We start from the raw sequence: 1,153,433 nt of genomic DNA on the forward strand, positions 1-1,153,433 counted from the left end.
CCTTGAAGAGATCGGTACCAAGAAGCAAAGCGTATTTCCTAGAAGCATAGACAGACTTGGATGTGAACACTACACCACCACAGAAGAAATCATCACTACAAGCCGTTCTCTCAAGAATGGAAAAGCTCCTAGTCAAAACAGCCTGATTGCAGAAGTGTTTACGACAGACCCTAAAACAGTAAGGGCCAGATGTAGGTACATAAAAATTAGCGACTCGCAATTTGCGAGCAGGTGCGACTCGCAAATTGCGTGTCGCTAATAGGAATGCAGGTACAATGTCCGTGTACAATTTGCGACTCGCACCTGGAGTCACAGCGCAGATAGCGAGTCCGCTGTCTGCGAGGTCGCTGTTTGCGACTGCGCAAAAAACGGACTCGCAATTTGCCAACAGTAGCATGTAAATTGATTGCAGGTGCTGCAGAACACTCCAGAAACCACTCCAGAACACTCTGGAAACACTTCCTGGCACATGATGATGACATCACAGCCAGGAAGTTTACTAATACACCTGGGAGGAGGGAGGACCACACCCATTTTAAACTGCTGAACAGCCAACAGGAGGAACAGCAGCTACAATGGCAGAAACACCCAGAAAGAGAAAACTTTAATTTTCTGAGAAGGAGCTGGAGGTGCTGACAGAAGAATGCTGTCAGCACTATGATGATCTTTTTGGAAAGGCAGCCCTCAATGTGCCAGACTCAACAAAAAAACAACTCTGGCTGGAAATACAAGAAAAAGTGAACTCCCTGGGGGTCAGCCACAGGAGTGTGGATGAGATCAAAAAGAGGTGGTATGACCTCCGCTCCCGGACCAAGGAGAGGGTGGCAGAAAGGCTCCGGGAGATGAGAGGCACAGGAGGGGGACCATCATCCGTACCACCACCCACACCCCTGGAGGAAAGGGTGGAGGAGACCCTGGAGCAGGAGGCAGTGACAGGATTTGGAGATCTGGACACCTCTGAGCCCACTACATCAACCGGTGAGTACCATGTGATATGCCTGTACCCCCATCAATGCCATACCCCCACCCACCATGTACACAGGGGCATGCACAACCAAGATAGCTCCATTTCAGGGTAGCAAACACCAGAATGATGTATTATGGGCAATGTAGCCAAGTAGGCAGTCAATAGGCAAATGTTTATTAGGAAGTGTGCAACAGATAGTAGACACTGACAGTCTGTTCCCCATGTCCCACAGGTCTCCCACAAGACACCACCACAAGCCACAGCAGCCAGCCCCATGAGGAAAGCACAGGAGCTGCCACCACTCCCACCTGCACCACCAACACCATCCCCTTGACAACAACACCTGCTGCAACAGTGGATCTGGAGGCTGCGCCAGCAACAGCCAGGAGTGCCACGGTACAGCTCACAGGGGATCCACCGCTGCGCAGGCGACGCAGGTTGAGGAGAGCAGGGCTGCAGGCTGAGTCCGGGCGTCCATCGTCCACCATCACCGAGGCACAACTGCTCCTTGGTCAGCGCCTGTAGAACAATATGTTAGGAAGAATTAGTGGGGTTCTGCACCGCTTTGTGAGGAGCAATGAGGCCAGCATGCAGCAGCTCCATGCCCAATTGGACGTCATTGGCACAAACACTGGGGACCTAGCCCTGTCCATGCGGGAACTGGTGGCAGGACTACTGTAACAGAGCGAGGGTGGGCAGCGCAGGGACCGCCAGCTGCTCCAGAGGCTGGACAGGATGGCCTCATCAATTGGCAGACTGGCAGTCAAAACCACTGGCCTGTCAAGAAGGACAGTTGGCCTCCAAGTGGAAATGGGCCACTTTGCAGGGGCTGTGGCAAGAGGCCTGGGCCGGATTACACAGGTGATCGATGTAATGGAGGCACGCCATGTGTCCAGGGGGACAGGGGACACCCCCCAGGACAGCGAAGAGGGCTCCACTGTGAGCAGTGTCTCTGCCAATGACACTAGGGTGCTCCGGAGTGGGAGTACCAGGCAGAGCACTGCAGAACAACCTGGGACCAGCCAGGCTGGCCGTAGGTCACAGACAAAACCCTGTCCCTGATGATGGGGCACATGACAGCAATGTGCGCCATGCATGGTTTGCTTTTTGATGTACTTGAACAGTTAGTCATTGTAAATAGTTCAATTTCTGCACATATTAAATAGTTTTTTGTTCCACTTAACAAATGGAGTTTTCGGTCAATAGGTGAGTATGGTTGAAGTTGACATGTACCTTCCAAAGTATTGGGTTGTGATGTGTTCCCGTCTCAGTCTGCCTTGATTTGCGAAGCTCCGATCCCCATGATGGCGATGTGGTTGCTCCTGCTCTTCATCCTCAGAATCAGGGTCTGCAGGGGTGAGAGGTAGCCCACGTCGGGTGGCAATATTGTGCAGGATGGCGCATGCAACAACAATTTTGAAAGCTGTAATGGGGGTATACTGGAGGGCACCTCCACTGCGGTGGAGGCATCTGTACCTTGCTTTCAGCAATCCGAAGGTGCGTTCAATCATGTTCCTGGTCCTCTTATGTGCACTGTTGTATCGCCTCTCTGAATCATTGCTGGGTGTTAAGAACGGAGTCATTATCCATGGCGTAGTGCATATGCACTGTCACCTGTTGGGCACAAACATTACACTGTTAGATTGATCCGTGTGTATGTCTACAAGGTGTATGCAGCTCTACCTAGGAGGTATCCGTCTCCAAACTCCCCACGTTCCAGGCGTTGGTGTATCCCACTGTGCCTAAAAATGTATGAGTCATGGGTACTGCCTGGAAATTTTGCAACAATGTCAGTGATGACATAATGAGCGTCACAAACAACCTGAATATTCAGTGAGTGGGTAAACTTTCTGTTGCGGAACAGATATTCCAGGTTAGCAGGGGAGCATATTTGAATATGTGTCTCATCTACACACCCTATGACATGGGGAAAGTTGGCAATCCGGTAAAATTCCAACTTGGTGCTGTTAATTTCTGCCTCATTCCTGGGTAGGTATATGAAGTGAGACATGTGTGTGAGTATGGCATCTAGGAATGCCCTGAGGAACCTTGATAGTGCACTTTGAGATACCCCACCTGCCACAGCAATGACCCCCTGATAGCTCCCTGAGGCCAAGAGGTGCAGTGAGCATAGCACTTGCACATGCGTAGGGATGGCGCAGCCACGCAGAGTCTGGCGTTCTAGCTGTGGTTTTAGTAATTCAATTAATTCTAATATGGCTGCGCTGCTAAGGCGGTATTTGTCATATATCTCTTCCTCAGTTTGCTGAAAAAGAGTCTGCCTTGTTCTGTAAATCTTCTCCTGTCTCTGGCTCCTCCTCCTCCTCTGCTGGGCTGCGTGGACTCTCCTCCTCACTGCTATCAGGTATATCTCCGCCATCTTGATTAACCCTGATGCCTTCTGGGTCTCCTTTTATACTTTGGTAGTGGTTACCACCTGCTCTGAGTTAGTGGTAAATGGGACATGCAAACTGGGCTTTTTGCGACTAGTCGCAATTTGCGAGTTGCAATTGCATATGGTTTGCGACTCGCAAATTGCGACTTCCTATTTGCGGGTCGCAAAATGGGGTTGCAATTTTTGCAAGTCGGTAACGGCTCGCATCGCTTTTTGCGAGTCGGAAATGGGATTTTTGCATCCCATTTCCGATTTTGCACAGTCGCAAATAGCGATTCGGGCCATTTGCGACTCGCGAAACTTTGCTACATCTGGCCCTAAGATCCTTTACTGTTGTTTACATCGATTTGGGAGGGAAAGAAGTACTCAGGCAACTGGAAACCTAGCATCATCATCAAGATTCCTAAGAGGGGAGCAATAACCAACTGTTACAACTGGTATGAAATCAACCATCTGTAAATTGCAAGTAAAATCTTGGAGAAAATTATTATACAATGCATTTCTGATTCTGTGGACAAGCAGTAAAAAAAAAGAATAGGCTGGGTCCTGCAAGGATAGAGGGTGAGTTGATGAGATGCTATCCTGCACAACATCACAGAGCAACTATAAATCTACTTAGTTGATTTTGAGAAAGCCTCTCACTTTATGCAAAATGACAGTCTCTGGTGTATACTGAGATCCTATGGCATACTGCAGCAGATACATCTCATTAAGAGCTTTGACTCTTTACTCTCTATTTCCGACCTTACAGGTAAAATTAACATCAAAGTCTAGATCGGTGTGAGGCAGGGATGTGTCATGTCAACAGTGCTCTTCAACCTAATCATGGATTGGGTGATGCAACACACAACAGAAGACCAAGCCAGAAGCATTAGCTTGACCATATTGAAGTATCTTGACTATGTGGGTGACCTAGCCTTGCTCTTTCACATGCATCAGCATATGCAGGAAAAGACACATCACCTCAACATCTATGCACAGTAAGTAGGACTGAAGATTAACATGAAGAAATCAAATGTCATGCCACTCAACTTCCCAAAATGTTCACCAATCAAAGTGGGTAGAGAAGATGTAGCCATGACTGAATCGGCCATCTACCTTGGCAGTATCATCAGGTATGATGGAAGGACATGTAGTGACATCAAGAGCAGACTGAACAAGGCCAGGAAAGCTTTCAGGAAGCTGAACAATGTGTGGAGGTCATCTCAATATAACACCAACACTAAGCTCAAGTTTTACCAGAGTTGCATTTTGCCCAAGCTGTTGTATGGCTCAGAATGCTAACAGATGATGAAAAGCAATGTCACCAAACTGTCAGACTTCCACACCAGTAACCTGAGAAGAATCTTGAACATTTTCTGACGGCAATCAATCTGCTAACCAGGAACTCTTTTCAAGATGCAAGAAAGAGACGTCATCATCATGAGAAGATTGTTATGGATTGGACATACCATCAGAAGAGACTCTATCACTGGAACAGCTCTCCATTGGACCCCAGAAGGCAAACAGAGGAAAAGCAGGCTAAAGGACACTTGGAGGTGAACTGTGGAAACAGAAATGTCCTGAACCACAGATGGGGCACCATATAGATACTTGCTCCAGACAAACCGAAGTCGAGGTCCTTTTTTGCTGCACTACATACATAAATGGGAAATATTAGATAAAGGGTACTCATCTCTTTGTCATTTTACAGCCTGCAACCCATACATTATGGTGTTGTTTTACATTCTTCACAGTCTACCACGTAATCACTGGTGGAGACCACCTGAAGTTCACAGATGTCAACACTTTACTAAGGAAACATATGTAGGGAATTATTTTCAAAATATCATGAAATATAAATATGGAAAATATGAAGTAACAGACAGTAGCATGCTACAAACACGCAGAGAGACTTAAATCACTTATTTTGTTGTGTCTCAAGACACAGGGATTGGTAAGCATTCACTAACATTTCAGAAGCAAATCTGAATGAAGGGCAGAGTCAGACAAAGAACTCTGGAGTACAACTATGACAGAAATATTGAAGACCTGCAATCCTCCTGTGTCAGCATATGTGGAACAGTAGGCAACCCTGGGAAGATCTATGATATATTTTAAAGGTTTAGTTAAAAAAGCAGCATTTTACCACAAGAAATGAGGGTTGTTAACCCTGCCTAAGTGTTTGCATGTATCCAACTTTATTTAGCTTTATCTCGTGTTTAGATTTTTAATGTGCAGCATTTGAATAAACTCTTTATTCTCCTAACCTAATTTCAGTATATCCAGTTCAATGACTGCATCATTATAATTGTTTCACTTTCACAAAATCTGCACTATCTTAGCAATCCTGTGCTGGCTGCTAGGATTGACATCTTCCTGCAGTACCTTGTACTGGCTACTGCACTTTTTTAATCCATGTGTAGTGACATATGCCAATGGGTCCCACTGGATTTAGCTTTTCATTCCCCAGCAGTCTGATAGTTTGGAAAGAGAGACCTTAGCAACATAGGATGTCACAGAGAAATGAAGAAGACTGTCCAATGCAGTGCTGGTTCAACCACAAGCCCAAAAAACACCACAGAGAAGAATATTGTCATAAAGAAAACCTCAACCTTTTTTATGCTAGAATTCAATATGCTGTAGACGGTCACACCCAAAGGATGAGCAAGACACAGGATCTATGTTTACAATAACTGAAAGAGATACTGAGAAGATAAAATCCTTGCTCAGAACTCAAGCAGTACAAGTAGAAAACAAATATGCTGAAACATATATATGAAATAACAGAGTAGAAAAGACAAAAATGTTTTGGATGAAATGGCCTTCCAAACTATGGTGCTAGGGTCCAGAACAGAACATGAGCAGCAAAAGGACTTAGAGCTTACTCACCTCTTCAACACGTAGAATAAATGAAACAGATGACTGCGGAAACCAGTGCTCTGCATATCTGTGGACCGTCAGACAAATGCACTTCTTAGAAGCCTAAATGGAGCACAACTAAAATGGAAAATACAATGGTTATTAGGAGTGCATTAGCTCAGCTGTAGGAGCCTTTCATCTTACAAAAAATCAGATACTTTTGTCACATTATGGCAGGAGTTGGTACACACACCAGCCATAAAATTAGCCTCAACAGAGCCCTGGGAAATGAAGAAGAGTATTATTAAGAGAAGTAATATATATGCTAGTTCAGCTACACCACAATGAAGTGATGGTAGGCATCTTTGAAGTGGCATTGGAATTTTGATACAGAAGTAAACAAGCAAATTGTTGATCAAATTCAAGGTCCAATGGACAAGTTGTCACTGGAAGTATCGTAAGCCCACAGAAGGTCTAAAACGTGACCTTTGTTAGACTTAAGGATGCTCTGGGCTCAGATAATCTAACCTAATTATTCGACCAAACAATGAGGTCCTAAATAATAGGAGGCATTTCATAAGAATTAATAACTGAAGGCATCAAGGAATTGAAAGTCAAGGATAGGTGGGTGATAAGTTAGAAGAACTGTGAGAGTGAATGAAAGGTGAAGTTATATCTTTACTTGAAGGGATTCCACCCTGAAAGTTTGGAATTAGATTTACTGGAGGTAGAATAAGATGATTTAACAATGAGTGCCTTTTATACAGAGTGGTTTGACAGGATAAAATAGAGACAAACAGGTTTATTATATCAAGATGATCATCCAAAATAGTGTAGCAGAGGTCAAGTTCATGACTATTAACTAGGTGTTTGTTTATCCTACATTAAGGTCTCCCTTTCCACGCAGGGCAGTTGGATGGAAAGTTCCATGATGGGAAAAGATACCTAAGAAAAGTAATGAATGTATGAGGAAATATGACACTTTATGTATCGCTTTATACTATTGATATTCCTAAATAGCAAAAACCACAAATGGGTAGTTTGTATTTCCCTAGTTTGGCATTTCACATGTGATGATGCTATCTATGGGGTAACAGAAGAGTCAGAAATGGTAGGTCTGTGCAGTCTGATGTGTGGAAGATAGGCCTTACCCTTCCCTGATGCTTCTCCCTAAAGGGCAGTGACACAAAAGTTTCAAGGTGTCTACTTTAATGAAGAATTTCAAATCCAGACAAATGCCTTTATTGCAAAGATGTAAAAGAAGGAAATAATTCATGCCCAATAAAAATCAAAAAGGGGATCCTTACATACTTATGAATTCCACTTAGGGTTCTCAGAACACAACCAAAGTCAGCCTATGCAGACTCACTCATACTTGGGTCTTAGCAGGCCTTTTGTTAGCTTGATGGCTGTTGACTAGGACTAGAGGCTTTCGAATAGATGAGAAGCCTTTACATTTCTACAATACAAGCACTCTCTTAATTTGATTCCAAGGCCCGTATTTATACTCCGTTTGCGCCGAATTAGCGTTGTTTTTTTCGACGCAAATTCGGCGCAAAACTAACGCCATATTTATACTTTGGCGTTAGACGCGTCTAGCGCCAAAGTATGGCCAAATAGCGTCATTTTTTAGCGTGAACGCCTTCCTTGCGTTAATGAGATGCAAGGAAGGCGTTCCCGTCTAAAAAAATGACGGCGACGCAAATGCGTCGTATTTATACTCCCGGGCAAAAATCACGCCCGGGAGGTGGCGGGTCAAAAAACCCCGCATTTGCGCCACTATTTAACGCCTGGGTCAGGGTAGGCGTTAAGGAGCCTGTGGGCTCAAAATGAGCCCACAGGTGCCCTCCCCTGCCCCCAGGGACCCCCCCTGCCACCCCTGCCCACCCCAGGAGGACACCCAAGGATGGAGGGACCCACCCCAGGGACATTCAGGTAAGTTCAGGTAAGTATAATTTTTTATATTTTTTAATTTATTTTGGGTGGCATAGGGGGGCCTTATTTGTGCCCCCCTACATGCCACTATGCCCAATGACCATGCCCAGGGGACACAAGTCCCCTGGGCATGGCCATTGGGCAAGGGGGCATGACTCCTATCTTTACTAAGACAGGAGTCATGAAATGGCGTCTGGGCGTCGTAAAAAAATGGCGCAAATCGGGTTGAGGCGATTCTTTTGCCTCAACCTGACTTGCCCCATTTTAAGACGCCCTAACGTCATTTTTTCCCAACGCCGGCGCTGCCTGGTCTACGTGTTTTTTTTTCAACGCACACCAGGCAGCGCCGGTCTGCTAGCGCCGGCTAACGCCATTCCATAAATACGGCGGCCGCATGGCGCTTCAGAATGGCGTTAGACGGCGCTAAATTTTTTTACGCTAAACTGCGTTAGCGCAGTTTAGCGTCAAAAAGTATAAATATGGGCCCAAATTCCTAAGGTGTGCAACCTCAACTATGGCTATTTCATTCTTAGGGTGAGAGGGCAGCATTAATAGTTAGATTTTTGCCCTATGGGTTCCCTGCAGGTAAATCCAAACTTTTACCTGTATTTGCTTGAGGTTTCTAGTAAAAGGGCTGTTCTGGGTCTCTCCGTTTTCTGCCAGCCAATCTCAGGACTAGTAGTCATCTTGAACAGAGTGGATGCTTAAATGACCTGCAACACCTGGAGCGTGGTTGGCCCTACATGTTGGCCTAAACAGATTGACCACATACAGTTTCACTTCCAAGCCCTTGGAGCAACGTTTCCTATATATGTTTAAAATATCTTTTCATTACTTTTTTCCTGTTATTGGTAAATGATTGTCTGTAAAGTCAAAATTGTCTTAAACATCTCACCACAAAAAATAAGGCCTCCTTGAAACCAGGCCTGGCCCTACTAAGCTCCAAGCCTCCAAAGTCCATATTTATTTGAATTTGGGAAATAGCTCTATATGTCCTCCACAGACATCCAAACATTTGCTGGTAGTTATGAGCTGTACAAAACACTTACACTGTAGCCCTGGTCCTCGTGCTTTTGCTAGTGGCCACTGTTTCCTATTTATGAGTAACTGACGCTGGCCAGCCTCCTGCCCCATTCTAAAACACTGCTCAAATATGCACTATTCAAGACACTACTATAAATATAAATATGTAATTGAATTGCTGCTCATCGTATTTTTAAGCCAGATCCAGCACAAGACCCTTAACCACAATTCCTCTGAAGTGGTGTTACCACACATCCAAACATTTTCCCATACTCCAACTTTCACTGCTAAATATGTTGACTTATACAACTTAACCATGAAATGGGTGTGTGGCCAAGGAGCTGTGGCAAGATGGCTCGTTGATTCAACGATCCACTTGAGAAAGGTGAAACCAACAAAGATCTAAACACATCTAGGATTGTTAACACCTCCAAATATCCAGGGATAACAGGAGTAAGCACCAATACTATATCTAAGGTTACAGTGCTGTCTGACAGCTGTGGGGAAGCGAGCACCATGGCACTCCCCTCCAGACACAAAGTGAGTAGATGGCGCCACAGTGTAGTAGTAAAGGCTAGAAACATCTCCAGTCTGGCGGATGTGCTGTGAGATATGCAATGGAGTGGCTCAGTGCCTCTGTGGAGAAAGAGTAGGCAAGAAGGAAGAGTGGAACAGTCTGGGATCTGTGCTGACGTTGCTTGAGGTAGGACAGATCCAAAGCTATCAGCACAGCATAGGGAGACCAGGGACATGTAAGGGTCCACTGGGCCTAATTAATGCTTATGTCAGCAGGGTCTACACTTACTGCGACTGCAGCATCAAGATTGTAAGAAGCATGGAACTGAAGGAGGCAGGGAAGTCATCCTCCCACCCCTCAAACTGGGGATAATTCAGCAACCAGTAGCCCTTCTCCAATCTCACCCCCCCCCCCAGTCCTTACTATTTGAAAGCAGCTGGAGAATGAAATGAATAAATCCTGCATATCTACTTTTAAATGGGTGACTGATTTTAGTCATATCTGCTAGTGCAAGGGAGGAGCAGAAACAGCTCTGGAGATACTGGGCACCTGTGGAGGCCCGTTGTACCACTGCTCACTGTGGGACATCTCACTCACACTACCTCTCAAAAAATGTTCTGTGACAAGGGCCAGAAAATCATCCCGTCCGAAAAATTAGAGGAATATGCATTTAGGAGTGGCTCACCTACAGATGATGCTTCACATACACCAAAACCCCTGCAAAACAAATAATAATAGCCAGGACCCTTCACTCAGGGAACTAACAATGGTGGTTAGAAAGACCAGACCTGCCGTGGAACCCAAAACGTGAATGGGAAAGGAGACCCTGCAGATAAGCCTCATGTGTGCAAACTTCAAACAATGCCAGCTAAAAAGGACTTGAAGGAACTCACTTTGGAAGCCCACAAGGAATTAAAGTCCGCAAAACAGGGGTCTGTCACATCTGACAGACAATCCAACATCCTCATTCCAGGACAAATATTTCAGAAGAAAGATGTAGATGGAACAATATCCGTCTGTTGGGCTTTCCTGAAAATATGAAGAAGAAAACTACAGCAAAATTATTGGGTCCCTTCTTTAAAACAAATATGAAATTGGAAGAGTTGTTTAATCATTTTGTAGTTGAATGTGTGCAGCGGGTCCCAGGAATACCACCAAAATGAGGAACAAGACCAAGATCAATGAGCACTAGAGCCCTCCGCTTCAGAGATTGCAATGCAGTCCTCAGGATGGCTGGCTAAAATGGTTCTTCAAATTTGAAACACATACCATTATGATATTCACAGACTATACTTAAGAAGTTCAAGCCACAATTATGCAAATGCAATATGCAATATATTATGTTTTCCCAGAAAACCTGGAAGTACAATCTGACAGCAGATCATGTTTCTTTATGTCACCAGAGGACATTTGATTGAAAGTTGGTGCCAAGTGGAACATAAACAGAAAGGGACATGAATGCTCCGTCGAGGCACCGAACGACAGACAATGCTACTAGGAATGATGATGGTGGAGATAATGTGGCATTTGCAAGAGGAAGAAGACACAAATCTCCCCAGATTGATCCATGCTCAAGCTATTGTTGACTCCGGAAGAAACTGTGATGAATGACTGGAAGGAGCTGGAGACAGAATAAAGCTCATTTTGTCACATTAAAGACCCACTACAGGAGGAGAAAGGAGATTGCCAACACTGAAAAGTCCAAATCAACAAAGGTTTGATGTTAACTCTGGGGGTGGGGCAGGAGATCCAAGTATTGAAACAGCAAGTTTTCTAGACCTGCGGTATAACGCAGTAGAGGAGGTTTGCAGTTCGGATCGGTGTGGTATGGCATCTCCAGGTACAATAGATTGTGAGGGTGGCAAGAAAGTGGTGATGAGTCACTCGGAAAACACAGAACTGACACAAGGTACCGTTTATGTTGGGCCTTAAAATACTAACATTAAGTGTTAATGAATTGGGTTCCAAGCATAGGAAAAGGTGGTACTAAAATTCTTATGCACACAGGACCCTGACTTAATACTAATACAGGAACCCCACTTAGGGGCTAATTGTTGACTCCTGGGTAAGGGGGATAAAAAGCCCTGGTGCACTCAAGGTTCACATCCAGCTCCAGAGTGGTTCATATTCTAGCACAGAGATCACTGCCTCAACAACTACATAAACACAGCCAGACCATGGGAACTACTATGCAACTGTATGTGGGGAATAGAATCGGAAAAGAATCATGGGGGTATCCTTGTATTCCCCCAGTCCTCCCAGAGAGCGTAAGATGATTGAAAGAATAGGGAAATCGATAATACATTCTTGAAATATACTTTTGTTTATTGGTGAGAATTTAAACCTCACATTGCAGACAGAAATGGACAGTCACAGCAGCTAACCAACCAGGGAAGGAGGGTATGAGACTATATAACTTTATGAATTCCCTAGGGCTATTGAATCTTGAAAGGGAGGCATATTCCGGTTCACAGCAATACACCCATGTGTCTGCCAGATTGTGCTTCATCTCCAGAGTAGATTGCTTTCTGATGCCACTATCACTGGGGGAGGGACAAGTATGAAAATAACCACTTTTTCTCAAAAGGTATATTGATCAGTCCCGATTGTGCCTTGTTAACTAAGATGGGACAGAATAGAGGCTCAATCCCTGGGAGCTGGAACTTGGGACACAAAGAAACACCTGACACAAGTGATGGAATTTTACTGAAAATACTGGGACGGTTCTGTATCAATGGTTATTAGAGGGTAACCCATAGATACCAGTGCTAGAACACATAAAGTCCACAAAGCAGTGCTCGATCTAGAGCAAATTCTCTGCCAATGGGAGACATAGTTCTCACAAGATAAAATGGCTGAATTATGTCACAGAGTTGCAATAGCCAAGGTGGAGTATGGACAGATGGTGGAGGGGGATGCAAGTGCACCATACAGGGCAAAGAAACGAAAAAAATATTTGAAGCAGGTAATGAAGCAGGTAAGCCACTGGTCTGGTTGCACATTGAGAGGATGACCAAAAGTTGGTTTGAAATATCAGAATGAGTAGAAACGAGGTGGTTGAATCCCAGAATGAGATTGTGTAAGCCTTCTCGAAACTACAACAATCATCCCACTTAAATGTGGGCACTCCATTGATGGGCTGGTAGGTGATTTCTTGACCCTTAATCTGTATAGAGTTGATATGATACTATTGGATTAGAAAACAAAGGCCACATGAGTAATAGATGCTAGCCTGCAACTCAGAGGTGAAAGAACATCGGGTCCTAATGGACTGCCATCCGAAATTCTTTAAATGCCTAGACGGAAGTCAAAAATTGAGTGAACCCCTTACACATGTGCTTCATGAGGCATGACAAGAGGGAAGCCTGTCTCAGGTCCTCAGATTGGCGAATATAATACGCATTCGTAAAAAGGCAAGCCTGCAGTGGAATGCATCTCCTTACAAATCATTTTCTTTCATCAGTGTAGATGCTGAAAAGTGTTTAGTTCACTTAAATGGCAATCCCTAATGGCAGTCCTGTGGAAAATGGGTTTCAGCCCGGAATTCATGGCTTGGATTTAACTATTATATACCAATCCTAAAGAGATAACACAGATAAATGATACAGGCTGGTGCTATACAAAATGATTACCTGCAGCAGGGTCTTGGATGGCTCTGGGTGCCTTTCCAGGGTCCATAGGACGGAGGTCAATGGCGGCCTCCGTCTTATTTGTGTCTTAGAGTGTGGTGCCTTCACCAGTCCCCTCCTGATGTCTCTTCACATTGAAGGTCCTGATGTGGTCTTGGTTGCTATGACCACGGATCACAACGGTGACATCACATAAATGAAAACATCACAATGCCTCTCAGTCCAGATCCTTATTCACTGTGTAAATTTCTATCCCTAGTGTAGCATGAACGTACTGATAAAAGGCTCAGGAGAAATGAAATATAACCAGCACAGTGTCACCATGTATTTTTCTGTGTCAAAATACTGTTCTTTGAAATAATATTTTCAAAGACGTTTTAACATTTTTTCTATTTAAGCTGTGGATTATTTCAATTCCAAAATAACCAAAAATGTCACATTTTGTTGCATTTTTCAAAACTGAAATTATGTTTTTGCAAGTGTATGAAACGTCTATTTGTTTTTTTTTTACATTGTATCACTTAAAAATAACATATTTCGGGATTTGGCCTGTTCTGCGTAGAAAAATAATGTTCCACCATTTTAGGTATAAATAATCTAAAAACGGTTATCTAGCAGGAAAACAGGTAAACGGCACTAGGTGAAAATATATATTACTACATAATATAATTTACTGCTTTAAACAAAGTCACATCTATAGTTTCAGAAATTTCAGAGTTATGACGGGTGGCATTCGAGCGTAGCGATCCATGAAACAGCAAATAGATAATATATGTTTCGGAATACAATACTATATTAAGACATTAGTATGTTGGAGGCTCCCTTGGAAGACTATTGTTTCAGAGGTATAATAGTGAATAAGCGTGGGACTTTTATGACGGTTTAAACCATTTGCTGTCTATAACCAGACGGAACAAACCTGCATTGAGAAAAAAATGTAATGTGCATCTAAACGGCAGGTAGGGGAGGAGAGAGCAGTAGAGGCAATGGGGCAATAGTGAAGAATAGGTAGAATTCCTGGTGGGGCAGAGTGACAGATGGCATTAGAGGGCTTGACAAGAAAGTAGCAGTCACGGTATGGAAAAGGATTAGGAGAGGCCAGGGAGATGTTGAACGACTTCAATTTCATACTTTCCGGATTCTAAACAATGTTTTTTCTCATACTACTGATATACAGAACCCAAATCTGCTACCACTCGCTTACCCTCTCCAAATACTGATTCCTTTACTATACTCAGCACGTCCGTTTTATGCCAGATTACTTTTATGGCACAATCGTGCTTTTGAGATATGGGTGGTGCTCATTTACAACGTAGGTCTGTATCCATTTGTAATGAGTACAATCTGGATTGTGCAGAAGGCCCCTCTTGTCTCCTATCTTGTTAGCAGGAAAGTTCTGCATGGCTTTGGAAGCCTCTGCAGGATACAGAGGGGGCAGGCCAATGGGGACCTCTATATTATTTGTCTTTGAAAGCATAAAGCTTTCACCAGCCTGGCTCTGATGTCCCCTCACACTGAATGTTCTAATGTGATCTTGGTTGCTGTGGCCAAGGATCTGAGCTGCAGTGATAACACAGGGGCCCTCATAATGACCCTGGCGATCGGTGATAAAATGGCGGTAATATCGCCAACAGGCTGGCAGTAACTACTGCCAAGTTATGACCATGGCGTGATATCTCCGATAGACAGCCAATGTACCACACCGACCCCCAGGGCGGAAACAACAGTCACCACAGTAGTAGCCGCCTACAGCCAGAGGGAAGAAAAAGTTCAGCCCACCATATTATGACATGCCAAACCGCCACCTTTTCAGTGGTGGTACCAACCCCATAATAAGCCTGGCGGATCAGAGCTCAGACATGAAAGGACTCACCAATAGAGACACAAGGAAGAACCAGGCCGTCATGGAACCAGAAGTCTTTCCGATGACCATCTACGTTATGCTCCACTGCAAACACCAACGCCGGCGAAGACGATGACAGTGAGTACAGCCACATAGCAAACAAGGGAGGGTGGGAGGAAAACGATAGTGACACACACACCCGCACAACACACACCCAACATAAACACACCATACATACAACCAGCTGCACCAAAAAAATAATTGATCCCCGTAAATCGGCTGAATAATGCAAGGACAACAGGAATTGACTAAAGTGATTGTAATAAGATCAACATCAAAAATAATAAGTCGCTGTGGCAATGCAACAGATATGTACAAATGTACAAAAAAGGGACACTGCCCAGTCCACAGTTGACAGGGGCCACATGGCCAAAGTGCAAATTCCAAGGCCCCACTCGATCCCTGACCCAGTATGTAGAGAACACTGCAGGGGCATCAGTTGGCAAATAGGCAGGTACTTCATGTGGTGGTGGGGGGCACCTCAGCTGGATGCGGCAACAAGACCACTGGTTCTGGAGGGGGCAACATGCCCCTTACTCTGTCCTGGGGAGTGCAAGGCCACAGTTTCTGGAGTGGGTGACTTGCCTACTGGTTCTGGAGGGGGCAACATGCCCGGTGTTTGGCCTGAGGAGTGCAAGGCCACAGTCTCTCAAGTGGGTGACTTGCCCACTGGTTCTGGAGGGGGCAACATGCCCTGTGCTTGGTCCTGGGGAGTGCAAGGCCACAGTCTCTTGAGTGGGTGACTTGTCCACTGGTTCTGGAGGGGGCAACATGCCCATTACTCTGTCCTGGAGAGTGCAAGGCCACAGTCTCTCATGTGGGTGACTTGTCTATTGGTTCTGGAGATGGCAACATGCCCTGTGGTTGGTCCTGGGAGGGGTGGGCCACAGTTTCTGGAGTGGGTGACTTACCCACTGGTTCTGGAGGGGGCAATATGCCCTGTGCTTAGTCCTGGGGAGTGCAAGACCAGAGTCTCTCAGGTGGGTGACTTGCCCACTGGTTCTGGAGGGGGCAACATGACCTGTGGTTGGTCCTGGGTAGTGATGGGCCACAGTTTCTGGAGTGGGTGACTTGCCCACTGGTCCTGGAAAGGGAAACATACCTTGTGCTTGGACCTGGGGAGTGCAAGGCCACAGTCTCTCAGGTGGGTTACTTGCCCACTGGTTCTGGAGGGGGCAACATGCCCATTACTCTGTCCTGGGGAGTGCAAGGCCACAGTTTCTGGATTGGGTGACTTGCCCACTGGTTCTGGAGGGGGCAACATGCCCTGTGCTTGGTCCTGGGGAGTGCAAGGCCACAGTCTCTCAGGTGGGTGACTTGCCCCTTGGTTCTGGAGGGGCCAAAATGCCCATTACTCTGTCCTGGGGAGTGCAAGGCCACAGGTTCTGGATTGGGTGACTTGCCCACTGGTTCTGGAGGGGTCAACATGCCCTGTGCTTGGTCCTGGGGAGTGCAAGGCCACATTCTCTCAGATGGGTGACTTGCCCACTGGTTCTGGAGGGGACAACATGCCCTGTGCTTGGTCCTGGGGAGTGCAAGGCCACAGTCTCTCAGGTGGACGACTTGCCCACTGGTTCTGGAGGGGGTAACATGCCCTGTGCTTGGTCCTGGAGAGTGATGGGCACAGTTCATGGAGTGGGTGACTTGCCCACTGGTTCTGGTGGGGGCAGGCTGCACAGCAGCCCATGGAGGCTGGATCATATGGCATCCGCCGTCGGTGACGGCTGCACTGTGGTGGTGGTGGTAGTGGGAGGCTCCTGCCCAGCCCCTGCACCCTCCGATGGCTGCACTGTGGTGGTTGTGGGAGGCTCCTGCTCAGGCCCTGCACTCACTGATGGCTGCACAACCACGGCTGGCGATGGGGGGTCTGTAACAGCTGCTAGTGCAGGCTCCTTCCCCTTCTTGCTGGGTGGTGCAGGCTCCTTCCCCTTCTTGCTGGCTGGTGCGGGCTCCTTCCCCTTTTTGCTGGCTGGTGCAGGCTCAATCCCCTTTTTTCAGGCTGGTGCAGGCTCCTTCCCTTTTTGCTGGCTAGTGCAGGCTCCTTCCCCATTTTGCTGGCTGGTGCAGGCTCCTTCCCCTTTTTGCTGGCTAGTGCAGGCTCCTTCCCCTTTAGTACTTGTGGGCTGGAATCCTTTCCACCACAAGTAGGTGCTGATGAAACTCGGCCCGTGGGCTGTTTGGCTGAGGTGCTTGGCTGGGTTCTTGATACCCTGGCCATGCGTGCAGGACAGGAAGGAGGGGTAGAGAAGAAGTCAATGGTGGAAAGGAAAAGCTTTTAGGGACATTGGGGTGGGAAGAGGGAGAGGTAATGGGAGTGGAGGATGAGGGAGTGGATGTTGCAGGTCTGCTGGATTTGGGTGTAGGGGCATGGGTTGTATGCTGTTGTGAGGTGGATGTGTTTGTGTACTTTAGGAGGGGGGGACAGACATGGTGGGAGAGAACACAGGGGACGTGTGCATGGATGTTGTGGAGGTGTCTGCCAGTGAGGTGTGTGTTCTGCTTGCTGTGGTGATGATGCAGGTAGTGGATGATGATGTAGTGCATGCAGGTGTGAGTGTAGACATAACTGGGTGGGAGGTGGAGGGGGGGAGGGAGAGGGGAGATAGTGGAAATAGTGGATGTTGTTGTGTCTGCAACTGGATGGTGTTTGTGTGAGTGCCTGTGGGTTGAAGTGTGGTGCTTATGTTTGCCTGTGACACTCTTGGGTGTTGGCTTGTGTGCATGCTCGTTTGGCTGTGTGCTTGGGATGGGTTGGGGTTGAGGAGAATGGGACTGGGAAGTGGTAGTTGGAGGGAGGACGGTTGAAAAAGGGACGATGGCTGCATCAGAGAGGAAGCCAGAGCCTGGATCGATCTCTGTTGGGCCGCCAATCCACTGTGGATGCCCTCCAGAAATGCATTAGATTGCTGCATCTGGGCTGCCAGCCCCTGAATGGCATTCACAATGGTTTATTGCCCTACAGAGATGGATCTCAGGAGGTCAATAGCCTCCTCACTCAGGGCAGTAGACTCTCTGGAGCAGGGCCTAAGGTGCCTGTGACGAAGGAGATGCCCACCTTCCTGGGTGAGTGGGCACGGGCAACTCGCTGAGGGACTGCTGGGAGGGCGGTGCTGGTAAGGGGGGGCTGTACCTCTAGCTGGGGTGGTCACAGAGTTGTCCGCCACCACCAGGCAGCTCCCATCGGAGGAGGTATAAGAGTCTGTATTGTCCCCTCCAGTCTCTGCCTTGGTGCTCCCCTCACCCTCAGCCCTGGTGCCCTCTGCGTCGGTGTACTCTGCCTCCAGGGTCCTGTGGGATGCAGCTCCCTCCGTTGCTGGTGCCTCTGCTCATCCGCCAGATGATGCTAATGCACATAAGGACAGGATGACAAAACAAGAAAGGGGGAGAGAGACACAGGAATACACTGGGTCAATGACTGCACCAACACCACCATTGGGGTACACAGCACCCTCACACACAGAGGACAGGTCTACGCACTATGCATTGCACTACCAGTGATATTGCTACCCACCAAGGCATGAGGAGGAGCACACACCGCCAACTGCAGCACACCTGGGACCCACGCAGCCCTGACCAGTAGTGGATGCTAACAAGCTAGGTAGGCAGTATTTACCCTTCAGACCCTTAGCCACCAGAGGACCTACCCTGCCCTGTCTGGCCTGGCCTAAGGGCACCCATGACACCCACGCACCACCCAGATACCACCCCTCCAGCCGTGAGCTTCAATGATGGCCACTGTACTCACCCCTTGTGGCTCCTGTGATGCCCTCAAGCACCCATACAGCTCTGGATAGGCCACCACCAGTATGCAGGCCATCGGGGGGTCAGGGTTCGACGGGCACCTCTTCCTCGTTGGGAGGCCATCCCCAGCTGGGCCTCCACAGTCTTCCGTGCCCAGCGTCTCAGGTCATCCCACCGTTTCCGACAGTGCCTGCCATAGACCCCCAGGGTCCACACTTCCTTGGAGATGGCGCCCCATATACCCTTCTTTTGATGGGCACTGACCTGCAGAGGCAATACAGACAGGAGAACACCATTAGCCAAACAGTCCAACCTGTACCTCGAATGACCCACCATACCCGTTTTCAACACTATTGGCACACACATAGCCCAACACTCAATGTGTACCCAGCCAAGAGGACGTCCCTCCCCCCTACACAATGCCTTCACATACACCTCCATACATTCATGCCACATGCATTGTGCCCACAGTGTACTCACCTGTTGGTCTGGAGGCCCATACAGCAGTCCGTACTGGGGTAGTACCCCATCCTCCAGTCTCTCCAATTCCTCTGAAGTGAAGCCTGGGGCCCTTTCCCCGGTCACACGGGCCATGGTAGGTTCCAGACACAGGTCACAGCAGCACATGCAGTGTAGGTCCTCTCCTATGGAAGGTCAGGAAACAAGTGAGGAATCAGATAGAAAATGGCGGTCACGTCTGCGGTGGTGCATACCGTCACCACCGGCGTAGATTACCATTGACCACTGTTCCCCATAGGGCCCAATATTGACCAATGAGGAATTGCATGGCGGTTCCCGACCGCCTGCCGCCACGTTGCACAACATCAGCGGCATTACCTAACTTCCAATAGTCCCTCCACACAGGACAGGCAGATGCCATTTCAGGGGGGGCAGGCCTATGGAATAATGCTGCGTCACAGGATAAATAGGCACATTCTTGACAAATCACAGTGTTCCATAACATGATTACAGATTGCAGACTACTGTTGTGGCTCCATTGTTCAGGTTGCGACAGCCTCCTCACTCTTTTGTCCCTTAGATTCCTACCGCTGCAGTTGAATAGGAGATGGAGACATACCCCCATGTACAGACCCCTGGTGGACTTGGCTACACTGGAGAACAACTTTAGCAACACAAAAGGATGATGGATGGAGTGCTGAAACTTTTCAACCACTCACCCCCAGTCACAGATCTGGGTTTAATCCATCGTTCTTTTGCTCACCATGCCACCCCAGTTTGGACCCAGACATATGCAAATCAGTCTTGACCCTGTTCCCCATGGGAACAGTACAGCCCGAACTGCCAGGCCAGGTCCTCCCTGGACTGGAAACAAGCATCCTGGGACCGGTTTCAGGGTATCACCCTTCATCAGCCAGGCTAGCTTGAATTCAGTGGCACAGTGAGCAAGGGACCCACGTCTGGGCATACCCTTCCCACTTAGGGCAACTTCAGCAACACAAAAGGATGATGGACGGAGTGCTGAAACTTTTCAACCACTCACCCCAGTCAAAGATCTGTGTTTAATCCATTGTTCCTTTGCTCACCAGGCCACCCCAGTTTGGACCCAGCCACATGCAAATCAGTCTTGACCCTATTCCTCATGGGAAAAGTCCAGCCCGAACTGCCAGGCCAGGTCCTCCACTGGAAGACAGGCACATTATCCTCACCTATATACTGGGGAGGGCCACAATCACAGAGTTGTGTGCCCAATTGGAGCCTGACCTGATATCTGCTATCCGTCATCCCACTGGGATCCCCCCTCCTGTGCAAGTGCCATCAGTTCTCCATTTCATGTCAACTGGTTCTTTCCAAGTGACAGTGGGCTTGGCAGCAGGAATGTCACAGCCAATGTTCTCAGTAGTGCTGACAAGAGTGTTGTCTGCCCTGAAAAAACACATATGCAGCTACATTGCATTCCCCAGGTTGAGGATTTGGCCACTGTGAAGGCTGAGTTTTATACAATGGGACATATCCCCAATATAATTAGGGCGATTGATGGAACACATATTGCATTTGTCCCCCCCGCTAGAATGAACAGGTGTTCAGGAATCGCCAGAGTTTCCACTCTATGACTGTGCAGATGGTGTGCTTGGCGGACCAGTATATCTACCACGTCAATGCTAAGTATCCTGGGTCGGTGCATGATGCCTTTGTCCTAAGGATTAGCACCATCCCAAATGTGACGGCCCAACTGCAGAGGCACAGGGTGTGGCTAATAGGTGAGCCTTGGTTCCCACCCAGTATATGTTTGTGTATGGCTATGGTGTTGGCCATATGGGATAGTGCGTGGCTAAATGTTGTCCCTCAATATTTGCAGGTGACTCTGGTTACCGAAACCTATCATGGCTGCTGACCCCCGTGAGGAATGCCAGGACAAAGGGAGAGGAACGGTATAATGAGATATATGGGCGAACCAGAAGAATCATTGAAAGGACCTTTGGCCTCCTGAAGGCCAGGTTCCGGTGTCTCCATCTAACAGGTGGATTCCCGTGCTACTCACCCAAGAAGGTCTGCCAGATAGTGGTGGCATGCTGCATGTTGCACAACCTGGACCTCAGACACCATGGCCCGTATTTATACTTTTTTTAGCGCCGCATTTGCGCTGCTTTTTGACGCAAAACGGCACAAACCTACAAAATACAATGGCATTTTGCAAGTTTGCGCTGTTTTTGCGTCAAAAAACGACGCAAATGTGGCACAAAAAAAGTATAAATACGGGCCCATGTCTCTTTTCTGCAGGAGGAGGAGACTGGAGATGCCACTGTGGTAGAAGTGGACCATGTGGACAGTGAGGATAAGGAGGCAGAGGATGAGGTTGTGGACAACAGAGCATCTGTAGTCCATCAGTACTTCCAATGACACACAGATGAGACAGTACAACTTTACATTTCAATGACATTGGTTGTATTCTCTGTGGCATTGGCATGCTGGTATTTCCCACTTCGATGTCCACTTACTGTTACCTCTGGATATTCATTTTGCAGGTGTTGGTGATTTGACAAATACTCCTGGTGTGATCACAACAGCCAGCTACAGGTCATTAATTCTATCCTCATTCTCTGTACAGTTCATTTGCAACGGTTGTACCTGTTTCAATCAATACATATTTGAAATACATGACATGCTCCAAATCGATTTTTATCAAAGGGTGTTTATTATCGTGCTGATATGAAGAGGGGAAAGTGCAATGGAATGGGGTGATGATGGAGGAAAGTCCAGGGTTTTGTTCCAGTCTGTTTGTAGCACAGGTGCATTGTCCATGGGGACATAGGAAGGGGAGCAATGGCAGTTCAAAGTGGACAGTGTGATTGAGTGGGACAGGAGGAGGACAATCAGGAGAGTCTCATTTCCTGGCAGGGGTCTTGGCAAGTGTCTTTAACCTCTGTCTGGGTCTCAGGGAACGTTTGCAGGATGGTTCACCTTCTGGAGGGGGAGGGGGAGGGGTGCTGGTGGCCTGTGAGTCCTGTGGTGGGGCCTCCTGGCCACTAGCGACAGCGGAAATGGAGGGCTGTTTAGATTACTGGCTAGTGGCAGGGGCCCGCTGGTGTGACACTGCCTCTCTCATAATGTTGGCCATGTCTGCCAGCACCCCTGTTATGGAGATCAGGGTGTTGTTGATGGCCTGCAAGTCCTCCTTGATCCACTGGTACTGTCCCTCCTGGAGCTGCCGGTTCTCCTGCACGTTGTCTAGGATCTGGCCCATCATGTCCTGGGAATGTTGATAGGCTCCCAGGATCTCTTAGAGTGCCTCCTGGAGAGTCGGTTCTCTGGTCCTGTCCCCCCCCTGGCGCACAGCAGTCCTCCCAGTTTCCCTGTTGGCTGGTGCCTCGGTCCCCTGAATGGTGTGCCCACTGCCACTGACCCCAGGTCCTTGACTGTCTTGTGTGTGACGTGTTTGGCCTGGGGTACCTCTACAGGTGGGCACACTGCTGATTGACGTGTCCTGGGGTCAGATGGTTTGGGTACACTGGGTGGGTGGTGTGGTGTTGTTTCCTGATGGGTGATGCTCTGTGGTGGTCTGTGACTGGGCTTGGGTAACCGGCTGGCCAGTGGTCCCTGATAGGCCAGGTAGATCGTCCAGATCCTGAAGACTAGAGTTACTGTCATCACTGTGGGCCTCTTCAGTTGGGGGTCTGGATAGTGCTGGCACCTCCTCTCCGGTGATATTGGCTGGGGTACCTGTGGGGATATGAATGATGTGTTATGGTTAATGTGTATGACATATTGTACATCCCTGGCTTCCCCTCTATGGTTGGTGTTGCCCTGCAGCTTTTACTTGTATATGTTGGTGTATGGTGGGATTGTTAGTTTCCCTAAGCTGTGCATGCTTTAGTGATGAGTGTCCATGCAGGGCTGTGAGGGGTGTCCATACATTGGTACAGCATGCAGGGCTTGGCATTGGGATTAAAGAGATGTGATGGTAGAGTGTGTGGGATGTACTGGAGTGATGGGAATGAGGGTGAGGGTATGTGATGGCATGCCTGTAGGGAGGTGATAATAGTAGAGAGTTGACTTACCAGAATCCAGTCCTCCTCTTACTCCAGCCAGGTTGCAGTATTGTCAAGACTTGCTCCTCCCATGCTGTGAGTTGTTGGGGAGGAGGTGGGGTCCACCGCCAGTCTTCTGTATAGGGAGCTGGTGTCTTGCTGCTACGGAACGTATCTTTCCCCGTTGGTAATTCCACCTTGTTAGAAATGGGGTCTTTGGTTGACAGTCAGGTTACCCCCTGTTCAAGCAAGGACCCTCACTCTAGTTAGGATAAAAGAGAATCACCCTCAGCTAACCCCTGCTTACCCCCTTGGTAGCTTGGCAGAGCAGTAGGCTTAACCTCAGAGTGCTGGGCGTAAAGTATTTGTACCAACACACACAGTAACTTAATGAAAACACTACAAAATGACACAACACCAGTTTAGAAAAATAGGAAATATTTATCTAGACAAAACAAGACCAAAACGACAAAAATCCAACATACACAAGTCAAGTTATGATTTTTTAAAGGTTTAAAATAAAAAGAGTCTTTAGGTAGTTGTAACAACACACTAGCGCTGCTAGCGTGAAAATGTACCTGGTTTGCGGCAAAAAAATAACCCCGCACGGGCGGTGTGCGTCGAAAATAACCCTGCACAGGTATATGCGTCGAAAACAGCTCGGCTCGGCGAGGCGCGTCGAAAAAGCCAGCCACGCGACGGTCCGAAGTCCCGCGGCGCTGGTTGCGATCTCTCAGCCTTCGTCAGCGATGCTGCGCGTCGTTTCTCCTGCTCCGGGCGTCGATTCTCCGGTCGCGTTTCCAGCGGCGTCGTTTCTCAGCTGCGGAGACGGCGTCGCGTCGTTTTCTCAGCCGCGATCGGATTCGCGTCGATCTTTTCTCCGCACGGCGCTCGGTGCGTGTATTTTTGTCCTTAGGCTGCCAGCCTCTCCTTTCAGGGTCCCAGGAACTGGAAGGGCACCACAGAGCAGAGTAGGGGTCTCTCCAGAGACTCCAGGTGCTGGCAGGAAGAAGTCTTTGCTATCCCTGAGACTTCAATAACAGGAGGCAAGCTCTACATCAAGCCCTTGGAGATTTCTTCTTCAAGATGGAAGGCACACAAAGTCCAGTCTTTGCCCTCTTACTCTGGCAGAAGCAGCACTGCAGGAAAGCTCCACAAAGCACAGTCACAGGCAGGGCAGCACTTGTTCCTCAGCGATCAGCTCTTCTCCAGGCAGAGGTTCCTCTTGATTCCAGAAGTGTTTTTCTAGTTTGTAAGTTTGGGTGCCCTTCTTATACCCATTTTAGTCTTTGAAGTCACCTTCCTTCAAAGGGGACTCACACCTTCTTGTGAAATCCTGCCTTGCCCAGGCAAGGCATCAGACACACACCAGGGGGTTGGAGACAGCATTGTCAGAGGCAGGCACAGTCCTTTCAGATGAGAGTGACCACTCCACCCCTCCCTCCTAGCAGAGATGGCTAATCAGGAAATGCAGATTACACCCCAGCTCCCTTTGTGTCACTGTCTGGTGTGAGGTGAAAAACAACCCAACTGTCAAACTGACCCAGACAGGGAATCCACAAACAAGGCAGAGTCACAGAATGGTTTAAGCAAGAAAATGCTCACTTTCTAAAAGTGGCATTTTCAAACTCACAATCTTAAAATCAACTTTACTAAAAGATGTATTTTTAAATTGTGAGTTCAGGGATCCCAAACTCCACATGTCCATCTACTCTCTAGGGGAATCTACACTTTAATCATATTTAAAGGTAGCCCCCATATTATCCTATGAGAGAGAGACAGACCTTGCAACAGTGAAAACGAAATTGGCAGTATTTCACTGTCAGGACATATAAACCACATTACTATATGTCCTACCTTATCCATACACTGCACCCTGCCCTTGGGGCTACCTAGGGCCTACCTTAGGGGTGCCTTACATGTAAGAAAAGGGAAGGTTTAGGCCTGGCAAGTGGGTACACTTGCCAAGTCGAATTTACAGTGTAAGAATACACACACAGACACTGCAGTGGCAGGTCTGAGACATGATTACAGAGCTACTTATGTGGGTGGCACAACCAGTGCTGCAGGCCCACTAGTAGCATTTGATTTACAGGCCCTGGCACCTCTAGTGCACCTTACTAGGGACTTACTAGTAAATCAAATATGCCAATCATGGATAAACCACTTACATACAATTTAAACAGGAGAGCATATGCACTTTAGCACTGGTTAGCAGTGGTAAAGTGCTCAGAGTTGAAAAGCCAACAGCAACATGTCAGAAAAATATAGGAGGCAGGAGGCAAAAAAGTCTGGGGATGACCCTGCATAAGCAAAAGTCCAACACGACCCCCTACCAGCCTAAAGCCAGGGGAGAACAATCAATACCTTGATGTACTTCCCTGATTGGGGCGATAGAACAGGGACCCAGGCCCACAACAGCAGGGGCATGTTCCAGTTCTACGCCTTCCTGACTCCAGTTGGATCCCTCTGTCCATACTCTCAGGGCCCACTAAGCTAACCCATGGGGAATCCTTCTCCACATCTACAGACACCATCTGTGCAACACCTAACTTTACTTTGCTCACAGATGTATTGCAATGGGCAGATAGTACCACCAGGGCCAACACAGTGGTGTTGCCCACTCCACCCCCGGGGTGTGACTCTCGTCCTCCCCCCCCAGGGGCAACTCTGTCCACCAGGACAGCAAGCCACAGTGGCCCCAGACAACTGTCAGGGATGAGAGCCCGACCTCAGGCCTCTCTAACCACTGTGACTGTGGAGAGTGGGGGGTGGTAGCCCCAGGTGCCTGGCACCCTTTGGCCACTCTCTCTCCCACCAGGTCAGGGATGACAACCTGACCCTGGTCCTCCCCTCTGGGGCTCTGTACCCTCCCTGCAGAAGCGGCACCCCCAGAGTCAAAAACTGTCAGGGTGCTTGTAGAAGCAGTCCTGCACAATTCTTCCCTCAGTGCAGGGATGTTAACCTGCAACTGATCCTCCAACCTGGGGTCTGTACCTTCAGGTTGGACCAGGGCTAGGGGTGAGGCTTCCCTCCCCCTGCCCTCTCTTCTGGGGTCCTGAACCACCCAACTAGGAGTGGCCCCCCCAGAAGACAACATGGTAGGGGCACTGTTAGCAGTAGCCCCTTCCTCCAGGTCAGGGGGGACACCCTTAACCTGGCCTCCCAATCCAGGGTCTGTACCCACAGACTGGATCACTGCCTGGCAACCCAGGACTTCCTGGGGGGCATACCTACCCCCTACCAGGTCAGAGTTTACCCTCTGAACCTGGTCATCCAACCCAGGGTCACCACCCTGCGGTTGAACCACTGCCTGGCACACCAGGACTTCCTTGGGAGCACATTTACCCCCCATCAGGTCAGAGTTTACCCCCTGAACCTGATCATTCAACCCAGAGTCACCACCCTGCGGTTGAACCATTGCCTGGCGCACCAGGACTTCCTGGGGGGCACACCTACCCCCCACAAGGGAAACACTTTCCCCAAGGGCCATACAGGAGTCTGGCTGGCGCAGGTCTCCTGACCTCTGCCCATCTGACAGAGTCTGGATTCCCCCCAGCCCAGAAATGGTCTCACCAAGGTCATTCCTGGGGGGCTCTGCACTCAGAGCTGACCCCTGACCCTCCAGGTTCTCCACTGGGGTCCGCAACCCCCTCTCAACCCTCTGTCTGGACTTCTGCAACCCCTCACTAGGAGTGGTACTGCCAGACACCAGAACTGGTGGGACGCTGGCTACAGCCGCCCCCCCAAGTTCTCCTGACACTGTGGGGTCTCCCTCAACAGATGGCCCGATGGTACAGGCTAGGCTCCCCTCCTGGGGTTCCCGCAGGGAACCCTCCAGGACCTGGGACCGGATCTCGGGCACCTTGGGCCTCAACCCATCCCCATTCCCTCTCCTCTGAGACTGGACATGGGGTCCCTCACCCATCCCACTACACTGGGACCTACCTGGGACACTACAATCCTTCCCTACCTCACCTGGTTGGGAACTACCTAGACCACTCCTCTCAGGAGCACCCCCAAATGCCTCTTCAGACTCTCTGGTACTCACCCAGAAGTCTGCCTCCAGTGTAAGCTCCCTGGGGTCAGAGAACTCACACTCCACCTGGTGTTGGCATAGCTCTGGAAAATAAGGACTAGACATATGCTCTCCAGCAATTACATCACTCAGCCCCTCATGAATTAACCAAAGTACCCTTCACCCAACCATCCAGTGACTCTGCTTTGAAAAAGCACCCCACATCACCCTCCTGAGACTGGTGGGACAGTACCTGACTGTCCCTGACACTCAACCCACACTCTTCTGGGATGTTTTCACACTCCATAACCAGGACTTCTACCTGGGGGGAACCCCTCTCCCTGTCACTCTCACCTAGAGTCAGTAGAGTGTCCCTCCCACCAGTAGGAATATGACTCCCCATGCCAGTTCCCCAATCCACCTCAGGGACCCTGTGCATCACTGGAGCTACCTCATACCCCTGAACCTCCTGGCGTGTGTTAACTCCCTCCTTCAAGTAGGGCACCACCTCTCTGGGCATGTGCACTTCTGCAGCATCACTGGATATACAATTGTTGCTGCCACCATTCCAGCTGGACTCAGCCCTCATGACTTCCAGCTCTTTCAATTTAAGCTCGTAAGCATAAATCATTTTTTTAATCTCTAAGTTTCTCCTCCTTTCTTCCAACTCCCAATTGAGCTTTTTCATCTCCCATTGGAACTCCCTCTCTGCCTGTCTGTCCTGTAACTCTTCAGGAGTCAGACCCTTGGGTGACACCCTGCCATCCCTCCTGGGGACCCTCCCCCCAGGCGTAACAGGTTCCTCCACTACACCACTGTGTATCCTCTGCACTTCCCCCCCCATATTCTCCTCCTCTGTGTGCCTTCCAGCCTTCTTGATTGTCACCCAGGCCCTCTGTGCCTGTTGCAGCTCCCCCTCCCTGGTGGAGCTCTCAGTGGGACAGTCAAGATCTTTAAGGAACTGTTTCAATTGAGCAACTGAGTACTCCTTCAGTTTCTCCGTTTCAAACACAGCTCCAGCTGTTGCATCTCCAGATTGAGACATGATGGTCACAAGTGCAAAGTTCCAAAAGGCAGAAAAAAATAATTTCCCAATGAAGTAAAAAGAATCAGTCAAGGGATCAGCAAAATCATGGAAGTAGAATAAAAAGAGTCCTTAAGAGAAAAATCAAAAGATCACCAAACAAGTAGTATGTGGTCACGTAGTGGTCTGAGATCAAAACAGTAGTGTACACTTAATTACTGTATGTCAAGTACAAATACAAGTCCAATCCCGACCGCTGGTCACCAATGTTAGAAATGGGGTCTTTGGTTGACAGTCAGGTTACCCCCTGTTCAAGCAAGGACCCTCACTCTAGTTAGGATAAAAGAGAATCACCCTCAGCTAACCCCTGCTTACCCCCTTGGTAGCTTGGCAGAGCAGTAGGCTTAACCTCAGAGTGCTGGGCGTAAAGTATTTGTACCAACACACACAGTAACTTAATGAAAACACTACAAAATGACACAACACCAGTTTAGAAAAATAGGAAATATTTATCTAGACAAAACAAGACCAAAACGACAAAAATCCAACATACACAAGTCAAGTTATGATTTTTTAAAGGTTTAAAATAAAAAGAGTCTTTAGGTAGTTGTAACAACACACTAGCGCTGCTAGCGTGAAAATGTACCTGGTTTGCGGCAAAAAAATAACCCCGCACGGGCGGTGTGCGTCGAAAATAACCCTGCACAGGTATATGCGTCGAAAACAGCTCGGCTCGGCGAGGCGCGTCGAAAAAGCCAGCCACGCGACGGTCCGAAGTCCCGCAGCGCTGGTTGCGATCTCTCAGCCTTCGTCAGCGATGCTGCGCGTCGTTTCTCCTGCTCCGGGCGTCGATTCTCCGGTCGCGTTTCCAGCGGCGTCGTTTCTCAGCTGCGGAGCCGGCGTCGCGTCGTTTTCTCAGCCGCGATCGGATTCGCGTCGATCTTTTCTCCGCACGGCGCTCGGTGCGTGTATTTTTGTCCTTAGGCTGCCAGCCTCTCCTTTCAGGGTCCCAGGAACTGGAAGGGCACCACAGAGCAGAGTAGGGGTCTCTCCAGAGACTCCAGGTGCTGGCAGGAAGAAGTCTTTGCTATCCCTGAGACTTCAATAACAGGAGGCAAGCTCTACATCAAGCCCTTGGAGATTTCTTCTTCAAGATGGAAGGCACACAAAGTCCAGTCTTTGCCCTCTTACTCTGGCAGAAGCAGCACTGCAGGAAAGCTCCACAAAGCACAGTCACAGGCAGGGCAGCACTTGTTCCTCAGCGATCAGCTCTTCTCCAGGCAGAGGTTCCTCTTGATTCCAGAAGTGTTTTTCTAGTTTGTAAGTTTGGGTGCCCTTCTTATACCCATTTTAGTCTTTGAAGTCACCTTCCTTCAAAGGGGACTCACACCTTCTTGTGAAATCCTGCCTTGCCCAGGCAAGGCATCAGACACACACCAGGGGGTTGGAGACAGCATTGTCAGAGGCAGGCACAGTCCTTTCAGATGAGAGTGACCACTCCACCCCTCCCTCCTAGCAGAGATGGCTAATCAGGAAATGCAGATTACACCCCAGCTCCCTTTGTGTCACTGTCTGGTGTGAGGTGAAAAACAACCCAACTGTCAAACTGACCCAGACAGGGAATCCACAAACAAGGCAGAGTCACAGAATGGTTTAAGCAAGAAAATGCTCACTTTCTAAAAGTGGCATTTTCAAACTCACAATCTTAAAATCAACTTTACTAAAAGATGTATTTTTAAATTGTGAGTTCAGGGATCCCAAACTCCACATGTCCATCTACTCTCTAGGGGAATCTACACTTTAATCATATTTAAAGGTAGCCCCCATATTATCCTATGAGAGAGAGACAGACCTTGCAACAGTGAAAACGAAATTGGCAGTATTTCACTGTCAGGACATATAAACCACATTACTATATGTCCTACCTTATCCATACACTGCACCCTGCCCTTGGGGCTACCTAGGGCCTACCTTAGGGGTGCCTTACATGTAAGAAAAGGGAAGGTTTAGGCCTGGCAAGTGGGTACACTTGCCAAGTCGAATTTACAGTGTAAGAATACACACACAGACACTGCAGTGGCAGGTCTGAGACATGATTACAGAGCTACTTATGTGGGTGGCACAACCAGTGCTGCAGGCCCACTAGTAGCATTTGATTTACAGGCCCTGGCACCTCTAGTGCACCTTACTAGGGACTTACTAGTAAATCAAATATGCCAATCATGGATAAACCACTTACATACAATTTAAACAGGAGAGCATATGCACTTTAGCACTGGTTAGCAGTGGTAAAGTGCTCAGAGTTGAAAAGCCAACAGCAACATGTCAGAAAAATATAGGAGGCAGGAGGCAAAAAAGTCTGGGGATGACCCTGCATAAGCAAAAGTCCAACACACCTCTTCTTGATGTCGTCCCTTGTTCTGGGGTGCAGTCTCCAAAGAGCTGTGGCAACACCCTGACGATTTCCTCCACCATGACCTTTAACTACTCCTCAGTGAAACGGGGATGCCTTTGTGGTGCCATGGGTGTTATGTGATATGTGTTGGTGAGGGTGTGTTGGGTAATGTGTTGGGGTGTGTGAAGTGGGGTGCGTGAGGGATGTATGGGTGTATGTGGTGTGTGTATGTAGTTGTGTCAGTGGTCTTGGTGTTAGTATGGTGGCAATGATTTTTAATCGTAAAGGGTTGTGGGTAATGTGGGTGTGTGTTTTATAGTGGTGTGGGTGTGTGGGTGTGGTGTGTGTTTGGGTGTCAAGTGTGTGTTGTTTGAATTGTCCAATGTAGTGTTGGTTTGTCTGTGGGTGTCCATTGTGAGCGCAGCGGTATGTACCGCCAATGGTTTATTGCCATTTTATGGCCACCGTGGTGATTCGTGGGTCATAATGTGGTGGGCGTTGTTCTGTCGGTGTAACGGTGTGGGTTTTGATATCTCCAGTTTATCACTGACCTTTGGTCTGGCGGATTTGTGAATGTGGCAGTATTCTGTCAGAATGGTGTGTGTGTGTGTCATAATATGGTGAACGGATATCCGCCACCACAACAGTAAGTTGGCGGCCGTCAGCGTGGAGGTGAGCGGTATTTACCGCCAGGGCCCTAATGAAGGCCACAGTTACTAGAATCACTGTGCATGTCAGCTCAGAGCCTTGTGGCACAGGGATAATAACTACATACTATTATTGAAGAGGGAGTGTAGTCCAAGGTAGTTAGTAAGAGGGATAGATGGGTGGAGTTAGAGGTCCCAAAGTGAAGTCGAGAGCCCTACTCTGCTTTGGTCAGAACTACCTGAGAGTGCCCTCCCCTCTGAAAAATATTGCTATTGTGAATCAGACCCTAAAATGGGGGATGAAATTCACAAAACTGTTTGTTTGACGGTATTTTTTTCATGTGACTATTTAGGTGGAAGAATAAAACATGCATACATGAAGGATATTTTTTTTTTATGATAAGCTTCGCTTGCAACATTGTTGTCCCACTGAAAAACATTGAAACAAATGCCTGGCTTCAAAGGTCACGTAATGGATACTATAGAAGGGGTGACACTGATTTTATTCACAACATATATTGTTCGTTAGTTGTAAAATACAGATTTTAGGAATTGTGCTGAGTTCTAAGCTGAATTTGCCATGTAAAAATTGCTGATCCCCTGCTGAGATTTGATGGATCAAGTTTCAGACAATACAGCTTTGTTGCATTACTTTCTCATAAAATATGGAAGATGCTCCAGAGGCTAAAATGAGGACACATTTTTGTATAAATTCACTTTTGTCTTACATTCTCAGCTGTGTGAAAAAAAAGTCTGTGCTGAGTAAATCACACACATACTTTCTCTAGCAAAAAGTCTGTCAGTTGATCCACCAGGTATCTACTGCAGCTAAAACACAGAGTTCCAATCAATAATTAAAGTGGTAATGTTCTACTTTGGTGACCAAGTGAGGTACTCCTGAATACCGGGTTGTTGGAATATAGTCTGTAGCGTTAACATGATTTCCTAGGGATGAGACTACAATAAATTAACAAAATGCGGGTTCAATTTTGTAATGGGAACTATTGTTAGTGCTTTCTAAACTAAAACAATGATACTTTTTGATTGATAAATTCACACCCATGGCAGAAAAAACACTGGCATTCTTAATAAAATGCAAACACCCGGAGCAGTTACAGTGTTGAGGTGAGAAATTGGATTGTTGGTTGACTGGGCTCTGAGCCCTGGTCAAGCAGCAACCACAGTCCTTGTCAGGATAAGGAATAAGCAAACTCCAAATTAACCTGTGCTCAACCCTCTGGTAGCTTAGCACAGAGCAGTCAGGCTTAACTTAGAGGCAATGTGGGAAGTAGGTGTACAACACTTTAAACAGTAAATCAATGCAGATACCACACAAAAAGGGTCCCACACCAAGTTAGAATACAGCTGAATTTATTGAATGAAAAGGAATGAAAACAGCAAACATCTGCTCAGAAAAACTGGAGATATGAATTTTGGAAGAATTTAGTGAAAATAGTGCCAAAAAGTGGCAACTCAGAATATCTGGTCACACTAGACCAAGTCAAAGTCACAATTTCAGGCCCACCTCAATGAAGTGCAGGTTAGATACAGTCACTAAATTATACCTAGCTGAAGTTTTACCTTCTCAAAACACCACCAAGAGTCCCACTCCCATTGGAGAGGGTGGCGAGGAGCAAGGAAAGCGTTGCTGGAGGCTGTTGATGTAGTGAGAAAAGCTGTTTGGACTTTGCAAACGGGCAAGCTGGAGCTTCTTGTTGGCGGTCTCCTGCGAGCAGTCAATGCTGTAGTGCGAAGACTCGGGCTGGCAGTGCTTTTTCGTAGAAACACAGTCAACTCTCAGTGCAAGCTGGCCCATTCGTTGTTGTGAAGAGCCCAAAAGCTTAATTTAAGCTTGCTGAGTCACACTACGGGTCAAGAACCTAAGCGGCACCACTTGAGGTTCAGGAACTTGCTGTAGCTGGGTCCAGGGCCTGGCACAGGGTGCTAGGGAGCCTTTTGTGTCCCTCAGGCTCAGATCAGGAGGCCAGCAGACAAGCCCTTGGAGTCATTCTGGTGCCTTGGGTCCAGGATGAAGTTGCAGGTGCAGTTTTCCTTCCATGGGAAACAGGGCATCAGGTCAACACAGCAGGGAAGCAGTTTCTTCAGAGTAGCAGTCCACCAGAGTGCCAGTTCATTCAGCTGCACAGCAGTACTTCTTCCTGTGGAGTATCCACAGGTCCACACGTGTACTGCAGTGTTGCTGTCTGAGGTCCACTATTTATACTCAGTATAGCCTCTGAAGTGGGGAGAAGCTTCTATAGGCATGCCTTTGAAGTGTACAGATGGCTTTCCTTCCTGACCTTGGCTCCAGACTAACTACAGGGAATGTGCAGTTCTGTGTGTGGAGGTAGGACACGGCCTATTCAAGTGTAAATGCGGCTAGTCCCAGTTCCTCCCTCCCATCCTGCCAATGATAGCCTATCCGGTCACACCTAAGCTCACAATTGTATGTAGCTGGCTAATAGGAATACACAAATCCCAAGTGTCAGCTACACTCACTCGCAAGACCCAGAGACAGGCTACAGGCACCAAATGGCAAAGGCAAGGAAATGCCAACATTCTAAAAGTGGCATATTCAGAACTGGAATTGAAATTCCAACTTCGTCAAAAGTTAGGATTTTAAATTGTTATTCCAGGATCAGCATATGTTAGACCACTGATGCCCAGTGCTTCTTGTGTAAATTGTATGTGTTTCCATGATTATCATATTTGATTTATTAGTAACTCCCTAGTAACGTGCACTAGAGATGCCCAGTGCCTGTAAATCAAATACTCCCACTGCAGTGTCTGTGTGTGCAGTTTTAAAATGCCAACTTGACCTTGAAAGTGTACCCACTTTCCATGCCCAAACCTACCCTTTTTAAACATGCAAGGCACTCCTAAGGTAGGCCCTAGGTAGCCCATGGCAAGGTGCAGTGTATGTTAAATATAGGACAGGTACTGATGTGTTTTACATCATCCTGACAGTGAAATATTGACAAATTCATTTTTCACTGTTGCATGGCTTATCTCTCTCATAGGTTAACATCAGGGCTGCCTTTAGATATCTTTTAAGTGCAGTTTCCTTTTGGGAGCAGATGGAGATCAGGAGTTTGGGGTCTCTGAACTCACAATTTAAAAACACATGTTTTGGTCCAGTTGGTTTTTAAATTGTCAGTTTGAAAACACCACTTTTAGAAAGGGGGCATTTCCTTGCTTAAACCATTCTGTGACTCTCTCTGCTTGTGTATTCCCTGTCTGGGTCAGACTGACAGTTGGGCTGTGTGTGAATCTCCACTAGACACTGACGCAAAGGCAGCTGGGTTGTAGCCTGCATATCCTGATGGACCATCTGGGCTAGAGTGGCGGGAGGAGTGGTCACTTACACCTGAATGGGCTGTGCCTGCCCTCATACAATGCAATCTCCAACCTCCTGGTGTGTGACAGGGGCCAGGCCTGGGCAAGGCAGGATTGTGAACAGCAGAGACATTCCTTTGAAGTTTGCCTACTTCAAAGGTAGAAAGGGGTATTTGTAGTGGTCCGAAAACCCCAGATTTTCAGATTATTTCTGGAACCAAGAGGAACCTCTGCCAAGGAGAACAGCTGAAGAACTGGAGGAGGAGTACAGGCCCTTTGCCTGTGACTGTTCTTTGCTACGTAGGCCTGCAGTTACTGCTTCAGTCTGAAAGAGGACAAAGACTGGACTTTGTGATATATTCTTGCTTGTGAAGTGTCTCCAAGGGCTTGGACTGAGCTTGCCTTTTGTTTTGAAGTCTCAGGGCCATCAAAGACTTCCTCTGCCAGCATCTGGACTCTCTGCTGAGACTCCTGCCCTGCCAAGTGGTGCCCTATCCAGTTCCTGGGCCCTTGAAAGGTGAAGCTGGTAGAACAAGGACTGAAATCCACGCACAGGAAGCCAAGTTGCAAAAATTTGGATGCACCACCTGCAACGCAGCTGTGTAAAAACGAAGCTCCACCCACCTTGTGGCTGAAATCGATGCACCACCTGCATCGCAGCTGGGAAATCAACGCATCACCTGCACCGCGGATGGAGAAACGATACAATACCCACTTGCGACTGCTGAAAATGAGACAAACTCCGTGCATGGGGTTTTCCATCGGTGTGCAGCTGGATTTCACAAGCATCATCGCTGGGTGTCAAAATCAACATCAACCTGCGTGGAACCGAGGTGCCCCATCCGTAAATCAACACATCTCTCCCTTGCCGGAGAGAAAAACAACGCTTCTCTGACTTTTTCGAGGCACGCTCACCTGTGTGGCTTTATTTTTGATGCAACCCAGGTACTCTGTGTAACAACAACATTTTCATTGTTTTCTATGGAGTAAGAATTCATTATATTAAAAATTCAGAACCTGACTTGCGTATGTTGGATTTTTGTTGTTTTATTCTTGCTGGATTTAGATAAACATTGGCTATTTTTCTAAAATGATGTGGTGTTCCTGCTGTAGTGTTTTCCCTCTACTACTGTGTGTTTTGATATAAAGACTTTGCACATTGCCTCTGAGATAAGCCTGACTGCTTGTGCCAAGCTACCAAGCGGGGGCAACAGGGTTTTTTCTAGGTCTGTATCTTCTTTACCCTGACTAGAGTGAGGTCCCTGCTTGGACTGAGTGCAAACTGACTGTCAACCAGAGACCCTATTTCTAACACCATACATGAACTGGTTACATCTTCTCATTTGGAAATTACACTTATAAAATGTCATAAGATAACTCCAATGTTATCCTACAAAAGGGATAGTATTCAAGAGTTTTTCACTACCAGGACATGTAAAACTTTAAAAAGTAGAGCATGTACTTTTCATACATTGTATGCTAGCATCTGGGCTGTCTAGGGCCTTCCCTAGGAGTGAAGTGTATGTTTTAAAAAGGAAGGTGTGGACCTGGCAAAAGGTTCATTTTTCCAGGTCAAAATGGCAGTTTAAAAACTGCACACACACAGGTTGAAATGGCAGACCAGAGACAGTTTTAAGGTGCTACATAAGTGGGTTGGCACAATCAGTGCTGCAGACCCACTAGTAGCATTTAATTAACAGGCCCTGATCACATCTATAGCCTCTTTACTAGAACGTTATGTCTTTAAATGATGCCAATTGGGTATGAGCCAATGTTACTGTGTTTTAACCAGATAGCACAAGCACTTTAGCACTGATTAGCAATGGTAAATTGCACATATTCCTAAGTCCAACTAATTGAGCAGAAAATAGTAGGAGGAAGGTAAAATGTCTGGGAATGACCCTGCAGGAAGAGCCAAGCTAGCATTTTATGTTCAAAACAAAAGTAGGCTCTCCTGAAGGCTGCTTTTTTTAATTATGAGTTATTGAATTTGAAGCCTTTCCTATGAAGCAGGCTGGCGTAAATGAACATGGGGTGTTAATGCTGATATAAAACCTGCTGGTGTAAAAAATGTGAGGGGAACAATGGGTTTTTAGTTATTTATTGCATAATTCATTTAAAAGAACTGAAATAGATAACGGTGAGATCATTTCCTGAGACAAGCATTCCCTTTCCAAATCTGTTTGCTCAGATAACCCTCCCTCTGTGTCGCTTATCCCCTTAATTTTAAAATAGTAACATTTTGTAGACATCAAAGGATTTTTAAAATACTCCATTCAAAATAATGGGAGTACATTTTTTAGAGTTTGTGCTGCTGGAAACTACTTACAGACAGATCTTATATTTCAACCAACTAGATTCCTTCTCCTAAGGGTAGTGAGACCCTCCAAATGAGTATCTGTTTGAACATTTAATATTTTATTTTTAGTTTTTCCTACTTCATCTTGTCAGTAGTTGAATCTTCCTGCATGAATGTGCGTTGGTTTCAAAATACTAATAATAATCATATTAATATTTTTTAATATGAGCTAAATGTAGGTAAATATATAAATCCATGCACAAATAAATATTTGATGTCTATAAAAGTGTTGTTCTTTATATTGTATAAACCGCTGCAGTTAATGGCAATTAATTAAAATAAACTTGAAAATAAGCAACATTGTAAATCAGAAAGAACAATGACCCTGCTGTTTTAAGATACAGTGAAAATTGCCCTGGGCTACATAATTTTCAGAGACTTGGAGCAATTTAAATATGCACCACAAACAAATGCAATTGGATTTTTTTAGGCAACTTGTCCTATTAGATGAGTTAGCTTTGATCATGGTTTCCCTTCACTGTCCATGGGAAGAAGTCCCTCAAGAGCAAGAAAATAAAATTGCAAATCAACTCTTACATGTAGCTCATTATTCTTATACGTTTGACTCACACAGTTCCATGTCAGAAAACAGGTGGAGCAGGAACTGCACAAATTGGATGATCTTGGGATTACTGATATGTAAAGGATTCTGCCTACTGGGGCTTCCAATGTTTGTTACCAGAAAGCCCAGTCAGCATGATCAGGTGCATACTCGTATGGACATTCACCTACCAAATATGATCTTGAAGCATGAACGAAAGGCCCCTGGCATCCATTATACATGGCAGAGAAGCTGATTTTGAATAGGGTGAGATTATGCCTAACTCTTAGCTTGATCTGAATGCGGACACACCCAGCAGATACTGGTTTACTTTCTGGTCATAATCGTGATGATTTGATGATTTATTGTCAGTGTTGTGTCAGGTGGCTGTGGGTGGGAGCCACTGACACTTATTTATGTGGACCAGCAATTTTCTTTCGGCATCAGACATCTATCAAGCAAAAAGAGAGAAAATACAGTTCAGAAAGGCAGAGGAAGATAAGGATAACAAAACCATCACAAAGGAAGAAAGCACAAACCTGCAATAGTGAGATAAGGGAAGGGAGCCTCTGATAATGGATCAAAGAGGCATAAAGTGGATTTGAGACTACCAGCCTTGGTATACGGCACACAAATGTTTAATGACACTGTCCTCTGGCTTCTGAGCAATGATTCAGCCACTGACTTTCTTTCTTTTGAACATTAAGCACTGCGGATTGCATCTGCCGCAACAAATAGCAACGTGATGGATGAAATCATTAAATTAACATCAGCCAGCTCAACTACAAACAACGTAAATGGACACTATGGCTGCTTGTTTTAGTGTGACCGGCACCCTCCAGATCATTAGGGACCATGGTCGCAGTCCTGGAGTTTTGTGTAATAATCTAATGTGTTCTGGGAATGTTATCTGTGTGTTGCTCCCTTTGAACTAATTTGACTAACACGCTTGAAAACCACGATTTGTACAAGAAAAACGCCATGACTTGAGACAGTGGGCCTGCTTTAGTGTTTTGCGGATGGGCTACTCTGTCACAAATATGATGGATATTTTGTCCGTCTTACCGCAGGTGCCATTGGATTTAATGCACTTCTAATAGGGCGGATGGGATATCTGTCACATTTGTGACAGAGTAACCCATCCTCCAAACTCTAAATCATGCCCAGTGTCTGTAATGACCTGGATTGAAGGGTTTATCCTAGCTTGTTGACTGTTAAAATACAGGCGTAATCAGGATTCAGGGGGTTATTCTGACCCTGGCGGTAATTACCGCCATGGCGGAGGTCGGCGGTAGCACCGCCAACAGGCTGGCGGTGCACCGCTGGGCATTCTGACCGCGGAAGTTCAGCCGCGGCCAGAAACGGAAAGTCGGCGGTGTACCGCCGACTTTCCGCTGCCCTTGAGAATCCTCCTCCGCCGCCATGGGGATTCTGACACCCCCTACCGCCATCCAGTTCCTGGCGGTTCTCCCGCCGGGAACAGGATGGCGGTAGGGGGTGCCGCGGGGCCCCTGGGGGCCCCTGCAGTGCCCATGCCAATGGCATGGGCACTGCAGGGGCCCCTGTAAGAGGGCCCCAAAAAGAATTTCAGTGTCTGCCTAGCAGACACTGAAATTCGCGACGGGTGCAACTGCACCCGTCGCACCTTCCACACCGCCGGCTCAATTCTGAGCCGGCGTCCTCGTGGGAAGGGTGTTTCCCGCTGGGCTGGCGGGCGGACTTTCGGCGGTCGCCCGCCAGCCCAGTGGGAAAGCCAGAATGACCGCTGCGGTCTTTTGACCGCGGAGCGGTCTTTCGGCGGGAACCGCGTGGCGGGCGGCGACCGCCGTCCGCCGCGGTCAGAATCACCCCCTAAGTGTAAAATGAGGTGATATACAGGGTTAAGATGGCCTCTTAGGTTCCTCGGCCTTGCTGCCATTGCATCTGTTGCGCCGTTGATTCACTTTCCAAGGCCTACTGCCAAGAGAGCTTTCCCCAGGACATGACAGCAGTTATGCCAGTCCACTACAGTAAAATTATATATATATATATATATATGTATATATGTATATATATATATTTATGTATGCTTATAAGTGGTCGTGTGTACTCACAATGTCAAAACACTAGGCGCAGTAATGAATAAAGAAAATCAGTTAGGGCCTGATTTAGAACTTGGTAGACGGCGTACTCTGTCACAGTGGTGACGGATAGCCCATCTGCCGAAATATAAATTCCATTATATCCTATGGGATTTAGATTTTGGTGGGCGGGATATCCTTTACCCTGGTGATGGAGTAACCCCTCGTCCAAACTCTAAATCAGACCCTTAGTACTGAATTTGCTGACCTGTTGGATTTGAAATGACACCACAAGAGAACAGTCAAGCATGCTGTTGCAATGAGAGTCCAAGCATAAAGCTAAACAAATTGCCTAATACTGTAAAAAGAGAAGTGATTGAATTTGGATACAGTTCTTTCTACCTTCTGTACACTTTGGAGTCGGGTGATAGCGCGTCAGAGCCTTGATAAGTAAACTTACAAGGAGACACGCCTAGGTCAATGAACCTTTTGGACCACGTTCGGGGACTTCCCAGTAGGAGATATCTTTTGGCATCACAAATCAATAGATCAATACCTCAACAACAATCGCAATAACTAATCATCAAGCTAATCAATAACTTTTAATGAGAGTGAACACACCATGACCTTTCAGTCATGAATAACCACACCAATTTAGTCAAGTGTTAGGATATTTATTTTCCTATTGGTTACAATCTAAAGTCATTTCCGTTAATCTCATTAGCAATTCATCTCATTAGTAACTCTTCAGATTTGCAATTTGAAACGCAATTAATCAATGCATAGAGAATATTCATTCAGCATTAACACATCATTAATACGAAGCAACTTAGCAAAGTCTCAGTAGTGCATGATTCAACAAAGCAAGAACTCAGTCATTTGTCTATTTGCGTCAGATATTAGTGAACCCCTTAACTAACCTCAAATTAGCATCAGCATGTTGGGCTTCATGCAAAACAATTTGGCAAACACAAATTTGGAAAACATCTAACTACGGCCTCTATCAAAAGAGCAGTTGGTACCTAGAAAGAAAATGCAAACAGACAATTACAATTTTCATTAGATAGTTACCCATCCAACGGGTGAGCAAACAGAGTCAGTCTTCGTCCTCAGGATATCAGTCGTTTTCATCATCAGCAAGGATAGGACACAGCAAAGTCTCAGTATGGCATAGCTAAGGAACAAGAACTTCCCTCATATGGAGGAGAAGTAAGTATCAGGCAAAGAATAAGTAAAGGATGACTTAGAGTATCAGGACGAACAAACGGCAAAGTCTCAAAGGAAATGGCCTAAATGGCTTAATAGAACGGCAAAAAATGGCTTGGAGTGGAATGTCCAATAATGGCTGATTTCTCCTCGGGTCATGCAGTTAAATCAAAACTGCCTAATTTACTCCTAATTCCTCATTGGATAATAATTGGTGCATCGTTATCTCTGTCCAATAATTCTTCACACACTTCACCAGAATTTTCCACAAACCACAGTTCTCATGTCGTTGATTGGCCCATGTTATTGACGTCTTCATCGGGTGGAATGTCAGGTAAGAAAAGTTACACTTTACGCTCCAGTCAGTATCTCTATTGTTTTCTCCTACTCCAGGCAGCCTTACACCTGTTACAAATTACACTGTTGCATTCAGCAAGAATGTCTCCTTGAGCAAGTCGGGTCTCATGAGAAAGAATTTACTACGGCTACACACATATTTAGTTCTGGAAAAGTACAGTGTTGTGTCCTTCAGGAAAACAGCACATTCCTCGCTAAACTAAGGCCTAATGCTTAATGAGCAAACTCCTAATACATAACTCTAATTTTGATATGTTAATGCAAATTCAAAATATTAGTACATAATTAATTCAGCATTAATAACTTTCACTAGTCTTCGTATACATTGGTAGCCACTGCCCGTGGGCACATTTCAAAAGTGTGCATAATTTTCTACGTTAACACATTTTCTATGCAGCTTCATTACACAATATATTGCAAGCTTTTCATGTTTATATTGCTTTCAAAAGACACACTCCAACATGGGCTCTGAGCTGATTAAGTTGTAGTGAATCTGCTACTTCAGTTACGTCCAGTGTTACCTAAAGGTATGCATTTTCAAGAGAAAACAACTAATTCATTAAATGACAACCCCAGTTTTGATTTTAAATGCAGTTGCTTTAGCAGATACACTATGCCCAGCTGTATTAAACAGCATGCACTAAGGGGTGTATACTGCGAATTTATCATCTAAAGAAAATTTAAAATAATGTGAAAATAAATGAAACTTTGAGCAGATGGAGGCTCGTAATTGTTCGTGTTTATAAATCAAAGTTAGGTTTGAAAATCATCACAAACCTTTAGAATATAATAACTTCCTCACAATAGAAAAAGATTTACTCTTCAGTGCGAAGACATGCTAGTATATATCATTGCATCAGGAAAGTACTGTGACATTTAAAACTGGCTTGTGATCGTCCTCCAAAACGTCACCGACAAGCTAGTCGACACACACGTTTACCTGTTTTGACAAAGTTATTTGCATAATTCTGTTCCTTGGTTGTTTTTGGCCTACTGTCTGCGTATGTTCATTGTCATCACTATTTCTCTTTGACTGTAAGTCCAAGGAAAGGTGCAGTCGCTAAACATCCGTCACCCAGCTGACGGATAGTAGAGAGAATCTAGAGAAATCCTTTATGCCACCTAGAACATGGCTGAAATTAAGCACTATTCTCAGCTCAACCTTTTTCTCTGAGTTGACTTTTTCAGTGCATGCCGAGTTCTTCTGATCATACAACAAATTGTACTCAATAACAACAAAAATGTAATTCCCCAAATTTATGCTAGGGCAATCAAAGATAACAAAGGCAAGGTTCAACTCTGTTGGATGGTTTCAGTAAAAATAGAGCATGCACTATTCCAGCTGCGCCCTACTTGGCAACGGAATTTGAACTTTCAATGAATGTTTGAAACATGAAACCGATGAAGAGGAGGAAACAGAAATGTAATGCAATTATAAATGCATTAAGTGAAGACACAAACAACTTCAAAGATAATGTAAGCACTTTAAAGAGAAAGGGATACCCTAGCACTTTAATGAGAGAAAATATTGTTTTAGTTTCATACTTCTGAAAGGCTACACCAATTAAATTTGATTTTTCGGTACTTTAAAGAGAGACTTTGATATTCTGAAAGTTAACATCAAGAAATAAATGAGAGCATACACCTGTTTACTAGGATAATGCAACACTGTAAAATAAGGATTCAGCCATTTTTTTATCCAAGGGGGGTACATATTTATCTGTCTTTTTACTTGGCAAGTATGCGAGGTATGAAAAAGTGGTTTATCAGTTGGGGAAATAAGGTCCACCACAAGCGATAAAAACATTATCTTTTTAGGTCTAGTAAAAGGGTTCAGTAATTTGTCTGATTTTAATCCTTCGTAGCTGTGGCACAGAGCAAACAGGCTTAACTTAGAGAGAATGTGTAAAGCATTTAGAAATACCAAAACAGTTAAAAAGTCAAAAACATAACAATAACAATCTCACTCCAATTTATAAAAAATAAAGAATTGTTTAGTGGACAAAATGACAGCAAAACAAAAAAAATCCAAAAAGGGTAACTAGAGATGGGAATTTTTAGACATTTAAGTAAAATCACTAAGCCTCAATCTAGGTCAACTGGTCACAGTACACCAGCACCTATGCATGATATCCAACCAACTGAAATGGAGCACGGGTCTGCTACACCAACTAGGTTCAACCACCTTAGTTCTCCAATATAAAACCTCTGTCATTTTTCTGGAAGTTCAAATGGTTTGTCAGGACAAGGCAGCAAGCTGTATCTGAGTTGAGCTTCATAATATTGGATAGGCCTTGAACAATGTCCTGGTGAAGCCATTGTTTTTGTCAGAAAAGGCTTAGAGCAGAAAAATGTGAATTTTGTGCCTAGTGAAGTCCTGTCATGGGTCAGATACTTTTAGCACCTTCACCCAGCCAAGAATTTTGCCTTTGGACTTACGGCCTCATTACGAGATTGGCGGTTGGACAAGCCGACCATCAAAAGCAGGGGGAGAATGCCACCATGGTGGTAGAATCACCCCCAAAGCCTATTACAATGTTACCACCGGGCTGACCAGCAGGAACATTGTATTCCACATTTTCTGCCGGCCTGACCAGTGGGAACAGTGCTATGGTATTGGTCTTGGCTTTCTTGTAAATCAGACGGTACACATTGTGATAGAGCTGGGGAGGGAGGACTTCCCCTGTAGCCCCCGGCACTGGCTTTCCCCCAGCCTTTCCATGGCGGGGTGACCACCATGGAAAGGCTGGAGAAAAGCTGAGGTGCCATTAGGCACCGCTGTTGCTAAGTACAGCTCAGACCATCGTCAGCCAGCCAGGAACGATGTTACTGGCGGTGACAGTGATCCACTGGCAGATCCACCCACCAGGGTTGTAATGTGGCAGTCAGACTGCCTGGAGTAGGGCGGTCCAACCATCACTTCAAGTGTGGCGGTCCTAGAACCACCACACTTGTAATGAAGCCCTATGAGCTTTTTATGAGCTCAGAATCCTCCAGCATGTCAAGCCTGCAGGCTGTGCCTGACAAGGGATTCACGAGGCCTGATACCTTTTCTCTAAGGTCCAGCAGAAATGGATTTACCAATGCAGAGGAGCTCTGAGTGGGTGAAACCTGTTTCTTTAGCCCAGTGAGGTCATGCTTTAGGCAGAACAGCTTGGTAGATTTGTCCCAGGTCTCTAGAGGTCTTGAAGTCCAAAGAGGTCCCAGGGTTTCAGGGTTGTTAGGAGAAGTTCAGTTAGACACAGCCAAGGGTACCAGGACCTCAATAACAGTACTTGAGGGTGAAGGCTCACCCCAGCAGAGGCCACCAGCAAGATCTAGGTCAATCCAGTTTGTGTTGGTCAGCTGGCCACTGCAATGTTGCCCCTCCCCCGCAGTTATCATTGCCCTGGGGATCGTACAATTGATTGTTGAATCTAGGGGCACCAGACGGGGATGGACAGAGTCTTCTTGTAGTAGAGCCCCTCTCTCATTTCCTCTACTTCTGCAAGGTGTGCAGGACTGGTCACTGTGGCATCCGAGATTGAACGCGTACGCTAGTGGCCAGCAGTGAGGTGAGACCTGCTGAGGGGTGAGAACTGGGTATGAACCCTGGACCCCACGTAGCTCCAGATGCTGTCCCAGATTATCTGCGTATGCGTGCTATGTATCTGAACTGCACAGATGGTCAGCGGTAAGTCCTTTTTTTCTACTGCCCCTGGGGGTTGAGTGACTGCTAAATGACAGACACTATCAGTCACAACTAGCTGGTTGTGTCTGGAACTTGGGAAAGTCTCAGGCACCCCAGGCCAGATACCACACGTCATGGAGCTGCATGTTGATAGAGCCCAAAATGAGTAAACCCTCACACCGTCTGTTCTAAAGACATTATGGACTACTCATCCTCAATATCCCACTAGGGAGAGCCCTTTAGCCACCTCGCAATTAGACAGAATTTTACAAGCAGTTCTTCACACAAAAACCACACTGGGAGCTAAAATAGACTCAGTATCATTAGATGTGAATCTACTCCGCACTGATCAGAGAAAATTGACAGAACAGGTGTCAATGACAAAGAATCTGCTCTTACCTCCATGCACCCCACATTGAAGGAAGTCTAGGCCCAGTTGCCGACAGCCGAGCTAATATACTGTCCTTGCATTGAGAGCAGAAGACTCTGTGGGGTGCTCAAGGCACAATAATGTTTGTTTCATAGGCTTACCTGAATGCGCAGAAGGCCGAATGTGGAACTGTTTCTCAAGCAGTGGTTGCTGTCCACAGTCCTGGAGGGCAGGGTTTCAAAATTCTTCTCAATTGAAAGGGCCCATTGTATTCTTGGGCTCCCACACACCACCTGGAGCCCCACCCGCCAAGTGATTGGCCAGCTACTTAATTCTTAATTACAAGCATGGAGGCTTACCCCTGCAGTTGTTTAGAACAAAAGGCCTATGGCACTGTGAAGACAGGGTCATCTCGGCTTACCCAGATAATACAGTGGAGATAGAACATCGTTATAGCTCCTATAGAGAGATCAAGCAACAACTGCATCTGTTGGGCTTGAAATATGTTCTTCTTTTCCCTGACAAATTGAGAGTAGTAGAAAGGGACAAAATATACTTTTTCCAAATGTACGAGGAGGCACTGGCCTGGCTGCACTTGAAGGGAGTGGGTGCGTCAGCACCTCTAGCTTGACAGCAACTGAATGGTAGACCCCAAGATCATATCAGTGGAGGACCTGCACTCCCCCCGCATATGAACAGGAGGAAAATGAGAACGTGCAGGTGGTCGCTGAGGTGCTCCTACATGGCAGGACCACATTTGTAGGACTATGATTTGATCATGGTGCAGATTCAGAAGTGAATAATACCAGTTTTGGTGCTTCTGGGGAACCAGACCAGAAGGCTCTGGTTTTGACACCTAGACTTTCAGATGATTTAATGTGAAGGATAGACACTGTGGCCTGTGGCTACATGCGTGCATAGGGGCTTGTTGCTTTTTCCCCCAGCGGGCGGCTGCAGGGGGTAGAGAGGTGAGGGCAAAATAGAGGATCTCTACTGCGAATATGGGCTAATTGCTCAGGCTGCTTAATGGGCCCCATTATTCCCCCCTTGTTTTCCAAACTGGACATCAGTAGTTAGGTCAAGGCTGCTGCAGCCTGCATGACTGTGCTGTTCTTACTTAGCTGGGTGCATGAAAAGTGCCCTGACTAGGGTGAGGAATTGGGTATGTTGGTGTTCTTACATTTGTTTTTGAGCTGCTGGGGTAGTTATTATTTGCTATTCCATCAACTTGCTTCACCATCAGGCAACAACAGGGGAACTGGACACAAACAAGGGGACCTACACTTTGTTCATCAGGAGGGAAGATGATAGGTAACCTGGACATACCCAATGGGTGTCAGGGAGTCTGGATCCTCGGGGTTTGCGCCTGTTCCCAATATGTCCACCTCTTGGCAGCTCCAAACTCTACTAGCCGTTATAGCACAGAGTTAAAGAATGGCCAAATGGGGAAGGGGTTTTAGGTTGGGAACAGCGTTGAAGGAGACCTGTGGAAGGAAAAGTTAAGAACACAATAATCAGATTATACACTTTGACTTTCATAAGCTTTGTTCAGGATAGCTATGGACTGATAACAAGAATGATCAAGAGCCTTTATATCTCATAACCTTATTAGCTCTGAGTACCTGGAAAATAAATAAGGATTATGCAAGCTTTCATATGAGCATTTCTTTAGAATACAATCTGAGACTCTGAATCTTGAACTAACTCAAGTTATTCTTTGAATTTTGAATAGAAACTACTTAATAACAGTGATCAATAAACACCTTAGTTTTCAGGAATAATATGCGTTAGGTTCATGAATGATACTGCAAAGGCACACTATAACAGTAATCAATGAACACATTGGTTTTTAGAAATAAACTTTGATAAGCTCATGAATGATACTACCAGGACACACTTTGTCTAGATATTCAAGATTCAATTGCTTAAGAATTATTATACACTTTAAATATCAAAACTGTGCATCAAGATTTCAATGTCTAGAAATGATCGGACTTTCTGCCGATCTGAAACACGAGGGTTAAATGCCAAGAATGACTTTCACACTCTGCCATTGATTCAACCATCAGCATCCAAATGTCAAAATACGATTGCGCACTCTGCCGATCTGAGTTGCAAGTTTTAATTGCCAAAAAATGAATTGCGCACACTGCTACCGATTCAACCACCAAGGTTTCAATGCCAGGATACGATCGCACACTCTGCCGATCCGAACTGTGAAAGTTAAATGCCCAGAATGAATCGTGCACACTGCTGCCGATTCAACCACCAAGGTTTCAATGTCAGGATACGATCGCGCACTCTGCCGATCCGAACTGTGAAACTTAAATGCCAAGAATGAATTGTGCACACTGCTGCCGATTCAACCACCACGGTTTAAATGCCAGAATACGATCGCTCACACTGCCGATCCAAACTGTGAAAGTTAAATGCCAAGAATGAATCGTGCACACTGTTGACAATTCAACATCAAGGTTTAAATGCCAAAATACGATTGCGCACACTGCCAATCCGAACTGTGATAGTTAAATGCCAAGAATGAATTGTGCACACTGTTGCTGATTCAACCATCAAGGTTTAAATGCAAAAAATACAATCACGCACACTGCCGATCCGAACTGTGAAAGTTAAATGCCAAGAACGAATCGTGCACACTGTTGCCGATTCAACCATCAAGGTTTAAATGCCAAAATACGATTGCGCACACTGCCGATCCGAACTGCAAGAGTTATATGCCAAGAATGAATCAAGCACTCTGTTGCAGATTCAACCATCAAGAGTTAAATGCCAAGATACGAACGTGCACACTGCTGATCCAAACTGCATGAGTTAAATGCCAAGAAAACCATCACACATGCTATGTAACCAAAAGGCCCAAAACTCGAGTATTTCTGAAAATAGAGTCGGCAGCCTAACCCGACATCCGCTTTACCACCCTCCTTGAAGATCACCAAAGGAAATGAAGACAGGGCCTGGAAATCCTAGGTAGGCCTTCGGAACAGTAGCTCAGGAAAATGCTGCTGCTCTGCACCGGGACCTCTGAATAGTGAGCACGTGGAGCTGGGCTGGGTCTCTTAAATAGACACAGGCCCCGCCCACGCGCCACACCCAGCCAGGCTACAGGAAGGGATTCTAGAAAGACTTAGAATTGGGACCACACCCTAACCACACCCTGTAATACTGCAGGAAAGCCTAAATAGACCCAGGCCCTCCCCACACGCCACACCCAGGCAGGCTGCAGGAAGGGATTCAAGAAAGGCTTAGAATTGGGACCACACCCTAACCACACCCTGTAATACTGCAGGAAAGCCTTGAAAATGAGCAATACATTGCAAACAGCATTAATGATGTTTCAACATGAATCTCTGCAATGCAAAAGGTTAACATACTGCATTAATACATAATGCATGAATTATTACATTTCATAAGAGTTAGTTTATTGCATTACGTCCCCCGTAGAGCGCGCACTGTCCTGATGTTGACAATGGGAACTAGCAATGACCCTTTACCACTCACTTATTATATCCTGGCATGGAATGTACAGGGCATGTCAACCCCTAAAAAGACAGACCGAGTGCATGCATGCCTCTGTCAACACCACATACATATATCTTACTTACAAGAGACCCACCTTGTACAGTCTGAGTTGCAGAAAATGCAGGATAGCTGGAGGGGGGCAGGTGTACAGCATCACCTTCCTAGCTTTTGCACAGGTTGTATTGATCTGGATCTCTCCAGGGGTGCCATTTATTCATGAAGTCACTAAGGCTGATACAGATGGCAGATATGTGTTGGCTGAGGGCCATCTAGATGGCCCTCCACTGACATTTATAGTGGCATATGCACCAAACATACAACATTCCACCTTCCTGGATAGATTACCTCCAGCCCTTATGCTAATCTGCAGTTCCCTGTCTCGGGGATGAGGGGGAGGCGGGGGGGATAGGGGACTTTAGCTATGTCTCAAACATAAACAAAGTCAGATCAGTCAGGCAAGGGCTACTTTACCGACTTGGAGGCTTAACGTGGCTGCGCTGCAAGACACTGTTACGCAATGCTATACTTGCACACATTGCCCAGTACCTTGAGGTCAATGCAGAGACCACAATCTCCAGAGCGCTTGAGTGGGAGGCCCACAAAGGGGTGATGCTTGGACACTGCATTGCCACTACGTGGGGTATTAGACAACCACTGCGTGCAGACCTGTTGACAGCAGAGCGAGACTTCTGTCACCTTGTAGGAGATTGAGCCGATTGGGCTACTCTTGAGCCTCAAATTCGAGATCTTCAACATTCCTACACTGCCTTGAAAGCACACCTTAGAAAATTATATTACTTGGAATACCTGACCAGACAACACAGAGAGGGCAAGTGCACAGGCAGACTATTGTCAGGGCTATTACGGGGCAACTCAACCTTTACCCCAGTAGGAGGTATCAGGTCCTCTGCAGCACCATACAGAACACTCAAACAGCCATTAATGCTGCATTTGTGTAATATGACCATCCCATTGTACACAGTGGATGCTCACTCAACAGTGGCCCAAATACCAGGTTACCTGTCAACCATCCCTCTTCCTCAATTAGACCCACTGCAGCACAAAGAGCTGGATGGCCCCCTCCAGATTGAAGAATTGCACCTGGCCAACACCCACATAGCATGAATCAAAACTCTGGACACTGATGACTTCCCCATCGACTATTATGCTACGTATGCTACACTTCTCCCAAAATTACTGAAAGTATATAATTAGGAACTAGAGGTGGGTAGGCTACCAGAATCCCTAAGGAAGGCTTTGATGGTGACACTCTCCAAACCAGGGCGGGACCCAACTGTTGTGAAATCATACAGACCACTGTCACTTCCTAAGCTGAATTATAAAATCTTGGGCAAAATACAGAGCCTACAGATTGATATCTAATGTCAATACGTTAGTCCATACAGACCAGAATGGATTTATACCAGAGCGTTATACTTTTCTAGATCCAGCATTTACTGGGGTTGATGAGAGCTAGGTTGGAGAGAGAGGGGGATCACTTGGTGGTATCTCTGGACATAGAGAAAGCATTTGTTATCCTTGGGTGAGATTACTTATTGACGGTGTTGACAAGGAGGGGGTTTAGGGCCGAACTTTGTCAGAAAGGGTGAGACCATTATATAGTCATTCCACTGTGAGAGTTAAGACTGGCCATGTGATTACGGATTGTTTTGACATAAATAGCGGTACTAGGCAGGGGTGCCCGCTGTCACCACTGATATTTGCCCATACAATGAAGCCATTGGCCATGAAGGCCCAACATTGGGGCATGCAGACTTTAGGTGAGTAACATGGCGTGCCCATGTATTCAGATGGCACCCTGATTTATTTACTCAGTTTAGCCTACCCCTTCCCAGCCTTGATAGAGACTTTGGACAGATTTAGGTATATATATATCAGGCCTCAGAATTAATTGAAATAAATCTGGCATATTTCCTCTAACCCCAGTATCTGAACACCATCAGGAGTCCATGGTGCAGGCCAGACTTGCATGGCATTTAAATATTTTAGAGCATGTCTATACCATACAGACACTGCACTGGTAGAGGGTAACTTGCATAAGGCGTTCCTCTCACTGCACGGATCCCTCACTTTCTGGACATCAAAGCCTCTATCCCCTCTGCCGTATGGCCATAGACAAAATCATTGTATTGCCACACTTGTTATACTTCTTTGGCCCTCTGCTGGTACTCCTTCCTGCACAATATTTCAGATACCTTCATGTAGTCCTATCAGATTTGATATGGGGGGAAGTAGACGAAGGATGGTGCTACATAAACTGCAATGTCTGCTGACTGAGGGGGTACTCAGGGCTCCTAATAACAAATTCTATTAAGTGGCAGCACAGCTGCAATGGCTGCTGCACTGGCTGAGTATGGTGCCTTGCGTGGAAAGACTTGAGATCCTGCATATGCTAGGGGGTTTACATATTCTCACCTGGCTGATTACTGCCTGTGACGTGACAGTTAACTCATCAGATGCACATAGCGCATAAGTGCTGGCTTAAGTATTGTTATAGAGTTGGGCTCTCTGCCCCCTACAAACCTCTTATCCCCCTCTGGACCTTTCCTAACATACACATGATTACACTGCAGTACAATGTGTCCCTATAAAAGGAAGCAGACATAACCTTGTCAGGAGACTTATATGTTGAGGGCTCCCTGCACTCCTTTTAGGAGATGAGGGAAGCACTTGAGTTACCAACGGACCAATTTATAACATATAATGCACTGCTGTGGAGCGTGGCTCAGCAGGTGGGACATGTGCAGGATGAACCACTTCTTCTGGCCCCCCCTACACACAATACTCTCCCATGGGGGAGCATGTTGAGCCATAACACTGTTGTACGCCCCCCTCCTCACACAATACCAGAAGATATCATCAGATATCAGGGATCGCTGGGATACTGACTTCGGACTGAAACTTTCTGATAAACAGTGGACGGTTGCCATGCAACAGGTTAAAGACATCTCATGGAACACAAGGTTCGGGTTAACACTATTCTGTTTTTTACATTAGGCATCCCTTACACCTGCTCATATTAAGAGCATGTTCCCTTAAGCATCATCAGAATACCCGAAGTGCAGAACGCCTGACGCAGGATTTTATCACATGGTGTGGGACTGCACAGTGATACACGAGCTTGGGGGAAGTCATCTTCAAAAGTTTATTGATCTGGCCCTGGTAGTGTACAAAATGACAAATATATATAGCATTGAAATCTTGTGTATCATCTGCCAGAATAGCCAGCTTAAAACTCTACTATGGTGGGCAAGGGCGGAGGTGGCAGTTATGGCCACAAATAGAACATGTGTGGGTACTGATCAGAATGGTCTGTTATGAGATATGTACATTAGAAACCTGGTGGCCAAGAATGATGTTCGCCCACCTTCAACCTCACAGGGTTACTGCAGTGGGCTGACTACGACATTGCATGCTACATGTCCCCCCTTGCAGATGAACAGGTAGCCTCCTTACAATTAGCCTAGATAAACAGACTCTACGTTTCACTGACATCACTCTAGAGATCCTCTTGACCTTTGGTAGAACTGACCAGAACATAAATCATGAGACATTCCAAACGCATGGGCCCATTTACATAGACTTCCAAGGAGAAAACTAGTTATGTTATATGTCCCTCCTTTTTGACACATAGAATGTGAACTAACTGTGCGCTGGGAGCCATTGTGTCACTGCTATTTATGTATATAACAATCAGGAATTTGTTATGCATAGAACGGCATGGTGCTTGTAAATTGACTGGAATCTTGTTTCAAATATTTTGCCAATACATTGCTCAGTTTATATTACTGACCAGGCATGCATGCTTTAGTTCGCGTGTAGTGGCCTAAATGTTCTGTTTTTCAACTTGATATAACCTTAATGAAGAAATACAAACAAAAATTGTTTGGACTAGCTAGTGGGTGAGGTGCGTCCTCTAACCAAAAGATTTCCTGGGGTAACTAGGGACACTTTTGAAAACGTCCCAGTGTGCCCTACTGCAAACAACCCCGGGGTGTCCGTCACTTACGAAGTCCAAGATTGAGAAACCCTTCTCCCCTTGTGCAGAGCCTGGATGCCCTATGGGTCATTCTTAGAAACTAGTCTGCAGCCATTAATACGTGATAGCCGCATAGATCAGAGGAGCTTGGGATGCTGGTACCAAGGGATGAAGCTTGCACTTGATTTGCAGGCCCCTTTTAGGAACCCTGGTGCTCTGTTACCTAAAATTCCGGCCAGGGTCTATGGTACTGAGACAGTTGTCACAGACCGAAGATTCCATTTCAGTTGTCATTGATTCACAGTTCTCAAAAAGCTGCCACGGATACTGTGACTCAAATAAGATTTGTATACTCTATGCAGGGCCCTTTTAGGGTCCTCACTTTAGCATTAGGTTTGGGTGTGACTATCCAGCCCCCTTCTAGGTCTCTTTCATTTTTTAACCAGGATGCAGGGACTGTGCCCTGCATCCTGAAATGGCCACTGAAAACCAATCAAATCATTCTGATCAACGATTCCTACTGTGGAATTGTGGTTCTGAAATAGATGGCGGAAAAAAGGCTCTCTTTCAAATCACATTCCTTTGTTTTTAAGTCGAGCGTTAGCGTTCGGCCTGCAGTATACTAAAGTATACAATAGAGTGAGTTCCAGCATTTTGATTTGTTAGTTGCAGTGTCCTTCAAAAATCCTTGCTTGCTAGTGGTCAGTTCTGCCTCTTTGTCCTGCCTTTTTTCACTTTGGGAGCAGCACAAAGTACTGTGTAATTATGCTATGTCCTGCTTATCTCTTCTGTAAGGGACTTTTTTTGGGCATTTGCCTGTTTCACCTCAACAGTGTGGGTGCTTGTTCAGTCCCTCCTCCCCACCAGCTCCCTCTGCAAACATAATAAAAACAGAAGGGGGCTTTTCCAGGGACAGCTCACCCTTGCTCTCTTCCTCTTGTTATTTTCAGTCTGTGTGGCAATAAAAGTCCAGTCAGTAATTTACAACGCTATTAGCTCTAACTCGAGCAAACACGAGACTATTGAATTCCAAATGCTTGTTTCCTGGTTGTTGGGGAAAAGCGACTGTTCTCTTTTGTATCAGATGAGTGAACTTGGAAACGGCTGCTATTGTATTGAACTGAAAAAAGTCATACATTATGTTAGCCACTGTAAAATGGAATTGAAACTTTCCTTCTGGACAACAAGCAAAACTGACATTTTGTGACACCAGTTCAAATACGTTACGCAGACTACATTTAACCCGGATATAGAAGCTACCGGGTTCACGAGGACTGTTTTGAAGGCCGTGCTTCGTGGGTGCAGAGTTTATAGACTATGGCACAGTAGTTCACAATGTGCAGTTTTGTACAAGGAAAAAAACGAACCATGGCTCTCTCATGCTGCTGTGTTATTTAAGGTTCAGATTTCAGCTTCCTCAGGCAACTCCAAGAGTATTTGTTTCTTTATTCCAATCCGGTTCTCACCCTACAGGACGCCAAAATGGTTTTGTCCAAGCGAAACAGGTCAACTCGGAGCTCTGCCCCAACTCCCATTTGTGAAAACAATAACACAACAGTAGTCAGCGGCAGCTTTGTAGCCCAGTTAAGGCAAGCGTGAGACAGTTTTAATCACGGAGCGTGCGAGACACAGGCCCCTCGCAAGAGGCTTGTCACCAGAGAGTGCGCAAGACCACCGGTCCCCACCACGCAAGGCGTCACTTAGCGCTGCGCGAGGCCCCACTCTTCCCCGCGTGCCCCACAGAGAAGCCGAAACATGTATGAGCCATAGAGAGGTGCAGGGAGAGTGCAAGAGCCCCTGCGAGGTCCCGGGCACGGCGCTGGCACCGACCCCCGTGCCGCCACCTGAGCCCGCCATGGACCAGTGCGTGACGGTGGAGTGGGAGCTGGAGAAGGTGCGGCACAAGTTTTCGGGCTACGGACAGCACAGCGAGCGGAGCCTGGAGGAGCTCATTGACTACACGAGCGGTCTCTGCCGGGAGATCCTGCAAACAGCCAGTGAGAGCTGCCTGCGCGCCGCCGCAGCGACCCCACCATCTCCCCTCCCGGAGCACCGAGAACCCGGGGCCCTTAAGGCCCAAGTCTCGAGCTCGGAAATCTGCACTGCAAGAGCCTCATAACTACAACTGACTTACTTAAAGCCTGGGGTCTCCCGTGTCTTACAACCATTAATATTGAGGTTTAAAACGCCTAAACATAAATCAGTGAGACAGGAGTCAACTTAAATTGATGAGACGTCCAACTTTAAAGATCCTCCCTAAGAGACTTTCTGTTTCTAAAGTTGTTAGCCTACCCGAGTTATAGCCCACTTGATTCCTCGCATATAAAAACTGAATATTTTGATGAGGCTTTAAGCCGTGAAACTAAAGTCCTATAAAAACAAGAGACTTCCGCCTTTTGTACCAGTAGATGACGCGTTCTCTAACTTCATAGTCGTACGGCTGAATGATTGTTCCCTGAACTGTTTAGTAATAAAGCACTTGGTTAACTCCAAGACTTGACAGCCATGAATCACCCAGGAGTGTGGAAGTTAATAAAAAAGCTCCTTTACGGTGGGACAGGTTTCTTCATAAATCTCGCCTGTGATGCTTTGCAGGGAATTACTTTTACTAAACATTTTTGCTCATAACTCAGCTTGTGGTAGTCCTAGGACAATGGGACCACCTTCAAAACACTCCTTCTGTCTACATCATCTCTGGCTCCCCACACTTGGTTAAAGGGGACCCCAAAATAACCACTCCTCCCATCATTCAGTATCTTTTAAGCTTTCTCATGGCTAAGACTTTTGTTTTACAGCTGTGAGAAGTTTTGATTTAAAGGCCTTGTTTGTAATATCATTGCAATAGGCCTGCTAGCCCTAAAAACACCCTCTAGGGGCTAAGTATATAGTTACACTGCATTACTGTTTTTTTCATGGGGCTATCCCCTCTTAAGGGCTAACAATATGGTTACATGACCATGTTTCTTACAAATTATATTTTTGTTATGGTGGCCTCTAGGGGCTGTTTTGGGCATTGTAGTCTAATGCCAAAAGTTTATTTCTGATAAAGGTTTATAAGATAAATGTATATGTTTTAATAATCTCTCCTTATTCAAATTATGACCATAATTCATGCTAACTTAACATCCTTATTACACTCTGACTGTTTGAAAATTCTTGATATGTTTGGGTAACCCTCTTGTTTATTTCTGCTCTATGGCTTTCCTGTCTTTTATTTAGGAATTGTGTTATCCAGACAGCAACTCTGATGGTGGGGTGGTGAAAATGGTATTCTATTAGAAATAGCATGGCAGATTTAAATTAGGATGCTAAATGGCAACATATTTATTTTGTGCTGCAGATAGAGGAAGAAGGTAAATGGAAGTGCTTTAGTTATATGCAGGACCACTGGAATTATCTGGCAGGAAAAGACAAAATTACGAGGCAGGGTTGACCAATTTATGGAGCAAGAAAAATATAGTTATGAATTTACAATGCCAATAGCTCTAACTCAAGCAAATGAGAGACCTATTGCATTGCAAATGCTTGTTTTAATTTATGGGCTCACAGAGGCTCTTTGAATCCTATATACTGTATAGCACAGATATACAAAGTGTTAACTCTTTAAAACCTACTTTGCAGCTTTTTTAATGTTTATGTCTCAAAACCTACTGAACAAATTTACATCAAACTAGCAAAAGCACATTTTCAGAGTAACGTTTTACTCTAATGCCAATTTTGCTGGTTCATTTCGGCTGGAGGTCGAGCAAAAATGTCTGTAGGATCTAAAAGGGAAAATACATCTTTTTCTCACTCCTCTTACGTTTCTGTCTCCTATACTGATCTGCACTAAACTGTACATGCTGGCCTTTAGCTGCCTACTGTGCACAGGGTAAAACGTTAGCAGGAAATCACAAATGTATTTTCAATGGAAAGTGCATCTGAATCATATCTATGCTCATGTATAGTGGTCACATTTAGGTATTTAGGTGCCAGCATGTTTTTGTTTATTTTCTTTTTTAGCCCAAACCATTTGATTTTACCAAAAGAAAAATAACAGTGTTACAGGGTTTTTCAGACAGCCCTTATCATCCACGTGTCTGCTTTAATGCCATTCTAAGTTAAAGTCCACCCCCATTGCTTTTCTGAGCATTCTATGAAACAGATTTAGGAGGCCTTTGTGTTGTCCTTGCTTTGCACAAGGCGATGCAAGGACAATGCAAAGACTTCAGTAAGATTTAGAAAGCCGCGCAAAGAGAGGTTGCGCTGCCTTGCTCTGCTTTGTAAATTAATGTAATGCAACACAGCTGCTTGCGCGGTGTTAAGTTACATTTCAACTTGGGAGGCATTCCATGAGTGGGCCTAGGTGTTCTCATGCAAACACCAATAGATTTTGGCACATCCCAGATTTACTACAGCTGGTAAACCTGGGAATGCATTAATATAACACACCGTCCCAAGTGAAGCCTAGAAGGGGAAATAGCTTTATTTCTGCTTCTTATTTCTTCTTTCGTCGTGTGCTGTATTCTACAAATAAAAAGAGGAAAATGCCTTGAAGGATTGTTTTTGTGCACAAAGGTTCTACTTTCTGTAACAAAAGCAGTCCTGATTGTAACCCAGGCATTCTTGCCTGCACAAAGTGATCCCGCCAAGGTAGAGCAGAAATGCTCCATGTTTGTAAATATGGAGCATTTCAGCTCTCTCCCTTTCCTACAACACAGGAAGCAAACTTTTCTTGCTGCCCTGCATTGGGTGAAAGATTAGTGAATATGCCCTGACTCAGCATGTTTTTAAAATGCACTTGCATATAGTTGTGAACTGGTCCCGTGTAAATAAGATCTTCCTCATCATCATGGCGTGTTTTCTTTTAGCTAAAAGCAATCAGCAAGAGAGACATAACTTTTAACTGCAGTAAGAGTACAAGCCCTAAAATGTAACATGCAAAATGATTTCTGGTACAAATCCAGAACTTGCAAGAGTGATCTTTTTGACCTGGGCAGCGATACTGGGATAAAACGTAGTTAATTTGTTTATTACACATGCCTCCTCACACCTAACCCTTTTTCAGCAAATCTTAGCAAACCGGACCCATAGAGTTAACAGTACTGCAATAGTAAAACAAACTGACATTGTCAATGACGTGTTACTAGTCATTCCTTATCAGTGGATTTATTTCTTATCCAAAGCCCTCAATTTGCCCTTATGAACACCTGCCTACTGCCGGTGTTAACTCTTAGTAGTTTTCTCCTTGCCAGCGCTGAATACACGATAATCCCGCCAAATAAATCACTAAAGGTTTTCTTCTTTCACTTTGGCCTCTGGTTTAGGCAATAGATGCCATTATGGTACTTGGCATGCAGTACATAAACCTTGACTTAGCCCCTTCATTTTTCAACTTTATGCCTTAATTCAAAGAAGTTAGGTGCATTTCCCCTTGTGCTATAGTTGCTGGATTTTGAAACAACTGCTATTTTAACACACATCCTTTTTCTTTGGAAAGAAAAACTAATATTTGTTACTGCTTCGGGCAGACCTGCGGCCGAGTGCCGCTGAAATGAAACTGCATTACCTAGTCGGAGTCTCTCAGGCAGTGGTGAACAGAAATGTTTACCCAGTCCATGGCAAGTTCTGCCCGGATTCATCCCACTCCCCACTATTAGCTTGTCATCAAACAGGTAGAAAGCACTAACATTCCATTTAAGGTAAGAAACCAGCCTTTTATTTAACGTTTTCACCAGAAGTCATGCCGCAGCGTGCATTCCCGAACACCAAATCTGATAGAATGCATCGACTGACGTTGTAATTTGCAGATCTTCAGAGAAGGTTAATTGACACCTATTTCTCTTTTCAGGATTGAGGGCATTGGCCGTTGGAAAAGTAGAACAGGGTGTGCGTTGTTTTTGGTTTATTCATTGGAATGTTAGCTCGGGTATGTGTGTATGTGATATTTCTGCAGCGCAAACCTATCCAGAAGGCAGAAAAGTGCTGTACATGGTCAAAGACAATCAGAAAGGGAACGAGTAATAGGAGAGGGAGGTGGGTCATGGATGGTTAGTGCATTGTGATATATTTGTAATGCTCTTTAAAGAGGTTAGTCTTCAACTCTTTCTTAAACATCTGAAGTATTGGAGTGGGTCTTACAGATCCATATTCCTGTGTTGCTGTTCCAGCTCCTGGGTGCATAGATATGAAAGGCCTGATTCATTATGTCGTTTTTTCCGTTTTACACTTCTTAGTCTGCAGTCTGCCGGCATTATGGCTGCAGGTATGCTGTGAACTATCAGAAATAGGGAGTTTGTCTGCAGGATAAGCCGAGGTGCTGTTTATGATGACATTGTAAATGATGCGCCTGTTTTTGAAGTTTGTGCAGTCTAAAAAGGGGAGCCAATAGAGCTCCACCAGGATGAGGGTAATGTGATCACACTTCTGCAGGCCCAGGATGAGACGTGCTGCATGTGTAGGATTCCCTAAAGGTGCTAGTGTGAAGTTTCACCGGCCTTGAAACAGGCCCTTACCACCATCCAGATGTGAGAGTGTGAAAGTTTGAACAACAGTTATGAAATCGCTTTGTGGAAGAAATAGTTTGATTTTCTTTAAAGGAGAGAGCTAGTGCCAGGCTTTCCTTGTTTTTTGTCAAATGTGTTCCTTGTGGGTGAAGTTGGTGTCCATAGTAAATCCCAATGACTTGGCATTCGGTGAAAGTTGGAGTTCAAAGCCATCAAGATTCATGTCATTGAGCTAGACTAGTACTGTTTTTTGTTGTGCTTGTTCCAATTACAGGAATTGTATCTTGATTGGGTCGCCCTTCAGGTAAGCACTAGACATGGAGGTCTGGATAATGTGCAAGCAGTGTTTGAACCATTGGATGTCTGAGGAAGAGAGACTTTCAAGCAGAGTTTTCTATCATTGGCATAGTGTGAATCATGATGCTGGTATTGAACCATGGGGTACTTTACAGGATCTAGGGATCTTTTGCGGACTGAAGGTGCCTAGTGAAAAAAACTGGTGTTCACTGGAAAGGTAGGAGGAGAACCAGTGAAGGATGTTGCTGATTAGTCTCTTTTGAGCCTTCAGGATGCATATGAGGGTGGATTTATCAACTATGTTAAAGGCAACTGAGAGTTCTAGCAGTATCAAGAGGCAGGGGCCATCTTCATCTGTAGTCAAAAGGGCATATTCTATGATGTGTAAGGTAGCAAGCAGCCTCTATGTTGCAGCATGATCTGAAGCCAGACTGGTAGTCATGTGGGGAATGGTTAGCACTAATGTGATCTTGGAGGTGACCATACACTGCTTTTTCAATGATCTTGTCTGTGAATAGTAGGGGAGTGATGGACCGGTAGTTGGCAAGGTCATCAGGGTCTAGAGTAGGTTTCTTTAGGAGTGGGAGGGTCTGACTTCTCGGAAAATGCCTTCATTGAGGGAAGCATTGATAATGGTGAGTAGGGATAACAGCATGCCAAGAGGGAGCTTTGATGAAGGACAATGGTAAGACATGATCTTCATAAGAATTGACTTTTGAGGGGGTTGACTTTGTAGTCAAAATCTGGGAGTGATATGGCTTTGAAAGCTGACATTTGCAACATTTTACTCAACCTTACCTGCAATGATGAAGCATGCTTGGTTGTATTGATGTGCTTTTGAATGTTCTGTATTTTTTTTACTGAAGAAAAGGTTGATGGAATTGCATTTTTCTGTGGCACGAGGAAAAGGTGTGTCTGGCAGGACGTCGATGCAATGCTTGCTTGTCTTGAAAGTGGTCTGCTTCTGTTGGTAACTTCATTGATGATTTTGGTATAGTACTTTGCATTGGCCAATCAGATGTGATGAGCTGTCTGTGTGTTTCATAGAGGGACTTCAGTATGAAGTGATCCTTTGGAGTTTTGTTTTTGTTGCGTTTTCTTTCCTGTTCATAGATGGATCACTTATTGTCAGCAAGGTCGCTAGAATACCAGGATACTGAGGGCTTTGGCTTGCACTTGAGTGTTGCAATTGGGGCTTGGGCGTGCAGACATGTTTATGGCTGTATACATAGTTTTCTAAAAAAATCTGCTGAAGGTATTTAGAAGGATGCTGCTATAGGACATAGGTTGCGCCACAGTCGGACTGCCAGCACCGCCTCTTTCCCTCCAAAGGAGGGATTGGCAGTGCTGGTGGTCTGAATCCTCCAGGGCAGCACTGCAAGCAGTGCTGTCCTGGGGATTACGACTCCCCTCTCTGCCAGCTTTTACATAACAGTAGCACCGCCATGTAAAGGTTTGTGGAGAAGGGGTGCAGGGGGTGCACTTGGCATTGGCAGTGCAGGGACCCCATAACCAGCCCTGTCATGCAGTTTACTGTCTGCTTTGCAGGCAGTGAACAGCGCAACGGGTACTGGTGCACCCTATGCACTGCAGCATTGCCCCCGGCTCATTATTGATGGTGTGGGCTGTTTCCTGCTGGCCCAGCGGGAAATTCCTAATGGGGCCCACGGGAAGGCAGCCACTCTGGCAGCAATCTGCAAACAGGAGTTTGGCAGACAGCCTTTTCCGTCCACCAAACTCGTAATGACCCCCATATTGTTGATAGGTGAGAGATGAACTTAGGAATATGGAACTGTATGCCATCACAGAGAGTATGTAATGTTGTTAAGTATCAACATTCCATATTGTCAGTTGCTGTCAGCCGGAGGAGCATGCCAGTTATTCACAAATATGCATTTTCAATGAGCCCTAAATGACTTACATTCTTTTCAGAAGCTTGAAAGAAAACTGAAATGATGTATATATCCAGATGCTACTAAGTGACGGTCAGATCCAAGTGAGAAGGTGTTTCCTTGTGTCTTCCTGTGGCTGTTGGATCGCCAGTGTCTCGATTTCAGACATTCAGTTTTCCGTTCAGTTTTCAGTGGCTAATGCTCTCACCATGGGGCTAAACAGGAAACTTATGTGGCCTGCTTTTCGTGCAGTTCATTCTCCAAGCTTCATTCTGTATGAGGATGACAAAATAAAAGTAAAGGAAGGCTGGCCAGATGCTTGTGCTCATGGCACCTGCGTGATGTAATGAATTGGCCTAATGTTACGAATTACAGCGCTTGGTTTTACATAGCGCGATCGCACTAGTTTTTTTTCATTCAATTTATGTGGCAAGAAAAGTCCGGTTAGGAGTTTTCAACGCTAATAGGTCTAACTTGCGCAAATGCGAGACCCGTTCCATTGCAAATGCTTGTTTTGTCAGGCACCCAAACCAAGGCTGTACAATAATTGTGCTGCACTCTGTACCAAGGAACCTACATTGAGTCTCCCGACATTTCTTAGTGTAACAGAGGTCTTTGTCTTCTGAACAGTTTCTTTTCACCTGCAATGCACTTGTGTAAAAAAAAAAATCATCATAATTTGTGTTTTGCAAAACCTGCTATGCACAAAATTGTGACAGGAAAATATTATGGAAAGGAAACGTTTGCACTTACGCAGTACTCGCCAGTGTGGTTAGTGTCACACAAATCTGAATATCAATAGCGTTATTGAAAGGTTCATTTATAATATGCATTTAATGTAATGGTGATGATTCGGAGTACACCTATGTTCTCTGATATTAGGGATATTTTCATGTATAAGAGAGGGTGTTCGCTTTTAGCTGAGATATAGTGTGGGTTTGTGCTTGGTGCTCTTATTTCTGTTCATATATTTGGTGTTTTGTTTTCGGGATTGTTGATGTCTTTCACATTGATGTGATGTGTTATATGGGCATGTTGAGTGTATATTTGAGAGATATAAAATAGAATGATGATAGTTTTCACTTCGATGTACAGAGATGTTTATGTGGAAATTGATCTGAATTGTGGGAGTTGTGTTTGTGAATATTGTGCTTTGTTGCAAAGGTAGTGACTCACAAATGTTTGTTTTCTTGTTTTTTTGGTTTATGTTTTGATATTAGGTTTTAGAGCTTCATTGTTATCATTGTTATCGAAGGTGAAGTTTGCAATGTTTTCTTTGACTGTTGAGTTTAATCCCCCGTGTGTCCTTTGCCTTGGCTGTGTGTTCTAGTCAAGTGGTTCCCAACCTTCTTCCTCCTGAGGACCCCCACTGTATCATTAAAGGAAGCTGGGGACCCCCAAGCAACTTGTACGATTTAAATTTCAAACATTAAAACAGTAATTTGCAAAAAAATACACAAACAAGTACACACCAAACATTCGAATTATTAGCAACATAATTATTTTATATTGCAAAAATATACAAAATTGAAATATTTTAATGGGAAGGTTGGTGCTGCATCTCGACGACTAACTTCTCAATGTTTAGTTTTATTTAGGAAGGCTGAATCCTCAGGTCAGATTCTACATTTCCCAAGTGATTTCTGTTTTTGTTTTTTAGGTACATAAGATCTGAGAAAATTGTTTCACATAAATATGTGGTGGGGAAAGGAAGTAAAACCATAAGGGCCTCTCTTATCGCCATAGCCTCCCTATCACATGTAATTCATTTGTTTTATAGCACCTCTCATACCAGTGTAGGGTGTCAGAGCACTTTACATGGGGAAAACAAGGTGTACGGTTCACGTTATCCACACTGGTAGGCATTTTCTAAGAGTGCATTGACTTTACTAATAAGAATGTAATTTCTATGCAAGCAAACCTTTTTTAGCAGCACAAGGAAAATGAAAGTCTAGGGAAAAAATAACTTTCTAATTTGTGCCTTGCAGTTTGCATGCATCTCCTTAATGGCAGTTCATAGCTCATTGCGCTAGATTATGATTGTAACTTATGTACTGCACCGTAACAAAAGAAACAAAAGCAGTAACCCACTATGTTATGCACATAAAATACTGTTCTTTGCCTGATGCAGGTTCTTTGCAGCAGGCATATTAACAATCTGTGCTACCTTTGAGTCAAAACTGCCACTAGACAAAACTCCCATCTCTCTTCAGCAGGGACATTAATCACTAGAGTAATCTTGACGCTTTTATTTTTATCCGAAAGCTGCTGGCTGGATGTACGAGGAAGTTTGCAGTGCTTTTAAAACTGCTCACAAATATGAAAAAAATGCAAGTGTTTGTCAGAGGAGAATTGCCTGCTTCCTGGCCCAGGCCTGCGGACCCCGTAGAAATGTGTCACAGACCCCTGGGGGTCCGTGGACCATAGGTTGGGAACCACTGTTCTAGTGCATGGAATGATGTCTGTGTGGAATGTTTCCCTTCCATGATTCCACTTGTGTCTTATGTAATAGTGAGAGATGAGGTGGAGTCTGAGCTGTGAAAATCAATAGCTCCTTGTGGCATTTAGTGAAGTGCTTGAAACATACGTGCACATTGTAACTAAAAAATAACCCTCACTAAATTGTACCTGAAGGTGCAAAAAAGACTTAGGGCCTCAATGAGTCTGGCGGTCCTTGGACCAGTGGCGGGCGGACTCAGGCAGCGCTGCCCTGCGGATTATGAGTCCCATTCCGCCAGCCTTTTCTGGGAGGTTCACACCGACAGGGAAAGGCTGGCAGAATGGATGACTCTGGCCCCCATGCACAGCCTCGTCGTGCATTTCACTGCCCGAATTATGGGCAGTGAAATGAGTGAAGGGTGCAGCTGCACCCTCCGCACTGCCAAGTTTCCCACCCGCCGGCCCAGCAGGACAATTATAATGGGGCCTGTGGGGGCTCCACCACACTGGCGGTGAAGTGGGGGATATGAGTTCCGCCCGCCTAACTCATAATGACCCCCTTATTTCTACCAATGTGATTCCTAACCACCTCCCAGATGAAGCAGCCACACTTCGTTTTTTGTTGCACTTAGAAGTCTGCTTTTAGAGTGTGATGTTGATGGTGCTCAGTTAATTTGAAAATAAATAGTTATAAAATGCAACATTTTATCTATATGCAAAAGTACATCACAGTTCTGGCCTGTCCTGGTCATTCCAACTGGAATTTGTAAAACAACATTGATCTATCGTTGATCAACGAAATCAAATGGCTGCTGGGTGAAGAACAAGCCCCTTATCTTATCCTCTTGAGGGGACATTAATCTACACCTACTGGGCACAATGGAATAAACATTTACAGCAGTTCAGTCATCACAATGGGATATCACACATCACGGGAAGAACATTACGGGTAAACTGACCAAAACAGGCAAGCAACGGCTGAGAGAGCTAGAGTTTCTTTGCCTCCGGGCCCTAAATGGTCGCTTCACGGAGGATAACCCTCCTGCAACAATGTTCCACTCCACAAGGGCTACTTCAACATTAGATTACACTTTCACCACCATGGCATTGTCCCATAAAGTCCTCTTGTATCAACTAGCAGAGGAGGAATCCAGTGACCATCTTCCACAGGTGTTCATGCTCAATACAAGGCTTGCAGCTGCCTGTACCTCGACTGAAATTCCATGCTCAGTATATACCATCAATAACAAAATAATTAAATATATTATCTTGTCCATAGACAGCCTTTTGGCTTCTGCGAAGAGAATCCTACAAGGACAGCAAGACAAGCCCCAAATTCGTTTGTTGCATGGGAGGCCTTCACCAAAGAACTTCCAGACACATTTGCTACTACAGTGATGGGGCGGAGCAAGGAAGGGGCTATTTCACTCTCTCACAATCAAAGCAAATAAAGTCACACAAGAGAATAATAAATCTAACCATCAGGAAACTTCGTTGGCACCCATGTGACAATGTTCTGCATCATGAACTGAGGCGGAACAAGACAGCACTAAAAAAAGATAATTTGGACATTTAAAAGAGGAGGAGAATAAATCCTCTGAGTACAGCTCCTCTGTTCTAGCTTTGATGTGTTGATTGTGGGGTCTGGTGTAATACCCTTTTATGTCACAGAGCAGCTGTAGCGGTCACCTCAGGATTGGTCTTTGGACACTGTTATAGTAACAAGACAGTTAATAGAGAAACAGATCAGCAAAGGTAGTTGGGAGGGGACCTTGGGCCCCATCAGTATACCTCCAGCACGCTTCAAGCAGGAGTCAGCTATTGGTCAGAGAACCTGAGGCCGTTATTTCTGCAGATTCTAGAGGGTGTAATTCCAGCCTCATGGAGAGGGTCCATCATCTCCCAGATTCATAAGCACGGCGATAAGAATAGCAGAAGAAATTGTCAGCTTTTAGTGCTGATCGATAACAAGGCTAAATGTTTTGATGACATTATTCTGGAGGAGCTAACAGTTTGCGCCTCAGCCAAGCATATCATCCTGATAAATCAGTCCAGCTTTAGTAAGAATGTGGGAACTACAACCAACATAATGGCTTTGTCCCTGTTAATAGACAGAGCCGTAGAAGCCAAGTCTCCCCTATACCTGTGCTTCATTGGCTTCCAGTCCGCCTTTGATCACATTGACTGCAGCAAGTTATGGAGGAAACTGGCCAGGCAGAATATCCCACCAACCCTCTTGAAGCTACTAATCACATTACATACAGACAAATGGGTGCAAGTTAAGCTGGGGTAAGGACACATCTCTCAAGATGCATACCACCTGCCAAAGTCCTGAGGCAGGGATGCATCCTCAATCCCATGCTCTTTAACCTCTTTCTTGCCGACCTAATGGAGAACCTGGATTGCTGCAATTCTCACACCATGTAGCAGGGCAGGCTAACCCTTTAAAATCTCCTCTATGCAAATGACCTGGTGTTAATAAGTCGCACCCCGGTTGGGCTGCAGTGCCTTCTTAACATCACCCATACTTTATTCGATAGCAAATGGTCTAACAATTAATTTTGATAAAACAAAAGCAGTGTCTGTAAATAGCCTAAAAGAAAGATACCAAGCTGGTGTATCACTGCCCAACCTCTAGAGACTGTGGTGGTCATTCTGTCCGCGGCGGGCGGCGGTCTCCGCCCGCCATGCGGTTACCGCCGAATGGCCGCTCTGCGGTCAGGAGACCGCGGCGGCCATTCTGGCTTTCCAGCTGGGCCGGCGGGCGACCGCCAAAAGGCCGCCCGCCGGCCCAGCGGGAAAGGCCCTGCAATGAGGAAGCCGGCTCCGAATGTAGCCGGCGGAGTGGCAGGGGTGCGACGGGTGCAGTGGCACCCGTCGCGGTTTTCACTGTCTGCAAAGCAGACAGTGAAAATCTGTATGGGGCCCTGTTAGGGGGCCCCTGCACTGCCCATGCCAATGGCATGGGCAGTGCAGGGGCCCCCAGGGGCCCCACGACACCCGTTCCCGCCATCCTGGTTCTGGCGGTGAGAACGGCCAGAAACAGGCTGGCGGGAAGGGGGTCGGAATCCCCATGGCGGAGGATTCCCTGGGCCAGGGGAAAACCGTCGGGAAACCGCCGGTTCCCCTTTTCTGACCGCGGCGGTCAGAATAGCCCAGGAAGCACCGCCAGCCTGTTGGCGGTGCTTCCGCTGCCCTCCGCCCTGGCGGTCAGAGACCGCCAGGGTTGGAATGAGGGCCTGTGTCTGACTACAAGTATCTAGGAATCATTGTTGACAAAAAGGATCATTCATATTGCAGAATGATGCCCCGAAAAGAAAGGGCATTGCCCTAGCTCTGGCTCTAAAGAATTTAAAAAGGAAGGTGTCCAGCCACAATTTAACACCATTGCTTCGTGTAATTGTGCAATTAAGTATGATTTTAAAATTATTGATCTGTGTATGTTTATGGTTTTAATTAGCTAATAAACTAAACTCATTGTCATTGTCCATCTCTGAGTGGATCCTTTGTTTGCTTAATACCCTCAGATATCTGTAACTATTTTAGCCAGCAGCACTTTACATTCTGGAACATAGACCTGCATTGACTCTTCCGTTTTCCGAGTGTTTGTTTTAAGTAACTTACATTTTTTACATTTTACAATGTTGTAAGTACTTTACTTTGGCCGTAATTGGTACGATCTAATTAAATTAAGTAATTTACTTTTTCTTTAGCTGTTTTGGATTATTTGGGATTACCTTTATTGTATTCACCAAATCTGTTCCCTCATTTGTTTTAAAATCAATCATTTTTATTTTAATTAAATAATCTTGATGTTACGTTCAAGTATTTGGTTATTATACTTACACATGCCTAACATTTTATATATTTAAACTATGTTTTAACTACCTACAATAAATTAAAAAAACACAATACCAACCTTTCCATAAGTTTAACTAATTCATAATTTAATTAATTTAATAAACTAACATTAACATAGAAATAGAATTCCAACATTTAATTTATTTACTAAATATTTACATAATTATCACATCTTAAGCCCCTTTATTTATTTAATCACATATGTATTAAGTTGGCTCAATTTATGAATATTGAGATATAATGCATGAAACATGACATTCAACTGAAAAAGGCATAGCAGTCCTTTCCAAAAATAGGTGTATTGGTAAACTGAGGACATGGCTCCACAGAGCTGTTGAGAAGATTGTGGGATCTGATGGGCTCGATGGCCTCAGTAACCCAGGTAGGTGGCCCTGGGAATGTAGGAGAATAGAAGGATGGTAAACACAAGGGGAACGGGCTAACTGCAATTTCTAGAGGACCCATATTAGCAGTTTACCACATCACATCCCATCTTACCCTAGGTTTGAGCAGTAAACCACCATTTAATATCCCCACTCCATGAGCCTGAACCCAGCCATATTGACATCTTCATTTTCACCTTACAACTTATCCTGGATGCCCTCTACCCTACTGCATTTTACTTTTACTGGTGCCTCTTGCTGCTGATATTTTGAGGCAACCACGCATCTATGGGCAGCTTTTCTGGGCAGCACAATTGGGCTGAATACAGTGTGCCCAGCAATGCTCCAGAAATGGAAGCAAAGGGCCAATGTAAGCCGAAACTCCTGCAGCATCTGTCTCCCCATGGGACCTCCTTACAACAACTCTCCATCTCTAATATTTACTAGCATGTCACAGCATACATAAAACTGTTGTAAACAATTTGCCAGAAATGGCAGAAGATGACACATTTTATGTGGGCCCACTTGGCAGTGATGTCAGCGAAATAAATTGTTATGGAGCATTAAGTGCTGCCTTTACCTGGGTCCATAAGATTGGCTAATTTTACTATCATATTTGATGTCTTCTTTACAAGTTAACTTCTCCTTTCAGGGATATTGGAAAAAATGTCACAAGCAATGTCATGCAGGTGGATTTTTTTATACTCAATCCCCTATCATTCTTTACCTGCTCCTAAAAGTTCTGCTACTGCTACCACTACTCAATATACTTTTAGTGATACTGGCACTATGGATATACAAACACAAACAGTAGTACTACAACACAACATAGAACTGATCATATAAATACTACCAGTAACATCTTAACTACTATCACTACACCAGGTGCTTTTACTCCCTCTACCTAGGTCAGTGTTTTGTTTACTTCTCTTATGTCTTAATGTTCTTATGTCTTAGTCCACTTGTTAGATGGCACCCGGGCAAAAGACCACCAGCTGGTTGCCTGTAATCCATTGGAGGGTCTATAGTTCCTAGATCTGAATGATGCAGCATTGGTGTGATGGCTGTGGAAAGTCATAATGAAGGTATAGCAGGCACCAAAGGCTCACATAACTGTAACAGCAGTCTGTATGGTTGGCTGTGCATTGACTGTGAACTCTTCATATATGTGCTTTTGACAGGATGACAAATGACTAGCTACATTGGATACATACGCCTGCATGGGAAACAAGAGGTTTATGAAGTGTGGGATACATTAGTCAGTTTTTCTGCACATTATCTAAATGTATGGTTTGAAAACCCTTACATTGCTGTACAGTTTTACTTTGTCATGTTAGTCTTATTTGAATGGCGTCTTTTTGAATTTTACACTGTATATACATCCTTTGACTGTATTTATTTGTGTTAATCAGACTCTAGCTGCATGTGAAACTCATCGGGACCAGACTCTTTCATCCAGTTGTGTATAATAACTTTGTTTGACTACATTTGAATGAAACCTTTACCTGTGGGGTGTCATCCAGATCAGTACAGCTTCACTCTGCATGTTAAAATCCACTATACCTCACATTCACACAAAGTAAGTCCCTATCTTAACTTTGCCGTTGACGACATCTCACGACGAACACAATCACTAAGCAGACAATTTAATATGGTGTCTGCTGCACCTTTTAATACTAATCGGGGATCTTATGAAACGTCGGACCAGATAACTACTTAAACTTCTTTATAAAACACCACACACACACAGGCGCGACCTGCCCTTTAGAGCGGAGAGGCCGCATCTCCCCACCTTTTGCCCCTCATGAAGAGCGGCTGTCAGACTGAACAAAGGTCAGACAGACACTCTTCATGTTCAGCTCAGGCAGCTAGGAGTGAGACATGCGCGATTTGTGCAGACTCCTAGCTGCCTGAGCGGAACTTTGCTGGGCTGAAGAGGTCACAGCTCCTATGGGCGTGACCTCCTCAGCTCAGCTCCTCAGTGACGAGGGGAAGCGTCACCCATTGACTTCTAGCTGGGTGCTTCAGGTTTAAGCCCTGAAGCACCCAGGGTGTCAATCAGTGACACCTCTTCACAGAGTGGGGAGGGGTCAGCAGTCTCACTAATCCCATCCCACTCTGTGACGAAGTTGGGACTGCTGCCTTCCCTCACTGGCTGGCATAAGGTCCCAACCCTCCTGGAACCTCTGAGCTGAAGGTAAGTGTGTGAGTGTTATCTTTTTAAATGAATGTTTGGTGCATGCGTGTATGTTTGAATGTTGATGAGTGTTGTTAATGGATGTGCGTGAATGTGTGTGTGAATGAATGAGTGTGATTGTGCTTCCCGCCCTCCCACCTCCCTCCTAAAACTGCCGGCCGCCACTGCACACACATACACACACACACATACACACACACACATACACACACACACACACACCATACAAAACATCCCTACATACCTCTGCCTCCAGCTCGACTCTCTCCCAGGTCTCAGCGATTTCACTGATCCTCAAAATCTGGATTTGGACAGTAAGGACTGGACTTTGGGGACTAACTGCTCTAAAATATGGTTCCAGTTCTCCTAATTTCGGAAAGAGAACCATCCTCAACGCTACCATTTGATCCAGCGGTTGTCTCTGATTTTAAATTCTTGGGCCTGATTAATCTTTTCTGAGTTCTGAGGGGTAAGGAGACACATATCAAATTATTCAAAGTTAATTTGAATGCAAAACTATTTGGCCACACATTCAATTTTGGAGACCAATTTGAAGTTTAAAAGGATTTTATTACAGAGTCAAAATCAAACTTACACAAACGAGTCTCAAAAACATCCCATAAATGTAAAGAATCACCAAAGCAGAATCATAGTGAAGCACAACATTAAACTTTATCAGCATATAAAGGACCAACAGTTTAATAGCAACAACACGGATTAAGTGGATAGGCAGGAGAGCTTATATCCTGAATTCAAGGTATCATACAATTTTCCTTATTTTCTACATTTCAGACTATTCTATTGCTTATACAAATTTCAGAGGAAAAGTCAGCACTACAGATTCTGTCAAGAGAGATGAGCAGCAAAAAGCCACTTAGAGATCTCTCTGACTTTACCAGACTATCTGCGGTCCGCTCCAATCAAGGGGTAAAAGGAATCTGAATCTGCAACTGACTAAAAACACTTAAATCTTCAATCTTCCGGGAGCTGACATCACAGCCAAACTCTCTTTTGAAACAACAATGTTATAAAGCACACATCTAATTTACATTTGAATCCTTTACAGCTGCATCAGTACCTTTGACCTCTCCTCTGCTCAGGAGCGTGGAGGGGAGTTCAGGTATCAGCTCCAAGTTCATCATTCCGACCTTGGTAACACATCTTCTAAGGTTGCCTTTTCTAGTACCAACAGTAGACCTCTTCATTGGTACCATCTCATTTGCAGCTTAGGAAAATATGCAATAAAACAAGCTTCACATTGAATGTTAAAACACAGAAAACCCAGTCCTTCACTCTGGTAAAGCTAGCATAGACATACCTGCACATTTGATTGAAATGACTCTCTGCACATTTCTCATAAACACAATGAATATAAAACGGTTATGAAAATAGCATTTCTAAAATACTATAGCATAAACATACTGGCAAAATGATTGGTAAATGCGGTTTACATGAAACATTCACAGGATTTTACTCATATGTGCACTTTACTGGTATGCGTTTCAGTGCACCACGTTTATATGAGAGCCATTAACACATGTTACATAGGAAGCTGACTACTTCTTTATTTCACATTCTAGAAAGCATAATGGTACAGCCGAATTATGCTCTCTCAAAGGAAACATATTGAAATAGTGTTGGGCAGCTGTGATAATTCAAGATTTTTTGGGGAATATCTTTAGTGTCTGTTTTGGGTCAATGCCTTGTGGCTTTGCAATCTTTCCACCAGTTGGTTAACGCCCAACATGGATTAGACAATTGTGTGGCTAAAATATACATTCTGCCTTCCAAATACACCCACTTCCACACACGGCAACCAAATCCACTTCAAATGCATTCCGACAGCCGTGATTCCAGATAGGACCCCTCCATAGACTGAACTAAGTGGTGGTACTCAAGTCCACTGGCAAAAGTTCAGGAAAGCAATCCAAGGTAATGAGTTCTGCAATTTGCCATCTATTTTGTGTACTCCATTGGAAGCTTTGAGCTGCCTATTGGCTTCACCAGGGTTGCTAACATTTGTAAAGTGTTGGGCATTTCCCAGTAATAAAAGAGAATACATCACCAACACTTACATTGTCTTAGCCACAAAAATGTTATATCTTTTTACTACCAAATCTAAAAAAGACAAACCAAATTATATTTTCATGCCAATTTACTTATAACCTATATTATTCGTGTTAATAATCACCAGAAGAGCTATGAGAAATCAGTGCTTCTGTTAATACTAGATAACATTTACAATGAATTGGAGGACAATATCATGCTTAGGAATTTATTAACTTGCCACCTCAAAGACTGATGGTCCACACGTTTTTTTTTGCCATAAAATGAGTATCTCATTTTTCTTAGGGTGTCAACCTGGACCCATGACTGACAGCCACACTCATTCCATAGTTATAGGGACTGCACTGGGAGAATGATGACACATTGTTTTGGCAAGATCAGACTTTCAGAAATCCACAATAACAAAGGTATAAGCACACTATGCAGATTGCAAAACCTGAATTAGGGTAATGTTTTTCTTTTTTCGGGGGAGGAAGGGTGGGGTGCTTCCTATTTTGTTGATGAGGCCATTTTCTAGTAGCTTATATTTTGGTAATATATCAGAAACCGACCTATGTTTGAGTTTAATTGTTGTAGATCCAATGTGGCATGCAGTTTCGTGGGATAGAGACACGGAAGATGATGTATTTGACTTTTGGTTTAATTATACTCTTGAAACAGTACGATTCACCTTACAAGGATATTTGTTCAGCCAAAGGCAGCCCTTGCCATGGCCCATTATATCACGCATGGGAGAGGCAAGTGCTTTTTTCCTAATTAATCTCAATAGACTGTTTATTAAACCTCTCACTAATTGAAAACTTTACCTCTATATCGGCATTGATTGTCTCAGGTACAATTTGCCCCAATAGGGATCCTAAACAGGAGAGCATTTAGTATGTCAAAAATGTTTCCTGATCTCTCAGGATTTGTACATAACAAACCTGCAGGACCCTCAGAAACCCTAACGGTGTGTGTGGACAGTAAACTTGGAGTAGATATGTGAAGGGAGGACTGGCCCCTTCCATAGATTATGGGGAGTGACACTAATTGTTAGAACTGACATCATTAGCATCGTATTCCCCCAGAGTTTTTGCCTTCACAACTCATTTTAGCTGAACCCGCTTTTGTTGGCTTTTTGGAATCTACACTTATTCTTTGCTAAAGAGTGGTAAAGTGCTTGTGCGCCTCCCCTCAAACATGGTAAACTTGCCATGACTCTACATGTGAATTAAACTGAGACATTAAATTTGCACATTAATGTCTCACACATGTCTCAGGCCTGCTACTGCAGCCTGTTGTGCAGTTTTAATGTGATAAACCTTTTAACATGCTTAACCCTTCTATTTTAAATCCTTAGAAGTCACTCCTTAAATAATCCCTAAATGTCACTGGGCAGGGTGCATGGTATTTAAAAAGTAGGACATGTGTATTTAAGTTTTATATGTCCTGACAGTGAAACACTCCTAAAGTTGTTTTCACTGTAGCAAGGCTAACTCTCTCATATACCGGTAATCGGTTATCCTATTACACGTAATAGGTGATAACTTCAGTTTAGAAACAGATAGAGAAATACTTCTTTCACTCATTTGAATTTGAATTTAAAATCCTACTTAATGGTAAAGTCAGACTGAAGTTACTATTTAGAAACAAAATGTGCCTTTTATGTCAGAGTCCAGGGTCACATGACAATAATGGCTCTCCTGTGGTGTGATATGTATTTCTCACAGATGGGAAACAAAAGGACCTTGGGTGGGGGAAAGGGTGCTCATCTCTTTAGAAGGGTGGCCTGGGAGGTAGTGCTCAGTCCTTTCTGTGTTTCAAATTGTAGCCCGAGGGTTGTGTCCATACCATTCCTAACTTCTGAACCTGCCTGCTCTGTCTCTGGCAAATGTGGCTAACACCTGGCATATCTGCTTTTGGTTACAGATTGGACCCAAACCCAGGGAAAGGGGCAAACTGACCAGAACCAGTTTAAGGGCAGACAACAAGCGGAGCCCCACACACAGGCTTTGGGTATAGAATTAGCACCCTCAGAACCTCTCAGCAGAACACTCCTGGACTTGTGGAAGATTGAGAAGAAGGACTACCCAGCTGACTGAAGAAGGAAGACTGGACCTGATTGCCTTGAACCCAGGATCTCCAGAAGTGACTCCAAAGTGACTCAAAAGGTAGTTAACAGATCTCCTGTGTGAGCTATATGGACACAACACACTTCCACAAGCCTTTCTTGGAACTACCCAGCTGACCAGTTCCAACTGGACCTGCCTGAGTCCTGCTTTTGGCCTCTGATGGAGGAGTCCTGATCCCCAAGAGGTTAACCCCCAGGTTCCGGACACTTGGATAGCGGTATCAGAATGCAGCCCTCCTGCTTCCAACCTGCACAGACTAAGCTACATGTATACTATTCTGGGCACAAGAGTACTCTTAAAGTCAGTCTGCATCTCCCACCAATGCAAAGCTCTAGTGATGACATACTCTTTGCCCCAACAACAATCTTTTTGTGGCTCCCATCAACGCAGAGCTCTAGCTGTAGCTCCTCCTAATGAACTGGTTTGTAAGAAGCTGAACTCCTCACTGGGATGAACCTGGCCCCTATATCTGACCAGTGCTCCAGCGCCGCCAACCTGAACTTGCAACTGAGTGGCGATTTGTCCTTTTTTATGCTATTTTCACATGAAACTTTCAAAATAATAGCTCCAGTTCTACTGATTGGATGTTTGTCATTTTGGTGTGTTAGACTTTTCATCCTTGGCGTGGTCTCCCTTAACTTTTTGCCTCTGTTCCCCAGGTTGTTGATGCGTGCTGGACTCTGATTTTGCTGTTTTTGTTACTCTGGGCACTTTACAGCTGTTAACCAGTGCTAAAGTGCAAGTGCTCCTTTACAAAATGTGTATGTAATTGGCTTATCCATGATTGGAATATTTGATTTACTAGTAAGTCCCTAGTAAAGTGCACTAGAGGTGCCAGGGCCTGTACATCAAATGCTACTAGTGGGCCTGCAGCACTGGTTGTGCCACCCACATGAGTAGCTCTGTAATCATGTGTCAGACCTGCCACTGCAGTGTCTGTGTGTGCAGTTTTAACTGTAAATTCGACTTGGCAAGTGTACCCACTTGCCAGACTCGAACCTTCCCTTTTCTTAAATGTAAGGCACCCCTAAGGTAGGCCCTAGGTAGCCCCAAGGGCAGGGTGCAGTCTATGGTTAAGGTAGGACATATAGGGGGTCAATACAACATTGGCAGTATAAGGCGCTTACCGCCGTGCAGAAGACCGCCAACACACCGCCGCGGCTGCGGTAGACCGCCACAGCTATTATGACACACATCATGGAATCCGCCGAAATTCAGACACCCACACAACACCGCCACACCAAAGGTCAGCGATAAACTGGCGGAAACAAATCCTCCACCTCCACGCCAACAGAAACACGCCCATGCTATTACGACCCACGAATCCACGCGGCGGTCTTTCAACCGCGGTATTCCATTGGCGGTACACACCGCCAAGCTCAAAATACACACACATCTCCAAAACACCGCCACATTGGACAATTCCAAATACACACACCTGATACCCATACACACACCACTCCCACACACCCAACACAATATAAAACACACACCCACATCACACACAAACCCCTACAACCAGAAATTCGGAGAGAAGGCCAGAGAGACAGCACAGCTATTGACAACCACATCACACAGAGGCACACAACACCATCACCTACACAACATCCACGCACAAAACACCACATACCACTACACTCACCACACTCATCAACACATACACCACCCCACACATCACACATAACACCCCATGTCACGCCAAAGACACCCCCGCTTCTCCGAGGAGGAGCTCAGGGTCATGGTGGAGGAAATCGTACGGGTAGAGCCGCAGCTATTTGGCTCACAGGTACAGCACACATCAATAGCCAGGAAGATGGAGCTATGGCGCAGAATAGTGGACAGGGTCAACGCCGTGGGACAGCACTCAAGAAATAGGGACGACATCAGGAAGAGGTGGAACGACCTACGGGGGAAGGTGCGTTCAACGGTCTCTAGGCACAACATCGCGGTGCAGCGGACTGGCGGCAGACCCCCACCTCCTCCCCCACAACTAACAACATGGGAGGAGCAAGTCCTGATCATCTTGCATCCTGAGGGCCTCGGAGGAGTTGGTGGAGGATGGGACACTGGTAAGTCAAATCTTAACTATCACATCCCCCACCCTACCTGCATGCTATCACACACCCCCACCCTCACACCCTCCCCTATCACCCCATATCCTCACCAATCTACACAGGACACCAAGCACCCATCCCAACACCAAGCCCTGCATGACACAACTAAGCATGGGCACCCCTCACCAAAGCATGCCCACTGCACATACCCAGAACACCCCCCCAACCATCATCACACAAGCCCCCACACAGGAATGCCTGCACTGGGGATCACGCACACCCAACCATTGCACACCATTACACACACAGATGCAATAATCATGTGCTTATACCCCTGCAGGAACCCGAAGGAACGTCACCACACCAGAGGGTCCAGACAACACCACTCCACCCCCAGAAGAGGCCCACAGTGACAACAGCAGCTCTGGCCCACTGGATCCGGATGACCAGCCCGGACCATTGTGGGCCTCAGGACAGTCGGTTCCCCTTGCCCAGCCACAGCCCAACACCGAGCTGCCACCCTCTGGTAACACCAGCACAGCACCCACCCAGCGGGCCCAAACCTCCCTACCCAGGACAGGTCAATCAGCGGTGTGTCCACCACTACAGGGCACCCAGGATAACCCACCACCCCAACAATAACAGGGACCTGGGGGCAGTGGTAGTGGGCACACGGTCCAGGGGACGGAGGCACAGGAACACTGGGGAACTGTGAGGGCTGCTGTGCGACAGAGGGAGGACAGGCCAAGGGAACCAACACTCCACGAGGCCCTATCCTCCATCATGGGAGCATACCACCACTCCCAGGAGACGATGGCCACGGTCTTGGACAAGTTGCAGGAGACCCTGCGTCTGCAGGACGAACTGTATTTGGGGTTCAGGAAGGAGCTCAGGACCATCAGCTCCGCCCTGGGCACCATCGTAGGGGTGCTGACGGACATTCAAAAGACCTTGAGGGACACCGTGGCACTCCAAGGTGCCCCTGACACTAGCCAGGACGACGAACTGCCCACCACATCCGCCGGCGCTAGTGGACAGGACGCCCCGCCACAGGACCAACACACCAGCACCCCATCCCCTGCAGACGGACAACCACCACGCAAGCGGTCCCTGAGATCCAGGAACAGGACAGAGAAAGATGGCAAGACCCCGCCAGGAAATAAGACCACCCTGATTGTCCCCCCACTGTCCCACTTTGTCACCCTGTCCAGATTGGAACTGCCCCAGCTCCACTTCCAATGCCCAGATGGGCAGTGCACCTGTGAGACGAATAGACTGGACTCTGCCATGGACATTCCTCCACCATCACCCATCACCATTTTACAACCTTCCTTGATTTTTTTAGCACTTAAATAAACACCCTTGAAAGCCAAAAAAATCTTGAGTCAGTCTATGATTTGGAACTTTGTATTATGAATTACAGTGTCATAATGGGTTACCCATTGTAAGGCTAACATACCAATGTCACACACCACAAGCCCTTGAAGGATGCAAGCAGTTGACACGTAGGTTACCACACTTGTGAAACTGAAATGGAAGGGTACAACTCAATTAACAAATAGTTAGTGAAATGTAGGTACAGGATAGAGGTAGACGTGTGAAAGTTAATGTAATTTTAAAACAGAAAATGTTCTCCCCTGTGTGTCACTGGAAATATTGCTGTATGACTGACTCCCTGTTGTCGTTTTCTTCTTCCTCAGCTTCATCCTCATCACTGTCCACTGGCTCCACAGGCTCCACAGCTGCCACAACACCGTCATCTGGATCATCCTACGGCAGAAAAGGCACCTGCCGTCGCAATGCCAAATTATGGAGCATGGAGCAGGCGATGATGATGTCGCACACCTTCTTCGGTGAGTAGAATATGGATCCACCTGTCATATGGAGGCACCTGAACCTGGCCTTAAGAAGGCCGAAGGTGAGTTCGATTACCCTCCTAGTCCGCCCATGGGCATCATTGTACCGTTCCTCTGCCCTGGTCCTGGGATTCCTCACTGGGGTCAATAGCCACGAAAGGTTGGGGTAACCAGAGTCCCCCAATAGCCATACACAGTGCCTCTGGAGTTCGCCCATCATATCAGGGATGCTGCTATTCTTCAGGATGTATGCGTCATGCACAGAGCCAGGGAACATAGCATTTACCTGCGAGATGTACTGGTCTGCCAAACAGACCATCTGGACATTCATGGAATGATAACTCTTCCGGTTTCTGTACACCTGTTGACTCCTGCGGGGGGGACCAGAGCTACATGGGTCCCATCAATGGCACCTATGACGTTGGGGATATGTCCAAGGGCATAGAAGTCACCTTTCACTGTAGGCAAATCCTCCACCTCAGGGAAAATGATGTATCTCCTTACGTGTTTCAGCAGGGCAGACAACACTCTGGACAGCACGTTGGAAAACATAGGCTGGGACATCCCTGATGCCATGGCCACTGTTGTCTGAAATGACCCACTTGCAAGGAAATGGATCACTGACAGAACCTGCAAGTCAGGGGGAATTCCAGTCGGATGGCGGATTGGTGACATCAGGTCTGGCTCCAACGAGGTACATAGTTCCTGGATTGTGGCACGGTCAAACCGGTAGGTGACGATGATGTATCTTTCTTCCATTGTCAACAGGTCCACCAGCGGTCGGTACACCGGAGGATTCCACCATCTTCTCATATGTCCCAGGTGACGGTGCCTAAGAAGGACAACAGCGAAGAACGAGTCACTATTCCTCCAGGTATGCACCCACAGTTACACACAAGACTACACCAGACAAAAAACCCTTCCTGTATGTGTGTTGAGTATAGGCCTAGCTATGTGTGACGCAGTAGTAAATGAAGCCAGGTGGGCCCCTGAAATGGCGGCTGCCTGACCTCTAAACTGGGACAATGGGATTGTGGGGTAACTGCGCTGGCGTTGCACACGGTCGCGGTAGGCGGTCGTAGACCGCGGCGCAATGCTGCATTGGTTAATATTGGACCCTATGGGTCCCAGGAGCCAATGAGCAGGTGCGCCGGCAGTGATGATGGGCACCGCCGCGGACGTCACCGCTATTTTCTATCTGTTCAATCACTAGATACCTGACCTTCGACAGGAGAGGACCTACACTGCTAGTGCTGCTGTGACCTCGGTCTGGAAGAGACGATGGCTGCTGCGTCTGGGGAAAGGGCGTCTGCCTGCACTGCACAGGAGTTGGAGAAACTTGTGGATGGGGTCCTCCCCCAGTACACGCTACTCTACGGTCCTCCAGACCAACAGGTTAGTACCAAGGGAGCACGTTGTATGGGCTAGGCCTGGGTGGAGAGGGCTGTGTGGAAGAGGGAAGGAGGCAGAGTACATAGAACAGTCATGCATGGGAATGAATGGGCCACATGGCCAGAGTAGGGAGGGGGCCACTCACATTGACGGTGCAGTTGGTAATGACTCTTCCTCTTTCCTTGTGCATATCATGTAGGTCAGCGCCCACCAGAAGAGGAACATTTGGCGTGCCATCGCCAAGGAGGTCCGGACCCTGGGGGCCCACCAGAGACGGGGCCCCCACTGCCGTAAGAGATGGGAGGACATCCGCCGCTGCAGCAAGAAGACGGTGGAGGCTCAGCTGGGGATGGCCTCCCAACGTGGGAGGGGTTCCCGTCGCACCATGACCCCCCTGATGTTCCGGATCCTGGCGGTGGCCTACCCGGAGTTGGATGGGCGCTTGAGGACATCACAGCAGACACAAGGGGGTGAGTACAACCTCATTCAGCGGAGTTTGCGTGCAGTATAGGTTTCTGGGTGGAGGAGGTGGGCTGTGGGTGTCCCTAGGCCAGGGCGAGTTAGGTAGGCAAGGCCCCTCCGTTATGTAGGCCATGTGGCACTCAACCCCACCTCAGCAGAGTGCCAAGTTGAGGTATAGTTGCCCCTGTGGCATCAATGTGCGCAGATTCCCACCATTGCCATGTAGGCCATGTCCCAGAAATTGCATGTGCAGAGGGCAGGAGAACGGCGTAATGCAGGGGGCTGCTGCGTCTGTCTTGTCCGCCAACGGTAGCGGTATGCCATGCACTAAAAGTCTTGTTGTTCTGTCTCCCCCCCTTTTCCTGCTCTCCCTGTCCTTTTGTACATCAGCATCATCAGGCGGAGGTACAGTGGCACAGGAGCACGAGGGAGCTGCATCCCACATGGCCATGGAGGGCCACACCACAGACTCTGAATGCACCAGTGGGACGGAGGGCGAGGGGAGCTTCACGTCGGCCACCGGATCACAAACCAGCGACACGGACTAGTCTGCCGATGGGCGCTCCCCTGTGGTGGCGGCACCACCTGTGCGCCCCACTTCTACAGGTACAGCCGCCACCCCCTCTACCAGCACCGCCCTCCCAGGAGCCCCTCAGCCTTCGCCCTGTGCCCGCTCACCCAGGAGGGTGGGCATCACCTTCGCCCCAGGCACCTCAGGCCCTGCCCCAGTCACCCCTGCTGCCCTCAGTGAGGAGGCCATTGACCTCCTCAGGTCACTCACTGTTGGGCAGTCTACCATTGTGAATGCAATCCAAGGTGTAGAAAGGGAGTTGCAATACGGTAATGCATTGCTGGAGGGCATTCATTCTGGTCAGGCTGTCCTTCAGCGAACCCTGCAATCTCTGGCCTCAGCACTGATGGCAGCCATTGTCCCTGTGTCAAGCCTCCCCCCTCCAACTTCCTCCACCCAGACCCAATCTCCTGTACCCCAGCTCATCCCAAGCACACCTACAGACCAGCATGCAGACAAGTCAACACACACAAGTAGCTCAAGCAAACATAGGCACCACACACACCACAGGCACTCACGCAAGCCTCACCCACATACAGACACAGCAACATCCACTGTCTCCACTGTGTCCCCCTCCTCCTCTTCTCCCTCCTCCCGCCCACTCTCGTCTACACACACACCTGCATGCACCACATCTACAGGCACTAGGACTCGCACCAGGACACCCAGCACCACAAGCCGCTCACCTGCACTCACCACCTCCACTGCCATTTACACGTCCCCTGTGTCCTCTCCCAATGTGTCTGTGACACCCCCTCCCAAAGTACCCAAATGCCGGCAATCACTCACCCAACATCCATCCACCTCACGACAGCCTCCAGTACCTGCACCTGCACCCAAAACACCGAAAGTGACACCTCCTACAACCACCTCCTCTTCTTCCACTCCCAGACCCCCTCCAGCTACCCATCCCAGTGTTCGTCAGAAACTGTCCCTCTGTCAAATTGACCTTTTTGCCCCCCCCTCCCACTCATCAGTCCCGTCGTAGCGCCTCAGCCAAAAAGCCTCCAGTACCAGTGGTGCGTGTTCCAGGTTTTTGGAGTGCACCGTCCACTAGGGCAGGAGTAGGACCCGGAGCCAAGGAAGTGGCAGCCCACCCCCTGTAAAGGCATGGGATCGGTGGCGATTGGTGAGTCAGCTGTAACTCCAACAAAGGTGTGGAAGGTCCAGAGGAAGTCTGCCCAGCCTGTTGTGAGTGTCACGGCGGAGAAGTGCGCCATCATATCCGGCGGTCCAGACACAACTGCCAGCACCGTCGTCACTGGTCCAGAGACCACCGCCAGTGTCACAGCCCAGGAGGGCCCAAGTATCGTCACTGGTCCAGAGACCACCGCCAGAGTCACAGCCCAGGAGGGCACAAGTATTGTCACTGGTCCAGGGACCACCTCCAGTGTCACAGCCCAGGAGGGCCCAAGTATCGTCACTGGTCCAGAGACCACCGCCAGAGTCACAGCCCAGGAGGGCCCAAGTATCGTCACTGGTCAAGGGACCACCTCCAGTGTCACAGCCCAGGAGGGCCCAAGTATTGTCACTGGTCCAGAGACCACCGCCAGAGTCACAGCCCAGGAGGGCCCAAGTATCGTCACTGGTCCAGAGACCACCGCCAGAGTCACAGCCCAGGAGGGCCCAAGTATCGTCACTGGTCCAGAGACCACCGCCAGAGTCACAGCCCAGGAGGGCCCAAGTATCGTCACTGGTCCAGAGACCACCGCCAGTGTCACAGCCCAGGAGGGCCCAAGTATCGTCACTGGTCCAGAGACCACCGCCAGAGTCACAGCCCAGGAGGGCCCAAGTATCGTCACTGGTCCAGAGACCACCGCCAGTGTCACAGCCCAGGAGGGGCCAGGATGCCACAGCCCCGCTGGGCAAGGATGGAACGTCATGCCACACACCAATGCCCATTGTAGAGATCGTCATGCCACACACCAATGCCCATTGTAGAGATCGTCATGCCACACACCAATGCCAAAGCACCGCTGAACAGGGCAAAGACCCCCATGGCAAAGCACCGCTGAACAGTCCTAAAACGCCATGGCAAAGCACCGCTGAACAGGGCAAAGACCGCCATGGCAAAGCACCGCTGAACAGTCCTGAAACGCCATGGCAAAGCACCGCTGAACAGGGCAAAGACCGCCATGGCTAAGCACCGCTGAACAGGGCAAAGACCGCCATTGCAAAGCACCGCAGAACAGGGCAAAGACCGCCATGGCAAAGCACCGCTGAACAGTCCTGAAACGCCATGGCAAAGCACCGCTGAACAGGGCAAAGACCGCCATTGCAAAGCACAGCTGAACAGTCCTGAAACGCCATGGCAAAGCACCGCTGAACAGGGCAAAGACCACCATGGCAAAGCAGCGCTGAACAGTCCTGAAACGCCATGGCAAAGCACCGCTGAACAGGGCAAAGACCGCCATGGCTAAGCACCGCTGAACAGGGAAAAGACCGCCATGGCAATGCACCGCTGAACAGGGCAAAGACCGCCATGGCAAAGCACCGCTGAACAGGGCAAAGACCGCCATGGCAAAGCACCGCTGAACAGTCCTGAAACGCCATGGCAAAGCACTGCTGAACAGGGCAAAGACCGCCATGGCAAAGCACCGCTGACCATTCTGAAATGCCATGGCAAAGCACAGCTGAACAGGGAAAAGACCGCCATGGCAATGCACAGCTGAACAGGGCAAAGACCGCCATGGCAAAGCACCGCTGAACAGGGCAAAGACCGCCATGGCAAAGCAAGGCTGAACAGGGCAAAGACCGCCATGGCTAAGCACCGCTGAACAGGGCAAAGACCGCCATGGCAAAGCACCGCTGAACAGGGCAAAGACCACCATTGCAAAGCACTGCTGAACAGTCCTGAAACGCCATGGCAAAGCACCGCTGAACAGGGCAAAGACCGCCATGGCAAAGCACCACTGAACAGTCCTGAAACGCCATGGCAAAGCACCGCTGAACAGGGCAAAGACCGCCATGGCTAAGCACCGCTGAACAGGGCAAAGACCGCCATGGCAATGCACCGCTTAACAGGGCAAAGACCGTCCTGGCAAAGCACCGCTGAACAGTCCTGAAACGCCATGGCAAAGCACCGCTGAACAGGGCAAAGACCGCCATGGCTAAGCACCGCTGAACAGGGCAAAGACCGCCATGGCAAAGCACTGCTGAACAGGGCAAATACCGCCATGGCAAAGCACCGCTGAACAGTCCTGAAACGCCATGGCAAAGCACCGCTGAACAGTCCTGAAACACCATGGCAAAGCACCGCTGAACAGGGCAAAGACCGCCATGGCTAAGCACCGCTGAACAGGGAAAAGACCGCCATGGCAAAGCACCGCTGAACAGGGCAAAGACCGCCATTGCAAAGCACCACTGAACAGTCCTGAAACGCCATGGCAAAGCACCGCTGAACAGGGCAAAGACCGCCATGGCAAAGCACCGCTGAACAGTCCTGAAATGCCATGGCAAAGCACCGCTGAACAGGGCAAAGACCGCCATGGCAAAGCACCGCTGAACAGGGCAAAGACCGCCATGGCAAAGCACCGCTGAACAGTCCTGAAACGCCATGGCAAAGCACCGCTGAACAGGGCAAAGACCGCCATGGCAAAGCACCGCTGAACAGTCCTGAAACGCCATGGCAAAGCACCGCTGAACTGGGCAAAGACCGCCATGGCTAAGCACCGCTGAACAGGGCAAAGACCGGCATGGCAAAGCACAGCTGAACAGGGCAAAGACCGCCATGGCAAAGCACCGCTGAACAGGGCAAAGACCGCCATGGCTAAGCACCGCTGAACAGGGCAAAGACCGCCATGGCAAAGCACCGCTGAACAGTCCTGAAACGCCATGGCAAAGCACAGCTGAACAGGGCAAAGACCGCCATGGCTAAGCACCGCTGAACAGGGCAAAGACCGCCATGGCAAAGCACCGCTGAACAGGGCAAAGGCCGCCATGGCAAAGCACCGCTGAACAGTCCTGAAACGCCATGGCAAAGCATTGCTGAACAGGGCAAAGACCGCCATGGCTAAGCACCGCTGAACAGGGCAAAGACCGCATGACAAAGCACCGCTGAACAGGGCAAAGACTGCCATGGCAAAGCACCGCTGAACAGTCCTGAAACGCCATGGCAAAGCACCGCTGAACAGGGCAAAGACCGCCATGGCAAAGCACCGCTGAACAGTCCTGAAACGCCATGGCAGAGCACCGCTGAACAGGGCAAAGATCGCCATGGCTAAGCACTGCTGAACAGGGCAAAGACCGCCATGGCAAAGCACCGCTGAACAGGGCAAAGACCGCCATGGCAAAGCACCGCTGAACAGTCCTGAAACGCCATGGCAAAGCACCGCTGAACAGGACAAAGACCGCCATGGCAAAGCACCGCTGAACAGGGCAAAGACCGCCATGGCAAAGCACCGCTGAACAGGGCATGCACCGTCTAGGAATGAATGGACCGCCACATCAGGCATCCTTATCCCATGTGCAGCTGGGACAGTGACAGGACAGGTACTTTCACGTGGAGACTCATCCAGTCTGGGCATCAGTCCCCCTCCTGAACCAGTGGAGACCTGCATCTGCTTGAGAGACTGTGGCTTTGCACTCCCCAGGATGGCACAGTGGGAAAACCACCCACTGTAGTGACTTGAGAGACTGTGGCTTTGCACTCCCCAGGATGGCACAGTGGGAAAACCACCCACTGTAGTGACTTGTGAGACTGTGGCTTTGCACTCCCCAGGATGGCACAGTGGGCAAACCACCCACTGTAGTGACTTGTGAGACTGTGGCTTTGCACTCCCCAGGATACATCAATGGGCATGGAGCCCCGTCGTGGATCTGGCTTCTCATTCACCTGGCTGAGGTGCCCCCCCTTCCCTTCCCCCTGAGGTGCCTGCAGTTTTTCTATCTGATGCCCCGGCAGTGTTCTCTCCGATTTTGGTCAGGTATCTATTGTGGGCCTCGCCCATGCTTTTTTGGACTGTTGGTGCACGGACATTGTTGTGTACATATCTGCACTACTTCTCGGATTGTATGTGTAAATAAGAGTGATTTTGAGATCTGTATATCTGTATATTTTTGTATGACATGTATATTGGCACATTAGAATGTTTGCCCGATTTTCGCATTGTCTTTGCATTCTTCTGGGGGGATTGTGGGTTGTTACTGTGATTTTTGTGACTGCATTGGTGTGTATGTTGTGATATGCGAGGGTGGGGGTGTTTGGTGGGTGTCCCCCTAACTTTTGCCTCATCCCTCCCCCGTGTCGTAGGTGCAGTACTCACCGGTATCTTCTGCGCCTACGTAGCTGTTGGTCGTAAAGGAGCAGAAAAACAAGGGCAGGTAGGATTTGTAATTCGGGCTCCATGGTGTCCTCCTTCCTCGTGGGATGTGTTGAGGTGAACGTTTTCCCATTGCAAAAGCTGTTTCCGCCGTGTTTTTGTCCACGGTGCGTCTGCCCCGGAAAAGGTGGGGGATTGGAGGGTTCTAATAGTGTGGGCAGTACATTGTCTCACGCCTGTCTGTTGGCGGTAACCGCTGCGCTGCTTGTCTGTACCACCGTGGCGGTCGGAGTGTTAAAGTGGCTGTCTTTGTTGGCGGTTTCCGCCAGGGTCATGATTCCCTTTTTTTTGTCCGCCGGCCTGTTTGCGGTATTACAGCACCTTTAACACCGTCCGCCAGGGTTGTAATGACCACCATAGTAATGTTTTTTTATATGTCCTGACAAAAATCCGACATACACAAGTCAAGTTATGAATTTTTAAAGATTAAACTAAAAAATAGAGCTTAGAAACACAAAATGCTTCGATGGGCTGTTAACACGGCGTCGTGACAGAGTCATTCTCAACAAGCTGACACAAGCGGCGCCGGACACGGAGACGCATAGACCCCCAAGTACAGTACCTTTGGTGAAGAGTGAAAAAAAGTCGATGTGCGAAGTCGGGGATCGCGGCGTCTGTGCGAAATGTTGAATCCACGCACTTCAAGTGGCGTCGGTCACAACGTGGTGCGGTGACTTCCACGGAGTCGCGGACTTCAGTGGGGCTGCAGTGGCATCGGGCCTGCGAAGGTCGTCGTGTTCCAGCGAAGATCACGGAGTCAGTTGCAGGCGGCGTCACCAGATTCGGCAGCAGCATTGGTCCGAAGTCGTCCAAAGTCGATTTCCTTGGATTTCCAACAGCTTTCCTTTCGAGGGCCCAGGGACTGCATAGGGCACCACTTGTCAGAGCAGGAGTCTCTCCAGATACCCTGAGACTTCAAACAACAGGAGGCAAGCTCTAAATCAAGCCCTTGGAGATTTCCTCACAAGATGGAAGGCACACAAAGTCCAGTCTTTGCCCTCCTACTCTGGCATAAGCAGCAACTGCAGGATAGCTCTACAAAGCACAGTCGTAGGCAGGGCAGCACTTCTCCTCAGCTCTTCAGCTCTTCTCCAGGCAGAGATTCCTCTTGGTTTCCAGAAGTGTTCTAAAGTCTGTGGTTTTGGGTGCCCTTCTTATACCCAATTTCTCCTTTGAAGTAGGCCTACTTCAAAGTAAAGTCTCTTTTGAATGTGAAATCCTGCCTTGCCAAGGCCAGGCCCCAGACACTCACCAGGGGGTTGGAGACTGCATTGTGTGAGGTCAGGCACAGCCCTTTCAGGTGTGAGTGACCACTCCTTCCCTCCCTCCTAGCACAGATGGCTCATCAGGAAATGCATAATACACCTCAGCTCCCTTTGTGTCACTGTCTAGTTAGAGGTGCAACCAGCCCAACTGTCAAACTGACCCAGACAGGGAATCCACAAACAGGCAGAGTCACAGACATGGTTTAAGCAAGAAAATGCTCACTTTCTAAAAGTGGCATTTTCAAACACACAATCTTAAAATCAGCTTTACTAAAAGATGTGCTTTTAAATTGTGAGCTCAGAGACCCCCAACTCCACATGTCTATTCGCTCCCAAAGGGAATCTACACTTTAATCATATTTAAAGGTAGCCCCCAGGTTAACCTATGAGAGGGGCAGGCCTTGCAACAGTGAAAAACAAATTTAGCAATATTTCACTCTCAGGACATAAAAAACACATTACTATATGTTCTACCTTAACCATAGACTGCACCCTGCCCTTAGGGCTATCTAGGGCGTACCTTAGGGATATCTTACATGTAAGAAAAGGGAAGGTTTAGGCTGGAAAGTGGGTACACTTACCAAGTCGAATTTACAGTTTAAAACTGCACACACAGACACTACAAATCAAATCATTAACATTTATAAAGCGCGCTACTCACCCGTGCGGGTCTCAAGACGCTAGGGGAAGGGGGGGTTACTGCAGCTCGAATAGCCAGGTTTTTAGGAGTCTCCGGAAAGCGGAGTGGTCCTGGGTGGTCCTGAGGCTGGTGGGGAGGGAGTTCCAGGTCTTGGCCGCCAGGAAGGAGAAAGATCTCCCACCTGCTGTGGAGCGGCGGATGCGAGGGACGGCAGCGAGTGCGAGACCAGAGGAACGGAGGAGGCGGGTGGGGACGTAGAAGCTGAGGCGTCGGTTGAGGTATTCCGGTCCCTTGTTGTGGAGGGCTTTGTGTGCGTGGGTGAGAAGTCGAAAGGTGATCCTTTTGCTGACTGGGAGCCAATGCAGGTGTCTCAGGTGTGCGGAGATGTGGCTGTTGCGGGGTACGTCGAGGATGAGGCGTGCCGATGCGTTTTGAATGCGTTGCAGGCGATTTTGGAGTTTGGCTGTGGTCCCGGCGTAGAGGGTGTTGCCGTAGTCCAGGCGGCTCGTGACGAGGGCGTGGGTCACGGTTTTTCTAGTGTCGGCGGGGAACCAGCGGAAGATCTTGCGGAGCATGCAGAGGGTGAGGAAGCAGGCGGAGGACACGGCGTTGACTTGCTTGGTCATGGTGAGAAGAGGGTCCAAGATGAAGCCGAGGTTGCGGGCGTGGTCTGTGGGGGTCGGTGCGGTGCCGAGGGCCGTGGGCCACCAGGAGTCGTCCCAGGCGGACGGGGTGTTGCAGAGGATGAGGACTTCCGTTTTTTCAGAGTTCAGCTTTAGGCGGCTGAGCCTCATCTAATCTGAGACGTCCTTCATACCCTCTTGTAGGTTGGTCTTGGCGCTGGCGGGGTCCTTGGTGAGGGAGAGTATAAGTTGGGTGTCGTCGGCTTAGGAGGTGATGATGATGTCGAGGGCCTGGCCTTGGATCCCGGTGGAGCGGAGGCGGGTGATTAGGGTGCGGTGACAGACGGTGTCGAAGGCAGCCGAGAGGTCGAGGAGAATGAGGGCGACTGTTTCACCGTTTTCCATTAGGGTTCTGATGTCGTCAGTGACTGAGATGAGGGCGGTTTCCGTGCTGTGGTTGGTTCGGAATCCGGTTTGTGAAGGGTCGAGCAGGTTGTTGTTTTCCAGGAAGGTGGTCAGCTGTTTGTTGACGGTCTTCTCTATTACCTTGGCTGGGAAAGGCAGAAGAGAGATGGGGCGGAAGTTTTTCAGGTCGCTCGGGTCAGCCGTAGGTTTCTTTAGTAGGGCGTTGACTTCGGCGTGTTTCCAGCATTCGGGGAAGGTAGCAGAAGAAAAAGAAGAGTTGATGACGGTCTGGAGGTGCGGGCGATGATGTAGTCGGCTTTGTTAAAGATGAAGTGAGGGCAGGGGTCCGAAGGGGCGCCGGAGTGGATAGAGTTCATGATGGATTTGGTTTCTTCAGTGTTGATGTGGGTCCAGTTGTTGAGGGTAATGGCCGGGGGTGCGGGTTCGGTGGTGTTATGTTGGGTCTGGTGTCCGAAGCTGTTGTGGAGGTCGCTGATCTTGCGATGGAAGAAAGTGGCGAGGGATTCGCACAAATCCTGTGAGGGCGTGACGGCGTTGGCGTTGGGGTTGGAGAACTCCTTGACGATGCTGAAGAGTTCTTTGCTGTTGTGGCTGTTTTTGTCCAGTCTGTCGGTGAAAAAGGTCTTTTTAGCAGCGCGGATCAGGCGGTGGTGTTCGCGGGTAGCGTTCTTGAGGGCGGTCATGTTGTCAGCGGTGTGGTCCTTGAGCCAGGCCTTCTCGAGGGCGCGACAAGTTTTCTTTGATTCTTTGAGGGTGTCAGAGAACCAGAGAGGTTTTTTGGTGTTGGTCTGTCGATGCGTGCGTTTGAGGGGAGCAAGGTTGTCTGCTCAGTAGGAGATCCAGTTTGTGAGGCTGAGGGCTGCGTCGTTGGGGTCGGTGGTGAGGGTGGGTTGGTTGGCGGCGAGTGCTGAGAAGAGTTGCTCTTCGGGGATCTTGTTCCACTGTCGACGAGGGATGGGTTGAGTGCGGAGGTGGCGGGTCTCGCGTCGGAATGTGAAGTGGACACAGCTGTGGTCGGTCCAGTGTAGAGCGGAGGTGTGGCTGAAGAAGACGTGTTTGCTGGCGGAGAAGATAGGGTCAAGCGTGTGTCCGGCGATGTGGCAGGTCTGAGCCATGATTACAGAGTGACTTATGTGGGTGGCACAACCAGTGCTGCAGGCCCATTAGGAGCATTTCATTTACAGGCCCTGGGAACCTCTGGTGCACTGTAATAGGGACATACTAGTAAATTAAGTATGCCAATCATGCATAAGCCAATTACATACACATTTTGTAAAGGAGCACTTGCACTTTAGCACTGGTTAGCAGTGGTAAAGTGCCCAGAGTAATAAAAACAGCAAAATCAGAGTCCAGCACACATCAACAACCTGGGGAACAGAGGCAAAAAGTTAAGGGAGACCACTCCAAGGATGAAAAGTCTAACACGTGTCCCCCCCAGCTAAAAGTGCGGAGCAACTACCCAACCTCATGGGAGTTCTCATCACTAAGGTGGAAGAATCTGGACAGACCATCAGCATTGGCGTGTTCTGTACCAGGACGATGTTCCACCGTAAAGTCCATCCCCTGTAGGGAAATGGACCACCTCAACAGTTTTGGATTCTCACCCCTCATCTGCATTAACCATCTGAGGGGCCTGTGGTTGGTCTGAACTCGGAAGTGAGTCCCAAACAAGTAGGGTCTTAGCTTCTTCAGTGCCCAGACCACAGCAAACGCTTTGCGTTCTATGGCACTCCACCTATGTTCCCTGGGTAGTAACCTCCTGCTAATGAAGGCTACGGGTTGATCTAGGCCCTCTTCATTTAGCTGTGAGAGTACTGCTCCAATACCATGCTCTGAGGCGTCTGTTTGCACAACAAACTCCTTGGAGTAGCCAGGTGCCTTCAGCACAGGTGCTGTGCACATGGCAGCCTTCAGGGCATCAATAGCGTTCTGGCAAGCCTCTGTCCAGATCACTTTCTTGGGTTGCTTCTTCGAAGTCAACTCAGTCAAGGGGGTAACAATGGTACCATACCCCTTAACAAACCTCCTGTAATATCCTGTGAGACCTAAAAAGGCTCTCACTTCAGTCTGGGTCTTGGGAGGCTCCCAAGCCAGAATCGTGTCAATCTTAGGCTGTAGGGGTGCCACCTGGCCACTCCCCACCTGGTGTCCTAAGTACACCACAGAACCCTGCCCTATTTGGCACTTGCTCGCCTTAATAGTGAGGCCTGCCTTCTGCAGGGCCTCTAACACTCTCCAGAGGTGTTGCAGGTGTTCCTCCCATGTGGAACTAAACACAGCAATGTCATCCAGGTAGGCAGCACTGAACTCATCCAGTCCTGCCAACACCTGGTTGACCAACCTCTGAAAGGTGGCAGGGGCATTCTTCATCCCAAAGGGCATCACGTTGAAGTGGAAGTGCCCATCTGGGGTAGAGAATGCTGACCTCTCCTTTGCCCCTTCAGTTAAGGCAATCTGCCAGTACCCAGATGTTAAATCAAAGATACTGAGGTACTTGGCAGCTCCTAACCGATCAATGAGCTCATCAGCTCGGGGGATGGGGTGTGCGCCAGTCTTGCTGACTGCATTGAGACCCCGGTAGTCCACACAGAACCTAAGTTCCGGAGTGGCACCAGCTGCAGCAGCCTTTGGGACCAATACCACTGGGCTGGCCCAAGGACTGCTGGAGTGTTCAATAACTCCTATGGTAAGCATTTTGGATACTTCATCCTTAATGCATGTCCTGACACTGTCAGTCACCCTGTAAACTTTTTGTTTAATAGGTGTACTGTCCCCAGTGTCCACCTCATGTGTGCACAATTGTGTGACTCCTGGGATCAGGGAAAACAGCGAGGCGAAATGTCTCAACATGTGGCAACAGTCACTCTGCTGCTCTTCAGTCAGGGAGGGGGAGAGGATCACTCCCTCCACAGGCCCATCTTTTTCTCCTGCAAGCAGGAGGTCAGGAAGAGGCTCACTCTCCTCCTCCACCCCATCATCTGTCGCAAGGAGCATGGACAGTTCAGTCCCCTCAAAGTGAGGTTTGAGGCGGTTGACATGCAGGACCCTTAAAGGGTTTCTTGGAAACTGCAAGTCCACCAGGTAGGTGACTTCACTCTTGCACTCCACCACCTCAAAAGGCCCAGTCCACTTATCTTGGAGAGCCCTAGGCTCCACTGGTGCCATGACCCACACTTTTTGTCCAGGCTGAAACTCAACCAGAGTGGCATTCTGGTCGTACCACCGTTTCATATCCTCCTGGCTTGCTTCCAGGTTCTCCTGAGCGAGACTCCTGAAGCGGGCAGTCTGGTTTCTTAGTGCCAGCATGTAGCTAAATACATCCTGGGGTGGTTTACTAGGAGCTTTCTCCAAAGGCTCCTTCACCAGACTGAGCGGTACCCTCACAGGGTGGCCATAGATGAGCTCAAAGGGGCTAAAGCCAAGTCCCTTTTGAGGCACCTCCCTGTAAGCGAACAGAAGGCATGGCAAGAGGATGTCCCACTTACGCCTCAAGGGCTCTGACAGGCCCTGAATCATGTCTTTCAAGGTGCGGTTGAATCTCTCAACCAGACCATTACTTTGGGGGTGGTAAGGTGTGGTGAACTTGTAGGTTACACCACACACCTTCCACAGAGACTTCATATAAGTGGATATGAAGTTTGTACCTCTATCAGATACCACTTCCTTGGGGAACCCCATGCGGGTAAAAACTCCCATCAAGGCACGTCCCACCACGGGGGCAGTGACCGTCCTTAGAGGAATGGCTTCTGGGTACCTTGTGGCATGGTCCACCAAGACCAGGATGAACCTGTTGCCCATGGCTGTCTTGGGGTCCAGAGGCCCCACAATGTCAATTCCTACCCGTTCAAAGGGGGTACTGACTATAGGTAAAGGTTGGAGGGGAGCTTTGCATTTCCCCCCACTCTTGCCACTTGCCTGACAAGTCTGACAAGACCTACAATAAGCAGCTGACTGCTTGTGCATCAAGGGCCAGTAAAAGTGGGAGACAAGCCTCTTATAGGTCTTGTCCTGCCCTAGATGTCCTGCCAAAGACACATCATGAGCCAAACCCAGTAGGAAGGCCCGGAAGCACTGGGGTACCACCAGCATACGAGCTGACCCAGGCTCAGGAACCTTAGGCTCACTATACAGGAGGGCATCCTCCCAATATATCAGGTGAGTACCTGGCGCCTCGCCAGCCGCCTGGGCTGCAGCCTGCTGCCACAGCCCCTCAAGAGTAGGGCACTCCTGCTGCGCTGTGCAGAATGCTTCCCTGGTGGGTCCCCCTTCCTGCTGCCACTGTGAAAGCTCAGGGACCTCCCTCAGTTCAGCCACCTGCTCCCCTGTAGGTTCCGGGGCGTCACCCTCAGGCTCCGCCTCCTCCCGGACCGTGGGAACCTCTGGTGCCGGTTTCCCGCGCCCCCTGCCCTTTCTCTTCTTGGCGGTCCCCCGGGCCACTGTTTTAGGCTCCAGGGACTCTTGACTTCCCTGATTGGCTGCCATAGACCAGGTGGATACGCATACCCACCCAGGCAGACCCAACATCTCCAAGTGAGACCTGTGTTCCACCTCCTTCCAAGGGGAATCCTCCAGGTCGTTGCCTAGTAAACAATCAACAGGCATGGTTGGACTCACAGCTACTTTCCAGGAACCTGAGACCCCCCCATTCAAAGGGAACCTGCGCCACTCTGCAGAGGCGCTCAAGTTGTCTACCGCAACTACTTGGTGAAGTACCCGGGGATCAATCTGCTCTTCAGACACCAGGTGACTCCTCAATGTAGTCACACTGGCTCCTGTGTCTCTCAGAGCCTCCACCCTCTGTCCATTGATGGTCACCCATTGCCTGTACTTCTTAGTGTTATCAGGCACTAGGTTTCTCTGGACCATCTCACTGTCCCCTAGTGAGACAAGGGTCATTTCTGCTGGCTCCCACCCACCTGGAACCAACTCCTCCCCAAGCGCTACGCTGGCCAAACCCTGGGATTGCACACCAGTGGGTGCTGGTATATATTTGGGGCATTTGGGGTCCCCCCTCACATGACCAATCTGGTCACATGAATTGCTCTCACGTGGGGGACCACCTACCGGTGGCTTCCCTTTGGAGAACCACAGCTTCTTTTCACTGGGAGGTTGGGAATCCTTTCCCTGGGGATCAGTTTGGGGCCCTTTAGAGAACTCCCCCTGTTTACCCTTACCCCCCCTTTCTTCTGAGAGGGACCCTGCCCACCCTTGGCGTGGTCTCCCCGTACCTCTTTTGGACCCTGGTGCTCTCCCAGCGGTCCGCTTCCTGGGGTCAGTCAGCTTGCTGTCAATGAGGTGCTGGCGCAGCTCTGGAAAACATAAACTGTACAAGTGCCTCCCAAGCAATTAAATTTTAAAGCCCCTCATACGTGTTTACCTTACTGCACTTCACCCAACCAGCCAGTGACCTGCAAAAAGAATCAACACATTCCAACCATGTTTGGGATTCCTTTCTCTTGTAGGATCTAAACTTCTCCTTGTACTGCTCAGGGGTGAGACCATACCTGGTGAGTAAGGCCTCCTTCATGACAGGGTAGGTGAGACTCTGAGCATCCCCTAAGGCTGTCAGTGTGTCCCTCCCCTCTGCCTCAAAATGCTTCCACAGGGCTGCCCCCCAATGAGCTTCAGGGACCAGGTTCATGTGGAGAGCTGACTCATAACCCTTGAACCACAAGTAGATATCATCCTCCCTCTTATAATCCCTCACAAGGTCTTTTGGGATGTGTACCTTTCTCTCAGGCTGCACTGTAGGATTGCTGCCACCATCCCTACTGGACTGGCTCCTCTGATCTAACTCCTTTAAGTTAAGCTCATGAGCCAGCTGCATCTTCCTTTCCTCAAAGGCTGCTCTTCTCTCATCTCTTTCTTTCTCCAGATTGAGCTTCTGCAGCTCCAATTGGTATGCCCTCTCTGCCTGTCTGTCCTGCAATTCTTCAGGCGTCAGACCTTTGGAGGATACACTGCTACCTGCCCTAGAGACTCTTTCCCTGGGAATAACAGGTCCCCCACTATACCATTATGTACTGATTGCCCTCCCTCCTCATCCTCATCCTCAGTGTGCCCTCCAGTGCTTCTGGTTGTCACCCAGGCCCTCAGCACCTTTTTCAGCTCATCCTTCTTGGAAGAGCTCTTAATGGGACAACCCAAATTTTACAAAACTGCTTTAGCTGAGCCTTGTTATAACTATCCAATTGCTTCAGGTCAAAAACAGCTTCAACTGATGCATCTCCAAGTTGAGACATGATGAAAGGTTGAAAGAGTACAAAGTTCCAAATGCAGAAACAAGTTCCCAAATGAAGTTCAAAGTCAATCAAAGATCAACGAAGAAAAACAAAGTGGACGTAGGGAAAAATCCACAAAAAGAGAAAAAGCAAAAATCTCAAGACAAGCAGTATGTGGTCACGTAGTGGTCTGCACTCAAAATAATAGTGTACACTTAATCACTGTATGTCAAGTACAAATACAAGTCCAAATCCCACCCGCTGATCACCAATGTTAGAAATGGGGTCTTTGGTTGACAGTCAGGTTACCCCCTGTTCAAGCAAGGACCCTCACTCTAGTCAGGGTAAAAGAGAATCACCCTCACCTAACCCCTGCCTACCCCCTTGGTAGCTTGGCAGAGCAGTAGGCTTAACTTCAGAGTGCTAGGTGTAAAGTATTTGTACCAACACACACAGTAACTTAATGAAAACACTACAAGATGACACAGCACCAGTTTAGAAAAATAGGAAATATTTATCTAAACAAAACAAGATCAAAACGACAAAAATCCAACATACACAAGTCAAGTTATGAATATTTAAAGATTAAACTCAAAAATAGCACTTAGAAACAAAAATGCTTCGATGAGGTGTTAACACGGCGTCGTGACGGAGTCGTTCCCAACAAGCCGACACCAGCGGTGCCGGACCCCCAAGTACAGTACCTTTGGTGAAGAGTGAAAACAAGCCGACGCGCGAAGTCGGGGATCGCGGCGTCTGTTGAATCCGTGCACTTCGAGTGACGTCGGTCACGACATGGTGCAGCGACTTCCACGGAGTCGCGGACCTCAGCGAGGCTGCAGCGGCGTTGGGCCTGCGAAGAGCGTCGTGTTCCAGTGAAGGTCACGGCGTCGGGTGCAGGCGGTGTCACCGGATTCAGCAGCGGCGTCGGTCCGAAGTCGATTTCCTTGGATTTCCACCAGCTTTCCTTTCAAGGGCCCATGGACTGGATAGGGCACCACTTGTCAGAGCAGGAGTCTCTCCAGAGACTCCAGGTGCTGGCAGAGAGAAGTCTTTGCTGTCCCTGAGACTTCAAACAGGAGGCAAGCTCTACATCAAGCCCTTGGAAATTTCTTCACAAGATGGAAGGCACACAAAGTCCAGTCTTTGCCCTCTTACTCTGGCAGAAGCAGCACTGCAGGAAAGCTCCACAAAGCACAGTCACAGGCAGGGCAGCACTTCTTCCTCAGCTATTCAGCTCTTCTCCAGGCAGAGGTTCCTCTTGGTTCCAGAAGTGTTTCTAAAGTCTGTGGTTTTTGGTGCCCTTCTTATACCCAATGTTTCCTTTGAAGTAGGCCTACTTCAAAGTAAAGTCTCTTTTGAGTGTGAAATCCTGCCTTGCCCAGGCCAGGCCCCAGACACTCACCAGGGGGTCGGAGACTGCATTGTGTGAGGACAGGCACAGCCCTTTCTGGTGTAAGTGACCACTCCTCCCCTCCCTCCTAGCACAGATGGCTCGTCAGGAAATGCAGACTACACCCCAGCTCCTTTTGTGTCACTGTCTAGTGTGAGATGCAACCAGCCCAACTGTCAAACTGACCCAGACAAGGAATCCACAAACAGGCAGAGTCACAGAAATGGTATAAGCAAGAAAATGCTCACTTTCTAAAAGTGGCATTTTCAAACGCACAATCTTAAAATCAACTTTACTAAAAGATGTATTTTTAAATTGTGAGCTCAGAGACCCCAAACTCTACATGTCCATCCGCTCCCAAAGGGAATCTACACTTTAATCAGATTTAAAGGGAGACCCCATGTTAACCTATGAGAGGGACAGGCCTTGCAACAGTGAAAAACGAATTTTGCAATATTTCACTGTCAGGACATATAAAACACATTACTATGGCCCTCATTATGACTCCGGCGGGCGGCGGAGGCCGCCCGCCAGTATTCCGCCCTCCGTAATACCGCTCCGCGGTTAGAAGACCGCGGAGGGTATTATGAGTTTTTCCCTGGGCTGGCGGGCGGTCTCCAAAAGACCGCCCGCCAGCCCAGGGAAAAACTCCCTTCCCACGAGGATGCCGGCTCGTAATAGAGCCGGCGGAGTGGGAAGGTGCGACGGGTGCTGTTGCACCCGTCGCGTATTTCACTGTCTGCAAGGCAGACAGTGAAATACATTTTGGGGCCCTCTTACGGGGGCCCCTGCAGTGCCCATGCCGTTGGCATGGCCACTGCAGGGGCCCCCAGGGGCCCCACGGCTCCCCCTCCCGCCATCCGGTTCCCGGCGGGAGAACCGCCAGGAACTGGATGGCGGGAGGGGGAGTCGGAATCCCCAAGCCGGCGCAGCAAGCTGCGCCGGCTTGGAGGATTCCTTGGGGGCAGCGGGAAACCGGCGGGAGACCGCCGGTTTCCCTTCTCTGACTGCGGCTAAGCCGCCGCGGTCAGAATGCTCCGCGGGGCAACGCCGGCCTGTCGGCGGTGCCTCCGCGTCCAGCGGCCCTGGCGGTTACAAACCGCCAGGGTCGTAATGAGGGCCTATATGTCCTACCTTAACCATACACTGCACCCTGCCCTTGGGGCTACCTAGGGCCTACCTTAGGGGTGCCTTACATGTAAGAAAAGGGAAGGTTTAGGCCTGGCAAGTAGGTACACTTGCCAAGTCGAATTTACAGTGAACATTTACACACACAGACACTGTAGTGGCAGGTCTGAGCCATGATTACAGGGTTACGTGTGTGGGTGGCACAACCAGTGCTGCAGGCCCACTAGTGACATTTGCTTTACAGGCCCTGGGCACCTCTAGTGCACTTTACTAGGGACTTAACCATAAAACAAATATGCCAATCATGGAGAACCAATTACATACACATTTTAAACAGGAGCACTTGTACTTTAGCACTGGTTAGGAGTGGTAAAGTGCCCAGAGTAATAAAAACAGCAAAATAAGAGTCCAGCACACATCAATAACCTGGGGAACAGAGGCAAAAAGTTAAGGGAGACCACGCCAAGGATGAAAAGTCTAACAACCAGACTCAAGGGTCACCTCACAGGGTGGCCATAGATGAGCTCAAAGGGACTAAACCCAAGTCCCTTTTGAGGCACCTCCCAGTAAGCGAACAGAAGGCATGGCAAGAGGACGTCCCACTTTCGCCTCAAGGGCTCTGACAGGCCCTGAATCATGCCTTTCAAGGTGCCGTTCAATCTCTCAACCAGACCATTACATTGGGGGTGGTACGGTTTGGTGAACTTGTAGGTCACCCCACACACTTTCCACAGAGACTTCATATACGTGGATATGAAGCTGGTACCCCTATCAGATACCACTTCCTTGGGGAACCCCATGCAGGTAAAAACCCACATCAGTGCACGACCCACCACAGGGGAAGCAACTGACCTCAAAGGAATGGCTTCTGGATACCGGGTGGCATGGTCCACCAAGACCAGGATGAACCTGTTGCCCAAGGCTGCCTTGAGGTCCAGAGGCCCCACAATGTCAATACCTACCCTCTCAAAGGGAGAACTAACCATAGGTAAAGGTTGGAGGGGAGCCTTACATTGCTCCCCCACTCTTGCCACTTGCCTGACAAGTTGGGCAAGACCTACAGTGTGCAGCAGAATGCTTGCTCATCTGGGGCCAATAGAAGTGGGAGACAAGCCTCTTATAGGTCTTGTCCTGCCGACGACACATCATCGGCCAACCCCAGTAGGAGGGCCCTGAAGCACTGGGGTACCACCAGCATACGAGCTGGCCCAGGCTCAGGAACCTTAGGCTCACTATACAGGAGGCCATCCTCCCAATAGATCAGGTGAGTATTGGGCTCCTTGCCAGCCGCCTGGGCTGCAGCCTGCTGCTGCAGTCCCTCCAGAGTAGGGCAAGTTTTCTGTGCTTCACAGAATGCCTCCCTGCTGGGTCCCCCTTCCTGCTGCCACTGCGACAGCTCAGGGACCTCCCCCAGTTCAGCCACCTGTTCCACTGTAGGCTCTGGGCCGTCACCCTCAGGCTCTGCCGCCTCCCAGACCGTGGGAACTTCTGCGGCCGGTTTCCCACGCCCCCTGCCTTCTTCTTCTTGTCGGTCCCCGGGGCCACTGTTTCAGGCTCCAGGGGCTTTTGACTACCCTGATAGGCTGCCATTGACCAGGTCGATACGCATACCCACCCATGCAGACCCAACATCTCCAAGTGAGACCTGTGTTCCACCTCCTTCCAATCCAATCCAATCTGCTCTTCAGACACCAGGTGACTCCTCACTTTAGTCACACTGGCTCCTGTGTCTCTCAGAGCCTCCACCCACTGTCCATTGATGATCACCTACTGCCTGTACTTCTTAGTGTTCTCAGGAATGAGGGTTCTCTGGACCATCTCACTGTCCCCTAGTGAGACAAGGGTAATCTCAGCTGGATCCCACCCACCTGGAACCAACTCCTCCCCAAGTACTTCACTAGCCAAACCCTGGGACGGTGCACCAGTGGGTGCTGGTGTACTTCTGGGGCATTTGCGGTCCCCCCTCACATGACCCACCTGGTCACATCCATAGCACTTACATGGGGGACCACCTACCACTGGCTTCCCTTTGAAGAAACATGGCTTCTTCTCACTTGGGGGTTGTCAGTTTGTGTGGCCCTTTAGAGAACTCCCCCTGTTTACCCTTACCCCTCCTTTCTTCTGAGAGTGACCCTGCCCACCCTTGGCGTGGTCTCCCCAAACCTCTTTTGGACCCTGGTGCTCTCCCAGCTGTCCGCTTCCTGCACAAATGTCCTGGGATCAGTCAGCTTGCTGTCAATCAGGAGCTGGCACAGCTCTGGAAAACATAAACTGTACAAGTGCTCCCAAGCAATCAGATTGTAAAGCCCCTCATTCGTAGTTACCTTACTACCCTTCACCCAACCATCCAGTGACCTGCAATAAGAATCAACACATTCAAATCAGGTTTGGGATTCCTTCTCCTTAGAGGTCCTAAACTTGTCCTTAAATTGCTCAGGGGTGAGACCATATCTTGTGAGTAGGGCATCCTTCATGATAGTGTAGGTGAGACTGAGCATCCCCTAAGGCTGTCGGTGTACCCTCCCCTCTACTTCAAAGTGCTTCCACAGAGCTGCCCCCCAATGAGCTTCAGAGACCGATTCATGTGGAGAGCAGACTCATACCCCTTGAACCACAGGTATATGTCATCCTCCCTCTTGTAATCCTTGACTAAGTCTTTTGGGATGTGTACCCTCCCTTCAGGCTACACTGCGCTGTTGCTGCCACCATCTCTACTAGACTGGCTCCTCTCATCTAACTCCTTTAAGCTAAGTTCATGAGCCAGTAGTATCTTCCTTTCTTCAATGGCCAACTACTGTCCTCCCTTTCCCTCTCCATCTTGAGCCTTTCCAGCTCCAATTGGCACTCTCTCTCTGCCTGTCTGTCCTGTAACTCTTCAGTTGTCAGACCCTTAGAAGAGATATTGCTACCTGCCCTGGAGACCTTCTCCCTGGACATAACAGGCCCACCCACAATACCATTGTGTATGGAACAATCTTCCTCCTCCTCCTCATCTCCCTCATCCTCTGTGTGCCCTTCAGTACTCTTGGCTGTCACCCAGTCCCTCAGCGCCTTTTGCAGCTCTTCCTTCTTGGATGAGCTCCTAATAGGACAGTCAAACCTTTTACAGAACTGCTTCAACTGAGCCTTGGTATAACTGTCCAATTTCTCTAGGTCAAAATTTGCTCCAACTGATGCATCTCCAGCTTGGGACATGATGAAGATTCAAAAACAAGTGCGAAGTTCCAAAGGCAGAAAAACAAGTTCTCAAATTAAGTTTTAAAAAAAAGTCAGCCAACGGATCAGCGAGAAATAGAACAAAGAGAAGTCCCAAAGAGAAAATCAAAAATCACAAGACAAGTAATATGTGGTCAGGTAGTGGTCTGAACTCAAAAATTAATTACTGTATGTCAAGGACAAATACAAGTCGAGTCCCATCTGCTGATCACCAATGTTAGAAATAGGGTCTTTGGTTGGCAGTCAGGTTACCCCCTGTCCAAGCAAGGACCCTCACTCTAGTTAGGGAAAAAGAGAATCACCCTCAGCTAACCCCTGCTTACCCCATTGGTAGCTTGGCATGAGCAGTAGCATTAACTTCAGAGTGTTAGGTGTAAAATATGTGTACCAACACACACATTAACTTAATGAAAACACTACAAAATGACAACACAGGTTTAGAAAACTAGAAAATATTTATCTAAACAAAACAAGACCAAAACGACAAAAAACAACAATACACAAGTCAAGTTATCAATAAAAATGTATTTTGTAGCGTGAAAATATACAATGGGTGCGTCAAAAATAACCCCGCATGGGCGAGTGTGCGTCAAAAAGGGCGTGCGATGCTTCGATTTCACTCACGACGGAGACCTTGCGTTGTTTCTCCTTTTGTCGTCGGTGTGCGTCGTTTCTTCTCTCCGCAGGAGAACGATGCGTCAATCCGGTCAGCACTCTCGGGTCTGGGCAGGCCTTGCATTGTTTTTAAACACCCGGCGGTGTTTGCGTCAGAAATCCAGCCGCACGATGATCTGAAAACCACGCAGTGCGGGTTGCGATCTCACCAGTCTCCTTCAGCGATGCTGTGCATCATTTCTCCAGCTCCATGCGTGGATTCTTCGATCGCGTTGCAGGCGAGCGTTGATCTTCAGCCGCGAAGCCGGCGGCGCGTCGATTTTTCAGTCGCAGATCGGAGTTGCGTTGATCTTTTCCCCGCACGGCATTCTGTGCGTGGATTTCTTCCTCTTTGGCTGCCAGCTTCTCCTTTCAGGGTCCCAGGAACTGGATGGGCATCACAGGGCAGAGTAGGAGTCTCTCCAGAGACTCCAGGTGCTGGCAGAGAGAAGTCTTTGCTGTCCCTGATACTTCAAACAACAGGAGGCAAGCTCTAAATCAAGCCCTTGGAGATCTTCACAAGATGGAAGGCAGACAAAGTCCAGTCTTTGGCCTCGTACTCTGGCAGAAGCAGCAACTGCAGGACAGCTCCACAAAGCAGAGTCACAGGCAGGGCAGCTCTTCTTCCTCAGCTCTTCTCCAGACAGAGGTTCCTCTTGGTTTCCAGAAGTGATCTAAAGTCTGAGTTTTTGGGTGCCCTTTTTATACCCATTTTCCCCTTTGAAGTAGGCCTACGCCAGCTCCCTTTGTGTCACTGTCTAGTAAGTGGTGCAACCAGCCCAACTGTCAAACTGACCCAGACAGGGAATCCACAAACAGGCAGAGTCACAAAAATGGTTTAAGCAAGAAAATGCTTACTTTCTAAAAGTGGCATTTTCAAACACACAATCTTAAAATCAACTTTACTAAAAGATGTATTTTTAAATTGTGAGCTCAGAGACCCCAAACTCCACATGTCCACCCACTCCCAAAGGGAATCTACACTTTAATCATATTTAAAGGTGGCCCCCAGGTTAACCTATGAGAGGGACAGTGAAAAACTAATTTAGCAATATTTCACTGTCAGGACATATAAAACACATTACTATATGTCCTACCTTAACCATACACTGCACCATGCCCTTAGGGCTACCCAGGGCCTACCTTAGGGATGTCTTACATTTAAGAAAAGGGACGGTTTAGGCAAGGCAAGTGGGTAAACTTGCCAAGTCGAATTTACAGTTTAAAACTGCACACACAGAGACTGCAGTGGCAGGTCTGAGACGTCATTACAGAGCTACTTATGTGGGTGGCACAATCAGTGCTGCAGCCCCACTAGTAGCATTTGATTTACAGGCCCTGGGCACCTCTAGTGCACTGTACTAGGGACTTACTAATAAATCAAATATGCCAATCATGGATAAGCCAATTACATACACATTTTGTAAAGGAGCACTTGCACTTGAGCACTGGTTAGCAGTGGTAAAGTGCCCAGAGTAACAAAAACAGCAAAATCAGAGTCCAGCACACATCAACAACCGGGGAAACAGAGGCAAAAAGTTAAGGGAGACCACACCAAGGATGAAAAGTCTATCAGTTATCAGCCCGGTAACTAACCCCTTCACTTGACACTGCAGGTGCAGGGCACAGTGGGCAACCTGCATTCAACATCTGCAATCCAGCCCCAGCTGAGCTTTTGCATTTCCTTGCCAGCATCATTGTTCCAGTAGTAAAATCAGCAACAGCACAAGTCCCGTTCAGAACCACAGACAGCCAGGACAACATTGCAACCAGCCCCCACAGACCTTGTAGGAATTAACTGAATGTTGTGGCCTTGTCTGAGGGCCGCATTACCTTACCCCTGCAAGGGTTCCCCACAGCATGACCTCCAAGTGGTTGTCTTCCGCCAGTGGCATCCCAACAATTGACTTCACGAGTCCCATTCCGCACCACAGACAGCCAGGACAGCTCTGCACCCAGACTCCACAGGCCAAGAAAATCTGCTCTGACTGTTGTGATGTGATCTGGACCCAGGGCCTGCACTAGCTTAACCCCCCCCCCCCCAAGGGTTCCATGCAACTCATCCTATAAGTGCATTTTTGCTACATATGGCATTTTCCCCTTGACTTCAATGTAATGGATAAATGCCGTTTCTGCAGTGATTTTCTATTGCTTCTAAAATTGATATCTTCAGTTCTTTTATATTTATATAAATTTAGACACCAAAATGAATAGTATTGGTTCAAGCTCTATTTTTATAAATTGGTGTTGGATTTCTTTATAGTCATGTCAGTTACTTATCGTCCATGTTTGTGCTTTGAAATACTTAACACGTTCATCTAGGTAAAGCTTGACTGCTCTTTGTTGCACTACCAGGACTGAGCAAAGCATTTACTAGTGTGAATCCAAGAACCATCTTTGGGATATTGTGAAAGTATTACATGGCGAGGGCTAACTCCCAAACCACATAATACTCCACTTTCCTACATTAGTGTTTCATCTGTGGGACCTTGTACTTGTGTGTCACAGTACCACTCGTTCATCAGTGTATTTTCAATGTGAAATCCACTAAATTGACTTCAGCTTCAAAATTTATTTTTGCAAAGTGTTTTATCAATTTTTCTAATTGGCTAGTAAGGGCTCAGAAAAAAACCCTATTCCATTTGACAATCAAATAGGCCTACTGATTTAGGAATTTTACATTAGGACAAAAAGCACAATGGATGCCAAGAGTGTCAATTTGTCCATCCTGCAGCCCTCAGGATCAGTAACCTGAGAGCTTTGTACAAAGTTAGAGGAATTGGCTATGAGCTACAGCCAAAAGGGAGGAGCTTGAAAAGGTGCTCAGCCTCTATGAAAAAGAGATGATAGAGAAGGAGGCTTCTTCCTCAGTAGGTGAACCTGTAGAGGTGGAGGAAGATGCTCTCGACCCAGAAAATGAAGGGGAAAGTGGTGAGGACCATGACTCTGCACCCTTCCCCAGATCCCGTCCACCAGTGGGAAGTGACCGAAGTCACTCTAGCAGACCCCCCAAAGGTAAGAGGGTAGGACTCCTTGAGAATGAGTTGGACTTAATCTCCCTGGAGGAGAGAAAACTCAAACCTGAGGAAAGAAGACTAGCCCTAGAAGAAGGGATGGCTAAATTGTGCCTTAGGCCCAAACCTGGCGGCAGCAATACTAAAATGTAAAAGGAGGAATCATTTGACCCAAAAATCCCCAAAGGTATTGCCCCTAGGTTTAGTGATGGAGATGACATTGATAAATGAATTGTGGCCTTTGAGAGAGCTTGCAGAATGAGGAAGGTACCATCTCACTACCGGGGCTCTCTACTTTGGGAGTTATTCCCACTTCAGGGAGACAGAGGCGGTCATTCTGACCCTGGCGGTCAAAGACCGCCAGGGCGGAGGACCGCGGGAGCACCGCCGACAGGCCGGCGGTGCTCCAATGGGGATTCCGACCGCGGCGGTAAAGCCGCGGTCGGACCGGCACCACTGGCGGGCTCCCGCCAGTGTACCGCCGCCCCATTAAATCCTCCAAGGCGGCGCAGCTTGCTGCGCCGCCGAGGGGATTCCGACCCCCCCTACCGCCATCCAGATCCCGGCGGTCCGACCGCCGGGATCCGGATGGCGGTAGGGGGGGTCGTGGGGCCCCTGGGGGCCCCTGCAGTGCCCATGCCACTGGCATGGGCATTGCAGGGGCCCCCGTAAGAGGGCCCCTACATGTATTTCACTGTCTGCTGCGCAGACAGTGAAATACGCGACGGGTGCAACTGCACCCGTCGCACAGCTTCCACTCCGCCGGCTCGATTCCGAGCCGGCTTCATCGTGGAAGCCTCTTTCCCGCTGGGCTGGCGGGCGGCCTGAAGGCGACCGCCCGCCAGCCCAGCGGGAAAGTCAGAATTACCGCCGCGGTCTTTCGACCGCGGAACGGTAACCTGACGGCGGGACTTTGGCGGGCGGCCTCCGCCGCCCGCCAAGGTCAGAATGAGGGCCAGAGTTTTGACCATTCTTGAGGAAGTGGCTGAGCCCTACCCACATATGAAGGAGACACACATAGAAGGGTTTGAGCTCGCCGCAGAGGAGTACCGACTGAAGTTTAGAGACATCCAGAAAGGTCAGAAGGAGACCTGGGTGGACTTTGTGGACTGTTCAGTCAAATCACTAGAAGGCTGGATTAAGGGCAAAAAGGTGGACACTTGAGGGGTTGTACAATTTGATCATGAAAGAGCACATCCTAACTAATTATACCATAGAGAAATTACATCAGCATCTGGTGGATTCTGAGTTGTCTTCTCCTATAAGATGGCTGAAAAATGGGTCAGATCCAGGGTTCCTAAAAAGACCCAAGTTGGATGTGACCATAAGAAGGGTTCACAGCAGGGGAAAGAGGTGAGCATGGAGAAAGATACAAATAAGGATTTCTCTTAAGAGCTACAAAAGACTGCTCAGAAGGGTTGACCCCAAGACTTCCCACAATCTAAAGGAAAAGGGTATCACGGTAGATACTGGGACCCAGAGAAGGCTCTTGTGGGGCCAGAGGTTACAATTGAAGCTATCTTAGCATCCATGGATGGGTCGGATTTTGAGACTCTGGCTGTCTTACCTCTAAGCAAAGCATGGAGAAGTACAGACAATGCCTGAAGATCAATGGGACTGATGTAGAGGCTCTGAGGGATACAGGTGGCAGTGTCACTGTGGTGGCTGCTAGATTGGTTTCCCCAGACCAAATGTTGCCTGATGTCAGACACCAAGTAACCAATGCTGACAATTAAACTAAGCAACTTCCCATGGCTTTGGTGAATTTAGAATAGGGGGGGTAATGGCCCAAAGAAGGCCATTGTATCCCCTGCCATCCCAGTAAAGTATATGTTAGGAAATGATCTGGAGACTTCTGCTTGGGCAGAGGCTTATGCAGAGATGCTGGACCTTCCTGATTGGGTTTGTGTCTCCACGAGAGCACAGTTGGCTTATCAGGGTAAGGAGTAGATCCTAAAAGAGAAGACTTAGTCACCCCTAATAAAAGAAAGGGAAAGAAGTCTACTAGGGCAGCTTCAGAGAGGTCACAGGACCTGGGGGAGACATCTCCATATGGAGATTCCCTGGTGCCTGAGGAGGGACCTGCTGTTGAGGGTGCTTGGCCTGACCTTGCGGACCGTCTCAGTGTAGGGGGACCTTCCAGAGAGGACCTATGCGGATGGCAAAGAGGATGCCCTACTCTTGAGGATCTCAGGCTGCAATCTGCCAGGCAAGAGGTGGGTGATGTCAGTAGTACCCACAGGGTCTACTGGAAAGATGGGCTTCTGTACACTGAGGCCAGGGACCCCAAACCAGGGGCATCCAGGAGAGTGGTGGTCCCCCAAAAATACAGAGAGTTTATCCTCACATTGGCTCATGTCATTCCCTTAGCTGGATATCTAGGACAAACCAAAACCTGGGAAAGGTTAGTTGCCCATTTCTATTGGTCCCAGATGTCTGAGAAAGTAAAGTAGTTGTGTTGCTCTTGTGTGACCTGCGAAGCCAGTGACAAGACAGACACACATCCATAGACTCCCTTAATTACACTACCTGTTGTTGGGACCCCTTTTGAGAGGGCAGGGATTGGACATTGTTGTCCAGATGGACCCTCAAACTGCATCTGGAAATAATTTTATTGTAGTGGTAGTGGACCATGCCACTAAATATCCAGAGGGAATTCCTCTTAGAATGCAACTGCGCCCGCAATGGCAAAGGCCCTACTTCGCATCTTAATCAGGATGGAGTTTCCTAAGGAAGCATTGTCAGATAATCGAGGGACTAATTTTGTATCTGTCTGTCTGAAAGTAAAGTGGGATAAATGTGGGGTGAGTTACAAGTCTACTACCCCCATCAACCCCAGACAAATGGTGTCACAGATAGACTGCTTTTACAGAACTGTGCCTTGGGATAACAGAACATCAGAATGCAGGGTCTGTGCCACTTCTGCCAAATCGGTTCTGTCATGCGAAAATACCTGACTAGCTCACGTGACTTAGGTGTCCTCCTAACCTTACAGAGTGGCAAGTGATTGTGATAACCCAAAAGGCACGACACTCTAGCCCCCTTTCTCAGGGAACAGTGGACACACGTCAGTCCTTTTCATACAATATCTCAGTCATACATATCCATGGCAACAATAAAAACAAAAAAACACAAGTACACAATATCTTTATTGCAGCTAACATAGGCCCTCATTACAACATTGGCGGCCTGAAATCTGCTGGCATAATTTGACATCCCCGCTGGGCGGAAACAGAGTTTCCGCCCACCGGCCCAGCGGGGAGTACGGCCATAACATTCCTAATGGAGCCGGCGGCAATGTGACTGTGCGGCGGGTGCAGCAGCACCCGTCGCGCAATCCACTGCCCGTAATTCGGGCAGTGGATTGCGCGATGGGGCTGTGCATGGGGGTCCCCCGAGTCACCCATTCTGCCAGCTGTTCCATGGCGGTATTTACTGCCATGGAACGGCTGGCGGATGGGGACTCGTAATCCTCAGGGCAGCGATGCTTGCAGCGCTGCCCTGGCAGATTCCAACCGCCGGGACTGCCAGGCTGCAGGCTGGCGGCAGCCTGGCGGTGTCGGCAGTATGACTGTGGCGTCTCCACCACGGTCATAATATGGCAGTCGCACCGCCAGCCTGTTGGCTTTGTGACTGCCAGCGCAAGTATAATAAAAATCAGAATAGCAGTTGAAAAACTGCATAACACAAATAGTGCCACCATAGTGCAAATCTAGTGACCTGAGCCTACCCTATAATTGCATGCCCAATAAGGCTTATATTATTATTTATGACCTCTGGGAGTGGAGAACCTAATACCTCTGTTTGCATAGTCAAGTGGTCCTTATAGGTAATTGTAAACCCAGGTTACACAGGCCGCATTCCCAGGAAGGCATCTGTTCCCAGACGGGTAGGCTCTGCTAGAATTCTTCTCTCTAAAGACACACTACAGAACCTAATTTATAATGTTAGCTTGATACAGTGAAAAGATACTGTGTTATGTCTATAGAAGCCTGAGAACGATTGCTGGACAGACAGAAAACAACATCTGGCACTTGCTGTGTGCACTGCACAGTCGGAGAATGTACAGACAGAATCCCAGGAAAGTGGCTGCACAGCAAGTGAAATTAAAGTATGTTTCAAAACAATGGCACATTGTGATTCCAAGAGTGCTGAGAAATTAAGCATAACTATAGTTAGTCCATGCACAGGCCTCATAGCAATGGGTTAGTTGAAAGATTCAGCAATACCCTAAAAGGCATGATAATGGGACTCCCTGACAAAATCAGAAGGAGGTGGGATGTCCTGTTACCTTTCCTGTTATACAGAGAGATACTACAAAGGGGGTTTGGGGGTTCAGCCCTTTTGAACTTTTGTTTGGTTATCCTGTAAGGGGTCAACTGAGTCTTATAAGGTAAGGATGGGAGAGGCCTCTCAAAGAGGCCATCAGGGCATTATGGATTTATTGGTGGGCCTACGCTCTTGTATATCAGAGTACATGAAAAAGCTAAACAAAAACCTTGAGGCCAACCAGGAGCTTGTCAGCACCAACTAGGTCCGCTGGTGTGGGTGTTGGAGCCAGTGGCTCCCAGGCCCATCCAAGACAAGTGGAATGGGTCCTATCCATCTTGGAGAAAAATAGGGAAGTCATCTACTTGGTAGATGTAGGCACCCCCGGGAACCCTCACAGGGTCCTGCATGTAAATCACCTAAAACCCCACCAGGACAGGGCTCACATGACCATGCTGATGGTCACTGATGAAGGGCAGGTGGCAGAAAGTGAAGGCCCCCCTTACCTTCTGTCAAACAATTCACAAGATAGGTCAGTTGAAGGTGTGGTCTTATCTGACTTCCTCACTGCCCAGCAGCAGACTGACTGTGGGCATTTCCTCAAACAGCTTGCTAAGCTCTTTTTTTAACTCCTGGACTGACAACATGATGTACCCATGATGTGGACACTGGTGAACTCCTCCCTGTCAAAAATAAAATTTACAGACTGTCAGACCAAGTTAATGCTTGCATAAAGACTGAGGCCTGCAAGATGTTAGAGCTTGGGGGTCATTGAACTCTCTGACAGCCCCTGGGCTAGTCCAGTGTTGCTGGTCGCCAAACCCCACTCCAAAGGTGAAAAACCTGAGATGAGGTTCTGTGTGGATTACAGAGGCCTCAATGCAGTTACTAAAACTGATGCTCATCCTACCCCTAGGGCAGATGAGCTGATTGATGAATTGGGTGCATCCAAATTACTAAGTACATTTGACTTGACCTCAAGGTATTTGCAAATTGGTGTCACCCAGGAAGCAAAAGAGAGGTCTGCATATTCCACCCCAGAGGGCCATTATCAGTTCACTGTGATGCCCTTTGGATTAAAGAACGCACCTGCTACCTTTTAAACGTTGGTGAATCGAGTTCTTTCATTTCTGGAAGATCTTAATGCAGCATATCTGGATGGCATTGCTGCCTATAGCTCCAACTGATAGGATCGCCTGGTCTACCTGAAGGAGGTGTTACAGGCCCTGCAGCAGGCAGGCCTTACTATTAAGGCCAGTAAGTGCTAGATAGCGCAGAGTTATGTTGTGTACCTTGGCTTGTAGGTGGAGGCCAAGTACAACTTTTCCAACCCAAGATCCAGACTAGTCAGGACTTGGAGCCTCCCAAGACCCAGACTTAGGTCAGGGCTTTCCTTGGCTTGACTGGATATTATGGAAGATTTGTGAAGAATTATGGGACCAATGTAGCTCCATTAACTAAAGCAACCTCTAAGAAACAGCCTAAGAAAATAATTTGGACTGCAGGATGTCAAAAGGCTTTTGATACCCTGAAAGTGGCTATGGCCTCAGCACCTGTACTCAAAGCACCTAACTATACAGAGGAGTTCATTGTCCAAACAGATACCTCTGAACCTGGGATTGGGTCAATGTCAGCACAAACAAATGATGAGGGCTAGGATCAACCATTTGCCTATATCACCAGGTGACTCCTCCCTAGAGAGCAGTGTTGGAGTTCCATTGAGAGGAAAGCCTTTGCTGTGGTTTGGTCCCTGAAGAAGCTGGACCATACTTGTTTGGGACTCACTTCAAAGTTCAAACTGACCACAGGCCTCTCAGATAGCTGATGCAGTTAAGAGGGGAAAACCCCAAAATGTTGAGGTGGTCCATTTCCTTTACAGTGGAACACAGTCCAGGGACTGACTATGCCAGCGCAGATGGCCTTTCCATGTTCTTTTACTCAGGTGATGAAAACTACTAGGGAATAGGTCGGTTGCTCATCCCCTTTTATCTGGGGAGGGCATCTAAGAAAGAGCCCTTTTATATATGGTCACCCCCACTTTCTGCCGCCAATGCCGATGTGTATGGCTCTGTTAGTACAATGGAGGCCTGCTATCCAGGTCCCAGTGACAGTGCTGTCTCCCTAAATTGCCATGTCAACTTGGTGGTTACCATAATTGGAAAGACTTTACCCCCTTATAAGGCTTTGTAGATGGTACACAGGGCATAGATGGTAATGGGTTCCAGGGCTGCAGCACAAGTTTGGGCCATTCTGGGTGACCCTTTCAAAGAAAGTATTGGTGGCAGGCCTGCCATTGCAGACTGGCAGAGCAGTGCAAAATGTGTGAGTTTGACTGTGACCTCACCAAGGGCCAGATGTAGTAAGCGTTTTGCATGGCGCAAACTGTGAAAATCGCAGTTTGCGCCATGCAAAACGCGCATCGCGATGCACATTCCCATTTTGCGAGTCGGTACGACTCACAAAATGGGAATGCGACTCGCAAATAGGAATGGGTGTTCCCTGCCTTTCTGCGACTCGCACCGCAATGCAGAATTGCTTTGTGACCGTGAACGCGGTCGCAAAGCAATTCGCAGTTACCACCAGTGTCACACTGGTGGTAACCCATTCGCAAAAGGGAAGGGGTCCTTAAGGGACCCCTTCCCTTTTGTGAATGTTGCCGTCAATGGACCACTGCCTACTCTGAAAAACCGAAACCAAATGGTTTCGTAATTTTTTTGTATTGCAAATTGTTTTCCTTTAAGGAAAACGGGCTGCAATACAAAAAAAAAACTGCTTTATTTAAAAAGCAGTCACAGACATGGAGGTCTGCTGTCTCCAGCAGGCCACCATCCCTGTGAGTGCAGGGAATCTCAATGGGGTCGCAAAATGCAACCCACCTCATTAATATTAATGAGGTGGGTCTTTGCGACCCCATTGAGATTCGCAAACGGTGTCTGAGACACCGTTCTGCATCCGATTTTGCAATTCGGAAATTGCGAGTCGCACCGACTCGCAATTTCCGATTCGCAAAATCTGAGTTTCCTATATCTGGCCCTAAGGGTGGTACAGTCCCATGCATTGCCTTATATGTATATCAGACATCCCTAGGGCAGGCCTCTGCAACCCACAAGGCAGGGTGCATTACATTTAGGGTGCAGACATAAAGGCACAAGCTTCTATGTCTCTATAGCAGCCTTTATATTAAGGTACGCTTTAAGTGCAGGCCGGTCCATAGGATAACATGGTAATTAAGCCCTGATTGCCCAGGGCTGCTAATGCCATTATGGTACCGCCAACAACTTGCCTTCCCTCCCCTAACATGAATTTCATGTCAAGGGACAGCTGGCATGCACCCAAATGGCTCACTAGAGGTTGCGCATCTGTTTGCCACATTCCTTAGTGCTCTGGTGACCAACCCGCACTTTTTCCTGGGCTTGCTGCCACCAAGACAGAGTTCTGACCTTCTGCAAGGCAGCCTGGGTGCTCCTAGAGGTCAAAACAAAGGGCTGAGGCAGGCAGGAGGTCACACCTTCTGTCCCTCAACTGGGCTAGTAAATAGAGCCATCAGGGCAGTGAGCTTTAAAGGCTTTACTGCCCTTGATAGCCATCAGCACTGTCCTCCAGTGAGGAAACAGTCCGCTCTCTGCCCACCAAGGCACATTTGCTTGTGGACAGGTGGAAAATGAGGTATGCAGGACTGTGCTGACCCCCAGCAGGCTAACCACACCTCCAGGGTGAGCATCTCGGTCTGTGCACTAAAATTTGATATTCCCCATCTTAGGAGTGGACGAATAGAGGGTTCTGGGTAGCTAAAAGTGACCTGTCCCACTGGATGTGGTCACCTCAGGGGCGGAACTAGCTGTAGGAGTTAGCTGCCCATTGGCCACTAGTCTCCACAACCCTAACTCCCCTAAATCCAGGATTTAAGGGACACCCCTGACACCAGAACCTCAGATCTGGTCAACAACTTCAAAGAAGGACTAGAAGAAGCTCTGTATCACTGACAACCGGACTCTGCACACTGCTTCAAAGTCAAAGAGGAAAACTCTGTCCCTGAAGCAACAAACCAGTCACTGCGTGATCAACCTTCATTCTTGACTGAAACTAGTCACTCCTGACCAGAGGAACACCTTTGGAAGCTAGAAGCACCTCCAATTGCCCCTGGACTGGTGGCACCAGTCCCCTGCAAACTGCAGGTAAAAACGACACAGGGTCCAAAGTCCCAGCATCCATGGGGCCTGCCTTGGGATTTTCACAAACCAGGTGATCCAGTGTCTTCTGGGAGTTATAGTCCAGCCTGCTTTTAAGTTTCAGGCCACTAACTCTCTCCCTCGGACCCAGATAACTTCTGATAGGATTTCTGCAACTTTGCTGCTACCAAGGCCTGTTGTTTGCCAGCCCACTAACTAACCCCTTCACTCAATGCTACAGGTGCAGGGCACATCATGCAACTTGCATCTAACATCTGAAACCCAGCCCCAGTTGAGCTTTTGCATCTCCGTGCCAGTAGCTTTGTGCCAGTAGTAAAATAAGGGCAAGCCCTGTTCAAAACCACGGACTTTGAAGGCAACTCTGAAACCAACCCCCACAAACCTGGTGGGAGTGAACTAACTGTTGTTGCCAGGTCCCAGGGCCTGCAAAACCTTACCCCTGCAAGAGTTATTCGCAGCTCGACCTTCAAGTGGTTGTCTTCCACCTGCCAACCTGAGTCCCATTCAGCACCACAAACAGCCCGGACAACTCTGCACCCAGACTTCAAAGGCCAGGTAAAACTTGATCTGGTCCCAGGGTTTGCACTAGCCTAACCTTCCAAGAGCTCCATGCAACTCCATTTTTGCAGCACATGTCATTTTCACTTTGACTTAAATTCAACATTTGATGTCGTTTTCCCAGTGATTTCTTATTGCTTATAAAATCAATATCTCCAGTTCTCCTGAACCTATAATGTCCATTTTGATGTCTAAATTTATATAAAATTATTATGTTATATTATAAATTGGTGTCAGATTTCTTTCAAGTTGTGTCAATTACTTATTGTCTATGTTTGTGCTGTGAAATACATAACACGTTCCTCTAAGTAAAGCCTGACTGCTCTTTACGAGGCTTCCAGGATGTAACGTAGGATTTACTACTTTGAATCCAAGGACCATCTCCTGTGTATTGTGAGAGTATTACATGGTGAGGACTAACCCCCACACCACATAATATTCCACTTTCCTACAGTACTTATCAGAAAGAGCCTACCCATGCAACTCCGGTATGAGAACAGCTTTTAAGTTATGAGAATGGTGCCCAAGGAAATGGCACTCTACCTGAACTTCCTGTGGTGAATAGACCCCTTAGTGCAAAGGAAATATATGGTTGGGTGAAAGCTTTTAATGAAAGTACTCCATCTAGAGAAATCATAAGTACAGAGGTGAGTCAAGGAACACTTCAATCATCTCTGAAAGCAAGAGCTGTGGATGTGATGAAACTTAAAACAGAATTGGATGAAACGATTGTTGGAAGTCTTGGATTGAAACAAATAGAGACCTATGATGAAGATGAACTCAAAGGAGAAGGGCAAGTTTATGATAAGTTGGCAGAATTGGATCAAAAATATGAAGTAGATTTAAATCAAACTAAAGCTTTCCAGAGGAGCTAATATGTGTGTTCCAGTGAGAGGGATATTAATGACATGAGAATACCAGGAATGAAAAGCCAGATTAAGGAACAAATTCATCATATCAGGAAATGGAAAGAATTAGACAAGTGGGAGACTAAATGGACAAAAAGAAAGAGGTAAAGAAACCTTTGGGTAAACTGCTTCAGGGAGCAGCAGAGGGGGGTTACAACATTTCCCTTGAGAGAAGTGACTGGTGGAGGTTATGTACATGTGCCATGGAGCAGAAGTGAACTTGGATCATTTACCAATGACTTCCCAAAGTTAACAGGGAAGCCGGTGGAATAATACACAGGTCAAAAGATTTGTAAAAATATTACAGGTGTTGTGGGTTGATTTCAATACATTGTTTGACATCGTTGCTCAGACTGGTTTGTGGACGCAGTGTAAGATAGCTCTCCAGTGGCCTGAGACAGAACCAAATAGAAATTCAATAACAAAGGGCCCTTCCCCAGTGGTGATGAAAAGGTATCAGCAGCTCATGACGTTCCTGAAAGGGAACGTTACTCTCTAAGATGTTGACTGGGTAACAACTGACAGAAAACTCAAGAACCAAAGGAGTTGATCCATGCTTACTATGAAAGGTTGTTTTAGGCATTTCAACAGTTCAGTGGTATGGAGCCATTGGAGGCTAAGGATGTGAGACATTTTTTGTTGAGGTTTGTGACAGGACTGAGACCAAAATCAGTATGATGATCAAGCAACATTTGATTTGTTGGCAGAATATGTCAATTGACAAGATTTTGCAGTATGCTAAGTACTGCCATGATGAGATTGAGATGAAGCAGAAAATGTTAAAAGAAAAGGTGATGGTTGCTCAGATAAAAGCAGTTCAAAGAACTAGCCAGATGTCATCAGCTGTAAATTATGTAGATACAATGCAGGGTGTATATCAGCATACACCAAATCCAATGCAGGGTAGAGATCAAGGAGTCCCTACTGATCCCTGTACAGGAATAGATATGAATAATCTAAAAAAGTCAACTCTATGTCACAACTGCAATAAGCTGCGACATTAGAAGTGGGAATGTCACGTTCAGGTAATAAGATCCAAAATGCAGGATTCCTTCCCTCTCAGAATAATACTTCTAACCAGATGCAGGGTGTGCAAAGACCCAGAAGTAAAAATTTCAATGTGCCCCAAGCTCCATTGATGCAAGTCCCACAACCGCTGATGCCACAGCAGCATGCTGTGGGTTGCGTCAGATTATGAATCAGGGTTTGAGGATGAATGAGAATGTGAAACAAAATGTTAACTGTTTCCTGTGTTTGAATCAAAGAAGAGAAATGGCTCTGATCAGTCAGCCTGATGGTGCTTGAGAGGGGAGGAAGACTGTGTACTTGGTGCAGCCTTGGAGATAGACCAGAGCAGACCATTCATAGATAGTGAAGTGGATGGCCATCCTGTGTCATCCTTAATCGACACTGGTGCTACCCATTTTACTCTGAAAACAGCAGAATTCCTAAACCTACCCCTCTCAGGAAAAACAGTCCAAGTCATTGGTGTAAATATTAAACAAATGACAACTCAAGAAACCATCCCAGTCACATGGAAAATAGGGTTGTTTGAGGATAAACAAAAGTTCATAATATGTGGCTGCAGTCCAGTGAATTCCTTTGGGAAGGGATTTGCTGTCCAAGTTGAACTGTGTTATCTTTTGTGTGCCAGCAGGAATTGAGATACAAACCCAAGACGGGTGTGCTGTCTCTAAGTTCTCCAGAAATTAATCACATTTTGCTTTGCTGACTTTGCTAATAGTTGATGATGTACCTCCAGATTTGAGAGAGACAGTCAAACATGAAGTGTGGGATTTTTCAGGCAAAGGATATCGGATTGATAAAAGGTGTTGAACTTGGCTGAATTACAGTCAAACCAAATGCTAAATTCCTAACAGAACCACATAACAATCTGACTCCCAAAATGATTGCTGGGATAACTCTTGTAATCGAGTCGATGATACTGCAAGGAATTTTGAGTAAAATAATGAGCAGCACTTATAACTCTCTCATTTTGAGTCATCAAAAGCTGATTTGCTAAAACCAGGATTGTACAAGATCTTCAAAAAAATGAACCACATTGTTGTTCCATATTGCCCCATGGTACCAAATCCAGCTGTGATATTGTTTCAGATTCCATGTGAGACTGAGTGGTTCTCTGTCATTGATTTGTGTCAGGCCTTTTTTTCAATACTGTTTCATGACAATAGTCAGTTTGTTTTTGCATTTCGGTCTGGAAACAGGGTTTTGGCATGGTGCCGAGTCCCACAAGGATATAGTGAGAGTCCTTCTATTTTCAACCAACTTTTAGAGAAAAATCAGGACCTTTTGGTTATGCACTGTAACTCAGTTATCATTCAGTACATTGATTACCTAATGGTAGCGTTGAATACTCAGGAAGTTTGCTAACAGGACACTATTGTGTTACTGAACCACCTGGCTAAGAATGGACATAAAATATCCCCAGGAAATTTACAATATTGTCAAAAAGAAGCCCAATATCTTGGATATTACATCGAGAAGGGAGTGAAAAAGTATGACAAGAGAGAATTTCAGCGATACTGAGAATGAATCCGCAAACATGCAGAGAGAAGTGAGGATGTTTTTGGGAATGGAGGGCTACTGTAGACAGTGGATACCCAACTGTTCCCTGTAAGCCAATCCTTTGCAGAGGCTGACACACGAAGATGTGTCTGATGCTGTACCATGGGATAACGGTTGCCTCATTGTGTTCCTAGAGCTGGCAGAATGTCTACGTTGTGCCATAGCTCTAGGGATACCTGATTATAACAAATCTTTCTCACTTTTTTCTGAGAAGGAGAGCTGGGCTCTCTAAGTGCTTACACAAACACATGGAAAGGTTAAGAGACCTGTGGCTTGCTTTTCAGATGCTTTAGAGCCTGTAGCTTCAGCAGTGCTTGGTTGCCTTGAAGCCGTGGCAGGGATCACCACTAACATTAAGAGCTGTGAAATTATTATTATGGGCCCCCCATTAACAGTGTATGTACCACACTCTGCTGAATTGTTGTGGACTAAGACTGGGACTTAGCACCTCACAAGCAGCCGGCTCACTAAGTATAAGCAGGTCATTTTGGCTGCAGAAAATGTGAATGTCAAATGCTGTGGTATTTTGAATACTTCTACTCTATTGCCAATATTGGGTCAAGGAAGTAATGTTGATTGCGAAGGTCCCCATGCCAAGATCAGAAATACAGGATGAACCATTACTTCAATCTGATTTTGTCTTTTATGTCAAAGGTTCATGTTTGAGAGACAGTGGAGGAAGACAGAGAGCAACCTATGCTGTTTGTACTCTTTCTGGAGTTGTTGAAGTTTCCTGGCTTCAAGAAATACTTTTCGCTCAAGTGGCTGAATTGATTGCTCTTACTTGAGCTTGCTGTGTCTTTGATCAACTGAAGGTGACAATCTTTACCAATAGTCAGTACGGCTTTGGTGTCGTTCATGACTTCAGACAACTGTGATCCCAGAGGAAAGTCCTTTGGATCTCCAATCGGGAATGACAAACAAGTGAGAAACCTTCTCAATGTATTACAATTGGCTGAGCTTGTTGCAGTGGTCAGGTGTACTGCACATTGTTCTGGAGATGATCATGTGACTTTGGGCAATAGCTACGCCTATGTGTTTGTAAAATACTGCACTCATAATGTTTGTGCATCTAATGGTGAATTTACAAATGAGGGAATGGATGAGGCTAACTTTAACCTTTCGTTGACAATATCTGATACCTGGGATGAAGTAAAGAGGCTTCAAGAGTTAGTGTCCGAGGAGGAACAACAGAGTTGGGTCAGAGCAGGTTATATCAAAAGAGATGTTGACACTTGAGTTTCGGTGGATGGAATATGCGTGTTGCCAAATAGTTTGTTACCTCCCATGGGTAGACATTTCCATGGTCCAGTTCATGTTGGTAGATATGCTATGGTGAGGCTGTTCGGACAGGCTTGGTTCAATCCAGAATTCAGAATGATGGCTCAAGTGTTGTGTCACAGGTGCATTGTGTGTCAACAGAACAATGTTTGGAAGAGAACTGCAGTTACGTTGAGTCACTTAGAAAGGTCAGGAGGGCCTTTTAACTTTAACAGGATGCAGTTAGGTTGCAATTTGCGACCCCCTTGGCAATGGTGGCCTGCTGGAGACAGCAGACCACCATGTCTGTGACTGCTTTTCAATAAAGCATTTTTTTTTTTTTGTAATGCAGCCCATTTTCCTTAGAGGAAAACGAGATGCATTACAAAAACAAAAAATTAAACGTTTTTGTTGCATTTTTTCAGAGCAGGCAGTGGTCCGTATGACCACTGCCTGCTCTGAAAAAATGTTTTCAGTGACATTCACAAAGGGGAAGTTGTCCCAGGGGGACCCCTTCCCGTTTGCGAATGTGTTACCACCAGTGTGACACTGGTGGTAACTGCGATTGCTTTGCGGCCGGGTTCACAAAACAATCCTACATCACACTGCGAGTCACAATTAGGAAGGGAACACCCCTTCCTAATTGCGAGTCGCAAACCTGTTTTGCGATTCGGTAACAATGTTACTGATTCGCAAAACTGGGTTTGTGCATTGGGAAGTGCTTTTTGCACATCGCAAACAGCCAGATTCGCTGTTTGCGAGGTGCAAAAAGCATTGTACATGTGGCTCTAAATGAGGAGCTAGTGCTGCAGAAATAGTGGGAGATATTTTTTTTAAATTGATCCCATTGTCAGGAGTGATTCTGAACAACCTGGAGATTAGAAGGTTGTCTACAATAGTGGATACGTTAGCTACCAGCACAGCAAATTCATTGTTGGTAAACACAGAGATGGTGGCGATAAGATCAATGGTTTTATAAAATCGACTTGCACTAAATTTGTTGCTCGTGAAAGATGATGGAGATGCCTAATGCTGAAGGTTCAGCAATGTTGTACTCACATTCCAGATAAGAGTAAAGATTTGCACAAGTATATCCTGAATATTTCAGGGTTGATGAATAATTTGAAGGAGGTAAAAGCAAGCGGTGCCTGGGAAGCCAATGGAGATAGATTTTCTGCTATGGCAAATGGTTTGGGAACTTGGGAAGTGGAGTTGTAGGGTTTATTTTGAAGCCATTTTTGGTTATTGCGATAGTGACAATAGTTCTGTTGGTTGGATATAAGGTTTTCCAGGGAATGAAGATGCAGAAGGGAAGAAAGAGGAAGAGAGCGGAGCTTGAGATGGAAGACAATCAATGTAAATATTACGGTAATATGAAACGTCTGGAGGAGTTAGACTAAAGCTGATGAAGAAGACAGGGTTTTATAGAGTCTAATTCAAGAGGGAAGTAGGTTTGTGATGACTTAATAGGTTATCAGAGGGGGGTTAAAAGAACATAACTTGGCTGTCCCTTTATGCTTTCTAGAACATGAAATAAAGGCGTAATCAGCTCCCTATGTAACATGTGTAAATGTCTTTCATATAAAAGTGGTGCACTGAAATGCATACTAGGAAAGTGCATGTATGAGTAAAATCCTGTGAATGATTGATAAATGCAGTTTACATGAATAATTTTGCAATTATGTTTATGCTATAGTATTTTAGAAATGTTATTTTCATAATCATTTTTATTTATTGTGTTTCTGAGAAAGGTGCCGGAGAGTCATTTAGATAAAATGTGAATTTATGTCAGTTAGCTTGGACATAGTGAAGGCCTGCATTTCTTTCTGTGTTATAACCTTCAACGTGAAGCTTGTTTAATTGCGTATTTTCCTAAACTGCAGATGCGATGGTACCAAAGAACAAGTCCCATTGTTAGTGTTAGATAAGGGGGCCTGAAAAGGCATGTTACCAAGGTCAGAAGGAGTAACGTGGAGCCCATAGCTAAATTCCCCTCTGAATTCCTGAGCAAGGGAGAGATCCAAGGTCGTACTGATGCAGTTTTAAAGGATTCAAATGTCAATTAGATGTGCAATATAAAACACTGTTGTTTCAAAGGAGAGTTTTTGCTGTGATGTCAGCCCCTAGAAGATTTAAGGGGGTCATTACAACCCTGGCGGTCGGTGTTAAAGCGGCGGTAAGACCGCCAACAGGCCGGTGGCAAAAAAAATGGAATCTCGACCGTGGCGGAAACCGCCAACATAGACAGCCACTTTAACACTCCGACCGCCACGGCGGTACAAACAAACAGCATGGCGGTCACCGCCAACAGACAGGCAGAGGATAATGTACCGCCCACAGTATCACAACCTACCAATCCGCCACCTTTTCCGGGGCGGATTCACCGCGAACAAAAACACGGCGGAAACTGGACTTCAAAGGGAAAACGCTCACCTCTACACACCCCACGAGGAATCAGGAGGCCATGGAACCCGAGCTCCAGATCCTGCCAGCCCTTATCTTCTTGCTCCTCTACCAGGAGCACGAACGCCAGCGGTGAAGACCACGGTGAGTACTGCACCTACGACACAGGGGAGGGAAAAATCAGGGACACACACACACAACACCCCCACCCCCACCCTCACCCACTACAACACACACACTAATACAGCATGATACATTACAGTTACACCCCCCAAACCCCCCAGAAGAATGCAAGGACAAAAGGAAATGAGTGTAATCATTGTAATATATTAAAATCCAGTACGCAAAAAATATATATACACCATAAACAAATATATACACCAAGAATAGTAGTCCAGGTAGTGCTCCATTGAAGTCCGTGGAACACTGAGCCCACACGGCATGGGCGAGGCCCACACTCAATCCCCGAACATGACGGAGAGAACACTGAAGGGCATCAGACAGCAATAAAACAGGCACCTCAGGGGGAAGGGAAAGGTGGGGCACCTCAGCCGGTTGAGTGCACAACGGCAAATACACAAGGGGGCCACATGCCCACTGTTCAATCCTGGGGAGTGTAAAGTCACAGTCTCTCAAGTCTCTACAGTGGGTGGGTTGCCCACTGTTCCATCCTGGGGAGTGCAAAGCCACAGTCTCACAAGTCTCTACAGTGGGTGGGTTGCCCACTGTTCAATCCTGGGGAGTGCAAAGCCACAGTCTCTCAAGTCTCTACAGTGGGTGGGTTGACCACTATTCAGTCTTGGGGAGTGCAAAGCCACAGTCTCTCAAGTCTCTACAGTGGGTGGGTTGTCCACTGTTCCATCCTGGGGAGTGCAAAGCCACAGTCTCACAAGTCTCTACAGTGGGTGGGTTGCACACTGTTCCATCCTGGGGAGTGCAAAGCCACAGTCTCTCAAGTGGATAACAGTTTCCACTGGTTCTGGAGGGGGCCTGGTGCCCAGAGTGCTTCATCCTGCCAAGGACTGAGGTAGTGGATGAGATACTCCACTGGTTCTGGAGGGGGCCTTGTGCCCAGAGTGCTTCATCCTGCCAAGGACTGAGGTAGTGGATGTATCTCGCCACTGCTTCTGGAGGGGGCCTTGTGCCCAGAGTGCTTCATCCTGCCAAGGACTGAGGTAGTGGATGTATCTCTCCACTGCTTCTGGAGGGGGCCCTTGTGCCCAGAGTGCTTCATCCTGCTCGTGACGGACTCAGTAGCGTCAGTGCCCTTGGCGCTCATGGGCCAGCAGGGCTTGTGGCGGCAGTGTCCTGTTCAGCGGTGCTTGTGGCGGCGGTGTCCTTGGCAGTGGTGCTTGTGGCGGCAGTGTCCTGTTCAACGGTGCGTGTGGCGGCGGGGTCCTTGGCAGTGACTCAGCTGCTGCGGTCCTGTCTGGCCCAGCGGGGCTGGTGCTGGCGGTCCTTTATGGCCCAGCGGGGCTGGTAGTCCTTTATGGCCCAGCGGGGCTGGTACTGGCGGTCCTTTATGGCCCAGCGAGGCTGGTGCTGGCGGTCCTGTCCTGGGCAGCTGGGCAGGTTCTGACGGTTCTGTCCTGGCAGCTGGGCTGGTGCTGGCGGTCCAGTCCTGGGCAGCTGGGCTGGTGCTGGCAGTGGCCTCCTGGGAAGCTGGGCTGGCGATGGGCTCCTGGGCAGCGGGGATGATGGAGGTGGCTTCCTGGGCAGCGGGGATGATGGCGGTGGCCTCCTGGGCAGCAGGGCTGGTGCTGGCGGCGGCCTCCTGGGCAGCGGGGATGATGGCGGAGGCCTCCTGGGCAGCAGGGATGATGGCGGTCTTCTCCGCTGTGCTGCTCTTCCCAGACTTGCTGAGTTTCTATGTGCCCCTTCCCCACCTTGGAAGGTGTCGCAGCTGACTCCACACTCCCACCTGTACCCCTGGGAGCGGCTTTGGTGGCTGGAGTCTTCCCCCTCTCCCGCCGGGCACTGGCCAACTTTTGATGCTTGGCAGGTGGGGGACTGTCCGTGCTGTGGCTCCGTGCCACACTGGCTGCCCTGCTACCCGGTGCACTCCAGATTCCGGTGACTACAGGCACCACTGGTCCCGGAGATGTTGTGGCTGAGGTGCTAGGTTGGGACCTGGAGAGTCGGGCCCTAGGAGACTGATGGGGTGGGGGAGGTGAGGGAAAGAGGTCAAGGGTGGACAGGAAAAGTTTCTTGGGAACACTGGGACGGTAGCTGGAGGGGGTTTGGGAGTGGAGGAAGAGGTTGTGGCTGTAGGAGGTGTTCGTTTGGTGACTTTGGGTGAAGGTGCATGCGCTGGAGGCTGTTGTGAGATGGATGGCTGTTGGGTGGGTGTGTGGCTGTGTTTGTGTATCTTGGGAGGTGGCATCACAGACACACTGGTAGAGGACACAGTGGACGTGTGAATGGTAGTGGGGGTGGTGACTGCACGTGAGCGGGGTGTGGTGGTGGGTGTGCTGGTGAAGGAAGTAGTGGCTGTAGATGTAGTGCATGCAGGTGTGAGTGTAGACGAGACTGGGAGGGAGGAGGGAGACGAAGAGGAAGGGGACACAGTGGATGTTGGTGTGTCTGCATCTGTGTGATGTTTGCATGAGTGCCTGTGGGATGTGTGGTGCTTATGTTTGCCAGAGCTTCCCTTGTGTTTTGACGTGTGTGCATGCTGGTCTGAAGGTGTGCTTGGGATAGGCTGAGGGTCAGGGGATTGGGTCTGGGTGGAGGAAGTTGGAGGAGGGAGGCTAGACACAGGGACAATAGCTGCCATCAGTGCTGAGGCCAGAGTCTGAAAAGCTCGCTGAAGGGCCGCCGGACCAGAATGAATGCCCTCCAGGAATGCATTTGTCTGTTGCAACTGCCTTTCTACACCCTGGATGGCATTCAAAATGGTAGACTGCCCAACAGTGAGGGACCTGAGGAGGTCAATGGCCTCCTCACTGAGGGCAGCAGGGGTGACTGGGGCAGGGCCTGAGGTGCCTGGGGCGAAGGTGATGCCTACCCTCCCGGGTGAGCGGGCACGGGGCAAAGGCTGAGGGGCTGCTGGAAGGGCGGTGCTGGTAGGGGGGTGGCGGCTGCACCTGTAGATGCGGGGTGCACAAATGTGGCCGCCAACACAAGGGAGCTCCCATCAGAGGACGGGTCCGTATCACTTGTGTCAGCTCCTGTCCCCGCCGTGGAGCTCCCCTCGCCCTCCGTCCCACTGGTGAATTCTGAGTCCATAGTCTCACCCTCCAGGGCCATGTGGGATGCAGCTCCCTCCTGCTCCGGTGCCACTGCTCCTCCGCCTGATGATGCTAATGCACACAAGAACAGGGAGACCACAAAAAGGGGGTGACGACAGAAGAAAGACATGTTGTGTGCATGCATTACCGCTACCGTTGGCGGACACGACAGATACAGTAGCCCCCTACACTACGCTGCGCACTTGGGGTCCACTGTTCAATCCCTGGGACATGGCCTACAAGGCTATGGCCGACATCTGCACACATGGATGTCACAGGAGCCTGACTAGGTGTAGTTGGCACTGTACACAGGTGGGGTGGGGTGCCACAGGGTCTGCCAGAACAAGGGGACCTAACTAGCACACTCCCCTGGCCTAGGGAAACCCACAGCCCACCTCCCCCATCCAGACACCTCAACTGCGCGCAAAATCAGCAGAATGAGAGTGTACTCACCCCCTTGTGGCTGCTGTGATGCCCTCAAGCGCCCATCCAACTCCGGGTACGCCACCGCCAGGATCCTGAACATCAGGGGGGTCATGGTGCGACGGGCAGCCCTCCCACGTTGGGAGGCCATCCCCAGCTGTGCCTCTGCCGTCTTCTTGCTCCAGCGGCGAATGTCCTCCCATCTTTTACGGCAGTGGGTGCTCCGTCTGTGGTAGACCCCCAGGGTCCAGACTTCCTTGGCAATGGCATGCCAAATATCCTTCTTCTGGTGGGCGCTGACCTACAGGAATAGTACAGGGGAAAAGGAGAAGATATAACCGTCCGCACTGTCACAGTCATTGGCCCCCTTCCCTAACCTTGCCATGTGGCACATGCACTCACTGTCGTTTCATGCATGCCTCAGTCCCCACCCCATCTTTCATCCACCCCACTCCACACAGGCATAGCCCATACAGCATGCTCCGAGTGTACTTACCTGTTTGTCTGGAGGACCGTAGAGTAGCGTGTACTGGGGGAGGACCCCATCCACGACTTTCTCCAACTCCTCCGATGTGAAGGTAGGGGCCCTTTCCCCAGACGCACGAGCCATTGTCTCTTCTAGATCGAGGTCACAGCAGCACTTGCAGTGTAGGTCCTCTCCTGTCAAAGATCAGGTATCGAGTGATTGAACGGATAGAAAATGGCGGTCACGTCCGCGGCAGTGCGTACCGTCACCACCAGCGCACATCGTCATTGGCTCCTGGGACCCATAGGGTCCAAAGTTAACCGCGACGGTGTACAACGCCAGCGCAGTTACCTCACATCCCATTGTCCCACTTTACAGGTCAAGCAGCCACCATTTCAGGGGCCCAAATGGCTTAATTTTTCACTGCGTCACACATACCTAGGCCTTGCCTCAACACTCATACAGGCCAAATTTCAGAATATGATTTGTGTTCTGTGTAAGCTGTGGGTACGTACCTCTGAGTTGGTTGACTCTTTGCTCACTGTTGTCCTTCATAGGCACCGTCCGCTGGGACATGTGAGGAGATGGCGACATCCTCCGGTGTACAGACCGCTGGTGGACCTGTCGACAATGGAGGAAAGACATGTGATCATCACCTACAGGCTTGATCGTGCCACAATCCTGAAACTGTGTGCCCAGCTGGAGCCACACCTGATGTCAGCTATCCGCCATCCCACAGGAATCCCCCCTCTAGTGCAGGTGCTGTCAGTACTCCATTTTCTTGCAAGTGGGTCATCTCAAGCAACAGTGGCCATAGGATCAGGGATGTCCCAGCCTATGTTTTCCAACGTGTTGTCCAGAGTGTTGTCTGGCCTGCTGAAACACATGCGGAGCTACATCGTTTTCCCTCAGGTGGAGGATTTGCCTACAGTGAAAGGTGACTTCTATGGCCTGGGACATATCCCTAACATCATAGGTGCCATTGATGGGACACATGTGGCTTTGGTCCCCCCCCCCGCAGGAGTGAACAGGTGTACAGAAACCGGAAGAGTTATCATTCCATGAATGTGCAGATGGTGTGTTTGGCAGACCAGTACATCTCCCATGTAAATGCTAAGTTCCCTGGCTCAGTGGATGACGCTTACAGCATGTGGAATAGCAGCATCCCTTATGTGATGGGTCAACTCCAGAGGGACCGTGTAGGGCTATTAGGTGAGCACCTGGAAGCAAGTCAGTGGGAATGGTTGTCTGGGTCTGGGTATGTCCCTACAGGTTAGTGTGTGTCTAACAGTTGCCCTCGCCATTTGCAGGTGACTCTGGTTACCCCAACCTGTCATGGCTACTGACGCCAGTGAGGAATCCCAGGACAAGGGCAGAGGAATGCTACAATGAGGCCCATGGGCGAACTCGGCGGATTATAGAGCGGACCTTCGACCTCCTGAAGGCCAGGTTCAGGTGCCTCCATATGACAGGTGGATCCCTATTCTACTCACCAAAGAAGGTGTGCCAGATCATCGTGGCCTGCTGTATGCTTCACAACTTAGCTTTGCGACAACAGGTGCCTTTTCTGCAGGAGGATGGTCCAGATGGCGGTGTTGTGGCAGCTGTGAAGCCTGTGGACAGTGAAGACGAGGAAGCAGAAGAAGAGGACATCGACAACAGGAACTCAGTTATCCTGCAATATTTCCAGTGAGACACAGGTAAGAATACAAACCTGCCTATTACATGTACTTTAACACTACTTCCTCTCTACTGTCTGTCCTTTTCACCCAGTGTATGGTCACTGAGTTTTCACATTCCCTTACAATTTCACGGATGTGGGTCCCACTGTGTGACATCTGCTTTGTTTCCTCATGGACTAGAGCTGTGTGACATAGGTATGTTGACATTACATTTGAAAGAGCATTTTGTCACTGTAATTGCTAATACACTATTTCGAAATCACAGACAGACTCCAGATTGTTTTGTGCTTTAAGGGTGTTTATTTATGTGCTCAAGATTGGAGGGGGTTGTATAATGGTGAGGGCTGATGGTGGAGGAATGTCCATGGCAGAGTCCAGTCTATTAGTCTCACAGGTGCATTGCACAAACGGGAATAGGAAGTGGAGCTGGGGCAGTTTGAGGATGGACATGGTGACAAAGTGGGACAGAAGGATAACATTCAGGGTGGTCTCATTTCTTGGCGGGGGTCTTGGCATCGTTCTCTGTCTTTGTCCTGGATCTCAGGGACCGTTTGCGGGGTGGTTCTCCCTCTGCAGGGGGTGGGGTGCTGGTGTGGTGGTCCTGTGGCGGTGCCTCCTGTCCACTAGCGCCGGCAGAGGTGGTGGGCAGTTCATCGTCCAGGCAAGTGTCAGGGGCCCCTTGTTGTGCCACAGTGTCCCTCCTAGTGTTGAGGACTTTCTTCAGCACCCCTACGATGGTGCCCAGGGTGGAATTGATGGATATGAGTTCCTCCCTGAAGCCCAAATACTGTTCCTCCTACAGGCGCTGGCTCTCCTGAAACTTAGCCAGTACCGTTGCCATTGTCTCCTGGGAATGGTGGTAGGCTCCCATGATGATGGTGAGGGCCTCGTGGAGAGTGGATTCCCTTGGCCTGTCCTCCCCCTGTCGCACAGCAGCCCTCCCAGTTCCCCTGTGCTCCTGGGCCTCCGTCCTCTGGACAGTGTGCCCACTGCCACTGCCCCCAGGTCCCTGTTGTTGCGGTGGTGGGTTAGCCTGGGTTCCCTGTAGTGGTGGACACACTGCTTCTTGACGTGTCCTGGGGACAGAGGTAGGGGCCCGATGGGTGGGTGCTGTGCTCGTGTTTCCATTTAGGTACTTTGCGTAATTTAACATCAGAGTAAGTTTATTAACGTGGAACAAAAAAAATACCCGCATGTGAGATCAAGGGTTGCAAAAGATGAGTAATTCTGCTCCACACTATATAACTTGATGTTCTTCTCTGACAATGTCTAGCAATCGACAAATGCTATTCTATGATCTGGCAAGATAAATGTGCATTGGAGAGGAAATGAATTAATTGTCTCTGATACATAGCGGGGGCTTACAACCCCGCTGGGGTGAAGAACAGCACCATACAATAAAACAAGACTATCGAAGACAAATAAAAAACATGATTAATACAATTTGCACATAGTGAGCATTCATTGCGATTTTTGTTCCACATACCATGAATGGTGAGCATCTCTTTTTGAAAGAATTTACTGATTATTGTTAGTGGAAGAGGCTGGCTTTTAATGCTAGGCAGACCAATATCATAATGGTTGGCAGAAGGTATGCCACATCTGAAGGTGTTGCTTTTGATAGAGGGTGTAACGTGCACCCCTGCAGTGCACAGGAGCCTCCAACCATTCAGGGTTCCCTCAAAACTTCAAGGGGTACCCATTTATCCCAAGATTAATGTGTATCTCTAAGATATGGGGGACTAAGGCGTCCCTCTTCACATTCTGCAAGGGAGCCCCATCATTTTGCTTTGTGCCACTGCTTTGATAGTTTTTATTAACTGGGTGTCCTGCTCAGTACAAAAGGCTCCTGCACATTGCCAAGGGTAATAAGGCGTATGTTCCAAGTTGAAGGGAACATGTGAGATTGTGAAATAGGTTCAGAAACCTCCCATGCTCTGCATCTCACCAACCATGTAGGGCTTAGCAGGTTTCAGTTGCCACTCGATCACTGAATGCTGCCCTAGTATTATTTAACGCCTTCGCGCTCTGCTCAATATGACGTTATGGACTGTTTAATATGAATCACAGTGGGATACAACGCCAAAAGACCATGCTGACTCCGGTTAACAAGTACTCCAGAAACGCAAAAAGGTCCAGACCCTGAAAGCAGAGCATTTTAGGACCATACAAATGGTAGTTACCCCTACAGAAAGTATTCATCGTAGATATGCAACATCTTCTGTCAGACATCTTCTTTCTCTCAAGTGTATGAATAATACATGTTTCTGTACATTCTTTGCACAAACGCCCATAGGTTACAAGTCCATATGCATGTAAAGTCCCAGGTTCTCTCTCCCTCTCAGCCACTTTGAATAGTGCTCCAGAAATAGCTCTGACGTGTGCATCAGAGCTCTAAAGTCTCAGGTGAGCAACTTATCCTTAATGCAGTATTTGCCTAGGAGGTGTGGACTTTGCTACACGCTAGTTTACATGCAAAATGGAAAGTGTCTTCGTGCTGCTTGCTTTTCTTCTCTCTCATATTGCTCCACACTGCAAGTTATCTGTTTAATTTTCCAGTAGCTCTTAGGAGAAACAGCTCACTCGGATGTAAAAAGTCTGCTTTCATTTATGCCCGTGAGTAAATATTTTCTCAGTGATTCAGAGCTGGGATTTGGCTAAGGAAGGTCCAGGTTTCTCTGCACTGCTGCAGCTTACTTAAAAACACACACAGGTTCTGGTGGTGAAAGCTACTGACCACAGTTCCTGGTTTAATGATGATGGAAGTAAGGGTCCTGTTTACCATAAGCAGAGACTAATAGGTAAGGGAATTTGAAAAGGTAGCCTTCTGCAAGTGAATCCAGCATGGCCTATGTGGAACTGACATAGTTCATTCTTGTTAAACATTCACATTTCTTGATGTTCGTCACACTGATTTTAGGACAATGCGGAAACAACAGACACATCTCAAAACCACTGCGTATTTCATTTTTCAGAAGAAGCAAGAAAACACGGAAATAAGTGGTCAAATTCTACACAATATATAATACCTACAGAATAATTTAGAAATACAAACACTGTGTCGTGAATATTTAACTGCTCTGCGTGACCAACTTTATAAACACTTGTGAATCTAGCCCTTTTTAAAGCAAATATCGTATATTTGTATCTGAAAACATGTTTAGTGCCTTTTCTTTGATATTTTGGATGTAATATTTAAGGAATTTGGGGCCAGATGTAGCAACGTAAAAATTTGCGAGGTGCAAAGTGCGAGTCCATGCGACTCGCAATTTGCACCTCGCAAATTGGTATGCAGTACGGTGTCTCAGACACCGACTGCAACTCGCTATGGGGTCGCAATGACCAACCTCATGAATATTCATGAGGTGGGTCGCAAATTGCGGCCCCATAGCGAGTATAAGCACTCGCAAACATGGAGGCCTGCTGTAGTCAGCAGACCTCCGTGTTCGTGACTGCTTTAAATAAAGCAGTTTTTTTTTTTTAAAGTGTAGCCCGTTTTCCTTAAAGGAAAACGAGCTGCACTTAAAAAAAAAAACGAAACCTTTAGTTTTGGGTTTTTTTCAGGGCAGGGAGTGGTCCCTGGGACCACTCCCTGCCCTGAAAAAATATTTGTGGGTCCATTCACAAAGTGGAAGGGGTCCCATGGGGACCCCTTCCAATTTGCGAGTGGGTTACCATCCACTTGAAGTGGATGGTAACTGCGATACGATTTGCGACCGCGTACGCGGTCGCAAATGGTATTGCATACCACTCAGACTCGCAAATAGGAAGGGAACACCCCTTCCTATTTGCGAATCGGAAATGCATTTTGCGAGTCGGTTCCGACTCGCAAAATGCATTTCTGCATAGCAAAGAGGCATTTGCGCCTCGCAAACGGCGATTTTCGCCGTTTGCGAGGCGCAAATCCTTTGCTACATCTGGCCCTTGGACTCATATTGTTCTTTGCAATTCAATTAATATATTTGTTTTTACAAATTCCTTTGATTTAAGATGACTTCCCATAGGTTGACCATGTGATGCTTGTATTGTTTTATTTTGGCTAATATTTACACATAATGCAAATAACTGTCTTGTGAAGATGGCATACTGCTTCCAGACATCACATCCTCTGGTGGAAAGTAGAAGTTACACAGTTATTTTGTGGTTTTCTGGATGTCCCCATTCCTTATATTTCTGAGGTAGTATATGGAATGCTGAGAGTGAATGATGTAATAGAAAGTTGGTGTATGGTGTGAAGTTGAAGCTAGGAGGTAGGAACCATTGGAGGAAAGATGGAGCCCTGACAGGATCTACCTTCTGTTGCTGTAGCCTAACAGATTACTATGAAGTAAAGAACTTGGGGCCAGATGTAGCAAAAAAATATTTTGCGACTTGCAAATTGCGAGTCACAGCGACTCGCAATTTGCAACTCGCAAAATATTATGCAGAAAGGTGTCTCAGACACCTTCTGCGACTCGCTATGGGGTCGCAAAGACCCACCTCATGAATATTAATGAGGTGGGTCGCAGTTTGCGACCCCATAGCGAGTCAATGCACTCACAGGGATGGTGGCCTGCTGGAGACAGCAGACCACCATGTCTGTAACTGCTTTTAAATAAAGCAGTTATTTATTTTTCTTTTTGCAGCCCGTTTTCCTTGAAGGAAAACGAGCTGCAAAATGAAAAACTTCCGAAACCATTTGGTTTCGTTTTTTTCAGAGTAGGCAGTGGTCCATAGGACCACTGCCTGTTCTGAAACAATATTTGTTTTGCCATTCGTAAAGGGGAAGGGGTCCCATGGGGACCCCTTCCCTTTTACGAATGTGTTACCATCCACTTCAAGTGGATGGTAACTGCGAGTTGGTTTACGACTGCATTCGCGGTCACAAACCAACTCAGCATGGCGATGCGGTCGCAAATAGGAAGGGAACACCAAAACCTGAGCACTCTGCAATAGTTCTTTAAAAATGCACCTTCATTCCAGCTGACCTCAAGTGTTCAAAATCTTTTGCCTCAAATTCTAATCTGTAGCTTCTCTTCAAATGCTTCGTTTTCACAATTTCCACACCACGCTTCTCTGCCAAATCTGCTAATCTCTGATGTACTTTGCTCACCTCTCTTGTAATTCTCGGGCATGAGTATCTTAACTCTGCCTCTGTGTAGGACTCTAATCTATTCACCCCAATTGTTCCCTCAATTAGTTCACCTGCTTCCATGCTCAATATGACACAATTTATCTGCTCCTCACTTTTGGAAGTATTCTGTGAGGTATTGAGTTTGTCTAGCCAGTCCCTCAGCTGCTGAGCTGTCAGTCGCTGTAATGATGTGTTACTCGTGTTCACCAGTGGCACCAGTGGCACCTGTTGCACCACTTCATTTGATGACTCTGGTGTCAGTAACGTCAAGCTCTGACCTGCACTAAGTCCATTCATAGCATCTGGAAGTTCAACAAGTGGACTGAGATCTAACAATGATCTTGACCCATCAAAGGTCTGGCCCATAGAAGAGACTACCTGAACTTGCTCATTTGGTCCCCTTCTCACTAGACTCTGGAACATCTCTCCTTGGTCACTCACACCTGGTTTCTTCAGCGCAAATAACAGTACCACTGGAACAACAGTAATCAGCAGTGGTATTGCATCTGGGGCTGCTCTAGCACCTGAACATTGTGGCAGAGTAACTCCCATGCTCTGATTCATAACTGGGGTCAAGTCTGACTGTGTCCCTGTCATTGGCGTAAACCTCGGCATCCCCTGCGAGAGTACCTGGGGCAAAAGAATTGGAGTCCGCTCAGTCTGAACCAACAGTGGTCTTGGAAACACTTGCTCCGTAGGCACCAATAAGTTGTGAAGTCGTCTCTAAGACAGGCACGTCAGGATAGATTCTTTGTATGGGTGTCGGATGCAGTGGTGCCTGAACTACTGGAGTAGTCAACTCATTAGGTCCTTGCACCACACCCTGTGTCTGGCTAGTATTAACCTGTATCGGACTCACTGTCCCCATTGCCTGTGCTTGGGCTGTTGCACCAACACTAGTACTCGGACTATCATCATGCACAGCATACGGTGGTGGTCGATCTCTCAGTATCTGTGTAACAAGATATTCAGCATCAGAGTCCTTCTCCACTCTGGAAGGCTTTCTTGCTTCCTTACTCTCAGATGAACCATTATTAGACTTTCTTGTTGCTTTCTTTCCTTCCGTCTCGTCTTCCTGCGTAATTGCTGGAAACAACTTTACATCCTGCAATGTCACTGATCCGCATTTCTTCTGTTCCTAATCCAATCTTGCTTCCGCTAATGACTTCTCTACCTTTCTTCCTCTCCTTTCGAATTTCAATTGCTGTTGCTGTCTAGCTACCAGCTCCCAAACTGCTAACACCTCAAACTGTGCTGGTCTCGGAAGGGGCTTCGATTCATATAGCACCATCCGCAATTGCTCTAAAATTCTCGAATTGAACGTCCCATTCTCGGGATACACTAAGCTCCCATTTTTCTCTATGAACTTGCACCACTGCTTTATAAGCCAGAGTACCCTCTAGCGGTGTAGGCTCTCCTACAATTATCCTAACGTATGCATCTCCCTTTAGGTTACTCTTCAATGCCTTGAAAAACTTCATCTTTTCTACTTTTTATTTATTCAAAATCAGATCAGGAAATGACTTTTACTTCCAAGATTCCTTTCACCCACGTTCTCAACCAATTGCCTCTCATGAACTGCTGCCAATCCATGCGCGACCCTTCTCACTAACTGGCCTATCCCAGCGTGGCTCCAATGACGTCACACTCATACACACTGCGGCTGACAAAGTCTTGTGGCTCGTCCTCCCAAACTTCAATTCACACTAAACTAATGCAAAATATTGCGAGCACTAATCAATAGCCAAAAACAAATCTGCTGATTTACTACAGGAAGGTAACACAATCACTTCTGAAACCTTACGGATTTTCCCTGATGGCCCTTTTGCTCATACAGCTATTCCTCTTTCTCGGTCTCCCATATTCACAAGCAATATTCGACCCTCAAATTTTACTCTCAACTGATCAATGGGTCTGTCCTGGTGCACATAGGACTCACCAAATCTCAGTCGAAATTTCCTCTCGCCCACTTAACAGCAAAATACACTGAACTATGTTGTCCATTTGCATTGTTCTACATTTATGTTTTACAGGTGGACCTGCCCCTTACACCATCAGAGAGGTGGCGAGATTTGAAGACCCTGATGCATCCAGAAAGTGCCATATTGTGGCTCCTGTTAACTACTCCAGGGTTTTGTGTGAGTCAGTAAGAAGAGTGGAATACAATTAGTGATGAAGTGTTCTGGACCAATGATAAGAAACATAAGAGTATGGATGGTGATATCATGGGGCATGTGTAAGAGGCCCAAGCACCTCTGGAGCCTCTATATTTGAGAGGCTCCAGGGACGCTATGTCCTGCACCGCTGTGCTTAGTACACATTTTGTGGCTTTACATCAACTTGTCAATATGGCCCCTTCACATGCGGTACTTTGCGTGGAGGGAGCGTGCAATGGGTGTTGCAGTGGCTGTGCCATAGCAACACCCATACCAATTAGACGATGTCCCAGATCTACACATTTCCTTACACTAGAGGCTGTAGAAAATCCTGCAAACACACCAAGGTGCGGCTTTAGCAGCCACAACAGCCTAACATATATGTTGCTGTGCCTTCCATACTTTCCCCTTTCAATGGGTGCTACATGGGGCAGCACACATCAAAAGTGCAGAGTCCCGTTGTAGCTTTTGTTTGTAATGGAAGGTGTCCCTCCATGCATAAAGACTTTCTCCCCTCAATGCAGCCAGCTAAGCACCATGGGGAAAGGGTGGCTGGGTAGAGTACTGGAAGCAAGATTATCGACGGCATAGGTGACAACACAGTGATGTGCCCTCTCCTATTCAATATGGCGCATCCCTGCGCTGTGAATTTATTGCTAGTGCTACACTGCCAATTGTCCATCAGTATGGTGCTCCGTCACATTCCCATCATGTATGTTGTGGGGTTGTGCAATGAGAATGGCTTGCATGTAGTTCTAAGGGAAACGTGCTGGCATGGAATTGTGTGTAAAAGGATTAGTAATGGCTGACCACAAATTTATGGATGTCTGCCATCATAGGTCACAGGCCAGCTGTATATGTACATGCCTGTTGTTAACAACCTTGTCAGAGCAGCATAATCTGCAATGTGCGTCACACATAGCTCACACTTGATGACAAGATGCCACAGATTTTGGGTTCCAATTGCATTACTCTCTAGGGGGATTCTATGGGAGACATACACACAATACAGGTGCCACAGTACCCTCCAAAGATGATGAGGTAGCAAGGAGGCATAATGTCCTGAACTGCAGTAATATGTGTACACACTGTGTGGACAACTCCACTGAAGATGTTTCAGGTCAAAGTCTATTAATCTCCTAACACCAGATGTCAGCAGTGTAACCAATATAGTGCAGCCACCATGTACATTGTGACTGATGTAGTTCACATCACAGATGCATCGGAAAGCAATGCTGTGTGTGTAGCTGGTGCTGTGAGGATATCTGAAATGCATCTGCTGATGATGTGAGACGCTCCTGGATACAGTTGCAGCACACAAAGCTGTGACACGATTGCTGTGGCCTTTAGGGCATCCATACAACCACCATGTGAGTGCAATTGAACACACATAGCAATACATGGCACAGGGTAGAGGGCTCAAGTGCTGTAATGTCTTGAAAACAGTGATTGTGCAGGTCAGGGTTTGCACAACCTTTCTCATATCAAGGTAGCATCAGTAGTACATGTGGCCATAGCATGGGAAATGCATCTGGACCCCAGTTATGTAGGCTCAGGCCAGTTTTCACAACTGGACAAATGAATGTAGATGTACTACAACATAGAATACCAGCTTTGTAGTTGGCAGCCCCCCTAACTATTGGCCCACTCCTACACTCCATGATGAGTGCTCACCAGGGCTGTTGAGCTGATGGATTGCATGCCTGATCCCCCTTCAACTCATTTTATGACTAATCTGATTCTGTGGAGCAAAGTATGTTTGACTGCTGTTGATATGCTATTTTACTATTGACGTTAAGCCTCAATTCAAGACAAATATCCATCCATGCAGCTGGTATCTGAATTTCCAGCAAGGCTTTCCATGGTGCAAACCCCATGCCCAGCTCCATCACAAATAAGTATCACATGGGCACACCATCACATACAATTAACCTTTGAGTAAGCAATCTTCTACTGTCTGCACATGATAACTTCATGCACAGTCTTGTCACAAAAATGTGTTTTCCTACAGGCAATAACTATTACTCTTATCCCAAACTCTCAAAATCTCTTATTCAGATAATGATCCAAGCAACACAGTAAAACGTCACTTAGAGGTTTCAAAGAAGAGCATTTCACAAAGACAAAAATGGACGTGGGAAGATTACCAGTTGTGCAAGTCACACGTTGGTTGCACATCTATTTTTGTTTTAAGTTTTGCCCATACAAAACTAAGAAGGCAAAAGAGAGATTGTGTATGGGCGTGCATTTATATGTGTGTGTTTGTATGTGTATGTGTACGAGTGTGTGTGTTCAGAATTTGCTGATGTGGGACTATGTGTGTGACTCTAGAAAAGCATCGGAGTGTACGTACATGTCTCTGTTGGTCTCAGTAACTATATGTCCATGCATGTGCATATGACTGAATGTACATGTGTGAGAATGTGCGTCTGTATGTGTATTTCTGTGTACTGCAAGACTGAGTATATCTGCATGGGTATGAGAGACTACATGTATATCTAAATGTGTGTATGACTGTATGTGTGAGACTTCATGTCTTATCGTGTGTGTTCATGTGTTGCTGTGTGGGTGTCTATATGAGTGTGTGTAAGACTATCTGAGTGTGTGAATATATCTGTAGATGGTTTGGATTGTGTATATTTGTTTGTATGATTGTGCAGTGCCAGAATTAGGGCAGTGCAACAGCTGTCACTACACCTGGCGCCAAGCTCAGGGGCACTGCATTCTAAAATATCTTAGCACCAGCTTCAAAGTTCTTTGTGTGCTCCTCAATTTTGAAGCTATAATAAGCATGTCATGATGAATCAGATGATTAATGTACCTGCTAGAGAGATCTGATTTTTGTCTGATAACAGCTTTGATTCATCATAAGGTAGTGCAGAATGTTAATGTGCCAGCTACAAAGTGTTGGCAAGTGCCCTTTTTGGATGGTTATCTCCACACATTTTGCTCTAGATGCTGTTGGTTATGACTCTGAAAGAGCACTGAAGCCTGCTAACCAAGCACCAGTGCTTTCTCCCTAAATTGGTATATGTGAACCTAGTTTTCAAGGATGTTAACTGTCCTTATAAGTCCCTAGCATATTGTACCAGTGGAACCCACGGCATGTGTATTACAGGAGTCACCAGGACCTGAAGCATTGTTTGTGCCACACTGATTGACCCAAGTAAACAACTAACAACAGGCCTGCCATTGCAGAATGCAGGGGCAGTGTAAACTGTTCAAACTCATCCATGTCCACACCATGTGTGGCACATTCAAAGCACTATCTTTAATATATGTCAGTCACCCCTAAGGAAGGCCACCTGAGCTCATAAGACGGGACCTATATTAACCCCTTGGAGGATGTAACTGTTACATCCTGCTATGGGTCCTTGGGGGAAGTGCTAGTGACCCCTCTCAATGACCTGGCACCACCCTCCCATGGGCAGGGATGGAAGGGGAATCCGAGCCGACGAGCTTCCAGCATGTATCGAAAGAGAAATGCAAAAGCATTTCTCTTCTGATCATGTGCTTGGGACGGGAGAGGCATCAAAGGAAAGGAAAGGCCTTTCTTTTCCTTTGATGTCTCTCTGAGCATTTCTGCAGCCTGATGGTGAAGTGATCGGGCTGGGCCACAGAAATACCCACTAGGCACCAGGGATGAGTGTTTTTTGTTATTTATGCATGAGGGGAGTGGCCGCTTTAACAGGGACCGCTCTCCAGTGAGGTTTGGGGGAGATTTTTAATTAGGCCTTTCCTGTCCCCCCGGGGGCAGATTGGACTACTGTAATTAGGCTAATCTGCCGGGGGGTGGCAGAAACCCCTAGACACTGGTATTTTTTTTGTTGTTTCTTTTATTGTTTACATATGGGGAGCGACCCCTTAGCCAAGGGGAGCTCCCCTGGGGGAGGGGAATTGTATTTTGGCCATTTCTGCCCCCCTTGGACTAGACTACAGGGAATTATTTTAGGTCAGTTTCACGCAAAGGGAGCAACCCCTTAGGCAAGGGTCGCGCCCCTGCAGGGGGGCATTTATTTTAAGCCATTTCTTACCCCCTTAGGGGCAGAACGGCCGATTTTAATAAGGGATTTATTTATTTTTAACAGATGGGGAGCGACCCCTTAGGCAAGGGTTGCTCCCCTGGGGGGTGATTTTATTTTAGGCCATTTCTGCCCCCCTTGCGGAGGACAGAAATGGCCTATTTTTATTAGGCTGATCTGCCCCCAAGGGGGTTAGAAACCACTGGACACCAGGGATTTTTATTTTTTTCCAACAATTTCACGGAAGGGGAGCAACCCCTTTGCCAAGGGTCGCTCCTCTGGGGTGCAAATTTATTTCAGGCCATTTCTGCCCCTTGGGGGCAGATCAGCCTATTTTTATTTTGCCAATCTGCCCCCAAGGTGGGCAGAAACGAGTGATTTTTTGTTGCACCAATTTCACGCAAGGGGAGAGTCCCCTTAGGCAAGAGTCGTTTGCCTGGGCGGGGCAAATTTATTTTAGGCCATTTGTGAGACCCAAGGGGGGGGGCAAAAAGCCCACCAGAGACCAGAAAAGATTATTTTAAAAAAAAGAAGGTGAAAGTATGGCCATACCCCCACTCCAAATAAATGGGGACAAAGTTGTACTGCCCACTGGTGGACAGATGGGGCAATTACCCTAAATCCACTGCCTGGGGGGCAGAAAACCTAATAGATGCCAGGGAATTATTTAAAAAAATAAAGAATAGTGGGGTGGTGGCTACCAACCAGTATGGGCATGGTTATGCCTCCACCCCAGCTGAAGGGGCGAACAGTCTTTCAGCTCGCCCCCGCACACTAAAACATCTTGGGCCAGATGTAGGTAAGTATGGTTTTGCGAGTTGCAATTTGCGAGTCATAGAGACTCGCAAATTGCAACTCGCAAAACCACATGCAGAAAGGTGTCTCAGACACCTTCTGCGAGTCGGTATGGGGTCGCAATGACCCACCTCATTAATATTAATGAGGTGGGTCGCAAATTGCGGCCCCATACCGACTATGGGCACTCGCAAACATGGAGGCCTGCTGTCGTCAGCAGACCTCCATGTTTGCGACTGCTTTTCAATAAAGCAGGTTTTTTTTTTCAAAGTGCAACCCGTTTTCCTTAAAGGAAAACGAGCTGCACTTTGAAAAATAAACCGAAACCTTTTGTTTCGGTATTTTTCAGGGCAGGTAGTGGTCCATTGGACCACTGCCTGCTCTGAAAAATTATTTTTGTGATCATTCACAAAGGGGAAGGGGTCCCATGGGGACCCCTTCCCGTTTGCGAATGAGTTACCATCCACTTCAAGTGGATGGTAACTGCGAGTTGATTTGTGACCGCTTTTGCGGTCACAAATCAACTTACATCGCGGTGCGAGTTGCAAATAGGAAGGGAACACCCCTTCCTATTTGCAAGTCGGAAACACATTTTGCGAGTCGGTTCCGACTCGCAAAATGTGTTTCTGCATCGCGCACAGGCATTAGCGCCTCGCAAACGGCGTTTTTCGCCGTTTGCGAGGCGCTAATGCCTTGCTACATCTGGCCCCTTATCCCATAACAAGCAAGAGGACATTTGGTTATATTTTGATTTGGTTTTACATTTGGGCAATGAGAGCTTGTCTAACTCTCAAAATTGTCCCACTTAAATTGTGAGGGCTGCACTTTTTGGACTTTGGGACGCTGCCATGTCGAAAAATCTATGAGACCTAAACACATCTGAAAACTAAACATCTGGATGACTCCAGGGTGGTGTGCTTCACATGCACCCCTCCCCATTTTCATACCCACAATGCCCTGCAAACCTCCAACTTTGCTGCAAATCACACATTTTTCCCACATTTTTGTGATGACACCTACCGTAATTCTCAAAATCCTACCACCCAGCATTGTCACATGTATATCGATAAAAAGTCTGCCCCTCTTGTCAGCCTAAAAACATTTTATTTCAAACTGCCCTTTTGAACCTGCTTTGATCCCCCCTCAATTTTGACATGTTTTTGGCTCTTCCCTGTCACAGGCACTTGGCCCACCTACAAAAGTGAGGTATAATGTTTACTGGGAGACTGAGGGGAATGTTGTGTGGTAGGAAATCTGTGCCGGTGTGATCACCCCACACAGAAATGTGGGAAAAATTTGATTTTTAAGCTAAATTTGAGGTTTGCTGAGAATTCTGGGTAAGAATACACTGGGGGATCCACACAAGTCACACCTCCCTGGACTCCCTCTGGAGTCTAGTTTTCACAAATGTTTGGGTTTGGTAGGTTTCCATAGATGATTGCTGAGCCCAGGACTTAAAACGCAGGTGCCCCCCCCACACTAAAACAGGTTGTTTTGTATTTGATAATTTTGATGTGTCCACGTAGTGTTTTTGGGGCATTTCCTGTCGCGGGCACTAGGCCTACCCACAAGTGAGGTACCATTTTTATCGGGAGACTTGGGGGAATGCTAGGTGGAAGGAAATTTGTGGCTACTCCCAGATTCCAGAACTTTCTGTCACCGAAATGTGAGGAAAAAGTTTTTTTTTACCAAGTTTTGAGGTTTGTAAAGGATTCTGGGTAACATAACCTGGTGAGGGCCCCATAAGTCACCTCAACTTAGATTCCTCTAGGTGTCTAGTTTTCAAAAATGCACTGATTTGTTAGGTTTCTCTAGGTGCCAGCTGAGCTAGAGGCCAAACTCCACATCTAGGCACTTTGCAAAAAACAGGTCTGTTTTCTTCGGGAAAATGTGATGTGTCCATGTTGTGTTTTGGGGCATTTCCTGTCACGGGCACTAGGCCTACCCACACATGTGAGGTACAATTTGTATCGGGAAACTTGGGGGAATGCTGGGTGGAAGGAAATTTGTGGCTCCTCTCAGATTCCAGAACTTTCTATCACCTAAATGTGAGGAAAAAGTTTTGTTTTTTTGCCAAATTTTGAGGTTTGAAAAGGAGTCTGGGTAACAGAACCTGGTGAGAGCCCAACAAGTCACCCCATCCTGGATTCTCCTAGGTGTCTTGTTTTAAAAGATGCACAAGTTTGGTAGGTTTCCATAGATGCCGGCTGAGCTAGAGCCCGAAATCCACAGCTAGCACTTTCCAAATGACACGTCAGATTTCTATGTAAAAATGTGATATGTCCCTGTTGCGTTTCCTGTTGTGGGCATTAGGCCTACCCACACAAGGGAGGTACAATTTCTATTGGGAGACTTGGTGGAACACAGAATAGCAGAATAAGTGTTATTGCCCCTTTTCTTTCTCTACATTTTTTCCTTCCAAATTTAAGACACTGTGTGAAAAAGACGTCTATTTGAGAAATGCCCTATAAGTCACATGCTAGTGTGGGGACCACAGAATTCAGAGATGTGCAAATAACCACTGCTTCTCAACACCTTATCTTGTGCCCATTTTGGAAATATAAAGGTTTCCTTGATACCTATTTTTCACTCTTTATATTTCAGCAAATTAATTGCTTTATACTCAGTATACAATGAAAACCCATTATTGGCTCTGGGTACCTAGAGTTCTTAATGAACCTACAAGCCCTATATATCCCTGCAACCTGAGGAGTCCAGCAGACATAATTTTATATTGCATTTGAAAATCTGACATTGCAGAAAAGAGTTACAGAGTAAAACGTAGAGAAAAAGTGCAGGTTTTTTCACCTGAATTTCAATATTTTTTTTTTATTTCGGTTTTTATTTTCTGTAGGAAAACCTTGTAGGATCTACACAAATGACCCTTTGCTGAATTCAGAATTGTGTCTACTTTTTAGAAATGTTCAGCTGTCCGGGATCCAGAGTTGGTTTCATGCCCATTTCTGTCACTAACTGGAAGGAAGCCTAGAGTGCAAAACATAGTAAAAATGGGGTATGTCCCAGTAAAATACCAAAATTGTGTTGAAAATGTGGTTTTGTGATTCAAGTGTGCCTGTTCCTGAAAGCTGGGAAGATAGTGATTTTAGCACTGCAAACCCTTTGTTGGTGCCATTTTCAGGGAAAAAACACAAGCCTGCTTCAGCAGCCCTTTTTTCCTATTCTTTTTTTTTTAATGAAATCTTTGCCGTATTTTGGCTAATTTCTTGGTCTCCTTCAGGGGAACCCACAAACCCTGGGTATATCTAGAATCCCTAGGATATTGGGAAAAAAAGGACGCAAATGTGGTGTGGGTAGCTTATGTGGACAAAAAGTTATGAGTGCATAAGCTCAAACTGCTCCAAATAGCCAAAAAAAGGCCTTCCACCTGAGGGGAAAAGGCCTGGCAGCGAAGGGGTTAAAGGTGTGAACATATAAGTGCAAAGTTCCCCTTTGTGACATGTTCACCGCTGCGTTTTGCCTGGTAATTGATGCGATTTTGCACTAGATTCCTGCTAATCGGGTCCTCAGTGCCAGATCTCTTTGCCTAAAACTGTGCAATTGTTTCCCAATTGGCAATACCTTTGGCACCCTTGGAAGTCCCTAGTAAACAGTACCCTAGGTGCCTAGGGCCTGGGTACCAAAGAGGGTCCCCAAGGGATACAGCATGTATTGTGCCACCCTCAGACACCACTGATATGGGGTGCAGCTAAAAGTGAAAACATAGCATGGCACACAGTGTGCCATGTCCCCTAACACAGCATGCAATATATGCAAGTCACCCCTACAGCAGGCCTTACACCCCTAAGGCAGGGCACATTATTTACACATGAGGACAAATTGGCAAGAGCAGGGGCCTTCAAAGAAGCCCACCGCCATTGGTTTGTAGATCTGGCTTCCCTCAAAGTAGAGCATGTTGTCCCCCTTACCCAGGGCCCATTTGACACATGCACAGATGGGAAAATTGGTAGTCAGAGAGGTGTGTCCACCCCTCAGGTTAGTCCTACCCCTTACATGAGCTGCCTGATGTGGACACAACTTTTGAGAGTCTGTCATCTTGGTAACAGCAGAACTAGGAACTCTGGGACAGGGTTATTCCCACTTCCCACAGAAAGTGGTCATATATGGGTTATAGTGCCCCCAGGGGTAAGTAGCCCACTGGCTACTATCCTACACTTCCATAAATGCCTCTACATTCAGTAGTTAGGGGAGCCCCTGGCCCAGGAAATCAGATTTCTGCTGACCTACCAAGAAGGACACTCAAGAGCTGTGAAAGCAAGGACTGAGGAAGAAGCTCCTGACTTGGCCTCAACCCTGCCGACCTGTCTGCTGCTCCTGCTATATTGCACCAACCTGTTGCCTCAAAATACCTGGGAGGGCTGCCTTTCTTCAACAAGACACACTCCTGTGGAGCAGAGAAGCTGCTTCCCTGCATCCTGCAGGCATTCAGAGAAACCTGAGAGGACTCCGGACTACAAAAACCTGACCCCGGAAAGCACCACTGTAGTCGTACTGCCTAGCCCGAGTAAAAGTGGGCCAATGGTGCCAGCATAGTCCACCGGCCCTCCCAACACAAAGCCCACCTTGGACTTGCAAACTGTGGACTCATGAATTCCGCCTGCAGCCTCTGTTCACAGGCCCCCTCAACCGCAAATGGTCCAGGTGGAGAGAACCCAACACGTCATGACACCATTGCACCTGTTGCCCCTGGCCCATGAAGAAGAGGACCTAAGGTGTCCCTACGTCTCTGACTATCCTGAGAGCTGAGCCCACTTACTGGTTCAGCCCGACTGGCCTCACAGTACAAACCTGCAGCCTCTCCTTAACTCGACTGATTCCCATGGACTAGAATTGTACTCCTGACTCTGTACTACACCTGTGCACCCGGCCACACTAGTTCCACCTGTCGGTGTCGCCTTGGACATTTCCCCATACTTACCTGAAGTCCAGGAGATTAGGCCTGTAAGTTGCTGTACCATACCAATATTCAGTATTTGTTTTTCCTCTATAGGATAACATTGCTGCCTCTGAAAATTCACTGTGCCAACTTTTAAAACCTGAAAGTATTTCTCTTGCAAAACATACTTACCTGATCGTATTGATTCTAGTGCCTAAACTTTATAAAGATACTTGTTATTTATGTAAATTGGTGTGCCTATGTTAAATGTCTAAATACTCCTCTCTGATAAGCCTAAGGCTGCTCGACCACAATACCCCTCAAAAGAGCACCTTGCGGTTGCTAGAGCAATTCCCTGTCCACTGGTAAGGGAACCCCCTGGACTCTTTGTACAGTATATCTCATTTTTATATACTATATATAGAGCCAGCTTCCTACATTGGTTGCGCAGCGGTGGGGTACAAGATTTGACATTTGCTGTATCACTCGGTTTATAAGTGATACCACTAAGGAACTGTCTTTAGTTTGGAAAAGTTTTTTTAAATTTTAGATTTTTTTTAAATTGCTTAAAATTTACTACTAGGGCCTCATGTTAAGTCCCCCAGTACAAACTGTTTAGAATTTAAAATACTTTAGATAGTTAGGTCCTTTAAACGTATACTTAGGATTTTTTTTAGGTTTCTAAAAAGGGCCCAGCTACTTTGAAAACCATGACTTAGGCAGCAGGTTCATTCCAGGATCTCAACCTGGGCCCTTACCAAAACCTTAAGTTGCCCCAATTTAGGGCCTCATTACGACCCTGGCGGCCGGCGGTAAGCTGGCGATAACACCACCAACAGGCTGGCGGTGTTCCGCCAGCTATTATGACCGTGGCGCAATAGCCACGGCCATACCGCGGCCCCTCCAACATACCACCAGGCTTCTGCCTGGCGGTCATAATCCCCAGGGCAGTGGTGAAAGCACCGCTGCCCTGGGGATTATGAGTCCCCAACCGCCAGCCTGGCCACGGCGGTAAACACTGCCATGGAAAAGGGGGACTTGGGGTGCCCCTGGGGGCCCCTGCACTGCCCATGCACTTGGCATCGGCAGTGCAGGGGCCCCCAGGCATAGCCCCGTCACGCATATCACTGTCCGAATTTCGGGCAGTGAAATGCGTGGCCGGCGCTACTGCACCCGCTGCACATCAGCATTGCTGCTGGCTTTATTACGAGCCGGCAGCAATGTTGATGTGACTTTTCCGCTGCGCCAGCGGAAGGTACCACTGTTACCATCTGGTGGGCCAGTGGAAAAGTCATAATAGGGAGCCAGGAACACCGCCGCCACTGGCGGTATTCTGGCTCCCGCAGCCTCAGCGGTCTTTTTAAAAGACCGCTGAGGTTGTAATGAGGGCCTAAAGGCCTTCTGCCAAGCATGGAAACTTGCCATCGGGTCTAAACCCACAAAAACCCATCTGCAGCAGCTGCTTACAGGTAATGATACAGCTATGGCAAGCAAAGAAGCCCATTGCGAGGATGAGGATGAGAAGGATGTGGAAGAGGATGATGAATCCCTCCAGTACTCGTCTGAGAGTAACACCACTTGAATGAAGCACTTCTGATAGTACCCCAGGAGATGGACACACTGAAGATGCTGATCTCTAGAAGCTAGCTAATAGGATAGAATTAGAGTCAAAACTCTTAGCTACAAAAAAGAAAGAGCCAAGATGGGCCTAGAACCCATTTCCAATTGCATCAACATTTTAAATAGGGAGAAGGAAGAAGCTTTTGATCCTAAGATCCCCAAAGGGATTCTCTTCAAATATGTAAAAGGTGTCACCAAGTGATTTACAGGCTTTGAGGGGGCTTGTAAAATTAGGAAACTCAGTCAAAAGTATTGGGGCTCTCTACTCTGGGAGCTGTTTTCAGGAAAGCGTAGGGATACACTCCTGGCACTGAATGAGACGTATGCTGAGTCCAATGACCCAATGAAAGATGCTCTGATTGAGGGATTTGGACTAACAATTGAGTAGGACAGGGCAAGGATAATGGAGACTAGGAAAACCTCTAGTCAATCTTGTGTAGATTTTGGTGATTTCTCTGTCAAACACTGGGTGGCTGGTTAGAAGGGAACCAGGTGCAAAACTATGATGGGATCAATAATCTTATTATGAAAGAGTATCTGTTAAGTAACTGTGATTCTGAAAAAATGCATCAGTTCATGGTAGACATAGGTCCAATTTCTCCCCAAGACTTGGGAAAGAACGCAGACCACTGGGTCAAGACTAGGGTATCCAAGACACTTTATTATGGGGGTGATCAAAAGAAAGGGATTGCTAACTCCCCCTCACTCTGGAAACAATAGTGAGCAGTCTAAAGATAAATACAAAGAGTTTTCTAAAAACCTGTTCAGGAGGGTGGTCTCTGAGACAAGACACAGAGCAAGGGTGTATACCAGGGTAAGAACTGGGGTCCCAAGAAGACTTGGTGTTTCAATTGCAAAGCCAATGGGCACCAAACTGGAGAACCTACCTGTCTCAACAAGAATCCCTCTATTGCACCGGCAGCTCTTGCTGCAATAGTAAGTCACCAGATGGGTTCCCAGGTGGGCCTGTCCATGTCAGAGAACTCACAAAAGCAATGTTTGTCTCTGAGGTGGGGTGGATGTATCTTCCATGGCTGTCCCATATAAATGGGACAAGAGTTGAAGCACTGAGGGATAAAGGTGCAAGTGTCACTATGGTGACTAAAAAACATATATCCCCAGATCAATATCTACCTGTCTCAACAAGAATCCCTCTATTGCACCTGTAGCTCTTGCTGCAATAGTAAGTCACCAGATGGGTTCCCAGGTGGGCCCTGACCATGTCAGAGAGCTCACAGAAGCAACGTTAGTCTCTGAGGTGGGGTGGATGTATCTGCCATGGCTGTCCCATATAAATGGGACCAGAGTTGAAGCACTGAGGGATAAAGGTGCAAGTGTCACTATGGTGACTAAAAAACTGATATCCCCAGATCAATATCTAGCTGGTGAAACTTCCACAGTCATTAATGCTGACAACCAAGCTAAGGTCCAACCCATGGCAATGGTGTAATTAAAGTTGGGAAGGGTTACTGGCCAGAAAAATGTGGTGGTATCCTCTGCAATTCATGTGGCCTCTCTGCTAAGAAATGATCTGTAGTCCTCAGCATGGGCTGGTGTCAAAAGAAAGACCCATGGAGCTAAGCTGGGTATATCTGAATGGGTGTATGTAAAACCAAGAGTACAACGCAAAGCACAGGGAAAAAAAGACCTTCTGGAGCTTGGAATAATGGTCCAGTCCTCCAAAAGAAAATGCAGGAAGTCTGGTAAGCCAGCTTCTGAGCTGCCACAAGCTCAAGTCTCCTCTCCTCAGGGAGAAGTCCTGTCAGCTCTTGAGGGAACTGAGCCTCAGGAACTAGGGCCTTACACGGCAGAGCTCCTGTGCTCAGGGTCCTCTCTAGGGAAGAGCTATGCCAAGGATGGAGAACCTACCCCACTCTTGAGAACCTGAGACAGCAAGCTGCTGACCAGGAAATGGAAGATGTCAGTGGCTCCCACAGAATCTACTGGGAGTAGGGGCTCAGTTATACTGATGCCAGAGACCCCAAAACCAGTGCCATTAGGAGAGTGGTAGTGCTTCAAAAATATAGAGTTGCTCATCGCCTTAGTACATGACATCACCCTAGCTGGGCATCTTGGCCAGATCAAAACTTAGAGCAGGTTAGTCCCTCATTTCTACTGGCTAGGCATATCCCAGAAGGTGAAGGAGTTTTGCAGCTCCTGTGTCACCTGCTAAGACAGTGGTAAGACATGTGGCCACTCAAAGCCCCCCTTAATTCCACTTCGTTTGGTTAGGGTTTCCTTTTCAAAGGGCAGGGGTTGATGTTGTTGGAACCCTAGACTCTCCAATAGCCCCAGTAAACAGAGTCATACTGGTGATGGTGGATCATGCCACCAGGGTACCCTGAAGCTATACCCCTGAGGACTACCACAGCTCCTGCAGTTGCTAGAGCCCCAATTAGTATTTTTACTAGAGTGGGCTTCCCTAAGGAGGTGGTATCAGACCGACATATTGACTTCATGTCTGCATACCTCAAGGCAATGTGGAATCAATGTGGAGTGACTTAAGTTCACTACTGAATTTGTTGTGATCCCCCTGGTCAGGAGCAGCATTCCCTGTGTACACTCTGCTGAAGAGGGTCAATCTTGGTACAACAGATTGTCCTTGTTTCTTAAATAATTAATCCAATGTATAATACATTCTTTACACTAAAAAGTTCAGTTTATTCTTGTAATTTAATACATAACACTCCACTTTCAATGATATATAATGTTAGAATGTCATATTATCTAATCAAATAATTTTATATAGCTTCTTAGTTCATTCCAATGCATTTTGAGACTAGCTCTTCATCAGAGGAAAACGTTCCTAAACAATAGGGAAAAGGACCAAATAACCGCACAGTTTCTCAGGAATTTGAGCTTGCATCACAAACAGAATGTAATCCATGAACATTAGGTAGTTTAAAAACTACACGTGCGGCTGAGTGTGTTTCTCAGATTCCTCATGAAAATCAAATTAAGTGTGAAGGATGTGAATTACCTGTAAAGCTAACCTCCTTCATCACTACAACCTTGATCTAAACCAGTGACTCTTGACTCCCGAAAGTGCACAATGGAAAATAGTTAACCATTACCGCAAATTGAATGTCACCTTGATATATGAATGAGACCGACCACCAGCACAAATAGTCACAACACAACACAGTTCTGATCTAAAATCTCCTAATAGAACATAGCTCAAAAGGGTGAGCATGCTTAACAATTTCAGTGCAATTAGTGACAATGCAACATGCCTCTCAACTAAAATCTCCTAGTGGAACATAGCTCCGAAGGGTGAAGCATGCTTAACAATTTCAGTGCAGTTAGTAACATACTTACAATAGGCGTATCTACTATTGTGCATATAGTGTGAAATCATAAATTATCTTACCTGCCCAATGCATAAATCAATGCAAATAAGGTTATTTGTGAAGTTTAAGGTTACCACCATCTAGTTTGTTTTTTAACCCATTACTATGCATAGACAACGAAAAACCGCAAGCAGTAATTACAACGCAGTGTGTGCCATATTGGAACAGAACATACCATTATTGATTCTTAATACATTATGGCCCTCATTCTGACCTTGGCGGTCTTTTCGCAAGACCGCTGAGTTACCGCCGCGGTGAAGACCGCCGACCGCGGCGGTGTGCCACTGTGCGCATTCTGACCGCTGGGAGCGTTCCGCCGGAAAACCGCCAGCAGCCACACTGGCGGTCGGCGGGAAAGTGGAGACTGGTCAACCTCCACCGCCACGCCAGCAGAACACCGCCCACAGAATTACGACCCACATTTCCGTGTGGCGGTCTTCTGTTGGCGGTCTTCTGTTGGCGGTCACGTCCCTATGGCTCCCGTCGCCTCCTGGAGGACCAACGCACAAGGTAAGTTGATCGTCCGTGAGGGGAGGGGGTGGGGGGGTGTTGTGTGATGTGGGCGTGCATGGGGGTGTGCGTGTGAGTGTGTAGAGGGGGTGTGTGAGTGCGTGTATGCGGGCGGGGGGTGCTGCTGTGTCTATGGGTAATGTGTGCTGTTCGGCAGGTGCGCATGTCGGCATGTATGTGTGCGGGTATGTGTCCCCGTTGTGTATGTGTGTGTAGGGGGTGTGTATATGTGCATGTTGGGGGTGTGTGCATGTCGGGGTACATGTATGTGCATGTCGGGGTGGGGGTGGGGAGGGGGTTCGTACCACCTCTGGGGGGTGGCAGGGGGGTGGAGGGTGTGGGGGGAGGACTCGGGTGGGTAGTGGGGGGTGGGGGAGACCCCTATCAGTGCCAGGGAAGGAATTCCCTGGCCCCGATAGTGCTTACCGCCATGGTTCGCACGGCGGTTCCCGCCCGCAAGAAACCGCGGCGGTAGGCAGGGTCATAATACCCTTGGCGGTCTTGGGACGACCGCCGGGCCGGAGTGCGCAAACTCCAGCCCCGCGGTCATGACCGCCGTGGCGGTCGGAGTGGAGAAGTAGCGGTCGGTCGCGGCGGGGACCGCCGCGGTCAGAATGCCATTTTTAATACTGCCGGTCTGTTCGCGGTCCGACCGCCGTCTCTCCGCCGACCGCCAGGGTCAGAATGAGGGCCTATATTTTTCTACCATCTAAAACATGTAAGTAAAACATGACTCCAAAACTTATAACCACATATGTGAGGCATGCTTAACAAATTTCAGTGAAGATAGTAACATGCTTACCATAGGTGTGTCAACTATCTCGCACGTGATATGAAACCATAGACTGTCTTACCTGCCCAAAGAATGTGTTAATTCAGATATTGTTACTCATGGTGTTTGAAGATACTGCCATCTAGTTGATTTTTAACCCATTGGTATACGTGGAAAACGGACAACCATAAGACGCAGAGCAGACCATGTTGGAACAGTAATATAAATTCTTAACCTATTGAATATATGCGAACAGCGTGTGACACTTTATGTAGGGTTTAAAATTGTCATCTCATGCTTTGTCCAAAAGTCATTCAGATACACAAAAATTGAAAAAGAAATACAGCAAAGAAACTGTGTGTGGCTCAACTAAAAAGTCTAAATACCAGACCAGTCCGGTTCAACATTATGTGCAGCATGTAATCTAAACCACAATGTAGCTGAGCTTTACCTAAACCCACAGTATGTTCCTATTAAAACAAGGCCCCTTACCATGAACATATAAACCCTAATTCAACTAATGACCTCTTAAAAAGAAACTCAATAATGGAAATTAATAAGTTAACATTACAATACATTACAACATCAATGAAATATTAAGTATTTAAAGATAGTAACATTAATTAGAGATCATCAAAGATAACAACTAAATTCCATAGGGTCATTTAATCCTTTTGGGATGACCGTGTCCAGTTTTTTAATCCAATACAGTTCCCTCTGAAGTAAATTCTTTCTGTTATCAATGCCTTCTTTATAAGTATAATTTTTAGTACCAAAAATCTCAATTGACTGATGTTCTGCCATAAGAGTTAAAGTGAGTGGTTACTGTAGACTTCTCATGTCTTGTGCAGATGTTACTTTTGTGCTCAGTTAGTCTGATGTTTATTTTTGATTCAGTCTTGCCCATGTAGACCAACCCACATGGGAATTTTAGTAAATAAATGATATTCTTGGAGTCCCATGTGGCAGTGGTGTATAACTTGATATTACTTCTTTGAGACAGATGAGTTATCGTAGTACCTTTGATGATGTTACTGCAACTGCCACAGTTAAGACAAGCTGTAGTTCCTTTGTATAAAGTTTTATTCTTTTGGTCCTCTTTTCTATCAAGGGTTCTTTAAGGTTGAAAATCAACTAGATGGCAGTAACTTTAAATGCCATGAGTAACATTATCTGAATTGACATATGCTTTGGGCAGGCAAGGCAATCTATGGTTTCACACCACATGTGTGATAGTTGACATGACTATGGTAAGCACGTTACTAACTTCACTGACATTTTTTAAGCATGCCACATGTATGTCATTGTAACTTTTGGAGTCATGTTTCACTTAGATGTTTTAGAAGGCAGATAAATTCATGTGTTAAGAATTGATAATGGTATGTACTGTCCCAATATGGCGCGTACTGCATTGTAATTACGTCTTAAGGTTGTCCGTTGTCTATTCATACTAATGGGGGTTAAAAACAAACAAGATGGCAGTAACCTTTAACACCACAAATAACCTTATTCACATTGATTTACAAATTGGGCAGGTAAGCTAATTTATGGTTTCACACCATAGGTGTGCTAGTAGATATGCCTATCGTAAGCATGTTGCTAAATGCACTGGAATTGTTAAGCATGCTTCACCCTCTGAACTATGTTCCACTAGGAGATTTTAGATGAGATGTGTGTTGCATTGTGACTATTTGTGCTGACTGTCAGTCTCATTCATACATGATGGTGACATTTGAGGAGCATGATTAAATTCTGTTTGTGGTGCAAGGTGAAAGTCCTGAGAAACTCTTTAGTTATTTGGTCCTTTTCTCTATTTTTTAGTAAACTTTTCCCCTGATGAAGGGCTAGTCCTGAAATGCATTGGGATGAATTAAGAAGCTATATGAAGTGCTTTGATTAAAAAATGATTTAATGACATAATGCAAATTCATAGCATTATATATCCTGGAGGAGGAGTATTATGCTTTAAATTACAAGAACAAACAAACCTTTAGGTGGAACTCAGATGTAAAGAATTTATTATGCATTGGATGAATTATTTAAGAAACAGGGACAATCTGTTGCACGAAGATTGACCCTCTTTTGACAGCGTGCACACAGGGGAGGCTGCTCCCGACCAGTTGGAGCACAAAAATTCAGTTCTGATTTATTCCCATGATCAAAGGGTGATACCATGGTGCATCCAAATAACTGCTACTAGGTGATTACTACTAGTATTACCTCAGGATTACAAGGGAGTGCAGTGCTCCACTTCTCAGTATCTCTACTTTTATAAGTTCACTACCCCGCATCACCCACAAGCAAATGGTTTAGTTGAGAGATTCAACAAAACCATGAAGGGCATGATTGCAGGACACCCTGAAAAACTCAGAAGGAGATGGGATATTTTGCTATCTTGGCTGCTTTTTGCATACAGAGACATGCTATAGAACTGAGTAGGTTTTGCCCCCTCTGAACTACTTTTTGGACATCCTATAAGGGGACCACTGTGTCTAGTGAGGGACGGCTGGGAGAGAACCTGATCAATACAGTGTGGACTATGTGCTTGGCCTATGTTCTAGGATGGCTGAGTACATAGAGAAAGCATCCAAAAAAGCTCTGGTATGACTCAAAGGCTGCCATGGTGGAGTACCAACCAGGAAAGAATGTGTGGGTATTTGAGCCTGTGGCTCCCAGGCCACTGCAGGACACATGGAGTGGCCCTACTCTATCTTTGAGATGAAGACTGAAGTCACCTATTTGGTCGACCTAGGAACTCCCAGGAACCCTGAGAAGGTTCTCGAGGTAAACTGCCTAAAACTCTTCCATGACAGGACTGATGTGGCCATGCTGATGGTCACTGAGGAGGATCAGAAAGAAGAGAGTAAATCTCTCCCTGACCTCATCTCCCACAGCCCTAAAGATGGGTCAGTTGATGGAGTAGTCTTTTCAGGCAGCCTCACTGCCCAGCAGCAAGCATACTGCAAGCAGGTCCTTCAGCAGTATGCTGAGCTCTTTTCTGTCACCCCTGGTCAGACTAACTCTATGATACTGACACCATATACCTGTCAAAAGCAAAATATACAGACAGTCTGACCAAGTGAAGGATAGCATTGTAGCTAAAGTAAGCAAGATGCTGGAGTTAGGGGTAATTGAGCCCTCCTCTGACAGTCCCTGGGCCAGTCCAGTGGTCCTAGTACCCAAACCTCATTCTAAGGAAGACAAACCAGAGCTGAGGTTTTGCGTGGACTATAGAGGTCTCAGTGCTGTCACAGAGACAGATGGACACCGCATTCCAAGAGCAGATTAACTTATTGACAGGTCATGGGCAGCCAAGTTTCTCAGTATTTTTGATTTGACATCAGGGTACTGGTAGATTGTTCTGACCCCTGGAGCAAAAGAAAGATCACCATTCTCGACTCCAGATGGGCACTATGAGTTCACTGTTATGCCTTCTGGATTAGAGAATGCCCCTGCCACCATCCAAAGTTTGGTGAATAAAGTCCTGGCTGGGTTGGAAACCTTTAGCCCAGCATATCTTGATGATATTGCTGTCTTTAGCTCCACTTAGCAGGTTCACCTGATCTACCTTGGCAAGGCTCTTGAAGCTCTGTGAAGTACAAGCATCACTTTCAAGGCACGCTAGTGCCAGATAAGGTGGGGCAAGGTTGTATACTTGGGTCACCTTGTAGGTGGAGGCCAAATTCAACCACTTCAACCCAAGATTCAGATAAGTTTGGACCAGGAAGCTCCAACCGCCCAGACCCAAGTCAGGGAATTTCTTCGCTTGTCTGGGTACAAAAGGAGGTTTGTGAAGGGGTATGGTACCATTGTGGCACTACTCACAGAACTGACCTCCAAAAAGTTGCCAAAGAAAGTAAACTGGACATTGAGCTTTCAAAAGGCTTTTGAGATTCGTAAGGAAGCAATGTACGCAGCCTGCATCCTAAAAGCTACAAATTATTCAAAGAAGTTTATAGGGGCAGACCAATGCCTCTGAACATGGAATAGGAGCAGTCCTATCCCATACCAATGATGATGGCCATGACCAGCCTGTTGCTTTCATTAGCAGTAGGTTACTCCCAAGAGAGCAGCATTGCAGCGCCATTGAGAGGGAAGCCTTTGCTGTGGTTTGTTACCTGAAGAAGTTGAGACCATATCTGTTTGGTTCTCACTTCCTTGTTCAAACTGATCAGAGGCCCCTCAGATGGCTGATACAAATGAAAGGTGAAAAACCCAAAGTGTTGAGGTGATCCATCTCCCTACAAGGAATGGACTTTACATTGGAACACAGACCTGGGACTGACCATGTCAATGCAGATGCCCTTTCCAGGTTTTTCCACTTACAGAATGAGACTAACCTTTCTTAAGAGAGTCTTTATTGTCTTTCATTAGGGACAGGTATAGGAAAGTACCCCTTTTTGACATGGTCACCCACTCTTTTTGCCTGATAATTGATGCAATTATGACTGAAAGTGCACTAAGTTTCTGCTAACCAGGTCCCCAGTTCCAGATCTCTTTCCCTAAAACTGTGCGATTGTTCCCCAACTGGCAATACCTTTGGCACCCCTGTAAGTCCCTAATAAATGGTACCCTTGGTACCCAGTGCCTGGGTGCCAAAGAGGGTCCCCAGGGGCTGCAGCATCTATTGTGCCACCCTCAGGGACCCCTCACCTAGCAAATGCAGACTGCCATTGCCACTGCACGTCTTGGTGCAGCTAAAAGTGAAAACACAACATAGCACACAGCCTGTGTGCCATGCCTCCTACCACTGCTTGCAATATATTTAAGTAACCCCCTAAGGCAGGGTACATTATATTACATGTGAGGACATACCTGCAAGAGCAGATATGCCCCTGCTATGTCTTTGTCAATTCTTAGACATAGGCCCTCATTACAACCCTGGCGGTAAATGCCGCCTACCGCCGTGCTGACAGCCGCCAACATACCGTGACCGCAGCAGTAATCCGCCACGGGTATTATGACCCACACATAGAATCCCACCACTATACAGACACCCACACAAGTCCGCCATGCCAAAGGTCTGTGATAAACTGGCGATAGCAAAACCCACACCGTTACACCAACAGGAATACGCCCACAGTATCACGACCCACGAATCACTGCAGCGGTCTTTCAAACGTGGTAAACCATTGGCGATACACACCGCGGCACTCAAAATACACACCTGATACACACACACACCACACTCACACATCCAAACCACTATAAAACACACACCCACAATACCCACAATACCCACAACCCCTTACAGCGAAATCAGAGGCACAGACCACCATCACCCATAGACCATTCACGCACATCACAGCATACACCACAACACATCACCCCACATTTTACCCCCCACACATCCTCACACACATCACTCACATCCATTGCACCCCAAAGACACCCCAGGTTTTCAGAGGAGGACCTAAGGTTCATGGTGGAGGAAATCATCCAGGTAGAGCCACAGCTTTTCGGATCACAGGTGCAGCAGACATCCATTGCAAGGAAGATGGAGCTATGGTGGAGAATAGTGGACAGGGTCAATGCCGTGGGACAGCACCCAAGAACAAGGGATGACATCTGGAAGAGGTGGAACGACCTACGGGGGAAGGTGCGTTCTGTGGTATCAAGACACCAGATTGCTGTACAGATGACTGGCGGTGGACCCCCACCTCCTCCCCACAACTAACAACATGGGAGGAGCAGGTCTTGGTGATCATGCTTCCTGAGGGCCTCGCAGGATTAGCAGGAGGACTGGACTCTGGTAAGTCAAATTTATACTACTATATCCCCCACCCTAACTGCATGCCATCACAAACTCCTACCCCTACCCTCACCCCCATCACACCACCAACTCACAAATACCCCACTATCACAACCCACCCATCCCAATACCAAGCCCTTCATGCAACACCTCTGCATTGACACCCATCACAGACCTGTATGGACACTCATCAGCACAGCATGCCCAGTAGAGAGACTCACCCAGCCCACAAAATCACCACTCACACAAGGCAAAGTTGACAGGGAAATCACAATCAGAGATGGAAACACACCCATTCACAATATGGCCCACGCAGATACATTAACAATACATATGCATCCCAACAGGACCCCTACTCAACGTCACCAGAGAGGAGGTGCCAGCTACATCCATTCCCCCCTGAAGAGGCCCACAGTGACGACAGCAGCTCTGCCCGCCTGGATCACGATGACCAACCTGGCCCATCAGGGACCTCTGGACAGTCGGTTACCCTGCCACAGTCCCAAACCACCACAGAGCCTCCCCCATCAGGAAACACCAGCACAGCACCCATCCAGCGGGACTGTGTCACACGTCAATCAGCAGTGTGTCCACTGCTACAGGGACCCCAGGCAACCCCACAAACCCAGGACGATCAGGGACCTGGGGTCAGTGGCAGTGGGCACACAGTTCAGGGGACAGAGGCACAGGACAACAGGGAAGCTGGGAGGACAGCTGTGCAACAGGGGGAACACAGGCCCTGGGAACCCACTCTTCATGAGGCACTCTCAAACATCCTGGGAGCATACCACCATTCTCAGGAGACCATGGGCCAGATACTGGCCAAGTTGCAGGAGAACCAGCGGCTGCAGGAGGAACAGTACTTGGGGATAAGGGATGACCTAACAAAAATCTACACCATCCTGGTCACCATTGCAGGGGTGCTGGCTGACATGGGCAAAACCACGAGGGAGGCAGTGGCACAACAAAGGGCACCTGACACTAGCCAAACAGAGGAACAGCCTTCCACCTCCGCTGGCACTAGTGGACAGGAGGCCCTGCCACACGACCAACAGGGCACCAGCACCCCACCCCCTGCAGAAGGAGAACCACCCCGCAAACAGTCCCTGCGATCCAGGCAGAAGACAGAGAACATTGCCAAGAACCCCACCAGGAAATAGGACTCTCCTTATTGTCACCCTTCTGTCCCACTCTATTACCCTGTCCACCGTGAACTGCCATTGCTCCCCTTCCCATGCCCCCTTGGGACAATGCACCTGTGATACCAAGAGACTGGACTCTACCATAGACTTTCCTCCACCATCACCCCAGCCCCTTGCACATACCCCTATACTTATTAGCACCTAAATAAACACCCTTGAAACAAATAACAATCTGGAGTCAGTCTAATGATTCACAAATGTATTAGTACAACATTATCAAAGCATTGCAATGTATGTGTACAGTGAATTATAGTACAGGATGAACGTTGGTGGGCAGCAGTACATATAGCAGGAGCCAGAATGGGGCACAGTGATCTGAAAATAGAGATTCCAAAGGGAACAGTCAGTGGCCATAGACATAGGGAAACAAGACTGCCATGTACAATGTCCAACAGAAAACTGAAATGTAAAGTGAACTTACAGTGTCTTACCTGTGTGTCACTGGAAGGACTGCTGTGATATGTTTGTTCTGTTGTCAACATCTTCTTCCTCTGCCTCCTCGTCCTCACTGTCCACAGGCTCCACCTCTGCCACAAGACCCTCTCCAGGCACATCCTCCTGCAGAAAAGGCACCTGGCGTCTCAAGGCCAAGTTGTGCAACATACAGCATGCCACGATGATTTGGCACACCTTCTTGGGTGAGTAGTACAGGGATCCACCTGTCAGATGGAGGCACCGGAACCTGGCCTTCAGGAGGCCGAAGGACCTTTCTATAATCCTCCTTGTACACCCATGCGCCTCATTGTAACATTCCTCTGCCCTTGTCCTGGCATTCCTCACTGGGGTCAGTAGCCATGAGAGGTTGGGGTAACCAGAGTCACCTGCAGATTTCGAGGGCCAACTGTTAGACACACACTAACCCTTAGGGGCAGTCCCATACCCAGACATCAACATATACTCAGATGGGGACCTTTGGCTCACCTATTAGCCACACCCGGTGCCTCTGGAGTTGGCCCATCACATATGGGATGCTGCTATTCCCCAATATATAGAAGTCATGCACAGAGCCAGGATATTTGGCATTCACATGGGAGATGTACTGGCCCGCCAAACACACCATCTGCACATTCATCAAGTGATAGCTTTTTCTATTCCTGTAAACCTGTTCATTTCTCCGGGAGGGGGGTAACAAATGCTACATGTGTACCATCAGTGGCACCAATGATGTTGGGGATTTATCCCAGGGCATAAAAATCAGCTTTCACTGTGGCCAGATCCTCCACCTGGGGGAATACAATGTAGCTGTGCATGTGTTTCAGCAGGGCTGATAACACTCTGGTCAACACGTTGGAGAGCATTGGCTGAGATATCCCTGATGCCACGGCCACTGTTGTTTGAAAGGAACCACTTGCCAGGAAATGGAGCACTGACCGGACCTGCACTAGAGGAGGGATTCCTGTGGGCTTGAGGATAGCTGACATCAGGTCTGGTTCCAGTTGGGCACACAGTTCTAGGAATGTGGCACGATCAAGTCTGCATGTGATGTTAATGAGTCTGCCGCCATTGTCGCAAGGTCCACCAGGGGTCTGTACACGGGAGGATGCCGCAATCTCATATGCTGCCTCAGCGGTTGAAGCCTATGGAAGAGAACGGTGAGCAGAGGGTCATCATTCCACATCTTTTGCACTAATGTCGATTTTTTTTACTTCACAGAAGCAGTATGTGAACTCTAGAGTCAGTTGATGTGCCAGTGTCTGCTGTGACGCAGTTAGGTGCCATGCCCTGTGCTCCCCCTTAAATGGCAGCTGCGTGACCTGTGAGGAGGTACAGGTGGAAATGAGGTAATTACGCTGGCGCTGTGCGCTGGCGCGGTAGGCGGTCGATGACTGCTGCGCAACTTTGCATTAGTTGTTATTGGGCCCAATGGGTTCCAGGAGCCAATGGCAATGTACGCCTGCAGTAACGGTACGCACCGCCGCGGACGTGAGCGCCATTTTCAAACTATTTACTCACTTGCTAACTGACTTTCAAAAGGAGAGGACCTACACTGCAAGTGCTGCTGTGACCTGTGTCTGGAAGCGACAATGGCTCATGTGTTTAGGGAAAGGGCCCCTGCCTTCACTGCGGAGGAGTTGGAGAAACTGGTGGATGGGGTCCTACCCCAGTACACATTACTCTACGGTCCTACAGACAAACAGGTAAGTACACTGTGAGCATGATGCGTGGCCCATGAATGTATGGACTGCCTTGTGTGTAGGCCACATGTAGGGGGGGGCAGAGGGGTCCTGGGCAGAGTGCTGCAGGTATGGTGGACAATGTATGTGCTTAAGGGGATGGGAGGGATATGGTGGGCCTTGAGAATGACAGTCCGGATGGTATGACTGACCCTTTTTTCTGCTGTCTTTTCCCTGCAGGGCCCACGAGAAGAAGGGTATTTGGCATGCCATCGCCAAGGAGGTCCGGACCCTGGGGGTCTTTCACAGGCGGAGCACCCACTGTCACAAGAGATAGGAGAACCTGCGCCGCTGGTCAAAGAAGACGGCGGAGGCCCAGCTGGGGCTGGCCTCCCAACGTGGAAGGGGTGCCGGTCGCACCATGACACCCCTAATGTTCTGCATCCTGGTGGTGGCCTATCCAGAGTTGGATGGGCGCTTCAGGGCATCACTGCAGCCACAAGGGGGTGAGTACAGATTCCGAGTCATGACTTTGCACGCGTTAAGGTGTTACCTGGGAGGGGGATATGGGCTGTGGGTGCCCCTGGTGTGCAAATGCTGGCTTTAGGCAATGTACCCTATGGGCTGGTGACTAGCTGTGTAACTGGTAGTGCATGGCCTAGTGCATAGGGCTGATCCCTGTGTGTAGTGTACGCCAACGATGGTGTTGTTGCTGACATTGACCAAGTGTATCCTCTGTCTCTTCCCTCCGCTTTTTGTTTTGTCACCCTGTCCTTGGGTGCATTAGCATCATCTGTCGGAGGAGCAGAGGCACCGGCGATGGAGGGAGCTGCATCCCACATGGACCTGGAGGCTGAATCCACTGAGGGTGAAGGCACCAGTGGGATGTAGGGTGAGGGGAGCACCACGACAGGGACAGGAGGGGAGACCACAGACAGCGACTCCTCCTCCAATGGAAGCTCCCTGGCGGGGGCGGACACCTCTGTGCCAACCCCAACAACAGGTACAGCCGCCACCCTCCCAACCAGCACCGCCCTCCCAGCAGCCCCTCAGCCTGTTCCCCGTGCCCGCTCACCCAGGAGGGTGGGCATCTGCTTCGCCCCAGGCACCTCATGCCCTGCCTCAGTCCGCCCTGCTGCCCTCAGTGAGGAGGCTATTGACCTCCTGAGATCCCTCTCTGTTGGGCAGTCAACCATTTTGAATGCCATCCAGGGTGTCGAGAGGCATTTGCAACAAACAAATGCATACCTGGAGGGCATTCACTCTGGTGTGGCAGCCCAACAGAGAGCATTTCAGGCTCTGGCCTCAGCACTGATGGCAGCCATTGTCCCTGGGTCTAGCCTCCCCCTCCAGCTTCCTCTACCCAGTTCCAATCCCCTCAACCTCAGCCTATCCCAAGCACACCTTCAGACCAGCATTCACCCAAAACAACACACAAAAGTGGCTCAGGCAAACGTAAACACCACACCTCATCTCACAGACACTCATACAAGCACCATGCCCATGCAGACACCGCAACATCCACTGCCTCCACTGTGTCCCCCTCCTCCTCTTCGTCCACCTCCCTCCCAGTCTCTTCTCCACTCACACCTGCAAGTACTACATCCTCATCCACTACCTCCATCACCAGTACGCCCATCACAACACACCCCTTAATGGAAGTCACCACCCCCCAGAACCATGCACACGTTCCCTGTGTCCTATCCCAGTGTGTCTGTCACCCCTTCTCCCAAAGTGCACAAACGCAAGCACCCACCCACCCAACAGTCATCCACCTCACAACAGCATCCAGCCCATGCACCTTTACCCAAACTCAGCAGACATACACCTCCTACAACCACTCCCTCTTCCTCCACTCCCAAACCCTCTCCATCTTCCCGTCCCAGTGTGTCTAAAAAACCTTTCCTGGCTAACGTTGACCTCTTCCTTACCCTTCCCCTGTCCTTCCCCTCGGGCCAGGGTGTCCAGATCCCAGGCGAGCACCTCAGCCACCAAGTCGGCGTCTGCTGTGCTCACTGCAACTCCCAGAGGATCAAAGGGGCCCATCAGGCAGTGTGCCACTGACCCCTGCAAAAGAGCAACCCATTCTGCCACCTGCCAACGTGAAGAAGGGGCCAGCATGCATCACGGCAAAGGAGCACGCCCCACCCAGCAAGGCCTCCTCCAAAACTCAAGCTGCTGGTGCCAAGGTCCCAGTGGCATCTGCCAAGGTGAGGAAGGGGCAGAAAAGCCAAGGCAAGGCACTTCAGGCCTCGGCAGCACCAGGAGAGGGCCTGGTGCCCACCATCAGAACCGACAGGCCTGCCACCTGTACTGCTGCAAGCACTGGGGCAAGCACCGCCACCTGCACCGCCACCTGCCTGACCGCTGCCACAACAAATGTCAGCAGCAGCATCCCCAGTGGGCAGCCGTTCGAGGCTGCAGAAGACAGCCTGGAGCCTCCCACCGCCACTGGAAGCACCCCCACCAGCACCGGCACTACCACCAGAATGCAGCCTTGGTCGCCGTAGGATGGAGTTAGGCCCTGCCTCCATGGAGTATCATGCTACCAGTTCCCTGCTAATCTCGTGCCTCAGACACAGGGAATGTGAACTGTGACACCCCAAGTGCAGTATCACTGGGCACCAAGCCCCCTCCAGAACCAGTGGAGAAATACATCCACTCCCCCTATCCTTGGCCGGATGAAGCAGACTGGGCTCCAAGCCCCCTCCGGAACCAGTGGAGATGCCACCCCCTTGAGAGACTGTGGTTTTGCACTCCCCAGGACCAGGCAGTGGGCAACCCACCACTTGAGAGACTGTGGCTTTGCACTCCCCAGGACCAGGAAGTGGGCAACCCAACCACTTGGGAGACTGTGGCTTTGCACTCCCCAGGACCAAGCAGTGGGCATGGAGCCACCTCGATGAGCAGTGGAGTAGTACCATCTTCCGGCTGAGGTGCCCTCCCCTTCCCCGTCCCCCTGAGGTCCCCCTGTGCATTTTCTACCTGATGCCCCTGCAGTGTTCTCTCCGTATTGAGGGAGGAGTCAAGTGTGGGCTTTCCCCATGATTTTTGGCCCAGTGGGCCACGGACATTTACGGCCCTCTGTACATATTGTAAATAATTGTATATACTGTTTTTGGAATCGTTAAGTATATCTGCCTATTTCTAACATATCACAGATTTGACTCAATTCCTTTTGTCCTTGCGTTCTTCCAGTGGGTTACGGGGTGTAAATGTAATGTTGATGCATGTTTTTGTGTGTATGGTTTTGTCGGTGAGGGTGGGGGTGCTGTGTTTTGCGTGTGTGTGTCACTCTCTTTTTCCTCCCCTCCTCCCCTGTGTGCTAGGTGCAGTACTCACCGTCACCTCCTGTGATATTCCTCGTGTATGAGGAGGTAGACAAGCATGGGTAGGACGTGCAGCTCGGGCTCCATGGCGTCCTGGTTCTTCGTTGATTGTCGGAAGGTGAGTGGTTTCCCTTTCAAGTCCTGTTTCCGCTGTGCTTTTGATGGTGTTGGTACCGCCCCGGAAAAGCTGGCGGATTGGCGGGTTTCGATGTGGTGGGCGGTACATTTTCTTCCGCTTGTCTGTTGGCGGTGACCACCGCTGTGCTTGTTGCTACTGCCGTGCAGTCGGTGTGTTAAAGTGGCTGTCTGTGTTGCCGGTTTCTGCTGTGGTCGTGATTCCAATTTTGTTATTGCTGGCCTGTTGGGAACAGGGAAGCCATTTTAAGTACATGTGCTGGACACAGGTCAAAATGGGTTTCCCAGCAACATGATGGCTTCACTGAAAATAGGGATGTTTGGTATCAAACATCTCATATTAATAAACCCTCACTGATGCCAGTGATTAATTTATTAACCCCTTCTGTGCCAGGGACGTAGTGGTTACGTCCCGCGGCACAGTGCTGCTGTGCCGAGGACGTAACCACTACGTCCTCGGCACACAGCCCAGAGGGAGCGCTCTCGCTCCCTCTGTGTGCTTCCCTCCCACCCCCCAAAGTCGGGGATGGAAGGGGAAGCCCTTCCCCTTCCACCCCCGACCCCCCCACCCCACCATAATGACGTCAGCGCGCGCGCTGACTTCATTATGGGATCCTCGCCGCACAGGAAGCCATTTGCTTCCTGTGCGGCGACTAGAGAAGAGGTAAGAATCTCTTCCCGGTGGGTGGGGGGTTGGGGCTAAAGAGGCACCGGGGAAAAGGAAAGGCTTTTCCTTTTCCCCGGTGTCTCTTTGAGCATTCCTGCTGCCCGATCACATTGCGATCGGGCAGCAGGAATGCCCACTAGACACCAGGGATTTGTTTTCTTTATTGTTTTTTACTGTTTTTGGCACGCGGGGAGCGGCCCCTTGGGCAAGGGTCGCTCCCCTTTAGGGGGGCAATTACTATGGCCATTTCTGCCCCCCTTGGGGGCAGATTGGCTACTTTTCAGCCAGATCTGCCCCCAAGGGGGGCAGAAAACACTAGATCACCAGGGATTATTATTTTTTTTTGCATTTATGTGTTGGGGGTGCCCCCTTGGGCAAGGGGCGCCCCCCCCAAGGGGGCAGAGAACTGTTGGCCTTTTCTGCCCCCCTTGGGGGCAGATCGGCCTATTTTTTTTAGGTCTATCTGCCCCCAAGGGGGGCAGAAGCCACTTAGGCACCAGGGATTGTGTGTGTAGTGGATGGGGGGGCGCCCCCTTGGGCAAGGGTCGCTCCCCTTTGGGGGGCATGTCTTTTCGGGCCATTTCTGCCCCCCTTGAGGGCAGATTGGCTACTTTTTAGCCAGATCTGCCCCCATGGGGGGCAGAAAACCCTAGATCACCAGGGTTTTTTATTTTTATGTGTATTTATGTGGGGGGGGTGCCCCCTTGGGCAAGGGGCGCCCCCCCAAGGGGGCATGTCTTTTAGGGCCATTTCTGCCCCCCTTGAGGGCAGATCAGCCTATTATTTTTAGGCCGGTCTGCCCCCAAGGGGGGCAGAAACTACTAGAACGCCAGGGATTTTTTTTTATTTGTTTATTTTTGTGGGGGGCATTGACCTGTTGCCCATTTCTACACCCCCTGGGGGCAGATGGGCCTATTTTCTTAGGCCCACCTGCCCCCAAGGGGGGCAGAAGCCACTTAGACACCAGGGATAGTGTGTGTGTGTGTGTGTGTTAGTGGATGGGTGGGGCCTTGGGCAAGGGTCGCCCCCCACTTTGGGGGCACATGTACCCAGGCCATTTCTGCACCCCTTGGAGACAGATCAGCCTATTATTTTTAGGCTGGTCTGCCCCCAAGGGGGGCAGAAACTACTAGAACGGCAGGGATTTTTTTTTATTTGTTTATTTTTGTGGGGGGGCGTCCCCTTGGTCACGGGGCGCCCCCCCAAGGGGGGCATTGACCTGTTGCCCATTTCTACACCCCCTGGGGGCAGATGGGGCTATTTTCTTAGGCCCACCTGCCCCCAAGGGGGGCAGAAGCCACTTAGACACCAGGGATAGTGTGTGTGTGTGTGTGTGTGTGTGTGTGTGTGTTAGTGGATGGGTGGGGCCTTGGGCAAGGGTCGCCCCCCACTTTGGGGGCACATGTACCCAGGCCATTTCTGCACCCCTTGGAGACAGATCAGCCTATTATTTTTAGGCTGGTCTGCCCCCAAGGGGGGCAGAAACGACTAGAACGCCAGGGATTTTTTTAAATTTGTTTATTTTTGTGGGGGGGCGTCCCCTTGGTCACGGGGCGCCCCCCCAAGGGGGGCATTGACCTGTTGCCCATTTCTACACCCCCTGGGGGCAGATGGGCTTATTTTCTTAGGCCCACCTGCCCCCAAGGGGGGCAGAAGCCACTTAGACACCAGGGATGGTGTGTGTGTGTGTGTGTGTGTGTGTTAGTGGATGGGTGGGGCCTTGGGCAAGGGTCGTCCCCCACTTTGGGGGCACATGTACCCAGGCCATTTCTGCACCCCTTGGAGACAGATCAGCCTATTATTTTTAGGCTGGTCTGCCCCCAAGGGGGGCAGAAACTACTAGAACGCCAGGGATTTTGTTTTATTTGTTTATTTTTGTGGGGGGGCGTCCCCTTGGTCACGGGGCGCCCCCCCAAGGCGGGCATTGACCTGTTGCCCATTTCTACACCCCCTGGGGGCAGATGGGCCTATTTTCTTAGGCCCACCTGCCCCCAAGGGGGGCAGAAGCCACTTAGGCACCAGGGATAGTGTTGTGTGTTTTTTTTTTTTTGTTGTTGCTTTTTTTTTTTAGGGCTGTCCCCTTTGGCAAGGGTCGCTCTCCATGGGGACACACTACTAAAGGTATTTTCTGGCTTCCTTGGGGTAGACAGGTCTATTTTATTAGTAGGCCCATCTGCCCCATGGCAGAATCCACTTAGGCACCAATTTCTAAATGTTTGATGGTGGGGTGTTTGTCAACTGAAGAAGTCTTTGCATTTGTGATAAAAAATGTTTTCCTCCTTTTTGTTCTAGTTCAAAGCTTTTGCTTTATTTGCTGTGGCTCCTTGCGGTTTTGGCGGTGGTTGACCTGCAGTTTGCACAGTTGCATGTTTTAGGTAAGTAAAAACAATTTACTCCAAAGGAGTATTGTTGCCATGCATGAATGACATGTTTGTAGGGGGTGTACTAAATGCAGGATTGTTGTGTGAAATTGTCCTTAGGTTTGTGCACAATGATATTTGTTTTGTCTTATTTCTAATTTGCCTTTCTTTCTTTATTTTTAGTGGGATATCATTGGTGATTGCTGTGTAGTTGCTGGTGAATCAAGCTTTTTCAGGCAAGTGAGCGGTATAGTTTTTGAGTTTATAACTCTTACTAACAAAGCTACACTTTGTCAGTTGTCTTACACAGTGCTGGTTGTTGGTGGTGAATTTGTCCAGTTAATTTTAGCAGGAGATATCATGGCTAGCCGCAGGATGACCGCTCAGCAGGTGGTTGGTATGCTTTTTGAGTCACAGTCTGATCATGACTATGAGACAGACTCTGCATCTGAGGCAGAGGAGGAAGTCAGAGATTCTGGCAGTGATGTTTCTCTTGGAGGGGAATCTTCTGATGATGAAGCCACACTGCAGATGAAGGGCCTGTTGTAGAGGAGGACATTGATGTGCCAATAGTGCAGCAACCTGGGGCTGAAAGGTTTCCCGTTATAAGACCTGATGTCTGGGTTGCAAACATGCAGCAGCCAGAGTTGCCTGCCTTTACTGGTCTCCCGGGGTGTAACGCCAATACAGAGAACTTTATGCCTATCAATTTCTTTGAGTTATTCATGGATGATGTGTTTTTGGAAGAGATTGTTGAGCAGACTAATTTGTATGCGGAGCAGCATTTGAGGGACAACGGTGCTAGACTTAGGCCACACTCTAGAGCTGCCCAGTGGATTCCCACTAATTTGGAGGAGTTAAAAAAGTTTTTGGGTTTGACTTTTTTGATGGGGTTGATAAGGAAGCCGTCACTGGCTTCTTATTGGTCTACTAGTCCCTTGATGGCAACAGCTATATTTCCAGCGACCATGAGTCGTAATCGGTATTTGCTTCTTCTTAGGATGCTGCATTTTGTTGACAATGCATTAGCCTTGCCACGAGATCACCCAGATTCTGACCGTCTTTTTAAGATTAGGCCTGTCCTTGATCATTTTGTAGATCGGTTTTCGGAGGTCTATGTTCCAGGCAAAGAGTTAAGTGTGGACGAGTCTTTGGTCCTCTTCAAGGGTCGTTTGGTTTTTAGGCAGTACATTCCTAGCAAAAGGGCACGATATGGAATTAAATTGTATATGCTGTCTGAAAGTAGGACAGGATATGTGTATAGTTTCCGTGTGTACACTGGTAGGGATTCCAATATTGACCCCCCTGGTTGTCCTCCCACTTTTGGAGTTACTGAGAAAATTGTGTGGGATCTTGGTAGACGACTGTTCAACAAAGGTCACCATTTGTATGTAGATAACTTCTACACTGGTGTGCAATTGTTCAAGGAATTGTTTAGAGTGGACACAGTTGCTTGTGGCACAATCCGTTCTAACCGGAAAGGCTATCCAAGGGAGCTTGTCTGTAAAAAACTTGAGAGAGGACAGTGCTGTGCCTTGCGGAACGAGGAGCTGCTAGCTTTGAAATTTTCAGATAAGAGGGATGTCTACATGCTAAGTACCATCCATGATGAGAGTACTTCCCCTGTGACTGTTTGGGGCCAGGTTGCTGAAGTGCGCAAACCTGTGTGCATTTTAGATTATAATAAGCACATGGGAGGTGTAGATAGAGTTGACCAGAGGTTGGAACCTTATACTGCTATTCGTAAGTCTTACGTTTGGTATAAGAAGTTAGCACTTCACCTCTTCCACTTAGCAACCTTCAATGCTTTTATTGTGTTTAGGGATAGGTCTCCAGAGTCAAAGATGACATTTGTGAAATTTCAGGAGTCAGTGATAGAGAGCCTTATTGTGGTGGAACAGGCCAGAGTTCCTAGAGAAGCAGTGGTGGAGGATGTGGCTAGATTGAAAGATCGCCACTTTGCTGAGCACATTCCTCCCACACCCAAAAAAGACTTTCCAGCTAAGAAATGTAGAGTGTGTTTTCGAAGAGGTATCCGGAGGGAGTCTCGAATGTACTGCCCGGATTGTCCTTCAAAGCCTGGGCTGTGTGTCGGTGCTTGTTTTAAGAATTACCACACCCAGAAGAATTTCTGGGAACAACCATGAGTGTAAACTCATGTCTGTTTTGTATTTTCATGTGTTTAGTTTCATGGTTAGCATTTCTGTCATGTTCTTAGTTAGAGCTTTTGTGTTTGTAGTTTTGTAATTCTTTCTACTTAGTTAGGGGTTCCTCTGTTAAAAAAAAAAAAAAAAAAAAAATGATGCCATTGTGGGTGGAGTGGGGCTTGGCTGAGAGTGTACATATTGACTTGCTGTTGGCTACTGCAACACACTGCCAGCCAAACACCAGTCCACACACTCCCATCAGCTGGTGTGATTGTTGTATCAGGCACGTCGGCGTATGTAAGTGATGGGCCCTTGAGTGGCGCTGTCTGTCGTTGTGAGTGTTGTAATGTGCTGGGCCCGTGGCTGGCGGTGTGAATGGCCTTGTGTGTGTCATGTATGAAAGTTGTGTGAATGGACTGTAAAGCGGTTGGTGCTTTGTCGCGGCTTTACAGCTCACGAGCTGTGAGTCATTGGTTCAGTTTTTTGCCTTTCAGTTACTAACAGTGCATTTCATTTTTGTGAAAGCTCTTGTTAGTAAAATTTGATCTACTGAACCATCACTCACCCTCGTGCCAAATCCAACCAGTATGTGTGGTAAAAATGACAAAACCTGCGCCGCTGTAATCAGGCGTCGCAGCACACCTGTGACACACTAGGTGCCTCAGGTGGGACCCCGATGATGAAGCATGCCACCAACTTGGTTGGTGGGTGAGGGGTCTTTTTCACATAACCTAACTGTGTTTCTTTTCAAAATTTTAGTGTTTGCCACATCACGGACGTATGTGGGCACATCAAAACGATATATTACAAAACTACCTGTGTTTGGGGGGGAGAGGGCACCTATGTTTTTGGTCCTGTGTGCGGCCTTCATCTAGGGAAACCTACCAAACCCAGACATTTTATAAAACTAGACACCCCAAGGAGTCCAGGGAGGTGTGGCTTGCGTGGATCCCCCAACATTTTCTTACCCAGACTCCTCTGTAAACCTCAATGTGCTTAAAAAAAGCATATTTTCCTGACTTTTCTTCGTAGGATCACCACTCCAGCACAAAATTCCTACTCCCCAGTGTTCCCCTCAGCCTCCCAAGTAAAATGACACCTCACTTATGTGGGTCCCCAAAGCAGAGTCAGTCTAAAGATGTATAAAAGAATATGTCCTTATAAACTTGCTGTGCTATCCCCTCTATCTCTACAAGTTTTGGGCCTTGGCACCTGGCCCACCCACACAAGTGAGGTATCATTTTTATCGGGAGACTTGGGGGAACGCTGGGTGGAAGGAAATTTGTGGCTCCACTCAGATTCCAGAACTTTCTGTCACCGAAATGTGTGGAGAATGTGTTTTTTTAGACAGAATTTGAGCTTTGCAAAGGATTCTGGGTAACATAACCTGGTCCGAGCCACACAAGTCACCCCATCTTGGATTCCCCTAGGTCTCTAGTTTTCAGAAATGCACAGGTTTGGTAGGTTACCCTAGGTGCCGGCTGAGCTAGAGGCCAAAATCTACAGGTAGGCACTGTTTTCAATGAAAAAATGTGATGTGTCCACGTTGCGCTTTGGGGCGTTTCCTGTCGCGGGCGCTAGGCCTACCCACACAAGTGAGGTATCATTTTTATCGGGAGACGTGGGGGAACGCTGGGTGGAAGGAAATTCGTGGCTCCTCTCAGATTCCAGAACTTTCTGCCACAGAAATGTGAGAACATGTGTTTTTTTAGCCACATTTTGAGGTTTGCAAAGGATTCTGGGTAACAGAACCTGGTCCGAGCCACACAAGTCACCCCATCTTGGATTCCCCTAGGTCTCTAGTTTTCAGAAATGCACAGGTTTGGTAGGTTTCCCTAGGTGGCGGCTGAGCTACAGGCCAAAATCTACAGGTAGGCACTTTGCAAAAAACACCTCTGTTTTCCTTCACCAATTTGGCTGTGTCCACGTTGCGCTTTGGGGCGTTTCCTGTCGCGGGCGCTAGGCCTACCCACACAAGTGAGGTATCATTTTTTTCGGGAGACATGGGGGAACGCTGGGTGGAAGGAAATTCGTGGCTCCTCTCAGATTCCAGAACTTTCTGCCACAGAAATGTGAGGAACATGTGTTTTTTTAGCCACATTTTGAGGTTTGCAAAGGATTCTGGGTAACAGAACCTGGTCCGAGCCACACAAGTCACCCCATCTTGGATTCCCCTAGGTCTCTAGTTTTCAGAAATGCACAGGTTTGGTAGGTTTCCCTAGGTGGCGGCTGAGCTACAGGCCAAAATCTACAGGTAGGCACTTTGCAAAAAACACCTCTGTTTTCCTTCACCAATTTGGCTGTGTCCACGTTGCGCTTTGGGGCGTTTCCTGTCGCGGGCGCTAGGCCTACCCACACAAGTGAGGTATCATTTTTATCGGGAGACGTGGGGGAACGCTGGGTGGAAGGAAATTCGTGGCTCCTCTCAGATTCCAGAACTTTCTGCCACAGAAATGTGAGGAACATGTGTTTTTTTAGCCACATTTTGAGGTTTGCAAAGGATTCTGGGTAACAGAACCTGGTCCGAGCCACACAAGTCACCCCATCTTGGATTCCCCTAGGTCTCTAGTTTTCAGAAAGGCACAGATTTGGTAGGTTTCCCTAGGTGGCGGCTGAGCTACAGGCCAAAATCTACAGGTAGGCACTTTGCAAAAAACACCTCTGTTTTCCTTCACCAATTTGGCTGTGTCCACGTTGCGCTTTGGGGCGTTTCCTGTCGCGGGCGCTAGGCCTACCCACACAAGTGAGGTATCATTTTTATCGGGAAACGTGGGGGAACGCTGGGTGGAAGGAAATTCGTGGCTCCTCTCAGATTCCAGAACTTTCTGCCACAGAAATGTGAGGAACATGTGTTTTTTTAGCCACATTTTGAGGTTTGCAAAGTATTCTGGGTAACAGAACCTGGTCCGAGCCACACAAGTCACCCCATCTTGGATTCCCCTAGGTCTCTAGTTTTCAGAAATGCACAGGTTTGGTAGGTTTCCCTAGGTGCCGGCTGAGCTACAGGCCAAAATCTACAGGTAGGCACTTTGCAAAAAACACCTCTGTTTTCCTTCACCAATTTGGCTGTGTCCACGTTGAGCTTTGGGGCGTTTCCTGTCGCGGGCGCTAGGCCTACCCACACAAGTGAGGTATCATTTTTATCGGGAGACGTGGGGGAACGCTGGGTGGAAGGAAATTCGTGGCTCCTCTCAGATTCCAGAACTTTCTGCCACAGAAATGTGAGGAACATGTGTTTTTTTAGCCAAATTTTGAGGTTTGCAAAGGATTCTGGGTAACAGAACCTGGTCCGAGCCACACAAGTCACCCCATCTTGGATTCCCCTAGGTCTCTAGTTTTCAGAAATGCACAGGTTTGGTAGGTTTCCCTAGGTGGCGGCTGAGCTACAGGCCAAAATCTACAGGTAGGCACTTTGCAAAAAACACCTCTGTTTTCCTTCACCAATTTGGCTGTGTCCACGTTGCGCTTTGGGGCGTTTCCTGTCGCGGGCGCTAGGCCTACCCACACAAGTGAGGTATCATTTTTATCGGGAGACGTGGGGGAACGCTGGGTGGAAGGAAATTCGTGGCTCCTCTCAGATTCCAGAACTTTCTGCCACAGAAATGTGAGGAACATGTGTTTTTTTAGCCACATTTTGAGGTTTCAAAGGATTCTGGGTAACAGAACCTGGTCCGAGCCACACAAGTCACCCCATCTTGGATTCCCCTAGGTCTCTAGTTTTCAGAAATGCACAGGTTTGGTAGGTTTCCCTAGGTGGCGGCTGAGCTACAGGCCAAAATCTACAGGTAGGCACTTTGCAAAAAACACCTCTGTTTTCATTCACCAATTTGGCTGTGTCCACGTTGCGCTTTGGGGCGTTTCCTGTCGCGGGCGCTAGGCCTACCCACACAAGTGAGGTATCATTTTTATCGGGAGACGTGGGGGAACGCTGGGTGGAAGGAAATTCGTGGCTCCTCTCAGATTCCAGAACTTTCTGCCACAGAAATGTGAGGAACATGTGTTTTTTTAGCCAAATTTTGAGGTTTGCAAAGGATTCTGGGTAACAGAACCTGGTCCGAGCCACACAAGTCACCCCATCTTGGATTCCCCTACGTCTCTAGTTTTCAGAAATGCACAGGTTTGGTAGGTTTCCCTAGGTGGCGGCTGAGCTACAGGCCAAAATCTACAGGTAGGCACTTTGCAAAAAACACCTCTGTTTTCCTTCACCAATTTGGCTGTGTCCACGTTGCGCTTTGGGGCGTTTCCTGTCGCGGGCGCTAGGCCTACCCACACAAGTGAGGTATAATTTTTATCGGGAGATGTGGGGGAACGCTGGGTGGAAGGAAATTCGTGGCTCCTCTCAGATTCCAGAACTTTCTGCCACAGAAATGTGAGGAACATGTGTTTTTTTAGCCACATTTGGAGGTTTGCAAAGGATTCTGGGTAACAGAACCTGGTCCGAGCCACACAAGTCACCCCATCTTGGATTCCCCTAGGTCTCTAGTTTTCAGAAATGCAAAGGTTTGGTAGGTTTCCCTAGGTGGCGGCTGAGCTACACGCCAAAATCTACAGGTAGGCACTTTGCAAAAAACACCTCTGTTTTCTGTGATGTGTCCACGTTGTGTTTTGGGGCATATCCTGTCGCGGGCGCTAGGGCTACCCACACAAGTGAGGTATCATTTTTATCGGGAGACTTGGGGGAACATAGAATAGCAAAACAAGTGTTATTGCCCCTTGTCTTTCTCTACATTTTTTCCTTCCAAATGTAAGACAGTGTGTAAAAAAGACGTCTATTTGAGAAATGCCCTGTAATTCACATGCCAGTATGGGCACCCCGGAATTCAGAGATGTGCAAATAACCACTGCTTCTCAACACCTTATCTTGTGCCCATTTTGGAAATACAAAGGTTTTCTTGATAGCTATTTTTTACTCTTTATATTTCAGCAAATGAATTGCTGTATACCCGGCATAGATTGAAAACCCACTGCAGGGTGCAGGTCATTTATTGGCTCTGGGTAGCTAGAGTTCTTGATGAACCTATAAGCCCTATATATCCCCGCAACCAGAAGAGTCCAGCAGACGTAACGGTATATTGCTTTTTCGAAAATCTGACATTGCTGGAAAAAGTTACAGAGTAAAACGTAGAAAAAAATTGATGTTTTTTTCACCTCAATTTCAATATTTTTCTTTTTCAGTTGTTATTTTCTGTAGGAAACCCTTGTAGGATCTACACAAATGACCCCTTGCTGAATTCAGATTTTTGTCTACTTTTCAAAAATGTTGCGGTTTCTGGGATCCAGAGTTGGTTTCATGCCCATTTCTGTCACTGACTGGAAGGAGGCTGAAAGCACAAAAAATCGTAAAAATGGGGTATGTCCCATTAAAATGCCAAAATTGTGTTGAAAAATTGGGTTTTCTGATTCAAGGCTGCCTGTTCCTGAAAGCTGGGAAGCTGGTGATTTTATCACCGCAAACCCTTTGTTAATGCCCTTTTCAGGGAAAAAACCACAAGCCTTCTTCTGCAGCCCATTTTCCCATTTTTTTTGAAAAAAACGAAATTTTCACTGTTTTTTGGCTAATTTCTTGGCCTCCTTCTGGGGAACCCACAAAGTCTGGGTACCTCTAGAATTCCTAGGATGTTGGGAAAAAAGGACGCAAATTTGGCGTGGGTAGCTTATGTGAACAAAAAGTTATGAGGGCCTAAGCGCGAACTGCTCCAAATAGCCAAAAAAAGGCTCGGCACAGGAGGGGGAAAAGGCCTGGCAGCGAAGGGGTTAATACATGTACCCAGAAGGCACCTTAGACGTGCCTTCCGAAAAACCTATAATTTACCCGTGTGCTGGCTGACTAGTTCTAACTAGCCTGTCACCACCAGACAGGTTTCTGAACCCCGAAAGGTAAACCATTGCTCTCGGGTGGACAGGAACAAAGCCTGCTCTGGTAGGGCTGTTAACACACCCCTACCAACAGGATGACCCGACCCCCCCCTTCCCTAAAGCCCATTTGGTACCTGGTCATGTGAGGAAATCAGTAGTCAGAGAGGTGTGCCACCCCTCAGGTCAGTCCTGCCTCAAAAAGCCTGGCAGGACTACATGTCTTCAACAAAAACCCAGGCACTCCTGTGGAGCAGTGGGGATGCTTTCCTGCATTCTGGAGGCATCGCAAGAAACCTGAGAGGACTCTGGAACGCAAAAACCTGACACCAGAAAGCACCACTGCACCTGTGCGACCTAGCCCGAGTTGAAGTGGGCCACTGGTGCCAGCATGGTCCCACAGCCCTATAGAGACAAAGCCCACCTTGGACTTGCTCACTGTAGACTCACTGATGCCACCTGCAGCCTCTGTTCACAGGCCCCCTCAACCGCGAGTGTTCCAGATGGAGAAAGACAGATGCCTCAAAACACCTCTGCACCCGTCACCCCTGGCCCATGGGGAAGAGGACCTAGAGTGTCCCCACGACCCAGAGAGCCCACTTGCTGGTTCAGCCTGACTGGCCTCTCAGTCCAAGCCTGCAGACTCTCCTTAACCGGGCTGATCCCTATAGACTGACATCGGGCACCCAAGGCTGTCCTGCACCTCTTCACTGTGCCCCAAGTGTGACCTGTTGGTGTAGCCTTGGACTTTGCCCCATACTTACCTTAAGTCCAAGAGTTTGGTCCCATACGTTGCTGTACTGTACATGTATGCAGTATTTGTTTTTTCTCCTTTGATAACATTGCTGCCTCTGAAAAAATACACTGTGTTGACTTTTAAAACCTAAAAGGGTTTGTCTTGCAAAACGTACTTGCCTTAACTTGCTGATTCTGGTGCCTCAAAAATTAATTGGTGTGGATCTCCTTATTGAGTCATGTGTCTCCTTCATTGACCATGTGCATTTGGTATATGTCTGACACTCCTCTCTGATAACCCTAAGGCTGCTTGACCATACTACCCCCTAATAGAGCACCTTGGGACTGCTAGAGCAAGCCCTGGCCCACTAGTAAGGGGGCCCCTGACTCTTTGCACAGTATATCTCATTTTGATATACTATACAAACAGACAGCTTCCTACAGTTGCCTTTTTCATTAAAGGCTACTCTAAGTGATAGGCGCTCCATAGGATAAAATGGTCTGGCACCCAGGAAATCCGAGGTTGCCAGCTCCATTATGGTACTGCTGAAATAGGTAATGTTTGGCATCAAACAGCATGCTTTCTCACCCCCCGAAACGAATTTCATGTTGATGGCGACCTGGCATGCATCCAGGTGGTGATCTTAGAGGTTGCCCACTTAGCTGTCCCAGCTTTCCTGTGCTCTGGCTGCCAGCTTGCAGCTACTGCCACCAAGACAGGATTCTGACCCCCTGGACAGAAGTGTGAACACTCTCAGCAGTCACACCTCCCTCTCACACATGAAGGCTAGTAAAACAGCATATCAAGGTGGTGAGCTTCAAAGGGCACACCAACCCTCTTGTGCAAGCAGGCTGTCCCCCGATGGAGGACAAAACTGTCCCCCTGCTCCCAGGCACATTTGCACCTGGGCATGAGAGAAAATTAGTTAGGAGACGTACACCCTCAGAAGGCTAGCCATTCCCCTAGGTTGGGCAGCCTGGTCTGTACCGCCAAGAAAGATATCTGCCATCTTGAAAAGTGGCAAAATAGAGAATTCTGGGCAGAAAAGATACCACAGCTCACTGGATGTGGTCACTTAAGGAGGTGGGTTAGCCTCTGAGGCTAGTAGCCCATTGGCTACTTCCACCCACTGCCCTAACGCCCCTAAACCTAGGACTTAAGGGGCACTTCTGGCACCTGGACCTCAAATTTGTACAAACTTGTGAAGAAAAGACAGAAGAAGACCCACATCATCAACAACAGAATCCTACACAAACCAAAGGCATGATATTTTGGACCTGTTGCAACCTTTCTGCAACTGCTTGACTGCTGCTCGTTCTAGACCAAAGTCCATTCCCCCAGCATGACAGAACCCTTTATGAGCCAAAGGCCACCCAAGGCTCCCTTGGACTATAGGCACAAGTCCCCTGCATTTAAAAAGCACTAACCAGAATTGAAGAAGTGCTAGTCATAGAGCCCTCCGAGGGATCATCCAAAAGCAAATGGTCCAGTGCATTATGGGAAGTGTAGTCCAGCTTTCCACCAAGTAAAAGCCGGCTACCATTCTCCCCAGGACCTCTGGAAGGAAAGATAGCTTCTTCTCCACCTTACCACTTATCACCTTACCACTGCCAAGGCTTGTTGGTGGCCAGTCCACTCTTCACCACGTTTACTCAACGCTGAAACCCGAGGGTGCACTGCCACACCTGTACCCGACGTCAACAGTGGCTCGTTGTTGAGTTTTTCCATCTGCTTCCTCACCATCACAATCACAGTGGTAACATCAGCAACCGCAGCTTCCGTTCAGCACCAAGGATAGCCAAGCACACCTCTATATCTGAGATGCCCAAGCTAGATCGAGTTGTTCTGCCTGCTGAAATCTGGTCCAGGAGCCCACATAGGCTTAACCCCCAGTGGGCTCTCCGGAACATGACCTGCACATGACAGAGTGTTGCAAGTTTCATTTTTCAGCACCCTGCCTTTGAAGCTTGGTCCTGGGACCAGCACAACCTTAACTACCAGTTGGTTCCTCTGAGCTCACCCTGCAAGTGGCTGAGTGTCACCAGCAATTTCCCCCATTGACTGCAATGGTAAAAGTTTGATCGCTTGAAAACATTTTCACTTGAAAATCCATAACTCTAGTTATACATATCTGATTTACTTTGTTTTGGTTTTTAAAATATTATAAAAATCTGCTTTATTTTTATAAATCGGTGTTGGATTTCTTTCAAGTCGTGTCAAATACTTATTGTCCATGTGGATACTCTGAAATGCTTAACATGTGTTCCTTTAGTAAAGGCTGACTGCTCTTTGCCACACTACCAGGATTGAGATAAGGATTTATGATTGTGAATCCAAGGACCATCTTTGGGGTATTACGTAGTGAAGCCAGACCAGCATCCCGTCATAATATTCCACTTTCCAACACAAAGCCTGTGTAACATGTACATCACAGAATTGTACTTGATGTGGTTAGCTTGGTTACTGCTTTTGCCACAGAGATACATTGGTTAGTTACAGTTCATAAGTTACACACCTTGTAATATAACACACTGAGTTAGAACTGGCATCAAAGTGCTGCATGAAAATCGCACAGCATAGGTTTAGAACCTGATGTTTTTCCCCCAGTCTTTTGTTTTCCTAAGGTTGCTAAAAACAGTTTCTTTGGGTGGAAGCACAATATTATTAGTAAAGCCAATCCCAACCTTTATATTATGTTTTAAATCCTGAGTTTGTACTTCTCCAGATGAAGCATTCTTAAATATATACTGCTTACCAGTATGGATGACATGTGACACATACACCTTGTAGTCCTCATTGTCTTATGTAACATTTCCTAAACATTGATTTACACATTTGTATGATTAATTGTCTCTGTGTAATGTATGTGTGATGTAAAGTGATCTGACACCCTATACTGGTTTGATTAGCGCTATAAAAGAAATTGAATACATGTGCAGGCATTGAAAAACATACTCCACCACTCACTATGCCAGTCGTTTTTTATCAGGTCAAGCTATTTTTAGGACCTCCTCGTCAGCCAACGGATCAGCGAGAAATAGAACAAAGAGAAGTCCCAAAGAGAAAATCAAAAATCACAAGACAAGTAATATGTGGTCAGGTAGTGGTCTGAACTCAAAAATTAATTACTGTATGTCAAGGACAAATACAAGTCGAGTCCCATCTGCTGATCACCAATGTTAGAAATAGGGTCTTTGGTTGACAATCAGGTTACCCCCTGTTCAAGCAAGGACCCTCACTCTAGTCAGGGTAAAAGAGAATCACCCTCAGCTAACCCCTGCTTACCCCCTTGGTAGCTTGGCAGAGCAGTAGGCTTAACTTCAGAGTGCTAGTACAGTATTTGTACCAACACACACAGTAACTTAATGAAAACACTACAAAATGACACAACACCAGTTTAGAAAAATAGGAAATATTTATCTAAACAAAACAAGACCAAAACGACAAAAATGCACAATACACAAGTCAAGTAATCAATTAAAAATCAAAAAGAGTCTTTAAGCAGTTTTAAACACACACTAGCGCTGCTAGTGTGAAAATGTACCTGGTTCGCGTCAAAAATAACCCCGCAGTGTGCGTCAAAAAAGGGCTTGCGAGGCGTTGATTTCACTCACGAGCGGGACCGTGCGTCATTTCTCCTTTCGCCGGGTCAGGGCGCATTGTTTCTTCTCTCTGCATTGTGTCGATCCTGTCAGCACTCTCGGGTCCGGGCAGGCCTTGCGTTGTTTTTCCATGCACGGCGGTACTTGAGTCGGAAATCCAGCTGCACGATGATCCAAAAACCCGCAGCGCAGGTTGTGATCTCCCAGCCTCCATCAGCGATGCTGCGCATCGTTTCTCCTGCTCCGTGCATCAATTCTTCGGTCACGTTTCCTGCGAGCGTCGTTTCTCAGCTGCGGAGCCGGCGGCGCACCGTTTTTTTCAGCCACAGATCGGAGTCGCGTCAATCTTTTCCCCGCACAGCGCTCTGTGCATGGATTTCCTTGTCTTTAGGCTGCCAGCTTCTCCTTTCAGGGTTCCAGGAACTGGATGGGCACCACAGGGCAGAGTAGGAGTCTCTCCAGAGACTCCAGGTGCTGACAGAGAGAAGTCTTTGCTGTCCCTGAGACTTCAACAACAGGAGGCAAGCTCTAAATCAAGCCCTTGGAGATTTCTTCACAAGATGGAAGGCACACAAAGTCCAGTCTTTGCCCTCTTACTCTGACAGAAGCAGCAACTGCAGGATAGCTCCACAAAGCACAGTCACAGGAAGGGAAGCTCTTCTTCCTCAGCTATTCAGCTCTTCTCCAGGCAGAGGTTCCTCTTTTTTCCAGAAGTGTTTCTAGAGTCTGGGTTTTTGGGTGCCCTTCTTATACCCAATTTCCCATTTGAAGTAGGCCTACTTCAAAGTAAAGTCTCTTTTGAATGTGAAATCCTGCCTTGCCCAGGCCAGGCCCCAGACACTCACCAGGGGGTTGGAGACTGCATTGTGTGAGGGCAGGCACAGCCCTTTCAGGTGTGAGTGACCACTCCTTCCCTCCCTCCTAGCACAGATGGCTCATCAAGATATGCAGGCTACACCCCAGCTCCCTTTGTGTCACTGTCTAGTGTGAGGTGCAACCAGCCCAACTGTCAAACTGACCCAGACAGGGAATCCACAAACAGGCAGAGTCACAGAAATGGTATAAGCAAGAAAATGCTCACTTTCTAAAAGTGGCATTTTCAAACACACAATCTTAAAATCAACTTTAGTAAAATATGTATTTTTAAATTGTGAGCTCAGAGACCCCACATGTCCATCTGCTCCCAAAGGGAATCTACACTCTAATCAGATTTAAAGGTAGCCCCCATGTTAACCTATGAGAGGGACAGGCCTTGCAACAGTGAAAAATGAATTTAGCAATATTTCACTGTCAGGACATATAAACCACATAACTATCGGGCTGATTCTAAGCTTGGCGGGCGGCAGGAGCCGCCCGCCAAGCGGGAACCGCCAGAAGACCGTACCGCGGTCAAAAGACCGCGGCGGTCATTCTGGGTTTCCCACTGGGCTGGCGGGCGACCGCCAAAAGGCCGCCCGCCAGCCCAGTGGGAAATACCCTTCCCACGAGGAAGCCGGCTCCGAATGGAGCCGGCGGAGTGGGAAGGTGCGACGGGTGCAGTTGCACCCGTCGCGAATATCAGTGTCTGCAAAGCAGACACTGAAATTCTTTGTGGGGCCCTCTTACGGGGGCCCCTGCAGTGCCCATGCCATTGGCATGGGCACTGCAGGGGCCCCCAGGGGCCCCACGACACCCCATACCGCCATCCTGTTCCTGGCGGGCGAACCGCCAGGAACAGGATGGCGGTATGGGGTGTCAGAATCCCCATGGCGGCGCATGGCGGATTCCCATGGGCAGCGGAAAGTCGGCGGTACACCGCCGGCTTTCCGCTTCTGGCCGCGGCTGTACCGCTGCGGTCAGAATGCCCGGCGGAGCACCGCCGGCCTGTTGGCGGTGCTACCGCCGACCCCGGCCCTGGCGGTATTTACCGCCAGGGTCGGAATGACCCCCTATATGTCCTACCTTAACCATACACCGCACCCTGCCCTTAGGGCTATCTAGGGCCTACCTTAGGGGTATCTGACATGTAAGAAAAGGGAAGGTTTAGGCCTGGCAAGTGGGTACACTTGCCAAGTCGTATTTGCAGTTAAAACTGCACACACAGACACTGCAGTGGCAGGTCTGAGACATGATTACAGAGCTACTTGTGTGGGAGGCACAACCAGTGCTGCAGGCCCACTAGTAGCATTTGATTTACAAGCCCTGGGCACCTCTAGTGCACTGTACTAGGGACTTACTAATAAATCAAATAGGCCAATCATGGATAAGCCAATTACATACACATTTTGTAAAGGAACACTTGCACTTTAGCACTGGTTAGCAGTGGTAAAGTGCCCAGAGTAACAAAAACAGTAAAATCAGAGTCCAGCACACATGAACAACCTGGGGAACAGAGGCAAAAAGTTAAGGGAGACCATGCCAAGGCCGAAAAGTCTAACACGTGTCCCCCCCAGCTGAAAGTGAGGAGCAACTACCCAACCTCATAGGAGTTCTCATCACTAAGGCGGAAGAACCTGGACAGACCATCAGTATTGGCGTGCTCTGTACCAGGACCGTGTTCCACCGTAAAGTCCATCCCCTGTAGGGAAATGGACCACCTCAACAGTTTTGGATTCTCACCCCTTATCTGCATTAACCATCTGAGGGGCCTGTGGTCGGTCTGAACTCGGAAGTGAGTCCCAAACAAGTAGGGTCTTAGCTTCTTCAGTGCCCAAACCACAGCAAACGCTTCACGGACTATGGAACTCCACCTATGTTCCCTGGGTAGTAACCTCCTGCTAATGAAGACTACAGGTTGATCTAGGCCCTCTTCATTCATCTGTGAGAGTACTGCTCCAATACCATGCTCTGAGGCGTCTGTTTGCACAACAAACTCCTTGGAGTAGTCAGGTGCCTTCAGCACAGGTGCTGTGCACATGGCAGCCTTCAGGGCATCAAAAGCGTTTTGGCAAGCCTCAGTCCAGATCACTTTCCTGGGTTGCTTCTTAGAAGTCAACTCAGTTAAGGGGGTAACAATGGTACCATATCCCTTAACAAACCTCCTGTAGTATCCTGTGAGACCTAAAAAGGCTCTCACTTTAGTCTGGGTCTTGGGAGGCTCCCAAGCCAGAATTGTGTCAATCTTAGGCTGTAGGGGTGCCACCTGGCCACTCCCCACGTGGTGTCCTAAGTACAACACCGAACCCTGCCCTATTTGGCACTTGCTCGCCTTAATAGTGAGGCCTGTCTTCTGCAGGGTCTCAAACACTCTCCAGAGGTGTTGCAGGTGTTCCTCCCATGTGGAACTAAACACAGCAATGTCATCCAGGTAGGAGGCACTGAACTCATCCAGTCCTGCCAACACCTGGTTGACCAACCTCTGAAAGGTGGCAGGGGATTCTTCATCCCAAATGGCATCACTTTAAATTGAAAGTGGCTATCTGGTGTAGAGAATGATGACCTCTTCTTGGCCCCCTCAGTTAAGGCAATCTGCCAGTACCCAGATGTTAAATCAAACTTACTGAGGTACTTGGCAGCTCCCAACTGGTCAATGAGCTCATCAGCTCAGGGGATGGGGTGTGCGTCAGTCTTGCTGACCGCATTGAGTCCCCGGTAGTCCACACAGAATCTGAGTTCTGGAGTGGCACCAGGGGCAGCAGCCTTTGGGACCAATACCACTGGGCTGGCCCAAGAACTGCTGGAGTGCTCAATAACCCCTATGGTAATCATTTTGGATACCTCATCCTTAATGCATGCCCTGACCCTGTCAGTCACCCTGTAAACTTTCTGTTTAATAGGTGTTCTGACCCCAGTGTCCACATCATGTGCGCACAAGTGTGTGACTCCTGGGATCAGGCAAAACAGTGAGGAAAACTGCCCCAACACGTGGCGACAGTCACCTTGCTGCTCTTCAGTCAGGGAGGGGGAGAGGATCACTCCCTCTTTTTCTCCTGCAGACAGGAGGTCATGAAGAGGCTGACTCTCCTCCTCCACCCCATCATCTGTCTCAAGGAGCATTGACAGGTCAGTCCGCTCAAAGTGTGGCTTGAGGCGGTTGACATGCAGGACCATTAAAGGGTTCCTTGGAGACCGGAAGTCCACCAGGTAGGTGACTTCGCTCTTGCGCTCCACCACCTCAAATGGCCCAGTCCACTTATCCTGGAGTGCCCTAGGCTCCACTAGTGCCATCACCCACACTTTCTGACCAGGTTGAAACTCAACCAGAGTGGCATTCTGGTCATACCACGTTTCATATCCTCCTGGCTTGCTTCTAGGTTCTCCTGAGCGAGACTCCTGAAGCGGGCAGTCTGGTTTCTCAAAGCCAGCATGTAACTGAAATCATCCTGGGGGGGGTTTACTAGGAGCGTTCTCCAAAGCTTCTTAACCAGACTCAAGGGTCCCCTCACTGGGTGGCCATAAATCAGCTCAAAGGGACTAAACCAAAGTCCCTTTTGAGGCACCTCCCTGTAGGCGAACAGAAGGCATGACAAGAGGACGTCCCACTTCCGCCAGAAGGGCTCTGACAGGCCCATTATCATGCCTTTTAAGGCGCAGTTGAATCTCTCAACCAGACCATTACTTTGGGGGTGGTAAGGGGTGGTGAACTTGTAGGTTACCCCACACTCCTTCCACAGAGACTTCATATACGTGGAACTTAAGTTGGTACCCCTATCAGATACAACTTCCTTGGGGAAGCCCATGCGGGTAAAAAAAACCATCAATGCACGACCCACCACAGGGGAAGTGATTGATCTCAAAGGAATGGCTTCTGGGTACTGGGTGGCGTGGTCGACCAAGACCAGGATAAACCTGTTGCCCATGGCTGTCTTGGGATCCACAGGCCCCCCAATGTCAATGCCTACCCTCTCAAAGGGAGTACTGACAACAGGCAAAGGCTGGAGGGGAGCTTTACGTTTCCTCCCACTCTTGCCACTTGCCTGACAAGTCTGACAAGACCTGCGATGTGCATCTGAGTGCCTGCGCATCAGGGGCCAGTAAAAGTGGGGGACAAACCTCTCAAAGGTCTTGTCCTGCCCCAAATGTCCAGCTAAAGGCACATCATGAGCCAACCCCAGTAGGAAGGCCTTGAAGCACTGGGGTACCACCAGCACACGGGCTGACCCAGGCTCAGGAACCTTAGGCTTGCTATACAGGAGGTCATCCTCCCAATAAATCAGGTGTGATCCTGGCTCCTTGTCAGTCGCCTGGTCTGCAGCCTGCTGCCGCAAACCCTCCAAAGTAGGGCATGACTTCTGTGCTGCACAGAATGCTTCCCTGGTGGGCCCCCCTTCCTGCTGCCACTGCAACAGCTCAGGGACCTCCCCCAGTTCAGCCACCTGTTCCCCTGTAGGCTCAGGGGCGTCACCCTCAGGCTCCGCCTCCTCCCAGACCGTGGGAACTTCTGGGGCAGGTTTCCCACGCCCCCTGCCCTTCCTCTTCTTGGCGGTCCCCTGGGCCACTGTTTCAGGCTCCAGGGGCTCTTGATTACCCTGACGGGCTGCCATAGACCGGGTGGATACACATACCCACTCAGGCAGACCCAACATCTCCAAGTGAGACCTGTGTTCCACCTCCTCCCAAGGGGAATCCGCCAGGTCATTGCCTAGCAAACAATCAACAGGCATGGTTGGACTCACAGCATCCTTCAAGGAACCTGAGACCTCCCCCCCATTCAAAGAGAACCTGCACCACTCTGCACAGGCGCTCTGACTTGTCCACTGCAACTACTTGGTGAAGTACCCGGGGATCTATCTGCTCTTCAGACACCAGCTGACTCCTCACTGTAGTCACACTGGCTCCTGTGTCTCTTAGAGCCTCTACCCTCTGTCCATTAATGGTCACTCACTGCCTGTACTTCTTAGTATTTTCAGGCACTAGGGTTCTGTGGACCATCTCACTGTCTCCTAGTGAGACAAGGGTCATCTCAGCTGGTTCCCACCCACCTGAAACCAACTCCTCCCCAAGCGCTACACTGGCCAAACCCTGGGACGTCGCAGCAGTGGGTGCCAGTGTACTTTGGGGCATTTGGGGTCCCCCCTCACATGACCCACCTGGTCACATGCATAGCACTTACGTGGAGGACCACCTGCCACTGGCTTCCCTTTGGAGAACCATGGCTTCTTTTCACTGGGGGGTTGGGAATCTTTACCCTGGGAATCAGTTTGCGGCCCTTTAGAGAACTCCCCCTGTTTACCCTTACTCCCCTTTCTTCTGAGAGGGACCCTGCCCACCCTTGGCCTGGTTACCCACATACCTCTTCTGGACCCTGGTGCTCTCCCAGCGGTCCGCTTCCTGCGCAAGCTTCCTGGGGTCAGTCAGCTCTCTGTCAATCAGGTGCTGGCGCAGCTCTGGAAAACATAAACTGTACAAGTGCTCCCAAGCAATCAGATTGTAAAGCCCCTCATACGTAGTTATCTTACTGCCCTTCACCCAACCATCCAGTGACCTGCAATAAGAATCAACACATTCAAACCATGTTTGGTATTCCTTCTCCTTAGAGGACCTAAACTTATCCTTGTATTGCTCATGGGTGAGACCATACCTTGTAAGCAAGGCATCCTTCATGTTAGAGTAGGTGAGATTCTGAGCATCCCCTAAGGCTGTCAGTGTATCCCTCCCGTCTACCTCAAAATGCTTCCACCGACCCGCTCCCCAATGAGCTTCAGGTACCAGATTCATGTGGAGAGCAGACTCATAAGCCTTGTACCACAAGTATATGTAATCCTCCCTCTTGTAATCTTTCACAAGGTATTTCAGAATGTGCACCCTCCTCTCAGGCTGCACTGTAGGGTTGCTGCCACCATCTCTACCGGACTGGCTTCTATGATCTATCTCTCTCAAGCTAAGCTCATGAGCCATCGCTAACTTCCTCTCCTCAAGGGCTAGCCTTCTCTGCTCCAATTGGTACTCCCTTTCTGCCTGTTTGTGTGTCCTGTAACTCTTCAGATGTCAGACCCTTAGATGAGACACTGCTGCCTGCCCTGGAAACCTTCTCCCTGGACATAACAGGCCCACCCACAATACCATTGAGTACAGAATACTCTTTCTCCTCCTCCTCATCTCTCTCATCCTCTGTGTGCAAAGGCCCTTAGTGCCTTTTGCAGTTCCTCCTTCCTGGATGAGCTCTTAACGGGACAGTCAAAACTTTTACAGAACTGCTTCAACTGAACTTTGGTTTAACTTTGCAATTTCTCAAGGTCAAAGTCAGCTCCAACTGATGCATCTCCAGCTTGGGACATGATGAAGATTTAAAAACAAGTGCAAAGTTCCAAAGGCAGAAAAACAAGTTCACTAATGAAGTTCAAAAGAAAGTCAATCAAGGAATCAGTGAAAAAATTGAAGTAGAACAAAAACAGTTCCCAAGAGCAAAAATCTAAAGATCACCAAACAAGTAGTATGTGGTCACGTAGTGGTCTGCACTCAAAATAGTAGTGTACACTTAATCACTGTATGTCAAGTATAAAATACAAGTCCAAATCCCAACCGCTGATCACCAATGTTAGAAATGGGGTCTTTGGTTGACAGTCAGGTTACCCCCTGTTCAAGCAAGGACCCTCACTCTAGTCAGGGTAAAAGAGAATCACCCTTAGCTAACCCCTACTTACCCCCTTGGTAGCTTGGCAGAGCAGTAGGCTTAACTTCAGAGTGCTAGGTGTAAAGTATTTGTACCAACACACACAATACCTTAATGAAAACACTTCAAAATGACACAACACCAGTTTTGAAAAATAGGAAATATTTATCTAAACAAAACAAGACCAAAACAACAAAAATCCACAATACACAAGTCAAGTAATCAATTAAAAATCAAAAAGAGTCTTTAAGTAGTTTTAAACACACACTAGCGCTGCTAGCGTGAAAATATACCTGGTGTGCGTCAAAAATAACCCCGCACGGGCGAGTGTGCGTCAAAAGAGGGCTTGCGGGGCATTGATTCCACTCACGAGCGGGACCGTGCGTCGTTTCTCCTTTTGCCGGGTCTGGGCGCGTCGTTTCTTCTCTCCGCAGGAAAGCGATGCGTTGATCCGGTCAGAACTCTCGGGTCCGGGCAGGCCTTGCACTGTTTTTCCATGTAGGGCGGTACTTGAGTTGGAAATCCAGCCGCACGATGATCCGAAAACCCTGCAGCGCGGGTTGTGATCTCCCATCCTCCGTCAGCGATGCTGCGCATCATTTCTCCTGCTCCGTGCGTCAATTCTTCGGTCGCGTTTCCTGCGAGCGTCGTTTCTCAGCTGTGGAGCCGGTGGTGCGTCGTTTTTTTCAGCCGCAGATCGAAATCACGTCAATCTTTTCCCCGCATGCCGCTCTGTGCGTGGATTTCCTTGTCTTTAGACTGCCAGCTTCTCCTTTCAGGGGTCCAGGAACTGGATGGGCACCACAGGGCAGAGTAAGAGTCTCTCCAGAGACTCCAGGTGTTGGCAGAGAGAAGTCTTTGCTGTCCCTGAGACTTCAACAACAGGAGGCAAGCTCTAAATCAAGCCGTTGGAGATTTCTTCACAAGATGGAAGGCACACAAAGTCCAGTCTTTGCCCTCTTACTCTGGCAGAAGCAGCAACTGCAGGACAGCTCCACAAAGCACAGTCACAGGCAGGGCAGCTCTTCTTCCTCAGCTATTCAGCTCTTCTCCAGGCAGAGGTTCCTCTAGGTTCCAGAAGTGTTTCTAAAGTCTGTGGTTTTGGGTGCCCTTCTTATACCCAATTTCCTCTTTGAAGTAGGCCTACTTCAAAGTAAAGTCTCTTTTGAATGTGAAATCCTGCCTTGCCCAGGCCAGGCCCAAGACACTCACCAGGGGGTTGGAGACTGCATTGTGTGCGGGCAGGCACAGCCCTTTCTGGTGTGAGTGACCAGTCCTTCCCTCCCTCCTAGCACAGATGGCTCATCAGGATATGCAGGCTACACCCCAGCTCCCTTTTTGTCATTGTCTAGTGTGAGGTGCAACCAGCCCAACTGTCAAACTGACCCAGACAGGGAATCCACAAACAGGCAGAGTCACAGAAATGGTATAAGCAAAAAAATGCCCACTTTTTAAAAGTGGCATTTTCAAACTCACAATCTTAAAATCAACTTTACTAAAAGGTGTATTTTTAAATTGTGAGCTCAGAGACCCCAAAGTCCACATGTCCATCCGCTCCCAAAGGGAATCTACACTTTAATCAGATTTAAAGATAGCCCCCATGTTAACCTATGAGTGGGACAGGCCTTGCAACAGTGAAAAATGAATTTAGCAATATTTCACTGTGAGGACATATAAACCACATTACTATATGTCCTACCTTAACCATACACCGCACCCTGCCCTTGGGGCTACCTAGGGCCTACCTTAGGGGTTTCTGACATGTAAGAAAAGGGAAGATTTAGGCTTGGCAAGTGGGTACACTTGCCAAGTCGAATTTACAGTTAAACCTGCACACACAGACACTGCAGTGGCAGGTCTGAGACATGATTACAGAGCTACTTGTGTGGGAGGCACAACCAGTGCCGCAGGTCCACTAGTAGCATTTGATTTACAGGCCCTGGGCACCTCTCGTGCACTGCACTATGGACTTACTAATAAATCAAATAGGCCAATCATGGATAAGCCAATTACATACACATTTTTTAAAGGAGCACTTGCACGTTAGCACTGGTTAGCAGTGGTAAAGGGCCCAGAGTAACAAAAACAGTAAAATCAGAGTCCAGCACACATCAACAACCTGGGGAACAGAGGCAAAAAATTAAGGGAGACCACGCCAAGGATGAAAAGTCTAACAACAATGAACAAGTGTCCTGTTCAGTCAGAAAGTAAAAGAGCAATAAGACCCCTTTAAACTTGTTAAGTTGTCAAATTTCCTCTATTTTGAGAGACAAGGGTCAAAAGTCAGATTGTCTTGAAATTAATTTCCCTTTTTCACTGCAGAGTTCCTGGATTTTGTAATGTGAACTTCTCTGACCTGCTGTAAAAAGAGTTATTTAAATGTTGTTTATTAGGAAAAACCGGACACCATAGTTTCAAAATATATTTCAGTAGTTGTGAAAGCCAATTTTTGTGCTTATATTGGATGAAAAAAGCAATTTAAAAGATGCAAAAAAAATCAGAGCTCTTTACTTAGTGATGTGCAAAAGATAAATATGTTTTCTGAAACCCGATTTTCAGAGATTAATGTTAATACTCTATATAGCTTTATCCGTAAAGCTGCAAGTTAGTGGGAAGGCTTTTGGACATTTTTTGGAAATGTACTGTCTGTAAATGACAGTATGCAACCACATCTTGCTTCAGTAATATATTTATAAAAATGTGAGTTTTTTAAACATAAACTTAGAAAAACTCCTGCCTTGAGAGCATTGCTACTAGTAAATTAAGAGACAAGTCACGGACCATTTGTCCCCTATATGTGGGATAGATTCTTATTATACATGGAGCAAACATTTTGTCTATTTAATCAAACAAAAGGTTTTTTTTGGTGCAGCAAAAATTCCCAGCTCACATATTAGAAGGTGCACTTGTATGTGAGACTGATGAAAAAGGCGACTCTGTAAACTAATTGCCTAGGATCACACAAATTGAGACCCGTTTACGGGTCAAGTACATTACAGTTAGGTCGAGTAGATTATTCAAGTTATTTGAACTGCAGCTCTAGTAACCATTTTATAATTTTTCGAGGCCTGGTGTGAGAGAGAGGCTAGGGAGAGATGAGGGGCACCTTTGGAGGGTGGTGGTGGGGGGATCCGTGGTGAAGCAGGTCACTGGGGGGCAGCAACAAAGACTGTCACACAGGGCACCACCATCGCTCAAGCCTACTTTTTGAATATGTGTATGACTGAGTGTGTGTGTGTGTCTACGCTCAGCAGGCAGAGGGTGATAAAAAGGTTCCTTGTGGTCAGCCGAGATGCGTCTGAGTGTGTGGCCTGCCTGCAGGTGTTGCCTACTGTATTTGAAACCCTACACGCTTCTCTTGTCTTAACCAGTGTTAAGTGCTCTGTGGGGGAGGTATCCCTTCAAGTGCCACCCATAAGGACCAGTGTAAATAGGTATGGTGTGGGTTATGCCTTAACTACCAGTGTAAAATGCTGTGTGATGAGGAAATCCCAAAGTGTAGGCCATATCTCCAGTGTAAGGTGCTGTGTGATGGAGACATCCGTTCAAAGTGTTGCTCATAACTACCAGTATAAAGTGCTGTACGTGAGGATATTCATTATAAGTGCAGAGCTGAACATCCAATATAAAGTACTATTGGGGGGAATATGAATGGCTGTTACTGTTTGAAGTATGAATTAAAAGTGTGCTGTGCCACTTGTATCTTTTATTGTGAGGTAGTAGCAACGTGAAGGGCAGCTGGAATGCCTTTGTGTACAGATCTCTGCTGCACTTTACCCTTATTGTGTCTGAGCACATTGTAACTAAAGTGCCTCTGGTGTGTGGATTTAAAGTGCAGTGCTAACGGATGGGCATAAATTGGCAGTGTGCATGAGTTTAAATTGCAAATCAAATGAACAATATTCATTTTAAGTGCCATATGATTGCACGTTTAAATTCTGATGGTTATTTCTAATAAAACATGCAGCTGGGATATATGCGCTTAAAGTGTCGAAGGATGTATTGGTTTAAATGTATGTAATTTTCCTACTTTAGAATTATGAATCACTTTCTACAGCACTTTAAACTGTAGCAGTGGTGGTTGGGGGAAAGTGCTGCTGGCATGTTCATTTAAATTGCAGTGTGCAAGGATGGTTTTCAAATGCAGCAGTTGTGTGTACAATTAGTATGCAGCTGAGAGATATTAGAGTGGATTCGATAAGTGTAGTGACGGGTGTATAGAACAGTGAGAGTTTACATGAGTGCAGTGTGCCACTTTAGAGCGCTGTGAGCGTGCACATTAAATGTGCAGCTACTGAGGGCTTCTTTTGTATCACCCCACCCTCAGTGGCAAACACCCATACGTGGACTCTGCAGCTGTTTTACTGCAAAAACCAATGCATTGATGCTGTTGCATGGATTGGAGCTGCCACATCCTCCCTCGATGTATCACAACTGCCACTGAAATTCAGAACTCCACATTACCGACTGCACAGCTCAGAACCGACACATCTCTACCAACTCTGGCGCACCACCTTTGTTGCATGGCTCAATGACAACACATGTACCCCATCTCAGAGGGTTCAACGGTGCCCTTCAAAGACTTGGATTTGACAACTGCATGGATCGACAAAGACACATCCCCCGGACTGCGCAGATCAGAACCGACACATTGCCTTCATGACATTGATGCTGCCCTCTAGCCAAGGTACATATCATCGGGCCCCGCATGGATCCTGCAGCTGGCCTGTTCTCCATAGCAGTCAGCCTGAGCTTTGGATTGATCCTGATCTAGGGCCAACTAAACTAACCTTTTAGGGCTATTTATTTCTAACCATTATATTACAGTTTATTTTTTTGTAATCATATCTCAACTTCTACTTATTAAATCCATAAATCTATCAGTATTTCTGGAGTATGGCTTATCACCCTGAGGGGTATCATGTGCTAGGGGGTGGCATTGCGTGCTGGCGGCCTCTCGTCCAAAAGCCAGGTCTTGAGCTTCTTCCTGAAGTTGGGGAGGGAGTGAGTGGTTCACAGGTGGAAGTCATTCCAGGCCTTGGCGGAGTGATAGAAGAATGAGTGGCTGTGGCTTCGGCGGACTCATGGGACGTGTGCAAGGATAAGGGCAAGGGAGGCTGACCAGAGTTCTCTGATGGGTTGGTGGAAAGTCAGACAGTAGCTGATGTGTTTGTGTCTTATGTTGTGAAGGGCTTTAAAGACGAAGATGAGGACCTTGAATTTGCATCTCTTTTGCATGGGCAGCCACTGTAGGCTTCTGAGGTGTGGGGTGATGCCGGTGCATTTGGGAAGATTTAGGATGAGTCTTGCTGTGAAGTTCTGTATAGTTTGGAGGAGGTTGAGGAGTTGGGTGGTGACTCCTATGGAGAGTGTGTTTCCATAGTCCAGTCTGCTGGTAATGAGGGTCTGGGTGACTGTTCTTCTGGTGTATACCGGGATCCATTCATCTTCTGTTGCATGCAGAGAAGGAGGAAGCAGTGGGTGGCAACTGTATTTATCTGAATGCTTGAAAGTGAGTCTGCTGTTGATGATGATGCTGAGGTTGCGGGTGTGGGCTGTTGGGGTCAGGGCTTGCCTAAGAATGATGAGCCCACCAGGTGTCATCCCAGGGGGATGCATTGTTTCCGTCCAGTAGATTATGTTCTCCTAGGTGTTTGGAGAACTGATGGTTGATGATTTTTTCTAGGAATTTGGCGGGGAACAGTAACAACGAGATAGGGCAGTCGTTTTTGAGTTCCCTGGATGTTTTTTCCAGGCACGGTTTTACATATGCATGCTTTCAGGTGTCTTGAATGGTGACTGTCGTGATGGAGGCTTCGAGGATGGGAGTGAGGGCGCTACTGATCTCTCTCTGTCCCAGGTTGAAGATGTAGTGGGGGGCACAGGTCGTTGGGAGATCAAGAGTAGGTTGGGCTCATAATGGCTGATGTTTCCTGAGTTGTTTGTGGCTTCCAGTTGGTGATCAGGTGGCTGTGGCTTGCGCCTGTCGGAGTTAGAAGGAGGTCGAGGCTGGTGGTATGAGGAGCAAAGTTACTATAGATCATAGCTATTTTGTTGTGAAAGTAGTCTGTCGGAGTCGCAGAGGGACTGTGAGGGTTGGATTGTGTTCTCCGTGGCTGCAGGGCAGGCAAATTCTTTCACAATGCTGAAAAGCTCCTTGGAGCCGTTGGTGCTACTATCGATGTGGTTGATCAGGGCATCCTTTTTGCTTCCTTGAGGTGGTGATGATATTTGTTGAGAGCAGCTTTTAATGTGGCACGTTCTGATGGATTCTTGCTAGTGTGCCATCAATTTTCTAATTCTTTGCATTCTCTCTTCAGTGTTGTGAACCAGCCGGAAAGTTTGATCTTCTGGTGCTGGAGTTTCTTGTGGGGGTGATTTTGTCAGCACAGTTGTGGATCCAGTAGGAGAAGTTGGGGGCATCTTGCTCAATGCTGCTGGTGGGTTTGGGTCTGTTGGTGTTGAGGGTGGAGGTCCATTAGGTCTCAGTGATTTTCCCTCAGCTGCAGTGTTAGAGGGCGGGTGGTATGGAGGGGGGTTCAGGTGTGCTTATTACAATGAAGTGTACGATGAGGTGTTCGGTTCATGTTAGCTTCGTTGTGTGGGAGAATTTAATCTTGCCTCTGGCAGTGAAAATAGGGTCCAGGGTGTGACCTGCATTGTGCGTGGGGTCAGTTGCCTGAGCCCGATGTTATCGAGGAGATTGCTGGAGTTGTATTAATTGGGTCATTGAAATGGAAATTGAGGTACCCCATGAAGACCTAGTGTCTGGAGTTGATGGGTAGGGGGGAGATACACCTGGCGATCATTTTGCAGAAGGCAGGGCAGGGGCCCAGGGGCCTGTATGCTAGGGTTCCTCCGACAGTGGTTTTGGTATCAGTTCGAATTTGGAAATTAAAGTGTTCCATGGGGGATGTATTGTCCTCAGCATTGGGGCATAGGAGGCTGTCCTTTGGAGGTTGCGCAGGTGATGTCTGGAGGTGATGCGGAGGTGAGCCAGGTTTCTGTGATGAACATCAAATCAGGTTGGAAAGTGGTTATTGATTTTTGTTGTTTAGGTCTTGTTTTACTCAGATAAATATTCTGTATTTTTCTAAAGTAGTTTGGAGTCTTTTTTTGGTATTTTCACTGTGTTACTGTAATCTACGCGTTGCACAAATAATTTACACATTGCCCCTTGAGTTAAGCCTGACTGCTCTGTGCCAAGCTACCAGACGATGAACAGAGATTAATTTAGGGGGTGTATCTGACTTACCCTGACTAGGATTATGGTCACTACTTGTGCAGAGTGCATACCTCTGCCAACTAGAGACCCAATTTCTAACATCTGGCATAGCCAAGATCTTTTTGTTTTTATTGAAATGTATACATAAAATATACTTACTTTTAAGGACTTTCAGGCAACCAGTTAAACCCATTGGTTTGTTGTTGTGTCATTCACATTGTTAGGTTCGCCATATTAGATAGCGTAGGGGCTGTCTGTTGTGAAGCATAGTGTGGCTTACCAAGAATTGAAAGGTACTTGGAGCTCGTGCACTGCTTGCTATTGGTTGGCTTTACTTCTCACTCTCATTTGCCTTCCTATTTATAACCCAGCCTGTCAGTATTGTGTTTGTCCCTCCCATGAAGCGTTGCGTCTTTTACAATCTCTTTGATTGGCTGATGTCACTGCTTCCATTCCTTTTCAAGCACTATGGGGCATATTTACGTGAAGTGGCGCAGCACCGAGTTCAGCGCCACTTTCCTTGTGCACCTTAGTGCTCTCCTACCGCCACAATGTGTGCGCCTTATCAAAGATACGGCACAGGGTCGGGGGCAGTAGTGTCATTTTTATGGATGCTATTGATGTACTCCACAGAAGTGGTGCGAAAATACTGGTGCTACTCCTGCAGAGTACATAGGGGCCCACTATAAATAATGGAAGCCCACTTTTAACGCCTACTCGGAGCAGGCATTAAAAGTGCAGTAAAAAATGATGCAAGGAAATCTGTTAGATTTCCTTGTGCCATTTTTTCGGCCCACCTAACAGGGGAACGCCCCCTTTGCATACATTATGCCTGGTGCAGGCATAATGTAGCGCAAAGGGTTACAAAGTGGTGCAATGCATGCATTGCGCCACTTTGTAAATATGGTGTGATGATTTTGGCCTCGTTGGGCCACATTAGCATCAAAACAATGACGCTAATGTGGTGCAAGGTGGCGCTAGGGGCTTATAAATATGCCCCCGTTTTTTTTCCTTATCGTGCACATGCCATGAGAGTCATGTGTTTTCAAGTGGTCTCAATTGTGTACTTTGCTCCATTTCCCTCTGTCAGTCACCCCCACCCCATGTTGCACTTGCTCGTGTGTTTTTCCCCTTTGCCTCACTGTACCCTCTGTGTTGCTCCCCTTCCCTCTATTGTGTTCCTTTCCTGACAATCCCTTACCCCTCATTCCCCATTGTGTTGCTCACCCCGTTGCTTCCACTCTAGCCCACTTAAAAAAATGTTTTCCCATATTTTACTTCTTTTTAGCTACCAATCCTGCTCGAATCGGTAACTAAAAAACATAAAAAAGCATTTGCGTCTTTTTGTAGTTGCATGGATAAGTTGTATGCATGCTTATAAAATGACTCTGGCAGGCACGTCAATTGATTTTTTTCTTTTTATTTAACTAGCCACATTCCACAGCATTGGAGATGTTGTGCAGCGTTGCTAAAACCATTGGCAATGTCAATAGATCTCACAAGCAAGACCTATTGGCCTTGCAATTGTTTGTTCAATAAAGAAGTTACTTCCTCATATGGTGAATTCGTTCATTTGCCACACAGCCTAAATAAATAAATAACAGAAATGGTGCTTTCATCAGGGATGTAATTTGCAACCATTCAATGTGTCTTTTTTGCAACTCGTGATTTTGCTTTCATAATGGGAACAAGAACAGGAGCAACAGGGAATCCATAATTTACATAGGTGTATGAGCCAAGACACATAATATCCTATTTTTTCAATCTGTAGCCGCTGTGACAGAGGGACCCCAACAATGCTTACTTTATATAAAAGAAATTAGTTCAGGAGCCCATAGTTTTGCTCAGAAGCCCATTGAGGGCACTGTCAAACGTCCTTGTGTTAGAATCGACTACACAGCTTTAGTGTTCATCTACTGCCTCTTTAATCCACCGCCAGACACTCCCTGACCCTTTACCTCACTCATACAAGTTCCTGCTTTCTCCCTTTAACCCAGTGTGAGAAAGAAAGCCACCCAAAGAGGAAAGAAGGACATAAACAAAAATGAAAAAAGTGACAAAATCTGATGAGGGAAAATAAATGCTGCATCCAAAAATGAGTGTCAATGGACCCCAGCTGCAACCACTGGCTCAAATTAAGCACTGGTACCTTGGCTGGTTCTGCAATACCAACCAGTAATTCCTGCAGGGTCTGTAGTTTTGATAATACTGCAATTTGTGTTGTTTAGCTCTTTGGCATTGCTGTTTGCCTTCATTAATCCCATAATGTAGGCCATAATGCACCTTGTTATGCGCACATGGCCTAGAAGCAGATGCATTTACGCTGCTGATGTGATTGATCTTATTGGGCACATGAAAGGTTTCAAGGGTACAACATACTGATATGGTGAACTAATAACATTTACATAATACAATTTATCGGTAGTCATTCTCTGGAACAGCACAACTGAAAGTGCAAAAGGCTGAAGGCGCTGAGTTCTATCATTGAATACACACAAAAACAATTCCGGTTGAACTTAGGTGACAGTCTACAAAAGGAGGAAAGTACCAAACCAGCCAAGGAAACATTCTTGGAATTCGGATTGCAGCCCCGTGGGTCTTACTCCTCTTCTAGCAATGACCTTCTGCGATGTAGGCTCTTCCGTGACTCCTTCTCCGATGCGATCTTGTTACACCGGCTGCTTCAGTAAACAGAACCGAGCCACGTGTCTGCGCAGGAACAGGTTTTTCCGTCTACCTCGTGGGCAGGGATTATGAAAATGCTCGCGGACATTAGGCAAATTGCTCTTTTTTGGCTGACGTAATGACTGCGTGACATTCACTTGAATCTGGTTAGTCACAGCACCCCGAGGAGTGGAGGGACAGCTGTGGCACACTGACCTAAAAACTTGACTGCTGCGAAAATTGCCTGCTTCCAATCTCTTTTGTTTTGGCTGTTTCTGCGACTCTCCACCGGGTGATTTTCAGTGGGTAAGGCAAACTTGTTTATTTTACTTTAACCAGTGTTAGTGTACTTCTTATTGTTTCAAATACACGTTTTGATCAATTCGGGGGTGTGAGTGCATGTGTGGTCTTAGACAGCAGAATTACGTGTTGCATGGAGGAAAATGTAAATGCTCTACTTTCTCTCTGATTGCATGAAGAAATCCAGCGAGCCTAGCTACAGTTTTATGGACTTTCCCAAGCCACCGTCGCGCACCCACTTATGTGTACAAGAGCAGTGCTTTAAATGGGCCGGTACTGTCTGGAGTACCGGCACTTTTTAATTTTGAGAGGGAGAGTACCTGCACTTCTCAAGAAACACGTAATGCTTTTAATTTGAGAGTACCGGCACTTTTCAGAAACAAGCAGGTACTCAGGTACAGAGTACCTGCACTTCTGTTTTTCCATTTCAAACACTGTACAAGGGCAGTCCTCTAAAAACATGACGCTGGTGTATTGGTTTCTGACAGATCCCCTGAACCCCCAGGTCCACGTGTATAATTCTTCCAATGTTTTTTTTTATTTTCTTCCCAGGGTTTGACACCCGAAGTTATAATAGCATGTACTTACTGAACCACACGTACCAGAATGCAAAGAAAAAAAATCGTAGGGATGGATACATGAACCAGGACAAGTTCAGAGTCAGGGCCTTACTTTGCCACTGGCTTGCTTTCATTTAACAAATCAATGCATTTTGGGAGTTATAGTCTTTGGTCGGTTCAGTTGAATCATTTGCAGTAACACTCTTCCAAAAACTTTTAACATGAAAGCCCGCGAGTGGATATATATTGCCTTGGTGACGCTAGTTTCCGTGAAAATACTTGTTATTGTGTAAAATGTGATTTAATACGCTACGTGTACGAGTATCCAATGAAATCGTTGGTGGTTTAAAGAACTGGTGGGTAAGGGTCATTCTTGTCACAGTTTGCTGTCATGGCGTTAGTTTGTCAACTCAGTTTCTGTGCTTGATATGTTGAAAGCGAGCAGCATTTTGTTACCCCTTCGGTTTTTACTTGCATGTAGTTTAGGGATAGCATGCAAACTCCGCAAAAAGTCATCACTGGCTGGACAGCCAAGCTTTCACAGATAGTACATACACTTAAGCTGTCAACTCGGAACGTGAGGATGAAGGAACGTTGTGTGCCAACTTCCTGCTTCCAGTGGTGCTTAAATAAATGAGCATTTAGGTGCAGTAATCTTAACGAAGGACTGCACTTCAGGAACGCTTGATGTCTGTACCCGAGGGAAAGGAAGTGCTAAAGTACTGTAGAGTCCACTGTTACTGCCTGAGCTGACCTGCACGCATTTTCTGGAGCGTTCCTGCTTGCCAAGGCCACCTGATTCGTTGCAGTGTGAATGCCCTGCATGAGTGTCTGACTAACGAGCCATCAGCTTCCGCGGGAGCAACGCATCCTGAATGTCGAACCGCGGGACCCTTCATTTTTTGTTCTTTTACATTGTTTGCAATGCAAATGAACGAGCGTGGACGTCTCAGCGTCGTATCTATGGGAACCGGAAGATTAAATCGTGCGTTATTGGCGGAGGGAGGTTGGGTTTTGCTCTCCATGTGTTAGTAAAAGTGAGTTATGCAACACAGGAATAATGATAGTGTATTTGAAGAAAGGAGGTCACACGGAACTGTTCAACCTCACTGTGCCCTCCCTCCTCCGTTTTTCCACTCTCCCATCATTCACATAATCTAAAGTACTCTTTACCTAGATGTGTAAACAAATGCAAACTAATTCGCCTGCTGTCGCCGCCAGCTCTGACGTCTCAAGTTTCAAACGGACTTTTATTGCATAGTTTCGCTCTTAGCTTCTTCCCGGGCATTGAGATAGGGGAGTCCAGTCTTCTAACCAGTGATGAGCGGGACATATTCTAGCCTTCCGGCCACCTGTTCTGTGGCCCAGCATGGTGTGACATCCAGCAGACAGGTCTGTTATTATTGCTTTTGATCTGAGAGTTCTCACAAGCCAGTTAGGTTTCATTTCAGTGATGCTTTGTACAGTTTTTAGTTTTGCTGATACCTGATCCTGCACCGAAATACACACACCAGTTCATTGAAAGTAACTTCGGAGTTAATTTGGAAAGCTCTAGTTTGATAGTTTTTATCCTGAGTTAATTATGATGCGTTGTCCTGTCCTGTAAGGTGTACTGGTGTAAACCCTAATGCTACTGTTGCTGGTTTTGCTGTGAGCAAGACTTGGAAGTAGAAATGCGCCGGTTGTGGTTAAAGTGGAGAAATAATACTGGAATAAATATATAAAGACACTTTCCCGGAGTGCAGCAATTTTTCAGCCTTTGTTGAAATATATATATATATAAGTATATATATATATATATATATATTTCAAAATGTTCATGCTGGTGAACCTTCAATGTCCATGCCTTAAATGTATATGTGAAAAATACACAGTTTCATCTAGCAGGTGTGTTGGCTCGGTGGGCAGTCACATCCGTTAACAGCGAACAGTCTTTTGTCTCCTGGTCACGGGTTGGAATTCTGGTGGGTTTATTAGACCTTCCTTCTCCAGAAGACAATAAAATGAGAACCCTTCAGTTGGTTAACACTAGCCATGTTGATCAGCGGTAAGAAACCCACGATGAACGTGATCTTTACAATGCATACATTATGCTTCGTTTGTGTTTCTCTGCGTAAATATTTTTACTCTGAATATTATTGTTTTTGTTGGCATGGTCATAGATACACGTTCATTTGCATGAATAAAAAATGAGGCGGAAGAGTTCATTTCCAGTACAGATCATATTTAGGTAGAATATTCTGCGTTGAGAAAAATATGCTACAATATGTTGTTGAGCATTTCTTCTTTTTAACCAACTGTATTCTGTATGTATAATCATAATTTTGCTTTGATTAGGTGTTACTTGTAAAAGTCCTGGGGCCAGAAGTACAAGCTTTTTTTCTTGTCGCAAACGGCCCAGTTTACAGAATCGACCCGATTTGCGACAAGAAAAAAGTATTTCCCAATGTACAGACCCAATTTTGCGATTCAGTAATCTAAAAGGGTTTGTGAGTCGCAATTGTGAAGGGGCGTGCCAAGGGCGTCCCTTCCTAACTGCGAGCCGCAGTGGTATGTATGATTGGTTTGTGACCGTGAGTGCAGTCGCAAAACAATTGCAGTTAACACCAGTTTCTAATTGGTGCTAACCCATGCGCAGATGGAAAGGGGTCCTCAAGGGATCCCTTCTCCTCTGTGAATGGAAGCAAAAATATATTTTTTTTAGGGCAGGTAGTGGTCCCACGGACCACTGCCTACTTTGAAAAAATGAAACAAAAACTTAATTTTTTGTTGTTGTTTGAAATCCAGCCCATTTTCTGTTAATGAAAATTGGCTGCATAAAAAAACTGAGTTATTTCAAAAACAGTCACAGACATGATGGTCCCTAGCAGGCCACCATCCTTGTGAGTGTGGCCATTCCCAATGGGGTCACAAATTGCGACCTACCTCATGAATATTGATGAGGTAGGTCATTTGCGACCCCATTGGAGATCACAGTGTACTTAACAAAGTTGTACATTTTGTTTTGCGATTCGCAATTTGCCATTCCCAAATGGATTGCAAATTGCGAGTCGCAAAACAAGAGGTCGTACATCTAGGCCCTGGTTACTGCTGGAATTCATGAGTAAGCCTGGATTGTCCAGAAGTACTACAAGAGTAAGTCTTATCAAATTCTTTGTAAATCAGTTGTTTAACTTTGACAGGATCCTCAGAGTAAACCTGCCCACGTATCTTGAGTAAATTGACCTCCTTTATAGTTGAAACATTAAAAATGCTTATATTTTTCACGGCACAGTCATATTCGGATTTGTTCTCAGTTACTTAGCGGCTATTTTCTTTGGCAGGATTCTGTAGAGAGTCCAGATGGAAGTCAAATATTTCCCAATCAAGCAAGTGCACTTCAGTATCAATCACCAGTTAGGGTATTCATCTGCCAGACAAATACCTATGTTATGAAGAATAAATGGTTCCAATTCTTGCATTTTGGAGGAGGCTTATTTGTAGTTGAATTTGAAATATTTAATTATGTTTTTATTATTTAGCTGTGTGAGAAATGTAAGTAATTTTTGCTGCATGAAATCGCCACCACATATCCCTTGAGCCCACTGTGGACTGTGTCAAATAAAGGTTGAAAGGGAATGATTAGAAGCATAACATCCTTCATATTAAGTGCCAAACACTTTTTGTGATATAATGAAGAAGTCAATGTGGTAGTAGCTTTTGTGGACCAAGAAATAATAAAGGTACTGACAAATGTTTCTACTATGTGGTGATGCTGAAGGGGTGGGTATTAGTGCTGATGCCCCATCTGTAATTGTCTTGGCACCCACCTTGTGCCCCACTACCGGGTCACAGCTGCAGCCAGCAAAAAGACATTGACCTTGCAGTCTGGAAACAGCAATGTTGTTCCTGTTTACAATACACTTTTTACTTACTCTTGAATTTCCTAAGAGCCTTTGAGTTTTTTTAGGATGTTGTTTTTCTGTAGTTTTTTTCATACAAAATATTACTCATGTGTAATGTGTACTGTAAAAATAACTACCTCTATACAACAATGTGAGCTCAGGTTGTGGGAGGGTGTTTACAATGGGCCACAATTAAGAGCTGTGAAGCTCAGGCCAAATGCATAGTAAATTTCCCACATTGTCCGTCAGTGGGTCATAAATGGTTGTAGAATTCATGTCTATTGAACTCTGAGCCGCTCTTCAAAGTGCATAATGCAGGGGGTCTCCAACATTTTCTTTAATAGGAGCTACTTATATTCAGTGTAAATCATCCCGAGCTACCAATAATATAGGTTTTATAATCATGACCACCTCAAACAAGATTTCATAATAGGCCACTGTATGCAAGATTACCATCACAACTATAGCTTTGATGTCCTAGGCACCTAGAAAATACCAAAACATCACATGATGTACTCAACTATAAGCTTTAAATATAGTTTGAAAGTCAACTATTTTACTCCCAACATAAATGTTAAAAATTGGGTTTCTGGTTAGCAGAGATATATGCCCTGTCTGAGCAGGAAACGCAATACAAGTCAAGGTAAGTCAGATACACACCATAAATTAACCTGTGCTCACCCTCAGGTAGCTTGCCACAGAGTAGGCAGGCTTAACTTAAGAGGCAATGTGTAAAGTATTCATGCAACACTTCAAACAGTAACACAGAAAAATCACCACAAAATACTCCACACCTGGTTAGGACAATAGAGTATCTTTTTATGAATAAAACAAGACCAAAACAATAAAAATCCAATAAGCAGAACTTGAACTATGAATTTTTAAAGATAACATTAAATAGTAGTTCTTAAAAGCATAAAGCGCCAACCAAGGCTATCTGTTCACACTAGACTGGGGTAAATCCAAAAGTTCAGGCTGATCGCGATGGAGTGGGCATCGGATACAGGGACCAGCCTTGGCCCACTGAAAAAATACCTTGGTTCTTCCTTGTGCCGACGTCGAAGCCAAGATGCGAGGAGCAGAGGAGGCGACGCGTCATCATCGATCCTTCGGATGCATGCAATGCATTGGGTCTGAGCTGCGCTGTCGGAGATGCATCGGAAGCTGGAGATGATGGGCTGTGCAGTCTTGTGCCAGCAGGGATGCATTGATGTTGAGGGAGATGCACTGGCTCTGATCAGTGTAACAGCATTGATACACAGGTTCTGGTAATTGCAGCACTTTATATACGCTTCCAAGGGACCCCAGGCAGAGGGCGTGGGACCGAGAATGAGGACCTCTATCTTGTCCGAGTTCAGTTTTAGGCGACTGTTCTCCATCCAGTTGGCGGCGGCTTTCATACCTTCGTGGAGGTTGGTTTTGGTGGTGGCGGGTCCTTATTGAGGGAGAGGATCAGCTGGGTGTCGTCGGCATATGAGACGATGTTGAGGTTGTGAGATCGGATGATGTTGGCGAGCTGTGCCATGTAGATGTTGAAGAGGGTCGGGCTGAGGGAAGAGCCTTGTGGTACACCACAGATGGCTTCAGATCGGAATGGAGGGAGGCGGACTCTCTCGGTTCTGCTGGTGAGGAAGGAGGTGATCCAGTCCAGGGCTTTGTTGCAGATCCCTGCGTCATGGAGGCGTGTGCGCAGGGTGTGGTGGCAGACGGTGTCAAAGCCGGCTGAGAGGTCAAGGAGGATGAGGGCTGCGGTTTTGCCTTTGTCCAGGAAGGTCCTGATGTCGTCAGTGTCAGCGATGAGGGCAGTCTTGGTGCTGTGGTTGCTGCGAAAATCGGATTGGAACGGGTCCAGAGTGTTGTTTTCCTCAAGGTGGTGGGTCAGTTGCCTGTTGATGATCTTCTTGAAGACTTTCGCCAGGAGCGGGAGTAGGGAGATGGGCTGGTAGTTTTTGAGGTCATTTGGGTCCGCCTTGGGTTTCTTGAGTAAGGCGTTGATCTTGGCATGCTTCCAGTTTTCCGGGAAGGTGGTGGTCTCGAAGGAGCTGTTGATGATCATCCGGAGTTGGGCGATGATGGAGCTCGCTTTGTTGAAGATGTGGTGCGGGCAGGGGTCAGATGGTGAACCGGAGTGAATGATGTTCATTACTTTGGTGGTGTCATCGTCACTGACGTGGGTCCAGCGGAACAGGAGGTGGGTGTGGCTGGGGGCGATGAGTCGGAGGCGTTGGCGACTGCCAGTGGGGTCTTGGTGTTGAAGCTGTTGTGGATGTCTGTGATCTTGTGGTGAAAGAAGGTGGCGAGGGAGTCGCAGAGGTCTTGTGAAGGTTGGATGTCATTGGTGCTGGAGCTAGGGTTGGAGAGTTCCTTCACGATGTTGAAGAGCTCTTTGCTGTCGTGCACGTTGTTGTTGATTCGTTCCTTGAAGGAGGATCTCTTGGTGGTCCGGATGAGCTGTGGTGCTTGCGGACGGCATGCTTGAGGGCCGTGTGGGTGTCTGGTGTCTGTTCTTGGCGCCACTTCTTCTCGAGTTTTCGGCAAGTCTGTTTGGAGGTCCGGAGGTCGGTGGTTAACCAGGTGGCCATTCTGACGGTGTGGTTGTAGGAGGGTTTCTTGATCGGGATGAGAGCGTTGGTGCAATCGTCGATCCATTGCCTGAGTTCGCGGCAGCTGTGTCGGTGGTGTCGGCTGGTGGGGCTCGGGCGAGGGCAGAGATCAGCTGGTCGTTGGTGACTTTGTTCCAGCTGTGGCGGCGGATCAGTTACGGGTGGTGGTGTGTGGTGGATTTCTCGAAGGTGAAGTGGATGCAGCAGTGGTCGGTCCAGTGGAGTTCCGTGGTGTGGCTGAAGGCGATGTGACTGCTGGAGGAGAAGATGGGGTTGAGCGTATGTCTGGCGGAATGGGTGGGTGATGTGACGAGCTGTTTGAGTCCGAGGTTGGCAAGGTTTTCGAGCAGGGCGGTGGAGTTGCTGTCATTAGTGTTTTCGAGGTGGAAGTTCAGGTCTCTGAGGAGGATGTAGTCTGTAGAAGCAAGGGCTTGATTGCTGACAACGTCGGCGATGGAGTCACTGAACTGTGGTGGAGGTCTAGGGGGTCTGTAGATGAGGGTACCTCTGAGATTGGTCTTGGGATCAATGTGGATTTGGAAGTGCATGTGTTTGGCGGTGCTGAGGGTGTATTCGGTGTTGGTCGAGAACCTCTTCTCATTTGGGAATTACAGCCTATTGAAGGCAATAAGGAATCCCCAGTGTTAGTCTATGAGAGGGGTAGGCTTCACAGTAATGATACACGAATTTGGGAGTTTTTTACTACCAGGACATGAAAAACTTCAAAGTATATATCCTGCCTTTTAATTACATAGCACCCTGCGCTATAGGCTACCTAGGGCCTACCTTAGGGGTGATATGTCATAAAAATGGAGTTTAAGGCTTGTCAAGAGGTTTTAAATGTCAAGATAACATGGCAGTGTAACTGCACATACAGGTAATGCCAGGCAGGCCTGAGATGTGTTTAAGGGCTACTTGAGTGGGTGGCAAAAGCACTGCTGCAGTGCCACTACTAGCACTTGATATACAAGCCCTGGGCACATAAAGTGCACTTTACTAGGGACGTATAGGTAAATTAAGTATGCTGATTGTGGATATACCAATCAAACCATGTTTAGGGGAGAGAACACATGTACTTTGAGCACCTTACCACGTCTGACCAGTGCTAGAGTCCTAAGGCCAACAAAATGAAATCAGCAAATTATAAGGCAAACAGGCAAGACATTTGGGAAAAGACCACCCTAAGGCTGTCAGGTCTAACAATAAGCTTTTGAGTTCTGAAAATACACACATTTTCATCTTGCCTATACACTTTTTCAATTTTGACATACAAATATTAATTCAATGAAACAAAACCTTCTAATTGAGTAAACTGGGCTGCACACAGGAGAGCTATTTCCATGTCACTGAAGAACTATCAGTGGTTCACAAGCTACTCTATAGAGGAGCCTGTCATAGAGCAATGGTCAGGTGTGCCAGTTGTCAGTGTGTTTCTATGCGGAAGTGTGTGAAGGAGATACACAACTGTTGAACTATCGCCAGGACAAAAGATAAAGAAAAGGCAGTGCTCCCCGGGGAGATTGTGTGGTTATGTTGGTTATTTGAGGGGAAGAAGATGCAAGGAAGTATGTGCAGGAGATTGTGAAAAGAGGGTCATAGAAAGATATGAGATATGTAGAGGGAGGGTTTAAGAAATATATCAGGAGAGAAAGGGCATAACAATCTAACTGAGAGACTGCAGAAAAAAGTGCTGTGTCAAAGAGAACTGGAATGATTGAGACACTCTGAAGACCACCACCCCTTACACAGATCTTAGTAATGATTACATTTATTTACTTAAAATATTTGTATTAACTTTGTGTGTGCGTAAGTATATACTATGTGAGCACACATTTCATGATGGAGTGTTGTAAGTAGGTCCACCACTTTTTCCTGTGGCTCCTTGTGTGCCTCCATTAAAATCACATCTAAATACATACCTGTTTCTAATAAGTGTGGTTGTGAATACATTTCACCACATTTGAGAGTGGTGAGGTGAGTGAGATGATCTGTCATGTGTGGGGTCCAAGGCACAATTGAAATCACCACCATATAATGTTTCATTTGATAATCTTTTGAAGAGTGGCTGATAATGAAAGACAGGTAATTTGCTATTAGGCAAAATGTATTCAGTAAACAAACTCCCATGCCATAAAATCCTTCCATACTAAGTAAATAGCAGCTCATGTATCACTGTGAGCAGATCCCATTATAAACAGAACATTTCTGTGGATGATTTACATAATATTCCGGAACCAGATTTGGAGGAAAAATGGCAGTCATGCCGCTGCCACTTTGTAAGCTAGATAAATTCTGGTCATACAAGGTTGACTTCTTTTGCGGACAATACTCAAACATTCTGCCTCTGTAGAAAGCATCAATTTGTTGCCTTTTGGTCAAAGTATTGGTGCCTCAGATAAAATGTTACAAATTTAGGCCCATATTTACAAGTGGCCTGCGCCTGCAGTGTGTCACTTTTTGTGGTGCACTGGTGGTGCAGGCTGCTGACCCACATCTGCAAGGCCACGCAGAGCCACTTTCCGTGGTTTTTCATGGCCTAGTAGATATGGAGTAAGCAATGTAGTGCAACTCACTGCACTGCCTTACTTTACATCAGGGGGGTGTTTCCATGGGTGTTCCCAGACAACGTCTATATATTTTGACGCATTACCCGATTACAAGATGTTTTAAACCTGGGAATGCGTCAAATGCCTGGACCACCCTAGGGGTGGTGTATGAGTGAAGCAACAGAGAGAAATATCTTTATTTCTTGATGTTTTTCCTCTTTCTATGTGTGCTGCATTCTACAGTACACAAGGAAGGAGAAAATCACCTCCATTGAATGTTTTTGTGCAGAAAAGTGTCCCTTCCTGCACAAAAAACAATTACCCCCACAACATAGGCACCCTTGCGCTTGCTGCACTGCCCTGCGACATGGATCCTGTAAATATGGCCCTTGATTTGATACTTAGTGAAGATTCCCGATAAGTATGCCTAGGACAAGTAAGACGAGTAGAGGACCCCATGAAAATCATTTCAGCGTTAACTATAGATTTGTTATGAAGGGTGATGTCAGGCTGTTCCTCCATTTTATGCACTAAACATTCTATTTAAATTGACATTAATCAGACAGACACCATTACCTAAGTAAAACTGTAGTGGGAAGTTCAAGACATAGTCAAGGAAGGTAAACGCAGTAGGGATAATAGAAGCAAAAAAAACCTCTTTAGGAAAAAATACATTTGCATCTCCCTGGTCCTTGGATGAGAGAGTGTCCACAAGCAATGGCTAGAGGAGGAACCTAGGAAGACACCCATCTGTAATGAATGTCAAACTTTTCTAGCATGGTTGAACTGAAGTCCATGTATAAGATGAAGATGATCAGGCAGACTCTAGTTGCCCTTTTCAGTAAATGTGTGATCTGAAGCAGAATCAGGGAAAGAAGAGAAACCAAATTAAAATGTACTTCACATCATTTACATGTTGCTAACTGTAGGCATTTAAAACGATAAAATAAATGTACACACGTTTTTTTCCCCTGTAAAATACAAAACTTCTGTGAAATAGTTTTCATCTGCCTGGTTGTATGGTCTCTGTACTTTTCCATAGCTAATAAGATGCAAACTTTCAAGGGGAAGGCTGCTGCCTGTTGATAGAACTGAAAGTTTTGATTGTCTATTATGTGAGGCTCCTCTCAGTATGATACATGAATGAAGAAACAATTTGCATGCAAATGAATTTATGCACTGTGTTTTAAAGTTGTTATTGTACTTTTTGTTCAATGATTACATAAAGGTGAATGCTTGTAGAATATTAAAGTATGTGTATTGTAAAAATAAATGTGTCTGGAAGGAAGCAAAAGAAACATTTTTATTTTTGTTTAGCATCTCGTTTCCTAAATCGGTTGTTGATTTAATGTTATGTATTTACAAATGTCACAATTTGTTCTGTATAAAGCTTATTTTGAAAAATAGTATAAATGGACTTGAATTATTGTCCTTTGCTCTCTGCCATCTTTATTTTCAGAGCTCTTTTTGCTAAGGCACTTCATGTGGGCTCTTTCAGATCATTTTGCACATTTGCTCTTTTGTTCCCGGAGCATTTTCCAGTTGCACTTTCAGCCTATTTTCAATTATTATCAGGCTGGCACAGTTGCACTGCTGGTTTATTTTAAATTATTATCAGGCTTGCTTGACGTATGCCCATTTTTACTTGCTTTTTTGTGCAGAGTATTTTGTTACTTATTCTGAATACCTTGACTATTTGATTAGGTCTTTAGGTCTTTTTAATCTGGCTTGGCTATTGTTTCTTTAGGCAATTCACGTGCCACATCCGTACAACACATTTTCTGTTTTGCCCTATTCTTGTTGGCTACATTTACTGAATAAATCTAACAATAAAAAGACTAATTAAGAGTGTTTTGCTAAATTATTTTTGCCCCAATTTTTAAATCCACTTTGCTTCCTACTGAGCCATCGTATCAATCCCTTTTTGATAGAAGGAAAGCGTTTACAAAAAATATTGCAGACCCAGCTTAGACCTTTAGAGCAGCAGGAAACGACATGGCAATTTAGCACTCCATTTCCTAAGCTCTGCTTTCCTTGTCATTAAAGTGCAATGCCTATTTGTATGTACTAGCTACAGTCTGGGGAAAAGTAAGATTATGGACAAGTTAGAGAAAACATATTTTGGATCCTTCTAACTTTAAGCATGTTTTCTCCGCAGAAACCTACAAGCTGTAGCATCCGCTTTAGGCTGACCAGTATGCACTCCTGGGACTAATGGATGCTGGAAACAGTAACTGACCTATAAAAACATTTGAAGAAACAGATCATGATGTCCATTACGTATCTAGTTTCTCTCTTATCAGCGAGGCAAGTGATGTGGACATTATCACATTGTGTTTGTCAGTTTAGCACTATTGGTTTTTCATAAGCTTTTTATATTACATCAATGATTAGAAGTTCCACTCTATTCTTATTGGTCATATATATAGCTCATAAATTGGGCAATGACATAGGTCAGCATTGGCCCTTCAAGTGGGTCTATGGGCAACATAGAATATAGTACATTAAATCATTGTAATTTTGACACTACCATTGAAGGCAACGGAGTAGCAGCCAGCTATAATTATAGGTATAGACCCCCTGCTGTCAGCTTTTAAATGTCTAAGCTAGGGCCTCTGACTGTCCTTTTCCCTGCCTCTCTACGGACAATGTAGATCGTGCAAAGGAAACAGAGAGGCTGTGAATGAGAACGCATGGCGAGTCTTCCCCTCCTCCCAAAGTTCACAATGTCGTCAAATCTGCAGAAGTAGGAAGGGGGAATTTCTCCTTAGCTCCTGGATATTTCTAAGCTTTACCAAATGAACAAGAGCAGTTTGACAAAGCAAAGGGAGAATCAGTTCCTGAATTCAGCCTCCTTTCATAGTTCTTGTTGTGTTCATGCGATAGCAACTCTCAGGCACTCACAGTAGAAGCTGTGAAGGGAACTGAAGCTTTGGAGGCACAAGGTGGTTTTAAACCCCTTTCCCTCTCCTGTGTGTTTGTATTCTTTTATTAGGACATTTTGCCCTCATGGGGCAGACTGTTCGAAATAGAATAGAATAGAACAGAACAGAAGATCATGAAATCTTGTATACTATATTCGACCTCAATGGCTGCAAGCAAAGGACAACTGTCTGAAAATTATAGAGGAGTGGCTCTACTAAGCCCAAACAATGGTTTGTCTTTTAAAGTCAGTGGCTTCTTTTTTCTCTCATATCCACCCATAGTACAATATAGAAGGTGATGATTGTAATAGAACATCAGTCATAGTGAAGTGCATATTCCTATAGAATTGCATAATCAAGAACATGTTACACAAGAAACAATGACAATGTATTGATACTAGATCAACACTAGAAAGAAAAGTGCAAACAAGTGAAATATAGCATGCCATCCATCTCCATACTATATTTCCCTGGATGTGATAATTTTTGTTGCCCTGTCTCCCTAGACCTCAATTTACTAACGATTCACACAATGTAACACACCAAGGCAACTTTCTGCGCTGCGTTGCATGTAGGAAAAGGGCAGAAATGTGTCATATCCATCAAGATATAGTGCACTTCTGCCCCCTCATTGTGCTGGTGCACTTCATGTAGCCTAGGGCCAATGCAAAACCATATTGCAAGGGTATCTGCGTGACAGGCAGAAATGCAGCACACAGAGAAGCAAGAAATAATGAGGAGAAATTAAGCCATTTCTCCTTGTTACACCTTTCTTAGGTAGGAGCACTATTTTGGCACAGCCCAGATTTACTGGGAATGCCCTTGCTCCCCCCATGTAACATCTAATTGATGCAGTGTAATGTAATGCAGCAAAGTCTTTCCTTTGCTTTGCTTTTTTTACAAAGCCATGGACACTGCCCCAGTTTGGCCATTGTGTGGCTTGTTAAATCTCAATCCACCAATGAAGTCCCCATTCACCATAAGCTCTTGTCACTGGCGAATCACTTGATAAATGGTGAGCATTCCTTGATCACAGATGCTTGTGACACTTCAGGGTATATTTACTACACAGCGAAAAGGCCCACAAGTTCAGCACAAAATTGTGCTGAGAGATCAACTGCCCACCCAAATGTTAGTAAATATACCCCTTGGTCTTTGGAATAGGAGTTGTTGATTGACAGTGATGATTGGTTGAGAACGTAATGACCAAAAACAACATTAGAATGTACAATGTTCTTGAAGTCATCACAGTTTGCAATTAGCACACATTCAGTCCTTCTGGATGGAAATACGTGTGTTTGTCTGAGAGGAGGTTTAGTTTGAGGAAATTAAAGATTTTAATGAAGAGGAGCTTTCTCAGAAATTAGCTGTTTGAGATTGACTTGTTGTTTGCTAGGCCTGATTGATCAGTTCTTGTTTCTTCAGTTGTAGCTTAGCATGGAATGGTTTTAGTTCAGTGTGGAGCTCTCCATCTGAGAGTGAATCAAAACAAATCTCTCCAGAAGCTATGGCAGCAGGTGATTCTAGGAGGATTAAAACAAAAATTGGGGGCTGTGGGTTATCTGATGATATTGCAATGCAGACAGCCTTGATCAATGCAGTAGTTTAAGCTGCATAGGATAGTGGGTTTTCAGTGATTGCCTTTATATGTAAGTGAGTCTTAGCTGAATCTGTAATGTGGTCTGCTAGCTAGTTGTACAGATCCTGGGAGTTTTGCACAGTTTGAGTTACAGTTTGTCACAGAGTTCAGAGATTCACTATGCATTGTCTGTAGTGAAAAGGTTTGGCTTTATACATAGTTGCTTATGGATTCTAGCCACTGGAGAAGTTTTTCCATGGTCCCGTCATGCATTATTGTTCCCAATCTTCCTTTTGTTATGATTTTCATCCATTTGGCATCACTATTGTGAGCAGTGAATGTACATTATTTAAAGAAATATGAAAGGTTTGCTAGTAAAAATGTAATTATGTAGGAGAAGAAACCGAAATTGGCGGCATTCCTATTTTGGCCAGCCAGTTAAAAGGTCATAATCCAGTCAGCAAGTATATTTTTATTATCCACACCCCTGTGTTTCTACAAAGGCTACTGCTATGTATATTAATTAAAGTAATGAACATCAGTACATGAACGTTAAATTTGCTGCCCTATCCATGCCAGGTGGCACCTAAAAATCTGATTTTTAGACATAGTGACAAACAGAATGAGTTAATTTCTCTCTTACATTTTAGGAAATGCTTTCTAAAAAACTGAGCATATAAGTTATTTATATACATAAAACCTGAAAGTCTACAGTTTGAAGGGTGTTTTCTGACAGGAACACGAAAAGAGTTTTTATACTATCAGACAATTAAATTGAGCAGCATGGTTGTGTTTACCCTAATGTGAGTAAGACAGTTAGAGCCTCATCTGCGGGACCGCCAAACTCAGGAGGAGGATGCCACCACCATGGCAGTGGCATCCCTCCCCTGCTCTATTACAATGTTACCCCCAGTCTGGCCTGCGGGAACATTGCATAGAGCATTTCCACCGGCCAGACTGACAGTAACAGTGCTACAAGGTAGCACTGGGTTCCCTTAAAGGAGCCGAGTGCTATCTCGTAGCACAGAGGGGGCTTACATGCACATACAAGTGCGCCAGTGCGCATTCTGATGGTGCTGGGCAGTGGGGTCCACACCACACCCTCAGCGCCAGCCTTTCTATGATGGTCAGACCACCATGGAAAGGCTGGTGGCGAGCAGAGTTGTAATCAGCCAGGCAGCGCTGAGTTTAGCGCCACCCTGGCTGAGTACATCTCTGACTGCCATCATGCCTTCGGGAACCATGTTCCCGGTGTGGACAGCGGTCCCCTGGCGGGTCCGCCTGCCAGGGTTCTAATTGGGCAGTCGGCCCACCTGAAGTGCAGCAGTCTGACCGTCAACACAAGTGTGGTGGTCCTTGGACTGCCACACTCAAAATGAGGCCCTTAGTCTTAGGTTGCTTCTTTGTGTTTTTAAATTAAGGCTGACAATACGAAAAGTATGTTACTACTTGATCCGTCTTTTTCAGCATTATTTTTAGTTCATGTGGAGAAACAGAAGACCACCTCATGTGCCTAACTGAACACAGATATTAGGCCGTCCTCTTTCCCTAAGGTCATTTATACGTAGTATTCTACTCCAAAATCCCTGCATATCTGTTTGTGTTTTAGTCAGGTGTCTGATATTGCTATGATAGACTGAATTATACAAGTGCGCCAGTGCGCATTCTGATGGTGCTGGGCAGTGGGGTCCACACCACACCCTCATCGCCAGCCTTTCTATGCTCGTCAGACCACCATGGAAAGGCTGGTGGCGAGCAGAGTTGTAATCAGCCAGGCAGCGCTGAGTTTGGCGCCGCCCTGGCTGAGTACATCTCTGACTGCCATCATGTCTTTGGGAACCATGTTTCCGGTGTGGACAGCGGTCCCCTGGCGGGTCCGTCCGCCAGGAATCTAATTGGGCAGTCGGCCCACCTGGAAAGCAGCGGTCTGACTGTCAACACAAGTGTGGTAATCCTTGGACTGCCACACTCAAAATGAGGCCCTTAGTCTTGGGTTGCTTCTTTGTGTTTTTAAATTAAGGCTGACAATACGAAAAGTATGTTACTACTTGATCCGTCTTTTTCAGCATTATTTTTAGTTCATGTGGAGAAACAGAAGACCACCTCATGTGCCTAACTGAACACAGATATTAGGCCGTCCTCTTTCCCTAAGGTCATTTATACGTAGTATTCTACTCCAAAATCCCTGCATATCTGTTTGTGTTTTAGTCAGGTGTCTGATATTGCTATGATAGACTGAATTATAGAAGGCCCAAATATTGCATAGGGCCGGCTTCCATCAGTTTCATAAAACATACCCATTATTCCCTTTTAGTTATGTGGTCACAGTCTAAGGCTTACCTTTTGGAAAGGATTGAGAGGGCCTAAATGTTATTCAGAAATGTAGAATTAGAAATAACATTGACAGTTATAGAGCAAAGAGTTTAAAGATCCAAACTATTTTACAACAGAGAGTTCATGTTGAGAAACAGAAGACCACCACGTGTGCCTAACTGAACACAGATATTAGGCCATCCTCTTTCCCTAAGGGCATTTATACAAAGTATTCTACTTCAAAATCCCTGCATATCTCTTTGTGTTTTAGTCAGGTGTTTGATATTGCTATGATAGACTGAATTATAGAAGGCCCAAATATTGCATAGGGCCGGCTTCCACCGGTTTCATAAAACATACCCATTATTCCCTTTTAGTTATGTGGTCACAGTCTAAGCCTTACCTTTTGGAAAGGATTGAGAGGGCTCAAATGTTATTCAGAAATGTAGAATTAGAAATAACATTGACAGTTATAGAGCAAAGAGTTTAAAGATCCAAACTATTATAAAAAATAAAAATATTTATAAAAGTAATAGTATGTTCTAATACTTTATGGTGTTTCCAAGAAGTAATTCAAGAGATTAAAAGTTGAGTCTTTGCATATAGCACCAACGTTGTAACAATATTGATGGATTTATCCAAGGGTACTGGTCTTAATCTGCTAGCAACACAAAGCTTATTCCAGATCAGGTCTTGTTTCAGAAAGGGTAGTCACTTTTTACTTCAACTAGGAGTCCAATCTTAATTTGATTCCTACGCTTCTTAACGTGTCTTTTCATACCAACTTTTTCTACTAAAAGGTGAGCAAGACAGGATAAAAAGTATGATTGCTATTTATTTGATTTTATTCTATCATCTTTGATTATAATTATATTATTGGCTGGAAGCTTCTGCTGTATGTCCATATACTGAATTGTCTTGTCTGCAATAACATCTTGTTTGTTTATTGCTTTATTTGTTCCACTTTTCACTACTTCGGAAGTAAGTGTGATAGTGTTTCATGGGCAGGATGCAGTGCATTTAAAAGGTGGGACATGTACTGGTTTATTTTACATGTCCTGATAGTGAAATACTGCTAAATTTAATTTTCACTATTGTATGGCCTACCTGTCCCATAGGGTAACATGGACATTGCTTTGAAATATCTTTTAAGTGAAGTTTCCCATTGAGAGCATAGAGATACGTAGTGTGGGGTCTCTGAACTCACAATTTAAAAATACATCGGGGGTTATTCCAACTTTGGAGGAAGTGGTAATCCGTCCCAAAAGTGACGGTAAAGTGACGGATATACCACCAGCCGTATTACGAGTCCATTATATCCTATGGAACTCGTAATACGGCTGGTGGTAAATCCGTCACATTTGGGACGGATTACCACCTCCTCCAAAGTTGGAATAACCCCCATCGTTTGGTAATGTTGGTTTTTAGATCTTCAAAATGCCACTTTTAGAAAGTGGGCATTTTTTTTGCTTAACCATTCCCTGCCTCTGGTTGGCTGCTGAATACACGTCTGGGTCAGACTGACAGCTGGGCTGTTTGTGAATCCACTCTAGCCAGTCACACAAAGGGAGCTGAGGTGTGTCCTGCATATCCTGATGGGTCTTCCTAGGCTACAGTGAAGGGAGGAGTTGACACTTGCACCTGATTAGGGCTGTGCCTGTTCTTACACAAAGCAGTCTCCAATCCCCTAGAGTGTGTCTGGGGCCAGGACAGGGAGAGGCAGGGTCTTGTGCACTACAAAGACTTTCCCTTGAAGTTTGCCCACTTCAAAGGCAGAAATAAGAATAAATATTGGATTGCTGACCCCAAAAATGCAGAACACTTCTGGATTGAGGACATTCTGCCAGGAAACATAGCTGGATGCTGTAGAAGGAACTGCAACTTTGCCTGTTGCTTTCCTGTGCTGGCCTGCTGCTTGCTGCTTCTGTCCTGGGAGTGAAGGGACTGGACTTTGCTTTCTAAATCCTGCTTTCCAAGGTTCACCAAGGGCTTGAACTGAGCTTGCCTCCTGAGGTGAAGTCTCAGGGACATAAACAACTTTATCTGCCAGTGCCTGGGCCCTTTTGCTGAGAATCCTGACTTGCTAAGTGGCGCCAAGTCCAGTCCCTGGGCCCTTAGAAATAGAAGCTGGTGACCTGAGTGAAAATCCATACACCAAGGCCGTTGCACAGAAAAAACGACACAGCTCTTGCACTGCAGCTGAGAAATCAACTCAGCGTGTCTTGTGGCTGTTAAATCGACTTATTGCCTGCTTCAGCATGGATCCATCGTTGCCGTGCATCTGGATTTTCCACTCATCATCTCGGGGTGTCATTTTCGGCACCCAGGAATCAACGCATTGCTAGCCCGGCGGGAAAGGAATCTACGCATTGCCAGCTGGGCGGGAAAAGAATCAATGCATCACCAGCCATGTGGGAAGAGAATCCACACTTCGCCTGTCCTGCGTTAAAATAATCAACACATCGCTTGCTTTTTCGACGCATAACCTCCTTTGCGGTCTGCATCATTTCTGTTTTGGAGCATCCAAGGTACTGTTATAATATGATACAACCACTGATGCTTCAGGATAAAGACTCTTTTAAATCTTAAGAAAATTATACCATTTCTTCTTTATGTTGGATTATTGTTGTTTTGGTCTTGTTTGATTTAGATTAATATTGGCTATTTTTCTAAACTGATGTGGAATCCTTTTGTGGTGTTTTCCCTGTGTTACTGTGTGTGTATGTTCAGACACTTTGCACAGTGCCTCTGAGATAAGCCTGACTGCTTGTGATAAGCTACCAAGGGGATGAACATGGGTTATCTTAGGTGTGTGACTCCTTTACCTTGACTAGGGTGAGGGTCCCTACTTGGACAGGGTGTAAACTGGCTGCCAGCTAGAGACCCCATTTCTGGTGACCAGCGCTGAGGATAGTATTTGTATTTGTACTTTGCTTAAAGTGAATGGTGTACACTACTGTCTAATCGCAGACCATTTCACAGCCAAATACTATTTGTTTTTCCTTTTTGGATTTCTCTTGCCTTTTTAGAACTTCACAACTTTTGAGCCTTTTATCTACAACCATGTCTCAGTCTAGGGAGCCATATGTAGTGTTTGAGCAGGAAAAGTTGGAGTGCCCTTCCTCCGGACGTTTTGCAAAGAACTCCAGAGTCCAATTAAAGGCCTCAATAAAAAAAGAGGAGCTGCGAAAGGTGCTGAAGGCCTGGTTGGCAAAGAGGCTGGTGGCCCACAGAGGAGGAGGAGAATGTTGTTTTGGAGGGAGAGGAGGACAACCTGTTGGATGTGGTGGATAACCAGGATCTGCTTAGGATGGAGGCACACTCCAGGTCAAGTAGTATTGTTTCCTCCAGAGGTTTGACCCCAGAGAAGCTGATGGACAGGCAAGAAACCTAGAGGCATCAGATGGAGCTGGAAAATCTTAAGTTGCAGTATGAAAGGGAACTTCAGCTGGAGCTCAACAGGGAGGCAGAAAAAGAGAAACATGCCACAGAGTAGAAAAAATTGCTTTTAGCTCAGGAGCTGAACTTGAAGGAGCTGGATCTAAGGAGCAGGCCCAGCACAGATGGTGGCAAAATTTCATCAGTGCAGTCTGAAAGAAGAGTGTGCCTTCCAAGGAATCTAGGGAAAGGGTACACTAAAGAGGATAACATCCACAGGTGGTTTCAGAGCTATGAGGTAGCACTCCACATGCATGGGATCCCTGAGAGAGATGGGTGGGGGCAGGCCTCTGGAACTACTTCATAGCAGAGGGGAAGGACACCTTTTGGTGCTAGGGCTAGCTAGTGAGCTCACTTACACCAGGATGAACGGTGCCCTCATAAATAGGTATGGCCTGATACCAGAGATGTACAGGAGGAAGAGTAGGACATTTGATTCTCAGACCTGGCTTGAGTGTGTGGATTCTTTCTGCAGAGTACTGGATGGTTGGATGAAGGGCAGTGAGGTGACGGATTATCAGGGGCTGTACAATTTGTATGGGAGCGTTTTCTGTGTTTTCCAGAGGTGTGCCAGCACTTGATTGACAGCAGGCTTACTGACCCCAGGAAGCTTGCTCACGAAGCGGACTGCCTGTATGAGTACCAGGGCCAAAAGAAGTTGTATGTGGGAGACTCAGGGAAGGGTGGACAGGGCCCCTAACAACAAGGATGAAAGTAAGGAGTTCTCCAAAGGGCCCCAAAATAGTGGTCAGGGTAAGTATTCCAAACCCCCTGTTGAAAAGAAGAATGGTTTGTTCCCTTCAGGAAAGCCTACAGGGAAGGGGCCCCTCAAGTGCTTTGCCTGTAATCAGGAAAGGCATTTCAGAGGGTGTCCCAAATGTCCCAAGTGGACACAGCCTCCACCGGTGGGCAGTCAGTTGGGGTGGCCAGGTTAGCACTTGGGGAGGAGTTGGCCCCAGTTGAGGGGGGAGCAAGCTGGGATAACCCTAGTCTCCCTGTGAGAATGTGAGTTGGTCCAGAGATCCCACATGCCAGACAATACTAAAAAGTATAGGCGGTGGGTGGCCATCAATAGGAGGCGGGTGGAGGCTCTTAAATACACAGGAGCCAGTATGACAACATTCTGCTGTCATCTGGTGTCTCAAGAGCAGGTAATCCTTAATGTGGTCCACCAGAATGTAGCAGTAGACAACAGTGAGCACCAGTGCTTGGTAGCTCAGGTTCCTTTTGAATGGGGGAGGTCTCAGGTTCCTTGAGGGTAGCTGTAAGTCCATCCATGCCTGTTGACTATCTACTACGGAATGACCTGGAGCATACCGACTGGAAGGAGGTGGAGCTCAGATCACATTTGGAAATGTTGGACTTGCCAGAGTGGGTGTGCATGACCACACGGTCCATGGCTGCCAGAGAGGGTGAACAGAAGGACCTGGAGCCTGAAACAGTGGCCCAGGTGCCTGCCAGGAGAAGGAGGGGCAAGGGGCATGGGAAACCTGTTCCTGAGATTCCCATGGTCCGGGAGGAGGCTGAACCTGAGCGGGATGCCTTGGAACCTACAGGGTAAGAAGTGGCCGAACTGAGAGGCCTACTTGGGCTGATCCATTGGCAGCAGAAAGGAGGGCTTTGCTTTCTACATCCTGCTTTCCAAGGTTCCCAAAGGGCTTGAACTGAGCTTGCCTCCTGTTGTGAAGTCTCAGGGACATCAACAACGTCATCTGCCAGTGTCTGGGCTCTTCTGCTGAGAGTCCTGACTTGCTATGTGGTGCCAAATCCAGTCCCTGGGCTCTTAGAAGAGGAAGCTGGTGACCTGAGTGAAAATCCACGCACAGGCGTTGTGGAAGAACAATTGATGCAGTACCTACACCACGGCTGAGAAATCGGTGCAGCACCCATCCCGCAGCTGCAAAACCGATGCATCGCCTATTTCAGCGTGGATCCATTGTTGCAGTACATCTGGATTTTTCATGCAAGTTCCTCATCAATATTGCTCCACAACCAGGAACTGATGCATCCTTAGTCCAATTGAATGCCAACTGGAGACCCCCTTTCTAAAACAACTAGATAGGTTTTTTTCACACCTGATATCTCTTGAAGGCTCCTCCTTGACATTGAAACCTTTGTTTTGGTATGGTGAGGAGAGTCTTTGAGGACTACCAACTATGGTCTTCCTTAGTGTTGGAAAATGGGTTATTGATAGGGCAGGTAGGTACCTACACCTAGCAACAAGCCACAAACCTCCACAAAAGTACAGTTAGGTCTCAGTAAATTAATCCCAGCTCTACCCTTGGTAGCTTAGCATCGAGCGTCAAGGCTTAACTTAGGAGACAAAGTGTAAAGCATTCAAATATCACAAAACAGTAATTAAATAAAACACAGGAAACAGTTTAAAAATCCAAAACCAATTTATAAAAATAGCTTATATTTTTATCTTTAAAATGACACAAAAACGATTAAAATCGGTTCAGGGGAACCGGAGATATGAATTTTTAAAGTATTATTATTTTCTAGCGCTCAGAAACAAAAAGCGCCAATCGGGTCATCTGGTTGCACCAGGACCGGGGCAAAGTCAAACTTTCAGGCCGACCGCGATGGAGCCCTGCTCGGCTACAAGTCGCGGGAGGCCTCGGTCAAAAAGTTACCTTCTGACTTAGTCTCTTTTTCGATGTTTTTCTTCCCCGGGACGAACCTGCCAGTTGGATCCGACCTCCTGGAGCCCTTGTCCGGATACGCGAAGTCGGTTTCCTCGGTGGTGATTTTTACCTTCGGACTTAGTCGTTTTTTCGAGACGAAAATCCTTCGACCGGGGTAAACCTGGATCTTGATCCGACGTCCGTGGAGCCCTTCTCGGATACGATGGCTGGAAGGTCCCGGTCAACTTTTTACGTTCGGACTTAGTCTTTTTTTCGGATGTTTTTCTTGACCGGGACGAACCACGAAGTCAGGCCGGGTCGCGGTTGAGGCAAGCCGGCTAGAATTTCCGCGTCGAGTCGGTCACTTTATGGAGCTTTTTTCTAAAATTTCTCCAATCTTTTCCAAACTTCTGGGGCTTCACCCAGATGTTCTTTTAAGGTTCTTTTGGGGTCCACAGCTCACCCCAAGGGTCCAGAAGTTCTGTGATGGTCCTTGGGAAGTGCGGACTTCAACTCCCAGAGTGCACCTGGCGCAAACTCCTTTTTGGCCACTGGACAGTGGTCAGCTGGTCACTTTTTCAGGAGTTGGTGCAGGGGACTCTGGTTAGCAATTTTTCACCTGTAGCAAACAGGGAGTCCCTCCTTGAACCAGTGGAAGCCAGGCAAAGTCCTTCTTGTGGTGAAGCCCAAGTGTGCAGCTGGTGCAGTCTTTCTGAGTGCAGGGTCCAGGTGCAGGCCAGGGGTCCAGCAGGGCAGTCCTTCTTCTCCTTGTAGTTCTTTCTTCTTGAAATTTGGTGGGGATCTGAGGCGTGGGTGCAGGTCTGCCAGTTTTATCCTTGCTCCTGGGTGAAAAGCAGGGGGGCCCTGGTCCTCCAATCAGGGACAGGGTCGTCCCCCTGTGATGACCACTTCCTGGGAAGTGTGGCAAAAATCCATCCCAGAAGGCACCAGTCTCTAAAAATCCAAAATGGATGAATCTGATTTTTAGAGGAGAGATCTGGCTGAGCCCACCCACTGGTGTGGCTAAAAATCATAAACACACCCCTCTCCTGCCCTCTCCTAATCTAATCAAGGGGGCACCTAGCTGTCTGGGGTTGCAGGATGTGGGGGTGTTGCTGGGTGCTCCAGATGTTCTTCTCTGCCTTTGAAGACCAGTTTGGCAGCCCTCCCCCTTCCAGCTTCCCCATCTGCTGAGGGGAGATTCTCTCCCCCAAGCACATTCCTTTGTGTAAAGCCAGGCCACTTCACACCTCATAAAAGTGGCCTGGCAGAAGCTGCTGCAGGCTGGCCAATCAGAGCACAGCAGCAAAAACAATGCAGAGCTGAAATTGGCAACTTTTTAGGTAAAGTCTAAACTTTTTACCTGCACTAGTTATATTAAATCCAACAACTGGAAGTTGTGGGATTTATTATAACAATCAATTTGATACCAAATTCTTGGTATGTAACATTTAAGGAGACTTTAAAATTTAAAATAAAGTCTGCCCATTCTAGCCTATGAAGGCCATTTACTTCAATGAGGGAAAAACGAATTTGGCTGTTTTTACCTCACCAGGGCTTATAAATCTATTTTTATAAAGTCCCTGCTTATAGTTACATGGCACCCAGCCCTAGGGGCACATAGGGCACACCTTAGGGGTGACTTATATGTAAAAATAAGGTAGTTTAAAACTTTGGAAGTACCTTTAATTCCAAAGTCGAATTTGCATATAACTTTAATTTAAAAGCAGCCAGCAAGGCAGGCTGGCTTTTAAAATGACACTGGGCACCTCAGCAATGCACCTAGGTGTGCACCACCTATGCTGTGGTCCCTAAACCTACATGCCCTACCATATACTAGGGACTTATAGGTAGGTTAACTTAGCCAATTATAATTAGCCTAATTTGCATATCCATTTTACACAGAGCACTGGCCCTGGGACTGGTAAGCAGTACCCAGGGCACAGCCAAGAGTCAGTAACCACCAGTACCTATCCAGAAAGAGTGGGGGTGATCAGGCAAAAAAAAGGACTTTCCTACACTGCCCCCCCCCAGATGAAAGGTGATGGGTACTAACCTACACCCTGGTAGTCCTCATCAGCTAAGTGGAAAAACCTGGAAAGGCCATCTGCATTGGCATGAGCAGTCCCAGGTCTGTGCTCCACTGTGAAGTCCATCCCCTGTAGGGAAATGGACCACCTTAACAGTTTTGGGTTCTCCCCCCTCATCTGCATCAACCATCTGAGAGGTCTGTGGTCAGTTTGTACACGGAAGTGAGTGCCAAACAAGTAAGGCCTCAACTTCTTCAGGGACCAAACCACAGCAAAGGCCTCCCTCTCAATGGCACTCCATTTCTTCTCTCTGGGGAGTAGTCGCCTGCTGATGAAGGCAACTGGGTGATCATGGCCCTCTTCATTAACTTGTGCTAACACTGCCCCAATCCCTTCCTCTGAAGCATCTGTTTGCACTACAAACTCCTTGCTATAGTCAGGGGCCAGTAACACTGGTGCTGAACACATAGCCTGTTTTAGGGTGTCAAAAGCTTTTTGACACTCTGGGGTCCAAATGACCTTCTTGGGTTGTTTCTTGGAGGTAAGCTCAGTCAGAGGGGCCACTATGGTCCCAAAATTCTGAACAAACCTCCTGTAATACCCAGTCAGGCCAAGAAAGGCCCTGACCTGAGTCTGGGTTTTTGGAGCCTCCCAATCCAGGATAGTCTGGATTTTGGGCTGGAGAGGTTGTACATGGCCTCCACCAACAAGGTGGCCCAGGTACACAACAGAACTTTGCCCTATCTGGCACTTGCTTGCCTTGATAGTCAGGCCTGCTTGAAGCAGGGCCTGAAGCACTTCCTTCAGGTGGACCAGGTGGTCCCTCCAGGTGGAACTAAATACAGCTATATCATCTAGATAAGCTGCACTAAAAGATTCCAACCCAGATAGGACTCTATTCACCAACCGTTGGAAGGTGGCAGGAGCATTTTTCATCCCAAAGGGCATCACCTTGAACTGAAAGTGGCCCTCTGGTGTGGAAAATGCTGACCTCTCCTTGGCTCTTGGACTTAAGGCAATCTGCCAATATCCTGAGGTCAGATCAAATGTGCTCAGGAATTTGGCAGCCCCCAACCTGTCAATGAGCTCATCAGCTCTAGGTATGGGGTGAGCATCAGTCCTAGTGACTGCATTTAGACCTCTGTAGTCCACACAGAATCTTAATTCTTTCTTCCCACCTTGGGGACTAGCTTTGGGCACCAGTACCACTGGACTGGACCAAGGACTATCAGAGTGCTCAATTACCTTCAGATCCAACATCTTAGCCACTTCAGCTTTGATGTTGGCCTTGACCTGGTCAGACAGCCTGTACAGCTTGTTCTTGACAGGCAAGCTGTCACCAGTGTCAACATCATGGACACACCAATTGGTGAGTCCAGGGGTCAGGGAGAACAGACTAGCAAACTGTCCCAAGACTTGCTTACAGTCTTGTTGTTGCTGATCTGTCAGTTTGGGAGAGAGTACCACTCCCTCCACTGACCCATCTTTTTCCTTTGAGGACAGGAGGTCTGGCAGAGGTTCACCCTCCTCCTCCTTCCCTTCATCAGTGACCATCAGCATGGTCATGTCTGCCCTGTCCTGGTGGGGTTTCATCCTATTAACATGCAGGATCCTGTGAGGATTCCTGGGGGTGCCAAGGTCCACCAAGTAGGTGACCTCACCTTTTTTCTCTAGGATTGGATAGGGCCCAGTCCATTTGGCCTGTAGTGCCCTAGGAGCCATGGGCTCCAAAACCCACACCAGCTGTCCTGGGTGATACTCAGGCATGGTAGCCTTTTGATCATGCCAGAGCTTCATGAGCTCCTGACTGGCCTCCAGGTTCCTGCTTGCCTTCTTCATATACTCAGCCATGCGAGACCGCAGGCCTAGTACATAATCTAGCACATTCTCCTTGGCTTCCTTGAGAGGCTTTTCCCAAGACTCTCTCACCAAGCACAATGGGCCTCTTACAGGGTGCCCAAACAGTAACTCAAAGGGGCTGAATCCAACCCCCTTATGTGGCACCTCCCTGTAGGCAAACAGCAGGCATGGGAGGAGGACATCCCATCTCCTCCTGAGTTTGTCAGACAAACCCATGATCATGCCCTTCAGGGTCTTATTGAATCTTTCCACTAGACCATTGGTCTGTGGATGGTAGTGTGTGCTGAACTTATAAGTAACACCACACTCCTCCCACATGGCTTTCAGATAGGCTGACATAAAGTTTGTGCCCCTATCTGAGACCACCTCCTTTGGGAATCCCACTCTGGTGAACACACCAAGTAGGGCCCTAGCCACTGTGGGTGCAGTGATTGTCCGGAGGGGTATTGCCTCAGGGTACCTGGTGGCATGGTCCACTACCACCACAATGTACCTGTTACCTGAAGCAGTTGGTGGGTCTAGGGGACCAACAATGTCAATCCCCACCCTCTCAAAGGGAGTCCCAACCACTGGCAGTGGAATTAAGGGAGCCTTTGGCTTGCCCCCTGTCTTGCCACTGGCTTGACAGGTGACACAGGAGCTGCAAAACTCCCTGACTTTTTCTGACATTTCTGGCCAAAAAAAATGGTTGACCAGCCTGTTCCAGGTCTTGGTCTGTCCCAAATGACCAGCTAAGGGGATATCATGGCTTAAGGTAAGGAGGAATTCTCTATACTTTTGGGGGACCACTACTCTCCTAGTAGCCCCTTCTTTAAGGGTCCTAGCCTCAGTGTAGAGAACTCCATCCTCCCAGTAAACCTTGTGGGTACCACTGGTATCCCCTTGTTCTTGCCTGGCAGCAGTCTGCCTCAGGCCCTCAAGAGTGGGACACTCTCTTTGTCCCTGGCACAAATCTTCTCTGGTGGGCCCACCTGCCCCTTGCAGTTCTGCCAAGTCAGGCAGAGTTTGCAGGGAAGGTGTCCCTCCCTCAGAGTTCAGATCCTCCCCCTCAGGGTTGGATTCTTCCTGACCCTCTGTACTTGTTGGGGCTGGCAAGCCAGACCCAGTGCTCTTTCTCTTTTTCTTGGAGGCTTGGCCCATTGTTCCAGGGTCCAAGTGTCCAGCATTTCCCTGTTGTGCTGCCTGTGACCTGGTCAGAGCACACACCCATTCAGGGAGATCCAGCATCTTTGCATGGACCCTTCTCTCCACTTCTGACCATTCAGATGCTTCAAGATCATTTCCCAGTAGACACTCTACTGGGAGGGCAGGAGCTACAGCTACTTTTTTAGGGCCAGTCACACCTCCCCATTCCAGACTCACCATAGCCATGGGATGGAGTTTGGTTCTGCTATCTGCATAAGTCACCTGGTGGAAGACACCAGGTAAGACCTGCTCTGGAGAAACCAGCTTTTCTGTGACCATTGTCACACTGGCTCCTGTATCTCTCAGAGCTTCCACTTCAGTCCCATTGACTTTAGGCCTCTGCCTATACCTCTGCATGATAGGAGGTAAGGTGGCCATAGTTGCAATGTCCACCCCACCCACGGATACTAAGGTGACTTCAGTGTACCCTGATTCCACCCCTGGGCCAACTTCCACCCCCAACCCTACACTAGCAATCCCCTGGGATTGCCCACCAGTGGGGGGCTTCTTGGTGCAGATAGCATCTCCTCTTTTATGTCCTGGCTGATAACAGTCAAAACACTTGCCGGCCTTAGCAAGCTCCTGAAACCTTCCTGCTTTAGCAGGATCAAAATTCTTTCCCTGATACCCTTTCCCTTTAGAAGTGAATTGGCTCGGGGCTCCCCCTCCCTGAGAAGTTTTTGGGGACTCTTGTGAGGACTCTTTGGGTTTTTTGTCATCTTTCCCCTGGTTCTTCCCCTGAGAAGAACCATGTCCTCCCTTTTTCTGATCACCCCCTGGGGGTCTCTGGTTAACCCTAGTTCTTAACCAGTCATCTGCTGCCTCCCCCAGCTCTCTGGGGTTGGTCAACCTAGAGTCTACTAGATACTGGCGGAGCCTCTCCTGGACACAATTAGTTAGAAGGTGCTCCCTCATAATCAAATTGTACAGCCCCTCAAAGGTACTTACCCTGTTGCCCTGTATCCAGCCCTCCAGTGCTTTCACTGAAATGTCCACAAAGTCCACCCAGGACTGGGTGCTTGTCTTTTGGGTGTCCCTAAACTTAAGCCTATACTGCTCTGGGGTTAGACCAAACTTTTTAGTCAAGCATCTCTTCATACTGGGGTATGAGTCTGCATCCTCCCCACTCATGGTTAGGAGCCTATCCCTCCCAGAGTTGGGAACTAACTCCCAAAGGAGTGAACCCCAGTACTGAGGCTTGACTTTCCTCATCTGGAGGGCCCTCTCAAAGGCCCCCAGCCACTTATCGATGTCATCCCCCTCTACATAGGCAGGAACCACCCCTTTGGGTAATCTGGGGGCAAAACCCCCACCCAGGGACACCTCAGTTTCTTTCTCGCTGCTTCCATCTTTTTTTTCTTTGCTTGCCCACTTCTTTTTTTCTAGGGCAAGCTTATCTGCCTCCAAAGCTATGTAGGCTAGCTGGGCTTCCAGCTCTCTCTCCCTGATGGATGGATTCTCTCCTCCTGAAAGGACCCTCTTCCTACCACTAGCTTTGGGTCTACCCCTAGTGACTGTGTCCAGTGAGGACCGTTCCTCCTCTTCCTCACTTGGGGTCTGATGCCTTTCCTCCCCTGAATGGTTAGAGTTAGCATCATCTTCTTTTGGTTCCTCCTCTGGAGCTTCCTCTGTCTCTACCTCTTGGGCCTCAGCCCATGCTGTCAGGGATTTAATCAGGATTTCTTTCCTGAGATTAGTGGTTGCAGGCAACCCCCTCTCAATACAGAACCCCCTAAACTGGACTACTGTCAGTGTGGGTAGGCTAGCCAGATCAAGCTCCATGGTTCCCTAGTTTTGTGTCAACAAAAACTTTTTGCAAAAATTGGTAACAAGAATTTAGAAAAATTACAAAAATTCAATAATTGAAATTAATCCAAATTAATTTAAAAAAAAAAAAAATTAAAAATTAAAAAAATTTTTTGCACTAGGACAATTTAAAGGATTTTTAATTTGTTTTATCTAAAACTGTAACGTGATATTGAACACAAGTACAGGATCCCGTCGCTGCTTCCAATTATGTTGGAAAATGGGTTATTGATAGGGCAGGTAGGTACCTACACCTAGCAACAAGCCACAAACCTCCACAAAAGTACAGTTAGGTCTCAGTAAATTAATCCCAGCTCTACCCTTGGTAGCTTAGCATCGAGCGTCAAGGCTTAACTTAGGAGACAAAGTGTAAAGCATTCAAATATCACAAAACAGTAATTAAATAAAACACAGGAAACAGTTTAAAAATCCAAAACCAATTTATAAAAATAGCTTATATTTTTATCTTTAAAATGACACAAAAACGATTAAAATCGGTTCAGGGGAACCGGAGATATGAATTTTTAAAGTATTATTATTTTCTAGCGCTCAGAAACAAAAAGCGCCAATCGGGTCATCTGGTTGCACCAGGACCGGGGCAAAGTCAAACTTTCAGGCCGACCGCGATGGAGCCCTGCTCGGCTACAAGTCGCGGGAGGCCTCGGTCAAAAAGTTACCTTCTGACTTAGTCTCTTTTTCGATGTTTTTCTTCCCCGGGACGAACCTGTCAGTTGGATCCGACCTCCTGGAGCCCTTGTCCGGATACGCGAAGTCGGTTTCCTCGGTGGTGATTTTTACCTTCGGACTTAGTCGTTTTTTCGAGACGAAAATCCTTCGACCGGGGTAAACCTGGATCTTGATCCGACGTCCGTGGAGCCCTTCTCGGATACGATGGCTGGAAGGTCCCGGTCAACTTTTTACGTTCGGACTTAGTCTTTTTTTCGGATGTTTTTCTTGACCGGGACGAACCACGAAGTCAGGCCGGGTCGCGGTTGAGGCAAGCCGGCTAGAATTTCCGCGTCGAGTCGGTCACTTTATGGAGCTTTTTTCTAAAATTTCTCCAATCTTTTCCAAACTTCTGGGGCTTCACCCAGATGTTCTTTTAAGGTTCTTTTGGGGTCCACAGCTCACCCCAAGGGTCCAGAAGTTCTGTGATGGTCCTTGGGAAGTGCGGACTTCAACTCCCAGAGTGCACCTGGCGCAAACTCCTTTTTGGCCACTGGACAGTGGTCAGCTGGTCACTTTTTCAGGAGTTGGTGCAGGGGACTCTGGTTAGCAATTTTTCACCTGTAGCAAACAGGGAGTCCCTCCTTGAACCAGTGGAAGCCAGGCAAAGTCCTTCTTGTGGTGAAGCCCAAGTGTGCAGCTGGTGCAGTCTTTCTGAGTGCAGGGTCCAGGTGCAGGCCAGGGGTCCAGCAGGGCAGTCCTTCTTCTCCTTGTAGTTCTTTCTTCTTGAAATTTGGTGGGGATCTGAGGCGTGGGTGCAGGTCTGCCAGTTTTATCCTTGCTCCTGGGTGAAAAGCAGGGGGGCCCTGGTCCTCCAATCAGGGACAGGGTCGTCCCCCTGTGATGACCACTTCCTGGGAAGTGTGGCAAAAATCCATCCCAGAAGGCAACAGTCTCTAAAAATCCAAAATGGATGAATCTGATTTTTAGAGGAGAGATCTGGCTGAGCCCACCCACTGGTGTAGCTAAAAATCATAAACACACCCCTCTCCTGCCCTCTCCTAATCTAATCAAGGGGGCACCTAGCTGTCTGGGGTTGCAGGATGTGGGGGTGTTGCTGGGTGCTCCAGATGTCCTTCTCTGCCTTTGAAGACCAGTTTGGCAGCCCTCCCCCTTCCTGCTTCCCCATCTGCTGAGGGGAGATTCTCTCCCCCAAGCACATTCCTTTGTGTAAAGCCAGGCCACTTCACACCTCATAAAAGTGGCCTGGCAGAAGCTGCTGCAGGCTGGCCAATCAGAGCACAGCAGCAAAAACAATGCAGAGCTGAAATTGGCAACTTTTTAGGTAAAGTCTAAACTTTTTACCTGCACTAGTTATATTAAATCCAACAACTGGAAGTTGTGGGATTTATTATAACAATCAATTTGATACCAAATTCTTGGTATGTAACATTTAAGGAGACTTTAAAATTTAAAATAAAGTCTGCCCATTCTAGCCTATGAAGGCCATTTACTTCAATGAGGGAAAAACGAATTTGGCTGTTTTTACCTCACCAGGGCTTATAAATCTATTTTTATAAAGTCCCTGCTTATAGTTACATGGCACCCAGCCCTAGGGGCACATAGGGCACACCTTAGGGGTGACTTATATGTAAAAATAAGGTAGTTTAAAACTTTGGAAGTACCTTTAATTCCAAAGTCGAATTTGCATATAACTTTAATTTAAAAGCAGCCAGCAAGGCAGGCTGGCTTTTAAAATGACACTGGGCACCTCAGCAATGCACCTAGGTGTGCACCACCTATGCTGTGGTCCCTAAACCTACATGCCCTACCATATACTAGGGACTTATAGGTAGGTTAACTTAGCCAATTATAATTAGCCTAATTTGCATATCCATTTTACACAGAGCACTGGCCCTGGGACTGGTAAGCAGTACCCAGGGCACAGCCAAGAGTCAGTAACCACCAGTACCTATCCAGAAAGAGTGGGGGTGATCAGGCAAAAAAAAGGACTTTCCTACACTTAGTTACAATCATTGCTGCACTGGTCTTGCCTTTCAAACCGTTGAAGGTTTTATATTCTTCTCTGGGTAGTTTTACTGACAATTAATTTGTTTCGCCCTCACTTATAGTTGGCTTTTGGAGACACCCTTGAGTGAGTATAATTTCACTTTCCACATCCCAACCTTTGCCCTCCAGGAGGCATTACTGGGTTTACGTTCATTAAATTATTGCACAGGATGTTCTGTATTCCTGCACTAGCAGGTCTTATTTTGGTATGGCCTCTTTTACTAAATACAGTGGCAAGGATTAAAAAGTAGTGACTCATTCACTTTCCAGAAGCTGCCACAATTGTGAAACCTAATCTTTTTTGTTGCAGGCTTTGCCACCCTCCATTATTCCATGCCTCTGATTCGACCATCTACTCAATCATTAATTCTACCTTTATGGACAATGTTAAGGTCATCAGGGCATGGTCTGGAGAGTTTAAAAAACAATTATTTACATAGATATGTTAGTGTAAAGACAAGAAGGGCTCCTCTCTCTAGGAAGTCAATTTGTCTCACAGTGTAAAAAAGGTCATGAGAAATACTAGGCTTCTGTTTGATGGAAGCTACTTGCAAATACGAAATTGATGATAACAAATAATATCAAATGGCAAAATTATAGCGTTTAACTTAGAGTGCTTCAGCAAGACTTGCAAAAGAAGGGACCTTAAAAAAAATTAGGGACATATTTAAGAACCCCTAGCGCCAATGGAGAGTCACTTTTAGTGACTCTCCAGTTGCGCTATGCACTTCACCATATTTATAAGGTGGCGTTAAGCCACTTCATGTGGCTTAACGCCACCTTGTAAATACGGCCCTTTCACACACAGCACCTTGCCTGTAAGGGGCTTGCAATGGGTGTTGGTGTGGGCGTGTCACAGCAACACCCATTGCATTTTGGTGCTGCTTCAGGTTTCCGAGTTTTTGTAAACCTGAGGCAGTGCCAAAATCTAGCGCCACCCCAGGGATGGGGTTAGAGTGGCACAACAAGGAGAAATTTGCTCTTTCTATGTGTACTGCATTTTGCAGCACATATAGGAGGAGCAAATCGTCATTGAAGATTGTTTTTGTGCAGGAAGGGACACCTTCCTCAACAAAAACAATCTCCCCTTCAATGCAGCCATCCTTGCACTATTGTGAAAGGGTGGCTGCATTGGTACACAACAGCAAATTTTGCATTGGTGCGGGTGGCAACACGGGTGCTTTTTGAAAATGATGGTGCATGACGCTGCTAAATTTGGCACAGAGACGTGCACTGTGATTTTCACTTGAATCTGTCCCTTAATTTACAAAACTTCTCACCTTACTGTCACATGCCATGGGCACTTGGTATGTATCAAATGGTGTGTTGGTTGTGTGGCTGGGTGGAGTGTGATCTTGATAGTCCATGAAGAAAGACAGAAATTATTTATATTGAATAATACCATTTGTATGGCCCTAAGCTTTGTGGCAATGTCATGAATGTTCATCTGTCATATAACGAAAATGAAACACCTGGGAATATAAAAACAAATCATGCAGATTAAATGTGTTGAAATAGGAAATGAGGTAGGGTCAATGTAATCTGCTGGTCATTCACTCAGTCCTGTTGAATGTGATAGCTACAGTCATTTGCTGAGGGCAGAGATTTACACATTTAGTAAGGACCACTTAACACAACTTGATAATGCACACTCTAGCATTACACATTTTTCTTCTTTGTTTGTGTGAGGGAGAGGAGATCACATCAAAGCTTCATCTGGATAGATTTGAGAGAACCAAGCACAGGTATGTTTTGTAACATTGCTTAAAGTGGTGTTTGTCATCCTCAAGGTTGAGAAAATAGAGTGTAAAGTCCCTTTTCAATCTTATGGGGGAATAGCCCTGACTTTAATTTATATTTGGGATTGAGAGGAGAGAGCATTTTTTAAGTTCAGTACCCAGTATCCTGATATCCGGCTAGAGGAGCAATGAAAGATTCTAAGCCAATCCTCTTATCAAACAGTAAGAATTAAATATCAGATGAGGTTGGGAAATAGGGCATATACCTCCAGATGAGATGTGTCATGCATGAGCCATCTAGTATTGGATTACAGCTACAAAGATGGGAATTTTATCTTGAAATTAGAAAGGGAATGGAAAAGATAGGATAATGTGTGTGCTTGAAATCAAAAGAGGAGATAAAGGCACTAAGTGAAGGGAGGTGACATAGTGAGAGGCAAGGTACACAGGAAAAGTGGTAGATGTGGATTGATCTGAATTCCTGGATACAAAGAAGGAGTGCTGTGGTGGATTGGGAAAGAACAATTCCACATCAGTACCAAAATACTGTGTGATGGAACTGTGTTCATTCGGACCCTGTGACCAATAGTGTTGAAAGCGACAGGCAGATCATGGAAGGAGGACAGATGATAGGCAATTGTGTATGGTGACATGATGAAGTTAGAAATATCAGTGGCTGTAGTTTGTGGGACATAGGCTGGTTTAAAGGGGTAAGATACGTTTTATAAACCTATATATTGACTGCTTCAATCACTGCAGAGACGAGGGGCATGGAGGTGAAAGGGGCATTTCCAATTGTTTGAGTTAAAAAAATAATCTTGGATTACTGAGCTTTCAGCGAGAACATTTTTAAGTAGATATTTATGTCAAATGCTATGATGTTGATGGAGACAGCAAAGGTGGGGGTGTAGCTGGAGAAAGAGGGAAGATGTGGATTGAAGGGGTGGTGTTCGTGCGTGTATCCGCTCAAGTAGGTTAACTTTCTTGATTGTATTCAGTTTGATACTCTTACTGCAGCCTGCCTTTCAGAAGGCTAAGCATTGGTGGATATTCACAAACTGGCCTTGTAAATCACATACCTGACAGTATTCTTGACTAACGTATTCGTAGGAGTGGAAGGGGAAGACAAGTCTCCTTATGCTCGAGGAGAAGCATGAGAACGAGTAACATATCTCTAGGAATCTGCTGGTGATATTCAGGGAAATGGAGAGAAGATCAGTGTTTGAGATGAATATTACCTACCACAAAGAAATTATGTACATGTTTTGAAGGTTGTTTTGGTGGAACTAGGACTCAACTTTAGATTTTGTCAGTAGCATTTGCTGGCAGCCCAAGATAAATGTAGAGGAGAGAACAATTTAAATGAAGATGGTCATGCAGTCAGTAGAGCAAGGATAAGGATGGTATCACAGATGTCATGGATTTAGGATGAGATAGCCTTCCAAACATTGTATACGTTTGGGCTGAATATTTTACTTGGACTTTCAAGGACCAGTGGTGACCAGCTATCAGGGTGTAATTCCTGATCAATGCAAGGTGTAGAGACATTCATTTAGGATAATTTGGTGTACACACTGCTTAAATTGTATGAATATAGAGGTTTTTAGAGAATGAGATCATGATGTTCACTGGTGTGGATGTTAAGTTGGTTTTGTCTTTGGCTGGTGGTTGGAAAGGCAGCACCTGTGAACTGTAGGCCAATGAAATGGAGAGGGATGGGCCTGGATGGGTTAACGATGGGGGCACTGAACTTTGGGTTGTTGTGATATAGGGCACAGTTGTTGTGCAGTAGTGTAGGAATTTCTGAGTAAAATAATATTATCCTTCAGTGATAATGTTCATAAAGTGATTGGAGAAGAGTTTTTGTTTGGGTCAGAAATGTTTTCAATTTGCTTCCTTGCTTACTTGAGAGGCACTGTTGCTGGAGAATGTATCCATCTCTGTTATGGAGATGGAATCAGTGAGGTTTACAGTCATATATGAAAAGGATAGGTAAACACTGTGATATTTTAGGTTGGGGGAAATTATTTATTTAGCAATTTTTGACCAAAGAATGGAGATTTAATTGTTTACACCACTCAGAATCAGAATTTAGTCCGTGCTACGGACCCAAATGTCTGAAAGTCATTAAAAGGGATAGCTAATGCTTGGTGTGCCCAGATGCCCAACTGCACAGGATGATTTTAAGATAGATCTGGATGATATGAGGATTTTCACAGTCAGTGTTTTTTAATTGAACATAGAAATATATGGAGGGTTAGAAATCACTTTCATTGGATTGCTTTTGTTGATATATATTTATTGTCGTCAAGGCAGTATTGTACGCAGTACTTGGAAATCATCAATTGTTGGATTGCTCGGTTGTTATCTGGTATGAGCCAAGTCTTGATTAGGAATAAACACTTGATTTGGTGATTGGAAAGGAAGTAGTAGGTGAAACATGTGTGGAATTTGTTTCTATATACTCTTCAAAGAGCACTTTTGATGCATATCTGTGTGGTTGGAAGTGAGTAAAAGTCTGTGTAAGAGCTACGGGTTGTAGGTGGGGTTGGAAGAGTGGATCAGTTGATGGTAGGAGCGTATGGATGATATGGAGTAATTGTGGCTCATTCAAGTGCAGAGATTGACCCATAGTGAGTTTTTAACTACCAGAGACAAAAGCATGCCTTTGTAGATATACATGGAATGGGCAGATTTACCCACCTGGAAAGAGGGGCATTACAATGAGTACACTATGTTCAGTCCTATTTTTTCACTCGTTTTACTCCCCCTTTGTATATCACAGTACCACGTCTTTGCAAGCATGGCAGACAACCTTAATTATTGCTAGCACCAGTAATTGGCATTCCTTTCATTTCCTGACTTGGTTGGCAAACAAGCACAGGGCAACCTGCTCGTTTAATGTTCATCTAACTCGTGGGACCCAGATGGTGATTTATTCCAATTGTTGTTTGAAGCAAATTAGTGAGTGGCTCTATCTCACTACAGTTTATTGTGTATGTCTTAGATGAAATCAGCTCTCTTTAAGGTATTGTGATTTGTATCTTATTTATCAAATTTTGAGGATATGACGAAAGTCACCTGTACTGCCACTAATTGTTTTAGGCTGTTTGTCTCCCACTAACCTCAAAGAACAGTTACTACACTTTAATAACTATTTGTTTTTGAGGAGGTGATGGGATTTTCTTCTTCCAACTGCACTCCCCAGTTAATAGCAGGCACCATTTTCCTCAATTCACTGCAAATATGTTCCCCCTTTTGTGTAGAATAGTCTGGATCTTCTTTAGGTTCTTCAAATGTAAGGAAGACTTTATACCTCCCCTTTTAAATGAATGTAGCCTCCCCCTGCTTGCAATGCTTTTATTCTCATCTTTGCCCTTGTCCTTAATTTCGCATCTTGCTCATGTTCCAACTTACCATGTCTTGATGATGACTTTAAACTGCTTTATGTTGAAACACCTCAGTAGATATTTGGGGAATGATATGAGAGGAATATGTGTATTTTTGTTTATAGAAATGTGAGGTATTGGCATAACTGCCGCAGAAAGTGTATATTATTTTTTTAGGATAAGCTGTTGGAGGTACTGTGAATTTGAGGTGGGGACATGGGTCAGAAATTAATGGCAAAAATATTGATTCCAAGATATGATGTGACATGAATATTGTGTAAAAAATATCATCTCTACAGAAGTATCAAGTGACAAAGTGAAGACAGTACAAATATATTTTTTGTGTATATAATATTGTTTTAAAAAATATTGAATATAATATAATTTACTTGATGATAGTTGCATTAAATATTATTTTATAAATAATTAGATTAGTTATTACATTAATTTTATGTGTTTATATTTAAAAAATATATAAAACCATTATACTTATAATATTGTTTCAAATTTTTAATGTGTTACATGTTTTGTAAATAATTGGTATTTGATAACTTAGCAGATTGAAGTGTTTGTAGGGTAATAGGATCGGGTGTTATTTAAACTATAAAGCATTGATTTTTAGTTTAAATTCATTTCAAGTGTTGTATAAATAGTTAATTGGTGAATAATTGTATACAGTGATTAATTGATACCTTGTTATTTCAATTAAATGTATTGATATTGTAATATATATTTTTGTATCAATAAATTAGTAATGTATCTTTTAGTTGCTGGTTGTTGGATTTGTAGGGTAATAGTGTAAGAAGGTATTCAAATTATAACATTTTAAAATTAAATTTATATTGCAATTTAATATTTAATTGTTAATTATGAAAATGTTTTAGTTCTAAGTTATGTAAATGTCTTGTTTTTGTTTAATATATTGTTAATATTATAATGAGTGTACATACTAATAAAATTGGCACTGTTTTTTACATTTAGTTTTGTTTTTAATTATGTTTTATTTGCTTAATAATTTCATGTTAATGTTTTATATAAAACTTCGATAATCTTCCCTTTTTAATGTTTTTCTGTTCCACAGTATTTTAGACAAAATATTTTTGTAGTTTACAAAGTATGTAACCTCAGTACTTTTGTAGAGTTAATTTTTGATACAATATTCTTTTTCACAATATTGTTGTTCACAATATTTTGCTATACAACTAGGTCGCAGGGGCTGGCAGAAACTGTAAGGCCCATATTTATACTTTTACACGCAAAACTGCGTTAGTGCAGTTTTGCGTGTAAAAGCATACCGCTGGCTAGCATCATTCCTGGGCGCAGGCCGAACGCCATATTTATAGAATGGTGGTAGGCGGTGGTAATGCCTGGTTAGCGTCATTGTAAATGACACTAACCATTGGGGGAGGCGTAGGGGGAACCTGAGGTTGTGCGCTGAATTATGGTGCTAGACTGTTTAGAGGCTAAAAAACTTGCCTTTAAGCAGAGTAATGCCATTTTCTGGTGCACAACCCCCATGGACATGGCTTCTGTCTTAGTAAATACAGGAGTCATGCCCACCACCCCAATGGCCATGCAAGGGGTCCCACGTTGGGGCCCGAGGTGGAAAATAAATAAATTAAATACTTACCAGGACTTACGTGGGATGGTCTCCCATCCTGTGGTGTCCCTCTGGTGTGGTGGGGGTGGCCCTGGGGCCAGGGAAGGGCACCTGTGGGCTCTTTCTGTGGTCTGTGACCATGGAGACATGCCCACAGGTCCCCTAACAACTGCCCATACCCAGGTGTTAAATGATGCGGTAAGCAAGCTTAGCACCATTATTTAAGGCCCCAATCCCCGTGCTTGATTTTAGCATGAGGGGATAAATATGGCGTTAAGGCCATATTGTCATTTTCTGCACAGGAATGCCTACCCTGCATCTCATTGATGGTAGGTTTCCACGTCAGGACAATGTGTCAAAGTGGATTAAATCATAATAATTATTGCTTTCAAAATCAACTTCCTAGAACTGCACTGCTTAATTCTTTTCATCCGGCACATGCAACGCTAGTAAGTTACTCCAGTATAAAGAAAGAACGATGTAATTTCACCACAGATTGGTCAACTCTCACCAGGCTCGAATCAATCATAAAGCTCATAAAACCTGAGGATGGTCTCATGGACTGTTCTATCTTTGGGAGACCAAAACGTCAACCTTATACTCTCCATGACGCAATTATTAGCATGAGCTGTTGGAGTCCCTTAGGGGTTATTTTCTGATTGTTTGAAAGACCGCATATAGCAGTAGCACGATCAGCTAGGCCCGGTTAGCACTTTATGGTTTTAAGCACTACATTTCAGTTTATTCTTCTAAAAATTCACATCTCAACTTCTATTTATTTAATTTTTGTTGCTTTGGGTTTTTTTACTCATAAAGTTAAGCTCTATTTTTCTAACCTGGCGTGAATTATTGTTGTGGTGCTTTCACAGTGTTATGTTTTAAATTGTTACACAACTACTTTACACATTGCATCTTAGGTTAAGCCTGCCTGCTCTGTGCCAAAGTACCAGAGGCTGATCACCTGTTCCCATTTGGAAGCTACAGTTTTTTAAATTTAATAGAGTAACCCCAATGGTATCCTATGAGAGAAGTAAGCCTTGCAGAAGTGAAAAATAAATGTAAATGTTGTTCTATCCCAGGATATGTACAACTTAAAAGTGCATGCCCAACTTTTTAAATACAGTGCACCCTGCCATATGGGCTGCCCAGGCCTACCATAGGGATGACATATACATTTTTAAGATTTTAGGTTGTTGGATGAATGAGGGTGTGAACCCTGGTCAAGCAACAACTACAATCTAATGCAGGGTGAGGCACAAGACAATCATCAATAAAGCTGTGCTCAGTCCTCTGGTAGCTTGGCACACCGCAGTGAGGCTCAACTTAGAGGCAATGTTAAGCATATTTGTACAACACTTCAAACATTATTAAAATGAAAACACCACACTAAACTAGAAGAATAGACCTTTCTTTAATGAATAAAACTAGACCCAAACAACAAAAATCCAATCAGTAGAATTGAAGATATTGAATTTTAAAGATTTTAGTGAAAATAGCACCAAAAATCACAAAGCGCCAGTTGTGGATATCTTTTCACATGGGACTGGGACACAAGTTTCAGGCTGTCCATGATGGAGTGCAGACTGGCTATAGGGACCCAGTTAGGCCTGCTTTGCAGAGTAATTCAAATACTGGTTAGCAGGGCTTTTGTGAGGATCTGCATGGAAGACACGTTGAATAGCTGAACTGATGCATCAGTTCCAAGATTCAGGGGGACTATGATGTGAGGACCTGCATCTTCATCGAGGATCCTGACGACAGAGCTTGCAATGTGAAGTCCTGTGTCAAGGATGCAGCTCGCAGTTGGGGTGATGCATCAGTTCCAAAGAGCTGTGATGCAGAGCCAGGTGTAATTGTCAAAGGATGTGAGCACCAGCGGTGAGGATGCGTCACACAGTGACAGTTCCAATGGCACATGGCAGCAGTGCGGCTCTCTGCGACAACTTCAGCCCATGCAATAACAGAAATGCATCATTTCTGCTTAGGGTTGCTCCCTGCAGCAGACGAAATGCATTGCTTCCACTGGATTCACAGGGATGGCAGAGTACCATGAGCCCACTTCCAAGGATCCAGGACTGAGGTGGGACCACTTGGCAGGGTACACTCACAGATGGCAGAGTCCAGGTGCATGTACAAAGGTTGTTTGAGGGTGTTGTGTCCCCAAGGCTTCAGATCAGAAGCCCAGCCAACTAGCCCTTGGAGTCATTCTGTGTTCTGGGTTCAAGTGGTGCAGGTCCAGTCCTTCTTACCCAGGTAAGAGGGCAGCAGGCAGCAGATCAGCACAGCAGGCCAGCAGTCCTTCAGAGTCTCAGTCCAGCAGACTGGCATTACTTTCAGCTGCACAGCAGTCCTTCTTCCTGGCAGAGTATCCACAGGTCCAAAATTGTACTGAAGTAGTGGTGTTTGATGTCCAGTATATATATACCCAGTAGTGCTGCTGAAGTGGGAAGAAGCTTCAAGAGGCATGCCTTTGAAGTACACAGATGTCCTGTCTTCCTGGCCTGGCTCCAGACTAACTACAGAGGTATGCATCCCTTTGTGTGGGGACAGGACACAGCCTATTCAAGTGTAAATAGGGTTGGGGCCTTCTCCTCCCTCCCGTCCTGCCAGTGATGGTTCAACCTGTCACACCTAAGCTCCGTATGGTGCGTGGCTGTCTAGGAGGAATACACAAAGCCCAACTGTCAACTACACCCGGTCATGTGACCCAGAGACAGGCACCAAATTGCTAAGCCATTTTCAAAATTGTAATTAAAAATCCAACTTCACCATGAGGTAGGATTTTTCATAACAATTCCAGAGACACCAAACATGAAGGGGTTACCTCTTCTCATTTAGAAATTGCACTTATAAAATTTAATAACGTTAGCCTGTGGGAGAGGTAGGCCTTGTAGTGTTGGAAAACAAGTTAAGAGATTTTCACTACCAGCACAAGTAAAACTTAAAAGTGCATGTCCTACTTTTTGAATATATTGCACCTTGCCCTAAGGGCTGTCCAGGGCTTTCCTTAGGGGTGACATATCTATTGAAATGGAAGGTTTGGGCCTTGCAAAAGGTTTACATTGCCAGTTTGAAATGGCAGCTTAACACTGCACACACACAGGCTGCAATGGCAGGCCTGGGACATGTTTAAAGTGCTTCTTAAGTGGGTGGCACAATCAGTGCTGCTGACCCACTATTAACATTTAATTTACAGGCCCTGAGCAGAGGTAGTGCCACTCTTCTAGGGATGAAGCTAATGTTACCATGTTTTAAGGAGTGAGTAAAAGCACATTAGCACTATTTAGCAGTGCTAAACTTTGCAGTCTTTAGGACAACGAAAATGAAATCAGCAAAAATGGTGGAGGAAGCAGTGGCATAACCAAACCTGAGGGGGCATGGAGGGCCCCCCTCCTGACTATCTACAGGGGCCCTCAAGCCAGGGCACCGTGGGGGCTTTGAGGGCCTTTGTTACGCCACTGGATGGAAGGCAAAGTTTGGGGGAAGGCCACCCTAAGGCTGACAGGACTAACAAGCCACAACTATTGCTCTGGTGTACCGCCTTGTGTCCCACTCCAATAAAATAAAAAGCCTCAAATATTAGGGGACACATACAAGGGTTGGAGTTTGATGGGGTTTAACATTTTCTACACTAGGTGAGATATTAATAATTCTAGTTTCCTTACTGGGGCATAATAGTGACTATAATACGAAATGGATGGCGGGATTCCATCAGAAAACCAGAGATGAATAAAATTAACCAGCCCACTTCAGCGCTGACATATTTGGACAAAAGGATTTCAAGTCTATACAAGCCTTTTCTCCCGATCGAAAGTAAAAAGCTAAATAATACAATAGCAGCTTGGACCGCAGATGTAGGAGAAGAAATAAGTGATCAACTATAATTGAATATGTAAAGTACACATGACTCCCCAGCTAATGCATAGCATATACTAATTGAAAATAAAGCTTTTCCTGTAGGATTAATATAGGCATACATATACACATGTGGTGGCGAGGGTGGTGTCCAGGGCATCTGAAAAGGAATGGTGCAGAAACTGAACACCCATGCTGCTATAATAACACAAACAACCACACATGTATGATTCCTGGTTTTTTTTTAACGAATAAAAGCAAGAGAACAATGTCTAAAGTAGTGGATCTGGAACTCACCCTGGATAGGAGGAGAATAGCATTACAGTTACAATGTAATAGATATGTAGTCCTGAGATATAAAGCACAGGAATCATATATGATTACATTGGTAACTTCTAAATAAGGAAGAAATGGGAATACCACATGTGGGAGTTCAGTGGAGTCCCATCCTGAAGACGATGCTGATTGACCTAGATCGTTAGGATGAGGAAGTAGAGGACACAGACCAGAATTCAGACTCAAATGAAGAACACAATACACTGATAAACTGGTATGACAGACGGAGAGTGCTATGAATACAAAATAAATGTGAGAAGGCAGTAATTAAAAACTTAAACAAGATTAAGTCTTTATGGAAATGAAAGTGGCTCCCCCTGGGGTGGTGGGAGAGAAGGGGGAAATTACATATTATGTAAGAAAAAAGGCAAGAAGATCACTAAAAATAAATACAAAAATATAGATGCAAAATTTCTCATTCCCATCTAACACTGGCATTGTTGCCATGGTCTCTCCGGGTAGAAACCTCTTATTTCTAACCAGCCACTGATTGTTACAGTGAGTGCACTTCTATTTTGATGCATCGCTATTTCTTTCTGTTATGATTGGTGCACCTACTGACAAAATGATGTAAATTAATCACTCTTTATTGTGTGTGCTCAAAGCCATACAGTAGTTTTAAGTACAGTAAATACTTAAGGGACAAGTACATACAACTTCAATTTATAAGTTAATGTACTCAATTTAAGCATGTTCTCCTCTGCTTGAACTCAAGTGCTTGCATTTCGGGTTCTTGTTCTTTGCAGCGCTGTCCTTGTCAATTAACTCAACAGAATCAATGTAGTCTTTTTTATTTATGGTTCATATTGAATTGAATATATTTTATTTTATTAAATGAAGTCATTACAAGTAGTAAAATCAACAATTTAAGCAAGTTCTCCTCTGCTTGAGCTCACATGCTTGCATTTCTGGTTCTTTTTCTTTGCAGTGCTGTCCTTGTCAATTAACTCAACAGAATCAATGTAGTCTTTTTTATTTATGGTTCATATTGAATTAATTGAATAGATGTTATTCTATTATTAGTTAAAATCATTACAAATAATAAAAACAACAACATTAACATTAATATAACTATTGAGATATGATCGACTGCCTAAAGTAGTTTACTCTTAAGTAAAATGATCGTCTAAAATGTTTTTAAAACAATCAACATGTACTTAATTAAGCAACGAGTTAACTGTGGATCTGACCCTTTTAAACAAACTAAAAGTGCATCTTGACATTTTCTCATTTTCAGTTTTACAAACATTGCCTGATCTGAGCAAAATTCTTCTTAACGGAGTTAACAGAACAAACTCTGTGGATGAGTTTCTCCTTTGTCGTAGCACAAAACTGGTAACTCGGTTCGACCGCTCCCTTGAGTGTGCCATAGCGATCTCTTCCTTTTCAGGGTTAGCCGTAGATCTAGATATTTTTGTTTTTTCGTTGTCATTTCATGTTTTTCCTACCATCCAAATATGACTGTTTTTTTCAGTGCTCTTCATGTCATCTTTAAATGAAGACAACTATGCTCTTTATCAGTTTTGTTGTCTTGTAGTTCAGTAGCTGCTTATTGCAGATCTCCTCAAATTGCAAAAAGTTCAGGGCTGCCAACAAATGAACGCTTCAGGGATTCTACTCACTGACGATAGTTGCCACAGTATTGCTTTAGTGGAATTTGGGGAGGCATTTCCCTGTTTTGCACAGTAGATCACAAATGCAGCTGGAAGTGAGTATGCTTGTTTTATTTGATTAAATTCTAGTTGAATTTATGCCTGGGTTGTACTATCGGGCTGGTGAAATAATATTTGATATGCTCGACATTTCGTTATCACAAGCCATTAGGTTAGTTTCCCAGTTCAAGCTATCATACCATAGGCAAGTGTAAGAATTAACTTACTGACAACAAGCAATTTTGGCCCTATGTTCAGCCCTGTCACTTTATTAAACATCCACATAAAAAAACTCAAAAGAGTCAAAGATATCGACTTTAATACCACCACTTGAGTCACACATCCCCTCTTCTTCAAATCATATACCTAGATGCTTGTAGCTAATAACCCGCTCCAGGTGATCTCCTCCAACTTTCAGGAGGCTCTCTTACCTGATGACCAAAAATTACAATTATTGTTTTGCCTTTATTAATTGTTTTCCCAGCAGTAAGTGTTTAATGCTGTTAGGGTTTCTGTGAGCCACCAAGAGTCGTATCCTTTGTTACGGTGTCATCCTCATAATTGCAGAAGGTTCAAATTCGGGCCTCTCATCCTTGACAGAAAGGAATTAAAGTTTGAGCGCCAGACTCAAATCAGAAAGATATATGTTGAATAGTAAAGGCTGTTGAACATAGGTCTGGTTAAGCCCTTTCTTCATGGTTATTTTCTCCAATATGGTTAAAGTTGGAGATAATATTATTTATACCCACATATCAGAGTGTAAGTTCCTGATTGCTTGCACCAGAGACAAATGAATGTCCCAGTTTTAAACTTTCCCCATAGGTTTCCCCTATCTATGCAGTCAAATACTGTTGTGAAATCTTTAAAGCCAGCGGATAACAGATTATCCTTCATCTTGACTGCAGAGTGTATTAGGAGTGAAATATCTAGTAAGTTGCCTTCAGTGCTTCATCCTTTTTGGGATCCTGATGGGTACAAGGGTACTAAAAGCTGGCCAATCTTCCAATTCTTTAAGCGGATGTTTAGCAAAGCATTTGCCCTCTACATCGAGCAGTTTCCTTGGTATGAAAACTGGACTTCACTGTGGCTTGGAATACATAATGAAGTTTTCAATATTCTGACCACTTTGGTGGCGATGCAGGTCCTATGCAAGGCAGAAGAGAATCTATGACCATAAGGGGATGCTTGCTTTATAGACTGCCATAGGGATTCCATGTGGACTAGGTCCACCATCACTGTGAATGCATTTCAATATCTTGTGCACCTCTGTTGTTGCCTCAATTTTTTAAACCTAGATTGAGCTGTATACTTCTTTCAGATCCCATACGTAGAAATAATTAATCACATATACTTTTCTTTAAGCAGACTATTCGGAAGAAGGTGCACTGTTTATCGCTCCACTCTTGCCTCCAGCTATTGCTTTGTTGCTAGTTTCTATAATGTTTGTGAGTCTTGTGTTTTTGTGGCCTCATAAAGATTGACCCAACTTAGTTCCACCTTTTTTATCTTGCTTTCCAAAGTTTTTTATTTAACTCTGATCTAGTTGTTATTACTTCATTTTTCCAATTGAGGTAAAGTTTGTTTTTCTGTTGTTCTGCACCATTTTATTGAGTATATTTTTTAATATTGTTATTTTTTCCTGATGTATTAACTTATTCCCCTATATCCTTCAAGTGGTACTATGTTCTCGGGTTGTTAACTGCTACACCAGGATCAAAACTATATTTTCCCAAGAGCAGGTGGAGTGTAACTGAGTGAGAATGAGTGAGTCAGATTGAGAATAATAGACACTGATTAACAATGTGAGACTAAGAGGGAGCACAAGTGAGTGCGAGTGAATGTGTGGGAGAAGGAGTGTGTAGGAATTTGAGTGTGTGAGTGAGAATGAGTCTGAATGAGTGAGTACAAGTGAGCATTAGTGAGTGTGAGTCCATTATGTTTAGGAGTCTGCCATTAGCCCTAACATACTAGAGGGATTTCATGACTCACAGAGGCACTTATGGCAAAATATTGACACATGCCTACAAGAGGTAATGCTTGGAATATGGAACAACTGTGGCAATATTCTGGTGCTGGAATACTGGAAGACATTCTTGGCATTGAGACACCCAAGACAAAATGCTTGATCTAGCACATTGATAGTTATTCTTGGCATACAGGGCACCCATGGAAAATGCTGGTACTGGCACACCAGAGTGTATTCTTGGAATATATGGTACCCATGGAAAATGCTGGCACTGGTACAGCAGAGTGTATACTTGGAATATATGGTACCCATGGAAAATGCTGGCACTGGCACACCAGAGTGTATTCTTGGAATATATGGTACCCTTGGAAAATGCTGGCACACCAGAGTGTATTCTTGGAATATATGGTACCCTTGGAAAATGCTGGCGCTGGCACACCAGAGGAAATTCTTGGAATATAGGGTACCCTTGGAAAATGCTGGCACTGGCACACCAGAGTGTATTCTTGGAATATATGGTACCCATGGAAAATGCTGGCACTGGCACACCAGACTGTATTCTTGGAATATATGGTACCCTTGGAAAATGCTGGCACTGGCTCACCAGAGTGTATTCCTGGAATATACGGTACCCTTGGAAAATGCTGGCACTGGCACACCAGAGTGTATTCTTGGAATATATGGTACCCTTGGAAAATGCTGGCACTGGCACACCAGAGTGTATTCTTGGAGTATATGGTACCCTTGGAAAATGCTGGCACACCAGAGGAAATTCTTGGCATATAGGGTAGAGCAGTGGCAGAATTCTGGTGCTAGCATATTGGAGGTATTCTAGGCACTTGGAACACCTGTGATATAATACTGGCACTGGCATACTGAAGGTGATTTTTGTCGTAAGTAAGAAAAACCATGGCAATTGGGGAGGGGAGAGCAGTTGGGACAAAGCACTGCCCCTGCATATTAGAAGTATTTATTGACAGGAATGGCAAAATTCTGGAACTGGCATAGTGTATGTAATTCTTGTCATTAGGAGTAGCCATGGCAAAATGTGCTTGGCACAATGGAGGTAGTTATTGACAAATGGGGGACACCTACAGCACATTTTGAAAAAACAAATGGGCCAATACTTGGGAAGCATAGGACTTCATTCTTCTGGAGCACCATCAATGCACTTGAATTTATAAAGTGTCCTTTCACTGTGTATAGCTTTTAAAAATTGTATATGTAAATTGTGCTTTAAAGGGTATTATTTGACCCAATTTTATCAAACTTTTTGTCTCGGGAGAACTCCCCAAAACCTTCTACAAAAAGATGGGGTAACTCACTTTGCTCGCACACCGGAATTCAGGGCAATTATAATGCCCTGACACTTTAAAGATCACCAGCTACCACTGGAATAAGTAGTAGTAGTTGCTATTGAGGGCAAATTAGCTTTGAGCATGTTGAGTCTTTTCAGGTTGACATTCTTTACTATGATTCGTGTTGCAATGTATACTGTTTACAGATGCAGAAGTTTTAATATGTTTTTTCTAAATGATTGCTATACCAATTTGCCTCACTCATCTTTATGTGCACTATTTTATTTCTATTATCGATGTTGCTAGATTCAATAGATGATTTGTTCTCGTTGCAATACAATTTGCGGTGTTCTTTTTTTGTGTTCCAAAAGACATTTATGGCGTTTGTGATCTGGTATGGTGTGTTGGTGTGGTCGATTATAATGTGCGTCTTACAGATGCTATAGCTGATTTTCTGTCTTGCAAAATGATGTACGCCGCCCACTGACGCTCTTTTCTGATATGATTTTGACGTTGGTGCTTTTTTCTGTTGCATATCCTAATTGAGATTTTATTTCCTCTGCTGTTTTTATTGTGAGTCCATTCTGAGTCCATCCAATATGACTTGTCGGTCTCTTATTTTAAGACTAAACCTTTTCTTTTTCTCCTTGATTGTGTATTTTATAGTTAAGTTTAGAAAACAACTGTTAAATTCACGGTCTTCATTTATTTTGCTTTCAACTGGGTTGAAAAATATACCCGTTTTCCAGAATCTTTACAGTGTGAATCTTTGTGTGAGTAGATTTGTGGCTGCCAGATTTGGTGTTGATTAGTTCAGATGTTTCCGTGAGGTTAAAACGTGACATTGTTTCTCATTTACTTACCTAGAGCACGAGTGCATAAATAGAGCCTTCCTGGTTTCACAGGTTGTAGGATCACATTATGTCGAATGTCCTTTTACTGAATTATTGCACGTGTATGCATTCAATACTGAGAAAACCTGTTACCTGTGCTACATTTTTCAAAAGTGTGATAGCGCTTTACGTTATTGCTACTTGTTTCATAAAAAATATTTGTCGAAAATATACCCACTATCCAATTAACTCCAGCTACCAAAGTGTTCACCCCTAATGTGTTCCAGAATCACAAGCTGGTTTACAGTCTTCACCTGGAATTAGAACTCGTATCTGATTCTTCCAAACATTTGCAGCTAACCAATTCATTTCAACAGCCCATAGGGAATGCCTTCACAAGATACGTCATCTTAAACAGTTTCTAATTTAAGTTCAAGTTAATTTTAACTTTCATTTGTTTTTTTGTGTTTTTATACCCATGTTAGTGACACTCAGGCTAGTCACTTCAATTATACTGTGAACATATTTGTGTGTATTCCCTGTTTCGGAAAGTTACGGAAACTTACAGGACAAGCATTGGCAATGCCAGTGGGTCTGGCTTATGAGGGAAAGTGCCTTTTGTGTCATTGATGGATTAAGGCACTCAATAAGTCATCATACTGTACTCTCTCACTCATCTTTGCACTTCTGTATCAATCCACTGACTCATTCTTGCATTCGCTTTCTGACACAACTGTAATAGAACACACAAACTCAACAACATTTTCAAGCTGAATTAAAAGAATAGAAGTCGAAAAAAAAATATGCTGCCATTTAAACATGCTGGGCCTATGCATGCAATAATTAAACTAAAAATAGTATCTGGTGTCCTTGCTGTATTGTAAATAGTCTATTGTTATTTTACAGTTCCAACATTCAGAACCAACATGTTGGCTATCCTGAAATGGTAAAACAATGATACACTATGACCAACAGCCTTCCCATAATGGCCATCTAGTTTAGAGGAAGTGGTCACATGAGGTGCGGCACACTGCAGGAAAATAAGCGGCAAGTATGCGGCCTGTTAGCACTGCCTGGAGAGCTATAGTTTTCTCTTACGAAATATTAAAATAATCAAAGGAAAAGCAAAGAAATGAAAAGGAAAATATGAAACACAATACAATTGAAAACTAATGATCCTGCCATCAAGCTCTCACATTAATGTGTACTCATTTTCAGGTGGATGTGCATGTGTGATCAGAAAATGCCATCATTCACAGGCCAAGTGAAGAGGACAGTGATGTGGACTGAACTAGTATCCCATCAAGTATGCTACCATGGATGGAAGTAGGGTGTAAATGACTGACAGAGCAGTGTAAATCGGAACTGACCCAATGGCACTCTATTTGGTTATCTATATAGACATACGTTTAGAGATTGATAATGCATTACAAGATCCTGCAGACAGCCAATAAGAGATTCTAGCAAGAAATATTACAATGCAATTCTTCTCCCCATAGGGAGTGTCGGAAGCAGTAACCAACACCAAAATCTTTTACAACAAAGGGAATTGTGAGATTTCATGTACCAAAATACCTATCATTAGCCTTTAGTGCATAGAAAAAATAATCCACCCTTAAATGCCTATTGACTTTAACATATGCATTTCACAATCAACATTGGGGATCTACTGTGTTTATCATAGCTTTTCATAAAAAACAAATCAGCCCTATGGAACTGTAAATATAATTTCCTAGAAAATCAATAAGACCTCTAGTTGTGATCATTGGATTGTTACCATAATCAATTGAGGCCCCCTGTACACTTTCTCACTCAGCACCCATCAGGGATACAGTCCTAAAATTGCACAGTAGGCAAAATAACAGTTGACAAAACAAAATTGTTAGAAATGGGGTTTTTGGTTGGCAGTCAGGACACCCCCTGTCCAAGCAAAAGCCCTCACTCTAGTCAGGGTAAGTCACACACAATCCAAGATTATCCTGTGCCCACCCTCTGGTAGCTTGGCACGAGCAGTCTGGCTTAACTTAGAAGGAAATGTGTAAAGTATTTGTGCAATAAATCATACAATACCACCGTATAGCACCACAAAAATACACCACACAGTGTTTAGAAAAATATATAATATTTATCAGGATAATTGTAGGTCAAAAAGAATAAAGTTGCAATGGGAAATTGTAGAGATATCACTGAAAAGTGATATAAAGTGTCTTAAGTCTTTAGAATATAAACAAAGTCTCTTTCAAGCACAAGTACCTGGTTTAGAGTGGTAAAATCTCCTCAGAGGGCCACAGAGGAAGAGGTGCGTGGAAAAAGGGTGTGTGCGTCGATTTCTCCCCAGCACACGGGACTTGCGTCGTTATTTTTCACGCAGGGAAGTCGTGCATCGTTTTTCGGCGCGCGGACAGTCTCTTTCTGTGGATCACGGGGATTACCAGATGTCCCGGGTCTGTGCGTGGATTTTCCTGCTTGTTCTCAGGCTGCGCGTCGGTCTGCGGGGCTGCGCGTTGAAATTACGATCTCACGGCAGGCGTCGCGTCGAGTTCTCCTCTAGACGTCGGTCTGCGGGGCTGCGCGTTGAAATTACGATCTCACGGCAGGCGTCGTGTTGATTTCTCCTCTAGAGGTCGGGCGGCGTTGTCCTTGGGAAGCCGTGCGTCGGATTTTCGGTCGTCCCAAGAGCGTCGATCAGCGTCGGTGTGCGGCGTTTTTCTCGTCGCGGAACAAGTTGTGCATCGAACTTTTCGGCGCACGGAGCGTCCAAGTGAAAAAGAGAAGTCTTTTTGGTCCTGAGACTTCAGGGAACAGGAGGCAAGCTCTATCCAAGCCCTTGGAGAGCACTTTCACAGCCAGACAAGAGTTCAGCAAGGCAGCAGGGCAACAGCAAGGCAGCAGTCCTTTGTAGAAAGCAGACAGGTGAGTCCTTTGAGCAGCCAGGCAGTTCTTCTTGGCAGGGTGTAGTTTCTGGTTCAGGTTTCTTCTCCAGCAAGTGTCTGATGAGGTAGGGCAGAGGCCCTGTTTTATACCCAAATGTGCCTTTGAAGTGGGGGAGACTTCAAAGAGTGGATAAGAAGTGCACCAGGTCCCCTTTCAGTTCAATCCTGTCTGCCAGGGTCCCAGTAGGGGGTGTGGCAGTCCTTTGTGTGAGAGCAGGCCCTCCACCCTCCCAGCCCAGGAAGACCCATTCAAAATGCAGATGTATGCAAGTGAGGCTGAGTACCCTGTGTTTGGGGTGTGTCTGAGTGAATGCACAAGGAGCTGTCAACCAAGCCCAGCCAGACGTGGATTGTAAGGCACAGAAAGATTTAAGTGCAAAGAAATGCTCACTTTCTAAAAGTGGCATTTCTAGAATAGTAATATTAAATCCGACTTCACCAGTCAGCAGGATTTTGTATTACCATTCTGGCCATACTAAATATGACCTCCCTGCTCCTTTCAGATCAGCAGCTGCCACTTCAACAGTGTATGAGGTCAGCCCCAATGTTAGCCTATGAAGGGAGCAGGCCTCACAGTAGTGTAAAAACGAATTTAGGAGCTTTACACTACCAGGACATATAACTACCCAGGTACATGTCCTGCCTTTTACCTACACAGCACCCTGCCCTAGGGGTTACCTAGGGCACACATTTAGGGTGACTTATATGTAGAAAAAGGGGAGTTCTAGGCTTGGCAAGTACTTTTAAATGCCAAGTCGAGGTGGCAGTGAAACTGCACACACAGGCCTTGCAATGGCAAGCCTGAGACAAGGTTAAGGGGGCTACTTAAGTGGGTGGCACAACCAGTGCTGCAGGTCCACTAGTAGCATTTAATCTACAGGCCCTAGGCACATGTAGTGCACATTACTAGGGACTTATAAGTAGATTAAATAGTCCAATCAGGTATGATCCAGAGTTACCATGTTTAAAAAGGAAGAGAGCATATGCACTTTAGCACTGGTTAGCGGTGGTAAAGTGCGCAGAGTCTAAAAGCCAGCAAAACAGGGTCCAAAAAGTGGAGGGAGGCAGGCAAAAAGTTAGGGGTGACCACCCTAAGTCATGTCAGGTCTAACATGTGTCCCCCCCAGCTGAAAGTGGGGAGAGCTACCCGACCTCCTGGGAGCTCTCATCGCTAAGGCGGAAGTATCTGGAGAGACCATCAGCATTGGTGTGGTCAACCCCTGGGCGATGCTCCACCGTAAAGTCCATCCCCTGTAGGGAAATGGACCATCTCAAGAGTTTTGGATTCTCACCCCTCATCTGCATGAGCCATCTGAGGGGCCTGTGGTCTGTCTGAACCCGGAAGTGAGTCCCAAACAGGTAGGGTCTTAGCTTCTTCAGTGCCCAGACCACAGCAAATGCTTCTCTCTCAATAGCACTCCACCTTTGTTCCCGTGGTAATAGTCTTCTGCTAATAAAGACTACTGGTAGGTCTGAGCCCTCCTCATTCAGCTGTGCTAGAACAGCCCCTATGCCATGCTCTGAAGCGTCTGTCTGAACAATAAATTCCTGGGAGTTGTCAGGGGCCTTGAGCACGGGGGCCGTGCACATGGCTTCCTTCAGAGAATCAAAGGCCTTCTGACAGGCCTCTGTCCAATTCACCAACCTAGGTTGTTTCTTGGAAGTGAGTTCAGTCAAGGAGGACACAATGGTACCATAGCCCTTGACGAACCTGCGGTAGTATCCAGTGAGGCCCAAAAAGGCTCTCACCTCAGTCTGTGTTCTAGGTGGTTGCCAGGCCTTGATAGTTTCAATCTTGGCCTGGAGCGGCTGCACCCTTCCACCACCTACGAGGTGTCCCACCACGGAACCCTGCCCAATCTGGCACTTACTAGCCTTGATAGTCAGGCCTGCCTGTTGCAGGGTCTGAAGCACCTCATGAGGTGGAGCAGGTGTTCCTCCCAGCTGGAACTGTAGACAGCTATGTCGTCTAGGTAAGCTGCACAGAAGGCATCTTTACCAGCTAGGACCCCGTTAACCAACCGTTGGAAGGTAGCAGGGGCATTTTTCAGCCCAAATGGCATCACCCGGAATTGGTAATGGCCATCAGGGGTGGAAAAAGCAGATCTTTCTTTAGCCCCCTCAGTCAGGCCAATCTGCCAGTACCCGGAAGTAAGATCGAATGTACTCAGGGACTTGGCAGCGCCTAGCCTGTCAACGAGCTCATCAGCTCGGGGGATGGGGTGAGCATCAGTCCGGGTGACTGAATTGAGACCCCGGTAGTCCACACAGAACCGGAGTTCTGGTTTCGCACCTGGGGCAGTAGCCTTGGGAACCAATACCACAGGGCTGGCCCAGGGACTACTGGATTTCTCAATCACCCCCAAAGTCAACATCTTGGAGACCTCCTCCTTGATGCTGGCCTTCACTTTATCTGACAACCTGTAAATTTTGTTCTTTACAGGAGCACTGTCACCTGTGTCAATGTCATGCACACAGAGGTGGGTTAGTCCAGGTGTAAGGGAGAACAGGGGGGAGAACTGCTCTAGCAGCTCATAGCAGTCCCCTCTCTGTGTTGGAGTCAGGGAGTCAGAGAGAATGACACCACCTACTGACCCGTCCCCTTCTTTGACAGCGAGGAGGTCGGGGAGAGGTTCAATCTCCTCTTCCATGCCCTCATCGGTGACTAGGAGCATACTGACCTCAGACCTCTCAAAGTGAGGTTTGAGCCGGTTGTGATGTAGGACCCTTAGGGGTTGCCTAGGGGTCTTGAGGTCCACTAAGTAAGTGGCCTCCCCTTTACGCTCCTCGATCTCAAAGGGGCCAGTCCAGCGGTCCTGGAGAGCCCTGGGCTCTACTGGCTCCATCACCCAAACTTTGTCTCCAGGTGAGAACTCAACTAGAGTGGCCTTTTGGTCGTACCACTCCTTCATCACCTCTTGACTGGCCTCGAGGTTACTCTGGGCCTCCTTCCAGAAGCATTGGGTTTGTTTGCGGAGGGCCAGCATGTAGCTGACCACATCCTGGGGAGGGGCCTGGGGAGCTCTCTCCCAGCCCTCCTTAACGATGCTTAGGGGTCCCCTGACAGGGTGACCATAGAGAAGCTCAAAGGGGCTGAACCCCACCCCTTTCTGGGGCACCTCTCTATAAGCAAACAACAGGCAGGGTAAGAGGACGTCCCACTTACGCCTCATGGCCTCAGTCAGGCCACCAATCATGCCTTTCAGGGTCTGGTTGAATCTCTCAACCAGCCCATTGGTTTGAGGATGATAAGGGGTGGTAAACCGGTAGGTCACCCCACACTCATCCCACAGGGTCTTCATGTATGCAGACATGAAGTTTGTGCCCCTGTCAGACACGACCTCCTTAGGGAATCCCACACGGGTAAATATTCCCATCAGGGCTCTGGTCACCACCTTTGCAGTCACTGTTCTCAGAGGGATTGCCTCTGGATAGCGGGTGGCATGGTCCACCAAAACCAGGATAAACCTGTTGCCCAGGGCAGTTTTGGGGTCCAAGGGACCAACAATGTCGATGCCCACCCTCTCAAAGGGGGTGCCAACGACTGGGAGTGGGATCAGGGGAGCTTTAAGCCGTTTCCCTGCCTTCCCACTAGCCTGGCAGGTGGGGTAAGCTCTGCAGAAGTTATCTGAGGCTTTCCTCATTCTGGGCCAATGAAAGTGGGTGTTAAGCCTGTCAAAGGCCTTGTCTTGGCCCAGGTGTCCTGCCAACGGAATGTCGTGAGCCAGGCCTAGTAGGAATTTCCGGTAACACTGGGGGACCACCAGCACACAGTGTGGCCCAGGACCTGGAATTCTACGCTCACTGTAAAGGAGATCATTCTCCCAGTAAATATGGTGAGCGCCAGAGGCGTCACCTGCTGCGTGGTCTGTGGCCTGCTTCCTCAGACCCTCAAGGGTGGGGCATTCTCTCTGCGCCTTGCAGAATGCTTCCCTGGTTGGCCCCCCCTCTACTTGCCAGCCAGCAAGTTCAGGTAGGTTACCCAGGGCAGCTATGTCCTCCCCGGTTGGCTCGGGGGCCTCCTCTTCCTCAGGGACCTCGTCTACCACTGTGGGAACATTGGAGGCGGGTTTCCCGCGACCCTGGCCCCCCTCTTGGGTGGCTGTCTGGGCCATTTTTCCAGGCTCCAGACGACCTTGACTCCCTTCCCGGGCAGACATGGACCTGGTGGTCATGCAGACCCACTCAGGTAACCCTAACATCTCCAGGTGAGATCTGAGCTCTACTTCTTTCCAAGCAGTGTGCTCAAGATCATTGCCTAACAGACAATCTACAGGCATGGCAGGACTCACAGCTACTTTCAGAGTACCAGAGACCCCCCCCACTCAAAGGGAACCAGAGCCACCGGTAGGTGACTCTCACGATTGTGAGCGACTATGACCTGGTGGAATGTATTAGGGACTATCTGCTCTGGGGACACCAGCTGACTCTGGATAGTAGTCATACTGGCTCCTGTGTCACGCAGAGCCTCCACCTTCTGCCCATTAATGGTGACCCACTGCCTGTACTTGGAAGTATTTCGGGGCATGTGGGCTTTGGGCACCATTTCTCTTTCTCCCAGGGATACTAGGGAAATCTCTACTTGCTCCCCAAAGCTATCTGGGTCCATCTCCCCTCCAAGCTAGTTATCCCACACTAGTTATCCCAGGTGTCTGTCCGGTAGTGGACGGTGCCCTTTTGGAGCACTGGGGGTCGCCTTTATAGTGACCATACTGGTAACACTCCATACATTTGGGGTTGGATTTCCCTGACTTATCAAATGTCCCTGGCTTCTTCCCAAATCTAGAGAAGGAATGGTTGCCACCCCCTCCCTGGGAATTCTTTTGGGGGCCTTTTGAGAGTTCCTTATCTGTAAGTTTATCTCCCCCCTCTTTCTTCTGTTGGGAACCCTGACCACCTTTGTGTGAGTCCCCCCCAGGTACCTTTTTGGACACTCTGGTGCTAACCCAGAGGTCTGCCTCCTCAGCAAGCTTCCTGGGATCAGTCAGCTTACTATCTACCAAGTGCTGGCGCAACTCTGTAAAAGTAGTATTAAGCATATGCTCTCTCAGAATCAAGTCATATAACCTTTTATAGTCATTTACTTTGTTGCCCCGCACCCATCCATTCAGTGCCTTACTGGAAAAGTCAAAGAAATCTACCCATGTTTGTGTGTGTTGTTTGGTGCTGTCGCTGAACCTCTGACGGTATCCCTCAGGGGTCAGCCCAAACTTGGCAAGTAAAGTGGCTTTCTGAAGTGGGTATGTGTTTTGATCAGGTTGATCCAATCTGAGAAGTGTGTCCCTCCCCAATGGCGGCACATAACCCCACATAGCTACCCCCCATTGCCCTTCAGGAACCTCATGAGCCCTTAGTGCAACTTCATAAGCAGCTAACCATTTATCTATGTCATCTCCCACCACAAAACTGGGCACCACATTTTTGGGTATACGAACCTTCTTTTCTCCAGCAGGTCCTGTCTGTATGCTGCCACCATTATTGCTGGATTCAGACTGTCTCGCCTTGATCTCCAGCTCCTTGAGACTCAGTTCATGAGCCTACAATAGTTTCTTTTCAGCCAAAGCTCTTTGGCTGCTCTTTCAGCTTCTGCTTGTTTGGCTGTTCTTTCAGCTTCAATCTGTTTGGCTGCTCTTTCAGCCTCAGTTTGTTTGGCTTCTCTCTCTGCCCTTCTCTCCTCCTGTTGAGCCTCAATTTTCAGTTTTGCCATTTGCAATTGGAACTCCCTTTCTTCTCTCCTTTCCTCTGCGGTCAGGCTTTGCACAGAGACACTGCTCCCTGGTCTGGAAGGGGGCACAATTGCAGTGGTAACACCGTCCACAGATAGTGAAAATCCCTCTGAGGGGCCATTTTCCGGCTCCTCTTCCTCATCATCCTCTAAATGGGCTTCTGCCCAGGCCCTCAGCGCCACTTGAAAGTCCTCCTTTCTGGAGGCCCCTTGGGTGGGTACCCTCAATGACCTGCAGAATCCTCTTAGTTGTTTGACCGTATATGTATCCAACTGGACTAGGTCAAAGTCCCCTGTCTGAGACCCAGTCAGAGACATGTTGAGTGAGGATTTATTTTTTGAAAATTGTCAGGAAAAAAAACGGATTTGCAAAAAGAGAAAAAAAACAAAGTTGACCTTCAACTGTGGGTAGGTAGTGAGATACTTAGCTACTGTATGTCACTGCACAAATACAAGTCCTATCCTCACCGCTGATCACCAATGTTAGAAATGGGTTTTTTGGTTGGCAGTCAGGTTACCCCCTGTCCAAGCAAAAGCCCTCACTCTAGTCAGGGTAAGTCACACACAATCCAAGATTATCCTGTGCCCACCCTCTGGTAGCTTGGCACGAGCAGTCAGGCTTAACTTAGAAAGCAATGTGTAAATTATTTGTGCAATAAATCATACAATACCACCGTATAGCACCACAAAAATACACCACACAGTGTTTAGAAAAATATATAATATTTATCAGGATAATTGTAGGTCAAAAAGAATAAAGTTGCAATGGGAAATTGTAGAGATATCACTGAAAAGTGATATAAAGTGTCTTAAGTCTTTAGAATATAAACAAAGTCTCTTTCAAGCACAAGTACCTGGTTTAGAGTGGTAAAATCTCCTCAGAGGGCCACAGAGGAAGAGGTGCGTGGAAAAAGGGTGTGTGCGTCGATTTCTCCCCAGCACACGGGACTTGCGTCGTTATTTTTCACGCGGGGAAGTCGTGCGTCGTTTTTCGGCGCGCGGACAGTCTCTTTCTGTGGATCGCGGGGATTACCAGATGTCCCAGGTATGTGCGTGGATTTTCCTGCTTGTTCTCCGGCTGCGCGTCGGTCTGCGGGGCTGTGCGTCGAAATTACGATCTCACGGCAGGCGTTGCGTCGATTTCTCCTCTAGACGTCGGTCTGCGGGGCTGCGCGTTGAAATTACGATCTCACGGCAGGCGTCGCGTCGATTTCTCCTCTAGAGGTCGGGCGGCGTTGTCCTTGCGAAGCCGTGCGTCGGATTTTCGGTCGTCCCAAGAGCGTCGCGTCGATCAGCGTCGGTGTGCGGCGTTTTTCTCGCCGCGGAACAAGTTGTGCAGCCAGACTAGAGTTCAGCAAGGCAGCAGGGCAACAGCAAGGCAGCAGTCCTTTGTAGAAAGCAGACAGGTGAGTCCTTTGAGCAGCCAGGCAGTTCTTCTTGGCAGGGTGTAGTTTCTGGTTCAGGTTTCTTCTCCAGCAAGTGTCTGATGAGGTAGGGCAGAGGCCCTGTTTTATACCCAAATGTGCCTTTGAAGTGGGGGAGACTTCAAAGAGTGGCTAAGAAGTGCACCAGGTCCCCTTTCAGTTCAATCCTGTCTGCCAGGGTCCCAGTAGGGGGTGTGGCAGTCCTTTGTGTGAGAACAGGCCCTCCACCCTCCCAGCCCAGGAAGACCCATTCAAAATGCAGATGTATGCAAGTGAGGCTGAGTACCCTGTGTTTGGGGTGTGTCTGAGTGAATGCACAAGGAGCTGTCAACCAAGCCCAGCCAGACGCGGATTGTAAGGCACAGAAAGATTTAAGTGCAAAGAAATGCTCACTTTCTAAAAGTGGCATTTCTAGAATAGTAATATTAAATCCGACTTCACCAGTCAGCAGGATTTTGTATTACCATTTTGGCCATACTAAATATGACCTCCCTTCTCCTTTCAGATCAGCAGCTGCCACTTCAACAGTGTATGAGGGCAGCCCCAATGTTAGCCTATGAAGGGAGCAGGCCTCACAGTAGTGTAAAAACGAATTTAGGAGCTTTACACTACCAGGACATATAACTACCCAGGTACATGTCCTGCCTTTTACCTACACAGCACCCTGCCCTAGGGGTTACCTAGGGCACACATTAAGGGTGACTTATATGTAGAAAAAGGGGAGTTCTAGGCTTAGCAAGTACTTTTAAATGCCAAGTCGAGGTGGCAGTGAAACTGCACACACAGGCCTTGCAATGGCAAGCCTGAGACAAGGTTAAGGGGGCTACTTAAGTGGGTGGCACAACCAGTGCTGCAGGTCCACTAGTAGCACATTACTAGGGACTTATAAGTAGATTAAATAGTCCAATCAGGTATGATCCAGAGTTACCATGTTTAAAAAGGAAGAGAGCATATGCACTTTAGCACTGGTTAGCAGTGGTAAAGTGCGCAGAGTCTAAAAGCCAGCAAAACAGGGTCCAAAAAGTGGAGGGAGGCAGGCAAAAAGTTAGGGGTGACCACCCTAAGGCATGTCAGGTCTAACAAAAATACTATCTCTTTTAAAGGGACCTAACAAGGATTCTGACAGAGCAAAACTTCTATACCAACAGTTTGGCAGTGGGGGTAACAAGCACCAAAAACCTTGAAATCCATGAGATTCCATCTAGCACAATACCTATCTGTAGGCTTTAATACAGAGTAATAATATTCTACTCCTAAATGCCTATTGACTTTAAATATATGCATTTTACAATCGTTATGTGAGGCCTACTACCTTTATTGTAACTTTTAATAATAAGCAACAAGACCTATAACCTTTACATTGGCTTATCGCTGTAATCAAAACAGACGTAACTGTGTTAATTAAAAGCCCTCACACAAGACAACACATGTTTTTCACAATAAATAAGTTAGTCCTACTTGCTTTGTCATAGCTTTTCCTTATAAACAGATCACACCTAAGGAATCTGACATAACCTTTCCTTGTGAACCAATACTAATCCTTTACCCTTTACGATTGGCTTTACATCTTACTCAACACCAGTCTATTCAAACGCACATAAACTGCCAACCATTGTGCATACAGTTATAAACTTACAAATATGCACAACATTTCAGCCAGCAAAACAATATGCAACCCATTTCAATAGGGCCTTACAAAAACAATCACAGTGAACCCCCCTCACCCAGGGTTTGTCAGAGTAGATGGCCAATACCAAAACCCTTCTACGTACATGTGAGATTACATGTAACAAAATACCTGTCTATAGCCTGTAACACAACTCGATAACAAGCAACTGTTAAGAGCTCTCTGTTTTTTATTTCACATTAATAAGGTTACTCCGTTCGCACACCATAGGTCATGCAATTTCGTTAACAATCGGACTCGGATCCCTTCTGCAGCCTTGTGCAGGTGAAAAATAGAATCACGCTCCTGTACTCATAGAAATGCTTGGCCCCTTTTCATGTGCTTGGTACCCTGTTTTCAGCCTTATATAGAGCTTGCCATTATCTTCGCTTAGCAAACATCCACACAAGGAAACTGGGCTCTTTCCTTTTAAATCCACATATCTTCTAAACCTACATTGTGTAGTTTTAACTGCATTCTTAACAGCCCTCCTGAATAACAGAACTGAGCCTTCACTCCCAGTTTACCCATATGCATTACCCTGGCAGTTCTGCAGCATGGTTATCCCTAAAGCAGAAGGATTGTGCTGTAACTTAAATGCTGTAACTTCCCCATGCCTCCCAGCTTCAATCTGAAACACTAGGCACATCAAACTCTCTCACTCATTAGAAGTGATTCTTTTAGGATGATGCAGACTTTGATTCCATACAAGCCCACTTCTTGCCAGGAGGTACAAAAATAGCTGAGCAGGTACTACTGATTATATCATTTGTACCTTCATTGATCACACCTTATAATTTTGATTATTATACCATCTTGTAAGTGCAGCTTTGCCTAAGACAAGTACAAGCTTTAACACTGAAATTTAATAGAATTAATTAAGGAAGAAATCACAACCGTAGAATGAAATCACAAATAACCTAAAGGAAGGGTGAATGATCAAAAACATTGTAAAACAAATGATTAAATAAGAAATTTCAGATAATAAAAATAAATTGAGCAGGAATAAATCTAAAAAGATCATGTTTTAGCTTTTTAGAAGTAGAGAGAATCTGGTGAAAATGTGATTTCAGAGGAATGCAGAGAAGCATTGCCTAATTAAGGACTTTGTTGGAAAGTAATTAAAAGCTGGGCACATACACATTAATGAAGGTTTTTAATTCTGGGCTGACCCTAACCTACATAAATATGAAGTGTGACAGATGTGTTTTGAGTTTAAAGGAGGACAAGCATTTAATTACCCAATTGATGGGGTAGGAGCAGAAAATGCATTTTAAACGATTAGATGTAGAAACTGCCAAACCACACAGTGATATGTTACCACTTTTGTTCATATTAAAAGAGAGGTATTATTACTATGGGGGATTACGGTGTGCACCTTGCTAGATGACATAACAAGAGGATGGTAAACACACTTTCTGTCTAGGTCTGCTGATAAAAACAGAAATCTTACCGTGCGTGTTGTAAATTGAAATAAGCAAAGAAGTATACATTTTATATTTCCTGATTGGTATTAGCATCAATGTCACTGGTGATATCATATGCGTAACCATCACTTATGTCACTGACTACGTCAACTATGATGGCATTATTATATTGTTTTTATAGGAAACTTAAATGACATTGCTCCCTACAGCCTTTTTTTGTCTCTTGTAAGATTAGCTTGAGGTCATAATGCCACTTTGGTGTATATTTTTTCAAATGAACACTTTTAGATTTTGTGAATTTACACTTACCTCACCAGCAAAGCAGTAGGATTCAATCAAACCGTGCTATGCCAGAGCCAGGGTTAGGCTGTGGAATGTTGTCTCACAATCACAACAACACATAAACAGTATGTCAGAGGAGAGGAAGAGGAACGAAAATACATTTGGGTGCTGGGGTTCCCTGTAATGAAGTTAATTGTTTGTAGTTTAAAATAGCCTATATTCTGTACTTTTTCAGAGTCAGATTCAGATTAGCAGCCATATAGGAAACTTGTGCACCCTAGGAGTACTTTATTCTGTCTTGTCAACGTTAAATGTTTTGCTACAAATTGACATGAGGTGGTCATTGATGAAGAATAGTGTCTGGCTCCCAAACATTTACTCCCTCTTCATTCTACAGATAGGTACACTGAATTACCCTTAGGGTATATATATGCACTGACTTGCTGGAAGTTTTGCTGGTTGACCCATTTTAATCAAGTTAAAATTAAGACTCCATAGCAATGCCTAAGCACTGATAAAGTTTGCAGTTGAACAGCATGTTATGTGGATTCCTAAAGAACATCTTTGCTCAATTAGTTATGTGGATCTGTCAAACACATTGTTCCTCAAGTAGTAAGTATTTAAAAAAGTGATAAGCAATCAGAATTTAACTTCTTTGGAGACTATGGTGAATCACCTTTTTCCTCCAGATGTAATCTAAAACTTTTTACAGTCTTCAAGCATTGTTCTGTTCTGTAAAAATTAAAAAACAAAATAAGATTCATAATAAGTTGTTTGCTTACTTAGGGGGTCATTCTGACCCCGGCAGGCGGCGGGAGCCGCCCGCCTGGAGGGAACCGCCAGAATACCGCTGCGCGGTCAAAAGACCGCCGCGGGTATTCTGGGTTTCCCACTGGGCTGGCGGCCGACCGCCAAAAGGCCGCCAGCCCAGTGGGAAACACCCCTCCATGAGGATGCCGGCTCCAAATGGAGGCGGCGGAGTGGAGGATGTGCGACGGGTGCAGTAGCACCTGTCGCGAATTTCAGTGTCTGCTAAGCAGACACTGAAATTCAGGGTGGGGCCCTCTTACGGGGGCCCCTGCAGTGCCCATGCCATTGGCATGGGCACTGCAGGGGCCCCCACGACACCTCATACCACCATCCTGTTCCTGGCGGCTGAAGCCGCCAGGAACAGGATGGCGGTATGGGGGTCAGAATCCCCATGGCGGCGCAGCAAGCTGCGCCGCCATGGAGGATTCTACAGGGCAGCGGAAAACCGGCGGGAGACCGCCGGTTTTCCCTTTCTGGCCGCGGCTGAACCGCCGCGGTCAGAATACCCTGGGGAGCACCGCCAGCCTGTTGACGGTGCTCCCGCCGACCCCGGCCCCGGCGGTCCTTGACCGCCGGGGTCGGAATGACCCCCTTAATCTTGTGTTATGGCTGGAGGGGAACCTTCTTTTGCACCTTTGTCAAGAATTTGATGCCATCATCACATTCTCCTATCATTTTGAGTGAAATATCATCAAGACATCTCTCTACAAAACAGCTGTGACTGCCATTGCATTTTCCTGTTCCATGCCCTGAAATAACACTTGACAGGGTTCTTCAAGATGTGCTCACTGTAGTGGCAACTCCTAATATTTTGAATAGGCACTTCACCGAGGACAGTGTCAGAACATTAGCCAGGCCTGGGTATCACCCTTTCAAGGTCATAGTTTTGTTGCTCTATAAGTGGCATATTCTAATACAATACAATACGAAAAAACTAAAAAATCACACAAATTCCAGCATTTATTAAAGTTACCTCACACAATACGTTGCTTAGTTTTTCAAAATAAATATCCATTTTAGTCATGTTTCATACATACATCATTCATTTATTGATTCAAGTCCATAGATTTGCTCAAGGCTTGTCGCACAGCCATCACGAGTAGGGCCTCTAATCACTCTTCATGCATTGTGGAACTTAGTTTTCATCAATACAAGCTTAGAAAATCATCCTTCACTGCTTGAAAAAATGGAAGGAATTTAGGAAACATAAGCAACACTGTTCCCAAGATGCTCTATACTGCAGAATAAGGTTTCTTTAACCAGGCAATACATTAATCAACTGACTTTTGAGTTCTTTCATGGATACACAATCACTCTTCACTAATCATTTCGATAGGTAGTTCATCATGAGAAACATCACAAAACTCTGCAACCAACTGGATATCCTCTGGTGAAGCAGATACTGAGACGTATATTTGCAAATCATTGTACAAGAGAGACAGTACCTTGTGTGAACCTACTACTGAGATCTGACAGAGTATTGTGGAACACTTCATTAATCATCTTCTTTGTGTTCCTTTACATTAGAACGGGAATGTTAATTTCTTGGGTTACTGTGATTCCTAACACTCACATTTTTGTTGCTAGACAAACCATCATAACTATCCTCTGTATTCAAGATAAATGACTTTAGGATGATTTGAAGAATGACGATTCTGCCTGGCCATCTGTAACTGCTAGCTTCCTTTATTAATGACACTAAGGAGAGGTCTTAACGTGGGAAGCCAGATGAGAAAATGAAAAGACTGCAGTGCTTTCAGCTCACCTGATTCTTAAACATACACATTACTGCAGAATGAGGTTTCTTTGATCGGTGTCAGAGTAACTCCGCTTCCCTTAATATCGTTTGCCACTGTATTGATGGCCTTTGCTTTACAAGACAACCATTGTCAGACAGCTTTTTTAGTGACCAGACAGGTTTTCTAAGGGATTTCAGAACATTTTTTGGAAATAGTAAGGTGAGTACTACTGCCTTCTATGAAAGCTCACAAGGCCTCATGATGTCCACAGAAACAGACTGCACCCTTTTACACTTCTTTGAACCCGCTTTCACAAAGCTGAAGAAGTGGGTATAGCAGCTTACATAGGGAACATCTTGTTGGCACCATTCCTTTCCAAGAGTCTGGACTCCCTTGTGTTGGGGCTTCAGCAGTGAAATGAGTACACAAGAATGCAGATTATCTTGACTACTGCGGTCTGACCCTTTTACCGTACAGCCATCAAAGATGCAGAATCATGCCTTTCAGTCTGCTGCATAGAGATAAGTGTCTCATGGATTTTCTAAGATTGGTCTCATTATCTGATAAGTAATGCATCTGGTTTGTGATGTGAATAATGAAAAGTCATTTCCAGCGTGACACTGACCCTGTACACCATACTGAATCTATCCTTTAAATTGTTTTCAATAGCAGAGTGCAATTGCTGAATAAGTTAATTTTGGATGTTTTTTGAGGTGTACCTGTTATGAGAATGAACCGCTGTTTTATGGTTTAAATCTTATGAATTCAAACAATAGGGTACAATAACTGGCCCACTTACATCCACTGGCCGGTGGGGAAGCAGTGGAGAAAGAACATGGGAGGTAACCAGGAAGATACGTAAAGAAGGACATTGGGGGGGCGGTGTATAGGGTGTACCGACACACTAGGAGAAGCTGGACCCAAGTCTCAAATCGGGAAAAAAGGGGTGGAAGAAAGAGAGGCGTAGGACAGTACGCCATCTATTGGTTCAGGTAGGTATGCGGTTAGGATGTGTCAGGTGGAGGATCCGCAGGTATGTCAGGCAAGTCAGTTCTCAAAATTTGTCTGACAGGTACCGCATAACATTGCAACAGAGGCCCAGCTAAAAGAACTACCACAGGATAGATAGGAAAAAGGATTTTCCTGTTAAAAAACCCTCACCCACCAGGGTTACCCCTATGCTTCATCATTAGGTTTCTTCCCGTTCCGCTACAGAGCGGGGCGTGCTACGACCTACGGGATATGTGGGAGCACTGATGTAGTCTTGTCAATGTGAATCACAGGAGGGATAGGAGTGGTGGGGTCTTGTGTGAGTTAAAAATACCTGTCTCTGAGTAATTCCAATGATTTAATGGATCTCTTGGAGGCGGTATGATTAAAAAGGGGGCTGCGGAAGTGGGGGATGTAATGTACCTGACTTCCTAATCTACATGAGCCTTACCCCTAGGTTCCTCTTCAGGACCAATGTGGACTCCCTGGTGCACCTCCTTGTTTGACTACCTCTAATGAAAGTATAAATAATACATGCTCAATGATAAGGTGCAATTCACCTAACTAATGTGGTGTCATAAGATGATACCTATCGTTTATGGTGTCTGTCATTGATACATGTGGAAATACGAGAGAGGCATACTTCTCATAGCCCCCATTTGTAATGAGCAGCTATATATGTTGTTTGTGGGTGTGGTGCCACATATTTGCAAACTGCACCCCACTCATGGAAAATGACACTCATGAATATCAGGAATGAGAGACAAAATGAGACGTTACATTTTGACAATTTCCTGTGGTGGGGGGGAGTGACAGAGTTTGCATGATGTAGAGAATGTTCGGTAAAAGTGTCATCTCAATGGCCGTGAAACGTCCCAACCAAAAGAGGCCATATCCCCTCCACTTAGATAAGTTCTAATATGCGGTCTTCAAGATCATCACATAGTTGTTCTCAATCATGCAGCCAGGTGTAGAGTGTATGCAGACCCAGGTGCCCTATCCCTTGTGCAGCCCAGATAAACGGGAATCCACTCTCCATTTGGCCCTGATCAGCCTTTGGAATAGTGAGGTTTAGTGCAGAGGATTTCTGGAGGTTGTTCTTAAAGCCCGAGGCCAACACAAAGGCTGCCAGTTCTCTCATCACTGCAGGCAGAGAATCATATGGGTTCGACAGAACCAGTAGCGCATCGTCCGCACACAGTCCTGCCTTGGGGTCCCTACCTCCCATGGGCATACCGGTGATGGCAGGATTGTTATGAATCTTTTTAGCAAAGGGTTCCATATGGAAGGCAAATAGCAAGGGTGACAGGGGCAGCCCTGATGGGTGCCTCTGGATATATTATAGGGTAAACTCTCACCATTGCTTTAGGTGAGGTGTAACTACACCGGATCCACCAGCAGAACCGTGGCCAAAGGCAAAACCGAGTCAACACTGCCTAGAGATACGGCCAATATACCCAGTCAAAGATCTTCTCTGCATCTATAGAGAGGAGAAGGGCTGAAATACGGGAACGCTGTGTCTTGTCTAAGAGATGACAAATACACTTTGTTGTGTTGCTACAACCCCTCTTGGGTAGAAACCGAGTCTGGTGGGGGTCCACTAGGCTTTGCATATAGGAGGCAAGCCTGTGAGCTAAAACACCTGTACAAATCTTGGTGTCCATGTTAAGTAATGAGATGGGACGATAGGAGGAGCAGTACTTAGGATTCTTACCGTAATCATGGCAAGTTGCATTGTCTGTCAGGGTGCCAGTAGTACTAAAGGCATTGTACTGGCATGTCAGTGTGTGGGCTAGCAATGGCCCAAATGTTTTGTAGAAGACCGAATTATACCCATCTTGCCCAGGGGCTTTCTCAGATTTTAGGCAGTGGATGGCCATTCATTAAGGGTGATATCTCTAAGGTGCAGGTGTCCCTTTGAGGGATGAAAGCTAGGGGGACTTGGTAAAAATAAGAACCAATGTCCCTGGTGTCTAATTCCTGCACTGTATAGAGAGCAGCATAGAAACTTTGAAATTCCTGTATGATCAGCTCATCCTGATGTATAGTGGTTCCATCAAAACTCACAGGCTCGTCCGCCCTCATCAACAGCTTGGGCATGGAGGCAGTGAGCCAGTAAACGTCCTGCCTTGCTCCCCCCTATATAATAGTACTGTTTCAGATGTAATAGGGCATATTCTACCCTATCCATGTCTAGGGCCTTAAGTCGTTTGTGAGCCGCCATAAGTTGACGCTGTATTGCAGATAAGCCCCTATGCTTGTGTGGCCCGAGTGTTGCATCTGTCTTTATTGAGACAAACTGCTATTGCTATAAATTGACCCTGTATCAGGGCCTTCATCGTGTCCCACAGCAATGTTACTTGTGTATCTGGTGTGTCGTCAGTAACGAGGAAGAAGTTGATAGTTACCATGATATCAGTGATAGTTTTGTCTTAGGTGAGGAGCTTACTGTTTAAGCTCCACATGTGGGTGGATGGTATGAAGCTAGGAAGGGCATATCTAAGGATGACAGGGGAATTATCATAAAGAGCAGTCACTCCAATATCCACCAACACAGTCCTGCTGGTAATGTGGGGAGAAGTGAGGAATAAGTCAATGCTGGCATAGGTCTGGGGTGTCATGGAGAAGAAGGTGTATTCCTTTGTGTCCGGATGTTCTTGATGCCACACGTCCATCAGCCCTACGTCTGCCAGCCACTGTTTACAAGTCAGTGTAATGGCTCCCCTCTGCCCTGTCCTTCTGACGGATCTATCCAGTTATACATTAAGTACTATGTTAAAGTCCCCCTCTGTGATAATGTCCATGTCTGGGCCTAATGGGCCCTTAAGGAAAGTTTCTTAGCAGTCATTTAGGTCATAGACGTTTGTCAATGTGAATGTTTGACCCTTCAGATCGGTGCCTAGTAGATAAGAGTCTACCCGGTAGTTCAGCCTGTGTTTTTGCCACCCTCTCTGGGAAGTGAGTAGCTAGGAGGATTGCCACCAGATTGCCACTCCTGCCTTCTTCCCTTTCCCCGAGGGGAAGAATTGGCAGTCAAACCACCTGGAGTGTAGGCATTTCCAGTTGAGGCAGATGATGCATTTAACATTCCTGAAAAAGGAAAGAGGTGCAAGGCATTTCACTAGGGCATTAAGACCTCTGACATTTTGGCTGAATACATTGATCATTGTAAAGTGAGTCTGAGGAAGCCAACAAGGGCAGAGAGGGCCAGCAGGCATACTTATACCCCTTGTAGGTTGGGCTGTTGTGCGGTGTCTAAAGTGTTTAGGAAAAGACATAGGTTGCTGGGTGGGAAGGGGAGGGACACAAGAAACAGTCCAGCAAATAAGTTCCCTGCCTGGGAACACATATAACCAAAATCAGAAGGTCCATGTCATCCCAACTATTTATAACATTACTCCAATGTGGTGTAACCAGGGAGCTCCATGGCCAGGAAATAGCAACAGTTATGGGAGGAACATGTCACTGGGCCCATGCTAGTCACAGACCATGGGAGGCCAGGGCCTCAAAGAGTAGGGTGCCCAGCACTCATCTGTTTGACGGGATTTTAAACTGCTGCTGAGCTTCTGGCCTGTTAATGCTCACTACCCAGATCCGACACACTGTCTCAATTGGTGTAGCAGCACCACGCTTTCCTTGCGCTTTCTGATTTGGAGGCTTTGCAAATGTTTTTCTTCTTTGGTATTTAGAACGGTACAGCTCTGGAGGAGGGGGTGCAGAACACCGTGAAAGGGAGTGAGCAGGGGGTTTTCCTTTGAGAACCACCATATCCAGCAGCGAACTGGCTTCCTCTAAAGTTTGAATTTTCTGTGTTTTATTGTTCCACACAAATTGAAGCTGGAATGGGTGTCCCAACTTGTATTTAATCCCTTTTTCACACAGGAAGTCTGTCAATGGCTGCAGGACCATACAACGCTGTAGTGTGATTGGGGAAAGATCCTGGTAAAGCCATATTCTTATGCAATCAAAGTAAATTTCATTTATGTTGCGTATCGCAGACATGATGGTCTTTTTCTGCCGATAATAGTGTAGGTAGGTGAGTATTTTTTTGTGCCTGTCCTGTGGAATGACCTGAGCAGACCACTCTATGGGTCTGGTAAAAAATGATATCCTGATCTGCAAGTTCCGGGTCCACATGGCAAAACAAGTGAATAACATAGTCCTCCAACTTTCCAGATGCTCCCTGTCAGGTCACCCCTTTTAAGTAGATTACTGTGTCAGGACCTATTCTTGAGATCTTCTAACTGGTATGAAGCTCCATGTTTTTGTCTCGTAGCTCAAGACGTTCCTGATGGTGCCTGTCCAGCTCCTCCTCACAGGAATCGTTGCTTTGTTCCAAAGTGTCTACTCGTTTCCCCAAGTCACCGAGGTCCCACCTGATTTCCTTCATGTCAGTCGTTATGTCTTGATTGAGTGCCGCAATATCCTCCTTGAGGGTCCCAAAAATGTTTTCAAAAAATTCCTTTGTTACCAGTGCATCGTGCCCATGGGGGCACTCCATCACCTTTCTGCTGGAATAGACATGATTAGGGATGCTTCTTCGCTCTGACTTCTTCTCTTATGTTTTAGCTAACACGTCTTTATGGGTGGTATCCCTTTTTGTGGTGCATTGTGAGGTGATGGCAATAATGTGAGTGGAGCCCCTGTTGCAGGAGTGAGGAGGCTCAACCCACTGGTATCAAATAGGGAGCCAGTCACTCAGTAGTCCTCACCTTGCCAAAGTCTTATGGAGCAAGGTATGTTGTAGTCAATGGAAGGCCCAAGGCAGCATCACAGGCGCAAGAGGGGCCATCACTGCGTAAGTTGCACTTTCCAGGTCATCTGCTTCGAGCATTGAAGAGATGTATGCAGCAAGACTGGAGGTCTAGTAGTGCCTTGGGATGAGCTTTTCAGGAGGTGTTAGCCTGCCCACGTTAGTGCGAAAGGGAGTACACTGTCTGTAAGATTAAACACACAGGGTCCCAAGTATCTCACTATGAGCCATGGTGGCACCGTCCAGACCAAGGAAGTAGGGACCCTTCATGTCAAAGTGTAGCCTTAAATGAGGAGGTAGAGTCCCCATTTCAGTCTCGCTCACCCGGGCTGATCCCCAGGTCCTCTACCATAATGCCTATTGGCAGCCAGCTCCCTGGGCCACTCTCCCTGCCTGTGGGGGACCAAGCTACATAGGCACTCCTTCAAGTGAGGGGGCACAGGACTCAGAATAGATCTCCTATGGTGATGGATGGTGCAGGTGGCAGTGCAAAGGGGGGGTAGGTCGCTGTAGGTGGCATCAGGCCCGCCACATACCTCGCTGCCCATATGCCCATAGTCTTCTGTTTCAGTAGTCAAGGGGCACATCTGCTGCTCCTGGATCCCAGCATCAGTGGAATCAGCTTGAGGGATGGCGGGGGTGGCAAAATGGATTTGTCCACGTCATGCCATGCAGGAGTTTCTCAGGCCATGCCACAGCCAAGGAAATGTGGCCGCTTTCATCATGAGGCACGTGGCCATAGAGGATGGCTCCATGCCGGCACTGCCTTCTGGCCACCGGGATTTGTAGGGCTACAGGCGTGTAGGGTGGTACCTCGAAGAACGCTCTCCCTACAAGCGGGTGTGCCTTTCCTTGTGGAGTCCTGACATGAAGGGATGACACCAGCTGCCGACTGGTGCTGCCAGAGAAGTTCAGGCCCAAACCCTTGTGGCTGTCACCATCTTAGCTGCATGGCTGCCCGAGCCGCTCCAAGCTTGAGCTTCATAATGAGATCTCAACATGCTCAATCAATACCCCCTGTGTTCTGGAACTGCTCCAATCATGATATCAGCTGGGAAGAGTCCAGGAGGAGCACAGCATCTGCCCCGAATCAGAATGCGGGCAGCAGAGCTGGGAGGCATGAAGTTTCTTCTAGGCTTCTATTGGATTTACCCAGTATTTACATCCAGCACTTGTAAAGCAGATCTCATTGGGAGTGGCTTGCTTTACAGTCAAACATTTGTGAAGGAAAGCAGTACATGTATTAGTTCCTCACTGAGTACTCCAGCCATGTATTTTCCCTATAAAATATTCTTAGGATGCCTCTACACTTGGTGACTATTTTATTTTCAGGAAAAGGCTCAGATACCTGTTGTGGCCAATGTAGAATTACAAGCTAGTGTTCTTCAGTCCTTGGAACTGACCTCGATGAATCCTAGGGACTGACAAATGCTGCCTTGAAATTCATCAGCCCTTTCTTAGGACTTTCGGCCCCTTCAAAGTCCTTCAGCTTTAAATCCACTGTTAGTTCAGTATCTTCTGAACAAAATGTTCATTTACACCTCCATGACCATTGCTATCACTCATTTTGACATGTTCGTTTTTCAGCACAGTTGTTCTCCTCAGTGATGGAGCCCACTTGAATCCTTTGTCAGCTGGGGAAAAAAGAGTTGATTACTTCCTGAGCTCACTCCATTTTCCTCCTGGCACAAATACTGAAGGTTGAAAATCGTGTTAAATCCCCTTGAAGCTCCACTGCCCTTTATTTAAAAAATATTAAGTAACAAATTAATTATTCTCTAAAAGTGTGCCTTATATATGTTTGGAATAAATATGCAAACCATGCCTATCAAAGTTCTAGCATAAATTGTGAAGGAAGTTACACGCTGTGCGGGTGTAGACGCTGTGAAGTTGTCAAAAGAGAGGGCCTCTTCTTGGATACATATCAGGAAAGAAGAAACAGCGTTTAATAGCAAACTAATTTTCTGATACAATGTGCCTTACCTATGTGTAAAATAAATGTAGTTGTCAGGCTGAGTAGCAGCAATTGAAAACACACACTGCAAGTGTAGAGACTCAGACGTTGTCAGAAGAGAATGCCACTTCTTGAAGACAAATCAGCACAAAAACCTATTCAGCAAAAACATCATCTCTCACGGAAGAAGAAAGAGCTTGGTTTATGTTTAAAATTAATGTGGTGGAGGGGGAGGATCCAGCAAGCTGGCTGCCTAGTACCACTTTCCGAGAGCTCTGTCACTTTACGACAAATCCTGCATGAATCCTGTTCCTGACCAGCCATCCGATCCCACAAGTGCACCAATGACCCCCCGAAAGCCTCCCAAACAAGGGAAAAAGGATTGCTACACGAAGACATTAAACCAACCAGTGAGCCCTGAAGACAGTGCTCCAACCATGCCGGATAATGCAGCACTTCTGATGCCAATCCAATCCTCGAGGAAGGCGTTATAGGAGAGAATCGGGCAGTACACTCTGAGGTGTCCTTGCTCCTACAGGACCTCTGAAATGTCTCGGAAAGGGTCATGGCAGCAGAATATCAGAAGTGGAAGATACAACCCAGGGCCTATGCAAGGAGGGGACAGAACTTAGTGCCACTATGAGGGAGGTGGTCTGGAGAGTGGACAATGCCATAAATTGCTCAAGAAGGAACAATCTGCGCTTTGTGGATTTTCCTGAGGAGGTGGAGGAGGCAGACATGGGGGCTTTTTTGTACAACTGACTGAAGGCCTCCCTCCCCCAGAAACAGTTTTCATCCTGCTTCATAATAGAAAGAGCCCCTCGAGGAATAAGTGCCAGGCCACCTCTGGGCATCCCCAAGACCCGTAATCACCAAGTTTCTGAACTTTCAAGATAGAGATATGATATTTAGGAAGGTACGCCGAGTGGGAGAGATTCAACATGACAACTCTAGGATTATGGTATTCCGGTACTACGCTCATGAGGTGCAGAGGCAGAGGCGCACATTCGACACAGTCAAAGCCAAACTAAGGACTCTCCAGCTACAATATCTGTTGCTATTCCCCATTATATTAAAGGTCCTCTTTGAAGGTAAAGCAGTCTTCTTCCACTCACCAGGAGAGGCATGGACATGGCTGGAGAATAGTCCACCCCAAAAGGGAGTGAAAGAGAGCCAATTGAGTCAGTGGGGTGCCTTACACGAGGGAGCGAGGTCAAAGAATAATGGATCGGGGAGGAGACGGTGAAGCAGCACTTTGAAAGCTAGCTATAGGGGGACTCCACTGCCAGCCCGTCAGCAGCAACACAGATCCAGTCTCTTCTCTGATACAGAGGAGGATGAGGCCATTTGGACACAACAAAAAAAGACAAAACCCCGCAGGCCACGGAGGGTAAACACACTGAGAGGAATCGGCTATCAGACTCAAAGGATAACCATCCGTTTCTGGTGGAAATTGTAAACATGGAACAGAGTGCACTTGACAAAACAACTCCAGAGCCAAGTGAACAAACAAAGCCGGATGGCCAGGGCAGCTGAACTGAGATGATGTGCCTAGATGGAGCAAAGGGAGGTGGTGCGATTTACACTCCCACTCTCACAGGAGACCCTGAGTTAATTGAAAGTGAACCTGTCTTTCTTTCTTTCTTCTTCCTCTTCCTTTTCCTTGTTCTTTTCTTCCAGGACATATTCTTGGTGTGTGAATAACTATTGGGGGTTCTTGAGTTATTAAATTTGAAGATGGGCTACAGACCTCTCATTCGCTCTTCAAGCTTGATTTGGTCTGGTTGCCCCGGTTCGATGCTGGGGGGAGATGTTAGGGGTTGTGGACTAGAGGTGGTTGGGGACGAGGGGTTAATCTTCATTATCATTAACCTTGTTGATTTTGAAGGCACACGGTCACAATATCCAGATCACAGACGCATGTGCACTCACACAGAGACACAGTTACGATATCAAATCAGATGGTGCAGGCCAATCCAGCAGTAGATATTCCCTTAAAGATGACCTGGAATGTCAATGGTCTTGACAATAAAATTAAAAGGAGCCTAGTGGCGTAGCACATCAAGCGATTGCACCCCGACATAGTTCTCCTTCAGAAGACCCCTTTGCTGGGGGCACAATGTAGATTTCTGGGCAGAGGAGCTTATACCACACTCGCAAATGCAGGATTCACTAGAGGGGCGGGAGGGATAGCTATATTGATGAGGAAGAGCCTCCCTTTCGAAGTCACAAGGATGTGGGTGGATCCCCAAGGTCGTTATGTAGGAGTACAGGGACACCTAGGGTGAACAGAGATGATGCTGCTCTGTATATATGTCTCTTTGAGACTCCAGGCACCCACCATGGCTACAACCAATATTCTTTTGGACTCTACCTCCGCATTGCACATTATGGGGGGTGACTTTAATGATGTGTCGGATGGTAATCTTTGCCACTCCAGGGCACAAAGTGCAGCCCCCAATGTAACTGCACTGGCACAATTCACCAACAGGCTGGGTCTGGTTGACTTGTGGCACAACCTTCATCCTGATGATAGGATACACTCATTTTTCTCGGGAGCCCAAAGGGTCTATTCAAGGCTAGATTAGGTTCTTGTGCCACAGGGAGAAGTAAGGGATGTATGGTGTGCAGATTATCTGATGAGAGGTCTATCGGACTACTAATCCCTACTGGTGCAGATGGAACATTTTAGGGAGAAGCAGGACACAAAGTGAATACTAAATGCCTGGGATTTGAAAAACTGAGTAGTAGTGCGGGAACGCAGAGTAGACATCAACTATACTTTTCTGAAAATAAGGAGTCTGGGGAGTCTAAGGCCATGTTATGGGAAGAGTTCAAGACAGTACTCCGGGTTTGGGCCCAGAACTTGATTGCTTAGCTAAAGAGGAATGAGGCAGCAGAGTTGGGGGAGCTAGAAAGCCAGATTTTGCAGCTTGTCAGGAAAGGAGACAAATCCCCTTATCCTCAGAGAGATTGTGACCCTACAAACAGAGTATAGGGACTTGGAGCAAGATAGAGACAAAAAACAGATGATGGCTACATTGCACTGTCTCTATGAGACAGGTGACAAAGCCAGCAAACTCCTGACTTGGCTTGGTAGAAGAGAGCGGGTGGCATGCTGGGTACATAGTATCTGTGATTCTGCCAGGGTAATAAATAACACAACTGCCCTCATTGTCAGCGAGTTTGCTCAATATTATGCGGACTCTACAAATCCTGATTGCTCTGTGATTCGGATGCCAACGGTGAATATTTGGCCATGATATTCACCCCTCAACTAGAAGCAGCGGCCTGGGATCTTCTAGAGAATGACTTAATGTTAAATGAGGTACAGGCTGCTTAGTGAAACTGAGGCCAGGTAATTTCCCGGGGCCCAATGGCCTCCCGGCACAATTTTACAAGTAATATGTGGGCCTCCTTGGGCCCCACCTGCTGCACCTGTTCCACGGGGTGGGAGAAGCAGGTGAACTTTCCCCGGATTTATGCAGAGCCATCATTTTAGTACTCCCTAAAAAAGGAAAACCTAAGGACAGATGTGACTTCTAACACCCAATTTCATTGCATAATGTAGAAATGAAATTATTGGCCACCATCCTAACTACGTGGTTATTACAGGTCATTACCCCCTTGATACACCACAATCAAACGGGCTTTATATAATTAGCTTAACACGGTGTGGACTCGTCAGGCACCACACGTCTTCCTTTCCCTAGACACCAAAAAAGCATTTGATGCCATTCACCAGCCCTTCCTTGAACAAACACTGGTGAAGTTTGATTGTGGGCCCAAATTCAGGAACTGGGTGGCAGTGCTTTATTGCAACCCGGTCGCAACGGTGAGAGTCAATGGAATGTCGTCGTCCGAATTCCCGGTAGGCAGAGGGACAAGACAAGGTTGTCTTTTATCCTCACTATTATTTGCCCTCACACTGGAGTCCCTAGCATGCAAGGTAAGACTACATCACAGGATACAAGGATGACACTACCACTTCCGCAAGGGCTAAGAGAAGCGCTAAAGGGCTTTAAATACCTTCAGATATTTGTAACCTCACAAAAAGAGCTACACTTACAGCAAAATCTAAGGAGGGTTTTGTCAAAGTTCCATGCTCATGTAGCAAGGTGGCGGTATCGGCAGCCCGCTTCAAAATGATCATGTTCCCCAAACTACTGTAAGTGCTGCAGAATACATATTATCTGATTCCTCGGAATGTATATTCACTCTTGTTAATGGGGAGCTAAGGACCCTGCTATGGGATGAGGATCACCTGACAATATCACTCAGAACACTGCAGAGTTCTCAGTATAATGGGGGGGACTTGCACTTCCATATACAGAGGGTCAATACTGGGAGGTACACTTAATAAACATCAACAACTGGATCTATGTCCTGCAGGACCGCCCAACATTCAGGCTGGAACGTGCCATGATAGAACGCAGGATGCACCTACACTATTTATACAGGAGGGGGGTCTCAGGTGTTACTGCCAGTGACGCGGGTTGCACTGATAGTTTGGGAAAAGGTCACAAGGTTGGGCCTGCAAGATCACATGGGAAGCACACCTTTGGAAGGGGACATGGCTGTGGGAGTTTTTGAAGCTGCAGGTATTTGGGACATGGGACACTATAGGGATCTCCAAGATGAGAGATTTCCTAGAAGCGGGGACCTTTTCCTTGCTACAGAGGGAATCCCAAATGCACACAACCCAATTCTTAAAGTACACCCAACTTAGAAATGCGTGAGAGTCTGGAGGAGTCTGAGATACCTGATTATGCCCCCCTGGAGGGCTGTATTGTGATGGATGAGCTGGAAAGAGGTGCAGTCTCTGCCATATATCGAACGATTAATAACAACATGCCGGACACTCTGGGCACACTATGAGTGCTCTGGCAAAGAGATGTGGGTGACATGTAGGATATAGATTGGGAGGCGGCATATATTCAAACCCAGGAGGTCACCATTAAGTCCCACTTACAACTAATACAGTTCAAAATATTGCATAGGGGGCACTATGACCGCCATAGGCTACCCACTTTGAGGAAAGCTTCTAACCCAGACTGCTTACAATGCATAGATACCATGGGTTCCTTTCTATTGTTAGAAATGGGGTCTTTGGTTGGCAGTCAGGTTACCCCCTGTCCAAGCAAGGACCCTCACTCTAGTCAGGGTAAGTCACACACAATCCAAATTATCCTGTGCCCACCCTCTGGCAGCTTGGCACTGAGCAGTCAGGCTTAACTTAGAAGGCAATGTGTAAAGTATTTGTGCAATAAATCATACAATACCACCGTATAGCACCACAAAAATACACCACACAGTGTTTAGAAAAATATATAATATTTATCTGAATAAATGCAGGTCAAAACGATCAAAGATGCAATAAGTAAATGTAGAGATATCACTGAAAAGTGATATAAAGTGTCTTAAGTCTTTTTAAAAGCAAACAAAGGGGGTCATTCAGACCCCGGCGGGCGGCGGGAGCCGCCCGCCTAGCGGGAACCGCCGAATGACCGCACCGCGGTCAAAAGACCGTGGCGGCCATTCTGTGTTTCCCGCTGGGCTGGCGGGCGACCGCCAGAAGGCCGCCCGCCAGCCCAGCGGGAAACCCCTTCCCACGAGGAAGCCGGCTCCGAATGGAGCCGGCGGAGTGGGAAGGGTGCGACGGGTGCAGTAGCACCCGTCGCGACTTTCAGTGTCTGCTATGCAGACACTGAAATTCAAAGTGGGGCCCACTTACGGGGGCCCCTGCAGTGCCCATGCCATTGGCATGGGCACTGTAGGGGCCCCCAGGGGCCCCACGACACCCCTCACCGCCATCCTGTTCCTGGCGGTCGGAACCGCCAGGAACAGGATGGCGGTGAGGGGGTCGGAATCCCCCATGGTGGCGCAGCAAGCTGCGCCGCCATGGGGGATTCCTCAGGGCAGCAGAAAACCGGCGAGAGACCGCCGGTTTTCCTGTTCTGACCGCGGCCAAACCGCCGCGGTCAGAATGCCCTGCGGGGCACCGCCAGCCTGTTGGCGGTGCTCCCGCCGACCCCGGCCGTCGGAATGACCCCCAAAGTCTCTATCAAGCACAAAGTAACTGGTTCGTGTGAAAGATCTTCGCAAAGGGCCGCAGAGGAGGAGAAGCATGGAAACAAAGGGGGTGGGAGTCGATTTCTCGGGCCTCATACAACGATGTGTCATTTAGTTTCCACTCAGGGACAGCTGTGCATCGATTTCCGGTGCTCGGTCATGGATCCTCTTCGGGCTGCGGGGTTTTCAGACACCCCGGAGATGGTGCGTGGATTTCCTACGATGGCAGGATGAAGTCACAGGAGCTGCGTCGATCCGGTGGGCGTTGCATCGCATTTTCTACTGTACGGCAGGCGCTTCGTCAATTCCTCTTTGGAAGTCAGGCTGCGTCATTCCGGCTCGGCTATGCGTCGATCCAGTGGCCCGTGCGTCTAATTTCTGGTCGCTAAGTTGGCATTGCGTCAATCTTCTCGTTGCGAAGTCGGGCTGCGTCGTTCCAGTTCGGCATTCGGTGAAATTTTCACCGCGGTGCAGGCTGTGCGTTGTTTCTGCAGGCTGTGCATCGGATTTCGGAGTCCTTCTTGAACAGAGGAAGTCTTTTTGGTCCTGAGACTTCAGGGAACAGGAGGTAAGCTCTATCCAAGCCCTTGGAGAGCACTTCTTCACCTCAGCCAGAGAGCAGCAATGCAGCAGGACAACATCAAGGCAACAGTCCTTCACAGAAAGAAGTCAGGTGAGTCCTTTGGGCAGCCAGGCAGTTCTTCTTGGCAGGATGCAGGTTTGGTTACAAGGTTCTTCTCCAGGAAGTGTCTGAGTTGGAAGGGGCAGAGGCCCTGTTTATATACCCAACTGTGCCTTTGAAGTGGGGGAGACTTCAAAGAGTGGCTTAGAAGTGCACCAGGTCCCCTTTCAGTTCAATCCTGTCTGCCAGGGTCCCAGTAGGGGGTGCGGCAGTCCTTTGTGTGAGAGCAGGCCTTCCACCATCCCAGCCCAGGAAGACCCATTCAAAATGCAGATGTATGCAAGTGAGGCTGAGTATCCTGTGTTTGGGGTGTGTCTGAGTGAATGCACAAAGACCTGTCAACTAAACCCAGTCAGACGTGGATTGTAAGGCACAGAAAGATTTAAGTGCAGAGAAGTGCTCATTTTCTAAAAGTGGCATTTCTAAAATAGTAATATTAAATCCAACTTCACCATTCAGCAGGATTTTATATCACCATTCTGGCTATACTAAATATGACCTTTCTACTCCTTTCAGATCAGCAGCTACCACTGAAACAATGTATGAGGGCAGCCCCAATGTTAGCCTATGAAGGGAGCAGGCCTCGCAGCAGTGTAAAAACGAATTTAGGAGTTTTACACTACCAGGACATGTAAGCTACATAGGTACATGTCCTGCCATTTGCCTACACAGCACCCTGCCCTACGGATCAGCTAGGGCATACCTTAGGGGTTTCTTATATGTAGAAAAAGGGGAGTTTTAGGCTTGGCAAGTACTTTTAAATGCCAAGTCGAATTGACAATGAAACTGCACCCACAGGCCTTACAAATGGCAGGCCTGAGACAAGGTTAAGGGGCTTCTGAAGTGGGTGGCACAATCAGTGCTGCAGGCCCACTAGTAGCATTTAATCTACAGGCCCTGGGCACATATAGTGCACTTTACTAGAGACTTATAAGTAACTTAAATAGTCCAATTGGGTATGATCCATGTTTAAAGGGAGAGAGAATATGCACTTTAGCACTGGTTAGCAGTGGTAAAGTGCGCAGAGTCTTAAAACCAGCAAAAACAGTATCTAAAAAGTGGAGGGAGGCAGGCAAAAAGTTAGGGGTGACCACCCTAAGGATGTCAGGTTGTAACACACACCCTTTGGGAATGTCCCCATTTACAAACCTACTGGAGGGCGATCATTCAGGAGCTCTCTGACGTTCTTGAGGTGCCACTCCAACTCTCACGATTTGTTCTGTTGGTGATCCCAAATGATGTTGATATTCCATGCTTTGTACTGGTCTTCAGTGTCTTGGCCTTAGTGGTATCTAAGAGAGATGTGGCACAACACTGAGTTGCACCTGGGGTACCCACCTTACAGGAATAGAGACGTGGACTGGATCTTTATATGGCAGCAGAAAAAGTGACATATTGTAGCAGAGGTTACCCTTGCACGTTTCACAAAAGCATGAGGTGATGAAGAGTATATTATGGGTTGGAGCCAGCAGGAGATGGTCATGAGGCACTGTCCGGTCTCTCTGTTAGCCAGCATGAGGTGTCTTAAGATGAATACCATCCTGTCTAAGGTGTAGTTTTCACTGAACAGGTTTAGACATCAAATGTAAGACATGTAGAATATATAGCAAAAAAACTGAATAATTAAAAAAAAGAAAAAGTACTCTTACTTCAGAGCGCAATTGATTCACAATAGTACATCATCCACCCTATTCCTAATGTACAAGTGTATCCTAGCAGAAACCTTTCTACCTTCTCTTTGTGATTTACTTTTACAAGATATTGGAGAAAAGAATACAAATACTAATTGTTTCAAATCATATAATCCATTATATCCTTCCTTCCCCACCTCTACCTACTTGGAAAATTTCAATAAACATGTCTTAAATGCAGAATTGGAAATAGTGCTAGTGCTTGAGTCGACATTAAGATTAAAATTGAAACATCTAATATACAGCTAAACATATATCCGCTTCTCATTGTACTCAGATACAATTTCATGGATACAAGAGGAAGAGGCTAGAGATGGAAATTTATCTGTAACGTACGTACGATCCAGCATATCCTCACTCCCCCAGCTCAGTATACTTGCCAGTTTTCACAGCACCTCATGTTCCAGAGGTTCCAAAGTACTGCCAAATATCTGTATACCTCCTCACACTCCCTGCTCTCTTTGCATATGCTTCTTCAAAATGTTTAGTTCTTAACATTTTAGTCCACAAGCTTTGGAGCGTTGGGGTAAGGTGTGTCACCCAATTTGGCAATATTAAGGAACTAGCTATCATAACTGAGATTGAAATAAAATACTGTTCGTCTTTCCTTAATTCTTGTGCCTTTTTAGAAGTCCTAAATAACACTACACTTGCTTCTATTTCAATATCAGACTTTAGACTTTTATTTATAACAGTAATTAATTCATCCCAAAATTTAGCCACTTTTGGGCAGTCAAAAAATGTCTGAAGCCACTTCACCTCCCCTCCTGATGACAACGAAAGCGTTGATCCAGTACTGAGGGGAACATTTTATGTAGGGCCTTTGGAGTGTAGTACATCGGGACAAAAATTATATTGCTGCAGAGCCACGGAATCCTAGCTATTATTTACACAGAATAGTGGATCCTGCGCTAGAGGACGATGGATCGAAGTGACATAGGTTTGAGGGGATGTCATCAATGGACAATGTTAACATCAACAATAATCAACACAATCAGTAATATAAAACCTCACTCAATAACCACACCAGTTTATTACGAAGAATTATAAAATGTATTTCCCTAAATTAACAATGCTAAGGTCACAAAAATAACTCTCAAACACAAATGATAAGCATATAAGGTCAATAGCGGTTGATTAGAACATCTTATATATCTCAATTTAATTAAGACAACCAAACAAATTATCTCCAAAATAATCACACTTATTAATAATACTAAAATCTGTAACAATGGCAAGGTATACATTAGTTCAGCATACAAATGATCTCAATATATGTCATGTCCATTTCGAATTAGTTCCCTCACTAATCACAAATTAGCATCAACATGTTGGGCTTCATGTGAAAAGAATTTAGTAACACAAATTTAGAAAAACTCTTTAACTCAGTTAATAAAAAATATTAGTAATGTGCAGCAATTTGAATCATTAGTTGCAGCTGGTACCGGAAAAGCAAAAGAGACACATTATACATTACAATGACATACTTTACCAATAATAAACAGCAAATAGCCTGCTTCAGCCGGGGGACACCATCAGTTATGTCATTAGAAGATTTGGGCCTAACGACAGCTAAACCCACTCAGCGAATAATTCTCAAGTCTCTAATATCAAAACTCTGAACATCATCAGCTCTGGACAAAAAGCTTTTTTCTCTCCTTCTCCCACTCTAGTGAAATCCTACTCTGTTATACTAAATCCTAAAAAGCTTATGATTGGTCAATCTATGGGGTGGTTATGCTTCAGCCAATCAACAACTAAATTGATGACCAAAAATACGACAATTCAACACTAACTAGAACATTTTCTTCAAAAGTATAATTTTCTCTTCCGTCTCTACTGTAGCTCTGTTGTTTCATCGCTTCTCAAACACCTCGTCTCAGGAAGAAACTTTTACAGTTTCTCTTTACCTCCATCCTCGAGGGAAGACCAAGTATTAGTAACATTCTCAAACAATAGGACATTCAACTTTTGCAATGCTCAGTTAAAACATGACCTTGTAGGACATAATGCAGCAACCCATTAGCGGTAGCTGTGGGCACATCTACTTACACTTCGAAAATACTCTTATATAAGCTTTGGATTATGAAAAATAACCACACATTATATTAGAGTTTTGCTCAGTTAGGAACAGAAAACGAACATTGATGATCATTTTCAAAAGTTACTTGTTTTACACGTTAATTCATTACACCTCTTTAGTATGCAAATCATTAATAAACATATTAGAAAATTCACACTCTCACAATATCCTTTCGAAGTTAGGCGCTCTTAAGGATTTATACCTCATTTCAGCAATTAGCTGTCAATCTTCTTTCAAGAGCATACATTGTGTTTTCTCAAAGATTTTTCCCTTGACATCAGTAGTCAATTCCTGAGCTGAGTGAATTCCGAGCAACCTAAACCATTTACCAGTACCTGTTAGCTTACACCTTATTGGAGCACGCCAAACTGGATGTTCTTCTAAACATGTTCTTTGTACATCAGTATTTAGAAAGTGAATAATATGTCTAAAACTCAAGAACAGCTGACTACACTGTCCCTCAAACCTTAATAGGATCTCATCCCAATGTAATATAGATCTCTCTCACTATGATGTCATTCTGCTCTTAAAAGCCTTTGGTATTGTATTCCATAATCCTATCACTGTCCTAGAAAGCTTTAATCCAAAAAAGTTACACTCCTGTAATTTAAGAAAGCTATAAACTGATGTCATCTGACAGGTTCTGAAATGAAGCTCCATCCTATACCTCAGCTCATGAATAAACTATACCGAGTTTTTTTTTTTTTTGGCATTTACATTGTTTTTATAAAAGCTGGGAGATTTATTGCTGATTCCTGGATCACATTATTTAACAAAAATGTTTCCAGTGCTTATTTGCCATCGACCAGACATGCTAACAAGTCCAGCAGTGCTGCCTGATAATATGTTTGAAAATTGGGGAGTGCGAAACCTCCTTGAGTTTTATCAAGTTGTAAATTTGAATATTTCAACCTAGGGGGTTTATTCCTCCAAATACAACTTCTCACCAAAGAGTCTTGCTTCTGAAAATAAGAGCTATTAAACAAAAAAAGAAATAATGGTAGTATGGACATCTTAATTAAGGAGACCCTCCCTATCAGAGATCCTGGAAGAACCAACCACCTTTCCAAAAGTGCTTGTCCTTTTTTTAACATCCTTCCTTAATTTAATTGAAAAAGCTGACCATAGTTTTTTGCCACAAATATTCCCAAATATCAAATAGGTCGCAGTGAACTGGCTTGCTTCTGTAAACTGGTAGGCAGATTCCCCACTAAAACATAAAATAAAAGAATATTTGTCTTATTTTCATTTATCTTGTACCCCCGTATGTTGGTGTTAGCCTTATTCAAGTCAACCGCTCTTTGTATGTTGACTTCTACTGGTTTTAAATACAAAATAATTTCATCTCCAAATAGTGTTTTTTTAGGCATGTCTGCTATAGGCGGATGAATTTCCTTCATGCTTTGAATTTTTCGGGCCAGTGGCTCAATAAAAAGAGTAAATAAAATAGGAGAGAGAAGGCATCATTGCCAAGTCCCTCTCCTAATTGTAATCAACGATCTCACTTTTGAGTTAGTAACTATTCTGGCCTGTGCTCCCTGTTACAGTGCCTTGATCATTGTTACGAACTGCAAAGGCAATCCAAATTGGTGTAAACTGTAGCAGTGCATCCCAATTAACTAAATCAAAAGCTTTCTCAGTGTCCAACATTACCATTGCTGCAGCGGTTTTGTTAGACGAGAAGAAATCAGCTGCCTGAATTAAGAAGTTAGTATTTGACATCCTTCATCTATTGGCCATAAATCCACCCTGGTCTTTATGTATTAATAGCTAAGCAGCGGGGGTAATCCTAAGTGCCCAGAATTTAGTTAATATTTTGTAATCTGAGTTTAGCAGACTAATTGAGCAATATGAGTTGGCTTTATCGAGCACTTATCCTTTTTACAAAACAACTATTGTAGATTCTTTAACGTCGAGGGTATCTCTTCTCTTTCCAGTATCACATTAAATAATTCCACTAAAAAAGGCACTAATTCCTCTGCAGAAAGTCTTATAAAACTCTGAAGCAAAGCTAAAAATTCCCACAGCCCTTCACAGTTGGCATTTTTTTCAAAGCTTCTTTTGTCTCAGAGGCAGTTATCTTAGTCATGCTTGCCTCCTGATCAGTTGGCGACAACCTAGGTAGGTGAATGGAACTATACTATTTCTCCATCTCAGAAGGTGTAGGTAAATAATTATTCTCATATATTCAACTATAGTGATGCATGAATACCTGTGCAACAGCCTGTTTCTGGGAAACTAGAGAGTTAGTCTTTGGATCCTCAATTTGCCTGATTACTTGTTTATCTTGAGTTAGTCAAGTGGCCCAGGCAAGATGTTTTCCACTTTGCTGATATTCTTCATACATTTGCTGTTGATATTCCCTAGAGCTATTTACTTCCTCCAGTATGAAAAAATCCTTAAGATTTTGTTTAGCCCTTTCTAACTCTTGTCTAGTGAGATCGAGGCCCCCTACCTTATTTCAGGCGTCTGTGGCTAGATTGACCTCCAGTTGTAATTCCTCTATTCGTGCCTCACATTGCTTATTCTGGCTAGCCTCAAAAGAAATAATATATCCACTTGCCATGACTTTAAAAGCCTCCCATACTGCAAAGAGAGAAAGGCTGTGTTGCAGTTCACCTGAAAAAATTATTTTATACATTCCTTCATATTTAGAACCCACTCCTCGTTAGTAAGCAGAGAGCTCTCAAGCTGACATGTGGGCCTCTCCTTAATACCAGTATCCAGCTCAATTGTTACAGAAATTTCTGAATGGTCTGAAAAGGCGTTAGCCCAGATATCAGAGCCCCCCTCCTCTTCAATGCACGAAACACCAAAACAAAATCTAATCGGGATGATGTTTTGAAGAGCTGGGAATAACAACTGTATTGAGGTACCCCAGGGTGGTCTCCCACCACAAATCTATTTATGAAAATCTGATTCTATATGTTAAGGATAGTTTTAGGTTTGAGTTGTTTTTTTGAACAATTTGATGTATCAATGGAGAGGTTCTGGATGTAATAAGGTCTCTTCTAAAATAAAGGACCCCACTTCACTCATAGTAATATTATGTAGCTGTACTAATGGATCTATATCATCACTGATAGTAAACTTGGTTAACTACCCTGGACCTGAGATTCCATGGGCCAGTGCTTTTATGCAAAGCCACCTACCTTTGGATCTCTAATCACCTCTTTAATGTCCCAATTAACTCTGTTGCTCAAATATATTGCAACCCCTGCCCTCATCACCAGCCCAGAAGGTGCAAATAGTGCTAGGGAGTACTGCTTTGGAATATAGACGTTAGGGTTTTTGCTTTTCAAGTGAGTCTCTGGATGAAAAATCACGTCAGGGCTGAATGATATCAGCCATCTTATCATGTCCCCATTTTTCCGACGACTTACAATTCCATTCGCATTGCAGGATATAACCTTTAACTTTAACATTTAATAAACTGATTTTGTTTTCTGTCAAACTTCCTCCTTCCTCATCTGAACCTTGAAAGCCAAGCTAGCGGGATTAAACTTGCAGTAGAGCTAGGACTAAGAAGGATTCAGCTAGCAGCACAGCTCTTGAGTTTATACCTGTTCCTTTTTAATACTGGTGCTCTCCCTAGCCCTCCCCCAAAAACCCCTAATACTTCCCTCTCAAACCAGCCTCCCCTCCACCCGACTCCATCTGTAGAAGACAAAGGTCCAGTTCCCTCTCTCTCAGCCTACCATTTGCAATGTGGTGCCCTGGCATGGTCCCTGGTCACACTCTCTCTCACTTGCACACCCGAGATTTTGTCCCTTAAATTGCTGTAGAATAAACTTCAATAAAGTGCTTTGTGCAAAGTAATATGTGCAAGATTCAATTGCCACTCTCAAGTAGTAATACAAGAAATATATATATTTATAAATGTTTACTGTTTTCTCTCTCCTCTTTTCTCATTCTTTCCTTTCCTGCTTACTTCTTCCTTCCTCTCCTTTACCTCTTCCTTTTCTCTTCCCTTCTCCTTTTTCCTTCCATTAGCTGTAAAGAATATTATACCATTAAGAACTTTACACTTACCCCACCTTATCATCCTTTAACTTACTAACTATTGCAGCAAAGGGGGAAATCAGCTACTCTAAAATACATCCTATACAACTTTGATTTATTTTCTCTCATTTTAGCACTATCCATGTACAGAGAGCTATTCTAACAAAGTGACATGTGCTAACAGCAAATACTAGTGAATAAAGCAAGGAAAAGTGAATAATGTAAGACGTTTTGCAAAAAATACAGGGACTACAGTACAATAACTCAGTTCATATTCTCCAAATGCCCCTAAAATAAATACCTAGCAATACCTAACAATTTCCTTCATTCAGCACTTTCTGCAGAACCTCTTGGGCTTCCTCCAGGGTAACACAAAGACAAAATTGCCTCTTAAATCATTTTTTGAGCTTAGATTGTAGGACAATAGATGCCTTTGCCCCAGCATTTTTAAACTGCCCACTTAGATCTTGAAATTCCCAATGTCGGCGAGCTGCTAATGCCGACATATCTGAGAAAACTCTAACTTGTGACCCATCAGTTAATACAAATGATTTTTTCTGTATGACTTTGGATAGAATGGCATCCTTTATACAATAATCTACAAATGTTACAATTATTCTTCGTGGGTACTTAGCGTTAGATGAGCATTGTGTAGGAACCCAATGAGCCTGCATTATGTTCACTTCCTGAGGGTCTTTCTCCAGTAAATGTTCTTGTATCATTGGTTCCATGTACTATAATAAATTTGCGTGCCCATTAATAAGTTATTTTCCCTCTGGAATTCCAGTAAAGTACAAATGTGATCTTCTTGCATAGTTTTCCATGTCATCCAGCTTGATTTGCGAGGTTTGCAGTTTTTTTCTGAAGAGCACTGTTGGACTTTTGGCCATACGCATGGTCATCCCTAGTCTTTTTGCCTCCTTCCTCCTGGTTTTTCTGACCTCTCGCTGTTGGCTCTAGGACTCTGAGCACTTTATCACTGCTGACCAGTGCTAAAGTGCAGGTGCTCTCCCATCTAAAGTTGGTATGATTGGCTTATACCTAATTGGCATATTTAATTTACCTATAAGTCCCTTGTACAGTGGTATCTCTATACCCAGGGCCTGTAAATTAAATACTACTAGTGGGCCTGCAGCGCTGCTTGCGCCACCCACTGAAGTAGACTTTCAAACCTGTCTCAGGCCTGCTAGCGCAGGGCCTGTGTGCGCAGTTTTCTGCCACAGGGACCTGGCATCTAAATTTACTTGCCAGGCCTAGAACTCCCCTTTTATTACATGTAAGTCACCCCTAAGGTACGCCGTAGCTAGCCCTATGGGCAGGGTGCCATGTATGTAGAAAGGCAGGACATGTGCCATATTGCATGGCCTGTCCTAGTAGTGACAAACAGCCTAACTTGGTGTCTCACTGCTGTGAGTGCTGCCTTCTCATAGGATTGCATTAGAAATGCCCTGCCTTATGTGTAAGGGGTATTGTCTGATTTATGAGGGGTAGCGTAGGCGTGTTTGGTATGGTTGTGATGGTGATAATTAATACTGCTTACTGGTGTGGGTGTATTTTTTATTACTGTCACAGAAATGCCACTTCTAGAAAGTGTGCATTTATCTGTGCTTATGATTCTGGTGTTTTGCAGCTTGACTCCAATCCACGTCTGGGCAGAGTGACAGAGTGACAGTTGGGGCTTTGTGCATACTTTTCAGACAGCCTGTACACAGGGAGGCTGGAGGTGTCACCGAGGTGCATCTACATACTGAATAGTCTTCCTGGGCTGAGAGAAGGGAGAGGCGGGGCACACCTACATTTGTAAAGGCTGTGCCCTGGCCTCACACAATAGGGTCGTTAACCCCCCACTGATGTTTGGAGCCTGTGCTGAAAGGAGAGAGGGGGCACTCCCAGAACCAGTTGTAACTGGCTGGAACCTCCTCTCCCTATCATTGTAAAACACTGTAAAACAGGACTATAAGTACAGGGGAATTTTCCCCACAATTTGAACATTCTTGGAACTTGAAACTGGACACAGGACGCTGATGAATGGACTCACCAGGAAACCGCCATGGACTGCTGCTGCTGTGCTGACCTGTGACCTTCCTGGTCACTAGGAGGAACTGCCACCATCTGCACCCCTTGTGCTGGCCTGTAGCTGGGCCCACCAGCCCTATGTTCCTTCTTGTGTAGTTGTTCCCAGGGGCAGGGTGCCGTGGCCCCTGACCCCTGCACCGATCTTCTTTAAATATTGCCTCAGCGCTTGGGGGAATTCTTTAAATATTGCCTTAGCGCTTGGGGGAAAAGAGCTCTGGTGGATACCTGCTGCAGAAGATCACCGCCGCAACCCGGGCGTAAAGGAGGTCCTAGCGCTTTGAAAGCGCTTTTCTTTTGCGAAGGAAATCACAGCTGCAACCGGGCATTCCTTGTTCTGCTGCACGTGGTGAGCGTCGTGGCCTCTAATCCCGGGAGGAAGGCAGCGGATCGCCTGGATCCTTGGATCGCCCCCCTCAAGGGTACCGGCATTGCCAGGGACCGGCTGGGCAGCTGCAGCCTCGGGGAGCTCCGTCGGGCCCCACCGGAGGAATCCTGTGGGCGTGGCCCAACTGGTCGTGCCTCCCGAGCCATGGAGGCTCGGCCAGAGAAGTACCGTAATGCTCCTAGTAACGGAGCTGAGGGCCAGTGATTCCCAACGCCGGGAGACGGAGCACGGTCCCCCTTTTGTGGCCCAGTGGTGACGGCCCGCTCCAGCCTCCCCTCTCCGAAGGATTCCGCCTCGGGCAGCCTGCAGAGTGGGAAGGGAACCCCACCGAGGGCCCCGTCTCCGCCGAGCCCCCCTTTAAAGAGATCGGACGAGGAAGGAGCGAGTGAGCTCCTTCATTAACCCCTTCGCTGCCAGGCCTTTTCCCCCTCCTGTGCCAGGCCTTTTTTTGCCTATTTGGGGCAGTTCGCGCTTAGGCCCTCATAACTTTTTGTCCACATAAGCTAACCAAGCCAAATTTGCGTCCTTTTTTTCCAACATCCTAGGGATTCTAGAGGTACCCAGACTTTGTGGGTTCCCCTGAAGGAGGCCAAGAAATTGGCCAAAATACAGTGAAAATTTCGTTTTTTTCAAAAAAATTGGAAAAAGTGGCTGCAGAAGAAGGCTTGTGGTTTTTCCCCTGAAAATGGCATCAACAAAGGGTTTGCGGTGCTAAACTCAGCAGCTTCCCAGCTTTCAGGAACAGGCAGACTTGAATCAGAAAACCCAATTTTTCAACACAATTTTGGCATTTTACTGGGGCATACCCCATTTGTGCAATTTTTTGTGCTTTCAGCCTCCTTCCAGTCAGTGACAGGAATGGTCATGAAACCAATGCTGGATCCCAGAAACCTAAACATTTCTGAAAAGTAGACAAAATTCTGAATTCAGCAAGGGGTCATTTGTGTAGATCCTACAAGGGTTTCCTACAGAAAATAACAGCTGAAAAAGAAAAATATTGAAATTGAGGGGAAAAAACCATCAATTTTTCTCTACGTTTTACTCTGTAACTTTTCCCTGCAATGTCAGATTATCGAAAGCAATATACCGTTACGTCTGCTGGACTCCTCTGGTTGCGGGGATATATAGGGTTTGTAGGTTCATCAAGAACCCGAGGAACCCAGAGCCAATAAATGAGCTGCACCCTGCAGTGCGTTTTCATTCTATACCGGGTATACAGCAATTCATTTGCTGAAATATAAGGAGTAAAAAATTGCTATAAAGAAAACCTTTGCATTTCCAAAAAGGGCACAAGATAAGGTGTTGAGGAGCAGTGGTTATTTGCACATCTCTGAATTCCGGGGTGACCATAGTAGCACGTGAATTACAGGGAATTTCTCAAATAGATGTCTTTTTTACACACACTCCTATATTTGGAAGGAAAAAATGTAGAGAAAGACAAGGGGCAATAGTACTTGTTTTGCTAATCTATGTTCCCCCAAGTCTCCCGATAAAAATGGTACCTCACTTGTGTGGGTAGGCCTAGCACCCGCGACAGGATATGCCCCAAAACACAACGTGGACACATCACAGAAAACAGAGCTGTTTTTAGCAAAGTGACTACCTGTAGATTTTGGCCTCTAGCTCAGCCGCCACCTAGGGAAACCTACCAAACCTGTGCATTTCTGAAAACTAGAGACCTAGGGGAATCCAAGGAGGGGTGACTTGTGTGGCTCGGACCAGGTTCTGTTACCCAGAATCCTTTGCAAACCTCAAAATTTGGCTAAAAAAGCACATGTTCCTCACATTTCTGTGGCAGAAAGTTCTGGAATCTGAGAGGAGCCACAAATTTCCTTCCACCCAGCGTTTCCCCACGTCTCCCGATAAAAATGATACCTCACTTGTGTGGGTAGGCCTAGCACCCGCGACAGGATATGCCCCAAAACACAACGTGGACACATCACAGAAAACAGAGCTGTTTTTAGCAAAGTGACTACCTGTAGATTTTGGCCTCTAGCTCAGCCTCCACCTAGGGAAAACTACCAAACCTGTGCATTTCTGAAAACTAGAGACCTAGGGGAATCCAAGGAGGGGTGACTTGTGTGGCTCGGACCAGGTTCTGTTACCCAGAATCCTTTGCAAACCTCAAAATTTGGCTAAAAAAACACATGTTCCTCACATTTCTGTGGCAGAAAGTTCTGGAATCTGAGAGGAGCCACAAATTTCCTTCCACCCAGCGTTCCCCCACGTCTCCCGATAAAAATGATACCTCACTTGTGTGGGTAGGCCTAGCGCCCGCGACAGGATATGCCCCAAAACACAACGTGGACATATCACAGAAAACAGAGCTGTTTTTAGCAAAGTGACTACCTGTAGATTTTGGCCTCTAGCTCAGCCGCCACCTAGGGAAACCTACCAAACCTGTGCATTTCTGAAAACTAGAGACCTAGGGGAATCCAAGGAGGGGTGACTTGCGGGGCTCGGACCAGGTTCTGTTACCCAGAATCCTTTGCAAACCTCAAAATTTGGCTAAAAAAACACATGTTCCTCACATTTCTGTGGCAGAAAGTTCTGGAATCTGAGAGGAGCCACAAATTTCCTTCCACCCAGCGTTCCCCCACGTCTCCCGATAAAAATGATACCTCACTTGTGTGGGTAGGCCTAGCGCCCGCGACAGGATATGCCCCAAAACACAACGTGGACATATCACAGAAAACAGAGCTGTTTTTAGCAAAGTGACTACCTGTAGATTTTGGCCTCTAGCTCAGCCGCCACCTAGGGAAACCTACCAAACCTGTGCATTTCTGAAAACTAGAGACCTAGGGGAATCCAAGGAGGGGTGACTTGCGGGGCTCGGACCAGGTTCTGTTACCCAGAATCCTTTGCAAATCTCAAAATTTGGCTAAAAAAACACATGTTCCTCACATTTCTGTGGCAGAAAGTTCTGGAATCTGAGAGGAGCCACAAATTTCCTTCCACCCAGCGTTCCCCCACGTCTCCCGATAAAAATGATACCTCACTTGTGTGGCTAGGCCTAGCGCCCGCGACAGGATATGCCCCAAAACACAACGTGGACATATCACAGAAAACAGAGCTGTTTTTAGCAAAGTGACTACCTGTAGATTTTGGCCTCTAGCTCAGCCGCCACCTAGGGAAACCTACCAAACCTGTGCATTTCTGAAAACTAGAGACCTAGGGGAATCCAAGGAGGGGTGACTTGCGGGGCTCGGACCAGGTTCTGTTACCCAGAATCCTTTGCAAACCTCAAAATTTGGCTAAAAAAACACATGTTCCTCACATTTCTGTGGCAGAAAGTTCTGGAATCTGAGAGGAGCCACAAATTTCCTTCCACCCAGCGTTCCCCCACGTCTCCCGATAAAAATGATACCTCACTTGTGTGGGTAGGCCTAGCGCCCGCGACAGGATATGCCCCAAAACACAACGTGGACATATCACAGAAAACAGAGCTGTTTTTAGCAAAGTGACTACCTGTAGATTTTGGCCTCTAGCTCAGCCGCCACCTAGGGAAACCTACCAAACCTGTGCATTTCTGAAAACTAGAGACCTAGGGGAATCCAAGGAGGGGTGACTTGCGGGGCTCGGACCAGGTTCTGTTACCCAGAATCCTTTGCAAATCTCAAAATTTGGCTAAAAAAACACATGTTCCTCACATTTCTGTGGCAGAAAGTTCTGGAATCTGAGAGGAGCCACAAATTTCCTTCCACCCAGCGTTCCCCCACGTCTCCCGATAAAAATGATACCTCACTTGTGTGGGTAGGCCTAGCGCCCGCGACAGGATATGCCCCAAAACACAACGTGGACATATCACAGAAAACAGAGCTGTTTTTAGCAAAGTGACTACCTGTAGATTTTGGCCTCTAGCTCAGCCGCCACCTAGGGAAACCTACCAAACCTGTGCATTTCTGAAAACTAGAGACCTAGGGGAATCCAAGGAGGGGTGACTTGCGGGGCTCGGACCAGGTTCTGTTACCCAGAATCCTTTGCAAATCTCAAAATTTGGCTAAAAAAACACATGTTCCTCACATTTCTGTGGCAGAAAGTTCTGGAATCTGAGAGGAGCCACAAATTTCCTTCCACCCAGCGTTCCCCCACGTCTCCCGATAAAAATGATACCTCACTTGTGTGGGTAGGCCTAGCGCCCGCGACAGGATATGCCCCAAAACACAACGTGGACATATCACAGAAAACAGAGCTGTTTTTAGCAAAGTGACTACCTGTAGATTTTGGCCTCTAGCTCAGCCGGCACCTAGGGAAATCTACCAAACCTGTGCATTTCTGAAAACTAGAGACCTAGGGAAATCCAAGGAGGGGTGACTTGTGTGGCTCGGACCAGGTTCTGTTACCCAGAATCCTTTGCAAACCTCAAAATTTGGCTAAAAAAACACATGTTCCTCACATTTCTGTGGCAGAAAGTTCTGGAATCTGAGAGGAGCCACAAATTTCCTTCCACCCAGCGTTCCCCCACGTCTCCCGATAAAAATGATACCTCACTTGTGTGGGTAGGCCTAGCGCCCGCGACAGGATATGCCCCAAAACACAACGTGGACACATCACAGAAAACAGAGCTGTTTTTAGCAAAGTGACTACCTGGAGATTTTGGCCTCTAGCTCAGCCGCCACCTAGGGAAACCTACCAAACCTGTACATTTCTGAAAACTAGAGACCTAGGGGAATCCAAGGAGGGGTGACTTGTGTGGCTCGGACCAGGTTCTGTTACCCAGAATCCTTTGCAAACCTCAAAATTTGGCTAAAAAAACACATGTCCCTCACATTTCTGTGGCAGAAAGTTCTGGAATCTGAGAGGAGCTACAAATTTCCTTCCACCCAGCGTTCCCCCAAGTCTCCCGATAAAAATGATACCTCACTTGCGTGGGTAGGCCTAGCGCCGGCGACAGGAAACACCCCAAAGCGCAACGTGGACACATCCTAAATTTTGGAAAAAAACAGAGGTGTTTTTTGCGAAGTGCCTACCTGTAGATTTTGGCCTGTAGCTCAGCCGGCACCTAGGGAAACCTACCAAACCTGTACATTTCTGAAAACTAGAGACCTAGGGGAATCCAAGGAGGGGTGACTTGCGGGGCTCGGACCAGGTTCTGTTACCCAGAATCCTTTGCAAACCTCAAAATTTGGCTAAAAATACACATGTTACTCACATTTCTGTGGCAGAAAGTTCTGGAATCTGAGAGGAGCCACAAATTTCCTTCTACCCAGCGTTCCCCCAAGTCTCCCGATAAAAATGATACCTCACTTGCGTGGGTAGGCCTAGCGCCGGCGACAGGAAACACCCCAAAGCGCAACGTGGACACATCCTAAATTTTGGAAAAAAACAGAGGTGTTTTTTGCGAAGTGCCTACCTGTAGATTTTGGCCTCTAGCTCAGCCGGCACCTAGGGAAACCTACCAAACCTGTGCATTTCTGAAAACTAGAGACCTAGGGGAATCCAAGGAGGTGTGACTTGCGGGGCTCGGACCAGGTTCTGTTACCCAGAATCCTTTGCAAACCTCAAAATTTGGCTAAAAAAACACATGTCCCTCACATTTCTGTGGCAGAAAGTTCTGGAATCTGAGAGGAGCTACAAATTTCCTTCCACCCAGCGTTTCCCCAAGTCTCCCGATAAAAATGATACCTCACTTGCGTGGGTAGGCCTAGCGCCGGCGACAGGAAACACTCCAAAGCGCAACGTGGACACATCCTAAATTTTGGAAAAAAACAGAGGTGTTTTTTTCCGAAGTGCCTACCTGTAGATTTTGGCCTCTAGCTCAGCCGGCACCTAGGGAAACCTACCAGACCTGTGCATTTCTGAAAACTAGAGACCTAGGGGAATCCAAGGAGGGGTGACTTGCAGGGCTCGGACCAGGTTCTGTTACCCAGAATCCTTTGCAAACCTCAAAATTTGGCTAAAAATACACATGTTACTCACATTTCTGTGGCAGAAAGTTCTGGAATCTGAGAGGAGCCACAAATTTCCTTCTACCCAGCGTTCCCCCAAGTCTCCCGATAAAAATGATACCTCACTTGTGTGGGTAGGACTAGCGCCCACGAAAGGAAAGGGCCCAAAACACAACGTGGACATATCACATTTTTTTATAAAAAGCAGTGCCTACCTGTGGATTTTGGCCTGTAGCTCAGCCGACACCTGAGGAAACCTAGCAAACCAGTGCATTTTTGAAAACTAGAAACCCAGGGGAATCCAAGATGGGGTGACTTGCGGGGCTCTGACCAGGTTATGTTACCCAGAATCCTTTGCAAACATCAAAATTTGGCCCAAAAAACACTTTTTCCTCTCATTTCGGTGACAGAAAGTTCTGGAATCTGAGAGGAGCCACAAATTTCCTTCCACCCAGCGTTCCCCTAAGTCTCTCGATAAAAATGGTACATCACTTCTGTGGGTAGGCCTAGCGCCCACAAAAGGAAATGGCCCAAAACACAACGTGGACACAACATATTTTTTCACAGAAAACAGAGGTGTTTTTTGCAAGGTGCCTACCTGTGGTGTTTGGCCTGTAGCTCAGCCGGCCCCAGGGGGGGGGGGGGGGGCAGAAATGCCCTAAAATAAATTTGCCCCCCCAACCCCCACCCTCCCCCGCCGGGAGCGACCCTTGCCTACGGGGTCGCTCCCCCTGCGTGACATTGGCACCAAAGAACAAATCCCCGGTGCCTAGTGGTTTCTGCCCCCTTGGGGGCAGGTTGACCTAAACTCAGCCAATCTGCCCCCAAGGGGGGCAGAAATGGCCTAAATACAATTTGTCCCCCAGGGGAGCGACTTTTGCCTGATGGGTCGCTCCCCATCTCTAAAAAAAAAAAACAAAGAAAAAAAAGAAAAATTCCCCTGGCGCCTAGAGGTTTCTGCCCCCCCCCCCCGGGGAAGATCGGCCTAATAATAGGCCGATCTGCCCCCCGGGGGGGCACAAATGGCCTAAAATAAATTTGCCCCCCCAACACCCAACCCCCCCCCCCGGGAGCGACCCTTGCCTACGGGGTCGCTCCCCCTGCGTGACATTGGCGCCAAAAAACAAATCCCCGGTGCCTAGTGGTTTCTGCCCCCTTGGTGGCAGATTGACCTAAAATTGGCCAATCTGCCCCCAGGGGGGCAGAAATGGTCTAAATACAATTTGCCCCCCCAGGGGAGCGACCCTTGCCTGATGGGTCGCTCCCCATCTCTAAAAAAAGAAACAAAAAAAAAAAAAAACACAAAAAAAAATTGCCCTGGTGCCTAGAGTGTTCTGCCCCCCCCCCCCCCGGGGGCAGTTCGGCCTAATAATAGGCCAATCTGTCCCCCGGGGGGGCAGAAATGGCCTAAAATAAATTTGTCCCCTCCAACCCCCACCCCCCCCCGGGAGCGACCCTTGCCTACGGGGTCGCTCCCCCTGCGTGACATTGGCGCCAAAAAACAAATCCCCGGTGCCTAGTGGTTTCTGCCCCCTTGGGGTCAGATTGACCTAAAATTGGCCAATCTGCCCCCAGGGGGGCAGAAATGGTCTAAATACAATTTGCCCCCCCAGGGGAGCGACCCTTGCCTGATGGGTCGCTCCCCATCTCTAAAAAAAGAAACAACAAAAAAAAAAAAACACAAAAAAAAAATTGCCCTGGTGCCTAGAGTGTTCTGCCCCCCCCCGGGGGCAGTTCGGCCTAATAATAGGCCGATCTGTCCCCCGGGGGGGCAGAAATGGCCTAAAATAAATTTGCCCCGCCAACCTCCACCCCCCCCTGGAGCGACCCTTGCCTACGGGGTCGCTCCCCCTCGTGACATTGGCGCCAAAAAACAAATCCCCGGTGCCTAGTGGTTTCTGCCCCCTTGGGGGCAGATTGACCTAAAATTGGCCAATCTGCCCCCAGGGGGGCAGAAATGGTCTAAATACAATTTGCCCCCCCAGGGGAGCGACCCTTGCCTGATGGGTCGCTCCCCATCTCTAAAAAAAGAAACAACAAAAAAAAAACACACAAAAAAAAAATTGCCCTGGCGCCTAGAGTGTTCTCGGCCTAATAATAGGCCGATCTGTCCCCCGGGGGGGCAGAAATGGCCTAAAATAAATTTGCCCCCCCAACCCCCACCCCCCCCCCGGGAGCGACCCTTGCCTACGGGGTCACTCCCCCTGCGTGACATTGGTGCCAAAAAACAAATCCCCGGTGCCTAGTGGTTTCTGCCCCCTTGGGGGCAGATTGACCTAAAATTGGCCAATCTGCCCCCAGGGGGGTAGAAATGGTCTAAATACAATTTGCCCCCGCAGGGGAGCGACCCTTGCCTGATGGGTCGCTCCCCATCTCTAAAAAAAGAAACAACAAAAAAAAAAAACACAAAAAAAAAATTGCCCTGGCGCCTAGAGTGTTCTGCCCCCCCCCGGGGGCAGTTCGGCCTAATAATAGGCCGATCTGTCCCCCGGGGGGCAGAAATGGCCTAAAATAAATTTGCCCCCCCAACCCCCACCCCCCCCGGGAGCGACCCTTGCCTACGGGGTCGCTCCCCCTGCGTGACATTGGCGCCAAAAAACAAATCCCCGGTGCCTAGTGGTTTCTGCCCCCTTGGGGGCAGATTGACCTAAAATTGGCCAATCTGCCCCCAGGGGGGCAGAAATGGTCTAAATACAATTTGCCCCCCCAGGGGAGTGACCCTTGCCTGATGGGTCGCTCCCCATCTCTAAAAAAAGAAACAACAAAAAAAAAAACACAAAAAAAAAATTGCCCTGGCGCCTAGAGTGTTCTGCCCCCCCCCCCGGGGGCAGTTCGGCCTAATAATAGGCCGATCTGTCCCCCGGGGGGGCAGAAATGGCCTAAAATAAATTTGCCCCCCCAGCCCCCACCCCCCCCCGGGAGCGACCCTTGCCTACGGGGTCGCTCCCCCTGCGTGACATTGGCGCCAAAAAACAAATCCCCGGTGCCTAGTGGTTTCTGCCCCCTTGGGGGCAGATTGACCTAAAATTGGCCAATCTGCCCCCAGGGGGGCAGAAATGGTCTAAATACAATTTGCCCCCCCAGGGGAGCGACCCTTGCCTGATGGGTCACTCCCCATCTCTAAAAAAAGAAACAACAAAAAAAAAAACACAAAAAAAAAATTGCCCTGGCTCCTAGAGTGTTCTGCCCCCCCCCCGGGGGCAGTTCGGCCTAATAATAGGCCGATCTGTCCCCCGGGGGGGCAGAAATGGCCTAAAATAAATTTGCCCCCCAACCCCCACCCCCCCCCGGGAGCGACCCTTGCCTACGGGGTCGCTCCCCCTGCGTGACATTGGCGCCAAAAAACAAATCCCCGGTGCCTAGTGGTTTCTGCCCCCTTGGGGGCAGATTGACCTAAAATCGGCCAATCTGCCCCCAGGGGGGCAGAAATGGTCTAAATACAATTTGCCCCCCTTGGGAGCGACCCTTGCCTGATGGGTCGCTCCCCATCTCTAAAAAAAAAAAAAGAACAAAAAAAAAAAACACAAAAAAAAATTTGCCCTGGCGCCTAGAGGTTTCTTCCCCCCCTGGGGGCAGATCGGCCTAATAATAGGCCGATCTGCCCCCAGGGGGGGCAGAAATGGCCTAAAATAAATTCCCCTCCCCCCCCAGGGAGCGACCCTTGCCTAAGTGGTCGCTCCCTTTGCGTGAAATTCACGCAAAGAAAAAACTCCCTGGTGTCTAGTGGTTTCTACCCCCCTTGGGGGCAGATTGGCCTCATCAAAATAGGCCAGTCTGCCCCCAAGGGGGGCAGAAATGGGCAAAATATAATTTTCCCCCATTTGGAGCGACCCTTGCCTAAGGGGTCGCTCCCCACCAAAAAAAAAAAAAATGAAAAAAAAAAAAAAAAATGGTCCCTGGTGCCTAGAGGTTTCTGCCCCCCCTGGGGGCAGATCGGCCTAATAGTAGGCCGATCTGCCCCCAGGGGGGGCAGAAAAGGCCTTCCCGAAAATATGCCCCCCTGGGAGCGACCCTTGCCCAAGGGGTCGCTCCCTTTTGTCAATAACAATAAAAAAATAAAAAAATCCCTGGTGTCTAGTGGTTTCTCCCCCACTTGGGGGCAGATTGGCCTCATCAAAATAGGCCAATCTGCCCCCAAGGGGGGCAGAAATGGCCAAAATATAATTTTCCCCCAAGGGGAACGACCCTTGCCTAAGGGGTCGCTCCCCACCTCAAAAAAAAAAAATGAAACAAAAAAAAAAAAATGGTCCCTGGTGCCTAGAGGTTTCTGCCCCCCCTGGGGGCAGATCGGCCTAATAAGGCCGATCTGCCCCCAGGGGGGGCAGAAAAGGCCTTTTCAAAAAAATGCCCCCCCTGGGAGCGACCCTTGCCCAAGGGGTCGCTCCCTTTTGTCAATTTCTAAGAAAAAAAAAAAAATCCCTGGTGTCTAGTGGGGTTTCAAAAGCCGGATTGCAAGCAATCCGGCTTTTGAAACCCTCGGAGGGACTTCAAAGGGAAGGAAATACTTTTCCTTCCCTTTGAAGCCCCTCCGGGCCTCCCAAGTGATTGAAAAAGAAATGCTTTTGCATTTCTTTTTCAATCGATCAGCGCGCGCGCGCACGCTGATGTCACAGGGGGGGGGGTCAAGGGTGGAAGGGGAAGGTCTTCCTCTTCCATCCCCGACTTGGGGGGGGAAGGGGGGTGCACGGGGGGCGCGCTAGCGCGCCCCCAAGTTCCCCTGTGCCATGGACGAGATGATCTCGTCCAAGGCACAGGGGAACTGTAGCCTTGGACGAGATCATCTCGTCCAAGGCACAGAAGAGGTTAAATCTGCGGTGCTCCTAGAAGCACCATCCTGCCGGACAGCTCGCAGGACGGGAAAGGAGCCCTCACCGGAGGCCCCGATCCTGCCGAGCTCCCTATTTTCGCCGGAGATACACCCGGTATACGAGTGCTCCTCGGAGTACCGTATTTCTCCAAAGAGGAGCTCCTGCGCTTCTCGTACTGGAAATTACCACCCCATGTATAAAATAAGCGCTGGTGCTTATCAGGTGGTGGTTGTGGCACTCCTAATAGGATACTACTGATAATATGGGCATCTGATAATGTTCTATGCCCTGCATAACCTCAGTGATAACGTTGTTAAGGTTCCTGGTTGGGCCTACTGGAAATGTTATGCTAACCTATCCACTTGGATGAAGTGTCTTTTCTACATATATGTGCAAATGTTCCTTCTATGGGCATAACTTGCTAATATGTTTCCCTAACTTGCCATAGATTTTCTAATGTTCCTACTATGGGCGTTTTATGATATTCTTATGACAAGTGTCCTAATGTGATAACGTGTTTCCTGACTACTGCTTATGTTGCAGAATACTGAGTAACCTGTGTGTTATGTGTGACTACTGCTAGTTTGCAGAGTAACTAATGTGTAACGTTCTGACAACTGCTAAGGTAGCAGGATAGTACTGTTATGTGATGTTGGTCTAATAATTACGTTGTGTACAATACAGTATATTTTCATATAATCTGGTGTTGTGTTTCCTTTGTGGTGGGGATATTGCGTCACATGTGTGTGTGTTGTGCAAACGCTTTACACATTGCCTCCGGGTTAAGCCTGACTGCTCGTGCCAAGCTACCAAGGGGGTGAGCAGGGGTTATCTTGGACGTGTAACTCCCTTGCCCTGACTAGAGTGGGTAAGTTCTGCCTGGCTGAGGTGCATACCCTAGCCAACAAGAAACCCCATTTCTAACAGCACCAATACCCTTATCCACGCTGAGTGAGCGGGCCTCCAAATCTGACACCCTCTGTTCTTTGATGCGCTCTGGAACTTATTGCACAATTTCCTCGATCTTATCCAACCTTTAATTCATGATTTGTAAGTGGTAGAGAGACTGATCAGGAGGGTGAGAATGACCGGCTGGGGACGCCAGTTGACAGGGAAGGCCCCAGTGATAGGGAGTCCCTTGCTGGGTTCAGTGTAAGAAGCAGGGCTACCTCTCATTCCTTGACGCCTGATGAGCTAAGAGATAGGCGGGAAGAGAGGGACCTGAAGTTGCAGTTAGCGCGCCTAGCTGTTGAGGAGAGAAGGGCTGAGGTAGAGAAGGCCTTAGTACAGGAGAGAATGGCAGAGGCAGAGAGGGCCTTTGCCAGAGAAAGACTCGCTCTAGAGCGCAGTCTGAAGGTTCTGGACTCACCAGCGCTGCAGGTGGAGTCCAGTGGTGGCAGCAATGTACAGTGCTGTAGCAAAGATGTTCCTCACATACCCATAGATCTGGTACCTAGGTTCCAAGAGGGGGGTGACATACGTCAGTGGTTAAAGGAATATGAGAAGGCTCTGGTAGAGCGCAGGATCCCTGAGAAGGATTGGGGAACTGGCCTAGGGAGTTTTATTCCTGAGGAGGGGAGGGATGCCCTACTGACTCTAGAAGAGAGTGACAGGGAGGGGTACTCCGCTGTGAAGAACGCACTGATTGTGAAGTATGGTTTTTCCCCTGAGGAATACAGAAAAAGGTTTAGGGGTGGTAAGAAACTGTCCCACCAGTCTTGGGAGGAGTTTGTGGAGGATTGCTGCATTGTACTAGATGGATGGGTGAAGGGTAGCACAGTAAACAATTTTGAAGGGCTGTTTAATCTGATTCTCAGAGAGCACCTGTTTTGTTGTTGTTTTTCAGAGTTACGCCAACACTTGTCAGTGTGTGAGCTCTCTGACCCCAGGGAGCTCGCAAAGGAGGCAGACTTCTGGTTGCGTACCAGAGGGTCTGGTGTGGCATTAGGGGGTGTTCCTAATGAGAGTGGTCTAGGTGTTTCCCAACAAGGTGTGGTGGGAAAGGAATGGAGTGTCCCAGGTAGGTCCCAGTGGACTGGGATGGGTGAGGGACCCCATGTCCCGTCTCTGAGGAGAGGGAATGGGGCTGGGCTGAGGCCCAAGGTGCCCAAGATACCGCCCCAGGCCCCTGAAGGTTCCATGAGTGAACGCCAGGAGGTGAGCCTAACCTGTGCCGTAGGGCCAGCTGTTCAAAAGGATCCCATTTTGTCATTAGGACTTAGGCGGGTGGCTGGTGATAGCGTTCCGCCGGTCCTGGTGTCTGGTAGTCTCGCTCTACAGCAGAGGAGGCGGAAATTCAGGCATAGGGTTGAGAGGGGGCTGCGGGCCCCAGTGGAGAACCTGGAGGGTCAGGGGTCAGCTCTGAGAGCAGAGCCCCCCAGGAATGACCTTGGTGAGACCATTTCTGGGCTGGGGGGAATCCAGACTCTGTCAGATGGGCAGAGGTCAGGAGACCTGCGCCAGCCAGACTCTTGTGTGGCCCTTGGGGAAAGTGTTTCCCTGGTGGGGGGTAGGTGTGCCCCCCAGGAAGTCCTGGTGCGCCAGGCAAGGATTCAACCGCAGGGTGGTGACTCTGGGTTGGATGATCAGGTTCAGGGGGTAAACTCTGACCTGATGGGGAGTACGTGTGCTCCCAAGGAAGTCCTGGTGCGCCAGGCAGTGGTTCAACCGCAGGGTAGTGACTCTGGGTTGGATTGCCAGATTCAGGGGGTAAGCTCTGATCTGGTAGGGGGTAGGTGTGCTCCCAAGGAAGTCCTGGTTCGCTGGGCAATGGTCCAATCTAAGGGTGTCGTCCCTGGACTAGATAGACAGGTTCAGGGGGTAAACTCTGATCTGGTTGGGGGGGCGGTTAGTGTGCTCACCCCCCGTGTGAAACTTCTGGTGGCTTCTCCCGAGGTGGGGAGACGCAGGACTCTGGAAGTGGGGTTCAGGGAGGGGGAAGCCCACCCCGGACCCCGGTGCAACCCAAGGGTGTCGTCCCTAGGTTGGGTGGTCAGTCGCCAGGTAGTGATCCTGGGCTGGCAAAAAAGTTGTGCAGGGCTGCTGTACCCAGCACCCTGGCAAGTGTGGATTCTGTTGATACCCCTCCTAGGAGAGGAGGGCGGGATCCTAGAAGGAGGGGTAGAGGGAGGAGAGCCTCGCCTCTAGCCCCTGTAGAACCTATGGGTGCGGACCCTAGGTTGGTGGATCAGTGGCAGGGTAGAGCCCCTGAACTGATCGGAAATGGAGTGGAGACAGGTTGCTTTGCACCTGGGGCTACCGCCCCCCACTCATTATGGTTTCAGAGACCAGAGGCTCCTAGATGGCCTGGGGCCTGGTTCTGGCCATTGGCAGCTTGAGAATCCCCGTGGGTTGGTCTAGGCTGCCTGGGACGCATTGACAGAGAGATCCCAGTGGAGTCAGGAAGGCGTAGAACTGGAACATGCCCCTGCTGTTGTGGGCCTCGGTCCTTGTTCTATCGCCCCAATCAGGAAAGTACATCAAGGTATTGATTGTTCTCCCCTGGATTTTAGCTGGTAGGGGGTTGTGTTGGACTTTTGGCCATACGCATGGTCATCCCTAGTCTTTTTGCCTCCTTCCTCCTGGTTTTTCTGACCTCTCGCTGTTGGCTCTAGGACTCTGAGCACTTTATCACTGCTGACCAGTGCTAAAGTGCAGGTGCTCTCCCATCTAAAGTTGGTATGATTGGCTTATACCTAATTGGCATATTTAATGTACCTATAAGTCCCTTGTACAGTGGTATCTCTATACCCAGGGCCTGTAAATTAAATACTACTAGTGGGCCTGCAGCGCTGCTTGCGCCACCCACTGAAGTAGACTTTCAAACCTGTCTCAGGCCTGCTAGCGCAGGGCCTGTGTGCGCAGTTTTCTGCCACAGGGACCTGGCATCTAAATTTACTTGCCAGGCCCAGACCTCCCCTTTTACTACATGTAAGTCACCCCTAAGGTACGCCGTAGATAGCCCTATGGGCAGGGTGCCATGTATGTAGAAAGGCAGGACATGTGCCATATTGCATGGCCTGTCCTAGTAGTGACAAACAGCCTAACTTGGTGTCTCACTGCTGTGAGTGCTGCCTTCTCATAGGATTGCATTAGAAATGCCCTGCCTTATGTGTAAGGGGTATTGTCTGATTTATGAGGGGTAGCGTAGGCGTGTTTGGTATGGTTGTGATGGTGATAATAAATACTGCTTACTGGTGTGGGTGTATTTTTTATTACTGTCACAGAAATGCCACTTCTAGAAAGTGTGCATTTATCTGTGCTTATGATTCTGGTGTTTTGCAGCTTGACTCCAATCCACGTCTGGGCAGAGTGACAGTTGGGGCTTTGTGCATACTTTTCAGACAGCCTGTACACAGGGAGGGTGGAGGTGTCACCGAGGTGCATCTACATACTGAATAGTCTTCCTGGGCTGAGAGAAGGGAGAGGCGGGGCACACCTACATTTGTAAAGGCTGTGCCCTGGCCTCACACAATAGGGTCGTTAACCCCCCACTGATGTTTGGAGCCTGTGCTGAAAGGAGAGAGGGGGCACTCCCAGAACCAGTTGTAACTGGCTGGAACCTCCTCTCCCTATCATTGTAAAACACTGTAAAACAGGACTATAAGTACAGGGGAATTTTCCCCACAATTTGAACATTCTTGGAACATGAAACTGGACACAGGACGCTGATGAATGGACTCACCAGGAAACCGCCATGGACTGCTGCTGCTGTGCTGACCTGTGACCTGCCTGGTTACTAGGAGGAACTGCCACCATCTGCACCCCTTGTGCTGGCCTGTAGCTGGGCCCACCAGCCCTATGCTCCTTCTTGTGTAGTTGTTTCCAGGGGCAGGGTGCCGTGGCCTCTGACCCCTGCACCGATCTTCTTTAAATATTGCCTCAGCGCTTGGGGGAATTCTTTAAATATTGCCTTAGCGCTTGGGGGAAAAGAGCTCTGGTGGATACCTGCTGCAGAAGATCACCGCCGCAACCTGGGCGTAAAGGAGGTCCTAGCGCTTTGAAAGCGCTTTTCTTTTGCGAAGGAAGTCACCGCCGCAACCGGGCATTCCTTGTTCTGCTGCACGTGGTGAGCGTCGTGGCCTCTAATCCCGGGAGGAAGGCAGCGGATCGCCTGGATCCTTGGATCGCCCCCCTCAAGGGTACCGGCATTGCCAGGGACCGGCTGGGCAGCTGCGGCCTCGGGGAGCTCCGTCGGGCCCCACCGGAGGAATCCTGTGGGCGTGGCCCAACTGGTCGTGCCTCCCGAGCCATGGAGGCTCGGCCAGAGAAGTACCGTAATGCTCCTAGTAACGGAGCTGAGGGCCAGTGATTCCCAACGCCGGGAGACGGAGCACGGTCCCCCTTTTGTGGCCCAGTGGTGAGGGCCCGCTCCAGCCTCCCCTCTCCGAAGGATTCCGCCTCGGGCAGCCTGCAGAGTGGGAAGGGAACCCCACCGAGGGCCCCGTCTCCGCCGAGCCCCCCTTTAAAGAGATCGGACGAGGAAGGAGCGAGTGAGCTCCTTCCTTAAATCTGCGGTGCTCCTAGAAGCGCCATCCTGCCGGACAGCTCGCAGGATGGGAAAGGAGCCCTCACCGGAGGCCCCGATCCTGCCGAGCTCCCTATTTTCGCCGGAGATACACCCGGTATACGAGTGCTCCTCGGAGTACCGTATTTCTCCAAAGAGGAGCTCCTGCGCTTCTCGTACTGGAAATTACCACCCCATGTATAAAATAAGCGCTGGTGCTTATCAGGTGGTGGTTGTGGCACTCCTAATAGGATACTACTGATAATATGGGCATCTGATAATGTTCTATGCCCTGCATATCCTCAGTGATAACGTTGTTAAGGTTCCTGGTTGGGCCTACTGGAAATGTTATGCTAACCTATCCACTTGGATGAAGTGTCTTTTCTACATATATGTGCAAATGTTCCTTCTATGGGCATAACTTGCTAATATGTTTCCCTAACTTGCCATAGATTTTCTAATGTTCCTACTATGGGCGTTTTATGATATTCTTATGACAAGTGTCCTAATGTGATAACGTGTTTCCTGACTACTGCTTATGTTGCAGAATACTGAGTAACCTGTGTGTTATGTGTGACTACTGCTAGTTTGCAGAGTAACTAATGTGTAACGTTCTGACAACTGCTAAGGTAGCAGGATAGTACTGTTATGTGATGTTGGTCTAATAATTACGTTGTGTACAATACAGTATATTTTCATATAATCTGGTGTTGTGTTTCCTTTGTGGTGGGGATATTGCGTCACATGTGTGTGTGTTGTGCAAACGCTTTACACATTGCCTCCGGGTTAAGCCTGACTGCTCGTGCCAAGCTACCAAGGGGGTGAGCAGGGGTTATCTCGGACGTGTAACTCCCTTGCCCTGACTAGAGTGGGTAAGTTCTGCCTGGCTGAGGTGCATACCCTAGCCAACAAGAAACCCCATTTCTAACAGCACCAATACCCTTATCCACGCTGAGTGAGCGGGCCTCCAAATCTGACACCCTCTGTTCTTTGATGCGCTCTGGAACTTATTGCACAATTTCCTCGATCTTATCCAACCTTTAATTCATGATTTGTAAGGAGGTGAGGGAGCTGCCCACTTGACCCACTGCTGTTTGCTCTCGGGCTCCACCCCCTTGCCTGACGCTGCCTCTCTCTCTCGAGTTCTGGGTCAGAATGTGAAAGTCAGAGCGCACCCGTGGGATGAGGAGACACGGCCAAGGAGCGCTGTAGCCTTTTGGTAGCAGGTTAGAGAGGAAGTGCAAGCAGATCCACATTTCTCCCCCCTTTTCAGGATGCAGCATCAGCAACTGTGGAGACGAACCCATGCTTAGATTCGACAAGCACTCCTGCGTGAAGCTGGAAAGACTGGGCGGCGTCTGAGACCGTGCTTGTGAGGACTCGTGAAGACTCCATTTGGGATGGCATACCTCAGATTTCAGGGATAATGTGGGGACCACAGGTGCCTCACTAAGGTAAGGAGCGGCCTTTTGTATCGAGGAGTCATTGTGGCAGGCTAGCTCTTCCCAGTAAAGTGTCCCTGTATTGTCTTGTTGCCGTCCCTGATTTTTCTGTGTTAATACAGTAGATGTCATAACATTAATGCTCCTGATCTAACAGACATGAAGCTCAGCCCCTGCTGAAAGAGAGATCTCCATAACTCAGCAAGAAGGGCATGTGGCAGATGAGTTTGCACAGAGCAGGAGCTCTAGCCCTAAATGCCACGCCACTAAGTCATATGGCAACTAGGAAAGCAGCACAAATACATGTTCTAGCGGCAAGAAGAGAAAAAAATCCTTAAATTAAAGCAACTTAGTAGGCAAAGCTATGAAGTTAGTATCTTCAATATCTCAAGTTATACCAGCCACCTCCGGGGTTACTGCAGCTCTTATTGGAACTGCGGATTCTGGCGCTGCTGGTGCTGAGAATATAGAGATGTATAGTACTTTTAACTCCGCGCTACAGTATACTGGTGGTTTTGAGGAAGCAAACAGTCAGCATTATCCAACTAGGGTTGGCGGAGAAAAATAAAAGGAAAATGTAATAATGGAGGTTGGGAAAGACTCTAAGGACTGCCCCATCTTCTCAGAAAATCGAAAAGCGGGATTAGAGAGCATGATTTGATGATGAGAAGGTCATGTTGAAGCAAGACCATCACTGATGCTCGATCCAAGCATAATAGCAGCTGCAGTGGATTGGTCATTATCAAAAGGTGCATTGGTTTGTAGTGATAGAATAGTAGACACCCCGGGGTCTTCGATACCCCTGCCTCAAATTTAAGACAAGTTAATTCCTGGCCAGGAACTGTCTACTAATTTTGAAATGTCACAGCTCGAAAACCATGATTCCATCTTAGTGTCTCAAAGGTCATTACAAGACACTGCTCTAGTTGAACCGACACATCTTACAATCCAATAAATTTCAGCACTTTTTTTAAACCATTCTAGCCGAAATCCGAGAATGTAAAGCCTCTCAGGTGCATGAAATTGCTTCAATACACCAAAGGTTGGATAAGATCGAGGACATCAAACTTGTACTTGATGAAAAACTGTCTACCCATTTTAAATGCATGTGGACACTGGTTCATATTACATGTGACCTTAATGCCTATGTTGGTTTGTGCATTAAAATGAAAATTAAAACATTTTTAAAAAATGTGGCTACCTAGAGTACCCTAAGTGTAGCAGCAATGTAGCTGGAATTCAATTGGAATCCAAGCTTACAGCAGCGGATTATTCCTTATCAAATGGTGCATTGGTTTGTAGTTATTGAATATTGGACACCCCGGGGTCTTCGATACCCCCGCCTCAAATTTCAGACAAGTTAATTTCTGGCCAGGAACTATCTACTAGTTTTGAAATGTCACAGTTCGAAAACCAGCAGACCATTTTAGCGTCTCAGGGGTCACTACAAGTCAGTGCTCTACACAACCTACAATCCATCAATTTCAGCGCTTTTTCGAAACCATTCCAGCGAAATCCGAGAATCTAAGACCTCTCAGGCGCATGAAATCACTTCAATAGACCAAAGGTTGGATTAGATCGAGGAAATTAATCTTGTCCTTGATGTGAAACTGTCTACCCATTTTAAATGTATGTGGACACTGGTTCATATTGCACGTGACCATAATGCCTTTGCTGGTTTGTGCGTTCAAATGAAAATAAAAACATTTTAAAAAGTTCATAAAGAATGTGGTGACCCAGAGCACCCTAAGTGTAGCAGCAGTGTAGCTGGAATTCGACCAGGAGTTACAAACAAAGAGACTGGACTGACTATGGAGGCGTCTGAAGATTGGTCACTTTTTTAACACAACCCTGTACTCATTCTGTACCAAAATATGCCTTACAAAAATGTGAAATAAATGTAGCGACCAAGCCTACTTAAGCAGAAGCACTGTAAAGGTAGCCACTCTTATGTCATCTGAAGATACACAATCTTTTGAAAACAAATCTGTATGCGATAAAAAAAAAATGAAAAAGTATTATTAGTGCAAGATTTCTTACTCATTTCTTAAATAAGTACTTTGATATGAGAAGAAGACTGTCTTGAAACCTGAACACAATGAAAACCCTGACGGCATCATGTCTGTTACCAAAAAGGATAATTTAATAACACATTACCTTAAATCTTCTCAGTCAGTTAGCATATCCAGTTAAATCGTCTGGAAATTTGAAGAGGAAAATTATGCATCTGTCGTTGACAGTCCAAGATGGCCAACATGTTGCTTCTACGTGTGTGAGCTGTTTCGAAACTGTAAAGCAGTGAAGCACTATGCACAGCACCATTCCAAGATGGCAGCTTGGTTTAAAAGTGGTGGCCAGGTAGAATGTGGCTCAGTGCAGATGAAATGAGCCACAAACAAGCGTCTTCTCTCCGCAGCACAGGTTGAGTAGCTGTTGGATTCTCTCAAATGATAAAGAAAAAAAGAAAGTAAAGGGAACCTTTGAAAGGAGAAAAGATGAAAACTAACAGATTGAATCATCAGTCCAGGCATAGAAGTGCACTAATTGTCAGGCAGATATGTACATGCGATCAGCGTTATGTTGCCACTACCAATATTTATCCTACACATACAGTCAAAGGGCATCAGTAATACCAGAACCTTTGCCTACCATCATAATATTTTAGCTTCTATGTAACCAAATGCCTGGATAGAGGTGTAACAATACACCCTTAGAGCCATACTGACTTAACATAGACTTAGCACACACAAAACTCAGGCCTACTGCCTTTGTTGTAACTTTTCAACAGATCATGCATATAGTGCTTGATATAACTTTTTCTATTAAAATATTCATGCCTGTAACTTTTATCACTGGCTTCTCACCACACCCAATGCAGACCTACTGTACTATTCTTTCCCACAAAGCAGCTATTAGGAACCCAGTCATAAAACTAGAACTATGTACACAATTATGCTTGGCAAAACAAATTACAACCCCTTACTAATAGTGCCTAACAAAGATAATCACTATGCGAATCGTCTACCTCCTGTGTTTGTCAGAGGAGGCAACCAACGCAAAACCTTGCCCAATACAGTAATCTATGACATTCCATTTAATGTAATACTTGCCAATAATCAATATGGTCATCTGTGAGTGGACTCCAAGTACTTTTCAATAGCCTTTAATCCAGTGTGATATGAATCCATGTGTTAAACCATATCGGCTATGCATGTGTTATTCACAAAAAGTATGTCAGCCCTGCTGCCTTTGTCACAAACTTTCATAATAAACTGATTGTATCTAACGTACCTTTTCCCAAAGAACCAGTGAAAAGTATATCCTTGATCATTTTCATTTCACTATAACTAATTCAGGCGTACTGTGAGGAATATAAGTTTTCCAACAAAGCAACCATTAGGCTACCGTCATAAAATTAAAAATAATTAACCCAGTGGAAATCTTGTACCTCCAGGGTTTGTCAGAGGGGATAACAAGGTAAAAACCCTTGCCTACTAGGGTTTTCTGTGAGCTTCCACATTAAAAAACGATATCAATCTATATTAAGTCCCGTGTTTACCACTTTACTTAAATGTCCTTTAATAAAAACTGCATTACAAAATGTTGACAGAGGCCCCCAACTCAGTGCCATGTACGGAGGAGGGCAGTCCCTTGGCCTCACCATCACAATCACCTAAAGGTCTGCTGTGGTCTAGTGGGAACTTGGAAACCAGGAGGCATTGTATTTAATCCTGACCACCCCATTTGGCCAGATTGTGTGTTCTTGGGCAGTGGTTTCTTTTGCTTTATTCCTCTGTCCCATGTTATGCAAAGATTGGGAGTTTTTTGCATCAGGCTAATATCTGCTGGTAAACGTTAGATTAGAAATCTGGAATGAAACACAACACATTGGATGTTATCCCGGGGAGAGAGTGCCAAATCTAAAACTCTGATAACAAAATATAATGTAGTGGGAACGCTGCAGACCATTGAAATAAGCAGTGGGGCTCTGCACTCTTGAATCTCCTGTACCAAACTGCAAGAACTTGGGCAATCACGACTCCCTACCCGTTGCTCTGCGCCTGAAGGCAAACCGTGCAGCTGTCTCTGCGCCTACCCTCAGAACCTCAATAAACCCATGGAATCCCCCCACCACCCCATCAGTCTCACGAGTGCTTCCACGGGCATAGCTCCCGATGACAAGGGTAGCCCCAGACTCTGGCCGTTTCCTGGGAAACACTGCATTCTGTCAGCATGGCCTCTCTGGCCTCAGAGGCCCAGTGCACGGCATAGACACAAAAGTCAAACTGCATCATTGCCAAGGATTGGTTAGAGCAAAACCGAAGAGATACAGATGGACACACACACGGCCAGGTCATACATGCACCTGGGCTGATGTTGGGAATCACATACTTCAATTATTCGGAAAACACATGGACATCAAAGGCTTAGACGAGCTACATGCCTGGAAATGCTGCCTTGGCTGGACTGCGCCAGATGTAACTCAGGCTCACTCCTTCATCCCGCTGCTGAGGCTCACTTGGACACAAAAATGATCACATCCTTGAAGAAGTTGAAGGAAGTGAAATTAATGTTCTTTCTGTCAGCCTGTTTAAGGTTACATTAGGACCCACCTGAGAGAGCCCCTCTGCTCCTTATTCCTATCTCGTCTGCCACTTTGAAAAGCTAATGCTTAAGGAGTGGAAAAAAGGGAGGGTTAGGAGCATTGCCAGTACTGGAAGTCAGCCTAAACTGTGGCACAATTGCACATGCCACATCCACAGACCCTCCGAGACCTGCATGTTGCTCTGATCAGGTCGAGCACAGGCTGAAAGCTGCTCCCCACCATGGCCACCAGCGGCTCAGTGAGTTAAGTAATCGCTGTTGATAGCTGGTGTGATCGGTAGGTTCATGAGTTTAAATCACAGAAAGGCTTGCTGAGTGTGTCATCCTTCTGAGGTCGAGTACTGTTAAAGCCAGATTATAAGTGGCGTGCTGCCCTGGTCGGGGTACTAGTCTGCCAAAATGAAGCTCTGTCAATCAATCATAATACTTGTAAAGCGCGACTAGTCACCCGCTAGGGTCTCAAGTAAGTGAGAGACGGTCGATGAACGGTGGGGATCAGGCCTGCTATCCTCGCTGAAATATTCCCGGCTGGCAGAAACATCTCACCCAATTTCTTGGGTCGGAAAATCTGACTGGTGAAATCACATGAGCCTCAGGCTGCAAACGTAATCTGGCCTTGGCGCCCAGCTTCTGCCAGGCTATCTTCCGAGGCACAGGGAGAGTATGGAACACCCCCCCTCTCAGCACACATACTCTGCTGTGCCCTGACGTCATGCCCTCCTGTATCCTCCACCAAGTCTGCATCAGCCACCTGCTTCCGTCACCACCTGCTGCCATTTACCAGCTGTTCAATGCAGGTAATAAACGGAAGCATGTATTTCCTGGAATGGGGGACACCTCACGTAGACTTTGACACAGTAAGTCTGAGTCTGCATGTTATTGCACATACTGGGGACAGCATCCCCACATTACGTTTGGGTAGACGGGCCAGAAACATTCTTTCTGGTCAGCTGGAATGCCCACATATAAATACAGCCACCTTGTAATCAAGCCCAAAATTTGATAAAATGAACACCTGTTATTTACAGTTCTTAGAAAACACAAAGCATCTGGTTTTTAGCACTAAATGTAAAAACAAGCTTTCTAATGGAGGGTAGTAGATTTAATGAAGCTAGGGAAATATATGTCTTCTATCAAACTATAGTGAGACAAACATTCAAATAAATTCATGCTGCTGGATTTAAGGTATCAGGCTGATTTTGTTTTAACAAATGAATTAACAAGTATTGGCAAAACCAATAGGTCTGTTGATGGCTGCCAGTTTTGGGATTTGTCTCTACTTGTTTTGTTTTGTCATGATTTTTGCAGAACTTTATGGCTGGGGAAGTTGCCGGTGCCCACACCGACTTAATGGGAATCTTTGTGCGGGGTGTGCTGAATGCGATCACACACAGTAAAGGTAGCCACTGGCTAAAGGGGGCTTACCTTTGCCCCATCTTCCATGCTGCAGTTGACAAAGGGAAAGTATGAATAACACAATAACAGACCAACAGATGAAAAAGTCTTATCGTTAATAGTTATGTCATGTTTTTATATCATGCCCCCCGCGGAAGCATCCTGGAAAAGATACTAAACACATCTGTTTCTAGTATTTTTTTTTATTTATTTGCTGTCAGTCGAATACGCAATAAATGGGACAACACCCACGGCATTTGCTGCATGTAAGAGTTAGGGAAAGCTCGCAGCTCATAATACATAAAACACGTTTTCGATGTGACTTCCACTGGAATGCGGAAACATTAGCAGGTTTATAACTCACACTGAAATATTAGGCATAATGGTAATGAGTGCGAGGTATAGAAAATATTTTGCATGTGCCTGCAATATCTGCTGTCCCTTTGGCGCAAAAAATGGCTATGTGCATGTTACATATAAGCACAGCTCCTTAAAAGGTATCCCTAAGAATGATCGAGTGCGTCACTGCTGCGAAATAGTATGTGTAGCCACTTTGAATTCTGTAAAATTAAATTTATGTATTGAAGCTTTCAAGTAAAAAGTTGCAATTTTTTTAAATTAGGTTTACTTTATTTTTAAACGCAGCATCATTTTCGGTGTATAATTATTTTTATTTCACTTTTTACATTGACAGATTTATAGCATCCAATTTAAAATCTTTTGTAATAAACCGAAATAAAAATATATAAAATATACACAATCCATTATTATGTCACCATATATAAGAAAACTTGTTTATGTAGCATATTGATGTACTTGGCGCGTTCTGCGAACAAAATTCTTTCTATGCCCCAAAGAGAAAAATGAATAAAAAGCAACAATATATAAACGAATACCTTATCTAGGTAAGATGCTTGAAGAAAACAGGCAACGACATTTATATTTTTTGTCAACTATATATTTCCTTTTGGCCTATTTCTAGGAGCAAGAATGGAAATATTGGTTTATTTAAGTGAAAGACACAAATCATTCACAGTTGAAACTCAGTAAGGAAAGAATACTGTTGTGCGTTCACTGGAAACAATTTCCCTTCTGCAAAACCATTGCCTCATGTCTCAGCTGCTGGTACACAGTGTGCTAGAACATGCTCTGTTGACTGAAATAGGGAGACATCGATGGAAACAAATGGTACAGTATCGTGAATACAAACGTTATATCAAATTTCCAAACTTTGCGTCAGTAAGGAGATTGTAGGTAATTATTATATACTTTTCCAATGAAGATTAAAAAGAGAGCTTTTGTGATCATTTACAAGTGCGTTGCACATTGATAACCATTTAATTGAGTTTTGAGAACAAGAGTATAAACGGCCTAGTCGTACATTTAATCAAGAGAACGCAGTTTTACACCCTTTGTATACTCCTATGTTTGGAATACATTTACAGTTTCTAATGTAAATTAGAAAAAAATCCGGAGGTACTCCAGGAAAACTGTGACGTTGCCGCTTCCAGGCGTGCGCACGTGTGGAAGCATTTTCGATTGCGTGATTGGAATGCATTCGCACCTGAAAATCCTTAACAAAAGTGCACCATTGCCACGTTTATTGGAGGGGAGAGGGTGTTTGCAGTGTTATCCCCTTCTTGTTACTAGCTAGGAACCTACTCCAATCGAGGACAAGAATGAAAGTCCAGTCGTATATAGACTGGCAACGTGCATCACAAACGTTTGTGAAGACCTACAAACTTGTACATTTGAGGGTTTCCACTAGCTCATCAAGGCATCAGGGCTAGAGTGCCCAATACCAAACCATACGAGGTGTCTCCCACGTAAACTTACACTTATCTGATGCCATTCATTTCACCTGGAAGTAAATCCATTTGCAAGTACAAATTCATTTTTTGTGAGTACAGTATGCGAGTTTGTACTGCTGTAATAGCCGTTTGTCATCTAAGCACTACATACTTCGGCGTGCAGTGCTCATGGTTTTGAGAATGGGATTCAAAGTTATTTACCGAAGTTTGCCAAGTGGTAGATTTGGTTTTAAATTGTAATCTGCATCCCACTGCCAGCGCACTTCTTCCTTTGAGTCACGTTCATTGTGTGCTTTTAATCCTCCTTTTCACATGTCAAGATGGGACCTTTTAAATAATGAAAATAAGTCACCACCTATAGGAGCATTTTTCTTCTGAAATGAAATCAATAGACTTTTCATTTGATGTTTTTTTCTCCGTGCTGGGTAGGTTTATTTCTGCACACCACTTATTTTTCAATCAGATGGTAACGTTATTTAGTTCATCTTAATTGGAGTGCTGGGATAATGCTGGCATTACTTGTAATCTACTGGGAAGAGAGCATTTTTCAGAATCACCACCGTTTTAATCTGGCTGTCTGACTCAGACCCAACATGTTAATTTTGTTTAATCAATACGCTCCTTTCTCATTCATGTTCTAAGAATGGATTTATCTTTGGATGGTTGTCTTTCCATTCTTGATAAAATCATGAGGGCGGAAGAGGACGCCATTGATGCCACACGTTTCCACACAAGTGACTCTGCAGTTCAGGTAGCAAACACGCTATTTCCGTCCGCACATACAACATGTAGCCTGTTAGGCTGTATTTTCAGTAATTTGCCATCTCGTTTAGAACGAAGGGCTATTAGCTAACACAATGCCGTTTGCCACTCCGGGGTCAGTAACACTAAAGAGTGTCAAGGTGGTTCACAAATTAGTATCAGTTTCAGTTTTCGACGAGTACCTCTAGACGTGCCCTTTTGCATCGGTGTGGTTAGTCAGAAAGTTACAGTATGTTTAAGGGCATCCACTGCAGTGCACGACGCTACAGGTCTCATTAGTGTAGCACTCGCCCACTCATCCTTCTTTGAGGAAATTGACGCATGAGCAATGTGGGGAAAAGACCGTACTTGCTCACTGCAGCAGGAACTGCGTCAGTTCTCCCAGTGTAGTAATTGGTCTATCTCATTAATGGGTTGCACACAGAAGCCGCTATCTGTGGAGGAGCTATGCCTCCGCAAGTGCAACCCTCTTAACTCATTTATCACTGCATCCTGCTTTGGTTATACATTTATGAAAATTAAAGTGGACAAACGTTAAACTCCACGCACACAAGGATCATGCTTTGCTCTGGTGGGTTAAAGTCCACAGCCTTATCTTCACAGAGTTAGAGGGCAGCAGTAAATTGTATGACTGGCTTCTGATCCCTCGCGCCCTCCCTCAAAAGAATAGTAGGAATAGGGTCTCTAGTTGGCAGTCAGTTTACACCCCGTCCAACTAGGGTCCCTCACTTTAGTCAGGGTAAGGAAGTCACACTCCTAAGATATGCCCTGCTCAACCCTTTGGTAGCTTGGCACGAGCAGTCAGGCCTATTTCAGAGGCAATGCGTTAAGTGTTTGTATCCACACACTGTAAGAAACACAGTGAAGACACTACAAATGGATGCCACAACAGTTTAGAAAAATAGCCAATATTTATCTAACTAAAACAAGACCAAAATAACAAAAAGTCAGCATACACGAGCAAAGATATTAATTTTACAAGATTAAATCTCGATAAAGCACTTAGAAACACAATAGCTACCACTGATGCTATCAAGGTGTTGTGCCGGATTTGTTCCCAACAGTCTGACACCACTTGTGAGGGAGAGTCATGGAGTTGCACAGACCCCTGTGATGCTATCTTAGAAATGAGACAGAGTGAAAGACGTGGCACAGAAGTGAGGCGTTGCTGGAGCCGGGGTGGCATTGGTTCTAGACTGCTGCACAGGAGGTGAGGCATCGGTTCCTTACAGATGCAGCAAAGGTGAAGTGGTATTGGGAGCGAGGTGTTGGTTCCTTACAATCCGGTGACGGCGATGAGTCCAGCGGGTCAAGATGCGATGGGGTGACCTCTAGTGGTCGCCTGTCTCACCACAGGGCCACAGGTGCCACAGACATTCATGACACGGCACTCGGGACTCACAATGTTGTGTGATTTCAGAGACGCTGCAGCAGCTCTGGGCCAGTGATGTTAGCTCTGGGCCAGTGATGTCGCACTTCAGCGTGGACCACAGCTTCGGGTGCAGACAGCAGGGCAGAGTTAAGCAGCGGCGCCGGTTCTGGAACTGTCCAGAGTCAGTGTGCCTGTTTCTTCTTGTTTTATGCCAGATTTCACTCCCACGGGCCAAGGTACTGGAGTGGGCACCTCTTGGCAAGCCAGGGCCCTCTGCAAGAGGACCCAGGGGTTGGCAGGTGAAATCTTTGATGTCCCAGACACTTCTTAATATGAAGCAAGCTCAGTCCAAGCCCTTGGAGAAAGTTCACAAGCAGGATACACAGCAAAGTCCAGTCTTTGTCCTCTCCAAAACAGAAGTAGCAACTGCAGGCCAACCTAGCAAAGCACACACAGCAAAGTGGCAATACTCCTTCTCACAGCTCTTCAGCACTTCTCCTTGGCACAGTCTCCTCTTCATCCAGAAGTGTTCCAAAAGTCAACGGTTTGGGGTCCAATATTTATACTCACTTCTGCCTTTGAAGTAGGCAAACTTCAAAGGAAAGTCTTTGTAGTGCATAAGACCCTGCCTTTCCTGCCCTGGTCCCAGACATGCTCTAGAGGGTTGAAGACTGCATTGTGTAAGGACAGGCACAGCCCTATTCAGGTGTAAGTGTCAGCTCCTCCCACCACTCTAGCCCAGGAATACCCAGCAGGATAGGCAGGGCACACCTCAGCTCCCTTTGTGTGACTGTCTAGAGTGAATTCACAACCAGCCCAACTGTCATCCTGACCCGGACATGTATTCTACAGCCAGCCAGAGGCACAGAATAGTTAAGCAAGATAATGCTCACTTCCTAGAAGTGGCATTCTCAAATACGCAATTTTAAAACCACTTTTACTAAAAGATGTATTTTTAAATTGTGAGTTCAGAGACCCCAAACTCCAGATCCCTATCTACTCTCTATGGTAAATTACACATAAAAGATATTTCAAGGCAATCCCCATGCTAACATGTGGGAGGGATAGGCCTTGCAAAAGTGAAAAACGAATTTTGTAGTATTTCACTATCAGGACATGTAAACCACACCAGTACATGTCCTACTTTTCAAATACACTGTACCGTGCCCAGGGGGCTCACTTAGGCCTAACTTAGGGTTGCCTTACATGTACTAAAAGGGAAGGTTTGGTCTGGCAAGTGGGTGCACTTGCCAGGGCGACATGGCCGTTTAAAACTGCACACACAGACACTACAATGGCAGGTCTGAGACATGTTTACAGGCTACACCTATGGGTGGCACAATTAGTGCTGCAGGCCAACTAGTAGCATTTGATTTTCAGGCCCTGGGCACACATGGTGCACTATACTAGGGACTTACTAGTAAATCAAATATGCCAATCAAATATGACAATCATGGATAACAAATCATAATAACAATTTACGCAGGGAGCACTTTCATTTTAGCACTGATCAGCAGTAGTAAAGTGCCCAGAGTACCAAAACCAGTTAAAACAAAATCCAGCACTGTTAGGCTTGGCAATCTTGGCGTGGTCTCCCCTAATTTTTTGCCTTGGTTTCCCAGGTTGTTGATGTGTGCTGGAGTCTGTTTTTGCTGTTTTTGATGCTCTGGGCACATTACCACTGCTACCCAGTGCTAGAGTGCAAGTACTCCTATGTAAAATGTATGTGTAGTTGGCTTGCCATGATTGGCATATTTGATTTACTAGGAAGTCCCTAGTACAGTGCACTAGAGGTGCCCAGGCCTGTAAATTAAATGCTACTAGTGGGCCTGCAGCACTGGTTGTGCCTCCCACATTAGTAGCCCTGTAAACATGTCTCAGATCTGTCACTGCAGTGTCTGTGTGTGAAGTTTTAACTGTAAATTCGACTTGGCAAGTGTACCCACTTGCCAGGCCTAAACCTCCCTGTGGGAGTGGATGGACATGTGGAGTTTGGGGTCTCTGAGCTCACTATTTAAAAATACATCTTTTAGTAAAGTTGATTTTGAGATTGTGTGTTTGAAAATGTCACTTTCAGAAAGTGAGCATTTTCTTGCCTATACCATTTCTGCCTGTTTGTGGATTCCCTGTCTGGGTCAGTTTGACAGTTGGGCTGGTTGCACCTCACACTAGACAGTGACACAAAGGGAGCTGGGGTGTAGTCTGCATTTCCTGATGAGCTAGCTGTGCTAGAAGGGAGGGGGGGAGTGATCACTTACACCTGAAAGGGCTGTGCCTGTCCTCACACAATGCAGTCTCCAACCCCCTGGTGAATGTCTGGGGCCTGGCCTGGGCAAGGCAGGATTTCACAATCAAGAGAGACTTTACTTTGAAGTAAGCCTACTTCAAAGGAGAAAATAGGTATAAGAAAGGCACCACAACCCCCAGACTTTGGAACACTTCTGGAAACCAAGAGGAACCTCTGCCTGGAGAAGAGCTGAGGAAGAAGAGCTGCCCTGCCTGTGACTGAGCTTTGTGGAGCTATCCTGCAGTTGCTGGTCTGCCAGAGTAAGAGGGCAAAGACTGGACTCTGTGAGCCTTCCAACTTGTGAAGATCTCCAAGTGCTTGATTTAGAGCTTGCCTCCTGTTGTTTGAAGTCTCAGGGACAGCAAAGTCTTCTCTCTGCCAGCACCTGGAGTCTCTGGAGAGACTCCTACTCTGCCCTGTGGTGCCTATCCAAATCCTGGGACCCTGAAAGGAGAAGCTGGCAGCATAAGAGGAAGAAATCCATGCACAGAACGCCGTGCAGGGAAAAGATCGACGTGACTCCGCTCGCCTGCAACGCAACTGAAGAATCAACTTACAGAGCTGGAGAAACAACGTGCAGCGTCGCTGACGGAGGCTGGGGAGATCGCAACCCGCGCTGCGTGGTTTTCGGATCATCGTGCGGCTGGATTTCTGACACAAACACTGCTGGGCATGTAAAAACAACGCAAGGCTTGCCCGGACCCGAGAGTGCTGACCGGATCGACGCATCGCTCTCCTGCGGAGAGAAGAAACAACGCGCCCGACCCAACAAAAGTAGAAACAACGCAAGGTCTCGCTCATGAGTGAAATCAATGCATCGCAAGCCCTTTTTGAAGCACACTCGCATGTGCAGGGTTCTTTTTGACTCACCCAAGGTACACTTTCATGCTAACATTGTTAGTGTGTGTTTAAAACTACATGAAGACTCTTTTTGCTTTTTAATTGATAACTTGACTTGTGTATTGTGGATTTTTGTCATTTTGGTCTTGTTTGGTTTAGATAAATATTTTCTATTTTTCTAAACCGGTGTTGTGTCATTTTGTAGTGTTTTCATTGTTACTGTGTGTGTTGGTACAAATACTTTACACTTAGCACTCTGAAGTTAAGCCTACTGCTTGTGCCAAGCTACCAAGGGGGTAAGTAGGGATTAGCTAAGGGTGATTCTCTTTTACCCTGACTAGAGTGAGGGTCCTTGCTTGGAGAGGGGGGTAACCTGACTGCCAACCAAAACCCCATTTCTAACATTGGTGATCAGCGGTTGGAATTGGACTTGTATTTGTACTTTACATACAGTAATTAAGTGTACATTACCGTTTTGAGTGCAGACTACTACGTGACCACATACTGCTTGTCTTGTGATCTTTGATTTTTTCTCTTTTGCTTGGATTTGTCCCTACATCCATTTTTGTGGTAATCTTTGATTGACTTCTGAACTTCATTTGGGAACTTGTTTTCTGCTTTTTGGAACTTTGCACTTTTGTTTACTTTTCATCATGTCCCAATCTGGAGATTCATCAGTTGGAGCTGCTTTTGACCTGGAGAAATTGGAAAGCTATACCAAGGCTCAGTTAAAGCAGTTTGTAAAAGTTTTGGCTGTCCCATTAAGAGCTCATCCAAGAAGGAGGAGCTGCAAAAGGCGCTGATGGCCTGGGTGACAGACAAGAGCACTGAAGGGCACACAAAATATGAGGAGGATGAAGAGGAGGAAGGGCAGTCCATACACATTGGTATTGTGGGTAGGCCTGTTATGTCCAGGGAGAGGGTCTCCAGGCCAGGTAGCAGTGTCTCATCTAACGCTCTGACCCCTGAAGAATTGCAGGACAGGCAGGCAGAGAGAGAGCACCAGAGGGAGTTGGAGAAAATGAGGATGGCCATTGAAGAGAAAATGTTGTTGTTGGCTCATGAGCTCAGCTTGAGTGACCTGGATCAGAGGAGCCAGTCTATTTGGGATGGTGGAAGCCACATCACAGTGCAGCCTGAAAGGAGGGTGCACATTCCTAAAGATCTTGTGAAGGATTATAAAAGGGAGGACAACATATACTTGTGGTTTAAGGGGTATGAGTCTGCTCTCCATATAAATCTGGTCACTAAAGCTTATTGGGGGGGGGGGGGGGTCTGTGGAAGCACTTTGAGGTAGAGAGGAGGGATACACTGACAGCCCTCGGGGATGCTTGAAATCTCACATAATCTAGCATGAAGGATGCCCTACTCACAAGGTATGGTCTCACCCCTGAGCAGTACAAGGATAAGTTTAGGCCCTACAAGAAGAAGGAATCCCAAACATGGTTGGAATGTGTTGATTCTTATTGCAGGTCACTGGATGGTTGGGTGAAGGGCAGTAAGGTAAGTACGTATGAGGGGCTTTACAATCTGATTGCTTGGGAGCACTTGTACAGTTTATGTTTTCCAGAGCTGCGCCAGCACCTGATTGACAGCAAGCTGACTGATCCCAGGAAGCTTGCGCAGGAAGCAGACCGCTGGGAGAGCACCAGGGTCCACAAGAGGTATGGGGGAGACCACGCCAAGGGTGGGCAGAGTCCCTCTCAGAAGAAAGGGGGGTAAGGGTAAACAGGGGGAGTTCTCTAAAGGGCCCCAAACTGATTACCAGGGATAAGGATTCCCAACCCCCCAGTGAGAAGAAGCCATGGTTCTCCAAAGGGAAGCCAGTGGCAGGTGGTCCCCCACGTAAGTGCTGTGCATGTGACCAGGTGGGTCATGTGAGGGGGGACCCCAAATGCCAGAAATGTACACCGGCACCCACTGGTGCACCGTTCCAGGGTTTGGCCAGTGTAGCGCTTGGGGAGGAGTTGGTTCCAGGGGGGTGGGAGCCAGCTGAGATGACCCTTGTCTCACTAGGGGACAGTGAGATGGTCCAGAGAACCCTCGTGCCTGAGAACACTAAGACGTACAGGCAGTGGTTGACCATCAATGGACGGCAGAGGGTGGAGGCTCTGAGAGACACAGGAGCCAGCTGACTACAGTGAGGAGTCAGCTGGTGTCTGAAGAGCAGATTGATCCCCGGGTACTTCACCAAGTAGTTGCAGTGGACAACTCAGGGCTCCTGTGCAGAGTGGCGCAGGCTTCCTTTGAATGGGGGGGGGGGGAGTTCAGGTTCCTTGAAGGTAGCTGTGAGTCCAACCATGCCTGTTGATTGTTCGATAGGCAATGACCTGGAGGATTCCCCTTGGAAGGAGGTGGAACACAGGTCTCACTTGGAGATGTTGGGTCTGCCTGGGTGGGAATGCATATCCACCCGGTCAATGGCAGCCCGTCAGGGTAGTCAAGAGCCCCTGGAGCCTGAAACAGTGGCCCAGGGGACCGCCAAGAAGAGGAAGGGCAGGGGTGCGGGAAACCAGCCCCAGAAGTTCCTGATGTCTGGGAGGAGGCGGAGCCTGTGGGTGACGCCCCGAGCCTACAGGGGAACAAGTGGCTGAACTGGGGGAGGTCCCTGAGCTGTCGCAGTGGCAGCAGGAAGGGGGGGGGCACCAGGGAAGCATTCTGTGCAGCACAGAAGACATGCTCTGCTCTGGAGGGTTTGAGGCAGCAGACTGCAGACCAGGTGGCTGGCAAGGAGCCAGGATCACACCTGATTTATTGGGAGGATGACCTCCTGTATAGCGGGCCTAAGGTTCCTGAGCCTGGGTCAGCCTGTGTGCTGGTGGTACCCCAGTGCTTCAGGGCCTTCCTACTGGGGTTGGCTCATGATGTGCCTTTAGCTGGACATTTGGGGCAGGACAAGACCTTTGGGAGGCTTGTCACCCACTTTTACTGGCCCCTAATGCGCAGGCACTCAGATGCACGTTGCAGGTCTTGTCAGACTTGCCAGGCAAGTGGCAAGAGGGGGGGAAATGTAAGGCTCCCCTCCAACCTTTAGCTGTGATTAGTATTCCCTTTCAAGAGGGTAGATATTGACATTGTGGGGCCTCTGGACCCCAAGACAGCCTTGGGCAACAGGTTCATCCTGGTCTTGGTGGACCATGCCAACCAGTACCCAGAAGCCATTCCTATGAGGTCAGTTGCTTCCCCTGTGGTTGGTCGTGCACTGATGGGGGGTTTCACCTGCATGGGGTTCCCTAAGGAAGTGGTATCTGATAGGGGTACTGTTAGATATGGGGTTTTTGGTTTCAGGTTACCCTCTGTCCAAGCAAGAACCCTCACTCTAGTCAGGGTAAGTCACACACAATCCAAATTATCATGTGCCCACCCTCTGGTAGCTTGGCACAAGCAGTCAGGCTTAACTTAGAAGGCAATGTGTAAAGCATTTGTGCAATAAATCTTACAATAACATAATATAGCACCACAAAAATACACCACACAGTGTTTAGAAAAATATATAATATTTATCTGGGTATTTGCAGGTCAAAACGATCAAAGATGCAATATGAATTTGTAAAGATATCACAAAAAAGTGATATACAGTGTCTAAAGTCTTTAAAAGGGGCGTGTCCAAGATGGCGGCGCGCTAGGACGTCACCGTCCGAGCTCTGCCGCCCTGGCCCGAAAAACCGCTGTTTGGCCCGGCGGGGGGACGCCTGGAGGCCCCCCCCCAAAGTGAGGAGTGCCCCTGTGGGCTTTGTGCTGCCCGGCGAGGGCTCTGAGGTGAGCCACGCTGCTCCCGTAGCGCGAGGAGAGGCCGGCCCGACACTCGATCGGGGCCGCAGAGCGGCGTGGGCGGCGGGCCCCTCTCCGACGGCATCCTGAGCTCAGCCCCGGGGGGGGCTGACGGCCTGGGGGGCTCGTTTCCGGCCCCAATAGCAGTGGGACCGCGACAGGGGTTCTGACCCCAAGACACTCGAGCGTTTTGGGCACGGGGGACGCCCCTGCATATAGGACACGATCAGGGGCTGGAGATTGGTGCCTCTCGCCCCGGTGCCCATACGCGGGGCAGATTAGAAGACTTTGGCCCCGTGTGAAGACGGGGGCTCCGCCGCTTTGCTCTAATATTGTTTCATTTACTCACCTGGGGGTCAAGTAAGTGTGGGCCCATACATACGGAGGTAGAGGCTGTACAAGTGGCGCTCCGCAGGCGTTGGCTGCCGGGTGTTGGGCCCAGGCACGATCTCTGACACGGCGGCATCTGGTGATCTGTCTAATACAGAGCTGGAACGATCTGAAGGCATTTACTCTGCCCTCTCTTGCCAGGTTCAATCAGGGCATCACGCTGGCAATGGACTCATTAGTGCCGGCGAGGGTTTCTGCTCCACGCACTAGGAAAAAACCCAGTCAACCGTGGTTCTCTCAGGACCACAAACTTTTACTGAGGATTTACCGACAGAAGGAGCTGTGTTGGAAATTGAACCCTAGGGAAAATGAGAGAGCGGATTTAAAATTTGCCCTAAACACTTACAAAAAAGCCTGTTTGGCAGCCAAATCGGATTATTTCACACTTAAAATTAGGGAGGCAGCTAACTCCTCTAGAGAGCTATTTAGGGCCATTAATGCTCTCACTACTCCCTTAGGCAATCCTAAAGTAGAGAACTCCCAAGATTTCTGTAATAAAATCGCACATTTTTTTGAATGTAAAATTCTTAACATTTACTCTTTTTTCATCTCGGATAAGGAACAAGTGAATTCTCCTCCCTGGACAGCTATGCCTCTGCTCCCTGAGGTGGCACCTAATGGGGCTTTAGATAAGCCTCATCTACTTTTTAGGTTTAAAATGCCATCTCAAGAGACCATTTGCAAGCTGCTTTTGGAGTGCAAATCAGGCTCTCCTTTGGATCCCTGTCCCCCGCCATCCTTCATTTAGTAACGGAGCTGGTGGCATCCATGCTGGCCCCCATTTTTCAGGAGGTCCTTACGACTGGTTTATATCCTAAGGCATGGAAAGAAACCATTATTATTCCCTTATAAAAGAAGGAAACGGGTAAACCTGATGATCTGACTATCTTACGCCCAATAGCCCTGCTCCCCTATGCGGCCAAAATTCTGGAAAAATGTATCAATAAAGAACTAGTTGATTTCCTGTTAGTCTCAGGAGGCCTAGACAGCTCGCAACATGGCTTTCGGAAATCCCATAGCACTGAATCAGCTCTCATTGCATCCTCCGATACTATACGCAAGCTGGTTGATGAAGGGCAGGGGGTCTTCTTGGTTTTATTAGATCTATCAGCAGCATTCAACACTATTGCCCCACACACCCTGCTAGAACGTTTACATCAGGCAGGCATTAGAGATCAAGCTCTCAAGCTGATTGAATCCTTTCTATCAGATAGATGGGCCTCGGTCAGCAGTGGTAATTTCAGATCCCCTGCCTACCTCCTGCCGTGCGGGGTCCCTCAGGGCTCCTCTCTCAGCCCGACACTATTTAACGTGTACGTGGCACCGCTGGCAGAACTAATCCGCTCCTTCGGCTTTATCCCAACTTCCTATGCAGATGATACTTAGATTATCATCCCGATAAACAAAGACATGGAGGAAGTGGCGACTCGCTTTAATGCTTGCATGACAGCGGTGAACAGCGGGATGAAGGCCAATTGGCTAAAACTGAATTGTGAAAAAATGGAGATCCTGTGCTTTGGGATCAAGAGGGAACACTGGTCCTCCATTTGGTGGCCCAAAGAGTGCGTCACTCTTCCTGTGCCAGGGTCCACCTCCAGGAACCTAGGTCTACTGTTCGACGATCAACTATCCTTTAAACCTCAGGTTAATCAGACAATCAAAACCTGCATGTGGACTTTGAAGAAACTAAAAAAAGTATTTCCTTTTATTCCACAGCCTTGTAGAATTACTGCCACTTTAGCTCTGGTCATTTCCAGACTCTACTACGGGAATGCGCTCCTGCTCAACCTGGATAAAGTATCACTGAATAAGCTGCAGTTGATGCAGAACACGGCTGCTAGGCTTCTACTGAAACTGCCCGTGCCGCCTCAGCTAAGAAGTGCCTTAAAAATCTACATTGGCTTCCGGTGGCCCAACGAATTTCTTTCAAGTCCCTCTGCATTACTCATAAGGCCGTCCATGGGATTGGACCTAAGGCACTAACCACTAAGCTGCAATGGTACAGACCTAAAAGGTTGTTGCGCTCTGTCACCGCCTATCAAATTCAAACTCCTCGTACCAAAAAGGCGAAGTGGGGCAACAGAGCGTTTACTTTCGCAGCTGCCAAAATCTGGAACTCACTTCCACTGGAATTAAGGCAGGAACATAATTATCTGACTTTTAGGAGACTGGTTAAGACCTGGCTCTTCCCGCGATAAGATTTGGAATTTCCCCTCTAGCGGACATAGCCTCACCCAGTTAGCGCTTCGATGCCCTCGGGCCGGAACGCGCTTTATAAATACTTAATACATACATACATAAGGAGATTCTGGAGAGACCTGAGGGGCTGATCCGTTGAACCGAGACCAGGCCATGGTGACATCTAAATCCAAGCGAGAGCGCTCAGTGAGAGAAATGCTGACAGGGGCCCGCCTGACACCAGGGGCTATGGCTGAGGACTCACCTGCGGCGAAACCCCTGGAGGGTTGGGTGGAGACGGACCCAGATGAGGGTTCACCAGTTACGAAGGACTTTTTGATCTCCCTGTTTGATTCGCTTCGGAGCGACATCCAAGAGCTACGTAGGGACATATCTCAGGAGGTGAAGGAGTTGCGCCTGCGAGGAGACGTTACCTCCTTGGGAGAGCGAGTCTCGCAGCTGGAAGATGGTGAGATCCCCCGTGGTGAAGAAGTGGTGGGCCTGCAACAGGAGGTAGTCCACCTCCGAGAGCAGCAGGATCTCCTCCAGATAGCGGTTGAGGATTTGGAAAACCGCTTGAGGAGACAAAATATTCGCATCAGAGGGGCTCCGGTAGGTGCTGAAAAGGAGGACATTGGGGACTATGTGGTGGGCCTGTTTCGCTCTCTGCTGGGCCCGGATGAGACACAAGAGGTAGTCCTGGATAGAGTTCATCGGGCTGGCCGCGCTGGTGGCCCTGGAGATCGCCCTCCGGACATCCTAGCCTGTCTCCATAACTTTGTTCTTAAAGAAAAGATCCTACAGCGGGCTCGCATTCTTCAGCAGGTACTTTTTTGAGGGCATGAACTCCAGCTATTTCATGACCTCTCTGTGCGGACCCTGCAGAGGCGGAGAGAATTTAGACCAATCACGGATCACTTGCGAGCGCACAATGAGTCCTATTCCTGGGGCCACCTGTTCCGCCTGGTCTTCCGCTGGGAGGAGCAGCTCCGGCAGGTGAAATCCGTTTCGGAGGCAAGCCGTATCCTGGGACTGGAGGATATAGGCCAAGAGGCAAGCGAGAAGGCGACCCTGCCTGTGGGGGCTCCTCCGCGCTGGCGGCGGAAGGAGAAAAGAAGGAAGCTGCAACGCCCAACGGCCTCGGAGCTGAGGTCAGAGAGGGAATGTGTTTTGAACAGCGTGGCCGCCGGAACCTCAGCTTAGAGAAAAGGGACGGGGTGCCCCGGATTGCTTTTGGCCTTCCTGCTAACGACATGTTGAACGTCGAAGAGGGTTGGGGCGGCGGGGGCGAGGGACCTGGTTACTAAACATGGTTGGATATACTGCCCCGTGGAGACTATACCTCGTGAAGATGGATGTTCGAGGACTTCTGTGTTCTATGCACCTGTTGTGCGTATTAGTTGAATGCTGTTGGGTTTCCCTGCAATACTGGCTTTTTGTAGAGATATTCTCAGGCCCTAGTGTTATAGGTGGTCTAGATTTTGATACAGGGGGTGGTCCTCTTGCGTGCTCCCTTCCTTCTTGCATGCTGCCCTCAATATAGGATATGATTATTAAATATGTACAAGCTTGAATGTCCGGGGGCTCAATAACCCTACCAAGAGGCTAGCCATCCTGTCTACCCTGGAGAGATCGGGGAGTCATATATGCCTTCTGCAGGAGACACACCTTGTTTCGAAAGATACTTATCTCATGCGCTCTAAGTGGTTCCCCGGGCAGTTCTGGTCTTCATCACCATCAAAGCATGCAGGGGTGGCAATACTTTTAGCGCGCTCATTCCCTGGGGAAGTGATATCAAAACTGCATGAGGTTCTAGAGAGGCTTCTAGCTATGAGACTGAGGCTGGGGGGGGGGGTTTCCTTCACTATTGCTTCACTATACGCGCCTAACTCCCAGCAGGAAATCTTCCTAAAACAGGCTTTGACCCCTCTGCTGCAATCCCCTGATGGTGCCGTTCTGGTGGGGGGCGATTTTAATCTGGTGATGGACGGGGACCTGGACCGTTCGGGTCACCGGTACTGGCAGACAGGGTCTATGACGGTGGCTGGTCGTCAGTGGCCTGGTGGATGTGTGGAGGAGTGCGCACCCAACGTTAAGAGATTATTCCTTTTATTCGGCAGCGACTCAAACATACGCTAGGTTGGACCTTTTCTTGGCCTCACAGGAGCTTCTTCCCCGGGTTAGGGAATCAGTGATTGAGCCGCGATCCCTGTCAGATCATGCCCCGGTTACAGTTGAGATTCACATGAATATGGAGCGTGTAGGCGCATCAGGGTGGCGATTTAGGGACTCAATGCTTCAGAATGGTGCAACGTTAGTGGCGATTCGAAGGGCAATAATAGACTATCTTAGTTTTAATGACGATGGGACAACAAGCATTGCGACGCTGTGGGAGGCACTGAAGGCTGTATTGAGGGGTGAGGTAATGTCGCTCTCTGCTAGGGACAATAAGTCAAGGCGACGACTCAGAGAAGATTTAGAGCAGCGAGTGAAGGTGTTGGAGCGTTCACATAAGCACACCGGGGCACCGAGAATATGGCGAGAGCTCGACAAAAGTGAGGAAGCAGCTGAGGAGGTTGGACTGGGACAGGGCAGAGTACGCGGTAGTCTGCCTTAAACATAAGTACTATGCGGGAAGTAATAAGTGTGGGAAGTTACTGGCACATAGGTTGAGAGCACAGCGTGTGGCGTCAATGATAAAATTAGTTCGCTCTCCCTCGGGAGCGGAAGCGCGAACGCGCGATCAAATAGCGGAGGCCTTCGCAGAATTCTATTGGGGACTATACGGGGCTGAGGAGCCCGGTAATTCAACTCTGGAGTCCTTCTTAGAGGGTATAGCAATTACTCCCTTGACTGAGAGGGAGGCGATGTCGTTAGATCAACCTATAAGGGCAGATGAGGTTATATCAGCAATTGCGCGGTTGCAGACCGGGAAGTCACCTGGCCCCGATGGTTTCTCAGCGCTTTTTTATAAGTCCTTCTGTATGGAACTTGTACCCGTTTTAGTGCGACTCTTTAACTCCTTTCGATATACGGGGGCTCTCACGCCTAGCATGTTAGATGCTACTATCGTGGTTATCTCGAAGCCGGGGAAGAACCCAGAGGAATGTGCTTCGTACAGGCCGATCTCTCTCTTGAACATTGATGCCAAATTGTTCACTGCATCTTGGCACATCGTCTCAACTATTATATGCCGGGACTTGTGGATCTCGACCAAGCGGGATTTATACCACATAGGCAGTGTAGTGATAATACCAAGCAACTGCTTCATCTACTGGATAAAACTGAACGCTCGCGTAGGGAGGCGCTCTTCCTCTCTATCGATGCTGAAAAGGCGTTCAATAGGGTTCATTGGCCATACCTGTTTAAGGTACTAGAGCGCTTTGGGCTGGTCCTGGGTTTTATGGCATGGATTCGCTGCATCTATCAGGCGCCTCAGGCGGCGGTCCGAGTTAACTGGACGCTTTCTTTACCATTCTCAGTTCAAAGAGGGACCCGGCAGGGGTGTCCGCTTTCGCCCCTCTTGTTTGCGCTTTATATGGAGCCTATGGCGCAGAAGCTCCGGGATAACCCTCAGATTACGGGGGTGAGGTTTGGGGGAGATGAGCATATCATATCGTTATATGCGGATGACGTTATTCTTACTTTGGCGGAGCCTGCGACCTCACTCCCGGTACTAATGGGTGTATTAGAGGAATTTGGACGGGTCTCTTCCAGTAGAGTCCCCGCCGCGAACGTTAGCAACCCTCCAAACAGCGGTTCTAAGATTTATATGGGAAGGGAAAGCGACGCGGCTACCGCGACGGGTGCTGTACCGTCCTAAGCAGGAGGGTGGGCTGGCGGTCCCCTGCCTTCTGCGATACTTTAAAGCAGCACAATTGCGTTTCGTCCAGGAATGGAGCCGCCCGTCTTCCGAGAAGCATTGGTGCTTCATGGACCAGGCAGTGGTTGGTTCCCACATATGGAAGGAGCCCTGGCTTTGGCGTTGTCATAGAGTGCGGGGGTTATATGTATCCCCAGTCACAGAGGTGTCGATGGGGGTGTGGGATCGGGTGTCCTGCAGGGCGGACTTGACAACCTTCCTGTCCCCAATGACTCCCTTGGGTGCGAACCCTGATTTTGGTCCGGGTCTTCAGTCGGAGTCATTATGTTGATGGCATGAGGGGGGCTGTAAAAGAGTAGGATACCTATTCGATGAGCAGGGGGTGATCCCCTTTGACCAACTGGGGAAGACATACTGCCTAACTGAGGCTGACAGGATGATGTATTATCAAATACGACACTGGGCTTTGCTACCAGCCAATAGGGCACTAATAGATAGGCCGTTAACACCTTTTGAAAAATGGATTCTAATGAAAAAGGGTGATAAGGGGGTGATCTCGGAGCTTTACGCTCTCCTGCGGGGGGAGGCCCGTCCGTCTAAGACGAAGGGCCAATTGAGGTGTGAGAGGGAACTGGAGAGAGAGCTCACAGACGAGGAGTGGGAGAGCATTTTCTATAGGGCTCCCCACACAGCTTACAATGCAGCAGGTACAGAGACAGCCTATAAAGTGGCCTCCTCTTAGTATTACACCCCAGCAAGGATTCACACTTGGGATCCCGCTAAGTCTAGCCTCTGTTGGAGGAGGTGCAGGGGGCGGTCGCTTGTCCATCTACTATGGCACTGCCCTAAACTTCATCAGTACTGGGAGAACATAATAGACATTATCGACACAGCGTTTGATACTCAGATTCCTAGATTTCCTGCGTACATTTTGCTCGGCCTTCCCAACCCTCTCACTTTCCCCCTGAGATCATTGAAGGGAAGGCAGATGGCCTTAGCCTTAAATGCGGCACTACAGCTGTTGTTAACTATGTGGGGGACTGACCAGATCCCGACAGTAATTTCATGGCTACATAAGCTCTGGTTTATCCTCGCTATGGAAAAGCTTACTTTGACTTCACAGCAGCGGGGTGGGGACTTTAAGGAACTTTGGCAACCATTCTTACAAATACTGTCTGGGGAGTTTGCAGAATTGACATGTCCGACCTATTTGAGGGTTCTGAATTTGAATTGAGTGATTGGGAGCGCACCTGTATTAGAGATATAAATGCAGGGCCAGTATAGCACTGTAATTGGGCCTGGGACCATTTGATTTTCATTTTGTATGCCAGCCGCAGGGAAACAAAGTTGAATTTTGTATTAAGGTTTCTATCGCTGTGCAAGGAGTAAGCTTTCTATCAATGTAATTGTATTATTCTGCTGCGTTGTGTGTGCGATGTTTTTATAATTGAAAAGCCAATAAACAGATTTGATCCATAAAGTCTTTAAAAAGTAAACACAGTCTCTTTCAAGCACAAAGTACCTGGTTTGGAGTGGAAAATCTCTGCAGAGGGCCGCAGAAGAGGAGATGCGTGGAAAAATGGTGTGTGCGTCGGTTACGCCCCTTCACACACTGACTTGCATCGTTATTTTTCCCTCGGGGAAGACGTGCGTCATTTTCCAGCACGCGGACCGTCTCCTTCTATGGATCGTGGGATTACCAGATGTCCCAGGGTCTGTGCGTGGATTCTTTGGCTTGTTTTCCGGCTGCTCGTCGTTCCGGGAGGCTGTGCGTGGAATTTTCTTTCTCACAGCAGACGTTGCGTCGATTTCTTCTCTGGAAGTCGGGCGGCGTTGTCCATGCGAGGCCGTGCATCGAAGTTTCGGTCGCCCCGTAGGCATCACATCGAGCAGCGTCGGTGTTTGGCGATTTTCTCGCCGCGGAGCAATCTGTGCGTCGAAGAGTCCAAATGAAAAAGAGAAGTCTTTTTGGTCCTGAGACTTCAGGGAACAGGAGGCAAGCTCTATCCAAGCCCTTGGAGAGCACTTTTACAGCCAGACAAGAGTTCAGCAAGGCAGCAGGCCAACAGCAAGGCAGCAGTCCCTTGTAGAAAGCAGACAGGTGAGTCCTTTGAGCAGCCAGGCAGTTCTTCTTGGCAGGATGTAGTTTCTGGTTCAGGTTTCTTCTCCAGCAAGTGTCTGATGAGGTAGGGCAGAGGCCCTGTTTTATACTAAATTGTGCCTTTGAAGTGGGGGTGACTAAAAAGAGTGGCTAAGAAATGCACCAGGTCCCCTTTCAGTTCAATCCTGTCTGCCAGGGTCCCAGTAGGGGGTGTGGCAGTCCTTTGTGTGAGGGCAGGCCCTCCACCCTCCCAGCCCAGGAAGACCCATTCAAAATGCAGATGTATGCAAGTGAGGATGAGTACCCTGTGTTTGGGGTGTGTCTGAGTGAATGTACAAGGAGCTGTCAACTAAACCTAGCCAGACGTGGATTGAAAGGCACAGAAAGATTTAAGTGCAAAGATATGCTCACTTTCTAAAAGTGGCATTTCTAGAATAGTAATATTAAATCCGACTTCACCAGTCAGCAGGATTTTGTATTACCATTGTGGCCAGACTAAATATGACCTTCCTGCTCCTTTCAGATCAGCAGCTGCCACTTCAACAATGTATGAGGGCAGCTCCAATGTTAGCCTATGAAGGGAGCAGGCCTCACAGTAGTATAAAAACGAATTTAGGAGTTTTACACTACCAGGATATATAAACTAAACAGGTACATGTCCTGCCTTTTACCCACACAGCACCCTGCTCTAGGGGTTACCTAGGGCACACATTAGGGGTGACTTATATGTAGAAGAAGGGGAGTTCTAGGCTTGGCAAGTACTTTTAAATGCCAAGTCGAAGTGGCAGTGAAACTGCACACACAGGCCTTGCAATGGCAGGCCTGAGACAAGGTTAAGGGGCTACTGAAGTGGGTGGCACATATAGTGCACTCTACTAGGGACTTACAAGTAAATTAAATAGCCAATCATGGATCAACCAATCAATAGTACAATTTACACAGAGAGCATATGCACTTTTAGCACTGGTTAGCAGTGGTAAAGTGCCCAGAGGTCAAAAGCCAACAACAACAGGTCAGAAAAAATAGGAGGAAGGAGGCAAAAAGTTTGGGGATGACCCTATCAAAAAGCCAGGTCCAACAGGTACTAACTTCATATCCATGTATATAAAGTATCTGTGAAAGTGTGTGGGGTGACCTACAAGTTCACCACACCTTACCACCCACAAAGTAATGGTCTGGTTGAGAGATTCAACAGCACCTTGAAAGGCATGATTCAGGCCCTGTCAGAGCCCTTGAGGCGGAAGTGGGACGTCCTCTTGCCATGCCTTCTGTTCGCTTACAGAGAGGTGCCTTAAAAGGGGCTTGGGTTTCATCCCTTTGAGCTCATCTATGGCCACCCCGTGAGGGGACCCTTGAGTCTGGTGAAGGAGGCTTTGGAGAAAGCTCCTAGTAAACCCCCCCAGGATGTACTTAGCTACATGCTGGCTTTAAGAAACCAGACTGCACGCTTCAGGAGTCTCGCACAGGAGAACCTGGAAGTAAGCCAGGAGGATATGAAACGGTGGTACGACTGGAATGCCACTCTGGTCGAGTTTCAACCTGGTCAGAAAGTGTGGGTGATGGCGCCAGTGGATCCTAGGGCGCTCCAGGATAAGTGGACTGCGCCATTTGAGGTGCTGGAGCGCAAGAGTGGAATCACTCCTGGTGGACTTGCAGTCTCCAAGGAACCCTCTAAGAGTGCTGCATGTCAACCGCCTCAAACCTCACTTTGAGCGGACTGAACAGAAGAAACGACACGCCCCAACCCAACGAAAGGAAAAATGATGCAAGGTCTCACTCGTGAGTGAAATTGACACATCGCAAGGCCTTTTGATGTACACTCGCCCGTGCAGGGTTATTTTTGCGGCACCCAAGGTACATTTTCACGCTAACAGTGTTAGTGTGTGTTTAACACTACATGAAGACTCATTTTGCTTTTTAATTGATCACTTGACTTGTGTATTGTGGATTTTTGTCGTTTTGGTCTTGTTTTGTTTAGATAAATATTTTCTGTTTTTCTAAACCGGTGTTGTGTCATTTTGTAGTGTTTTCATTAAGTTACTGTGTGTGTTGGTACAAATACTTTACACCTAGCACTCTGAAGTTAAGCCTACTGCTCGTGCCAAGCTACCAAGGGGGTAAGCTGGGATTAGCTGAGGATGATTCTCTTTTACCCGGACTAGAGTGAGGGTCCTTGCTTGGACAGGGGGTAACCTGAGTGCCAACCAAAGACCCCATTTCTAACACTTGCCATATTCGATATGCTTCTACCCTTGATAAGGATCTCTTATTTATTGCTGAAGACCTGCTTTCCCCCACCTGTTCAGAACCTAAAATTCTGTCATTATGTATCTTTTATGGGTTTTTATTGCAAATGTGGACATCATTTCTGCTAGTAGTATGATGACTGAACTTGGACATTAATTTGTTCACCAAGTTTGGCATAAGTTCTGAATTGCCTTTCCTTCTGAACTGCAACCTGCCTCTTTAACCCTTGTTTCTTTTACTGATATTTTTTAAGTGTCTGACTCTTTACTTTGACCACTGATGTGAATCCCCTTTACAACTATCTCACTTTGAAAAGTAATGAAATCTTCACCACTACTGCAGCTTGCTGCTTCGCTCAGATCTTATCCTGTCTTTAAAGACAAATGTGGTTCCTTGTGACTTCAAGAAAGTTATAGCTATGACTGTCTTGAAGTAATCTGCTCTAGAACAGAATATTTTATTAAACTATCATTCAATGTTGCTGTTGGCTACCCCACCAACATTTTTATGAAGGCTATCACAGAACACCATATAGTTCACCCAATTAAACGTTCACTCCTGGCATCTTCGTTCACCTGAAGGTCATGGGTCCAAATCCAGCTAAGGACAGGCCAGTGTTGCATCACACCAACATTTATAAATTGACTGCTATTACATTGGGTAATGCTATTAGTGTTACCAAGTGTCATGTAAAAAGATGTTGGTGGTATAAATCCTCAGTATGATGGACTTAGCTACAGTGTTCAACATCTCTAACTACTTCACTGTTATTATTGGACTTTCTTTAGTGGGCAATCAGGTCACAGGATTTGTCTTGAGTACAACTTTTTTGCATTAGGTCTTGCTAGTCTATTTGCCTCATTTAACCTCGTCACTCTTCTCTTTGACATGCAGAGCTCTCCTTCTTTTCAGACATTTGCAGTTAAACCGAAGACACCCAAATCATTATCAGGCCAAGAATGTAAAGGTTGTTACTTTTTACTTTTATTTGCGTGCTATTGGGTATTGAATGAGTGCCAACTCAGTAGAAAGTATTTCCAACAAAGCCTTCATACTCAGAATCTCACTTTCATTTGCTCTTGGAAACCTGTGGCATGCCTTGATGGAATCACTTCCTCTAAATGTGCCAGTGGTAATGAATTGAGCAGAAAGACTAAGGGCTATATGTACTAATTACTAGTCACTAGTTGAGACAAGAAAAGATTTTTAAGAGCCGACTTATGGACTGATAGGTCAGTCCTTAAAAACCCAAATCATAGTAGTTTAGTATCTAACCTAACTCATGCATACTAATGACGACCTAAGGGAGACTGGTCCAGCTTACATGACTAGGACTCATGGGACTTCATGACGCTTGAAGACTGATATACCATTGGCCAGTTACAAACTTTCTGTCACCAGATGAGTACATGCTCCCTCCGTGAGGCTTCTTGCCATATGTCGCAGCAGCATCGACCTTATGACGGGCTTGGGGATGTGGCGATTTAGAACCTCCCGAACACCGAATGTCTGAAACGTATTTTCACTACACCCGGCCACATGTGCACAATAACAATTCTTTATAGAATGCTGCTTTCCCAAGCCTGGGGTGAGTTTATTGGCCTTTATGAGCACTGGACAGCCGACGTGAGTATGGTGATCTCAAATCAGACGTCCAACATTTTGAAATCTACCCCAGGTTTTCTGCAATGCTCACTTCTAGTTGATCCAGCACTTCTCTTTACACAGAGTGTATTTGACTCCCAAACATATCAATCTCATGTTCCCTCTGGCTCATATGGCCTGGCCATGTTGTCAACTGGAGGGGCCCAACTTTTATAATATAGTGTGGGGCTGCCCAACAATTAAGCTCTATTGGGGCACCGTACTATACCTTATCTAGCATTCTGTCTGTTGTCACAATGAAGCGTGCTCTGCAGTATGCCTCCTGGGATTGTTCCCCAGGCCCAAGGCAAAGCTAAACAATGCCAGGTTTGTGGACCTGGCACTTGTCCTCGTTAGGTGACAACTATCCATTTCTTGGACTTCTCCCATAGGCCCCTCCCTACTGGCATGAAGGCACAAATTACTTAAATGGGCTACATGTGAAAGAGCAGTATTGAAGCTGGAAACACAGAAGGGCCGGCATAGTCCCAAATGCGGGCAGGCATGGGACTTGATCCTTCAGAATTGCCCTGACATTGACACTGAAGGACAGTTCCTGCCCCCTCCAGAAGAGGACTCCCCCGGTGAGTGAAGGATTCAAATGCTCTTCCTAGAGAACCTGGGTGGTTGGAGGATAGAGTATTATCTGATGGAGCTGGTAGAGATTGTGATAGTTAGAAATTGTGAGGGAGTAGGACAAGATGGTTTGGATAGTCTCCTCCTCACTGAGGGGCTCCACTTCCAATCCCCCTGATTAAGCATATGTTCCCCAGTGGCAGTTTGTATTGGTTTTCCACCTATCACTTGGGGTTTTCCTACTTTTGCTTCCCTCTCCTCCCATTTTACTTTAATTCCTGATTGCTCACTATACTGTATAAATATCCTTTATTAGCTATCCTATCTTTTCTCTGTAGACAGCTTAATCTGTTAGCAGACTATTACTTTGTACTGTAATTGCACTGGCTTTTATTCCACATTGTTAGGAACGCATGACAGATAATACTCCGTATTATTTACTGTATATTCTATCATTATTATATATCATACACACCTAATTAAATGTTTAAAAAACAGGTATTCATGACATAGGATACAAATTGAGACTACGTTTTATTGTCATCACAGAGGTGGTAGTCTGCTTGTATCAGCAAACCACCATGGTTGTAATTGATTTTAAATAAAGCAATATATTTTTTTTATCCTTTTAAAGAAAAAAAAAATTCTGAAAACTTCAGTAAACGTAGGCAGTGGTCCAATGGACCCTCTACTACTCTTATTTTTTTTTCTTTTTTTTTACCATTCACAAAGAAGAAGGAGTCTCTTGAAAACCCCTTCACGTTGGAGAATGTGTATTTGCAACGGATTTTGGTTGGAAAACATTATAACATCTCATAAGGAATCAATATTTGGAAAAGACGCTCTAAACACGCCCCTTCCAAATACTGATTTGCTATTGTTTCCTGAACTAATTTAGTGATTCAGTAACCTGTTTCCGGATCTCTGCGTGAGTTTAGTATATTCAAAAACACACGTCTCCTTGTCGCACACTATTTTCCGAATCGCAGGTTTTGGGACCAGTAAATGCATTCATTCCCTAAATGCATTCATCTCCTAAAAGCGACCTCTGGCTTGTTTTTCAAATCTGTGTTGGAAAGTATTACTTCGTTGCGCTATGACCTCTCTTGTCAACTCCATCATGTTCTTGAGGTTTGACTTCAGCAGTTCCTTTGTCAAGGCATCTAGCCCACATAGATAAATGCGTGCATCTGATACAGAATGCTGTTGCATGGCTTTAGTTGTGTCTCAAACAGTAGGCTCTAGTCCTGACCACTTCCTGGGCTCATACTTCAAACGTGTGTTAGCTTTCTTGAACTGTGTCTGACTCTGGAGGCTTGGGCTGGCATCGGTTCAACCTTCCTTGCTTATTATTCTATTGAAGTGCTGCTCTTTTTAAATCAGACCCTACCTTGCACCAACAGGATCAGCTGTAAGGGATTTAGTGGTCAATCATCTTTTGCCAAACTTGCTGTATCCTCTTCTCAATTGCAGTATGAATATTATTTTTGGAAAACAGTTTAGACCCGGCTCTCACCATCCTCTTAATGCTGCCTTTCTTCATAGTTGCATTAGCAGGCTAATTTGCATAGTATCTCAATGCCCTCTTTTTACAAACTCAGAAGTGCGCCTACCACGTGAGAGAATGAAGAATTATAGCTAACAAGTTATTATCACTCCCCCAAGCCTCCTGAATGAAGTACTGGCACATCAGATCTCAGCCTGCTCCAAAAGCCTGCACCCCTATTGTCCATGTTCTACCCCAACAGTCTGCAATGAGGGTGCAGGCACAGGAACTGTTACTGCATGCACTTTGCTGGGGAGGGAGGGGTTTGAGGACAGAGAGAGAGAGAGATAAATAGATAAATAAATAAATAAAGTGTTGGATTTTGCTGTCTGTGGAGATACTGTTCAGGGTGAGGGAAGTTTGCGCTGTTGACCACACAGTTCCTGGTCCGTGTTAGCAGAATTTAATTTGAGCTGGAGTTTGCTGCCAGGCCGCACTTGCGCTTATTTTGGGTGACCGGGATAGTTCATGTTTTTCCCACGGACTTTAATTGTCAAACATAACCAGTGAACAGAACTAATAAATATGGTTATGTTACTCCAGCTTCACCTCCTGGTGGTGGAACTGCAAGCCAGTAGTGCCAAAGACAAAGCATTAACCATTCACCATTCATAGGATACTTAATTTTTTGTGACCAATATTTTGTTGTGGCTGATCGTATCAATTATACTGAAGTGACCGAACAACAATCCAATCATAACATTGTGTTAAGTATCTGCAGTCAGCCAAAATCACGTTGTTGTTAGTTTTATTATCTAACCATTTGTAGAGTGCACGATTCACCTGAAAGATATCATGGCGCTACTAACTGGAAACCGTGAGAAGTTGACGTTACACGTCCACTAAAAAATACAGCCGACAAACAGATTATTGGGGGGAAAGCCTGTCTTCAGTGCCTTCCTAAAGGATATTAAATCTTCCATAATTCGGAGGGAGTCTGTTAGTTGGTTCGAAAGCTGTGCCACAAGGACTGAGAATGCTGGTCCACCCGCTTTAGATTTCCTGGTCTTAGGGACACAGACAGGAGCAGCCGTTGAGGAGTGGAGAATCCTTATCGGAACATATCTAGAGAAACAATTCTGCAACGGGACAGGTCGCAGGCAATGTAGTACCTTAAAGATCAAAACATAGTGATTTACAAACAATTCTCTGTTTGGTCAGGAGTCAATTAAGCTCCTTAAAAGCAGCTGATGCAGACCACCTCCTGGGGCGGATGAATGCCAGTTTCGCCGCCGCGACTGTACTCTATAAAGTCTCAGTAGCAAATAGTCGGGGGGCCCCCAACAACACTGAATTACAATAGTCCCACCTACTAAGGATCACACTGCAAATAACAAGAGGTTTAGCACTGGCAGGTAGCAAGGGAAGCAGTTTCTGGAAGCCTTGCAATAATGAGTAACAGGTCCCCGTCACTTCACTTATAATATATGATTTACCATCCCAGAGTAGTGGTGGGAGTGGGTACGTGGACGCTAAAGAAAATTTTGGGACACTTACACTTTTTTCTTTTTTGTTTTTTACAAACTGATCAACGAGGATACATATTCACTACACAAAGCTCCAAATGATTTGCCTTCTTTATATGTCTTCCTCTCGATAATTTCATGGTGTGCGGAATGACAAAAATTCACATCTTTATAAACTCTTCCTTTAAACAAAATTAATAGAATTATAAATATAGGCAGAAACTATATGCTGTTTTGACAAAACTATATATTGTTTTTACATATTGTTTTCCTTCTTACCAGAAAAGAAATAAATGTAATTTCTAAAATGTATCCTAAATGTCATTGGCACCTAGCTCCTTTGAGATGCCCTGAGACAAGCTAGCAGAACTTTCTAAGCAGACGTTACGTTTGGCCTAAAGGCTGCCTAACACACTTGCTCTCTGGTTAGAGGTGGGAAAGGACATCCTGCCGGGCCCCTTCTGTTATCTCCACACCCATCTTTAGCAGCGAATCACAGACTACCTTCAGAGTCTCCACATTTAAGGCAGGGGAACCCCACAGTTGAATTGGGTTGTCAAGGGAATAGAAGTCTTCCTTCCCCAGACCTAGTGAACACTTCAGCTTCCAAGAGACCCAGATAGTAAGAACATGAGTGCCCTTCACAGAGAAAAGTAGGGGTGCTGACTGAGTCACATACATGTGGTGACCTAAGTCTGGTGATATCCCAGGGGGTATCCAGTGTTAAGACTGCCTTTAAGCCTGGGATATTTTCAGCCAGTCCTCATGCTTACCGGGCTTAGGAAATCCTAAGAAATAACCCTGCCTTTTATGATGTTTTGCCTTTGGAGCTTAGTAGAGTTTCTATGGATGCACTAAGCAGAGTGTGCTGCATGCAACTTGGCACCATATGCTGGTGACCATATCCGAACTGCACTGATGGTATGGACCTACACCCAGTATAAACTGGCTTTCCACAAAAGCTCATGAGGGATTCTAGTGCTGTGACAATTAATTAAATGTATTTTTATTGGATTTATTCAACAGTGTTTTACCATGCTTTGAAGCAATGATTATCTTATGAGAGGCTATAATATATAGCAAATTGGTACTGTCATTTTACAACTTACAGAGTCCATTTCCCAGGTGAACGTGAACATGTGTGTAAAAGGTTGGCTATGGTTCACACGATATTTGCATGTCTCAACTTCTAGCGTGCCAAATGTTTGCAGTATTTTTCATGAGTTCTAGCAGTCATACTGATTGTCAAATTGTCACAAGCTGAAAGGGATTTTGTCCCACTCGTTAGAGTTCCCGTGCCTCTCCCACCTGTGTGGATAGTTTGGAGAGCTGGCAAAGAGACACAAGATCTCACTGAACCTCTGTGGGTTCGGTGCTAGAAAACATGCCAGTACTGAATATGCGCTATATCTTTCAGTGTAAATTATCAATGGAAAGTGAGGGACTTTGGTGCAGAGATGTAAATGGCTACCACATTTATATAGCTAGAATACTTTATTATACTTTGATCTACTAAATGATGTAACTATGGTGAAATAGGTAAAGTCATAACACAGGCTGGTATCAGAAGTGTGGACATGAACAAAGATCCAAACATTTTTAGTAAGATTTATTAGGATCTGTATTATAATCTCTGCAGATACGTGCAGGTGTCCCTAAATCCTATTGAGATGTGTGCAGCTTCATAGATCTAAAATCTCGTCCTCTAACAATCAGTGACCTCCCAGTTGGCTTTAGATCAGGCCCGCTTGGGAAAAATCTTATTTTCATTTCATGAAAATCTTCACACAGTCATCATGATGACAAATGTGGAATAGCAGTTGGCATCCATTTGCACCTATCCGGTTCGATAAACATGGTAGAGTCCTACCATGAGGAGAGGGGTCACGTGTTGAAACTCAGATCCTATGTGTAGGAAGGTAGCCTCTTCCAAGCCTTGTTACCCCCGATTTTTGGCATGTTTGTGAGTGTATGTCAGGGTTTTTTCACTGTCTCACTGGGATCCTGCTAGCCAGGGCCCAGTGCTCATAGTGAAAACCCTATGTTGTCAGTGTGTTTGATATGTGTCACTGGGATCCTGCTAGCCAGGACCCCAGTGCTCATAGGTTTGTGGCCTATCTGTGTTCCCTGTGCGGTGCCTAACTGTATCACTGAGGCTCTGCTAACCAGAACCTCAGTGTTTATGCTCTCTCTCTGCTTTTAAGATTGTCACTGCAGGCTAGTGACTAATGTTACCAATTCTCATTGGCACACTGGAACACCCTTATAATTCCCTTGTTCATGGCCAAGGAATTTACAGAATTTTATAGAATTTTAGAGATGTTTTATCTTTAAACATGTTGTATTACGAGATGATTGTTATGGTTTTTATTAACTAAACAATAAAGATTATTATGTATTCACTTGTATATGGTACCTAGGTACCCAGGGTATTGGGGTTCCAGGAGATCCATATGGGCTGCAGCATTTCTTTTGCCAACCATAGGGAGCTCAGACAATTCTTACACAGGACTGCCACTGCAGCCTGAGTGAAATAACATCCACGTTATTTCACAGCCATTTTCACTGCACATAAATAACTTATAAGTCACGGATGTGTCTAACCCTCACTTAGTCACGTTTAAGTGCCAAGTTACTTAGTGTGTGGGCACTCTGGCTTTAGCCAAGGTGCTCTCACATTGTTCAGGGCAAATTCCCCGGACTTTGTGAGTGAGGGACACCATTACACGTGTGTACTACATATAGGTCAATACCTATATGTAGCGTCATCATGGTAACTCCGAACATGGCCATGTAACATGTCTAGGATCATGGAATTGTCCCCCCAATACCATTCTGATATTGAGGAGACAATTCCATGCATCCCCGGGTCTCTAGCACAGAACCCAGGTACTGACAAACCTGCTTTCCGGGGTCTCCACTGCAGCTGCTGCTGCTGCCAACCCCTCAGACAGGTTTCTGCCCCCCCGGGGCCTGGGCAGCCTGGTCCCAGGAAGCCAGAACAAAGGATTTCCTCTGAGAGAGGGTGTTACACCCTCTCCCTTTGGAAATAGGTGTGAAGGGCAGGGGAGGAGTAGCCTCCCCCAGCCTCTGGAAATGCTTTGATGGGCACAGAGATGGTGCCCATCTCTCCATAAGCCAGTTTACACCGGTTCAGGGATCCCCCAGCCCTGCTTTGGCACGAAACTTGACAAAGGAAAGGGGAGTGACCACTCCCCTGGCCAACACCTCCCAGGGGAGTTGCCCAGAGCTCCTCCAGTGTGTCCCAGACCTCTGCCATCTTGGATTCAGAGGTGGTGGGGCACAATGGACAGCTCTGAGTGGCCAGTGCCAGCAGGTGATGTCAGAGACCCCTTCTGATAGGTGCTTACCTCTCTCAGTAGCCAAGCCTCCTGTCTCAGTAGCCAAACCTCCTTTTTGGGCTATTTAGGGTCTCTCCTCTGGGCTATTCCTCAGATAACGAATGCAAGAGCTCACCAGAGTTCCTCTGCACTTCCCTCTTCGACTTCTGCCAAGGATCGACCGCTGACTGCTCGAGGACGCATGCAAAACCGCAACAAAGTAGCAAGACGACTACCAGCAACATTGTAGCGCCTCATTGTGCCGGCTTTCTCAACTGTTTCCTGGTGGTGCATGCTCTGAGGGCTGTCTGCCTTCACCCTGCACTGGACGCCAAGAAGAAATCTCCCGTGGGTCGACGGAATCTTCCCCCTGCCAACACAGGCACCAAACTTCTGCATTACCGGTCCTCTGGGTCCCCTCTCATCCTGGCGAGCTTGGTCTCTGGAACACAGGAGCTGGGTCCAAGTGTCTCCCACAGTCCAGTGGCCCTTCTGTCCAAATTTGGTGGAGTTAAGTCCTTGCCTTCCCACGCCAGACAGTAATCCTGTTTACTGCATGATCTGCATCTGCTCGGGCTTCTGTGCACTTTTACAAGACTTCCTTTGTGCACAGCCTAGCCTGGGTCCCCAGCATTCTGTCCTGCATTGCCCAACTCGCTGAGTTGGACTCCGACGTCGTGGGACCCTCCTTTGTGGCTCTGAGTTGACTGCTGTCCTCAGATCTTCTAAGTGCCTGTTCCGGTACTTCTGTGGGTGCTGCCTGCTTCTGTGGGGGCCCTCTGAGTTGTTGAGTGCCCCCTCTGTCTCCCCCTCCAAGGGGCGACATCCTGATCCTTCCTGGGCCCAAGCAGCACCCAAAATCCTCAACTATGACTCTTGTAGCTAGCAAGGCTTGTTTGCAGTATTTCTGCATGGAAACACTCCTGCATTATCCAGCACACCGTGGGACATCTTCTGACCAAAGGAAAAGTTCCTGGCACCTTCCGTTGTTGCAGAATCTTTGGCTTCTTCCACCCAGAGGCAGCCCTTTTGCACCTTCATCTGTGGTTTAGTGGGCTCCTGCCCCCCCCGGACACTTGCGTGACTCTTGGACTTGGTCCCCTTCTTTTACAGGTCCTCAGGCCCAGGAATCCTTCTTCAGTGCTTTGGTAGCAGTTGCGGTTCTTGCAGAATCCCCTATCTCGACTATCCTGTCTTTCTGGGGTAGTAGGGTAACTTTACTCCTACTTTTCAGGGTCTAGGGGTGGGGTATTTTGGACACCCTTACTGTTTTCTTACAGTCCCAGCGACCCTATACAACCTACCATAGGTCTGGGGTCCATAAGTGATTCGCATTCCACTTTTGGAGTATATGGTTTGTGTTGCCCCTAGACCTATGTCTACCTATTGCATCCTATTGTGATTCTACATTGTTTGCACTACTTTTCTTACTGTTACTTACCTGTTTTGGGTTTGTATACATATAATTTGTGTATACTACTTACCTCCTGAGTGAGGGTATCCTCTCAGATACTTTTGGCATATTGTCACTAAAATAAAGTACCTTTATTTTTAGTAACTCTGAGTATTGTGTTTTCTTATGATATTGTGCTATATGATATAAGTGGTGTTGTAGGAGCTTTGCATGTCTCCTAGTTCAGCCTAAGCTGATTTGCCATAGCTACCTCTAACAGCCTAAGCTGCTAGAAACACCTCTATTCTACTAATAAGGGACAACTGGACCTGGCACAAGGTGTAAGTACCAGAAGTACCCACTGTAAGCCAGGCCAGCCTCCTACACTATGTGCTTAATGCCTAATCGTACAGAAGAGGCCGAAATGCAGCCACAGGATTAGGAGTGAATATTTTGAGAAGAATCATCAAGAAGGATTCTCCCCCTTGCACCCCTTTTTACCTACTCTGCTGTTGGTATTCAGGTAAATGTTGTGAGAAGGTGGCTTCTCCATCAGGAGATAACTGCGTGTCATCACACCCAAATTTGGCTTGTCAGTGTTCTAAAGGACATCTTTTCAAGAAAGAAATAGGAGAGTGATCCAGCATGTATTCAAAGCAGCACTGAACTGGGAATCATTGGCTCGCTATACTTTACATTGAGGCATCATTGTGTGTGGCTGATGGCATCATCATTGAAAGCTTTTTTCTCCCATCACTAGCACAATGGGAAAACGTGATTTGTAAAGTGAGTGTCAGTGTGACTGAGTGAAAATATGAAACACTGCATTTAAAAGAACATAGCATCCAGTCTGGCTAGTGGGCTCACTTAAACCAGGATGTTCTTGTGTCAGAAAACTACCTCGGCAATTACAATAAACACTCAAGATCGTGTGTGTAAATGTTTCTCATCTGACCTGGCCTGACGTCTATGCTGGTAAGAAGGAGGGATTTTGACAAAAATGTGTCTTTCCCTTCTTTTTCTGGAGCGGGAACTTCGCACCTGGGTTTGTCGACATGAGTGCGCTGAAAAGTTGGTCCATAAATACTTTCAGTTTGATTTTGACTAGTCGTGCATCCAAGTGCATTGCAAAGTACTGCAACATCCTGCAATAAATGGGACCGTCTGTGTGGCTGGACATTCGAATGATGCATGTTTTGGTGTGCACAGTTCGCTTTTCTTTACACTACACTTTGCAGAGTTAAAAGCATTTACCATTACTTTCCATTGTAAATTACAATGTGTTTAAGTTGGACATGGCATTCCCTGTGTGGTTTAAAAGCGCTTTCTAATCTTACACAATACAAGAAGGGTTTAAAGATTACGCCTTTATTTGTAAAATCAAGGTGTAACTGTCAAGAAGAATAAACTAGATGTTATTCCCTGATCTATTGTATAGGACATTCTTGTCACACTATATCACATTAACCAGCAGCGTGTGAGGTAATTTGGAATGTATAATATGCTCCATAGCATAATTAAGACTTTTATTTTGAGTCAATTATTCTGTATCTGAGACAGCACTCAAAGTATCCGTCTGCAAATCTCAACATGCATTTTATTGATTGCATTGTGTTTAACATCTGAACATTTACTAAGGAATCCTGATCTATGGGCCAATTTCCAATGTACACTAACAATTACTGAATGAATAAATCTGAACATACATCATGGTGGTAATACTGGATTTATCGTTGGCATCCGTGGCGCGATGGTGTCCTGTTATGGTGTAATGTTTGCATTGACAGAACATCAGTAACAGTTGTGATTTGTATAACTTTATCTCTAGTGGTGTTTAAGGCCCCAGTCTGTAGCCTTGGTGTAATCTGTCAGCGTCCATTCTGGTGCTCACTCACCCATTCATCCATTCATGCTGTCACCTATTCATCCTCGTAATAACTATTCATCCCTGCACTCACTCATTCATTAATTATCTTTGTGCACTCAATCACTCATTCATCCATCACTGCACTCACTCATTCATCCAGCCCACCACACACAGCCTCACCAACCTATGAAGGAGCACTTTCATATGAAACATAGGTAAAGTTATTGGTGCAGTTCTTGTTTTCATCTGTGGATTGAATTTAAAGACATTTCTAGAATTAATATTGCCCATGGGAAATAGTGTGCCATTTGTTTAAAGATACTTTATCTGAAAGCTGTTTTTCTTATAGAAATGTATGCAAACTTCATAGGCCATCAAAAACACAATGAACAAATGTTAGACCTGTCATACTAGGGGTGGTCGTCCTCCACATTTCTTTTGCTTTCCCCCTCCAATTTTTCTGATCATGTTTTTTTGGTCTTAAGACTCTTAAATTCATTTTCACTGCTGCCCTACCTCTCTCTTAGGAAAACACTGATGTTACCTTATTACATTTTATAAGCTGTAATTTCCAAGTGATAAGAGATACTAGTTCAAGTTTGGCGTCTTTGGAATTGTAATGAAAATCTTCTCTTATGTGAAAGTCAGATTTTATATTACAATTATGAAAATGCCACTTTTAGAAAGTTGTAATTTTCCTGCCTTAGCCCTTTAGTACCTCCAGCCTATCTCTGGGTCACACGACTGGATATAACTGACATTTAGGTGTTGCATCTTCCTCCTACACAACCACACACAATAGAGATTATAGGTGTCCCTGAATGGACCATCACAGGCAAGTTTGGAGGGCGAAGCTGGGCATAGCCCTATTTACACTTGAATGGACTGTGTCCTACCTCCACGAACAGGGCTGCATGCCCCATGTAGTTAGCTTGGTGCCAGGGCTAGGGAGTCAGGAAATCTCTGCACTTCAAAGGGAATCCTCTAAAAGCTCCTCCCACTTCAAAGGAGGAACTTTGTATAAATATTGGATCTCAGTTACCAACTCTTCAGTATACTTCTGGACCTGTGGAGGGAGACACTGCCAGGAGGAAGGACTGCTATGCTGTTGAAAGAACTGCCACTTTGCTGGACTCCTGTTTAGCTAGACTACTGTCTTGCTAAATTGCCTCCTTGCTGGACTGTTGCCATGCTGGGCTGCTGCCTTACTGGATTCCTGCCCTGCTGCCCTCCTGTCTGAGTCAGAGGGATTGGACGGCATCTGATCCCAGGACTTCCAGCGTGATCCAAAGGGCTAGTCTGCTGGTCGTCTGTTCAGAGCCACAGGAACACAACAGTCTCCTAACCACCTGAACCAGCACCCAGATACAGCTGGAGCAAGCCCCTGGCCCCCAAGTGGTGCCCCTCAGGTCTTGGAGTCTTGGTAGGGCCTGAGAGGCTGAATTTAAATCTTTAGGCTCTTTGCAACTAGGAACGGGCCAGTTGGCACCAAAACTCTGTCACTCTCACTACCCACCAATGCAAAGTTCTGTCAGTCCCACCTTTTGCTGTACAGCATTGATTACCATCTCAACCATGAACAGGACTTTTTACACTGGACTGAGAAGATAACTCTTCAGCAGGACTAACCTGGTCCCCAAATCCGTACTATGCTCAATTGCAGTCAGACTGAACTTGCAACTTTCTTCCGGTCTCACACAACCAGTATTTTATCGTTTTGGTTTTTTATTTCATACATTCTGCTCTATTCACCTAATTTGGTATGGGTTGCTTTTTGTGCAGTGTTTTCATTTTATTATGGTTTGACGTGTTGCACAAATATGTTGCACATTGCCTCCAAGCTAAGTCTGACTGCTCTATGTCAAGCTACAAGAGAGTAGAGCTCAGGTTTATTTGGGGTTTCCTGGTGACTTTAACCTGACAACAGTCAGACAAGCTGTGCTTCCTCACAGTAAAACTATTGAAAATAAAATCATAAAATTAAATTTAACAGTGGGCCCTCATTTCCTAATCCTGATGGAACTTATTAAACATTTGGCAACATTAAAACATACAAATTCATTAGGCAGCATCTGTAGAAATGCAGGCCTTGCTTGGGTGAATTGTTTTTCTTTTAATAAGGATAAGATGAATTGATAAGGGGGAAGGACTTCAAAATTAGCAAATAAAATACAAATTGGACAGTATCTTGAGAAGAAAAATGATCACAGCCACATGGTGCCAGATTCTCGACTTTGTTCCAACCTATGGGATCAGCCAACAACCAGTGCATTAAATTCAGCTTGAACCTAGTCAGCAGGAAACAATGTTGAAAATGTGTGGTACACATAAGGTAAGGATATAGAACCCACAAATTTTGTTGATAGTGTGTGCATGGACATATATCTGGCTAGCTCTTTACTTTCCCTTGATGCTTGTGTAGCCAAACCCAATACCCAACAAGATCCCCTTTAACAATTCCATCAGGCTGGTCATATAATTTGGGGCAGCCCAAAACCCTAAAAGAAGATCTAAACTGGTTTAACAATGGAATAGATTTAGCCCTGTCAAAGTGCAGACAATCTTTTATAATTGCCCTGTTTAACTCCAGTTCAGGGTTTAACCACAATGAAATCCATCTTGTTAGAGGGGGAAGTGTTAGCAGATTCTAGATATAGCCCACCCCTCACTCCTCATGCACCACAAAAGAGGCCAAAGATTGAGGGGCAGCGAGTAATTGTCTCAAAAACGTATTCTCAGTTGCCTGTATATCAGGGGCCTCTTTGTAACCCCAGATATCAAAGCCATTTGGGAACGGGGCAATGCATTTTGATTGATAAGTTCGGATCAGTGCCTTAATGGGCTTAGCCTCCAGACATCTAGCAAAATCAGCTACTGAGGCCACTGCCCCTGCCATAACGTTTCTCTTCGCGTTTAAAAGGGGTGCCATGAGCCCTTCTCATCAAAACAGACCCCAAGGTATGGGAAAGCTTTTACTCTAGAAATACCCTCCCTCCCAAACAGTGTGTATATTTCGACCACCCCTACTGCCTCTCCCCACCATTATAAAATGCAATTTACTAAAATGTGGACGTGAATCCAGTTTGTTCATGAAGCTAACGAATGAATTAAGCCTGTGATGAGCTCCAACTGCCGTTCTGGATATTAAAATAGCGTCGCCCATGTACAGAAGTGTGGGGATGTGATATGAGCCCGCACGAGGGATAGCTAGTCTCCCGCAGGTCGTTAATGTAAAGTGTAACTAAAAGTGGGGCCCATATACAACCCTGTCTGCGGCCACAGTGAACCTTGAATGGTAAGGTCGTATTCCCATCTTTATTAGCCTAATACCTGCATCCAGATTCTTAAACGGCATCCAGAACCAAAGAATACCATACATACTAAACATACAAGAGGGGCTTCTGATTAGCAGACTTCATCAATTGTCTTTTATATTTGTCATTTGTCATTTGCATTTTGCGTCTACCCAGTACATCATACAGCTTTTGGTGATGGCTCAACCAACTGTGTCGATTGATCCCATTCACTTTGAGTGAAAAAGTCTATGCACGTTATTCACACACACTTAAAAGTAGTTTCTTTCTTTTCAGACAAAGTTGGTTCAAAGTGTGCATATTTATTTTATTTATTGCTCATGTAAACTTTAAATACTAAGTATAGAAATATATACTGGTTATTTATTTTGTCCGCTCTCCTTTTTTTAAATTATGTTATAAAGTGTTTAAATGCAATTGTAACATTGCAGCTGCATGTACTGCTTACATTTATTCTTAAATACTTCAGAAAATAATCATAATAAAATTCATGGCGCATCTGAAAGGCTTGTTGTCTAAATAACATCAGAAGCACAACAGCTGCATTGGCGAATTATTTTTCAATTTAAGATTTTTATTGCAGTCATACGGTGACGATATTTAAATGGCTGCTTGTTTTTTGTTTTCTTCAATTTTTTTGGCATATGCTTTTACGGAAAAAAGGAATAGCCAGGACACCAGCCCTCCATGGCTATACCTTTTGGCTTTGCCAATAGTTTTTTTAATTAGCCTTGTGGTAAGTTCCAACAGCATTCTAATACCATATGGTTCAACCAGTGTGTAAGCAATACACTATAAAGATACATTTATGATCAATTTATCAGTTAAGAGAAGACATTTTTTGAGACCATCTAATTGAATAAAAAATACATCTCTTTCTAATAAACATAATTCAAGAATAACACTCTCATCTTGCATTGTATGCCTGGGTAGAATGTGGATTGCACCAGACTGATTGAAGTAATATGTGTAATTCTGCATTATTCCTTGTTGAGGAATTGCAGTTAATTATGGGATTACTCCTGCACACATAATTAAGAGGAATTTGGGGAAAAAAATTGTACCGTGAGAACACATTTAGCATTTGCAAGCAGATAATAAGAATTGGTGAACTAAATGCGGGTCGTAGGTTGGGGGAAAACCCTTCCTCAAGAGCATATTTAGCGAGCGGCTGCTTGTGGTTGCTATTAATGTTCTGATGCATTCAGCGCTATTTCCTAGTGCAAAATACATTATTGCATCCATTTTGGACATGAAAGGGTAAATTTGCGCTAAGAAATAGTGCTAAAGCCATAACCAGCCTTCTTGCATAATTCATGTGTTATCTCGCAGAATTCTTAGGTAATTCCATGTGATTAAGCTACACAGAGTTATGCGAGTTATGCCTACCCCTTCTTGAAATACTTTCTCACATACCTTTTATCTAAAGCTGAATTGTTTCCTTGTCAGCTTCCTAAAGTCCCTGGGCTAATTCTAAATAACACAACAATAAAGGACAGTTTTAGTTTTACTTCTTTACTTGTTAAAATATTCTAGTTTATTTAAGAGGTTTGCTATTAATTTGATTGTAACTCATAGACAACTGGTCTATATAGACAGCTTTAACACTGTATAATCAGTTTTTCGTTCAGTTGTACCCACGTTGATGATGTATTTTATTCACTTTAAGATAGCTCTCTGAATGCTTCCGAGGTTCTCATTCTGTATGATCCTGAGAGGTGTCACCACAGTGGATACCACTCGGAGACATTCCAGCTTGCTCACTGAGGTTGAGCCCTGAATCAGTGGGTCCACAAATTCTGAACCCAGAAATCCCAGGCCTAGAGCCTCTTGTGCTAGAGGGTTTGAGGTAGTTACTGCACCTCGCCCCTTCCATCCTCCTCCTTCAGAAGAGTCGGAGCTCTTCTGTCCCGGCTTCCCAAACAACCACTGTTGGTCCACAACCCTCATTACCACCAGTCCTTCTGCTGACATCTCCCACCTGCTCTGAGCAGGCAGAAATTCAGTGGAGTATTTCCCAGAAATGGGGAAAAAGCCAGCTGTTTATTTCCCATTTTGGGAACAAAACAAGTAATTGCAATATTTTGTTGTATGGACACCACCAGGAATTTAAGATTTAGTCCTCCCCTAGTACCACTGTAAACAACACACCAAAATCCAGCAAACGTAATGAGGGCCAAAGTTTTCTCAAGTGTTGTTGTTTTTTATACTTAGTAGGGGTGTGGGTAACTCGCGTAATTGGTGTAGTGTAATCACATTACGCGGAATTACAAGAGAAGAGTAGTTCTGTGTATAGAGCTATTTCTTAGGGCAACAATGCACGGTCGCGTCCAAAATGGACGTGCGGATGCATTTTTTGTGCTAGTAAATGGCGATAAACACAGCATAACGCAATTAGCGAGCTGCTCACTAAAAGTGTTCATGCAGTAAGATGTTTTCCCCCAAATTATGCAAGCTGGAGTAATCGCATAATTATAGGTAATTCTGTGTCAAAGAGTTTTGCGGAAATGACTAAAGTACTGTTATTACTCTCGCGTAATTGAAATTTCACCTAGGCCTAATATTTACTTCAGTAAGAGATTGTATGATTGCGTGTAACACCGGCAATTAATTTCATTAGTATCTATAGTCCAGTCGCGTAGACCAGCTACAATGAAGGCTGAAATAGACATGAGATATTTATTAAATATACTTCGTGTCAGTGCAAAGACCTGATGCCAGGAACCCTGTTATTTCTGTTAAAGTAGGAAAATATAACACCCTTTCTATTAATACTATTTTTCCATTAACTGTATTTACCTGGAAATACGGGCCCGCCAGGCGTGTAAATGGCATGCATATCTACAACTGCAAACAAGATTGCTGTCTCACCAAGGAGGTAGTTTAATCGCAAGCGATGGACGTAGTTGACGCGTTTAAAGAAGGAATAGGAGAATCTGCTTAATATTCCCAAGATCTGGGTCACCTTCATCGATCACCTTCATCGATCGATGTTTATACCGTGAGATGATTTATTATACTACTATATTTACATGCCAGCATGTGCCTTTCATAGCTGTCTGGTACGAGTTTGAAACCTCGAGGGAATGTTGCATATCTGCTGTGCAGTACTTTATTTCATCGTATTCGATCACAACACATGAAGGTGTCGAGTCTGTGGTTGTCGCGTGAGGACTACCAATGGTGTAGCGCCACACAGGTTTCGTGATTTCTACATTTGTTTCCTTCACGAAAGAAACTGCGTGTATTTCACTCTCCAGAAGGAATGCTGCTGTTTTTGCAAGTAGCAACAGTTATAATTTTTTACTACCTCGTTTTATGACTTAATTTCCAAGATATTGTTTGAGTGCAGATTCATTTTCGGTTGAGTCACTCCAGAACATTTCACTCAATGTAAGTAGTGTATTTATTCAGATTGTATCAATCTACATTTGTTGAGGGGGAATTATGGTTTATTTATTTTTTAACATGTATGCACTGTAGTAATGTCTCTGTACTAATCATGGAACTGCGACTGTCAAATTGCTCACTTATTTTCTCTGTCTGTGCATCTTAATTTTTATTTTTTTTCCTATTGACCAATATAACGACAAATGTAATTTACAAATACAAACAATAGTCAATGAATTTGCTGATCATTTGTGTATATCTTTATTTTACTTATTTGCACTATGTTTCCAGAGCAAAAATGGCTAGATTATGGTAATGTTTAAGCCATTAACAGGATCTGGAATTCACATCGTGCAATCAATTTTGCACACTATTCCAATTTTTGCTCGCTGTGCAAAATCTGAACTACAGAGGTACTAACTTTCATGATAACAGTTCTTAATGAAAATTAAATTTTCTCAGGAACTTGTAAATTCCTGGCATTAAATGTCTTATACTATATAATTTATAGTTCCTTGTGATAAACTGTATAATTAGTAGTCAGTATAAGTGTTTTTAGTCTACCCAAGAAGACTGTACACATGTCATTGACGGTGAGTAACCAAAATACCAAGGGTAGTGGAGATCAAGACATTCACACTACGTCCTTTGATATCATCACAGTGTTGGTCTGTACTGCTATCACTAGCATCTCCACAGCCTCCTCTAAGCCGTCAGCTTAAAATAGAAGGGTATGGTGTGGAACTATAGAAAGTAAGCAATACTCCTACATACTTTCTCTTCTCGCCTCCCCTCGCCGTTCATGCACACTGAGATCAAGGATAGTAGGAGAAGTGTCAAAAGGCCTTCATTTTGCTTACATTCACCAATTTGCAGTCTGGAAAAGTGAATTTTTCCCACCAAACCATTAGCCTTGACCAACAGTCACAGGTAAAGATCTGCATTTCGCACATGCATTTTTCAAGAGATTATGGAGGGTTGCTTGAAAACATTTCTGCATGCTGCAGTCTTTGTAAGAGGAATGTAGGCATGTCAGGGAGTTTACTTCCAAACATTAAAGGTGAACCAATTGCATGTGCAGTGTTCATTGACAAGGATGGCTTTTTGTCAAAGATGACAGAAAACCACCATAGTTTAAGGTATAGGTCCTGCCCTCAGAAAGATTTCACCTTCTTATGTGTGGGGGAGCATCCTCTCTTCTTTTGTGCTCTTGCAGCATCTGTTTACCATGAGTCTGACCTTCCCGGTCTGGTTGAGGTTTTGAACACAAGTTGTCATCATCTAATGAGAAATGCTTAAACTTATAGTGCATCTGAACAACTTGAAAACCAATCAATCAATCAATCAAATTTTGTAAAGTGTGGCTACTCACCTGTGAGGGTCTCAAGGCACTATGGGGGAGGGGATGAGCCTCATCCGAAGAGCCATGTCTTGTGGTTCTACCTGAAGATGGTGAACGATGGGCTTTGTCTGAGGTTGTTCCAGCTTTTTGCTGCAATGTAGGTGAAGGATCGTCCTACGGGGGTGGTTTTGCGGATGCGAGGATGGTGGCCAGGGCCATCTGGGTGGAATGAAGGGATCTGGCGGGGGTGTGGAAGGAGATGCAGGGGTTCAGGTATGCTGTTCCTGTGTTGTGTATGGCCTTGTATGTGTGGGTGAATAGCTTGAAGGTGATTCGTTTCTCGACGGGGAGCCATTGGAGGGTCCTCAGGCATTGGGAGATGTGTTCTCGGCGTACGAGGTCCAGAATGAGTCTGGAGGCGGAGATCTGTATGAGTTGTAGTTTTTTAATGTTTCTAGTCAAGGTGCCGACATAGAGGGCGTTGCAGTAGTTGAGCTTGCTTGTGACTAAGGCGTAGGTGACTATCCTGCGACAGTCTGCTGGGACCCATCTGAATATAATATCTTTCAAAGTTTACAGAGAGTGTGCCAGCAGGAGGAGGCGACTGAGTTTACCTGACGGGTCATGGATAGGAAGGAGTCGAGGATGATGCCTAGGTTGCATGAGTGCTCAGTTGGTGAATCTGGCTTTATGTTCTCTAAGAATTGCTGAGTCCTCCACTGATGGACTCAGCCAAGCCAGACATAAGAGTGGGTATTCAATGACACAAAATCAAAACACACAACATTGATATACAATAATCTTGGAAATTAAATATTGTTAACAAAAATATTGCTTTCCTATACTCAACTAATAAACCAACAAATTTCAAGAGCATTAATATTGCTTTTAAAAATATTGTTTTTTACCTATATTGTAAACAAAAACTATGAAACCAAAAATAGTGTCACCTTTAAATAATCATATGATTAATCAAAAATATCACCTCACACAATATCGCTGACAACAGTCTCGCCAACATAATGGCATTATCATTAATAAACATGAAAATAACGACATTTGACATTTATCAAAACATGAAAATAAACATGAAAGAACAAATACAACAAATACACGTTTCAACAACTAAAATATATTACATCACCAATATAATTATATATCACCCTAAATAAAAATACAACTAAATACATAACAACATGATTTAAAAATATATACATAAAGTACAAAGATTTTAATATGTTTAGAACCATATATATATACATATATATATATATATATATATATATATGTATGTATATATATATATATATAATTAAAAGGTATCAAACTAAATATTAAATGAAACATTATAAACTAAGCAATAAAATCAATCAATAAACAAACGTACCCAATCAAATGACACAATTAAATCAACAATATAAAAGACATTCAAAATTTATCAACTTTATACTCCAAAAATTACAAAAGCTGCAAGAAGAGGGATCTCTGACCAGAACAACATACTTTTAATTAAAATTGTACAATAAAACATAATTAACAAAACAATATTAATCTCTTTACATGTAGTTACTAAAAAGAAAATACTACAACCTAGGGAAAGTGTCAAGCTATGGAACAACAGCACCGATCTCAAACCAGAAAAAATACATTATAAAGTAAGTATATATAAATTAATAATATAAAAAAGAAACTCACCCTAAAACAGAAAAAAAATTAAAGTTAACAACCTAAACCCTTACAAACTACCATCAAATAAGCATGTAAAATTAAAAAGATGCTGTTTTTGTTTTTTAGAAACAGAAAAGGAAGCACCTTCTCGACATGAAAACACCCCGATGGAAAAACTACAAAAAAAAACTGTGAAACATCTAAGAAGTGCATACAAAGAAGTATAAATAAGAAAACTAGTTGCATTATTTTGTATGTAAATAGGAAATGTATAAACATTTTAAAATTGTAGTTCTTTATACAATTACACTATTTTCAGACAAAAATACCAGAAAGAGCAAAATATATCACATAACAGAAAGGAAAGCAATTTAAAACTCACTTGGGCTACACCTACATCCGAGAAAGTACATCAATGGGAATTGTGAATGGGAAATGTACTAAATATTACTCTAATGCATGCTATTGGAGGGCCATTACAGAAGTTGATATTGTAATTAATGTAAGGGAAAACAATCACCCCCCCAAATGTCACAGAAATAAAAGTAAGGGAGGTGTTCCAGGATATAACAGAGGCAAGCACTAGCTCACAGGAGCTCACAAAAAAATCCTAAAAGATTTGCCCACTAAAGTCCCCAAACACATCACAGATCAACTGCCACCTATAACCGTTTTAAAACATTTGTTTTTTTAGTGTGTGCAACTAACCATTGATATACCTCCTGCCCCAAAAGTTGCCAAGATGTCAAAATACCTGAACACTAAAAAATCACACATTATGAGGAACCATTCCTGTTATATGAGAACCGAAACAATGATGGATGAATTCTAATATTTTCTACATCCAATAAGTTACTAAAACAATGCAATTGTCAAACCTGGATGATGGATCGGGCTTTCACATTGTGCCCTAAAGGGCATACTATACTCGGATCCACCTGTTCCGTGTGATTAGGGCAATAGATGAACAATGCCAGATGGTCTGTCCAATGAAGGACACCCTAATGCATACACTGAGGGACTGTCCAGAAATTGGGGCCTACTGGAAACGGGTGGGTGATAGAAAATCAGACGTTTTGGTTTATGAAGTGAGGCTCACATCCCAGCTCGTTTTACTAGGCAGCTAGAGCGAACAAACCCTGGACTGCTATGCCCTATTATTTTGCAACATGGCCCTGATGTGGCTTGTAGAGCTATACTGAAGAGGGACTGCCCACGCAAATTTGAGAAGATCTGGAGTCCCTGGAGAGTAGTGAGGGAGAATGAGGAAAGGCGGGAGATACATGGTTGATGGAGAGTGGAGCGAGCTTGAACCACAAGTTAAACTGTTGTACTGGTGATGCTGATGCGACCAATGAAAGGAAAAAGACTCTGTTGTGTTGGTGCCATGTTCTGGCCCAGGCCTTGGGAAGTCCTATGTAATAATTGCTGTATATTTTGCTCACATGTTCTTGACAGTTGGGGGAGTATATTATACTGTTTATTTTACTATGCGAAAACTGAATAAAGAGATATTAAAAAAATGTGCCCCAAACTATTTGCTCAGATATACACCACACTCAACTCAAACACCCGTTTTATATATGCCCTACTACCAAATAAAAAATATTAGCACTTACTATGAACTTTGAAAGAAATGTAATCATAAAACAAATAACTACTACCCACAAAAAAAATCATAGACTTTGAACAATCCATGATTCAAACCATTTTAGATGTTTACCCACACACAGCCATACAAGTCTATTACTACCATTTCAATAACTGACCTGGAAGTTAGGAGCGTATTGGGTTAGAGGCAAGTGTGAGCTGCAGTGGTGAAAATGGTGGGCCAAGGATTAACCACTCTGCTAGATGAAGACCCTATGACACACATAAGAGGGGCCATTTGTGACATTCAGGTGATGCATCCTGTGTGTCAGAGATAGACAATCAAAGACCTGAATCAGACAGCTCCATGCATGGCGCTGACAGAGTGTGCCACCCAGGTGCTAAAGGAATGAGTGTGCTTGCAGGTTGAGGCTGTTATCTTCCACCTTTAGAGTAGCAGTAGGCTTGAGAGGCCTAAGGAAATTCTTAGTTTAGATTTTATGGGCAGGAAAGGTTTTCCATAGATGGGGGGAGGTGACAAAAGTTGCCTTCATGTCCCTAAGGTAGTTCTGAGGACTCGAAGGGGCTAGCCAGCTCAGTGATAGGTAAACTAAGCCCTATTCCATGACAGAAGAGACAGACAGTATGCCAGGAGTAGGTACTTTAGGGGTTGACAGCAAGGGCTACGCTTTGAGAAGATCTGTCCCTCCTTATGCCGCTGCAGTTATGTAATGAATCTTTGCTTGAGGGACTCAGGCACTGGGCCGAGAGTACACAGAAAAATCTTCAGTGGTATAAAAGATGTCAAATGTGTAATTTGTAATCTCACAGTAAATTCATCTTCTGAAGTAGTCGGTGATCCTAATATTGGTAACTCTGTGCCGTTTAGTTGCAGTTTAGGGCCTTCCACACCCACTGGGGTGGGCAGTAGCATGCAGGTGAACGTGTGCTGCTCATTCTAAATTGTGTCGGCGACCACGTGCGCTAGACGCAAGCTTCCTTGTTAATGAGGCACATGACTCCTGTGTGGGTTACACCAAGTGTGCACATGTAAAACAGGAGGCCATGCGCTCATTTTATAACACAGCCCCTTCCTTTGTTTTTGCGCGTTTTATAAGAAATGTAGCACATAGTAATTGACTCTGGTTTCTCACATAATTTTAGCAGAAGGCTTTGCTGCTATCCATCAAAGTATGCAAGGTTAGCTGCAAACTCGGTACACTGAAGGAGGGTGTATTTAATGTGTCTAAAGGTACATGAAGCAATGTTGAAATTAGGAAGTATGTGAAACAAATATATTTGTTGTTTTTGCCTAACATTCTTCCTTTAATAAATAATAATGAAGTAGTCGGATTCCAGAGTACTAATTTGGATTTGGGTTAGAGTAATTTACAGACATTTTGTTTTTAGATTCTGCATGGATCCATCCAATATTTCATACATTCTAATAAAGAAGTTTGAAGTGACAATAACTAGGAGCACTGCACGTACTTTTAGTGATTGGTACATTTACATTCACACCAGAATCATCACGGAGCCCTGCTGTTCTCTTAACAACCCTTCTCCGGGGGTTTTCGAGGAGCAACCTCCAAAACAGGAGACGATCCAGATTCACATATGTAGTGCTTTTGTTGAATTACTACCAGAGGGTCTTGGATGTCACTAGAATTATGTGGTGAGGATTTTTAGATGTCTGGAACCACTGAAGTAGAGTAGAACGGAATGAAAACTTTGCAGCAATCACCAAGCAATCAGAGATAACGTAACCCAAAAAGATAATCCCACCAACCATGGATCAAAGATTTACATGCAGCTTCAAGTGTACAGTAGATGAATACAAACTTTGGCATGCAGTCCCGGTTCGTTTAGAAATTGAAGTCAAGGTATTTTCTTCCTAATACTACAGAGAGAATCTGCAACACCCAACAAAAGGATTTATGCAACTATTCGCAAATCCGCAAATCAAGTCGCATCAAAGCCTTCAGGGGAGTCTTTCCTTTTTGGTATGTTTAGTGCTTACAGAGAGAGCTCCTTGTGTGAGGGCCTTAATGCTATGTAGGTCCTTCAGTACAGAGAAAGGTAAATATTGAGCCTCTGCAAATAAATAGTATTTACCCAGGACAAAAGCCACACCAAACAGATGCTGTTATGAGGAAGGCAACACATTTTATTCTTTTACCACTGGATCTGGGTACCGTTTATCTGAAGCCATAAAAGTGAGTAAATGGTACAGACATCGCTGGTTGTTCATTACTAATCAATATTTCTACAGCTATAGGTGACACGTGAACCATGATATGTATCTCAATGTGAGGGAAGGTGCAACGCTTTAAAATGCCACACGAATAAAGTCGTTCAGATTCCAAGATATTTGTGTATAATGCTTGCTCTTCTGCAGAACCTCAACCCCAAACTCCAACATCAGTATAATTGGTTATCACAGGCTAAAGCTTGACAGCTCAATGTTCTAAACCTGGATCTGTCATGGGCTATACTGCAGTTCAGTAACAAGTAGAAATACCATGCACATTTACTGACCTATGTAATAGACATATGCAGCACATTCCTGTTCACATGATAAATTATTTATTGTTCATAATACTAACTGGTAATCTTCATTACGTGTAGGTCTGCTCACCTTTGTCACAGTCATTAACCCTGAAGTTGAAGCAGGACAAAAACTCATAAGTATATTGTAATGTAAGTCCTGCACAAACTGCTCAGCTCTATAAGGCCTAGCAAACCCGGCAACAAACTAGGAGAGTGACCAGGTCGTATTGGACTGGCAATGTTTCCCAAGCCTGTTTCTATCAGGCTGATGAACTCTATGTGGCCAGTATAAATGAAGGCTTCTATTAATCAAAAGATGATTGAACCTAAGATGTAAAGAGGTTTTATCTAAATTCAGGCATCCAAACTTTTTTAAAAATAGTTTTTGGGTTACTGAAAAATTGCAACGTGTCTGTAGCTCCATAAGCTGGACATTGAAAGTTCCAAAGTGATTCCAAGTTTTATGTACTTACACTCATGTGGTCAAATTAAATGTGAGGGCTATGCTGTTTGGTGTGACACCCAATCGCAATCTTGTTGGTCTAGATCTGATCATGTTACTTGTGCAACACGTGAATGTCAAGAGAAGGAAAGAGTATCCTCCCTAGATTTCGCTTTATAGCACTATGACGTGAAAAACAGTAGCAAAACTCAAACTTTGTTATCATCAAAGAATGAGAGTGTCCGAAATGTTTGAAAGAATTGGAGGATGACTGCTGGCAACTATTGAAGATCCTTTTTCCTACTGATTTATTTTTAGTGCCCAGGATATTTGACTGGACATTCTGAAAGCGTATTCCATTTATTTAATGGCCATAACAGATACTGTTTCCTGTTATATTTAATGGACTATTTGTACGCTGTATAATATTTATGTTTATAATAATGATAGTACTTTTAATTAGCTTATATAATGTTTAACTATCTGACCAAACAGGTATGGACTATTTACTGCTTTATCCTGAATTATTATAAGGTGGGGAGCGAAGTATGTACCCCCACCAAAGCAGTGATCCAGAGCCTTGTAAAGGAAAGCATGATCCAGTGAAAATTTCTCAGCTTAACTCTTGTAGTTTTGGCACAAAGCGACCGGCCTTTATCATACCTGTTAAGTGTTTACAATATTTCCTATATTTAATGTAGCACCAGACAATATTAATGGCAAGAAATCAAATAATAAAATTAGCAAATCAATTAAGTAAATATGATAAACTTCATTATTTAAAACACTGCCAAAGCAGCGGAAAATCGGATAAGGAGTTCAGATATGAATTTATTCATATCTAAAATGCCAAAAAATGTCAGGAAGCAACAAGACATCAATGGTAGTCCATAGGTGCAGATGACTAGGCTTGAGGTACTTTTTTCAGGCCAACCCTGTTGGAATGTAGGTCAGGTAAGCTTGGCCTTGGTAACGTAATCGTGTCCTGGTAAATGACTTTAACCTTACAAAGTGCCGGACAACAGCCACCCTAATGCTTAAATGCATTTGCGTCTCATGGGTGCTAGGAGGAGGGGGTTAGCGCATGGGGCCGAGGGGGAAATAATACAATTAAATAAAAATAATTAATAAAAAAACATTTACCACCGTGCCGCTGATCCTCCTCATAGTCTGAGCAGGCAGGATCAGTCTTACAGCCAGGGCGCTCCCAGGCAGACTGGGGGCCCGTGCCAGCTCTCTCCAGCCCGGCAGCACAGTGGAGCACGTCCCTGAAAGACCTCTATGCTTCAATGACATAGAGCATAAAAATAGGCAAAGGTCTTAACTCAGGTGAATAGCTCTAAGCAGACGAGAGACTGTCCAGGTTAAAATGGAAAGGGGTATGCAACATGAATATTCCATAACTACAGGGCAAGCAACGGTATGTGTGCAGCAGATGTATTTTCTGTAATGCAGCCCGATTACCTTTTGCCAATTTGCAAACAGTCCTATCAGTAAGCCTGATATCCTATTTTAGCTCCTCTTTCTTTGCTGCTGAGGAGTAAGATAGATCACCTTTTTTGTTTTCTCTCCCTTATTTATCATACTTACAGTGATTGTGTCAGTGTCTTTAGGGATATTTGATCTTTTATGTGGCAATTCATGATTGCTCAGATTTGTATAGATTGCTTTTTTTAAATTATTTTATTTATTTATTTTTATTAGTGTTTTTTTACCAGGATGAAGAAACACCAAAACAAAACAAGATACATTGTCACTTTCAGAAAATGAAACAAAACAAAATCAGCCAAATTTATCTAAGAAATAATCCCCCCAGATCAGAGAGAACTTTTTAACACTGCCTACTCTGCCAGCGTATCTCATCTGAAGTCTGACCTGCGCCATCTTACAATACCATTCTTGACTAGTAGGAGACAGCTCGGAACGCCAATTTCTCAGCATAAGCGATCTAGCAACCGCAGTGGCTATGAATATGAGCTTCTCCCATCTAGAAGAGAGCCTTGCCTCGGGACCGTAGCCCAAGCTCATTAAGAGAATGCTGGGAGATATGGATACCAACGCCATAGTTGTTAAGACTGCAGAAACTCCCTCCCAATATCCCTGTATACATTGGCATGTCGTAATCATATGGATCCAACCTGCCACTCCTACTTCCTTGCAGCAAAAACACATATCAGGATAGCCAGTCCCCATGCGAGATATGGCCTGCGGGGTTCGATGCAATAACCATTTCCTGAAAAATATCATTCTGTGCCAGTTAGCCCCTCGAAGCACGGAGAAATTCAGACAATTAATGGTCTCCCAGTAATCACTTGAAACCTCAAGGCCCTCCTGACGGGCCCATTTCGTCTGGGCTTTTGCCCCAAGATCTACTTCTGCCAGAAGCCTTCTCCACGACCCTGCATTCCTTATCCCAGGAGGGTCAACCAATTCTGTTACCAATGACTGGACGTTGACAATAGAATTGACGTCTTAATCCCTAAGAGTATGTAACAAAATGTTATGAGATCCAACCAACAAAAAATAATTTTTAACAGTAATCAGAATATTTAATGGAGTTTCCCAATTATCCTTAGCCCGAAAATCTCCGATCTTACTGAATCCAACGAGCTCCCACCTCTTTACTAAATCTTCATTAAGCTGAGCACCAGAGTGCAGAAACATCTGTGAAAGTGGAGTGTCAAAATGTAAAAAAGGGATTGAATATTTTCTAAAGAAGTCTGATCTTCTCTTAAAAAACCATTTAAAAATCTTATAACAAACTTTTTTAGGTGATTTCGCCAAGAGTGCAGGGTTCCGGATATTATGCTCCCTATATATTAATACCCGAAAATCAATAAAAAACCTGAAGCCAGCCAAATGATCCATAAGAAAGCTGGCATAATGCACAAAAAATGAATAATAATAATAATCTTTGAAACTTGGCAAGGCCAAACCCCCCTTTTCTTTATCGGCATACAGTATACTTAAAGCAGCTCGTGACTTTTGGTTTGCCAAATAAATGGGCGAAATAGGGATTCCAGTTTTCCAAAGATTTTTTGCGTTAAAACGCACAGAATAGCTGCAAAAAAAAATTGAAAAGTGGTAAAATTGACATTTTAATTAACGCAATTCGGCCTAATATAGAGAGGGGGAGAGACCCCAAATGAGCCAGCAGAGCCTGAGTTTTCTGAAGTAAGGGAGCAAAATTTAAATCGTAAAGATCTCCTATATTGGCTGAAAAATAAATCCCTAAATATCTCTTTGGATTGGCATTTACACAGCTTTGTAATTCAGGAAGGAGATAGTTAGGAGAAGTGCCACAGAGAATAATATCAGTCTTACTCATGTTGATCTTGTAACCACCAATTTGCTCAAATTCATTAAATAGATTAAAGACCGCTTCCTGAGAAGAACGTTCTGTATCTAAAAACAAAATTATATAGTCTGCGCAAAGTTTAATCTTTCCCATTGACTTTAACGGAGGTTGGATAGAATATGTTGTCTGATTTGAATAGCGAGAGGCTCAATAAAAAGGGCAAATAAAATGGGGGATAAAGGACATCCCTGTCTAGTCCCTTGTTGTATTTGAAGTTGTCCGACAGACTTTGAATTTATAATGATATTGGCTGCTGTGTTTGAGTACAACCTTTGAATTAGTGCAGTGACCTGAGAAGGTACCTTGTAGCTAGACAAGACTGAGAAAAGCGTGTCCCAAACAACCAAGTCAAATGCTTTTTCCACATCCAGCAAAAGAATAATGGCAGGGAATTTATTAGTAGCAAAATAATCAAGAGCCTCAGCTAAATAATGTGTGTTTGTAGCCAGTTGTCGGGCAGCTATAAACCCATTTTGATCGGGATGTACCAGTTTATTAACTACCCTATTGAGCCTATTGGCCAATAGTTTTGTGATTATTTTATGATCTGAGTTTAACAGCGAAATTGGACGATATGCATTTGGATCCTCCCTGTCCTTGTTTTTCTTAGGAAAGCTAACCACGTTTCCTGAATGCCAGGTCTTAGGAATCTGTTCGCCCGCAGCAGACCATTGATTAAAGCCAAAAAATCCTCGGCGAATGCATTTATAAAAGTCTTATAGAACTCAGCAGGGAAGCTATCCGGTCCACAGGCTTTCCCTGTGGGAAGGTTCTTAACAACGTCTAGAAGTTCTGGCTTCGTAAGTGGCTGTGACAGTGCCACAGAGTCTTCCTCTAAGAGGCAGGGAATGTCCAGGTCCCTCAAGAACTTTCAATAGTCCTAGGATCTATAACTGGGGCATAACTATAAATTTGTCTATAATGTACCAGCATAATTTTGTCAAGATCTCCGGGGTCAGTACGTCTAGCCCCGGTGACCGGACATCTTAGAGCGTGTATGACATTATCAGCAATACGATATCGAGCTTGCCATGCCAAAAATGTTCCTGTAAAGTTTCTCTCTTCGTACGCCTTTTGTTTATAGGTCCGATATTCTATATCCACCTTCTTAAAAAAAATTCCACCAACGCTTTCTTGGTAGCTCCGAAGGCCTGCCTATTAATGTCCGAGGGGGCATGTAGATAGGCAATTAAACACTTTTGAACTACATCTTCCAATACACCAATTTGTTGTCTCAAGAGCTGTTTATCCGCTGCCTCTTTGGCGATTACCCAGCCCCTAAAAAAAGCCTTAAATGAATCCCAGACTACCGCTGGATTTGAGGATCCCTTATTGCGTTTGAAAAAAATCCCTTATTTCAGCCTGAGAAGCCTGTATCCACCCCTCGTCTAAAAGGAGCCAAAGGTTGAAAATCCACCTTTGGTCCGGGTTGTATAAGCTGTGGAAAAGAGAGACACTTCCAGCAGCAAAGAGGCATAGTCTGAAAGACAAGAGTGCTGAACCGACTGAGATCTATAGCACAATGTGTCTGACATCAGGAAAAAATCTATGCGTGAGGAGCTTTTAAACAGAGCGGAAATACAAGTATATTCCCTTGCATCGGGGGTGTTCGTTCTCCAAGGATAGCACAGCGTCAGAACCTTAGCGAAATCTCTGAAGATTTTCGCTACTTTAGGTTTGTGCTGTCTCTTACCTCTTACCGTAATATCTAAAACTGGGTCCTGAAGGAAATTGAAATCCCCTCCAATAATAATTTTGCCTGTCAATTGCAAGAGGGAGTGAAACAGGCCTATATAAGGGGCTGGGTCATCTATCAGACGAGCATAAAAACTAACAAAAATGAATCTCTCCTTGGCGATTAAACACTGAACCCAGCACCAACGCCCATCAGGGTCAGAAAAAAGATCCAATGGTTGTGCATTGAGGGCTCTGGCTAAAAAGACTGCCACACCTCTATGAGCCGCTGAAACCACAGCAACTACTTTAAAATCAGCCATTTTTTTAAACATGCAAAAATCCGTGACTTTATTAACCGGAATATGAGTCTCCTGCAGAAGTATAACTGACGGATTGAAAGCAGATACCCTTTCCTCGATAGCGGATCTATTCCTATGGTTATTTAATCCATTAACATTCCAGGAAAGTATTCTTAATGGAAGAAAAGATTTTATCATTGATTTATACCTAGAGTTAGTCTGCATATGGCCTCTCCTAATCTGGAGTAAAATACACTATCCAAGACATAACAGTCCTCCAAAGTGACAAAGCCAGATCCTGGTGTCCATACCTCTCCCCCAAACGCCACCCCTTTCCTTGCCCCCCCATCCCTCACCCTCAGTGGCCCACACCTGGAGCCCTCCCGCCCAGACAATCCAAGGCCACACCCCTCCCCCACCCCCTGCCCGCATCCTTCCCTAGCGGGCTGCCTTGTCATAGCACCTCAAGCTATAGACTAGAGAGGCAGCAAATAGAATAGCCTGAGCATGCGCTGTGGGAAAAAAAAAAGGGTCCGTATTTTCTTACAATATCATTATCCTCATTATCCTCATAGTCCAATATGTCACCCTGATAGTTTCTTATTATCTTATTACGTTTTTTCTGCTCCGGCCTCACCACCCCTTACTCGTCCTAGCTGCTCAGAGTTCTGCATTACATGAAGCAAAGACTTAGCAGCATCGACTGTATGAATAAAATTCGAGCGACCCTGAAAAAAAACGTTAAGTTTAGATTGTTGCACAAGTCCAGCCTGAGCTCCTGCTTTTTGAAATGCCGGAATCATCCCTTTCAGTTCTCTTCTCGGGTGCGCATCCACCACCGACATGTCTGAAAAAATCTTGAACGCATAGTCGCCGGGAATCTGGAAGGTTTTAGTCTTAATTGCTTTCTGGAAAATCTGATCCTTGATACGAAAGTCACCAAAGTTCACTAGAATAGTGCGATGATATTTAGGGTTTGGCGGCTGGACTGCGGGTACCCGATGGGCCCGTATAATGGTGAGATCTGGATGCTTGTCCATTAGTCCTACCAAAACATGACTTTTAATAAGATCAGTTACCAAATCTATGACTGTCTGGCCATTTTCACGTCCTTCAGGGTCTCCCGTGAATCGCAGATTGGATCTACGTGATCGATTTTCAGCGTTGTCGAGTCGAATCTGTAGATCTAACAAATCAGCTTGACATTTTGCGAGAGATGGTTCTACAGTTACCCGGATGTCTTCAAGGTCGGAAACCCGTTGCTCAATATCTGTAATTCGCGAGTTAAGTTGCTGGATATTACTACAGATCAAGTTCAATTGTGATTCTGTTCTCTGATTTGCGTCGTCCTGGGAAACTTTCAGCGTTTTTAACTCGCTTAATATCTGCAGAAGTAAGTTTTCCGGGGGAGCGCTAGTGCTTGCCGTATCTTTCGGCTCCTGAGAAAGAGCCTCATTTTGGCCATTTTGGCCATTAAATCCGGAAGGCACAGCAGGAAAAGCAACGTGGAGAGAAGATCCCGCTGCTGTGTCTGTCCCACTCCTGCTGATTAACTCGAGCACTGATAGAGAGGTAGAGCTGTCTTCCTGAGGGGCAGGAGTGCAGCTACTACATGGTGCAGAGGTACCCTCCTTGTGGCTTTTCCCTCCCCCTAACAAGGGATAGAGGGGTCTGGGCGCAGAGTCCATATTCGTCGCCTGATTGCAAGCGGTCTCAGAGTTCCAGCCGTGGGTCGACTGAGTAGGCAATGGAGAGCCTTCGAATGACCACGGGCTAGGATCCAAATCGGCTGGCAGAGCCCTAGACTCATCAGATGGGCAGTCCGAGCTGGGGGGGGGGGCTTGACAAGTTAGTCCCGGAGGGTGGTAGATTAAGAGGTAGGGGCGAAGTAGGGTTAGAGACTGATTCTATGGCGGATGGTAGGAGAGGTACGGAAGCTGGAGCCTTGTACAAATGATTATCTGAAGGTACAGGGTGTTTCTGTTTGGCAGTGCGTGTTGCTCTAGGAGCTCTGGCGGAAGGGCGACCTGCACCCAATGCATAATGTGGTGAGCGCCGCATCTTCCCAAAAATCACTGAGTAGCCGTGTGACGATGAGAGAGAGAAGAAAAAAGGGCTCCTGTCCTGCCCCCCTCAGGTGTGATTAAATTGAGTTATATCAGGATATAGCTGAGCTCACAGATTTCACAGGGGGAAAAATTAACTGCCCCAATTTTTTTTTAACTCTTCCAATACTTCAAATACAATCCCCCCAGACCCTATTCGACTGGGGCGGCAACATACAAGTTCCCTCCAAATACAAAAAAAAAGAGAAAAAATAAATAAGGTGTGTAGCAGTCTTTTTTCAGTTCAATCTTTCCCTATTCTCTCTCCTTGAGCTGCTCTCGAAAAAGCCCCTACCTCTGTGTACTGGGCTGGGCGAGGACGGCGGCTTCGTGATCGGCAGAGGTCAAAAATTGAAAAAATTTAGTATTTACAGACACCACACCCCCCCGGACGTGAAAATCCTGGTGTCCCACTTGCCCTTATACTGCTCCGTCAATCTGTGAAATACCTTGCCCGGTTACGCGCCCTGGAGACCGCTGTTTGACCGCTGTTTGACACCTCCTCGGCGTCCTGGAGATCCGTAGACACGGCGTCCTAGATACTGCCTGGAGACCTCCTCAGCTTCAGTTTCAGCTTCCGCATACCGCGTCTTGATTCAGCGTCCTAGTAACCGCCTGGAAACTGCTTCAGTTTCGGAGCCCTGGAAATCACTTCCGCATTCCGCTCAGCAAGCCGTTCGGAGCCTCACAGCGCGTCTGAGTCTGGCGTGCTCGCTCTCTCTCTGTCTGTGGCTCAGCCGCAGAGCATGACGGGAGCTCCTGCTGCCATCCCCCATATAGATTGCTTTTTAATTGCAATACTGTTTGAATCTTCTGTCCTTGTCCCTGGATCTGGCGCTTGGTGATTAAATTGGCTACTGAGGGGCCCGGCGTACTTGCCATGTTATCTGTTGGGCCATGTCCAGTTTATTACCATGACTGCTGCCCTCTCTTGCTTCCCTCTCAACCTGAGGTTGGTGAGGATTGCTGGAGCACTGGAGAAGTTGTGTGTGTGATAGTAGGACCTTTGGCTTACGCACATGTGTTAGACTCGCACATGCTAATACGTTCAGGCTTCCCATGTCTACAAACCCTTCTGTAATCTCTGCCTTACTACGTGCCTGTGCTCCCGTCTGGAGGGTGATTTAGATAAAAAGTACATCTTTGAGTGCAGCAAGTGCATGCTACTACAAACTACCATTGGGCCTGATTTAGCAACAATTTACAGACAAAGTCGTTTTTACACTGTCTTTTAAGCACAGAAAGATGGCTCTAACTTATGAAGGAGGTGTTCTTACTTACATTGTCTCTAAACTATCCTTTTTTGCTTACAAAAGTCTTAGGACTGCATGTCCTGCCTTAAGATAGTCTTAAAACTACTTTAACCCAGGGAACATCCTGAGCACACCAGGTGCATGTTTCTGGAATTACAAAAGTCTCATTACGGACTCAGGCCTGAAGAAATTAGATAAATGAGGCCCTCAGATTCTGATAACTCCTACTGATGGATGTCTGTAGAGTTGGAGCACGGGAATCACATATAATGCAAATTTCGACAGAGTCAGTATTCAAGGATCTGTCTGGTCTCCCAGGGATACTGTGGTCATGTGATTACTTGATCTGACTCTGTCATCATATACTGCCAAAGTCAAGCGACAGATTGTCAATTATCGATGCCTTGTTCAGAGTTTCAGTAAGACCCACTTTACCTTAATGTATGTGACATTCCTCCACCAGCGCCTGAGAAAAATTTATCTCATCAGAGGAAAGATACACTATCTACTTTAATAGTTTACCCTGAGAACCAGCCTAGAGGAAATACTTTATTCAATCACCAACCAGGTTGGACACATGCCAGTGGGTAATGCCACCAAATGAAATTTGGTCACCAGCCTGAAATGAAAACATGAAAGGATCAGGGATGTTTTCAACAGATATGGCGGAAAAAGCAGAGGTTTCAGGTGAACCTGTGCATCTCCTCAAGATGGGCACCATGGGACACCTTCCTTTGAAGGAATGTCTGCTGCCCCACCTCAGCAAATGGTGCAGAGTATTACTACCTAAAATTAGCCCTTTTAGCAGTGACCTATCCTCGTCGGACTTCACTTCAGTAACCTCTTTATCTGTGCATGGGGAAGTGTGTGGGCATGATGGTTGGACACACAGCTCCTACTCAAGCTTACTATCAGACAACTGTTTTGGATCATTTCACTTTAGAGGATAAAAAGTACCTAGCAAGATCAGATCAGCAAAATATGTTTTTTTCTATTCCTATTATACCTACTATGCAACGTGTTATGTTTTGATGTATTTCAATATCATATACGTATAGGTAATGCAAGAACCACATTCACAAAAGGTTAAGCCATACATCAGCCTTATAATGTAGCACCTAGATGGGCTTAACAAGTGGTGGACGTACTTTCAAATATTTTCTCTTCTGCATTGTTGATTCAAGTACTTATTGATATTTGAAATAAAATCCCAATCACTAATACTCATTTTTCCAAAACAATGTGTCAAGATATGTCAATCACTAATAGGAAATATCCACTTTTACACAACAATTCGATCCATGTATTTCACTTGCAAAAAAACTGGGAAGAATGAATCACTTAGTGTTAGAGATTCGTTTGGATTTTGTGTTCTAGCTCTTGTTGGGTATCGATATCCATTTTTTTTTCACTTCTGTATTGCATCTTAAATTTTCTGCGAAAATGGGCAATGCATAACAAAGCATAAATGATGGTAAGCAACTACTTGTCATGTCTTTGGATCACAGGTAAATAAAGGTGCCCCTGTGGGTGAGCATCCTCTGTTACGTTGACTTTGGAATGGGGCTTATTAGGATAAACCTTCTGGCACCAAATACTTTCATCTCTGGGACATTAATGTGGTGCTGCAGATGTTTCCTATAAGTTCCTGCTAATGATAACCTAATTCCGAGGGCTATGCCAGGTAAAGAAAGTTAATATGCCTGCTTTCCTTCAAAACAATCTACTATGTTAGCACACTGTGTTTATTGGATAGGCTGTAAATGCCAAATCAAGAGTACATTTAAAGTTATTACCACAAAGTCTGTGAGAAAAGCATGAAGGAGCTGATGTCACATATGTAACGGCTAATGCAGGCCTCATGGAGGAGACGTCATAATGTCCCTTGCCTTGACTAAGTGGGTAGGGAGATTTGGGTCAGTCTTATTTTAGGGCCAACGCTACTAGTGTCTTTTAGCCTGATCTAGGGAATTCGTTTAAATAAAAGCCACACACTAGTATGGTAAATTGTTTTCACAGAATTCTACATTAAGTGATTGACTAAGCAACTCAGCTGTGACAAATAAGCTTCAAACTAGCATGGTAGGACCTATCTGATTTTGTGAGTAACAGGCTTTGCAGTCACAAAATGCAATGATACTCTCGGCTACTAGAATAATCTAAACAATGTGCAATAAAGTCTAAATCCAGTTAGAGACATAGAGCTTGATGTAGGGTTTGGTGATAACCAAAACTCCTTCAATTTCTATGTGAAACTCTAAATTGGAGTAAAATTGCTGCGAGTTTCCTTCACCATAACACTGGGGAGCTCATGTGGTGAAAACTCGGACTTCTATGTCTTGTGTGAATTTCCATAACTACTTCCAGAGATTGTTGTGAATCCCATAAAACTCAGAAATATACTCAAATCTCAAGATGAACCCTAAATGAATAGGATTGCAACCTTTTACTGTGGAAATAGGCCTGTGAATCGGCCCTTGCGTGCCTCTAGAAGATCAGGTGAGATCTCAGGCCATTTCCTGATTCTGGAAATGGTGCCAACTTCTGTCTGAGCCATCCGTCGTTTCCAGGCAGTCGTGTGGACGTGTGTATTCATGTGTATTGTTCCACGTTAAGAGAAATTACACCGTATAACAAATATCTATGCACATTTTAATGAATGCAGACTTGGGTGAGGATGTATGTACAGGTAGTCAAACTTATTTTAACACTCCACTTTTGTCTATGTTGTTTTATTTGGTTTGTACATTTTGCATACTAATACTACAATCTTGCATCTGTGCCCACGGGCATTGCCATCACGTTGCATTGTGGATATGGGTTCGTAAGTCTCCCACAATGTTTCAGAAAGTCTGGGTTGTCTCAGCTGTAAAGCTCACATCTAAATATGGAGCTGTTTTGAGACGAAAACTGTTTGATTAACAACATGCTGTTCAAAGGTATACAAAGTAGCAGAAGCATTGCGCGATGAAAATGTATTTAGCCAGACACTGAAAGTTATTGAGCTAGGCGTTCCGCACTGTAAACATCCATGTCAGAAGCCCAAGAGAAACTTAATTTTGTTTTAAGGGGCAAACTAAGGTGTTCTGCAGCAGCTGTTGTAATTGTTTCATAAAAGGTGATGAGCCTGCAGAGTATCTTTTCAAGGCAAAGGGCCTCGTCCGTTTTTACACGTGGTGCTAACTTGCGTGTAATGTTCTTAAAATTAACAAAAAAAAAGCACTCGCATAATTTTCCTACCTTGCAAGCAGTTTTCACATTTAAAAACGGGAATGTGTTCATATGCCCTAACAGAGGGGAATGCCTCTGTAACTGGTTAGTTAACAATTGTTTTGTGGATGTAGCATGAGTCATGATGGCACGAGTCACTGAAATTGCTGTTTATACAGCACTGCATATAATCCCAGGATGCTGTACAAAAGGTGGGGTGTGATAATTGTTGCAGTTGAGAGCAAAAATCAATATTGTTTGTTGTGAATGGCTTTCAAGCACGGACCTGCTGTGGATAGTCACCGAGTGCCTCAAAATGGCAACGAAGACGATATATTAATTGCCTCTTTGTAAACGTTTAGCACTATTTCAGGCAGTATAAGTTGAACCCTTTATTGGAGTATTTCGCAAGAATAAATCTTTCTAGGTATCAGAATATTTTACCTGACCGCGTGGAAGTCCAGTTTTAAATGTGAAACTCTGGAATACAAGCACTTTTGACTGAAGGAGAACTGTTTGGGTAATATGTGGGGTCTTCTGTGTTTCTCCACCCCGCCCCCCCCCCATTTCTTCGCCTAAGCAAGGCCATAGCAAACAGCAGATTCGAATGAAAGGCTGGCGCCTTTTTCCAAAATATGTATATTTTTACCACAACCTTAACGACCGTTAGCAGTGCCTATATGTCTTTGTTTAATGTGATATCGCGACAACGCAAACACGTCACATGTTGGTTGCATAACTAAAATAAAATCTACTGTCTTTGTCAATGCATGTTTTATTGCTGATCATAATCACATAATGTCTGTCACACACACATGCCCATATTTCCCTTTTTTTTTCACAAATGGTCTTACGTGCACACAAACATATTGGTAATGTTGGTTATGGTGGTTGTTAGAAATGGGGTTTTTGGTTGGCAGTCAGGTTACCCCCTGTCCAAGCAAAAGCCCTCCCTCTAGTCAGGGTAAATCACACACAATCCAAGATTATCCTGTGCCCACCCTCTGGTAGATTGGCACGAGCAGTCAGGCTTAACTAAGAAGGCAATGTGTAAGGTATTTGTGCAATAAATCATACAATACCCCCATATATCGCCACAAAAATACACCACACAGTGTTTAGAAAAATATATAATATTTATCAGGATAATTGTAGGTCAAAACGAATAAAGTTGCAATGTTAATTTGTAGAGATATCACTGAAAAGTGATATAAAGTATCTTAAGTCTTTGAAAAGCAAACAAAGTCTCTTTCAAGCACAAAGTACCTGGTTTGGAGTGGAAAATCTTCTCAGAGGGCCACAGAAGAAGAGATGCGTGGAAAAAGGGTGCGTGGTCGATTTCTCCCCAGCACACACGGACTTGCGTCGTTATTTTTCACGCGGGAAATTCGTGCGTCGTTTTCCGGCGCGCGGACAGTCTCTTTCTGTGGATCGCGGGGATTACCAGATGTCCCGGGTCTGTGCGTGGATTTTCCTGCTTGTTTTCCGGCTGCGCGTCGTTCTGCGGGGCTGCGCTTCGAAATTTCGATCTCACGGCAGGCGTCGCGTCGATTTCTCCTCTGGAGGTCGGGCGGCGTTGTCCTTGCGAAGCCATGCGTCGAAGTTCCGGTCGTCCCGAAGGCGTCGCGTCGATCAGCGTCGGTGTGCAGCGTTTTTCTCACCGCGGAACAAGCTGTGCGTCGAAAATTTCGGCGCACGGAGCATCCAAGTGAAAAAGAGAAGTCTTTTTGGTCCTGAGACTTCAGGGAACAGGAGGCAAGCTCTATCCAAGCCCTTGGAGAGCACTTTCACAGCCAGACAAGAGTTCAGCAAGGCAGCAGGCCAACAGCAAGGCAGCAGTCCTTTGTAGAAAGCAGACAGGTGAGTCCTTTGAGCAGCCAGGCAGTTCTTCTTGGCAGGATGTAGTTTCTGGTCCAGGTTTCTTCTCCAGCAAGTGTCTGATGAGGTAGGGCAGAGGCCCTGTTTTATACCCAAATGTGCCTTTGAAGTGGGGGAGACTTCAAAGAGTGGCTAAGAAGTGCACCAGGTCCCCTTTCAGTTCAATCCTGTCTGCCAGGGTCCCAGTAGGGGGTGTGGCAGTCCTTTGTGTGAGAGCAGGCCCTCCACCCTCCCAGCCCAGGAAGACCCATTCAAAATGCAGATGTATGCAAGTGAGGCTGAGTACCCTGTGTTTGGGGTGTGTCTGAGTGAATGCACAAGAAGCTGTCAACTAAGCCCAGCCAGACGTGGATTGTAAGGCACAGAAAGATTTAAGTGCAAAGAAATGCTCACTTTCTAAAAGTGGCATTTCTAGAATAGTAATATTAAATCCAACTTCACCAGTCAGCAGGATTTTATATTACCATTCTGGCCATACTAAATATGACCTTCCTACTCCTTTCAGATCAGCAGCTACCACTTCAATACTGTATGAGGGCAGCCCCAATGTTAGCCTATGAAGGGAGCAGGGCTCACAGTAGTGCAAAAACGAATTTAGGAGTTTTACACTACCAGGACATGTAAACTACACAGGTACATGTCCTGCCTTTTACACACACAGCACCCTGCTCTAGGGGTTACCTAGGGCACACATTAGAGGTGACTTATATGTGGAGAAAGGGGAGGTTTAGGCTTGGCAAGTACTTTTAAATGCCAAGTCGAGGTGACAGTGAAACTGCACACACAGGCCTTGCAGTGGCAGGCCTGAGACAAGGAAAAGGGGCTACTTAAGTGGTTGGCACAACCAGTGCTGCAGGCCCACTAGTAGCATTTAATCTACAGGCCCTAGGCACAGAGAGTGCACATTACTAGGGACTTATAAGTAAATTAAATAGTCCAATCAGGTATGATTCAAGGTTACCTTGTTTTAAGGGAGAGAGCATATGCACTTTAGCACTGGTTAGCAGTGGTAAAGTGCGCAGAGTCTAAAAGCCAGCAAAAACAGTGTCCAAAAAGTGGAGGAGGCAGGCAAAAAGTTAGGGGTGACCACCCTAAGGCTGTCAGGTCTAACAGTGGTGGTAGTATTGCTGTTACCCGTAATTGTTGTGGCAGTTATGGCAAGGTAACTGTGGTGGGGATAATGGTGGTCATGGTAATGTTGGGGTGCTGGTGGTGATTCTCATGATAACATAGGTAGTGATAATGGTGGTGGTCGAAATGCTGGAATAATAATGGTGGTAGTGATGCAGGTGGTAATGGTGATAATGGTCATAGTGGTAATGTTGGGGTGCTAACGGTGGTAGTGGCGGTGGTGATAGTATTGGTAATTATGGTGATGATGCTGTTGGTAAGGGTGGTGGTAATAGAGGGGATGGTAATGGGGTGGTAGCAGTAGTTGTAGTAAAGCACTACTGTTAAGATCTCAAAATGTGATACACTGGCACAGTATAAATATCTGAAAACGTTTACTCTGCAGAATGGCCGCTTGGCACTGTCCATACCAAATGAGTGGCTGGGCAAGTGCATAAGAGTAGCTGCCAGGAACTCAGCATTGTAAAGAAATACGCAGCCTGACAAGTATATCTAAGAAGCTGCTGTGTGCCAAATGTTGAAAATAACAGTGTCACCCAGCAAGCATTTCAGAAGAGATGGCAGGCACTGGAGGTGCAGAGCAGAAGCTGAGACTGATGCGATCTGCAGTGATGTGCTCTCAAGGTGAGTGGGGAAGAGCGGAAGCCAGCACTGCCATGAAGAATGGTAAGAAGAAGAGTTTGGTAAGGCATGACCTGGGATTTTTGGGCCTCAGTGACATGGCGTGCTGAGCAGAGAAGCTGGTACAGCCATGAGTCTTGGTAACAAGGAGGGCGGGTAGCGAAAGAGCCAGAATCTCAAGATATCTGAGTGGCTTTTTGGGATGAAGGAGCCCTGATGTGAAAGTACACAAAAGCAACTCGTTTACCATGTTAAAGTCAGGTTAGTGCTTGAGTCCTGACAAAACGTTAACAGATTGCCTTTGCAGATTTTTTCACTGCTGCTGATAAAACAATGTATTTACGATCCTTGGGTGATATGAAGGATTGAATGTGACCGAAAGTGTGATGATGCTCTCTAGTTTTGAGATATAAGATCGTCTCTTGAGCATTCTTAATGTTTCAATTCCAAAGGAGGTGGAACATCAAACAGCCAATAGCATGTTCCTCTGGAGCCTAATGTATGTACTTTTTTAAAGAATTAGTAATAAAAAGTCTATTTGACAGACATATAAAGCTATCTTTAGCCAGGCGTTAAAAGGGGCAGGAGTTTGAATGTATCAGGGTGAATACATTTTGACAAACTAGATGAAGGATCAACCGAAAGACAGTAATTTACTCAGGAAAGTTGTGCCTGGTGGCGTTGATATATGACATTCTGCACACTTTAAAAACCTTTCAGGCCTATAAAGTAGCAGGGAACACAGGAGACACCAGTTTCCCTTTGAGGAAGAAGTAAAGTAGCCCCTAACAAATTTATTTTGTCCCCCATCTTCTTCAACCTGGGGAAACTCTGTATATGATTAATGGAATTATAATGTTTGCACATAATTCCACAACTGAAAGATTGTCAGCTGATATAGGTGTACCCTCGTCCAACAGCACTGGAATGATCCTGGAACACGTTAGATGTAGGTTAATTTTTGTAGAATGTTAGTTATTTTAATATTAAAGATGATTATATTTTATTTCTATTAGCTGGCTTCCCATCCGGGTTAGTAGTGGAGACGTTCTTTGATCCATAGTTGTTTAAGGAGTTCTCACAGAATCCAGGGCTGTGGGTATTGAAAAGTTGTGTTACTCCCTTCCCTACTGCTACACTTCAAATGTTACCCTGCTTAAACATAGGGCATGTGGGAGCAGGGAGACAGGGCATGATGGTGATGATGAAGGACTATGTGTTTACTCAGATGACATTTTAAGTGTATTGAAGAAGTCAAAATATTCAGTTTTATATCTACATTTTATTTAAAGACAGCAAATAATTTTTACAGCCAGAAGAAAACCACAGACGCCAGTGTCTGAGCACAAAAATTATTTATTTTGCGAGTTAATTTTACATGATAGACAGGATCAATATCCATTCTCTGTAATTCAGTAGGACCTTTTTTATGGAATGAATCTGTCTTGGACTTTTTAGAGAAGCCGCTTTGTGCTTATGCAAGCTATAAAATGGCCTCCTTTTGTTGCTTACATCTGTTTGCCACTAGGTTAGCCTGCTGCAGATTTGAAATCACAAGTAGACCTGAGGGCGTCAGCAAACTTACATTCCATGTCACATGGGATTCAGCTTAAAAGGATGCACCCTTTTAGTAGCATCCGTATTGCAATAATTATATTTTTTAATACCCTTGTAAGAAATAGGGTTACTAATTGAGTGTGGTAAAACCTTTCGTAAGGAGCAACCACAGTTCTTGTCAGGGTTAAATCACAAGCAAACTCGAAATTAACCTGTGCTCAACCCTCAGGTAGCTTGGCACAGAGCAGTCAGGTTTATCTCAGAGGCAATGTGTAAAGTATTTGTGCAACACTTCAAACCGTAACACAGTGAAAACACAACACAAAAGGATATCCCATTAGTAGGCCAATTTTTAATAGATAAAACAAGACCAAAACAACAAAACTCCAATCAGTAGAGCCGGAGATAAGCAATTTAAAAGATTTTAGTGTAAATAGCGCTGAAAAGCCCAAAGTGCCATTTGTGACTTTCTCTCGGTCTGGCACGACCAGATAGCTGCAGGCTCAGGCCAACCACAGTGGAGTGCAAGTCGGATATAGGTTAGTGCTGCTGGAAAGTTGCCTTTGCCATCCAGGGCAAAGAGTCTCATTTGCTGTGTAGGGGGCCAAGAGGAGCAAGAAAGGCGGATATCTGCAGATGTAGCGCAAATAGAAGGCCTGGTGTCATGAGCAGCACTGATGCAGTGCGAAGATCTTGATGTCATTGCGAGTAGTCAAGCCGGCCCTTCACAATGGCAGTCCCTGCGAAGGGTCAATGCTGTAGCACGAAGGGTCAGGTTGACTGAACTTCACATTGGCGGTCTGTACGGGCAACAAGGTTTCTGCACCAATGGGCCTGTTCATAGTCACAAAGAGCCTGAAAACTTAATTTCAGCCTCAACAGGGTCACAACAAGGGTCCAGAACCTGAGGGGCACCAATTGGGGGTCAGGGGTTTGCTCCAGCTAGATCTGGATACTGGTTCAAGTGCTTGTGAGCCTGTTATGTCCCTGTAGCTCTGAACGCTAGGAGGCCAGCAGACTAGCCCTTGGAGTCATTTTGAGAGTCCTGAGTTCAGATGCAGGTCTAATCCCTCACAACCTGCATGAGGGCAGCAAAGCAGCAGGACAGAAAGGCAGTAGTCCAGCAGATTGGCAGTCCTTCCAGCAGCACAGCAGTCCTTCTTCCTGGCAGAATAGCCACATGTCCTGAAGTGTACTGAAGAGCTGGTGTCAGAGGTCCCGTATTTATACTCAGTTGTGCTTTAAAGTGGATGAGAAGCCTCTGGAGGTTTCCCTTTAAACTAAGTCCCAAGGCATTCTGCCTTCCCTTTTCTGGCTCCAGACAGGAGATATGCAGCCCTTTATGTGGAGGCAAGACTCAGCCTATTCCAGTGTAAATGGGGTTGTGCCCAGCACCTCCTTTCCATCCTTCCAGTGATGGCCCATCCAGACACACCAAAGATCACTATTGTGTGTGGCTGTCTAGAAGGAATACACAAAGTCCATGAGTCAGCTATACCCAGTCATGTGACCGTAAAAGGGAGAGACAGATGACCTTTTGAATACCTTCCTTTCCTTCCCTCTATATTTTCTTTGCAAATAAGACTTCTTTAGGCAGTTAGCTTCTGGTATTGCACTGTTTGTTTTGTGTCTTTACCTGGCTATATTTTGGGTCGTATGGATTCGTTTGCATTTATTATGAGCTAGAATCCAGCTACCCTCCATGTTTAGACTTCATTGTTTTTTCTAGGAGCCTCCCATTTGTTTGACATCTTCTATACTTGTATTTGTTTGCTTCTTGATGCTTCCTGCTTTTAAAACTGTTGATTTTCTACACCATTATCCGTGGATTTCCATCTGGTCTTCCAGATAACTTTTGGTCTTCTCTTGATGTTTAGCATTTTTTTTATCTACACTGCCTTTATCTAGCAATTCACTTCTATAAAGGGATTAAGGTCTATATATGATCGTGGTTCTATAGGCCTATGTTAAAACTTGCATGTCGGATAGTGCCAAGACCTAGTTTCTGGTAAAGCATGTATATTTGCATAGTTACATACAATTGGTAGATATGTTAAATTGGTTGGGAAACTTGAAGGTACACAGGTGCTTCTGTGGAGCGTGTATGCAAGTAATGTGGAGGATGGGGGCTTATTCCTAGAGCTTTATAGCAGTTCACCTGAGCGACTTGATGATAAGGGTGGGGGTTTTTAATTGCATGCTTCATGAAGTTTCAGGTAGACACTCTTCCGTGGAGCATTGAGCATCAGTGAAAGGGAGAACGCTTAAAAGGGTGTAGTGTGATATGTATATTACAGACGTTTGGTTTACACAGCAATAGAATGAGAAAACATTCATATTCTCAGTGCAAAGAGTTTACTGTAGGTTATACACAATAGGGGTTCTTCACTAACATTTTACACATTCTATCATGTGGCATGAAGCAACATAAATCATTGAGTTAATTGCGTACCTTTATAGAAACATGCTGGTGCAGCTAACAACTGTGCAGTGCCACATGAGAGCCTTTGCAACTCTAAATACATTTCATATATACATATTTTATATAGATATATTTGATGTGACTGACTATGTAAACAAAATCTTGTCCTACTGTCACCATTTGTCACAGCATCCACCACAGTTAGTATCAGACATAGTGCTCCGACATGGAGATTCTCCCCTCTGTGCTTCAGGATATTACATTCTACAGCATTCTGTGCACAGATCCACACAATTATTTTGAAATACATGCAGGTATTAGTTTATACAGAGGGAACAAATATGAAGCAGTAAAAGTGGTTGTAAGAGGGTTTGTCCTAAGAAGAGTTGTGGCTATTAAAAAGATATGAGAATAAGAAATCATCCGGTGTGAGGATAGAATGTTGAGACTTGAGAAATATTGTGTGGAGGACAACTCTACATTAAACACAATTGATAAAAAAAAAAATGGAATTGATGCATTTGGAACTGAACCTTCAAGAGTTTCAGGCAACGGCTTCATAGAGAAGGAAACAAGCCGGTTAGGCTGCTGTCATAGTTAACTGGGGACACATAATTGGGGCGTGGCCAAGATGGCAGCTGAGGCAGAAATTCCTGTCTGAGCTCTGATAGAGCCTGGCATCATGCTGCACAATCCTGAGTCCTCCAGACACTCCAACAACGGCAAAGGGGAACCCAATCTCCCCCTGCAGTGTGTTGTGACATTTGCAGCCAATGACGCCTTGCACAAAATGAGAACCGGCCCACAGTGATCTCTCCAAGTAGCCATAAGGCCTGCATCTAGCTTGCAGCCGTGATGGCGAACAAACGATAGGCCTCCAGATACCCCAGCAATGACAAGGGGCACCAGAACGTCCCCCACTGTGCCTAGTAACAAATCTGGCTGCCTTCGCCACAAGCAGAATGAAAGCCGGCCCGCGTTGACCCCTAGGCATGGCCACGAGGCCTGCATCCCACTTATGGCCGTGACGGTGCATTAACGAGTGGAGCCGAGCCTCAAAGATGCGCAGCGGATGGTCGGGTCCCCCATCACATTGGGGACCCAGAGAGAATGGCCACCCAGCAGATTCCTGCACTGCATATGGGCACCTACTTGTGCCTCCCCTAGACAGCAGGCTGAGCTTCCCAGTGCATGGGCAGCCCTGCAGAGAGAAAGAAGGCCCTGATACCTGCCTCATTTGCACAAGTCCCTGCACGCTGAAGTGGATGTACACCATTGTGTGTGACCACAACACAGGTCCCAACTTGGACCAGTCAGAGGCGTGGGGCAGTCTGGGATGGGGTTTCTGCATAGCATTATAGAGGAGGTACTGTATATGGCCGCTGATACCTCAGTCGGGCCACTGGAGAGAGACTGTGCACCAACAGCAGTGAGCCCAACATAGGCCCCATTACTAGAGTGAACATATCCTACTATGGGTTCCCGGGTACATCTCCTATTGTTGATGTGGCCCCACAGCGAGCCCCCTGCTACTAACTACTTGCAGCCCTCGTGCAGCAGGCATCTCACCCTAGCACATTGGCCTGGCTCCCCTAGCTGGTATCCAAGGGGGTCCAGATGGGCTCCTGATCACTGAGTACTGTTACCTGGAAGGGCAGGAAGGTGACGACCTGAGCTCCTCCCCTCCTGAGTCCTGCAGCTGGAGTGCATGGAAGAGGGCCCTTCACCCCAACAAACCGTGACTGTTGGAGGTGGTCCATACCAAACTGCTCTCACCTGCTGCCTTTGAACTTCTCTTGGCAGGGCACAACTAGATTTTACACCCAGGTGGTCCTTCCTGGCGCTGCCTACTTGCCCGCAGATGTGTATATGGCCACCCTCTATGGCGGGGGTATTTTGATGACTTGAAGCCTGAGTCTCCAGGCCTCTGCCCACTACAGTGAAACCCAAAACAAGCAAGAATCCCACCCCAATATGGGTTAGAAAAGACCTCTGCGCCACCTCAAGGCTACGCTTGCTCACCACTCCATCCTGTTTGAGCACATTCTACAGGCCATACTTAAAACTAAAACAACTCTGTAGTCCAAGATTGACACTGTATCCTCAGATGTCAGACTGCTCTAGGATGACCCCTGCAAACTGGTGGACCCTGTAGATGAAGCAGAATCCACACTAACTGCTTTGCGTTCCACAGTACAAGACCTACAGGTCCAGGTAAAGGAGATGACAACTGATATCCTATCCCTGCAATGCCAAGTGGACGAAGCAGAGAGACGATTTATCCATAACAATGTGTGTTCCGTAGGTCTCCCATAACGTGCTGAAGGCCCTAATATTGAACTCTTCCTTCAACAGTGCTGGCTGGCAGAATGCCAAAGTTCTTCACCACTGAATGAGTCCACCGTCTGCCAGGTTGACCTCTGCCACCGGGAGCATCTCCACACCCCTGTTGGGTCCTCAACTACAGGGACAATGACTTGATCTTTCTGCTCTTCTGGGAAAAAGGCCTATGGCTGCAGGAAAACAGTGAGATCACAACATACACGGACTACACTTCAGAGGTACAGCATCTGCGTGCTTCCTACACAGCTGTGAAAACCCAATTGCGAGCACTGGGATTTAAATACACTCTCGTGTTTCCCGCAAAAACTTGAGGTGTGGATGGAGACCACACTCATTGCCTTTCAACCCTGGATGACACTTGAACATGGTTGCATGCCAAAGGCCTGGCAGAGTGACCGACTCTGCTTCCTGACTCCGAGGATGGCTCACTCTATGACGGCGATGACCCCTGGAAGCCCCGATGTATACCATCATCAGAACAGGCAGCCCAAGGATAGGCTCAGGCAGTACCGAAGGTACAGCAACATGTCTGCAATCCTTTTGCGGTCTTAAGATCGGAAGGTGCATCGGACTCCACGTCATACTCTGATGGCACAGTGATCTCCACTGATGGTGAAGCCTGGGGCCCGTTGCTGACACCCCGTAGCGCTGATGACCTGTAACATTGGCCTGCTGTTCCTCTCGGGGTGGTAAGGCATCACAGTTCGAATCAGCTGTGGCTGCTTGTGGGGCAGGGAGCAGGTGGTCAGTCATAACTTGGAGGAGTACTTACTGGAGACCCTACAAACTGGGCTATCTGTTCTGCCTGGTGCCCACACCCCAGCTTACCATAAAGGACCGGTTGATTATACTGTTTAGTTTCCTAATTTGCTTTTATTTACTAACTTGAAGTATGGCGGAAAGGGTGTTCTCCCTGAGAGAAGTGTGGTGGGTAGGGCTGGTCATATCATTGTAGTTAACCTTGGAGCTCTAGTCCTTAAGAAAATGCTCACTCAATGGCTTCACTATTTACAAAGTGTCGCACAGACACTCAGACACTGGAAGGGACCGGGAGGCAATTTTACCTCAAGCATCTGGACACCCTGTACATTAGCTTGCCACTTCTTACCCCACCCCACTATTCACACACCTACCCCTTACATGCATATGATCCCAGAACACGTTTTCATGACCTGCAACTTTTACAGCAAAACCAGAACTGCCAAGTGCCACTGCGTCCATGCCTATCTCAAACAATGGCATACCCATGTTGCATGCCTTCAAAAGACACACCTCACACAAGCAGAGCTCCTTCAACTATGCTTGTAGTGTAGGGGCCAAGTATACAGCACCACAGTTTCGGCCTACGATATAGGTGTCCTCATAGGTGTCATCACCTGGGTGGCCCTGTGGGTCCCCTTTGTCTCAGACATGGACACGATTGACTCAGATGGTAGATATGTTGCGGTTGAAGAGGGAGTGGATGGCAGGCCCCTGATGATGATCGTGGTGTTGTATGCATCCACCTTACCTTGACAAACTCACCCTGGCGCTGTTGCATGACCCTCACACTCCTGTTGCTTATGGTGGTGATCTCAACTGCATCCTTGATGTGGATAACGATTGCTCAATGCCCCCTTATGGGGCAACCTGTTGCGACTTAACAAGCATCTTGGGGACTGACTGACCCAACATGGGATATGTGAATTATGGCATCTCCAACATCTGGAGAAATCACAACTATTCTTTTTACTCACCTGTCCATGGCATTCACACATGCATAGCCTTGTTTCTTTGTAGTACACTACAGGTCTCTTCAATCTCTAATCTGTATCTCGTATGCACTCTTTCTGACCACTGCCCTCTCCTATTTACTCTGAGATGTAGCCAGTCTCTCCCCTGCATTCCAATGTGGAAGTTGCAGGTCGACTCACTCATTACGCCTCCTTTTTTAGAAGGCCTCACCAAAGGGGTAATGGAATAATTTGAGTTAAATGCTACCTTGGTCTCGGGTGACCAAATGGGATACCTACAAGGTATGAGAGCATAGTGCATTGTCACTGCATGGGGGGGAGGGGCAGCAGTCAGTGTGTAGATATTTACTGTCCAAGGAACGATACATGCGTAGTCTGGAAACAGCCCAACCTCAATCCCCCACAAGTCTAAACACACTCCTACAATTGATATGGGAATACAAAGATCTAGAGTGAAGACTGGGGTGGCTCTACTAAAATCACTATATTACCAGGCTACATGAAGAGGAGGACCAGGCAGGTACGATGTTGGCATGGCTCTTTCATGACAACCATTGACACCAACCATTGGGCTTGATTTGAGCAGTGGAAGGCAGGGTTCTTAACACACATGATGACATCAACACAGCCTTTGCCGCTTATTATAGTTCCCTTTGTGCATACGTACTGGGCCCATCTGGCTCTGCCCTATATGACTATCCTTGGGAGCTTGCCACTCCCTGAGGTCAATGTAGTACAAATAGCTGAAATGAATGCTCCTCTCCAACTCAACAAGATGCGCCTAGCTGTCTCGCAGACTACTTTCAGTAAAACTCCAGTAACAAATGGCCTCCTGAAAGAATATTACTCTGCTTACAGAGCCCTCCTGATGCACAAGCTCTCAGAGGTTGATAATGATGCTTCAGATGCTGGACACCTCCCTGACACACTCCATGAGACTCTCATAGTAGGTCTCTCGAAACCAGAGCATAACCCTTTAGACTTGAAATCTTGCAGGCAACTCCTGATGCTGAACCTAGATTACAAAATCTTGGTGAAAGCCCTGACAAAGAGACTGCTCCCCCTACTCAGCACCTTAGTGCACAATGACTGAACTGATTTTATACCAGGCTGAAGCACCTTTCTCAACATTTGCCGCTACTGTGAATACTGTAAGTGGACTTGCATGCCACTGGTGTTCCTGTGTCAATTTTGCTCCACATTGCAAACAGGTCATAGGCCTTTTCAACACTTGAGGTGATGCGGGTAGGATTGGACTATCTGAAGTGGCCTAAAACCCTCTATAGGTGTCCTTGCGCAATACTCATAACTGGACAGTACAACTCTGATAAATTTGACATCTGTTGAGGCACCTGGCAGGGCTACCCACTATCCCCTCTTCTCTTTGCGCTGGCTATGGGGCCTTTGGCTTGTTAGTTGCACATGTGAGCTGAAGACTGGGGGATAGAGGTTTGGGGAGGCCCATCATGTAGTCTGCAGATGATGCGTTATTCTACTTGAAGGACCCAGAAGCTGCATTACCAGAGGTGATGACACTACTGGGAGATTTTGGGGTAATGTCAGGTTTACGGATGATCTGGGAGATATCCTGTTTATTCTCCCTACATCCCACTCCTGAACCGGAAAGATGCAGTCTTCCTAGGGCATGCCTACAATGGCAGTGCAACACCTTTAAATATCTAGGTATACGGGTATATCACTCGGTCGGTCGATTTACTGGAGGGTAACTTCAACAGGGCCGGTAACTCAGTTTGCGACTCACTGCGCCTTTTGGACATCTCTTTGGCTCTCACCTATGGGCCAGGTACTAAAAATGCTGGTACTTCCACTGCTTCTGTATTATTTCTCTGCTCTTGTGCATGTGCCCCGAGGCACTTCTTCTCTGAGCTACAATCGTTATCGGTTGAATTGATCTGGAACAAAGGTCAGCAAAGAGTCACACTTGTTACACAATACAATCCCTTGCAGGAAGGAGGGTCTGGTGCCCTAATTTAAACTCAACTTTTGAGTGGCCTCTACGATGGCTGGAGATGGCCTTTTGTGCTGAAAGACCAGATCTCATGAATCTGCTTGCAGGGAACCCCACATATACCTGGCTTTCATCCCGCGGCATTTGGCTGCTGGGAGACTCATCTCAGATGACAGTGGCTATGTATTGCTGGCAGAATCATGTTCAGGGATGCAGTCCTCCCCCACTCACCATTGATACTGCTGTGGCAGTTGCCAGGTCTACAAAATTTTCTTTTGGTCTATGACACAAATAGTTGGAAAGAGGCAGGAGTGATTTGGATAGAGTATCTGTGCACAGATGGGGCACTAGGCACTTTCCCAGAACTAAGGGAAAAGTCCCAGGTACCATCTGGGTAGTTCCTGACCTATGGATCTATCTGTCACATGCAGGCTTCCACATGGGGATGCGACCTAATGGAACCTGATACAGCGCCTCCACTCAACACCATGTTGGCATATGAGGATACACACAGGATTATCACAGCCTTATATGCAGCTCTCCTGGAACAGGGATTGGAGTCAGGGAGCACTGGACAGCTGACCACCACCTCCCATTGATGGACAAACAATGGACTCAAGTCCTGCAACACATCAAAGATGTCTCTCGGAACACATACTTCCTATTTACCAAATTCAATTACTTACACCAAGCATACCTTACACCCCACCGTATATCACGCATGTTCTCCATGACTAACCCAGGTTGCCCAAGATGCTAGGTCATTGATGCAGGATTCCTCCACATGGTATAGGACTACCCGGTTGTACAATGGGCCTGGGAAGAAGTGGTGAGGATTACGTCGTCCCTAGTTGACACCCTAGTCCAGCCTACCCATGAGTCCGGCTTACTTGGTATTTGGCCAAGAGCCAAGGGAGATAAATACCTCCATAGATTCGTCGATCTGGCATTTGCACTATGCAAGCACCAGATTGTGATGGCATGGAAATCGCCAGTCGCTCCAGACATGATGACCTGGCTTCACACCATGTTGAGATGGGCAAAGGTAGAATCAACAGCACTCACAGAGGCCTGTCAAAGGGTTGGGACACACTGGGGGATCAAGTATGTGGCACATACATGAAAAAACTGAAGGCGAGAGTGCTAGGGGTGAAAGGTGATACAAGACCATCATAGACTGGACAGATCACACAAATGTATGACCCATTGACATTAATGACGACCCGCGACACACCCACTAGAGAGGCAGGTGAGAAACCCACTACATGTTTTGAAGCTCGCACTGAATTTTAACATACGCTTTAATGCTACCAACATACATTTTACAACTTAGATATACTGACTCAGAGGCCCCCTAGGAGAACAAGTCACCTAAGATGGCAAAAATTGTAATGTTTTACTATTACACAACTTTTACTGTACTGATAAGGCGAGTAGACTGTATGAGCTCCCACAGTGTCTTTATTTTGTTTTTGTTCTTATGCATAAAAAAGAAATGTAAAAAAAGGAAAAACTGGGGACACATAATATCCAGTACTGTAAATGACCCAGGTTGTCATACCTACACACCTCACTTTGGTGCGAGGCTCAACACTGTGTTATTATGGGCAAATCACTTAATCTCACTGTGCCTAAACATGTGGAAATTGTATTTGTGTAATCCCACTCCTGATGTACATGATCGTCTCCCAAACCCTCATGTAATAAACAGCATTTCGTTGCTTCACAGCTGAGTTTGCAGTACATAAATAACACTACATACATAGATAGTAATTGTCTAGGCTACTACCAAGTACACAAGGCCTGATGGTCATTATCCATGCTTTATAACAACATGTTGCGAAGTTGTCTGAGAGTAATGGTTTCAGATCTGATTCAGACTGACCAGTGTGCATATATGCCACATAGAAATAGAGGCCCGACTAGCACAAGTAATGCATGAAGTAAGCACAGAGAAAGGGGACAGTAAACTGACATGAACAGATGCTGACAGAGCATTCAGCACCGCAGGTTGGGAAAACATATATGAAATACTGTCAGTCATGATTTTTTGGCCACATATTATGGGACGGGTGAAGTTATTGTATAAACTAACTTGGTGGTGTCGGACCACTCAAGCCTCACAGGGATGTCCTCTGTTGCTGTTTTTTTTCATTACTTTGCAATAAAATCACTTGCTATGAGACAAGGTCAGGGGTCAAGAGATACTGTTAGGTTTCAAAGAACACATTATATCCTTATACGCAGATGGTATGCTGATATTCTAATGAAACCTTGCTTCTTTGTTGGATATACTTCTCTACTGGGTCAGAAACTTCTCGGTCTAAAACTGAATATAAATAAATTGGTGTTGTTCCCTCTGGTGAGCTAGCCTGTCCCATTGAATCTGTGCTGCCGCTTCCTACTTGAGATAGAAGATAGTTTCTGATACATGGGATGATCTGTAATTCTGTGGACCACATGTGCTGGATGAATATGGATTGAGTGTTGTTAGGACTGCAAAAGTCAATCACCTTGTGGCTAATGTTGCCTTTACATTGATGGGCATGCTAGCTGAAATTACTATAAACCCTGTTTGTGTATATTTTCCCAGCAGTACTTTTGACGCCTTATATATATTGCTGAGAAGTCTTATGTTAGTTGAGTGTGGTGGCTCAGGGGACCATTACATCAAATACAGGGGCCTGTGCATGATGTCATAGTTACAGGGCCAAATTCTGGCAGGCCCACTAAGACTTTCATTCTTCTGAGGTCGATACAAGGAATACTAATGAGGTGGATAATAATAAACAGCTGTTATTCCGCACCAAGGGGATAACATGTGCTTTACAAATACACAGGTTGTTTTAATGTTGGTTGTAAAATGGAATGGACTGAGTCTTACACTACAAGGTACGGAGGAAGGTAGGATGCAGCTTGCAGATATGGAAAAATATCACCTGGCTGCTCAACTCCATTACATGCAGGTTTATGGGCGGACATGCCTATAGGACAGTCTGGCAGTGTCAGATGAGCTGCTTTGACAGCTCAGTGTGTGGGGCGTTTTTTGCCTGTTTGATGTCCTCTTTTGTGGTCTGGTGAGCCAGTTTTTTTTTTCTGTTGGTTTCCTGATACTACCACAAACATTTCCTGCCGCAAGCTCAAACGAATTTAGTTATATTTTGCAAAATATCAATACAGTGTGTGGTTACAACTTCTAAACTGCCTGAATTTACATGTGGGTCACTTGTCTACCTATTGAATTTGATTTTTGGAAGGAGGAACTTTTATTTTCGTACCTAGGCCTATTTTCTGTACCAGCCAAACCCTGTGGCAGGCTGTTTTGGGGACAATGGTGGCAGGATTACCTGGAAGGAGGAGATGGAATTAAGATAACACTCTATGAGATTTGTAATTTAAGGAAGACTTTTGGTCACCAAATTGCCATGCCTGATCGTAATGCTGCAGCAAGAGTAGAGGTTTTACCCAAAAAACAAAAAGATAAATGCATCTAATACTAGCATGAAACAATTGTAGGGCCAGCCTAACTGAGCAGAGCACACAGGGACATAATTTTCAGACAATGGAGGCCAAGAAAACTCAGCAGGATGGGATATTTGTTCCACAGCAGCGTTTTTCAATTTTTTTTGAAGGGACACACATTCTCGCATAGGTCTGACACATTTTCTATAGTATAGTAGACCTCTAATGATACTAAAGTCACCTGTGGTACATTCCCAGATGAACCAATAAGGTGGACACAAGACTATGGGACATAGAAGGTGGGACATTGGTGATTTCTACCTTACAAAAATCTATCAGATCATCTGTCCCGAAAGTGACTTTAAAGATTAAGGGCCTGATTTCGATATTGGAGGACGAGTTACTCCATCACAACCGTGACGGATATTCCGTTCACCGAAATCTAAATCCTGTTATATCCTATGGGATTTAGATTTCGGCCAAGGGGATGTCCGTCACCGTTCTGATGGAGTAACTCGTATGTCAATATCTCAATAAGGCCCTGAGCCTCGATGGAAAACGGATTGTAGAACAAACATATCGGAGGGAGAATGCTCAAAGGCATGTGAACATATTTTTCAGTGGCAGGGTCAAAGTGGCGCATTTTATACAACACATTCATGACACTGATACTTTTAAATTGGTATTTTTTACCCGGATTTCTAAAGTATGTGCACTTTTCCTTCAACGTTTTTATAGATTTCTTAAGTGACTTTCTTCCCGACTTGAGACCTGCTTTGGAAAAGGTATATTGATTTGTAGGTGGTGTTTACATTGTAATTTGGACAGTGCACCCACGTTTATTGCATGCCTTTCACTGTGGGCTCTGTGATATAATGAAGAGAGTGTCCCCTCTATTTACCAGGACAAAACAAATACCCATAGCAATCAATAATGAATGTGAACACGATTCTTTGTAGTTACTTCAAAGGAAGGCTTGTCGAAAAAAAGCCCCTATGTCTCACACAAGGTGAAAACGTCTGGTAATGAACAGCGAAGGTGTGTTCTAGCAATAGTACAAGGGGTTTTATTGGCACCACATTTCACCGTGAGAAACAGGTTTCCAAAGTGCTCTTGTGTGTGCTCTAGATTTGCATACACTTACTTCTGAACAAGGAACTGTTGGCGCAGTTTAGCATCAGAGTCTTTGTCTGGTAAACAATCTCTGAAATAATTCTGAAGAAACAGGAAGAAACCCGCTCTGGGTGTAAATGGCGACTGGCAGTCACTGGGGATATTATTTAATGTTACAGTCAGGTGAGCCACAAAGCTTTACCAGGCCTCTCACAGTCCCAGAAAGAAAATAATTTATACATGTTTAAAAAAGGTCCAAGGCGAAGATTGTTAAAGTGGTTACGTCGGGGTGACCACGCCTCTTGTTCTCTCTCGGGTAATTCAATCACTCATCATGCTACCCTCCTGCCCGCTCTTCTTTTTTTATTGTAGTCCCAGGCTGTGCTCCATCCATATTTTTTTTTAGTTTACCTTTCTGGCGTGGAGATCGGCCGTATTGGAATGGTAAAGTAAAACAAAGAGCACCTAAAGTCGCAAATTGAACAAAGACTGCCAAAATAATTGGCACTCCCCTTCCAATGGAGAAACCTATTGGCTTTGCCAATGACTATTTTCTTGTGGCCATCACCTCTGATTAAGTGAATTGCTGCCCCATTTCACTCTAAATCAGAGTTCTCAGCCATTACTTTGGTTCTCAGCTGTGAGTTGCTCCCTTCCCTTCTGCCAGCTTTCATACTTCATAGGAAGATATGCTTGCAGAATTCTGTTCTGAACTTGAAGACTTAGGGAGAAAATGTATCTCCAGTCTCTTGATGCCATTGTGTGAGAGTTTACATTGGCCTAATTTACCTTTTCACATCTTTGACAGTCTATAATACCATTTTGTCTACCATGGCATGGTCACAACATTTTTGGCAAATTGGAGCAGAATAATTGGGGAGCTGCTCCATGTGGCACATAACTTGTCAAACTGTTTATTGCTAGGAGGGGTGCAGAGATACTCCATAAGAGAGGCGTTCCTAAAAGAGGCAGATCCACAAAAAGCACCATATCACAGAATTCGTGTGGAAAATTCAGTGCAAATGTACTTTCAGCTTTGCTTCTCCGGCCAGGTTTGAACCCAGGTTCTGCTGTCACTATGAATCGTATGTGTGCTTAACATTTCATGTTTTGACCTGTGGATTTTGCTGAAGTATAGAAGTTAGGGATTTATAACTTGATACTGCACGGGTTGCTTACTCAAACGAGACAGTGGTAATATGACTGGCAAGAACAAGTAGAATGGCAAGAGTTTATCCAATTAGTGCACACAAGCGAACGAACATTACAAAAGAAAATAAAGAGCATTTGGAAATGAATGTTGATCTGTGGTTTAACATTTTAATTCCCTCCTTAAAGACAAGTGTACTGTAAGGATCTAGCGAGCCTTGGAACCAAATGATTACGATAGGGATCACTTTGTTGACTAGCCCAAATTAGAAATACAGCACCTTGAAAAATACTCAACATAAAACTGTTCTGGGCTAATACAGGAACGCCAAGACTGAAGAGAAGGTTAGTAAAGCAAAAGCTAAGCACTAAAACAAAAAAAGCTAACACTGTAGAAAGAAATAAGACAGAATTTGCCGTACAGTTTTGGTGGGCGATTCTTTCATTAACGCAAAGCCTGTGTCACTCTTGTGGCACAGGTAAAAGAGCTGATTATGCTCAGTGGAATGTAGCACGTTACTGCTCTCATTCCCACGTAGGTGAGTGACACTGAAAAGGGAAAACTGGCAAGGCATCCTTCCCTGACCATATGCTAGCAGGAGTTTGTACCTCTTCTCTTATTATCTATCACAACAAGAATATTTAACATAATTACTGTTCTCTTATCTTCTCTTATGGCTATTCTGTTATCTTCAGTGTGGGAATGCTCAATGTTTTTTGATCTGCTGGGTGGCTGCTGAGATCCTGTTTTGAGTGGCTCCACCCTGTTTTCCAAATTGTTGCTAATCTCTGTGATCTCCAGTACACTGCTTCATTAAGTACACACTCACTGCTCCGATAGTTGTGACTGCTGTCCAATCTTTTGAGTGTTACTTCTCTGCTCTACTCTGGATGGCTTTCTTCTATTCCAACATGTATAGCGACTTATTAATTTACCACACAGTGGCTGACCGCCTCTTTGGTGTTGCTCTTGGGCATTCACTGTGTGTGTTCTTTGATGCTTTGGGAACTCCTGTGTGAGGCTGCTCTCCTATTTCATGTGTGTGATTACCCTCCTCTCCTTCATGTGAATTCTTTCTAATCCACCGTGTGCAAGTGCTCCCTGACCTTGTATGTGCTTCCACCCTTTTATCTCCTGACTATGACTGGTCTCCAGTTCTCTTTGTGTGGTTGCTTTCGGAACGATTGTGTCTAGTTGTCCTTTGTGTTTGGTTGCTCTCCATTCTGTCATGAGGAGTCAATTGTCAATTTTTAAAGACTTCCACACTTTCTTCCCTCTTCCATTTGCTTTCCCTAGTTGTACTTGCGGTTCAAATAGTCTTGGTCACACCACTGGCTCCAGGTTCTTCTGGCACCCATGTGACCGCAGTAAAGTAAAGGTTTGAAGTTGCTGTGGTCACTTATATGCAGTATACAGCGTGGACTCTACAAGCATCTTTACCTATTTAGGTTGAGATAATTACATGCTAGCATGCTTATAGCTAATCAGCAAATATATCTGTTTACATGTTAGCACTGATAAGCAGAGACACGCAGTTACCACTGTTCATAAATGTACAGAGATCTTGAGATCGGATGCCTGATGTCGATGAGCCAATGTATTTGTGACTGCCTTGTTCTGTCATACAAGTACAGGACCTTGCCAGTGTGCTATAGAACTGGTGTACTTGGACTATTTGTTTACCATTTTTGAGTAGCCTCGCTAATCGCCTACGGCTTTGGATGAATCTGGACTTGGTCCAGCTGCCTCTGCTAGGGTCACCACAGGTTCTTTGCTGCTTTGCATATTTGGCGTGTGTGTAATTTGGCTCACACTTCCTTCCTCATTCCTTTAATCATAACGAATCCACATTCAGCACACAACATATTGGACATTTATGTTTGGTTTGCTAATTCCCACAGCTTGACTGCTCCAACATCAAGTAGGTGGAATAGAAATTATGAGAAGTGGTGGACTGTTTGAACCCAGCAATGTCTCCTACCTTACCTTTTTAGACCCCGGCACTAAAAAAGAGGATATCTAGCCTTATACTTTCCCATAGAGCCACAAAAATATTTACTTCATGGTGCCGGCTAGTCATCAACAGAATCAGTTTATGATAGCAATTTTGGATGAGTGCGATCGGTGTGGCATCCCTCATACTGTTCAAGTTCTTATTTTGCTGAACAGAAACATAGGTACATGACATTAAGTGGTGTTTCTAGTCCTTAACCTCTTATGTAGGGGTAACACTGTAATATCATATGTAGATACCCCTTGATATTTCATGCCGTTGCAGCTCTGTGATTTCCTGTTTGTGAATAAATATCACTCTCCTCTAATATGGTATCAGACCTTATTATTCACTTACCAGCCACCACTTCAAATCCTCCACATTTGCCTTCATCCAAAAACAACATCAGCAAAGGCATTTCACCCATGCACCACAAACAAACCTCATACACATTTCTGTGTCTCAACAACCACTACAAAACCCCATAAACCACACCTATACACAATTCTACCCCAACAACAACACAATGGCACCTTCATTTTCACTCAAAACACAACTCTATCCTATACCATTAACACATCCACACATCACCAACACAACACAAAGCCACATTATACATACATTTAATGCATCCAGACACAGACTTTCTGTTCATACAAAACACCAGCTCTTTCTTTCTTTCTACTTGCTCCTAACAGACCCATTTTTATCACGATGTAACATATACTCAGCCTTCCATTACACCATCCACCAACACCTTCCTACTCCTATTACCAATTACACACAACCATACAATCCTTACACTCCATTCCACCACACATATTACCTCTTCCAGTGATCAAATTTAACACATCACTCATAACTATTGTCCATCCCCTCTTACACACCACGTACACTCTTCTCCAAAACACACAACCACCCCTGAACTATTCAAATACCACTCACCATCAGTACTTCTCATACACATCCTTCACAGAGAACCACTACATTAATATCTCCTCTCATTACTCCACAAAAGCAAAAAAAAACACATACCAGCACATCAATATCGCACACACTTTCATAATACTTTCCGTCACCCCACCCCACCCTCATGACTACACAAATTATACAAATCCTGAACCAACTTTACTCCAAAATCCTCTATCTTCACCAACACCTCCCACAAACAACCGAACACAGCAACATTAATTCACCCGCCTCTCATCCATTGCACAATTTAGAACCTTATAATATGACCCACATGCACCACCACCACCCCAACCCATACTCCTTCCACCCTAAACAGACGCAAAAAAAATAAAAAACATGCCACTCTTCACAATTTCCCATACCCACGTCTTTTACACAACAAGGCTACTCTACAAATAGAACACAACTCACCATGCCACTCAACCACATCTCTACCACCGGCACACACAGACCCAACAAAATACCTTCTAAGCTTGCAGGAAGAGGAACACAATATAGAAAACAACACTGTTCTGACCCTCATAAAGTTACTGTCAGCACTAATGAAACACTAGTTCAAAATATACTGCTCCCTCTTCTACAAAACAAAATCACACCACCACCAAAACACAATCTCCAAACTGCCTACTCATAAATCCTTGATCACTCTCTAAAAACAAGCACCACATCTACGACCTACTCACTGACACACAACCTGAATTACTCTTCATAACTGAATCATGATTGAAAGATGCTATGACCCCAGTCTTGCATGAACCATCACGCAAAACCAAATAGACAAAAGAGGACATGGGCTAGCTGTTATATGCAAACAAACAGTAAATCTCAGCAAAATGGACAACATTTCCATACGAGCTTGTGAGACCCTCATCACCAGATGCAAACTTACACCAACTTCCTCCTGTAACTTCCTTCTCCTTTACAAACCACACCACCTAGCGATTCAACCTTCCCAGACACATTTCTAGACACATTTTCAAACCTTATAGTACTGTACTCCAACCTATGCATTCTTGGGGACCTAAACATTTGGTTTGACAAACCCAGTATGCCCCATCCAAAAGCTACCATCAATGGCGTAGTCATATTGAATCTACATCAGATTGTACACAATTCCACATACATAGCTGGACACATCCTAGATGTAATTTTTGCAAACTCAGAACTAGTTACTGTTCAAAGCATGACAATGTCAGACCACCATTTGGTAGCTTTCCAACATAAAACATAAACACACCCAAGACCACCCTGCATGCATCCACCTATCAACCATGGAACAAACTCAATTATGAATATTTAGAAACACAACTAACAGCCAGTACAGATCTAGACACAATAAATTATATTAAAAAACATTGAGTGGCTATATGAAGCTTTCAATATGCTAATACTACTCAGAAAAAACAGAACAGGACAAAAGAAAACAAGCACCTTGGAGAAATACAGAACTAAAAAATATAAACAACAAATCATAAGGCTGGAACAAACCTGGCTCAAAACAAACAGCATTCAAGGCAAACTTCACCTACGCAAACTTAACAAAATATACCAATCATCATTTAATAAAGCTAAAAAATGTACTACTTAGACATAATTCAAAATGTGATATCTCCAAATAAAGAATTAAAAAAATTCTCAGAGAACTGCGAAAACCTAAATGCATGGAAGGAACTCATTCCATTGTTCAAGAATTCACAGAAAAAGTGGCAAATCACTACACAACTAAGACAGACACACTGGACTCCTATTTAAAACAAAGTAAAACCACCAGCACCAGACCACTTGCAAAAATCCCCTCTAAGAGTAATCTAACCCATCCACTGGACTCCTTCAAACAAATATCACAAAGTGAATTTATGGATCCGGTCAAAGGAAGCAGGCCTTTTTGATGCCCTTCTGACCCTTGTCCACCACACATCTTCAGGAACATTCTTTTATCTACCTCTGCTGCCACACCAGTAAGAAGAATCATAAATAATTCTTTAATTGAAGATAACTCCATAGTTTCAGACTACCAAACTGCATTCTGCCCAGGAAGAGGCACTGAATCTGCACTCATCACCATCTGGAATGATCTTAAAAGCACAGTAGACTGCAATGGAGATGCTACACTACTTCTGTTGCACCTCTCAGTAGCCTTTGACACAGTGGACCATGGCACCCTAATACACAGAAACTATGAAGCCAACATAGAGGGGACTGCTCTCGACCGGATCACATCCTACCTTCAAAACAGAACAATGTCATACATACTTCCTCTTTCTCATCCAACCCTATTTCACAAAATGCAGGGGTCCCTCAAGGCTCAATCATCTCACCCATGCTTTTCAACATATACATGAAGTCCTTACCAGCAATGATCAATAAATTTCAACTCACATGCTACAACTATGCCGGTGACACCAAAATATTCCTTAAATTAGAATACCCTAAAGGCATTGGAAACTCACAAATCTTCAGTTGCCTCAGAGTCGTTGATCAGAGGATGACATGAAAGCCATCTCAAACTGAATGCTTCCAAATTGGAAATACTCACCTGTGGCAATTGGACAAATTATGACACACTCTGCTTCTGGCCTGATGATCTCGGACCACCTCCTAAGGTTTCTAAGGAAGTTAGAAAATTTGGAATTACAATGGACTCCAGGGTAACAATGAATGCCCAAGCAAGATCATACCTCATTACCTTGAAAACTCTGTGATGTATCTTCCCCAACCTCAGAATGTCCACACAACGTCCATGATACTAACTATCTTGTACTGTCTAAACTGGATTACCCCATTTTCTACCATGGATTATCTCTATCTACTATGAAAAAACTACAACACATTCAGAACAAGGTTGCCAGACTAATATCACATGTAAAACCACAAACCCACATCTTCCCTCCCTTGAGGGCCCTACATTGGTTACTGTTTGCCAGAATATCCACCTTCAAACTGCTTTGTATCACCCACAAAGCAATACATGGAACATGGCAGCTTTCCATCAGATATAAAATCACCAAATACATTCAACAAAGAAACCTTTGCTCAAGATTGGAACCTTGCCTCAAAACCCCACCATTCATGAAAAAGACAATAGATCATACATGTTTTTTTGGTCAAGCGGCCAAACTATGGAATTCATTACCCCAGATAAAAGATCTATGGATAACGATCTTATCTGCAGAACGCTACTCAATAGTTGTCTCTTTCCAACATAACCACTGTACTCAAACAGCAATGGACTGCATATCCCGGTGTATTTATTCATTTATAAATTGATTATATGTTTATATCTAGATATTTATATTTCTTTGTAAAATATGTATAATTATTTTAACTTAAAATATATACATACTCGTTAGGCCTGTTTAACAAATGTATATATTACTTACGGTTAAATGTATGTGTATGTGTGTGTGTGTGTGTGTGTGTGTGTGAATATATATATATATATAGTCCAACAAACAGGTCCTCATTGCGGTGTACATTTCATGCTGGTGCAAGCGTGAGGAATGGACCTCTCCTCTTAAATCTATTACAAACAAACAGTTGAAAACAATTGTACAGCTGCACTCCAGGAGAGTTCATAAGCTTGTTTAATTCAGTCGTGTAAACCACCAACCATCAGTGGCGACTTATAATGTTTTAAAGTTAACCTATTGGTCTTATGTTAAGGATAACTACATAACCCACAAATCCCATGGTCGCTTAATTAATTCCTTCATTGATATTAAATGGTCCCCAAAGTTTGAATCCTATCTGGATATTATACCGGATTTGCAGGGCAAGAGCTTATATGCAAGGTTTCGTTTTGGCTCTTTGCCCTTGATGTCATTGATCCATAGGTGGGGGTCGATTAATCTTCCCGATATATGCCCTGCTTGTGGCAGTACTTTCGAAACCATTGAGCACTTCATGTTCTTCTGCCCAGCTTATGCGATTCCGCGATTAAAATGGATTCGCAATATTTGCATGGCTATGGAATTTAAGAACTGCTCTTTGGCTCTACGGGTTCTAAAAAGCCATAATTCAGCCGACGTAATTCTTTCAGTAAGCAAGTATTTAGTAACAGCTTGGCGCATACGATGCCATCTTCAAAAAGTAATTTAAGGTCTCATTTCTTTTATAGATAAGTTTTAGAGTCATATGTGTAATTCAAGTTATTGTTTTAATGTTTTTATACCAATTTATAGATGTGTATTTATTTATTTACTTAAGAATTACTTCTTATCTTGTTTTTATGTGCTTTTATGGTCATTGATCGAATAAAGCTGATGATGATGATGAAAAAAAAAAACAAGCTTATAAACTCTCCTGGAGTGCAGCTGTACAATTGTTTTCAACTGTTTGTTTGTAATAGATTTAAGAGGAGAGGTCCATTCCTCTCAGTTTACACGACTGAATTAAACAAGCTTATGAACTCTCCTGAAGTGCAGCGGTACAATTGTTTTCAATTGTTTGTTTGTAATAAATAAATATATATATATATATATATATATATATATATATATATATATATATATATATATATATATATGTGTGTGTATATATATATGTGTGTATAAAATAAAAACAGAGACTCATAAGCATCTAATCAAACACACACCCATATATATATATATGGGTGTGTGTTTGATTAGATGCTTATGAGTCTCTGTTTTTATTTAATCTATCACAATAGGTAAATATCATCTTAACTATTTATCTACAAGCATTTCACTATTGAACTATTGAGGAAAGGTAAAATAATTATATAAAAGTACACAAATAAACTTTAAATACTGAAACCCTTGAAAGTCTGTGTTTATATAACAACTTAAACCTTAATATATTATATTCCTTAAACATATATTCCCTTACTATATAATTATGTATCTATTTATTTATTACTTTAGTCCTACTGTACAAGAGAAAAAAAAAGAAAGAAAAAAGGAAAAAAATACTCTCTCGAAAGCTTTACTCTGTCTCACCATCACCCTATACATCTATAAAGCTATCCTCTTTCTCCACTCTCTGACTCATCCCAAACCCATTCTACAACTATGGTCTCCAAAAGAACTCTTCCCTCCTGCACCCCTCCAGGCTCACCCCAAACCTCAGTTTACTACTATGATCGCCTAAACAGCCCTACTAAATTATCCCTCCTATATCTCTCCTTTGACTCATCCCAATCCTCATTATACTACTATGATCTCCCTAATCCCTTTCTACAGACTCCCTTTCTCCCAATCAACACTTCTGGATTCTTCCTTCTTCTATCTCTCCATTATTCTATTCAATACAAATAACAGACTCACATGTCCTTCGGTCAAAATAACTCATGCTTCCCTATACTAATACTATAGTCATATTTAGCTAAACTAATCCACCACTAATCCTTTTGCATTCCGGAGTAGCATAATTCTTGCAGAGAAGGGCTTCAACGTATTGTCAGGCATTGTCAGGTGTAGTAAGCGATATATACGTACAATTAAAATTACAATATATGTAGCTGCTTTCTGATCCCCAGCATATGCAAGTGTTTCTTTCCAGCCCCCTTTCTTTTACAGAATAATAGCTTAAGGGGATAATGTGCCCTCTGCAGAGATCCGTGTTTGGCTTGTAAGTTCATGTATTCAGTTTCTGGGATCAACTGGGCTTTTGAAACAACTGTGCCATTATAATAGGTGTTATTAGATAGTAGAAACAGTTTGCATTTACAGGCAAGAAAAATCTGGAGGTTCAAGTGTTCTCCAGTTGGATAACACATTCTGTTATCTATTAGCCATTGTCCTGATGTGGCTTCTGTATGATCTCATACGCAAGGCTCCACAACTGCTAACAGCCGATTCCTTGTAATCTGTAATTCACTAATGTACTGCATAAACATCGCTATATTTGCTTCTCTATGCATACATTGTGACACTTCCTTTGAAATCTTCTTTAATGTTCAATAATGTGTGCGTCTGCAACTTCATTTTGAAAACGTGCACATTTTTAGAATACTAACATAAATTATCACAAACAATGAGATATCCATGACTATTTTTCAGGTATGCATGAAAAACATATCTTTGCTTGCAAAAGTTTCAGCAATCTGTGTTATGTTGTCAGAATGGGAGTCTTGGACTTTTTCCCAATCATTGTCGTCCAAGGGGAATGAAGAAATATTAAAGGTGAGATTTTGCCCACTATATTAGTGTGCATCTTTTTGCATTGTCCCCCATATGTTTTCTAATTTGGTTATCATATTTGCCTTTGCGACTGGGGGTCCACTCTGACATCTAAAATGGTTGGTTAACACCAATTGCTATATCTGACCTTTAGGTAAGGCCAAGAGGAAGGAGCGCTGAAACTTCACAAGTGGTATGCAATCTTATAGCAAGCCAGAGTTATTAATTTGTAAAAGGAACAAACAGAACTTTCTGAACACTGTCAGAAACATAACGATTTGTGCAGTAAAAACCGTAACCAAATAATGTATTTAAAATACATTGAAAAATTATCAAAAATAAAATGCAGTTGCATCACTGAAAATCCTCATTACACATATCATATACTGATCACAAACACTGTGCTGTCTTTATACACATTTAAGCACATAGAATTGTGATCCTCCCACCAGAACGGTAAACTCCATAATGCTTGGTCAGAAATATCAATGGACTGCAATCTAAAGGGAAACACACACAATATACCTTCAACATGAAGGGAAGTTGTAATGATGAGCTGTACATCGCAACATTAATAAAATAATGTTTATTGAAAATGCATCTGACCCCGACAGCAAACAACACACTGTAGTGCTGCCTTCCCTCGAACTCCCCCAACTTTCTATATTCCCTCAATAAATATACATCCTAGAATTACATCATAATTCATTTCAACACAACATATCTTCCTCCTCAACAAATTGATCTGCTAATAATATATTAGCTAATAAGATAATAAGTAGCATCCTATTTACTTTAGTCGCGCTTAGTATAAACTGATGCTAAAGCTGAATACAGATAAGAGGTGAACATGATGCATTACATGCATACGTAATCATTGAATTTAGAAGGTTTGTGAATGATTCTGCCAAATCTTCCATTTTTAACACTTCCAGGGATTTGGACTTCTCTTCCAGACTAATCGGCAGTAGGATTTGGGTTAACCTCCCTGGATACATTAGTCGTACCATCATCCTGATTGTTATGTGGTTGATTATTATCATTATCCCTGTACAACCAATTATTACTGCTATGTACCGTGCCCTCATGTGTCAACTGTTTCACTAGAGAGCCCCTGCCTTTGTAAAGAGACACTTTGCTTAAATGCCAGACCTTGCCATTTTCTAATAAAACCAAATTACAAATCACTTCTGCAACTCTTACCGGATCGTAAAACCTGTCTTCCCATTTTTTTTTATATCCCATTTTTTTATTTTTTATTCTTACTAAGTTTCCTACCTTCACAGGAGTTAATTTACAGCTATATCTTTGGTCATAATATTTTTTATACTTCTCTTTTGCTTTATCTAAATTGTGTTTTACTGTATTGGGAGTCCAATCACTCAACTTGGCTTTACTCATCCATCCTACATTGTCCTTCTTTAACTGAAGTCTTCCCCTCTTGAGTTCAAAGGGACTGAAACCTGTATACAAATAGGGCGTAACTCTATATGCCCACACAGTTTTCCATAGTACTTTCTCCTAACACTTCCCAGCACATTTGGCCAATTGGATACGTTTTTTTATGACACTGTTGAAATGCTCCACTGTGCCATTCCCAGCAGGATGATAAACAGATGTTTTGTTGTGAACAATGGCATTTCAATGCAAACACTTTTCAAAAATTCACCTACAAACTGTGGAGCATTGTCTGATATAATACATTTTGGTATTCCTTCCCTTAAGAATATACGATTTACAAAACTCACTACGTTGTTTGTATCAGCCTTGCAAACTATTTCAATCTCTGGTCACTTGGCAAAATTATCATAGCATAACAGTATATATTTTTCCTTGGAGTGGTTTGATATAGGTCCAACTATATCCAACCCCAACAGCTCCAAATGTATATTAGGTGACTTAATGGGTACCAGAGGTGACTTGTGAGTATTCAGAGTTTTTTTAGAATCAATAAACAATGCACACTCTCTTACTTTCTTTTCCACTTCCACATCAATGCCGGGCCACCAATAACACTCTTTTACTCTACTTTTAGTTTTCGCAATACCCAAGTGACCCTCATGGCAAATCTCCAGTATTCTCTCTCTTAGGGATATTGGTGGAATCATTTTCCCAATACACAATACAACATCCTCCTCTACAGAGAGTTAATTTCTCAATTCCCAGAATGCATGTGTGCCATCATCCATTTTACTTTTGTTGGGCCATCCACATCTTACACATTCACATATCCTTTGTAAAACTACATTTTTTTCTATGGCTTCTTCCCCCTCACACTTTGTCACACCACTAACCTCTTCACATGTCTGCTAAGCAGAAGTTTTCAGATTTCTCATCATTATCTATTTCCTTGTCACAAGGTTGTTCTGTTACAGGCATGCGACTGAGAAAATCTGCTGTTTTGTTTTTAACCCCGGGAAAATATTTGACAACATAATTGTAATCTAGCATTTTTATGGACATTTGTGCAAGATGAGGAGAAGCATTATACAGACCCGTTGCAGGTAAGTACCTTCATAAGTGGCTGGTGTTCACTGCGTAACTCCACTGGTGACCCCCAGATGAAGGATCTGAAATGCTGTAGGCCCCACACAGAAGCTAATGCTTCTCGTTCTATCACAGACTACTTCTGTTCAGATGGAGACAAAGAATGTGAAGCAAACATAATGACAAACTCCCTGCCTTATAAATGAATCTGAGTGAATACACCGCCAAGACCTTTGCTACTAACATTTGTGGTAACTATGGCCCTCATTACGAACATGGCTGTCCGTTCCGCTCTGCTGGCGCCAAAAGAGGAGTGGGCCGGACCGCCAAATAATGAACCAAACGAAAGTCAGGCATCCCGCGAACCTCCCACCGCCAGCAGAGGAGCGCCGACGACGATGGCAGAGACCGCCCACAGGCTGTCGGAAAGGCCCAACCTGCCCATCAAATTATGAACCACCATTCCGCCGCCAGTTCCGGGGCGAGAACCACCGCCACACAAACCCAGGTGGAAATGAACCAAATAGAAGGAAACACTCACCGGTGTCCCGCAGAACGTGCTGTGGCAGACATGGAAAGAGAGCTGCAGATCATGCCAGCCCTGCTCCTTGCCATATACCGCCAAGACCGAGACCGCCGACGAAGATGACAACGGTAAGTACTGCAAGCTTCTGAACAAGGGAAGAAAGGGCACAGTCACATACCCACCCACACCACCCACCCTGCAACGCCCCACCAACCCTTCACAGCAGCACAACCCATACCCCCACAGCAAGAGGTACTTACCCGACACAAGGCTAATCCAAAATGACCATAGTACATACAAATGTCCCACACCCATAACAAATGAAACAAAAGACCAGGGTTCAACGGCATGCAGCCCAAACACAGGCCACACAGAAACTTTAATATGAAGCTGACTGAGCCAAACAGTCTAAACAGGGCCAATGGCCAGTCCATATGGCAACAATTGCCATGGGCCACAACGGGCCCAACCTGACTCCCACAAATGCATGGTACTCCACGTCATGGGGCATCATATGGGCATCCAGGCACCTCACAGAAGGGGGGCAGGGGGTGGTGGGGGTGGGGATTTTCGAAGGGGGTGGGCCTTTGACTTTCGTTTGGAAGGTCGAGGGGGTGGGCTTGTCCTTTGAAGGGGGTGGGGGCTGTTTGGATCGGGTGGAGCTGGATGGCCTAGGCTGAGTCCGGGCCTTTTTCTTATCTGGGGAAGGGGCACAGGAGTGTGAAGGGCGGACAGGGGTGGGCTGTGATGTGGAAGGAGCGGAAAGGGCAAGGAGGAGAGCACGTATGGGGACAAGATGGGGTGGGCCAGTGGGTTGGAAGAGGTCCGCACGGGAGAGGAAATGTTTCTTGGGAGCAATTGGGGTTCTTGTGGGTGCAGGTGTCTGTTGGCTGTGTGAATGCTTGTGGTGGGAGGTGTGGTGCTTGTGTTTTGAACTGTGTTTCTTGTGTGTTGATGTGCTTGACTGGGTGTCTGAATGTGTGCCTTAGACGGGTGAAGGGAGTGGGGTGCTGGAAGGGGTAGAGGAGGTTGGAGGGGGGACAGAATGGCCAGGGAAACTGGCTGCCATCCGAGAGGAGGCCAGAGCCTGAAACGATCTCTGTAGGGCAGATGACACAGTGATAGGCCAGATATGCCAGATAGGCATTAGTCTGCTGCACCGCTGATGCCAGCCCCTGGATGGCATTGACAATGGTTGTCTGCCCTACAGAGATGGTTCTCAGGAGGTCAGTAGCCTCCTCTGTGAGGGCAGCAGGGCTGGCTGGGGCAGGGGAGGAGGTGCCTGGGGTGAAGGAGACGCCCAACTTTCTGGGAGGGTGGGCACTGGCAACTTGGTGGGGAGCAGAAGGGAAGGCGGTGATGGAATGGGGGTGGGGGAAGATATCACGGTAGTGGTGTGTGCACTAGGACCTGCCACCGCCGGGGAGCCCCCATCGGAGGAGGTCTCGGAGTCACTACCTCCTGTGGTAGTAGCCTCCCCCATGGAACTCCCCTCGCCCTCCCACCCATTGGTCCCCTGGGCGTCGGTTGACTCTGCCTTGGAGGTTCCGTGGGCTGCTGCCTCCACACTTGCTGGTGCCTCAGCTCCCTCACCTGATGTTGATGCTGTATCAAATCAACACAAGAGAACAGGGATGGGGAGACAAAACAGGAAAGACACTTGTAAATATCTGAATGCAGGTACATAATGGCCAGACTTACACCCACCCAGAAGACACACCCTACAGGCAGCACTGTTCACTATGCCCATGGCCATGCCCCTGACTACTGACCACAATACTGCTCTACACTCATCCCCTGGACTACCTAAGGAGGCGATACAGGGGAGACCTGACAAAGACACCCCTATACCCTTTGGGGGGCATAAAGTAGATGGACACCAGTCAAAGTCCCTGCCTCTAAGCAGCATGAACCCTAATGCACACCCAGACATCCTTCCAGACTGAAGTATGTGAAATGAGTACTCACCCCCTTGTGACTGCTGTGCTGCCTTCAAGCGCCCATTCAGGTCTGGGTACGCCACCGCCAGGATCCGTCACATGAGGGGGGTCAGTGCCCGACAGGCACCCCTTCCACGTTGGGAGGACTTCCCCAGCTGGGCTTCACTGATATTGGCGCCCAGCGCCGCAGGTCCTCCCACCTCTTTCTACAGTGGGTGCTCCGCCGCACCTCCTTGGCGATGGCATGCCAATGTGCCCTCTTCTGGTGGGCTCTGACCTAAAAGGGCGACACAGAAATGGAACACAGAGGTCAGGCACTTCCACGATAGGAACAGCTGGCTAAAACGTCCACTATGGGACGGACAGTACTCTCAGATTTACAGAACAGTCGCAAGCAGCATGCCATGCAACATGGCCCATGCAGGCTCAGAGGTGCACACATATGGCCAATCAACACCATCCATTGCACACACACAGTGCCCCCCAACCCAGACTCACCTGTACCTCTGGCCGTCAGTACAGTTTCAGATACAGGGGCAGAACCGCGTCAACTAGCTTCTCCAGTTCCTCCTGGGTGAAAGCTGGGGCCCTTTCCCCTGCAACACGTGGCACAGCCATAGCCAGAGGCAGGCCACAGCACTACACAGAGTGGAGTACCTGTCCGCACGAGATCAGGGAGTCAAGTGATCAAACGATGACGAATGCACGTACGTTCCGCGGCGGTATGCACCGTCGCCGCCGGCGGCGATCATGATACGCCAGGATTCCCCATTGGCATCCATGTTAGCCAATGAGGGTGTGAACAGCGGTAAACACCGCCTTACACTGTGACGTCAACCACTAACGGTGTGAGGTCACTTCCACAATGAAAGGGCAGATCTACAGTGGGCAGACATTTTGCCATCACCTACACATCTCGAATTAATTACTACTCACAATGCAGGCCCTACTAGCCATATGAAGCACCTAGGCCCCTGTCCATTCAGTATTGTAGCACAAATGAAATACTCTGTACCCTCCTTGTGATGTACATGTATATCTGTCAGGTAGCAGTTATTGTAGAGACACTACAATGAACAATGCTGTGCACAAATGATGACAAGTGTGCCTATGTATGTGTCTTAACCACTCCTTTTTGTAACCCCTCGTAGGTACCGACCCTTGTGGCGAGGAAGGGCACCATCGGTGTACAGACCACTTGTGGATATGGGGACCATGGTGGAGCATCAGATCATAATCACTTACAGACTCACACGTGCAACTATTCAGGACCTTTGTGCATTACTGGATCCTGCACTAACTCTGGGAAATCGTAATCAGCATGCCATTCCAACTGAAGTTCAGGTGCTCTCCGCACTCCATTTCCTGGCCACGGGCTCATTTCAAGTGACAGTGGGCATGGGTGTTGGTTTTTCACAGCCAATGTTCAGCCAGGTACTGACAAGATTTTTGAATATATTTGTCCGACATCTGCAGTCCGTCCTATGTGAGGTTTCCCAAAAGTACTGTCCTACCTGCCATCAAGTCAGAATTCTATGCCTTTGCCAACATACCCCATGTCATAGGTGCCATAGATGGCACCCACATAGCTATCATCCCCCCAAGATTGAGTGAACAGGTGTACAGAAACAGAAAGAACTTTCACTCCATGAACATCCAACTGGTATGTACTGCAGGCCTGTATATTTCACATGTGAAGGCCATGTTTCCAGTTTCAGTCCATGATTCCTTTGTGTTGAGGAACAGTAGTGTGCCACAGAAGATGGAACAACTACAAGAGGACAGAGGGTGGATCATAGGTAAGTGGGCCTGTCAGTAACTGACACATTGCAGAAAACCAGCCTGTCTGTCTAAAGGTCATACCAATGATGAGTCTGTATTGCACCATTTTCTAGGTGATTCTGGCTATCCAAACTTGCGTTGGCTCCTGACAACAGTGAGGAATTCCAGGACGGATGCAGAGAGGAATTACAATGAGGCCCATGTGAGTACTAGGAGGGTAATAGAGCGAACTATAGGTCTCTTGAAGGCTAGATTTCGTTGTATACATATCTCTGGGGGTTCCCTGGCCTATGGGCCTAATAAGGTGTGTTGAAGAGTGGTGGCCTGCTGCATGCTGCACAATGTGGCAGTGAAACATTCTACCCCCCTCTTGGAGGTGGAGGGTGCTATAGGTCCTGATCAGCTACCTCAGAGAGGTGAGGAGAGTGATGGTGATGATGAGGAAGGGGAAGATGTCAATTCCAGGAACCAACTGACACAACTGTACTTCCAGTAACTGTGTGGGACTTAGGCCTGTCATTGGGATTAGTGACTAATACTGTCAGTGTGCTCTGTCATATGGGGGGGTCGGTAATGATAGGCGAAACATGGCCCACTTCTGCATGGTACTGACTGAAATTATACGCATTTCCTCCTTGCCACCATTTGGGCACACAGGACTCCCATCATGCACAGATTTGACAATAAAGTTCTCTGCCAGTTGCATCCATACTCCACTTTGTTCACAATTTAACACAGGGGACAGTGTTAGAGGTGTGAAAAGTGTTTTATTGGTTGAAGTGAGTGAATTGTGCAATTTACAGTGATGGGAAGTAGTAAGGGTGGGGGAGTCCTCAAGACCAACATGGTGGCAGCTTTGTTGGTAGTATTGATGGGTCCATCTTGTCTAACAGTACTTCATATTGCCTCCCTCTTAGCAATGTGTGGTTGGTGATTGGGTGGAATGGTTGCTTTGCATTTGTTGCAAAGTTAATTGTTGGAGGGGGCCTTGTTCTTAGCTGGGATTCCAGTGCCATATCTTGGCCTGAGGGTCCGTTTGGGCGCCTGCTGTTGAGCTTCATGGGATGACATGGTAGGCCCTTGTGTTTCCTGTGAGGGTAGTTCCTGGAATATTTCTGCTGCTGGGGTCATCTGATGCTGGTTGTCCGGTGCTGTTGTGGGAGCCCCTTGTCCGGGGTGGGTGTCAGACTGGTTTTTGACCAGCTGCAGCAGTGCTCCTACTATGGTGGCCATTGTGGCATTGTGCTCTTTCCACTGCTCCATGGTCTGTTGGTGGTGTTCCTGTTGCATCCTCTGACTGTGCTCCAGGGTGGACACAATCTGTGCCAACCTGTCATGGGTATGTTGGTAGGGCCCCAATACCTCTGATATCAAGTCCTGGGCTGCTGCATCCATCCTGTGGCCTCCCCTGGCCCACTGCGACCCTTGGACTTTCCCCATCCCCCTGTGCCTGTGTCCCCTGCCCAGGTCTGGCAGTACCACTTGTACTGGGATCCTCGCCATCTTGCATGTTGGGAGTGGCAGAGTGTGGCCTCTGTACCTGTGTTCCACCAGTCTGTGCCCTGGGTACACTGGTGTGGGGATGCCTGCCCTGGGCTGCTGGTCTTGACTGGGTGGTCGGGGTGACAGTGGTTTCCGGGGAGGGGCTGCTGCATGGTGAGAGTCCAGGACTGTGTGAGGGGCCTGTCTGCTCATCAGTGTCCAGGGATCCTTCACCACTGTCCTGTGAGGTGCCTCTGTCTCCCTGGTGGGCACTGGCACTCCTTGTCCCCTCTGTTAGGGTTGCATGGGTGGTGGTGCCTGTTGGGGTACATAGACATGTCTGTTACATCTGCATGAATGTTTGAGGTGAACAGGACTGGGCTATTTTGTGCTGGTGTTATTTTCTGTGGCCTTCCAGGGTGCCTTTGTGAGGTTGACATTGCATTTTGCACTAGTGTGGGGTTGCATTGTGGTGGGGGTGTCGATCCATTGTGGGTACATGCAGGGGTGGGTGACTGTGCACAGCGGGAGGGATGTGGGCCTGTTAGTGGGTTTGTGGTCATGCAGGGGGGTGGATGTAGTGGCTGATGCCTGGGTGGGGTGTAGGTCCAGGTGGGTGTGGGTGGGGTGGGGTGGTGCATGCATTACAGGTGTGTTGTATATGGGGTAATTGTAGATCACTTATCCAAGTCCATTCCTCCAGTGAGTCCAGTGAGTTCCTCTGGGTGCAGGATGGCCAGTACCTTTTCCTCCCAGTCAGTGTAGTCGGGTGGTGTTGGTGGCGGTCCTCCCCCAGTCTTCTGCACAGCGATGTGGTGCCTTGATGCCATGCCCGGACCTTCCCCCACAGGTCATTCCATCTCTTCCGGATGTCGTCCCTGGTACGTGGATGGTGTCCCACTGCATTGACTGTGTTCACAATGGTCTGCCACAGCTCCATTTTCCTTGCAATGGCTGTGTGCTGCACCTCGACCCAAATATTTGTGGCCCCACCTTCAAGATTTTGTCCACCATTTTCCTTAACTCCCTTTCGGTGAAGCGTGGATGTTTGGTGGGGGACATGGTGAGTGTGGGGAGTGGTGTCGGAGCTGGGCACGAGGTAAGAGTGCTCTTCTGTGGGTAGGTGTGCGTGTCTTGTATGGTGGCGTTCGCTGTCTGCCTCTGGTGCTCTCCGTCTTCTTGTCCTGCTTTCTTTGCAGGGGATTGTGGGGTGTGTCTGGGGATATTTTATAGGATTCTGGATGTGTGTCAGGTGTGTGGGTCATACGCCTATCCAATGTGTGCACTCCTTGCTGTTGAGTCCACTTGCCGCCTGTGGCGGTCGCAGCCGCCAGTGGTCGTCCAGCCTCCACTGTCCGCCGAGGTGATTTGTGCATCATTATTTGGAGGGCGGGATGTGGGTGTGCTTGGCGGTGGCGGGGTGGGGAGGTCCAGGATTCCCACCGACAGAGGCAAGGCGGGGAGTGGTGGTCTGGTGACTTTTGGCGGGGTTGGGATTTTCGTTCATTATATGGCGAGTTTCCATTCACCGCCAACGGCGGGATTCTGTTCACCGCCACCACGGCAGTCGGCGGTCTTTCCCGCCATGTTCATAATGACCACCTATATTTCGCACATTCATTTGACCACACAAATTCACACTTATCTTTGAGTAATTATCTGATGGGATGTTTTAATTGAAAAATCTCTGATGTATTTACAGTAAAACTCAGTTAAACCGAGGAAAGCTCTGACATCTTCCTTGCTAGCAGGGGCAGGGGCATCTTATAATGCCCTAACCAGGGAATCCTTAGGCACAATTCCTCTACTTCTGATTTCATGCCCTAAATATGATACCTCAGTCCTGGTCAACTTTCACTTGCTATATTCCACAGTCAACCCACGTTCCTTCAGTTTGTCTGTCACTGCAAACAAATTAGCATCATGGTGTTCCTTCTCTCTTCCCATTATCAAAATGTCATCTTGGAAGAACAATACATTTTTTAAGTCCTTAAATATTAAGTACATTACGCATTGAAACATAACAGCAGCGGAAGCTAATCCAAAGGGACCCTTGTTAAATTGAAAACATCCGAATGGCATAATAAAAGCAGTAAGTCTGCGACTGCTCTCATGAAGTGGGACTTGAAGATAGGTAGATTTTGGATCTAAGGTAGTGAACCACTTTATTCCCTTCATTTCTTACAACAATTCTTGAATCTTAGGAAGGGGAAATTGGTCTACTAAAATATTTCTGTTCTGATCTCTCAAATCCACGTACAGGCGTAATTTTCTACTAGCCCGTCAAACTACGACAAACGGTGCCACGCAGTCAGAAGACTCTATAGACTTAAGGATTTCTGCACTTAGCAGTTTGTCCAGTTCGGATTTCACTTCATCTCTAATGTTTAAGGGAATCTGTCTGACCTTATGCACACACAGTACTGCTTTCTCCTTCAATATGATTTTATGTTGGAATCCCTTTAAGCACCCTACCTTATCAGAAAATACTTCAGGATAAGTTAACTTCAAATTGTCATTAATTTGCTTCTTTAGGTCACATATAGTCAGAACAGGTTCAGAACTGTTGGGATCTAGTACTATCCCAAGTTCACCCTGATCCCACCATCCCAGGACAGATGGTGGGATCAGGAAAGCGTACAGCAGACAACACACCGCCATGCTGCCTTCCCTCGAACTTCCCCTAAGGTTCTAGATCCCCTTAATAAATATACATTCTAGAGTGACATCACAATTCATATCAACATGACAGAAGCAAAACAAGATATTTCCCTTGCCTCTTGATGCCACATCTCCAGCAGTTTGATTCCAGGCTTACTTGGGATTGATGCAGTCTGTGGCAGAACCAGTGCTACTCGCATAGCATTTTGAAATAGCTGAACATATCTTAATTCTAGCCTTTCTAATAGCATTCAGCAATAAAAGGTAAGCCCAGGCTTCACTCATAAATCGCACGATCAGTATTTCCTGCACTTAGCCATAAGAGGGTTCTCAAAAAAAGCACCATGTAAACCTTACCACCACTTGAAATTGACTCTGGATCATGAAATATTTCCTGACTTGGAACATGGCGAGATAGATCGGGTGAGACCGTAGCCTGGCTTTCAAACAATGGGATCAATTAATACATTCCCAAGCCTGGAAGAAAGGTAGCACATATTCTGAGAATATGCCCTCAAATTACTTCACTTGACCATAATCTAGCAACTTGCCAAGAGTATGGATGCCTGTCGCCCCCCAATCAACCCAATTGACTATATGTCCACCTATCTGAATTCCTATATTTTCTTAAAGAGGTGCATCATCATGGATGTAGCAATCAGTTTTACCAGCTTGTGTATAGGGCTCAAGCCCAGGAGGATGACATGCAGAAGAGAGTTACATTAGTTACATAACTATGCCAACTTCAACAAGTTGCTATACACTGGTTCATGGTCATCCAGTCTTGGCCAGCAGCCTTTTTGTTGATATGCATCCAGAAAGACTTGGTCTGATATCCTGGCTGCAAGCAGGACATATTTTCTAGCTGATGTGCCAGACAATACACTCAGATGTGCAGCTGACATAAATTACTGCGCACCATTATTACATGGAGCTTACACCTAGGTCATGACAATCCTACACAAATTTACTAATAGCTGAGTCTATTTCTGACAAAATGTCATTTGGCAGGTGTAGTGAGTGCATTGAAAAGGACATAGGGCCTGGTTTAGGTGTTGTGGGAGGGAATACTCCATAACAGATGTGACGGGTATCCCGTTTACCATATTACGATTATATTGTTGGATTGTAAATCAGGCCCATTAGCTGGATGTTACAGTCATTTAATGTCATTGATCCTTTCCCATAAGGCAAAACTCAACCATCGGGCACAGTCAGCATCCATCCTCTCCATCAGTGGTCCAATGTTGTCCTGCACGTACTCCTAAGGCCAGAATTGACCAGTGTACGCAAGTACTGTAGCCAGAAAGTAACCCCCTTCCAGACCATGTGCGTACTGGTTTGTCATTTGGTTTGGACACTGGGAGTGCCTCACTGCTTGTCCAGTAAACCCGATATGTGAAAAAAAGATAAGTAATTTATCATCGGCATGTGATAGGGCCTCAGCATCAATCGATTGTAGATGTATATATATATATATATAGATATAGATCTATAGCAGTCGCCAGTAGGCAGTTATAGTTAGGTCCATGTTTTCATAGAAAAAGTTTTTTCTTGACTTGCCTATATCTTTGGCACCATTTGTCGAATCTTCACCAAATTTCCCAAAAAAGGGGCCTGGTGATTCTTGTTGCACACAGGAAGTTTCGGAGTGATCTGTCAAGTGGGGGCCTCCATACCACTGGCTGCCGCTGACGTGGAGGGCTGTGATGGGATGTGGCCAGCGGTAGGGGCCTGCTGGTGTTTGGTGGACTTATGCATGACACTGGTCAGGTCCTTGAGCCCCCCTACCATGGAGGGCATGATGGTATTGTGGGCCTGCCACTGCTGCATGGCCTCCTGATGGTATTGCTGCTGCAGCCGCTGGGTCTCCTGCACGGTGGCGATGATCTGGGCCACTGTGTCCTGGGGGGGGTGGTATACACCTCACCCAGGACTTGGTTGAGGCCCTCCTGGGCAGTCAGTTGGTGTGGCTGTACCGACCCTTGGGTCACGATTCCCCTCCCACTACCTCTGGCCCCATGTGCCCCTAGCACAGTGTGCCCACTCCCAGTATTAGCAGGGCCGTCATTGTCTGGGGTGGGTGCCCTTGACCCTGGCCGCTGTACTATGGGGCACACCTCTGATTGTTGGGTCCCTTGGTCACAGGTATGGGGTTGAGGTCCTTGCTGTGGTGTTGTTGCCACATGGGTAGGGTCCACCAGTGTGTCCAGGGTGGGTGTGCCATTGGTGGACTGCCCAGTGGCCCCAGATGGCCCAAGCAAGTCCTCCTCATCCAAACATCCAGTGGGGCCTTCATCCTGGTGAGGGCTGTCTGAGCCTGGCATACTCTGCAGGGTGTCAGTGGTAGGGGTACCTGTGGATGGATATGTTAGATGTCAGTTGTGTGACTGTTGTTGTTGTGTCCCTTTTATGATGCATGCAGTGGCTCGACTTGTTACCCAGTGATAGCAATGACAGCTGCTGCACTGTAGACATTGGTTTGGATTGAATTGTGGGAGCTGTAGTTCTTCCACATTGTATTTGACATCCATGCATTCAGGGTGTGTGAGTAAGGATAGTGGGAGTGGAATGGTGTGGCATGCAGAGGAGGGGTTTGGGGTGTTTGCATGGGGACAGTGGGGTGCGTTGCAGTGGTTTGGAGAGTGGTGGGGAGGTCTTTCTGATGTCCTCCCTTGTGCTTGGGTATTGTCGTAGTTTGGACTCTTGCTCTGAGCAAGACTGCTGGTCTCAGGATGACAGTACTTTCGTTTGTAGAAGACTTAGGGCCAGATGTAGGAAGGAAGCAATTTGTCCTTCCGACTCGCAATTTGCAACTCGCAAATTGCTATGCAGTACGGTGTCTCAGACACCGACTGCAACTCGCTATGGGGTCGCAATGACCCACCTCATGAATATTCATGAGGTGGGTCGCAAATTGCGGCCCCATAGCGAGTATAGGCACTCGCTAACATGGAGGCCTGCTGTAGTCAGCAGGCCTCCATGTTAGCGACCTGCTTTTCAATAAAGCAGTTTTTTTTTTTTTTTTAAATGTAGCCCGTTCCCTAAGGGAAAACGAGCTGCATTTCAAAAAATCCGAAACCTTTTGTTTCGGTTTTTTCAGGGCAGGGAGTGGTCCCTTGGACCACTCCCTGCCCTGAAATATATTTTGGGGTCCATTCACAAAGGGGAAGGGGTCCCATGGGTACCCCTTCCCGTTTGCGAATGGGTTACCATCCACTTCAAGTGGATGGTAACTGCGACTCCATTTGCGACCGCATAAGCGGTCACAAATGGAATTGCATACCATTGCGAATCGCAAATAGGAAGGGAACACCCCTTCCTATTTGCAATTCGGAAATGCATTTTGCGAGTCGGTAACGACTCGCAAAATGCATTTCTGCATAGGAAACACGCATTTGCGAGTCGCAAACGGCAAATTTTGCCGTTTGCGACTCGCAAAGTGCTTCCTACATCTGGCCCTAAGTCTCTTCCTACAACTATTTGTAACTGTTGTCCAAACCTTACCGGCTTACTAGCAGTACCTCACCAAAAACACAATAGTAAAAGGTGATTTGTAGCAGTCGCTTACGCATGGACTCAAAATACAATATCTCAGGGTTGTCGTGGTTAAACGGAAATTACCCTTTTCTCACAGATTTATTATGTCTCATACAAACAAAGGCAATAACACAGATGCAGTAAAGTTATAATAGTTTTTATTCAACATAACTGCAATTTGTGATAAGTTGCATGAACTGCAATGATTAGGATAATGAATATACCAAGCAACATTATTGTAAAGAGGAGAGTCATTGTTATAAAGATCCCCACCATTATGCAATATATGAAAGAAATATATGTATATGTAAAAGATGGAGTAAGCCCTAATACCCTAAGGAGAGTAGGTCTAACCTCCTACCTAAAAAAGAAGAGCTGGGTTCGTTAAACCTAATCTGCCAAAACCGTGTCCATGAGAGGAACCCCCAACCCTCGTTACCTTGGAATGAGGTCTCTATCTCAGACTCCGCAGGGACACGAAGACTGGATCAGTGTCAAGATGACTGCAGCATCAGTATCAGCGATGGTGGCGATGCCCTCTGGTCGGAATCCCTCTGATTATCTGTCTAAAAGTGTGTTGTATTTATACAGATCTACAAGGTCCCCTGACATAAGTGTTATTCATAACAATAGATAACAGGCATGCTTGGGAAGGCAATTAATATCAACAATCCCTCGAAAGTATAGAGAGGGAAAATCCCTAAGTGTGAATGCCTACTGTATGTTTGTCTTTCGTGCTTGATCTTGACACCTTGGCGCAGTGACACTGATAATAGAACCCATAACAAGTGGCATAACTATAAACAAGGCCGCCATTTTAAAGGAAATAAATAATTAAATGGACTAAGCCAGAGCAAGCTAAGTAGGTTAAAAGTCACTGGGTGACGGTGGCACGAGTTTACAAGCCTACGGCTAAGCTAACTCCTGTTAACCCGTTAAAACAAACTAGGATTCACTACACCCTCCCCATTGCCGTAACAGGTATGATGAAGGTAAAGAAAAACCTAATCGTTAAAAAGCTGCTACTGAACTAAAAAGCACAAAAACGTAACGAAAAAAATAAATGCTGTGTTATAAAATTCGTTTAAAAACATTTCAGAGACTTTAATATCAACCATGACAAGTATAGCAAACTTTTAGTATAATTGCTTCTTTGATTTAGAATCGGGAACTGGCAAGCGAATTCCTCAAATTATGTGCTATATGCAGGATCATGAAGAATGTCATCGAAGTCACCATTCAAGGATCTCAAAAATGAGTCAACATCGTCAGAAGTGAAATCGAGAGCTGGACGGACAAACGGATCCACAGAGCAGAAGTGAGCCATAGTCATCGGTGTATCGACACTCGCTGTAGCGTCCTCATCCATGTTAGATCGAATAACAGAAGGCTCATAGGTGGCCTCGCGGAGCAACCTCAGTCTCAAGGGGCATGACCGTGTATGAACCCTCATCGGGGACATCAGCAGTTCTTGGTCCACAGGAGATGTCGGTGCAACAGCAAGACAGACCATAGGCAGATGTTCAAAGAGACACCATATGCAGCGGAACACCGGTTGTACGCACCACAGTAGAGGCCGGAATGACAATGACCAGTCAAATTCCAATTCCACCAGCAAAGGTGTACCGAACATCCGAACCATGCGTTCACGGCACAGCGGCGTTGACGGGAGCGGCTCCATTGCTCTGTGTCGCTGGAAAAAAACAACCACCGCGAATCAGAAAGAATAGCAGTAGTAGTCCGCCAATTAAAGCCAAAATAATTGGAAAGCCACCAAACACACTGGAAAAGAGTGAATGGATGGCTGATGGGATGACCCCGAAGACAGTCTGGAATATGGACACGAAACCAGACCCGACAGCCTTAAAGAAATGAACAATCCCAGTTGTGCTTGAAGCATTGAATATTCTGGACACCAACTCTCCAAAGTGTTTGGGGAAATCAGTATTTAAAAGGGATTGTATCTCGGCTGATGATCTCGCAACCTGGAGATCATACGTCTCTTTTGCGGATGTCAAGGCGACCTGTTTTTGAAACAATAGCGCCTTCAGTCTACTCAACTTGTCATAGTTCACATTAATAGTATCAATGTGGGGCCACATTTCAGATACTTGTATCTCTCGTGTGGGGGGAAACAAAACATGGCCACAACACGTAACGACCTTCGTGACTGAGATTGCGTAGGCAATTCCAGGTCGCAAGCCGCAACAGCTGTCATCGCTCAGAAGAACATAACTCCCATTAGAAAGAACATGAAACACTGAACGAATCAAGGGGACGGGAGTACCCTTCAGAAAACAGGCCAAATTCGCGACCCCCGCATTGCAAAGACCGTGAAGAGACACCTGTTTGCATATCATGGAATGACGAACAGTAGTCTCACATTCACTTCCGCTAAGAAAGACCTCTTGTTCGCCGTTCAGACATCGATACTCAAAGGGCAACTCCCACTCTTCCTTAATAAAGCTATCTCCTAGCCGTTCATATCGTCCCACTGCAAGATGTTTCAGGCAGCTTGAGAAACGAAACGTTGAAAACGGTAAATTAATAATGCCGTGTAAGAGCCAGATAGTTGAAGGACTCTCTGCTACCGTGAAGGGCAACTTATCTAATTTTTCCACTTGAAGCAAGGTGAAACGAGCCTCTCTCTTTTAGCCATTGTCACTTGTTCCCTGGAAAAATTAAAAGCAGAGAATAGTTCACTCCCATTAAGGTATTTCCATGGAATGTGGCCACTTTTCAGCGTCTGTAATGCCCAACTCAGCTGCATGATGGAACGCAGCTGTGTTTGCCCATGATATAACCGAGACAAATCAGTCTGAGTGATATCAACAGCAGATGACACTATATTTGACAGGGAATAAATCGTGTTGGATAGCGTGTTCATGCCATTGTCGACAACAGCCAATGTTTTTTCCAAATTTTCTTTATCAAGTTGCCGTAAACGTGCAGCAGCCTCAATTTGAGAAAGTTTCCAAATTTCATTATACATGGCATATAAAAACCGTTTCGAGCGTTGCTTTCTAGGACCTAATAGGAAATATTGTAGGTCTATACTGTCAGAAAGAGTATTCAGGTGTTGTTTCACCGCTATTAAGGTGTTCGTTTGTACCCATTGTTGGCACAGCTTGCCCACACTGTAAGTTGTAATTATACCAGCATGCTGACCTGACAAAAAGCGAGGGTCTGGTCTATGAATGGAAAAACACCCTGAAGAGTTCAAAAACCGCCTTTGACACTCATCAGTATCGGTGGGCCATACCAACCATCCCTCGGGACTGGAAAGTGAAGAATTATAGTCACCAGCCTTAACCAATGCATCCAGCCTTTCCTCAGAAACATTTAGAAAGTGTTGCCAATCTTTAAACTTTATCGGTGTAGGGATACTGTGTGTGTTTAGATCCTTTATTTTAGCTAATCCCAGACATGATGTCTGCTCAACAGTGTCATTTAAAAAAATCATTTGCACAGGAATTAAGCAAGCTCGAAACAAAGCCTCCCTACCCTGTACCTGCCAATCTTGCGTCCCCCATACACTCTTCAAATCGATAGTGTTCTTCCAATATTCATAACCCTCAATCGAAAGTCGGGAAACAAAGGGATCTGAATAAATCAGTTTTGTATCTGTTAGCAACAGTTTTCTAATGTGTGTCTTAGGTAATTTAAAATAATAAGATTCAGCTTTCGTTGTATCATGCCCAGAAAAGTATGTGAATTTGTCAATGTAATACTCTGGACTCCCCACCCGTGGTGTTGAACAATGTTCCCATTGTGTGTAGTTAAAAAGAGGCCTATATCTAGTTGCACGGTGCAGGTAGTGATGTCCCCAATTATTATAGCAGAACATTTCACCATAATTCATTGTATAATCATATACATCATCACTTCCAAAAGCGGAGTAGTCCTTCATTTCAGTTAGCATGGAATCCACTGTTTGGACATCCCAATCATCAGAGACAACATTAGGTGTAATAACATCAGACATAGAAATTTTGAACACGTATGGTATTTGAATTATCTCTGTAGGCCCGTATATATCGAACGGAACTTTGTCCCAAACAATCCCATCAGAAATTGGAATAGCAGTAATATTGACAGGGGACAAATCACGTCGGACCTTATGTGATGAATGATGCGGTGTTAAAATTACATCAACAGGCTCCACTGAGGAGCGATGAGCAATATAGTGACCATTAATTAGTCAAAAGAAAACAGTCACAAAACCAATCCATAAAAACAATGCAATAAATGTCAAACAGAACCAGAGATAGTTCCATGGATATATCAAATAGCTCTTTTTAAGCCATTGATAGAACTTGCTACCTCTGGAAAGTTTGTCAGCCCCAGTTGAGGATGAATCTGAAGAAAAATCATCAATGTCCACAAAATAGCCAGAGGAAGTCTCTGCAAACACAGGACTCATCGAATTCCCATCCACTGTTCGTAGAGGTTCATGATAGATGACGTTACCAGTCGTGGAAGTGTTCGTGTAAAATACAGCCAAATCCTGTAGCGGTGTATTCTCCGAAGTTGTTACAGGAACCAACAAAAGTTCTTTTTCCGCCCTCCCCATGGTCGAGGAAGTGTCTGGAACGGCAGCTGACATAGTTGCATAGTCAGTAGTAGCGTTGGTCATCCTACTATGTAGAGGGATGTCCTGTTGGGTAGTGAGAGTGGATCGGGAACCACCCAAGGGACCTCCTGGACTACTGTGAAGAATCGGCCACATGGTGTAATTTGATGTCATCAATGGAGATGAATCTGTTCGATTTGGAACCAGACAATGGCGGAAGGATGACAGTCCTGGTGCCTTTTATCCCCAAGACCGGTACAGGTGCTCTGTATGCTGGACCAAACTCTTTTTTCACAGCGATCTTCTCACGAACCAGATCCCCAACGTTAGGAATCCAGCCAGTCGAAGTTTTCGCCAAATCCCTTATTCCCAAGGTGGCAGCGCTCGCAGATGATTTATCATCACGGAATTGTTGAAGCCCCTGTAAAACAGCGAGACGTTCTTTTATGTCAAATGGTGTTTCTGCTGCCACCATACCAGGGGCATCAAGATCGGGAACATACATAGTTGTCCCAAAGAGAACCTCATATGGAGACTTTCCCCTCAAGGACCGTCTTGGCAGATTATTCAGTGCTCTCTGGACCCCATATAGGTGATGTAACCAACTGCGGCCTGAACCTAATACTCGAGCTGTTAAGGACTGCTTTAGATCACGATTCCGCCTCTCCATGACCGAATTTCCCTCGGGATGGTATGGTGAGGAGTAATGGAGTTCAACACCCATCGTCCTCATGATGTCCCTGAAAGCCTTAGAGGCAAATGCAGGGCCCTGGTCCGAATGGAATGCTGCAACCGCATATGTACCGATAAAGATCAGCAAATCTTTTATAACAGTCCGGGCGTCAGCCGACCGCTGTGGCCATACCCACAGGAATCTAGAACAGGAATCTACAGCCACTAAAATGTACTTGTATGCACCATCAGGTTGCAAAGGACCACAATGGTCCAGATACACACAATGGAGTGGTTTGTCTGACACTAAGAGAGATGTCTGCGGAGGGCGTCTGATATTCGAGCCCTTAATCTGCTGACAAATGTCACAGCAAAGGACATACTGCTTAGTCCGTCTGCATAGACCAGGCCACCAGTACCGTTGTTGTAGAATGGTGATAGTGGCCTGTATACCTGCATGTGCAGAAGCGACACCCTCATGTGCAGCTGTAATCAGTTCCAATCTTTGATCTTCATTTGGGATCACTCAATCACCAACATCAGGAATTGTTGCAAAAGCAACATTCTGTGCACTGATATGATATGTATAGTTCGTAGGGTATCCTTTCGGAAGGGGCTTGCCTGCAGCCGAGGCTTTAACGGCAATTAGTATTTCATTATCCAACCTCGTCCGAGAACGAGTCACTGCAGCCACAGAAGCCGTAGCTACTGAAGCTTTGGCTGCTTCGTCAGCCAATGTATTACCGGCAACATGTATTCCTACACGTTGGTGCCCCAATGTATGAACTACATGGACACATGGCAGCTTATCCTTAAGATCAGCCACCCTTCCCCACAATATTTTGTGTTTAATGGTGTTCCCTTTAGAATCTCTAAACCCGTTCACTATCCAATGATTAAGATATTCATTGTATGACTGGACGCAGTAATACGAATCACAGACGATCAAAGTCTGTGTTCGTGGCTCTGAATGTTTGAGCGCTAGATTAAGAGCCTTAAGCTCGGCCAACTGGGCTGTGCAGTCCCCTAAGGTCTGAGTGTACGTATTATGAGGATGAAAAACTCCGTCTTCCATTATCCCGCACACGGCTGCGCAAGCTGCCGAGTATTGATGTTTAGTACCCACAGCCGGTTGTGCCGATCCGTCAGTGTAAATGATGGTATCATAACTGTCTATTGGCAACATGTGTAAGGGAGCGGGGTACTCCTGTTCATACTGGAGAAATTCCTGTGTCTGAAGTCTTGGGTCAAACACATAATCAACATCAGTGGTGGTCAGAGATGTTGCCCATTGAATCCAGCGTGGATGCAATGCCTTAGCGTTAGGAATGCTCGCTTTAGTGACAGCCTCTAAGGCCGGAACCGGGGAGACAACAACAATGCGTTTCCCCTGGGCAAGCGGTCTCTCTTTTATGACGGCAATCTGAACTGCCGTCAGAATTTTTTCAGTAGGAGCAAAACGTTTCTCTGCATTGGAGTACATATGTGATTTGTATGCTATTGGCACCGTGTCACCCTCATTAAAGGTGACATAGGTAAATCCTAGGGCACCAGCTATTATTCTGATGACCAAATTCGTTTTATTGTCCCGTGTGTACAAGTGTCTAGCTTCTAGCATGTCTCGTTGTATGTCCCTTAGGATGTGTGTGTGTTCAATTTTCCATCGCCTGCTAGAATAATTGGGCTGAATTAAGTCATATAGTGGCTTTACGGGTTCAGCATAATCTGGAATATATGTTCTGCCAAAATTAAAGAAACCCAGTAATGACTGTAATTTCTTAAGCGTGTTCGGAGGCTGTAGCTGAGCACACTTCTCTAGGAAGTGCGTGCCAGGCTCTTCCCCTCGTTCGATAGTTCATATCCTAGGAACAATACACTAAGAAAGGCTATCTTGCTTTTCTTAAAATTAAATTTATATCCGAAGGCGGCAAATCCCAAAATTATCCGATCGACCCTGGCAAGATGAATGTCAAGGGTGTCATCAGTGAGATAGATATCATCCACATATGATAATGCCTCGGAATCAAGCTCCTGTAAGATTGATGTGACACGGGCCGAAAACAGTCCTGGGCTGTTTTTATAGCCTTGTGGTAAACGACAAAAGCGTTTCTGAGAACCATAGGAAAATGCACTTAGGTCTCTACTTTCATGTGCTAAATTCTGGCAGAAAAAAACATTAGATATATCCAAGGTAGTTTTGTATTTTTTACGCACTATATTATTGATTAGCGCTGTGCTGTGTGAATTTTGTATAGCATAAGTGCGTGCATAACTATTCAAGTGCCTATAATCAACCACTATTCTATATGAATGATCAGGTTTCGCAACGGGAAATAGCGGATTATTCATTGCCGATGTACAGGGCTCAATTACTCCCTGGTATTCAAGTTGTGACAGTATCTCTGTCACTGGAGCTTTTGCTTCATGTTTAACAGGGTATTGTGGCTGCGGGTGTGGTGTAGACCGAACGGGAATAATATGACAAGTAGAGTCCTTGTCCCATCCTACATGATTACTGTATAATGCAGGTGCCTGTGCTAAAGCCCATTCAGCAGCATAGGCTTGTTTGTCTGCCTCCGGAACAAGATCGGAGAAAGAAGGCAAAATGACATCTTCCTCATGTGGGAGCACGCGGACATGTTCAGGTGGCCAATCTCTCTCGGCCAACAGGATATCACTAGTAAGTTCATCCCAAAATATTACACTAATAATGCGTTCCAAGTCTCCCTCTATCTGAATTGTTAAATCAAAAACCCGATCGGGTGGGAGTATGCGGCCATCCGCTGTTTCAACTGCGATGTAATCGCTAGTTGCTGTCGCATCCAGATGATCTTTCAGACTCTGGCGACATATCGTGACCTCTGCCGCGCTGTCCAACAGAGTCACTGCCCACCTCTTGTTCCTCAACAGTGTTCTCAATACTACCGGCATTTTTAATGGTCAGTGCAGCCACTTTCTTCTTTTTAAATTGTGGCTTTTGTTGAGGAGTCTTTTCTTCTTTTTTAACAGTAGACTGTGGCGAGTCTTTCTTTTCTTTCACGTATTCCGGACGTCGATCTTGACGGTCCCCTCTCTCGCTACGTCTATTCGGTGCATCCTGAAAGGAACGAGAAGGACGTGAATCAGTATATCTGTCTGGAGTTCTAATGTTATCCCTATTTCTGAGATTATACCTCCTTTCGGAGTACTCCGGATGAGGAGAATCAGCTCTTTTGTTTCTCCTATCCTTGAAATCTTTTTGTTTTTCCCAGCGCTTCTTAGAGCCCTCTTGTGCCTGCTTCGTACCTTCCTTATGGGTGGTATTTAGTAATTCAAATTTTTTAGGTTTGGCTCCCAAACCATCCCGTCCAATACTAGTATAGGTATCGGATATTATTCTTGGCAGCTGTCTCTCTTGTTCCATATCTGGAGTTTCCCGGAGACGCTGGCGTATTGCCAGTGCCACCGCTTCCCCTTTAATATTACTTAGTATTGTCGAAGAGATGGCCTCAAAGTTACGCATCAATTTCATCCCCAGATCCAGGGCCGGCGCGGCCCCATGTTCATTTTGTATTTGTTTTACCACTTCCGGTAAATTGGCAAGTGTAGGGGTACCATGTGTGATAGTATAAACGGCAGCGAAGACTGTACCCCATGTGGCACATTCATCCACCGAGGGAACCATCCCAAACGGCAAGCACATAGTGAGCAATCTATGTTTGTCCTGCGGCCCCGTATGGGGGAACACAGCTTCCAGCTGATTTGTTTTCTGGGCAATCCAGAACGATATTTTTTCCCGTTCCGTCGGCACTTTACCCATAATGGTATGTACTGATTGTGGATTAATCCCGGTAGCTAATTGATATCCACCAGCTACTGGTGGTGCTGGACGCGCTGGGGTAGTATTCAATGTTCGCATCACGAACTGAACCAATTGTCTATAAAATGCCACTAATTCATTATATAATATTCGCAAATCTGCGATCGGCATATTCTGGATGCCTGGGTGAGGTGTATATGTGGCAAACATAGGCCATGTAGGTCCCTCATTTCCTAAAGGACCTAGCCTCACCCATCTTAGTACATGTGGTAGGGCGCCTTCAAACCAGTTCTGGTGTTCTTGATATGTGAGCGATATTTAATGGTACTGGTATGCTTCGTATCTTACGGGCACGTCCGCAATGTCATATGTGTGAAATGTGTGCGTCCGTTGGTCAGCCTCAGGAAAAGCAACCCAACAGTAAAATGTTTCTGTTTGGTATGCTTCACTCGCTTCTACAATTAGAGTAACATCCCCGCCCTCTGCCGTTAGGCCGTGTGCTATTAAATATTGTGTAAGTGCATTTCTAGCATTTGCAGGAATGTCTATGGTATCGGCCATATTTGTTTTAGAGAAACGGAACACCAAAATAGGGGAAGTTTTTCCTTTTGTGAGTTCGAGCTCGAACAACCTACAGCCTAAGCAGGTGTTACCTGTTTGGCTGAGGAGGATTCTCCCAAAGACCACGGACGTCTCTGTATAATGGTACTGAGGGTACCTGTTGTCTGTGAGACTGTGATAGTCAGGGTATCCGTAAATTAGTGCCTAAAACACCATCGTTGGTGGCGCCATGTCGTAGTTTGGACTCTTGCTCTGAGCAAGACTGCTGGCCTCAGGATGACAGTACTTTCGTTTGTAGAAGACTAAGGGGGTCATTCTGACCCCGGCGGTCATGGACCGCCGGGGCCAGGGTTGGCGGGAGCACCGCCAACAGGCTGGCGGTGCCCCGCAGGGCATTCTGACCGCAGCGCTTTGGCCGCGGTCAGAAGAGGAAAACCGGCGGTCTCCCGCCGGTTTTCCGCTGCCCATAAGAATCCTCCATGGCGGCGCAGCTCGCTGCGCCGCCATGGGGATTCTGACACCCCATACCACCATCCTGTTCCTGCCGGCTCTGCCGCCAGGAACAGGATGGCGGTATGGGGTGTCGTGGGGCCCCTGGGGGCCCCACTTTGTATTTCAGTGTCTGCTTTGCAGACACTGAAATACGCGACGGGTGCAACAGCACCCGTCGCACCTTCCCACTCCGCCGGCTCCATTCAGAGCCGGCGTCCTCGTGGGAAGGTTGATTTCCACTGGGCTGCGGGCGGCCTTTTGGCGGTCGCCTGCCAGCCCAGTGGAAATCCCAGAATCACCGCAGCGGTCTGACGACCGTGGTGCGGTGTTCTGGCAGGGGTACTTTGGCGGGTGGCCTCCGCCGCCCGCCAAGGTAAGAATCAGGGCCTAAGTCTCTTCCTACAACTATTTGTAACTGTTGTCCAAATCTTACCGGCTTACTAGCAGTACCTCACCAAAAACACAATAGTAAAAGGTGATTTGTAGCAGTCGCTTACGCATGGACTCAAAATACAATATCTCACGGTTGTCGTGGTTAAACGGAAATTACCCTTTTCTCACAGATTTATTATGTCTCATACAAACAAAGGCAATAACACAGATGCAGTAAAGTTATAATAGTTTTTATTCAACATAACTGCAATTTGTGATAAGTTGCATGAACTGCAATAATTAGGATAATGAATATACCAAGCAACATTACTGTAAAGAGGAGAGTCATTGTTATAAAGACCCCCACCATTATGCAATATATGAAAGAAATATATGTATATGTAAAAGATGGAATAAGCCCTAATACCCTAAGGAGAGTAGGTCTAACCTCCTACCTAAAAAGGAAGAGCTGGGTTCGTTAAACCTAATCTGCCAAAACCGTGTCCATGAGAGGAGCCCCCAACCCTCGTTACCTTGGAATGAGGTCTCTATCTCAGACTCCGCAGGGACACGAAGACTGGATCAGTGTCAAGATGACTGCAGCATCGGTATCAGCGATGGTAGCGATGCCCTCTGGTCGGAATCCCTCTGATTATCTGTCTAAAAGTGTGTTGTATTTATACAGATCTACAAGGTCCCCTGACATAAGTGTTATTCATAACAATAGATAACAGGCATGCTTGGGACGGCAATTATTATCAACAATCCCTCGAAAGTATAGAGAGGGAAAATCCCTAAGTGTGAATGCCTACTGTATGTTTGTCTTTCGTGCTTGATCTTGACGCCTTGGCGCAGTGACACTGATAATAGAACCCATAACAAGTGGCATAACTATAAACAAGGCCGCCATTTTAAAGGAAATAAATAATTAAATGGACTAAGCCAGAGCAAGCTAAGTAGGTTAAAAGTCACTGGGTGACTGGGGCACGAGTTTACAAGCCTACGGCTAAGCTAACTCCTGTTAACCCGTTAAAACAAACTAGGATTCACTACAGTATGTGCTGACTGCATTGACCCTGTCGAGGATCCTCTGCCATAGCTTTGTCTTTTTGGCTATTGATGTTTGTTGAACCTGGACTACCAAAAGCTATGGCTCTACTCTGATGATCTTGTCCACCATGACCTGCAACTCATTGCTCATTGTCAGTGAACCGTGGGTGCTTCTGGCGTTACATGTTGTGGGGTGGGTATGTGTAGTGCATGTTGGGTGCAGTTCAGGGTGTGTGGTGATGTGGGAGTAGTTTGGTTGTGTGTGCTGGTGGGCTGCGGTGTTGATTTGTGCAATGTGTGATGTTTGTTAGCTATGTTTGGGGGATGCTTCTTCTCGACTTTGGCTGTGGCGGCTCGGATCTGACGCAACGGATTGTAGGTGGGTGGGAGGGAGTCATATTGTGGGGGGTGTTAGGTGTCCGTGGTGTGTGTATTTTTTATCAGGTGTGGGTTATTTGAACTAGTCAATGTGGCATTGGGTACTTTCCGCTGTGCCTTTTTGTTCCACTGCGGTGCAAACCGCCAATGTTTTCTGCTGTGCATGTTCTGCTGGAGGTTGCCTCATAATATGACGGTCGGAATGATGTTGGCGTGAAGGGGCCAGCAGTTGTACAGTCACTCTTTCACCGTGGGTGGACCTGGCGGTGTTTGCTTTGTGTCTGGGTTTGGGCGGTTTGTGTTTTGTGACTCGTAATATGGGAGTCGCTTTACTGCCACTACTGGCGGTATGGTAGCGGCATTTCGCATGGCGGTCTTGCCAGGAGACCACCAGACTCGTAATGAGGGCCTTAATATTTTTTTAGGTGAATGGCGGCAGCGTAGCTTCCCCCTCCCCAGGCTGATCTCTGACCCCATCCCCCAGGGCTCTGCCTAAAGATGAATTTTTTTGGGGGGGAGGAAGGCTGTGCCACCCCCCTCCCCAGGCCAATCTCAGGCATGGTGACCCCCTATGCCCTGAGGCCTGGCCTAGATTTTTGGGGGGCATGGGGGTGCACAGCCCCCCTCACTAAGCCGATCATGGCCCCAGGGACCCTATCTCCCAGTGTCCGGCCTAATTATTTTTTATTTTTTGGGGAGGGGGCTGTTTGGCCCCTCTTTCCAGGGCTGATCTCAGCCCCAGATTCCCCATCCCCTAGGGCCCGGCCATGTGACCTGGGTATCCCTAGGGCACCCAGTGACAATGTTAGGGACTGCAGGAGGTGCCTAAAGGCCCCTCTGGTACCAGCTGGCTCCCCACCTCCTGTGTTTGCTGTGACTTGGTGGCAGCTGTCAAAGCTGCTGCCAAGTCCCACAGCAAACAGCTGTGTTCCATGGGTGGGTAACCCAGGACATAGCAGGATGCAGCCCTGTGGGGTGGCGGTCCCCAGGGGCATCATTGGCTCCTTGAGAGGGGCTGCACAGCCCGCTCCAACATACAAAGTGCCCAGGGAAGGTGGTGGTCCCCAGGACTCAGGGGGGCACACCGCTCGCACTGAATTTAAAGAGCTCTGGGGAGTTGGCGGTTCCCGGGATTGCGTGGGGGGCATGTGTCCCCCTGCACTGAATTTGCAAAGTTCACTGATGAGGTGGCAGTACCTTCAGCTGCCGGGGGTGGCGGGCACACCCTGCATCCATTTTAACAAATGCCCTGGGGAGGTGGAGGTCCCTAGGGCTGTGGGGGGGGGTCAGGCAGCCCTCCTGTTTCAAAATATGAATGCCCCCGGGACGTGACCCACCGGGGGGCTTGTAAAAAACAAGTGCAGGAGCACATGCTTGTTTTTTTTTTTAAAAATCCACAAATTTGCGATGTCATGAAATACCTGGCATTTTTTTTAAAGTGTTTTTTAGCCCTGGGAAAGTCCCTCTGGGACCCCAGCACAAGAGCTAAGGGGTCAGGATTAATCTACCTCGGCTCCTTGTCTTCTTTTAACTTTTTTTGTGAGACTCTGCTGAGTCCCAAGATGGATACCAACACTTTGTGGTTTGAAGTGTTGGCAGCCAACCAGAGCTGTGCATTTCCCTGAACGAGCCTGTCAATATTCGAGAATACATCACGAAGGATCAGAGTCCCTAGATATACAAATTTATTTTCCCTTTATTAGCTCTAAAACTACTGAACGGATTTACACCAATTAAGCGAAAGCACAATATGCAAACCAAAAACTAGCTTTCTGCCTAATCTGTTGTAATTCCATCCAGTGATTCGGGCTGCAGTCATGTTCAAAGGCCTTAACGGAATTAACATGGGAAACGCAACTTTTTTGATCCCCCTTTTTTCGGACCCCACTTGACAGATCACCCTGACACTTTCCATGTGCAACAAGAATCACTAGGGCACTTTTTAAAGAAAATTTCATGAAGATTCATCAATTGATGCCAAAGATATAGGCAAGTCAAAGAATGCTTTTTCTATGGAAACAAGGTCCTAACTATAACTACCTACTGGTAATGTGGCCTAGATACAATGTCTTAGTGAAAAAAACTGCTATACATTATAAGAAGCGTGTTTTAACTGTAATCATAATCAATATTTATGTACTAGATCCATTAGAAAATCATTATTTATCAATGTAGTTTATTCACAAAAATGTAAACCTAAAGATGCTTCACAGCTCCAGCATAAAGGCCTTTGAGTCTTCGCTCCATATTTTCCCATTCATTGAATTCCCTCTTTTTAGGAGCATGGTGGCTGGTTTCAGTATGCAACAGCGAATGTCACATTTCTTGAGGTGTGGTTGTAGAGCTAAAACCTTTTCTGCTTCATATTAGCTTTCTGGGAGAAAACTGCCAATATGTAGGCCTGGGTCTTGAAAAGTAATGGTTCATTCTTACACTTTGCAATCTCAAATAGCTATCTAGCCTGTTGATAACTTTAGGCCAGGTTTGCCCACAGAGTCCCAGCCTTTGACATATGTCTTGAGTAGACCTCCTTGACCCTCTTGAATTCCAGCAACAGAAAGAAGGTGAAGTACAACATTTCTGAATGGTAGGTGCCTAAGACGGACAGCGTGTATTTGCTTCTGGCCGTCTCCAGGACACCTAAGATCCTTATATGATTCCACCTACCTCTGTATTCCAAGCCCACTGTTTTTGTGAAGGTTACAGCACTCATAGTCTTATTCTGGGATTCTGGTAATGTGACCCAGCTGACCCTTCACAGCAGCAATGCATTGTTCCATTGAATCTCACCTGGTCTTGAAAGAGAATGTCTGCACCTATGGATTCAATTTCAGGGTTCCTGTCAACTCTCCTTTCCTGAAATGTTGTTATTGAGCCCTTAGTGGAGCTAAGGTCTTGCATGATCAACTCCAGCATGACCACCACCATTTTGTCAGGTTATTGGGTCCCTTACTCTCTTTTAAATTGGCCTTAGAAGCCTTCTGTGAAAAGCAGCTACCTTTGGTACTTTTATGAGAACATTCAGTCATCCAGTGAATTAAAAGTGAGCTATCCATGCTAGGAATCCGGGGAGAGTGAAGGATACATAATACCTTACAGAGGGCCTACCCTTGATAGTTGACCCTGGTGGTAAACTGAGGGTGCGCAGTGGCTCTGAGAATATGTTCCACGGTTGAGCCACCACACAGCGAGCAATATGAAGCACCAAAGAATAGATTGTTGCAGCTTGGTTGGAACAGAAAACAATGCAGTAAATTCAGTTATCAGACTGAGCTTCAGGGAGATATACCAGTCAGTGGAAAAAGCAGACTCTAAATCAACAGCCATTAAATTTAGGTTTTAATCACAGGAGACAACTGTACTAATGCTAGGTCTCAAAGGACAGGCTTTGGGTCATACCAAAAGCAGTCACCTCAATTCTGCTTAAGCCCAGAGACAGGCTGGACTCCTTATGCCATCTGACGAAAATGTTCTATGTGCTGGGTTGCTATGGGACTTCACTGCAAATAGGACACAGCCTTGGACACTCGCCTTCCCCACTGCTCTGTCTTCCCCCTTCTGCTGAATCATTGGCCATGCTCCTCCAAATGCAGTACAGAGCACTGCATAGGCAGTTAGAGCCGAAGTTCAGTGCCCAGGGCTCTCCACACGAGGAACCACCTGTTCTGCTTTGTTTCAAACTAAGAGGAGAAGGATGCAAAGGAATGCAGCACTAATAGTTTGAGTGATGAATTTATCAAGATATCAAAGCTAAGTACAAGAAAATATGAACATGAGCATGTAACTTGAATGCAGTAAAACGTGTAAATGCTAAACTACTCACAACAGTTAAATAATGTCAGACATAAAAAGTACAATGCATCAACAATGAATATGTATGCTGTGACTATATAGTCCGGTGAATGCTAAAATTAGATAAGGCCTCCTCATGCCCCTAGATCCTGAAACAATGCTGCAAGGCATATAACTATGGAGTGGTACACCTCAACAACTCTGTTCGATTAAATGTGCATTTCAAACCGGGAGCCACGAGATAAAAACGGATATTTTCAAGAACTTGAAGAAATGGCTCATTCACCCACTACATGTGACTGAACAAGACTACCTACTGTTTCATAATTACACAGTTAACACATATCCCCAACTATGACACAACGGCGGCCCACGCGGTCCGTTAGAATGATTGCTATACATGTAGCTGGTTGGAGAAAAACAAGAGTTCTCTTAAACCCTCAGACCCAGGTGGAGAAAACCACACAGAACCACATTTATTGGAAAAAATTGCCTGCTCCTGCAGAAAAATGTACAGCTTCAGAGAGATATTTAGCAATGAGTGCGTGGTTTTTAGCATGGGATTCGTGCTAGACGCACACCCTTTCAATAAAAATGTTTATTTTTCTTGAGAAACTCTGAAACACCACCCGCATTGAATGTGTACTGCTGCACACATGAAACGTATGAGTTCTTTGGAGAAAATGAAAGCATTTGCTCTTTTTAGTGCCTGCTTCAAGGAGTTGTTATTGTTTGACCCAAAGTCCTCTCTGCCTATTTTACCAGATCAGGTTTTGCGTCAAAAACTATAAGTGCTTGCAGTTATCCACCCAAGTCATACTCCAGCATCTTACCCTTGGTGCAAAGTTACTCGTGGTAGCACGGTGTGCTATGTGCACTCAGAAATATCTCAACCTTGTGAGACTTTGTGTGTCTTTCTGCCATTTTGCAGCAGCGGAAATATAATGAATAATAACTGAGCCACAGAGTTATTTATCATAGATTTGGTAAAATGATGCTATTGCTGGCTAAGGAAGCAGTATTCTTTCTATAGAGCTGACTTACATTACTTTTCCTTTCTTTGATAGGCGAGTGGTCAGATAAAAGAAGTAACGATCTGCACATCAAACGGACAGTCAGTCACAATCTTTTGTTGCTCTTAAATGGTGCTTCCCTTTCTTTTGAGACTATATGATAATGAATTGCCATTGTTCTGCTCATGTCACATCACACACAGACCAGAACATTCTTTAAAAAGTGGTATTGGTTAGAAAGTCAATAAAGGCTCAGTCTGCTACGCACAACACGCTAGCCACAACATGCACATGAAGGCACGGTGGCCTAGGGGCTTCTGATAGTCAAAATCAGAAGCATGGTGATTTTTAAAGGAATGATACCTTAGAGTACAGTTTCTGACCGACACAGACATAAACAAAGACAAAAATCAATGGTTGTAATGTCGCCAAACATTATAGATGGCTCTGAATGCAGGACAAATTAAAAGCTCTGCAGTAAACAGGCAACAACACATTCCAAAGAACAGTTTAGTCTTGCTAAGTGGCCCCATGTCATGTGTGGCAGCTGCAGACATTCCTGGCTTTTCGGCCAACAGCAAGATTCCTGCTGGGACTTGTAGTCTTGCTTTTTTTCATCTGCCTGAATTAGAGCATACTTCTGCCAGGCACAGGTGTTGGATTATTAATGAGGTTAATCATATTTAAAACAAATCTCGTCTGAAATTACTATTCCCTATGTTTTTTTGCAGTGTTATCATTTTTACGTTTACAATATATGCTTAGAATTTTCAAAGTGTGTATTTAAAACACATTTTTTCTTCTACATCTTTGTCTTATTGCTTCTCCTTTTTTCATCTTTCCTGGTGGAATGATAATGTTGATTACTGTATACACTGTGAAATCTATTTTTTATTCATATTTATTTGTCCATACTTATACATTTATTTCTCATTTGATGTAGTTTTAGAGCTACTATGGAAAACGATATGCAGTTGGGCTTTTTAATTAGAATTAGAACATTGGAATTTTGGGATCTCCATTGCAGACAATGCAGTCCTCTGGGCTTTTTCTGGCTAGTAAAAGCCCAGAGCGTCAACATTCCAATGTCCTCTTTGTTTACAGAAACAGCTGCGAATAAAGGCCTCACGGAACCCGAGGGGATTTTAACCTGTTCTGTGCATTGGACGAGGTGACCTCGTCCAAGGCTACAGTTCCCCTGTGCCTTGGACGAGGTCACCTCGTCCAAGGCACAGGGGAACTTGGGGGAACGCTAGCGCGCCCCCCGTGCACCCCCGTCCCCCCCAAGGCGGGGATGGAAGGGGAACACCTTCCCCTTCCACCCCCGCCCCCCGCCTCTCCCACCCCCCCTGTGATGTCAGCGCACGAGCGCGCGCTGATTTGTCACAGGGGCCTCCCCCATCGCGCTGGAAGCTCTGCTTCCAGCGCGATTGAAAGAGAAATGCAAAAGCATTTCTCTTTCAATCACTGGGGGAGGCCCGGAGGGGCTTCAAAGGGAAGGAAAAGTAAACCTCTAGGCGCCAGGGCAAATTTTTTTTTTTCTTTTTTTTTTTGTTTGTTTGTTTTTTTAGAGATGGGGAGCAACCCATCAGGCAAGGGTCGCTGCCCTGGGGGGCAAATTGTATTTAGGCCATTTTTGCCCCCCAGGGGGGCAGATTGGCCGATTTGAGGTCAATCTGCCCCCAAGGGGGCAGAAACCACTAGGCACCTGGGATTTGTTTTTTGGCGCCAATGTCACGCAGGGGGAGCGACCCCGTAGGCAAGGGTCCCTCCCGGGGAGAGGGGTGGGTGTTAGGGGGGCAAATTTATTTCAGGCCATTTCTACCCCCCCTGGGGGCAGAAACCTCTAGGCGCCAGGGGAATTTTTTTTTTTTGTTTGTTTGTTTGTTTTTTTAGAGATGGGGAGCGACCCATCAGGCAAGGGTCGCTCCCCTGTGGGGCAAATTGTATTTAGGCCATTTCTGCCCCCTTTGGGGACAGATTGGCCGATTTTAGGTCAATCTGCCCCCAAGGGGGCAGAAACCGCTAGGCACCGGGGATTTGTTTTTTGGCGCCAATGTCACGCAGGGGGAGCGACCCCGTAGGCAAGGGTCGCTCCCGGGGGGGGTGGGGGTTGGTGGGGAAATTTATTTTAGGCCATTTCTGCCCCCCCTTGGTGCAGATCGGCCTATTATTAGGCCAATCTGCCCCGGGGGGTGGGCAGAAACCTCTAGGCGCCAGGGCAAATTGTTTTTTTGTGTTTTTATTTTTTTTGTTTGTTAGTTTTTTTAGAGATGGGGAGCGACCCATCAGGCAAGGGTCGCTGCCCTGGGGGGCAAATTGTATTTAGGCCATTTCTGCCCCCCTTGGGGGCAGATTGGCCGATTTTAGGCCAACCTGCCCCCAAGGGGGCAGAAATGACTAGGCACCTGGGATTTGTTTTTCGGCGCCAATGTCACGCAGGGGGAGCGACCCCGTAGGCAAGGGTCGCTCCCGGGTAGGGGGGTGGGTGTTAGGGGGGCACATTTATTTCAGGCCATTTCTGCCCCCAGTGGGGGCAGAAACCTCTAGGCGCCAGGGGAATTATTTTTTTTTTTTTTTTTTAGAGATGGGGAGCGACCCATCAGGCAAGGGTCGCTCCCCTGGGGGGCAAATTGTATTTAGGCCATTTCTGCCCCCCTTGGGGGCAGATTGGCCGATTTTAGGTCAATCTGCCCCCAAGGGGGCAGAAACCGCTAGGCACCGGGGACTTGTTTTTTGGCGCCAATGTCACGCAGGGGGAGCGACCCCGTAGGCAAGGGTCGCTCCGGGGGGGGTGGGGGTTGGGGGTGTGAAATTTATTTTAGGCCATTTCTTGCCCCCCTGGGGGCAGATCGGCCCATTATCAGGCCGAAACCTCTAGGCGCCAGGGGAATTTTCTTTTTTTTGTTTTTTTTTTTGTTTTTTTAGAGATGGGGAGCGACCCATCAGGCAAGGGTCGCTCCCCTGGGGGGCAAATTGTATTTAGGCCATTTCTGCCTTGGGGGCAGATTGGCCGATTTTAGGTCACTCTGCCCCCAAGGGGGCAGAAACCGCTAGGCACCGGGGATTTGTTTTTTGGTGCCAATTCACACAGGGGGAGCGACCCCGTAGGCAAGGGTCGCTCCCGGGGGGGGGGTTTGGGGGGTGAAAGTTATTTTAGGCCATTTCTTGCCCCCCCCGGGGCCGGCTGAGCTACAGGCCAAACTCCACAGGTAGGCACCTTGCAAAAAACACCTCTGTTTTCTGTGAAAAAATATGTTGTGTCCACGTTGTGTTTTGGGCCATTTCCTTTCGTGGGCGCTAGGCCTACCCTCAGAAGTGAGGTACCATTTTTACCGAGAGACTTAGGGGAACGCTGGGTGGAAGGAAATTTGTGGCTCCTCTCAGATTCCAGAAATTTCTGTCACCGAAATGAGAGGAAAAAGTGTTTTTTTGGCCAAATTTTGATGTTTGCAAAGGATTCTGGGTAACATAACCTGGTCAGAGCCCCGCAAGTCACCCCATCTTGGATTCCCCTGGGTTTCTAGTTTTCAAAAATGCACTGGTTTGCTAGGTTTCCCCAGGTGCCGGCTGAGCTACAGGCCAAAATCCACAGGTTGGCACTGCTTTTTATAAAAAAATGTGATGTGTCCACGTTGTGTTTTGGGCCCTTTCCTTTCGTGGGCGCTAGTCCTACCCACACAAGTGAGGTATCATTTTTATCGGGAGACTTGGGGGAACGCTTGGTGGAAGGACATTTGTGGCTCCTCTCAGATTCCAGAACTTTCTGCCACAGAAATGTGAGGAACATGTGTTTTTTTAGCCACATTTTGAGGTTTGCAAAGGATTCTGGGTAACAGAACCTGGTCCGAGCCCCGCAAGTCACCCCATCTTGGATTCCCCTAGGTCTCTAGTTTTCAGAAATGCACAGGTTTGGTAGGTTTCCCTAGGTGCCGGCTGAGCTAGAGGCCAAAATCTACAGGTAGGCACTTCGCAAAAAACACCTCTGTTTTCTTCCAAAAATTTGGATGTGTCCACGTTGCGCTTTGGGGCGTTTCCTGTCGCGTGCGCTAGGCCTACCCACACAAGTGAGGTATCATTTTTATCGGGAGACTTGGGGGAACGCTGGGTGGAAGGAAATTTGTGGCTCCTCTCAGATTCCAGAACTTTCTGCCACAGAAATGTGAGGAACATGTGTTTTTTTAGCCAAATTTTGAGGTTTGCAAAGGATTCTGGGTAACAGAACCTGGTCCGAGCCCGCAAGTCACCCCACCTTGGATTCCCCTAGGTCTCTAGTTTTCAGAAATGCACAGGTTTGGTAGGTTTCCTTAGGTGCCGGCTGAGCTAGAGGCCAAAATCTACAGGTAGGCACTTCGCAAAAAACACCTCTGTTATCTTTCAAAAATGTGGATGTGTCCACGTTGCGCTTTGGGGCGTTTCCTGTCGCGGGCGCTAGGCCTACCCACACAAGTGAGGTATCATTTTTATCGGGAGACTTGGGGGAACGCTGGGTGGAAGGAAATTTGTGGCTCCTCTCAGATCCAGAACTTTCTGCCACAGACATTTGAGGAACATGTGTTTTTTTAGCCAAATTTTGAGGTTTGCAAAGGATTCTGCGTAACAGAACCTGGTCCGAGCCCCGCAAGTCACCCCATCTTGGATTCCCCTAAGTCTCTAGTTTCAGAAATGCACAGGTTTGGTAGGTTTCCCTAGGTGCCGGCTGAGCTAGAGGTCAAAATCTACAGGTAGGCACTTGGCAAAAAACACCTCTGTTTTCTTCCAAAAATTTGGATGTGTCCACGTTGCGCTTTGGGGCGTTTCCTGTCGCGGGCGCTAGGCCTACCCACACAAGTGAGGTATCATTTTTATCGGGAGACTTGGGGGAACAGCTGGGTGGAAGGAAATTTGTGGCTCCTCTCAGATTCCAGAACTTTCTGCCAAAGAAATGTGAGGAACATGTGTTTTTTTAGCCAAATTTTGAGGTTTGCAAAGGATTCTGGGTAACAGAACCTGGTCCGAGCCCCGCAAGTCACCCCTCCTTGGATTCCCCTAGGTGTCTAGTTTCCAGAAATGCACAGGTTTGGTAGGTTTCTCTAGGTGCCGGCTGAGCTAGAGGCCAAAATCTACAGGTAGGCACTTCGCAAAAAACACCTCTGTTTTCTTTCAAAAATTTGGATGTGTCCACGTTGCGCTTTGGGGCGTTTCCTGTCGCGGGCGCTAGGCCTACCCACACAAGTGAGGTATCATTTTTATCGGGAGACTTGGGGGAACATAGATTAGCAAAACAAGTGTTATTGCCCCTTGTCTTTCTCTACATTTATTCCTTCCAAATATAGGAGAGTGTGTAAAAAAGCCATCTATTTGAGAAATGCCCTGTAATTCACATGCTAGTATGGTCACCCCAGAATTCAGAGATGTGCAAATAACCACTGCTCCTCAACACCTTATCTTGTGCCCTTTTTGGAAATACAAAGGTTTTCTTGATAGCAATTTTTTACTCTTTATATTTCAGCAAATGAATTGCTGTATACCCGGTATAGAATGAAAACGCACTGCAGGGTGCAGCTCATTTATTGTCTCTGGGTTCCTCGGGTTCTTGATGAACCTACAAGCCCTATATATCCCTGCAACCAGAGGAGTCCAGCAGAAGTAACGGTATATTGCTTTCGATAATCTGACATTGCAGGGAAAAGTTACAGAGTAAAACGTAGAGGAAAATTGATGTTTTTTTCACCTCAATTTCAATATTTTTCATTTTCAGTTGTTGTTTTCTGTAGGAAACCCTTGTAGGATCTACACAAATGACCCCTTGCTGAATTCAGCATTTTGTCTACTTTTCAGAAATGTTTAGGTTTCTGGGATCCAGCATTGGTTTCATGCCAATTTCTGTCACTGACTGGAAGGAGGCTGAAAGCACAAAAAATTGCAAAAATGGGGTATGTCCCAGTAAAATGCCCAAATTATGTTGAAAACCTCGGTTTTCTGATTCAAGTCTGCCTGTTCCTGAAAGCTGGGAAGCTGCTGAGTTTAGCACCGCAAACCCTTTGTTGATGCCATTTTCAGGGGAAAAACCACAAGCCTTCTTCTGCAGCCACTTTTTCCAATTTTTTTGAAAAAAAACAAAATTTTCACTGTATTTTGGCTAATTTCTTGGCCTCCTTCAGGGGAACGCACAAAGTCTGGGTACCTCTAGAATCCCAAGGATGTTGGAAAAAAAGGACGCAAATTTGGCTTGGTTAGCTTATGTGGACAAAAAGTTATGAGGGCCTAAGCGCGAACTGCTCCAAATAGGCAAAAAAAGGCCTGGCACAGGAGGGGGAAAAGGCCTGGCAGCGAAGGGGTTAATCCATGAAGACTTTGTTTTATTTATTAGAACATTCTTCCCTCTAGTGGCAGAATGTTCTAATAGCCTTAGAGCAGGGCATAGTGAGTTGTACTGGCTTGGGACTTTAACACTGGAGCAGGCCTTTAATGGCCAGCAGAGCCCGCTATGACGGGCTCTAAGGCTATAAAGGGGTAGGTGGGCCAGTGCTAGCTCCCAAATGGATGAATGGAATGTAGTTAGCGTTATATTGTACAGTCAACATATTTTCTGACCCTTGGATATAGACACACACTGACACTCACAATACTTTACATTTGTACCCAGTTAAGAAGATGTGGTAGGGTGTCCAGTCGATTTTTGGAAAGAAAAAATGTTTTGTGGTTTATTACTCTTCATTTAAAATACATCCTCCCCTCCCTCTTACACGCACGCACCCACCCACACACTCACACCACAGCCCTCCAATCATTTTATAACTTTAGCTCTGTCGCTTTGTGGATCAGTCTAAGAACCCTGAACTATAAGGAATAAAACAGTGCCTATGGTGTGTGCTCTGTATACCCACATACACAAACAGCATTTTCTTGTGTCGCATACTTTTTACACCTGTCTATTGTTAAACAGATATAGTAGGGTAGGAGGTTGGATTAAGTTTGAGAAATCAAAGACGTGGTCTCAAGCCCTACAACTAATAAATTACACGCTCACACACAGATAAAATGTTTTCATAAGCTTTAAACCTGTGCACAAGCTCCGCTGCTGTGCACTGGCCCTTACCGACTTAAAGACCTTGGTGCGTTTCTGGTACACTTTGAACTGTTACTCGATATGTGCCAATGGGCCGACTAAGCAATACTTAACGTTTTTGCAACAGATGTACATATAGTACAGTACCTGTAATGCTTGCCAAGTCTTCCTCTGTCATCCACCTTTTGCCTTCTAGTGCTTTTACTACCTTATTTGCACCATTTCAACTGCAAGGCCTGTCTTGTCTTGGGCAACATGAGGTGTTTCCCAGATTGTAAAAGTGACCATCCACATCCCACCATCGACCAAAAAGCCATTGACCAAAATGCACCTGAAAGCACTGACATCATTGGCTCTGCTGTCAGCAGTCTATTAAAGCCTTAGAGCCCGGTGTGGCCACTAAAGGCCCGCTCCAACGTTAAACAAGGGAGCGGGCTTTTAATGGCCGGTAGAGCCCGCTGTGGCAGGCTCTAAGGCTATTAGAATATTCTGCCCCTAGAGGGCAGAATGTTCTAATAAATAAAACAAAGTCCTCATGGAGCCCGACGGGATTAGAATCTCTTTGGGCACCATGATGCCTTTGTTCACATCTTTTTCTGTGAACAAAGAGAACATTGGAATGTTGACGCTTCAGGCTTTTACCAGCCAGTAAAAGCCCAGACCACTCCATTGTCTGAAATGGAAATCCCAACATTCCAATGTTTAATTTCAGTTTAATCCACCCTCCCACTTGGCACCTATAGACATTGCATTACTGAACATGCTTAGGGAATCAAACTTGCAGGTAAAACCATGAGCATGTTCATATGGCTCGAAGTAAAATACTAATAAGCTTGGTAAGTAAGTTTATATCTTTCTAGTATTGAAGTGTCACATTTACCATGGAAAACTAAACAACACATAGGGGAAGATTCAAGCAACAAGGTTGTGGCAAACCAACCGTCCATTTGTGTCAAAAGCTTGTGAATATGAACAGACGTGTGTGTGGGTACCTTTCATAAAACCTTGCTGACTGTGTGTGTGTTAGACCTGGAATCTTTGGCGTGGTTTCCTCAGTCTTTTTGCCTATGCTTCCTGTATTTTTGACTGTGTGCTAGATTTTGTTTCTGCTGGTTTTGGTACTCTGGGCACTTTACCACTGCTGACCAGTGCTAAAGTGCAAGTGCTCTGTGTAAACCATATGTTTAATTGGCTTTTTCATGATTGGCATATTTGATGTACTAGTAAGTCCCTAATAAAGTGCACAAGAGGTGCCCATGGCCTGTAAATCAAATGCTACTACTGGGCCTGCAGAACTGATTGTGCCACTCACACGAGTAGCCCTGTAAACATGTCTAAGACCTGCCACTGCAGTGTCTGTGGGTGCAGTTTTAAACTGTCAATTCTACCTGGCAAGTGTACCCTCTTGCCAGGTCCAAACCTTCCCTTTTTGTACTTGTAAGGCACCCCAGGGAAGGCCCTAGGTAGCCCATTGGGTAGGGTGCAGTGTATGTTAAAGGTAGGACATGTACTGATGTGCTTTACATGTCCTGATATTGAAATACTGCTAAATTTGTTTGTCACTATTGCCAGGGCTATCCCTCTCATAGGTTAACATGGGGACTGCCTTGAAATATCTTGCAAGTGCATTTTCCCACTGGGAGCATTTAGAGATATGGAGTTTGGGATCTCTGAACTCACACTTTAAAAATACATCCTTTGGTAAAGTTGGTTTTAGATTGTTAGTTTAAAATGCCATTTTTAGAAAGTGGGCATTTTCTTGCTTAGCCGTTCTGTGCCTCTGCCTGCCTGTGGAATTCACGTCTGGGTCAGACTGACATTTGGGCTGTTTGTGAATTCCCTGTAGACAGTGACACAAAGGGAACTGGGGTGTAGCCTGCATATTCTAATGAGTCTCCTGAGCTAGAGTGGAGAGGCAGGAGCTGACAATTTCACCTGAAAGGGCTTTACCTGTTCTCACACAATGCAGTCTCCAACCACCTTGTGTGTGTCTGGGCCAGGCTTGGGCAAGGCAGGATCTTGTCAACAACAGAGACTTTCCTTTGAAGTGTGCCTCCTTCAAAGGCAGAACTGGGTATAAGTAGTGGACCCAAATCCCCAGAGTTTTAGATTAGTTCTGGATCAAGAGGAACCTCTGCCAAGGAGAAGAGCTGAAGAGCTGGAGGAGGAGTACTGTCCCTTTGCCTGTGAATGTCCTTTGCTGGGTTGGCCTACAGTTGCTGCTTCTGCCTTTAAGAGGACAAAGACTGGACTTTGCTGTGTTTTCCTGCTTGCAAAGTATATCCAAGTTCTTGGACTGAACTTGCCCCCTGTTCTGAAGTCTCTGGGCCATCAAAGACTTCCTCTGCCAGCACCTGGACTCTCCTGCTGTGACTTCCACCCTGCCAAGTGGTGCCCAATCCAGTCGCTGGGCCCTGGAGAGGAGAAGCTGGTGGAACCAAGACTGAAATCCAGGCACAGGAGCCGTGCAAGAAAAAATAAAAGACTCAACACCTTCTTTGCGGCTGAAAGATCGATGCACCACATGCTTTGCAGCTGGAAAATCAACGCCACACCTGCTGGTGGCTGACAAAATTAATGCATCACCCATGCAGCATGGCTGTTCACCACCGCGCACCAGGATTTTTCAAGCATCATCGCTGGGTGTCAAATGCACGGTGAACCTGCATGGACCTGAAGCTGCCTGTCTGGAAATTGATGCACCGCTCTTCTGCGGGAGAGAAAAACAATGCCCGCCTACCCGACCAGGAAAGAAACGATGCGCAGCCTCACTTGCGAGTCAGCAATCAACGAATCGCTTACTTTTCCGATGTATGCTGACCCGTGCAGCTTTATTTTTGATGCAAACCAGGTACTGTGTGTAAAAACAATGCATCCATTGATTTCTATGGATTAAAACTCTTTTTAGTTAAAAAATTCATAACTTTGCCTGTGTATGCTGGATTCTTGTCATTTTGGTCTTCTTTGATTTAGATACATATTGGCTAAATATTTTAACTGGTTTTGTGTCCCTTTTGTAATGTTTCACTGTATTACTGTGTGTGTTGGTAGAAATACTTTACACATTGCCTTTAAGATAAGCCTGGCTGTTTGTGGCAAGCTACGAAGGGGTGAGCAGGGGTTGTCTTAGGAGTCTATCTCCCTTACCCTGACTACAGTGAGGTCCCTGCTTGGAGAGAGTGGAAAATGACAGCCAACCAGAGACCCCGTTTCTAACAGTGTGCAAAATATTTAACCTGTAAAACCTTATTTATTGTAAGTTTTGGCATTCCATTTGGAGATATTTATCAGGCTATATCATTTGCAACATATTAGGGCTCTTCTCTTTTGAGGAAAGATCACAATAGCAGACTGAGGGGGTCATTCCGACCCCGGCGGGCGGCAGAAGCCGCCCACCTGGCGGGAACCGCCAAAAGACTGTACCGCGGTCAAATGACGGCGGCGGTCATTCTGACTTTCCCGCTGGGCCGGCGGGCGACCGCCAGAAGGCCGCCCCAGCGGGAAAGCCCCTTCAACAATGAAGCCGGCTCCGAATGGAGCCGGCGGAGTTGAAGGGGTGCGACGGGTGCAGTGGCACCCTTTGCGATTTTCAGTGTCTGCACAGCAGACAATGAAAATCTTTATGGGGCCCCCAGGGGCCCCACGACACCGTTCCCGCCATCCTGTTCCTGGCGGGAAGGGGGTCGGAATCCCCTTGCCGGTGCTGCAAGCAGCGCCGCCATGGTGGATTCCTTGGGCCAGGGGTAAACCAGGGGTTGGTTGCCCTTTTTTGACCGCGGCTTTACTGCCTGAAAGTAAACCGAAGTTTTGTAGCTAAAGCGTTGCTAAGGTTGACCAGGTAATAACAAGGCTTGTAATATCCTGCTCACATAATTACCTCACACACCTAAAGGGTAAGGAGTTTCTTTCAAGGGACATAAGGCATCAGAGGTAGCCATAAGTGCTTATGTTAAAACTTTCAGAAATGCTTTCACTTCATGCTGTGGTTGTGTAGTTAGAATGTATTTCAGATCAAAATGCAGTTTTCCCCGGTAGTCTAGAACTTTGGCAGTTACACATTTGCATCATAGTGATTCTATTTGATACACTTTTGACAACGTTTTCTGAAAAAAAAAAGTGTCTGTAGATACTCACGCAATTTCCATTATTATAGATATAATTCAACTCCAAAGTTACCACATGTAGGTCACATTTTCATTGTTCACATCTTTTGGGCGATACTTAGACTCTGGGCACTGCGAGAATGCCAATCAGACTTAGAGGGCATGTCTTCTAGCCATAGCACATAGCGAATATTGGCTTAACGCCAACTGGCTTATTTATTTTTTGGTAGGACCACAGTACTTTGGTGCAGGAAATCCATCAGAAAAAGTAAGTTAAATATCATATTTTTGCTTCAGTGTACACTTATGCCGCCCAAATGCATGACTGTATTGTGCCAGATTCAGGCCAACTACTGTGGCCTCAGTAACTGAAGTCTGAACACTGCTGTAGCAGATGTCAAAAACATGTTGGTGTGCAGAACACCCACCCCTAGCCTTACATATGAGCTAGGTCACCCCAAGTGCGCCTAATGCACAAAGCTGGGTGCTTAATATATCAAAATGCATAAGCTAAATTTTAAGAATAGTATGTTACATCAGTGATTAGCTACAAAATGCTATGTTCGCTACATAGGCCACTGTAGCTTTTCTTATTCAGAATTATAGTTTGCGAATAAAAGTCAGTTTTTCAGTGGTGTAAGCAAGATTTGTTTCTAAATATAGCAGGAAGGTAACTTTTGAAGAAACTATTTTCTGCCTTAAATGTTTAGTAATAACTAACTCCACAAAACAGGGGCACAAAACATGTCTCTGATGAAAGCAAAAAGAGCTGACTCTGAGAAAAGAAAGGCTTGGAGGAATAATCACTCCACATTTATCCTTGAATTTTGGAGCTGGGAGTACTGAAAGGAACAGGTGATACGGAATATTTCCATGCTGAGGCTTGGCTTAAGACATGTGTGTGCCAACTAGGGGCCTATTGTAGCAGAGGCCTTTGAAGTTGATTCGTTTACAGACTTCTTAATTCTTCTCCCAGTTAAGAGGAAATCACTTTCAACAACGGCCAGGGGAAGTTTGCAGTAATGTGTCCTCACTTCTACAAGGCAGGCCCTAGGTAGAGTTTGGGAGTTGTGGACTTCAGAGCAGGTATCATATTATCTTTAACAAAGGCTTTCAGGATACATTGCAGCAGGATAAACAGGACCTGCTTCTAAGGTGGCATAGTTGAGCTGTGGAAGTCTATGGTTCAGGAGTTATCACCAAACACCATCTAGTTTGCATGATATAAATTGCTCCCCACCACCAGCTAATGAGAGCACAACTGGACGTGGGAAGATAATTCCGTTTGCTTGTTATCTGCTTGTAGGAGGACTGAGGCCTGCACATAGTTGTCCCTGCATCCAGGGCTCAGGGAGTGTTCTCACAGTTCACAAAAACTGGTCTCCTTTATCCCTAAGAGACGAGAAAACATGAAGAAGAGGTCCTAAGCAGAAGAAACAACTGCCTTTTTGGCAGTAGATTGTATTGGACCTTACTGAGTGTTGTGTTTGAAATATGTAATTGAGGCAGGCATTCATTGATGAACTGTGACCTGGACCCCATAACTCTCCCCCAGCTGTTTAGAGATAACAGGAGTGAGCAAGAAGAAGATTCTAGCATCTCCTGGAAGTGGGGATGTTGAATATTTTGACCTCTGAAGGGTCCAAGGTGCCAAGGCTCCAAAAATGCAGGTGACCCAGGCAGCAAAGAATTACCAGTTTGACCGGATCTGAGATTTGTCAGGCAAAGTTCAAGACTACTGTGGGACTACCCAGAAAAACCATCCGACCTTGTGGTGCTCTCTGCGATAATAGCATCCTGCCTTGCCTTACTGGAGGGGTTTCGGACCTACAAAAAGGTGTATATGATAAGGCAAAAATCTTGACTCGGACAAATGACTAATGCCTTAGACTTGAAATTACACAATTGACTTATATTGGTGCTCTTTATTTTCTTTGCACTTTTTGGGTTACAAACTTTGAAATGTTAAATTGCCACGTTTGTTAATCCAATTTTGACAATTTTTTTTTCATTTTGTTGATTGTATATTTTTTTCTTTTTACTAAATTAACTTGGGAACGTTAATGTTTTGTTTTCCGACCTTAATTCTGTTTTGGTGTTGCTTTAGTACTTTAGATGAGTTTCACTGTGGAAAAGTCTTCAGTTTAAAGCCATGTCTAGGAGGCCCCATTCCAGAGTTTCTTTTGAAGAGGCAATATGACTTCAAGGAAGAGCACTGAAAGTGCGCCACAAAAATGTGGCACACTTTCAGTGTACCTCCTTAAGGCAGCCCTTTTGGGGGGGTGGGAGGGTGAGGGAAGGGTGCCTCATATATCCTCCAACCATCCCCCTGCAGGCTGATGCAGTCACTCACTGCACCCACCTGCAAGAGGATCTCTCTCTCCTCTTGAAAGAGCAGGCAGGTTGCCACTTGCACTGTGAAGTATGGAGCAGCTTTCAAGCAGCTGCTCTGTATATCACTTGAATGGCTGCCCTGGGGCAGTGCATTCTTTGTAATGTGGTGCACTTTCCCTGTTTGTGCCATGACCTAAACAGGGCATGTGTGCTGCATTCATAATACAGCCACTGGAAGCTCACTGTAATTAACAATGTGCATTTTGTCCTTGGTACATTGTTGTACCATTCTTAATCATGTTCTTGTTCTTATTCTTATTCTTTTTTCTTATTTCCATTCTTATTCTTATGCTTATCTATTACAGTTATTAATTCTACTGCATTTATAGCTACTTAAACAAAACCACATCTGCCAAGCAATCTTACTTCATTTCAAAACCAATGCCAGTATGCTGACCTCCAAGCAGACTGCAACTTACAACATACTTTAAAAGACATCCTACAAATGGCAAGTCTAGAGAGACAGAACGTTCTGGTCATTAGGAAAATGGAGTCATTTCTTTACAAATGTGCTTAGAAGGGTGGTCCAAACATCCGTGATCAGTAAGAATACAGGCGGATTTCCAGGGTTGCCCATCACGTTAGTTGAGGGAAGAGATTTATTGACCCATTAAATCACATTGAAAGGAGTCAGCCAAGTGAGAGCGAAGATGGGTCTGTCTTTGAGGCTGCCGGAACCTTGCAGTCAAAGACACATCTCTTAGATTGCATATATCGCGCTGTTTATACACTGACGCCACTCCCATCCCAATTGATGACCAATTGACTCAGGCCAGCAAAGTAAAAAAAAAAATGGCTGTTAATCCCTGGGCAATGCGTGTTGTTCATAGCACACTTCGTAGTAAGCAGGCACTTTTGCACCTTCTGTCAATGTGGTATTGCAGACATCAGTTTCCTCTTTCCTTTTAGCTATATTTGCAACTTTTCCAAACATTTCAGACTTGTTTCAGGCAACCTAGGCACTGTGTGGCCTATGACTTCACTGTTTTGCTCACCATATATTTCTTGCATCTTTTATTTTACTGAGTGACATTTGCAAGTTTTTTCGGAAATATCTTTGATCTATTTCGTACAATGTTGCCTTATAATATATTATCTTGGTTCTTTTTCATGAGAATTGGGTAGTTCTTGTTTCTATTCATGTGTTTACCTGCATATACCACTGAAAACTAGGTCCACTAAACAAAAGTGCTATGCATTCCGAAGAGATAACCAATCCCCCAACAACTAAATTTTTTAATATTGATCACTGCTTTTGGGCAGAATAGGCAAAATCAGACAACATAAGACTTTGACTTCATTGAATAACAAAACAATATTTTGTCAAAGTAAATATTTTCAGGTTTGTCAAAACATAAAAATAGATGTGTCAATTATATTATTTAAAGTGCTGATTATTTTTTTTTCCCTGTAGATACTGGAATGGGCTCATTGATTCGTTGCCATGTGACACCTATCATATTTGACCAGCCCAAGCAACATGTCACTCAGCAGATAAATAATGGACTCACATGCTCAAGAGTTGCTCGGTGGAAAACTTGCTACTGAAAGAGGACGGGGGTGAGAAAATGTTTCTTTCAATAATTGAGGCAGAATTCAATGAATCATCAATTTTAGGTTTGATTTTTGTCTACTTTTTCAAAACAGATCTTACCCTGGTCTAATGCAATAAATAATACATCCGTCCCTCAACTCTTCGAGATTATTTGGAGTTGAGGACAGTTGGGAAGACGTTTTAGGTAGCTCATGTGAATTTAGTAGCTATTTAGGTGTGTCATAAAATATAAAATATATTTAGAAATGTCATAAGAGAGTGCGTCTGCCACAAGAGGGAGGACAATTGGCAGCTGCAGTGTAATATTTGCAGCAAGATAGCACGTTCTAATAGTATGTAAAATATACAATGTTGCAGTCACCATGCCTTTGATGCTACCACTGATGCACCAGTTTAATTTTCCTATGATAAATTGCTTTCTGTTCCGCACGGTCTACTCTCAGCAAAGCATATAGTATTGTGTGAGGGAAACTAAAAGGCAAACCCATTATGCTTTCAGGAAATTAACTATCTCATCCATTTATTTTTTAATGTTTTTCCTGGGAACAGTAAGACTCTATGGATATAGGTGGTCATTACAACCCTGGCGGTCGGTGTTAAAGCGGCGGTAAGACCGCCAACAGGCCGGTGGTAAAAATTTTGCAATTACGACCGAGGCGGAAACCGCCAACAAAGACAGCCACTTTAACACTCCGACCGCCACGGCGGTACAAACAAACAGCGCGGTGGTCACCGCCAACAGACAGGCGGGAGACAATGTACCGCCCACACTATTATGACAGGCCAATCCGCCACCTTTTCCTGGGCGGATTCACTGCGGATAAAAACACGGCGGAAACAGGAATCACTCACCTCTACACACCCCACGAGGAATGAGGACGCCATGGACCCGGAACTCCAAATCCTCCCTGCAATAGTCTTCCTGCTCCTCTACCAGGAGCACGAATGCCAGCGGCGAAGACCACGGTGAGTACTGCACCTACGACACAGGGGAGGGGGGAGGAAAAAAACAGGGACACACACACGCAACACCCCCACCCCCACCCTCACCCACTACAACACACACACACTAATGCATATCAATACATCACAGTTACACCCCCCAAACCCCCTAGAAGAATGCAAAGACAATAGAAAATGAGTGTAAACATTGTAATATATTAAAAGCAAGTAGGCAGAAATATATATGTACACCATGTACATAATATATACCAAGCATAGTAGTCTAGGTAGTGCACTAAGAAAGTCTGTGGAACACTGGGACCACACGGTATGGGCGAGGCCCACACAAGATCCCCGACCATGACGGAGAGAACACTGCAGGGGCATCAGAGAGCAACTAAACAGGCACCTCAGGGGGAGGGAAAGGGGGGTCACCCCAGCCGCTTGAGTGCACGACGCCAAATCCACGAGGGGGCCACATGCCCACTGTTCAAGCCTGGGGAGTGCAAAGCCACAGTCTCTCAAGTCTATACAGTGGGTGGGTTGCCCACTGCCATATCCTGGGGAGTGCAAAGCCACAGTCTCTCAAGTCTCTACAGTGGGTGGTTTGCCCACTGCTTTATCCTGGGGAGTGCAAAGCCACAGTCTCTCAAGTCTCTACAGTGGGTGGGTTGCCCACTGCCATATCCTGGGGAGTGCAAAGCCACAGTCTCTCAAGTATCTACAGTGGGTGGTTTGCCCACTGCCATATGCTGGGGAGTGCAAAGCCACAGTCTCTCAAATCTCTACAGTGGGTAGTTTGCCCACTGCCATATCCTGGGGAGTGCAAAGCCACAGTCTCTCAAGTCTCTACAGTGGGTGGGTTGCCCACTGCCATATCCTGGGGAGTGCAAAGCCACAGTCTCTCAAGTCTCTACAGTGGGTGGGTTGCCCAGTGCCATATCCTGGGGAGTGCAATGCCACAGTCTCACAAGTGGATGACAGTCTCCACTGGGTCTGGAGGGGGCATGGTGCCCAGAGTGCTTCATCTTGCCAAGGATTGGGGTAGTGGATGCTTTTCTCCACTGGTTCTGGAGGGGGCTTGGTGCCCACAGTGCTTCATCCTGCCAAGGATTGGGGTAGTGGATGCTTTTCTCCACTGGTTCTGGAGGGGGCATGGTGCCCAGAGTGCTTCATCCTGCCAAGGATTGGGGTAGTGGATGCTTTTCTCCACTGGTTCTGGAGGGGGCTTGGTGTCCAGAGTGCATCATTCACCCTTTGACGGACTCAGTTGTGTCAGTGCCCTTGCTGCTCATGGACCAGCGGTGCTTGAGACGGCGGTGCCCTGTTCAGCGGTGCTTGAGATGGCGGTGCCCTGTGCAGCGGTGCTTGAGACGGTGGTGCCCTGTTCAGCGGTGCTTGAGATGGTGGTGCCCTGTGCAGCGGTGCTTGAGACGGCGGTGCCCTCTTCAACGGTGCTTGAGATGGCGGTGCCCTCTTCAGCTGTGCTTGAGACGGCGGTGCCCTCTTCAGCGGTGCTTGAGACGGCGGTGCCCTGTGCAGCGGTGTTTGAGACGGCGGTGCCCTCTTCAGCGGTGCTTGAGACGGCGGTGCCCTGTTCAGCGGTGCTTGAGACGGCGGTGCCCTGTTCAGCGGTGCTTGAGATGGCGGTGCCCTGTTCAGCGGTGCTTGAGATGTAGGTCTCCATTGTAGGGTCTAAGCTGCTAGCGGTCCTTCATGGCCCAGTGGGGCTTTTGCTGGCAGTCCTTCATGGCCCAGCGGGGCTTTTGCTGGCCGTCCTTCATGGCCCAGCGGGGCTTTTGCTGGCGGTCCTTCATGGCCCAGCGGGGCTTTTGCTGGCGATACTTCAAGGCCCAGCAGGGCTAGTGCTGGCGGGGGCCTCCTGGGCAGGTGGGCTGGTGCTGGCGGTGGCCTCCTGGGCAGCTGGGCTGGTGCTGCCGGGGGCCTCCTGGGCAGCTGGGCTGGTGCTGGTGGTGGCCTCCCGGGCAGCTGGGATGGTGCTGGCAGTGGCCTCCTGGGCAGCTGGCCTGGTCCTGGCGGTGGCCTCCTGGGCAGGTGGGCTGGCGCTGGCCTCCTGGGCAGCTGGCCTGGTGCTGGTGGTGGGCTCCTGGGCAGCTGGGCTAGTGCTGGCGGTCCTGTCCTGGGTAGCTGGGATGTTGCTGGAGGTGGACTCCTGGGCATCGGGATGATGGCGGTCTTCTCCGCTGTGCTGCTCTTCCCAGACTTGCTGGGTTTCTTGTGGCCCTTCCCCACCTTGGAAGGTGTCACAGCTGACTCCACACTCCCACCAGGACCCCTGGGAGCGGCTTTGGTGGCTATAGTCTTCCCCCTCTCCCACCGGGCACTGGCCAACTTCTGATGCTTCACAGGTGGGGGACTGTCTGTGCTGTGGCTCCGTGCCACACTGGCTGCCCTGGTAGCCGGTGCACTCCAGATTCCGGTGACTACAGGCACCACTGGTCCTGGAGATGTTGTGTCTGAGGTGCTAGTTCGGGACCTATGAGACGGACGGGGTGGGGAGGTGTGGGAAAGAGGTCAAAGTTGGACAGGAAAAGTTTTTTGGACACACTGGGACGGGTAGCTGGAGGGGGTTCGGGAGTGGAGGAAGAGGTGGTGGTTGTTGGAGGTGTACGTTTGGTGACTCTGGGTGAAGGTGCATGCGCTGGAGGCTGTCGTGAGGTGGATGGCTGTTGGGTGGGTGTGTGCCTGCGTTTGTGTATCTTGGGAGGGGGCGTCACAGACACACTGGGAGAGGACACAGGGGACGTGTGAATGGTAGTGGGGGTGGTGACTGCACGTGAGTGGGGTGTGGTGGTGGGTGTGCTGGAGAGGGACGTAGTGGCTGTAGAGGTAGTGCATGCAGGTGTGAGTGTAGACGAGACTGGGAGGGAGGAGGGAGACGAGGAGGAGGGGGACACAGTGGAGGCAGTGGATGTTGTTGTGTCTGCATGTGTGTGATGCTTGCGTGAGTGCCTGTGAGATGTGTGGTGCTTATGTGTGCCTGAGCTTCCCTTGTGTGTTGACGTGTGTGCATGTTGGTCTGTAGGTGTGCTTGGGATAGGCTGAGGTACAGGGGATTGGGTTGTGGTGGAGGAAGTTGGAGGGTGAGGTTAGAGACGGGGACAATGGCTGCCATCAGTGCTGAGGCCAGAGTCTGAAAAGCTCGCTGAAGGGCCGCCTGACCAGAATGAATGCCCTCCATTGCATTGGTTTGTTGCAACTGCCTCTCTACACCCTGGATGGCATTCAGAATGGTAGACTGGCCAACAGTGAGGGACCTGAGGAGGTCAATGGCCTCCTCACTGAGGGCAGCAGGGGTGACTGGGGCAGGGCCTGAGGTACCTGGGGCGAAGGTGATGCCCACCCTCATGGGTGAGCGGGTACGGGGCAAAGGCTGAGGGGCTGCTGGGAGGGCGGTGCTGGTAGGGGGGGTGGCGGCTGTACCTGTAGATGTGGGGGGCACAGATGTTGCCGCAACCACAAGGGAGCTCCCATCAGAGGACGAATCAGTGTAGCTGGTGTCAGCTCCTGTCCCTGCTGTGGAGCTCCCCTCGCCCTCTGTCCCACTGGTGATCTCTGAGTCTGTTGTCTCGCCCTCCAGGGCCATGTGGGATGCAGCTCCTCGTGCTCCGGTGCCACTGCTCCTCCGCCTGATGATGCTAATGCACACAAGAACAGGGAGACTACAAAAAGGGGGGAAGACAGAAGAAAGACATGTTGAGTGCATGCATTACCGCTACCGTTGGCGGACACGACAGACACAGAAGCCCCCTGCACTAAGCCGCGCTCTTGGGCTCCACTGTTCATTTCCTGGGAAATGGCCTACAAGGCTATGGACGACATCTGCACACATAGATGACACAGGGGCATGACTGGGTGTACTTGGCACTCTACAGAGGTGGGGTGGGGTGCCACATGGCCTGCTTTACGGAGGGGCCTTGCCTACGGAACTCACCCTGGCCTAGGGAAACCCACAGCCCACCTCCCCCACCCAGACACCTCCACTTCGCGCAAAGTCACCAGAATGAGAGTAAACTCACCCCCTTGTGGCTGTTGTGATGCCCTCAAGCGCACATCCAACTCCGGGTAGGCCACCGCCAGGATCCTGAACATCAGGGGGGTCATGGTGCGACGGGCACCCCTCCCACGGTGGGAGGCCATCCCCAGCTGAGCCTCCGCCGTCTTCTTGCTCCAGCGGCGAATGTCCTCCCATCTTTTCTGGCAGTGGGTGCTCCGTCTGTGGTAGACCCCCAGGGTCCGGACGTCCTTGGCGATGGCACACCAAATATCTTTTTTCTGGTGGGCGCTGACCTACATGAAATGTACAGGGGAAAAAGAGAAGTTATTACCAGCTGCACCATCAAAGTGATTGGCCCCCATCCCTACCCTTGGCATGTGGCACACGCATTCACCGTCTTTCATGCACGCAACACTCTCCCCCCTTCCTTCTTACATCCAGCCCTCTCCACACAGGCATAGCCCATACAACATGCTCCCTGTCTACTTACCTGTTTGTCTGGAGGACTGTAGAGTAGCGTGTACTGGGGGAGGACCCCATCCACAAGCTTCTCCAACTCCTCCGATGTGAAGGCAGGGGCCCTTTCCCCAGACAATCAAGTCATTGTCTCTTCCAGACTGAAGTCACAGCAGCACTTGCAGTGTAGGTCCTCTCCTGTCGATGATCAGGTATCGAGTGATTGAACCGATAGAAAATGGCGGTCACGTCCGCGGCGGTGCGTACCGTCACCGCCGGCATATATCGTCATTGGCTCCTGGGACCCATAGGTTCCAATGTTAACCAATGCAGCATTGCGCCGCGGTCTTCGACCGCCTACCGCGACTGTGTAGAACACCAGCGCAGTTACCTCACATCCCATTGTCCCACTTTGCAGGTCAGGCAGCCGCCATTTCAGGGGCCCACATGGCTTAATTTCCAACTGCGTCACACATACCTAGGCCTAGACTCAACACACATACAGGCCACCTTTTGTGTATGATTGGTGTTCTGGGTAAACTGTGGGTACGTACCTCTGAGTTGTTTGACTCTGTGCTCGCTGTTGTCCTTCATAGGCACCGTCCGCTGGGACATGTGAGGAGATGGCGGCATCCTCCGGTGTACCGACCGTTGGTGGACCTGTCGACAATAGAGGAGCGGCATGTGATTATCACATACCGGCTTGACCGTGCCACAATCCAGGAACTGTGTACCCAGTTGGAGCCAGACCTGTTGTCAGCAATCCGCCATCCCACAGGAATCCCCCCCTCAAGTGCAGGTGCTGTCAGTGCTCCATTTCCTTGCAAGTGGGTCATTTCAAACAACAGTGGCCATAGCATCAGGGATGTCCCAGCCTATGTTTTCCAACGTATTGTCAAGAGTGTTGTCTGCCCTTCTGAAACACATGCGGAGCTACATCGTTTTCCCTCAGGTGGAGGATTTGCCTACAGTGAAAGGTGATTTCTATGCCCTGGGACACATCCCCAACATCATAGGTGCCATTGATGGGACTCATGTGGCTTTGGTCCCCCCCCACAGGAGTGAACAGGTGTACAGAAACCGGAAGAGTTATCCTTCTATGAATGTACAGATGGTATGTTTGGCAGACCAGTACATCTCCCATGTGAATGCCAAGTTCCCTGGCTCAGTGCATGACGCCTACATCCTGTGGAATAGCAGCATCCCTTATGTGATGGGTCAACTCTAGAGGCACCGTGTGTGGCTATTAGGTGAGCACCTGGAGGCAAGTCAGTGGGAATGGTTGTCTGGGTCTGGGGATATCCCTCCAGGTTAGTGCGTGTCTAACAGTTGTCCCTCACCATTTGCAGGTGACTCTGGTTACCCCAACCTGTCATGGCTACTGACCCCAGTGAGGAATCCCAGGACAAGGGAAGAGAAACACTACAAAGAGGCCCGTGGGCGAACTAGGAGGGTGATAGAGCGGACCTTCGGCCTCCTGAAGACCAGGTTCAGGTGCCTCCATATGACAGGTGGATCCCTATTCTACTAACCAAAGAAGGTGTGCCAGATCATCATGGCCTGCTGTATGCTTCACAACTTGGCTTTGCGACGACAGGTGCCTTTTCTGCAGGAGGATGATCCAGATGGCGGTGTTGTTGCAGCTGTGGAGCCTGTGGACAGTGAAGACGAGGAAGCAGAGGAAGAAGACATGAACAACAGGGACTCAGTGATCCAGCAATATTTCCAATGAGACACAGGTAAGAGTACACACCTGCCTACTGCATGTACTTTAACACTATTACCTCTCTACTGTCTGTCGTTTTCACCCAGTGTATGGTCACTGAGCTGTCACTTTCCCTTACGATTTCACAGATGTGGGTCCCACTGTGTGACATCTGCTTAGATTCCTCATGGACTATAGGTGTGTGACATAGGTGTGTTGACATTATAATTGAAAGAGCATTTTGTCACTGCAATTGATAATACGCTATTTCGAAATAACAGACAGACTCCAGATTGTTTTGTGCTTTAAGTGTGTTTATTTTAGTGCTCAATATTGGAGGGGGTAGTGAAATGGTGAGGGGTGATGGCGGAGGAATGTCCATGGCAGAGTCCAGTCTATTAGTCTCACAGGTGCATTGCCCAAATGGGCATAGGAAGTGGAGCTGGGGCAGTTTAAGGATGGACAGGGTGACAAAGTGGGACAGTAGGATGACAATCAGGGTGGTCTCATTTCTTGGCGGGGGTCTTGGCATCGTGCTCTGTCTTTGTCCTGGATCTCAGGGGCCGTTTGCGGGGTGGTTCTCCCTCTGCAGGGGGTGGGGTGCTGGTGTGGTGGTCCTGTGGAGGGGGCGTCCTGTCCACTAGCGCCGGCGGAGGTGGTGGGCAGTTCATCGTCCATGCTAGTGTCAGGGGCCCCTTGTAGTGCCACAGTGTCCCTCCTGGTGTTGAGTACTTCCTTCAGCACCCCTACGATGGTGCCCAGGGTGGAGCTGATTGTTCTGAGTTCCTCCCTGATGCCCAAATACTGTTCCTCCTGCAGGCGCTGGGTCTCCTGAAACTTGGCCAGTACCGATGCCATCGTCTCCTGGGAGTGGTTGTAGGCTCCCATGATGGAGGAGAGGGCCTTGTGGAGAGTGGGTTCCCTTGGCCTGTCCGCCCCCTGTCGCACAGCAGCCCTCCCAGTTCCCCTGTGTTCCTGGGCCTCCGTCCCCTGGACCGTGTGCCCACTACCACTGCCCCCAGGTCCCTGTTGTTGGGGTGGTGGGTTATTCTGGGTTCCTTGTAGTGGTGGACACACAGCTGATTGACGTGTCCTGGGGATGGAGGTATAAGCCCGCTGGGTGGGTGCTGTGCTGGTGTTTCCAGAGGGGGGAAGGTCTGTGGTGGCCTGTGCCAGAGTGAGGGGAACCGACTGTCCTGAGGTCCCCTATGGGCTGGGCTGGTCATCTAGATCCAGTTGGACAGAGGTGCTGTCATCCCTGTGGGCCTCTTCTGTTGGTGGTGTGGACATGTGTGGACTCTCCTTTCCGGTGACGTTGGGTAGGGGTCCTGCAGGGGTATAAAAGGATGGTTATTACATCTTTGTGTGTCATGGTGTGCAATGGGTGGGTGACCGTGTACCCCAGTGCTTGCATTCCTGTGTGGGACCTTGTGTGATGATGGTTTAGGGGGTTGTATGGGTATGTGCAGTGGGCATGCTTTAGTGATAGGTGTCCATGCTTTGTTGTTGCATGTAGGGCTTGGTGTTGGGATGGGTGGTTTGTGATGTTGGGACATATGTGAGGAGTTGGGGTGCTGGGGGTGAGGGTGAGGGTGGGGGTATGTGATAGCATGTAGATAGGGTGGGGGATGTAATAATTAAGATTTGTCTTACCAGAGTCCATTCCTCCAACTACTCCTGCGAGGCCCTCAGGATGCAGAATCGCCAAGACCTGCAACTCCCATGTTGTTAGTTGTGGGGGAGGAGGTGGGGGTCCGCCGCCAGTCCGCTGAACCACCTGGTGGTGTCTTGAGACCACGGAACACACCTTCCCCCGTAGGTCGTTCCACCTCTTCCTGATGTCCTCCTGATTTCTTGGGTGCTGTCCCACTGCGTTGACCCTGTCCACTATTCTTCGCCATAGCTCCATCTTCCTTGCAATTGAGGTGTGTTGCACCTGTGCTCCGAATAGCTGTGGCTCTACCCGGACGAGTTCCTCCACCATGACCCTGAGCTCCTCCTCCGAGAACCTGGGGTTTCTTTGCCGTGCCATGGGGTGGTGTAGGTGATGTGTGTGGTGATAAGTGTGCTGATATGTAGTGGTGTGTTATGTGAGGTGTGTGGACGTTCTGTGGATGATGGTGTTGTGTGCCTGTGGATGCTGTTGTTCTTGCTGGTGGTGTCTCTCGCTGGCCTTCTTTCTGAATTTGTGGTCTTGGGGGGTTTGTGGGTGATGTGGGTGTGTGTTTTATATTGTAATGGGTGTGTGGGAGTGTTGTGTGTATGTGTATCAGGTGTGTGTATTTCGAATTGTCCAATGTGGAAGTGTTTTGCAAGAGTGTGTGTATTTTGAGCGCGGCGTTGTGTACCGCCAATGGAATACCGCGGTAGAAAGACCGCCGCGTGGATTCATGTGTCGTGATAGTGTGGGCGTATTTCTGTTGGCGTGACGGTGGAGGATTTGTTATCGCCAGTTTATCACTGACCTTTGGTGTGGCGGACTTATGTAGGTGTCTGTATTTTGGCGGATTCCGAAATGTGGGTCATGATAGCTGTGGCGGAATTCTGCGGCCACGGCGGTGTGTTGGCGGTCTTCTGCACGGCGGTAAGCGGCTTTTACCGCCAATGTTGTAATGACCGCCATAGTCTCTTGGTACTTTTAGGAAATTCCCTCATGTATCAGGTTAATTAATTCCATGCACAGGCAAACCTCTACTGCTGTAGGAAAGGAGCTTAAGAGAGTAAACCACTTTCTAAGTTAATCATTACTGTATCCAGTAGTTTTGTGTTACTATAGGGCTGTAGCACTGTTAGAAGTGGGGCCTCTAGTTGGCAGTAGTTTGAGCCCTGTCCAAGTAGGGACCCTCACTCTATTCAGAATAAAGGAGTCACACAGCTAAGATGACCCCTGCTCGCCCCGTTGGTAGCTTGGCACGAGTAATCCGGCTTATCTCAGACGCAATGTATACATTATTTGTACACACACACACACACACAGTAACACAGTGACAACACTACAAAAGGACTTCACACCAGTTTAGAAAAATACCCAGAGTCTGAGTAAAAGAAGACCAACATGGCAAAAATCCAACACAAACAAGTCAAGATATCACTTTTAAAAGTTTAAGCATGTTTGTGCTATTTTGGTCTACAGTGGTACAGCCAGCGTTGCATCCAGCAGCGGTGCTAGCACTGCAACAGATCGTTCCAGCGATGTATCGATTTACAGTGGTGCTGGGAGTCAGTGCATCAATTTTCTCCTCACGATCACCAGAACTCACTTCCAAGGGACCATGGACTGGATTTGGCACCACTTGGCAGGTCAGGACTCTCAGCAAGAGAGCACAGATATTGGCAGGTGAAGTCCTTGATGGCCCTGAGACTTCTTAACAGGGGCAAGCTCAACTCAAGCCCTTGGAGAACCTTGGAAGCAGGGTGTAGAAAGCAACGTCCAGTCCTTTCACTCCCAGGACAGACGCAGCAAACAGCAGGCCAGCACAACAAAGCAACAGGCAGAGTGGCAGTCCCTTCTACAGCATTCAGCTCTTCTTCCTGGTAGAATGTCCTCAGTGCAGAAGTATTCTAATTATGTGGTGTCAGAGGTCCATTACTTATAACCATTTCTGTCTTTAAGATAGGGAAACTTCAAAGAGAAGTATTTGTAGTGCACAAGACCCTGCCTTTCCCTGCCCTGGCCCAGACACATTCCAGGGGGTTGGATACTGCTTTGTGTGAGGATAGGCACAACCCTATTTAGGTTCAAGTGTTAGCTCCTCCGACCACTCTAGCTCTGGAAGACCCATTAGCCTGCTAATGGGCCATCAGGATATGCATGGCCCACCACAGCTCCCTTTGTGTGACTGTCTAGAGAAATGCACAACAGCCCAACTGTCATCCCGACCCAGATGTGTATTCAGCCGACAGGCAGAGGCACAGAATGGTTATGCAAGAAAATGCCCACTTTCTAAAAGTGGCATTTTCAAACTTACAATTCAAAAACCAACTTCACCAAAAGATGCATTTTTAAATTGTGAGTTCAGAGACCCCAAACTTCATTTCTCTATCTGCTCCCATTGGGATATTACACTTTAAAGATATTTCAAGGCAATCCCATGTTACCCTATAGGCGAGATAGGTCTTTGAATAGTGAAAAACTAAATTAGATGTATTTCACTATCAGGACATCCAAAACACCCCAGTACATGTCCTACCTTTTAAATACCCTGCACCCTGCCCATGGGCCTGCCTTGGGCCTTCTATATGGGTGGAGTCCAAGTAATAAAAGTGAAGGTTTGGGCCTGGCAAGTGGGTGCACATAGGAAGTCAGCATGACACTTTAAAACTGCACACACAGGCACTGCAATGGCAGGCCTGAGACATGTTTGCGGGGCTACTCATGTGGGTGGCACAATCAGTGCTATAGGCCACTAGTAGCATTTGACATAAAGGCCCTGAGCACACCTGGTGCACCATACTAGTGACTTACTAGTAAATCAAATATGCTAATCCCAATCACCAATACAATTTAGACAGGGAGCACTTGCACTCCAGCACTTTTTAGCACTGGTAGAGTGGCGGTAGTCCTAGTCCCAAAACCAGCAAAAATTTAATTCAGCACAGAATCAAAAACAGAAGGTCAGAAGTGAGAAGACAGGGGAAACCAAGCCAAGAACTACCAGGTCTAAAAAGCACCTTGTGTGTAATCCACTGGGAGACTAGCATACGCATCATAACAGTTTTACTAACACCCCAATATATATTTACCCTGTACAAGGAGGCTCAAATGCCATGAAAAGGAGCTGAGGTACGGCAACTGTGTCTTTTTAAAAGATAATTTGTTCACCTTATTATTCAAGTAAGCCATATTGGGTTGTGGCAACTAAACTCATGCTGTTCTAGCTATACGGTGTAATCAGACTTTTCTGTTCTGTCATAAGAAAGTCCCAAGTAGGTGGCAGACTAAATAAAACTACAAAATAAATATTATGAGGAGTAGAAAAGGAGTGTGTAAGCAAGCCTTCACTGCCAAACTGTGCTTGGTTCTGGAATATACTCCAACCATTACCCCGAATATACTTCAACCTCCATTTCTCATAGAAACAGATCTCACTCACAATGTAGAATTTTTGAAACATTGTAATTGCAAAGTCACGGTCTGTACACATATATGCATCACGTACCACAATGGTGATACAAATAAATCGTATAAATCGGAACAGCTATGTCAGTGCACTAAGGGCCTGCACAATGCTATTGCTCTGGTGGATTCGGCTCCATATTTAGAGTTTTCTCCAGAACCTGGATGATTTTTGGATCTCTCAAAACTCTACACGAGGCCTTTATTCTGCCTACAACATGTCAAACATCATAAATTCATACATCCAAGGCAGACATTTTGTTTATTATCAGAAAACATATTCCGAAACTGAGGATCTGTTCTCAGAAAATAATAATATAAAATGAATGTCAATTAAGCTGTTCACGTTTTCTTCCAGTAAGTGTATCACGTCTGCAAAATTGGTAACAGGACCAATGGTCTTTTACAGAACTGTTTATATATTGGCGATGATACCTGTAATTTGATTTTTTAGACTGCTGTGGTGAAGTATGTTATTTGTAATTTATCATCATACCAATTTACCAATATTAAGATAGTATGTTAAGATATTGTTCAATATGTGTATGTGTGGTGGGATTCTGTCTAGTTCTATGTAGACGTTTAATTTGCATTTTGTGTAAAAAAAAAAAAAAAAAAATGTCCAAATACATGTATCTATATCAATTTCTTTGTCTATATCTATATGAACGTTGACGGAGTATTCTGATGTTGCTTAGATCACTGCCCTATTGAAATAGGTGCTCTGATAGCATGGACAAGGAAAGCATTTCAACTAAAAGATAGCCTTTTGTTATTAAGAGATGAGTATATACTCTCAGTCGCGGAGTCAACCCATTTTGACTCCGCGTTCGAGTTTTGGTCATGGCTGTGCGCTCCGATCTGGATGCGGAAATGCAGTGTGGTCCAACTGGGATGCCGTATGTGATGCAAACTTTCACAAGTGAACATTTTAAGAAGCTGAATTGCATGCCCGGGACTTGTCTCCCAAGTACAGGACTCATTTTTGAAATATAAAAAATATAAATAAATAAATGTGTTTGTATATATGTTTATATATATAGATAGATATATATAGATATATATAGATATATATAGATATATATATATAAACGATTCCACACAGAAAACCACAGTTGTGGTGCAGCTGCACAGGGGTGTCATGCAGTGCAGGGGGCAGAGCCCGGTGAAGAACAAATCCAAATTACCTGGAGAACGAAACAGGAGGAATGTTAGAAGACTTTTATTACAGTGCTCGTAGCCCCTACGACACGTTTGGTCCTAAGGCCTTGATCACGCATGGGGAAGGGGTGTAATAAATACAACCATTTAAATGTAAATGTTTGTGATGAAAACAATAATGGCAACATCGTGAACAAAAGAGTGATAGACAACTGGCTGCATAGGTATTCTTTTACAAATATCTAAAAAACGTGTCAGCCATCGTTTCATGTTGCTTTACCAATGCAACGCATATAGAGACAATTAACTTACATCCAATGTGCATCATTCAGTAAAACAAATGACAAATTATTCAGTATCATATATTTTATACACTGAACAGAATTACAAGTAATGTGGCACAAAGCTAGATCTTTATTCAGTATGTGTGCTTTTTGTAATATGTTGTAAATCGGTTCAGCCACTTCTGAGAAATTAGGCTTCAAAAATAGATATCTGGATGGTTGGTCTCACAGGAGTATTGCAAATTCATTCTGATTAGCCTAGAGGGATTTTTTCTCTTAAGCCGGGTTTTGGCTGATCGCAACATCAACAGAAATGATGCTGTTGCCTTTACAAGACACAGGATTCAGTCTTCATATTCTGAATAAAAAAAAAAACAGATGGGACTGCATAAGGGTACCTTGACGCCCTGGCCCTGGTGGGGAGTGGGTCCCAGATGGAGTCCCCCCTGGGGCCAAATTGATAAAAATTGTGCTGGAGGCTCCATGGTACTGCTATGGAACATAGCAAACCCCCCCCCCCCCCCCACCACCCCCTGTGAGGTACCAGAGGAGTCTTGCAGGACCAATCACTGCCCTCTCCTGTACTCCTACAGGAGTACCATGAAAATTGTTTTAATGAGGGGTAGGTACAATGTGAGGATGCGCAATTATGGGGGTATTGGTTAGCAGCAGTCTGTTGACTGCCAAGGGACGGTTGGCCATCTGCTGGGGTTGGGACCATGGCCTTCCTGAGGACCAGGTCCTAAGAACAACCCGATGCCGGACCCAGCTTTGGCAGTGTGCAGTTGTGGGTTGGCTACCTGAGGGGATTATGCTCAGGGCCTGGCCACAAGCCAGGCCCTGTTGCCAACCTTCTATTGCTGGCGGTCAAAAGATATGCTCAGTGAGGAAGATAGGAGATTAGGATAAAAAGAAAACTGAAATTCACTGAAAAAACAAGAGTTAAAGTAGGGTAATAAGATCGTATTCTACGGTAAAGAAAAACTTTATAAATTTACTGAAACAAAATCAAAGATTAAAGTAACTGTATGGTTAGGTATGTTAACAATATCTAACTTCACATTAAAAAACCCTTGTAATGATATTGTTTTTTTAAAACACTGAAATTCACCAGTTATAGTTTACTGAGCTACTGAATTTACCGAGCTAGATATAACTTATGCACATGCCATGCGCTGCACTCATCTTTGATGACATCGCTAATGGCACCTTAAATGACAAGGACAAGGGATGCTCAGGCCAGTTCAGTTACCTGTTCTCTCTAAAGTCCTGGCTACAAGAGATACCCTTCATCAAGCAATCCACTTCAGGTCTAGCGATCTCCCTCTCAACATTCATGTATTCTGGAGCTCTTATGGGGTTGAAGGAGTTTTTGGATGGCCTGGTTGTTTATTTTGCAGTTTGGCCTGTACAATTTTACCATGACTATTCCAAAGTGGGAAACTTGATTGGTTCCTTGACCAGTGCAGCTCTAGCCCGGGCAACTCCTCTTGTTGTCACTGAAGATTCTTGTGGGAATAATAATTCCTAATTTTTGGCAAAGCTCAAGATGTGTGCAAGACCAGATTGTAAAGCTTTTGCCGAGGACCTGGGTGAGAACTCTCAAGGAAATTCCAAAGTACTCACCCATTGTATTCAGTTTTGCAAACTTACTGCTGAGACCACCAGGGCGGAGCACACTCAAATGACTTTATTCTGGAGTGCTTAGGATAGAGTGAAAGTATGCACAGGCAAGAGTTCCCTGAGCTTCCTTGTGTTTTTTTGAACTTCTGGATGAGTTTTTCCTGATTGAACACTGACTAAAGGAAAGGCGAATGGAAAAATGAAGAAAGCATAGGTTCACTTCTACTTCTTCTTCCTTGTTTTTAGACGGACTGAGCAGTTGTTTCTTCTTTTGAGGTGCCAGATTTGCCAATGCAGCTTGTATCTGCTAGAGGTCCTCTGTCAATGTCGAAGTGAACAAAGACTTAGGGATGGTTTGTGTCTCTATTGTGAAAGTCCTAACTACCTGCTGAAGAATTGTAGTATTCAATCCTCCAGGCCACAGGAAAACACCAGGTTCTGTTCTTTGTAAAGTAGAAGGGACTTCAACTCTCCCTAAAGTTGATAGTTCCTAAATTGGACAGATTTCACACCTGTTTATGTTAGAGTTGACCTTCAAGTCCATCCCTGTCAGTCCATCTCTGTTCCTGCCCAGTTAGATTTTGATACCTCCAAAATGTCTATGAACTTGAATCATGCCCAGAGGCTCCAAACTGAATAAGGAAGAATTCACTTTCAGATTACGTACAAACAATTAATGGATCTCCTTTGACTTCTGGTCTTGTGACCTCTAATACAGTTCCAATCTCAGTATCCTTAGGCAACCACAAGGAGATGGTTGCTTTTAATCTACACATATGTTCTATCTATGCCATAGCGGTTGCGATATGCTTGCTGGAACAACACAATCCTTACATCAATTGGGAGACCAGATTTGTATCTGTCATTGCAGTTCTGCAGAGATAACTGTTACTCAGACAGGAACAACTAGGCTCTTGTGGTAAAATAACTTTCTAAAGACAAGTCTCAAGCTACAAGTCTTGGACAGCAGAAGACCCATGTCTGTATTACGAGTAAGCAGCCAGCTCTCCACAGCTCCTCACAATCTTCTACAGCAAATACTGCTCAGATTGAAATTTTCAAAACACGGATCCCACAATTCTTCTGTATAGAACTAAGGAGGCCCACTACAGCCACTCTCATCGATTTCTATACAAGATACCACAAGATGCACCTCACACGCTCACAAGAAGAATCTTCCTCGATCTTGGATTGAACGCTATCTGTTCTACAACCATAGAACCTGTAGTAACTGCAGACTCCAACTGTGCTGTTATACATGCTGGATTGACTTCTCCATTATTGTTTGGAGAGTCTGTATGGAACACCATTGCGACTTGTGAGGTTAGGGAATGTTTAAAGGAGGGAAGCATTAAGCTACAAGCATTCATGCATCTCCTGCCTGCATCTCAATTGTTCCCTATTTGTTCCTTTAAACAGCCCTCTGGGAGGTAACCGCCTGCAACCTGCGGTAAGTACTTAAGCGCATGACACACTAAGTAGCAAATATACAAAAACGTGACAAAAGCACCAAAGAAACCAAAGATTCTCTGCTGCACTGTGTCAAAGTGAGAGTGAAAAACAGTGGCATATATTTTAAGATATGGTACTGTTTGTATCTGCCCCAGGGCTGGCACACTTTAAGCTGCCATGTGCCAAGACACACACCCTTGCACAGTAATGCATAGGTTTAGTACTGAAATGGTAGCCTTCCAGTGCAAAAGCTATGCTTCAGTATTTTCCCACTTTGCATGCCCAATGTGCAATGCAGCACATGTGCAAAGGATGAAAAGTATAAAGAAGTGAAAACATTTCTCTTCCATTACACCTACCTCGAGAAGGCATAAGGTTTTGACTCAAATCCCGTTCTACAGTTGTTAGTACCACCCATGTAATGCCCTCTTAAGGCAACTTAGCGCATAGTGCTACTTTGCATTACTTTGGCCTACTTTCCAACTCAAATCCTGATTTGTATTGGAAAGTAAGTTAATGCCACCACAATGCTTTGGTCAGCGTTTGTCTTACAAAACTAACAAATACTCAGAGCAAATTGTTTCGAACCCTTGGAAGTGTGGCCTGAGAGTTACTGCGTATATGAAAAACCCAACTATTCCCAAAGCGACATGCTCACACTTCTTTTAGCAGTATGTAAAGTAGTTCTTTGTTACTCTCTGTACTTTTACATGCCTTTGTAACTTGGTCCCAGACTTTCTAAAATTGGAATGTTCAGGGAATATTAATATACACTTAGTACAAATAGAAACTACTGTGCCGTCTTTGCACTTTTACTAATCTGGAGTTGACCGTGTCCAGGCCGAGTCATAAAGGCCCCTACTCGCAAATGCTTTTGTGAATTGGCAAAAATGTTTCCCCATTCATACCATATCACGTTCACCTCTTGAGAGAAAGTTGCATTTCAAGGAGAAAAAACATGAACTGTTTGCCTAAGGGGATATCGTGAATTACTCGTGTCCGGCTTCTATTGCTTCTGCATGTCTGTTTTTTTAGAATAGGGATTTTCCACAAAACGTCTTCCATGCGGGTTATTACATTAAGGCCCTCATTCTAACTCTGCGGGAAGCGCCATTTGGCTGCCACGTGGCCAAAATACCGCTTCCCGCATTCTGATATTCCCGCTGGGCCGGCGGGCGCTAAGCAAGTTAGCGCCTGCCGGCCCAGCGGGAATGAGGGCCGCAACACAGGAGCCGGCTCCGAATGTTGCGGCGGTGCGACGGGTGCGACGGGTGCTAAGCAGACAGTGACAAGCCGCCCTGGGCCCTGTTAGGGGACCCCTGCACTGGCATGGGCAGTGCAGGGGCCCCCAGGGGCCCCAGGACACCCGTTCCCGCCATCCTCTTCCTGGCAGTGAAAACTGGCAGAAACAGGCTGGCGGGAAGGGGGTCAGAATCCCCAAGGCAGCGCTGCTTGCAGCGCTGCCCTGGCGGATTCGCCCAGCCGGGGGTAAACCGGCGGGAAACCGCCGGCCCCGGTTTTCTGACCGCGGTCAGAATGGGCTAGGAAGCACCGCCAGCCTGTTGGCGGTGCTTCCGTCATTCGCGGCCCTGGCGGACTTTGACCGCCAGGGTCGGAATGACCCCCTATGTTTCCTTGTTAACGTGCTTTTTAATTTTCTTTGAAATTGTGCAAACTCCTTTTGCAGAACATTGTTTATGTAAGAGATCGTAGAGTTTGAAGCTTACCTCCGCTGACTGTGAGATGTAACTCGTACAGAGAACACTTGCAATTGAAAGATGTGATGTACACCTGTGATACTTTTCAAAGTATCACTTAGTGAAACAGGAACAGGGAGAAAATCTAAATAGATTTATATTGTCCGAACCTATGCTGCATTCAGTTCAGGTTAGTTCAAGGAAAGTGCAAGGATGTTCATTGTTCCAGGAAACAATGTATTTTATGTTTGGAGTGCTCCAAGGCCACTAAAACAATTTTCAGGCCTTTCTTGTCCTTTGTGGCTACTTTCACTTACCTAAGCACCACCCCTTGTTAGGCACCCATTTGTGACCCCTCTAATGTATCTGGCTCTAAATCGAGCAGTGCACCAGATTTCAGTTGTACATTTCACAGTTGAAAAGGGTGTGCACTAATGTTATTGTTGGGGCTGATTTCACTGACCCACTTTCTTTCCTTTTTTAACTGCCAACATTTATAGATGTAGGATGGTCTTAAAATAGCATGTTCCTGGTTGTTCTATCCCCCTCTCAGTGTCTATAACACTTTGCAGTTCTCATAACATTACCTGAGCTATGATAACTACATTTTCTACCCTACAGAAAGGTATGTTTACCTATCGTAGCAACAGCAAATTCTTGCACAGTTGTTCAAGCTGATTTATGTAGTAAGGATGGAAACATATTTCACTTTACTTTTTCTCTTCGCAGCTTGTCTAGAAATTAAGAACTGGCACCAGGTGTAAAACAAACAGGTAAAATAATAAGCCCTGAGCTTTATTCCATAATTTTTTTTTAACCTTAATCTCAGTATTAAAACAAGATAGCTTTGGGTGCAGCTCTGACTCTGTTACTACCTGAATAGCTCCATGTAAGAAATTGGGTCCTTGTCAGGGTACGGCACAAGCAAACTCCAACTTAATCTGTGTTCAGGCCCCTGATAGATTGGCACAGAGCAGTCAGGCCCAACTGTGTAAAGTATTTCTGCAACACTTCAAGCAGTGAAACTTGAAAATATCACACAAAAATGATCCCACACCAGATTAGACAAATATAGCTTAATTTAAGAAATAAAACAAGACCAAAATAACAAAAATCCAATCAGTAGAACCACAGTTATGAAGTTTCAAAGAAGAAAATGCTGTTTAGCACCTTAAAGCATAAAGCACCAATCACAACTATCTAGACGCGCTGGACCAGGTCAAAGCCAAAAGATCAGGCCAATTACGATTCAGAGTAGGTTAAATACAAAAGCAGGTCGAATACAGTCTCCTGAAAGCTGTGTATGGTGCTGTTCTCAGAGACGGGCTGGCAGCAGTACACACTTAAGTTCAGTGTGAGAGGCGATGTTCTTGTGCGAATGGGCCCATTCACGGTCATGGAGAGCCCAAAAGGACCTGAGAGGCACCACTTGGGGCCAGAAAATGACTGAAGATGGGACCAGGGGCTGCTGGGGTGCCTTTTATGGCCCTACGGCTCAGATCAGGAGGCCAACAAACTAGCCCTTTGAGTCACTCTGGGTCCTGGGTTCAAGATAAAGTTGGAAATCCAGTTCTTTCGCAGGCAAGAAGGCAGCAGGTCAGCACAGCACAATAGCAGTTTCTTTAGAGCTGCAGTTCAGCAGAGTGGAAGTCCCTGTAGCAGCACAACAGCCCTTCTTCCTGGCAGACTGACACTCCAAACCCTGAATGGCTGTCTTTTGGACTGAGTAAAAAAAACATGAATTACGCTGGTAACAGAGCCAGGGGCTGTAAAAGGCTGACCTACTTTCAGCTGTTTGTATATGCTGTTCTGTGATCCAATATGTGAGTGGCGCTTCAAAAGAGCAATGGCTGAAGGGGGCTGACCCACAGTCCCTCTCTGTGCATGTAAAACTGTATTATTATTTTTCATTGGTTACAGAAGCCTGGTGAGGCAGTAAACATTTTCCCAATACCTAGATTAAATTAGCAGAGGAGAGCTAGTATCTCATTTAGAGGATTATGGTTCTTGGACATATTCCTGAAATTGACACATGTCCTGTCTGCCATCCTTTCTGCTCCTGTACATCTTCAAGAGGATGGGAGAGTAGTCACGAGGTAGCCATCTCAGATTCCTACGATTGGCATGCTTGGATTTCACCAGCTACTAGTTATGAATTTGTGAATTATCATGACTGTGGTTAAATGGATTTGCATTAATGATAACACAGTTTCTATGGGCGGTAAATAACAAGTGTTACTATTACCCAGTCAAAGGAGAATACATAAGGATGGGATAGTTAAGTCTTAACCCCTTTCTTCCAAAATTATTCATAAGGATTTTAATTTCTTCATGAGGAGATACATTCGCTGTGGACCATTTCCTCACCTTCAAAGTGCAGCTGGATTTGTGAAAGCCATGTGTCTATGTCTTCGCATTGTCATAGATGGGACTCTATAAACATTTTCCAGGAATAATCCTTGAAACGTGACTTTCACAGCTTCCTTGCTGAAAGTGCGGAAACCACTATAAATTCCGAAATAAATCTAAAAAGGACTTCAAACGGAGGAGGAAGCCCACAAGGAATGAGTTCTTGTTTTTCTTTTTGTTACCCGGCTCTTAGTTCACAATTTAAATTTCAAAACCTATTCGGGCCTGTTTGTTTAAGTTACAAGTATTCTAAATACTGCTCCATAGTGTTACATAATACGTCTCTTCTACTGGTTCCACGCACTTGCATTGACTCATCTCTTTTGCTTTCTTAATCTCACACCACATTTTCGAATCACCCATTCAGGTAGTTTCTTGTGATCCATTTGATTCAAATAAAAAACAAAAACACTTGGCATTCTCATACTAAAACTCATAACTACTTTTCATTTACTGATAATCATTTACTTTTATTCAATATCACCCTTGGAGCTAGTATGCAGGAACTAAAATGTCTTTGGCTATTAAATAAAATGTTCTTTAACTAAAAAAGAATGTCTTAAGCAGTGGCAGCTCCTCCGCTAAGGTGGAGGAGTGTTGCCCCACTGCTTTATGCAGTGGACGAAAGGGAAAAATAAAATGATAATAACGCAACGTTATTATCATTTTATTTTCCCTCTGGAGCAGGGTTAGGATGGGGCTGGGCTGGGCTGGAGGAGAGCTATGTGCACATAAACGCGCATGACTATTTGGCCGGCCGTGAGGGGCTGGCCAAAAGGTCATGCACACTTTGCATTTCTCCACCAGGCTATAGTGAACAGCCAGGAGGAGAAAGTGCACACGGCCCTGCTCTCTGTCTGAGTTCAAAAGCGGGTGCTCAGACCAATCACAATGCTGCTGTCATGCTGTTGACAGCAGCGTCGTGAGTGGAGATGAGTCTGGAAGCCTTGTGCTTCCAAGAGTCCGAGGAGGAAGGAGAGGCGGAACCGTCTCTATCAACATAAAGGTATGTTTATTTTGTTATTTATCTCTTTTTTAATACCCCCTTGCCCCACCACCCCCATTGACAAGTAACCGCCACTAGTATTAAGTCCTTTATTGTCATTAGTTCCTCTCCCCACAGAGCAGGCTGAAACATCAGTAATTGGACACCTGAAGTTCGTAACTTTAAGTCCGTTCTAGAGAGGTCTGAGCTACTAATATGACCTCAAATCACATCTCAACTCTAGCAAAATTAATTCTCCCGCCCCCATGCCTCTTATGTTTGATTAATAGTGATCCTCGTGCATTAATTAATAGTGAAAACAATTCCAGTAGCTCCAGACTCAGTTCAAATGCAAGACATCTTAAGTAAAGTATATAAATTATTAGGTGGAGGATATTTTAATATAGTTCATTAAAGTGGCATGAAATACTCAGTTTAGCAGTTAATTTCCCCTTTCTTTTCTTGTTTAATGGCCAGAGCCCTGTTCAGAATGAATACATGGATTTAGTGTGTAGTATCCTGAATTTCCCCCATTTCTTCACATGATTTTGGCCTATGTAATACAATATTTCCTGATGCATTACACTATTCATTTTATGTAGATAGTTTAGGGTTTAATTCTCACATACAGATTTTTACATCTGGTAATGAACCCAGGCCCATCTGTAGTAAGATAACTATTACACTTTCTGATCCCTGTTACCCAGGATTAATGATTGTTTATTCTGTTAAATTTGATCCCAGAAAATGGTAAGTAGGTGAATATATTTGTAGCCTCATCTTCTAGCAGTCTAGAATGATAAGAACCTCAAACCACATGTGACAATATTGTATTTGGAGGTGGACAATAACTTTATTGGAGGCTTGTGCATCATTTTTGTGATTTTGGTTGCAGGTGAATAACTTTACAAGGTTTCTCCCTGGTTGGTGCCTCTTTACTAGTTATGTATCACTGTGGCATGGAGTTTCATTTGACCAAACTCAACAGTGTTTAAAGGCATCACAGAAAACGGTTTTATATGTAGGGTTTTCTTTGCTCATAATTGTAAAATTCTTATAAGTCAATGTATAGATGTGTCTCTTTCTTTGGATTTTTGCGTCCTTTCAAAACTTCTGCTAAAACGAAAGATATACCCTCAAAATTCCTTGCAATTCAAAAATGTGTATTTCATGTTTTTTAGCTCCCTTGTATAAAGATGAAATGGAGCAGCTAACTGTAACCGACTACATGAGGTTGGTCCCAATAATTATTTGTTCAATAAGTAGTGTGATTGTTGGTGAAGTGTAATTTTCACTATTAACTTAAAATCCTTCTCAAGTACTGTGAGTGGTCAGAAAAGTATACAGACAAAAAATCTTATTGTGGCAGAAAGTAGTAGTGATGATCTAAGAATGGCTAAATAAATGACATGGTGTGGTGTAGGTCAACTGATAGGTAAACATTCAATAGGAAATTGAAAACCTAAAGACAGCTATGACAGCGGTATAACATAACTTATACTTGTATAGTGCATGTTCTCCCTTTGGTCTCTTGGTGTTTAAATAGGGTGCAAATTGTTACTGATATCAATGGGACTCATTTTATTGACTCTGGAATGATGAAAGACTGTGTGGACCCACTGAAATTCAATCTGTGACCTTGAGGTAATACTCAGATTCCTGGAACTGATGCTATCAATTATGTAATAACTGTAAATGCTAGAGTAACTTAGAGATGTTATTTCTGCATCAGTAGCAAGATAATGATAAAACCTGTATGGTATTATGCCGCTTGCTAATAAGAAGAGAGTTTAGATTAGGGCACACAAGCTGGTTATCCTAACTTGTGTGGTGGGAGTACCTCTCTATGGAAGAGCTCCGAAAATATCCACAAATCGTTTGGTACATGACCCATGGGAGCCCATGAGAGCATTATTCCACCAGTGAATCATATAGTAAAAGCACCAAATGTTTGGTGTTTTTACTAACTGGCCCTAAAGTAAGATCATGGGTGGGATGTATGTGATCTCCTTGTGTTTCATGAGCCACATTGAATATTGCCCTCATTGTTCCATCGCAAACATGATGAGTAGGCTTGGGTATGAGGTAGTGTTGGAATTTGCTCATTTTGCAGGGTCATTCCCAATCTTTTTGCCTCCTTCCTCCTATTTTTCTGACCTGTTTTTGTTGGCTTTTGAACTCTGAGCACTTTACCACTGCTAACCAGTGCTAAGGTGCATATGCTCTCTGTGTAAATTGTATGGTTAATTGGTTTATCCATGATTGGCGTATTTGATTTACTAGTAAGTCCCTAGTAAAGTGCACTAGAGATGCCCAGGGCCTGTAAATCAAATGCTACTAGTGGGCCTGCAGCACTGGTTGTGCCACCCACATTAGTAGCTCTGTAAACATGGCTCAGGCCTGCCACTGCAGTGTCTGTGTGTGCAGTTTTAAACTGGAAATTCGACTCGGCAAAGGTACCCACTTGCCAGGCCTAAACCTTCCGTTTTCTTACATGTACGACACCCCTAAGGTAGACCCTAGGTAGACCCAAGGGCAGAGTGCAGTGTATGGTTAAGGTCGGACATATAGTAATGTGTTTTATATGTCCTGACAGTGAAATCCTGCTAAATTCGTTTTTCACTGTTGCAAGGCCTGTCCCTCTCATAGGTTAACATGGGGGCTACCTCTAAATATGATTAAAGTGTAGATTCTCTTTGGGAGCAGACAGACATATTTAGTTTGGGGTCTCTGAGCTCACAATTTTAAAATACATCTTTTAGTAAAGTAGATTTTAAGACTGTGTGTTTGAAAATGCCACTTTTAGAAAGTGAGCATTTTCTTGCCTAGACCATTTCTGTGACTCTGCCTGTTTGTGGATTCCCTGTGTGGGTCAGTTTGACAGTTGAGCTGGTAGCACTTCTCACTAGACAGTCACACAAAGGGAGCTGGGGTGTAGTCTGTATTTCCTGATGAGCCATCCCTGCTAGGAGGGAGGGGAGGAGTGGTCATTCACACCTGAAAGGGCTGTGCCTGCCCTCACACAATGCAGTCTCCAACCCCCTGGTGTGTGTCTGGGGCCTGGCCTGGGCAAGGCAGGATTTCACAAACAAGAGAGACTTTTCTGTGAAGTAAGCCTACTTCAAACAGCAAAATGGGTATAAGAAGGGCACCCAAAACCACAGACTTTAGAACACTTCTGGAAACCAAGAGGAACCTCTGCCTGGAGAAGAGCTGAGGAAGAAGAGCTGCCCAGCCTGTGACTGTACTTCGTGGAGACCTCCTGCAGTTGCTGCTTCTGCCTGTGCTAGAGGACAAAGACTGGACTTTGTGTTGCCTTCCTTCTTGTGAAGAACTCTCCAAGGGCTTGATTTAGAGCTTGCCTCCTGTTGGTTGAAGTCTCAGGGACAGCAAAGACTTCTCTCTGCCAGCACCTGGAGCCTCTGCTGAGACTCCTACTCTGCCAAGTGGTGCCCATCCAGTTCCTGGGGCCCTGAAGAGAGAAGCTGGCAGCCCAAGAGTGAGAAATCCACACACCGACCGCCATGCGGGGAAAAGATCGATGTGACTCCAATCTGCAGCTGAAAAATCAACGTGCCGCCAGCTTCGCGGCTGAAAATCAACACTCGCCTGCAACGTGACTGGAAGATCGATGCCCGCGGCTGGAGAAATACCACGCAGCATCACTGACAGAGACCGGTGAGATCGCAACCTGCGCTGCGTGGTTTTAGGATCATCGTGCAGCAGGATTTCTGACACAAACATCGCTGGGTGTGCAAAAATGACGCAAGGCCTGCCCGGACTCAAGAGTGTGGATCAAATCGACGCATCGCTTTCCTGTGGAGAGAAGAAACAACGCACGCCGACTCGACTGAAGGAGAAACGACGCACAGTCTCGCTTGTCAGTGATATCGACACATCGCAAGCCCTTTTTGACACACACTCACCCGTGCTGGTTTTTTTTTTACTCGCCCTGGTACATTTCGTGCGTTGTGTTTAAAACTTTTTAATTGATAATTTGCCTTATGTTTGTGGATTTTTGTCTTTTTGGTCTTGTTTTGTTTAGATAAATATTCTCTATTTTTCTAAACCTGTGTTGTGTCATTTTGTAGTGTTTTCATTAAGTTACTGTGTGTGTTGGTACAAATACTTTACACCTAGTGCTCTGAAGTTAAGCCTGCTGCTCGTGCCACGCTACCAAGGAGGTGAGCGGAGGTTAGGTGAGGGTGATTCTCTTTTACACTGACTTGAGTGAGAGCCCTTGCTTGGACAGGGGGTGGCCTGACTGCTAACCAAAGACCCCTTTGAAATAGGGAATGTAAAGTGTAATTACACCTGCCCCAGTGACAGATGGCAATGTTGTTAGGGATGGAGTCCACACAGAAGGAAGAATTTAATAACATTTGGAGTTTTAACATGATTGTATATGTCCTTAAAAATCACAGTGGGCCTTGTTTAACAACACGATTCAGGAACTGATTTGATAGTCAGGCGGGTCTGCAGAGAGCGAGCAGATGTTGAAGAGATGTTGGAGGTTCCTCTTCAATGCATAAACAAGAATTCATTTCAGCCAAATGCATGGGAGGTAGACAGAGGGGCGAGGACTGCATGCACATTAATGGGAGTCTGGAGGGCAAAGACCAGGCAAATGTGATGTAGAACTGTACTGTAAGAAAGCTGGTGATCGTTATAGACTGTAAAAAGGAAACCAACACGATGCACAGTTCGAACAGATATTTCTAATTGCATTTTACTCCTTGCATTACTGTTTAACTGTGTATATCTTGTGGTGCGTGTCACCCCTCAACATTGACTGAGGGGGTTAGGTGTTAACACTTTAAACTGTCCTATGTGCAGTATTTTGTTCTTTTGTGAAGCATAATAAAAATGAGTGCCCTTGTCTGTGGAGGTGTTCGCAAGAGAGTGAAGAAATAAAATACATATTTAGTCGTATGCCAGAGACAAATGTAAAGTATGGGATGGTGAGGTGTGGCAGAAAAATCCAACTTTCTCTAGGAAATGAATCGAGTGGAAAAAGGGTACTAAGAGTGATTTGGGACTAGACTTTATCGGAATTACCATTTGTAAAAATGCAACTTGTGGAAGACAACTCCAAGGCGGCATTTGGATGGAAGAAGTATGTCGAGCCCCAGAACGAATATGTTAATATTTCTATCTCACTGCCATTTGTGATTATGAATCAGGCTGATGTTTGTCAGACTTAATGAACAGAAGCACTCGTGTAATATTTTAGTCACCCACGGGTTCCTTTATGTAAACTGCAATTCCACTGAAATGTTTTTTTTTAAAAAAAACAATGTTTCCTCCTGCTTTCCATCACTTGTGCCATCTCCCTTTGTCCCATCCTTCTTTCTCTGAGGCCCACACACGCAGTGCAATGTTCCATCTATTTACTTCCCACTACTCATGAGAGATCTTTGCCAGCACAGACCATGTGTCACGATTTATAAACCTATGACAAGAAACAGTAACTTGAATTATGCAGCAGGGGAGCACCAAATTACGCGGCAGCGTTAACTAAATATGTGTCAAGGAAAGGCAAATTATGCAACATAATGTGGCTCATTTTTTTACTTCGTTTTTTCGTAATTTTTACGTATGGTAACACTGTCTGGGCAAAGACTCCGCCTTATTAGTACCAATTAAAAAACAAATATAGAAATAATCAACTGAACGATGACCAGTTAACCTCTGTGAAGGGTCTCCCAAAACGTGCAAACACATATCGCCATGGTTTTTCATAACTTTTGATCCGTTTTATCTAGAAACACTTTTTGTTCAAATCTGCAGATTATGCAGCAGATGATGAATTATGTGGCAAATTTGACAAATCCTTAAATAGGCGAAAAGAGCTACGGATGTAGATTTGCATTATCACAGTGGCCCTGATTATCGTTACGCCATTTCACCTGTGGGTCTAATTTACAGCAAAAAGGGTAGCTTTAAATTTGCAGGTTTACATCTACTGTTTACATGTAGGTCCGCTTTTATGAGTTGTACAAAAATCCCTAAATCCACGCACCTATATCTGCTAAAAATTGTCAATTTCTGTGTGTGTGCATTATGCTAACCCGTGGATCTGCCATCAATTCTTGTTTAGGGTTAAGGCTCTGTGTGACCAGAACCTTCCATTTTTTCTATTCATTTGCTTCTGCTGTACTGTGCAAAATTCCACCAAAAAAGAGAAATTAATCAAAATGCAAAACTTGAATTTAGCACTATATTTTCGCACAAAATGCTTCAGCGCTATCCTATTTTGGATGCAAGGATGCATTTCCCACTAAACAAACATAGGATGATCAACAGCTGCTTGTGTTCTGGTCATTCATGTTGTTCCCGTTCTCCTGCGCTAAACTTTTGAAGTGGAATTACCCCACATGGCAATTTTAAGAAAGGCACCTTGTGCTTGGATAGGGTACCGGGGCAGGGCAAACACTCAAGAAACACCCCCACTCCCTTCTTCCCAATAATTTTTTAGTTCATGAAAGTCTAGACAGTTATTAAAGATTCAGAGAAACTTATTCCATACAAAACTATTTTATTCATCTTTCTAATTAATTTCATATTCCAACCTTTTACACAGATTTCCACTCTGTTTATGAAAATTCTTAACCTAATATAATAGAGAAATAATCTTAATCTTCATAATCCGAGAACAATAAATTGCAGAACACACAGCCAGAGAATAGCTCCTGTGAAGAACGCATAAATCCACTCACTTAGCTTCATTCCACAAACATAATCACGGTCCCATGCATTATTTCCTTTCCATATAAAATCTTTAGCATATTCCATGAAAACTATTTCTCTGATTACTTAATTCACTCTCCTATAGCCACAGTATTGGTTTGTTATTTTATCACAATAAGTTACTATACTCTTTATAACTGATTGATTTTCATGATAGTTACAAATGCATCAATTTACGTCTATTTGAGTGGCTACACAGGTAACTCTTGTTTAATCGCAATGTGTAAATATATTCTTCTATAACAGATTACTTATCATGATTACTTCAGATACATCAGTTCATTCCTTCATGTAAGTGGCTACACAGATCCATCTACGCGTGTTTCGGCCTGAACCGCATTCATCAGGATAACCACTATTCATTAAAACCATACCACCTCCAACCGACTTCCAAAAACACAATATTGAGCCCTTCTGAGCCATTCTATACATTATTCTAATATGTACAGCATTTCTTCAAGTGACCCTTCACCACTTAAAAATATGTTTTATGCTGGTCATGCAACACCCTAGAGCTTGTGTAGTCGGCAGCATATACTGTACTGACATATAAATATCTATAAATATATGTATGTTTGGTGGCATGTGTAGCTGCAGATACACATGCTATGCATAGTCCTGCCATCTTATGTTGGGCTCGGAGTGTTAAGAGTTGTTTTTCATCGAAGAAGTCTTTTTTTTCCGAGTCTCGGGATCGAATGACTCTTCCCTTTGGTGATAGTGCGCATGGGCATCGACTCCTTTGTTAGATTGTTTTCTTTCCGCTGTCGAGTTTGGACATGTGTCCTCTCGCTCTGAGAATTTCGATTCAGAAACTTTATAATAACTCTATTTCACCGTCGGTATTGTTTCGATCGCGTTTCCATCTGTAATCGAGCCGATAGTACTGTCGGAAAACAGAAAATGCCCCTTTGGGCACGTGCACCCACCTCGGGCCTGTTCATGCTTACCACTCCTAAGCTTGATGGATCGGACTCCATTCCGATTCTGTCCTCGATGCCACGCCAAATTCCCATATACAGATCAACATGTGGTATGTAATCTCTGTCTCTCTCCCGAGCATCGAGAAGAAGACTGTGAAGCTTGACGGTCGTTCCGGTCAAAAAAGACACTGCGTGACCAGAGAGCGAAGAGAATTGAAATGGTGTCAAAACATATAGAGTACACTGACACTGTGAAAGAAGAACAGGCACAGATGGCAGTTTCCATCCAGGACACCGACTCTGAAGCAGACTCAGACGAAGACATCCAACTGATCACTGTGGCTCAGCATGTGAGTACAACTGCCCCATAGCCCACTTCCAAGAGACCTATTAAGGCCTTGGGTGCACCACTGCCAGAGAGCCATGGTTCCACCCGAAAGAAAATCATTGGCGACCGACCTTCGGGTTCAGCGCCGAAAAAGGCCATACCCGTTTCGATGCCAGAGTAGAGTAAATCTATTAAAAGCTCCACATCCGAGCCGAGCCAACATCCACACTCTTCGAAGTCAGAAGTTAGATGTCCATCTTCGGAGCCGAAACAACAGGATGTATCTTCGGGACCAAAAAAGTTGTCCACTTTGGAGCCAAAAACATCTTTTTATACAGAGGAACAAGGACTTTCGAGCCGATTAAAACACAGCTCAAAGACATTTCCTTTAAATTGCCTACAACATCAGAATATACATCAGAATATATTTCTGAAAAATCAGATATTTAACCTATACTTGAAATCATGGACCCCACACAAACAAGGATACATATCAAAAAAGAGACTGGGAGGATCATTGCTTCACCTCCTCCATAAACCAAAAGAAAGTTGGTGTTTCAAGAAAATCTTGATACTGCTCGACCACCAGCAAAAATCTTTAAAAGGAAGGAGAAACCATTACTTTTACAAATTTGTCCACCGCATTCACCACAACTTTCTTTCTCACCACCACCTCCTACCCCACCACAATTGCCTTCACCAACACACTCCAATACATATTCGCATGGTGATACAGTTGACCCCTGGAATTTGTATGATCGTGATCCCATACCACTAAATGACCCAGACCTCTATTCTTCCAAACCTCCGCCACCAGAGGATATCACAGCATATGCACAGGTCATTTCCAGAGCAGCTGCATACCATGGGGTACAAATGCATGCTGAGCCTTTGGAGGAGGATTTTCTTTTCAATGCATTGCCCTTCACCCCATCACAATACCAGTGCTTGCCAATGATGCCTGGCATCCTCTGACATGCAGATGACATATTTAAAGAACCTGTTAAGGCTAGAATTTTAACACCATGAATAGACAAAAAATACAAGCCTGCACCAACAGACCCTGCTTACATCAAGCAACAGGTACCACCAGACTCTGTTGTCATCAGTGCTTCTAGGAAAAGGACCAATAGCCAATCTTCAGGGGATACCCCTCCCGCTGTCAAAGAAAACAGGAAGTTTGATGCTGCTGCTAAGAGGGTAGCTACACAGACAGCTAACCAATGGAGCATTGGCAATTCACAAGCCCTAATAGCAAGATATGACAGGGCACACTGGGACGAAATGCAGGAATTCTTACAACACCTGCCAAAATAACATCAAAAAAGGGCTCAACTAATTGTAGAAGAAGGTCAGGCAATTAGCAACAACCAGATAAGATCTGCTCTTGATGCTGCCAATACAGCAGCTGGAAGCATAAATACTGCCATAACCATACGTAGGTATGCATCGTTAAGATCTTCTGATTTCAAACCAGAAACCCAACAAGCAGTGCTCCATATTCCATTTGATAAAAACACCTATTTGGTCCTCAGGTTGACACAACAATTGATAAGCTCAGGAAAGACTCTGACACTGCAAAGGCTGTGGGAGCTCTATACACTACACTTTATAGAGGCTCCTTTCGTAAACAACAATTCAGGGGAGGTTTCAAGCCCCAATCTGCAGATGCTTCCACCTCGCAACCTAAACAAGGTCAACTGCAATACCAAAGAGGTGCATTTAGAGGCTCCAATAGAGGTCAACACTTCAGAGCTAGAGGCAAATGTCAAGCCTCAAAGAGTGTCACCACCCCATCACAACAGTGACTTTGTCAGTATACCACAACCCCACACATCTCCTGTGGGGGGCAGGCTGCAGCAATTCCACTCCCAATGGCAAAATATCACCAGAGACCAATGGGTACTTTCAATTATCCGCAATGGTTACTGCCTAGAACTCATTTCTACTCCTCCAAACATTCCCCCTCATTATGACAGGTTGTCCCCAGAACGCAGCGTTCTGTTACAACAAGAGGTACAATCGCTACTGCTAAAAGAAGCAATATAATTGGTTCCAAAATCTCAACACGGAACAGGGGTATATTCACTATACTTCCTCATTCCCAAAAAGGATGGTACTCTCAGACCCATTCTGGAATTTCAGACCACTAAATTCATATATCCTGTCAGAACACTTTCACATGGTAACTCTGCAGGACGTCATTCCACTACTGCAAAAACAAGATTACATAACTAAATTGGATCTCAAAGATGCATATTTTCATATCCCCATACATCCAGCTCATCGAAAATATCTAAGGTTTGTAATAGCGGGAAACCACTACCAATTCAAAGTTCTTCCATTCGGCATAACAACAGCTCCAAGGGTTTTCACAAAATGTCTAGAGGTAGTAGCAGCTTACCTAATAAGACAACACATACATGTCTTTCCTTATCTAGACGACTAGCTAATAAAATCAAGCAATATAATACAATGTCAGCAACACACTCAATACACAATAGAAACCCTACACACATTAAGGTTCACAATCAATTACCAAAAAACTCCTCTTCAACTAGCACAGGTTCAACCTTACCTAGGTGCTATTCTCAATACCCAGAAAGCCTTAGCCCATCCAAATACACAAAGGATACAATCTTTTCAAAATCTCATAGCACAAATACAGCCAAATCAACATTGCACTGTAAGGTTTATCATGAAACTATTGGGAATTATGGCATTCTGCATAGTAATAGTACGGCATGAAAGATTTAACATGAGAACACTACAAAAGTGCCTCTCACAGCAATGGTCTCAAGCACAGGGTCAATTGCAGAATCTATTGCTGTGAGACCTCCAAACACACAAATCTCTTCAATGGTGGAATCACAACAGTTTAATAAAGGGGCAGCCATTTCATGATCCTGTGCCTCAGACCACAATAACAACAGATGCATCAATGATAGGTTGGGGAGTTCACCTCAACAACCTTACCATACAAGGGGAATGGAATTTAATACAGCAAACTTATCGCATAAACCATTTAGAATTGTTAGCTGTGTTCCTTGCCCTAGAAGCTTTTCAACCCCTTCTCAAGCACAAAACTGTCTTGATAAAAACAGACAATATGACAACAATGTATTATCTGAAGAAACAAGGAGGAACACATTAATCTCGACTGCCCCTTCTAGCCCAAACAATTTGGAAATAGGCAATTCACAATCAAATTTACTTGCTATCAGAATACATCCCAGGGATAAATAATCAGCTAGCGGACCTGCTAAGCAGGACACACCAATAGAAACACAAATGTGAGATTCACTCTGAGGTACTTCAACAGTACTTTTAAATGTGGGGAACAGCAGAAATAGACCTATTCGCAAAAAGCAAAAACGCAAAATGCCAAAACTTTGCATCCAGGCACCCACACCCTCTGTCCAAGGGCTGTGCTCTATGGATCAACTGGTCAGGGATATTTGCTTACGCTTTTCCCCCTCTCCCGCTAATTCTATTTCTGGTCAACAAACTGTGTCACACTGCTTTCATCATGCTACTCATAGCCCCCACGTGGGCACAGCAACATTGGTACACAACACTCCCAGATCTGTCAGTAGTACTTCATTGCAAACTTCCAAGCAGACCGGATATGTTAACACAAAACAAAGGTCAAATCAGGCATCCCAATCTCAGTGTTCTCAACTTAGAAATTTGGCTCCTGAAGTCATAGAATTTGGATACTTACAACTTCCATAAGAATGTATGGAAGTTCTTAAACAAGCACGCACACCTACAACTAGACAATGCTATGCTAACAAGTGGAAACGTTTTGTTTACTACTGTAAACCTAAAAATATAGACCCACTTAAAGCATCAATACAAGATATTGTATGCTACCTGCTTCATTTATAAAGAGCAAATTTAGCTTTCTCCTCTATTAAAATTAATCTCACTGCCATATCAGCATACTTACAAACTACACAACATGCCTCTCTCTTTAGAGTTCCTGTTATTAAAACCTTTATGGAAGGACTTAAACATATTATTCCACCAAGAACCCCACCAGTTCCTGCTTGGAATCTGAATATTGTACTCTCAAGGCTAATGGGACCACCATTCGAGCCCATGCATTATTGTAATATTCAATTTCTGACTTGGAAAGTTGCTTTCTTAGTAGCAGTTACTTCATTATGAAGAGTTAGTGAAATACAAACATTCACTCTGGAGTAACCTTTTTTTCCAAGTACACAAACATAAAGTAGTACTTAGGACTAATCAAAACGTTTTTCCAAAAGTAGTTTCTCCTTTTCACATTAACCAAACAGTGGAACTGCCAGTCTACTTCACACAGCCAGACCCAACTGCTGAAAGAGCCCTTCATATCCTTGACCTTAAAAGAGCTCTAATGTATTATGTTGATAGAACAAAAGAGTTTAGAAAAACTAAACAGTTTTTCCTTGCTTTTCAGCAACCACATAAAGGAAATCCTATCTCTAAACAAGGATTATCTAGATGGATTGTTAAATGCATCCAAACATGTTACATTAAAGCAAAAAGCCAACTTTTAATAACATCTAAGGCACATTCCACTAGGAAAAAAGGTGCTTCCATGGCTTTTTTAGGTAACATACCAATGGCAGACATATGTAAAGCTGCCACATGGTCCACTCCACATACATTTACTAAACATTACTGTTTGGATGTATTTTCAAAACAACAGGCTAATGTTGGTCAAGCTGTACTTAAAACTTTATTTCAAACTACTACAGTCCTACAGGCTAGCCACTGCTGTTTTGGAAGAAGGACTGCTTTTTAGTCTATGCGTAGCATGTGTATCTGCAGCTACACATGCCACTGAATGGAAAATGTCACTTACCCAGTGTACATCTGCTCCTGGCATGTAGTGCTGCAGATTCACATGCACCCTCCCTCCTCCCCGGAGGCCTGTAGTCGTTGCAGTATTTATGTGCACACACATATATATATGCGTTTTTTACACTTACATGTACATCCGATCTACTTACTACATTTACTTGTACATTTATAATCATTCACTCTATCACTCCTTCCTACACCCTTCTGCGGGAAAACAATCTAACAAAGGATCGATGCCTATGCGTACTATCACCGAAGGGAAGAGTCATTCGATCCCGTGACTCAAAAAAAAAAAAGACTTCTTCGAGGAAAAACAACTTGTAACACTCCGAGCCCAACACTAGATGGCGGGACTATGCATAGCATGTGAATCTGCAGCACTACATGCCACGAACAGATGTACACTGGGTAAGTGACATATTCGATATATATATATATATATATTATATTTATATATTACTTACTGTCAGTCGCCAGTAGGCAGCTATAGTTAGGACCTAGCTCCCATAGAAAAAGCATTTGCTGACTTGTCTATATCTTTGGCACCATTTGTCAAATCTTCATGAAAGTTTTTTAAAAAGTGCCCTCTAGGCTGTGTATAGAAAGTTTCAGGATGATCCCTCAAGCTGCTGCCGCGAAAAAGGGTGTGGTCAAAAAAAGTGTGTTTTCCCATGTTAATGCCCATAGACTCTTTAGATATAAGTCAAAATTTTCAGAAAGGTAGATTTTGGTCCGCAGATGACCTTTCTTTAATGTGGTGTAAATCCGTTCAGTAGTTTAGGGGAAATTAAAGGAAACCCAAATTTGTATGTATAAGGTTGCTGCGACTTTGCAAATACTGCTGATATAGTTCAGAGATCTGATTGGCTGCAAACACTTCAACCAGGAAGTGTTGACAGCTATTTTGAGACTCAGCTTCAGCCGAGTCTAAAAATGAAAAAAATAAAAAAATGAAAAAAATAAAACAGGGCAGTGTACCATTCCCCTAATCCACTAACTTTGGTCCAAGGGTCCCCCAGGAGCCCCAAGGCTAAAACACATTTTTTTTATTCACAGCATAAATTACGAATATGCACAAATTTCACTGTGGATTAATAAAAAAAAAAAAGCAAGCTGCCATGGGGGCCACCATCTCCCCAGGGCAAGCAATAGAAAATGAATGGGGGGGCAGGCACCAGGAACCACCACCTCCCCAAGGTGACAATTATTTTATGTGCAGGAGTTGTGCGAAACCCCTGGACCCTGGGGACCACCACCTCCCTGAGGCCAAATTTAGTGGATGATGTGGGGTTGCTCTTGGATCCCTCCAAACCTGGAGGCTGCCACCTGGGGCTACAGTGTGTAATCAGGAGGGGGTCCATCGGGGACCCCTAAACTCAGAAACTTCTACCTCCCCTGGTCCCAATTGAAACAAAGGAGCCCCCCCCCCCTCTTCGAGCCATAGATGGCCACCCTCCAGAGCCAGTTCCTGCTACCTCCCAAGGTGCTCACCTTCGGGCGGTAGCTGTTTGCTTTTGCTTGGCAGGAGCTGGCAACTCCCACCTAGCAAAAGTAAACATAACTCAGCTTTCAGCAAGTAGGAGCTATCAAACAGCTCCAGCTGGCTGAAAGCAAAGTTTTAATATTACTCCTGCAAGCAGGGAGCTGTTATTCAAAGCAATTCCCTGTGTGCGGGAACAAAGCTGGCTCCCGCAAGACACTGGAGCTGGCTGGGACTGTGGGGGCCTTGAGGCTCCCCCCATGGTCCCTGAGATGAAAACCAAAAAAGAAAGATATTTTCAAGGTAGAGCTGCTGATCTGTAGTTCTACCTTGAAAAGTTATCCGATAATGACCCTCATGGAGCAATAACATGGCAAAGTTGCAGTCACTTAAGGTCTGTGGGGACATTATTATTGCATCCTTTAACAGTAATGTAGGAGATGCAATATACAAATATCCAACAAGGTAACACTTACTAATTAGCCAGAAAAAAGTACTCCAGTTGGGTAAAGATTCTGCACAATATGGTGGACTCTTCTTGGATAAATACTGTCTTGATGCTCATTTGACAGAAATCAAACCTCAATGGCAAGCACTTACAGATATAATCAAAGCAGGTGCCCACGTTCAAGATCTACTTCTGTAAGGTACTAAACATCCTAATGTCTTGTGCATGGTCAAGGTTTATTCTCTACATTTCCACCTTAAAAAGTTATCTGTTATCCTTGATGGAGGTTTTTGCATCCTTGCTTTTCTTGAGCGTTATATTTCATGTAGTGACTATGATGAGTGGGTTCTTTCTTCTCAACTGCTACTGAGACCCAGCCCCGCCACCCGTGGCATGGGTTGGGTGGTTATAGGGGGTTGTCCGCCAGGCCCTGCGGCCAAATCCCTCCGCGCACAGCCAAAGGCCATGCGTGGTAGCGGTTCCATTAACGTATAGTAAGTAAATTTACTTTACGTTACAAAGACCATAGAAATCACTGAAACAACCAAAAGTTACAGAGATGTTGTAGTTAGGAAATAGAATTTAAAAGAAACATAGAAACTCACTTAAAAAATCTAAGGTTATAGGAACGTTACAGTTAGGCTCACATTTTGAACACACAAAACTGTAGAAATTCACCTATTATGGTTAGAGTTATATCAAGTAACTGTTGCCTAAGGTAACTATAACTCGCACCCTCGCCATCCACTGCTGTTTACCCCAGATATTAAAGCACTCATTACATCTTTTATAACATCATTGATAATATCACTGTAAGATTTGCTATACAATTAGTCATAAAAAAAAGTTCAGCGCGAGTACGGAAGTTATAGTTAACTTAGGGCATGGGTTATAGTTACTTGAAATACCCCCTAGTATAACAGGTGAATTTCTATGGTTTTGTATTTTAAAATGTGAGCCTAACTATCACGACCCTGAAACCTTTAGATTATAAAGTTGATATATGTATCTATATACATATATATATACAGTATACATATATATACATATATATATATATATATATATATCCACACTAAACCAAATATATGTATATACATCACCAAATTGACACCCTCAGTGCCTGCCAATTGTGTCTAACTTATATTTTGTCATTACTTCTGTTGCATGCGATAACATACCAAAATTGAATGGGCTTGATCATCAAAACTCCTATTTAGTCTTCCCTTGCATCACGTTTATTTTAGCTTCTATGGGCCCCCAGTGACCACATCGAATGTGCTGCTTAATAACAAACACACAATACATGTGTCAGGTAAATTATGCATTCCGTCCTATGGCCAGCAGGTCTATAGAGACCTCAAAAGGTTAGCTCACTGCCTGTTCTACACACAGTTCTTGTAAAGGAATTGTCCTTATATATAGCCAACGGGCTTGCGAGTTAATTATTTCTCCTGGTGTGTATATATATATATATATTACCTAGTGGTGGTTGCCACTAGGTAGCTATAGTTAGGACCATATTTCTATTGAAAAAGCGTTTTTTGAATTGCGTATATATTTATTCACAGTTTGACGAATGAATGTTCACGAAAGTTTCCTGAAAAAACGTGTGCCAGTGATTCTTGTTGTGCACTGAAGGTTTGGGGATAATCCATCAAGCAAGAACTGAGAAAAAAGGTGGTGGGGGGGGTCAGAAAAGTCCCATGTTGATTCCCATAGGACCTTTGACCAAGACTATGGCCTGAAATGCTGGATGGAATTACACCAAATTTGGCAGAAAGCTAGCTGTCATTATGCAGATTGTGCTTTTGGTTAATTGGTGTAAATCTGTTCAGTAGTTTTTGAGACATTTAAGGAAATTCAAATTTGTTTATCTCTGGCTACAAAGTATTCGCAAACAAAGACGAGATCGTGTAGGGAAATGCACAGCTCTGATTGGCCGCCAACACTTCAAACCAGGAAGTGTTGGCAGCCATCTTAGGACTCAGCTTCAGCGTACATGAACATTTTATAGCTAACTTTTAAAAAAGTTTAAAAAAGAATGAAAAGGAGCCAGGGTAGAGACACCCTGACCCCTTAGCACCGAGTGAAAACTATTTTTTTAATGTTTTTTTGCAGCAAAATCGCAATATTTGTGAATTTGCAGCAGAAAAACAAAAACAAGTGCAGGTTCCCACGCTTGTGTTTTTTACCGGTCCTTGGGTAAGCCAGGTTCCGGGGACATTAAAAATGTTGTGTAGGGCTCCTCACATCCTCCCCACAACCCTGGGGTCCACCAACTCCCGGGGCTTTCATTTTTTAATATTTGCAGGGGGGCCCGCGGCACCCACCACTTCCCTGGGGCTTTCGTTTTTGTTTATGCTGGGGGGACCACGACGCCCTGGGCTGTGTTAATAAGCAGTGGGCCAACCGGCCCCCTCCCACTGGCCCAGGGACCACAACCCCAGGGCAAATATTTAAAGAAATGAAACACTGTCCTTTTGGGACCCCGAAGGCCCGAGGACCACCGCCTTCCGGGACTATGTCCTTGTAGAACGGGGGGGGGCACGTGGCTCCCCTCATGAAGCCACTGCTGGCCCTGGGGACTGCCACTCCCACGGCCAGCTCCTGCTATTTCTTGGGATGCCAACCCCCAGGGCACAGGTGTTTGCCATGGCTTGGCTGCCATTACAGAGCTGTAAAGAAGGTCCTGCTGTCAAAATCCAAAGACAGAGATGAAATGTTTCAACAGTTCAACAGAGTACTCCCTGCTTGCAGAAGCAATGATGCTGTGAGGGAAGCCTTAAGTCTTCCCCTGCAGTGCCACGTAGCCCGTAAGGGCATTTTAAGAAAAAAAAAATATCTAAATAATAAATAAACAAATCACTCCCTCGCAGTCCCAGAAAGTCCAAAAATTTTTTAAAAATCATTTGTTTAAAAAACACCATAGCTCACTGTGAAGGTCACAGACCTTCACCCTGAGCTTTGGGGGTTTGAGTCCGGCTGGACACATTTCAAATTATTTTTTTATTTATAAAAAAAAAAAAACATTTTTAAAAAAAACACCTCTTTCAATCACTTCTCACACACCCACTCAGGCACTTACGCACCCACTCAAGGCCCAGTCAGACACTCATGCACCCACTCAGGCAGTTACACACCTACTCAGACGGACACACATCCACTCACAGACTACCTGACACCCTGATGCACCCACTCACAGACCGGCACACATACTGACGCACCCACTAAAACACTAATGTGTGCACTCTCACACCCAGACAGACACTGTGACAGCCACTCTTATCCCCAGATACAACATCTCACACCTATTCTCATACCCAGGGAGGCCATGGCCAACTTCTGCTGTGCATGCACAATGGGCAGTGAGCAGCATTGGGTTTGGTGATTAGGAGAGTTGGCTGCAGGGAATGGCCCTTGTGGACAACCTCCACTGCGCACAGGAGAAGGCCGTGCACTGTGCAAGGTTTGGTGGTTATAAGCGGTTGGCTGCAGGACCTGGCCGCCAACTGCGGCGGTGATTGGATTCACATATAGCAATGAAAATTCCATATGTTAAAAAAAACATAGAAATTCACTGAAAAAGGGATATTATAGTTAGGTTCTGAAATTACTCATACAAAACCATTCAAATTCAGCAATCAGTTACCTTAGGAAGCAAATTTTAGTTACTTGAAAAAACTCTAACTCGTGCTTCGACATGCACACCTAATTACTCCACATATTATATAAGTAATGACATATTCTATGACATCTTTCATACTCTCACTGCAACATTTGCAATAAAATTATTGAAGAGACAACTGTGCATGGCGAGGGCACGAGTTACCTTAGTGTGCAAGTTTTAGTTACTTGAAAGAACTCTAACTATAGCTGCTGAATTTCTATGGTTTTGTTCCATTCTCAATGTCTGGCGAATCTTTTGAAATGTGTAATATCTGTGGTTGCACGTTCTCCTAAATTGTTGCCTGGTTATGGGACAACCTACCATTTATATTGACATGCATCTGGCTTCATGTAAGGTTCGGGTATCGTGACTTGGTGCTAGACCACTTAGAGCATTAAGTCACTTTAATATCACATGAATAATTGTGAAGATGAGCATATTGCAGGACCACTGCTCAAAAGTGCTATAATGTTATAATGCAACATGTTTGCCCTGTCACCAAGCACACCACTATGTCCTCATGGAAGGTGAGAAGGCTGAAAGTACCTGTATTCTATCACCTATGAGAAACAAAACACATCACCTGAGCACAGCTTAAGGTGTATTAAACAATCTTATTCTGTCACCAACTCCTGTGCCTCCAAACCGAAATGCATGAATCAGAGCGGCCACAGGACACATTTAGATCTTCTGGAGAGTCCTGGTACACTGTGTGCCTATCACAGGGTACTAATATACATTTGTTGAACCTGCCCCTCTCTGCAGAGTCCCAGACAAAGTTTTAGTCTCTACCCTACACTTTTAGCTGAAATCGTTTTTGTGGGCCTTTGTGCACTTAACAACTGTTAGCCAGGGCTAGACTCCTAAGTGCTAGTGCTCTCTCCTTGAACATGGTAACATTGGTTTAACCCCAACTGGCATATTGAATTTACTTATAAATCCCTAGTAAAGTGACATTATATGTGCCCAGCACCTGTGAATTAAATACTGCTAGTGGGTCTGCAGCACTGATTGTGCCACCCACCTAAATAGCCCTTAAACATGTCTCCTGCCTGCCATTGCGGCCTGTGTGTGTGCAGTTTTAAATTGCCATTTCGACTTGGCAAAATAAACCTGTCGCCAGACCCAAACCTTTCTTTTTATTACATATAAATCACCCGTAGGCTAGGCCCTGGACGTTTTCTACCAAATGGCCCTGGTATCCCTGGAGTGGGGTGGGGAGCTGACCCAAAAGAAGGTCATAGTTAGTTCCCAGATGACCCTAGGCTGCATACTGGGCACCATGATAGTTCAGTTTTCTGGAGGGTACCCCTCTGAAATGGAGGGTAAGAGAGCCCAGATGGAGGAGCATGATGAGGAAGAACTCACCCTTGTCCTCTGCTCAGCTTTAGGGTGCACACCCTGGGCTGAAGAGCTAGTTTTAGGAAACCACTCCTGAACTGGTGAGAGATATGGTGGAAGGAGGGTGCCTAACACCTGGGGCTGTTGCCCCCCCACTCTGAAAAACCTCAAATGTCAGAAAACACCCAGAAGCCCATTGGGAACTCCTTGCCAGCCCCAAGGCTGACAAAGTGGTCTTCCCAATGCCCCCACTTAGAGCCTCCACCTGGCAATGAGTGGTCCGGGTCCTGGGTCCTGACAAAGACAGCTGTCAGTGGCCTCTGTTGGTTGGTGCCCAGAATTTTACTTGGTTTGGGTACAGAAGTCTCATCGATGGAGTGGAAATGGCCACATCACTTTGTTGGCTATGCTGCCTACTGGGATGCATCTGTGAGCAAATTAAGATTAGGTGCTGTACAGGTGGGGTCCACGGGTAAGGAAAAAGGCACCCCATGGATTAGTTCAGTGGCTCAGGAGAATGTAGATAGGGGGAGCCAACTGAATTCCGAAGGGAGTAGAACAGACAAGTGACTCTGCAGTAGAGCGCCATTATCCACATTCTATTGCCTAAGCAGGGAAGTCCATCAAGTCCATCCGCTGGCCTCAGGCTGGGATGGGGGATATGTTGGTCTTGGCCCTCTTTGCCAGTTAACCTCCAAATGTTTTGCCTCTACCCTCCACTTTTTGCTGAACTAGTTTTTGCTGGCCTTAGGACTCGGTGCACTTTACCACGGCTACCCAGTGCCAAACTGGTTGTGCTCTGTCCTCTAAACATAGTAACAGTAGCTTTTACACAAATGCCATTTGTATGCAGTTTTAAACTGCCATTTTGACCTGGCAAAATAAACCTTTTGCCAGGCCTAGTCCTCCCTTTCTAATACATATACTCAGTGCTTAATTTGTAAATAAAAACGTACCGGTGCTGAAAGCCCTCTTTTTAAATACGCGGCTGCTGCAATGAAATGTGGGAACATAGAGTACTGAGGCAGCGTAATCCTGAAGCCATCTCGGGCCTCTTCAATCCATTTAAAGCAACTCATTGTCCCTTCAGCTCACTACAGCAGCTTTCTACTTTTTACCTTTGTGACGCTTTTTCGTTTTTCTCTTCCTCCGTCTTTCCCAAATGTGTCTTTTGCTCGCAGCAAATGCTTGAGACAGAAGACTAAGCACCAGCCCTCAAAAATAAGTGCCGATGCTCAGCACCGGCAACAACAAGCACAAATTAAGCACTGCATATACTTCACCCCTAAGGTAGGCCCTGGACACCCCAGAGCGCGGGGTGCAATGAATTTAAACGGTTGGAGATGTACTTTTAAATTTGACATATTAGTAGTAGTGAAAGCTCTTAAATTCATTTTTTACTACTGCATGGCCTACCTCACCCATAGGATACCATTGGAATCACCTTGTTACATTTTGTAAGTGTAATTTTGAAACGGGAAAAAGTAGCAGGTTCATGTTTGATGTCTCTAGAATCCTAATTTAAAATCTTAACTCATGGTAAAGTCGGATTTAAAGTTAATATTCTGAAAAAGCTACTTTTAAAAAATTAGCATTTTCCTGTCTTAGCCATTTATTGCCTGTAGATTGTCTCTGGTCACAGGACTGGGTGTAGCTGACCATTGGGCTTTGTGTATTCCTTATAGACAGACACACACAATGGGGAGCTTATGTGTGTCTTGATAGTATATCACCTGCAGGGTAGGAGGGAGGAGCTGGGCACAGCCCCACTTACACTTGAATAGGCTGTGTGCTCCATGTAGCAAGTCTGGAGCCAGGACAGGGAAGGCGGGATGCCCGGGGACATCAAAGGGAAACCTCTAGAAGCCTCTCCCTCACTTCAAAAGGCACAATTTAGAATAAGTATTAGTCCTTAGACACCAACTCTTTAGAACACCTTCTGGACCTGTAGATACTCTGCCAGCAAGAATGACTGCTGTGATGCTACAAGGAATGCCACTCTGGCAGACTGCTGCTCTAAAGGAACTGCTGCCATGCTGTGCTGGCATGCTCCCTGCTGCTCTCTTGATTGGGGAAGAAGAACTGGAACTGCAAATTTATCTTGAACCCAGAACCCCAGAATGACTCCAAGGCCTAGCCTGCTGGCTTCATGATCTGAGCCTCAGAGACATATAAGGCTCCCCAACCAGCTCCTGGACCCCCAAGTGGTGGCTCTCATGTCCTGAACCCGTGTTGTGGCTCACAGGCTCTTAAATCAAGATTTTGGGCTCTTAATGACCATGAATGGGCCGGTCACACCGTGACTGTGCCACTCACACTGAAATCCAGAGCAAGCCATGAACAGTCTGTGGAAGATTGCCAATGCAAAGCTCCAGCCTGTCATCCGCAACACCCGTCGAGCTCTCAGCGGCACTCTGACAAGACTCTGTCCTTGCTCATTACGGCTCTCTCCAATGCAAAAAGGACTCGTGGCACAACATTTGAGAAGGTAAACCTTCAGTTGGACTAATCTGAGACTGTATTTGACCCATGATCCATCACAGTTGGCTTAAACTTTTAACTTTGACCCAGTCCAGCATGACCAGATAGCTGTGGTTGCTGCTTTCTGCTTTTAGGCACTATTTTTCGCTTTATTCCCTAAAAATTCATAACTCCATTTCTACTGATTAGATTTTTGTTGTTTTGTTTTTGTTTTGTTTATTACATTCAGCTCTGTTTTTTTCTAACCTGATGTAGGATTCTTTTCATGCGGTCTTTTCACTGCGTAATTGCCTGAAGTATTGCACAAATAGTTACACATTGCCTCTAAGTTAGGCCCAACTGCTCTGTGCCAAGCTACCAGGGCATTGAGCAACAGGCTCATTTATGGTTTGCTTGTCTCATACCATGACAAGGATTGTAGTTGTTCCTTGACCAGAGCTCACACCCCAGTCATCCAACAATCTAGTTTCTAACAACAGCACACTGTACCTGGCGTGTTTTTTTTTTATTATTGAGACGTACGCTTTAGAGTCCTGTGAAGAAACACATTGGAAGTGAACTGAGCATACCCATGGGAGCAGGCCCAACACTAAAGACTAATTGGTATGAATCACTTAAACACTATTTACTTTACTAAGTAAACGTACAAGTGGCTATGATCCGCCTGGCAGCTGTCTGTGCCAGCCCACAGCTTTCTTTAAAACAAAAATTGAAAACCCGAAGAATAAAATGCAAACTAAACTATAATTTTCGCTATTATGTTTTTTTATTTCCTATACATCATTGATTAATTCCTGTGTCAAATCATATATTTTAAAGAGACAAAAGCAGCAAAAACATGCCTCATTTTAAAGTGTGAATCAGATTGCTACATGCCGTAGTGCATTATGGTGTAATGCTGGACAGTGCTTTGCACCTGTCGAAGGTAAGCAATTGTATATTAACTGGTTCAGGGCTCTGTCTATTTGTGATGGAGGGTAGATGGTGAAATGGGGGCGAACACAGAAAGGGAAGTCACTTGGCAACGGACTTGATATACCATGTGTTTCCGATCATTTATCCAATTTAAAAAGGGATGTCTTCACTTTTATAAGAAATATTAGCACATTTATAGGACTGTTCTGAGGGGGCAACCTAACAGGATACTTAAGATTCAGTGGCTAACTAAACTTACTGGCCTTTAGATGAAACTCTCTTACAGTAGAGTTAGGGAGGAAAGGGGTGACAACACTGGCACTTTCTCGTGATAAGAGCAGTATCATCTTTGGAGAATAACACCAATTACTGTCGTCCTTGTTCAGATTGACATGCAACTTCACAGGGAACAAACTTTGGCAAAACTAACTGCTTGTTTGGAGAAGCTTTTGGAACAACACACTGAACTATTACCAAAGTGCCCGTGAATGAAAAACCCATAATGAAGCAAGGTCTAGCTACAATGATATTGATGCTCGTATAGGGGGCCCTTTGTTGCATTAGAAGTGTTAAACACTATCATCAAAGTAGAGAGTTATGAAAAGGAGTCATATGTTATTAAGTGGTGAGTTTAAAAGGCAACTTAAACCAAGGAGAGGAGCAAGAGAATTACGTTTTTAGAGATCTAGCATACGACCTCCCTTCAACTGTGATGAGAATGCCACCTCACTAAGGGCCAGAAGTAGCAAAGGTTTTTCTCCATTCTGTGTCTAAGGGAAAAAGTGTTTGTACATATGGCCCTAATTGAGGATTTTGCGTGCTTAAAATATTGTTTTTTTGCATTTTACTACCAATAAGTAATAATAATAATAATAATACAGGAATTTGATTCATGCCAAGACTATCATATTTTGTGTTCAGTAAAGTGTAAAAGACATAGGCCCTCGTTACGTCCCTGGCGGTCCGAAGACCAAATTACGAATTTGGCGGTTTGACCGAAGCCAAACCGTTGATACTGTGCCCGTCCCACCTCTTTTCCGCAGTCCGCCGGGCTGGAGGTGAGCACCTCCAGCATGGCGGACACCGTAATACCGCTGGCGGTATTATGATGTGGGAGACCTCCAGCATTTTTCTAGCGGTCGCCCCTCCTGAAAAAGCTGTCAGTCTTACACCCTGGTGACAGGAATAAGCATTCCTGTCACCAGGATACACTCACACACACGTCCATGTACCTACACACATGCACCCACATACTCCCACACACAAACACACCCCCATTTACCCAAGCACTCGTGTCACACACCCCCATTCACACTAACATACATACACAAACACCGCAATCACGCACGCATTCACTCCCCCTCCAGTGCATTCAAACATTCACACCCCCTCCAACCCTCCAGCGCATACATACATTCGCAGCCCCCCACCCCCTTCACTGCATACACGCACTCACCCGCTCTCCCCGTCCACTCACACAAACACGCCTCACCTGCCAACTCACACATACACGCACTCACCCGCTCTCCCCGTCCACTCACACAAACACAATTCACCTGCCAACTCACACAGACACTCACTCCCTCACCTATCCACTTACAAACACATGCATACACGCACTCACCCCTTCCATCCGCTCAATCGCACTCACACACTCAAACGCTCACACCTGCACACATGCACTCACGCACTCACCCCCTCCCCCATCCACACTCACCCCCACACCATCCACAACCACTCACACACCCCTCACCCTGTCCACAATCACTCACACATGCAGACATGCACCCACAAACACCCACTGCATTCGCGACATTCACACACACACTCAGACAAGCACTCACACACACACACACATTCCCACTCTCCTGTCGCACGATACTCTTACCTCGTCCATCGAGGAAGTCGTCCAGGTGGGGAAGGGTCCTGGCGCTTCCACTGCCGACAGCGCCCCACCATCAGGACACTGCCACACCGTATTACAGGTCAAAATACGGCGTGTGGCGTCCTTTTGCCGTGGCGGTGCCGGCAGTGGAACCACCTCTTCACCGCCAACTGCCAGCACGACTGGTGTCAGAATTCCACCCAGTTTTGGGTGGAATTCAGAAATCAGTTGTAATAGGGTGGTTTTAAGACCGCCAGCACTGGCAGTCTTTCGGCACTCGCGGTTTCGGCGTTCTTACGAAAAGACCTCCAAAGTGGTAATGAGGGCCATACACAGCAAAAAAATTCATAGCAGGTACTTTTAACAAAGATCCAGACTTTTTTCTGAATCTCTAAAAAGGCTAAATATGCCTGTGTCTTTAATTTGTGAGAAAGCTACAATCCTACAACATATTATCATGGCAGCAAAGTGAAACAACTGAAAGCACCTGGGCAATAGTGAATGGTACCGTATCTTTAGGAAAGGCTAAGGAATCCAAACTGCAAACGTTTCCAAAATAAACGCTGTAAATCACCAATGAACATGTCACATCAGGAAAGTAGATAAAAGGCATACATGTCAAATCTGCAGCCTAGCAAAAGAGCTTCTTTATGTTCTATCACCAGAACCTAACAAGAATACAAATAGGACAACGAAACCATCTGCAAAATCTCATGGTTTTGATGAATGCCACGTCTAAGCAATGGCAAACCTTGAAAAATGGCTGAAGGTGGCTGTCCCAAAGCCTACTATTTCTCTGTAATATTATTATTATACTTTTGTGAACAAATGATAGCAAGAGGTTTGTAATGACATTAACTGTCCGTAGCAGATCTAATAATACCACAAATGAAAAAAGACTCAACAGTTCCTCTCCCATTACTTGAACTTATCTTACCACTTTATGTCTTGAGGTACATAATAGACCAGTGGTTCTCAACCTTTTGCTTTCTGTGGACCCCCTCTTTATCATTACTGGAACCCGGGAACCCCAACTGAATCATTATTGGGGACCCACCCACTGAGTCATTACTGAAAGCTGGGGACCTAACTTGTTAATATTATTTAATTTACAAAGCAGTCACAGAACCCCTGAGGAGGCTTTACGGACCCCCAACGGTCCCCGGACTACAAGCTGGGAACCACTGTAATAGACTATAGATTTCACTGCAGTCAAGTAAAAATGAATAAAAAATACGGATGTTATAGAATGTCCAATAATGTTTGTGATTCAGCTGCATCTTAATCTCTGCAGACAGTGAGAGAGATCCAAAATCTAGTGACCATTTTCTTGAAAGCCGACCCTTCAAGTGAGAAATAAAATAACTACTAGAAATAGGCACACAAAACTGTGGGAATTAGGAGTTATTGCAAGGGAATTGCTTATGCTACGGACCGAAATAAAGGTGAGATGTTTAAGAGGGTACAGAGAAGCTAAAGGCAGTACACATTCTCACCAGTAGCTTCTACAGATGCTGGTATTGGTAACAGTAGGTTTGTAGTGGGCAACATTAAACAGTTCTTCAACAATGATCTGTTAAACGGCTACTTCAACCTCAACCTCCTGGTTGTGGTTAGGGTAGCCATTATGCGGCATTTTAATCAGTCACTCCCTTCTACATTTGTAAGTGAACCTGCTCTTTTTAATGATGATTGTGATATTTTTAGGACTGTTTTAATTGCTTGACACGTTTGGAGTTGTATTTTAAAATGATAGATCCCACAGGTAGAGGGATTATGCATAAAATATTGTATTTTTATTTGCATTTACTCATACATACCACCAGAGTGTTTTACAAAAGGACGCTATAACCTTTGTACCTATTTTAACTCCATTCTTTGCATTGTTGTTTGTAGTTGCTCGATTTTGCAGCACACCACTACCTTCAGGGTACTACTGCACCTCAGTAGTTTAGCCTCTCTGAAGCTGTGTCAGCCGACCCACCGGAATTTAAGCTACACCATGGCATGGACACGAGCAGTGGGTGGATAGTGTGCCCAGGGACGGACTGGGAACACAAAGCAGCCCTGGCAATTTTGTCAGACCAGCCCTTGCACGGAGGCTGGAAATGAGAGTTGGTGGATTGTGCTAAATTTGCTGCATTTGTTACTGGGGGCCGATACAGCAGCATCATTGCAAAACTGGCCCCAATAAGAAAACCGGCCCCAACCCTTCCAGCTTCCTGGGGAACCGCCTGATGCCCGCTATGGTCAGTCCGGCCCTGGGTGTGCCAAATGGAAGCCTATTTGCTCCCGTCCATCCCAAAACGTCACCTGCTGCCCATCATGCTGCTTTACTGGAACCAATGTAAACGAGTAAAAAGCATAAATATGAAATTAGACCACATACTTTGAACACAGCCACCGGCCTTATGGTTGAGGAGCAGTTCATGTATAGCAAGGAGGATTTGTTGGCGTTATGTAATATTGGCAAGGGACTTGACCCTCAGATTGCAACCAGACTTACATTAAGGACGGATTATTGTCCAGGTTGAACATCCTTTCTGATGCAGTATATTTATGTCAATCCACGAGGTTCAACTATAGGACGTGCAGGCTGACAAGACTATATTAAACACTGCCAACTGAGCCGTAGCTCATAGAGCAACATTTTTTAGTTCATGACATGTTTTAAAAATGATATAATTTTCATTACGGATCCATGGCTTTTTACTGCAACAAATCCAATGACAGATGAATTAGTACCTGAGGGTACTTTATTCTCAGAGATGGCCATAAGAGAGGTGGAGTCATAGCGACTATTCACAAGGGTAGTTTTACGTGAAAATGATGGCCTCCTTGAAGGTGCATGTTGACTGGGATAATATTGTAATGTAATTAAAATCCACAGACAGCCCGGTTTGCTATGTTTTAATCTATTGTCCCCACAATCCACTCCTTGCGATTTAAACAACAGGCTGGCGGTGCTTCTGGGGCTATTCTGACCGCGGCGGTAAAGCCGCGGTCAGAAAAGGGAAGCCGGCGGTTTCCCGCCGGCTTCCCGCTGCCCCTGTGAATCCTCCACGGCGGCGCTGGGGGATTCCGACCCCCTTCACCGCCAGAACCTGGCTGGTGGGAACGGGTGTCGTGGGGCCCATGCCACTGGCATGGGCACTGCAGGGGCCCCCTAACAGGGCTCCACATTGATTTTCAGTGTCTGCTTGGCAGACACTGAAAATCGCGACGGGTGCAACTGCACCCGTCGCACACCAGAAACTCCACCGGCTCCATTCGGAGCCGGCTTCCTCGTTGCTGGTGCTTTCCCGCTGGGCGGGCGGGCGGCCTTTTGGCGGTCGCCCGCCAGCCCAGCGGGAAAGTCAGAATGACCGCCGCGGTCTTTTGACCGCGGTACGGTCTTCTGGCGGTTCCCGCCAGGCGGGCGGCGACCGCCGCCCGCCAAGGTAGGAATGACCGCCTATGTCTGCATTAAAAATCAGTGATCCTGTTGGGTGACCTCATCTTATGGTTCAAGGCCCCTAAAAGAGAAGCCCTTAAAGTAATTGAGCCTGTTAAGTTATTTCGCTTTCATTTTATGTATGAGCAGGCTACACAAAGGCTGTCTCCCTCCTTAACCTAATCTTTTCCTCACGTAATTAGGTGTTTATGGAAGAATCAATACCAGTCATCTGCTCTGACTCTTGACTTGTACCTTTCGCTCTGAACTTATCCAGGGGCAAATGTACAGCAGTCATAACCACATTTGAGCCACTCATGAAAGTATTTAGATTTTATTAGCGAATGGGGGGGGGTGTCAAATACTGTTTAAAAGAACACTTGATCTCTTCAGATAATTCAGATGCAATTGTAGATCCCATGTGAAATTTGTCTAATCTCAAATATGTATTGACTAAATGAATCCATGACCTTCTAACTTTAAAACAAATAAGAAAGACATCAAAAAGAAAAGGAAAACATTGGTTTCCCATTGAAATATCAAAGGCAAAACTACCACTGTCAACTGGAGCTAATTGGTGCATGACATATGAGAGCAACCTCAAACCTCAAAATTAAATGTAAATTCATACCAATGCAACCAAATATTATTTGAAGATTAAGCAAGCTAAAAAAAAGTTTCTTATTGACCATGTTTAAAAATACAACAGACTTTGCCAAATATTATCATACTAAATAATTAATATTGATAAATAGCTACAAACACCTTAGGCACTGGTATCAGTAATTGTCTAATCTTCTAAGCTTACAATAATTTAGTCCAACTTTTTGTTACAAAATTGAGAAAATCAAGTGCTAGAGGCTACTCCTTTACAATCCTCCCATACCTTAGATCTTAACTGCATGGTTGCAATTCATCATATGTTTGTAGAATTTGCTTCACTTACAGAAGAATTGTTTTTGGAGATCATCTCAAGCATACAGCCACCACTATCTCCCTTGGCTATCTGTCCCTCAAGATATATGAAGGAACTGATGCAACATCATTCCTAAAAAATAGCAACAATGTTTAACAGCTGACTGAAATTGAGCACAATTCTTGGTCTTTGGAAGGAAGGTGCAGTCAAATGTCTTTTGACAACAACACCTTTAGATGCATTAGGTCATAATAAATGTAGGCTTTAATCCCTCCATCCCTTGCTGTGTAAATTGCTGGAAAAGATAGTCTTTTTACAACTTCAAGACTATGTAAAGCATCCATGGATACAAAACAGGTAGGTTTCTGTCCCAGCAGTAGTAAGGAACTAGTGGTGCTGATGATCTCAGGTGGATGATGGATGAGAGAGAGGCCCAGGAGCCTTTGCACTCCTGGCCCTCTCAGCAGTCTTTGGTACTATCAGCCATGACATCCTTATGAGCCAACTGAATCAAATAGGTGTCAACAGTGTTGTCCTAAAACATTTTCTCGCTAATCAGATTCAAACACAGCTTGAGAGGAGTAAGGATGGATCAACTTTAACTCTGAACTGCAGTATGCCATAATGGCCAATTTTACCACCCTTATTTTTCCATAGCTATATTGCACCACTCACTCACTACACCAGAAGAATACAAGCATCTACATGTATTCTGACAGCACTCAGCTTATCTTTAGAATTTCTCTTCAAGGCGTTAGCTTCCTGACTTTTTCCCCTCAAACTATATGGTGGCCACTAGATGGTTGATGCTGCCCAATAATCTCAGATTGAATGGCAGTCAAACTGAGATCCTTCTTACTAAACCTAACCACCAAATTATGGAATGGACATTGCCTGCCATAATGGGCACTCCTCCTACGACTTTGGTGTGTGTTCGAAACCCACGTATCTTCATTGGGGTGAACCTAGGTGTACAATCCCTTGTCGTGCACTCTATTAAATCTTGTTGCTTTCATATGCACATACTGTGAAACATTTTGCCTCATATTGACAAAGAGTTAAAAATCCATGTGGTTAATGGCCTGATCTTATCTAGGTTGGACTATGCAAATGTGGTTTTGATGGCTTCCCCTAACTATTTTATTTCACAAAATTAAATGAATCAAAATATAGAGGCTCAATTGCTCAGTGAAGGCAAAACATGTGCCTTGTTTCACCTATATTTGAATGTCTACACTGGCTACCCATTGACTGAAGGATAGACTTTAAGTAGTTAATGATTAAGCCAAAGCTTGATCCTCTGAACCTGATTTTATCAAGCATACATTTTCTTTATACTTGCCTGCCAGGCCTTTATACAAATATTATAAATTATTGTTGCAGGTCCTTAAACAGTGACACTGCATTCTCCATTGCTGCATCAGAACTGTGGAACTTATTGCCACTCACTCTCTGCACTATTTCTGATTTGGGACAATTTAGAAAAAAATAGAAAATGTATTTATTTTGACTGTTTTACATTTCGCTCCCATTTTCTTCCAAGATAGCACAAAGAAACTGATCTAGTGGATGTTTGTTCTTTATAAGTACCCTAACCATGATCCTAGTCCTTAAGTCACCCTTCTGACTTGGACCAGTGTACATAAGACATTTCACTACTTCAAGCATGTTGACGCAATGAAATGAAACCCGACTTTTATTGTTGTTGGCAACATAAACAACAGTAGTCAACAACGCTATGAGGCTGAAATGCTCACAACATTCTTAAAGAAAATATACTGTGTACAGTGAGGATTTACATTGCTCTCTGTAATCTGTATGGACTAATTTCACTTCACCATAGATGACCAACTAGTAATATCAAAGACAATGCAGATTGAGAGAAGAACACAATTCCTACTTGTTAGAAATGGGGTCTCTAGTTGGCAGACGTATGCACCCTTGTCCAAATAGGGACCACAACCCTAGTCAGGGTAAGTCACACAGAATCCAAATTATCCTGTGCCCACCCTCTGGTAGCTTGGCACCGAGCAGTCAGGCTTACCTTAGAAGGCAATGTGTAAACTATTTGTGTAGTAAATCATAGAGTAACACAGTGAAAAAACACTACAAAATACACCACACAGGTTTAGAAAAATATAAGATATTTATCTGGTTTAATTAAGGTCAAAGCGATATCAATTAAACAATCACAAGTTGAGATATCACTTTTGCAACATTAAAAAGAGTGTTAAATCTTAGAAATCAACATTTGTCTCTTGTTTGCACAAAGTACCTGGTTTGCTTCAAAAATAACATGCACAGAGACCGCAGAGGAGGAGATGCGTGGAAAAATAGGATGTGCGTTGGATTTTCTGACGCAACATAGATGTTGCGCTGTTTCCTTCCACGCTCCCAGGGGCTTTGCGTCAATTTCTGCCATGCAGTCTGGGTTCCTCACTACGATGCGCGCAGTCTTGGTGCCTCACTGTGATGCGGGGATCTTTTTGATGTCCAAGGACGATGCGGGAAAATCCTGGGCGTGCGTGATGAAGTCGCAGGCGTTGCGTCCATCTGGTAAGGCGACGTGTCAAATTTCTGGCCGCAAGGCATGCGCTGTGTTGATTCTTCACTCAGGAAGTCGGGCTGCGTTGTCCTGGTTCAGCTGTGAGGCGATGTCTCTGTAGCACCACAACTGTGCGTGGTTTCCGGTAGGCTGTACATTGATTTTCGGCACACAAGGAGTTTCCTGAAGAGATTAAGGGGGTTATTACAACTTTGGAGGAGGTGTTAATCTGTCCCAAAAGTGACTGTAAAGTGACGGATATACCACCAGCCGTATTACGAGTCCATTATATCCTATGGAACTCGTAATACGGCTGGTGGTATATCTGTCACTTTTGGGACGGATTAACACCTCCTCCAAAGTTGTAATAACCCCTCAAGTCTTTTTGACCCTGAGACTTCAGAAAACAGGAGGCAAGCTCAATCCAAGCCATTGGAGGGCACTTCTCAGCAAAGTCAGAGGGCAGCAAAGCAGCAGGGCAACAGCAGGGCAGCAGTCCTCCTCAGCAAAGCAAAAGCAGTCCAGATGAGTCCTTTGGGTAGCCAGGCAGTTCCTCTTGACAGGTTGCAGGTTCAGGTCTGGAAGTGTCTCGGTTGGTGGGGTCAGGGAACCAGTTTATATACCCAAAAATGCCTTTGAAGTGAGGGAGACTTCAAAGAGTGGTTTTGAAGTGCACAAGGTCCCCTTTCAGTACAGATCTGTCTGCCAGGGTCCCAGTAGGGGGTTTGGCAGTCCATTGAGTGAGGGCAGGCCACTAGCCCTTGAAATGTAAGTGTCAGGCCCTCCATCCTTCCAGCCCAGGAAGACCCATTCAATATGCAGATGAGTGCAGGTGTGACTGATTGTCCTGTGTTTGGGGGTGTCTGGGTGGAATGCACAACACAGCTGTCAACCAGCCCAGCCCAGACGTTGATTGGAGACAGGCTGTAAGGATTTAAGGGCAGATGGATTTAAGTGGAGAGGAATGCTCACTTTCTGAAAGTGGCATTTCTAAACTAGTAACAGAAAGTCCAACCTCACCAATAAGCAGGATTTTCTACTACCGTTCTGGCCATACTAAATATGACCTTGTTACCTCTTTCTGATCAGAATCTACCACTCAAACAGCATATGAGGTTAGCCTGAATGCTCTCCTATGAAAGGAGCAGGCCTCACAGTAGTGGAAATTTAGGAGTTTTCCACTACCTCGACATATAAAACACAGATACATGTCCTGCCTTTTACCTACATAGCACCCTGCCCTTTAGGGTTTCCTAGGGCCTACCTTGAGGGTGACTTATATATAGACAAAGTGTGGTTTAAGGCTTGGCAAGTACTTTTAAATGCCAATTCGAAGAGGCAGTGAAACTGCACACACAGGCCTTGAAATGGCAGACCTGAGACATGGTTAAGAGGATACTTATGTGGGTGCCACGATCAGTGCTGCAGGCCCACTAGTACCATTTAATTTATAGGCCCTTGGCACATGTAGTGCACTTTACCAGGGACTTACAAGTAAACTGAATATGCCAATTGGTTATGAGCCAATGTTACTGTTGGACCTGACAGCCTTAGGGTGGTCACCCCCAACCTTTTGCCTGCCTCCCTCCACTTTTCGAAACTGTTTTTGCTGGTTTTAGGATTCTGCGCACTTTACCACTGCTAACCAGTGCTAAAGTGCATATGCTCTCTCCCTTAAAACATGGTGAAATTGGCTCATTTCCAATTGGCATATTTGATTTATTTGTAAGCCCCTAGTAAAGAGCACTGCTTGAGCCCACGGCCTGTGAATTAAATGCTACTAGTTAGCTTTCCCCCAATTATAGGCTGCGCCTACTACATTTTAAATATCTGCATCGCTTGTACTATACACTGAGACACCTTATGAGAATGGTTGTCCGGCCGGACGCTAGATGCAATAGGTGTTCAGCGCCGGAGGTGGATTTCCTGGATCTGGCGTGGGGCTGCGGGGCATTGCAGGGATACTGGATGAATGTGGTGAGTGCGCTAGAAGAAATGATTGAGCTTGAGCTCCTGCGGTCCCCCAGGTTTGCTCTCCCAGGACATGTCAAGGAGATTCCTCCCGAACACAGGAGATTGGTGGGGCTGATGGTGCTGGCAAAGTGCAGAGTGGCGATGTGTTGGGGTAGGGAGAGACACCCCGCTGTCAGGATTTGTTGCGTGATGCTGCTTACTGCCAGGACCAACTAGTGGCCTACTGGGAATTGATGCCACCTAACTCTCGGCCACAAGATATATGAACTCCCCTGTGGGCCTACCTTGAATCTTGACTGTAGAGGTGTGCAACAGCTGTAGATGCTTAAAGCCAGATGTGACCGCGTTGGCCCCCCCGATGAGCTGAGCCAATGCCTTACACTGTCACGCTGGCTGCTACAGATGCGAGGACTTCCTATTCCCTTCCTTTTCCTTCGCTTCCTTCTTCTTCTGCTATTTCTTCCTTTTCACTGTTTCCTGGTGCAGGTGGTAGCATGCACAACTGGGCTACTTGCCTCCTCACTACTTATATTTAATCTACATGGACATGTATCAGATGTGAAATCACCAACAATAGGAACGGGTTGGATATCTGTAATGTATGGACATGAGCTGTGTTTATCATAATTTGTTCATTGGGCGTTCTTCCTGCTGTGCCGGGACTGTTTTGTTGTTTTCTACTTCACCTTAATGAAAGCAATAAAAATAAAAAATAAATAAAAAAAAGACTTGAAAAGAAACTAAGCCCTTCAAACAATGCAGCAAAACATAAAAATCACTAATAATACTATCTCTTACTCAAACACTTGTAACATCAGTTTCTTCTTGGACTAAAGATACACACAGTTTTGCGACCCATTGGAAACTGCTTCCAAAAACAGCCACCATTCAGGGAAAAGAGTGTTATGCTTGGAAAATTAAAAGTCTTCAAGTGGCAAAATCTTGTTACTCAGAGAATTCGTTGATAATAACCCAAAAATATGTTTTTCGGCAGATGGTTAGCTTTCTAAGCCAAGCATGTCAGGCTTACCAAAGATGTGGCCTTCTAAGAAAACCAGTGAAGCGAAGGCAGCATCAGGGTAAATTTATATATTGGTGGTACTGCTGTACCTTTTCAGACAGAAGAATCCATATGCTGAGTTACTTCCATCGTTTTTGGCCTGTCTGAATATGAACATCGTTGAGATGAACTGTGTGCTAAAAGAGGTGTTGGTGGATATCACTGATGCCCACTAATCTAATTCAGTGCCTGTATTGGGCTTCATCTGGATATGTTGATCTACGCCCTCATTTGCAAATCGAAGAACTTGGTAAAATTATTAGACTCTTTCAATGTGGAATGACCTGTTGAGCTAGCCATGCATAGCATCCACTATAGGCCAACAGGCATGGATTCCACATCTGCTCAGTAACAGCTTATACCAGCAACACGAAGGTACCTGCATGGACCATAGTTGCTCTTGTGTCCTCAATTCTGCAGCTTGATCACATGTGCAAACTTGAATGCTTGCCTTGCAGCCAGTTTTTAGGATTTGAGTGAGAGTACAGAATTTAGAGAGTGACACTCAATGTTTCTTCCTCTGCAGTTACTGCCCACCATTGAGCTCACAGGAGTGTATTTGAGGTGTTGACTTGTGTAAGCACATACCACCTCCTTGAAAGGGCAGAGAGCTAAATATAAGGAAGATATAACCCCATTCTTGTTTCATGATAGCTTATGTTTCTTTTGTGCTCTTTTATGTGAACTTAAAATGTGCTCCTGAAAATGTAGTGTCAAGCACACATTTTATACTGTGTTTTATATTCAGGACAGCAAAAAATGTACAGATGGAAATATAACAATCAATACAAATGAATCATGTTAACCATTCATGTAAGAAATGGGGTTGTTGCTTCACTGGGGTGTGACCCTGTTCAAGGAGCAACCACATTACTTATCAGGATAAGACACAAGTAAACCCCTAATTATCCTGTGCTCATCCCCAGTTAGCTTGGCACAGAGTAGTCAGGCTTAACTTAGAGACAGTGTGTAAAGTATTTGGGCTACACTTCAAACAGTAAAAACACAACCAAGACCACAAAAAAGTTAGAAAACTTGAGTTGATTTTAATAAATATAGCTAGACCAAAATGACAGAAATCCAATTAGTAGAATGGGAGATATTGAATTTCAGATTGTTAAGTAAAATTAGAGCCAAAAGTGCAATTGGAGATACTTGGCCATGCCAGACAGGGACAGGGTCACAAGTTCAGACTGACCACAATGGAATTTGGGCCGGCTACAGGGACCCAGTTAGGTCCAGTAAACAAAGTACCTTAAATCCTTGTTGCGGAGAGTTGCGTGGATAAGTATGGAAGACGTGTAGCATAGCCGAGCCGGTCCGTCCATTCAAAGATGTGGCGAGGCTGCGATGCAAGGCCCTGTTACATCAACCTTAAGGATCTCGTCAACGGGGCTTGCAAAGTGAAAGCCGGTGTTGGGGATGCATAGAGCAGTCCAGACGATGTGTCTGTTCTGATGAGCGGTGAAGATGCGATGCAAAGTTTCTGCTAGGGAATGTGCCGAACTGTAAAGGAGATGCACTGGTTCTGCTCAAGGACCCTTCCCTCAGCAGAGGCGATGCATCAGTACCACTGGCAAGCACCCTAGGCCCACTTCCAAGGGTCCAAGACTGTGGTGGCACCACTTGGCAGGACAGACTCACAGATTCAGAGTCCTGGTGCAGAAACAGTATGGTTGGAAGTCTGTCATGTTTCTGAGACTTCAGATCAGGAGGCAAACTAAATAGCCCTTGGTATCGTTCTGGGTTGAAGAGTTGCAGGTCCAGTCCTTCTCAGCCTGGCAGGGGGGAAACAGGCAAGAAGGTCAGCATAGCAAAGTAGGTGTCCAGCAGAGTGCAGTCCAGCAGCGTGGCAGTCCTTCAGCAGCAGAACAGGTCTTCTTCCTGGTAAAGTATCCACAAGTCCAGACGTGCACTGAAGTTGTGGTTTCTGAGGTCCTGTATTTATACCTTGGTGCCCTGATTCTGGAATGTGGGAGAAACCTCCTGACAGTGGCTTTGAAGTGCAAAGGATTCCTTGCCGCCCCTTCCCTGGTTCCAAGCTGTCTGGAGTGACAATACAGGGTCTTTAAGCTCTTTGTGTGTGGACAGGACACAGCCTATTCAGGTGTAAGTGAGGCTGTGTCCATCTTCTCCCTCCCATCCTGCCTTTGACAGCCCATCAAGTCACACTTAAGCTCTCATTGTGTGTGGCTATCTAGTGAAAATACACAAAGCCTATCTGCCACAAATTGCAATTTAAAATCCCACTTGACACCCCCTATTAGACTTCCAGTCACACACTATCAGGACTGTCACACACCTTAAATACAAGAAGTCACACACAACTGGAAACACTCTCACACTCCTCATAATGTAGCTGCAAAACCAGTAACTTAAATGCACCTCTTCATTTATTGGTCTGTTTGTGTACGTTATTGTGGATGGTTGAGTGTGTGACAGCATGAATGCGTTAATAGGTTCATGAATAGATGCATGAGGGCACACATATGTGATGAGAGCATAAATTATAAGTGCATGGATGGATGATTTCATGGATGGAAGCATCTAAGTTTTCTTTGGCAATGGTTTGTTAGATCTAGCTGCAAAGAGCTTTAACTGTCTGGCAAGACTTCGTGTCAATTCATCACTCAATAGATGCAGAAAGTGGCTTTCGGGTCAGCTCTCTTGCATGTTTTGATATGCCAACGTCAAGTCAATACTCAATATTTTTGATCAGCCCAATGCATTTTACAGACGTTACATATTTTCTGTGCCAATATGGCAAGTTGAGGAGGGCACAAAAGGGGTCTGGTTCAACAAGGTCTGCCTTTTACTTAGGCAGCTCAAGCTGGGCATCCCCTACAGCCATGGTTTATTTTATTTTCCTCTTCTGTTGACCCTCACTCGTTTTCCAAGTACAGTGGCAATGTTATTTATTTATTTATTTTTTTTCTTTTTTAACCAAACACTTTATTCAGATGTTTTATCCTTAAGAATTATTTCCATTGCAGAAATACTCTGTTTGCAAACAGATTTAGTTTCAAATATATATCTTTATTCTGTTCGCGTCTCCTGCTATTTTTCATTTGCGATTGAAATGCACTACCTAATCCAATAGTTTCATTTTCAATCTCTGTTGTGCCTTTTAAAGCTTTAAAAATGGTCTAATTCACTGGAAACTGTGCCTCCTTCTGGCCACAGTCATTCTATTCCAAACACGCTCCAGAGCTATTCGATGGTTTTCCCTTTCTGTATTTAACTATACTTAACTCTTTGTTGTCCGCTGACCTTTTAAACGTGTTTCCCACATTTAGCGTTTAGCGTGTGTGTTTCAAAGAGATTAAAGAAGAGGTCAACAAAGATAAACAAAAACGCGATTTCTGTGGGATTAAAGGGCTTCTTCTGCACCAAACATCGAAATCTGATATATCCCGGGCAGTAGGACAAAAGGTGCATAGCACAGCAAAACACGAAGAGCACTTGGTTTCTCGCTGTTATTGTATTGTTGCGGTGGTTTTTACATAGTGTTTTCTGCCCCTGATGAGGCGCCGAAGCACTTTGCAGACAGGTAGCATACTGCTTCGTGGAAAGCATAAAACATATTATTGGACATGAAGTTACCAGTTGTCATGCTGTTTATCACATGGTTGTCACGAGAATCAGGTGTTGGCAAAGCATGATTGCTTGGTGTGTTTTGCTGTTGTTTGCTAAGTCTGTCAACTCTGATCAAAGCTGCGGATTGTCCAGGGTCATTTGTGACACTACTATCCAGTCCCAGCACGATAGGCATTAACACTTCACTTGTTTGAAATATTAATCCCATCCTTCAAACGCTAAACATGAGACTGTCTGAAAACATGAAACTGCACGTCCCAAAATCAGGACTGGTTCAAGAAATTCTTCATGACACACCCCAAGGCCACAACAGCTATACTCCCAGTGTCATCTTACTCGCCACATCACCCAGAAATGTTTTCCACTCTCTCCTTCTCTATTCCATAGCACAGTGCATATTTATTTCTGTCCATTCTAATACTTTGAGCCCCACTGACGTCCCCCATTCATTTTTCACAAGCTCCAACGTACTGCGGGTACCTGAAATGGTGAGGTGCAAAGCTAGGGCGTCTGGTTTATAATAAAAAATCCCAGCAAGGCCTATTGGCATTACCAATGTTAGTTAAAGTGTCATGTTAACTTTGGAATTGAAAAGTATATTCTGGATACTTGGAGGAGTGTACGATGCATACCAATGCCACACTGTAATGTGTAGTCCTAATCAAACTGCTGCGAAGATTCTGATGAGTGTAGAATAATTATACACAAGAAGAATAGAAAACAGGACATGATTTGCATAAATAGATGTTGGCTTGTTGATGTATTCTGATTTTCTCCTTTTAGGACACTACAGGCGATGTTGGAGTCTCCTTCAGCCTCCACACAGGGGGACTCTTCAGAGGTAGTTTCTGTTCAACCTACAAGGTTTGTGATTTTCAACCATTTTTCAAATATATTCAGAAGCTCTACTTTTTATCCATACTGTTTCTTCTCAAAGTCGTTTTTCGTACAATAATTCATATAATGTGAGGTAGAAAAATTTATTGTACCAATCTAGAATTACAGATGATGCACAGAATTTGGCTGACCTGTATGGGTTTGAAGAGTTGTTTAATCAACTTAGATCACTGTACTGTGGACATTAAGGCATTGGTGTAAGGAAACATGTTGCATCTAAACGGAAAGTAGAAATCCTGATACTAGGTATCACATAGCATTTGAAATCCACACAAAGCAGTACCACCTCTACGAGACCAAGTTATCATGCCGCCTAACAACGTGGTTAAAAATACATGTGTCCAAATTGATTCCTGCTGTTCCGCGAGAGTTTAAGTGAAAGCGGCATTTTCTTCTTACAGCTTTCACTCGGCAAAGTTAGGCATCTAACTCCTCAAACCAGTTATTGGTGTTTAGTGGTGGTTTCAATAGTGTTCTGCTTTCCTACTTATCTCATATCAGAGCTTACAGAACCTCTCTGGAATGCACTTCTGAGTTCAAAGAAGACCTTTATTGTTGTTAATTCTTCCCCACCCACAAGTTCTTGAGAGACGAATTAATAGATTTCAAGCACAAAGTAGTCACAGCAAGAAAACAAAATATATCACAGTACTTCTCAGTTGCAATGTACACAGCAGATATATATATTATATGATTATATTAGCAAAGCATAAAAGTCAAGTTGATGACTCTGGTCAACTGCGAGAAAGAGATTATCTACCCACACGGGAGACTGGCAACTGACGCCTAGTTCCAGCCTGAAGTCAAGCAGATTCGAATCTAACTCACTGTAGACCAGAGTCATCCTTACAAAAGCGTGCCTCCTCCTCTCAGACTCGGGAAAACTACGCAAGCCTTTGGAGACTGGCCAGATCTCCTAGACTTCTCCTATTCCCAAGGGTGAGCAGAAAGGAAAACACCGAATGTACTCTCTCTTATCAGGTCTAGTCTGGTGTGAAGAAAACAGCTTGGTTCATCTTGTGGAAAAACACAGCTTGGAAGAATACAGACATCTGCGATGTTTCAACTGCAATGTCTAACTCCACGTTAAAGCAAATAGGCAGCTAACCTAAATATCAAATGTAATGTCTAATATGTCAAAGCCAATAGCCAGCTGAGCTGAATACAAAATGTAATGTCTAATATCATGTCAAAGCCAATAGGCAGCTAAGCTGAATACAGACTGTAATGTCTAATATCATGTCAAAGCCAATAGGCAGCTAAGCTTAATACAGAATGTAATGTCTAATATCATGTCAAAGCCAATAGGCAGCTGAACTAAATACAGCATGTCAAAGCCAAAAGGCAGAATACAGAATGTAATGGCTAATGCAAATTCAAAGCCAATAGGCGGCTAAACTGAATACAGAAAGTAATGGCTAATGCCATGTCAAAGCCAATTGGCGGCTAGGCTGAACAAAACATACAATGTGCTACTAGTGAGCACTGAGCAACTAATATGCGCAGTAGTGAAACACAAAGTCATTGGTCAAATACAATTAATAGCATCACATTCCACCCTATGACCAATGAATTTTTGTTTCACATATCTCTTGTTTAAAAAAAAAAAAAAAAAAACATCAGCACAAAAAAACATTATCAGCAAGTCAGATTTGAATGATCAAAGCAATCACTGTAAAGCAATGGAAGTGGATTAACATATTGAACTCATAACCTTTCACATCAGATACATCTACACAGAAAAGACTGAAACTTTTATACTCTGAATGAGATGATACGCAAGCCTTTGGAGACTGGCCAGATCTCCTAGACTTCTCCTATTCCCAAGGCTGAGCAGAAAGGAAAACACCAAGGGGGTTATTCTAACTTTGGAGGAGTGTTAATCCGTCCCAAAAGTGACGGTAAAGTGACGGATATACCACCAGCCGTATTACGAGTTCCATAGGATATAATGAACTCGTAATACGGCTGGTGGTAAATCCGTCACTTTTCCGTCACTTTTGGGACGGATTAACACCTCCTCCAAAGTTAGAATAACCCCCCAAATGTACTCTCTCTTATCAGGTCTAGTCTGGTGTGAAGATAACAGCTTGGTTCATCTTGTGGAAAAACACAGCTTGGAAGAATACAGACATCTGCGATGTTTCAACTGCAATGTCTAACTCCACGTTAAAGCCAATAGGCAGCTAACCTAAATATCAAATGTAATGTCTAATATGTCAAAGCCAATAGCCAGCTGAGCTGAATACAAAATGTAATGTCTAATATCATGTCAAAGCCAATAGGCAGCTAAGCTGAATACAGACTGTAATGTCTAATATCATGTCAAAGCCAATAGGCAGCTAAGCTTAATACAGAATGTAATGTCTAATATCATGTCAAAGCCAATAGGCAGCTGAACTGAATACAGCATGTCAAAGCCAAAAGGCAGAATACAGAATGTAATGGCTAATGCAATGTCAAAGCCAATAGGCGGCTAAACTGAATACAGAAAGTAATGGCTAATGCCATGTCAAAGCCAATAGGCGGCTAGGCTGAACAAAACATACAGGGGCTCATTCTGAGCCCTGCGGATGGCGGGCGCCGCCCGCCTGGAGGGAGCCGCCAAATGACCGCACCGCGGTCATAAGACCGCGGCGGCTATTCAGACATTTCCTCTGGGCCGGCGGGCGCTCTCCAAAAGAGCGCCCGCCGGCCCAGAGGAAATGCCCCTGCAACGAGGACGCCGGCTCAGAATTGAGCCGGCGTAGTTGCAGGGGTGCGACGGGTGCAGTTTGCACCCGTCGCGTATTTCAGTGTCTGCATTGCAGACACTGAAATACACAGTGGGGCCCTCTTACGGGGGCCCCTGCAGTGCCCATGCCATTGGCATGGGCACTGCAGGGGCCCCCAGGGGCCCCGTGGCACCCCCTACCGCCATCCTGTTCCTGGCGAACAGGATGGCGGTAGGGGGTGTCAGAATCCCCGTGGCTGCGGAGCGCGCTCCGCAGCCATGGAGGATTCCCCCGAGCAGCGGGAAGTCGGCGGGAGACCGCCGACTTTCCGCTTCTGACAGCGGCTGAACCGCCGCGGTCAGAATGCTCGTGGGAGCACCGCCAGCCTGTTGGCGGTGCTCCCGTGGTCGGTGGCCCTGGCGGCCACCGGCCGCCAGGGTCAGAATGACCCCCACAATGTGCTACTAGTGAGCACTGAGCAACTAATATGCGCAGTAGTGAAACACAAAGTCATTGGTCAAATACAATTAATAGCATCACATTCCACCCTATGACCAATGAATTTTTGTTTCACATATCTCTTGTTTCAAACAAAAAAAAAAAAAAAAACATCAGCACAAAAAAACATTATCAGCAAGTCAGATTTGAATGATCAAAGCAATCACTGTAAAGCAATGGAAGTGGATTAACATATTGAACTCATAACCTTTCACATCAGATACATCTACACAGAAAAGACTGAAACTTTTATACTCTGAATGAGATGATAGTGTCTCTAAAATAGCAATTTGATGTAGCATGAGTACTACTCATGTAAAGGTGCACGGTCCACCTGAAAGGTTTGCTGGAAGGTAAGTGAAAGTCAGAGTTCCACACGAAAAAACACAGACAGTTAACTGTTAAGGTTGCTTAGTTCCAGTGGAAGAATGCAATCAAACAAGTTGAACTTGAACTGAAGGCGCCATTTGCGCAAAGTGGATCCATGGTGCTTGCCCTTTACTCAGTCAGGTTCAGGTTGGGGGTTCGGTCCCTTCCCCGACCCCACACGCACACACCCGAAGGGGGACCACACAGCACACTCAGGGACAGTGGCGAAACGTGGTAGGATCTGCAAAAGAAAAAAGCATGACTTTTCTTGCAAATAACATTTGTCATTTGAAATGTACCCTTCCTCTTCCTTTCCCTGTTTTATAATCAGTAGGACGTTTTTGGGGCCCTTTATTATAATTTCTGCAGGTTCTGGAGGGTCATTTGGGGATTCAACCCACTCCTCAGCACTGAGGTTTTTATCTGCTGCGCCACAGCTTCCCTTTTCTTGCACTGTCAGAAGGGCTGGGGCAGAATCATTCTTTACCAAACCTCCATTCACTGCACTTTTGACAAGTTGGGCCATTCTGTCTTCAATTTGTATGAATAAATCAGATTCTTTTCTAGTTATCAGCATAATTTTGATTTCTCCTTGGTAATCTGCAGCAATCACTCCCCCTAAAACCTGATCAATTTGCCATACCTGTCCTGGTAACTTTCCTCTCCCCAACTGCTCTGTGACTGCTTGTGGGACAGATTGCTCTTGTGCGTGCTGCACAGTTTTTATCAAATCTAGGGGAATGTGCATCTCTCTCATCTCTGCCCACCTGTAAGTGGCTTTTTCTCCTAGCTGTTCACATTTCTGGTGCACCCACTTAGCCATCCCCACTAAGTCAGAATTCTGGGTGGACACTTCAGACTCTGAATTTTTCTCATTAACATCTGCAAGGGAATTGAACCAGTTATGTACAAGCCATGTGGAAAACCAAACGGCTAAACCATTGGCAGTGAACCAAGAATCAGTGTAAAAATGACACATCTCAAGCAGCTCTTGCTTTAAAGTCTGACACACATTGTACAACACTGTTCCTTCTCCTGTGCTAGAAAACAACATTTCAGTCAATGAATCATTAGTCAAACAAACATGCTTTTTATCTTCAGGGGACACAAATTCAAATGGTGCACTCAATTTCACTGGTGACTCTTTTACCTGTCGTACTCTCTGCACCCTCTCCACATCCTGAAATGGGGCTTGTGGCACCTGTTCATTCTTCCCCTGTTCCTGATTTACATGCAAATCAGTGTTTCCCTCTTGCACTGCGCAGAAACCTAAAGTCTGAATTATTTCATTTGCCAAATCACAAGCGCGCAGCTGCATATAATTTTTCCTAGTGACCATATACCAAAGTGTTAGGATTTCACTCGGATGAGGGCTATTCTGTTTCCAAAAATCAAACAAGCTAATGAAACTCGGTGTCTCGTGCTTAGTGCAAACAGTAAGAAACTCTAAAATCTTTCATTTTACTTGTGCATTTTGCGATGGTAACTCGTAAATCACATTCTGAGCTCTGTTCTCCATGTTATCAGTTAAGGAATGCACTTCGACTGCCAAAAAACCTGGCTCACACGGAGGCTCAGACTGGCTCACAGCTGTCTTAACCCCCTCATTACTGGAATGGGAAAAGACAGATTCTTCTAAAACAGCAGTTTTATAACTTTCAGCATTATCTTGCATTAATGTATTCTGGCTAATTTGCTCACGTAAATTATTATTTTCATGTTCCAACTGCCTACATTTCTCCTGCATTTTTCTGTAAGCAGATAAAAGTATCCAAACCCTTCTGTCAAAAACAAAAGGATCATCATTGCTTCCAAAAGGCACATTTTCTAAATATGCTTTATCACAGAAAGAAAACATGTTTCTCACAGCACCATCAGGCAGTTTAACTACACATGCATTTTCAAACATGGTCTGCTGTGCTTCTGTAATTCTCCAAACAACAAAAAACAATTACACTTTTTAAATTGTGCACGTAGAAATCTATAATTCGACTTTCAAGACTGCTGACTACGTCAAAATGTTCTGCTTTCCTACTTATCTCATATCAGAGCTTACAGAACCTCTCTGGAATGCACTTCTGAGTTCAAAGAAGACCTTTATTGTTGTTAATTCCTCCCCACCCACAAGTTCTTGAGAGACGAATTAATAGATTTCAAGCACAAAGTAGTCGCAGCAAGAAAACAAAATATATCACAGTACTTCTCAGTTGCAATGTACACAGCAGATATATATATATTATTTGATTATATTAGCAAAGCATAAAAGTCTAAATTCATCACCATATGAGCAAGTAGAACCTATCTTCAGCTCCATCTTTCTGGGGTCTGCAAGTTGATGACTCCGGTCAACTGCGAGAAAGAGATTATCTACCCACACGGGAGACTGGCACCTGACGCCTAGTTCCAGCCTGAAGTCAAGCAGTTTCGAATCTAACTCACTGTAGCCCAGAGTCATCCTTACAAAAGCGTGCCCCCTCCTCTCAGACTCGGGAAAACTACGCAAGCCTTTGGAGACTGGCCAGATCTCCTAGACTTCTCCTATTCCCAAGGCTGAGCAGAAAGGAAAACACCAAATGTACTCTCTCTTATCAGGTCTAGTCTGGTGTGAAGAAAACAGCATGGTTCATCTTGTGGAAAATCACAGCTTGGAAGAATACAGACATCTGCGATGTTTCAACTGCAATGTCTAACTCCACGTTAAAGCCAATAGGCAGCTAACCTAAATATCAAATGTAATGTCTAATATCATGTCAAAGCCAATAGACAGCTGAGCTGAATACAAAATGTAATGTCTAATGTCATGTCAAAGCCAATAGGCAGCTAAGCTGAATACAGAGTGTAATGTCTAATATCATGTCAAAGCCAATAGGCAGCTAAACTGAATACAGCATGTCAGAGCCAATAGGCAGCTAAGCTGAATACAGAATGTAATGTCTAATATCATGTCAAAGCCAATAGGCAGCTGAACTGAATACAGCATGTCAAAGCCAAAAGGCAGAATACAGAAAGTAATGGCTAATGCAATGTCAAAGCCAATAGGCGGCTAAACTGAATACAGAAAGTAATGGCTAATGCCATGTCAAAGCCAATAGGCGGCTAGGCTGAACAAAACATACAATGTGCTACTAGTGATCACTGAGCAACTAATATGCGCAGTAGTGAAACACAAAGTCATTGGTCAAATACAAATAATAGCATCACAAATAGTCAGCCCTTAAAAACCGATACAGAAATTGGCACAGAACACTGGGGTTAGAGTTGTTTTGACATCCAAAGTTGAGGACAAGGTAAACTTTGTGTCACTGTGCTCTCTGTCGCTGTATAAATGTGACTGCTGTGCAGTAACCATGTGATAAAATACAACCACCCAAGGCCAACAGGTTGTTTTGGTCCTCCTACAGGCTGAAAAAAATGGCCACCCCTAGGGGTGATAGGCTGTTTTCTCATTGCCGAAAACGTACACTGTGTGAATTCATCATTAGAACTTCTCTCCTGAAGTTGAAGTACAACTAAATAAACATATCTATTTACGAAACGTTCATATCATTGTTATAGCCACCTTAACACTGGTAACTAACTCCAAGTTGAACAGTGCCTGGAGACATGCAGTAAGAGAGCATTATACAAAGGGCCTAATGTCAATGCAACATAAGGTGTACTCGGTGACGTTCCATGGAGAGGCCATTACGTTAGTCTTAGTTTATTTCTGATTGTAGAACTATGCAAAAAAGCAGCTTCATACTGAATATACAAATTAATTTTATACTAACAGCAAGACCGCCAGGCTTTATCATGGGAGAATCTGTTAAATGCTATAAGATCTTGAAAATTATGAATTAATGCCATACTCTTCATGCCAGCTCATTCTCAGACAATTCTGAATTTAAAAAATATGCTTTGAGACACCCCTTTACTAATCTTCTAAAAAACCCTTAATTTTAATATTGGCAAAACTGGGATAAAATTTATGATTTTTCACTTTAGGAAAATGGAAATTACAGAACACCCCTATTTTGCAGAAAACAGATCATGCAAAATGTTATACTGCATTTTTTACAGCGATATTACTAGAAAATTAGCTATTTCACATCACCTGCTGAAAAAATATTTTAAATGGCAATCTAAAATTAGGATATTGGATTTAGTGATCAGAGAGGCATTAAGACCTGGGTAGGTGGCCCATTGCCCTTCGGGGTCAAGGAATGCCCTTGTCAATGCCACCTGGGGGTGGAAAACCCACCTTTCGATAGCTGCCCCAGCCTCTTGGGGTTCTCTGTGATGATTAAGTCAATTCTTCTCTGAAGTGCAAAAAGAATAGAAGAAAACCGATATGAGGATGCATGGTATTTCAGATCTTCAGTATGCAGCTGCAAGAGGTTTGTCTGCTTGTTTTTCATTTTTTTAAGTTGCTGACATGGACAGATCTATCCATACTACTTCTCTTTCAGGGGCTGTCCAAGATGGCAGGTTTTTCTATTAGATAATGCAGTGCTCTGGTCATTACAACTATAGAGGGAATTCATTCTAAATCACATTAGGAATTAACAAATGCAAATAATGACACCATGGGGATCATTTTTGAGTTTGGCGGATGGAAAAGGCGGTCTGCCAAATTCCTGCGGTCAGGTTGCCGCCAGTGCGGCCACCTTCCCGCAGGCCCCATTACGAGTTTCTGCCCACTGGCCCAGTGGGGAATAGCATAAATAATTGAGCCGGCGGTATTGTTGCGCTACATAGGGTGCACCAGCACCCGTCACGCTGTTCACTGTCTAAAATTGTGCAACGGGGCTGGCCATGGGGGCCCCGGCATGGGCAAGTGCATGGGCAGTGCAGGCGTCCTGCACTCCATCTCCGTCAGCCTTTACATGATGGTGCTCCCACCATGTAAAAGCTGACAGAGAGAGGGGTCGTTATCCCCAGGGCGGCACTGCATGTAGTGCTGCCTGGTGGATTAGGACTGCCAGCACTGCCAGCCCCTCCTGTGGAGGGAAACTGTCAGTACTGGTGGTCCGACTGTGGCGCAACCGCCACGGTCATAATGTGGCAGTCAGACTGCTGCCAAAGCGGTTGGTCCACCGCTTTGGCAGCAGTCAGACCATCACCACAACAGACCTCTAGGGTCGTAATCACCCCCATGTGTCTTTATATTTATTTACAAAAAAAAGTTGAAAAGTATAACTATGCCTTGGAACAGGCATTTATCATTGTACATGAAGTGCTCATACAAAATAACAATCGTTTGAAAACAGAAAAAAACAATTCATAGACATCCACAAACATGGACTGAGAAGATAGTTTGCCGAATCCAATACATATTCATTTTGAAATATGTATAAACTCACATAAGTACATGAACTGAGGGGAGAAACTACAAGTTATTTTGGGATAGTTGTGCACACATATAAACAAACTATCTTTCTCTATTGCTGATCGAAATGTGTCTTTCATTTCTTGGCAGCTCAATTTAATTATGGCAAATTGAAGTTAAATGAAAATGTTATTGATTTTATTATTTAAACTTATTGGACTACATCAATTAGCAGATGAACAAATCAGCCAAAAATTGTGAGTTAATCATCAATGTAACAAGTTAATGGCCTGCATGACCAAAGTCACAGGCTGGATGAAGACCAACTGTTTCAAACTAAACACTGATAAAACAGAAGTTGTGATCTTTGGCAAAAGCATCTCACCATGGGACTCTGCCTGGTGGCCAGCTGAACTAGGACTCACTATGCCAAGAAACTCTGCATCATCATCCATATGAATCATATGTGAATCATATCCACATGACCACCTAAATCAATGGCATGACAATCTCTTGCTTCCACAATCTGAAGATGCCAATGAAAATTTTTAAATGTCTCCTGACCAATACCCACAAAATCATCACACATGTCCTTGTCACAAGCAAGCTAGAATGCGTGGACACTCTATATGCTGAATCAGCAACCAACTTACCAGACGGCTGCAGACTCTGTCTCCAAGGGCCACGCAGCAACAACCAAAAATCTCCTGCAGCTGGAGGGGCAATTTAATTACACTGCCGCTGACAGACACCAACCCATTTGGGCATTACTGTTGCCAGCCGCCACTGACACTAACATGCTAATGACGTTACAGATCTGAGGTTTAACACAGAAAACCAACTGATTTAGCTCTAGACTCTGTTTGCATCCTGTTGGTGCTTGCACGCTGCCGAATGCCAGGGTGGGACTACAAACCCTAGCAGGCTCCTGAGGAGGGAAGAGAAAGAGGCACCCATTCGCTATAAAAGCATTTTGCTTGGCCCGCAGCGTGGGATGCGCTGGACTCTGTTTACACCCTGTTGGTGCCTGCATGCTGCCGCCTGATGTGCTGGGACTACATCCCCCTGCACGCTCCTGAGGAGGAAGGAGAAAGAGGTACCCATGCGCTATAAAAGTGTTTTGCTTGGCCCACAGCATGGGACGTGCCTGGGCCAAGACCAGGCCTGTCTACGCCCATCACCAGCTTGAGGAGGCCAGGCTGGGCCACCCTCTTTTTTGCCTATTTTTTAAGGTACAGATTAAGCTTGCTGGGCGGTTTTGGTGGGAGCCTAAAAGTGCCAAGGGACATAATGGTGAAAAAGATAACAATATTGTCACTGCCAGAACCTATAGTGGGCCCCATTAGTTCGAACCCTCGTTCTACTCTTGATGGATTCCTCCAGTGGGCGGTGGGGTATTAAATAAAGAAATAGAACTAATGGAAAGAAGACTATTGCTGTCCTCACTACCAGCCGCTGCAGGTACATTTGTGGAGGGAGCGCAGTCCTTTATAGAAGAGAGTAGAGAAACCCAAGTACAGTCACATGCGCTGGATGAGTCAGTTAATTTAATATTGTTAGAAGGCCAAGTAAGACCCCTCCTCTGCTTCAGAATCCGGAATGGCACACTCTGAAACTCCTAAACCAAAATGCAGAAAAAGAAAAGGGATGGAGTGTGACCTGAAAGCAAACTAATCTTGTTTCGCTCCCCTGAACCGCCCGCAGGCTTCTTGTCCAGACTTGCCACAAGCTGTGAAACCTGACATCACTAGATAGACTCTGTTAATAGAGGCCACTTGTACTGCTTTTACAACCATCCTTAACAAAGCCTTAGCCCCCATAATATTATGTCTGAGTCAGATTGAGGAGCATCTTCTTGCCCTGCAAAATGACACAAGCAAGGCAAATTCTACTCCTGGCCACAGTGCTCACAGCACTACCCTTAACAACAGGGAGTGATCCGGTCCAGGACCATGAGGTCACGGATGTCCCAGTTTAAATACTTTCCAGTAACTATCCTGGTAGACAAGGAAATTATGAAAGGCCATTAGGATTGAGCATTAGGAAGGCCCCAAACCCTTTCAGTCTTCAGGATGGTGCACAGAATATCATAGTACACTAGTTGGCCCAAAGTGAAATTGCAAGGCCCGCCAGAGACTTACCAACTTTTGCAAAGAGCGCTGCTGAGGTCAAATACCTTCCAGTTACCTCCTTAATCCTCCCCTTATGTTGTGATAATGAAAGGCTTCCTGCTCTTAAAAGATGGATTAAGCAAAGATCATGACTAATTAAAAAATAAGGTGGTCCACTGGCTAAACAAAAATTAGTTGAATCTGAGACACAACCACATAAATCATGTGCAGAGGGTCGATTGGGTGGGACTACCCCAACAGAAGATACCGCTGACACGGTTGTGGTCAATATTAGGAGCAAAGAGATGGCAAGACAGACTTAAGATAACATAAAACATAGGCATTCATCAACCCATATTGAAGCCTTTCTGCTAGCCTTCTTCTATAGACCGATCAACATAACCTAACACCCGACCCCTCCTAGGCTTCCTACTACTTTTGCAGTGCCTACTTCAAACAAAATTTATGCTATTGCTAATTTAGACCAAATTGATTGACTCAAACCAGCTCCCAAGTGATGCCGAAGCCCTGCCTCCTCACACTATCAGGGTTAATGATTGTGCTGCACCACGGACTGCAACTGGAGCTGGGGTTGCACACTGATTTCTTGGAATGTAGCTGGGCAGTTGACTATGTTAGACAATCCTAATTGGCCCAGTTTTATAAAAAAAGAAATGGGAGACATCATGTGTTTGCAGGAAACCTGGATGCAAGACATTGCCCACATAAACGGGTTTCATGTCTTTTGGGAGCCAGCTCGACACTCCACAGCTGATAGAGCAAAGAGGGGCCTGGCAATCCTGGCATCAGTCTTGCTTCCCGCTTCTAGTGGTCCGGGGTGTGTCTTCTCCTTTGTCTTTAGTTTTTTTATTGCCTGGTTGGGGTGACTTTGATATCTTGGTGGTCAATTTTTATTATAACAATTTAAAGAATATTAATTATTGACAATTTTGTGATGTCTTTTCTATCAAAATCGAAATGTAAAACAATGCGTGCTCTGGGCTATGGATTCTTAACATAAGTGGTGCAAGGTAAAATGCAAAACAGGCTTGTGGTCTATCGAACGAGGGTGGATGAAACTCCTACCCATTTCATACACTCCCCATATGTGAATGACCTAAATAGTCTCATCTTAAAACTTGCTTTAGAACAGTGAGTGATTTAATATCTGATGCGAGGGAAGGAAACTTATTCCACACTTTTACGGGCTGCAATGCTGGTAGCACCATTGATTTTATTCTCATGTCTTATGATTTGGTCCCCCTTATTCAGGACTTTACAGTTAAAACACATTGCTTGACCGACTATAACCCATTTGTCTTATCTTTGAATCTTGAGGTAAAAGTTGCAAACATGGCAAGCAAAGCAGCAAGATAGTCGCAAATAGAAGGAGCCCAAAATGAAATGGGGAATGTTTTGATGTTAAAAAGCACACCAGGGAAAGCCTCAGGTCCAGATGGGGTCCCTATAGATGTTTAAAAGTCAAATATAGAGCTGTGGGCCCCTTTAGTAACAACAATTTTAAGGAATGTGGCAGAGGGATATATCCCCGCACCACAGAAACTTGCCATAATTGTCCCGATTTATTAAAAAAGGTGATAGGTCCCCTCTGACATTTTATAGACTTAACTCATTAATTGATTCAAGCATGAAGGTTCTGGGAAGAGTGTTATTAGACCACTTGGAACAATGGGCATCAGAAAATAAAATAATGTCAAATGCGCAATTTGGGTTTATGCCGGGGGTCAGTACAATTGACTAGTGCTTTAATTTGTAATTTTTATCTGGTAAATATGTTTTAGCTAAAAAAGGGTCGCTCCACATGGCCTTTATTGATTTATTGACCACATTCAGTCTAGTAAATTATCATAAACTTTGGGCCCTGATGGAGGAGATGGGAGTAGAGCCAGAACTTCTAGCGTTATTAAAGCATTTACACCAGGATCTGATGTTCAAAGTGCACTTTGGGCCTCAAGGTGAACTGGCTCCTCCTATAAAAGTCACACATGGAGCAAGTCAGGGATGCATCCTTGCACCTTTCCTATTTTTGCTGTACATAAATGGAATTGCCAAACACCATTTGGGAAAGACATCCCCAGGATGAAGGGCCTTCAGTTTCTGATTTTGTTGTACGTGGATGACGCCGTGCTAGTTGCTTGCACAGGCAATGGTCTACAAACTGTATCAGATGGTTTTTCAAATTACATGACCATGCTGGACCTTAAAATAAATTATGGTAAATCTTTTGTCATGATGTGTGGGCCCCGTAACACAAAGACCAAAACTTTCAAGATGGGAAGTACAGTACTGAAGAAGGTACATCATTTTAATTACTTAATTTAGTTTAGTTCCTCCTTGGCTTGGATGTACCTCTTAACAAATTACTTCTAAAGCAATATTTAAGCAATTTTCAGATTCTCCCAGAAATTAGGTCAAAAACCTGTTGAAGAGCTCATTTACTAGCATTAAATTAAATGTATTTCAGCAGGCTCCTACAGGGCTGGCAAATGGGGTTATACAAATATAGAATGCCTACAAAAAGTTCAAAATTAATTCCTTAGGAGATTACTGCGGTTTCCCCAGAGTTCGGCTACTTTGATTTGCCATGAAGAACTTGGGCTTCCTTATTTAGCAGACTCCCTAAGACTCGCTCCTTTATTGTATTGAGTTAAGGAATGTTTAAATCCTGAGGCCTCTTCAGTTTGTGCCTCTAAATCCAACTGCCTAAGCCTTACAAGGGTAGCTGATATTCCCTGGTTGTCTTACCTTAAGAAGACTTTCAAAGTGATAGGTTTAAAAGAGATGTATGATAATACAACTACCATCACTATAGAGACAAAGAAATAGGAAAAAAAAACTATATCAACTTATTACTCAAATATTAGGCTCAAAGCATGCCAGCATTGGTAAGCTAAGCCCCACTGTCAACAACAGAGGGCATGGAACCTTACCTCTCCTGGGTGACAAATTCTCTCTATTGCTGGTATCTCTCACTTTTAGGATTCTCCATGATTCATTTGGCTGTGGCCTTCCGAACTCAAAACTATTAGACCCATAACTTACCATCATGCAGGTGCGACCAATCTTCGGTTCAAAACACATGCCATTTTTTGCTCTTCTGCTCTTTATATGAGTTCAAAGGCGTTAGTTTTTAATACCTATACTGCAGAGAGCAAACATTAGACCTCATGGTTTATGTTACCCGCAGAGCTTGGGGAATGAAGATGCTTGGTGAGCAGTCCTGAATGTTTTAAGAAAATCTGTGTTACTTTGAAAGCGATACAGACAGGTTTCTCTGGGTCAATATACGAGGGAGGCGTAAAAATCAGTAAGTTGGGGAACTGAGGAGTGGATTGTCCCATGTGCTAATTTTCTTTGTTTTCATAAGCAGTAGTTAATGAATGTAACTTTCATAATATACATCGAAATGCCAATAATTTGCCCTCAAGTGTTTCTAGTTGAGCATGATTTTAATTATTTATTAATATCATCTATTTATTTATCACATTCATGCAGTATTGTTGATGAAATGTGATTCTGTTTTAATGATATGCTTTTATGGATTCTCGCAGATCCGAATAAAGGTTTTGTGACTACTGACTGCAAACCCTTTAGCACTAACTAGTCAAAATTACTATGTACCTTTCATGCCACACACATCACACCACACCTCAAGGGATGCCACTGGCTCCTTATACACAAACAAGCAAAGTTTACACTCTTCATTCACACCTACAAAGCACTACACAACATTAGCCCCAGCTACCTCAATTACCATATATCATTTCACAAACCCACCAGACACTTCGGCTGGATTTTTACTTGCACACATCCCATGCATATGCAGATCTGGCAGTCAGGCCTTCTCCTACCTCTCTCCTAAGGCATGAAATGACCTGCCAATACACATCAGAGCCTCCTCCTCAATTTTTAAGTTTGGCAAGAAGCTATAGACCTAGCCCCTCCCACCTATCCTAGGCTGGGCTAGTCCACAACTGCTCAGCACGAGGATGCCCTCTCGACTGACATTGCTTGTGACAAATCCTCATGACGGCCCAACTCAGAAAGTATTTTTGTGCACCTAAGTTCAGCTGTGTGAAATAGAGATAAAGTTGGTGGAATTTTTCCGTGAAGAGCACTTGTGAATGCTGATTTGTGAAGTTCAGTTGTTATAAAACACATACTTTGTCATTTTTCGTTACTAGATTATTTTAAATATCCCCACTGATGAAGGGATACATTTTTCTTAGGGACACTAAAATGGGGAAATATTGAAATTGAATGCTTTATACCATAGCAGAATGAACTGATGACAATCATAAGTCTGGTGCTTCTTATGTATTTAGTTCAAAGAACACAAATTAGAAATGAATTGTTTATGGACTGTTGCGATAAGGCCCTGAAAAATACAAACATTTTTGGATTAGCAAATTTACACGAGGAACGATAGATACATTTATATTTTAGAACACCATTCCATCTTCCCTATCATCTCTCCTGTGGCCTTGATAGTTTCCTGAGGTTCTGTGTATTGTTCAATGCAGTGTGTGCACTTCATTGTTTTAAAAGTATCTCAACCCCCAAAACACCACTGGAATCCCATTCATTGTTTGAAACAGCAGTGCATATATACTCAATAGTGACCAAAAATAGATGCAACTTTTATTGCTGTTCAGTGACTTAAACAAATGATATATTTTCTTCAATCCATACTAATTTTCCTATTTTCATCTCCATAATGCTACTCACAATGTTGTTTGAATTTATCTCTTTCAAAGTAAATGTGTGCTGTTATAGTTTCTTCGTCATTTTGATTGACATTAGCAATTGAAGTTATATATGTTTAGCAAAATGCCAAAATGTGTCGTGTGACATTGATTTTACTTAACTAATATGAAACTAATGATTTTAATGATTTGTTTGTCATTGACACAGCATCCCTGAGCTTATGAAGCACTGGGAAGCGGACCCAGTGGAACTGCTCCTAGACTTAGGGTTTGGTAAAGAGGAACCGGACATCACTACTAGAATTCCATCTCGATTTATCAACAGTACTTCCTCGTCCAAAGGAATCAACATCCGTGTCTTACTAGAAGCCCAAAAGCAGCGTATGTCAATTGAGAACCCTAATCTATATGGTGAGCAATAATACAGAAATATCATATAGTATGGCCATAGAAAGACAAGATTTTCTTTATTGTTTTGTATCAGTGAGAAGAGTGTCTGGACATGCCCAGGATTGTGTTATGTCTTCTCATAAGGGCTACTAGAATACTGCAATTTCTAATTCAGTTTCATCCATGTTTGTCATGTGCTCTCTCAGTTATTTGGTCTCTCAATGCTTTTGTGCAGCGGTACCATCTGGCTACAGCCATGGGTTTGGCAGGTGTGGATGGCTTAAAGGGGAAAGAGGGTGCCTGAACATGCCCTGACCACTAAACGACACAGAATGACTGTAGGTCTTTCCCTGCATATGGGGTCTACAGAGTGGTAGACCTTGTTACCTGCCATCCAAATCCATGTGGAGTATGTATATGATTGATTTGTGTTTGTGGGGTGTAATGCAGTTGCTTTATAGGTTTTTGGATCCTCCGCTCAACCCACACCAGATTTGAAAAAGTAGTCTGCTTGATTTCTTAAATTACTCCATGTTGCGTAGGGGGGGATTATTGCCCTTCTTAAGTGTTGGTGGGTGATTTTGCTGATGGACTTTGCTAATAGCTTTTATGTAGTTGTTCTTCATCTGAGTTTAGGACAGGCATACGTGTAGCTTAGCCTTACTTTGTCATTAGGCACGGTATTAGCTGTGTCGTCTAGTTCAGCTCTAGTAATACAATTTATCTTGATTAGTTCAACATCACTTATATCCTTAGTTTCCATGTTTTGCTGTACCTATGTTCAATCTCAGTATTCTGGAAGCTTGGCTCTCTTTCTTGTAAAGACCTGCTCTGTGGTGTGGTGTAATATTCGATAGTTCATGGGATGGTGGATCAAGGGCTGTTGTAAGGGGTCAGTTTGGTGTGGTGAAGGTTGAATAGTCAGCACAATGGAAAGGAAGATGAAAGGTAAGTAGTCATTCCTGTGGGAGAGAAGCAAGGTAAGCACGGCAGCAGACAGACTGTAACATTCAGAATAAAACACAGTCAGAACAGATAAAGAAATACAACACAACTCAAAAATGACAATGCATTCTCTAATGATTGCATTTGGTCTGACAGAGATGTTCTGTATCAAAGCTCTACGAAAGCCATATTGTGCTTTAGGAAAATTACAGGGACAAATTTAGGAATCCAACCACAGTCAGTCATTTGATTAGTCTCAATACATGCATAAATATTGAGCCAAGTATAACTATAAGAAACTGGGGGCCAGATGTAGCAAAAATCCAATTTGCGAGTTGCAAATTGCGAGTCCTTCCGACTTGCAATTTGCAACTCGCAAATTTGTATGCAGAACGGTGTCTCAGACACCGTCTGCGAGTCGCTATGGGGTCGCAAAGACCCACCTCATTAATATTAATGAGGTGGGTCGCAATTTGCGGCCCCATAGCAACTATGGGTACTCGCAAACATGGAGGCCTGCTGTAGTCAGCAGACCTCCATGTTTGTGACTGCTTTTAAATAAAGCAGTTATTTTTTTTTAAGTGTAGCCCGTTTTCCTTAAAGGAAAACGAGCTGCACTTAAAAAAAATCCGAAACCTTTAGGTTTGGTATTTTTTCAGAGCAGGTAGTGGTCCCTTGGACCACTACCTGCCCTGAAAAAATAATTTGTGGTCCAATCCCATGGGGACCCCTTCCAATTTGCGAGTGGGTTACCATCCACTTCAAGTGGATGGTAACTGCGACACCATTTGCGACCGCATGTGCGGTCGCAAATGGTATTGCATACCACTGCGAATCGCAAATAGGAAGGGAACACCCCTTCCTATTTGCGATTCGGAAATGCATTTTGCAAGTCGGTCCCGACTCGCAAAATGCATTTCTGCATAGGAAACACGCATTTGCGAGTCGCAAACGGCAAATTTTGCCGTTTGCGAGTCGCAAAGTGTTTCCTGCATCTGGCCCTGGGTTCTTACTTGAGGGGTTGGAAACCTACTCAGGCAACAACCACATTGCTTTTCAAGGTGGGCAACAAAAAGTAATTAAATTAACCTTTGGCACAAAGCAGTCAGGCTTAACTTAGAGGCAATGTGTAAATTATTTATGCTGCACACAAAGAGTAATAAAGTGAAAACACAGCACAAGAAACATCCCAAACCAATTGAGAAAAATTTAGTACATTTTATTGGATCTGACAGTCTTAGGGTGGTCTTCCTTCAACTTTCTGCCTGCCTAGCTCCAGTTCTGATCTCATTTTTGCTGATTTTAAGACTCTGCACAGTTTCCCACTGTTAGTCAGTGCTAAAGTGCTCGTGCTCTCTCCCCTAAACATGGTAACATTGGCTCCTACCCCATTGGAATATTTAATGTACCTATTACGCCATAGGAAAGTGTTCAATATGTGCCCAGGGCCTGTAAATTAAATGTTACTTGTGGGCCTGCAGCACTGATTGTGCCACCCACATACGTAGCCCCTTAAACATGTCACTGGCCTGTCATTGCAAGGCCTGTGTGTGCAGTTTTATTGCCACCTCAACTTGACATTTAAAACCATTTGCCAAGCCTTAAACTCTCCTTTTATTGCATATAAGTCACTCCTACGGTAGGCCTTATGTGACCCACAGGCAACGGTGCAGTGTATTTGAAAGGCAGGGCATACACTCTAAAAGTTTTACATGTCTTGGTGGTGAAAAACTCCTAAAGTCATTTTCCACTGTACGAAAGCCTGCTCCTCTCATAGGCCAACACTGAGAATTCCTTAATGTAGTTTTAAGCTGTAATTCCTCATCAGAAAGGAGTAGCTACATAATGTTTCATATCTTTGAATGGTAATGATAAATCCTCTTTACTGGTAAAGTCAGATTTATCATTACTATTTTAGATATGTCACTTTTAGAAATTAGGACTTTGTCTTAGTGCTCTATGTGCCTTACAGCCTGTCTCCAATCCAAAGGATTGGTCCGTGTTGGGTGACAGCTCCCCTTGTGCTTTCCATCAAGACAGCCATAAAAACAGGACACTCAAATGCATCTGCATTCATCTGCATAATGATGTATGTTCCTGAGCAGGAAGAGTGGTGGGGCTCTCACTTATACTTCAAAGGGTAGTGGCCTCACACCACACAAAGGACTGATTACCACTTGCAGATCTCCTAGCAGTCAGGACTTGGCTAAAAAATGGTGCACTTCAAAACCACTCTTTGAAGTCTTCCCCACTTCAAAGGTACATTTGGGTATAAGTACTGGGTCTCTAACCTCATCAAATCAGAAACGTCTGGACCTAGAACTGACCCTCTGTCAGAAGTACTGCTGTGCTGCCAAAGAACTCAACTGGACTACCTTTCCGCACGGACTGCTTTTCTGCATGTTACCCTGCTGCCTGCTGCTCTCTGACCCTGCTGGAAGGACTCTGCAAACCCACCAGAGTGATATCAAAGGGCTTGCTGGCTTGGGCTTGCCCCCTGTTCTCCTGCAGTCTCTGGGAGATCAAAGACGGCCCACAAATCTCCTGATGTGCCCGTCTCTCCTCTGTGAGTCTCACATTTGCCTGAGGTGCCTCCTCCAAGATTGGGTCTCAGACATGGGTTCTAGCAGCTGAATTCTGCCAAAATCAGCACATTGCCCCAAATGCGGAAAGAGAATCAATGCTTTGCCCTGAGCGCAGCAGAAAAATTGGTGTATCACATCTCTGGCAATGACACTGTGGCTGCCGGACAATGTCGTATCACATTTACCTCAACAGAGCCTGCCAACGATACAGGGACCCAACTGTGTGGAAAATATTGATGCATTGTGCCCCCAGCATTGCCAAATTGCTCCACCAAAGGTACTATTTCAGCAGGCCATGCATGGGTTTTGTAGCCGGCCTACCCTCCATCGCATTTGGCTTGGATTTAGGATTTGCACCAGTCTCTCGTGCCCTCAAGTAACCTTTTGACAGCTAGTAACTTCTAAGCACAGTTTTCACATTTAGGGGGTTATTCCAACTTTGGAGGAGGTGGTAATCCGTCCCAAATGTGACGGATTTACCACCAGCCGTATTACGAGTTCCATAGGATATAATGGACTCGTAATACAGCTGGTGGTATATCCGTCACTTTACCGTCACTTTTGGGACGGATTACCACTTCCTCCAAAGTTGGAATAACCCCCTTAATCTTTCAGAATTCATATCTCAAATTCCATTGGATTGATTTTTGTAATTTTGGTCTTCTTTTAATCAGATAAATATTCTCTATTTACCTAACGTGGTGTGGGGTCTTTTTGTGCTGTTTTCACTGTGTTATGTAGGGGTTATTGCACAAATATTTTACACATTGCCTTCTAAGTTAAGCCTGCCTTCTCTGGCCAAGATACCCGAGGGTGAGCACAGAATTTGTTAGGTTGTGTTGTGATTTGACCTGACTAGAATTGTGGCCCCTGCTTAGGTTGCATACCTCTGCCAAATAGAGACTCAATTACTAACATTGGCGATCAGTGGTGAGGATAGGACTTCTGTTTGTGCAGTGCTGTACAATAGCTATGTGTACACTACCTATCCACATTTAAAGACCATTTTAAATGTTTTTTCTTCTGCAATTTTCCCATCATAATACATCCTATACATCATGTCTCTGACTGGGTCTACAAGTGGAGCCATGGAGTTTGAGATGGCTAAGCTGGAGTAGTACACAGTTAAGCAGTTGAAAAGCATTTGCAAAGTGATGGTGGTACCTGCCTGAGGAGCCATCAAGAAGGTTGACTTTCAAATGGCGCTGAGGGCCTGGGCAGATACCTGCTCCCAATAGGATGATGAATTGGGGGAGCCTGGGAATGGCTCTTCCGAGGAGCTACCTGCAGCAGTTGAGGGGAACACCCTTGGATTTGTGCTACCTGTGAGGACAGGAAGCAGTGTCTCTAGCCATGGCCTGACCCCAGAGTAAAGGAGAGAAGAGAGAGAATTCCAGCTGCAGTTGGCAAAATTAAAAATGGAGGTAGAGGAGAAGAAGGCTGAGGCTGAAAGAGCCAGAGAAGAAACTTTTGTTGGCTCATGTACTGAGTTTGAAAGAGGTGGAACACAAGGCGAGGCAGGTGGATTCCAGCAGTGAGGTTGACAGTATACATGCAGTACCTTATGGAGATAAGAAAGTTCGTATACCAAAGGACTTTGTGCCCAGTTATGTGGTCGCAGATGAAATTGATAGATGGTTTACTGCTTACGAAGTTGCACCTAAGGTACACAGGGTTCCTGAAGAGCACTACAGGGGTGGGCTTGTGGAAACACATGCCAACACTTGGGAGGGACGCACATTTAATATTAGAGGTTGGGGACCAGACCAAGTACACTCCTATGAAAGTAATTTTGATTGGCAAATTTGGACTGACCCCGGAGAAGTATTGCCAAAGATTCAGGGACAGTCAGAAGCTACCCAACCAATCCTGGGTAGATTTCATTGATTTCTCCAGTAAGTTACGGAATGGCTGGAAGCAGGCAGCAAAGTCAATGATTATGGTGGGTTGTACAATTTAATCTTGAGGGAGCACATGCTCGGTATTTGTTTTGCAGAGTTGTGCCAGCACGAGTTGACAGCTGACTGATCACAGGAAGCTTGCTGAGCAGGCGGGCCTCTGGGCTAGCACCAGAGTGTCTAAAAAGGTATCTGGGGGGACACCCACAAAGGTGGTCAGGGTTCCCACCAGAAGAAAGAGGGGGAGAAAAGGCCCCCAAAATATTTCCCAAGAGAGTAGTGGTAACCAGTCCCAGTCTGAGTGGGCAGACACCTGGGTTAGCTAGTGTATCACTCGGGGAGGAGACAGTTCCAGCTAGTTTTGGGGAACCGACAGATGTAACTCTAGTATCTGTCACAGTGCCCTTTCCTCGGGATCTGCACGCTGCTGAACAAAAGGCCCACCTCCAGGCGTCACCAACTCAGAAGGCTATTATAGCACAGAGTTATGATGAAACCAGGCGGGGGGAAGGGAATTAGGGTAGGGAACTGCAGGGGGAGAACAAATATGCATACATTAATTCATAACAGTATAACTCACCAATAGACTCTTGAATAAAGGCATCTCCGTGATATCAGATTGAGACCCTTTGTGATTTGGACGTAGCCCCTTCTTTGAATCATGGAACAAGAACAAACTGCAACCTCTAAACCTAGAGATGGCAAGAGCTTTGGACTATGGTCATACTCTAAATATCAATCATGTAACAATTATGCATTCATAAGATAAACGTTTGATCTCAGCCTAGAAATTCTCAAAGACTTAAATATATAACTCACATATTATGCTTCCCAAAAAACAATGAAACTATAATTTGCTTATCTCTGAAACGTTTTCACATTTACTAACTAGGCCTGAAAGTTTACTCTTTGAACTTGCATTGTTTTTTGTTCATTAGGCAGAAGCGCCTTGCTTGTTGTTCATGAAGCGCTTTGATCATCATACATGAATCGCTTTGTTCATTATACCAAAGAGCGCTTCTACTTGCTTTGTCTGAAGCGCTACGCTCGTTATGCCAAGGGGCGCTTTACTCATGTGGCCTGAAGCATTTTGATACTCGTGCCCACATCGTTTTACTCATGTAGCCTGAAAAGCTTTGATTGCCGTACCAAGGGCGCTTAACTCTTGTGCCTTGAAGCTCTTTGCTTGTTGTGCTAAGGGGGTGCTTTTACTCATGTGGACTAAAGCGTTTTGATCCTCGTGCCAAGACCGCTTTACTCATATGGCCTGAAACGCTTTGATTGTTGTGCCAAGGACACTTCACTCATGTGGACTGAAACGCTTTCATTGTCGTGCCAAGGGTGCTTTCCTCATGTGGACTGAAACGCTTTCATTGTTGTGCCAAGGGCGCTTTACTCATGTGGACAGAAACGCTTTAATTATCGTGCCAAGTGCGCTTTACTCATGTGGACTGAAACACTTTGATTATCGTGCCAAGGGCGCTTTACTCATGTGGACTGAAATGCTTTGATTATCGTGCCAAGGGCGCTTTACATGTGGCCTGAAGCGCTTTGCTCGTTATGCTAAGGGGCGCTTTACTCCTGTGATCCGAAGCGCTTTGATCGTCACGCCAAGGCCGCTTCACTCTTAGAACTGGAAATGCTTTGCTTGTTGTGCTAAGGGGTGCTGTACTTTTGGAAGTAACAACTTCCTTCAAGATTGGCCTCATCAAGACCTTACCGCTTTGAGTACGACCTACTCGTATCTGAATTCACCATGGAAACAAGGATACTCCAACTTGCTGTCAATCTGCCATACAGGAAATCTGCTATTCTTCAGAGGAACCCCCACAAGGTCTGACTGCATCAAAGTCTTCAGAATAGTGAGCAATGTGCTTGGGTGTGGCTGGGCTTTATAGGCCTGCCACACCCCAAGGATGCTGCCTCTAAAAACCTGGGAATTGTAGTCCCTTCATAGAATAGCACTGATAAGTGCATCTTGTCCACCAATGCCCTGTCCCTGCAGCTATATGAGCTTTACCACAGGGCAGGTGAGGCTGATGACCACTTTTAGAACAGGAAGGGATGACAAGCTCACAGCCTTATTCCTGACAGTATTCCTGGGGTATGTATATATGGCACCAAATGCCCACATGCCTGCCAATGCTTCCAATAATAGGCAGTGGGTCACAATTATTGGGCAACAGGTGGAGGCTCTGCGTGACACAGGACCCAGCATGACAACTGTCAAGTGTCAGCTGGTGTCAGCAGAGCAGGTCCTACCATCCCACCAAGTCATAGTCGCTGACAATCCACCAGTGTCTCTGGTTCCCTTTGAGTGGGGGAGGTCTCTGGTACTCTGAAAGTTGCTCTGAGACCTGCCAGGCCTGTAAATTGTCTGTTAAGAAATGACCTGGAGCACAATACCTGGAGGGATGTAAAACACAGGTGTCAATTGGAGATGATGGGATTGCCTGAGTGGGTCTGTATGACCACACAGTCCATGGCTGACTGGGAAGGGAGTCAAGGGCATCTTGTGCCTGGAACAATGGCCATGACAGCTGCCAAGGACAGGGTCAAGTGCCACAGGAAACTGACCCCTGAAGTTCCCTCTGTGGAGTTTGGTGGGGTCCCTGAACATGAGGCCCCTGAGCCAACCTTGGAGGACATCATCGCCCTAGGTGACCTATCTGAGCTTGCTGGGTGGCAAGTTGAGGGTGGGCCCACCAGGGAGGAATTCTGTAAAGCTCAGAGAGCGTGTCCCAATCTTGAGAGCTTGAGGCAACAGGGGTCAGCCCATGTAGAAGGTGAAGCCTCTGGGGATCACCTAATCTACTGGGAGAACGATCTCTCCAGTGAGGCTAGGGCTCTGGGTACAGGGGCAACCCACATGCTGGTGATCCCCCAGTGTAACCAGGCCTTCCTACTGGGCTTGGCTCATGACATAACCCCTGGCAGGACATGTAGGGCAAGACAAGACCTTTGTCAGTCTTGCAAACAACTTTTTTGGCCAAGAATGAGGACAGCCTCAGATACTATGTTCTGCAGGTCCCACCTGCCTGGCCAGTGGAAAGTCAGGCAAAAAGCTGAAAGCTCCCCTGATCCCACTCCCCATCATTGGCACTCCCTTTGAAAGGATAGCAATCAACGTCATTGGTCCCTTGGAACTCAAGACAGCCCTAGGCAACACGCTACCCAGAGGCAATCCCTTGGACGACAGTGACTGCACCTGAGGTAACCAGAACTCTGTGAGCTTTACACGTATTGGTTTCCCCAAAGAAATAGTGTCTGACCGAGGCACTAAATTCAAGTCTGCGTACATGAAGTCCATGTGGGATGCGTGTGGTGTAACTTACAAGTTCCCCACACCCTATCACCCCAAGCCAGTGGCCTAGTTGAGAGATTGAGACATTCAACAAGCCCTTGAAGGGCATGATTGCAAGCCTACCTGAGGCCTTGAGTCATAAGTGGGACGTCCTCTTGCCTTACCTTCTCTTTGCTTATAGGGAGGTTCCACAGAAAAGATTTGGGGTTCGCCCCTTCAAACTTCTTTATGGACACACTGTCAGAGAACCTCTGTACATTGTCAAGGAGGGGTGGGAGAAAGCTCCCAGGACCCCCAACAGGATATGGTCAACTACATGTTAGCCCTCCGAACCCAGATGCACCGCTTGTGGAAAAAGGCTAAGAGCAACCTCAAGGCCAGCCAGGCTATAATGAAATGCTGGTATGACCTGAAGAACATGCTGGTAAAGTTTTAACCTGGCCAGAAAGTATGGGTCATGGAGCCAGTAGAGCCCAGAGCTCTCTAGGTCTGCTGGCTTAGCCCATATGAATTCAAGGAGCGTAAGGTGGCGACCACTTACTTAGTGGACCTCCAGATCCCTAGAAACACCCTAAGGGTGCTCCATGTCAACAGACTCAAGCCTCACTTTGAGAGGTCTGAAGAGAGCATGCTCCTTGTGACAGATGAGGGTGTGGAGGAGGAGAAAGAACCTCTCCCTGACCGCCTCTATTCACAGGAACAAAATGAGTCAGTGGAGGGTGTCAACCTCTCTGCCACCCTGACCCCAGAGCAGTAAGGTGACTGTTACCGGTTTCTGGGACAGTTTGCCTCACTGTTCTCACTCACTACTGGGCTCATACTTCTGTGTGTCAATGATATTGCCAGACAGGGGAGACAGCCCCACATTTACAGGTTATCAGATAGGGTGAGAGACAGTATCAAGGAGAAGGTCTCCAAGGTGTAGCTGTAGGGGTGGTTGAGCCATCTAACAGTCCCTGGAACAGCCCGTGGTGTTGGAACCAAAGGCAGCCCCACCGGGCTCCAAACCAGAACTTCCATTCTGCCTGGATTACAGAGGCCTCAATTCCATCACCAAGACTAACACACACCCCAACCCCAGAGCTGATGAGCTCATTGACAGGCTAGGCATTGCCAAATTCCTCAGTACTTTTGATTTGACATCAGGGTACTGGCAGATCACCTTGACTGAGGGAGCAAAAGAGAGGTCAGCATTCTCAAACCCTGAGGGCCATTACCAATTCCGGGTGATGCCCTTTGTTATGACGAATGCCCTTGTTACCTTACAATGGTTGGTTAACAGGGTCCTGTCTGGTAAGGAGGCTTTATATGCCACCTATTTAGATGATATTGTCCTCTATAGTTCCAGCTGGGAGGAACATCTGCATCACCTCCAAGAGGTGCTTCAGGGCCTGCAACAGGTAGGCCTGAGAATGAAGGCCTGCAAGGGCAAGATTAGGCAGGGTTTGATGGTGTACTATGGACACCAGGTAGGTGGTGGCAAGGAGCGGCCCCTCCAGGCCAAAGTTGAAACCATCATGGCCTGGCAACCACCTAAAACCCAAACAGAAGAGAGAGTCTTCTGAGGCCTATTGTCTACTACAGGAGATTTGTTAAGGGTTATGGCACCATTCTTCCACCATTTACTTAGCTGACTTCTAAGAAGCAGCCCAGGTAGGTGATCTGGACAGAGGGTTGTGAGAAAGCCTTTGATTCTCTCAAGGAAGCCATGTGCACAGCACCTCTGTTCAGGGCCCCTTATTGCTCTAAAGAAGTCATTGTGCAGACGGGCGCTTCAGAGCATGGCATAGGGGAGCCTTAGCACAGATGAATGAGGAGGGCTTAGACCAACCGGTAGCCTTCATAAGCAGGAGGTTACTTCCACGGAAACAGAGGTGGAGTGCCTTTGAAACAGAAGCTTTTTCTGTGGTCTAGGCACTGAAGAAGATGAGACCATACCTGTTTGGGACTCACTTCCGGGTTCAGACAGACCACAGGCCCCTCAGATGGCTCATGCATATGAGGGGTGAAAATCCTAAACTCTTAAGGTGGTCCATCTCCCTATAGGGAATGGACTTTATGGTGGAACATTGCCTGGGGACTGGCCACTCCAGTGCTGATGGTCTCTCCATATTCCTCCACCTTAGTGAATTGAGCTCCCAAGGGGGTGGGAGGCTCCCCCCACTTTCAGCTAGGGGGAACACATGTTAGACCTGATAGACTTAGGGTGATCTTCCCCCAACTTTTTGCCTGTCTCACTCTATTTTTCTGATCTCTTTTTTGCTGGTTTTAGGACTCTGCGTACTTCACCTCTGCTGACCAGTGCTAAAGTGCCTGTGCTCGCTCCCCTAAACATGGTAACATTGGGTCCTAACCAATTGCCATATTTAATTTACCTATAAGAGAGTGAGCACAGGATAATTTAGGCTTTGTTGTAACGCATACTGACTAGGATTGTGGTCCCTACTTTGACAGGGTGTATACCTCTGCCAACTAAAGAACCAATTTCTAACAGATTTTAATAAAGGAAATGATACCAGAAAGAAAGTGAAGATGGCACCTAAAAGCACAAAGTGGCACTTGCGCTGTTAGAATAAGGGAAAGTCACAAGTTCTAGCTGACTGCAATGGAGTGCTGGTTGAATATAGGGACCAGGTTAGTCCCGTAGAAGGACTTCTTTTTTAAGTCTGGCACAAAGAGTTACCTTTACATTGGGGAAGGCTGCGAGGAGGAGACTGAGAGTTGTAGACAGTCAGTGATATTGTGCAAAGAGCAGGTCACGTGTTGTGGACAGTCACCACTGTGGAGAGATGAGCCGGTAAAGCATTGTGGACAGTCATTGCTGTAGCTTTGCATTGGCTATTATACCGGGTTGTTGGTGCTGGTCTTTCATTCCAGATCATCACTAGAAGGTGCTGTTGGCATAAAGAGCAGTTCCTGTCGGAACCTCGCATTAGCAGTCATTATGAACGGCAAAGTCTTTGCATGCATGGGCCTGTTGTTGGTCAGGAGGAGCTCAAACTTCAGAATCTTTACCTTTTCTCTAGGAGGAGTACACTCTGATGCTAGCCAAGGGTCTATGATTTGGGGAGGCACCTCTTGGGGATCAGGACTTATCCAGCAGAGGTCAGCAGGGCTCAGGCACGTCCAGTTGCAGGTCCACGCAGGTCTAGTTGCAGCATATCAGCTGGCAGTTGCAGGGATGTCTCTTCTCATAAAGAATGCAGTAAGCTGGAGGTGACCAAGAAAATAATGCTGTCTAAACCTCTATCCCCTGTATCTGTTGCTGCTGATAGCTTCTCAAATCACTCTTCCCAGTTACAGTGTGTCCAAAGAGACTGAGAGTAGTATGGCCACTCCTGGATGGGTTTGTGTCTCCACAAGCTATTCCTGTAAGGCTCTTTATCTACCTTATGCATTTGCACAGAAACCTCATAAACGGCAAACAATAAATAGCCAATTTCTTAGGGCACAGCCCCTCTGGGTATGTGAGTATCTGGACAGCGAAGAAGTTTTTTTTAAACAGGATGAAGACTAAACTGCACAGGTTAATGCTATATATATATATATATGTATATATATATATATATGTTTGATGGCATGTGTAGCTGCAGATACACATGCTTTGCATAAGTCTGGCATCTAGTGTTGGGCTCGGAGTATTACAAGTTGTTTTTCTTTGAAGAAGCTTTTTTGAGTCACGCGATCAAGTTACTCCTCCTCTTGGTGATAGTGGGCATGGGCATCTACTCCTTTGTTAGATTGTGTTCTTTCCGCCATTGGGTTCGGACATGTTCCCTCTTGCTTCGGTAGATCTCAGTTTGGTACTATCTGAACTTCTCCATCTTTTCTCTAAATGTTGGTATCGTTTTTCGATCACGTGTTTTTGACTATACTCAATCCGATTGTATCATCGGATCGATTAAATACTGTTTCAGGTGACCGCGCCCTTCTCTGACCTACTTTGACACAGGCTGATGGATCGGACTCCGTTTCGCTTTTGCACTCTGTGCCACACCAAGTTTCCCTACACCGACCAACACTCAGTGTGCAACCTCTGCCTCTCTCCCGATCACAAGGAGGAAACCTGTGAGGCGTGTCGATCCTTCTGCTAAAAGAAAACTCTGTGGGACCGAAGAGAGCATCGGTTAGAGATGGCATCCAAGTCGACCTAACAAACAACCAACATTTTCCGTGAGGAACAAGCGCAGACTGCAGTTTCCATTGCAGATTCTGATTCCGATCGTGACTCCGATGGGGACAGCCAAGTGATTCCAGCGGCACAGTATGTCAGTACGCCAGCCCCTTCCCATCACCAAGAACAAGCCAAAAAGTCATCACAACTGGTCTTGGGTCCATCACTGCTTGCTTGCCATGGCCAGACCCAAAAGATAAATCTTGATGACCAGCCCTCGGGTTTGGCATCGAAAAAGACCAAAATGCATTCAGCGTCGACCGAACAGTGTTCCACACCTGTTTCGGGATCAACTCAAAGAGTGGAGGCCTCCACCTCAGAGCCGAAACATCCATCTTCCACCTCAGAGCCAAACTACCCAACATCCATTTTAGAGCCGAAAAAGCTTCCATGAGTTTCAGAGCCGACATTCTCGGCCTGATTAAAACAATCGATCTCCAAGTTTTGGGAGCTCAAACCTGTGGGGAAAAAATATGCTCCAACTGCAGAAGAATCATCAGACATTAGGCCCATACTTGAAGTGATGGATGATAAACAGCGCAAAATCTAAATCCATAAGGATACTGGAAGGATTATTGCTTCTCCTCCTTCTACAATTAAAAGGAAACTATCTTTCCAAGAGACTTTGGAAGCTGAGCCTTCACCTGCCAAGGTTTTCAAACACAAGGAGAAACCAAAGGCAGTACATCAGCCTTCACCACCACATTCTCCTTTGCTTCCCACTTCTCCACCACTTGATACTCCACCACCACCGCCTTCACCTACACAGTTTTCTCCGCAATCCCCTGTTTCTTCGCATGGGGATGACTTGGGTGACAATCCATACAATGTATACCCGTGGGATTTCTATGACCCAGACCCTATTCCATCTAATGATCCTGATGTATACCCCACTAGGCCATCTCCACCTGAAGACACCACGGCCTATAATCAGGCCATTGCTAGGGCAGCTGCATATCACAATGTGCAGTTGCACTCAGAACCCATAGTGGATAATTTTTTATTTAACGCACTATCCTCTACACACAAAGAGTACCAATGCCTACCAATGCTCCCAGGCATACTTAAACATGAGGATGGCATTTTGAAAGAGCCAGTAAAGGCTAGGATACTTACACCAAGGGTGGACAAGAAATACAGAGCTGCACCATCACACAACAATTGCCACCTGATTCTATTGTTGTTAGTGCAGCAAGAAAAAAGGCAAATGGTCAGTCCACCGGGGATGCTCCTCCCCATAAATTTGATGCAGCAGGTAACTCAAGCTGCAAATCATTGGACAATTGCCAACTCCCAGGCTCTTTTAGCCAGATACGATAGAGCCCATTGGGATGAAATGGAGTATCTCCCACGGAACAGGTAGTTGCAGAGGGACAGGCTATCTCCAACAACCAAATTAGATCTGCCCTAGATGCAGCAGACACCGCAGCTAGGGTTATTAACACTAGTATAATCAGAAGGCATGCTTGGTTGTAATCTTCAGGGTTCAGACCTGAGATACAACAAGCTGTACTTAATATGCCTTTTAACAAACAGCAGTTATTTGGACCAGAGGTGGATACCACCATAGAGAAATTAGAAAAGGACTCTGACACAGCTAAGGGCATGGATGCCCTTTATACAACATTTGTTCGGGGTACTTTTCGCAGGTCCCACTTCAGAGGGGGTTTTAAACCATCGACATCCGAGCCCTCTACGTCCCAACAAAAGCAGGGACAACAATATTACTCCAGAGGGTCTTTTAGAGGATCCTACAGAGGAAACAGCTTTTGAGGTAGAGGGAAATCCACTGCCACAAGAAATACCTCCACCTCATCAAAACAGTGACTTTCCCCACATCCCCCCACAGTATACATCTCCTGTGGCAGGAAGCCTGGAACATTTCTACCATCAATGGCACAACATTACATCAGATCAATGGGTGCTGTCAATTATCCACAATGGTTAATGCCTAAAACTCATCTCTACTCCATCAAACATCCCCCCTTGCTCCCACAGGCTTTCTCTGGAACACCTCATTTTGTTAAAACAAGAAGTACTATCACTTCTACTCAAAGGCACAATAGAGATCGTACCTAGCCCTAAACAAGGGACAGATGTATATTCTCTATACTTCCTCATACCACAAAAGGATGTTATTCTCAGACCAATCCTGGATATCAGACCCCTCAATCAGTACATTCTCTCAGAGCATTTCCACATGGTCACTCTTCAGGATGTCAATCCGTTACTACAATAACAGAACTACCTGACAGCATTAGATCTAAAAGATGCTTACTTTCATATTCCCATACATCCAGCACATCGCAAATACTTAAAATTTATGATAGGAGACAAGCACTACCAATTCAAAGTGCTACTTTTTGGGATAACAACAGCACCAAGGGTATTCACCAAATGCCTAGCAGTGTTTGCAGCATACCTCAGAAGGCAACATATACATGTATTTCCCTATCTGGACGACTGGCTCATAAAAGCCAGCACCATTCAAACTTGTCAACAGCACACACAATACACAATCGATACCCTACACAGTCTAGGGATCACAATCAATTACCAAAAATCTCATCATCAACCAGCACAAACGCGACCATATCTGGGAGCAATTCTAAACACTCAGTCAGCATTAGCTTACCCAAACCAACAGAGAATTCAAGCTTTCCACAATCTCATATCTCAGCTATAATACAATCAAACTTACACAGTAAGGTTTATCAAGAAACTGTTGGGAATGATGGCATTGTGCATAGTAATAGTACCCCATGCACATTTAAACATGAGACCCCTACAACAGTGTCTCTAGCAGCAATGGTCTCAGGCACAGGGTCAACTTCACGATCTAGTGTGGCTGGACTGCCAAATTTACAACTCTTCGCAATGGTGAAATCACACCAACTTATCAAAAGGGCAGCCATTTCAGGACCCTGGGCAACAAACCATAATCACCACTGATGAGTCAATGACAGGTTGGGGAGCCCATCTCAACAATCTTACTATATAGGGAGAATGGGACTCAATCCAACAAATTTACCACATAAACCACTTGGAATTGCTAGCAGTTTTCTTAGCACTCAAAGCATTCCAGCCACAGATCACACACAAAACAGTGTTAATAAGGACAGACAACAATATATGATCTGCAAAAACAGGGGGGTACACACTCATCTCAATTGTCCCTTCTAGCACAGGCAATTTGGAAGTGGGCAATTCACAATCGCATTCAACTACTAGCAGAGTATATCCCAGGGATCCACAACTAACGAGTGGACCTCTTAAGCAGGACGCAGCAACAAATAAACAAATAAACAAACAAACAAAACAAGTAATTCAACAGTACTTTCGTTTGTGGGGAACACCACACGTAGACCTCTTTGCAACAAGCGGAAACACGAAATTCCCAAACTTCGCATCAAGGTACCCACACCATTGATCCAAGAGCAATGCTCTATGGATCAATTGGTCAGGGATATTTTCTTACGCTTTTCCCCCTCTCTCACTAACTACATTTCTGGTCAACAAGATCCGTCACACCTCCCTCACTATGATATTCATAGCTCCCTCATGGGCATGTCAACACTGGTACATAACACTTTTGGATCTATCTGTAGACCCACATCACAAGCTCCCAAACAGACCAGACCTATTTACTCAAAACAAAGGAAAAATCAGGCATCCCAATCCCAGTATGTTCAGCCTAGCGATTTGGCTCCTGAGGACATAGAGTTTGGATATCTACAGCTTCCATCAGAACATATGGACATTCTAAAAGAAGCACGTAGACCTACAACTGGACAGTACTATGCAGCTAAATGGAAATGTTTTGTATATTACTGTCAACCCAAAAACAATGATCCAATTAAAGCAGCATCAGTACAGGATATTGTGTGATACTTGCTGTACTTAAAAAAGCAAATCTTGCATATTTATCTATTAAAATTAATTTAACAGAAATATCAGCCTACCTCCAAAACAGACAGCATACTTCTCTGTTTAGAATTCCTGTCATAAAAAGCTTTTATGGAAGACCTTAAAAGAGTTATTGTACCTAGAGCTCCACCTGCTCCTGCCTGGAATCTTAACATTGTGCTCACAAGGCTTATGGGACCACCATTTGAACCCATGCATTATTGCACTCTTCAATTTCTCTAATGGAAAGTTGATTTCCTAGTAGCAATAGCGTCCTTAAAGAGAGTTAGTAAAATTCAAGCAATCACTTTAGAAGAACCTTTCTTCCAAATTCACCGACACAAAATAGTACTTAGGACAAATCCAAAATTCCTACCCAAAGTAATTTCAGCATTTCACATCAGTCAGGCAGTGGAATTGCCAGTCTTCTTTCCACAACCAGATTCAGTTGCTGAAAGAGCTCTTCACATTCTTGATGTCAAAAGAGCTCTCATGTATTATATAGACAGAACAAAAGATTTCAGAAAATCTAAACAACTTTGTGTTGCTTTTCAGCGGCCTCATAAGGGTAATCTCATTTCTAAACAGGGATTAGCCAGATGGATTAGTAAAATGTATTCAAACTTGCTATCTGAAAGCTAAAAGGCAACTATTAGTAACTCCTAAAGCACATTCTACTACAAAGAAAGGTGCTTCAATGGCATTCTCAGGAAATATACCAATATCAGACATATGCAAAGCAGCCACTTGGTCCACACCACACACATTTACTTAACACTACTGTGTGGATGTGCTATCTCGCCAACAAGCAAATTATGGTCAAGCAGTGCTTAAAACACTATTTCAAACTACTGCAACTCCTACAGACTAGCTACCGCTTATTTTAGGAGACGACTGCTTTTCAGTCTATGCAGACCATGTGTATCTGCAACTACACATGCCATTGAACAGAAGGTGTCACTTATCCAGTAAACGTCTGTTCGTGGCATGTAATGCTGCACATTCACATGAGCCTTTCCTCCTTTCCGGAAGTCTGTAGCCGTTGCAGTACTTTCTTTATGTAAATATGTATATACATTCCATGGACATCTTCTTTTTTTGCTATATATATATGTACATATGCATTTCTTCACTCCTTGCTTCACCCTCCTGTGGGAAAACAATCTAACAAAGGATTCGATGGCCAAGTGCACTATCACTGAGAGGAGGAGTCACTCGATCTTGTGACTCGAAAAAGCTTCTTTGAAGAAAAACAACTTGTAACACTCCAAACCCAACACTAGATGGCGGACTTATGCAAAGCATGTGAATCTGCAGCACTACATGCCATGAACAGATATCTACTGTGAAAGTGACATTTTCCATATATATACACACACACACACACACACACATATATATATATATATATATATATATATATATTTATATATATATATAATATACTGTATATATGTCAAATAATAATGCAGATTGACATAGTTTATTTGAGCTTTCTGATTTTACTTTGCTCTTATGTGCTGTCAGACCCAGGAGGAATTGAAGATAGAAACTATGTACATCTCACAAAATGTTGCTGTATCCCACCAATGTGCCTGGAGCTCTCTGGTAATTGGCAGATATCTCACATACCTAGCCAATGGCAGAACGGTTTTTCACAGCAATGGAGTAGGATCATGCTACAATTGATGCACAATGGTGGCATATTCTGTTACAGTGATTGTACTTTCTGTATAGTTCAGACAGAGTGATGTCTGACACAATGCGCCACTAAAATCATCAACGGGTTGCCTATGCTGATGAAATGGGGCATGGCGAGACCTTCATAGACTGTGAAGCATATTTACGCATTCCCTAAAATATTGAATAGAAAAATGACAGGACCCAGACCATGCACTGGTTAGCAAGAGCAGCATTATGGACCCACAGTAAAATACAGGGCTTAGAAGAATATGCGTCTAGAAATTTAAGAGGTACTTCCAGAAGGTGTAGAGCAGACTCGGTTTTGGGATATTAAATGTACTTACTACAAAAGATTTTATAGTCCATAATTGTACAGTATATAGAATACCTAATAATAAATACCTGAAGTCATAAATGTTTCCAATGTTTTCATGTCACCATCACCATACCCCGTAACCAACTGCTGATGCCTTTTTTCTGAACCACTAGTTCCTATATATGGATAATGTTTTTGTTGCATCTTTTCTGCCTGCGTACTCTTCTCATTGCTGTTAAGTTATTCTGGTTCTTGAGGTTGTGTACACCATGTTTATTACAGTGTTTTGATTTATATATGTATAGATGGGCTGATTTTCCGTGTGACACCTTTATCCTCAAGCCTTGTCAAGTTTATATCGGGTACTACCAGGTAGGAAACATACCCGACAATACTAATCCAACCGAAATGTGGGTCTATGCCCTCTAACCTTTAACCTTGGGACTCCTGATGATGTTCATCTACTCTCAGTTTCTCAGCTCAGTGGTTCTATAAGCAGAGCATGAAAATCAGATTCTTGAAAAATACCCGGACGTCTAGTATACATCGAACGCCTGTGCCCACCACGAAGCTGCAATCGCAGTCTAAGGCACCACAGATATGTTTGTTACATACAATGGTGCGAAATCAAATGTTAGAACATTGCCAAATTGGATTATTTGCACAGTATGCTTCACAACGCTGACAGTGAAGTAACCGGGCCTGAAACATCTTCAGTGACAATTTAGCTAACTAGTGAGAATAGCAGATGAGCAACCATAGGAAATGGCATATTGCATTCTGTCGTACACCTTACCACTACTAACATGTCTAAACCAACGCATCTAAACCATCAAGGCAACCTACTTCCTTTCACCTGTTTCCTAAAATTCCTCCTGGTGTGTCTTCAAGGCGCTGCTGGCAAATTTGTCTGTAGAAGATTCTTCTGTGCCAGTCTTCCGAAACTGTGTATGACTATTGTCAAACAAGCTTTAATACAAATATGTTAACAATGCACAACAATGTCTAACAGTAGAAATGCATTGTCTCTCGGTAAATAACAATGGAATCTGTCAAAGGTGTAATCTGTGAAAAAAATCATCTGTACGTGCAATTTGCAGACCTGATCAGGGGATCAGATCTCTGGACACTATACACAGAGATGCAACTTACCAGTGTGAGGAATGTGTAAGTACAGAAGGTTTTCCACAGGTGTGCCAATGTTCTTTTTTTTCTTCTTTTTACAATGGGGTTGGGTTGCAAAGTTCATGGTGATTGGTCGTCAAGCATTTCAAAGGGATTCCGAGCTTCACTTCCTCTGTACCTAGGGCTGAGACAAGGGGTGCTGTGTTAGGAAATATCATATTCGTTTAAAAGTCCCTGCTGCAGAGTTCCTTGCATGTCCAGCAGTTTTCAGGTAACAATAAAAATGTTAAGATAACTGTGGTTATTAATGTTCTTGCTGGAGAGAGATTGGAGATTTGCCTAGTGGCAGTTTAGACTCATCATAAAGTAGCGCAGATGGTTAATATACGTGCTGTGAAGAACATGTACCACACATCACAGATCTGTATTTATGAGAATAGCTCAGTAGGCCACTGTTATTGTCACAGAGATCCTTTTGTTAATTGTAGTTCATAAGTTACAATCCCAATAGAGCACCTATGCACTGTCATTAGAGAGCGGCATTCAAACTGCATGGTTTTGGTTAGGGAGTTATGTTTTCCCCCACTTTTTTAGTATCCTAAAGTTGCTTAAAATAGGGTTGTTTTGGAGAAAAATGCTTTCCCATTAGTGAAGCCAACCCCCAACCACTATAGTATGCTTTAAATCCCACATTTGTGCTTCTCCAGACCAACAATCTTAAAATATACTGCCTACGCAAATGAATGACATGTGATTCCTACACCCTATAATCCTCGTTGTTTTATGTAACATTTCCTATATTCTCATTTACACACGTATGATTCGATGTCTCTGTACATTTTATGAGTGATGTAAAGTGCTCTGACATACACTGGTATGAACAGCGCTATAAAACAAATGAAATCCATTTGCAAGAGGGCTCTTGAGAGAAGAAGGGCACTGTTAGATGTGGAAGTGAGGGAATCTGTGGAGAATTATGACATTGGGGATGGAGGAGGCACCAAAAACATTGTTGTACCATGCTCCATCAGCGCTAAAGCCAGCCCTGCCTGCACCTAAGCATTGCAATTGGACATCTCCCAAATAGGAAAACTACTTTTCATTTCAGTTCATCATCTACTGTTCTCAAAATGCGTAGACTGTAAATTGATGATCAGGGTTCCCTACATGCTTGTTTCCCTTGAGAGAATTTTCCTCAACACTTGTGAGGGAAGAGTGTCAAATTACACTTGTGTACAAACTGCTTTCAATATCACATACCTGCCATTTTCCTCAGAGTCTTAGTTTGCAATCAAAAGTCAACTCTGATGTAACATTGGATATTTTTCTTCGTTTTGCGAGAAATGTTTGATAGTCCAGAGAAAAAAAAGGTTGCATTCTAGCACACCCATGCTCATGACAGCTGTTTTAGCCAGCCATCCGTTCAATAATTGATGTTGTTTTTGTGCCTCAAGTTGCATTAAATGTGCCCGGCTGCAGTAGTCTGCTATGTATGGCATTTTCCCATCTGAGAGAAACCACCTCAATAATGAATACATTTGTTATGTAAAGGGCTGAAAAGCACACAAAAAAATGGATGTCCAACATAGTTTTGGACAAGACAATGAATTGCGTCACGATAATTTTAGAAACCCAAGCAGACATCATCAAAAAAAAGAACATTCCAGAATTCCTCAAATTGGTGATGGCAAGTAAAGCAATATTGGGTAGACAACCCTGTTTTTATTTCCTCTGCGCTTAGAAAGACCTTTCTCTTGGATGCAAAATTAGGTATTGATCCCTAAAGGGTTGATTAAGAAAATGGTAAATTCACGGAAATGTCACCACCTCCCATACTATATGTTGGTGACAATTCTGCCAGTGGATTCTACAAATTGACCTTCTCTGTAACAAATCAGCAGACTTTCAATTTTATTTACACCACCTACCTCTAAATGAAATTCAAAATTTCTGACGAAGGATTGGTGAAAAAACTATTTTTAAATTTAATACTTACAGTTGTTAGAAATTGGGTCTTTGGTTGGCTTTCAGGTTACCTCCTGTCCAAGCAAGAACCCCCACTCTAGTCAGGGTAAAAGAGAATCACCCTCAGCTAACCCCTGCTTACCACCTTGGTAGCTTTGCACGAGCAGTAGGCTTAACTTTAGAGAGTTGGGTGTAAAGTATTTGTACCAACACACACAGTAACTTAATGAAAACACTACAAAATGACACAACACAGGTTTAGAAAAACAAAGAATATTAATCCAAAAAAAAAAAAAAAAAAAAAAAAAAAATCCACAATACACAAGTCAAGTTATCACTAAAAATGCAAAAAGAGTCTTCATGTAATTTTAAACACAACGATAATGCTGTTCGCGTGAAAATGTACCTTGGGTGCGTCAAAAATAACCCTGCACGGGCGAGTCTCAAAAAAGGCGTGCGATGCATCGATTTCACTCACAAGAGAGACCTTGCATTGTTTCTCCTTTAGTCAGGCCGGCTTGCGTTGTTTCTTCTCTCTGCAGGAGAGTGATGCGTCGATCCGGTCAGCACTCTCAGGTCCGGGCAAGCCTTGCATCATTTTTACACGCCCAGTGGTGTTTGTGTCGAAAATCCAGCCACAGGATGATCCAAAAACCATGCAGCGTGGGCTGCGATCTCACCAGCCTCCGTCAGCGATGCTGTGCGTTGTTTCTCCAGCGTCGATCTTCGGGTCGCATTGCAGACGAGCATCGATTGCGGATAGACATGTAGAGTTTGGGTTTTCTGAGCTCACAATTTAAAAATACATCTTTTAGTAAAGTTGATTTTAAGATTGTGTGTTTAAAAATGCCACTTCTAGAAAGTGGACTTTTTCTTGCTTAAACCATTTCTGTGACTCTGCCTGTTTGTGGATTCCCTGTCTGGGTCAGTTTGACAGTTGGGCTGGTTGCACCTCTCACTAGACAGTGACAAAAAGGGAGCTGGGGTGTAGTCTGCATTTCCCTTATGAGCCATCTGTGCTAGGAGAGAGGGGAGGAGTGGTCACTTACACCTGAAAGGGCTGTGCCTGTCCTCACACAATGCAGTCTCCAACCCCCTGGTGTGTGTCTGGGGTCTGGCTTGGGCAAGGCAGGATTTCACAATCAAGAGAGACTTTCTTTTGAAGTAGGCCTACTTCAAAGGGCAAAATGGATATAAGAAAGGCACCCAAAACCACAGACTTCAGAACACTTCTTGAAACCAAGAGGAACCTCTGCCTGGAGAAGAGCTGAAGAGCTGAGGAAGAAGAGCTGCCCTGCCTGTGACTGTGCTTTGTGGAGCTATCCTGCAGCTGCTGCTACTGCCTGTGCTAAGAGGACAAAGACTGGACTTTGTGTTGCCTTCCTTCTTGTGAAGATCTCCAAGGGCTTGATTTAGAGCTTGCCTCCTGACATGATTACAGAGCCACTTATGTGGGTGCCACAACCAGTGCTGCAGGCCACTAGTAGCATTTGATTTACAGGCCCTGGGCACCTCTAGTGCACTATACTAGGGATTTACTAGTAAATCAAATATGCCAATCATGGATGAACTAATTACATACACATTTTGTATAGGAGCACTTGCACTTCAGTACTGGTTAGCAGTGGTAAAATGCCCAGAGTAACAAAAACAGCAAAAACAGAGTCCCGCACACATCAACAACCTGGGAAACAGAGGCAAAAAGTTAGGGAGACTACGCCAAGGATGAAAAGCCTAACAGTGTGTCCCACAAATAGCCCCAGTTTGAATAGATATGTACCCTCATTGGGATTGCTATGTCTGACTACGGACCCTCTTTCAAGTGCATGCAATAACAGTCCAAGTCAGGGCATGCTTTGGAAAAAGCACAAAAAGGAACCTCGCACAGCTGTCCGAACTGCTTCTCTGCTATTGCCTCTGCTTTGTTTCTCTACAGGAGGGCCTTCTAACCTTATATTTTTCTATCTTTCCCTTTGTTTTCACACTGTTAACTTTTAGATTTTTCCCCAGCGAGAAGAGACATTACCAGTTTTTAATTTGTAAATAAATTAAGTGCCAGGGCCCAAGGTATTTGACATGGGTCCACTGCAGCTGGCACAACCCACATGTCACTTTTAACTGAAGGTTTAAGTGCGACTTTTATCAGTTTTTAAGATCTATTATATAGCTAAATGTTCCACTCATAAACATTGCTTACACATGCAAACAGAACCACCATGTGATAGATTCTAATAAATATGTGGTGGTGTTTACAAATAAATGCCGGGGCTGGGCACCGGCAAACGCCAGCACAAAGTAGGCACTGGACAGTACCACCCTAATGTAGTCTCCTTAAAAGGAAATATTCCTTGAGCATTGGATGCGTGCAGCAGTCACTCCAAAATCAAACCCTTTTGCACCCTTCCACACCTGCATGACGCCTGGACTCCTGGCTGTTTAACAGCAGTATCCAAAGTAGCCATTAATTACACATCCCAGCAGCTTCTAGCACCACCAAAAGAAGTTGAGTCGCCTTTATTGGCATACTCTTTGTTCATTGGATATAGTTGGCACCTTTGCTTGTTTAAACTGTCGTTGGGAATATACACTGGATTTAAATAAAGCTGCAGATCCAGGCATTGCCAAATTTAAGGATGATTTGTCAGCGGTTAATTTAATTCAGAAAGTTAACAAACTTATACATGTAGCTAGTCATACGCTGAACCTAATTGTTAGCACTATGGAATCTTTCAAACTTGATTCCCCCTACACCTTTACTGTGGTCGGATCACTATTTGTTAGACTTTATCGTGTGAACCTCACAAAGGAACGTAAGTTTTCTATTCTTGCTATATTATTGTAAAAAAAAGCAAAAGGCTAGAAAGAAGGATGCAAAAACGAATCATTTCGGAGATAGAACTGACCTCAAAGCTGAATTCAGCAGTTATAATAAATTAATAAACCCAGCTCGCAGAGATTATTTTATGCACAGGATTGAGGAGAGCACGAATCATTCCAGTGCAATTTTTTAAATAATCAATTAATTTCCACACCTTGTGAGCAAGCCACCTCGGTGTTTGCAGTTCTATGTTCAAATACAGCTGTTTTTTCCAGAACAATTTGTGGAAGATTTACTCAGTTTGCCATTCAGCACCGAACTAACGCTTTTTCAGAGGCCTAGTCTTCGTCACATCCTATATCTACAGCAGCTTTGAATTCTTTTGTTACCTTTCTTTGGAATAGAAGAGGCCATGGTCGAGTTTAACTCAGTGTCCCCTCGTGATCCTTGCCCTCATCATGTTCTATCTGATAATGAAAAAAGTCCATGGATGCCCAAGATGTTCGAACTGTCCTTGGAAACAGACATTTTTCTTCATGTATGGAAGAACATTTGGCCCTTCCAGTACTGAAAAACGTGGAGCCAATTCTATGGATATGTAAAACTACCATCCCATCTCATTATTACCTTACTTTCCTAAGGTTTTCGAAAATCGAATAAATGAACAGCTGACCCAATACCTGGGCGAGCACGATGTGCTGGACATCACACAAGCCGGGTTCAGAGTGAACCATAGTATGGAAACCACTTTCTGGGCAGTAACTGATGACATTAGTGGATGAGGCTAAATCGATGATGGCCATAATTTTTCTTGGTCAGTCGGCAGTATGCAACATAGTTTCTCACCATGCACAGTCAGAATGTCTGCCCAGGACTGGCCAGTATGGAAAAGGTCTTAATGGTTCCAATCATTTTTAAGTGGGTAAACACAATTAGTTCACCTCCCTCCCCCCCATTCAGATCAGATCCCACACCAGTTACATTTGGTATTCCTCAGGGCTCATTTCTGACTCCGACATTATGTATTATATAAATATATATAAATACTATAATACTATATATATATATATATATACATATATATATATATAAATATATATATTTAGTTTTCAACATTTATTTATGCAGATGACACCTAGCTAATAGTGTCATTTGCTGAAAATGGTGAAATCACGAGACAATTTTGTGGAGTGCCTTGCAGAGGTGTTTCTCTGGATGCAAGACCATTGCTTTAAGCTGAACGGAGACAAAACCAAGGTGATACTGTTTGGGAAGACAGATTCCATCTGGTCCAGTTTGTCATGTCCCACCAATCTTGGCCCTGCTTCTATTCCCACAAATTCCAACAGGAATTTGGGCATTATCATTGACAATGATCTGTCTATAAACAAACAGGTAACATTGATGTATGGTATCTGCTATGTTATTCCCCATCTTTTACATAAGATATTTAGCTAGTTGCCAATGCATTGCCTTCATAGTATCATCCAGGCTATAATTATCAGTCTCCTGGACTTTGGAAATGCTTTGTTTGTAAGCATGGTAGACTCTCAGTTTTAGAGGTGACAAGTTATTTAGAACAGAGAAGCCGGACTAGTCTAACAAACAGAGCACCATCAACTTCAACTTTAAAAACACTCCACTGGCTGCCAGTGCGCAACAGGGCAATCTTCAAGTTGTTCTGTCATGCTCATCGGGTCTTCTATAGATACGAACCTGTTTATTTGAGCAATGGAATTATACGTTATCTATGACAAGAGCTTTAAGATTCTTTAATCACGCCATTATGAAGCCTCTCTGGATCCACAGAGCTAGAACAGGGAGGTCATTATTCTCCTGGTTAGCAACAAGGCACTGGAACATTCTTCAACCTAGAATATGTCTTATCATTGAACTTCTACATTTCAGAAAGGCCTTGAAATCCTGGCTGTTGCGTTCTTAAACCACCTTCTAGAGGTTCGGTTTTCTCTCCTGATCAAGAAAGATTGTGAAAGGATATCCCATTGATGATTGTTTTTGCCCATTTACAATTCAGGTTAACAGTCCGTATGGTGGGCTCTTTAGACTGCTTGTTTGGATAAAAAAGGGTTAGATGGAATGACCACTCAGGAAATCGTTTGGGTGACTGTGCAAAATAATCTGGCAATGCATATTTTTCATTCAATAAACATGCGAGGATTTCAGGTGGTTATATAGTTAAGATTTGTGGCCAGGCCATATACTCTCTACATAAATTTCTGGCCTGCTGGCCTTTGGTAAAAGCTAAATGTTACATAATCCCCAGCAACAGTAAGACTTGGCTTAGTGGGTGGGTTAGAAATGGGGTCTGCAGTTGGCAGTCAGTTTACACCCTGTTCAAGTAGGGACCCTCACTCTAGTCAGGGTAAGGGAGTCACACTCCTAAGATAACCCCTGCTCATCCCCTTGATAGCTTGGCATGAGCGGTCAGGCTGATCTCAGAGGCAATGTGTTAAGTACTTGTACCCATACAAAGAAACACAGTGAAAACACTACCCTACAAATGGACACCCCACCAGCTTAGAAAAATATCCAATATGTATCTAAGTAAAACAAGACCAAAACGACAAAAATCCAACATACACAAGCAAAGATATAGTTTTTTCCAAAGATTAAATCCCAATAAAAGCACTTAGAAACACAAAAGCTCCAACTGGTGATATCATAGCTTTGTGATGGAGTTGTTCGCAACAGTCCAATGCCACTCACAAGGGAGGACGGCACTGGTCACGGAGTCGCATGGACCCCCAGGAACAGTAACTTAGAAACAAGGCAGAGTCAAATACGTGGCATAGAGTTGTAGAGGTGAGGCATTGCTGGAGCCGGTGCAGCATCGGTTCTATACTGCTACGCAGGAGGTGAGGCATAGGGTCCTTCCTGCCATGCAGGGGAGGTGAGGCGTTGGTTCATTACCGAGGCAGAAAAAGGTGAGGTCTGGTGGGGTTGATGAGTCCAGCGGGTCAAGATGCGATGAGGTGACTTTGCACTGTTGCGGCACACCACAGGGCACAGGCTCCGCTGTGGAGTCAGGTGTCACAGATGTTAGTGACACGGCACTCGGAAATCACAATGCTGCGGGACTTCATAGGCACTGCAGTGGCCTCAGACCTGTGGTGTCAGTCGCGGTTATCGCACTTCAGCTGGGGCCACGGCTTCGGTTGCAGGCAGTGTCACAGAGTTGGGCAGCAGTGCCGGTTCTGGAGTCATCTGGAGTCGGTGTGCCTGGTTCTTCTTGTTTTGTGCCAGACTTTGCTCCCAAGGGCCCAGAGACTTGAGTGCCCACCTCTTGGCAAGTCAAGGTCCTCAGCAAGAGAACCTTGGGCCTGGCAGGTGAAGTAGTTGATGTCCCTGAGAGTTCTTAACAGGAGGCAAGCTCAGTCCAAGCCCTTGGAGAAACTTCACAACCAGGATGCACAGCAAAGTCCAGTCTTTGTCCTCTCCAAAGCAAAAGCAGCAACCACAGGCCAACCCAGCAAAACACACCCAGCCAAGGGGCAATACTTCTCCTCACAGCTCTTCAGCTCTTCTCCTTGGCAGAGTCTCCTCTTGATCCAGAAGTGTTCTAAATGTCTGGGATTTTGGGTCCGATTCTTATACTCATTTCTGTCTTTGAAGTAGGCAAACTTTAAAGGAAAGTCTTTGTAGTGCACAAGACCCTTCCTTTCCTGTTCTGACCTCAGACACACTCCAGGGGGTTGGAGACTGCTTTGTGTAAGGACAGGCACGGGTCTGTTCAGGTGCAAATGTCAGCTCCTGCCACCACTCTAGCCAAGGAAGACCCATCAGTACATGCAGGATACACCTCAGCTCCCATTGTGTGACTGTCTGGAGTGAATCCACAAACAGACAAACTTATCCTGACCTAGACATGTAATCCAGCAGACAGGCAGAGGCACAGAAAGGTAAGCAAGCAAACGCCCACTTTCTAAAAGTGGCCATTTTCAAACGTACAACTTTTGCTGAAGGTGGTCTTTAGATAGCATTTTTAAATTGTGAGTTCAGAGACCCCAAACTCCAGATCTCTATCTGCTGCCAATGGGAAACTGCACTTAAAAGATATTTCAAGGCAATCCCCATGTGAAACTATGGGAGAGTTAGGCCTTGAAATAGTGAAAACTGAATTGAGCAATAAATCATTATCAGGGCATGTAAAACACAGTAGTACATGTCCTATCTTTCAAATACACTGCACCCTGCCCATGAGGCTGCCTTTGGCCTTACCTTAGGGGTGACACATGTAGTAAAAGAGCAGGTTCAGGCATGGCCGGTAAGTGCACTGCCCTCACAGACACTTCAGGGGCAGGTCTGAGAAATGTTTACAGGGCTACTCATGTGGGTGGCACAATCAGTGCTGCAGTCCTTCTAGCAGCATTTGATTTACAGGCCCATGGCACCTCTGGTGCACTTTACTAGGGATTTACTTGTAAATGAAGTAAGCTAATCATAGATAAACCAATCACCAATATCATTAGGCAGAGAGCACTTGCACTTTATCACTGATCAGCAGTGTAAAGTGCCCAGAGTCCTAAAGCCAAAACAACAGGTCATAAAAATTAGGAGGAAAGAGGCAAAACATTTGGGGATGACCTTGCAAAAAGGGCCAGGTCCAACAGAGTGGTTGTAGAATGTAGGTTTATTAGGAGGGAAATTAGAGCACTGGCATCTTCTCAAAGTTACCACTTCCCCTGTTGGCCAATACAACAGTTTAAAAAAACATGAAGGTTTAATCTGGAAAGCTCTATTACACTTCTCAGTGGCTAAGAATCCTACTGTACAAAGTTGACAATATGTTCCAAGTCTGTTTTGCAGCTTGGTACAATAGTACTTATTTTAGCTGAAGGACGCTTGAATGCATGTGTTGTGGACCATAGTGCCACATTTTATTGAGTGCACAGAAACTGAATATCAAAAAACAATTACAGAATTGAATTATCTCCTCTGTTTCGTGCTGTTCAGACCCTTTATCCTGGTAACTGTGGCAGACTAAATTATGCAATGGGTACCCAGTATCTGAAAGTATTTGCACTAGCAAGGGCTACAGCAGTGGTGCATACTTGCACTTATGCTGTTTTGTCATATGACTGATTTTCGCATAGCCCTGTCTGAAACTAAAGCCTTACCACCCAATTTTGATAGCCACCTCACAAACCTTTTACAGTGTATTTACAACTACTAATCATAGTTCAAACATGTGTTAATTTGTTGAGATCCTTAAAGACACTGGTTGATTATAACAGTGCACATAGGCTAGTGTGGACCATTACTAAAACAAAAACTGTGATTTTTGTCAGAGGTCCCATGCAGTCCCTGGAAAGTGGTGGTTGAAGACATATCACAATTGCCTATGGAGAACTATCTTAAGGTTTAATTGAGTGAAAAGTGTCTCTGCATTAACATCTTGCAACTATCAAGTGCAAACGATCCACAATGTCCTAGGGAGGTTAGAAAATGTGTTATAGTACACTGAAGCAGCAGAGGTAATTGTGTGAATTTTGACTGTGCTATCTATAATTTGGACGCTTTTCCTGACACATTTGTCCCAGCTTTTGCCTTTTTGCAAAGTAATACTTTACCTTTAGAAAGTTATTTAGGACCCTCATGTGTACTCCTCAACCTCTCATCAAGCTTGCATTTAGTTTAGTTAAACAATTGCAAGTAAAGTGGAGTTTTTGCAGTTCTGCAAAGACAAATACATTATACTCATTATTGAGAAACCATTGAAGGACACACAGTTTCTCAATCTAGTGTATGGTTGGAACATTGACTGAGACCCCCCCTCCCGGTAGATAGTTTTACTTGAACATAGGAATGATAATGCCACTTATGGTACTTTAAGGAATTTAATTAAAAAAATTAGAAGTAATTTCTAGTAAAAGGGATTTTAATGTGTTGTCTTCATATATTCATTTGTATTATATTGTGAATTCATACTAGGAAAGGTTAAAACAAGCTAATTTATATATTTCTTTACAGCACAGTACAAGGGTTTAAATGGTTCAGTTGTTAATCCCTAGTTGGGACCTTTTAAAAGCACTGGCAGATGTTTTCTAACAAATATGGCTCGTCTACACTCTATTCTTATAGAAGTGAATCAATATTACATTTATTGTGTTTCTGTAAACCCTTTGAAATAGAAAGAAGGTATATTTCTTTAATTTAACATTGCTACTTGCCAAGAGGTGGTTCATTTCTACTTTACATAGGGTATTCTCTGGGGGGGGGGTTAAATGTGTAAAATTACTACATTTTTAGTAATGACTAAGAAGTAACAGTTTGGAATTTAGATAGAGAATTTGGGCAGCCTTGATGTTAGCTCTTATACCTTTTTATATGCTTTATTTATTTTTGTCTGAGGTATTAATGTTTTGCTTCCGATCTACCTTTTCTATGGTTTTAATTAGGAAATGCAATAGCAGCATTTTTCACTATCATTATTATGATTGTTAGCATTATATTTATAATTATTTTTATTATTAACATTAGTGATATTGCTGTTATTGTTGTTATTAGTAGTATTAGTATTATTAGTATTACACCTTGAGTATGTCTGAATGAGCTGGTGATCGAGTACCATCATTTACTTTCAACAATTCCATGAATGTCCCCATAAGGGATTGAGATTTTAGATGTAAATTTACAGGTGCTTAAAGGGATGTTCTTGCCACACTTTCTGTACTATCTATGTAGGATGTTTCCCATGGGGTTGTTGGGATCATTTTGTCACCTATTAAATATTAAATGGCACCAACAAGGAGAACTACCTCCTGTGTGCCCGCCTCCAGTGGTAATTATCCCCTCATTTACATGGAGTCATCTCCCACACACTTTAGGAAACACTTTTTCATAATTCAGGAGTACAAAATGTGTGTCTTGTCAAAGTGTATTAAAAAAAAGTACAACCCAGAGGCTCCAGCCTCTTCTGTAGTATCAAAGGACATCAGGAGTGTTCACACTTTTTTTGTATAGAAATGGGGCTCAAATATTTAAACTTTTTTGGAATATGCAAAATCCACTGAAGTCAGTTGCCCAATCTGGGATATGAAAAAGTAACTCCATATAATACAGAATTTGGCGACATTACGACTTCAGCGAACGGAAAAGTCCATCCGCCGAAGTCCCGATGGGTAGGCTGCCCATTACAGGTTTCTTTCTCGGTCAGCGTGAAATGGCCTACATCATTGTCTCCAGCTCATAATAGAGCCAATGGCAATGCTGTACTGCATAGGGTGCACAAGCATCCGTCACAATGTTCACTGTCTGCAAAGCAGACAGTGAACATTGCGACGGAGCTGGCCAGGGGGGGGGCCTGCACTGCCCATGCGAACTGCATGGGCAGTGCAGTGGTCCCTCTGGGACCCCCTGCACCCTGTCTCCACCAGCTGTTTCCTGGCGGTGCTACCACCATGAAACCGCTGGCGGAGAAGGGAGTCATAATCCCCTAGGGCAGCGTTGCTTGCAGCGCTGCCCTGGCAGATTAGGACTGCCTGCACCGCCAGACTGATGTGACGTCGTAGTCTGGTGGTGCTGGTGGTGCAACCGCAGCACTACCGTCGCAGTAGTAATGTGGCAGTGAGACCATAATAACGTTAGCCAGAAAAGATACATTTTAAATTATCAAATGTTATGATTTATGAATAAGCTTCAGACAGCCTGGTTCCAGGCCAGAGATACTCTCTGCTTGTCGTTTTCGATTTTCGATTTTCACTGAGTTATTTTGAAAGAAGATCGCAAATTTGTTTCCTTACAATCATATTGTGTTGTTACTTGCTTAAAAATATACCTGAACTCTTTGTTTAACTTTCTCTCTCGTAGATGTTTTTGTTTTCCAAATATTTACTTTTGATGTATTTTTCCACACTTCACCAATGCGATCTTCCATTCCTCGTATTCACCAACATATACCACCTCGTATATAGCAACGCCACCTGAAGAAGTCTGTGGGACTTTAAAAGTATGTGCATTGCACCAGCAGAGTATTTTCAATTAGTGCATTAAAAGGCATCATATTTCTAGACTATACAAGAGGAGCCTTAAAATGTTCTTTAAGAAGTTCTTATGTTCTTAGGGCCATATTTATACTTTTCGACGCACAACTGCGCCAACGCAGTTGTGCGTCAAAAAATCTAACGCCGGCTAACGCCATTCTGAAGCGCTATGCGGGCGCCGTATTTATTCAATGACGTTAGCCGGCGTTAGCCAGCTGAGCTGCCTGGTGTGCGTCAAAACAAATGACGTACACCAGGCAGCGCCGGCGTAGGGGAATATGGAGCTTGGGCGCCAAAAAATGGGGCAAGTCAGGCTGAGGCAAAATTTTCGCCTCAACCCAATTTGCGCCATTTGTTTTGACTCCCAACCCCCATTAAAATGACTCCTGTCTTAGCAAAGACAGGAGTCATGCCCCCTTGCCCAATGGCCATGCCCAGGGGACTTATGACCCCTGGGCATGGTCATTGGGCATAGTGGCATGTAGGGGGGCACAAATCAGGCCCCCCTATGCCACAAAAAAAAAAAAAAAATACTTACCTGAACTTACCTTATGTTCCCTGGGATGGGCCCCCCCATCCTTGGGCGTCCTCCTGGGGTGGGCAAGGGTGACATGGGGGTTCCTGGGGGCATGGGAGGGCACCTCTGGGCTCCTTCCGAGCCCACAGGTACCTTAACGCCTGCCCTGACCAGGCGCTAAAAAACGACGCAAAAGCGGCTGGACCTCATTTTTTTTGACCCGCCCACTCCCGGGCGTTATTTTTGCCTGGGAGTGTAAATACGGCGCACATGCCTCGGAGTCAATTTTTTCGACGGGAACGCCTACCTTGCATATCATTAACGCAAAGTAGGTGTCCACGCTAAAAAATGACGCAAACTCCATGGACTTTGGCGCTAGACGCGTCTAACGCCAGAGTATAAATATGGAGTTCGTTTTGCGTCGAATTTGCGTAAAAAAAAACGACGCAAATCCAGTGCAAACGGAGTACAAATATGGCCCTTAGTTTCCTCGAGCTGCAAATACAATTCTTTCTTATATTTTTTTAAAGACAAAGCCCTGGCTCATTCATGTGTACAAGAACGTGCATATGTCAGAGTCACAGACTAGTGAAACTTAGTTGGGTTTTCAGGATATACTTAATAAATATATTTGTGAAAAATGAAATGTGATACCTTCAGTTGGAGACTCTTTGCATATTTACTGATCGTTCTTAAAAGCAGTTTAAATGCTACTATGCGTTGCCTAAAGAAGCCCAGCCGTAATTAGGACTCATTCAGTCTGATGTGGTCCAGGCCAGAAGCTGCCTTCATATATATCTTTGAGTTTTAGTAGCTGAAAAACGCTTAGTCCTCAGCATGAGGGCAGCACAAAGTTGTTAAACGATGACCAAGTGTTCATTCATACTTAGTAAATGTAGGTCTAAACGTTTAAGTGACCTGCTGTGGTCAAACCAAATGGTGCATGAGCTAGGTAGACATTTGGCGTTTTGATCTTTCTATCTAGATTATGAAACCGTTTAAAAAGGGATCAGGTGATATGCTCCACAGCAAAGAGCAGAGAACTCCTTATGAATGCATAATGCCTCTCATTGCACAAAAAAACAAATCTGCATATCTGCTTATCTCTGCTTATACTAATCCCTTTTCCTTTACTAATGCAGGGCGATTTCGACAGCTAGAGGTCTTGGACCAGGTGACCAGTGCCTTCACTTCGCTGTGCGACACAGTTCAAGCCAAGCCAGATGCGGAAGACCCTGAGGAAACCAAACTTGGAAAAAGGAGAAGGGTCTGCCAGCTACTGAGGAAGGCCTCCCGGCAGCAGACTCTCATTCAGCAGGACAGCGTGATGGGTTCAGGAAGGCAGGAGCTTCTCAAGGAGCGAGAGGAAGCATCTCCCAACGCTGGTAAAGCGGACAGAGGGAAGCCACCAAGGAAGCCAAAGAAGCGACTCACCGAAAACTGCCTGGCTCTGCTCGCTGAGGAACAGGTTTACAGTGAGGACAACGCAGACTTTTCTGCTCCACTTGTAAGAGCTCCAAATGGCAGCGCCCTACTTCCTGCGCACGCTTCCCTGAAGCCCTCTCCCCTTTCAGTGGAGAGCTCATTAAAAGACAGAGCTCGAAAGAAGTCTACATTCATTTTGACCAAAACACTTAAACGCGCTTCGGGATTGGACGACCGCCCTGCAGATTCTTTTGAAATGGAAGAGGTAAGTACAATACCTGTCAGGTTTATTTATGCAGTGGAGTCTCTAGAGGGGGTCTTGTTTTAGGGCATAAGGGGGGTGGGGCATCTCTTTTTGACCTGACCACCCTATTCCCTTCCATCTCAGCTGCTGAATGTACCATTCACAGAAAAAAGACACTGCACCTTGCAAGACACATTAATTTGTTCAGACACCTTTCATTGCAAAGCGGTGCTGTTTGCTTAAATCATTCAAGTTTGACTTTATATGTATATTCTGATATAGATACTTTGGTATATACGTATAAGGTGATACGTGAACTCATTGATATAATTTCAGATTAAACATTATAAGCGTAAACACAAACATTGCGAACAGCCAGTAAAATCACTGACCTCATGTGTTACTCATATGTTAAATGGCATCATATATGACATAACCAATTATATTCAAATAATAACACAGTTTATATTATTAATGAGATGAATCAATGATTCTGACAGCATGCAATAGGGTTTGTGGATGAGCAATAATTCAAAAACCTAAACATACGTTTCGACTCTTTCACATTTGTCCGTGAACTTTTAAAAAACACAAAAGTAATTGGATATTTTAAAGTGAAGCAATTTTGATCAATGTCAATGTCTTTTTAATTATATTCATCCAAACGCTGGGTAGGTCACTTGCAGAGAGCTGGCTGCGGAATGTCATTGAACAATAGACCCTTTGGTCAACCTTAAGTATGAAGGGCTGACGGCTGAGCAAGTTAAGTGTAAGGTGGGCATTGAAGGGTGTGCTGAGAGTCATGCACAGCAGGATGGCGATATGTAGAGGGTTGAATGCAGGAATACTAATAGTGTAAGCTCACTGTCCAACCTCTATTGTGGGTTGGATGTAAATTCTTATGTGACACCAGGCCTTGCAAACAACTCCCTCTGTGTATTTCTAAATGTTATGCATGGAGGGGGATAGTCACGTTTAGAGGGGGTGGGAAAATATCCTTGCCATAGGGTAAGCTCAGGGTCAAACGCGTCCAACTTATGGTTGAAGATTGTGTAGAGTGGAGGTTTGATGCTTGGGGTGGGTTGGGTGTAAAGCCTTGCCAGACCCTGGACACTGAGTCCAAGTAAGATGCAAAGTGAATGGTTACACACAAGATTTTGCTGAAGCTCTAGTGGCCTACTGCATTTGAAAGACTTGCCAAACTTAAGAATAACCAACTGCTGAGTCTGCACATGGCCCTGAAACTTCCACTGGCACAACCAGATTCAGAGTTTGCCAGAAAAAAGAGGATATTGGGTAGGGTAACGCAAGCCAAATAATGTAAAAAGATGATGTACTCGGTGTGGAAGCACAGATTCCAGAGGTTATAGCAGGCACACCTACCACCTGCTCAGAGCAGGTGCTAAATCATAGCTGAATTGTCCCTGGAATGGGGGATAACCATGAAGGGAAAAGCTTGGTAATTTCAGGTCTGCATCATAGTTCCTCTTTCTGGGGACAAAATGTCATATTTTTATAGTGCAATTACCAGCCATAATCAATGATCCCCATCCTGTAATGTTGGCACATCTGCATTATGCTATGAATATTTTTAATTCTGAATTCCAGAATTACTGATCCCTGTGGGATTGGTAATTCCAGGTCCAAATTTCCAGAACTGCTTTGTTCCCATTTGGTTTTATTTAACTTTTAACCTTTTGTTTAATACATGTCACAAACTGGAACAGCTGGTTGTCTGCTTTGAGGCCGAGTAGAACTGTAGACTAAACAACCACTATTCTGACACATGAACAGGCATACACCTGAAGGGACATCAACCCTTCTTTTATTTCCTCATATGATTTTAAGGAGGGTACTGGCTCCTGCTGTTAACCTATGGGAATTTGCGATTTGTGAAAATCTTTTATTGTTATTTTATGCTTTATGATTTGGACTGTTGTTTTAACTTTGTTTTTTTCCAAACAGTGCCACAGACAAGTGAGCATGTCTGTTAGGCACATGAGCTGCTCGGCTCCAGTTCTGATTTTATTAGCCGCCCCCACACCCCCATGTTTTTAACACAGAAGGGTAGATTTACTATGATTTTGCATCAGGGTTATGTCACTTTTGTGGCACAGCCCGGCCACAAAGTCTTTTTTGGTATGTACTAAACTACACAGAGTCTCTTTGTGGGGGTTTGCGGAGTTGTGAAAATACAAAGTAACGCAACACAGCACATATTGCTGCCTTGCATTACTTTGCCTTGCATAGGTGTTACATAGGTGGAGCATAGGTATTGCCAGGCATCTACCCATATATTCTGATGCAAAAGTAGGTTTTTCAAACACTTGTAAACCTAGGTATAGATCAAAATAGTGCATCTACCTGACTGAGTCGTAACAAGGAGAAATATCTTTATTTCTCCTTGTTACTTCCACTTTGGGTTGTTTTTGTGCAGGAAGGTGTGCCTTCCTGCATAAAACCAATATTAATCACAATGCAGGCACCTTTGCACTATGATGCAACAATGCCTACATTGGCTCTAGGCAACCTTAAGTGCACTAGCGCAGGGGGAGAGCTGAAGAGCATCATATCTCAGAGGATATGGAGCTTTTCCTCCCTCTTATTTTCATGCTGTGCAGCGACTCGCCCAGCTGCATTGCGTTGCATCAATTCTTAATACATCTGCCCGAGAATGTCTTCACTGTACCTTAGAGCAATGTGCTCTAGTTGCTCTTCAGGCCATGACCACTTTCAAAACTGACATGACTGTGCGTCCACTCAGTGGGAACACCAGTGGTACACTGAAGGCACCCCAAAGGTAAATCTGTCTGCTCCTATTCATTACTGGATTGCACCCACCACCAAGAACCCTGCTCCTGATTCTATCCACCCAGAACCCCATAAGAACTTCTTAGCCTTGTCACCCTCATAGGTATTTTCTCTCAACCAATGTTATCACTTCTAGGCCAAGGCATTCTAAGGCTATTCTGGTGCTAGCCGAATTGTAGCTTCGATCCAGTGTTCTGCACATATGGGTGTAGACTGTTTAAACAAAAACGTTCTGCGTGGTTCTCAGACATATGGAAGTGTAAGGATAGGAATGTGTTTTTGGAGCAGCAATTCTTGACTTTAGAACTATGTTGGGCACATACAGGCACCATGTGGTCTGTTCAATCTGTTCTCTTGGAGTAGAGTAGAATACACACACATGCATACTCATATCTACTCATATGTATGTGCAGTTGTGGTTCAATCGCACTTTACATTGAAAAGGCAGTTTTTTGTTTTGTCTATACTTTTTGATCCCATAATCAGATTTTCACTAAATTTGCTATTCCTTTGACCTCGGCAGCTAATGTTCAGCATGGCAATTTTTATGCAGCTCCGTGGAGTCATTTATGAGAAATCAACATTTTAAAAAGATGCTGAGTGGGTGTTAAAGGGATAACACTTTTGTATATCTGTTCTGTTTGGGATTTGACACTATAACTCATGCCCCCACCATGCACAGTATTGTGATCAATGATGTAATTTCAGATGTTATCAGTGGTATTATCAATGATGTCATGGAACATTTAATGCATGAAGTGCATGGCATGGGCATGAGTTATATTTATAGTTTATGCAGTTATCTATAATTGCTGAATGTGTTTTTTTAGGTTTAAAATGTGGTGTGTTAACTGACATTTTCACCTAACAATAATGTCACTTTAAACATTGTTCAGTGAATTTATAAGTTTTTTCTATGTACATCAAGATATTACAATAGTTAACCATATGCATCATCAGTTTAATCCTTGTTTTAATCAGTGAATTTGTACTTTTTACATAAAGATTTTATTACCAGACATAACCATGCCAACCCCCTGCCGCGAAAGGCCTCTGGTCTGCACCCAACCCCCAGGGGACCACACTGTCCTTTTTCTTTTTTAATTATTTCTTGATCTTGCAGCCAATCAGGACTCACAAGAGGCTCTCACTCCTGTGAAAGCCAGATGGCCGATGGGAAAAAAGGCCCTCACAGCCAACCACATTGCCCCATTATTTGAAGTTACATGTCTGTAGAAATCTCACGGATCTCTTGAATACCCAGCCATCCATATATGTATAAAATTTGAACCTTAATTTCTCAAAAACTACTGAATGGATTAATACCAAATCACAAAAAGCACGCGTTCTCTGTAAGGCTTTAGCTTTCTGCCAAATATGATGTAATTCCATTCAGCCATTTTGGTTGTAGCACTGTCTACAATTACCCATGGAAAGTGTATAAGGAAATTGTGTTTTTGGACCCCATTCTTTTCCCTTGGCCCCTCCTTGATGGATCACTCCAAAGCTTCCCAGGAAGGAGCTGAGGTGGGTAATCTTGTTTTGGGATGTATGTTGATGATTTGTCACACGTGCCAATGTTATTAGAAAAACAAGCTGCTGCCTGTCAATCAGATTGCTTAGCCACGCCCAAATATCTATAAATTTTAACCTTAATTTTAAAAAAACTGCTGACCAAAACTTACACCAAATAACAAAAAGCATGCTTTGTGAGCAGAGATCTAGCTTTCTGCCAAATTTTGTGTCATTCTGTTTAGCATGTTTTTCTGTATTGCTGTTCAAGTTTTCAATGGAAACTTCGATGTGGAAAATGAATTTTGGAAACCCTCCTTTTTCTCAGCCCCTCCTATATGGCTTACCCCAAAACTTTCCAGGAAACAACTGAGATGGATGAAACTTTTTTTGGAACATGTTGTGAAGATTCCCAAAAATCAATTTCCTATGGAAACGTGGTCTTAACTATATATACATATTCACTGGAATAACCTAAGGTTACAGAGACGATAAAGTTAGGCTGACGTTTTACCCATACAAAACCTTAGAAATGAAACAGTTATTGTTACTTTTATAGTTATACTCATGTTAAGAAACTATAACAGATAATTATAACTTTACGTATACCTATAACTGCTGAATTTCAGTGGTTTTGTATAAGTAAAACATCAGCCTAACTATAACGTCCCTGTAACCTTTGTTTTTTTCTGTGAATTTGTATGAGTCAGCAAGTCAATCAGGGTCTTGCTTTTTCCCAGGATCCAAGGAATCGGCCAGAAAAAACAGCAATTTTTTCTAGTGCCACTGTTTTGGAAACTGAATAATGAGTTTGAAGTCTTTAAATGGAGCTTGTTAGCTGGCGTTTTGTATACCACAATTATTGAGAAAGGCGTCATGCCGAAATGTGTCTGAGCATGGAGAACATATTAAAGGTTATGGATGCCCTGCGAGTTTTGTGGTGTATGTACATGGGTCCTACCCACATGGTGGAGGCACTCATCATTAATAGGTGTTCAGCAGCTTTGGTGGGCCTTTGGGAAACAAATCTTTTTCGTCTTCCTGAACGACCACTGCAGGGGATTGTGACCGTCGACGTGAACTATACAAGCTATAAGATGTGCAGCAATTTTACTGGCACCTACGGTAACTGTATTCAGTGGCACAGCAAGGGGTGTTGTTAACAATAGATATGCTGGTACAAGCATTCAGTGGTGTATTAGAATGTGGTGAACGTTTGGGACTATGAAATGTACAAATATTACGTGCTGCAGAAAATAACATGGAGCTCCTTTAAGCCCATTAGGTTGACATGGAATATTGGGCATTTAAGCTATCAAATATTTTAATTAATTTAAAAGTGCTGATACTAATATTGAAAAGCATAAGGGGAGTTACCATCTCATCATGGCAGCAGTAGAACGTTATTTGGATTTAAGGCTGTTGGTCCCTCTTCTAGTGCCACTGTGTGGAATCTGAATAATGAGTGTGAACTCTTTAAATGGAGTTTGTTAGCTGGCTTATTGTATTCCACAATCATTGATAAAGGTGAAACTGTTTGGTATATATATATATATATATATATATATCATTACATAGTGGTGGTCACCACTATGTAGTTATAGTTAGGACCTAGTTTCTAGAAAGAGCATTTTTTTACTTGCCTATAGCTTTGGCACTGCTTGACGAATCTTCACAAAACTTTTCCCCAAAAAATTGCCAGTTCGGTCAGCTGCTGTCGGGATGAAAGTTTCAGGGTGATCCGTCCATGGGGGCTGAGAAAAAGGGGATTCCCAAAACAGGTTTTGAACAGCGATAGCACCAAAACTACTGGATGGAATTACACCACATTTGGCAGAAAGGTAGGTTTTGGTCCAGAAAGAGTACTTTTTGTTTTGATGTAGTTCTGTTCAGTAGTTTTTGAGAAATTAAGGGGAAAACAAATTTTCCCCCAAGCCCAGGGAATCACCACGTCACCGGGGATATGCCACGTTGGAAGGGGGACCGCACAGCCCCCTTCCAGGGAGGTGGCAGTCCCCAGGGCAGCAAGAAGGGTCCAGGACCGCACCCCCCCTGCATTTTTCAGCAAATGCCCACGAGACTTGGCCCACCTGGGGGGTTTATAATTATGAAGCATGGGAGGCCTGGCTCTGTATTTTTTTGTTTTAAGGCAGATCCACGTGGCTCTGGCCGTAAAATAAAAATGCTTTTTAGCCCTGGGCGGGCTCACCACCAGAGCTAAGGGGTCAGGGTGTTTGTACCCTGCTCATTACCTTTTTCTGTGACTCAGCTTCAGCCGATTCCCAAGATAGCTGCCAACACTTTGATTGGCTTCCTTGTTCTGTCCAGTAGTTTCGGCGCTATTGGTGTTCAAAATCTCTATAGAAAAATGAATAGGGAAAACGTGTTTTGGGTCCTCTCCTTTTTACTCAACCACCCCCCCACTCAACAGATCACCCCAATACTTTCCAGACTGCAGTTGACTTGACTGCCTAATTTTTGGGGAAAGTTTTGTGAAGATTCATCAAGCGGCGCCAAAGATATAGGCAAGTAAAAAAACACTTTTTATATAGAAACTAAGTCCTAACTATAACTACCTACTGGCGACCACCACTAGGTAATATATATATATAGATCTCTTGAATGATGACAATATGCCATTTCAAAACCTGTCTTTTTAAAGCAATGTAACATTGTAAGCCTTACATGAAGTAGACAATTATTAAAAATAATACTTCAATAGTTAAGGCATTGCACCAAGATACCCTTGCAGGTTATAATGTGCTTTACAAATAAACTTTTTAGAGAAAATAAGGCATACCCTGTAACCCTAGAACCTGGGTGGTTAAATAAGCAATTAAACAATGGTCCTACAGGGAGAAGTAAAAGCCTTGTCTTCCTGGTAAACCATTTTTGAACAATCTTCAAACATGTGCAAATTTTGTCAGCAATTCATATTTTATTATATCTTTACTAAAAACACAGTCATTGTTGATTTTGAATTAATTCCCTTCGATGCTCCAATAGTGATGGCACAGTGAAAGTGAATGTAGTGAAAAACATTTGTGCAAATGTGCTTTGTACAATATATACAAGGTGCTTGTTAAAACACAAATTTTCTGCGATCTTCTATCAGAGGACTCATATTACCCCAGAGGACCAGAAGTCACTTTTTAGTCTCCCAAGAAAAATCCACACTATCAAAATGTCGACGTTTCGACCCCACTTATGTAGATCAATCTATCCAGGGTCATCATCAGGACTGTTAGTTTGCTTTAGGTAGTATCCGTCAGTCATTGTATTCTGTTTTAGGGTGATTGTTTAATCATCTCATCCTCCATTGACTTTAGATCATAGTAGTCTGTCCACTCCCTGTACCTCCATATGGTTTGTTTTTCATACCGGAGGATGACTGCTTGCATCTGAAGTTGACAAAATTTGCACATGTTTGAAGATTGTTTAAAAATTGTTTACCAGGAAAACAAGGTTTTTACTTCCCCCTGAAGGACCATTGTTTAATTGCTTGCAAATAAACTCAACATTGCATTTATTAAGGAAAGGGTAGCCACAATGAGATCTTGACGCTGATGTCCTATGTAATGTGTGGCTGAAGCTGTACAGTCTGCCATATATTTTCTATAGAGGGCTGAACCTGAAATTTCAACCTTGGCAGAGGCTTCAGTTTAATTAATGTGTCATCCTTCCATCCCACTATCTCCCGATCAATAGAGATGCTGAAGGTCCTTGAGGGCAGAGGTTGCAAGTGGGTGGAAGGGGGACTCCAGTGAGCCAGTAACAAAGTATAGGGCAGAAAAGCAAAATTGGTGAAAGAGAGGTTGCATAAGCTAAGCATAGAATAGGGCAGAATCAATTAATATAGGTGCAGAATATTCCTAGTCTATAGTTGCAGAATATTCCTAGTCCATCAAACATTCAGATACACTGGCCACTGAGGGGTAGAACAAGTTCTGATGCGAGTAATCTAGATTTTCCAGTGTCTGTAAGAGAGTAGTACAACTTCAGACTGCGGACCATCCAGAAGTGAAGATAATAATGTAGCAACACCAATAGTAAGCTTGGCTTACTCTTTGCTTTGCTGCACCCAGTCTGACATTGAGAAAGTATATCATACATATATGATATACACGGCATTACAGCAAAACAGCAGTGGCAGTTGGGGAAACACTACTGTGAAACAATACCCAGACAACTTCCACCCAGATATTACGTGAGTGAAACTGCATATCAGTTATGACGTGTGGTCAGCCATAGGATTAGTATGAGCAATAACAATCAAGAAAATGCAAGCATAATACAATCATAACATGGTATCCATGCAAATGCAACATGAGCAATATTAGTGATAATAGTGCACCATCAAAGCAATCACAATGTAAGGTTCAACCAGATCTGATCTGAGCAATAACATCAACAGGAGTGAAATAGCTGAACAAACATCCTGTAGTATCAACCACATGACATGATCACAACAATTACTACATAGGGCCCTATCCACAAAGGTAATTTGGAGTATGTGAAAGATACTTGGACAGTACTCTTCTACATGCTTTTACAGTCCCCAAGACATGTAAAATGGGACAAAACGTGTACATTTGAACTAATTATATCTAATTGTTCCCTAGATATTCAGATCTAATTAGTACAAATAGAAAGGACTGTGCCCTTTTTGCATTTTTACCAAGATAGTTGGGTGTTTTAGGCCAATTCACAAATGCATGTAAGAGACCATGAACATGTACTGCTGGAGTATGTTTTAGAAAGAAAGTAGTACTCAGCATCAGGTCCAAAAAAGCAAATTACTTGCACTTACATCAGATGCACTAAACAACAGGACAGTTATATGATGGGTTATTCATCAGGTGAACAAGTCTTTCCTTTAGGGAAAAGGTTATAGATAAGAGATTAAACAAAATATTCCTAAACATAGATGCAGTAAAGCCCAGGCAAGAAGAAGCCTTTAAATGGGATGAAATCCTGGAGATTAGGGACAGGACAGGAAAAGTGAAATCAAAGAGAGCACATTGGTGAAAAATGCACAGTGAGACATTAATGGGCATCCAGCAGTTTAATGAAGGTAGACTCAGAATGTCAGAGCATGTATACCATTTCTTGTGGGAGTAGGATCCTTTCAGGGAGCAGTCAGGAACAAGAAAGGGTGCATCTAACATTAGTGATACCACCGGCCATTTGGGAGGTTGGCCAGGAGTCTCGTGACCACCCAAATTGAGATCAACATCCCTGAGGAGCAATCCATTGGAGGAAGATGGGGATGAGGTATGAAGAGAAGTCACCACAAAAAATGAAAAAAAGCAAAGATCATTAGAAAAGGAGGTTGAGGGATATGAACAACATGGACCATAGGAGCTGAATAGGAACAGGAGGGAGGCAGGCTGGGAAAACTGAGTCAGGAATGGGAGCAAAGGAAAACATGGTATGGAAAGGGATATCTCAACATTAACTAGGCCACAGGGAGCCTACAAGTGGCAAGCTCAGGAGGAAATCTGATTTTTGGACCAAGTCAGGAGTTTAAAAGATAATGCAAAGGTTATTATGTGAAATTCTAGGTGCCGTTGAGGAACCTACCAAAGGTAGGCATAAGATTAGCCATGGGGGGAGAGACATTTGTTATTGGGCTAAGAAGAGTGTATGAGCAAACATAACCTGGAAAAGGGAGCATGTTCTCTAGCTGTGCCCTGTTGGTTGGCTCCTCCACCACCACCACCACCAAAACCATTTCTACTTCTATCCTCATCACCATTGCCTTCAATAACATTACCACCAACACAGCTGCAGAGTAGCCTGAAGAGTACTCCATCAGCCAAACTCGAAATCGGGTTCAAAGTCATTACTTAAGAAGTATATTCATGGCAATGGTGAAGCACTTTGATCTCTTGAAGGAGATTTCTACCATGGGGTGCAGCTATCTTAAATTAGAAAAGAAAATGGGTATTAGGGAAACAAAAATATATATATGAATGATTGAATGAATGAATTAGTGAAACGTCTAAAACACACTAATGCATGGACTTGTTCTTCACTGTACTAATACTAAGAATTGTTCCTCAAAGGAGCTGAAATGGGGACAGCTGGTTAGATGGGCTAAAGAGCAGTGTTTTAAGATGTTTCTGACAAGCAGTAACATCATCCAACTTTCCAAATGCTGGAGCAGGATATTCTGAACTGAACTGAAATCGCATATGTACCACGCCAAACTCAATGTGCTAATGGGATAACCAAATATTTGCCCAGAGGAACTAAGGGTAGGGTTAGGTAAGTAGCAATGGAAATGAGGAAATGATTTTGGCTAGACCTTTGCTGTGAAAGTCCAAAAACACATACACAAGGATTTGCAGAGAGAGTGTTTCACTACAAGAAGCCAGTGAAGGAAGGCAAAGTGGGAGGAAATGTAAAAGCATCTGCTTTGCACCAGAAGAAGCAAGGCCACCAATTTTTATATAGGCTGTAGGTTTTAGAGAATGCCCTATGGGTGTCCTTGTTGTAAAAAAAATTGCAGGAGTCCAGGTGCGATAGAGTGATATACTTAACAATATATTTACAGTAGAAAGAGGAAAGAAGATGCAATATTTTCTGAATTTCCTCAAAAAGATAAAAGTAAGTGAAAATCAGTTTGTAGATGGGATCATTAAGGATAAAATAGAACATAAAATGCTGCACAGGTGACAAGTGTTGTATATTAACTTAGGGAGTGGGTCACAACTGGGTCAGGATTGCCACACTATTGGTAACCAGTCTATGTTTTTTGTCGAATTTTGTGGATGTTAATATTATTCTATAAGAATATCATAGCCAAAATATTAACTACCAAAATGTAGTTAAGGAGAACTTGGTGTTTGAATTTCTATGTAGTTTTTTCTAAATGACATTGAAAAATGCACCATAGTGATTCTAATTTTTTACAGTTCCTTCTTGCTTCCGTCAGTTGTAGCCTCAACTAATGCCCAGTGATAGCATCCAATGAACTCAGAAGCCAGCTGTAGAAATTGGCTATACTAGTATTCATTTCCACCTCCAAAATAGCAGTAGTCTAATTGGGAATGGGACTTAAGTTTTTCTTTGTTTCCTATGCCCAAGCTTTTCCCAAAACAAGTGAGCATTGAGGTGGGAAGTTAGAGGTTTGGGGGAAGACAAGGAAAAGTGCAATAGAAAAATGGTCCCCCCTTGAAAGTGCAGCAATAAGCTTCCTGTTGGAAAATGAGTCAAACAGTAACATGAGAGGGGCCTAAAATCTTTAAAGGAATATTCATGGAGAACTGTTATTTATTCATCCATATATTAAAGGCACCAAGAACAAGACATTTGGGGGGTCATTCTGACCCTGGCGGCCACCGACCACGGGAGCACTGCCAACAGGCTGGCGGTGCTCCCACGAGCATTCTGACCGCGGCGGTTCAGCCGCGGTCAGAAGCGGAAAGTCGGCGTTCTCCCGCCGACTTTCCGCTGCTCGGGGGAATCCTCCATGGCTGCGGAGTGCGCTCCGCAGCCATGGGGATTCTGACACCCCCTACCGCCATCCTGTTCCTGGCGGGTCTCCCGCCAGGAACAGGATGGCGGTAGGGGGTGCCGCGGGGCCCCTGGGGGCCCCTGCAGTGCCCATGCCTATGGCCCATGCCTATGGCATGGGCACTGCTGGGGCCCCCGTAAGAGGGCCCCGCAAAGTATTTCAGTGTCTGCCATGCAGACACTGAAATACGCGACGGGTGCAAACTGCACCCGTCGCACCCCTGCAACTACGCCGGCTCAATTCTAAGCCGGCGTCCTCGTTGCAGGGGCATTTCCTCTGGGCCGGCGGGCGCTCTTTTGGAGAGCACCCGCCGGCCCAGAGGAAATGTTAGAATGGCCGCCGCGGTCTTGTGACCGCGGTGCGGTCATTTGGCGACGGAACCTTGGCGGACGGCCTCCGCCGTCTGCCAAGGTTAAAATCAGGCCCTTGGTGCTTTGGAGGCAAATTGATGAGAAAATGTCTGAAAACGTTGACATGGCCTAGATGGGATTACACAAGTGGGAGAGATGGTCATATTAACTAGAAATGATTCCACAAACGAGGAAAGCTGAATAGTTTAGGGTGTCTACTGATTACCACCAGACTACCATCTGTTGTAGAGGTACAATGGATGATTGTTATTATATACATGGGAGAGGAAGTGTTAGACCTGTTAGCCTTGGGCTGATCTTCCACCAAACTTCTTTTTTTCTCCCATCCTGTTTTTGTGGACCTTAGCACTCTGTGCACTCTACCCCTGCTAACCAGTGCTACAGTGCTTGTTCTTACTCCTTAAAACATGGTAAACGTGGCTTACCACTGATAGGCAAATATAACCAGAGCTGGTAAATTAAATGCTAGTAGTGGCCTTCAGTACTTATTGTGCCATCCACTTAAGTAGCCCTTTGATACATGGAGCAACAAGCTCACAGCGAAGCTCCCAAATCTAGAGTATTGTACTGAGCACAGACTGAAAATGGAATTAGGTAAAGTGTATGTCTTTATATGATTGTAGGCCTTTTGAAACTTGTGGGCCAGCGTTCCTACCACTTACAAATTGGAAGAGGTCCCTCTTGTTTCATTTTAGGACAGGCACAGTGTGACATTACTGTGCTTTGAAGGTGAAAGTAGACTGTTTGGAGATTCCGCCCCATGTTGTCCATGGGATGGATGGGGGGAGCAGTCTCTGTTATGTTTTTCTGTAGATTTTTTAACTTGCAGTTTAGAATTTTGCTTAAGCCACTGTTAAAAAAGTTACGGCACAACAAATGCAGAGATACACTATTTCATCCTCAAACACTGTCTGATGAAGAGATATGTTTGAGAGTCATCTCTTTTCTCCATGGGGCTGTAAGAAGCAGGAAACCTCTGGAAGGATAGGATTGAGCGTTAACGGACACTTGCACTTTATGTCAGATTAGGCATTTTGTGCCATTTTTAAGAGGGTTTTATTGATGCGTTTTTATAGGTATGGGAGTGGATAGACAGTGTCATGACACATATTGCTGCTATTGTAATTGTTACGGATTGTAACTATGTTGTTTTGAATGCTATCATGTATTGTATGGGGAAATTGTTTTATTCTTTTATGGCCAGCATTTGGCAGAGTAAAGATTTAAGACTATTTAATACATGTTTCAGGCCTCAAATCATAGCATGCATGCACCTTTTAACTGCTAATCTTACTTGCAAAATAAACCTTGGGCCTCGCATAAAAACTCCCTTTTAATACACCTCACCTCTAGGGTAGGCCCTAGATGGCCCACAGGGCAGGGTACATTGTATTTAAAAGTCAGACATTTACTTTTACATTTTACTTGTCCTTGTAGTGAAAGAATCACAAATTTGATCTTCACTACTGTGAGGCTTACCCTCCCACAGGATAACATTGGGCTACCTTATTAATTTAATAGGGGATAACTTTTCTTTGGGAGCAGGTAGAAATGTTACATTTGGTATGTAAGAAATTGTAACTTAAAATCCTCTTTAAAGTCAGCTTTCAAACCACAATTCTGAAAATGACACTTTTAGAAAGTTGCCATTTTCTTGTCCTAATCATTTGGGTCTTGCAGCTTGTTCTTGTCACATCACTAAGGTGCAGTTGGCCTTTGTGTATTCCGGACAACCACACAATAGGGGGACTGGGTATTTAGTAGGACTGGGTGTTGTCAGAATTGAACATGAGGGGACGGAGGTGTGCAGAGCCCTAGTTGCATTTCAAAGTAGCTGTCTCAGACAACATACAAAGAACTGAACAATAGCCTTTTTCCCCCAGATCTCTTCTGACCAGGGCAAAGAGGCAGGATACTCAAGACACTTCTGTGGGGAAAACTCCATAAGTTCATTCCCCTTCAAAGCTGGCACCAGGTATAAAATTAGGACCTTTAGACCTACTCTTCAGGTCACTTTTGGACCTGCAGAGGACTCTCAAAGGACTCCCTTGCTATTTGAGACCTGCTTTTCTCCTTGATTACACGACTTCCAAAGTGATTCCAAGGGCTTGTAGGCTGGCTTCTTGATCAGAGACTGAAAAGGCTCTAAACATCTTGATCCCACACCTAGACCTGGCCTGAATGATTCCTGACACTCCAAATAGTGCTCCTTGAGTCCTAGACCCTTGGAAGTGGTGCTAAAGGTACCCAGATAGCCCAAATCCAAAACTTGTGGGCAGCAAATACTGTTCGGTGGCTTCTCGCAGATGGGGTATCTAGCCTCATGGAGCCCTTGTCGGTTACAATCTGCAACTTTGTCCCAATGGAGATTTTCGACTTCAATAAAAAAGACTGAGTAAGAACGTTGGAATCTTCACCGCAATTTTGTCCAGCAGCTCCACGACAACAACGCCTCCTCCTCAATCATCAAAGGCTGCCTTGTCTCTCTAAACTTTATCTTCTCAGACAATTTTCTTCAAACTTTCTTCCGAAGGTAAGGGGATTCCGGGCCCAGCCCACTTTTTGTGTCCTATCCATGCTTCACTGCAGTTAGTCATAACCTTTGACTTTGCCCAAGTCTGGCACAACTAGATGCCGACAGCTGGCACTTTGATCTTTTAGGAGCTATTTTTCACTTTAAACTTTAAAAAATATAACTCTGGTTCTACTGATTAGATTTCTGGTGCAAATAATTAATTAAATTCTAATCTATTTTTCTAAATTGATCTGAGACTTTCCTTGTGTTGCAATTCCACATTATTGCTCTTTGAGTGCTGCTTTTGTGCCCAGCTACCAGAGGGGTAAGGATAGGTTAATTTAGTGACTTTTTGTGGTTCACTCTGACAAGCAGTGTGACTGTTGTTTGAGAAGGGCTCACACCACCCTCAACCAATTACCCAGTTTCACTCAGGTAGAATAAGCAATGTCTGCACCTAAATTGCCTCTGTTGTAAATGTAATATATAATTTGTAGTCTTGAATAAGATTGGGATTGATGACAATATTTAAAGGGTGGCCATGCACTGATCAATATACAAGCTAGTAGTTGATTCAATAGTCATTTTTGTTTAGATAAAGTGAGGGAGGGTGCGGTAGATCTTTGGAGGAATGTTTGTTGGTTTTACCTGTATGGCTTGGGCATCACAAAGCACCAGGCTAAGTTACTGGTGAGTGGGATGATGTGGGCGATAAAACAGAAAGGGGGAAGTTTGCATCCTGTACCTGGACGATGCACGGATGGCCACAGACAGAATTGACTTTGGTATGCCTGTGTTCAAATCACCCATAATTAATTAATGACAAGCATTTCCATGGGCAGCCAGTTACCTAGGAAACGGAATGGGAGTAGCACCAACCCAAAGAAAGAAAAACAGGAACCCAGCATGTATGCTGATACATAATGCAGGAATTTCCATATTTAAAAAGTGAAATAAAATTAGATAAACATTTTGGGCCATGGGAAGAACATCAGAATCAGCATAAATACCTGCATAGTTAATAAAGAGAGTTAAAGAAAGAATATGTTCCCAAGACAAGGCTGCTTGATGCAACAAACAACTGCAGTTGATTTATGGGACCGACATTCAAATCAGAATGTGACGTATCTGATGCTCACCAGTGTCAGACAATAATATTTACATGCAAATAAAAGCTGTTGTTCCTGGCTGCAAGAATCCAATAGAAAAGTATGTCCTTAGTGAACATCCTCTCCACATCAGAAGTCAATTTAGCTTGTTTAAGGAGTGTTGCATTGTTGTTAATGCCAACATCTAAATATCACAGTGCTATTAATAAGACCGTAATGTGAGACTAAGCTTAGGTGTGATGATGATTAATGGCCATGTAGGAATTTGAAAGCCGTGAACTTCCCTGTTTTCTCAAATGGCAGAAATTGACAGCAGTATACTTTTCTGCACATACCTTGGAAAATAATCTGGCAGAGAGAAGGGTTGTCTCCCACCTGTCACAGAGGCATTATTTCTGTCTGAATGAGGGTAAAATAATGAATTTGAATTCCACCAGCATATTGAAGGAGGCATCTTTACAGATGATGATTTTATTGGTTACTGCACTACATAGAACTGAGGCTCATGTTTAATATGATTTTATTTGAGTATTATTTGTAGTTTCTAATTTGAGAATCATGAGGTAAATGTTCTTCCATTTGAGAGTATTAGATATTAAAACGGGACCAGGTCAGCCTTGGACACCAAGGCAACAGGTTGAAGTGGTCAGTGAGATGATGGATCACCTTGATGTTGATCGTTCTTGTCCATTATAGTGAACTTTGAAAGGACAGACCTGTCTCCTTGACGTTAACTTGCTATTTGGTGTATGCTGCGACAGACATGATGTTCCAGCACAGTCTTTTATTTTTACTTGAGGTTATCACTCTACAACCCAGAGTATATTCAATTTTGTTGGTTAACATCTTCCATGCACCCTTTTCTATCAGCATTTGGGAGCTTATTTATATGCATGTCTTCAACAGACATAAGAATCATCCATTCAGGAGACATTTATACGTTAGAGATCAGGGTCTGTCATAATGATTAGCTCCAGTGAGCAATCATTGGAATTTTCTACAATATAATTGTTGCTTGTACAATTGTTTCATTGTTTCTCTGTGTACAGTATAACAGACAGTAAATATGGCTATTTGGAATCTCACTCACTGAATGCACTGTTGTTGGAGTATGAAAGGTACAGTTTCTAGAGAAAGATAGGCAGGGTGCTGGCAGTGCATTGGCAGTACAGCAGTCTCATTTTCATTTTTCTCTTTTTATCTAGATTTAACAGTTGACCTTTAACTACATGTGATTGTTGTCCTTTGGATGTAGCTTCACAGTCTCTAAGTTACTTCATCAGTCACTATGTTGATAGCTGTGTGGGGAACAACACTAGGACAGCCTAGATTCTGCCTGAACACATCTCAATCATGTCTCTTACGTAGTGGCCACCAATGATTGGATACCAACAACAGTATGGATGTTTCAATAGGTGAGGATTGAAAAGACTGCAACAGATATCCTGTCTGCTGTATTAAGATCCCACTATAGCCTATGGAGATTGTCACAAACATGACACCGTATTACAGAGTATTCCATCATCCAGGATATAAATCAGGCCCTCTATCTTTTGCAGGATGCATCAGTAAAGGGAGCAGGCGCAATTATCATTTGTATGAGGTACAGGTGTCTCATATATGTCCTCTTAGTCATGTGGATTGTCTGAGGTTTGAGAAGTGAGCATTGCTATGCAATATGAATGAAGGGGTGTTAGGTGGTGTATGCATTGTAAAGGTGACAGAGGGTCTAGTGTGCTCATTTTGGAAAGGTAGCACTAATTATTGTGACATGAAGAAAGGTGTCATGTTGGATAGAATAAAGCAAGGCAAGCATAAGGGAAAACCTTTGGGTAATGTGAACAGTAAAGAGGTAGGTCTTGAGTTGTCAATGCTGGTGTATGATCTTGCTAATAATATGGTGCCAGAAGATTGCACTTTGGTGCACTGGAGGTTGTAGGATTTAGAAATAGATTATACAGGAGGTGCATGTTGGATGTGATAAAAGAAATGTTGTGTTGAATGTTGTGAGTATGTGAGCCTTTTAAGCCATGGATGCTGTGGAGTGAAAGATACATTATGTAGTGGTTGCCTATGCATATGTGGCGACATGTTGTGGACAAGGATGAGTGAAATGGAATTAATAAAAGAGAAATAAGGAAAAAAGGTGGAAAGACAGAATGAAAGATTCTGTATGTAGAGTGCCCAGTGACATGCCATACCAACCAACAGCGTTGCACCCTTTGTGCCACTGGACTTACTACCAGTACTTAGTGAGGTAGAATGAAGGACACATAGTTGTGTAGATTCTCAAAGCTGCAGTATGTTTTCACACAGCAAAATAGCAATGGAGTTTTCCCCTTGCTTTTGAGGGCCCTTTTGTGTTTTCACTACCTGGTTTGCATGTGCTTCACCCTGACAGAGATTGTGGTTCCTAGTAGAGTAGGGTTTCATTTCCCTGAACTAGTAACGGCGTTTCCAACAAACATGCTCCTTCGTTTCAAAATATTCCCTAAAATTACTTTAAAAGGATAATGCACAATAATTTTTAATGCATCATGAAGTCTCTATTGTTCGACAAACAAGAGAATTAAAATGAGTCATACAGAGATCAAAGGCAAAACCTTTTATGTTTTCCCTAACCAGATGCTACGAACAAAATAAGTACTAAAACAATGAAAGTAGAACCTTACACACTAGATTTTAATCATCTTGATCGACTAAACTGTAATTGAATTACAATGATCTCTGACCTCGCTGGCAGAATACTGTGAACTCAACAAGCTCAGCATTAATACTTTCAATTGCAAGACACTAGTATTGTGGTATGGTGCATGGTTTAAAAACTACCAGAAAAGACAAACAGTCCATACAATCACATACTTAGGGATGTGGTTAAACAACCTTGGTCGTCCAGCTTCATAGACTGAGTCTCCCACAACCACAAAAAACATGCTTACTTTTGCATTTCAGTGTCTCCTTAACAACCTCACAGCGTCCAGATCTCTCTGCAATTTCCAAAGTAATCAAAATCAAATGAATGCCTGCCCTCACATATGGATCCTCTATTTACAAAATGCACCTAACATCTTGATTAGATTAGTTTTCCCACAGTGCTGCTGCAACAGACATTGTTTCCGACTGCTGTCATGCCATGCTCAAGCTGAAATTTGACTAAATTCATCCTGACCCGTCTGGACTACACTAAATATGTTTTTCCTATCCTCACATTTCCGATGTAGGAACAAAGAATGGTTCGGCGACATTGCCATTCATTTCAGAATGCAAGGTTTTGATATGTGCTGCACTGGATGCGCTGTTCGTAATATGAATAAGAATATGACTGCTTAATAGGCATTGAACGTATGGTCCTGAAGAAGTCCTTTGTATGGACGAAACAAGTTGGCTGTGGCTGTTTTTTATTGTGATGTCTGGTCTATTCTAAAGAAAGATAAGAAGAATAAAAAGAAGATTTAAAATGGACTGATATTAAGGAATTGGACTTGTTGAATTTTCTTTAGGGTGGTGCACCGTCAACAATTGATTTGTTTACGCTAAATATGCATGCTATCTCTCTCTCTCTCTCTCTTTTTCTGCTACAATTAAAACCGCCAAACTTGATTCTATCAGGCATCTCTTATAGAACATTATACAAGATATGGAATCAGATCTGTACAATATCTATCAGGCTGCGATTGAGAGGCTCGTAGCTAAAGACTTGATGCAATCTTCACTTCCACCAAAAGGCTAGCAACAGAAATACTCATGAAACAGGCAAGACTCTTATCACGACGATTCGGAGGTCATCAAGGCTACAGCTCATGCTATTCTGACCATTGACCTCTTTCTGCCACTAACTCTGCCATCCTATTTATCTCGCCCATCTAAATTGTTTATAAAAGCTCAGCTTCTTCACCTACAACACCTTTACTTTCAATGGAATCAGACTAAGGCCCTGATTTAGATATTGGTGTATGAGTTACTCCGTCACAACGCTAATGGATATCCCGTCCGCTGAAATCTAAAACCCATAGGATATAATGGGGTTTAGATTTTGGCTGATGGGATTTACTTTGTGACGGAGTAACCCGTCGCCAGTATCTAAATCAGACCTTAAGTACGTGTGTTTGGCAGGAACTCAGGAAGCTCTATGCAGGGACTGTCACTTATCATTTGAGACCCTCCCGCACATTATCTGTGTGTGCACTAATCTCACCGCACCAAGGCACTTCCGGCTGGCACCAGTGTTCAGGAAGCTGAATATTAGAACTTGTAACGCTGTGTTGAAGGAATGCCTAAAGGGGTGCCAACTGTCTGCAAGATTTTTAAAATATATGAACGTTGCTGCAATGATGCTGAACGCTGTTGCACCATACGGCCCCCCTCCCTCCCTGTATCTTTATCAGACATGCATGTGGATCATTTGCCTTTGGCATTTTCTAGCGGCTATATAATTGTACATGAAATGCCTGTGCAATCGCTGCTATCGCCTTGGAGACAATTCTTTTTATAACATTCACAGGCTTTAATGAGCGTTTGATGAATTGGGGGCTTTCGGCAATTTTAGCATTGGACTTTTAATCGTTTTTTTTATCGAAGTCCAGTTTTGCTCAGCAAATCGGAATGAGATGGCAATTTTGGGTTTTAAATACACTTACATGTTAATTAATCGTTCACAAATAGCGAGTCACAAATAGACTGTGTTCATGTCAGATTTGCCTGATAATTATATATTTTGTATCGTATGTGAATTTTTTTTATGGTTTTAGCTAATTTGCAAAATAAAGAATCTTTAAATAGCTTTGTGAATTTAGAATCAAACTTGGAGTATTGTATTCTAACTGTACCTCCTTATAAAACCGAGAACATTCATCCGCACCGGAAAACTGGATAGAAATTGAAAAAAAAAATCTATGCCCAATCCTGTTTACAACTTTTTTTTCATGGCATTGACTGAAACAATTATCCGAATTAACTTGCGCTCCGTCTATCACACACTACATAGAATGTAGTTAATTAGTTATTCCTCTTCTGGTATTATGTTTGCCTTCTTACCTAGCAATTGCTACCTTACTACAATGTGTGTTTTTTTTGTTTCTTGCCTGACAGATACAAAGCTTTGAGGACGAAACACTAAGAGGGAGTTACCTTGAAAATACTTCTGGTAAGTATTCGTAAAAGAAAAGCAACTAACAGTTCGTATTTTTAGTCTACAAATGGTTTATGGTGACACATCAGAAGGAAGTAAATGATAGGCTAAACGGCAATAGTGTACTTATCTTAAATGTGGCCATCCTGATCATTTCACTTGATTTAATTTGCAAAGCACAACGAGCGTCACATCTCCATTACTTTTGCAAAGCCAAGCATGTAAGGTTTGGATCTGGAATTAACCTAATTTGCATATTGGTTTCATTTGACAGCTTGTGTTTACAGATGGCAAATATGCATTTTCTACACTGCTTACAGGGGTACATAAATTATTATTTGGCAGTATTAATATAGTGTCATTTGTGAACAGGGACACGTTATACTGTGGAATCAGTAGACCAAGCGGTACACGGCAGGCTAGGGTGACCACCCATCCGTAATTTTCACGGACTGCCCGTAATTTCGCCCTGCCGTCCGTTGTCCGTGATGAAAGGCTTAAAGGACAGCATTTGTCCCTAATTTTAGCCTTTCACAAAAATGACAACATTTAATTAGGACAGCTCACTTTCCCCAGCTGGATTGGAAGGCAAGGAGTGTCCTGTGCTCTGAAGGAGGGGCAGACAGATAAAAAAAGGCCTTCTTGCCAGGGTGTCTCCTTCCGTAAAGAAATTCAAATGTGCATAACTGGTAAATCTGCAAATGTAAAGGGGGTTGGAAACCTGCATTGTCTTTAATCAAAGGAGTCTTCTGATGATAAAGATAATTTCTTTTAGAGAGGTATTGTAAGGGTATTCCAAGGTGAGCTGTGGAGTGTGTGGTTTTAATGGACTGTTATAAAAAAAATTTTAGTACTAGGTATAAACTGTATATCATTCAAATCTGCATTTTAGAAGGAATTTTTATTTATTTAACCAAAATGCATTTGTGCATTTTGTAGCAGCCTATGTTACGATGTGTGTAATGCATGTTTAAAATAAGGACTTAGACATTCACAGTTCTTTCAGGGACCTCATAGTACTAACATTACAGAAGAAGGAAAACATAACGTAATCAGAATAGAATACTCTGCCAGAAGTCATTCCCCTAATTTCTTCTGATGATGTTTTGACAAAGGAGGACCAACAATATGCTTATCTCCATATCTTTCTGACTCCAGCCTCTCCGAGATTCATCATTTCCTGGAGGGAACCAACACTGGCAGTCCCTGGTGCTGCCAACTGGACTGAAGACTTGTCCTTGGGTCTTTATGAAGGTGTTCTCCCTGGTAGCTGGCCTTCTCCAGTCTTGGGAAATGATAATCCATCCTTACTTAGACAATCTGCTCTCCAAGGTGCCCTCTTGGCAGAAGGCCCTAGAGAGGACACATCTTGAACAGTGAAGAACATCCAGGAGTTTGGGTTTTCAATCAACAAGTTGACGCCCCTCCTTGTTCCCTTCCAGAGATTTGAATATATAGGGGGTGGTGTACAACACTGTTCAGAGAGCAGTCTTCATGTTAGATGCACCACACTGATGACTTTAATGCTGAAAATATTGGAAAGGCTGATTGCTTCAGCAAGAGACTGGCTACAGATACAAAGGGGATATGGTAAGCTTGTTTAGTTGTCTTTAATTAATAACCATTCTCATATTTATAAAGGCAGCTTGCTCGGTTTCCTTCCTTTCTCCCTTTTGTTTAGGTGACTACATTGGGTATGATACCATGGTCTGTCATGGGGCAGGTGTTTCACCACATCTTGGACCATTTGCAACCAGCTAAAGAAGATTACGACCACCAGATTCAAGTCTCTGCTCGTGTCCAACAGGACCTTCATTGGTTGCTGACTCCTGCATCCCTGGTGAAAGGGATATCTTTTATGGATCCAACTCCAAGGGCTCTGACAACCAATGCCAGCAGTCTGGGTTGAGGAGCAGTCTTCGACAACCAGACAGATCAGGGTCCTCAGAATATATCGGATAATGTCCACTCTTGAACTAGAAGCTAGGAGCTGTTTGGAATGCTTTGCAATTCCTTGCAGTTCCGTTGAAGGGACAATCTGTAGTGTTTCACATAAACAACTATGTGACAAAGGCTTATTTAAATTGCCAGTCCTGCACATGCTCTTATTCCCTCAACAACTTATCACATCTGATTTGCGTTTAGGTGGAGAACAGTCTCCAGAGCCTGAGGGCTGCACACATTCAAGGGGTTTCAAATACTCAGGCAGATTATCTTAGATGTGTCTTCCTGTCTTCCCAGGTGTTTGTCAAAAGTCCCCTGGTCTTCAAATAGATCTACTGCTGGGGCCACTGACTTGTCAAATATCTATATCCCTATAATGTAGATACCTCTTGTATCCTGTAGGTCTGTCATACATGCAGATCTTCATTTAATAATGGAACATGGTAGGCCCAAAACAAGCAAATTTTTGTGGAGTGATTTATTCGGAAAAAAGGATATACAGAGAGCACATCATAGTAATAGTGTGTAAATCTTTCTTGTATAAATACATATAGATACAGCAGATAATTATACCTCCCATTATATTATGCAAAATCAACTCATAACTCTGCATTTATGTATGTGTGCTCCTCAACTAGGTTGTACCTTCAGCAGGAAAACAGTTTCATAGTAGGCATTGGCAAAATAAATAGTGGAAACCAATCTTACACTAGTTGGATAATAAATATATATACACACCTATATACAAACATTCTCTACACTAACTCTATGCCTTTTATAGTCAGAACCTTGATGGACTGTCTGCTTAATGTGCACATCTCGTTCAGTTACCTTCTTGTGTCTAGAACATTGCCCCGTAGGAGATCAGGCGAAGTGAAGGTCTGCAACCATTTTAATCATTTGAAAGCAGTAATAAGAGGAATGTCCAGTTGACTTTCATTCTCGCTTTCCTATTTATTAATGTTCTTGTTCCTATCTCCTTATCTACAACCTATTAGAAAAACCTGTAAATTTATGAAAACATGTTTGGCATTTGAACTGCAGTGGATCAATAATTTATAATGCTAGGTGTCATTGTACGTCATAACCGTAGGGAATAGCATGAGATCACTAATCACATCTTCAGAGTAGCACATTAGAGTACTCCTTCCAGCAAATCACCAGGTTACATCACAGGGAAGTTGTCTCTTAGAATGGTATGGGGATAGTTTGAGCCATCATCGTCAGGCAGCATGTTGGTATTTCATAGGGGCAACATTATAACTACAGCCTTGTGCTAGAAAATTGCAGTGTGAACTAGGAAGAGTCAACTCTTCCATTAACCACCTTAACGTGCAGCCCACAAATGGGTCCTCACGATACAGGGAACAAGAGAAGTACTCACTTCGATATCAAGACCCCTGACATTTACATCTCACCCATCCTGCATTGTAAAGGTTCTGGTTCTTTTGTGCGGTATTTAAATGCGTCAGAATTGTCCAAGTTAACACTTTCAGCTAGGAGGTTGAGAGGAGGGTGCTTCTGCCTAAGGAACTGTGTTTATCAGTGTCCGATGCTCTACAGGCATTAAGGAGATCATCAACCAATGACTCCTATGACAATCACTGGGCTTCCTTTGACATCAAGATCTTTCTTACTGGCTTTTGCACCCACTCCTGAGATTTTTCGTTCCTCACGGAGGGGTTTAAGAAATGGCAAGCAGTCTCTACCCTTAGGCTCCAGTGGTGCTCGATTAAGACCTTTCTTTCTTCTTGGAACAATTTGTTATCCATAGAACAGATGGCTTCCAGACTGCTCAAGGGATTTGAACTTTTACGTTCACCCTTCATGAGACCACCCTTGTGTCCTTTCTCAGCTTCAGAACCACCCTTATGAACCATTAGAGGAGGTATCTAAAATTTACCTCACGGTGAAAGTGTTTTTCTTGGTTGCAATCACCACTGTGAGGAGACTGGGTGAGCTGAACAACCTGGTATGCTCTCATCCACATCTTCGAATATTCGATGAAAGGGTACTTCAGTCACTAGATCCTAGGTTCCTGCCGAAGGTCAATTCAACTCTCCACAGAACCAGGAGATAGTACTGCCTGCATTATGGCAGGGGACCATTGAGTCTCATGCCTCATTGTAGCTTTTGGATGTAGTTAGAGCCCTTAAGATTTCCATTTTAAGATCATCTGAGTTCAGATGGGTAAAAACGTTTTTGTTTTCAACTTATCTGGCAGAAGGCAGGTAGAGACATACCTAGTGGGATAAAGGCCTACTTCTCCAGAGACATGGCAGCTTCATGGGCTGAGTGGGCTGAAGTATTCATTCGGGACATCTGCCTAGCTGGCAAGTGGTCTTCCCCTTCCACCTTCACCTCTCATTACAGACTGAACATTGTTCAGGAGATGCATGGGACTGAAGGTGTAAAAAATTCCTCCCATATGATGTTGATCTACTGTAGTCTCCCTGGGGCGCTAAAAGGGTATTTGCTTTCCTCAAGTTAAGGAATGGATTGGGGATTGAAGAAGAAGAGGTAATGCCTGGATTACTTACTGATAATCTTCATTAATCTGATTCTTCCTTTCTCTTCCTATTAATTACAACCCTCCTATCCCACCCATTCTTTCATCAGCCCCCTTTTCTCTGGGCTTAATATAAAAGAGGAAGGGATGGTAGAAAGGAAGGGATTTATGAAAGTTTCTTTGACTTTCATGGAAAGAAGAAGCAGCTTTGCGGTAGTAACTGTGGAGATTGAAGGGACACACACTCTCAAATAGTAAGGAATGAGTAAAGAAGAATCGGAGTAATGAAGATTACCGGTAAGTAAGCCAGGCATTTTTAAATCTTGTGACAGACTGTTTAGCTGTTTGGAAGATCTTATGTTACCAATACTGTAAAGAGTGTATGCATATTAGAAGTATTATAGTGAGAGTTAATTTTTTTCAACCACAGGCTGTCATGTAGTTTTCAACGTTCTTCAATTGGTTGACTAGGCTGTCCATCAAGGCCATGGCATTTGCTTTACTGTATACTGGTACTGTGCCTGTCCAGTCTCTCCTGACCACTTGTGCACTAGGAGGGTCCCTTTATGCTTTCTACAGTAGTGTCCCTTCTTTTACTGAGTCATTCCTCATTGTCTGATGACTTGCCAGCTCCCACCATGCTGCTCCTCTGTTGACTCTCCTCCTGCTGAGGTGATTCTCACCATGTGGATACATGGCAGGTCCCGTCTTGCTGCTCCAATTGCTTTTCCTCTGCTACTGGACGCTCCTAGCTATATCCATGTGCAGCACTTCTCATCATGCCACTGCTGACCTTCTTTTGAGTTGCCTTTCTGCCCTTGTTCATACTTGCCAATCCAAAGACTTTTAAGCAAGTCCTCCTCCCTGCATATTTCACACTGTAATCCTGCTGCTTTATCAAGAGCCCTTCTAGCTACTGGATTGCTGCTAAGTGTTCCAGCTGCATGTATGTCTCACACAAAGGCATAGAACATGCTCTTGTTCAAGCTGTCTTTAGGCTGATGCTGTTTTTATGAACAGGAATTGAAGTGACGTCAACATTGTGGATCCATCAGTGACATGGCTACTGATATCCTAATTTTAAAATAGTGGCAAGTCAAGAGAGTATCTGACTTCCTGTTTATTTTGCATCACTGATACCATGATTCTTGGAAAGTCATGTCTGGCACTAGTAGTGGACTAAATGATATATTATATATCTAGGAAGATTCTCAGTAGTTTGAAGCACATTGGAATATCCTTGGAAAGGGCAAAATGGAAAATGAATTAAAACATTTTTTATGAAAGGGCAGACAAGTAAAATTACATTTCTGGAGTACTTTTATCGCCCATGGCCTTCTAGACTTCTTTTTTTTGGGATGTTATTGAAATGCAAAATTTGGTACCATTTTCTTAAAATGTTCCTGTGGCACATGAATCCTCTATACTCATGTGAACGGTCAGTCTTGCTTGACCCACCATAAAAGTACTGAATATTTCATGAATGCACTTCAGAGCCTATGTGATTTTAGCAAAATACTGCCCTAAAATGTCCTGCTTGAACACATTTTGTCAAACATTTATTGGATGTCGATCTCCACAAACCACCTTTTGGGTAATCCAGTCTCGCTCACTTTTCTCCCTTGCTCACTGCACTTTCAGCTTGGTGCACCCCCTACTTGTGAACCTCAACCCCAGTGTATCATATTTTTTGTGATACCATTATTGAGTGAAGGGTCATTGTAAGAAATTGTTTGTTGGTTGACTACGGTGTGAGCTGCAGTGTGGGCCCTGGTCAACAACATCCACAATCCCTTGCAGGATGAACCACAAAAAGTCACTAAATTAACCTGTGCTTAAACCTTGGTAACTTGGCACAAAAAGCAGTCAGGCTTAAATCAGAGGCAATGTATAAAGTATTTATCCAGCGCACAAACAAAAATAAAGTGAACCCCACAACACAAGAAAAATTCCACACCTATTTAGAAAAATAGAATTCATTTTAATAATTTATTTAACACCAAAACAACAAAAATCAAATTAGTAGAACAAGAGGTATGAATTACAAAGTTTAAGTTTCAAAATAGCGCCTAAAAGATCAAAGTGCCAACCACAGACATCTAGTTGTGCGAGACTGGGTGGAAGTTGAAAAATATGGCCAATTGTGACAGAGAGTGGTTCAGATATAAGAAGTGGACTAGGCCCAGTCAGTGCCTGGAACATCATCTTCGGGGAGCCTTGGATCAAAGCCACAGTCAAAATTTCTATGTTCTGACTTAGTCTCTTTCTTTGAAGTTAAAAATCTCCAGTGGGACGGGACAGAAGGCTGTAACTGAAGATAGTTACAGGGGCTCAGATACCCATTTGGTGAAGGACCACTGAGCAGGATTTGCTGCTGCAGAGAAGAAAGTAACAGAAGAGGCTGCAAAGTCGATCTGACTGGCGATGCACCTCAGTGGATAGGCGAGCATGTTGCTCCCGGTTCCTCCCGATTCTCAGACCAGTTTTTGCCCAAACGTTTTCTAAGTCCTCAGTTTATGGTTTTAGCCATCTTGGCACCTTTAGCACTACAACCAAGAGTGCAGGACCTGTGGGACACCACCTGGGGGTTCAGGATTCATTCAGGCTGAGACCCGGTGTGGGGTCAAGATGGTTGGAACCCGATGGCTCTGGACAGAAGGCCAGCAAACTGTTGCAGTTTCTCTGGTAGTGTTGGGTTCAGGTGATGATGCAAGGCTAAAAAGCAGGGCTGGCCTCTCAGGGATCAAGGCGGGCTCCAGGCAGCAAAACTGTTCTTCAAGTTACCAAAAAGCAGTCTTGCAGAGTGCACAACATGTTACAGCAGCAGGTACTCCTCTGAGAGTCCTTCCACAAGTTCAGAAGTGAACTGAAGGGTTGGCCTGAGAGTCCTATTTCTATATCCTGGTGCCCTTCATTTAGATGGTGGGAGAAGCTTCTAGAAAGGGCCTTTGACCTGTATGGAATTTCCTAACTACCCTCCCATGGCTCCAAGCCGGGTGCAGTGACAAAGTGGAAGTAATTGGTCCTTTGTATGAAGGCAGAGAATACCCTATAAGTTGCAAGTGGGGCTGTGCTCAGCTCCGCCCCACCATCCGACCAGCATAAGGCCCATTCAGGCATACCTAATCCCTCTATTGTGTGAATGTCTGGGATGAATTCATAAAGTCTCACTGTCACTTTCAGTCATGTGACCCAAGACAGGCTGCAGGCTCAAAAAGGCTTGGGAAAGTGGCAACTTTCTAAAAGTGGCATTTTCAAAATTGTATTTAAAAATCTGACTCTACCATTAAAATGGATTTTTCATTGCAATTTCATAGATACCGAACATGAACTGGAAACCTGGTACCAACCAGAACTTAAATGTAAGAAGGAAGCACAATGTTAGCCTATAGGACAGGTAGGCTTCACAGTAGTGGAATAAATCTAGGGTTTTTTCTCTACCAGGACATGTAAGACTTAAAAGTCCATGTCCAACCATTTAATTGCAATGAACCCTGTTCTATGGACTCCTTAGCGCCTATCTTAGGGGTGACTTATATGCAGTAAAAGGAAAGTTTAAGGCTTGACAAAGTGGTTATATTGCCAAGTCAAACTGACAGTTTTAAACTGCATTCAGGCTGCCATGGTAGGCCTAGGACATGTTTTAAAGTGCTTCTTAGGTGTGTGGCACAAAAAGTGCTGCAGGCCCACTTGTTAAAAAAGAACAGAAGATTGACGGAGTGCTGAACATTCACCCACAGTCACAAAGATCTTGGTTTAATCAATCGTTCTTTTGCTCACCACACCACCCCAGTTTGGACCCAGCCATATGTAAATCAGTCTTGACTCTGTTCCTCATGGGAACAGTCCAGCCCGAACTGCCAAGGCAGGTCCTCCCTGGATCGGGAACAAGCATCCTATGACCAGTTTCAGGATATCAGCCTTCATCAGCTAGGCTAGCTTGAATCCAGTGGCGCAGTGAGCACGGGACCCACGTCTGGGCATACCCTTCCCACTTGGGGCGACAAATGCAAAAAGAACAGATGATGGACGGAATGCTGAACAATGCAAACATCCACCTATAGTCACAAAGAACTGAGGCCCACCTGTAGCTTTTCATTTACAGGCCTTGAATATATGGTATACCACTCTACATGGGACTTACAAGTAAACTAAATGTGGCAATCTGGTGTAAGCCAGTCAAGCCATGGTTTGGGAGGTGAGCACAAGCAACTTAGTACTGGTTAACAGTGGTACAATGCACATAGTTCTAATGCTCTAGTTCTAAGACTAACAAAAACGAAATTCAGCACAAAAATTGAGGTAAATAGGCAAAAAGTTTGGGGAAGACCACTCTAATGCTGGCAGGTATAACAGTCAAGTAAAACCATTTACAGTGAAATCAGTATGGTAATTAATGGTTTTCAAACATGAAGATCTCTAACTCTTTTTAGTTACAGGAAGCTGGTAAGTATACCAGTTCTCCCATCTTCTACCTAGTCACCCTTACCAAGCATGATGGCGTTCAGATACAAGTCCCTCATGAAGCACGATTGTGTTAGGGCACATTTTTGCTCAGCACTAGTGTACTTAATTTTTTTTCCAGGAAATATATTTCCTTCAGTAGTATACATCCTGTTGCTGAACTAGTTGTTCTTGATGGGTAGTACTTCTTGTTGCCAATTGAGTTTATGGGACTTCTGTTTCCCTTCACTGGTCCTTAAGTTCTCGGATGGCCTCTCAGTCTAACTTATAAGTCTTTCATGGGAAATACGTCATCAATGTGTTCAATTTCATTTTTTTGTCCAAGGGCCTAGAGATATTTCGCATTCAAAACCCGAGGGCCCCTGTAACTCTATAGTCACTCCTCCAGGGAAGAATACACTTGAACATGAATAAAGAGCTACTCCATTTTTAACCCATACATGAATGGATATATTACTTTCCTATAACTTCAATAAATGCCTCTCAAGCCCGTATGTATCCTTCTTTTTTTTTTTAAACTAGTCTTCTTTACTGTATTCCAAATAAGCATAATTGCATTCTATACTCTATACATTTTGACAATTTCCACAAATCAAAATAAGGAACAGAAAAATACTCCATAGACAATGTTTATAGGCGATTACACCCACCCCCATCTTGAAGAAAAAACATACTATTCTCATCACCGTAAAACTATCATTCAAACCCAATCATACCATATCTCGCATGCACTATCATTAAAATCAATAATATAAACAAGTCAAAGGCCCATTGCCTAGTCAAATTGCACTTCAGTATGTTTCTTCTAGGGTCTTGGTAGGGTTAGTGTGCTTAAGGACAGGGATCGAGTGACCCTTTCAACCAATTAATAGTCCATTATTTTCAAATGATGTACAGACACAGATATTGCACAAGAAATCAATGATGATGACTAGAAGAAGCTTGAGATATTTCTATCAGGTCATTTAACCAAGAATACTGCCTGAGCTTAATATTTGGTTTTCCGTTTAAGCCTGAGGACCATCCATCGATCTTTGATTTAAGATACACTCTTACCTCAACACCATGTAGTTTTTCCCACGTATGACTCTGTTAATCATTTTATTGACCTAAGGTATATTTGTATCCAATCCACCTATATCCAATCTCAACTGAAAGACCTGGCAGACCTATGCAGAGAGGTGATTTTCACCCGTCCGACTTCGATGAAAGACCAACTTATCTGCTTCTGCAATAATTGCTTAAAAAAGTGTGACCTATTTTGCCAATGCTTGTTTGCATGGTATGCAGAGGCACGACCAGCTAATAGTCGCTGATAGGTGTGTGGGCAAAACGTGAGAGAATGAAGTGTGCGCTCCGTTCCCACATGTTGCTTGTGCTATAATGGGTACAATGATATTTGTCTAGTTTTAGCCCTACCCCACGGAGCTAAATTACCCTGCTGAAACCTTAATTCCATTGTAGCTACTCTTTCTCGAGGTAAAATTATTCGATTGTTAAATAGAAAATTGCTCGACGATCCTGCAGGTTAAAACAGAAACCTAAGTAGGGAATGTATTTGGGCAGACAGAGGGTCTTTTTGAAAGTTTCATTATAGATTAAAATGTTCTATATATTTGCTAGTGTGCCATTCCAGTGAGAATTAATTATATTTTCTAGACCTAAAATAAATCTGAAATAATCACTGCTTTCTAAATAGTTGATGCTTAAAGTCTCAGCGGACTCTGATATCAGTGACTGTGGATTTTTGGAGACAAAATGAGATTGCTGATGTTAACAAACTGCCTTTTGCTAGCTGATGCGTTTCTCCAGAGATCAGACAGGAATGATAATTGTCTGCACCTTCCATGGGACCTCTGTCTAGAACAGATTAAATTGTAAGATTTGAAGACAAACACTATCACTGTAATTGGTACCTGCTTTGCCGTCTCAGAAGGAAGCAAGGGCCAGATGTAGCAAAGGGTTTTACCCATTCTGTGTCTATGGGAAAATGTGTTCGTAGATATGGCCCCAAGTGTTGGCAAAGCCAACAGGTTACACTTGTTTACAAAGCTTCGTAAACCGATAGATCTGGCTTTTTTCTAAGAGACATGTTCGTTGGAGACTTTGGGCCTGATTTAGAGTTTGGCAAATGGATTATTCTGTCACAAATGTCCACCTTATTACAAGTGCCTGAAGATGTAATGCACTCACAGTGAGGCACACAGGTTATACATTACGTCGTGATAAAGCAACATCCTTCAAGCTCTAAATCAGGCCATTCATGTGCGTTGCTCTCAATTGACCCAAAAAGAAAATACTATAATGAAGCAGTCCTTTAGACTACCGCAGTATGGAAACTAGGAGTAGCTGCCCTTCTTGAACAGACTGCATTAGAAAAGATATGTTGTAGCCTTACAGAAAAGTAAAACATTGTATAGTAGTTGTTTCTGGCAATACGCCAGTATATTCCATGCATCTGAATGAAAGTTTACATGTGTGCATGTCTTTATTATGTCAAGCTGTAAATCCAGCATTATGTCATCATGGCAGCAAAATAAAATAGATTAACGTTTAACACTTATTTCTGAATAGGCATAGTCTATTGTAAAGACAAACAGGACATACTTCCTAACAACCATAAATCAGTAAATAAAATATTGTCATATCTGTAAAGTAAATACATTTAAGATTACACAGTGGTTTACAAACTACATGTCATGTTGCTTCTTCAATCAAACCAAAGGCATTCTTAAACCATTCAAGGAAACCCAGTGGGAACACAAATGGGACAATGTAAACATCCACAAAATGTGACGGGCTATTCAAGAAATGACAGTCTACGAAAGCCTTTGGTTGAAGTACGTTGACGCAGCACCTCATCTCTTTGTACTATTTGTTAGATGTACTTTTTTAAAGTATTGGAAACATGGGGTCTATCAGCATCCAGGGATGTCTGTAGCAGGACCAAAAAAGAATGAGTCATGTCACACAGCACTGTGCACATTCTTCATCATGACTATTATTTAACTTTGGTACCTTATAAACGTAAAAGCACTGACCACTTTCACCAATCTATGCATGCGTCCCGAGTAGATTTATGAGTCACTAACATACCACTGTACAGTATTTTAAATGTTTGGTGTTTTAATGTGATTTTATGACATTTTAGTTTTGTAATTCTGCGCTTTTATGGTCACTTATGAGGCCGAATAAGGTATATACGACGATGATGAGTCACTAATGTAGATGTATTTTCAATAATGAAGGAATTTTTTTCTTCAGTATGCCTTTGGCATAACGTGCACATTTACATGAAAGAAGGTCTGTGTAGACATGTCTGAAATTTTTCCAAATGGATCTATGGGGCTGAGCAATAGGCTCTTTGCTTTGCCCTGGACGCAGATAACAAGTGATGCATTCTTCAAATTAACTCTGTAGCTCAACATTTTTCTAGTGACTTTGTTACTTCATACCAACGTTTTAATAATATTTTAACTTTTTCTATAGTTCAGACATGGTCTGTCATCATATGAAATATTTTTGCTTCCTCAGTGTCTCTCAAATTCTCACTGGATCTTTTCTATCCCACTTGATTGACAAAGCTGTTTATGCACCCATCTTGATCTTAAGCTGTACTGAAAGCTTACATGTGTAAATCCACATTTTACTTTGAGAAAACAAGAATTCACATGATCATTATGATTTACATCTATGCAACTTCAGTCACATCTTATCTCATGAAAATAATAACAGACATATGATGGTGTAATCTTTACATTTGTCACAGTAATACAGGTGGATGCTAGGCGAAATTGATACTCTTATGATTGGAACCAAACATGATTTTGCTAAAAGTCGGGTATTTTAGAATGAAAACCTTTGTTCTTTTTTTTTTTAAATGACAGTCTCTTCTTTGGGTGAAATTATTTATCCTGCATGATTTTTTTTTATTTCTTGGTGACCTATCTTTATTTTTAGAAACGTGCACACTGATTTGATTACCAAAATTATTGCATTTCTGAAATGCCCTTCAAGCTTATTTTTGAGGGATAATGCATACTGACTTTAGGAGGGTTAGAACCGTTTCTGCTTAGCCATTGTGACAAAAGAACACTTACTGATCCAGCTTTTATTTCATGGATTTTTGGATGGATTTCATAGTTTATTTTCGCGAAGTTTTCTATGAAATTATTACTACTGCTATCGGAGACCTAGGTGTGGATGATTTGTGCTATATGTCTTTAGACTCATCTTGTGAACTTTACATAATGGACTAGAAGCATTCTCGTAAAAGCCTACAAGATGTGTCTAGCTCTGCTGTTACCAGTGATTGTGAGATGTGTCCACTTGAGTTTTTCCACCCTGCATCTTCGAAGTAGATTTTCTTTCACAACAGATGGCTGAAAATCTGCTTGACAGGTCAAGCAACATTGCATACCAGATTTTCAAATAGTTTCTACTATGCATAGCACTTAAGCCAATTTTAGGGAATAAAACGTTTCATTCAGAAGATTGAAGTTCAACACTCCTGGGGAGTGTAAGGCTTGCCTGGCACACCACAAAAGTATTGAAATATTTTATTAATGCCTCTTCAGAACTTCTAGATTGTTAGCCAATTTACTTGAAAAGGGTGCTGTAAAATGCAACATTTTACCTTCCACAGCTCTCTGGGTAGAAGTGGGCTTGATTGCTTCATTCACTTACTTCGTCAAATTTGAGTCAGTTATTGACGTCCCTTCACTTTCAGAGTTCATCATCCGCCACTGGGAAATGGCAGCATAGTCAAAAGACGTAACCCGCTGTGACAAAAATGTGTAACAAAATAGAAGATGAGGCGCCCTGAAGGTCACCAAACTTTACCATGTAGTTGAGTGAGAGTGTCTTTGGAGCACTCCTAAAACCAGTAGGTCATCACATCCGCATGCCCTGAATTGTTAAACATAAAGGGGCCTCCAATAGAATCGACCAAGCTGTATCACCATCACCCAAGATATGTCCCAGGTCATCCACTGCTACTAATAGAGTTATGTCAGTGCATCTGCTAGGAATAAAACACTTTTGCCAGACGTCCAGTGCATTATAGGACTCCAAGCAGCTGGTTAGCTACTATATTTTTTATTGTTTAAACAAGAAAGAGAAGGAGAATAACGTGACAGGGCAATAGTTATATATCACTGAGGGGTCAAATGTTTCATTTTTTAGTAAGGATAGCAGTAAAGCCTTTTTCCATGCCGCTGGTATTATACTTGTACTCAAACAATGGTTGATCAGATTGTTGACATAAAGGGCAACTGGCAAAGTTAAAAGCTGGAACACAGATACCAGGCATATACCATCTGGTGAGACGGTTTTGACTTTGTGAAATAAATGAATGACTTCTTTCATGGTGGTAGAGGGGACTTTAGATTTAATAATACCTGGGAGAGCAATGATGTCATTAATAAAACCTTTGTCATCATGTTTAAGAATCAGTTTCATGTTGCGGTATCTCTTTTGATTCGTCGTTACGAAGAACGTTATCAATCTACCCTAAAAGACTTTTAAAGGGCTATATTTATTAGTGCAACTCGACTGATGGCAAAATTATTAGTAACAAAGGCACAGTTGCGCTAGCAAAAAGATGAAAAGTAAGAATTAAAAGGAAAATACAGAAATAATCATCTAAAAAAATAAATCCATCCAAAATATATTTTCTGTTACTAACATCAATACAGATCGAAACCAAGAGGAACATCAGCCATGATCTTTCTGCAGGTGGGAGCAGTGATGGTGAAGTCATAGAATCAGCAGCTTTGAGAGAGAAAGGGTCACTATCCGTGGGCATGTTTCCAACGAATTTGCAATCAGCGTGCTGTTGCTCCCAGACATGAAACCCCACTTGCCTTCTAAATCCCAAGCCATATCTGATCACAAACACCATTGAAATTCAGCATGGTTGATATCAGATTTAATATGCTAGAATAAGAAAACTTCCAGCGATGCAGCAGCATCTGAACCAAATAGAGGCTGTGTTTTGTGACTATATTGAAAGGGTAGAACAGTCCTTTCTGAAGGATGGGAGTTTGTAGACCATTTTTTTTCTGCTGCCCTGTACTTTTACAGATCATTATCCACCTTTACTTTTTAGGGTTGAGCGCGCAAGCGCTCTGGTCCCTTTTGTAATCTCTCTGATGGCTTTTAACCGTGCCCATGTCACACTCATCAGTTTGGTTGGTTCGTGGGCTTGCCTTTTAAAATTCACTCGATTTCATTAGTGAAAACCATGCATACGTCATGCCTTTTCTGGTGTTTAGCCCTTCTCGATAACACCGGTAAAATCCTGAAAACATATGAGGCTCTGTGTTTTCTGCATGGCTTCTGGACTACTTTTTCTTTTTTTTTCTTACACAGCACGATCCCGCTGGGCAGTAGTCGGGCGCTTTGCATGACATTGACCCTGTTACATGGATAATTGCACTTTTGCCGGTTACTAGGATAATTGCACTTTTGCCGATACGTTTGACTGTGAGCGAACTTCTGTTTCCTTTTGTGTGTCTCTTTCACGCTCATGGCAGCCGTCGGCTCGCTTATGTGAAACTGTTTTACTTTTCATTTTCAGTTTATGTGGCAAAAAAAGTCTGGTTTGGAGTTTACAACGCCAGTAGCTATAACTCTAGCAAATGCGAGACACATTGTATTGCAAATGCTTTTTAGATATATTCCCACTAGCTGTTTGTTTTGCAGTGACTATTGCTTTCATTGGAGATAACCGTTTTGTTAAATGCCATGTGTATATTATTAGTTTGTATAGCACAATTACTTCATGTTGATTTATTCTTCTACAAGCCTTGAGGGATGGGTAATCAAGTTGTTAAATAATCCATTTAGAACATGCGCCCCATATTTCATTAGGTGTTACAGCTACTATGGAGGACTTAGAACTAGGCACAATATTAAACAGAGAATCTTCTGTTCTTGCATCCAGTAAAAAGTCATATTAAAATATCTTCATTGACCAGAAGGACACTGGGCCTGAAATTCATTTTGAATGACAAGGGCCACATAAATGATCGTGTTCAGACTTGAAGCCTTCCACTTTCTGGGTGAAATTTTAAGGACATGCGGGCTTTGGCCACAGCGCTTGCACTGCACCTCTGCAGCGTGTCTTCCCAGGTAGCAGCAGTGCAGTGACAGCACTGCATCAGCGCAGGCAGCTCACAATGCTCACAATGCTCATGCCAAACAGTAGCTCCTGCAACTTCCCTCTCCATGGGAGGAACGCTCAATAACGCTGTAAGGACCATATTGAAAATAGCCTGCGGGCAAAATGTACATTTTTGGGTAAATATGATAATATTTAACAAATAGCCTTTACAATTCTGTAAAGTAGCACTGTGCAATGTTTGCCACTGTTTAACTCTGATCTCGAAATGCATTTAAGGTAATCGGAAATCTAGTTGGAGGTGTAAGGTCAGGCAGTTCAAAGGAGCAGGCATCTGCAGGTACAGCGCACAGTGCAGTAGGTCATTAAACACAGACAAAGCCTACTGGACACCGCTAAGTGACCGCGAGCGTCACTCACTGTTTTTTTACACCTTCCGCCGCCCCCGGCCCACTAGTTGTGTGTGTGTGTGATACAAATTATGGTAGAAGATGGGTGCAACTCTACATCCCTCCTAACTTTAACTACGGTGGAACAATAACAGATAGTTCACTGGACTGGGGTGTAACGTACATGGTCCCTTTGTGTCTGGCTGAGTGTGAGATTGGGCCAGAGTCCATACTTCGGGCTGTGACCGCTCGCTTCCTGACTCATGGTTTGTTCTTTGCTCATGCCCATCTGCTATCAGGCATCTTGTTACTCAGTTCTTGCGGGGTCACAACCTCAGATCTGGTCTACCTGATGCTGTGTCCAGGCAGGAGTTTAGGGTGTCCGTGTCTGTTTGGTAGGCCTGAGCCACTGCCTCTTGACCGTTTTCCTGTTCGTTCTCTGCAGACCTGACTCCCTTGAATTGGAATATGTTTCTTTATACTGTGGACTGACTGACCTCTTTGAGCAATTACCATCATCCCTTCGGATTTTGGTTATCTCCCACACTTCCTTTTCAAAAGGCGTGCAGAACTTCCATTCTGGGTGTCTGTCCTTCATGATTCTTGTCCCCGACAACGAGGTCCGAGACAGCAGCTCATTAATCTTTGCTATCTTTGTCATTCATGGCTTACCACTTGTCTTGCGTGGCCTGCATGCCAGTGATCAAAGGGCTCCAGCTGGTCTCAGCCGGGATGATATGTTGAGCGACCGCCTCATTAACAAAACCATTGGGGCACACCACATGGTGCTGTGTGGTGTTTGTCGGTAGGCTAACAGGAATCGGTGCAACCAGCATTCAGCTTATTCTCTGCACTCTACTCCAGTTTGGAGCTCTCTGTTCAGGGTGTGTATGAAGTGTTCTACCTCCCTGTTGGCCGGGAGCCATTATGAAGTCACCTTTCAATGCTTTATGTTCAAACTGTGAAGATACGACTGAAATTCTTTCTCCTGGAAGGGGAGTCTATTGTCCGTTTTTATCTCATCAGGAATCCCTAGTAATGTAAATTTATTTTCCAACGTAGGCTTGATGTATCCAAAATCTGTAGATCACACTGGTTCTACTATGGGGTACTTGGTGTGACTGTGGGCTGTTATAGCTGTGATGCAGCTGTCAGAAAACTGCCAAAGTCCATACTAACATTCTACCATGCTGTTGTGCAGGCTTTGTCGGTGTTTACTGGGGCAACTGGTGGGTCCCCACTCATGATGGCGCAGGAGTGGCAGTAGCTCGACAATTTGTGCCCAAAGACTTCTCAGCATCGCAATTTGTCACCCCTGAAGCAACAGATTTTCTTCGTTCATGCTGAGCTTGTCTCACATTCTCTTTCCACAGGTGGCTCATTGCTGCTTGCTCATCAGTAGAGAGGGCGTTTGCAGTGCCTAGGAAATTTCGCCATTGACGATTGAGGAGGGCTTCTTTTTTCTTTAGTGATTCTCAAGTCACTTTTGGTGGCTTCATGGATCTCTTCTAGCGATAGAGCTCTTGGGCAGGCCTCATGGACTATCATCCTTACACATTCCTCAACACCATAGTCTTCCTCCATGGCACTGCTCCCCTTTGATGTTGCCAGGTGCCTGACCAGGTAGTCTGTGGGGTTATTGACCCCTGGTTGGTACACCACTTTGAAAGAGTATGGTTGGAGCTGCACAGCCCATCGTTCGATGCATAGTGGGCTATTTCTGGCAGCGCCGACAAAAAGAGGGATTAATGTTGGTTACCACCCTGAAATTCTGCCTACAGAGATACTAGTGAAAATATCAGCAGGCCCATCGAATTGCCGGTGCCTCTTGCTCGATTGTGGTATACCATGTCTCAGTGTCAGTGAGGGCCTGGATGGCACAGTGATAGGAACCCATGACCCTTCTTGCTTTTCTTGCAGCAGGGTAGCACCAAGGCTCACATGGCTCGCATTAACTACTAGTTCTGTTCTGCATGTGGTGTTGATGTACGCCATTGTTGCATCCTCATGCAGCACCTTTTTCACAGTCCTGAATGCTTGGTCATTTCTGCTGTCTCACTCCCAGGGCTGTGGCACTTGGTCAGAGCCCGGAGAGGTTCCGACAGAGTGGATTGGTTGGGAATGAACCAAGTGGCCATCCCCAGGAAGCTCCTCACCTTGAATGCATTTGGTGGGGCGACAACCATTCATATGATGTAGAGTTTCTGTGGGTTGACCTGCAGTCCGTTGCTTGAGAAGTGTTATCCAAAGAATTTGACAGCACCTTTGTAGAATTAGCACTTCTGTCTGAGGAGTGCCAATCCACAGTCTGTAGTCTTTTTAGCATGGCCCTCAGCCTCATGTGGTAATCTTCTAAGGTGTCAGAGGAAATGTAGATATCATCGCTCACGTTCAGCACATCGACTAGCCCTGACAAAATTTCTTAGATGACATTTTGAAAAACTTCTGCTCTGCGGTGGATGAAATCGCAAAGTTGAGGCGTCCTTACCTGCAAAGTCGAGAATGTGGTTATGTATCAGCTCAACTCATCGAGCTGGTGCTAACCTGCTTTAAAATTTCACTTGGAGAACTAATGAGCTCCATTAAGTTTTGCCACTATTTCGTTTATTGTGGGGGTGATGCAGTGTTCACAGCATATTGCTTTGTTTGGGAGTCCCATGCCAATGCATAGTCTTATGGCTCTCGCCTGCTTAGGTTTGTGGGCTATCAAAAGGGGTGATATCCACGGGATAATTCCTGTCACCTTTTTGATTACCCCCATATGTTCTAGTTGGTCCAATTCCTTTTTCACCAGTGGGTGCAGGTGGACAACACCCTTCTATGTCTGAGGGCTACTGGTCTATGGTCTTGGCGATGTGGAGCTTTCTTTTCAGGCCTTTTAAATGTCCAAAGCCTCTAAACAGTTGCAGAAATACCTTGAGGATGCTTTTCCATGTGAGTCATGTACCTGTTAGGCAAAGAGGACCAGGCCTAAATACTCCACTGTACGGCATCCAAGGAGGGTGCCTCTGTCTCCCCTGATCTCGTGGAATCTGGCTTGTTCTCCCCTCACTTATCACCTTTACATTCACCCCTTTTCCCAGGGGCTACGGCTCTGTTCCCCCATATGTACAGATTCTGGTTTTGGTTGGTGCCAGTTTCGGTTGTGGCTTGAGTTTATTGAACTAGGTACTGTCCATAACTTTTACTGATGCTCCTGTGTTGATAATGGCAGTAATATGTGTCCCTCTGACTTGTACCTTCCACATCCGCTGGGGTGTTTTGTGGTAGTTCTCCCCACCAGCAAACAACACTGTGAAAACTTTGTTGTCATCATTGTCCTCGGGGTGACTCATGATTTCTGTTGTGCCAAATGGCCCGCTTCGTCTTCATCAAGGGAGAGCTGCATGAGTGTTGGATGTCCTCATCCTTGGTATCCCGTGCCTTTGTTCGGCATGCCACTGTGGCACACCTTTGCAAAATGATTCATGTAGCCACATTTCAAGCATGGCTTCCCTTGCCCCAGGCACACTTTGGACATGCAGTACATCAGTCCACAGTTCCTACACTCTTTTTCAGGTTAACTGGTGGCAGTGAAACTGAGTGCCCAGGTGGGGTGTCTTTGGATTGCATTGACTTGTTCTTCTTTGATCTTGACTGCCCGGGTCGTAGTGGATGGGGCTGCACCTCTTGATAGTGCCACCTCCATGTCCTTGGCCCTGCTGTCTGCCAGTTTGCGGGATCTTGCTAATATAAAGATATTATCGAGGGAGAAGCCTGGCTGCCAGAGTATGAGTTTCCGTATGGTAGACACCCAGCAAACCTGGATCATTGGGCCCTAATTTCATCTGGCTGGTTGATGTCAGACCAATTGCTCGCTAGCTTGCGTAGGTGTGCATAAAAGACATCCACGGACTCATCTTCAGTCTGTCGGGCCTCGCGCAGATTTAACCTTTCATAATCAGGGTTGAGTTGGGGGTAAAAGTGCTGGTTGAGGGCTGCCACTGCAGCATCAAAGTAATTGGAAAGGTGTTCAAGTAGGTTGTACAACTCTGTGCCACCTACGTGGAGCATCATGGACCTTTTCACTCACCAATCAATCTCAGGTGTGGCTCAAAAGTAGTGTCTGAGGGGCTCTATCCATTGGTGCCAGCGTGCAGCAGCTGTATTGGGGTCTAAAAGCTGGCTAAATGGTGGCAACACTGTCACAGGGGGAGAGGGGCCTCTTCTCTCTCTCTGACACGCTCATGGCACTGCTATTGTGGTTGCAGCTTCTGGGCCTCGTTGTGATCCACATGCTTTTGCGATTTACTTCCAGGCCAGGGTACAATACCGCTTTCAAATGCTAGGTAGTGTGGCGGTGCTGCAGCGAGGCTGTGGCAGCCTCTTTGCAGGCCGTGTCATCCATGCGGGGTCTCCGAGTCAAGAGTGGCAGAGACACACAGAGCTGGAATGGTCCTGGGCCCATGTCCATGTTTCACACACTTGCGGACGGGGTGCCGTAGCTACAAGCTGGCAGGCAAACCTTGTAGCAGAGAGCAGCTCACCAGGCTGTGGTGTTGCCCTCAGCGCACCACGTGGTTCTCAGCTGGGTTGGTGGTATGACGCCACTACCCTTTGCAGGTGGGGAAGCAGACCGATCTTGTCACCAGTGTAAGGTTGGGCAGCCAAAGGGAGCAGGCTGCTGCAGGTATGGCACACAGTGCAGTAGATCATGCAACACAGACACAGCGTACCGGATACTGCAGAGTGATCACAAGCGATCTCTCACCATTTATTTATACCTTTGGGATGCACCTGGCCCTCCAGTTGTGTATGTGATACAAATTATGGTGGAGGTCGGGTGTCACCTTCCTGCTCAGAAACAACCCAAAGAGGCAATTTCCTCTCTCTGTGTAGAATGCACCACACATAGAAAGGGGACGAATGAGGAGAAATTAAAATATTTCACCTTATTGCGACATCCTCAGGAGGTGCACCATTTCGACATAATCCCACGGTTACTGATTGTAGTAAATCTGGGATTGCGCCACATCCATGGGTGGATAAATGGGAAATAGGTTGGGCAAGACAAATGTAACTTGTTGACCAATTAGAACCTGTGACGATGCTAGAGGCAGACTATCTTCTCTTTTCTAGTCTCTGGTAGGATATAAGGTCACTTGATAGACAGCTCCACCAAAGTTCCATTCATTGTCAAGCTGTATGCATGAGGCTAGTGCAGCGTGTTAGCTAAATATTGTGAATGTGTGAAGTTGGCTGTACAGCCAGTGCCAAAAGTTAGGCCAAGAAAAAGCCAACTTTCTACAAGTGGCATTTTCTGAATTGTGACTTAAAATTTGACATTACCATTAAAAAGGATTTTAGATTACAGTTTATATGAGACCAAACTTGATATTTTTGCCTATTTCCAAATAAAAGTTCCCAATTTTTTAAATGCAGTAAGGTTACCCAATGTTACCATGTGGGATAGGTAGGCCTTTCAAAAGGTTTATTTTGCCTGGTCAAAATGGTAGTTTAAAATTGCACAGGCTGCAGTGGCAGAGGCACGTTTTAGAAGACTACTGTAATGGGTGGCACAATGAATGCTGCATGGCCACTAGTATCATTTAACTTACAATTCCTGGGTATGTGTAGTACCACTTTACTAGGGACTTAGAAGTAAATCAAATGGCAATTAGGTGTAAGCCAATTGTACCATGTTTTAGGGAGCGTGCAATAGCACATTAGCACTTGTTAGCAGCGGTAAAGTGCACAGAGTCCTACAAGCCAACAAAAACAAATTCAACTAAACAGGAGTGGTGAAGGCAAAATGTTTTAGGCTGACCCTCCAGAGAAAGCTAGGTCCAACATGTGTGCATAGAGCATGACCAGCTGGAATCTTGTCAACAGTTTGTTTTTCCTGACAAGCAATATCTCAGTTTTATGTCCATTGAGCTTGAAAAGCGTTTTACTCATTCAGGCTTGGACAGAATTTAGACAGCAAGTAAAGTTAGTCAGTAAGTGTGGTAAATTCTGGTCCTAATGAATCAGCAACTGAATATTGTCAGCAAAGGAGATGCTAATGGCGGTCCATCTACAAGGGGAGTCCTGGCACAGCCCCCTCATCACACACTTTCTACTTCAGCTACTAGCTGCTTGATATCAAGCTCCATTACAAAGAGCTTGAATACAATTCCCTGAGGCACACCAAGGGTCCAGGACATGGAGGGCACAGCTTGGGGGTCAGGAACTCAATGCAACTGGGGCAGTGACTGGTGTAGGATGATGAGGAGCCTTTATGTCCCTGAGGCTCAGACCAGGAGGCCAGCAGACTAGCCTTTGGAGTCACTCTGGTATCGTAGGCTCATGGGTGAAGTTGCAGGTCACATCAATGCTCCCTCTTGGATGTCGCTGTCTACGTGGAATAGAGAAACGCCAACTGTCAACTACACCCAGTCATGTGACCCAAAGACCGGCTGCAAGCACCAGATAGCTAAGGAAAGAAAATGCAAACTTTCTAAACCTGTCATTTTCAGAATTGAAATTTAAATCCGATTTCACCGTTAGTTGGGATTTTAAAATACAATTCTAAAGACACCAAACATGAACTTATTACCTGTTCCCATTTGGAATTTCACTTATAAAATGTAAAAAGGTTCCTCCAATGTTATCGTATGCAGAGGTAGGACTTGCAGTAGTAAAAAAACAAATGTAAGAGTTTTTCACTGCCAGGACATGTTAAACTTAAAAGTACATGCCCAACCTTTTAAGTACACTGCACCCTGTCCTCTGGGATGTCCACGGCCTACCATAGGGGTGAATTACATGTATTAAAAGGAGGGTTTGGGTTTGGCAAAAGGCAGCTTAAAAGCCATGTTTAAAGTGCTTCTTGAGCGGGTGGCAAAATCAGTGTTCTGGTTAGCAGTGGTAAAGTGCGCAGACTCCTAAGGCCAAAAAATAGAGGTGGAAAACAGTCTGGAGATGACCCTGTAGACAGGGTCAAGTTTATCACTAACAATTTGGTGCCTGTGGCAAGCCCGAGACATGTCAAAAGGGGTACCTGAGTAAGTGGCACAATCAGTGCAGCAGGCCCAGGAGTAGCATTTAATTTACAGGCCCTGGGTATATGGTATACTACTTTACAAGGGACTTACAAGTAAATTAAATAAGCCAAATGCGGATAGAACCAATGTTACCATGCTTAGGGGAGAAGCACATGCACTTTAGCACTGGTCAGCAATGATAAAATGCTCAGAGTCCTAAGGCCAACAAAAAGATACAGCAAAAATGTGAAGCAACCAGGCAAAAGGTTTGGGGGAAGACCACCCAAAGGCTGACAGGTCTAGCACTTACCAAGGGAGAAAATGTTCCCATAGTAACCCTACCCACTTTTGCAGCAGTCCCTGTCTGCCCTACTATACACAATTTTACAGTGCCCCTTTCTACCTAAAACCAAGATGGCAGAGCCTTTCCTCCCCTGTGCAGAGCCCCTAAACCACCCTAAAAGTGTGACCAAAAAATTTGAATCACTCCTCTGTGGTCACTCAAAACCAGTTCTGGTGGCAGCTTCACTCCCACGGGGATCAGTGCCTGGCTGGCTAAAAGTACAATAGATTTGGCAGGCAAAACTTTTAGTTAAATCTGCCTGTGACAGGGGAGATCTCTTTGAAGATAATGAAGGTCCTGGGCACTGCCCAGGTGATCATAATGCAGAGTGTTAGAAATGGGGTTTTTGGTTGGCAGTCAGGTTGCCCTCTGTCCAAGCAAGAACCCTCACTCTAGTCAGGGTAAGTCACACACAATCCAAAATCAGCCTGTGCTCACCCTCCGGTAGCTTGGCACGAGCAGTCAGGCTTAACTTAGAAGGTAATGTGTAAAGCATTTGTGCAATAAATCATACAACACCATAGCATAACACCACAAAAATACACCACACAGTGTTTAGAAAAATATATAATATTTATCTGGGTATCTTCAGGTCAAAACGATCAAAGTTGCAATATGAATTTGTAAAGATATCACTGAAAAGTGATATAAAGTGTGTTAAGTCTTTAGAAAGTAAACAAAGTCTCTTTCAAACACAAAGTACCTGGTTTCTGGTGGAAAATCTCCTCAGAGGGTCACAGGAGAAGAGGTACGTGGAAAACTGGTGTGTGCGTCGATTTCTCCTCAGCACACACGGACTTGCATCGTTATTTTCCACGCGGGGAGTCGTGCGTCGTTTTCCGGCGCGCTGACAGTCTCTTTCTGTGGTTCGCAGGGGAGTACCAGATGTCCCGGGTCTGTGCGTTGATTTTCCTGCTTGTTTTCCGGCTGCGCGTCGTTCTGCGGGGCTGCGCGTCGAAGTTTCGATCTCACGGCAGGCGTTGTATCGATTTCTCCTGGGGAGTCGGGCGGCGTTGTCCTTGCGAGGCCGTGCGTCAAAGTTTTGATCTCACGGCAGGCGTCGCGTCGATTTCTCCTGGGAAGTCGGGCGGCGTTGTCCTTGCGAGGCCGTGCGTCAAAGTTTCGTTCTCACGGCAGGCGTTGCATCGATTTCTCCCGGGAAGTTGGGCGGCGTTGTCCTTGCGAGGCCGTGCGTCAAAGTTACGGTCGTCCCGAAGGCGTCGCATCGATCAGCGTCGGTGTGCGGTGTTTTTCTTGCCACGGAACAAGCTGTGCGTCGAAAATTTCGGCGCACGGAGCGTCCAAGAGGAATAGAGAAGTCTTTTTGGTCCTGAGACTTCAGGGAACAGGAAGCAAGCTCTATCCAAGCCCTTGGAGAGCACTTTTACAGCCAGACAAGAGTTCAGCAAGGCAGCAGGCCAACAGCAAGGCAGCAGTCCTTTGTAGAAAAGCAGACAGGTGAGTCCTTTGAGCAGCCATGCAGTTCAGCAAGGCAGCAGGCCAACAGCAAGGCAGCAGTCCTTTGTAGAAAAGCAGACAGGTGAGTCCTTTGAGCTCTTCTTGGCAGGATGTAGTTTCTGGTTCAGGTTTCTTCTCCAGCAAGTGTCTGATGAGGTAGGGCAGAGGCCCTGTTTTATACTAAGTTGTGCCTTTGAAGTGGGGGTGACTTCAAAGAGTGTCTAAGAAATGCACCAAGCCCCCTTTCAGTTCAATCCTGTCTGCCAGAGTCCCAGTAGGGGGTGTGGCAGTCCTTTGTGTGAGGGCAGGCCCTCCACCCTCCCAGCCCAGGAAGACCCATTCAAAATGCAGATGTATGCAAGTGAGGCTGAGCACCCTGTGTTTGGGGTGTGTCTGAGTGAATGCACAAGGAGCTGTCAACTAAACCTAGCCAGACGTGGATTGAAGGGCACAACAAGATTTTAGTGCAAAGAAATGCTCACTTTCTAAAAGTGGCATTTCTAGAATAGTAATATTAAATCCGACTTCACCAGTCAGCAGGACTTTATATTACCAATCTGGCCATACTAAATATGACCTTCCTGCTCCTTTCAGATCAGCAGCTACAACTTCAACAGTGTATGAGGGCAGCCCCAATGTTAGCCTATGAAGGGAGCATGCCTCACAGTAGTGTAAAAACGAATTTAATAGTTTTACACTACCAGGACATATAACTACACAGGTACATGTCCTGCCTTTTACCTACACAGCACCCTGCTCTAGGGGTTACCTAGGGCACACATTAGGGATGACTTATATGTAGAAAAAGGGGAGTTCTAGGCTTGGCAAGTACTTTTAGACAGGGTTAAGGGGCTACTGAAGTGGGTGGCACAACCAGTGCTGCAGGCCCACTAGCAGCATTTAATCTACAGGCCCTAGGCACATATAATGCACTCTACTAGGGACTTATAAGTAAATTAAATAGCCAATCATGGATAAACCAATCAATAGTACCATTTACACAGAGAGCATATGCACTTTAGCACTGGTTAGCAGTGGTAAAGTGCCCAGAGGTCAAAAGCCAACAACAACAGGTCAGAAAAAATAGGAGGAAGGAGGCAAAAAGTTTGGGGATGACCCTGTCAAAAAGCCAGGTCCAACACAGAGTAACAGAACACCTCCCCACACCAAAGACCTTTGTTTCAACTCTGGGAGCAAGCTCACATTGCATCAAGAAGCTACTCAGCTCCTGAGTGACAGTGGAAGTCAAATATGCTTCTAGAGGCTTCAAGCAGGCACAAGGTGACTTTTTTAACGTATCTTTTGTAAAATATTTAGTGCAAATCTGACTTTATCAATGAGTTGGATTTGTAATATTTATTTGTAAAGCTCCAACAATTAACTTTTTAGCTATGCAGACATAACATCATTTGATTTTTGATATTAACACCCAAATATTTCCTATGGGGCAGCTAACACGGCTACAGTGAAAATAGCTTTGGGGGTCTTTATAAGGACATCTTTTACAATAAACTTTTATATGCCCAGCCTTTAAATATCATGCACCCTCCCTTTTGGGCTTAGGGCTTACTTAGGGGTGACATTAATATTTATAAGGAGGGTTTAGGCCTATCAAAAGGGGTTATGTTGACACGTTGACTTTGCATATTAAGCCTGCACAGCCAGCCTACTGCTGACATGTTTTCGATTGTCGCTTTAGTAGTAGCAGGATATATGCTGCAGTCCACTAGCTCACTAGTGATATTTAACTTACAAGCCCTGGGTACACTTTGTACCATATACCAGGGACTTATAGGTAAGTTAAATATGCCAATTAGGAGCATACCCAATTTCAACATGTTTAGGGGTCAGAGCACATGCACCAGAGCCTGGTTAGCAAAGTCCCAGTGCACAGAGTCAAAAAACAGAAACATTATTCCAGAAAATGAGGGTGAACTTGCGAAAGGATGCATTTTCTTACAACCCTATACAGCCTAATATGCCCAAAGCAGCATCTGGGCCAAGACCCACAGAATCAAAAGCTAAATATAACCCCATGAGACCAGATATGGCTTCAAATGGAACATCAGAGGTCCAGACCCATCATTGCATGCCAGGATCTATACAGACATATATAACAAGTATATCCTCAACAGGAAGTGAATTCTGGTATGTCTAAAATCAACACTTTATCTCCATGTCCAGGTCCCTTTCACAAGTCCCCTCATAATTCCAGTACAGTTTCATGTGTCCACATATAACCCCATGTATCTACATGCAATATCATATTTCCAAGTATAGTCACATATTTCCAGGCTCACCCTCAAATGCCCAGGTCTACCCAAGAATATATGCCCAAGTATAGACTCACATGACAGAGTATAACTGCATATGCCCACTTGTATGCCTTGCTATTCCGTCCTCTGTGCCCCACTGTGGTGCAGTCCGGACTTCATCTACAAAATCTGCTTGATTGCAAGACCTCTTGGGATAAAAGAAAAATCTTTGGTATTCCTCCTAAAAAACTAGGGGGCACATTTACCAAAAAGTCACACAGCAAGTCACCTTGCTACGCTACGCTGCGCTGCGTGACAAGGAAAAGAACAAGAATGTGCTGTGTCTAACATTATACAGTGCATTCCTGCAGCCCAGCACCAATGCAGGTACACTTGCACCACGGTGTAAGGGTGCTTGCATTGTAAGCATGATTGTTTCTGTGCAGGAAGGGACACCTAGGCTCCTCGCCTTAATAGGGAACCAATTAAGGGTAATCAGTACAGGGGTAATATTATCTGAACTTTTGCACCCAGATCCTAAATGCAATATTGAGGGCTGCTGGTAGAGGGACAGTATGAATTTGGGGATTGCCATCAATAGAGATTTGCGATAGACTAGAGAAGACTAGTGATTGTACTACAGATATGAAATCTATTGCATAGATAAGGTACTTTGGGGCACATTTATTAAAAAGTTCTACAGTGCTGCAGAACAGCCAAAGTTGCCGTGCCACATTGAGCAAGGAACAAAAATGCAATACAGACCCATATTTATAAAGATATGGCACTGCTGCTATTATCCCCTGAGCTGGTGCTCAAACATGCTACTTAGCACAACACAAGCGACTTTGCACCACCGTGCAAAAGTGTTCCTTATGTCTAGCAATGGTTTTGTACTAAAGGGGTATCCTTCGGCAGAAAGTGCTATGCTTAGCCTAATTTTAAAACTTTTCACCCCATTGTATATGTGTTATATGGGAAATGTTTTGAGAACTTTAAAGATTTCTTCAAATTAATGTCTGCATCTGGGAGTGTTTTTGGCACACAGCCCTGTCTGCTATTGCTAGTAGTAAGGGCTTTTCGTCAGAAACCATAGGTAGTAGCGTCAGAATGGCATTGTACCCATAGGACATCACCTCAATATAAAGTAGCACAAAAATTCATAAGGTTACTTTCCAGCGCAAATAAAGTTTTGCATTGGAAAGTAAATAGCATATGAGCACTGCGATAGTTTGCATAACATTTTGTGACTTTGCAAAAGTGCAAAATGTTGCCAAATCTGTCCCTTCATTCTTCAGAACACTCTGTTTTGGCAGGGAGCTTCTCCTGCTGACTGCTGTCAGGAAGAAGAGCTGAATGCTGTAAGAGGGACTGCCACTCTGCCTGTTGCTTTGTTGTGCTGGCCTGCTCCTGCTGCTTCTGTCCAAGGAGTAAAGGGACTGTACATGGCTTTCTACATCCTTCTTCCAAAGGTTCTCCAAGGACTTGGATTGAGCTTACTCCCCATTAAGAAGTCTCAGGGGCATTAAAGACTTCACCTACCAGTGCCTGGGCTCTCTTGTTGAAAGTCCTTATTTGCCATGTGGTGCCAAATCCAGTTCATGGGCCTTTCAGAGTGAGTTCTGGTGCAAAAAGCAAGAAACTAGTGCATCGACAACAGGACCACTTCATAACTGGAACAGCTCACGTAGCCCGCGCTGCTGCCTGCGCCGAGTCCAGAGTGCTGTGTCACTGATGTCTGTGGCACCCAACTCTGACCCCTCCACAGTACCTGTGGCCCCTTGATGTGATTGCGACAATGCAAACTCAATGCTTTGTGACTTGACCCGCTGGAATCATCGGTCTCTCCTTGTTGTGAGAAAACGCCGCAACTCTGCCAGTGCTGCATCACCTCCTCTGCAGCCGTAAGGAACCAACGCCTCACCACCTCTGCCTAGCAGTAAGGAGTCTACGCCTCACCTCCCGGTGGCAGTAAGGAGCCAACACTGCACAGGCTTGAGTGACAGCTCACCTCCCCGACTCTGTGCAACGTCTATGTTTTCTCATATTTTTCCAAAGTACGGTAACCGGGGTCTACATGACTCTGGGGCCACCCGTACCCCCACCTGGGGGATCCCTGATTATTGGAAGCAACACTGTCAAACCTGCACTACTTTTAATCTTTGAAAATTAGTATATTTACTTGTGTATGTTGGATTTTTGTCATTTTGGTCTTGTTATACCCAGATAAATATAAGCTATTTTCTAAACTAATGTGGAGTACTTTTGTGGTGTTTTCACGATGTTACTCTGTGTGTGTGTGTGTGTGTGTGTACAAATACTTTACACATTGCCTCTGAGATAAACCTAACTTCTTGAAACAAGCAACCAAGAGGGTGAGCAGGGGTTATCTTAGCTGTGTGACTCCCTTACCCTGACTAGAGTGAGGGTCCCTACTTGGACAGGGTGCAAGCCACTGCCAACTAGAGACCTAATTTCTAGCATTCATTAATAGCTGTTTTGTACTAATTATAAATTGTTGGCAGACTATTATACCCATCTGAGTCTCGCTACCTAAAACTGTGTAAATACATTAAAAAAAAAAATAATAGTGGGACGTGTCAGGTATAGCGTGGCATGCTCAAGAACAACTAAGTATGCTTTACTGAACTTTTTGTGTTGACATAGATTGAAAGAAGAAAGAGATTTCGCTTAAAAGCTTCTTGAAACCGCTAAATCCTGGAAAGGCGTACAGTTAACACAAGTTATTCTCTAGCTTTGTATAAAATATTACACATGTTTTATTAGGTGTTTTTAACATTGTTATAAATAAGTCATTGTACAGGGGAAAAGGGATAATCCTTATTTAATTAAATTCATCTATACTCCCAGGTTGGCAGCAAGGAGACATATGTGAGACTAATACCCACAGCCTGCCTGCATGCATGCGCAATTAAAAATGCACTCTACAGTTGCACTGGCAGTTTAATGTAGCTTTTGGCATTTGAAAATTCTTTTATTCTGCGACTTTTTTTGCCGAACACATATGCTAGAGCAGATGTTGCTTATTTGTTGATTATTCAAATTTGTAGGCCCTGGCACCCAACCCCATTGTTCCGTAATGAAGCTGCGCGCGCTGCCCCGCGCTAGGACCCAGCTTCTACCCACCAGTCAGAGTTGGCACTCAGCAGGAGCCGCGGTTATTGCCTCGTAAGTTGGCTGTTTGTGTTATAGAACTCATATTTTAAAGAGCTGGAAGGGCAACAGGGAGTGCAAATGGCGCTCTCTTGGTTGCGCGCCTGGCCTCGTGAGATGGGAAAGCACAAGCAAACTCATCTGCTGCAAATATTGCAAATAAAATAGTCTGTTACAAGGATAGCAATTTCTATTTTAATGTGGTTCGCAGAAATGGGTGGAGGTAATTTGAGAATTCATGCACCGCTCTCCCTTGCCTGGTTTTGTCGTATGTGTTGTTCTGCTTTTTTAACACGGACCAAGCCACGAGTTTTTCTGTTTATTTATGAAGCACTTTGATTCTGCGGCAAGTAAACGACATGGGGGAAATGCGTTCACTGTAGTTTGAACTAGAAAGGAAATGCTTGAAGCTGTTGAAGCAAGAACAGTGCGAATTCCGCAGAGATTGTTTGCATATACGCACACCTGTGCCTGGTGCCTTGATCCTGGGACCACTCTTGATAAGGAACGGCAGTCGAAGGGCGTGTGAATATTCATGAGGAATTAGCTTTTTACAGTGGAATGAATATTTATGTAAGGGCCGGCGGAGCGCTCATTCTTTGTACGCGCATTGCGTAAAGAATGCCTCTTTCCTGGGAACACCTCTGAAACTTGTTGCCTCATTCCCCACCTTTGCGACGTAATGCGAGAGTCCAGCGCGGCTTCTATTATCTCCCACTAACCCGGCATTGCAAAGGAAATATAGAAAACGCCAGTAAAGGTAATAGTAGTCGTCGTGACTCTCTGCATGTCCAAAAGTTGACAGGGTGAGCGGACGGAAACTAAGTAAAGATTAAAAATGTTCATTCATTCTTAATGGTTCAACCTCAGCGCAGGAAAATCATCCGTACTGTTAGCCACAGAAAGAGGCTGTGTGTGGTGTTGTCTGGGAACTTGAGGTGTGCACAGCTGCCAAAGCTTTTCCTTCACAGAAATAAAATAGAATACTTTTACAGAGTTCATTACCTTCAGGAATCTTTGAAGTAAAAACAATAGCAGGATAAAATGTCAACTGCATGTACTTTTTGGAATATTAACTCTACAACACAATAATTGATAGGAAGCATTATTTTAGAGGAACTATTTTGCAAGTAAATGTTCACAGAAAATGTATTTTTAGGCAGAAAACCTCCCTCGCAATAAAGGCGATATATTCAGCAAACGGGGGTAACGGTGTGAAGTTTGTGAATTTCAACCGTGCTACCGGCACTGCACCGCTCTTGACAAAATGTATTTTTATAATAAAACTCACACATAATAATGGTTCACGCAAATTTACATGCGGTTTTATGTTCGTTTCATAAAAATGAACAATTGTTTTTAAGAGCGTATCCAAGTGTATTTATAAAACCATTGGCTCAGTATGTTTACACAAAGACAGACAGTGAAAACCATTCCGGTTCTTCTGTAGGGTGATGTCACCGTGTGGTAACAGGGCTTGAGTGGCCCGATATTCTTTGCTACTTCAGAGCAGCCTTGCTTACATACAAAAAGCTGTGCCTGTTGAAGACTGGATCAGGGGTGTGGCTAGCGGCCTCCAGCAAACACATGGTCATTGGATTATCTCCTTGCTTGTAACCCTCATGCTGTGTCCTGCCTGCAAAATGCCTTGGCACCTGAAGCTGGGACTAAAGTAAGGCCTTGCAGGAAAACACTGAGCACTAGAAGTTCAGTGTCGGGGCACTGTGTTTGCCGACACTGAGTGCTGAGCGAGGCACTGCTGGTTGGCTATGAGCGTGTGGAACAAGGTTGTTGGTAACCACAGGTGAGTTTTTTTCTAAGTTTACATATTGTGATTATGAACGTCTGTGTAAGGCCTACCTGTGTCTTGGAGAACCCTGACCCGAGCCCCTCTTCCTCCGTCCAGACGCTTGTTGAGATATGTTCTGTGTTCACTGTGTTGCAATAATAGTTTAATAAAAGTGGTGATTTCCAGGGAGAGCGCCACGCATGGTGTTACCTTTTTTGGTTGTCCCCATTCTTTCTTCTTCAAATCCATTCAAGTCTCTTCTTGCCTCCGATTTCCACTTCTGGCCAATTAAAAGGGCCCAAAAGGGTCTCTTGTTGCACGTCTTCGCATTTCCATGTGGATCCCTTGAATTTAATGAAAAATGTTCTTCTCCCTTGACTCTCAATGGAGTGCTTGCACCATCCTTTCTTACTTTTTCTATGTGTTTTAGTAATGTAGTTATATTTTGTAAGTATGTTTGCCTGAGTTTTCAACACATTACAATTTCCTCGAATTGTTAGTGTGTTTGTCGATTTCTACTCCCCTCCTCAAGAATAAGACTTCTAGTCTTGTTCAGATCTACCAAAATGTAAGCTAAGAGAAACCTCCAGTATGTATTTGTATGTACCCCCTTTGAAAATTAACGAAAGTGGATATTTTGCGTGTGGATCTGGAGAACATGTTGTCGTATGATGGGTGAATGCAGTTTTAGATTGAGGCGGTTCGTTTTTTTATGGATGCCCAGAAGAAGGTTCACTAAATTATCAGAAATATGCCTCATATCACCTGGGGTTTTGGAATAGCGTATTACCCGCCGTAAAGCACTTCAATGCCTCATCAGGAGCAGTAAGCGCTATATAAATCCAACTAAAATTACAATATCAGTTATTTTCTTTCATGTTAATGTGTAAATATCGAGACATTTATTGACTAATGAATAAAGCTTTCTGGTAAGGGAAATTTACCATCGTCAATTGCTGAATCTGGCATAGTTTTGGGCTAGCTAGCACTGTAAATAAACGACATTTCATTAGACCTTTAGAGATGCATTTCATTCTTCTACACTCCTGTAGATTTCAAACCACTTGTCACCTTACCCTCTAGCAATATAGATAGGCATCTTAAGCTTGACTTGGGTCTTTCAGCCTGAACACATGGAAGAGAAAGGACTGAAGATGGTTCAGCATTAACATTTTATGAATTCAGCATTTTGAATATATACAACCTGCCTAGTAGGAGAGCAGAAGGTGTCACAATTGGGACAAGTATCCATCCAAAATAAACCCTCACAAATGTTGACCTAATAAAAACAATAGGCCAGGGCACCGTTTATTTCTTGATCCCAGGAAGTCCCACCATTTTATTCCGGTTTTGTCTGCATCCAATTTCTATTCCTTGACTAGTTTTATTCGTCAATATATTGCTTTTTGATGGTCCTGGCTACATTATTTTGATAGAGGCCTAACACCTAGTTCTTGCGTCCCTGGGGAGTGCCCTGTAGCACTAGATTGATTTTTTAAGGTGTAGTGGAACAGAGTCTTCCCATTGCACTAAGGCCTGCAATCCCTGCCCATTTACCTACCTAACTGCTATTCAATTTCTTCTCTAGGGAGCAAGATCTGGTGGTTTACACCTTCATCATTCTTCACAGAGTAGGTGGTTTTCCTTAACAGCATAGATCCAACACAAACACAGGGCACATGTAAGGAGTCTTCCACTCTAATTTAGGGAGTCATACCCTGCCAAATTACCTCCATTCAGCTGCCTAAGGGAGCAAGATTCCCAGTGCTTAATTTGAGCCGGCAATCATTTTTGGGTACCAGCACTTATTTTTCTGCATCAGACAGTTACGAGAGCAACAGACACAACAGAAAGACGGAGGAAGAGAAAGACAGAAAAAAAAATCACAAACAAAGAAGAAACCTGTGAAATAAATGGGTAGGGAGTGTTAGGTGGTGGACTAAAGAGGCATGACATGGATTTAGGACTGCAGAGCCTTGGTATTCAGCTTGCCGACATTCAGTTGTACTGTCAGTGGGCTTCTGAGCAGAGCTATCTGCACTGCCACTTTACAAGTTAAGCACTGAATAATCCCGGGAGATCTGAATTATCATTGATATCAGAAATATTTAGAATGGCATGCAAAATCATGACAGGGTAGCTAGCCACCGAGGTCTGAGGCCTGGCCATTTCTCTGACCATCTACCCATTCATCGCCAATAAGAAGCAATATATTAGAGCAAGCACGTTTACCAAAACCTGAAGTTTAAACACCCTATTCACAAGGGGCACTTGTTTAATTTTGCATAAATAAGATCTGACCATTGGGGTATGAGCCTTGCTCACTATTCCTGGCCTATTCTGCCTCTTCCCCTGCCATGTCCTTTCCGGATCAAGATCAGAAAGGTTACCCTTGATCCTCCACATTGAGAAGCTGAATTACCTTTACCAAATGACCATGAAATACCGTTAAAGTAGTTTCAAAACAAGTGAACACATACATTGGGTGAGCTCGTCCCGCAAATGGTTTGTCCCTCCCTGTTTAGTCACCTAGCCACATTCAGTTCAATTGAGAGCTGAGTCACCCAGTGTTCAAAGATTTTCATATCATAAATGGTACAAATACTGTGAAGGTTCTCCTGTTCTGCTTCTCCTTCCTCACTCATATGACACCATTCTGGTCTTTGGTAGCATACTTGGTGAGATTTGTCACTGTTTTTAGGCCTATGGCAGCATAATCCCACCTGTCCATCGGTGAACTACTTCATTATAGCATAGAGAAATCCTGAAAGTACTTTTTCCTCATCTTGTCTCCTTAGCGCCCCATTTTTGTTTCCCTTCCCACTAAGGGGTGGTGTCAACTAACAATAATTGCCCACTGGGAAACGTTACGGCTGTGATTACACTTTTGGGGGTTAATGGCGATAACGACTCTTGGCAGTGTGTATCTCTCCAGCAGTTATAATGCATCTTGAATTTAGGATGGGTACTGTGTGTCAGACTGAATGGTCATGATGTACTGTGGTTGCTGTCATGGTTTGGCCCAGTACGGAATGCATAAATATGTTTATACCATGTTTGCGCATGAAGAGCAACATGCAGTGAACTAAAATCTCAGTCAACAACAAATATCAACCAAAGTGAAATTCTGTCTTTCCTCTCCGTCAGTCTTTATGTCTTTTACATTTATTATTAAATTTTTGGCCAATGAGCTTTGTCATTTATTAGGAAAAAGGGGGCGTAACATACAAATGTGAGGAGAAAAAAACACACTAAAAAAGGTGAGGCTACAGCATCAAATGAAGGGAAACAGGAAAAAATTAGATACATACGGAATAAGGAATTACAGCACTACTACTTAGCCTTCCTTGTTTTCTAGTTTTCTTTGACAGTACATGCAAGAAGAAAATGGAAAAGTCAAAATGTCAAAGACACCAATTTGAAAATTAGGGCAAAAGCATGTTCATTCAATAGGTCTTAGACGATATGGAAGTTTAGCATATTAGTTGAAAGGACATATATTTTAAGTGTTGTTCTTATCACAGTTAGAAAATTTAGAGTATAGTGGATAGGATACGCCATCACAAACATGGTGGATATCCCCTTCACCATATCATAAGTGCCATAGGTTCCAATGTTCTTGTAATACAGTGCACTGGATATCCACCTGTGCTGGATACCAATGCCCTTAATTGCTACCCAGCATTGTCTCAATAAGTTTGGCAAGTTACAGTTTCCCAAACCTAACGTGCTACAGTCAGTGGCCAGAATCCATTGGTTTTAATGGTTATCCTCATTACAAACATTAGGTCCTGAGCCCAAACGTGCCCACCTGCTCTTTTACTTAGTGAAGTATTTTATTCTATAAAGCATAATGGGGCTTCCTTACTATCAGGTTAGTGATATCAGTCCCAACAGCATTCTACCAGCATTTTAAGGTTTAATTATCAAACTACAAAAATACAAAAATATCATGACCAGAATATCAACTACCATGAAGGCAAGTGTTAGAACTGACGCTTTGCCTTCACTTCTCCTGTTTTGCTTAATTTATTTTCATTGGCTTTAGGTATCCGGGCACTTTACCACTTCTAACCAATGATAAAATGCTTGTGCTCTTTACTTGTAGGTCCCTAGTAAATTGTACTGCATGTACCCTGGCCTTGTAAATTGAATGCTTCAGGTGGGCCTGCAGCACTCATTGTCCCACCCCCTAAAGTGGTACTACTTGTACCCAGGGCCTGTACGTCAAATGTGATTAGTAGGCGTGTAGCACTTATTGTGCCACCTATTACAGTAGCCTTTTCAAACATGTATCAGGCCGGCTATTGCATCCTATAGTGCAGTTGTAATCTGCAATTTTGAACTCTCCTAAGGCCTCCTTTTTTAATAAATATGTCACCTCTAAGGTAGGCCATAATGACTCATAGGGTAGGGTGCATTGCATTTAACAAGTAGGACATGTGTACTTAAGTTTTCCATGACCTAGCAGTGAAATACTCCTAAAGTAGTTTTTCACTCCTATAAGGCCTATTTTCTCCATTGACTAAACTAGGTTACCTTATTACACTTAATAAATGATAACTTTGGATCATCAGCAGATAGAAATATACTGTTTTGCACTCAAATGAATTGTAATTGTAAATCCTCTCTTTTGTGAAATTGGATTTTAAGTCACAATTCTGAAAATGGCACTTGTAGAAAGTTGGCATGTACAATTCTGAAAATGCCCCTTTTTAGAAAGTTGGCATTTCTTGCCCTTAACATTTGAGGCTTCTGCCCCTGTCCCGGGACACATGACTGTGAATGGCTCTGCTGCTGGGGTTTGTGTATTGCTCCAAGAGAGTAACACAAAAAGGGCTTAGGTGTGGACAGGACGGGGTATCCTGGCAGGATGACTAGGAGATGCTATTCAGAGCCCAACTCGCCTTTCAGAGTGGGCCTCCTGCACACACAAAGAAATCTGAAACCAGGCTGGCCATGTCTTTTTTCACCCTAGACATCTTGGAGACTTGACAGGGGAAGGGAATAACTTTCAAGAACCAAATGGGGGTGGGGAGGTAAGGTGTTCCCTCACACACACAGAGTGGAACCAGGCTTAAATATTAGGCCTCCAGAGCCACTCATCAGAACAATCCTGGACCTGTGAAAATAACAGAAGAAGGACTGTCCTGCTGCCAGATGATTGCCCTACTGCTTAAGGACTGCCTTACTCTCTGAGAAGGGAGAATGGACCTGCTTCCTTTCATCCCCAACTAACCTAAGGGACACCAAGGGTCAGTTGGTCGACCTCCTGTTTTTTTTTACAGCTCCAGAGGCCTCCCTGTATCGACCCAGCTGGTCTGCTGCAACTGGACCTTCCTCCGCCCTGCTGGTCTCTGCTTGAGTATGTTCCTGATCCACAAGAAGTTCCTCCCAGGCCCTGGACCCTTGGCTGGCATCAGGCTAATCTCCCCAGATGAAAAGGGGACATCTTGAAGTTTGGACTCATCATGACTGTGAACAGGCCCCTTCACAGCAAGAAGCTTTCATCACGACGACCCGCAAATCTAAGTGTCTGGGAAGACCTGCTATTCTCTCTTCAACAACATCCTGAGATAACTAGCAACATGAGATCCACAGTTCACACAACAGCAAAGACAGCCGCAGTGACCGCCAACGCAAAGCTCCAGCAGTGACCATCTGCGATGCCCAACTAGCTCTTCATGCTGCAGCGTTGACAGGCTGTGCCATCCAGCCTGCTCTGAAGAGACAATCATCGGCAACGCTCTCACATGGCCCCCTCCACCTCGAACAGAACTCTTTGTGACGCACATTGAGAAGGTAACTGTTAGAAATGGGGTCTTTGGTTGACAGTCAGGTTACCCCCTGTTCAAGCAAGGACCCTCACTCTAGTTAGGATAAAAGAGAATCACCCTCAGCTAACCCCTGCTTACCCCCTTGGTAGCTTGGCAGAGCAGTAGGCTTAACCTCAGAGTGCTGGGCGTAAAGTATTTGTACCAACACACACAGCAACTTAATGAAAACACTACAAAATGACACAACACCAGTTTAGAAAAATAGGAAATATTTATCTAGACAAAACAAGACCAAAACGACAAAAATCCAACATACACAAGTCAAGTTATGATTTTTTAAAGGTTTAAAATAAAAAAAAGAGTCTTTAGGTAGTTGTAACACCACACTAGCGCTGCTAGCGTGAAAATGTACCTGGTTTGCGTCAAAAATAACCCCGCACGGGCGGTGTGCGTCGAAAGTAACCCTGCACGGCTGTGTGCGTCGAAAACAACTCGGCACGGCGGTGCGCGTTGAAAAAGCCAGCCACACGACGATCCGAAAGTCCCGCGGCGCAGGGTGCGATTTCTCAGCCTCCGTCAGCGATGCTGCGCGTCGTTTCTCCTGCTCCGGGCGTCGGTTTTTCGGTCGCGTTTCCTGCGGCGTCGTTTCTCAGCTGCGGAACCGGCGTCGCGTCGTTTTCTCAGCCGCGATCGGATTCGCGTCGATCTTTTCTCCGCACGGTGCTCGGTGCGTGTATTTTTGTCCTTAGGCTGCCAGCCTCTCCTTTCAGGTCCCAGGAACTGGAAGGGCACCACAGAGCAGAGTAGGGGTCTCTCCAGAGACTCCAGGTGCTGGCAGGAAGAAGTCTTTGCTATCCCTGAGACTTCAACAACAGGAGGCAAGCTCTACATCAAGCCCTTGGAGATTTCTTCTTCAAGATGGAAGGCACACAAAGTCCAGTCTTTGCCCTCTTACTCTGGCAGAAGCAGCACTGCAGGAAAGCTCCACAAAGCACAGTCACAGGCAGGGCAGCACTTGTTCCTCAGCGATCAGCTCTTCTCCAGGCAGAGGTTCCTCTTGATTCCAGAAGTGTTTCTAAAGTTTGTAAGTTTGGATGCCCTTCTTATACCCATTTTAGTCTTTGAAGTCACCTTCCTTCAAAGGGGACTCACACCTTCTTGTGAAATCCTGCCTTGCCCAGGCAAGGCCTCAGACACACACCAGGGGGCTGGAGACAGCATTGTCAGAGGCAGGCACAGTCCTTTCAGATGAGAGTGACCACTCCACCCCTCCCTCCTAGCAGAGATGGCTAATCAGGAATGCAGATCACACCCCAGCTCCCTTTGTGTCACTGTCTGGTGTGAGGTGAAAAACAACCCAACTGTCAACTGACCCAGACAGGGAATCCACAAACAAGGCAGAGTCACAGAATGGTTTAAGCAAGAAAATGCTCACTTTCTAAAAGTGGCATTTCCAAACTCACAATCTCAAAATCAACTTTACTAAAAGATGCATTTTTAAATTGTGAGTTCAGGGATCCCAAACTCCACCTGTCCATCTCTTCTCTAGGGGAATCTACACTTTAATCATATTTAAAGGTAGCCCCCATATTATCCTATGAGAGAGACAGACCTTGCAACAGTGAAAACGAAATTGGCAGTATTTCACTGTCAGGACATATAAACCACATTACTATATGTCCTACCTTATCCATACACTGCACCCTGCCCTTGGGGCTACCTAGGGCATACCTTAGGGGTGCCTTACATGTAAGGAAAGGGAAGGTTTAGGCCTGGCAAGTGGGTACACTTGCCAAGTCGAATTTACAGTGTAAGAATACACACACAGACACTGCAGTGGCAGGTCTGAGACATGATTACAGAGCTACTTATGTGGGTGGCACAACCAGTGCTGCAGGCCCACTAGTAGCATTTGATTTACAGGCCCTGGCACCTCTAGTGCACCTTACTAGGGACTTACTAGTAAATCAAATATGCCAATCATGGATAAACCACTTACATACAATTTAAACAGGAGAGCATATGCACTTTAGCACTGGTTAGCAGTGGTAAAGTGCTCAGAGTTGAAAAGCCAACAGCAACATGTCAGAAAAATATAGGAGGCAGGAGGCAAAAAGTCTGGGGATGACCCTGCAAAAGCAAAAGTCCAACACGACCCCCTACCAGCCTAAAGCCAGGGGAGAACAATCAATACCTTGATGTACTTCCCTGATTGGGGCGATAGAACAGGGACCCAGGCCCACAACAGCAGGGGCATGTTCCAGTTCTACGCCTTCCTGACTCCAGTTGGATCCCTCTGTCCATACTCTCAGGGCCCACTAAGCTAACCCATGGGGAACCCTTCTCCACATCTACAGACACCATCTGTGCAACACCTAACTTTACTTTGCTCACAGATGTATTGCAATGGGCAGATAGTACCACCAGGGCCAACACAGTGGTGTTGCCCACTCCACCCCCGGGGTGTGACTCTCGTCCTCCCCCCCCCAGGGGCAACTCTGTCCACCAGGACAGCAAGCCACAGTGGCCCCAGACAACTGTCAGGGATGAGAGCCCGACCTCAGGCCTCTCTAACCACTGTGACTGTGGAGAGTGGGGGGTGGTAGCCCCAGGTGCCTGGCACCCTTTGACCACTCTCTCTTCCACCAGGTCAGGGATGACAACCTGACCCTGGTCCTCCCCTCTGGGGCTCTGTAACCTCCCTACAGAAGCGGCACCCCCAGAGTCAAAAACTGTCAGGGTGCTTGTAGAAGCAGTCCTGCACAATTCTTCCATCAGTGCAGGGATGTTAACCTGCAACTGATCCTCCAACCTGGGGTCTGTACCTTCAGGTTGGACCAGGGCCAGGGGTGAGGCTTCCCTCCCCCTGCCCTCTCCTCTGGGGTCCTGAACCACCCAACTAGGAGTGGCCCCCCCAGAAGACAACATGGTAGGGGCACTGTTAGCAGTAGCCCCTTCCTCCAGGTCAGGGGGGACACCCTTAACCTGGCCTCCCAATCCAGGGTCTGTACCCACAGACTGGATCACTGCCTGGCAAACCAGGACTTCCTGGGGGGCATACCTACCCCCTACCAGGTCAGAGTTTACCCTCTGAACCTGGTCATCCAACCCAGGGTCACCACCCTGCGGTTGAACCACTGCCTGGCACACCAGGACTTCCTTGGGAGCACACTTACCCCCCATCAGGTCAGAGTTTACCCCCTGAACCTGATCATTCAACCCAGAGTCACCACCCTGCGGTTGAACCATTGCCTGGCACACCAGGACTTCCAGGGGGGCACACTTACCCCCCTCAAGGGACACACTGTCCCGAAGGGCCACACAAGAGTCTGGCTGGCGCAGGTCTCCTGACCTCTGCCCATGTGACAGAGTCTGGATTCCCCCCAGCCCAGAAATGGTCTCACCAAGGTCATTCATGGGGGGCTCTGCTCTCAGAGCTGACCCCTGACCCTCCAGGTTCTCCACTGGGGTCCGCAACCCCCTCTCAACCCATCCCCATTCCCTCTCCTCTGAGACTGGACATGGGGTCCCTCACCCATCCCACTACACTGGGACCTACCTGGGACACTACAATCCTTCCCTACCTCACCTGGTTGGGAACTACCTAGACCACTCCTCTCAGGAGCACCCCCAAATGCCTCTTCAGACTCTCTGGTACTCACCCAGAAGTCTGCCTCCATTGTAAGCTCCCTGGGGTCAGAGAACTCACACTCCACCTGGTGTTGGCATAGCTCTGGAAAATAAGGACTAGACATATGCTCTCCAGCAATTACATCACTCAGCCCCTCACATGAATTAACCAAAGTACCCTTCACCCAACCATCCAGTGACTCTGCTTTGAAAAAGCACCCCACATCACCCTCCTGAGACTGGTGAGACAGTACCTGACTGTCCCTGACACTCAACCCACACTCTTCTGGGAGGTCTTCACACTCCATAACCAGGACTTCTACCTGGGGGGAACCCCTCTCCCTGTCACTCTCAACTAGAGTCAGTAGAGTGTCCCTCCCACCAGTAGGAATATGACTCCCCATGCCAGTTCCCCAATCCACCTCAGGGACCCTGTGCATCACTGGAGCTACCTCATACCCCTGAACCTCCTGGCGTGTGTTAACTCCCTCCTTCAAGTAGGGCACCACCTCTCTGGGCATGTGTACTTCTGCAGCATCACTGGATATACAATTGTTGCTGCCACCATTCCAGCTGGACTCAGCCCTCATGACTTCCAGCTCTTTCAATTTAAGCTCGTAAGCATAAATCATTTTTTTAATCTCTAAGTCCCTCCTCTTTTCTGCCAGGACTAAGGCTCTCTTCTCCTCGGCCCTCTTAAGCTCTTCCAGACTCCGGATTCGAGCTAGGAGCCTATCATCTCTTTCTGTTCCCTCCTCAGGGCCACTGCCCTCCTCTTTGGAGTAGTCCTCCTCCTCAGAGTAGTTATCCTCCTCAGACTCATTTGGTGGTGTTGCCTGACAACGTTTCAATTCATCCTGAAACAGGGCTGACTCAAGATCCTCCCTTCTGGATTCCTTGTTCACAGCCAGTCCCCTTTCCATGCAGAATGCTTTAAGCTGCCACTTTTTATACATAGATAGGTGCCAGAAATTGACTTCCATTTCTGCAAAGGCTTCACAACCAAAAAACAAAGTCCAAAAATATCATCAATACTTCCAGGAGGACATCAGAGAACAAAAAGCAGAATCACAAGACAAGTAGTATGTGGTCACGTAGTGGTCTGAGATCAAAACAGTAGTGTACACTTATTTACTGTATGTCAAGTACAAATACAAGTCCAAATCCCACCGCTGCCACCAATGTTAGAAATGGGGTCTTTGGTTGACAGTCAGGTTACCCCCTGTTCAAGCAAGGACCCTCACTCTAGTTAGGATAAAAGAGAATCACCCTCAGCTAACCCCTGCTTACCCCCTTGGTAGCTTGGCAGAGCAGTAGGCTTAACCTCAGAGTGCTGGGCGTAAAGTATTTGTACCAACACACACAGCAACTTAATGAAAACACTACAAAATGACACAACACCAGTTTAGAAAAATAGGAAATATTTATCTAGACAAAACAAGACCAAAACGACAAAAATCCAACATACACAAGTCAAGTTATGATTTTTTAAAGGTTTAAAATAAAAAAAAGAGTCTTTAGGTAGTTGTAACACCACACTAGCGCTGCTAGCGTGAAAATGTACCTGGTTTGCGTCAAAAATAACCCCGCACGGGCGGTGTGCGTCGAAAGTAACCCTGCACGGCTGTGTGCGTCGAAAACAACTCGGCACGGCGGTGCGCGTTGAAAAAGCCAGCCACACGACGATCCGAAAGTCCCGCGGCGCAGGGTGCGATTTCTCAGCCTCCGTCAGCGATGCTGCGCGTCGTTTCTCCTGCTCCGGGCGTCGGTTTTTCGGTCGCGTTTCCTGCGGCGTCGTTTCTCAGCTGCGGAACCGGCGTCGCGTCGTTTTCTCAGCCGCGATCGGATTCGCGTCGATCTTTTCTCCGCACGGTGCTCGGTGCGTGTATTTTTGTCCTTAGGCTGCCAGCCTCTCCTTTCAGGGTCCCAGGAACTGGAAGGGCACCACAGAGCAGAGTAGGGGTCTCTCCAGAGACTCCAGGTGCTGGCAGGAAGAAGTCTTTGCTATCCCTGAGACTTCAACAACAGGAGGCAAGCTCTACATCAAGCCCTTGGAGATTTCTTCTTCAAGATGGAAGGCACACAAAGTCCAGTCTTTGCCCTCTTACTCTGGCAGAAGCAGCACTGCAGGAAAGCTCCACAAAGCACAGTCACAGGCAGGGCAGCACTTGTTCCTCAGCGATCAGCTCTTCTCCAGGCAGAGGTTCCTCTTGATTCCAGAAGTGTTTCTAAAGTTTGTAAGTTTGGATGCCCTTCTTATACCCATTTTAGTCTTTGAAGTCACCTTCCTTCAAAGGGGACTCACACCTTCTTGTGAAATCCTGCCTTGCCCAGGCAAGGCCTCAGACACACACCAGGGGGCTGGAGACAGCATTGTCAGAGGCAGGCACAGTCCTTTCAGATGAGAGTGACCACTCCACCCCTCCCTCCTAGCAGAGATGGCTAATCAGGAATGCAGATCACACCCCAGCTCCCTTTGTGTCACTGTCTGGTGTGAGGTGAAAAACAACCCAACTGTCAACTGACCCAGACAGGGAATCCACAAACAAGGCAGAGTCACAGAATGGTTTAAGCAAGAAAATGCTCACTTTCTAAAAGTGGCATTTCCAAACTCACAATCTCAAAATCAACTTTACTAAAAGATGCATTTTTAAATTGTGAGTTCAGGGATCCCAAACTCCACCTGTCCATCTCTTCTCTAGGGGAATCTACACTTTAATCATATTTAAAGGTAGCCCCCATATTATCCTATGAGAGAGACAGACCTTGCAACAGTGAAAACGAAATTGGCAGTATTTCACTGTCAGGACATATAAACCACATTACTATATGTCCTACCTTATCCATACACTGCACCCTGCCCTTGGGGCTACCTAGGGCATACCTTAGGGGTGCCTTACATGTAAGGAAAGGGAAGGTTTAGGCCTGGCAAGTGGGTACACTTGCCAAGTCGAATTTACAGTGTAAGAATACACACACAGACACTGCAGTGGCAGGTCTGAGACATGATTACAGAGCTACTTATGTGGGTGGCACAACCAGTGCTGCAGGCCCACTAGTAGCATTTGATTTACAGGCCCTGGCACCTCTAGTGCACCTTACTAGGGACTTACTAGTAAATCAAATATGCCAATCATGGATAAACCACTTACATACAATTTAAACAGGAGAGCATATGCACTTTAGCACTGGTTAGCAGTGGTAAAGTGCTCAGAGTTGAAAAGCCAACAGCAACATGTCAGAAAAATATAGGAGGCAGGAGGCAAAAAGTCTGGGGATGACCCTGCAAAAGCAAAAGTCCAACAGTAACTCTTTAAGCTGGAATAACCTGGTCTCTGTATCTGACTCACACTCCATCGCAGTCTGTCTGAACTTGTGACTTTGCCCTGGTATAGCACAACCAGATGACCGTGAGTGGCACTTGCTGCTTTTAGGTGCTGTATTTACTTAAAACTGGATTCTATTATTCAGGTATCATTTTATTTATTAACATTTAGTTTTGTTTCCTAACTTGGTTTTGGATTTTTCTTGTGTTGTGTTTTCACTTTATTACTGTTTGTGTGCTGCATACATTCTGCCACATTGCCTCTAAGTCAAGTTTGACTGCTTGTGGGTCAAGCTGCCAGAAGGTTAAGCACAGACTGATGCAGTGACTTTTGTGGTTCATCTTGACAAAGACTGTAGTTGTTGCGTGACTGGGCCTCCCAAGCCCTCAACCAATAACCTGATTTCTTACAAAAAGTACATATAGGTATTTACAGGTCTACTATTTTTAATCCACATAAGCACCTTGACATTTGGGTGCCTTTAATGCACAAAGTACAGTGGTGTAAGTATACCTGTTTCAATTGCAACTTTGAAATATGGGAAATATTTTATGATCTTCTATGAAATACAGGATTCCTCATCTTAATAACAGCCTCCAAACCACTCTGCAGGGGTCTACTATTGTTAGGGACATTAGGATTTTGTGGCATGCTTATCTAAATTATGCAGCTAGATTATCTAACTCATGCAGCAAAAGATCAAAATTATGCTGCACATTTTCTGTCAGTACTATTTTCTTCTATTTGGGCTAGAGACAACATTATTGTGAAATCTCCAAATTATGCAAATGTATTGGAAAACTATAGGACATATTTGGTAAATCCATAATTATGTGGCTGAAATCACATAAACCCCCTGGTCATCCCTTTTGTCCATTTTCTGTTGTAATTTATTCAAGAAATGTAAACATAAACAGTCAAATTGTATTCATTGATTTTCCCAGCACTGCTTTGAAAAAAAAACAGCTTTTTCAAACTAACTACTCCAAAATAAGCATGTAGTATCAAAAATAAACAACTGGTAATTCATAAACTTGTCCTTTATTGCCATCTCTGGGATCTAGTGATATTTACAAACATCATAAGCTTTGATCTTGGTGGTATGCATAGAATATGCTGGCGACTGCCAGTAGGTAGTTATAGTTAGGACCTAGTTTCCATAGAAAAAGCATTTTATGAATTGCCCATATCTTTGGCACCGTTTGACAAATCTCTACAAAATTGTCCAAAAAAGTGTTCTCTAGTGTCTTGTTTTGCATGGAAAGTTTTGGTAGCTGTTTCTTGTGTTAATTCACTTATATTCTTTAGAAATGCCTGCAGCCCAAAATGCTGGATGGAATTGCACCAAATTTGGCAGAAAGGTAGCGTTTGGGCCACAGACAGGCCTTTTTTTTTAAATTTGGTGTAAATCCTTTCAGTAGTTTAGGAGAAATTTAAATAAATATAATTTTGCTAATATAGGGTTGTGACAAATTTGCAATTACTGCCGATTTTGTGCAGAGATCTGATTGGCACTTCATGTGTTGGCAGCGGTTTTGAAATTCCGCTTCAGCCGAGTCTCCCAAAAAAAAGAAGAAGAAAAAAAAAGAAAAGTGGGCAAGTTATGGTCACTCTAACCACCTAGCCTTGGTGTACGGGTCCCCCAGGGTCCCCACAGGACTAAAAAGCATTTTTTTAAATTCACGGCAAAAATTGCAAATATTTCAATTTTTGCCATGATTTTAAAAAAAAAGCCAGGTCTCCTGTGCTTGCTTTTATTTTTGCCCTCAGGTGGGCAAGGTCCCAGGGGCTCTATATTTAAGGGGGGGATGCACGGAGCCCCCCCAACCTAGGGCTCAGTAAAACCCAGGGGGCCATCACCTCCCTGCGGTTATGAATATTAAGTATGCATGGAGGCTGCGTGGTCCCTTGGAGACCACCACCTCCCCAGAGCAAACTTATAAATAAATGTAGGGGAGGGTCCTGCAGACCCCCTGGGACCGCCACCTCCCCGGGGCTATGAATATTAAGTATACGGTGGTGCGCAGCCACCACCTCCCATGGGCAAACTAGTAGGTAAATATAAGAGGGGGTCCTGCAGACCACCACCATTCCCTGGGGACCCCCACCTCCTGGAGCTATAGTATTAAGTAGATGGGGGGTCTGTCTCCGGACCCAAGGACCACTATCTCCCCAAGGCCAAATTGAAATGAAGGAGGGGGGCACACAGACCCCCTCTTGGAGCCATGTATGGCCCTGAGGCCTGCCACATACAAGGGCCGGCTCCTGCTACCTCCAGAGGTGCCCACCTTCGGGATGTAGCTGTTTGCTTTTGTTTGGTGGGAGCTGCCAGAGCTGGCAACTCCCACCAAAAAAAAAGCAAACATAACTCCGCCTTCAGCAAACAAACTCTTTCAGGGACAGAGATGAAAACATTGCTCCCGCAGTCAGGGAGCTGTTATTTAAAGCAGCTCCCTGCTTGTGGGAGCAGTGCCAGCTCCCACAGGACACAGGAGGCAGCTAGGATCACAGGGGGCTTCAGGCTCCCCCCGCCACAGTCTTGTCCTGTCACCAAACACCTTGCTTGTGTGCTGCTTTGAAGTCATTCTATGGAAAGACCATTGCAATAACAATAGCAATGGTCTTTCCATAGAATAACTTCAAAGTGGCACTTAAGCAAATTGTTTGGTTGGAATGTTAGAGTTAAGTTTTGATGCACAGCAGAACAGTCATGTCTGGCCTTATTGTTAAAGCCCTTGGACTGTCACTCAGTAGGTTGAAGTTTCAAATCCTGGTACTTCATGGCAGTGTGTCTGTTTATGTACTTATGTATAGAATGTTAAACACTCCTCGTGATAGAACATTTACGTCTTTTTCATCATCATCATCTTTAGTTTGAATGTCATAGAGATGACTGGACATTTTATAGTAGGGAATTGCCTGTGACCTAATGGTTAAGGTCTTAGACTCCCACAAATAAGATTGAAGGTTATAGTCTAGGTATGTCAGTTGTCATTTTTCAGCTTTAAATTATTTTCAACTTAAAAAAAGAAAGGTGATCTCACTCTTTTTCCTTGTCAATTTTTTTTTTCTAGTAGTCAGAACATTTCTTATTGTCAGTGATGCAAGGTTGGGTGGTTGGCCGGAGTGCCTGACAATAGGCCAAGCCGTGTGTCCAACCCCCGCTATGCACGGCTGGAGGCTGTGCGTGGCATGGGGTTGGGTGCCCATAGTGGGTTGGCCACAAGACCTGGCCACAGGTCCGGCCCTCCGGCCATTCTCACCGCACATGGCCGAAGACAGTGCATGGTGCCGGACTGGGTGGTTATAGGGGTTTGGCCTCAGGTCAGGCCCTGTGGCCAACCCCACCCTGCACAGTCTTTAGCTGTGAGTGACAGTGGTTGGATTAACGTATAGAAATTAAAATTACTTTATGTTAAAAAAAACATTGAAATTCATTGAAAAACCAAAGGTTACAGGGATGTTATAGTTAGAAAGTAGAATAAAAAAAGAGAAATTCACTTAAAAACTGAAGGTTACAGGGACGTTGTAGTTAGGCTCACATTTTAAATTAAAAAAAAACATAGGAATTCAGCAGTTATAGTCAGAGCTATTTCAAGTAACTATAACTTGTGCGCAAAGGTAACTATAACTCGCGCCCTCACCATGCACTGCTAATTACCCCAGATATCATAGCACTCTTGACGTCTCTTATAATATCATTGATAATATCACTGTAACATTTGATGTAAAATTATTCATACAAAAACTGTGCATGGAGGGGATGCAAGTTTTAGTTACCTTGGGGCACACGTTATAGTCACTTGAAATAACTCTAACTGCTGAATTTTTATGGTTTTGTATGTTTAAAATATGAGCCTAACTATAATGTCCCTGTAACATTTGTAAGCCTAAGCCCAGCCTATCTTAAAGGATGGTTGGGAGTGTACCAATTAATGGATGATTGCAGGTATCCTGATCCTTGAGAGTGGAGGGCCTTATGAGTTAAGCACAGTGCCTTAAAGGTAATGCACTTTCTGATGGGAAGCCAGTGCAGTTTGTTTAGACCTTCTGTAATGGGGGATGATTTCGGCAGACCAAGCACTAGTCGAGCGGCAGCAACTTGTGAAGGGATGATTGGTTTATATTACAATACAGGGAATTACAGTAGTCCAGTCTAGAGATTATGAGAAAAGAATGGGTACCACATGTTTTGGAATCCCACTCTTCATTAACTATTACTCAACACTCTAACATTCACTGTGTTCCCACAAATGATGTGATTTGAAATATCATGTGCTCTTAAAAATGTTGTGATTTCAGTTGGCATAAGTAATGTAATATGGAAAGGTATAACCAGTGCAAGGAGAAGGTGTGAGTTATAGTTAATGTAGTGTGGCTACTGAGTTTAATACACTGTGTATGGAGGTGCACAAGTGGTAATAATTTGAATATGGTGTGTAAATTATAAATTTGAGGTATAAGTATAACTTTAGAATTTCTAAATATTGTGTAGTTTACGTTTGGTTTGAATAGAAAAAAATAACTAAAGTTATAGTAATGTAAAGGTGGTGTGTAAATTATAAATGTAAGGTATAACTACAACTTTAGATTTTCCGATGTTCATGTAGTTTAAGGTTGGTTTGTATAGAAAGAATAAATAAAGTTTTCCTAACTATAACTAGGGTTTAAACTTTGTATTATGTCACTAAATTTAATATATGTATATTTTTTTTCTTTTTTACAAGAAGAATTTCTTGGGAAACAAGTAATAATTGGAGATGCCTACTGAAATTTTTACTGAATCCAATATAGCGACAGAACTGATTCATAAGACACTTAAGCTTACTATAACCTGGTATGAACAACTTAAAGCCTATTCCCGTACAAAGTGTTTTTTCAGGGGGTTGTGTTTGAATGTGTATTACGAAAACACCTCTAAACAAAGGGGCCCTGGAAATTAACCAGGCTCCGAATCAACTATGTTCACGCTGCAGGCTACAGCCAATAACTGCCCAACACCACAATGACTAATAAATAACAACGAACTCCACAAACATATTCGCTCATTATTTTAGAAGTTTGGCAGTAGCCTTAACTGCCCCAAAATGTAATCACATCAAGTTCCCTCTCTTTCTTTTACGCTTTGGTAGAGTTTTTCAATATTTAGGATGAAAGGAACAATGTACATCTTATTTGATCATGTCAGAATTTGTATTCATTTACAGCAGCTTATCTCAGTGGAGATCACCATCTGTGATAGCTTGCTTTTGGCAGGCTTGCCCTTCCTTACCTGTGAACAGGAAGCGGCTTAGGAGGTGAGAGGAATGCATTTCTTTTGCCAATGTTGTTCTCATAAGCCTTTGACTGCTTGCTCTAGGATAAATGTTAAGACCTTCAGTTTCTGTTTTCCTTTATATTTCATGGCTAAAACACTCAATATGCTTGCGGTTTCCTTGTGTGTTAAGTTGTTCTCAAGAATCTTGACTTGTTCATGTTTCAGTGTACACATACAGAACCAAACAGATTTGGTTTAGTGCTTGACCCTTGTGGGTAAGGATACAATATGTTATAATGAAAATCTTTTAAGATGAGTCCAACATATAGAGATGAGGGATGACAGCTTTTCATAACATAACATAGGGCCTGATTACGGTCTTGGCGGGCGGGTTACTCTGTCACAAACCTGACAGATATCCTATCCGCCATAATACGATACCATTATATCCTATTGAGATCGTAATATGACAGACGGAATATCCGTCATGTTTGTGACAGTGTATTCTATTCACCAAGAGCGTAATCAGGCCCTGACCCTTTAAACCTTGGCAAGATGTGGTGGCTGGTAATGTAACTGAGCTCCTGGAAAAAACTCTCAGTTGCAATAAGGTGCAGGCTTCATCATAGTTACAATATTCCACTAATAGGTCAGTACATTATAAAAAATTAAGAAATGCAAAGTTATTACCCATACAAGCTATGAACATATGTTTGTCCAGAAGAGAGAATAAAGTCCCGGCAAATACTAATAATTTATCAAACTATTTCTGATTCAAAAAGATTGGAGTGTTTTTTACTGCACAAAACCACAAAGATGTAACTTTATTGGTGTTCACAAACATTACCAATGTCATTTTACATTCAGTCGCACGCTTACCTCAAAATGTATTACCAGTAAAGTCAGGCACATCAATAAAGTTATGAAAGTGCCCTTAAAAGCCCCATACATATTTTCAAGGAATATATAAGAAGGGATTAATCTGAACAAAAACAAGCCTTTCAATGTGGATAAAAAGTAGGAGAAATGTGTAAATGCGAGCAGTTCCTCACATTAAACCTTCGCTGGCTTATGACTGATGAAAAACATGTGTATGCCTTGAAATTGAAGATGTTCATACATTTAGTTGTGTATTAAAAGGAATGTTTTTATATCTGAAAATACACAAATTTGTGACGGATGCAGAGTTTTTTGTGTTTATCGTGTTTGAAAAAACATACATTATGTACTTTCCTGCAAATTCATGTGTAGAAAATCAGCACAAAATACTGAAAGTGTATAGGCACCTGTTCATGTAATCAACACTGGTGTCTGCTCACTAGCTGTTTTATAGTCTTAAAGGACTGAAACCTGTGGTAATTGTGTTAGAAAAGAGTGTAATTAGAGAACCTGAAGATGACTAGAATCACACCATCCAATTCATATTTGAACTTTCAAAATACTTGAAATAATCGTATTAACATCCAAGAGACCTTACAACAGTAATAACTAATACTAAACTGTTTCTTGAATCCACCTGATTGTCAGGAGTTCACCTCATAACTTCATAGTATAGTTTTGACACTAGGCACCACTGCAATGTAGACTCTGCACAAGCCCCCCAATGTAGTTATTAGAATGATTTGCAAATATCCCGACATCAACAAAAGTGAGATGAAGACAGGACAATAACACATAGCAGTCCAATGAAGAAACAGTGCAATATGCCTCACCCTTCGCCAAGGAGTCTTTTGCTCCCCTCCTCAAAGTATTAAACAGTAGACATTTATATATATATATGTTTATATGTGAAGAACATAGAAAATAAACATGAGTTTAACAAACACGGAATTTTACCTTCAAGAAGAGTAGGCATCCATTTGAAGCAACATTCAGTAACGTTAGGAGGATTTCCCTCACTCACACATCTAAAACATTCCAACATTGATGTAAGATATCAAATTATTAGGAGAGATTGGCTACCTTATCAGCTCTAATACATAAGCAAATCAGCTTCCCATTCCATCTGTAAGTGAGCTGCGAACCAAAACATAGTTAGGGCTCACTTGCTTTTTTTCCTTACTCAAAACAAATATGTATTAATAGTCTGCACAACACCCTGGCCACCGGAGCATCAAGTGCCCCCTCTTTTCTCAAATGAAGAGTTCTAATCACTGTTATACTGCTATATAGATATACTGTTCCTAGTTATGATTTCTTGTTGGGGAGAAAATATCTGTCAGCAGATCTTTGGTTGCTGGACTTCAAGTCTACCAACGTAGTTGGAATCTGGGCCTTATTCAACTTTGAGTGTTTTTTTTAAATTTCCCAGTAAGGAACGTGTTTGTTATTAACAATAGTTTCAGCAGCACAGAACATCCTCCCTTTCATCATGGATGAATGAATGACAAGGTTTTATAGAGTGCAACTGTCTCCCCCAAGGTAGCATTCTGGTGCTGTACAAGCAGTTAGTGTGGTTAGTGACCCGAGAAAAAGCCCTACCTCCGATCAATAAAAAGTAGGAAAATGTGTCTTATAAACCAAATATTCAGGTTTTCAGCTGTTTTCCTCTCCTCAGATTCAGTCATCCAAGGATATGTGGGCCTGCCATTCTGTGCTTTAGCTGCTTGGACCGCTAATGATTTATCTCCTTTAGTTTGAGCTTAAATGTAGAATTATTGATAAGATTAGCCTTTAATGAGCTCAATGGGTGCACCGAGGCATTATGGGAAAATCTCCTAGAAAAGAATTCTGGTCCCAAGGCTCTGTAGGTTCTGATTACTATAAGGAGGATCTTGAAAAAAACTATTTTATTAACTGGTAACAGTGTAACAAGCTCAGAGCTCCAGAAGCAGAAGCTCGAGGGGGGAGTTTCAGAACCAATCTGGCTGCAGCATTCTCGACTACCTGATGCTTTTGGATAGTAGGCTGTTACAGTAGATAGCTCAGAATGTCTTCACAAGCACAGGATAACAGAAACCACAATGGTTTCTTGCTGTGCAGCAGTGGATCATCAAAGCAACCAGTAAAGTAGGTATCTTGCAGGTAGCCCTCAAATGTACAGTAGTTCAGCTATGGTCCCTCATTCTTTAAAAAAACATACTGCAGAAAGGATGCCGAACTGGCACCACTGCATCATGAGCTGGCAATAACTGCACCATTAAGGATGTCATGATTGTAGGAAACCAAATTACTAGACTAAAGGACTAGGCTAAGCTTCCATAATATCAAACTGTTCTGACTCCTACAGGTAGAAGCCCATATTTATGAGAAATTACGATGAATATGAGTTTTTTAAGAGAAAAGATTTAAGTTGAAGAAGGAGTCACATCCTTCAGTCTCTGATCAGAAATTCTTAAAAGAAGACAGTCTTCTGAAGCTACTTCCATGCAGCATTCTGACTGAAGAGTAGAGTGGGCATAATTTTATATGGTTTACAGCAGTAACTGTAAGAATTCCCTAAGCAAATCATAGCAGAATCATATTATATTATATTATATTATATTATATTATATTATATTATATTATATTATATTATATTATATTATATTATATTATATTATATTATAATCATGTCATATTCCTTCCTTTCTAAACCCTGTGCCTCAGTTCTTGGTACCCAGTGCTGATTCATGGCCAAAACAGTACCACAAACCCTTGTTCTACAGGACTGTAAGTTTCTTTCTTTTCGTTGCTTAGCTCTTCCTAAAGCCAACCTCTTCTGTTTCCCCTAGGATCAGAGCAAAATGGCTGTATGACACTATATCAACAAAACTAATATCGACATACACATATATCAGCAAACAAATTACTGCAATCCTAAGTGTCACAACCCTATCTTTAGACAGTAAAGACACAAATATCAATGAAAAAAACGTATAGTGAAAAAAATCTAAAAGACAACAATATCATAAACAAAAAAAGAATTAACAAATATTGCCTACTCATTAAAAATAAGGACGCATAACAGCAGTCACAAAAGCCAACATATTGAATAGCTAATGCTAGAAATTATACATAATTCTAAATGAAACACACAATAAGACATTAAATGTATTTATATATATAAAAATATGTGTAAAATAAATGAATATACAATACATAAATAAAAAAACACTAATTAGTGTTAATCATACATGGTGCAAAAAATAAAACCTATCAAATTGAACTTAAAAACGCATGGCAAATAGAAATGCTTTTCCAGTTAATAAACAGTATACAAACCTTATGAAAACACACAACCAAATACTTCCTAAAAAATAATTACAGTAGAATGGCATCACTCTGCCAGATTGCCAACCTACCTAACAAAACTGCAACACTTCAATGAGCCACTAGATACTACAAACTAAGTTTGACCATCAATGAAACTATTAAAATAAGTAAATAACTACAAGTATTTTAAAATAACTGATTCAAACTGTGAAACAGTTAGTTCTCCATATACCTGGTGCATCCTCTACAAGATGGAAAAAACACTAAAAGAAAATAAATATACAAACACCTATTTTGTCAAAATGCAGAAAAGACCATCTTGAAATTAAGTATTGTAACCAAAGCAAAAGACAGCAGCAGTAGGTAAGGCCCTCTGGCTTGGGGGTACTGACAGTATTTGTTCAGGGCCTCAGGATATAGAAGTCTGATTTCTTTCTGTCTACCAGCTTGGTGTAACCAAGAATGGGAAAACTCTCACATGCCTCTTGGATCACTCACCTCCTGCACATAGAATAGATGGCTTAAGCCAATATGGTGTGCCGGAGATAAATGTGAACGAGAGTTCATAGTGGGGACAGCAGTGGGAATGAACACCTTAAGCATAAAAGGTTCGTTGGAAGAGTCAGATTTAGGGAACACCTACAGTATACAAGTTTAAGTTCTGCTTGGAGTCTGTGCTCCAAGGCTTTAGAATCCACTCCCTCGAAGTGAATAGCTGTGGACACCACATTTGGTTTTGCAAACGTTAGGAAGATCCAACAGCTACTTTGAAGAAGAGTGAAGGGTGTGACCATGATCAGCAAGAGATGGCTTTGGAACAGAATCATGAATGGCTTTGAAGATAGTACAAAGAGACTTTAACTGCATCCCTCATCTAGGTGTAAATATGCAGCCGGTGCATTCTTTTTAAAAGAGGGTGTGCTGATGCCGATGCAGAGCTTTTACAATCATCCTAGCCATCGCAATCTAAACCACTTAGGGTCTTTTGAAAAGCGTGGTGGGAAGGCCCAGGTAACCCTCAAATGCATGTAGGAAATGGGGAGTTTCTGTGGCGGACATCCAATAATTTTTGCATATATCCATTGAATAGTGTATGTACAATGGCTTGTCAGTACGAAGCAACGCTTGGCCTACAGTAGTTCTCAGATGTACGATATGTTGTTTCTAAAGTCACGTAGGTCTGTAATCAAAGCGCAAGGTGTTTGCATCACATATGTGTTTCTACATGCAGACTGTCATGTGCTCAAATGTCTTGTGACACAGATCAGTGGCAGCTGACTCAATGCGCATGTATATGTAGTAAGTATGTATTCATACATACATATCATGACATGCACTGGAATGCTTGTGGTGCCACATGATATCGACAGGTGTATGGGGCTGTCTAAAGCTCATCATTTCATTGACTACTGGATGCGGTATTCCTAAGGCACGTCATTGTATTGACTGACATGTAATGTGAATTCTTATGACATCTAAAGGCACTGACTGATTAGAGGACCACTAAGGAACATCATATAACTGTGTCAAAGTCGTGTTCCCTGGGGATCTTTATGCCATCGACAGGCATATGGTATATTTCCTGGAAGACATTATAGGAATGACTGGCCTACAGGAGGATTCAGGAGGTGCATCATTGCACTGACTGCATATGGAAGAATAAACCATGCTATTGACTTCTTTACTAGGGGTACTTGAGGCACAGTCTGCAATTGTGAGGTGGCTGGCAGACTTCATGGCGTTGACAAGTATACTATGAGGGATTGTTGGCCGTGATTGAAGTAGGTAATGTATGGTAAATGATACGAGAAATATGATGGAAATAACTGCCATATGATGGAGCATACGTGGCAGAGGTGGGTGTAATGCACATACTTTTCAAGGACATTAGGTGTATTCTCTAATCCATGCTTGCACAATGCTCTGCATAAACTTGTACAAAAGCTATGCCCTTCCATAGAAAAGTCAAAAGGTCACACAAAATACATTGTCAGCGCATTTTCCATTGTCTTTAAAGCCATGCAGTGAAGATTGCTAGAGTAGCACAAATCCACTTAAACAATGAGTCAGATTTTGCTCGAACTAGTCTCCCGTGACGAAAAGTCACGAAAATTGGAAGAAAAACAAAAATGACACAAAATACTTATAACTTTCTGATCTGGATTCCAGTAATATTACAGGGCTTTGTACTTGAGCAGATGAAGCAGTTGCTGATTACGATGGGGATGACAAGGAACTCTATACCGTTAAAGTGTTACATATGTAGGTACTAAAAATATTATTGCTTATAGATAAAATGTGTGTATTTACGCAGAATGATATTTGATATGTGTATGGAAAAACGAGCGCAGTAACAGAAAATAACGAGCTGCTAATTAGGAACATATTTTTATTTGCTTAAAATAAAACGCTGTAAATTGGAATTAATGGGTATATTTAAAAAATACAAGCTGATGTTTGGGACACAATTAATCTATTTACAGAAAATGGCAGGATGATATTAGGGGCAGGAAAATATAAAATTGTTCGTTGAACATGCTATGCTGATATTTTGAAGAAAAGTTGTCAATTTTATAGCATCATTTTTCCGGGGCCGCAGAGGATCATTTTTTGCTTCTGTGTTAGTCCCTTCCTGGATCACCTGAAGATATTTCATGATTCTTTCAATACATTGTCTGACCTCATTTCAGCACATACAAAGCTGTAATTTAAGGCATGAATATATTTTATGAGTAGACCCAGGCTCGGCCGCCTAAGGTTTGATTAACCACGGGTCGGGGGACTCCAGAGGTCTACTGTCCGATGCTGATTAATTAATTTCTCATTTTGCCACACTTTGCCTTCCAAGAAGCTTTTATGTCATATTATATGGCACATATTCTGCTAACAATGATCTGGATGGAAACATTGAAGGCGCTATAACGGAGAGGCCAGTCTCAAGCATTTTGAAAAATGATTGGGTCATGGGACATTTCACGACCAGATTATTTGAAGTCCCGGACCCCACCCTTACATTGTTGCCAATTTCATTTGGAAATTATATTTAAAATGCTCTGCTTTGCCCGTTTTCTCAGAAACACCCATACGGTGTATCTTATCACTTAAACATTCATTACCTCCGTACACTCTGAGTCTTTGCAGCTCACCGCCTTCCCACAAAAATCACGAGTTGTCTTGTGGCAGTAACACATCCTTACACTCACTAAACAAAAAAAAGCTGCAAGTCAGTAAATTTGTATACGTAAAATTTAACACCTTGGCCACATATTTTCATTGCAAAACTTTCATAATATAAACGAGGTATAATTTCTATGTTAATATGGTTGTGATAAAGGCAGAAAGCAAACCCTCCCTCCTTGCTCATTCTAATGCAAGTATTACTGAATATGGCCACGCGCACATACCCTGGATCCAGCAGCCCGTGCCTATATTTGGAATGGAACTGAGAAAACCGCCGGACTGAATGCTGTAAATAAGACCCTCACATAAAACTGCATAGCACCTTTCACAAACGCCACTACCAAAGATGTATTTGCTGCGCATGTTTAGTGTGCATATACACTGTTGTGTTGGCAGCAGCAAATTATGGTTCGGTTCTGGTATTCTAAATACTTTATCATCACTAGATGGCAGTAGGCAGTAATTTAAGCAGGGCCCTCCTGCTACCATTGTCACTGAGCTAATTTAATTAGCAAGTGCGTCGGCCGCGTACACACTGTTGATTGCTGCCCTCTGCTGGGCATATGACGGTAATGTGTCTCAATCTCTTTTTAAGGGTGAAGTGGAATCAAAAGCCAAACTTACTTTTTTAACAATTAACCGGCGTTTTCGCTTCTTTCCGTGTCTATTTACTTATTAAACAAAAGTGTTACTTGTGAATTGTTTGTGTCCATAGTAGATGGTGCCATTTTCTCATGGGGAATAGAGTGCGGATATAATATAATATAGTTTTATAACAATTTGTAACGAAGCGATAGCTGATGACAAAAATGTGAGTATCTGTTTGCAGGCTGACAACTTATTTTCTATAACAATTAACGACATTACAGATAAAAACAGGCCACTTAAAATATGAAAGAACCAAAAAAAATGAAATTGAAATATTTCACAAATTCAAAATCTATTGTGTTCTCTCCTGGGCGAGACAAACACCAAATGCTGCATGGCATCAGTGTATTTTTTTAAGAAACGAATTCACCTCTAATGAACTGAAAAACATCTCTGTCTCTTAAGTGGCTACAGCTTTAGTAGCTCTCCTTTTAAAACGTCTAAATTGCAACAGTAAGACAAAAATCCAGAGAGGAGAAAACAGGGTGAATATTAAATATGTGGTGATATTACCGAGGAATTACCTATGTATTTGATGTAAACCGCCCATTATTAAATACTTACATCTAAAATCTCTTTATGTGTGAAGGTTTGTCTTAACACGTGTTCCATACTTTTGATACAATAATGTACAGAGGGGCATACTTATACTCCGTGTGCGTAATTTTTTGAATGCGGGAAACTGCCTTGCCTTAATGACATGCAAGGTAGGCGTTCCCGTCCCAAAAATGACTTTAAGGCCTGTGTGCCTTATTTATATCCTGCGTCTTTTTGACACACAGGAGGGGGCGGGTCTTAAAAAACGGCACACAGCCTGATGTGCGCCCTTTTTTTTACACCTGGGTGAGGGCAGGCATTAAGGGACCTGTGGGCTCACTTCCATGGTCTCTGACCATGGAATCAGTCCAAAGGGGGCCCTTCCCTGCCCACAGGGACACCCCCTGTCACCCTCGCCCACCCATGGAGGACACCCATGGATGGGGGGACCCATCCCAGATAGGTACAGGTAAGTTGAGGTAAGTATCATTTTTAAAGTTTTTTAAAGTGGCATAGAGGGGCCTAATTTGGGCCCCCTTACATGTCACTGTGCCCAATGACCATGCCCAGGGGACAGAAGTCCCCTAGGCATGGCCACTGGGCAAGGGGGCATGACTCCTGTCTTTGCTAAGACAGGAGTCATTTCAATGGGGGTTGTGCATCATAAAATGGTGCAAGTCCGGTTTGAGCCATGATTTGTGACTCAAGCCTGACTTGCACCATTTTTTGACGCACAACCCCCATTTTCCCCTACGCCGGCGCTGCCTGGTTTGAGTCATTTTTTTTACTCTGACCAGCCCGCAGCGCCGGCTAACGTCAATCCTTAATTAAGGTGCCCGCCTGGCGCGTAGGAATGGCGTTAGCCGACGGTAAATGTTTTGACGCAAACCAGCGCCGGCGCTGGTTTGCGTCAAAAAGTATAAATATGGGCCAGAGTTTCTTGCTTGATTATTATACATATTTGTGCATGGAGCAACCAGGGGTATGGTTGTGCTTGAGTTGTGTGTAGCACCCTCGCAAACTGCAACTGTTACAGATTTCAAAGACTATTTTTTAAGAATTTTAGGAAGGTCAAAAATTTGCTCTAAACGCAAGAACCACTTTTCGGGAGCAATGCCAGACTTTCTAAGTAGCCTTTTGCAAGTTGGCCCTTACAGGAGGAATCTGATTCATATTAAAAGTGGTCATGCATTATGTCTGGCAAATATTTCTTTAAAAAAAATCTATGTGGTCCGTTTCCTTTTTTACAACTAAAGTAAGCTATCTTATCCACTCGACAGCCCATTCCTAAAAACACAGCATTCTGGGGAACAATCTCCATGTCACATTAAAAAGAGAGGAGCGAGGAAGAAAGAAGACTTGGGAACATGCATCTAGCCATATGAAAGATAGCAGTTCTGTTGCGGTGAGCTGGGAGAAAGCATCTTTTATAGCTTCTCATTAGAAGTCCTTACAGTCACAGAGGACACCGTGAGTAAATGAGGAATGGATGAGCATTGGAGAATCAGAGAAAAAGCTTAAATTAGTGTGGATTTATGACTTTCTGTCATTCACAAAACGTTTTTCAAGGTTATACCTGGAAAATTGTGACAGTCGCAGTTTCCTCGTGTACTTCAGGAAATGTTTGGAGAATTAATCTGGCAATGCTTTTGTGCCCCGCTAAAATGTCAGCGCCCTGTGCAATTGCACATTTTTTTCTTGACAGGGTAAATCCCTCATGGGTGTAGATTCATGGGGGGCATTTGGGGCGTCGCGTCCTACCCCCTCCCACCTAACAAATTAACTGTTGAAAGAAGGCCTGGGCAGAGTTCCGTGTGACCAAAAAACTTTGATGCACTATGCGGAGTTCTGCAAGCGACTGAGTTTTAGCGCCAGGTGTTTGTCCCATGCTGAAAAATCACCACAAATGGCTCCATGCGCAGCTCAACAAGGTGCTGCTCCTTTTCTGCCGCTTGAGTAGATTTTCTACTTGAGCAGCAGCTTCCTCAACTCGAACAGAAGGTTTCTCAACACAAGTGTTCCCATTCATCTGCAACCGCCCTTGTTGAGAAATCTCACCGGGAGGTGGTCTTGGGTAAGACTTTCCTCACTCGCACTCGCCAACTCTACGTTGGTGAGTGGAAGCGAGGAAAAAACTCCGCTCTGCAAACTCCGTGTGCGGACCAGAGTTCACCACCCACCCCTAGCTGAAAGTTAGGCCCAGGATCTCCGAATTGGCCTTGGCAGCATTGGTGGTGGGGTTACCCTTGGGCTCATCACAGGCATGGTCCATGTCCCTTAGATCCTAGGAAGCACTCATTTTGAGCCCCTTTCTTTGTCCCACACACTACATGGCAAAGATAAGCAGAAGCAAAAATTCAGTGATACTGAAACCTCATGGTTCCCAATTAACTTGATCCATATTATGTTTTCAAGGTAGAAGACTACATGCCAGCCCAAGAGAAGAAGTTTGCATTATTTTTTGACAGGGTACTTAGGGGATCTTAGACAACCTCAGAACATATGTGCCATGATGGAAAAGCAGAGAGCAAGGTATATTTCAATGATCTCTGTTCAAGTAGTTGTTCTGGGTGTGAAAGGGATTTGAACTGAACAAGTAGGACAAATGTACACAACAACCCCCCTGGGCTTTTATGTGTTTGCTTTTATGTTTTGTAGCAGGAAGGATTAAATATACTAAGAGTTACATGCCCCGCATATAGCTGTTCATATTTCCCATCTCTCTTTCCACCACAGAAATCCTGACCTTCAGGCTTCTTGCTACAAATGTGCGTATCTGTATTCATTTATTTGTCAAATATTGGAAATACACATTTTTCAGTTGTTGAACAGTGGACTGGTGGAACACTTAGAGTTAAAATTACCCAACGGTTTTCTCACGATGCTAACTTCCACCTCCTCATCACACTTCTGGTATATACATGAATAATATATTGTTTTATTGTTTTATGGATAGCACGCCAAGCTGGAGATGTTCTGGTTAGAGCAAAAATTTTCTCTGAAAAGCAGTCTACCATCTCTTGGAGCTTGGCTCATGCTGTGTATGACATCTCGTGTTTTGCACAGCAGGTGCCTTTGCCAGTCAAGTTGTTTTAGTGGCACTGGACCCATTACACCCAGTTCACTGGAGAAGGCATGTGACACTGTGAACTAATTAGGTGACAATTTCCTACAGATGGCAGTTTACGGTACCATGTGGACAACTTACCAGTCTCCTACTGGCTGTTGGCAAGTTCTTCCTATACTACACAAAATGAATGGACAGATTTGAAGGGTTTCACGCATGAAGACTCATTTTCAAAAAAACATTTGTTCCCTTTGACTACTTTCAAAAACTATAACCACTACTCTCCTAATTCTGGCTACTCAACCACCCGACCTCTGTTGAATGAACGATCTTTCTTAGTAGGTTGCAAAGCAGCTATGGTGGGGAAATCTCAGACTCTAACTCCCCGAATCTCACTGACTAAACTTTCACCCCTGAAACGCCTTCTCCTACATCACCTCGCTTAAGATTGTATTGTCTGCTCCCTAACACAATTTGTGCATACATACACATTGCTTTTGGCTCATGACAAGAAATGACTATTGATAGCAGACGATTCTAATGTGTTTTTTTCTGATTCGTGTCATAAATTTGAAGCTAATTTTTCATGTTTCAGAGGCTGAGATGATGCGAACCAATAGCTGCCAGTCTGACAGCAGTGGATTTCTAGAGGAACCAATTGAGCTTGTAACCCTAAAGGTCTGTAATTCTGCATCAGTTTCAATTCTGAGGATCTTATGCCATAGTTATGTGCTTCTCATTGACAAATAGTTATCCTTGTAAGTATGAAATAATCCGATGTTACATTTTTTTCTGTTATCGGACCAGCGCTTGCTGATGTGCACAGTATGCACAATTTGTACAGCTAATTAGAAGCCCAGACATGTATATGCTCTGTAATCTAGGTTTAATATGTGCTCACCACTGCTTCAGAGGTTTCACTTGCTCGTGGACCACTGGTTTAATATACGCTTCAGAAGAAAGGTGGTCGAGGATTCCTGATCTTACTGGAGGGATTGGAGATGAAGGCTGTGGACCTGGTGGACATGATAATGGCAGATAAGACGGCCATGACCATATTGATGTTATTGCCATTCGGCATCAAAAAGAAGAAAGTTGCAAGATATATATTAGCTATCTGTATGTTTTTTAGCATTACATAGATATGCAACTTTTAATGAAAACTCTTCTAAAAAATATTTATTTTGATGATATTTTCTATGACCTCACTTTGTCTTTTTAGATGTGTGTATATACAGGCTGAGCAAAGAGGTAATTTCAGAGATGGGAGTTCATACATGCTGGGACCCCCCGTCCCCCAAGGTCTTGTCTCTCCAAAGTAAAGAAAAGTAGACTAGCCTTTGTAGGATCCTCTGTCACCCAGTCAATTGTCCATCCTTTGCCTATACCAGTGAATACTGTAACCAAAGACTGCATGAATGGTGTGATAAAGCCAGACCCTCCATACAGCACTTCAAGGCGTTGACCTTATCGTAGAAGCTCAGCTGTCCATAGAATATTCACATGGGCTTATATTTAGCCAAGGCCAGACTTTGATTTTCTCGAACCATATTACAGTGTTGTAACAGTGGGCTTAAGGCTGAACCTTGTCTTTTTGGACTTCCACAGTGTGTCCTTTCCGGTTTTTCTCATGTCAGATTTGTTTTTGGATTATCTGAGAACCCCATTTCTGGTTCCTGGAACAGTGATGGTGGCTTTCAGGGTAATTCACTTGTACTGGTGAGTGGATGATGGTTAGAATTACTCTTAATGCCCTGTCACTGATGAGACCTGTTTAGGGAGTGGTTGGAGCAACAGCATTACAATCATTCAAGACCCAGATGCAAGGGGCAGATTGGATCATTAGATGGAGGCTGTTCTTACGTTTGCTGCAGTTCAGGCGCAAAACCCCACAACTTATTCCAAGCATATTGAGTGAGGAGGGGTGTAAGACGCCTGCCCATAGAGCCCTCTGGTAAGCACTGGCACCTCTCCTGCTAAGACCAAATATCTGTTTCAGGACTAACAAGTGTGGGTGATTGACAATAGAAAAAAAAAATCTTACCCCCGCACAAAGCAGAAATGACACCCCCAGAGTCATAATTTTCATCTGCATATTGGACTCTGTAGCATAGGATTTTAGGTCCAGCCTGTACAGTCGAGTAAGGTAGCTCAACGTGTGCGATGCATGTTGATTAGACCGGTTAGTAATCAGCACGGTTAAGGGTCAAACATTCATTTCTTTTACTCGTGCTGAGGTTAAATAATTACTATATTTGATATCCCTGCACCCCACGAGTATTTTGAAATCTGGGACCATATCACAGAACGTGAGCACCGCAAGTGCTATTTTATGACAGGTCTCTACCACAGATTTGGGCTGTCTGATGTCTGAAATTGTTGAAGAAGCTACAACATTGTAGCACTTTAAGCTGCGGTAAATGGTTGCTTGTCATGTACCATAAAGGTAAGTGCTGCATCTGTCTGGCAGTGTAGCAGCATTTGTTGACATCTATTAAGGAAGCAAGAGAATATATCACAATAACATACATAATAGAACATAACAACACAGGTAAAACATAACAGGGCGCAAGCAACAAAGCATTCAAAACGTTTCAGTGAATTAAACCTCATATCTGTTTTCCTTCCAGAGTTCACATCTCCCTGAAAGCCTGAACATCAGCTCTGACAGTGCTGACAGCCAATCTACTCTTCTAAGTGGACTGGACAGTGCATATCAGGACTACAAATATGAATTAAATGGGCTCATAAATAGTACAGTCACATCAGATGCAGAACACTTTCCAAAGCCACCTGGCCTCAAACACCAAGATGGAGCCCAAGGAGAAGCGGAGCACGTAATGAATGTTAGAGAACAAGATTGGGGTAATTCTCAGTGCTACAACCTTGAAATTCAAAGGGATGTTTTTAATGATGATATGGTTCTTGCTGACACCCAGACAAAGGCGAGAACTGAAATAGAAGAGCTGATTGGTGATATTAGGAAAGAGTTTTCACCTACGTGGCCATTTTATGGTAAGGATACAGCCCAGCTCTTTTATAGGGTGCACACATTCCAAGAAAAAGATCCGCAATTGGATGAGTGTTTTGAAAAGGAAAGCATGGGAAACATAAAGCAGAATGTACAAGAAAATGAGCGTCCTTATAGTGAGAATAGTATCACAGCTGATAGTGGGTTCCTCTTTCTTAAGCCCTCACTTGATTCAGTGGTCCACGAATTCCATAGGTCTCAGGAAGAAGACTTGCCTGAAACACCATTAAGGTTCTCTGACACACAGCAAGCAAAATATAATAGATCCCAAGGACCCCTCTGTTCACCAAACCTAAGTGAAGATCTCACACAAACAGCAACAACAAACATTGATTGTCAAGAGACCACTGACACAAATGGTTATAGCAACCTCAGGGCAATAACTCGAGCTCAAGTGAAAGATCCCAATCAAACCTCTGAGAAGACTACTAATTTCTATAAATCTGTGACAATTCAGATGTCGTCAGATCTGATATCAAGCTTACAGAATGTTCCTTCAGGTCAATTTATTACTAGAGATTATTCTTATGAATTCCCAAGGATGGCATCACAAAACAGTGAGGATGAGCGAGTCCCTCCTCTGAAGGCACAAGCTGTGGAAGCACCTCAAACTATAGAGAGGAAAGAAAGTTCGAGTCAAACTGATATTGGTGAAATCGGCATCAGACACTCATGCCTGCATCTGAGACGTGGTACTCTCAGTAAGTCAACCTCCTTTGACACTGGATTTCTTGGAAGGACCCTGCCCCCTAAAGCAAATGACCCAAAATTCTGCACTGCCAAGAAGTGTCTTAGCTGCCATTGCTGTTGCTGCTGCCATTACCACTGTTCTCTGTGTGACTGTCCATTGCCTCTAGCACCAACATGCCCAAAGCCCTGTTGTTCGAATTATACCAGCATGGAGTGGGAGCTCCTAAGAACACTTACAGCTCTACAAGATTCAATAAGGAATATCTCTCCAGTGAGTATGAAATCAAAGAATGTATTCAACATAAATAGACACCTAGGGCCTGATTACAACTTTGGAGGAGGTGTTAATCCGTCCCAAATGTGACGGCTATACCACCAGCCGTATTACAAGTCCCATAGGATATAATGGACTCGTAATACGGCTGGTGGTATATCCGTCACATTTGGGACGGATTAACACCTTCCTCCAAAGTTGTAATCAGGCCCTAGTGTTATATTTTCTGTATTTGTTCATTCTGTCAATTGACTTTTATTCTTCACACAACTATCTCATTTATCATTTAGCATGAATTTAATAGAGCTTTTCTGAAGTCTGATAACAAAACAGCATGCAGCCTACTACTCTTAAGTGTTAGGTTGGAGTCAGAGATACTTCTGCATGAAAAGAGGGTAATGATAGGATTTCTAATACAATGGAACTGGTTCCAAAGCTTAAGGATTTCAGCTCAGAGGTCTCTCTCATCTATGCAGTTGCCTGTAATGTTTAGGCACGAAGGAAATTGTTATAGAATTACCTCTGCTTTAACTAACCAAAGATCAGAGCCAACTGAACTAGTGATGTTTTTGAACATTTGGCACAAGATTAACAAATTGTACCCTTGCTTTCAAGGGAAGCCACTGTCGTAGGACTCTAACTATGGGGGTAAGACTGCTAAGTTTAGGGCAGCAGCACAACTGAGTGTGGGTGACTGAGTTAGTCCCACATCAACTGGAAGATTTTGGCCTGAGTTCGGCAAGTTAGCAGTACCTCACCAAAACCCAGAAAGTAAAGCTGATTTATGGCAGCCTAGAAACATGACACTGACTCCTCTGGAACATTGTGATAGAACAGATCACATCCCTTTCTCTCTGTTGCACACAATCTCACACGTGCGAAGGCAGACAAAGAGACGCCGGATAAGTTTCAATGTATTTATTGAAGCAATTGCATCCGATGATAAAAGGCATGAGCTGCAATTATTAAATGAAACATAATACAGTGATGATTGTGACCATTAGAATAACCAGCCTGTTCTAATCATAAGATCTAATTATTCCTGCCTACACCCTAATGTCCAAACCTGAAAGAATAGTGGTGATAAGCTTTCTTCCTGTCCCGGACTTATGGAAGGAGTACACTTCCCATAGCTGAAAAGCGGCAAGGGTCAGCCCGTTGTTCTGCTGGAAATCCTCCCAGTTAGCTGGAATGAAGAGGCCAGGATCTGTGAAGCTGTCAACAAAGTGGTATATAGCATCTGGTGCCCATGGCTTGAATGCCCTCTACCCTCCTTTGGCCTATGTGGTGTTTATAAAATAAAACATTTTGGCCCTCATTCCGACGGGGCCGCGGGTGACGGAAGCACCGCCAACAGGCTGGCGGTGCTTCCTTGCCCATTCTGACCGCGGCGGTAAAGCCGCGGTCAGAAAACCGGGTCCGGCGGTTTCCCGCCGGATTTCCCCCGGCTGGGCGAATCCGCCATGGCGGCGCTGCAAGCAGCGCCGCCATGGGGATTCTGACCCCCTTACCGCCATCCTGTTTCTGGCGGTTTTTACCGCCAGGAACAGGATGGCGGGAACGGGTGTCCTGGGGCCCCTGGGGGCCCATGCCATGCATGCCATGCCAATGGCATGGGCAGTGCAGGGGCCCCCTAACAGGGCCCCAGCATTCTTTTCACTGTCTGCCTACAACTGCACCCGTCGCACACCTGCAACTGCACCCGTCGCACACCTGCAACACCGCCGGCTCCATTCGGAGCCGGCTTCAGTGTTGCAGGCCCCTTTCCCGCTGGGCCGGCGGGAAAGTTGGAATGGCCCCAGCGGTCTTTTGACCGTGGGGCGGCCAAATGGCGGTTCCCTCCAGGCGGGCGGCAACCGCCGCCCGCCGGGGTCAGAATGACCCCCTAAGTGTTTTAAGAACAGGCCTGACATGTTGCTGTGTCTAGGGTTTGAAGTCTGACTCCGTACTCTTGTAGTGAAAATACTGGGTAAATTATTGTGTATAGGCTTGAGCAGGGCACAGAGTGAAATGTGTGCAAATGACTGATAAATGTAGTACTCAAACAATAATGATTTCTCAGAAGGCAGCTGATTTAATTATAAAAACAGCAAGCGGAAGTGAGCTGTGCTCAAATGTAATAAAATGAATAAAACAAATAAAATGTGTATGTGTGTAAAAGGGCACATGCCATGGGCCTACAGCTTAAATAAGGGTGCCGAAGCTAGGCGCTAAAAGGTTCCTACATGTGTTCTGTTAGCATGGTTTAATTGAGCCATGTTCTCATATTGCAGACACAATTTTCTCCACCTGCAGTATCATCCTATTGAAGGTGGAATGCTGGAAGCGTGGAGTGGTGGTAGTTGGTGTCCACTGAATTAGATTTTCAGGTGGCAAAAGTCTCCGAGCAGGACCAACCTGATTTTCTTGTTCAGGAAGGTCGCACCTTGGGTGGATTCACCGTAATGTTACGTCCAACTGCAGACTTGAAGTCAAAAAAAAAAATTAGGCCCATTTTTTTCAGAGATTCCAGAATAAGTGCCTGATTTAGAGTTTGGTGGAGGGATTGCTCCGTCACAAAGGCAAAGTCTGCTGTCCTGTTCTGTCTCCTGAAATATAAATCCCGTAGGATATAATGGGATTTATATTTTGGTGGACAGGATATCCATCACTGTTGTGATGGAGTAACCCCTCTGCTAAGCTCTAATTCAGGCCCTAAGTCTTTCTGGACATGACTAATGCTTCCAAGTAACCAACAAGGTCAACTCCTCTTCCATTTGCAATGGGTCACTCAAGGACACATGCCTCATGCAGCTTTTTGATGTCCCTGCGGCCCAGGAGGTAAGCTAACTGACTCTTGGAGTCCGCTTCTTTGTCCTGGGTACAAGTGGGAGCAGATCCTGGCCTTCAGATCTCCTCATAGGTTTCATACAGCAGATGCAGTCTCCTTCTGTTCTTCCACAGGACCAGAAAATCTTCTCATGAGCTGTGAGTGAGATGCCAACTTTGTAGGCTTTACTAGCCAGTGGGTTGAATTGACTGCTGAGTACTCCCTAACCAATTAGAAAAACATTCCAGGGGGCAAACCTTATCACTTTTGTAGCACATCCCATTTGTCTCACAACAGACCATCCGGAGGAATATGTAACAAGGCAGAATTCTTCTGCCTCCAGAAGGGGATTGTTTCCCTGACAGGGGTACGTTTAGGGAAATGAGCAGGCTCATCCTCTTCAACTACACGAAACTGATTTGGGACCAGTTCTCCTTCCTACTGGGCTGGTGTCAAGCTGGCAACAGAAGATCTACGGAACGTAAGCTTCTCATACCAGGCCTCCCTTTACAAAAAATAGGCAAGCCAGGCCCTGGTCCCTTCCAAGTTTTTTTAAATCTAATTTTATTGGCATTTCATCAAACATTACATACATTACATGGTTAGTTCATATAAAAGTGACATATGAATATTTTTGCATTAGTGAACTTCAGTATTCAGTACTTCTCCAAGCTATTCAGTGCTTTACAGAGAGGTGAAAGTTATTATTCGAGGAAAACATTAAGATACATTTGGTTGGCTAATGTGTAGGAGTTGAAGAACAAGGCAATATATCAGTCATGTGGGTTATTATGTACATGTTGAAGAGGTGTGCATGTAGGTGGGCATTATGAAACTTTAAGGCAAACCACACCATGTTCAACACACTTCACACCCCTTGTGTTAGATGTATTACCACAGATTTATCTGCACTCAAGGCTAAGAAATGTGCAGTAGTGAACCCATTTAGACCTCACAGGAATTATGTTGTGAATTCCTAGAAGGCGTAAATGGATGTATTTTTCACTAGAAATGTACCTTTACAGACAAAAATACTTTTGTGAATCAGGCCAATACATGGCAGATACTAATTTTCAAGGTCACGGGAAACATGGTTATTAAACATTGAACAGTAGTGTTGTACAGAAAATAATCCATCCTTTAGTTCTTTATGCAGCCTCCTGTGCCAGCTCATTTTCCTGCCACTATGGGCACCAATATTTTGTCAATGAGGATATATCATAAAGTACTGGTGGTAGATGCTGTTGCCATATCCCATTTAACCCATTGCCTCATATTCACAGTCCCAACATCCCTTCCAACTCTCACAACTATGGAGTGAGGTAGAAAATTCAGATAAGGGAATGGCTCTTATGTCTTTGTTATTTCTTAATGTTGATGCACTGACCACTGACACTGGAGTAGCCAAGACATTGAAAAAACCTTGGCAGTCTTGGGGTGAACAGGACCTGAGTGACAGATACTTGCTTTTCATAAACTGTACTAAAGAATGTTTTTCTTTACTACAAGTTTTGTAAAATAAATACATTCAGCAGTGGAATGCACACACTCCCTTTTAACCACTTAAGTGCTAAGGACAAGATAGTCTCGTCCTCAATGCAGCCAGCCCCAGTGGAACTGAAGATGAGACCATCTTGTTTTTAGCATTCAATTTATTCATTTTACAAAGCCTGAAGTGTAAAGTCCTGGTCCCAGTAGAAACTGCAGAGAGTAAACAGTGCTCCTCAAGAGACTGTTTACTTCCTGTTCTTGCACTGGCAGCTGGAGAGCTTTGAAAGTGGTGGGGCATAAAACATGCCTTGAATTCTAGTTGCTAAAACTAACCACTTCTGGGGAGGGTTTGGAGTGACCTCCATGAAAAAATGTTGAAAAAAATGGGGTAAATAGTTCCTTTTAAAATATAATTTTAACATAAATTTGCTAAAAAGCCATAGTCTCTGAAAGAGTGCTCTTTAACCCGTTGGGTGCCCTGGGCATAACGGTTACGTCCTGGGCAGCACTGCTCGGGTGCCCAGGACGTAACCGTTACGTCCTAGAAAGGGTCCTTGGGGGATGCGCTAGAGTGCCCCCCCCCCCGGGGGACTCGCACCCTCCTCCCCTGGGCAGGGATGGAAGGGGAATCCACCCCCTCTTGCCCCACCATGGGACTCGCATCCTCCTCCCCTGGGCAGGGATGGAAGGGGAATCCGCCCCCCCTTGCCCCACCATGGCGTCTGATGACACCAGCACGCGATTGCGCGCTGACCTCATCAGAGGCCACCCCTCCACGCTGGAAGCTCAGCTTCCAGCGTCGATCGGAGGAGAACTGCAAAATGTGAAAGCATTTCTCCCCCGAGGGGCCGAAAGAGGCATCAAAGGAAAGGAAAGGCTTTTCCTTTCCTTTGATGTCTTTCTCAGCATTTCTGAAATGCCCACTAGACACCAGGGAGGTTTTATTTTGTATTTCTGAATAAGGGGAGCGGCCCCTTGGGCAAGGGCCGCTACCAGGGGGGCAAATTATTTTTAGGCCATTTCTGCCCCCCCGGGGGCAGATCGGCATATTATAATTGGGCCGATCCGCCCCCCCCCCCGGGGGGCAGAAACTGCTAGACACCAGGGCTTATTTTTTTATTTTATTTTTCATATGTGGTGAGCGACCCCTTGGGCAAGGGTCTCTCCCCGGAGGGCAAAATTACTTTTAGGAAATTTCTGCCCCCCTTGGGGGCAGATTGGCCTATTTTTATTATGCCAATATGTCCCCAAGGGGGGCAGAAACCACTAGACACTGGGGATTTATTTTTATATTATTGATTGAGGGAAGCGGACACTTGTGCAAGGGCCGCTCCCCAGGGGGTCAAATTGTATTTAGGCCATTTCTGCCACCTTTGGGAGCAATCAGCCTATTTGTATTAGGCCAATCTGCCCCCATGTGGGGCAGAAACCACTAGACACCAGGGATATTCATTTTTTTGCGTCAATTTCACGAAAGGGGAGTCACCCCTTAGGCAAAGGTCGTTCCCCTGGGGGGAACATTTATTTTAGGCCATTTCTGCCTCCCTTGGGGGCAGATCGGCCTATTTCTATTAGGCCGATCTGCCCCCAAGGGTTTCAGAAACCACTAGGCACCAGGGATTTTTTTTTTGCACCAATTTCAGTCAAGGGGTGCGACCCCTTAGGCAAGGGTCGCTCCACTTGGGGGACAAATTTATTTTAGGTCATTTCTGGTCCACTTGGGGACAAATCGGCCTATTTCTATTAGGCCGATCTGCCCCCGGGTGGGAGGGGGGCAGAAACCACTTAGGCACCAGGGATTGGTGTGTGGGTATGTGTGTGTTTTGTTTTGGGGGTCAGCCCCTTGGGCAAGGATAGCTCCCCATGGGGGCACATTACTGTTGGCCATATCTGCCCCATTAGGGGGCAGATCAGCCTATTTTTGGAAGGCCCATCTGCCCCCCAGTGGGGCAGAAATCCCACCAGAGACCAGAGAGGATTTATTTTTCAAAATAAGAGGATGGGGATATGGCCGTACCCCAACCCCAAACAAACGGGGCCAAAGTTGGGGCAATTACCCCCGATCCACACCCGGGGGGGCAGAAAGTCTACTAGATACCAGGGAATAAATAAAAAAAATAGTATGGTGGTGGCTATCAACCAGTATGGGCATGGTTATGCCCCCTCCCCAACTGAAGAGTGTAACAGTCTTTCAGCTCTCCACTGCACACTAAAACATCTTATCCCATGGCAAGCAAGAGGACATTTAATTATTTTGGGTTTTGGTTTTACATTTGGGCCATGAGAGCTTGGCTAACTTTCAAAATCGTCCTACTTGGAATTGTGAGGGCTGCACTGTTTGGACTTTGGGATGCTGCCATGTTGAAAAATCCTCAAGACCTAGACACATCTGAAAACTAAACATCTGGGTGAGACCAGAGGGGTGTGCTTCACATGCCCCCGCACCATTTTCTTACCCACAATGCCCTGCAAACCTCCAACTTTGCTGGAAATCACACATTTTTCCCACGTTTTTGTGATGGAACCTTCCGGAATCTGCAGGAATCCACAAAATTCCTACCACCCAGCATTGTCTCATCTATACCGATAAAAAATTCTGGCCCGCTTGTCAGCCTAAAAATGTTTTTTTTTTAAACTGCTCTTTTGGACCTGCTTTGGTTCCCCTTCAATTTTGACATGTTTTTGGTTCTTCCCTGTCACAGGCACTTAGCCCAGCTACACAAGTGAGGTATAATTTTTACCGGGAGACTGAAGGGAACGTCGGGTGATAGGAAATTTGTCCTGGTGAGGTGATACCACATAGAAATGTGGAGGTTTGCTGAGGATTCTGGGGAAGAAAACAGTGTGGAATCCACACAAGTCACACCTCCCTGGACTCCCTCGGGTGTCTAGTTTTCAGAAATGTCTGGCTTTGGTAGGTTTCCTTGTATGGCTGCTGAGCCCAGGACCAAAAACCCAGGTGCCCCCTCGTAAAAACAGGTAGTTTTATTTTTGATAATTTTGATGTATCCAGATAGTGTTTTGGGGCATTTCCTTTCGCCGGCACTAGGCCTACCCACATAAGCGGGGGACTTGGGGGAACGCTGGGTGGAAGGAAATATGTGGTTCCTCCCAGATTCCTGAACTTTCTGTCACCAAAATGTGTGGAAAAAAAGTTTTTGGGCCAAATTTTGAGGTTTGCAAAGGATCCTGGGTAACAGAACCTGGTGAGAGCCCCACAAGTCACCCCATCCTGGATTCCCCTAGGTGTCTAGTTTTTAAAAATGCTCAGGTTTGGTAGGTTTCCTTAGGTGCCGGCTGAGCTAGAGGCCAAAATCTACAGCTTGGGACTTTGCAAAAAACACATCAGACTTCAATGTGAAAATGTGATGTGTCCATGTTGCGTTTCCTGTCACGAGCATTAGGCCTACCCACACAAGTGATGTACCATTTTTATCGGGAGACTTGGGGAAACACAGAATAGCAAAACAAGTGTTATTGCCCCTTGCATTTCTCTACATTTGTTCCTTCCAAATGTAAGACAGTGTGTAAAAAAGACGTCTATTTGAGAAATGCCCTGTAATTCACATGCTAGTTTGGGCATCCCGGAATTTAGAGATGTGCAAATAACCACTGCTTCTCAACACCTTATCTTGTGCCCATTTTGGAAATACAAAGGTTTTCTTGATACCTATTTTTCACTCTTTATATTTCAGCAAATAAATTGCTGTATACCCTGTATAGAATGAAAACCCATAGCAAGGTGCAGCTTATTTATTGGCTCTGGGTACCTAAGCTTCTTGCTGAACCTACAAGCCCTATATATCCCTGAAACCAGAAGAGTCCACCAGACGTAACAGTATATTGTTGTCAAAAATCTGACATGGCAGGAAAAAATTACAGAGTAAAACGTACAGAAAAATGGCTGTTTTTTTCACCTCAATTTCAATATTTATTTATTTCAGCTGTTATTTTCTGTAGGAAAACCTTGTAGGAGGATCTACACAAATTACCCCTTGATTAATTCAGAATCTTGTCTCCTTTTCAGAAATGTTTAGCTTTCTAGGATCTAGCATTGGTTTCACACCCATTTCGGTCACTAACTGGAAGGAGGCTGAAAGCACAAAAAATTGCAAAAATGGGGTATGTCCCAGTAAAATGCCAAAATTGTGTTGAAAAATTGGGTTTTCTGATTCAAGTCTACCTGTTCCTGAAAGCTGGGAAGATGGTGATTTTAGCATTGCAAACCCTTTGTTGATACCATTTTCAGGGGGGAAAAACACAAGCCTTCTTCTGCAGCCCTTTTTCCCCCTTTTTTTTTTTAAACAAACGTTTTGCTGTATTTTGGCTAATTTCTTGGGCTCCTTCAGGGGAACCCACAAACTCTGGGTACCTCTAGAATCCCTAGGATGTTGGAAAAAAAGGACACAAATTTGGCGTGGGTAGCTTATGTGGACAAAAGGTTATGAGTGCCTAAGCACGAACTGCCCCAAATAGCAAAAAAAAGGCCTGGCACCTGAGGGGGAAAGGCCTGGCAGCGAAGGGATTAAATATTCATGTTCTTTCATGGTGTGCCAAGCCACAGAAATCTGACACTACCTGGAAGTTAACTCAATTTTTTCAAATTGTGGAATGCATAGGGGCGGGTGTAACTGGTTTTAATATGCCGTTACAGTAAAATTATGTGACATTGTTCATATTTGGGCATGGATCATAACTCAGCCATTAGCGCTGTTTTCCAAAATGGACTGTATGGTTGCATTTCTGTTAAGAAACTAGCACTAAATTAAACAGAACATGAACAGCAGCAGCCATTCATGCTCAGTAAGTTTGTTGTTCTTGTGCTTCTACAGTAGGATGTTTATGTCAAAGTGCTCATAATTATGTAAATGGACAAACTGAGTATATTTTAGTAATTTCTCATCAAAAGAGTAACACGAAATTAAAAAAATTACTCTGATTATGCCTGCATATTTAAAATGTCATCCTGGTCGATCTATGGGTATCTCAGTACATGAAAGGAATACATCCATTATGCTTTAGCCTGCAGTACACCACCACCATTTTTTCCATGGGAGCTACATCAAGATTTATGTGCAGTGTTCCAGTGCCAGCATTTTGCCATGGGTGTCCTGTTTGCCAAGAATTACCTTAGCATGCTAGTGCCAGGATACCACTATGGGTGACTCTATAAACAAAGAATTGCGTTCAGTATGCCAGAACAAATAGCAGACTCAAAAGCATAACACCGCATTCTCACTCACATTCATTTAAATTCACTCACCCGCATGTATTCTCTCTCAAACGTACTCACTCTCGCTCGCTTATTCTCACTCTCTTGAACTTATTCATGTCCAGTCTCTTGCATTCACTTATTTAGTTAGTCACTCTTACTACAACTTATACTCACTCCAACACTCACTCATTCTCACTCTCACTCTCACTTTTTTTCACTTACTCCGACTCATTCATTCTCAGTCAGTTACACTCACTCACTGTCAGTTTCACTGAGTCTCACTACGCTTTCTAACACTCAACACTCATTCTTACTCATTCGTTCTCACTCGCAGTTACTCACATTCTTTCTTTCGCTCATTCACTAATTTCCTTCTTGCTAATCCCCTACCAAACTGCTGACATTCAGTTTCACATATCCCCATTCATTCTTACTCACTAAATACCACTCCCAGTCACGTATTCACTTTCACTCAACCACAGTCATGCCCACACATGCACACTCTCTCTCTCACACCCTCTCTTTCACGCATTTAAAACATTTTTATTTAAAAACATTTTATTTTACGTACCTCAGCTGCCAGCAAAGGTTCCACTGTAGCTGCTGGTACTTCATTTGTAATATACTAATAGCAAACGATGCATTCCTACTCATTATAGGAATAATATGAAATGGGCATGCTCATAATGGTGAACTGCCCTGTGTTCTTGGCACAGATTTTGCTACCTCTGAGGGTAGGCATTGCAAAAGCAGTGGCAGTGGTTGCAAGGGGCAAGACAGGGGTAGCAGATAGGACCTTGTTGATCCCCCAAATGACGTCCATGGTTGTGTATTCCTAGCAGAGCTAGGGTACTTTGACAGGGTATAGTGCATGGGCAGAGAACTATAACAGTCCAGTGTGTTCTTCAACTTAATTATCTTTCCCAGTGGGTGATGTCTTGTTTTTTGAGCAGTATGCCCAGGTGTCCTCAGATTGTGCTCCTTCTGAGTTTGATTAATGTAGAGATGGAATAGTCTGATAGTAAAACGCCAAAGCGTTGCAGAAACGAAATGTGTCTTTCCTCTTTATGGGCCTGATTCACAAACTGCATTGTCTAGTACATAGAGTAATACTGCTGGAAAACTAATTGCTTACTACATTTTTCACACCTAGAAGAAAAAAGGAAAATTATAAATCCGGGGACCAATAGATATCTTCAAAAAATGGAAGGGCCCTCAACACCATTAAATCCTGGCCTCAGAGCCATTAATTTGCCTGTAAACGACACAGGTAAGAATAATAAATTAATAACAATCATGCATCCTGAACATATATCAAGAAGTACTGAAGGCATCTTAAACAGAGTTAACTTTGTTAGACTATTAGTTGGCCACGAAGATCTAAAACCCTTGTCATCCAGCAATGTTGCAAAAAAGAGGCCACAGTTGTCACGTGAATATCGTAAAAATCAGCTAGCCTAATAATCCAGAAGCAAAGGATTTTTGAAGAACGAAGGATCCTGGTGACTCCACCAACTAAGGCTTGCTACCGGTCAGTTCTTCTGGTAAATATTAAAAGGAAATCTTCATGCAAAGTACCGCCTACTCCAGAACCAACTGTCAAAATTATAAACCTTCTGACTTAAAAAAGCAGCTGGTCCAGATTCACTGGTCTGCCTTTCTAATACCGCGCTACTCATGATTTCATGGCACCAGGAGAAAGGAAGACCTGTGAACTTAATTGGTCAGGAAAAACAAAAATAAGAGTTTATGGATGGATTGCTACTGCCCTTATTGAAAATTCTAGCCGTTGACTGCAGATGCCTGTCAAAACAAGGCTCATTGAAACACTTACACAAACCAAGATCAAACTTGTCAAAAGACAAGTATCCATTCTTTCCAGTGATGTAGCCAGTATGGAAAAATTTGCTCTGGTCTGGAGACCACAGGCTTTATTATGACTTTGGCAGTCCCACCACAGGACCACCAAAGACGCGGGGAGGATGCCACTGCCATGGCGGTGACTTCCCCTGAGCGTTTTACAATGTTCCTCCCGGGCTGACTGGCGGGAACATTGCAATATGCATTCTCGCCAGGTTGACCGGCGGGAACAGTGCTAGGATATTGGCCTCAGCCCCTTTAAGGGAACCCAGCCCAGTATCCTAGCACTCCAGCACCCTCAGAACATGCACTGTCTGCAAAGCAAACAGTGTTCATTCTGACGGTGCATGGGCAATGCAGGGCCCCCCCAGTGACCCTTTGCACTGGCTTTCCGCCAGCCTTTTCATGGCGGGGTCCCCACCATGAAAAGGCTGGTGGAAAGTGGGGTTGTAATCAGCCAGAATGCGCTCAGTTCAGCACTGCCATGGCAGGTTACCAGCCTGCCTGCCGTCACCCCATTGGGATCTAGGATCCTGGCGGGATTGCTGTCTCTAGGTGGTTCCACCTGCCAGGGTTGTAATTGGGTGGTCAGACCACCTGGAGTGCGGCAGTCCGACTGTCAATGCGAGTGCGGCAAAAACTAAATGTAAAGGACATGCAAATGGTGGTGTATCTATTTGCATCACAATTTCAACGAAATTTAAACTAACAGACCTGAAGTCCAATAATCATGATCTCTTAAGCATTAAGGTTGACAAGTGGGACTTCGGCTCTCATAAAGCCTAATAATCTTAATAAACATGAATAGTTCGCTGGAATTTTCTTTTGTTCACAGGAAATGGAAGCAGGCACTTCTGCTCCCTTAACTAAAGAAACCAAATGCTGATCCTTATATTGTGAGTAATTTTAGACCCATCTCATTCCTGCCTTTAGTTGCCAAATTATTGAAAAAGAGAGTCAAAAGACAACTCTCCTATTTTGTTTAGAATTTAGTTACCTCCTACATGATTCTCAATCTGGATTCCATTCATGATTCAGCACCAAAACGGCCAGCTTGAGGTCACTGAGTTTATTAAGGCAAGTCCTCAGCGCTTGACATAGTTTCTTTCCCAATTCTTCTAAACAGGCTCAACAGAATCGGAATTCGAGGACAAGCCTTGACATGGCTTAAATCCTTTATTGAAGGCGGGACACAGGCAGCATTTCTTTCTCCTTACACCTCTACCTCCAAACCACTTGCGTGTGGGGCCTATTATCTCATGCAATCCTAAACCGCCCCTTTCTGTATTTAAAGACAACATTCTGTTTTTATTTTTGTTATGACAACAGATGAATTGTTTTTGGTTGGGGGCTATGTACTGTCACTGTATAGGATTGTAAAATGATTAACGAAAGTTCATAACAGTTGCAAAAATACACATGTAGCTTAAAGCTGTTGCCTCTCTGGGTCTGCAGTTGGAACATCTCACTTTATACATCCAGCTACAATTGATTCTGGTAGTCGATCAAGGCCACAGCATTGGTTATATCTAGGCATAGGTAGGATGAGGCAGTTTAGGTTAGCACCATGAACTTTATTCACTCATAAATGAGCAGCTGTGGAATTATTTGCTTAATGATCTTTGACAATAATGTTGGAACAAATTGGTTTTAAAAGAACTGTTTAATTATGTGATCTTCTACAAATTATGTATTTGACATGAAGACGTGTTTACGTTTTTAATGTGCTAAATTAATACGGTTTTAAATAACTAAAAAAAAATACATTTTAGTTAGTTACTTACTTAGTAGTAGGTGCAGGGATAGTGAATGGAAATAAATGTATACTTACTACTAAATGAGAGTAGTTTCTGTTGGAGTAAGAAGGGGTATAGAGAGATCTAGGGAGAGGTTTGGGGTGCAACATGCACCTACCTAAAAAGAATAAGTCCATTGATATTAACAAACTGCACTTCTAAAGTTATCACAGCCAGAAAGCACACAAAACAGTATTAAATCTACTCCAGCTCATAGCTGGAGTAGGTCCAGCACCACACATGGCCAATGAATGGTACTGCAACACCCTCCCACAGAGAATAATAACGTTATAGATTTAAGTATAAAACCAGCAGCAAATATTGTCAAATTAAATTGAATTATTTAAACTAGTTAATAATGTAATCTAATGTTAGAAACATTATCTTAAAAACAACAACATATGTAATGTTGTATTTGAAAATATCTTTGTAACGTTTATTGAATTGAAAAAAAATAGTAACATTATTCTTTATTAGAATAGAATTACATTATTTTTAATTATTTAAATGAATAATTTTGTTTAACACATAATAAAAATACATTTGTTTACTTTAGGTTCGACTTTTTTAAACTTTAAATTTCAGGAAAATAATAGTATTTAATTCATTTTATTTAAATTAATGAAACATTTATTTCAACATTAGTTAATTGTGATGTAGCATTTTGTTTTAAAGTAAATACATAAAATTTATTTAGAATACTATTTAGCAAAAACAGTTTTCTACTTTTTCCCAACTTTTTAACATGTTTACTTTATCCCATATTTTGCCACAAGGATATCTCCACCTCAGCTGTGAAGACTCCCTCTGGTAAAGTACAGGGAAAAGTTGGTTCCCCTGTCCTCCCCATTCTGCTTAGCTAGGGCTTTTATTTGTGGGTAGCTTGGGCTTCTATTTATGGCTTTTTTAAATACCTCAGATGACCGCCCAATAGAAAAGGCAGGGTGTGGGGGGGGGATTTAGTTACAGCCATAAACATTTCTTCCTCAATATCACTTTGGCTATTATGTTGATTCCCTTTGCCCAATTGTGTGCCCTAATGTCTCACCCTCACCCAAACTAATTGGAAAAAAGCCTAAACGTCTGCTGCAATAATATTTCAATTCAGTTGTCTAAATTGTTTTTGGCAGCACCATTTTCCAATGCAAAACATTGGCCACAAACCAGAAGGCAAATGTTTTTGTTATAGGTTTTCCGTGTCTTGTGAAAAGGTAAGAAATAAAAACAGCATGCTAATGTGGATTTGTTTATGCATCACTCATGATTTAATAATGTGAAATGCTTCACACAATTACAATGTCAACGTGCACCTTATAATACACAACAAATTCATAATGAGGTTGGATAAACAGTATTGTTTTTGTGTGCTGTCAACAATGTTAGACACATATAGGAGGTTATGAGTCTGCTGCACTATGAAAACAAATTTTATATGTAATGCCCTGGTACAGATATCATCTTACTCTAATAAAGTGTGTAGTGTTACATGTGTGTCTGTCCTTTCCATTATAAAGTCTGTTTACCTCGAACCTGGATCATAGATTTTGGGTTTATGAAGCTATTTTGGAAATGACATTCCTTTGCATAGTATCCCCCAGATGTTCACCTTCTGTTGCTAAACCGATTTTTGTTGTCCATAGACATCTGTGCACTTATCTTTCCAGCAGTAAAGTGCTTGTGCTGTATATTTTAAACATGGCTAAATTTGTATGCATCTAACTGGCACATTTAATTTACTTGTAAATCTCTAATATATGGCACAACCTGTAATGAGGGCTGATATATCAAATGCTACTAGTGGGCTGCCACCCATTAAAGTAGCACTGTAACACATGCCTCCAGGATGGCCACTGCAGTCTTGAACTGGCAATTTAACCTGACTAAATAAACCAGGCCTAAACATTCCTTTTTAATAATTATATAATCTCTAAAGTAGGCCTTAAAAGCCCATAAGAAATGGTGCATGGTTTTCAAATTTAGGACATGCATATTTAATGAATTACATGTTCTCGGAGCTAAAAACCTCAAAAATAATTTTTCACTGTGGCAAGTCTGGCTCTCCATAATTTAGAACTGGTTTACACTATTACATGTAACGAGTGCCATATTCAGTTTAGGAATAGCTCGAAAAATATTTCAAGGACTCTTTTTAATAGTGGTCAAGTCGTAAAGTGTACTACTTTTTTAGAACTGACACTTTTAGAAAGTTGTAATTTTCCTTCCTAAAACCAAAACAATTTCCTGCCAGTGTCCAACTGTCACCTGACCCATGATGACTCCCCTATGGTGAGATGTGTGTTGCTTCTAGGCAGTGGACAAAGGGCACTGGATGTGAGGAGAGCACCTACCACCTTGACAAGATGGCTTGGGGGCTGTTCTCATCCCCTTCCTTAGCTTCAAAGGATGCCTACCTTGTCACTGGTGGATAAAGTCAAGCTTAGGACTGACTCCTGTTTGTCTCTATAGTCAAGTTGACTCCAAATCCATTTGAAGGGGTGGAACTGACCAACACTAATTTAGGGGGAGGACAAAGGATTTCCCTCCACCCACAGGCTGGCATTGGGCAAAAGTGTGGGCCGTAAAGACCTCTCCTCAGAACACTTATGTGAAATTTGTGAAAAATCTAAAGAATTGTCTGAAGAACCTGAAGAAAGACTGGACCTGCGTGTCTTGAGCCCAGATCCACAGAAAGGGCTCCAAGGGACCTTTGCCTGACGTCCTGTTTGAGGTACAGCAACACAGCAAGCTTCCAACAGCCTTTCTCCCTGCAACTGCCCAGCTGAGCATTTTCAACTAAACCAGATCTGGACCCTGCTGCTTGCCTCTATTGGAGCTAGTCCTAATCCCCAAGTAGTGCTCACAGACACTAGGATGGCATCATAGTATACTCCTCCCGTCCCCAAACTGCAAGGAGTGAGACTTAGAAACTTTTTGCCAGGAAAGAAACTTATTGCCTGGAGAACTTGTGAAGACCGTGTTTTCTGTCAATGCCACAGGAGATCTAACTTCCAGAAATATTTCAAAGTTTGAACATTGAAGGTTTCATGGAGCCATTGTCAAGCGTCTAATTAATATTGTGGAGTTCCTGGGTACGGACTTCAGACTACACCTATTCGAACTTGCTCGCTTTCATTGACAATCACACTTGGACCCTGCTCTTCAGCAGCCTGCTGTTGTTGAGCCCATCCTCGGATCCAGCTTGCAACTTTCCCTCCCAATAAACGCATGAACAACCACCTTTTCTCCATAAACGTTTTCACTCAGACAAACCTGGTCCCTCCACCCAGCCACGAACTATCATGGTCAACCTCAACTTTTTTACTTTGGCCTGGTGTAGCATGATCAGATACCCATGGTTTGCACTTTATGCTTTTTGGCGTTATGTGTTAATTAAAACTTAAAAAATCATATCTCCAGTTTTACTTATGGGATTTTCTTGTTTCGGTGGCATTTTATTTATTAAAATATTCTTGGTTAAATTGGTTTGGGATGTTTCTTGTGTTGTGTGTTCACTTTATTGATGTTAAAGTGCAACTTAGGCAAATTACAAACTGCCCTAAATTAAGCCTGATTGCTTTGTACCAAGCTACCAGAGACCAGGTTTACCTAATAACTTCAGTGGTTTACCATGACAAGGACTGTGATTATTATTTGATGTGGATTCTCACCCCATTCAAATAATACTCCAATTTCATAAAAGCCACTTATAGAGTGAAAGTTATAAAAACTAACCAAATCCTCATCCCCAAGGGCATTTATCAATCCAGGCAGCAATGAGTAGTTTTTCGTATTATGCTGAAGGTCTTCAGAGTGCCATCTGTTTCTTTTTTTCATTCATAATAAGTTTATTTCAGATTCAAAGAATCTTTAAAAATCACATAAGTACATTTACATAATCCATTAACACATAATAAAATATTTTAAAAAATCAATACAGTGAGAGAAACAAGCTAAAAGAGTCTTCATAACTTCATTCAATATGTGTCATTATGTGAGACTTGAATGAGCAGTTCTTGGCACAAAATGAAAAACATTTTTAAAAAACATAGTTAAAACAAAATTTAGTCGCCTAAAGAATATTGCATTTTGGTGCAAATGGCAATTGTGCTCAAATATCTGGATGGAGCACCCTAACTGCATTAATTAATAATATGCAAGTAGCATTCTGCAACATGTGATTCTTAGCACACACTAACTCATTCTAGGGTCGAATACTCTTAACTTGTAAAGGCCACATGTTTATAAATGTGCAAAAAGCAATATTAAAAGTACTAGGATAAAATCTGTTCCTTACTAGCAGAAACTCCTATTCCTCAAAGACATGCCAACGGCATTTTACAATCGTATGCAATTAGCAATCTATTATATAGAACCATCTCGAGGCACCTAGAGTATTTTATGTTAAAGTAGTGTGTGTCTAAAGCCTGCCACATAGAGTGCTCACTGGAAACTGTTACACCATGGCCTTTTTGTGGGTTATCCAGGCAGAGGCCAGACATTTAGAGACACTTGTAAAGATCTTCTTGTGAGTGACTCACATCATTATTCTCAGTGCCTGGTCAATTCTCCACACACCCAGCAAAATACACATTGCTCTTATCTATTTCTTGTGGTTTTAGGCGTAGGTTTGGCAGAAGAAGTGATGTAAAGATTCTTCTTCTTGGTTGCAAGACAGACTTGAAGGGCCTTATTGTGATTTTGGCGGTCAGAAAAGCCCATCCGCCAAAATTCCAACAGGTAGGTTGCCCTCATTATGAGTTTCCCGCTGGGTCAGTGGTCAGAAACCTCAGTTTCCACCTGCTGGCCCAGCAGGAAACAGCCTACCGCATTGTCTCTGGCTCGTAATAGAGCTGGCGGCTATGCTGTAGTCGCAGGGTGCACCAGCACCTTAGCAATGTTCAGTGTCTGTAAATCAGACAATGAATATTGCAAGAGTGTTGACCAGAGAGACCTCTGCACTGCCCATGCCAAATGCATGGGCAGTGAAGGCCCCCCCCTAGTGCCCCCTGCACCTGTTCTCCGCCTGCCTTTTCATGGCGGTGAAACTGCCATGAAATCGTTGGGGGAGAACGAAGTTGTAATCCCCAGGGCAGCGCTGCTTGCAGCTCTGCCCTGGTGGATTAGGACCACCACAACCACCAGGCAGCCTGAACGACTAATCCTGGTGGTGCTGGCGGTCCAACCGTGGCACAACCGCTGTAGTCAGAATGTGGCATTCGGAGTGCTGCATTTGGCGGCAGTCCATACGCCACTGCAAGTCTGGCGGGCAAGAGACCGCCAGACTCGTAATGAGGCCCAAAGTGCTTGTGCAATAAATTGGGCTCTATTGGATGCAAAACCTACAGATTGGTAGTGTGCCTAATATGAAACATAAACATAACTGCTTAGCTAGAGAAGTAGAAACCTTGTCTAAAAAGGGTCTGAACATGGGAAACTGCTTAAAATCCAACAGTACAACTTCCCAAGTTAATTTTCCTGATCTCTTCTTCTCAGAGAGGCAATTTAAGTCTTTTTTTAGCATAGGCCAGGAGATGGCAGATGCGGTCTCAGGGGAATCCCATACAGTTGACAAATTAAGCTTGGTGGCATATTCTTAACATACCTTAACCATGTGATCTTCCAATAGCAATTGGGGCACATAATATCCTCAAGTGCAGTTTTGTAGGTTTCCAATTCTTACTTGGTCCATAGTTGGTGCCAATAGGGCAGCAGTCGCATTTTGCATACCAAGGCTATTAGAGTCCCTCCATCTATGACCTGCAGAAGGCGAGGTGTACTTTGGGCACGATTCAGTAAAGCTCTTAAAAATTTATTTTCTGCTTGAGTGAGGCATTTAACTGGCTCTTGGCCCCAAAACTCTGCCCTATATAAAACCAAGTCCTTGGCCTTAAAGCTGTAACCTCTACTGTTGGAGGGAGTGTTCTCACTTTTGTCTAATAGGTAATTGAGAGGATCACTCTTGACTCCTGTTGCAGGTTAAATGTTTTCTTGTCTCAAGTGTAGTTGCCAGGTTAGCTTATTTGATAGCTGTCAGGGAGACCAGATCCTCGGGGCATGCGCACGTTCCCAACATATCCACCACTAGACAGCTCCAATTGATATACCACAGAGCCTGAGAGAGTCGAAGTGGGGGAAAAGGGGATTAGGTAGGGAACAGCTGGGAAGGAGACCTGTAGGAAGCAAGAGGTTAAACAACACAATGTCAAGATATAATCACATTGACTTTCAATAGACTATGGTTCTAAGAGTTCTTATACTGCAATCATGGATAACCTAAGAAATGACTATAACTAGACCTCAAGAAATCTAGGTACCTGGAAAAATCAAGAATGGGTTAATACAATGTTTCACATGAGCTTTTCAGGAAATATCACATACTGTCTAGAATACAAGAACCTTCTTCAATAATGTTTCAGAATAAACATTGCATTTTTACATGAGGACAAAGGCTATCTGAACATTCCCTGGAAACAACAGGAACTGTACTAGGAACTTAATATGCACAAAGAATGTTGCACTTTGAATTAAGCGTGTCAAAGAAATCCAAAAGCGCAGGATAAATGTGTGCACCTCAACAAACACGGCACACCAAAGTTTTCAATGTCATGAAATGATCACGCACACTGCCGATTTAAAAGCCAAGCGTTTTTGCCAGGGTTGAATCGCGCACACTTTTTCCGATTCGAAATACACGATGCAACTGTCAGGAAAAGATTGTGCACCCTGCCGATCCAAAAAAACAAGAGTTTTATGCCAGGGATTGAATCGCGCACACTGTTGCCGATTCGAAATACACGATGCAAATGTCAGGAAATGATCGCACACACTGCCGATCCAAAAGCCAAGAGTTTTATGCAAAGGATTGAATTGCGCACACTGTTGCCGGTTTGAAATATACAATGCAAATGTCAGGAAATGATCGCGCACACTGCTGATCCAAAAGCCAAGAGCTTTATGCCAGGGTTGAATCGCACATACTGTTGCCGATTCAAACAAGAATATGCAAAGGCCATGAAATGATCGCGCACACGGTTGACGATCTGAATGCCAAGGGTTACATGTCAGAAATGAATCGCGCACTCTGCCGATTCACACAAGAATATGCAAATGCCATGAAATGATCGCGCACACTGTTGCCAATCTGAATGTCAAGGGTTACATGTCAGAAATGAATCGCGCACTCTGCCGATTCGGACAAGACTATGCAAATGCCATGAAATCACACTCACACACACAGAGAGTTTCACAACTAGGCTCCAAACTCGTATGTCTTTGAGAACGGGGGTCAGGGGCCCAGCCCGACCTCCGCCATACCGCCCTGCTCAAGGATCACCAATATAATGAGGGCAGGCCTGGAATATCAAAGTAGGCCTCTGGAACAGGAGCTCAGGAAGTTGCTGCTGCTCTGCACCGGGACCTCTGAATAGTGAGCACGTGGAGCTGGGCTGGCTCCCTTATATAGAGTCAAGCCCAGCCCACAAACCACACCCAGTCATGCTGCAGGGAAAGCTTCTAGAAGGTCCTAGAAAGGGACCACACCCTAACAAACTCAGTAAGCCTGTAGCAATACCTTGCCAATGAACAGTTATTGCAAACATCATTAATAGTGTTCTTCAAGGTTAAACTCTGCAATGAAAAAGGTTAACATACTGCATATAAACACAATGCATGAATTATGCTCTTGCATGAAGACTGGGTTTTAAAATTTTTGTCGCCCGTAGAGCGCACACTGTCCTGATGTTGCCAATAGCTGGATCTCTAGGTATTCGAAGTCCTGCATCTGTTCAAACAGATTGGTCTAGGCCCATATGGTACACCTCTGAAAACTATAGGGATTAAAAGACATAGGGGGTGATTCTAACTCTGGCGGTCGGTGTTAAAGCGGCGACCAACCCGCCAACAGGCTGGCGGTAAAAAATATGGGATTCTGACCCTGGCGGGAACCGCCAACACAGACAGCCACTTTAACACTCCGACCGCCACAGCGGTACAAACAAACAGCGCGGCGGTCACCGCCAACAGCCAGGCGGCAGCCAATGTACCGCCCACACTATTCCAACTCACCAATCCGCCACCTTTTCCGGGGCGGAAGCACCGCCGATAAAAACACGGCGGAAACAGACTACGGACGGGAAAACGCTCACCACTACGCACTCCAGGAGGAAGGAGGACAGCATGGAACCCGAATTAAACATCCTACCTGCTCTCGTCTACCTTCTCATCTACCACGAGTACGAAGTCCGGCGCAGACGACAACGGTGAGTACTGCACCTACGACACACGGGAGGGGGAGGACGAAAGGTTACAGGCACACACATATGCGACCCCCCCACCCCAACTATGTACACACCAATGCAGAGCAACAAGTCACAGTGACACCACCCAAACACCCCTGAAAAATGCTAGGACATAATCAAATTTGGAATAAATATTTATGTACCAAAAAGCTCCAGAAAATTATCGTACAACCATGAAAGATATTCACAACAAAACTAATGACATACACATTAGTGTATAACTGAAGTACCAAGTCCTGCACATCCTACGAATTCATCATGTCCGTGGGCCAAAGTCTTGAGAAATAAGGGCAAAGCCCACACAGGAGACCTGAGTCCTTTGGAGAGAACACTGCAGGGGCATCAGATGTTAAAACTACAGGCACCTCAGGGGGAAGGGAAGGGGGGGCACCACAGCCACATGAGTCCACGACGCCAGATCCACGAGGAGCCACCATGCCCACTGTACCATCCTGGGGAGTGCAAAGCCACAGTCTCTCAATGTCTCTACAGTGGGTGGGCTGCCCACTGTACCATCCTGGGGAGTGCAAAGCCACAGTCTCTCAATGTCTCTACAGTGGGTGGGCTGCCCACTGTACCATCCTGGGGAGTGCAAAGCCACAGTCCATCAGGTGGATGACAGTCTCCACTGGTCAAGGAGGAGGCATGGTGGGCACAGTGAACCATAAACAGTGATTGAGACAGCGGTGCCCAGCGGAGCGGTGCTTGAGAAGAAGTGCCCAGCGGAGCGGTGCTTGAGACGGCGGTGCCCAGCGGAGCGGTGCATGACAGGAAGGGCCTAGCGGAGCGGTGCTTGAGATGAAGGGCCCAGCGGAGCGGTGCATGACAGGAAGGGCCCAGCGGAGCGGTGCTTGAGACGGCGGTGCCCAGCGGAGCGGCGCTTGAGACGGCGGTGCCCAGTGGAGCGGTGCATGACAGGAAGGGCCCAGCGGAGCGGTGCTTGAGATGAAGGGCCCAGCGGAGCGGTGCTTGACAGGAAGGGCCCAGCGGAGTGGTGCTTGAGACGGCGGTGCCCAGCGGAGCGGTGCTTGAGAAGAAGGGCCCAGCGGAGCGGTGCTTGAGACGGCGGTGCCCAGCGGAGCGGTGCATGACAGGAAGGGCCCAGCGGAGCGGTGCTTGAGATGAAGGGCCCAGCGGAGCGGTGCTTGAGAAGAAGGGCCCAGCGGAGCGGTGCTTGAGACGGCGGTGCCCAGCGGAGCGGTGCTTGAGATGAAGGGCCCAGCGGAGCGGTGCTTGAGAAGAAGGGCCCAGCGGAGCGGTGCTTGAGACGGCAGTGCCCAGCGGAGCGGTGCATGACAGGAAGGGCCCAGCGGAGCGGTGCTTGAGATGAAGGGCCCAGCGGAGCGGTGCTTGAGATGAAGGGCCCAGCGGAGCGGTGCTTGAGACGGCGGTGCCCAGCGGAGCGGTGGAGAGACAGCGGTGCCCAGCGGAGCGGTGCTTGAGAAGAAGGGCCCAGCGGAGCGGTGCTTGAGACGGCGGTGCCCAGCGGAGCGGTGCATGACAGGAAGGGCCCAGCGGAGCGGTGCTTGAGACGGCGGTGCCCAGCGGAGCGGTGCTTGAGACGGCGGTGCCCAGCGGAGCGGTGCTTGAGAAGAAGGGCCCAGCGGAGAGGTGGAGAGACAGCGGTGCCCAGCAGAGCGGTGCTTGAGATGAAGGGCCCAGCGGAGCGGTGCTTGAGACGGCGGGGCCCTGTTCAGCGGTGCCTATCTCCACGGCGGGGCCCTGTTCAGCTGTGCTCTTCTGCCCCACGGGCCCTGTTCAGCGGTGCTCTTCTGCACCGCGGGCCCTGTTCAGCGGTGCCTATCTCCACGGCGGGGCCCTGTTCAGCGGTGCTCTTTTGCACCGCGGGCCCTGTTCAGCGGTGCCTATCTCCACGGCGGGGCCCTGTTCAGCGGTGCTCTTCTGCACCGCGGGCCCTGTTCAGCGGTGCCTATCTCCACGGCGGGGCCCTGTTCAGCGGTGCTCTTCTGCCCCGCGGGCCCTGTTCAGCGGTGCTCTTCTGCCCCGCGGGCCCTGTTCAGCGGTGCTCTTCTGCACCGCGGGCCCTGTGCAGCGGTGCCTATCTCCACGGCGGGGCCCTGTTCAGCGGTGCTCTTCTGCCCCACGGGCCCTGTTCAGCGGTGCTCTTCTGCCCCGCGGGCCCGGTTCAGCGGTGCTCTTCTGCCCCGCGGGCCCGGTTCAGCGGTGCTCATCCAGCAGGTCAAGGGAGCCAGACCTGGCCTGGACTCCCGGCTCAGTCGCCCTCGGACCGTGACGTTTCTGGACCCTTCGGGGACGGACTCCTGGCCTCCTTAGTGTCCTCCTTCCCAGCTGGGATGTGGCATGTGGGGTCCACCTTCTCCGCGCTCCTGCTGCCCTTCCGCTCCTTTGATGGGGCTCTCGGGCCCTTGCCTCCCCTAGATGGTGTGGGTGGTGAAGTGGCCGCACATTGCTCCTTGGGGGCAGTCCTGTCGGTCCTCGCACGGCGGCCCTTGTTTTTGCGGGTCCTCTTGCCGGGGGGGGCTGGACGTGTCCTTGCTGCTGATGGATGTGTCACTGCTGGCAAAGGGTGGGCTCCAGAGCCCATGCACAACAGTGACACCCGAAGCTGGGCTGGTGGTGGCTGCGGTGCTCTTGGGACTCTTTGAAGATGGATGGGGGAGCTCATCGGGGGGAAAGAGGTCAAGGTTAGCCAGGCAAAGTTTTTTAGGGCCAAGTTAAAAGGTAGGAGAAGTGGAGATGGAAGTGGAGGTAGAGGAGGTGGTTGTAGGAGAGTCAGGTGTGCTGTCATTGGGAGAAGGTGCTGGTGCTGTAGGCTGTTGTGAGGTGGATGGCTGTTGGGTGGGTGGCTGCCTGCGTTTGTGTGTCTTGGAAGAGGGGGTAACAGACACAGTGGGAGAGGACACAGGGGACGTGTAAATGGCAGTGGGGGTGGTGACTGCACGAGTGTGGACTGTACTGGAGGGTGAGGTGGTGATGGAAGCACTGGCTGATGTTGGGGTGCATGCAGGTGTGAGTGTAGACGTCACAGGGAGGGAGGAGGGAGACGAGGAGGAGGGGGACATAGGGGTGGCAGTGGCTGTTGGCATGTCTGCATCTGGGTGTTGCTTGGGTGAGTGTTTGTGGGATCTGTGGTGCTTGTGTTTGGATGAGCTGCTCTTGGGTGTTGAGGTGTGTGCAGGCTGGTCTGATGGTGTGGATGGGATAGGCTGAGGGACAGGAGACAGAGAAAGGCTGGAGGCAGTAAGAAGAGGGAGGCTGGAAACAGGGACAATGGCTGCCGTCAGTGCTGAGGCCAGAGCAGTGAACGCTCGTTGATGGGCAGCCTGACCCGAATGAATGCCCTCCAGGTACGCATTGCTCTGTTGCACCTCCCTTTGCACACCCTGGATGGCATTCAAAAGGGTCGTCTGCCCAACAATGAGCGTCCTTACCAGGTCAATGAGCTCCGCACTGAGGGCAGCAGGGGCAACAGGGGCAGGGGCTGAGGTGCCTGGGGAGAAGGAGACGCGCGCCTTCCTGGGCGAACCGGCACGGAGCGAAGACTGAGGGGCTGCTGGGAGGGCGGGGCTGGTGCGCTGGGTGGCGGCTGTACCTGTAGAGGCGGGGGGCACGGATGTTGCCGCCACCGCTAGGGAGCTCCCGTCCGAGGACGTGTCGCTTTCGCTGCTCTCACCAGCGGTCCCCGTCGTGGTGCTCCCCTCGCCCTCCGGATCACTGGTGCCCTCGGTGTCTGTTCCTGGGCCCACCTGGGCCTTGTGTTCTGCAGCTCCCTCGTGCTCCGATGCCAAATCTCCTCCTCCTGATGATGCTAATGCACACATGCACAAGAAGATGAAGAGAAAGGGTGGGGGGAGAAAAAAGAAGACCAGGTTGAGTGCATGCAATGTCAACACCGTTGGCGGAGAGGACAGACACAGGAGCCTAATGCACTAAGCCGCGCATTCGGGGTACACTACTCAGTACTACTGACTAGGACAACAGGCCAAGAGACGTCAAACGCGCACATGGGAGATGCTGGACCTTCAATGGCTGTACTTGTCACCCTACCGAGGTGGGGGCCGGGGGCACAGGGCCATGCCTAAGGGAGAGGACTACACTACAGAAAGCGCCCTGGCCTAATGTCACCCACAGCCCTCCTCCCCCACCCAGACGCCTCCACTGCGCAGAAAGATAGGAGAATGTGCTGATACTCACCCCCTTGTGTCTGCTGTGATGTCTTAAAGCGCCCATCCAATTCTGGGTAAGCCACCGCCAGGATCCGGGACATCAGGGGGGTCATGGTGCGACTGGCACCCCTCCTAGGTTGGGAGGCCATCCCCAGCAGTGTTTCTGCGGTCTTCCTTGTTCCGCGGCGGATGTCCTCCCACCTCTTGCGGCAGTGGGTGCCCCGTCTGTTGTGGACCCCCAAGTTCCGGACTTCCTTGGCGATGGCACGCCAAATCTCGATCTTCTGATGGGCGCTGACATATTTGACATGTACAGGGTGGAAAGGAGGAATTCATCAATGACCTGCATGTTAGATGTGATTGGCCCCCCCCACCAACTTTGCCATATGGCACATGCTCTCATCTGTCGGGCGTTGCACTCCTCATTCGCCCCCCACCCCACCAACTTACATCCATCCCAATCCACACAGGCATAGCCCATCCCATGTGCACCCGGTGTACTCACTTGTTGGTCTGGAGGACCGTAGTGTAGCGCATACTGGGGGAGGACCCCATCCACGAGCTTCTCCAACTCTTCAGACGTGAAGGCAGGGGCCCTTTCCCCAGTCGCAGCAGCCATTGTATCTTCCAGACCGAGGTCACAGCAGCACTTGCAGTATAGGTCCTCTCCTGTGGATGATCAGGTCTCGAGTGATTAAGCAGATAGAAAATGGCGGTCACGCCCGCGGCGGTGCGTACCGCGACCGCCGGCGCACTTCGTCATTGGCTCCTGAAACCCATAGGCTTCAATGTTAACCAATGCGGCTTTGCGCCGTGGTCTTCGACCGCCTACCGCCACGGTGTGCCCCGCCAGCGCATTGACCTCACATCCCATTGTCCCACTTCACAGGTCAGGCAGCCGCCATTTCAAGGGCCTACATGGCTTAATTTTGAATGCGACACACAGGCCTAGGCCTTGCATTGCCACACATACACGCCTTTCAACCCATTGCCATTCTTTAACTGTGCAAGCTGTCTGTACGTACCTGTGGTTTGGCTGACTCTGTGCTCCATGTTGTCCTTCCTAGGCACCGTCCGCTGGGACTTGCGATGAGAAGGAGGAATCCTCGCGTGTACCGACCGCTGGTGGACCTGTCGACAATGGAAGAACGCCACATCATACTACGATACCGACTTGACCGAGCCACTATCCATGAACTGTGTGCCCAGCTGGAGCCAGCCCTGATGTCCCCCATCCGCCAACCCACAGGGATTCCCCCTCTGGTGCAGGTTTTGTCAGTCCTCCATTTTTTGGCAAGTGGGTCATTCCAGACCACAGTGGCCATGTCATCTGGAATGTCTCAGCCTATGTTTTCAAAGATTTTGAGTAGAGTGTTGTCTGCCCTGATGAAACTCATGCGGAGCTACATCATTTTCCCAGAGGAGGGTGACTTGCCTACAGTGAAGGGTGATTTCTATGCCCTTGGACATATCCCCAACATCATTGGTGCCATTGATGGGACCCATGTGGCTTTGGTACCCCCAAAAGACCATGAGCAGGTGTACCAAAACAGAAAAAGTTATCATTCGATGAATGTCCAGGTGGTCTGTTTGGCTGACCAGTACATCTCCCATGTAAATGCCAAGTTCCCAGGGTCAGTGCATGACGCGTATGTGATGCGAAATAGCAGCATCCCCTATGTGATGGAGCAGCTACAGAGACAACGTGTGTGGCTAATAGGTGACTCTGGTTACCCCAACCTGCCTTGGCTACTGACCCCAGTAAGGAATCCCCGGACCAGGGCAGAGGAACGGTACAATGAGGCCCATGGGCGAACTAGGAGGGTCATCGAAAGGACCTTTGGCCTCCTGAAGGCCAGGTTTAGGTGCCTGCATATGACTGGGGGATCCCTGATGTACTCACCAAAGAAGGCGTGCCACATCATTGTGGCCTGCTGTATGCTTCACAATCTGGCATTGCGACGTCAGGTCCCTTTCCTGCAGGAGGATGGTGCAGATGGTGGTGTTGAAGTAGCTGTGGAGCCTGCGGAGAGTGAAGAGGAGGAAGACTCAGAGGACGACACATACAACAGGGACAGAGTAATAGCACAGTATTTCCAGTAGCACACAGGTAATGATCACCCATGCCATTTTACATTTCCTGAAAGCCTCCTGCATCTCAACTTTGTCGGTTTCCCCCCAGACCTATGGACATGATGTTTGAATTTCCCTTCCCTTTTCTGTGCTGTATGAGCCACTGCGTGACCTCGGCTTGGTTGGCCCATGGACTAATGCTAAGTTACCTCGGTATGTGTAATTCACAATGTTCACAATACGTAATTGATATGTAATGTGTCATACATTTGTATCTTCCGCTGGATCCCCGCCGACACCAGAAAAACCGTGACCCACGCCCTCGTCACGAGCCGCCTGGACTACGGCAACACCTTCTACGCCGGGACCACAGCCAAACTCCAGAACCGCCTGCAACGCATCCAAAACGCCTCGGCCCGCCTCATCCTCGACGTACCCCGCAACAGCCACATCTCCGCACACCTGAGACACCTGCATTGGCTCCCAGTCAGCAAAAGGATCACCTTCCGTCTTCTCACCCACGCACACAAAGCCCTCCACAACAAGGGACCGGAATACCTCAACAGACGCCTCAGCTTCTACGTCCCCACCCGCCCCCTCCGCTCCGCTGGCCTCGTACTTGCTGCCGTCCCTCGCACCCGCCGCTCCACGGCGGGTGGGAGATCTTTCTCCTTCCTGGCGGCCAAGACCTGGAACTCCCTCCCCACCAGCCTCAGGACCACCCAGGACCACTCCGCTTTCCGGAGACTCCTAAAGACTTGGCTGTTCGAGCAGCGATAACCCCCCCTTTCCCCCCTAGCGCCTTGAGACCCGCACGGGTGAGTAGCGCGCTTTATAAATGTTAATGATTTGATTTGATTTGATTTGAATAAGACAGCCAGAGTCCTGATTGATTTCAGTGCAATGTGTGATTTATTATTAGTGCATAGATATTGGTACATGATGGTGAAACAGTGATGGGTGGGGGTGGAGTAATGTCCATGGCGGAGTCCAGTTCTCAGTCTCACAGGTGCATTGTCCATACGCCTGTGGCAGGATGGAGCAGGGGCAGTTCAAGGTTTGACAGGGTGGCCATGTGGGACAGTGGGAGGACTTCAGGGGGTATGTGATGCTGGCGGGGGACTTGACATCCTACTCTGTCGTTTTTTTTTATCTCAGGCTCCTTTTGCGGGGCGGTTGTTGTTCAGCAGGAGGTGGGGTTCTGGGGGGCTGTCGTTGTGGTGGGGCCTCCTGTCCACTAGCGCCGGCGGAGGTGGTAGGCTGTTCCTGTTCCTGGGTAGTGACAGGGGCCCGGTGTGATGCCACATGGTCCCGAAACGTGTCCTCTATGCGGTTCAGGGCCTGGACTATGCTCCCCATAGCGGTTGAGATGTTGGTTAGTTGGTCGCTGAACCCCATGTAGCGTTGCTCCTGCTGTGCCTGGATCTCCTGGAACCTGGCCAGTACCGTCGCCATCGTCTCTTGTGAGTGGTGGTAGGCAGCCATGATGGTGGTGAGGGCCTCTTGGAGAGTGGGTTCCCTGGGCCTCTCCTCCCCCCCCTGTCGCACAGCAGCCCTCCGAGTTGCCCTGTTTCCCTGGGCCTCTGTCCCCTGGACGGTGTGCCCACTCCCACTGCCCCCAGGTCCCTGTTGTTGTTGGGTTGGTGGGTTACCCTGGGGGCCCTGTAGTGGTAGACACACCGCTGCTTGACCTGTCCTAGAGACAGAGGCATGGGCCCGCTGGGTGGGAGCTGTGCGGTTGTTCCCAGAGGGGGTTGGGTCTGCAGTGGCCTGTGTCTGGGTGAGGGGAACTGGTCCGGGCTGGTCGTCAGGTTCCAGGTCGACAGAGCTGCTGTCATCACTAGTGGCCTGTTCCGGGGGTGGGATGGACATTTCTGGTCCCTCCTGACCGGTGTGTTGTCGTTCGGGTCCTGCATGGGGTAAGAGGGTATGGTTATTGTTTCTGTGTGTGCATTAGCTTGCGTTTTATAGGTGCCCTTGTCCCCCAGTGCTGGCATTCCCTTGGGGGAGGTGTTGTGAGGGTGTTTTGTGGGGGGGGGTGATGGGTATGTGCAGTGGTCATGCTTAGGTGATGGGTGTCCATAGTTTGGGGGTGGCATGCAGGGGTTGGTGTTGGGTGGGTTGTGCTGGGGAGACATTCTCAGGGAGGATGTGTGCTGGGGGTGAGGGTGGGGGTTAGCATGCTGGGGGTGGGGTGAAGTGGTTGGCCTTGTACTTACCAGAGTCCATTCCTCCGTGTACTCCAGCGAGGCCATCAGGATGCAGGATGTTGAGTACCTCCTGCTCCCATGTTGTGAATTCGGGTGGAGTGGGTGGGGGTCCCCCGCCAGTCTTCTGCACTGCGATGTTGTGTCGCGAGACCATCGAGCGCACCTTCCCCCGTAGGTCATTCCATCGTTTGCGGATGTCCTCTCTATTTCTGGGATGCTGTCCCACCGCGTTGACCCTGTCCACGATCCGCTGCCAGAGCTCCGCCTTCCTCGCTATGGTGGTGTGCTGGACCTGTGAGCCGAAGAGCTGGGGTTCCACTCTTATGATCTCCTCCACCATGACCCGGAGTTCTTGGTCCGAAAAGCGTGGGTGCCTTTGTGGTGCCATGGGGTGGTGTGTATGAGGTGTGGGGTGGTGTATGTGATGATGTGTGTGTTGGTGTGTGGTGCTTTGTGCTTCTATGTGGTGTGTGTGATGTTGCGGTGTGCCTCTGTGTGTCTGGCTATCTATTCTCTGATGTGTGTCTCTCTCTCCGTCTCTGGTTTTTGTTGGTAGGGGTTTGTGGGTGATGTGGGTGTGTGTTTTATATGGTATTGGATGTGTGGGAGTGGTGTGTGTATGGGTTTCAGGTGTGTGCCTTTCAAATTGTCCAATGTGGTAGGGGTTTGTAAAGGTGTGTGTATTTTGACTGCGGCGGGGTCTACCGCCAATGGAATACCGCGGTTGAATGACCGCCGCATGGATTTGCGGGTCATAATCGGATGGGCGTATTTCTGTTGGCGTGGCGGTGGAGGTTTGGTCTTCTCCAGTTTACCGCTGGCCGCTGATGTGGCGGACTGCAGTGGAGGGCGGATTTTCTGAGGTTTTGCAGTTGTGGGTCAGAATGTCCGTGGCGGTTGGCCGCGGCGGTATTGTGGCGGCCTTCTGACCGGCGGTAAGCAGCTTTTACCGCCGAGGTCAGAATGACCCCCATAAACTTTGACTTTTGGATGTATAACTCTAACCTGCTCTCCTTATAGAAGTGTAAGACTCTGTCCAGTAGGGTTTGCAAACCTGATCAAGTCTTGGAAATTAGTAAAGTAGGGGCTAGAACACATCCCTGCTGCACTCCCTCCTGGATCAAAACAGTGCTTTTCAGTTCTCCTTTCCTGCCACATCTAACTTGGGCATAGTTCACCTCATGCAGTCTAACAATGATTAATAAGATCTCTTTTGGAACCTCCTTATTGGCCAAACCAACCACAATTTACATCTAGGGATTGAGTCAAAAGCTGATTTCAGATCTACGAAGACTGCATATAAATGCCCCTTCTCTTTGGCCACTATCAATAGAGTGTGCAGAACCTGAGAACTTGATCTGTAGTGCTTATGTACAAAATTTGACTGCAGAAAAGTTTTTGAAGCCCATCAATCAGACTGATTGGTCTGTAGTTGAAAGGGTCTTCCTGACTGCCTTTTTTAAATATGGGCATTATCTCAGCTGAATGCCAATACTTGGGTAATGAGCTACCTCTCAGGATAAAGTTAGTGATGAGATTTAAGTATTGACATCAGACTTAGGGTTCTGCATCAAATAGATCGCCTGGAATGCAATCTGGTCCTGGCGCTTAACCTAGTACTATGGCTGCCATCTGTTATTTATTTTGACCCCTATAATAAAAAAGCATCTTCATATCAAACATGTCCATTTTATTTCTGGCTGAAAACGGTGGCTGATGCAATCTACAACATGCACAGAAAGGTTACTGAGTAATGAAACACGTTTGACAGGTGACAAACAGGAGCAAGTGCCTTTGAGGCTGAAACCAATGCCTGACATGAACTATTCTCAGAATGTGGCTGACTTGGAGAGGTGAATGCTGGAACTTTCAAAGCATCTCGTGCCTCACTGCGTGCTCTTAGGTTCACATTTCCAGGCGAATAGTGTAGATAACTGGTAAAGATGCTTTGTAAATAAAATAAAATATAAAAAAAATCCTAGGAGTGGATTTGTATTATTTACTAAAACATATCAGCTTTTAAAATGTTGTAGAGTCCCTTGTATTTCTTTTTGTTGATGCTAAATAGCTGTTAGCAAAAAGCTTTGACAAATCCTGTTGAGGTACGTAATTCAGGACACTGTTGTTGTGTGTTTTTTAACGTTCTATGTCATTTAGAGCCTTATTACGACTTTGGTGGTCCTAAAAGTGGACTGCTAAAGCCGTGGGGAGGATGCCACCATCATACCAGTGGCATCCCCCACAAGCGTTCTATAATGTTCCTGCCAGGCTGACCAGTGGGAACATTGTATTAGGCGTTCCAGTCGCGCTGACTGGCGGGAACAGTGCTATGATATTGGTCTTGCCTCCTTTACGAGGACAATATCCTAGTACACTAGCATCATAGGAACGTGCATTGTCTGCAAAGCAGACACTTCTCAATCCGATGATGATGGGCAAAGGTAGCTGTTTCTGCCAGCCTTTCCATGGTCGGGTCCCCAGCATGGAAAGACTAGCGGAAAGCTGAGTTGTAATGAGGCAGGCGGTGCTGAGTTCAGTGGAACTGTGGCTGAGTGCAACTCAGACCGCCGTCAGCCCATCGGGAAACATGTTCCTGGTAGGGACCATGATCCCCTGACAGTCCAACTGCCAGGATCATAATGTGGCGATCGGACCACCTGCAGTGCAGCGGTCCGACCGTCCCCGTGAGTCTGCGGACTGCCAGAATCGTAATTGGGTCCTTAGTTTGTGGCTCAATTCCAATGTGTCCTTGATTCCTAAATCTCCCAGCATCTTCGGCTAGGCTCTGGCTCAGTTTAGGGAAGCTAGTAAAAGCCAGGTACATGGGGATTAAAGAGGTTTTTCAGCAACCACGACATGTACATAGGTGGCTTTAATGGGTAGTGTACTTTCAGCTTGACCCCTACAGCCTCTAGTTTCTTTTCAACCTCTACTGTGTCAGTAACATGTTTACGCTCATTGTTGCTCTACTGCTTGTAATTCACTTGTGCTCCTTTAATTGGTGCTTTTATTCGTTAATTGTTATCATTCTTGGGCTATCCCCCATAATTGTATGTGTCCATTATTACCTCTTCTTCGATTTATTAGAAGTTAAAACCATAATATGTTTTATATAGACCCTGGCGGCTTCTCACTCGCTATCTAAATAATCTGTTGTTTTTTCTTTATTCCGTTTAAGATATCTTTAGATCCACAACATAGTTCAGGTCCTGTGATCCTGAAAACCATAGCGTCTGGTTTACCCAAGTTATTCTTACAAGGCGCAAGTTATGAGAAAATCCAGAAACTAATTTAGGCTATATAAGCATACAAATGGAAAGCTTTGTGCGATTTGTTGTGCACCCCCTACACAAATACTTAAACTAGTAGTTATCCCAAGAGACTGAAAATCTCGAAGGATGTGGGCATGAGCACAATGAAACGAAATACTTTGGGCACCAAAAAGTGGTTCATTTAATATTCCAGTGTACGTGATTGTGAAGTTACAAAGTTGTTCCTCTGCAAAGTTCGTGAAGTTTTCTTCAGATGTTCACAGCTTTCACAAAACATTATCGGTTTAATTCACGAGCAATAATTCTAAAAATAAATCTCAACAAAAACTACATTTTCTCGGACTAATGCTGCTAAAACAATTTATACAAAATAAACGTGCACAGTTGAGGTTTTGCAAACTTTGCAAAACTCTTCAACCTTTTTAAAGAGTGTGTTTTGTAACCTGTCATAAATCTCACTCATCCATTTTTAACCTGGCATAGTTTCGTCGCCACAGTCCTCCACCAAAGCCATATATACAGGCTGTGTCCAGGGGCGGTTCCTCCGCTAAGGGGAGGAGCGTTGCCCCACTGGATTTTGGGGAAAGGAAAAATAAAATAATAATAACATTTCGTTATTATCATTTTATTTTTCCGAGGAGAAGGGGCGGGCGGGGCTGGGCTGGAGGGAGAGGGCCGGAGGAGGGCTAAGTGAACCCATATAGTGCTTGTCTGCTTGGCCAGCCATGTTGGGCCTGCCAAAAAGACAGGCACACTTTGCATGTTCACTACCTGGCTGTATAGCACAGCTGAGTCGAGAACATGCCCAGGCTCCCATTCTTAGTCTGATCGGCAAAGCACAACGCTGCTGTTGCTGGTGCCAGCAGCATTGTGATTGGCTGGGAATAGAAAGAGGACGAGGACAGAGGAGAGACTAACGCACAGATAAGCCACCCCTGTTGAGTGACAGCCGCCACTGGCTATGTCGCTTGAAAATTGTGTCCTATCAGCAGCAGAAACAGGTGTGTCAGCAGACATTGTCAAACTCAGAGCATTCAATTCCACCCGTTTGTGTTCTAGACAAATCTGTAACTTGATGATCAGCATTTTGTTTGTTTTCTATAGGGTACAGTGAGTGAAATGGAAACAATGAAAAAGTCATGCCAGACGTTTCGTGAGCAGCTTGTAGAAACTGAACAACTTCTGTTTGAACAGCAGACTCTACTGCCAAGTGATTTTACAGATGAAGGAAGGTAATTACAGTATGTTACATTTTAGGTTATTAGCGGCAATCATAACAATGCAGACTAGTGTATCTCATGTTAGTAAGCATTTTCTTTAATTTTGTAACTTTCATAAAAACAGGCACTTGTTAATTTAATTCAGCATATATTTTGTTTGTAGCCTTTTTCCAAACATCGGAACCAGACAATTAAGAGCCTGCACCAAACCTGTTAAATATATTTTTCAGTTCAGCAGAGTTCATAATGTAAAATAAAAAGTCAAAATAAGTAAAATAAAGAAAATTGCACAGCACCAGCTCATCTAAAGGCACCATCTAAGCCAGGCAAACTGAGATATAGTGAACGCTAGGTGGCTGTCACCTCCAACATACTGACTGCACGGTTGGCCACTCGCCAAACCCTAAATACGGTCTTTAATTACACAAAGTTTATTTTGATGGAGAAATGTTCTCTTTAAAATTGACACCAGGATTTTAGACAAAAAATATCGGAGAAAAATATTTGTGCAAACAAAATATTGTGTCTAGAATATTGAGTACAAAAATATCATGAAGGTATGTTTCTATAGGTAATCAAAGTTTTACCATATTTAACTCCACATATATGGATATAAATCTTCAAGGTACGTAGATGTGGAGTTTAGAATTGTAAATCTATACTTACCTATTTGCACTTCACTTCTTGATATTTTGGTCCCCAATATTTTTGACACTATTGTCTGTCCACACAATATTTTTGGTTCTGGTATTGTGTCAGTGATCCTGACACCTCCCACACTTGCCCACCCTCTAACTGAATGAACTTGGCTGCTTTGATACACTTACAATTTATGTAGACTATTAAGATTTTACAACCCATATGACAATAGTGTTATTAAGTAGATGACGAATTCCCCCATTCTGAGACGATGTTCCAGCACCAGTGCACATACTTATAATTTTCAACTTCAACAAGAATTTTTGTTGCACAATTAAAGCCACAGTTATCATTTGTTTCCCCCAAAGTATGGCGACATGTTGTGGTCTTGGGTAACGTTACTCTCATATGGTTTGCAGATTCCCCCGATTCGTTTTTGAATTTAGTCTAGCACATCTTCATGACTGAACTCCATTGAATTGGTTTATTTCCAAAATTTCAGTCATCCGAATAACCCCAGTTAGAGTCTTGCAGAAAGGTTTAAAGCAGTACTTCAAAATGAGGTATTAGCTGGAGATACTGATGGGTTGCATTAAGAACAAACAAAACGGATGTGGTTGAACAGAATTTGTGTGCACAATATTAGAAAGCAAAATAAACACTTATTTGTAAAATATAATACCTACAGTAGTAGTGTTTATAGTGTTTTATTTACTTAGTAAGCTCAATTCCAAAAAAGGTAGAACGTATTTAAGAAACTGGTGCAGCCACCCATGCAGCTGTATGATGTTGCTGCCAGCGCCCTCATGACTGTCAGTGTTGCATACATCTTTTTCAATGGAAGCCTCCCTCACTTTTGTTTTATGCCTTCTTGTATGTGAGGCTAGTGAAAATCAGCTTCTAACAGACTTTGTAACCTCAGCAAGCTCGGATGAAATCTACTAGGTAGACTTTAAAGAGATCACAGTGGAGAGGGGCAGATTCTTGTATGAAGATATGATCTCTCAATCCATTAACTGGTCTTCATAAATTCTGTATTTGTCACTATAGGGGAAAATGTAAATTGTTTTGTTAACCATGTCAGCTTTAAAAAGTCAAGTTGCCAATAAAATATCTGAAAAGACTTTTGGTCACATTATGAGTTGAGAGTATTTTCATGCAGTCATACCGCATCCAATGAATACCTGTACTTAGGAGGGTAATATTTACTGTGCGCAAAATGTTGTCAGAGGCCAGGGGATGAGGCATGGCTGCTGTTGCAGCCCTAGGCTTTACAATGTTTTTACTGGATGGTTTTCTGGTCCTTAAAATTGAGTCTGGTGTTCTCGCATCCGGGTATACCAGGTTGAAAACACCAGGCTATTTGGCGTCTTGCAGAGTGGAATTTCCCATACATAATGGTCTGCCCGATTCGTAAGAAGTCCCATAGAGGTGTTGCTGAGTTCATTATGCACCCATTGTTACGTTGACTCATTTATGTACTCTGTTTGCTCCAGAGAAGAAATGAGACGACTTCAAGTGCTGCGCCGTGCTGTTCATCGCGAGGTCACTGAGTTAGAATTCCAGCTGGATGATCGATCCCGTCAGATGAAAGAAGGAATTTTATTGGTAAGGATAGGATCTTAATTGGTATGGCCAGTGTTTTTTTTCTGATTTCATTTTGGTGTTATTTGGACATAATTCTTTAATCTGGTGATTCTAATATAAACTCAAATTCTTTACTTCCCACTCATTAACTGCTAACTACTCACAGATGTAAGGTTCTTTCTTTTATAGTTTGTATTAATCAATGTAAATCAAAATGATTTCATTTTTATATTGAATTTGATTAATTTTTTGAAAACTCACATTGTATTGATGCTGTAGCTGTACCATACTGGACTCCCACTGAATCATTACTTTAATCTAGGGACCCCCACTGAGTCATTATTGGACCCCAAAACTAAACAGTTTCTATGATTTGGGCATTGATACAATATATAAAATACAAAACAAGTATACACTAAACAAATGCTCAATTGTGAATGCTTAAATTCACAAACCAAACAAAGTTCACATTTTCAAATCTGCATCTTTATTTGCATATAGTTCATTAATTTGAATGTATTAATATTAATAATATTTAATTTTTATAAAACAGTCAAGGGACCCTTGAGCTGGCCTCACAGACCCCTGGGGTCCTCGGACCACAGGTTAAGAACTACTGCTCTATACTTCTGTTTAAAAGTCCATTGTCATTTTACATGCACTCTTTACATTACATGTTTATATTGGTGCATTTTACTTTTTTCAATTAGTCAAATGCTTATTTGAAATATTAAGTGGAGAAATGGACAACACTGCGTGGGTGTTTGCAGTAAAAAAAAAATATATATATGTAATTAAGAAATTTGGTGTTCCCCCAAATACTCACTTTGTTAAAATTCATTCTATAACATAAGAGAAATCTAAAGCTGTTTATGCAAGGTGCAACTAACAATGTGCCGTGAGTGCAATTACAATGCTCAGGTTTTAATGACATTTTTTGAAGAGGATGCTGTTTAAGCAAAGAATAAAGGTAAAGCTGAGCAGTGAGGTTTAGAGGCTGTTATTGTTTGCCTGACATGCATAGAGACTAATTAGCTGGTGCAAGGAAATTCGTCTGAGACAAACATAGGACAAAGTCCATGTTTCAATGAAATTATGTTTCATGCACGGAATATGGGAAATATTTGAAGACAATAACATCTTTATTGGTGGTATGGATATCAACCTGATATGCATAGCTCAAATAATTAGGATTCAGATCAGTGAAAGTAATATAATAAAGAGTAAAGTACATCAGATTCCATCTTGAAGCTCTTGTTAACAACACTCATCCTCACTAATAAGTCTAGATCATGAACTTTTTGTTATACATAAGAATATCAGGAACAGCTCACATATGGATTCATTCTTTTCTTTGAGGTATATATCATACTACAAATATAGCTATGACATTTTCTACTTATGGTCTAAGTAACCATATCCTCAGTGTCACCTAGATCGACTCTTCCCACTTACCTGTTAAATGTAGGTGTGTGGCTATTTCCCAACATTATAAAGACACTCTGCTTCTGATCTGCCTTCAGAAGAGACTGTGGAACTAATTATACATCTCAGTAGGCCTGGGTCAATTGAAACAAAATGCATAAGAGACATCTGCTCCTCCCCAAAAATAATTAAAAAAGAAGTAGGGTTACTGAGACAAATGTTATCTTTTCAGTAGTTACTTTAAAACCACCTTCTATTATTGCGATTGGATGATTCTGAAACAGGCCCACTCCGTACTTTGACTGACATGCTCAAGGAATTTGCTACATGGAAGATGCCCTCTTGGATGGGGACGGCAACTTCTCTGTTCATTAATATGATGGTTATTGTTGTCTCCTCTGAGGAGGTGGCCCAGCAGTGAATTAAACTGAACCCATAAAAATCTTTTTTTAGATTTATGGGCAAATGTACATACTACTTGTATAGCTGTGTATGGAACAGATCAATTAAAAAAGTTAGGTGTCCTGTCCAAGCCTTGTACGCTAAGTCAATGTACTTCACATTGTAACCTATCTTGAAGGTATAGTTACATAGAAAGACCATTGTAAAGCGTTCCTTTTAAGGAAATATATCTTACCCCTTGTTGGACCTGACTCTCTCAACAGGGTCACTACCAAACGTTTTGTCTTTTTCCCTCTACTTTTGTTGAATTTGTTTTTGTTGCCCATAGGACTCTAACATTGGATAGCAGTGGTAAAGTGCACAAAGTGCTTGTGCCTGCTCCCCTAAACATGGTTACATTGGCTTATGCCCAATTGGCATTATTGATTTACTTATAAGTCCCTTGTTGGGTGGTATACCATATACCCAGGGCTGCAAACTAAAGGCTACCAGTGGGCCTCCATCACGTATGACCAACCGACTTAATTAGCACCTTAAAACATGTCCCAGGTCTGTCATTGCAGCCTAAATGCAGTTTTAAACTGCCATCTCAACTTGGCATTAAAGCCTCCTTGCCAAGCCTTGAACTTCCCTTTTATTATATGTGTCACCCCTAAGGTAGGCCGTAGTAGCCCATAGGGCAGGGTGCTCTGTAATTAACATTTTTAATTTGTACTTTTAAGTTGTACATCTCCTGGTAGTGAAAAACTCCCACATTCGTTTTCACTAATGTGAGGCCTCCCCCTCCCTTAAGATTACATTGGGCATTCTTTATTACATTTCATAAGCTTTAAATAATAATTGAGAGTAGGTATATATATCATGTTTGGTACCTATGAAATTGGAATGATAAAACCTCTTTAATGGTAAAGTCAGATTTTTCATTACAACTTTGAAAATGCAACTTTTAGAAAGTTGGAATTTTCCTGCCTTTAGCCCTTTCTGTGTGCAGTCTGTCTTGGGTCACATGACTTGGTGTAGCTGACAGTTAGACTTTGTGAATTTCTCCACACAGTCACACAGTAGAGGGATTAGGTGTGCCTCAATGGGACAACTGCTGGTAGGATCAGGGGGCAGAGCTGAGCACAGCCCACTTACGATCAAATGGCCTGTTGGACTTTTTAGTTTATGCAGGGTCATCCCCAATCTTTTTGCCTCCTACCTCCTATTTTTTCTGACCTGTTGTTGTTAGCTTTTGAACTCTGAGCACTTTACCACTGTTAACCAGTGCTAAAGTGCACATGCTGTCTGTGTAAATTGTATGGCTGATTGGTTTATCCATGTTTGGCATATTTGATTTACTAGTAAGTCCCTAGTAAAGTGCACTCGAGTTGCCCAGGGTCTGTAAATCAAATTCTACTAGTGGGCCTGCAGCACTGGCTGTGCCACCCACATTAGTAGCCCTGTAATCATGTCTCAGACCTGCCACTGCAGTGTCTGTGTGTGCAGTTTTAACTGTAAATTCGGCTTGGTATGTGTACCCACTTGCCAGGCCTAAACCTTCCCTTTTCCTACGTGTAAGGCACCCCTAAGGTAGGCCATAGGTAGCCCCAAGGGCAGGGTGCAGTGTATGGTCAAGGTAGGACATATAGGGGGTTATTCTAACTTTGGAGGAGGTGTTAATCCGTCCCAAAAGTGACGGAAAAGTGACGGATTTACCACCAGCCGTATTACGAGTCCATTATATCCTATGGAACTCGTAATACGGCTGGTGGTATATCCGTCACTTTACCGTCACTTTTGGGACGGATTAACACTCCTCCAAAGTTAGAATAACCCCCATAGTAATGTGTTTTATATGTCCTGACAGTGAAATATTGCTAGATTCGTTTTTCACTGTTGCAAGGGCTGTCCCTCTTATAGGTTAACATGGGGGCTACCTTTAAATCTGACTAAAATGTAGATTCCCTTAGGGAGCGGAAAGACAGGTGGAGTTTGGGGTCTCTGATCTCACAATTTAAAAATACATCTTTTAGTAAAGCTGATTTTAAGATTGTGTGTTTGAAAATGCCACTTTTAGAAAGTGGGCATGTTCTTGCTTAAACCATTTCTGTGACTCTGCCTGTTTTTGGATTCCCTGTCTGGGTCAGTTTGACAGTTGGGCTGGTTGCACCTCTCACTAGACAGTGACACAAAGGGAGCTGGGGTGTAGTCTGCATTTCCTGATGAGCCATCTGTGCTAGGAGGGAGGGAAGGCGTGGTCACTTACACCTGAAAGGGCTGTGCCTGCTCTCACACAATGCAGTATCCAACCCCCTGGTGTGTGTCTGGGGCCTGGCCTGGGCAATGCAGGATTTCATAATCAAGACAAACTTTCCTTTGAAGTAGGCTTACTTCAAAGTGCAAAATGGGAATGAGAAGGGCACCCAAAACCACAGACTTTAGAACACTTCCTGAAACCAAGAGGAAACTCTTCCTGGAGAAAAGCTGAAGAGCTGAAGAAGAAGAGCTGCCCAGCCTGTGCTTTGTGGAGCTATGCTGCAGTTGCTGCTTCTGCCAGAGTAAGAGGGCAAAGGCTGGACTTTGTGTGCCTTCCATCATGTGAAGATCTCCAAGGGCTTGATTTAGAGCTTGCTTCCTGTTGTTTGAAGTCTCAGGGACAGCAAAGACTTCTCTCTGCCAGCACCTGGAGTCTCTGGAGAGACTCCTACTCTGCCAAGTGGTGCCCATCCAGTTCCTGGGACCCTTAAAGGAGAAGCTGGCAGCCTAAGCGGAAGAAATCCACGCACAGAACGCCGTGCGGGGAAAAGATCGACGCTACTCCGATCTGCGGCTGGGAAATCGATGCACCGCCGGCTTCGCAGCTGAAAATCAACACTCTCCTGTAACGCGACCGAAGAATAGACACACAGAGCTGGAGAAACGACGCGCAGCATCGCTGATGGAGGCTGGGAGATCGCAACCCGTGCTGCGTGGTTGTCGGATCATCGTGCGGCTGGATTTCCGACGCAAGCACCGCTGGGCATGTAAAAACAGCGCAAGGCCTGCCCAGACCCGAGAGTGCTGACCGGATCGATGCATCGCTCTCCTGTGGAGAGAAGAAACAACGCGCCCCGACCCGACGAAAGGAGAAATGATGCAAGGTCTCGTGAGTGAGTGAAATCGATGCATCGCAAGCCATTTTTGATGCACACTCACCCGTGCGGGGTTATTTTTGACGCACCCACGGTACATTTTCACGCTAAGAGTGCTAGTGTGTGTTTAAAACTAGATGAAGACTCTTTTTGCTTTTTAATTGATAACTTGACTTGTTTATTGAGGATTTTTGTCGTTTTGGTCTTGTTTTGTATAGGTAAATATTCTCTATTTTTCTAAACCTGTGTTGTGTAATTTTGTAATGTTTTCATTATGCTACTGTGTGTGTTGGTACAAATACTTTACACCTAGCACTCTAAAGTTAAGCCTACTGCTCGTGCCAAGCTACCAAGGGGGTAAGCAGGGGTTAGCTGAGGGTGATTCTATTTTACCCTGACTAGAGTGAGGGTCCTTGCTTGGACAGGGGGTAACCTGACTGCCAACCAAAGACCCCATTTCGAACATGGCCTGTTCTCCACCTTCACACAAAGGGCCTAATGACCCTGTATTGCCACTGCAGCCAGCTTGGAGGTAGGGTAGAGGAGTCAGGAAATCCCATGCATTTCAAAGAACCTGTCCAGAAGCTTTTCCCAACTTCCATCTAGGGTATAAAAACAGGACCTTCAGACCCATTTTTCATTTCACTACTGGACTTGTGGAAGGACTCTAAGAGGACTGCCTGCCTGCTGCTGTGACGTGCTGTGCACTTTGCAAGATTGCTACTGTACTTGCAAGGACTGCTAGACCTGCTCTTGAGCCTTATGTATTCATCTTCACCCAGGACTGCCAGAAGTGACTCCGAGGGCTAGTTTGTGGGCCTCCTGTCCAGAACTACCTGGATATAAAAGGCTCCCACCTTCTTGAACCCGCATCTTTACCCAGCCTGAGTGAGTCCTGAACTCCTAAGTAGTGTCCCACGAGTCCTGGATCTTGGTTGTGGTGATAAAGGTGCTGAGATAGCCAATACCAAAAATTGAGGACTTAAAAAAATTTTTACCAAAAATTGGTCTGAGAACCAGGAGGAGACCAGGACCAACCTGCTCACCTCTCTGTCTGAGGTGCATAGCCAGTTGGATTGACTTTGCAGCCTCTCCTGATATGTTCATCTCTGCAGCAGCAAATCCTTTTCAGCGGTCCTTTACCAAAGGAGTATCCAACCTCATGGAACTGTCTTCAGCTACAGCCCTTTGCCTTGTACCACAGGAGATTTTTGACTTCCATTTCAGTGACTAAGTCCGAACATAGAAATCTTCCCTGTGGTTTTGCAGAAAGCAATATTTTTCATCTTTGACTCAGTTTCGCGCAACTAGATGTCCGCACTTGGCATTTTGATCTCTTAGGTGCTAGTTTTCACTAAAAGAATTAACATTCATAATTATGGTTCCACAGATTGGATTTCTGTTATTTTGGTGTCCAACAATGTATTTTAAATTACTCTATTTTTCTACATTGGTTTGGATTTTTCCTTGTTTTGTGTTTTCATTTTATTACTGGTTTTGTGCTGCACAAATACTTTCCACATTGCCTGTAAGTGAAGTCAGACTGCTTTTTATGCCAAGCTACCCAGGGTTAAGCACAAGTTAAAATACTGACTTTTTGTGGTTCACACTGCAAAGGATTGTGGCTCTTTCCTGACTGGGACTCACTCCCCAATCAACCAACAACACACTTTCTCACACCCCTCCTCAAATCATTGCTACAGTTTGAGGCCATGTTGCTTTCTAGTGCTAAGTAATTTGATTAAATCACATTTGTACCTAAACATGGGCATTGAATTACTGCTGAGGTCAGTCTGAGGTAGTAGCTCACAAGGCTTACATCCAAAGGCGTATGCTTGGATTTTTTGTCATACCTCACTGAATAAGTGAAGATATCAGGTGATGCTTGGAACTCTAAGTGACCTAAAATCATAATGCTGGGCATTCTCAGATCAGTCATTTGCAGGCTTGGCCTCTGCCATAAAAAGCCACTGTCACCAAGGTAGCGGACATTGCAATATTTCTAAAACATTCTTGTAGATTGTCTTGGAAAGACATTTTTATATCAATTGTATTCATCTGCTGGCTCTGTCTTTTTTATATATTGTGATAGGTTAGTCTGCAATATTATTTCCATTTATTGTGTTTTCTTCTTAGTTTTAATATGTGGTAAAATGCAGACTTTTGGTATTATGCTTGGCACTTTCAAACATGTTTAACTAAGTACAATTGCTTAAACACTAAAAGACGCCTCTAATAGAATGTGTCCTTTCATTGGCCAAATTATGGGTTCAGGGTCTAGCTTCAGAGAAACAAAGTTAGGGACCTGAAATCTCATTATGTTCTCTTACTATTCATCAAATATATATGTTTGTCTTGATTAAAATCAACACAGTGACTATGAGAGGAACATGACAACCAGGTAGAGGTGAAAAATAGATAAAGGCTTGTATGCTTTATACCATTTACCACAACATCATCACTCAGCTATAAACAAGCACAGGTGTATGTAGGGCACCCTAGGTTATCAATGGTACTAATCAATGATTAATATGATAAGGATGTTGAGTGAAGGGGGTACATTAAACACCAATCACAATACAGATAATTAATTAAAAGCCAAATAACATAAGGTCTCAAAGAAAGATATTCCAATTATAGAAATTGTGTGATATATATTATTGAAGTAGCTAAATGAAGCAATACTATAGCTAACATTACAAGATAATGTTATCTGTGCCATAGGCATTTAGGTGTAGGGTTTAATTTTTAAAAAGGGCATCATTTCTGGTGCTTTTCAAAGTCTATGGTGGCAAAGAGATGTTTAGAGAAAAGTGTAACTATGGAAGGTAACCTAGTATTTCAAGAATCTGTTTAGGCTGCCTGCCTCCCTAAAGGTAAATTAAGGGCACTGTTTTCAGTCCTTTACTTCTGTTTGATAACCTAAAGCATTCAGGATATTGTGGAGATAGTCCTTTGTTACCCCAGAAGCTCTTCTTAATCCTGAAAATTATTGCTTGACAGAATATTGTTTGCCTGGATGCTATGAAGGGGTGTGGCTCAAACCAGGAAACTAGAAAGGAAATGCTGGCTAGCTTATCATTGGCAGCTTTCTGTAATAAGACATTTCTCAATAACTGAGGAAACTAAGGGCCTGATTATATGGTGACGGTCAGACTGCCGCAACTGTGGTGGTCTGACTGCCACATTACAACCCTGGCGGTCAGCCCACGAGGGGACCGCAGTCCCCACCAGGAACATGGTTACTGATGGGCTGACGGTGGTCTGAGTTGTACTGAGCCAGAGCGGCGCTGAACTTAGCGCCACCTGGCTGATTTTAACTCAGTTTTCCGCCAGCCTTTCCATGGTGAGAACCCCCACCAAGGAAATGCTGGCAGAAAGCCAGTGCAGGGGGCCACAGGGCACCCCTGCACTGGACATGGGCAGTGCAGGGGTCACCTGCCCAGCACCATCGTAATGCACACTGTCTGCACTGCAGTCAGTGCGCTTTCCGATGGTGCTGGACTGCTACAATATTGGCTTCAGCTGAAGTCAATATTGCAGCACTGTTCCCACCAGTCAGCCCAGCGGGAATGCATAAAGCAATGTTCCCACCAGTCAGCCCAGCGGCAATATTGTAAAATGCTTGGATGGACGCCACCGGTATTACGATGGTGTTCTCCCCACGGCTTTGGCGGCCCGCTATTAGGACCCCCAAAGTCATAATTAGGCCCTAAGAGGGGATTTATATTTATATCTATAGTTCTGATTTGGATGAAAGTGGATATAATCATTTATGGTTTCTTTTGTTTGAGAGAAAACCTCTAATACACCTGGGTACATATTTATCAAACGTTCACGCAACGCAGTGCAGCAAACCATCTTGCTGCACTGCATTGCATGACAGAGAGAAGGCAGGAATGCTCTCATTTAACAGTATATGGCACATTCCTTCTCTTTGTCTGCACTGGCGCAGAAATTGCTGCCTAGCACCAGCACAGGCAGCCTTGCACCATGATGCAAGGGCGCCTGCATTGTAGGCAGGTTTGTTTTTGTGTGGGTTGGTCCTCCTTCCTGCACAAAAACAATCCTCAGAGCCATTTTCTTCTTTCTAACTGTGCTGCAAAATGCAGCATGCTTAGGAAGAGGAAACAATTAGGAATGAAGATATGTCTCCTTGCTGCACCTCTGGTGAGGAGGTGTAAAATTCTGATTCATTCCCAGGTCTACCAGTGTTGGTAAATCTGGCAATGTGTCAGAATCCAAAGGTAGATATGTGGGAACACCCAGGGAACACCTACCTGCCCCATAGTAACGTAAGGCAGCAATTTGCGCTGCCTCGCCTTACTGTAGATTTATCAAACAATGCAAGGTGGCCTTGCGTGACTTGATGAATCTCACTTAGGTTTTGCTTCACCCTTGCGTCCCCCTTGCGTGGCACAAGGGCAGCACAAAACCTTGATAAATATGGGCCCTGGTTAATAACTAACTTGTGTTAAATGACATATTACCTCATTACAGTTTTTCTAAACCCAGATAAAAGGAAATCATTAGAGATTATTATTAATTTTTCATTAACTCCAAAAAAGGATATAGACTTTAGTAACTGCGTAGTATAAATTTAATGCGAAAACCTTTCTTTTTGTTTTACTGAATGTACATTGATTTGTTATGTGGTGTCGAGATAACACCTTCATGTGCTCCACAGTGCTTTTGCCTTGAAAATATTGTCTGTACATCATTCCAATGACTGTCTTCACTTTCTCTTCTTTAGCAACTTAACCAATTATTGGAAGAGCAAGCAAAACTTCATTCGGAACTTGAACTCACTGATTTGAAGAAACAAGTAAAAGATCAAAATCCAGGCATCCCTGACAATGTCTTGGGTGCCACTCAATACCCGCAGTCCATAGCAACTGAGTGTTCTTTGTCTGTTGCTCAGCAAGATGGAATGGAGAAACCTGTGATACCTCAAAAGGAAACAAAGGTCCCAAACCAGCAGAAGAAAGGAGATTTTAGCACTTTCCTGCAGAATGTAAGACGTTATATGGTGTTTGTCTTCAAGTTTTCCAGTCCTCACAATATAATTACTAGACTGATGCATGTGTGCCATTGTGATTGGGGACGTATGTAATATAATTAGTAAAGTGGTTAAAGAGGAGGTCTGAAATCACAAAAGGTATCCTGCAATCTTTGGTACCAAACCAAAGCTCAGCTGAATCTAAGTCAGTTGAAAAAGAGAGCTAAGAAGCTTTTTTAGTGTCCCTCGTACACCCTATTGGTGTCATGCTTCATCATCGGGTCTCACACTGGGTGGGCTCAAACATATTCCAGGAAACACTTTGGATATTTTTTCTAACAGAGCCTATAACTATACTTTGGTATGGTTAAAAACTAAATTATTTTTGTGTGTGTGGGGGTGTTACTGTCCCTACACTTTATTTTTTGCATTATGTTTTAGCCCTTTCTAACCACCTATATGGGTCAAGTCTTTTATCAGGACCTAGTTTGCACTGGCCCTGAATTAAATTGTCTTATTCTGTTTTCAGAATCGTCTTCCTCTTACTTTCTAAGGTCCCATTCACACTGCATGCACAATGCATATCAATGAGATACTGATGCTCAAAACATTAGATCTGATAGAAGAACTGTGTCTTTTTACTATTTGGGTGTAGAAGACCAAGATGTTTTTGAGCGTCTACCACAGTGTACACACCCAGAAGGAGAGAATCTTGATGAACATCAAGACGCTGTAGAACAGTATGAAAAGTATTCTGAAGGCTCAAAAAATGTAATGATATTCAGTCATAAATGTTTCACTCTGGCTTTAGTTCTGAATTAATCTACTGACATTTACATGACGTTTTGACTAACTGTGAATTTGAAAACGTTACTTCATAATTGATTAGAAATCAGCTGGTGACTAGATGTGACTCTAAGAAAATTCAAGAGTGTATACTCAACCAATGAAGAATCTACCAGTGTCAAGGGTAGTATCCACTCCTATGAAACAAGGTGCTGCACAAGTGGTTAAGTGGATGTTGTGTATGTTGTGTTGTGTATTGTGTTGCTGCGTGCAGTACTCAGGCACATTTTAGTGTGGGGCAGTCACTGCCATGATCTGTGTAGTTGTGTTTGTCTGTGTGTGTGTTTGTGTAAATTAGTGTGTTGGTTGTTGTGGTTGTGCCTTGTGTAAGTGCAGTGTCACTCGTGTGTGTATGTTATGTAATGGATGTATGTGTATGTGAGTTTACAGCATGTAGGTGTGGTGGTGTCATTGCAATAGGTAATGTGGTGTATGCGGTGTGTTTTGTCATGTGTGATGCAGGGGGACTATACGTAAAGGGCAGAGTGTGTGTGTCTGACTTACCTCTTTTCCATATCCACTGCCATTGTCGGTGTCCATTGGGTCCAGCAATGTCCTCCCTCTGTCAGCAAACCGCCACGAGTACACAGCCAGTCAAACTTTAACATCTAAATATGGCTGGCGGGAACCCGCCTGCCTGATGGATAGGAAGACATTTCTTTGTGGCGGTCTTTGGTTCATCTGCAATACATCTAAATACAGAGGGCGGCACACGATTGTTTTGGCAGTCTTCTCAAGTCCACCACTGATGTGGCTTGGCAGGGCGACCACAAAGATCTAAATAAGGCCCTTATTTCTGTGGTGCAGTAAGGTCAGGGATGATATATCTTTGCAGGGTGTAATTATTATCTAACAGAAGGTTGGCTTAAAGAAAACATATTAAAAAGGAAACTCAACTATTTTGGAAAGTAGCTGAATAACTGTGCCTGGAGGAAGGTGTTTTGGATAGAGCTAATATGGTGATGCTACCCTGCTATTATAGAAAACAAAAACATGAGGCATGCAGATTTTGGCCATCAATGCAAAAGCCTCACCAAAAGGAAAATTAGAAATGAGTTTTGAAGCCCGGTTTGACAGTAAATTTCAGTTGAGTCCTTTTGGTCAAGCTTTTAACAACTTTGATTCAATGATCAGCTGTCTTTATCCATACATTGATAAATAGTTGCAGTCAGATTCAGAGTTCATGCTGACATCAGAGCAGCCCCAAGATATTTAACTAACAGAACATCTTGTGATTTCCTGTGTGAAGAATTTGAAGTTATTTATAGATACTGATCTATTACTTGAGCCATAAATCTTGAATATTGTCAAAATGTACCAAAATCTGTCAATAAGTAGAATACACAATTTCAAATTTCTTCACTATTTTTCAAAGGTATTAGCAGTATTAATCCTTGTTATATGGAGACTCAACTTTGTATCTGACTGAAAAATCTCTGTTTACAGTGTTTTGCTTCAGAGCATTTTCTGTGTATGTGACTCAGATTCAAAATACCTTGCCAGAAATGCTGAAGACAAGTCAACCATTCTGGAGTTAGAAAATAAAGACCCATCTGTTTAGAACCCAGTTGGCCCCTTATGGATTAACCATAACATATTTTTGATGTTTTGAATGGTTAATATGCTAGTTGTAAGAAGAAAAAAGATTAACATAATGCATACAAAATGTCCTTTGATTAATCACACTCACATGAGTGGATCAAGTAGCCCTATCTCATGCTTACCAGATTAGATCGCTAAAGAAACACTGCATCCAAAAGCATCCATGCCCTCTATGTGACAAAGTTGCAAGTGGCTGACACTATCATTTGTCAAACTATTTTTACAGAAGTATGTTTCTATCATGGCCTACATTTGCTAACCTAGTATGCCAACTGTAGATCATGACCACCAGTTGCTATTCCCTGTATTTCTCAGACTGATTATTCAAACACAATAAGCAGCATTTGTACCTTAGATGCAGAGTTAAGATCCTGAATCCAGATTTCACAACCTGGGACTCAGAACCTAGGTGTATTTATTTATATAATAATGTGGAGTGTAACCCTAAGTTAATGATATGTACAACACAGATCTAGAAAAGGAATTCCCAGTCATTGGTTTCAGAAGCTTGCTACTTAGTTGCAGGAGCTCCGAGGTCAGAGTACTCTGCTGAGGGGGACCACATGAAATTTGCCCCCCCCCCCACCCGCCCTGCACCTCAGGGGCTGCGGGGGCCATTGTTCTGCCACCAGACCCTAGGTTCCATTTTGGGAAGCCCAGGCTTGCCTGGTGAAGACATGAGGAGGAAAGGAACCCCTCCAGATAGATGTGTGTATTGCTGCTTTCCTGTGAGCTAGGTGGGGACACACTGGAGGGAAGAAAGAGACTCTCTTTACATCTCAAAAGTGATAATTCAGTCATAGATCACAAGTAAGGGGCCTGGACATATCTCAGGAAGGGAGATGGGGCTGATAATACAATCATAAAGAATAGCTTTGGGGGTCTGGGATTAACCCTTTGATGCACATCAATGTGGCTGACATCCAGGTGTCATCTAGATGTAACCTTTGGTCTCTCCCATAAATTATGTTGTGGACAACCAGCTTTGAAGTTGTGCCTGCTGTGACAGACCTCTTTCATGAAGGAACATGAAAAGGAGAAGTGCCCACTTCAAAAGAAGTGGAACCCCAAAATAACACTTCAAAGACCCACACCCTAAATTACATTTGGTGTCTGAAAAAGGACGGTAAGGAGGGGAGGTTCAGCCCCTAAAATTTGTCATATGTCACACAGCCAGACAGTCTGTGTGAGAAGGGAAAGCTATGCAAGACTTCTGCCAGTGTCCAGGACTTGAGGGAGCCAAGGACTGTTAGTCTCCCTGTTGGTGTAGAGAGCATCACCCAGTGAAACCCAGACCACCTGCCGTGGAACATGGAGTGCTACTGCTTGCCAAGACCAGTGTGCCTTTTGAGGAAGAGAAGAGCATTGGAGGCAGCAAGGTCCAATGGAGAGTCTGACCGTGAGGACATCCTGTGCAAGGTTGAGGATTTGGATGAGCACAGATAAGCCTGTTGCCCATGTGCAGGATTATTTTCAGCAATCCTCGTATGTCAGGAGAGGGTTTTGGTAGACTGAGCTGAGTCTTGAGCGCTGTGTGGGTCTTGCAAGACCAATGTGCCCTGTGAGGAAGAGAAGAGCGTTGGAGGCAGCAAGGTCCAGTGGGGAGTCCTACCATGAGGACACTCTGTGGGAAGAGTGAGGATTTGGCTAAGCACTGATCAGGCCGTTGTCCATGTGCAGGATTGTTTTTAGCGACCTTTGCTGTGTATTGAGAACTGTGCTGGTCTTGCTACACCCATTCTGTTGTGCTCAGGTGACCCCGTTTGCCAGAGGGAACCACCGGTAAAGTATTCTTCACAGGAGCACCAAGACTGGGGATTGTGTGCTGAGGGTGGGGGAGCTTTACCCTGTATCACCATGTACGGCGGCAACCCCATATGAGAGGTGGGACTGGCAGTACAAAGGCTGCTAAAGGATTCAGGCTGCCACCCGAAGGAAAGACTGGGGTATGACTTGTGAGTGGGACCCACGCTGTGAGAACTGCCCCTGGCTCATCACAGAGGACTGCTGGAGATGTTGTGGATGACGTGGCATCCTTGCTGGCTTATGTCAGTAGCTGAAGAAAGGATTCCACACCCCTGTTGAACCAACTCTTATACGCAAGCAGGAACCTGCTCTGACATCTGAGAGGCCTCTGGCAGCATCACTCCGAAGAGAGAGCCTGTGCTGCCAGGTGCTGCCACATATGCTGTAAGCAGTCTGACCTCTCCTAACTGAGGATTCACAGGTGCATGTTTGAAGTTACCTGCTGCATTGCTGAACCTTTATGTGCTGCAAGAGTGGGTAAGATGAGAACTGGATCAGATTGGTCCCGGAGGAACTCACTGCAAATGGTGGTGCGGCACCATTGGCACTGTTGACCAAGCTCCTAACAGGTCAGAAGGGAGAACTCTTGAGTACGGCTTAACAGTTTTCATTCCCTCATGCAGCCACCAGTGAATGGGGAATAACCCTAAGCGTGTTACTCTAAGGTGAGTGGGACAGGGATATGCCTGACAACTATTAGAGCACCGACCTCAATGGGACTGTTTTTTGCATTTGATAATCACATTTCTCTGCATGTTAGTGTTAGAAATAAAATACAATTTTTGCTTATAAAAGCAAGTATTTGGCTGAACATTTATTTATTGTTTGTACTGTTTGCACTTTGAGGTATGAGTCCTGTATCTACACCCCATAAGGCCCCCTCGCTCGCTCCCCCCCAAGGGAGTCTTAACTGCTCAACCACAGCTCCTACTGAAGGTCAAGTGCAGAAACGGCACTTGGCCCATTTGAATAGGATCTATAGTAGGCCAAGCTCCTGGACATCAGGAGTAAAAGGCCTCAGGCACCACGGCTGGGCCTAGTAGCCTCTGCATGTCCCATGGCCCTCTGAAAGATGCTCTAACTACAACCGATAGTATTAGGTGAGAGGGAAATACTCCACTGGGATACTCCTCAAGATATGGCTGACAAGGTCTCAAACCAGTGGCTGAAGAAGGGTGATAAAAAAAGATGTAGCGGGTGGACTCAAACCCACTCTAAGTATAATATCTGCTAACGATCTGATAGACAGCTGTGCTGTCAACACAAACCTAAGGATGATACCATGTATTTTGTGTAAAACAATTCTAAAGTTTTTTCAGAATCAATGAAGCGAAAAATAATAGGTTATTTGGGTGTTCTCACCAGATGATGGATGACTGGAATTGTTCCCTGTGTCTTTCACACTGCTTTCTGAGCTCAGTGTCAGATTTACAGATCCTTGGGCAGGGCTGTGGGAGTGGAGACACCAAACGTTCTGTAAGGCCTCCGTTGCCTAGCCCTGTTGAATTCTTCTCCTGAAATGGAGACCACAAACTTAGGGATCGTTCTAAGCTACTGCTATTTATTGAATATATGTATTTTTTACTACTTTTGGCCTACTTATGCAGCCCCTCTTCTATAGTATCTCTGAATGCTCCCTTTACCCAAGTAATACACATTGCAGGTTCGTTAATGGTGTATCAAATGTAAACAGTATAAATTTTGCACCGCTTTCAAATGATGTCTCCTACTCAAATGGTATATGCCATTTCAGACTCATTGGGCTTCACTGATTTTCTTTGTGTAAGTTTACATGTCCAGAATCACCTCAGCACCCCTTAATAGTGTACATATATTTGATTCTGGCCCGCTCCACAAACGACACTGAAAGCTCTTTCCACAGGTTCCACACTGTTCTATTTTGCAGCTTAGCAGTCATACCGTGAACCCAACCCGTGCTTGTGCCAAGACGCAGAACACAGCCATGCACCCATTTTTCAGGAAACTGCCCTGTCAGCAGTGCACACGCTTACTTGAAAGGTCTGTGAGTGTAAACGTCCTTGTGATTAGTTACAGTTGCTACGTTAGCGCATGCCCTTTGGACAGACTGATTTCTTGAAAAAATGGGCATGGAGCTCCATTCTACACCCTATGCATAGGTGAACAACATGTTCATGAAGAGGGATCTGTGCCTTTCACTGAAGTCATGTTTACCTGAATTCACAGCTTCTCCCTTGACACTCAGGTGAAAAACCTTCACATCATGTCCACCTTTTGTGATGTAAACGGTCGCTGATATGTGCTGCACGCTATTGTATGCCATATGCTGTTCTCCATTATTATTAATATTTGTGTTATACCTATAGCACACTTTTTTCTCTGCCTCATGTGTTCTTTCACCTCACAGAGTGTATTTTTTTCAATTCTTTTTCCTAGCTAAGAAAATCGTTCAAGAATTCTTTCGGCAGTGAAAATACAGAGTGAAAAATAAAACTGTGAGCAGTCCAAAGGAATACCGTCAGAGCGGCCAGCTTACTGTTTAATTGCTGCAGCGTTGGGTTGCCGGCAGACATTTTGAGGAGAACTCTTCCAGGTTGGCTTCTCACGGTGCCACTCATGCGTGCACGTTCTCAGGAGCAGGAAGGATGGAGAAGAGTGCCATGGTCCTGGCGCAGCGCCCGAGACACAGGATTCAAGATCAGATGGTGTTTTCGCATTATCCTGACATCACGAAGATAAACTCGAGAGCTGTAAAGTAATATTGGAATAATCCCTCTGCTAGAGATGAGCTAAATTATGTAATAACAGCCAATGCAGTGCCTGCACTTCTTAGCACCACTGCATCCTGCCACTTAACTGCCCCACTGCGGAGTCCATTCTGGGACTCGGGCCACATTTTATCAGCACTTTTTGCACATTATGTAATAGTAAGCTTGAATCCTGTCTTGCTAGTAAACACTGGCCTTTTTGTCCATAAACACTGTAAAGATACTACTAATTGTCTAGACTATTTAAATAATTGTAAGATGTCAAATCCTTAAAAAAACAAGATTTATATTTTCAGGCAAAGAGTGATATAACTGACATAGTATTTAAAATATTTAACTTTTGAGTGAAATGTTGGGCTTGGGTGGTTGCACTAGGATGTGGAGTCACAGGTTCACGTATTCAATGTTGATGTTTTGGAAAGAGAGATTTGTAAAATCTTTTTCACCAATTATTTTGATACTGCTTTTCCAGGACATTTTAGGGTGCACAACCGTTAGAGAGGTTAGCTTGCAGATGTAAGACATTTTCAGTAGCTGAAAGAAGTATTGTGATATCTTTCTGAAATAACCCTGGAAAAGAAAGAGTCACTACGAGAGTTATTTAGAGTTTGGCAGTGTAAGACGTCTGGCAAAAAGTGTCAGATGTACTGTCCATCATATTTACAGTGATACTGGGATAAATTTACTCTGTTACTCATCCTCTAAAGTCTAAATAAGCCCCTAGGTCCTGGTTCCTACATTTTTCCGCTGTCTACCTGCAGATTAATGTTTACTGCAATAACTCCAGAGCAAAGCATTTTTTTAATTAATATTCATTGTTTTGTTTGTTGACTGTATGTCCCAAGTCGCAGTTTTATTTACTTGCAAGATAAACAATTAGACGCTCTTTCAGCATATTTCTGAGTGAACATCTAACAAGGCCTAGCCAAGTTATGTAGGTGGATAGGCACTGCCAAGTTATGTGGGTAGAGCGACAGGCTGCAGATCCTTTTTTGTTGGCATTGTTACCATAATGTGAATATTTTCACTTCTGATTGGCCGTCTGAGTTTATTTCCAACTTAAACTAAACTAAAACAATAACATTTACAGTGGCTCATGCCGAATTATGTATGTCACTGAAATAGCTTGTTATTGATCTGTGGTGGATTTTGAGGGTTCTAAAGAGCACTGTTAACCCAAACAGAGCTTAATGGATGGTCAAATTATTGTCAGTCATCCTGATGGGGAGCTCTAGCAACAAAAATAAGGTGTGATACAGTGGTACCTACCGGAAAAATAAATGGAGGTAATTTGTTGCAGTCAATCGTTTTATTGACGAGCAAGAATAAAAGATGAAGGGCCTGATTATGAGTTTGGCGGGCGTAAAACCTGACTGCTAGACCCGTGATGAGGAAACTGCGGTCAACCCACTGGCCCCCCCTTATGAGTTTTCCACTGGGCTTACTGGCAGAAACCTTAATTTCCGCTGGTCAGCCCTGTGGAAAACGTGTGGTGGCATTGGACTTGGTTCCACATGGAGCTGAGTCCAGTGCTGTTGAACAGGAGGCCCCATAAGTACACTCTGAATGTGTCTGATGGTGCTGGGGAGGGGAGCCCCTGAACTGCCCATGGCGGTGTTGTGGGCAGTGCAGGGGCCCCCTGTGAACCGCCATGAACAGGCTGTTGGAGAACATGGTTGTGATCTGCATGGCGGCACTGACTTCAGAGCTGCCGTGGCTGAGTGGCTGATTAAACCACGTCCACCATCATCCCATTGGGATCAGAGATCCTGGCAGAGGCGGCGGTCTTTTGGCGGCACTGACCACCAATCTTGTATTATGGCGGTCGGACGGCCAAAGCTGCATCGGTCCAACGTCCACCACAAGTCTGGCAGTCTACGGACCACCAGACTCGTAATTGGGCCAATAGTCACTGAATGGAAAAAACAGAGTGAATGATCCTCACATAACATATGAATAGATCATCTTACAATTAGATCGTTCACTGGCCAGGACAGCTAAATCTTAAGAAAACCTCAGGGGAAAACTTAAAAGAGTGATATTTGACATTTCCTAGATAGCCCAACGTTAGGAAAAACATGTAGGTCCAATAGGAATCTGCTGCATTGTATTGTAACAGCAATGTTCAAAGGGTCGTGGGGGGGCAGGAAAGGTATATCCTCATGACCCAAGCATGCTCTTTGCAGAGTGGAGATTGAGTTTGGTACATATGGATGAGCTTGTAAAGGACAGCATGTATAGCCCTGCAGGACAGTTAGAAAGTATTTTTAAAGTCTGACATGTGAAAGCATTATTGGCAAATACATAATTAATGATGAAACGTATCAGGCACACAAGCTGACACACTGGAAGGAAGACACAGACTAAGACAAGACTGGGAGACACCAGCAACTGACCTTTTATAACTCTATCCATAATGTTAGCAACTAACAGAAGGGAAGTGACGGAATTTCAGTTCTCCAAGATGATATAAACAAGGATGGCTTTTTAGGAGTGGGTTGGCTGGCGTTTTTAATTAAAACTTAAACTCAGTGATCATTACATGTTCTGAAATGAGATAAGCACATGCCTGAAAAATTCATTATGAGCATACAGTCAATGATTTTTAGACTCGCTGCCTGGGGGATTTGATTTCCCAAACTATGGATCTTTCACATTTTGTCCCTCTCTAACCATTTTTCTTAGATAGAACAGGAGTCCGACTTCGATTTCTGCATGTCCTGGTTTGTCCGAGATAGAGGCGACCCTTTCCACTAGCCACAGTACTGCAGACAATGAGAAGGCCAAGGCAGACTGTGGTTTCCAGAAAGAGTCCCACAGAGGAAAAACCCCAAAGGGAAAAAACTTCTTATGCACAGGAACTCCAGAAGATGAAAATAATGATCCAGGAAAAAGTAGCAGGAAAACAGAAACTCCGGACCCGAGACTTCAAGAAAAACGTAGAGCAAGGAAAACCAAACAGGAACTGCCAACAGGGGTGAAGATCCACCACTAAGCAAGTAGTGTTTGCAATGCAAGGAAGAGAAGACACCAGCCCCCATTATACCGTAGAACAGGAAGTGAAAAGCAGGAAAAAGAAAAGATGCCACCTTGGCTAGGGAAATGATAATGAAGGAAAACAGAAAACAGAAAAAGATGCCATATTGGATTGGGACAAACAAAACCATCCTAAGCATGCTGGGAACTGCAGAGGAACATGGGAAAAGGAAGTGAACAGAACAGGATTTACAGTTCAAGGAAAAGAGAAAGGGACGTAAATATGGCCCCAGGAAACCCAGACAGGTAATATAGATTTGTAACAAAGATCTATTATCACCGCAGGTATTCAGCTTACCGCGGTGTTCTTCAGCGTTGCGGAATGTATCCACAACATTACAGTTGGCTGCCAAAAAAGGCAAACCTCGGACGGTGCCGTGAGTCGAGAATGTAACGCTGCGGGACTCCGGCCGGCCCGGTGCATGACAGGATCAACATAACATTTATTTATAGAATGCAAGAGCTACTTCAACATAGTATCATGTAAGGAAGCAAAATGGTGGTTACAATAATATAATAAATCTCTTGCTTGGACATCGATATTTACCACTAGGTGACAACCACAGACTTTCTTGGACACTCTGGGGCCTATTTACAACTCAATTTGGTAGTATGTAAAGTAGTACTCCTGTAGTATTCTTTTACGTTCTCTTACATGCCTTTGTGAATTGGCTTGTAAATGTCTAAAATGGGGATAAAATTGGAATGTTCAGGGCTTATTCATATACACTTTGTACAAATAGAAAAGACAGGGCCATTATTTGCTTTTTACTAACAGGGAGATGGACATTTTGGGGACAACTGATAGTCATGTACAAGTACCTAAAAGAGTACTCTTGTTGTAAAGCTTCCTCCACTCATAAATGATTTTGTAGATCAGGCCCTTAATTCTGAGGTGTATGTTGCACATTACATAGTGATTGTTTTGAGTACCTACTTTTTTCCAGAATGGAAATACTATTTCCAAACAATTGTGAGTTTTCACTTTCCCCAAAAAACAATGGTCAGCATAGTTTAAAAAAAGGCTACAAGGCATTTTATTTCAATGAAATTCCCGAGAAAGGTGTGTGAAAACAGAACTAGCTTTTAGCTTATCTTGGGATATTAAAAAAGGCAGATCCGTTGTACAGAAATAATGCTGAATATATGATTATATTATTAAAGGTTTTATAATAGTGAGGGAAAATAATCAAGAATGAACTAAGAAAGTGTTGTTTTTTGTTAAGATGGTTTATTTGAGGTGAATCCCCATGCTAAATGGGACATCGAGGGTGAGAAGCAGGTAAAGCTGATTCTAAATAGAGGCTTTCTTTCTTCAATGCCAACTTGAGTGTTAAAGAACCCTGTTCAATTGAGCAGTTTAGTCATCTGTTCAATGTTTGTGGTGGTGCAAGAAGGTGATGAGAAGTGTGAGATTCTCATAATAAAGGAACTGGAGAGGAAGCACTGATAGTAGTGATGTGCCACATGTTAGGAGTGAAGGCAATAGTATGTTATTATACCATCAGCAAACATTTTAAGGTAATTCAGAAGCTATCAGAAGTTAGTATTTATCATTTTTAGTGCAAAGTTACAAAGAAATAGCTATCTAATGTTGTGATGTCTGATGTTAGAGGTACACGTTCAATTGAGAGTTATGTAGACTGGTGGTGTTATTAAAACAATACATTTTGGCTCCAAGCATGACGTACTGCAAAATGTTTTTTTGGAACGCGAACCCGTTTTGGTGCTGAAACCGCATTATAATGTGTGTGCACAACATGAGTGTTTGGTCCCACTCTTGACACAAGGTGAAATACCACACAAATCACTGGCGCAAATAGCATACAGGCATTGGCTGTGCACAACGGAATGAGAATTAATATGCATTAATGCACTATTAGGGAATTATTCCCCATTCCACTGCCATAAACTCATAATCGGTTACAAACTGTGCATCCACTAATTTATGAACCCCGCTGACTTGCAAGTTAGCAGGTGAGCAGTTTGCATCAATTAAGACCAGTCATGATCGGACATAAAGTGTATCTTTTTTTAACAGCCTCTAGTTAGAGATATTGCAACATATCCATTATGGGCCTGATTCACAAAGGTAAACTTACACTTTTGTCTGAGTTTACTATTTTGTGGTATTCACAATCTACGAGATCAATTTTACTAATATTAGTTTTACAACTTTAGAGACTCCTCACTTGAGTCAGACAACTCCTTACATAACAAAATTGAACAGGCCTATCTTTTTATGTGCAGAGTCTATGCCAAGAGTGTGGCGTCTTCACTGTCATTGTGTGAATACGCTGAGTTTGTGTGAATACCAAAAATATAGTAAGCTTAAAGAAACGTGTAAATTTACCTTTGTGTCTTTCAGCTATGGCTTCTGACCTTTGACCTGTTTCATAGCTGCCACAACTAGCTTGCAATTGGAATGTGAACACGTCAAACGTTATGTTCTATAGACTGGTTGCAGTCTGAAGGCAGAAGAGATGTTCCATCATGTGCAGTAATAAACAAGTACAAAATGTGTATTCTACTGTTTGAATATTTGTTCCCACTCCTCTAAAATAAAATACACATTGTTTTCCTGCATTTCTTATGCATGTGTGAAAAAAATATCCATGAATGTGTGCACTTGAAATAAGAAAAGAAAATGTCTGATCCTGCGCAGTAAAATACCATAACAGTCCAAAGCAATAAAAATAAAGTGTTGATTTATTGACCTTCTTTTTGTCCACTAAGTAGCCCCTGTGTCACTAAGGGCCCGATTTAGATTTTGGCGACAGGGTATGCCATAATGTGTGTGACAAAGTACCCTTTCTGGCAAAGATTTGGTTCACCCACCCTATTATAGGTCGAGTTGACTGTCAGCTTTCCATCTGTTGTGATCGTGTTGGGTCTGTTGACAGAAAACCTATTTTAACGGCCTGACAGACTGCTGGTCGGCACAGTAGGTGCATCACACCACCAGCCCTACTTAGGGTGGAGGGTTTGCAAGCGCTTTGACCTGTTGTAAATATTGTGGGCTTTTTACCATGGCCATCACTTTCAATCGTTCGTGGGCTTGCCTTTCAAAACTCACTTGATGTCATTGGTTTGTCACACCTTGCGGCTGTTTTTGTCACGCCTTGCAGACTGTCTCTGATACATGGATTATTGCACAATTGCAAATATACCTCAGCGTGGGTGAACAATTTCTTTTGTCTCTCCCCTTTATGGTGCATGGTGGCCATGGCACTCACAGTGCGAACAGCCACAACAGCGTGAACTTGATTGACGGTATTAGAGTGCTAGTCAAATTTTTCAGTTACCTAATCAGAGTAATTTCTTGTGGCTCTCCCCTTAAAACACTTGAAAATGGTAAATGCTTTACGTGAAACAGAAACCCTCAAAGTGAAAGTGGATCTCCCTGCACAGCAGTAGAGCAGAATATTCACTGCACTTGGAAAAATTCAACCCATAATGCTTTGCAGGGCATGACGTTTAAAAAACATTTTGCTCATAACTCAGCCTGTGGTGGTCCTAGGACAATCGGACCACCACCAACACGTTTACAAAAATGTGCTCTTTCAGTCTACAACACTAGGTTAGATGGGACCCCCAAATAATAACCCCTCTTGCCATTTAGCATCTGTTTAAGCTCTCTAATGGCTGAAACTTTTGTTTTACAGAGGGGAGTAGCTTGTGTTTTAAGGGCCTTGATTGTAATGTCATTCTTATAGGCCTGCTATACCTGAATATATATATATATGTAATGCACTATGACCTCTAGGGGCTAGATATATGGTTACACTGGATTATTTATTGTCATATTCTTGTGTGGTTATGCCATCTATGGGCTAACAATATAGTTACATGACCATGTTTCTTACAAATGCTATTTTTATTGTGGTGTCTTTTAGGGGCTGTGCTAAGTATTTCAGTCATATCAACATATTGAATTACTCTTGTCCCATAATCCTTTGCAAGGTATTACTTTTACAAAACATTTTTACTCAGTCTGTGGTGGTCCTAGGACAATAGACCATCTTCAATACATTCACCACAATGTGTTCTTTCTGTCTACATCATCTCTGAGTCCCCCCACCAAGTTTGTGGGGACTCCAAAATAATGACCCTTACCAACATTCATTATCTTTTTAAGCTTTCTCATGGCTGGAATTTTTGTAATAGACCTGCTAGCCTTGAAAATGTGTAATGCACTATGCCATTTGGAAGCTAAGTATATGGTTACACTGCATTACTTTCTCCCATTCCTTTTTCATATGGTTATGCTCTTTAAGAGCTGACTGTATGGCTACAGGACCATGTTTCTTCCAAATGACATTTTTGTTGAGGTGTTCTTTAGGGGCTGTTATGAGCATTGTAGTCAACATGCTACATACTACAAAATACTATAACGAAAACTCGTCCGATAATGCTTTGCAGGGTATTACTTTTACAAAACATTTTTGCTCATAACTCTGCCTGTGGTGGCCGGAGGACAATGGGACCGCCCTAAACACACTCTTTCTCTCTACATCATCTCTGTGTCCCGACACGAGATTAGCAGGGACACCAAAATAATAACCATTCCCACTATTCAGTGTCTTTTAAATTTTCTGATGACTACAACTTTGTTTTACAGCTGAGAGAAGTTTTGTTTTAAAGGCCTTGTTTGTAATATTGCAGTAGGCCTGCTAGCCCTAAAAATGCCCTTTAGGGGCTAAGTATATGGTTACATTGCATTACTTTCCCCTATGTTTTTTTCATGGGGTTATCCCCTCTGGAGGCTAGCAATATAGCTACATGATCATGTTTATTACAAATGATCTTTTGTTATAGCGCCTTCTATGGTCTGTTTTGAGCATTACATTCTAATGTTGAAAGTTCATTTCTGATAAAGGTTTATATGATAACTGTATATGTTTTAATAATCTCTCCCTATTACAATTATGACCATAATGTAGGCTAACCTAACATCCTTATTACACTATGACTTGTTTGAACACCCTTGATAGGTTTGGGTGACCCTTGTAGTTTATTTCGCCTCAGTGGCTGTCTTGTGTCTTTTTGGGGAATTGTGTTAGCCAGCCGGCAACTCTGATGGTGGGGTGGCGAAAGTGGTATCCTATTAGAATTTGCATTGAAGATTAAATTAGGACGCTAAATGGCAACATTTTCATTTTTGATGCAGCTAGAGGAAGAAGGTAAATGGAAGTGCTTTAGTTATAAGCAGGGCCACTGGAATTATATGGCAGGAAAAGATAAAATTATGAGGCAGGGTTGACCAATTTTTGTGGCAAGAAAAGTTCAGTTATGAATTTACAGTGCCAGGAGTTCTAACTCAAGCAAATGTGAGACCTATTGCATTGCAAATGGTTGTTTCTGTCTGTCACTGCCAAAAGAAACCTGGTGGTGACAAGCAGAAAAACTAAAATAATGACTCCCACACATAGGGAAAACTTCCTGGATTTGGAGGTCATTGGGTATTTGTTTTTGAACAACAAAATGTTTGGTGGATCGCAGTAAATACCAATGGTGGGCCTTCACCAAATGTTTAGTTCCTTCAGAGTGACTACAGTGACAGCAGTACCTCTGAAGGCACAGGTATCACTGCTGGACCAGCGATGTTAGATAAATATTGTGGTCCTCTCTCCATCAGGGTGGCAGATGTAATGTTCTGTGCCACTCTGACAGACAGAGGTAAAGCCACCAAATACTAAATCAGGACCCAAATCTGTCTATTGTAGACCAAGGATCACTTCAAACATGGCTAAGAATATGGTGATATAAATATTTAGTGGGTCAAAGGAAATGTACAGTAGTATTAAAGGTAAAGAGTGACTCATTGTGGCTTTCTTCTCTGTGGGTGTGTTAAGGCTCTTAAGACCTTGGGTCTTAAGGACACCTAACCCTGCAATTTGTTCCACCATACCCCCCTTTCCAGAAAGAAAACAAGAATACCTATTTAATGCAAAATAAATTGGAAACAAGTCTCATTTGCTCAGTCTTCATGTGAAGGGGGTGGTACGGTTCTACATGCATCAATTTAGGTTTAAAATTATTTTAGAAATTTAATAATATTCATGTGCGACAAATTAAAATGTAACCTTAGAAATGTATCCAACAATACTCCTATGCCAGATTTCCTCTCCTAGCAGGTTGTTCAAGAACGGAGGGTGCACTTTCCACACAATTATCTTTCATGGAGTTGGGAAACTATTTAGGTTCCTCTAAATCACATCTGCATTGTCCTGTGCTTTAGTTAACTCTCTTCTTTCTGTATAAGTCACGCCCAGTCTGACCTCAGAAACAGCTGGGGGGCACAAAGTTCTGCTCTACATCACTATATAAAACATTCTGGATGCAAATCCTAAATATCAAACCCATAGGTACAAATGCCTTTCCTAGGAACTGACTATCACACAATGACCCTTGTAAATTGGACCAGGGTTGACCTGAAATTTGCTTACATTGAAACTTAGTATCTCTATCCTTACCTATAAATCACACCTAAATGCATTTCACAATCGCTTTTCAGAATCTAAATCTTTATTTTCCTGTAAATTGCACCGAGCAGAACCTCACAAAAATATTTATAAGGAAATACAGAAAGGTAGTTCCTAAGTACTAAGGCCCATATTCATGGACTTTGTTGTGCAGGGCTGCACAGCAAGTTACCTTGCTGAGCTGCCCTGCATCACAGTAAAAGGACAGGAATGCCTATATTTATCCATTAAGGTGCATTCCTGTCCTTTCCTCTTGTGATGGTGCCGTTTTTGAAGCTTAGTGCCAAAGCAGGCACCATGTCTGGATTTCATGCAGGATTATTTTTGTGCAGGAAGGAATACCTTAACGCACAAAAACAATCCTGAGAGGTAATTTCCTCTTTCTATGTATGCTGCAGGATGCAGCACACATAGTAAGAGGAAAAACAAACGAGGAGCTGTATCTCCTTGTTAGGCCTCTGTTGAGGAGGCGTATCTTTTTGGTTCATTCCCAGGTTTACAAATTCTTGTAAACCTGGGAATTCGTCAAAATCCATAGATGTTGCATAGGAACACCCACGCAGCACCCATGGAAATGCTTTCCTGGTGCAGAGTAATGCAATGCAGCAATTTGTGCTGCGTTACATTACTTGAGATTTATGGAGCCACACAGGGCCACACAAGATGGACTTGCATGGTTTCAAAAATCTCACTAAAGGTTTGCATCGTTCTTGTGCCATGTTGCATGGTGCCAAAGCGATGCAAACCAGGCCATAAATATGGCCCTAACTATCTACCCTCTGTATATAAGACTTCATGGATGGATCTCTAGGTAATGGATCAAGCTTCTATATTTTGTAAATTCATTCAGATTGAAAAATTGTACCCTAGAAATTAGTGCAAGGACTGCTAATTTACCATTTTACTTATTCTCTGTTCTGTCTGTATCGGACAGGCCATCTTCCATCAAAACTGATTATGTCAAATATCTCAAAGGCATAAAGCACTAACAAATATACTTTATAATCATCTATTATGGTTCACTGAATAACACACAACACAAAGGAAGGCTACCTTATCCCTCTAATGCATGTTAAATCCAGGAAGGGTGTGGAGCCAGCTCTCCTGCCTATGCATTACATTGCAGACCCACACTCACACCCAGACCACACAACCACTCAAACCACATCCACACAGAAAACTTTAGGAAGCTCATTTAAATCTCTTTCACTAATATGATACCTATATTACACCAACAGTGCTCCTCCAACTTATGCTCATCAACGTACACTTTTCGAAATGATCCATACACCTACCATCACCGACATCAAAAAACACAACCTGGATGCACTCTTCTTCATAGAGACATAGCTCACATCCACACGCACACATCTTAGATTTCCTTATTCTTATGGGGTATAATATCGAACAAAAAGATCACCCTCAAAAGAGAAAAACAGGCTTGTAGTCATTCATATCCAGAAACACTCGGGTTATTCAAGCTCCTCATTTGCCACTTCCTACTCTCACCATCCCAGGCAACTACCTTCAAGTTGATCTGCAGACCTCCCTGACATAAAGTGAACTTCACTGAATGAAACTCAGACCTCAACACCTACTACCTGCTTTAAACACACGCATCTCATATCACTAGAATATTTTCACCTCCTTGTAGACTGACACACCCAAAAAGAAAGATCCACTCCAAAAAGAGTTCCTGAAATTCTCCAGCATCCCGCTCAGGATGTGGAACACTGCCATAAAAATACATGGACATAAACTGACCACGGAAAACCCAATTTTCCAAACTGAAAACCTCAACACCCTATAGCTCTGAAGAGCTCACTGAGAACAAGCAGACCATTTTTAGACAAGATAGAGAAATGAAGATATACCAAAGACCCAGATAATATCCGTCAGCTCAGATACTCTTCTCTGTACACCTGCTCCTCAACATCTCAACAAAAGCCATCTTTTGTAAAACCACTAACAATGAAATATTCACTAAAAACAAAGCACAGTTGCAATCCTCTACAAATCCTCCATTCTCATGTTAAATTGACAAGAGCAAATCAATCAATGACTTCTTTATTAAGCAAGACCAAAAACCATCAAAACCACTGAGACATCCATGATGCCCCCAATTCTTCATTGAACTACTCCCAAGTGAATAACCTTCAACTTCCTCTCACAAATTGCCGTAACTGACATGTTCAAAGCCCTCATATCTTCCACTAATAAAGACAACATTCAGCCCTCAGCCAACATAGATTTTTTAGAGGCCACTCTCTTGTAGCACTCCTCAACATTGTTAAAACCTTGCTTAATCATGGAGTCTTCCCAGATATCCCACAATTCAGATATATACTCCCCCTACTGAAAAGAAAAAAAACATCTTAGACCCAGACAAACTCAATAACTACCATCCAAACACCCATATTCCTTGTGTTAAAAAAGTGAGAAAGTACAAATGCACTTTCCATTCCAACCCAGATCACCAGGAACAATCTCCTCCAGAACTAATAATCCAGCTTCAAACTCAGTACAGCTCCTGGCAGCTACCCTTCAGAAAGTCAACAACACCCTCTTGATCATTGAGAAGAATAACTCCTGCCTTTTATTCCTACTTGACTTTTGTACCTCCTTTGACAAAGTTGAAAACCAAGCACTGATTACATACTGGAAACTTGCATGGGTTTTGCTTACACAGTCTTGCCACAAATAACTTACTACCTTGTTTAATGGCATCAATTCGCCCAATTAGGTACACTAAGACAGTGTTACAGAATACCCCTAGGCTCCATTCTGTCCTACATCATCTTTAATCTTTACATGGAACCCCTTGTAGCTCAATCTCCAAAAGCAGCGTTTAGCCCCACCAATGCATCAATATGCAACACAAAAACTGCCTCAATCTAATTTTCAGTTGGGTGTCCAGCACCCATCACAACCTAGAGCAGAATCCCTCATGTTTGCTAACAGCAAACAATCACTAGCCCAAGTTGGACTCTCAAAAACTAGACTGATTTACTCACAGCTAGTTTCCAGCATCTAATCATTTGGTTTCACTTCCTAACTTCCAAATATTAGTGCTGTCTCATCAGGATGGATGCTCCCCTGCAGCCCTTAGACCATAATAACTCCAATAAATAATTTCCTACATGCTGCAGCACATAGCATCAAAAGCAAGACAAAATTGGCAACGTCACCTCAACCATGAGAGGCCTACCCAAACTCCCCCTCAACTCCCACATCGCATTCAAAACCATCAAAAATGCTTACAGGTACATCAATAATGGCACCACGTGTTCTTAATGAAGAAAATAACCACAGCAGACAGACAATGCTGCAACAGAAATCATCATACTACCAGAATGAAAACTATAAGCTGCATAGAAGAAAAAATCAGAAAACAGACAGTCTCTTTGTTTAGAGTATCTAGAACAAGATGTGGGGATCCCTCCCCAAGTCACCTGGATAATGTTTGAAATGTGCTGGCCAAGGGTAATGGCAAGCTTCCCCCTGGATCTATTATATTTAAAAAATAAGTGGTGATGTGGCCTAGCTGGCATCGGGCTGTGCTCCTCACTCCAAAAGGGCAAAATGATCTTTCTCCTGTTCCCTCAATGGGGTTGACTGGGGCTTTATTTTTAGTCTGACCTCCCACCCCCACCTGGGATGGGGACAGAAAACCCAATAGGCACCTGTGAGAAAGTGGATTATTATTTAGGGTGGATGGTAGTTCACCACAAGTAATAATGCCACTTTTCTTGTTAGGGCTAGTAAAGGTTACAGTAATTTAAACCTGAGCTCAACCCCTGGCAGCTATGGCAAAGAGTAGACGGGCTTAATTTCACAAAATGTGTAAAAGATTTAGAATAACCTAAACAGTTAAATATTGAAAATACAACAAAGTAAAAGCCCTAGTCCAATTTATAAAAATACAGAATACTTTAATGAACAAAATTACATCACTGTGACACAAATTCAACTGTAGATATGAATTTTTACATTTGAAGTAAAAATAATGCCTAATAATGCACAGCCCTTACCACTGGCATCTGGTCATGTTAGACCAAGCCAAGGGTAAGGTTTAAGGCAGACTGCAATGTAATGCAGGTCAAATACACAGGTCAAATTACCTTCTTGGAAATTTAAAGTGAAAGGTAACTTTTCAACCAAGACTAGAGTCCTCATCATGGCAGGGCAGCAGACTGAATTCAAAGAAGGACTTGTTTATGATGGGCTAACAAAGGATGAGTTCTTGGTGAAGCTGTCGATGTAGGAGAGAAAAGCTGCAAGTGGGAAAGGTCAGACGTTTGCACCCAGGATGCTGTTGATGTTAATTCATATGATGTACGGTGTTGGACCCAGTGATGATTTCTAGTACTGGACTTTGATTATTTTCTGGAAGTCTGATGTCCTCAGTGGTGCAAGGCTGCAGGCTCTTATAGATGACAAGAGTTCTACACACTTGGATGCTGGTCTTCGTCAGGCCTGCTGAAATGAATTTGCTGCTGCTGTGAAGAACATAGTAGGAGCTAGGCATAGTAGGAGCTAGATAGGGCCACTGGAACTGCACCCTTGCCGAATAGGCTTGGCAGTTTTGTCTCGGTCTTCTATTGATTCTCCAGGCAAAAATTATTTAAGTCCCAGGTTTTAGGGTTAAGTAGGAAGAGTACTCTCTGACACAAGCCAAAGGTTCCAGGACCTCAGAAAGGGCACTTGGGGGTCAGGACCCACTCCACAGAAGCCACCAACAGGGTCCAGGGCAGCTCCAACTGATACTGGCCAGCTGATCTCTTCCAGGAAAGTAGACTACTTGCTGCTTTTGTGTCACTATAGCTTAACAGGCGGTCAGCCAACTGTCCATAGGGCCCACTTTTTTGTCCTGGGTACAAGCGAAAACAGGTCCAGCCCTTATTGTTCTCCTCACAGATCTCAACAGTAGGTGCAGTCCTTCTCTGTCTTCCACAAGTCCAGCAGTGTTCTGAAAAGGGTACCCAGAGCACCACATTTCAACCTGCCCCTAAGCTCTGGGTGGGTGACTCCTGGCTCCTCCCTAACCAATATGGAAAAGGTTCAAAGGGATAACCTTACCCGCTGTGCCCATCTCTAAATAAAATCAAGATGGCAGAGCTTCTGTGCCCACTTTAGCGGGGTGGCCATGAAAATGAGGAACCCCTCCTCCTTGGAAACTCAAAAGACGGATAGGGAGTTACAAAACAAGATCAAATTTCCTTAAATACAAGCATATGTTAACATATCTTTTAGAAATGGGGTCTTTGGTTGGCAGTCAGGTTACCCCCTGTCCAAGCAAGGACCCTCACTTTAGTCAGGGTAAAGGAGAATCACACTCAGTTAACCCCCACTCACCCCTTTGGTAGCTTGGCAAGAGCAGATAGGCTTAACTTCAGAGACTAGGTGTAAAGTATTTGTACCAACACACACAGTAACTTAGTAAAAACACCACAATATGACTCAACACTGGCTTAGAACAATAGCCAATATTTATCTAAACAGAACAAGACCAAAACAACAAAAATCCGACATACACAAGCCAAGTTATGAATTTTTAAAGATTAAACTTAAAAATAGCGCTTAGAAACACAAAATGCTTTGATGATGTGTTAACACAGCGTTGTGACTGAGTCATTCCCAACAATCTGATGCCAGTGGCGCGGGGCACTAAGTCACACAGATGCCCAGGTACAGTACTTTAGTAAAGTGTGAAAACAAGCTGGTGCGGGAAGTCGGGGATTGTGGCGTCACTGGTTTCGGTGCTGTGGGGTGAAGTAGCTGAGGGATCACAAAGAGGCGTTGGTGCTTGCTGTGGAGTGGTGGAGGTGAGGCAGCGTCAGTGCGAAGCGTTGAATCCACGCACTTTGGGCGGCGGCAGTTATGACGTGGTGCAGTGACTTCCACGGAGTCGTGGACTTCGGCGGGGCTGCAGCGGTATTGGGCCTGCGAGGGTCATTGCACTCCAGCAAGGACCACGGAGTTGATTGCAGGGAGCATCATGGGATTTTGCAGTGGAGTCGGTTTGGGGTCGTCTGAAGTCCGTTTTCTTGGATTTCCACCAGCTTCTCCTTTCAAAGGCCCAGGGACTGGATAGGGCACCACTTGTCAAGGCAGGAGTCTCAGCAGAGAGTCCAGGTGCTGGTAGGGAAAGTCTTTGATGGCCCTGAGACTTCAGAACAGGGGGCAAGCTCAGTCCAAGCCCTTGGAGTTTCTTCTCAAGCAGGAATATACCACAAAGTCCAGTCTTTGTCCCCTTTCACAGGCAGAAGCAGCAACTGCAGGATAGCTCCACAAAGCACAGTCACAGGCAGGCAGTCACAGGCAGGGCAGCACTTCTCCTTGGCAGAGGTTCCTCTTGATTCCAGAAGTGATCTGATCTTCAGGGGTTTTGGGGCCTCTACTTATGCTCCTTCCTGCCTATGAAGTAGGCCTATTTGAAAGGAAAGTCTCTCTTATATGTAAGATCCTGCCTTGCCCAGGTCATGCCCCAGATTCACACCAGGGGGTCATAGACTGCATTGTGTGAGGGCAGGCACAGCCCTTTCAGGTTTAGGGGACCACTCCTTCCCTCCCTCCTAGCACAGATTGCTCATCAGGATATGCAGGCTACACCCCAGCTCCCTTTGTGTCACTGTCTAGAGAGAAGTGCAAACAGCCCAACTGTCAAACTGACCCAGACAAGGAATCCACAAGCAGGCAGAATCACAGAATGGTTTAAGCAAGATAATACCTACCTACTAAAAGTGGCATTTTAAACACACAATCTAAAAACCAACTTCACTAAAAGATGTATTTTTAAATTGTGGGTTCAGAGACCCTAAACTCCACATTTCTATCTGCTCCCTAAGGGAATCTGCACTTTAATAATATTTAAAGTCAGCCCCCAGGTTAACCTATGAGAGAGATAGGCCTTGCAACAGTGAATACCGAATTTGGCAGTATTTCTCTGTTAGGACATTCGAAACACATAAGTACACGTCCCACCTTTAACATACACTGCACCCTGCCCATGGAGCTACCTAGGGTATACTTGCTAAGTCGAACTGGCAGTTTACAACTGCACAGACAGACACTGCAGTGGGAGGTCTGAACCATGTTTACAGGGCTACTAATGTGGGTGGCACAACCAGTGCTGCAGGCCCACTAGTAGCATTTGATTTACAGGCCCTGGACACATCTAGTGCACTGTACTAGGGACTTACTAGTAAATCAAAGATGCCAATCATGGAAAGACAATTGCACATGTATTTTACATAGGAGCACTTGCACTTTAGCACTGGATAGCAGTGGTAAAGTGCCCAGAGTAACAAAAACCACAAAACAATCTAGCATACATCAACAACCTGGGAAACAGAGGCACAAAGTTAGGGGAGACCATGCCAAGGATGCCAAGTCTAACAATATCTTAGCATTTTAAAGTTAATATGCACCGATGGGAGTAGTATTTTTAATATGTGGCTGCTTAATTTTGCTAAAATGTGACGGGCTTTCACATATAAGTGCAGGTGTAAAAGTTAAATAGATGTTGAAATAACCCATTTTAGGGCTCCATTTCTTCGCAAAACACAAAATAAATATGGATAAATACCAATAAGATGGCCAAAAAATAACTGTCAATAAATACATACGGAAATGTTAAAAAATAAATACTGTAAAACTGGAAGACCTAATTATATTTACCCATATTTGCTTCCACAGTGGGCTAGAAAGCCCACTACACCTACAGATTTATTTTAAAGAATGGGTTTTGTGTTAACCCATAGCAGGCCATACCCCTACCCGGTAAGTCCCAACATATGTTTCTGCCCCCTCTGCTCCACCTCCCCCAAACAGGGGTAATATTAGAGAAGAATGCTCACTGGATGCCAGGGATATATTTATTTACAAAAAATGGGATGGCTACTGGCCACCCTGATATCAGGTGACACCATCAAAGCCCTAAAGCCCCCAAACCCTTTCTACCCACCTGGGGTAGAACAGCTCTATCCCCATGGCAAGTGCCAGGAAACGTAATATTATTTTCATTCTAACATGTGGGCTAGCAAAGAAAGGATAAATCCCAATTGACTCATTTCCCATGGCGAATGGCTACACATTTTGGGCTCTGGGTCAGATGTAACCAGAAAACCCTGCAAACTCTGGGCATTTCTAGAACCTAAGCAAATCCAGGATGGTGTGACTTGAATGAATTCCACTCTATTTTCCTACCCACATTACATTGCAAAAATCAAGATTTCACTAAAATCACACATTGTTCTCATATTTCTATGAAAGAAAGTTACAGACTCTGTAAGGATCTACAAAAATCATACTACTCAGCATTCCCACACTTCTGATACAAATTGTAAACCATTTTTGAACTCTATACAAAAGAAAGTCATTACTAGTCATTATAGTATTCATCTCCTAGATGCTAGAGAGAAAGTCTGCACTGACTGCCTAATACAATGAACAGGTCCTGTAGATCATAGCATCTTTCCCCCATTCAGTAGCAATATATTATTCCGGTAGCAGGTCATTCTTATTCCATTATAGAGATAGAAAATATGTACTTTGCTGCCTCCTTTGTGTGCTTGAGACTAGATATTAATAAGACATATATTTAGACAAGCCAATCAGAAAGAGATATAATAGTGCGAGGAGTTCTAAGGTTTCATTCCCAAATTGAAGCATAGGTAACAGAGTTTGCTTTAAGTACCCTGAGAAAGCCAATGTTTCTAAATATGAGGCTGAAGTGCAGGAGTACCTGTGGGGGTATCTATTGGGCGCTCAAGAAGAAAGAGAGAATAAGTGGCTGAAGCAGTTGCTGACTCCTCTTTCTACCTTGAACATGCTTGTCCAGCTACATCTGAGCCTACATGTACTATGGGGTTCAACTGTTAAATGGCCACTATGTTAAGTTTAGAAGAGCTGCTCCTCAAATTAAAAAGCTACATTAGAAGATCTGAGGTGGAACTACATGTTTATTAGGAACAAATAAAACTGATAGTGACACTATCAATGATGCAAATCAGAGAATAATTTCTTCATAGACAACCAATGGAATAATTTAGCAGGTCAATTGTTAGAAATTGGGTTTTTGGTTGGCAGTCAGGTTACTCTCTGTCCAAGCAAGAACCCTCACTCTAGTCAGGGTAAGTCACACACAATCCAAATTACCCAGTGCCCACACTCTGGTAGCTTGGCACGAGCAGTCAGGCTTAACTTAGAAGGCAATGTGTAAAGTATTTGTGCAATAAATCATACAATAACACAATATAGCACTACAAAAATACACCACACAGTGTTTAGAAAAATATATAATATTTATCTGGATATTTGCAGGTCAAAACGAATAGAGATGCAATATGAGATTGTAGAGATATCACTGAAAAGTGATATAAAGTGTCATAAGTCTTTAAAAAGCAAACAAAGTCTCTTTCAAGCACAAAGTACCTGGTTTAAAGTGGAAAATCTCCGCAAAGGGCCGCAGAGGAGGAGATACGTGGAAAAATGGCGTGTGCGTCGGTTTCGCCCCTTCACACACGGACTTGCGTCGTTATTTTTCACACGGGGAAGTCGTGCGTAGGTTTCCGGTGCACGGACAGTCTCCTTCTGTGGTTCGTGGGATAGCCAGATGTCCCGGGGTCTGTGCGTGGAATCCTAGGCTTGTTTTCCGGCTGCGCGTAGTTCCGGTGGGCTGTGCGTGGAATCTTCTCCCTCATGGCAGGCGTCGCGTCGATTTCCTTTCTGAAGTCGGGCGGCGTTGTCCAGGCGAGGCCGTGCGTCGAAGTTCCGGTCGCACCGCAGTCTTTCCGGATCGGCGTGCAGTGAATTTTTCACCGTGGAGCAAGCTGTGCGTCAAATTTTTCGGCGCACAAGGTGTCCAAATGAAAAAGAGAAGTCTTTTTGGTCCTGAGACTTCAGGGAACAGGAGGCAAGCTCTATCCAAGCCCTTGGAGAGCACTTCTGCAGCAAGGCAAGAGTTCAGCAATGCAGCAGGGCAACAGCAAGGCAGCAGTCCTTTGTAGAAAGCAGTCAGATGAGTCCTTTAGGCAGCCAGGCAGTTCTTCTTGGCAGGATGCAGGTTCTGGTTCAGGTTTCTTCTCCAGCAAGTGATGAGGTGGTAGGGCAGAGGCCCTGTTTTATACCCAAATGTGCCTTTGAAGTGGGGGAGACTTCAAAGAGTTGCTTAGAAGTGCACCAGGTCCCCTTTCAGTTCAATCCTGTACGCCAGGGTACCAGTAGGGGGTATGGCAGTCCTTTGTGTGAGAGCAGGCCCTCCACCCTCCCAGCCCAGGAAGACCCATTCAAAATGCAGATGCATGCAAGTGAGGCTGAGTACCCTGTGTTTGGGGTGTGTCTGAGTGAATGCACAAGGAGCTGTCAACTAAACCTAGCCAGACGTGGATTGTAAGGCACAGAAAGATTTAAGTGCAAAGAAATGCTCACTTTCTAAAAGTGGCATTTCTAGAATAGTAATATTAAATCCGACTTCACCAGTCAGAAGGATTTTGTATTACCATTCTGGCCATACTAAATATGACCTTCCTGCTCCTTTGAGATCAGCAGCTGCCACTTCAACAATGTATGAGGGCAGCCCCAATGTTAGCCTATGAAGGGAGCAGGCCTCACAGTAGTGTAAAAACGAATTTAGGAGTTTTACACTACCAGGACAGATAAACTACACAGGTACATGTCCTGCCTTTTACCCACACAGCACCCTGCTCTAGGGGTTACCTAGGGCACACATTAGGGGTGACTTATATGTAGAAAAAGGGGAGTTTTAGGCTTGGCATGTACTTTTAAATGTCAAGTCGAAGTGGCAGTGAAACAGCACACACAGGCCTTGCAATGGCAGGCCTGAGACAAGGTTAAGGGGCTACTTAAGTGGGTGGCACAACCAGTGCTGCAGGCCCACTAGTAGCATTTAATCTACAGGCCCTAGGCACATCCAGTGCACATTACTAGGGACTTATAGGTAAATTAAATAGTCCAATTGGGTATGATCCAATGTTACCATGTTTAAAGGGAGAAAGCATATGCACGTTAGCACTGGTTAGCAGTGGTAAAGTGCACAGAGTCTAAAAAACAGCAAAAATGAGGTCAGAAAAAGAGAAGGAGGAAGGCAAAAAGTCTGGGGATAACCCTGCAGAAGGGCCATTTCCAACATCAATGAATTATCTCTAAATGAGGTAATAAGAAATGAAGAATTCCAGGGGGATGAAAACTAGGGATGGCTGGAAGTTTTAATTCTGCTGGCGGAATCGGAGGAATTTAGTAAATCTGTGTTACTCTTGTCACCCGAAATTATTAATAAATTCAGCCAATCCACTCCGTCGATCAGCACTGGTTCTACTTATTGCTACAAAATAAATCATTCTTACCCTATTGGTTATAGAAATAGACACACCCCGCTCTCAATGCCAAGTCAGGCACCACCTCCCTCTTGTGCAGTCACACTCGGAAGTATATTATAAAAAATGCCTATGTCTGGACGACACGACTGAATGTTGCTCTGCAGCCAGAAGTAATGAGTGTTTAAATGGGAACAAAGTCTGCGAGGGGCGATTGAGGCCGTTAGTCACAACCGTCTCCAACAACAACTCATTGTTAACCTGCCCAATGGATACATGACTGACCTGCAGCAACCAGAGCCCCAGCAGGCTCCACCTGCTGCTGTGTCTGCGCTCCCGCTCAGCAACCTCCTCCTGCTGCACCCTCGCCAGCCCTGGAGGAGTGACAGTCTAGCAGCTTCTTCACCTCCATATCCAACACCTTAAAGCAGATGGCAGCTGCTGCCTCATTGCTGGTCATTGAAGAGCCATGTGTTGACTGGTTAGTGGTGCTTAGTTCTGTGCGTGTCCTGGTGGGTGACCGTAAATACAACATAATTATAAAGTTACTTCACTGGGCTATTAAAATTAGTAAATCCCTACTTCATGTAGAAGATCATGCAGTTTGTTGCTTCCTAAAAGGCCAAAAGGCATCAACATAACATCCTGGAGGAGTCCACTAATAAGATGAATTAAAGAGATTGAATCAAGCATATGGAACATACTGCATAAATGCCAATGGGACATGTAATCCCTTTAGCACGTTCTTGTCCCTATGGGCTACCTCTAATAAGGACTGCGAGTTCATGCTATACCAGCCTTCCTTAATTTATTTGGGAGACTTGATATTAAAAAATGTGTTTTATATTCTTTGATGTGTCAAATTTTTGGTATGAGTAACTATGTGTTCTGTTTCTGCACCTGTATAGTTTTTACAAGATCATACAATAAATTAACAGAGAAATGTGGACTATATTCCTTTTTTCTAAGCAAGTAAAACTAATGGCTGCAATACATTTTTGCGTGAAGAGGGGAGCAAATAACAGGCTCTTTCCTGCTATAATTTTGGCATATTTTTTCCTACTGTGTACCATAATATATATAAATATATATACCCCTTTATTAAACACTGTGAATCTGCCTTAAAGCACTGAGAAGTTTGGATGCCTGCTGAAAGAAGGAAGGAGTCTGCTTGCCCTACAGGAGGAGAGATTATCCAGGAAGCCAGAGGCACAGTGCATCCTGGGATGCTGTTGGGAATCCAGAGCAAGCTAAGAAGGACCTGTTTTCCCTGTAGGCCACCAGCCTCTCATCTTGTTTCCTGCCATGAACAACTACTGCATGATCAGAGCTCAAAATTCAGGGTTGCTGTAGGCCTTAAGGGGCTGCAACTGCTGCTATCATTGTAGACCCAGACAAGGGCAACAGATACTTCACCAAGAGGTGAACAAGTACTCAAAACATGCCACCCATGTCAAGAGGGGGTGAGATTAGAAAGACTGAGGGACAAATGTACAGTGATTTGGCATAGGCAGCACAGCAAGTCATCGTGGTACGCTGCCCTGCGCCAAAGTGAAATGGCAGGAATGCACCAGACATATGCAATATAGTGCATTCCTGTCCTTTCCCCCTGCACTGGTGCCATTTTGGCACCCTAGCACCAACGTAGGCACCCTGGCACCATGGTGCAAAAGTGCCTCCGTTGCATGCAGGATTGGGCACCTTCCTGCACCAAAACAACCCTAAGAGGAGTTTTAATCTTTCTATATGTGTTCAGAAAGAGGAAAACATTAGGAGAAATAAATATATTTCTCCCTGTTACGCCTCACCTCAGGAGGTGTAATGTTTTGGCCTTTCCCCAGGACTATGTGATTAAGTAAATCTGAGGCAGCATCAAAATCTATGGGTGTTGCTTGGGAAACCCCACGGCAACGGCCATGGAATGCCTCCTTGGCGCAGAGTAAGCAACGCAGTGACTTGCGCTTCCTTGCCTTACTCTATATCTATAAGTGCATTCAAAGTCATGCAGAGTGGCTTTGTGTGGGCTCATAGATATGAACCAGAGGTCTGCACTGCCGGAGCATCACAAAAAGTGATGTTCCGGTGGGAGTAATAGTGCGAGTAAAAATAGAATAATGCATTGAAGAAGAATCCTACTCAAATGTGATTTGTACGATTATTGATATTGTTTAGTATCTGGTACAACTGTACGACTAGAGTACTTTCCTTCTTGAAAAGGCAAACTCAGGGCTGAACACTGAAATTATTGTATCTGTTTGTTGATTGTTGATTGCTGAGCTCAAGCACCCAACATTACCTTCCTGAGAAGGCTGTTACTGCTCGCTCTCATGACCCTGAGAGTGAAGTGAAAAGGCGTTGTACTTGTGACAGTTTACAGGTCCATAGTAGGACGAGCCCTGATATCTCTTGGCAAAAGACCATGGTGAAACCCAGCTGCCATAGCTGCTCCTTACAAGCCCCGTTTGCTGTCTGACAGGATGCAATGTGGGCTAGGGTGGTTAGCATCCCCTTTGGTACTGTATACTAGGGCTACAGACTGTCCTTGGAAAACGAATGACATCAGTTAGGTCATAACATGTAACATCAGTGACAGTAAGTCTATATCTGCCTTGTTTATTTCTATTTTGAGAAACATTTGGGAGAGATAAAAATCCAATCTGACTGAGCCATCTATCAGGTATTGTATGCATTGACCATGTGCTGCATAAAATGTCCAGACAGGAAAGTGGATGAGTTTAAATTTTATAAATATTATGGGCCTTATTACGAGTTTGACGGATGGTTTTAGGCCATCTGCTGAACTTCCAACGGGGGGGTGGCGCCATAGTGGCTACCTCCCCTCCGGGCCCATTAAAAGTTTCCCGCTAGGTCAGTGGGCGGAAACCTCAGTTTTGCTGTTCTAGCGGGAAAAAAGCCTACAGCATTGTCTCTGGCTCATACTCAAGCCGGCGGCAATGCTGTGGGATGCCGGGTGCACCAGCAACATTGCAAGGGTGCTGGCCAGGTGTACCCGTGCATTGGTCATGCCCTGCGCCCGTTTTCAACCAGCATTTTCATGGTGGCGCTATTGCCATGAAAAGGCTGACGGAGAACGAGGTCATAATCCCCACGTCAAGTGACCGCCAGACTCGTGACGAGGCCCTATGTGTCTGTTGGAAATAATTTGATAAATATTTTACAGCACTTTCTAATTTGTGTGCTACAGTGGCAGATTTTGCACATACTTTTGTATGCTGCATCTATGAAATGCTTTAATGTTATGTTCTCATTGTAATTTGTGAACTTGTGAATTGTATTTACCAAATATATTCATAATTTGTTTAACCCCTTAGCTGCTGTGCATTTTCCCCCTCGGTGCTGATCTCTTTTTTGTCTATTTGGAGTACTTTGGGCTTAGGCCACCTTTTTTCAACAACCTTTGGATTGTAAAGTTACCCAGAGTTCGTGGGTTCCCCAGGATGAGACCCAGAAATTAGCAAAAATACAGCTAAAATTTGTTGTTTTTTTTGTGAAAAAAGTGCTGCAAAAGAAAGCATCTGTTTTTTTCCTCTGCAAATAAGATCAAAGAAGGGACTGTGGTGCTAAAATCACCATCTTCCCAGCTTTCAGGAACAGGCAGACTTGAATCAGAAAACCAAATTTTTCAACACAGTTTTGGCATTTGACCGGGACATACCCCATTTTTAGATTTTTTTTTGCTTGCAGCCTCCTTCCAGTTAGTGAAAGAATGGGTGTGACACCATTGGTGAATCCCGGACAGCTAAACATTTCTGAAAAGTAGGCAAAATTGAGCAAGGGGCCATTTGTGTAGATCCTTTAAGGTTTTCCTATAGAAAGTAACAGTTCAAATAAAAAAAAAATGAAATTGAGTTGAAAAAAAGAGTCATTTCTGTCTACGTTTTGTTCTGTAACTTTTTCTATCTGTTTCAGATTTTTTAAAGCACTATACCATTACATCTGCTGGACCCTTCTGGTTGTGGGGCTATATAGGGCTTGTAGGCTCATCAAGAACCCAAGGTACCCAGAGCCAATAAATGAACTGCACCTTGCAATAGGATTTCATTGTATACTGGGTATACAGCACTTTATTTGGTACAATATAAAGAATGAAAAATAGGTATCAAGGAAACCTATGTAGTTCGCCAATGGGCACAAGATTTGAAGTTTGGAAGCAGTGGTTATTTCTACATCTCTGAATTCGGGGGTACCCATACTAGCATGTGAATTATAGGGCATTTATCAAAATTACTTCTTTCTTATACACTGTCTTACATTTGAAAGGCACAAATGTAGAGAAAGACAATTGGAAATAACACTTGTTCTCCTATTCTGTGTTCCTTCAAATCTCCTGATAAAAGTGACACCTCACTTGTGTGCGTAGGCCTAGTGCCAGCAACAGGAAATGCCCCAAAACGCAACATGAACATATCACATTTTTCCAAAGACAGCGGATGCATTTTTTGCAAAGTGCCTAGCTGTGGATTTTGTCCTCTAGCTCATCCGGCACCTAGGGAAACCTAGCAAACCTATACATTTTTTCAAAACTAGACACCTAGGGGAATCCAGAATGGGGTGACCTGTGGGGCTCTCACCACGTTCTGTCACCCAGAATCCTTTTCAAGCCTCAAAATGTTGCTAATTTTGTTGATGGAAAGTTCTGGAATTAGAGGGGAGCCACAAACTTCCTTCAACTCAGTATTCCCCCAGGTCCCCGGATAAAAATATTACCTCACTTGTGTGGGTAGGCCAGCAACAGGGAAGGTCCCAAAACATATTTTGGTGATAGTTATAACAAAGGTGAGTGTACCAATTAGTCTGGGGATCGGGAACCATTTTGGGAAACCTATCAAACCCAGACATTTCTGAAAAGTAGACATCAAGGGGAGTCCAGGGAGGTATTGCTTGTGAGGATTCCCCAAAGTTTATTTCCCCAGAATGCCCTGCAAATGTAAAACATTAAATAAAAGCACTATTTTTCCTTGCATTTCTGTGACCTAAACTACAGGAATATGCGGGTATCCACAAACTGCTTACCATCCAGCGTTCCCCAACTTGTCCCAATAAAAAAACTACCCACTGCTGTGCCTGGGCCTAGTGCCTGTGACAGGAATGGATCACACAAGAATTGATTACATGAGGGCTACTGTTGACCCTGGGGTGATCTATTCCTGATCGCCCCACCCAGGGGTAAACCAACATTTTTTTTTAAATGCCCCCCTGGGGTGGGGGGCCCATTTTCATGAGGGCCGACCCCCACCCCCCCAGAATAAATCCCTGGCGTCTAGTGGGGTTCCTGGTTGTGCATCGCAGCACGGCCGTGATCCATTGCCAGGAAACCCTTTCAGGAAGGCGTTGTTTGAAAGGAGGAGAGTCTTCCCCTTTCAAACAAGCCTTTTTTAGGCCCATTTGCGTCAAAGCAGTAGAACACGGCCTTACCTGCTGCTTCCTGCTCCGGGGGAGAAACCAACTGTGATGTCAGCACGCCTCACGACCCGCTGACATCACAGATGGGCGTGCGGGGGGGACACAGAAGCTCTTCTGTGTCTCCAGAGGGGTTTTAAATGAAAAAAAATCCTCAGGTGCACAGCATTGGAGGATTTTTAAAAACACACCCCTGGTGCCGGCCAATGGTCATGGCCCATGCCAGTAAGAGTGTGTGTGTTGGCCATTGGCCGACACATGCACCAATAGGGTTAATATTCTTTTGTGTCATATTTTTTAAGGATTTACCCTAAAATAACCATTTTGATTAACTACAGAATGGTACAGTTCTAGTGGTTTACCTAGATTTTTTGAGAAGTGGCAGTATGTGTTAATCCGGGCTTAGTGGGTGATCCAAATGCAGTACAAAACAAGCATTTGCAATGCAATAGGTCTTGCATTTGTGAGAGTTAGAGTATTGGCATTGTAAATGCCTAATTGGTCTTTTCTTGCAACATAAATTTGTCAGTGGTCAACCCTGACCCATAATTTGCTCCTTTCCTGCCACATAGTTCCAGTGGCCCTGCATATAACTAAAGCACTTCCATTTAACTTCCTCTATCTCTAGCAAAAAATGAAAATGTTGCATCTGTGTTTTCTCATTAATAAAAGTGTATATTTCTATAGCAAGGTGCCCACCTTACTCCCAAGAACTGCCAGTCAAGTCTCAAGCTTTGAAGGACAACTTAATGCATGCTGGGAAATGTAGTCTGTTTGCTTCTAATAAGCCAATAGAAGAACTCACTTGATAAGCCAGAGACTAGAGACAGGATCTGCAGAGCTGTGGAGTCAGATGGTGACCCCTCTTTCAGGAGGCAGATCACGTTGTAACTTTGAAGTACTATGGCCTGGCAACAACAATCATGCTGGTGTTTATTTTGCATTTTAAGATGTTTTCCTCAAGTAAGCACAATTAATTACATTTGAAGTGGCTACAGTAAAAGCCCCACTCTCACTATGGCATTTTAAAATTAAAACTTCACCAAATCTAAGAAAGTAATCTTCACATGCAGAAACATGAATCTTGGTGCAGGTTGACCTTTGCAAACTGAATTGTCACTCGGGTTCCAGCACATGAAATACATTGCCAAGGAAAACAGCCCTGCAGCGCTGGCGCAAGCAGGGAATACCACTTTCAACCAGCCACTGATCCCTTCCTAAATGAGGAGGGGTGTGGGGCGGTTGCGGGGGTGGGGGATGCGGGCTTGGAGAGAGGTGGCACGTGGGAGCGGGTCTTAAAATTAATTTGAAAAAAAATAAACAAAAAACTTACATGCTCCTCGAGCACTGCTCCTCTCCTCCGTCTTCTCCCTCTAGCACAGGCTCCCAGCCTGCCCTGCGGCTCAAAGCAGCATCAGGATTGGCTGGGAGCACCCAGCCAGGGCACTCCCAGGTAGACTGGGAGGCTGTGCAGGGTCTCTCCAGCCCAGCAACTGTGTGGCCAGCCAAACACACATACGCTCTGAGGGGAAGTGCTGAGCACTCCCCCTCACACTCATTACCCCCATGGCCCCACCCTTTTACAAGGAAATGATAACAAACGCTGTTTGTTATCGTTTCCTCATAAAGGTTTTGCAGCTGCCGCTGCTGGCGGTGGCGACACTCCTTTGCACTCATGGAGGAGCCGCCCCTGCTGTCAATGTCCCACCATCAGTGTTGCTAGATGGCTAACAATTCCCCCCAAGAAAAAGAAACAAGACAGCCACGGAGAAGTAACAAGAGAAATAAACAAGAATATCCAAACAGGTAGAACATAGAAATGGAATGCACAATCAGGCTGAACACCTGACAGTGCTGGATATCTGTGAATTATAGAGATCCTGGAAATATAGCATGGGCAAATGCTACTGGGTCAAATGATCTAGCCTGTTGTATCCCAGAAAGGGACCAATATATTCTGAAAAGAACTCACAAGGGCATGACACCCTCCCCCCCTCTGCGACAGCATGTGCTTATAGTAGAAGGGTAGTGCCAGGAGCACATTTCTCATGTAAGGGCACACACACAAACACTACTCATCTGCTTCATGGGTGGTGTCTACTTGTCCTTAAAGACCTGTGAGTCTTGCTGAGACTCACCGACCAACAAAGCACGGCCCAAAGACTGAGCTAGTTTGAAGCAAGGCTACTACTGTCTGATATTGTTTTAAGGCACATCATTTATGATCTGGCATAGATGGATCATATAACTGCGGTCCTTAATTGTGGGTATGAAACAAAGTCTTCTTCTCACAGCAATGGCATTCACTTCCCTTATCTCCTTCCCCATCTCCTTGAACATCCTAGTGCCGCACTGGGTACTTTTCATAGCTCACAATAGAAAACAAAATTAACACTAAAGGTCCTCGGTCAGCGATCGCAAATACAGCCAACACATCTCACACAGAAAGTAAAACTTCATGAAATTGCTCAAAACTACAAAAAGCTTCAGCTTAAATGAGGAGTGTAAAAGGCAGCAGGAGAAGAGGGAAATAAATACAAATGAAAAAAGCTGCAACAAGGAGGTTTATTTTATGCTCTCATTTTGAATGATTAGCAAAAGAGACTAAGATAACAATATCATTTACAGACCTCTTCCTGAAGCAGCCTTGCAGCGAAACTAAGCTGAGAGCAAGAATGCTCTGCATATAGAAAGGGAAGCTTTGCCAAACAAGAGCAGGAAACCAAGACAAAAACGTCCCCCAAAGAACAAATAAACACGACAAAGCTTAATTATACAGTAGCAGGTCCCTGCTCCCAACACAGAAAAAGGAGGAACAAACAAGCTTTACTGACCACTGGCAAACAAGGATTTTTGAATGACACTGAAACTAACAATTAAAATGGCTATAAGCCCACAAAAGAAGTATACTTCAAAGTATACAAAAGGTTGTATGCTTACGGTCAACCTACAAAACAAGGAGAAATGAGAAATGTTTTCTTTGGTATGCTTGCCTTGATGAGGAGCAGGATTTTGTAGCAAATCCCTATCTATAATTCTTTATAAAGGTATTTAAGTTTAAAAAATGCTCTCTTGGTGCAAAGTTACACAAGGCAGCTAATCGAGCAGCTTTGCATTACTTTGGGTTACAATCCAACACAAATTGCACTGTAAAGTAATGCATTCCCAACACAGTGTTTGTAATTGTGGGCCCTTATGCAGTGTCTTCAGTAAGACCAAAGGCACTGCAGGTGATGGACATTTTTCTCATAAGCGTCTGTTCCATGAGCAAAATGTTCAGACACATCAGTAACTTTTTGAGTGTGCAATGTTCTGGGATGTGTTTCACATCTGTGCCCTTTAAGATAAGCATTTAATCCTGTTATTCAAAAATAATTTAGATACTTTGATTATAACTTGTTGGAGCAGATACGCTAATATGAGAAATTTCTAATGATTTGCGTATGAATACTAATGAGAAAAATCGATAAAGAAACTAATCTTTGAAAATAACATGTATGCGTAAAATGTGCCCACGGGGAGTGGTCACCATGTGTATTAACAAGATGCTAAATAATGAAAATATACAATAAAAAAAAACTTATTAATAGGTCATATTTGAATGTACAACCTATGTTTCTGATAATTTGTGTTCTTAACTTAGCCAAACTGGAGGCCTGGTCTTTGCTGGGCCTTGCTTCCTTTAACGTGGAGACTCGACAAAGCTGCCGAGGACTGTAACTGGAGAAAAGGACCTTGAACTGTACAGAGTTCAGAGAGAGCTCTGCTAGAAAATTCTGCAAATGTACCAGTGGACGGGAGATGATGAGGACAAATTGATACAATTATGTGTAGTGTAGGCTAAACGTACTTTCCCAGGACTTGAACAATGGAAGCACTGACTAAAGACTGTGAGCAACAATTTTGTTACCTGAAGAGCCGGATGGTGTTCTCATCGACAGAAGAACCAATCAAACTAATGGATCTTGAATCCTGAATTGACGTGAACATGTGGTAAACAAAAACTATAGGTTAGAGTCATAACTTATGATAAGGTTGACCAATTAGCAATTAGTGGGATGGATTGAGAGACCCTAATAAAAAGTCATGACAGGGGAAGGAAATTTAGAGCGGATAGGTGAAAGTTGATGACGTCAGGAGACGCTGTCCGAAGTGCTGTTAATTGGGCTTACTCTCTATGAGCCTGATACTCTGCTGATGACTAATGACCTGGAGACGAAGACTGACTCGTTGCTGATCTATCTTGGATAGGTAGCTATAACAATGTGACTGACTAATGCGTGCATTTTCTTCTACGTACCAAATGCGCTGTTTTAAATATTCTTTTTCTCCTTTAGATAGATTTTGCCAAATTAATGTTTTTGTCTAAATTGTTTTCGCATGAAGACCCACATGCTGATGCTAATCTGGGTTAGGTAGGCTGACAAGGGTGACTTTAATGGTGAAAACTGACTGACTAAATTGCATTGCTGAATTATTACATAATTCTTAAAGATTTGCAGACTTACGCGGTGCTTTGATTTCTCGAGATTTTCTTTGGTGAACGTTTGTTTTGTGATGATTAATAAAGCTTGATTAACAATAAAGTTGAATAAAGGTTTGATTAGAAGTGTATCTAATAGGGAATAAAAACAACTAACCTTTTCTTGTGAGTGATGGTATTTCTTATTAGATAGGTTTCAAATTAATGTTTGATATTGATTATAGTGATCTTGATGGTTCATTGGTCTTCCGCTTAAGTAGGATACTCCATGTGATCCAAAAGGTTCATCGACCTATACGCGTCTCCTTGTAAGTTTACTTACTAAGGACCAGGCGCGCTAACAAACTCATCAAAGAATCATGTATATTAAATATACTTTATGACAGGTTTGCACATTTATTGACAACTTTCTTCTCTAAAGAAAAAATACTAACAGTACTGAAACTGAACATGCTAACCACTAAGTTGAATCATAATTCATGTGTACTTATGTTTTTAAATTTATTAGACATCTTCAACATTGTTTCTGAAGTGCGCTTTTTGGCAGAGAGCCTCTTAGATTTCTTTTGTACATGGTGTTATAAAACAGAACTGCTCATTTAAATAACACACAATGCCTGATTTATTCAGATGAGCGTTGGCACTTCATTGCCATTTGATCAAAGGAAAATGAAGATAGAAAGTGTCTGTTGTCATGCAAACTACAAACATAAATTAAAGTCAGGATTAATTATTTCATGAAAAGATAACAGAATGTTAATATTGAATGGTACATGGACAAACATGTTTTGTATTCTAAGTGTGCAAGCAAAATTGCATTTACTTTCCTGCAAATATGTTTTTCTGTATTAAAAGTCTCGGGCCTAACTAGTGTCATTGGGCCCTACACTTCAAGTTTAGAAAATGGCAATCAAATCCCTCGGTTTATGCAATTGTTTTCAAAAAATCTTTCACCGTGAAAAATTAGAAACACTTAGATGACTTGAACATGACTAGGTCAACAGAATCATATGTTTCTTGTTTGGTTATTTCATGATAGGGTGCAGGTTACTTTATTGTTGTGCTGACCATGTCACTCTGCTTGCGAGCTCCCGTGATGAGTATGTATAGGGCCTGGGACAGATATAACCAACCAATATAAAAAGAAATTGCTATAAGTGAGAAACCAGTGGCTGATTCAGTCTACTTTTATTGGACCTGATGGCCCTCTTACATGTGTTTCGTCACTTGAAGCAGCATTGCACATAGGGTGCACTATTCCACTCTGTACCGTGGCACACCCTTAACTGTATGCACCTGGGGCAGTCTGCTCTATAGCAACACAACAGATGATGGACAGAGTGCTGAACATTGTCAAACCCTCACAGATCTGGATTAAATCCATCTTTTAAAAAAAGTTTCAGCACTCCATCCATCATCTTTTTGTGATGCTATAGTCGCCTTAAGTGGCTAGGGTATGCCCAGATACAGGACCCTTGCTCGCTGTGCCACTGGATTCAAGCCAGCCTGGTTGGGGGGTGATACCACAAAACCAGTCCCAGGATGCTTGTTTCGGGTCTAGGGAGGACCTGGTCTGGCAGTTTGGGCTGAACTGTTCCCATGAGAAGAAGGGTCAAGACCGATTTGCATATGGCTGGGTCCAACCTAGGGTGGTATGTTGAACAAAAGAATGAAGGATTTAGCTCAGATCCGTGACTGGGAGTGAGTGTTTGAAAAGTTTCAGCACTCTGTCCATCATCTTTTTGTGTTGCTACAGTCTGCTCTATGACAGCAAATACACTGTTCAACTGCAATTACAAACTTGTGCCTGTACTGTGAAGAGCACATTAATGAGAGGAAAACCATCTGTTTGAAGCTGTCAGTCTTCTTTTCACAGCAAGTTGTAACCCAGCCTCAGTTTGAAAGAGGACCAGGGACTTGCCCTGGAGGTGGGGAAAGTGAATGATTGCACCCACCTGTGGCAGGGTCCCTGGGACATCGGTAAGCCCCTCCCTGTGGTCAATGACTGTGCACCACCTCATTATTTGTGTCACACAGTCACTGGGCCTCTTGTCTTAGTCTGTGCACTCACTTTTGTAATATGGCACAGGTGCAAAGGCAATGTTTCCACTCATTTGAATGTGGCCATGCCTATTTTTCAACCCTATAGATTTGAAGAAAATGAATATACACACAGGCCTCTCTTTTATTAAAAAAAAAGAGTTTTCTATTTTTAATACAGTATTTCAAACATAAGTAGTATGCTGAGCATAAAATCTCTTATACACCCGATTGTCTAAACATTTGATACTAGATGGGAATCCTCCAGTCTTTAAACGGATTTTTGTAGCATGCAGGTCAGGTTATAGTGTGAGATGTGCGGTGTAAGTTTTGATGCTGTCTTTATTTGCCAGGTCTCATTAGGACAAGTGCTGTCTGTCGTAATGAACTGTAATACAAAAAATACTAAAATAGGGCCATTAATTCACTGGGAAAGGGTGTCTTAATAATTGGAAAAATCACTACTGGGGCATGAGTGACTCATATACCTTCAGCCACCTTCAATGCAATCAATCAATGAGATTGCTAAATCACTTTTCAAATCGCCATATTCAACCTCCACTGAAATTCATCAAAATAAATGGGGCTGTGAGTGACAATCCTTACCATTATGTGAAGTAAAAACAATTACTAACTTTATCAGCGACACGTTTCCGTAGTGGATTCATAGGTCTGCTACGGTTCGACACAGAGCACTACAACACTCATATTCTCACTAAATTGGTGCAGCTAGTCATAGTACGATATTGAGTTTCACCATACTTGATTCATTGTTGCATAGTGAATGTTAGATATAACAGAATTTACTGGGCTTTGCCCTTTCTGCTGAGTCATCCCAAGACATTTTGCCTTCCACCTCTGGTTCTCTGAACCCATTTTTGTTGGATTTGTAAGAGTCTACTCACTTCACTACTACCAAACAGTGCTAAAATACCCGCACTCTCTCCTTTAAAACATGGTAGGAATTGACTTACACTCAATTGGAATATTTAATTTACCTGTTAGTCCCTAGTGAAGTGGTACTACCTGTACTCAGGGCCAGTAAATTACATTCTACCAGTGGACCTGCAGAAAGTATTTTGCCACCCACTTAAACAAACATGTCTCAGGCCTGCCATTGCAGCCTGGGTGTGCAATTTTAAACTGTCATTTGTACTTGGTTAAATTCTTGTCAGGCCCAAACGTTTCTTTTTAATACATATAAGTTGTCCCGAGGGTAGAACCTGAACAGCCCAATACACACCCAGGACAACCCCTGCTCCTTGGTAGCTTGGCACAAGCAGTCAGGCGTATCTCAGAGGCAACGTGTAAAGTATTTATACAACCACACACAGTAACACAGGGAAAACACCATGAAAGGACTCCACATCAGTTTAGAAAAAGAGCCAATATTTATCTAAATCAAACAAGACCAAAATGACAAAAATCCAACATACACAAGCAAATATATTACTTTTTTAAAATAATAAAGTGTCTTAATCCATAGAAATCAATGGATGCGTTGTTTTTGCACAAAGTACTTGGTATGCTTCGGAAAAAAGGCTCACGGACAAGCTTGCGTCAGAAAAGAAAATGATGCGTTCATTCCTTACTCGCAAGTGAGGTCATGCGTTGATTCTTTATCTGCCGGGCAAACGATGCGTTGATTCTTTCATTGCAGGGAAGAGATGCATTGATTTCTGGAGAAGTCACCTCAGGTCTGCGCGGGGATGTTGCAGGGTTTGATGCCCACGGACGATGCGTAGAAAATCTAGATGTACAGCAGCAATAAATTCGCACTGAGCTGACGATGCGTCGATTTTACTGGCAATGCAACGATTTTTCAGCCCTGTTGCAGGAGGCGAATCGATTTTTCTGCTACTTGCCTCCGGTGCAGAGATTTTTACCTTGGGTTCACCAGCTTCTCCTTTCAAGGGCCCAGGGACTGGATGTGACACAACTTGGCAGGGTAGGGGTCTCAGCAAGAGATTTCGGGTGCTGGCAGATGAAGTCTTTGATGGCCCAGAAGACTTCAGAACAGGAGGCAAGCTCAGTTCAAGCCCTTGGAGAATCTTCACAAGCAGGGTACACAGCAGTCCAGTCTTTGTCCTCTTTAACGCAGAAGCAGAAACTGCAGGCCAACCCAGTAAAGCACACGCAGCAACGGGGCAGTAGTCCTCCTCCAGCTCTTCAGCTCTTCTCCTGGGCAGATGTTCCTCTTGATCCAGAAGTTTTCAAAAAAGTCTGGGGCTTTGGGTCCACTACTTACATTCATTTCTGAAGTAGGCCAACTTCAAAGGAAAGTGTCTGTTGTTCAGAAGCTCCTGACTTGCCCAGGGCTGGCCCCAGACACACACCGGGGGTTGGAGACTGCACTGTGTAAGGACAGGCACAGCCCTTTCAGGTGTAAGTATCAGCTCCTCCCTACCCACTCTAGCCCAGGAGACTCATCAGGATATGCAGGACACTCCTCAGTCCCCTTTGTGTCACTGTCTAGAGGGCATTCACAAACAGCCCAACTGTAAGTCTGACCCAGACGTGGATTGCACATGCAGGCAGAGGCACAGAATGGTTCAACAAGAAAGTGCCCACTTTCTAAAAGTGGCATTTACAAACAGACAATCTGAAAAACAACTCTACCAAAAAAAATATTTTTAAATTGTGAGTTCAGAGACTCCAACCTTCATATCAGTAGGAAGGTCCTCCTTTTTGCCCTGGTCACCCCCACACTTTTTGGACAGGTACTGGTGGTTACTGACTCTTGGCTGTGCCCTGGGTACTGCTTACCAGTCCCAGGGCCAGTGCTCTGTGTAAAGTGGATATGCAAATTAGGCTAATTATAATTGGCTAAGTTAACCTACCTATAAGTCCCTAGTATATGGTAGGGCATGTAGGTTTAGGGACCACAGCATAGGTAGTGCACCCATAGGTGCACTGCTGAGGTGCCCAGTGTAATTTTAAAGGCAGGCCTGCCTTGCTGGCTGCTTTTAAATTAAATTTATATGCAAATTCGACTTTGGAATTAAAAGTAGTTCCAAAGTCTTAAACTACTTTATTTGTACATTTAAGTCACCCCTTAGGTGTGCCCTGTGTGCCCCTAGGGCTGGGTGCCATGTAACTATAAGCAGGGACCTTATAAAAGTTGTTTTATAAGCCCTGGTGAGGTAAAAACAGCCACATTTGTTTTCCCTCATTGTAGTGAATGGCCTTCATAGGCTAGAATGGGGAGACTTTATTTTAATTAAAAGTCCCGTTAAATGACAGATACTAAGAGTTTGGTATCAAATTAATTGTTATAATACATCCCACAACTTCCAGTTGTTGGATTTAATATAACTTGTTCAGGTAAAGAGTTTTACACTTTACCTGAAAAGTTGCCAATTTCATTGTTTTGCTGCTGTGCCCTGATTGGACAGCCTCTGGCAGCTTGGCCAGGCTGCCTTGATGAGGTGTGAAGTGGCCTGGCTTCACACAAAGAGATGTGCCTGTGGGAGGGAACCCCCCCATGCAGATGGTGAGGCAAGAAGGGGGAGGGCTGCCAAGCTGGTCTTCAAAGGCAGAGAAGGACATTTGGAGCAACCCAGCAACACCCCACATCCTGCAACCCCAGACAACTAGGTCCCCCCTTGATTAGATTAGGAGAGGGCAGGAGAGGGTTGTGTTTATGATTTTTAGCCACACCAGTGGGTGGGCTCAGCCAGATGTAACCTCCAAAAATTATTTTCAACCATGATGGATTTTTGAAGAATGTTGCCTCCTGGGATTGATTTTTGCCACACTTCCCAGGAAGTGGTCATCACAGGGGGAAGGACCCTGCACCTGATTGGAGAATAAGGACCCCCCTGTTTTTCACCTAGGAGCAAGGATAAAACTGGCAGACCTGCACCCACACCTCAGATCCCCATCAGATTCCAACAGTAATTGGAATCTGGAATCTGGAACCTGGAACCTGCACTCAGAAGGACTGCACCAACTGCACACTTGGGCTACACCACAAGAAGGACTTTGTCTGGCTTCAACTGGTTCAAGGAGGGACTCCCTGTTGGCTACAGGTGAAAAATTGCTAACCAGAGTCCCCTGCACCAACTCCTGAAGAAATCAACCAGCTGACCACTGCCCAGTGGCCAAAAAGGAGTTTGCGCCAGGTGCATTCTGGGAGTTGTAGTCCACACCCCCAAGGATCTTCTCAGAGCTTCTGGACCCTTGTGGTGAGCTGTGGACCCCAAAAGAACCTTAAAAGAACACCTGGGAGAAGACCCAGAAGTTTGGAGAAGTTTGGAGAAGTTTTGAAAAAAAGCTCCATAGAGGGACCGACCCGCCGCAGCAACTCTAGCCGGCTTGCCTCAACCGCGACCCGGCCTGATTTGCGGGTTCGTCCCGGTGAAGAAAATCTCCAAAAAAGTCTGAATGTACAAAGTTGACCGGGACCTCCCAGCCAGCGCATCCGAGGAGGGCTCCAAGGAGGTCGGATCAAGATCCAGGTTTACCCCGGTCGAAGGATTTTCACCTCTAAAAAACAACTAAGTCCGAAGGTAAAAATCTCCACTGAGGATTCCCGCGACGTGTATCTGGAGAAGGGTTCCAGGAGGTCGGATTGGACTGGCAGGTTCATCCTGCTGAAGAAAATCTTCAGAAAAACGACTAAGTGCGAAGGTAAACTTTTGACCGAGGCCTCCCGTGGCCTGTAGCCGAGCCGGGCTCCATCGTGGTCGGCCTTACACTTTGACTTTGCCCCGGTCGAGTACAAACCAGATGACCCGATTGGTGCTTTTTGTTTCTAGGCGATAAAAAACAATCATTCTTTAAAAATTCATATCTCCGGTTCCCCTTATCCGATTGTATTCGTTTTTGTGTCATTTTAAAGATAAAAATATAATCTATTTTTATAAATTGGTTTTGGATTTTTAAACTGCTTCCTGTGTTTTATTTAATTACTGTTTTGTGATATTTTAATGCTTTACACTCTGTCTCCTTAGTTAAGCCTTGTCGCTCGTTGCCAAGCTACCAAGGGTTGAGCTGGGGTTAATTTACTGAGACCTAACTGGACCTAAGTGGAGGTTAGTGGCCTATTGCTAAGTGTAGGTACCTACCTGCCCTTACCAATAACCCATGTTCCAACAATATCGCTATCTGCTTCCAAAAGGAAACTGCACTTAAAAGATATTTAAAGGCTAGGGCCAAATGGACTGTGCTCTAGCTCCAACGCAGGCCGAATTCGCTCAAAATATGTCGGAACATAAACTTAGTTTGACAGTCTTTCAAAAATAGTTTTCCATCTTTCACTATTTATTAATAGTGGTTGTGCAATCCATTCAACAATCCTTCTTCAACTAAAGAAAACGTCTTCCAAAACTTATGTTATACATCCCAATGCATTTTGGGTAAAACCCTTCGTCAGGGATATTGTAGTCTGGATTTGGACAGTTTCCCATCCAAAGCGGCACCTATAAGAGTTGAAACATTCGTAGTCACATTATTATTTGTGTTAAAACATTGTGTGCACAATTATATTGTATTTTCAAGACGGTACACTTGTCAGATCGAATTGGCAATTTAAAACTGCACACACAAACACTACAGTGGCAGGTCTGAGACATGTTTACACGGCTACTCATGTGGGTGGCACAATCAGTGCTGCAGGCCCACTAGTAGCATTTGATTTACAGGCCCTGGGCACCTCTAGTGCACTGTACTAGGGACTTATTAGTAAATCAAATATTTGAATCTGGGATAACCAATCATAATCACTATTTACGCAGAGAGCACTGGCACTTTAGCACTGGTCAGCAGTGTTAAAGTGACCACTGTACCAAAAACCAGCAAAACGAAGTCCAGCACACAGTCAGAAACACAGGAAGCAGAGTCAAAAAGACAAGGGAAACCACACCAAGGATGCCAGGTCTAACAGTGATAATTTTCAATTGGCAGCAGGGAGACAGGTTAATATTGTTTCCTAAAGAATTGTAATTCAACGCCCTCTTTAATGGTAAAGTCGCATTTTTGGTCACAATTCTGAAAATGCCACTTTTAGGAAGTTGGTATTTTTTTGTTGTAAACATTTAGGCCCTCATTATATCTTTGGCTGTAAAAACACCAACCGCCGCGGCGACAGCTGCCAAAATTCCATCGCCGCGGCTACCATCCGTTCGCCAAATTATGGCCACAGCCAGATTTCTGCCACAAGAAGGGCGAAAATCCGGCTGTGGTCATACTGGCAGATGGTGGTAAGGTGGCACTGCTACCACCAGCAGTGCCACGCCAGTAGACTACCACCAGCCGTATTATGAAAAATAATATGGCCTGTTGGTATTCTGCTGGTGGGAGCTGCTGGCGGTAGCAGCGCCACCTTACCACCATCCGCCAGTCCCCTTTGATACAGGTAAGTCGTGCATGTATGTGTGAGTGTGTGCATGAATGCGAGTGTGTTTTAGTGTTGTTTGCGTGCGTGTATGCATGTGTGTGAGTGCGTATATGAATGGAAATGTGAATGCATGTCTGCGTTTAAGTGTTGATGTGTGTGCGGATGTGTGCGTGTATGTCTGTGTGAATGAGTATGTGTCTGCGTGTATGTGTGTGTGTGTGTGTGTATGGGGAGGTTGGAAGGGAAGGGGGAGCGTGGATGAAAGGGGTGTGGGGTGTCTGGGGAGTGTGGGGGGGCCTCCTATCAGGGACAGGGAAGGAATTCCCTGTCACTGATAGGGCCTATCGCCATGGTTTTCGTGGCGTTACGAACGCCACGGAAACCAAGGCGGTAGGCAGGGTTGTGATACTGCCGGCGGCACAATAGCGGCCGCCGAGCTGGAGCTTGTTATCTCCAGCCTGGTGGCTTCTACTGCCATGGCGGGCGGAGTGGTACTTTGGCGGGTTGGCTTCAGCCAACCTGCCAATGTCATAATGTGGCAATAAGGACCACCAGCCTGTTAGCGCCACATTATCTCCGACCGCTGGGGTCATAATGACCCCCTCAGTGCCTGCAGCCTGATCTGGGGTCACATGACTATGGGTAGCTGGCAGATGTCTTTATATATTGCTCCCAGACAGTGAGACAAGGCAAGATTGGTGTTGGCAGGATGGGCACCTCTGAGTTAACAAAGTGGAGGAAGTGTCACAAACCATACTTGCACATCACAAAGGCTCTGCCTGAGCACTCTCACAAAAAGTTTGTCACTAGTCTTTAGTCACCCCAGACAAGCTAGAAGCCAGAACAGGGATGAGGGTGGCGCTGACACCTCATGGGGTGGAAATCTCTAGAAGCTCTGTCCACTTAAAAGTGGGCACCAGATATAAATATTGAACCCTTAGACCCATCTCTTCAGTATACCTCTGGACCTGTGGACTCTGCCAGGAAAAAGGACTTCTGTGCTGCTGAAAGGACTGCCACTCTGATGGATTGCTGCTCTGATGGACTGCTGATCTGAATGACTGCTGCCCTACTGTGCTGACCTGCTGCGCTCTTGCCTGGGTGAGAAGAACTGGATCAGCATTTCTAAACCCAGAGTGACTCCAAGGGCTAGCTACCTGGCCTCCTGATCAGAATCCTCAGGGACAGAACAGACTTCCAACAACCTTGAAGCAGCACCTGAACTCAGCCATCTGTGAGTCTTGCCCTCCCAAGTGGTGCTACCCCAGTCCTGGACACTTGGAAGTGGACCTGAATGTGCTCTCCCAGCCCATCTATGGATTCAGCAAAACCAATGCATTTCCCTAATCAGCATGGCACATCTCTCGCAAAACTGGCGCATCACCTCTGCTGTTCCACGCATCACCTTCAGAAAGGTCACATCACCTCAGTTGTGCAGACTGTACTGACGCAAGTACTTTGCATCACCTATCGCAGCCCATCAGAACCACCACTGCATGACACATCTGCATGCAAAAACAGTGCTTCACCCAACGCAGACCATCAGAACCCATGTGGCATGGCACATCTCCTCACAAGGACCTTGCATCACCTCTGCTGCATGACGTATCTGCCACACGGAACTCTGCATCTCTTCACAACCCGAATTAAGACACTGTGTTCAGCAGACTTAGGTGTGTCCCTCTAGCTGGCTTGCGCTCCATCATGGTTGGTCTGAACTTGTGACTTTGTCCCAGCCTAAAGCGACCAGATACCCACAGCTGGGACTTGCTGATTTTTGGTGCTATTTTTACTGAGATCTTCAATCTTGCATACCTCCGGTTCTAGTGATTAGATTTTTGTCATTTTGACCTTGATTTATTTATTACATTTACTTCACTTTTTGTAATTGGTGAGGGATTTTTTTTGTGGTGTGTTTTCTCTTTTTTACTGCACTGAAGTGCTGCACAAATACTTTAAACATTGCTCCTAAGTTAAGCCTGTCTGCTCTGTGCCAAGCTACCAGAGGGTTGCGCACAAGTTAATTTAGGATTTGGTTGTGACTTCAACATGACAAGGACTGTGGTTGCTGCTTGAGTAGAGTTTCTAATGAGAATGTTGACTGGAACTTACTAAAAACGTAGCTATTGTGTAGGGCCACTCTTATCTAAGTTAATCCTGAGTGAGTGCTGTTAACAGAATCGAGGATTCCCATCTAGTATCACGTGATTAGACAACCTTGGGTATATCCGTGATTTTATGTTTAGCTGTAAAAATAAGCACCACGGTGAGCACTACACCACCTGAAATCTGACTGTTTGAAAAACTTTGATTTGAGAATAGAAAACGGATTCATAACAGACTAAAAGAGAGGCCTGTGTGTATACTCATTTATTTTCATTTGTGTCAGATTTCAAAATAGATATGGACTTTGTATTGGTGAAATAGTAATGATACAAGCCATGCTTTAATAAGACCCATTGGGCCTATCATTTCTGATATTCTACCTTTGTCCAAAGTGGGTATAAGGGTTAGTCCTTGTTTGTATACATTACCCATGTAATTGAGGGCACGTTCCCTTGAGATTGTGCCAGTGTACATTTAGAGCCCGCACAATCCATATTACAGAAACGGCCACACAGGTGTTTGCAGCCTTTAAAAAAATATATATCAAAGTGCCTCATGAGTTCATGCATGTTGAGCCTTGCAGTACTTTGTGTTATGCAGGTTCAGATTTCCTATTACAGATGTATCAAGACATAGGGATGAGAGGAACTGATAATGCCTTTTCTTCTCTCTTGCTGATCATTCCTAAATAAAGCTGCGAGCAATTTACTTGCATCCCAGGCAAATGAACAGTGGCATTTTGCAGGGCATACCACTCTCCCCCGCTTTACTTTAACGCCTGTATCCATGCTATTGTTATGGTGTATGACTGAAAAGGAAATCTAGATGTATGCTAATGACACCTAGCACCTTGTCCACCTGAATGATACGGGGAAGGCAAGTAAAGTGCAGGGTCCCATACCAATAGATATTATCATATGGATGAGAGAGAGAGCAAATTAAACTCAGTTGGTATAAAACTGATGATGTACAACTGGGTACCATACTGCCTTTCACCTGGCTGGAAGTTTCATTTCAGGACCCACCACTGACAAAGCAAACAGTAACGAGGGAATACATTATATACTAAACATTACAAAGAATGACTAAACTGAGATATAAAAAAGTGAAGCAGATACATTTAACCATTTCGACAAAAGTTAATAGGAATGCCAGCTAACATGAAAAACTATGGAAATCAATTATATCGTATCTTAAGTAGTAACAAGACCATAACAATGCACAAGTCCTTGACTTGAAAAAGTAGTAATGTATGAGTAAGCCTCTGAAAAACAGTGATAATATAGATTTCCGACCAGCGAAAATGCCATTTTGCAAGGTCGAGAACCTTTTCTTAAATCAGACTTTCTGTTTCTCTGAGGATCAGTAATATGTGTTGATTCCTGTGAGTGCTTCTCGAATTCTTTGGTAAAGCTCAAAAAAGTTCAGGGACCTACTTCAAACTTAGGAGTCACCATAGGAGAGTACAATTACAACTTTAGCCCTCTAGCCTGAATGAGCTTGATTTTTAAAGGGAAAGTTTTTTTTTTCATTTAACAACGTTGATATAATTTGAAATGTTATCACAATATTATTATGAAACAGAAACGTTGTCATTGTTTATTCTGTTGAACTCCATACCTTTATTTTCAACTTGCTTGTGTAGACACTGTTTTTTGCTTATAAGACAATATTTTATAATTAATGTTAACAGATATCTATAAATATAAAAGGCTAAGTATGATTAGTCAGTCTGCACATTGTATTGCTTCTTGTAAGTTTACATGTATTTACTTGGACCCTAACATTAATATTGGTGAAGGGAGGGAGTAGGGCCCAGATGTACGAAGCAGTTTTCAAGTAGCAAACAGTGAATTGGCCAGTTTGCGACTTGAAAAATGCTGTTTGGGATGTACAAAGCCCAAACTGCGATTCGGTAACTTGTTACCAAATCGCAGTTTGGGTTTTTCGATTTGGTATTAGGAAGGGGCGTGACAAGGGTGTCCCTTCCTAATACCAAATCCAGATGGTATTTATGAGTATTTTGTGACTGCAAATGCGGTCGCAAAACAATCGCAGTTAGCACCAGTTTCAAACTGGTGCTAAGCTATTCGCAAACGGGAAGGGGCCCCCATGGGACCCCTTCCCCTTTGTGAATGGTAGCGAAAATATTTTTTCCCACGGACCACTTCCTGCTCTGAAAAAATTAATAGAAAATGTTTCATTTTTTATTTTGAAATGCATCTTGTTTTCCTTTAAGGAAAACTGGCTGCATTAAAAAAAAAACTGCTTTATTTAAAATCAGTCACAGACATGGTGGTCTGCTGTCTTCAGCAGGCCACCATCCCTGTGAGGGTGGCCATTCCCAATGGGGTCGCAAATTGCGACCTACCCCATGAATATTCATGAGGTAGGTCATTTGCGACCCCATTGGCAATCACAAACAGTGTTATTGACACTGTTGTACACAGGTTTTGCGACTCGCAAATTGCAAGTCGCTCTGATTCACAATTTGCGAGTCGCAAAACCTTATTTTTGTACATGAGGCCTTTGATATGAGAGGCATTGCACAATGAGCCTTCCAGGGAAACCAAACCAGACAGGCTATTTCCGATAACAGGGGGCACTTGACACATGAAGAGAAAACTCTGCAAAGACAATCTGCCAAACAATGTTTCACCACTAGAGCTTTGGTGCTGCGAGAGAAATTAGAAGGGCCCCAATCTATGGACAGCTTAGACTGCCACCCGCATCAGCTGCAGACCTCACTCATAGGAATGTAACGAGTCTAGAGCCATTAGGTCAGCAGTCAGCACAAGAATAGGGGTCCTTCAAGGAGCAATATGGAAGAGCGGGAGCTCAGAGAACGGGACAGCAAACAGAGTGGATCACGCAGGTCACACAAGACTGGCACCAATGTAACCAAAGATTATTGGTTTATACACTCACATCCATAAAAGAATGGCGAACAACAGCAACAAGAAGGCACCCACTTAAGAGCAGGCACAAATTGTTGGCAACACAAACAGGAGGGGAACCAGAGGCCAGCAACCAGAGGTGCAACCTGCTGTCAATGAGCATGTGGTCCATAATTATAGAGTCATTTGACCTCTCCCCAAAGAAAGGGCAGCGTGGAGAAGACAGGATCCTCAAATGACATCCACAGAAGAAGCACTCAGAAGGCCAATCTGAAAGCAGTAGTCGAAGGGAATCTCAAGTGATCTCCCATCAAAGACCTAACTTGAACCTACCCTGTTTAATTTTAGAGACCATTTAAAGTGAGATGTATTCATTGTGGCATGGGTACAGGCTACAAAGGCCCATTATCATAGAGGGCGTGGAAGGGAAAAGAGAGGGGAACAAATTACCTCCCACGGATTAAGGCAAGACAGCACTCTGAGATCCCTCACCCTAAAAACACGAAGCAACCTGTGCCACATGAGGCAAGGGAACACCAATCACTCCCACCACCCTTTGAAGAAATGGCATCAGAACCCGGCAGCACCCCACGACTGCCACCTGGGACAGAAATAGATTGGGGTGGAACCTACTTCTGCTTTCCCTGTGATCACACTTGAAGAGCATAGGGCCATGTTTTTATCAATCTTTCATGCAGTGCAATGCAGAGTGCCAACTTGCTGCGCTGCATGAAAGGGGAAGGTCTGGAATGCATTATATTTAACACTACATGGCACATTCCTGTCATTTCGTAGTGCTGGTGCATTTATGGCTGACTAGTGCTAACGCAGGCCCCGTGCATCATGTTACAAGTCTGCTTGCATTGTAGGCAGGATTGTTTTTGTGCAGGAAGGGATACTTTCCTGCACAAAAACAATCTTGAGAGGCATTTTCCTCTTTCTATGTGTGCTGCAGAATACATCTCATGTAGAAAAAGGGGAAAAAAAGCAAGGAGAAATAAAGATATTTCTCTTTGTTACGCTTCACCTAGGGAGGCATATTAGGAGTAGCATTTTGATCCATTCCCAGTTCTATCACTAATGGTAAATCTGGGAATGTGCCGAAATTCCTGGGTGGATGAGTGGAAACATCTACACTACACCAACGGAACGCCTCCCTGCCGCAGGGTAACACAAGGCACTGATTTGCACTGCCATGCTTTACTATGGATTTATAAAGCCTCACAGGGCCATGCAAGGTGGCCTTGTATGGCTTGATACGTCTGACTTAGGTTTTGTGTCGCCCTTGTGTGCCCTTGTGCGGGGAAGTGGCGATGCATAAGCTTGATAAATATGCCCATAGTGTTTTGATGGTCTAGTCACCAACACGTCCCAATAAGATTTCGACCAACAGAGAAAGTAGTGCCTGGCAATTCATGAGGATCTCCAAAACGACGGTAACCCATGTCAGAGTCGAGCAACATAATGCAAGCCTGATCCATGTCAGCATTTACACTGATTGCAGGAATAGAATATGAAAATAGCACATAGCAGCTGCCCAGTCCCATCTAGAGCACATTACAGGGGCATTCCACTGCTTTGTACCACAATAAAAATCCAACATGAGAGGGGAAAACAATATTGCTACATCTGAATAACAAGCACAAAAAATATGAAATAAGCATGCTTACGAAAGCGCAAGTGATTGTCCCCAGGTGGAGACACTAAACAGGCGGTGCCAGGGATGTGGATCTGTGTTATTGGTACAGTAGGGTAGGCCAAAGTATAGAAATGGGAGCAAGGATATCAATTATGTGAAAAAGAGACCATTCTCTTTACCTGACACAAAGGAGAGAGACTCACCGTCATTTAAGGACTGGAAAGAAGAAGACCAACGAGGTGGTCATGCGCTGTGCATGGGAAAGTCCTTGGGTAAATTAGCCCATTTACCCCTCATAATTACTTTCCTGGCCTAAAGCACCACATTAATTACTTTGTCCACGAAGTCAGATAAATGACTAAAATTTCCAAGGTGTCTGAATCAGAAAGTCAGCGCGATCCTAAAATACGGCCCAGTTAATGTGATGCTCAGCCCTCGCGATTCTTGATAGATCGAGCCTCAAATAGCTTTTCAACTGCTTTCTAATTTCACCTTTCTTTAATATTTCTCACGCATGCCACGTCTGCAACGACAAAACCACCATCTGCCATCTGGTATATGAAAACAGTCCCCAAGCGGATACATTTACATGCCGTGTGCATGATATGCTTGCTGGTTGACATTTTCAAAAAAGAGTTAACTCTTTCAAGGATGCTTTCCTACCTGCCCTCCTGCCGTCATCTTATTATCCTTAGTGCCCGTCAGCGTGGGATGCCTGTAGAGACACGAAAACCTTACTACGTTTCGAAACCTTGGCATTCACAAGAGCTTTGACATTCAACACTTGTTAACACGTAAGCCATGCCAATAAAAATGCTGCATTGTTTTATATCGTTCTAATGAGATTTATTGCGATGTTTTGTTGTGGAGAGTTCCGGTTTTAATTGTTGCCACTATTCAACGAGAGCGGCTACGGCACATGTAGTCATACAGCTGATAGCCCGCCACCGACGGTCCAGTAAGACATTTATTTAATCTACCCTCCTTGGTTCATGCTTAAGGGCACCTTGGTTGTCGTTCGATTGCAGAACCTCCAGAGTGCATACAATTAAAATTCAGTCAGCGGGCGAGATTGAAAATAGAACCCCTGCCGCGGAGGGCCCAACTGCATGATGGGAAGTGTTTACTTTGACTAAGGCGGACAGCTGTCCAGTCTTACAAGAACAATCTGTCTTTGTAATTCCAGTTTGTTCCATCTCATTTCACACCGGCACCTGGAAAGGCAGCCAGAGAAGTGCTCATTAGAGAAAGCGCCCCACTCCAGAGTCTTTGTTTCTGCTACAGAGAAGATAGCTTTAAATTATGTCACGAACAGAGCATCTGCTAGAGGTAATTTCTTTTGATGTAACACCTCGCAGATTACAATATGGGAAATGCACATGGTTACTTCAATGGTCCCTGTTTATTTCCTCCCGGCAATCGTTTGTAGAACCATTTTTTTCTTCTTTTTAATAACTATTTTTGATTTAATACGGCATCTAATAACTAGAAATCAAGCTTACCAAACCCAAAGAAATTCTACCGGTTGATTGGACCATTCGTCAACACCCGTCAAGGTATAATTCCATACCAGGGGCCCGAATCCTGAAGTGATTGAAATCTCACGTCGTCTGAGTTCAAGTTTCCAAATGAGTGGACATTTACACTTACAGACACTCTGGACAATCCAGGGGGAGGCGTTGGCCCTCAAGCGGGAGGGGGTCAGTTCATAAATGCGTTTGGTCACGTAAAAAGCTGTCATCTCTCGCTCACAAATGTATGACCATTCACAAATATTTCATTAATTGTTTCCCATCATGGAAAGCATGCAAAACTACTCTTGTAATTGTGAGGAATGGTGACATAAGAAGTTGGGAAAGTCAAGGGTACATCCAATTTTGTTTGATGCATAGGGTGAAATAATTTTCAAGCTGGAAGACATTTTCTCAGTGCAGAACATTTTTGTACTTTTCTGCCATCTATGCTACTGTGGATTTTGCACTGAGTAGGCGGGGGGGGGGGGCAGGTGGGGAGTGTAGGAATTTGCTTAGAAGTCTATGATTTAGTACATTTTTATGCCCATTGCCAAATGTTAATAACCAGAAGTCTGCAAAAACAATACATAAAAAATGTGTTTTAAAGGTTGTTAGAAATGGTGTCTTTGGTTGGCAGTCAGGTTACTCCCTGTCCAAGCAAGGACCCTCACTCTAGTCAGGGTAAGTCACACACAATCCAAATTATCCTATACCCACCCTCTGGTAGCTTGGCACTGAGCAGTCAGGCTTAACTTAGAAGGCAATGTGTAAAGTATTTGAGCAATAAATCATACCATAACACCATATAGCACCACAAAAATACACCACACAGTGTTTAGAAAAATACATAATAATTATCTTATAAGATGCAGGTCAAAACGATTAAAATGCAATAAGTAGATGATGAGATATCACTGTAAAAGTGAAGTAAAGTGTCTTAAGTCATTGCAAAACAAATAAATGTGCCTTAAAAACAGTAAATGTCTCTTGCAAGCACAAAGTACTTGGTTCGCGTTGAAAATCTCCGCAAGGGACCACAGAAGAGGCGATGCGGGGAAAACGGTGAGCTGTGCGTCGGTTTCGCCCCTTCACATACCGAGTTGCGTCGTTATTTTTCTTGGTTCTTTTTCGTGTTGTGGGGTTTTCTGGCGTGGAATCCTGGGCTTGCGGAGCAAAGTCAGAAGCGCTGCGTGGATCCAGTGGGCATTGAGTGGAAATTTCTCCCTTACGGCAGGCACTGCGTCGATTCCTCCCTGGAAGTAGGGCTGCGTCATCCCAGGCAAGCTGTGTGTCGATCCGGTATGCTGTGAGTCGAAGTTCTGGTCGCAATGCAGGTGCTGCGCTGATCTTCTCCTTGCAAAGTCGGGCTGTGTCGTTCCGGTTCGGCGTGCAGTGGATTTCTCACCGCGGGGAGGGCTGTGTGTCTTTTTTAGCAGGCTGTGCCTCGAATTTTCACCGCACGAGGAGTCAATCAATCAATCAATCAATCAGGGATTTGTAAAGCGCACTACTCACCCGGAAGGTCTCAAGGCGCTGGGGAGGGGAGCTACTGGTCGAACAACCAGGTCTTAAGGTGTTTCCTGAAAGATAGAAGGTCATCGGTCAGGCGGAGGTGGAGTCGTAGGGAGTTCCAGGTCTTTGCGGTAAGGTAGGAGAATGATCTTCCTCCGGTGGTCGTGCGGCGGATGCGAGGAACATAGGCAAGGGCGTGGTTGGCGGAGCGAAGGTTGTGGGTGGGGGTGTGAAAGGTGAGTCTGTCGTTGAGGTAGGTCGGACCCGTGTTGTGGAGGGCCTTGTGTGAGTGGATGAGGATTTTGAAAGTGATCCTCTTCGATACTGGTAGCCAGTGTAGGTCTCTGAGATGGGGTGAGATGTGGTCGCAGCGTGGAATGTCCAAAATGAGGTGTGCGGATGCGTTCTGGATTCTTTGCAGTTTTGTTTGGAGTTTGTTTGTTATTCCTGCATATAGGGCGTTTCTATAATCCAATCGGCTACTGACCAAGGCGTGGGTGACGGTTTTCCTGGTTTCAATGGGAATCCATTTGAAGATTCTGCGGAGCAGGCGGAGGGTGTAGTAGCAGGAAGAGGAGATGGCATTGACCTGCTGAGTCATGCTGAGTGTGGAATCCAAGATGAAGCCCAGGTAGCTTGCGTGGGTGGTGTGTGAGGGTGCGGATCCTAGGGAGGTGGGCCACCAGGAGTCGTTCCAGGCTGAGGGGTTGGTGCCGAAGAATTGTAATTCTGTCTTGTCAGTGTTTAGCCTTAGGTGGCTAGCTTCCATCCAGCTGGCTATGGCGTGGAGTCAGTTGTGGAGGTTGTCCTTTGCAGTGGTGGGATCTTTCGTGAGGGAGATGATGAGTTGAGTGTCGTCGGCGTAGGAGACTATGTTGATGTGGTGTGTTCATGTGATGTTGCAGAGGGGGGCCATGTATACATTGAAAAGTGTGGGGCTGAGTGAAGATCCTTGAGGGAAGCCACAGGTGATATTGGAGGCTTCTGATTGGAATGGCGGGAGGCAAACTCTTTGGGTCCTGTCCTTGAGAAATGACGAGATCCAGTCCAGGGCTTTGTCGCGGATTCCAGCGTTGTGGAGGCATGTGCGGAGAGTGTGATGGCATACCTTGTCGAAAGCTGCGGACAGGTCCAGGAGAATGAGTGCTGCTGTTTTTCCTTTGTCTAGCATGGTCCCGATGTCGTCTGTTGCAGCAATAAGTGCGGTCTCCGTGCTGTGGTTTTTGCGGAATCCGGATTGGGAGGTGTCAAGTGCCTTGTTGTCTTCCAGGAATCGGGATAGTTGATTATTCATGATTTTTTCGATGACCTTGGCTGGGTAGGGGAGGATGGAGAGCCGTCGGTAGTTCTTGGGGTCATCAGGGTCTGCCTTAGGTTTCTTTAGCAGGGCGTTGAATTCTGTGTGCTTCCATCTCTCTGGGAAGGTGGCTGATTCAAAGGGGGTCCGATGGAGATCCAGAGTGGATGGTGGCCATGGTGTTCGCGGTGTCTTCTGTGCTGACCGGGGTCCAGGTGTGGAGGAGGTGGGTGTTTCTTGGAGCGTGGGGTTCGAGGGTGTTCGTAGTTAGCTGGTAGGATTTGGAGTTGAAGCTGTTGTGGATTTCTTCTATCTTTCGACGGAAGTGGGATGCAAGTGAGTTGCAGAGCTCCTGTGATGGCGGGGGTTCGTTGGAGCATCCCTTCGGGGTGGTTAGATCTTGGATGATGCTGAAGAGTTCTTTGGTGTTGTGAGCGTTGGTATCGATGCGGTTTTTGAAGTGGGTCGTTTTGGCAGTGCGTATCAATTGGTGATGTCTGCGTAGGGCCTCCTTGAAGGTGAATCGATTGGAGGCGGTGGGGTCACGGCGCCAGTTTTTTTCCGTTCTGCGGCAACATCGTTTGGATTCCTGTAAGTCTGGGGTGAACCAGCTGGCCTAGATTCTGTGCGGGGTGTTAGGGTGTTTTTTGAGCGGTGCGAGGGTGTTGGCGCATTCTTCTAACCAGTGCTGCAGGTTGGTGGCGGCTGTGTTGGGGTCTGAGGTCCCGGGGGGGATCTAGGTGAGGGTGAAAATCAGTTGGTCCGTGGGTATTCTGCTCCAGTTGCGTCAGGGCGGCTGTGTGCGGTGGTGGTGACTGGTTTTTGGTAGGAAAAGTGGATGCATCGGTTAGCTGTCCAGTAGAGTTCGGTGGTGTGGCTGAAGGCCACGTGTTTGCTGATTGTGAAGATGGGATCGAGAGTGTGGCCTGCGGAGTGGGTCGGTGAGGTGACAAGTTGCTTGAGGCCGAGGTTGGCGAGGTTGTCGATTAGGTTGGTGGTGTTAGTATCGTTGTTATTTTCCAGGTGGAAGTTCAGGTCGCCTAGGAGGATGTAGTTTGTTGAGGCGAGGGCTTGGGAGCTGATGGTGTCGGTGATATCATCACAGAACTGTGGTCTCGGGACGGGGGGTCTGTAGACCAGTGTTCCTCTGAGTGTGTTGTTGGCGTTTACGTAGATTGTGAAGTGGAGGTGCTCGGAGGACTTGATGATGTTGTCGGAGTTGATGGAGATTCTTATGGTGTTTTTATGGACTATGTCGATTCCTCCTCCTGGTTTGTTGTTGCGGTCTCTTCTGGTGATTTTGTAGTTATCCGGTATAGCTATTGCTATGTCTGGTTCCGAGGCAGGGTTCGTCCATGTTTCGGTGAGGAATGCGATGTCTGGCGAGTGAGTGGTCAGTAGGTCCCATAGTTCAATTGCATGTTTGTGGACGGAGCGGGTGTTCAGCAGGATGCATTTTAGGTGGCAGTCTGTTTTGGTGTGGTGTTCGGTGGTTGGCTTGCAGGTGAAGTTGCAGGCACTGCAAGAGAAGGGTCCTATGGTGCGCGTTGGTGTGACCTGGCAACAGGTGGAGGAACGACCTGGGTTTAGGGCGTGGAGTTGGTCAGCGGTGTAATGTTGAGAGGTAGTGCGGGGGCGTGTTGGCCAGGGGGTCTGGCGCTAGGCGCGGTCTTGGCGCAGACGGGCACAGATGGGCTTGCCTTTGGCACGCCTTTGGCGCACCCACTACCCGCATCCGCGCTGCGGCCGGCACAAGAGGAGAGGAGGGAGGGTGTGTCAGCTGGGAGGAGGGGTGGTGGTAAACCAATGGCAAGGCGGGGCCGGGCCTGTAGAGGAGCAAGGGCGAGAAGGCAGGAATACGAGGAGGCGGGGGGGGCGGGGCCACGGGGACGAATCAGCTACGAGGAGGGAGAAACCAAGAAGGAAAATACCGGGAGCCCAACAGGAAATGCAGGCGGCTGGCAGCAGCGAGGAGCGAGGGAAGCGACCTACCTGCTTAAAGCAGGGTCGAAGGTCACTGTCCTCTCCGCGCTGTGGCCGGCATAAGAGGGGAGGAGGGAGGGTGTGTCAGCTGGGAGGACGGGTGGCGGTAAACCAATGGCAGGGCAGGGGGCGGGCCAGTAGAGGACTAAGGGCGGGAAGGCAGAAATACGAGGAGGGAGGGGGGCCGGGCCGCGGGGATGAAGCGGCTACGAGGAGGGAGAAACCAAGAAGGAAAATACCGGGAGCCCAACAGGAAATGCAGGCGGCTGGCAGCAGCGAGGAGCGAGGGAAGCGACCTACCTGGTTAAAGCAGGGTCGAAGGTCGCTGTCCTCGCCGCGCTGCAGCTGGCATAAGAGGGGAGGAGGGAGGGTGTGTCAGCTGGGAGGAGGGGTGGCTGTAAACCAATGGCAGGGCGGGGGGGCGGGCCAGTCAAGGAGCAAGTGCGGGAAGGCAGGAATACGAGGAGGGAGGGGGGCAGGGCCGCGGGGACGAATCGGCTACGAGGAGGGAGAAACCAAGAAGGAAAATACCGGGAGCCCAACAGGAAATGCAGGGGGCTGGCAGCAGCGAGGAGCGAGGGAAGCGACCTACCTGCTTAAAGCAGGGTCGAAGGTCGCTGTCCTCGCCGCGCTGTGGCCGGCATAAGAGTGGAGGAGCGAGGGTGTGTCAGCTGGGAGGAGGGGTGGCAGTAAACCAATGGCAGGGTGGGCCACTAGAGGAGCAGGGCCGGGAAGGCAGGAATACGAGGAGGGAGGGGGGCCGGGCCACGGGGACGAAGCGGCTACGAGGAGGGAGAAACCAAGAAGGAAAATACCGGGAGCCCAACAGGAAATGCAGGTGGCTGGCAGCAGCGAGGGAAGCGACCTACCTGCTTAAAGCAGGGTCGAAGGTCGCTGTCCTCACCACGCTGCGGCCGGCATAAGAGGGGCGGAGGGAGGGTGTGTCAGCTGGGAGGAGGGGTGGCGGGAAACCAATGGCAGGGCAGGGGAGGGGGCAGGCCAGTAGAGGAGCAAGGGCGGGAAGGCAGGAATACGAGGAGGGAGGGGGACGGGGCCGCGGGGACGAAGCGGCTACGAGGAGGGAGAAACCAAGAAGGAAAATACCGGGAGCCCAACAGGAAATGGAGGCAGCTGGCAGCAGCAAGGAGCGAGGGAAGCGACCTACCTGCTTAAAGCAGGGTCGAAGGTCGCTGTCCTCGCCACGCTGCTGCCGGCATAAGAGGGGAGGAGGGAGGGTGTGTCAGCTGGGAGGCGGGGGTGGCGGCAAACCAATGGCAGGGCGGGGGCGGGCCAGAAGAGGACTAAGGGCGGGAAGGCAGGAATACGAGGAGGGAGGGGGCAGGGCCGCGGGGACGAAGTGGCTACGAGGAGGGAGAAACCAAGAAGATAAATACCGGGAGCCCAACAGGAAATGCAGGCGGCTGGCAGCAGCGAGGAGCGAGGGAAGCGACCTACCTGCTTAAAGCAGGATCAAAGGTCGCTGTCCTCGCCGCGATGCAGCCGGCATAGGAGGGGAGGAGGGAGGGTGTGTCAGCTGGGAGACGGGGGTGGCGGTAAACCAATGGCAGGGCGGGGGCGGGCCAGTAGAGGAGCAAGGGCGGGAAGGCAGGAATTCGAGGAGGGAGTGGGACGGGGCCGCGGGGATGAAGCAGCTACGAGGAGGGACAAACCAAGAAGGAAAATACCGGGAGCCCAACAGGAAATGCAGGCGGCTGGCAGCAGCGAGGAGGAAGGGAAGCGACCTACCTGCTTAAAGCAGGGTCAAAGGTCGCTGTCCTCGCCGCGCTGCGGCCGGCATAAGAGGGGCAAAGGGAGGGTGTGTCAGCTGGGAGGAGGGGTGGTGGGAAACCAATGGCAGGACCGGGGCGGGCCAGTAAAGGAGCAAGGGCGGGAAGGCAGGAATACGAGGAGGGAGGGGGGCGGGGCCGCGGGGGACGAAGCGGCTATGAGGAGGGAGAAACCAAGAAGGAAAATACCGGGAGCCCAACAGGAAATGTAGGCGGCTGGCAGCAGCGAGGAGCGAGGGAAGCGACCTACCTGCTTAAAGCAGGGTCGAAGGTCGCTGTCCTCATCGTGCTGCGGCCGGCATAAGAGGGGAGGTGGGAGGGTGTGTCAGCTGGGAGGAGGGGTGGCGGTAAACCAATGTCAGGGCGGGGGCGGGCCAGTAGAGGAGCAAGGGCGGGAAGGCAGGAATACGAGGAGGGAGTGGGACGGGGCTGCGGGGACGAAGCGGCTACGAGGAGGGAGAAACCAAGAAGGAAAATACAGGGAGCCCAACAGGAAATGTAGGCAGCTGGCAGAAGCGAGGAGCGAGGGAAGCGACCTACCTGCTTAAAGCAGGGTCAAAGGTCGCTGTCCTCGCCGTGCTGTGGGCGGCATAAGAGGGGAAGGGGAGGGTGTGTCAGCTGGGAGGCGCTGTGGCGGTAAACCAATGGCAGGGCGGGGGCGGGCCAGTCGAGGAGCAAGGGTGGGAAGGCAGGAATACGAGGAGGGAGGGCGGCAGGGCCGCGGGGACGAATCGGCTACGAGGAGGGAGAAACCAAGAAGGAAAATACCGGGAGCCCAACAGGAAATGGAGGGGCCTGGCAGCAGCGAGGAGCGAGGGAAGCGACCTACCTGCTTAAAGCAGGGTCGAAGGTCGCTGTCCTCGCCGCAATGCGGCCGGCATAAGAGGGGAGGAGCGAGGGTGTGTCAGCTGGGAGGAGGGGTGGCAGTAAACCAATGGCAGGTCGGGGGCGGGCCAGTAGAGGAGCAAGGGCGGGAAGGCAGGAATACGAGGAGGGAGGGGGGCGGGGCCGCGGGGATGAAGCAGCTACGAGGAGGGACAAACCAAGAAGGAAAATACCGGGAGCCCAACAGGAAATGCAGGCAGCTGGCAGCAGCGAGGAGCGAGGGAAGCGACCTACCTGCTTAAAGCAGGGTCATAGGTTGCTGTCCTTGCCGCGCTGCGGCTGGCATAAGAGGGGCGGAGGGAGGGTGTGTCAGCTGGGAGGAGGGGTGGCGGGAAACCAATGGCAGGGCGGGGCGGGCCAGTAGAGGAGCAAGGGTGGGAAGGCAGGAATACGAGGAGGGAGGGGGGCGGGGCCACAGGGATGAAGCGGCTAAAAGGAGGGAGAAACCAAGAAGGAAAATACCGGGAGCCCAACAGGAAATGTAGGCGTCTGGCAGCAGCGAGGAGCGAGGGAAGCGACCTACCTGCTTAAAGCAGGGTCGAAGGTCGCTGTCCTCGCCGTGCTGCGGCCGGCATAAGAGGGGAGGTGGGAGGGTGTGTCAGCTGGGAGGAGGGGTGGCGGTAAACCAACGGCAGGGCGGGGGCGGGCCAGTAGAGGAGCAAGGGCGGGAAGGCAGGAATACGAGGAGGGAGGGTGCCGGGGCCACTGGTACGAAGCGGCTACGAGGAGGGAGAAAAGAAGAAGGAAAATACCCGGAGCCCAGCAGAAAATGCATGCGGCTAGCAGCAGCGAAGGAGCGAGGGAAGCGACCTACCTGCTTAAACCAGGGTCGATGGTCGCTGTCCTCGCCACGCTGCGGCCGGCATGAGAGGGGAGGGTGTGTCAGCTGGGTGGAGGGGTGGCGGTAAACCAATGACAGGGCGGGCGGGCCAGTAGAGGCACAAGGGCGGGAAGGCAGGAATAGGAAGAGGGAGGGGGGCAGGGCCGCGGGGACGAAGCGGCTACGAGGAGGGAGAAACAAAGAAGGAAAATACCGGGAGCCCATCAGGAAATGCAGGCGGCTGGCAGCAGCGAGGAGCGAGGGAAGCGACCTACCTGCTTAAAGCAGGGTCGAAGGTCGCTGTCCTCGCCGAGCTGCGGCCGGCATAAGAGGGGAGGAGGGAGGGTGTGTCAGCTGGGAGGAGGGGTGGCGGTAAACCAATGGCAGGGCGAGGGGGCGGGCCAGTAGAGGAGCACAGGCGGGAAGGCAGGAATACGAGGAGGGAGGGGACGGGGCCGCGGGGATGAAGCAGCTACGGGGAAAGAGAAACCAAGAAGGAAAATGCCGGGAGCCCAACAGGAAATGCAGGTGGCTGGCAGCAGCGTGGAGCGAGGGAAGCCACCTACCTGCTTAAAGCAGGGTCGAAGGTCACTGTCCTCGCTGCGCTGCGGTGGGCATAAAAGGGGAGGAGGGAGGGTGTGTCAGCTGGGAGGAGGGGTGGCGGTAAACCAATGGCAGGGCGGGGGGCGGGACAGTAGAGGAGCAAGGGCGGGAAGGCAGGAATACAAGGAGGGAGGGGGGTGGGGCCGCAGGGACGAAGCGGCTATGATGAGGGAGAAACCAAGAAGGAAAATACCAGGAGCCCAACAGGAAATGCAGGCGGCTGGCAGCAGCGAGGAGTGAGGGAAGCGACCTACCTGCTTAAAGTCCAGTTGCAGGAGTGTTTTTGGTCCCGAGACTTCAGGGAACAGGAGCAAGCTCTATCCAAGCCCTTGGAGAGCACTTTTCAGCGCAGCAAGAGAGCAGCAAGGCAGTAGGGCAACAGCAAGGCAACAGTCCTTGTCAGAAAAGCAGTCCCAGTAAGTCCTTTGGGCAGCCAGGCAGTTCCTCTTGGCAGGTCTGGTTCAGGGTTTCTTCACCAGCAGGTTTCTTTCCCAGAACTGTTTGTGAGGTAGAGTGTCTACCCCAAGAAGTGTCTAACGTCTGTGGTTTTGGGTCCTCAACTTATACCCATTTTGGCCTTTGAAGTAGGCTTACTTCAAAGGAAAAGACTCACTTGTTTGTGAAATCCTGCCTTGCCCAGGCAAGGCCTCAGACACACACCAGGTGGTTGGAGTCTGCTTTGTGTGAGGGCAGGCACAGCCCTTTCAGGTGCGAGTGACCACTCTTCCCCTCCCTCCTAGCACAGATGGCTCATCAGAATATGCAGGCTACACTCCAGCCCCCTTTGTGTCACTGTTGGGAGAGAGGTGCAAACAGCCCAACTGTTAAACTAACCCAGACAGACAATCCACAAACAGGCAGAGTCACAAAAATGGTTCAAGCAAGAAAATGGCCACTTTCTAAAAGTGGCATTTTCAAACACACAGTCTCAAAACCAACTTTACTAAAATATGTATTTTAAATTGTGAGTTCAGAGGTCCCAAACTCCACATATCTATCTGCTCCCAAAGGGAAGCTACGCTTTAATCATGTTTAAAGCCAGCCCCCAGGTTAACCTATGAGAGAGATGGGCCTTGCAACAGTGAAACCGAATTTGGCAGGATTTCACTGTCAGGACATAGAAAACACAATAGTATATGTCCTACCTTAACCATACACTGCACCCTGCCCATGGGACTACATAGGGCCTACCTTAGGGGTGTCTTACATGTGTGAAAAGGGAAGGGTTAGGCCTGGCAAGTGGGTACACTTGTAAGTCAAATTTACCGTTTAAAACTGCACACACAGACACTGCAGTGGCAGGTCTGAGACATGATTACAGTGCTAAACATGTGGGTGGCACAATCAATGCTGCAGGCCCACTAGTAGCATTTGATTTACAGGCCCTGGCCACTTCTATTTCACTTTACTAGGGACTTACTAGTAAATCAAATATGCCAATCATGGATAAACCAATTAACAGTACAATTTACACAGAGAGTAGATGCACTTTAGCACTGATTAGCAGTGGAAAAGTGCTCAGAGTTCAAAAACAGGTCAGGAAAAATAGGAGGAAGGAGGCATAAAGTTTGTAGATGACCCTGCAAAAAGGTCGAGGTCCAACAAAGGTAAAATAAATATCACACATCCATGGATATACAAATAGCGCAGTACAAAAGTACACCACAACATCCACAACAAAACTACAACATTGCAGCAACTTTAGAACCAATGTACGACAACACAACACAAAGATAATACCACAGTAACAAAACATATCAAAATAGCATGCCAGCAATGCAAAAGCATTCCAGCAATAATCAAACACAGTGACAAAAATTAACACACTGCAACAACACATCATAACAATACACCAAAAATACTAATTAAAAACAATAATTTTCTGCAAAAAAATGCAACACTACAACACAAGACTGCTAAAATGCTCCCACAAATCAACACAACAGTAAAACACAATAAAAACACACCACAACAACATTAGCAACACCAAACCCCTCACACTATCCCATTGTTTTGCTTGAAGTGCACATAATGTAGTGTGAGTTCCATCACCCTTGTACAATTAGGCCTTTTAAATGATAACATGGACCTTATGTAGGTTCCTAGATTAAATATAAACTGCAATGTTGGGATGGAAAAGTCCCCCTCATAGTGACAGATGTGCACCGTGCCCTGAGTGCATCAGCTGCAACAATATCCAGATGTGATCATCCAATCACTGCCAAGGCCTGTTTTGTGGGGCTATCAAGATCAGAGACTCTCTTGCTGTGACAAACTGCTTTGTGGGCAAAGGACAGGACAGAGGAAAAGGCACTTCAAAAGTATGGACATCCTCTACAACGCACACTTCAAAAACTAAGGGATATATTTATCAAATATTTGTGCACTGCAGCACAGGAAGGCACATTGCTGGACTGCACTATGTTAAAGGGAGAGGACAGGAATGACCCACATTTAACATTATATGGCACATTCCTGTTCTCTGCCTGCACTGGCACACAAACTGTGGCCTAACACCAATACAGGCAGCCTATGTTGTTAGCAGGATTGTTTGTGCAGGAAGGTTGACCTTCCTGCACAAAGCAATTCTCTGAGGCTATTTTCATCTTTCTACTTGTGCTGCATTCTACAACACAAGTAGAAAGAAGAACAATGAGGAGAAATAAGTATATTTCTCCTCCTTATGCCACCCATGGGGAGGCATAGCATTTTGAGTTATTCCTAGGTCTATCACTAATGGTAAATCTGGAATTAGCCAAAATCTATGGCTGGCTACATGATAACATCCATGCTCCACCCAAAGAATTTCTCCTTGGCGCAGAGTAACACAAGGCAGTGCTGCCATGCATTACTCAACATTTACCAGGCCACACAGTGCTAGGCAAGGTGACCTTGCATAACTTGGTAAATGTAATACTAGATTTCACATCACCCTTGCTCCCCCTTGCGTGGCGCAAGGGTGATGCAAAATATTAGACCTGGTATCCTTGGCGTGGTTTGCCCCTGTCTTTTTGCCTCTGCCTCACTTATTTTTTACTGTATGCTGGATTTTGTTTTTGCTGGTTTTGGTACTCTGAGCACTTTACCACTGCTGATCAGATTGTAATTATGATTGGTTATCCATGACTGGAATATTTGATTCACTAGTAAGTCCCTAGTAGAGTGCATCCTGTGTGCCCAGGACCTGTAAATCAAATGCTACTAGTGGGCCTGCAGCACTGATTGTGACACCCACGAGTAGCCCTGTAAACATGTCTCAGACCTGCATTGCAGTGTCTGCAGTTTTAAACTGCCATGTCGACCTGGAAAGGGCACCCACTTGCCAGCCCCAAACCTTCCCTGTAGTACATGTATGCCATCTCTAAGGTAGACCCCAGGTAGCCCCATGGGCAGGGTGCAATATATTTAAAAGGTAGGACATGCACTAGTGTGTTTTTCAGGTCATGGTGGCAAAATACTGCAAAATTAGTTTTTCACTATTGCAAGGCCTATCTTTACCTAAGTTAACATGGGGATTGCCTTGAAATATCTCTAAAGCATAATTTCCCAACTAGGAGCAGATAGAGATATGGAGTTTGGGGTCCCTGAACTCACAATTTAAAAATACATCTTTTAGTGAAGGTGGTTTTTAACTTGTGTTTTTGAAAATGCCACTTTAAGAAAGTGGACATTTTCTTGCTTAACCATTCTGTGCCTCTGCCTGGCTGTGGAATACAGATCTGGGTCAGGATGTCGATTCGGCTGATTGAGAATTCAATCTAGACAGTCACCCAAAGGGAGCTTAGGTATGCCCTGCATAGCCTGATGAGTCTTCCTGGGCTAGAGTGGTGGGAGAAGCTGACACTTGGGATAGGATTGTGCCTGTCCTTACACAATGCTGTTCCTAACCGTCTGGTATGTGTCTGGGACCAGGGTAGGAAAGGCAAGGTCTTGTGCACTACAAAGACTTTCCTTTGAAGTTTGCCTACTTCAAAGGCAGAAATGCGTATAAGTATTGGACCCCAAACTCCAGACTTTTAGAACATTTCTGGATTAAGAGGAGACTGTGCCAAGGAGAAGAGCTGAAGAGATGTGAGGAGGAGCACTGCCCCTTTTTCTGTAAGTGCTTTGCTGGGTTGGCCTGAAGTTGCTGTTTCTGCTTTGGATAGACAAAGACTGGACTTTGCTGTGCATCCTGCCTGTGAAGTTCCCCAAGGGCTTCGACTGAGCTTGCCTCCTGTTAAGAAGTCTCAGCGACATGAAACACTTCACCTGCCAGTTCCTGGGTTCTCTTGCTGAGGACCCTGACGTGCCTAGAGGTGCCCACTCCAGTTCCTTGGCACATGGGAGTGAAATCTGGCATAAAACAAGAAGAGACAGTCACATCGACTCTGGATGACTTCAGAACTGGTGCCACTGCACGACTTTGTGCCGCTCCCTTTACCTGAAGTCAAGGATCCCCACTGAAGTTCTACAGACAAGGGAGGCCTGAAGCCGCTGTAGTGCCTCTGAAGTCTTGCAACATCATGAATACCAAGTGCCGTTGCCACTGATGTCTGTGACACCTGACTCTGCCGTGGCACCCAGGGGTGTGACCCTGAGAGGGTGCCCCATTACGTCTTGACCTGCTGGATTCATTGACCCCGCCAGATAATAAGGAACTGAAGAATCGCCGTCAACACCGCCTCACCTCTGCTGCCTCTGTAAGGAACCAATTCCTCACCTCCCTTGTGTATCAGTAAGGAACCAATGCCTCACCTCCTGCGTAGCGGTATGGAACCAACGCCTCACCTCCCCGACTCCATGCCATGTCTTTGACTCTGCCCCTTTCTAAGGCACTGTACCTCAGGTTTGTGTGACTCCGTGACTAGCGCCACACTCCCTCGCGAGTGGCATCAGTCTGCTAGGAACGACTCCATCATGACGCCGTGATAACACAAGTTGGAACTTGTGTGCTTCTCAGTGCTTTTTTGGGATTTAGGGGGTCATTACAACATTGGTGGTAAAAACCGCTTACCGCCGTGCAGAAGACCGCCAACACACCGCCGCGGAACTCCGCCACAGCTATTATGACCCACATCTCGGAATCCGCCGAAATTCAGACACCCACACAAGTCCGCCACACCAAAGGTCAATTATAAACTGGCAAAAACAAAACCTCCACCGTCACGCCAACAGAAACACGCCCATGCTATCACGACCCACGAATCCACGCGGCGGTCATTCAACCGCAGTATTCCATTGGCGGTACACACCGCCACGCTCAAAATACACACACATCTCCAAAACACCGCCACATTGCACAATTCCAAATACACACACCTGATACACATACAAACACCACTCCCACACAATCAACACTATATAAAACACACACCCACATCACCCACAAACCCCTACGACCAAAAATGTTGACGAAGGCCAGAGAGACTGCACAGCATAGACAACCCCACCACACAGAGGCACACAACACCATCACCCACACAACATCCACGCACAAAACACCACACACCACTACACATCACCACACTCATCACCACATACACCACCCCACACATCACCTACACCACCCCATGGCATGGCAAAGACACCCCAGGTTCTCGGAGGAGGAGCTCAGGGTCATGGTGGAGGAAATCGTCCGGGTAGAGCCACAGCTATTTGGATCACAGGTGCAGCACACCTCCATAGCTAGGAAGATGGAGCTATGGTGAAGAATAGTGGACAGGTCAACGCAGTGGGACAACACCCAAGAAATCGGGAGGACATCAGGAAGAGGTGGAACGAACTATGGGGGAAGGTGCGTTCCGTGGTCTCAAGACACAACATTGCGGTACAGCGGACTGGCGGCGGACCCCCACCTCCTTCCCCACAACTAACAACATGGGAGGAGCAGGTCTTGACCATTATGCATCCTGAGGGCCTCGGAGGAGTCGGTGGAGGAATGGACTCTGGTAATTCAAATCTTAACTATCATATCCCACACCCTACCTGCATGCTATCACAGACCCCCACCCTCACCCCCTCCCCTATCACTCCAACTCCTCACTAATGTACTAATAACACAAACCACACATCCCAACACCAAGCCCTGCATGACACAACAAAGCATGGACACCCCTCATTAAAGCATGCCCACTGCACATACCCATAACACCCCCCCAACCATCATCACACAAGCCCCCACACAGGAATGCTAGCACTGGGGTACACGCTCACCCACCCATTGCACACCATGACACACACACATGCAATAATCATGCTTTTACACACCTGCAGGACCACTACCCAACGTCACCAGACAGGAGGGTCCAGACATTTCTACCCCACCCACAGAAGAGGCCCACAGTGATGACAGCAGCTCTGGCCAACTGGATCCAGATGACCAGCCCGGACCATCGTGGGCCTCGGGACAGTCGGTTCCCCTCGCACAGGCACAGCGCACCACAGACCTTCCACCCTCTGGTAACACCAGCACAGCACCCACCCAGCGGGCCCATACCTCCGTCCCCAGGACACGTCAATCAGCTGTGTGTCCACCACTACAGGGAACCCAGGATAACCCACCACCCCAACAACAACAGGGACCTGGGGGAAGTGGTAGTGGGCACACGGTCCAGGGGACGGAGGCCCAGGAACACAGGGGAACTGGGAGGGCTGCTGTGCGACAAGGGGCGGACAGGCCAAGGGAACCCACTCTCCACGAGGCCACTCCTCCATCATGGGAGCATACCACCACTCCCAGGAGACGATGGCAACGGTCCTGGCCAAGTTTCAGGAGACCCAGCGCCTGCAGGAGGAACAGTATTTGGGCTTCAGGGAGGCACTCAGAACCATCAGCTCCGCCCTGGGCACCATCGTAGGGGTCCTGAAGGAGATACTGAACACCAGGAGGGACACCGTGGCACTCCAAGGGCCCCCTGACACTAGCATGGATGATGAACTGCCCACCACCTCCGCCGGCGCTAGTGGACAGGAGGCACCGCCACAGGACCACCACACCAGCACCCCATCCCCTGCAGACGGAGAACCACCCCGCAAGCGGTCCCTGAGATCCAGGAACAGGACGGAGCACGATGGCAAGACCCCCGCCAAGAAATGAGACCACCCTGATTGTCATCCCACTGTCCCACTGTGTTACCCTGTCCATATTGGAACTGCCCTAGCTCCACTTCCTATGCCCATATGGGCAGTGCACCTTTGAGACTAATAGACTGGACTCTGCCATGGACATTCCTCCACCATCACCCCTCACCATTTTACCACCCCGTCCAATATTTAGCACTTCAATAAACACCCTTGAATCACAAAACAATCTGGAGTCAGTCTGTGATTTTGAAAATGTGTATTAGCAATGACAGTGACAAAATCCGTTCTCAAATGTAATGTCAACATACCTATGTCACACATCACAAGTCCATGAGGAATGTAAGCAGATGACACACGTTGGTAACTGTTAGACCTGACAGCCTTAGGGTAGTCACCCCTAACCTTTTGCCTGCCTCCCTCCACTTTGTGGACACTGTTTTTGCTGGTTTATAGACTCTGCGCACTTTACCCCTGCTAACCAGGGCTAAAGTGCATATGCTCTCTCCCCTAAAACATGGTAACCTGGAATCATACCTGATTGGACTATTTAATCTACTTATAAGTCCCTAGTAATGTGCACTACATGTGCCTAGGGCCTGTAGATTAAATGCTACTAGTGGACCTGCAGCACTAGTTGTGCCACCCACTTAAGTAGCCCCCTTAACCTTGTCTCAGGCTTGCCATTGCAAGGCCTGTGTGTGCAGTTTCACTGCCACCTCGACTTGGCATTTAAAAGTATTTGCCAAGCCTAGAACTCCCCTTTTTCTACATATAAGTCACCCTTAATGTGTGCCCTAGGTAACTCCTAGAGCAGGGTGCTGTGTAGGTAAAAGGCAGGACATGTACCTGTGTAGTTATATGTCCTGGTAGTGTAAAGCTCCTAAATTCGTTTTTACACTACTGTGAGGCCTGCTCCCTTCATAGGCTAACATTGGGGCTGCCCTCATACACTGTTGGAGTGGCAGCTGCTGATCTGAAAGGAGCAGGGAGGTCATATTTAGTATGGCCAGAATGGTAATACAAAATCCTGCTGACTGGTGAAGTCGGATTTAATATTACTATTCTAGAAATGCCACTTTTAGAAAGTGAGCATTTCTTTGCACTTAAATCTTTCTGTGCCTTACAATCCACGTCTGGCTGGGCTTGGTTGACAGCTCCTTGTGCATTCACTCAGACACACCCCAAACACAGGGTACTCAGCCTCACTTGCATACATCTGCATTTTGAATGGGTCTTCCTGGGCTGGGAGGGTGGAGGGCCTGCTCTCACACAAAGGACTGCCACACCCCCTACTGGGACCCTGGCAGACAGGATTGAACTGAAAGGGGACCTGGTGCACTTCTTAGCCACTCTTTGAACTCTCCCCCACTTCAAAGGCACATTTGGGTATAAAACAGGGCCTCTGCCCTACCTCATCAGACACTTGTTGGAGAAGAAACCTGAACCAGAAACTATATCCTGCCAAGAAGAACTGCCTGGCTGCTCAAAGGACTCACCTGTCTGCTTTCTACAAAGGACTGCTGCCTTGCTGTTGCCCTGCTGCCTTGCTGAACTCTTGTCTGGCTGTGAAAGTGCTCTCCAAGGGCTTGGATAGAGCTTGCCTCCTGTTCCTTGAAGTCTCAGGACCAAAAAGACTTCTCTCTTTTACTTGGACGCTCCGTGCGCCGAAAATTTCGACGCACAGCTTGTCTCGCGGCGAGAAAAACGCCGCACTCCGATGCTGATTGACGCGACGCTCTCGGGACGATCGAAGATCCGACGCACGGCCTCGCAAGGACAACGCCGCCCGACCTCTAGAGGAGAAATCGACGCGACGCCTGCCGTGAGATCGTAATTTCAACGCGCAGCCCCGCAGATCGAAGCCTAGAGGAGAAATCGACGCGACGCCTGCCGTGAGATCGTAATTTCGACGCGCAGCCCTGCAGACCGACGCGCAGCCGGAGAACAAGCAGGAAAATCCACGCACAGACCCGGGACATCTGGTAATCCCCGCGATCCACAGAAAGAGACTGTCCGAGCGCCGGAAAACGACGCCGACTTCCCCGCGTGGAAAATAACGACGCAAGTCCGTGTGTGCTGGGGAGAAATCGACGCACACACCCTTTTTCCACGCACCTCTTCTCTTGTGGCCCTCTGAGGAGATTTTTCCACTCCCAACCAGGTACTTGTGCTTAAAAGAGATTTTGTTTACATTCTAAAGACTTAAGACACTTTATATCACTGTCCTGTGATATTTCTACAATTTTCCATTGCAACTTTATTCTTTTTGACCTACAATTATCCTGATAAATATTATATATTTTTCTAAACACTGTGTGGTGTATTTTTGTGGTGCTATATGGTGGTATTGTATGATTTATTGCACAAATACTTAACACATTGCCTTCTAAGTTAAGCCTGACTGCTCGTGCCAAGCTACCAGAGGGTGGGCACAGGATAATCTTGGATAGTGTGTGACTTACCCTGACTAGAGTGAGGACTTTTGCTTGGACAGAGGGTAACCTGACTGCCAACCAAAAACCCCATTTCTAACATTGGTGATCAGCGGTGAGGATAGGACTTGTATTTGTGCAGTGACATACAGTAGCTAAGTATTTCACTACCTACCCACAGTTGAAGGTCAACTTGGTTTTTATCTCTTTTTGAAAACCCGATTCTTTTCCTGACAATTTTCAAAAACTAAATCCTCACTCAACATGTCTCTGACTGGGTCTCAGACAGGGGACTTTGACCTAGTCCAGTTGGATGCATATACGGTCAAACAACTAAGAGGATTCTGCAGGGCATTGAGGGTACCCACCCAAGAGGCCTCCAGAAAGGAGGACTTTCAAGTGGCGCTGAGGGCCTGGGCAGAAGCCCATTTAGAGGATGATGAGGAAGAGGAGCCAGAACATGGTCCCTCAGAGGAATTTTCACTATCGGTAGATGGTGTTACCACTGCAATTGTGCACCCTTCCAGACCAGGGAGCAGTGTCTCCATGCAAAGCCTGACCGCAGAGGAAAGGAGAGAGGAAAGGGAGTTCCAATTGCAAATGGCAAAACTGAAAATTGAGGCTCAACAGGAGGAGAGGAAGGCAGAGAGAGAAGCCAAACAAGCTGAGGCTGAAAGAGCAGCCAAACAGATTGAAGCTGAAAGAACAGCCAAACAAATTCAAGCAGAAGCTGAGAGGGCAGCCAAACAAGCGGAAGCTGAAAGAGCAGCCAAACAAGTGGAAGCTGAAAGAGCTTTGGCTGAAAAGAAACTATTGTTGGCTCATGAACTGAGTCTCAAGGAGCTGGAGATCAAGGCAAGACAGTCTGAATCCAGCAATAATGGTGGCAGCATACAGACAGGACCTGCTGGAGAGAAGAAGGTTCGTATACCCAAAAATGTGGTGCCCAGTTTTGTGATGGGAGATGACATAGATAAATGGTTAGCTGCTTATGAAGTTGCACTAAGGGCTCATGAGGTTCCTGAAGGGCAATGGGGGGTAGCTATGTGGGGTTATGTGCCGCCATTGGGGAGGGACACACTTCTCACATTGGATCCACCGGATCAAAACACATACCCACTTCAGAAAGCCACTTTACTTGCCAAGTTTGGGCTGACCCCTGAGGGATACCGTCAGAGGTTCAGGGACAGCAGCAAACAAACCACACAAACATGGGTAGATTTCTTTGATTTCTCCAGTAAGGCACTGAATGGATGGGTGCGGGGCAACAAAGTAGCAGATTATAAAGGTTTATATGACTTGATTCTGAGAGAGCATATGCTTAATGTTACTTATACAGATTTGCGCCAGCACCTAGTGGATAGTAAGCTGACTGATCCCAGGAAGCTTGCTGAGGAGGCGGACCTCTGGGTTAGCACCAGAGTGTCCAAGAAGGTACCTGGGGGGGACTCCCACAAGGGTGGTCAGGGTTCCCAACAGAAGAAAGAGGGGGGAGATAAACTTGCAGATAAGGAACTCTCTAAAGGCCCCCAAAAGAATTCCCAGGGAGGGGGTGGCAACCCTTCCTTTTCTAAATTTGGGAAAAAGCCAGGGACATATGACAAGTCAGGGAAATCTAGCCCGAAATGCATGGAGTGTTACCAATATGGTCACTACAAAGGCGATCCACAGTGCCCCAAGAGGGCACCGTCCACTACCGGACAGGCACCTGGGTTGACTAGTGTAGCGCTCGGGGGGGAGATGGACCCAACTAGCTTTGGGGAGCAGGTAGAGATTTCCCTAGTGTCCCTGGGAGAAGGAGAAATGGTGCCCAAGGCCCACATGCCCAGGAATACTTCCAAGTATCGGCAGTGGGTCACCATTGATGGGCAGAAGGTGGAGGCTCTGCGTGACACAGGAGCCAGTATGACTACTATCAAGAGTCAGCTGGTGTCAACCGAGCAGATAGTACATAATACATTCCACCAGGTCAGAGTCGCTGACAATCGCGAGAGTCACCTACCGGTGGCTCTGGTTCCCTTTGAGTGGGGGGGGGTCTCTGGTACTCTGAAAGTAGCTGTGAGTCCTGCCATGCCTGTAGATTGTCTGTTAGGCAATGACCTTGAGCACACTGCTTGGAAAGAAGTGGAGCTCAGGTCTCACCTGGAGATGTTAGGGTTACCTGAGTGGGTCTGCATGACCACACGGTCCATGGCTGACCGAGAGGGAGGTCAAGGGCATCTGGAGCCTGGAACGATGGCCCAGAGAGCTGCCAGGAGGAGGGACCAGGGGTGCGGGAAACCGGCCCCAGCAGTTCCCACAGTGGCTGACGGGGCTCCTGAGGAGGAGGCTCCTGAGCCAACTGGGGAAGACATTGCCGCCCTGGGTGACTTACCTGAGCTTGCTGGCTGGCAAGTTGAGGGTGGACCCACCAGGGAGGAATTCTGCAAGGCGCAGAAAGAATGTCCCACTCTGGAAGGTTTGAGGAAACAAGCCTCAAACCAGGCAGCAGGCGACGCCTCTGGCGATCACCACCTATATTGGGAGAATGATCTCCTCTACAGTGAGCCTAAGGTTCCGGGCTTTGGGGCAGCACGTATGCTGGTGGTCCCCCAATGTTACCGAACCTTCCTACTGGGTCTGGCTCACGACATTCCCCTGGCAGGACATTTGGGGCAGGGCAAGACCTTTAACAGGCTTGTCACCCACTTTTATTGGCCCAAAATGAGGACACACTCAGATAAGTTCTGCAGATCCTGTCCTACCTGCCAGGCCAGTGGTAAAGCAGGAAAAAGGGTTAAAACCCCCCTGATTCCACTTCCTGTCGTTGGCACTCCCTTTGAAAGGGTGGGCATCGACATTGTTGGTCCCTTGGACCCCAAAACTGCCTTAGGCAACAGGTTCATCCTGGTTTTGGTGGACCATGCCACCCGTTACCCAGAGGCAATCCCTCTGAGGACCGTAACTGCACAGGTGGTGGCCAGAACCCTGATGGGGATATTTACCCGTGTAGGATTCCCCAAGGAAATAGTGTCTGACAGAGGCACTAACTTCATGTCTGCATACATGAAGTCTCTGTGGGATGCGTGTGGTGTAACTTACAAGTTCACCACACCCTATCACCCCCAGTCTAATGGTCTTGTGGAGAGATTCAACAAGACCCTGAAAGGCATGATTGGTGGCCTCCCTGAGGCCATGAGGCGTAAGTGGGACGTCCTCTTACCATGCCTTCTCTTTGCTTACAGAGAGGTCCCCCAGAGGGGGGTAGGGTTCAGTCCCTTTGAACTTCTCTACGGGTACCCTGACAGGGGACCCTTAAGCATTGTCCAGGAGGGATTGGAGAAAGCTCCAAAGACAACCCCTCAGATTGTGGTCAGCTATATGTTGGCCCTCCGCAACCAGATGACCCGCTTCTGGAAAGAAGCCCAAGATAACCTTGAGGCCAGTCAAGAGGTGATGAAACAATGGTATGACCAGAAGGCCACCCTGGTAGAGTTTCAACCTGGAGACAAAGTGTGGGTAATGGAGCCAGTAGAGCCCAGAGCTCTCCAGGACCGCTGGTCTGGCCCATTTGAAGTAAAGGAGCGGAAAGGGGAGGCCACTTACCTAGTGGACCTCCAAACCCCTAGGAATCCCCTAAGGGTGCTCCATGTGAACCGACTAAAAGCTCATTTTGAGAGGTCGGAGATCAACATGCTCCTGGTCACAGATGAAGGAACGGAAGAGGAGAGTGAACCTCTCCCCGACCTCCTCTCTGCCCAAGAAGGTGATGGGTCAGTAAGCGGGGTCATTCTGTCTGACTCCCTGACTCTAAATCAGAAAGGAGACTGCTATGAGCTGTTGGAGCAGTTCTCCCCCCTGTTCTCCCTTACTCCTGGACTGACCCACCTCTGTGTTCATGATATTGACACTGGTGACAGTCTCCCTGTGAAAAACAAAATGTACAGGTTGTCGGATAAGGTGAAGGCCAGCATCAAGGAGGAGGTCTCCAAGATGTTGACTCTAGGGGTTATTGAGAAATCCAGTAGTCCCTGGGCCAGCCCAGTGGTGTTGGTCCCTAAGGCTACTGCCCCAGGTGCGAAGCCAGAACTCCGGTTCTGTGTGGACTACCGGGGTCTCAACTCAGTCACACGGACTGATGCTCACCCCATCCCCCGAGCTGATGAGCTCGTGGACAGACTAGGCGCTGCCAAGTTCCTGAGTATGTTTGATCTTACTTCAGGGTACTGGCAGATCGCCCTGACTGAGGGGGCCAAGGAAAGATCCGCATTCTCAACCCCTGATGGCCATTACCAGTTCCGGGTGATGCCGTTTGGGTTGAAAAATGCCCCCGCTACCTTCCAACGGTTGGTTAACGGGGTCCTAGCTGGCAAGGATGCCTTCTGTGCAGCCTACCTGGATGACATAGCTGTCTACAGTTCCAGCTGGGAGGAACACCTGCTTCACCTCAAAGAGGTGCTTCAGGCCCTGCAACAGGCAGGTCTGACCATCAAGGCCTGTAAGTGCCAGATTGGGCAGGGTTCCGTGGTGTACTTGGAACACCTAGTGGGTGGTGGCAAGGTGCAGCCACTCCAGGCCAAGATTGAAACTATCAAGGCCTGGCAACCCCCACGAACACAGACTGAGGTGAGAGCCTTTCTAGGCCTCACAGGATACTACCGCAGGTTTGTCAAGGGCTATGGTACCATTGTAACACCCTTGACAGAACTCACTTCCAAGAAACAACCTAGGTTGGTGAACTGGACAGAGGCTTGTCAGAAAGCCTTTGACGCCCTGAAGGAAGCCATGTGCACGGCCCCCGTACTCATGGCCCCTGACTACTCCCAAGAATTTATCGTACTGACAGACGCTTCAGAGCATGGCATAGGGGCAGTCCTAGCACAGCTGAATGAGGAGGGCAGAGATCAACCGGTAGTCTTTATTAGCAGAAGGCTATTACCACGGGAACAGAGGTGGAGTGCTATTGAGAGAGAAGCTTTTGCTGTGGTCTGGGCACTGAAGAAGCTAAGACCATACCTGTTTGGGACTCACTTCCGGGTTCAGACAGACCACAGGCCCCTCAGATAGCTCATGCAGATGAGGGGTGAGAATCCAAAACTCTTGAGGTGGTCCATTTCCCTACAGGGGATGGACTTTACGGTGGAACATCGCCCAGGGGTTGACCACGCCAATGCTGATGGTCTCTCCAGGTACTTCCGCCTTAGCGATGAGAGCTCCCAGAAGGTCGGGTAGCTCTCCCCACTTTCAGCTGGGGGGGACACATGTTAGACCTGACAGCCTTAGGGTAGTCACCCCTAACTTTTTGCCTGCCTCCCTCCACTTTGTGGACACTGTTTTTGCTGGTTTATAGACTCTGCGCACTTTACCCCTGCTAACCAGGGCTAAAGTGCATATGCTCTCTCTCCTAAAACATGGTAACCTGGAATCATACCTGATTGGACTATTTAATCTACTTATAAGTCCCTAGTAATGTGCACTACATGTGCCTAGGGCCTGTAGATTAAATGCTACTAGTGGACCTGCAGCACTAGTTGTGCCACCCACTTAAGTAGCCCCCTTAACCTTGTCTCAGGCTTGTCATTGCAAGGCCTGTGTGTGCAGTTTCACTGCCACCTCGACTTGGCATTTAAAAGTACTTGCCAAGCCTAGAACTCCCCTTTTTCTACATATAAGTCACCCTTAATGTGTGCCCTAGGTAACTCCTAGAGCAGGGTGCTGTGTAGGTAAAAGGCAGGACATGTACCTGTGTAGTTATATGTCCTGGTAGTGTAAAGCTCCTAAATTCGTTTTTACACTACTGTGAGGCCTGCTCCCTTCATAGGCTAACATTGGGGCTGCCCTCATACACTGTTGGAGTGGCAGCTGCTGATCTGAAAGGAGCAGGGAGGTCATATTTAGTATGGCCAGAATGGTAATACAAAATCCTGCTGACTGGTGAAGTCGGATTTAATATTACTATTCTAGAAATGCCACTTTTAGAAAGTGAGCATTTCTTTGCAATTAAATCTTTCTGTGCCTTACAATCCACGTCTGGCTGGGCTTGGTTGACAGCTCCTTGTGCATTCACTCAGACACACCCCAAACACAGGGTACTCAGCCTCACTTGCATACATCTGCATTTTGAATGGGTCTTCCTGGGCTGGGAGGGTGGAGGGCCTGCTCTCACACAAAGGACTGCCACACCCCCTACTGGGACCCTGGCAGACAGGATTGAACTGAAAGGGGACCTGGTGCACTTCTTAGCCACTCTTTGAACTCTTCCCCACTTCAAAGGCACATTTGGGTATAAAACAGGGCCTCTGCCCTACCTCATCAGACACTTGCTGGAGAAGAAACCTGAACCAGAAACTACATCCTGCCAAGAAGAACTGCCTGGCTGCTCAAAGGACTCACCTGTCTGCTTTCTACAAAGGACTGCTGCCTTGCTGTTGCCCTGCTGCCTTGCTGAACTCTTGTCTGGCTGTGAAAGTGCTCTCCAAGGGATTGGATAGAGCTTGCCTCCTGTTCCTTGAAGTCTCAGGACCAAAAAGACTTCTCTCTTTTACTTGGACGCTCCGTGCGACGAATATTTCGACGCACAGCTTGTCTCGCGGTGAGAAAAACGCCGCACTCCGACGCTGATCGACGCTCTTGGGACGATCGAAGATCCGACGCACGGCCTCGCAAGGACAACGCCGCCCGACCTCTAGAGGAGAAATCGACGCGACGCCTGCCGTGAGATCGTAATTTCAACGCGCAGCCCCGCAGATCGAAGTCTAGAGGAGAAATCGACGCGACGCCTGCCGTGAGATCGTAATTTCGACGCGCAGCCCCGCAGACCGACGCGCAGCCGGAGAACAAGCAGGAAAATCCACGCACAGACCCGGGACATCTGGTAATCCCCGCGATCCACAGAAAGAGACTGTCCGAGCACCGGAAAACGACGCCGACTTCCCCGCGTGGAAAATAACGACGCAAGTCCGTGTGTGCTGGGGAGAAATCGACGCACACACCCTTTTTCCACGCACCTCTTCTCTTGTGGCCCTCTGAGGAGATTTTTCCACTCCCAACCAGGTACTTGTGCTTAAAAGAGATTTTGTTTACATTCTAAAGACTTAAGACACTTTATATCACTGTCCTGTGATATTTCTACAATTTTCCATTGCAACTTTATTCTTTTAGACCTACAATAATCCTGATAAATATTATATATTTTTCTAAACACTGTGTGGTGTATTTTTGTGGTGCTATATGGTGGTATTGTATGATTTATTGCACAAATACTTTACACATTGCCTTCTAAGTTAAGCCTGATTGCTCGTGCCAAGCTACCAGAGGGTGGGCACAGGATAATCTTGGATAGTGTGTGACTTACCCTGACTAGAGTGAGGGCTTTTGCTTGGACAGAGGGTAACCTGACTGCCAACCAAAAACCCCATTTCTAACAGTAACCACACCTGTGAAACCGTAATGGAAATGCACAACTCAGTTACCATATACTGGTTGAAATTGACAGACAGGATAGAGTTAGAAGTGTGAAAGTACTTCTAGTAGGCAAGAATGTGTTCTCACCTGTGTGTCACTGGAAATATTGCTGGATAACTGAGTCCCTGTTGTCAATGTCTTCTTCCTCTGCTTCCTCCTCATCACTGTCCACAGGCTCCACAGTTGCCACAACACCGCCATCTGGACCATCCTCCTGCAGAAAAGGCACCTGGCGTCGCAAAGCCAGATTGTGAAGCATACAGCAGGCGATGATGATCTGGCACACCTTCCTTGGTGAGTAGAATAGGGAACCACCTGTCATATGGAGGCACCTGAACCTGGCCTTCAGGAGGCCGAAGGTGCATTCGATCACACTCCTAGTCCATCCATGGGCCTCATTGTAGCGTTCCTCTGCCCTGGTCCTGGGATTCCTCACTGAGGTCAGTAGCCATGACAGGTTGGGGTAACCAGAGTCCCCTAATAGCCACACACGGTGCCTCTGGAGTTGACCCATCACATAAGGGATGCTGCTATTCGGCAGGATGTAGGCGTCATGCACTGAGCCAGGAAACATAGCATTTACCTGGGAGATGTACTGGTCTGCCAAACATACCATCTGTACATTCATCGAATGATAACTCTTCCGGTTCCTGTACACCTGTTCACTCCTGTGGGGGGGGGACCAGAGCAACATGGGTCCCATCAATGGCACCTATGATGTTGGGGATATGTCCAAGGGCATAGAAGTCACCTTTAACTGTAGCCAAATCCTCCACCTGAGGGAAAACAATGTAGCTCCTCATGTGTTTCAGCAGGGCAGACAACACTCTGGACAACACGTTGGAAAACATAGGCTGGGACATCCCTGATGCCATAGCCACTGTTGTTTGAAAAGACCCACTTGCAAGGAAATGGAGCACTGATAGCACCTGCACTTGAGGGGGGATCCCTGTGGGATGGCAGATAGCTGACATCAGGTCAGGCTCCAACTGGGTACACAGTTCCTGGATTGTTGCACGGTCAAACCTGTAGGTGATGATTAAATGTCGCTCCTCCATTGTCAACAGGTCCACCAGCGGTCGGTACACCAGAGGATTCCGCCATCTCCTCACATGTCCCAGCTGACGGTGCCTAGGAAGGACAACAGCGACCACAGAGTCAAACAACTCAGAGGTATGTACCCACAGTCTACCCAGAACACAAAACATAATCCAAAACGTTGTCTGTATGTGTGTTGAGTCCAGGCCTAGGTATGTGTGATGCAGTTGAAAATGAAGCCATGTGGGCCCCTGAAATGGCGGCTGCCTGACTTCTAAACTTGGACAATGGGATGTGAGGTAACTGCGATGGCGTTGTACACCGTCGTGGTAGGCCGTCGAAGACCGCTGCGCAATGCTGCATTGGTTAACATTGGACCCTATGGGTCACAGGAGCCAATGACGAAGTGCGCCAGCGGTGATGATACGCACCGCCGAAGACGTCACCACCGCGGACGTGACCGCCATTTTCTATCTGTTGAATCACTCGATACCTGATCTTCGACAGGAGAGGACTTACACTGCAAGTGCTGCTGTGACCTTGGTCTGGAAGAGACAATGGCTCGTGCGTCTGGGGAAAGGGCCCCTGCCTTCACTGCACAGGAGTTGGAGAAGCTCGTGGACGGGGTCCTCCCCCAGTACACGCTACTCTACGGTCCTCCAGACCAACAGGTGAGTACACAGGGAGCAAGTTGTATGGGTTATGCCTGGATGGAGAGGGCTGGTTGTAAGAAGGAAGGGGGCAGAGTTCTGCGTGTATGAAGGACTGTGAATGCATGTGCCACATGGCAAGGGTAGGGATGTGGGCCACTCACTTAGACGGTGCAGTTGGTAATGACTTCTCTTCTTCCCCTGAACATGTCATGTAGGTTAGCGCCCACCAGAAGAAGGATATTTGGCGTGCCATCGGCAAGGACGTCCAGACCCTGGGGGTCCACCAGAGACAGAGCACGCACTGCCGTAAAAGATGGGAGGACATTCGCCGCTGGAGCAAGAAGACTGCGGAGGTTCAGCTGGGGATGGCCTCCCAACATGGGAGGGGTGCCCGTCGCACCATGACCCCCCTGATGTTCCGGGTCCTGGCGGTGGCCTACCCTGAGTTGGATGGGCGCTTGAGGGCATCACAGCAGACACAAGGGGGTGAGAACAACATCATTCTGCGGAGTTTGCGCACAGTGAAGGTGTCTGGGTGGGGGAGGAGGGCAGTGGGTTTCCCTAGGCCAGGGCGAGTTCCCTAGGCTAGGCCCCTCCGTAATGCAGGCCATGTGGCACTCCACCCCACCTCTGTAGAGTGCCAAGTACAGGTATACATGCCCCTGTGTCATCTATGTGTGCTGATGTCCACCATAGCCATGTAGGCCATATCCCAGGAACTGCATCAGTAGAGCCCAACAGCGTGGCATAGAGCAGGGGGCTGCTGTGTCTCTATTGTCCGCCAACGGTAGCGGTAAGCCATGCACTCAACCTGTCTTTCTTCTGTCGTCCCCCCCCTTTTTGTGCTCTCCCTGTTCTTGTGTGCATCAGCATCATCAGGCGGAGGTACAGTGGCACCGGAGCACGAGGGAGCTGCATCCCACATGGCCATGGAGGGCCGCACCACGGACTCTGAATACACCAGTGGGACGGAGGGCGAGGGGAGCTTCACGGCGGTCATAGGATCAGCAACCAGCGACACAGACTCGTCCTCCGACGGGAGCTCCCTTGTAGTGGCGGCAAAATCTGTGCCCCCCACTTCTACAGGTAGAGCCGTCACCCCCCCTACCAGCACAGCACTCCCAGCAGCCCCTCAGCCTTCGCCCTGTACCCGCTCACCCAGGAGGGTGGGCATCACCTTCGCCCCAGGCACCTCAGCCCCTGCCCCTGTCACCTCTGCTGCCCTCAGTGAGGAGGCCATTGACCTCCTCAGGTCCCTCACTGTTGGGCAGTCTACCATTTTGAATGCCATCCAGGGTGTAGAAAGGGAATTGCAACACACAAATGCATTCCTGGAGGGCATTAATTCTGGTCAGGCTGCCCTATATCGAACCCTGCAATCTCTGGCCTCAGCACTGATGGCAACCATTGTCCCTGTCTCTAGCCTCCCCCCTCCAAATTCCTCCACCCAGACCCAATCCCCTGTACCCCAGCCTATCCCAAGCACATCAACACACAAGGGAAGCTCAGGCAAACATAAGCACCACACATCCCACAGGCACTCACGCAAGCATCACACACATACAGACACACCAACATCCACTGCCTCCACTGTGTCCCCCTCCTCATCGTCTCCCTCCTCCCTCCCAGTGTCGTCTACACTCTCACCTGCATGCACTACCACTACAGCCACTAGGTCCCGCACCAGCACACCCACCACCACACCCCGCTCACCTGCAGTCACCACCCCCACTACCATTTACACATCCCCTGTGTCCTCTCCCAGTGTGTCTGTGACGCCCCCTCCCTAAGTACACAAATGCGGGCACACACCCACCCAACAGCCATCCACCTCACGACAGCCTCCAGCGCATGCCCCTGCACCCAAATCAACAAAAGTTACACCTCCTACAACCATCTCCTCTTCCTCCACTCCCAGACCCCCTCCAGCTACCCGTCCCAGTGTTCCTAAGAAACGTTTCCTGAGCAACCTTGACCTCTTTCCCACCACCCCCCCCTCCAATTCATAGGTCCCATACTAGCACCTCAGCCAAAAAATCGCCGGTACCAGTTGTGCCTGTTAGAGGTATGTGGAGTGCACCGGGCACCAGGGCAGCCAGTGTGACACGGAGCCACTGCACAGCCAGTCCCCCCCCTGTGAAATCAAGGAGAACATCAAGCCTTACAAAGACTGCAAAAAGATAAACTTACTACAGTCAAACCATGCGATAAGGGAGGAGGTATAGTTCTGATGGAAACTGAAGTCTATAAATCCAAAATTCTAACTATGTTAAACCAATCAGACTACTATCAGAAGACAGGTAAAAACTGGCAAGAACGAGTTAAGAGAGAGATAATTAACATAAGCACTGAAGCTTTAGAGAATGGGATCATTTGTCAACAAGAGTTCTCATATCTTAATCCAGTAAAAACTAGGACTCCTGTGTTCTATGGGGTCCCTAAAATACATAAAAATAAGACAGACCCCACTATGAGACCTATTGTCTCCACAGTAGGAGCACTGACAGAACCTCTATCTAAATACGTTGAGAAATTTTTAAACCCGCGAGTAGCACTACTACCAGCATTCATTCGCGATACCAGCCACATTATTGCCAAACTAGAAGGTCTTCCATTCAATTCGATCACCCAACTACTAGTAACTATGGACATTGAAGCACTGTATACTAACATCCCACAGAAAGAAGCGTGGCTAGCTGTTGCACGCCTCTTCGAAAAAGAAGGTAATACGGAACATTCTTCCTTCATTTTACAGTGCCTCAACATTGTCCTTCAAGAACACTTTTTTGAATTCGATGGCCAAACTTACCAGCAAAAGAAAGGGGTCAGTATGGGGGCTGCCTGCGCCCCAAGTGTGGCCAACATCTATGTTGGCTCATTTGAAGAAACCCATATCTACAACGAGATGGCACCATTTTATGAAAATGTCCACTGTTGGTCACGATTCATAGATGATATTTTTTTCATTTGGACAGGTGAAGAGGACGCTCTAACAGAATTCAGTCAGTGGATCAACGTATGTGATCCCAATCTCAAGTTTACTATTCACACCAGCAGAGATAAAGTTGAATTCCTAGACATTTGGATTGGTCATGCTAACTACAAACTTGAGATGTCGCTGTTTACCAAACCTACAGCGAGGAATACTTTATTACATTATGACAGCTTTCATCCCACCAGTCAGAAACAAGGGATACCCTTTAGTCAATTCCTACGGGTTTGCAGAAATTGCTCCAATATGGGAGACTATGAACACCACGCCAACATCCTACAACAGAAATTTCTGTTACGAGGATACCCCAAAAAATTGATTAGAGATTCATACAAAAGAGCCAAATACTACAACAGAGCAAGTATGTTTGAGAAACAGAATAAAACATCTATTTCTCCCATAACCTGTGTTATTCAACATTCGAATCTTAATGACAAAGTCAGGAAAATAATATTCACCAATTGGCACATTTTAAACAGTGACTCTAGTAAAGCTTCATTAGAGCACCCTCTCCTGTCCTTTAGGAGAAATCAAAACATCGTGAATAAACTCGTTAGAGCTATTCTACCCAAGAACAAGACCTTTTGTCAAAAGTCGATACATGGCAATCGACCTATTACAGGTAACCATAAATGTGGTAACTGCAAACAAAGCCTGCCCGAGAGCTATTGTGGGCAATATATTTTCATGGAATGGTACCAACTTCCAATTATCAGATATGACTAACTGTAAAACAGTCAACTGTATCTATGTAATTAGATGTATCTGTCCTCTCCTCTATGTAGGAGAAACTGGAAGAAAAGTGAAAATTCGAATATTGGAGCATATTTCCAACATCCGAAATAGCAAAGAAAATGCTCCATTGGTCACCCATTGGATACAACATGGACATAAAATTGAGGATCTCTCTTGGATTGTCTTAGAAAAGATTAAGAATTCTGGACAGAGAGAAGATCACATAATTCGGAAAAAGAGAGAAGTCTTTTGGATATTTACATTAAATAGCTGCGAAAAGGGATTGAATGAATATACTCCGTGGGAAAATGCCATCATATAAATTTATCTTCTATTATAATCTTTACTTCCACCTTTACCTTTTATCACGGTACTAGTTTTAGCATAACTTGTTTTATGCTAAAAGAAAGAGATTTGTATTTGGAAGTGAGTCTGTCAGTGTTTAACTTCTATCCTACTACCATTTAGAGTATACCCTATAGATGTAGTAAAGCCAACAATGTCTCCGGCTTCTTGAATTACTATCTCATGGCCAGTCTCAGTAACATATACTATATATGCAATTCACGTTCTGTCTACGATAATATTTTATTTAACATCGATATTTTGGATGCCTCTGTGGAATATTTACAGGCTGTTTCTTAAAACTACTTGTTTAAATATTTAAATTGGGGAGTAAGAGGTATTGATCAAAGCATATTTACTACCCGTTTTGCTCTACTCAAATACTCCCGATACAACCCCAATATGGCCGCCATAGTAGCCTGCCTATTTTTTCCCTTCTGTGCGGCCTAGTAACAGAGATAACATCTCTGCACGGCCGCTTAAATACGTCCTTTATCGGCGGCAGCTGACTTCGTCAGCGAACGCGGGAAGATCCAACGCCGAGACCGGTATGTTTTTATTCGAGTCTGTAGCGCTCGTTTCAGTATATTTGTATTACCATCATTTGGTTACTGTTACTTAGCTCTACATGAGCTATAACCACATAAGGGTCTAACTATTTTGTTTTTTTCCTTCTTGTCTGTCTTCATTTATTGTTATCTATAAGAGCCCAAATTAATGTATCCAGGCTTTCACTTCCTGAAACCACTCAGTCCATCGGCAAGATTCTGAGGATTTATATCTATACACAGGGGCTCATTTGCACCCGAATTTAGAAACTGACATCAGCCTATATCGAGGTGATTTGTAGACTATATTATTAATAGTAATAATATATATTGATTAAATTTTCCATCTATTATTACTATCTCTTTATTTATCTATTTATCCACTTAGTGTTTCTAGGTTCTTATCCAGTCTATTTTCCTGTATCATAATAGGTACTATTATGTTCTGCAGCGAAGCAGTTATGGTCAGAAGAATCAATAGCCTATAAAAACGCTAGACAAGACTCTCCAAACAAGGTCTGTCTGTATTAAAATCTATCATTTTTCCACCATCCTGCATGTACCGAGCTGCATGTTCTTATTCTAAGGGAACTAAGGTATACAGATTAATATTAGACACTTATCACTGTGGATATACTAACTATTGCAACTTTTAATGGCATTAGGCATGCACGGCAGTAATTGACATCGCATGAACTACTCTCATGTTCTCCAATTAAGCAATTTCAGTCTATATTTGTTTATACTCTATACCTTATGACCTATGCATCTTTCCATTAACTACACTATATACAATTCATTCTACTTTCTTTGGGCATGCCTTTTCGATAAGACAATATGCCACTGCCGGTAGAGATATATATGTCATGCTCACAGAGGTGACCACTAGACTACTAGCACGAGAATTTTATACACAATGTTCATATAAATCAATTCTCCCATTAGATTTTTGGACTACATTATCAAAAAGAATATCATGAATTTACAATTGATCTGACCAGAAGACTTGGCTGCCAAGATTCGAGTATTACACATTATTACCACTGGGAACGGCCCTGAGGAAGGTTGTCTTCTATATTACATAACACCGAAACGCGCGTAGGCCTTCGGTCCCTATGGTATCATTGGTTCCTTAATATGTTGGTTCACTTGTAAATAAGACACGTTTTTTTATTTGAATTATTTAATGTCTATGTGGTATGTTTGACTTAGGTGCTTTGTATGTATTTTCTTCTATTTTTTTTATTTAATGTATATACTTTTTATGATTGTATCATTATGGAATAATAAAAATCTATATTTGTAAAATAAGCTTGTATCAATTATGTAATAGGATTCTGTTATTTGAGTACCTAAACTGAGTAGCCTATTAAAAATACTCTACTGGTCAGTCAAATATAGTTAGTATCATCTCAGACCATAGTATTGGTACGTGAAGATGATGGTATCTTCATGGCTATCTTAGGTGCTTTTGTAGTAGTTTTTACCTACTTTGGTTATTTCCCTGTCTGAGCTACGTGCATTATATTCAGGGAATCCCCTTATAAATATTGCCCCCCCTGTGAAGCACCAGAAGTTGGACAGTGCCCGGCGGGAGAGGGGGAAGACTCCAGCCGGCAAAGCCGCTCACAAGGGTCCCGGGGGGAGTGTCCACTCAGCTGTGACTCCTCCCAAGGTGGGGAAGGGGCAGAAGAAATCGCCAAAGTCTGGGAAGAGCAGCACGGCGGAGAAGAACGCCATCATCCCCGCTGCCCAGGAAGCCACCGCCAGCCCCATCGTCACTGGCCAGAGAGGCCACCACCAGAGTCAGTGCCCAGGAGGGCAGCCCCATCGTCACTGGCCAGGAGGCCACCGCCAGAGTCAGTGCCCAGGAGGGCAGCCCCATCGTCACTGGCCAGGAGGCCACCGCCAGAGTCAGTGCCCAGGAGGGCTTCCCCATCGTCACTAGCCAGGAGGCCACCGCCAGAGTCAGTGCCCACGAGGGCCCCGGCAGCCACAGCCCCTCTGGGCAATGAAGGACCGCCATGGCAAGCACCGCTAAACAGGGCAAGCACCTCTGAACAGGACAAAGACCGCCATGGCAAGCGCCGCTGAACAGGGCAAGCACCGCTGAACAGGTCATAGACAGCAAAGTCAAGCACCGCTGAAAAGGGCCCAGACCGCCATGGCAAGCACCGCTGAACAGGGCAAGCACCGCTGAACAGGGCAAAGACCGCCATGGCAAGCACCGCTGAACAGGGCAAGCACCGCTGAACATGGCAAAGACTGCCATGGAAAACACAGCTGAACAGGGCACAGACCGCCATGGCAAGCACCGCTAAACAGGGCAAGCACCGCTGAACAGGGCAAGCACCGCTGAACAGGGCAAGCACCGCTGAACAGGGCAAAGACCGCCATGGCATTCACCGCTGAACAGGTCATAGACAGCAAAGTCAAGCACCGCTGACTGCCATGGCAAGCACCACTAAACAGGGCAAGCACTGCTGAACAGGGCAAGCACAGCTGAACAGGGCAAAGACCGCCATGGCAAGCACCGCTGAACAGGGCAAGCACTGCCAACTCAAGCACCGCTAGCCCATGTGCGGCAGGGGCAGTGACGGAACTGGGACCGTCACGGGGAGAGTGATGCACTCTGGGCACCAGTCCCCCTCCAGAACCAGTGGAGAACAGCATCCACTCCGTCTGTCCTTAACAGGAATTAAGCACTCTGGGCACCAGTCCCCCTCCAGAACCAGTGGAGAACAGCATCCACTCCTTCTGTCCTTCACAGGATGAAGCACTCTGGGCACCAGTCCCCCTCCAGAACCAGTGGAGACTGTTATCGATTTGAGAGACTGTGGCTTTGCACTCCCCAGGATGGTCCTGTGGGCAACCCACCCACTATAGAGACTTGGGAGACTGTGGCTTTGCACTCCCCAGGATTGAACAGTGGGCAACCCACCCACTGTAGAGACTTGAGAGACTGTGGCTTTGCACTCCCCAGGATAGTCCAGTGGGCAAACCACCCACTGTAGAGACTTGAGAGACTGTGGCTTTGCACTCCCCAGGATGGTACAGTGGGCAACCCACCCACTGTAGAGACTTGAGAGACTGTGGCTTTGCACTCCCCAGGATACATCAATGGGCATGGAGCCCCCTCGTGGATCTGGCGTGGTGCAGTCATCCGGCTGAGGTGCCCTCCCTTCCCTTCCCCCTGAGGTGCCTGTTGTATTTCTATCTGATGCCTCAGCAGTGTTCTCTCCATTTTGCTCAGGTATCTGATGTGGGCCTCGCCCATGCATTTTGGGCCCAGTGGTCTACGGACATTGAATGGTGCATTACCTGCACTACTAATCGTGATGTATATTTTGTTGAATGTCTATATTTATCTGTATATATTTGGTTACTCTATTTTGATATATTACAATGGTTGCACTCATTTCCTTTGGTCTTTGCATTCTTCCAGGGGGTTTGGGGGTTGTTACTGTAATGTTTGGATATGCATTGGTGTGTGTGTTGAAGTGGGTGAGGGTCGGGGTGGGGGTGGGGGTGGGGGTGTTGCGTGTGTGTGTCCCTGACTTTTGCCTCCCCTATGTCGTAGGTGCAGTACTCACCGTTGTCTTCGGCGCCGGCGTTGATGATGGTCGTACAGGAGCAGGAAGACTATCACAGGGAGTATTTGGAGTTCCGGTTCCATGGTGTCCTCCTTCCTCGTGGAGTGTGTAGAGGTGAGCGTTTTCCCTTTGAAATGGCTGTTTCTGCTGTGTTTTTATCCACGGTGATTCCGCCCCGGAAAAGGTGGTGGATTGGTAGGTTGTGATACTGTGGGCGGTACTTTGTCTTCCGCCTGTCTGTTGGCGGTGACCGCCGAGCTGTTTGTCTGTACCGCCGTGGCGGTCGGAGTGTTAAAGTGGCTGTCTTTGTTGGCGGTTTCCGCCACGGTCATAATTCCCATTTTTTTTCCGCCGGCCTGTTTGCGGTCTTACCGCCGCTTTAACACCGTCCGCCAGGGTTGTAATGACCACCTTAATCTTTTAAAAATCATATCTTTGCTTCTGCAAGTCGGATTTTTGTCGTTTTGGTCTTGATTTCCTTAGATAAATGTTAGCTATGTTTCTAAACTGGTGTGGTGTCCATTTGAAGTGTTTCCACTGTGTTACTCTGTGTCATTGCAAATACCTAATGCATTGCCTTTGAGATAAGCCTGGCTGCTCATGCTAAGCTACCAAGGAGGTGAGCATGGGTTATCTGAGGAGTGTGACTCCCTTATTCTGACTAAAGTAAGGGTCCCTACTTGGACAGGGTGTAAACTGACTGCCAACTAGAGATCCCATTTCTAACAAAAACCATGATAAAAATACCCCCTATATATTAAGTCACATCTGTGTCTGTAAACAGATTATAATAGAGAGCGCCTGAGCTTCCCAAAAGTGTGAAACTGATGCTGTACACCAGCATGGAGAAGCTCAGCATGTTGCGTCGTGGGCTGCCATGACCTGGGTGGGAAAGCCAGCTTGGGACGTGGTTTTTTCAGCCTAATGTCACCCGAGGCCTTAGATTGGGCATCGGGGCTCGTCGAGTTCGGGGTGCAGCGTGCCCTCCGATTTTGGAGCGGGTGCCCTTCACCCACTCCTCACTTACTTTGTGACTCTCTTTTCTTTTTGGACTTCTTTTCCTCTCTCTTCTTTGCTCTTTCTTTTTTTTCTCTTCTTTCCTGTTTTTCCAAGTAGGGGCATATTCTTCTTTCTCCCAGCATGCCTTTCTTTCTATCTCCTTCCCTGCATGCATTAGGTTCCCTTTCTAAAATGGCGTCCTCATCAATGACTTCTATAGTCTTTTTCCAATCCAACATGGCGTCTTTGCTTTTCCTGTATGCCACTTCCTGTTTAGGGGTATTTAAGGAGTTTGGATTTCTGCTCTCTTTGTGCTGCAACACTTCGTTTAGTGGTGATCATGATCCGGTTATTTTCTTCTGATTCCAGTCTTTTTCCCTGCTCGTTCCAGTTTCCTTCCAGCTATTTTTCTTGATTGGAAGCCTGACATTTTTTCTGGTGTTTTGTTCTCTTCCAGGGAGTTCCAGTCATAGAGGTTTTTTCCCTTTGGGGTTTTTCCTTTGGGACTACTTCTGAAGGGCACGGACTGCTTTTTGATGTACCATTGTCAGCAGTACCGTGGCTACCAGAAAGGGTTGCCCTTACCTTGGCCAGAGCAGAACCTACAAAAATCAAGGTCATTCTTCAGTTCCAGCTGGCCAAAACCGTATGCAACGAGTAAACCGTGACACTGCATGACTTTTGACGGTTGTGACTAGGACTGGAGACTGAATTCTGCTGGTTTCCCTGCTGAGTGAGAGGACACCATCCAGGAAAATCAAGACCACTCACCCTGCAACCTGGGGCACCCACATCTGCATACTGGCTGAGACAAGAGGGCCCTGTGAAGTGTAAGAGAGTGTCGCAGTAAAGGTAAGAGCCATTGCCCTTGAACATCGTGCAACAGTGAAGTATAGCGGGTTGTGACCTGTGGAAGAAGAACACTGATTCAATCATTCGAACCCAGAAGCACCTGAGACCAGTTGCCGGACTTAGTAAGACTCACCACATGATTGGAGGAGTGTTGTAGAAGCCACTGCTTAGCCCACAGCATCTAGACTTCTGTTCACCAGTGGGCCACTGATACTCGCCCAGGCCTGCTGAACCACAGCTCCAGTGACAGCAAGTAAGACTGATTGCTACACTAACAATCCTTTAGAGGTACTTGCTCGGACTAAAAGCACAGATTAATTTAGTCCACTTAATTCAATCAATCATGGTTATCTAGTTGTGCTGGACCAGGGCAAAGTCAAATGTAAAGGCCAACCATGATGAAGGGCAGGTCAGACACAGGGACTAGGTTGTCCAAGTGGAAAGTTTACCTTCTAACTTAGTCCAGCTTCACACAACTTCACCGTGGCAGGGGACACCAGTGCATTTGCTGTCAGTGTAAAGAGCTGGTCAATGATTGTAATTTCATGATGGCAGGAAATATGGGGTGGTCATTGAGACGCAAAGAGCTCTGAGAAGCAAGGCCCGGGGGTCGGTATCCAGGTAGTTCTCATATGCAGTCAGATGCAGTTTCTGTGAAGGCCTTGATAAAGTTCACTTGTTTGCAAGGAGACTGAGGACAGTTCTTTTCAACGTAAAGAACCCACAGCCTAGGGTTTTTTACCTGGAGTCAAGTTCTTGCGTATTTAATATTGGAGGAGTACACTCTAACAGCAGCCAAGAGTCTAGGACCTGGGAGGTACCTATTGGGGGTAAGGATTCACTCCAGTAGAGGCCAGCAGCTTGGTTTACGCTGGTCCAGGTGGTGCCGGTCAGCTAGGCAGTTGCAGAAAAGGCCTCATGAAGCTTGTTGTCTCACTGTAGCTCAAACAGGAGGTCAGCCAAGTGACCCCTGGAGACACTTGTGGGTTCCTAGGTTCAAGGCAAGCAGGTCCCATCTTTCTTCACCTTCAGATAGCAGGGCAGTTGTTCTGAGCATCACAAGGTCCAGGAGTGTTTTTATGAGAAATTCAGGGGTTGCCACTGTTATGCCTAGTGCTAGTTTGAGGGTGAGGGAACCCCTCTCTATCTAACCCTTAACTTGTTCTGGTAAGTTCTCTTTACCCCTGGGTCTGAGCTCAGCCTACCTAGTGAAGGGCAGGCAGGCCCTGGTGTATTCAACAGTGACAAAGCAGGCATCTTCAGAAGTCAGGCAGTGGCTGGATACAGCCCCTAGGCTACTCTTCGAATTTCAGGAAGAACTGAGTGCAGCCCCAGGCTATCCTGCTCAGGAGAGGAACACCCTCCCCCACAACCAAGGTCCTTTTGTCTCCTGTCTGGAGGAAATACACATCACACCACAGGAAAGCCATTATAGTCATGTGACCCTGGAAACTGGCAGTAAGGCACATTTAGTTTAGGAATAAAAATGTTAGCTTTCTAAAAGTGTCATTTTCCGTATAGTAAATTTAAATCCAATATTATCTTTAATTAGGATTTCAAATCAAAATTCAGATGATTGGAAGAAATATTTCTCTAGCTGTTACCAAACTGAAATTATCACTGATTAAATGTAAAAAGGTAACCTAGTGTTAGCCTACAGAAGAGTCATCATTGCTACAATGAAAAACAAAGTTTTTTTTACTGCCAAAACATGTAAAGCTTAAGTACACATGTCCTTTTTTTAAACACTGGGTGTAAGAAATTAAATTATTAGTTCAGAGGGGTTGAAGCTCAACTCAAATAATAAACACAGTCTTTGTCAGGGTGAACCATGAGTAACTATAGAAACCTGTGCTTGATCCTCTGGTAGCTTGCACAAAGCAGCCAGGCTTAATTTAGAGGCAATGTGTTTAAAGTATTTATGCAATGCTCAAACAGTAGTAAAGTGAAAATGCAACACAATAAAAATACCAAACCAAGTTGGTGTAATATTTAATCATTTAAATGAAACCAAAACAACAAAATCCAATCCGTAGACCCAGAGACTTCAGTTACCGAGCCTTTGGGGTACTTGACTTGTCTAATGCCTGGGTTAATGTAGTCCAATAAATAATTCTATGCTTTACCCTCTGGTAGCTTGAAACAAACACAGCCAGGCTGCATTTAGAGGCAATGGGGCTAATTACGAGTTTGGCAGTCCCGTGACCGCCATATTGGCGGTGGCAGTCTGACTTCCAACAAGCTGCCAGAGCGGACAGCTGTGTTATGAGTTTGGCAGTAGAGCCAATAGAAGTTTGCGAGCACACCACCGCCACTGCCAGGCATCACAGACCACCGTGATCTTCCAGAGGCATAAACAGGCCGGCGGAGCTCATGTCTCCACCATACCTATTACAGTGATGCACACCACCAATGTGACCACCCCGGTCCAACCACAATGTGGAAACATCAGTTTAAATGAAGACACTCACCTGCAGACAGCAATTCACGTCCAGAGCCACCATGGAGCCATTCCTAAACATCATGCCGCTGCTCCTGCTCGCCAAAAGACAAGGGGTGCAACGCCGACGTGGGGGACACAAACCATATGTACACAAACCTACCTGTATTAATAACATGTATAACATTTTTATACCACTAACAAACACATTATAGAGGGGGAACACCAAGGCCAACAGCTACACCTATCTTTCTAGACACACACTTGCATACTGCAACTCACACACATTCACAAAACGCACACTTCAGCCAGAAAACACACACACTGTAAGGCAATACCCCACATATACGCACAGATACACAATGCAGGCTCAGGAACATAGAAGGCCACAAACATACACAAAAACAGCAACAACAACACAACAAATTCATAAATACAAAATCATTCCACAAGCTCACACCCAACACTGGCTAGGGACTGCCCACACATACAACACACAAATATATCCATCTGCCATGGCACACACACAACACCACCATCAAACAACCCTGAAATTGACACACACATCACACACACATACAACAATGGACCACCTATGCCATGCCAAATGCACATAGAGACAATTCGAGAAAAGGCACAAATCGAACCACCACAACAACACCAGCACAGCTGCGATGGAAGCAGCAGGACCATAGCTGGAAGAAGGCTGCATTGGGGCACAAATCATGTTGAACAAGGCACCAAACAACACACGCACAGAAGCTGCACACAATTGAATATCAGGGACAAGCAATACCAATATCAATTGACTTGCACAGTCACACACTAGTGAAAGTCCACAGCAACAAAGCACACACAACTCAATCTCCATGGGACATACCTCTACACCAACCAGCTGCAAGGAACACACACCTAAATTGACACATGTGCACTCAAACGCAAAGCAACCTACCAGAACTCAACACACTCCAGGTCTGTACTGACAAAAATCAAAAACACACACTACATGTAGACATTAGTCATATCAGGGGACAAGTGAGTCAACATACATGCCCATACCACACAACATAAAAAGATACACATACCACTACACACACAACACAATGCCATGACACCAACAATGCAGCTACATACGCATACCCATCACACAATACACACCCTTCCATTGGAGGACAACAGCACTACACACAAACTCACATACTGCAAAACACACCACAAGGAGCAGCAAGCAGTCCAAACACACACAACTACAGGCCCACAACCAATGCCAGCCATGAAGAACAGAAACGTAGGGAAGGAAAAGCAGGACAAAGGTGTATCCAAAACAACAACAGCTGGTTGGCTTTATTAAGGTAATTTTCTTGCAGTTCAAATCCAAAAAGTTCTGCCCAAAAGGCACAGTTTTGGGTCCCTACTTGACACCTTCCTGCCATGTAACCTCCACAGATAGGGGCATCAATGGGGTAGACAGGCACCTCAGGGATTATCAGGAGGGGACATGTTGGGTTTGGGCTTGGGAGGGGGGTTTGGCTTTGGCCTTGGGAGGGCGGTAACCTTCTGAGAAGGGGTTAACTTCTTCTTGGCAGGGGGATGAGCATGGGCGCTTGCAGGGTGGGGGCAGGAGAGGCCTTGGAGGTGGAAGAGATGTCCTTGGGAGGGAAACTGACCTTTTGGGGGTGGTACAGGGGGTGTGAAGAACACACAGGGACAGTCATCAGAAGGGGGTCATGATTTGGAGGTTGAGGGAGTGGTTGTCTGATGTGTAGGTGTGGCTGTTTTGGGTGTATGTTTGTGGGAGGTGTGCTTGTGTGTGGTGGGTGTCTGTTGGGTGGGTGAATGAGGGCATTTATGTGTTTGGGGATGGGGGACAGTGGTGGTGCTGGGGTTGCCGTGGTGTGTGGGATGGTGTCTGTTGGGGTGGTGACTGCAGGTATGGTGGATGTGCTACGTGTAGGTGTGTCTGTGGTCCTGGTGTCTGTGGGTGTGGTGACTGGGGTGGCTGTCTGAGGGTCTGCTGGGGTGCTGTCTGAAGGTTTGATAGGTGTGGTGGCTGAATCAGTGACTGGTGGTGCAGTGTCTGTAAGTGTGCTAGATCTGTGTGTGTGATGCTGGGGCCGGGGGGTGCCAGGGGAAGTCTTGACTGTTACTGTGTTTGCAGGTGGATGTTGTTTGTGTGCATGCCGGTGGTGTGTCTTGTGGTACTTATGTTTGTGTGTGATGTCTGTCGGTGTACTTCGGGTGGATTGGGGAATGTAGGAGGCTGGCCTGGTTTGTAGTGGGTACCTAAGGTACTTACACCTTACACCAGGTCCAGTTATCCCTTATAAGTGAAAGGTAGGCAGTGTTCTAGCAGCTTAGGCTATCTAGGGGTAGCTGTAGCAGAGCAGCCAAGTCTGAACTAGGAGACATGCAAAGCTCCTGCAATACCACTATAGTTACACAGTACTTATACACAATAAAAGACAATACTCAGTGTTAACAAAAATAAAGGTACTTTATTTTAGTGACACAAGGCCAAAAATATCTTAGAGGCAAAACTCCTTCTGGAGGTAAGTATTGTACACAATATATACACTAGTAACCAAAATCAGGTAAGTAAACAGTCATGGAATAGTGCAAACAGTAGAAAATACAATAGGTTGTAATGGGCCTATGGGCAACACAAACCATATACTAAAATAGTGGAGTACGAATGTTGAATTCCCCCCTAGGCAAGGGTAGTGTGTAGAGGGGCGCTGCAAGTTTTGGGAACCACCAAAGGTAAGTAAAGTACCCCACCACAGAGCCCAGGAAAGCAGGTGTAAAGTAAAACAAGTTTCCTCAGAACACACTACAAGTCGCGATGAAGAATTTTTCAAGAACTAAGCAAGGCTGCAAGCAACCAATGATTGATTCCTGGACCTGAAGACCTGTGGAGTAAGGAGACCAAGTCCAGAAGTCGAAGAAGAGTCCAGAAAGAACAGGAGCATTTGCCAACCTGGAAGAAGGTGCAAAAGTGGGTTCTCCGGTTGGAAGAAAAGTACAGAAATGCACCAAAGAAGATAGCTGCGGGTTCCTGCTTTGTGCAAGAGATGTCCCACGTTGAGTTGTTGGATGCAGACCGTTTGCATTGCTGGATTCCGCCAACAAGCCTTGGTTCATGCAAGTACACGGTTTGCATCAAAGAGGAGCTGCCTAGATCCAGGAGAGACCTGGGGGCCTTAACTCAGACTGTGGAAGCAGATTCGGCTCTCAGCACTTCAGAGAGCCCTCAGAAGACTAGGCAGCACCCACGGAAGTCCCAGAAAATGAGGACAAAGAAGATGAAAAGTGTGGTTGTCGCAGCACTACACTGGAGGGTCCCACACCTCTGGAGAACAACTCAGGGAGCTGTGCATAGCAGGATGGAGTGCTGGGGACCTGGGATACGCTGTGCTCGAAGAACTTTTGGAAGAAGTGCACAGAAGCCCAAGGAGCTGCAGAAGATGCGGTGCACAGGGGTACAGTCGCAGCATGAGGCGGCAAGCTCTTACCTCCACCAAATTTGGACAGCTGGACCTTTGGACAGTGTGGGTCCCTTCCGTCCTCCACCTGTCTTCCAGGGAGCATGCTCGTCGCCAGGAGAGGAGTTCCAGAGTACCAGTTTTTGTTGCATAAGGGTGCCTGCTGAAGCAGGGAAGTGACTTTGTCACTCCAAGGGAAATTCCTTTGGCTCCTCTGGTACAGGGTGAAGACAGGCAGTCCTCAAAGCATGCACACCTTGGAAACTGTTGAAAATGCGGGCTGGAGCTGCCGTTGTAGGTCACAGGAGTCATCCTGGATACTTTCTTGCAGTAACGGTGGTTCCTGGAGCAGTCTGTGTTTGATCTGATGGTCAGAAGCTGATGCAGAGGATGCAGAGGATGCAGAGGAGTCCTGGAGGAATCTTGCAACCCGAATCTGAGGAAACACCCAGAGGAGAGACCCAAAATAGCCCTAAGAGGGGGACTGGCTACCTACCCAGGTATGCACCTATAGGGAGGAATCTCTGACATCACCTGCTGGCACTGGCCACTCAGAGGTCTCCAGATGGTCCCCACACCTTGGAATCCAAGATGGGTAACACCAGGGACACTCTGGATGAGCTCTGGGCACAATCCCTGGGGTCCCTGAACCACCAGTGTAGACTGGATTATGTAAGGAGGGCCCCGTTTGTGCCCTTCAAAGCATTTCCAGAGGCTCTGGGAGGATACCCCTCCCATGCCTGTAACACCTATTTTCAATGGGAGAGGGTGTAACACCCCTCTCCTATAGGAAATGCATTGTTCTGCATTCCTGGGATTGAGCTGCTCAATCCCCAGGAGGGCAGAAACCTGTCTGTGAGGTGGCAGCAGCTGGGGCTGTAGTGGCAACCTCAGAGAGCTGGTTTGGCAGTACTGGGGATCCATGGTGGAGCCCCCGGGTGCATGGGATTGGCCCCCCAATATCAGATTTGGATTGGGGGGTCAATTCCGTGATCTTAGACACCTTACATGGCCATATTCAGAGTTACCATTGTGAAGCTACATATATGTATTTACATATATGTAGTGCACGCTTATAAAGGGTATCCCCGCACTCACAAAGTCCGGGGAATTGGCCCTGGACAACTTGGGGACACCTTTGCTAGTCCAAGGGTGTCCTCACACACAGTAACTTTGCACCTAGCCTTCAGTAAATGAAGGTTAGACATATAGGTGAATTATAAGTTACTTAGACCCTCATTATGACATTGGCGGTAAGTCCCACTTACCGCCACGCTCACTGCTGCCAAAATACCGCCGCCAAGGCAGTTATACCATATTATGACAAACACATACCAATCCGTCACTATACAGCTACACACACAAGTCCACCAGCCCAAAGGTCAGTGATAAACTGATGGTAGCAAAACCCACACCGTTACGCCAACAGAACAATGCCCACAACCTTATGACCGACGAATCACCACGGCGGACATTCATTGGTGGTAAACCATTGGCGGAACATACAGCTGCGCTTAAAATGCACACACTCAAACAAAACAACACCACATTGGTCGACTCAAACTACACACAACTGACACACATACACACACCACACCCACACCAATATAAAACACACACCCACATTGTCCACAACCCCTTATGACTACAAGCAATTGCCAACAGAGAGAGACAGCAAGAGCACTCACACAACCAGAGCCACATACCACCATCACCTATACACCACGCACGCACTTTACATCACACATCCCAACACATCACCCTACACACCCTCACCCCACCACTCACAATACACCCACAGCACCACAAAGACACCCCAGATTCTCTGAGGAGGAGCTAAGGGTCATGTTGGAGGAAATCATCTGGGTAGAGCCACCGCTATTTAGATCACAGGTGCAGCAGATATCTAGCTAGGAAGATGAAGCTATTGCAGAGAATCATGAACAGGGTCAGCGCCGTGGGACAGCACCCAAGAACAAGTGATGACATCAGGAAGAGGTGGAACGACCTACAGGGGAAGGTGTGTTCCATTGCAGCAAAACACCAATGCGCTGTACAGAGGACTGGCGGTAGGCACCCACCTCCTCCCCCCACAGCTAACAACATGGGAGGAGCAAGTCTTGGCAATCATGCATCCTGAGGGCCTGGCTGGAGAAGGAGGAGGACTGGACTCTGGTAAGTCAACTCTATACTACTATCACCTCCCTACCTACATGCCATCACATACCCCCAATCCACTTTCACTCCCATCACTCCACCATCTCCCACACACCCCACCATCACAACCCACTCATCCCAAGGCCAAGCCCAGCATGCACCACCAATGCATGGACACCATTTACAGACGTGCATGGACACCCATCATTAAAGCATGCACACTAGAGACAATTATATAGCCCACCAAATAACAACTCACACAAGGCAAAGCTGCCAGGGCAACAACAACCATAGAGGGCAACCCACCCATGCACAATATGTCACACACAGAAACAAGAACACTGCGTTTACATCCCCACAGGTATCCCAGCCAATGTCACTGGAGAAAAGGTGCCTGCAACATCCAGTCCCCCCACAGAAGAGGCCCACAGTGATGACAACAGCTCTGGATCTGGATGACCAACTTGGCCCATCAGGGACCTCCAGACAGTCGGTTACCCAGGCACAGTCTCACACCACCACAGAGTCTCCCTCCTCAGGAAACACCACCACAGCACCCACCCAGCATACCCATATCTCTGTTCCCAGGACACGTCCATCAGCAGTGTGCCCACCACTACAGGGACCCCAGGGTACACCACAAACCCAGGACAATCAGGGACGTGGGATCAGTGGGAGTGGGCATGAGGTACAGGGGACAGCGGCACAGGACAACAGGGAAACTGGGAGGACTGCTGTGTGCCAGGGGGAGGACAGGCCCAGGGAACCGACTCTCCAGGAGGCACTCACTGCCATCCTGGGGGCATACAAACATTCCTAGGATACGCTGGGCCAGATCCTGGACAAATTGCAGGAGAACATGCGGCTGCAGGAGGAACAGAACCTGGGGATCAGGGAGGACTTGAAGTCCATTGACACCACCCTGGTCTCCTTTGCAGGAGTGCTGGCAGACATGGCCAACAGTATGAGGAAGGCAGTGTCACACCAGCGGGCCCCTGCCACTAGCCAAACTACTGAACAGCCCTCCACCTCTGCTGCCACTAATGGCCCCGCCACAGGACCAACAGGCCACTAGCACCCCTCCCCCTGCTGAAGGAGAACCACCCCGCAAATATTCCCTGCAATCCAGAAGAAGCCAGAGACTATTGCCAAGACCCCTGCCAGGAAATTAGACTCTCCTGATTGTCACTCTTGTGTCTCACTCTGTCACCCTGTTCACATTGAACTGCCATTTCTCCCCTTCCTATGCCCCGTTGGACATTGCACCTGTGTAATGTATAGAGTATGTCAAATGATTGAAGTATGTATACGTGTAACAAGGTTTAAACATTGCAATTCAACTGTACAGTAATTTTAACATAGAAAACACATGTATTTGGCTGCAGTGTACACACCAGTAGCAATAGTGGGGCACCAACATCTGTAAAAAGAGATGCCAAAGGGTAGCGTGAGTGGGGATAGAAATAGGAATTTACACCCTGCCAGTGACAATGTCAAACATTACACTGTCAATGAAATGTGAAGTTACACTGTCTTACCTGTGTGTCATTGGAAGTATTGACGAATCACTGCACTTCTGTTGTTCTCATCCTCATCCTCTGCCTCCTCATCTTCACTGTCCACAGGGTCCACTGCTGCCACACGGCCATCTCCAGCCTACTCCTCCTGCAGAAAAGGCACATGGCGTCTCAAGGCAAGGTTGAGCAACATAGAGCATGCCACGATGATCTGGCAGACCTTCTTGGGTGAGCAAGTTTAGATGGAGGCACCGAAACCTGGCCTTCAGGAGGCTAAAGGTATGTTCAATAATTCTTCTTGTTCGCCTATGTGCCTCATTGTAACGTTCTTCTGCCCTTGTCCTGGCATCCCTCACAGGGATCAGTAGCCATGAGAGGCTGAGATAACTAGAGTCGCCTGCAAATATCGAGGGACAACTGTTAGCCACATACTAACCCTCATGGCCCACACCATACCCATACACTAACATCCACTGGGTGGGAACCAGGGCTCATCTATTAGCCACACCCTGTGCCTCTGGAGTTGGACCATCACATTTGGGATGCTGCTATTCCTCAGGATAAAGGCATCATGCACAGACCCAGGATACTTAGCACTGACATGAGAGATGTACTGGTCTGCCAAACACACCATCTGCACATTAGAGTGAAAACGTTTTTGATTTCTGAAGACCTTTTCATTTTGCCGGGGGGGGACAAATACAATATGTATTCCATCAATAGCCCAAATACTGTTGGGGATATATCCCATTACATAGAAGTCAGCCTTCACTGTGGCCAAATCCTCCACTTGGGGGAAAACGATATAGCTGCACATGTGTTTAATCAGGGCAGGCAACACTCTGGTCAGCACTATTGAGACCATTGGCTACGACATTCCTGCTGCCAAGCCCACTGTCACTTGGAAAGAACCAGTTCCCAAGAAATGGAGCACTGATAGCACTTGCACAAGAGGGGGGATCCCAGTGGGGTGACGGATAGCAGATATCAGGTGAGGGTCCAATTGGGCACACAACTCTGTGATTGTGGCCCAGTCAAGTCTGTAGGTGAGGATGCCTGTCCTCCATTGTTGTCAAGTCCACAAGGGGGCTGTACACGGGGCATGTCTCCATCTCCTATTCATCCACAACGGTTGCAATCTATGGGGCAAAAGAGTGAGGAGCCAGTCATAATCTGTACATTGTAACCACAACAGTTCAATGCATAATGTGATTTTTACAATTTATTGGTGGCATATGTCCTGAATATACATTTGTGAACTGTGACGCAGTTAGGATCCATGGCTTGCCCAACCCCCCTCCCCCCGAAATGGCGTCTGCCTGTCCTGTATGGAGGGACAGGTGGAAGTGAGGTAATTCCGCTGACGTGCGCCATTGCGAGAGGCGGTCGGGAGCCGCCGTGCAACTCCTCATCGGTTATCATTGGGCCCTATGGGGTACAGTGGCCAATGGTGATGTACGCCGGTGGTGACGATATCAACTGCCATGGACGTCACCACCATTTTCTAACTGTTCACTCACTTGCTACCTGACCTTCAACAGGAGAGGACCTACACTGTATGTGCTGCTGTGACCTATGTCGGGAACCTACCATGGCTCGTGTGACTGGGGAAAGGGCCCCTGCCTTCACCTCGGTGGAGTTGGAGAGACTGGTGGATGGGGTCCTACCCCAGTACGGACTGCTGTATGGGCCTCCAGACCAACAGGTGAGTACACTGTGAGCACGATGCATGAGGCATGAATGCCTGGAGTGGTGTGTGTGAAGGCCTCGTGTGGGGGGTGTTGGTAGATGGGCCCTGGGCAGCGTGTAGCATGTATGCTGTGCCATGTCTGTGTGTAAGGGGATGGGAAGGGATATGGTGGGCCATGAGTGTAACAGGCAGGACGGTCTGACTAATACCTTTCCCTGTGAATATTTCCTCTGCAGGTCAGAGCCCATCAAAAGAAGGGTATATGGCGTGCCATTGCCAAGGACATGCGGAACCTGGGGGACTACGGCAGGTGGAGTACCCACTGTCAGAAACAGTGGAAGGACCTGAGACGCTGGGCATGGAAGACGGCAGAGGCCCAGCTGGGGATAGTCTCCCAACGAGTAAGGGGTGTCCGTCGAACCCTGACTCCCCTGATGGCCCGTATACTGGCGGTGGCCTATCCGGAGCTGGATGGGTGCTTGGGGGCATCACAGCAGCAAAAAGGGGGTGAGTACAGTGCCCATCATTACTATGTATGCCTGGTAGAGTGATATCTGGGTGGGGGATGTGTGCCTGTGGGTGCCCCTAGGCCAGGCCTGACATTGCAGAGTAGGTCCCATGTTGGGCAGGTTTCTGATGTGAAATTCCTCCTACCTAGCTAGTAGGAATCCACTACTGGGCAGGGTTGTGTGGGTCCCGGTATGCTGCAGTTGGCGGCATGTGTCCCTCCCAATGCCCTGGTGACTGTCATAGTTACTGGTAGTGCATTGCCTAGTGCGTAGGGCTGTTCCCTGTGTGTGAGTATGTTGTGTACGCCAAAGGTGGTGTTGGTGTAGCATTTGACCAAGTGTATCCTTTGCCTCTCCCCACCCTTTTTGCTTTGTCACCCTATCCTTATGTGCATTAGCATCATCTGGCAGAGGAGCAGAGGCACTGGTGACGGAGGGAGATGCATCCCACAGAACCCAGGAGGCAGAGTCCACTGATGATGAGGGCACCAGTGGGACGGAGGGCGAAGGGAACACCACGGCGGAGACTGGAGGGGACAGTTTGGACACGGATACCTCCTCCGATGGAAGCTCCATGGTGGTGGCGGACACCTCTGTGCCCATCCCATCTACAGGTACAGTTGCCACCCCAGTACCAGCACTGCCCTCCCAGCACCCCCTCAGCGAATTGCCTGTGCCCGCTCACCCAGGACGGTGGGCATCTCCTTCAACCCAGTCACCTCAGGCCCTGCCCCAGTTAACCCTGCTGCCCCAAGTGAGGAGGCTATTGACCTCCTGAGATCCATCTCTTTTGGACAGTCAACCATTGTGAATGCCATCCAGGGGTTGACAGCCCAAATGCAACAGTCCAATGCATTTCTGGAGGGCATTCACACTGGCTTGGCGGCCAAACGGAGATCAATCCAGGCTCTGGCCTCCTTTCTGATGGCAGCCATTGTCTCTGTTTCCATCCTTCCCCCTCCAACTTCCACTCCCCAATCCCATTCCCCTCAACCACAGCCTATTCTAAGCACACATGCAGACGAGCATGCACACAGGACAACACACAAGTGTGTCTGTGCTCCCTCCTCCGAAAGTACACAAACACAAGCACTCAGACACCCAACAGCCATTCACCTCACAACAGCATCCAGCCCATGCACCTGCACCCAAACACAGCAGCAAGACATCTCCTACAACCACTCCCAAACCTTCTCCCTCTTCCCACCCCAATGTCCCTAAGAAGCTTCTCCTCTCCACCGTTGACCTCTTCCCTCTCTACCACCTCCCCCCCCATCCTTCACATCAGGCCAAGTTGGTTAGAACCCAGGCAAGCACCTCAGCCACCCAGTCCACTGGCCCAGTAGTGTCCACAGCAACTCATGGTGGGAAAGGATCCCGGGCACTAGGCAGCCACACAGAAAGGGTGCCTGCCGCAAGTGCTGCCAGGAAGGGCAAGGAGCCACCACCATCTGCTGCAAAGAAGGGTAAGGTGCCACCCCCAGATGCTGAAAGGAAGGGCAAGGTGCCACCCCCAGCTGCTGAAAGGAAGGGCAATGAGCATCCCCAGCTCCTGCCAAAAGGAGCAAGGAGCCTGTGGTGGGGTATCGGAGGTACAGAGGACTCTGAGCCGTATATAGACTGTGAGAATTTATTATTCTTTTGGTAAGGTGAACTTTTAAGTAATTGCAGGTTAAAGTGGTAACAACAAATCCTGGTGCTTCTTTCTTGGTTTAACCATCTCTGTTCTTTGTCTTCCTTTAGGTCTGAATGGCGTCAAGTCATGCGGCCTCCCCGTTGGTACCGGAAAAATAAACACAGGAGCAAAACACAGGTAAGTCGTTTGTGGGGTTCTGGTTTAGGCTTTTAGTGCTTAGGCATGCAGGAAGGGCGGTGACTCTTGAGGAAGAGGTGGAGGTGTAGAAGGATAGGTCCTGTAGTGAGGAGGGAGGGTTTTAGGTACTCGTGACACTCTCTCTCTCTCTTGCACTGTCCAACGGCTCACCCGCCTTTTCCCTTCTCTGTGACCCCTTTTCTCCCAGCCTCCCTCCGTCCCTCCCCTCGTTACCCGTCCACCCCCTCCCTTGTGTTCTAAATAAAAAACTGGCTTAACAACGTCCTTGTAACAAGGACCGTACCTTGGTAAGCCACGACCCTCCAGGGTCGTTGCGGGATGTGCATGTTTCCGAGACTCGGTTTCGATGGTCACCGCGGGGTATGGGAATCCCCTCTGGTCCGGTCTCTTCCTCCGTAACACACGGCGTTCCTCTTCTCTCCGTCTTCGGCGTCTCTCCGGGAAACTCCTCCTCCTCCGTCTCCTCTCTGCAGTCCGTCGTTGTTTTATTCCTAGGAACCCAGAAATCAGTCTCCCAAGCCTCTGATGGCGTACCCATGTCACCATGGGAACGCAAGAGTTCTCCAAGCGAGGCGCGCGAAAGGCACCAGTCCGCGGAGCTGTAAGACGCGGTCGAGGAGACCCGTCTACAGAGCCATCCACATCTGTTGCCAGGAAGGGCAAGGGGCCTGCACCAGCAGGCAGAAAGGACAAGGGTCCTGGTGCTGGGACTCCGTCTGAGCCCACACCACCAACCATGGTGGTGCAGCCATCCGAGGCTGCAGGGGATGGGCTGGAGCCTCCCCTCCCCACTACCACCAGCTGCAGCAGCACCAGTGGGCAGCCGTCCGAGGCTGCATGGGATGGGCTGGAGCCTCCCCCCACCACTACCACCAGCTCCACCACCAGCTCTGCCACCAGCACCACCACCAGCAGCAGGAGCACCAATGGGCAGCCATCCAAGTATGCAGGGGATGGGCTGGAACCTTCCCCCCCATTACCACCAGCTCCACCACCAGCTCCGCCACCACCAGCACCAATGGGCAGCCGTCTGAAGCTGCAGGGGATGGGCCGGAGCCTCCCCCCTCCGATTCCACCAGCTCCACCACCAGCTCCGCCACCAGCACCACCACCAGCACCAGCGGCACCAGTGGGCAGCTGTCCGAGGCTGCAGGGGAAGGGCGGGAGCTTCCCCCCACAACCACCAGCAGCAGCACCACCACTGCCACCAATGAGCAGCCGTCACCACTGGAGGACATTCTGTAGACCTGCCTCCATAGGCTGTTGTGTTGCCTGCCCCCTGCAAATCCTGTGGGTATGACAACCAGCTGGGAGACTGTGACTTTGCAATCTCCATGAACTGCATCACAGGCCGTGATGCCCCCTCCAGAACCAGTGGAGAAGCCATCCACTAACCCAATCCTCCCCAGGATGAAGATCACTGGGCACGACGCCCCCTTCAGAACAAGTGGAGAAGCCATCCACTCACCCCATCCTCCCCAGGACGAAGATCACAGGGCACGATGCCCCCTCCAGACCCAGTGGAAAAGCCATCCACTCACCCCATCCTTCCTAGGATGAAGATCACAGGGCACAATGCCCCCTCCAGAGCCAGTGGGCAAGTCACCCACTTGAGAGACTGTGGCCTCAAGTGGGTGACTAAGGACAGAGTAATGGGCATGTTGCCCCCTCCAGAGCCAGTGGGCAAGTCACCAACTTGAGAGACTGTGGCCTTACATTCCCCAGGACAGAGTAATGGGCATGTTGCCCTCTCCAGGACCAGTGGTGTTGTTCCTTCTGCCGGCTGAGGTGCCCCCACATTCCCTGTCCCCCTGAGGTGCCTGCCTATTTTCGACCTGATGCCCCTGCCGTGTTCTCTCCATGTTGTTGCAGGAGTCAAGTGGGGCCTTGGACTTTGTAATGTGGCCCTGTGGCCCACGAGCATTGAGGACTGGGCAGTGTCCCTTCATTTGTACATATGTATATACATTTTGATTTGGATGCACGTATTACTACTATATTAATCTTAATAAACTCACTTTGATCTAATGGTGTTGTCCTTGCATTATTCCTGAGGGGTACTGGTAAATACGTTATGTCACTGCATCTGCTTGTGTGTATGATGTTGGGGGTGTTGCGTGTGTGTCTTTTTCCACTCTCCCTCCCCTGTGTGCTAAGTGGCTGTACTCACCGTGGGCGTCTTCGCCATTGTTGGTGTTCGTGGTGGAGCAGAACGTAGAACAGCATTTGAAATATGTGCAGTTGGGCTCCATGCGGCGTGGTTCTCCCCTGAGTCTCCACAGGTGAGTCATTTCTTTTCTGTGCAGTGTTTCTGCCAGGCTTTTGATGTCATTGGTACCACCCCGGAAAAGGTGGCAGTTTCCTGTCTCATAATGCAGTGGGTGGAACATTGACTTCTGCCAGGATGTAGGCGGCTACCATCATGGTGCCTGTTAATGCCGCCCTGGCGGTCGGTGTGTTAAAGTGTCTGTCTGAGCTGTTTCCGCCATGGTGCTAATTTGGTAGTATTTACTGCCAGCCTTTTGGCGGTATTACCTCCGCTTTATCACCGACCACCAGGGTTGTAATAAGGGCCTTCGTGCAGTGAAAAATGGCTGTGAAATAATGTGTGTACTATTTCACTCAGGCTGCAGTGGCAGTCCAGAAGGAAGGTTTGTATGAGCTCCTTATGGGTGGTAAAAGAAATGCTGCAGCCCATAAGGATCTCCTGGAACCCCAATGCCCTGGGTGCACTGCAACCTGAGTGAAATAACGCACACTCTATTTCACAGCCATTTTGCACTGCACTTAAGTAACTTATAAGTCACCTATATGTCTAATCTTCACTTAGTGAAGGTTAGGTGCAAAGTTACTGAGTGTGAGGGCACCCTGGCACTAGCCAAGCTGCCACCACATAGTTCAGGGCAATTTCCCCAGACTTTGTGAGTGCGTGGACACCATTACACGTGTGCACTACATATAGGTCAAAACCTATATGTAGCTTCACAATGGTAACTCTGAATATGGCCATGTAACATGTCTAAGATCATGGAATTGTCCCCCCATGCCAAATCTGGTATTGGGGTGCCAATCCCATGCATCCCCGGGGCTCCACTATGGACCCCGGGTACTGCCAAACCAGCTCTCTGCATTTTTCTCTGCAGCTACTGCTGCTGCAAACCCACAGACAAGGTTCTGCCCTCCTAGGGTCTGGGCAGCCCAGTCCTAGGAAGGCAGAACAAAGAATTTCCTCTGAGAGAGGGTGTTACACCCTCTCCCTTTAGAAATACGTGTTAAGGGCTGGGGAGGAGTAGCCTCCCACAGCCTCTGGAAATGCTTTGAAGGACACAGATGGCGCCCTCCTTGCATAAGCCAGTCTATACTGGTTCAGGGAACCCCCAGGCCCTGCTCTGGCATGAAACTGGACAAAGGAAAGGGGAGTGACCACTCCCCTGTCCATCACCACCCCAGGGGTGGTGCCCAGAGCTCCCCAAGTGTGTCCCAGACCTCTGCCATCTTGAATCCAGAGGTGTGAGGGCACACTGGAGGCCTCTGACTGGCCAGTGCCAGTAGGTGACGTCAGAGACCCCTCCTGATAGGTGCTTACCTGACTAGGTGGCCAATCCTCCTCTGAGGGCTATTTAGGATCTCTCCTGTGGGCTTTTCCTCAGATAATGACTTGCAAGAATTCTCCAGAGTTCCTCTGCATCTCCCTCTTCGACTTCTGCCAAGGATCGACCGCTGACTGCTCCAGGACGCCTGCAAAACTGCAACAAAGTAGCAAGAAGACTACCAGCATCATTGTAGCGCCTAATCCTGCCGGCTTTCTCAACTGTTTCCTGGTGGTACATGCTGTGAGGGCTGTCTGCCTTAACCCTGCACTGGAAGCCAAGAAGAAATCTCCTGTGGGTTGATGGAATCTTCCCCCTGCTCCAGCAGGCACCAAACTTCAGCGTCACCGGTACTCTGGGACCCCTCTCATCCTGACGAGCATGGCCCTTGGAATACAGGTGGTGGACCCAAGTGACCCAGATTGTCCAGTGGTCCAACTGTCGAAATTTGGAGGAGGTAAGTCCTTGCCTCCCCTCTCCAGACAGTAATCCTGTGCATCGCGTGAACTGCAGCTGCTAGGGCTTCTGTGCACTTTTGCAAGGAATCCTTTGTGCACAGCCTAGCCCAGGTTCCCAGCACTCTGTCCTGCATTGCTCAAGTTGACCACCAGCTTCGTGGCACCCTCTTTTGTAATGTTGAGACAACCGCCATGCTCAGTCTTCTTGAGCCTGTGTTCAAGGACTTCTACGGGTGCTGTCTTCTTGTGCATGGGCTCTCTGTGTTGCTGAGGGTACCCTCTGTCTCCTCTCAGTGGCGATATCCTGGTCCTTCCTGGGCCCGGGCAGCACCCTTTTTCTTCAACCGCGACCTTTGCAACTAGCAAGGCTTGTTTGTGGCCTTTCTCCAAGGAAACAATGCTGCATCCTCCAGCACTCTGTGGGACATCTTCTGCACAAAGGAGAAGTTCCTAGTACCTTTCGTTGTTGCAGAATCTTCAGCTTCTTCCATCCGGAGGCAGCCATTTTGCACTTTCATCTGGGTTTTAGTGGGCTCCTGCCCCGCCCTGGACACTTTCACGACTCTTGGACTTGGTCCCCTTCCTTTGCAGGAATCCGTCTGCAGTGCTTTGCAAACTGTTGTGGTCTTTGCAGAATCCTCTATCACGAGTTTAGTGTGTTTCTGGGGCAGTAGTAGCACTTTACTCCTACTTTTCACGGTTTTGGTTTGGGGTATCTTGGACACCCTTAGTTTTTTCTTACACTCCCAGCGACCCTCTACACACTACACTAGCCTAGGGGTCCATTTGTGGTTCGCATTCCACTTTCTTAGTATATGGTTTGTGTTGCCCCTAGGTCTATTGCATCCTATTGTATTCTACAGTGTTTGCGCTACTTTCTAACTGTTTTACTTACCTGATTTTGGTTTGTGTGTATATTTTGTGTATTTTTACTTACCTCCTAAGGGAGTATATCCTCTGAGATAGTTTTGGCACATTGTCACTAAAATAAAGTACCTTAATTTTTAGTAACCCTGAGTATTGTGTTTCTTATGATATAGTACCTATGTAATATAAGTGGTATAGTAGGAGCTTTGCATGTCTCCTAGTTCATCCTAAGCTGCTCTGTTATAGCTACCCCTATCATCCTAAACTGCTAGAACACTACTAATCTACTAATAAGGGATAGCTGGACCTGGTGTAAGTATCATCAGGTACCCATTATAAGCCAGACCAGCCTCCTACATTGGCTAGTTGGGACTTTATTGTCTAAGTGGTGATAAGTAGAGAGTAGATCTACAATAGAGTGGCTACTCCCTTTATCATCCACTGTATGGTTACTTCCCTGTGGGGATTTAAACCACCCAGTTTGGAGATTTTTACCTATAAAACAGTGCAAGTGTATATTCTCAGAGTCTCTATTTGTAAGTTTTAATGTTGGTCAGTGGGATTATTCCACTGTGCCTATGTCAAGACAGGGTTGCTGTCCTAAGGAAGAGAATGCAAGACCAGGATGCTGTCTCAGTAAGGCCATAGCTGGGCAAAATGTCTCTCCATATGGCTGAAAGAGAGAACAGGGTTGCTGTTTCTCTTGGGTTGGAGCAGGGCAGGGATGCTGTCCTATAAGCTCCTCACTAGGACCGGACTGCTGTCCTAAGTGTTCAGAGGTAGTGCAGGGCTGCTGCACTAACGTTTCTCTGGGAGGGCTGGAGGGTTGCTCCAAATTTACTAAAACTGCAATTTTGCACATCTGGTTTAGTGGTTCCACAGAGAGGTACTTTTACCTCTGAGAGTTCAGCTGTGGAAGCTGTGGGCTTCTTTGGTACAGGTTCCACCCCCAGGAGAAGTTTCTCCCACCACAAGAATGGTATTCTTAGTGGTAGGGTGGGGAAGGGATACTTTGATACCCTTTTTACCTGTTGGAGCGGGATCCTGAGATTACAGGCCTTTTTCTCTCCTTTGCTTTTTCATTTCACCTGAAATGAGAGGAAGAAATTCCTCAGGGATACCCAGCATGGATGCATGGATCCTAAACTCTGCCCCAGCCCAACCTCAGGCCTCTAGGTCATTATGTAAGAGACAGTCTAGGTAAGCTAGATAATATCACCACCTGCTTTGGGACAGTAACTCCACCACAACTAAGTTACCCTACAGCTAAGGGGAGAGACTGAGTGGAGTTGTTGACATTAGTAACATGGTACTTCTGTCCAAGGAGGTGTTGTACAGGTGACACCAAGTTTTCATTCACCAAAGTGATACTGGCACCTGTGTCCCTGTAGGCCTGGGCTTCAAAACCATTTATTAAAATTGACTGCTTGAACTTGTCCATGTTAAGAGGACAAGCAGCCAAGTTGGCAAGGCCAGTGCCACCAGGTGTGACAGAAACTGTCTTGGGAGTTTCTACCCCAGTTTCTTTGATGGACCCAAAAGTGAACCCAACTACACCCTTTGTTTGACTATTGCGAGTAGTCCCACCACTATTACCACTACTTCTAGGGGCACTAGATTTTGATGTATTAGTGGTGGTAGGCTCAGGGGCTTTACCTGGGTGGGACTTAGTACCTGGCCTATTGCCTTTACCTCTGTACACATAGCACCAGGGTTTTCTATTGTGTGCAGAGTGAGAAGAAGACAAAGGTGATTTATCCCTACCCCCAGAGGAGTGTTGTGGACCTGAAGAAGGATATTTGTGTTTACTTTTATTCTCATGCTTATTCTGAGACTTTTCACCATTTTTCTTCTTTTCTTTGTCACCCCCTGTATGGGCTTTTCTGATCACCCTTGTTCTGACCCATTTGTCTGCCTTCTTATCCAATTCTTGGGGAGAGGTTGGATCTGAGTCCACAGGATATTGGTGCAACGCATCAGACACACAACCATTCAATATATGCTCTCTCAAAATCATATTATACAGGCCCTGGTAATCAGACACTTTATTGCCATGTAACCAACCCTCTAAAGCTTTCACAGAACAGTCCACAAAGTCAACCCAATCTTGTGAAGATTCTTTCTTGGTTTCCCTAAACTTGATTCTGTATTGCTCTGTGGTTAGGCCAAAACCATCAATGAGTGCATTCTTTAAAATGTTGTAGTTGTCTGCATCCTCCTCCCCAACAGTGAGGAGTATGTCCCTCCCTTTGTTAGAGAAGGACAACAAAGTATAGCAGCCCACTGCTTTTGAGTGACCCTTTAAACTTTACAGGCCCTCTCAAGTGCAGCAAACCACTTTTAAATATCATCCCCCATCTTGTATGGGGGAACAAATTTGTGTATGCTTCTGGAGCTAATGTTGTCCTCCCTGACCTCATGAGTTCTGAACTTCCAAATCTGCTGCCACCATGGGGAACTAACTCCAACCCCTGCCTTTCTCTTTCCACAGCTAAGGCTTCCCTATCTAGGGCCAGCTGTTGCTGTTTCAGTCTCAGCCTGGCCTCCTCCAATCTCAATTTTCTGAGTTCCCTATCTAGGGAGTTATCCTCAGGACTGGATATATTAAAGCTTTTAGAGACTGAGGTGATGTGAGAATGAGCAGACGTAGATATCTCCCTAACTTGTGTAACCCTAGTGACCGGGCCTCTAGGTGTGAAGGGTGCCCTACTTGTGAGACCCCTTCCCACTACCAGCTACAGTATGTGGTTTGTTAAGGGAAAGATCTGTGGAAGGACCCTCTCCTGAATCTACATGGTCAGAATCCCCCTCTACCTCCTCTTCTAGCTATACATGACCAGCGGGATGCTCCTGGTAATTTTATAACTGGTCATTTTATAAGAGAAGATTAAAGTCCTAACAAATCCTTGTTAGGGTTCTTCCCAATCCCTAGTCTTCTTTCTAAACAGAGACCCCTCAGACTTTTGAAATTAAGGTTTTCATAAGTGGTCTGAACAACCCTGGGGGTAGCCTCTACAGAAGACATAGTGATAGAAAAAGTTAGAGAGAAGAGTAAGAAGTTACCAAACTATTTCACCTAACTCTTTAGAGGAAAATAAAACAACTTTTCAGAACTTAGTTAAACTTTTTGAAAATTTGAAAGAACTTTCTGAAAGTGAAAAAATGAGTGTTTGGTATAATTGTATATAGCTCTAAGTATTGGAGCACACTGTTCTTGTGAAAAGCACCAGTAACAAAGTGGTAAAGCAATTGCAAGTACTTATCCCACTGCTGCACCACCAATGTAAGAGGTCTGCCTGGTTTGTAGTGGGTACCTAAGGTACTTACACCTTATACCAGGTCCAGTTATCCCTTATTAGTGAAATGTAGGCAGTGTTCTAGCAGCTTAGGCTGTCTCGGGGTAGCAGTAGCAGAGCAGCCAAGGTTGAACTAGGAGACATGCAAAGCTTCTGCAATACCACTGTAGTTACACAGTACTTATACACAGTAAAAGACAACACTCAGTGTTACCAAAAATAAAGGTACTTTATTTTAGTGACACAAAGCCAAAAATATCTTAGAGGTAATACTCCTTCTGGAGATAAGTATTATACACAATATATACACTAGACACCAAAATCAGGTAAGTAAATAGTCATACGATAGTGCAAACAGTAGAAAATAAAATAAAATGCAATAGGCCTAGGGGCAACATGAACCTTATACTAAGAAAGTGGAATGCGAATCACAAATTCCCTTCTAGGCAAGTGTAGTGTGTAGAGGGGCACTGGGATTGAAGGAAAACACCAAAGGTAAGTAAAATACCCCACCCCAGAGCCCAGGAAAGTAGGAGTAAAGTACTGCAAGTTTCCTCAGGACACACTACAAGTCATGATGAAGAATTATGCAAGAACCAAGCAAGGCTGCAAGCAACCAACGATGGATTCCTGGGCTTGAAGACCTGTGAGAGAGGAGACCAAATCCAGAAGTCAAAGAAGAGTACAGGAAGAACAGGAGCACCTGCCAACCTGGAAGAAGGTGCAAAAGTAGATTCTCCGGTTGGAAGAAAAGTACAGAAATTAACCAAAGAAGATAGCTGCAGGTTCCTGCTTGGTTCAAGAGATGCCCCACGTCGAGTTGTTGGATGCAGGCAGTTTGTGTTGCTGGATTCCGCCAACAAGCCTTGGTTCATGCATGTACCCGGTTTGCATCAAAGAGGAGCTGCCTGGACCCAAGAGGGACCTGGGGGTTTCAACTCAGACTGAGGAGATAGAGGGGGCTCTCAGCACTTCAAAGAGCCCTCAGAAGACCAGACAGCACCCACAGGAGTCCCATAACACAGGGACAAAGAAGATGCAAAATGTGGTTGTCACAGCACTACACTGGAGGTTCCCACGCCACCGGAGAACAACTCAGGGAGCTGTGTGTCGCAGAATGGCGTGCTGAGGACCTGGGCTACATTGTGCATGAAGAACTTTTGGAAAAACTACACAGAACCCAAGGAGCTGCAGAAGACGTGTGCATAGGGGTACTGTCGCAGAACGGGGAGGCAAGCTCTTACCTCCACCAAATTTGGACAGCTGGACCTTTGGGAAGTCTGGGTCACTTTGGCCTACCACGTGTGTTCCAGGGAGCACGCTTGTTGCCAGGGGAGGACTCCCAGAGTACCAGTTGTCATTGCAGAAGGGTGTCTGCTGAAGCAGGGAAGTGACTCCGTCACTCCACAGGAGATTCCTTCGGTTCTTCTGTGCAGGGTGAAGAAAGGCTGAAGTTATAGGTAACAGGAGTTGTCCTGGATACTTTGTTGCAGCTACAGAGGTTCCTGAAGCAGTCTGCAGTTGATCCAACAGTCAGAAGTTGAAGCAGAGGATGCAGAGGAGTCCGGAGGAATCTTGCAACCTGAATCTGAGGAAACACCCTGAGGAGAGACCCTAAATAGCCCTGAGAGGGGGATTGGCTACCAAACCAGGTATGCACCTATCAGGAGGGGTATCTGACATCCCCTGCTGGCACTTGCCATTCAGAGGCCTCCAGTGTGCCCTGACACCTCTGGATTCAAGATGGCAGAGGTCTGAGGCACACTGGAGGAGCTCTGGACACCACCCCTGGGGTGGTGATGGACAGGGGAGTTGTCACTCCCCTTTCCTTTGTCCAGTTCCATGCCAGAGCAGGGACAGGGGGTTCCCTGAACCGGTGTAGACTGGCTTATGCAAGGAGGGCACCATCTGTGCCCTTCAAAGCATTTGCAGAGGCTGTGGCAGGCTACTTCTCCCCAGCCCTTAACCCCTATTTCCAAAGGGAGAGGGTGGAACACCCTCTTTCAGAGGAAATTCTTAGTTCTGCCTTCCTGGGACTGGGCTGCCCAGACCCCAGGAGGGCAGAACCCTGTCTGTGGGTTGGCAGCAGCGGTAGCTGCAGAGAAAACCCCAGAGAGCTGGTTTGGCAGTACCCGGGGTCCATAGTGGAGCCCCGGGAATGCAAGGGATTGGCACCCCAATACCAGATTTGGCATGGGGGGACAATTCCATGATCTTAGACATGTTACATGGCCATATTCAGAGTTACCATTGTGAAGCTACATATAGGTATTGGCGTATATGTAGTGCACGCATGTACTGGTGTCCCTGCACTCACAAAGTCTGGGATAATTGCCCTGAACTATGTGGTGGCAGCTTGGCTAGTGCCAGGGTGCCCTCACACTTAGTAACTTTGCACCTAACCTTCACTAAGTGAAGATTAGACAAATAGGTGACTTATAAGTTACTTAAGTGCAGTGTAAAATGGCTGTGAAATAACATGTGCGTTATTTCACTCAGGCTGCAGTGTACCCAGGGCATTGGGATTCCAGGAGATCTTTATGGGCTGCAGCATTTCTTTTGCCACCCATAAGGAGCTCATACAAACCTTCCTTCAGGACTGCCACTGCAGCCTGAGTGAAATAGTACACACACTATTCCACAGCCATTTTTCACTGCACAAAGGTCCTCATTACAACCCTAGAGGTCGGTGATAAATCGGCACCATGGCAGAAACAGCTCAGACAGACAGCCACTTTAACACACCGACCGCCAGGGCGGAATTAACAGGCACCATGGCGGTAGCCGCCTACAGCCAGGCGGAAGTCACTGTTCCGCCCACTGTATTATGAGACAGGAAACAGCCACCTTTTCCGGGGTGGTACCAATGACATCAAAAGCCTGGCGGAAACACTGCACAGAAGGGAAACGACTCTCCTGTGGAGACTCAGGGAAGAACCGCGCCGCCATGGAGCCCAAGCTGCACATACTCACAATGCTGTTCTACGTCCTGCTCCACCACGAACACCAACGACGGCGAAGACGACCACGGTGAGTACAGCCACCTAGCAGACAGGGGAGGGAGGGTGGAAAAAGACACACGCAAAACGCAACACCCCCACCCCCAACATCATACACACAAGCAGATGCAGTAACATAACATATTTACCCCGTACCCCTCAGGAATAATGCAAGGACAACATCAATAGATTAAAGTGAGTTTTATAAGATTAATATAGTAGTAATACGTGCGTCCAAATAAAAAAGTATATACATATGTGCAAATGAAGGGACACTGCCCAGTCCTCAATGTTCGTGGACCTCAGGGCCACATCACAAAGTCCAAGGCCCCACTTGACTCCTGCAACAACATGGAGAGAACACTGCAGGGGCATCAGGTTGAAAATAGGCAAGCACCTCAGGGGGACAGAGGATAGGGGAGCACCTCAGCCGGCAGATGGAACAACACCACTGGTCCTGGAGGGGGCAACATGTCCATTACTCTGTCCTGGGGAATGCAAGGCCACAGTCTCTCAAGTGGGTGGTTTGCCCACTGGCTCTAGAGGGGGCAACATGCCCATTACTCTGTCCTGGGGAATGCAAGGCCACAGTTTCTCAAGTGGGTGACTTGCCCACTGGCTCTGGAGGGGGCATTGTGCCCTGTGATCTTCATCCTGGGGAGGAAGGAGTGAGTTGATGGCTGGGGTGAGTGGATGGCTTCTCCAATGGATCTGAAGGGGGCATCGTGCCCTGTGACCTTCATCCTGGGGAGGATGGGGTGAGTGGATGGCTTCTCCAATGGTTCTGGAGAGGGCATCCTACCCAGTGATCTTCATCCTGAGGAGGATGGGGTGAGTGGATGGCTTCTCCAGTGGTTCTGGAGGGGCATTGTGCCCAGTGATCCTCATCCTGGGGAGGATTGGGTGAGTGGATGGCTTCTCTACTGGTTCTGGAGGGGGCATTGTGCCCTGTGATGCAGATCTTGGGGATTGCAAGGTCACAGTCTCTCAGCTGGGTGACATACCCACAGGATTTGCAGGGGGCAGTCCTATGGAGGCAGGTCTACAGAATGTCCTCAGGTGGTGACAGCTGCTCAGTGGTGGTGCTGCTGCTGCTGGTTGTGGGGGGAAGCTCCTGCCCATCCCCTGCAGCCTCAGACGGCTGCCCACTGGTGCTGCTGGTGCTGGTGGTGCTGGTGGTGGTGCTGGTGGCGGAGTTGGTAGTGGAGCTGGTGGAAGTGGAGGGGGGAGGCTCCAGCCCATCCCCTGCAGCTTCAGACGGCTGCCCACTGGAGCTGCTGCTGGTGGTGCTGGTGGCAGAGCTGGTGGTAGAGCTGGTGGTAGTGGTGGGGGGAGGCTCCAGCCCATCCCCTCCAGCCTTGGACAGCTGCCCACTGGTGCTGCTGCAGCTGGTGATGGAGCTGGTGGTAGTGTTGAGGGGAGGCTCCAGCCCATCCCCTGCAGCCTCGGACGGCTGCACCACCATGGTTGGTGGTGTGGGCTCAGACGGAGTCCCAGCACCAGGTCCCTTGTCCTTTCTGCCTGCTGGTGCAGGCCCCTTGCCCTTCCTGGCAGCAGCTGGGGATGGCTCCTTTCTCCTTTTGGCAGCAGCTGGGGATGCTCCTTGCCCTTCCTTTCAGCAGCAGGGGGTGGCACCTTGCCCTTTCCTTCGGCAGCTGGGGGTGGCACTTTGCCCTTCCTTGCAGCAGATGGTGGTGGCTCCTTGCCCTTCCTGGCAGCACTTGCGGCAGGCACCCTTTCCGTGTGGCTGCCTAGTGCCCGGGATCCTTTCCCACCATTAGTTGCTGTGGACACTACTGGGCCCGTGGACTGGGTGGCTGAGGTGCTTGCCTGGGTTCTAACCACCCTGGCCTGATGTGAAGGATGGGGGGACGTGGGGGAGGAAAGAGGTCAACGGTGGAGAGGAAAAGCATCTTAAGGACATTGGGGTGGGAAGAGGGAGAAGGTTTGGGAGTGGAGGAAGAGGGAGTGGTTGTAGGAGGTGTCTGTCTGCTGTGTTTGGGTGCAGGTGCATGAGCTGGATGCTGTTGGGAGGTGAATGGCTGTTGGGTGTCCGAGTGCTTGTGTTTGTGTGCTTTGGGAGGAGGGGGCACAGACACAGTGGGAGAGGACACAGGGGACTTGTGCATGGATGTGGGGGTGGTGACTGTCAGTGAGGTGTGTGCCCTGATAGGTGTGCTGGTGGTGGTAGTGGATGAGGATGTAGTGCATGCAGGTGTGAGTGTAGACTGGGAGGGAGGTGGACGAGGAGGAAGAGGGGGACACAGTGGAGGCAGTGGATGTTGGTATGTCTGCATCTGGATGGTGTTCATGTGCATGCCTGAGGGATGAAGTGTGGTGCCTGTGTTTGCCTGTGGCAGTATTGTGTGTTGACCTGTGTGCATGCTCATCTGCCTGTGTGCTTGTGGTAGGTTGTGGTTGAGGGGAATGGGATTATGGATAGGAAGTTGGAGGGGGGAGGATGGAAACAGGGACAATGGCTGCCATCAGAAAGGAGGCCTCCAGAGGGTCTCCACACCTTGGAATCCAAGATGGCTAACGCCAGGGACACTCTGGAGGAGCTCTGGGCACCACCCCTGGGGTGGTGATGGACAAGGGAGTGGTCACTCCCCTTTCCTTTGTCCAGTTTCGCACCAGAGCAGGGACCGGGGGTCCCTGAACCGGTGTAGACTGTATTATGCAAGGGGGGCACCGTTTCTGCCCCTCAAAGCATTTCCAGAGGCTCTGGGAGGATACCCCTCCATTGCCTGTATCACCTATTTCCAATAGGAGAGGGTGTAACACCCCTCTCCTAAAGGAAATGCATTGTTCTGCCTTCCTGGTATTGAGCTGCTCAATCCCCAGGAGGGCAGAAACCTGTCTGTGAGGTGGCAGCAGCTGGGGCTGTGGTGGAAACCTCAGAGAGCTGGTTTGGCAGTACTGGGGTCCAAGGTAGAGCCCCCAGGTTGCATGGAATTACCCTCCCAATACCAGATTTGGATTGGGGGGGGTGAATTACATGATCATAGACACCTCACATGGCCATATTCAGAGCTTCCATTGTGAAGCTACATATATGTATTGACATATATGTAGTGCATGCTTACAATGGTATCCCCACACTCACGAAGACCGGGGAATTGGTCCTGGACAACGTGGAGGCACCTTTGCTAGGACAAGGGTGCCCTCCCACACAGTAACTTTGCACCTAGCCTTCAGTAAATGAAGGTTAGATATATAGGTGACTTATAGGTTACTTAGGGCCACCTGTACAAAGATCCGGTTTTGCGACTCGCAAACTGCGAGTCTTAGCGACTCGCAATTTGCGAGTCGCAAAACCGGATGTACAACAGTGTACTTTACACTGTTTGCGATTCCCAATGGAGCTGCAAATGACCTAACTATGAATATTCATGAGGTAGGTCCGAATTTGCAACCCCCATTGGTAATGGCCACCCTCACAGGGATGGTGGCCTGCTGGAGGCAGTAGACCACCATGTCTGTGACTGCTTTTAATTAAAGCAGTTATTTGCAGACCGTTTTCCTTAAAGGAAAACAAGATGCTTTTCAAAATCAAAAATGAAAAGTTTTCATTTCATTTTTTTCAGAGCAGGCAGTGGTCCGTGGGACCACTGTTCTGCTCTGAAAAAATACTTTTCGCTGCCATTCACAAAGGGGAATGGGTCCCACGGGGACTCCTTCCCGTTTGCGAATGGGTTAGCACCAGTTTGAAACTGGTGCTAACTGCGATTGTTTTGTAACCCAAACAAACAATCCTACATTGCACTGCGACTAGCAATTAGGAAGGGAACGCCCCTTCCTAATTGCGACTCGCAAACCTATTTTACGATTCAGTAAATAGTTCAGTTACAATATATGTATGTGGTCCTACAGATGTGACACCATTACTGGGAGTACAGTCACCACCCTCTCCCATACATATAAACCCTGATTTGGGGCATTGTTTCACAGGCAGGTTATGGAGTAATTTGGACTTGAGGTAGCTGACCATTTAAAGGTTATTGTACACATATGTCAATAAGCAAGGCGTCATCTTTTCTCAAATGTGCATTTGTCATCCCTGGTATGTGTTGTGTATCATTTTTACAGTGACTCACATGATAAGACACATTCATGTCTGACATGTATAATGTGAATTGCCATGGATACATTGAGTGACTGTCTTTTTTTTTGCTTTTTGGCCCACATAGTTACCCTGGGAGGAGAAGGATCAGATACCCTCCTCTGTACCATCCACTAGCAGACTTGCAGACCATGGAGAATAGACATGTTACACAGTTGTATCGCCTGGATAGGCAGACAATCATGGATCTCTGTCATCAGTTGCAGCCAGATCTGATGTCAGCCATACATCATTCAAATAGCATACCACGAATAGTAAATGACATGTCAGTGTTGCACTTTCTGGCCTCAGGGTCCTTCCAAAATATAGTTGCCCTGTCTGCTGGGATGTCCCAGCCTATATTTAGTTCTGTGTTGAAGGATGTTCGCTCAGCAATGTAGAAACACCAGGACAGTTACATTTGTTTCCTTCAAAGTGAGGATTTTGCCCATGTTAAAGCATAGTCCTATGGTTTGGCACACATTCCACATGTTTTAGGAGCCATTGATGGTACCTATGTAGTCCTGGTTCCACCACATGGGAATGAACAGGTCTATCGGAACTTCAATTCCAAGTAGTGTGTTTGGCAGACCTTTACATTTCTCAAGTGTGTGCCAGATATCCAGGCTCAGTCCATAATGCCTTAATCATGCGGAACAGCCCTATTCCCCAGCTGATGACACAACTGTACCCATAGAGGGCCTGGCTGGTTGGTAAGTCCCAAATGTCATGTGTGTAGGCATTCTATATCTGCTGCTACTGAGACATTGCTCTAGACTGATGGTTGCACCCATGTCACATTTCCTTACAGAGGATTTTGCCTACCCAAACTGTCCCTTGTTGCTGACACCAATGAGGAACCCAACTATGTCAGGGAAAATCTGCTTCAATGAGGTACATGGAAGAACACACTGTGTTGTGGAGCGGGTTTTTGGGCTCCTGAAATCAAGGTTCCACAGCGTAAACAAATCCGGTGGAGCTCTCCTCTACTCACCAGAAAAAGTTTGTAAGCTCATTGTGGCCTGCTGCATGCTTCACAACATTACCCTGAGGAGAAACATCCCATACATCCCTGATGAGGGGGAGCTGGCAGTGCCACTGGGTGAGCCTCCTGAATTGCCAAGTGAGAATGACAGTGATGAGGATGAAGGTGGAGACATGGGGGCAGATCTCATCAATCAGTACTTCACACAAGTGTAAGCATGTGATGTTCTGTGATTACTGTGACTGTATGAGGTACAGTAGGGGTCAGCATTTGTGGAGAAAGGTATCTCTGTCACCATTTGACAGGGCATCTCATTCCATGCAACAAACAGGCCAGATTTTCTGGCTACATCAGACTTGACGATGTGCCTCTCTTGAGCATCTCCTGTGTTTGTGGCAGTCACATTGCACTGTCAGGGAAAAAACAGAAGTTTAAAATGACTTTTGTGTCTCATGTATGCCTTTGCCTGCCTAAACTCCTTGTATTTCACTTTTTCCTTCCAGGTCTCTTCACCATGCCATCCTCATGTGGGCATGTCAGAGATGTGTCATTGGCAGGTGGCTGTAGCTGGTCTCACATGTGAAAGGCATAAGGAAGTGATCCCGGTACTGTTTGTCACACATTTGGGTTGTGTGAGTTCCATGCCCAGGCTGCCTGGACAGTGTGAAGGCAGTTATCGGAGCTGCAGAATAGACTTGTTTGCTCTGGTATGTTGGTCCGTTGGTTTCATATGTGTGATCATGTGGCCGTGTCATCCTGTGTAATCCATCCATTCTCCCTCCACATTGATAATGATCCTGTATGACCTGTACATAGATGTTAATGTGTTTGCCCATTTCAGGCCACAGTGCCTGTGCCACAACACTTACATAGGTGTGTAACATGCCACTAGATGCCCAACCATTGTCATGGAATGGTCCTCTGACTAGGGGCTGTTATACTGTCCTCTGTCTATGTCATGGGCTATGTTAATTTGGATAGACCTGGTTTTGGTATGTGATAAGGGTCAAGCTGGTGACAACATCCACCAATATGTTTGCCTATACTATAGGACATGGACTGACATAGCCCTTTCTTCTGTGGATAGGGGGATTGCACTTTGAGATATGTAGCCAGAGGGAACAATGGTTATTAATTCTTAGCAATGACAGTCCAGACATATTAGCAGCCTATCGGCTGTACAGTGTAAATAAATAATTGGTGTATGGCCACTTGTGTTGTTGTGTTGTTAGTAATCCTTACCCTGACAGTGCCTGTGCCATATCCCCCCTTACATTACCACCTGAAGAGTCCTTCATTTGCATCGCATTAATTTCACATTGTACATCCCACAGTGATGACAAATCACTACTGGGCATTTATTGTGTGCTAGTTGAGCTTATTCACATGTGCTCTCTACATGGAGGTGGATGTTGATTAAAACAAAAATACAAATAATGAATTAATCAGTCATAGTGGTTGCAATCACTGGAGCAGCTGCCACAACATTTTAATTCCTAAGGCCAGTGTCCTACTATCCTGGAAAGTGGATAGTGTGTGTGGAACAGTCAACAGATTGAATCCATGGCACACAAAGGAGCTCCATCAGTAAGGGGGTCACTTCCTGGCAGTGGTTGAGGTCTTGGTATCTGTACCTCCTTGTTGTTTGGGTGGACGTCCCCGCTTGAGGGGGGTTCTTCAGCTATAGAGGCAGGAGTGTCTGAGGCAGGTCCTTCCACTGGCAGGGCCTCCCTTCCACTGAAGTTGAAGGGGCTAGGCCAATGAGAGGGGTCTGGTATTAACCTCGATCCCTGTCCATGGTGGTGTTCATGTTCCTCAGCACCCCTGTTGGGGAGGCCAATGTGGCATTGTGGGCATCCCACTGTTGCAATATTTCATGGTGGTAATCCCTCTGCAGCTGCTTGATCTCCCTGAGTTCAATGAGTAGCTGGACTATCGCACATTGGGATTGTTGGTAGGTTCCCAAAACTTGGGTGATGGTGTCCTGGCCAGACATATCCCCAGCAGCGTCATCCTGCTGGCCCACACCAAACATCCCACTCACCCTGTCCCCACATGCATGCGCACTTATGACAGTTTGGCCTCCACCACTGGGTCCAGGTCCATCATTGTCAGAGCTGTCTAGTTGTAATACAGGTAAATGTGGTCAGGGTGAGGCTGACGGGTGTAATCTGACCAGATTCTCCAGATGGGCGAGTGCCGTCCTCAACGTCCACACTTCCAAGAGTGGTATCATCACTGAGGACTTGATCCATGGGGGGAGCAGCAGTGTCTTGATAGGTATCTGTGTACTCAGTGGCAGGTAGACCTGTTGGAGTGAGAGATAGTATATTTCAGTTTGTATTGTGACCTGTTCCACCAACAGTTTACAGTGACATTTGACTAATGCCAAATATATATTGGCTTTGCATTTTTCCCTTATGTGGGAGATGCACCTGATATCAACTGTATAGACCTGATATTTGGGGAATAGTCCAATTCAATTTCAAGTCACCTTGCTACAGGATGTCTGAATATTTTGGCACTTAGATGTATGTTCATGTACTCCTACCTTTCCAGCAGTGCAGTCAAAACAGTGGATGTGCATGATGTGGCGTAGGTCATCTCAAGACGTAGTGGACTGTTATGCGGGCAGACCTGAATCCTTGTTGTTGTATATCTTAGTTGTCATCATGTGGTCAATGCACTGTGAACCTGTGTCCTGCTACAAACAGATGAGTTATCTTGGTACCTTTGAGTGAGTTGTCCTACATTCATTGGGCACATAGGTTGGTCTTTCCTGTGCACATTATTGACATCTTGGCTTATCTGCTCAAGATAGATGTAATTGATTAGGCAGATCACTGAGTATACCATGATCTGTATGTTGGTCCCTCCCAGGAAGGTGACCTGCACTTGTGATCTAACAGACAGCAGTACAATAGCATTGTGGACAGTGTCCTGGTTATTGAAGTTAGAGGTACTGTTCCTTCTAGAATTTACAGTCATGTTACATCAAGTTCTATACACAACATACATAAGACATTCTTTTAGGTGACTGGTCTTTCATAGCGAGTGGATATAAATGGATTTTGGTACAGATGCACAGTGAACATGTCTTTTGAATTGAGTAGCCAGTGCCTGCTGACCTTGGCATTGCTCTCTTGACCTGTCCTAACCACTCCTTATTTAGTTAATATCCCCATGTGTGAGTACATGGCAAAGGCTGAGTAGAGGGGGACTCGCCCCAGTAGCAGTGCACACAGTATTAGCTAAGTGAAGTAAAATTACCAGTGCCTGCTGACCTTGGCATTGTTGTCTTGTCCTGTCCTAGCTACACCCTGTCCAGTTAATATCCCCTTGGTTGAGTACAGGGCAAAGGCTGAGTAGTGAGGGGATGGTCCTCGTAGAGGTGCACACAGTATTAGCTGAGTGGAGTGAAATTACCAGTGCCTGCTGACCTTGGCATTGCTGTCTTGGCCTGTCCTAGCCACATCCTATCCTGTTAATATCCCCATAGTTGAGAACATGGCAAAGGCTGAGTAGTGGGGGAATGGTCCTAGTAGCAGTGCACACAGTATTGATTGAGTGGAGTGACATTACCAGTGCCTGCTTACCTTGGCATTGCTGTTTTGGCCTCTCCTAGCCACACTCTGTACAGTTTGAAACCCCTCAGGTGGGTACACTTCAATGTGGAGTTGATAAAGGAGGTAATTTGGATTGGACTACACTGTTCTGGTCTTAGTGATAGTGGAACAGTGCTTGTAGTGCTGTTAATCCATGTACTACACCCACTATACAGAGATGTTGTTCTCCCAGGTGGGTGTGATTGGCATGTAGGACGCCAGAAATGGGTTTATGGACAGGTGGACAGTGGAGTGTTTGTGGTGGTACATTGTAGGTGGGGAAAGGTGATCAGTAAACATGCATGACAATCCATTTTGGTGGTCAAATTGTATTGATGTGTCTTACCTGACTCAAATCCCCCAGGTATTCCTGTCAAGCCCTCTGGATGCAGGATGGCCAAAACCTTCTCCTTTCATGATGTGAACTGTGGGGGAGGAGGTGGGGGGCCACCGCCAGTCTCGTGGACTGCCAGCCAGTGCTTGGTGGAAATGGAACGGACCTTCCCCCTGAGGTCGTTCCACCTCTTCTTGATGTCGTCCCTTGTGCGCGGGTAGCTGCCTACAGGGTTTACTCTGTCGACTATCCTTTGCCACATTTCCATTTTCCTAGCGATAGTAGTATGATGAACTTGGACTCTAAAGATATGTGACTCTATTCTAAGGATTTCATCTACCGTGACTCTTATCTCGTCATCTGTGAAATGGTGACAAGGTGTGCATTAAGGAGTGATGAGGAAAATATTTTGTAGGTGCTATGTGATGAGGAGGTGACGGGGTAAATAGTGTGATGAGGTGCAGATATGTCTGATAGGGGTGTTGTGAGGATGTGTGATATGTGCTTTGTATGAGATGCTGAGGTGCCTAATCTATGATTTGGCTTGCTCTCAATATGGCTCTGTCTTCTTTGACGTGGGAGATGCAAAGAATTGTGGTGTGTGGAAGGGTGCATTTTATACTTCGGTTGGTAGATGTGTTGAGTGTGTGAATGTGTGTCAGCTGTGTTGTATTCAAATATATCCAATGTGGTGTTCTGTATTACTGTGGGGAGTGTTGACTGCCGTGGTTCGCACCACCATTGAAAGACTGCCATGGCGATTTTCAACTTGTAATATGTTTGGTGGTTGGTTGTCGGGCTGGCAGTAAAGGTGGTCGGACCGCCTCTTTCCTGCCCTCCAGTGTCCTGGCGGTGTCGGGATTTTGGTTGTCTTTTGGCGGGCCTGGCTGTGTAACTCGTTATATGGCAGTCTGTATGACCGCCAACATATCAGTCTTTTGGCGGCAGCCACTGCGGCGGTCAGACCGCCAAACTCATAATGAGGCCCAATGTGTTTATTACTATGTTTGTATGTTGCATAAATACTTTAAAGTGAAAACACAACACAAGAAAAATTCCAAACCAATTTAGAAATATAGAGCAAATTTAAACAAAATGATACCAGAATGACATAAATCCAATCAGTAGAACCATTGATATTCAATTTTAGGGTTTTTATTGAAAATAGCACCTAAAAGCACAAAGTGCCACTCATGGACATCTAGTCATATTACCCTGGAGGAAAGTCACAAGTTTGGGTTAACCGCAACGGAATGTGGAGCAGGTACAGGGACCACTTTAGTCCTGATGAAAAGTTACCTTCTCAAGTCTGGGATGTTTCTTTCGTGTTGAAGAAGGCCACCAGGAGGAGACTGAGCATCGCAAACAGTTGTTACTGTAGGGTGAAGAGCAGGTCGGCCAATTCAGACAGTCATTGCTGTAGTGTGAAGAGCAAGTCAAGCACTGCAGATGATGGTTGCTGTAGCTTTGCATTGCCAGCCATCACAGGATGTCATCGCTGTAAAGATAAGTTCAGAACCCACGTCATCAGTTGAGTCACTGGTGGTTGCTGTCAATGTGAAGAGTGTGTTTCACCATAGCTTTGCGTTGGCGATCGTCACATATGGAAGACTCTTGGTATGAACGTGTCCATTTGTGAAGAGCCCAAACTTCACCTTTTCTTTAGGAGGAAAGACCAGGACCTGGGGGAACCTCTTCGCGATCAGGGATTCACTCCAGCAGAGGTCAGCAGGGCTCATTCAGATCCAGTTGCAGGTCTAGGCAGGTCCAGTTGCAGCAAGTCAGCTAAGCAGTTGCAGGGAGGCCTCTAAAGTTTGTTGTGTTTATGTAGCTCACACACGAGGTCAGATAACAGACCATTGAAGTCACTTTGGTTAGCATGGGAGGAAGGCAAGCAGGTCTAGTCTTTCTTCTGAAACAGCAGTCCATTGCTTCAAGTACCAGATCAGTCCTCTGGCAGCAGGGCAGTCCTTATTCAGAAGCTTCCACGGGTTCAGGAGTGTACTGATAAGTAGCTCTGGAGATCCAAAATGTATACCAAGTGCCAGCACTGGTGTTGGGGGACTTTCTATTCCACCCCCACCATATCTGGTGCTAGAAAGTTCTTCCCCTGTCAAGGCTCCAAACTTCATAGGGTTACAAAAGGCAGGGCAGAACTGGTGTCAGGTTCCTTTGTGTGTGCAAGAGTCAAAGCCATTTGAAGTGCAAGTTAGCTGGATACGGCGCACCAGCAGTCATCCTGCCATGATGGCACATCCTGTCCACACCGAAGCCCCCAGTCTGTTACTGTCTAGAAACAGTAGACAAACTCCAACAGCAGAGCTACTCACACAGTAAAATTACACTACTTTTCTCTGCTACTTTAATGTGTGGTACAATGAGTGCTGCAGCCAACTTATAGCATTGATTACAGGCCTTGGGTACATGCAGTACCATTTATTAGGGGCTTATAAATAAATTAAATGTGCCAATTAGGGGGTATAGGAAAGTGCCCCTTTTTGACATGGTCACTCCCACTTTGTGCCCAGTATATGATGCAATTTTGACTGAAAGTGCACTGGGTTCCTGCTATCCAGGTCCCCAGTCCCAGATCTCTATCCCTAAAACTGTGCAAATGTTCCCCAGCTGGCATTTTGTTTGGCACCCCTGTAAGTCCCTAGTAGATGGTAACCCTAGTACCTAGGACATGGGTACCAAAGAGTGTTATAAAGAGCTGCAGCATGCATTGTGCCGCCTTCAGGGACCCATCACTAAGCACAAGCAAACTGACATCGCAGGCTGCATGTCTTTGTGCAGTTAATGGTGAAAGCACAACATGGCACACAACTTGTGTGCCATGTCCCCTAACACTGCATGCAAAAGATGTAAATCACTCCTACAGCAGGCCCTACAGCCTTAAGACAGGGTGCATTATATTACATGTGAGGACATTTCTGAAAGAGCAGATATTCCTCTGCTATGTCTTTGTTGATTCTTAGGTATAGTGAGTTAACTGGGAAGCCATTTTAAGTACATGTGCTGATTACTGGCCAACACGATTTCCCCAGCTACATGATGGCTTCACTGAAAAAAAGAATGTTTGGGGATGGCAGAACTTGGAACTCTTGGACAGGGTTATGCCCACTTACCACAGGAAGTAGTCATATAGGGGGCGTGGTGACCCCAGGGGTATGTAGCCCATTGGCTACTACTCTACACTCCCATAAACACCCTTAAATTCAATATTTAGGGAAGCCCTTGGAACCAGAAAATCAGATCCCTGCTGAGCTGAAAAAGAAGTACACTCCAGAGACCAAAAGGTAAGAAGTGAAGACCAGTGACTGACTCAGCACCAACCCTACCAGCCTGCCTGCTGACTTCAACAAATGTGACAAAGTTGCCTCATCCTCCAGCTGCTGAACCTTCCAAAAGCCTGGGCAGACTGCCATCCTTCACCCCAGAACAAGGGACTTCCATGGAGTAGCCGAGCTGCTTCCTTCCATCCCCCCAGTCACCCAATAAACCACAAAGAGGAATCCGAACCATCAAAACCGAAAACCGGACAGCACCACTGCACCCCTGCACCATAGCCCACGTTGAAGTGGGCCAACGATTGCTAGCGTAATCCACAGCCTCTCCAGAGACAAAGTCCCTCATGGAATTCCCCACTGCAACCTTCACACGGATGCCATGACGGACGCCAAATTAAATTCACGCTAAATTATCATACTAATAAAGGATAACATCAACTCAGACGCTTCTCAGGGTACAGCAAAGCCTCATTGCCAGAGCTATTAAAAGATATCCTGTTCTCACTGCTTTCCTGTCTGATGCTCTTGCTTTTCCTGATAACTTAAAAGAGGAAGAAATGTCGCAGAATACTATGATATCACAAATCAACATGCACTACTAAATGCTTCAAACCCTAGAAAAATCTTATAATTAACCTTCTGCGAATAACTATAGCGCTAATCAAAAATTCTCTCATGAGGATACACCTCGCTAAACCAAGACCTATGAAAGTCAACAACATTTCATTTAGCAAGGTCAATAGGTTCCAACAAATGCTAAACGCACAGTGCAGAAATTAGCCTGGCCTGTAATAAACTGCAGCGATTTATCAGAAAGCACGACTTCTCTCTCTCATATGTATTATCAACTTTAAATGCCCAAAATGTATCAGCTAAAATACAGAAAAGAAATAACTCACCACCTGGGAATAAACTCTCCCAAACCTGACAAGCAGCACGATGCCCAGTAGCCGCTCCCCGCTTCAAAACGACGAGCGTTGAGTACAGAATGAAAAGGATAAATTCCCCCAGGGCCCAGCCGATCTCAGAGAAATCAGAGCTCCTTCTCTGAACAGGTATGAAGAATAGTGAGCAGCTCCCCAATGGTGGGCTGCTTAAGTAGCTCTGGGCCACACCCAAAACTGTCAGAACAGCTGTCAGGCTCTGGATAGAGAAACAGCGTGCCAGGACCCAAAGAAATAAGCACTGGCAACTGCAATAAAAAACATATACAGGCAAAGAATCTTGCAACAGTTTAAGTAACCACCATTAGTAAATTCAAGAACCACTTACAGGTACGAGTCATATGACATATAATCACTTAGGAGATATAAATATTGTCTTTTTCAGTACTATTTTTGCAGAATTATGCAAACACTGCAAGTTGTAATGCAGGGCACCCTAGCCACCAGTGGGTGGACTAAACAGGGTGCCTTTGACCACAGCATGTAATTCCCATGCAACAAGGGGCTGTTCACAATATGGCACACAACTTAGGATGGGTGGGCCATTGAGTGCACACCGCTACTGTGCTGACCATCTCCAGTGATGGTAACCAGAGGGTCCAGTGCACCTCTTCACCCAGAAGCCCAAGACCGAGGACATGAGGACCACTGATGTCCCTACGTCCCTGAGGCTTGTGAGTCCTGAGCCCACTTGTTGGTTCAGCCTGATTAGACCTCCAGTCCACGCCTGCAGCCTGATTCTGAGGGCCCCCACTACTACAACTCCCACTAGTGACAGAAACCCAATGGTTCAAGAAACCTCTGCACCCGGACACCCCGGACTGAAGAGAAGAGGACCTCTGGTATCCCTACTTCCCCAAGCATCACAAGAACTGAGCCCACTTGGTGGTTCATCCTGACTGGTTCCTCAGTCATTACCTGCAGCATCTTTCTGATCAGACTGATCCCCATTGACTTCAGCAGGGCACACCTCTACACCTGGCTGCCTCAGTGCCACCCGATGTAACCTGTTGGTGTGGACTAGGACCCTGCCCTGTACTCACTTTACATCTGTAAGATTGGTTCTGTAAGTCACTGCTGACTACCTGTTTGCCGTATTTGTATTTCTTCCATAGGAAAACATTACAGCTTCAGAAAATTGCACTGTGTCGACTTGGAAGGGAAAGCACAAGCGCTTTACCACTGCTTAGCAGGAGAGAGGTCAGTCCTAAAGCCAACAAGAAGGGGAAACCATCATGCATACAATTATACAACGGCAAATGTTTACAAAATTATAACTGGCAAAGCAAAACAGTATCTATCATAACATTGTTTAACAAGGATTCTCACAGTGAAAATCATCTATACTCCTGGTTTGTCAGAGGAGGTTACCAAAATCAAAAACCCTTGCCTACAAAGATAATATATAATATTCCATCTAACAAAAAACTATCTGTAAACTTAATCTGTAGTGATAACAATCCACCCTTAAATGCCTATCACCTTTAACATATGTTTTTCACAATAAATATGTTAGGCTTAGTGTCGTTATCATAACATTTCAATACCAAACAGGCCTATAGTAATGATCATTGATTTGCCTTCATTGTTGTATGACAGAACAATGCATGCCATTACTATGCATCCCTTTACAACTCAGTTTTTACAACACATCTACCACCACAATGCTCCTCTTTACTATATATGTCAGTATTATGAACATACATAGAGGTACATTATAAGTACAATTACCACACATACTTTCACCACACATACCATTACCATGCATTATTGTAATGTATTATAATATTTATTTTTGTAGTAAAAAAATTAAAAAATACTATTAAATACACGAACAGAAGAAAAATCAAGGTAGCACAGTAATACTTTGCAGACATAATCTATCTAGTCCTTCCTTTATTTTAACTGTATGTATGCAGATGGTCCCCAAGCAAGACGGCTATCGTGAAAAGTGGAGGTAAAAAAAAAAGTTTGCACCAAACAAATTATGGCCCATATTTATACTTTTTTAACGCTGCATTTGCGCTGCTTTTTGACGCGAAAACGGTGCAAACTTACAAAATGTAATTAGTTTGCGCTGTTTTTACATCAAAAAGCGACACAAATGTGGCGCTAAAAAAGTATAAATATGGGCCTAAATGTACATTCAGTCAGATTTGAAACCGAAATAAAAAATACATTCCAATACATACTTTATTGTAAATTATTGAATACCACAAAAAATCCTATAAATTCAGCCATCCATCATTTGTGCTCAGTGGTAAACTGACTTTGATTGACATCACACGCACTAATGAGAGGAGGAGAGAAAGACAAATTGCTATTCACACATTGCCATCTATCCACACAAGTAAGTACAATGTTTACATCAAACACCACTATTATTAACCAGCACAATCCCCAAAACAATTATTAATACCATCTTTTTTTTAAAACAATTACACAGATTGTCCAGAATAGCTCCACACTGTATTTTGAGTAAATTTACTGGAGTCCTAACAATGTAAGTTAAAACTCTAAGTTGTTTGTAATTTAAAATAAATAAGAATAAACCTCAAATGTTTGAAAAAATATTAAGCAAGTAAGCAAGTCTTTAGTACAGAAATTGGTGTAAACATTTAGTAATCTAACTCTGCCTGGGAATTAACCTCAGAGAAGGTGCTTGAAGTGTCTGGAAGGGGGTGGGGTGAATTACTATTCTATCTCCACAGGGTAATCACCTCAGGGAAGGTGATGAACAGTGTCTAGGGGGACAAAATTACTATTATAACTCTGATGGGTACTTACCTCAGGGAAGGTGCTGGACAGTGGCGAGGAAGAAAAATTACTATTCTAACTCTACCTCAGGAAGGTGCTAGAGAGTGACGGGGGTACAAAATTACTATTTTAACTCTGCCTCAGGGAAGGTGTTGGACAGTGACTGGGGCAAAATTACTATTTTAACAACACCGGGTACTTACTTTACTGGGGAAGAATAACTATTCTAACTCTGCTGGGCACGTACCTCAGTGACTGAGGGGCTAAAATTACTATTCTAATTTCATCAGGTACCTACCTCAGGGAAGGTGCTGGACAATGACTGGGGGGCAAACTCACTAATGTTACACCATCACCAATTACTTCCCTTTTTGCCAACACACTTTAAAATCAAAAAAATATTGGAGAATCCAACTGGAGTTAAGAAAGTTTACCAGTCCTCAGAAAAACACTGTATGAAAAAAAGAAGAACCTTTTTGGTACATATTCTGTTAAAATCTGTGCATAACCAAATAAAAAACCTTTCTTTCCACAGGCTACAAAGAATAACATCTACATTTCTCTCATTTTTTCTCAGGATACCAGCCGTTACAAGTTACCATAAAATCAGTCTCCCTGAGCAGGTACATTGATCAATCATAAAAAACACAGTTTTACACCACAGCAATCACAAAACTTCTCTTTTATTACAATTCCAACAGATCACAGAAAAAAATCAATCACCGAAAACAAGAACCAAAGCACTGCAGAAACCAAACGAAATTTTACCAAACTACCAAAAAAAGATTAGGAAATGATAAAAGCCACCTCTGGTACATTTATCACATTCAATTCTTAACCAAATATAAAAAAATTCTTTCTACAGACTACAAAGAATAGCATTTAAAATTCTCTCATTTTTCACAGGAAATTAACTTCGTTTAATTACAACAGTGTCTCAAACAATAATGCAAAACGTATTTCCAATAGCAGGTACATTGTTAAACGAAATTGCACACATTTTTAATACATATCATTTACAAAAGTTTTCTTTTTTCTTATTTTTTACAGATCACTATACCATGGCTTCGAAAAATCAGACAAACTACGTGCAATCACGAAGAAGCAATAGGTTGCTGAAGTATGGTGGCTATCTTTATTGTAAGGAGAGGTTAACTGAACCCAAGAGTCATTGGAGGAGTATGCAGCATTTTTCATCCCATTGCAAAGGCAGAGCGGTTACTCTTGGTGATACTGTGGAAAGGACCATAGAGCATAACCACTCTGCTTCTGTAATGGAGGTTGAAGTTAAGGAGGCTGTCCAGCAAATACAAATGCTAGCATCCACCTCCAATGAACCCTGTAGCTCAGTATTGAGGGAGGTACAAAGGCAAAAACAGGCAAGTAATCCATGAAGTGTGAAACCACAAGCCTATTCTGAAATTAGCATTCCCCTTGAACTAATAGTTTTTTACACTAATGTACCTTTTCTCCTTTATGACAATGAAGACCCTCTGAAAAGAATACTAATATTAAACACAATCCATAACTTGGCAACCCTTGAGGACAGTGAAATGTGTGTGATGGATGGGACTTTCAAATCAGCACCCCTATCTAATCACCAACATTTACACTATTCATTCTAACTTAAACAGCACAACGGTTTCATTAGTGTACAGCTTACTGCCTGACAAGCAAACCTGAGCATACATTGATTTTGTATCAGAAATTGAAACCAAAACTATGAATAAAAGTCGTAGGAAATTATAACTGTCTTCGAACTGGAAATGATTGATACTATATATAACTAAAATATACCCTAAAGCCCAAATTCAAGATTTTTTAAAACTTATCACAGGCATATTGGCATACAATTTAAAACACATCTGTAGCTGCGAGTACATGTCAAGCAGTAAACTACAGGCTGTGTTGAAAAAGCTAACATCTTTGTGTATTTGACTTTAGGACTTTGAGCACTTTAGTACTGCTAATCAGTGCTAAAGTGCTTGTGCTCTCTCCCCTAAAGCTTGGTAAAATTGACTTGCACCTTTTTGGTTTATTTCATTTACCCTTAAGTTCCTTGTAAAGTGGTATGCCATATACACAGGGTTTGTAAATTAAATGCTACTAGTGGGACTGCAGCACAGATTGCGCCACCTACAGAAAGAGACTTTCAAACTTATCTCAGGCCTTCCACTGGAGTGCCTGCGTGCGCAGTTTACTGCCACTCTGACTTGGCAAGTCAAACTACTTCCCACAGCCTAGACTCCCTTTTTACTACACCTAAGTCACCCATAAGGTAGGACCTAGATAACCCTATGGGCAGGGTGCTGTGTATGTAAAAGATAGGACATATACTTTCATGTGCTACATGTCCTAGTAGTGAAAAACAGTCTATTTTGATTTTCACTGATGTGAGTGTTGCTCCTCTTATTGGTTTGCATTAGGAATTCCCTTATATATGTCTAAGTGGTAATTTCTGATCTGTGAGGAGTAGTGTGGCATGTTTGGAATGGTAGTGAGAAACCCTGCTTACTAGTGTAGGTGGATTTTACATTACTATTTTAGAAATGCCTCTTTCAAAAAGTGGGCATTTCTCTCAATCAATCAGTCAATCATTATTTGTAAAGCGCAGCTACTCACTCATGAGGGTCTCAAGGCGCTGAGGGGGAGGGGCATCATCCAAAGAGCCATGTCTTGAGAGTCTTCCTGAAGATGGTGAACGACGGGCTTCGTCTGAGGTGCAGGGGGAGGTTGTTCCAGCTCTTTGCTGCAGTGTAGGTGAAAGATCATCCTCCGGCGGTGGTTTTGCGGATGCAAGGGACAGTGGCCCGGGCCATCTGGGTAGAGCGGAGAGATCTGGCGGGGGTGTGGAAGGAGACGTGGTGTTTCAGGTAGGCTGGTCCTGTGTTGTGTGTGGCCTTGTATGCGTGGGTGAGAAACTTGAAGGCGATTCGCTTCTCAACTGGTAGCCAGTGGAGGGTCCTCAGGTGTTGAGAGATGTGTTCTTGGTGAAGGAGGTCCAGAATTAATCTGAAGGCAGCGTTCTAGATAAGTCGGTGCAGGGAGGTGCTGAGGGATGTGGGCCACCTTCAGTCGTCCAAGCTGAGGTGGCGTTTCTGAACATGATGAGCTCAGCCTTGTCAGAGTTGAGCTTGAGGCAGCTTTTTCTCATCCAGGTGGCGGCGACTTCCATTCCTGAGTGGAAATCCCTTTTGGCCTTGTTCGGTCTTCGCTGATGGAAATGATGAGTTGTGTGTCATCGGCATATGACACAATGTTCATACAGTGGCTTCTGACGATGACAGCAAGAGGGGCCATGTATATGTTGAACAGCGTGGGACTCAGTGATGATCCTTGGGGTACTCCACAGTTGACTCCTGTATGTCTGGAGGTGTAGGGTGGGAGTCCGACCCTCTGCGTCCTCCCGGAGAGGAAGGAGTGGATCCATTCCAGGGCTGTTCCCCAGGTTCCTATGTTGTGGAGTCTGGTGTGCAGAGTGCTGTGGGAGACCGTGTTGAAAGCTGCTGAGAGGTCGAGGGGTATGTGTGCTGCTGTGTGGCCACAGTCTAGAAGTAATCAGATGTCATTTGTGGCTGCAAGGAGTGCTGTCTCCGTGCTGTGATTGCTGCAGAAGCCAAACTTGGAGTTGTTGGCCTCAATGAAATTCCGTAGTTGTGTGTTGATTGCTTTCTAGTACTTTGGCTGCATAGGGTAGCAGCAAAATGGGCCAGAAATTCTTTAGTTCTGATGGGTCGGCTGAAGGTTTCTTCAGGAGAGGGTGTATTTCGGTGTGTTTCGAGTTCTCACGGAAGGTGTCCATGCTGATGGAGCAGTTGATTGTGTTCTGAAGCTCGGGGGCGATGGATGCGCTGGCTCTGATGTACATGTGGTGCGGCATGTGTGCAAGGGGGGTCCGGAGTGTGTGCTGCCCATAAAGTTGACTGTTTCCTCTGTGGTGAGCGTGGACCAGTCGTGGATGGTCTGGGCAGGTTCTAGGGGGGCGGGCGGTCGCAGGTTCCGGTGACAGGTGACAGGAAGCTGTCATAGATGTCCTGGATCTTGTGGTGGAAAAAGGAGGCGAGTTTGGCGCAGAGGCCCTGTGATGGTCGAATGCTGGTGGCTTCAGAGGGGAGAATCTGTGAACTCATTGATGACTGAGAAGAGTTCCTTTGAGTTGTGTGCGGAGTAGTTGATGTGCTCCCGGAAAGCGTCCTTCCATGCATTCTTGATGTTTTTGTCAGTGAGAGGCAGATGTGGTTCTGAATGAGGTGAGGTCTTCGCTGGATTGGCTGTTCCTCCATTTTTTCTGTAAACGTCTGCAAGTATGCTTTGATTCTTTGAGTTCGGTGGTGAACCAGCTGGTCTTCTTAGGTACGCGTTTGGCCGATGTCAGCCGGAGAAGGGCTAGAGTGTTGGCGCATTCGGTGATCCATGAGTTGAGATTGCGCGCTGCTGTGTTGGTGTCGTCAGAGGTCAGAGGGAGTGATTTGGCAAGCGATGAGGTGAGTTACTCATTGGTGATTTTATTCCATTTCCTGTGGGGGTCCTTGAGGTGCAGGAACGGCTGCTGGGTGCAGTGATTGCGAAGTGTATGTAGCGGTGGTCGGTCCATTCTGGGGTGGAGATGGTCTTGATGATGATCCAGTCGCTTGAGGCCGGTCCCTCCTAAGGATGCTATAACCATCGGGAATAGCGATGTCTGGACCCGAGGTGGGGTTGGTCCAGTTCTCGGTGAGGAAGGCGATGTCCGGTCTGGTGGTGTCGTTCAGGTCCCAGAGTTCGGTGGCGTGTTTGTGGAGAGAGCGGGTGTTCAGGAGCGGGCAGTTGATGGGGTTGTGGTGGTTGCTGGTATCTTTGTATGCGGGGGTACCTTTGGTTTGTTGAGGTTGGCGCTGAAGTTGCAGTTCCGGAAGATGAAAGGTCCATGGGTGTCCTTGGGGGAGATGGTGCTGCAATTGTTGAGATGCCCGGTGTTCAGGTGGAGGAGGGTGTCGAAGTCGTAATGGAGGCATTTCAGGGGGTGGTGTACCGGAGATCCAGGGATCCTGGCGCTGGGCGCGGTCCAGGCATGGACGGGCACAAACGGGCTTGCCTTTGGCACCCCAGCGGCGCAGCCACCATTTAGAATGGGAGGGGGAGCTGTCAGCTGGGAGGTGGGAAGCTGGGAAAGGTGCTTCGCAGGTGAGGGGCGGAGGAAAGGAGGGAGAAAGGAAAAAGAACTAGGGAAAAACGAGGGATGAAAGAAGAAAAAGGCAGAAAAAGGCAGCCTGACTCCAATCCATGTCTGGGGCAGAGTGACAGCTCCACTTTGTGCATACTCCCCAGGTAGCCATTCATCAGGGAGGGTTAGGTGTGACAGGGTTACATCTGCACTCATCTACATGCTGATGGTCTGCCTGGGCTGGGATAGAGGGAGGGAGGGGGCAGGGTGTACTTTACACTTGAATAGGCTGTGTCCTGCATTCACACAAAGGGCTTGTTTACTCCCTACTCATGTATGGAGCCAGAGTAGGGGAGAAGGGAAATTCTTGGAACTGGTCAGATCTGGCTGTAGTCTTCTCCCACCTTCTAGAAGTTGGGCATCTGGAGTATAAGTACACAGGCTCTTGCCCATGAATGTTTAGAGCACTTTTGGGACTGAACTTCAGCAAGAAGAACCTCAGAGCTCTGAAAGGACCCATCTGGACTGCTCCTTTTGGTTGCCCTGCTAGATGCAGCTGCTGGGTGGCATTAAGGACTCCATGGGGTGCTTTTCTTCCTGCTTCCCTGATACCAGCTGCTTCCTGACTCTGGACTTCATAGGTTTCGTTTGGTTGCCAGGAGGAACCACCATTTATGGACAACTTGCCATTTTGTGCTGGCCTGCCTGCTTTGCCCCAAACTACGAGTGTTCTCCAGGGGCTTACTGACTGACCCCAGCTCCCTCAGAGCCCCTGGTGGAATCCTGTTAGGCTTTGGGGGTGACCACTGGAACTTTCCTCCTGTGCATGGTGAGCACTTTACGGATTCAGCCCATCTCTACATATAACATTTGGGGGAGAGCTTCATTCTTTCCTATTATGCCACCCGGTGGAGGGACAGCACTACACTTGATCCTGCTGGCTCAGCATGTGAAGAGCACTGCACCCGACCTGGATGAACGCGGGGTGAGCGCTTCATGTGCTACAACTTCCAACGTGGGGAGTGCTTTGCATGGTGATAGTTTCAGCATGTGCTGAGTGCTGTATGTTTGTCGAGAGCTTCTGGGTTGCCTCACAGCACTTACCAGGAGGAAGTGCTGTGTCTAGGCACCCATGTCCCTGCCAACACACAGCTCCAGAGAAGGACCGCAGCACCTCCCAGCATAGACCGAAGTAACTAGGGGTGGGCCAGTAACCTGGGACAGACCAGGTCTGCCCTTGAACAAGTGAAGTGGGAAACCAGCCCAGAAGGGCTGAAATCATAAAACACGGGCCCAGTTACCGGGCCCGCCAGTACTGCAGTGCTGTTCCCCTTGGAGAGGCCTGACACCGCCGCCTTTTTTTGTCTGTCAAATACACACCAATAAATGTCTTGCTCTAAATCTTTCAGCAGATGAATCAGTGTTCAAGTCACACAAAACTTCTTATACAATGTTTGTGTTGCACAGTGTCCCAGTGTTCCTATACCACAATATGCAGAATCCTAAATGGAGTCAAAGTTCCTTAGCAGGTTAAATATCAGTATTTATAAATGTTCTCAAACACCTATTTCAGCATAGATGTCTCTTGGGATTAAAAATGTCACAGTGTTTCAAATAAAATAATATTCTGGATTGCTGTCAGTTTTAGGTAAACAAAGTCATTCAGCAACAGACAATGCCCAGCATTGTTTCACCAAGCCGATTTACTAAATTAGTTCCCAAAGTTCAGTGTTGTTGATCTTTTTAGAATTGCCTCTAAAAAACTAAAGAACCTTTTAAGTTTGTATCTCCGTGGAGTCTTTCTTTGATGAAACTAGAAGGCTCGCGTAGAGTCCAGCCAGTCTTCCACTCAGTTTTCTCAGTAATGTAATGATCACTAACCTTTAAATCCCAGGGGCGCGAGGGCGCAGTCATATTCTTACTGTAACATGCTTCTTTTCTCTTTTTCTTTTGCAGGAATTCTGCTGCAGGAGGACTTGGTCCAAAGGAAGGTTGCCAGGAACCAGTAAAAAGGAGTGGACTCAGAAGACTGTAGACCGATGAGGATCCGGACACAGACAGGTAAGGATCTTGAAGCCAAGTGATGAGAGGTGCCACAGGTGTGGTTTAAATAGGAAGCCTCCCAAATGGCTTGACATGGGAAGCCCAGGGAATGAGCCATCATTCTCCCTCAGGTGCTGGGAGCAGGCAACGTGCAAGAAGATGAGTCGTAGATAGCACATTTTGAAGACTCGTGAAAAAGCACACATTGAAGTAATAATGTGCACTCCTTCTGGATTACACTATACATGAAATCTGAAGATTATATAGAGAATACACAAAACATAAATGTTCACTAGACTAATATAGAAATGTTCACCAGACTTATACCGAAATATGCAGGCCCTGGGATCAATTAAGGGTACCTAGAGGGTTACAAATAGCAAAGGATCAGAGCGTTGTAACACCAACCTTTATCATTTCTTTATAATTTGAAGAAAGAAGAAAGGGCCTTATTACAAGTTTGCCAGTTGCACTGCCATACATTGGTGGTCCCAAGAAGACCACTGAGCTGGCAGTCTCCCTTCTGCCGTATTATGATGTATGCAGCCTGAACTGACGACCGCGTCAACAGAGTGGTGACCACCAGCGGGCCAGCAGCATGCCTCCTTTGCATCATGGCAGCGGCTAACCCTCGAGCTGATTACAAAAATACAGTTGTACTGCCAGTCCTCTTGTGGCAGTAGGCTGATGCAGTATGCTCTCAAGAAAAGCACCAGAACAGTGTCCAATGGATGGATTAAAAAACAACACAGCTGATATCTATTGCCCAAGCGGACATGCCTGCAAATCACACTATAAAACACACCCCACCCTAGACCATGATCCTTTGCTTCTCCTCTGCAGCACAGCAAGACAGAGACCACATATAATTGTTTTATTTTTTGTGTGATAAGACAGCCTTTTTTCCCATTCTGTCTAACACTTTCCACACACTTCTTTTTTCCCTAAGATCACTTTTCCTGTTTTTTTAACTCCGTCACCCACTTTAATTTACAGTCATGTCACGTAAAAAAAATCCACTTTTTGTGAGGCTGAGTTGACAGTCATGGTGAATGAAATCATAAGAGTAGAGCCAAAATTGTTTGGAGCCCAAGACCAACATACGACTCACAGTAGGAAAATGAAAATGTGTCAAAGGAAAGTCTACTGAGTGAATGCTGTAGGCACCACCTTGTGCACAAAGGAGGAAATTATGAAAAGGTGGAGCAACCTGAGAGGGAAGGTATATTCCTTGGTTTTCAAGCAACACCTGGAGGCCCAGAAGACTGGTGGAGATCCTCCCAGCACCTCCTTAAAACTCTTCCATGGGAGGAGAAGGTCTTGGCCATCCTGCATCCAGAGGGCCTGACAGGAATAGCTGGGGAGCGGAGTCTGGTAAGTTACACCTCACTAATTGTCACAAAACTTCAATGTCCTGTATGCTCTCATCTCATCTTTTGCCATTGTGTTGTCTACTTTCCTAACATGCAATACCCAAAGTATCAGAGACGTCAGATTGTCAATGAGTATTGTTGGATATAATATCACATACATCAATCTCAATTTCCTGACATATATTGGAATGGGGTCTCTAAGTGTGTTACTTGTCAAATATCATAACAGGACCCATGGTATGTGTCAATATGTATATGTATGGTGAAAACTAACTGCAGTTTGGCAACAGGTACCTAAGACTAACCATTTGTCAAGTGTTGTAAAGTAGAGAGAGTGACAGGGCCTCATGGTTGTTGTAGTCATGTTTCTGTAACTCAAAACAAGAGGCTATTGTGCTCTGGCCAATTTGCACTTGTTTGTCATGTCACAACTGATGTTCAATTATCATGGGGTTTACCAGTTGCCTAGTGTTGCGAGTTAGAAAGTGACATGATTACAACTATCACTAGGGTTTCTTTATGTAACTCAAAGCAAGAGACTATTGTGCTGTTTCCCATTTTCACTTGTTTGCCATGTTACAACTGATGTTCACTTATCATGGAGCATACCATTTGTCTAGTGTTGGAAGTTAGAAAGTGATATGACTACAGTTAACAGGTGGCCCTATTTCAGTAACTCATAACAAGAGACCATTGTGTTCTTGTCCAATTTCACTTGATTGCCATGTCACAACTAATGTTTACTTCTCATGGACTGAGCCATCTACATATCATGCTCTACTCAGAGACATGTCTGCCTACTTAGTTTGATGTTGTCCTGGTCTCCTCTACTGAAACTATTGATGGCATGGGTAACACCTCACCAAGTGTGTACATCAATTGTTTGTAAGGCTGAGTTGGAAGTGGTAGGTAGCCCAATGACTCTGCACTGCTCACATGATGACTACTGTTACATGTACAACCAAGTTGTGTTGTGAATGGTCAAATACACGTTACCTCTCCACTGTGTTTGTTAGATGTCACTTTCAATCCTTACTTACCAGCACATCTATTGAGCAGCTCAATTCTCAAATATTTTTCAGCAAATGTCTTGTCAACAAATTAAATACCATGGAAATATATCACAATAGGAAACCCTACCTACTAATATTTTCCTGGCTCTTTACTTACTGTGACAAAAAACATTCGGATGTAGATTCCACGCTACCACCATTAACAATTTTCTCTATTTCACAGGTCAATCTGGCAAAGCAACTGGGCATAGATTGTCCCCGTAATAGACTTCTACTCCACCCCTGGATGACAACACTCCTGGACATGCGGATATGGATGACGGACCTAGCAAATCTGGTCAGCCTGGGCAGGCGGCAACAGTGAGTCTCACTGTGCCCACATCAACACTTCCCACCCCAGCTGCAACAACACTTCAGCCAAGACCATTCCCCCAACCCATGTACCTAGCACAGTTAGTCCAATCTTGTGCCCCCCAGTCCTGGATCCTGAAGTGCAAATTACCAGCCCTGACAGAGGGACTAGGGCCTATTTGGGGAGGGCACCCTGGGCCAAGGGCACAGGCTTGTGGGGGTAGGGTCCATTGGAGGGATGCTGTGGGTCGGCAGAGTGAGACCATTGGGCCACTGACAACCAGGGCACCATCAGCTAAGCCTTGGGTGTCTCTCAGGGGTCCCAAGATGTGATGGGCCAGGTACTTACCAAACTCTTGGAAATTAAGCAGCTGCAGAGGGACATGTACCAAAAGATGAAGTTCCTGAACTCCAAAATGGTCTCTCTCACAGGAGTGCTTATGGACAGCCATACAACCCTGAGCAGGGCTTTTCTACCACCATCTACCTCTTCCTGTAATGCACCTACATTAAGCCCATCTACATCTGTGGCAGCCATAGGAAGGAAAGCCCTACCAGAGGAAGAAACGTCTTCAAACCCCCCTGCCTCTGCAGCAGCGGACCCCACCCCGTCCTCGCAACCAGGAATGCCCATGTAAAAATCCAGGAGGTGCAGCTGGCAAGACACCCACCACTTCCAGCAAGAAACCTCAACCTTAATTTCCTCTATTGTGTGTCACACATTCACTCTGTAGACTAATTCCAAGCATGTTTCCATTTCTGATTGGAGGAGTAATCTGTACTTTGGATTTGAGATAGGTTGGCACCTACATCTATAGTTTCATTTACCATGACCAACTAGTTCACTTTCTTTTTTGTTTTCTTTTTGCACTAAGTATGTCTTCACCTTTATCACTTCAATAAATTCACAAGTCACAAACTCATTGTGTGTTGTTGTAAATTTCACATTCAGAAAAGTAGATATGTAGTGCCATGTGAACTATACAATGACAAAACAAGCTACTTGCGTAAGCATGGATAGGTTGCATGAACACAATGTGTAGTTCAGGAACACAACCATGTCACACCAACACATACATACAGGTGTTTAGTCTTATAACATTTTTATTACACTGTTTCAATCATAGGTTAGCAAGATACGAGAAACACAGCAAATCATACATGACTGGATTATACTGTGTGAGTGATCACATTTACAGGAAGAGACCTCAAGAACATTGAAGGAGGGGCTAAATCAGACATTATCCTGTGGAATAGGCACAAATGAAATTGGTTGATGTCATCAGCTGGAGCCATATTGCCTATCTCAAAAAAGGAATCATACATCATGTAATGCAAAACAGGGTCATTACAATCCAGTGCTTATGCATCTGGTGGTATGTCACAAGCAAATGTCAGTGATGTGCCACAAGCACTTTGGCCTACAATGAAGAAACACATCAACAGCTACATACAGTTCATACAAAATGAGTGTTTAGCCAATGTGAAGGGATACTAAAATGAATTGGGCCTACAACTTTATATTTTCTGACCACACAATGACACATATAGGGCCTGATTACAACTTTGGAGGAGGTGTTAATCCGTCCCAATAGTGACGATAAAGTGACAGATATACCACCAGCCGTATTACGAGTCCATGATATCCTATGGAACTCGTAATACGGCTGGTGGTATATCCGTCACATTTGGGATGGATTAACACCTCCTCCAAAGTTGTAATCAGGCCCATAATGTATTATGGCCAACACATGACAAGGAACAAGTCCAATGGAGTTTCCTTAACTTTCATCCTATCACTGTGCAAGTTGTCTTGGAACAGGTTTTGTCCACCCAACGTCTGTGACATACATTCCCAGGACCAATCCAAGTCCACTTTGTATGTCCCAACAGCATCATATACCTGCTAATGGCACACTCTGAAATGTCCAAATGAAGATGCCACGGGGAAGGTACCTAAAACACCAAAACAAAGAGCTAGCTATGAAACCATACATATGACACAATTCACATAGCAAACTTCTGTAGAAAGCAGTTCATGACAAAAATCTGACTTAAACAAAGCAACATTTGACAATATGAGAATGTCTCAAAACCTTCCTCACCAAACACCCTTAGCTAGAGTTACAGATTCCTAACATTTTCAATAAACACATTCTTCTCATCATCACAACAAGAGTTGATTGAATAGTCAACGTCATGATCTCTCATTGCATATTTACACTCAGGAGAAGAAGCTTTCAATTAGATCTTGTCACACGTCAGCTCCTTCCTCTTCACCACTATGATCATCATTTGGCATTTCAGCATTCTCACGTGGTGGCACCTCAGGCACTCCCTCCACTGAGATTTAAATGATGTTCCATCACAGGCGATGTTATGGAGCATGCAGCAGGCCATGGTGCTCTGACACACCTTCCCGGGTGAGTAGAGGATTGCTCTCCCAGTCTTGTCCAGACAGCAAATTCTGGCCTGCAGGAGCCCAAACGCCCACTCCACTAACCTCCATGTTCTTCCATGGGCCTCATTGAAGCGGACTTCCACTGGTGTAGTTGGATTCCTCAGCAGTGTTAACAACCAAGGACGTTTGGGATATGCTGAGTCTCCTATTTTGTAATATGACATAAGTGCTACAATGAGTCACACAGTTTCTGATTATAGCTCCTGAAATTGCTCACACAAAGCTAGGACAAATGTTACTTACCAATAAGCCAGACCCACTCCTATAGTAGTTGTAACATCAGCTGGGGTATGGTGCTCTTCCGCATTACAAAGGAATCATGGGCTGAACCTAGGAACCGGGCACAGACTTTTGAAATATACAAATCTGGCAAGCAGATAACTTGCACATTGATAGAATGGAAGTTCTTCCTGTGTCAATAAACTTATCCACTAGCTTGTGAGGGTACTAATGCAATATGGGTACCTTCAATGGCTCCAACCACATGTAGGCGGCAACCAAATCCATAGAAGTTAACCTTCGCATTGACTAAATCCTCACATATGGGGGCCCTAATATAGCTGTCAATGTGTTTCATCATTGCTAAATGCAAGTCTTTTAATGCACCACTGAACATAGGTTGTGAGATACCACCAGAAATAGCCACTGTATATCAAAAGGATCCTGAGACCAGAAAATGCAATACTGTTATGAGTCTCACAATAGGTGGGATACATGCTTGATTAGTGTTTTGAGGCAAAAGATCAGGCTCCAACTGACAACATAAATCTTGTATTGTTTGCCTATTCAGACAAAATCTCTTTATAACATCCCTTTCATCCATGGTCTGAAGGTCTGAAATGGGCAGTACACTGGAGGATGTCATCACCTCCCTCTCCCAGGATACCTATATGTGTAATCAAATAAATTGGAGCATTGGTCACAGTGTCCAGAGGAACATTTTTGATAAGTAAGTCAAAAGTAATGTGACAAAATATAACTGGCTCAAAAAGAATTACACATATTTCACATAACAATTGTTTACTTTCCAAAATCCAGCTATAATCCCCCACTGTGGTCTACACATGTGTCTACAACATATATGTGCTCATTATATACCTAAATGTTTCTCATGAGCACCTTGATATTGTAAAGTTTGTTTTGTTCTCCCAAAATACTGTCTCCAGTGGTGTACAGTGCATCATGGTTATATGACGTTTATGACAATTACGCGCTACACTGATGATTATATAAAAGAAATTACAGATCAATGGAGTAGTACATATGAAAACATGTTACAATACATTTGTAGTGGTGGTGACGAACTTAACAGTCAACATTACTGTAGTTTCAACTGCTGAAATGGCGTATGCCTGTCCTTGTATATTAGACTTTTGGTAGCTGCCGCTGCTGGCAGAAGTCGATCACGACAGATGCAGCCATAGGCTAACGTTATTAACTGTGACAGTCACGGGCCAATGGCTGTGCCCGTCTACGCTGATGACCGCATACGTGGCATACAAGTACTCTGTGGTTTGAAAAATAGCTGACTTGCCTCCTGACACTGCTGCTATTAACAGCTCCTTCATGTTAGCTGCTGCCTGACACCTCTGGGAGCAATCATGCAGGGCCAAGCAGGTGAGAGGGCCCCTGTCTTCTCTTCAGAGGAGCTGGAGAAACATGTTGAACAGGTCTTTCGCCTGTATGGTCAGCTCCATGGCTCACCAGAGGAACAGGTAACTATCTCATATACAGTACATATTTTACTCTGTTCAACACCATCCTTTCCTTTCTCAGAGGCTACAATGTACCTCTGAGTTCCAGAGAGATTTTTAGATTACTGTAGTTACATTTTGTGGCCCATACATAGGATGAACATGCAAAGGAGTTTGGAGCCCTGTACTGTTTGTATTTCAAATCACCATTGTGTTGTGTGATGTGTGATAGGATGTAGATGCTTCTTGTGTTGCAATCACAAATCTATGCAAGTATACTTATCAGGGCACCTATGATATAATTGATGATCAGATAATGTCAAATGAGAAAATAAATGTATTTGTGTTACAGTATGAGCTGTTTATGTATTCTGTTAGAAGCAGTAGAGGAGGATGCTAGCTGTGTATACATTCCCACTTATCACTCATCCCAGATCAGGCATTGCCAAACTGTTGTCTGTGAGCTAGCTAAACCTCATTGACACCTTCAGAGTGCCACACAACCGTGAGCTCACATATTGGATGACCACAAGATGTATGTTTATGTATTGAAGTGATGGAGATGTGATGTTCATGGGTTCAGTATTCTCAGTCTGCAGAGAGCAAGGCTTGACAAAGAGTTTTGCCCATTAATGGGTCTTGACCCAGGCTGGGGCAGAGTTACTGTGGCAATACAACTGATGCATAGGATATTCTCCTTGTAGACCTGCGGATCTTTGGATGTTCCCAGAATGAGTCTTCTGAACCAATAGAAGCACTGAATGCTTTTACACAGACTACATTTGGAATGGTGACGCGGTAACCCTCTGACCTGGTACATCGTTCCATTGACCCACATTTTCAGTGTGTGACATTTACGGATGACGGGCCCTTTGCTCCCTCAGGTCTGTTGTCACATTTCCATCAGTCATGTTTGCACTGTACAGGCCTATCGCAAAAGTGGCAAACTTACAGTACAGATAGTTGGTTGATTCTGGAGAGATCATTATATGTGAATCACTAGTTTTGTTACATACAACCAATCAAACAAAACATACCATGGTATGTTGAATGTCATCTCTGTAACAGTGTCACATATGGTAAAAAGTGTGTCCTGCGATGCCAGTACATACCACACAAACTGAATCTGATGTAGTATGATATTCCATTAAGTAGTTCACATGTCCACACATCCCCAGAGAGTAAGCTCTCAGTGACACACATGCCAGCCTTTTCATTGTGACCTGTCTTATGATGTAGTCTATACTATGGTACTAGTTTTTATGCAACAAGTCAACGGGCATGGCTGTGAAGGTGTCTGTACAATCATGCACAAGTAGTTTACCCTTCAGAAGGTCACAATAGGTTGTTGTGTTTCATAGTAGCTCACATCACAGTACATGTTGGTTGGCCCTGGGCTACATGATGATAGTGGGCTGGCTTGGTTAGTGTAGGCCATGACCAGGATTGAAGATAGTCAGCAAATGACCACAAAAGTGTAAATTTATGTCCCTGCACTTTTCAGCTTGTGAGGATTACACATGTAGTGTGTTAGCAATTCAAAAATGCATGTGCTAGGTGTATGCAAAATGTGTGTTAACCAAACAGATTTCATAAAATATGTAATTATGATCTGTTTATTCATCTATTGCATCCCTACAGCTCAACGCCCATCAGTAGCACACCATTTGGAGATCCAGCCCCCGGAAGGTGTGGATCCTTGGGGTCTATCGCTGGTGCAGCAATCATTGCTGGAAAAGGAATGCTGGACCTGTAAGGTCACAGAGGTCCAGCTGGGGCTGTTCTCCCAACATGGACGGGGGACGCACTGGACCCTGACTCTCCTAATGGCCCACATACTGGCTGTGACCTATGCAGAGCTTGATAGTCAGTTGAAAGACTCACAGTAGCTGCAAGGAGGAAGTCCTACATGTTACATTGCCAACATTGTGTGTTACAGGCAGGCGTCTTCCCATCAATACTGGGGGTAGCCAATGTGTGACGCCCAAGAAGTGTAATTGTTTGTGTAGGTCTGGTAGTATGTGCATGCTGATGTGCTTTGCCTATTGTCCTTATGACAAGGAACACAACAGAGTCCAGTCCGTTATCAACTCTCTGTCTTGAGCAGCCACATGGCTGAGTACAGTGATCAATCAGCTCATGTTGTTTGATGTTGCAGGTGACATTTGTACTCAACAGGCCTCTTGCCTTCAATGTGTCAAGAGTAATGCTACCTCACTACTGTTTCTCATGTGATGGTGGCCCTCTTACATGTGACATAGCAAACAGTGCACTTTGGGTGCAGTCACTGATCAATACTTCCCCTTGGTAAGTGTGAAATGTACAGTTACATGAGATAGTACACATCACTGGTGCCATCACTATTTGTTCCTACAAGTTGGCATGTATATCTTTCACTTTTGTAGTATCATTTACACTACTGTTTCACACATGATCAACATGTCTTATTGGATGACATCTGATTTAATTACAAATGTGGGTGTAGGCCAAATTGTATTGGAAAATAGTTATATGTGACGCGTATACTGTTCATGTGTTAACACAGACAGGAATGTGTAAACATTGGTTGGTGGGTCACACATACCCTGAGCACTTACTCAATGTCATTATTCAGGTCCAATTGCTGATGCAATGAAGGACATGACCAGTAGGCCTACAGTAATTTCTCACAATGTGAATTTCCATGTCATTGATGTGGAATAATTCAATTAAGTGATTTGCACATGTTTCTTTGTGAAGGTTCATTAACTGACTGTTGACATGCAAAAATGTAGGAATCATTTGTGAGTGTCTACACTCAGTAATACAATGGAATTTGTGTTTGAATGAATAAAAAGTACAGTGATGTGCCTTCCCATTAGGAAACAGATAAAACCACCTCTTCGGGTAATTATCACCACTACCAATCTGGAATGGGGATTTCCCTAGGACTCGCTGATTCATTATGCTGTGGATATTTGTAGGCAAATCTCTCAGGCATTTTGCCCAGCTTTTCTCCAGTCTACTTTTCTGTGTAACATGTGATACACAGCGAAGCTATATAAGTACAACTTTCATGAGACTATTTTAACAATGGACATAGTAGGACATTACCATTGGGAAGTTTCAACACTGTGGCATTAGTTTTTCCATTTTTTTTATACAGCGATCCTCCTAGGAACATATATGAATACATGATAAAGTAAATTAAAGATTCTTGATATATCTTTAGTAGTTTGAGACAGCGAAAATGGAAGTCTTCAACGTTGTGGCAGGGAATGGCCATTTTTTTTATGATCACATGGTGGTGTTGTTTGCACGTGGTGATTTATCATAAGATCAGATGTCCCCTTCTATCTATTCTGTCCTAATGAGACCCATTATTATGTAAAGGGTCAAAACGTTGTTGACTGTACTGAGAATGAACTTACGCCGTGACTCTTTGAGATTAATTGGGTCACTAATATGGATGTGAATTAGGTTAGGTCTTTATGAGTGGGATTGGAAACCCTTTTACATGTGTTAATGTGTCAATGTGTATGTTTTTCATATATGTATTGGTTCCACGGTTCTTTTGGGGTTGTTACACTGTCATATGTAAATTTTGCATAATATATTGGAATGTTGGTCCGTTTCTTGGTTTGTAGTCTGTAACTTATTTTGTTAGAGCTGGGAAGTCTTCCCTTTTCACTGTCTCAAACTTACTTTATCATGTATTCATATATGTTCCTAGGAAAATCACTGTGCTTTAAAAAAAAACATATTATGGCCTAAGTTCTTGATAGGTAGGACTGCCTTTGTTTTACTATAGAAAAATATTTTTTCCATGTCACCTTATTCCTGCTACTGTACATATTGCTGCAACACAGCTGTATTAGTTGACCATCATTTCATCATGATGTGGTATTAGGTGTATGAACATTTGCTGATTTCAGGGCCTTGTTTGGAATCTGTAGGAATTAATTTGGCATTGCCATACTATTTGATGACATCAGGTTACTGAGGTATGCTACAAGAGGCAAACTATTGAAGGTGATGAGGTCTCTTTCTTGATACACGGGTATTGTGATAAGACAACTTAATTCATGTAATTGGAGCTGCCTGTGATTATGACTTTACTGTGAACAACTATTTACAGGTCACGTAGCATGCATGCATGTGGTCTTGCTAATGTTAAAGCCACTATAGTGGACCTTGTAGCTGGTGTTTGCTGTACTTTTTAGTAATGTTCTGTGATCAAATCTGTTGGTCGAGTGTGTTCTGTCACATGCAATAAACCTATTTGTATTTGTCATTTCAGCATCATCCCAGGTAAGCGGAAGAGACAGGGCTGACATCTGTGTGACGCAGCTGGCGACGGTATCTCCGATCATGACACAAAAGACACAGAGGGACCCAGTGGCCCAGAGGGTGAGGGGGGTGCCACAGAGGACACAGAGTCAAGCTACAATGGACCCTCCCTAGTGGTGGTGGAACACGCTGGACCCGTTTCTACACCATCCTTGTTTTCCACCCATACTTCCACCTCCACCCTCCCTGTTGCTTCCCACCCTGTTGGTCGGGCCCCCTCACCTAAGAGGGAAGCCATCTCCTTTGCTTTAGGCACCTCACCCTCTGCCCCTGTTGCCCCTACTGTCCTAAGTGAGGAGGCTATTGACCTCCTGAGAAACATCTCTGTGGGTCTGACAGCACTACTGAATGTCATCCAGGTGTAGGGCAGCCATCTGCAACAGACTGTGGCTTACCTGGAAGGCATCCATAGTGCTATGTCTGCCCTACAGAGATCTTTTCAGGCTATGGCCTCCTCCCTCACAGCAGCCTTTCACCCACCCCAAACTTCCACCCCACCTCCTGCCTCTTCCCCATCCAATTTCCCTATTCCCATACTTGTCCGAGCACAGTCGCACATAAGCATGCACACACCTCAACAGCCTTAAGCAGCATTTGAAAGCAGAAACACCACAAAACACACAAGCATGCAGCCATTCATCAGACACTCACCCCCCTCACCACCACCACCACCCCAACATACCCCCTAGACACCACACACACAGACCCATTCACCATTCCCAACATACCCCAGACACCACACCCACACCCATAGACCCATCCACTACCCCAACATTTCCCCAGACACCATACCCACACCCACAGACCCAGCCACCACCCTAACATACCCAGCATGTCCACATCACACACCACAAAAGAAAATCTTTATTTTACTACATGTGTTTACTGTTGAAAATAAAAAAAAGTGCTTGTTTTAGTACAAATTAATCATGCCATTACTTTTCTACCATTTTGATGTTCATGGCTACTTTGAGATTAATGCCTACATCTGTGTTTGTTTCAACCTGATTGATGATCGATTTGATGTGGTTGGTATGATCTGCCTTGGAACCAGTGCTGGGGTCATCCAGGACAAGGGGAAATGTTCAATGGAAGGATATGTGGGATGTAATCCAATTGGGACTGACATTGCATTGGGTGGCATTTTATGTGGTAAGTATTTCATCTTGATGTGGCCAATGTCAACATCATTTGGGTTGCATTTCTTCCATGATGTAGGCTGGGTATTTCTTTAATGTGTGCAAGCTAGAGATTTGTTTGTCCACGCATGCAGGGTGTTCAATTGTCATACATTTACATACATTTTAATGCCTATGTCTCCATTTTCATGTGTGTACCTTATACCTACTTTATCTAAATGTGTGACAAATGCTGTTACCGCTGTGTTTGCTTTCATGACTTGCACTTACACATTTCCCACATATGCATGGAACTTGGTTATACTATTGGTTGTCGCTGATATACTTGAAGCCACAGTTCCTGTAAAAATAGAGGTTTTGAGGCATGTGCAAAGTTTATTATGGCCCAGGGAACAAGCCTTTCAGGGGTCACTCTGGTAGGGGCAAACCTAACCTGCAGAGAGTCTTTACGTTGTGACATTTGAATGTTTCTCACAAATATTACTTTGCATCCCATTTACCTAACATTAACTTGATATGTGAGTGATATGTGAAAGTCCATACCAGAGATTTAGCAGAGCAGGTGTGGTTCAGTCATGACACATCCATACAGATGTATCTTTGATACCACAATTGGACCTAGCATGTGAGCAATGTGAGGGTGTCACTTACATTAAAGGGTGACATATTGATGAGGAGGTGCTATTGTGTGACACAATTTAATACACACATCACTTTCCTTGATTATGAGATGTGCATACATATAGACTTTTGTAGAGTGTGCCTGTGCAGTGTCTGTGACCTGGCCAAAGAGGACATCATAGACCTGTGACTGGGTCATACAATGAGAACAACTCTGAATAGGGGCTGACATCATAGACCCGTGACTGGGTCATACAATGAGAACAACTCTGAACAGGGGCTCACATATGATTGGCCCAGAGACCACAAACCCCTTGCCAGGTCCATAGTGGTGCATCTATTTGCTGTGAAGTTAATGGAAACTGGTAAGTGTTTAGCTTACCGTCATTTGCGTCCAAAACAGTGTTGATTTGGGGCGTCATCATGCAGCAAAAGCAGCAGAAGTATGTGTATGATCGGCTTTATAGTGGCACAGGATGTGAAGCTGAGTACAGGTGTGTTTCTGCCTTAAATCCATCCATTTCCGACATCTCAGAAGTGGAGGTTGGACCAACACAGTCACATTGGCGGGAAGGCACTTTGTAATTGGTCCACTGGTAACACTGGTGGTCCTCTCTCTTACAGACGCATTGGCCTATCCCGCCACAGTCTAGATTTGCTGGCAGTTCGGGCGGGACCACAGCGGTCTTTTGTGTATGTAGCTGGAAGCATTGTAATATGGAGATCGGACCACCAACACTGCGATGTATCCACTGCAACCGCCACAGTGATACCAAGACCGCAAAACTCATAATCAGGCCCAAAGTCTCAAAGAAATGAGAATGACACAGTCATTGTCAGGTACTCTGAACCCTCATGTTTAAAAAAAAGTAAAGAAATGTCTGCAAGACTATTGGCCAAAATTCATTGATTTCCTTTGATAGGAGGTTCAGACTACCTAGACAATATTGTGTATATCTTACATTTCTAAGATATACTAACAACCTGTAGAATTATTTGCCATTTTTATCAACACTTACTAATTCAATCAATATTTTTCATTTTTTTTTACATTTAAAGTATAATTAGTGTTCCTGTTTGACCTGGCAGCCTTAGAGCGGGCTTCTCTCCAACTTTGTGCCTCCCTCCATTTTTCTGATCTAATTTGTTGCTGGCTTTAGGACTCTGCACACTTTAGCACTGGTCAGCAGCAGTAAAGGGCTGGGCTTGTGCTCTCTCCCCTAAACATGGTAACTTTGACTCATACCCAATTGGTATATTTAATTTACTTGTATGTCTCTTGTGAAGTGCACTACATGTGCCCAGGGCTGTAAATTAAATGCTACTAGTGGGCCTGCAACAATGATTGTCCAAATAAGTAGCCCCTTAACCATGTCTCAGGCCTGCCATTGCAAGGCCTCTGTGTGCAGTTTCACTACCACTTTGATGTGGCCTTTAAAACTACTTGTCAAGCCTTAAACTTCCCTTTTATTCCACATAAGTCACCCCTAAAGTAGGCCATAGGTAGACCACAGGGCAGGGTGCTGTGTAAATAAAAGACAGGACACTCACTTGTAAGTTTTGCATGTCCTGGTGTGAAAAGCAAAGTCATTTTTTACTACTGTGAAGCCGGCTCCTCTCATAGAGCAGCATTGGGAATTCCCTTATATACCTTTAAGTGATAATTGCTGATCTGAGAGAAGCTGAATTGTCATGTTTGGTATGGTTAGAATGGTAGTGAGAAATTCTGCTTACTGATGAAGCTGAATTTAACATTACAATTTTAGAAGTGCTACTTTTAGAAAGTAGGCATGTCTCTGCACTTAGTGCTCTCTGTGCCTTACAGCCTGTCTCCAATCCACATCTGGTCTGTGCTGGTTGACAGTTCCCCTTGTGCAGTCCACCCAGAAAGCCATAAACACAGGACACTCAGTATACATCTGCATACTGATGGATCTTCCAGTGCAGGAAGGGGGGGAGGGGATCTTCATTACACTTTAAAGGCCAGTGGCCTGACCTCAGACAAAGGACTGATAACGCCCCACAGATCCCCTGGCAGACAGGACTGGTTTGAATGGGGAACTGATACACTTCAAAACCACTCTTTGAAGTTTTCCTCCACTTTAAAAGCACATTTGGGTATATATATATGTACATATACTGGGTCTGTAACCCCCTTAAATCAGACACTTCTGGACCTACAACTGGACTCAGTCAGAGGGATTGCTGTGCTGCCCAAAGGACTCATCTGGACTGCTTTTCTGGAAAGACTGCTCTCCTGTTTGTTGCCCTGCTGCCTGCTGCCCCCTGACTCTGCTGAAAGGACTCTGCCTTCCCCCACAAGTGATCTACAATGGCTTGGACTGAGCTTGCCTCCTGTTAAGAAGTATCAGGGTCATCAAAAACTTCACCAGAAAGAGAAAATCCACTGCGTAAGAAAATTGATGCAACACCAGCAAAATTCAACACAGAGCCTGTCTCATGGCTGAAAAATCACTGCATCCCCTACCAGATTGATGCAGCACCTGTTTCATCCTCCCAGCGTGGTTTGGATTTTCCAAGCATCATCCCTGGGTATCAAATTATCCCCACACTGCAGTAAGGAGTCAAGGCTGCAGACCCAGAAATTGACGCATCACCTTGCCCGTGAGGAAAGAATCAACGTATCACCTCTGCTACGCTGGTAAAATCAATGCATTACTTTATTTTCCAATGCGTCAGCTTCTCTGTGGCCCTCTGAGTCATTATTTTAGGCGCATACCAGGTACATTGTGTTAAAAAGATACATGCACTGATTCTTAAGGATTAAGACCAATCTAAACCTTTAAAAGTGATATCCTGAATCGTGCACATTGCATTTTTGTCATTTTGGTCTTATTTTATTAACATAAATATTATCTATTTTCCTAAACTGGTGTGCAATATTTTTTGTGGTTGTTTTCACTGTGTTTCTGTATGAATTATTGCACAAATACTTTACACATTTTCTTCTAAGTTAAACCTGTCTGGTCTGTGCCAACCTACTAGAGGGTGAGCACAGGATAATTTAGGTTGTGTTGTGACTTATCCCATCTAGGATTGTGGTCCCTACTTGGACAGGGTGCATGCTTCTGCCAATTAGAGACCCAATTTTTAGCAGTTCCTTCCTGTCTTCTTTTTTCAACTTTTAGTGATATTTCAGTTCACCTGTCACCAAAAGTCTTACGCAGTCCAATAATCAAAAAAATGAAACCAACATCTATGGAAAAGGCCAGCTCCAGAAATGTAAAAAAATCTGCTATGCTCCACTGATTGACAATTCACAAAAAAGGCAAAATTAAAAGCACTCCCAAAAACAAATTCCCAAAATATGAAAAAGTTATTAAACAAATAGCAGAAAAAACATTCTATCTCCAAAATTCCTAAAAAATGTCCAGTAGAAATCCATCCACAAATCCACAAGTTTCTCCAGCAACAACATAGTCCCTGTGTTGAAAAGTCACAAAGGTTTGAAAAACACATGCCATAAAAGTAAAATGTTGCTTTCTTCCCAAATAGGTTTAAAACTGTTCTAACCAATTTCTCCAACTTTTTTTTAACCCTAATTTGGAAAAAACAACCATCCTAACATGGGAACACAAACACAAGCTGCATGGGGGTGTAAAAAGGTTTAAGCAACAAAAAAACATAAGTGAATAGTATTCAACAACTATCTACATCCCTCACCTCTCCTTACAATAAACTAAGCACCTATATATTTAAAGAAATGCCAACATCAAGCCTGAAAGAAAAAAGAAAAAAAGGACAATGTTTCCAATTGAAGTCAATGGAAACCTTGGAAAAATACTTAAAAATTATAAAAATATATGTTATACAATTTTTGATTTTTTGTTTTATATTTTTGAAAAATAAGATATGTTTTTTACCACTTAATTAAAATAATTTTAACGTTTTATTAAATACATTAATAATTATTTTAAATAATAAACATGGTATGGTTATTTATCCATTGATTTAAGATGTATAGTTGTACTTTAAAAACAATGTTGGATATTTTACAATTTAATGTCACTCATTTTATAATTAACCATATTAGTTAATAAATACTAATACCTGAGTATTAATACACTCCCGCACGCGTTACCCCTTATCCTTTGCATCCCATCCCAAAAGGTTTGTGTTACAGTCCTACAAATGTTTCAAATAAATAATTTTAGTACCTAAAATAATTTATTTTAATGTTTATAAATTAATACTTAGTAATTAAAATTACTACCTGAGTATTAACATACTTTCCCACCCAATACTCTATACCCCTGGCATTCCATCCCTAAAGGCTTATGTTACAGCCCTAAAGATAATTAAAATAAATAATTATATTACTTAAACTCATATATTACAAGGTTTATAAATTCATACTCATGCATTGAAATTATTACCTGAGTGTTAATACACTTCCCCACCCAGAACCCCTATGTTCCTTGCATCCTGTCCTTAAAGGTGTGTGTTACAGCCCTACAAATAATTTAAATAAACAATTATATTACGTTAAATCATATATGTCAATGCTCAGAAAATGGATACTAGGGTATTACATTTAATGCTTGAGTATTAATGTCTGGTTATTAATACACTTCCTCACTCAATACCTCTGTATCCTATGCATCCCATCCCTAAAGATAATAATAAATAATAATGATAATAATAATAATAATAATAATAATAATAATAATAATAATAATAATAATAATAATAATGTGCAATATATATTAATTTGTAATAATATTTTTCTACAAGTACAAATACCATATACTTACCTATTTATTTACCCAGTAATGCATGGTAAAGGTATATACGTGGTAATGAGATGCGTGGTAAAGCTTTATGCATGGTAATGATTTTGGGGTAAATTATTGTTGTTCAGACTGTGTTGTAATGGATGTATCCCGCCTCCATAACGAACCATGCCCGGCTGCATTGAGTATAAACTTTGGCACAGGACAAAAAGTGCAATACATGCAGATTTTTTTAATGGAAGCCCACAAATTCAGCAAAATCAAATCCTGTAGTCAGGGGGAACCTACATGTGGCTGGAGCATAGAACCCTCTCTCAGAAGGACTCTGAAAGCTCATCTTTGTCGATCACATAAGGTGAGGTGACAGTTGTACTGTTAAGCCAAACTTAACAATCCATGTAGGTTAATGACTCTCCTCCTCCTATCTGTGCTGCTGCAAGAGAAAAACAGCATGAATTAAATATTTAACAAAGACAATTTAATTGCATTACAATGTCATGAAAGTTCAAGTTCAGGCACCTGGACGACTGAACAAAATAAATGATCACAGCTGTGTGATGGGCAAGCACTTTTTTTGTGGAAGCTTGTAACTTCTGCAAACTCAGGGGCTTATTTACAAGCCCAGTGCGCCACTGGTGTGTCACTTTTTGTGGTGCAACGGCGGCTCAGAGTGCAGGCCCATACCTACAAGACCATGCAAAGTCACTTTGTGTGGATTTTCATTGTCTTGCAGATATGGTGTAAGGCAATGCAGCGCAAGTCACTGCGTTGCCTTACACTGCATCAGGGAGATGTTCATGGACATTGTGGTGCTTCCCACACAACACCCATGGGTTTTGTTGCATTCACAGATTTACAAGGATCTGAAACCTGGGAATGCATCAAAATCCTATGGCTCCCCAGAGAAGGCGTAACGAGGAGAAATATGTTTATTTCTCCTAATTTTTTCTTCTTTCGGCATACAGATGTTTCCCATGCAACACCCATGGGTTTTGATGCATTCCCAGATTGACAAGAATCTGTAAAACTGGGAATGCATCAACCTCTTACACCTCCCCAGGGAAGGGGGCAATGAGGAGAAATATCTTTATTTCTCCTCGTTTTTCCTCTTTCTGTGTGTGTTGCATTCTGCAGCACACATAGAGGAAAAAGGGATGGGGTCCCCATGTCATTGCACTTCCCTGTGCCATGGGCCTTGTAAATAAACCCCTCAAAATGTATTCCTGGCTCCTAAATTGTGGGCGAGCCAAAGCCCCTCTCCTGGTGAATCTCACATAATTGTCTGGTGACAACTGCATATCAAACCAGACCATAATGATAAGGGGTGTTGTAGGTCATTTTCATAATTCTCTAATTATGATTTTGCACAGTTAGGTTACAGCAAATAACACAAGACTAATTAGACAAATGTTTCTCTCACTCCTCCTGTATATCCTTTTGCCCATTACTGTACCAGGAGCTTGTGCTCTTACCACACTCCACTGCAAACAGAAAATAATGGTGTAATACTGCTTGTAATTCAAATAATATTCATGACAAATCTTCATTAAACTTCCAAAAAGAAAAGTTCATCCACCTCAGCTCCTTCCTAGAAAGTTGTAGGGTGATATGTCTAGCAGGAGCTTAAAAAAGGGGGGCTTTCAATACGTAATCTCACAATGCAATTTCCATAGGGATTTCCGAACTGCACTACAACCAAAATGACTGAACAGAATTATACCAAATTTGACAGAAAGCTATAGCTTTATCTAGAAAGCATGTTGTTTGTGATTTTATGTAAATCTGTTCAGTGTTTTTTGAGAAATTAAGGTCACAATGTATAGATATCTGGAAGGTTGGTTATGCAGACCTCCTGCAGGAGGCCCATAGGCACTCAATTTCAGATAATATAGTGATCTTGTTGGCACAGTTTTTTTTCCCATGAGCCCTGTTGCTCCCACAGGAGTGGGAAGCTCCCCTGAGTCCCAAAGGAGCTCGAGCTCTGATGGGTTGACTGCAAGATTAAAAGAAATGTTGTGCCGCATTTACAGGATACAGGGATGGGGTCCCCGTGACATGAAAATTGGACAATTAAGGTATGGGGGTCAGGGGTATAATGATTTTGACCTTGTGTGGGTTTCCAGAGGGACCCCTAATGTGGCCAAATCTACATAAAATTGTTTTTGGTTTGCTGCAAACCTGTATGACTCTCATGGCAGCCAGCTCAAACACCCTACTCCTGCAAGAGTGACTTTCATCACTATAAAAACATTGGGGTGAATGTCCCGCTGGGCAGGCCAGGCCCATCGACCAACACCATGCTGTGCACAGTGGAAGCCCGTGGGCAGTGGGTGTTGGGCAGCTGTGGGGTTTGGTGAAGGCCTGGCTTCAGGCATGTCCTGAGTGCAACCCCATGCCACATACCATCTTTGGTGGGGAATTGACATAGTTTAACTTAAATTAAAAATGAGCCTAGAAATTCCCTGGAAAAAGCAAAGGATAAAGTGACATTATGGTTAGGTATAGTTATAATATTCTACTTTACATTTAAAAAACACTTAGGAGTTCACTGAAAAAAACAAAGGTTAAAGTGTCATTATAGTTAGGTAAAAATGTTAGTTCAACAACTAACATTTGAAAAAAAAACTGATATTCATCAGGTAAAGTTTCTCTATGCAGGAGGCGTCCGCGTGCACTTTAAAGAGAGGACAGAGATACCCTGCAGGTAGGTTTAGAGAGTGGCTGCACTCGCCTGCAGTGGAATGTCTGGGAGGTCCAGTGGTCCCTCTTTTGCCCTTGCACAGTGAGCACCCAGAGGACCCACTGACTGTGCACCATGTCTTTTTGGTACACTGAATGAGCCTCCTGACAGCCTCTTTGCCTCTGCACCCATGTGGATTATAGAGTGTGGCTGTACAGACAAAGGGTTTCCCTCATTAGCATTCCACCACATGCCCAGGCTAATGAGGGAAAGTCACCTGAAGATAGCACTGGCTCTCTATAAGCATTGGGCCTTTCTGTATTACAGACAAGGTCGCACACACTTGCACAACCTTCTTCATACTACATTGCCCCAGGGGAGCAATAAATGGACGCACACTCCCATTGCACCCGGGAAGCACTGTTCGAAATATGGCTCCTGGACTTTTTAGAAGAGATTTTGCTTTTGTGTGGGAACTTCTTTGACTCTCCCATAATAACAGCCCAACAGCTTTTCAAAATAAAAAGTCCTTATCTCGCTTTGCAATTAAACTTTTTCTACATAACATTTATCCATTCTTTGCCTTGATTTTTTTTACTGCAAAGAAAACATTACACACTTGTCAACTGTTGGTTTTGGTCAGTAAAAAGAGCATGTTTAGAAATCGATAGCGTTCCAATGTTATCCCTTCAAACAATTCACTTTATTGCATTAAAAGAGTCAGGGCCGATCGCCCCCCTGGTTAAGAGCCAGCAGATGAAAAATTAAAATGATAGTTTACTATTGTATTTTATATCTGATGGCTCAACCAGCAGTGCACGAAGGGGCGGGCTGGGCCACGTGATGGGGGAGATGAGAGGGGCAGTGAAGTGCACTAAGTGCACATGTGATTTTGGTTGGCTGTCTTTGGCCAGCCGAACACACAAGCACACTAAGGTATCTCCAAGGCTGGAGAAACTGCAGAGACCCCAGTGTACTGTCTGAGCAGAAGTCCAAGCCGCTCAGACCAATCCTGATGCTGCTTTCATGCTAAGTTTAGTATGAGAGCAGCACCAGAATTTCTGGGGAGCCTGTGCTGGTGTCCCAGTGAATGCTGGGACACCATCAGAAGCAGAGGAGCAAGGCTGTAGGAGGCCGCGAAGGTGGGAATGGCGGAATGGTAAGGTTTTTTTTATTTTTATTATTACTTGTCCCCCTGTCCTCTCCCCCTTGACATTTTCGGCGGCCAAAGCTGGGAAGGATGCTTGAAGGCTTATGCTCTGATTAAGAGTATAGGTGCAATTTAGAGCACCTGAAAAATATCGATACCACCGGGGACATTATTATCGGGATAAATAGAACCTATTACGAGTTTGTGGGGATTAACATGCAGATTTTGATGTTTTATTCACCAAAATCGACATGAAAGGTGAATAATGTACGCATTTCCTCTGTTAAACTTTAGCAGTTTTGACGAGACGAAATTTAAGATAGCCTGAGATATTTAATGCGTCTGTTAATTATGGGTGCGTCAAATGCCTGCAAACTCGAAATTTCGACTCATGCGTAAACATTGGCTTTCCAATGGACTGGAACTAACCGACCAACTCGAAAACGGGCCACAAGTCTATGTTTCCGAAAAAAATCGTCAGGCTCGCAGTATTCAAGGACAAATATGTCACCACAAAATTGCCCAGGTTTCTATGATGACATATTAGTTTGACAGTAATGGACTCAGTGAGATGTCTGCCTCTAATGTAGCAATATTGTGAGCACAAACGAGTAGTGCATTTGCATCCACGGAAGTCGGTTAAAAGGGTATTTTCAAGATCGCGGCGAAATGTATAGACTGATGGACTTTGTTTCTGTCCACTTGATAAATTACACATCGGGTTCGCTGGTGTGTAATTGATGCAATACAGGATTTACAAATGTTACCAACACGGGAAGGCTACCCAGTTTTTCATGTTTTTACAACTAAGAGGCTATTGCGTATTCTGAGCCTCGAAGGCTAATGGTGTCCAGCTGGGTGATGAAATGAGGAGCGAAAATGTGAAACACTAAGCCCATTGTTCTTTGTGTCATTATGATGTCATTTTCATCAAGTATTTATAACTCCCGTGCAGAAGTGCTCCGAGCTGCACACTGTAGAAAAATCCATATCCTCTCTGCTCAGCAGTGATTTTTACGACTGTTACGCAGATGGTGATGTAATCGGGTGAAAGCTGAAGGAAATATAATCACGAACCGTAGTGCCTCAGCACAAAGTAGGACGTCAGAATTTAACTGTACCGAGGTCTAGTCTTAGAAGCCAACATTTTGCAGGTGGAAGGACATAACCCAAGGTAACATTGCCCTAAACTCATATCATTGATACTAAGAAAGGCTCTACTGCCTTTATTCCAGATGGAGGCGCGAAGATCGTCTACAGATGAGTGAAGGTTTACGTTATCCATCCCTGTGGATTTTTTTATTTCTTTTGTTGGATCTGAGATGTCTTTACTAGATCTTGTTTGGCAGTGCAGCGGTTGCCAAAATGCATGTACTTAACAGAAAAAGAGCTTACTTTGTAGTATTGGGAGAAGGGCCTTGGGGCCAGATGTAGCAAAGTTTTGCGAGTCGCAAATGGCCCGAATCGCTATTTGCGGCTGTGCAAAATCGAAAATGGGATGCAATAATCCCATTTCCGACTCGCAAAAAGTGGTGCGAGCCGTTAGCGACTCGCAAAATGTGCGACCCCATTTTGCGACCCGCAAATAGTAAGTCGCAATTTGCGAGTCGCAAACCATATGCAATAGCAAAGAAAATTGAGAGCACATAGGAAGCAAGTCATAGGATATGGGCGCTCACAGTGAGTCAATATAATAGCATTAACATTCCAATTTTAACATGGTGCTCCTGGCAAGAGGATCTTCCTAACTCCTCTAATGTTTCCAGGGAAACTCACAATGACAAAACACAGCTGTCAGGGCACCCATGAATCTATAATTCCAAGTAAGTAATATATCAATATGTAATGTATAATGGCATTAATACCATGGAGAGTTTCAAGCTCAATTTATTGTTCAACAAAAAAGTTCATCATAGTAACCACAGAATTGTCCTTTGACATCCATGTTCATGTAGTAAACACAGTATTGAAGTCAGTATCCATGTAGCACATACAGCCACAGCCAACACGTGTTTCGTCCTATGAGAACAGTACTCTCACGGACTTCATCAGGGCATTAGGATGAGTGTAGATGGCCATTTTTCAGGTGAGTTCTCCTTGACGTTCCTTTGCCTTTTCGAAGTGATCATTTCGAAAAGGCAAAGGAACGTCAAGGAGAACTCATGAAGTCCGTGAGAGTACTGTTCTCATAGGACGAAACACGTGGTTACTATGATGAACTTTTTTGTTGAACAATAAATTGAGCTTGAAACTCTCCATGGTATTAATGCCATTATACATTACATATTGATATATTACATATGCAATAGCAACTCGCAAATTGCGACTAGTCGAAAAAAAAACAGTTTGCATGTCCCATTTACCACTAACTCAGAGCAGGTGGTAACCATTACCAAAGTATAAAAGGAGACCCAGAAGGCATCTGGGTTACTCAAGATGGCGAAGATATACCTGATAGCACTGAGGATGAGAGTCCACGCAGCCCAGCAGAGGAGGAGGAGGAGCCAGAGACAGGAGAAGATTTATAGAACAAGGCACACTCTGTTCCAGCAAACTGAGGAAGAGATATACGATAAATACCGCCTTAGCAGCGCAGCCATACTAGAATTAATTGAATTACTAAAACCACAGCTAGAACACCAGACTCTGCGCGGCTGCGCCATCCCTACGCATGTGCAAGTGCTATGCTCACTGCACCTCTTGGCCTCAGGGAGCTATCAGGGGGTTATTGCTGTGGCAGGTGGGGTATCTCAAAGTGCAGTGTCAAGGTTCCTCAGGGCCTTCCTAGATGCCATACTCACACACGTCTCACTTCATATACCTACCCAGGAATGAGACAGAAATTAACAGCACCAAGCTGGACTTTTACCGGATTGCCAACTTTCCCCATGTCATAGGATGTGTAGATGGGACACATATTCAAATATGCCCCCCTGCAAACCTGGAACATCTGTTCCGCAACAGAAAGTGTACCCACTCACTCAATATTCAGGTTGTTTGTGACGCCCATTATGTCATCACTGACATTGTTGCAAAATTTCCAGGCAGTACCCATGACTCCTACATTTTTAGGCACAGTGGGATACACCAACACCTGGAACGTGGGGAGTTTGGAGACGGATACCTCCTAGGTAGAGCTGCATACACCTTGCAGATATACACACAGGTCACTGTGCATACCAACCAGGACTTTCTAACAGTGTAATGTTTGTGCCCAACAGGTGACAGTGCATATGCTCTACGGCCATGGATAATGACTCTGTTCTTAACACTCAGCAATGAATCAGAGAGGCGATACAACAGTGCACATAAGAGGACCAGGAACCTTATTGAACGCACCTTCGGATTACTGAAAGCAAGATTCAGATGCCTCCACCGCAGTGGAGGTGCCCTCCAGTATACCCCCATTACAGCATTCAAAATTGTTGTTGCATGCGCCATCCTGCACAATATTGCCACCCGACGTGGGCTACCTCTCACCCCTGCAGACCCAGATCCTGAGGATGAAGAGCAAGAGCAACCACATCGCCATCATGGGGATCGGAGTATATCTAATCAAGGCAGACTGAGACGGGAACACATCGCAAACCAATACTTTAGAAGGTATGTGTCAACTCCAACCATACTCACCTATTGACCAAAAACTCCATTTGTTAAGTGGAACAAAAAAACTATTTAATATGTGCAGAAATACAACTATTTACAATTACTAACTGTTCATGGTCTTCTAAATGCAAACCATGCATGGGGCACATTGCTGTCATGTGCCATATCATCAGGGACAGGGTTATGTCTATGTCCTACGGCGGCCCCTGCCAGCCTGGCTGGTCCATGGTGGTTCTGCAGTGCTCTGCCTGGTACTCCCACTCCGGAGCACCCTAGTGTCACTGGCAGAGACACTGCTCACTGTAGAGCCCTCCTCGCTGTCCTGGGGTGTGTCCCCTGCGCCCCTGGACAGATGCCGTGCCTCCATTAAGTCAATCACGTGTGTGATCCGGCCCAGGCCCCTAGCCACATCTCCTGCAAAATGGCCCATTTCGACTTGGAGGCCAACAGTCCTTCTCGACAGGCCAGTGGTGTTCACAGCCAGTCTGCCAATTGATGTGGCCATCCTATCAAGCCTCTGTTGCAGCTGACGGTCCCTGCGCCGGCCACCCTCGCCCTGTGCCAGTAGTCCTGCCACCAGATCCCTTATGGACAGGGCTAGGTCCCCAGTATTTGTGGCAATAACGTCTATTCTGGAATTTAGCTGCTGCATGCTGGCCTCATTGTTTCTGACAAAGCGGTGCAGCACACCACTAATCCGCCCTAATATATTGTTTTGCAGGCGCTGACCACGGAGCAGCTGTGCCTCGCTGTTGGTGGTTGATGGACGGCCAGACGCAGCATGCAGCCCTGCTCTTCTGTACCTGCGTCGCCTGCGCAGCGGTGGCTGACCTGTGTGCTCTACTGTGCCACTCCTGCCTGTTGCTGGCGCAGCCTCCTGAAACACAGTTGCAGCAGGTGTGGACAACACAGGGATGGTGTTGGTCGTGCAGGTGGGAGTGGTGGCAGCTCCTGTGCTGTCCTCATGCGTCTGGCTGCTGTGGGTTGTGGTGGTGTCTTGTGGGAGACCTGTGGGACATGGGGAACAGACTGTCAGTGTCTACTATCTGTTGCACACTTCCTAATAAACAATTGCCTATGAACTGCCTACTTGACTACATTTCCCATAATGCATCATTCTGGTGTTTGCTACCCTGAAATGGAGCTATCTTGGTTGAGCATGCCCCTGTGTACATGGTGGGTGGGGGTATGGCATTGATAGGGGTACAGGCATATCACATGGTACTCACCGGTTGATGTAGTGGGCTCAGAGGTGTCCAGATCTCCAAATCCTGACACTGCCTCCTGCTCAAGGGTCTCCACCACACTTTCTTCCAGGGGTGTGGGTGGTGGTACAAATGATGGTCCCCCTCCAGTGCCTCTCATCTCCTGGAGCCTTTCTGCCACCCTCTCCTTGGTCCGGGAGCGGAGGTCATACCACCGTTTTTTTATCTCTTCCACACTCCTGTGGCTCACCCCTAGGGAGTTAATTTTTTCTTGGATCGCCTGCCAGAGTTGTTTTTTGGTGGCTTCTGGCACATTGAGGGCTGCCTTTCCGAATAGTTCATCATAGTGCTGACAGCATTCGTCTGTCAGCACCTCCAGCTCCTTCTCTGAGAATTTTAGTTTTCTTTTTCTAGGAGTTTCTTCCATTGTAGCTGCTGTTCCTCCTGTTTGCAGTTCAGCAGTTTAAAATGGGTGTGGTCCTCCCTCCTCCCAGGTGTCTTTGTAAACTTCCTGGCTGTGATGTCATCATCATGTGCCAGGAAGTGTTTCCAGAGTGTTCTGGAGTGGTTTCTGGAGTGTTCTGCAGCACCTGCAATCAATTTACATGGTACTCGCAATTTGAGACACCCACTCGCAAATTGCAAGTTCGTTTTTTGCGCGGTCGCAAAAAGCGACCTCGCAAACAGCGGACTCGCTATATGCGTTGCGACTCCGGGTGCGAGTCGCAAATTGTACACTGACATTGTACCTGCATTTCTATTAGCGACACGCAATTTGCGAGTCGCTAATTTTTTTGTACCTACATCTGGCCCTTGGTTCTGCTAACATATTGTTCTTACGTACGACAGAATTTGATTGGACAGGTGTTGTATGCTTCTCCCGAAAATGAGAGCTTATTGCAGTCCTATTGACTCCCGAGGCTCCCTCATCTGACATGACTGCTGCATTTCAGTTTTTGGTCTTGGTTGTATAATATTAGCAAACAGTTGTTTTTCTAGGACCATATGGTAGCTCCTTTTAGTGATGATAATCACAGGACATCCTCAGGACCCACCTTCACAATCACCTAAGTCACATTGCGCCATGTATATGCATCCCCGCTCCAGCAGTGGTTCAACATTCCCGTTGTAAAAATGTGCAGAGCAAAAACGAATCCTCAAGCAGCCCCCATTTCATCCCTTCCCACACCATCAGACAAAGCTAGAATCGCAGCCCTCTGAAATGGCTTCCTGCATCCCAGCCCTATAGAATTAAGATGCAGGGTCGTGTGACGAGCCAGTAGCAGCAGGGGCAGCTCAGTCTTGTGCCAAGTGCCATCTGGCCTGTACAACATCCTTCTCCAGCAGACCCTCTGCTACCTGGGGGACAAGTGATGCTAGAGCAGTGCCTTTGATTTCTTTCCAGTGCATGGTTACTAGCAGAACACTTTTACTCATCACACACAGCATATGCAGCTTTTGATATGGTCTCGCACTCAAAATTAATCCACAGACTGCATGACACAGGAATATTTGGTAGGGCACTGCATTGGCTCAGGGACATAGTTAAAAATCGAGCACAAACCATCTGTTTAGACACTTTTAAATCACACACTCTATTGGTTAACAGAGGAGTCCCACGGGGCTCCTCACAGAGCCCAACATTATTTAACATCTATGTAGCCCCTTTATGCAGATTATTAGAGCGCACAGGTTTGAGAATGTACCCTATGCCGAAGATACACAACTTCTCATCTCCTGTGGGCAAGACCCAGAAGTGGCCAAATCTTGATTCGCCAGCTGTATGAGAGAAGTCACCGACTGGATGACAAATAACTACCTCCAACTAAACAGTGAAAAAACTGAGTTTGTGCTTTTTGGTACACCACTTCTGCTCTGGTCAGGGTACTGGTGGCCAGATGTATTAAAAGGTTTTGCACTCGCAAACGGTAAATTCGGCCGTTTGCGAGTGAAAAACCGTGGTCTGCGATGCATGAAATGCATTCGCAGACCACAGATAAGAAATCGCTAAAATAGCGATTTCTTGCATTGCGACCTGGAAATTGCGAGTCGCAATTTCCAGGTCGCAAGGCTATTCTGGAAAAAATCGCAAATTGCGATTTATCCAAAAATGGCATTTTGCACTTGCAAAATACCATGCTTTGCAACTAGGTGGTAACCTGGTGAAAAATTTAAAAATGCAGTTAAAAATTTTTTGGCATGTGTGTACCTTACATGTTTAACCTTACTAGCCTTTTGCATTTCCAAAATTGCGATTTCTGGTTCATAGCTGCGAATGGGCCCGGTATCGCAATTTGCGATTCAGTAATAGCATTTGCGATTTTTAAGAAATCGCTATTAACGATTCGCAAATGTGATACATGGCCCTTTGCAAGTCGGTAATAGCGATTTCTTAAAAATCGCTATTACCAAATCGCAATGGGCCGTGTTGATACATCTGGCCCTTAATTCTGCCCCAACCCCAAAACAGATGGTAAATAATCTGAGTTTTAAGATTAATTAAACCCTTTCCATGAAAGAGCATGTTAACACTATTTATGGCACCAGTTTTGCCACTCAGTGCCTCCTAAAAAACCTTCTCTTGGCTTCCCTCCACTTTCAGAAAGGCCTTGGACCAGGAATTAATTGTTGAGTTGCCTTGCCTATGGCATTGCTTTACTGGGGCAACTAATGACACCCTGCTGTTAAATTGCAGGTGGTGCAAAACACAGCAGCACGCCTGATCTGCAACCTCCCCTCATGGTCACACTCCCCTCCTATCTTGAAAACCTTACACCGGCTTCACATCAACAAATGTATCATTTTCAAGTTATGATGCTTGACACACAAGACCCTCAGGCACTTATGACCCACCTACCTCTATTCTTGACTCCATTATTACCATCCTACATGTTTTCTCAGGTCTATTAATAAGGCATTATTAAAGAACTTTAGGATTCGCACTGCAGTTTCTGGGGCCGTTCTTTTTCCTGTCTTGCCCCATTCCACTGGAACAGACTCCTCCATATTCGCTCCTGTCCAGACCTCCCCAAATTAAAAAAAACTATTAAAAGCTTGGCTGTTCCAACTTTTCAATTATGTCATTCAGTAGCAAGTGCTATGGTACTCTTTCGGGAGTGAGTCGCCACACTACATAAGAGCAGTTAACATAACATAACATATAACATGTGAGAGGGACAAGTTTCAAGCAGATGTGATCTGAAGGACTCGCACTGTCTTTTGCTCGCGCTCCTCACTAAAGGATCAGTAAAGTCCTGTGGTACTCTCTATGCTGCCTGACTGGGCTTGTTCTCAGACAGATGGATGACGTGTCTCCAATTTGTGTGCGAACATGCTCATGTGGGCAATCTGTGAAAACTTGCCCTTTGTGCCATTGTTTTGAGAACTGTGCTTGGTGGCTATGATGGCCTTGACTGTGCCATTTTTGACCCTAAATAATTCTCTAGTGGTGATGGGCGATCAATATTACTTAGCGAAAATCTACCTATTACAGCCCTGCTTTGATCCTCTGACCTGTCCCCATGACCCGGCAAGTCTCCTCCCAGTGACTTGGCAAATGCAGTGGAATTGGACCACTGCTGTCCTGTTGTCTTTTTATTTCAGGTTACACCATAGGCTTCCCCTTTCTTTCCATACTTTGGATGAAATACTAGGGTGGGGTGGGGTAGTGGAAATGGAGGGTGGGGTAAAAGGTCTAAAGTAGGTCGAAGCCTAAGAGAGAGTGGGAGAGAAGAGGAGTATAGGGAATACGAGGAGGTCACTGCCAGAGCAGCTATCTTTAGCTGTATTGCGATGCACTTTGATAGTAACCTAGAGTGCTTCCCTACTGGAAATGTATTGTGAGTCTGCAGTGAACTAGTTAATAATAACAAACATTGGCAAAGCCACTAAGTCAAGCTTCGGACTGCGATGGGAAATGCCAGGGGCTGATTTAAGAGCCCCTAGTGCCTCCTTGCGCCACATTAGTGTCATTTCTTTACGCTAATGTGGCCCAAGGCCAAAATTGCAGTGCCATATTTACAAAGTGGTGCAATGCATGCATTGTAACCCTTTGCAATACATTATGCCTGTGCCAAGCATAATGTATGCAAAGGGGACATTGCCCCGTTCGGTGGAGCCGATGAAATGGCGCAAAGAAATCTAAAAGATTTCTTTTAGTCATTTTTTTCAGCACTTTTAACACTTGCTCAAAGCAGGTGTTTAAAGGAGGCACACCATAGTTTGCAATGGGCCTCAATGGGCTTTGCAGGATTAGCGTCAACATTTTTGACGCTAATCCTGAAAAGCTCCGAACTAGTATAAAAAGTGTTGATGCTAGTTCCCCTAACTACCACCAGGATGCACCGTATCATAGTGGCATTAGTACCCATGGTGGCATTAGTGAGGTGCCAATGGGTTCAAGAAAAGTACAGCTGCAGTGGGTGCAGCACCACTTTTCATAAATCAGGCCCTTAGTTTTGTCTGTTGCAGCACAGCTAAGTTGATTTGGTCTGCAGACATTATGAAAGGGGGCATTGCTATCAATGGCGCACCTAGGCCCACGTCGCCCCGTTATGGCTCTCTTCTACTTACTACCAAATTGGAGGGTGTCTTTTCCTTGGTTGCGTTAGAATCAATGGCACCCGTGCTACGCATCTTAGCTGTCCACATCTCCCCACGAGCTGAGCGGCATTCCCCTTTTGTGCTTCCAAACACCTCCCTTTCTCACAGTGCCAGTGGTGAAGTTCGGCAGACTGCAGACCCGGCAGAGGAAGCCAATCGCAAAAACTGCATCGTCGTTATTGATCCATCTGATAATGCCTGTTAACCACTGCTGCCTTGCCCCTGAGTGCAGCAGGCAATCACCCCAGCTTTCTCTAGTTTTTAATAATGCTGTGTGCTTTGTTTTTGTCATGTTCTTTTCTGATGTGGTTCTTGTATTGGTTTATTGTGAAGGTCACACAATGTATAATACCAAGCAACATTTCTCATGCCAAACAAATCTGTTCCTAGCTGTGTATTTTTTCGCTGAGAGTTGATGTGACCGATGCCAAACTCCACCATATTTTAGCATCTGCATTGCTCCTGTGAGGCGTAAGAATATTGCACACCAGGAAAGGTGCAGCAACCAAGAAGGCTAAAGTATATTTTTCAATCTGACAGTGTTACATGTATGCATGCCATTCAAGTCTCAACCAGCATTGCTGTTGTTGCTGCTCATCTCACAACATGAATGTTTCATTTTGTGTGGGGCTCACTTTAATATTTCAGATGAGTCTTGTAGTTTTTATCTGGATATTTCCGTGTATTTTCTACCTGGAGGACGTCTTTGAAGTGTAAAGCAAGCATGGAAAATTGAATGATCTGTCTTACACTCTAAGTTATGTCAAGCCTATTGGCTAATTTTAGTATAGCTAAGCTCTTTTATTCTCATGTATGTCTGTATGTATATAGTATTTCCATAGCACACGCCTAATAAAACGGCTGCAAAGCACTGCGCCTGGTCAAAGACAAGCATAAAGCCAATGAGTGAAAGGACAAGTAGTTGGATTGTGGATTATTAATGCATTAGAAAATAGTGTTCTTTGACAAGGTGAGTTTTCCACTCTTTTCTAAACTGGAACCTTGTTGTGGCAGTCCTGGTGAGTACAGGGGTGTAGTTAAAGATCATGGGTGCATAGGTGGAAAAGACCTGCTGTCTTGTTTTCTCTTTTTAACTCTTTAGACTGCAGTCGCATGGTGTCCTGGCTACAGGTGTACCGAGAACCATTAGAGATGATCAACTTGTCTACAAGATAAGCAAGGATGCTGCTAGTGATAGCATTTGTAAATGATGCAGCTGATTTTGAAGGTGGTGTGGGCTGGCAATGAGAGTCAATTGAGTGTCATCAGTATAAGGGATTGTTAATTCCGTCTCTTGGTCTTGTTGAAACTTAAAATCTTTAAAGTGAGCTGTATAAAAATTTATTTCAATGAGTGTACTTTATAGTTATTCATTTGAACTGATCCCTGGTCATTTACTCATATGTCCTGAAAAAAATCAACATTCATGAATAATACCATTACTTGCCCCACTCACTAGGCACACCCAAGGACCAACACCACAAGAATTGATAAAGAGCTATCATTATGATGTTCCTGTAAGTAGCAACCTGTAGTAAATCAAAGTCTCTGGATTTTAGGGACGTATGTTTGCAAAGCTAAAACTTAAAGGAATTGATGGAAACTTTTCAAGATATATTTGGGAGACAATGTAGACAGACATGCATGTTCAGAGAACATGCACACAAGACATTCTCACAGTCACACATGCACACATAACACAAACTGGCCCACATACATACATGCAGTATACATATATGAATCTCACAGGCAGTGCATACATGAAGTGTTTCCTTTATGTGCATTGACATCTTTATGCACTTCCTATGTGATGCATGTTTGCCTGCTGTCTCCATGCCAGTTTGTGTATCTGCAATTGTAAAATTAAATGGAGTACTGCTGATTTATAACTTCAGTTTACATAATGAAATATTTTTTTGTCTTCAACTGCCTGCAAATGTTGCCACATTTCTGTAAAAGAAGCTATACAACAAAACGAGGGAGTACAAAAGAGGATCATTTTACAGTTGGTAATAAAGAAAAACATTCAAAACTGAGGCAATTGTGTGAAATTAGGGCATGTGTAATTTGTTTAATGCAAGCATTATTCTGCACAGATCCAAACCACTGACCTAAGCATATTTTGTGTAATTTCCTGGTTTTCTAAAATTTGTGTCAAATATAGCTATGCTGCCACAAGTCTTGCTTTGGAGCAAAACATTTTTTCATAAATAGGAAACTCTAAAGAAGGCAGAATGACCCAGATTGCACCGGCCACTAGCAAAATATAAAAAAGTGATGGAAAGACCCATAGTTTTCTCTTACTATAAAATCTGTTTTAGAGAACTTCTTTCTATTTGGTTATACTCTTGACTCGAGCATGAAATAAGGATCTTGCAATTTAAAGCATTGTAAAAGTCCTAATTTCAATGTAGAATCCGAATTTTGCATGGTATATGTTCTTGTGAGAACCCAAAATTACACATACTTTGCTGATTGAAAATGCTTGGTGGCATCGAATTCTGCATATATTCACAGCTCTCAACTGGAAGCTTGGGATGCTGATTGAGAAAATGGCTAGACTCTCCTCCATGCTAGACTCTTTTAGCATGTTTATGTCTTGCCTTTGTGTGAGTATTTGCTGTTTATCTCTTTGGTATGACTCTCAGATTGACACTTCGGTACTTAGTGCTCACTCACACGTGTCGCAAAACGGTTCAGCCATTAGTTGGAATATGATATATGCTTTATGAAATGTTTGGGAAACTATGATTTTGGTGCAGTGTAGACCAAAAATTTATATAAAATAATACTTTTTATGATTTCTTTTTCAAGAAGGTCCATTTCACATGGATAACTAATGCAGGTGATTTATATCACTGTTACAGTGATATCGCAGCATATACTTATTTCATTTTAATCGTTTTGACCTGCATCCTATCAAATAAATATTATATATTTTTCTAAACACCACCCTCTGGTAGCTTGGCACTGAGCAGTTAGGCTTAACTAAGAAGGCAATGTGTAAAGTATTTGTGCATTAAATCATACAATCACTCCAGATAGCACCACAAAAATAGACCACACAGTGTTTAGAAAAATATATTGGCCCTCAATACAACCCTGGTGGTCGGTGTTAAAGCGGCAGTAATACCGCCAACAGGACGGCGGTAACAAAAATGGGATCACAACCACGGCAGAAACCTCCAACACAGACAGCCACTTTAACACACCAACCACCACGGCGGTAGCAACAAACACTGCGGCGGTCACCACCAACAGACAGGTGGAAGACAATGTACCGCCCACACTATTACAACCCACCTATCAGCCAGCTTTCCGGGGCGGTACCAACGCCATCAAAAGTACGGCAGAAACAGTCTTTGGAAGGGAAACCACTCCCCTTCCGACAATCAACGAAGAACCAGGATGCCATGGAGCCCGAGCTGCAGGTCCTCCCCATGCTGGTCTACCTCCTCATACACAAGGAATATCACAGGAGGTGGCGGTGATGACCACAGTGAGTACTGCACCTAGCACACAAGGGAGGGGGGGGAAAGAGAGTGACACACACACGCAACACGCAACAACCCCAACCCCACCCACAACACAATACACACAAACACATGCCTCAACATTACATTTATATTACATTTATACCCTGTTACCCCCTGGAAGAACCGCAAGGACAAAAGGAATTTAGTTAAATCAGTGATATTTTAGAAATAGGCAGATATACTTAATGAATAGAAAAACAGTATATACAAATATTTACAATATGTACAGAAGGAAGTACACTGTCTTTTGCAAATGTCCGTGGCCAACTGGGCCAAAAATCATGGGCCAAGCCCACACTTGACTCCTGCCTTAATACGGAGAGAACACTGCGTGCATCAGGTCGAACACACACAGGCACCTCAGGGGACAGGGGGCACCTCAGCCGGAAGATGATACTATGCCACGGCTCCTCGAGGGGGCTTCATGCCCACAGCGATGTCCTTGGGAGTGCAAAGCCACAGTCTCTCAAGTGGGTGGATTGCCCACTGCTTGGTCCTGGGGAGTGCAAAGCCAGAGTCTCTCAAGTCTCTCAAGTGGGTGGGTTGCCCACTGCTTACTCCTGGGGAGTGCAAAGCCACAGTCTCTCAAGTGGGTGGGTTGCCCACTGCTTGCTCCTGGGGAGTGCAAAGCCACAGTCTCTCAAGTGGGTGGCATCTCCACTGGTTCTGGAGGGGGCTTTGTGCCCAGTGTGCTTAATCCTGAAAAGGATAGGGTGAGTGGATGCCTTCTTCCACTGGTTCTGGAGGAGGCTTTGTGCCCAGTGTGCTTCATCCTGCCAAGGATAGAGTGAGTCGATGACTTCTTCCACTGGTTTTGGAGGGGGCTTTGTGCCCAGTGTGCTTCATTCTGCCAAGGATAGGGGGAGTGGATGCCTTCTTCCCCTGTTTCTGGAGGGGGCTTTGTGTCCAGTGTGCTTCATACTGCCAAGGAAAGGGTGAGTGGATGCATTTCTCCACTGGTTCTGGAGGGGGCTTTGTGCCCAGTGTGTTTCATCGTGCCAAGGATCGGGGGAGTGGATGCATTTCTCCACTGGTTTCGGAGGGGGCTTTGTGCCCAGTGATGCTGCACTTGGGGTGTGGCAGTTCACATTCCCTCACCTGGGGGTTTGAGGCACAAGATTTGCAGGGAACAGGTAGGATGATACTCCATGGAGGCAGGGCCAAACTCCATCCTGCGGCGACTAACGCTGCATACTGGTGGTAGTGCCGGTGCTGGTGCTTCCAGTGGTGGTGGGAGGCCCCAGTCCATCTCCTGCAGCCTCGGACGGCTGCCCGCTGTGGATGCTGCTGCTGACAGTTGTTGTGGCAGCGGCGGGGCCGGTGGCGGTGCAGGTGGCGGTGCCCACCCTCCTGGGTGAGCGGGAATGGAAAACATGCTGAGGGGCTGCTGGGAGAGAGGTGCTGGTGGGGGGGTGGCGGCTGTACCTCTTGTTGGGGTGGGCACAGAGGTGTCTGCCAACGACAGGGAGCTTCCATCGGAGGAGGAGTCGCTGTCTGTGGTCTCCCTTCCTGTCCCTGTTGTGGTGCGCCTGTGGTAAATAATTTAAAATACCTCTGAATTTGCCTTGTAAGTTAAATAAATAATAAAAAAGAAGGAAAGAGTCGGGGTCCGAGATGTAGAGAATAACCGGGATTTATTCAATAACTCGAGTTAAGGGAGAGCTCCTTCACCAAGCGGGTTAGGGAGTAGTCTGTCTTACTTCGCGCAGCATAGAGCTTTTATACATTTTTCTACTACATGCAAACAAATGGCAGAGGTTCAATCATTTTCCACTAGTTAGGTATAAAAACATTTGTATGCCTCAGGGGAGAGGAGTGGGAGATTGCTTTCAAACAAAAATGTGCAAACAGCTGAAGCGTATAATAGTGTGTAGTAAATGACAGGTATGACCTTGTTCCAATTGCAGGTTATTCCGTGGAAATTAGTTTTTCTCAAAATTGGCTTAACCACAGGTATGTGGCCGGTCTGGTATTCGGCCTTAGGCATTTTACACGATGTAGCTGCTTTCAAGCTGCATCTTTTTCTGCCTATTTTCTCTGCGACGGAGTGTTTAAAACACTCACAAAATGGATGCCATATTCAATATGGTTGTCCTGATATCAAATGAACAGTGGTTGCACGAAGGGTGAGAAACTATTTTTCCACATTCCCTCCTTGCACAAGAGTGCAACCATTGTCCTCTATTTCGATGGCCATAAGATCATCAATATGATCTTGGAGCATAATCTTAACATTTTCTTTTTTCTGGATGTGTGGTTTAGGAATGCACATGGTAACACACAATCCACAGAGTGGCGGGCCACACTGGATGCACAGGCAGCATCCCATTAATGTAAACAATGCTATGCCAATAGCAGAAATCAATTTCCAGCCCCATGTGGAGACTAGTCCCCAAAACCATCCTGACCAGGTCCAGTTGCCAGTATCCTGGTGTAAGCTGGACGCAATTTTGTGCAATTTAGAAATAGCCTCATAGACAGAGGGGGCATTATCAGGTATGAAAACACAGCAGCTCGACCCAATAATTTTACATGCTCCGCCCCTCTCTGCTAGTATGACATCAAGAACAAGACGATTTTGAAGCGCTACCATTCTGATAGCGGATTGTTCCTGTGTCAAATTTCCCAGAGCAGCTATAGTCTGATTTACAACTGCTTCTACTGTTCGAGTAAGCCTACGGATAAGCTTACTATTCTGAATCGGTCCAATAAAGAAGAAGAAACCTCTATTGAAGTCTGTATACTGTTCCAGGGTAGTCTCTGTTTGGTCTATCCCCGAAGTATCTATAGATCTCTTATGCCTCTCATTAGGGAGTAGGCGATCCTTATGATACATCGGCGGGGCAAGGAAAACAGGAGGCAATAGGAAAGATATATAGCATCTTCCTCCCCATCCGAGGGGAAGACATATATAGGCTATCTCTCCACAGACAAAATATGTATGTCTAGACGCTGGAAACGTTGATTGGCCTTTGTCCTCGAAACTCACAGTAATATTACATTCACTGTGTCCTACCTGGATTATACCAGTCTTCTGGACACACAGCTGTCCTTTCATTTTGGAAACAGATATGGAGGTTGGTCCACCTTTCTTTTTAGGCTTGGTATTTACTAATTTGGAAGACCAATACTCCTGTTTGTACTCTTCACTTTCGAATATAGTCCCCTTAGCCTGTGGTATTCCATTATCGTCGGGATAACAGACTTGATTAAGGACGGTATTCAGATCTCCCCATGGCCACCCATTCTTACATATCCGAACATCTCCTTGAGGACATGCGGAATTGGAGGTATTGTACGCTGTTATTAAGGCAAACCAAGCCTCACAGGTACCATTATATGAAAATGGAAAAGGTACCAGTGGCATCCCTCCGTCATTCTGACGAGGGGGAATCTGTCCGCATATCCAGCAATCTGTAGTATTGGCAACCTGGTGAGTATAGTGCAACATCCGTGCAAAGGAGTTATTTTGCATAGCTAATCTGTGGGCCCGTTCATGAGGCGTAAGATCATAATAGGTATGTTCTTGTATACTGTTGGGTGAGAATATAGGGAATTGACTAGATGGAAAAATTAAATGTAAAACCCAATCTAAACACATTGCTGCTGCCAGAAACAACATTAACATCATTATACAAAAATTTCTTTTCGCACACATTTTCTTTCTGTATTTGTCTCTCAACATCTTCTGTTTCACTGTCTCCGTCGTCATTTTTGTCAGGTATACTTCTCAGAGCCCCTGCCGTTTCACCAACAAGTAGAGCTTGTTTGGACTTAATTGACCTGGGCTCGAGTAGATGACCTGAGTTTAGATCTATAAGTCTGCTGGAGACTTTCTTCTGTGGGTAATGTCAATTGTTCTGCATTCTGTTGTGTCTGAAGTGGCGATGTTTGTCCACTTTTTTCCTTGGGAAAATGTTTCTTACAGTGACTAGCATGGAGCCATCCTTTACGACCTTCGACTTTTACAGCTGTCCTGGTAACCAGTAGAACGAGCTTTGGTTCCTCCCATCGAGGCTCAAGAGGTGTTGTTCGATCAAAATTGCGAATATAAACCCAATCGCCTGGTTTGATCTGGTGCTCTTTGGGCTCAGTATTATCAGGAAATGCGGCTGCAACCTGTGAACGACAAGATTGAAGTGCAGACATCAAGGAAGCCAGGTAATCAGTCAGTACAGGTATTTCAATATCTGTTATAGCTTTCGCACGTGGTATTCCCCATATGTTAGGAGGCCTACCAAAAACTATCTCGTACGACGCGAGCCCCATTCTGGAATGAGGAATCATACGCATGTAAAACAGAGCTACTGGTAAGGCAGTAATCCAATCAACTCCCTTTTCAGCACATATCTTTGCCATCTTGTTTTTTAAAGTCTGGTTATGTCGCTCAACCAGGCCTGCTGCCTGTGGATGACGCACACAGTGAAATTTCCACTGGTATCCCAACAGGAGCGATATCTTTTTCATTAATTCAGACAAGAATGGTTGACCATTATCAGAATATATAACTCGGGGCAGACCGAACCTAGGGAAATACTCCTTAATCAATTGTTTAGCTGTAGTGCTGGCAGTATAGTCAGGTACAGGATAAGCTTCGGTCCATTGTGTTAATGCACATATTACTACGGTACATACTTCTGTCCTCTGCACCTTTCCATTTGTATATAGTCCATCTGTATAACTTCAAAAGGGTGTTCAGGAGGATGAAATCCTCCTGCCCCTACTGTTGTGCCTTTTCCAATATCATACTGACAACATATCATACATGTTTGGACTCTTTGTTTGGCTGCTGCCCTAAGATGTTTATTGTCCCATATATGTTGTATTGCGTCTAGCATAGCTTTTTCCCCAAGTTGGGCTGGTCCATGTATTGTATCTATAATAATCTGCACCATGGCATCGGGAAGATACCAGACTGCTTTATGTGATGTCATCCATCCTTGATCAGTTAGTATCCCTCCTTCCTCTTTCCATTTTTCTTTTTCCTCATTTGTGGCGTGATTCTGTATGTCTTGGATATCCATAGTTATATCTCGTGTGACCTGCATATGCATAAATTCGGGACCGTGATGCAGCGTACTCTCTACGTCTTTCTGTGTCATGTCTTGAGCTGTTTGATCTGCTAATGCATTTCCTAATATAACATGATCTGTCCCCTTTGTGTGTGCTTTGCATTTTATTATAGCTATTTGTTCTGGTAGATGTATATCATCTAACAATTGTGTTATCAAGTCTGCATGTTGTATTTTTGATCCATGCGATGTCATGAATCCTCTTTCTCTCCATAATGTTCCAAAATTGTGTACTACTCCAAAAGCGTACTGTGAATCAGTATAAATATTATTTATTTTTCCTTTACCCAATCGACAGGCCCTGCTCAATGCTATCAATACGTCCGCTTGTGCTGAGAGAATGGGTATCTGTTTACTTTCTAAAATTTGAGTATTTGTGGTAACAGCATAGGCGGCCCTTAGCTCCCCCTTTTCTGTTCTTTTACAGGAACCATCCACGTAAATATTTTCTTCTGCATCTGGTAATGGAGTGTCTTTTAAATCTGTTCGTGGTTTCGTCACTTGTTCAATCACTTCCATACAATCATGTACCTCATCTATGTTCTCGTGAATGGGTAAAAGTGTAGCAGGGTTCAGGGTATTGCACCTTAAGATCTGTATGTGAGGTTGAAAAAGTGTCAGTTCATACCCTGACAGTCTTGCTATTGTTAGATGTTGTGTCTGTGTTCTGTTAAGCAATAGTTCTACTGCATGGGGAACTCGTACTATCAAAGGGTGTCCCAATACTATAGCATCGCTTTGTCTAATAGCTTGAGCTGTTGCTGCTACAGCCTTCAGGCATGCGGGAAGAGCTTGTGCTACAGGATCTAAGGTGGATGAAAAATATCCACATGGTCTTTGTTTTCCAGCTTGCTCTTGTGTCAGAACCGATAGAGCGGTCCCATTCTTTTCAGTGATGAATAGTGTAAAATCTTTATGATAATCAGGGGTGGCCAACACCGGGGCCTGACACATCGCCCCTTTCAATGTTTTGAAAGCGAGCGTGTGTTCCTCTGTCCAGGGAAGGTGGGGAGACGTGCTGGCTTCTAATGTCGTCAATTTTACAAGTGGTTTTGATATTAGTGCAAATTGGGGTATCCATTGTCTGCAGTAGGATGTTAGTCCTATGAATTCGCGTACTTGTCTCTGTGTTTTTGGCTGTGGTATATTTTGTATCAATTGTATTCTCTCTTTTGTTAGCTGCCTTCCCTCCTTTGACAGCAAGTGCCCTAAGTAGGTCACTTGCTGTTGACAGAATTGCAATTTCTTTGATGACACTTTGTGGCCATTTTCAGCCAAGAATGTTAATACCAATAATGAAGCTTCGACACATGACTGTTCAGATCTGGCCGTAATGAGTATATCATCGACATACTGCAGAAGAGCTGTCTGATCAGGAATTTGTATAGTGTCTAACTGTCTTTTTAGTGCTTGGCTATAGATGCTCGGGCTGTCAGTAAATCCTTGAGGAGCTCGGGTAAACCGGAAACTCCTTCCGGACAATGAGAACCCAAACAAATATTGACTGTCTTTATGTATTGGTACACTGAAGAACGCGTTTTTGAGATCGATAACGGTAAAACGTGTGGCTTCACAATCAATTGTTGTTAAAAGGGTAGATATGTCTGGTACGACAGGATGTTGTGCCACAACACATTTATTTAATTCCCGTAAGTCTACCACAAGTCTATAGTTGGTATTTTCTCCTTGTTGTACTTTCTTTGCCACAGGTAATACGGGTGAATTCACGGTATTTGATGGTACTTCGATCACCACTCCACTAGTGATGAGATCCTCTATAATGGAAATAAGATCTTTCTCAGCTTGTGGAGGCATTTTATATTGACGGAGTCTTGGTAGTATGGCTCCCTCCTTTAAAATGATCTTGTGGGGCGTAATGACCATCCGCCCGACCGATGTGGGACTGGTGGCCCACAACTTGGCTGGGAGGTGGGCCAATCGAGGATCTAAATCTCTGACTGTATAATGGCCCTTGAAATCTCGAAGGAACAGACGCACATCCTGGGGGGAGCACACTATTATGGCTCCTAATTCTTTCAATTGTTTTATTCCTAATAGATTCTCGGGGCAAGCATCAGTTAAGAGAAGATCTGTCGTAGTGGTAAGGGGGCCAATTTGTAAGGGTAGTGGCTCTGATGTATTACTTGTAATGGGTTGACCAGAGAAACCCAGTGAAATATTTGTATTCCCAGAGAGTGGAGCTTGCGGAAGCTCGTTATGATCTATCGTTGTCTTACTTGCCCCTGTATCCAATAGGAATTACTTGTCTTGTCTCAGGAGGTGAACGTCTACATATGGACCAGTTTGGTCCACAGGTATAGGAATAAGGGGCAATTTATCCTCAACCCCCCCTGGGCAGCCTCATAAAAAACTGGGGAAATCGGCATATCCAGTATTTTCATCAGATATGTACATTTGCGTTGTGTTTGGTATTCCCTGATTCTGTTCTTGGGGCGTTCCTTCTTGAGGTCTGTACTGATCTCGAGGAACATGTATTCTGGGTGCAGTTTTCCCAGTGGCCACATTATGTTTTAGAACTGGGCACGTAACGTTCCCTTGTAAATCTTTAACATAATGTCCTGGTTTTTTACAATAGTTACAAACACCTTTAGAATTATTAACCTTTCTTTGTACCTGAGGTTGTGGCCCTGATTTGGGCATCACTGTTTGTGCCACTAGTGCTCTTAACTTAGTCTCCTTTACCCTAACCTTTTCGCTTTCTTCTTCCCCCCTTATCCTGTTTTGATGGTATTGTAGTATTCGTAGGACTTGGGAGGGACTTTGTGCTTGCCAGGAGCTCTCTACCTTCTGAACTCTTTCCCTTAACTTCGGGAGGCTGTTTTCCACCAATTTGGATACAAAAAGATGTGCATATGAATCACTTTCTAATTTAAGACCACTATTGGCAGTGAAACATTTCTCTAATCTCGTATAATAATCCCCTATATCTTCACCTGGCTTTTGTTTACAGGCGGAGATAGCATCCCAATCCTCTTTCCTTGTGGTAAGAAGTTGGGGCTACACTTTAAGAATGAGGGTCGGTGCTAATTTCACATCATCTGGTATGTCAGTTCCAGCTGCCCTGGCGTTGTCATTTGTCTCTAAGGCGGCCCAATTCAAATTAGCGTTATCCACTAACCAGTCTTGTCCCCTTAATTTCTCATAAATACCTGGGGGCAGCACATTTTTGAGTATAATTGTTAGATCTGTTAAGGTATATATTCCCATAGTAAGGACGTCTGTGAGTTCCTTAAAAAACCCAACAGGATCCTTAGAATGCGGTGGTACCATTTCTTTCATTTTCATTATTTCTAATTTAGTAAGAGGTGTATACACAAAAACTTTCTGCAATTCATTTGCGGCGTTTACTCTAGGATGGACCTCTCTGAGAGGGTATTGTCGATACATTTCTTTCTCTCCGTAATCAGTATTGCGGGCCCGAAGGAGTGTCCTAGCCACTTCATCATAATATTCCTGTCTTGCATCTAAAAATATGTTAAGGAAGTGTGCAGGATCTTGCAAGAAGGCCAAGGAGGTACATTTGGATAACAAGTCTTCAAGGGCTGATTGATGGGGTCTGAAAACTCTATTCAGTGTCATCAAGTGTTGTGTCATGTACAGACTTGCTAACCTACGCTGGGTGAGGGGTAAACTAGAATATAACTGGGCTATAATGTCCGAATTATAAATCTTCGGTTGTGAAGTCCACAGGGTAGCAGTACGGACCAGTTCTTGTTCCTCGGCTGTCAATGGTGGTTCTTGTTCAAAGAACCAGTCTAGAGCTTCCTCAGTTTCCTCATATAATTCTTCGCTACTGAGAGGTTCTGGGAACGCGAGTAGGGGAGCAAACCAATCCCTTAGGGGTGGTACGCATCGTACAGGGTGCTGTTTACTGATTTTCCTCTCGGGAGTTACCGTTCCTTCTTTAAATTTATGTCTATGTTCCCTCATGAGATTTAATAATTTGTTTAATTTGGAATCCACTCCTTCTCCCTTATCCCCCCCTTCCTCTTCCTCCGCCATCTCTTCCATTAAATCTTCTAATTTCGCCGGATTTCTTAATCTCTTAAATTGGAAGTATCGAGCAAATAGATATAACATGAAGGTATATATATACATTTGTTGTTTTCTGTTTCTTCCTTTCAGAACATCTTGATAGGGGGTAGAGTCGCCCCCTCTTAACATGAATTCTAGCATACCATTGATATTATTTTGTACAGCTGGGATCTTTTCAATTTTTTTCCAAATGGCAACTAATCTTTTTCCCTCTTCCCCTAAAGCGGGGTATATCGTGGATAAGGGATCGTGTAGACACTGTCCTTCTGGTTCTCCCCCTCCCGCTTCGTCCTTCTTATCCTTTTCTGTTATAGAGAGAAATCTTGCAGCTTCGGAGAGATCCTCAACAGTTTCAGGACAAACCGATGGTGGTAGATTATGAACGGGTAAGAGTGGTCGTGTATTGGTAGAATATGGGGGTGGCACATCTAATAAGTCTATAAGCGCCGAATCATCACGGGGCATAGGTGCACTGGGAAGGAGAGGATTTTTTTTTGATTTATCGGGGCAGGGATTTTCACAACTTGGCAGTACGGGTATAAACCTGTAACATTTCCTTGACTTTCTCTTATCATCTGCTCGAGAACTACCTCCTTTCCTTTCTCTTGTAGTTCCTCCTGTCTATTTTTTCCTGACATTCTCTGGGCTTTCTCAACTTTCCCTTGCGCTTTCTCTTGCCTCCGTTGGGCTTCTTTCCTCCACCATTCTATGGCCTCTAACTGGCCCTGTCTTGCTTTTCTCCTGAACAACTGTTCCTCTACTTTGAGGACATTTTCTATATCAAAAGTCCCCATACTTGGCCATTTGAATCATTCCGTTAATTGACTAGTATATTCTACCCATAGGTCCAAAAATACAATGGCGGGCATACCATGTTTGTTATACATGAACCTAGCTGGAGTGTCCTTGGGTGGGAGTGCAATCGCCTTCTCTAACAATTTTTTCTCTTTTGCCCGATACTTGAATTTAGTAAATAATGACATTCTTAATATAAATCTGTACCGTTTCTGTTTAAACAGAAAACGTCTTGATACTTTTCAGCAGTACTCACCGAAAAGCAAACTCGTTATTCTTCGATCGAATCCAGACGCTGTGCGTTTTTGAGGGATCTCGGACGTCTCGGACTCCTCTTCTCCTCGTTGTCGCACTCGGGTACTTTTCGCGTCTCTCACCGCCTCATGTGTATGCCGGGCACTGGTCCGCCCCTAGGTCTCCGAGGGAATTCGGCGGGAAATCCCCACCGGGTGCACCTAAAGTCTGTCGCGAGAGAGTAGGGGAAAAACCAGCGACCGGCAAAACCGGCGCGTGTAGAGAAGGGAAAGTCCCTGTTCGGGCGCCAAAATGTGGTAAATAATTTAAAATACCTCTGAATTTGCCTTGTAAGTTAAATAAATAATAAAAAAGAAGGAAAGAGACGGGGTCCGAGATGTAGAGAATAACCAGGATTTATTCAATAACTCGAGTTAAGGGAGAGCTCCTTCACCAAGCGGGTTAGGGAGTAGTCTGTCTTACTTCGCGCAGCATAGAGCTTTTATACATTTTTCTACTACATGCAAACAAATGGCAGAGGTTCAATCATTTTCCACTAGTTAGGTATAAAAACATTTGTATGCCTCAGGGGAGAGGAGTGGGAGATTGCTTTCAAACAAAAATGTGCAAACAGCTGAAGCGTATAATAGTGTGTAGTAAATGACAGGTATGACCTTGTTCCAATTGCAGGTTATTCCGTGGAAATTAGTTTTTCTCAAAATTGGCTTAACCACAGGTATGTGGCCGGTCTGGTATTCGGCCTTAGGCATTTTACACGATGTAGCTGCTTTCAAGCTGCATCTTTTTCTGCCTATTTTCTCTGCGACGGAGTGTTTAAAACACTCACAAAATGGATGCCATATTCAATATGGTTGTCCTGATATCAAATGAACAGTGGTTGCACGAAGGGTGAGAAACTATTTTTCCACACGCCCCTCGCCCTCCGTCCCACTGGTGCCCTCACCCTCGGTGGATGTTGGCTCCAGGCCCATGTGGGGTGCAGCTCCCTCCGTCGCCAGTGCCTCTGCTCCTCCGCCAGATGATGCTAATGCACACAAGGACAGGGTGACAAAAAAAAAAGGGGGGAGAGACAGAGGATACACTTGGTCAATGACAGCAACAACACAACAGCTGACGTGCACTACACAGAGGGAGCTGCCCTATGCACTAGGCCATGCACTACCAGTTACAGAGCTAGTTACCAGCCCATGGGGTACAATGCCTAATGCCAGCATCTGCACACCAGAAACCCACAGGACCCTGCCCTGTAGTAGATAGCCACTTACACTATTGGGGTAGGAGTGCTCCAGAGCTTGCCCAACAAGGGACTTATCCTGCCATGTTCGCCCTGGCCTAGGGGCACCCACAGCCCTCATCCCCACCCAGGTAACACCTTAACACGCGCAAAGTCATGATTCTGAATCTGTACTCACCGCCCTCAAGCGCCCATACAACTCCGGATAGGCCTCCACCATTATGCGAAACATTAGGGTGGTCATGGCGCGACGGGCACCCCTTCCACGTTAGGAGGCCAGCTCCAGCTGGGCCTCCACTGTCTTCTTTGACCAGCGGCGCAGGTCCTCCAATCTCTTGCGGCAGTGGGTGCTCTGCCTGTGAAAGACCCCCAGGGTCCGCACCTCATTGGCAAAGGCACGCCAAATACCCTTTTTGTGGTGGGTGCTGACCTGGAGGGAAAAGACAGCAGAAAAGGAAATCACTCACCCGTCTGGACCGTCATACTCATTGCCCACCAGTTCCCACCCATGCCCTGATGCACATACACCAACCACATTACATACTGCCCTCTGGCCAGGACACTTCAGCACCCCCCAACATGTGGGTTACATCCACAGCACTCCATACATTCATGGCCCACGCATCATGCTCACAGTGTGCTCACCTGTTTGTCTGGAGGACCGTAGAGTAATATGTACTGGGGTAGGACACCACCCACCAGTTTCTCCAACTCCTCCGCAGAGAAGGCAGGGGCCTTTTCCCCAGACACATGAGCCATTGTCCTTTCCAGACACAGGTCACAGCAGCACTTGCAGTGTAGGTCATCTCCTGTTGAAGGTCAGGTAGCAAATGAGTGAATAGTTAGAAAATGTCAATCACATCCGCGGTGGTGCGTATCGTCACCGCTGGCATACATCGCCATTGGCTCCTGGAACCCATAGGGCCCAATAATAACCAACGCGAAGTTGCGCGGCAGTCATCGACCGCCTACCGCGACAGCGCACAACGCCAGCGCAATTACCTCATTTCCACTTGTCCCTCCTCACAGGTCAGGCAGCCGCCATTTCAAGGGAGCACAGGGCATGGCACCTAACTGCGTCACAGCAGACACTGGCACATCAACTGACTCTCGAGTTCACATACTGCTTCAATAAAGTAAATTATTCAACATTAGTGCAAAAGATGTGGAAATATGACCATCTGCTCACCATTCTCTTCCATAGGCTTAAACCGCTGAGGCAGCATGTGAGATGGCGGCATCCTCCGGTGTACAGACCCCTGGTGGACCTGGCGACACTGGAGGACAGACACATTATCATCACATACAGACTTGATCGTGCCACAATCCAAGAACTGTGTGCCCAATTGGAGCCAGACCTCAGCTATCCGCCAGCCCACAGGAATCCCCCCTCTAGTGCAGGTCCTCTTCAGTCCTCCATTTCCTGGCAAGTGATTCCTTCCAAACAACAGTGGCCATGGCATCAGGGATGTCTCAGCCAATGTTCTCCAACGTGTTGACCAGAGTGTTGTCTGCCCTGCTGAAACACATGCGCAGGTACACCGTGTTCCCCCTGGTGGATGATTTGGCCACAGTGACGGCTGAATTTTATGCCCTGGGACATATCTCCAACATCATTTGTGCCATTGAGGGTACACATGTAGCATTTGTCCCCCCCCCGGAGAAATGAACTGGTTTACAGGAATAGAAAAAGCTATCACTCGATGAATGTGCAGATGGTGTGTTTGGCGGACCAGTACATCTCCCATGTGAATGCCAAATATCCTGGCTCTGTGCATGATGCCTTCATCTTGAGGAATAGCAGCATCCCATATGTGATGGTCTAACTCCAGAGGCACTGGTTGTGGCTAATAGGCGAGCCAAAGGTCCCCACACAGTATATGTTGATGTCTGGGTATGGGATTGCCCCTAAGGGTTAGTGTGTGTATGACAGTTGTCACCCTATATTTACAGGTGACTCTGGTTACCCCAACCTCTCATGGCTACTGACCCCAGTGAGGAATGCCAGGACAAGGGCAATGGAACATTACAATGAGGCACATGGGCGTACAAGGAGGATTATAGAAAGAACCTTTGGCCTCCTGAAGGCCACGTTGCGGTACCTCCATCTGACAGGTGGCTCCCTGTACTACTCACCCAAGAAGGTGTGCCAGATCATCCTGGCATGCTTCAATATGCACAACCTGGCCTTGAGACGCCAGATGCCTTTTCTGCAGGAGGATGTGCCTGGAGATGGTCTTGTGGCAGCGGTGGAGTCTGTGGACAGTGAGAAAGAGGAGGCAGAGGAAGAAGATGTGGACAACAGAAGTAATATCATACAGCAGTACTTCCAGTGAAACACAGATAAGACACTGTAACTGCATTAAACATTTCAGTAATCTGTTGGACATTGTACAAGGCAGCCTCTTACCCTATGTCTATGGCCACTGACTGTTCCCTTTGTATTCTCTATTTTCAGATCTCTGTGCCCCATTCTGGCTCCTGCTATATGTACTGCTGCCCACCATAGGTCATCCTGTAGTATATTTCACTGTACATATACGTTGCAATGCTTTGATAATATTGTACTCAAACATTTGTGAATCATTAGACTGACTCCAGATTGGTATTTGTTTCAGGAGTGTTTATTTAAGTGCTAATAAGTATAGGTGTATGTGCAAGGGGCTAGGGTGATGGTGGAGGAAAGTCCAGGGTAGAGTCCAGTCTCTTGGTATCACAGGTGCATTTTCCAAGGGGGCATAGAAAGGGGAGCAATGGCAGTTCAATTGGACAGGGTAACAGAGTGGGACAGAAGGGTGACTATCAGGAGAGTCTTATTTCCTGGCGGGGGTCTTGGCAATGTTCTCTGTCTTCTGCCTGAATCGCAGGGACCGTTTTTGTGGGGTGGTTCTCCTTCTGCAGGGGGTGGGTGCGGTGGCCTGTTGGCCCTGTGGCAGGGCCTCCTGTCCACTAGCGCCGGCGGAGGTGGAAGGCTGTTCCTCGGTTTGGCTAGTGTCAGGTGCCCTTTGTTTTGCCACTGCCTCCCTCATGGTTTTGCCCATGTCAGCCAGCACCCCTGCAATGGTGACCAGGATGGTGTATATTTTATAGGTCATCCCTGATCCCCAGGTACTGTCCCTCCTGCAGCCGCTGTGTCTCCTGCAACTTGGCCAGTATCTGGCCCATGGTCTCCTGGGAATGGTGGTATGCTCCAAGGATGTTTAAGAGTGCCTCGTGGAGAGTGGGTTCCCTGGGCCCGTCCTCCCTCTGTCACACAGCAGTCCTCCCAGCTTCCCTGTTGTCCTGTGCCTCTGTCCCCTGAATCGTGTGCCCACTACCACTGACCTCAGGTCCCTGATCGTCCTGTGTTTTGGGGGTTGCCTGGGGTCCCTGTAGTGGGGGACACACTGCTGATTGACGTGTCCTGGGTACAGTGGCATGGGCCCCCTGGGTGAGTGCTGTGCTGGTGTTTCCTGAGGGGGGAGGTTCTGTGGTGGGTTGGGACTGTGGCAGGGGAACCATCTGTCCAGAAGCCCATGATGGGCCAGGTTGGTCATCCTGATCCAGGCGTGCATAGCTGCTGTCGTCACTGTGGGCCTCTTCGGGGGGGGGGCTGGATGTAGCTGGCACCTCCTCTCCGGTGGCGTTGAGTAGGGGTCCTTTGGGGATGCAAATGCATTGTTAATGTATCTGCATGGGCCATATTGGACATGGGTGTGTTTCCATCTATGATTGTGATTTCCCTGTCGACTTGGCCTTGTGTGAGTGGTGATTTTGTGGGCTGGATGAGTCTCTCTACTGCGCATGCTGGTCTGTGATGGGGGTCCATGCATTGGTGTGGCATGCAGGGCTTGGTATTGGGAGGGGTGGGTTGTGATAGTGGGGTATATGTGAGGTGTTGGAGTGAAGGGGGTGAGGATAGGAGTTAGTGATGGTATGCAGGTAGGGTGGGGGGATGAAGAAGTTCAGATTTGACTTACAAGAGTCCAGCCCTCCTGCTACTCCTGCGAGGCCCTCAGGATGCATGAGCTCCGTGACTTGTTCCTCCCATGTTGTTAGTTGTGGGGAAGGAGGTGGGGGTCCGCAGCCAGTCCTCTGTACAGCAATCTGGTATCTTGCTACCACGGAACGCACCTACCCCCGTAGGTCGTTCCACCCCTTCCTGATGTCATCCCTGGTTCTTGGGTGCTGTCCCACGGCGTTGACCCTGTCCACTATTCTCCGCCATAGCTCCATCTTCCTTGCAATGGACATCTGCTGCACCTGTGATCCAAATAGCTGTGGCTCCACCCGGATGATTTCCTCCACCATTACCGTTAGCTCCTCCTCAGAAAACCTGGGGTGTCTTTGGGGTGCCATGGATGTGGTGCGAGTGATATGTGTGAGGATGTGTGGGGTGATGTGCGGAGTGATGTGTTGTGGTGTATGCTGTGATGTGCGTGAATGGTATATGGGTGATGGTGTTCTGTGCCTGTGCTTGTCTCTCTCTGTTTGCAATTTTTTTTTTCATGGAACGGGTTATGGGTAATGTGGGTGTATATTTCATAGTGGTGTGAGTGTCTGGGTGTGGTGTGTGTATGTGTGTCAGGTGTGTGTATTTTGAATTGTCCAATATGGTGTGGTTTTGTAAGTGTTAGTGTGTATTTTGAGCACGGCGGTATGTACAGCCAATTGTTTACCGCGATTGAAAGACCGCTGCGGTGATTCGTGGGTCGTGATACTGTGGGCGTATTCCTGTTGGCGTAATGGTGTGGGTTTTGCTATCGCCAGTTTATCACTGACCTTTGGTCTGGCGGACTTGTGTGGGTGTCTGTATAGTGGTGGATTATGTGTGGGTCATAATACCCGTGGCCGATTACCGCCATGGTCACGGTATGTTGGTGGCCGTCAGGGTTGCAATGAGGGCCATAGTATTTATCTGATAAGATGCAGGTCAAAACGATTAAAATGCAATAAGTAAATGTTGAGATATCACTGTAAAAGTGATATAAAGTGTCTTAAGCCTTTGAAAAACAAGTAAATGTATCTTAAAACAATATAGGTTTCTTTTAAGCACAAAGTACCTGGTTTGCGTACAAAATCTCTGCAAGGCACTGCAGAGGAGGCGATGCATGGAAAACAGGGAGGTGTGCGTCGGTTTCGCCCCTTGGCACACCAACTTGCGTAGTTATTTTTCACACAGGGGAAGACTTTGCGTCGGTTTCCGGTGCGTGGAATTGGTTCCTCTTCGGGTTACGGGGTTTTCTGGTGCCCCGTGGATGGTGCGTGGAATCCTGGACTTGCAGTTTAAGGTCACAAGTGCTGCATCGATCCAGTGGGCATTGCGTGGAACTTTCTCCCACACGGCAGGCGCTGCATCGATTCCTCTCTGGAAGTCGGGCTGCGTCATTCCGGGTTGGCTGTGCGTCGATCCATTGGGCCGTGCGTTGAAGTTCCGGTCGCTACGCTGGCGCTGCGTCGATCTTCTCGTTGCAAAGTCAGGCTGCGTCGTTCCGGTTCGGTGTGCGGTGAATTTCTCACAGCAATGCAGGCTGTGCATCATTTTTAGCAGGCTGCGCCTTGAATTGTCGCTGCACAAGAAGTCCAGTTGCAGGAGTGAAGTATTTTTGATCCTGAAACTTCAGGGAATCAGGAGGCAAGCTCTATCCAAGCCTTTGGAGAGCACTTCTCAGCACAGCCAGAGAGCAGCAAGGCAGCAGGGCAGCAGCAAGGCAACTTTCCCTCTCAGAAAAGCAGTCCAGGTGAGTCCTTTGGGCAGCCAGGCAATTCCTCTTGGCAGGTCTCGTTCAGGGTTTCGTCACCAGCAGGTTTCTTGTCCAGAAGTGTCTGTGAGGTACAGTATCTACCCCAAGAAGTGTCTAAATCTGTGGTTTTGGGTGCGCTTCTTATACCCATTTTGGCCTTTGAAGTAAGCCTATTTCAAAGGAAATTCTCACTTGTTTGTGAAATCCTGCCTTGCCAAGGCAAGGCATCAGACACACAAAAGGGGGTTAGAGACTGCATTGTGGGAGGGCAGACAAGGCCCTTTCAGGTGTGAGTTACCACTCCTCCCCTCCCTCCTAGCACAGATGGCTCATGAGGTTATGCAGGCTACACCCCAGCCCCCTGTGCTTCACTGTCTAGAGAGAGGTGCCAACAGCCCAACTGTCAAACTAACCCAGACAGGGAATCCACAAACAGGCAGAGTCACAAAAATGGTTTAAGCAAAAAATTGCCCACTTTCTAAAAGTGGCATTTTCAAACACACTATCTTAAAATCATCTTTACTAAAATATGTATTTTTAAATTGTGAGTTCAGGGGTCCCAAACTCCACATGTCTATCTGCTCCCAAAGGGAATCTACGCTCTAATCATGTTTAAAGTCTGACCCCAGGTTAACATATGAGAGAGAGAGGCTTTGCAACAAATACAAAACGAATTTGGCAGTATTTCACTGTCAGGACATATAAACACATTAGTATGTGTCCTACCTTAACCATACACTACACCCTGCCCATGGGGCTATCTAGGGCCCACCTTAGGGGTGTCTTATATGTGGGAAAAGGAAAGGGTTAGCCATGGCAAGTGGGGACACTGGCCAAGTCGAATTTACAGTTGAAAACTGCATACACAGACACTGCAGTGGCAGGTCTGAGACATGATTACAGGGCTACTTATCTGGGTAGCACTACCAGTGCTGCAGGCCCACTAGTAGCATTTGATTTACATGCCCTGGGCACCTCTGGTGCACTTTACTAGGGACTTATCAGTAAATCAAATATGCCAATGATGGATAAACCAATCAACAGTACAATTTACGCAGAGAGCACATGCACTTTAGCACTGGTTAGCAGTGGTAAAGTGCTCAGAGTTCTAAAGCCAACAAAAACAGGTCAGGAAAAATAGGAGGAAGGAGGCAAAAAGTTTGGGGATGACCCTGCAAAAAGGGCAAGGTTCAACAGTAATGAATTGTTTAGTCACATTTACAGAAGAACCCAAAATGTATTTATTTTGCATTTGTTCATACCCAAAGAAAATAAGGGCCTCATTTCGAGTTTGATGGATGGGAAAGCCTGTCCTCCAAACTCCCAACAGGGTGGCTGCTGCCTTTGTGGGAACTACCCAGCCAGAGTTATTAAGAGTTTCCTGGTAGGTTGGCAGGCTGAAATCTCTGGCTCGTAATCGAGCTGGCGGCAATGCTGTAGCCCACAGGGAGCACCAGCAGCCTCGCAATGTTCACTGTCTGCAAAGCATACATAATATGACCACAAAGTGGCATCGATATCAGCAGTGGGCTGCATAAACCCAAAAGGAATCAAAAATATGCAAAGTGTAACTACCATTATGCCAAGCTCCACATTATTTCAGTAGTAGACATCATCATGTCACAAATAGCAACAATATGACAATCATAACCACCATTACAGCAGATATGGGCACGAGTATGCTAGAAATTTCCTAACCATGCTGAGAGTTGCCAGCAATGCCCAGGGATGAGCCCACACTTATCAAATACGGCCTCCATATGTCTGAGGATGACAGAATATCAGATACAGATTCTACATGTGCTTACAGATGTATGTACAAAACACACACATTTATAAACACATGAACACCAACAAACAGTCTCACACTGAGTCGCAGATGCAAATGGTTACTCCCACCCTGCACGCATTGATTCTCAGTGGATTGTTAACAGGCCAGGAGCTGGTGTGGACCCATGAAGGGAAAGTCTGGCACCATTCCCACACAACCTTCATTGCCAGCCCCATCCTTATACTCTGAGCAATATCAAAGCATGGGCTTATGGCCAATCACCACCTAGGTTCAAGTAATTCATATGGTTATTAGACATTTGTTGCAGCACTACACTGTCATTGACAATGAACTTGTGACTTAAGGGCCTGCACAAGTAGCGTAAGAGTCTATTAAATGAGGGTAAAGAGTTCTCTCTGAGATAACCAATGGCTTTTGTGTACCCCGAATCCTTTGAAGGACTCCAAGTTAGGTAGCCATCATGACAAGCTTAAACAGTGCCTTTGTACTTGACTGGTTAGCACATCAAGCATGCACTGTTCACTGTGGCTTCTGCCTGTCAGTCAGGGGGACTGAATATATGAGACACAATCTCAAGCAGTACGCTGCAGTACTTACTGTGCACAAATTATGATTTAAAAAAATCTTAAAACCATATTGCTAGTTTCCCAAGGTTCTTGAGTGTGCCTATACATGATGGAGGAGAGATGAAAGTTCAACTTACTAGCCCTGTGAAATCTCACAGGACTTATCGTTACCTAGAACACACTTCACTCAAGTAATGTTTAGTGGACTGTGGGGTGGTTGTAGTCCAGTGTGTTTCCTATCTCAGGTTGGTATTTTGATTAGGAGCCTGAATTAGAGTTTGGCAAATAGGTTACTCCATCACAAAGGTGATGGATATCCTTTCCCTCGTATTGTGATTCCCATAGGCTATAATGGGATTGTAATAAGGTGGACGGAACATCTGTCATGTTTGTGATGGAGCAAACCCATCTGGCAAACTCAAAATCAGGCTCTAAGTCCTTAATGCCAGAGAATTTAGAAAGTCAAATTTCAGGCTGTGACCAGGAAAGACATCCAGAAAACATACCAATAGCACCTATAAATATGTAACTGTTTCATGACATTTCTACTTGACTCCAGATGATTAGAAGCTTGTGTTCTTACTTGTACTCGTGCTTATGGAATGGCATAATAGATGATCAACCTGTCATACAACATTTTTGTTTGTTGAAATATTAACATAATTTTTCATGCCTGTATGAAGGATCCAACAGATGGTTAACTGTCTCTGCAACATCTCTGACTGCTAAAACCTCAGTGTATTATATGTTGTTCTCACTAGTTGCTCTTATACCTTCAACTTTCTTCATCTTAATCCCATGAAATCTATGCGGTTTCTACATGTAGTTATTAACTTATTAGCAGCTTTATATGGTGTAATCTGTACCCAAACATTGATAAAGCACTTCACATAAGAAAAAACTGTCAGATACATAAAGAAAGGTAATAAGTTAGAAGTTACACAAGATGAACTACATACATTATTAAAGCAAATCACCTTGAGTCAGTTCCATTGCAAGGTCTTCAGTCACAGGTTATTCGGAGTCAGATGTAGCTCAGCAAGGGAAACTGGAGCACAAGATTAAAATGAGAAACATGGAACAGTGGTATGCAACTGTTGGAAATGGCCCTTTCTGGAGGACTATCCCCAAACCTTTTGCCTTTCTCCTCCTATTTTTCGGACCCTCTTTTTGTTTGCTTGAAGTCTCTGAGCACTATACCACTGCTAATCAGTGCTAAAGTGCATGTGCTCTCTCGAAAAACCCAGTATGATCGGCTTACACCTATTTGGCATACTTATTGTACCTGTAAGTCCCTTTATATATTTTTAAGTGGTAATTTCTGATCTGAAAGTAGTGTTGCCATGTTTGGTATGTTTGGAATGGTAGTGAGAAATCCTGCTTACTGGTGAAGTTGGATTTTACAATATTATTTTAGAAATACCACTTCCAGAAAGTGTGCATTTCTCTGTGCTTATAACTTTATGTATGTTGCAGCCTGATTCCAATCCACGTCTAGGGCAGATTGACAGCTACACTTTGGGCACACTTTCCAGAGAACCTGCCAGACTTAAACCATAACATTGTAGTCCTAGTTTTTAAACCTAATGTCCTTCTCCACATGTATATAACTGTGTGCACTGATATCTTTTAAAACCAAGTAAATGTTGTTCTCTTATTAATTTGAAGGGCCCTTTAGCTATAGTATGCATTTGATGTTTCATTGATCTTGATGGGCTACAACCATTGTCTTCAAGGGAGTACATTTGCACTCTTTCTGCATCTCGTAGTAAAGTGATTAGATTTTATTTCTATATTGTCAACCAGAAGCATGATTTCAGAATAATTTGCGAAGTCAGCTGTGGTGTTTTCATGTATTTAGGGCCATATGTACCAAAGCATTTTCCCATAGACACAGAATGGGTAAAACCCTTTGCTACATCTGGCCCTTAGTCTTTGCCTCAGGGGCCTTTTGTATTCTCTCCTTGAGACAATCCTGCCATGTGCTCGTTAGAAGCGTTTTGCCAAAAGTTATACGTTTCTATCACATGTTTGAGATCCACAGACTTCTAATAAGTGACAAATCTATAGAAATTATTCAATTATTAATGCATATTAAAATTATGTGCTCCAACTAGCTGTTTTGGGTGCTTGCAATTATAATTGTCTCTTGATTGTTTGTTGTGCTGCTCGTTTTTGTATTAAATACATGTTAGACTTTTGGTTTCCAAAATGTTGTGTTTTACTTTAACATTGGTAGATGACTGTAAGGATATAATCAACACCAGTATACCAAAAGTGTAGAAAAGGAACCATAAGGTCCTACAGTGCAACAGTCTCCACAGGTTAAGACAGAACTGGATCACATCTTTTTCTAGGCACAGGATTCTGTATCTGCAATTCGGATATCTTTGAATGAGATAAGGCTGCACAACATTTTTAGAATAGAGGAACAATAATCTACCAGAAAATCTTTAAATATTTTGTCTCCCAAGATTCCTCTCCTCAATAAAAAGTGATGTAATACTGTCTCCTAAAATCCTGAAAACTGAGGTCTACTTGAACTGTTGGAGAAATGAACCTTTACATTTCTGTTTCCATTTTAAATGGCCATTAGCCTAGTTACCTGTTATGTACTCACATGCATTTTTGTGCAATATTTGCTCTTGCATATTTATAAGCATACTCTGTTTCTGAAAGGCTACTCAGCCAAAGTGTAAAGTTAATCCATATAGCTTTTTTTTGTCGCAACCATGAGAGCATGCTTTGGTTATCACGGCACACCAGGGTCTTAATTTATTCCTTCACAAGAAGCACGTGCGCAAACAAGATACTTCCCTTCAGTGACAGTGATTTTGTTTTTACTTTATTGTTACTTTAGTGTTGCCCATGTTTTTAGGGTTGAATATGGCCATTAACAACTTGGCGATAACAGTATGCCGCAATCATAGCAATACAGTTAGATCTGTCCATCTTCCATCTCTAATAAGCCAAAGGTCATATTGCTCAGGTATCCTTGATAGTGGAAGCCCCTGCATAGAGCCCCCAGTAATGGATAATGAAATCATGTTACCTTTACTTGCAGTTGAATCACTGGACTCCATTGTGAGGGAAAGTCTAAACATTATTTCTTGGAATATAGATGGCCTATGCAGTAAGCTATTGAACGAGGACTGGAGGTGGATGATAATGAGTAATAATTGAATTTGCTGTCAAGAAACTTGGTTCCAAGAGGGCTTTTGCATCAATGGTTTTCAAACTGTTTGCAATCCAGCAATCCCCTCTCAAGCTGGTAGTCCAATGGGGGTAGTGATGTGTAGCTCTGCCTCTTACCAGATACTCTGTGTATCTCAACCCCATTTCTAAGCTATCATTCTTATAAATTATTATAATAATATTGTTGATCAGATGCGTTAGAAAATTTCTATGGCGAATGTAAGGCTGACACTTTTATTGCATGGGTTGGGGATTTTTATATTTCAAAATGTTGTTTTAGTGACCAAAGTTTTTGCAAACAGCAGAAGGGCAGGGAGAGGATGCTTTTCACTTTACACACTACCCATTTGGAGATGTGCTACTGTTGGGTAGCCATTTTAGTTATAGATTCATCCATGTTATTTTAGCAAACTAGGCCTGCCGCTGTGCACTTTAACCTAGATATATTTTATTCAGCTTTGTTTTGTTATTTTAACAATAGCCACTTTTGCGGTCTTGTTTTATTTTCTCTGTCTAGCTGTTCTTTGCATATGCCAGAACTGCGTTCTTAAACAAGACATTTATTTTACTCTGTGCTTTTCTCAAGGCTACAGTAAGATAGGTTGCCGCCAAGAGTGGTACGCTTTGTCTCTAATGTTCACAGGAACATAAACACTCTTACGTGGGGATCCTTTCTTGGAATATTAGCTGTTTGATTATAAAAACACTACTTTGACTCATGTACGTTAGAGGGAGATTTCAGCCAGATGACCACGACTGTATGCTGATTGCTGAGTGCTTCGCTGCAGCTGCTTATGTAGACTACAAGCCTCTTGCTCAGGTATGAGGGATGATGTCTTCCAAGGGGAACCTGAACAGCAGAATTAGAGCTTAACATGCTGTGCTCTAACATAGCCTAGGTAGGAGCTATTTTTAACGATCTTAGTGACAATATGACAGCGTTAATTTTATGTTTCACTCTCCTTGTCACAAATTTTCAGGCCCTCTTTAGTATCTCTGTCTCACTACACACAAAGACAATGAAGTACTATATACTGAGATGTGCGTGGTATTGATGATTTTCCTCCTCAGGGAGTACCTAACTAACGCTGTAGGTTGTTCAAACTTGAACCCTAAAAGGATAATCCCCATTTGATGTGCTTATCTCTGAAAAAAATTAACAATTCATCATGGCGAACCCGCAACAGGTAGCAATTGCAGTCAATATGTGACCACCCCTTACTGCACATTTATTGACACGTGGCCTAACAGCCCAGGGGGGTCCTGTTACATTTGTTGTTGAGGCTCATTCAGCCTATAGAACAGCAATTTTCTATTCTTGGGTAACATTTCCAGCAGCTGATGGGAACACAAATACATATCACCACTATACGCCTGCAAACATGCCTGTACAAAATAGAGCATATTCATATCTAGAAATACCTCTATTTTATCAAGAACATAATAATTGGCTTGATGACGCCCTACCCCATAAAGTTCTACACATTAGGTTAGGTCCTCTAAGTAATGATGATCCTACCTGTCCTTTATTGGCCACATATACACCGCACCCTGCTGCAGCAACCTTGACGGTAGCTGAAGTCCGTCGCTTATATGCTGAGCTTACAGCAATATACAGATGATTAGTACAGTTTGTAATGCAATCATTAAATACAAACCCAGCACGTGCTGCCCCCGCGCACAACATGCAGTAACACCAGGCATTAATCCTGCGACTGTTCATTCAATCATGGGTAAAGTACCCGTCAAATTAGAAGAGATTCCGTTTTGGTTAGCTCAAAAAATAAATGCACTGGAAGAAGTATTTCCCCATATGGGACCTCAGTATAAGCGTAGAATATTAACTATGTGCTTGCCATTTGGGATGGGTCCCACAATAGATAACTGCAATACATGGGTCATGGTATTTGTCACGCTCTATACTAATGCACACAGTACACCGACACTTGCCAATTTACCGGAAGTGTTAAAACAAATTCAAGACCCGGCCCTGGACTTGGGGATGCAACTCATGGGCAATTTTGCCACTGTATCTTCAATCTTATTAAGTAACCTTAAAGGGGAGGCAGTTGCACTAGCAGCGCGCATTTGGCTCCTGGACGTTCCTCCACAGGATCAAAAGCGTGAGCTGCCAAAGATTATCGCGGAGACCTACTCTAGTATTGGTCGAGATAGTAAGGGGGCCAAACCCACAAAACCACAGTTTCAGGGTAAATCCAATAAAGATTTTCACAAGCAAGCTCCTGAGGGTTCTAAGAAACGCTGGGATAAAAAACAACAAACACCTAAAAAAGACAGGGGAGAATCACCTCATATGGAGACCCCACAGAATAGACATAATCTCAGAAATAGAGATAATATATAAGCGCCTGACAGATATCAATATACTGATACACACCAATCTTGTTCCTTTCAGGACTCACCGGAAAAACTGAGTGAGAGAGGTGGGGGTCAGAGCGAAGAACATAGTACGTGAAACCGAGACAGGAATCACAGTGCCCTACAGAAGTTTCTGTTAAAAAAGAAGAGAAACTTACCCAACAAAAACACCAATTCAAAAAGAAAAAAGTGGAAGCAGTTGCGATTCATCATGCCACTCAAGAAGAGGGCTCTATCGAAGAACAAGAAGTGGGCACTAGCTCTGCTAGGCAGCGCAGCAGAGGTCACAATAGTTCGCCAGAATCTTCAAGAGCATCTGGAGGTGAAAGCAACTGATGACTTGTTAGAAGTTGAAACTGCGGACATGCGTGTCTCCACACCTGATAGGGTGTACAAAGTAACGATACAGTTAGAAGGAGACATTGAACGCACAATAGATGCAATCTTTTGGGACCGCGTCACAAACATTTATGATATTCTACTGGCCAAAAGGGATTGGCCACCTCAATTTGTCCATATGGGAAAGATGCAGTCAAACCTTCTTTCTCACGTCTTGCTCCAGATGAGCTCGCAGAATCCCACTCCATCGATTGGGAATTGGCGCAGCCACCCGTGTTATATTGCAACCATGTCGGATGGGATAAAGATTCCGCCTATCATGTAACTCCAATTAAAAATCAACCCCAACCGCAACCACAGTATCCAATAAAACATCATGCTAAAGCACCCATGAGGGAATCACAGTACCAGGGCATAATCAAACCCTGTGTTTCACCAATGAATAATCCTTTATTCCCTGTAGCTAAACCAGACCATTCGTACAGAATAGTCTTAGATTACAGATTACAGACACTTAAGCAGTCATACATGCACATACGCTAATCAAAACTCACACACCACAGCACTTATGAACAACATAGTGCACAAAAAATACAAAACAACACTGGATATTTCCAATGGTTTCTTCTGCCACAATATAGTGCCTGAGAGTAGATACCTAACAAGTTTCAGCACACTAGGCTCTCAAACAGAATTCTGTCGTTTACCCCAGGGGTACAAGAACAGTCCAGGACTGTTCGCCGCTTGTGTGACTTCAATATTGCACGACATTGACCCTGAAGCATTGTCCTATGTAGATGATGTCTATATCACAGATGATGAATTACTGCAACATCTGAGATGGGTAGCCTGCATTGTTGTTGGACTTGACAAATTTCCTATAAATTAAATTTAAAAAAACAAAAATAGCCTTCCTCTGCATCATGTTTTTGGGATACGAGCTATCAAGTGAAGGAAAGAGCCTAGCACCACAATTCTTTAAAAAATGCGTGCAGTTATAACTTGCAAATTCCATTAAAATTAAAAAACTCCAATCCCTACTGTTTCCTGAATTTTGGCAGAACTTACATTCCAAACTAGGCATCATGAATGAAACCCTTATATGAGTTAATACGTCCTGACTTTTCCAGCAAATTATGGACAGTCGAACACACACGCATTCTTAGAGCTTTGCAAATAGACATGCTTGCAGCACAACACCTACACACAAGGGAAAATAAAAACACCTGGTCATCAGAGTAATTGCTGGTGCCTTGGTTTCACCTATGTAACTTTCAATGGGGGTGAAACAGTCCCAATTGCACACAAATCACATTTGTATTCAGCAGCAGAACAACGCTTTGCTCCCACTGAGAAAATTCTCACTGCTGTTCAGAAGGCTGTCATTAAAGAAAGACCACTAGCCAGGGGAAACACATTATTGTCATAACTCCAATTCCAACCCTTGAGGCTGTTACCAAAGCCAGCATTCCAATTGCTAAAGCATTACATCCACGTTGGATTCAACGGGCAACGTCTTTGACAGCCACTGATTTCGACCACATTTTTTACCCAAAGTTACAAACTCGAGAAGTTTTGCAATGTGAACTAGAGTACCCAGTTCCGGCAAATACATTGCCTATTGATCAATATCAAAGAGTCATATACATCGATGGCTCAACACAACCTGGAATAGGCACAAAGCATCAATACTCTGTTTCTTGCACAGTCATAAGCGGCTATATGGAGGGTAATAAATTCTATCCACAACATACTTTCACCCAAACCCTAGGGGATTGCACTACACAATCAGCAGAGCTAAAGGCCCTAGTGATGGCATTGGAATATACGGATCCTGAACAGCTAACACTGATTGTTTGTGATTCGTACTATTGTGTCCAGTCCTTCAATGAATATCTGCATTATTGGCACCAGAATGGGTTCAGAGATTCTAAAGGTAACACCATCAAACACAGGCTTCTGTGAGGGAAAGTAGCAGATAAGAAGGAAACGCTACCAAATGTCCATGTTGTACATACACTTGGACACTAGCGTGTTGGAATACACATTACTGGAAATAAACTGGCTGACGAACCAGACGAATCAGCTGTAGCTACCGCTGCTGTTGCTGCAGTAACTCGTTCTAGAACGAAACAGGGCAATAACATTTTGGCTGCTGTGAAAGCCACGCTGAAGGCATGCCCTTACCAAAACCATTTCCTGCTAAATATTCCTACTGCATGGGAGGGTTTCTTGATGCAGAAGTAAAGTTCACAAAGTTTTACAAATGGCAAAAATGTATAAATGCAACTGAAGACCAGCTCATGAATGTGTCCAGAAAGACACATTTAATGCTTCACTTTAACGTCCTGGTGGGTGGTTATTGTGCCCAATAGATACCAATGGGTGTCATAAATGTTTTATAAACTCCACAGGGGATTTTAGAGTAGGCTAAACCCTCAGTATGTGTCATCTGAACATGAGGGTATAGTAACAACATACAGTATAGGGAAACTATGCCAGCAACGGTTGAAGAGTTCCTCACTAGATGCTGTTAGAGAACACCTCAGTCTCCTGTTAAATAACACTGACTTACAGGATTTCCTGCTAGACCCCAGAAAACAATGCAGAAAGCACTTCTTATATGCAGTTTGTAATGAAAGTTAGAAGCTTTTTCAACAAGAGGGCACTGCCCGGTTAAGGCAAATAGACCAGGAAAACTTACAGAAGGCATTAGCTGTTGTAGATAATGGGATTAGTACCCTGTCCGACAGGATATACACCATAAATAAAATTGTTTCTTCTGCAATAGACATAATACAAAGTGACATGTTCTCTTTGCACCATGGACAGAGTCAACTAAGGTCCATTATGCAGTTACGTTGGACACTACAAACACTGAAGGCAGGTCGCGTTCCCTGGCAACACGTTAGTGCAAGGGACATATTTTCCACAGTTAATTTAACGCGACAACAACAACTAATGGCTAAAAAAGAAGCAACTAATGTCATGTTAAATATTGAAAAATTAGAAAAGTTGCCTTTTACTGTGGCTGAAATACCATCTGCTGAGTGGTTAATACACAGGGTCATTAACACTTCAATTCACGTCCTGCTTAAAACACATTCCAGTGGGCAGATATGAAAGGCTAGGAGATAGTTACATCCATGAGGTGTGGGAGCTGCCCTTCTTGTACAAATGTCTCAGTGGCATGAATGAGGTCTTTCTTAGCGGTAGTGAATGTGAGACTTCTGTCAGCTATTCAATGGTTTGTAAACAGCTGTCCTTGCACAGGGTGTGTAACGCTTCGGCAGTGAACTGGGCTTGTTATCTGAAGGGAGTTCCAGTCCCCTTGATTAGACCTGCGTTCCAGGTGCTCTCAAATGGCAGCTATGTCCTCCTCAACAGTGAAAAGTGTTGTGGGATGTGAACCGGAATAGTTTATGTCATTTCGGTCTCTAAGATTGTTACATGCTGGGGGAACGTACTTTTTCCTCCTACCCAACAGTGGGAAGTAGCTGAGATTCGGCCCCATATCGCTACTCCAAATGTGAATTTTGACAAGTTGAGCAGACTCAAGGCTTTATTGTTTCAAAAACAAGTGGCACTCACATCTACACGCAAGACCTATGCGCTTCAGGTTGCAAGGTCATCAGCAGAGATACAGTCCCTTTTAAGTACACATTTTCTGACACTTTGGTGAGCTCGTGGGACGAGTATTTAATGCGTCCAGTACTGCTGGAGTAGCAAATTTCCTTAAGGCTGTTGGTTCTGGTTTCGTTCACACCTTCTCCTCTATATTTGGCTTAATACCTTCAGCTATCCACTCAATATTCTCCAGTATTTTTGGAGGATTTCCAATAACTTTGGCTATAATAGGTGCATTTTGCTTTTGCTACTTTTTCTGCGCAATGGCTGTCGTGTTGCAACAAGGAGGACTGAAAGCGCTTCCACCAGTGCAGCTGTGTCATGAACGACTGATGCAGTACTTTGGAGCATCATTTCTAGAGCAATTAGAGTGTGACTGGTCTCTGTCATTCAGACCGGTTTTGCAATGTGTGCAGCCCATGTTTCGGTGCCTCTGGTGCTAGTTTTAATATGCACTGAAGGTGTGTCTTTCTACGCAGCGCTTGCTTTCATTGGATGCTGATCTGTTGATGTTCTCGCTTAGGGCTCATTACCAGACATGCACGTTGAGGATGCATTTGCTACGGGAAGCTGCTTATGAGTTGCCCTGTGTAGAATATGCAGTTGTAAACTCATTGTTGAGCACACTACAGAAGGCTGCTGCCTTAGCTGGAGCTCAGGCTTTGGAACACGAATGCTCCTTGGATTTCCTTGGCGATGAACTTCCTACATTACCACCTACTGAAGTGGGAGAGTTCCTGTCTTCAATTATCCCGAATTCAGTTGGCAACTTCCAAATGACTCTGACTTTTGAAATTTGGCCTTTTTTACTCCACACTAAACATTTTTAAATTGTCCTTCTAATACATGCTCCTGCCAAATTGGTTCGCCTATGTGAATTCTTCTATGTATTGGAACAGTGTACCTATTTTTGTGTAAAGCTTCTAATACATGCTCAAGTGTCTTTTTAACTTTTCATTATTGACATTCTTATATATAGGCATTAGGTAGAATTTTTGTAACTTTTATACATAATTAGGCTTTGAACCACCTTTGAACTGGCAAGGGGAGGGTGTTGTGTAGCTATTTTAGTTATAGCTTCATACACGTTATTTTACCAAACTAGGCCTGTCGCTGTGCACTTTAACCTAGATATATTTTCTTCAACTTAGTTTTATTATTTTAACAATAGCCACATTTGCGGTCTTGTTTTATTTTCTTTATCTAGCTGTTGTTTGCCTAGGCAGGCACTGCATTCTTTAACAAGACATTTCTTCCTCTCTCTGCTTTTCTCAAGGCTACAGTAAGAGAGGTTGCCATGAAAAGTGGTACGCTTTGTGTCTAATGTTCACAGAAACATGCACACTCTTACACGGGGATCATTTCTTAGAACATCAGCAGTTTTATTATAAAAACACTACTTTGATCCTTGTATTTTAGAGGGAGATTCCAGCTAGATTACCACAACTGTATGCTGATTGCTGAGTGCTTTGCTGCATCTGATTTTGTAGACTACAGGCCGCATGCTCAGGTATAAGGGATGATATCTTCCCAGGGGAACGTGAAGGGCAGAATTAGAGCTTAACTTGTTCTGCTCTAATATAGCTTGGGTAGGAGCTATTTTATAACAATCTTAGTGACAATATGATAGCGTTATTTTTATGTTTCACTCTCCATGTCACAACTTTAATCCTGTCATGCTTCATCGTCATAGTTGTTGCAATACAAGCTTTAATATTTTAATATCTAAGATGCAGTTACTTCAATAAAACCTTATTGAACCATACTCTGCCTCTGATTGTCCTTGTCCTTGTCCTTGAGACTAATGTAACTGAGAGAAACGGATGAGATCTGAGTGACCATGATTTCCATGAGAAGTAATTTGTGTCATGTGCTCGGTTGCCCAATCATCCCTGCTCTTGGGTGGAGATGAGGCAGTGCTAGTTAGGCAGGATCAAAACCCAGAGTAGGCCGACAGGTGTCACCTGTAGTGATTTCAGACTCAGTCCCCCACAGTGCAAGTGATTCTGCCTGAATCCAGTAGTCTCATTAGGATCATGAGAGCCTACGTGACATGACATAGTTTACTTATGAAGACCACTTTGGTTTTTACCAGTTATTTTATGTTGTCATGTAAAGGCATACACTTCCTAACTTTTGCATGTTTTGGACAAGACACAACTATAGATGGGATTTTAGTATCTCATGCTTTGCCCTCTCCCCGCCCAATTTTGGATTTTAGAGTTATATCAAATTGTATAAGTAATCAGAACCTAGCATTATTTGTTTTAGAACTAAAAATGTTACGGAAAGCTAACCACTGTGAAGAATTGGACATGGATTACTCCACAAATAGTGGTTTGAAAATTAAATGAGATAAGGTCAACACAGCAATTTTGATGAATGATTTTAGTATAAAAATGGAGAAGGCATTAGGACTCTCTAGAAGCAAATCCTGCATCCATTTTGGGTAGTTATAGAGTTATTTGTAAATACATGTCAAAGAAGTTAATAGTGAGGAATTGAGTGAAAATATTCCCGCTCCACAGATGGATATAATGCAGAATATTCAAAATCTCACAGGCAACTTTAAGCAGTACTTAAAGCAGCTCCCTGAGATCCTAGGGGACTAGACATGCATATGGGCCAGTCCTTGAGTATAGAAAACAAAAAATTTGAAGATCTGCCTGGGATGACCTGGAATTAGATGCCCTTTCTGGTGACTCTAGAATGTTAGGGGAATTCTTAAACGTCCCCTTTTACACAGAAAATAGTATCCTGAAAGTTGAATGCCACACAATGGCAGATTCATGGGTAGCACACTTTGAAAATGTATTTCCCTCACATAAAGTTTTGACTTTTTGATGAAGAGAATACTCAATTCAAGATCACTGATGATGAGGTTAAAAAGCTAAGTGATTCTATTGAAACTGCCGAAGTCAAAAATACAATTAACAATGTGGCAGGTAAAGCTCCAGGGCCAGTTGGTGTTCCAGTGGATGTTTTTAAACATAAAGTATCTTTCTGGACCCACTGCTTACAAACGTCTACCCAGCAGTGATTAGTGAGGAAGTGCCTGTTTCCAGGCATGAAGCAACAATAGTCCCAATTTTTTAAAAAGGCAGTAGGAACTTGCCAAGTTGTTATCGACCAATTTTATTGAACAATTCAACCAAGAAAATACTAGGCCATATTCCTCTTATGTCGACTTGAGGTCTGGGAAGAACAAACCAAGATTTTAACCGATGGCTAATAAAGTTTTCGAGCTGGTCTAGGTACAGTGGAGAAATCATTAAACTTGTTCCTTTGGTGGAAAAGTAGGACAAAACCAGAAAAGGTTCATTGCAAATGGCATTCGGGGACCTCTCTTGTGCCTTTGACACTGTGAACCGTGCAAAGCTATGGCCTTTGCTGGAGAAAATGGGAGCCAAAGTGGCATTGGTAGACTTGTTGAAACGTTTGTACCAAGACACAACATTAAAAGTACTCTATGCACTAGGTGGGGAGTGTTCTTCTGATTTACAAAAATACCCACTGACAGAGGGAAAGACATGACTTGGGTCAGGAAATGCTCAGTACCTATTCTTTTATGTGTAGATTATGCAGTTATACTGGCCAGCACTGCAAATGGTTTGCAAACCATTTTAGAAGCTTTTAATGATTGTATGAAGGAACGTGATTTAAAAGTTAAATTGTCTAAATTGTTTGTAATTATTAATGGCCCAACAAACACAAAAACAAGGGTGCATAGCATTGATGGGGAAACATTAGTTAAGGTGGAAGGGAAACTTACTTCTGCTAATAAGGGGTGGTGCAGGACCACGTGCCCTAGCCTTCACAGTGGCAGGAGCCACCAATGTCATCTGCTTTGTGCCAGGAGGTGCTTATTAACAGCCAGGTGTCCCACTGAGAGAGGGAACTTTGTCCTGCTGCTAAAGGGTGGTGCAGGACCACGTGCCCCAGCCTTCACAGCAGCAGGCACCACCAGTGTCATCTGCTTCACACCAGGAGGCACTTAATAACAGCCCGGTATCCTGCTGCGAGGGGGAACTTTGTTGCGCTGCTAAGGGGTAGTACAGAACCACATGCCCCAGCCTTCTCAGTGGCAGGAGCCGTCAATGCCATCTGCTTCACACCAGGAGGCACTTATTAACAGCCAAGTGTCCTGCTGTGCAGGCCGGGCCTGGGCAAAAAACAAGGCCAAGGGCGGACCCATATGTGCCCGTCAGAGCCCAGCGGAAGCTTGGACTGGGCCACTTCTCTTCCATTGGACACAACTCCCGGAAATATTGGAAAGTGCAAAACACTAGCAGCATGCATGAGGGGTTCAGGGGCTACACTTGATGGGTACTTTAAAAAAGTGTTTGCGGTTATTGATAAGGAAATCCAGCCAGAAGAGTGCCTCTTGTCTTTTTCCTCATCCCCACCATCATGTACAAGCCCTGCCCTACCTGAAATAGACAATACAAATTCAAGTTCCACTGTTCAATTAACATCTTCTTTTGAGTAGGGACCAAATACCATTACACAACTTGCTTTATTAACAGCTAGTACTCCTTCTCCCCTTCTCAAATGCTGGACCTAACTATAACCCAAGGTAATGGAATTAAAACCAGTGTCCAGGGTGGAAAAAGTAAGAAGGCCATAAGACAGTGTACATTAAATTTGGACACGCAGCCTGATGAGCAGGCTGTCAAAGAAACGATTACCAGGGACTTTCTCGAGGTACACCTAAAAGACCTTGGTAGTCATCTTAAGTCCCACCTACAGAGGAAATTCAACTTTATCTTCTCCCGATTGTTGCTAATCAAAGAAAAGTTCAATTGTTTAGTAACATCTCAGCCTGTTAACACCTCAGTTGCACTTGCCCAAGGCCAGGTCAGCCATTACTCTGTTTTTTCCACCTCAAACAGCTACCCCTGAGGTTACAAACCTAAATAGAGGTATTACTATTCAAGAGAGGCCTCCCCCGCCTAGCTGTTGAGCAAGCCGCTCCTTCAGATACTGTTGGGTTAACCAGCACTAGCTGCGAAATAGACTAAGAAGACGAGGAGGTGGGACTGTGCGATGGCAAAGGAAAGGGCAATCCAGCAGGAGCAACCACTTGAAAAGGGGGGCAACATCTACCCCCTATTTACAACTGCCCCCTAAGTGTGTCCCATATGGATTGGTTTTAAAAAGTGTCCTGAACTTGTAGTAAACAAAACAGATGACTTTTCCAGTCTAAAGAATAAATCAATGAACTGGTTGTCATCTCGAGTTGGGGGTCAGCTGGGCCTGCAATCTGAAATGATAATGGCAAGGTGAATTCCTTTTATTGGATTATAGCCAAAAGAGGATTCTGGTGACTGTGTAATTATAAACTTTAAAACCCCTGCATTAGTTAAAGATCTTCCTAACTCTCTTACATTGCAGCCATCTCACCATCCTAAGAACTGTATTCATGCAGTCCCATTGGGTTATTTCTATCGGCCCATTGATCCACCTGCTATAAACCAAATAGCACGTAATTTAGACCAAAATGTGAACCACCTTATGTTTGTTGTTCCATCATACAGTGCTTTCGAACCCTTGGCTACTTTGGAAGACTTGGATTGACACCATGATGTTTCACCATCTGTTATAGAGTCAGGGGTTACTCAAAGGTAGTAATGAGGGAGGAACATCTCCTGGTGGTTAGTGTAACTAAAAATGAATACTCAGATTTCTAAATCTAGACATTTTTATATCAAAAGTAGTTGTGCAGTGGGTGAGACTAAAAAAGAAAATTCCCAGCTGTTTATACCTAGAGGTTCCCAAATCAAAGACGGGGTATACAGGAAGGGCATGTATCATACGATTGACCGAGAGGTCAATCTGAAGCAATCCCACAGTGTTGCCTGTCTGATGTCTTGGCAAATTTAAGGTCCTTTCCTGGAAATTAGCTGGCATTAAGAATGAGCTTAACTGTGAGGATTGGGAGGACTTTATAAATGGATTTGATGTTTTTTTTTTTCAAGAGACATGGATGACAAAGGTGGTACACAGGGTGGGGTATACACATTGTATTATAGAAGCACCTTCTTCTCCCATGGGGCGACCTGTAGGAGACCTCATTATTTTAAGAAATATAAATTTAATTTGCACCTAAAAAGGGTGGGGGTAAATTCAAGAGATATTTTGGCTGTGAAACCTTCAAGTACCATGGGGAAGAAATCGACCGTCATAGTCAATACATATATAATAGATTTCCATTGGAGCAACAAGACTCCCCCACTGGGACCAATCTAGATGATTTTTTAAACAGGGTTGAGGCCAATGACTTCCTTCTGTTGGCAAGTGATTTAAACATGACATATGAAGCCTGAGAGTTGCTGTCAAATATGACCGAGGAGGAGGATGAGGAATGGGGACTCCCGTGTTTGTGTCAACCGGCTGTTGGTAGGAATACAAAAGTTGCTTTCCAGATTGCTTCACTTATGATCAAGTGTAGTCTACGAACTTGCAACTGATGTTCAAAGTCAGACAAGGATTTAAAACATACATTCAAGAGGGCTAATTGTCACTCAAGAAATGATTATGTGATGCTGGATTTAGCATCCTGGCACTATATGAGGGATATGAGACCATAGACAAAGTTGATAGTGATTATAATGCTTTAGCATTAGATCTTGATCACTTGTTCATAGACTCGGTGTAAAGTTGGGATGTGACTTGAGTTATCCAATTCTCACTAGAAACAATTTAGGATTAAATGGCCTAAAATAGAGGGAGACCAAGCACTACAGCTCAGATTGGATCAAAGAGTATGAGGTTCTCTACTCTGTAAAGGCTGGGTTCAGGGAAATACTGGCACAATAGATCAAATATTTTGTTTTTTACTAATCATATGGAAATATGTGGTGATTAACAATGAACATGTTTATGTTGTTTTTGTCGCTGTATGAGCAGCTTTCACCCTCATCCGTAGAGAGAAATTGGGGGCAGTGCTTGGACAGTTAGGAGTCCTGAATTATCTGATACAAATGATTATTAGACTTCACCAAGTGAATTACACTCAGATAAGGTGGGGACCCCATGGAGAGCTTACTGGATGTGTTGGGGTGGATACAGGGGTGAGATAAGGATGACTCTTGGCCCCAATTCTGCTTACTTTATACATTAACAGGTTAATTGAGTCCCTGCAGAATTGTAATGGGGACCCCTCCAAAGATTGCTGGTAGCCTGGTGGCACCGATGGGGCTACAAAACGGACAGGTTCCCTGTATCATGTAATATCAACAAGACAAAGTTTATGGTTTTCAACCCATATAGAAGGCACACTTTTTGAACAGGTAAAGGACTTTGTGCATCTAGGAGTAAAGTCACTGAAACCTTAGATTGGACCCTGCAAATCACTATGTCCCAGCGTGTACTCCAACATGTTAGTTCTGTCCTGACCAAAAGGTTAAAAGCCAGTACATATAGGCCAGCCGTTACTGCCACAGACATCTGCCAGGCAATGGGGTTAGGCAAAGCACCTTATGGTGCTGAGCTATGGGCCTCCCAGAAACTAGGGCTTCTTGAAAAAGTAGGAAACATCTTTATGAGATCAATCTCGGGGTTACAACGTAATGCGCCATTAACCCCAATAAGGTTGGATCTCGGGCTGCAAAATCTTGTGCATGTGTCAGCATTTAGACCCCTAGCTTTTAGGTACAGGTTTGGGTTAATAATTCACCACTTCCCATGACAGAGTTATTAAGTGAAGTAATGATATTAGACAGCAAAGGGAGAAATCCATTGTTATGCTATGTAAAAAAGTGGTTAAATAAACTGGGCATGCGTAAACTGTGGATAAATCCCCAAAGTGTCAACAAAAACACTCTGGCATCCCTCAAGAAGAATTATTGGTCTTACATTCGGGGTTCTTGGTTGAACCAGGGTACAGTGGGAGATTTAACTGCTATGTTTTTGGATTTTAAAAATCAATCTTTTCAGGAAGAGTTCCTGAATCAGATTGTAGCCCCACAGGCAAAAGCCTTATACCATCAGATCAGATACGGTATCTGGTCCCTAGAAAGTTTTCTTAGTAAATGAAATTGTGTAAATACCTTGTTCTCTTGTCAAGCTATTTTAGAAACCGAGGAGCACTTTTTATTTTTTTTGTCCTAGATATGTTGTGTATAAAGAAATATGGTTCATTCTGACTTGTTATGACTTGTCAAATAGACATGTCAGTTTTACTATAAGGAGTTTTAGAAGTGATATGACCCCTTGGATGATTTTTGCTTTGTCCAGATATTTATTATATGCTTGGCGGCTTAGATGCAATTACACCCTGTCCTATGATAAGGGGAATGTAACTTGATGAGTGGACATCTTCATATTTGAGACATTATTTTTCATTTAGATAGGAATTTAAATAAGGGGATAGGTATAATTGGTACTTGAGTGTACACTAGTTGGTGTACTAAGGTAATGAAGTGTTGCGGAACTTGATATTTGTATAGGATTCTTTTTTTTGGGGGGTATTTTATAAGGGCCCATGTGTAAATTGGTCCTTTTTAAATATGTATTTTTATATTCTGTAAAATCCATATGCATGCATTGTTTATATATTATACATATGTGCTTTTACGTTTTTTTTTTTAAATAATACGAATAAAGAGATTACTACTAAAACTAATACTACTACTTAAGGTGAATACTTTTAAATATTTAGGTGTCGCCTTTGAGATCTCTGATTTATTAGAAATCCCCATTTCATATCAGAGTCATTCGACTGAACAGGCACATGAGACAAGCTTTAGGTTTTCCACACATCTAGGCCATGATCCATCTAATGAAATGTTGCAATTGAATAAATAATTATGGGGCAAGAGTCTGAGGATATAAAAATTCAGATAATACACAGAGGATTGAAATTATCTTTTTAAGTAGGCTTCTTTCTGCCCTTAGGTGCACCGCAACCTACGTTTGCAATAATGATCTAGGGCTGAGTTATGTTGAGGACACCATACAAATTGCAGCTATATTACTTTGGCTTAACATCTGGTATTCACATGCAACACCCCTTTCCAGGTTTATTCTGAAGGAGTGTATTGACCTTGAAATTATGGATAGGATTCCTTGGTTTTAATATGTGAAACACACCTTTATCGGTTTAGGAACCTAAGAATATTTTAGTACCCCTGACTCTTTTACTGCTAGTTCTATTTTTACAACCTATTCTTTGATTTTAGGTAACATTAGAAAATCGCAGTCAGAGTTTATGAAGACAATTGTACATCATATTGCCTTAATTACCACTCTAGGAAACGAACTGTACTTAACTTGGATCTGCTCATCCCAGCAGAGATTGTATCTCACTTGTCTTCGTTTAGGCATTGTGCATTTTCTTGTGGCTTTCCCACAACAGAGCAGCTGCTTTCTCCAAACTTCCAAAATGCTTGTGTGACAATGGTCCACTCAAAGTGCTATGCACATTGTTATTTTTCACCCAATATAAGTAAGCACGCCTACAATTTCTACTTTTTATTTTTTATCGAAAGGCATTAGAAGTTACAAAGAGGTCCATAAAGTTTTACAAAAATTAGAGTCTCAAATTATTTGCTTTGCAACCTTACATTTTATTTGAAATTCCATGGCAATTAGGAAATTGTATTAAATGTTATGGCATTTCCTTATGGTTTGTATTTCAGTGTCTGATATCGCACTTTATTATGAATTTGTGCCTGTAATTTTAAAGCATGAATTTATAATTGATGTGTTATTTATGATGTGTATTTTATTTGTGGCCAAAAGCTGAATAAAATTATTGACTGATTGAGCTGATGTGAGCACGGGCACATTACCACTTTATCAGATCCTGCCTCCGGCTAATACTATTGAAAGTTACTTTTGAAGTGGCCTTTATTTATTTGACTGCTGCTATTTCAAAGAAATGAATTTTGTGTTATCAAAAATCTGGTGGAAAATTAATCTAACCTTCAAAACTAGGTAGCACTTATTCTTTTATTACGTTTTTAAAAAACAACATGTTAAGGTTAATAAAACATGTTTATTTGTAAACCACATACATCATTGCCAGTATCCAGACACTCAACCCAGGAGGGTGTTTTTATTTTCGTTCCATTAGAGGAATTTTTTTTTGCAAAGGGAAAGGTTTCAACAGCCTCACAACAGTCGGTTGATCTGATGTAGTAACTTCCACTAAATCCACTGACTTGAGGCCTTATTATGAACTGCCAGCCTCGCGGTGATGATCAGACGGCCGCAACTGTGGTGGTCCAACCGCCACATTACAACCGTGGCAGGCAGACCCGCCAGGGAACCTCAGTCCCCGCCAGGAACATGGTTCATAATGGGGTGATGGCCATTGGAGTTGTACTCAGCCAGGGCAGCGCTGAACTCAGCCGGGTTGTAACGTGGCGGGCGGACAGCCACAATTGGACCGCCACAGTTGCGGCAGTCCGACTGTCACTGCAACAGCCAGACTCGAAATGAGGCCCATAATGTTTGTACTGGATGGCTGGAGCAGAATTTGTGAGAAAGTAGCCTTTTTCTAGCCTTGTTACCCCCACTTTTGGCCTGTTTGTGAGTGTATGTCAGGGTGTTTTCACTGTCTCACTGGGATCCTTCTAGCCAGGGCCCAGTGCTCATAGTGAAAACCCTATGTTTTCAGTATGTTTGTTATGTGTCACTGGGACCCTGCTAGTCAGGACCCCAGTGCTCATAAGTTTGTGACCTATAGGTATGTGTTCCCTGTGTGATGCCTAACTGTCTCACTGAGGCTCTGCTATCCAGAACCTCAGTGGTTATGCTCTCTCATTTCTTTCCAAATTGTCACTAACAGGCTAGTGACCAATTTCACCAATTTACATTGGCATACTGGAACACCCTTATAATTCCCTAGTATATGGTACTGAGGTACCCAGGGTATTGGGGTTCCAGGAGATCTCTATGGGCTGCAGCATTTCTTTTGCCACCCATAGGGAGCTCTGACAATTTTTACACAGGCCTGCCACTGCAGCCTGAGTGAAATAACGTCCACGTTATTTCACAGCCATTTACCACTGCACTTAAGTAACTTATAAGTCACCTATATGTCTAACCTTTACCTAGTAAAGGTTGGGTGCTAAGTTACTTAGTGTGTGGGCACCCTGGCACTAGCCAAGGTGCCCCCACATAGTTCAGGGCAAATTCCCCGGACTTTGTGAGTGCGGGGACACCATTACACGCGTGCACTACACATAGGTCAATACCTATGTGTAGCTTCACAATGGTAACTCCGAATATGGCCATGTAACATGTCTATGATCATGGAATTGCCCCCTCTATGCCATCCTGGCATTGTTGGCACAATCCCATGATCCCACGGGTCTGTAGCACAGACCCGGGTAATGCCAAACTGCCTTTTCAGGGGTTTCACTGCAGCTGCTGCTGCTGCCAACCCCTCAGACAGGTTTTTGCCCTACTGGGGTCCAGCCAGGCTTGGCCCAGGATGGCAGAACAAAGGACTTCCTCAGAGAGAGGGTGTTACACCCTCTCCCTTTGGAAAAAGGTGTTAAGGCAGGGGAGGAGTAGCCTCCCCCAGCCTCTGGAAATGCTTTCATGGGCACCGATGGTGCCCATTTCTGCATAAGCCAGTCTACACCGGTTCAGGGACCCCTCAGCCCTGCTCTGGCGCGAAACTGGACAAAGGAAAGGGGAGTGATCACTCCCCTGACCTGCACCTCCCCTGGGAGGTGCCCAGAGCTCCTCCAGTGTGCTCCAGACCTCTGCCATCTTGGAAACAGAGGTGCTGCTGGCACACTGGACTGCTCTGAGTGGCCAGGGCCAGCAGGTGACGTCAGAGACTCCTTCTGATAGGCTCCTTCAGGTGTTGCTAGCCTATCTTCTCTCCTAAGTAGCCAAACCCTCTTTTCTGGCTATTTAGGGTCTCTGCTTTGGGGTGTGGTTCTAAAAATTCTGGACCCATGTAATTTACTTTGCCACAGCAGTACGATTTTAGTATCAAAAGACCGATAATGACTAGTACACTAAGCATGAGCATTTTCGCTCAATTCCAGCAGCGTTTTCACCTCGAAATGGCCATTTTCGTCCTGCACTCGTGGCTCCCATTTTATACACGGCAGCCATTTTTAAAAGTTGCCCTCACATAGGCTTATAATACAGTCAGATTTGATTCCAAAGACACGTACACCTTGATTGACTTTTCTCTGACCTGGGCAAGCTGGAACCATTGCCTCAGGCCAAACCTGTTTGGTCAGTCCCTCTCCCAGTGGCCGAATCAGATAGCATCAAGGCACACCATGCCATAAAACCCTTATTATCGCTCACACACCCTGCCTAATCTTGCTCACACCTGCACCTGCTCTTTTCTTCTTCTTACTTTACGAGGGGGAGGTGCCCGTTTTTATTGGGGGTCCACACTTATCTGATGTAAAATACTAGGCCTTGCCGGGTAATTTATTATGGGTTGGATGACATGAAATATGAGGTTTCATCATGACACTGTTTTTTCCTTTGTAGTGAAAACATGTGAATGACCAACCAAAATGTCAAGAATGTTTGCCTGAAGCTTAAAAAACTGTATATAAGGAAACCTGACTTTGCATTGAAACACAGTCTCCTGAGAACATACAAACCGTGCTGTTGTACTTCTAGGACGCTTGTCACTTGGTTGCAGCCAATAAATTCGATCTTTGACTTCACCTAGAAGACTCTGAGTTTCTGTGGTCTGAATCAGGAAAGTACCCGAGGTCTTTGGGTGTACCCTGGCACCACTGGGTTACCGGATCAGTACCGGTTCTGAAAAACCCAGTACCTCAGGGGATTTCCTTAGATAACGAATTGAAGAGCTCATCTGAGTTCCTCTGCATCTCTCTCTTCACCTTCTGCCAAGGAATCGACTGCTGACCGCGCTGGAAGCCTGCAAAACTGCAACAAAGTATCGAAGACGACTACTGCAACTCTGTAACGCTGATCCTGCCGCCTTCTCGACTGTTTTCCTGGTGGTGCATGCTGTGGGGGTAGTCTGCCTCCTCTCTGCACTAGAAGCTCCGAAGAAATCTCCCGTGGGTCGACGGAATCGTCCCCCTGCAACCGCAGGCACCAAAGAACTGCATCACCGGTCCTCTGGATCTCCTCTCAGCACAACGAGCGAGGTCCCTTGAATCCAGTAACTCTGTCCAAGTGACTCCCACAGTCCAGTGACTCTTCAGTCCAAGTTTGGTGGAGGTAAGTCCTTGCCTCCCCACGCCAGACTGCATTGCTGGGAACCGTGTGTTTTGCAGCTACTCCGGCTCCTGTGCACTTTCTGAGGGAATCCTTTGTGCGCAGCCAAGCCTGGGTCCACGGCACTGTAACCTGCATTGCACGACCTCCTGAGTTGTCCTCCGGCAGTGTGGGACTCCTTTGTGCAACTTCGGGTGAGCACCGTTTCACTCCACTTTGTAGTGCCTGTTCTGGCACTTCTGCGGGTGCTGCCTGCTTCTGAGAGGGCTCCTTGTTTTGCTGGGCGCCCCCTCTGTCCCCTGATGCAATTGGCGACATCCTGGTTCCTCCTGGGCCACAGCAGCACCCAAAAACCCCAACCACAAGCTTTGCAGCTAGCAAGGCTTGTTTACAGTCTTTCCACAGGAAAATACTTCTGCACAACTCTCCACGGCGTGGGACATCCATCCTCCAAAGAGGAAGTTTCTAGCCCTTGTCGTTCTTGCAGAATCCTCAGCTTCTACTGTCCAGTAGCAGCTTCTTTGCACCCACAGCTGGCATTTCCTGGGCATCTGCCCACTCTCGACTTGATCGTGACTTTTGGACTTGGTCCCTTTGTTCCACAGGTACCCTCGTCTGGAAATCCATCATTGTTGCATTGCTGGTTTTGGTCTTTCCTGCAGAATTCCCCTATCACGACTTCTGTGCTCTTTGGGGAACTTTAGTGCACTTTGCACTCACTTTTCAGGGTCTTGGGGTGGGCTATTTTTCTAACCCTCACTGTTTTCTTACAGTCCCAGCGACCCTCTACAGGTCACATAGGTTTGGGGTCCATTCGTGGTTCGCATTCCACTTTTGGATTATATGGTTTGTGTTGCCCCTATCCCTATGTGTCCCCATTGCATCCTATTGTAACTATACATTGTTTGCACTGTTTTCTATTGCTATACTGCATATTTTTGGTATTGTGTACATATATCTTGTGTATATTTGCTATCCTCATACTGAGGGTACTCACTGAGATACTTTGCCATATTGTCATAAAAATAAAGTACCTTTATTTTTAGTATATCTGTGTATTGTGTTTTCTTATGATATTGTGCATATGACACTAGTCTCAGCCTAAGTTGCTCTGCTAAGCTACCATTATCTATCAGCCTAAGCTGCTAGACACCCAATACACTAATAAGGGATACCTGGGCCTGGTGCAAGGTGTAAGTACCCCTTGGTACTCACTACAAGCCAGTCCAGCCTCCTACAGAATTGCACTGCAACAGTTTAAAATTAATTAAATCTAGGGGTTGCGGTGTGTGTGTAGTCGTTAATGAACCTATAAAACCAATAGTGTTTTACTGAATGTTGTTCTTTAAAAAAATAATTTCAAGAATAATGCTTATTTCTAAGTGATGCTACACCTGCTAAGACATTTCAAAGTGCTACAACCACATGACAGTGTTAAGTCTAAAAATCCTGAAGTTATTGTTTTAGGTCTTACTCCTCATTTCATTATGGTTATTTTCAGATATCTCTAAAAAGATTAAACAACTATCACCCCAAAAGTCAGGTGACAATGAATGCCTGTTGTCTTATTATGTCCCATGATTATAGTTTCACAGATGTAAAAATATTTGTTGGACTTTCCCAGCGACCCCGTCTGTCCCACACGTATGTCTTTTAATCAATGCATGGTACTGCATCCTCTAAGATTCCATATATATGCATAGGATATTACAGACAGGGTGTATGTTGGCTTGGATCTTTGTGGAGCCAAGTGAAGTTTTCCAAACTCACCTAAGTTGAAAAATAAGGTGCCCTGCATTCAGCAGGACTTTTGATGCATAGCTACCACCGCACCCCAGATGACTGCCTCTATACCCCCTACATACATCTATGTGTTGTGGTTGAATGTTAAAATATCAACTACAGAAACATAGTGCTACCAAATATTATGGCCAAACTATTGAGGGCAAAATATCAATAAGGTAATTTCCTATAGGTAAGTATAAATGTAAGTATAGATTTACTCCTCTTAAATGCACATCCACACACCTTGTTAATATCTATCTATCTATCTATCTATCTATCTATCTATCTATCTATCTATCTATCTATCTATCTATCTTTCTATCTTTGCAACCTTTTCCCTCTATCTCTCTGCCTTTGCAACCCTGTTGTCTATTTATCTATCTGTCTATGCAACTTTCTTTATGTATGCAACCATCTGTTTTAGCTCCCTATCTTTGTAAACATGTCTGTGCAACTATCTATTTGTCTATCTTTCTGTGTGTCGATCTGTCTCTCTGTTTAATTATCTAGCTCTCTAGCTATGCAGCACTGTCTATATGTACGAAATTCTCCATCCGTCCTTGAAACCCTTTATATTTATCTATCTTTTCAACCCTTCCTATCTAGTTGTAATAACGATTTACAAAAACATTGCAAAAAATCATTAGCAAAGTCAAGAGCCAGCCAACACAGACGGTGTGGATTTTAAAGGTGTGGTGCTAGCCAAGCCTTTTTGATTTTACTAAGACTTTATGTATAACATGCTTAATTTTAGAGGTTTTTATGCAGACTTCAACTATTGGTCTGCTGTTGTGTTATTCACATTTTTCCCCCCACTCCCGTATGCATCATGTGGCAATGGGTCAGCCCACTTCAGCCATTAGCTGACATCACTGTAAGTTATGACATGTTGTCCTTTCACAAGTACCGCATTGTGAGAAATTGGGTTGTTGGTTGAGGGGGGTTTGAGCCCTTCTCAGGCAACAACCACAATCCTTGTCAGCCTGAACCCCAAACAGTCACTAAATTAACCTGTGCTCAAATCTCTGGTAGTGTGGCACAAAAGCAGTCAGGCTTAACCTCAGAGGCAGTGTGCAAAGTATTTCTGCAGCACACAAACAGTAATAAAATGAAAATACAACACCAGAAAAATCCCACACCAATTCACTAAAATAGAGTAAATTTGAATACATTATTTTAAACCAAAGCAACAAAAATCCAATCAGTAGGTCTGGAGATCTACTGATACTTTTAAAGGTTTTAGTTAAGTATAGCACTTAAAAGTACAAAGCGCCACTGACGGCTGTATGGTGAGGGAGACCAAGTAAAAGTAAGAAGTTCACGCTGACCGATATGGAGAGTGGACCACATACAGGGACCTGGTAATACCGATGAAAAAGTTACCTTCTAAAGTACAGCAAGAAGAGTTCCTTCCACATTGGTGGAAGCTGCAAGAAGCAGTGAAAAGATCGAAGACAGACATTACTGGAGATTTGCATTGGTGGTCACCTCGAGTTGTCGATGCTGTAATGCCAAGAGGAGATCTTGCATTGCCGGTCAACGCTAACTGTCACTGTAACATGAAGAGTCGGGTTCAGCAGAGCTTTGTGCTGGTGATCAGCACAGGTGGCAAGATCTTGGCATGAAGGGCCCGTTTGCAGCTGCGAAGAGTGCAAAACTGCAGGATTTCTCCTTTACTTCAAGGAGGAGCTCAAATGATGCCAGGCCAAAGGTCCAAGACCTGCAAGGCATGTCTCGAGGATCAGGAATATACTCCAGGAGAGCCCAGCAGTGCTTAGGCAGCTCTAGTTGCAAGTCCAGGCAGTTCCAATTGCAGAAGGTCAGCTGTGCAGTCGTATAGCCTCTGGAGCTTGTTGTGTCCCTAAGGCTCAGAAAAGGAGGCGGATAGGTGCAAGTCCAGTCTTCCATCTCAGAGAGCAGACGGGCCTCAAGCAGCAGGGTACTTCTCTGGCATCGGGGAAGACCTTCTTCTGTAAGGTACACAGGTCCAAGAGTGTACTAAAGGATGGGTCTAAGGGTCCAATTCCTATAAATGGTGCCCCCTTTGAATTGGAAGAAGCTTCTGGAGTTTTCCCCCTACAGAAGTGTCAGGAATTTTCCATCTCCCTGCCCTAGTCCCAGTCTGTCTGGGACACAATAGGCTAGTGTGTAGTCCGTTGTGAGTATGTTGGGCCAGTGCCTTTGAAATGCAAGTGCGGAAGGTGACAGCTCTGCCCCTTCTCATTAAGTCTGGATGGTCAATCCTGCCAACATCCATACTCTCTATTGTGGTACTGTATGGGAGGAATACACAAATGCAAACTCCCAATCACACCTAATCACGTAACCCAGGAACAGGCTGCAGACACCAATTAGTTAGGACAAGAACATGCCAACTTTCCAAAAGTAGCATTTCCAGAATTATGACTTGAAATCTGACTTTATCATTAAGGACGATTATAAATTACAATTCGTCAGACACCAAACATGACATTCCTACCTACTTCCAAACAAAAGTTATCACTTATTGAATGTAATAAGGTAACCCACTGTTATCCTATTTAAGAGATTGGCCTTGCAATAGTGAGAAATTATATTAAGATCTTTTCACTACCAAGACATGTATAACCTGAAAGTACATGTCCAACTTTTTTAATTACACTGCACCCTGCCATATGGGCTGGTTAGGGTATACCCTAGGGGGTGACCTACCGGTATTAAAAAGGAAATTTAGGCATGACAAAGTTTTATTTTACCTGGTCAAAATAGCAGTTTAAAACTGCCCACACATGTTGCAATGGCAGATCTGAGACATATGAAAAAAGGCTTCTTCACCGGGTAGCACAGTAAGTGTTGAAGGCCAACTAGTACTATTTAAAGTATAGGCCCTGGGTACATATATTACCACGTAATTAAGGACTTAGAAGTAAATTAAATATGCCAATTGGATGTAAGAAAATGTTACCATGGTTAAAGTAGAGAACACAAGAATGGTAGCACTGATAAGCAGCGCTAAAGTAAACAGAGTCTTAAAAGCCAGACAAAATGGGTTAATAAAAAAATAGGAGGCATGAAGGCAAAATGTTTGGTGGTAAGCATGCAGGGAGGTTGAAATCCTAAAATAATTCACACAGAAATTAGACGCTCTCAGTGCCAGAGACTACAAAGGTAATGTGTTATTTTGTGAAGACAAAAAAAAATTGCCTTTAGCCAATAATTTTTTAGATTGATGAAGGCCCGGAGGCTTCCCCAACAGTATAGTTTTGCAAAATCCATGACAGAACTAAACAAAAAATGCAAAAATGTTGACAGCAGACACAAGACCTATTTGCTTTACCAGTGCCAGTTCTTGTTTGCTTTCCCCATCAAGCGAATCATTAGATTTTCTAAACCATTGCTGATCATCAATCAATGAGCTAACGTTGGGCAGACCAGGTTAATGGGTTACACAGCATCCAGGTACAGATTTACAGCTAGTCATTATGACTCTTGGTGTAGACGAATCAACTCTTGAAGAAGCAGAAACAAGCCTCAAATTACTTTGAACTTTTTGTTTTTAAACTACAGTAGTATCATGATTAATCATAGTAAAAAGTCACTGTTTTTAACATGTCTGGTCCTCTGTTTGCCAGAATTCAGCTGATATCCATTGTTCTCAATTGTGTGTTGTAAGAAATTGTGTTACTGCTTGAAGGGGGTGAAGCCCTTCTCAAGCAGCAACCACAATCCTTCTCAGGGTGAAGTCACAAGAAAACTCTAAATTAACCGGTGCTTAACTCTCGAGTAGCTTGACACAGAGCAGTCAGGCCTAACTAAGATGCAGTTTGTAAAGAATTTGTGCACTCACTTCAATCAGTAACACAGTGAAAATACACAACAAAACGATCAAAGAACACAGTTAGAAAAACAGAGTAACTTCTAATAAATAAAACAAGACCAAAACAACAATAATTCAATCAGTATAGCTGGAGATATTCAAGTGTAAAGATTTCAGTACAAATAGCTTCAGAAAGCGTGCACCAGGATAAAGTCACAAGTTCAGGCTAACCGGGAATGGTCCCGAGCCGGCTACAGGGACAGAATTAGGCCCATGAACAGAACACCATAAATCCTGGTTTGCCTAACATTGTGAGGATCCTCATACAAGATGCATTGCACAAGTGAAGTGCTGCGTTGGTTCCGAGGTGCAGCAAGGCTGTGGTGTGAGGTCCTGTGTCATTGATGATCCCCTCGGCGAGGGCTTATGATGTGAAGTCTGATATGGTGAGTGCATCGTGCAGTTGGGGTTATAGGTTGGTTTCAAGAAGCTGAGAGGCTGCGCTGTGGAGTCTGGCGTCATCTTTGAGGCTGCTGTTGACGAGGGATAGAAGGGCCTGCACTGAGGATGCATCATGCATCGGCGATTCCAATGTGGTGATGGACCACAGTGCGATGCGGTCATTGCAGTGGGATTGAACCAAGCAGTAGTGGCAATGTGTCATTTCTGATCAGGTTTGCGCCGCACAGCAATGGAGATGCTTTCGTTTTGCTGAATCCACAGAGGTTGGCAGAGCACCATTGGCCCACTTCCAAGGGTCCAGGACTGGGGTGGCACCACTTGGCAGGGTAGATCGACCAATCTCAGAGGCCAGGTGCAGGTGCAAGGTTGCTGGAAGCCTGATGTGTCACTGAGGCTTCAGATCAGGAGGCCACCTAACAAGTCCTTGGAGTCGCTCTGGGTTCTGGGTTCAAGAAATTGCAGGTCCAGTCCTTCTCACACATGCAAGAGGGCAGCAGGTCAGAACAGCAAGGTGGAAGTAGGGCAGGTCAGCAGTCCAGCAGAGTGGCAGTCCTTCTACAATATAGCAGTCCTTCTTGGCAGAGTATGCACAGGTCCAAAAGTATACTGAAGAGTTAGTGCCTCAGGTCAAATATTTATACCGAGCTGTGCTTTTGAAGTGGGGGACAAGCTTCTAGAGGTTTCCCTTTGAAGTCCCAAGGCATCCTGAATCCCCTGTCCAGGCTTCAGAATAAGTACAGGTGGTATACATTCCTCTGTGTGGAGGCCGGATATAGCCTATCAAGGTGTAAGTGGGGCTGTGTCCAGCTTGTTACTCCCATCTTGCCAGTGATGGCCCACTCAGGCACACCTAAGCTCCCTAATGTGCGTGGCTGTCTAGGAGGAATACACAAAGCTCAACTGTCAGCTACACCCAGTCATGTGACCCAGGTACAGGCTTCTCCATAAGTTAGGAGTTATTATTACAATTCTGAAACACCAAACAGGAGCTGGTTACCTGGTCCATTTGGAAATTAAAACGTATTATATGCAATAAGATAACTCCAAAGTTAGTCTATTGGAGAGGTAGGCCTTGTGGTAGTGAAAAATATATTGGAGAGCTTTTCACTACCACGACGAGCAAAACGTAAAATTACATGTCCTGCCTTGTAAACACATTGCACCCTGCCATAAGGAATACATAGGGCCTACTCTAAGGGGTGACTTATATTTATTAAAAACGAAGGTTTGGGCCTGGCAAAAGGTTTATATTGCTTGGTTAAGGGAGGAACTCACGACTACACACACAGGCTACAATGGCAGGCCCAGGACATGTTTATAAGGATACTTAAGTGAGTGGCACAATCAGTATTGCAGGCCCACTAGTAGCATTTAATTTAAAATTCCCGGATACATGTAGTAACCCTCTACTAGGTAAATGCAAGTAAGTCAAGTATGCTAATAGGGGATAAGCCAATGTCACCATATTTTAAGGAGTGAGTACATGCAGTTTTGCACAGGTTAGCAGTGGAAAGTGCTCACTGCCCTAAGGCTAGCAAAAACGAGATCAGCAGAAATGGAGGAGGAAGGCAAAATGCTTGGGGGAAGACCACCCTATGGCTGACAGATCTAATATGTGTCCCTCCCAGTTGAAAGTAGGGAGACCTAACTAACCCCTTGGTAATTCTCACCACTAATGCTGAAGAACCTAGATAGACCTTCAGCACTGGTATAGTCTGATCAGGCACAGTGTTCCACCTTAAAGTCCATTCCCTGTAGGGAGAATGACTACCTCAACAGTTTGGGATTTTCACCCCTCATTTCCATAAACCATCTGAGAGGCCTGTGATCTCCCTGAATCCAGAAGTGAGTTAAAACAGGTATGGTGTATGGTCTCAGCTTCTTCAGTGCCCAGACCACATCAGAAGCCTCCCTTTCAATCGTATTTCACCTATGTTCCTGTGGAAGTAACCTCCTGGTAGTGAAGGTTAATGGTTGGTCTAGGCCCTCCTTATTTACCTTTGCTAAGACAGCTCCTTTGTCATGCTCTTTAAGCACTATGAACTTCTTAAAGACATCAGGAGCCTTGAGTATGGGTATTGTACACATGGCCTCCTTAATGGTGCCCAAATCTTTCTGTCAAGCCTCTGTCCAGATCACCAATCTGGACTGCTTCTTTGAATTCAGTTTGGTTAAGGGGGCACAATGGTACCATATCTCTTAACAAATCTGAAGTATCCTGTGAGGCCTTGTAGGAGGCTGGCCTGGCTTATAGTGGCGACCATTAGTACCTACACCTTGTGCCAGGTCCAGTTATCCCTTATTAGTAAGGTGTAGTAGTGTTCTAGCAGCTTAGGCTGATAGAGGTAGCTATAGCAGAGTAGCCAAGGCTGAACTAGGAGACATGCAAAGCTCATGCAATACCACTTATATCATATAGGTACTATATCATAAGAAAGACAATACTCATAGTTACTAAAAATAAAGGTACTTTATTTTAGTGACAATGTGCCAAAAATATCACAGAGGATATACTCCCTTAGGAGGTAACTAACATACACAAAATATACACAACTAACCAAATCAGGTAAGTAAAACAGTCAGAAAGTAGTGCAAACACTGTAGAACACAATAGGATGCAATAGGCCTAGGGGCAACACAAACCATATACTAAGAAAGTGAAATGTGAACCACAAATGGACCGCTAGGCTAGTGTAGTGTGTAGAGGGTTGCTGGGAGTGTAATAAAACACTACGGGTGTAAAAGATACCCCACCACAAGACCCTGGAAAGTAGGAGTAAAGTGCTACTATTTTCCCAGAAACATACTAAAGTTGTGATAGAGGATTTTGCAAGGACCACAACAGACTGCAAAGCACTGAAGACGGATTCCTGGACTTGAAGACCTGAAAAAGCACGGAACCAAGTCCAAGAGTCGCTAAAGTGTCCGGGGGGGGGCAGGACCCCACTAAACCCCGGATGAAGGTGCAAAATGGCTGTCTCAGGTTGGAAGAAGCTGCAGGTTTTGCAACAAAGAAAGGCGGTAGGAAGTTCTTCTTCATTCACAAAATGTCCCAAGGCATGGTGGAGGATGCAGAGTTGTTTTCTTGGCAAAATACCACAAACAAGCCTTGTTAGCTGCAAGAGTTGCGGTTGGAGAAAAAAGGTACTGCCCAAGCCCAGGAAGGACCAGGATGTCGCCACTTGGGAGAGGAGACAGAGAGGGCCCTCAGCAACGTAGAGAGCCCTTGGACAGGAAGGAAGCACCTGCAGAAGTCCTTGAACACAGGTTCAAGAAGTCTGAACATGGCGGTCATCTCAACACTGCAAAGAGAGGTCCCACAACACCGGAGATCAACTCAGGGATGGACCGTTGGACCACTGGACAGTCTGGGTCACTTGGGTCTACCACCTGTGTACCAGGGGCCACGCTCATCAGGATGAGACAGGACCCAGAGTACTGGTGACGCTGAGGTTTTGTGCCTGCTGAAGCGGGGGAAAGATTCCGTCGACCCACAGGAGATTTCTTTGTGGCTTCCAGTGCAGGGTGAAGGCAGGCAGCCCCCAGAGCATGCACCACCAGGAAACAGTTGATAAAGCCTGCAGGATTAGGCACTACAATGTGGCTGGTAGTCTTCTGGCTACTTTGTTGCAGTTTTGCAGGCGTCCTGGAACAGTCAGCGGTCGATCCTTGGCAGAAGTTGAAGAGAGAAGTGCGGAGGAGTCCTGCTGGATTCTTGCAAGTTGTTATCTGAGGTAAAGCCCACTGGAGAGACCCTAAATAGCCCTCAGGGGAAGATTGGCCACCTAGTCAGGTAAGCACATATCAGGAGGGGTCTCTGACGTCACCTGTTGGCACTGGCCACTCAGAGGCCTTCAGAGTGCCCTCAAACCTCTGGAAACAAGATTGCAGAGGTCTGGGACACACTGGAGGAGCTCTGGACACCACCCCTGGGGTAGTGATGGACAGGGGAGTGGTCACTCCCCTTTCCTTTGTCCAGTTTTCACACCAGAGCAGGGACTGGGGGTTCCCTAAACCGGTGTAGACTGGCTTATGCAAGGAGGGCACCATCTGTGCCCTTCAAAGCATCTACAGAGGCTGGGAGAGGCTACCCCTCCCCAGCCTTTAATACCTATTTCCAAAGAGAGAGGGTGTAACACCCTGTTCTCAGAGGAAATGCTTTGTTCTGCCTTCCTGGGACTTGGCTACCCAGACCCCAGGAGGGCAGAACCCTGTCTGTGGGGTGGCAGCAGCAGTAGCTGCAGAGAAAACCCCCGAGAGCTGGTTTGGCAGTACTGGGGGTCCATAGTGGAGCCCCCAGGATGCATGGAATTGGCTCCCCAATACCAGATTTGGAATAGGTGGACAATTCCATGATCTTAGACATGTTACATGGCAATATTCGGAGTTACCATTGTGAAGCTACATATAGATATTGACCTATATGTAGTGCACACGTGTAATGGTGTCCCTGCACTCACAAAGTCCGGGGAAATGGCCCTGAACTCTGTGTCCTCACACTTAGTAACTTTGCACCTAACCTTCATCAAGTGAAGGTTGGACATATAGGTGACTTATAAGTCACTTGAGTGCAGTGAAAATGGCTGTAAAATAATGTGTGCGTTCTTTCACTCAGGCTGCAGTGGCAGTCCTGTGTAAAGGTTTGTCTGAGCTCCCTATGGGTGTCAAAAGAAATGCTGCAGCCCACAGGGATCTCCTGTAACCCCATACCCTGGGTACATAGGTACCATATACTAGGGAATTATAAGGGTGTTCTAGTATGCCAATTGAAATTGGTAAAAGTAGTCACTAGCCTATAGTGACAAATTTAAAGGCAGAGAGAGCATGAGCACTGAGGTTCTGATTAGCAGAGCCTCAGTAACACAGTAACATAGTTAGGCACTACACAGGCATACACATTTAGACCACAAACTATGAGCACTGGGGTCCTGGCCAGGAGGATCCCAGTGAGACAGTAAAAACACACTGACATATACTCACAAACAGGCCAAAAGTGGGGGTAACAATGCTAGAAAGAGGCTACCTTCTCACACAAGAAGGCTCTCATCTCTGAATGAGTATTACGGTATTGCCTGGACATATAAGTCTCAATCTTGGCCTGGAGGGGCTGCAACTTGCCCCCATACACCAGGTGACCTAAATACATTACGGAACCTGGCCTGATCTGGAACTTACTGACCTTGATGGTTAGGCTTGCCGACCACAGGACCTGAAGTACCTCCTGGAAGTGGTACAGTTGTTCCTTCCAGCTGGAAGGAAAGACAGTGATGTTGTCCCGGTAGGCTGCAGAAAAGGCCCCCTTCTCAGCTAGAACCCTGTTAACCAACCTCTGAAAGGGGACAGGGGCATTCTTCAAGCCAAAGGGCATCATCTTAAATTGTAAGTGGCCCTCTGGGGTTGAGAATGCTAACTTCACTTTTGATTCCTCAGTTAGAGCCATCTGCCAGTACCCTGATGTCAAATCAAAGGTACTGAGGAATCAGGCACCACCTGGCCGGTCAATATACTCATCAGCTCGGGGATGGGATGTGTGTCAGTCCTGGTGACAGAATTGAGTCCCTGGTGGTTCACACAGGGCCTGAGTTCTGGAGTGGCACCAACAGGGGCAGTCTTAGGTACCAGCATCACAAAGCTGGAGCAGGGACATTTAAAGGGCTCAATCACTCCAAATGCCAGCATCTTGGAGACCTCCTCATTGATACTAGCCCTCACCTCATCTGACAAGCTGTACATTTTGTTCTTCACAGGTAAGCTGTCTCTGGTGTCAATGTCATGGATGCACAGTTATGTGAGTCCCGAGGTAAGGGAGAACAGAGGGGCAAACTGTCTCAGTAACTAGTAACAGTCACTCTGCTGCTCTGGGGTCAGGGTAGATGAGAGGTTGACACCTTCTACTGACCCATCATGTTCCTGGGCAGATAGGAGGTCAGGGATTTACTCTCTCTCCTCTTCCACTCCCTTATCTATCACAAGGAGCATGCTCACTTTGTACTTCTCAAAGTGAGGATTAAGGAGGTTCACACTGAGTACCCTTTAGGGGCTCCTAGGGGTCTGGAGATTGGCCAAGGAGGTGGACTTCTCCTTCCACTCCTTCACTTCATATGGGCCGACACGTGATCCTTTAGAGCTCTAGGCTCTACTGACTCCATGACCCATACTTAGTGGCCAGGTAGAAACAACCCCAGTGTGGCCTTCTGGTTGTACCAGAGTTTCATGAGTTCTTGCCTGGCCTCAAAATTTCTTTTCGCTTTCTTCCAGAGGTGATGCATCTGGTTGTGGAGGGCTAGCATGTAGCTGACTACATTTTGGGGGAGGGGGGCTGGGAGCTTGCTCTCACCCCTACCTGACAAGGCCCAGAGGTCCCCTAACAGGGTGGCCATGGAGAAGTTCAAAGGAGCTAAACCCTACTCCTTTCTAGGGCACCTCCCTGCAGGCTAAGAGAAGGCATGGAAAGAGGACATCCTACTTATACTGCATGGGCTCAGGTAGGCCCCATCAACCTCAACAGTGGGAACTTCAGGGGCTAGTTTCCCACGCTTTTTGCCCCTCTCCTTCTTGGAACCTGTTTGGCCATTCTGCCAGGCTCCAGATGCCCTTGACTCCCTTCACTGGCAGCCATTGTCTGTGTGGTCATACAGACCCACTCAGGAAATCCCAACATCTCCAAGTGTGACCTTAGCTCTAGCAAAGCACGGTGCTGCAGGTCATTGCCTGACAGACAATATACAGGCATGGCAGGGGTTACAGCTACTTTCGGAGAAGCTGAGATTCTCCCCCCACTGAAAGGGAACCAGAGCCACTAGTAGATGGCTTTCATGATTGTCAGTGACTCTGATTTGGTGGAATGTGTTCAGAAGGGACTGCTCTGCAGACACCAGCTGGCACTTCCGAGTAGTCATTCATGCTCCTGTGTCTTGCAGAGCCTCCACCCGTTGCCCATTAATGGTGACCTACTGACTATACATGGAAGTATTAGAAGGCATATTGGGGGTTATTCTAACTTTGGAGGAGGTGTTAATCCGTCCCAAAAGTGACGGAAAAGTGACGGATTTACCACCAGCCGTATTACGAGTCCATTATATCCTATGGAACTCGTAATACGGCTGGTGGTATATCCGTCACTTTACCGTCACTTTTGGGACGGATTAACACTCCTCCAAAGTTAGAATAACCCCCATTGTCTTTTCGCACCATCTCCTTATCCCTCAGGTAAACTAGGGTCATTTCTGTTTGCTTCCCAAAGCTAACTGGGATTACCTCCTCCCTGAGTGCCACTCCCGCAAACCAAGGTGTCTGCCCCCCAGTGGGGCGTTATGCACTCATGGCACATTTGGGGTCACCCTTGAAGTGCCCATACTTGTAGCACTCAGTAGATTAGGTAGCAAACCTCTTTGTCTTTTGATCAAGGAACCCCTACTTATTAGGGTCAGCCTGGGACTTGTTACCACTACTCCCTTAAGAACCCTGACCATCTTTGTGAGAGCCCCCCAACATACCTTTTTGGACCCTCTGGTACCGGCCCCGAGGTCTACCTTCTAAGCAAGCTTCTTGAGGTCCGCCAGCTTACTGTCAACTAGGTGTTGCACAACTCTTTAGAACAGACACTAAGCATGCGCTCTTTCAGGATTAAATTGTACAACCCAACATAATCATTAGCTTTGCTGCCCCGTGCCCGACCATTCAATGCCTTGCTGGAGTAATCCACAAAATCTACCCAGGACTGGCTGTAGAGCTTCTGGCTGTTTCTGAGCCCTTGATGGTTCTTTTCAGAGGTCATTCCAGATTTGGCAAGTAAAATGGCCTTCATGAGGGTGTACTTGGTTTGGTCTCCAATCTCTAGTGTCAGAAGAGTGTCCCTACCCACAGTATGCATGTGTTCCCACAGACTACTCCTCCCCTCCCCCAGTGCTCTTTAGATACCCTGTGAACTCTCAGTGTTGCTTCAAAGGCAGAAAACCATTTGTCTATGTCACCACCCACCACATAACTGGGCACCAAATACTTGAGCATGTGAACCCTTTAATCTCCTTCAGGTTCTGCAGGTATGCTGCTGCCACTTCTTTTGGAATCTGCCTGTCTGGGTGTGATGCCCCACTCTATAAGACTCTGTTCATGGACCAGTAAGACTTTCTTTTCTTCCAAGGCCCTTTCGGCCTTCTTCTCCTCCAGCTTTAATTTGGCAATTTGCAGCTTAAATTCCCTCTCTTCCTTCCTCTATGCCAGTTCCTCTGGGAAAGGGACACTGCTCTCTACTGTGGCAGGAAACTCCATTTCAGGGCTCAAATACTCCCCTTCCACTGAAGGTGGTTCCTCAAGAGGGGACCTTCTCAAGCCCCTCTATTCCATCATCCTCTCCTCTGGTCTCACTCAGAATAGAATGAGCTTTTGCTTGGGCTCTCAGAGCCTTTTGCAACTCCACCTTCTTGGTGGTGCTCCTGGTAGAAGTCCAAATTTCTTGCAGAAGCCCTTGAGCTGGGCCACAGTGTACACCTCTTTATTGGCCAGCTCAAATTTCATTCCTACAGGTGTACTTGTAGATCGAGCAGACACAGGCATGATTTTAGTAAGAATTAAAAATGCTGGTCATGGGAAATTTAAAATGTGAGTTGGTCTTAGATGTGGAATAGTAGTGTATATCAAATCACTGTATGGCACCGCACAAACACATGCCCTTTTATCACCGCTGATCACCAGTGTTAGAAACTGGATTGTTGGTTGAGTGGGGTATGAGCCCTGGTCAAACAGCAAGCACAATCCTAGTCAGGGTAAGGTCCAGGACATCCCTAAACTAATCTATGGTCACACTCTTGTAGATTGGGTAGAGCAGTCAGGCTTAACTTAGAGGCACTGTGTGACGTATTTGTGCAACACTTCAACAAATAAAACAGTGAAAACAGCACACAAAAAGATTCCACGCCAGGTTAGAAAAATCAAACTTTTAAAAATAAAACAAGACCAAAATGACAAAAATCTGATTAGTAGAACCAGAGATATTTAATTTTTTTAAATGTAAGTAAAAATAGTGCCAAGAAGCACAAAGTACTATTGGGAATTTATAGTTGCATCGGACTAGGACAACAACAAAAGTTCAAGTCAACCACAATGGAGCTCAAGCCAACTACAGGGACCCAGTTAGGCCCGCTTAACCAAAGTATCTTGAAACCTAGGCTTCGAAGCATTGTGTGGATCCGCATCGAAGATTTGTCACGCAGCCAAGGTGAAGCATTGGTTCCGAGTGCAGCAAAGTTGTGGAGTGAGGTCCTGTTGCGTTGACATCGAGGAGCCTGTCAATGGGGCTTGCGATGTGAAGGCCAATGTCGAGGATGAGTTGCACATTCGTGGAGATGAGTCGGTTCCAATGAGCAGGGAAACTGCGATGCTGACTCTCAACATCATTGTTGAGGCTGCCGTCAATGGGAGAAGTGAGGGGCAAGCGCCAGAAAAAGCATCATGCAGCAGCAATTTCAAAGGCGATCCATCAAACGCAAGATGCAGGATGTGCCGACGATGTGAGCCTTTTGTAACGGGCTTGCAGCAGCGTCAATGAGTCTGCTATGCTCGTGGATGCACCAATTCAAAGAGGAGATATACCATTTTTGCTCAGGGATGCGCCACTCAACAGAGAAGATGCATTGGTTCTACTGGTGAACACCTTAGGCTTACTTACAAGGGTCCACAACTAGGGTGGTACCACTTGGTTGGATAGACTCACATATGGCAGTGCCCAGGTGTAGAAGAACAGTGGTTGAAAGTATTCTATGTCCCGGAGACTTCAGTATTCTATGGCCAGGAGGCCAGCCAACTAGCCCTTAAAGTCACTCTGGGTTCTGGATTCATGTGATGCAGGTCCATTCCTTCTCACCCAGGCAGAGGGAAGCAGGCAGCAGGTCAGCACAGCAAAGCAGGAGACTAGCAGAGTCCAGTCCAACAGAGTGGCAAAACTTCAGCAGCACGGCATTCCTTCTTCCTGGCACAGTATGCACAGGTTCAGAAGTGTACTGAACTGGTGGTGTCTGAGTTGTGTCGGAGATTGAGTATGGATACACAGTTCTGCCTTTGAAGTAGGGGAGACTACAAAGACAGGGCTTTGAAGAGCACAGAGGCCCTGTCCTTCCTGTCCCAGTTCCAGACTCACTACAGGGGGGTATGCAGTCCTTTGTGTGGGAACAGGACACAGCCTATTCAGATACAAGTGAGAGTGGGTCTAGCTCCTCCCTCCCATCCTGCTATGGTGGCCCATCAAGTCACATCTAAGCTGCCATTGTGTGTGACGGTCTAGGAGGAATACACAAAACCCAGCTGTCACCCACCCCAGCTGTCACCAATCCCAGACATGTGATCAGAGACAGGCAGCAGGCCCCAAAGGGATAAAGTAAGAAAATGCAAACTTTTTAAAAGTGGCATATTTAGAACTGCAATTTCAAATCCGACTTCACTATAGGGTAGGCTTTTAAATTGTCATTCCAGAGAAACCGTTCTTGGAAGAATTATCTCTTCCCATATGGAAATTGTGGTTAGAGTAGCACCTCCCTCTTCCCTTCCACAAGGGCCTGGGCTTGGTGATTGGCTCTCTAGATCAGTGGTTCCCAACCTGTGGGCCGGGGACCCCTGGGGGTCCGTGAAGCCTCCTCAGGGGGTCCGCGGCTGCTTAAAACATTTAATAATATTAGGTCCCAGCTATCAGTAATGACTCCTCGGGGGTCCCTGTGTTCCAATAATGATTCAGTGGGGGTCCCCGGGCTCCAGTATTGATAAAATGGGGGTCCACAGAAGTCAAAAGGTTGGGAACCACTGCTCTAGATCCCAGGCAACCTGAGTCCTCTTCTCACACCTGCACTGAGCCTTTAAGTTTGTGGGGGAAACCCAAAGGCAGCCGCCTCCATTTTGTGAGTCCCGCTTCTCTGCTCCCTAAACAGCCCAGTGAGCAAGAGTCCCAGAAGGTGGCAAGACCACAGACTTTCAGTGTATTCCTGTTATTTTTAAAAAATATTTTTCCCTATCCATTTCTCTCTACATTTGGCTCCATGTTTTTCTGCAAACTGAGTGCCTTTTAACTGCTGTTTTTTTTTTTTTTTTTTACCTGTGACTGTTTGAATCTTACCTCCTTGTTTTTCATAAAGACTGCATTAAGCTACCTCCCACCCCTGTTTACAGAAGTCTGCATACACCTCAGTGGCTAACCAGAGTGTGTTTCGGAGACTGCTTAATCTGTTCTGTGGTTTAAACTGTGCTTAGTAAGTATATGCACCACTTGTTTTTGGCTTGAAAAAGTGATATATTTGAGTGTGCAACAAGCAGTATTTCAGTGGTTTCAAAATTGTCCCTTACCTGAAAAGTAGAATCTGCTAGCTTGGAAGTGTAGATTGTGCCTGTCTGTATCCAAGGAGATCCTGAATAGAGGAGCACCTCCCTTCTACAGGGGTCTGGGCTTAAGGCAACTTGGCCCTTATATATGTTTCTATTGGTTGTTGCATTTGTTGTTGTGATTGGTTGTTGGGGCTAGTATTTCTTTTGGCTTATGTGTTAGAGTTTATGTTCTGATTGGCTCTAGGGCTAGGTTTTCCTACCGGACTAAGGGCCAGATGTAGCAAAGACTTTGCGGCTCGCAAACGGCGAAAATCGCCGTTTGCGAGTCGCAAATGCGTCTTTGCTATGTAGAAATGCATTTTGCGAGTCGGCACCGACTCGCAAAATGCATTTCCGAGTCGCAAATAGGAAGGGGTGTTCCCTTCCTATTTGCGAGTCGCAATGGTATGCAATTCCATTTGCGACCGCGAAAGCGGTCGCAAATGGACTCGCAGTTACCATCCACTTGAAGTGGATGGTAACCCAGTCGCAAACGGGAAGGGGTCCCCAGGGGACCCCTTCCCCTTTGTGACTGGACCTAAAAATAATTTTTCAGAGCAGGCAGTGGTCCAATGGACCACTACCTTCCCTGAAAAATACCGAAACAAAAGGTTTCGGTTTATTTTTCAAAGTGCAGCTCGTTTTCCTTTAAGGAAAACGGGTTGCACTTTGAAAAAAAAAACTGCTTTATTTAAAAGCAGGTCGCTAACATGGAGGTCTGCTGACGTCAGCAGGCCTCCATGTTAGCGAGTGCCTATACTCGCAATGGGGCCGCAATTTGCGACCCACCTCATGAATATTCATGAGGTGGGTCATTGCGACCCCATTGCGAGTTGCAGTCGGTGTCTGAGACACCGTACTGCATAGCAATTTGTGACTTGCAAATTGCGAGTCGCAGGGACTCGCAATTTGCAAGTCGCAAATTGCTTTTTTGCTACATCTGGCCCTAAGAGTCTACGGTTTGCATTCTGACTAGTACCAGGGCTAGGGTTCCTATTGGACTAAGGGTTCAGGGTTACTGTTCTGACTGGCTATTACTGCTAGGGTTTGGATTGTGTGGTAGGGCTAGGGTTCCTATTGGACTAAGGGTTTAGGGTTACAATTCTGATTGGCTGTCAGGTTTAGGGTTCCTATTGGCAGGTAGCGCTAGGGTTCTGATTGTTCAGTAGGGCTAGGGTTTAGAGTTACAGTTCTTATTGGCTGTTAGAAGTGAGGTTGTGATTGGTTAATAGGGCCAGGTCTCCCATTGGCTCTAGGGTTTAGGGTTAGGGTCCTGGTTGGTTAGGGTTAAGACTAGGGTTCCATTGGCCAATAGGGCTATTTAAGCCTAGAGTTCAGGGCCTGGGCTTCAAGGCTAAGGGTGAAGCGGACAAGGGCAGTTGTCTGTTTGGGTCTGTTCGGGACTGGTCAGGCCTAGGGCCAGAGATGCTACTCAATTTTCTGTTTTTCAGAAGAACCTTAATCCCTCCACATCCTCCAATGTCCAAACACATTATCAACAAAGGCGTTTGACTCACACAATACAACCAAACTTTATACAGATCTCAATGTCTCAACAACCATTATTCACCACACAAACAACACCTATACCCCATTCTACCCAAACTACAACACTATGGCACCTTCATTCTCACACAAAATGCAACTCTGTCCCATAGCACTAGCACATCCACATATGACAAACACAACACAAAGCCACATTATACAAACCTCTAATGCACCCATACACATGCTCCCTGTTCATACAAAACATCAGCTCTTTCCTCTGCTTACTCACAACAGACCCCTTTTTATTATGACAAAACCTATACTCAGCCTTCCATCACACCATTCACAAACACCCTCCTCCTCTTTTTACCAATTACACACAACTATAGATTCCTTACACTCTAATCCACCACTCATATTACCTCTTCCAGTGTCAAATCTAACCCAAACAATCATAACTGTAGTCATCCCCCTCTTAATCACAACATACACTCTTCTCCAAAACACATCACCAACCCCTATACTTTTCAAACACCACGCACCAGCAGTAATTCACATACAAATCCTTCACAAAAACACTACATCCATATCTCCTCTCACTACTCCACAAAAACAAAACAACGCACACACACCAGCACATTAAAATCACACCCACTTCCATAATACTTTCCATCACACCCAACACCACCCTCCTGACTATACTAATAATGCAAATCCAAAACCAACTTTACTCCAAAATTCACATTCTTCACCAACATCTACAGCAAACACACCAACATAGCAACATTCATTCACCCGCCTCTCATCCATTGCACAATTTAGAGCCTTACAATATGAGCCAAATGCTCCACCACCACCCTTACGCATACCCCTTCCACCCTAAACAGATGCAAACAAAATATACAACATGTCAGTCTTCACAATTTTGAAATCCCATGTCTATTACACAACAAGGCTACTCTACAAAAACAATACAATTCACCATCTCGCTCTCAACCACCATCTTCACCACCAACACACACAGACCCAACAAAATGCATTCTAAGCCTACTGGATGATAAACACAATATAGAAAAACAACACTATTGGGATCCTCATACAGTTAATATCAACACTAATGACACACCTGCTACAAATTCAAAATATACTGATAACTCCTCTACAAATGAAATCACACCACCACCAAAGCACAATCTCTAAACTGCATATTCATAAATGCTTGTTCACTCTCCAAAAACAAGTACCATATCTAGGACCTACTCACTGACACACAACCTGACTTAGTCTTCATAACTGAGTCATGGTTGGGAGATGACTCCAGTGCTCCAGTGTTGCATGAAGCCGTTCATCCAGGCTATCAAACCATTCCACAAAACCATATAGGCAAAAAAGAAGGTGGACTAGCTGGTATAACAAAACAAGCAATACGTCTCAGCAAACCAGATGACATCTCCATACACGGTTGTGAGGCCCCCCCTCACCAGATCCCACCCTATACCAACTTCCTCCAGTAACTTTCTCCTCATTGACAAACCACCATCTAGCAATCCTACATCCCCAGACACATTTTTCAACACAGTTTCAAACCTTCTAACACTATACTCCAACCTATCAATTCTTTGGGACCTAAACATTTGGTTAGACAAACCTAATATGCTCCGTTCAAAAGCTATCATTACTGGCCGAGACACGCTGTACCTACATCAGATTGTACACAATCCCACACACATTGCTGAGAACACCTTAGATGTTATTTTTGCAAACCCAGAACTAGTTACCATTCAAAGCATCACACCAGTCACATGGTCAGACCACCATTTGGTAACCTTCCAAAATAAAACACCATACATCAACTCACCCAATACCACCTTACATACATCTACTTATCGACCATGGAACAAACTCAATTTTGAACACTTAGAAACTCAACTAACAGCCAACATAGATCTAGAAACAATAAATTCTGTTCAAAAACTTTACAAGTGGCTACAGGAAGCTTTCGATATCCGAACACCACTAAGAAAAACAAAGGAGGGCAAAAGAAAACAAGCACCTTGGAGAAATACAAAACTAAAAAATATAAAAACAACAAATCAGAAGGCTGCAACTAACCTGGCTCAAATCAAACAACATTCAAGACAAACTTCAGCTATGCAAACTTAGCGGAATATACAAATCAACAATCAAAAATGCTAAAAAAAAAAGGCACTACTTGGACAGAATTCAAAATACTATATCTGCAAATAAAGAATTATATCAAATTCTCAATGAATTTCGCAAACCTAAATGCATGGAAGGAACTCATTACATCACTCGATATTTTGCAGACAAACTTGCAAATCATTACAAAACCAAGGCAGACACATTGGACTCCTATTTAGAACAAAGGAAAACCACAAGCACCAATCTGTTTCCAAAAATCCCCTCAAAGAGTAAGCCAACCCAGCCTCTGCACTCCTTCAAACAAATCTCCCAAAGTGAATATATGGATCTGGTCAAAGCAAGCATGCCTTCCAGCTGCCCTTCTGACCCTTGTCCACCACACATCTTCACAAATATTCTTTTATCTACCTCTGTATCACACCAATAAGAAGAAGAATCAATAATTCTTTAACTACATGAATCTTTCCTGAAGATCTTAAAAAGGCATACATGCGCTCGTTATTAAACAAAATAAACATGGACCTGCAGGACCCCAACAACTACAGACTGATTACAAATGGTCCTTTCCTTGGCAAACTGATAGAAAGAGCAGCTTTCACCCAGCTGTCACAGTTCATGAAAGATAACTCAATACTTTCAGACTATCAAACTGGATTCTGCTCAGGAAGAGCCATTGAATCAGTCCTCATCGCCATCTGGTCACAATAGATCGCAGTGGAGTTGCTACACTGCTACTCCTGAACCGCTCAGATGCCTCTGACACAGTTGACCATGACACTCTAATACAAAAACTCTGCGAAGCCAGCATAGAGGGGACTGCTTTTGACTGGATTACATACTACCTTCAAAACAGACATAGGGCCTGATTACAACTTTGGAGGACGGTGTTAATCTGTCCCAAATGTGACGGATTTACCACCTACCGTATTACGAGTTCCATAGGATATAATGTGGTATAACACCGTCCTCCAAAGTTGTAATCAGGCCCTTAATGTCATCAATAGTCCCCCTTTCTCCTCCAAACCCTACTTCACAAAAGCAGGGGTCCCTCAAGGCTCAATCATCTCACCCATGGCTTTTCAACATCTACATGATGTCATTACCAACAATCAATTAATTTCAAATCACATGCTACAACTATGCAGATGACACACAAATACTCCTTAAACTGGAATGGCCCAAAGACATTGTAAACTCACAAATCTTCAGTTGCCTCAGAGCCGTTGGTCAGTGGATGACATGGAACCATCTCAAACTGAATGCTTCCAAAACAGAAATACTCTTATGTGGCGACTGGAAAAATTATCACCTACTCTGCTTCTGGCCTGCCGATCTGGGGCCACCTCCTAATCTATCTAAGAAAGTGAGAAACCTTGGAATTACCATGGACTCCAAGTTAACAATTAATGCTCAAGTGGATACATTAGCAAGATCAAGCTTTACCACCATGAAAACTGTATGATGCATCTTCCCCCACCTTGGATTTCCACACAAGGTGCATGCTAGTATCTTTCTTGTACTATCTAAACTGGATTACGCCAACGGCCTCCAGCATGGATCCTCTCTATCTACTATGAACAAAACGACAACACATTCAGAACTCTGCTGCCAGACTACTCCTACATGTAAAGCCACTAGCCCATATCTCCCCTGCCTTGAGGGCCCCTTGATTACCGGTTGCCAGAAGATCCACCTTCAAGCGGCTTTGTATCACCCACAAAGCAATACATGAAATTAGACCACTTTACATCAGGAATAAAATCACCAAATACATTCAACAAAGAAACCTCCACCCCACCTCAAAACACCACCATACAAGAAAAAGATAATAGGTGGTATATCTTTCTCTGTTCAAGCAGCCAAACAACAGAATTAATTACCTCTAAATATACGATCCACTGATAACTATCTTATCTTCAGAATACTACTCAAGAGTTGGCTCTTTCCAACATAGCCACAATACTCAAGCATCAATGGACTGCATATCCGTGTATGTAAACATGTTATAATTTGATTGTGTATATATATATATCTCGTGACCAAGGCTGCTGTGTCAGTCGAAACGCGTTGTGTGTATGGATTAAACTGATTTTTCTTGCTCCTGATACCTGAGTGTGCGAATACTATTTTTCTCTGTTTGCTTCATATATATATATATATATATATATATATATATAGATAGATAGATAGATAGATAGATAGATAGATAGATAGATAGATATGTGTATTTGTTTGTACAAATACATATAATAACTATTTTATCTTGAAATATATACATAGCCGTTAGGCCTGTTTGACAAATGTATATTTTACTTCAATTAAATGTATATATATGTGTGTATTTGTAGGTGTATGTTTGTGTATATATATTATGTACATGTGTATGTTTCTACGTATATATATGTGTGTATATTATTCTACACTTGGCATGCTCATAGGTCATTTCATAATTTCTATATAAGTTTATTGATTAGATACCTATGATCTCTGTTTTCATGTTATCTATCACAATAGGTAAGTATTGTCTCAACTGTTTATCTACAAGCATTTCACTATTGAAATATTGAGGAAAGATAAAACACTGTTATAAAAGTACACAAATAAATTAACTTCTAATACTGTAACTCTAGAAAGCCTGTGTTAATACAATACAACTTTAAGTCTCAACATATGATATTGGTTACACATTCATTCCCTAGATTATGTAATCATGGATCTATATATTTACCACTCGAATCCTACTGTACAAGAGAACAAAAACATTTTACTCTCTTGAGCGCTTTACTCTGTCTGACCATCACCCTATACCTCTATCAATCCATCCTCTATCTCCACTCTCTGACTCATCCCAAACCCATTCTGAGACTATAATCTTCAAGATGGCCCTTCCCAGACTCTTCTGTCCCCTACCCCTCCTGGCTCACCCTAAACCTCAGTTTACGACTATGATCCCCAAGCAACACTACTAAATTCTCTCTCATTTATCTCTCCTTTGACTCATCCCAAACCCTATTTAACTACTATGTTCTCGCTAATCCATTTCTACAGACTATTCCATCCTCCCCCTCTCCTTTAGTCATCCCAAATTAAATTTTACTACAATGATCACCCAATTAGCACTTCTGGATTCTTCCCTCATCTTTCCCTCCATTGCTCTATTCAAATCAACTAACAGACTTACATGTCCTCTGCTAAAATTAACTAATATTTCTCTATACTAATACTAATACTGTACTCCTATTTCTCTATACTAACTCACCACTAATCCCTTTGGGTTCCAGAGTAGTCTTCACTAGCTGAAAAGCACTTCAACGCCTCATCAGGCAACTCCAATGTCATACTATGGGAGGGATAGACCTTGAGGTAGTGAAAAATGAATGTAAGAGTTTTTCACTACAGGCCGGTATCACACATAGGGCGCACTTTCCATATTTGCACCACAGCACACCTTAAAACAGGTATGCTGGGTGCAAACATGGAAAGTGTGCTCTATCAGAAATAATCGGCTGCTCTGTTTAAAAGCTGCTCCGTGTTTCTCTGTGCAGGCAGCAACCCGCCGGAATGTTTAAGGGGATTAGAGATCCCCATGCAGGTGGGTGCAGTGAGCGACTGCACCCGCCTGCAAGGAGATGTCTGAGTAGGTCCACAGGACCCCCTTTCATCCCTTTAAAGGGTGGCATTTAGAAGACGCACTGAGAGCGTGCCACATTTTTTGTGGTGCACCTTCAATGCGACTTCTAAAGGCATGTTTGCCTCTGCACCCACATCAGTAATACGGCGCTAGCGCAGAGGCAAAGAAATTACCTCATTTGCATGGGCCACACCCCCAAGCAAATACAGGAATGCCCTCTATTAATAGCGCTGTAGCTATATGTGCACCAGTGCTATCTGTATTACAAAAGGGGCTGTACAAACGGTTGTGGACCCTTCCATAATACCAAAGTACCCGGGGGTGCACCAAGCAGGAGCAAATGCCTTTTGCACTCCCAGGGCACATGAGTAACACGGCACCAGGACATGTAAAACTTAAAAATACGTGTTCTGCTTTTTAAATACATTACACCCTGTTCCCTGGCCTGTCCACGGCCCACCATAGGGGTGGCTTATATGGCATTAAAAAAGGTTTGGACAAGCCAAAGGGATTATTTTGCCAGGTCGACATAGCAGTGTAAAACTGCACATACAAGCTCTGCAATGCTGAGCCATGGTAAGAGGGCTACTTAAGAGGCCGGCACAATCAGTGCTGCTGGCCCTCTAGCAGCATTTAATTTGCAGGTCTTGTATACCTGTAGTCCACTTTACTAGGGACTTGGAAGTAAATTAAACATACCAATTGGAGATAAGCCAATACTACCATGTTTACAGGAGAGGGCACAAACACATTAGTACTGATCAGATATTGTAAAGTGCACAGCGTCCTAATACCAACAAAAACAAGGTCAGAAAAGTGGGTGAGGCAGGCAAAAAGTTAGGGGGGCGATCACCCAATATTTTTCAGGGCTAACACATGAATTACTTTAAATTTGTATTTTTCACTCTGATGATCCACGTCACAACCGAACAGTGGCAGTTTGAAACATGACGTAGCTCAGCCTGTAAGTCTTTATGAGCCAGGGGCACTGTCTGCTCAGCTTATAGTCGCTTTAAAGATCGCCCCCGTCCCCCCACCACCGTCCAGCTGCTCCCTTCCCTCCCCTATCATTTCATCTCCTCCCTTGATACCTTTGCTCGTAGCTTTCCTCTCTCCTTCCTTATGCATCAGTTTAGAGCCTTGTCCCGACTCCATTCTGCCGCGCAACTGATTGACCGACAAGTCTCGCTGTTAAAAGTGGAACTATTCCACCGTTCTATACACGTGGAATTAATGCTTGACAGTTTTTACTGACCTATGACCTACATGTTGTTTCGGCCTTTTTTACCCATATTATTGAGCTTTCACTTTACAGATATATTTCTGTTCGATTTTCCCCAGCACAAAAGCCTCGCTTTGCCTTTATTAGACAACATTTTTTTAAAATTTCATAATATCGAACTAAGATTTCGAAAAGTAGCGATCTGCATCATCACTCGGGTCCGTCGGCGGGGGCGAAGGTTAGACCTCCCTGACCGAGCTGGGTTACTTATTTTTGCATCAGGCATCACTATGACAACTGCTGCAGCTGCTCGCTAGATAAGGAGTGCGGGTTCACGGAGCAGCAGCAGAGGAGACGGCCCTGCCCCAGTGAGCACAGAGACGCTGTATCGCAGCAGCCCAGCTTCCTCGCTGGTAAGTACCGCTGCTTGTTGGCATCCCTTCCTCTTTGAGGAGGAAACAGCTTCTGCGAGAAAAACACGTTTGCAGGTGCAGGCAACGTAGACAGATAGTCACGGCTAGCTGTTAGCACAGACAGCGACCATGCATGCACACAGCAGTTTCTTTCTTAACTCGCGAGCTCAAGTTGGATGCAAATGTTCTACCTACATGACTGTCTGCCCGCAGCGCGCGCGCGACGTAAATACACCAACAATTGTTTCTTGCAAGCACAGCGCAAAAGTTCGCCATAAACAAACTTTGGATCTTTATGACGCCGAGCAAGTAATTTTTGTGTGTGACTGGTTTGGGCTATTATTTCCTAGTGGCTCGTCGATGATGTGTTCTGCGCGTTTTGATCTGCCCGACACGTAAAGATTTGAGTGCGTTTCCTTTGAGTGTGATGTCCGCTCAAAGTTTCGAAGAGGCAATATACGATCCACGTAAACGATACACGCGGGCAGAAAAAGCGTCAAAGAACATACGAATTCTCTCCTGAATATTTCCTGGCCAGATACCTCTCTGTCTTGACGGCCTAATGTACACGTGTACCAGGTACTTACCTTTGTATGCAGAAGTGCTTTAGTTGTGAAACAATAAGTTTCAGGCCCAAAAGTGTGTTCAGATTTTCGCAGCCGGCTCAAATTAAACACTGGTGTGCAGCATGTATGCTTAGCAGTTCTCACTATGCGCACATCTACCAACACCCGTTGTTTTTTTCTCAGTTGTGCAGATTTTCGCTATTCCTACTAGCAACTTGTTTGTGTGTTTGCCTTAATAGAAAAAAAACCGTATAACATGGAATGCTGTACTGTAATATGTTGCTCAATTTATAGTGAAGAGCTGACTTTGCACACACATTACTTATTCACAACAATAGCTGATTTAAATGACAGCGACTGACAAGGGCGGCTGTTACTGACTAGTTTGTTCAATTTCATTACGGATTACGGTTCACAGAATCAAAATTGGTTGATGTTGTGACAATTATTTCTGTAGGAATCCTGCCAAAATGTAAATTTTTAATCAAGTGCACACCTGTGCTAATGGTCAGATTTGGGATCATTTCAGGGTCGGCCTCCCTATAAAAGTGGATTATCAATCTAAACTCTAATGTTTGTGGAGATTCACATACTGCCTACAGGTAATTTGCCACAACGGAAAAGCACACATTTACTCTTGTGAAGGGCAGTCCCAGGGTCTATAGTGCCCAGGGTAAATAGTTTCTCCATCAGGAAACCGATTTTCATCGTGCTGCAAAAAAAGAATGTGCAGATTCTTATTTGCTTTAGGTTTATGTATACAGAATTTCCTATGCATAGAAAAATCTAGTTGTGCTCTATAATGCATAGAAGTAGTAAAGGAGTTCACAAATGGTAGTAAAAGCACACATGAAAATATACCAGGGGTGGAGATTTCCTTCACAGATAACAATTTTCTGAAAACCTAGGTGCAGTCATAGTGGAGAAAATACCCACACTTAAACGACATCTAATCTGTGTCGGTGGGGGTGAAGGAGTGAAGGTGGGTCAGTGGAGGTCAGTTGGTTGGGCAGTTCCATGCACGCAATCAGCATGAGTGATCCTCGGCTAAGGCCCTAGTTGGATTTTCTCGGAACTCGCAATTTGAGTGGAAACTGGAGTTTTTCCCCGAATTCAAAATTCTGACTAACATGGCAATTTTTTATGTGATACTTATACTTGCAGAAAAATGTAAAACCTGGTAAAATATGCTCCTCGGAAAAGGCCTAGAATTCAGGAATTAGCTGTGCAAATGAGGAAGAAATTACTGATTTCCACAATAATGGCCCATTCCATATTTCTCCAAGAATAGTGCAATAATTTTGCATAATAGAATAATGATCCTTGTAGTATTTAGTAATTCCAGATGAAACATTGCAGCATCAGAAATCCCAGTTCTTTTGGAATGACAGCCTAAAGGGTTTGGTGAGGTGTAACATTCCTTCCTCTCCCCTATACTCAGAAAAAATGAACAAAAATATTTTCAAACGTTTTTAAATGTGGCAGTTGAACCATTAAATCAGTTTGTAAAAGTCAGTCTCACCTATAAAATAAAAACTCATAATTGAGATCATATGAGTTATGTCTGGCCCATAAGGGAGATTAGCTGATTACCCTTCGACCTTTATATTTTGTGTAAAGATTAAAGACCAAATTAGCAGAACATTGATAATACAATTACTGTTTTGACCTGTTCCTGTCGATGATGATAGGCTCACCCATATCCGTGAGTTACTGTTTATTGGCCGAAGTGTGTGAATACTCTGTGGTACGTCTATTGCTGTTCCCACAAATTCTATACCTTTCAGTCACTCATGGAATTCTATTTCTTGAACCAAAGTTTGAGATTTGTAGGAAGTCCTGGGAGACAAATGTTGTGGCATCCACACAAGCCATTCCACCTAGGACTTCTCAGCAACTATAGCTTAAAATAATGTGTGGGGCTGCCAGTTTTCCCCAGGTGTCAGCCTACCCCAAGCCAAATCTACACATACACCATAAATCAACCTAGTTCCATGCTTATTTCATGCACTTTCCATGGGCCATTCCTGCCTCGGACAATAGGCCTATATATACATATACGAGGGCTATCATAATCAGAAGAAATGTGGAAAAGCAAGTTGGTTTGATTTTTGGTATTATATCTTGAATTTCCCTATACTTTTGGAACATGTTGGCTTCCTATTTTAAGCCAGTGCCCACTAAAACACTTTTTCAAAAAACGTCGTTTGAATGACCTGGCATTATGAGTAAGTCAGAATTGGGGACTGGTTCAAATGATGATCCATGTGTAAGTGCAGATTCTCGAGATAATTCAATAATACATAGATTTTTTTAAATACCGCATTTGTATTCATTAGAGTGTCCGTAATCAAGCGACACGTGATCACACAGTAAAAATGTAAAACACAGCTTCTTTGTTAGCTCTTGGCACTTTGGGCTTCTGTACAACCTGCAAACACTTTACATGTATGTGACACGGAATTCTCTACCTCAGAAACTGTGCGCTGTTCCCCAGCATAGAGCCAGTTGTTGTTTGGATTTTTTCTTAGGAGCAACTGGCTCCTTGCTGAGGCACAGTTCTGTAACAGGACCGGGGTGCAATGGGGGCAGACCCCTGGCCTCTCTCCGTGTTAGTTAGTTGTTGATAGAATTAATTGTGGCAAACAGCTTAAACCAAAAAAAATATATTCTGTGGGGCAGGGGAAGATGGAAATGAGGCAGTGAGTAGATCTAGCTCGGCTAGGGTAGCTCAAGCCAGGTCCGTGCTGCTGTGCCAAATGCCTTAATTCAGATCGGCTGTCTGTCTCACTAACCTTTAAAACTGGGCTTTTGTTATAATGGAGTTTGGAATATGAAAGCCCCTTATGATTCTTCCAGGCTGTACCCCTATAATATCTGAAGAGGTCACATGCGTGATACAATGGGCTCACTCATACTTTTCAGAGTGGCTGTCTTTTCCTACAGTGCACCTAATCTGGAATTCATATATCACTGTCTTGATCCTCAATGCCAGGTCAGTAAATACACACAACGCTGACTTTCCTAATTTTCTTAAACCTACACAACAAAGACTTTTCTCATGTTTCCAAAACTTGGATCAGCAAACACTTTCAATCCAGCCTAGATCATCTCCCCCTTCTTGGCTATGACATCAATCCCAAAGGCAGCCATAGTAAACAAGAATGTGAGATTTCCCTCCTCTACAAAGACCCATTATAGTGTAAACCAATGCCATTAGCTTCAAAGACCACATGAATGTGGCTCACGACACATTTTGTATATTAAATTTGTGAGGATATCTAATATAGACTATTGTTGATGAGAAACATCTTTCAATATTAGTTTGGGTACTCTATATACAAATCATTCATAGGACTGGGAAGTCCACTGCACTTACACAACCTTCACAAGCATTCTATCATTCCTACACATAATAGAGGTTAGACAGTTGAGTTCCTCCTTATTGACTTGAATTATAGAAACAATGTCTCCCCTCCCAAATGAAATAGGATGGAGAAATGACCAGACAGTTCCAAATACTTACCACTGCTCCTTTATCAGAATCCAATATTCACCTCTCGAAAGCCTTTTTCATATCATGTGAAAACTAAAGCAGTTGTTTCCCAGCAAGACTAGATGAGCTTGACACAACAGCCGACATGAACCATAGTGTAAAAGAATAAAATAACATTCTTCTTTTGAGTCTCACCACCAAGGCCTTCTTTATTAAAAAAAAAGTTCTCCACAAACACCACCAGAATATTATGTAACTTTATACATTAAACTTTAAAGCTGATGCTTTGGTCTCTACCAATACCATCTGTTGACAACTGCAATGAGGACCTCCCATGCTTAAAAAAAAAAAAAAAAATCAATCTGAAAAAATATAAGATCCAACTTGAAATATTGAAATTTACCTTCCACAAATTAAACAACTTTGAGATACCATTACTACTATTAGAGACAAACTCTCCAAGATTATAACACACTTAAACCCCACCAACATTTACCTTGTTATACTGCCTGCCAATATCCTAAAACAACCTAAACCTATTTGAACAGGCCTGGTTCAGCTTGATCAGTGCTTTTCACATCCTGCAAATCCTGGTACTATTTTAAGGAAACTGAACAACTAACACTCATTCCTACACACCAAACATTGACAAAAGCACAATGTCTAATTTCAGGCCTGTTTCTAAATTATTATAGCATGGAAAAACAATTAAAAGATTGGTGACAAGTCAATTAATTTCCTTCTTTCAAAAAAGAGCATCACCAATTGGTCTATCAATCTGGCTTCCTTAGAATCCCTTCTCATTACAGAGATAAAATGACATATTTTATCAATCACGTATCATCAAAATAGATGTTGCGAATATTTTGTCCTAGATTCTTCCACAATGAAATAATTAGTTTTTGCTCTCAACCTCACCTTTTCACTCTGCCCACACATTTACAACATAGCCAAAACAAAAACGTACCACTTTCTCTCTCTAAAAAGATAATTAACTCTCCTACACTCACCTGAAAACTGCAGCATACACTCTTGTTGTCTTCCAGATTCATTTTGACAATGCCTTATAAATAGGCCTTGCATCCTTGGCATGGTTTTCCCTCCAACCTTTTGCTTTAACCCTCCTGTTTTGCTGACTTCGTTTTTACTGGCTTTAACACTCTGCACACGTTACCACTGCTTACCAGTGCAAAGGTGCTTGTGCTCTCTCCCTAAAACATGGTGTAATTGGCTTCGACCCAATTGGCAAATTTTATTGACTTTACTTATAAGCCCCTAGTAAAGTGACACTGCCAGTGTCCAGGCCTATAAATTAACTGCCACCAGTGGGCTTGCAGCACTGATTTTTCCACTGACTTAAGTAGCCCTAAAACATATCTCAGGTCTGCCATTGCAGCATCTGTGTGCAGTTTTAAACTGCCATTTCGACCTGGCAAAATAAACCTTTTGCCAGGCCTAAACATTCCTTTTTAATACATGTAAGTCACCTGTGGGGTAGGCCTAGGACAACCCAGAAGGCAGGGTGCAGTATATTTAAAATGTTGGACATATACTTTTTCAATTTTACTTGTCCTGGCAATGAAGAACTCTGAAGTGTGTTTTCCCCTATTGCAGGGCCTACCTCTATCATAGGATACGTGGGATTACATCTAATAAAATGTAATCTCCAAGTGAGTACATGTGACCAGTTTATGCTAGGTGTCTTTGGAATTGTAATGAAACATCCTAACTTATGGTGAAGTTAGATTTTTTATTAAATTATTGAAAATGCCAATTTTAGAAAATTGTCATTTTCCTGCCTAAGCCATTTAGTCCCTGCAGCCTGTACATGACTGGCTGTAGCTGACAATTGGCTTATGTGTATTTCTCCTGGGCAGTCACACAATAGACACCTTAGGTGTGTCTGGATGGCCCATCAATGTCTTGGCTGGTCCTGCCTCTACACAGACGGCTAATTACCTCCTGTAGATATTCTGGAACCAGAGTGTGGGAGGCAAGAATCCTATGCACTTCAAATCAAAACCTTTAGAAGCTTTTCCCACTTCACTGGAGATACCTGGTAGAAATAATGGACCTCAGCCCCAACTCAGTATATTTCTGGATATGTGCAGGCTTTGCCAGGAAGAAGGACTACTGTGCTTCTGGAAGGACTGCCACTCTCCTGGACTGCTACCTTGCTGGACTACTGCCTTGTTGGACTGCTGCCTTGCTGGATTGCTGCCCTGTTGCCTTCCTGCCTGAGTCAGAGGAATTTGGACCTGCACCTTAATCCAGGGCTTTTTAGAGTTATTCCAACAGCTAGCCTGTTCAGTGCCACAGGAACAAAACAGCCTCCTAACTACCTGAACCAGCACCCAGATCCAGCTGGAGTAAGTTCATGACCACCAAGTGTTGGCCCCCATGTCCTGGACCATTTCTGTAGCAACAATGGAGCTGAATTTAAGATTTTCGGCTCTTCGTGACTGCGAATGGGCCCGTGGGTGCCCAAAACCTTGTCGCTCGCACAGCCCACCAGCACACCGTTCCATCAACCTGACACTTTGTGCTGCAGCATTGACTTCTCAAGGGGAGCACCACAGTGAAGCTCCAGTCTGATCATCCATGACGAAAATAGGTTCTTCTCGCGACAGCGATGCCCGTCCATGATGCCCAGCCATATCTTCATGCCACATGACGACTGTCCTGTGACGCTTCTCTCCTGTTAGAACCCCCTCGACCATGAACTGGGCTCTTTGCATTGGACTGAGAAGGTCAATGTTCTGTGGAACTAACCTGGTCCCTGTATCTGACCCGGGCTCCATTGCAGTTGGCCTGAAGTTGCAAATTTCTTCCTGTCTCACACGACCAGATAGCCATGGATGGCACACTGGGCTTTATAATGCTCTTGTCACTTTAATCCTTAAAATTGCATATATCCGTCTCTAATGATTGTATATTTGCTGTTCTAGTCTTAATTTAATTATTAAAGTCTACTCTATTTTTTTAAAGTGGCACAATATTTTTCTTGTTTTGGGTTTTCATTTTATTACTGTTGGAAGTACTGTACAAATACTTTACACATTGCATCTCAGTTAAGCCTGACTGCTTGGTGCCAAGCATGCAGAGGGTTGCTCTCAGGGTAATTTGGGATTTGCAGGCCCCTCAATGAGCAACACAGTTTCTCACACTCAATAACATATATATCACAGTTATCTCTTGTGCTACTGAAAGAAGTCAACGACGCTGCAGACAGATATAGAACATCTTTAAAAATATGGTCATATCTCACCTATACTTAAAAACCTTCGCTGTCAGCCAGGATTAACATCAAGACTGGGTGCCTGGTGTACAAAGCAATTCATTTACAGAATACCCCCTGTTTAAGAAACCTTTTCCCCATCTTAGTAACACAGAGAGGACTCGGAAACACAGATGTACTTAATTTAGTATTCTTGAAGTTCAGTTCCTACCAAGTACAAAATTATTCTTTCACATGCGTGGTTACATCATTTTCAAACTCTCTAGATCCTGATTTAAGAACCCAAACCTTTCTACTTGCATTCAGGAACCATTAAAAGGCACACTTTGATACCTAAATTCAGCAATGACCACTGCTTTGTCACCTCTAATGTTATTCTGTGTTTCTATTCTACTGGAAACTCTACTCCTGTTCCGTGTTCTCAAAGAATACATTACTTTGTTTTTTTATAAAGTGGACTACAAAGCACCTAGCCTATGTAAAACATTTATTTAAAATAAATAAAAAGTAAATCTTGTATTTCAAAAGGAGGTAGTTGCAAATGGAAGTTGTCATGTTTTTCAAAGTGTGGGTTTTCGGACAATGTTGTTACAGTATGGAATCAACTCCTCATGGAAGTTAGAACTGTTCTCTGCCAGAAAGAGGTGCTCTTGAGGGCCTTATCGGTTAAAGGAATAAGAGTCTTGAGACCGCCAGCCTCGCAGTGGCGATCAGGAATGCCTCTGCTGTTGCGGTCCAACCGCCACATTAAGACCCTGGCGGTTAGACCACCAGCACTACCAGGATCCATGATCCCGATGGGCTGGTGGTGGTGGAGATTGCAATCAGCCAGGGCGGCGCTTCATGCAGCGTCACCCGGCTGATTACGACCTCTTTCTCTGCCAGCCATTTCATGGCAGTTTTACCACCATGAAAAGGCTGGCAGAGAACAGGTGCAGGGGTCACAGGGTGCTCTGCAGTTTCCATGCACTTGGTACCCCTACCCACTGAACATTACAAAGGTGCTGGTGCACCCTGCGGCGGCAGCATTGCTGCTGGCTCGATTACAAGCTGGAGACAATGCTGCCAACTGTTTCCCACTAGGCTGGCTGCAGAAACCTTGGTTTCCGCTCGCCAGCCCAGCGGGTAACTCTTAATGGGTCCAGCGGGGAGGTAGCTAGTGTGGCGGCAATCTCCCCATCGGAAGTCCATCTGCCAAACTCCTAATGAGTTTTCTATGTCTGATAAGGAATTTGGGGCCAGATGTAGAAAGGCTTTTATGCCTTGCAAACAGCAAAAATTGCTGTTTGCGAGGCGCAAAAGCCACATCGCGATGCCCATTCCCATTTTGCGAGTCGGTAACCTGGTTACCGACTCGCAAAATGGGACTACGAGTCGCAAATAGGAAAGGGGTGTTCCCCTTCCTATTTCCGAGTCGCAGCACAATGTGGGATTGCTTTGTGACCGCGAACGCGGTCGCAAAGCAATCGCAGTTACCACCAGTGTCACACTGGTGGTAACCCATTTGCAAAAGGGAAGGGGACTCCTTACCCTTTGTGGATGCCCTTGAAAATTTTGTTTCAGAGCAGGCAGTGGTCCTATGGACCACTGCCTGCTCTGAAAAAGTGAAACTGAAACGTTTCATTTTCCATTTTGTAATGCATCTCGTTTTCCTTTAAGGAAAATGGGCTGCATTACAAAAAAAAAAACTGCTTTATTTAAAAGCAGTCACAGACATGGTGGTCTGCTGTCTCCAGCAGGCCACCATCCCTGTGAGTGCTGCGACGCGCAAGGGGGTCGCAAATTGCGACCCACCTCATTAATATTAATGAGGTGGGCCTTTGCGACCCCCTTGCGACTCGCAGATGGTGTCAGGGACACCATCCTGCATCTGGCATTGCGACTCGCAATTTGCGAGTCCCAATGCCGGAATTTCGCACATCTGGCCCATTATTTCAAGTGGTTAGTGTCTAGTTTGTATATAGTTAGCTTTGGCTAGGTTATAGATTTTTTTAACAACTTTACTTCTGAATTGTTGGTGGTACATGAGTGAAATGATGCACTACACAGAATACATTTAATTGCCATAGGAAGTATATCAAGATTGGTGGATTCATTAGTACAAAACATTACAATAATGTCTTTAGGTTTTAATCTGAAACATTTCTAACTGAATGGGAGAAAAGATATACCAAACACTGAACAAAATTACTTTCTACTGCATTCAAATTGTGTTGCAGATGATCTAGCTACTCCAGATCGTCTAACCACCTCTAACATAAACAACTATCTTTTGCCTGATATTGTATCACTTAATATAGGTAATAAAGTATGACTAAGTCATTTTATGTTTTCCCCGACCATCGGGAAAAGTTCCACTTTGCAAAAGTTATTCCATTATAAGGCTGTAGGTTACATACTTGTTGGTGCAGGTTCGGGCAATTTACATAATTGGACAAGAGATAATTTAGATGCTAAAAACGTTTATGTCTTTAGTTTGCCCACAGGTTTTGTGAGCCTGTATATTCTTCCTTCTCCTCTAATACCCACTAACACAGCCAATGGATCTTGTGTTAATGTAACTCTTGCAATTCTTTTTATATGTTATTTTATTGTTCTGCAGTATGTTTTTATGTGTCTGTGCAGTCACCACATACATGAAATGGTTCCAAGCTCATAATGTCCCCTCCAGAAGCAATGTGCAGGACCAAGCAAAGATCCTATTGTAAGGATTTTACATGAATTTTACTTATGCTATGAACATTTGGAGGTTTTGGATGCTCAACTCCATATGTTAGCCCAGAACACAATGGCTTTGTTGGTATTCAATTTTGTCTCCTCTTTTGCTGTGTAACTGTGTTCAATATCTACTAGAGAACTGTTTTTAGCTAAATATATGTTTTAGAGTTCTTAAGTAACCAAACTTTGCGAGAACAAAGATTTGAATCAACATCTATCATTGGGAAAAATATTTAATTTACTTATGCATGTTTTGACCACTCCAGTGCTGGTCTCAGTAATACTACTTTAAAATTAAATGTTGGGAAACCTATACCTCCATCCGATCATGATTTGAATGAGGTTTTAGTGGGGCATGCAGATAAGGTATCCAGACTTGTGGAGCCCTGTTTGGCTACAGTTTGCAGCCTTGGCCTGCTGAAGGAATCTGAGTTTCAAAAGTAAGGAATCTTCACCAGGCGAAGGTTAGGTAGGAAACTTCACCAGGCAAAGGCACCAAAAGCTTCAAGCCAGCAAGGAACCTTCCTAGAGTACAGATTTTGAAGTTCTCCTACTATGAGTTTCACACCAGAAGTCAATGGCATCATCGGGACTTCATCCAGCAGATACCTGAGCTTGTGGATCCCCTCTTGCTCACAGCCTGGCGCTTTGTTCAACTGATGATATTTGACTTCCATTTCAGAGACTAAGCCAGAGACTGGGATGACCTTGGTCACTGTATCCACACTACACTTGCAGTAGGCCTAAACCTTTGCAGTGGTGTATTGCAACCAGTTGTCCACGGCTGGCAAGTTGTACTTTTTAGTATTATTTTTATCAAAAAATTAACAATTTATACCTCCAGTTTGCCTTATTGGATTTTTGTCAATTCAGTGTCCCTTTGTTCGTTGAAATATTCTCTATTTTTATGAATTAGAGGGGGATTTTTACTGAGTTGTGTTTTCCACTTTTTAACTGTTTTGTAAATCTGTCTGCTTTACACATTTTCCTAAATTAAGCTGGTCTGCTTAATTTCATAGCTACCAGGGGTTGAGCTCAGGTTCAAATTACTGAAACCTTTACTGTACTTAACAAAAACAGTGACAATATTGTTTATGGTTGGGCTACGATTCACCCCATTTAATAATAGCCGGCATTTTCACATTCCTCTCCAGCGGTGGCATCCAAAAGTTATGTGAAGAAGTTTGGTCTAACACCGAGGAGCACTGAAAGAAGTTTCTGGACACACACAAAGCCACACGACACTCATGTTGACTTTGTAGAGGTTCCCACCAAAGGCACTGGAGGACTGGGTGAAAGGCAATACAATCACTACTTATGATGGACTATGTAATCCAGGGGGTGATCACAAGATACCGGGTTCAGCCCCTCCTGAGTTTAAATTGGGTACTAAAAAGAAATATTTTTCACAATGACCCAAAAAGTTCACTCAGGAAGAGATGCATAGTGCCTTTTACAAACCTGTATGGGGATGCTACAAGGAGGAGACACCTATTGACCTTGCTAAGGCTTGGGTGTGCTTGGACTGCCATAAACCAGGGCATAAAAGGGAGACTCGGGCCTGATTTAGATCTTGTCAGAAGTGCTACTCTGTCGCAATAGTGACAGGTATCCTGTCCGCCAAAATCTAAATACCATTCCTTTCTATAGTTTTTAGATTTTGGCAGACAGGATATCCATCAGATTGTGACAGAGTAACCCCTCTGCAAAGATTTAAATCAGTCCTTCATTTTCTTCCAAGAAACCCTCTATTGGTGGACAGTTCTAGGTGCTGCTAGTTTAGTAATTGGGGTGAATATTTTCCCAGGAGAACCAAGGGCTATGGTTGAGCCACCTTAGTCTCCTTGGGTGGGTTGGATGATGAAGACCTGATCGTCCTATCTCCCAGCATGGTGAACTGCAGGCAATGACCGATCATCAATAGGACAAATGTGAAAGCTCTTAGGAATACTGCAGCAAGCGGGGTATTCCATCTTCTGTGTTTTTAAATGGGTGTCATGGAGTCATACTGTAGGAAATTTGCTTTTCTGCATGGTCACCCCAGATTTTACATCTTTCCCAGACTCAATTTTTTCTGCTATTAGGAACTTTTGCACAGTGACACCACTATTTAGTGAGATAGTGCATGTGTGCTGGCCTTAAAATAGTATTAGGTGAATTTGTGAGGTCTGTTTAACTGTACTGTAAGGCCATTGTAGAAATGCTCCACATCCATGTAATTTAAATGTTGTTTGGGTTGCATTGTGTATTTGGCTCAGTTTCAGTTCAAATGCACAGCAGTAATACATGGCAAGGAAAAGTGCTTTTGCCAGATAGAAAAAGATTATTTGTATATGTTATGAAGTCACCCATATAGTAATCCAACAGTGCAGGATGTTAATATATACATATACAGCACACTTTATGGTGGGGTTAGCATGCCCTCACATTGAAATAAAACACAAAAGCTATTTCCATCTGTAGGCTTTGCTAGAATGTTTCATGAACAGGCTTAGATGGAATTAAAATCTTTCTTTCTTTCTGCAGTTTGGTTAATGACTGAAAAAAACTTCAAAGTTATTTCCTACTTATTTTCAAAAATCTGATTTAATAGAGAAATAAGATTTTTGATAACGTAAATGGAAAATCAAGTTTGTAATAATGTAGTTTATGCTGTCTGAGCCAAGATGACCTAAAACCAATTTTTCCACTCGGCCCATCCCGCGTTGTGATGCACATTCTTAGTTGGGAAAGTTAATGACCCTGCTCAGAGAACAGTAGTTTGTCTCTGATCCCAGGAAGAGCAGATAGGTGTGAACTGCTGACCACCTAACAAGGGTTACCTATGTAAAAGCTACAAGAACAGTTGGCAGAACATGGGGCGGAAGTGACACTATCTCTTTTGACTTGTCAGAGATGTAGGGGAGGGCTTTTCATGTTCATTCTCAGCATCCTTCAGCAGAGCCAGGCTGTAAGAGAGAAAGACAGTTTTCACCTTGTGAGATGGGAAGAGTTTATCTAACCAGGAAAGTGGCTACTGGCTGAAGACAGACCTGCCAATGGACAGATGGGTTCTGCCATATTTAAGCAGGAGCCCCTGCTTCATTTTACAGAAAGGCAGAGAAAGAGGAAGTGCTCTATAAAGGAAATGGGGAACTGCAAGTAAATTGTTAGGAATGGGTAGTAGAATGTCTTCAGTCACTGTCTAGCCCTGCAGGATAATTTTGTCATTCCAAACAAAACCTCTTCAGAACATTTCTGGGCCTGTGAAGACTCCACCTGAAGAAGAGGGCAATCTAGAAGAAGAGTCCTGGCACATGCCATCTACTCAAAGAAGATGACATACTCAAGGACTCTACTCCTGAATTCTCCTGGCACTGAGGAACTGAAACTGCTCTTCATGGATCGTGTGGTCGGCCTCCTTTTTGCCTACTTCAGGTACCCAAAAGACAGAAGGGCTCCCAACTTCAAGAGGATCCAGATGACCATGGACGATCCTGCAGGAGACCTGTCTGAAGAGCGACTTGGTACATAAAATCCTGCCCTGGTAAGCTAGGGGCGTCAGGACTAAACAGGAGGAACTTTTCCCGCATTTTGAAAAAGTGGGACTTAGTCACACCCAAAGTTGGTAAAAAGAAGAGGTATGTCCTCCTCTAGCTTTTTACCACGCTGAAAGCTGGTAAACAGGATTTTACAACAAGGATATCGGGCCTTGTTGAGTCCTGCCCAGCCACAGCTTCCAGCCTTGCTCCACTGGAGGATTTTGACTTCTAAAAAAGTGACTTGGGGCCTAATTTGGAGGTCAGCGGAGGGGGTTACTCCATCTCAAATGTGATGGATATCCCATCTGCCGTATTGCGATCCCATTCTATCCTATGGGGAGTGCAATGTAGCGGGCAGGATGGGCGGAGTTTTCCCTCTGCCGACTTTTAAATCAGGCCCTAAACATAAAGGGAAGAACTTGGAAAGGGGCAAAGTGACAAATCTGTCCCACCAGTGAATTAACCTCGCCATCTACAAAGTTCAGGTTTGTCCCGCTCTGAGCTTTTCATGATAAATAAATAACTTCAGTGGGAGCTCAACAACAACATATTCATCTTTAAGTGACCTTGTGCTTGCCATAGTCTTGGACCTTCCCTCACTGGAACATTTTTAATTCCATTTCAAAGTTTGAAAGTAAAAACATTGACTGGAATTACAACCGTGATGTATGCGGCCTGAAATCATGTTTGGTTCCTGCTCATCTGCAAACCGTGACTTTTGACTGGCATTTCCTTTTTTCTTATTTTTTTTGGCTCTAAAACCTAAAAAACATGTCTATGGTTCTCCTTTACTTACTTTAATAATCTTGGTGACTTAGGGCCTGATTTAGAACATGGTGGAGGGAATACTCCATCAGAAATGTGACGGATATCCTGTTCGACATATTATGATCTCCATAGAATATAATGAGGTCGTAATATGGCAGACAGGATATATTTCACATTTGTGACAGAGCATTTCCCTTCTCCAAGTTCTAAATCAGGCCTTAAGTGCTCATTATACATTTTTCTATCATTCTAAATTAGTTTTGGAACTTAACTGTATTGTGCTCTTTACTCTCAAAATTCTTGGTGTTGGTGGAACCAAACCCACATTTCTTTGAGAATTGGCTGCAACTTGTGTCATAGCTACATTAGCCCTTTTGCAAATACAGATTAGGGCTCAAAGAAGTAAAGATAGCTTCAGTCAGAGGTTCAGTGTAAATGAGGAAGAAAGATTGGCTGTAATCAGTGCTTAATTTGTAAATACAGAGGTGCTGGTGCCCAAAGCCCTCCTCTTAAACAGGCGGCTACTGCAATTAAATGTGTGAACACGGAGTACTGAGGTGCTGTAATCCTGAAGCCATCTCGTGCCTCTTCAATCCATATAAAGCTACTCCCTTCCCCTTCAGCTCATTCTTGCAGCTTTCTACTTTCTTCCTTTGTGGCGCTTTTTCATTTTTCCCGTCCTCAGTCTTCCCAATATGTGTCTTTTGCTCGCAGCAAATGCTTGAGGCAGAAGAGTAAGCCCCAGCCCTCAAAAATAAGTGCTGGTGCTCAGCACCGGAAACAACAAGCACAAATTACGCACTGGCTGTAATCTGCTGAGGCCGAAGCACATAAGGATCAGACAAACTGTATATTTACTCATCCTTTGAGCATTAGGAAGACTTTCTACAGTCTTATTGATTGGGGAAGAGTCAACTGGAGGGAAAAGTCCATGAACATGTAGATTGTTACTTCCAAATCGTTCACAGTTGGTGGCTATGTGGACAAGGTATTAGGAGAGACTGATCTCAGGCTCATTGGTGGATGATAGGGCTGAAAGAATCTGGTCAGATAAGCGGATGCCTAGCCATGATAGCCTCATTTACAGTACGCAGGTGATGTGATGTGATCAATGCATTTTTAGTGATAAGAATGCCAATTTTCTTTCCACCTTTCTGGACATCTGTGAGGGAATATAAACTCCTTTCTCAACTGACTATTCTCTTCATCAAATATCTCTGTGATTACACCTGTGAATTAATCTGGCATATGTTTAGATGTATCTCCATTGAGCCTTTGAATGCAACCTCCGCTGTAATACAATAATATACTTAATAAAGGGCTCATGAATATCATAAGAGAAAAAATACATACACATACAGTGGTGATGAAAAACCTGATTCTAAACCTTGTTCCAGGTCCAGTGCTAAACGTCTTGTAGATTCATCACTGTGATGCCATATGCTGCTAAATACTATTGTGCATTGTGCACTGTTCACAATAATCATTTACATTTTTTGATTCTGTGCTATTTGTTTATTTGGGGGCTCAAAATGTCAACTTAATCTGTGTTATGGACTGACTTCCTTGTTCTGATACAATCTGATAGCATTTAAGATTTTTCTTTTGTTATGTTTACTCATTTTCTTCTTGACATCTCTCATTCACAACTAACGAGAACTGTTTTGCACTAGCTCAGTAGCACCTCGTAAACTATGTGCTTTTGGAGCTCAGAATATGACAATTTAAACTATATTTTATCTTGGCTTTGGTTGCAGTTGTGGTCTTTTATTGTACTGTATTTCTTTTCCTATGATATGCAGAATCTTGATTAAGTCATTTATTGATCACTTCATTCAAATATATTTATGATTGACTCTGAAGGAACCTCTGTTCTCTTCTATGTAGTAGTACCCCGGTTCACAGAAATACCATGTTGTTCCTTGATTCATTTTGAAGTAATACACAATGTACACAAGTTTGATTTTGAGTGCAGCCTAGTAGTCTTTACTTCTGTCTCACCTGTTCTGTGTTCATTAGCAAGATGTCCACCTCTTTTATCTGCACGTACATAGGTCATGTGTAGAAAATCAGTGTTGATGTCAGGTAGCACACACAGCAAACCTGTCCACTATTCCAGTGGTATCTAGGCAGGTCTGTCACAAAGTTGGTTATAGATCCTTTCCTATGTGGGCTAGAAATTCTGTTGGGATGGTACTATCTTGACAATTCCCAGGTTTGCTTTTCTTAGTAAATCTGGGAATACACCAGAATCCATGGGTGGATACATGGGAACTACCTCAATCCATCTATGCAACCCCTTCCCAAAGTAGAGTAATGCATTTGCGTTGCTCTACCTATCTTAGTAAATATGGCACTGTAGATTTACTAGGTCACACAAGGTGGCTTTGCTTCCATTAGTAAATCTGATTTATGGGCTTGTGTTTCTGTGCGTGATGCAGGGGCAATGCAAGCCCTTAGTAAAACCTGGCCCCACATTTGAGTTTAATTAACTTACCCATGGCACAAAATAGGGACTATCTAGGTCCAGATTTACTGACATTGGTGTAACACAACACAGCAAGACCCTTTGCTGTGCTGTGTCAAAAGGAGAAAGCAGACATGTGCCATATTTAGTAAAATATGTGATATTACTGGTCTCTCTTCTGCACTGGCACACTGTGTGCTGCCTAGGGCCAATGCAGGAACCCTGGTGCCATCATGCAATGGTACCTGTGTTACAGGCTGGATTGTTTTTGTGATACCTTTCTGTACAAAAACAATACTCAGAGGCATTTTCTTCTTTCTTTGTGTATTGCCGAATTAAGCATATGTAGATAGAGGAAATGACAAGAAAATATGAACATATTTCTCCTAGTTATACCTCATTTGGGATGGCCTACCATTTTCATGCATTCCCAGGTTTACTATTCTCAGTAGATCTGGGACTGCACCAAAATCCATGGGTGGAGCGGTGGGAATTCCTACACTCCTCCCATGGAACAACTTCCCAACGCAGAGTAACGCAAGGCAGTAACTTGTGCTGCCTTGCGTTGCTCTAGATTTATTAAGCCACACAGAACCATGGAAGGTAGCTTTCCGTCTCTTAGTAAATCTGACTTAGGACTTGCGCTGCTTCGTGGCGCCTCGTGTGACACAAGGGCAACACAAGTCCTTAGTAAATCTAGGTCCTAGTCTCTGTATGCAGCATGTAGAAACACAGCAATGATAAACAAAAGTGCTCAGGGGTTGTCACTAGATACCATGTCAGCTTCTTTAAAGTGTGTTGCTTCTATAAGTATTAGATCATATACTTCATTGTGACTTACATTCAAGCCTTACCTCGTACAGTGGAGTACCATTTCAGAGTATTAACCTATATGATGTCATAGGCACTTGAAGTACGAGTATGTGTGTGGAATGCTGCAGCACCCCCAAACAACCATGCTGGAGTTTTGAACCCGAATGAACATTAAAGATGACTTCAAATTTTGTTTTAATCTTGTTGTGCATTCAAAGACAGAGGTCAAATGTCCGATTGGGGGGTGTCATTATGAGTGACTCATGTTGGCGGTCAGGACCGCCGCGGATACGGCGGTCCAACTGCCGCATTACAACCTTGGTGGTTAAACCGACAGGGAACCGCCAGCTCCACCAGGATCATGGATCCCAGTGGCCTTCCAGCTAAAGTCATCGAGAAGATCGTCAACACTCAACTCACCCACTTCCTCGAAGACAACTCCATCCTGGACCCCTCACAATCCGGATTCAGACGAAACCACAGCACTGAGACTGCTCTCCTCGCCGCCACAGATGACATCAGACATCAAATGGACAACGGCGAAACCTCAGCCCTCATCCTCCTCGACCTATCAGCCGCCTTTGACACAGTCTGCCACCGCACCCTACTGACCCGCCTCCAGGAAGCCGGCATCCAAGATAAAGCCCTGCACTGGATCTCATCATTCCTCTCCGACAGAACTCAGAGAGTCCGTCTCTCCCCTTTCCGCTCCAAAGCGACCAACCTCATCTGCGGCGTCCCCCAAGGATCCTCCCTCAGCCCTACGTTGTTCAACGTCTACATGGCCCCCCTCGCCAAACTGGCCCGCCAACATCATCTCAGCATCATCTCCTACGCCGACGACACCCAGCTCGTACTCTCCCTGACCAAAGACCCGCTCACCGCCAAAACAAACCTCCACGAGGGACTAAAAGCCATCGGCGATTGGATGAACAACAGTCGCCTGAAACTCAACTCCGACAAGACGGAAGTCCTCATCCTCGGGCGCACTCCCTCGGCCTGGAACGACTCATGGTGGCCCTCCGACCTCGGACCCCCGCCCACCCCTGCCAACCACGCAAGAAACCCTTCATCCTAGACTCCGCCCTCACCATGTCCAAACAGGTCAGCGCCGTCTCCTCCTCCTGTTTCAACATCCTTCGAATGCTCCGCAGAATCTTCAAGTGGATTCCAACAGAAACCAGAAAGATGGTGACCCAGGCCCTCGTCAGCAGCAGACTTGACTACGGCAACGCACTCTACACAGGCATCCCAACCAAAGACATCAAACGACTCCAACGTATCCAAAATGCCTCCGCCCGACTGATTCTCGACATACCCCGCCGATGTCACATCTCCCCTCACCTGAAGGAACTCCACTGGCTCCCGGTAGACAAGAGGATCACCTTCAAACTCCTCACCCACGCTCACAAGGCGCTTCACAACACCGGACCCTCCTACCTCAACACCAGACTTAACTTCTACACTCCAACTCGTCAACTCCGATCCGCCAACCTCGCCCTCGCCATCGTACCCCGAATCCAGCGCAAGACCTCCGGCGGCAGATCCTTCTCCTTCCTCGCCGCCAAGACCTGGAACTCTCTCCCCACACCTCTACGCCAGACCCAGGACCTCCTCGCATTCAGAAGGCTCCTCAAGACCTGGCTCTTCGACCGCTAAACAGCAGCGCTCCACGCCCCCCCCCCCCTCCCCCCAGCGCCTCGAAACCCTGACGGGTACATAGCGCGCTTTATAAATATTGTGATTGATTGATTGCAGTGGCAGAGATCGTAATCTGCCAGGGCAGCGCTGCAAGCAAGTGGATTATGACCTTGTTCTTACCACCATGAAAAGGCTGGCGGAGAATAAGTGCAGGAGGCTATTGGGGGCCTGTACACTGAACATTCACTTTGCATGGGCAGCGCAGGTGTCCCCCTGCCCATCAACCTTGCAATGTTCAATGCTTTGCAGACAGTCAACATTGTGAGGGTGCTGGTGTGCTGTAGCCTGTTTCCCGCCAGGCCAGAGGGCGGAAATTCAGGTTTCCCCTGCAGACCTAGCAGGAAATGCAGGATGCGTAGGCGACAGCCATCCTGTCAGGAGTTTGGCGGATGGGCTTTCCCATCCGTCAAACTCGAAATGAGGCACTATGGCCCTCATTACAACCCTGGCGGTTGGTGTTATAGTGGCCAACACCAATAGGCTAGCGGTAACTACCGCCAAATTATGACTATGGCAGAAAGATCTCCGAAAGACAGCCAATGTACTACATCGACAGCCAGGGCGGAAACAACAGGCACCACGGTGGTAGCCACCTACAGCCATGCGGAAGTCAACGTTCCTCCCACCATATTATGACCCTACAAACTGCCACCTTTTCCGGGGCAGTACCAACAACATCAAAACCCTGCTGGAAACTGAGCTCAGGACGGAAAGGACTCACCATTAGAGACACAGGGAACAACAATGGCGCCATGGAGCCTGAACTGCATGTCTTCCCCATGATCGTCTATGTTCTGCTCCACCACAAACACCAACACTGATGAAGATGATGATGGTGAGTACAGCTGCCTAGCACACAGGGAGGAAAACGAGCGTGACACACCCCCCTCACACCATACACACAATCAGCTGCATTACAAAAACAATTTTACCACGGATGAATAATCCAAGGACAAAACGATTTCGAAAAAGTGAATGCAATGAGATCAACACAGCATGAAAAATAAGTTAGGCAAGATAATAGATATATACATATGTACAGAAAAAGGGACACAGTCCAGTCCACAATGTTTGTAGGCCACATGGCCACAGGCCAAAGTCCAAGGCCACACACATCACCTGCTTCAACATGGAGAGAACACTGCAGGGGCATCAGTTGGTAAATAGGCAGGCACCTCAGGGGGGTGGGGGGACCTCAGCCGGGAGATGTGGAACAATACCACTGCTTCTGGAGGGGACAACATGCCCTGTGCTTGGTCCTGTGGAGTGCAAGGTCACAGTCTCTCATGTGGGTGTCTCACCCACTGGTTCTGGAGGGGGGCTTGTGCCCTGTGCTCTTGATCCTGGGGAGTTTTGGGCATGTGGGTGGCTTACCCACTGGTTCTGGAGGGGCAAAATGCCCTGTGCTTGGTCCTGTGGAGTGCAAGATCTCAGTCTCTCATGTGGGTGTCTCACCCACTGGTTCTGGAGGGGGCCTCGTGCCCTGTGCTCTTGTCCTGGGGAGTTTTGGGCATGTGGGTGTCTCACCCTCTGGTTCTGGAGGGGGCCTCATGTCCTGTGCTCTTGATCCTGGGGAGTGTTGGGCATGTGGGTGGCTTACCCACTGGTTCTGGATTGGGCAACATGCCTTGTGCTTAGTCCTGGTGAGTGCAAGGCCACAGACTCTCAGGTGGGTGTCATACCCACTGGATTTGTGGGGGCAGGCTGCACAGTAGCCCATGGAGGCAAGGTTACATACCGTCCTCCAGCGGTGATGGCTGCTCAGTGGTGGTGCTGCTGCTGGTGGGGGGAGGCTCCTGCCCATCCCCTGCAACATCGAACGGCTGCTCAGTGGAGGTAGTGGTGCTGCGGGGGGAGGCTCATGCACATCCCCTGCAGCCTTGGATGGCTGCTCAGTGAAGGTGGTGGTGCTGCTGGTGGGGGGAGGCTCCTGCCCATCCCTTGCAACCTCAGACGGCTGCTCAGTGGAGGTGGTGGTGCTGCTGGGGGGGCTCCTGCCCATCCCCTGGAACCTCGGACGGCTTCTCAGTGGAGGTGGTGGTGCTGCTGGGGGGGGGGGAGGCTCCTGCCCATCCCCTGCAACCTCGGACGGCTGCACAACCATGATTCGTGGTGGGGGCTCTGTCACAGTTACTGCCCCAGGCCCCTTGGTCTTCCTGCCTGCTGGAGCAGGCTCCTTGGTCTTCCTGGCAGCTGGGGCAGGTTTCTTTCCCTTCTTGCCCTCTGGTACAGGCTCCTTTGTCTTCCTGGCAGCTGGGGCAGGCTCCTTTCCCTTCTTGCCTGCTGGGACAGGCTTCTTGCTCTTCCTGGCAGCTGGGGCAGGCTCCTTTCCCTTCTTGCCTGTTGGGGTAGGCTCCTTGGTCTTTCCGGCATCTGGGGCAGGCTCCTTTCCCTTGAGACTGCCTGGAGCAGGCTCCTTCACCTTCAGGACATGTGGCCTGGATCCTTTTCCACCACAAGTAGATGTGGTGACAACTGGGCCCGTGGACTGGGTGACTGAGGTGCTTGGCTGGGTTCTTCCCACCTTAGTCATACGTGCAGGACAAGGGTAGTGGTAGGGAAGAGGTCAGTGGTGGATAGGAACAGTTTTTTAGGGACATTGGTGCAGGAAGAGGGAGAAGGGATGGGAGTGGAGGAAGAGGGAGTGGTTGTTGGAGGTGTCTGCTGCTTTTGGGTGCAGGTGCATGGGCTGTATACTGTTGTGAGGTGGATGGCTGTTGGGTGTCTGAGTACTTGCGTTTGTGTACCTTAGGAACGGGGGGACAAACACAGTGGGAGAGGACACAGGGGATGTGTGCATGGCTGTTGTGGAGGTGTCTGCCAGTGAGGTATGTGTTCTGCTTGGTGTGTCGATGATGCTGGTAGTGGATGATGATGTAGTGCATGCAGGTGTGTGTGTAGATGGAACTGGGAGGGAGGTGGAGGAGGAGGAGGTGAGAGAGACAGTGGAAAAAGTGGATGTTGGTGTGTCTGCATCTGGATGGTGTTTGTGTGAGTGCCTGTGGGATGAAGTGTGGTTCTTGTGTTTGCCTGTACCACTCTTGTGTGTTGTCTTGTATGCATACTCGTCTGGCTGTGTGCTTGGGATGGGTTGGGGTTGAGGTGAATGGGACTGGGAAGAGGAAGTTGGAGGGGGGAGGGCAGAAACAGGGACAATGGGTGCCATCAGAGAGGAGGCCAGAGCCTGAATCGATCTCTGTTGGGCCGCCAATCCAGTGTGAATGCTCTCCCGGAATGCACTAGTCTATTGCATCTGGGCTGCCAGCCCCTGGATGGCATTCACAATGGGTGACAGCTCTACAGAGATGGATCTCAGGAGGTCAATAGCCTCCTCACTCAGGGCAGCAGGGCTCACTGGGGCAGGGACTGAGGTGCCTGGGGCGAAGAAGATGCCCACCCTCCTGGGTAAGCGGGCACGGGCAACTCGATGAGGGGCTGCTGGGAGGGCAGTGCTGGCACAGGGTGTGGCGGATGTACCTGTAGCTGGGGTGGTCACAGAAGTGTCCGCCACCACAAGGGGCTTACATTGGAGGACGTATCTGTGTCAGAACTGTCCCCTCCAGTCGTCGCTGTGGTGCTCCCATCGCCCTCCTTCCCTCTGGTGCCCTCAACGTCAGTGGACTCTGCCTCCTTGGCACTGTGGGATGCAGCTTCTTCCATCACCCGTGCCTCTGCTCCTCCGCCAGTTGATGCTAATGCACATAAGGACAGGATGACAAAACAAAAAGAGGGGAAGAGACAAAGGATACGCTGGGTCAATGGATGCACCAACACCATTGTTGGCGTACACCGCACCCTCACACACAGGGAACAGGCCTACTCAATATGCCATAGCACTAGCAGAGAAATAGCTTGCCAGCAAGGCATGGGGAGGGTCACACACCACCAAATGCAGCACACCTGGGACCCAAGCATCCCTGACCAGTAGTGGATGCCTACAAGCCAGGTAGCAGGATTATCCCTTCAGAACCCTAGCCACCAGGGGACCTATGCTGCAATGTCAGGCCTGGCCTAGGGCACCCACTGACACACATCCCCCACCCGGATACCACCCTACCATGCGTAAGTTGTCATGAAGCACTCATCCAGCTCTGGATAAGCCACCGCCAGTATGCGGGCCATCAGAGGGGTCAGGGTTCGACAGGCACCCCTCCTCGTTGCGAGGCTATCCCCAGCTGAGCCTCTGCCATCTTCCGTGCCCAGCATCTCAGGTCCTCCCACCGTTTGCAACAGTGGGTGCTCTGCCTGCCATAGACCCCTAGGGTCCACACCTCCATGGAGATGGCACGCCATATACCCTTCTTTTGATGGGCGCTGACCTGCATAGGCAATAAACATAGGAAAATTGAATTAGACAAACAGTCCTGCCTGTTACACATACCCCTTCACATTACCATTTACACACGCGTGGCCCAGCGCACAACCTATACGCTGCCCAGAGGACATCCACCCAACCCCTTACACAAAGCCTTCACACACACCACTCCATGTATTCCTGCCACATGCATCGTGCCCACAGTGTACTCACCTGTTGGTCTGGATGCCCATACAGCAGTCCGTACTGGGGTAGGACCCCATCCACCAGTCTCACCAACTCCTCTGAAGTGAAGGCTGGGGCGCTTTCCCCAGTCACACAGCCATGGTAGGTTCAGACACAGGTTACAGCAGCACATGCAGTGTAGGTCCTCTCCTGTGGAAGATCAGGTAGCAAGTGAGGCATCAGATAGAAAATGGCGGTTACGCCCATGGTGGTGCATACCGTCACCGCTGGCGTAGATCGCCATTGGCCACTGTAACCCATAGGTCCCAATGTTAACCAATGAGGAATTGCACAGTGGTTCCCGACCGCCTCCCGCAACGGCGCACAACATCAGTGGAATTACCTCACTTCCACCTCTCCCTCCACACAGGACAGGCAGATGCCATTTCGGGGGGGGGGGGGCAGGCTCTGGAAAATTGCTGCGTCACTGGTGAAATTAGGACATACTGGACAAATCACACTGACCCATTACAAGTTAACAGCATGCAAAGTTCTGTTGTAGCTCCATTGTTCAGTTTGTGACTGGCCCCTCACTCTTTTGCCCCATAGATTCCTACCGCTGCGGATGAGTAGGAGATGGACACATACCCCTGTGTACAGACCCCTGGTGGACTTGGCAACACTGGAGGACAGGCACATAATACTCACATATAGACTGGACAGGGCCACAATCACAGAGCTGTGTGCCAATTGGAGCCTGACCTGATATCTGCTATCCGTCACCCCACTGGGATCCCCACTATTGTGCAAGTTCTATCAGTGCTCCATTTCCTGGAAACTGGTTCTTTCCAAGTGACAGTGGGCTTGGCAGCAGGAATGTCACAGTCAATGTTTTCAATAGTTCTGACAAGAGTGTTGTCTGCCCTGATTAAACACATGTGCAGCTACATTGTATTTCCCCAGGTTGAAAATTTGGCCACAGTGAAGGCCGAGTTCTATGCAATGGGACATATCCCCAACATAATTAGGGCGATTGATGGAACACATATTGCATTTGCCCCCCCGTCAGAATGAACAGGTGTTCAGAAATTGGAAGAATGTACAGATGGTGTGCTGGGCGGACCAGTACATCTCCCAAGTCAATGCTAAGTATCCTGGGTCGGTGCATTGTGCCTTTGTCCTGAGGAATAGCATCATCCCAAATGTGATGGGCCAACTACAGAGGCACAGGGTGTGGCTAATAGGCGAGCCCTGGTTCCCACCCAGTATATGTTGGTGTATGGGTATGGTGTGGGCCATATGGGATAGTGTGTGGCTAAATGTTGTCCCTCAATTTTTGCAGGTGACTCTGGTTACCCAAACCTATCATAGCTGCTGACCCCTGTGAGGAATGCCAGGACAAGGGCAGAAGAATGTTATAAAGAGGTATATGGGCAAACCAGAACGATAATTGAGAGGACCTTTGGCCTCCTGAAGGCCAGGTTCCAGTGCCTCCATCTGACAGGTGAATCCCTGTGCTACTCACCAAAGAAGGTCTGCCAGATAGTGGTGGCATGTGGCATGCTGCATGTTGCATAACCTGGCTCTCAGACGCCATGTCCCATTCCTGCAGGAGGAGGAGGCTGGAGATGCCTGTGTGCCAGCAGTGGACCCTGTGGACAGTGAGGATGAGGAGGCAGAGGATGAGGACAACAGAACATCAGTGATCAGACAATACTTCCAATGACACACAGGTAGGACAGTGTTACTTCACATTTCAATGAAATTTGTTTGAATTTCTGTGGCACTGGCATGCTGGTATTTCTCACTTCTATGTCCATTTAATGTTCCCTCTGGCAATTCATTTTGCAGATGTTGGTGACCTCACATAAACTCCTGGTGTGATCACTGCAGCCAGCTAAAGCTACAGGTCATTTTCTGTACAGTTGAATTGCAATGTGTGTACCCGTTTCAATGAATACATTTCATAATTGAAGAACATGACATACTACAAACTTCTTTTTTTCCAAGGGTGTTTATTGAAGTGCTAAAATATTGGGGGGCAAGTGCAAGGGGATGAGGTGATGATGGAGGAAAGTCCAGGGTATTGTTCCAGTCTGTTTGTAGCACAGGTGCATTGTCCAAGGGGACATAGGAAGGGGAGTAATGGCAGTTCAAGGTGGACAGGGTGACTGAGTGGGGTACAAGGGTGACAATCAGGAGAGTCTCATTTCCTGGTGGGGGTCTTTGCAAGTGTCTCTGGCTTCTGTCTGGATCGCAGGGAACGTTTGCGGGGTGGTTCTCCTTCGGCAGGGGCAGGGGTGCTGGTGGCCTGCGAGTCCTGTGGTGGGGCCTCCTGGCCACTAGGGGCAGTGGCAGTGGAAAGCTGTTCAGATGTCTGGCTAGTGGAAGGGGCCCACTGTTGTGTGACTGCCTCCCTCATAATGTTGGCCAAGTCTGCCAGCACCCTGCTATGGAGATCAGGGTGTTGTTGATGGCCTCCAAGTTCTCCCTGATCCCCTGGTAGTGTCCCTCCTGCAGCCGCCTGCTCTCCTGCACATTGTCCAGGATCTGGCCCATCATGTCCTGGGAATGTTGATAGGCTCCCAGGATCTCTGTAAGTGCCTCCTGGAGAGACAGTTCCCTGGGCCTGTCCTCCCCCTGGCACACAGCACTCCTCCCAGTTTCCCTGTTGCCTGGACCTCTGCCCACTGCCACTGGCCCCAGGTCCCTGATTGTCATGGACATGAGGTGTGGCCTGGGGTCCCTGAAGAGGTGGACACACCTCTGATTGACGTGTCCTGGGGAGAGAGGTGTGAGTACACTGGGTGGGTGCTGTGGTGGTGTTTCCTGATGTGGGAGGCTCTGTGGTTGTGTGTGACTGGGCCTGGGTAACTGGCTGTCCAGAGGTTCCTGATGGGCCAGGTTGGTCATCCAGATCCTGAAGACCAGAGTTGCTGTCATCACTGTGGGCCTCTTCAGTTGGGGGACTGGATATTGCTGGCACCTTCTCTCCACTGACATTGGCTGGGATACCTTTGGGGATGTAAATGATGTGTTATGGTTTCTGTTTCTGACATATTGTGCTTCCGTGGCTTGCCCTCTTCGGTTGTATTTGCCCTGGCAGCTTTCACTTGTGTATGTTGGTGTATGGTGGGATTGTTAGTTCTCTATGGTGTGCATGCTTTAGTGATGAGTGTCCATGCAGGGCTGAGAGGGGTGTCCATGCATTGGTACAGCATGCAGGGCTTGGCATTGGGATAAGTGAGATGTGATGGTAGGGTGTGTGGGAAGTGGTGGAGTGATGGGAGTGAGGATGAGGGTGGGGGTATGTGATGGCATGCAGGGAGGGGGTAGTAGTAGGAGAGAGTTGATTTACCAGAGTCCAGTCCTCATCGTTCTCCGGCCAGGCCCTCAGGATGCAGGATTGCCAGTACTTGCTCCTCCCATGCTGTGAGTTGTGGGGGAGGAGGTGGGGGTCCACCGCCAGTCCTCTGTACGGTGAGCTGGTGTCTTGCTGCAATGGAACGTACCTTCCCTCGTAGGTCGTTCCACCTCTTCCTGATGTCATCCCTAGTTCTTGGGTGCTGTCCCACGGCGTTGACCCTGTCCACGATTCTCTGCCATAACTCCATCTTCCTAGCTATTGATATCTGCTGCACCTGTGCTCCAAATAGCTGTGGCTCTACCCTGATGATTTCCTCCACCATGACCCTTACCTCCTCCTTTGTGAAACGAGGGGGGCCTTTGGGGTGCCCTGGGTGTTGTGTGAGGTGTGTAGGTGAGGGTGTGTTGGGGTATGTGATGTGAGGTGCGTGAGTAGTGTATAGGTGCGTCTAGTGTGTGGGTCTGGTTGTGTCAGTGGTCTTGGTGTCAATCTCCTAGCAGTAATTGTTGTTTGTAAATGGTTGTGGGTACTGTGGGTGTGTGGGTGGGTGCTTTATAGTACTGTGGGAGTATGGGTGTGGTGTGTGTATGGGTGTCAGGTATGTGTTGTTTGAATTGTCCAATCTGGTGTTGTTTTATGTGTGTGGGTCCATTTTGAGCGCGGCGGTATGTACCGCCAATGGTTTACCGCAGTTGAATGTCTGCCATGGTGATTTGTGGGTCATAATCTGGTGGGCATTGTTCTGTTGGCATAACAGTGTGGGTTTTGATACCGCCAGTTTATCACTGACCTTTGGTGTGGCGGATTTGTGTCTGTGGCTGAATACTGACAGATTGGTGTGTGTGTGTCATAATATGGTGAACGGATATCCACGGCAGCGGCGGTAAGTTGGTGGCAGTCAGCGTGGCGATAAATGGCATTTACCACCAATGTCATAATGAGGTACTAAGGGCCAGATGTAGCAAAGGGTTTTTCCCATTCTGTGTCAATGGGAAAATGTGTTCGTACATATGGCCCTAGGTCTTGTAACATATTGCTGCTTATTCCTTTTTTATAGAGATTAGTGTTTACTATTCTTATTCTGACTGCAAAGCTACAGGATTTTGTAAAGTGAACTGTGTGGCAATCTTGTTGATGTGCTAGAAAAGACTGTATGATATTGCTTTTTTCCAACACACATAAGTATTTAAATACCTATACATGAACTGTACAACTAATTCAAAATAAATAAGCAGGTAAGAAAGCACAAATTAAGCTCCTTATTCCTAATTCTGAAGTGTGATAGAAACAAGGATTTTAATAAGATCAAAATTGATCAAGACACTTTACTTTGTGACGCATATATGCTCAAATGACAAATATTAATTGAAAGCCAATTTCCATATATTATTGTTTGTGCTATAGACTTTTATCAGTAAAACTGTATTCGCTTAACTGAGAGCATTTAAAACCTGGCTGTTCGACTGAGTCACCTGAAGCATCATGACGTCAAGCGCCTGGATACCCTCTCAGGTGATTGGTTACTGTATATAAATTAACTTGATTGATTGATTGATGTCTGTGCAGATTTAGTGGTCATTTGAAAGAAAAATGTGCTGTCTTTAAAAGACAGTGTGCTTCTAAACCATGCTTTAGAAAGGTATTAGTGACAGTGTGCTCCAAGACACAACACCACCTACTTACTTCACCCTTATGCCTCTGCGTGCCTCATTTGCGACACTTGTTCTATGTGCGATGCTTAGACTTTTCAAAATCCCTAAAAGTTCAGTGATGTAAAATTGACAGCATGGCAGCACCACCACTTTTAAATGTGTTCCAGCACCACTGTGATACGTAAGACATAGCATTTATTTACAAAATAAACTACAAGATTTGAGAACTGTTTGTACTGGTGAGTGAAGAGCACTTTTCTAGTGCCCAATAACTCCTTTAACTACATGAGGCTGTAAATACCAAGCAACATAATTGGACTTTAACTGTGATTTTTAAATGAATTTCTAAGTTTGTTTTTTAAATATACGTTAAGGTAATATGACCAGACCTAAGCACAACTTCACTTTGACCGTGTTTTTTCAGTCAATATCTGTTTTTTTCTTAATGATATATCACATTCAACAGTTTGGTGCAGCCCATACGCCCAACACTTTCTTGACAGCCAATCCCTGCTGTGCTTGGCCTCTGTGCAAATGGCATTGGTCAAGGGCCTGGTCATTAGCATTGGCTCTGCAAACTCTACAGGAAGTCTAAGAACGGACCATGTGTCTATATGGTTTAGTGAACCCTGTCTCATAGAAAATCATCCCTGTCACCAGCAAGGGTTCAAGACTCTATTGCCACAAGTTTGAGGACAACATTTATGAACGTTTCTTGCAACATTCTTCTATGGAACTTTATGGTTTTCATTTTATTTGGATAAAGTCATCAGGATTAACTAAAAGAGCTTGCATACATCTTTGAACATTTTCAATTGGTATTTTCTCTGCCTCTGCTCTCTTGCCAATAGGTATATCCCATGAAAGTCAAAAGTATACTTTCTGGATAGTTGCAGTAAGTGTCTCTTTCTGACATTATATCTGTCGTTTGTTGAATTATAGACTATTTATATGTTTGCAATAAATATATTTTAAGTAGCCTTATTATTTAAACATGTATTACATTTGGTTTTATAGCCTTTATTTAATTTTACTTTTATTATTTTAACTATACAGTGTTTTGGGTTGTCTTATGTTATCAAAGTTTGATTGTTGAGTTTGGAGTGTAGACAGATGATAGTCTTATTTGTGTCTTCTGATTTTCGACATTGCTCTGTTGGCGTGTCCTATATTAAGAAAATACAAATAGAAAGCAATATGTTAATTTTTGGTTTTAATTTAAAACTTTGGCTGTTAGAACTATTTAGTTATGATTACTTATGTTTAGAGCTGATGTTTGTTTTTTCTATTTAGAATCCAGCAGAGTTTGCAGTCTTGAAGTGCTTTTCTTTTTTGCTGTAAGTTAATATACATTTTTTGTGTCTCTTTTATAGAGGTTAATTAATTAGCAAATTGTTTGTAGTGGATTGTTTTAAAGTTTAATTTCATTTGCTGTTTTATTTTATCTTTTTGGATACTTTTGTGTAAACACACACACATATTTATTTTGATGTGTATTTATTAAACTTTATTTACATAATAAAAATAATAATAAAAATTATGTTTTATAGGTGTTGTATTGATTGGTTTATTTTTATAATTGTGATGTAATTTTGATTTAATGTTATTGTTGGTTCATAAATGTTAATGTAATGTTTGTTTAATATTAGTTCCGCATTATTGATTGAATAACAGAAATATTTGTGTTTGTTACTCAAACATTTTAAATATTTTATTGTGCAGTCTACAGTGTTTTAAATTACTAGTAGAGTCGATTTTAATTATAGTAATTATATTATTTCATTTATTATGGATAATATTTTGTTTGTTGACAATTATAGTTTTACTATTTTGGAAGTTATATATTTAACATGGTCACAATATTGTGTATTTCTTTATTTTAGTTTTTGATTTATGAATATTTTAGATATTTTTAACTGCAATATTGTTGGAGTCAATTTTGTGTTTTTTATTGTTTGAGTATATAATGATTATATTTTTCTGATTGATATGTTTTGGAGATATTTCAGTTTTTCAATATTGCTGTTCTCGATATTGTGTCATACCACTAGTTGGTCATTTCATCTATGGGTGGTCCACAAACTCTGATTTGAGGATCATCTGCAGGCTAAATTTACAAAATAAACGAATCCCACTGGGCGACAGAGCATTATTCCCCCATCGTCATTTTGGATTTGTGGAGCTAACCACAAGTCTACAAATCCAAGCAATCTGATTGGCTGTCTGTAACAGAGAATTGAAGGAGCCATATGGGTGCAGGAGGAGCATTCCCTTACCACTTACTGAAAAATGAAGGTGCCAAAATGACCCATCCTGGTTTCAAAATGTAAAAATAAAATGACAGTGTTACCATGGGATTTGTAGAGGGTTTGTGGAACTCAACACTCCAATAAGGTTCCTCAATGTGGCAATAGAGTACTGAATCCTTATTGGTGACAGGGTTCATCAAACCATATAGACTCAAGGTCCCTTCTTGGACATTCTCCAGGGTTCAAGGAGCCAGTACGAATAAACAGGCCCTGTGAATATCCTCAGCTGTACATGGCCCTCTCCTCCTCTGTTGGCTCTCTCAGGGGTGATGGGGGATGCTTGGGATGCAGCAAAAGTTTCAAAGCTCCCTTACTTTGGGACTCTTGTAGCATTTATGAGTGTGAGTAGGTGAGGTCCCGCCTCCTCTGTGGGCTTTCTCTGGGCTCCTGCGGGATGTAGTCCCTCCCCAGAAGCACCACTCAGGATGTTGCAAAAGTTTCGAACCTCCCACACAGCTGGGGTGTTGTAGTGCTTTCTGGGGGCTACTAGAAGATGAAATCCCCACTACAGCAGCACCACTTGGGATGGGAAAAAGTGTAAACACTCCCACGTCACTGTGCTGTTGTAGTGCTTCTGAACGCTAGTAGGTGAGGCCCCCTCCCCCTCTGTGGGCTCTCTCGTGTCTGCTGGAGGACATAGCCCCACACCAGCAGCAACACTCGGGATACATCAAAAGTTTCAATGCTCCAGTTATACTGACAAATTAAAACTGACATCAACTGAAATTCAGAAGTTATGTTAGCTGTGATGTGCATAACTCGCACAACAGTCATATATACCATAACTCGCATGCCAAATAAAATGTTTATGACCTAACAATATTTAAACCATTAAGTAATATGCAGTGAGGCCACTGTGAATTCATAGAACAGTCTCAGTGTTGGACCTGGCCCTTTTTGCAGGGTCATCCCCAAACCTTTTGCCTTCCTCCTTGTATTTTTATGACCTCTTTTTGTTGGCTCTAGGACTCTGGGCACTTCATCACTGCTGATCACTGCTAAAGTGCATATGCTTTCCTTTCAAAACTTGGTATGATTGGCTTACACCTGTTTGGCTTATTTAATTTACCTGCAAGTTCCTTGTACAGTGGTATCCCTTATGCCCATGGCTTGTAAATAAAAATGCTATTAGTGGGTCTGCAGCGCAGCTCACGCCTTTCACAGAAGAAGCTTTTCAAACCTGTCTGAGGCCTGTCACTGCAAAGCCTGCCTGCGCAGTTTACTGCCACAGGGATCTGGCATCTAAATTTACTTGCCAGGCCTGGAACTCTCATTTTACTACATGTAGGTCACCCTTAAGGGTGGCCCTAGGTAGTCCTATGGGCTGGGTGCCCTGTAGGTAAGAGGTAGGACATGTGCCTGGTTGTGTGGCCTGTCCTAGTAGTGACAAACAGCCTATTTTGTTTCTCACTGCTGTGAGTGCTGCCTCTCTCACATGATTGCATTGGAAATGCCCTTTCATGTGGCTTAGTGGTATCATCCAAACTATAAGGGGTGGTGTAGGCATGTTTGGTATGGTTGGAATGGCAGTGAGAAAAGCTGCTTACTGGTGTAGTGGATTTTTTATTACCATTGTGGAAATGCCACTTTTAGAAAGCGGGCATTTCTCTGTGCTTATAACTTTGGTGCTTTTTGCAGCTTGACTCCAATACACTTCTGGAGTAGAGTGACAGCTGGGCCTGCTGCTGCATACTTTCCAGACAACCATCACCCAGGAAGGGTGGAGGTGTAACAGGAGTACATCTGCATAATGAATGGTCTTCCTGGAGTGGGAGAGTTAGAGACAGGGCACACATTCGTTTGTAAAGGCTGTGCCGTGGCCTCACTCAAAGGGCTTGCTTACCCCCTACTGATGTCTAAAGCCAGTGCTGGAGGAGAAGGGGACATTCCTGGAACCAGTTAGTGATCGTTGGAACCCCCCTCCCCACCTTTGTGGAAGTTGAGCAGAATGAGTATAAGTAGAGGGGGTTGTCCCCCACATTTTTAGACACTGCATGACATGTATCCCAATGCTACTGAAAGGGACTGTGACTGCCATTAGGGTTGAGCTACTTGTATTGCTGACCTGTGGCCTGCTAGGTTACCAGGAGGATTGCCACCGGATTACTGAGACCCTCTTGTGCTGGTCTGCTCACACCCTACTTTGGGGGCCCCAGTGATCTCCCAGGGGCCAAATTCTCCCCTTGGCCCTGCAGTTGTAGTTCTTGGTGGAGTGCTATAACTTTTTATTGAAACACTGGATTAGGTTGTCCCTGGAGCGTATGGTGAGCGCTGCGCTTCCTTGACCTCTGTCTCCAGAACGCTATCTGAGTGGGTTTTTTTTTGCCAGGGTTGGGGGGTTGGAACTTTGCCAGTGCCTCTCTGACTGTGCTTCATCCCCCCATGAGGAGTAGGAGGAGAGGGAAGCAGAGTACTACACTGCCCACTGGCAGTGACGAGTGAGCGCAGGCTGGCGAGTGCTCTCCAGTGCCCTTGGGACAAAGCAGGCACCACCTTTGGTGCTCTTCACCACCGTGACCCGAGTTTTATGAAAAGCATGATTTGGCTCCTGTGCTTATGCGGAGGAGAGGAGGAGGCCTCTCAAAATGCCTGTGACTGGCGGCTCCACTCATTCAAGGAGGAGGACCACCATTAGAACACAAGCCGCTGCATCATTTACCTGCTGGTAGCGGCCTTGTTGAGCACCAAGACAGCGGTCTGGGAGGCCCTGGAAGGCCCCAGACATACTCCTGAGAGGAAAGCGGACTGTGAGGAAGCTGCCATTGTTCACAGCTGCCCTGCGTGGATGCAGGCGGCTGCCTGTTATTTGACTGGTGTTTGGCTTTGAGAGAAGGACCCTGAGACGTCTTGCTTCTGTTAGAAGAACTTTCTGTGCTTCCCCTGTGTCAGTGCTCCCCTTTTGTGTGGCGGGGGTCAAAGGTACCCAGCTAAAAAGGCATCTTATTGGAAGAGGTTACATGCCTTTGTGCCTGCGCAGCCTCCTTTGGTTACCTGAATCACGGTGATCGGAGCATAAGCGATCCTATACTTGACGTGGTGGTTCTTGCACTCACTGTATAGTGCAGCTGCGCTATGGCCCTCCTATAGAAGGTGTTGTTGGTGTATATACTACAGTTCACCACTGTGTTCTGTTTCCCTCAGTGTTTCCACAGCATTTCCATGCCCTGATGTATGTTCCATGGCATTTTTGCTTTGTTGGGACAGTGAATACATGGTATTAACTGTTTGATATGTACTGAGAGGGAAATGTTTATGACATGTGCCAGATTGAAAGGTTTCATTTTAGTTTAGAATATTTTGGCACTACTCCTGCAGAGTACATCAATAGCATCATGAGAAATGAAGTTATTGCCCCCTACCCTGTGCCATGGTGCCCCGTGTTTTAAATACGGTGCACACATGGCGGCGGTAGGGGGGTGCTAATGGGTGCAGGGAAAGTGGTGCTTTCCATAAATCTGCCCCCAAGTGTGATTGACAGTACAGACTTGGCTCGCTAGACAATCACCATGGTGCTTGATTGTGTGGTAGGTGGTGCCCACTCTGTCAGCCAGACTAGGTCTGAGTGTGGGTCGAGCATGGCAAACAGAAACACTTTCCTAGTTTAAAAAAGTAATCTTGTGACTGGGTGTTGGTGGCACAAATAGGGGTGACAGCAGAAGCGTGGAAGGAGGTCAGGTAGTAGCGACCACAAACTTGGCCCCTCCCTGGCACTGCCTCTGTCTCATACATAGTAGCCAAATTTGTAGGCAGAGGTTTGCTGTGAAGATGTCTCCGGGATTCAGGTGCTTCCTGCTGACATCTGAATGTGGCCTTCAGGCAACTAGTTGCAATGCTGCCACACCTGACAGAACCCTACTATGATTGATAAATCTTCTGCTAGTACATAGAAATATGGCTGAACCAGCTCACCAGTGGTACTGGTAGTATGATTTATAGCGTGGCGACATAGGGGGTCATTACAACCTCGGCGGTCTTTTTGCAAGACCGCCGAGGGACCGCCGTGCGGAAGACCGCCTGTGCAGGCGGTTTGCCACTCGGCGTATTATGACTGTTGGCTGCTCTCTGTCGTTATTCCGACGGAGAGCCGCCAACAGCCATACTTGCGGGCGGCGGGGAAGTGGAGGTTGCTTCACCTCCACCGCCACGCCAACAGAACACCGCCCAGCGAATCACGTCCTGTGATTCGCAGTGGCGGTGTTCTGTTGGCGGTGTGGTGTCGGCGGAGCTGCCCCCATGGCTCCCATCCCCTCCCGGAGGATCCACGGAACAGGTAAGTCGATCGTCCGTTAGGGGGTGGGGGGGGTGGGGGGTGTTGTGTGTTGTGTGCGTGCATGGGGGTGTGCGTGTGTGTATGTAGAGGGGGTGTGTGAGTGCATGCTTGCGGGGGTGTTGTGTGTATGGGAATGAGTGCGTGTATGGCTGTGGGTATGTCTGTATGGATGTGTGTGTGTATGTTTGAATGTGGGTGTGTGTGTCTGACTGTGTGTGTGGCTGTTGGCATGTATGTCGGGGTGTGTGCTGGTGGTGCCTGCATGCGTGTCGGGTGTGTGTGAGTAATGTTATGTTGGGGGTTGGGGTGGGGAGGGGGGCCCTGCCACCTTTGGGGGGTGGCAGGGGTGGTGGGGGGTGTAGGGGAGGAAGTCGGTGGGTGGTGGGGAGACCCCTATCAGTGCCAGGGAAGGAATTCCCTGGCACTGATAGGGCTTACCGCCATGGATTTCATGGCGGTTCCTACCGCTGGAAATCCACGGTGGTAAGCTGGGTCAAAATACCGGCGGCGGTATTGTGACGGCCGCCGGGCTGGAAACCCAGGTCTCCAGCCCAGTGGTCGTCTCCGCCCTGGCGGGCGGAACGGTGAAGCGGCGGATGACCATGGCGGTAACCGCCATGGTCATAATACTGAAAAAAAGACCGCCAGCCTGTTGGCGGTCTTACCGCCGCTTTAACACCGTCCGCCAGGGTTGTAATGACCCCCATAGTCCCCAGACTCTGGATCCTGGTCAGTCATGCACCACAGGTCCTACAGCAGCAGGGCTGGAATTCATGTGTAGAAGGGGGGCTGCATCTGAGTAGCACTGCACATGCTAGACAACTCATTGCTCTTTTAGACAATGTTAGATCATTTCATTCAAGTCCTCCGTTCTTTCTATTTGTGAGAGAGATAGTGTGTGTGCATGTGTGTGTGTGCGGGTGTGTGCACTCGTGTGTGTCGACGATGAGTGCTGTCAGCTAAACTGTCGTAATACAGTAACAGTGGCTTACTCCAAAAGACAAGTTAATAAAGTTGACCTAGCCTCAACAACAAAAATCAGCTCTGTCTTTTTTGCACCCAAAAGTTTTAAAATCCACACCTTATTTTCCTCCTTCTTACCCTCTCATGTTCTTTTTTACTTTCGTTTATTCTCCTGGTGGTACTTTTACTTTCTTCTAATTCCTGTGTTCCACATTTGTCCTGTGCTTTCGCTCTTTAATATCGTTTTCATTCACGTTCTCTAAATTCCCTGGCTCAACATCTTTCTCCATCTCCCTTCACCTTTTATAGTATTTTCTAACGTCTTTCCCACTGTTTACAATCTGTACTCTTTTACTTTAGCATTACTATCCCTGAATATTTTGCATATCGCTGGGTACAGGAATCGACACATTATCAGATGCAAAAAAACGTTCTGTTTGCAACATTGTGTGAAAGTGCTTCGCGGAGCCTAGTTTTCAATTTGGAAAAGATGTAATTTTGTTATTCTTAGAATAAATTCTTGCAATTGTATCAAATAGCGCTACAGCGTGTGGCAAGAGGGTACAAACCAACACAGTCCCTTGAAAGCTCTTTCCGCATGAAACTTTCAAAGACGTTCTTTTTAAGATGGATACATTTTTACAAATGCCTTTCTGTAATTTCTTAGACATGGCTTTTGAGACTTCTGGTTATGAAAATAATTTAGAAGGGCTTCCCTTCGCCGCCACACAACTCATAAACAACTCTTAAGAACATGTTTCAACACTCAACGGACCAGTTCAAAATATGTATTTATGTTTTTTGTAAAAGCACTCAAAGCACTAACTAATATGGGGTAATTTTAGCTCTAAATAGGAAATCCTAATAAGTTCACCACTGATCTACAATGTGAGCAAACTGTGTAAATGTTGGATGTATTTCTCGTTTTACAGAATCATACGGACTAGACAGACGCTCACAATGTCTACAGAGTGCATGCAGCTGCTGGACCCCGCGGAAGACAGGCTGGACAAAGGGGACTCGCGCTGCAACCATTTAGGTAAAGGTTTCCCAGCTCGCTGGGTTGTTTAATAGCATATGAGTCTCCCCATACAAATTAACAATGGCAGATTGTGCGACCCCCATGAAACCTAAGAGATCTGCCTTCTGGCGACCCAACTCAATGCCAGATGGCCCAGAGAGCAGTGCATTGCCCTGGGGTCAGGATCCCTGCAATTCCAGTAAAAAAATACAGTTAGCTCCTTCCCTGCCATGACTCACATCAATTTCTGAGACAAGTCACTTCAGCTAAGAGAAATATGACACAGAATAACGACCCTCACTGATATCATTCTTCTCTCACTGCTGACCAAACACATGGCTTGGGTGAACATTGAGAATCTCTGTGTAAAGTATATAAAACAATTATTGAATGAACATCGTTTGCCTGAGTGTTTGAGAAAAAATGGCACATTTCAAATGTTTAAAGGAAATTGAAACGCCTATAAAAAGTTATCCCTATTTATCCTCACAAACTGAAAATAAACTGGAGGCGACTTTTTAAGTCTAAAAGGTCGTATTTTTAAGTGAGAAAACCTCTTCCTTTCAGTTTGTTTAGGAGCCCGAAGGATAAATAGAAGAATTGCAAGCTTGTAAAATTATTATCGACTAAAGTTTTCATTCGGAAATCATACTAACTTAAGCTTATTTTTTAAAGGTTTTAGAATATTCTATAGTTTGAACAGTATGAACTACATTCAAGTAATAGCCCAAGGATGGACATACACAGTTATTGTAAACAAAGCACCTTTCTTACTGCGGCTCTTATACCATTGTAGTATTATCAAATAGAGCTCCATAGAAGTGCTCTCTGCTTCTCGCACAGAGCCTTAGCTAAGGTGTGCCCGGCAGTGTCACGCCACTCCATTTTTTTGTTGGACGCCCTAAATTCCTCTGATGGAAGCAGGGCTCATAGGCCATGCTTTTCAATGAACCAAACAGCTCGTGTTCATTCATTATTCATCTCAGCATAGAGACGAAATACAAGCTAAAGTGTGAGACATGATCTGCAATTTTAAACGAAAAAAATAGGACCTGCAATCGTTTCATTAAAGTACAAGAAAGTAGTTATCAAAGTGCACCTGCACGCCTACCTTTCAAAATCAGGGTGAATTCTGAACATTATATATGAGATAAATTTCCTCCTGCTGTACATTAGGCGGGATTTGCAAGTCACAGAGGAGTTCCATGACCATATAGAGGAATGAGGGCAAAGGCTGAGTTCCTTTATAAAGTTATGGAACTCCTAGGTGTCTTGCAGTATCTCTGTCATGTATGGCAGAAGATACTTTATACCGCTTACTATATGGTTACATGATCACCTTTCCTACAGACCCCTTAAATCGTTGGTGCACAGCTCTTACAGATGAAACAAGCATTTGCAATGCAATGGGTCTCGAGTTTGCTCTAGTTAGAGCTATTAGCGTTGTAAATTCCTAACTGGACTTTTCTTGCCACATAAATTGAAAATGAAAAGTAAAGCATTTGACATAAGCAAGTCAATTCAAAGTGCCATGGCCGCCATGAGGGTGAGCATGAAGGAGAGACACAAAAGGAAAAATAGGTTTGCCTGCAGTCAAACATATCAGCAAACATGCAATTATCCATGTAACAGGGTCGGTACCCAAGGCGGTAACAAAACCACCCCAAGGCAGGACAAACGTAAAGCATTTACTTATGTCATAAAAGGATTTTTGAAAGGCAAGCCCACGAACAAGTGAAAGTGATGGGCGTGAGGTGGGCGTGGTTAAAGGCCACATAGATACCAACAGTTCAGAAAAGTAGTGCTTGCGCGCTGGTATGCTCAACCGGAAAACATGCATGGCAGATTTCTTTGCAGCTGCAGCCAACCCTTTGTACTTCGACTTAGGGCCAGAAGGGGGTTGTCCCAGAGATACAGCAGCAAGCACTTTAGAAAGATCCTGTGACACTAGCCCATGGATTGTTTGTATTTTTCTGAATCTCCAGACTGGGGTAATACATTGCTAAGAACCAAAAAGAACAGAGGATTTAGAGAGGCCAAGGTGGCTGAGCCTCAACTAACAAAGGCTAGAAACACTGGTGGATCCGACAGAGGTATTCATTTATTGTAATGTCTGCTCAGCTGAGTTGCACGTTTGGCTGGAGTGGGCTGTGCAAGTTGAGTCTTTGCAGGAAAGGCACTGGGATGAGGTCACTCAGTCACCTAGGCTTCCTCCACTTTGCTTAAGCTAAAAGTGGCAATCACCTGTGTCCCTGTGTCTCTTTAAGTGACACAAACAAACAAAATAATAGCTTAAAAGGTATGGAGCACAAAGATCCTAATGACAGAACAAAGGGTCCGATGCCTTTCAGGGATATGGGAATCCTACACATTTCAATTACATTTATTAAATATTCAGAAATACAAATGTTTCAATTCGGTGCGCTGTTTAATTTTGCTATTATATTGATGTAACTTTGAGATATAATTTCTGGTGAGTGCCAAATAAATTGTAAATGACTTTACACGCAGATTTCCACATACTGTCCATAACATCTGGACTCCCTCTTTTGTGAGGAACTAAAGATTTTATTTTATAGAAACCTTATCTAGTACTTGGAATGCATCTCTAGTGAAATGGCGTGGACCAATAGTAAATTAATTTAATAAATCGTGGACCACGGAGAACAATAGTGGTTAGTTAAAGTATGAAGCTGATGACCATGTAATAAGAATAAGGTGTTGAAATAAGAGACTGAAAAAGGAGCACAGTGGATGTGTCACATTTTAGCCTCAAAGCCAATATTTTGCGTGCTAGTAAATCCTGCATACAAAACTTTGGTTCACTGCACAAAATCCTACATACTAGAATCACAAACAAGCAGATCTAAGACACTTTCAATGAGAAACACAAAAAATGAAGGCATGAATGTTTCTATGTCAGCAACAGTGCCACTTCTTTTAAACAATCTATCCAAAAGACACTTTAGATTTTCATGTCCAAATTTGCAACAAAAAAGATGAGGTCTGGTGACAGATCTCCCCTTCATAATCTGCTCTCTGATAAAGCTCGATTGAAAAACACGAGCAGACTAAGCCACGGTTAAAAATAGTAAAAAGCCTAAATCTCGCATTTGTGTATCCATCCCATTTCATAATCACGAGGCATCACTCGGTTGGGGACAACAAATCAGTCTCTCTGTTGAGGTGGGCAAAACTGGGTAATTATTAGAAGCATAACTAAAAGTCTACTAATCACGTCAATATTTTTATTAAGAAAACAACCTGGGTAGTTCAAAAAACATTCACCACAAATACGAGAAGCTTTCCACTAAACTCCTGATGTCATCCTTTCACATGGGTTGGTTACACGGAGCCGCTCGTAATAAAAAATAATAATTCCAGCCCACTTTCACTCTCTTTGGCTGGTACAGCAAGGGAGCATCGCATCAGGTGCTACACGAAGGAAACGCACGAGAGACCAGCATCAACAGTGTGCAAGGAAAACACAAATACATAAGTCAACAGTGCTCCGTGGAAAAATGGGGAGGTGGTCTCTTATTTTCACACACCAGAAGGGGGTGATAAGATGGAAATCCTGCACACGGTATTGCACAAGACAGTGTCTCAAATGTAGAGAATGAAATATGTTTTAAGAGTCAACAACGTAAAACGATTTACAGCTATTAGCGTTGTAAACTCCTAACCGGACTTTTCTTGCCACAACAGTTTCACATAACCGAGCCGATTTTAAAGTGCCACTGCCACCATGGACAAACAAAAGGAAACAGAAGTTCGCATGCAGGGAAACTAATCAGCAAAAGTGCAATTATCCATATAACCAGCAAAAGTGCAGATATCCATTTAAATGGCAAAAGTGCAATTAGCCATGTAACAGAGTCGATGTCATGCAAAGCGCTCGGCTACTGCCCAGCGCGATCATGCAGACTCTGAATTAAAGAGAAAAAGTATTCCAGAAACCATCCCGAAAACATAGAGCCTCGTATGTTTTCAGTAGTTAGCTGGTGCGCTCGAGTAGAGCTAAACACCGGAAAAGGCATGACATATTCATGCCTTTCACTGCTGAAGTCAAGCGAATTTTAAAATGCAAGCCCACAAACAACCAAACTGATGGGCGTGACAAATGCGTGGTTAAAAGCCCACAGAGAGATTACACCAGAGACAGAGCACTTTGCGATCAACCCTAAAAAGAGCTTGTTTGCAAACATAAAGATTTAAAAAATAGACTTTTTAGTGCAGAATTAAACACATCAAAAAAGCTGGTAAATATTTATTGTAAAAAGACGTTAAGATCAGTTAAAAAAAAAATAAATCACGCAGCTAAGAATGTGTAGAAACATGCACAAAAATCCTAACTTTTCTATAATCACCTGAGGGCGGCAAAAAATAAACATGTTACAATAAATTTCTAATTTCTGCTTGTCACGGTACTGGTTAAAAAACATAGCAGAAGAAAGAAAAGCAAAGTTTCATTTTTGTTTCTTTAAACAGTAGCTTTAATTATGGTCTGTGACCTGACCTCTTTTTCCCTTGGCTGCTGACAGCAGACATTTTGATGTCAGAACTCAACAGTGATAAGTTATTACAGTTGAATGGCTTCATCATTTCTTTATAATCGGAACATGGTGTGTCACACATCACCTATTATATAAGGGATAAAGTATCCTCTGCCATACGTTATGAGGATATTGCAAGTCACACAGGAGTTCAATAACTATATAGAGGAATGAGGTCAAAGGCGGAGTTCATTTACGAGGTTATGGAACTCAGAGGTGACTTGTAATATTCTTAACATGTTCACCATGGGGTACTTTACCCCTTATAATGCATGATCACACCACCTCATTTCCCACAAACCACTTAAAACCTTAGTGTATAGATCTTTCCTAGAAAAGAGCAAGCATGTTTGCAAGAATACAAATAAAATATCTAGTGCAAGATTAAGCACATCAAATTCTCCTAGGGGTTTGTGGCAAACAGATATTAGAAACAGTTCAATAGAAGTCAGTGCAAAAAAACCCTGCAGTGACTTGGAATGTGTAGAAATGCAGAAAGATCTCTACTTGCCATTATAAGCTATTAATACAGAGCAGAAGAAAGAAAAGCAACATTCCATTTTCGTTGCTTTAAACAGCTGTTTCAAGTTATGCTCTGTGACCTGACCTGAGTTTTACTTGGGCTGCTGGCTCTGGCTGCAGGCACTCTGACATCAGGACTCAACTATAATAACTTTTAATTTTTTAGTTATGACGTGTTTTCTTCATAATCGGCGACTGGGTAAGTCACATGTCGCTCATTATAAAGAAATCGATGACTTTAGTTTGTTCAGGGATTACAGAATCCCACGTATTAAAAAGAAGTTAGAGACAGGTTTTTTGCTGGGATTTCAAAATCCCATGTACTATAAAATAGTAATAGTAAATCCCAATGGCTGGCTTGTATTACTAAAACAGCCCTTGGAGATGTTTCAGTGCCTGTACCATATCTCACCAGGCAAATAAGCATAGTGAAGAATTCGGCCTTCTCACATGGTTTAGAAGGTTTGTCCAAAGTGAAAGATTTACATTTTGAAATGTGGCTAAACTATTTATTTTACAGTAAATTATTCCTGACATGACGTCTGAAATGCAATGGGATTTACACCCAATACTGAAAAGCCACATTATTTTGGAGTCTGACACAATACCTAGAAGCAAGAGAAATTCAAAGTTGGGGATCATTGCCTAACTTCCAGGGAGAAGTTTGAACGTTTGCACACCCCTACCAAATGCACCAGTTTTACACAGGTGTGTAGAAAGACGAGATACATTAAGAGTAATGCTTGTTATCTGTTATATCTGTAGCCTGTGCATGAGTTACAGTGGAGAATTTATTACTCATATGTATATAGAACATGAGTTGTGGTCATGCCACATATACATCAATGTCAGCCTAAGCCTCCATTCATGAAGCTTGAGAGGCATTCTTTAAATCCTGCTCTGTAATGATGTAGAGTGAGCAGAGTAGCTTGTGCCTATATACATTCAGATGCAGCAAGAATATAAGAAAACATATCTGTTGTTATTGTGATCTTATTGCCCTGCTTGTATGTCAACTGTATAAGTCCCCCTTCAAACCAATATTTAGGTAATTTAAAAAAAGGAACAGCACAATATGACCTCATTTTTGCGGGAAAGCACCAGCAATGAGGAAAGCTCTGTCTTCAAATAAGAGCCTACATTTAAGGATGGGATAATGGTTGTCAAAGATACCAAGAATACCCTTGAGTCCAAAATTGACCTTCTGTCCATTGAAATTGGTGTCCTCAACAGAGACCTCAGGAAAAATTATGACAGAGTAAAGCAAGTGGAATCTTCGCTTCCTACACCAAAGGAGGAGGGGTCAACACTGCATTCCACAGAAAATGCCTTGTCGAAAAAAGTGTCATTGCACAAGCAAGACTTGAAGAAAGAGGAAAGATCTCACCAGAATAGTATCCAGAAGATGGGGCTGCCAGAAAAGGCAGAGGGCCCAGGAATAGAATGTTTCATTGATAAATGATACTTAAATTTTTTAAACCCAAGGACTCTCCAAGTTTTCTCAGTGAAGCATGCTCACAGAGCAACAGTGCCAGTGCTTCGACCTGGACACCCCTACGCATGATAATTGCTTGCATCTTTAACCATTGGATTCGAGAGGCCGCCAGAAGACACAAAGGACTAATATATGCGAACACAACTATCAAAAAATACTCAGAAATTATGTGGGCTGTCCAGAAGCAAAGGAAGTTGTTTGCTGAGATCAAGAGGTAACTTAGAATTACAATATATGATGATCTTCCCATCATACTCACAGCAGGTTCCATGACCCATCCCACTAGGAACAGCAAATCAGTAGTTTGTTGTTGCTCCTGCTACCCTGCCCTCTTAACAGATCATTAGTGGCTCCTAGGTAGGCACATACCAGTTTACCAAGTTGAGTGGAAGAAACAGACAGGATGTGATCCACACATCTTCCCCAATTTAGCTGGATATAATGCTATTCCCAAAGAATAAGCTAGTAAAGAAGAGAACACAATCTTGATGTAGGCTGTTTGTTGTAGATATACCCACTATTGAATCTCCAAAGCTGCTCTCTCCATGAGAGGCATCTAAACACACTTTATATGATACTTTCAACCTTACTGTGTGAAAAATTAACCCTCTAATTGGTGATATAAAGTGAGAATTCCCTTACATATACACCCAAAGTCGCAGTACTTTCCTTTAAATTTCATACTTCCTGAACATGTAACTTATGAGCAAGAGAGCAAACATAATAAAACAATGTTATATTGCAAATACATATACATACAATTACAGACAGCAGCCCTAAGTCCCAAAATATATTGACGCCTTGGACAACAATTATCATAACAAGGAGATATATACGTTATGAAGGGCTCAAAGGCAGGAATAAGGCAAAGCATACAACACCTGACATTGCAGACATGATCAACACAACAAAATCCCTGCATGCACTATTAATTTCCAAAAGTATTTAACACCCACATCTACTCATGTCGTAGGTATTCTCATTTCTCCAGGCTACTGTATCCCATGCACACAACATAAACAGCCATCTACAAGGCCATCTGTGCTGGGGCTGTTAGAGATCTAGCAACACTCATGTAATTTGCTCGTCTGACCTTACCCCTGCCAGCTTACTAGGCTGTAATTCACAACCTTATCCGCAGGCCCCCTGACCCAACAAAGGCTTTAAAGGAGAAATCTCAGACTTCATGACATCTGCCTTCATACAGTACACCCATCTAGCATTCATCAGAGACCTTAACTGCTTTAGAGATTCCAGCTCTAAAAATGAAACAATCCCGCTACACACTTACCAGCACCACCTTGAACATCAAGTACAGTTCTTTGAGTCTCCAAACTCCAATTTCAACATCCTGTACTTTATCCTCAGTCCGATACAAGCCTCTGATATCTTTGGAAAGGAGTGTCTATCTTGCCACTCCTTTCTCCATCCACTACACCACAATAAGTTCAACCATAAAGAGAAAAAAGAAACATACCACATTTTCAAGACCTCTTTCGAAAGAGGAAATCCTTAGCCTACATTGGGTGTCAACATACTTCTTGACATGTTCAGCACCAACCTAAAAGGCCATGTGGACCTCAACACACTTGTTGAACTTGGCTCTTTCTGTAAAGCCAAACCATGTGCCTTCATCCTCTGAACCCATATTGTTGGCTTTTAGGGCTCTGTGCGCTAAGCACTAAAGTGTTTGTGCTTTCTCCTTTATAAACATGATGAAATTGACCTACATCTATCTGGCATATTTAATGCACTTGTTAGTCCCTAGTAAAGTGGAACTATGTGTAACCAGGGTCTCTAAATTAAATGCTACTAGTGGGCCTGCAGCACTTACTATGCCACCCATGTAAATAGTCTTTTAAACATGTCTGAGGCTTACCACTGACTTCGACAGCCCGTGGTGACCCCTCTCCCCCACCAGCTTGAATCACCAGCAAATACCTGCAACACCTGACAGGGTCTTTGTGCTACAGCTCATTCGGCTACAGTGATAACCATCTGCAACGTGCTCCCCACTCCTCCTGGCCTCCTCCATAGCAAATAGAACTCTTTGCATTGGACTTTTGAAGGTAACCCTTTTAGTGAGATTAACCTGTTCCCTGTATCTGACCTGTGCTCCATCATGGTCAGCCCGAATTTGTGACTATCACCTAGTCTGTCATGACTAGATAATCACAAGTGGCACTTTGTGCTTTTAGGTGCTATACTTGCCTTAAATCTTTGAAATTGCATATTGGCGATTCTACTGATTGGATTTTTGTCATCTTGAACTCAATAATTTGTGACATTTTACTCTAGTCATAGAGTCGAGCCTGCAAGTGCATGTGCTAGCACATGCATCTCGCTTGCAAAACTCTGTTGTGTACAGTAAAGGGCTTGGAGCCCACCTGTCACTTACCATTTGTTGGCTAGCATGGCACTCTTCTTTACAGCCTCGTAATTCGTCACTGCAAGTCAGGGATCATTTCCACTCCTCTGTGTGTAGCAGGGACCGATCACTAATTGATTCAACTTAATCTGTGCCCGTCCACGGCTCCCAACGTGATTGAGGTACTATTTTGTTCTTTTTAACTTCAAGTGCCCTGCAAACAGACAGCTTGTGACTGGGAAAAACATGCCCAGCAGGGCAAACAAATTTGCAAAGTTTTATTTTTTACAGCTAACTTTCTTTTATTTTGCCTAGTCATCTTTTTTCACTTTGCACTCATGTTTCCTTGTCGTAGGCGCTGTTATCAAATGATAACAATCATCTTGTCCTAAATATGGCAAATCAACATTATTTCTTTATTATGGGTAATTTCTGAAATGATGATTTAACACAAAACTGTGCAGTACACCCCAATGCACCCACTCCAATCTGCCCCATTGCAATCCACCCCACCTCACCCCACACCGATCCACCCCACTCCAATCCAAACCACTCACCCCAAGCCAAGCAACTCAAACCTACCCCACTCCAGTCCCCCCAACCCACCCCAATCTAGTCTGCTCCGTTCCAGTTTGCCCCACTCAAATCCCCCAAAAGCTGCCCAATTCTAATCCAAAAGAGTCTGCCCTGCTCCAATCTGCCCCACTGCAGTCCAAAACAATCTGCACCACTCCAATCCAAAACAATACCCCCACTCCAATCCAATCAACCTCACCTCAATCCAATCCACCCCACTCCACTCCAATTCACCCCACTCCAATCCACGCCACCCTACTCCCAACAAATCCACTCCACTCCTATCTAGTCCACCCCACACCAACCCAATCCACCCCACACCAATCAGATCCACCCCACTCCAATCCACCTCACTCCAATTTGCCCCACTCCAATCTGCCCCACTGCAGTCCAAAAACAATCTGCCACACTTAAATCTGCCCCACTCTGATCAAAAACAATCTTCCCACTCCAATCCAATTTGCCCATCTTTAATCCAAAACAATCTTCCCGACTGCACCCTGCCCCAGTCCAATCCCTAACAACCCACTCCAATCCAAAACAATCTATCCTACTCTAATTCACCCCAATTGAATCCACCTCATCCCAATCCATCCCACTCCATCCCAATGCACCCTAATCCAATCCACCACAATCCACCTCACTACAATTGAGTCCACCTGACACCAATCCACCACAATCCAGCGCAGTTCAATCTACCCGCTCCAATCTAATACACCTCACCCCAATCCAATCAACCCCACCCCAATCCAGTCCAATCCACCCCACTCCAGTCTGAACCACCCCTCTCAAACCCATCCCACTCCAATCGTGCCACCCCACTCCAATCCAACACACCCCATTCCAATCCAATCCACCCAACACAATCCACCCCACTCCAATCAAGTCCACTGCTACCCGGTCCACCTCACTCCAACTCAATCCACCTACACCACCCAAATTAACTCACTCCAATTCAATCCACTTTCATCCACTCCACTTCAGTCCAGTCCAGTCCACATAAATTCACCCTACTCCAGTCCAATCCACCCCACTCCAAACCACCTTAAGCTACCCCACTCCACTCCAATCCAATCCACCCCACACTAGTCCAATCAATTGCAGTTTTAGTTTGGCCCAAATGTATTGGAGCACTTTACATGAGCACCAGCGACATTACACAAGGACACATTCATTTGTTTGGTAGGCACAAGGAAATTAAGCGGTTTGCCCTGAATCACAGGATGTTGAGCCAAGACTCGAACCTGGTTGCCCAGCTCCAAAGTCGGCAGCTCTGGCCCTTTCGCCACATCCTGTCCAATCCACCTCACTCCAATCCAATCCACCCACTCCAATCCAATACAACCAGCTTCAATCCAATCCATCCCACACCAGTCAAGTCCACCACAATCCACTCCATTTGAATCCACCGTACCCCAATCCAGTCCACCCCATTCCAATACAATCCACTCCACCACAATCTAGTCCACCACACTCAATCCAATCCACCCTGCCCCACCCTAATCCACCCTACTCAATCCAATCCACCTCACTCCAAAACACTCCACTCCAATCCACCCACCCCAACCTGATCCACACTCCAATCTAATTCACCCCACATCAATCCAATCCACCACACCATAGTGCAATCCACCCTACTCCCATCCATCCCACCCAATCAACAAATCCCATCCCAGTCCACTTCACCCCACTCCAATCCAATGCACCCCTTCAGTCCAACCTACCCCAATCCACTGCTCCCAATTTGTATCCATTCCACCCTACTCAAATCCACCCCACTCTATTCGTATCCACCCCACTCTACCTCAATCCAGTCCACCCTACCCCATCCCAGTTCAGACCCCTGAGCTCCAATCCAATCCACCCCATGCCACACCAATCCACTCTACTCCACTCCAATCCAGTCCGACCAACCCCATCCCAGTTCAGTCCACCCCACTACAATCCAGTCCATCCACCCCACCTCACTCCCATCCACCCCACCTCAATGCCTTCTATCCCACTCTAATCCTCCCTGCTCCAAACCAACACACCCGAATCCAATCCAACACACTCCACTTCAATCCACCCCTCCCCATTTCAGTCCACCCCACCCTATTTCAGTCCAACCCACCCTACTCCAATCCGATCCACCCCACTCAAGTTCATCCCACTTAGTCTAATCCACCACACTCTATTCCAATCCAATCCAGCCCAACCACCCCACCCATCCCAGTTCAGTCCACCCCACTTCAATCCAATCCATCCAGCCCACCTCACTCCAATCCACCCTACTTAATCCAATCCACCCCACTCGAAATCAATCCACCCACTCCAGTCCTATCCAATTTACCTCTCTGCAATCCACCCCACCCCACATCAATCCAATCCAACGCACTCAAGTCCAATTCACCCCACTCCAATCCAATGCACCCCAATCAAGTCCAGTGTAATCCACCCTACTCCAATTCAATTCACCCCACCCTGCATCAATCCGCCCCACCCCAGCCCTATCACTCCAAACCATCAACCCAAGCAATCTACTTCACTCCACTCAAATCCACCCCAATCTAATCCACCTCACCCATTTCAATCCATCCCACTCCAATCCAATCCAATCCACCGCACTCCAATCCACCCCACTCCACTCAATCCACCTCACTCTTTCCCAGTCCATTCTACCACACTTTACTCCAAGCCAATCCACTCCCTCAATCCACTCCAACCCCTCCAGTTTTTCCACCCCACTCTACTCTATGACACTCTCTGCCACTTAGCCAATGAACTCAGCTGTATGACACTCTACTCTCCCTACTCCAATCTACAAAACTTCAGCAAATGCACTCTATGACACTCTACTCTCCCACTCCACTCTGACACTCCATTCCACTAACTTTCAGCCATGGTGAACAACAGCCAAACTGGTGTACAACATGGCAAAACACATTTCTAAAGCCAATAGCCCTTTTGTAGGCATGACCTACTGGGTTTGCCAATGCTTGTTCTAAATTGTTGTGGAATTTTTCTTGTGTTGTGTTTTCACTTTAATACTGTTTGAAGTACTGCATACATACTTTACAGTTGCCTCTATGTTAAGCCTGACTGCTTTTGTGCCACACTACCTGAGGGTTAACCACAGGATAATTTGGGGTTGCTTTTGACTTAACTCTAACAGACATGTGTCAGCATGCACTCTGCAAGGCAGTAGGGTTTCATCCTCCTCATAACCAGTAACCCCATTTCCTACAATACCAATATTCCAGATTTAACATTCAGCACAATGTTACTCCCAAGAGCTGTGAGAGAACAAGTGTTCTATATTCAAAAAATAAATTAAAAACAGATAGACAAATCCCCAGACAACCTCATCAAGCTCCACAATACTCCACTCTGCATGCAGATCGCTCATAGGCAGAGCTACATCTATAACAGTACCATCAATGAAGTGACAATTAAAGCAAGCACTCTGCAAGGCAGTTAGGTACTGCATTAGTGTCCTCCCAGACCCACCAATCCCACAAAGGTCCAACTAATGTGACCCCATTAATCACATCTTCACTGGAAAGCAAAAGACAATCAGTTCAAGCATCAACAGAAAGCCACATTGGGGTATGGATTATGTCTGTCATGAACCCAGCCTCATCTCTGACTAGGTTGCTACCTGTTAACTATTGACAAGCCCAGGAGCCAATCACATATTTTATTTTGTCTTACTTAAAATTGTCATTGTTTTCTTGCATTTTTGTGATTACTACAATTTCTAGTTACTGAATTTCCCATTTGTCCTGAAATTGTTTCACCTCTATTTCTAGAGGATAGCTCAGTTTTGAGGATGTAGCACTGTAGAAGATCCTTGTGAGAAAAATTATATCAAAAAGTGAAAGCTGCAAATTTGTATTTTAAATTCCTCTAGCAATACCAGTCATATTGCAAGGGTTTAAGGACCTTAGTGGAACAAGAAAAATGTCATGCTTCCACCAACTAGGTAGTAAAAACAGCCGTAATTGAGGGAAAGGGACACCTCACATCACCAGGCCCTGGTGCCACTGCATCTGCTGCATTTTTTAAGATTACAACCTCTCCCCTGAAAACTCTGCTTGTAATGGCACATAACAAGGCATAGGGCATAGAGGTTAAAGAAATGCAAATTTAAAGAGACATATGTTCAACATGTCTTCAAAGTAACACAATATAATTGCATTTGTGAGTGCTATAAGCAGCACATTAAAACATTAGCATAATGCAATAAAATAAAACTACCTTATCCTTGGAGCCCTGCAGGGAATCATAGTTTGCATCATGGACCATTTACTCAATCTATGATATGAGTCAGCAAAAATGACCCCCTGTGAGCTCATTTTAAGGCAGAATTGTATTAATTATGCATTACGTTGCTACTTAAACACACATTTAAATTCTTGTTACTCAAGAGACTAATGCAGAGACTCTTGTTTGCTGCCTCAGCCCCACGCACATCAATGCATATATGACCCCACTGGTCACCATTGTCAGATCCCACGGTATCAGCATAATTTCCTACGCAAACAACACCTAACTCATTCTCTCACTCACAGACGACCCCTCCACCACCAGAACCAACTACCACAGATGCATGACAAGCATCGCTGACTGGTTGAAAAACAACTGCCTACAGCTGAACATAGACAAGATGGAAGTATTGATCTTTGGCAATAGCGGCAACACATGGAATGCCTCCTTGTGGCCATCAGACCTAGGAACCACACCCACTCCCTCTGACCATGCCAGAAATTCTGTAACTGTCACTGACAACAAGCTCACCAAGAAATCACTTATCGTCGCTGTTCCTCTTCCTGCTTCCTCACTTTGAGCATGCTACACAAGATCTTCAAATGGCTATCCCTACACACGAAACGCACCATGACACAGGCCCTCAACACCAGCTGACTAGATTAGGGCAGGGACTTCCGAACATACAGAACACCACAGCCAGACGCATACTTGGCCTTCCCAGATGAACCCACATCAGACCCCACCTCAAGCAACTTTACTGGCTCCCTGTACAGAAGAGATGCCAATTCAAGCCGCTGACCCACACACACAAGGATCTACACAACTAAGGACCCCGCTCTGCCTCCCTTTCACTTGCCCATACTTCCAGCATCTACCGAAGCAGAAGTGGAGGGCGCTCCTTCACTCACATTGCAGCAAAAACCTGGAACAGCCTCCCCATGCACCTCAAAACCATCACCTCACTTCTGGAATTCAGAATGGCCCTTAAGACCTGGCTGATCGAATAAGCCTCCAGGACCTGCAAGTGCCTGGATACCTAATTGGGTGATTAGCCGCACTTTATAAATATTGATTGATTGATTGATGCAACTGTTGATATTCTAAATGGCGAAGAGCTCTTTTAGGGGAAGTTGCCCATAGGGAGCTCTTTATATTTCCTCAGGCACCTTCACGGGAATGCTCTAAATCCATTCCACTAGTATAAATTGTGTTGTGGCTTTCCCTGACTTGAAGTTTAGTTTGTGAAATTTGTAAGTCGATGTGTCCCAAACCTTGAGTAGTGTTTTCAATGACTCCTGCGAGTTGATGTGTGTTGATGCTGTCACACATATGAAAGGTGCCTTCAAACTCCCTTGTCGCAAGTGACGGTTCAAAGAAATGAATCAGGAGCATGTTGAAGTAAGTAAGTCAGCTTTATCTTTATTCACAATATAAATATAGGGACCGCAGCAGCTCTGTACAGCTCTTAACACCACTGCATAGTTCCTCTAACTGTCCCCAACCGTCGCCTTGAGAGCAGGGCATTATAAAACCCTGATTACCATACCAGGGTTCTGGAATTTTAAGCACCCGCAGGCACATGCTAGACATAACAGGTGTGTGGTTGGAACAATGTGATCCTATGGCCCATATTTATACTTTTTTAGCGCGCATTTGCGCCGCTTTTTGACGCAAAAATGGCGCAAACTTGCAAAATACAACTGTATATTTCAGGAGGGCTCCCAGTAGTAGAACTACAATTGTATTTTGCAAGTTTGCACCGTTTTTGCGGCAAAAAGCGGCGCAAATGCGGCGCTAAAAAAGTATAAATATGGGCAACAACAAGGAAACACTTCACACACAATGTGTGAAGTGTTTCCTTGTTGTGCGTGATGACCGCCGAAGTGCCGTTATTGTGGTATGTGACAAAGCGCATAGCAGTGTGTTGAACAAAAGAATGTATGCGCCAGACACGCAATGTTTGGCAAAACATTCAGAGAGTGATAACAATTTAATGAATGCATCTTTTGTGGTATAATGTAAACTCCCTAATAGCTCCTGCAATGTATTTTCTTATCAGAGGCATTTCCTGTTGCCAGAGCAGGTCTGTTTTAAGAAAGTTAAACTAGTAGGCACTCTTGTGTTACCGATAATGAACATGCATAACTAAACATAAAGGATTACATAGGGAGCCGCGCTGTCTGTTTGGTCTCCATGCACCAAGTGCCTAGCAGTGCAGCTGAGCCTCTTATTTACCAATGTGCTCATGTCATGCCAAACGCCACATTTGGGCACTACATCAATGGATAAATTATGGAAGGAAGCAGCAAAATTTAAAAACATAAATAACTCCACAGCAAATTTATAAATCAGCAGCCTGGGTCTAGCCAAAGTTTGCTTAATGAACAAAATGTCATTATTTCTGTGAAGGCAGTGTTAGATGTAAGGTTGTGTCAAGTCTGGCTAGATCGATCAGGAGTCATAGTGATGGTCTGTAGGAAGTTGGCTCTGTATGTGCTATTTCAAAGTAAGGAATAGCATGCACAGAGTCCAAGGGTTCCCCTTAGAGGTAAAATAGTGGTAAAAATAGATAATACTAATGCTCTATTTTGTGGTAGTGTGGTCGAGCAGTAGGCTTATCCAAGGAGTAGTGTTAAGCATTTGTTGTACATACACATAGACAATAAATGAGGTACACACACTCAGAGACAAATCCAGCCAATAGGTTTTGTATAGAAAAATATCTTTTCTTAGTTTATTTTAAGAACCACAGGTTCAAATTCTACATGTAATATCTCATTCGAAAGGTATTGCAGGTAAGTACTTTAGGAACTTCAAATCATCAAAATTGCATGTATACTTTTCAAGTTATTGACAAATAGCTGTTTTAAAAGTGGACACAGTGCAATTTTCACAGTTCCTAGGGGAGGTAAGTATTTGTTAGGTTAACCAGGTAAGTAAGACACTTACAGGGCTTAGTTCTTGGTCCAAGGTAGCCCACCGTTGGGGGTTCAGAGCGACCCCAAAGTCACCACACCAGCAGCTCAGGGCCGGTCAGGTGCAGAGTTCAAAGTGGTGCCCAAAACACATAGGCTAGAATGGAGAGAAGGGGGTGCCCCGGTTCCGGTCTGCTTGCAGGTAAGTACCCGCGTCTTCGGAGGGCAGACCAGGGGGGTTTTGTAGGGCACCGGGGGGGACACAAGTCCACACAGAAATTTCACCCTCAGCAGCGCGGGGGCGGCCGGGTGCAGTGTCGAAACAAGCGTCGGGTTCGCAATGTTAGTCTATGAGAGATCTCGGGATCTCTTCAGCGCTGCAGGCAGGCAAGGGGGGGGGTTCCTCGGGGAAACCTCCACTTGGGCAAGGGAGAGGGACTCCTGGGGGTCACTTCTCCAGTGAAAGTCCGGTCCTTCAGGTCCTGGGGGCTGCGGGTGCAGGGTCTCTCCCAGGCGTCGGGACTTTGGATTCAAAGAGTCGCGGTCAGGGGAAGCCTCGGGATTCCCTCTGCAGGCGGCGCTGTGGGGGCTCAGGGGGGACAGGTTTTGGTACTCACAGTATCAGAGTAGTCCTGGGGTCCCTCCTGAGGTGTCGGGTCTCCACCAGCCGAGTCGGGGTCGCCGGGTGCAGTGTTGCAAGTCTCACGCTTCTTGCGGGAAGCTTGCAGGGTTCTTTAAAGCTGCTGGAAACAAAGTTGCAGCTTTTCTTGGGGCAGGTCCGCTGTCCTCGGGAGTTTCTTGTCTTTTCGAAGCAGGGGCAGTCCTCAGAGGATGTCGAGGTCGCTGGTCCCTTCGGAAGGCGTCGCTGGAGCAGGATCTTTGGAAGGCAGGAGACAGGCCGGTGAGTTTCTGGAGCCAAGGCAGTTGTCGTCTTCTGGTCTTCCGCTGCAGGGGTTTTCAGCTGGGCAGTCCTTCTTCTTGTAGTTGCAGGAATCTAATTTTCTAGGGTTCAGGGTAGCCCTTAAATACTAAATTTAAGGGCGTGTTTAAGTCTGGGGGGTTAGTAGCCAATGGCTACTAGCCCTGAGGGTGGGTACACCCTCTTTGTGCCTCCTCCCAAGGGGAGGGGGTCACAATCCTAACCCTATTGGGGGAATCCTCCATCTGCAAGATGGAGGATTTCTAAAAGTTAGAGTCACCTCAGCTCAGGACACCTTAGGGGCTGTCCTGACTGGCCAGAGACTCCTCCTTGTTATTCTCATTATTTTCTCCGGCCTTGCCGCCAAAAGTGGGGCCTGGCCGGAGGGGGCGGGCAACTCCACTAGCTGGAGTGTCCTGCTGGGTTGGCACAAAGGAGGTGAGCCTTTGAGGCTCACCGCCAGGTGTGACAATTCCTGCCTGGGAGAGGTGTTAGCATCTCCACCCAGTGCAGGCTTTGTTACTGGCCTCAGAGTGACAAAGGCACTCTCCCCATGGGGCCAGCAACATGTCTCGGTTTGTGGCAGGCTGCTAAAACTAGTCAGCCTACACAGATAGTCGGTTAAGTTTCAGGGGGCACCTCTAAGGTGCCCTCTGGGGTGTATTTTACAATAAAATGTACACTGGCATCAGTGTGCATTTATTGTGCTGAGAAGTTTGATACCAAACTTCCCAGTTTTCAGTGTAGCCATTATGGTGCTGTGGAGTTCGTGTTTGACAGACTCCCAGACCATATACTCTTATGGCTACCCTGCACTTACAATGTCTAAGGTTTTGTTTAGACACTGTAGGGGTACCATGCTCATGCACTGGTACCCTCACCTATGGTATAGTGCACCCTGCCTTAGGGCTGTAAGGCCTGCTAGAGGGGTGTCTTACCTATACTGCATAGGCAGTGAGAGGCTGGCATGGCACCCTGAGGGGAGTGCCATGTCGACTTACTCGTTTTGTCCTCACTAGCACACACAAGCTGGTAAGCAGTGTGTCTGTGCTGAGTGAGAGGTCTCCAGGGTGGCATAAGACATGCTGCAGCCCTTAGAGACCTTCCTTGGCATCAGGGCCCTTGGTACTAGAAGTACCAGTTACAAGGGACTTATCTGGATGCCAGGGTCTGCCAATTGTGGATACAAAAGTACAGGTTAGGGAAAGAACACTGGTGCTGGGGCCTGGTTAGCAGGCCTCAGCACACTTTCAATTGTAAACATAGCATCAGCAAAGGCAAAAAGTCAGGGGGCAACCATGCCAAGGAGGCATTTCCTTACACAACCCCCCCCCAAACGAAAGAGGATGAGACTAACCTTTCCCAAGAGAGTCTTCATTTTCTAAGTGGAAGAACCTGGAAAGGCCATCTGCATTGGCATGGGCAGTCCCAGGTCTGTGTTCCACTATAAAGTCCATTCCCTGTAGGGAGATGGACCACCTCAACAGTTTAGGATTTTCACCTTTCATTTGCATCAGCCATTTGAGAGGTCTGTGGTCAGTTTGAACTAGGAAGTGAGTCCCAAAGAGGTATGGTCTCAGCTTCTTCAGGGACCAAACCACAGCAAAGGCCTCCCTCTCAATGGCACTCCAACGCTGCTCCCTGGGGAGTAACCTCCTGCTAATGAAAGCAACAGGCTGGTCAAGGCCATCATCATTTGTTTGGGACAAAACTGCCCCTATCCCATGTTCAGAGGCATCAGTCTGCACAATGAACTGCTTAGAATAATCTGGAGCTTTGAGAACTGGTGCTGAGCACATTGCTTGTTTCAGGGTGTCAAAGGCCTGTTGGCAGTCCACAGTCCAGTTCACTTTCTTGGGCATTTTCTTGGAGGTGAGTTCAGTGAGGGCTGTCACAATGGATCCATATCCCTTCACAAACCTCCTGTAATACCCAGTCAAGCCAAGGAATGCCCTGACTTGAGTCTGGGTTTTTGGAGCTACCCAGTCCAGAATGGTCTGGATCTTGGGTTGGAGTGGCTGAACTTGGCCTCCACCTACAAGGTGTCCCAAGTAAACCACAGTTCCCTGCCCTATCTGGCATTTGGATGCCTTGATAGAGAGGCCTGCAGATTGCAGAGCCTTCAAAACCTTCCTCAGGTGGACCAGGTGATCCTGCCAGGTGGAGCTAAAGACAGCAATATCATCAAGATAAGCTGTGCTAAAGGACTCCAAGCCAGCAAGGACTTGATTCACCAACCTTTGGAAGGTGGCAGGGGCATTCTTTAAACCAAAGGGCATAACAGTAAACTGATAATGCCCATCAGGTGTGGAGAATGCTGTCTTTTCTTTTGCTCCAGGTGCCATTTTTATTTGCCAGTACCCTGCTGTCAAGTCAAAGGTACTTAGAAATTTGGCAGCACCTAATTTATCAATGAGCTCATCAGCTCTTGGAATTGGATGAGCATCTGTCTTGGTGACAGAATTGAGCCCTCTGTAGTCCACACAAAACCTCATCTCTTTCTTTCCATCTTTGGTGTGAGGTTTGGGGACTAAGACCACTGGGCTAGCCCAGGGGCTGTCAGAGCGCTCAATGACTCCCAATTCCAGCATCTTGTGGACTTCCACCTTGATGCTTTCCTTAACATGGTCAGACTGTCTAAAGATTTTGTTCTTGACAGGCATGCTGTCTCCTGTGTCCACATCATGGGTACACAGGTGTGTCTGACCAGGGGTTAAGGAGAAGAGTTCAGGAAACTGTTGTAGGACTCTCCTACAATCAGCTTGCTGTTGGCCAGAGAGGGTGTCTGAGTAGATCACTCCATCTACTGTACCATCTTTTGGGTCTGATGACAGAAGATCAGGGAGAGGTTCACTCTCTGCCTCCTGATCCTCATCTGTTACCATCAACAGATTGACATCAGCCCTGTCGTGGAAGAGTTTAAGGCGGTTTACATGGATCACCCTCTTGGGGCTCCTGCTTGTGCCCAGGTCCACCAAGTAGGTGACCTGACTCTTCCTCTCTAGTACTGGGTAAGGGCCACTCCATTTGTCCTGGAGTGCCCTGGGAGCCATAGGCTCCAGAACCCAGACTTTCTGCCCGGGTTGGAACTCAACCAGTGCAGCCTTTTGGTCATACCAAAACTTCTGGAGTTGTTGGCTGGCCTCAAGGTTTTTGGTTGCCTTTTCCATGTACTCTGCCATTCTAGAGCGAAGGCCAAGTACATAGTCCACTATGTCCTGTTTAGGCTCATGGAGAGGTCTCTCCCAGCCTTCTTTAACAAGGGCAAGTGGTCCCCTTACAGGATGACCAAACAGAAGTTCAAAGGGTGAGAACCCTACTCCCTTCTGTGGTACCTCCCTGTAAGCGAAAAGCAGACATGGCAGGAGGACATCCCATCTCCTTTTGAGTTTTTCTGGGAGCCCCATGATCATGCCCTTTAATGTCTTGTTGAATCTCTCAACTAAGCCATTAGTTTGTGGATGGTAAGGTGTAGTGAATTTATAAGTCACTCCACACTCATTCCACATGTGCTTTAGGTATGCTGACATGAAGTTGGTACCTCTGTCAGACACCACCTCCTTAGGGAAACCCACTCTGGTAAAGATACCAATGAGGGCCTTGGCTACTGCAGGGGCAGTAGTCGACCTAAGGGGAATAGCTTCAGGATACCTGGTAGCATGATCCACTACTACCAGGATATACATATTTCCTGAGGCTGTGGGAGGTTCCAGTGGACCAACTATGTCCACACCCACTCTTTCAAAGGGCACCCCCACCACTGGAAGTGGAATGAGGGGGGCCTTTGGATGCCCACCTGTCTTACCACTGGCTTGACAGGTGGGGCAGGAGAGGCAAAACTCCTTAACCATGTTGGACATATTGGGCCAGTAGAAGTGGTTGACTAACCTCTCCCACGTCTTGGTTTGTCCCAAATGTCCAGCAAGGGGAATGTCATGGGCCAATGTTAGGATGAACTCTCTGAACAGCTGAGGCACTACCACTCTCCTAGTGGCACCAGGTTTGGGGTCTCTGGCCTCAGTGTACAGGAGCCCATCTTCCCAATAGACCCTATGTGTTCCGTTTTTCTTGCCTTTGGACTCTTCAGCAGCTTGCTGCCTAAGGCCTTCAAGAGAGGGACAGGTTTCTTGTCCCTTACACAGCTCCTCCCTGGAGGGTCCCCCTGGGCCTAAGAGCTCAACCTGATAAGGTTCAAGCTCCAAAGGCTCAGTTCCCTCAGAGGGCAGAACTTCTTCCTGAGAAGAGAGGTTCCCTTTCTTTTGCTGTGTTGCAGTTGGTTTCCCAACTGACTTTCCTGTTCTCTTGGTAGGCTGGGCCATTTTTCCAGACTCCAGCTCTACTTTTTCACCCTGTGCCTTGCATTGTGCTCTTGTTTTCACACACACCAGTTCAGGGATACCCAGCATTGCTGCATGGGTTTTTAGCTCTACCTCAGCCCATGCTGAGGACTCCAGGTCATTTCCAAGCAGACAGTCCACTGGGATATTTGAGGAGACCACCACCTGTTTCAGGCCATTGACCCCTCCCCATTCTAAAGTAACCATTGCCATGGGATGTACTTTTCTCTGATTGTCAGCGTTGGTGACTGTGTAAGTTTTTCCAGTCAGGTATTGGCCAGGGGAAACCAGTTTCTCTGTCACCATGGTGACACTGGCACCTGTATCCCTCAGGCCCTCTATTCTAGTCCCATTAATTAAGAGTTGCTGTCTGTATTTTTGCATGTTAGGCGGCCAGACAGCTAGTGTGGCTAAATCCACCCCACCCTCAGAAACTAGAGTAGCTTCAGTGTGGACCCTGATTTGCTCTGGGCACACTGTTGATCCCACTTGGAGACTAGCCATACCAGTGTTACCTGGATGGGAGTTTGGAGTGGAACCTTTCTTGGGACAGGCCTTGTCTCCAGTTTGGTGTCCATGCTGTTTACAGCTATGACACCAGGCCTTTTTGGGATCAAAGTTTTTACCCTTGTACCCATTGTTTTGTGAAGAGGCTCTGGGCCCACCCTCCTGTGCAGGTTTTTGGGGGCCTGTAGAAGACTCTTTACTATTTTTAGTTTTGGTTGTCTCATCACCCTTCTGCTGGGGAGTCTTTGTGACCCCTTTCTTTCGGTCACCCCCTGTTGAAGTCTTGGACACCCTTGTCTTGACCCAATGGTCCGCCTTCTTTCCCAATTCTTGGGGAGAAATTGGTCCTAGGTCTACCAGATGCTGATGCAGTTTATCATTGAAACAATTACTTAGCAGGTGTTCTTTCACAAATAAATTGTACAGCCCATCATAATTACTTACACCACTGCCTTGAATCCAACCATCTAGTGTTTTCACTGAGTAGTCAACAAAGTCAACCCAGGTCTGGCTCGAGGATTTTTGAGCCCCCCTGAACCTAATCCTGTACTCCTCAGTGGAGAATCCAAAGCCCTCAATCAGGGTACCCTTCATGAGGTCATAAGATTCTGCATCTTGTCCAGAGAGTGTGAGGAGTCTATCCCTACACTTTCCTGTGAACATTTCCCAAAGGAGAGCACCCCAGTGAGATCTGTTCACTTTTCTGGTTACACAAGCCCTCTCAAAAGCTGTGAACCATTTGGTGATGTCATCACCATCTTCATATTTAGTTACAATCCCTTTGGGGATTTTCAACATGTCAGGAGAATCTCTGACCCTATTTATGTTGCTGCCACCATTGATGGGTCCTAGGCCCATCTCTTGTCTTTCCCTCTCTATGGCTAGGATCTGTCTTTCCAAAGCCAATCTTTTGGCCATCCTGGCTAACTGGATGTCCTCTTCACTGGAGTTATCCTCAGTGATTTCAGAGTTGTTGGTCCCTCCTGTGAGGGAACCAGCATCTCTGACTATTATTTGTGGAGTCAGGGCTTGAGAAGCCCTGCTCTCCCTAAGTAGGACTGGAGGGGGGGAATTTCCCTCCAAGTCACTATCTTCATCCTCTGAGTTGCCATCCTCAGAGGGGTTGGCCTTTTCAAACTCTGCCAAAAGCTCCTGGAGCTGTACTTTGGTAGGTTTGGGGCCCATTGCTATTTTCTTTAGTTTACAGAGTGACCTTAGCTCTCTCATCTGTAGATGGAGGTAAGGTGTGGTGTCGAGTTCCACCACATTCACATCTGTGCTAGACATTTTGCTTCTAAAAGTTGGAATACTTTTTAAGAATCTACAACTGGTTCTAGAATCTAATTCAAACTTTTACAAACTTTTAAACTCTAAAAGAAATGCTAAACAGGATCTAACACAAGGCCCTAGCAGGTCTTTTAAGAATTTAGAAAACTTTTCAAATTGCAAAAAACAATTTCTAATGACAATTTTGGAATTTGTCGTGTGATCAGGTATTGGCTGAGTAGTCCAGCAAATGCAAAGTCTTGTACCCCACCGCTGATCCACCAATGTAGGAAGTTGGCTCTGTATGTGCTATTTCAAAGTAAGGAATAGCATGCACAGAGTCCAAGGGTTCCCCTTAGAGGTAAAATAGTGGTAAAAATAGATAATACTAATGCTCTATTTTGTGGTAGTGTGGTCGAGCAGTAGGCTTATCCAAGGAGTAGTGTTAAGCATTTGTTGTACATACACATAGACAATAAATGAGGTACACACACTCAGAGACAAATCCAGCCAATAGGTTTTGTATAGAAAAATATCTTTTCTTAGTTTATTTTAAGAACCACAGGTTCAAATTCTACATGTAATATCTCATTCGAAAGGTATTGCAGGTAAGTACTTTAGGAACTTCAAATCATCAAAATTGCATGTATACTTTTCAAGTTATTGACAAATAGCTGTTTTAAAAGTGGACACTGCAATTTTCACAGTTCCTAGGGGAGGTAAGTATTTGTTAGGTTAACCAGGTAAGTAAGACACTTACAGGGCTTAGTTCTTGGTCCAAGGTAGCCCACCGTTGGGGGTTCAGAGCGACCCCAAAGTCACCACACCAGCAGCTCAGGGCCGGTCAGGTGCAGAGTTCAAAGTGGTGCCCAAAACACATAGGCTAGAATGGAGAGAAGGGGGTGCCCCGGTTCCGGTCTGCTTGCAGGTAAGTACCCGCGTCTTCGGAGGGCAGACCAGGGGGGTTTTGTAGGGCACCGGGGGGGACACAAGTCCACACAGAAATTTCACCCTCAGCAGCGCGGGGGCGGCCGGGTGCAGTGTCGAAACAAGCGTCGGGTTCGCAATGTTAGTCTATGAGAGATCTCGGGATCTCTTCAGCGCTGCAGGCAGGCAAGGGGGGGGGTTCCTCGGGGAAACCTCCACTTGGGCAAGGGAGAGGGACTCCTGGGGGTCACTTCTCCAGTGAAAGTCCGGTCCTTCAGGTCCTGGGGGCTGCGGGTGCAGGGTCTCTCCCAGGCGTCGGGACTTTGGATTCAAAGAGTCGCGGTCAGGGGAAGCCTCGGGATTCCCTCTGCAGGCGGCGCTGTGGGGGCTCAGGGGGGACAGGTTTTGGTACTCACAGTATCAGAGTAGTCCTGGGGTCCCTCCTGAGGTGTCGGGTCTCCACCAGCCGAGTCGGGGTCGCCGGGTGCAGTGTTGCAAGTCTCACGCTTCTTGCGGGGAGCTTGCAGGGTTCTTTAAAGCTGCTGGAAACAAAGTTGCAGCTTTTCTTGGGGCAGGTCCGCTGTCCTCGGGAGTTTCTTGTCTTTTCGAAGCAGGGGCAGTCCTCAGAGGATGTCGAGGTCGCTGGTCCCTTCGGAAGGCGTCGCTGGAGCAGGATCTTTGGAAGGCAGGAGACAGGCCGGTGAGTTTCTGGAGCCAAGGCAGTTGTCGTCTTCTGGTCTTCCGCTGCAGGGGTTTTCAGCTGGGCAGTCCTTCTTCTTGTAGTTGCAGGAATCTAATTTTCTAGGGTTCAGGGTAGCCCTTAAATACTAAATTTAAGGGCGTGTTTAGGTCTGGGGGGTTAGTAGCCAATGGCTACTAGCCCTGAGGGTGGGTACACCCTCTTTGTGCCTCCTCCCAAGGGGAGGGGGTCACAATCCTAACCCTATTGGGGGAATCCTCCATCTGCAAGATGGAGGATTTCTAAAAGTTAGAGTCACCTCAGCTCAGGACACCTTAGGGGCTGTCCTGACTGGCCAGAGACTCCTCCTTGTTATTCTCATTATTTTCTCCGGCCTTGCCGCCAAAAGTGGGGCCTGGCCGGAGGGGGCGGGCAACTCCACTAGCTGGAGTGTCCTGCTGGGTTGGCACAAAGGAGGTGAGCCTTTGAGGCTCACCGCCAGGTGTGACAATTCCTGCCTGGGAGAGGTGTTAGCATCTCCACCCAGTGCAGGCTTTGTTACTGGCCTCAGAGTGACAAAGGCACTCTCCCCATGGGGCCAGCAACATGTCTCGGTTTGTGGCAGGCTGCTAAAACTAGTCAGCCTACACAGATAGTCGGTTAAGTTTCAGGGGGCACCTCTAAGGTGCCCTCTGGGGTGTATTTTACAATAAAATGTACACTGGCATCAGTGTGCATTTATTGTGCTGAGAAGTTTGATACCAAACTTCCCAGTTTTCAGTGTAGCCATTATGGTGCTGTGGAGTTCGTGTTTGACAGACTCCCAGACCATATACTCTTATGGCTACCCTGCACTTACAATGTCTAAGGTTTTGTTTAGACACTGTAGGGGTACCATGCTCATGCACTGGTACCCTCACCTATGGTATAGTGCACCCTGCCTTAGGGCTGTAAGGCCTGCTAGAGGGGTGTCTTACCTATACTGCATAGGCAGTGAGAGGCTGGCATGGCACCCTGAGGGGAGTGCCATGTCGACTTACTCGTTTTGTCCTCACTAGCACACACAAGCTGGTAAGCAGTGTGTCTGTGCTGAGTGAGAGGTCTCCAGGGTGGCATAAGACATGCTGCAGCCCTTAGAGACCTTCCTTGGCATCAGGGCCCTTGGTACTAGAAGTACCAGTTACAAGGGACTTATCTGGATGCCAGGGTCTGCCAATTGTGGATACAAAAGTACAGGTTAGGGAAAGAACACTGGTGCTGGGGCCTGGTTAGCAGGCCTCAGCACACTTTCAATTGTAAACATAGCATCAGCAAAGGCAAAAAGTCAGGGGGCAACCATGCCAAGGAGGCATTTCCTTACATGGTCATAGTGAGAGAAGGGCTTGGGGTACCACAAACCCTTGAATAGTCACTATAATAGTATATCTCAATAATATACTTGAATACTTGAAAACATGGCCAAGGGAATAAGGTCTCTCAGCAGAAGTCACTGCAAACAGGAAGCAAGGTTCAGATGCTATCTCTGTAGAGCCCCAAGGAGATGACGGTGTGTCCAACAGGTCCGTCTGGCCATAAGAGGTGAGGTCTTTTTCGTTTATCCTTGTCATTCTTAATTTGAGACTCCATTAAAGAATGATACATTCCTTGTAAGGCTTTCTTCAAACCTGCAGGCACTGATTGGAGTTCCTTTGAAATGAGTTATAACCCAGAGGTGAGGTAAATACTTCATATAGAACTTCATTGATAAATACTTGGTTTCCCACTTTGAATGTTTGATACTTCAACTCAATGGCAAACATTGTCAGTTATTACTGCTTTGTTGTCTTTCATGGTTGTTTATTTCATAATCCGTTGGAGCCAGTGGTCAGATGGGAAGTGTTGCAGTATTACCCCAAGAATGAGAATAAAGCCTGCTCTGGGTTACGTTTTATAGCAAAGATTATAGAATAAGTGATGCAGAGTATCCTGTTTAAAGTCTGCATGAACCTCTCAATTGGTGGAACAGGCATCAACTAACAGTTAATTTTCTTTGGTTGTGTCAGAATACTAGAGTTTGATATCTCTAGTGACTTAAAATACACGCGGATGTACACTGGTCCACTCCTAGGCAGACATGGAGTTTCAGGAGGGCTCCCAGTAGTAGAAATGTGAAGTTTGGTATGATCTTGCCACAGTAAGTGAGCATATCCAGTAAACTTCTAACTTTGGATACCAGTGATGGCAGTGTAGCAGACTCAAAGTCTTGTACTTGGGAGGGCTGTCAGGTGGCATGCATCCTGCAGAGAATGTGTAGCAAAATCTAGGCTGGACACGAGGACCTCAGACTCCCTTTTGACAAGGGTAAGGCTACAGTCTTGCAACTCTTCTGCATGATTGCCAAGCAAGAGTGGGATTCCTCAATGTTTGGCTGCCAGGTTACATTAACCTTGTACTGAGGAACCAATGGTTGCGATGTACTCTCTATTTCAGTCTGACTCGCAATGAACACTTAAATTATGAGGGTCACAGGTAAAAGCTGTGAAAGTGGAACAGGGTAAAAGAGAAAACAGCGACAAAGGAGTCCACAAACTGCCTGGTCCCTTCTAAGGTGAAGTGGATGTCTGCAAGATAAATGAGTGTCTTCTGTGGCTTGTTTTTGGTCCCGGGGATAGGGTCCCTGGGGCCTTTTAGGGCTGTCGAGAAGACTTCCTTTTTATTGGAACTGGCCATGGAGAATGGGTTACCTGAGGCCAATATAGGATCAGGGAGGGCGCTGCACTCTCCCCTCCTCTTAATATATATATAGATATTTATATTTCAGCCCCAGGGGATGGGGTCATTTGGACCTGAAAGCCAACACTATGCTTCACACGGCAAACTCTGGCAGGCGGTGAGGGGTTGGCAGCCTGCTCGGGGTTTGGCCACAGGGCTTGGCAGCAGGTCAAGTCTTATGGCCAACCCTCCACTGCTCAGAGCCAACAGCTGTACTCAATATGGGGTTGGCTGCCTGCGGGAAGTTGGAAGCAGGACCTGGCTGCAAGAGAGGCCCTGCGGCTACCCGCATGCCGTGCCATGCATGACCTCATGGGGTTAGCTGCTTCCAAATGGCATCCTATGTGGAACTGGACACAGGGCCTGACTACAAGGAAGGCCCTGCAGCCAACCCCACACTGCGTGTTACAAAAAGCCTTGTGTAACGTGGGGTTGGCTGCCTGCGGGGGCTTCGCTTCCTCTGGGCGAGATGGCCGCAGGGCCTGGCTGCAGGCTAGGTCTTGTAGCCAACTCCCTGATGTGCACTGTGTGTTGCGTGGGGCTGCCTATGAGGGCTTGGAGGTGGAGCGTTGGCTTTATGTATGGTATTGAAGTATTCCTTTACATTTAAAAAATCCACTGGAAAAGAACAAAGGTTAAAGTAATGTTATAGTTAGGTGTGATAGAAAACGGTCTGGTTTTGTTTATAAAAAAACTTAGAAATTCATTGACAAAACCAAAGGTTAATGTGACATTATAGTTAGGTGAATATGTCAGTGACAACATTAACTTTTTGAACTAAAAAAACACAGAAATTCACCAGTTCTAGATAGCAGAGCTAACTATAACTTGCACTCCCGCCATGCACTGCTTATGACCTCCCATATTACATCACTCATGACATGTTCTATGATTTCACTTATGACATCACTGATGACATCTCATATAGACATTTGGAGTATCCTCTTAAGAAACTTCACAGTAAGGCATGGTGGAACAGCCCTGCGTTAAACATTCTTTAGAGTTCATAATAAATACACATGAAACACACACCACTTCTCTGTAATCTAAAATGTCCAGAATAAAATCCATTAGGAAGCAGGAGGCTATAACACGGAGAAACATTTTTTTTCTCCTTTTTTCCCTCTTTCCTCCTCTGTGGTGCATGCTGCAGCAAACATAGAAAGTGGAAAATGCCTCTCAGGATTGTTTTTGTGCTGGAAGGTGTCCCTTCCTGCAAAAAACAACCCTGTCTACAATGCAGGCACACTTCCACCATGACACAAGGAATCCTGTGTTGGCACTAGGCAGCCAAAAGTGTGGCAGTGCTAGGAACTGACAGGAATGTGCTGTATATTGGTTAATACAGCACATTCCTACCCCTTCACACAGAGCTGCACAGGGAGGTGACTTGCTGTGTTGCAATGTGTTAAAGAATAATACATCTGGCCCCATAAGGTTTTGTGGATTACTGGGAAATGTAGCTCACTGCTGGTGCTCTAGCACACAGACTGAATCCAGTCAGGGCTGCTTCCGTGTACTCAGACCAGACATAATGGTAAGTAGCTTCTCTAACCCTGCTAACCATGTGTCTTGCCATTCTCTATTGCACTAAGATGTTGTCACTTAAGTTCCACACAGCCTTGAGATGACTTCTCCAACTATATTGTTCTTTGAAGTTCCACATGAGTCAAGGAGATTATATATTTCAACTCTGAAGGAGGAGCTGCTGATACTCTGAACTGAAGTCCGTATTGGATAAGCAGCATGCCCCCATGACTTCAGCAACTAAATCACCAACAGTAGGCTGATCAAAGTCAGTGTTTGGGAGTCACATATTCACACAAAGGCAGACTTCATCTTGTTGTTTTGGCTTTCAAACCACACTAGTTGGAGACACCCACTGAGTTGATCCTTCAACCTTCTTAGTGATGCTTCTCTATCTGAATAAAGTTTTGCTTCAATTTAGGGCTGCATTTGTTATGCAACTTGCCTGAGCTGTAGGGCCACAGACTGTAATATTTGTTCAAAATGTAGGTGTAATATTAGTTCCTTGAGACCTGTTATACATTTGGAAGATATTGAAAATTCTTTGAAAATGTTAACTAGTTTGCAGAGGCATATAAGGATAATGTAAAGTTGCTCAGTCGTATGACGCCTGTGCAGGATGTTTGATCCTGACTTAGAGACAGAAATCCAAGTCTACCAGGTAGGCTTCACTTGAGGGACCATAAAACAGCTACTATTCTGATGCCGAGATTCATAAAAACTGTCACTGAGCAGGAGAGGGCTAACAGAGCAAGCCAGGCATTGATAGCCAGGGGTTGTGTTGCTGAAACAAACCCATATTTCTGTTTAATTTCCTTCAAACTTGAATCGGTTTCAACAAATCTATTCATTTTAGCTAGGGAGTACATTTGAAAGCTGTTCATTATAGAACCTAGGTCTCACAAATTCAGGAGAACCTAGGTGTCTTCAGAATATACACAAATGACAACCTAATATGCAAACAGTGCAACATTGATGTTAGCAAGACTGGGAGACAAAGGAGAACCCTTGTGGGCCCCAGATGCTAACACAAGAAAAGATGATTTAAGGAGCGTGAATGTCCTGCTAAAGGTGCTCAGACAAAAATTAGGTTAAGTCATGCACTTCACCATAAAGGGCCTTGAGAAAAGCAATTGATGGGTGTTAGAAATGGGGTCTTTGTTTGGCAGTCAGGTTACCCCCTGTCCAAGCAAGGACCCTCACTCTAATCAGTGTAAAGGAGAATCACCCTCAGCTAACCCCCTCTCACCCACTTGGTAGCGTGGCACGAGCAGGGAGGCTTAACTTCAGAGTGCTAGGGGTAAAGTATTTGTACCAACACACACAGTAATTCAATGAAAACAATACAAAATGACACAACATAGGTTTAGAAAAATAGAAAATATGTATCTAAACAAAACAAGACCAAAACCGACAAAAATCCACAATACACAAGTCAAGATATCCATTAAAAATCAAAAAGAGTCTTCATGTAATTTTAAACACAACGCTAATGCTGTTAGCGTGAAAATGTACCTGGGCACGTCAAAAATAACACTGCATGGGTGAGTATGCGTCAAAAAGGGATTGCGATGCGTTGATATCACTCACGAGCAAGAGCGTGCATCCTTTCTCCTTCAGTCGAGTTGGCATGCATCGTTTCTTCTCTCCGCAGGAGAGCGATTCATCGATTCGAACCGCACTCTCGGGTCCGGGCAGGCCTTGCATCATTTTTACATGCCCAGCGATGTTTGCATCGGAAAACCTGCCGCAGGATGATCCAAAAACCACGCAGCGCGGGTTGAGATCTCACCAGCCTCCGTCAGCGATACTGCAAGTCGTTTCTCCAGCCGCTTGCGTTGATCTTTCAGTCGTGCTGCAGATGAGTGTTGATTTTCTGCTGTGAAGCTGGCGGTACGTCGATTTTTTCAACGCGGATCAGAATTGCGTCGATCTTTTCCCCGCACAGTGGTCGGTGCGTGGATTTCTCTCTCTTGGGCTGCCATCTTCTCCTTTCAGGGTCCCAGGAACAGGATGGGCACCACTTGGCAGAGTAGGAGTCTCAGCAGAGGCTCCAGGTGCTGGCAGAGAGATGTCTTTGCTGTCCCTGAGACTTCAAACAACAGGAGGCAAGCTTTAAATCAAGCCCTTGGAGAGTTCCTCACAAAAAGGAGGGCACACAAAGTCCAGTCTTTGTCCTGTAGCACAGGCAAAAGCAGCAACTGCAGGATAGCTCCACAAAGCACAGTCACAGGTAGGACAGATCTTCTTCCTCAGCTCTTCAGCTCTTCTCCAGGCAGAGGTTCCTTTTCTTTTCCAGAAGTGTTCTCAAGTCTGTGGTTTTGGGTGCCCTTCTTATACCCATTTTGCCCTTTGAAGTAGGCTTATGTCATAGGAAAGTCTCTCTTGTTTGTGAAATCGTGCCTTGCCCAGTCCAGGCCCCAGACACACACCAGGGGGTTGGAGACGTCATTGTGTGAGGGCAGGCACAGCCCTTTCAGGTGTGAGTGACCACTCCTCCCCTCCCTCCTAGCACAGATGGCTCATCAGGAAATGTAGACTACACCCCAGTTCCCTTTGTGTCACTGTCTAGTGAGAGGTGCAACCAGCCCAATTGTCAAACTGACCCAGACAGGGAATCCACAAACAGGCAGAGTCACAGAGATCGTTTAAGCAAGAAAATGCTCACTTTCACATAAACACACAATCTCAAAATCAACTTTACTAAAAGATGCATTTTTAAATTGTGAGCTCAGAGTCCCCAGAGTCCACATGCCTATCTGCTCCCAAAGGGAATTTATACTTTAATCATATTTAAAGGTAGCCCCATGTTAACCTACGAGAGGGACAGGCCTTGCAACAGTGAAAAACAAATTTAGCAGTATTTCACTGTCAGGACATATAAAACAGATTACTATATGTCCTCCCTTAACCATACACTGCACCCTGCCCTACCTAGGGCCGCCTACCTTAGGGGTGTCTTACATGTAAGAAAAGGGAAGGTTTAGGCCTGGCAAGTGGGTACACTTGCCAAGTCTAATTTACAGTTTAAAACTGCACACACATACACTGCAGTGGCAGGCCTGAGCAATGTTTACAGAGCTACTAATATGGGTGGCACAACCAGTGATGCAGGCCCACTAGTAGCATTTGGTCTATAGGCCCTGGGCACCCCTAATGCACTTTACAAGGTACTTACTAGTACATCAAATATGCCAATGATGGAGAAACCAACCAGCAATAAAATTTACACAGAGAGCATATGCACTTTAGCACTGGTTAGCAGTGGTAAAGTGCTCAGAGTTCTAAAGCCAACAAAAACAGGTCAGAAAAAATAAGAGGAAGGAGGCAAAAAGATTGGGGATGACCCTTCAAAGGGCAAATTCCGACAATGGTCAATTGTAACAAAAGCTTACAAGAGGTCCTGTAGGAGCAAAGCCACAGCCACAAAACTGCTGGCGTCAGCCTGCTTTCTCAAATCAGGAATGACAAAATTACAGATATGTCTCCAACTCTTGAACAAACTTCAACCTATTATTGATGGAAACTTATCACATCATTCAGTGAATTCGTAAAATCGAATATTATTTTCTTAAGGAGTTTTAAAATATAGATATGTTGCTAGATAGGTCTGTGATTAGCAGGTATAATAGAGTCCAGTATGTGGTTTTATAATAGTGGAATGACTATTGCCTTGTTTTGTGACGTGCCACTTAATGATGTGGTATTAACCATTTTACATTCTTTAACCCATCTAATTACTTCAATAAGTCAAAAACAGAATAGGCATTCAAAAGGACAACTACCTGTTTATGAGGAGGCTCCTCCCTCACAACTAATTAACCCCAGAGAAGAGTTCTCCTATGACCTACTTCTCTACTCAATGTGAAGGTTAAGCTTCTAACTAAAGGATAGTCCACTAAACCTGCTGAAGTAGTTGGGGCACTGATCCACAAGGATCTAAGTGGCTTATTGCCCAAAACGAACAGAAGATGCTGTCTGCTCCAACTTCAGGTCACATTATCGAGGATTGACGAGCTCCAAGGCCCAGAAGTCCTGTTCCCAATTGACTTATAAAAGTTTAATAACAAACACTGTCTTTTTGTGCTGCACATGTTCTAGAGAATAAACATTCTGAGAATTAACAGAGTTCTTGCCTCCTTCTTCACCATTGAACAAGGCACCCGCCACGTCTTTCCTCTCTCTCCGCTCCTCTTCACCTTGATCATAAAGCCTTTAGCATAATGGAGTCTGAGAGATGCGCAATGACCTGCTTTAAGTGGCCTGCCGGTCAAGAAGACAAGGTGTTGCTGTACACAATTTTATGTTATGTTATATACACTTAGTATAGTACAGCAAATCACCACCAAATGGGTATCTCAGCACTGGAGTGCAATCCAGGTAGAAGGAGGGAAGAAGAATCAGAGAAATTTTATAAGAGCCTGGATTTAAGAAGCTTTTTGAAATGGGCAAAACTGGGACAAGCACGATGTGTAGGGGTAATTTGTTCCACTCATGTGGGCCTAGATGGGAGAAAGATCAACCACCATATTTGGCTACACAAATACAGCAGGAGCAGAGCAAGAGCTTGGCTATTTCTAGGGGGAGATAGGGGTGAAGTTTGTTTTGAAGATACACAGGGCTCTTGCCGATAGGGATTTGGGTCCCAAGTAGAGGAGCTTGCAGATGGCACGTTTCCCTATTGGAAGTCAATTAAGAGATTTTGAAGTGGACATGCTTCTCTTCCTCCAGCTCACACATGCCTCTTTGTTGTGCCGGAAGCAGATGCTGTGTAAACATGGGGATGCTCTAGACCTTTCATTAACTAGGGCAAGTCCACCTATGTACATCTGATGGGTGCATCACCACAAATCCCCTTAGATGCCCACTTATGCATAACTGCCATTCCCTTCCAGAACATAAGAATACATACATATTTTACACATTTTGGCTTGGGCCAACAGAGGGGCTGGGACCTCAGCAGTAATCCTATTCTAAGGTATACATACGATGGCCATGAGGCATGGACATTGTTGCCTCTCAATTTGTTAGGTAGGGTGGCACATTTCCCACATTTTCTTAAGACCCTGTAGAACTACCCATACAACCTCCCATCCCATTTTTTCCAAGATTTGCAATATGTGGTTTATACCTTCCTTTGAGCTGGGAAACTTACTAGGGTTCCATATGTTAATTGTACAAAGGCACACTCATGGTCCCTGACCTTAAGCTTTGTTATTGGGTGGTGCAAATGGTACAAATTTGAGACTAGATGTTCAGAAAAAGGGTTGACTAGAGTAGACTAGAGCTGGATGTCCGTAAGAAGTTAGGGACATTAGACCTGCTATATGGGGGCCAGGCTCGTACTCACTGCCACAGATCACAAGACTCCAGCTCCTGTGTAGGCGCACGGCTTTGTCCCATATCACACTGTTAGCCAAATTCCCTGCCCAACACCCCTGGTGGTTCGGTACCTGGCTCAAACAAGTGGTAGAACTGCCTGGCTCCAGCCAATGTGATTTCATTAGTATTTGTCGACTAGCTGACATACTGGAACACAATCACATCAAGGTTTTTAATGTCCTAGCTCACAATTTCGACTGCATAGGTCCCCATTCTATAGATACCTCAAACTCTGGCACATACTAAATAAATATTGAAAGGTCCTGATGGTGGGCTCTTAATTCAACCCATTGAAATCCAAATAAATAATGGAGCTTCTATGCCATAAGAGAACATCTAGAATGCATAGGTTCTCCTTGCATCATGCTCCTGACACCCTGTCTGATGTGAGTGCCACGTGAGAACTAGATGTGGACAAAATAGAGGATGACAAATGCCAGCCGGATAAGATGGCAGCCCAAGTACTCATTATTCACTCCAATCTTAGATACATTAAATGCCACTATTTCCACATGATTTTCTACAGCCCAGACAGATTGTGGATGATGGGTAAGGCCAAGAACTCAGCATGTAAAGAATGTAGTGACCCTGGCTGGACTTTTTACTATATTATTTTGGATTGCTGCACTATAAAAGATTTGACAAAAGATACACCATGAATTAGCTGCTGTCCTCTGCTTTGGACCCAAATATTGCTTTGCTGGGATTAATGGAGGAACAGGAGAAATATCCCTTTCTTGCAATCTGCTCCTCATAGCCAAAAGAGAGAGAGCATGGTTTTGGAAATGTGGTTTTGGCATGGATTACATTAGAAGAATGGAGACACTGATCTACAAATTGAGGTGTGTGCAACTAAATATAAAACCATCTGTGGATCGTGGCTTTCCAAGTTCCGAACATGAGGATTAATGAAATTTTTCTTCAGGAAAGCTCCATTAATCACACTACTTGCTTCAAACATTTGTGTATACATGGCAAGGACTTCCAATTTCCTGTGCCACTATTGTATTGTTGCATACCATTAAATTATGTTATGTATAAGATAAAGAAATATATTCTTATAAAAATTTTTACTTATACTCAAATGTGTCTGAATTTAGGGGTCTGAGTTCCAACCATATACCAGCTTAGGTAAATGGTTGCACATAACAATCAGTTTGTTGCATTGTCAACTCTCCTCCTATGCCAGTCAAATAGGTTGCGCCACAGAGGTTAACAACCTCTCTTAAACATAAGAGTAGAGAGACATAACAGATCATGGTAATTGAAAGGTGCATGAAGGGAACACAAAAGGATATTCCAGTTTAGTGACATTGTTAGATGGACCACCCCTACCATGAAGCGCAGAATTAAAGTAGTTGGTGAGATACATAGAGCATCTCAAGACAGGGATGAACTGAAACACTTTGATTGGTTTACTTGCCCGGTGAGGTGAATATTATGGAGGTGTATGGGATACTGGTGGAGATACCCTACACAGCACCAGTCTGTAATAGCAACTTAGCTGCACTTAAACTTAAGACATTTGTGACTATACCCAAGACGGTGGTTGTGAAGGACATAATCACATTGAAACGCAACATCAGCCTTGAATGGTCTCATTATTATGCTTTTAGTACCAATACAAATCTATAAGACTGTCAATGTATATAGCTTATGAGTGTGCCTGAATGTGAGTGGATGTGTTCTGAGAAAGAAGAAAAATATTTTCCTAAGTATTTTGATATATACGATGAATTTTATAAGGTTCTGTATTCTGGATTAAAAAAATATATATATTTGGTAGACTTTTTGGGGCCTGGTTAAATTGGCTTGTTCTGTGTAGAGTAAAGATGCACTTTCTTCTGAAAGTTCTAGAAAAAAAGAGAGATCCTCATTGATGAAACAAGAGGACAGTTAAATGTAAATATGGTCTGTCAACACTATAGTATTAGGTACCTATACGCATAGGTAATTGTTGTTCTGTAAATTGAGATTAACAACTTCACTATTGTTTATAGTTATCACTTCTAACCACTGGAAAAACTCCCTCATGTTTACAGCATATGAAATTAGAGATTGTGGGTGTTAATATATCCCCCCTTGTCCAATGTCAGATGGTGAGATGATGAATGCTGCTGTACTTCCTTTGGCTTAATCCCAATAAATCAGTAATTCATCTATTTTAAGAAGGCTCTAATGCAGTATCAGTGGATTGATGTACTAAGTAATCAGATACCTGTGCATGCCTTACTGAAACCTAAAATAAAAATTACATACTCTCATCAATAAAATTGTCCCTATTCACAAATGTACATTTGCTCATAAATATAGGTTTATACCCAATTTCTCTTTAAACACTTACCAGTAATTTATAAAAATACTTTTGGCAGGCATATATGAATTTACTCATGGAGACTTTTCTGACACAACTGTGTAGAAATTTATATAGTAAATCCCACTCACGGGGTTTGTCTTTGAGGTTTATGAATGCCCACAAACATGTAAATTGGGTATTCTCCAGCCCCTCTCTGACTCCTTTTACAACCTGGAAACAGTTTAAATTTTACCCTGACCAATGCTTGGAGTAGCTTGCCTTCCAGCAAGGAACTGGAATAAATCATCCCCATGATTTGCTAAGGGTATAAGAAAAGAGTTTTCTATGCAAACATCAAATGGAGGAATGTGAACCCTTGAACAAAGTCACTGGGAATTCCTAGTAGTATGTCTTTAAAATGTGTGAATAGGAGATACACATTCTACTTTGAGGTAGGGGGTACATTTTGGCATTTATTTTTGTGAATTGCGCAAGTGTCTCAAATTAAACTCCTGAGTTACATTTTCCTTCAGAATTGCATGTATCTTAGATGATCAGAGAAAGTCAAATACAGATTTCAAATAACTTGTGTGCAATTAAAACTTCTCAAATCTGTTTATACACCAAAAAGAATCAACTCTCTGTACTAGTGTTTGGTGCAGCACAGAAGTTACCTTTGTGTCTTGCCCACTCCAGCGAGGTCTACACCTAAAGATAAAAAATGTTGTACTCTTTAAGTTCATTGGCCACTACATAATCTTAGTTCTATTTTGAGCCCAAATTCCAGGTCCCTGGTTTTAGAAAAGTGAGAAAAAAAGTTAAGGATTACTTAAACAAGAGTGGCAAGTCTTGAAAGCCCCTCCCTCTAATTCTACAAAGCAAGCCAAGCTACTTGCAGCTCTGCAAGGCTTTAAAATGTGGTTATTTATCACTTAGTTGGAACAATAATTGGCCCACCTACATTTATGATCCATTATATTTTTGACTAAGCTAATATAGTATGATGTTATTAAATTAAATGTATAGTATTAAGATTTACCTTTTGTGAGTTCACATTCTTCTTGTCAAATCCTTTCATTATATTCCAATTTCTTACTTGGGGCCTTCATAGGAACACTTTGCTTTTCAGGCAAAGGGTCTAAGAAAAGCTTCCCTTCATTCTCAAACTCTTCACAAAGAGCAAGCATGGATGAAAAATATGGAACACACCGATCATTGATCCTAAATAGCAGTCTACATAAGATGTGCATGATGTATATGTTTTAAGGCAAATATTGTTGGAAAACTGAAGTATGGTTATACTGCATTGATTTCCAAGTGGTGTCCTCATGCAACATATAAGCGGATTACAGTTGTTCTGTAACAATCTCTTTCCTAGTTCACGGTTGAAGGTTTTAAATTGGTAGCTTTAAGAATAAATCATCCAACCCTTATAATAATGAATCCATTTAATCAATTGAACAAGGCTTTTTTTTTATGTATGTGTATATTATGGAACTCTTTTGATCTTGACAAATATTATTTATTAATGTATACCTTGATGATTTCATATGTGTCATGTGTTACGTCATTATTTTAAAGAACATATATTTTCATATAAATATATAAAAGAAAATACATGCCATAATTCAGTTTGAATGTTAATGCAATTTGTTTTTCGCACATTGCTTTAGGAGATTCCTTGGGTCTATAATCATTTTTCCCTTTTGATATAGGGGATCTTACAGAACATTTAATTGAAAGCTGTGATATCCAGAAGAAACAGCGAAATGGTAAAGCTTTACAGGTTTCCCAGACTATTGACCAAGATCTGCAAAAACCTAGGAGGAAAGACACACCTGCAATCCACATATCACCGTTTGTATCAGGTACAGAATGTAAATCTTGCTTGCAGCCTGAAATTGTATCTCTGCATCTCTTTGAAAGCCTCTCAAAATGATTAAGTGTACCGGTTAGGCAACGTAACAGTGTTGCAGTTAAATTCTTTGCAAAGTACATGGTCTCAGGTGTTAGTGGCAGGGACTTAATATTAAAACATCCATGCAGTTGTGTAAAAATATTTGGAAGGTCAATGGATGGGCAAACATTAAATAACAAAATCTCCAATAAGGGATACATTTATGGGTTCTAATGCCCTTCTCAGACAAACCTGTGTGCTAATATTGTTGGGGTCTATAGTGTTGCAACAGAAAACATGCTGCACATTTATTAAAGTGCCATGTGTGAAGAGCCTCATTTGTGTGAACGTGCACAGTGGCTATTACACATAGAAAGGAGCTTAAGGAGTTCCTTGATCCCTGCTGTTGGTAGGCGCCCATGTGTGTTTCCCTTGAGATAATTTTCCAGCCTAGATCAATTCAAAATCATGTAGTAGATGGAACCAGATTTCCCTGATTTTCTAGCCATTTGAAACATATCTGATTTGTCTTTGTGTTGATGGCTATACCTATAGGTGCAACTTTTTAGAAATCAACATTTCCCAGTTTCTTGTTCTTGGCAGATAGCCTTTGCCCTTATTTTGCCTTGTCATTCTGGTTCAGTTTATAAGCTCTGAAAGTCGGACACTGTTTTAACTTCCAGCGTGAAGCCAGAATAAAACCATCATTTCCTGGTTCCACCTGATTGCTAGGTCTCATAATTTTGCAAACGAGTGACCCTCTTCACCTATGGAATGACAGCTTAGCCCCTCACAATTACCAGATACCCCTAGTTCAAGTGAAATAGGATGTGAACATTAGAATGCCCTACCTATTTTGTCACTGGATATCTTTGTCACAGGATGGGTTTTCTTGACAATAATCCCTATTTTGTGGGACAGCAATAGGCTCTAGACACAATATAATGCACTACTAGTTTTCTGTTAGACTGTCTGAATCATACAGGTTTCTTATTCAAGTAGCTTATATATGCACATTGACTGAGAATTATCATTGTCATAAAGCATGCACCTCAATGAGGAATATTACCAAACAGTGGGCAATAAGACACAAAGTATTGCCTACCATTTTCTATACTCATTGTAACAGTGCTCTCAGATAAACATTCTGCCAAGAAAGTTCAAGAATTTACCAAAACTGTATATTCAACCCTGGTATATATAAATGCATGTACCTTGTTAGTAAGAGCAGTAGCTGCCTTGCTCAGGAACTCAGGAGATCATATTTTGCGCTTTTCCTAATCTTATCTTTTCTATCTCCAAACAACCTGTGTCTCATTTGCTGATAAGCAAGGTGCTGTATTGAGGCCCTGCTGCTAATGTTATGGTTATAGCATAAATATTATAAGTTATATTCAAATATGTGTTGCAAGAAAAACATAATACCTTTTTATATTAAAAAGTCTAATATGAATCGCATGCCAGAGATGGCTGGTAAAAAAAAAAAAAGTGTTTTTATTAGAAAGTGTGATTCACAAGTATTATCTGCTTAAGTCTTGAGTTAGACACAACTACTCAAAGAGAATTACTTCCGAATGAGTTCTGAATTCTTAGGCATTATTCCCTTCCATGGCTCTCCTTACAATTAAGGCAGAATAGGCTGAAGCATTTACAACAAATAGAATTACCCCAAACTGAGCTATTCACCATATCCGGCAATTATGTCCTATTTGAAGTTTTCAGCTTGCCAATGAAGCAGAAATTGCAAATTGGTATTTAATAAACCAGCTGTTGGGTTGTTTCCCTCAATAATTTCAGAAGGTTTGATATCAGGGAAAAACCACCAGTGATAATTATCACACAACTCATAATTCTTAGATATTGGAATTTAGTCTTGATTTTGTACAGAGAACCATCGACAAGAATAAGACACAACTACCCATAGAAACATGTTTGAGAATAAAACTCATTGTTTTGCAAGCAAATCGCCATTTGCTGCATTCTGTCACTGCGTTGGGTATTTCTGAATGACCGATTCATTATGACATATAGAGCCAAATTCCACAGATATGTGATTTTGGAGCTGAGATCTGGAGCCATTACATGTGTATGCCCTACTTTGTTGTTCAGTCCAAATTTCTTAAGTAGCTTGGACACCCTTATCTACTTTAAGTTAAATGATGAAGATAGGGGTGTATCTAAGAAACACAAGCAATTTAATAATAACCCCACCCTCAGGTGTTTTAGCCTTTGGGAATACCAAATCCTCAGTTACCCCCAACACCAAAAATGGTGGCTGACCGATAAAAGCTCAGGAAGTGCAGCCTAAATGTGAATTATTACATAAATGGTTATTTGTCAAAGCTAAACATGTCTAATGTTTGGTAAAGTGATACGTTTTAAAAGTTTGCTTTCTGCAAATGAAATCGATGGACAATTAGGTTAGTTAACTAAAAAGGTACTTTCAGAGATTGCTACTTGAGAAGGGACCGCAAAATGTGTCTTCGCACAACTTCCCCTGCATGGCCTTCACGGTTCTTGCATAAAGAAGTCAGTATAAATTGTACATATTAACACAATCTGAAAAGTGCAAGAAAATAATTCACATTATATTATTCCGTAAATAACATATTGTTAATGTACCGACATTCATTTGATCCCTATGCATGGCAAGACGTTCAAGAATGCTTTTTCTAGTGTATCAATTCTTTACGCTTCACTTGCGATTGCTGATGAAAAGTTTTATTCAGTTTTATAATTGCTCTGTGAGGTGTCACATCTCTGTAAGACCATTTCCGAATACATCAACTATGTGATTCCTGCACACAGTACTGTAGAATAAAGTTGGGCATTTGGTGTTATACTCCAGTAGCTATTAATAGGGAAAGACAATGGAGGATGATAGGTTAAACTTTAATGATCTGCTAATTTAAGAATCATTGTTGAATTATAACTTGCAAGTGTTCTTGAATTATACGATGCACTTGTATTGTTTATGGATTGCTTCTCTAAATAAACTGAATCAAATTGCAGGAGAGACAAAAATGTAATATTGGAAAGTTAAAAATAATGTAAATGCCTGAAATGTCAATCGCAACCCCACCAAATCAAAATACTGATTTAACAAAAGATAGATATGTAGAAATGTCCCTGGAATAGATAGCACGAATACATCGCACAAAGACAATTCATATTCACAGAATACACCTGGGAGACAGTTGTTCAATATCATTTTTTAGGAGTGCCGGACAGCTGCTAGTTTTGTGCTCAGACGTTCACACAGCTTTATACCCTCTGTTGGCATTTTTAATGGCATTTGTTTGCAAATATGCACATTGAAATAATGCCCATGTCAGAATATTCTGTCCTGCTAGAACTTGTTTACAAGTAAAAAATATTCCAACACCTGTACAATAAACATTGAGCATAAGTAAAATAAAATTACCTTACAGCTCATTGGTAAGTTATAGCTTTTTGCTAAAATCAGTCCTATTCTTTAAGTGCAGCATTATATCTCTTAACATTTTGCTCAAATTCATTAGAGATTTTGATTTTCCTGTGTAAAGGTGCCCTTTCAGACTTGTCAGAACAATTGTTGAAAAGATATGATGTAAAAGAAAACCAGCTGAGTGGTAAAGTAGGACAATCATTACAAGACAAGGACCAAGAACCAAGGAAACCCAGAAGAAAGGATACACCAGCTTTGAACATCGCACCTTTATTGCAAGGTAAATATTCCACTGTACATATTTAACTGTACTGAAATTATCAAGAGTCACACTATGTTACTTTCCATGTAGCTCTATTGTTCAGATGCGTGTTAAACACACATGTGCAGCCTAAACAACAAACCTAGGGCCTAATTACAAGGCTAGCAGTCTTGAGACTGCCAGCATCGCGGTCAGGACCTCCGCTGCTGTGGTGGTCCGACCACCACATTAAGACCCTGGCGGTCAGACCACCAGGGTTCCACCATCTCCGCCGGGATCGGTGATCCCAACAGGTTGGAGTTTGCAATTATCCAGCAGCGCCGCCCTGCTGATTACGACCTCATTCTTCATCAGCCTTTTCATGGCATTTTGACCGATATGAAAAGGCTAGTGGAGAACAGGTGCAGGGGGCCACAGGGGGGCCCCTGGTCTGCCCATACACTTGGCATGGGCAGTGCAGGGGTCCCCCACACATCACCATCACAATGTTCACTGTCTGTTGTGCCAGCACTGCCACCGGCTCAATTTCGAGCCAGAAACAATGCTGCTGCAAGTTTCCCGCTGGGCGAGGTTTCTGCCCGCCAGCCCAGCAGAAAACTCGTAATGGGTCTGGTGGGGAAGTAGCCAGTGTGGCAGCAGCCTCCCCGTTGGAAGTGCGTCGGACGGTTCAAACCGTCCGCCAAACTCCAAATCAGGCACTTTTTCTTAAACTGTAACCCAAACCGTTATCACAGTTAGGGTTCTTATAAGACCCTGTTATAAGTGCATACTTCATTGGTGGACATTACTATGAAAACATTATACATTTTCCTGTCATTTTCCATTTCAGGTGAGTAGGAAAATATATTGATGCTCTGAAGGAGAGAAGATGCAGTCTTGATGTGAACTGTAAACACATTTCTGTGCATACTCCTGTGTTTAATACTTAATATTGATAATTTTAAAGCAGTTAGGACTTTCCCAGGAAAGAAAATAAACGTGGTACAAATCAAGTATCACCAAAATATTACATCTAGAAATCAATTTTACAATTTCATAGCCATTTTAGATGACAAGAAAATCATTTACTAGTCAAAAATGGAACATAACTGATGAAAATCATATGCAGGATCAGTAACTAAATACAGAAACATGAGGGACACTGTCACAAGTGCATTTGTTTCTGGCAATATTCCAAAGCATTACATGATGGTATTTTTTTAAAAGACAAACGTTTCTATACATATCTTGTTCTTTTAAAACAGGTACTAACTTTTTTTTTATTACCAATTTTATTTTGTAAAAGTGTGAGAACACAACAACAAAAAGGAAATAAAGACATACCAGTGATTACATGATAGCCCTTTTGAATAAGGCAGGGCAATACCGTCCCACAGTTGACGACCCTCCCCCTCTCCCCAACAGAACATGATAACATAGTTCACACATGGTAGCCTCCTGTGGGCCCACCATTTCCCCCCGATTTTCTCGTATTTGTGGGGACAGCCCTGCGCTTTGTAGATTGGCTTTTTTATAGTTGAGAGCACCAGTCCACTCCGTATCGCCATTTTGAGATTGATGGCACCACCAGGCTTCTCCAGAGCTGTGCAATGTCTCTCTTGGCCACCAGGCAATTGACCCCTATGAATATTGGCCCCTCAGCGCCCCCAGTTGACCACATCTCATACAGGCAGGCGGGGTCACTGGGCGAATATTTCAGAGTCGCCATGGGGACAGGTATATCATATGAAAGTAATTTTTCTTGATCATTCTTAACCTGGTGGAAATGGCCAGCTCCCTTGGCGCTAGGTAGGCCACCCTCCAGTCATCCTCGTCCAGTTCCCCAATCCAGGCTGCCCACCTGTCCCGCAGCCTGGCGAGGCCATCAGGCGTGTTAGTAAGCAAGGATTGGTAGATCTGGGTAATGGCCCCTTTCCCCAAATGCCCTGAGAACAGGTTCGCCTCAAGCGGGCTGTGATCAGGGAGAGAGAGACTAAACAACAGGTGGGTCTGCAGGGCATGGCACATCTGAAGGAAGCGAAAAAACTGGCAGTTGGATAGGGCATATTGCTCCCTCAGCTGCTGAAAGGACATCTGAGTATCGCCAGTGCAGACATCACCCAGGATTGTAATTCCAGTGGTGTCCCATTGCCTGAAGCCCTCCAATCAAGACACCTGCTTTAACCAGGTTCCGTGCCACAGGGACATCAGCTTGGTGAAGCGTCGGTCCCAACCCATCAACTGCAGCGCTGCCCACCAACACAGCACCGCCACCTGCGTGCCGTCCAGGGCCACCTGGGGGACCGGATCACCATACAACAATCCCAGCAGGCCCTTGAAGCCAAGATATCTGAGCTACAAGCAGTAGGCCGGGTCGTCCCATCCCCCAGTAAACCACTTGTTGATCGGAATCAACTGAACCGCCAAGTAGTAGATGTAGAGGTCTGGCCCAATCCGCCCTCATAGGGAGAGTTCCATGTGTAACAAAAGGACACCCGTTGATCACCTCCAACCGTTCATCAACGGGTCACCACGGAGGAGGCAGGTCAGCAGCTTGATGGCTAGGGCAAACAGTATGGGGGAGAGGAGGCATCCCTGACGTGTCCCCCATCTGATCGGAAAGCGATCTGATAGAATGCCATTAACCAGCACCTGTGCCGAAGGGCTGTGGTACAAAAGATGGACCATGCTCCTGAATTTTGTGCCGAAGCCCAATCGCACTAGGACCCCCTCCAAGAAGTTCCAAGCCACGTGTCCAAGGGATGGTGAAAGTCCACCAGGAGGAGTACCAGCTTGTCTTCCAGCCGATCTGCCTGCAAAAGCGCCACCTGAACCCGCTGGAGACAATGGCGCATGTTTCTTCCTGGCATGAAGCCGCACTGTTGGAGCTGCACCAGGTAAGGCAGTGTACATACCAGCCAGGCTTCCAGGACCTTCGAGAATATCTTAATGTCTGCATTGATTAGCGAGATGGGTCGGTCAGATGAACATTGATCCCAGGGTATGTAGTCCTTAGGTATAACCACGTTCGTGGCGCAGTCCTGGCCCGGAGCAAAGGAGCCACGACGAAGCGCCTCCTCATAAGCGTTGACCAGGGGGGATACCAGGTGGGATCGAAATTGCTTGTAGTATTCAACCGGGTACCCATCAGGTCCTAACGTTTTCCTGGATTGAAGCGAGGAGATGGCTTCCCCCACGTCCTCTTCTGACAGAGGTAGGTCCGGTTCTGCTACCAAAGACGACAGAAGAGAGGGTCGCGGAATGTCACCCAGAATAGGGTTTTCTTGTTCTGCCGTGGGCTGGGGGACTCGGGCATAAAGGTTCTTGTAATAGGAGGCAAAAATTTGTGCAATCGCCAGCAGGTCCTTCTGTGCTGTGCCCGTCTGATCTCTGATGAGGGGAACCGCTCGGGCCGAGACATCACCAGTCACCAGCCAATAAAGCAGTTTTCCAGTCTTATCACCCAGCTCATAGACTCTGTGGATCGAGGCCTGCCAATGCTGTGGCACTTCTGCAAAGGACACCTGCTGGAACTCCTTCCGCAACTGCCGCCTCTAATCCTCCCTCCCCCGGGCTGTCCGGCACGACGCTCCAGCTCTGCCCTGTCATTCTCCAGTTCAGTTATCCACCGTGCCCACTGGGCCTCCTGCTCCCTGACATATCCCTTAATGATGCCTCTCAAGGTAGGTTTGCTTGCTACCCAGAGGTCCCCGCCAAAGCCACTGAGCCCTGGTTCTTTCTAAAGCACTGTGCTAATTCTTGGTCAATGAATTTGACGCAATCAGGGTCTTTCAAATACCAGGTGCTAAAGCACCACATGGGTCACAAGTTCTGTGCCAGGGTGCCGCAACTCAAGAGGACCGGCGTGTGCTCCGAGATATGTTGGGCCAGGATCTGCACTGAGGTCAAGACTAGGAGATCTACCGCCGGGAGCCATATGAAATCTATCTGCACCTCTGTGTGATCGGCCGCTGACCAATGTGTGAACATCGCAGGCTGCGGGTACCAAGCCTGCCATGCGTCGCACAGGCCCAAGGAGTCTGCCAGTTTGATAGACATGTTGAATACATGCGATGCCCCATACATGGGACAGTGGAAGGGAAAGGAGCAGAGCACGCAGTCCTGCCAGGGTGGGCTGAAGAAGCTGCGGACGAAGATAGCAGGAAGCGAAGTTGAACTGTCAACCTGCCAGGTGGCCCTCCACTCCTACATACTTTCCCTAAGGGTCAATGTGGACCATTATCCATCAGCATGGGGAATACCCGGTCGTCACCAAAGCGACCAAGAAACAAACATTAGGTTCCCACTAGGTGGGTCTCCTGTAAGAGAACCATCCCCAGGCAATATCTCCTAATGTAACATAGGACAGTGGATCTCTTTATGTGGTCTAACAGACCATTCACGTTCCAGGAGAGTACAGTAGACATATTGCAGGTGGAGGTAATGGCATTAAATGCAACTCTGGTCCCTCAGTGGGCCCTAGCTGCCAAGCACAAGGGCTACTGTGTACAACTCGGTGGAACGGGTCGGTCTGCATGTGACTCACTGTGTACGGGTCTAACCTGGAAAAAACGAAGCTAGTACAAAGGCAACAACACAATACAATTCCCCACCTCACCCCCCAATACTCCCAACCCCATACTTCTACTCCTGAGGCATCTGTTGCCCCTACCCATCATATTTGCAACCAAGCATAGTACAACAAAGACATTTTTTGGGGGGGTCCTCACGATTTAGCAGTGCCGTGATCACGGATGTGCAACCTGACCATCACTATGAAGACAAAGTAAGACAATTCCAGTCTCTCAAGCTACTGCCTATCCCCGGCCCAGAAGCCAGCCGCTGCCAGGCATTCCCTTTCAGCTCTGATCATTTTGAGAGAGTCGGCGTGTCCTCTGCCGATATAAACAGGGCAGGGGTGGCTGTCAGGGCAGCGTCTAATGCCATACCCGCCGGCAGCACGGGCACCGTCGAGGCCTCTGGTCTGCTCCTCTGCTCCCCAGCCACTGCCCACGACCTCTGGGAGCGGGAGCCTTTCCTCCATACACAGGCCGAGAGGGGGGTTCCACCCAGGGTTTCAGTTCCTTCCTCTGGTCCCACCCCCACGCCAGAGGCCTCAGGACGTCTCTCAGCAGCCCACTCCAAGGCCTGCTCCAGTGAGTCAAAGGAGAAGGTGTTGGATTGGAAAATAACTTTTAGGCGAGCGGGAAAGAGCAGCATGTAGCGCAGGTTCAGCACACGTAGTTTCTGCTTGATAGCCTCGAAGGACCTGAACCTTTGCTGAACTGCCCTGGAGTAGTCCGGAAGAACCAAGATTTTTGAGTTCTGATACCAGAGGTCTGTCCCACTCCTGGCTTCACGCAGAATTGCATCGGTGTCTCCTACCAGCGGGTGCGGCACCAGCAAGCGGTGCACGCGTTCTATGATGAAGGTGGAGGACAATTTCTCTGCAGGAATCCAGGTGCGGAACCAGGCCTCAAGCGCCGCAGCCAGATCTGGAACGTCCAAGACCTCCGGCAGGTCCACCAGTCACAGGTTGTTGTGCCGGGCACGATTCTCTGCGTCTTCTGCGTGCTCATGCAGTTCTGTCATTGAGAAGGGGAGTTTGAAACCTGCCGCTTGAGGCTGGCCACTTCATCTTCTGCTGTGGAAATGCATTTCTCCACTTCAGAGACTCTCCCTGTGGAGCTTAGGATGATTAACACGCTGGGGAACACTGAGGGGGTGCTGGCACCATCTTTCCAGGGTAATTCTTGCTCCTCAACAATTGACTATCTTCTTATTACGGCTGAGCTGGTTAAAAGAGTGGGAGACGTTGTCTGTAAATTTATAGGGTATAGTGCCTGTGCAGCTCTTTCCAGAAGTATAGGGCTCAATGCTCAGGTAAGGGCACCTATGTCTATGGTTGTTAGTCCAACGATGGGGAACAAAAATGGGTTCACTATTGAATAGTAGAAGGTCGACCATGATAGTTTTCTTGCTGCCACCCTGACTACCTATACAGAGGAGGTGGCCATCTTCTTGGATCCAAATACTGATCAACTGTTTATTAAATCGGCCTTCACAGCTATTGAAGCAAATATAACTCAGGTCTTAAAGTGTGATCTGCGCCTCTCTAAATCTCATTCTAAGGCATTGTTTGAAGCAGGATTTTCAAAGGCACTTTGAAAGTTACATAAAGTCCTACATTCAAAACCAAGAGCTGTGGAACATATTAAATCAGAGGCAGAATATAAGAAGGCCCTATTAGCGAGAAAGACCCAGATAAAGAAGGATGCTTAGGTGACACTACAAAGGGTGAGTGAATTGAAAAATACTACCTCATTTTGGAAAGTTATTAATGCTTCATATTTTTTAGAGGCTTCGGACCCTATTTTAGATACTCATATAGCAGGACACATTTGGTTGAAAGATTTCATGGGTATTTATGATAGCTAGATAGAGGCACAGGTACCTTTTACGGAGCTGCCGCATTGTGCATCTAGGAACGTCAACCATTTGAGCTCCCAACTGGAGGAAAAATAGAGAGGGCCCTGAAGGAAAGAGCAGGGATAAAGTTCCAGGCCTCAACAGGGTCCCGGTTGATGTTTTTGATGGATGCCAAGACCTCTGGGGACCGATGATTACAAATGTGTTTAATGCCATTGCTAAGGTCGGCCCACCCTCGACCTGGAAAACCTCAGTTATCTGTCCGATCTTTAAAAAGGGTGACAGATCCCTTCCAAAAAACTATAGGGCTATATCACTTCTTGACTCTACTGTGAAGGTGATGGGATATATTTTATTGCCTAGATTGCAGGATTGGGCTACAGAGAATAATGTTTTAACAGATACGCAGTATAGTTTTAAAAAAAGGTCTGGGCACGATCGATCAAATGCTTAACCTCTCTCTGATTCTTGGAAAGTATGCAGTGGTGAAAAAGGGCACAGTTTTTCTTTCATTTATGGATGCATCAGCACTCTTTGACTGCCTGTCACATTTGAAACTTTGGGGTATAATGACTCAGTTGGGAATTGAGGAGAAGATAATCACATTTATTAGACAACTGTACAGGGACACAAAGGCTTGTGTGCAATATGGTAAAAATAGTGAATGCACTAAGCACTTTAATATAAGAAGAGGAGTAAGACAAGGGTGCTTTCATGTCCCCTTCTTATTTACATTATAAATTAATAGGATTGAAAGAGGACCAAGGTTAAGTTCTCGTGATATTCCTTATGTGGGTTATCGCCCTATACCCATTCACTCATATGCAGATGACAAAGTCTTAATTGCGAGAGCAGGTAGAGGGCTTCAAGCATTAATCGAAGATTACATCGTTTTTGTGCAAGAACATGATCTGCAAGTTAATAAGTCCAAAACATATATTACGCTATGTGGGGTAAAGCCAAGGAAAAGACCTGACCATGTGATTCAGAGTGCCAAGGTCACAGAGATAGCGACATTCTCATATCTGGGCATTTTATTTCATAATAGCAATACGTGGAAACCGATGATTGCAAACAGAGTGGCTATGTTTGAGCTTGCTGTACAGGGCCTATATAGGTTTATAAAAAAGTTAGGGTCTAAACATATTAAGGAGATCCTAAAAATATATGCCAGCAAATGCGTGTAGGTTGCCACATACGGGGCTGGTACCTGGGTTTTGCAGAACATGAAAAGTATCCAGCTTGTAGAAAATAAGTTCCTGAAAAACTTGTTAGCTGTTCCAGCATGTTCATCAAATGCTATTGTCCACAATGAACTGTGCATTTCTTACATTATGGATTTCATTAACATGGCCCCTTTGATACCCTGGCATGCCATATGAAATAGGGAGGAAACAGCTCTAAATAAGTTGATTCTGAAGGACTGTTTACGACTTTATGCTGCTGAGGAAATTTCCTGGTTAACTTATGTCAGGACGATCTGTGAGGAGATTGGCTGTCCCAAGTTATTTAGGGAGCCGGAATCCTGTGTCAGCGTCAGTAAGAAGCATATTCAGCATCTTTTTATGAATTTGGCTCAGTTAAAAAGAAGCAAGGAGGATAGTGCAAAACTGTCAGTTAAAATGACTTACTCCCTCTTGAAGGACGTCGGAAATATTTATGCCACATTCAGAAGATTCAACACGGATTCACCCTGACTATAATTCGTTTTAATCTCCTGTCCCTTATGTTAGGTTTTCCTGAAAACTGTTTTAATCCGTCGGATCTCAGCTTGTGCCCATGTGATGGGCATACTGCGCAATCGACCTTGCACATTATGGCCTAAATTTAAGAGGGCCTAGCACCTCCTTGCGCCACATTAGCATAATTTCTTATGATGCTAATGTGGCTCAACAAGGCTAATTTTGCCGCGCCATATTTACAAAGTGGCGCAATGAATGCAATGTGCCACTTCGTAACCCCTTGCACCACATTATGCCTGCCCCAGGCATAATGTTTACTAGGGGGATGTTCCCCCGTTAGGGGGACTGCAAAAATGGTGCAGCAGAATCTATGAGATTCCACTGCACCATTTTTTGTGGGGCAGGCATTAAAAGGCGGCGCACCATTATTTATAATGGGCCCCTATGTACCTTGCAGGATTAGCTCCAATATGTTTGGTGCTAATCATGCAATGTACTACAATAACGTCAAACATTGCTACAGGGTTGGCCCCAACCTGCCCATGGTGCCCTGTATGTTTAATATGGTGCACACATGGTGGAGTTAGGGGTGCACTGATGGGCGCAAGAAACTGGCGCGACACTTTTCTTAAATTTGGGCCTGTGTGTTTTTTGTACATTCTATGGGACTCCAAGAAAACAGTCTTCAATCCCATTTCCTAAGAAGTATTGATTAAGACAGTGTAGTTGCTGCTGTTCCTACAAAATTTAAATAGCTCATTGGTATGTAGGGCAGTAGCCTCATGTGTATGGCAGGCAATTAATTCTCAGAGAGGGGCATTGAACTGGGACATGGTTTGCATGTATGTCAGTGGCTCCTTTTGATATGCACTTTATAACTTACTACTGATAAACTTTGATGTTTTATATTTTCTTTAAATTATAATTATTATTATTTAGTTGAAATATGGGTTTCTTTATTACATGATTCTTTTTATTGAATATTTTATATTTTATGTACTTCTATGCCTTAGAAATTCAGCGAAATAAAGATATTTGACTGGATGACTGGCTGAGTCATGACACATTCCAATCACATCTAAATTTAGTTCTTTAGTTGACACAAAGAAGATATCTTGATGACTAAAATACAATTCATTTAATTGAACTAAAGGAATCTTTACTTGAGGCTTTTCTAGTTCTCTTGGATCCATCTGAACTTGCACGATCACAACTTTGTTCATAAAAGAATGAACTAGTTCAACCATAAGTCCAGATGCTGTCAAATGTTGATCATAAGCAAGTGATATCATTGAATACTAACTGGAAAATGGAAAGGTAAAGCATAGGACAACAAATTCCTTGAACTGGGATTATAAATAATGTTAAAATCATACTATGCAAGCAAAAATGATTATAAAGCTCAGCATTTATTTCTGCGTCAACATTTTTGCAAATACTTCAAACTCTAATGATCAGCTCAAGTTTCAAACAGTTCTCTCGTGCCCAACTGATTAGTTACATTCTTCTAAAATATGAAACAAATAAGAGATAAGGGGCCAGATGTAGCAATCTTCCAAATTGCGACTTGCAATTTGCGAGTCCCTGCGACTCGCAAATTGCAACTCGCAATTTGGAATGCAGTACGGTGTCTCAGACACCGACTGCGACTCGCTATGGGGTCGCAATGACCCACCTCATGAATATTCATGAGGTGGGTCGCAAATTGCGGCCCCATAGCGAGTAGAGGCACTCGCAAACATGGAGGCCTGCTGTAGTCAGCAGACCTCCGTGTTCGTGACTGCTTTAAATAAAGCAGTTTTTTTTTTTTAAGTGTAGCCCGTTTTCCTTAAAGGAAAACGAGCTGCACTTAAAAAAAAAACCGAAACCTTTAGTTTCGGTATTTTTTCAGGGCAGGGAGTGGTCCCTTGGACCACTCCCTGCCCTGAAAAAATATTTTTGGGTCCATTCACAAAGTGGAAGGGGTCCCATGGGGACCCCTTCCAATTTGCGAGTGGGTTACCATCCACTTCAAGTGGATGGTAACTACAACTCCATTTGCGACCGCGTACGCGGTCGCAAATGGAATTGCATCCCACTGCGAGTCGCAAATAGGAAGGGAACACCCCTTCCTATTTGCGAGTCGGAAATGCATTTTGCGAGTCGGAGCCGACTCGCAAAATGCATTTCTGCATTCCGGTGAGGCTTTTGCGACTCGCAAACGGCGTTTTTGGCCGTTTGCCAGTTGCAAAACCCTTGCTACATCTGGCCCAAGGTGTCTATTTCTTCAAGTAATACTGCTCCCTAGTTCTTCAAATAATACTGCTCCCTTTGCTCTCACTGAACTAGTTGCATTAAGATGACACCCTTGTAAACATTTGTTTGAGTGTACAAAAAGCCTTTTCTGTTTTCTTCATGCTTTCCTCCGTTAACACACGTCATATCACTAGTTAGCTCTGCAAAGTTCTTGATGATAAGAAATTGCAAATCCCAGGAAATGTGAAACTCTTTGTGGGCCTTTTTCATGCCTATCAACATTTAGAGATAGTGGTATAGTAAGATTTCTGATGGCTGAGCCTCAGCTGGTTCTGCCACCGGATACAATCTGCCACTGGGCTGCTGGGCCTAGCTAGTCCCTCCTCTGCCTGTGTAACCTAGTAACTTACAAATTGAGATTGAATGTGTTTTTTGGTGACTGGAGTACATGAGTGAAACATGTTTTGACTACTTCCTTGGGTGCATAAATGGCAGTGTAACAATTAATATCAATAACTATATTTTTTGGGAATTGATTTTTAAGTTTTGTGTGGACAGTGATGCTCATTGTCAGAAGTAACATTAAGAGCCAACAGATAATACTATGAATGATTCCTTTGAAAAACACAATATTATCATGATTCTTAGGGTTTATGTGAACTCGCTACGTCTCCCTGATTTGGGTAAGGATTTTCACAGTACCTCACGGTGGTTCTGTGTGTAAGAATGGTAAGTTTGTACAATAAAGTGAATGTTACCAGTTTTGACCGTCAAAGGAAATTGGTGTGGGTGCCACAAGGGCAAGTACAACAACCCCTCAGAAATGTTGGCTGTCAATCCTTTGGATAACCACTCAGGGTGGTACCCCATCCTCTGAGGGTTGCAGTGGTCTTGTGGTTAATGCCACACCAGATGGAGGATATCGGGTAAAAGGGAAGAGAAAGATGAGGGGTCCCACAAAGGTGGAGAAAGGCACATTTAGGCTCAGGCAACGCCATTGGCGCTCATCACTCATTACTTCGGTAACATGCACCTGTAGATTAATCTTATGTAGTCCTTCTCCAATATCTGGTGAAGGATAGAGAGGGCTTCTTGGTTCGCTGAGTCTGCAGCAGTAGACTCTTCGCACTATTATATACTGGCAATGTCTTTATCAGTTGCTTGTAAAACAGCTGCACTTTAGTAGGTAACCACGCTTAGGCCCTGATTTAGATCCTGGTCGAGGGCGTTACTCCATTTCAGACATGATGGATATCCCATCTGCCAGGCTACAATCTCAATATATCCTATGAGCATCGTAATACGGTAGATAGGATATCCGTCACGTTTGTGACAGTGTAACCTCTCCTCCAGGATCGAAATCAGGCCCTTAGTCCTAGCCTAGAAAAATCATTACCCCTATGCCATTTTCTGTGCCAGTATCAGAGCAGGGCCCAGCATGTTTAGTTAAGATGTGAGTTGTCCTTGAGCTGGAGAGAGCTTACACCTCCAACCGCTGAGCAGTGGCCACTGCCAAATACAGACACTGAATCTCAAAACTTTGCAATGTCTGCTGCTTATGTGAAACCAGGTTTTCTGCCCATAGACAGGTTCTGATTTGTCCTGCTTCCAAAAAGCACCTTATTATTGGCAGCTATGTGTCACTATGTGCTTTTGCAAAGTACACTAAGGCAATATAGTATTAAAATAGTGTCCAAGGCAAAATTGTGGTAATTCATGTTAACTTGTGAAGGTTCGGAGACGATGCCCATTGTGACGTTGTCCACGTATGGTAAAATGCAGACCACTGTATAATGAATGTAATTACTGGCAACATGTGGCCACCCTTGATAAATTGCTTGTCCTAGCAAAATGGTGGCAATTCTGAGAAACTTGTTCGCATCAATGTGATTAAACCCATTATGATGCTAGCTCTCACTTAATAGTATCATTTCCTGTTAACTGGTACCATACTGTTCAACATGGTACAATAGTGGTTATTCCTGTAACAGAGTGTGTATCCAAGGCACATTGCTGACTTCGATAGCATAGTGGTACATATTACTATACTGTATGAATTCAATCTTAAATGGTGATTATTGCTGACATATTGTGCGCACTTATTGCATCTATACCTTCTACAATGCTGGCCCCTGCATTACAGTGTTAATTCATGAAATATTTTGGGCATGCATGGCATGATAGTGCACACCCTGCCATAACACTGATCACGGCTTACTGGTGGTATTTCATGGAATATTGTGGTTGTGGGCAACCATGATACGGTTGTGCCAAGACACACAAGCTCAGCCAGGCACATCAGAATCTATCCTGTGATTTTATTGTTTATGTGTGGCTGAGGCACCTGTTTGTGTTGATGTACCTGCTGCTTTCAAGTGCCTTGCTGACACAACTGAATCACAAACTCCCTCTCTGCCCATGTGGCCTGGTATAACTCTTGGGGGCCTTCTCTTAGTCTTTTACAGTACCAGGGCAGTGATGACATGCTTCAAAGGATCACCAAGTCTGATGAGAACAAGCCAAAATCATGACAGAGGGAGGGGAAATTATTTGTCCCACACCTGAAGGCTGCCATATCCCTTATGGATCTATCAGGGTCCACAGAAGTGTAAGCAGTTGCTGATGAATGTAAGATTGGCTCACTATGGGAACCATTGGTCAATTAGGAAGCTGTGCAAGCAACTTTTAACAATCAGGTACAGGTTTCAGTGGTCCATGAGGTGAAATCATGGCTTAAATGAGCCAATATTTCTAAACAGTAATGCAGTGCCAACAATCAGGGTCACAATTAAAAAAGAGGGTCCAGGAAGGCCAAACTTCTGCACCTCCAATAAGCAAGCATAGGTGCTCAAAAGGGAAAGCAACTGAAGAAGGGGCTACTGGCAAAGACATTCACCAACTAGTTACTGGCTGGAGTGTGTCAGGGTACCAGTGAGGAGAATACACTGGGCAGCCGTGGGCTGACTGAAAGAAAACATGGTGAGGATTGTATAAGAGACCACCATGATGTTTGTTTATTATACAAGGGGAATAATACATGCAAAGGGTGCAGCATTACGACATATGAAGAACACCTAGATGACTAGCAAAAGATATATCATAAGTGGAGCTGTTAGAAGATGTGTTGACATTTACATGAAGTGGCTTTAGTAATTTCATATGACAATGCACACTCCTCATTATGATTACAGAAAACAATGTTAAACAGTTTCTACAAATTAAGTAGGGCTATGTATTTGACCAGCATAAACTTCTGGAAACAGGAATTGGTCCATCTGTACCATTACTAAATGTTGACACTATTCCTGGCTAGCTCACAATGCCCCGTCTGAACCCCTAGCCATACGAGGGTACCAGATGGTATCTGCAACCTCAAACATGACTAATCGGATTCCCATGGAAATCGTGGAAACAGATATACTCTTTTGTTGTTACTTTGCACACCCAAATCAGGACATACGAAAGATACAAAATGTATTTTCAAACAGATATTGCAGTAATCTTATTCTTGTATAAAAAGCTTGAGCTGCAATTATAAGGCTGATGAAACAAAGTATGGTAACCAGCATTACAAAAATGGTGAAGAGAATAAACAATTCAGCCATCTTAGCATTAGTGGGTTGGTACACTCCTACCTGCTGCTACCTACACTATCAAGGGCATAGTGGGCACAACCTCTGCCAGTTCATTTTGGATAACCTAACCCCAATACCTGGGTGAGATGTACTAGAAGGCCAGTGAGTCTGTCTGGTGTAGTGCAGGCTATTGTCCCTTGCAGGATAGAGATCAGAGTCAGAAGGGCTGCATCCTGGTCACAGTGCACAGTGTTCTAGGACAATTCTAACAGAAGTGGCCAAATGTAACACAAAGGCAGTTTATATATTAAAACCATGCACTGTGTCAGAGGTGCAGAGCTGATGCTATGATGCGTCTATGTCATTGAAGCTGTCTCCAATGGACATTCATATGCAAGGGCATTGCAATCTATATATACTTAGCCTTGGACAGTATGTACAGAATGTATCACAGCAGCGCTTATAAGGAATAGGCCTCATGTACAGTGTCTTCGTAGTACATTATTGCATGAGTGGAAAATCATGTAAAGGCACACATCAGAAAAGATGGCCAGCTAAAATGTACATTAATAAATGGAGGCTTGCTATGCTTTACCTCAACAGTGCTTGGAATACATGTTACTGACAGTCATACTCAAGGGGCTGTTGGCTTTGAGTTCAGCTAAGAAAAGAAGTTGGGGCACGTTGTAGGAAAAGGTTGAATCGGTCTGCAATTTCACCAGCAGGTCAGCTAAGCAAAGTTCTGTATTGTGATGTATGTGGGTGCTACACTTACATGGAGAGCAGTAGGACAGAAAACAACAGAGTCACCAAGAGGCAAGAAGACAGCTAGAGGAGGAAGGCCAGTCTGCAGATGTAATAGGGCTGATAAACAAGGTAATGGAGGAAATGAGGGCCACCAGTGCATAGACTGAGGAAGAAACATGTACGAGGGAGGAATTTAATGATGCCAACTTTGAGCCATGTTTTTAGACCTTAGAACGTTTTAAGCAAAATGGAGGAACACAGCAAACTTTACGGCCTTTATTGTAGATTTGTATTAGAATGTAGGGAGAGGCAACGGGCAAGGTAAATTAATTGTCTTCAGACAATTCCAAGAAGAAGGAGGAATGCAGTGTTGTTTATGACTTGGACAAAGGCACCAGGGAGCCTTGATTGGTAGGGGCAAGTATAAACGATAACAGAATGAAACAGAAAAGTCAGTGAAAAGGCAAGAGAAGATAAAATCCCATGTGAGACGTCTGCACAGAATTGAGGCGGGAACAGTTTGAAGCAGCAATCTGAGGGAAGCTATTAAGAAGACATGGTTGAAACTTCAGATGAAAAATAGTGCAGTGCCAGACAGAAGAAAACAGATATATTTACATACAGAAGAATAACCAAGAGATGATCAGGAGATAGGAAATAGGACAGCAAATGGAGACTGTCAGAACTCCATTCAGAGACCCACAGGGAACACAGGAGTTCCTGGCTCTAACAGAGGTGGTTTAGGCTTTTTACCCATGATGGCCTGGAACCCATACTTCAATTAATCCTGCTCACCTGGGCCAGGCAACCCCTTCAACACTCAACAGGGTAGCATAGCTCAAGCAGTCAAGGCTCCCTTAGGAGAAGCTGAATATGACTCATAACTCAACATGCAGGCACTGCAAAAGAATCCAATGTCCAGCCAAATTCTTATTTTTATAATAAAATAAGTATTTTAATTCTGACTCTGCACATGAAATGGTAAATGACATTCAAAAAGCAACAACACAATACCCTTAAGATTGGGGCTCTTCTAGTTGTCAGGCCGCTTCCTGTCCTCCCACCTCTAGTCTAACAGGTTTAGTGTTATTCACCATTTACTGATGGATGCATCCAGGGAATGTAAACTGATATGCTGTACTCAAGAGTTCCTCCTTTGGACTCTGCAAATAAGTTCAGTTTTTAGAATCTAGGGAATAGCAGCACATATGGTGGTATGCTCCCCGGGGCCCCAAAGGTAAGGTTCTTGGCTTACCCCGTCCAGCTGTAACATACCCTGTGGTGGTGCAGTGCGGGCCTGTTCTGGATCAGCTGAGTTGGGCCCCTCACAGCACCTGCACATTACAACAGTCACACTTGGCAACACCTGGAATGAGCCTGCTCTCTTCCCTGAGCCACTGTACCTGAGGATTTCAGATGGGTTAGGTGCTCCAGCATGAGCAGTCATGTGGTAAGTCTTTCCTCCCTTGGTGGAGGGTGGGGGTGGTCTCCTTGTTCTGATGGGTTCAATGAGGCCAATCCACAAGATGCGGTTGAGTCACACCTTGGTCACAACAGTTTCCTAGTCCCGTGTGTTGACCCGGACCTCTTGGCTTCAGCATCTCTGGTGGCCCCTCCTCACATACAGGGTTGCCACTATTGCCTTCACACTCTGATCATTCTAGCCTCGTGTGGATGGTCACTGCGGCCCCTCCTGGCACACGGGGTCACCAAGCCACTTCAGCACACGGACAACAGCCTGATCGCTACAGAGATGGGTTCCTTAAGCCATAGGCATTAATCCACCCGATCGGAGTGGAGACGGGTATCTTCGGCCACAATCTGTGGCAAACAGTGGCATCCCTTCCTAACATTAAGGGTCACCAATGCAGTCCAACACAAGGGCTATGGCCCGATCGGTGCAGGGCTGGATTCCTCATACCCCGCAAAGAGTACTCACACCAGGGCTCCCTTCTGAACCCTTCAATGCTCTCCTCTTCCTCACAGGCTGAACGGTCTTGGCACGCAGGCAGGCTCCAAGGCAGGTGATCTTGGCTTCCCTGGGTGATGTCCCCTCACTTAAAAGGGAAACCAGCAGGCTGGGTTGCTAGTCCTGGTCAAATGCAGAAGTCATGCAGAGCTTCCCCTTCACACACAGCCCAGCTGGCTGCTCAGCAGATGACAAAGTTTGGGATCTTGGACTCCCCTACCATAGTTATTTTCCAGACACAAAATGTGATTTAATGTCTGGACCTTTGGATTTGTATGTTGGAGTTCCACTTCTTTGAAATGGACATCTCTCCCCTTTCTTTTTCATCTTGAAGGATGTCTGTTACAGCAGGCAGGACTCTGAAGCTGGTTATCCCACAACAAGATTCATGTAAGTGACCAGAGTTCACACCTGGATGTCAGCCACAGTGATATGTGCATCAAAGGTTAATCCTGGGCCCTTAGCCCTACTCTTTATGATTATCTTATCAGCCCCATCTCCCTCTTCCTGAGAAGCATCAAGGCTCCTTCCTTGTGATCGTTCACTGAAACAAAAAGCCCTTTGAAGTTCACAGAGAGAGCCTGGCTGTCTGCTCATGCAGTGCTTGTCCCACCCAGCTGACAGAAATGCAGCAATATACAATTCTATCTGGGGGAATTCCTCTACTCAGTCAAAAACAGGGTCTCTATCACCAATCCGGAGAGTGATCTAAGGAAAAGAACTGAAAGTAAATACGTGCCACAAGGTTGTTGGCACGTATTGTATTGATCAACAGTGGGCATATGTGATGACACACGGTGGAATTTAGCAACGCATACTGATACGAACTATATTCCCAGGACGAGCTGGATGGCACGTGATTGGCAAATCTGACGTTATACAATTTGAACATTAGAAATTGCAATGATTTATATAATAAAAACTGCTTTGTTTGAATTGAACGAAGGAGACTCAAATGGAGGATACTCTTAGGATGGACTGGATTGAGCAGTTTTAGTGAACCCTCAAATGTGATGTGGAGCACTAGCACTGGTACACATTCGGTTCTCTCTAATTTGGAACAATTGTGAACTAAAGGGAGACCACTTTGAGTATACTTAGTTATAAACTGTAGATATATAGTGACCAATATTAATGATTTTATTGTGTTTTGATGTAACGTTATGGTTTGATGTGATATGGGTCATTGTGGATTGTTCTTGTCCTGTGTGTCTGTGTCATGTGTTTCGTGATCAGTGTTTTGGCCAAGGGTTTTTTTTTAATGTATTTAAAAAGAACAAGATATATAATGTTGAGAACATTGTAATGATTGATAATAAATTGCTATTGTTAATAAAGAAGAAACTAGTTTGATCTAAGCCTCAGTCCTCTGGATTGAGTTAATGTTCTGAAAATTGTTTGGAGAGTGATAGATTATTTACTTTCGGGATTCCTCTACTCCTCATGTTTCCAATAGGCAATCCTAGGCTTCCCTTAATGAAACTCATGGTCCTCCATGTTATGTATTAGTGCCGGCACTTCTGCACTCAGGGTACAGTCACAGCAACCTCACTGCCTAGTACTGTTGTGCTCATGTATTATGCTACCACTATCATTCCCACATGCAGCACACACACTCTATTCATATTGTTCAGTACTGCAGTATCTCTGTATTGTACCACAGTGTATTTTAAAAACATACTCTGCCAGCACACACATATTTATCACGTGAGCACTGTACCACACTTCACCCTAGGTGTACTGCATTGCTTGTCAGCACACATGCACTCAGCATATGTTTTCATCATGCACACACTTCCACATCAACCAGTACAGGGGTGAGCTAAACACACAGCAACTAAACTTTCAAAAACGTTCCTGAGCCAGTAGGCATCAGCCCAGGGACAGAGGGTAAAAATAACCTGGTCACTACTACTGATCACAATGCAGTATGCTGCCACAACCACCCTTGTGCTATTTAACTCCTGGTGAAGGCAGTAGCCTTCCATCACTATGAGGGTAGCGCTTTGGGTGCCCCTCCTGGTTTCACATGACTGCTGTCTGTGAGACAGGCCTAAGTCAGGGTGCACCTGCATGATCCGTGTTTGTCTATGACAAAAAGATCAGCATTAGGGATCCAGACAATCATACAGTTGGGCATGCAGGGCAGGGGCACACTTCTCCCGCTTTTCTTGTCCCAGCAAAGAAAAAGAGGAGAGAAGAAACAAGGAAGCATGTGTTGTACTCCTGATGAGAAGAATCAGTCTTAGCAAAAACAGTGGGAAGGGAGAGGGCCGAGGATAGGGGCGGTTTAAATAAAGAAAAGCAGAGACAGTAAAGGGAGACAGTGGGTATTCAGAAGGGATATGCGCAGAGGGGATCACTAAGATTTTTATTATTCTGTGCTTACATGCTGCACAACAGGTCCTCTACCTTAATGGAGTAGCTGCTGCTGCACTGAAGAGAAGCAGACCAATAGGGAGTGAATACATTGACAGAAGTAATGAATTCTTGAATGACAGCCTTCCATAGGGCAAGGAGAGTGAGGGAATTGCTGTAACATCTCTTTCGATAAAGTGGTTGATCTGGTAAAGTAGCAGGAAATTGTGTTGACCGACATTCCAATGTATATAATATGGACTCCATTAGCATAGGAGAAATGCTAAGGAGCGAAATAGATGTGGTGAAACCGAAGTGTTAAATGCAAGCAAAGAGTGTTGCAGCTTTAAAATACTGTGTCCTCTTAAAGGATGTAAACTTTCTGCAGCTTCAGTCATTGCTAGAATTACTAAACTTTGAGAAAAAAGGTCATACACATGGACAGAGCATTTTTCTCTTTTTCAGTGAAATCTCACTCCTTCTGTTCAATTAAAAGCCTGTAGAGGGTCGGTGAAGCCTTAGCGCCACTTTCAATTGTTTCTTGAAGCTCTTTTTTCTGCTCAGCGACAACTGAGCTGTTAGGCCCGACCTAAAGAACACAAGGTATCCTCAGTATATTGCTCAAACTCTGAAATTAATGAAATGTAGATAGCGTGACCTATCACCTGTGAGAGTCTCAAGGTGCTGTGCATGGGCATGGGGAGGTTAAGTAATTTGCCCAAAATCACAGGACATTGTGCCGATGCCTAGAGTCAAACCCAGATCGCCAGCTCCTGTGCCGGTCACGCTGACCGCTGCACTACATCTCCCCCTCTCCTAAGGGCAAAAACCTTTTAAAACAATTTTTCTAATGCGTAGATCATCATTTTGAGTCACCATAAACTCAGTACGTCGGAAGAGGAGATACTCCCTTGTTCTACACAACATGCCTCATCAACTCCTCATAAGCAGAACACAGTCCAATATCATGCATTGACAGTTGTATTGTTTTAATATGTTTTATTGGCTCCCAATCTTCCAGGCTTAACTTCTTCCTCTCTGACAGCACTATGATTTCGGATAATATTATTGCGAGATAGGTCGATGTCCTGTACTATGATATGACCTTTAGAAAAATATTTAGCTGAGATGTTGAGATGTGAATAAAATAAAATAAAATCCACATTTACTCTTTTGCATGCAGGTTAGCAGAAATGTGGCAGCACAATAGATCTGCGACTTAGGGCCAGATGTAGCATTTTCCGATTTTGCAAATCAGAAATTGCGAGTCGGTGCATCTCGCAATTTCCGATTCACAAAAATCGGATGCAGAACGGTGTCTCAGACACCGTCTGCGAGTCGCTATGGGGTCGCAAAGACCCACCTCATTAATATTAATGAGGTGGGTAGCATTTTGCGACCCCATAGCAAGTCCCTGCACTCACAGGGATGGTGGCCTGCTGAAGATAGAAGACCTCCATGTCTGTGACTGCTTTTTAAATAAAGCAGTTTTTTTTATTTATTTTGCAGCCCATTTTCCTTAAAGGAAAACGAGTTGCAAAATAAAAAAAATAACAAAACCATTTGGTTTCGGTTTTTCAGAGTAGGCAGTGGTCCATTGGCAACTGCCTACTTTTTGGCAACATTCACAAAGGGGAAGGGGTCCCATGGGGACCCTTTCCCTTTTGCGAATGGGTTACCACCAGTGTGACACTGATGGTAACTGCGAATTGCTTTGCGACCGCAGTCACGGTCACTAAGCAATTTAGCATAGCGATGCAAGTTGAGCATCGCAAACAGCATTTTGCATGGCGCAAACTGCGATTTTCGCAGTTTGCACCATGCAAAATGCTTGCTACATCTGGCCCTTAAACATTTGCTGCCGATATGTGTTGTGATCTGCAGGCTATCTGCTTGAATTCCAACAGGGTCAACATCCATCATTTCTCTTTCCAAGGATGATATATTTAAGCATGATTAACTAAGCTACTAGTAATACTTGTTATGTACTCCACTTTGAAAAGTCAGAAAATTGCGGGATAGAACGTCCTATTAAAGATGGTGTTATTATGTAAGCACCTACTCCCAAATCTACGAGGGGTGAAGGCCAACTTATGTTCATCTTCAGAGCGTGTACCATTTGAAAATACCAAGCACTGCTGAAGGAAAATTCCCTTGTGCATCTTAGTGAAATATCAGTGCAGCTGCACACATATATCATCTGACGTTTTAAATGGCAAATTATCATTTTAATGAGGAGTTAAATGTTCATCTGTTGATAATTATGCACTGCGCTAATTATTTGTTAGTCATTCAGCTACAGTGGGTCGAATTCGGATCCCGTTGCATCTTTCCACCGAGTGATTGATCACCGCAAAATCTACTATGATTTGAGGGTCGGACAAGGCCATCTATTGTTTCGTGAAAATGGGACAGAAGCCCATTATCCTTATAAAAAAAATTCACCTGCAAGTCCAGTTTAAAAGACCGTCCCTAATTTCTTTATTCCAAGCGACTTGTGTCCGCTTGCAATAAAGAAATGGCAGAGCTGCTCAACTGTATGAGTTATTACAGTTGTGTTCTGACTCAAAATGCCTGCTGACAGAGCCAGGTCCCAAAAGGAAATCAGACCAATTAGAACTGCAGTTTCAACAAAGCAGCTAAAACAAAAATTGCCTTTATTCTTCACATATGCAATGAAGAGCAACATATCAAGGGTTCATGGTATGTGGGAAGAGTCATGGTGTGGACATGTAAGTAGAGAAAATACTCTCTGCCATACATTAAAAATATATTGCAAGTTGCCTCTGCTTTGTTCCTCTATTGTGGTCATAGAACTTCTTAGTGACTTTCAACGTCACTATAATACGAAGCAAGGTGTATTAATTTATTCAATACATAATCAAGAAGGATAAGGCTTAAAAAGCAGCCTGTTTTTCTTTTAACATGGCTTCTGAGGAAGTGGATTATTAGTTGGGGTGGATGGTAATCCACCACCCATAATAATGTCACTATACTTGGTAGGTACAGTAAAAGTTTCAGTAATTTGAACCTGAACACAACCCCTGATAGCTATGGTGTAAAGCAGACATGCTTAACATAAGAAAAAGTGTTAGAAATGGGGTCTTTGGTCGCCAGTCAGGTGACCCCCTGTCCAAGCAAGGACCCTCACTCTAGTCAGGGTTAAGGATAATCACCCTCAGTTAACCCCTGCTCACCCCCTTGGTAGCTTGGCACGAGCAGGCAGGCTTAGCTTCAGAAGTAATGTGTAAAGTATTTGTACCAAAACACACAGTAACTCAGTTAAAAACACTACAAAATGACACAACACTTGGTTAGAAAAATAGGTAATATTTATCTAAACAAAACAAGACCAAAATGACAAAAGTCCAACATACACAAGTCAAATTATGAATTAAAAAGCAAAAGAAGTCTTAAATCCTTTAGAAAATAGTTTAGAACACTGTTAGCGTGAAAAAGTACCTGGGTTGCGTCAAAATAACACCACACGGGCGAGTGTGTGTCGGAAAAGGCCACAGATGTGCTGATTTCTCAATCGCAAGCGAGACTGTGCGTCGTTACTCCTCGAGTATTGTCAACGTGCGTTGTTTTTCCTCTCCGCAAGAGAGCGATGCGTCGATCCAGACAGGCAACTCAGGTCCAGGTAGGCTTTGCGTTGTTTTTCCGCACCCAGCGAGGTTTGCGTCAAAAATCCGGTCGCACGGTATCAGAAAACTGCCCTAAGTGGGGTTGCGACGTTAATAGGTGTTGCGTGTTGTTTCTCCAGCCGAGTTGCATCGATCTTCCAGCCCCAATGCAGGCGGATCGTAGATATCAGCTGCGAAGCCGGCGGCGCATAGTTTCTCAGCCGCATCTCGGAAGGTGCGTTGAAAATTTCCCCGCACGGCGGTCTGTGTGTGGATTTTCAGTCTTGGTCTGTCAGCTTGGACCCAGGAACTGGATGGGGCAGCACTTGGCAGGGCAGGAGTCTCAGCAGAGAGTCCAGGTGCTGTCAGGGGACGTCGATGATGGCCCTGCGACTTCAACAACAGGAGGCAAGCTCAAGTCAAGCCCTTGGAGATTCTTCACAAGCAGGAATGCACAACAAAGACTGGTTTTTGTCCCCTTTCACAGGCAGAATCAGCAACTGCAGGATAGCTCCACGAAGCACAGTCACAGGCAGGGCAGCACTTCTCAGCTCTTCAGCTCTTCTCCATGGCAAAAGTTCCTCTTGGTTTCCAGAAGTGATCTAATTTTCAGGGGTTTGGGTGCCCTTCTTATACCCAGTTCTGCCTTTGAAGTAGGCAGACTTCAAAAGAAAGTCAATCTTGTTTGTGAGATCCTGCCTTGCCCAGGTCAAGCCCCAGACACACACCAGGGGGTTGGAGACTGCATTGTGTGAGGGCAGGCACAGCCCTTTCAGGTGTAAGTGACCACTCCTCCCTCCCTCCTAGTACAGATGGCTCATAAGGATATGCAGGCTACACCCCAGCTCCCTTTGTGTCACTGTCTAGAGAGAGGTGCAAACAGCCCAATTGCCAAGCTAACCCAGACAGGGAATCAACAAACAGGCAGAGTCACAGAATGGTGTATGCAAGAAAATGCCTACTTTCTAAAAGTGACATTTTCAAACACACAGTCTCTAATCCAACTTTACTAAAAGATGTATTTTTAAATTGCGAGTCCAGATGCCTATCTGCTCCCAAAGGGAATATACACTTTAATCATATTTAAAGGCAACCCCCATGTTAACCTATGAGAGAGATAGGCCTTGCAACAGTGAAAAACGAATTTGACAGTATTTCACTGTCAGGACATATAAAACACATTAGTATATCTTCTACCTTAAACATACACTGCACCGTGCCCATGGAGCTACCTAGGACCTACCTTAGGGGTGTCTTACATGTAAGAAAAGGGAAGGTTTAGCCTGGCAAGTGGATACACTTGCCAAGTCGAATTGGCAGTTTAAAACTGCACACACAGACACTGCAGTGTCAGGTGTGAGCCATGTTTACAGGGCTACTAATGTGGGTAGCACAATAAGTGCTGCAGGCCCACTAGTAGCAATTGATTTACAGGCCCTGGGCACCTCTATTGCACTGCACTAGGGACTTTCCAGCAACTCAAATATGCCAATCATGGAAGCCAATTACCTACACATTTTATAAAGGAACACTTGCACTTTAGCACTGGATAGCAGTGGTAAAGTGCCCAGAGTAAAAGAAAAACTGCAAAACAGAGTCCAGCACACAACAACAACCAGGGAAACAGAGGCAAAAAGTTAGGGGAGACCAGGCCAAGGATGCCAATTCTAACAGTCCAACTGACCAGTTTCCAATCCTCCTTCCCTGGAACTTGCTGGTGGCTGCTGTTGGAGTAAATCATGACCTCAGGATACTCTTCCTGAGGCCCTGAACTCACTGGGTACTATCAGAGTATACTCCCTCTGCCTAATCTCAAAACATGGGACTAAGGGCTACATGTATGAAAGTTTGGTTTTGCGACTCGCAAATTGCGAGTCAGAGCGACTCACAATTTGCGAGTCGCAAAACCTTATGTTGCACAGTGTCAATGACACTATTTGCGATTCGCAAGGGGTTCGCAAATGCCCACCTCATGTATATTCATGAGGTAGGTCGCAATTTGCGACCCCCTTGTGAATGGCTGCCCTCAGAGGGATGGTGGCCTGACTGGTGCTAACTGCGATTGTTTTGCAACCACATTCGCGGTCACAAAACAATCATACATGGGACTGCGACTCGCAATTAGGAAAGGAACACCCCTTCCTAATTGCGACTCGCAATCCCTTTTTGCAATTCGGTAAATAGTTTACCAAATCGCAAAAAACGGTTTGTACATTCGAAAGTGCATTATTGCACGTTGCAAACTGCCCGATTCACTGTTTGCGATGTGCAAAATGCTACGTACATGTAGCCCTAAGAAACTTCTTATTAGCTTTTTGCCTGGAGAACTATTGAGAGACCAACTTGCCAGCAGATCTGCCAAGAGTACATCACAAGTGAGCTAGTCTTTGCTGCAGGTCATGCTACATTCTTCTCTGCAGCAGCAAATTGATTTCAGCAAGAATGATGCTGAAGAAGTTGCTCGCTCAAAGATGGTAGCGATTGCATACTTAAGCCTGCTCGTCGCTTATGCGTGCAGCTTGTACCGAAGTGATACACAATCCATTGTGTGATGCCGGGAGATCCCTGATGACTTGCCCTGGCCCTTAGAATGTAATCCCCTGATTAATTCTGACCAGTAAGTGTATACCTTTAGTTTTTACCACTTTACTTGAGTAGCACACCCTTAAACAATGGCTAGTTTATACGACTATTGTCTTTTAGATATTGTGAGCCCTGGATTTCATTTATGAATGCCTCTCTGCACTTTTATGACATGGAAGACACAACACTGACTACTGGATCATTATTTAACTCCCAGACCACGTCCTCGGGATACAGTGAACTACATAACAAGTAAGTGGTCACTGTTTCACCCTATGATTACATTCTACATAATTAATATATAAATAGAGTACCACATCAATTATCATTTTCCTACTAGGAAGATGTCCCAGATCACCAAATCGTATTTCTACACTGTATCTTAGGTGAGTGCTTAATCCCTCCCCTCTTTATAATAGTAGAAACAGATTAATCAGACCTTTAGTAACTCTGATATTTACACTACCCATAGGTGCTACCGACTTGAATTTTCCCAGTCCTGATGATGACCCACGTTTGATTTGTTTCTGCAACTGGGTCGAAACGTCGTTGAGTGTGGAATATAGAACTGTAAAGACATCTTATGTGACTTCAGGGCTTCCTGGACTGACGGAGCCACTAGAAGTCCATAATATTCCTAAAACCACCTGTTGTACATATTGTATATATCACCTTCACTTCTCTGCACATTTTTATCACTTTCACTGTTTTATTAGGAGCACCTATTCAGACAAATATAACCTTGTGTCTAGAATAACATGTTTAAAGAAATATACAATGCAATAAATTTCTATTGATGTTACATTGTTTGTACACTTAGAATTATTTTAGTCATTAGATCACCGCAGAAGTCTAGGTTACTTCCCCCTTGGATTGACCATTAATCTATTTACATTTACTACCCTGGTCAAAAGGGTTAGAGGGTACCTGCCTCATTGTTTGTTACACAGCAGCAACTGACAACATTGAACCATCCTCGGCTACATTCTGCTGACGAAATATGACTTCCAGGAAAGAGTCTAAGGGTCTGATTTAGATACTGGTGGACAAGTTGCTCTGTCACAACAGTGATGGATATCCTGTCCACCGAAATATAAACCCCAAAGGATATCATGGGATTTAGATTTCGGCAGATAGGATATCCATCACCATTGTGACAAAGTAACTCATCCCCCAAGATCACTGATCTATGACTCCCAGCAGCATCAGATTGACAGTAAACTCCAGTTTTTTATATAATCTGAGCTATTCCACACCTTCGGCAATGGCTCCACTGAGACCTTGTCCTCTGTCAGTCTGTTGTTGACAAGCCTGTCTCAGGATCATTTTGTTCAATAAATCTTTATCTATTATTTATAAATTGGAGTGACAGTTATAGGTAGGTCAGCATTTCCATAGGAAAGGTGTTTTTTGTTTTGCTAATAACTTTGGCACCATTTGATGAATCTTCAAGAAAAAATAAAAAAAGTTCTCTTTTTTGCTTAGTTTGTGCTTGGATACTTTGGGTGATCCATCATGCAGTAGGCGAGAAAAAAGGGGGCTTGCAAAACATAAAATCCCCTTGCATTTTCTCCACAACAAAAAAATATAAAAAATAAATAAACTTCCCTCCCTACATTGTCAACCCCTAAATTATTGCCCCCATCTCCCTGCTCCTGATACTTGCAGACAATTTGGGAAAACATTTAAGTGTACAGCTCATGTCCCATATTGAGGAACAGGGACTGCTCAATGTTTTATATTTTGGATTTAGGAGCAACCATGGTACTGAAACTGCGCTGGTGTCAGATGTGGACAGTATCATATTACTAGTTGATGCAGGGCAGCATGCAGCACTGATACTATTGGATCTGTCTGCAGCCCGACTAACCATCTCTCCGACCATTCTGACAGGTTATCTATATAAATTAGGTATAAAGATTCAGCACTGTACCTGTTAAAATCCTTTCTTACTGAGAGACCTCAGACTAAGACCCTAATTATGAGTTTGGTGGTCCTGGAACCTCCAGACTCACGGTGGCCCACCAAATTATGAACATAGCGGAGCTGCCACGGTCGAAGTGCCACCACTGCCAGGCAGCTGCCAGCCAGCAGCCTGGCGGTGTCGGCGTTTGTAATCCTCCAGGGTGGGGCTGCATGCATTATGAGTTTACACCGCCTGGGAAAGGCTGGCAGAATGGGTGACTCGGGTCCCCATAGGCCCCCTGGACTGCCCATGCACTTGGGATGTTCCATTGAATATCTACCTACTAGACTGCTTCAATCGACAACCAAAAATTTGGTAGTGGTCCTCAAATTTCACAAAGCAAGATGAGCAGTTAGAGACTTTTCAGCGGCTACTGCCAAGTTATGAAACGCCCTTCCCCGTCATATTACCAGTCTGAAAAACAATATAACCTTCAAGAAAGTTCTTAAAACGTTTGCTTTTGAAGTTATAAACCACAGAACTCCAGAACAGAGAGCCTGATGTTTTCTTTTTTCATCTGAACTAGCAAGTCTTTAGCACCTTGACACCCTTGGGTATTTGTGCACTCCTATAAATCTATTTTATTTAATATTGTATTTAATTTCCCTACTATCCAAAGAATAAAACAACAAACAATTGAAATTATTAAAAAAAATATTTTTAAAATAAGCTCATCAACAAAAACAGTTAAAGTAAAACACTTAGTAAATACAAAACTCATTTTAAAAATGCTATATTTGAACTGACTGACCAACTAAATAATACATAATTAGAAAAATGCCATTTAAAATAACAGTAATATAAAATATACATTCTTGATTGATAATAAAGAATGTGATTAGCATTACAATATTGCTATTAAATAATAATTTATATTTTAGATAACTTTTATCCTAATCCCCCAAATTAAAAAAAAACAATTTCCTTCTAAATAAAAAAAATACTAACTAAATTAAAAGAAATCACTCCTAAAATTACAAACTGGACTAAAGAAATTAAAACATTTATTATTGTGTTGCAAATACTTTATCATACAACAACTGACATATATTATTTAAAAACAACATTTTATACAACTATATTAAACAAAAAAATATTATATATAATATTTAAAAATAGATACACTATCCCCACGGTCTTCTAGCGAGCTATAATATTGAGTTAACAGTATTTTAAGCCATATTTTTGCATAATATGTGTGATTCTGTAATCCCTATATAAAAGGCAGTCTCTCATTTCTTTATAATCAGCAATGTGAGATGCATCCAGTCACCAATTATAAAGAAACGACTCAGAACTAGGCTATTATAAGTCATTACTGGAGAGTTTGGATGGCGCAATGCCTGCTGCCAGAGCCAGCAGCCCAGGTGAAAGTAAGGTCAAGTCAAGAAGCACAATTAAAGCAGATGTTTAAAGCAATGACAATAGAATGTTGCTTTTCTGTTTTCTGCTCTAATTTAATAGCTTACAATGACAAGCAGAGAGATTTTGTTCATTTTTGCACTCCTTAGGAAGTGAAAAGCTATACTCTTTCTGCATGTTTCTACACGCCATGAGCTATTGCAGCTTATTAAAAATTGAACTGTTTCTAATATCTGTTTGCAACAAATATCTAACAGGTTTTTGAAGTGTTGAATTTTGCACTTGAGGTTCTATTTTAAATCTTCATGTTTGCAGACTTGCTCGCTCTTTCACATGAAAGAGCTGCGCACCAAGGTTTTAAGTGGTGTGTGGTTAAAGTGATTGTTTGACTATGTATTATATGGGATAAAGTACCCCCTGGAGTAGATGATAAGGATGTTGCAAGTCACCTTGGAGTTCCATAAACTTAAAAAGGAACTTGATATGTTTATGGAACTCATCGTTGTTTTGCAATACTGTTATAATGTACGGCAGGGGCACTTTTGCTCTTATTTCACAATTTGTTTTTAATATTTTGGTGATATACCATGGTCTGGTGGAAGTACAGCTAAGTACATGAAGGATTAGACAATCATTTTAATTTGTCAGGTTTCATAGCAAATCAGAAATGAAATGGCGGGAATTCTTGCAATATTGCCTTATAAGCTACTGATACTATCTTCAATTCCATCACTTTTTTACACTCATTGTATCCAGTGAGGAGAAGATGGCCTAAAAGATTGTGCTGAACATCTGGTTTAGGATGGGGTCGGACTGATTTGTGTATGGGTGAGCCTTTTTTTTGTTATTCATCTGCTGTGCCTCAACCCCTAGACTGCCAAACATTGATATCCCCAGTAGCTCACAATTCAAAATTCCTTTAAGAAAAAGGATACATTTCATAGCATATGGCGTATGTTGCCTTATATGGGATACAGCATCTCAACATGGCCCAGTGCTTTCGCAGGCATAGGATCTCAGTCAACACGTCAGTGACGAAACTAAAGCAGGCGGAAATGCAGCTGGGGTCGTTATTGTGATTTTTTGGTGCCACAAGAGTCAGGCCTGGCAGTTCCTGCTAGCCTTCTTTTGGAGTGTAATCTGACTGATTCTATGTGGGTGGTGCTCTTTAGGTATTCTGTGAAATTCATTTTTTCCCATCAGTCATAAGTGAATGCATAACTGGACAATTTAGCTGTTTTTGCATCCACCTGCCCGTATTGAAGAAACTGAGGAATACAGGTGAACTGCCATGCAAAACAAGAATTCCTCATTCCGGGCATTGTTGAGAACAAGGAATGAGGAATTCTTGTGCAAATCGAGCACTGTCAGGGTTCAGCCATTGTAAATAATGTAATGGTAATTGCATTATGTTAAATACAATGGCCATTCAATAATAGTGTTCTTCAAATAAACTAACGCGAGAGCTTGAAGGTGACACCCACCCAGCCAATAGGACCGTGAAGAAGAGCATTGCAAACTGATTTTTCTGCTGGGGAAGATGATTTGAAGTGCAAAGTCCGGGGTCTGGGCAATGTATTTACCTCAGTTCTAACAGTACTGCCCACTTTGGTGCAAAAAGCAACTGTTCTCTTTAGTGTTTTTTCCACTCACGAAGCAGCGAATTAGGTCCAATACTGTTCTGCGGGTGCAAATATAACTCAGGTGAAATTCCAGTGTTGCACTTTCGACACTGGAATTTTGACTACCTCTATTCGTCTTGTATGGTCCCAGTGGAATGCAAAAGAGCTGGAATGCAGATTCAAAGGTACATCACCAGAGGCGTACAATGCAAAGCTACAAGCACTCCCATCTCAACTTTTTTTCTATGGGATACCAAGTAGGTCATGGATTTACATTTGGATTAATATTTAGTTCTCAGGACAGCATTAGATCTACCTTACTTCCATTCAGTGGCCTGTCTTTCCTAACAATTTAAGGCCACATGTATCAAACGTTTTTGCATGCACAAACGGTGCAAATCGCTAAATTTGACCGTTTTGCAAATGCAAAGTGCCTTTCCAAATTCATGAAAGGCATTGGCCTCCCATTATAGGGAATCACAATTTTTTGTGATTTTCTAAAATTGCGACTCCAAATAGGGAATCACATTTTGTGATTCCCTAAATAGGAAATTGCAAATAGGGATTTCCTCTTTGAGATTTCATAAGCACATGTAACAAGAATTTCCGAAATGCAAAATTGGCATTTAGGAAATGCTATTACTATCAACTCCAAGTTGATGGTAACCATTTGCAATTTTAAAAAAATGCATAAAAAATGCATTTTTTAAAGTGCCATGTAGAACACTTATGCCCTTTAAGCATGTGTACACTTTGCATGTGCACGATCTTTTTAGGGGTGCATCAAAGGGGGCCTTAGGCTCTTGGCACCCTTTGTTTTACATTTTCTAATTTGTGATTTTCTAAAAGGAAATCACAATTTAAGAAATGCAAAACCATTCGCAACTATGGGCCTTCAGGCCCATAAGAATGATAAGAGTTGCATTCCCTAACAGCGATTCCCTATTAGCGATTCAGTGGGAATCGCTATTAGGGAATCGCTATTTTGCACCATACCATTTTGCATTCCCTAAATAGCGATTTCTTAAAATTCGCTGCTTAGGGAATGTAAAATGGGATTTTGATACATCTGGCCCTTAGTCATGTATCATTTTAAGTGTCTCAAAAGACTTAGGGTGAATTTATCTGCTATATTTGGACCTTTATACTTGGAGAGTGCTGAGTCCAGCTTAGAGTTTTAAAGCTAGTTATGAGGCCACTTTTAGTGTCAAAGCAACATCTGCTCCCTATGGGAGCAGTCGAGCCCAAACTGCCAAGCCAGGTCCTCCCTGGACAGGATTCAAGCATCCTGGGACCGGTTTCAGGGTATCACCCTTCATGAGCCAGGCTAGCTTGAATCCAGGGGCGCAGCAAGCAAGGGACCCACATCTGGGCATACCCTAGCCACTTAAGGCGCACAAAGCAACATCACAAAATAAAATGATGGATGGAGTGTTGAAACTTTTCAAACACTCACCCCCCAGTCACAAATCTAGGTTTAATCCATCAGTATTATGCCTGCCACGTCACCCCAGTTTGGACCCAGCCATATGCAAATCAGTCTTGACCCTCAGCCAAGTCCTCCCTGGACAGAATTCAAGCATCCTGGGACCAGTTTCAGGGTATTACCCTTCATCAGCCAGGCTAGCTTGAATCCAGTGGCGCAGAAAGCAAGGTGACTGAGGTGTAATAAAAAAGGAGTTTAGGCCTTGGAAAGTAGTTGGAATTGCTAAGTCAATGTGGCAGTAAACTGCCCATGCAGGCACTGCAGTGGAAGGCCTGAGACAAGTTTGAAAGGCTACTTCTGTGGGTGGCACAATCAGCGCTCCAGGCTCATGAGTAGCATTTAATTTAAAGGCCCTGGGTATATGGCCCATACAGATAAATTACATATGCCAATTATACCATGTTTTAGGGGAGAGAAAATACACACTTTAGCACTGGTTAGCAGTGGTAAAGTGCTCAGAGTCCCAAAGCCAGCAAAAAGTGGGTCAGAAAAATAGGATGAGAAAGGCAAAAATATAGATTGGCCATAGCCCTGCAGAAAGGGCCATTTCTAACACAACCCCTCTCCAGCCTAAAGCCAGGGTAGACCAATGAATACCTTGCTGTGCATCCCTGCTTGGGGTGATAGAACGTGGGCAATGGCCCACAACTGCAGGGGCAGCACTTGGCAGTTCTACAACACTCTGTACCCAGTTGGATCCCTCTTTCTATGTTCCCAGAGCCCACTTTCTTTACTCCACGTCTCATCAGTTCAGGGTGGTACCCTGAGGCTGGGCCTCCAGTTCAGGATATGTACCGTCAGGCTGGACTGGGGTCAGGGAAGAGGCTTTCCTCCCTCTCCTTCTGAGGTCCTGTACCCTCACCCCCGGAATCCAGAACTGTCAGGGTGCTTATGTCAGCCGTCCTGCTCAGCTCTCCCACCAGTTCAGAGGATCCACCCTGCAACTGGTCCCCCAACCCAGGGCCTGCACCGTTGGGCTGAACCAGATTCAGGAGCGAGTCCTCCCTCCCCTGCCCCTCCTTCAAGAGTTCTGCACCCCCTCACCAGGAAGGGTAGTCCAAAAGACAAAATGGTAGGGATGTCTGTGACAGCTGTCCCTCCCTCTAGGTCACGGGTGGCACTCTGGACCTGACACTGCAGCCCAGGGTCTGTACCCTTGGGCTGGGCAGGGGTCAGGGGTGAATCCTTCTGCCCCCTACCCCTCCATCTGAACTTCTGCACCTTCCTTTACATTTAGAATTCTTTAGTGTTGGAATAGATGTGCATTATTTCATAGAAGCCTTGGATGCATAATCATCACTACTACTATTTCTACTATTAATAATATTTAAAACAGCAATAAATATAAATATTATAATAATAATCACAATAATCATAATAATAATGAAACCATATGAAGTTAACTTGTTATGCGTGTTCAGATTTACACCATCACTCAGTAATAATTAGGGCCTGCTCAGAATTGCATCATCAATCACTAATCATCTATACAAACCCAGATTTGCACTATCATTTAATAATCATCAGACCCTATGCAGATTTTCCTCATGACTCTGTAATCCAACTCAGAGATGAGATTTGCACAATCACTTGTTAATCCTAAAAACATACCTAGATTTGCACCATCCGTCAATGATATTCAGTGCCTGATGATATCTTGAGTGTTTGCCCAGTACTTGAGGCAGGCCCATGTGCAGGATATGAATACCAACTGCTTCCAGCATGTGGTCATTTCAGATAAAAGGTTCCTTCGGAAGCCGCAGAAGTTCAGCACTGCAGATCTCTGGGTCTGGCTACCATGCTGTTCCTGTGGCAGCAGCTGTAGCAGCTGTTGTGTTCGTCATGGGCCCGCCCATGACGCACACTGTTTGAGGGAGATGATGGTAACCTCCCCATATAGAAAAACAAGTTGGTATGGCCAATGACGTGGAACCGGCATCAATAAAAGAGCCAAGGAAAGTTTTGGCCAGTAACCTGCTATCTGTGTCCATGTCTTGGTGTGCGATTCCCCTTAAAGCATTTAGTTTGGCTGTGCCGTGACCACACAACACAACAAATTGGCGACGAGCGGGAAACCATTCCCAATGTCACTTGCGCCTGTACCTGCGGTCCGGGGCATGTGTGGTCAGCGCAGCATCTGTGAAGCAGCTGCCTGTGCTGCACTCACACCGTGGGTGTTGCCTGCTACCGAGGACTGCCTGCTGCGGCCTTCCGTGAGGGAGAGGTGCCGGGGGAGGTGTCTGCAGTGCTCTGATGAACGTGCGTCTTGACGCTACCTCTTGTCTTGTTGGGACAAAGCTGCTGCCTCGTTCCCTTGAAAAAAAAAGGGAAATTCCTCACTCGGTAAGCGGCGGAGGTGGGCGCTTGGAGGCCTACTTTATTATAAGCATGTGGAGACGGACAGAAAAACAAACAATCGAACAGAAACGCCAGGACAAGTGTATAAATGAACATTGTGCTGCAGAATTCACATAAAATAGAAATCAAACGTATAAATGAACATTGTGCTGCAGCATTAAAACAAAAACAAACAAAAAAAAGAGAAAATATATATAACAAGAAATCCCTAGAACTACATAAATTAAGAAGTGGCAGTGAGACCTCCCACACGTGCATAACTACACAGGATTCTCTATACTTTGATGTGGGTGTTCCATACTATTTCCAACAAGGAAGACATAATCTAGCAGTTCAATATCACGCATAATACACGTGCTAGTGAACATTTAGTCATTGGCCAACTTTTGCAGAACAAAAGCCATGTTGTCAGTTCCTGCTCTAGAACCATTTATCGTGGACGGTCCTCCTTCTGCCCAAGCCGCTCGTTGGAAGGAATAGGTGGATAGGTTGGAAACCTATTTTGTGGCAACGGCATTGGACAATGAGAGACGCCGCCCCATGCTTCTACACTTAGGGGGTGCAGCTATTCATAAATTGGGAAAGTCTGTGGTAGAAGAGGGCCCACCCTTCACTTACAAGTCATTAAAACAGGCTCTGACGGCTCATTTTGAACCTTTAGCGAATCCGGACTATGAGCGTTTCTTATTAAGGCAAGCTAGACAACTCCCAAATGAATTGGTTGATACATTCTACGCCAGGTTAAAAGAACTTGCACGCACCTGTACATTGCTGGGTGCCAAAGATCACATTTGCGCACAGTTCATACAAGGTTTTGAATCTGTCAAGCTGCGAGAGAACATTCTACAGGTACGTGGCATGTCTATGGCAAATATTCTCACGATGGGCCAATCCAAAGAACTGTCAAAAGTACGTGCAGCCCATATGGAAGCAGTGTTGCAGACTCAGGTTAAGGTAAGACTTGTAAATGCCATCACCACAGCAGTCATAGAAAAAAAGAAAAAAACGGCAAAAGGTTGCCACTAGTTCACAAACTTGTTTCTTATGTGGCGGCCCATTCCCGCATCAAGGCACGTGTCCTGCCCAAGGCAGGAAATGTTCAAGCTGTAAAAAAATGAATCATTTTGCTAAGGTTTGCCGGTCATCCATATGTCCAAAGTCGCAGAAACCCAAAACAGTCAACTTAGTGCAGCCACCTGTAGTCATCGGAAAAGAAGACGATCTGGATGACGATGAAGAAGAAGGGACTGTTCATGTGGTACATGCTCTGCAGCCTGGAAGGTACATTCCGAAAAAATACCACAATGTCCTGTTTTTCTTGCAGGTCAAAAGATTCATGCTTTAATTGACACTGGTGCATCCATTAACATGTTGGTGCAGTCACTACTAAAAACTCTTCCAATCTAACCTCAACTGCGGCCGACATCGACTCAGGTATATGCATTTGGATGATCGCAATCGCTGCCAATGGCGGGAGTCTTAACCACCGACTTATCCCATGAGGAGAGTTCAGTGCACACCAGGGTATTTGTGACAAAGACTGGATCTGATATCCTACTAAGCTGCAGAGCGGCTGAGCAACTCAACCTTATCTCATTTGCCTTCAGTGTACACCTCAGATCTGTGGAGAGTCTTTTAACCGAGTTTTGGCAGTTTTTTTAAGGGATTGGTTGCCTGAAAGACCACATGATACGGTTGCACATTGACAAACTTATACAGCCTGTGGCATTAAAACATCGCCGGTGATATTCCATCTGTGACCAAAGGTGGAAGAAGAGCTCAGAAAGCTTGAGCATGCTGACATAATTGAGAAGGTTGAAGGTCCCACACCATGGGTATCACCGATCGTGATTGCACGGAAACCCAAACAGCCTGAAGAGGTGAGGATCTGTGTCAACATGCGTTTGCCAAACGTCGCCATTAATCGAGAACGTCACTTGACACCTGCCGTAGATGATATCGTTGGGGAGGTTGCAGGATCATGATGGTTCTCGAAAATGGATCTGCATGCTGGATACCATTAGCTCATTTTAGATCCTGACTCCAGAGGCATTACAACTTTTTCCACTCATGTTGGTCTCAGAAGGTATAAACGTTTGAGTTTTGGTATCTCCAGCACCGCTGAGGTCTTTCAGGGCACCATTTGTGGGGTGCTTACTGGTCTACCTGGAGTCATCAATGTCAGTGATGACATCCTAGTGCATGCTCCCACCATGGAATCACATCTTCATCGTCTCAGAGTGACCTTCCACAGACTTCAAGAAAATGGTCTTACACTTTACAGAGACAAGTGTGCCTTTTTGCATACCGAGGTAGCATTCTTTTGTTACCCCTTCTCTGAAGAAGGAGTCATGCCTGATCCTACCAAGGTAAAAGACATTCAGTCAGCATCAGCCCCTACCAATGCATCTGGTGTTCGCAGCTATTTGGGCATGATAAATTACTGTGGGTGTTTTATCAAGAACTTTACAGCCCTCACAGCCCCTCTCAGAGACCTAATAAAGGCCAATGCGGTATGGGAGTGGGGACCTGAACAAGATGCTTCATTCCAAGCTACCAAGTCAGAATTATCAGAGCACACCATGCTGATATATTTCGGCCCCCATAAAGAGTCAGAGCTATCTGTTGATGCCAGCTCTACTAGTTTTTCGGGCAGTGTTGGCGCAGAAACAACTGGACGGGGAGTGGGCTCATGTGGTCTATGCCAGCTGTGCCTTGGCAGAGACTGAGCAACGCTATTCTCAAATTGAGAAGAAGGCCATTGCTGTGCATTGAGGCTGCAGACATTTCCACCTTCATTTGTATGGCCAGCCGTTCATGGTACTTGGATCACAAGCCCCTAATACCTTTATTTAAGGGGTCCTCCTCCAAACCCCCACCACAAATAGAAAAGTGGATTCTACAGTTGCAAGATTATCGTTTTCAAGTGGACTACATACCTGGCTCTCTCAACCCTGCGGATTACCTGTCATGCCATGCCCGGCCTGCTACTCAACAAGAGGTTGCTGATGTGAATGAAGTAGAGGAGTATGTGAGGTTAGTGGTAGAAAGATCACGACCATTGCCTATCTCAATTGACGAAATCAAAGTAGCCATGGACAGTGATTAGTGTCTGCAGCTGGTGATGTCGGCAGTTGGTTCTGGTAAGTGGCACAAAGTTCTTCAAAATGTGACTCGAAGGCTGGCGGAAGCCCAGATGATGTTATCTTCTTTGCAAAAGGTCTGACATAAGTTGGCTGTGTCTCCTGAAGGATGTTTACTGAGAGACCTAAAGCTTGTGAATCCTGTCTCCTTGCAGAATCCGGTAGTGGAGCTGGCACACTCCTCACACCAAGGGATGGTTAAGACGAAGGCAAGGTTGAGGAGTAAGGTGTGGTTCCCGGGACTAGATGACCATGTAGAAACAGTAGTGCGTCAATGTGTGATGTGTCAAGCAGTTGGCTCAGCCGAGAATCCCCCACCTGTTTTCACTGCGACAGTCCATCCTGTCCTGTGGTTTCGGGCCAGCGCAGACTTTGGGAGTTTGCCAGACAGTCGTCACATGTTTGTAGGGGTAAATGATTTCTCTAAATATCTGGAAATTGAAATTGTGGAGTCCCTCACTGCTTCTCAGATCATCCCTCATCTAGAAAAGATCATGGCCACCCCTGGCTTAGTACAGGAGATATGAACGAACAATGGGCTGCCATTTTCCAGCCAAGAGTTTGCTGAGTACCTGCAGTCTCGAGGAATTATTCATAACAAAAATCAGTCCTCGCTGGCCACAGGCTAATGGAGAAGTGGAACGTTTCATGAGAAGCCTCAACAAGGTGTTACGAATTGCAGTAGCCGGTGGTCACAATGTGGACTGTGCTGTATATGCTTTCTTGCGGGAGTACCCCCTCACTACTCATGGACTGCGAGGAAAAGAGACATCCATATAGGGGACCATGTTCTTGTACGAAATAGAAGGGGAGGATGTAAATGTATGCTGCCTTTTGAGAAGGACCAGTGGGTGGTGAGCACCATCAAGGGCACCATGGTACCTGCCAAAAGGAACCAGGAGACCATCACAAGGAACATTTCATTTTTTTAAATATTTTGCATGCCAGATGGTGAGGTGGCGATGGAACAGAGCTCCCCACTAGCCAGTTCATTTGAGGATGATGATGGAGGAAGGGTGGATCATCATGACAGTTGTTCTATGTATACGAGTCCTGGGGTGGCTGTTAATAACCCTCCGTCATTTGACCGAATGAGGTGCAGATGTGCAAAACTCAGAGCCTCCTCAAGTTTCAGATCGGGAGGTGCCTGACTCCATGCCAGTCAACTCACTGCCTCAAGACAAGGGCTGGATCGTTACAATCTACGTCCCCACCCACCACATTCAACGCGGTTGCAAGGATTTGTGGTGGACTGATTACATGTGGGATTTATTCCATATACTTTGTTGTGGGGTACTGTGTTATAGTATTTTTCTTCGAATATATTTTTGTGTTTTGTTTTGGGTTAAGGAGGAATGTTGTGTTTGTCATGGGCCCGCCCATGAAGCACACTGATGGAGGGATATGATGGTAATCTCCACCGTATAAAGTAACAAGTTGGTCTGGCGTGACGTGGAGCTGATATCAATAAAAGGACCAAGGAAGGTTTTCCTGGTGGCCAGTAGCTTGCTATCTGTGTCCCTGTCTTGGTGTGCGATTCTCCGTAAAGCATTTAGTTTGGTTGTGCCGTGACCGCTCGAACAAGAACAATGAGGGGCTTTGCACCTGAAGCTGCCAGACAGGGACAGCGAGCTGTGAAGGTGAGAATAGGGGTGAGGCTGCAGCCTAACCTGACTTGGCATACTGTACTGGCCGCGGTGCTTTGCCTTACTAATGCCTACTGTATAGAAAAGAAGGTACTTTTGCAGGGGTGACGTTTCCATCACCCGAAGAATGTTGTCTGGGCTGATCCAAAACTTGAATGGCACTAGCAGCAAACAATGTCTGGGGTGTGCCGACCTAATGCCTCTCGTTCTGCGCGTTATTATACAATGAGTGCATTAGATCTGATGCATGGCTACAGCTGTCGGTAAAAGCGACAGATACGATTTTAAGTCTCCAAACGTAGCAGTTGGAAATTTTCAATGAAAGCTTGCAATATTTTCATCACTTTAGGCAAGTTATTGTACGTGCACAAGCAAGGCCGTTGCAACCATGGGACTTTGCACTTGTCATTCATGTTTTATCAGCCTACTAATTTACGAACATGTGCACGCAGGGCATGGAGGGGATGTAAGGAAATGATGCAAGAATGGTAGATAATAAAACATAAATGTGCAAATAATATACCGCGTTAGATATTGAAATAGATAACTAAAATACAACAATATCCCATCGATGTCCAGTAATTGACAAATTGGGGACGACCCATGGCCATTTTGCAGCCATTAAGAAGCATACTCCTTCAATGATGTTATCAATATAGCCCGTCCCAAGAGTGACACTTAAAAGGCTTACTGGGAAGGCTTCAAGCACTTTCTCCTCGATGTTTGAGTGCTGCAGTGGCGTGCACGCGGTATCATGTTTCTCGCGCATTGTAATTAAAATAGGCACCATCTGCCTCTAATCTTCAGTAGAAACACGATTTAAGGGAACAAGAGGATCATTGTAAAGATCACATAGCAACAGAACAGGAAGTGGATTATATGAATGCTGATGAGCACTGAAGGCAGCCTCATTAATTCTCTTCTGAACCGTGTATTAGCAGAACAGCTTCCGCATCGTGAGGCGCGTGCTTATTCGCACTACTTCAGCCCACTCGAAGAGGGCTCACTAAGCAACGCGTTTTCTGAGATGAAAGCGCCTAAGTGCCAAGTGGACAGAATAAGTGCGTAGGCCCCAGACTTCCATGAATGAAAGGAAACATGATAACATTGGATTGAAGAGCCTGCCTCAGGTCTTTCAAAATCAGGTCGTGATTTTTTTTAGACGTACCTCAATGACTATTTCGCGGAGTGAAACCCTCGATGGCAGAATGACAATATTTGCTGCTGTCTGTTGTGTGCTTGATAGGTTTAATACAGGTAAACAATGTGAGATGACGTTCCAAAACATGTCAACTCCGGAAAAGGAGTAATGAAAAAGATCACAAAATAGTAAATACTGTGTTGGAATACGAAAGAGAAACAGGAAGGTCTTGTTAGAGCGGGGAGCCTTGTGTTGTGGCTGTATTCTCCAGCTATAGATATCAGCAGTACGGAGGTTGTTCACAGTTTAGAGCAGTGATCTTCAATCAATTGTAGAGCGCAATTATTACCCATGAGGGTATCCAGGCGCTGTTGCTGCGTGGGTCAGCTGGAGGAATCAGTCAAAAAGCCAGGTCTTGAGCTGCGTTGTGAACTCCAGGATGGAGGGTGAGGACCTTAGGTGGAGGGAGAGAGTGTTCCATGTCTTCGCAGCCAGGTAGGATAAAGCATGCCCTCCCTGGTTGCTATTGCGGACACGTAGGGGTGTGGGCGAGGTAGAGGGATCAAAGGTCTCTGGTGGGTTGGTGGAAGTTCAGGCAGTGGTTGAGGCATGGAGGTCCTTGATTGTGTAGTGCTTTGTAGGAGAATGTCAAAGGCTTGAATTGGCATCGCTTGTGTAAGGGGAACCCAGGGAGGTTTCTGAGGTGTGGGGATATGTGCATGTGTCTTGGGAGGTCGAGTATCAGTCTTGCAGCTGCGTTCAGAATGATTTGGAGTTTCTTGGTGAGTGGAGGCGTGAGTCCTGTGTAAAGAGCGCTGCCTTAGTCTAGGCAACTGGTGACAAGGGCCTGTGTGACAGTACATCTGGTGTAGGTGTTCGGTTGTCTCTTTGTTGAGCTTGAGGCAGTTGGGGTTACCAGAGGGCTTCTTGAGGAGGGGTTTGATTCTCGCTTGTTTCCAGTCTCTGGGGTAGTTGGCTGTGTTGATAAGTGCGTTGATGATGGCTGTGAGTCTGTTGCTGATGGTGTTGCTTCTAGGGTTGAACATGTGATGAAGGCAGGGATCAGTGGGGGATCCTGAGTGGATGGATTTCATGATGCCGGTGGTCATCTGAGTGGTGATCTCATTCCACTTGTGGATTCCCTGTGTGGGAGGGGAATCCGAGAGATTGAGGAGGTTGATGGTGTCTGTTGTGTTGGGTTGGGTGTGAATTTCCTTTGGATAGTAGTGATTTTGTCCTGAAAGTAGGTGACGGGGCTGTCTCACGATTTCTGCGTGGAGTGTAGAGTGTTCTCTAGTGCTGTAGGGTTGACAAATTCTTTGATGATGGTGAGGAACTTTTTGCTGTGGTTAGTACAGTCATGAATGCGGGTGGCTAAAGCTTGCTTTCTAGCAGTTTTTATGAGTTTGCAGCAGTGGTTCAGAGCATCCTTGAGTACAGTACGGTCTTTGGGAGTTTGGATCGGCACCATTTCCTCTCTAGTTCTTTGCAGGTACGCTTAGCGAAGCTCCAGTATGTACCAGCTTGCTTGTTTGTAGGTTATGTTGGGTTTGGTGGTGCAACAATGTCTGCACAGTGTGTAGGAGTTAAGGGCATCAGTCCATAGGTGCTCACTTATCTTGCTCCAGCTTCGATGAGAGGTGGAGGGAGGTCTGGGTGTTCTGTTCGGTGTGGCAAGGTACTTAAACTGGATGATGGCATGAGCCGTCCAGGTGAGATTGGAGATGTGACTGTATTTGATTCTATTGATAAAATTGAAAACGGGGTTAAGAGTGTGTCCAGCGTTGTGTGTAGGGTCTATGACTATCTGTTAGAAATGGGGTTTTTGGTTGGCAGTCAGGTTACCCTCTGTCCAAGCAAGAACCCTCACTCTAGTCAGGGTAAGTCACACACAATCTAAAATTAGCCTGTGCCCACCCTCTGGTAGCTTGGCACGAGCAGTCAGGCTTAACTTAGAAGGCAATGTGTAAAGCATTTGTGCAATAAATCATACAATACCATAATATAGCACCACAAAAATACACCACATAGTGTTTAGAAAAAAATATATAATATTTATCTGGGTATTTGTAGGTCAAAACGATCAAAGATGCAATATGAATTTGTAAAGATATAACTGAAACGTGATATAAAAGTGTTTTAAGTCTTTAAAAAGCAAACAAAGTCTCTTTCAAGCACAAAGTACATGGTTTGGAGTGGAAAATCTCCGCAAAGGGCTGCAGAAGATGAGATACATGGAAAAATGGTGTGTGCGTCGATTTCTCCCCAGCACACACGGACTTGCGTCGTTATTTTTCACGCTGGGAAGTTGTGCGTCATTTTCCGGCGCGCGGACAGTCTCTTTCTGTGGGTTGCGGGGATTACCAGATGTCCCGGGGTCTGTGCTTGGATTCTCCTGATTGTTTTCCGGCTGCACGTCATTCTGCGGGGCTGTGCGTCGAAGTTTCGCTCCCACGGCAGGCGTTGCGTCGATTTCCTCTCTGGAAGTCGGGCGGCGTTGTCCTTGCGAGGTCGTGCGTCGAAGTTCCGGTCGCCCGAAGGCGTTGCGTCGATCAGCGTCGGTGTGCAGCGTTTTTCTCGCCGCGGAACAAGCTGTGCGTCGAAATGTTCGGCGCACGAAGAGTACAAATGAAAAAGAGAAGTCTTTTTGGTCCTGAGACTTCAGGGAACAGGATGCAAGCTCTATCCAAGCCCTTGGAGAGCACTTTTACAGCCAGACAAGACTTCAGCAAGGCAGCAGGCCAACAGCAAGGCAGCAGTCCTTTGGAGAAAGCCGACAGGTGAGTCCTTTGAGCAGCCAGGTAGTTCTTTTTGGCAGGATGTGGTTTCTGGTTCAGGTTTCTTCTCCGGCAAGTGTCTGATGAGGTAGGGCAGAGGCCCTGTTTTATACTAAATTGTGCCTTTGAAGTGGGGGTGACTTCAAAGAGTGTCTAAGAAATGCACCAGGTCCCCTTTCAGTTCAATCCTGTCTGCCAGGTTCCCAGTAGGGGGTGTGGCAGTCCTTTGTGTGAGGACAGGCCCTCCACCCTCCCAGCCGAGGAAGACCCATTCAAAATGCAGATGTATGCAAGTGAGGCTGAGTACCGTGTGTTTAGGGTGTGTCTGAATGAATGCACAAGGAGCTGTCAACTAAACCTAGCCAGATGTGGATTGAAGGGCACAGAAAGATTTAAGTGCAAAGAAATGCTCACTTTCTAAAAGTGGCATTTCCAGAATAGTAGTATTAAATCCGACTTCACCAGTCAGCAGGATTTTGTATTACCATTCTGGCCATACTAAATATGTCCTTCCTGCTCCTTTCAGATCAGCAGCTGCCACTTCAACAATGTATGAGGGCAGCCCCAATGTTAGCCTATGAAGGGAGCAGGCCTCACAGTAGTGTAAAAACGAATTTAGGAGTTTTACACTACCAGGATATATAACTACACAGGTACATGTCCTGCCTTTTATCCACACAGCACCCTGCTCTAGGGGTTACCTAGGACACACATTAGGGTGACTTATATGTAGAAAAAGGGGAGTTATAGGCTTGGCAAGTACTTTTAAATGCCAAGTCGAAGTCGCAGTGAAACTGCACACACAGGCCTTGCAATGGCAGGCCTGAGACAAGGATAAGGGGCTACTGAAGTGGGTGGCACAACCAGTGCTGCAGGCCCACTAGTAGCATTTAATCTACAGGCCCTAGGCACATATAGTGCACTCTACGAGGGACTTACAAGTAAATTAAATAGCCAATCATGGATAAACCAATCAATAGTACAATTTACACAGAGAGCATATGCCTTTAGCACTGGTTAGCAGTGGTAAAGTGCCCAGAGGTCAAAAGCCAACAACAGGGCAGAAAAAATAGGAGGAAGGAGGCAAAAAGTTTGGGGATGACCTTGTCAAAAAGCCAGGTCCATCACTATCTGAAAGAGTCAAATGATTCCCTTGTTGTCTAGGAGGTTGGCAGTGTGGGTGTCATTGGTGTCCTCAAGGTGGACGTTAAGGTCTCTGAAGAAAATGTAGTGTTTGGTGTCGAGGGCCTGTGGGGTGATGAACTTGGAGATTTCATTGCAGAAGCTGGGGCGTGGCCAGGGAGGTCTGAAGGTAAGGATACCTTTGATGGTGGTGGTGTAGTTTATGTGTTTATGATGAGCTAGAAGTTGAAGTGTTCTGTCTTCTGTGATTACGCATTGGATGGTGTCTCTGTAGATTGTGGCGATGCCTCCTCCGAACTTGTTGATGCGGTTGCAGTGGATGATCTTGTTGCCCTCGGGTAGGGCCGCGGTGATGTCGGGTGCTGAGGTTTCATTGAGCCAGGTTTCTGTGAGGAAGACTAGGTTGCATGCAAGGGTGGGGATGGTGTCCTATAAATTGGTTGTGTGTCTGGCTATTGAATGGACGTTAAGTAGAGTGCAGTTAAGTTGGTGAGTGGTCATGGTGGCTGCAGACACTCGTTCAGTGGGGTGCACTGGTAGACTGAAGGAGCAGGAGAACTGGAAGTGACGGCAGGTGAAGGGGCGGTTGTCCTGCATGAAGAGTCAATGTAACACCTCCTGCTGGATGGTCAGATGTTGAAGGAGATGAGTTCTTCTCTGGAGTATTGGTGGATGATGGGAGAGCCAGGGTTCCTGGTGCTGGGTGCAGTCCAGACACATACTGGCGCAGACAGGCTTGCCTTTTGTGTGCCTCTGTTGCCCCAGTGGTATGCGTTGCCACCTAGCGGCCTCCATAAGTAGTCTCGGCAGAGGCTAGCAGCAAGGCGAGAGGGTGGGAATTGGCAAGAGCATCTGGAAATAGGCACAACACAATACAGATGAGCAGAGAGAACAAAAAAGCACAATTGCAGTAAAAGAGTGGGAGAAAAAACTAGATACAAACTACCAATAACAGATTGATGACAAAAAACGAGACACAAATTACCGATGACAGATCAATGACAAAAAAACGAGGTACAGATAACCAGAACCGATCTTCCAACTTTTTAATGCCGCAGCCCCAGTGGAAAAAAAACACCAGGGCTCCCCTCTGAATCTTTCACACTTATTCCATTAAGCTTGTTCTACTGAGACTTTAGTGTTGAGATGAATGTCTACTTCCCCAGTTTTCTCTGTGTTGTGTTTCATGACTTTCATATTCGGATATCTGTTCGTTATGAAGTTTGGTTGAGGCTTTGAATTTTATGCAAAAACAAGAACTCGTGTATCACCATCCTAAAACTCTTTCCCATTTCCTTTAGTTCCTATTTGAAGCTAGCAACAATCTCCTCTTATGACCACTTCCTTTTCCTAACCTATATTTTCTGTTAACAGTATTTGTAGACAATGCAAGCCCTTCTTTGACCTGCTTGTCACTTAACTTTTTTAAATTTCTACGGCATTTAGACACAGGCATTTTTTTCCTTTTTAGGTGTCGCTCTAGACAGCGCGCATGCACTGTCTCGAAGAGACATGCTGTACCTACTTGGTGGGCTTACAGCCTGCCCATGAGCGTCCTATTTTCTAACATCATCGCCGCTCCATTTTCTGTGCTCTCTGTATTTGTCAAGGACCTGCATATTTCATGCCTCTTTTGGTGTTTATCCCTCCCCAAGAGGACCGGCCAACTACTGTTAACATCCGCATCAGCCATTTTTCATGCATTGTTTCAGGACTACTTTTTTCTTTTTGAAATGGGTGACCAGTCCTTGCTAGCCCTTGCTGTACCCACTGTCCCTTAAGACTTATCACATCTCTCTCAAGGTAATAAAGCAAAGCAAATTATTTTTCAATCATATTTCGTCCTACACGCTGAACACAACATGTTAATCTGGCATCATGCTGCAACAAAATCAACGTATTACTGCTGCACACAAGTGATTATCCTCGGCACTTGCTGACCCTGGGAGCTATTTATTCCTGCAGAATATGTGGGAGCACCATCCTGCACAAAAACAATCCTGAGAGGTGTTTTCCTCTTTCCAGAGGAAAAACAGGGAGAAATACAAATATTTCTCCTTGTTATGCCTTCCCTGGGGAGGCGTAAGTTTTTGGCACTTCCTCAGGTTTATGTGATCAAGTAAATGTGGGGCAGCATCAAAATTCATAGGTATTGAGTGGGAAAACCCACCGCAGAGTCCATGGAATGCTCCCTGGCGCAGAGTAAGGCAACGCAGCGACATATGCTGTATTGTCTTACTTCTTATCTATGACGCCATTTAAAGCACAGCAAAATGGCTTTGCGTGGCCTCATATATATGGTTGACAGGTTTGCATCGCCAGAGCATAAAAACAAAAGTGACACCATGGTGGCACAAATATGCACCCCTATGTGCAACAAATCTTGTCCTGCAAATCTCTTTCATTCATGCTGCACACCTGAAGAACACTGGTAAATGAATTCAGGATCATATATTCACTTGCTCTAATACTCAAGCAAAGTGCTTAAACCCTTCGCTGCTAGGCCTTCCCCTCCCCAGTGCTGAACCATTTTTTGGCTATTTGGGGTACTTTGCTCTTAGGGCCCCATAACATTTTTCAAGATAAGGTATCCATTGCAAATTTGTGTCCTTTTTTCCCAACATCCTAGGAATTCTAAAGATACCCAGGGCTGGTGGATTCCACAGGAGGGGACAGAGAAAATATGCAAAATATAGTAACATTTTGAGTTTTTGGGAAAAAATGGGGAAAAAAAGCCTCAGAAAAGTGTCTGTGTTTTCTGAAAATGGTGTCCACAAATGGTTTACTGTGCTGAAGTCATCATATTCCCAGCTTTCAGGAACACGCAGAGCTAAATAAAAAAACCTAAGTTTGTAGCACAGATTTTGCATTTTTCTGAAAGGTAGCCTATTTTCTGTATTTTTTGTACTCTCAACCTACTTCTAGTTTGTGGTGGGAACCAGTGTGTGAAACCCATAAATGATCCAGATGTCTGTAAAGTAGACAAAATTCAGAATTCAGCAAGGGGTCACATGAGTAGATCGTTCAAGGTTTTCTGAAGGAAAATAACGGTTGAAATAATGAGATCTTGAAAATGAGTAGGGAAAATATGGGCATTTGTAACAACATTTTTATCTGTAACTATGTTGACTAGACCCTTCTGGCTGTGGAGAGATATAGGGTTTTTAGGTTCACCAAGAACCTAAGGTACCCAGAGCAAACAACTGAGCTGCTCCGTACAATGTTTTTTCATTGAGCACCAAGTATGGACTAATTCTTATGGGGAAATAGGCAGAGTGAAAAATGGATATCAAGCAAACTTATATTTCTGAAATGGACACAAGATATAGAGCTTAGGAGCAGTAGTTATTTCTACATTTCTGAATTTGTGGATACTGGTAATAGGGTTTGATTTCGAAGGTATTTTTTGAAAATGTAATCTTTCTTCTACAACGGATTACATTTGAAAGGCACAAATGCAGCATAATACAACTGATGATAAAACATTTTCAACTATTCTATGCTCCCACAAGTATCCTGATAAAAATGGAACTTCACTTATGTGGGTAGACCTAGTGCACACAACAGGAAATGGGCAAAACGCAACATGGCCGCAACACATTTTGTCACTCACAACTGACCCTTCTTTGCAAAGTCGGTAGCTGTGGATTTTGAACCCTAGCTGAGACTTGTGTGGCTTTCACTACGTCTTTTAACCCAGAATCCCATGCAAACCTTCTGTGATGGAAAGTTCTGAAATCTGTGGGAGCCAGAAACTTCCTTCCATCCAGCACTTCCCCAAGTCTCCCGATAAAAATGGTACCTCACTTATGTGGGTATACCTAGTGCACGCGATAGGTACAGTCCAAAACACAACATGGCTGCAGCACATTTTTCCACTGAAAACTTACCCTCTTTTTCCAGTGTGGACATCTCTAAATTTTGGACCCATGCTCACCTGGAATCTAATGAGACGTATCCAACTGGTACATTTTTAAACATTAGACACCTAGGGGTATCCAGGGTGGGCTGACTTGTGTGACTTCCACTACATTTTGCTACCCAGAATCCCTTGCAAACCTCAAACTTTGACTAAAAACCACACTATTTTCTCACATTTTTGTGATGGTAAGTTCTAGAATCTGCAGGGAGCCACAAGATTCCTTCCACCCAGCACTCCCCCAAGTCTCACAACAAAAATGGTGCCTTAATGGTGACAGTAGACTTAGTGCCTGCGACAGGAAACGGCCATAATGCAACTTGGACACAGCACATTTTTCCACTGAAAAATGACCCTCTTTTTCCAATGTGGGTAGCTCTAGATTTTGCACCCTAGTTCAGCTGGCACTGTGGGAAACCTAGCCTACCTGTAATTTTTTTAAAAGTAGACACCTAGGGTCAACCAGGTTCAGCTTATTTGCATTGCCTTCATCACATTTTGTTACCCGGAATCCCTTGCAAATCACAAACTCTGACTAAAAACACATTTTACTGAGATGTCTTTGATGGAAAGTTCTAGGAACTGTGAACAGCCACAAACTTCCTGTCACCTGGCAATCCCTCAAGTCTCCCGATAATTTTTTTACCTTACTTGTGTGGGTAGATCTAGTGCCTGCGACATGAAATGGCCAAAAATGCAACATAGACGCAGCTGATTTTTCCTCCAGAAACTGACCCTCTTTTTTCCAACGTGGGCAGCTCTAGATTTTGGACCCTAGCTCATCCGGCACCTAGGAAAACCTAGCCAACCTCTAAGTTTTTTAAAACTAGACACCTAGGCATATTCAGAGTGGGCTGCTTTGCATGACTCTCACCATGTTCTTTTACCCTGAATTCCTTGCAAATTTCAAACTTTGACTAAAAGATACGCATTTTTCTCAAGTTTCTGTGATGGAAAGTTCTGGAATCTGCTGGGAGCCATAAACTTCCTTCTACCTGGCATTTCCCCAAGTCTTCCGATAAAAATGGAACCTCACTTATGTGGGAGTACCTAGTGCCGCCACACGAAATGGTCCAAAACACAGCATAGCAGCAGCTCATTTTTCCACCCAAAACAGATCCTCTTTTCACACTTTGAGTAGCTCTAGATTTTGAACCCTAGATCAGTTGGCATCTAGTAAAACCTAGCCAACCTATATATTTTTTTAAACTAGATGGAGGGGTATCCGTGGCTTCCACCATGTTTTGTTAACCAGAATCCTTTGCAAACCTGAAACTTTGACAAAAAACAAATTTTCCTCACATTTCTGTGATGGAAAGTTCTAGAATCTGTGGGGAGTCACAAACTTCCTTCCACCAGAGTCTCCTGATAAAAATGTTACCTCATTTGTGTGGCTGGGCAAGACCATTCACACCACCAGCTGCGGGCTCAGCACATTACAACACTCACATCAAAAGACAACACCATTCAAGGACTAATCATTTTCATATGCCCACAAAACTGTCAGAGCAATCACACCGGCTGACTGAGTGTGGGGACTGGCCTTCGGCTAGCAGTGTGTATAGTGACCATCGGCAAATCACTACTCACACACTGCCAGCCAAATGCCAGCTCACACACACTGCCAGCCAAGCATCAGTCTATGCACACCACCAGCCAAGTGCCAGTCCATGCACACCACTAGCTAAGCGCCAGTGCACGCACACTGCCAGCCAAGCGCCAGTCCACAGACACCACCATCCAAGTGCCAGTCCACGGGCACCACCAACCAAGTGCCAGTTCACGCACAACACCACCAAGTGCTAGTCCACGCACATCAGCAGCCAAGTGCTAGTTCACGCAAAGCTCCAACCAAGTGCCAGTTCACGCACTCTGCCAGTCAAGTGCCTGTCATGCACACCACCAGCTAAGCACCAGTCCACGCACACCGCCAGCCAAGAACCAGTCCAACCACACCGCCATCACTTATTTTTAACAAAAAAGAAAACACACCCCAATTGGAAGTAGATGCAAAACTATATCAACAAACACAATAGCTCTAACTAAATACATCACACTAACTGTGAAATCCAAATAAAAAACATTAAACAATACAGACCAGTCAGTTCCCTTTCATGCTCCCAGTTGCTCGCACTAATTCTGTTGCGTGTGGTACAATTTAAAACATGTGGGCACAAATAGCTCAGGATTAGAAGGGCATTTGGGGGCAGTACATACAACTCTCCTTTTGTACGCCTCATTGGACACACACTCTACATCCCCTACAGCGAAAAATGTTTTGGGTGTGGGAGGAATGTAATCGGGAAAGTGAGGATCTTTTAATAGCCACATCATCTGCCACTCCAACTCTAGGAACATGTGGCTGTTCCACTACAGCAAGGCTGCCTATCACAGACTGCTGAAACTGAACAAATGTAATCTTTGAACCTGAAGAACAATCCTTGAATACAACAAAAGTATTGAAGGCTGCTAAATGGAACCAATGGATAGCCAACTTCTTATACCAAATGTAAGCCTATGAACAGCAGTAAGGTTCCAACCTCTGATCTACTCTATCTATACCACCCATGTGCTTATTGTAGTCTAAAATGCACAAAAGGTTTGTGAGCTTCAGCAACCTGACCCCAAACAGTCACAGGTGAAGTACTTTCACCATGAATGGTTGTCAGGATGTGTTCTGCCTGAACATTTCACAGCTGAAAGTTCATCACTATGCAAGGCACTGCAGTGTCCCCTCTGAAGCTTTTTACATAAATGCTCTCTAGGGTAACTTTTGCGGTTAGGGCGGATTGTGCCACAAGCAACAGTGTCCACTTTGAACAATTCCTTGAACAATTATACACCAGTGTAGAAGTTTTCTAAGTATAAATGGTGACATTTGTTCAAAAGACCCGTACCAAGTCCCCACACAATTTTCTCACTGACTCCAAAGTGGACAGACAACCAGAGTAGCCAATAGTGTAATCCCTACTACTGTACACTCTGAAATTGTAGACATATCTAGTACTAATCTCAGACATCACATACATCCTAATTCCATAATATGCCCTCTTGCTAAGAATGTACCGCCTAAAAACCAAATGGCCCTTTAACAAGACCAAAGACTCATCCACAGCGATTTCTTTCCCTGTATATCTCTGAAAATTGATCTAAAAAATGATCATGGGCAGGCCGAATCCTAAAGAGACGTTCACAATCAGGTTGAGTTTGTGGCAGTGCTGAAGCATTATCAACAAAATACAGCATCGGAAGCAGAAGCAAATACCGATCTAGAGTCATGGTTACAGGAAATATAGCCGTTACCATTAAGGGACTAGTAGACCAATATGAAGACAGTGACGGCTTCCTTATCAATCACATCAAAAAAGTTAAACCCAAGTAGTTCTTCAACAATGGTCAATAATAGCATCCAAAAATACATTGTCCATAAACAATTGAAAGAAATGCATAGGCAGCCAAAGCAGCCACAATACATGCCCCAATAAAAGGGGGTGACCCTTGCCTAAGGGGCCGCTCACAGACATATAAATAAATACAATCCCTGATGTCTAGTGGCTTTGTGCCTCTCTTGGGGGCAGATGGGCCTACAAATATGCCAAAATAGATGTCCCAATAAAGAGGAGCAACCCTTGCCAAACAGACTACTCCACGGCTGGGTGGAGGAAGGTGGTATCTAGGTTTTTGGAGTGGTTGAAGGGTTGGGAGATTATTTCACAATCAAGGACATTTTGGGAAAAATGGGGTATAAATAGGCATTTTACAGCCCACGTTTCACTTAAAATGGCTTAAAACCTAAATGCTACAAGCTCTGAAAGGGCACTCTGAAGTGGCAGTCATGAAATATTCCAGTACTTTCATGGTTCGATTTGGAGTAGGGTAAGGACTGGAGTATGTGACAAGTTGCTTTGCCTTGTGTTCTGTCCCTCACTCATTCAGTCACTAAATGCTAAAGCACTGTGTCATACTCTGCATTCCAATTCAAGACCCTTGCAACCAAGCATCACTTCACACAGTGTAGCATGCTACCTGGCTGCCAGTGCACTTCATCAGGGGTATGAAGTTCTGCAAAACAGGAATCACAATGCAACAGAATAATTTAAACGTGTAACACAGTGTCCACCAACTAACCTACCAAACCTTGCCAGTGTTTTACTCCAGTTACCACTGTGAAAATTGAGGTATACAGGAAGTGGTGAGTGCTTTAACTGGGATGCAAAGGTGGAGGGATTTCTACTAATGTTAGTGGTCAACGAAGTATAATTAGGGATGCTTTACAAGAGGCATGGCAAGTAAAGGCTTGGCCTAAAACATTGAAAACTTCCTATTTAAAAATTATAAAAATTATGAAAATATGAGGATGTGAATTAAGCATTAGAAAGGTCTGTGGAAGGGTATGTGTCTTGCTGAGTATCTTGATCACTCATGTTTTCCATTTTATATCACTTTCCTTCCTCTACATTAGTCACTTAAAATGTTTACTCCCCAGATCTCTCTTTCTAGAGTCCCTCAACCTATCGACTTATCTCATACTTCCTCTCCTGTTGCTTCAAAGCTGTATTTTCACTCAACTTCTAAACATATCTGCATTTTTTTCCTCTATTTAACCATCTTCTCTTGCTCTCTCTGTCTCTGTCTCATACACACATACGTACACACACACACACACACACACACACTCACACACACACACACACACTCACACAAACAACCTCCCCACCGGCATTTCTACATAGAAATGAATTACAGTCAGCACCTATATGAACATAAGTGCCCTGTAGATTCTGCAGAGTCCAATTATTGGATAGGCATAAACACCTTTATTACTCACTGATTGGCACTATGAGTAATTGCAATTGAATCTTATGTGACTATCACTCTGTGTACTCTCCCAAAGAGGCAACAGACTGAATAGACATGTTGTCTGAACACCTTTTTGATGCACTGAGTGGCACTGTTAATAATTACATTTAGCATGTACGTAACATTCAATCTGTCCGCTCTGCAAAGAGACGTTCCATGGGCATGTAGTCTGAACACCACTATGACCAACTGATGAGCCCTGTATTTACAATTGACACATGTGTGACTACTGCTCTGTGAACTTACAAAAGAGGCAATATATTGGAGGAGCAAGAAGTTTAAACACTTTGGGCCTCCTCTAAAAGCCAATGGTACAGCGCGTTGCTGCAAGCAATCCTCCTGCGCCTAGCTGCAGAATTTCCAAAATGCAGGGATAGGCAGTATTAAAAGTATATGACGCATCCCTGTGTTTCCCCCTGCGCCGGCGCTAAATTAGCTGCCTAGCGCCAACACAGCCACGCTTGCTCAATGGTGCAAGGATAATATTTCAAAAAAAATGTTGGTCCCTTTGGGGGAAGGATATGAATTAACCTCCAAGACAGTGGTTGTACCATAAAGAACTTTCTTTACCTATGAGGTTTGTAAGTAATATATCACATTTATTGGAAACTTAAATTCAACAATTTAAAGTAAAGTAATTGAGGTGATCCTATATAATGGCACAGTGTGAGTGAATTATGTGTTAGCATAAGTGTTGCAGTGCTATTTACATGAAAACTAAAACCAAACTGCAGTTAAAAGTATCAGTTCTCAAATAAGCACCTATAATCATAGGTGCTGTGAGCCTCCTGAATTTTTTTAAGTCAATCCACAATTTCTAATACAATGTTGACGTTTCGAGCCTAATCAAAGAAATTAATTCAGGCGGGTCACCATCAGGACAGAATATTGAAATAGGAAGCACCCCTATTTAATTGTACTTAGACACATCCTAGTCTTGTTAACAATAAAACTTTACCAATTTACCTTCCATCTCATGTAGCCCTGGTGTGTTGTTAATAATACCACTTTTTTACTTTGCCATCTAATGGCTTCAGGAAGGTCTTAGATCGTTCCATGAAAATAAGACAAGTGTTTAAAGTCCTTTTTAAAACTTGTTGACATGCTCCTATGTTAAAGTTAAGAATCTGCAGCACTGATTTCATCAGGTTAAATGTTTTGTCTGGGAGTTCAGCAGCACGGTGAATCAATGGTGCAAGGATGGCTGTGTTGCGGGGGAGATTGTTTTTGTGTAAGAAGGGACACATTCCTGCACAGAAAGAATCCTTAATAGTGATTTGCTCATTCTGTGTGTGCTGCAGAAGGCAGCACACATAGAAAGTGCAAAAATCGAGGAGAATTAAAAAGTCACTCTGATGCCTCCCCTGGGGAAGTATTAGTTTTTGGCGCTGTCTCAAGTTTACAATTTCTTGTAAATCCGAGGCAGTATCAAAAAGCAATGGTTGTTGCATGGGTCCAGCCACAGGAACACCCATTCACGCCCCTTAGCCGCAGAAAACTGCGTTCGGCAGCCTATATATACAAGGCCGCGTTAAGCCTGGAAACGTGGCTTAACCAACGTTGTATATATGGCACAGTGCACAGCGCCACCGGAGCGTCACAAAAAGTGATGCACCGGAGGTGTCAGGGCCTTGTAAATGAGGCCCCTTATGCCTAACTGGCAGATACTGAAATTACAGCTGGCACTAATGGGACCTTCGCTCTGTGTGCTCTGCAGACTGGTAAAAGACTGGATGGATATGTTGTTTGAACGCTTTTACCCACTCACAATGTGAGAAACTATCACTGCCTTAAATCTCACCATCAAACCTTTTCATCGATCCCGTCATGAACATCCATTCATACTCCTTAAAAAAATACCTGGAAGTGACTCAGGTGACAGTATGTACTGCGCTTTAAAAGCATCATATCTTGCAAGGGAAACGAACTAAGGAAAAACAACATGTGTAAAAAGTCAATTCTTTTAAGGAATGCAAGATGAAGAAAAAGGTGTGAAATGTAAACAAGGACTACATCTATTCCATAAATAAGTTTAATAGTTTTTCTGAATGTCCTGCCTAGGTGGACTTCCTCAGTAACGACAATGACAAGGATAGCTCTTCCTTGGATTAAGTCGGGGGGTTAGATGTACGTACATTTTATTTGCAAAAAATGGTTGCTAATTGCACACCCACTGCTTGCGAATCACATTATATTTTGGATTCCGAATGGGTCATAATATAACCTATCTCATTAATATGCATGATGTAAGTCACAAATTGTGGCGCACTCTGATCAGAGGGCATCATCTGGATGACGCCCTGCTAGTGTCAGATGACTGTGACTGCCTTTCAATAAAGTAAAGTTCTTTTTTTAAATGTGCTTGTTTTTATTAAAAGAAATGGGGCTTCGTTAAAAAAACATTTATTTTTATTTAAGTGTTTTCAAGAGTTGGCTGCCTACTCCTGGACAAACTTTTACCAACATTCACAAAGGGGAAGGTTTCCCCTGAGAGACACCTTTCCTTTTGCAAATGGATTATCTCTTTTTATGAGAAGCCAGAAGTCATTAACTTGATAACATTGTATACCGAATCTTAATTTAGAAGGGACTCTCTAAATCTATCCCTTTCAAATTACAATTTGGTATCCATTCCTAAATCCCTTTTGTGATGCAGTAACCCTTTCCTGAAATCCAAAATGGGTTAGTGCATACCAAAAAACATTGGATTGCAAACTATATGATTTTTGCCAATCCGCAGGCAATTTAAAAAAGGCTTTGTACATCTGTCCCTAAGTGGCATATTCACAATGAATTGATGTAGGGCGGAGCCACAAGTATTTTTGCTGTACTGCTCTACGCCAATTTGAAAGGGCAGAAATGCACAGTATTTACAAGTTATGGTGCATTTCTATCCTTTCCCTCTGTCTTGATGCACAATTTGCTGCCTAGAGCCAACACAGGTACCCTTGCACCATTGCATGCAGGATTGTTTTGGTGTAGGAAGGGACACCTACCTGCACAAAAACAATCCATGGAGGCATTTTTCTCTTTCTATGTGTGCTGCAAAATGCAGCGCACATAAAAGAGGAAAAAATGAGGGGAAATATCTTTATTTCTCCTTATTGCTCCTGCCGTGGGGAATCGTAAGATCGTTTGACACATTCGCATGTTTACATTGCCTTATAAATCAGGTAATGCAGAACCCATGGGTGTTACATGGGAAAACCCACTGCAACACCCATGGAACACCCCCCTGACACAGTGTAAGGCAACCCAGTGACTTGCACTACGCTGCCTTACATCATATCTACGAGGCCATGTAAAGCCACGCTAAGTGGCTTTGCGTGGCCTTGTAGATATGGGTCTGCACTATACACCACTGGAGCATCAAAAAGAGTGACACACCTGCAGCGCAAGTGGCTTGTAAATATGCCCCCAAATCTTTTTTTTAATGAAGTATGACCTTTCTTGATAAAACCATGCAGATCTGGGACATCATCTAGTCATTCAGTTCATGAAGATGTATCTGCAACCTACAGTTCAAATCTTTGCAAGGCCAACTTAGATGTTCTTTCTTCCGAAGATAAAAAATTGCAGACCAATAAACTGGATAAATTTCAAACTGGACAAGTATTCAGAGCACTTGAAACGGCAAGGAAAGCTATATACTAAAGACGCATTATTGTGATTATTATCAACTTGTATGCACACAAATCATTTCAGTTTGAAATTGGTTACATCATAAAAACAAAGCCCTGCACAACCTGTTCAAAAATATTTTTGTCAGAATTGGGTGCACACAAACGTCTTCACAGCTCACACCAAGACAATTACGTCTTGTTCCCTGCATTGTTGCTGTTGGAAACAAGGCAATTACTGTATGGCATTTTACGAATCATAAAAGCAAACCTTTCCTGAACATCACGCAAGCTCACTCATGTCAGTTTCTGCTGTGGATTCGCTAGAACACAGGAATTTAATTGATCTATAATCTGTTAATCGGTGCTTTCATAGCATGCGCTATCTTGAAATTGTTACAATAGATGTGGAGCAGTCGATCAAATCTAATTTTCATAAACATTATTCGAATTCTGTGCTATCAACTGAAGTGGAGCCTACTTTTTTAAAATACAGATTGTAGAGGTATCTCTATTATTGAGATTACTAAAACTATTGAGGTCTCTCAATAGAATGCGATGTTGTTGACAGAAGAAGCAATTAAGGAATTATTCAAGTACAATGGAGTTTGTGGCCCCGTTCCAAGTTAATCAGGTCGGATTGTGGGGTAACGTGGATGGAAAACTTGCAATATATCTCTTATTCCTCACACAAATTTTGCAAATTTTTACCTGGCGAAATTTGTGCAGCCAAAAAGCCTTTCCGACCTGTGCAAGTTTTGCACATAAGTCGCAATCAGTTCTCCCACTTTCCCCACATTGAGAGTTATATAATGGGGAGATCCGCACATGTACTGGTTATGTCTAGTAAGTCTCACTTGTAATATTTGAAAGGACTTTACATTATCAAACCCTAAACTTAAGTTCTATTAAACTATGTACATGATTAAAAAAAAAAAAAATCACATCTTTAATATATGTTTGTTTTATAGGTTGTAAACTCGTTAAAGATCTTAAAGAAGGAAGACGAACAATTGCAGAAGATGATGAAGAAGAATACCTGCATACATAACTTTATCCCGCATATCATTGCAGATCTGTCATTGTAAAATACATATGTAGTTGTTCATTGCTGATGTATTTCCATAATCATTTTAGATATAGGTCAAGGAGCTGCATTTCATGTTTATAAGACAGCATTTCTTATGCTGGAGGGCAGCTAATACGTGATTTGCTTCAGTTTCATCAATAAAGCCTACATATTCTCCTCAAATTGAGTCTTAGGGCCACCAGCATACCTCTGCCTCTATGTACTCCTCTTAGGAGATACGTTTAAGTTCTCCTCGGTCTAGTTTACCTCTACTGTACATCACTCCTGCGTGACTGATGGTGGGGAGCACTGTCTGCAGTTTGTTGAAACATTCATTAAAATGAAATAATCTACAAAGATGTGAATAGTTGTGACTGATTTTGTTTAAAGAACGACTTCTTGTACGTGGCTTAATGGATAAAAAACACAAAGAACTCTGGGCCCGTCCTGATTCCGATGTAGTCCAAAGCTGTCCTGTATGTCGCTGTATTCTAGGTTTCGCGCTGTTCGTTTTGTGATTTGTGCAAATTATAATTTTGCAATCCATAATCATGTAAATATAGAAACTCCTAAATGCTAATCAAACTACCAAATTGAAGCAAAGCAAAACTAATCTAATCAATTCCCTCTTTTCATACCCGCATTGCTCCCTGGTTCTTGATACAGGTTCATCCATAAACCAATAGAACTTCAGATGTGAGCAATCTCTTTCTGAAGGATGTTCCATCTAGTAATATGATTACCAAGGCCGAGATTCACTAACATTTGGAGCAGTGCAATGCAGCAAAGCAAAGTGCTGTGCTGCGTCAAATGGAGAGAGCAGGAACTCGCCATATTTACTAAGATATGGCGTGTTTCTGCTCTTTCTGCACTGGCACACTAAGTGCTGCCTAGTGCCAATGCAGCCACCCTGGCATCATGGTGCAAGTGTTCCTGTCTTATAGGTAGGATTGTATTTGTGCAAGAAGGCACACCTTCCGGCACAAAAAGGATTTTTAGAGGCATTTTCCGCTTTCTATGTGGCTGTAGAATGTAGCACACATAGAAAGAGAAACTAACAAGGAGAAATAAGCATATTTCTGCTCGTTACGCCTCTGTTGGGATGGCATATAATTGTGATGCATTCCCAGGTTTACTACTCTTAGTGTATCTGGGAATACATAATCCATAGGTGGATGCAAGCTAACGCCCACACTCCACCCATGGAACGCCTTCCCAACGCAAAGCAGTTATGTGTGCTGCCTTACGTTTCTCTAGATTTACTATGCCACAGAGAGCAAAGGAAGGAGGTTGTACATGGCTTAGTAAATCTGACTTAGGGGCTTGCATTGCCTTCCATCACGTTGCATGACACAAGGGCAACCAAGCCTTTAGTAAATCTGGCCCTTAATGGATTCCACTTTCCTAAGCCTGGTAAGTGGTTGTAGCTGAGGACCTTTGAAAGGCAGAGACTAACAGATGGTGGTAAAATGCAGCTTTCTTTTTCACAGTTAAAGGTAACTGTAGTCCACAGTGTACTGGTGCAGAACCCACCGTTGCATTTTCATTATATGGAAACAGCAAGCTTTACTGTTTCATCTGTATAGAGTAGAACAAAATTCAAAAAGTTATTAGGTTCCCTAAAGGATATCTGGCACCTACACATTCCTGAGGCCTCTTTGTAGCGTGATGAAGATTGTGCTAGGAACCTTCATTTGTGGGTACTGGTTGCAGGTGAGGTGGCAATTTTTCCCCAATTCAAGTGGTGGCTATTGAGATGCCATCATACTTGGTCCTGATTGATTTATTTATAGATGTGCAATCAGTGCCAGATGAGTACCGGTTGTGGAACGGAGCTGAGGTATGGTTTGGTAGCATCTCTGCCCGGGAGGACTGATTCCTGCCCCACAATCCATAGCCAATGCCTGCTGGCTACAAATGACCAGATATGAGTTAATGCTACTAGTAAACGGCACAGAGGGTGGATTCAATTCCAACAAATAAGAGCTTTGGGTTATGCGCATCACTGTTATGCAAAACAGGATGGTGGGTGTTCCTGTTGTACATTCATCCCAGGAAATGACAAAGAAAATGGAATATTGGCCAAGGCTATTCAGGCCCTACATACTTTAAGGGACAACAATGCGGGGGAACAGAAGGCCCCCAGTTGTTGGTTTTCCAGCTGTTTCTCATGGCTACTATTTTGGCTCTTAGGCCTGTTAAAAGCTTTAATACCATTAATATTAGTCTTTTTATTATGCTGCTGCTGCTCCCGAACAATATTGCAATGATGCCAGAAAGGAGTACCAAAGATAGGCACACTAGGAAAGAACAACATATACAAGGATAGATCAGAAGAAGTGTTAAAAATTAAACAAGAGGGGGGAATGTGGAGATATGAAATAGAACCTTAACTCCATCCTGTGAAGAGACTCAATTTTCTGCCACTCAACCAACTGAACATGCAGAAAACAGACCTATGTTATGTGCTACGTCCTGAGTTTCAGTGCATAGATTAGTTACAGGCATAGGCAGAGAAAGAACACAGTTTTAAGAAACAGTACAGGTTATCTTATCTAGAACAGCAGAACATTCCCAACCCAGTGAATGTAGGGCATCACTTATAAAAAAAAATAGGCTGAGAAAGAACTCACATGACTAACAGATGTGTTTGCCGGATTGTAACGTATGCATCAGCTTTGGACTCATTTCTTGTTGAAGTGAATACATATTGGACGCAGTCAGATGATCTTTGAAACTCTCCCTTGTACGTGACTTTGCATGCAGCACTACAGCGGGACTCCCGGCTGTGAAATAAAGTCTATCCTGAGAACCCAAGTCAGAAGGCCAGGTTTTTGCTGTGATGTAAGAGAAGGAGTGTCATCCCCTTCTGCTTTGGTACATGCTGGGAATATGGGCAAGTGATAGGGAAGCAGAGCATAGTCTTCTTGATGGTTTATGGAAGTTCAGGCGGTGATTAATGTGCAAGGGTCCTTGGTTGTGTAGAGCCTTGTGTGAGTGGGTTAGCAGACTTGAATTGGTGTCTCTTCTGTACGGGGAGCTAGTGAAGTTGCCTGAGGTGGAATGTGATGTGGGTTTGTCGAGGATAGCCAAGGATGAGCCTGGCTGCGGCGTTCTGTATGGTCAGAAGTCTCTGTAAGGTGTGTGCAGCGATTCCTACATAGAGGGCATTGCTGTAGTCCAGTCGGCTGGGGATGAGGGCCTGTGTCATGGTGCGTCTCATGTGAGGTAACCACTTGAAGATCTTACCTAGCAAACCAAGGCAGCTGCGGTGTCACTGGATCAGCCTTGAACAAGCTGCAACTGGAAGGCGTTGCAATTAGCAGGCTGGATGTCCAGGTGCCTGCAGGGTGTAGTATTGGCGTACATCCCTCTTCCATCTATGTACTACCACATGTTGTCGCTCTTGTGCATGCGCATAGATATCTTTCACTGTTCTATTGTCATGTAGTGGAACTATCAATATCTGGGACACCAATATGGCAACAGAACACAGGCCTTTTCAGCTATATGGCAACTGGACTTATGCTAATGTACCACATACCCAATCGGAATCCATCAATGCTGCAAGGCCCTCCTATAGGGATGTCATATCTATTATCTGTTTACAGTTCTTATTCATTTCACCTCTATATGTTCCATTCCCTCTAAAACACACTAAGCATTCTTTGGAAAGCAAATGTGTTTCGGGCCAGAAACTGGATCCAAACAGGTGTGTGAGAGTACCTCAGAATCTCATATATAGCTACAATTCATACATGTCTGATTATATGCTGTACCATCACTATAACTTTCCTTTAACACCCTTGAGGGGCAGTCAATCATTATATTACTTCGCCACTGCCACCTGACATAAGCCTGGGCGTGGAATGTTAACTGAGGCCAGTGTTCACAGCTGGAGTCGCTCCTATTATAACATTTCCTAGACTTCAGCCCTGCATCTGCCACTGTTTTAAGTATTGATTTCGGTTGCCTGAGAATTCCTGACTTTTCAAACTGGCTGTATTGCTGAAACTTAGATTGAGTTTGTTCCTCTAATATTGCTGTGGAATTCCATTTTGGTGTTCAAAAGCTTCAACCATGAAATTGCACTCTCCCTTAGATATAACATGACATCAGTGTTATCATATGGGGAATGGGTGTTCTTGAACCCTTCTTATTTTTTGACTATCAACAGCATGTGGTATGAGGGTATAAACAAAGCACGAAACATTAAAATGTGCTGTAACAGTCATTTGTAAACATTTGTACCACATGTTCTGGTGCCACAAGGGATGCATAGAGTGCTGAGAAATATCTCTCTTTGACCTTAATAATTTGTCAGTTGTACCTGTAAGTTCCCAAGGGTATTCTGGGTCTTGCAGTGTTTCATTCATCAGACTACCTGGCAGACCCTTGTCTCTTAAGGAAGGGGGTCAGCAGCATTTCATTCATCACATTACCTTGCAGACCCTAGTCTTTTAAGGAGGGGGTCAGTAACATTTGGCTGCCTAGCAGGCCCTTCTCTCTTAAGAAGAAAGGTGCCAGAAACACATCAGAATGACTACCCTTAAGAGATTAAACACCAGCAACACAAATATGACAAATAGTCTTTTAAGTCTCTTAAAGGGGAGTCCATACCCTCCCTCTCCTTACTCCTAGCAAGAAGGAAGGACATTGTGTTGAGCTGGTCTGATAGCTGTCCTGTGTATCCAGTGTTTCAGCTCGTGGTCCTTTACGGCTGTTAGAGTAGTCTGAACTACTGTGTACGGTCCAAGAAGTGTGGATCCTTCCATTGATGAACAAAATTCTTGACAAAAACCTGGGAAACCGGGGAAAGTTGTTGTGGTACCACAAGTGGCGTGGTGGAGCTCACTTTTTATAGGTGAACCTGTTTAGAAAAAACCTGGACAGCGCTTGTTAGGGTAGATATCTATGCTGACATACCTTGCTATGTCACATTAACCGTTTTATCAGCATCATATTTTTCCTATGTGGGACATCTCCCATTGGCATTGTGACAATCTGGTGTGGCATCACATGATGGTCAGAGGAGGGAGCATTCCTAAGGCGAATAATACCAGGGACAAACAATATAGCTAAGTTCTGTTCAGTGTTACTGATATCTTCCTTTTTTATCTTTTAGGGCACCATTCAGGCTTTCCACTATCATTATTTTGGGGGTGATAGGTAGAGACAAGGGTGTGCTGTATTCCCAGCAGTTGGGTAATGCATTCTGAGATCTTATTAATAACGTGTGTGGCATTGTCCAAGCGAATGGCCTTGGAAAAAAAACCATTTTGTGACTACTTCTTTTAGAATGAATGTAGCTGTGCTTTTTGCATCCTTGGCCTTGCTTGGGCATGCCTCTATCCACATAGAGAAAGGACAAACTACATCTATCATGTACCTTTTGGTGTTACATCTGTTTAAAATATCTACAAAGTCAATGTGTGCAATTCTTGGAAAGGATCCTCTGACCTAGGTATGGATGATGGTGTTCTGGATGAACTGTATTGTTTACATATAAGACATTGATGTATAAAACAATCAATTAGTTTCAGAAGGTCTGAAACAAACAAGTCTGCTGATATGGTGTCTAACAATGTCTCTGTAGGGACATGTGTTGGTAAATGTAATTGTGTTAATGCTAAATGGAACAGTCTCTGAGGCATCACAAGTTTGCCCGTATCTGTATGTCTATACAGAAAATCAGTGGATATCCTATATCCTCTCTGTTCCCAAACCTCGTTTTCCTCAGGAAGAACTGTTTCTTGTATGTCCAGAAGGTGGTATGCTGCTAATGTCATATAGGGGACATCTTATGTCTGCACTGTACATATGGTATTAGCCATTTGCCCAGCCTCCTTAGCTGCCTGGCCGCCTATGTTGTTGCCCTGTGACAGAGCATCCAAGCCCCCGTGTTTACTTGGCATTTTACCACTGTTTTGTTCCCCTCTCTTCGCATTTCTACTATTAGTTGTTGTAGTAGGGGGCATGAGCCTCTGGGGTACCATCACTCTTCTGAAAACCTCTTTTCTGCCACCTTGTTATCTCAGAATAAACAGTAGAGGCTACAACTGATGTATATATTGTAACATCATCTGGATACATCAATTGTAATGTCTGTACCAGGGCGTGTAGTTCCGCTGCTTGGGCGGAAAAGTGTGAAGGCAATGGTAAGCACTGCAGTACTGAGTACATCACATTGGGTAAGGTACCTGTCTGTTCCACTATGCCTGCACCTGTGTGCCTAAGTCTTGCCGCCTGCTCTATCATAGAGGATCCATCAATATATTGTACTCTACTTCCTTCTATTGGGGTCTCTTGTGCTAGGGCAATGTGTTGTTCCTCGTGTAGCACAATCATGGTCTGTGTCTTTTAATAGTTTACCAGAATTTTCGCAGGATTAACAGAGTGAACTCCCACTATAAAATAGCAGCATTGGAAAGTATGACTTCATATCCGGATGCCCTTTGAGCTGTTAGAGTGTGCTTAGCTTTCTGTAAAACTACAAAAGAGCCATGTTCGACATACAATGTGATGGGGTTACCAGCTATTATTGCTGATGCCTTCTCTACAGCAAAGGCTTTTGCTGCTAGGGACTGCTCACAGTAATGTCCTCTCATTATGTCGCCTAGTTGACCACTAAAAAAAGCTATTGGTCTGTGCCCCATTGGATACTTCTGCATAAGGACAGTTGTCATTGTTGTTTCATTTGTGTGAGAAAATAGGAAGAACTCTTTTGAATAGTCTAGAGTTGCCAAATCTAGTGCAGAGGAAAAGAATTATTGCAAGTCATTGAATATCTTTATCAATTCTGGTGACCAACTGTATAGGCGCGCTTGGTGACTTCTTCGCTTTAATCAATTGGAGCAAGGGGGCTGTCCTGGAGCTATAATCAAAAACCCACTGTCTCACAAAATTGCACAATCCTAGAAATGTTTGCATTTCTTTTACAGTTTGAGGCAGTGGCTGGTTGCGGACAGCTATCACTCTGTCGTCTGTTATCTGCCATTTGCTGAGATCAGTTGCAGTAAATACAGCACTTCTTCCTGTGCAAACTGCATTTTTTTCCTCTTAACCTTCTATCCCTTCTGTGCTAGGACTGTTAACAAGTTCACTGTATCTTGGATGCACTTCTCTCGGTTGGGGCCAGACACCAAAGGAGCCTTTCATGTACCCACAGTCCCATCCTCGTGATCCTGAGCCCCCCTCTATGCAATCTCGAGTTGTAGCTAAATATCTTGGAGTGAAGGGACCATCTCAGGGCCACAGGACAAATGTTTCAGGATGGTCTTCAGTGTAGTCTGCTAAATCATTAGTGAAGGGAAATACATTGTACAAGGGCTCTTCCCACAATATGGCCACAATGTGGGGTGTTATAAATTCCTCCTTTACTCTTATACTAACATAAGACTGCTCAAACTAGAGTAACTTTTCTCATCTTCGTCATTGTTGTCTTCTTCATCCTCACTGTCTTTTTCCCATTAGTGCCTTCTAACTTCAACCGATCTACCGCACTCTGTCTCTTTTTCTTTAGCTGCTTCCCCTTCAGAATCTCACTCAAATTCCCTTGCAACCTCCCTCTTTTTCCTACTTCTTTCCTCTCACATGAGTCTAACATTCTGTCAGACAAGACACATGCCTTGTCCAGATGACTGTTTGGTCTGTTAAGTTCCTTTTCTTTCTTATCTCGCTCTTCTCTTTTTCTTATTTTTTTCCTCCTGCTGACGTGCAAATGCCCTTTATTCTATCTCACATTGGTGTATTTCTTCTCTTGCCAAGCTACGTGCCTGTGCGCACTCGCCTCCCAATCCAACAGGATCAATAGTCTCTTCAAAGGTCACAAGGGGTGAGGCTAATCCACTCCATTCAAAATGACTGTCACCCCCACACCATAGTTAAATCTGCGGGGACTCTAACATCCCATGAGTGGGCCCAAATATAGGCCTCTTTAGGGATGAGAGTGAGGGGTGTTGTGTAAAATGACATGATTCCTCCCTATTGGCATTATTCCTTGCAAAGAGGAATGTACGCTGATGTAACTGTGATTGTGACTGTAATTCTTGGTCATTTTCATCAAATTTTGATGTAAACATAACTTCAACATGCCCTGTATATCTTTTTAATGGTGCATCCTCATCTTTGGCGTTTGACCTGTCCCATCCGTGACGTACCTTATCCAAACTACTATTGGATGCCTTATCAAAACTGCTATGTGCACTAGTTGTACCCTGTACTCTGGGAAATGGGGGTAGTAATGTTTCCCTTATGGTGGAATTTGAAGATCCCGAGTATGCATGCCCACCACTGCTTTTTTAAATAGGTGTTTTACCTATTTATATGAGTTTTTAGAGTCTTTTGTATTCTCGTGAGGGGGAGGTGCTGTAGGCTGTGGGGGTCCATGTATCCCCTGGCTTTTGCTCCTTTTGATTGGGCTGAAATGGTTGCCACATGTTTAAAGTCGTAATTCCCTTCTTTAATCTTTTACCCTTATAGGCCCATGGATATACGTTTGCAAGTGACCAAGTGTCACTGAATCGAATGATCCCTCCTTTGTCCACTAGTGCAGGCTATTGTGTGTCCCTTGATACCACTCCGCACAATGTTTAGCAATTCTATTTGAGTTCCCAATAAATACTTTTAACACATGTTGTAAAGGAGAGGACATTTTCAGTAGTTGTTCAAAAACCATTCATATTAAACACATAAAATATGCATTCACTTATAACACAACATGAATAAGGATATCACAATTCTTCCCTCATCTGTTTACACTACAGCTGCCACTCTGGTGGCACTGCGTTTCCACTTACCCTCAATAGCGTAAAACGGTTTGGTGTCTACTGTTAAACTTAATACAGACACTTGGACTTTCTGATCAAAACAAATATGACCAGATTCATAGTCCCCCTTACAATTTGTACCTTATGTACCTTCTAAAACCCTGAGGAGGGAAGATAAAAACAGGGCAATTTTAATACTTCGAAGACTGCACTTGCCTCATCTGTTTATCCATGCCTTGATGTCCATCACCCTCTCCACGTTGGCAGATTTTGCATAAACGCTGGCATCTGCTTACCTGTGTGTGTGCTGATCACTGGAAGGAGATGACGGGGGTCCCCAAGCAGGGTTCTTTCTCAACCTCTAACTATTTTGTGACACCCTACATTCCCTGGGCTCGGAGTGTTCTGCTGCTTCCAAATAAAACAACATGTTTTGTTTCTACAAACTGTTTGAGTACTTTCTCTGTCTATGCCTTGTAACTAATCTATGTACTGAAATTCAGGGCATAGTACATAATGTATACGTTTGTTTTCTACATGTTTATTTGGTTGAGTGGCACAAAATGGAGTTTCTTCACACAATAGAGTTTAGGTTTAGCATCCTATCCCCACATCTTTTGCGATGACCCTGGAAACAAGTCATGTAGCTATGAACATTATTGTCTGATTTCCAGTTAAGATTCCCTCCACTTACCCTGAGGCAGCATGACTAAAACGACTGAATGCAGGTGAAAGCTTTCTTGTAATGTGGGACCAGGCCACAGTGGTTCCATACTCATAATATATCTACATTCTGGTAAGCAATGGTGATCTGCTGTTCAAAGAATGCCCACATCCATGCTACTCCTGGCAGGAATCCAACCTCATAGAAAAGGCTCACAAATTATTTGGAGTGCAGCTACAAATGTCCTCTTATGTTTCAGCGTGGATTGGAAAGCAGTGCTGTAGAACATTGCAAATCTTTATCTAGGGCACTCTAAGAAGGCATTAGTGAATCCTTCTAATAGGCTCTTGCCTCTTTTAAGACCAACATAGGCAAACAAGGTAAGTCCCCCCAAAATAGGGAGACCTACAATAAAACAGAATTATGCATATCATGCATTACCAGTCACGGGGCGACTATGTTTATCAGTGGGCCACATGTATTGAAAGAAAGGAAACAAAGTTGTAACACATTGTAAATTAACGATTGTTAGAAATTGTGTTTTTAGTTGGCACTCCGTTTATACCCTGTCTAAGTAGGGACCCTCACTATAGTCATGGTAAGGGAGATACAGAGCTCAGATAACTCAATTCATCCCCGTGGTCGCTTGGCACAATCAGTCAGGCTCATCTCAGAGGCAATGTGTGAAGTATTTGTATATAGACACAGTAACATAGTGAAAACACCACAAAAGTACTCAACACCAGTTTAGAACAATAGCCAATATTTATCTGAGTAAAACAAGACCCAAATGTCAAAAATCCAACATACCAAAGAACGTTATTAATTGTTAAAGTTTTAAAAGGGTCTTAATCCTGAGAAATCAATAGTTGTATCTGTATAACACACAGTAGCTTGGATGCGTCAAAAACAAAGATGATGCTGGCAACAAAGGAGGTGATGCGCTGGAAAAGCAAGTGATGTGATGATTCTTTTCACGCTGACAGGCGATACGTGGATTCATTTCCCACCTGGGTGATGATGCAATGATTCTTTTCCTGTCTGGCTGGTGATATGTGGATTCTTTTCCCACCAGACTAGTGGTATATCATTTCCTGGTTACAGAGCAGTGTCGATGTACAGACATGCCGGCCAGGGATGATGTGTGAAAAATTCAGATGCACAGCAACGATGGATCTGTTCTGAAGCAGGCAATGCATTGATTTTGCAGTCACAAGACAGGCAGTGCGTTATTTTTCAGCCACGGTGCAGTTGCTGCATCGATTTTTCTGCTGCAACGGCCTCAGTGCATGGATTTTCACTCAGGTTATGAGCTTCCGCTTCCAAGAGCCCAGGGACTGCATTTGGCACCACCTAGCGAGTCAGGACCTTCAGCATAAGAGACCAGGCACTGGCAGATTAAGTCTTTGATGTCCCTGAAACTTCTCAACAGGAAGCAAGATCAGTTCAAGCCCTTGGAGGACATTGGAAAGCAGGATGTAGAAAGCAAAGTCCAGTCCTTTCATTCACAGGCCAGAAACAGCAAACAGCAGGCCAGCACAGCAAAGCAACAGGTAGAGTGGTAGTTCCTCCTACAGCATCCATCTCTTCTTCCTTGCAGAATGTCCTCATTCCAGAAGTGTTCTGAAGTTGTGGAGTCAGCAGTCCAATACTTAAACTCATTTTTGCCTTTGAAGTAGGTAAACTTCATTGCAAAGTCTTTGTAGTGCACAAGGCCCTGCCTTTTCCTTGTCCTGGCTCAGATACACTCTAGGGCAGTGGTTCCCAACCTGTGGTCCGGGGACCCCTGGGGGTCCGCAAAGCCTTCTCAGGGGGTCCGCGAGAGCCTAGAAAATGAAAACATATTAACAAATATTGACAAATTAGGTCCCCAGCTTCCAGTAATGACTCAGACGGGGGTCCCCAGATTCTAAATATGATTCAGTGGGGTTCCCTGCTCTAGGGGGTTGGAGACTGTATTGTGTGAGGGCAGGCACAGTACATTCAAGTGCAGATGTCAGCTCCTCCCTCCCACCTTAGCCCAGGAATACTCATCAGGATATTCAGGACACACCTAAGCTCCCTTTTTGTCACTGTCTAGAGTGTCCAACTGTCAGTTTAACCCAGGGGTTTATTCAGGAGCCAAGCAGAGCAAGCAAGAAAATACCATATTTCTAAAAGTGGCATTTTCAAACAGATAATCTAAAAATCAACGTTACCAAAATAAGTATTATTAAATTGTGTGTTCAGAGACCCCGAAGCCCAGATCTCTATCTGCTCCCAATGGGAAACTGCACTTAAAAGATATTTCAAGGAAATCATCATGTTAACCTATGGGAGAGATAGGCCTTGCAATACTGAAAAAGAAATCTGGCAGTATTTCACTCTCAGGGCATGTAAAACGCATCAGTACATGTCCTACCTTCTAAATACACTGCACACAGCCCATGGGGCTGCCTTGGGACTATATTAGGGGTGACCTACATGTAGTACAAGGGAAGGTTTGGGCCTGGCAAGTGAGTACACTTGCCAGGTCGAATTGGCAGCACAAGACTGCACACACAGTCACTGTAATGGCAGGTCTGAGACAGGTTTACATGGCTACTCATATGGGCGGCACAATCAGTGCAGCAGGCCCACTAGTAGCATTTGATTTACATGCCCTGAGCACACATAGCGCACTTTACTAGGGACTTACCAGCAAATCAGATATGCCAATCATGAACAGACTAATCACACATCCAGTTTAGGCAGAGCACATGCACTTTAGCACTTGTCAGCAGTGGTAAAGTGCTCAGAGTCCTAAAGCCAGCAAAAACAGGTAGGAAACAAATAGGAGGGAGAAGGCAACACATTTCGGGATGGCTCTGCGAAAAGAGCCAGGTCTATCAATGATATTCATTCAAAGCCCCTGCTGTCTTTTTCATTGGCATTTATGCTTCAAGTGGGACGTCCGACTCCTTCTTAATTCAAATCTTAAGTGATCCCTTCTAAACATTATGACAATATGTGGTGCAATTAGTGTGCCACAATGTCAATTCCGCCTATAGCTGTTTTATTCAATGTTGATGTTGAATATCAACAATAAATTATATTTTTACTCTCTTTATAATTGTCTGTAGATGCTATGCCGATTGTGTACGTTTTATAGACATTTTGTTGTTTTAAAAAAAATACATCCTGCAGATCAGGCATGTCAATTACCCAAAATATGAACTTGGGTGAAAAAAGTTTTAGAATCTTGCATTTTCTGGGCCCTATTAAATATGCTTAATATGAATATACCTTCAACTTAACTGCAACATATTGGATTTCTAAAATGTAGTAACCAATGTGATTGTTCAAAATTTGGATTCACTTTTGCATATGAAATTATGAAGTATAATGTGTAGCCAGTTCCTAAAAAAAATATAGTTAAGTTTTCATCATAATTCAATGTTAAATCCTCATTTTCTGTTGTACATCTGACACTGTACTAATCTGACACATTTCACTTAGGTAGTTTTGCCTGCCTACCAATTCATCTCAAAACTGAACATATTGTTAAGCTTTGCAAAGGAAATCAGTGAAAGAAGATGGAACATATCAGGTCCTATTTACAGAAACCCTTATCACAAACATGGCAATTTACCAGTGCATTTTGCAGCCTTGTGACTAGGGCCTCATACCACACTTAAATCCATGATTTATAACAAGGCTTGCAAGTTATGGAAGGACTAAGCTGTGCAAGACTGTACTCATCCACCCCCACCCCAAAAAAATGACAAGCACTTGCAATGCAATAGGTCTCACATTTGCAAGAGTTAAAGCTATTGGTATTGTAAATGGATAAGTGGAGATTTTTGCCACATAAATTGGTCAACCATGCCTCATATTTTGGTCTTTTCCTGCACATAATAACAGCGAGCAAGAAGCTCTACAAGATCATGCATGACAAAAGTGAACTTCTGGTGAGAAACAATGAAGCAAGAGTTGTGAAGGATAGGGTATCACAGCTCTATACAATGATGAACAAAATGTAAGTGCTTAGCTATAGTTAAAGAAGCTTTGCGCTGACATTTTGTAAGCTGTGCGTGTACAGGATGCGCTGTCCTCTCCGTAAATGTGACATGAAGTAACTAAGAAACAATGTGAAGTAACTGGTAGTCATGCAAAATGCTCCAAAACTGCCCATTGTGCTGTTTAAACCTTGAAAGTGCCATAAGCACAAATGAGAAACAAATAAACAATGAGAAGTAATTGGCAGTCATTCTAAGCGCTCCAATACTGCCCATTCAGTTGTATAAAAAATCAGTGTGCTATGGCCACCATGAGCACGTAGGAAAAACGAAATAAACAACGAGAAGTAACTGGTAGTCATATAAAGTGCTCCAATGCTGCTCATTGCGATGTATAAAACTTGAAAGCGCCATGTTCGCCATGAGCATAAATGAAAAACAAAAGAAGCAATGTGAAGTAACTGACAGTCATGCAAAGTGATCTAATACTGCCCATTGCGCTGTGTCAAACTTGAATGCATTATGAGTGACATGAACATTTGAAAAAGCAAAATAAACAATGAGAAGTAACTGGTAGTCATGCAAAGTACGCAAAGAGCATGACTGAAAAACTAAAGAAATAATGACAAGTAACTTGTAGCAAATCGCTCTAATACTGCTGATCGAGTTCTAACTGTATAGAAAATAAAAGCGTCAAGAGACAAGGAAAAGTAACTTGCAGTTATGCAAATTGCTCCAATACTGCCAATTGAGTTCCTTTTGATAAGAAAAAGAAGGGCCCAGACAAATATGAGGACAGGAGTCCAAATTTTATTTTTAATTGGTCTCAGATTTCTTCTACCTCTCGCCAACCTCCTGGTAACAAAGGCAATCCTGTCCAGCGTTCCTCACTATGCGAGGGACCCAGTGGAGGGTCGCTTGTGACTTTTTCTGGAATATTGGGTTCCCAGGGCTGGAGAAAAGTGGGACTTGCAGATTTTAAAAGAATACACCATTCCTTTTTATCCCAGCCTCACTTTCCCACATTTTCAACCTACTACTCTGCCAGTTCTCAGCTCACAAAGGGTGACCTTGCTGGACACCATCCAGACTTTATTCGGGAAGACGTCTATTGTTCCAGTCCCATTTGAACTTCAGGGTCAGTGATGGTATTTCCAGGTATTCCTTGTGCAGAAACCTTCAGGGGAGTACAGAATAATCATCGATTTGAAGCATCTGAACACATTCATCCTAACTGTTCATTTCAAGATGTGTGCCCTCAGCAGATAATTCCACTTCTCTCACTGGGGAATTTTCTGACAAAAATCAGTCTGCAGGATGCTTATCTCCATATCCCCATCCATCCCACAAGTCAACATTTATTCAGGTTTTATGTGGGGTTGGAACATTGGCAGATTTGAGACCTCACATTTGGGATCAAGACAGCTCCTTGGGTCTTCACAACAGTCCTGGCTCCTGAGATGGCTTACTTTCACGATCATGGTATAAAAGTTTACCCCTATTTTGACAATCTACTCATTCAATCCAGTTCCCAGGCCCTGTCGCTGCACCAGACAACCACGGTTTGCAGAGAACCGGAGAGCTTTATTTTTCTCCTCAATAGATGCAAGTCTATCCTGACTCTATCTCAGGACTTGGAGTATATTGGGGGCAATTTCTGTATGATCGGGGGAAAAGTCTTTCTGCCGGTGGCAAAGAGAAGGAAGCTACATCTATATCTGGAGCTCCTCCTTCGTCGAGTATCGACATCAGCAAGGGACTGGCTTCAGGTCCAGGCGGACAGTTTTGTTCCCTTGTGGGCAGTACTGTTTTACTCCATTAGTTCATTCAGTTGGTTACTGTGCCTTTCTGTTCTCTTGTTTGCCTCTGCTCACAGGCTGCAATGATTTTCAGCATTCCCTGGGCCCGCTTCATCTGGGCTGGGTGGTGCTGCAGCTTCTTCATCATTGGTCCCCTATTTTGGAGGATTATGATCAGCTCATTCCTATAACCTATAATGCTGGTCATCAGACCTCATCGGGCTGGTGGATACATTCTCAGGCGCTGGAGTGGGGTACTCCTTTTGCCCTCCCAGACCCCCTGATCCTTACCATGGATGCCAGCAAATGGGGTGGGGAGCTGTTCTGGGGGACTTGTCTGCTGAGAGTCTTTGGTCCCCTCGGGAGGGGGCTAATTCTTCGAAGTGAAGGGTGCTAAAGGCAATACAGGTGACATTGATAGTTTTCCTTTTACAGTTGAAGAGTTCTGCCATGGTGATAGGTACTGATAACTTAATAGCAAAAGCATACCCCAATTGCCAGTTTCGAACAAAGAGCCAGTCACTGAATCTGTTGGCTCTTCAGTTAATGGCTTGGTCAGATACAAATATGTTATCCATCAGGGCGTTTCACATTTAGGGGACTCTCAACACTCAGGCCGACAGGTTGAGTCAGGTTTTTCCCTGTTCACATGAGTTTGTCCTCAATACTATAGTGTTTCAACATCTGAGCAGGAGTTGGGTAGTTCTAGTCCTGGACCTCTGGCGACTTTTCGAATGCCCAGCTTCCTCTGTTTTTGTATAACACTCAGGTGAATCATTCTCTAGGGATGGATGCCCTCCTCCAATCCTGGCCCAAGGTTCTCCTGTATGCCATTCCAGCTTTCCCCCTCATCAGGAAAGTTCTTCTCAAAATCCAGAAGTGAGATGTGATTTTATTGGTCCCATATTGGTGATGGAGGTTGTGGGTTCCCCTTCTTTGCTCCATGGTGGTCTCTGTGGAATGGATTCTTCCCCATGCTACCATTCCAATCATTTGTCTGGCCCTATCTCTCCAATCTTTGACCTGTCTTCAGCTGTCAGCCTGGAGTTTGAAAGGAGGGGCCTGTTGAAATGGGGTCTGTCCTTTCCTGTCTCCTTGTCTTTACAGGCCTCCAGGAGAGAATTGACAAGGAAGTTGTACAACCATCATTGGGCATCATTTGATAAACGGTGTCAGGCCAAGGGTGTCTCTTACATGGATTGTTCCCCTGGAACTATTTGGGTTTCCATCATGAGGGTTTTGACAATTGTTTTCTTTTTCTACATTGCGACTACAATGGTTGGCTACCAGGGCTTTTATATGTACCTGGTGGAACTAGTGCATTTTGATTCCCTGGTTGGTAGGCTCTTTTGGGAGTTCTCCCTCTTTTGGCTAGTCCAGGTCCATTTTTTCCTCCTTGGGATTTGCCTCTGGTACTTTCTTTTCTTCAGGGACTCCCATTTGAGCCTTTGGATGATACCTTAGAGACGTTTTTATTCTTGAAGGCATTTTTCTTGGTTGCGTCAGCTTCTGCCAGGAGGCTGGGGAATTGGGTTCTCTCCAGTGCGGTTCCCCTTATTTGAAATTGTTTGAAGATAGGGCTGTTGTGTCTTTGGGGCCTGATTTTGTCCCAAATCTAACACTTCTTTTCATAGAAACCAGGATGTTGTTCTCCCTTCCCTGGGGGTGGGCTTCTCTGACCCTTCAGTTGCCTCCTTGGATGTGGTAGGGGCTCTTACTATATATTTGAGGAGATCCTCAGTTTACGGAAAGTCTGATTCCCTGTTTGTTCCTTTTGCTCATGCCAACAAGGATTGTAAGCCTTCCCAATCCACCCTTGCCCGGTGGATCAAAACGGTGATTCCTTTGGCTTACAATCATTCAGAGTCTGATTTTCCGTGGGGATTAGGCTCATTCTACACATGGCATGGCTGCCTTGTTGGCTAAATGAGCAGGGGTTTCTGTACCTGACGTTTGTGCTGCAATGACCTGGGCTTCCCCATCCACTTTTGTGTTTCATTAAAGACCTATTGGTGTTGCTTAGGGTTCTGAGTCCAATTTTGTCCTGGGGTTCTTTCAAAGGAAGTTTCCCAGATTCCTTCATCAGCAGGCCTGTCTTATGTTTCTCAAGGTTGTCGGCTTCCTGGCGGTCTGTCATTTTGTGCATGTGTTGGAGTGTGTTATGTTTGTTTCAATAAAATGGTTTCACCCTTTCATATTGGTGTGTTCTGGTCTTTTCTTTGCATTCTTGTGTGATAAGAAGGCCATTGCTTGGGTATATCCTCATATAATAAGGTCAGAGATGAGGAAGGAGATGAGGATTACTCGCCATTAATCTTCCTCGTCCCAGTACTTACGGCCCACCCACCCTCTCTCTTGGCCTTCTTATCTCAGAGTTCTTCAACATCCGCTTTGGTAATGATCAGGAAGTGCTAGAGTGAGGGAGGGTTTTATGAGCGGAGGAGGGAGGATTTATGGAATGGGAAGAAAGCTTTGGGATACTGTGGGAACTGGGAGCAGCAGAAGTAAAACCTTGTGTAGTATGTACTGAAAGGAGTAAGAGAGAATTGGAGTAATGAAGATTACTGGTAAGAAATCCGAGCAGAACATCCTCTCCAGTGCTTAATTTGTAAAGCAAACTTTGACAAAGCCCAAAGGTCTGGCTTCGATGTGCTAAGTCACGCAGACAGAAACATACACAAATGCAAGCTGGCTGTGTGCGCCAACTCTCTGTGCAATCTGTCTCTTTCTGTGTCTCCTAAGTCTGTGACGTGATTCTCATTCTTCAAGCTTTCTATCCTGTAATGTATTATTGCCTATGCTTGCAGTTTTGGTGCAGTTCAACACAGCAAGTTTGGGCAATAAACAAAGAGTAGAGGCAGAGAAGCCACAGAAGAGGGTTCACAAATAGGGCCAGATTTGCAAACATTTTGTATTGTGTTCACGTCACAAGAGTGACGCACACCAACACAAAATGTTTGTTCTTTTTTGATATTTACTTTACAGCAGAAATGTTTTGTGCTGGAAAGTTGCCTAAAAGTAATGCAAGCCTCTGCTTTGATTTACTTAGAAGTCAAGGGGGTGGTATATGGGTGGTACAAGAGTGTTCCCATGAAATAATCCATGTTTTTATACACAAAACCCTAACTACGTAACGTTTGAGACAGTGTTTTGTCCAGAAATTAACACCACTTGAAAGCAGGCGTTAAAAGCAGAAATGTTTCATACCTTCTTTATTTTTCGACTTTGCATGTGTGCTGCACTCTACAGAACCAATACAAAGTGGGAAAAGTTTTAAATGTTGTCTAGTTATAGTATTTTGTACTGGAAGGAAACCCTTCCAGAGCCGCACACACCCTTGCACTATTGTGCAAACGACTTTGCATGGCGCTTTGCAACAAAATTCCGCACCAGCACTAGGGAGAGGGGAGGAGAGAGACATATCTCTGTAAATATGCAACTCTTCTGTTCTCTCCATCACATGCAATGCAGCACACATTTTTTGTCTGCAGTGCTGTGTTGCATGAGAATAGTCTGTGCTGATGTGTGAATGTCTGTGTTTGCATGTTTTAGTATCAAAAACGTCTGGCTTTGTCAATGCTTGTTTTCCTTCTACAGAGCTAGTTATTTTTCTACTTTTGTCAGCCTAAGCTATACCATGCTATGATTATTAACCTTGGGCAAACAAGAGGCTAAGTTATGACTGCTTATGCAAACCTGTGACGTATCACTTCCACCCATAAGGAGAATCCCAACAAGTAAGCTAAACAGGCTTCTGATACTTTTGGCTATTCTTGAGGGGCATTTGTATTGAAAAAAACACAAAAATATAAGCAGCATGTTTTAACATTTCCAAGAAATTAACTTAAAAACACACAATTCTCTCCCCTTCACCGAGATTTTAAGACTTACCAGCTCACAGGAAAGATGGACTGGGGAGAGGAAACGAAACCTTTTGGAAGTATATATAAATATATGGCATACTGGATTAAATTACAAGCAGCTAGGAAGAACAGGGTCACGTGAAGCAAGCAGACAGATTGAAGAAATACTAGCAAACGTTGGCAAGATGCTACTATAAACCAACCACTGGCAAAGCTAATAGTGCTTGCATTTGGTGAGATCAATTGGCTTTGTGAGTGTTTTGGGGAGATGAGTTGACTTTGCCGATGTGTATTTGTGATGTGTAGCAGCAGCAGCAAAATGCCATACAGCACGGACAAAAAAGTCAAAAAAGGAGAAAAAAGATGAGGTCGCTGCAGAAACTGCATTATTTTGTAGGCGTGTGCATGGTGATGACATGAGAACGTGCATGCATTATCACACATGTGCACGCCTACAAAATGACGTGGTTGCTATATTTTTAGATACCTATCTGAGAAGGTTTGGTATTTAAAAAAAACGGAAGTTGCGCACAAGCATTGTTTTTTTTTCAAAATGTTCTGCTTGGTCCTCCCCACAAAAATGAAATAAAAAATACTTACAACAAAAAAGAAAAATTCGGCCAGGATGGGGTTAGTGACAATAGAATAGGTAGGGGAAACAATGGGAGTGTCTTGGGAAGGGTAAAATCAGCAAAGAAGGGTGAAAAACATGGTGTTTGATAGAGAGGTACAAGAAGTAGCAAGCAACACAACGCAAAGGAGTTTAGCAGAGGCGAGAATCACACAGGAAAGAGGTTGCAATATAATAGAAACAGCAACTTGGAGCCCGGGTGCGGATATTTGGCAGGGGAGAAGCACATGAGGGAATCATGGAGTCTTTAATCGAAGGAAAAAAGTATTTATCTAAAAGTGAGAAGTGGTAAAATACAAGTCACCCAAGCCAAAGTTGGTAAAGAGCTATGGTACAGGGGCGGGACAAAGGCAACATGGAAAGCCATTGAATAAGAGGCAAACAAATGAGGGTGACAATAAAACCAACCAATGATAAGCAATGGGAAGGCTGTAAGCCTCTTGTAAGATCTTGGTTAGCTCATAATAAGTATTTTCCAGCCAGGCAGCTGGCATTGACTTGTAGGCCCCACCTAGAAAGAGACTGCTCAGGTAGGGAGACTACCGTGACTGAGTGGAAACTGGAGCCGAGGCAGCTGTGCAGAGGAAAATAGAGATTTCCGCAGCTGGGAGGAAAAGGGGACAGCAGTCATGGGAACTGGGGCGGAGAGTCCTCTAATTGTGGGAAGCTCTTGTACAACAACATGGACTGAGAGGAGAGGGAGACAGCAGTAACAGAGAGGGGACTGGGACTGAGTTAGTCGTGCAGAGACAAATAGAGATTGCCAAAGCTAGGATACAGTTACAGGAGACAGCAGTGATGGAGGAAATGGGGCTGAGAGTCCTTTAACTGTGAGACGCTGCAAACAAGCATTGGCAAATCTGCTACAGCTGGCACTTGCAGCTGGCCTTTTGGCAAGTTTTATTTCATCATGGTTTTCGCAGAACATTATTGTTTGGGAAGCTGCCTGCTCCGCATGAATCTAAAAAAAACATTGGCTAAAATTATGTTTTGGTCTCAAAATGCACACATTGCCACACTACTCCATGGCACTGAAACAAACAACTTTGTATGTTGATGTACTCCTTGTGAAAAGGCAACAAGTAGTAACTTATAGCGAATTAAGCCAAGGGCTGAAGTGGACTAGCACACTGATGCATGCTGGAGTGGGTGGAAACAATGTGAATGGCACAACTACAGACTAGTAGCTGAAGTGTGACTGAAATCCCCTATAAGTAACTATGTTGTACACCTAATGTAAATAAACTAAAAAGGACTTGGCTAACACAGACTTAAGGAAGCCAAAAAGTCTGGAGGGAGGTAGGAATGAAGGAAGGGAGGGAGGGCGGGAGGAAGAAAGGATGTAAGGAACACACTCATAAGCTTGTATTTATAGATGATGTGAGCGGCTGGTACGGTGTGAAAAAACAGCCCTCATAATCAAAGGCCAATTCAAAAGGAATTTACAACAGCATTGACAGGAGACAGGAACTGATAAAGCTGGAATGTAACCTGTGCTCACAAAGCATCCTGCTGTCACATCATACTGTACAAACAAAGCAAATATTAAAGCCATAATAATAAAGTAAAAACAAATACACTGGCACTGAAGGGAACTACGTTGTGTGTGGATGTTCTCCTTTTGAAAGGGCTAAATGCAGTCACTCAAAGTGAAGTTAGACGGTGGCTGAAGTGGGGTGATCTATTGCTCCTAGTTTGGATGCTGTAGTGATGTGAAGCAAATGTGATTGACTGATGAAGAGAGATAGCTGAAAGTTTCTTTAAGTAGGTATATTATGCAATTCATTTTTAGAAAAATCGAAAGTTCTTGGCTAACACCAGAACTAAAAAGAGACTAAGAGGAGAGGAAAACTACCTTGAGAGACATTAATGACAGCAATTGAACAGGACTGAGGAAGCATTAACTGCGACAGGCTCCTGTTCAGAGGAATAAAATGAGTGAGAGGGCTACATAATGGCAATAAATGGCCATGTTTATTATAGGTTGCATCATTGAGATCCTTTGTTTAATCATCCCTCAAACTTCAACACTCCCAAAGCATATGGATGACATCACTCTGAGAAGCGGCAGCTAGGGTAAAATGTGTCTTTGGTTGTTTTATCCTCAAAGGCTTATAATAATTAGGCAACATTCATTTCAAGGTCAAACACTACCCCCAATTTGTGCTGCCTGGCATCAATCGCATTATCAGAAACGCTCGCAACACAGCTGTATGTTACCATCACAGATTACTAATTCTGACCACTCTGAGAATGTATTCCGCCCATGGAGGTGTCAGTTATTAATTATGGGGCTCCAGTCATGGGGAGAACCTCACAGCCGATTGAGAATCACTTGAAATGAGGGAGGTTGTTTAGGAGGCGGTCATTCCCAACATGGTTCTCCAAAGGACCTCTATGTTTTTTTTCTTCCCTCTGGTAAAAATGTGCAAACATCCTGGCCCCTCTGTCGACAGATACCCAGTGCACTACTATCCAAGACTACCCAATATTCAGATCAATCCCATCAACTGTAAATTGGCCGAACAAACTTGTAGACAATGGAACCCCTCTGTGGTCACGTGCAAAAATAAAGCCATTTTAGCATACCATGCAACACAGCGCCTTCATTACGAAGGCACCAAATATGAAGCAGAGAAATATGGGACCGATCTTAATGCATAATTGATCACTAATTCAGTGATACGGAACTTAGGCCCTCATTCTGACCTTGGCGGTCTTTTCGCAAGACCGCCGAGTTACCGCCGCAGTGAAGACCGCCGACCGCGGCGGTATGCCGCTGTGCGCATTCTGACCGCTGGGAGCGTACCGCCGGAAAACCGCCAGCAGCCACACTGGCGGTCGGCGGGAAAGTGGAGACTGGTCAACCTCCACCGCCACGCCAGCAGAACACCGCCCACAGAATTACGACCCACATTTCTGTGTGGCGGTCTTCTGTTGGCGGTCTTCTGTTGGCGGTCACCTCCCCATGGCTCCTGTCACCTCCCGGAGGACCAACGCACAAGGTAAGTTGATCGTCCGTGAGGGGAGGGGGTGGGGGGGTGTTGTGTGATGTGTGCGTGCATGGGGGTGTGCGTGGGAGTGTGTAGAGGGGGTGTGTGAGTGCGTGCATGCGGGCGGGGAGTGCTGCTGTGCCTATGGGCAATGTGTGTAGTTCGGCGGGTGCGCATGTCGGCATGTATGTGTGCGGGTATGTGTCCCCGTTGTGTATGTGTGTGTGTAGGGGGTGTGTATATGTGCATGTAGGGGGTGTGTGCATGTCGGGGTGCGTGTATGTGCATGTCGGGGTGGGGGTGGGGAGGGGGTTCGTACCACCTCTGGGGGGTGGCAGGGGGGTGGAGGGTGTGGGGGGAGGACTCGGGGGGGCAGTGGGGGGTGGGGGAGACCCCTATCAGTGCCAGGGAAGGAATTCCCTGGCCCCGATAGTGCCTACCGCCATGGTTCGCATGGCGGTTCCCGACTGCCAGAAACCGCGGCGGTAAGCAGGGTCATGATACCGTTGGCGGTCTCGGGACGACCGCCGGGCCGGAGTGTGCAAACTCCAGCCCGGCGGTCATGACCGCCGTGGCTGTCGGAGTGGGGAAGTGGCGGTCGGTCGCGGCGGTGACCGCCGCGGTCAGAATGCCATTTTTAATACCGCCGGTCTGTTCGCGGTCCGACCGCCGTCTCTCCGCCGACCGCCAAGGTCAGAATGAGGGCCTTAATACCATCAACCGGATAACCTTATAAGAGAGCAAAGATAGTGACATGAGAGTGATGACACAATAGGACTCCGATCCGATACCCACCCTCAGCCATCGATGTGTCATGCAAAGCTCGGTTTGGCTGCCTAACCGAGGCAGGTTAGACTATTCTTCCATCACCTTTTGTGTGTTGGGATTGTTTACACAGATCCACAAAAAGCATCTTTGAAATAGGACCAATTTCAGAAGTTGATAATGCAAAATGATTGCTTGTAGCCATGCAGGTGACTAAAGATAGTGTCAAAGAGTGACATACTGTTGAAAACAGACCAGCACACATTCTTTAAACAGCCTTTCAATTACAGACTTTCTTTCACTCATCTTTACCGCACCTTCTGTCAAGAAACACATAAAAATGAGGATGAATTAACTGTTCTTTCTCTTGCTGTGAAACAGCGTGGAGGACCTTTCTTTTTTGTCGATCTGAGTGAAGGGAAAGGTGCATATATGCTTTATTAGTGCATGAAAGCTACATTTACCAACACTTTGAGCTGTTGCAAAGTCACCAAAAGTTACACAAACCTGCACAATAGGTGGATTTGTTATTTACTTTCTGGAAAGTTGCCTAATGATAAAGCAAAGTGTGTTATTAAGTATGTTATTGAGTCAGGAGGGTGTTCCATGGATGGTACATGTGCATTCCTATGCTACCACCCTTAGGGGCATATTTACAAGAGAGTGGTTCATTTGTCCCAATGTGACAATTTTCTTGCGTCGCCCCTGCCCCACCTAACAACACCATGGTTGCACCTTATTTACAATACGGTGCACCATGGTGGTCATTAGAACAATAGCTTCAACATTTTTGATGCTATTGTAGCACTTTGCTGAACTAGCATCAAAAATGTTGACGATAGTGCAGCGAAGCACAGGGAGGCCTATTGAAGAAAATGGGTGCGTCATTTTACTGCCTGCTTTGAACAGGAGTTAAAAGTTCACTGTGCCATTTTTTAGGCCTCCCTGCACCAGATTGCCCCTTTCCATACATTATGTCTGGCACAGGCATAATGTGGTGCTAGGTTTTAGAAAGTGGCGCAATGCAAGCATTGCGCCACTTTGTTTAATAGGGCATGGGAGAGAAGCCTCCTTAATGGCTCCTTTGCGTAAAAAAAAGGCACTAGGGCGGTGCAAGGTGGTGCCAGGGGCTTGTAAATATGCCCCTAAGTGTGTGACACAAAGCCATATCTAATAACAATGGCAGACAAGGCTTTCTGCCAAACAATTACACCACCTTGAGGCAGGTATAAAGGAGGAGGATAGTTTTTCTCCCTAAAACCTGGAAAACTTTGCATGTGTGATACTTTCTATAACACCCAAAGTGGACAAGTTTTAAATTTAGTCGAAGCACAGTGCTTTTTAATGGAAGAGTTCCATTTCAGTGGAAAACTTATGCTAGATTTGTACACGCCTTTGCAGTATGATGAAAGGTGTGTGCGTGGTGCTAGCTGCATGAATTTGCTGGGGAAGAGAACAAACAGCAACATTATATTATATATTCCACTATACCAGAGAAATGTGGGGAGAAAAAAACAATTCTATTCTAGTTGAATATTTCTTCACTAATATGGCCTTTTGAAGTTCTGCTACTTTTCCTTTTCTCTTTTTTCCTTTTTCATTAATGGTCGATACACAGACAGATTGATATACTTATATTCTACCTTTGCTTCTCTTTTTTGTCATTACATATTTGTATCTTGTGCTAGTGACTAGTATATGCTTCCTATGATGTACTATCTATAAGATATTGTGCAAGATACAGGCCCTCATTCTGACCTTGGCGGTCGGCGGAGAGACGGCGGTCGGACCGCGAACAGACCGGCGGTATTAAAAATGGCATTCTGACCGCGGCGGTCACCGCCGCGACCGACCGCCACTTCCCCACTCCGACAGCCACGGCGGTCATGACCGCCGGGCTGGAGTTTGCGCACTCCGGCCCGGCGGTCGTCCCGAGACCGCCAACGGTATCATGACCCTGCTTACCGCCGCGGTTTCTGGCAGTCGGGAACCGCCATGCGAACCATGGCGGTAGGCACTATCGGGGCCAGGGAATTCCTTCCCTGGCACTGATAGGGGTCTCCCCCACCCCCCACTGCCCCCCCGAGTCCTCCCCCCACACCCTCCACCCCCCTGCCACCCCCCAGAGGTGGTACGAACCCCCTCCCCCACCCCCACCCCGACATGCACATACACGCACCCCGACATGCACACACCCCCTACATGCACATATACACACCCCCTACACACACACATACACAACGGGGACACATACCCGCACACATACATGCCGACATGCGCACCCGCCGAACTACACACATTGCCCATAGGCACAGCAGCACTCCCCGCCCGCATGCACGCACTCACACACCCCCTCTACACACTCCCACGCACACCCCCATGCACGCACACATCACACAACACCCCCCCACCCCCTCCCCTCACGGACGATCAACTTACCTTGTGCGTTGGTCCTCCGGGAGGTGACAGGAGCCATGGGGAGGTGACCGCCAACAGAAGACCGCCAACAGAAGACCGCCACACAGAAATGTGGGTCGTAATTCTGTGGGCGGTGTTCTGCTGGCGTGGCGGTGGAGGTTGACCAGTCTCCACTTTCCCGCCGACCGCCAGTGTGGCTGCTGGTGGTTTTCCGGCGGTACGCTCCCAGCGGTCAGAATGCGCACAGCGGCATACCGCCGCGGTCGGCGGTCTTCACTGCGGCGGTAACTCGGCGGTCTTGCGAAAAGACCGCCAAGGTCAGAATGAGGGCCACAGTGTTAGTTGAAGATGCAACGTAATACCTTTTTCAAACTTTTCTAGGTTTTCTTTTTGTGCTGTGGTATATTTATTCTTCTTGTTCTTGTGCCATCTATGTATAGCCCTGAAGAAGCGGATATTCCGTGATATTCCATGAAACATGTGTTGGCAACTGGAATTGATGACAATTTCAGCTACGTCCTGTGGATGGATACATTTTAGCAATTATAATCAATATATGATGTACATGCTATGAACATTATAGGTGCAATTATAATGTACATGCAATATTATTGGAGCATTTCACTGCTGAAAATGTTATATGGGAAACAATTCTCATGATCAGATAGATGATAGACATAGCGATTTGACTTGTCCTTTTAATACAATGAATTTGCATTAATTATTTTTCAATTATTTAATATTTGTGGTATGTTTGTTTTGTTTGTGTGTACATGTTTCTAGTATTGATTTTTTTCTCCTCACACTTCTGTGGTATAGTGGAATATTTAGTCAGGTGGAATAAACTGACTACTGTGGGTGAGAACGCAGGGCCACTTCTCAGTTATCCCATACTTGCTTTATATTATATATGGTTCTGATTGGCTGTGTCCTTTTTCCTCTCTGAGAGGTGCTTGCTGTCAAAGGTGCTCATCATAGCAAGAGTTGATCATGCACAGGAGGATGGCAGTGAAAAAGTTAATTCATATTGATATCTAGAAGTATCTCAAGAATAGACATATTTTGAGTCATGAAATACATGTTGGTACAGTAAACAAAATACGGTCTTGATGTTTTTGATAGTTATGGGAGATTGTTTCTGTTCTTATTGGGAAACACTGATTTAGGTCAATGCTCAGATGGGAAACAGGCTTGTGTATTTTTCTTTTGACTCTAAATGTGCCCTTGAAATGAAGTACATGCGAAGATAATTGCCTCTGGACTTCAGTCATGACGGTATCCCACATGTATAACTGTGGTGGTTTGTTTTTTACATGAATCAAGTGTTGATAGAATGACAAATATTTTACGTTTTTGGTTCTTTACTCATAAGGTTTATTAAGGACATGTCAATACCACTGAGCTCTCACCACTCATTATGAGCATTGAAATACCACAAATGCACTAATCTCTACATTGCAATGCACCAGCATTCACCCATACTATAAAAGGAGTCATTCCTTGAGTAGTGCATGGACGTTTAAATGCATACACCCATAGATTTTGACACACATCCTTAACAACAAAGACTTGTAGACATGGGTTTATCCCAAAATGCTGCACCTTCCACAGGATGGCATAATGAGAAGAAACATTTTTATTTCTCCTTGTTTTTTCCTCTCTGCATGTCTGTTGCATTCTGGGGCACACATACAATTAGTAAATTGCCGTTCAGCATAGTTTTTGTGTATAAACGAAACCCTTCCTGCACAAAAACTATTCTGACCACAAAGCAGACACCCTTGCACTATTGTCTGTGTTGGCGCATGGCATCATAAAGTGTGCCAGCGCAAGGAGAGAGCGGAAGAGTGTCATGTTTTAGTAGATATAGCCAGTGGCATAATGAAACCTAGGAGCCCCCCCCTGCAAAGTGCCTGTAGGGTGTCCCCTCCCACCTGGACCAAGTCAGGAGTGTGCTACTCATGCACAGTGTACTGTGCTGAGGCCCCCCCTGGAGCTTTGGGTCCTCCTGCACTTTGGGGGCTGTGGGGATCTGTGTTATACCACTGGATATGGCCCTGTTCTCGTCTCCTTCATTCTCGCCACGCTGTGGCCAGGAAATTCTCCACTTCAGATAGCTGTCAGACAAGGTCCCAACAAAGTTACTCACATTTGGTGGGGAAGCTCTGATGGAGAAATTTGAATTTCACACCCAAAAAACGTCCATCACCGGCTGACACATTTGACAACTGAGCCAAGCAAAGATTTCTCCATTTGCAGTTAGTCACTTTTTTGGAGCTCAGATTCTTCCAGCAGGGCAAGGCTGCAAGTTACAGCTGAAGAGAGCTCCATGGGGGCAGGATATCTTCTCCACGACTTCACATTGAATCAGATTTGCTTTGCAGAAAGGATCTGAGTGAGGAAAATCTGAGTCGTCAGCCAAGTGGCAACAAACCTCATCAGATAAACTTGGCAGATTTGTCATAGTCCTCCGAAGGTCGTTGGAGCTAAAACATTTCTAAGTCCCATGTTTCTTCTCATTATGGCCCGTATTTATACTTTTTTTGCGCCTCATTTGCGTTGTTTTTTGACGCAAAAACGGCGCAAACTTGCAAAATGCCATTGTATTTTGTAGGTTTGCGCCGTTTTGCGCCAAAAAGCGGCGCAAATGCGGCGCTAAAAAAAGTATAAATACGGGCCTATATTTCTTTACAAAGACACGCAAAGTGGTGCAAATGTCCCCTTATGTGGCTCTGTGAATATTACTGAAGCCTTTCCATTTCCTACGTGTTGCCTTGTGGGATGCAAGGACAACACAACGGCTTGATGTATCTGAGCCATGGTGTTCATGCATGGACCCAAATTGCTGCTTAATCTATACAGAGACATTGGTTGTGCAACAGTGTGTGGTTTGTGCTCCGTTTTTCCCTTTTTTTACTTATTTTCTAACTGGTGTGTGTGTGTGTGTATGTGCGCATGTGCGCCCACGTGCACAAAAATTAACTACTTACTATTTGATGATGGTAATGATAGGAAAAGGTGTAATTTTTTTTAAATGTATAGCTTGTTAAATTTGATTGCACACAAGGATTCTATCTCGTCTTTTGTCTTTGCCCTTGTATAATATACGTATGAAATTTTTAAATGTTAACGTTCTATAGTATGCCATATAGACACAAGGTTAGTATATAATTCACCTTAGTGGAACTCTTGCACAAGTGCTATTTATAACGTTATTACTCATTTGAACCCGAAACTCCCCTTGGTGAGCATCATAGTTTTATCTTTAGGCAACATTACCATCTAGTGGTGTGCTTGCCAAAGTGCATAGCTCTTTGTTTAAGCGAACACGTATTCCTCTGAACACCTTTTACCTACAAGCCTTTTCTCACTATTAGATACATTTTATAAGTGCAAACTTCCGGATTTTTGTCATTGCTTTAATACGTAAACTCTACTTACTTGCAAAAGTAGATTTCCAGATTTATCAGCCAATGTGTAAAGACGGAACCTGGAATAAGGGAAAAACGAGGGTGAGGCCCCCCCACCTTCAAACGCGAGTGATTCATGGAACATTCTCCGGAAGCGCTACAATAATTTGGAACACCCTCCCTTTGTATGATCACTTGCTATTCTACCTTCATAAAAACATCTCAATGGTCTTTTCTTGGAAAAACACTTAAAAAAATGAAAGCACACATTCAAGATAGAGTGGGAGAAAAATAAGTTTAGCCTCATGTTGTATCTCAATTGTACTCTTTATTATTTGGAGACTGTTCTAATTTAAAGCGCATGACACAAAATAATGCAAAGCAGCGCATAGCGCTTCCTTACTCTACCTTGCACCAATAAGGCCTTCCATGGATGAAGCATGGGCATTCCCATGCATCTATCCATTCATTTTTGCACAATCCCAGATTGACAAAGACTTGTAAACCAGGGAAGTGTCAAATGCCATGCCTCTCCCACTGAATTATAACAATAAGAAGTATCTCTATTTCTCCTGATCATTTCCTCTTTTCACATGTGCTGCATTTTGTGGCACACATAGTAAGAGGAAAGCACACTTAAGGATTGTTTTTGTGCGGCAAAGTGCATCTTCCTGTCCCCCCATGGTGCAAGGGTGTCTGTTGGCGCTAGGCAGCACACAGTGTGCCAGTGATAGGAGGCAGCAGAAATGTGCCATATCTTAGTTGATATGATGCATTTCTGCTGTCTCTTTTTAAACAACCTAGCTTGCTGCCATGTGTTGCATGAAACTTAGTAAATCTGCCCTTTAGTGTCTGTGTTCAAGAGTAGGTCAGTCCTCCATTTTCAAATTCTACCTTGGCAGGAATGGTCAATGATGGATGTGGTCCTTTTTTGCAGGATCACCCCCAAACATTTTGGCTCCTTCCTCCTATTTTATCTGACCAGTTATTGTTGGCTTTAGGACTCTTGGCACTTTACCACTGGTAACCAGTGCTAAAGTGCATATCCTCTCTGTATTAATTGTATAGGTGACTGGTTTATCCATGATTGGCATATATGATTTACTAGTAAGTCCCTAGTAAAGTGCACTAGAGATTACTATGGCCTGTATATCAAATGCTACTTGTGGGCCTGCAGTACTGATTGTGCCATCCACATGAGTATACCTGTAAACATGGCACGGACCTGCCACTGCAGTGTCTGTGTGTGCAGTTTTAAACTGCCAATTCGACCTAGCAAGTTTACCCACTTGACAGGCCCAAACCTTCCCTTTTTATACATGTAAGGCACCCCTAAGGTAGACCCTATGTAGCCTGATGGGTAGAGTGCAGTGTATGTTAAAGGTAGGATATGCAGTGATGTGTTTTTACATGTCCTAACAGTGAAATACTGCCAAATTCGGTTTTCACTGTTGCAAAGCCTATCCCTCTCATAGGTTAATATGGGGGCTGCCTTTAAATATCTTTTAAGTGTAGCTTCCCTTTGGAAGCAGATAGAAATATGGAGTTTGGGGTCTCTGAACTCACAATTTAAAAATAACTCTTTTGGTAAAATAGTTTTTTAAACTGTCTGTGTGGAAGTGCCACTTTTAGAAAGTGGGTATTTTCTTGCTTAAACCATTCTATGACTCTGCCTGCTTGTGTATTCCCTGTCTGCCTCAGAATTACAGTTGTGCAGTTTGTGAATCCCCTCTAGACAGTGACACTATGGGAGCTGGGGTGTAGCCTTCATATTCTGATGAGCCACCTGTGTTAGAGTGGAGGGAGGAGTGGTCACTTACACCTGAATGGGCTCTGCCTGCCCTCACACAATGCAGTCTCCAACCCCCTGGTGTGTCTCTGGGGCCAACCTGGGCAAGGCAGGATCTTCTGAAGAGCAAAGACTTTCCTTTGAAGTTTGGCTACTTCAAATGCAGAAAGGGGAATAAGTAGTGGACTCAAAACCCCAGTTTTTAAGATTACTTCTGGAATCAAAAGGAAACACTGCCAAGGTGTAGAGCTGAAGAGCTGGAGGAGGAGTACTGTCCCTTTGCCTGTGACTGTGCTTTGCTGGGTTGGCCTGCAGTTGCTGCATCTGCCTGAAAGAGGACAAAGACTGGACTTTGTGGTACATTCCTGCTTGTGAAGTGTCTCCAAGGGCTTGGACTAAGCTTGCCTCCTATGTTGAAGTCTCAGGGCAATCAATGACTTCCTTTGCCAGCATTTGGACTCTCTACTGAGACTTCTGCCCTGCCAAGTGGTGCCCTATCCAGTCCCTGTGCCCTTGAAAGGTGAAGCTGGTAGAACAAGGACTGAAATCCAAGCACATGAAGCCATGCGGGGAAAACTTTGATACAACATCCACTTGCGGCTGTTAAAATCAACGCGAACCCCACTCAGCGCCGTTTTCCATCACCATGCGGACGAATTTCTCAAGCATTGTTGCTGAGCGTCAAAATCACTGTGAACCTGTGTGGATCTGAGGTGCCCTGTCTGGAAATTGATGCATCGCTCTCTTGTGGGAGAAAAAAACAACGCACTGCCTACCCAACCAGAGAAGAAACGATGCACGACCCAACTTGTGAGTAAGGAATCTACACATCGCTGACTTGTGCGGCTTTAATTTTGACGCAAACCAGGTCCTTTGGGTAACAACAGCGTTTCCATTGTTTTCTGTGGAGTAAGACTCTTTTTACTTTAAACATTCAGAACTTGACCTGTGTATGTTGGATTTTTATTGTTTTGGTCTTGTTTGATTTAGATAAGTATTGCCTATTTTTCTAAACTGGTATGGTGTCCATTTTGTAGTGTTTTCACTGTATTGCTCTGTGTGTTGGCACACAAATACTTTACATAAGCCTTACTGCTTGTGCCAAGCTACCAAGTGGGTGAGCAGGGGTTATCCGAGTGTGTATCTCCATTGTCCTGACTAGAGTGAGGGTCCCGGCTTGCACAGAATGCAAACTGACTGCCAGCCAGAGATCCAATTTCTAACAGTCAACAATCAATTGTTATGGAAACTTGTCACATGTACATCTTGAATCTCTCTAGCATTGCTCAAGGTCATATGGTGTTAGGACCATAGATTATGGTAGCAGGGTAGTGGAACCCATGTAGTGTACTGGATATGTGAAATTGCCCATTATCTTTTAATGTACTCCTTGGTATATGGAGTGGGTCATATATGGTAATTCAGGAACAGAGAAGAGGTAGATAAATAAGAATAGCTGAATAAATATAGAGCAATTTAATTTCCCTCTTCAGTTACATTCAGGTGAAGGAAGTTTTAAGTAGGAAGTGCTAAAATAAAGTAAATTTTGATTAAAAAATCAGAATTATTCTACCTAAACAAGGAACATTGAGTTGTGTGTGAGTTGAATGGCCAAGGACCTACCAAGATGGTTGGCTCTATGAAGTGTGAAAGAGTTTTGTGTTTTTAGAAAGATTTCAAAAAATTATTAATTGGTACACATTTAAATGAATGTGCTATAATATTTCATTTTAGCAATTCTAGGTTTAGACTAAATATCTAAAATGAATTTACATAAATAATTTATATTTTTAATATTTTGTAAAGAGTAATAAACTATAATCATTTTCTATTTCCTTTCCCATCTGGAGATGTCATGGTTGGAGAGGCTTCACCTAAGTGTGGAAAGTTAGGAGTAGTGACTTTACACTCATAAATCTTGGTGTAGGAGAACCAATCATAGAGTGGAGACATGTATGATTGTACATTGATGCAACTGTACAAGCGGAAATGGTGAATAGCAAAATAGTTACTACTAAGTGTAGTAGTACATTTACACATGTAAATGTAGCTTTGTGAATAGGCCTCTTCATTACATCAAGATACAAGATACAAAACACTAAAGTGGGAATGGGGTGATGTAACAATAGAGTGTAAAGCAGAATGAGAGTCAGGTACATGTTAAAAGATTGACCCAGACACCTCAGAGTTTCATGACCCTGTATAGGCACATGGTGTTTGGTCTTGTTTTTCTATAGAGTCCTAGAACTAGTCAGGGACCTGCAATAGATTAATAATATGATGAATAGGACAAAGTATCCCCTATTTTTAAGAAAGATGTGTGTGCGTTCAGGACCAGCAGTGTGTGTTGCTTGCTTCTTTGCTCAAATTTCCATAGCACAACCGCTTATCTTTGCAGAAAAGATTAAACCACTGTTATTTTAAAGATTTCAATCATTTAGATTGTCCCACTGGAAATTGAAATCACCAAGAAAGATGTTATCATTGTATTGAATCAATTGGGCCGTTTTATGCTTGATATATTCATCAGTATATAATCAATAGTCTCTTGATTTCTGACCTATAAGACAGGTGGGTGACAGAGAGATAGAAGAGAGGGCTACCTTTAGACAATGGAAAGTAGGGAAAGATTTTGATTTTATTGGTTTATAAAGGATGAAGTGTTTCTGTCAAGGTGAATGGTTGAATAGTCCAAAGGAGGTAGTAGGTCCATCATATTTTGAGGTTAGTCAAGGTTTTACAATTAAATTGTGTATGCATTCTAAATAGGGTCTTTGTTTAAGATTGCAAGTGGCCACATGACATCCACTTATGGGGTCTCCAAAATCTCCCCACAGTACCTCCAACTTTCCTAGGTAATGAACTGTTGATTTGTGCCAGTGGCCCTTGCTGTTCACTTGTGGTCATTCAATGACCAACCTCTCATTGCCGAGAGCCTCTCCAAACTCAATGGGCCCTTGGTGCGCCTGAAGCTGTGATAGTGGTTGGGGATCAAGGTGTGTACAGTGGAAGGCAACAAATCCTGACCACCATAAATGCAGTGCTTCTGGGAATACCACAGCACAGGGGATCACCATGGAGCTGGTAGACTATGGTGTTGAGAGACCTGGAGGTACCATGAGAATAGCATCTTTTTTAGGCACTGATATGAAAGTCACACTAACCAAGCCAATTTCTAGTGCCTATTCAATGCTCACCCAAGAGGGAACCTTCCACCAGTAAAATTCCTTCCCGCCCCCAACAGGCGGTATTCAAGCGCATTGACTCCAGCAAATAAACTACAGTTTCAGTATCTGCAAACAGCAACATTCTTATTCTTTTCAGCTCAACCCCTGCATTCTGGGATTTCTTTGAGGATTTAGACATCATCTTTACTTGTGGCTTTAAACATCAACCATCTAATGCCCTTTGCTCTGCGTTCCCACATGTTGCTCTTGTCTGCTCATCCCTGCTGGCACATGCTATTCATGCACCCTGTATCTCCTGAAGAAACCAGTTCCTGTTGCCTATCTGCTCACCTGCACCAACCTATTTCTGTACTGTAGATGCCAATTGTTAGGCCCTCCATAACTTAACACATCATTCAAACAACAAACCTGGTCTATAGGCCATTCTGTGCTGTTGTTTTCCCGTAACTGCTTGTTGGCATCCTCTGACCCCGCTCATTTAAGTAGGACTCCCCATCACTTGTCTTTTCATGTTTTCGGGGTCTTTCCATTTACATCTTTCCTGGGGCTTTCAGGCATCTTTAGAAAAAAGGAGAGAACATATTTCCTGCCTTCCTGCTGCTTTTTCATTTAAAATCCTCACCTGGGTGGGTTCTGTAGGAAGGGATAAATGTTTGGTTGAAATTATTCATATACACTTTGTCCTAACTGAGCTCTTGATGTTGATACATCAGAAGAGCTGTTTGTTCAGAAATACTCTGAAGGCAATGGAAGAAGGGACTGGGAAATGATGCAACTCAACAGGAAGTGAATATGAAATATTACAGTCTTGCAATGAGAAAGTTCTGTGAATGTTAGAGAAGATGGATGGTGTTCTGGTTTACCTTCCCTTATAAAGTCAAATGAATTCAGGGAATCATCAATCCAAACGGCTACAAGATAGCACACTGGGACCGCATAAACAAACACTGAGGTGGTTCGCCATCATCCACTGCACCGCCACTGCAGACGACATCACCCAAATCATGGAACACAAATCAATTTCCCACTCTAAATTGATGGCAAAACCACCATCAAAGGCACCCTCACCTGCAGACCTCCAGGACCAAGCCCCATTTTCTGTGACAGCATCCACAAATTCATCGTCCTGCTCACCTTTGACTCCAAACACTACATCTTTCTCAGTGATCTCAGTTTTCACCTCGACGACCTCAACAATGCTAACACCACCAATCTCCTCGAAAGCATGAACAACATCGGCCTCACCAAACTAGTCACTGACCCCACACAATCCCTCAGCCACTGAAAACATTATCACCCCTCACCCGGAACTCTGCAACACCCTGGCAGACTTCTTACAAGACAAGATCTTCACGATCAACAAAAACTTTTACCCAAACCCATCGCCACCAACACCAACAGCCTCCTAGCTCCCACGGATGCAAACCCCAATGCCATCTCCAACCACCTGCTCATCACCTGGGACCAGCTCACCACACAAAACACTACAGCCATCATGAACTCTGTCCACTCAGGAGCTACCATGGACCCTCTGTTCCCCCCATTTTCAACCTCAGGAGCAACATATTCAACAGCAAGCTTACCGTCATCTTCAACTCATCCATAAGGATGGTAACATTCCCCGAAGTATGGAAATATGCAGAAGTCACACCCCTTCTCAAGAAGCCTTCCATCGAACCCAGCAAACTCAAAAATTACTGTCCCATCTGTCTGCTCCCCTTTCCTGCCACAGTCCTAGAAAAGGCCACCAACCATCAACTCACAGAACACCTGGAGATCAACACACTTTTAGACCGCTCCCAATCTGGATCCTGCAAGAACCACAAGTGCCCTGATTGCTGCCACTGATGACATCAGAACCCTCCTCAACCGGGGAGAAATGGCAGCCCTGATCCTCCTTGACCTCTCAGCAGCATTCAACATGACCCCCTTGGCCAACATCACCAGAATCCATGGAATGAACATCATATCCTATGCAGACAACACTCAGCTCATCCTCTCATGATCAGAAGACCTCTCCACCATGAAGGCTAACTTCCACAGGTCCATGACAGGCATTGTCGATTGGATGAATAACAACTTCCTAAAAATCAACACAGACAAAATGGAAGTGCTGATCTCTGGGAACAAAACCTCCTTGTGGAATGTCTCATGATGGCGTACTGAACTAGGACCAGCACCCACTTGGACGGACAATGCTTGCAACTTTGGCATCATCCTGGATAGCAAACTCACCATGAAAAAACAGATTAATGTAGTTTCTTCCGTCTGCTTCCTCACTCTTCACATGCCTTGATTCAAATGGCTCTTTGACCAACACAGACAAACCATAACTCAAGCCCTAGTCTCCAGACAGCTGGACTATGACAGCACACTCTATGTAGGAATTACCACACTCCTACTGAAGAGACTACAAACCAAACAGAATTCAGTAGCCAGATCCATCCTTGACCACCCTAAATGGACCCACATCACTCCCCACTTTAAGAAGCTACACTAGCTCCCCATTCAGAACAGATGTCAATTTAAGATGCTGATCTATACCTACAAGGCCCTTCACAATCGAGGATCAGCATACATCAACCACCACCTGGACTTTCACCAACCCTCCAGACACCTGTGCTCCATTTCTGTCTCCCTTACCCCCTCCACATCCACCGAAGCAACACTGGAGGACACTCCTCCTTCTACCTCATGGTGACATCTTGAAATAACCTCCCCTTCACCTACGGACCTCACCCTCTCATTTGGAATCCAGGAAAGGACTTAAGACCTGGTTGTTCAACTGAACCCCTTAGCAGCTATGTTCTTCATGCCTGGATACCCTTGCAGGTGATTAGCTGCGCTCTATAAATCCTATTTGAGTGCTTGATTGGAATGTGTTTCTTCACTTCACCAAAGTAAAGATTTCCCACTCAAGGTCTGTTAAACTGGCCTGTTTATAAGATTCAGGGTGCCTCACACCGAAACGGCAGTTCCTCCTGCAGCCTCGGCCATAAAGGTGTGGTTGAGGATGATGTAATAGACAAAGCAGGGGATAGGGCAGGGCTAAGATTTAGTAGAAGTTGTGGCTCTAAGACAGTGTATGGCCGGCTTAAGAGTGATGGTGGGGTCTTACCCACAGGAGAGTTGGTAGTGAGTGGGTCCATGAGAGAGGAGTTGGTAATCGACATGAGCTCTTTGCAAGTGACAGCAGTGTATACACTACCGCATTTAGTACATTGCAGCCACAAAAAGTGTTTCCGACTGCTGCAAAGGATCACTAATGCTAGCCTTCTTTTTTTCAAACTATCAGGAGCTTTGTGAAGCTTGCAAACCTTTGGAAAAGTTGACTCGAGAAATTGTCAGTCAATGGACTTCATAACATCAACTACCGCTTGCACAGATGGAATACGCCAGATAACAAAAGAGACTGCTGCTAAATTGTTGATATATTTGATTGAAAGACGTGCTGTCTTAAATCTGATTCTCTTAGCAACAAAAAGCCATCATAGAGTTTTCCGAGCTTGTGCAGCGGGCCATTTTGAACTCCTGGAAATCCTAAGATCTAAGGCCCTCATTTACAAGAGGCTTGGGCCACCAGAGCATCACTTTTTATGACGCTCTGGTGGCACAGGCCGCTCAATCATATCTATGAGGTGACTCAAAGCCACCCTCTGTTTCTTGACATGGCCTCATAGAAATGGAGTATGGCTAGGCAGCACAAAGCATTGCCTTGCCTTACTCTACGTCAAGGAGGAGTTGTCCCATGCAACACCCATGGGCTTTGACACATTCCCAGATTTACAAGGATCTGTAAACCTGAGAATGTGTCAAAACTATGCTCGTCCCCCGGGTAGGCATAATGAGGAGAAATAACTTTATTTCTCCTAGTTTTTTCTTCTTCCTATGTGCTGCGTTCGGCATTGCTGCTACTGTAGTGGTCTGACCACCTCATCACAACCCTGGTGGGCAGACCTGCCAAGGGACTGCCGTCCCCGCAAGGAACATGGTTCCCGATGGGGTGACGGCAGTCGGAGTTGTACTCAGCCAGTGCCGTGCTGAACTCAGCGCCGCCAAGCTGATTACAATTCAGCCTTCTGCCAGACTTTCCAGTGCAGGGACCCTGCCATGGAAAGGCTGGCGGAAAGCCCTGCCTGCTCAGCAGTGCGCTGAGGTATTGTCCTTGACTACCTTAATGGAGGTGAGGCCAATATCGTACCACTGTTCCTGCCGGTCTATGGCTTTGTGTGTATAAAATCTGAACCTAAACATAACGTTCCTGTAACCTTTTTTTAGTGAATTTATAAGGATTTTTTAAATTCTGTTTCCTATCAATAACGTTCCTGTAACCTTTGTTTCTTTCAGTGAACTTCTAGGGTTTTTTTAAGGGTAACTGTTGAAAATAGTCTTTCTACAGGGTCACCCCCAAACTTTTTGCCTTCCTCCTTCTCTTTTTTTGACCTCATTTTTGTTGGCTTTGGGACTCTGCACACTTTACCACTGCTAATCAGTGCTAAAGTGCACGTGCTCTCTCGTTTAAGCAGGGTGACATTGGCTCATACCCAATTGGCTTATTTAATTTACTTGTAAGTCCCTAGTCAAGTGCACTACATGTGCCCTAAATTAAATGCTACTAGTGGGCTGCAGCACTGGTTGTGCCACCCACATAAGTAGCCCCCTAACCATGTCTCAGGCCTACATCTGCAGTGCCCGTGTATGCAGTTTCACTGCCACTTCGACTTGGCATTTAAAAGTACTTGCCAAGCTTTAAACTCCTCTTTTTCTACATATAAGTCACCCCTAAGATAGGTCCTAGGTAGCTCATAGGGCAGTGTGCTATGTAGGTAAAAGGCAGGACATGAATTTGTGTGTTCTACATGTCCTGGTAGTGTAATACTCCTAAATTCGTTTTTACACTGCAATGAGGCCTTCTCCTTTTATAGGATAGCTTTGGGGCTACCTTCATATACTGTTTGAGTGGTAGATCCTGATTTGAAAGGAGTAGCCAGGTCATATTTAGTATGGCCAGAATAGTGATACAAAATCCTGCTTAATGGTGAAGTTGGATTTTATATTACTATTTTAGAAATGCTACTTTTAGAAAGTGCGCATTTCTCTACACTTAAATCCTTCTGTGCCTTCCAGTCCACGTCTGGCTAGGTTTAGTTGACAGCTCCCTTGTGCATTCACTCAGACACACCCCAAACACAGGATACTCAGCCTCACTTGCATACATCTGCATTTTGAATGGGTATTCTTGGGCTGGGAGGGTGGAGGGCTCGACACTTACATGTCAAAGGACAGTAGCCTGGCCTCACACAAAGGACTGCCACACCCCCTTCTGGGACCCTGGCAAACAGGATGGAGCTGAAAGGGGACCTTGTGCACTTCTAAGGCACTCTTTGAAGTCTCCCCCACTTCAAAGGCACATTTGGGTATTCGAGCAGGGTTCCTGACCCTACCAATTTAGACACTTATGAGATAGACACTCTACTTCATCAAGACACTTCCTGGAGAATAGAACCTGAACCAGAACATGACAAGAAGAACTGCCTGGCTGCCCAAAGGACTCACCTGACTTCTTTCTGTGAAGGACTGCTGCCTTGCTGTTGCCCTGCTGCCTTGCTGCTCTCTGGCTGTGTTTAGAAGTGCTCTCCAAGGGCTTGGATAGAGCTTGCCTCCTGTTCCCTGAAGTCTCAGGACCAAAAAGACTTAATTCCTACCAGAAGAACTCCTTGTGTGGCAAAATCGACTCACAGCCTGCCAGAAATGACACGCAGCCTGCATTGCGGTGAAAAATTCACGACGCAGCCCAACTTACCAATGAGAAGATCGACAATTTGAACGCAAACCAGGTACTTTGTGCTTGCAAGAGATATTTATTGCTTTTAGGAGACTAAAGACACTTTATATAATTAATACAGTGATGTTTTAAAATATACTTATTGCATCTTAATCGTTTTGACCTGCATCTTATCTATTAAATATTATATATTTTTCTAAACACTGAGTGGTGTATTTTTGTGGTGTTCTACTGTGTTATTGCGTGATTTATTGCACAAATACTTTACACATTGCCTTCTAAGTTAAGCCTTACTGCTCAGTACCAAGATACCAGAGGGTGGGCACAGGATAATTTGGATTGTGTGTGACTTACCCTGACTAGAGTGAGGGTTTCTGCTTAGGCAGGGGGTAACCTGACTGCCACCCAAAGACCCCATTTCTAACAGTAATTAAGGTGACCATCACAATGCACGGGGTGGTTGGAAACAGGGCCTGACCTGGCATTGCACTGCCCCACCCAAGTTTGCTGCTCCTGTCCTCCTCACCAACCATTGTTCAAGTCCATGCCCCTGCTCCGTTATCACAGCCCTGTGTGGCCTTTGTTCTGCCAGTGCCCTTTCTGCCTGCCCTGAACAGTTAGCTTGCTGCCCCATCCCCCTTCTCTCTACCCTCCATTGCACCAGCCACCACCCTCCTGCCCTGCATGGTCCGATGTGCTGCCACTACCCCCTCCCTGCCCTTCATAGTCCGTTATGCTGTGACTGTCCCTCCTCTCTGTCCGGTATGGTCAGCTTGCTGCCCTTGCCACTTTCTCCTCTGCTCTCTGTTGTCCATGCACAATGACCTGTCCCCTCCCTATTGCTTTCCATGGCCCTTTGTGGTGCACTTCCATCCTGCTTGCCCTGTATGGTGTATTGTTTTGCTGCAACACCTGACACTTGCCCTGTAAGGTCAGCTTGGTGTCCCTACCCATCTCTCTCCCGCCCTCTGTTATCCGAGTCCATGACCCTACCCCATTCCTCCTGCTGTCTGTGATCCAATGTACCATATTTGCCAGTTTTTTATTTTGGTAAGAGGGAGATTTTAAAAAAAAACTGGGGCACTGATTTTCCCTATTGGCTTACATTGAAAAAGAGGAGATTTTAGGCAGGAGGCAGATAAAATAAAGCCCTTTTGGGCTTAAAAACATTGGGAGTCTCCTGCCTGAATTGAGCCTTTTGGCATGTGTGGTTGTACCGCTACTGCCTCTTCCTTCTGTCCTCAATAACCTGTGACATTGCCGCAGACTATCTTACCTGTCCTGCACGGTTCATTTGTTGCCCCTGGCAAACTTCCCCCTGCCTTTCATGGCCCGTTGTACTGCCACTGCCCCTCCCACCCGCCCAGCATGGTCAACTTATTGCCTTTGCATCCTCTTCCCTTCCCTCAATTATCTGAGTCTGTGTCACTGACCTCTGCCTCCCCACAGTATTGTAATAAACAACTAGATTGCTAACATTCTACGTTAATTTGAAAAGTGTGGCACACCTGACGTCATCTTGATTTAATCAAAATTGTAATACCTAAGGCATTTCCTTTAGGAATTATGAAAATTAGAAGGCTTTTCCCATTGAAATTATTGTTAGTGCTGTAAAAAACTAATGAGGACATATTTTCTGAGTTCTCAAATAGCGACAAAGCACTTTTAATTTATTTGCTATCTTTTTTTTTGTTATCCAGTTGGTCACTCAATTATTTCTTACACTTAGGGAAGAAGATGTGGCGTTATGGCCAGAGCTGCAGATTTTGAAACTGGGGAACCAAGTTTGAGTTTCGGTGTCACCTCAACATCCTGTGATTCTGGGCAAATCACTTAATCTCCCCATACCTAAAACCAAAATGAATGTGTCCTTGTGTAATGTAACTAATGATGCTAATATTTTTGGTTCAAGTCTGCGCTTTATAAAACTGCAAACAAATTGAAAATTAAGGGGTGGATTTAAGAACCCCTAGCAGCTCTTTGCACCACATTAGCATAATTTATTTTTAGACTAATGTGGCCGAACGAGGCCAAAATCACTGCAGCAGATTTACAAAGTGGCACAACGCATGCATTGCTCCACAGTGTAATCCTTTGCTTTAAATTATGCCTACACCAAGCATAATATATGCAAAGGGGGAGTTCCCCCATTAGGGGGGCCAAAAAATTGCACAAAGAAATCTAAGAAATTTCTTTGTGTCATTTTTTTTGGCACTTTTAACGTCTGCTCAGAGCAGGCATTAAAAGGAGGCACACCATTGTTTTCGATGGGCCTCAATGGGCTTTGCAGAATTAGCATAAAAATTGTTGACGCTAGTCCTGCGAAGCTCCAAACTAGAAAATGTTGATGCTAGTTTTCCTAGCTATCGCCATGGTGTGTCGTATCTTAGATACAGTGCACACATGGTGGCTTTAGGGAGGTGCTAAGTGGCACAAGTAAAGTGGTGTTGCACTGGGTGCAGCGCCTCTTTCCTTAAATCAGCCCCTAAGTATTTTGCACACTTCTGTCATTGGGTTTTACTTGGGCTACATTTGGGTGATATGTATGCCAAATTTGGCCTATTTTTCTCTGGAAGCCATCTTGAGAGACTTATTTGTTATGAAGCTCCCTAATGTCCTTATTTATAGCAGTATCCTAAGTAGAAATTACTTTCAGTTTTCATCTTTGAAAACATCAAGGTGGCATTCAGATGTGCCACACTTTTGGAATAAATTTAGGATGTTAGCACTCTAGTTGCTCATTAGAACACTGTAAGCTGCTGACCACCAGGGAATGAAAAATGTCCTAGCTGACGGGAAGGAATGTTTCAATGCTATTTAGGACAAGGATAATTTTTCACTCTATGTCAGGACTGGAGGCGAGGATTATGCATGTTCAAAGCTTACTCACCACTAGAGATGCAGCCTCTGAGATAGGTTTAAAAATATTTTTTTTAATGTTGACTCTGATGACTAATCTGCTGCATTCATGATGTCCTCAAATCTGCCACCTACCTGGATGGCTTTGGAAGCCATTGCTCCCTTAGTGGAGTAAGCACCAAACTTATGACTATCTACGCCATATTCTGCCAGAGTCAATCGTACCCACCTGGCAATCGACGGTGGCAAAACTACCTTAAATGGTTTCTGGAGGGCAATGAGCAATTGTTTTTCTCCTGTCAGTCTAACGTCTATCATCAGATCTTAATACATCTTAATACACATAGTTTAAGTTTATCAGGAAAAACTCGATAGGATACAGATATTAGTCTTAGTCCTTCAGGATATAGTGAACGTGACTCCTTTAGGAGTGAAAATCCTGCCTGAAATGTCTAATGCCCATATCAGAGACTCTTTTACGTGATATCAGACAAAGTAAGATGTCTAATTTAGCCGATAGTTCCTTTCGAGATAAATTTTGATTATCTTGCCAATTTAATAAAAAGCGTAATATGATATTAACATCCCATAAATGGGAATAACTGGGTTCAGAAGGTCTAAAGAGTCGAATACCTCTCATTAATTTACAAATCCAAGGATGTTCACCAATGGGTTTTCTGTCAACCATAATGTCTCCTGAAGAAATAGCTGATCTGAAAATGTTTATTGTACGATAGGCTAATCCAGATTGTGCTAATTCCACTAAGAAATTCATAATGTGAGTAACCAAGAGATCCAGATGTTTTTCCTCACAGCAACTATTCCATTGTCTCCAAGGCAATCGATACTTCTTGGAGGTGCCCGAAGCTCAAGCTTGTTCTATGAAGTTAGCAGCTTCAGCTGAAAGTTGTTAGTTTTTCCAGCAGCTCCGGAAATCCTCGATGCCTTGAGGGAAAGATGACCATCGGGTGTAAGTAACCCTGGTGATTCTGAAGAATCGGAGAGAATGAGGGCAGTTTTATCAGGAGATCCCAGGAGAGTTCCATCAGGGTCTGAAACCAAACTTGTGATTTCCAGATCGGCGTTACTAGAACTAGAGATGCTGCTCGATATCTGACCTCTGCTGACACCCTGGGAATCATTAGAAAGGATAGGGGGCCATATGGCTGATTTTTTGACCAAGCCTGAAGGAAAGCATCCACGGCTGCTGCATCCGGGTCTGGTCTCCAGCTCACATATTGAGGGAGTTGATGATTCAAGTGAGAGGCAAAGAGGTCAAGTTCGCAAGGACCCCATCTCTCCATGAGGGCTTGCAAAACTGAGTGGTTCAATTTCTAATCACTGCTGTCTGAGAAGTTCCTGGAGTTCCAATCCGCTATTGTGTTCTGGGTTCCTGGAAGATATTCAGCTGTCAAGGAAATCTGTCTCTGAAGTCAATTATACCAGAAATCCTTGGCTAAGTCTGCAAATACTTTTGATCAAGTTCCTCCCAGCGATTGATGTACTGGATTGCCAATATGTTGTCCATCCACAACAGGGTACAGCATGACACCTTGTTCTTGGTGAGAGATTTTATTGCAGAAGATCCGGCTAAGAGTTCCAGGCAATTTATGTTAAGTTGCAATTCCTCCATCAACCATCTGCTTCCCATCGAAATGCTCCCACATCTGGCTCCCCAGCACAGGCGAATGGCATCTGATTCTATGATTATGTCCGGGGATATCCCGAAGATCGCGCTCCCATTCCAGGCTTCCATATGGTTTATCCACCATTGGAGTTCCGTCCTGGCTTCCGAATTCACTGAGATCAGTTGTGAATAAGTTAGACCCTCGCGTAAAAAAGTGGCCTTTAGCCTTTGAAGAGATCGATAATGTAGGGGTCCTGGGAAGATGACTTGGATGCAGGATAGGAGAAGGCTCACTGTCCTGGCTTGTTGACGTAGGGATATTCTGCCGCACGGAAGAACTGTCTGGAGTTCTTTCCGAATCTTTGTGGTCTTCGACAGGGGCGGTTCGTCCGTGAGAGTGTTGGGGCTCCACCCCCTTTATTTATTGCCACAGATTTGTTTATAATTTCCTAAATTATTTTTTTTAAAGTGTTAAGAGGACTGCGCTTACAGCACTAACCCTCAATCACTTTCAGATGCTGCACATGACCATCTATCAGCCGGCAGGTTCCAGCAATCACCGTTTGCTGGGCTGATGAATTCACACCCCTGGGGCTTGAGAGGTCATCATCTCAGCAAAAGCATTGCCTTTGTGCTAAACGCCAAACCCTGATGACGTGGGAGCAAAGTTTGCCCTCGGGCGCTTCAGGCTGGAGCCCTGCAGCGCCAGTGCTCCATGTCAGTCAGGGACTAGAGTCACATCACCATGCCCTTCCACAACACATCACAGGGTGGGCTAGAGTCAGGAAGCTAATCTGACACCTCTCCCTATGAGGATTAGTGGAGGTGTGTGGTTAGAGGCTGAAGGCAGAAAGATGAGCATTGGAGGCTGCACAGTTTATTCATCAAAAATGTGGTTGACACTGTGCAGGTTCCAGTGCTCAGCTTTCCGTGCTATCTTTAGTGTGTGCCAGTTTGTTAGAGGGGACTGCACAGAGAAGCACTGTCCTTCCTACAGTGGGAGTCCACCAAAAGCGCGAGCCCAGAGCAGGGGAAATTTGAAGTGCAGCAAGTGTTGTGACTGCTGAAAAACTCGGAGCAGTATAAAGCATGCACTATAAAAAGCATCGGTTTAGACAAAGCACCTGTTTTCAGTGCTGCATGAGCCTTTCCTGAGTATGTGGTTCAGTACAGGATACTGAGTAATAATAATGTCACCAGAAACAGAATGTCGTTTTGTACAGAAATGCTGCAGGTAAAAATTCCTTACAGAGTGATGCAATCCATAGCGGGACTTGTTGTAATGGCCATATCACATCAACAAACTAACTTTTAAAAATATAACAGTTACAAAACCACAGATTTCTTGGGAGTCATTTTTCAGTTTGGCAATTTATGAAAATGTATTTGTTTAATTTAATATTGCTCTATATTTGATTAAGTTTTGGCTGTCTAATCACTCTCCTTCTCTTCACATCCCTTAGGCTTTGTTCTAATTTTGGGACAGACAATTATGTTTTCATTTCTGACGGTTTCAAAATACCCATGTAACTTCAGAGATGAAAGCTTATAAGATTGAATACGTAGCTAAAAAAGCAGCCTAATATGTTACAGTTTGAGGTGGGCGTGGTTGTTTAGGTAACATGTTAGGAATCTTGAGGCCTACACTTCGAATGGTGGTAGCCAAAATACCAGAATGCACCTTTCTTTGACTAAAAAAGCCAGGCCAGTTTGAAGATGTCATGTTGGAATTTGTGGTGTGTACAGTTGTGTGTGCAACACCTTGTCAGTTTAGTGCCTTATTATGAGTGGCCTGTTGTTGGAAATGACCATCTTTTATGTGGTGTACACTGTGTTTTTTTCCGGATGTAGAACTCTGTGCATCTGCTAACCAGTGGTAAAATGCCTGTGCTCCCCCTATTAACATGATGGCATTGGCACACCCCATGACTGGCTTATGTAACTTACCTATAAGTCCCAAGCATATGTTAGAGTATGTATCAAACAGTACAAAATTACGTTCCTTTTAGCATGATTTTAAAATGGCTGCTTCATATAATACATGTTTTTTTAATCATATTCTTTTCCAAAGAGGGTGTTGGTGACAGACTCATAAACACATAAAAAAGGCATTTGACCCCAGGCTTCTTCTCTTCTGTTTATTAAATCTAAAGATTTTAATATGAGCCGTGATTATCAGACCAGACCTATCCACTCAAAAACAGCATGTTCCTCTGTGAGACTTAGCCTTTCTGTTCACAAAGACTGCAGTCTGTACATACATCTTTTGCTTTCGCCCTCTCTGAAGAGCAGTGCATGTGGACTCATTAATGGAACGCTGGTGGTTTTACTTCACGCCTCACCATTTTCAAACTTCACCAGCCGCCACTAGTCTTCAATGGAGGAAGACTCAGGGAAGCTTTCAGTGATTCTATCAGGAATCCTAGGAAAGTAGTTTGTTGAGTTGGACTAACTTCTGAGTTCTGTTGGTTGATTCTAAAACATAGATCCTGGACGAGAGCAATAGTCATGTACAAGTAGTATTTGAGATATTGAGAGGATTGGTCCATCAGAAGAATGTTGTCCAAATAGATCGTCATTCAAACTTCCATGGAGCGTAGAAACTCCACTACCGGTATTAGGAGTTTGGTAAAACACCATGGTGCCGAGGATAGACCGAAGGGGAGAGTAAGAAATTTGTACACCTGATCCTTCCATATAAACTGGAGGAATCTCCGATGAGGAGGGAAGATAGGAATGGTGAAGTAAGCATCCTTGAGATCCAACCTAACCATCCAATCTCGTGGTAGAAGAATATATCTCAAGAGATGTATATTTTCCATTTGAAGTGGTGATAGACTAGTCACTCATTGAACTCTTTTAAGTTTATCACTGGTCTGAAACCCTTGCCCTTCTTTTGTAAAAGAGAAATATTGCTTAAGAACCTGTATGGGTAAAGTACTGACCTGTAAATGGCTGCTTTCGATAAAAGGTCTTGAACCTCTGAGTCGATAATGATTGATTCGGCGATGGAGAAAATTAGAGGTCTTGGATGAATTTTTTAGATTGGAGATCCATAAAATTCAATGTGAAAACCATGAACAGTTTGAAGGATCCAAGGATCCGTTGTAATTTTTTCCCAATTGTGAGCAAATTTCTGAATTCTCCCTCCCAGTTTTTGAGGGGAAAAAGGGGTATTGCTTACTGGAAATTCCTCCAGGGGCGTTAGCGCCTGCTCTGGCAACTCGGTTGCTTCTTCCTTTTCCTAAACCTCTGCTGGGGTAGGAGGTTCCCTGTCTTTTGTTTCTTTTGAAATGGGCTCTAGAGCGACCTTGTTGGGAGAAACGGCCAGAGGAGCACCCCCTGCCTCTTCCGGCCCCTGCCAAAACCTTTCTATGGAAGATTTTTATAATAGTGGTTTGTGCCTTATCAACGGAGGAAAAATTTGCAGCAAACTTCCCTACTTCTTTAACAAAGGGTTCTCCAAATAGGTTGCCCTGTGCAATTTGTCCTGCCTCCGAAGTTGCTAATTCACCCAGTTTAGGGTTCATTTTTATGAGGAGGGATCTCCTTCATTCAGTTGCCAGTGCACAATTAGCATTGCCTAGCAACCAGTAATAATTTCTACAGATAAAGGAGTGCCTGTTTGTTTAGATTGCTCTACTAATTTAATTATTTGGATAGGAGGGCCAACTACATCAAGTAATTTATCTTGGCAATTCCTCAATGAACGATCTACACCTTTCTTGGAATCCCTCATCTATTTACTAAAGAAAGTACAGAGCTTTGGATCTATATCAGGTGTGACTGCAACTTTCCCTTGTAATGATGGTCTGGGGCACTCTGCTCTATGTCTAGACCTGACTTATTTTTCTAAAGGCTGTTGTAATTTGCTGAAAACATAAACTGCCACTTTTTGATCAGCAATCACTCAAAGAATGGAAGTGATCAATTACATCCCCTTCAGTGGATTCTGAAGAAGTGGATCCAGGGAGCCATGGTCTCTTTGGGTCCTGATCAGTATCAAAGGAAACATCTCCATCTGAATTACCCTGTCTCCTAAAGGAGACCTCATACTCAAGATCAGAATTTTGTGCAACAGTGCTGCTATTTTCTCCGGATTGGACATCCTCCCGGTGGGATGTGTGTTTAAGCGTATATGCACTCTTATAAAAGGTTTTGGTTAGCTCATCGTAACCCTCCAGGTGCCCCGCCTCTCACTTATAGGCCTTCTTTCCCCCTTTAATAGAAGTGCCAGAGCCCAGTTCCAAGAAATTAGATTGAGAAAAAAAAACAGGAATGCTTTTAGCAATTTTATCAAACTGTTCTGGAAGGGGGGCTAATGCCTTGGAAATTGCCAGTGAGAGAGCTTGATCAACACCTGCCAGTAATTTTTTTGGGGGTACTCTTCTTCTGCATCCTGAAAGGGTGAATATTCATGATCAGCAGGTTGATCCATGGTTAAGAGAGTGGTAGCATCAATTAAAACATATGCTCAAAACGTAATAAGGGCAGCCCCCTTGCAGGTGCTTACAATGAAGTACAAAACATTTTATGCTAAAAATTATGTATTTGGTCACTAGATGGTGCTGATAGAAAGAGAACAGTGTGCAATGCGAGGGTTGACAGGGAAGAAACTGTGAAGGAAAACCCCAAAGGGAAATCCTCACGGTAATTCCCCATAACACGCATGAGCGAGGCAGGTATTGAACAGTAGTGCTGACAGACAAGCCTTGACACACCTGACAGGACAGTGTCGGCGTGCGTGAGTGCTTCCTCAGGACCTGCGATAATCAGACAAAAACTCACTCGGGCAGGAAAGCCTACTGCGCGGTATTAGAAAAACACAGCACACGTCTAAAGAAGCACAGTAATAGAATAACATTAATATTCCTATTAAACTATATAACTATTAATATCTGAGGAGCAGTTAATAAAGGAATGACTTAACTGACAAGCAGTGAAGAAAGAGGAACAGGAAGGAAACTCACATGATTATATGCAATCGACTGTGCTGTGAATGGACTACGGGTACTATGGACACATTCACCCCTGAGATTCATGGGACTTGTAGTTCTGACGTTGTTATGTGTTTTTTCTTTATTAACTTCTTTGAAAATGCTGTTTAATTAAAGTGAAGAAAGAAATGCATAATCCTCGCCTCCGGACCTGACATAGAATTAGCTAGCAGTGTGCTGCTGGAGTTGAAAGTGCATGTTTCAGGCCTTATGTAAGAATGATTTGATGAAATAGAAGAGAAAGATATTTGAGAACTCACTTAAATCATGTCCTAATTTTCCTGTCTACAGCACTGAACATAATTTCTATGACAAAATGAACTCCCTCATCGTGTTCCTTTCTAAAGTAAATGTTTTACCAGCTTGATTCAATCAAGATGGCTTTAGGTGTGCCACACATTTCTCATCAGTAAGATTGTAAGCGCTCTAGTTGTTCTTTAGAACACTCTGGGAGGCCGCAGTAGAATACAAGGGAATCAATTGATTCCTCCTGTTGGAAGTACATGTTTTACTGAGAATGTCAGACCTCATTCTATTATGGCTGAGAAAGATAGTGTGAATTATGCTCTCATTTTAGCCTCTGTAGCACCTTCCATAAGCTCTATGGTAAAATCATGAGAAAACAGTTTTCTCTCAAACGTGATTCATTAAATCCCAGGAGAAGGATTTTTCACAGGGTAAAAAAAGCTTAGAACACACCACAATTCCTACAATTAGTATGGTACCATCAACAAATGATTTATATTGTAACTAAACTCTGTTCTCACCCTTTATACATTCTCCTTTTTGTGACCCTCAAAACCTGCCATTCATTACAATGCATTTCAATGGGTGCTATCATGTATATTGGTCCCAAGATGGCTGTCAGCAGTTCCTGGTTGAAGCGCTAGCATCCAATCATATCACACCATGAGATCTGTACTTAGGCTCAGCACAGTCATACACATTTGGTTTTCTTTAGATATCTTGAAAACTACAGAACTAATTTACACAAAATAACATAGAAGCATGCTTTCTGGGCCAAGAGCTAACATTCTTCCAAATTTGATGTAATTCTATTCAGCGGTTTGGGCTGTAGCTGTGTACAAAATCTATATGGAAATTAACATGGGAAATGCACTTTTTTTAACCCCCTTTTTCTTGACCCCGCTTGATAGATGACCCTGAAACTGTCTATGCACAAGAAGACCAGAAATAATACTTTTTCAGGAAACTTTCATGAAGATTTGTCAAAAAGTGTCAAATATATAGCCGAGTCAAAAAATGTTTTTTTTATGGAAACTAGGTCCGAACTATAACTAACTACCGGCGACCGCCAGTAGGTAATCCATATCTATATCTTTTTCTCTGCCTCCCCTTCTCACTCTATGTATATACACATATATATATATATATATATAAAAAACCTAGTGCCGTTCGCCACTAGATAGTTATAGTTAGGACCATGTTTCCATAGAAAAATCTATATCTTTGGCACCGTTTGACGAATCTTCACAAACCTTTCCAAAAAATAGTGTTGGGTGATTCTTGACTGAATGACACCAAATTTGGCAGAAAGCTAGCTTTCAATACGCAGTTTGAGCTTTATCTTATTTGGTGTAAATCTGTTCAGTAGTTTTTGAGAAATTTAAGGAAATCCAAATTGGTATGTCTCTGGACGCGGCATCTCCACGAATAATTTGAGAAAGTCGCAAATTTTCACACCTTTTTCACGAATGCGTATGTGAAAGTAAGCACTGTGATTGGCTGACCACAACCTGATTCGAAAGTTGCCGCTGCCATTTTATTTCATTGGACACGGTCCCCAGGGGTGAAAATCCTAATTAAAAGGGGGATAAGGGATCAGGGTGCAGGTACCCTGATCCCAGGGGTGCGATATAGGTGTGTTTAGGGGCAAATTGTGGGTTTAAATAATCTTTGTTTAAAATTACTTTACGTTAAAAGACCACAGAAATTCACTGAAAAAAACAAAGGTTACAGGGATGTTATAGTTAGGTTCTGAATTTACTCGTATAAAACCATAACAATTCAGCAGTTAGTTATAGTTCCTTCAAGTATGCTTTTTAAATACCTTTTGAACCATTTGGGTTAGAAACATACTACCTGTTTGTTAAAAGTTGCACGTTCTGCAACAAATGGCGTATTATGTGACAAATGTGCTAATTCCATATTTATCAAGAAAATGCCACAGCTTCAGAATTTCATACTACCATTCTGTTGGTCGCTATAACATTTTGAGTAGTCTTTACTGTAGATATAGCACATTTATATTTATATATGCAAAGATGGACTGGGAAATTGTGTTTACAGTGTAGCACTGTCGTATGGTTAATAATATTTTATCTGAATGATCACTAAAAATCATATGTTACACAGACAGAGTTTAAAAAAAAGATTTCATACAAAATCATTGTTAGAGGAAAAGCCCTTACACAAAACGAATTAATAGAGCTACAAAGGCTGGGACATAGTAAGGACTGCCCTGTGTGCACTCAATTGTTCAGATACAACTTCAAACAAAAATGAAAAATCCAGAAGAGAACCTGAGAGGATAATGAATTACAAAAAGAAGAAACAATTTTCTTACACGTCCTTATCCTCTCCATGAGAAACATTATTTGAAACAATTTGCACTGTTCCATGAGCAAGGTCATCCGCGAAAACCCATCACATATGTGATATGTTTGTTGAACCAGAATTTCAAAATCTGTAGCATCCAACATGTCTGACAGGAGTGGGGTGAGTGAAAAATTAATGCAGAGGTAAGTTTGGGTAGAATGAAATAAGTATATAAGCAGACGATTTCTTAGCAGTCCTCTCTGTGTTATGTGATTTATGAAGTCATTCAAGTCCACTTTCTGTGGCTTTGTGAGGCTTCATAAATCTGGAATAAAGCAAGGCAGCGCACATTGCTGCATTGCCTCACACTCTACCCTGGGAAGTCATTCCATTGGTGTTGCGGGGTTGCTCCCAAGCAACTCCCATAGATTTTTATGCTTTCCCAGATATGCCAGAACTTGGAAAACCTGGGAATGCGCCAAAATGCTTTATCTTTCCAGGGAGGGTGTAATGAAGAGACATATCTTTATTTCTCCTTGGTACTTTTTTCTACATGTGATACATTCTGCAGCACAAATAAATAGCGGAATATGCCTCAGGGGACTGTTTTCGAGCATGAAGGTGTCCTTTCCTGCACAAAAACAATCCTGCATGCAACTGAGGCACCCTTGCACCTTGGTGCAAGGGAGCCTGTGTTGGGATTAGGCAGTAAAAAGGGCACCAGTCCAGGGCAAAAGATAGGAACTCGCTGTATTGACTTAAATACAGCGCACTCCTTCTCTTTCCCTGTCACAAAGTGTAGTGCAGCAAGGTAACTTGCATATGTTTTCCATAAATATGGCCCTGGGTGTCATCACTTAGAGCTGCCGCCAGTAATTAGCCACTGAGGCTTCCGAAAGAGCAAGAATCTCCTTCAGCCTTCTCAGCCAACATTTTCAATTATGGCCTAGATTTACAAAGCCCTTGCATTGCCATTGCGTCACACACAGCAGCGCTAGGCAACGCAAGTGCTTCAGTGAGATCTACTAAGCTACTTGCACAGCTCTGCTTGGCTTAGTAAATCTTGAGTAACGCAATTGCATTACTTTGCCCTGGCAAGGTGTTCTGTGGGTGGAGCGTGGGTGTTCCCGTGCATCCACCCATAGATTTTAGTGCTGTTAGAAATGTGGTTTCTAGTTGGCAGAGGTATGCACCTTGTCCAAGTAGGGACCACAATCATAGTCAGGGTAAGTCAGATACACACCCCAAATTAACCTGTGATCATCCTCTGGTAGATTGGCACAGAGCAGTTAGGCTGAACCTGAGATTCAATGTGTAAAGTATTTGTGCAACACTTAAATGACAGTAACACAGTGAAAGGCACCACAAAAAGACTCCACCCCAGTTTAGAAAAATAGAAAATATTTATCTGAATAAAACAAAAACAAAATAACAAACATCCAATAAGTAGTAGTCGAGATCCCCCCTCAACAAATAACACAACTTCTTATAGATAGCAGATACAAAAATACTTCATACATGGCAAGGTGTAAAAAGCCCTTTTGCATTTCTGAACTGTCCAAAATGGTATTTCGGGCCTTTCAGCAATGAAAATGCCTTTACTTATGTACAACAGGCTTTAAGATATCGCAAATTGCAATTTCTACCGAGTAGAAATCGCAATTTGTGATTCCCAGAATAGGAAGTCTCAAATAGGGATTTCCTATTTGTTGTTCCTATTCTGATGTACAAAGCCTTTCCTAAATGTGACTTGGGCATTTAGGAGATGCACTTACTACTGACTTGAAGTAGGTGGTAACCAGGTGCAATTTAAAAAAAGCACCCCAAGGTGTTTTTTTTAAATTGCAATAGAGCACACATATGCCTCGTAGGCAAATGTGTGCTCTACAGGTGCACCCCTATTTTTGGTGTGCACCAAGGGGGGCGTTTTGCCTTTTGCCATCCCTGGCTTTTGACTTCCTAAATAGGGATTTCTTAGTAAGAAATCGCTACTTAAGAAATGCAAAACCGGCCCATTGACTAAAATGTAATGGGATTTCTTAATACCAATTTCCTAATAGCGATTCCTTCTTTGTCGGAATAGCTATTAGGAAATCGGTATCTCTGTACATAGCATTTTGCATTTCATAAATAGCTATTTCCATGAAGTTGCTTTTTAAGAAATGCAAAATTAAATTTTTATACATCTGGCCCACACTCTTTTGTAGTTTAACGTCATCTTTAATTGTGAGGCCAGATTTCAAATTATTTTAGAAACACCACTTTAAAAAAGTTGGCATTTTCCTGCATAAAGATTCTGAGAGTTTCCAGCTGTCTGGGCTGATGTTGGCTCTCCCACTGGGAAATGTGTATTGGGGCCAGATAGTGCATAAAGGGGCTTAGGTCTGGACTGTATGGGTCATCCTTAAAGGATGACTGGGAAGGAGTTAAGCACTTCTCTGATTACACTTCGAAGGGCCTTTCCCAGCACACAAACAAAGAGAACTGACACTAGCTTTTTGTGCTACTAGCCAAGCCAGAGCCAAACCCCGGACAGAGGGAAGATTAGACAAAGGCAGAATCCTCTACCCGCAAACTGAACTGGGCAAAATGTGGAATCCCTGAATCTGAATGAGAGAGACCAGGACTGTAACAGCGGTAGCACCATGGGCAGCTGAAAGGACAAGCCCTGTGAATCCCTAATGGACTGATTACTTTGTCTATATTTGACAACTCTCTCCGGGACCAGTTTGATCTCTTCAGGGCCATTGATGCTGGCCCTGTTACACCCCATGAGAACCAGTTGGTGGAAGACTTAGACTCAATTGCCCCCCGCCCCACCAATGCCCTGCGAAACCCTCAGGAGGCCATGGGGTCTGTGAAGAGCACAGCAGAGGAGAAGGCTGGTATAGGGAGTCAGTGAAACCAGCGCCACACAGACAACAACCCATTTAATCCAGGAGGCCTGATGTAAATGTTCCAGGTGACTAGGGGTTGCCGTCAGAAAGAAATGGGCCCAGTAGCATTAAAATCACCACATTGGGCATGGGTTAAGCCCACTTAAAGATTTTGACCTTTGACCCCTGCTTGTGAGAAATAGAGAGCATGGTGCTCCAGTGTCCTTTCCAAAATTAACCTTGGTGTGGGCCAGCACCGAGGGTTGGTGCAAGATTAAATTCATTTTTCCAGGGAGGGGACATACATAATGCCCCTTCCCCAAACTCTCTCTTGGCCCAGGGTCCCCATCACCCAAGCCATCATCCACCTAAAGTGGCCAGGGATCCCATCTCCAGGCCCCAAAGAAGAATTACCAGGTCCCAGGACCCTATTCGCAGGGTATGCTGGAGGAGCACAAAGGAAGTGGTCCTGTGTGGTGGGACTGTCACAGAAGTTGTATCTGGCTCCGATGCAGCATGAAGCAGTGCATTATGAGCCGGCCGGGGTCGCAGCAGCGTTTGGGCTACCCCTGCAGCCCACACCACAAAAACGTGCCTTGGAGGTGTCCCTACTGGGACCAGGCACCCCCATAAATAAAAACAAAAGTAAAAATACGTGCATCACCCAGCTGCGCTGGAACCAGGTAACATCCGGGACCACTGATAAAATATTCGAAGTTCCCAGCTTCGGTGTGCTTCATAATACCCTTCGGGCCTGTTTTCCACAAGCTCCTCTTTCGGTGCTGGCCCATTATGTTTTAAGCACTCCTAAGTCTGCAACTTTTGTGCTACACCATAGGAGTACAGCAGCCTCTAGTGGTGGGTTCTACAGCTGCATGATGTGTGGCTTTAAGGAGTATAAGACAAAACGCAAACATGTTATGGTTTTGAATACTTTTTTAACAGTATAATGCACAGTGGTTTTGGATAAACATTCCAATGCTTTATTGGCAATAATGATTCCATTTATACATGGCTGTTGATTATGGTGATATAATGATGATATTTGACGTGGTTATTGTTTTTTTTTCATGTGATGACCCCTAGATAAAGCCCATATGTTTGCCTTATATATTGACATGGTAACTCTGACAAAGCCAAAAGGCGTACCTTATATTATTGTTGTGATGACCCATTGCCAATAGGCTTGTCATATATGTTGTTTAATCCCTTGACAAAGTCAATAGGCCTGCATTAATTTATGTGATATACCACTATATATTGTTATATTCTATCTTGTACAGATGGGGGGGTACCGTTATTTTGGGGGTCATGTTCATTAAGGGTCACATGTGATTTCAGAATGTCACCTGAGGTATGTCTATCTGCCTGATAAATATATTTGTAAATGAATGCTTCATGCACAAGTCCAAGATCCTCATTCTGGGACCCTCCTCCTCAGCCTGGGATGACTCTTGGTGGCCCTCAACACTTGGCACCCCCCTCACCCTTAAAGACCATGCACGCAACCTCAGTGTCGTACTCGACTCAGCACTCACCATGACAAGAAAGATCAACTCTGTTGCCTCCACCTGTTAACACACCCTCCGACTCCTACGGAAGATCTTCAGATGGATCCAAAGCGACTGCTGCAAAACCGTGACACACACCCTGATCACAAGCAGACTTGACTACGGCAACGCCCTCTATGCCGGAACTACCAAGGAGAACCTGGCAAGCTACAACAAATCCAGAACGCCACTGTCAGACTCATCCTGAATATCCCCCACCGAGAAGAAATCACTGGACACCTGGAAGATCTCAACTGGCTCCCCTTCGAGAAGAGGATCAACTTCAGGCTCCTCGTACACGCTTACAGGGCCTTTCACAACCTTGGACCCAGCTACCTCAACCACCACATAAGCTTTAACTCCCCTGCCAGACCTCTCCGCTCCTCCCTGCTGTCGCTCGCCACCGTACCCCATATAAGGAAGTCCTCGGCTGGAGGGAGTTCGTTCAACTACCTTGCAGCAAACTGTTGGAACACCTTACCTCTTCACCTCAGACAGTTGCCATCACTACCTCAATTCAGAAAGGACTTCAAGACCTGGCTCTTCGACTGAACCCTGAGAATATACCCCACAGTGCCTTGAGTCCCTACAGGTGAGTAGTGTGCTCTAAAAATATTGATTGATTAATTTATATTTAATAGTGTGTGCAATAAATCTTTTCATTTTTCAAAGAAGAATCACTTACTGGTGATTACTAGCCCACATCACCTCCCCTGAGTATGCCTTGGACTGCTCTGCTTGGGTACCTTGAGAAAGCACTTCAATGGGGTTCTTGGTTCTCAATGAGGAGAAATTGTGGACCTATTATTGTGCAGCTGTGTGGGAGGGATCATTCATTAAGAGAAACACTCCAAAGGCTAAAACACATTTAGTTGACATTTACTCATGTCATTTTACATCTAGTTGAAAATATGCATAACTAAATGTTACATATGGGAGTATAGCAGGTAACATGTAACTGTTGTGTATTTCTTGGAGAAATCCCGGGTTAATCTGTGAGTCTCTTAAACTACATAAATCTGCTCAGGGATCTAAGGCACAAGTCATAAAACATTTTTTGCCAGATTTACAAAGAGTTCAAGCAATAAAGCACAGCAAGTAAAGTTGCTGCCCTGCATTTGGGTGGTTGCTTTGGAATACCCATGCATGGCCTATAGATCATCCCTTCAATGCAAAGGTTTGCATTGCAAACCAATACAAATCTTGAGATTCATTGGATTGTAAATCCCACCTGTAGAGTTAGCCGAGGGTCTGGATTAAAAAAGTAATGAAAACCAGACACAAAGTCCCTGTAAATCTGGACCTTAGTTAAGGGCTGATTAAAATATTTAAAGTGCAATAATGACAGATGAAGTGGCATTACCACTCTTTCATACGTCTAACATTACCAGGCTCTGGTCTGTATGGTGGTATAAAAATGTAAAATCAGTATTTTTATAGAACATAAAGTTATTCTTTTCCCCTGAAAGAGTAATGCCTTGAAGTAACGTTTTTGGGTTTATTTAAAGATGCAATGTCCATCCCATAACCTGTTAAAATTGCTTTCTACCTTGAGACTTAAATACAATGAGCCTGTGGTGACAAGGCTGGAATGGCCTCATAACCACCAAGGGTGCACACTAAAGAAGTCCCATAGGTTAAGTAATTCCCTAATTATACCCTGTAAACCTTGTACTGGAGGCACCCTTAAGTGTCAATGCAACCCTTGACCCTAGAAGCCCCCCATATGCCTAACACAAGATAGTGAGTACATTTACCAAAAGTAAGACCTACTGGCTTTGTCAGAGTGTTGCCACAATAATTAAAGATAGGTTACAAACCCAAAACATAATGCAATCAATAAGATTTCAAATTGATACCATGTTTCGGGGACATTCAACAATATATATACAATGAGGTATCATGAACAATGTGCATGTCAATAAAGATCTCAATGTTTAATAATGTTCGGTATAAGAGATTTTCTTATATCTATTAGCTGAAAAAGTGCCACAGGACCTGGAAACAAAGGTTCCTGCACTCAACAAGTAAACAAATACCTGTCCATCTCCAGGAATACTTGAATCAATGCAATTCTCTCTTGAGGTCATGTGCCCCTGGATCTGGAAGACTGAGGGTGACAATATCAAAATGGAAAGTAAGCCTCCTGTGTGACCCAGATGTCCTCTTGGCAGCCCCCGGACCCTTTTTAAATCAATGACAATGTCCCAACTTCTGGAACATATTTTTATGCCCTTGTAAGAGCTTGTGTGGCAAGACTTCTCAAGCTGATTTTTTCAGCCTGAAGGCACTGCCTTTGATCAACCACATGTCTTATATTGTATTCTTGTACACACTTTTAGGGTACACTTTTTAGATCTGAGGTTACCTAAGACCTTTTGATTTAACTAAACTTATATGTTTAATATTCTTACTCAAAGGGGCTTTCAGCCAACTATCTTCATTCATTGGTCTGTTGTTGTGTCATTGACATTTTGCTTCCTCCCACCACACCATACAGCATGGGGCAATAGGTCAGCCTACTTCAGCCACTAGTTAACTTAACTTTGAGTGATTTCATTTTCTCTTTCACAATGAACTCATTTGCAGACAAGGTAGTTCCCTTCAGTGCCAGTGTTTTTGTTGTTTAGCTTTATAATTACTTTAGTGGTGCCTTTGTGTTTAGGGCCTGAGATGAAAGCAAGACCTTGCTGTCAGATGTGAGCTCAGACCATATTCCATGCTTTCTTAGTTCCTGTCTCATGCCAATGTTGTAAATTCCTTTTGGAGAGTCCGTTATCTGACTGCTGGTTTTTCACTGCATGACATAGTGCGTCCATTTTAAACTGTTCCAAATTAAGTTATTCTCTTTGTACTATGCATGTAATACACAAGTCGAAAGCATCAATATTATACAAAAGAATCTATAAACATACAATTCTTCAGAACATGTTTATTCTCTGATTAATTTCCCCAATGTTTTTTTAATAAACTTAGCTCAGGAAGAAAATCAGCCTTTATCGTGTTTAATTTGCAACACTTGTAGCACTTTTTAAAATGTCCTACTTTATTTGTTTCATTGTTTCTTTCCTTCTTCCTTCTTTCTTTCCTTCTTCCTTCTTTTTTCCTTTCCTTTGTTCTTTCTTTCTTGTTTCTGTCCATTTTTCTTTCTATCCTTTGTTCTTTCCTTCTTTCTTTCTTTCTTACTTTCTTTCTTTCTTTCCATTGTTCCTTCTTTCTTTCTTTTTTTTGCTTTCTTTCTTTCTTTCTTGCTTTCTTTCTTTCTCAAAGGCAAGAGGCTTGCAGCCAATGCAAGAATGATTAGTTTTTTTAGGTCCGTGTTAGCTAAGACCTTTTGATTTTACTAAAATTTTTGGTATGACTTGGGTACTTATAGGGGTTTACCGCCAGACGTTATAAGTTTGCCCGTGGTTGTGTCATTCACATTTTTCTCCAGCGCATTCCAACACGCATCAAGGGGTAGTGCATCAGCCAACTTTAGCCATTGATTGACTTCACTGTGAGTTATGCAATCCTGCCCATTCACAATGAGCACATTCACTCACAAAGTAGCTTCCTTTAATGCCAAGGAGTACTATGGTAATGTGTGCTTTTTTGAGACCAAAAACATTTTTCCTTTAGTCAATGTTTATTTTTTTTAGAGTATTGAACACCAGGCAGTTTTCCGAACATTAAAGATTGCAAAAATCATGATAAAACAAAACAATATTTGCCGAAAGGCTGGCGGACAATGGCAGACCTATTGACTTTGCCAAAGCTTGTATTCTGTTATTATTAACTGGGAGGCTGCTCCAGGTAGAAGGCAAAAGAAGTTGGAAAAGACCAGGCTGCCTTTCACTGTCTCCCCTGTTAGACAATCACTTGTGGCCCTCGTCATTCTCAAGGGATGACTGAATAAACCACTGAGCATGTCTGGTATTTTTCCAGCCCTGCAAACATGGGGACTCACTGGACAACCTGCAGTCGAGCAGGCATGGTCTGATCTAGGGGCTTATTTTCTAAAATTTGATGGAATGAGACGCAGTGCAGTGCAGTAAGGCAATGTGCTGCACTGCGTTGCATGAAATGGAGACATCAGATATGGGCCATATGTAAAAACATATGGCGCATTTCTGCTGCCTCTTTGCACTGACACATGGGCCCATATTTATACTTTTTTAGTGCCGCATTTGCACCGCTTCTTGATGCAAAAGCGGCTCAAACTTACAAAATACAATTGCATTTTGTAAGTTTGCGCAACTTTTGCGTTAAACAATGATGCAAATTGGGCACTAAAAAAGTATAAATATGGGCCATTGTGTGGTGCCTAGCACCAGTGCAGGCATCCTTGCACCAAGTGTGCCTGTGTTATGAACAGGAGTGTTTTTGTGCAGAAAGGCACACCTTACTTCACAAAAACAATCCTTAAATATATTTTCCTTTTTCCCTTGTGTGATGTGGAATGCATCACACACAGGAAAGGGAAGTAATGAGCAGAAATAAATATATTTTTACTTGTTACACTTGGGTCTGGGAGGCATACCATTTTCACACTTTCTAATATTTACGATTCTTTGTAAATCTTGGGAATGTGCCAAAATCCATGGGTGGATGCATTGGAACGCCCACACTCCACCCATGGAATGCCTCCCTGACACAAGGTAGCACATGGCAGTGAAATGCGTTGCCTTACATTACCTTGGATTTACTAAATCATGCACAGCCACGCAAGGTGGGTTTGCATGGCTTATTAAATCCCACTTATGAGCTTGTTTTGCCTTGTGTGATATTACGCAAGGGCAGCGCAAGCCCTTAGTGAATCTGCTCCCTAGTTTCTTGGTCCCACTTTGACTATTTTGAATAGGGAAAACTGCATTTTGCTACTGGTGGAGCATAGAGAAGTACACATTAACATTTCTCTAAATAAGAATGTAATCAACTAGCAAATGCTATCCAGAAGATCCTCATCAAATGGGGTTAAGCAGTTGCACCATCAGTGGATTCTTGGGTAGCCAGACTCTGGGAGAGCCTTGAAATGTTGAAGCTCAGTTTAGCAGCAAAAAGCAAGCTCTATTCGTATGAGGTAGACTGGGCACCATTGATTACACTTCTGCCCTGAGACCATAGGGAGGTGACCTACTCTTGATATCTCAGGGTTCTATGCCTTATACCGAGAGATTTCTCACAGATGAGGCACCATGGAATCTAATAGACTGGTACCACACACATACTAACACAGATCCCACATATTCACTTTCATTCACTGCAAGTCGTCTGGGGTGATTTTATTTGTTTCGTCATGGAGGGCTTGATACAAGCAAGCATATTTATTGCCAACTGTTAGAAATGGGGTTTCTGGTTGGCTAGGGTATGTACCTCAGCCAGGCAGAACTTACCCACTCTAGTCAGGGCAAGGGAGTTACACGTCCAAGATAACCCCTGCTCACCCCCTTGGTAGCTTGGCACGAGCAGTCAGGCTTAACCCGGAGGCAATGCGTAAAGCGCTTGCACAACACACACATACATGTGACGCAATATCCCCACCACAAAGGAAACACAACACCAGATTATATGAAAATACACTGTATTGTACACAACGTAATTATTAGACCAACATCACATAACAGTACTATCCTGCTACCTTAGCAGTTGTCAGAACGTTACACATTAGTTACTCTGCAAACTAGCAGTAGTCACACATAACACACAGGTTACTCAGTATTCTGCAACATAAGCAGTAGTCAGGAAACACGTAATTACATTAGAACACTTGTCATAAGGATATCATAAAACGCCCATAGTAGGAACATTAGAAAACCTATGGCAAGTGAGGGAAACATATTAGCAAGTCATGCCCATAAAAGGAACATGTGCACACATATGTAAAATCATCATAGTACAGGCAGGTAATATAACACAATGAATAAAGTCTGTAAAAAGAACTTTAGAGTATCGGTATATTGGTCCCTTTAGAAAGTACCTGTTTTGATGAAGAGGCACTTCCAGTGCCTAAAACGAATAATGGGGCGGCACTTCCAGTGCCTAAAAGAGGAACGAGGGGCCCCCGGCGCTCCCATGCGCGAAACGGGGGCCACGTGGTGCTCCTGAATAGAGAGGGGCGAACAGCACCCTCGCTGCGGTGTGGGGACGGGCCCCCACTGGGCCGCTACTAGCCCTCACCCAAAGGGTGGGGCCCAAGAGCCACGAAGAATCAGGGATGTGGGGGCGATCGCGCCCCTAACGCAGTGACCGGGGGGAAGGGAACTCCCATTCCACCCCGTGTCCTGCTTTGGCCTAGGCAGCCGCCCTCGTCCACGGTGCGGCTGCCTAAAACAGGAGAAAAGGGAGCAGGAGCCTCCGATGAGGCTCTCGTCCTGCTCCTTCCAGCGCCCGCACATGATTTGGGGCGCGCGCTGCTTCCCAGCCCGACCGGGGCTGGTGCGTGAAGCCGGCACCGAGGATGGTGCCTGCAAGTGCCCCGGGGGCGCGTCAAGAAGCGCGCTTCGCCCCGGGGGCACTGCTTGGAGCGCGCTCGCTCCTTACTTCCTTTCTGGGTGCCCCGGGGGCACGAATAACAGTGCGGTCCCGGCGACCGGCCCGATGCGGCGCCCGGGCCGCGGCGGTGATTTTATCCACACACGAGCACTGGAGAGGGCACGAAGGTCCTCCTTCAAGCCCGGGTTGCGGCGGTGATCTACTTTCGTAGAAACGCGCTCCAGGAAGCGCAAGGGCATACTTTAAAGCCCGGGCTGCGGCGGTGATTTCTCTTCATCGAAGAAAAGCGCTTTCAAAGCGCAAGGGCACCTCGGCAGCCCCAGCAACACCAAGGATGCATTTTTCTCCTCTAGCATCCTGTCCAAGATGTAGAAGATCGTTGCAGGGGTCAGGGGCCACAGCACCCTGCCCCTGGGAACAATAATCAAGGAGACGGTACAGGGCTGGTGGGTCCAGCTACAGGCCAGCACAAGGGGTGCAGTTGGTGGCAGTTCCTCCTAGTGACCAGGCAGGTCACAGGTCAGCACAGCAGCAGCAGTCCATGGCGGTTTCCTGGTGAGTCCATTCATCAGCGTTCTGTGTCCAGTTCCAAGTTCCAAGAATGTTCAAATTGTGGGGAAAATTCCCCTGTACTTATAGTCAGTTCTTACAGTGTTTTACAGTGGTAGGGAGAGGAGGTTCCAGCCAGTTACAACTGGTTCTGGGAGTGCCCCCTCTCTCCTTTCAGCACAGGCTCCAAACATCAGTGGGGGGTTAACGACCCTATTGTGTGAGGCCAGGGCACAGCCTTTACAAATGTAGGTGTGCCCCGCCTCTCCCTTCTCTCAGCCCAGGAAGACTATTCAGTATGTAGATGCACCTCAGTGACACCTCCACCCTCCCTGTGTACAGGCTGTCTGAAAAGTATGCACAAAGCCCCAACTGTCACTCTGCCCAGACGTGGATTGGAGTCAAGCTGCAAAACACCAGAATCATAAGCACAGATAAATGCGCACTTTCTAGAAGTGGCATTTCTGTGATAGTAATAAAAAATACACCCACACCAGTAAGCAGTATTTATTATCACCATCACAACCATACCAAACACGCCTACGCTAGCCCTCATAAATCAGACAATACCCCTACACATAAGGCAGGGCATTTCTAATGCAATCCTATGAGAAGGCAGCACTCACAGCAGTGAGACACCAAGTTAGGCTGTTTGTCACTACCAGGACAGGCCATGCAATATGGCACATGTCCTGCCTTTCTACATACATGGCACCCTGCCCACAGGGCGTACTTTAGGGGTGACTTACATGTAGTAAAAGGGGAGTTCTGGGCCTGGCAAGTAAATTTAGATGCCAGGTCCCTGTGGCAGAAAACTGCGCACACAGGCCCTGCGCTAGCAGGCCTGAGACAGGTTTGAAAGTCTACTTCAGTGGGTGGCGCAAGCAGCGCTGCAGGCCCACTAGTAGTATTTAATTTACAGGCCCTGGGTATAGAGATACCACTGTACAAGGGACTTATAGGTAAATTAAATATGCCAATCAGGTATAAGCCAATCATACCAACTTTAGATGGGAGAGCACCTGCACTTTAACACTGGTCAGCAGTGATAAAGTGCTCAGAGTCCTAGAGCCAACAGCGAAAGGTCAGAAAAACCAGGAGGAAGGAGGCAAAAAGACTAGGGATGACCATGCGTATGGCCAAAAGTCCAACACCAACCAGAAGGTTTTAGGCAACAGTATGTGTAGTTTGAAACCTAGGCCCATATTTATACTTTTTTAGCAACGCATTTGCGCCATTTTTTGACGCAAAAGCAGCACAAACCTGCAAATCCAATTGTATTTTGTAAGTTTGTGCCGTTTTTGCGGCAAAAAGCGTCGCAAGTGCGGTGCTAAAAAAGTATAAATATGGGTCCTAATTAAAAAACAGTTAAACTATAAACTTTTTTCTAGGTTGAGCCAATGTCCAGGGCTGACTTTAATGCTGTTGGCAATTGTTGAGATGATCTTTTTTTGGCACCCTGCTCCCATGACCTCCTTTCCAACTGATTCCCTCAGCACCACCCTCCAACAGTACCCCTAATCTCTCCATAGCCCATCTCTCACATTCATTTAATTTGTTTCCTAGCACAACTCATACCAATGTAGTTTGCTGGAGCAATTTACATCACCCACACAGTATAAAGAGACAATGAATCATGTGTGTGTGCATCAGTCTATAGAAAATGTTACATAAGACTATGAGGATTACAAGGTGAGGGATCACATGTCTTCCATAATAGTAGGCAATATATTTTAGGAGTGTTTGATCTGGAGAAGAACAAACTCAGGATTTAAAACATGCCACTGAGGTTAGGGGTTGACTTTACTAATAAGGACAATGCAAAGGCTTCAGTAATATTTACAAAACCATAAAAGAGGCTATTTGTGGCACCTTGTGTGGCTTTGTAAAGAAAAGTAATGCATCTGCTTGTGCTGCTTTATTTTATCTTTCAAATTGGGAGGCTTTCCATGGATGGAGCATGGATTTTGGCTCTTTCTCAGATTTTCTAAAGCTTGTGGACCTGGGAATGCATCAAAATACTTTCAGCTGTGACATAATTTTGTTTGACTCTACAATGGCGCAAAACAGTCCTTCACCCCACACCTTATTTACAAACTGGCGCAATGTCACCATTGCACCAGTCTGTAAACCCTTGTGCCACATTATACCTGCGCCATGGATAATGTATGCAAAGGAGGCGTTCCCCCGCAGAGAGGTCCAAAAACGTGCCCATTCTAGTGTCATTTTTTAACGCCTGCCCAGGGCAGGTGAAACTGAAGCTAGGCTCTGTTCAATGGGCCTACCTGTGCTTTTCTGGACTACTATCAACATTTTTGATGTTAGTCCAGCAAAGTGCCACAACTGCGTCAAAAATGTTGATGCAGTTGTGCTAACGAACACCATGGTGCACTGTATTATAAATACAGCACTAGCATGGTGTTGTTAGATGGGCTCAGGGCGACGCAAGGAAACTGGCACATCTAAGCCGATGAGCCAGTTCCTTGTAAATTAGGCCCTTTATTTCTCTTCGTAATTTCCTTTTTCCACACATGCTTCATTTTGGAGCACTCATAGAAAGAGGATCTTACCGCTAAGGATTGTTTTGTGCAGGAAAGTGTCCCTTCCTGCACAAAAACAGTCCTGCCTGTATCAAAGACACCCTTGCACAATGGTGCAAAGGTGACTGTATGAGCCCTAGGCACCCGGACTAGAAGGCAGCAGAAATGTTCACTAGCTTTGTAAATATGGAGCTTTTCTACTCTCTCCCTTTCATGCAAAACAGCACAGCAACTTTGCTTGCTGCCCTGCATTATGTGAAACATTAATAAATATGACACTTAGGTGGTCATTATGACTTCGGCGGATGGAAAAGCCCACTGCAGAAGTTCCAACAGGGAGGTTTTAGACAGTGCGGCTGCCTCCCCGCCGGCCCCATTACAAGTTTCCCGCTGGCTGACCCAGCTGGAAATGCCCTACAGCACTGTTGCGGCTCGTAATAGAGCTGGCAGCAATGCTGTAGTGCTTAGGGTGCACCAGCACCTGTCGCAAGGTTCACTGTCTGCAAAGCAGACAGTGGACCTTACAACAGAGCTGGCCAGGAGAGCCCCCTGCACTGCCCATGCAAAGTTCATGGGCAGTTAAAGTCCTCCCCGGGGCACCCTGCACCCCGTCTCCACCAGCCTTTACATGGCAGGGTTACCGCCATGTAACTGCTGGCAAGGAGGGGTTGTAATCCCCAGGGTGGAGCTGCTTGCAGCGCTGCCCTGGCAGATTAGGACCGCCAGCACTGCCAGACCCTCATGTGGAGGAAAACTGGCGGTGCTGATGGTCTGACAGCGGCACTACCGCCACAGCTGTAATGTGGAGGTCGGACTGCGGCGGTCTTAAAAGTCGTAATGACGGCCTTAATCTATTAATACACATTTAAGATGCACTTAAATCTGAGGATTGTCTGCCCTCCAGTCCGCTGGTGTAAGCATGCTCCGATAGGACTAATCATTAAAAGTTAAACCTGTGTAATTTCAACCAGTACTCCATTGGAAAGTCAGTGAGTATTTATAAAATTCAAATCTATTCAAGTGGTGGGAGGAGAACTCAAAAAATTCAGTAATTTACTACCAAGGTGTGGAGTACATTTCTGACATTGTCTACTTTCTCAGAAGATTCCAGTACTACTTTTGGAAAACCACAACACTTACCTTTGCACTTTAACTTTTTTCCTCCATAATGCAAATATTTTTTCCCATTCAGGACATTTTTCTATAGATTTTTGGGACATGTCATCACCATTCCCACCCCATGAAAAGTTTACTTCTGCCCTTGTCAGGAGTAAATCTACCATATTGATGGTGGGGTTGTAGTTTACAAAACGTTTTTTGAAACCCACAGACTTACACGTTTGAGTTTTGTTACATACTTTCCAACACATTCACATCTTGTAAATCCAAATTCCTACCACTGAAGGTAATTTCCGCACCTTCCTGGCATAATATTGCAGTGAGTAAATTGAGTGACATTTTGTGAATATAAAATGTGACTTTATACTCATATATTTAAAAAAAGCCATTCGTTAAGAGTGTGTGGGTTATATTTACTAAAATCTCACACAAGGCAGTGCAGCAACCAAAAATGCTTCAGAGCATTTTGCGAGATGGAGGGAGTAGGAAAGCTTGCTGTATACATGCATGAGTTTCAGACGTTCAGACCAATAGGAAGACAAAATGGCTCATGTGAGTTTCTCACTGATTCTCAATGTACTCCCACAGTTTACACAAAAATGTGTACATGCGGCTTCCGGGCTTGATATGAAATGAGGGGAGAATGATCAGCTAAATAGCTAAATAATGTTTATTCGGGCCCATCCTCCCAGTGCATGAGCAGAGGTTTTGTACTTTTCTCTGTGGTGCAGAGATTGAACTTTGTAGTCAGTTTCGCAGAAAGTCCAAACATGTCCAATCACAAATTACCTTGATTAACTAGTGAAATCTGTGCTCCCTCAATCCCCCAGGAAATGGGCTACTTTTTACAGAAATTACTTGAAATGATAACTAAACCACTTCTGCAGCCTAATATAATGAGGGCATTAATTAATTTACGAGTTCAGCTATAGACATCTGGCTGAGGTGGGAAGGAATGGAGACAGGGCTCCCCTTGGAAGTTCAGTGAGCCCCTCGATAGGCAGAGGCTGCTACTTACTTGTTCTTCTTGAGCACTAATGGTTTTGCAAACATGAAGTGTGAAGAGTGGGACTGTTCTATGACACAATATCAAAACCACAAATATCCTGATACAGAAACACTTCGATCACAAAAGTATTGTTTTCCTATACCTACAATGGTAAGTACAGAAATATTGAATATAAAATACCGTTTAACACTGATATCGAAAAAATATAAATATTGTTTTTTAATATGTATGTAGTTAAAAACTGTAAATCTAAAATAGTTTAACACATAACATTAATATAATGTAAATTAAATATATTTAGGTAATATCTACAAAATATATAAATATTTAATTATTTATCCAAACACACATATATATGTATAAGTTAATGTTTATATACACATATATCATGTAAAACGGATATAACAAATAATGGGCCCGATTCACAAAGGTAAACTTAGACCAAATGTCTAAATTTATGACTTTGGGAATTCATTAAAAGCAGTTTATGAGTATTATCTTTAGGTCCACAAAGTTTTAGACTCAGAAGAGGTTGCATTTACTATTTCCACTCAAGTAAATGCAACAATAAAGAAAACATTGGACTCAGGAAAGGTACCATTTACTATTCCCACTCCAGTGTGTAAAACACTAGGGAAACTGTTGGACTCAGGAGAGGTTAAATTTACTTTTCCCACTCCAGGAAGTGCAACATTATGGAAAGTGTTGAATTCAAGAAGGGTAAAATGTACTATTCCCACTCCAGTGTGTGCAACAGTAGGGAAGCGTAGGACTCAGGAGAGGTAAAATTTTCTATTCCCACTCCAGTGTGTGCAACAGTAGAGAAAACGTTGGACTCAGGAGGGCTCAAATTTACTATTCCCACTCCAGTGTGTGCAACAGTAGGAAAAGCAAGGGACGCAGGAGAGTAAAATTTACTGTTTACTCCAGTGTGGGCAACAGTAGGTAAATTATTTGACTGACAAGGGGTAAAATGTACTATTCCCACTCCAGTCGGTGCAACAGTATGGAAGGCATTAGAATCAGGAGAGGTGAAATGTACTATTCCCACCACATTCACTGGTACAGTACAAAGAGAATACTTCACTTCAAACAAACAACATATTTTAGCAACTCTATGAAATACCCCAAAATAAAAAAGTCTAATCATAAAAATGCAATCTCTTAATTTTAACAAAAATGTAAAAAATAACATAACTATCACACATTTTTATTAATTAATTCCAATAACACAAATATTATTCACATAATTAAAATGCCACACTATGGTGGTCATTACAACCCTGGCGGTCGGTGTTAAAGCGGCGGTAAGACCGCCAACAGGCCGGCGGTAAAAAAATAGCAATTACGACCGTGGCGGAAACCGCCAACAAAGACAGCCACTTTAACACTCCAACCGCCACGGCGGTACAGACAAACAGCTTGGCGGTCACCGCCAACAGACAGGCGGAAGACAAAGTAACGCCCACAGTATCACAACCTACCAATCCGACACTTTTTCCGGGGTGGATTCACTGCGGATAAAAACACGGCGGAAACAGGATTTCGAAGGGAAAACGCTCACCTCTACACACCCCACGAGGAACCAGGACACCATGGAGCCGGAACTCCAAATTCTCCCTGCGATAGTCTTCCTGCTCCTCTACCAGGAGCACGAACGCCGGCGGCAAAGACCACGGTGAGTACTGCACCTACGACACAGGGGAGGGGGGAGGAAAAAAACAGGGACACACATACGCAACACCCCCACCCCCACCCTCACCCACTACAACACACACACTAATACATATTTATACATGATAGTTACACACCCCAATCCCCCCAGAAGAATGCAAAGACAAAAAAAAATGAGTGTAACCATTGTAATATATTAAAATCAAGTAGGCAAAAATCTATATATACACCATAAACAAAATATACACCAAGCTTAGTAGTCCAAGTAGTGCTCCAATGAAGTCCGTGGAACATTGGGCCCACACGGTATGGGCGAGGCCCACACAAGATCCCCGACCATGACGGAGAGAACACTGCAGGGGCATCAGAGAGCAAGAAAACAGGCACCTCAGGGGGAGGGAAAGGGGGGGCACCTCAGCCGGTTGAGTGCACGACTCCAAATCAACGAGAGGGCCACATGCCCACTGTTCCATCCTGGGGAGTGCAAAGCCACAGTCTCTCAAGTCTATACAGTGGGTGGGTTGCCCACTGTTCCATCCTGGGGAGTGCAAAGCCACAGTCTCTCAAGTCTCTACAGTGGGTGGGTTGCCCACTGTTCAATCCTGGGGGGTGCAAAGCCACAGTCTCTCAAGTCTCTCCAGTGGGTGGGTTGCCCACTGTTCAATCCTGGAGAGTGCAAGGCCACAGTCTCTCAAGTCTATACAGTGGGTGGGTTGCCCACTGTTCCATCCTGGGGAGTGCAAAGCCACAGTCTCTCAAGTGGATGACAGTCTCCACTGGTTCTGGAGGGGGCTCTGTGCCCAGAGTGCTACATCCTGCTAAGGACAGAGGTAGTGGATGACAGTCTCCACTGGTTCTGGAGGGGGCTCCGTGCCCAGAGTGCTTCATTCTGCTAAGGACAGAGGTAGTGGATGTATCTCTCCACTGGTTCTGGAGGGGGCATGGTGCCCAGAGTGCTTCATCCTGCTAAGGACAGAGGTAGTGGATGACAGTCTCCACTGGTTCTGGAGGGGGCTCTGTACCCAGAGTGCTTCATCCTACTAAGGACAGAGGTAGTGGATGTATCTCTCCACTGGTTCTGGAGGGGCTCTGTGCCCAGAGTGCTTCATCCTGCTAAGGACAGAGGTAGTGGATGTATCTCTCCACTGGTTCTGGAGGGGGCATTGTGCCCAGAGTGCTTCATCCTGCTAAGGACAGAGGTAGTGGATGTATCTCTCCACTGGTTCTGGAGCGGGCATGATGCCCAGAGTGCTCCATCCTGCTAAGGACAGAGGTAGTGGATGACAGTCTCCACTGGTTCTGGAGGGGGCATGGTGCCCAGAGTGCTTCATCCTGCTAAGGACAGAGGTAGTGGATGACAGTCTCCACTGGTTCTGGAGGGGGCTCTGTACCCAGAGTGCGTCATCCTGCTAAGGACAGAGGTAGTGGATGACAGTCTCCACTGGTTCTGGAGGAGGCTCAGTGCCCAGAGTGCTTTATCCTGCTAAGGACAGAGGTAGTGGATGTATCTCTCCACTGGTTCTGGAGGGGGCATGGTGCCCAGAGTGCTTCATCTTGCTCGTGACGGACTCAGTAGCGTCAGTGCCCTTGGCGCTCATGGGCCAGCGGTGCTTGAGGCGGTGGTGCCCTGTTCAGCGGTGCTTGGAGCGGCGGTGCCCTGTTCAGCGGTGCTTGAGGCAGTGGTGCCCTGTTCAGCGGTGCTTGAGGGAGCGGTGCCATGTTCAGCGGTGCTTGAGGCGGCGGGCTCCTTTGCAGTGACTCAGCTGCTGGCGGTCCTCTCTGTCCCAGCGGGGCTTGTGCTGGCAGTCCTGTCTGTCCCAGCGGGGCTTGTGCTGGCGGTCCTCTCTGTCCCAGCGGGGCTCGTGCTGGCGGTCCTCTCTAGCCCAGCGGGGCTTGTGCTGGTGGTCCTCTCTAGCCCAGCGTGGCTTGTGCTGGCGGTCCTCTCTAGCCCAGCAGGGCTTGTGCGGGCGGTCCTCTCTGTCCCAGCGGGGCTTGTGCTGGCGGTCCTCTCTGTCCCAGCGGGGCTTGCACTGGCGGTCCTCTCTAGGCCACCGGGGATGATGGCGGTGGCCTCCTGGCCAGCGGGGATGATGGCGGTGGCCTCCTGGGCAGCGGGGATGATGTCTGTGGCCTCCTGGGCAGTGGGGATGATGGCGGTCTCCTCCGCCGTGCTGCTCTTCCCAGACTTTCCTGGTTTCTTGTGGCCCTTCCCCACCTTGGAAGGTGTGGCAGCTGACTCCACACTCCCACCGGGATCCCTGGGAGCAGCTTTGGTGGCTGGAGTCTTCCCCCTCTCCCGCCGGGCACTGGCCAACTTTTGATGCTTCACAGGTGGGGGACTGTCCGTGCTGTCTCTGTGCCACACTGGCTGTCCTGGTGGCCGGTGCACTCCAGATTCCGGTGACTACAGTCACCACTGGTCCCGGAGATGTTGTGGCTGAGGTGCTAGTTCGGGACCTAGGAGATGAACAGGGTGGGGGAGGTGTGGGAAAGAGGTCAAGGTTGGACAGGAAAAGTTTTTGGGAGACACTGGGACGGGGAGCTGGAGGGGGTTTGGGAGTGGAGGAAGAGGTTGTGGTTGGAGGAGGTGTTCGTTTGCTGACTTTGGGTGAAGGTGCATGGGCTGGTGGCTGTCGTGAGGTGGATAGCTGTTGGGTGGGTGTGTGCCTGCGTTTGTGTATCTTGGGAGGTGGCGTCACAGACACACTGGGAGAGGACACAGGGGACGTGTGAATGGTAGTGGGGGTGGTGACTGCACATGAGCGGGGTGTGGTGGTGGGTGTGCTGGTGATGGCAGTAGTGGCTGTAGATGTAGTGCATGCAGGTGTGAGTGTAGACGAGACTGGGAGGGAGGAGGGAGACGAGGAGGAGGGGGACACAGTGGAGGCAGTGGATGTTGGTGTGTCTGCATGTGTCTGATGTTTGGGTGAGTGCCTGTGGGATGTGTGGTGCTTATGTTTGCCAGAGCTTCCCTTGTGTGTTGACATGTGTTCATGCTGGTCTGTAGGTGTGCTAGTGATACATGTACGAAAGAATTTTTTTGGGACTCGCAATTTGCGAGTCGCAAAACCTTATGTTGAACAGTGTCAATGACACTGTTTGCGATTTGCAAGGGGGTCGCAAATGCCCTACCTCATGAATATTCATGTGGTAGGCCGCAATTTGCGAACTCCTTGTGAATGGCCGCCCTCACAGGGATGTTGGCCCGCTGGAGACAGCAGACCACCATGTCTGTGAATACTTTTAAAGAAAGCATTCTTTTTTTTAAATGTAGCCCATTTTCCTTAAAGGAAAACGAGATCTATTTCAAAAACAAAAAATGAAACGCCTGCTCTGAAAAAATGTTTTTACTTCCATTCACAAAGGGGAAAAGGTCCCTTGGGGACCCCTTCCCGTTTGCGAATGGGTTAGCACCAGTGTGACACTGGTGCTAACTGCGATTGTTTTGCGACCGCATTCGTGGTCACAAAACAATCTTACATGGGACTGTGACTCGCAATTAGGAAGGGAACACCACTTCCTAATTGCGACTTGTAATCCCTTTTTGTGATTCGGTAAATAGTTTACCGAATCGCAAAAATGGGTTTCAACATACCAAAGTGCATTATGCACGTCGCAAACGGCCCGATTCCTGGTTTGCGATGTGCAAAATGCTACGTACATGTAGCCCTAAGTGCTAATGTGCTTGTGCTCTCCTTTAACCATGGTAGAATTGACTTTACCCAATTGACATATTTAACCTACTTGTAAGCCCCTACTGAAGTGATACTACATTTAACCGGGGGCTGTAAATTAAATGCTACCAGTGGGCTACCCACTTAAGTAGCCCTGCAAACATGTCTCAGGCCTGCCATTGCTAGCTGTGTGCAGTTTCAAACTTCCATTTTGACCTGGGAAAGTAAATCTTTTGCCAGTCTCAAGCCTTCATTTTAATACATATAAGTCACCCCTAAGGTAGACTCTACACAGCTCTGAGGGCAGGGCGCAGTGTATCTAAAATGTTGAACATGTATTTTTACTTTTTACATGTCCTGATAGTAAAAAACTCCAAAATTTGTTTTCACAACTTCAAGGCCTACCTCTCCCACAGGATAACACTGGGTAACTTATTACATTTAATAAGTGAAACTTTCACTTGGGAACAGGTAGGAATGCTGAGTCTGCTGTCTAAAGATTTGTACTTTAAAACCTTCTTCAATGTTAAAGTCAGATCTTTAACACAATTCTGGAGGATGGAGCTGTCACCTACCACATTTGTACATAACATAGGCTTTGCCTGAGCACTCTCACAAAGGATTTGACACTGGTCTTTTGTGACCCCGTACAAGCTAAGGGCAAAGAAGCAGGAAATTCCAACCGCTTCTGGGAGCTGGGGGAAATCACTAGCAGCTTCTCATACTTCAAAGTTGGCAACATGTACGTATTTTGGACTGCAGATCCCTACTCTACAGTAAATATCTGGACATTTGGAGAACCCAGAAGAAGGACTGCAGTGCTCCTTTGCTGCATGAAGGACTGTCACCTTGTTGCCCTACTATGTTGCCCTGCTGCCTTCCTGTCTGAGTGATGGCTGGACCTGCATCTTGGTCCCAGGACCACCAGAGTGACTCTAAGGACTAGTTGGGTGGCCTGCTGATCAGAAGCTTTAGGGGCAAAACAGGCTTCCTCCATCTTGAACTCAGCACCTGGACTCTGCCAGCTGTGAGTCGTGCCCTCCCTAAAGGTGCCACCACAGTCCTGAACCCTTGGAAGTGAGTCTGAAGGTGCTCTGCCAGCACAGCTGTGGTCCCAGCAAAACCAATGCATCGCAATGCATTGTGTCCCTGAAACTCCGCATCGAAGCCGCTGCATGATGCATTGCCTCACCAAACACTACATCGGGATTGCTGTGTGGCGCATCCCCTCCACAGGACTTTGCATCACTGTCCTGAGCCATCCAGGACCCACCGCTGGGAAATGTATACTCAACGCAGGCCTTTGCATTGCAAGCGCTTCACCAACGGCATCTTCAAGTATGATGCACAAATCTGCATCACAGCTTTGCAGCTCCTAGGAATCGCCGCTGCGCGATGCATCCTCAATGACAAAAACTGCATCGCTCTGCAACCAGAATTTAAGGTACTTTTGTTCATCAGGTACTGGGTCCTTGTATCTGGCTGGCGTGCCATCACATTCAGCCTGAACTTGTGACTTTGTCAGGATATGGCACAACCCCAAATTCATAGTTGGAGCTTTATGGTTTTTGGTGCTATTATCACTTAAATATTTAACCTTGCAAATCCCCTGTTCTACTAATTGGATTTTTGTTGTTCTTGTCATAAATGATAACATTTTACTCTATTTTTTAAGTCGGTGTGGAGATTTTTTTGTGTTGTGTTTCACTTTATTACTGTTTGAAATGCTATACTTTACAAATTGCCTCTAAGTTAAGCGTGACTGCATTTGTGCCAAGTTACCAGAGGGTTAACCACAGGTAATTTGATACTTGTGACTTCACCTTGACAAGGGTTGTGGCTGCACACTGGCTGGTTTCATCCCCTCAACTAGTGACCACATTTTTTACACACTCACATAAGACAAAACTGCTAAGGGTCATATACACCACAGAGTAATATACCAGTTCACCTCAATAAACCACTTATCACCAATTGAGCAGGAGAGTATAACTGAACTGAAGATATATGCCACATACCACTGGCCAACCAAAGGCTCTAATTTAGTCCAACACTGCAGGTCCCAATTTGGAACATACTATGGCTACTTCTTGGCATCTCACAATGACTATCAGATTTGGGATGATATTAGAAAATTCATTTTCACCACTTCTCCCTTTAAGCTATGTCTGCTCAGGACCATACATTTTAAACAAAATATCTCTGAAATAACAGCCCAGTACGTTAACCAACTAAATTGATTATGAATGTAAGAAATACCAAAAAGGGGCCTGCAGAGATGCTAAAAACTGCCAGCTTACTGAAAAAAATAATTGTGTGCCTCTCTCTCACACTTCTTCACCAATCACACTGCTTCTCAAAACACAGTACTGCACCCAAGTAATCCTCACACACAACATGGAAATACTTCCCACATAGGGTCACAAAACCTCCGATGTAGGATCACAAAACAAAGATAACTCACGTCCAACCAAATAATCTACAATGTAGCTTGCTACCTATGTAGGCAAGTGCTTCAGCACCCCACCTAATAGAAGAAAGTGCTATACAAATGTTGCAATAAAATACTGTAGAACACCTTGTTTTAACGTTTGCCTATCTGAATGGTGCAACCACATTAACAATTGTAAGATGCTTTTTTCACTATAGATGTCCCTACTCCTTGTCCCGTACTTCTAAGCGTTTTATATACAAAGTGCTCTTATTACCTAGTCGAATGCTACTTATTTTACCAACCTCAGAAAGATTTAAGACTGGGCTAACCTTTGAACGTGTGACCTGCATATCACAGCAGATTTCCCTAGCGAGCATGTCTATCTCATTTAGCCTATTTGCTGGATCACGTTAAAGGGCCTCGATCTAATATCACAGTAGGTGCTGAACACACATTCAATAAAGCTTAGATTGTTTTTGTTTTTTTTTTTCTTCTTTTCACTAGGTTACTGTAGATTAATGCGGATGTATGTAACTACCAGGTGGTAATTTCTTGCCCGGGTGGATGTAATGGTGCAGTTATTCAAATTGTGTTTTTACAGCTGGCTTAATTATTTTCATAATGATTAATATCCGACAGTAAAGTAGTGTTGCTATTGTTTCAAAACAATGTTGAAATGAACAGGTGCAATGTTTCCTGTGATTAGCTTTAGATATGCTTACTTAACAATGCCCCCCAGTGAAATTCAGCAGCGAATGCATAAGCTATTCCCTTCGTTGCAGAAAAAGAAATGCATAACCATATGTCTTGATTTCCTTAATTAGAAACATCAGTGTTTGTTTAAACATTTTTGGAAATCAACTTTAAAGAATATTTATATTAAAACTTTACTTTGGTTAGATGGAGACCACTTGTGTACCTGAGCTTCATGAGAAAACAATGTTGTCTTAACATAATGGCAATAGAGTAACTAACTTCTAGGATTGCCACTATTTTAATATTGTTTTTAGAGAGAAAAATAAAAAGCTTTAAAGTGAATGCTTGAAGCACCTGATATACTGAGTAGCATAAAGGTTAAGTACCATGCTGTTGTGTTCAATCATTCTATGTTAATCATGCATTTCTGTTATTTTTGTTATTTTTGTTCCCCGTATCAAAATCTACACAACAATCCAAACATATGCTGTCTTTATCTTTTGTAACTTTGTGTGCCATTTTCTTATTTGACGGAGGCACTATATTTTACATACCACCAAAACATTCCACAAAAAATTGTCATCAGTAATTGAGAAAATAATTATTACTTGAAAAAGCTCCATGTTCACATCAACAAGAGCACATTATACAAAGTGTTGCGAGGATTGCATGGGCATTTGTACCCACATTTAATATTACTGGGCCACCTTGATATTTTTAGAAGGACCTGCAGTTGCATTTGTGTCACCTTCTGTGATATGTGATAGTAAAGGGTTGTTTCCTCATTTACAGGGGGGTGTGGCCTGATGCACACTTTGAATTTGTGTCAAAACCATAGACGTAAGCAAAGAGGCAAGAAAGCTAATGGGACATCCACTGAATACATACCACATATAAGGGTCACAAAGAGAGTGTTGAGGTTACCATTGGGATGGGCAACAGGGTCTAGAGGGACCAAGCAAAATGTCCCGTGCACACAGGTGTAGTGTCATAGTGCATTCTCTTATTGGGGGAGTCTTGTTTTCCCCTACTTAAACAAAAGTTGGGATGACTTAAATGCCACATGTGGACTGCAGCACTGAATGCGTCATTAACTAGGGTGACAAGGAAAAACATGGTTTCCAAGCTGCATGTGTAGCATAACTGTTGCAGCTTTTAAATCTGCAGATGAGTCTATCAAAATAACCCTTTCCTCAAAAGTTTTTTTTTTCACTTTTAATGGGCTGTAACTGATCATATGGAAAAATTAAAATGTATTTAAATTACTAGTTTTGCTAACTTTGGTTGGAGACACCCTACAGTGATTTACTAAAATTAAATTCAACTGTGATGTTGGATTTTGAGATAACTATACTGGACAGGTACCTCTTAAAATTGAGACTTTGACTGCCAGAAGCTCCAGTTAGCTAATTAGCATTACTGTACCAGCAGCTGCCACTGTCAGTGCTTTTCCCTTCAGGTGGTGTGAAATTGTTTCCCAGCACAGAAACAATGGCTTAGGTCTTTTGGCAGGAAGGCTTGGGTGTGAGATATGCAACTCCTCGCAGCACAGGAAGGATATATGGGGAAGGATTGAGAACGTCATAAACTTGAAAGGGAGCAGATTTAGGCCTGCACAATCATAGTTAAGTGTAACGGGAGACCTGGGGAAAAGCAGCTGTTTAATCCCAGTGTACAGTTTGGTGTGCTTAAATAGAAGGTGATTGCTCATTTTCCTAGACACACTTCTGGCTGGAAAGAGCACAGATGGCTTCTGCCATGTTGTATTGTACCTGGATAGTGCCTTTGGGACAGTTTGCAGTAAGGCAAACAGGATGTGATCCAAATATAGAAAGGTTTGCCCTTGGAAACGTTTTTCTCATTGTCTTATGGGTTACAGAGTACCCAGAAGCCTGCCCCATCAATTGTCTAGTGAATCCCACAAAAGTGGCACATTAGTCCAGTTCATGAGAACACTTTCTAGACCTGTAGAGAACAGAAGAAGACTGGACTTGTTTACTGTGATCTTCATGGAGCCCTAAATGGCTGCACCTGCTCCCACCTGTACCCAAGACTATGAAGTAGACTCCAAAGGTCAGTTGGCTGACTTCCTGTGTGGGTGCTGTGTGGATACCCCAAGCTGTAGGAGACCTTTTCCTGGATTCAACAGATGACCATTAGCAACTGGAACTGGACTAAGTCCTGGTGGTGATTTGTGCTGGAGTGTTTTTCCTGAGGTCCTGGGATCCTTAGAAGTGCTCAAGACGAGCTGCTCCAATACATCTGAAAAGTTGGAAGTTCCAAGTCCTTTGGAGCTTCAGCAGGATCTTGAGGCAAATATGTCAGATTTTGAGAGCACTTAGTCAGATACAGCTTCAAGCTTGCCATTATTCTATATGATCTTGGGCTCCAAAACAAGAAACTAAGTCCAAAGGTAGAAATATTGATGGGGTGAAAGCTCAAAGGGTATGCGCCTTAGGAAAGGACTTCAGCAGCTGCCAAATGTGAATTTTTATACTTTGTGCTTTTTCTGCCAAAACCAAATGTCTTGAGTGGGGTAAAGTCCAACAGTACCCGACTTTGAGCTGACGTTGCCCAATACAGCCTTCTACCTTGCCCAGCCAGAGGGTTTTGACTTTCTTTTCAGAGACTAAGTGAGAAGATACAATCTTTGACCAGGACAATCCACTTGATGCATCCGAGCAGACCTCTGTCACGGTCAGACAGAAATTGCAACTAGGTTCTGATTAACCAAAAATGGGACATCTGTTTCATGCTTTACTTTTTTTGTTATTGTTTTTTGCCCTATAAAACAAAAATACATAACTTTCTGTTCCCCTGGGAGTTTAATAATTTTGTGTCATTGTTCTAATTAAAAATGTTCTCTAATTTTAGAAATTAGTTGTGGGATTTTTTATTGTGTTGTGTTTTGACTTTTTAATTGTTCTGGTATTAATAAGTACTTCACAAACTCTTCCATAAGTTAAGCGTTTCTGCTCTGTACCATAGCTACCAGAGATTGAGCTCAGGTTTATTTATTGAACCTGTGTGTTGGACCTGACAAAGTGTTTGACTTATTAATTGGGAAGCAACCAAATCCTCCCCAACTAATTACCCTGACTCATACATGTATTGGTGTTGATGGCTACCTACCAGCTCTGCAGAGCTGCCTGACAGCACAAAGGGTGAAGGTAGAGAACAATTAGACTGAAAACCATGTCTGGCAATGAAGGGGCATCCTTGATATTGACCGGCTCATGGAAGCATAATGAATAAATCCTAAACATCTCTAGCCATTGCACCTGGGCTCCAAGCAGGAATTATTAGGAGTCAAAAAACTCCATCCTTGTTGATGCCAGGCCAGCTTCCTTCCCTAGGCTTGTTGTGTTTTTAGGAATGGAAACCAAGGGGCACTATCACTAGATTAGCAATAAAGAAGCCTCAGTTTCCTCTGCCTCTGGTCCTCCTTGGCTACTGTGTTTTAAATGGGGCAATATGACCTCTGCCTGATGCAGCACATTGCTCATTTGGTGGTCCCATCATTGCAAAAGTGGAGAGGGTGGAAACGCAAAGAGATTGCAAAATATCTGCCTCCTCCACTTTTTGGCTCTGGAGGATGCCAAGGGGTGCAACATCTCTCAGGAAAGAGTATATTGTCTCTTTCCACCACCTTGAGGTTGGTGCCATTACTGCATAACATTCAAATGTTATTATGGAATGAGTGACAAGAACTCAGATTAACTTTAATGTTTTTATGTACTTTTACATTGCATATAAAGCTCACTAACACTCTTGGGTAGACTTTCGGTAGAGTTTCTTGGTGTTAAGGATTCCTTATACTAAAAGTGGAGCAAGTGACAGAATTGGTTGCATGCCATAAATCATTCGTAGATCTCTTCTGTTACCATGGAATCTAGAACTGATATTATTTCACCACCATTATTTTTGTCACAACCTGTTCCTCTACCATTAGAGTGGGAGAAATGGATAAAAATATTTGACAACTATCTGGAGATGCTGAATGGACAAGACTTTCACAATGCAAGGAAGAAAGCATTCATGTGAAGTACATTAAGGGAAGAATGGCAACATATTTTTAAATACCTCCAAGAAGCATTAGACCAGAATGGTTAACCAAGATTGGATGTCTACAAAGAGGCAAGGATTAAGACGAAAACTATGGGGGTCATTCTGACCCTGGCGGTCATGGACCGCCAGGGCCAACGACCGCGGAAGCACCGCCAACAGGCTGGCGGTGCTTCCATGGGCAATCTGACCGCGGCGGTACAGCCGCGGTCAGAAACAGGAAACCGGCAGTGTCCCGCCGGTTTCCCGCTGCCCCTGGGAATCCTCCACGGCGGCGCTGCAAGCAGCGCCGGCATGGGGATTCCAACCCCCTTCCCGCCAGCCTGGTTCTGGCGGTTTCCACCGCCAGAACCTGGCTGGCGGGAACGGGTGTCGTGGGGCCCCTGGGGGCCCCTGCAGTGCCCATGCCATGGGCACTGCAGGGGCCCCCTAACAGGGCCCCACATAGATTTTCAGTGTCTGCGTGGCACCCCTTCCACTCCGCCGGCTCCATTCGGAGCTGGCATCCTTGTGGACGGGGGTTTCCCGCTGGGCTGGCGGGCGGCCTTCTGGCGGTCGCCCGCCAGCCCAGCAGGAAACTCAGAATGGCCGCCGCGGTTATTTGACCGCGGTGCGGTCATTCGGCGGCTCCCGCCGGGCGTGCGGTTACCGCCGCCGGCGGGAGTCAGAATGACCCCCTATATGCATAAAAGAGATTAACACAGCTATCACATGATTTAAGGACTAATCTCAACCTCAAAATCAAAATGAAACTGTGGATGAGTTTGTGGCTAGACTACGGAAGTTGTCAATACAGTTTCAGTTTGGGTCTACGAAAGATGAACTCACTTGTGTTTAACTGAAAGTCCAATGCAAGAGCAAGAACATGCAAGAACAACTTTGGGCGGCAAGAAATGATTCTCTTAAAGAATATTGCCATTGCAAAAATTGTACAAGAATTGGAATTTTTCAAGAAAGAGATAGGGGAAGTTATGTGTCATTGGTAGAAGGAGTTGAATGAACAAAAGTGTCAGTGGTAGTGGTGACTAGAGTTGGAACCAAATCTGGAAGGAACAGTAGCCTATAATACAAATGTTATAATTTTTGTGCTAGTATAAATCATCATTCTGAGTCTAGGACATGTATAGCTATAAACAGAGCATGCAGATGGGGTGGACACATATTCCATGTTGCATGTATGTACAAGGAGAATTATAGAAATATGGTTGCTGTGGTACTTAATGAACTAGCAGTGAAAAATGTCAGTGGCAGAGTGTTAATTGTGGGTATTGATGTAGAAGAGAGAGGAAGGAAGAGTAGATCAAAAGCATAGTACACCATAGCAGATAGAATTGTAGAGCTCATACCGGGCTCTGATTCTATGTATATGATTTTGCAAAAAGACATGTTTCTTAAGGAGTGGCCAGGAGTCAAATTCATACCCAAAAATATTTGTCCAATAGGTTACTAGGGAGACACAAATGATATCTTGGGGTACATGATTGTTACTATCACATTCAAAGATAGAAGGGTCAAAGGGAAAGTGTATATAACAGAAGATGGACCTTGATACTATGAAGGTTGCACTAAACAAAATGCTCTGCATATTGTCATAAATTCTAGGGCACATAATCAGATCATGGTGGTAGAGGAAGAAAGTGTGGAAAATATTTTAAGGGAGCAGAGGATGTATTAATGAAAAGCTGGGACAGTTGAAAGGTTAATTAATTAAAACTATTTGTAAACATGATATTATTCCTACCAACATAAATTAAGAAATGTTTCCACAGTAGTGAGGGAGGAAGGAAAGGAAATGTTGGAGAAGATGACCACAGATGGTATTATTGAGCCAGTGGACACTTCAAGATGGATTTTGCCTGTGGTAAAAACTGAAAAGGCTGATGGGCAGCTGGGGTTGTGCATAGACCTTAGGACAGTGGTTCCCAAACTGTGCGCCGCGGCTCCTTGGTGCGCCGTCAAAATTAGCCAGGGGCGCCGCACACAGTCTGGAAACCACTCGGAGGTGCTTTTAATCGGTAGCTTTTCACCGTGGTTTTGGAAACAAAACCCCCTGCATTAATTATTGTGACCAGCGGAGGGCGCCAGAGTACCATTAATAATATCCCTGTGACAAAAGAAAAGAAATAATTTAAAATAAATGGTTTTCAGGAATCTGAACGAGAGAATTAAGAAGTCTAACTGTAAATAGTGTAGGTACAGGTACAGGCTGGGATTACGTTCCCCCACCCGCCAAAAAAAAGTAACATAATGGGGAGCCGTGGCCAACACGGCCAATAGGTCAAAGGAGCCGGGGATCGAAAAAGTTTGGGAACCACTGCCTTAGGAGGCTCAACCAAACTACAGTGGTAAATGCATTTCAAGTGCCAAATGTAAATGAGTTAGTATTACTTTTGAAGGGTGGAACATTTTTTGAGAAGCTTAACCTTAACAGTGCCTATCATCAGCTAGCTTTGCAGAAAGACTCAAACCCTCTCACACATTTATCACTGTGGAATGCACATTTCATTTCCATGCTGTTTTCATAGACCAGAGGAATCTTAACCAAACAACAGTGGTAGAACCATTTCCAGTGCCAAATATAAATGAGTCAGTCTTATTTTGAAGAAGGGTGGAAGCTTTTTCAAGAAGTTTTAACGGTGCCTGTCATCAGATACCTTTGTATTTATTGCTATGGAAGGCATATTTCAATTGCATGCAGTTTGGAATATCTTTGGTTGCAAGTGTTTTTCAAAGGATGATGACAGGAAGTTTCAAAGGCATGAGCAATATAGTGTATGTCCAATATGACATACTTGTATTTGTGGAGACATTTTGGCGCTTAAAACCCTGGCTAGAATTGTGGATTAAGGCCTTGCTTTGAGAAAGGAAAAGTGCACATTTTTGGTAGAAAAGAATTGAGGGGCATATTTATGATGCCCCTAGCGCCACCTTGTGCCACATTTTCTACATTTTTTTGTTGTGAATATGGCATTAAGGTGATACTTCCCACACACCATATTTACAAAGTAGTTCAATGCAAACATTGCGCAACTTTGTAAACACTTATGCCACCTTATGCCTGCACCAGGCATAATGTATTCAAGGGGGGTGTTCCCACT

At 45.1% G+C, this 1,153,433-nt stretch overlaps 2 protein-coding genes across 5 annotated transcripts; both read left to right on the plus strand.

Moving 5' to 3' along the window:
* The first annotated feature begins 195,640 nt into the window (after nucleotides 1-195,640).
* ITPRID1 (ITPR interacting domain containing 1) lies at nucleotides 195,641-701,844 on the plus strand. 3 transcript variants are annotated; one of them, XM_069215186.1, is made up of 14 exons: nucleotides 197,492-197,702; nucleotides 443,027-443,172; nucleotides 462,351-462,394; nucleotides 466,197-466,248; nucleotides 504,399-504,479; nucleotides 520,448-520,650; nucleotides 555,011-555,558; nucleotides 576,466-576,520; nucleotides 639,169-639,251; nucleotides 641,204-642,565; nucleotides 676,844-676,971; nucleotides 679,095-679,206; nucleotides 688,879-689,139; nucleotides 695,794-701,844. In XM_069215186.1, the coding sequence occupies exons 4-14, from the start codon at nucleotides 466,217-466,219 to the stop codon at nucleotides 695,839-695,841; spliced, it is 2,913 nt and encodes a 970-aa protein (XP_069071287.1). In that variant the 5' UTR covers nucleotides 197,492-197,702; nucleotides 443,027-443,172; nucleotides 462,351-462,394; nucleotides 466,197-466,216; the 3' UTR covers nucleotides 695,842-701,844. The 3 variants fall into 3 exon arrangements, with proteins under 3 accessions (XP_069071274.1, XP_069071287.1, XP_069071280.1); XM_069215173.1 differs by lacking the exons at nucleotides 197,492-197,702; nucleotides 462,351-462,394 and adding an exon at nucleotides 195,641-195,756; XM_069215179.1 differs by lacking the exon at nucleotides 462,351-462,394 and having other exon boundaries at nucleotides 197,582-197,702.
* Nucleotides 701,845-931,579: 229,735 nt separating this feature from the next.
* Nucleotides 931,580-1,069,942, plus strand: PPP1R17 (protein phosphatase 1 regulatory subunit 17). Of its 2 annotated transcripts, none has more exons than XM_069206416.1 (5): nucleotides 931,580-932,078; nucleotides 969,340-969,446; nucleotides 1,008,418-1,008,570; nucleotides 1,012,145-1,012,306; nucleotides 1,069,486-1,069,942. In XM_069206416.1, exons 2-5 carry the CDS (start codon nucleotides 969,368-969,370, stop codon nucleotides 1,069,563-1,069,565), a joined length of 474 nt encoding a protein of 157 aa, XP_069062517.1. In that variant the 5' UTR covers nucleotides 931,580-932,078; nucleotides 969,340-969,367; the 3' UTR covers nucleotides 1,069,566-1,069,942. The 2 variants fall into 2 exon arrangements, with proteins under 2 accessions (XP_069062517.1, XP_069062509.1); XM_069206408.1 differs by lacking the exon at nucleotides 931,580-932,078 and adding an exon at nucleotides 932,471-932,657.
* The last annotated feature ends 83,491 nt before the right edge of the window (nucleotides 1,069,943-1,153,433 follow it).

The sequence above is a fragment of the Pleurodeles waltl genome, chromosome 2_1 (assembly GCF_031143425.1).
Source record: "Pleurodeles waltl isolate 20211129_DDA chromosome 2_1, aPleWal1.hap1.20221129, whole genome shotgun sequence".
NCBI lineage: Eukaryota > Metazoa > Chordata > Amphibia > Caudata > Salamandridae > Pleurodeles > Pleurodeles waltl.

Bases quoted from the DNA above. Each gene is read 5' to 3' on its own strand.
- PPP1R17 (XM_069206408.1), top strand. The intron at 969,447-1,008,417 runs GTAAAGGTTTCC...CTTTTGATATAG, and splicing joins CTCGCGCTGCAACCATTTAG to GGGATCTTACAGAACATTTA. The intron at 1,012,307-1,069,485 runs GTAAATATTCCA...TTTGTTTTATAG, and splicing joins CATCGCACCTTTATTGCAAG to GTTGTAAACTCGTTAAAGAT.
- ITPRID1 (XM_069215173.1), top strand. From the start codon at position 443,124: ATGCTCAAGAGTTGCTCGGTGGAAAACTTGCTACTGAAAGAGGACGGG. The intron at 504,480-520,447 runs GTTTGTGATTTT...TCATTGACACAG, and splicing joins GTTTCTGTTCAACCTACAAG to CATCCCTGAGCTTATGAAGC. The intron at 555,559-576,465 runs GTAAGTACAATA...CTTGCCTGACAG, and splicing joins ATTCTTTTGAAATGGAAGAG to ATACAAAGCTTTGAGGACGA.